The 1,153,433-nt window shown below is 44.0% G+C and overlaps 1 protein-coding gene across 4 annotated transcripts; it reads right to left on the bottom strand.

The window, feature by feature from the left end:
• Positions 1 to 209,188: 209,188 nt before the first annotated feature.
• Positions 209,189 to 1,130,545, bottom strand: LOC137372567 (potassium channel subfamily T member 2). 4 transcript variants are annotated; one of them, XM_068036495.1, is made up of 29 exons: positions 1,130,451 to 1,130,545; positions 845,625 to 845,704; positions 842,581 to 842,680; positions 840,210 to 840,254; positions 835,981 to 836,029; positions 808,900 to 808,959; positions 781,453 to 781,527; positions 775,424 to 775,507; positions 774,884 to 774,978; positions 706,646 to 706,826; positions 674,429 to 674,593; positions 671,203 to 671,339; positions 652,159 to 652,222; positions 637,192 to 637,300; positions 612,824 to 612,932; positions 602,660 to 602,809; positions 599,823 to 600,052; positions 594,963 to 595,179; positions 590,197 to 590,302; positions 588,054 to 588,226; positions 556,078 to 556,149; positions 549,200 to 549,334; positions 522,385 to 522,496; positions 467,842 to 467,943; positions 465,069 to 465,152; positions 436,151 to 436,279; positions 323,160 to 323,466; positions 217,309 to 217,393; positions 209,189 to 209,306 (listed from the first exon to the last, which is right to left on the bottom strand). In XM_068036495.1, the coding sequence occupies exons 1-29, from the start codon at positions 1,130,543 to 1,130,545 to the stop codon at positions 209,189 to 209,191; spliced, it is 3,468 nt and encodes a 1,155-aa protein (XP_067892596.1). The 4 variants fall into 4 exon arrangements, with proteins under 4 accessions (XP_067892596.1, XP_067892597.1, XP_067892598.1 ...); XM_068036496.1 differs by lacking the exon at positions 840,210 to 840,254; XM_068036497.1 differs by lacking the exons at positions 556,078 to 556,149; positions 840,210 to 840,254.
• Between the last annotated feature and the right edge of the window lie 22,888 nt (positions 1,130,546 to 1,153,433).

Raw genomic sequence — 1,153,433 nt, 5'->3', positions numbered from 1 at the left:
AGTTCAGTCTGTGTGGTGCTTCTTAGGATTGACAATGCAACTATGTAGCACCAGAAAAAGGCTACCGATCTCATCATATCTGATGGGAAAAGCTAAGTGAGTGTCCATTAGCTCCTTGAAAGGGATAAGGAGTTTGAAGGTAGTGATGACCATTCAACTGGCCTACCTTTGTGGGCACTGTATGCCAATCTTTCAAGAAAAAAGGTAAACAAGGTATGGCTAGCAGAGTGTGTGAACAGGAAGTAAGAGATGTGAGACTGTTAAAGTGGATGAAAGAGGTTTTTTGGGTTTTGCATGCAAGTAATTGGTATTTTGAGGAGATGTGTAGTCATAGGCCCCAATTCTAACCCATTCAAAGCCCATCCACTTGCACAGAGTTAAAATCGAGTGTAAGCTACTGAGTTACAGCTGCCCTTACCCAGGCAGCACTGTAAAGGGTTGTTGTGTAGCTGTTGCTTTAAGAGGGTGAAGAGTGTGTTGGTGCCTAGGGTGGACAAGGAAGAAAAGGACAAGAATGGGCAGTATGTTACCTTCCTAGCCCTGGTAAGGTAATTGAAATTTTTACAGTTCTCAGGTGAGCGTGTTGGCACTCAATACCAGTATCATCTTCCTCCAGGCAGCGCAAGTTGCATTACTGTCAGGTTTGGTGTCATCCACACCCAGGCATCATGTACCTTCTGCCTTCAATGTTTTTCAGAAGGGCTTGGAGGTCTGTCTCTGTAAGGTTTTATGTTCTATTCCTGGATGGGGTCATGTTACGTTGCTTTTGGGTACAGATGATGATTGAATGATCAGTATTCTGTGCAAGTATAATAAAAATATTAGTAAAACATGCAGTGAAGTTATTCGTGAGTGAAGTGAAAAAGGCCAACACTGTTTCTCTCTTACCTGTTTGTTCCTCCATCTGCTGCTGAAGATTGCAGGCTGAAATAATCAAGGTGCAAAACAAGGTTGCTAGCACCATTAAAAAAAAATAAAATTGCACACTTCACAATGACAAGCTGCAAAAATTATCTTTTGTATCTAGCATACCTTTACTAACATTTTTACCAAGTTGCCTCAGAATCTCTGAAAAACCTGGAGTTGGATTTGATATTGTTCCCAAAGGTATCGCTCTGTCATCTACAAATGTAACACCTATACCTGAAAGTCTCTGGCTGCTGTAGTGCAAAGAGTACAGAACAAAAAATTTCTGAGCATATATCATTATGATTCTCACAGTGAGTTACTCTTTAAGCTTTAACAGTGTTTCTGTTCATATGTGTTTATCCAATTAATTAGGAAATGAACTAGAGGGTGAATTTGGAAACCTTTCTGAGGTAAAGTTTCACAGGATAATTAATGTCATGTAGGTTAGCTCAGAGAGGCAGACAGACAGGGACAGACAATTACCTGAGCTTTGCTTTTGTTTATATTTATAATTTAAGACCAATAATTTACATAAAATGTATTTATCCAGTTGCAGGGGATAAGGAAGTCAGCAAATTATTTCCAGGAACCAATGAAAAATATTTAAATCAATGTCTCTGGACAGAAATTTAAAGAAGTTTTGTTTTTTTCAACATCTTTCACAGGAGATGCACTTATCTCAAATGTTTTAACCCCTCTCTCATGTTTACACTTGCAACTCCAATTGACTCCTCATGAGCATTACCAAAGGTGATCTACTGGCGCATTATAAACACAGTGAAACTGCATGTATTCCAGTTGGTCATTCATACCTCTTGTGGCAAATGTTGTTCCCTTGTTCAAGAAAGGGAATAGGGATAACCATGGGAATTATAGACCAGTCAGTCTTACGTCGCTAGTGGGCAAATTATTGGAGAGGATTCTGAGAGACAGGATTTATGATTATTTGGAAAAGCATAGTTTGATTAGAGACAGTCAGCATGGCTTTGTGAGGGGCAGGTCATGCCTCACAAGCCTTATTGAATTCTTTGAAGATGTGACAAAACACATTGATGAAGGAAGAGCAGTGGATGTGGTGTATATGGATTTTAGCAAGGCGTTTGATAAGGTTCCCCATGGTAGGCTCATTCAGAAAGTAAGGAGGCATGGGATACAGGGAAAGTTGGCTGTCTGGATACAGAATTGGCTGGCCCATAGAAGACAGAGGGTGGTAGTAGATGGAAAGTATTCAGCCTGGAGCTCGGTGACCAGTGGTGTTCCGCAAGGATCTGTTCTGGGACCTCTGCTCTTTGTGATTTTTATAAATGACTTGGATGAGGAAGTGGAAGGCTGGGTTAGCAGGTTTGCCGATGACACGAAGGTTGCTGGAGTTGTGGATAGTGTGGAAGGCTGTTGTAGGTTGCAACGGGACATTGACAGGATGCAGAGCTGGGCTGAGAAGTGGCAGATGGAGTTCAACCTGGAAAAGTGTGAAGTGATTCATTTTGGAAGGTCGAATTTGAATGCAGAATACAGGCTTAAGGACAGGATTCTTGGTAGTGTGGACGAACAGAGGGATCTTGGGGTCCATGTCCATAGATCGCTCAAAGTTGCCACCCAAGTTGACAGGGTTGTTAAGAAGGCGTATGGTGTGTTGGCTTTCATTAACAGGGGGATTGAGTTTAAGAGCCGCGAGGTTATGCTGCAGCTCTATAAAGCTCTGGTTAGACCACATTTGGAATATTGTGTTCAGTTCTGGTCGCCTCATTATAGGAAGGATGTGGAAGCTTTAGAGAGGGTGCAGAGGAGATTTACCAGGATGCTGCCTGGACTGGAGGGCATGTCTTACGAAGAAAGGTTGAGGGTGCTAGGGCTTTTCTCATTGGAGCGAAGAAGGATGAGAGGTGACTTGATAGAGGGGTGGAAAGGGCTATCACCAGGGGGCATAATTTTAAGGTGATTGGAGGAAGGTTTCGGGGAGATGTCAGAGGTAGGTTCTTTACACAGAGAGTGGTGGGTGCGTGGAATGCACTGCCAGCGCTGGTAGTAGAAGCAGATACATTAGGGACATTTAAGCGACTCTTGGATAGGTACATGGATGACAGTAGAATGAAGGGTATGTAGGTAGTTTGATCTTCGAGTTGGTTAAAGGTTTGGCACAACATCGTGGGCCGAAGGGCCTGTACTGTGCTGTACTGTTCTATGTTCTATGTCACATTTGGTCATCAAGTTTTCTCATACACAAACTTCTTCCACCAGATTCATGTTCACTCATGTTCATAAAATAATAAAAAATTACAAATCTGTGAGGAAAATCTGCCAATTAAAAACCAGAAACTGGGTGAATAAATTCACTCAAAAAATGTCAAAATTCTTTTGGCCACCACTTCAGTATTGAAATTTCTAATGCTGAAAATAAGACTTGTAACATAATAAAGACATAAAAATACACCATTCACAATAAAATAACTAAACTCAGCAATAAACATGTCTTTGCCTTTTAGTACCTCCATTATTTTGTTTTTCTCAGAAGGTTCAGCCTCTCTGAAAAGCTTCAAGGTAAAGTTGATATCCAGGTTGTGAACTTCCAGTCACCTGAATTAATTTTTTGATTCGTATTTCCAATCAAATATCTTGAACCCAAAGTCCAAATATTCTGATTGGAACTTTTGAATCGGCTACTGGGTTGAGTAATTGCAAGATCAGGGTTCCCATTACAAAGTTCCAACTGCGTCTTTCACCAGTTTAAAATACAGGAGTAACTGAAATAAAGTGTGAGAAATAATAGAGTCCTAAATTATAGCAAATGCAGTCAAATTTTCCTTTTGTGGTATACTGAAACCTTGTAGCCTTTGGAGTCTGCTAATCCCTGTAACAGCTGGAAAGTATTGTTTACTCATTACCAGATATGACAAAAATGCTAGGTCTGTAAAAGATGTTCAACATACTGATCGCACTGAATTCAAATGAGAAAATCAGTCCTTATCCTGTTTGATTACTTAATGAGTTGCAGCTGTGCGGTGGAACATTTCAAGGAAGTTGAATTGTGCCAATATAATGGAAGATGACAGAAAGACTCCATGTAAAGGAAATATAAAACCCATTGCCTGCAAAGACAGAAACTGAATTTTTTATTAAGAGTTTACTCCTGGAAGACTATTATTTTCAATGGAAAAAAAACTTATTGTCAAGATAGACACATAGCTATATGTTAAAGTTGATTAGTTGTTCATATTCATTAATGCCTAGTGCCAAATTCTGCTTCCCTTTTGAATAAAATCTCCACACAGCCCATTTTAGTGTGGCAGCTGGCTTTGATTGGCACAGTTGGAAGCTATTAAGACATTGTCTGAACCGGCTATTGGGTATTTCAAGTGGATTTGAATCCCTTAATTCAATGAGCTGAAATTCTAACCATTTCAAACTTGACCAAACAGAACCGTTAAATCCTTTATGACTTTCTATCAACCAACTGATTGGGGTATAATTTTCATGATGTCTGGAACAGCCTCAAGTAACACAGTCTATTTCTCATAGTATCCATTTCCATAGCACCATTTGGAGTGAGTGTGCATTAAGTAGGTTGGATCAACAGGGAAAATCTTAAGATAGCAGGTGTCCGCAATGGGTTAGGGGGATTATTTTCGGCAGCTCCTTAAAAAGCATCCAAGATGGCCAAAGTGGGGCCTTGAGCTGAAATGTTGGTTTAGCCTGTGTTTAGCGCAAGACGTCATCTTAGTAAACGAAGCACCACGAGGAACGTAGGATCATTAAGGGGCTCTTTGGCACTTAAATTGCCCTCTTGTAACAGCGACCATCTGATTAGGAGTAAACAAGTTGTTGCGGAGGATTTTGAGCACTACTTAAAGGCATACTCTCCCTTTACTGTTCACTTACTGCTGGAGGTTTGAAGAGGACTTTTCAAACACATCGGAGACTTTCTGGGAGAATTTGTCAAGACTTCACCAACAACATTTATTCTGGAAATTCTCTGAGGACTTCATGTAAAAGGAGTGAGTGCTGTGCAATTTACCTTATTATAGGAGTCACCAAGAAAGGGACGGCTTGTTCATCCTGGATCTTTTAGGAAGGGTTATCTCATAAGTATATGCAGCATGTTATGATCTCTCTTCCAGCTAATATTTTTTAGCACTGAAATTAATAACTGAAGGCAATGTCACTGTTAATCCTGATAATGCCAGGCTGATTTACTTTTTAATTCTGAGGATCTGAGAATGTGAAGTGGGAATCTATTTGTTTCCTAGTTTAACCATCTGCAAAGCAGGACAGGACATGTCAGGCTGGATTTTAAGAGCTGACAAACTTAACTCGCCCCGCTCCCCACCAGTGTTGCGCTGCATTTTCCCGGACGGGGAACTGAAGGCATAGGAGTGCCAGCCGCCGCGCCGAAGATCGCGGCGGACCCTCGAGATCACAGGTAAGTCTATGTAAATGTATTAATTTTATACATTTAAATATTTAAATTGTGATTCCGTTGCCCAGCAGCAGGAGGGCCACCACGGAGCCTCGGTGCCGCCAGGAGGATCAGGCTGGGCCCTCCTGGTGCAAGGTCCGTGGCGGTCCAACGAACACAACACCTGGGGGAGAACAAAATCCAGCCCAACCAATTTTACTACCAAGTTCAGATGGATTAAAAAAAATCGTAAGGCCAATTTTAATTTGGGGCACGAGACATATGATGGAGTCAAGGTGGATGGTTCTTCCCAATGTGAGGCCCATGAAGTTATAATTCCCAGGCCTCATATGCATTGATTTCATCTGTCTCCCACCTGTACCTGGCAGGAAGTGGTCGTTGTCTGGCACCAAGAAAGAGATTTCAGGTAGGAGGAAAAGGTCACCAGGGACCCAAAGGACTGGGACCCAACAATCACACTTGGGCTGATAAATGACAAGTAACATTCACGCCAACAAGTGCCAGGCAATGACCATCTCAAACAAGAGAGAATCTAACCATCTCCCCTTAATGTTCAATGGCATTACCATTGCTGAATCCCACACTACCAACACCCTGGGGGATACCATTGACCAGAAACTGAACTGGACCAGTCACGTAAATAACTGTGGCTACAAGAGCAGGTCAGATGCTGGGAATTCTGTGGTGAGTAACCCACCTCCTGACTCCCCAATGCCTGCCCACCATCTACAAGGCACAAGTCAGGAGTGTAATGGAATATTGGCCACTTACCTGGATAGATGCAGCTCCAACAACACTCAAGAAGCTCGACACTATCCAGGACAAAGCAGCCCGCTTGATTGGCACCCCATCTACAAACATTCACTCCCTCCACCACCAACGCACAGTGGCAGCAGTGTGTACCATCTACAAGATTCACTGCAGCAACGCAACAAGGAGGCTCCTCAGATAGCACCTTCCAAACCCCCGACCTCTACCAACTAGAAGGACAAGGGCAGCAGATGCATGGGAACACCACCACCTGCAAGTTCCCCTCACCATCCACATACCATCCTGACTTGGAACTATATCGCCGTTCCTTCACTGTCGCCGGGTCAAAATCCTGGAACTCCCTTCCTAACAGCACTGTTGGTGTATCTACACCCCAAGGACTGCAGTGGTTCAAGAAGGCAGCTCAACACCACCTTCTCAAGGGCAAGTAGGGATGGGCAATATATGCTGGCCTAGCCAGCGATGCACACATCCCATAAACTAATAAAAATAATATCAAGTAAATGGTTGGAAGTGGAGTCGGGTGGGCCTTGTAGTTAGGGGAGGCAGACTGAAGCCTGGGGAAGGGGACACCCAAAGTGTGGACTCAAGGTGCATTCCAGGAAACCACAAAAAAGTCTCCTTACCTTTATGGGCCTTTTCCGGCCCTTGCTCCTCTTACTGCAAGGTTGGCCTGATGGAGATACCATAGTCGCTTCCCCACACAGGCCTCCAGTTAAAAATGCAGTTGGACCCTGATATTATCAATGCCCAATATATATATTTAATAAAGGACTTCACTGTCTTCCAGAAGGTGTCCTTCTTGCCTGCTCAGAAGAGCAGGGTTAAGATCACAAACCAGGGAATGGCATTGAGATCAGTATGGGTAAGTAGCACAGGCCATTTTAAGTGCCAGCTCATCTGGTTTCCAATGATCAGAGAGGGCTGAAACTGGCCCTTGTGTGTCTGGATGCTGGGAGGGTGGTGGTGAAGCAATTTATTCTGCACCAGAAAAGAAAGTGATCTCTCGCATACAATAGTTCCAAAAATATGCGTAAATCAGGCCTTATTCAGTAGACCTGAGTCTTCACACAATAAACAAGACAATTTCAATTAAACAACTACAATACAGTAGTGGCTTCACAAGAGCCCAGGACTAGGGAGGAGACTCAAGCTATAGACAGTTAAAAGCCTCCACTACCTATTCCATTACTACTTTGTTCCCAGCAGGTTAACAAAGTGTGAGGACAGCTCTGATTGAGATGTTTCTCCATTCAAGCTACTTTTCCAAAGTCTAGTCCCAAAGCTTTCACATGCTTTCACCTGCTGCTCTCACATGCATTCAAGTCTTCTGAAGAAGGAATTTTCCTCCACACAAGATCAGGGGGCAGGTTGTTCAACCTTGCCCGTCTAAGAGCGAAGACCAAAGTACGGAAAGTCCTCATCAGGGAACTCCTCTTTGCTGACGATGCTGCTTTAACATCTCACACTGAAGAGTGCCCGCAGAGTCTCATTGACAGGTTTGCGGCTGCCTGCAATGAATTTGGCCTAACCATCAGCCTCAAGAAAACGAACATCATGGGGCAGGACGTCAGAAATGCTCCAACCATCAATATTGGCGACCACGCTCTGGAAGTGGTTCAAGAGAGGGACAGGAGCAGACGGGATGGGAAAATATTTAATTGGGGGAGGGGAAATTACAATGCTATTAGGCAGGAACTGGGGAGCATAAATTGGGAACAGATGTTCTCAGGGAAATGCACAACAGAAATGTGGAGGTTGTTTAGGGAGCACTTGCTGCGACTGCTGGATAGGTTTGTCCCGATGAGGCAAGGAAGGGATGGTAGGGTGAAGGAACCTTGGATGACAAGAGATGTGGAACAGCTAGTCAGGAGGGAAGAAGGAAACTTACTTAAGGTTGAGGAAGCAAGGATCAGACAGGGCTCTAGAGGGTTACAAGGTAGCCAGGAAGGAACTGAAGAATGGACTTAGGAGAGCTAGAAGGGGACATGAAAAAGTCTTGGTGGGTAGGATTAAGGAAAATCCCAAGGCGTTCTTCACTTATGGGAGGAACAAGAGGATGGCCAGAGTGAGGGTAGGGCCGATCAGGGAGAGTGGAGTGAACTTGTGCCTGGAGTCGGAGGAGGTAGGGGAGGTCCTAAATGAATACTTTGCTTCAGTATTCACTAGTGAGAGGGACCTGGTCGTTTGTGAGGACAGCTGATATGCTCAAACAGGTTGAGGTTAAGAGGGAAATTTTGAATGATATGAGGACAGATAAGTCCCCGAGGCCAGACAGGATATACCCAAGGATATTACAGGAAGCGAGGGAAGAGATTGCTGCGCCTTTGGCGATGATCTTTGCATCCTCACTGTCCACTGGAGTAGTACCGGATGATTGGAGGGTGGCAAATGTTGTTCCCTTGTTCAAGAAAGGGAATAGGGATAACCCTGGGAATCATAGACCGATCAATCTTACGTCGGTAGTGGGCAAATTATTGGAGAGGATTCTGAGAGACAGGATTTATGATTATTTGGAAAAGCATGGTTTGATTAGAGACAGTCAACATGGCTATGTGAGGGGCAGGTCATGTTTCACCAGCCTTATTGAATTCTTTGAAGATGTGACAAAACACATTGATGAAGGAAGAGCAGTGGATGTGGTGTATATGGATTTTAGCAAGGCGTTTGATAAGGTTCCCCATGGTAGGCTCATTCAGAAAGTGAGGAGGCATGGGATACAGGGAAAGTTGGCTGTCTGGATACAAAATTGGCAGGCCCATAGAAGACAGACGGTGGTAGTCGATGGAAAGTATTCAGCATGGAGCTCGGTGACCAGTGGTGTTCCGCAGGGATCTGTTCTGGGACCTCTGCTCTTTGTGATTTTTATAAATGACTTGGATGAGGAAGTGGAAGGCTGGGTTAGCAAGTTTGCCGATGACACGAAGGTTGCTGGAGTTGTGGATAGTGTGGAAGGCTGTTGTAGGTTGCAACGGGACATTGACAGGATGCAGAGCTGGGCTGAGAAGTGGCAGATGGAGTTCAACCTGGAAAAGTGTGAAGTGATTCATTTTGGAAGGTCGAATTTGAATGCAGAAACAGGCTTAAAGACAGGATTCTTGGTGGTGTGGAGGAACAGAGGGATCTTGGGGTCCATGTCCATAGATCGCTCAAAGTTGCCACCCAAGTTGATAGGGTTGTTAAGAAGGCGTATGGTGTGTTGGCTTTCATTAACAGGTGGATTGAGTTTAAGAGCCGCGAGGTTATGCTGCAGCTCCATAAAGCCCTGGTTAGACCACACTTGGAATATTGTGTTCAGTTCTGGTCGCCTCATTATAGGAAGGATGTGGAAGCTTTAGAGAGGGTGCAGAGGAGATTTACCAGGATGCTGCCTGGACTGGAGGGCATGTCTTACGAAGAAAGATTGAGGGAGCGAGGGCTTTTCTCATTGGAGCGAAGAAGGATTTTAGGTGACTTGATAGAGGGGTACAAGACGATGAGAGGCATAGATAGAGTGGATAGCCAGAGACTTTTTCCCAGGGTGGAAAGGGCTATCATCAGGGGGCATAATTTTAAGGTGATTGGAGGAAGGTTTCGGGGAGATGTCAGAGGTAGGTTCTTTACACAGAGAGTGGTGGATGCGTGGAATGCACTGCCAGCGGTGGTAGTAGAAGCAGATACATTAGGGACATTTAAGCGACTCTTGGATAGGTACATGGACGATAGTAGAATGAAGGGTAGGTAGTTAGTTTGATCTTAGAGTTGGTTAAAGGGTCGGCACAACATCGTGGGCCGAAGGGCCTGTACTGTGCTGTACTGTTCTATGTTCTATGTTCTATGTTATATGTTCTACCTAGACTCAACTATCACCAGTAACCTGTCTCTCGATGCAGAAATCAACAAGCGCATGGGAAAGGCTTCCACTGCTATTTGCAGACTGGCCAAGAGAGTGTGGGAAAATGGCGCACTGACACGGAACACAAAAGTCCGAGTGTATCAAGCCTGTGTCCTCAGTACCTTGCTCTATGGCAGTGAGGCCTGGACAACGTATGTCAGCCAAGAGCGACGTCTCAATTCATTCCATCTTCGCTGCCTCATGAGAATATTTGGCATCAGGTGGCAGGACCGTATCACCAACACAGAAGTCCTCGAGGCGGCCAATATCCCCACCTTATACACACTACTGAGTCAGCGGCGCTTGAGATGGCTTGACCATGTGAGCCGCATGGAAGATGGCAGGATCCCCAAAAACACATTGTACAGCGAGCTCGCCACTGGTATCAGACCCACCGGCCGTCCATGTCTCCGCTTTAAAGACGTCTGCAAACGCGACATGAAGTCCTGTGACATTGATCACAAGTCGTGGGTGTCAGTTGCCAGCGATCGCCAGAGCTGGCGGGCAGCCATAAAGGTGGGGCTAAAGTGTGGCGAGTCGAAGAGACTTAGCAGTTGGCAGGAAAAAAGACAAAAGCGCAAGGGGAGAGCCAACTGTGTAACAGCCCCGACAAACAAATTTTTCTGCAGCACCTGTGGAAGAGCCTGTCACTCTAGAATTGGCCTTTATAGCCAGTCCAGGCGCTGCTCCACAAACCACTGACCACCTTCAGGCGCTTACCCATTGTCTCTCGAGATAAGGAAGCCAAAGAAGAAGAAGTCCCATGGTGATAGAGGATGGATAAGAACCCACTACCTGTTTTTAGCATTTCATTGTCAAATGCAGGAGGGCTTCTGGCTCTCTGCCACTACCTCCAAACTGTAACATTAAACTGTTTTGCAGTCTCCTTGTGAAAGTGATTTAATACGTTCATGCTCTTTAGATCACAGCCATTTTGAAGTATTCAATTTCTTTGAATTAGTGTTTCACAATTGACTATTGCATCTGAACGAAGAATTTCTGTCCTCTGAGGTTACATTATCTCGCTTTAAAGTTTGCAATTATTTAAATGAAACATGAGGCAATTAGATTAGTTACTATTGTGCTGCCAAAATGATTTTGCAGTAGTGTTTAAGTTTTGCTGGAACTTTGAGGGTAAATAGGTATATTTTACGTGTTACAATGATTGGTGCATTTGCTATCGAGAAATATTTCAATTGGCTGCCTTTTATTACAATGTTAGATCGATAAAAAATTAGCAATTTCTTGGACTATCTCTCTCTCGTCTGTGCTGCATGTCATGAAAAGCTTCCAGCAATGTGCTGTAGATGCCTGTCGTGGACTCCTCCCATTTCTCTGTCATGTTGGAAAGATATCCTGACAACATTCAATGAAGTGTGGGAGGCGAAGGAAGTGAAGGCTCATGTGCAGCAAAAACACAGCAAGGACCTGTTGGGTCGATGCCTGGTTCTGTGTTGTAAATCCCATGTGATTCTATGAAATTAACTATTTGTATGGAAACACATTTCCACTGCCAGCATGGCACCTCTGCTCCTGAAGGCCCCTGAGGCCTGGACTCCTGAACTGAGACTGGTCACCTCTTCAACTCTCTGTGGAGGAACAGCAATCTCTTCTCCCCCACATCTCCCCACACCCCACCCCCACTCCACCTTTTATTCCCAGACCCTCTTGCTCACAAGTGTTTGGAGCTTCACCCTTCTGAGTCCCTAACTACTTCCTGCCAAGTGAGTATATCTGTGCTGGTACTGATGCAGGGGAAGTCAAAGTGTCATAACTGGATTGGTGAGGATGAGGCAAGAACTGGGCATCCTGCTGAGCTTGGCTGTTCATCTGAACAGCTGAGCACTTTCTCCATGAAATTCCCTAAGGTTTCAAGCGTGTTAGCTGTGTAAATATTTACATGACTTCTTGGCTGAGTACATGGAAAATGCTGCACTTTGAGAATCCATCTCGAACTGAAATGACCTGCAATTCCTCTTGCCCTGTCTTTACTAGCCTGATCTCAGCATCTTATCTCTTGCGGCCTCTTCTGTTTGCCTTACTATAAGCTGAGAAACATCATCCTCCTGCAGACAAAAAAATGTTCAATTTTGGTGTTCATCCTCTGATAGCAGTGCTTTGGTGTTGATTCTTTGCTTTCTTTTCCCTTGCAATGGTAGTAGGCAGAGTTAAAGGACTCTGACTGACAGGGACACTTGATGTCGCTTATATATCTGCATTTATACCATTGTTATTTGACTTCAGCTGTAGGCTCCATTTAAACACTTCTGCTTCAAGACTAGCAAGCCCATTCTAACAGAAATCCAAAATCCTAGCAGATTCAGCGTTCACATGGCTTAGTATTGTTTCCAGAGATTTCCTGTATATAGGTTAGCTTTCCTGTCACCCACGTAAAAATCCAAGACAGCATGACATGTCATGCTTCCGTCAGTCCTACAGAATATTCATGAGGCACAGTGCCCTCGTTTACCTCGGCCAATTTTGTAAAGTCATTAAACCTCTTCACACATTGGGTAGCAGTTCATGGGTTGGTGGAGGCTGCACTTACCACCACTGCCACTTCCTTCTATAAGGTTTAGGCCCCTTCTTGTGAGTTTCCCTCTAACACTTGGAATGCCATCAGCAGGGAATCCTGCCTTCACGTTGGTCAAACACTGTGTGCTGAGGTGTGATTTGGGAGCCTAAATGAATTGGGGAATAATCAATGAAAGGTTCATACATGAATCATTGGGCTGGCCATTCTGGATTTCAGCGACAAAGTTTATAATGAAGAACTGTTTCGATCAGAAGGTTTATGCAGAGAAATGCTGTACTGCTGCTGTGACATCTGTTCTGCAGTGGATATACTTTAATCCTGTGCCTGTTACTGATGCAGCTCTCCGGAATGGGTACAGAATAATAGATATCAACTTCTACTGCAGTAGTATTACTTGAGGGAATTAGATAGAAACATATAAAATGTACTTTTTTTATTGTTGATGGAAGGCACTGGGACTTAATTATCTAAATCAATTAGGAAAGACAAATTACAATCATTTTGAAAGGGATATTTATAATTCCATATCCATCTGGGGCAGCTGCAACTTCTGTCCCATTGTAACTGGCAGAGGATTACACTGTCTCTAATACATAACAAAGGTAGCAGCAGCAGTATTGCACTGTAATGCACAAATCATTTGATCATAGCGCCATCTATTCAATGTCAACTGATGGAAACCAGCTAAGTGTTTCTTGTTTTTAAAATATAAAGCAATTACTTTTTCGAGATCTGAGCTGCTTTTCATTTAAATGTTTATTTTTCCACAGTTTGAAAGAAATCCTGTGCCGTTTAATTTGGTTTGCCAGGATATTTTTTGTTTTTGCACTGCAATCGTGCCTGACAAATGCTGGCACCAGCCACTTCCATTGAGTGTCAAAGCAATTACAGCTGTACAGTTTGTTATATCAAGACTAAAATTCATTACAAGTGGTGCAGTGGGACCCTGTTAATCTGTTTGTTGTACGTGTTGGTTATAATTAAGTTTGTCAACTGAATTAAACTTTAAAAAAAACTTCACAAAGGATCAGGAAGACATTGTTAAGAGATTTGTAATGGCCATGTGGTGATTTTGAAGTTTTGTTTGGTTTGTGAATAATTGAATAATCTGACAGATTTGGTGTATTTAACTCTGAACTCCATTTTTTAAATTAAATTATTTTCAAAACAACCTACATCATATAACAATGCCCACTCTAGTCACAGTGCAATAACAAATGGAGGAAAGGCCAGAAAAGAATACACTCCCATGTGCACATTCCCCATCCACCCATACTTAGCCCATGAATTTAGTGTGGATTAGCCACTAATCCTATAAACAAGGAAAAACACACATTCTACTCAGAAGAAACTACTGTGCTGTCTGTGAGCTCAGGGGGAAAAAAGCCATGAAAAGCAAATGTTGCCGGGAAAAGGAAAACATTTGGGAGGCCGTTGGGAAATAAGAACTGTCTCTACAGTACATAAATACATTAGTGATTAAAGACATGCTGGAGGAAGTGAAGAAAAAGCAAGATCACCATAATTTCCCATGATGCTGAGTTTGAATGGAAGAACTCCTCCCTGAAGCAATTTTCCGGTCCCTACCCTATTTATATTTTGGAGTGGTTTCTTGACAAGCTGCATGGGGACACAGGAATTGTTAGACAGAACAAGACCAATCCCCATTTAGTTCACTTTCTACCAGCTTGGTCGTCACATAATACAATGAGAATGGAGTTGTTGACTAATCAAGCTAAATTTTACCAAAGGCTAGTATGACCCGCCACTAGGACCAAAAGTAGGTCCCGAGCACGCGTGGGCGGAAAGTGGGACCCCAGGTGGGATTTTACCAGCGTGCCCAATTAAGGATAGCAGCTTGCCCCTCAGTGCTGCTGGCCTCATCAGAGGGCCAGAGGCTTGGCAGCCATGGCAGTGCCACTGATAGAGGTGGCCATCGCTGAGACTGCAGAGATAAGAAGAGGGCGCCTCCATGTTAAGGTGCCCTTGAAGGCATGGTAAACTTTTTTATTCAATGTGCCAGGGCCAGGCAGGTGGGCCCCGGTGATCAGGGGGGGTGAAACCTCCAGTGGCAGCGGCAGAGCTGGGGGAGGGCAGGGTGGTGATTCCTGTCGGGGAGCACACCATGAGCCATGGAGCAGCTATAAAGGAAAGCCGGGTTGGGAAGTGACTGTTAGTTGGCCAATAATTTGAAATAATTTGCCACCTACCTGTGGTTGGCGAACGGGCAGGCTGCTGCCTTCTGCTCAGTCACATGCCCCTCCACATGACAGAATGGATGGACACAGAGCACAGCCAAAAGGAAGTGAGGCTCTCAACAGGTCGGAGCAGCAGTGCCTCAGGATGGTTCAAGCTGTCTCAGCATCCGCTACTGACATCTACAACCTTCTGGAACAAGACTTCCTTCCCAATCAGCCAGATGGGCATTTCCAGTGGAAGACAAGCAGCCTGCCACTGGAGGGCCACCCCCAAACCCCCTTTTCTGCCCCCCAACACGACTCACAGGCTGTAATTTTACACGCACGCCCCCCCCCCCCTCCATACCTCGCAGGAGCGAGCTGGAGGCAGGGAGGGGAGGGTCGTAATATTGAGTGGGAGGCAGGGGATGCCATTCCCGTCGCCTTCCCATCCCCACTGCAATTTTACAAGGGGCGGCGGTGGTGAGAAATGGCCCACCCACCCCAGGCCAATTAAGGCCCTTAAGTGGCCAATTAACTGCTAGTTAAGGGCATCATCCTGCCACCGCTGGTCTGTTACCAGCAGCAGGCGGCTCAGGCCCCCCAGGAGGCCACCCAGTAAAACCTGGCGGCCTCCTTGCGGGCTGGGGGGGGGGGTCCTTCCTGATTGGGCACCCTGTGCCCCGTGGAGGGCCCCCCCATGGCCCAGCTGCCCCCACTGAAATACATTCGCCTGCTCCCAACCGAACACCTCTTGCCTTGCTAGTGCCCATCCGATTATCCCCGGCAAGGCCCCACAAACTTACCTTTTTTCCGGCGTCCTTCTTGCTCCACTCCCTGGCTGCAGTCCTTGCAGTGGCCGGCAGCTCTTGGAAGTGGGAATTGCTGCCTCAGAGGGGCAGACGTCCTGCCGAAGGCCAAATTAAGGGCCTGGGCTACATAAAATCATCGCGTGGCTCCCAGGCCCGGCGGAGGCGGGCTCACCCCCAACTTTTTGGCTGGTGGGTGAGGCCTCCCACCCAACGTAAAATTCTGGCCCTGGTCTCTGCTTTTCTCCAAATTGTGCACTCTCTTCTGCAAGGAGAGAAATCAGAGAAGTGTGAGTCTTTGTAATAGCTTGTGTGAAGAGGGGGGAGGGAGACCATTTTTGGAGCATGACTGTGAGGCATGGTTGTGAGACAGCATTAGGCTGAGTGTGAGTGTGAGTGTTGGCTGCACAGATGGGGATGTGAGGAGCCTACAGAGGGGAGGGGGGGTGGTGGGGGGTGGGGGAATGAGTGGAGCTGCAAGGTATGTTGACCTGAGGCGTGATGTGCAGGAGAATGTTGGGCATGTCAGAGTATGGGGCTTGACTCCTGAAAGTGTTATGCCAGTGACCTACCCTGCCCTCCTGAGGTCCTTGATCCTCTTGGACATTGTCTCCAGGCCAGAGAGACCACACTCCTGTTGCTGAGCTCCTCAGCTACTTCCATCCATACCTGCTTGGTTGTAGAGGTTGTTCTCTTCCTCCCATCCTTGGGAAAGATCACCTCACTGCAGCCCCTCAGATCCCACAACAGGACGTCCAGGTAAGAGTGTCAATCCCACGGAGCAGCATTCCCAGATCTTCTCTCCATTCCTGTGGTTGCTGCAGCCTTGAAAAAAACCAAGTGCTGGTGAGCCCTTCTAACCCATGCCATGGTCCCTTTAATTAGATATCCTTCCTTTGATAGAATCAACCAGTCATCCTGCCCGCCCTCCCTAATCGGCTGGGGAACGTAGAGATGGGATGCTCTTGCAGTGTTCCAGTCAAAGAGCCACGGCAAAGCCCATTAATTAGTCAGACAAGTTCCTGACTCACAAATGCCCCCTCCATTTGGCCAGGGCCTAAATTGGGAAAATTCGACCCAGGGATGTAACCTGTGCTCCCCATGAACATAAAAATAGGCGTGCCCAAATTTCTGACTCCGTTAGTTCAAAGTCATCTATTTTTCCCAAGCTAGATTTGCTTTAAAATGAATTTTAAATGGACTGTTACATTAGGAGTGGCAAATAGCAGTTATTTTGCGGGGTTCGGTTCCTTCTCAAATGACTGTGGAAGATGTACAGAGGTCAGCAATAATGCCATGGCCTCACGGCCCTGCACTGGGTGCTTCAGCTGTTCAACCTGACAGTGGCTATATTTTATGTCCCCTTTTGTTAGGCCACTTTGCTTTTATCTAGCTGTTGAAGGCATGAATGGAAACCATCTATTTAGTGGAGCCCTCAGCCTCCAGTCGCATTACTGTTTATATTCTTGAAGGTTCTACTAGCAGCAAACTATAAATAGAATGAAAATGTTGTCATCTATGCCTTTGTTACCTCTAGAATCAACTATTCCAGTGCTATTCAGTGTGGTCTTCCATCTTCCACGCTCCATAAACTTGAGCTCATCCAAAACTGTGCTGCCTAACTTGCACCAAATTCAGTTCGCCCATCGCTCCTGTGCTCGCTGACTACATTAGCTCCCGGGTCTACAATGTCTCCATTTTAAAATTCTCATTCTTGTGTGCAAATCTCTCCATGGCCTTGCCCCTCCATGAACGTGTAACCTCCAATCCAACACCCCACAGAGATCTCTGTGCTCCTCCAATTCTGGCCTCTTGCACATCTCTGATTTTCATTGCTCCAGAATTGGCTGCCATTCCTTCAGCTGCCTAGACTCTACGTTCTGGAATTACATCCCTGAAGCCCTCCACCTCGCTACCTCTCTCTTCTCCTTTAAGATTTTCATTAAATCCTACCTTGTTAACCAAGCTTTTGGTCACCTGTCCTAATATTGTGGCTCAGTGTCAAATGTTGTTTAATAACAGTCCTGTGAAACACCTTGAGGCATTTCACTACCTTAAAGGGTTTATATAAGTACAAAATTTGCCATTACGTTGGTGGTCCACTTCAGGAAACAGTTCTTCAATATCAATAAATGCCCCTGCTACCATATAAACTACCCTGTTCATTTTTGGGGAGGTGCAATTTGTTCAGCACTTTAATATGACTGCAAATCTATCTTTGAGCAGTTGAATTAATGTCTCAAATACTGGGGAAGGTCCATCCAGGTCAAGAATCATGAAGTCACTTCATTGGTCTGTACCAAGGTCGGTGGGAGCATTCCAGCTGCTTAATTCACCGACAGTCATTATTTTAGACTGCGTCCTCCAAGCTGGTTTGTGCTTGTGCCTTCAAGACAGTTCTAAACCATACCAGCAGGGGTGCCATGTTGTTTATATTCATGGCAGATGCATTAGAATGTTTATATTCAAAGTTTGGAACCACCTACGGTGAGCCTATTATAGCAAACAATGAATATAGATGGGTTATAAAGAACTGGTGGAGTACGAACCTCCTGTGGTTCTTTTTTTTAACAGAAGATCATGAGCACAATGCGAAGGCAGGAACTACAGGTAAATAAGGGCAAGGCATGCTATCATTCAGAATAGGACCCTATAAACCCCAGAGAGCAAAGGTGATTAACTTGCTGTGGCTGTCTAAAATGCAATATGGGAAACAATTCAGCTGAGAAAAAGTAGAGTCACCTAAGCAATGCAGACACATGCACATCATAAGGCAATCAAAGATATGCAACAGGATTAAAGAATACCACAAGCAACAATATTCATGGAGAAATATTGTCAAACCATGTTGAACATCTTCAAGGTAAATTTATTTCAGCAACCAGAAACTGCCGAGACGATTTCTTATCCACAGCCCTCTTCTATTCCACTCCCCATCTAAGCTTACTGTATGTAGCAACACCAACATGGCCCTGAAAAGAGGGAACCCCAGTAATCCACATTGTCCATGGTCAGTACCAGTGCCATCATTAAATAATCCATTAGAGAAATGAACGAATCCCAAGAAAACAAAAAGCAATTATCAGTATCAGCATCCTCAAACTATGCTTCCAATACTTGAAAAGAAAGGGCAGAATACTACAGTATAGATGAGGGGGAATATTGCCTTACAGATCGGGGGATGCTGCAGTACAGATCAGAGGGTTAACTACAGCGTCGATCGGGGGATGCTGCAGTACAGATCAGAGGGTTAACTACAGTGTCGATCGGGAGATGCTGCAGTACAGATCAGAGAGTTAACTACAGCGTCGATCGGGGGATGCTGCAGTACAGATCAGAGGGTTAACTACAGTGTCGATCGGGGGATGCTGCAGTACAGATCAGAGGGTTAACTACAGTGTCGATCGGGAGATGCTGCAGTACAGATCAGAGGGTTAACTACAGTGTCGATCGGGAGATGCTGCAGTACAGATCAGAGGGTTAACTACAGTGTCGATCGGGAGATGCTGCAGTACAGATCAGAGGGTTAACTACAGTGTCGATCGGGAGATGCTGCAGTACAGATCAGAGGGTTAACTACAGTGTCGATCGGGAGATGCTGCAGTACAGATCAGAGGGTTAACTACAGTGTCGATCGGGAGATGCTGCAGTACAGATCAGAGGGTTAACTACAGTGTCGATCGGGAGATGCTGCAGTACAGATCAGAGGGTTAACTACAGTGTCGATCGGGAGATGCTGCAGTACAGATCAGAGGGTTAACTACAGTGTCGATCGGGAGATGCTGCAGTACAGATCAGAGGGTTAACTACAGTGTCGATCGGGAGATGCTGCAGTACAGATCAGAGGGTTAACTACAGTGTCGATCGGGAGATGCTGCAGTACAGATCAGAGGGTTAACTACAGTGTCGATCGGGAGATGCTGCAGTACAGATCAGAGGGTTAACTACAGTGTCGATCGGGAGATGCTGCAGTACAGATCAGAGGGTTAACTACAGTGTCGATCGGGAGATGCTGCAGTACAGATCAGAGGGTTAACTACAGTGTCGATCGGGAGATGCTGCAGTACAGATCAGAGAGTTAACTACAGTTTCGATTGGGGATGCTGCAGTACAGATCAGAGGGTTAACTACACTTTCGATTGGGGATGCTGCAGTACAGATCAGAGAGTTAACTACAGTGTCGATCGGGGGATGCTGCAGTACAGATCAGAGAGTTAACTACAGTGTCGATCGGGGGATGCTGCAGTACAGATCAGAGGGTTAACAACAGTGTCGATCGGGGGATGCTGCAGTACAGATCAGAGGGTTAACTACAGTGTCGATCGGGAGATGCTGCAGTACAGATCAGAGGGTTAACTACAGTGTCGATCGGGAGATGCTGCAGTACAGATCAGAGGGTTAACTACAGTGTCGATCGGGGGATGCTGCAGTACAGATCAGAGGGTTAACTACACTTTCGATTGGGGATGCTGCAGTACAGATCAGAGAGTTAACTACAGTTTCGATTGGGGATGCTGCAGTACAGATCAGAGGGTTAACTACAGCATCGATCGGGGGATACTGCAGTACAGATCAGAGGGTTAACTATAGTGTCGATCGGGGGATGCTGCAGTACAGATCAGAGGGTTATCTACAGTACCAATCATGGGATGCTAAAGTACAGATTTAGGGAGCATTGCAGTACAAACCTGGAGATATGCTACAGTGCAGCCAGGAGGAAACACGACAATATAGATCGAGGGAGTGCTACAGTACAGACTGCGGGGGAATGGGGATGGGGAGGGTATGTTGGGGGGAGTGGGTATTGATGTTGTGCTACTAAGGTAGGTTTGTATGCCGTCCCTGTGAGGTCCATCTGTCTGTGCTCGCAAGCTGAAGGAAGCCTTGAGCAGGCTCTCTGGCCAGCAGATCACAATTCCAGGAATTCCACCCACACTTGTTCCTCCACAGGCTTGCCCTCTGCTCCTTCCTGAAACTCACTAACTGACTTCAGTGATATATCTGTAATGGCTTCTTGTCATTGTAGGATTGGGTAATGCAGGATGCTGTGAGGTGCTCAGTTGTATTTGTAAATTGGAGCTGGGGATTTTCTCTTCTTGAAATAGAAGAACTTTCTTTATTCTCCTTACATTAAAATTCTACAATAAATGCTGAATAAATACACAAGGGATGAAAAATGAAAATTCCCTCATCCGCACTCCCATTTCTACATACCCTCTCTTGTTACATGCAGCTTTCACCTGTAAGCAGACATGAAAGGGAATTCTGTTGAAAAGAGGAACGTGAGAGGAGAGGTATCCCACACAGGACCCCAGGATGATAGCCACCTTATCTAGTGAGTGAACATGCAGCATTAAGGATGGCTTCAGCTGCCCAGTTCCTAAGCTCTGGAATTCTCTCCCTAAACCTCTCCACCTCTCTACCTCACTTGTCCTTTAAGATGCTCCATAAAATCTATTCCTTTGACTAAGCTTTGGTCACCTGCCAAAGTGTCAAATTTTGTCTGATAAGTCTTGTGAAGCATCTTGGAATGTTTTACGACATTAAAGGCGCTATATAAATGCAAATTATTGTGGTGGTTAATTTGTGACAGTTTGATATAGCAATGTTACACAGTACCGTGGAAAAACTTGAGAATACCTGCGCATTTAGAAAGATGAACAGCTGGTTAAGGACACAAGTATTGTGCTCCTTTCATAGTTCACTGAAAGCTTACAGTGAAAAACAATAAAGATGCAAGTAAGAGAACCCATTAAGAAGTTGTCATATGTTTGCTGACTTATCTTGTAATGCCCAGAAAATCTCTGCCACAAGTGCTCCCAGTTTCAGGAGTTAAGTGAGATTACATTAACATGCTCTATCACCTCCAAACAATCTGCTCTTGTGGTAGTCTTTAGCACAGAGTATCCTTCTCATTCAAAAAGGATCCCCATCACTGCAGGACATTTGGCATTTGACTGCTGTATCAGGGCCATTCTGCCTTACTTCTTTTTCTGGTTCAATAGAAGCTCCCAACTACTTGCCATCCTTCGGGTGAGGCGTTAAACCGAGGTTCTGCCTGCCCTCTTAGGTGCCCTCTTTAAACTTGAGGTCATCCAAAACTCTGCTGCCTGTGCCCCAACTCGCACCAAGTCCTACTCACCAATTACACCTGTGCTCGTTTACCTACATTGGCTCCCAGTCAAGCACCGCCTTGATTTTAAAATTCTCACTCTTGTTTTCAGATCCCTCTATGGCCTCGCCCTTCCCTATCCCTGTAATCTCCCCTAGTCCCACAACCATCAGAGATACCTGTGCTTCTCAAATCTGGTCTCTTGAGCATCCCTGAATTTAATCGCTCAAACATTGTTGACCATGCCTTCAGCTGCCTCAGCTCTAAGCTCCGGAATTCCCTTCCTAAAACAATTTTCCTTTCTACATTGCTTCCATCCTTAAAACCTCTTTGACCAAACTTTCGGTCAACTGCCCTAAAACCTCCTTATGTGGCTCTGTGTCATATATTGTTTTATAATGCTCCTGAGAAGCATCTTGGGACATTTTATTATGTTAAAGGTGCTATATAACTGCAAGTTGTTTTTGTTTTTGTTGGATGTAAAAGATCCCATAGCACTATTTCGTAGAAGAGCATCCTGGCCAATATGCAACATCACCAAAAACAGATGGTCGAGTCATTATTGTATTGTTGTCTGTGGGAGCTTGCAGTGCACAAATTGGCTGCTTCATTTCCTATATTTACAACAGTAAACAGCACAAAAGGGTATTCTATCTTTAGTATGTCCCTTGTTCAGAATTTCACCCAAAATATTTGACAAATAGAACCCCATATCCACTGCTTCCACAAGACCCAGTGTTTCTGCAGCTAAAGTGCTTTTTACGACTCATTTTATTTTCTTAGCCTCCTAAGCTAAAGGACAACATTTCCCATTTTCACCCATCAGAAGTATTATGAAACCAGCTGCACTCAAATACCCATCAGCAAGATTAGCATGTAAAGCATCACTAAAAATTATTAACTTCATGTTCTTTGGGTCATGTAAGGATGGGAACTTCAGTACACATTTCTTCAGATTTAGTTTTTTCAATGTTTTGTTTGCCCTTAAAACATTCTCAACTTTCTTATGTTTCATCATTGTGCTTAACTCCAGCACATCAAAACTAGCATCAGGCCTAGTCTGAGAGCACAACCAGTTTTAATTGACCAATCAAGCTTCGCAATTGCTCAGTCTCTGCTTTAAATATATCATTATCTTTCTGTGATCACCTAACATGATTAACCAGGATGGGAGTAACACTCTCTAAATAGGTTTGTTGATTTAAAGTTATTCCAGACTTAGTCTGTTTAATATTTAAACCAATATATTTAAAGGCCCTACAAGCCTGACTCCCAATCTTACATTCTACCCTATTTGTATGAATAACATATTTCTCAAAATCTGCAGTACCATCCCATATGAAATCATTCATGTGCATCATGAAGATGCCTGAAAGTTTCCCTTTATGATACCAATAAAACATTGCAGGATCTGCTTTTAGTTGAACACAACCAATTTTCAACAAAACAGATCTCACCTAGAAATATCACACCCTGGAAGCATCATTAAGGCCATAGATGCGTTTGTTCAGTTTCCATAGTTTTCCTTCTGCATCTGCCGCCTCTTTGGGTGGTTTCAGAAACACTTCTCTCTGAATATATCACCTTGCAGAAATGTGGCTTTTATGTCAATGGATCTACACTCCCATGAATATGTGGCCAAAAGAGTTAAAAAAAAATTCAAGATTATTTTTCCAGCTGTGGGAGAGTTCACTCTAACATCGGTATCACCTAGTCGCTCTTCAAGACCCCTCACAACTAGTCTCGCTTTAGCCTTATAAGTTCCATTGGGAAGGACTTTTTCAGTACAAGTCCATCTGTGTGACAAGATTGGCTGTCCCCTATCTGGTACCTCAGAATAAACTCCAAACTCTCTCCAACTCTCTAATTCCTTATGTTTTGCTTCTCTTATTAGTTTATCCTCATGTTTATTGGCAGCCACTAAAACTTCACGGTCATGAGGATTTCTGCTTCTAGTTCAATTCCGAGACTGCCTTCATTTCATTTTGGGATCTGTTCACTCTAAGGCCTGTATTAGCACTTTGATTTCTTTCGGAACTACTGTGAGAAGATCTCCCTCACACATTATCCGAGGCTTTATCTCCGGCACGTGATCTCTTCCTTACACAAGAGACACTTCCAGACCCACTATTAGAACTGCACTGTGCTTTTTAGCCTCCACTCATTCACCCCATTCTGCCAGTCCATGGTACTTGCTTTTTAGCCATCTTCTTGAATGTTTAACCTGTAGATTTTCCTGCACTTCCCACAATTGTTACATCACTCCATCTATTAGACCCCTCTGGAATATATGTAACCTGAATACCTACTCAGGGCAATTATCCTTTGGATGCGATAGCTCTTTCTGGAGCGCAATGATCCCTCACATTACTATCCAACCCTTGATCAACCTCATTCTGTTCCTCAGGACCTTCATCACAAAACACATGAGTATTTGAAGTACAAGGTGCCTCGTTTCCCTCTATCAACTGCTCAGATTCAGAAATTTTGCGATCAACCCCAATCAATCGCAAGGAATGAACCTTAACAGTTTGATTTCCATGCTTACGAACTACTGGGGGTCTTACCATCACAACCGATTACCTTACCAGGGCTCTTCCATTCCCTATGACCCTCTCTTTTATAATACACCAAATCCCCTGAATTAAATTCCATTTCAGATGGCCTTATACAATACCTCAGAGTTCTCTGATTCTTCTCAGAGACCTCAGCCTTAATGAAAGCCCATCTCCCCACATGTAAAGCATTCAAATGTGCAGAAAAAAATTGAACTAATTGTGGTACCTTCCTGAACAGGAGGACTGTCACACAGTACAGAAGGCAATTTCGGATTCCGTGCATAGACCAATTGATAGGGACTATAGCCTCCAACCATCTGAAGCGGATTCTTCACATTAACCGTCCATGCCAGGGCAACCATCTGAAGCGAATTCTTCACATTAACCGTCCATGCCAGGGCAATTGTCAACTTGCAGTTTGTCTGGTCAACTAAAATTTTATGTAGCATTTCATCAACCACTGCGTGATTCCTTTCACAGAGCCCATTGCTGAAAGGACTTTCAGCTGCAGTATTCATTACCATAATGTTCATGTTTTCACACATGTCTCTGAACTCAACATTGGCAAATTCCCCTCCATTATCGGTCAGAAACTTAGCTGGTGCCCCAATGCCAGTCGCTATCCATTTCTCCATAATTTTGTCTATAATCATTCTTTTGCCCTTGCTATTTATTACTGTAGAAAAACTAAATCTAGTTGCTAGGTCTATAAAATGTAGAATGAAAATATTCTTGTCTTTGTCTCACACCTCTAAATCCATGGCAGCTACCTCATTAAAGTCACATGCCAATGGAAGGCTGACAATAGGATGTGATGATACTCAGATACTTTTTACAGATTTCACACTTTTCACTAATCTCTTCTATAATCCTCGTATATTCTTCAATCACATTTGCATCCTTTAGCAGGGATTTTAATCTCGACAAGAAGGGTGAGCAAATTGTCTGTGTAACTTTAAGACAATTTGCTTTTTATCTCTCTGATTCTTAACACCTGATGTTATTCTTTCTTTTTCTTTTCTTTTGGGCCTCCTTATCTCGAGAGACAATGGATACGCGCCTGGAGGTGGTCAGTGTAACACTCTGACTAGAAACATCAGGTTTTGTTAAGAGTATACAATAATACCCTGACTGGGTACACTGCAAATTCACCGACTTTCACCTTAACCTGCTCCATATCAAGTGTAATTTGTGCCTTTTTCATTGAAGGTTTACTCAATAGTAAAGGTATCTCACTAGAGACTACATCAGTACTGATAAAGTTGCTTAATCCAGCTATTTTACATGGAATTACTACTCTCATCAGTGAATTCAATATGTTGTCATCACCAAACCTAAAGCTCGTAGTGCATTTATACTCCTTAACCTTGCATCAATCCTCACTACTAAATGAATCCAGATAGCATTGTAACCAATCAGTTCCACATACTGTCAACGTACAAGCACTATCCAATACAGCAGAGTTGAACAAATCTGCAACTAACACATTCATCACAGGACTAAAACTGCTTGTGACTAGTACAATTTGTTCCAATTCATCAGTATCTTCCTCTTCAGCCTCATAATTCTCTGTGCCGTGTGTTATTTTGAGGACTCTGCCCCTCCGCTTAGGGCAGTTCATTACATAATGACACTTTGAGTTACAACTGAAGCACCTATTAATTGTTTCTTGGGCATTCCTGGGATTCATTCACCTATAATTGCTGTTCCAATTCTGTCTTCTATTGTAATAGTCAGACGTGCTAAAGGTGCTTTCATCCTCATTCCTTCAGTCTTTAATTCTTCCACTGTACTTATGCCTGCTTCCAGTATTGGGACCATTTCAAAATCTGGTAAACATTGAGTCCTCCATTCTTTCTGTCATTGCAGAATGCCCTGCTTGTTCTACCAGGGCTTCAGGAAATGACTGTTTCCCCAGGAATTTCTTTAAGGCAGCAGACATTTGATCCAACAAGGAGTCTTTGTCCAAGAACTGAACCCCAGTTAGAACCAGGAGCCTGTCCATATACAATGCCCTAGCACAATCTAGCAATTTAAAAGCTAGCACTGTACCAGGGGCCTGCAAATTGAATTTCCTCAATCTTCTAGACAGTCTGTTAAAGTCCATGATATATTCCTCCATTAAATAACCATCTGTTTTTCAAAATCTATCAAAGTCTGACCATGCCTCATACCCATTCAATAGGTCATCTTTCTTGTAAAGTTCATTCAATAATTCTAACAGAAGATCCAACCCTTCATCAGTATGCAACTGATGAGCATCCAGTTCACAAAATACTTTTCTTCTGATTTTACTTTTGGTAGGGAGTGACAATGCCAAGGCCATACCTTGTTTCCTCTTTGGTAGGGATGTTACCTGTGTCCATATATCCACTTCATTCTTCCATTGGTCATGTGGTTCAGACACAGAGAACATCAGAGGGTAATCATACCCTGACAATTTTTTGGCAGCGTTGATGGATCATACAGTTAGATGGAGTCATAATGTTGGAATGAAGCCAGTTTTAGTACTAAACATAATACTGTCATTCATCATTACCATTAAATATAAAAAATGTTAATGGCAGTGATAAAGAAATAACAAAATCTAATACTTCCTTTCTATAGCTATTTGGACTGTTTAAGGGAATGATTATTGTGTTGACAGGTGTACTGATAACTGGCTTCCAATGGTTAATTGTTACACTTTTGCATGGTGAATTTATTTGCATTATAGGAAAATATGATATGATCAAAATTATATGTGTTGCAAGGCACAATCATACATCAAGGTAATGTACCAGATAGGTCGTATGTCATGTCTGGGGATAGATTTTCAAGAGACGAGAAATGCCATGAGGCCTTTTGTGACTCATTTATAAATCTTCAGTCAGCCTTGATCTATTTTGAAATCTGCATCCTAGTATAGAGACTGCATTTATGGACTTACAAAAGACAACTGACATTTTAGATGGGACGGGGGAAGGGGAAGGGGAAGAGGAAGGAATGCAACATATTTCTCTTCTCAGCTTCTCACAAGTTGCAATTTCATCTGCATTGTGATGAGAATAAGTTGAAGCTCTGATAAAGGATCTGCCACAGGAAGAAACATGTTTCTGTGACACTATACTTATTTTTGAGAGACAACTCAGGGACTCACTGTGATTATGCTGGGGTGAGAAGTAAGAGCTTTAACTTTATATATTGGATAAGGTGTGACTTCTATATTTCACCACAGTGTATCCTGGGATCAGTAATATTGATATGTCTTTTGATATTTGTAACACCATCACATATTTTATCTGAAAGAATATTAGCATTTGACTTCCTTGCAAGTGGACTGAAAATACCATCCAACCTGGACTGTAAATCACACTTGCTTAAAAGTTAGGCCCCTGCATTACCACACAACTAGTTTAAACAAGAAGTTATTCCTTTTGGTGCCAGCCATATCTGCCATCGTAAATGAAATGTACATGTACATGTTCAGCCTTATCTAATACTGGTTGAGATACTGCAGTTGTGAATTTGTGTTCCGGCATAGATTGACACTCAGATATTTCTGTCAGATGTAGAATAAATTTGGTCAGTTTTCTGACAAGCTGCCAGAGGAAAGATGCTTTACTTTACAAGGTTGAAATGTTCTGTCACAGTAGATCAAGCGCCACTCTGTCCCTTTTTCCCTTCAGTAACCACGTACCTTGTCTGTTTAGCTGTTCAGTAGCCTTTGAATTTATAGTGGAGTCAGTCTGTGGCTTTCTGAGGTATAGGAAGATGCAAGGGGTAAGGAAGAAGTGGTAAAAATAAATATTTATACTCTATTTCCTTAAAACAGGGAGTTGAGATACTGTGGGTATTTTTCTTAGGTCTGTATAAATAGAATAGAAATCGAGTTTACAAGCCTTGATCATTCGGTAGATTTTCCAATTGATTATACAAATGCAAATTAGCATAGATGTATCTGAAAATTGGGCCAGCAAGCCTTAGGCCTGTTCTTTGTCTAATAATTTTCTGGCAAGCTGCATTTGGTGTTCTCACAAATTTTGGAATCGACTTTACTAATTAGTGATCCTGGTGCAGAGCATTGTGTATTAGGAGTGTACCTTGGAATTCATGCCTGTAGGCCAATTTTTATAATTTAATGGACAGGATAATGTGCAGTGTGCATTGACCTCTGTGATCAAATTCCCTATATGTGCTGCCACAGTGTGAAACTCAGTGATGGGAGTGCTAATTTGAGCTCTCGCCTCAGTTAGGCCACAGAATTCATGCAAAAATATTTAAATGAATACCTGATGCAATTTTTGTATTGAGATTGCACTGTTTGCCTTCAGAGTCCATTATTAATGGGCCGTGTGGAAACGCCATTTGTAGTGGATGCCTTAAAGGGGAACAGGCTTTATTCCAATTTTTACAGTATTTTATTAGTACAGTGTTGTTATATTAGACAGTTCATCAAATTTTCTTCTTTAATTTTTTAAAATTCATTTTCCTGATGTGGGCATCGCTGGCAAGACCAGGAGCTATTGTCTGCCCTAGCCAACCTTGAGAAGGTGGTGGTGAGCTGCCTTCTTCTTGTACCACTGTAGTCCATGTAGTGAAGGTACTCCCACAGTTAGATAGGCAGTTTCAGGATCTTGACTCAGTGACAATGCAGGAAGAGTGTTATATTTCTGAGTCAGGATAATGTGTGACTGAAAGGGGAATTTGGAAGTGGTGGTGTTCCCATATGTCTGCTGCCTTGTCCTTTCAGGTAATGGACGTCGGGGGTTGGGAGGTTCTGCTGAAGAAGCCTTGACAAGTTGCTGCAGTGCATCTTGTAAATAATACACACTGCTGCCACAGTGCACTGGTAGTGGATGTTTACATTTTTATAGAAAAATATATCCTTTTGGAATAATATTTTTAGGAGGGCAATTTTTATTTACTCATAAATGTTAGTAATGTTTTAAATGTTATTGTCTGCTAAGCCACTGTGGACTGTACGTGAAGCACCCAGAAGATTTTGGTAGAGCAAGAAGAGGCAAAAATAGAGCTTATTTCATCCAAAACCAACTTTCACAGGAACTCAGGGAGGCACGAGGCAACAAGGAAGAATTGCTTGAACTCTCATTCTGGCGAGCAAGTGAAGGTAAAGCTAATGGGCTGATGTTTGCCGCTCCAGTCTAAGGCGGGCTCAGTGGCGTGGGGGGATGGAGAATTGCAGTGGAGTCGTCCACCCCGAAACCTGGCACCATGCGTGACAGTACTGACGCCCCGACGTGAAGGCATCGTAATTTAAATGCCTGAAAACTGTTTTGCATTAATTTGAATTTAATTATCTGCAATCCAACAAATGACCCACAATTTTGTGGGTAACGTGCAGCAATCACGTGCCTTCAGTTTCGTGTCTCTGAAAAGCTGGCGGCACCAAGGCAAGAGGCCTTGATGCTGCGAAAAGGGAGGTAACTTGACTATAGCAGCATAGGGGAAGTGGAGGGGTACAGCAGCTATTGCCACTATGCTGAGTGTCCAAGGGGGTTATGTGTACAGGGGGAGCTCTGCAAGGGGGTTATGTGTACAGGGGGAGCTCTGCAAGGGAGTTATGTGTGAATGGGGGGAGCTCTGCAAGGGGGTGTGTGAATGGGGGGATGCTCTGCAAGGGGGTGTGTGAATGGGGGGATGCTCTGCAAGCGTATAGGTTGTGTGCATCAGGGGGCAATTAGAGGGTATCATAATGATGTTATGTGTGGATTGTCTCACACAGCTGGAAAAGATGGTAGGCCAATATTAATCTTTACTCTTGAGCCACATCAGGCATCCAGACAAGCAAAGATTTACAAAGCTATTTGGCTAGACAGGCTCGTCTCTGCACCAGAAGGGACCCCCTTGGCATGTTAATGCGTCTCCGACAGAGGTGGGCCTAAGAGGCAGCTGCACCTCAGCCTGAAGCTCCAAGATGTAAACAGTAACAGCTGGCAAGGCCAAGAAGGGCTCAAGTATGGCCAGAGCGTCTGCAGGACTCGCATCACCTACCTGCAGATGGCCGAGCAACACTGTCAGCCAAGGCTATGGCTGTCCATGGAGGCCATCACAGATCTATGCGGCCTTCTGCAGGATGATTTGTGACCATTAAACTTTTATGCATCGGGATCTTTCCAGGGATTCACTGGGGACATGTATGGGGTCTCCCAGGCCGCAGTCCACCGCTGCATTAAGGAGGTGACAAATATCCTGTCCAAGAGAGCCGCTGACTATGTGCACTACCGGAATGACCCTGACAGTCAGGCAGAGAAGGTCATTAGATTTGGGGCGATAGCTGGATTCCCAGAGGTGCAAGGTGTAATTGATTGTACACATGTGGCCATCAAGGCTCCCATGGACCAACCAGCCACTTTCATCAACAGGAAGAGCTTCCATTCAATCAACGTTCAACTGGTCTGTGACCACCAAAAGATTTCCTGCAAGTGCGTGCCCGCTTCCCGGGAAGCAGCCACAACTCGTACATACTTCGACAGTCCCAGGTGTCACAGCTTTTCACTCCCCCCATTTGCTTTCAGTGATGCTTTCAGGAACAAGGGCTACCCATTGAAGACATGGCTACTGACACTTGTGAGGAACTCTCGCAACACTGCGGAGGAGAGGTAGAACACTTGGCACAGATCCACCAAAGTGATCATCAAGCGGGTCATTGGGCTGCTGAAGATGAGGTTTCACTGCCTTGATGATCTGGTCGAGTCTTGTAGTATGCCCCGGTGGTTGTCGTGGTGGTCCACTGCACTCTGCATAATCTCGCACTTCAGAGGGGGAGGCCTTACATGAAGAAGACATGAGTGAGTGACCAACATCCTCCAATGGAGAGGACGCAGGGTGGATACAGGGCCAAGCAGCTATGGAAGAAGACAACACGGCATTGGAGGCCAGATATAGTGAGCGACGCACAAAGGAGGCAAGAGACAACATTATAATGACCCAATTTCAGCCACCCTGATGTCTACTCAATAGCAATGCAATAAATACTGACCTCCATGCATGTAGACTTCCACCTCCGTTCCATCTGTGTTACCTGAATGAAGGCCACCTACAATGTACTCTAGGACCTGTGGGAGAGCATATGTTAATTACTTCTTCAATCACATTGCCATGATAATGAGGACCTGGTCACATTAGCACTGCTGTAAGGGTTATGTTGGGATTCAAAGGGTCACAATTAAGCCATGGTGGAAGCTGGATTCCACACAACAAAAGCTAATGGTTGGCACAAAAGAGCGTTTAATTAAATTGTACATGACATAGTTGCAACATCCGTGAATACCCAAATGCGACTAGGTATTTTTTTATATGCTTGCAGGTGCTTTTGTGTGGTGCAACCCCTGCACTGGATGCTGTGCTGGAGGCAGGCTGCTGATCCCTCGGCCTGAAATGACTTCGACGGACATCCTCTGGGTGCCGGAGGCCTGGAGGGTTTCCTGCGTCACAGCTGCTGGAGCTGGACTCACTGGCGGAGCGGCTGAGGAGCCCACACTCAAAATGCCCTGAGGGGAGACCCTAGATGTGGAGTGCATCCTCTCCACATCCCACCCAAGGCGCATTTGAACCTCCCTGCTCACCAGAGAAGAAATAAGAGTGGTGGAGTGCCTTACGTCCAAGCCCTAACGCTGATGGAGGAGGAGGCCATGAAACTGGCAGGTCAACAAGATGGCCACCCCATAGCTGATGGTGAAACGGGGGTACCCAAAAGAGTGAGTGAGCATCTCCTGGGGCACAAGGGTGTAACTGTTGCCAAAGAGCCATGTAACACATGTGATCCCCACTGCATCAATGGAGAAACACATTTGGGGTGGGAAGAATGTGACAAAGGGCAGACCTGAATCTTCCAATGTTTATGATTTCTCAGGCCGGTCAAGATGACTAAGAAAAGGAGGAAGAGGCAGCCTCAGAGTGTCCATTGTCACACCATTCCACCAGACCATCCACCAGCGCAGATACTCTCACGTTGGTGGGTAGTTGCACGCATTTAGATTTGGGCACATATCCTGGTGAGCACAGCATGGATGCGCCGGGGCAGCTGATGGAGGCTGTGACAGCCCAGACCACTGGCCGTCGGAGGACTGTAGAAAGCCAGGCCCAGCAAGAGGTCAGGCAACATCTGGCAGAGATGCCAGAGGCTTTGCAGACCCAAGCACAGATGATGGATGAGTCCATCCAGTCCATGGGTGCTGCACTGTCTCTGCTAATGGCATGTCTGCCTTCCTCCATTGAGAGATTGGCAACTCTCATGGACAACCACATTCAGCAGACCGCTCAGTGGCTACTGGAGATGTGCGCAGACCTGCACAGCTGGGAATTGTGCACAGATCTGTAAGATCCGTTTGCGGTGGTCGCTGACCCAGTTGCACATTGAGTGAGTGGAAGTCCTTTCTGTTGATGAAGGCTGCAGGTTGGTCTGGGGGAGCCTTGATGGCCACATGCGTACAGAGTCTCTGCACCTGGGGGAATACAGAGATGGCCCCGAATCCTATAGCCCTCTCACTTGACTGTATGGATCGGTGTGGAAGCGCACATAGTCGCTAGCCCTCTTGAACAAGGCATTGGTGACCTCCTTGGTGCAGCGATGCGCCACAAACTGGGGGAGATTCTTCACGTATCTCAGTGGATCCCTGGAATGATCCGGTGCACTGGGTGCCCTCCAAGTCCCATGGGCCTCAGCTCATCCTGCATCATGGCACACATATGAGTGATGACCTCCCTGGAAAGGCAGAGTCTTCGGAAACACTTCCACTCGGACATCTGCAGGTAGTTGAGCCGCAGCCGGTCGACCCTTTATGGAGGGTAACTTCTGCGCGCTGGACGTTTTTGCGTGCCCCTCTGCATCCTTCTCCCAGCCTCCTGTGTCCAAGGCAGGCCCTCCTATGGGCGCCAAAGTTGCTGACGTTCCCCTGCCCATGCCTGAACCTCCCTCCCTCTCTGCTGCTGCCTCCTCCTCCTCGGGGGCCTTAAAGCCAGTGTGAACAAGTCCCTTGAGAGGTTGCCACTCTCTGAACACAAGGCCTTCAGGCCAAACAGACCTTCCCCATCCCCCACCCCACTGCCTTACTTGTGACCTTCAATGAGGTGGCTCTGCCCCACTATGCTGGCACCTTGCCCCCACTTCTTACATTCTTTCACAATGCCCCTCCCCCTCCAGCCTCCCTGCCAAGCGATGCTGCCTCACCCAATGACTTCCCAATGAGCCAACACTGAGCTTCCACCTCCTTGACGCCTCCTTTCACCAGGTGAGGCCCTGAAGCTCCATGGTTCCCATGCACCATCAGGAAAATGTAAAACTCTGAAGAAAATTGTTGTGTATTGGTTTGTTAAGTACCTTAATTGGTTTCCTGCCTCAGGAATATGAGATGCCTTCCCTCCATGTCAGCCGCCAACCGTAAAATCCGGAAGTGACGTCACAACATCGGACTTCCTGTCTGATGTCTTCCGTCCCTATTTTATGCTGCCCCCCCGCTTCCATTCCCGTCTCAAGCAGCCCCTTAAAATTCAGCCCTTGATGTCTGACAGGAAATCTGACAGGTCAAGGATGGTCACACGTTTGGTGGACAGATAGAGTTGAGTATTTTCAGTTTACATATGAAAGTTGAGCCCACACCTGCAGCATGTAACTGAGGAAGAGGAGAAGACCAACACTGGATCCTTAGGGAATTCCAGCTATAAACATTGGAAGTGGGAGGAAAAGCCATTGCTGCAGATATGTTATCTTCATCGTGACAGGTAGAACCATGCAAGGCTGGTCCCACAGCAGTGGAGAATGGCATTCTGAATTGTAGTGAATGCTATGGGGAGACTGGAGAGGACAAGGAAGAATAATGCAGTTGTAGTTACAGAAAATGCCTTTGATAGATTTGTAAAAACAATTTGAGGATTAAATTCCTTGAGCTTCTTCCAGTTACTAGAGGCTGTTTGCCCTGGCTGGAGAGTCTAGAACTAGGGGCCATAATCTCAGGATAAGGGGTTGACCATTTAGGATTGAGATGAGGAGAAATTTCTTCACTGATGTTATGAATCTTTGGAATCCTTTACCCCTGAGGGCTGTGGATGCTCAGTGGTTGAGTATATTCAGATGGGGATTGATAGAGTTTTGAACACTAAAGAATTCAAGGGATATGGGGATAGGGAGGGAAAGTGGAGTTGAGGTAGAAGTTCCGCCAGGATCTTATCGAATAGCGCTGCAGGCTCAAGGGGCTGTATGGCCTACCTCTGCTCCTATTTCGTATGTTTTGTGTTCTTACTCGTTGCTCATCAGTGCTATTTTGTTACATTTTGATCTTGTTCATGTTTAGTCAATGAGACGTTTAATTGGTAACTTTACAGATAAGTGTTTTTTGTGCAAATCACCATTATTTGCCCGGCTAGACATGTGACACTTTGGAAGTTTGCTTGTTTCAAAGTGTGGCAGCCTGCAACTTGTGACACCTCAGAGGCCACTTTTCCACAAGTGGTGCCTTTGATAGTTGTGAGATAGTGGATGTCGTTTAGAGGCAAAACCTTTAATTATAATGACCAGATTAGAAATCAATTGTTTGGGGGGGGGGGAGGTGGAGGGGGGGTTATCAGAAATATAAGCAGCACGGAATTTCTGTCTTTTCTATAAAAGTCACTTTATTTTTATGCAGGCTTTATTTTTCATGGAAACCCTTGATGTATGTGAACAATGGACACTTGGGCAAGGGTCAAGATGACTGCTGACTTCAAAATGCCATATCCCAGCAAGCAATCAATGGTGGGAAAGAAAAGCAAAAAGAAAAACCACATGCTGTTTGGAAAAAGAAAGCTGCTAAGCTAAGAATAGTGCTACAGATTCATACACAGCAGCTGATGCTATTGTTAATTATTTCAGCTCACCCAGTCTTAACTTTAGCCTTAATTTCTATCTAAATTACCATTCTAAGTTGTAAAAACAGGACCAATGCATTCTCAACATGATGGGTATGTACTTTACACTAAGCCTCTAAATTATTTCTCAATGAAATACTCAACTGGCTGTTTTCTTGCCTTTTATTGTATTTCTATTGATTTATATTGTTACGACCAGGTGAGAAATGTGTCTCGGGGTCTGTTACTATCTTCACCAGGTCTTATTGTAACAGGGTTTAATTTTAAACACACTATGCTTTGAGCTTTCCCTTTTGTGAATCCTTGTTCACAGCTTTCCCATTATAAGGCAAAGAAATGAGCACATTAGGTTTTCTCCAGTTTAAAGGAGAAAAGATTAAATTTATTAAACCTTAAACTTAAACTCTGTACGGCTATGCGATGTTCCTATGCTAGCATGCATATGTGATACACACATGCAAATAGGGACAGAAAAGAGAGGAAAGTATAGTAGAGAGGGGTTTGAGGCAATTTCAGAAGAGTTTCTTGTTTACTGTGCTTCAAGCTCACTTGATTATAGGTGGTCTTGCTTTTTGATGGGGCCCAGTGTTCTTAAACCTTGTTCACGTAGGAGGCTTTTCTCTCTTTGAGGTTCAAGCATCTTCATAAGATCCAGTTCGCTGAGAGATGAGCAGACAGGAGAGGGGTCTTCTCAGACCAAGAGCCGGGAGCTTTCTAAGTTCAAATCCCTTGTTAGAAGTTCAAATCTCAACAGCCGGCTAGTCATGTGACTAAAACTGGTCTGACCACTTCTTCTGTGTTTGTGGATTCTGCTATCTTAGCAGTCAACCTGGAATGCTAGCTCCCCCCACCTTCAACATCTGGTAATCAAAAGTCCATTGTTGGTTGAATGGGTCAGGGCATGGTCCGTTGTCCCATGTTCCAACTCTGCTAGTTACTATGCAAATGTCTTTCCGGTCAGGGGCTTGAAATTTTAAGTTTTAATGTTCATTTGGTGAAATCATGTGTGCCTCAGTCTTGGCATGTGTGGGGCTTGCCTGACAATATATATATATGTCAATAGGAATTCTATTCCTGTTAAGTTCCCTAAAACTATAAGCATAATGAAGTTAAATTTTCTACAGATTTCCATTACCCTTGCACATCAATACCAAAATCTATTTCAACAATTAAAAATAGAACTCAATTAAATCCTACTTTCTGTTTCTGCTAGTCTTCTTGTTCTTTCTTTCTTGTATAGTAACAAGTATCTAGTTATAAAAAGCTAATTTGAGCGAACCTTTCATTATTTTTGCTACTGCAGTGTGGCACTGCGTGTAAATGCCATCCTCCCCTTTCTTTGTGTTTGTTAAAATAACAAGCGATCCAGTTTTCTTATTTAAGAAATAAATTGTCAGTATAAAACCTTGGACCTCTGCACTTAAAGCAATGAAAGGACCTAATTTACTGCAAGCAATGAGCCCTGGTGATACAAGGATAGAGGAGATTAGAGGAGATGTCCTTGAGAACAAATAATGCAAGTAAGTCAAGTGCAAGGAACCAAGGTTAATTGCACCATATGGATGACAATAAGAAATCGGTTCCAGAATCACACCGGTGAAGAGAGCTCAATGACTGTTTCAACCACACGGCTGATGTAGCCTTTGTAGTTTGAACAAGTGTGTGGTTGCTGCAACAATCTGTGATATATGTTTAAATATGGAGTTTTTTTAATAAAAAGTAATTGTTTTGATATCTGATAAAAAGCTTTCTGTTTGTCCTATGAATACAGATCTGATTCATAGCGTTTTAATAGATAACAACCTTGCCAGACAAAAGTAGGATTTAGTTATTTCCTTCACCAGAATTCGAGTGTTTACAGGATGTGATCATGGGAAACAGAGACAAGGGGGAGAGGTATATAGACAGACAGCAAGAGAGAGTGGGTGGGGGTGGGGGTGGGGGAGGGGAAGAGAGAGAGAGAGAAAATGAAAAGGATCAAAACAAGATCAAGATCACTCCTGACCGATGGATATCTATCCGGAATAGTCCGCATTGCTACATCAGATATGTGGGCAAACATTGACTACTTGTGCAAGCAAAAACAATGCCAGGTATCTCACTAAATCAGTGATGAGAAAGTAAGTTAGTAAATTAGTCTTCTCATTAAAAGCTTGCTCACAAAAATGCTCATTTTTTGTTGTTTTGATTAATAGTAAGATAAATGAAAAATGGGATTAGAATAGGTAGGTGCTTAATGGCCGGCACAGACACAATGGGCCAAAGGGCCTGCTTCTCTGCTGTATGACTCTATGACTCTATGTTGCAGACCCACCATTCAATTTGAAAGCTCTGGCGCACTGGGTGATGGGAAGCATATTTTTGATTTGTCAATAATTTCACCACAGATCTACTCATTGATGAAAAAGATTGATGGACGTATTTTATAATGAATAGTGTTGTATTGCCTAATACCATGTTGTTGAATTTATTTCTGAGGAAACTAATCAATCAAATCCTTTTATTTCTTCTCCATATTATCTTTGGGTGGAATGGTGCTTCCACACTTTCTTTCACCATACCTTGTTCAAAAAGTGAAAGATAGGGTTTGCTCAATCCGCAAAGCGGCAATTTAAATGAAAATCAATTCAAACTAGTGCTTTGCCAGCAGATGGAATATGCTTACAACAGCACTGCATTAGATGCAGTGCAAATGCAATTACCCATTCAAAATTACTCATGGAGTGGAGTACAAAATTAATGTCGACATCACATTTTTGCTCTCCACCTCCAAGTCCTGCTCCCCAATACTGCAGCAAACAACCTCCATCTTGAAAGCCTTACCCTTACCCCGTCCCCACTCTTTGCATCCCTCTCGCTGATAATGGGGGTATGAACCATGGAAAATCCCCTCTTGTAAAAAAAGGCTGCAAAATTCTATCCTTAGCACTACGAGTGCCATTTTGCCTCCAAAACATCATCTACATGCACACATCTGGTTTCATCTACTCCGGGCTCCATTTTGGTGAAGGCACACAGGGAGCATCCACTCAAAGTATGCAGTCAGGTTGTAGCATCAATACCATGTAATGCTGATATGATGCTAGCACTGCCACTTTGGAGCTCAATGCACAGTAAGTTATTGTGATACAAGAACACAACACAAGAATTAGGAGCAGAGCAGGCCATTGGGCCCCTCGAGCCTGCTCTGCCATCCAATAATATCATGGCTGATCTGATTGTGACCTCGACTCCACTTTCCTGTCTGTCTCCCATAAGCCTTGACTCCCTTGTCGATCAAAAATCTATCTAACTTAGCTTTGAATATATTCAATGACCCAGCCTCCACTGCTCTCTGGGGAAGAGAATTCCACTGATTAATGACCCTCTGAGAGATAAAATTTCTCTTCATCTCTGCCTTAAATGGGAAACTCCTAATTTTTAAACTGTGTCCCCTAGTTTTACATTCCCTCAAGAGGGGAAACATCCTCTCAGCATCCACCCTGTCAAGTCCCCTCAGGATCTTATATATTTCAATAAGATCATCTCTCATTCTTCTAAACTCCAATGTGTACAGGCCCAACCTGCTCAACCTTTCCTCATAAGCTAACCCTTCCCATCTGAGGAATCAGTTGAGTGAACCTTCTCTGAAATATGGGATCTGGAACGCACTGCCTGATTGAGGGGTGAAGCTGGTTCGGTCGTAACATTCAAAAGGGATGTGGATAAATACTGGAAGGGAAAACGTTTACAGGGATATGGAGAAAGAGCAGGGGAGAGGGATCAATTGGATAGCTCTACCAAAGAAGTGGCACAGGCACAAGTGGCCTCCTTCTGCGTTGTTATATTCTATGATTCTATGATTTTAATGTCCTCTCTTAATCTCACACAGCTGAACACAGGGACAGACACCTCCCCCTGCCCTCACCTCCACCAACCAGTGCTATTTAAAGGGATCATCAACTACTTTCAGGCTAGTTGCTGATTGATTTCTACTGGTTCTTGCTCTGATTGTAGAAGTGTTTGCTGATTTCTAGAGTTGTTTAAAGTTGCTGAAGTCTACAGGGAGTGGTGTGACTCATGCTGCAGGACTTTGTCCTGACTTCAAGGATTCTTCACAAACTACTTGCTCCCAGACATGGCTGCTGTAGTTGGCATTCCCCTTGACCACAGCATGATAGGGAGAATGAACAGAAGCCATACAAAACAGGACAAGCTGCTAGAAGAGGGAGGAGGAGGAGAGCTCTCAGCTGGAGGCCATATCTGCTGGGAGTTCAGGGAGTAATTCTCCTACCTGTACCTCAGCGAGGAACAGTGTGTCCGATGACTTCACTCTGAAATCTGCCACCTGCTGCAGACAGAATCACAACCTCAGGATAGGGTGAGGACTGTATTGTCAGTTATTGTGCAAGTGACCATGGCTGTGAACTTTTATGTGCCTGGCTCCTTTCAGACTGGAGCAAGGGATATTTGCAACATCTCAGTTTGCCATCCACTGCTGCACAAGGGAGGTCACTGAGACTCTGTATTCCAAGAGAGCTGAATACATTTCATTTTTCCATGCCAGAGAGAAGAGGCAGAGTGAGCAGATGGCTTTGCTAGGATTGCAGGCTTTCGCTTGGTCCAGGATACCATTGACTGTATACACATCTCTTTGTGGGCACCGCATTTCAGCTCTGAGATGTACTGCAGCCAAAAGGGATTCCATTCCTTCAATGTCCATCTAGTGTGTCACCATATTCAGCGAATCATGCAGGTCATTTCCCATTAGCCTGACAGCAGCCATGATGCTTTCATTCTGTGGCAGTCCACTACCATCTGCATTTGAGCCACGAGCACACACCAGATGGTCGCTACTGGGCAAAAAGGCTATCCCATGACACCAATGCACAGCCCATGCACCAATGTACAGCATGGATACAACAGCAGCCATGGTGCCATATGAAATGTGATGGAGCAGACCTTTGGGATATTAAAACAATGATTCCACTGCTTGGACTGCTCTGGAGGAGCCCTGCAGTACTTGACAGAGCACTTATCAAGATTCTTGGCGGTCTGCTGCAGGCTGCACAACCTCACCATCATGAAGGCACAGCCCTTGCCACCACCAATACCATCTGAAGAGCAAAAGGAGGAGAAGGAGGAACAGGAGGAAGAAGAAGAAGGAAGGAGGCAACCAACACAGCCCCTTTCTGGCAGGGCTGTCCGTGATCGATTAATCCAACTGCGAGGCCAGGAAACGCAACCCCAAATCCCAATTCACCAATAGTTTCACATCTTACCTTCCCTCTATCACTGACCATCACAGGGTCATCTTGGCCACGATGAAAGAATAAAAGCCAACACAAAATAAACAATCCAAACCAAATTTATAAATCAAACCATTCCATATTGCACACAAACATCAACTAATCCCCTTTGAGCATTCCCTAAGTGACTGTCTTGCTGACTTTGCCTGTCCTAGTGCTCCTTTGCAGTGCTAGCCCAGTGGCTGTAGCATGGTGGCTAAAAGGCTGCTGACGTTCAGTAGGGTAGAAAGCAGATAACCTTGCAGGACCACCTTGAGCATCTCTAGCCCTAGAAAGTTTAGTTTGGACTGCAATATCTCAGCATGGGTGGCAGCAGTCTGGGCTGGCTGGCTGACAGGCAACAACAGGGCACTGGTGGAGTAGCAGTGGTCGAGGGCGAATGCTGTCATCCTGGGAAAGGGCAGTAGGGTTGTGCTGCAAGCAGCTACTGCCACTCCCCCAGGGCAGTGCCTCAGTAACCCTAGTAATCTGTTGGAGGACAACTTGCTGGAGTGTTGTAACACCTTGCAAACCCCTTTGAATGGTGGGAATGATAGCATAGTGGCAATGTTACTGGACTAGTAATCCAGAGGCTCGGACTAATGCTCCAGAGACATGCGTTTAAATCCCACCAGAGCAGCTGGAGGAATTTACCTTCAATTAATTAATAAATATCTGGAATTAAAAAGTTAGTCTCAATTATGATAATCATGAAACTACCAGATTGTTGTAAAAACGAATACCCTTCAGCGAAGGAAATCTGCTGTCCTTACCTGATCTGGCCTACATTTGACTCCAGACCCATAGCAATGTGGTTGACTCTTAACTGCCCTCTAAAATGGCCTAGCAAGCTAGTCAGTTGTATCAAACCACTAGAGAAAAGCTGAATAAGAATGAAACTGAACGGACCAACTGGCATTGACGGAGGCACTAGAAACGTCAAAGACGCATGTTGCCTAGTCAACCATAGGACATTAGAACCATAGAAAAATTAGGGCACAGGAGGAGGCCATTCAGCCCATCGTGTCCATGCTGGCTGAAAAAAAACTAGCTGCCCAATCTAATCCTACCTTCCAGCACTTGGTCCATAGCCTTGCGGGTTAGTCAACCCTGCAAAGTCCTCCTCACTAACATCTGGGTATTTGTGCCAAAATTGGGAGAGTTGTCACACAGACTAGCCAAGCAACAGTCTAACATAGTCATACTCACCAAATCATACTTTACAGCCAATGTCCCAGAGATCTCCATCAACATACCCAGGGGACGATAGGCCCACCAGAGGTGGCATCAAAGTGGTATAGAGTTGGAAGGGAGTAGACTTGGGAGTCCTTAACATTGACTCTGGACCCCATGAAGTCTCATGATATCTTTTCAAACATCGGCAAAGAACCCTCCTGCTGATTACTACCTACCACCCTCCTTCAACTGATGAATCAGTACTCCTCCATGTTGAACACCACGTGGCTTAAGCACTGAGGGTAACAAGAACACAGAATGTACTCTAGGTAAGGGGACCTCAATGTTCGTCAACAAGAGTAACTCGGTCGCACCACTACAGATGGAACAGGCCACATCCTGAAGCATATTGCTGCTAGCAGGTGGTGAGAAAACCAATAAGAGGGAAAAACCGACTTGATCTTGTCCTCACCAATTTACCTGCTGCAGATGCATCTGTCCATGACAATATTGGTAGGAGTGACTACTGCATAGTCCTTGTGGAGACAAAATCCTGTCTTCACACCGAGGACACTCTCCATCATGTCATGTGGCACTACCACCGTGCTAAATGGCATGGATTTAGAACAGATCTAGCTCAAAACTGGGCATTCATGAGGCACTGTGGGCCATCAGTAGAAGCAGAATTGTATTCAACCACAGTCTGAAACCTCATGGCCCAGCATGTTCCACACTCTACCATTACCATCAAGCCTGGTTCAATGAGGACAGTTGGAGAGCAAGCCACGAGTGTACGATTTAGCTTTGGGAGTCACAGATACCCAAAGGAGGGGATTGAGTTGATAATGCGATTTTAAAGCAGTTTATTAAGAACCAACAGTGTAAATATAATGTATAGGTTAAACAGACTGAAAAAGCATATGACCATGACAGATGAGAATAGTTTACCGATCCCAGAAAACAAACAACGAACGGACGGATGAAGTCGATTTCTACTGCTGGAGGTCGCGAACTCTTATCTGTTCTGTTCACAGCCTTCTCTCTGTTCTTTGTCTTCTCGAGCTGGCTGAGGTGTCACAAGGTTCTTCTCCAGTCTTCTTCTGCCTGACAAAGACGGCCCCTTTTCCCTCCAAGCACCCATTTAAACAATTTATTTCTAGGGGCTGCTGGTATACCCTATGTCAAGCACTTATTTGATCCCATTTGGCCAATGAACAGAGGACAGATACCCAAGGTGAAACCTCCCCCGTCCATCACTTTGGCTTGCGGTCATTTCACAGCTTAACTCATGCTTGGTACCATTTGTAAATACCTGCCAGACATTTGTAAAGATAAGAGGGTACAAAGCTCCACAAAATGGCTTCCTATCAGCTTAGGAATCTCTATAGTGTCTAGTGGCTTCTATATAGCCCTTATCTTTATTTATATCAGTCATGTCCCTGGCTTCTAAGATCTGTTTCTCTGTCCCATACCAAGAGAGAGAGGAAATAAATAGCTTTCTGCAAGGCAATCACAATACTATGCCTACAAATTCTCTAATAATTCTATAATATCTTAAAGATGCCATTTCTTACGGGAGCAGCACCAGGCATATCTAAATATAAGATGCCAACCTGGTAAAGCTGCAACACCAGAGTACATAAATACTAAAGAGCTGAAGCAGCATCCTATAGACAGAGCTAAGCAACCCACAACTAACAGATCAGATCAAAGTTCTGCCACATCCAGTAGTGAATGGAAGTGAGCAATTAAACAACTAACTGGAGGAGAAGGCTCCACAAACATTCCCATCCTCAATGATGGCACACAGCACGTCAGTGCAAAAGACACGGTTGAAGCATTTGCAACTGTCTTCAGCCAGATGTGCTGAGTGGATAATCCATCTCGGCCTCCTCCTGAGGTCCCCAGCATCACAGATGCCAGTCTGCAGTCAATTTAATTTTCTCCACGTGATATTAAGAAATGGCTGAACACACCCGATACAGCTAAGTCTATGGGCCCTGACAATATCCCATATCTAGTACTGAAGATTTGTGCTTCAGAACTAGCCGCACCCCTAGCTAAGCTGTTCCAGTACAACTACAACTCTGGCATCCAACAATGTTTTCTGTGCACTTTGTAACAGGTACTTTTGCAGAATTTTACAAACGATACTCTGCACAATTTGAAAATGACACTACGTTGAAACTGCTAGTTTAATCACATTTATGATGTGTGAGTGCAAACATACCTTAAGGAAAAGAAATATATACCATTCAGTAAGCCACCGGATACTGTTCGAGGCTAAATGCTTTTAGGATGAAGTTACTCCAGTAAACTATAATCTCACTGAGAAGTTTAATAAGATTGAGATTATTACTAATTTACTGCTGAATATGGAGACTCCTTTTTGTCTTTGCTGGATTTTGCGGCATCAGTGATACTTTTGTGATTTATTTGCTCTTGGGAAATAATCATGTATTTACGATCGGTCTGATAACTCTACGGGAAGACTGAGCTCTCCTCTCCTCCCCATCTATTGTTCAGGCGCAAATAGATACATTTGACGAGCCACACAAGGACAGGTGGCCAAATGCTTGGTCAAAGAGGTAGGTTTTAAGGAGTGTCTTAAAGGAGGAGAGAGAGGCAGAGCAGCTTATGGAGGGAATTCCAGAGCTTGGGCCTAGGCAGCTGAAGGCCCAGTCGCTAATGGTGGAGGATGAAAATTGATGATGTGCAGCTCCCCTCTTATGCTGTTAACTCTAAAGTCTGACCTGAACCCATCCAGGCAGGGAAAATGGTCAACGCTCACAACTCAGTACATTCATATTCTTCCAACAGTTTTTTGTACCACTGATAACTTACAAACATCAGTACCTTGCTCCCTTCAAGTTAATCAATACTCACAATCGCTGCCCTTTTATTTCCGAATAGCACTCACCCTGTCGATCACTCAGAGAAGTACATTCCCAACTGTGTAGATGATCAATCCCACCTACTGTTCTCTTGCAAGTTGCTGTTCTTGTCTCTAGCACACATTTCTTATCATATAAAAATCACACCCGTGACAATGATTGACACAAACCCCTCCCACTTTTGAATGTAATTTATTAAATCTTACAACAATTCCATATTCTGGGTTCACGAATAACCCATTAATATATGAAGGTGTTTTGATGGGGAAGATTCTGGTTTATCAGGATTATCAGACTGATAAATGAGTTATGGGATTAGCATTTCCAAGAGATGTGATTGTCCACCCAGACCCACAGCTCGTTAGCTTGTAAGCGCTATTTACAGTTTGACTACAGGAGTTCAATGGTCGAGATAAGTCATTTAAGTCTGAATAGATGCATACTATTCTGCTGTCTGATTGCATTAGCTATCTCTTGACTAGTATATTCATGAAGTTAATCCATTGTGTCTGTGTTTCATTTCCCAGCTTGTTTTTTATATACAAAAGTTGAGTTACAAAGTCTCGAGGGATCCTGGGATGCGAAACTTGGCCAACGTCAGACAATTTTCCATTACAAATGGCCTTTTTGCAGTAACGTCACTTGAACTTTAAATGTTGGCTCACTTTTAAGTTAAATGCATTCTTGCTGCAGGACTGGCTACAGGACTGGACCCCCATATGACTGATGTCCTGAATCCTCAGAGGATCAGTCACTTTTAAACCAATTTCTCCTGTTCTTGCTGAACCAAGGCCCCACACATTAACTTTTGGCATCTCTTCTTCTTCCGCCAGCTTTTGTCCACCATCGCCAGACATAGCAAATAGATCACAATGATCATTGGATTATGACAACACATGTGACACGATTCTTATCCAAAGATTTATCTCAACCAGAGTTCCCCAATTCCATAATTGTTCCCACCATGGGACAATTTTAGTGTTTTGCATATCTTTCCCCACCTCACTTTTTCTGTGTTTTAATTTCCACAATACATGCTGGATTATGTCAAGATCATTCAGCAATTTAGTTATTTTAGTCTGAACTTCAGGTTCAAGTAGATCTAGATCATAGCCAAATTTACTAACAAATACTTCCATGGTCAAATGAGAGAGTGGGTCTGATATATCGATACCAGTTTCCTTTCCTAGGTGTAAGGGTTGTAGGATCCTATGTCCTATTGATACCACATGAGCAGGTTCAATATAAAAGGTTGGTTGTATAACTGGGCATGTCAAATTCTTTCCATAAATAATTGTGGTTATACAATACATTCCATTCCCTCTATAAACAGTGTTAACAATTCCATGTCCTCTGGATATAGATTGCATGGTACAATTTGCCCTCTTCCCTGAGAATCCTCATGCAGATCCTTCATGTTCATGTAATCTATTGGGGAAAATTACTGTGTCTTTCACTTACTGACACCCCATCAGCTCTTTGGAATCCACCTATCCATTCAACTTGCAGAGGTGTTATCAATCACTTAAGGAGCATTGTCTTGGTGCTCTGTCACAATTTGCATCCTATACAATATATGTCCAATGGGAAATACCTGATGGTTTGGAGATATAAGAGGGAATTTCAATGCAATTCCTAACACTGTATCATTAGCAGGATTATCATAGGGTGATACAGCACCGAAACAGGCCCTTCAGCCCACCAAGTCTGTGCCGACCAACAACTACTCATTTATACTAATCCTACATTAATCCCATATTCCCTACCACATCCCCACCATTCACCTACCACCGACCTACACTAGGGACAATTTACAATGGCCAATTTACCTATCAACCTGCAAGTCTTTGGCTGTGGGAACAAACCGGAGCACCCGACAGAAACCCACACGGTCACAGGGAGAACTTGCGAACTCCGCACAGGCAGTACCCAGAACCAAACCCAGGTTACTGGAGCTGTGAGGCTGCGGTAGACTAAAGATGTCTCTCACAGGATGAATATGCCATTTCTACCAGAGTTAATGCCTGAGAAGTGTATGCTACTGGTCTAAGTTTCCCATGGGCTGTTTGTAGAAGTACTGAACTTAAACTAGCTTGCGTGGCTGTGCACTCTAGTCAGAAATTATTCCCAAAGCTGGGGCTGTTTGCAGCTTTTCTTTAAGTGTGTGAAAAGCCCTCCCACATTCCTCTGTCCACTTCCAATTGATTGACTTCTGTGTTAATGTGTACAATGGTTTAGCTGTACCTACATAATTTTCTATAAGCTCATATCCCGTCAGTCCTAAAAACGATCTTCAAGCCAAAATATCCTCTGGTATCGGAAACTCTTGACTACTTTCGTTTTTGCCCCAACTATGCCTCTCTCTCCTGGTCTCAGTGTTAGCCCCAAAAATTGTGCCTCCTTTTGTCCTAGCTGGGCCTTTCGAAGGTTTACCTTAAACCTGTATCGTGTTAGGAACTGCAACGACTCCTCAGCAATACCATATGTTTCTCTAGCATCTGTGTGAATAATAAATCATCCACAAACTGGATCAGCTTCTCCCTGTCAGAGAACACTTCTAAACACTTAATCAGTTACAGATGGAATATTGATGGACTTGTGATGAACATGTGCCTGTCAACTGCTGCCCCTTAAAGGTGAAGGCAAATTTGTACTGATCTTCTTTCCTCAACAGTATTGGTAGGAGTGCCCACTACACAATCCTTGTGAAAATGAAGTCCATCTTCACATTGAGGATACCCTCCATCGTGATGTGTGGCACTACCACAATGCTCAATGGGGTAGATTCAGAACAGATCTGGCAGCTCAAAACTGGGCATCCATGAGGCACTGTGAACCATCAGCAGCAGCAGAATTATATTCAAACACAATCTGTAACCTCATGGCCCGGCATATCGCACAGTGGCGCAGTGGTTAGCACCGCAGCCTCACAGCTCCAGCGACCCGGGTTCAATTCTGGGTACTGCCTGTGTGGAGTTTGCAAGTTCTCCCTGTGTCTGCGTGGGTTTCCTCCGGGTGCTCCGGTTTCCTCCCACATGCCAAAGACTTGCAGGTTGATAGGTTAATTGGCCATTACAAATTGCCCCTAGTATAGGTAGGTGGTAGGGAAATATAGGGACAGGTGGGGATGTGGTAGGAATATGGGATTAGTGTAGGATTAGTATAGGTGGGTGGTTGATGGTTGGTGCAGACTCGGTGGGCCGAAGGGCCTGTTTCAGTGCTGTATCTCTAAATATCTCCCACTCTACCATTACCATCAAGCCAGGGGTTCAACCCTAGTTCAATGAAGAGTGCAGGAGAGCATGCCAGGAGCAGCACCAGGCATACCTAAAAATGAGGTGTCTACCCAGTGATGCTACAACACAGGACTACTTGCATTCCAAACAGCAGCAGCAGTATGCAATAGACAGAACTAAGCAATCCCACAACCAATGGATCAGATCTAAGCTCTGCAGTCCTGCCACATCCAGTCATGAATGGTGGTGGACAAATAACTAACAGGAGGAGGAGGCTCCACAAATATCCCCATCCTCAGTGATGGAGGAGCCTGACGCATCAGTGCAAAAGAAAAGGCTGAAGCATTCGCAACCATCTTCTGCCAGAACTGCCGAGTGGGTGATCCATCTTGGTCTCCTCCTGAGGTCCCCAGCATCACAGATGCCAGTCTTCAGCCAATCTGATTCACTCCGCGTGATATCAAGAAACGACTGAAGGCACTGGATACTGACTATGGGTCCTGACAACATCTCGGCTGTAGTACTGAGGACTTGTGCTGCAGAACTAGCTGCGTCCCTAGCCAAGCTGTTCCAATACAGCTACACGACTGGCATCGAACTGACAATGTGGAAATTGCCCAGGTATGTCCTGTACACAAAAAGCAGGACAAATCCAATCTGGCTAGTTACTGCCCCATCAGTCTACTTTCAATCATTAACAAAGTGATGGAAGGTATCATTGACAGTGCTATCAAATGCCACTTAAACAGCAATAACCTGCTCAATGATGCTTAGCAGGGGTTCCACCAGGGCCTCTCGGTTCCTGACCTCATTATGGCCTTGGTCCAAACATAGACAGAAGAGCTGAACTCAAGAGGTGAGGTGAGAGTGACTGCCCTAGATATCAAGGTGGCATTTGACGGAGTATGGCATCAAGGGACCCTAACCAAATTGAAGTCAATGGGAATCAAGGGGAAAACTCTCTGCTGGTTGGAGTCATACCTAGCACAAAGGAAGATGGTTGTGGTTGTTGGAGGCCAATCATCACAGCCCCAAGATATTGCTGTAGGAGATCCTCAGGGTAGTGTCCCAGGCCCAACCATCTTCAGCTGCTTCATCAATGGCCTTCCCTCCATCATAAGGTCAGAAGTGTGGATGTTCGCTGATGATTGTACGATGTTTATTTATTTATTTAGAGATACAGCATTGAAACAGGCCCTTTGGCCCACCGAGTCTGTGTCGACCAACAACCACCCATTTATACTAATCCTACATTAATCCCATATTCCCTACCACATCCCCACCATTCACCTACCACCAAGCTACACTAGGGGCAATTTACAATGGCCAATTTACCTATCAATCTGCAAGTCTTTGGCTGTGGGAGGAAACCTGAGCACCCGGCAGAAACCCACGTGGTCACAGGGAGAATTTGCAAACTCCGCACAGGCAGTACCCAGAATTGAACCTGGGTCGCTGGAACTGTGAGGCTGTGGTGCTAACCACTGCGCCACTGTGCCACCCCATTACTATTCACAACTCCTCAGATACTGAAGCAACCCATGTCCATATGCAACAAGACCTGGACAACATTCATGCTTGGGCTGATAATTGGCAAGTGACATTCACGCCACACAAGTGCCAGGCAATGACAATCTCCAATAAGAGAGAATCTAACCATCTACCCTTGACATTCAACAGCATTACCATGGCTGAATTCCCTACTATCGACATCCTGGGGGTCACCATTGACCAGAAACTGAACTGGACCATCCCATAAAATACTGTGGCTACAAGAGCAGGTCAGAGACTGGGAATTCTGTGGTGAGTAACTCACTTCCTGACTCCCCAATACCTGTCCACCATGTACAAGGCACAAGTCAGGAGTGTGATGGAATACTCTCCACTTTCCTGGATGAGTGCGGCTCTAACAACACTCAGGATGCTCAACACCATCCAGGCCAAAGCAGCCCGCTTGATCAGCATCCCATCCGCCACCTTTAACATTCACTCCCTCCACCAACGACACACAGTGGCAGCAGAGTGTACCATATACAAGATGCACCACAGCAACTCACCACGGCTCCTTTGACAGCACCTTCCAAACTCGCAACTTCTTCCACCTAGAAGGACAAGGGCAACAGATGCATGGGAACACCACCACCTGCAAGTTCCCCTCCAAGTCACACACTATCCTGACTTATATTGCCGTTCCCTCACTGTCACTGGGCCAAAATCCTGGAACGCCGTCTCTAACAGCACTGTGAGTGAACCCTCACCAGATGGACTGCAGCAGTTCAAGAAGGCAGCTTCTTCAGGGCAATTAGGGATGGTCAACAAATGCTGACCTTGCCAGCGATGCCCACATCCCATGAAAGAATGAAAAAAAAAATCAGAATGGACCAAAACCAATATTCAATATATTGTACACTTCTGTAGAATTCAGTATACTGGTAATCAAACCTTTCAACAGGAGTGACCTTTGGGTCACATGCTAGAATGTTTTTATTTAATACCCTGTAATCTATCATCATCCTCCATGATCCCTCTGGTTTTTTAACAGGCCAAATCGATGAATTTACATGTGTTGCCAGAAGTCTTAAGACGCCTTGATCCACGAGGGACTTTACTGCTACCTTTACATCCCTCTCTGTTTCTTTGGGGAAGTTATATTGCTTTTGTGGGATTTTCCTAGGTTCTCCTTCTACTACTACCTCTACTGCTGGTATTCTCCTGCAGTCATGTTTGTGTTGAGCAAACGCTCCCTTCTCCTGCTCTATAATGTCTTTACTCCACACAGGGCTTCTTTTCACTAATGCCTCGCAATCGTATATCCACTTCCCTGAAACCTTTCCTTGCCCATCCAGCAGATGCACTGTCCTTCATTCCCCTTGTGTGTTTTAGTTTTTTTTTAGTTTTAGAGATACAGCACTGAAACAGGCCCTTCGGCCCACCGAGTCTGTGCCAACCATCAACCACCCATTTATACTAATCCCACATTCCTACCACATCCCCACCTGTCCCTATATTTCCCTACCACCTACCTATACTACGGGCAATTTATAATGGCCAATTTTCCTACCAACCTGCAAGTCTTTTGGCTTGTGGGAGGAAACCTGAGCACCCGGAGAAAACACACGCATGCACAGGGAGAACTTGCAAACTCCACACAGGCAGGACCCAGAATTGAACCCGGGTAGCTGGAGCTGTGAGGCTGCTGTGCTAACCACTGCGCCACCCCTGTGGTCTGATTGCATTAGCTATCTCTTGACCATTATGTTCATGAAGTCACTCCATTGCCTCTGCATTTCATTTCAACTCCCAGCTTGTTTTTCTCAATTACAAAATCTCGTGGGATCCTGGGATGCAAAACATGGCCAAATTCTGACAATTGTCCATTACCAATGGCCTTTTTGCAGTACCGTCACTTGAACTTTAAATGTTGGCTCCCTTCAAGTTGAATGTGTTCTTGCTGAAGTATCAGCTAACGATGCATAACAGGCTAGAATTGGAGGAGTGCCGAGATCTTGGAGGAATGGAGAACGTTCCAAAAGCATGGAGGGACAAGGCCCAGGGAGGAATTTGAAAACAAGGATGAGAATTACAGCAATGAATTCCTGGTTCTCCGTGGGATTCAGCTTTGCACTTGACTTTTGATATTAAACCCAATCTGGTTGGCTAGAACACAAGCCTCTTATTTTGGAGGTGGGTGCACACTCACTTCTGCACTACTGAGAATTATATCCAGGCAACCTGCTCCTTAAACTAACCAGCTAGCTTGAGAAATAGATGCATATTGTTACGACCAGGTGAGAACGAGGTCTAGGGGTCCCTCTCAGCCTTCACCTAGTCTTACCGTAACAGGGTTTAATTTTAAACACACCTTGTTTTAAGCTCCCTTTTGGTGAATCCTTGTTCACCGCTTTCCAATTATAAGGAAAAGAAACCAGCACAAACAGGTTTTCTTAGGTTTAAAGAAGGTTGAAATTTATTAAACTTAAACGCTAATTCAGTTAACGCCTGCAGATACACGACACACCCACGCTAGCATGTATACGCGATACACACATGCAGATAGAGACAGAAAAGAGCAGAAGAAAAATAAAGTGGAAAAGCTTGAGGCAATCTCTGAAGAGGGTTTTTGTTACAGTTCTTCGAGCTCACTGTAGAGTCCTTGATTGTAGGTAGATCTTGCTCTTCGTGGGGGCCCAGTATTCTTCTTAAACCTTGTTCGCTATAGGAGACCTTTCTCTCTTGGGGTTCATGTGTCTTCAGTGGATCTGGAGTTCCGTGAGAAAGAGATGGGAGCAGACAGGAGAGGCTGCGGCGAGCCAGCCAGGAGAGGTCTTTTCAGTCCAGGAGCAAACAGACACTCTGAGTTCAAATCGTTTGTACAATTCAGAAAAACCCAGGTTGCCTAGCAGGTTAGTCATGTGACTAGCTGGTCTGACCATGTCTGTTTGTGGATTCTCTGGTCATAGCAACCCTGGAATGTCTCTTCTTACCCTGGAATGGTAAAGGAATGTTCAAAGGAACAAGTTAATCTAGACCCAATATGCTCCAAGGTGGACGTTTTTCATTTGGACCTAAAATGAAGTTTTTCATTTCAGTTTTCATTTCAGGGTTTCATTCCCTTCAGTTATTTTCTGTATCAAGACATATTTGCAGGTAAATTACATTCTACCTGGTTACAGTCTGTTGATTATTTATGGTATTGTTGGCTTTGTGTCATGTCGGTTGATATTGATGAATGTCAAGTAGATTAGTCAGACATGATCTGCCCTCACAAATCCATGTTGACTTTCTTTGGTCAGATCATACTTGTCCAAGTGTTCAGTCACTCCGTCTCTAATGATAGATTCCAATAACTTCTGCGCCACTCATGTTAGACAGACAAACGTATAGTTCTAAAAGCAGAAAATGCTGGAAAAACTTAGCAGGTCAGGCAACATCAGTGGGAAGAGATACAAAGTTAATGTTTCAGGTTGATGACCCATCGTCAGAACTGGAACAAGTAACATATAACAGGTCCATGATAGGGTGGAAGGTAGGAGAGATTAAATGACAAAAGGGATGATGGGGCAAGGCAAAAGAAGATGGTAATGGAACAGTTAAAGCAGGGTTGTCCAAGATACGGCCCACGGGTCAGAATCTGGCCTATCAAAGGTTTCCATCCGGCCCGCCAAGGATGAGAAATTTCCACTGGATTTCCACCATTGGCTTCTTCCAGCCTGCCAAAACTTTCTGTGACTGACAATGGCTGCAGCTCCTTTACTGACATGGCGGAGATTCCTCACTGTGTGTGTCCTCCTTTATCAAGATGGCAAACACACTTCAGTACCTTATGTTCTGGCTTCTTTTGTAAGATGGTGGCACTTGGGCTGAGCTACATGTCTGCTGGCGCTTCCCGCCCAAACTCCATTGGCAGTGTGGACTTCCCGGCCTTGAGGTCAGGCCCCAGGCCCATCACTGTCTCTGCCTGTGTACGGACCTGGCCTGGGCCTGGGGTCTCAGGCTCTTCTTCTCTGCCACCATCACCGAGGAGGAGCCAGCAGGGCCCAGGCCTGGGACACACAGAAACAGAGAGAACCCGGACTGAGACAAAGAGAGAGAGAGAGAGAGAGAGAGAGACAAAGACACACAGAAACAGAAAGAGACAGAGACTCACAGAGATAGAAAAAAGAGAGAGATAGAGAAAGAGAAACAGAAAGAGACAGGAACAAAGCGACACAGAGAAAGAGACAGCGAGACACAAAGAGGGACAGACACACAGACAGAGATACACGGAGAGGGAGAGACAGAGAGGCAGACAGAGAGACACACAGAGACAGAGAGAAAAACAAGAACAGAGAGAGAGACACAGGGCTGGATTTTATGTGGGCGGCCGGGAGCCGGCCTCTGGCGTAAAACTCAGTGGCGAACCCGCTTCCACCTCGCCTGGGGATCCGTTCCGTATTTGATGGGTCCCCAGGCTTTAATTGCTCTGAGGCGGGGCTTGAGGTAGGAAGTCCTGCCTAATAGAGCTGCCAGCCAATCAGAGGGCCAGCAGCTCTTAGTCCCAGCAGCGCCACCGAGAGTGGTGGCCACTGCTGGGACTACAGCCCAGCATGAAGACAGGATGCCTGGGTGCTTGGGAAATAAAGTATGTTTTGGTTGCCTCGCTGGGGATAATTGGTCGGGCCCCGGCGAGACATGGGGTCTTTTGGGGGAAAGGGGACTAATTGGGTCTTAGGGGTGGTTGGGGAAGCGGGGGTGGCCCTCTATTGGGCCCCCACCGGGACGCTGAGAAGCCGCCTGCTTTTCCTAGGCGGCTTTTCCCGGCTCCAGGGTGCCCGCTTGCCATGCGTAAAGTCTGCGTGGAGGGGGCGAAGGCCCTTGTGACCGTTAAGTGGCCACGTAAGGGCCTTGATTGGCCTGGAGCGGGCGGGCCATTTCTCGGCCCCCCCACCGCCCTACGTAAAGGGAGGCGGAGGCAGGACCGGGTCGGGAAAGCCTCCCGGGGCCTCCCGCTCCATTTTACGCCACCCCCACGCCACCATCCAGCTCGTTGGGGTGGCGTAAATTTCCGGCCACAGAGAGGGAGAGACACACACACACACACACAGACAAAAGAACTGAGAGAGAGAAGAACAGAGAGAGAGAGTCAAAGAGGGAGAAGGGGGAGAGAGAGTGATCAAGATTATTCCTGACAGATGGATATCTATCCGAAATACTCCACAGGACTACATCAAGTATACGGGCAGACATTGTCTACTTCTGCAAGCAAAAACATTATCTCACTAAATCAGTATTCAATTTAGTGACAAGAAACTAAGTTGATAAATTAGTCTTCTCATTTAAAACTTGTTCACAAAAATGCACATTTTTTATGGTTTTGATTAATAGTAAAATACATTTCTAATATCTTTAGCTTTCTGAAATTTGCTCACTGGCCCCCTATGTAGGACAAATATTATAATGCGTCCCCTCACTCCTGAGTTAAAGAGACAAAAGATGGGTCAAGAGGAGGTATAGTGGAGAAAGCAGAATCATCACCAACAGCTGCTGTCTGAAAAAATGGGGGCAGAGGTTATGGTCTGAAACTGATGCAACTCATTATGAGTCTGGAAGGCTATAAAGTGCCAACCAAAAGATGAGGTGCTGTTCCTCGAGCTTACATTGAGCTTCATTGGAACAGTGTAGGAGGCCTAGGACAGAAACGCCAGAGTGGGAGTGGGTGGAGAATTAAAATGACAGGTGACTGGGAGCTCGGAATCACCCTTGTAGACTGAAGGGAGGTGTTCTGCAAACTGGTCATCCGATCTGCGCTCAGCGTCCCCAGTGTCGAGGAGAACACATTGTGAGGAGTGAATACAGCATACTAATTTGAAAGTACAAGTAAATCACTATTTCACCTGGAAGAAGTGTTTGTGGCCCTGGGCGGTGGGAAAGGAGGCAGTAAAAGTGCAGGTATTGCATATCCTGCCCTTACATGGGAAGGTGCCATGGGAAAGGGAGGTGAAGTTGGGGATGGTTGAAGAGTGGAACAGGGTGCCGCTGTGGGAATGATCCATTCAGAAGCCTGAAGGGAGGGGAGGGAAGATGTGTTTGGTGGTGGCATCACGCTGAAGGTGGCGGAAATGGTGGAGGATGATCGCTAAATGTGGAGACTGTTGAGGTGGAGGGTGAGGACAAGGGGAACCCTATCATGGTTCTCGGATGGAGGGGAAGTAAGCGAGAGCAGAAGTGAGGCAAATGGGCCAGACACATTTGAGGGCCCCATCAACCACGATGGAAGAGAATCCTCGGTTAAGAAAAAGATAGACATATCAGAAGCACTGGTATGGAAGGTAGCAATATCAGAACAGATGTGATGGAGATGGAGAAACTGGGAGAATGGAATAGAGTCCTTACAGGAAGCAGGGTGGGATGAAGTGTAGACAAGGTAGCGGTGGGAATCAGTGGGCTTATAGTGGATATCGGTCGGTAGTCCATCCACAAAAATGGAGATAGAGAAGACGAAGAAGGGAAGGGAAGAGTCAGAAATGGACCATGTGAAGGATAAAAATGAGAAGCAAAGCTGATGAAGTTTTCCAGTAGGAAATTGCACCGATATAGTCATCAATGCACTGGAAAAATGGGTGAGCAAGGAGATCTAAGTAGAGGAGAGGGACATGACGGATGTTGAGGTTAGGGACAGATGTTTGATTACTCTAGGTCAAGTCGGCATAAGGAGGGAGGAAGTGTTGGGTATTCTAAAAGGCATTAAGGTGGACAAGACCCCAGGTCCGGATGGGATCTATCCCAGGTTACTGTGGGAAGCGAGAGAGGAAATAGTTGGGGCCTTAACAGATATCTTTGCAACATCCTTAAACACGGGTGAGGTCCCGGAGGACTGGAGAATTGCTAATGTTGTCCCCTTGTTTAAGAAGGGCAGCAGGGATAATCCAGGTAATTATAGACCGATGAGCCTGACGTCAGTGGTAGGGAAGCTGCTGGAGAAGATACTGAGGGATAGGATCTATTCCCATCTGGAAGAAAATGGGCTTATCAGTGATAGGCAACATGGTTTTGTGCAGGGAAGGTCATGTCTTACCAACTTAATAGAATTCTTTGAGGAAGTGACAAAGTTGATTGATGAGGGAAGGGCTGTAGATGTCGTATACATGGATTTCAGTAAGGCGTTTGATAAGGTTCCCCATGGTAGGCTGATGGAGAAAGTGAAGGCGCATGGGGTCCAAGGTGTACTAGCTAGATGGATAAAGAACTGGCTGGGCAACAGGAGACAGAGAGTAGCAGTGGAAGGGAGTTTCTCAAAATGGAGACGTGTGACCAGTGGTGTTCCACAGGGATCCGTGCTGGGACCACTGTTGTTTGTGATGTACATAAATGATTTGGAGGAAAGTATAGGTGGTCTGATTAGCAAGTTTGCAGACGACACTAAGATTGGTGGAGTAGCAGATAGTGAAGGGGACTGTCAGAGAATACAGCAGAATATAGATAGACTGGAGAGTTGGGCAGAGAAATGGCAGATGGAGTTCAATCAGGGCAAATGCGAGGTGATGCATTTTGGAAGATCCAATTCAAGAGTGAACTGTACAGTAAATGGAAAAGTCCTGGGGAAAATTGATGTACAGAGAGATTTGGGTGTTCAGGTCCATTGTTCCCTGAAGGTGGCAACGCAGGTCAATAGAGTGGTCAAGAAGGCATGCAGCATGCTTTCCTTCATCGGACGGGGTATTGAGTACAAGGGTTGGCAGGTCATGTTACAGTTGTATAAGACTTTGGTTCGGCCACATTTGGAATACTGCGTGCAGTTCTGGTCGCCACATTACCAAAAGGATGTGGATGCTTTGGAGAGGGTGCAGAGGAGGTTCACCAGGATGTTGCCTGGTATGGAGGGCGCTAGCTATGAAGAGAGGTTGAGTAGATTAGGATTATTTTCATTAGAAAGACGGAGGTTGAGGGGGGACCTGATTGAGGTGTACAAAATCATGAGAGGTATAGACAGGGTGGATAGCAAGAAGCTTTTTCCCCAGAGTGGGGGATTCAATTACAAGGGGACACTAGTTCAAAGTGAAAGGGGAAAAGTTTAGGGGGGATACGCAGAGGGTGGTGGGTGCATGGAACGCATTGCCAGCGGAGGTGGTAGACGCGTGCACGACAGCGTCTTTTAAGATGTATCTAGACAGATACATGAATGGGCTGGAAGTAAAGAGATACAGACCCTTAGAAAATAGGCGACAGGTTTAGATAGAGGATTTGGATCGGCGTAGGCTTGGAGGGCCGAAGGGCCTGTTCCTGTGCTGTAATTTTCTTTGTTCTTTGTTCTTCTTTGTAGGCCTGGAATATAGAATGCTTCACATATCCCACAAAAAGACAGGTATAGCTAGGACCATATGGGTTCCCATAGCAACACCTTTTATTTGAAGGAAGTGAGTCTAGTTAAAGGACAAGTTATTCAATGTGAAAACAAGTTCAGCCATGTAGGAGGGTGGGGCCTGTTTTTCTAAACCAGTTGAAACCAGTTCAAAATGTCAGTTGGTCTTTACTGGTCTTTTCTGGTCTCAACAGGTGTTGTCTGGATACAGCTGGGATAACTGGCAATCTTAACTGGTAACCATTTGGTATTCCCAGTTGCCCAGTCGACTTTAACTGGAACCATTTGGGCTCATCTGGTACTAGTTGACTTGCTGACTGGTTCATTTGGAACCAGTTGGTAGGCAAAGTGGGACCAGCTGGAATTAAGTGGAGCCTGTTGACAGAAACTTCAACTGTAATCAGTTGGCAGGCAGAATCTTTGAACTCGAATCCAACTGGATTGACTTAATCAAACCAGTAAGACTGTCTGCGGCTTTAAAAAAAATGCCCCTGTGTCTCTGTCTCTGCCTGTGTGTTCTTTGGTTCTTAGGACCCTGCTTTTGTAAATTCTTTCAGAGCTGCCAATGTGACATTCATTTAATTGGTCTATATTATGCATTGTTGCATTTCACTCTCTAATACAGCTCTGTGAGAAGGTGTAAAATATGTTTAAATTCATATTCTGATTAAAAAGGTGTAACTGTATTTAAATTCATATTTTGATTGAAAAGACTGTAAAATATGTTTAAAGTCATTTATGAAAAAGGTTTTTATTGAAAGGATTGTTGTATTAGTAGTTTTAAAAGATGTTTTATGAAAGCTCTGTTGCAACAGACGGTGTCATTAATTCTGGGGTGATACAGGAGAAGAGGTTAGGAAAAAGTCAGGGTCACTGACCTGAAATATTAACTCTGCTTCTCTCTCCACAGATGCTGCCAGACCTGCTGAGTATTTCCAGCATTTCTTGTCTTTATTTCAGATTTCCAGCATCTGCAGTATTTTGCTTTTATTTTAGGAAAAAGTATCAATTGTTATAAGGTCAGGAAGGGTAAGCTGCACAAAATTTGCAATTTGGCACATAGGCAGCTCGGGAAAAAAAAAAGATACAACACTAGAGTCCTAAGAACCACAGAACAGGCAGCAACAGATACACAACAAGAACCACAGAAAAAGACTCACACAGAAGAGGAAGCCAGAGTAGAAGAAGACTTCAGAGAAGGACTGAAGACAACAGCACCTGTGATCAGGCAGCTTTGAGGAGCAAGGATTGAAAGCAGCTTGTCTTATAACACCTATTGTTAAGTATTTTGTTTAGCATTTATTCGATTGACTTGTTGCACCAAAACCATTGTCTGACTGTAATTAATGTTTAAGTTTTGTATTTTGATTACAGCTGTAATTTAACTTTTTTGCACTTTAACTGCTGTGTTCACTTATTTCTTGATTTCTGCAGTGTGTTTCATTTGGTTTTTGCTGTTTAATTGTGTTTTGTGTTTTTCTGCATCACAATAAAATTTGAAATGAACAGTGCAGTCAAGGGTGTTTTTAGCTTCACTGCATGACCACATCACAAAGTTAATTTTCACTTGTTAGTGGTACTTATATGAACACTTTTCACAAGTTAACACTCTGGTCTCGAATGAGATGAGTTGAGCCAGAAACCAGTCTAATTGGTCACAACTGTAAGCAATATAATTTTCAAGTGGAACCAGGTTCACTGGTGTCAACTGGAGCCAATATAATTTTCAACTCGAAAAAGTACAAATGGTCAACTGGAACCAATACAACTGGTCCAGTTGTCCAAATTTCTATGGTCAACAGGTTAAAGTGGAACAGTTACAACTGGTTTGGATTTATGGGTGGTGGATGGAGATTGGTTGGGCCTCTGTTCAAGGAAGAAGTGAAGAATCCTCAGGCCTTCCTAGTGGGCAATGGAGGTGTAGAGAAACTGGATATCTATCGTGAAAGGTAGGCGCTTGGGGACAGGAAACTGTAAACTGATAAAGTGGCAAAGAACATCCGAAGTGTTGCGGATGTAGGTGGGAACAGACTGGACAAGAGGAGAAAAAAATCAAGTAGAGATAGGAAGAAATCAGTTCTGTGGGCCGAGAACAAACTGAAATGATGGGGCTACCAGGACAGTCTTGTTTGTTGACCTTGAGAAGGAGGCTGTTCAGTGTTGGGGAGTATGAGGTTGGAAGCTGTGGAGGGAACATCTCCAGGGGAGATAAGGTCAGTGATAAACTTGGAAATGATGGCTTGATTTTCAATGGTGGGGACATAGTCTGGAGGAGGTAGGAGGAGATGTCAGAAAGTTGGTGTGCAGCCTCCACAAGGTAGAGGTCCATTCGCCACCCTTGCCAGTAATGACAATGTTAGGATTGGACCTGAGTGAAAGGAGTGCTACAAGTTCAGAAGGAGATAGGATAGAGTGAGTGAGAGGAGCAAAGAAATTGAGATGGCCTATGTCACGCCAGCTGTTCTCAATGAAAAGATCTAGAGAGGATAAGAGGCCAAAAGGAGGGGTCCAGGTGGAATGAGAATTCTGAAGACAGGTGACATGGTCTGCTGTGCTGGAGCAAAGCTCCTGGCCAAAGAAGTGGGTGCGGAGGAAAAGGTGATGAGAGAATAGCTCAGTGTCATTCCGAACTCAAAATTCAATGCGGTGGGGTGTAAGGAGATGAAGCTGAGGACTGGTCATTCAGGGTCAGAGAGGTTCGTGAAAATGTGACAAAGTGTGAGATTGGAGGGAAGGATGGAGTCACAGGAAAATGATGGGGCAGAAAGATCTGGAGGGATATCCAAGAGTTGTTGAAGCTTGCAATCTTTGACACGTAAAAGGGAGGAAAAGGTTTTTTGTTAAAGTGCTGGTTAAGGCAAAGGATGAAATGGAACTGTAGACCAGAACAGCTTTGAGATAGAGTGAGTTGGTGCTACTGAAGAAAGAGGTCAAGAGTTTGCATATGTTGGCAGTTGGTGTTGAGCGTGGATCTCAGGATGTGCCAAGAACAGTGGGTCGAGGAATGCTAAATATCTTGAAGATATCTGTAATCATGGTGGATCCAAAACATGAAGGGTGGAATTTTAATTGGAATCCACATGAAATAAGTTGGAGCCAGAGACAGTTACTGTGTAGCTTTGAAAGCAGAGATGTGGCTTTGAAAGCAAGTTTTGGGAGATACCTCATCAAACACAAGAAGAGAAGCAGAAAGCAATGAAAGTAAGGTAGAAGAGATAAACAGAAATCCCGTGAGACAGAAGAGCAGAATCTCTTCAAGGTGGGAATGAATGATTCAGTTTGATGACCTTACATCAGAACTAGAACAAGTTAGATATATAACAGGTTTTAAGCAAGCACAGAAGCAGGGAAAGAGAAGAGGTAAGGAAAGAACAAAAGGGAAGGTCTGTGATAGAGTGGAAGGCAGGAGGGATAAAATTATAAAAGGGATGATGGTCCAAGGCAAAAGAAGATGGTAATGGGACAAGTAAAGAATAGATGGACTATAATTACCTATTCATTCCTTTGCTCCCTTCTTAAATAACAGAGGGACATTTGCAATTCTGTAATCTAAAGGCACAAATGTACACAATGATACTATCTCCTACCTCATTTATTGACCACAGTTGCTTAACTACAAAAGTGGAGAACTTTTAGGCATATATATCAGTTTTGTAGTACACCTTTGAGTACTTTCCACTGTTTGTCTGTAGGCTTACCCATTAACAACTCTGCTGGTTTACTGCAATCAAATTATTGCTCACTCCTTTGTAGTTTGCTGTACTTAAACTTAAAACCTTGGTTTGTGACTTTCCCCTCTTCCTCTCAAACCTAATATCAAATTCAATCATATCATAGTTCCCATTTGCAAGTTGTTCTCATACCATCAGATTGTTAACTAATTCTGGTTTGTTACTCATTACTCGTATGATCTGTTCCCTTGTCAGTTCAAAGAGAAGAGCCTACCCCTGCTCCTAATTCAAATGTTCGTATATTCGGGTTCACCAGGTGTTCTAGTGAACCGTCATCCCTCAACAACCATCAAAAACAGAGTATCTGGTCATTCATTCATCTGCTATTTGTGGGATCTTGCTGTGTGCAGAAGTTGCTGCTGCATTTGCTTTCATACCTATGGTAATTACATATCAATGTTTATTTTTGGGACATCCTAAGGAATCGATAAGCTGCTTTATAAATGCACGTTCTCTTGTTCTTTTAACCCTCTAGATACGATTGTTTCATTACATAATGGAACTGAAATATCCCTAGTCGGCTATACAGACTTTTTTTTGCCCTCTTGGATCATTAGTTCCCAATTGATCAGTAGGCTGGTTAATACAGTGGCCCTTTAAAGTCCTGATGAAAACTGCATGTCAGTATATGGTTACTTTGGGATTCCCAAGACTTTTGATGAGACACTTAACCTCTGTGTGGGACTACAGAGGTTTATGATGGCCCTGGGGTCACTGTTGATAGAAGCCACTGATGGTGTAGGTAGTTCAGATTCATACAGTCCTGTTGTCTTTAGTGTTACTTGGCTAGAGGTTGTCATGTAAACTTGGCAAGCTGTCCTGACTGTTTTACTGGTAAAAGTGGTATATACCACCTTCACTTTAATTGGTTCCTTGATTCAAGCAATGAAAGCCTGCTATTCCTGAGATTTCAAAGAGCCTTGTCTAGACATTTATTTGGCTTGAGTGATGCTTTTGACTGTTTTCTGACTGGCTGCAAATGTCATAACAGCATTTATTAGTTCTCAGTGTTACTTTTGCACTAGGTCCCTGCATTCACCCTGACCCAGAGAAATTAGCAGGTTGTTTTTTCTCTTTTTAGTCCTATTAACTAAAATAACCTTTACCTGTGACATGTTATTTTTCTGAGGAGAATCTATATATTGTTATGGCAAACTCCAACTTTGCTGTGTTGAATTAAGTTTTAACTTTTGAAATCACTCAAAGCTGTGTAGTCGCAATTGTTTTTTCAACCTTCTAATTTGCTATGTAGTTATTGTCTCCCAGTTATAAAGTATTTTAAAATAGCCACTGTGCATAATGCATTTGTTCAATAAATTCTGGTTATTATCTTTGTTTTGCAAAGAATGAGATCACCTCTCATTCTTCTAAACTCCAGAAGGTACAGGTTCAATTTACTCAGCCTCTCATCAAAGGACAACCCTCTCATCCTAGGAACCAATCTAGTGCACCTTTGCTGTACTCACAGCACGTCATCAGGGAGCACATCTTCTACCTGCACTTCCCCAGGAGGATTCCATAAGGGGCTTTGCTTTACAATGGAGGCTGTCACTGAGCTATGTCACCTGCTACAACCTGCCATGATCACTGTAACCCTTAAAGCTTAGGCAACAGGCTCCTTCCAGTCTGTCATAGGTGCCATGAGCAATATTTCCATTTTGATGTTCACCACTATATCAGGCTGGTCACCAAGCCTCTCTACACCAGGAGGAACACCTACATTTCTTTCCCAATAAACAGAGCAATGGGGTGTAAACCAAGTGGTGTCCTCACCACATTACCCTAGAACTAATGGTCTTGCTGAACGATTGGTTCACACAGTTAAATTACTTATCCTGAAGTCAAGTTTTTCATGTTGCCATGCTCCACCTCAGAGCTACACCTATGGATATGGGCTTCCCGTGACCAGCAGAGATCATGTTTGGCAGACAAGTGCAGATGACTCTGCCAAGCCATCATCTGTACAAGCTCGCCGAGATGCAGGAGACACTGCTCGAAAAACAGGGAAGAATTAAGACGGTGCATGACCGACACGCAGGGGCGGGAACTACCTCAACTACACGTAGGACAAAATTTCAGGGTGATACATCCCACGATGAGAACATGGTTACCTGCAGAGGTAGACAAAGTATGCAGTGAGCCTAGGTCCTACGAGATTACAACATCTAGCGCAGCGGTGTTGAGAAGGAGCCGTAGCCAACTAAGAGAAGTGTGCAATACTCCAATTGCGCACAGCAGACTCGAAAGAACAATATGATGATGAGGCTGTGATGGACAACAACCAACACACTGACAATATGCCTACAAACCCAAAACAGCCAAGGGTGAAATCCACATCCCCAGAAGGTTATACCATAACCAGATCTGGAAGAGTTGTCAAACCACTGAAACGATATATGGATTCTTAAGCTTCTGCACGTGTATATTTCATAATCTCTATACCTGTGTAAATAATTTTGATATCTAGTTTTATGTGTTTTTACTTGTAGCATATGAGACATATCTTTGGAAAGAAAGAGAATGTTGTATGATTGCCTTTAAGAGTGATGTCCCTTCACGATCGTGGTACGTTAATGAGCTAAGTACCAGGATATAGTCATGTGACTCAAAGCTAAAGTCACTCTGCAACTGTAATACCTAGAGGAAGGTTCTGTAAATAGGTTGCTCTGTACTGTACATGCTCATTAGCTGTTAATAAACCTGTTAGAGATCTTCAGCAAACTGGACTCCACACATCCCATCTATGTTGCATCAGACAATATAAAGAACTCATTACAATCTCCACTATCATTACTACCATCATTCAATGACAGTCCTTCAATCAAGCCTTATGGGTTTTGCCCTCACTTCACTACAAATATTAGCACCAACACCGAATAATCTCAATTACACAACTCCATCTGTGTTTAATATTTAAGAGGAATAATTAAGAATGACCCTTGTGCAAGCCCTTAGTTCCTGTCTTGTGTGCTTGTTTACCTATCCTAGTGCTTCTATGAAGTGTGGCTACAGCTTTTATTTTATTTTTTTATTTTATTTTATTTTTTTATTTAGAGACACAGCACTGAAACAGGCCCTTCGGCCCACCGAGTCTGTGCCGACCAAGAACCACCCATTTATACTAACCCTACAGTAATCCCATATTCCCTACCACCTACCTACACTAGGGGCAATTTACAATGGCCAATTTACTTATCACCTGCAAGTCTTTGGTGGTGGGAGGAAACCGGAGCACCCGGCGAAAACCCACGCGGTCACAGGGAGAACTTGCAAACTCCGCACAGGCAGTACCCAGAATTGAACCCGGGTCGCTGGAGCTGTGAGGCTTGGCTGGTGAAACTTGGCAGGACTGACCTCTGAAGAGAGATTGGGTTGATTAGGCTTGTATTCGCTAGAGTTTAGAAGAATGAGAGGGGATCTCATAGAAACCTACAAAATTCTAACAGGACTGGACAGACTAGATGCAGGAAGGATGTTCCTGATGGTGGGAGAGTCCAGGACCAGGGGTCACAGTCTAAGGTTAAGGGGTAAGCCAATTTTAGGACTGAGATGAGGAGGGATTTCTTCATCCTGAGAGTGGTGAACCTGTGGAATTCTCTACCACAGAAAGCAGTTGAGGCCAAATCATTAAATATATTCAAGAAAGAGATAGATATAGTTCTTAGGGCTAAAGGGATCAAGGGATATGGGAAGAAAGCGGGAACAGGGTACTGAGTTTGGATGATCAGCCATGATCATATTCAATGGCGGCGCAGGCTCCAAGGGCCAAATGGCCCACTCCTGCTCCTATTTTTCTATATTTCTATGAAAGGTTTAAGAGGGCTCTTCATATGGCCATGGTGGACGTCCTTGAGCAGCTCTGGGCCTTGAAGGCCTGGCTACTCACTGTAGCATCTCAGCTGGGCCGAGACATCTTGGTCCAGCTGGCTGTGTGGCACCAACTAACATGGGAGCACTTGATTTAATGATCACAATGTTAACAATTAATTTGTAGCTGGGTAATCCCTTCCCCCTCCAAAATGTCATCATCAGTTTGTCCACCACCACCCCCACCAGCCTCCCTGACAAGGATTTATTCAGAATATGCAACAACATGTGGAACTATAATTCATTGCATGTTGAAAGAGGGACTCATTAAGAGATGCAAACAGTAGCAAGTGGTGAAATATTCAGCAGTCGTCATGCTGGAAAAGGAAAGTAGCTACTGTGGGAGATCATGCAAATGAGAAGAACTATCAAGGAAAAGAGTGCGATGCTGCTGTTATGGTAATAAACTGTGCTGCACCGAAAACTTTGTGTTATGCATTTTTTGTTGGAGTACACAGCTGGATATTTAACGACCATCAGTAGGAAATTATTTTTTCAATTTCCCAGCCTCTCAGTAATGCTCAGAATGTGCAAGAGCAGACAGGCCATAATGTTGGGAGTACTAGCTCAGAAAACAATCGAGAGTTTTTGTTTATAGCCTTGTATAAGACTACAAATGTCAGCTCCTTCACTTACTTTTGCTCTTAATGGAATTCTGGCAGTAACATATGAGAGGCGCAGCAGAGTTGTCCCCAGTAATGTGTACCATTGCTATGCTGTTCAACAACGGCCTCAAGCACTAAAGTGAAAGAGATAAATTATTGCAACCATATTCTTTGTTGCAATGGTCTGTTCTGGACCCCTGGGATTGAGTGTGCGTTATGTTGATATACTCAGCAGGGCCCAGTGCTGCATGAGTTCTTGCACAGCTAGGCTGTAAGGTAAATGTAAAATTGCTGGGACCAGCTAGGCTGGCTGTCAGGAAGGCCCATTTTTAGCAGGCCTCAGGGCCTCAGTGTATCTTGGCAGTTTTACTCTTGGCTTGTAGCCAGTGGCACAAAAGCCACACTAGGCCTGAGTGTTCCCATTGTCTCATCGTCCCCTCACTACAGGATCCAATAGTTTCTTAAATCATTTCAGGATATACACTACGTGCTGGCATTTAGGTATTACTGCAACTTGATGAAGATTTTACAACACTTAATACTTTGTCGCAGTCATAAACCATGAAGTAGAACACTTCTTTTCTGATGATGCCTCTGTGAATTACCTTGGGACATTTCTTTCTGCATTAAAGATGCTATATAAATGCAAGTTGTTGTACAAAGTACAAGCACAATAAATTATTACACAAAATTAGGTCTCATGGGATTGGGGGTAATATATTAGTATAGATTCAAGATTAGTTAACAGGCAGAAAACAGAGAGTAGGAATAGACAGTAATTTTCAGGTCGTCAGGCGATAACTAGTGCGATGCCACAAAGATCACAGCTGGAGCCTCAGGTATTCACAATCTATATTAATGACTTAGATGAAGGGATCAAGAGTAATGCATCCATGTTTGCTGATGATACAAAGTTAGATGGGAAAGCAAGCTGTGAAGAAGACACAAAGAGCCTGCAAAAGGATTTAGATAGGTTAAGTGAGTGGGCAAGAACATGGCAGATGAAATATAATCTGAAGTTATCCATTCTAGCAGGAAAAACAGAAAAGCAAAATATTTGTAAATGGTGAGAGACTGGGAAATATTGGTATTCAGAGGGATCTGGGTGTCCTTGTACATGAATGATAGAAAGTTAACCTGTAGGTACATAGAAAATACTACACAGAAACAGGTCATTTGGCCCAACTACTTTATATTGGTGTTTATGCTCCACTCAAGCCTCCTCCTGTCTTTACCCATCTAACTCTCAGTATAACCCTCTATTCCCTTTTCCCTCATATGCTTGTCTAACTCCCCTTAAAAGCATTTATTCTATTCGCTTCAAACACTCCCTATGGTAGCGAGTTCCACATTCTCACTACCTTCTGGGTAAAGACATTTCTTCTGAGTTCCCTATTTGATTTCTTGGTGACTGTTTTACATTAATGGCCTCTGGCTTTGCTGTTCCCCACTAGTGGAATTATTCTCTCTGTGCCTACTCTATCAAAACCTTTCATAATTTTAAAGACCTCTATTAGGTCACCACTCAGCCTTCTCTTTTCAAGAGAAAAGAGACCCAGCCTGTTTATCCTCTCCTGATAGGTATACCCTTGCATTCCTGGTAGTATCCTTGTAAGTCTTTTTTGCACCCTTTCCAGTGCCTCTATATCTTTTTTATAATATGGCAACCAGAATAGTACACAGTACTCCAGGTGTGATCTGACCAAGGTTCCATAAATGTTTAGCATAACTTCTTGACTTTTTAATTCTATCCCTCAATCAATAAACCCTAGTGCTTGGTTTGCTTTTTTATGGCCTTGTAACCTGTATCACTACTTTTAGTGATTTGTGTATTTGTGCTCAGATCCCTTTTCTCCAATACCCCATTTAGATTCTTATTTTCTACATAATATGCAACTTCCTTATTTTTCTTGCCAAAATGTAATACTTCACACTTATCGATGTTGAAATTCATTTGCCAATTTATGTCCATTCCGCAAGTTTGTTAATGTCTTCTTGTAATTTGTTGCAGTCCTCAGTATTGACTATCCCTCCTCCCCCCACTGATTTAGAATTTGTGTTTTTGATTCCAAAGTTTAAATCATTAATATAAATTGTGAACAATGGTGGTCCCAGCATTGATCCTTGTGGAACATCACTACCCACCTTCTGCCGTTCTGAATAACTATTGTTTATGCTTACTCTCTGCTTTCTGTCTTGAAGCTAGCTAACTATCCATTCTGACTCCCCATTCTCTGACCTTATTCATTAGTTTATTATGTAGTGCCTTACTGAAGGCCTTTTGAAAAATAGATAAATTACATCTACTGCATTACCCTTATCTGCTTCCTCTTCAAGAATTTCAACAAGGTTGGTCAAGCAAGACTTTCCCTTTTGAAATCCATGCTGACTATTCATCAGCATACCTTTGGTTTCTAAATGTTCTTCTATTATCTCCCTCGATAGGGATTCCATTATTTTTCCAACCACCAATGTTAAGTTGACTGGTCTATAGTTCCCTGCACATGTTTTATTTTCTTTATTAAATATAGGTATAATATTAGCTATCCACCAATCATCTGGCACTACACCTTTCTCTAATGAATTACTAAAAATCTGTAGTAACGCCTCTGCTATCTCTTTCCAAGATTCTTTTAAAATCTGCGGATATAATCCATCCAGACCACGGATTTTATCCTCCTTAAGTTTGATCAGTTTATTCAATATTTCAATTCTTTTTATTTTAAATGCAGTTTTATATCATTTCTAATCCCACCAATCTGATATCGTGTCCACTTGTTTTGTTTCCCTTGTAAATACTGAAGCAATGTATTTAATATTTCTGCCATTTCCCTATCGTTGCCTGTGATATTATCCTGTCCATTATTAAGTGGGCCTAGTCCCATCACAATGTTCCTTTTTTATTTATTTATTTGCCTGTAAAATTGCCTGCTATTCATGTACTTCATGTATGTCTCTTTCCTTACCCTAATTTTTTTCTTTATATCTCTATTCATCCAATCATGACTCATTCATGTTTAGTTTGTTCTTTCCTTTTAGTAGAACATATTTTTCCTGCTCTCTGTTGAACACCGTTTTAAATGTTTCCCATTGTTGTTCTACATCACTGTTTACCAATATTGTCATCCATTTGTTTTCCCAAGCTCTATTCTCAGCCCCTCAAAATCAGCTGTTCTCCAATCTATTAACCTGGTCTTCGTCATACTTATGTCCTTCTCAATTAATATCTGAAAGTGTATAAAGTGTATATTATGGTCACTATTGTCTAGATGTCCCCCTCCTTTAACTTCTTTTATCTGCTCTAGCTCATTCCCCATTACCAGATTCAGTAGCACATCCTCCCTTTTTGGGGCTCCTTACATATTGGGTTTGAAACAAATCCTGAACACATTGTAGAAACTCCATTCCTTTACCCCCTTTACCTACCTCTTCTGGTCAAATAATATCAGGATGGTTGAAATCATCTGTGATTGTTGCTCAGTGTTTTTTATTCATTTCTCTAATTTGTTTTCATATTTCTTCTTCCAACTCCCTTCCAATATTATGTGGTATTTAGACTGCCCCTATTAGTGTTGTTGATCCTTTATTACCTTTTAGCTCAATGCATATGGATTCTATCTATGACTGGCTAAAAATCATGCAATTCTTTTTTCCACTGCCACTATGTTTTGCCAAATAAGTACTCCACCTCCCCCCATTCCCTCTCTGTATTTCCTAAATATGTTATTCCCTGAGATGTTTAATTCCCAGTCCTGATTTTCCTACATCTGTGGCTGGTATTTTACGTTGTGGCGGAGGCCCTGCCCACCAGCTTAAAAGTCTGGGAGTGGTGGCCACTGCTGGACTGCACCCAGCTTCAGGAGGATCATGAACACCGGCACCGAAAATGTTAAGTGGGGTTTTGGGCCTTGCGGAGGACAATCAGCTGGGCCCCGGCAAGGGGAGTGGGGTCAATCAGGAGGACTGTGGGGGGTACACCAGCTAGGGGGAATGGCAGGAGCTGCTGGAGGGGCCCTCCATGGGGCACAGGGTGCCCAATCAGGAGGGCCTCTCCCTCAGGCCCACAAGGAGGCCACCTGGTATAACTGGGCAGCCTCCATAGGTGACAAATATACCAGCGGTGGCAGGAGAAGGCCCTTAGTGGCAATTAATTGGCCATTTAAGGACCTCAATTGGCTTGTAAAAGTGCAGCGGGGGCAGGAAGGCGACAGGAACAGCACCCCCACCTCCCACACACTTTTACGCCCACATTCCCCCACCTCCAGCCCGCTCCCACGGGGGGTGTAAAATTCCAGTCCATGTCTCAGTAATCCCTATCATGTCTGGTTCTTCAAAACATATTATTGCCTCCAGTTCCCCTGTTTTATTATGGACACTGTGTGCATTGCTGTACAGACAGTTTTTGACCATCTTTTCATATTCCTGTTTCATAATTCTATTTATTTCCTGGCCACCTAAGTCCTCACCATTGATTCTTTCCTATGCTGTTCTTCCCTGTTCAGTTACATTCATATTTAGACTGATTTTATTTCCTGTTCTTCCCTCCCCACCCCCCATCGTCTTGCTAGTTTAAAGCCTTTTCCTCCTCCATATTTACCCTTTCCAGTGGGACACAAGCCCCATTCTGGTTCAGGTGGAGTCCATCCCATCAGTACAGCTCCTTCCTGTCCCAGTAATGACACCAGTGTCCCATGAAATGAAACAGAGGTTATTACCTTCTTAGTCCTGCTTTTTACTTTAGCTTCTAACTCCTAATATTCCCTCTGCAGAGCCTCCTCCCTTTTCCTACCTATGTCATTTGTTCCAATATGGAACATGACAACTGGATTTACCCCATCCTTTCCAAATTCCTCTCCAGCCACCATGACATATCGCTTACCCTGACACCTGGTAGGCAACACAGCCTATGGGATTTTCGTTTGTGGCTGCAGGGGTGCTATCTGTCCCCTAATTATGGAATCCCCTATTACTACCGTGTTTCTATTCTGTTCTTCCCCCACCCTTGAATAGCATTCTGAGCCACAGTGCCTTGGTCTGCATTGTGGCTGTTCTTCCTGCAGTCTTTCTCCTTGTCCTCACAAGCTGCCAGTACATCATAACTGTTGGGCAGGACTGGTATCTGAGAGATCTCCTCCTCGACATCTCCTAAATTTCTGCTACCCGAACAGTTACACTCTCCTTTCTTGAACCTGTGCTTTCCTCTGGAGTGTGATTGTGTTCTCGATAGAACTGTCCAGAAATTCTCCTCCCTTATGTTTTGGAGTCTGTCCTACTCACACTCCAGCTCACTGACTCTGAGCCGGAGTGACTGAAGGCAGAGACATTTCCTGCAGATGCAGGAATTCGGGACAGTCTCATTGTCCACAAACTCCCACATACTACAGTCCCTGCACATTGCCTACCCTGTTATCTCTATTTTTATTTATTTGCTTAATGATAGCCTGAATAAATTTAATAAGCTTTTTTAAACCATTATTTATAGGCATATTCATTAGTTTATCTAGTTAATGTAATAAATTGATATATTTCCCCAGCTTTTAGTTTTAACATCTGCCCTAGCTTAGAATGACAGAAAAACACTGTAATACTCATAGACCTACTTGCTGCCCTGTGCATCACTTCTTGTTTTTTTTCTCTCTGCTGCACCATTTATCCCCACTCCCCCGATGTGCTTTGCTGCACTGCTGCTGCTGCATGGTTCCCATACTGCTTCTAAATGCTCCCCTCTCCTGATGTGCTTTGCTGCACTGCTGCTGCATGGTTCCCATACTGCTTCTAAATGCTCCCCTCTCCTGATGTGCTTTGCTGCACTGCCACTGCCTCCTGACTCCCATGGTGCTTTTAAATGTTCTGCCCTCCTGATATGTTGTACTGCACTACAACAAGCCTTTGTTACAAAGGGATTGGAGTACAAGAGTAAAAAGTCTTATTGCAGTTGTATAGGGTCTTTTTTTTATTCTTTCAGTGGATGTGGGCATTGCTGGCATGGCCAGCATTGGTTTCCCATCCCTAATTGCCCTTGACAACTCACTAGGCTATTTCAGAGAGCAGTTAAGAGTCAACCACAATGCTGTTGGTCTGGCATCACATGTAGGCCAGACCAGGTATGGATGGCAGATTTCCTTCCGGCAGGACATCAGTGAACCAGATAGGTTTTTACAATAATCAGTGATAGTTTCATGACACCATTACCGAGCCTAGCTTTCAATTCCAGCTTTTATAATTAATTGAATTCAATTCCTACCAGCTGCCATGATAGAATTTGAACCCGTATCCCCAGAGAATTAGTCTGGACCTCTGGATTATTAGTACAGTAACATTACCACTACGCTACCATCTCCCCCAACTTAGTGAGACCACAACTGGAGTACTGTGTACAGTTTTGGTTTCCTTATCCAGGGAAGGATGAAATTCGAGAGAGTGTGATGAAGGTTCACTAAGCAGATTCTTGGGATGAGGGAATTGTGCTATGAGGAGAGACTGAGTAGGTTAAGCTTATATTCCCTAGAGTTCAGAAAAATGAGAGGCAATCTCATTGAAACATATAAAATTCTTAAGGGCTTTGACAATGTATATGATGGGAAGATGTTTCTCCTGCCTGGGGATTCTAGTCCTAGGGGCACAGTCTCAGAATAAGGTGTTTGGCATTTAAAATTGTGATCAAGAGAAATTTCTTAACTCAAAGTGTTGTAAACCTTTGGAATTCTCTACCGCATAGAGCTTTGGATGTTCAGTCATTGAGTATATTGTTACGACCGACTGCTCCAATCAAAGCCCCCAATCAAAATATACGATTCTGATTGTGGTGGGAGAAACACACTGTTAATTCAATCCCGTCCCTCTACAGATCACCTAACATATCATTTTAAACTTTCCAAGTTAAAGAAAGACCCAGCCAATGAGGCTTAACCCCCAAATTAACCCCCGAATGAGGCTAACCAAACCAGGTGTCTTTAAATCAGCAAATAAACTGTTTAATTAGAAAAACTAAATTATTAAACACTACTAAGACATAAACAACATTTAGAAATGGAAAAAAATAGAGCCCTTGCAAATTTACAGTCCAATGTTGCATGAAGTCCTCATAGCCGTCTGATGGGGAGAAAAGGTTCCTCAACAGTAAATAAACAGACTAAATTCTCTTCCTTCAGTTTCAATGGGCTGAAAGCTCTCCTTTCAGTTGCTAACACACAGACTGTTTGCACTATAAGCCAGTTCAAAATTGAATTGTAACAAACGTATTTCTCGATGCTCAGTCCGAGTGGTTATATCCAAGACAATGAGAATGTACCCTTTGAATTACAGTCTCCGAATGGCTGTGTCCAAAGCAACGAGACTGCATGGTTTGACTCAGTCTTTAGAGCTTACTGCCTTAAAGCAGTACGGCTCTTTTCCGGCCTTAAAGGGATACTGCATTCTTCCTTGAAAAAAAAACTATAGGATCATAATATTCAAATCAGAGATTGATAGTTTTTTGGATACTAAGGGAATCAAAGAATATGGGAATAGTCGGAAGGTGCAGCTGAGGTAGAAGATGAGCCATGGTCTTGTTGAAGGTGGAGCAGGCTCAAGGGGCTGAATGGCCTACTTTTGCTCCGATTTCATGTTTTAACACATGTATACAAATCTCCCTTGTTCTCAATCACCCACCCAAGTACCATAAAAATTTTCTCACCAGGGTATCTTCATTGCTTTCCTCCTGCAGCCTCTGCACTGAATGCCCTCTCATCCTTTGTTATTTCAACCTCCATCTCAACTCATCATGTTCTGTATCCTCTTGAGTTCATTGTTCTCCTAAAATCTCTTAATGTCTTCCTCCATGGAAACTCCCCAGCCCATATTCACAGCCATGCCCTTGACCTTGCCATCTCACGTGGCCTCACTCCTCCAGTCATATCAATCAGATAAGGCTATCTCTAATCACTTCTTTGTACTGATCTCCGCCTATATTCCTCTTCCCCTGCCCAACCCTACTTCCTTCTGTATCTGCCCCTAGAAAAACTCTCCCCCAATTCATATACAACCACACTTTCAAAATCCTAACTATTTAGCCTTTGGCCCGCCATTCACCACAACAGTTTTACAGCTACTGATCGCCACATCCACACCCTCACCTCCACCTTTGATGCTATAGTCCATTTTAAAGCCATTACTGTCTTTCACCCTGGCCATTCCACCCACTCCCCCACCCCCCCCCCCCCCCCACCTGATGCAGATCTCATCTCCACTCCCTTAAGTCCAAGGGACGCACACGCGAATGGATATGGAGGACAAATGGTTTAACCATTTACCACCAGATCTGACTGGACCACATAAAACACTACTGGGTCCTGCCGCCATCTGCCAAAACTGTTTACTATTCCAGGATCATCCTGGAATGCAAAGATAACCCCAGCTTCTTTTCTGTAATTCAAACCATCTTTCTTAACCTCTCTTCTCTGTTGACAGTTGGATTCAATCATTTGGCCCATGAATCCGCTGACTGCTGCTTGATTTGAAGTGATTTATGGCTTTAACCCCTTATAGGGACTAAACCAAATCAGGCGTACATCCCTATGAATCTCCTTTAATTAAGTTCAAATCAGACAAATTCTTATCGACACTTATTTGGGTCCAAAGAATTGAACTAGTCTTCCCTCAAAGAAAGAAAACTAACAGAGAATATTACCAGCTTTTGGATAGCCTATTTTTAAAAAATAATTATGGCTGTCATAAATATACCAGATATTATAAGGGTCTGGGAAACTCTCTTCAATACATATCTCTCCACTCAAAGAGACACAGAGAGGGGTTCTTGTAGTTGTATACAGAATACTGCATGAGACAATTTATTAACTTTTATATATTTATTAAAGAATTGAACATGCAATAACTTAAGTGGATAAGTATATCACAATATCAAATATTACTAAGATTTAGAACATATAATCTTATTTCTGAAATATAATCCAAAAGTTTAACCCTACTAATGATACAGCAAAATATCTTAGACTATCCATCAAAATTTAAAGTAAACTTTTACCTTAAATTCCCTGAATAAGCCATAGGGTGAGAAGTATTGATGAGGAATTCAACACTTCTAATTTCTGCTTCAGAAACCCTCATGTTTATACGATTTCTAAGGTATCATCTGACCTTTTAGCATATAGGTGTTACCTTTCTGTGTGTGTTTTTCCTGCTTGTGAAGTCCATATATGGTAGTATCATTATCTAACCTCCAATTAATATTTTGCTGGAATTTCCCTGCTCTTGAAGTTGTGAGCATTTATCTGGTCAAAATGTTTATAACTGGCTTTACTTGACATCTGTTACTGTAAGTACTATTCCATTTATTATTTTATCTATAACTGCCTTTATGGTACCTTGTAACAACCTTTTGAGTTGATCTGTCCACATTTTACCAACACTATCAATTAGGTTTATTGTTACCTCTTACTGATGTCACAGAGGACGTTTCAATGTGTGTTTATCCTCCTACTCCCTGGCAACAGAAACGCTGAAATGGATTTCCCAACTTAAAAGGTGTTTTTGGTTCACATTCTATTGTGGCAGGGACCTTGAAAGACCTTGAAATTTCTAACTCTACCTTCTTAAAGGGGAATGTTAGTGAGTCTTGAAAACTGACCATTTATTCAATCTCTAATTCTAAATGGTATAATATATTAAATATATCTAAATTCTACCTAATTAAGTCTATTATGCCTATGTTTCATCACAGAGTCACTCTTCCACCTTCATCTGAAACAACAAGTGCGAGGAGCTCATGGATTTCTTTGTTGAGATCATCCAATCAGCTGCCTCTGCCACTTCCCTCCCTTATCCTCCCAACAGGGCAAACATCCTTTAAGATTTCCCCCTACACTAGCCCTGAACTCACTTTGTTCTCTAGTTTCTCTCTCCTCTCCCCTCATGTCCTCTCCAAGCTCATCTTGTCCATGAGACCCATTTCCAGCTCCCTCAACCCTTTTCCCACTAAACTGCCAACCACACAACTTCCCTTCCTGGCTCCCATGTTAGTTGATATTATTAACAGTTCTCTCTCTTCAGGTACTAAACCATTTTTTTCCCGAATCTGCCATTTCACTCCTCATGTCCTCAATAAAACAACCCTTGATCTCTCTGTCCTTGTAAACTACTGCCTCATCTCCAACCTCCCTTCCCTCTCCAAAGCTCTTGAACATGTTGTCACTTCCCAAATCCATTCCCATCTTTCCTGGAACTCCATGATTTAATCTCTCCAATCAGCTTTCAGCCCCTTCCATGGTATCAAAATGGCTCTTATCAAAGTCACAAATAACATCCTATTTAACTGTGACAACAGTAAACTATCACTCCTTGAGCTTCTCAACCTGATACGGTTGACCACACCATCCTCCTCCAATGCCTTTCCACTGTTGTGCAGCTGCTTGGGACTGCACTCACCTGGTTCCATTCTTATCTATCTAATCATAGCCAGAGAATCACCTGCAATGACTTCTATTCCTGCTCCGGCACTGTCACCTCTGGAGTCCCCCAAGGATCCATGGCGCTCTCCTATTTCTCATTTACATACAACCCCTTAGCAACATCATCAAAAAAGACATGGCTGTTTCCACATGTACGCTGACGGCACCCAACCCTACCTCGCCACCCTCTCTCTCGACCCTTTCATTGTCTCTAAATTGCAAGCCTTCTTGTTCAACATCCAGTACTGAATGAGTAGAAATTTCCTCCAAATAAATATTGGGAAGACTGAAGCCATTGTCTTAATTCTCCGCCACAAACTCTGTTCCCTAGTTAACAACTCCATTCCTCTCTCTGGCAACTATCTGAGGCTGAACCAGATTGTTCGCAACCTCAGTGTCATATTTGACCCCGAGATGAGTTTCCTACCACATATCCGCTTCATCGCTAAGAACCCCTATTTCCACCTCCATAACATTGCCCACTCTGTCCCTGCCTCAACCCATCTGCTGCTGAAACCCTCAATCATGCCTGTGTTACTTCCAGACTTGACTCTTCCAATGCACTTCTGGCTGGTCTCCCACATTCCACTCTCTGTAAACTTCAGATCATCCTAAATTCTGTTGCCCGTGTCCTAACTCACACCAAGACCTATCTACCCATCACCCCTGCGCTCGTTGACCTAAATTGGCTCCCGGTTAAGCAATGTCTCGATTTTAAAATTCTCATCCTTGTTTTCAAATCCCTCCCGGGCCTCTTCCCTCCATATCTCTAATCTCTGCCGCCCAAAAAATTCCAAGATATCTGCGCTCATCTAATTCTGGCCTTTTGAGCATCCCTGATTTTAATTGCTTTAGTTGGTGGCTGTGATTTCAGTTGCCAAGGCTCTGAACACTGGAATACTCTCCCTACACCTGTCCACCTCTCCTTCTTCCTTCAAGGTTCTCCTTAAAACCTACCTCTTTGGCATCTGACTCGGTGTCAAATCTTGCTTTATATCACTCCTGTGAAGCACTTTGGGACATTTTATTATCTTTAAGGTACTATATAAATACACGTCGTTGTTGTTCTATAACATTCAAATGGGATCACCTCTCGGTCATTGCCTTTTCAAGGCAGCAGGCATTCCTCAAACCTCATCTGCATGTTTCATCAGAACTTTCAATGAGTTAGTTTAGTGCAGCACTCCCATCAGAACTCCAAGCAAGTGGACTGATTTTAATCACCAGTCACAGAAGTCTCCTTTAGGATAAAATTTAAACTGATATGCGGCTGTTTTTTAAAATCATAAAACACAATATTCCAACTGCCAGAAAGCTATAAAGCCGGGGCTAGCTTCATTTGAATAACGTAAGCAAAGTCTCAGCATTGAAAATGCCAGTAGTTGGGAGAGCTCTTGTTGTCAGGCAAAAAATGGCATATTGCTGCAGGGCTTAAAGGCCTGCAAAAACTTAAAGGGACAGGTGATTTTGATTTGGCCAATTTGGAACACAGCATGATTGCTAAAAATAAAAGCAATGGCTGCAAGGAATGTGGGAAGTTAGAAAGGATCTCATTTTTATGAAAAGGCCAGTAAAGTTCTCCTGGAAGAAATGAGTCAGGCAAGTACAGGACCCTGAGACGTGCAGTCAGGCAGAATGGAAGATGTCCAATAGTGTTCAGAATAACATCTGGCATACCTGAGAGCAATGTAGTAAAAGCTTAATAACTTTACCAAATCAGCCAAGGTAGAAAGGTCCACCATTTTCTTTCACAGCTGCACAGCACTAAGCATATATAGTAGCACTTAAAATTGCTTCCCCTTCACATTGTCTGATTATACTTTCAAACATTACCATGGTACCCATTATGCAACAGGGTGCACTTTGAATTCTGGCCTTCACCCACGTCCAGCCCAGTCCACTTGGAAGATCACCATGATTCGAAATGAGAATCCAGACTAGGTTTCCCCTGCCACCCCCAATTGTGGGACCAAATATGGTGCCTATTTCACTCCAGATTGAGATTAGCTAACCCAGTACAAGCCAGAGACAAACTTGAGTTCTTCCTGATCTGTAGTGCACAGCGACTCACTGCTTTATTCCAATTTCATATAGATTTACAGTGAATTATGTACAAAAGCTTTCAAATATAAAACTGCTTCAGACAGTTTTACTTCTGCAAATTACAATTGATTTCTGCTCGCATGCTGAGTTTTTGTACAGTCAAATGACACCCTTATTGTTCAGTGTCAGTTACACAGCAGTGAGGCCATTACAATGTCCCCATGAAATGTTACCTTTTGACACTGTCATACTAACGAATGGCATAGCTTGTTATACAGATTCTGAAAAGACCAAGTTAAAGGGGAGGTATTTTTATTGTATCACTAAAGAATTTTCTAGATAACCATTATAGCTGCAGAAATAATTAGCTTCAGAGCCCAAGCCCCGAGCAATTCATCGTTTGCCTTGGCTGTTTGCAGCATTCAGCTTATGCTTAGAGATCAGGCTTTGTCGTCATTATGAATGCTTTTCAACCCACTGGACCAAGGAAATGTAAAAAAAAATTCTATCAACATAACATGAATTGATTGGAATTCTGACCTTATCCAAAGCAGAATAATTATTCGGATTGCTGAAATACTGACTAGCACATTGAGGTCTGATTCTCATCAGTGCTGAGCTATCGTTAGTTGACAAGTCCCACCCAAGCTCAACGTTATACAGTAACTGAAGGCACAGAGCCACCCGTTAGAATCATGGTGCCTGTGAACAGGTTATACACACTGTTAAAATCCAGCATCATTCTTAGTTGCCAGCTTCTCGTTAACCACTGAAGAAACATTGGAAGCTGTCGAAGGCTGAGAAACACTGGCTGCTTGTCAGCAGTAGCACTTAGCAATAGACACTTCCAGTCAGAGATGTCAGGTCATGTACACGGTGGCAACTGCATTCAATTTATGGCCTACGCCAAAAGTAATCTGGTGTTGTATAATTTTGTTTGTGCTCCATTTACTTTTCATAAAGCCCTCTGCAAAACTACAAAAGTACTACTTTAATGGTGATACACTGGCAGGATTAATAAAGCATGCCTAAACTATAAGGTATCATGAGAGTCCATTTTGGAAAAGTTCACATTCATATCATCAAGAACCACAAATATCCAAGTAGAAATGAGGGAAATGGCAAGGATATTGGCCAGATTTTTACGCACCCCCCCCCCCCCCCACCCCTGGGAGTGGACTGGAGGCGAGCGGGGCGTAAAATGGAGTGGGAAACGGAGGGTACCGTTCCTGTCGCCTATCAGCCCCGCTGCCATTTTACCAGAAGTGGGGGAGGTTGAAAACTGTCTGCCCACCCCAAACCAATTGAGGACCTTAAGTGGCCAATTAATTGCGACTTCAGGGCCTCCTCGCAGCCAGGAATTTCAGCACCTGAGGAGGCCACCCAGTAATACCAGGCGGCTGCCTTGCAGGCCCGGGAGGGGGGCCCTCCTAATTGGGCACACTGTGCCCTGCACAGGGACCCCCAACAGCACAGGCCACCTCCAATGGAGCAACACCCCCGCCCTCCTGAACGACCCCAACTCCCCTCATCGGGGCCCAGCCGATTGTCCCCAGCAAGGCCCGCAAACCTTTATGTCCGTGGTCCTCTTCTGACTGAATGCAGTTCCAGCAGTGGCCACTGTTCCGAGGGGTGGAAGTCCTGCCCAAGTACATTTAAGGGCCTGAGCCATGCAAAATCACTGCGTGGCTTCCAGGCCTGGTGGAGGCAGGGTCTCCCCTGACATTGAAGTCAGCGGGAAGGGCCTCTGCCACCAAGTAAAATTCTGGCCATTGTGTTTTGCCAGGCGACTGGGCAATGTGCAATTGACGGTTAGGCACAGAATACTGGCAGGACTTAATTGAAGGCATTGTCAATGACAGCATGTTTATTCAGGGGGTCATTAGCTAGGGAGGCAGTGGCTAGCTTTTCTTCTTTAGTAGCTATCCATGCAGTGTTCCTGCCCTTAAAATAATGTTGGCACCATCAATTGCGTCAATCGTGCAGCAGGCACTAATGCGATTCCTCTCTTCTGGCCACAGACCAGCTGCAATGTTGATGGAATGGAAGTTCATACAGGGCCCAACAGTGGGATTTGGAACCTAGATAGTCATATGAGAGTGTTTTAGGGAATCCATCCTCACAGTAAAAGTCCTTCAAGCAATTATTTTTTGTCTGTGGGAAAATTGACTGTGTAGAGTTCTGGGGCCCACACGTTAGAAGGATATATTGGCCTTGGAAGGAATGCAGTACAGATTCACCAGAATGTTACCAGGGTTCCTATGGCTAAATTAAAAGGTGAGATTTCATAAACTAGCCTTGTATTCCCTGGAATATAGAAGGCAGAGGGGTGATTTAATTGAGGTTTTTAAGATATTGAAAGAAATTAGTAGGGCAGATAGAGAGAAGCTTCTTCTGCTGGTGGCGAAGTCTAGGACAAGGAGGAGAGAGCCAGGCCATTCAGGAGAGAAGTTTGGAAACATTTCACACAAAAGGTGGGAGAAGTGTGGAATTCTCTCCCACAAAAAGCAGTTGATGCTAGCTCAATTATTCATTTGAAATCTGAGATAGATAGGTTATGGTTAACCCAGAATACTAAGGGATATGGAACCAAAGTGGGGGGATAGAATTTAGATACAGATCAGCCATGTTCTGATTAAATAATGGAACAGGCCTAAGGGGCTGAATGGCATCCTCCTGTTCCTAAGTCACTTACTTGAGCAAACTAGCCATCTGTGACTTGCACGGTACACCAAGTAATTGGACATTGGGACCTTCGACAAAGTCATGGCAGCAGAGGAAAAATTTCACCCCATAGTCTCCTAAAGCAAGTGTCCTCATCCATTATCCAAGTAATTCTTCCTTGGTTAGTATAAGTGGATAGCATCGTAAAGCTAGCTCCTTATTGATTGTCTACAAAGACTCCTTTGATCCTTGTCTCCCTGCTCCGAAATCTGTGGTGCAAAAGGATGCCCCTCTCTATTAAGGCAGCAGAACAGCACTGCTATTATGCTTAGCACTCACAAATGGGTCAATGGTTGTAATTTTAACCACTGGGGAGAACGTCAATCCAAGTGAAACAAATAATAAGTAGTGAAATCATGAGTCAAACACAGCGCATTCCTACAAGAAACAAATTGTGTCTCCTTTATGAGAGAAACAATGCAACATGCAGCGCTGGTCAAGTGCTGAGAATGCAATATTGGGCCATGGCCTCATTAGTATTTTTTTTCATGGTATTAATGAGGCTCATGCATGCCTAGCCCAAAGTTCCTTGGCATCACCAACACTTCCCAGTGCATTGTACAGACTGCCTCCACAGCATGCCTCAGTGTCCAATAACGCAGGTTGTCTGCTTCCAGTCCAGACAGCAATTTTTTTTAAAAATTCATTCAAGGAATATGGGCATCGCTAGCTAGGCCAGCATTTATTGCTCATCCTTAATTGCCCTTGAGAAGGTGGTGGTGAGCTGCCTTCTTGAACCGCTGCAGTCCATGTGGGGTAGGTACACCCACAGTGGTGTAAGGAAGGGAGTTCCAGGATTTTGACCCAGCGACAGTGAAGGAATGGCAATATAGCTCTAAGTGAGGATGGTGTGTGGCTTGGAGGGGAACTTGCTTGTGGTGGTGTTCCCATACATCTGCTGCCCTTGTCCTTCTAGGTGGTCGAGGTCGCTGGTTTGGAAGGTGCTGTCTAAGGAGACTTGGCGCACTGTTGCAGTGCATCCTATAGATGGTGCACACTGCTGCCACTGTACGTCGGTGCTGGAGGGAGTGAATGTTTGTGGATGGGGTGGCAATCAAGTGGGCTACTTTGTCCTGGATGGTGTTGAGCTTCTTGAGTGTTGTTGGACCTGCACCCATTCAGACAAGTGCAGAGTATTCCATCACACGCCTGCCTTGTGCCTTGTAGATGGTGGACAGGCTTTAGGGAAATTGGGAGGTGAGTTACTCATTGCATGATTCCTCACCTCTGACTTGCTCTTATAGCCATGGTATTTATATGGCTACTCCAGTTCAGTTTCTGGTCAATGGTAACCCCTAGGATGTTGATAGTTGGGGATTCAGCAATCGTAATGTCATTGAATGTCAAGGGGAGATGGTTAGATTCTCTCTTGTTGGAGATGGTCGTTGCCTGGCATTTGTGTGGCGCGAATGTTACTTGCCACTTATCAGCCCAAGCCTGTATGTTGTCCAGGTCTTGTTGCATTTCTACACGGACTGCTTCAGTATCTGAGGAGTTGCGAATGGTGCTGAACATTGTGCAATCAACAGCGAACATCCCTACTTCTGACCTTATGATGGAGGGATGCTGAAGGTGGTTGGGGCAAATACATTACCCTGAGAAATGCCTGCAGTGATGTCCTGGGACTGAGATGATTGGCCTCCAACAACCACAAACATCTTCTTTGTATTAGATATGACTCCAACCAATGCAGAGTTTTCTCCCTGATTCCCATTTACTTCAGTTTTGCTCGGGGTCCTTGATGTCACTCTTGGTCAAATGCTGCCTTGATGTCAAGGGCAGTCACTCTCATCTCACCTCTAGAATTCAGCTGTTTTGTCCATGTTTGAATCAAGGCTGCAATGAGGTCTAGAGCTGAGTGGCCCTGGTGCATTCCAAACTGAGCATCAGTGAGCAGGTTATTCGTGAATAAGTGCTGCTTGATAGCACTGCTGATGATAACTTCCATCACTACACTGATGATTGAGAGTAGACTGATGGGTGGTAATTGGCCAGATTGGATTTGTCCTGCTTTTTGTGTTTGGGACATACCTGGGTAATTTTTCACATTGTTGGATAGATGCCAGTGTTGTCCCTGTAATGGAACAGCGTGGCTAAAAGTACAGCTGGTTCTGGAGCACAAGTCTTCAGTACTACAGCTGGGATGTTGTCAGGGCCCATAGCCTTTGTGCTTTCAGCTCTTTCCTGATTTCAAGTGGAGTGAATTAAATAGTCTGAAGACTGGCATTTGTGATACTGGGGACCAGGAGGAGTCTGTGATGAATTATCCACTCAGCACTTCTGGCTGAAGGTGGTTTCAAATGCCTACACCTTGTTTTTGTTCTGATGTGCTGGGCTCCACCATCATTGATTACGGCGATGTTTTTGGAACCTCCTCTTCCAGTTCATTGTTTAATTGTCCACCACCATTCACGACTAGGTATGGTAGGACTGCAGAGCTTTGATCTGATCTGTTAGTTTCGGGATCACTTAGCTCTGTCTATAGCATGCTGCTTCTGCTCTTTAGCATGTATGTAGTTTTAGACATGTCTGGTGCTGCTCCTGGTATGTTCTCCTACACTTCTCATTGAACCAGCATTGGTCCCCAGCTTGATGGTAATGGTAGAGTGAGGGATAGCCAGGACATGAGATTACAGATTGTGGTTGAATACAGTTCTTCTGCTGCTGCTGATGGCCCACAGCACCTTATGGATGCCCAGTATTAAACTGCAAGATCTGTTCTGAATCTATCCCATTTAGCACAGTGGTTGTGCCACACAACACGATGGAAGGTGTCCTCAGTGTGAAGATGGGACTTTGTTTCCACAAGGATACTGCGATGGTCATTCCTACAAATATTCTGAACAGATACATCTGCGACAGGTAGATTGGTAAGAAGGTCAAGTAGGTTTTTCCCTCTTATTGGTACATTCACTACCTGCCACAGGCCCATTCTGACAGCTGTGTCCTTCAGGATTCAGCCAGCTTGGTCAGTAGTGGTACTACCAAGTCAGTCTTGCTGATGGCCCCCATCCAGAGTACATTCTGTGCCCTTGCTACCCTTAGTGCATTTTCCAAGTGGTGTTCAACATGGAGAAACATCGATTCATCAGCTGAGTAGGTGGTAATCAGCAGGAGGTTTCCTTGCCCGTCTTTGATCTGATGCCATGAGACTGGGACACTGGCTATAAGGTATTATTTGGTGAGTATGACAATGTCAGGCTGTTGCTGGACTAGTCTGTGGGACAGCTCTCCCAATTTTTAACACAAGTCCCCACGATAGTGAGGAGGAATTTACAGGGTCAACTGGGCAATGTGTGCTGTTGTCATTTCCTGTGCCTAGATCAATGGTCCATCCGATTATATTCCTGCTCAACTTTTCTGTAGCAGATTGATACAACTGAGACTTGCTAGGCCATTTCAGAGGGCAGTTAAGAGTTAACCACATTGTTGAGGGTCTGGAGTCATATGTAGGCCAGACCAGATAAGGATGGCAGATTTCCTCCCCAAAGGACATTATTGAACCAGATGGGTTTTAACAATCTGGTAATTTCATGATATATACTAATGAGACTAGCATTTTATGCCAGATTTATTAATTAATTGAATTTCAATTCCCCCAGCTGCTATGGTGGGACTTGAACTCATGTCTCTGGAGCTCTGGTTTGGACTTCTAGATAACTAGTCCAGTAATCTTATCATAATGTTAACAACCCCCTGAGATGTGGGACGCTAGCATTCAATATAAAATGGGACCAGGCATCCAATCTGATCCAGTCTGTAGGGTTAGTTTAAAATTACTCCCGCTCAACTACTGCATTTAGTAGTATGGATCGTGATAGTCACTGTATGGCTAGGACTGTGGAAGCTTTCAAAACTTGAATAAAGGATATAAAAGTGCTGAAAAATATTGTGAAGTTTTACAAGAAGAATTCTGAAAATCATTCTGTCACAAGATTAGTTAGGATGGAATCCCTATTAGGATGGATTGTTTATTGCTCGATGGGCTGAATTTTTTTTGTTCCATGTGTTCTAATACATTGATGTTTTCATAATTCAGCTTCCAAGACATTCAAGTGCACAAATTAAAAGCTACAGACATGCAAATACTTTATGCACGTTAACTCCACATGAATAAAGCAGTGAGAATTTCTGTATTTATTCAGATCAACTATAAAATGATTGACCACAGATTAAGTGCATATGTTGGTCTGTGAATGTCCCTGCAAAGTGGATAATTGTATAACTGTTAGGTGGAAGGTCCTGTTAATGCCCTTTTTGTCTTCTCACATCGCTCACTCCTTGTCAAAATAACACTAAGTTACTCATTGTGTCTCATTTAGTTTCCACCACAAAACTATTAACCACAGTATGAAAAAAAGTCTTTGAGCTGTTTTTCTGTAATATAACTTCCACATCTTATTTGGTCGATGGAAAATACTTTAGCCTAGAAATTCAATACTGCTGTGCCCATTTTGCAGATGCAAAATGAGTGCCTAAGGATACAAGATTGGGGGCATCATACACACTCTTGCACCACAAATATGCCACCAGGCATATTGAATCAAACTGCTCAGTAGGTGTCCAGGGCAGAAGCCAGAGCACTTCAGCAAGCTAATTATAATAGTTAAGTAAGGACCTGACACTTCTTGTCAGATCTTTGTGAAATTTTTCTTTCCCGCACCTGACTTGCTACATGATAAACTCAACCAGCAACTCATGGCACTAACAGTCAGCAACAGTCAGCAGATGTGCAACTTAAAGACCTTACCCCCTCCATAGGTAAGATGCTGGTTTGTCTTCATAGCCTGCAGCTTAAGTTCTGGGCCTTTTTGGGGCTATTTTCTATATTCTATAGTGAATTCTGATTTCTGGGAACAACTTTGTACTCTTGCTGGACTACTTTTGTCTGTTGTGCAAACTATTTATTTCAGTCATGGCTGATCTGGTAGATCTGCCTTTGGCTTTGGAGGATGAGGGAGAACACCAGAGAAGACAGGCGAGATCAGGAGCACCAATACATAACCAAAATACTGCAGATGCTGGAAATCTGAAACAAAAAAAACATTAAAATGCTGGAAGTACACAGCAGGAAATACTGCCCGTTCGGATGAAAGATCATCGATCTGAAGCACTGGGCAGAATCTTATCAGCCCTGCAGAGGCAGCTTCGGAGGCGGGGGAAGGGGAAATTTGGAAAGTTGTGTCGGGTCAGCTCCCTGATGCATTCCCACCTCTGTGCGCTTACAGGGACAACAGATACCCAATTAAACTAGTGACAAGTTTCAGATGCCAACAGTATCTTACCAGCACAGACTGGCTCCCCACGGAGTCTGGAGACCAGCCGCAAAAATAAAAAGGCTGCAGCCTTGGCATAACCCTTCCTGTGGAGGGGTTTCCCCTACACACTGCTTGCCCTAAGAACTGTGGTCCTTCCTCATTTTTATAACTTAAGCAGGCCTCTATTTTGAGGCATCCTCACGCTCCCCTACCTGTCATAGCAGCGCCCGCCTCCCAGTGGGTCTGCTGTCCATCCAGTGCTGCGGGCCATCCTATTGGGCCTCTCACCTTGGGAACACACCTGTCGTCCTTAATTGAATGGTGAATGGGATAGTGGTCTCCTAACTGGTCACCTCTAATAAGGTTCCCCCTGTTGACATGGCACCATGGTGAAAGATGCCATTCCAGTTCGGGGGGGCGGGGGGTGGGGGGTGGTGGTGGTCTTGTGGGGAAGGTGAGAGGAATGTGGTAGTGATAAGAGACAGTATAGTCAGCAGAATTGATACTGTTCTCTCCAGCCACGACCGGGAGCTCTGATAGCTGTGTTGCCTGCCTGCTGCCAGGGTTAATGACATTTCCTTGTGGCTGGAGGGGAAGGATCCAGTTGTCGTGGTCCATTTGGAAACCAATGACATGGGTAGAACCAGAAATGATGTTCTGCTTAGAGAATTTGAGTTAGGTCCAAACTGAAACACAGAACTAAGAAAATCATCTCCAGATTGTTAGCTGAGCCACGCACAAATTGACACAGGGTCAAGCAGATTTGAGAACTAAATGCGTGGTTCAAAGAGTGGTGTGGGAAGAAGGGGTTTCAATTCTTGGGTCATTGGCATCAGCACTTAGGGAAGAGGGAGCTATTCTGTTGGGACTGGCTTCACTTGAAGCAGGCTGGGAATGTGTCCTAGCCAATAGCATAACGAAGGACAGGGCTTTAAACTAATAGAGTTGGCTGGGGGGGTTGGGGTGGGGGGAGACAAAAAGAGGTTTTGGGTAAGGGGAAATTTAGAAATCCAAAAGAGCGGGATAGTGATGTGGGTAAACGCCAACAGAATGGGACAGGAAGGGACAGAGACTTTAACAAAAATTGTATGTTGGCAAATAAGGTCATTGCAGGAAATAGGAGGTACAAAAAATAAAATTAAAGTTCCTTTATCTGAATGCACAAAGCAGCTGTAATAAAAGGTAGATGAACTAGTGGCAAAAAAGGAGGTAAATGATCTTAGATCTAATTTCCATTACTGAGACATGCTTACAAGGAGATCAAGGTTGGGAAATGACTATTCCAGGATACAGAATATTTCAGGGAGACAGAATGGCATAGGAGGAGGGGTAGATCTGATAGTAAAGGAATGACATAAGGACATTAATAAGGGATCTGGCCTCAGAAGATCATGATGTAGAATCAGTTTGGGTGGAAATTAGGAATAGCAGGAGTAGTTTACAGGCCCCCAAACTGTAGTTATATTAATCAGACAGAACATTAACAACGGGAAATTATTGGAGCTTGTAGCAAAGGTAATGTATTAATTGAGAGGGACTTTAATCTGCATATAGACTAAGACAATCAAATTGGCAACAGTGGTCTAGGTGAATTTGTAGAATGTTTTGGTAACAGTTTCTTGGAGCAATATGCTGTAGAACTGACTCGGGATAAAGCTATCTTAGATCTCGTATTGGGTAATGAAACAGCGTTAATTAGCAATGTCGTAGTAAAAGATCTACTGGGAAATAGTGATCATAATACCATTGAATTTCTCGTTAAGTTTGAAAGTGACATTTCAATCAAACAAGAATCATAAACTTAAACAAAGCCAATTACGAAGGTATGAGGGGAGAACTGGCTAAGGTTAGTTGGGAAAAAAGACTAAAAGATATGGCAGTAAATGAACAGTGGGAAATATTTAAAGAAACAATTCAAAGGGTTCAACAAAAGTACATTCTGTTCAAAAACAAAACTCAAGAAAGACCCATCCGTGGCTCACTAAGGAAGTTAAGGAGTGTATTAGACTAAAAGAGGCTTACAATGTTGCAAAAAAACCCAGCAAGTCTCAGGATTGGGAGCATTTTAGAAGCCAGCAAAAGGCCACCAAAAAGTTGATAAAAAGGGAAAAATAGAATGAGAATAAACTGGCCAATATAAAAACAGATTGCAAGAGCTTTTATAAGTACATAAAAAAGGAAGAGAGTAGCCAAAGTAGACATTGGTCCCTTAGAGGCAGAGACAGGAGAAATCATCATGGGGAATGAGGAAATGGCAGAGGCATTGAACAAATATTTTGTGTCAGTCTTTACAATAGAAGACACAAGTTCCATACCAGAAATACCAGAAGTAACCTAAGGGCTAAAAGGAGTGAGGAAATTGAGGAATTTGATATCACTTGAGAAAAGGTATTAGAGAAACCTGTGGGACTAAAATCTGACAAGTCTCTGGGACCAGATGGCCTACACCCTCGGGTTCTAAAGGACATAGCTGCAGAGATAGTGGATGCGCTATGATTTTCCAGAATTCCATAGATTCAGGAATGATCCCGTCAGATTGCAAATTGGCAAATGTTACACTGCTTTTCAAGAAAGGAGATAGAGAGAAAACAGCGAACTACTGGCCAGTTAGCCTAATGCCAGTTGTTGGGAAGATGCTGGAAACTATTCACAAAAAAGTGTTAAGAATGCACTTGGAAAAGCATAGTATGATTAGAACAAGTAAGCATGGTTTTACTAAAGGGAGATCCTGTTTGACAAACTTAAAGTTTTTTGAGGATGTAACTAGTAGGGTAGATAAATGGGAACCAGTGGATGTAGTATACCTGGATTCCCAAAAGGTATTTGATAAGGTACCACTCAGAAGTTAATAGGCAAGATAAGGGCTCATGGTGTTGGGGATAATATATTAGCATCGATAGAGGATTGGTCAACAGACAGGAAGCAGAGAGTGGGCATAAATGGGGCATTTTCAAGTTGGCAGGCATTGAATAGTGGGTGCTGCAAGGATCAGTGCTGGGGCCTCAGCTATTTACACTATATTAATGACTTGGATGAAGGAGACAGAGTAATGCTGATGATACAAAGCTCAGTGGAAAGTTAAGATGAGGGGAGGGCATAGAGAGGCTGCAAAGAGATATAGACAGGTTAAGTGAGTAGGCAACAAGATGGAGCATAATATTTCGTTGTAAAAATAGAAAAGCATAATTTTTTTTTTTAAAGTTGGGAAACTGTTAAGTGTTGACGTTCAGAGACTGAAGTTTACTCATACAAGGAACACAAAGTTAACATGCAGGTGCAGCAGGCTATTAGGAAGGCAAATGGCATGTTGGCCTTTATTGCAAGGGGATTGGAGTACAGGAATAAAGAAGTCTTACTAGAATTGTACAGGCCATTGGTGAGACTGCATCAGGAATACTGTGTGCAGTTTTGGTCTCCACATACAAGCAAGGATATACTTGTACTGGAGGCCATGCAGCAAAGATTTACCAAATTAGTCCCTGGGATGAGGGGGTTATCCTATGATGAGAGGCTGAGTAAATTGGGCTTATATTCTCTGGAATTAAGATGACTGAGAAGCGATCTAATTGAGACATACAAGATTCTGAAAGGGCTTGATAGGGTAGAAGCTGAGAGATTGTTCCCACTGGTCAGGGAATCTAGAAAACAGAAGCAGTCTTAGGACAAGGAGCTGATCATTCAGGACTGAGATGAGGAGAAATTACTACACTCAAAAGGGTTGAGAATCTTTGGAATTCTATACCCAGAGGGTTGCGGGTGTTCCATCGTTGAACACATTTAAGGCTGGGATAGATGGATTTTTGGTCTTGCAGGGAATCAAGGGATATGGAGAGCGGGCAAGAAAGTAGAGTTGAAGCCCAATATCAGCCATGATTGTATTAAATGGCAAAGCAGGCTTTATGGCCCATATGGTCTACTTCTGCTCCTATTTCTTGGGTTCTTTGACACGCTTCTGACTCAAGTAGGGTCGAAACCTGGAAATGGTCCCGACCTGCAATTATAAACAATGTCAGTAAGGTTCCACCCATTAATGATTTCTCTCTCCACAGATGCTGCCAGACCTACTGAGTATTTCCAGCATTTTCTGTTTACTTCATTGACCACTACGGGCAGTTCTGTCCATCACCTTGCCGCTCAACTTTTATGCCATGGGGTCATTCCCAGCTGCAGCAGATGGCATCAGCAATACCTTCCAGTTTGCTCTGCACTGCTAAGTCGGGGAGGTCAGTGAGGCTCTCTACACCAGGAGCAACACCAACTTCTCCTTCCCTATGAGTAGAGTGATGTAGAACAAGAGAACATATTGCAAACTGCCCCAGGGTCTGTAGACTGCACTCACATTGCCTTGTGTCAGAGTCAGAGCACAGAAACAGGCCCTTCAGCCTATCATTTCTGTGCCGGCCATCAAGCACCTATCTATTCTAATCCCATTTTCCAGCACTTGGCCCGTAGCCTTGTATGTGATGGCGTTTCAAGTGCTCAGCCAAATACTTAAATGTTGAGGGTTCCTGCCTCTACCACCCCTTCAGGTAGTGTGTTCCAGATTCCAACCACCCTCAGGGTGGAGAAATTTTTCCTCAAATCCCCTGTAAACCTCCTGCCCCTTACCTGAAATCTATGCCCCCTGGTTACTGATCCCTCCGCTAAGGGAAAAAGTTTCTTCCTATCTATCCTATCAATGCCCCTCAATTTTGTAGGCCTCAATCAGGTCCCCCCTCAGCCTTCTCTGCTCCAAGGAATACAACCCTAGCCTATCCAGTCTCTCTTATCTGAAATGCTCCAGCCCAGGCAACATCCTGGTAAATCTCCTCTGCACCCTCTCCAGTGCAGTCACATCCTTCCTATAGTGTGGAGACCAGAACTGTACACCGTACTCCAGCTGTGATCGAACTAGCATTTTATACAGCTCCATCATAACCTCCCCGCTCTTATATTCTATGCTTCGGCTAATAAAGGCAAGTATCCCATATGCTTTCCTAACCACCTTATCTACCTGTGCTGCTGCCTTCAGGATCTATGGACAAGTGTGGTCCCCATCAACAGACTTGACATCTTTCTCAATTCTCATTTCTTGATTTTTTTTCTTATGCTCGTGGGATGTGGGCGTCACTGGCTAGGCCAGCATTTTATTGTCCATCATTAATTGCCCTTAAGGTGGTGGTGAACAGCATTCTTGTACTGCTGCAGGCCTTGGGGTGTAGGTACACCCACAGAGCTGTTAGGAAGGGATTTCCAGGATTTTGACCCAGTGGCAGTGAAGGAACAGCAATATGGTTGCAAGTCAGGATGGTGTGTGACTTGGAGGGAAACTTATAGGTGGTGGTGTTTCCATGCATCTGCTGCCCTTGTTCTTCTAGCTGGTAGAGGTGAAGGTTTTGTAAGGTGCTGTCAAATGAGCCTTGGTGAGTTTCTGCAGTGCATCTTGTAGATGGTACACACTGCTGCCACTGTGCATCGGTGGTGAAGAGATTGAATGTTGAAGGTGGTGGAAGGTGTGCCAATCAAGCGGGCTGCTTTGTTCTGGATGGTGTCGAGCTTCTGGAGTGTCGCTGGAGCCGCACCCATTCAGGCAAGTGGAGAGTATTCCATCACACTCCTGACTTGTGCCTTGCAGATGGTGGACAGGCATTGGGGAGTCAGGTGGTGAGTTACTCACTGCAGAATTCCCAGCCTCTGACCTGCTCTTGTAGCCACAGTATTAGGTGGCTGGTCCTGTTTAGTTTCTGGTCAATGGTAAGCCCCAGGATGTTGATAGTGGGGGGATTCTGCGATGGTAATGCCATTGATCAAGGGGAGATGGTCAAAGTTTCCCTTGTTTGAGATGGTCAATGCCTGGCACTTGTGTGGTGCCACTTATCGGCCCAAGTCTGGATGTTGTCCAGATCTTGCTGCATCTGGACACAGGCTGCTTCAGTATCTGAGGAGTCATGAATGTTGCTGAACATTATGTAATCATCAGCAAACATCCCCACTTCTGACCTTATGATTGAAGGAAGGTCATTAATGAAGCAGCTGAAGATATTTGGGCCTAGGACCCTGCCCTGAGGAACTCCTGCAGTGATGATCTGGGACTGAGATGATTGACCTCCAATAACCACAACCATCTTCCTTTGCGCTAGGTATGACTCCAACCAGTGGAGAGTTTTCCCAGATTCCCATTGAATCCAGTTTTGCTTGTTGATGCCATACTCACTCAGTCAAACGCTGCCTTGATGTCAACACCTCTGGAGTTCAGCTCCTTTGTCCATGTTTGGACCAAGGCTGCAATGAGGTCAGGAGCTGAGTGTCCCTGGCAGAAGCAAAACTGAGCATCAGTGAGCAGGTTGTTGCAGAGCAAGTGTCACTTGATAGCACTGTCGACAACCACTTCCATCACTTTGCTGATGATAGAGAGTAGACTGATGGGGTGGTAATTGGCTGGGTAGATTTGTCCTGTTTTTTGAGCACAGGACATACCTGGGCAATTTTCCACACTGCCAGGTAGATGCCAGTGTTTTAGAACCACGCAGATCTGACTGTTCAGCTTGTTTGTGACCACAGGCTGCGTATCATGCAGGTCTGTTCTCAGATTGTTGGCAGCAGTGATTTACTCATCCTGTACCAGTCCTTTATTGCTGCTTTACTCAAAGCAGGCTGATGGTCAGCTCACAGGCCAGCCAATGGGCAACAAGGATATTTCCTCCACACATAGCACATGATTTCTGTCAGCAATCTGTGCATACTGGCACAGTTGGCCTATACGGAGAACTGTGGCCCCATAAATGTCATTGCTCATGCAATGCTTTTGCTGCACAGTCTGTTCTGGGTTGTTCTTGTAGTACAAGGATGTAAAGGGTTAATACCAAAGACAGTGAGAGACCCCTCCCACTGTACGAGCGATGATGTAACAGGCACGAGATAGGCTTGAGAAGGTATAGCAGCACAAAAGATTCTAGCTTAGGTGGCTTGCTGAGAGTGTATATAGTATAATAAAGAGTTGCTAATTGATCTTTACCAGAGTTTAAGACTTTCTCTAGAATGCACTACAATGCTACTAATACAAACCCAACATATAGTGGTAGCAGTTAAAGTGACCAGGAGAACTTGAAGATCTCCTTACCTTTGGAAGAAACTGTAAACGGTGGCGCAGAGTCAACTCCCCCTTGGCCCCTTTATTCCCTTCACCCACTTGATCCTGGCCGTCACATGGGACTAAGTCCTCTTAATTCAGGCTCAGGCTGGGTGTTTGGGATATTGGGGTTACAGGAGAGCCACCCTCCACCTAATCCAACAGCTACAGTTAATGGCTTAGTACAAAGAGGAGGAAACTCAGTCCTTTCTTTAACTATCAATTTACTTTATTCACGTTGTTGTACAATGTAAGAATAAGGCTTATACACTTGGTTAGACAAAAGCATGCAACTCAGCCTGGGTTATACAGTTAATAACAAAGCTAGCTAGAATCAATAAGCACACCCACTAAGTTCCCCTGACCTAGTCACAGAAAGCAAAGGATAATATCCGAAAAAGGGGAGAGCTGACGCTGGCCAGGCGTTCCGTTCTCTCTCTCTTTTACGTCGTCACCGCGTTGCTCACGCAGGGTCTTCCACTTCCACGATGGTTGGTCTCCGGAGTTTTTCGCTGGCTCTATGCCTGAGAATCTCTATACTTATTCTCTTTCTTATCTCTTCGAAACTGTGCTGTCTCTTTCCGGTTGGTTTAAGCCTGCTCACCTCGTTCGTCTCTTCTCCTTATTGGCCCAGGCCCAAAGACCCCGGTATCACAAAGTGTCCAAATAAGGCTCTATTCCTGTGATCTCTCCCTTGTCTTGTCACATAAATTAATTAGTTCAAACTGGTTTTTACCAGCACAGGTCAGTGTCTGAGCTCCAGTTACTATAGTTCACAAACAATCCAGCAGTTTGTAACAGACTCTATACTTCTTGCAGCCCCTGGCCAACAAAACACCAGGGGAACAGAGAAATTTAAAGATAAATACTGGCCCTATCTAGTAGGAAAACTACTTACTGGCAGAAGAGGTTGTGAAAAGCTCGGCAGCCTCTCAGACCACACCACATCCAGCAACTGGCTCAGTCTTCATGCTGGGGGACGATCCAGGGTCAGAGAGACAGTGAAACTGGCCATTTATTTAAACAGGCAATCTGTTGAATCGGCGACTAGGGAGGCAAGTACAGTCAGCAGCCATTGCTCAGCTTTGCTGAGGAGAAAAAGCACAGTAAAGCCCCGAACAGAACGCAAACACCTCAAGCCAAGCCCGAATAATTTAATTTAAAATTAATGGGGAACACCCTAGCAAACAAAAGGAAGCAATATGGGACCAAAATTGGGAATGCCTGAGAATTTCCAGAATCAAGGAAATCCCAATCAGGTCCAAAATTGGCTCGGATGGGAAAAAAGATTCAGAATTACTTCTCAACTCCATACCAAATCTGAAGTGGAGCAAGTGAACATCTTCCTGTATTCAGTAGGTACAATACCAGTTGACATAATTATCTAACAAGGCTACTGATACATTCAAAGAGGTACTCCAAGCCTTTGATAAATATTTTAATCTCTGTACCAATAAAATCTTGGAAAGAGTCAATTTAGTAAGTGGGCACAGATGATTGGCGAATCTATAGATTCATATATTAATGACCTTTATAGATTGGCAGAAGGTTGTGAATATGGCAAATTAAAAGCAGAATTAATGACAGGATAGCCATCAGCATAGCGGATGAATCCTTGTCAGAACTGTTGCAATCCACAGAAGACCTTACAATTTGAATGGCCTTTCCCAGTGTAAGACAGGCTGAAGTTCACAAACAGAATAGGGACATCCTAGGAGCTGGAGACAAGCTGTGGATGAGAAAGTGTCCAATGCCCGTCCAACTGGTTAAGGCAAAGCCAGGGAAACACTTTGTGGAACAGAAGAAAAGTGAGAAGACACATGAAATAGGAAAACCTTACCAATGTTGTGGAGCCACGAAGACCCACAGACAAGACCAGTGCCCAGCAAGTAAAGCTAAGTGTTTTATGTGTGGAAAAACTGGATACTATGGGAAGGTGTGTCACAGCAAAATTTCTTTGCATGAAGGTCTTCTGCTTTGTACCTTTTTAAGTGAACAGCAGTGAATCAATTACAGCAATACACACAAGAGAAAGATCCAAGTTCTTGGGAGAAATCAGTAACCCAGACCAAGATTTCTGGACAGCAGACATCTATGTGAAAGGACACCTCACATATTTTAAGCTTGATACAGGGACTAGCATCACAGTATTGTCTGACCAAGAGCTTTGGGTGAAGAAACATTACCTGCAACAGTTTTTATGGTCCAGGCAAGACACAACTGCGAGTAAAAGGCAAACTCCAAGTAACTCTTCAGCATAGAAGCAGACAACTGGTAGAGACCTTAAATGTCTTACACAAATCAAGAATTTTCTTTACTGAGCAGGAATGTTGCAGTTGATTGAAAAGGTAGCTGAAGTCAAGCAAACAAAAGGCAAACGATTCCTTCCAATCGCCAGCTGATGCGTTATCGAGGGCAACTGTAAATCATCCCTCAGGAAGTTTCAACTTTTGTAGGTGACAGAGTCATACTTGCAACACAGCACAAAATTGTCCAGCAAGCGCACACAGAAGTTGAGAAATATGACAAGCACAGAAGAATGACGAAGAGTGCATTCACATTAGACAATAATGTACACATGACTGACCACAAGACAGTCCATGAGGGAAAACAATGAAGATATTTCATGAGTATAGAAAATACTTTACCATAATTGATGACTTTATAGATTACGACAATTGTTATTTCTACTTCAATGAGATCCGATGTCTTAAATCAATAACAAGGCCATTTGGGAAGAACTAAGTGCAGAGCGAGGGCACAATCTTCAGTATGGTGGCCTGGGATATTGAGATCAGGATCAATGACTGTCAGACATACGTGATAGAGGCCAGAACAGCATGAACCACTGTTGACTACCCAATTTCCAGCTAGACCTTGGAAAGGCTAGGCATGGATTTACTCATGTTTGGTAGGAAGTCATATCATTGTTTGACTACTTTTCCAGGTGGCTAGAAGTCAGACTATTACATTCTACAACCACCGAGGTAGTTACTAGAATCCTTCAGGACATCTTCGTGACATGTGGGATTCTGGATGAAATATCAGACAATGGACCACCGTTCACCGTGAAGATGGGCTTTCAGCATGTTATGAGCTCAGAGGTATCCACGGTCCAATGTGGAGGCAGAATGAGGTGTGAGAACCATAAAATCTTTTACTCAAGAAAAAAAAACTTCCTATCTCACTCCTAGTTTATCATTCAATGCCACTGCTGTGTGGATTATCACCAGAAAAATTATTAATGGGAAGGAAGTTAAGAACAACTTCCAGTATTGCTTCAACAATTAATGCCAGGATTGAAGACTCAAGACTACGAGAAAGTTCAAGAGAGAGAAAACTCCTACCGAAGGAAACAAACCAAGAATTACAGTAAGAGATTGAGTCAGAAACTTACCCAAATTTAAAAAATGGTCAAAATGTTTGGATATGTGACCTGGAATGAGAAGGTACAGTCATCCATAAACTTGAGGACTATCAGCAGTCGTATGTTAAATGAACAAATGAAGGGAACATACAAAGGAATCAGAGGAATATCATTCCTATTCCGCAAATACAACATCCAATAATCCGTCTGCAAGATCCAGATGAAGGTGAACAAACCCAAACCAAACAGAATACTACAACACATAGAAATGAAAAATCAAGTCAGCAACTCAGACTTCCTACGAAGACTACTGATCATCCCAGATAGATTATAACCAGATCGGGGGAGTTGTCTAACCTCCGATGAGACTGAATCTGTAGTCAGAGACTTGGGGAAGAATGTAGTAGAGAAGTTATCAATGTATATATGTTGGATAAAGACTGAGGAGGGGTGTGGGGGGTGGAAGATGTAGTACGAGGATGTAAAAGGTTAATAATCGAAGACAGTGAGAGAGATCCTCCCACTGTACGAGCCATGATGTAACAGTCACATGAATAGGCTTAAGATGGGTGGCGCAGTGGTTAGCACCGCAGCCTCACAGCTCCAGCGACCCAGGTTCAATTCTGGGTACTGCCTGTGCGGAGTTTGCAAGTTCTCCCTGTGTCTGCGTGGGTTTTCGCCGGGTGCTCCGGTTTCCTCCCACCACCAAAGACTTGCAGATTGATAGGTAAATTGGCCATTATAAATTGCCCGTAGTATAGGTAGGTGGTAGGGGAATATAGGGACAGGTGGGGATATGGTAGGAAAATGGGATTAGTGTAGGATTAGTATAAATGGGTGGTTGATGGTCGGCATAGACTCGGTGGGCCGAAGGGCCTGTTTCAGTGCTGTATCTCGAAATAAAATAAATAAATGGTATAGCAGCACGAAGGATGCTAGCTTAGGTGGCTTGCTGAGAGTGTAAATAACTAGATAATAAAGAGTTGCTAGTTAACCTTTACTGAAGTCTAAGACTTTCGAGAACACCCGAAAACGTTACGAATACAAACCCAACTGTTCTGCACCATGACTGTGCTTCCAGATATGTGGTTGTGTGCTGCTTGCTGCATAATTTTACTGTAGTACAGCACCAGTTTTTACCACCACATGGGCAGCAAGTAGTGATGGAGATAGTGCAGGAGCAGCATCCATCACCAGTGCCACTAGCTTCCAGAGTTCTTACAGATCACCTCAGTGCTTCACCTGAATCATACCTTTGATCCCCAATTCACCAACAACCCCACAATCCTTGTAACAACTATCACTCAATTGCCTTCCTTCAGTCAAGATCGATGGGGCTTGCTCTCATTAGAGAACAAATATTACCGCCAACATCAAATCCAGAGAAAAATACTCCAACAACTCAATTTATAATTGTATTACAGTTAACTTGCTGAAAGAACACAATGCCTATCTTGTGTTTATTTATCCTCATGCTCCTACAAAGTACATCCCCATTGACTGAGTTGGGCAGCTGGTAATCTTACATTAAGAATACTTCAGATGGCCATGGTGGGGGAACAGCTCTGGGCCTTGATGGCACAGCTGCAGACTGCATAATCTCAGCATGGGCCATGGCAATATGGCTGTATGGCACTGACAAGGGCATTGCTGGTGAGGGAACAGGAATGCGGTCTCTTGAGGGAGACCAGCAGGTACTTCTCCCATGGAGCCAAGGTCACTATCCTGGGGGCTGCACCTCAATGCTGCTATGGCTCTGCATGAGAACAGACTGAAGATAGATGTCACGCTTTGCAGGCTCCTGTCGACATTGGCCTCCAGAATCAAGATAACAGAAGTGTGAGCTGCCATAGAAGCGGTCAGTGCTGTAATTAGAGGGGTAGGTCCCACAGTTGTGTTCAAGAAGATAACTACTTGCTTCACCTTCGACAGAATGGTCAACATGCTCTGCGCGAAGTCCCGAACTGGGATCCTTCATGCTCTGTCAGTGTGCACAAGCTAGCTGGTAGCTACCCAGTTCTCCTAACATTTCTTGATTTATGCCAATCAGACTTCATTGGTACAATAAAAGCAAAATACTGCAGATGCTGGAAATCTGAAATAAAAACAAGAAATTCTGGAAATACTCAGCAGGTTTGGCTGCATCTGTGGAGAGAGAAGCAGAGTTAACGTTTCAGGTCAGTGACCCTTCTTCAGAACTAGCAAATATTAGAAATGTAAAAGGTTATAAGCAAGTAAAGCGGGGGTGGGGCAAGAGATAACAAAGGAGAAGGTGTAAATAGGACAAGGTCACAGAATAGCTGACCAGAAGGTCATTTGTACTTGCAGCTGTTCAATTTTCAGTCCATTAACACCCTATCTGTACTAAGGCTTTGTCTTTCAACACACCATTAACATATTGTTTGCCTTTGCTCCACGACCTTCTGGTCAGCTATTCTGTGACCTTGTCCTATTTACATCTTCTCCTTTGTTATCTCTTGCCCCACCCCCGCTTCAATTGCTTATAACCTTTTACATTTCTAACATTTGCTAGTTCTGAAGAAGGGTCACTGACCTGAAACGTTAACTCTGCTTCTCTCTCCACAGATGCTGCCAGACCTGCTGAGTATTTCCAGCATTTCTTGTTTTTATTTCTGTCTTCATTGGTAGTCTGGGCTCTCAATCATAGCATCTGACTCCTCTACTACAGGGATAGAATGATATTGCCCTTTGGTAAGCTGGCATATGTGGTGTTCTAGCCCAGTGCCTTCGCTTCTGCACACTTGTGGCCAATGACTTACCACATGCAGATCCCTCCTCTACTCTACCTTCTAAAGTATGCATGGTGCCAGTCTGAGCTGGTGCTTGCCAGGGTTAAATTGAGTGATGCTGCATGTTCAGGAATGCTGCCCTCCTCTTCCCGAAGAGACACAGCTACCTCAGCATATTCAGCGCCTGAAATAAGAGAGGGACCAGAGTTAGCTTTTTAAAGAGAGCAGCTGTGGATTGCCATGGAGACTATCTAGGGTGAGATTTAAGCGAGAAGGGAAAATGTGGATAAAGTGTGAAGAGACCCAGCACGATGTCTCCTTCAACACTGCCACTCACCATGGGCACGTCTCTCCCCTTCCTGCGATGGGGAATGTTGAGTTGGGAGAGGGTGAGCAAACAGCCTCTGAACTCGCCAGTTGCCACCTAGTGGGTCATGTTGGCAAACTATTCTTGCAAGAAGGAAGGAGATGTGTTAATGATACCTTTGTGAGCAGCTTTGAGAATGTTCCTGCCATGGTTGAATACTGTGGATGAGGTATGGGGATGTCAGGGTTGTCATAGTGTACAGGTAGAAGGAGAAACAGATGTAATGAAGTGTGGTGTAGTGATAATAGAAGAGTGCAGGGTCGCAGGTGGGGAGTATTCGGAGTAGGGAATCTGTAGGTGGTGGAGGTATGAGGATAGAGTAAATGAGATGAGAGCAAGGATTCCTATCTGGGCGGCACAGTGGCGCAGTGGTTAGCACCGCAGCCTCACAGCTGCAGGGACCCGGGTTCGATTCCGGGTACTGCCTGTGTGGAGTTTGCAAGTTCTCCCTGCGTCTGCGTGGGTTTTCTCCGGGTGCTCCGGTTTCCTCCCACAAGCCAGAAGACTTGCAGGTTGATAGGTAAATTGGCCATTATAAATTGTCACTAGTACAGGTAGGTGGTAGGGAAATATAGGGACAGGTGGGGATGTTTGGTAGGAATATGGGATTAGTGTAGAATTAGTATAAATGGGTGGTTGATGTTCGGCACAGACTCGGTGGGCCGAAGGGCCTGTTTCAGTGCTGTATCTCTAATCTAATCTAATCTAATCTAACCCTGGTTAGGTCATTAACCTTTTATCAGCATTGCAGATATGGGGATTAAGCTACTTGCATAGACCTTATCAATGCTATCTTGCCAGTGGCAAGAGAGCTCTTACCTGGAGGGCTTTCTGCACCAACCACTGTATCACCTCTCCCTCTCTCACATCCACCCCCCCCCTACCCCGCCCCCTCCCCCCCCCCCCCCCTCCACCAGCAACTCTTCCCTTCCACAGGCGGTTTTTAAATTGGTGTCAGAGATACCCAATTTCCTGATGCACTCTAAACAGGTTTCCAACCACTCAGCAGCACAGATATTACTGCCTGCACACCCAGCACTGTTTAGGTCCCAGCATGAATTTCACATGATCCCTACGCGCATGGCAAGGGACACTCCACCCCTTTCACACTCCTAACCTGCACAATCCTCCCTGTCCATATACTACCCCTACACAAACCTCCCCCTGCACACACCCCCTCCACACCCACATTTTCTGGTTTGATCAAATTTCTAGTCGTGTGTTTCTTGAATCTTCTATTAGTACATAATCCAAATTTTAAAATGTTCCTTTTGACCTATATTGCACTGAAAAAGACATGCTGTCAGTATTTTCAGAGCTAAAAGGATATTACAGCAACGAAAAAAGTATTAAATTGAACATGCATCGAAGGTTTGCTGCACATGCTGGAGCCAATTCCTTTAAATCTTCCATGAAAACTCTAACCTCAGTTTATTAAATGAATATAATTTTTGCAGACTTTTCACCAGTGACACACAGCAGTATATAATCCTTAAATATTCGGCTTGAAACATGACTGGTGACAGTTGTGATGTCCTATGATTACAATTCCATTCTGGCTAACCTCAGATAGCCGTTCCTGTCATTCACCAATAGAACAAAAGTCATCCTCCCCACTTCTCCACATCTCTGCGGCATGTTTATCAAGGTTTTAGTCCAGAAACAGCACTAATCCTTTTCTCTCAGATGTCGCTGGTCACGAAGGGGCATTTGTAAGGGAATTAAACTGTATAAATTATTCACTGAAAGTGCCACTGCTTATTCACTAGGTAGGCTTCTGCCTCTTCTTGGAGCACAAACTATGACCCAATTCAAATCATTGCTAAAGTTCGATACATGGAAATGCCAAGAAGATTGGTGGTTAGAGTCACTGAATTATTCACAGAAGGTCTAGTTTCTTATTTCAAGGACTAGGACAGGATGTACACACACAGTCCTCTACCTGCTTTGTAAGTGTGTGTAAGTAGTTGATTTGTGCACACAACTGCAATTTATTTCCTCTTTCTTTGTTGTTTTAACAACCTGTGGCAATTGCTAGTGCAGCTGTTATTGACCAGAATTAAGGCCCAGTGTATCTGAGTGGAAAGCAGAAACTGCCAGTGGAGAGTTTTATTTTTCATTCTACGTTGTGAAGCAGAGATTAGAGAAAGAGGAAAGCTACAGTTCTGGAGAATTGAATGACTCTGACTTCAGTCTTTACAAAATATACTAGGCACTCCATCAGAATAGGACCAATTGTCATTTCCACAGAAACATTGATAAAATGACTTTAATGTTAAAAAGAACAATCTCAAGGTGCTTTAGGTCTAAAGAAAATGGGTGTTAAAACAAAGAGAGGAGAGATTAGGAAGGATCATTGAAAGATTGGTTGAAAAAAATGGGTCTTTTTTTTTTAAAAAGAGGGAGGGAGGAATAGAGGTTTCAAAGGGGATTATTCCAGAGAGTAGGACCCAGGCAGCTGAAGGTTCTGGAACTGATGGTGGGGCCAAGGGAGATGGGCCATTTCAAGGGGCGGGGGGGGGGGGGGGGTGGAAAACATAGGGCTGAAAAAAAGTCCTAAAACAAATATTTTAAAAAAAACTACATATTAACAGCAAGTTAAAATAACTCCTTAAAAATATAAAATGGCCAACAAGTTACAGAATACCAGCAAGAGGTGAAAATGAGACTGGAATTCATGAAACTCAGCCCTGGAGTTTGTGCATTTTCACAGTTCTTGTTTGGCGTAACCTGTGTAAAAGATTATGGAATTTTAAATGCAAATTGCGTTCAGTGCAAGTCGATTTTCTGCAATCTCTCGTGCTATTTTTTTTAGATTGTGTTAGAAGCAGCCGGCAAAACTGGCTATGCCCCCAGGGTGACTTAATCAGCATGACAATTTTCCACAAATTGCACTCATTCTCAGGCTTTCTGGGAGGCTCTAAAATTAAGCTGGTACTTTTGGGAACAAGGACACTAACAGGTATGTTTTAAAAGGTTTTGAATGTGTACTAAGAAACTGACTACTGCACCCCAATCTAACTTGAAAATTGCTGTTTTTTTTTAAGTAATTGAGTAATTTAAAATCAGGTTACTCACAGGTGGTGGATTAAAACTGATTAAAATTGCTTATTTGTGATAAACCCATTTTCAACTGTTTTAATCAAACTGCACCAAGTTCCCATTCTCAAATACATCAAGCAATATTTTTAAAACAAATTTTTAAAAAATTACTTTGAAATGCTTTGAATGGCTCATGGCAGTTTGTGTTCAGCAATATGAAAATGTATCTGAGCTAAAACTTGAGGGAAGAAAACACTTCTCAAAACAGGTGCAATTTATGCCCGGTCTGCCGATTGCAACCAAAACAGAGAGACTGAGAGAGACCGACCTCAGGGGGTGGTTATCCCTGCCCTTTGAGTTACCCCAGGCAAGGCTTCCATGCTCAGGGTAACAAGTCATGGCCAACAGCAAAACCACACATTTTTAATGGTGATGGCGGAAGAGCCAGAATCTCGAGTGACAACGGCTGCTTGCAGCCAGAGGACCCTTCAGGAAGAGGACTTGTGTTTCCTTTAAAGCACATGAAGAAGGCAATGGGAAACCACCTCATGTGCTTTTTAAGTCATATTGCTCATTTCTCATGGAAGCTAAAAAATGGAAGGCTCTTACGAGCAACTGAAGAGAAAAAGCACAGGACCATATAGCATGGAGAAATGAGAAGACCTGCCCTTGGAAGAGGCCAAAATAAACACAGGAAAACATGTCCCTCAGGTTAAAATTGTATCTGAGAACTACATTTGTGTGAGAACCTATCAGAAGCTGTACAGCTCAACCATAGTATAAAAGCAAAATACAGCTCAACCATAGTCCTTTAATAAGTTTACCAATAGTAGCAGGTGCCGTGAGACATGTCACATTTGCTGTTGAATCTAGTTTGAGTGCACTTGATTTTTTTTTGCTGGACTGTTGTCTACTATAGATGTAAAGCAAAGCACTGTGGATGCTGGAACTCAAATGAGAACAAAAAGTGCTAGAAATACTCAGCATGTCTGACAACTCTTTCTCTCTACAGATGCTAAAGTTTTAGGTCGTTGACCCCTCATCAGAACTGACAAAAAAGTTAGAAGTGTAATAGTCTTTGAGCAAGTGAAGTGGGGGGGGGGGGGCAGGGTGAAGAACAAAAGGGAAGGTCATGGAACTGAATGCAAATGGAGTGCTAAATAGTTGTGATAAAAGAAAAAGCATGAGTCCAGAGAGAGTGCGAATGCCAGAATAAATGAACAGCTCTGTCCAAAAGAAAGCTCTGTCTGTTCTCTCTGGTCGAACTCCGACATTCCTAATCAAACCCTCTGGCAAGGGTGCTGCTGTTGTCTGGCGCACTGACCTCTATCTTGCAGAGGCCAAGTACCAATTCTGGCACTTCTTTCTACCTCCCCCTGGACCATGACCCCACCACCGAACATCAAGCCACTGTCTCCCGGACGGTCGCTGACCTCATCTCCTCTGGAGATCTTCCCTTTACAGCTTCCCACCTCAGAAACTGGCTGTTCAGGGTTGCGGGACTATCTCCTTCCCAAAATCCCAGGACAGGACTGTCCTGGTAGACCCATTGTTTCAGCCAGTTCCTGCCCCACTGAACCCATTTCCTCCTATCTTGACTATTTTTTCTTCCTGCTGTCCAGCTTCTTTCTACCTACATCCGTGACTCTTCCGACATTTTACGTCATTGACAGTTTCCAGTTTCCTGGCCCTAACCATTTCCTCTTCACTATGGACGTCCAATCTCTCTCCACCTCCATCCCCCACCAGGATGGTTTGAGGGCTCTCTGCTTCTTCCTTGAACAGAGGCCAAACCAATCTCCATCCATCACCCCCTGCCTCTGCCTGGCGGAACTTGTTCTCACATTGAACAACTTCAACTTCACTCACTTTATCCAAAAAAAAAAGTGTTGCTATGGGTACCCACATGGGTCCTAGTTATGCCTGTCTTTGTGGGGCATGCTAAATATTTCTTGTTCCAGTCCATCCCAGGCCCACTTCCCCAACTCTTTTTCCAGTACATTGATGATTGTATCTGTGCTGTTTCCTGTTCTCGCCCAGAACTGGAAAACTTCAACTTTGCTTCCAATTTCCACCCTTCATGTGGTCCATCCGACACTTCCCTTCCTCAAATTCTCTGACTCCATTTCTGGGGATGGACTGTCCACTAGTATTACAAGCCCACTGACTCCCTCAAACCCTACCTCCTGTGAGGATTCCATTCCATTCTCAGTTTCTCTGTCTGGTGCATCTGTTCTGATGCAACCTTCCACAACAGCATTTCTGATATGTCTTCCTTTTTCCTCAACCGAGGATTCCCCTGCACTGTGGTTGGCAGGGCCTTCAACTGTGTCCACCCCATTTCCTGCACTTCTGTTTATTTTATTTATTTATTTTATTTATTTTTATTTATTTAGAGATACAGCACTGAAACAGGCCCTTCGGCCCACCAAGTCTGTGCCGACCATCAACCACCCATTTATACTAATCCTACATTAATCCCATATTCCTACCACATCCCCACAATTCCCCTACCACCTACCTATACTAGGGGCAACTTATAATGGCCAATTTACCTATCAACCTGCAAGTCTTTGGCTGTGCGAGGAAACCGGAGCACCCGGCGAAAACCTACACGGTCACAGGGAGAACTTACAAACTCTGCACAGGCAGTACCCAGAATTGAACCCGGGTCGCTGGAGCTGTGAGGCTGCGGTGCTAACCACTGCGTCACTGTTCTCACCCCTTCCCCTCCCAGAACCTCAACAGGGTTCCCCTTGTCCTCACTTGCCACTCCACCAGCCTCCACATCCAAAGGATCGTCCTCCGCCATTTCCTGTACATCCAAACACATCTTCCCTTCCCCAGTCAGCATTCCAAAGGGAGCATTCCCTCCATGACACCCTGGTCCACTCCTCCATCACCTTCCCATACAATTGCAGGAAGTGTAATACTTGTCCTTTTACCTTCTCTCACCCAAGGCCCCAAACATGCTTTCCAGGTGAAGCAGTGATTTATTTGTACTTGTCAATTTAGTATAGTGTATTCGCTGTTCACAGTACAGTCTCCTCTACACTGGGGAGAGGAAATGCAGATTGGGGTGACCGCTTTGCAGAATACCTCCACTCGATCTGCAAGCATGATTCCGAGCTTCTGGTTGCTTGTCATTTTAATTCACCACCCTGATGTCATGCCCACATTTCTGGACTGGCCTGCTGCAGTGTTCCAGTTGTGAGAATAAGAAATACTGAAATGTTGTTTCTACAGCTTGTGGAAAGTTACCAAGAAGTCATTTGCACTCAACATAATGAAATCACTGAAAAAGAGAACTGATAAGGGGGTATGTAAGTGGAGACCTTAAGACAGTACATCACTGACAAAGAGAATTGATAAGGGTATGAAAGTACAGACCTTGGGACAGTACATCACTTAAAAATTGTGCTTAGGCAGATAAAAGAGAAACAGCAAGAGTTAGAACAAAGGATGTAGTGAATAAGAAACTGCCCCACTAAGATAAAGGCTGACAGCTGCAAGTTAAAACACATAATGGAGAGCCAAATAAGGTAAAACAAAAACAAGAGTTAGGGGCTAGAAAGTTAGAGTAGGGGGAGAAGTAAACAGAGGAGGAGACTGTAGCAACCATAGGATAGGTTAGTGTCATAATACGTTATAACCAATAATGTAAAATAAAGGCGTGGACAAATGGATTTGTATTGTATAAACGAGAACTGAATATGTTGATCGGTGTGCCTGCTTGTAGGACACCCGATCTTGCAAGACCGTTAAATAAACTTACTTCTTCAGAGTTTGACTTGGAGTAAATTATTATTAAGTGGGCTACGTTTCTCACACAGTGAAGCTAGAGGAACAACACCTCATCTTCCGATTAGATAATCTACAGCCTTCTGGACTTAATATTGAGTTCAATAATTTCAGATCATGAGCCTCTTGATATATTTTCATTTATTTTTAATGATGTGCTAGTCTTAAACTTGTTTTTCATGTTTTTGGACAGAGCTGTTCATTATTCTGCCATTAGCAGTCTCTGGACTCATTCTGCTCCATGACATCTGTCATTTAATCTCTTTTCCCCCCCTCCCCCAACCCTTTCACAAACCTTCCCTTTTGTCCTTCTTTCCTGCCCTCCTCCCACCCCCTTTCACTTGCTCAAAGACTGTTACATTTCTAATTTCTGCCAGTTCTGATGAAAGGTCACAGACCTGAAATGTTAACTCTGCTTCTGTCTACACAGATGCTGTCAGACCTGCGGGGCATATTTGGCACTCACCACCATTTGAAAAAGGGTATTTTATGGGATTCTTCATATAAAATTAAAGCATATGAAATGACAGATTGTTTTGGGGAGTCCAGAAGAGGTGGATAAATTTGCTGAGAGACTTTCCATAGTGTTATGTAGGCTCCAACAGCTGTGGATCAACAAGGGTATTCAAATTCAAATACATTATATAGAATTTAAGGGTTAGCACACACAATGAGGTAGGAGAGAAAGAGAGAGAGGTAAAGAATCATCTGAAGGCAATGAAAGAGGCTCAAGGAACAATCCTAATTAGTTCTTGGGCCTCATCTGACCTACCAGCACTGGTTGTGCTTCCACAGGCAGTTCGTCCACAGGAGACCTCAATTTCAGGCTCACTGCCTCACTTGGTAGTGGCTGTCAAGTATGTCCCAGGAAGTGGGGTTGGTGGGGGGGGGGCGGGGTGCAATAGGACTGGAGCAAGCTATGGAGGTGGTGAGGTGGGCCCTGTAATGCCTGTGGAATCGTGGGAGCATCCTCGTCTCCATAGGAAGTTTTTTTTTAATTTAAAAATTTAAAACATGTGGGCCAGTGAAGAATCCTGAGCAACAAAGGCCAGACACCTGCCCCACTCATCGGGAACTGATTTCTCAAAGGGTCTTTTAAACAGACAGACATTAGGGGCAGGACGTCCACCCCAAATGGGAGCGAGTACAGGTGGGCAAGTGTGTAAATTATAGCTGACAGCTTTTGTGCCAGTTTGCTGTCACTGTTCTGACAGCCGGCAATCAGGAGGGCAGAAGGTGGGACCTGGCCATCTGCCCAATTCAGATAATAGGCCAAATGTTTGGTTAACGAGCTTGGTTTCAGCAAGTGAAGGGGCAGTTTGGAATTCGTGGGGATGTACGAATTACACAATGAATCAAGACCAGTCCAAGTGGAATGAGGTAACAGAGCAAGGAGACAGTCAGGGCCATGCCATTCAATTAGGTGGGCCCATAAAAGAGTACATGGCTGAGAGGGGCACTCGGCTATTGGCACAAGGCAGGTGTCATTGGGAAGGAAGGTAATTAAGACCATACCCTCAGCAATTATACCAACGAAGAAGCAGCTGCTTGGACATGTCAGAGAATCACTGCCGCAGGAGACTGTGACTATCCAGGCAGATAGTCACAGGAATCTGTGCCCTCGTCGTGGAAGACCTCACACCTCTTAGCACTACTCGCTATGGTCTATCCGTACCGGTGTAAGTCATTGTGGCCTTGAACCTCACCTCAGGCTCCTTCCAAGGATCAGCAGCAGACCTCGCAAGTGGCAGCACATCCTTGTATCTCACAGGTCACTGATGCCCCATTTGAAAGGGCTGAGCAGTACATACAATTTCAAACAGATGGGTCTTGGAGGCACAATGGGCAGTAGGATTTGCCACCATTGCTGGATTCCTGAATGTGCAGGGCATCAATTGAACCCATGTGGCCATCAAGGTGCCAAGTGAGGGAAGGGCTTCCATTCCCTCAACATTAAGCTGGTTTGCAACCACAACAAGAGCTTCATGCATGTGTGTGCTTGTTATCCTGGCAGCTATCTTGTTGTGGCCTTCATCCTCCAGCAATCCAGGGTGCCGCAGCTCTATATGCCACCACCAAACTCCCTGTTAGGAAGGGAGTTCCAGTGAAGGAATGGCAATATAGTTCCAAGTCAGGATGGTGTGTGCCTTGGAGAGGAACTTGAGAGAATGATGGTGTTCCCATGCATCTGCTGCCCTTGTCCTTCTAGTTGATAGAGGTCATGGGTTTGGAAGGTGCTGTCTAAGGAGCCTTGGTGTGTTGCTGCAGTGCATCTTGTACATGGTACACGCTGCTGCCACTGTGCGTCAGTGCTGGAGGGAGTGAATGTTTGTGGATGGGGTGACAATCAAGTGGGCTGCTTTGTCCTCGATGGTGCCGAGCTTAGAGTGTTGTTGGAGCTGCACCTATCCAGGAAAGTGGAGAGTATTCCATCACACTCCTGACTTGTGCCTTGTAGATGGTGGACAGGCTTTGGGGTGTCAGGTGGTGAGTTACTCACCACAGGATTCCTAGCCTCGGACCTGCTCTTGTAGCCACGGTATTTGGAGGCAGAGAGGAGCAAAGCCCAAGGAGCTGGGGAAAAAAAAATCGAAAAGTGACATCAGAATGATGTCACATTGAACAGTGAGAGCAGGGAAACAGAAAGCAGTTGAGGTCAGTATTCAGGTAAGTTTTTAATTTAATTTAATCGAAACAACATAGAGCAAGACTTGATTGATTTTTAAGTATATAAACTGAAGACTAAAGCGGTTTAAAAAAAAAACTAAAGACCAGTCGGAAATTTAAATAACAAATTAAAATTTAATTATATAAAATAGAGATGCAGGGCCAGGTGATGTGTTGTACCTGCATGATGTGGGAGCTGGTGGACTCCATTGTGGTTCCTGGTGAACACATCTGTAGCGTGTTGGCTGCTCGAGGAACTCCAGCCCAGAGTTGATGAGCTGGAGTCTGAGCTTCAGACACTGCAACACATCAGGGAGGAGGAGAGTTACCTGGACGCTGTGTTTCAGGAGACAGTCACACCCCTTAGATTAACTACCTTGAATTCGGCCAGTGGTCAGGGACAGGAGGGTGTAACTATGAGTGAAGCAGGTAGAGGGATCCAGGAGGTAGTGCTGCAGGAGCCTCAGTCATTGTCCTTATACAACAGGTTCGAGATTCTTGCTCCCTGTGTGGACGAGAGCAGGGACTGTAGGAAGGATGGGCAAACTGACCACAGCACTGTGGTAAAGGGAGCCATTCAAATGGGGAGACAAAAGAGAAATGCAGTCGTAATCGTGGATAGTATAGTTAGGGGCATCGACACTGTTCTCTGTGGCCAGGATCGAGAGTCCCGAAGGCTCTGTTGCCTACCTGGTGCCAGGGTTCAGGATATCTCATCTGGGCTGCAGAGTAACATGGAGTGGGAGGGCAAGATCCAGTTGTCGTGGTCCATGTAGGTACCAATGATATAGGTAGAACGAGGTTAGAGGTTCTGCTGAGGGAATATGAGCAGCTAGGGGTTAAATTAAAAAGCAGAACCAAAAAGGTAATAATCTCCAGATTACTACCTGAGCAAATTGGCAAAGGGTCAATAAGATTAAAGAGGTAAATGCGTGGCTCAAAGATTGGTGTGGGAGAAATGGGTTTGAATTAGTGGGACATTGGCACCAGTACTGGGGAAGGAGGGAGCCGTTCCGATGGGACGGGCTCCAACTGAATCACACTGGGACCAGAGTCTTGGCGAAACGCATAACTCGGGCTGCAGCTAGGGCTTTAAACTAAATAGTGGGGGGAAGGGTTCAGTTGCTTGGAAAAACAGGAAATTAACGGAGAAAGTAGGAGTGCAGGTTAATGGTGAGGCTGATTGTTATCAAACTGTAAGAAGTATACTGGTTAAACCAGAAGAGAGAAATAATAAACAGGCGAATAAAGCATCAGTGCTGAGGGACAGGTTACGGGGTATAGCCCAAATAAGAGTTCTATATACAAATGCACGGAGTGTAAGGAATAAACGAGATGAGCTGCAGGCGCAAATTCAAATGGAAGATTATGATGTGGTGGCCTTTGCGGAGACGCGGCTGCAGGATGGTCGGGACTGGGAACTAAATATACCTGGTTATAAAGTTTACAGCAGAGACAGGGAAAATGGCAGAGGGGGTGAAGTAGCCTTACTGATTAGAAATAATATCACCTCATTGGTGAGGGAAGATATAATGTGGGGAAAACGTCCAGTGGAGACCTTATGGGTGGAACTGAGGAACAGAAAAGGATCTAAAACTGTAATAGGGGTTGTGTATAGATCCCCTGGTAGCAGTTCTGAGGTGTTAGATTGTATAAATGCACAAATTAGGCAAGTGTATAACAAAGGCAGAGTAGTATTAATGGGGGATTTTAACTTACACATAGATTGGGAGAGGCAGACTAGCACCTGTCAGAAAGGTAGTGAATTTCTGGAATGTGTCCGGGATAGTTTCCTACAGCAATATGTCCTAGATGTAACAAGGGGGCAGGCAATATTAGATTTAGTTATGAGTAATGAGCCAAATTTCATTAGTAGCCTAACTGTGCATGGACATTTATCAAATAGTGATCACAACATGATCGAAGTCAAGGTAGCATTTGAAAGTGAAAAGCACAAATCAGCGACCAGAATTTTAGACTTGGGTAAGGCTGACTTTACCGGGATGAGACAGAGACTGTCCACGGTAAACTGGGAAGATCTGTTAATGGGTCAAACGACTGAAGAACAGTGGAGAATATTTAAAGAAACATTTAACGAAATACAGAGCAAGTATATACCAGAGTGTGGGTGCGAGAACACAGCCCTGTTTCACGCCACTCAGGATAGGAAAGGGCTCTGATGAGGTGCCGCCATGTTGAATTGTGCCTTTCATATTGTCATGGAATGAGGTGATGATACTTAGTAGCTTTGGTGGACATCCAATCTTTTCTAGTAGTCTGAAGAGACCACGTCTGCTGACGAGGTCAAAGGCTTTGGTGAGATCAATGAAAGCAATGTAGAGGGGCATCTGTTGTTCACGGCATTTCTCCTGTATCTGACGAAGGGAGAACAGCGTGTCAACGGTCGATCTCTCTGCATGAAAGCCACACTGTGCCTAAGGGTAGATGCGTTCGGCCAGCTTCTGGAGCCTGTTTAGAGCGACTCGAGCAAAGACTTTCCCCACTATGCTGAGCAGGGAGATTCCACGGTAGTTGTTGCAGTCACCGCGGTCACCTTTGTTTTTATAGAGGGTGATGATATTGGCATCGCGCATGTCCTGAGGTACTGCTCCCTCGTCCCAGCACAGGCATAGCAGTTCATGTAGTGCTGAGAGTATAGCAGGCTTGGCACTCTTGATTATTTCAGGGGTAATGCTGTCCTTCCCAGGGGATTTTCCACTGGCGAGAGAATCAATGGCATCACTGAGTTCCGATTTTATTGGCTGTACGTCCAGCTCATCCATGACTGGTAGAGGCTGGGCTGCATTGAGAGCAGTCACAGTGACAGCATTCTCCCTGGAGTACAGTTCTAGGTAGTGCTCAACCCAGTGGTCCATTTGTTTGCGTTGGTCAGTGATTCTGTCCCCTGATTTAGATTTGAGGGGGGCGATCTTCTTGATGGTTGGCCCAAAAGCTCTCTTAATGCCATCATACATTCCTCTTATGTTTCCGGTGTCTGAGGCCAGCTGAATATGACTGCATAGGTGTTGCCAGTAGTCATTTGCGATTTTCTTCTCCCTGCTGCTTTCACATGCGTTCAAGTCTTCTGAACAAGGAATTTTCCTCCACACAAGATCAGGGGGCAGGTTATTCAACCTTGCCCGTCTAAGAGCGAAGTCCAAAGTATGGAAAGTCCTCATCAGGGAACTCTTCTTTGCTGACGATGCTGCTTTAACATCTTACACTGAAGAGTGCCTGCAGAATCTCATCGACAGGTTTGCGGCTGCCTGCAATGAATTTGGCCTAACCATCAGCCTCAAGAAAACGAACATCATGGGGCAGGACGTCAGAAATGCTCCATCCATCAATATTGGCGACCACGCTCTGGAAGTGGTTCAAGAGTTCACCTACCTAGGCTCAACTATCACCAGTAACCTGTCTCCAGATGCAGAAATCAACAAGCGCATGGGAAAGGCTTCCACTGCTATGTCCAGACTGGCCAAGAGAGTGTGGGAAAATGGCATACTGACACGGAACACAAAAGTCTGAGTGTATCAAGCCTGTGTCCTCAGCACCTTGCTCTATGGCAGCGAGGCCTGGACAACGTATGTCAGCCAAGAGCGACGTCTCAATTCATTTCATCTTCGCTGCCTCCGGAGAATACTTGGCATCAGGTGGCAGGACCGTATCTCCAACACAGAAGTCCTCGAGGCGGCCAACATCCCCAGCTTATACACACTACTGAGTCAGCGGCGCTTGAGATGGCTTGGCCGTGTGAGCCGCATGGAAGATGGCAGGATCCCCAAAGACACATTGTACAGCGAGCTCGCCACTGGTATCAGACCCACCGGCCGGCCATGTCTTCACTTTAAAGACGTCTGCAAACGCGACATGAAGTCCTGTGACATTGATCACAAGTCATGGGAGTCAGTTGCCAGCGTTCGCCAGAGCTGGCTGGCAGCCATAAAGGCGGGGCTAAAGTGTGGCAAGTCGAAGAGACTTAGCAGTTGGCAGGAAAAAAGACAAAAGCGCAAGGGGAGAGCCAACTGTGTAACAGCCCCGACAAACAAATGTTTCTGCAGCACCTGTGGAAGAGCCTGTCACTCTAGAATTGGCCTTTATAGCCACTCCAGGCACTGCTCCACACACCAGTGACCACCTCCAGGCACTTACCCATTGTCTCTCGAGATAAGGAGGCCAAAGAAGAAGATATACCCCTAAGAGGAAAAAGCTCCACTTTACAGAAAAAACAGCCACGGACAACTAAAGAGATTGGGGATAGCGTAAAACAAAAAGAAAGGGCTTACAAAAATGCAAAATGCAGCTCAGATCCAGCCGAATGGGATCGATACAAAGACCAGCAAAGGGGTCACAAAGCAGCTTATAAGAGGTACTAAAAGAGATTATGAAAGGAAACTTGCAAGGGACATCAAAATCAATAAGAAGAAATTTTATAGTTACGTAAAGGGAAAGCGGGTGGTCAAGAACAATGTAGGCCCACTAAAAGCTGAAAATTGAGATATTGTCATTGATAATTGGGAAATGGCAGATATGTTGAACAATTACTTTGCCTCAGTATTTACAGTTGAAAAGGAGGATAACTTACTGGAAGTCCCGAAAAAATTAATAGCCGATAGGGGACAGGGACTCAATACAATTAACGTAAGTAAAACATCAGTAACAAGAAAATTAATGGAACTAAAGATTGACAAATCCCCAGGACCTGACGGTTTCCATCCAAGGGTGTTAAAGGAGGTAGGGGAGCACATTGTTGATGCCCTAACTACAGTCTTTCAGAGTTCCCTAGATTCAGGAGTGGTCCCTCTGCATTGGAAAGTTGCACATGTCACTCCACTTTTTAAGAAGGGTGAAAGAGGGAACCAAGGAAATTTCAGACCAGTTAGCCTGACATCTGTGGTAGGCAAGTTGCTGGAGTCTATAATCAAGGATATACTCAGGAACAGCCAGCATGGATTCATGATGGGAAGGTGATGCCTGACAAAACTCATTGAATTTTTTGAAGAGATGACTCAAGGTAGTGGACAAGGGAATGTCTACGGATGTTATTTATATGGACTTCCAGAAAGCATTTGATAAAGTCCCACAAAGAGACTGTTAACTAAGGTAGAAGCCCATGGAGTTGAGGGCAAATTATTGACATGGTTAGGAAGTTGGTTGAGTGGTAGGCGACAGAGTGGGGATAATGGGTAAGTACTCCGATTAGCAGGATGTGGCTAGTGGTGTCCCGCAGGGATCTGTGTTGGGGCCTCAGTTATTCACATTATTCATTAACGACTTGGATGATGGCATAGTAAGTCATATATCCAAATTTGTTGATGATACAAAGTTAGGCGGCATTGTAGATAGTCTAGATGATAGCATAAAATTGCAAAGAGGTATTGACAGACTAGGTGAGTGGGCTGAACTATGGCAGAAGGATTTCAATGCAGGCAAGTGTGAGATTATCCATTTTGGACCAAAAAAGGATTGAGCAGGGTACTTTCTAAACGGGAAGAGGTTAAGTACAGTGGATGTCCAAAGAGACTTGGGGGTTCAGGTGCATAGATCTTTAAAATGCCACAAGCAAGTGCAGAAAATAATCAAAAAGGCTAATGGAATAATATCTCTTATATCTAGAGGATTGGAGTATAAAGACACAGAGGTTATGCTGCAGCTGTACAAAACCCTGGTTAGACCCCACTTGGAGTACTGTGTAAGTTCTGGGCACCACACCTTAGGAAGGATATATTGGCCTTGGAGGGAATGCAACGTAGGTTTACAAGAATGATACCTGGACTACAGGGGTTAAGTTACGAGGAGAGATTATACAAATTAGGCCTGTTTTCGCTAGAATTTAGAATGTTAAGGGGTGATCTGATCGAAGTCTTCAAGATATTAACAGGAAAAGACAGGCTAGATAAAGACAAACTATTTCCACTGGTTGGAGATTCTAAAACTAGGGGGCATAGTCTAAAAATTAGAACCAGACCGTTCAAGAGAGATGTTAGGAAGCACTTCTTCATGCAAAGGGTGGTAGAGGTTTGGAACTCTCTCCCACAAACAGCAGTTGAAGCTAGAACAGTTGTTAATTTTAAATCTGAGATAGATAGATTTTTGTTAAGCAAAGATATTAAGGGATATGGGCCAAAGGCAGGTATATGGAGTTAGGCCGCGGATCAGCCATGATCTCATTGAATGGCGGGACAGGCTCAAAGGGCTGAATGGCCTACTCCTGTTCCAATCTTCCTATGTCCTATGTTCCTATATGGCTACTCCAGTTCAATGGTAACCCCCAGGATGTTGACAGTGGGGGATTCAGCTATCATAATGCCATTGAATGTTAAGGGGAGATGGTTAGATTCTCTCTTGTTGGAGATGGTCATTGCCTGGCACTTGTGTGGCACAACTGTTACTTGCCACTTATCAACCCCGGTCCAGGTCTTGCTGCATTTCTACACAGACTGCTTCAGTATCTGAGGAGTCACGAATGGTGCTGAACATTGTGCAATCAGCAAACACCCCCACTTCTGACCTTATGATTGAAGGAAGGTGATTGATGATAAACCAGAATGCAAGTAACTCTCCAAATAGGATTGTTGATATAAAAATGTTATTTTCGAACTACTCTGATTAATATCTAAACCAATGTATTTCAAAGCCCTACAAGCCTGACTCCCAATTTTAAACATACTGCATTTTTCAAATTCTGCAGTACCACCCCATAAAAAAATTGTCACCCATGGAAGGAGCAGTGATGAAAAATGTAATGAACAGGAGGAATTATGAAACAAAAAAGTCAACCACTTTAACTAAGCTACAAGAAAATGGATACATTTAGGCTACAGACAAAATGAAGGCCAGGTAACTCCTTCCTGTACAGTCAGCAAACAAGCCCGTCTGCAAAAAAGACAACACTGAAAGCCATTTTTTAGCAAAAAAGCTGTGAGGTCAATCCAGCTAAGGAAGAAACTCTGCTGCTAATGCTATACTTCAACCTGCTACAGCACGGAACTTAAAAAAAGGTGACCACCATCTCTGAACTGAAGTTTTAAACACCAGAAATCTATAACATCTCAGCAAGTTCACGACTGCAAACATCCAGGCCTGCACCTTTGAAAAGGCTTTCCTCTGAAAAGTTTCAACAGGTTTCTGTGAACCGTGAACTCTTACATCATTCAGGACTTGAATTGCATCTTACCCTCTCCTTTCTATCTATGTGTGCATGTGTGTGAATGAGTGTGTGGGTGAAGGTTGTGAACAATTCAGGTTTTGTGGTTTAATAAAAATCTAATTTTTAAAAAACCTATGAGAACACCTGTCATTTGTCTGTTTATTTGACCCTAAAAAGAGTTCACCTACCAAGGCTCAACTATCACCAGTAACCTGTCTCCAGATGCAGAAATCAACAAGCGCATGGGAAAGGCTTCCACTGCTATGTCCAGACTGGCCAAGAGAGTGTGGGAAAATGGCGCACTGACACGGAACACAAAAGTCCGAGTGTATCAAGCCTGTGTCCTCAGTACCTTGCTCTATGGCAGCGAGGCCTGGACAACGTATGTCAGCCAAGAGCGACGTCTCAATTCATTCCATCTTCGCTGCCTCCAGGGAATACTTGGCATCAGGTGGCAGGACCGTATCTCCAACACAGAAGTCCTCGAGGCGGCCAACATCCCCAGCTTATACACGCTACTGAGTCAGCGGCGCTTGAGATGGCTTGGCCGTGTGAGCCGCATGGAAGATGGCAGGATCCCCAAAGACACATTGGACAGCGAGCTCGCCACTGGTATCAGACCCACCGGCCGTCCATGTCTCTGCTTCAAAGACGTCTGCAAACGCGACATGAAGTCCTGTGACATTGATCACAAGTCGCGGGAGTCAGTTGCCAGCGTTCGCCAGAGCTGGCGGGTAGTCATAAAGGCGGGGCTAAAGTATGGCGAGTCGAAGAGACTTAGCAGTTGGCAGGAAAAAAGACAAAAGCGCAAGTGGAGAGCCATTTGTGTAACAGCCCCGACAAACAAATTTTTCTGCAGCACCTGTGGAAGAGCCTGTCACTCTAGAATTTGCCTTTATAGCCACTCCAGGCGCTGCTCCACACACCACTGGGCGCTTACCCATTGTCTCTCGAGATAAGGAGGCCAAAGATGAAGATGGAAAAATGGTATGTTAGTCTGAGTGTTTTTAACAAAACTATGTAGTCAGCTTGAGAGGTAAAAAGTGGAAACCACCCACACCACTTACTATCTGTCTAATAAAAATCAACATGAATCAAATCATGAAGCTGCCTGAAAGTTTTCCTTTATGATACCAATAAAACATTGCGTTTAGTTGAACAGCCTTTTTTTCAGCACAACAGATCTCACTGAAAAATACCTTACCCTGGAGGCATCATTCAGGCCATAGAAGGATTTATTTAGTTTCCATAGTTTTCTTTCTGCCTCTTTGGGCCGTTTCAGAAACACTTCTGAAAAGTATTGGCCTGTAGAAATGTGGCTTTTATGTCAATTGATCTACATTAACCATGAATGTGGCAAAGAACTGTGGGAGAATCCACTCTAACATCTGTATCACCAAGTCGCTCTTCAAAACCCCCTAGCAACTAGCCTTGCTTCAGCCTCAAGTCCTATCTGCAAGGACTTTTAGTACAAATCCAATGTGATAAAGCTGGTTGACCCTTATCTGGTACCTCAGACTAAACTCCACACCTTTTCCAACTATATAACTTTATTTTGCCTCTCACTAGTTTATCCTCAAGTTTATTGGCAGCCACCAAAACTTCACAGTCATGAGGACTTTTATTTATAGTTCTGTTAAGTGACTGTTGTATTTATTTCATCATCTAATCTATTCAAGCTGTGGCCTCCACTTCCACTCGATGTCCATCAGGACTACTACTGCACAAATCTTCTCCTTGCACTATTGAAGATTCTTTCTGATACATGATCATTTTTTGACATAAGAATTACTTCAGTCTTCCCATCAGTACTTTCTACTCTTTCACCCCATTCTGCTAGTCCATGGGTCTCACTTCTTGGCCATCATCCTGAACATTCAACCAACATTTACTTTTGTCAGTAGCTTTTCCTGCATGTCCCACAATTGTCATTTCCCTCCATTTCACTAGACTCCTCTGGAATATATGTCATCCGAGTACCCATTCTGCAAAATGGGCCTGTGGAGGAGATAGTTCTGCTATGTGTCATGATCACTTATAGTATCCAGTCCTTAATCTACTGCATTCTGTTCATCAGGACCTTCATGACAAAACACATAAGTATTTGAGGTAGAAGGTGCCATGTCTCCTCATCAGCTACACCTACATCTTTTAGTAAGATTTTTAACTTTTGACAAGTTAGCTTCGCGAGTTGTTTATGGAACAGTAGGACAATATGTTTGTCTGATTCTCATTGCCTGATGCCATTAATACTCGTAGAACACTGAAGAGAAACATCAGGTGTTGTTAAAGGGATACAATAATGGCTTGACTGGGTAAACTGCAGATCCACTGACTTTCCAAAAAATAATTGCCTTATGCTCCATGTCAAGTTTCATTTGTGCTTTTTTCATAGAAGGTTTGCTCAATGGCATAGGTATCTCACTAGAGACGGTCAGTACTTTTAACATGACTTAACACCAGCTATCTTACATAGAATTACAACTCTCTTTAGTGACCTCTGTTGTCATTGCCAAACCTAAACCAATTAGTTTTTTTTATATTCCTTAACCTTGCATTGATCCTCACGACTTAGTGAATCAAGGTAACATTTTGCACAATCTGTCCAACCTACTATTGAAGTAAGCCCGAGCGTGTACTGCACAGTTAAAGAAGTCTGTGACTAACATGTTAACAGGACCAAAACTCCTTGTAACCAATATAATTTGTTTGCATTCAATCAGTATCTCCATCTTCCTCGGAGTTCTCTTGTGTCATTTTGAGGACCCCGAAGGCACCAATTAACTATTCCTTGGGCATTCATTCTCCTATTATTGCTCTTTCAATTTTGTCATCTACTGTAATAGTTAGATCTACTAAAGGCATTTTCATCCTCATTCTGCCGGTCTTTAACTCTGTTATATTGGCACCTGTGTCCAGTATCTGAACTATTTCAAAATCCCACAGTCTTCAGGTCTTTGACACTGCAGAACATCACATTTGTTCCATAAGAGGTTGGAGGAAATGAATGTTTCCCCAGGAACTTTAAGGCAGCAGGCATCTGATCCAACAGGGTCTCTGAGGGCCAAATACCAGTTGGAAGCAGTTGCCTGTCCATCTGAGACACCTTAGCAAAATCTAGTAATTTAAACACAAATACCTAGCCACAGGTCCCCAAAAGGAATTTTTCAATCTTTTATACAATCTGTTAAAGTCAATATGTGTCATTCCATGGAATGGCATTCTGTTTTTTGTAATCTATCAAATTCTGACTATTCCTCATAGGCATTTAACAGATCAACTTTCTTATAGATACAGACCTTCATCACTATTCAACTGGCAGGCATCCATCTCACAAAATTCTTTACTTCTGATTTTACTTCTTGTAGGAAGCAAGAATGCCAAGGCCATACCATGTTTGCTCTTTGGTAAGGTCGTAACTTGTGTCCACATAGCCACTTCATTCTTCCACCAGCCACCATTTCCTCAATAGGCCTTAAAAGTTTAATTATCTGCCTGAAAAATGTCTTAGTTTCCAAGCTTCACTTTTAGGTAGCCATCCTCTGCTACCATGTTCTAATTCAAAAAGCCAGCTGGTGAAGCATAGAACTAGAGCCAATCTTTAAAAACTTTTATAAGGTGTTATTAACAGAGATACACATTGTAAACCTCAGTTTCAATTTGTTTCATTTATACCACTTTCGAGCCAACCAGAAGGTTGTCAATAAAGAGTAAGTAAGTGCCCTTCTGAAAGGAGCACCACTAATATACTGTAACAGAAAAAAACCCAAATCTTTACAGGGAACTTAGCCAATCAGAATGAAGTGACATTCCCAGAGGTGATGATGCACTCTAGTCCCCCCCTTCCCCCAGTGCCCACTGGTTGCAGAAGGCCTGAAGCGTACTGATGGACACTGTCAAATGACACCCTCAACTGCCCGCTGCCTGGACCTGTTGATGGCCACCTTGGCCAGGCCCAGAAGCAGTCCCACAAGGAGGTCCTCCAATCTGCTCACTGCCCTCTGCACTGGTGGGAAAAGATCAGAAACGCGACATTGAAGTGCAACTAGAAAGCGTAGCAGCTCCCTCAAATAATGGAAGAGGGGCTGCAACCTCTCACTCCACATAATGTGAAACACAGTCCACCTCCAGGTCATGGAAGTTACAGGTGGCCCAGGAGTCCATGAATCAACTTAACATTCTATTACACAGGACTGCTGTGTGAAACACATGCCAAATCCCTGATGGACAAAGAGAACCTCTCACCGATTAGCAAGCCTCCCACTGGGGACCCTGGCCTCCTCGACAGCAGAATGGCACGCCACAGCAGGTCTGGACAGCTGATGAGGAAGCAGAGGTTGTTCAAGAGCAGCCCGTACAGGAAACTCCTCCACGCAGAGGAGATTTCCAAAAGATGGCTCAGCTTGAGGGGCTGAGACCCCCAAGGGAGGTTTTTGGGCCTGGCACTGTTGAGAAATTCCATCCAAACAGGGGAGACAGGGTGGTGGTCAGCTTGGACGAGAGTGCTCCACATGCCCAAGTGACCTAGTTGCCTCAAGTGCCATCAGAGACCAGCGCTACTTTAAAATTCTCGATGGCTTTGGCCACGAGCTGGATGCTGCCCAAGGACCCATGTTGTGCCAGCTCCTCTGGCTGGATCCAGCCTGCTCCTCCACCAGAAGGTCCTTGACTCTGGTCACCTTCACATCCAGAGCCCTCTATTCTGCTAGCCACATGAACCTGTAGCGATTGGGGTGCAGATTCCCAAGCAGTGACTCCCAGAGGATAACCACCACCCTTGAAGTGGAAGCTATCATGTTCCATACCTTGATCAGTTCCTGGTCAAAGGCAGGCAGCTCCTGCAAGGAGGAACAGAGACCCCCAGGTTTATAAACAGGAGCTGCGTGTTCTAATTGAGGCCATACAGATGGCGGAAGAAATAAGTCACCAGTGCACAACATCTGGAAGGAAACTTGACAGGCAGGTATCTCTGTAGATTCTGAAGGCAGAAAGGTGCCACCTGGATGTGAAAGCGTACCAGTGCCTGACCACCCTCACCAAGCGGGAAACGCAGCACTCCAGCAAGGACCCAGAAGTCGACTAGTTTCTTCTGGAATTTGGTGACATAATCAGCAGGAGGAATCAAAGTGACCAACCAGTACCTCAACATAGCAGCCACCAGTTAGATTATGACCAGCACTCAACCTTTTTAGGACAGCACTCTGATCAGCCCTGTCCAGCATCTTAGGTGAATGGTCGACCTTGGCTTCCAGCTCCTGCCAATTTGCTGGCCAGGTGTCCTCAGCAGGGCTAAGATATATTCCCAGGTAGGGGAAGTGGGTGGTACTCCAGGCAAAAGGAGTGAACCCCTCTGGCAGGGAGTCCATCCACCACGAGTCCAGAAAATTTCTCCCAGTTGATCCTGGAGGACTCTGCAGAGTAGACCTGCTGACCTTCACATCATCCGCAGGTCAACAGGATCTATGGCATGTGGAGCACATCAACACAAGAGAGGGCAACCTCCATGCCTGGCCAGTGCAGAGCCAGTCCTGTCAACCTCCTTTGCAAGAAGCACAGGAAAGGTTCCATGCAGATGATGTATAGCTGGCTAGAAGTGGGCACCCCTGATATACTCCTCTCCCAAAGAGAAAAGGCACCATCAAGGACCCATTAACCTTAATCAGACACTCCACAGCAGTGTACAGAAGCTAGATCCGAGCAATGAAATGCATCCCAAACCCAAATGCCTGCAGACCCCTGAATAACAATTTGTGATCCACCCTATCAAACACCTCGTCCTGATCCAGGAAAAGGAAGGTGACTAACAGAGCAGTCTTCTGGGAATGGCGGATCAGGTCCCAAACCAAATGGATGTTGTCATGGATTGTCCGGCCTGGGATTGGTTGGGGTGGATCATGTGGGTCAGCAGTGCCAAGGCAAGCAGACATGGCCCTGGCAAAGATCTTGTAGTCAGTGCTGGCAAGGGAGACAGGGTGCCAGTTTTTAAGCAGGATCAGATCATCCTTCTTGGCTAGAAAAATAATAACAGCCCTGCACCCCAGTCACCATACATTCCCCCAGCAGCCAAACAAAGCTGGATCTTGTGCAGGTGGCAGGGGTCGCAGGGCCAAGCCAAAGTCAGGGGAACCCCACCTCTGCACTTTTTCTTGCCACCAGCCACCCCCCCCCCCCACTCTTTTGATGAGGGAATGATGACAGGGCAGGAGGAGCAACCAGTCCCACATAGATCCTCAGTCCCTGCTGCCAGCAAAAATTGAGTCACCATTGAGGCTTTGAGAGCTACACCCACCCCAAGTCTCAGGCCTGATGACAATTTTCATCTGCACAGAAGGGAACTAAAAATGGGAAAAAAAAATCACCCTTCCCTTAGATTGGGATGGGAGACTGGCTTCATCCCCTCTGTAGTTCAAAGATACAAGAGTGAGGAGACTGAAGGTCAGGTCACTTGCCTCTCAGAGAAAGGGAGGGAAAAAAGGTTACATGGCAGGGTCACTCAAAATCAGGCTCAGTAGGGAGTGGGTGGTTGCTACACCTTCTGATGATTAGCAAAGTCTCTGCTAGTGATTTTTCTGGTAGAGGGGGCAAGGCAATGTCTTCACCTGGAACAGCAGGAAGTGTCTAGGCACAGTCCTCCACCAGAACTTATTGATGGAATTGCAGAAAGCATCACCCAGGTAGCTCTAGCTGATATGGGCTAGGCAATGAGGGAGGGGGTTTTTAGTGTGCCCAGCCTAGACAACTGTCAGCAACACACACAATCTCACAATCTTCCAGCCTTTGTCCTCTTTCCTCCCCCACCTACAAGCAACAATCTTTAATAAAACATTCACCAAGAACTCACCTCTTGCTTTAAGAATTGGTCTCACTATCTCTCCCTCTTCCAAAGCAGATGTTGGTAATTCTGGCTGGTGTCTCCTCCTTTCCCTCTCAGTATGGAGGCAAGTCAGCAGTAAAGCAACTTGAAAGCTCCTTCCTTCCAGGTTCCTTCACTGTCCTCTAAGCCCAGGCTCCAGAGAGCAGGTTTAGCAGCACTAAGACCTGTCCTCATTATCCAGCAATAGCTGTTCTACTGCAGAAAGCCAGCTGGTGAAGTTATATAACTGGAGCTTAATTTTTACAAAGTTACAGAATGCACGCACACACCTCCTAACCTCAACAACTATATTTTCAGTCATAGTCATACAGCACTGAAACAGGCCCTTCAGCCCAACGAGTCCATGCTGACCATCAACCACCCCATTTATACTAATCCTACATTAATCCCATTTTCCCTCTCACATCCCCACCTACCCTCAATTCTCATACCACCTACCTACACTAGGGGCAATTTACAATGGCCTATTTACCTATCAACCCGCAAGTCTTTGGTATGTGGGAGGAAACCGGAGCACCCGGAGGAAACCCACATGGTCACAGGCAGTACCCATAATCAAACCTGCATCACTGGAGCTGTGAGGCTGCGGTGCTAACCACTGTGCCACCCTATTTATAGGAACAGAAGTGAATTCCCAGTTAATGCCCACCATCTGCATACAATTAAATACAATGAATACACAATTAACACCTATGTAGGCTTCAAGTTAAGATTGTCGCCAGGCTCCAATGATGCCATTAGAGCCCAATCTGTATATTATCTGTATCTGTATAAGGATCCCATTTCCTTTTAGTAGTTGTCCATCTTTCCTGCTAATAAGAGCAGGTTAATTTCAGGCCACTGGGAAGGCAGCAGGAGCAGAGGAGTAAGTCACATGGAGCATTTTAATTGCACACATACTTTCCTGGTTTCTGCCTGGTGATGGGGATTAAAATTCTCCCTTAATTTTTGCGTGCTTAATGAGTTGTAAAAGATCTCCTGACACGATTCAAAGAAGAACATGGAATTCTTCAGGTATCCTCTCCAGCATTCTCTTCTCAACCAATATCACCAAAAATAGATTGTCTGGTTATTCATTTATTTGCTCCTTGTGTTCAAGCTTGTTTGCCTACATTTCAAGAGGGTATTTAAAATGCAATTGCTGGCATTTATAACATTTTTTGGACACCCTATGGATATGAAAGGAGACACTTAAATGCAAGTTCTTTCCTTTGTTTCTTTCTCTTATTTTCTTTTTACTTTCCTGCTTTCTCTTTTTCTTTCTTTTCTGTCTTTTTATATCTGATTCTCTTTCTCTTTTTCTCTCTCTTTCATCTATCTCACTGGACTTTACCTTTCTTTGTTGCAAAGCTGGAGACATTCTAGAGTATGAAATACAGAAGCTGTGGAAAGATATTGGAGTCACTTTGAACAGGATAAGAAGGATTATCTTAAATGCTTGCATAAATATCAGGTAAAGATGCCGAGAGTGAACATATCATTTGGTCCAGTATATATTTCAGCATTTGAAATGGCATTTATTTTTCTGGCATTTATATCTTTAATTCATTGTGCAGTCTGAGAAGTGAAAAAAACAAATAACTTCATGTCAAAGATACCCAAGAGTCAAACATATACTTGTCTTCTCAAAATCAACATCCTCTGAAGAGACCACCAAGAATCTCGCAGAAAAATAACCTATTCATGGGCACCAAGCAATGGAGTAACAATGGTAAACGTCGCTGGTTCCCCAGCAGTTAGAGATCAACTCCAGATTTACACTTGTTCTAACTCTGTGCTGCCAATCCATGTTTCCATGGTGTAAAATTGAACTCATCCAAAACTCTGCTGCCCTTATCCTGACTCGCTTTTGCCTATCACCCCTGTTCTTGCTGAACTGCCTTGGCTCCCAGTCTGGCAATGTCTTGATTTTAAAATTCTCATCCCTGTTTTCAAATCTCTCCATGGGCTCTCGCCTCTCAATCTCTGTAATCTCCTCCAGCCCTACAACCCTTGAAGAACTCTGTGTGTCTCCAATTCTCGACTGTTGCGCATCCCCGATTTTTATCGCTCCACCATTAGCAGCCATGCCTTCAGCATAGATCCTGAGCTCTGGAACTTCCTCCCAAAATGTCACTGGTTCTTTATCTCTTTTTCCTGCCTTACATTGCTCCTTAAACATATCTCTTTGACCACGCTGGTTGGTCACCTGCCCAAATCTTTTTATGTGGCTCAGTGACGAATATTGCCAGATAATCTCCTATGGAGTGCCTTGGGACATGCTTACTATGTTAAAGGTGCTATATAAATGCAAGTTGTTCTTGTTGAAAGACTGGACATATGTATGTCAAGGTGCTAACAAGAGGCACTCTATGACTTACATATTACATCTCTTTTGAGTTTCAAATCAAGTGTGCTTTGATGTCTTGTCTGTATTAATGATTTTCCGTGGTTTTAGAAAGCACACAAATATTTTTCAGTTATATTGCCGTAAATCGCTCGGAATTTACGATGAAAGAAATTATTTCTTCTTGGCACAAAACCTGAAATGCATTTAAATGGAACACCTAGTGTGTCTCATTCAGTGATATTTGCCATGAATTTGGTGGGGTACCATCTGTTTAACAGTGTACTGTCAGGAACCGGATAGTAATTCTGAGGTGGAGGTTCTCAAACATATTGAGCATGAAGGCTCACCATTAAATGTAGACTTTCAGTAATTACTAAATCAAATTTATAAAATATGCATCAACTAAAGAAATGTACTAAATAAAGAGCTCATCGGTGCATTTTGGTTTAAAACTCTTCGTTGGATTTGAAGTACTAACAGTATTCTTTGAGTGACAACCAGATTATTATTCTGAATATTGTTATTCTGAACCACTTGAAACACTGAGGGATTTAGCTTGCTCTTTGAATTTGAGCTATCGCATGTGTCCTTGGGCATCCTGGGTAATAACTTTGTGATTCACTGGTAACCTTTACACCCACTCTTAGTTGGTGAAAAATCCCTAGCGTACAATAATGCATAAATCAGTCAGTAATGCTTCATTTTGTTTGTTCATTACTTGTTTTTTAAGTGACAATTATTGTGAAACGTGTAAATTTACCTAATTTCCATATCCTGCTTCAATTCTCTCATTTAAAATGGACTTTAGAACAATGTAGGGAGTCAGAAAACTTCCAGTAGCGAGGAGGGCACCAGATCCATCTAGCAACAGATCTATTAAGCAAAAGCTCAAACAAGAGACCTATCTAGCAAGAGATTCAACAATGGACCAGGATCCTTGGGGAGATGGTGGATCAGAACTTCAACCATGTCTCCAAAAGAAGAATCGGATGATTTTAAAACAAGAACACAATTACAATAATTGTATGGTCATTGCCAATGGTGGAAATTTGAGAGTGGTAAAGTAATTCACTTCGCCATCTTCAAGTGGTCAGATCATGTCACCTCTGGTGGGTGGTAATTCAAATTAACGACAGTGAGAAAACAAATTTTACTTTCGGTTGGTGGTACTGCTAAATGTTGTTCAAGAATCATCTTTATTGATGAAAGAAACTTTGACTTCTTCGAATTTAATATAAGGTTTTGACAATGGACGTCAGAGACACAAGAAAGGAATAAATTATACTAATCAGTGTGAGATGAGTCAAAGGTCAAGTGAGGGAAGAAATGCGTTTATGCAACATGATTGCTTATCATTCCAGTTTAACCCAGCTGAAGGTGAAAGGCCAATGATAATGCTAAGATTTGAAAATACAAATAGCTAGCTTCTCTAATCAAGTGCAAAAATAATATGTGTAACTGGCGTGACGACCATCTGTAACATCATGAAATTAAAAACTACTTTGTGATGAGTAGGCTAGAAAACCTGAAATGCTATTTTATTCCATGTTTTTCCTTGAATTAGAATTACCAACTATTATCCATCATTTAGTCAGATTTTAAATATGGTCCAATAAACAATTAACTATCAAATCAGACAGGGTCCTGGATTGAAACGAAGAAAAATAAACTCTGGAGTGGAAAAAAATTTAATTACCATCTGGGTTGCTCCGTGAATACCTGTTGTTAGTTAATCGGGAAGTAGCAGTGACATCTGGGATAGGTTCGAATTAGATTGGCAGAGGCCACAACAGAACCTGAAAAATTAAGAAAGACATGCCCTTCACAGGCTCTGCTCACTGCTGCGGAGTATTGAAATTCTCTTCACTTAGAGAGTGGTTAGAATGTGAAACCATATGGAATGGTTGAGACGAATTGCATATATGTATTTAAGGGGAAGCTGGATAAGTACATGAGGAAGAAAGGAATAATAGGATATGTTGATAGGGTGGAAGGAGCCTTGAGTACAGCATAAACACTGGCATAGACCAGTTGGGCTGAATGGCCTCTATCTGTGCTGCAAATATTATGTCATACAGTGTAAAAGATACAGGAGTTAGACCCTTTTCATTAGTATGTGCAAAGAAAATAATGTCGGGACGTCTGAATATTGCCTGATTCAAAATGGTATTAAATGATTTGGGGAGTAGGACATAGTCCTGTGTAATTGGTTGTTTTTGCTAATATTTTATGCCCAAAAGACTGGTGAAATGAGGTCCAATTTCTCCCCCAGTACCTGACTTTTTGGCTTCTTTTCAACTGGTATTACATCAATCTAGAATGTACATCTGAACACTACATTTAACATTAAGTATTACCGAGTGCAATTTCACTTAAAAGATATCAGGAAGTGTTATCATTTTGTTCAGTGGGGATGAAATTTCCTTTCTGTGACTTTAAAAAAAGAATTTCCTCCATGGTTCCCATAATAGGATTCACCTGTGTCATGAGTTTCTTTGTGTTATCTTAAGCAACACAATGAGGTATGTGGATTCCAGTTCCTTGAAGATCTCTGGAAGGTTTATTAACAGCTAAACTAGTACAGACAATACAGAGCAAACTATACACAGAACCTTTATCCAGGGTGTTGCTGTGCAGAGAGACTATGGCTTCTAGTCAAATGACTACATCCTGGTACTTAGCTCATTGGCACACTGAGTTCTTAAAGGGACATCACCCTTAAAGCGATCATACACATCCCCTTTCTTTCCAAAGATAAGTCTTGGACAGATGATGGCTTAGCAAAATCATTCTCACTTGTCTGCCAAACATGATCTCTGCTGTTGGCAGTAAGCCCATATCCATAGGTGTAGCTCTGAGGTGTAGCATGGCAACACGAAAAGTTTGTTTTACTGTCCTACATTTCAGGATAAGCGATTTAACTGTGCGAACCATTTGCTCAGCAAGACTGTTAGATCTGGGGTAATGTGGTGAGGACGCCACATAGTTTATGCCCCATTTGGGACAAATATCCATAAAAGATCTGCCCGTATACTGTGACCCATTGTCAGAAATAATTTCTTCAAGTGCACCAAACAGACTGAATATGGCACTCAATGTGTCTGCGACTACCACGCTTGAAGTGTCTTTTACCTGTCTGACAATTGGAAATTTGGAGAAATAATCGGTGACTAAGATAAAGTCGTCTCCATTCACGGTAAATAAATCAGTGGTGGCTTTGGACCAAGGGACTGACTGAATCTTGAGGGTGTAGAGGTTCTTTACGTTGTTGTGGCTGGTGGCTCTGGCATGCCTCGCACATTCTCACTAACTTTTCGATGTCACCATTGATCCCTGGCCAATAAACAATGTTCGTGCCAATTGTTGCGTTCGCTCTATGGCCATGTGGCCTTCGTGAAGTTGTGCCAAGATGTCCTGTCAGAGAGCTTTGGGCACAATCGCTTGTTTTACTTTCAAGAGAACGCCTCTCGAGATACCGAATTCATCTCTTATAAGGCCAAAAGCATCTGAGGGTTTCTGGCACCTCTTTTATCATATCAGGCCATCCACAGTGCCTTCAGGTGTTGGTCATTGGCTGCTTCTGATTGCAGTTGGTCACATTTGTGCTGACCAAATTGCAATAAATCCATTTTGAGCACATCTTCCACATCAATGTCCATGCTGTCTACTTGGAAATCCAGTGGGACTTCTTCACTCTTGTTCAGATTTGGCAATCTGCTCAGCATATCTGAGGTGACAATTTTGGTACCTGGTTTGTAGAAGATGGCAAAGTCGTACCCCTGTACTTTCACAAAGTCGCTGTAGTCGAGGTGGTGAGCTTGTCAATGGTTTGCACCAGATCATCTCCAGTGGTTTGTGGTCAGTTTCCACGGTGAACCGCTTACCGAACAGGTAGGTATGGAACCTTGTGATCCCAAACACCAGAGCAAGTGTTTCACACTCTATGTTTGAGTAATTGGATTATGCTGAGGATAAACTTTTGGATACAAATACAATTCATTTGCCATCCTGCAGGATGCAGGCTCCTAGCCCTTACTGTGAGGTGTCGACTTCCAGGATTGTCTTCTTCCTTGGATCACAGTACTGCAGGGTACAGGTTTCTGCTGACAATGCTTGTTTGAGAAAATCAAACATATGCTGATGGTCTTCTTGCCACACATATGATACATCTTTCTTTAAGAGCTCCCTCAGTGATGATGCTGTCAGAAAAGTTTGGAATGTATGGTTCAAGAAGTTGAAAAATCGAAGGCATCTCTGTAGATCTTCTTTGTCTTGTGGAGTAGGCACATGCCTTACATCTTCGACTTTGCCTGGGTCAGAACGGATTTCACAACCTGAATAGATGCAGCCAAAGAAATTGATCTGAATTACATTCACCTGGCACTTCTTGCTGTTAAAAAAACAAGCCCGCGTAACAAGCTACTGCCATCAGTGAATGAAGATTTCGATTGTATTCTTCTTTGGTTTTGCCCATTACTGCAATATCATTGGCAATGCATATACATCCAGGTATGTTTTCTATAATTCTGTCCAGATGCTGCTGAAACAGATCTTGACTGACAGATATGCCGAAGGGTATCTTTCAAATAGTGTTCTGAAGGCGGTGACTTCCTGAACTTCCTTAGATAGGTGTACCGACCAATATCCATGCTTAGCATCCAACTTGGAGAAGAATTTGGCTCCTGTGAACTTGGGATTCAATTCCTCTAGTGTTGGAATCTTGTGGGGGCATCTCTTTAGGGAGAGGTTTAGACGCCTCGGAACTAGACATAACCTGATTGCTCCATCCTTCTTCGGTACGCACGTAATTGAGCTGCACCAGTCTGTATGATGATGCACATGACGGATGATGCCATTGCGTTCCATGTCATCCAACTTGCATTTAAGCTTTTCTTGTATGTACACACTGCACTTTCTGGGAAGGTGGATTGACGGAATTGCATCCTCTCTGAGGTGCAGTACGGCATAGCCTTTGAAATCTTCTATGGCGTTGAACCTGTTTAGGTACATTTGTTATAATTCCTGGACTGACTCAATCCGGTACCCTTGGTCTCTTCTGCTGTAATAGGTACCTTGGTGATCTCGTGAATAATCACGATGTTGAGGTCCTTACACGCTGGTAGTCCTTGGCGTGCATCTCATCCCGCTTAAAAAAATTATTTCATTTCCACTGCTCGGCTCTGTTCAGTTGAAAATGGCACTGAAATCTAAATGCGCCCCATGTGCAGCAGGCACCACCCACCAAATAAACCCACCAACAGACACACCCTTTAAACTGACCAATTAAAACAGTCCAGGCAGACAAAAACTGTATTACAGATTATTTTCAAGAAATCATTTTATCAATGCAGTCTGGGTTTTCCTCAAAATAGTCAAATAAATTAATGAAGACGTGAGGCAAAATTTGTTCAGAAATGTATTAAACCTAATAGCAATTAATATAAAAAAGGATGATTGAATTACCAGTGGGTCCTACAGCAATTCTGTAGTTAATAATGATACCCCCCTCCTCTTAAGACTACTATGCCCAAAATAGCTGAAAGGTTAAAACAATATCTATTTTAAATGGGCACGGAATAACTTCAATGCATTCCTGGTGCTGAACACAACATGATGCCTTAAATCTATTTACCTAATTGGTTAAAGCTTAATGAAGAGGCCACATGAAAAGCGTGATTGCCCTCTGCTCTCCAAATCACATCCTGCCTATTGAATATTGCTCTATGTGTTTTGGGTGCACCTGATCCCACCATTAATTGCTTTATATGTAGGCATAACATTTCCTCAAGGGAAGAGGAGAGGGAAAATAGACATCATTCACCTACTGTCATGGTGATTACAAGGCAATCTTGTCAGATCAGTCACAGTAGATCTGGGAAAGTTTGATTTCCAAATGATCTCACTTTCGTACTGTAAAGAGCATGTGCAGTGGCAAGCAGCTGACAAAGGAGAACAAACAAGTAGAGATAATACTGTAGCAATAATGAAACAATAAATAATTTTGTTTAGTATTGTATCAGCAGAAGAATTGGAACTGGTACCAAACATCATGTAGTCAGCTTAATGGAATGTTATGGTTACATTCTGAGATTGTTCAAGCAACCAAGATGCAATGTGGTAATTACCCACTATTATTATACAAAATATAGATAGCTTATTACCAAAAGGGGACGGAGTTCCAAAGGCATATCCTTGAGGTACTGAGAAGAGGCTGCAAGTCAGCGATCAGGAGAACACTGAACCAGCCAGGAAGAAGTGCCAGACTGCAAGCATATTAATCCCACCAGATGCTATGCAGACAAATAGGAGTTGGCCAACATACCTATATGTATATATCTCTACAGAATACTGACTGGATGTATTAACAAAACATTACAGCATTTAGCTCAGTTTTGTATCCACATGGCACATTTTGGGTTGTACTGCAACAGCCTCAGTGATTAAATTAAGTCTTGGGTTACTTCTGTAAAATGGTGTTTAACAATAAATGACATAATTTGAAGTAAGTATTTAAAATTTGCTAAAACTGTTGAGAAGATTGCATCTACTGTTTCGTGAGATCGCATCTGGAGTACTGTGTACAGTACTTGTCTCATTATTTAAGGAAGGATGTAGATGCGTTGGAGGCAGTGCAGAGAAGGTTTGCTAGACTAATACCTGGAATTGGTGGGCTGTTTTGCAAGGAAAGATTGGACAGGTGAGGCTTGTGTCCGTTGGAATTTAGAAGAGCAAGAGGCAACTTGATTGAAACATATAAGATCCTGAGGGGTCTTGACAGGGTGGATGTGGAAAGGATATTTTCCCATGTGGGAGAGTCTGGAACTAGGGGTCACTGTTTAAAAATAAAGGGTCGCCCATTTAAGACAGAGATGAGGAGAATTTTTTCCTCTCAGAGGGTCGTGAGTCTTTGGAATTCTCCTCCTCAAAAGGCGGTGGAAGTGGAGTCTTTGAATATTTTTAAGGCAGAAGTAGATAGATTTTTGATAAACAAGTGGATGAAAGGTTATCGGAGGTAGGTGGAAATGTGGAGTAATCAGTTCAACCATGAACTTACTGAATGACAGAGCAGGCTCAAAGGGCCGAGTGGCCTACTCATGCTCTTAATGCGTATGTTCGTATGATAGCTCCTGGTTAATTCAATAAATGAAGTTAATGTGGGCTTGGGGATTGGGGACAGTGTTGGTGTGACATGTCCAGGGCCTAAATGAAAGGGGCTGCTACATTGTGCCACAGGAGTTTTTTTTTAGAAACTAAGAGGTCTGTGTGCCTTTAAGACTGGAAAGAAAGACTTTCTATGAACATTGAATGTTGACTTGGTGTTTGAAGTATGCAGGCTGTAAACTCATATCCAAACAACGGGAAGATTTTACAACTGTCTTGTGATTTGGTCACTGTTGAAAGCTTTTAGTTTCAATTCTGCAGTGTGAAAGAGACCAGGGAGCTGCGAGCAGCTAGTAGTTGCTGTTGGAGGTCTGGGTTTGTCGACCAGAAAGCAAACTCTCCCTGAGTGGAAGACTTGCCTCTTGTAAAAAAATAAATCTTATATTTGGGTCTGTGTTCTTCCTGGAGAGAGAGAAAAGACCCAGAGAAAGAGAAGTTGCTGCTCTATGTGGAGAAAGGCTCCTTTGCTGAGAGGAAGCCTGCATTGTTGAAGGTAGCAAAATTCCAATTGTCTCTAGTATCTGGAAAATCTCTGCCTCAATAGTGAGTCCTGTTGCTTTTGTGTTTTTGGAAGTTCCTGAAATCTCAAGAAAGTTTCCACTGTTAGACTGCTACTCTAAAACTTAAGTATACCTGTTGCTACAACCTGTTGCTGAAAGAGCTGTGTGATGCCTGCTGCAGATGAATTGCCTTCAATGCCTATCCATCACAGACTGTTTATCAAACTCACCTGGAGAGACATTGAGCGGCATCCAACTATATGACTCTGTGATACCTCACCGATCTGGAAATATCCTACCAGGCATTACCCAGTTATTTTATTATTCCTAAAACATCATTTTTAAAACTGGCTAACCATTGGTTTTTGAATGTATGTGTGTGCATGAGAGTTAGGAAGATTAAGGAATTGTAAAATCTTTTCATACATATTGATTTAACTCATTATCATTCAAAACTTGGTTTATTAACAAAGTTAATTTTGTTATTGTTTAAAGAAACCTGGTTTGACGTGTTTTGTTCTGGGGGATAAATAAAGTGTTCAATTTGGTTAATTTCCAGTAGGTGGGAAACTTTACTGATATGCTGTGCCCTGTGGAGTAGTGGGATTGAATTAACAGTGCATTACTCCCGCCTTGGTTGTAACAATTGGAAAGACTTATAATAATCCACTAAGACCGAGACATGTTTAAATGGATCTATCAATCATTTTGTTTAAAAGAATGTGCTGTAAATTATACTTACCGAGGCCTGGAAAGCCCGGCCGGTGAAAAAAGGCATGAATGCCTTTATAGCACTGCTTGTGGGCCAGGAGATACAAGAATCTTTCGTCCAAGCCCAACAAGGTGCCCAGTAAGCCCCACACCCATGATCAGTCTGCTCTCACCACCCACTATGTGACACTTCCAACTGCCATCTGCTCTGCCTGACCAAAACAGACCCACACCTCACCCCACCATCAAACACCTCCTGACAACCATCTTCTCCGCCTGACCATAACGGACATATACTCCTCCCCATCATCTGCTCCACTTGACCACCATCAGACACCCCCCCACTACTCCCCCCGACATCCACCTGCTCCTCCTGACCTCCATCTGCTCCATTCAACCACCATTAGACACTCCTCACAACTATTAGACATCCCCAACTACCATTTGCTCCACCCGACCACAGCGGACCCACAGCACCACTATCTGACACCTCTGACTGCCATCTGCTCTGCCCAATCACATTGGACCCACATACCCACTAGTGGACATCATAGACAATCACCTGACGACCTGAGCACTATCAGACTACACCCCAGCATCACCTTCCCTCCTCCCACCCCCACCATCAGACCCCATCCATGTTCACAGCCCTGTCCTCGATCAGAACCCATCTATGATTGAACCCCAACACCCTCCCCCTACGATCGGAAAACCCCTGCGATCTGCATCCCTACTCCAACGTGTTCGGTACACCTCCTCCACAAATTCTCCCACGCTCTGCTGGAGCTACCTATTCCCAGCCCAACTTGTTGGCAGCTTTGTGTTGTAGTGTTTCCCACCTGTCAGGCCTCTAGCCCGTCAATCAGGCTGGCTGTGGGCGGGGAACCTACAGAAAATAATTTAAAGTTTAAAAACTTCAGGATGTTCAGGATATACTTCTTGAGTTTACCAACCTCAAATCAGCCCCCTCACACCCAAGCATGGAACATGCCTCTGAGCTAAAATCCTGGTCTGAATTATCGTATCACTAAAAGCCATATTGTAATAATCTAGAGGCAGATATCAGAGCTTTGCTTTTACCCAAATTTTTAATTAACTGCAGTTTTCTTCTCAATTTTCGCTGGACGTTTCCCATTGAGGCCATTGAGGTTGGCACTCATCAGGCAGGAGAATGGAATATTCCAGACTCCTTGGCAATGTTACTATTTGGTTTGGCAGTAGGAAATGCAACCATACCTGACCTTTCTTTCCCTTACATCCTGCCAAGGTGAAGAAAAGCAAACTACAATCTGAAGCTGAGGAGAAAATTCAAGTGACATTCACATGGCATGCCAACCCATCACTAGTTGTAGGCGGAAGGCAGGTGACTCACAGCTCGATTCAAAGGGCCCACATGTATTAAAATCTTTTTAAATGCTTTTGGTGCACAAACCTAGATTTAAATTTGGACAAATTCCCTCCTGACGAGATTCACACAAACCTTCATCTCGGTTCTGCATTGTTATCTTCTTACGTTTGTGGAAGCAAGGAAGAAATAAATAAAATAGAATCTCATGGGGTGACATTCTATGAATTCAGTGCATGCAATTTAATAAAAAGGAAATTTCTTCTATTGAAATGTTCTGGCAGCTAATAAAAGGATGAGATAAAATCTTTTCCTCTATTGTAGGCAAGGAAAATGCAATCTTAAATTGAAAGCTGTGGTCTGTATATGAAAAATCTTTACAAAGTAATATCACATGATCATCTTTATCTTGCATTCTAAGATGGTCCTGCTGAATAATAAGACAGCAATGTAAAGTTTCCAAATAACATACACTACATATTGAGTGAAAGGTAAGTTATTCACATCTACAATTGTACAGAAATGTACTTTAGTGTCTGAGCGCGTATACATTTATGTCTGAAAGTGATTAATATTTTGAAGAACTGGGCCTGCTGTATTCATGATGATCTGGTGTTAACTTATCAGACCATCAGACTTGTGTAAACATTTTATGAGGATGCAGATTCAGCCATTGTTGAAGTAGTGACGTCTACTCACATATGCTGGGGATTCGGGATTGTTATAGCCCCCAAAACTGGACGAGCACAAAGCAGCTCCAAAAGCACAGGGGCTGACTTTAGTGTTGAGTATACCTCATCTGTTCTTGGAAAAAGGGAACAGGTGAAGGTTGCCAGCCATGCAATCAGGCTGCAATTAACTCCAGCGGATTGCTGTCTAATTTGGGCCGCCCTATCAGGTGGATATAAAAGATCCCAAGGCACTAAAACAGATGAATTGGTGATTATCACATTGATGTTTGTGGGAGTTTGCTCTTGAATTTCTTACATTACACAATTGGCTACATTTCAAAAGTATTTCATATGCTGTATAGCACTTTTGGACATCTTGAGCTTGTGAAAGTTGGTATATAAATGCTAGTCTGTCTTTTTCTCTTTTGCAAACCAAACTCTAGTAAGTCCTAGAGTAAGTGTTAGAAAGGGGGCTTCATTAGGTTATCAAAAAGGGGATGGCAAAAGGCACCTCTACATTCCATGGCTGGCATATATGCCAAATGCCAAATCCCCATCACACCCAGGGAATCTGGCAGGAGAGGGTTCATACATCTTTCTGTTAGTGGCTGCTAATTCATTATTTTTTCCCTCAACTCCCTTTCCTGGCATCATTGGATTTGTCATTAGAAATTGTATGAGCTTGATGTGATTGGAGGAAGAGGAGGACCTAAAGAAGGATCCCAAGAACTGCTGCAGACCATTCGATTGGCACTAGAACACCCATATTAGGAGGTAGTGTTACCTCTGACACAGCTGCAACACTAGATCCCGGCAGCACTACTAAAATATGTGAATGCCTGACAAGATATTATGCTGGTTGACTCTTCAGTGCTTGGTGCACTGCACAGCCTCCTGGAGAGCTTGCACACAATGGGCGGACTTTTATTGGCCCCTGGGAGATGGGATGTGAGGAGGGAGGCTCATGAAATAGCGATGGGAGGCAGAGTGTCCGTTGCCTTCCCATCGCCCTGCAACTAAATTAGGAGAGGGAAAGGCTGAAGACTGCCTTCTTGCCCAGAAACTAATTAAGGCACTTAAGTGGCCAATTAATAGCCACTTTAGGAACTCTTCCTGCCATTAGAATTACACCAGTGGCGGGGAGGGCCTCCACCACTTGAGGTGGTCACCTGGTAAAACACGACAGCTTCCCTGTGGGCTTGGGAGTCCCCCTCTGTGGGCAATCTGTGGCCCACGGAGGGCCCCTGTGGTAAAAGGCTACCCCTCCGCACACACCCGCTCCCACCGGGGCCTGCCAGACTCACCACGCTTACCTGGGTCCAGGGCTTCAGCAGTGGGCCCGGTGTAGTACCAGGAGTGGCCACCACTCCCGGTGGTGCTGCCAATACTACTGAGCTGCCGGCCCTCTGAATGGCCAACAGCTTTGTGAGGCAGAATCCCCATCCTTAAATTGCGCTAGGGTAGTATCCAAAGGGCCAAGGTTGGGTTCCCCTCGCCTATTTGGCCTGGCGACCCCCACCGGCTCCACTAAATTCAGTTCAATATCACAGCACAAAGGAGTCCAGCTCCAAATTGGCACAGAGCATGGAGTCCACGCTGTCCAACATGGACCGCACGGTCAGCTACACCAGCAACACTGTGGAACTCATCTCAATGGAGCATTTCTTTACAAATCTGATAGTATCGACGAAAACATGAACTGCCAGGGAAGCTCAGATAGCTGCTATCTTGACTTTAAGGATCACAGTTGAAAGGGACTTCCAAGGCAGAACCATAGAAATACTGAGGCATCGCTTCAGGAAGGTGGACTTGGTTCTATAGGAGAGAAACTTGTTGCTCCCGCCAGCCACTCCATCAGTTCCCTTGTTGGTGTTACTCAGCCAGCTGGTCAAGATATTGCAGTTTTCAGCCAGACCCTCTGAGCTGAGAGCTGCTCAAAGCCATCCTCCAAAGCCATCTGGTATCCTCAATGGGAGCTCAGCAGTCTTACACCTCACAAGCTGTAGTCACTGGTGAAACACCGCATAGGAGCACAAGGGTAGGCAAAGACAGGCACTAAGGAAATGAACAAAGTTGAAGTTATTTATTTTTTTAAACAATCATTTTGATCTGGATTTGGTGTTGGTATTGGTCTTTGTTAGTCAAGTGAGGACAAGAACAATAAATGTGGAGTAAAGAAAGGCAAAAAGGAAGGAAATCGGACAACATTCACCTGACACTCATGGTGGTTGTAAGAAAGCAATTAATGATGGTAGGATTGTTGGTGATTGAGGACCGGAAGGGCTGTCTTAGTTGCAGCGCTCCTCAATGAGTTGGTCTCGGAGAGCTAGGGCAGATCGAGGCTCTGGTGGCTGCTGCTAATTCTCCTACTTTCCCTCTTGCTCTATCTGCTCCACTTCCTGTACCTGTTGCCTCTCAGGTGATGGTAAGATGTTGGTTCCTCATGGTGAAACATACGACAACCACGAATCTCGATACCCACTCGTGTGAAATGCAAGGCTCCTCTGGAAGTGTCCCCACAGTGGAAATATTGCATGAGAATGCCAATTGGTTGCTCAGGAATGTTCTTTCTGGTGGCTTTGCATACATTCCTGACTGGAGTCATAAGCCATGTGTGGAGGAGGTAAACCTTGTAGCTCAATTCGATTCCGGGTACTGCCTGTGTGGAGTTTGCAAGTTCTCCCTGTGTCTGCGTGGGTTTTCTCCGGGTGCTCCGGTTTCCTCCCACAAGCCAAAAGACTTGCAGGTTGATAGGTAAATTGGCCATTATAAAATTGTCACTAGTATAGGTAGGTGGTAGGGAAATATAGGGACAGGTGGGGATGTTTGGTAGGAATATGGGATTAGTGTAGGATTAGTATAAATGGGTGGTTGATGTTCGGCACAGACTCGGTGGGCCGAAGGGCCTGTTTCAGTGCTGTATCTCTAATCTAATCTAATCTAATCAATAGCCAGCTTGTTATTTAGCAGCCTGGTTTGAATAACGGGGACACAGAGGACTGGCAAAGGATGAAAGATAATGGATAATGGGCACAGACCTGCATGATGCACAGGGTCCTTCGTCTTCCACTGGAGCAGATGGAATCTCTCTTTTCTCTAGCTCTGCCTTTGTCTGCTCAGCATATACTTTTTGTAAGTTCCTTATCAGACTCTGGTTTCTGTCATGTGACCATAGTTACTCTTTACTATTGTCCTCATAAATGGCGTCTGATGTCAGAAATCTGACGTCTGATACCAGATGTCATTGTCAGACAATGGGGTCTGGGTGTCACTCATCTTCATCCCATTTTGATAAAGTGGAGTTTTTTGAGTTTTAATTTAGAGACACCATATCTGCCATGCCATTGTTAACCCAATTTGTCGAAGAGAGGTAGCCATTAACACAGAATGTCTTCTCCAAGGCTGGTCCGGACATGAAGATTGACTCAGAGTTCTTGTAGTTTCCATGTGTATTGGCAGTGCAGGATAAGGTCACCGGACCTCTCAACTCCATCTTGTTTTTCAGGAAAAGTGCCCGTTTTGGGTTTGTTTTATAAGTTCATTATATAGTTCATAATTTCTCGTTGTGTGACTGTGACAATACCAAGAGAAACACTTGCACCTGGATTGGTGACTGTGCCCAAAGGCAGAACCTCTACCCCATGTTTATACAAAAATGTTACTATTGAGTTAAATTTAGCTTCAAAAGGTTGAAATCTTTGAATGAAGGTGCTTGTATTAAAGATAAGAAAAACAATTCTTGAAGTCAGTGGAATTGAAAATTGGGAGAGACCTATAATGGGCAACTGAACTCATATCAAATATTTTACACCTGGTGAAGGCAAATGGCATCTGAAACAATTTGCATGATTTGATTGGTCCAGTTTCTGTCTTTATTTCATTGGTAGATTTTGCTGCGTGATCATTGGTGCAGAGTTGTGCTTTTGATTTGAGTGAATCAGAAATTTCAGTGCCAGAGTATGACACGGTAAATTTAATTTTAAACTCATCCTTCCAGACCACACAGAAATCTCCCGAGTTCACAATCTGTTTTACATGTCACTTTATTTTGACTGTTGCAATGTTACTCTACCATTATTGTATAAAAGGCAAGCAGGCTGCAATTACACTGTCCTTCTTGCATTCTGTAGCACACTTGGGTAGCAGGATTGAAATCTGCTCCAGTTGATGGCTTTGGCATTTTTTGTGCAGGTGGTGTTGTAGCTCTGGTCTGCCAGAGCTCAGGCACAACACAGAAATATTAAAAGTTATTAATAGTCTCCTCCACTCAAAGAATACAGTTGGGAATCTTGTGCAAATTCCAACTGAGTTCTGGTCTACTTTTCAGTATGTGCACATGTACTACTGCCGATGGGGTGTGCAAATCTTGAGGATTGAAAATTAGCTTTCCTATTGCCAAAAAAGTGACAGAAATGCATAGCAATATAACATCAGCCTACCTATGTGCTGTACACTCTAACAATTACCACTCTCAGGCATGTATATAAAGTAGAATTGCACTTTAAATTTGCATTCCAGGGATCATTTTCAGACTTTGACTCCCAGCAAGGGGCCTCACAGAAGAAGGCGGAGATCTTGGTTTAAGCACCTGGGCTGTATTCTGATGGAACAGATTGCCCGCCCTTTAGGGAGCCTGATTTTACCTAATAACGTTTGCTCCCAGCCCCCTGAGCCTGACAGGATCCAATCAGCCACCCATCTTGCCCCCCATGCCCTAGTTTACTTTCTATTGGCATGAATGGGCTCTGCTAGATTATCATCCATGCAGGGAAGACGTATAAATATCTCAATGAAATGTGAAAAGTCTTGTTCAATGCATGCATTTCCTTTAAGAACTGTACTTGATTTCTGTATAATTTCATATTCTGCTATTCCTAAATGTAGGAATGCCCTTAGCTTCCAATTTACTGTACTCACAGTCATAACGACACAGAAAGAGGTCATTTAGCCCATCGAGTCTATACCAGTTCTCTGTAGAGCAATCCAATCAGTCCCGTTCCCCTGCTCTTTCCCGTAGCCCTGTAAGTTTAATTCCCTCAAGTATCCATACGATTTCCTTTTGAAATCATTCATTGTCTCCGCTTCCACCACCCTCTTAGGCAGTGAGTTGAAAGTCCCTTGCAGACCCAAATCCGACTTATTCAGGCAAGACTTAACCAATTAAGGCAACAAGATACTTGATTAATAAATTCACAAAGTTTGTTGAAAGTAAAATAATACTTAGCATTGAAAGTAGAATATAGTTAACAAAATCGGGAATGCATTCACAGGTGTGCCTCCTGGATGAGTACTGATCACAGGGTGACCCTGGACCTCTCTTTTCAATCTTGGTCCCTCGTCAGGCAGAGAACTTGATGTTGGTCTGAGCTTCTACCTTCAAGGTCTTCTATTGTTTCTGCGGTGATGAAATATTGTAGACCCTGGTTTTTATCCCTTTTTGGCCATCAGACCACCATGTGGTTTGCCTGATGGTTGGTCCAGGCCCTGTGATGTTGATTACTACTCTACTCTAATTGGGGCTTAATTGATAAAACATTTGCCATTAATTACGAAATTGACTATGAAGAGTTCTATTTATTACAGTTGTTATCTCCTTGGACAGTATGAATTTGTACAGAAATTGATTCTTTGTTAGCCAAGCTATTGAATGTTATTGGAGGCACAATACCTTTTCTGCTGACTTTGTCTTACAGTGAGTTACAAAATTCTACTGGTACTGAACTTTCTTACAAGCTTAAGACTTAGTTTTAAACTCAATATACTTTTAAATTAAAGCCCATTCTTTCCAGCATGAATATTAATTCATTAATTACTACTCAATACTACTTTGGTCACATGTTAGTATTAAAATGGCTTCCTTGATCTTGTTAGTTACTACAGAGGATACTGTGTGAAAATGGTTGTTAAACCAAAATCTAGCTACCCAAACCTACTTACAACCCCTCGGTTTGAGGATAAAATATATGGCAATACATTGATCCCTGACTGCTTTTTATTGATTATTACTTTATTTTAGACATAAGAGCTGGGATCCAGCTCAATTCAGTATGCTTCTGCAGTCTTGAGGTAAGATATCTCAAGTAACAGAGGATGGCTATTATTATAATTGTGACTATGGTTTGTACCAACATGAACAGAGAAGAAATAGTTCTGAGCCAGGGATGTTGACTTGCATTCACAACCTTTTCTGACCAATGTTTATTTACCAGATTTTCAATTCCTTTCTCTCTTCGTGCATTGACTTGTCACATCAAAACCAAGTGCTTTAGGGATGTTGTAGTTCTTTTTATTATGGATTTTAAATCTAAGGATAGAGGGGGTGTGGGGTGTCCCTACTTAATTATTGCCTTCAATGCTTCCTCATGCATTCCAAAGTTGACTCTGAGCTCAGTAATGTTATGGGCACATGATATCATTCTCTATCTGGGTGATCTTAGTGGGTTTGAAACAAAAGGTGGACTTTGAAATGGGACACCCCTCTGTCCCATACTTCATTATCAAAGTGTTGGTGGAGACACAATAGATTCCTGTATTCAAATACAGGTGTTTGCTATGGTCTTCCTCCCATTGCTGAATATTCATTTCACATTCTTGACCTAAAGTAAATCCATAGAACCATAGAAAAGTTACAGCACAGAAAGAGGCCATTCAGCCCATTGTGTCTGCGCCGGCTGTGAAAACTTGTCGCCCATTCTAATCCCACCTTCCAGCATCTGGTCCGTAGCCTTGTAGGTTACAGCACTTCAGGTCCAGGTCCAGGTCCAGGTACCTTTTAAATGAGTTGAGGGTTTCTGCCACCACCACCGATCCAGGCAATGAATTCCAGACACCCACTACTCTCTGGGTGAAAAAGTTTTTCCTCAGGTCCTCTCTAATCCCTCTACCAATCACCTTAATCAGTGCCCTCTGGTAATTGACCTCTTCGCTAGGGGTAACAGGTCCTTCCTGTGTACTCTATCTAGGCCCCTCATAATTTTGTACACCTCAATTACGTCACCCCTCAGCCTCCTCTGTTCTAAGGAAAGCAACACGAGCTTGTCCAATTTTACCTCATAGCTGCAATTTTCAAGCCCTGGCAACATTCTGAAGTATTGCGTACAGTTCTGGTCACCACATTACAGGAAAGACATAGTTGCTCTGGAGAGAGTACAGAGGAGATTTACAAGAATGTTGCCTCTTCTTTGGCCTCCTGACCACCTCCAGGGGCGTATCCATTGTCTCTCGAGATAAGGAGGCCAAAGAAGAGGCAACATTCTTGTAAATCTCCTCTGTACTCTCTCCAGAGCAACTATGTCTTTCCTGTAATGTGGTGACCAGAACTGTACGCAATACTCCAACTGTGGCCTAACCAGCGTTTTATACAGTTCCAGCATTACATTCCTGCTTTTACATTCTATATATATTCTATATATAAAGGAAAGCATTTCATATGCCTTCTTCACTTTATCTAACTGTCCTGCCACCTTTGGGGACCTGCGGACATGCACTGCAAGGTCTTTCGCTTCCTCTACCCCTCTCAATATCATCCCATTTATTGTGTATTCCCTTGTTTTGTTTGCCCTCCCCAAACCTCACACTTCTCCAGATTGAATTCCGTTTGCCACTTTTCCGCCCACTCAACCAAACCATTGATATAATTCTGGAGTCTGCAGCTATCCTCTTCACTATCAACTACATGGACAATTTTGGTGTCATCTGCAAATTTCCCAATCATGCCTCCCACATTTAAGTCCAAATCATTAATATACACCACAAACAGCAAGGGACCCAACACTGAGCCCTGTGGAATGCCACTGGTAACAGCTTTCCATTTGCAAAAACATCCGTCGACCATTACCCTTTGCTTCCTGTCACTGAGTCAATTTCGGATCCAACTCACTACATTTCCCTGTATCCCATGGGTGTTTACTTTTCTGACCAGTCTGCCATGTGGGACCTTGTCAAATGCCTTACTAAAATCCATGTAGACCACATCCACAGCACTACCCTCATCAATCCTCCTTGTTACTTCTTCAAAAAATTCAATTAAGTTAGTAAGACATGACCTTCCCTTAACCAATCCATGCTGACTATCCCTGATTAATCAGTACCTCTCTGACTGATAGTTTATCCTATCTCAGAATTGATTCTAATAATTTGCCCACCACCAAGGTCAGACTGACAGGCCTATAATTATTTTGTCTATCCCTAGCACCCTATTAAACAACGGTACAACATTCGCAGACCTCCAATCCTCTGGTACCGCGTCTATATCTAGTGAAGATTTGAAAATGATCCTCCAAACATCCGTTATTTCCTCCCTGGCTTCCTTTAACAGCCTAGGATACAATCAATCTGGCCCTTGTGATTTATCGACTTTTAAGGATGTCAGACCCTGAAGTACTTCCTCTCTTATTATGCTTATTGTATCTAATATTTCACACTCCTTCTCTTTAACTACAATGTCTGCATCACCTTCTCTTTGTGAAGACAGAGACAAAGTTCTCATTAAGAACCTTGCCCAAATCTTCAGCATCCACGCATAAGTTACCTTGTACATCTTTGATAGGCCCAACCCTTTCCTTAGTGATCCTCTTGCTCTTAATGTATTGATAAAACATCTTTGGGTTTTCCTTGATTTTACCTGCCAATATTTTTTCACGTCCTCTCTTTGCTTTCCTAATTTCCTTTTTTACTTCACCCCTGCACTTTCTGTACTCCTCTAGGCTTTCTAAAATATTAACTTTTTTGTGACTAACGTAAGTTTTCTTTTTCTGCTTTAACCTACCCTGTAAGCTTCTAGATAATCAGAGGGCTCTAGATTTGGTCATACCACCCCTTTTCTTTATGGGGACATGTCTACACTGTGCTGTAGAATCTCGCTTTTAAATGCCTCCCACTGGTTTGCCACTGATTTTCCTTCAAGTAGCTGTATGCAGTCCACTTTCACCAGATCACCTCTCAGCTTCATAAAATTTGCCTTCCTCCAATTTAGAACTTTTACTCCTGTTCTATCTTTGTCCTTTTCCATAATAATGCTATATCTAACTGTATTATGCTCACTATCTCCAAAATGGTCACCCAATACTATTTCATCCACTTGCCCAGCTTTATTTCAAGACTAAATCTAGAATTGCACCCCTCTCATTGGGCTTGTTACGTGCTGGCTGAAAAAGTTCTCTTGAATGCAGTTCAAGAATTTTGTGCCCTCTGTGCCCTTCATACTGTTTATATCCCAGTTGATATTAGGGTAGTTGAAATCCCCAACTATTATTGCCCTATTGATTTTGCACTCAGAAATTTGCCTACATATTTGTTCTTCTATCTCCCTCTCACTATTTGGGGGTCGATAGTGCACCCTTACTAGTGTGGCTGCCCCTTTTTTATTTCTAAGCTCAACTCATATGGCCTCATTTGATGAGCATATCATCCCTCCTCACAGCTGTAATTGATTTTTTAACCAATAATGTTACACACCCTCCTTTTTATCCCCCTCTCTATCCTGCCTGAAAACCCTATATCCAGGGATGTTGAGCTGCCAGTTTTGCCCCTCTTTAAGCCAGGTTTCCGTTATAGCAATGATGTCATGCTGCCATGTGTTTATTTATGCCCTTAGCTCATCGGCTTTATTTGCTATATTCCTTGCATTTAAATAAATATTTTTTTAACACTGCCAACCAAGTTCCTGTGCTGTACACTTTTTAACCTTTGCTTCTTCTTTCAGAGTCACTCACTAATTTTCTGCCTCCCAATCCCTGCTTTGAATTTGTCCTATCTGAAACTGCGCTCTGGTTCCCATTCCCCCTGCCAATCTAGTTTAAGCCATCCCCAACAGCACTAGCATACCTTCCTGCAAGGATATTTGTCCCAGTCCTGTTCAGGGGCAGACTGTCCAACTTGTACAGGTCCCACCTTCCCCAGAACCGGTCCCACCTTCCCCAGAAATCTGAAGGCCTCCTTCCTGCACCATCTCTCCAGCCACACATTCATCTGGCAATTTTCCTATTTCTATACTCACTAGCATGTGGCCTTGGGGGTAAGCCGGAGATTACTATCCTTGAGGTTCTGCTTGCTTATCTCTTTCCTAACTCCCTGAACTCAGCCTGCAGGACCTCATCCCTTTTTCTACATATATCGTTGGTACCAATGTGGACCATGACCTCTCGCTGTGCACCCTTGCCCTCCAGAATGTTCTGTAGCCACTTGGTGATATCCATGACCCTTTCATCTGGGAGGCAACATACCATCCTGGAATCATGTCTGCGATCACAGAAATGCCTATCTGGTCCCCTAACTATAGAATCCCCTACCACTATTGGTCTCCTGTCTTTTCTCCTCCCTCCCTGCACAGCTGAGCTACCCATGGTGCTCTGGTCATGACTCTCGCTACACTCTCCAGAGGAACCCTCTCTCCCATCGGTACTCAGAATTGAATACCGGTTAGAAAGTGGTATGTCCTCCGGGGACTCCTGCACTGCCGACCTTGTCCTTCTTGTCTGTCTGGCAGCCACCCTGTCCCTCTCTACTTGTACTCTCTTAAGCTGCAGGGAGTTCACCTCCTGAAATGTGCTAACGTATCTCTCATCGTCGTGAATGTACCTCAATGACACCGGCTGCTCCTCAAGTTCCAAGATTCAGCACTTGAGATTTTTGCATTTAGTGGCAGTTTCTACACATATATTTGTCCAGGACCTGGGTAGGATTCTGGAGTCCCCACATGGCACAGGATGTGCATTCGATGGGTGTGAGCAGCACTGCCATGCCTCAAATTATTTATTTACTGCACTAAAATTGGAAGTTAAATAAACCCAATAAAATAGGCATAAATAGAATGAAAAAATGAGTAACCACCGACCTACTACTGGTATTTTAGTTTCTACTTAGTAGATAGACTTAAATGTTCGAGGTAAATAATAAAGATCAGAAAAAAAAAAGAAAATTATTAAGTAAGAAAATACCCACCAGATTCACACCGACTAGCTCACTGTGCCTTGCCGCTCTCTCTCCTCTCTCACCTACCTGCTTCCTTGTGATGTCGCACCTCGATTTTTCTTTCCAATTGCATGTTGTGCTGTTGGAGATGTGTTCTGCTGCTGTGTCTCTGCCGGTGGTTCCTGCACTCTTTTTAAACTCTTGTTTCCCGATGTGCTTTGCTGCTGGTTTTCCAAGATCCCTAATATCACAATGACACATGTAAACTCCTTCTTTCTCTGAGCAACATTCGAGATTTGGACTATTCCAAGTATATCCTCATTGAATTAGAATATATGGGACACATGGACATCTTGTTCCAGGGTCCCTATAGATTCTACCTTAAAGACTTCCCATTCTGTAGCCTCTTCTAGATGGGGCAACTATAAGACCACAGGTCTTATCTTGGTAGTCTCCATCTCCCTTTACTAGGTAGGCTAGCCATATTGTTGGGCTCTCTCTACATTACTTCTATCTACAATCCATTTCTTGAACATAGTGTCATTAATGAATTCTGGGACACAATTACTTATGTCATCCAGTACTACTCCTACCTGATTTAACATGCAACTTCTGTAAATAGTGCAAGTGATGGCCTTAGCTGTTTCTTTCTCTGCTCCCCTTCCTGATTTCTTTTTCCAAATCTGTACAAAATATACAACAGTATTTAACTTGTCTATAATGGGAAATGGTCCCTTTCATTTTGACTTAAATACATTTTCCCTTTTATCATAATTGAGTGCCAAGGCTAGGTCTTACTTTTGCATCAAAATACTTTTTGACTTTCTTTTTGCCCATTGTATGGGACGATCTGTACAAAACTTTCTCGGCATTGTTTTCAGTGTCCTATTTCACCTGTCCACTATCCCTGAGGATTGTGGGTGATGAGAAATATACAATTTATGCCTGACTCCCATAATTCCCTGTACCTGTGTGAGAATTTTTTTTCAAATGTGATCCTGATCCCTGTATGCCATTGCATGTTTTGCACTGCCCACCTACAGATCACCTCATTCAATGTTCTAAACGATTAACACATAAGTACATATAATTTAAGCGATCAATCATGCATGGACTTAAAAGTTTCTCCAGCTCTCCTTTTACCTGTATCCAACTTGTGGATAATTCTTACTAAGTACTAGACCTTGTCCTTAACTGTCTTAATCCAGATTCCATATCACTCTTTATGTTAATTTTACTTCCTCTGACAGGTATCATTCTATCCTGGTTATTTTAAAGTCAGTTTCTCTATGGAGTATGTGTCAATGCCTTGATTAATTAAAATGTTGTCTCAATCTACTGGACACATTAATCATTTCATGCCATGCTATGTGTCAAGTAGTTGTACATGTCTGAGACCTGTTTTTCAGTGCATTTCACCAAGTATTTCTGCATGTTAGTTACTTCACATGTAACAAGTCACATCTGTACTCGTATTCTAATATCATGCCACACATTCTGAACTCTTAAGTGATCTTACCAAAAAATCAAAAATGTGGGGGGGGGGGGGGGTGGGTGCGGGGGGCAGGGGTGTCTGTCTCAAAACCTTTGCCTATCTCTCCCTGTATGGTCCTGATGCCTCGGGTAGTGGCCCTACTATCAAATGTGGTTTTCTTAAAAAATTGTTTGTAGGCAAGGATACAAATATCTCCATGAGAAAGCTATCAATTACAATTCTTATCTACATTTTCCTGACTTCCACTGGAAAGTTCTGGACTTCTCGGAAATTCTACATTATATTAATTTAACAATTTGAATTCTACTTTTTCATTATTTGTTCCCAAAATTCCTTCATTAACTCTTGAATCAGCCCGATTTAATTTCTAATTCCCATTAATTACAATTCTATTTTGTTTTTTGAGCCCTGGAGGAACTTTACAGTCCAATACAATATTTTCATAATATCTTTTGATTCCAGGCATTACCAGATTTTGTTTTTGTTCTTTATCTTAGATGGCATTTTAATTTCTCAAGTAACTTGCTAAATTACACTGGACGTTTTGCATCTCAAAATGATCCCAAATTCAAATAACAGTGTTGTTGGGTTGACAGGTTTTGTTAATGTTCAATTAATTCCTCCCCAAAAGGACCTTATTCTCATGCACTAAAATAAAAGCAAAATACTGTGGATCACAGATCTGAAACGTTACCTCTGCTTCTCTCTCTACAGATGCTGCCAGACCTGCTGAGTATTTCCAGGTTATTCTCATGCATGTTGCCTCGGAAGGTAATAAATAACAAAAGTCTTTGAAAAGGTAAAGCCTTAAGTCCAAATTTGATGTCTGCAGATAAGTTTTTAAATTCTTTTAAAAAACTGCTAGATCTCAGTACTCATGTGGTCCTGGAAACCATCGTCACCTGTTAAAAAAAAAATGAAGAATCCATTGTGGTTCTGCCCCTGTGCCCAATGAGTTAATTTGCCCAAATGTATCTGCCAATTTAGAAACTTAAAATGTAATATTATCCGATATATAAGTATACACTCAGCAATACAAAAGTTGTGTGGTGAATTAAATGAAAAAAACAGCTGTCAGCACAAAGGGTTAACTTCTCTGATTATTCATGAGGGCGGAGCAACACATTCCCAGATGCGTCACTTTACATAACTTTTTAAAAATATTCCCGATCGAAAAGAACCAAATTCCAAACTAAACTCAATTTTAAACTGCTTTTTTTCCCGATTCCTTTTCGTATCTTTTTTACAACTTTGCCCAAATTTAATCCTTAAGAATTGAAATCAACAAAAATTATTAGTAACATTATCAACTTCAAAGGAAAACATTTTCATCAGGGAAGACAGCATCGTAGATTAACCTCCAAACGTTTCCAAATTTTTTAACATCTTTTTGTAAGAGGTTTCTAACCCAAGGATCTTTTTTGATACAACCAGGATGATTCCAAATTGTCACTCACAGCAATAAACATTTAAAATTCAAAACTGCCAATGTTCTAAGAGCGAGCATTATATCCAGAATTAAAGATTCCCACATTCACCTTGACATAATAACTAGAATGACACCATGGCCACAAATGAAATTCGAGTTTTCACACCTTAACAGATTAGGTAATCTTAATACTCCCAATTTAATTCAAACCAACTCTTATTAACTAAATAGCACATATTCTAAGAAAAGAATAATTATGTCATTCTCCTGTTGTTCTTCAGGCACCTTTTCAAATAACTGCAATAAAACTATAGACAGGAAACAAAACTAAAGAAAAAGTTAGCTTTCACAGTTAAACATTTTATAGCAGAAAAAGGATGCAGCATCTTTCCATGTCTCCTTTATTTATCTTCAGTTTCTGATATTTGCTATTTAGCCTCATTTGAAAGAAAGTCAGTAATATGTGTCTTTAGCTTGATTTTTTCTAGCAGTGCTGTGAAAAGTTTTAGATTTCTGCCAGACTTCTGCTTCAAGGCTGAAGTTTTATTTCTTACAAGGCAAACCAATGCTTTTGCTAAAGTTACTCCTTAACGGACAACACTCGCATTTCAAATTAAAAATGCTCTTGTAATTCTGTTTTAATATTTTGTCAACGATCAAATTCACACTGTTTACCACAAAAATATACACGTGCATATATGCATAAATAGAATATTGAGATTGATATATTTCTTAATGCCAAAGGGATCAAGGGATATGGGGAGAAAGAGGGAACAGGGTACTGAATTAGACGATCAGCCATGATCTTTTTTGAATGGCGGAGCAGGCCGAAGGGCCAAATGGCCTACTCCTGCTCCTATTTTCTATGTTTCTATGTTTAAATAAGATCAGTGACAAACTTATGCTTTCAACATAACTTTAAGTTCTGCAAACCTGAGCACAGGCATACACAAATACAAACAGACTTTCTTACAGCAGTTCTAAAATCTTGCTGGGGGCTTTTTAGCTCATTTCATTTACCCTTAGCCATTCTCCCTAATCCAGGCTGGTACTTCTGGAGGATCTCTTATTTCAATCAGTGGGGTCTATATTTCTACAGGAGCAGCATAGTGATGGTACCATGGGAGGGTCCATTATTTCAACCATAACTTTTGGCAGCAGTAGTGGATCTGACCATTCCCAGTCTGACACATGCCGCTGAGTCGCTCTGTCGTGTATCGGGATGTTCGCCTCCCCATGTCTGCCTAACTTTATTTCCAGTTCAAAAAGTTGCCGCTGGTCACTATACTCCCTAGGGATTCCCCTTGTGTTTTCCAAATCTAACTCAAGTTTATTTATTTTCTCCCTTGCACGTGGTGAGCTCTTAGAGTCATAGAGAGGTACAGCACTGAAACAGGCCCTTTGCCCCACTGAGTCTGTGCTGACCAACAACCACCCATTTATACTAATCCTACACTAACCCCAGATTCCCTACCACATCCCCACCTTCCCTCAATTCTCCTACCACCTACCTACACTAGGAGCAATTTACAATGGCCAATTTACCTAGCAACCTGCAAGTCTTTGGCTGTGGGAGGAAACTGGAGCACCTGGCAGAAACCCACACGGTCACAGGGAGAACTTGTAAACTCTGCACAGGCAGTACCCAGAACCAAACCCTGGTCGCTAGAGCTGTGAGGCTAACCACTGCGCTACTCAAATACAGCTCTTGTTTTAGTTGTTTTCTTTCAGAGGCCTTGACTCCGTTAGTAATACTAAAGTAGCTGTTCCCAGGTCGTAAACTGGGTCTGCAGACTTAACATTTCCTGATCTTTTTGGGGTTTTTTAAGGCCTCTAACTCCAGAGCCTTTTGCTCTTTCTCTCACACAGCTGTTTTATTTAGAGATACAGCACTGAAACAGGCCCTTCGGCCCACCGAGTCTGTGCCAACCAAGAACCACCCATTTATACTAACCCGACAGTAATCCCATATTCCCTACCACCTACCTACGATAGGGGCAATTTACAATGGCCAATTTACCTATCACCTGCAAGTTTTTGGCGGTGGGAGGAAATCAGAGCACCCGGTGAAAACCCACATGGTCACAGGGAGAACTTGAAAACTCTGCACAGGCAGTACCCAGAATTGAACCCGGGTCCCTGGCGCTGTGAGGCTGCGGTGCTAACCACTGCGCCACTGTTTCAACTCCTCAACTTTTTTTTAGGGTGCAAAACTATGTGCTATACGCCAGAAGGTTTGTTGCCTTCATGGCTTTAAATGTCTTACTGGCTACACATTCCTGAATAAAGGTGATCACATCTCTAAACAGAATTCATTCTCCTTTTGTCAGACACTGCATCTGGAGCATCTGAATGAGATCGAGTTCAGACATTTTGTCCAACCTCTTCTCATACTGAGAGGATATTGAGGTCATGGTTAACATATGCTCTTTGTGAACCTATGACCCTCCTACTGTGATTGTTGGCCAGACAATACGAACTAAGATCCTTCTTTATTCATCGAGTAGTCCTGGTCAGTCTATTCCTGCCGCAGTCACCAATGAAAGTCCCTTGCGGACCCAAATCCTACTTATTCAGGCAAGATTTAACCAATTAAGCAACAGGATATTTGATTAATAAATTTGGAAAGTTTATTGGAAGTAAAATAATATATAGCAAAAGAAGTAGAATATACTTAACAAATATGGGAATGTAACTTTGCAGCTTTCACAGGTGCGATTCCTGGATGAGTACTGATCGCAGGGTGACCCTGGACCTCTCTTTTCAATCTTGGTCCCTCGTCAGGTGGAGAACTTTGCTGTTGGTCTGAGCTTCTGCGTCCGAGGTCTTCTATTGTTTCTGTAATGGTGAAGCATTGTAGACTCTGGTTTTTATACCTTTTTGCACGTCAAACCACCATGTGGTTTGCCCGATGGTTGGTCCAGGCCCTGTGATATTGATTTATCCTGTTCTATTTGGGGCTTAATTGATAAAACATTTGCCAATAATTACGAAATTGACTATGAAAAGTTCTATTTATTACAGTTGTTATCTCCTTGGACAGTATGAATTTGTACAGAAATTGATTCTTTGTTCGCCAAGCTATTGAATGTTACCGTAACTTCCCTGCTTTTGTACTCAATACCTCTATTTATGAAGTCCAAGATCCCATATGCTTTGTTAACTACTCTCTCAATGTGTCTGGTCACATTCAAAGATCTATGCACAGGAACCCCCAGGTCCCTCTGTCCCTGTAAACTCTTCAGAACGGTACCATTTAGTCTTTATTGCTTCTCCTTATCTCTTTTGCCAAAATGCATCACCTCACACTTGTCTATATTCAATTCCACCTGCCACTTGTCTGCCCATTCTGCGAGCCTATCTATATCCTGTTGCAGTCGATTAATACCATCCTCACTGCCACACCTCCGTTTGGTATCATCAGCAAATTTTGAAATTCTACTCTGTATTCCAATATACAAGTCATTTATAATCAAAAAAAGAGTGGTCCTAGCACTGACCCTTGGGGAACACTACCGTCTACCATCCTCCAGTCTGAAAAATAATCATTTACCTTGACTCGCTGTTTTCTGTCCTTAAGTCAATTTTTTATCCAAGCTGCCACTACCTATTCCACGAGCCTCAATTTTGTTAACAAGCCTTTTATATGTTATTTTGTCAAAGGCTTTCTTAAAATCCACATCAAAAACATCCATTGCTTTCCCTTCATTAACCATCTCTGTCACTTTAGTTAGTTTAGTCGACCATGACCTGCCTTTTACAAATCCATGCTGGCTCTCCCTCAAACTTTAACGCAAGCCTTTCCAAATGCCTGTTGATTTTTTTCCCTTATTATTGTTTCTAAAACCGTACCCACTACACATGTTAAACTGACCAGCCTGTAGTTACTAGGAATGTCCTTACACCCTTTCCTGAATAAGGGTGTCACATTTGCCACTCTCCAATCTTCTGGCACCTCCCTATATCTAGGTAAGATTAGAAGATTAAGGTGAGCCCTTCGGCTATCTCCACCCCTACTCCCTTTCGCAACTTGGGATGCAAGCCATACAAACCAGGCATCTTATCCACGATAAGCAAAGCCAGCCTTTCCAATTTGCCTATCAATTTTCACCTCATCCATCACCTCTACTATTTCCACTTCTACCGATATTTTGTCAGCATCCTCTTCCTTAGTAAACACCAATACAAAGCACTCATTAAGTATCCTAGCCTTTCCCTACACCTCTAAGCAAATATCATCCTCTTTGTTCCTAATAGGCCCCACCCCAACACTTAATACTCGCTTACTATTTGACTGCCATTCTATTCTCATATTCTCTCTTTGCCATTCCTAATTTCCTCTTCACTTCCTCTCTCAACTTAGTGTATTTGGCCTGGATCTCGCTTGAAGAATTCACCTGACATGTATCATACACCCTCTTTTTTTTTATTTCATCATAATCTCTATCTCCCTCATCATTCAAGGAGCTCTGGCTTTGGTTCCACTACATTTGGAGTATACTTAGCCTATATCTGAAGCATCTCTTCCTTAAAGATCACTCATTGCTCTGTTACAGTTTCTCCTGTCAACCTTTGGTTCCATTTTACCCTGGCTAGATCCCCTCTCATCCCATTGAAGTTAGCTCTCTTCCAATTTAGAAGTTCTACTTTAAATTGTTCCTTGCTTTCTCCATTGCTAAACTAACCCTTATGATACACTGTTCATTCTTACACAAGTGTTCCCCCATAGATACTTGGTCCACTTAGCCTCATTCCATAGCACCAGATTTAGCAATGCCTCCTTCCTAAAGGGCATATTGGGCAAGGAAATCCTCCTGAACACATTTCGGAAATTCCTCCCCTCCTTTCCCTTTACTCTAACATTATCCCAATCGATACTTGGGTAATTAAAGTCCCCCAATATCACCACTGTATAGTTCTTACACATCTCTGTGGCTTGCCTGCAGATTTGCTCCTCTATCCATCTCTCACTATTTGGCGGTTTATAGAAAATTCCCAGTAGCATGATCATCCCTTTTTGTTTCTCAACTCTAACCAAATGGATTCTGTCTTTGCCTCCTCAAGGACATCCTCTCTTTCCAACACTGCTAAACAGTACTGCCTCCCAACCTTCCTTTTTTCCTTCCTTATCTTTTCTGAACATTTTGTATCCTTCAATATTAAGTGCTCAGTCCTCATCATTTTTAAGCCATGTTTTCATTATTGCCACTACATCATACTCCCACACAGCTATTTGTGCTTATAGCTCACCAATCATATTCACAACATTTTGTGCATTTACATGAATGCATTGTAAATCTGTTTTTATATTCTTCATAGTCTGCTTCTGTCTAATATGATACTGCTCCCTTCTCTAGTACTATCCAACACTATCACTCCTTTAGGCACTTTATACCTCTTTTCTACTTCTATATGTTGGTGCCCAACCCTTTGCCAATTTAGTTCAAACCTTCTGTTACGACCAGGTGAGGTGGGGGTCTGGGGCTTCCCTCTCAGCCTTTGCCTGGTCTAACCCTAACCGGGTTTAATTTTAAAAACACCATGTTTTAGCTCCCCCTCAGTGAATCCTTGTTCACCACTTTCCAATTGTAAGGCAAATAAATCAGACAGGTTTTCTTAGATTTAAACAAGAAAGGTTTATTAATCTTAAACTCTAATTTGGTTAACGACTACAAATATGCAATGCAACCACGCTAGCAAGCATATGCGATAAACACACATGCAGATAGAGAGGGAAAAGTAGAAAGAATAAAGGGGAAAAGTTTGAGGCAATAGATGGATTGTAGTTATAGTCCTTTGAGTTTGATGTTGAGTCTTTGGTTGCCAGTAGCTCTAGCTGTTCATTGGGGCTCAGTGCACGCTTTAATTTGTTTCGATGTAGGAGTCTTTTCTCTCTTGAGGTTTATGTGTCTTCAGTGGGTCTAAAGGCTTGAGAGAAAGCGAGAGAGAGCCAGCCAGGAGAGAGGCTTTCCTGTTCCAGCTTCAGTTGCAAACTGCAGTCTGACCAAACTGCCCTGTGAGCACAATTCAAACCTCCAAGTTGGCCAGCAGGTTAGTCATGTGACTAGCTGTTTAAACAAACTTCTGCGCTTGTGGATTTCAAAGCTTTCGGTGGGGGGGGGTGGTGGAGTTGTAGTGCTGCCTCTTACACTGACAAGATGCGGATCACCATTACCCAGACCAATCTCTGTCACTTGAATCAGTGAGCAATTGTTTTGTCTCTCCAAGCACTGTCACTTAGTATGCAAATGTTCTTCCAGCCAAGTGTCTGGTGATCTCTTGTAAAACAAGTAATTTCTTCACTCCAGCGACAGTTTAAAATTAATGTTCATGATGAAATTAATAAGCCTCATTCTTGGCAAGTGGGGGTCTTCATGACATGCTCCCCAACCACACTAGTGAACCTCTCCACGAAGACATTGACTGGGACTGCCTTAGTGCTAAGGGATCAGATGGGGAAGAATTTGTTCAGTGTGTCCAGGATAGTTTTCTGAAGCAGTATGTCGTTGTCCCTACGAGAGAAGGGGCTACACTCGACCTCCTCTTAGGAAATGAGGATGGGCAGGTGGTTGATGTGTCAGTGGGGGAGCACTTTGGGACCAGTGACCATAACTCAATTAGCTTCAAGATAGTTATGGATAAGGATAGGTCTGGTCCTCAGGTTGAAGTCCTAAATTGGGGGAAGGCTAATTTCGATGGCATCAGACAGGAACTCTCAAAAGTTGAATGGGAGAGGCTGTTTACAGGTAAAGGGACGTCTGACAAGTGGGAGGCTTTTAAAAGTGGGATAGGAAGAGTTCAGGGCCAGCATGTTCCTGTTAGATGGAAGGGCAAGGCTGGCAAGTTTAGGGAACCTTGGTTGATGAGGGATATTGAGGGTCTGGTCAGGACAAAGAAGGAGGCATATGTCAGGTATAGGCAGCTGGGATCAAGCGAGTGCTCGAGGAGTATAGGGCATGTAGGACTACACTTAAGAAGGAAATTAGGAGGACAAAAAGGGGCCATGAGATTTCCCTGGCAGACAAGATAAAGGAGAATCCTCAAAGATTCTATAAGTATATTAAGAGTAAAAGGGTAGCTAGGGAGAGAGTAGGTCCCCTTAAGGATCAGCGTGGTAATCTATGTGTGGAGCCATGGGAAATGGCCGAGGTCTTAAATGAATACTTGTCGTCTGTATTTACTGTGGAGAAGGTCATGGAAGCTAGTGAGTTCAAGGGAGGGAACAGCGATATCCTGGAGCATATCAACATTACAAAGGAGGAGGTGGTGGAGGTTTTGAAGCGCATCAAGGTGAATAAATCCCCAGGGCCTGACCAGGTGTATCCAAGGATGCTATGGGAAGCAAGGGAGGAGATTGGTGGGGCCCTGGCAGAGATTTTTGTATCATCGTTAGCCACGGGTGAGGTACCAGAAGACTGGAGGATAGCTAATGATGTGCCTTTAGTTAAGAAGGGCAGCAGGGATAAGCCAGGGAACTACAGGCTGGTGAGCCTTACATCAGTGGTAGGAAAGTTATTGGAAGGGATTCTGAGAGACAGGATTTATATGCATTTGGAAAGGCATGGTCTGATTAGGGATAGTCAGCATGGCTTTGTGCGTGGGAAATCATGTCTCACGAATTTGATTGAGTTTTTCGATGAGGTGACCAAGAAGATTGACGAGGGCCGGGTGATGGATGTTGTCTACATGGTCTTTAGCAAGGCCTTTGACAAGGTCCCGCATGGTAGGCTGATCCAGAAGGTTCGAACACATGGGATCCAGGGTGAGCTAGCAAATTGGATACAAAATTGGCTTGGTGATAGGAGGCAGAGGGAGGTAGTGGAGGGTTGTTTTTCAGATTGGAAGCCGGTGACCAGTGGTGTGTCACAGGGATCGGTGCTGGGCCCTCTGTTGTTTGTCATATATATTAATGACTTGGATGTGAATGTAGGGGGCATGATTAGTAAGTTTGCAGATGACACCAAAATTGGTGGTATAGTGGACAGTGAAGAAGGTTGTCTAAGGTTACAACAGGATATAGATAAACTGGGAAAGTGGGCAAGGGATTGACAAATAGAATTTAATGCAGACAAGTGCGAAGTGATGCATTTTGGGAAGTTAAACCAGGGCAGGACATATACAGTGAATGGCAGGGCCCTGGGGAGTGTTGTTGAGCAGAGAGACCTTGGGGTGCAAGTACATAGTTCCCTGAAAGTGGCAATACAGGTAGACAGGGTGGTGAAGAAGGCGTATGGCATGCTTGCCTTCATCAGCCGAGGCATTGAGTACAAGAGTTGGGACATCATGTTACAGTTGTACATAACGTTGGTTAGGCCGCACTTGGAGTACTGCGTGCAGTTGTGGTTGCCGCACTACAAGAAAGATGTGATTAAGCTAGAGAGGGTGCAGAAAAGATTCACAAGGATGTTGCCTGGTTTGGAGGGCTTGAGTTATAAAGAGAAATTGGATAGGCTGGATCTGTTTTCCCTGAAGCAAAGGAGGCTGAGAGGGGACATGATAGAGGTATATAAAATTATGAGAGGCATAGATAGAGTAGATAGCCAGAGCCTTTTTCCCTTGGTAGGGGTGACTAAAACTAGAGGGCATAGATTTAAGGTGAGAGGGAGGAGGTTTAAAGGGGATCAACGGGGTAAATATTTCACACAAAGAATAGTGGGTATCTGGCATGAGCTGCCTGAGGAGATGGTGAAGGCAGGAACAGTAGCAACATTTAAGATGCATCTGGACAGGTACTTGAATGAGCAAGGCATAGAGGGATATATAATTAATGCAGGCAGGTGGGATTAGTACAGATAGGCATTATGGTCAGCACGGACGCGGTGGGCCGAAGGGCCTGTTTCTATGCTGTACGACTCTATGACTCTATGACATTTGATCCCAGTCCAGTTGAGATCCAACCCTTTTGAATAGATGCCTCCTGCCCCAAAACTAGATCCAATGCCCTTAGAATCTGTTATCCTCCTTCCAGCACCATGCATCAAGCCACACATTGATCCTCCCTATCTTCTTATATTTACTTTCACTAGCACGTGGTGCTGGGGGTTATCCAGTATTTGTTACCTTTGAGGTCCTACTTTTTGACTTCCTCCCTAGTTCCTGAAAATCTGACTGTAGGACCTCAGTATCTGCTCTCTCTCTTTTGTTAGCGCCAACATGTACCACAACTCTGGCTCACTCCCCCTTGTGGAATATTTTGCACCCTCTCCATGATGTCCTTTACCTTCGCATCAGGGATGCAACACACCATGCAGGACTCATGATGGCCATTACAGAAACACCTGTCTGTCCTGCTAACTATGGAATTTCCTACAACGACTGCATTTCTATCTTTGCCGTTCCCTCCTGTGAAGTTCCTTGTCCATTGGTACCATGGTCTGGACTGCACTCCTTCAAGGTGTCGTCACTCTCAGCAGTCTCCAAAGCTGAGTACCGGTTTGAGACTGGCACACATCCCGAAGTCTCCTTTACCTTCTGCCTCTTCCTACTCTTCTGGATGACCACCCATCTACTATCCTGAACTCTCACTACCTGTGGGTTGACCACCTCCTGGAAGTTACAATCCAGCAAACTCCCCTGCTCCCTGATGCTCCGCAGTAACTGCAGCTGTCCCTCAAACTCAGAAATCCTGAGCTCAAGCAGCTGGAGACACTTCCTACACACATGGTTCCCCCAAGACACATAATATGTCCTGATGTTCCCACATGGTGCAGGAATTGCAAGCAATAGGTCTCAGCTGCTCATCCATGATCTCAGAGACAAAAAATCACTTTTCCTTCCTTCTTTTATAATCTAGTTATTACCTTGTATAAACTATTAATTTTAATTACTGCCTCTAGATCTGGTCTGTGCCAATACTCTTATTAATTCACTTACTGTTATACTTACCCTGCTTCGAATTTTATTGATCTAAACTGTACGTTTTATACAATACTTTATAGTTCCCGGTCCTAGTTTAAACCACAGCCCTAGATTAGAGAAAATAAAACCTTAAAAACTCACCAACCAATCATCTACCTGCTGTTCTCTGACATCACTCCTTGCTGTTTTGGAAAATGTCATGGTCGGTCTGCTCCTCCCCCACTCTGATTTATCAGCCACCGCTGCTGCTGCTGCCGGTCTCTGTCTTCTGCTCCCTCATTCAGACTGCTCCTTGTTTCGTAACAGATCAGAACAGCACCTGTTCCCTCACTGAGCCGAATTTCCCAACTTAAATACTCTGTCGCAGAGCTGGACTTTGTGCGTCAGCAAAAACCTCCTGTATTTATACTCGCAGAAATTCCAAGTCCTGAGTCAGCCCCTGGCATAATCCAAGACCTTCCCCACAACACTCCAAGATATCCTTCTCTCCAATCCTCCCCCACAATCAAACATCACTGCGACCATAATTGAATAGTTTGTTGGTGTGAGTTCTGTCACACTTTATCCATCACACTTTTCTGTTATGATTTTCTGGTTTTTTTTACGATTTTAACCCTTTTTCTTTTACTTCCTTCTGATTGGCTCATTCTTCCCATGACCTTTATAAATTGCTGCTAAGTCATAGAATCATGGAATCGTAGAATGATATGGCACAAAAGGAGGCGACTCAGCCCATTGTGTTTTGGCAGCTTTTTGGTACAGTTATCCGATTAATCCCATTACCCTGCTCTCTCCCCATAGCCCTGTAAAGAAAATTTCCCTATAATCTTTGGATAAATGAAAAAGGTTTCCCATTATCCAAATTTTTGCAGATGAGCAATACCTCACCACCTAATTGGGTGGCATGCAAATTTACTCATTGAGATTTACTCCTGTTAATTGATTAGAAGAGCAGACGGATAGCCAAATCAGCCAATTAAATCTGTCAAAAAAAATTCCAAGTCATTTTGGCCAGTATTTTAATCTCAGTAACTGAAATTACCAGGCCACAAAATTAGGCTCCATAGCGCAGGTAGCGCTGTCTGTGAGCAGTTCCCCTAAAATCATCCCCACAGCACCACTTTACCACAATTCCCCGCCTACCAATCTATCTGCTACAGACCAGCATAGCGTCCTGTAGGCCAAACTCCTGAAATAAAAGACACTCCAAAAAAACCATTCCATAACAACTTTATCCAACAATACTCCTAGTGATACATACAAACTGAACTATTTACCTTTTTGCATTCCCTTAGTGCCTGTCTTGCGGGTGCCTTTTCCTGTCTTAGTTCTCCTATGCTGTGCTACCCCAGTGGCTGCAGCATGGCTGGTGGATGGCTGCTGACTTTCAGTGGGGAGGACTGCAGATGGCTTTGCAGGAATACCTCATGCCACCCTGGGCCTTGAAGGCCTGGCTTCAGACTGTACCACCTCAGCAGTGGGGGCAGCAGTTTCAGCTGGCTGAGAGGCAACAGCAAGGATTCTGTGGAGTGGCAGTGGTGAGAGCATGAATGCTGTCATCCTGAGAGAGGGCAGCGGGTTCGTGTACCACTGTGGCACTGCCACTCGCCCAGGATGGCACCACAGCAATCCTAGTAATCTGTTCTCCAACAGATTGTTGAATTGCTGTGAGACCCTGCAAGCCCCTTTGAAGGCTGGTACCTGCTGGTAACAGTCTGAGCCTGCATGGCATGGACGTGGATCTGATGAGTTCAGTTTGAGCTCCCACTGCAGCACTTGGACATTGGGTGACTTCTGACTGTCTGCAATGGAAACTGAGACATCAGCCACTGAACGCTGCATCACGGCTGGATCTGCAACCGCTGTCCTGGAGTTGGCCATCACTTCCACACTGGAACGAGCGGGCTCCAAGTTTTGCACAAAGCCCTGGGCCAAGTTAGAGTCGGACTCCTCCGTGCTCTTGGACAGTAACAACAGGCTCTGTGCAGGCCTGCCAACGCACCAAGCATCTCTGCATGCATCCTCATCAGCTTTCTCCTGTAGGTTACGCCACTGAAGTCCTCATCTGAGTCCTCTGCTGCAGAACCCATCTGCGGACTCACCCTCTGGGAAGCTGGAAGATGGGCTATCCTTTGCCCTGGCCTTGCTGCAACCCTGTCATACCCAGTGACTCACCATGTACTGATCCCCCGTCTATGCCACCCTCTAAAGTATGTGCAATGCCAGTATCTGAGCTGGTGGCTGTGAGTCAGATCAAGTGATGGTGCTTCTTCATCAGACGTGTGTGCCTCCTTGTGCCCTTCATGGTCGGGTTGCACTAGCTATCTTGGATATCTGAAAGCATAAATGCAGAAGGGGAGGGTTCGAGTGAGGGAAGTTGGTTTGAATGAAAAGCAAAATGTCCATGGTCACATCATCTGCATTTCACGCCAGATAGTGGGATGAGGGTGAAGTGAGATTTGAGAAGGTGCATAAGGCTGCAACGTACCATCATCCTGATGTTCTCCGTGATGCCAATTGCACTGGCTTCAGTCACTGCCGGCCCGATAATTCACAGCACCTTCTCCTCCAAGGGGTTCAGGAAATGCAGTTCTGTCTGGCCCCGCTGGTCCACTGCTGCTGCCTCCTGTTGTGTGCGACCTTGTCCTATGAGAGAGAAGGAAAAGAGTCAGTGAGTGTGTTGCAAGGTGTATGGGTGATATGCCTGTCAAAGCTGAATAACTGGCACTATGTGGAAGTTGTGAGATGTGGGTGTGAGGCTTGCAGCAGTGGTAAGTGTCTGAGGGTGAGATGGAGCATCTGAATGTTAGGCAAGAGTCCTGATTGCTAGAGATTGCTAATGGGTGAGTGATGGTGCTGTGATGCATTGCACTGTGTGTGAGGTTGGTAGAGTAGTGGGTAAAACACTGAGAGCGAAGCTGATAAATTGAGCCCAAGGATCGAGGCTCTGTCACCTACCTTCCAGTGGAGCAGCAGAGAGGAACGGACCTGTGGGGAAAACACCGAAAGCGGAGCTGATAAATTGAACCTGAGGATCGAGGCCCAGTCATTTACCTTCCGGGAGTGGAGTGGAGAGCTGTCCAGACGCGCGGGAGTTTGAAAACAAAGTGAGTAGTGACGTCACAGGAAATCTGCAAGGTGATTGGTTGGTGAGTAACTGCTGATAGGGAATAACTCTAAATAGCAGGGCAAGTAACTACAAGTAAAGGCTACAGTTTTTTTTTTAATATGATAGGTGGTGTTTTTTTAGGGAATCAAGGTTCCTAATGTAAATAATTTAATTTTTGGGTAATTTAAGGGGATAAATTAAGGGTAAGTCATGGCAGGGCAGCTCAACACCATGAAGTGCGCCTCCTGTGCAATGTGGGAAGTCAGGGACACGTCCAGTGTCCAGTGTGAACACATGTGCAGGAACTGTCTCCAGCTGCAGCTACTCGAAATCTGGGTTTCGTATCTTGTGTGGCTGCTGGAGACACTTTGTAGCATCCGCGAGGCTGAGATCATCGTGGATAGCACATACAGGGAAGTGGTCACACCGCAGGAAAAGACTGCTCAGACAGAAAGGGAATGGTTGACCGCCAGGCGGAGTAGAAGAACTAGGCAGGTAGTGCAGGAGTCCCCTGGGTCAATTTCCCTTTCTAACAGATTTTCTGCTTTGAATACTATTGGGGGAGATAGCTTCTCAGGTGAATGCAGCAAGAGCCAAGTCTGTGGTACCACAGATGGCTCAGCTGCACAGGAGGGGAGGAAAAGGAGTTGAAGAGCAATAGTGTTAGGGGATTCTATCGTAAGGGGTACAGATAGGCGTTTCTGTGGCCGCAAACGTGACTCCAGGATGGTATGTTGTCTCGCTGGTGCTCGGGTCAAGGATGTCACGGAGTGGCTGCAGGACATTCTGAATGGGGACGGTTAACAGTCAGAGGTTGTGGTAACATTGGTACCAACGACATAGGTAGAAAGAGGGGTGAGGTCCTGCAACAAGAATTTAGGGAGCTAGGTAGCTGATTAAAAAGCAGGACCTGAAAGGTTGTAATCGCTGGATTACTCCCAGTGCCATGTGCTAGCGAGTATAGGAAAAGGAGGATAGAGCAGATGAGTGTTTGGCTGAGGAGATGGTGCAGGAGGGAGGGCTTTAGTTTCCTGGATCACTGGGTCTGTTTCTGGCAAAGGTGGGACCTGTACAAGTTGGACGGGTTGCACCTGAACGGGAACGGGACCAACATCCTTGCTGGGAGGTTTGCTAGTGCTGTTGGGGGGGGGGGGGGGGGCGGTTAAAGTAATTTGGCAGGGGGATGGGATACAGAGTGGAGGTACAGTAGGGGGTGATACACAGTCAAATATAGAAAAGAAACTGAGTCAGTCAGGACGGCAGAGCAAATATAGACCTGTTAAGGCACAAGTGAAAAGTGCAAGGCTGGAATGCATCTATTTTAATGCAAGGAGTCTTACAAGTAAGGCAGATGAATTGAGGGCATTGATTAGCACATGGGATTATGATATTATTGCTATCACAGAGACATGGTTGAGGGAGGGGCAGGACTGGCAGCTCAATATTCCAGGGTATAGAATCTTCAGGCATGACAGGGGAGGGGGTAAAAGAAGATGTGGCATTGTACTGTTGATCAAGGAGTCAATTACTGCAGTAAGGAGGGATGAAATCTTAGAATGTTCCTCAAATGAGGCCATATGGGTAGAAGTAAAAAATAAAAAGGAGACAATCACTTGGCTGCGAGTGTACTACAGGCCTCCAAACAGTCAGGGAGAGATAGAGGAGCAGATATGTAGGCACTCAGAGAAATGTAAAAATAATAGGGTAAGAATAGTAGAGGATTTCAACTTCCTCAATATCAACTGGGATAGTCTTGGTGCAAAAGGCTGAAAGGGGGCAGAATTCTTAAAATGCATACAGGAGAGCTTTTTGAGCCAGTATATAGAAAGTCCTACAAGAGAAGGGGTGATACTCAACCTAATCCTGGGGAATGAAGCCGGACAACTGGTAGAAGTGTCAGTGGGGGCGCATTTCGGGGATAGTGACCATAACTCTAAGATTTAAGGTAGTTACAGAAAGGACAAAGAGGGACTGGAAATAAAGGTACTGAATTGGGGGAAGGCCGATTTCAATATGATAAAACAGGATCTGGCCTAAGTGGACTGGGAGCAGGTACTTGTAGGAAAGTCGACATCAGACCAGTGGGAGTCATTCAAAGAGGAAATAATAAGAGTTCAGAGCCAACACATACCCATTAAGGTACCAAAGGGGAGGACCTACAAGTCCAGGGAACCCTGGATGTCAAGGGATATAAAGGATTGGATCAGGAAAAAAAAGGAGGCTTGTGGCAGATACAGAGCGCTGAAAACAGCGGAGGCACTAGAGGAGTATAGAAAGTGTAGGGGGGTACTTAACATAATTAGGAAAGCGAAGAGGGGACATGAGAAAACACTGGTGGGCAAGATAAAGGAAAATCCCAAGGCATTTTATAAGTATATTAAGGGCAAGAGGATAACCAGGAAAGTGTAGGGCCCATTAGGGACCAAAGTGGCAATCTGTGTGTGGAGCTGGAGGACACAGGTGAGATTTTAAATGATTACTTTTCATCTGTGTGTTCACTAGGGAGAAGGACAATGTAGGTGTAGAGATCAGGCAGGGGGATTGTGATATACTTGAACATATTAGCATTGAAAAGGAGGCAGTGTTAGCTGTTTTAGCGGACTTAAAAGTGGATAAATCCCCAGGCCCAGATGAGATGTATCCCAGGCTATTATGTGAGGCAAGGGAGGAGATAGCAGGGGCTCTGACACAAATTTTCAAATTCTCTCTGGCCACAGGAGAGATACCAGAGGAATTTTCGAGGCGTTGACTAGATGTGTAGCTGAGGGTAAAGCAGTTGGTATAGTCTACATGGACTTCATTAAGGCTTTTGATGAGGTCCCACATGGGAGATTGGTTAAAAAGGTAAGAGCCCATTGAATCCAGGGCAATTTGGCAAATTGGATCCAAAATTGGCTGAGTGGCAGGAGGCAGAAGGTGATGGTTGAGGGTTTTTGCGATTAGAACCCTTGCCTCACATGACAGCCTGGGATACATCTCATCTGGGCCTGGGGATTTATCCACTTTTAAGCCCGCTAAAACAGCTAATACTTCCTCCCTTTCAATGCTAATATGTTCATGTATATCACAATACCCCTCCCTGATCCAGTGGTGTACCACAGGGATGGGTGCTGGGACCCTTGCTATTTGTAGTGTACATTAATGATTTAGAGGTGAATATAGGAGGTATGATCAGTAAGTTCGCAGATGACATGAAAATTGGTGGTATCGTAAATGGTGAGGAGGAAAGCCTTAGGTTACAGGACAATATAGATGGGCTGGTGAGATGGGTGGAGCTGTGGCAAATGGAATTTAATCCTGAGAAGTGTGAGGTGATGCATTTTGGGAGGACTAACAAGGCAAGGGAGTATACAATGGATGGTAGGACCCTAGGAAGTACAGAAGGTCAGAGGGATCTTGGTGTACTTGTCCATAGATCACTGAAGGCAGCAGCACAGGTAGATAAGGTGGTTAGGAAGGCATATGGTATACTTGCCTTTATTAGCCGAGGCATAGAATATAAGAGCAGGGAGGTTATGATGGAGCTGTATAAAATGCTAGTTAGGCCACAGCTGGAGTACTGTGTACAGTTCTGGGCACCACACTATAGGAAGGATGTGATTGCACTGGAGAGGGTGCAGAGGAGATTCACCAGGATGTTGCCTGGGTTGGAGCATTTGAGCTATGAAGAGAGACTGGATAGGCTAGGGTTGTTTTCTTTAGAGCAGAGAAGGCTGAGGGGGGACATGATTGAGGTATACAAAATTATGAGGGGCATTGATAGGGTAGATAGGAAGAAAATTTTTCCCTTCGCGGAGGGGTCAATAACCAGGGGGCATAGATTTAAGGTAAGGGGCAGGAGGTTTAGAGGGGATTTGAGGAAACATTTTTTCACTCAGAGGGTGGTTGGAATCCGGAATACACTGCCTGAAGAGGTGATAGAGGCAGGAACCCTCACAATATTTAAGAAGTATTTAGATGAGCACTTGAAATGCCATAGCATACAAGGCTATGGGCCAAGTGCTGGAAAATGGGATTAGAGTGGTTAGGTGCTTGATGGCCAGCACAGACACGATTGGCCGAAAGGCCTATTTCTGTGCTGTATAACTCTACGACTCTATGACTCGAGTATATGACATTTGAAGATGTATATACTGACCTTGACCACCCATATGAGGTAATTGAACTTTTTCTGTTATTGCAGCCAGGTCCTTGGGGCCAGACTCCTTGAACTAACCTCCATGGCTACCTGTTTTCATTCTCTTCGCAGTGTTTGCTTGGATGACCTCCAGTCCCCTGCACAAATATTACCAGCCCCTGGGTGGCAGGAATGGAGGCAGGCAGGACCGGTAAAATGCTGGGAGTTGCGTTGGGATGGCTCCCTGATGCAGTCCTGCTGCCAGTGAATTTTCCCAGCGGTGGAAATGGCTGCGGCTCAGCTGCCCACCCAACAGAGGCGGGCAGCTAATCTACATACTTAATTTACTTACTTAATACAGGACCTCTACCGCTTTGGCAAAATCTCGCACATGACCTCTCATCTGCTTTCCACTCCCTGGACTAAGGCTTCCAACACCACATCACGGAAACTGGGTATCCTCTCTCCGACCAGCTGATCCATTGACACTCTTACTCTTGCTCTGAAACACTTTTGGAGACTGTTCCATGACCTGCTGCAGCCAGAATGCTCCTCCCCTTTAAGAAGTGCTGGCTAGTTTTAACTCAGGCTTGCCTCTCACAAACCTGGGTGCCCTGCTGAGTGTGCAGCCAGTCAGCAGCATGTTTAAAGCTGGGCTACACGCCACAATCATGCTGATGAACAGGCAGCACAAAATTTGCATGCTGCCTGCACCACCTGACTGGACGAGAAGTAATCTTTACCCTGTGCCCAAAGACAGGAACTAACCTATTTTTAGCCCTAATTCCAAACTAAAATATTAAACAAAATGAAAAACATCAACAAATTCGCAATTTCATGATAACATGAGTAAATTTGCTGTAAAATTCTCTCTTGTGTCTTTGAATATCTTATTTTAATCCTACAGACTCTCTCAAAAGCTTAGCTTCAGAGCTTGCAGTTTGACCTTGCACAGTTACTATGTTTGCTTCAGGGGAATATCACAGTCTGACTATGTGCAGTGTGAGCAAGTTTCCAGCATGCACCAGTATGATTCTCCCACTGCTGATTATCCCAGGAGAAGATTTTTGACTTCCCTGCTCCCTTCTAAAATGTCCAAAGCACACTAAAGAACAATTTTGAATTTTTATCTTCAGGCAATGTTTACTTTTAACTGAATAAAATAGCTTAAATCTTACCTTTGAGAGATATAGACAAACAGCAGCAGTCCTTTCTGTTATTTATAGTTAAAGCCAAATAATGAATTTATTTATATTGCGCAGTGGAAAAATCTTTACCTTTGCATTTTACCTTCATGTATAGTTAATATTTTTTCTCTTTTCAGTTCAATGCACATCAACAATGGGAAAAAAAACTAGAAAAAATTGTCTATGGTGAGATGTCAGCTGTGGTTCAGTTGGTAGCACTCTCACCTTTGAGTCAAACTGTCGTGGTTTCAAGTCAACTCCAGAAACGTCAACATAAAATCTATCCTGACACTCCAGTGCAGCACTGAGGGAGTGCTGGCTTTCAGATGAGACATTAAAGCAAGGCCCCGTCTGCCCTCCTAGTGATGTTAAAGATCCCATGGCCCTTTTTCAAAGAACAGGGGAGGTGTCCTAGCCAAAATTTATCCCTCAACCAAAATCACTAAAACAGATCATCGGGCTGTTATTACATTGCTGTTTGTGGGACTTTGCTGTGTATAAATTGGCTGCTGTTTTGTTTCTAACATGACAACAGTTGTGCATACACCAGAAAGTGCCTTGGGCAGCCTGCCAGTGGCTGAGAAAATGGAAGTGTCCAGCTCCACATTGTGTCCAGGCTTCATGCAGAGCACAGTGACCATTCTGTTGAACGTGGTGTGACAGGTTAGCCTCATGAATATGGCAGTGATGCCCAACTTGATGGAGCCTCTGGTGACACGGTCTCATCTTTAGAGTTTTCCTCCTCTTGTGCTGCCTATTGCTGAGGTGGATTTGCAAGCAAAGGATGACAGAATCTGTGGACGTTACTTGTAGCATAGATAAAGGAGAACCAGTGGCTGTACTGTATTTAGATTTTCAGAAGGCTTTTGATAAGATCCCACACAAGAGGTTAGTAAATAATATTAGAGCACATGGGATTGGGAGTAATATACTGGTATGGATTGAGAACTGGTTAAAAGACAAAAAACAGTAGGAATAAATGGGTCATTCTCAGGATGGCAGGCTGTTACTAGTGGGTTATTGCAAGGATCAGTGCTTGGGCCACAGCTGTTCGCAATCTATATAAATGATTTGGATGTGGGGACCAAATCTAATATTTCCAAATTTGTTAATGACACAAAACTAGTTGGGAATGTGAGTTGTAAGGAGGATGTAAGGAGGTTTCAAGGGGACTTGGATAGGCTAAGTGAATGGGCAAGAACATGGCTGATGAAATATAATGTAAACAAGTGTGAAGTTATCCACCTTGGTAGAAAAAACAGAAAAACAGAGTATTTCTTCAATGGTGAGAGGTTGGGAAGTCTTGATGTCCAAAGGGACTTGGGTGTCCTTGTTCATGAGTCACTAAAAGTATGATACAAGTGCAGTAAGCAATAAGGAAGGCAAATGGTATGTTGGCCTTCATTGCAAGGGGATTTGAGTACAGGAGTAAAGATGTCTTGCTGCAATTGTATAGAGCCTTGGAGAGACTGCACCTGGAGTATTGTGTACCGTTTTGGTCTCCTTATCAAAGGAAGGATATACTTGCCGTAGAGGGTGTACAGCGGAGCTTCACCAGACTAATCCCTGGATTGGCAGGATTGTCTTATGAGGAGAGATTACAGAAACTGGGCCTGTATTCTGTAGAGTTTCGAAGAATGGGAGGTGATCTCAATGAAACTTGCAAAATTTTTACAGGGCGTGACAGGGTGGATGTAGATAGGATGTTCCCCCTGGCTGGTGAGCTTAGAACCAGGCGACATAGTCTCAGAATAAGGGGCAGGCCATTTAGGACTGAGATGAGGAGGAATTTCTTTCCTCAGAGGGTGGTGAAACTTTGAAATTCTCGACCCAAAGGGCTGTCGTAGCTCAGTCATTGAGCATGTTTCGGATATCTGGATACTAATGACATCAAGGAATATGGGGATAGTTGCCAAGGCAGGATTATCTCTGCATCAACAGCGCTCTGGAGGCCCACTAGTTACCTGGCATGGGTCTCATACCCCCTGTCTTTTTGGGCCCCTGTGGCTTGATGCGACACCTCCGATGGAGGGAGGGCCAAGAGGCAGCTGTGCCTGCTCGCAAAGTTCCACGACAAGAGCAGCAACAGTCGGCCATGCCAAGAATGGATCATCTGCGCCAGAGAGTATACCAGACTCTGATCAGCTACCTATGTCTGAGTGGTATTGTCAGCAAAGACCATGCCTCTTCAGTCAGGCTGTAACTGACTTATGTGCCCTACTGCAGGACAAGTTGTGACTAATGGGATTTGGGGGTCACCCGATGCTCATGGCTCTGAAGATCACAGTGGATCTTCAAGGATCCACCAGGGGCATGTGTGGGATCTCCCAGGCAGCAGCTCACCACTGCATTAAGGAAGTGACCATTGCCCTGTTCAAAAGGGCCAGTGGCTCTGTGTATTACCGAAGTGACCCTAACAGTCAGGCCAAGAGGGCCGTTGGATTTGAGGCCATTGCTGGATGTCCCCAGGTGCAAGGTGTGATAGATTGCATGCATCAAGGCTTCAACAGACCAGCCAGCTTCCTTCGTCAACAGGAAGGGCTTCCATTTAATCAACATTCAACTCGTCTGTGACCACCAACAACATTTCCTGCAGGTGTGTGCCTATTTACCAGGAAGCAACCATGACGCCTACATACTCAACAGTCCCAGATGCCACAGCTTTTCAGTGTCCCTTGCTCACCTTCAGGGATGGATTCTCAGGATCAAGTAATACCCATTGAAGTCTTAGCTACTGACGCCTGTGAGGAACCCTTGCAATGCAGCAGAGAAGAGGTACAACACTTTCCACTGCTCCACCTGAGCGACCATTGAGCACGCCATTAGGCTGCTGAAGATGAGATTCCGCTGCCTACGTCGATCTGGCAGATCCCTGCAGTATGCCCCAGCAAGGGTTTTACATATCGTTATAGTCTTCTCTGCTCTTCACAATCTAGCACTACAAAGGGAGTAGGCCTTGCATGACGAGCACATGATTGAACAGCATTCCTCCACCAATGGGGAGGACACGGAGGAGGGAGATGAGCAGATACCACTGGATGTTGAAGCCCTTGCACTGGAGGCCAGGCAGATTGAGCGACGGGCCAAGGAGGCAAAAGACAGTCTCATACTAACCCACTTCCAGCCACCTTGATGATCACTCAGAGAAAAACCAATAAAGACTCACCTCAATTCATGCAGTCTGTTGCCTCCTTTCTGTTCCGTACCTAGCAGCAAGCTGAACTACGTGCTGTGGCCCATGAGAGATCATATTCAAATGAGGACTGTGCCTGCATGAGCATTCCACTAAGGGGGTAGGGGTAAGTCAGCAGCTCACAATTGAGGCATGATAGAAAAATCACTTTTACAAAATGAAGGTTAATGACTTGAACAAAAGAACTATATATGGTGCAGCACATGTCAAATTTCAAACACACATGAACCACCCCCCCCTCCCCCCCCAATGTGTCTAGGTGCTTTTCTTTATACATTTATGAGTGTTTCTATGAGGTGTGAACCTGTTGCTAACAGCTGTGCTGGAGGCAGGCTGCTGATGACTTCAATGGACATCCTCTGGCTGCCTAAGGCCTGGAGGGCCCCGGCTGCCTGAGGGTGTCCTGCACTAGTGCAGGGCTGTCCTCAGGTGTCATGGCTGCTAGAGCTGGACTCACTGTCTGAGGGGCTGAGGAGCCATTGTCCACACTCAGAGAGCCCTGATGGGAACCCCCATGTGTAGCGGTCAGCCTCTCTTCCTCCTTTTCAGGGCTGGCTTGAACCTCCCTGTTGACCAGAGAAGGACGAGGAGTTGGAGAAGATTCCAGGCACCTTGTCCTTCACTCGCCATGCCACTGCTGCGTCAAGCTCATGGCCAAGGCAATGGTGTGCAGGTCTGCGCGCATCTGTGGGATCTGGCTCTCCATGAGGGTCGCCAACTACTCAATGGAGGAAGCCATGTGCTCACATACCTGAAACATGGCAGCACTCATGGCATGGATGGACTCCTCCATCGTCCATTTATGGGCTGCACATGGCCTCTGGCATCTCTGCCAGGTGTTGCCTTACCTCTCTCTGCAACTCCAACATGCCCTGTACTGTTGTCACCAGAGGCTCGTCATCAGCCTGGGGCTCAGCATGGGCCTGGACACCCACAGTCCTCTGACTGTTAGAGGCCTCGGCTGTCTCAGTCTCAGCCAGCTGCTCAGGTGCATATGCAGTGCTGTCATCAACTTATGACCCTGATTCTACAGCTGAGCGGAAACCCACCGAGTTAAAAGTATCTGCGCTGGTGGAAGGTGCAGTCGAGTCATGAGACGGTGCATCCTCTGAGTGCTCCTCCTCCTCAGATGCTAAAGGCTGTCCCGCTTCTGGTTGAGTCTCCTGCAGATGCTGCACTGCCTGAGAGAACACAAACAGATGTGGGTTAGGCTGTGAAGATCTCATCATGCCACCCATAAGTGATATGGGTCCTCTGAAATGAACTGTATGTCGATGGAAGCCAATCCTCACTTTCCTCCAGTCTCTCCATCAGATGTGGAATGGCTGCCCTGGGTCCCTGCTAATTCTAGTACCTCCTCCTCTGCTGTGGTGAGATGCCGAAGATCTGGAATGCCTCCACTAGTCTGGAATGCCTCCGCTAGTCTGCAATGACTCCTTGCTGTTACGGGCCCTCTTGTCTGGCAAGTGGAAAGAGGGAGATAGTTCTACTTCACAGAGTGGTCAACATGACAGTCCCTCATCCCGTACTGGGGTATCCGATATAGCTCATGTTCCCGTCTACTCTCAGGGGAGTTAATTGGGGTGATCTGTGAAAGAAAGTGGCCTGTGGCTGAGTTGCAGCAATGCATCTATCAGGGTGAGGTGATGTCTAACCCATTTCTGCCAGAGCAGTTGTAGTGCCCCCTCCCCATGTCCCACTTCCTCCTGCATAGCCACTTGAAATCCCTAAAAAGGAGAGAGGTGTGGAGCAGTCCCCTTGGCAGCACAATGCAGGTCATTAACTCTTTTTTTAGCACTGTATCTATGTCCTGGCTGCTGACCTCATCAGCTATCTCCATCCAGGCTTGCTTGGTCAGGTGGGAGAACTTCTTCTTGCCATCGCTGGGGAAGAGGTCTTCCCTGCTTTCCCTTGCAGCCTGGAGGACAATCTAGACGAAGGCATCGCTAAACTCTGGGGCCACCTCTGTCTTGCCTCTGCCATCCTGCAGAGCCCGCCGTGGAGGGGTGAGGGATCCAGGAGTCACTGCAACACGAGTTTCAGTTTTGATGAACTAGCAGAAAATAAGTGCAAGGAAGCAATGCAAGCAGGGATGACGGTAGCACCTGTTCCTGGGTCATCTCATGCTGTATTTGACATCCCGCATCCTGCTTCCACCCTGTGATTGGAAGGACCCCGTACTTCCATTATGCAAAATTACTACCTATCACATGACCATGGTGGGGTGGCTGCCCACGTGAATAGTGGGAACAGTGACCATTTCTGGGTCCGCCGCCAGAACCCATGGAGGGCACACTAATTTCAGCCCACTGTGCACAGTTTTGGTCCCCATATTTAAGGAAGGATATACTTACATTGGAAGCAGTACGGCAAATGTTCACTAGATTGGTCCCTGGGATGAGAGGATTGACCTATGGTGAAAGCCTGAGTAAGTTGGGCCTATATTCTCTGGAGTTTAGAAGAATGAGAGGTGATCTCATTGAAACTTACAATATTCTGAAGGGGGTTGACAGGGTAGACACTGAGGGTTGTTTCCGCTGGTTGGGGAATGTAAAACATGGGGGCACAGTCTCAGGATAAGGGGCTGATCATTTAGGACTGAGATGAAGAGAAATTTCTTCAGAATTCTCTATCCCAGAGGGTTGTAGATGTTCCGTTATTGAATATATTTAAGGCTGAGATGGACAGATGTTTGGTCTCTCAGGGAATCAAGGGATATGGGGAAAGGGCAGCAAAGTGGAGTTGAAACCCAAGATCTGCCATGATCATATTGAACGGTGGGACAGTCTCGATGGGCTGTATGCTCTATTTCTGCTCCCATTTCTGATGTTCTTCTGTTCTAATTGGGACATACACGAAGCTTGTTCCAAGTGTTCAGGAATCTCAACCCCATTCTACAGCCAAGACACAGTTGGTTCAAACTGAAGTTCAGCAGTCAGCTCGTGTATCTTACTTGTTACCTATTCCTTTTGGTGAAAGCAGTGACACAATGCACGTGGGATGTAGAATAACAGAGATGGCACAGAACTGAATTGTCGTGACCCAGAGGCTCTTTCAACCCAAATATAGGGGGATTGAATTCATTTTTCCTTTTAATATTATACTTTAATCAATCGCAAGAAGCATACCGGAAACATTAACTTTATTTCTCTCTCCACAGATGCTTCCTGACCTGCTGAATATTTCCAGCATTTTCTGTTTTCATTTCAGATTTCCAGATTTTGCTTTTATAATGGCCTGTGCTATATCTGGCATGAGCTCCTTAGAGAAAAATTAAGTAGCAGCCTGCTTGCTTTTTCTGGGTCTTTTCGCATTTTCACATGTTTATCTCCCTTGGCAGGAGGCTTAGTTGGCACAATTTATGTTGATGATTTCATTTTTGCTTCAGAAAATGTAAGACACAGCTCCAGCACTGTTACTGCAGTTCAGCATAAGAAAATCATGCATATTGACGTCGGATCATTTTGGACACATATCTCTGCAAACAGATCGTGTATGTTCATTTTTTTGCTTTGGGGATTTTTTCCCATCCTTTATACATACATGAGGTATGACAGTTATAATAACCTCATCTTGAATAGCCTTTCTTGATAGAAGAGGTTCCTCACTTTTCATGTAATGTAGGGCATAATGCAAACAGGAATCAGCAATACACCAGTAAAATCACAACATAATATAATGGAATAGATTATGAGCCCAGAATTTGCTGGGAAAATAATGATGAGCTTAATGCACGTGCAGTTATTAATGTATTAAAAAAACCCAGCCATGAATTGTGAATCATCATAAATTGCTGGACAATTTGCAGGACTTTCCCTTTTAACCTCATGAAAACAGAATCTTGCTGTCAACCTCCATGTGAGTGTCAAGAAATTTCTGCATTTGCACCATAAATATGAGTTAAATTCATTGCAGAAAGTTGATCCTTAAGGACTCTGTTAAAGGGATGATTTATAGTCCTGACATGCCAATCAACCTGGAGGCTAAGAAAGCAAACAACTGAAACTCTGGAGTCTCACTCCTTCAGGTAATAAATCGTTCCTAGAGATGTTTAAATTTTAAAATGTATTTTTTCTCACTTTTCCTTTCCATCCCTTTTCTCTCTCTTAACCCTATTTATTTCTCATTCTGTATCTTATTTGACTTTAATTCACCCTATTTCTTTCTCCATCATTCCACTGGTTCTTTCTGTGTCCTTAAATCTCATTGATTAAGGAGATAGACTACTGCACCCTTTGTTCACCAAGGTCCTAGATTCCCCATTGACATGGTGCTATCAAGTCACACTTTGAGCAATTTGTAGTGCAAAAATAATTGGAGCTGAAGTGTAAAAAAAAAGTCCAACTTACACCATTCATTGCAAGATGTCCTATTCCAGCAAATTCTGGACCATTATTTCATGTGTTTCAGTCTTTGCACTTGAGGTTAGCCAAAAGCAATAACTAGGACATGCAAAGCACATACAATAATGTTAGTGAATACCTGGATAGGAGGAGAGTGAAGAGTGACTAAAATACTGAGCAGGCTCGTCATGGAAAGCATTAGTAGGCTTGGGCGAGTTTTTCTCATCTGCAATGTTTTTTCATATGGGGGAGTTGGCTGTTGAGTTGAAGAATAATGATACGAAGTGCAGATAAAAGACTCTGATACACTTCAATGATCATAAAAACTTATATTCGTATCATGGGAGAGAGCATTTGCTTGATCTGCGGTTTCTAGAAATGCTGATCTGAACACAATTCTGGTTCAACTACAACAGATTTTGATAAATTAGTTAATGTTTATCAGTTACATATCTGTATTTGATTACAATTTAGCATGATTATTTGGATTGAAACTTTATTTTCATAGTTATTAAAAATAAAATTCTCTCTGTTGGATCAACAATGAAAAGAAAAGCACTATTTGAAGACAATCAGTCATGATATTATTGAATGGCAAAGCAGGTTCGAGGAATCATCTGGTCTACTCTTGCTCCTATTTCTTATGTTCTCATTTCTAATATCTGCCCTCCATTTCACAACCTTCTGCACCTTGACATTGAAATGCTCATTTTAAATTGCAGATAATTGCCAATAAATATTTATAAACTGGTTTACCAAAAAATATTAAGGTTGATTTTTACCTAGAGGGCGGGTGCAGCAGGTGGAGGTTGATGGTGTCAGCAATCCATCATTTTTCCACCTCCCACCCCATGAAGGTGAGGCTCAGGAGATTTTAAATCCCCAGGTCCCATTTAAACGGGACTGAAGATGACAGTGAGACCAGCGAGCGGGAGAGGAATTTTGGGCAGCAGGCGGCTGCTGCCAGGGACCCAAGGTAAGGTGAGTCAATTTGGGTGCAATGTGTAGGATAATGTGATGTAGATTGTTGCTAGGTAGATATGTAAATAGACTGTAAGCATCATTACAGGATGTGATTCACAGATTATACAGAGCCCCACGTGAGGAGTTTTGTAGTGGCAGCCACAGATGATGGACGTTTGTAAATAAACGCCAGTTACCTTCACCCACAGACTGCTATCTTTATTCAGTACAAAGCCTATAGTAACCCAAAAATACATGGTGGCAGCAGAAAAGTGATCGTAGAAGAGAAGAAATGATAACAACAATAAAACAGAAGATGGAAAATTCATTGCCTCTGAGGGTAGCAGGTCTGAACCAAGCCGAAGCATGGCCAAAATGGGTCCGGAGGTTCGAGGTTTAGCACAGAGACCAGACAAAGAGCAGGTCAGTACATTGTTATATGCAGGGGGGAATGTGCAGATGACATTCTTATAACCCAAGGAATCAATGAAAAGCAAACTACTTAAGCTGAAGTCGTCAAAGCTATGGAAGGGTATTTCAAGATCGGGAAAAACGTTATCGTTGCACGGGCAAAATTTAATAAGCACACTCAGAGAAAAGGGGATAGCATTGAATCATTTATTAATGACCCATGCACAATCACTGAAAATTGCAAATATGAAAGCTTGCATGAGGAGTTGATTTGAGATAGAATCGTAGTCGGGGTTATTGATGATGCGCCGTCAGATCAACTACAGTCGAGGGAAGATTTGAGTTTACAAAAAGCCATGCAGCTAAGCAGACAGTGGAAGGTTAGAAAATATAATCGACTCGTAGTTCGAAGGGACAGGAAGAGTCTGATCTCAAAGGCATTAGACTCAGTGGAGTGTGTGAAAAAATGAAATGAAATGGCGCCAAAAAGCCTCAAAGGCAGGAAATGCATCCAGAGGCGGCAGCACTGAATTGTAGTAGTTGTGGCCAAGAGAGACATTGGCAGGAAAATTGCCCAGACAGAGAGACGGAATGTTTCCTATGTAGAAAAAAGGGACATTTCCAGTCGATCTGTTGCAGCAAGAAGCACATGCTGCAGACCAGTAAATGGACAAATCATTTAAACATGAGACTAAATGAGGTGCAAAATCAGCAAACAATTGACACCCCTTTCTTAGGAAAAATATAAGGAGCAACTGAAAATTGCTGGACAGCAGATATTATGGTAGAAGAAAATAAAACTAGCTTTAAGTTAGACATGGGCACAGTGGTTTCTGTTCTATCAGATAAGGAACCACGGCGAAATAAAGGAAGCTTTAGAACAACAAACAAGAAGCTTTATGGGCCTGGAGGCATGGAGCTGAAAGTTATAGGGGAACTGAGAATGACTTTAAGATACAAGAATAAGGAGATTCCTGAATGGCTGTATATTAATAAGAATCAGAGTTGTTCATTACTCAGGAGGAAGGCATGTGTCGACCTACAACTGATATGTAGGGTAGAAGAAATTAAGGGACAAGAGAACCAACCAAGAGATTTTAGGGCTGAATTCCTGAAGCTATTTAGAGGATTGGGAAAATTGAAGACAGAATATCACATAAGTCTGAGAAAAGAGGCAGAACCCATGTGTTAATTCACACCAAGAAAGGTCCCACACCCATTACCTGAAAAGGTTAAAAAATAAATAGAAGCAATGGAGAACTAAGGAGTGATATCAGCAAGTAAACCAACTAGATAGTGTTCTGGTATGATTCCAGTAAAGAAACCGAATGGATCCATAATAATCTGTGTAGACCTCACTCAACAAAGCAGTAGAGAGAGAGATCCACCTATGGCATCAGTGGATGAAAGTTTGGCAAAACTGGGAAAAAGCTCCATAGTTACAAAATTAGATGCAAACAGTGGATTCTGGCTGTTGCCATTGGATGAAGAATACAAATTGCTGACTACATTTATCGGCACTGGAGATCTTACAGAGAATGATGCCAAAAATCCTGGAAGGCTTAGAGGGAAAAATCTGTCACATGGATGACGTCCTGATTCACAGAGCAAACCAGGACATGACACAAGGGTAAGAACTGTATTACAAAGACTAGAAGAAGCAGGTCTCACATGAAATGAGAAGTGTGTATTTTCGCAGACAACAGTGAAGTTCCTTGGTCACATAATTGATGGGTCAGACATCAAGGGAGAGCCACAGAAGACAAAGGCAATAAAAGATTTCCCAGAACCAAAGAACATAACAGAACTATAAAGATTCATGGGAATGGTGAATCAGGTAGGGAAATTCTGAACAAATCTAGCTACGATCAACGAGCCCTTGCGACAGCAGTAATATGTGGTATTGGGGAGAAAGCCAGAAAAAATCCTTTAAGAACATCAAAAAGATGTTAACTTTGTTAGCGGTGTTAGTGCACTATGATCCAGAGCTAATGACCATCATAGCGGCAGATGCATCAACAACAGGATTAGGCGCAGTCTTGTTTCAAATCCAGGAGGATGGAAGATGCAGACCTGTGTATTTTGCTTCTAGTTCATTAAATAAAACCAAAAAGAGATATGCAGTTATTGAGAAGGAAGCACCGGCAGTAACGTGTGCACACAAAAATTTGTTGGACTACATATTGGGCCTTAAGGTCAAGATTGAAACTGACCACAAGCCACTCATGACATTGTTGAATTTGAAACAGCTAGCAAAGTTTCCTCCAAGGGTACAAAGATTTTGACTAAGATTAATGAAGTTTAATTCAGCAACTGAATATGTTCCAGGTAAACAACAAATAACAGCTGATGCGTTATCAAGAGCAAGAATTGGAAGACCTGAAGAAAGAGATGTCTTACTTCTGGAGGAAGTAGAAGTCTTTGCTTTAACAATAACCGAGAATTTACCAGCATTGGCTAAAAAACTGAGTGAAAACAGAAAGTTGCAGAAAGAAAAGGTATGCGATAGAATAAAAAACTATTGTCAAAATGGTGGGCCAGAATATATGCCACATAACCTGGTTTTCGGGAAATATCATGAGCAGAGAGGTCATCTGAGTATTCTGAATGATTTGTTAGTCTATGACGAAAGATTGGTCATCCCAAGAGCTTTTAGATTGGATATCTTGGAGAAATTACACCAAGATCATTTTGGGATCACTAAATGTAGAGTAAGAGCCAGAAACTCAGTATGGTGGCCCGGGATATCGAAAGATATCGAAGAAATGGCATCCAAATGCATCACACGTGCTACTACCAGACAGGAAGTAAGAGAGCCACTTATGTCATCTTCATTTCCGTCCAGACCATGAGAGCATCTTGGAATGGATCTCTCTGAGCATAAAGGGAAGATGTTCCTTATTGTCGTTGACTATTACTTGAGATGAGTTGAAGTTAAGCTACAGTGTGGTCGGAGTTCAGAGGCTGCAATCAAATCTTTAAGAGAAATTTCTGCTACACATGACATTCCAGATACTGTGATATCTGAAAATGGGCCGCAATCTGCAAACAAAAGTTTCAAAGAGTTTACTGAAACATACAGATTTGTTCATGTCACCAGTTTACTGAGGTGCCCTCAGGCCAATGATTACAGCACTTTCAGCCCATCGTCTCCATGCCAGCAAGAGCAACTCACCTAGTCCCACTCACACGCTTTTTCCCTGTAACCCTGCAATTATTTTCTCTTCATATAATTGTCCAATTCTCTTTTGAATGCCTCAATTGAATCTGCCTCCACCACACTCTCAGGCAGTGCATTCCAGATCCTAACCATGTGCCGTGTAAAAAAGATTTTCCTCGTCACCGTTGCTTTTTTTCCCAATCACCTTAAATCACTGTCCTCGGCTTCTTGATCCTTCCACCAATGGGAAGAGTTTCTCCCTGTCCATTCTGTCCAGACCCCTCATGATTTTCTTCACCTCTATTAAAGTTGAAGTAGTGTGTCTACTTCAACGCCAGGAGCATCCGGAATAAGGTGGGTGAGCTTGCAGCATGGGTTGGTACCTGGGATCTCGATGTAGTGGCCATTTCGGAGACATGGGTAGAGCAGGGGCAGGAATAGATGTTGCAGGTTCCAGGATTTAGATGTTTCAGTAAGAACAGAGAAGATGGTAAAAGAGGGGGGGGTGTGGCATTGTTAATCAAGGAGAGTATTACAGCGACAGAAAGGACGTTTGAGGACTCGTCTACTGAGGTAGTATGGGCCGAGGTTAGAAACAGGAGAGGAGAGGTCACCCTGTTGGGAGTCTTCTATAGACCTCCGAATAGTTCCAGAGATGTAGAGGAAAGGATAGCGAAGATGATTCTCGACAGGGGCGAGAGTAACAGGGTAGTTGTTATGGGGGACTTTAACTTTCCAAATATTGACTGGAAATACTATAGTTCGAGTACTTTAGATGGGTCAGTTTTTGTCCAGTGTGTGCAGGAGGGTTTTCTGACACAGTATGTAGACAGGCCAACCAGGGGCGATGCCACATTGGATTTGGTACTGGGTAATGAACCCGACCAGGTGTTAGATTTAGATGTAGGTGAGCACTTCGGTAATAGTGATCACAATTCGGTTAGGTTTACCTTAGCGATGGGCAGGGACAGGTATATACCGCAGGGCAAGAATTATAGCTGGAGGAAAGGAAATTATGATGCGATTAGGCAAGATTTAGGATGCGTAGGATGGGGAAGGAAACTGCAGGGGATGGGAACAATCGAAATGTGGAGCTTATTCAAGGAGCAGCTACTGCGTGTCCTTGATAAGGATGTACCTGTCAGGCAGGGAGGAAGTTGTCGAGTGAGGGAGCCGTGGTTTACTAAAGAAGTTGAAGCGCTTGTCAAGAGGAAGAAGAAGGCTTATGTTAGGATGAGACGTGAAGGCTCAGTTAGGGCGCTTGAGAGTTACAAGCTAGCCAGGAAGGATCTAAAGGGAGAGCTAAGAAGAGCAAGGAGAGGACACGAGAAGTCATTGGCGGATAGGATCAGGGAAAACCCTAAGGCTTTCGATAGGTATATCAGGAATAAAAGAATGACTAGAGTTAGATTAGGGCCAATCAAGGATAGTAGTGGGAAGTTGTGTGTGGAATCAGAGGAGATAGGGGAAGCGTTAAATGAAAATTTTTCGTCAGTATTTACAGTAGAGAAAGAAAATGTTGTCGAGGAGAATACTGAGATTCAGACTATTAGGCTAGATGGGATTGAGGTTCACAAGGAGGAGGTGTTAGCAATTTTGGAAAGTGTGAAAATAGATAAGTCCCCTGGGCCAGATGGGATTTATCCTAGGATTCTCTGGGAAGCTAGGGAGGAGATTGCAGAGCCTTTGTCCTTGATCGTTATGTCGTCATTGTCGACAGGAATAGTGCCGGAAGACTGGAGGATAGCAAATGTTGTCCCCTTGTTCAAGAAGGGGAGTAGAGACAGCCCTGGTAATTATAGACCTGTGAGCCTTACTTCGGTTGTGGGTAAAATGTTGGAAAAGGTTATAAGAGACAGGATTTATAATCATCTTGAAAAGAATAAGTTCATTATTGATAGTCAGCACGGTTTTGTGAAGGGTAGGTCGTGCCTCACAAACCTTATTGAGTTTTTCGAGAAGGTGACCAAACAGGTGGATGAGGGTAAAGCAGTGGATGTGGTGTATATGGATTTCAGTAAGGCGTTTGATTAGGTTCCCCATGGTAGGCTATTGCAGAAAATACAGAAGTATGGGGTTGAAGGTGATTTAGAGCTTTGGATCAGAAATTGGCTAGCTGAAAGAAGACAGAGGGTGGTGGTTGATGGCAAATGTTCATCCTGGAGTTTAGTTACTAGTGGTGTACCGCAAGGATCTGTTTTGGGGCCACTGCTGTTTGTCATTTTTATAAATGACCTGGAAGAGGGTGTAGAAGGGTGGGTTAATAAATTTGCGGATGACACTAAGGTCGGTGGAGTTGTGGATAGTGCCGAAGGATGTTGTAGGGTACAGAGGGACATAGATAGGCTGCAAAGGTGGGCTGAGAGATGGCAAATGGAGTTTAATGCGGAAAAGTGTGAGGTGATTCACTTTGGAAGGAGTAACAGGAATGCAGAGTACTGGGCTAATGGGAAGATTCTTGGTAGTGTAGATGAACAGAGAGATCTTGGTGTTCAGGTACATAAATCCCTGAAAGTTGCTACCCAGGTTAATAGGGCTGTTAAGAAGGCATATGGTGTGTTAGCTTTTATTAGTAGGGGGATCGAGTTTCGGAGCCACGAGGTCATGCTGCAGCTGTACAAAACTCTGGTGAGACCGTACCTGGAGTATTGTGTGCAGTTCTGGTCACCGCATTATAGGAAGGATGTGGAAGCTTTGGAAAGGGTGCAGAGGAGATTTACTAGGATGTTGCCTGGTATGGAGGGAAGGTCTTGCGAGGAAAGGCTGAGGGACTTGAGGTTGTTTTCATTGGAGAGAAGGAGGAGGAGAGGTGACTTAATAGAGACATATAAGATAATCAGTGGGTTAGTTAGGGTGGATAGTGAGAGTCTTTTTCCTCGGATGGTGATGGCAAACACGAGGGGACATGGCTTTAAGTTGAGGGGTGATAGATATAGGACAGATGTCAGAGGTAGTTTCTTTACTCAGAGAGTAGTAGGGGCGTGGAACGCCCTGCCTGCAACAGTAGTGGACTTGCCAACTTTAAGGGCATTTAAGTGGTCATTGGATAGACATATGGATGAAAATGGAATAGTGTAGGTCAGATGGTTTCACAGGTCGGCGCTACATTGAGGGCCGCAGGGCCTGTACTGCGCTGTAATGTTCTAATCTTCTAATCTAAATCTCCTCTTAATCTTCTCTTCTCCAAGGAGAACTACCCCAGCTTCTCCAATCTAGCCACATAACTGAAGTTCCTCATTCGTGGCACAATCATTATCATAAATCTTTTCTGCACCTTCTCTAATATCTTCACCTCTTCCTAAAATGTGGTGTCCAGAAGTGGATACAATACTCCAGTTCAGACTGAACCAGTGTTTCATAAAGGTTCATCATAACTTCCTTGCTTTTGTTCTCTATGCCTCCATTCATAAAGCCCAGGATCCCATATGCTTTAACTGCTTTTACAACCTTTTCTGCCACCTTCAATGATTTGGGCACCTCTGCTCCTGCAACCCCTTTATTTTATATTGTTTCTCCTCATTCTTCCAACGAAATGAATCACTTCACACTTCTCTGCATTAAATTTCATCTTCCACTTGTCCACCCATTCCACCAGCCTGTCTATGTCCTCTTGAAGTTTATCACTATCCTCATCATAGCTCACAATACTTCTAAAGTTTTGTGAAATCAGCAAATTTTGAAATTGCATCCTGTACCCCCAAATCGAGGCCATTAATATATATAAGAAAAGCAGGGGTCCTAACACTGACCCCTGGGGAGCTTCACTAACTACCTTCCTCCAGTCTAAAAAACAACCATTTGCCAATACTCTCTGTTTCCTGTCACTCTGCCAATGTTGTATCCATGTGGCTACTGTCACTTTTATTCCATGGGCTCTAACTTTGCTGTCAAGTCCGTTGTGTGGCACTTTATCAAATGCCTTTTGGAAGATGGTGTACAACACATCAACTGCATTACCCTCATAACCTTCCCTGTTACCTCATAAAAAAATTAAACAACTTAGTTAAACACGACTTGCCCTTAACAAATGCGGAGCTGACTTTCCTTAATTAATCACCATTTGATCAAGTAACTGTTACTTTTGCCCTGAATTATCATTTCTAAAAGCTTTCTCACCACCTGTAGTTGCTGGACAGATCCTTCCACCCTTTTTTGAACTTGGGTCAACATTTGAAATTCTCCAGTCCTCTGGCACCACCCCTGTATCTAAGGAGGATTGGAAGATTATTGCCAGTGCCTCCGCATTTTTCACTCATACTTCTCTCAATATCCTTGGACGCATCACAACCTGTCCTGGTGACTTATCAACTTTAGGTATGGCCAGCCTATCTAATACCTCCGCTTTATCCATTTTTAGCCCATCTAGTGTCTGACCTGCCTCCTCTTTCACCATGACTTGGATGGCACCTTCTTCTTTTGTAAAGGAAGATGCAAAGCATTCATTTAGTTCCTCAGCCATGCCCCTTGCCTCCATGTGAAAATCCCATTTTAGATCCCAAATTTTTTTATTTGTTCAGATCTGGGCTTCGCTGGCTCGGCCAGCATTTATTGCCCATCCCTAATTGCCCTTGAGCAGGTAGTGGTGAGCTGCCTCCTTGAATGGCTGCAGTCCTTGGGGTGTAGGTACACCAATAGTGCTGTTCGGAAGGGAGTTCCAGGATTTTGACCCACTGACAGTGAAGGAACGGCGATATCTTTCCAAGTCAGGATGGTGTGTGACTTGTAGGGAAATTTGCAGGTGGTAGTATTCCCATGCATCTGCTGCCCTTGACCTTCTAGGTGATAGAGGCAGGTTTGGAAGGTGCTGTCTAGGGAGCCTTGGTGCATTGCTGCAGTGCATCTTGTAGATGTACTACACTGCTGCCACTGTGCATCGGTAGTGGAGGGAGTGAATGTTGAAGGTGATGGATGGAGTGCCAATCAAGCGGACTGCTTTGTCCTGGATGGTGTCAAGTTTCTTAAGTGTTGTTGAAGCTGCATCCATCCAAGCAAGTGGAGAGTGTTCCATCACATTCCTGACTTGTGCCTTGTAGATGGTGGACAGGCTTTGGGGAGTCAGGAGGTGAGTTACTCGCCACGGGATTCCTAGCCTCTGACCTGCTCTTGTAGCCACAGTATTTTTATGGCTACTCCAGTTCAGTTTCTGTTCAAGGTGACCCCCAGGATATTGATAGTGAGGAACTCTGCGAACATAATGCCATTGAATGTCAAGGGAAGATGGTTAGATACTCTCTTGTTGGAGATGGTCATTGCCTGCATTTGTGTGGCGTGAATGTTACTTGCCACATATCAGCCCAAGCCTGGATATTGTCCAGTTCTTGTTGCATTTCTCCACAGACTGCTTCAGATCTGAGGAGCCGCGAATGGTGCTGAACATTGTGCAATCATCAGTGAACATCCCCACTTCTGACCTTATGATTGAAGGAAGGTCATTGATGAAGCAGCTGAAGATGGTTGGGCCTGGGACACTACCCTGAGGAACTCCTGCAGTGATATCCTGCAGCTCATATGATTGACCTCCAACAACAACAACCATCTTCCTTTGCACTAGGTATGACTCCAACCAGTGGAGAGTTTTCCCCTGATTCCCATTGACTCCAGTTTTGCTAGGGCTCCTTGATACCATACTCAGTCAAATGCTACTTTGATGTCAAGGCCAGTCACTCTCACCTCACTCTTGAGTTCAGCTCTTTTGTCCATGTTTGAATCAAGTCTGTAATGTGTTGTGGAGCTGAGTGGCCCTGACGGAACCCAAACTGTGTGTCACTGAGCAGGTTATTCCTGAGCAAGTGCAACTTGATAGCACTGTCGACGACACCTTCAATCACTTTACTGATGTTTGAGAGTAGACTGATGGGATGGTAATTGGCCAGGTTGGACTTGTCCTGCTTTTTATGTACAGGACATACCTGGGCAATTTTCCACATGGCCGGGTAGATGCCAGTGTTGTAGCTGTACTGGAACAGCTTGGCTAGGGGTGCGGCAAGTTCTGGAGCTCAGGTCTTCAGTACTATTGCCGGAATGTTGTCAGGGCCCATAGCCTTTGCAGTATCCAGTGCCTTCAGTCATTTCTTGATATCACGCGGCGTGAATGGAATTGGCTGAAGACTGGCATCTGTGATGCTGGGGTCTTCAGGAGGAGGCCAAGATGAGTCATCAACTCAACACTTCTGACTGAAAATTGTTGCAAATGCTTCAGCCTTATCTTTTACACTGCTGTGCTGGGCTCTTCCATCATTGAGGATGGGGATATTTGTGGAGCCACCTCCTCCAGTTAGTTGTTTAATCGTCCACTACCATTCATGACTGGATGTGGCAGGACTGTGGAGCTTTGATCTGATCTGTTGATTATGGGATCACTTAGCTCTGTCTATCACATGCTGCTTACGTTGATTGGCATGCAAGTAGTCCAGGCTTGTAGCTTCACCAGATTGACACCTCATTTTGAGATGTGCCTGGTGCTGCTCCTGGCATGCCCTCCTGCACTCTTCATTGAGCCAGCATTGATCCCCCGGCATGATGGTAATGGTAGAGTGGGGGATATGCCGGGCCATGAGGTTACAGATTGTGCTTGAGTACAATTCTGCTGCTGCTGATGGCCCACAGCACCTCATGGATGCCCACTTTTGCATTGCTAGATCTATTCAAAATCTATCCCATTTAGCACAGTGGTAGTGCCACACAATACGATGATGGTGGGTACCCTCAATGTGAAGGCAGGACTTTGTCTCCACAAGGACTGTGCGGTGGGCACTCGTACCAATACAGCCATGAACAGATGCATCTGTGGCAGGCAGGTTGGTGAGGATGAGGTCAAGTAGGTTTTTCCATCTTGTTGTTTCCCTCACCCCCTGCCGCAGACCCAGTCTAGCAGCTATGTCCTTTAGGACTTGGCCAGCTCGGTCAGCAGGGGTGCTATTGAACCACTCTTGGTGATAGACACTGAAGTCTCCCACCCCGAGTACATTGTGTGCCCTTGCTACCCTTAGTGCTTATTCCAGTTGGCGTTCAACATGGAGAAGCATTGATTCATCAGCTGAGGGTGACAGTAGGTGGTAATCAGCAGGAGGTTTCCTTGCCCATGTTTGACCTGATGCCATGAGACTTCATGAAGTCTGGAGTCAATGTTGAAGACTCCCAGGGCAACTCCCTCCTGACTGTATACCACTGTGCCACCACCTCTGATGGGTCTGTCCTGCAGTTGGAACAGGACATACCCAGGTATGGTGATGGTGGTGTCTGGGACATTTTCTGCAAGGTATGATTCTGTCAGTATGACTATGTCAGGCTGTTGCCTGTCTAGTCTGTGGGACAGCTTTCCCAATTTTGGCACAAGTCCCCATATGTTAGTAAGGAGGACTTTGCAGGGTCGATAGGGCTGGGTTTGCCGTTGTCGTTTCCAGTGCCTAAGCCAATGCCGGGTGGTCCATCCAGTTTCATTGCTTATCTCTTCGGCTTTGCAGCAGTTTTGATACAACTGAGTGGCTTGCTAGGCCATTTCAGAGGGAATTTAAGAGTCAGCCACATTGCTGTTGGTCTGGAGTCATATGTGGCCAGATCAGGTACGAATGGCAGATTTCTTTCCCAAAAGGACATTAGTGAACTAGATGGGTTTTTGCAACAATTAACAATGGTTTCATGAGCACCACTCAACTAGCTTTTAAATTCCAGATTTATTAATGGAATTCAAATTCCACTATTTGCCATGGTGGGATTCAAACCCATGTCCCCAGAGCTTTAGCCTGGAGTTCTGGCCCCCATTCCTCCTTTTACCACCATTTTACTATTTGGATGTTTATAGAAGACTTTTGGATTCCTTTTATGTTAGATGTCAGTCTCTTCTCATACTCTCTCTTTGCTTCCCTTATTTGTTTTTTCACTTCCCCTCTGAACATTCTATATTCAGCCTGGTTCTCAATTGTATTATCCACCTGACATCGGTCATATGCACCTTTTTTCTGCTTCATCTTACTCTCTATCTCTTTCATCATCCAAAGAGCTTTAGATTTGTTTGCCCTACCTGTCCTCATCATGGGAATGTACCTACACTTGACCCAAATTATCACCTTTTTAAAGGTAGCACATTGCTGCATTATAGTTCTGCCTGATTCCAATTTACCTGGGCCAGATCCGTTTGCACCCCATTGAAGTTGGCCCTGCCCCACTTAATTATTTTCACTCTGGCTTGCTCATTGTGCTTTTCCATAGCCAAAGGAAACCTTATGATACTATGATCATTGTCCCCTAAACGTTCTATTACTGGCACTTGACTCACTAGGCCCTCCTCATCCTCCAGAACCAGATCCAGCAATGCTTCCTTCCTTGGACTGGAAACATACTGTAGAAAATTCTCCTGAACACACTCGAGAAACTCTTCCCCCTCTCTGACCTTTACACTATTACTAGCCCAGTCTCTATTGGGATAATTAAAGTTCCCATTATAACTACTCTATAATTCTTGCACTTTTTTCTGTAATTTTCTTGCAAGTTTGTTCCTCTATATCTTTCCCACTAGTTAGTGGCCTATAGCATACACCCAGCAATGGAATGATACCTCAATTGTTTCTTAGCTCTAACCAAATAGATTCAGTCCTTGACCCTCGAGGATGTCCTCTGTCTCCAGCACTGTAATGTTCTTGTTAATCAATACTGTTACCCCTCCTCCTTTCTTTCCTTCTCTATCTTTCCTGTACATCTTGTAGCCAGGAATATTTATTACTCATTCCTGCCATTTTTTGAGCCAAGTCTCTGTTATCACCATGACATCATATTTCCATTTGGCTAGTGGATCTCTGTGCCTGCAGCTCACCAACCTTATTCACCATACTTCACACATTAACATATATGCACAGTAAAACTAATTTAGATCTTATCACATTCCCTCTGACCCCACCAGTACCTTACTATTTTCGACTCTAGTGCTATCTGTCTTCTCTGTGCACCTTCGTTTTCCTCTCTAATATTACCTTCTGGTTCCCACACCCCTGCCAATTAGTTTAAACTCTCCCCAATTGCACTAGCAAATTGCCTCACAAGGACAATAGTCCTGGCTCTGTTCAGGTGCAACTCATCAGACCTGTACAGGCCTCATTTCCCCCAGAACCGGTCCCAATGTCCCAAGAATCTGAAGCCCTCCCTATGCACCATCTCTCCAGCCACACATTCATCTGCTCGATCCTCCTACTTCGATACTCAGTTGTACGTGGTAATATTATTATCTTTGAAGTCCTGCTTGCTAGTTTCTTTCCTAGCTTCCCAAATTCTGTCCTCATCACCTCATTGCCTGTCTGTTCCCTAACTATTGAATCCCCTATCACTATTGCGTTTCTAATCTTCCTCTTGCACCACCACCCCCCTCCCCACCGTACAGACGTTGTGCCATGACTTGTCTCTGACTGCACTCCCCAGAGCAACCATCACTTGCACCAGTATTCAGAATGGGATGCTGGTTAGAGAGTGAGATGTACTCAGGAGACCCTTGCACTACCTGCCTGGCCCTTCTTGACTGCCTGCCAGTCAGCCATTCCCTTTCTGCCTGCATGTCCTTAAGCTGTGAGGTGAACACATTTATAAATGTGCTATCCATGAAATTTTCAACCTCCTGGATGTGTCCTAGTGATGCCAGCTGCTGTTCAAGCTCTGAAATCCAGAGCTCGAGCTGCTGCAGCTGATGACACTTCCTGCACATTTGGTTATCCAGGACATTTCTCGGTCCTGGAGTTCCCACATGGCACAACATGCACATTCCATGGGTCCGAGCTGCCCTGCCATGCCTCTATTAAGTGAGTTAATCTAATAGACAGTTTTATCAAAATAGTTTTATTAGTTTTTTTTATTGGGTGGATGTCACTAGCAAGTCCAGCATTTGTTGCCCATCCCTATTGCCCTTGACAATTGAGTGGCTTGTTAGGCCATTTCAGAAGGCAGTTAAGAATCAACCAAATTGCTGTGGGTCTGGAGTCACAGTTAGGCCAGACTGGATAAGGATGGCAGATTTCCTTCCCTAAAGGACAGAAGTGAACCACTTGGCCTTTTATGACAATCAATGATAGTTTCACGGCACCATTACTGAAACTAGCCTTCAAACTAGAAAAGTAGCAAGTGACATTAGAAGGCAGGCAAAACAAAGGCGAGCATCAACTAGGCTTAGCATGTGAATGTCAAGAAGACAAAGTTAAGGGCACTCGACCTGAATGCACGCAGCATTCACAACAAAGTAGGTGATTTAAAGGCCCAAATAGAGGTAAATGGGTATAATCTAATTGCCATAACAGAAAGGTGGCTACAGGGTGACCAAGGCTGGGATTTGAATATCCAAGGGTATTCAACATTTAGTAAGGACAGGCAAAAAGAAAAGGAGGTAGTGTTGCACTGATAATAAGGGATGGAATCAGTACATTAGTAAGGGAGGATCTCAGATCGGAAGAACAAAATGTGGAATCTGTTTGGGTGGAGCTAAGAAACAGCAAGGGGCAGCAAACATTGGTAGGAATTGTTTATAGGCCACCAGTAGTGGTAGTGTGGGACATGGCATTAATCAGGAGATTAGAGAAGCATGTAGCATTGGTAATACAGTAATCATGGGTGAATTAAATCTGCATATAGACTGGGTAAACCTAATGAGCACGAATGCTATGGAGGACGGGTTTCTGGACTGTGTTAGAGATGGTTTTCTAGAGCAGTTTGTTGAGGAACCGACTTGAGAACAGGCTATATTAGATCTAGTATTGTGCAATGAGAAAGGGCTGATCAATTGGGTGGCGCAGTGGTTAGAACCGCAGCCTCACAGCTCCAGCGACCCGGGTTCAGTTCTGGGTACTGCCTCTGTGGAGTTTGCAAGTTCTCCCTGTGTCTGCGTGGGTTTTCGCCGGGTGCTCCGGTTTCCTCCCACCACCAAAGACTTGCAGGTTGATAGGTAAATTGGCCGTTATAAATTGCCCCTAGTATAGGTAGGTGGTAAGGGAATATAGGGACAGGTGGGGATGTGGTAGGAATATAGGATTAGTATAAATGGGTGGTTGATGGTCAGCACAGACTCGGTGGGCCGAAGGGCCTGTTTCAGTGCTGTATCTTTGAATAAAATAAAAAAATAAAATAAAAATAAAAATAATCTTGCTGTAAAAGAACCTTTAGGGATGAGTGACTATAATATGTTGAATTTTACATTATGTTTGGAAGTGAGGTAGTTCAATCTGAAGCCAGGGTGTTAAATTTGAACAAAGAAAATTATGAAGGTATGAGAGGCAAATTGGCTGAGGTGGATCGTGAAAACACATTAAAATGTATGACAGTACATAGGCAATGGATAGTCTTTAAAGAAATATTACATCGTTTACAGCTATGACTATACATTCCTTCGAGGCACAAAAACCCCAAAAGTAAAGGCAGTCAACCATTGATAACAAAGGACGTTAAGGATTGTATAAGATTAAAAGAAAAGGCCTACAAAGTTGCCAGAAATAGTACTAAACCTAAGGATTGGGAGGATTTTTGAATACAGCAATGGAGGACCAAGAAGCTGATAAAGAAAGGGAGAATAGAATATGAACGTAAGCTAGCAAAAATTATAAAAACGGACTATAAATGCTTCAATAGGTCTGTAAAAAGGAAACATTTGGCTAAGACAAATGTGGGTCCATTACAGGCAGAGTCAGGAGAATTTATAATGGGGAATAGAGAAATGGCAAAGAAGCTAAATGATTACTTTGTGTCTGTCTTCACTGAGGAAGATACAATAAATCTCTCAGAATTAGAGATCCAAGGAATTAGGGGAATGAGGAATTTAAGGAAATTAGTACTAGTAGGAAGGTTGTTTTGGAAAAATTAATGGGGCTGAAGGTTGATAAGTCCCCAGGACCTGATATTCTACATCCTAGAGAGTTGAAAGAGGTAGCGATGGAGATAGTGGATGCATTGGTGATCATCTTCCAAAATTCTATAGATTCTGGAACAGTTCTTGCAGATTGGAAGGTAGAAAATGTAACTCCACTATTTAAGAAGGGAGGGAGAGAGAAAACAGGGAACTCTTGACCTGTTCGCCTTACATCAGAAGTCGGGGAAATGCTAGAATCTATTCGAAAGGATGTGATAAGTGGACACTTGGATAATAATGATCTGACATGGATTTATGAATGGGAAATCATGTTTGATGAACCTGTTGGAGTTTTTTGAGGATGTTACTAACAGGATTGTTAAAGGGGAGTCTGTGGACGTAGTATACTTGGGTTTCCAGAAGGCTTTTGATAAAGTCCCCCACAGGAATCTGGTTAGCAAAATTAAAGCACATGGGATAGCAGGTGATATACTGGCATGGATTAAGGATTGGTTAACAGGCAGAAAGCAGACAGTAGGAATAAACGGGTCATTCTCGCATTGGCAGGCTGTGACTAGTGGGGTACTACAGGAATCAGTGCTTGGGCCCCAGCTGTTCACAATATATATCAATGATTTGGATGTGGGGACCAAATGTAATATTTCCAAGTTCACGGATGACACAAAGCTACGTGGGAATGTATGTTGTGAAGAAGATGAAAAGCGGGTTCAAGGGGATTTGGACAGATTTAGTAAGTGGGCAAGAATATGGCAGATGGAATATAATGTGGAAAAATGTGAGGTTATCCACTTTGGTAGGAAGAATAGATGTGCAGAGTATTTCTTAAATGGTAAGAGATTAGAAAGTGTAGATGTACAAAGGGACCTGGGTGTCCTCGTCAATAAGTCACTGAAAGCTAACATGGAGGTGCAGCAAGCAATTAGGATGGCTAATAGTATGTTAGCCTTTATCACAAGAGGATTTGAGTACAGGAGTTGTGAAGTCTTGCTTCAATTGTATAGAACCTTGGTTAGACCACACCTGGAGCACTGTGTGCAGTTTCGGTCCCCTTACCTTAGGAAGGATATTATTGCCATAGAGGGAGTGCAACGAAGGTTCACCAGACTTGTTCCCGGAATGGCGGGACTGTCCTATGAAGGGAGATTGGGGAAACTGGGCCTGTATTCTATAGAGTTTCAAAGGATGAGAGGTGATCTCATTGAAACCTACAAAATACTTAAAGGGTTCGATGCAGATAAAATGTTTCCCCTGGTTTGGGAGTCTCGAACCAGGGGACACAATTTCAAAATAAAGGGGAAGCTACTTAGGACAGAGATGAGGAGAAATTTCTTTACTCAAAGGGTTGTGGAAGCTCATTCATTGAGTATACTTAAAGCAGAGATTGATAGATTTCTAAATACAAATGACATAAGGGGATATGAGGATAGTGTGGGAAAAGGGCACTGAAGTAGATGATCAGCCATGATTGTATTGAATGGCAGGGCTGGCTTGATGAACTGAATGGCTTACTTTGATGATTCCAGATTTTTCATTAATTAATTGTATTTAAATTCCAGCAGCTGCCATGGTGGTATTTAAACCCATATCCCCAGGGCATTAGTGTTACTTATTCAGTGACATTACCACTGCACCACCATCTCCCCCATATACATGCTACTTTAGTTACGAACCAACTACCTGTGTTCCTCAGCTACAGTTGGGTTGCTCAGTTATCTAATTATAGTCTTCAATTTATTTGATAACCTTAAGGCTATTTATCTTGGGTATAGACTTTTATCATTGAAAGGTAATTTAGACCAAACCCTGAACTCTGGAGAAAGGGAAACAAAGCTGAAATACCCACCAGCCAATCAACTCACGGCTTTCCTGTGATGTCACACTTTTATTTTTTTTTCACTCTTTTTCAAACTCAAACTCGCCTCGGTCCATTTCTACTGCTGACTCTCTCTGGGTATTTGATAGGCCCCGAGCCTGGGCTTCAATTTATCCTCTCCCACAGTTCCAACTTCCTCTCAGATCTGCTCCTGATGCTGACTTCCTCTCCAGAGGTTAGGCAAGAGATAACAGAGACACTATTAAATATACACAAACATTCATTAGAAAGGGAATAGTGCCACATGACTGAAGGACAGCTATTCCTATGTATAAAAAAGGAGATAAATTAAGTCCAGGGAACTGAAGACCCATTAGTTTAATGTCAGTGGTAGGAAAGATAATTGAATCTTTACTGAAAAATGTAATGGACAGCATCTATAAATTGAAAATATAATTAAGAATAGTCAGCACAGATTTTGAAAGGGAAGGTCATGCTTAACCAAACTTATTGAATTCTTTGAAGAAGTAACAGACTAGACAAGGGTAATGCAGTATATGTAATATCTTTGGATTTTCCAAAGGACTTTGAAAAAGTACCACATGATAAGTGAGTTTCACTTTTTTTTTGAGTCTCACTCTGATGTCTTGTCCCAACAAGACTATGACCAATATGGCAGCAGGATACTTGGTGTAGGAATTCAGGAAAACTTTATTAAGAAATAATGAGTGATACGTAACAAAATTCAGGTAGTGGCTGTACAGCTCTCACAGTTGTGCTTTCCAGTCTGGTTCTTTTGTTCTCTCCACCCCACGCGCTGGAGTTCTTCTAACTTCTGTGGTCTCACGTCTGAGAATCTTCTTGTGCTCTGTGCACTGTGGTGATGTGGAAACTGACTTGTAACCTTTTCTGACCATCAGGCCACTTTGTGTTTGGCCTGATGGTAGGTCAGACCTTGTGATGTCAGTTGCAATTTATTTTAATTGGGACTTGAGGTGATAGGATGCCTGCCAGCAGCCATGAAAGGCTCTATTCACTTTAGCTATCATCCCTTTGTGCTGACAAAGACAAGATGAAATTTGTACAGGAACTGATTCTTTGTTAGACTTTGTTGGACTTTCAGAAGGCTTTCGATAAAGTCCCACACAAGAGATTAGCGTGTAAAATTAAAGCGCATGCGATTGGGGGTAGTGTATTGCGATGGATAGAATATTGGTTGGCAGACAGGAAACAAAGAGTAGGGATAAATGGGTCTTTTTCCGAATGGCAAGCAGTGACTACTGGGCTACTGCAGGGATCGGTGCCAGGACCCCAGCTATTCACAATATATATTAATGATTTAGATGAGGGAACTAAATATAATATCTCCAAATTTGCAGATGACACAAAACTGGGTGGGAGGGTGAGCTGTGAGAAGGATGCAGAGGGGCTTCAGGTGATTTGGACAAGTTGAGTGAGTGGGCTAATGCATGGCAGATGCAGTATAATGTGGATAAATGTGAGGTTATCCACTTTGGTAGCAAAAACAGGAAGGCAGATTATTATCTGAATGGCTATAAACTGAGAGAGGGGGCCAGTCGCTGAAGGTAAATATGCAGGTCCAACAGGCGGTAAAAACGGCAAATGGTATGTTGGCCTTCATAGCGAGACGATTCAAGTACAGGAGCAGGGATGTCTTGCTGCAATTATACAGGGCCTTGGTGAAACCACACCTGGAATATTGTGTGCAGTTTTGGTCTCCTTATATGAGGAAGGATGGTCTTGCTATAGAGGGAGTGCAGCGAAGGTTTACCAGACTGATTCCTGGGATGGTGGGACTGACATATGAGGAGAGATTGAGTTGGTTAGGATTATATTCGCTGGAATTCAGAAGAGTGAGGGGGGATCTCATAGAAACCTACAAAGTTCTAACAGGATTTGACAGGGTAGTTGCAGGAAGGATGTTCCCGATGGTGGGAGAGCCCAGAACCAGGGGTTATAGTCTAAGGATACGGGGGTAAACCTTTCAGGACCGATATGAGGAGAAATTTCTTCACCCAGAGAGTGGTGAGCCTGTGGAATTCGCTGCCACAGAAAGCAGTTGAAGCCAAAACATTGTATGTTTTAAAGAAGGAGTTAGATATAGCTCTTGGGTCTAAAGGGATCAAAGAGTATGGGGCGAAAGCGGGAGCAGGCTACTGAGTTGGATGATCAGCCATGATCATAATGAATGGTGGAGGAGGCACGAAGGGCCGAATGGCCTACTCCTGCTCCTATTTTCTATGTTTCTACGTTTAGCTAGGCTTGTTGAAGGTTGTCAGGGTTCGCAATTCTTTTGTGCTGACACTGGCAATAAATTATCATTATACATTATACATCTACATAATTAAAGCTACATTCAAGCCACACAATCAAGGCAAACACAATTTAATACATATAGAACTCATATAACTCAATCAGGGTTTTAGGATTCATTGTGACTGATTTGTTTAAATACATTGGTATAAAACTAACTCTTACTACTGCGTCAGTATCAGATTAAATAATAAAGTAAAGCTAATTCTAACCACCCTAAAACTATTTACATCATGACTAAGGTAAAAATATGTGGAGTCAAAGGACAAGTAGCAGAATGGATTGCAAAAACAAACAGCAGGGGCTAAGGGTGGTTGCTTAGAGAGAGAAAAGTCTCCTTCAGTGAATAAGGTTTAAGAAGAATCCTGGGCCCCAACGAAAAGCAAGATCTACCTACAATCAAGGACTCTACAGTGAGCTCGAAGACCCATAACCAAAACTCTTCAGATATTGCCTCAGACTTTTCCACTTTATTTCTTCTGCTCTTTTTAGTCTCTACAGGTGTGTATCGCATATGCATGCAAGCATGGGCACGTTGTGTATCCATAAGCGTCAACTGAATTAGTGTTTAAGTTTAAGTTTAATAAATTTCAACCGTTCTTCTTTAAATCTAAGAAAGCCTGTTTGTGCTGTTTTTTTGGTGCCTTATAATTGGAAAGTGGTGAAAAAGGATTCACCAAGGGGGAGCTGAAAACACGGTGTTTAAAAATTAAACCCTGTTACGGTAAGACCAGGTGAAGGCTGAAAGGGACCACAGACACATTTTTCACCTGGTCGTAACAGTAGGAATCGCATATATGACTGCAATCCATGTGCATATCTGTTGCTGTGTGGAAACTGATAAGTGTGTCACATTCTCCAGATATGACATAGAATAGAGCTTTCATTCTAGTGTCTTTGAATGAGACTGGTGCTTCAAAAGACCTGACAATTTTCAGTTGTTTGTCACTGTTGTGAGGGAAAATGATCATATTCCCTGGCTTGCAGAGAATGGGGCAATTCTGAAGTTTGTTGAATGTTTTGTCTCCCATAACATTGACAGATGCTCCTGTGTCTGAGAGCATCTACATCCAAGCAGCCAATGGTCACTGTCACGCATGGCTGTTTACTGTGTCTAAGGGAGAGCTCAAAAGTATGTTCAGGGTCATCCCCCTCTTTGTTGGTTACATTTTCTCGCCCTTTTGCTGCGGTGCACATATGTGACACCCTACTATAATAAAAGCAAAATACTGCGGATGCTGGAAATCTGAAACAAAAACAAGAAATGCTGGATTCACTCAGCAGGTCTGGCAGCATCTGTGGAAAGAGAAGCAGAGTTAACGTTTCGGGTCAGTGACCCTTCTTCAGTTCCGAAGAAGGGTCACTGACCCGAAACGTTAACTCTGCTTCTCTTTCCACAGATGCTGCCAGACCTGCTGAGTGAATCCAGCATTTCTTGTTTTTGTTGTGACACCCTACTGTTGGTATTGATCTTTGTAGTTGATTTTGCTTATAAGCAACAAACACAAGCAAAGTGGTTGGGTTTTCCACAAGCTTTGCACTGTTTACCTGTAGCAGGACACTCTGTCCAGTGTAGGTAAGCACAACCACAGTGAAAACATTCTTTGGAACAGTCATAACTTTGTTTGTGAGATGGCTGTTGTTGCTTTGCAGGTGGTTTCCTGGCATGTGAGCGATGAACAGTGATCACAGGAGTTGAAATTGGAATGTGGTAGTTACTGTTAGTCTCAACTTCAGTGGCTCTGGACTCTGAAATCGACAGTGATCTTGCTAACTCCAACAGCTCTAACAGTTTAATAAAATCAAAATACTGCGGATGCTGGAAATCTGAAATAAAAACAAGAATTGCTGGAACCACTCAGCAGGTCTGGCAGCATATGTGGAAAAAGAAGCAGAGTTAACGTTTCGGAAGAAGGGTCACTGACCCGAAACGTTAACTCTGCTTCTCTTTCCACAGATGCAGCCAGATTTGCTGAGTGGTTCCAGCATTTCTTGTATATATTATATATTATTATAGCTCTAACAGTCTTCTGTCTTTCTTGAGTGCTTTTTGGCGTAGTTCACTGGAGAGGCAACCTTCGATTATTTGTGTTTTGATTTTACGTTTAACATTTTCAATATCACCGATGTCACAGTTGGTTGCCAGTTGCCTCAATTGTATGCAATATTGGTCAATTATTCCATTTGCTTTTGCTTAATGCATCGGAAGGCAATAGTTTTGTATATAGTATTTTTCTTGAGTGTAAAATAGGTTGTCAGCGCATTTTGTGCTGAGCCGTAGTCATTTTGCTGAGGCGTAAGTGTCTCAAAGATATCTTCTAATTCTTCACCTCCATAGTGGTGAACTAAGGCCTTTTTCCTTTTGGCATTTATTATTGCAAAAACTGCCATCGCACCTTTGAACTCTCGCAACCACTTTTGCCAATGTAGGAATGCATATGATGGTTCCAAATGTATATCAAAAGATGGTAGATTGGGCATAGACAACACCATAATGATCAGCAATGCAATGATAATGCATGATCAAGGATCCAGGATTGCATTTCTTTCAGAGGAAACATCTCTGCAATGATTTGAGATTAATTTTTTTTTTGATTGGATGGTTACTTTGGAGAGATCTGTGTGTGTGTATACACTTTACAAGCTTCCTCTATGTGTCTAACACAGTCTCCAACTTTACCTTGGCATCATTGTGGTGTTCTCAGAACTGAAGTAAGATTTCGTTAAGTTTAGTAAAAGATATGAGACTGCATGTTGTTGAAAACAAGGGATTCTTCTTTATTCTTTTCCTTCCATTTTCCAGCCTCTCTGCTAGCATCTGTGTGTATATAGTAGCCAAAAGTGAACAAAATGCACACATGAGTTTGGGGCCCGGGAAGGCCACCTGCCGCTAAGAGGCGGGTAAGCAGTTAAGCTCGTTAAGACCCTTGTTAACAGGGATTGAGGAGGCTGACTGGGATTGGCTCTCCAGCTTCGAGAGCTCACCCACTACCCTGATTTGGACAGGTAACCTGTCTCCATGACTATTAAGGGGTTGCCCCAGTCAAAATTCCAGGTCAGTGACTGTTTCCCATCACCCACCCACCCATCCCAGGGCAGGTTCAGGACCCAGAAACAGTCCTGGCTCCTGCTTCCCACCACAACCACCACCCCCCCCCCCCCACCCCACCAAGGCGAAAATTAAGCCCAATAAGTTTATTTTGAGGGGGTGGGTTGCGGGGAGGATGGGTGTGACAGTGTGTAGAAGTTACACATGTCAAGATGGGACGGGCTCAACTGGCCTTTCACTGTCCCTTTTCATACATTTGCACATATAGACAGTGCATGTGGAGGCCTCATGGCAAGATGACCATGTATTCATTTTGAATACCTCAACATGCTAGCACCCATTTCTTAGGCCATCGAGGATCTGTTTCCTTCACTGACCTATGTTTACACAGAGCTCTTTCCACTTATACATTTACACCCCCTAAAATTGCCATCTATAGTGTCAGTCTAATCCACCCTGAGGAACATTTTCTAAGCTTTCAGTAATGAATAACCATTGAGCACATCATAAATGTCATTAGTTTTGAGTTTTAATGGCAAAAAAGGGAAAACTGATAAACCAGTATACCAAACAAATACAGTAAAAGATGCAATATGTGTTAGACGCACGTGCAGTATAAAATTGCAGTCAGTTGCAAAAACAAAACAGATTAGAATTCTACATTTGGCAAAATGAATATTTTCTCAACAAATTCAATGTTTCACAATAAAAAGACAAGGAAAAAAATTACAGGTCACAGACACATGTATCAAAATATTATGTCATAAACGAGAGTACAATCTTTTAGACACTAATGTTGCATTATCTTTTAGATTCCTTCATAAGATTATAAAACAGCATTCCAGACAACACCTTGAACTATTGGTCCTTGAACTAAAGATGCTTTTACAGAGTCTGATTTTGCTTAAAATGATTCATGAATGGACATCTTTGTCAGATATATTTGAGTACATTGTTGACATCACGAGAGAAGCAATATATCTTGTAGTATAGGTGTGGGTGCTTTGAAATGGACTTAAAAAGCTACAGTCATGGCTTTGGGTTCAAAATTAACACTGATCTGCCAAATTAAAGCAGATTTATCATATAATGGAACAACGACAGTTGGAAGGCAACTGGTCCAATAGGCCAGTGAATTCTTTCTGCTGTCTGCTGATTGCATTGCGCTCCGGCATGCAGCAAGCTTAATGTGCAGGCTTTCTGGTCACGGTCTCCCATAGACACCTGTGGGAGCACTGATTACATTTCTTTAGGTTCTGTATTATTTCGAAGCACGAAGGATGAGAATTTGAATGCACCTTGTGCTGTTTATACATAGTTCTATTCCTATTGAAGATTGCAGTACATTTCCTGATATTCCTCTCCATGAGCAATATGTGTTTATTGAGAAGGCTCCAGCCGGTCCGAAACTGCTTTATCAAATTCAAGTGCCATTGTCGCACAATGATATTGCAAAATGGCTGGATATTCTATAACTAGTTTTGCCAGTTCCTTTTGTCTGCTTGTGTACGCTACACCAATTCCTTTACTTCAAAATCAACCATTTGTGTCATATGCACCATGTTAAAATCACACACATTTGAGGGCTCACATGTGGAAAAAAAGAGGTCCAGGCTGAATAGCCTTTATTTTGCAGCGTATCATGATGCACAAACATTGCATTAAAGATCTTGATATGTTTAGATTACCACTAAAAATACACTAATGAATGGGTTCTGGTTTCACTATATGTATTTCAACTGTGTTGGGGTTTAGAGTAACAAGAATATGGCTGCAAAATTTGATAAGGTCAGAAGATGGGCTTGGGAATTGTGATGCAGGCTTAACCTGCGCTCGTTGTTTTTGTTGCAGGCAGCATGCAAACTTTCTGCTGCCTGCTCATTTAAATGATTGCAGTGGGCAGCTAGCACTAAGTGCGCTGTTGAGTGGCTGCATGCCTGAGCAAGGGGCACAAAATTTTGAGAGGCGAATACCACTTAAGACTACCACTTAGCACCACTGCATCAGAGACATGAGTTCAAATCCCACCATGGCACCTGGGGCATTTAAATTCAGCTGATCAAATAAATCTGGAATAAAAAGCTACCATCAGTAATGGTGATTATAAAACTACTGGAATGTTGTAAAAACCCATCTGGTCCACTAATGTTCTTGAGGGAAGGGAATCTGCCGTCCTTATCCAGTCTGGCCTATATGTGATTCCAGACCCACATCAATGTGGTTGACTCTTAACTGCATTCTGAAATGGCCTAGCAAGCCACTCAGTTGTACCAAATTGTTAGGACAAAGTATAATAAGCAACACATGGGCTGCAGTGGTTCAAGAAGGTGGCTCATCACCACCCTCTCAAGGGAAATTAGGGATGGGCAATAAATGCAGCCTTGCCAGCGATGCCCACATCCCATGAATAACTCAAAAATAGCCAGCATGCACTTCTTAAAGGGGATATGCATTCTGGATGGAGCAGGATCTGGAACTGGTTGCAGAAGAGGGTGTGAGCAAGAAGATCACTGAATTATGGTACAACATGGCAGAAAGCCAGCTCCCAGATTTTCCGATGCAGCACTGGAGGCCTTGGTCAAGGAGGTGCAGAGGAAGAGAGATGTCGTCTCTTGGAGGCCCTCTGGCCACACTGCGCAAAGGCAGTGGGAAAAGCTAGCCATAGTGATCAGTGCCAGGGGTTAAGCCCTGAGAACTTGAATGCAGTGCCATAAATACTCAATGACCTCACAAGATCAGTGAATGTATCTTCAAATGCCATACCCTACCAACTACACCAGTAGCCTCAGACACTGCTCAGTCTACCACACCTCAACTTCACTCACCTACCAACAATCTCTATCAATTACGACTCATACCTCCTTTCGTAGCTTCACCTCACACTTAGCACTCAGATCCACATGCCACAGCTTGCATACATTGCCAGCTATTTGACTGTAACAGCCACGCTAGCCAAACACATTGCATCACACTCACTGACACACCTCCCTTTCTCTTGCAGGACAATGTGGTATGTTACAGCAGGCAGCATCTAACCAGTGGGGACAGGCACTCCTGCATGTCCTACCCCCATGGAGGAGACAGTGGTCATCATTGGAGCCACAGTGAGTGAGGGGATAGGCTGAGGCAGGGCTGTGGCATATTGAAGATATATGTCATAGAATCATTTCTAGTACAGAAGGAGGCCATTCGGCCTATCGAGTCCATGCCAGCTTTCCACTAAGCTATTCAGTTAGTCTCACTCCCCCACTCGATCCCCGTAGCCCTGCAAGCCTATTTTCTTCAAGTGGCCATCCAATTTCCTTTTGAAGTCATTGGTTGTTTTCCCTTCTGCCACCCTTGTGGGCAGCAAGTTCCAGGTCATTACCACCTGCTGCATAAAAAAGTTCTTCCTCATATTCCCCCTGCATCTCTTGCCCAAAACCTTCAATCTGTGGCCCCCTAGTCCTTGTACCATCAGTTAATGGGAACAGTTTTTCCTTATCTAACGTATCTAGGCCTGATATAATCTTGTATGCCTTTATCAAATCTCCCCTTAATCTCCTTTGCTCCAGGGAAAACAACACCAGCTTTTCCAACCTAACCTTGTAACTAAAATCTCTCAACCCTGGAATCATTCTTGTAAATTTCTTCTGCACCCTCTCAAGGACACTCACATCCTTCCTAAAGTGTGGTGATCAGAACTGGATGCAATACTCTCGTTAGGGCCTAACCAGAGCTTTATAAAGATTCAGCATAACGTCCCTGCTTTTGTAATCAATGCCTCTATTTATGAATCCCAAGATCCCATATGCTTTAATAACCACTCTCACAATATGTCCTGCCACCTTCAAATATCGATGCACATGGACCCCCAGGTCCCTCTGTTCCTGCAAACTCTTTATAACTGTGCCATTAAGTATCTATTGCCTCTCCCTATTCCTTCTGCCAAAATGCATCACTTCACACTTGTCGGTATTAAATTTCATCTGCCACCTCTCTGCCCATTCTGCAAGCCTATCTGTGTCCTGTTGCAGGTGGTTCATTTCATCTTCACAGTTTGGCACACCTCCAAGTTTGGTGTCACCGGCAAATTTTGAGATTCTACTCTGTATTCCAAGATCCAAGTCATTTATATATAGCAAAAAAAGCAGGGGTCCCAGCACTGACCCTTAGGCAACACCACTGTCTACCATCCTCCAGTCTGAAAAACAACCATTTACTCCAACTCGTTGCTTTCTGTCCTTAAGCCAATTTTTTATCCAATTGGACATTGACCCTCCTATTCCATGAGCCTCAATTTTGTTAACCAGCCTTTTATGTGGTACCTTATCAAACGCTTTCTTAAAATCTTAAACAACATTCACCGCATTCCCTTCATCAACTTTCTCTGCTACTTCATCAAAAAAGTCAATTAGATTAGTGGAGCACGATCTGCCTTTTACAGATCCATGCTGGTTATTCTTAATTAACTCCAACCTCTTCCACTGTGTGTTGATTTTTTCCCCCTGATTATTGTTTCCCTTAGAGGGAAGGAGATGCCGGCATTGGGCAGTTAATTGACCAAATGCTATTGAATTGCGCCGGGTGGAGGCTCCAAAGGGCCAATGCGGGGTTTCCCTCACTTTTCCAGCCCAGCACCGGGACCCTCGATGGCTGGACTAAATTCCGCACGATGAGACAATGGGCATGAGTGGCCTGTAGTCAGGCCAGAGGTGTGCAGGTACCAGCCTCTAGAGGATGAGGTTGCAATGAATTCTGTTGCACAGGACTCGGATCAGAACTTGGAAGGGGTAGTTTATAGAAAAAGGGCGATGGGTATGCACACTGAAATGCTTGGTGCATTGGCAGGCCTGCCAGAAAGCCCGCAGTCACTGTCAAGGAGTATGGTACAATCTGGCACTATGTGGCACAGGGCTTTGCACAGAGCTTGGAGTCCATCCTTTCCAGCGTGTAAGTGGTGGCCAACGCCATAGGAACACTTGCAGACCCAATCATGATGCAACATCTGATGGCCAATGTCGCAGCTTCCATTGCAGTACAAGCAGAAGCCACCCAATGTCTGGCTGTTGTGGAAGCTCAGGTTGCTCTGTTGCAATCTGAGCTTACTGCCACACAAGCACATCGTAGCTGCAGATACCAGTGTGTAATGGGGTTGCACGGTCTCAAAGAAGTTCGATGATCAATAGATAAGTCAACTACGGAGGGCTTCACATCTGAATCCAATCATGTTTCCACCTGACATACAAGAGCTGCCACTTTCCAAATGGACTATTGGATATCACTTCGGTAGAAGGATCATGGCTGATTTGCCTCTCTCTAATCTAGGACAAATGAGGCTAATTTTACCATCCAAACAACTTTGTCTGCTGAGATCAGTTAGCGCACCACTTACCAAGGCCCTATAGGTCTAACTGGTTCAGTACTGGACGATATCATTCATGCACTCAGCTATCAGAAAGTTTTAACAATTTGCCTGTCAAGCATGTAACCTGGAACACAAACACAAAATACTACAAATGCTGGAGATCTGAAACAAAAACAGAAACTGCTAGAAATACTCAGCAGGTCAGGCAGCATCTGTGGAGAGAGGAAAACAGCTGACGTTTCAGGTTGAAAACCCTTCATTAGAACTGGGAAAAGTTAAAAATCTAATGGGCTTTTAGCCAGTGAGAGGAGGAGGGTGGAAAAAGAACAAAAGGGTAGGTCTTTGATAGGGTGGATGACAGGAGAGTTTAAATGACAAAAGAGTTGGTGATGCAGGGCCAAAGGGTGTGGTAATGGAACAAGTAAAGAAACAAAAGATGTGTCAAGAGGAGGTGTAAATGGCAGAATGATGAACAGCTGCCATCCGATGCCATTTCCTGCTCTTGCCCTGAACTGGAAAAAATTTTCAACTTTGCTTCCAATATACATCCTTCTCTCATATTTATGTAGTCCATCTCCGAATCATCCCTTCCCTTCCTCGACTTCTCTGTCTCCATTTCTGCTGATAGGCAATCAAACAATATTCACTCTAAGCCCACTGACTCCCACAGCTGCCTTGACTACAGTTGCTCACACCCCACTTCCTGTAAGGACTCTACTTCCTACTCCCAGTTTCTCTGCCTCTGTTGCATCTGTTCTGATGATGCAGTCTTGCATACCAGTGCTTCTGATATGTCTTCCTTGTGCCTCAACCAAGGATTCTCCCTCACCAGGGTCCACAAGGCCCGCCCCATTTCACGCACTTATGCTCTCATCCCTTCCCCTCCTAAAACCACAATATGGTCCCCTTTATCCTCACCTTCCACCCCAACAGTCTCCATATTCAACAGATTATCCTCCGTCATTTCCACCTCCTCCAGCATGATGCCACCATCAAACACATCTTCCGTTCCCCTCCCTTTTCAGCATTCTGAAAGGACGGTTCCCTCTGCATCAGTCTGCTCCACTCCTCAATCACCCCAACACCCACTCCCCTTCTCAGGGCACCTGCCCATGCAAGCACTGGAGATGCATCATCAGCCCTTTTCCCTCCTCTCTCTTCATCATCCAAGGCCCCAAATACTCCTTCCAGGTGAAACGGCAATATATGTGTCTTCTTTTCAATTTAGTATACTGTGTCATGAAAACATGCAATGCTGAATATGATTTTTAATTCATTGGTTTGGAAACGTAAATTATATTTTTGAAAGGAAAGTTGGAATCCTAAATTTAACTTTTAAAAAGACAGCAGCTAGATGGCCACTGCAATTTGCATTGAAATACCTCATGTTTAAAGGTATTGAGGTGACGACTCTTGCCTGAACAAGACCTCATCCAGAACAATGGCTTGAACAGTTTGAATGCTACTTGGTATCACTTTCATTCGCAAGGCATTCTAGGTCATCTTGGAACATTAACCCTAGTGGAGATGAACCTCCAGGGGATAATCATTGAACCAATATGACCAGCGAGAGATTGGAATTCTTAGACTTGGATCTTATTAAAGTGCAAAAGAGAATACACTGGAAGAATCATGTGATAGTCTCCCCAGTCTGTGTGAAAACTTGGAGTTTCTTTTGAACACATCAGACAAGCTTCTGAGTTCTAATCAGTGCAGGCCCCAGTGGGGCTGTTTCACTCTCTCTCTGTCTCCAGGCAACGCTGTAAGTTTCGAACCCTGTCTGCGGACTGCTAAAGATCCAAGTCTATCATTACTGCAGACAGAGACTTTGGGAAGAAAACAATTGACATCATTGTCTCCAAGAAAAACTTGAACCAGGTGGCCACCTCTACCAACCAGAAACTTCAGGACCATGAATTCAGCCAGAAGACAACTGAATTACCAGACTCCACAGACTTTATTTGTTCTGGACTCTAATCCAACCAAACTATCCTTCTTCACTCTGTAACCTATTTGTGTGTGTGTGATTCTCCTGTGTGTGTTTCTGTGTGTGTGTGAAAGTTGGAACATAGTTTATTATTTTTACTTAGATCAGGTTGTGATTTTAAGTACAATAAACTAACCTCTTTCTTGTTTAAACTTAAAAAAATTGTCCAATTGGTTCTTTTATGGTCATAGCACCTAAAAGGTTAACACTCGCTGAACTGGTAAGCACATTCACTGTTTAAAAGAAATAAAGACTGTTGCAGTCAAACAAGGAGAGAGACAAGAGGGGATAAAAACAGAAAGTGCTGAAAATGCTCAGCAGATCTGGTAGCATCTGTGGAGAGAGAAGCAGAGTTAATGTTTCAGATCTGTGACCTTTCATCAGAACTCTCCTGACCTGAAATGTTAACACTGTTTCTTGCTCTACAGATGCTGCCTGCCCTGCGACGCATTTCCAGGATTTTCTGTTTTTATCATGTAACCTGGGATGTTTTGTTACATATGACATGGTATCATACCGTGTGATGCCTTTGCTTACTCTGTCATAAAAGCTGTAAAAAACTGTTTTTATTCTTCAATATTTATAATGTAGTTTATATTATAGATTATTTGCTTTCCTTTTTCATAAAGTATATTAATCTATTGTATATTTATTTGCTAGGAAACATGATTCAGAGTAGTTCTCACAAATATTAAAGAGGACTATATTGCATACACCTAATATTCCATTTTAGTCAACCTTAGTTACCCTCTACAAGTTCATGGAGATGCAGCTGCTTTTGTTACATTAAATTCACCTCATAGCTGTTGTTATTCATGATGGCTTTACTGGGGATCACTGCTTTATTCGGGATGCACTCTAAAAACATGAGTGGGCCAGATTCTAACAATAACCAGTCAAGGACAAATTTCCTCTGCCAATGCTGAGGGAAATCAACATAATTTGGGTGGGCAATTGTGCGAAATGCAATGGGAACATATTCCATTGGGTCCCCGCCACTTTTTTGCATCTACCCAAAATGTTTCCAGAATTAGTGATAGCCACATGTGTCTGTATGTCCCTTTTGTCACAGCCAGTAATGATCAGGAGGACGGGTGGAAATTTAGACAATAAAAGGTTAATTTTGCAAATGCAGAGTGATCGGCTGCAATACAGAAACTGTTATTCAACATTCTGGGAGCTTCAAAACACTTTTTTCAATGTAAGTAAAAGATTGTATGCCCTATTATTCTGTGGCAGGACCCAATAGTTAATTTTTTACAACCCTCTACTCCATCCCTCCTGGCAGTGCTGCAAATAACACTTGACCCGACTTTGCCCTGTCTCAGCAGATCTGCTGCTGAAACCCTCATTCATGCCTATGTTATCTCCAGACTTAACTATTCCAATGTACTTCTGGCTGTTCTCCCACATTCTACCCTCTGTAAACTTGAGGTCATCCAAAATTCTGCTGCCTGTGTCTTAACTCGCACCAAGTCCCATTCACCTGTCACCCTTTTACTCACTGGCCTACATTGGCTCTTGTTCAAGCAATATTTAGATTTTAAAATTCTCATCCTTGTTTTTAAATCCCTCAATGGCCTCGCCCCTCCCTGTAATCTCCTCTAGCCCCACAGCCCTCCAAGATATCTATGCTCCTCTAATTCTGGCCTCTTGAGCATCATCGACTTTAATCGATGCACATTTGTGGCTGTGCCTTCAGTTGTCTAGGCCGTAAACTCTGGAACCCTCCCTCCACCTCACCACCTAACTTTCATTCTTTAAGACACTCCTTAAAATCTACCTCTTTGACCAAGCTTTTGGTCATCTGACCTAAGATCTCCTTATGTGGCTCAGTGTCATATTTTGTTTTATAATGCCCCGTAAAGCAGCTTGGGACGTTTTATTGTATTAAAGGCGCTATATAAATATAAGTTGTTACTGTTGACGCAGTGAAATGGGCTGGATTCAGGGAATAGGCAAAGGGGGAGGGGTAGGTGGAAGAAGGGGTATAAAAATTCGAATCTGCACAAGATCTGACACCACTACCACCCCCCCCAGCACCCCACCCTGGAAGCCCACTGCAGAGTTTTGGACGGAGATGCTTATTGGTCTAACCTGATATTCTTTTGCATTTTAATCAATAGAATAATAGTTGTTTTGGTACATGTAAACCGGAAAGGCCAAAATACAGAAACCTGTATTTTACTTATTAATTTAATTATATGTGTGAAATTATTTATGAATTAACCTTTGAGTACCAATGCATGTTAATGCTCAATTGACTTCCAGTAAACCTACTTTTTTCCCACTAACAGAATTATATTCCCAGTGTACATTAATTGAGGACTAATTAGCTGTTAGACTTTAATACACTGGTAACAGATGGATAGCTGTAAGTGGAATTAATTTCACTGCATTTCTTCTCCATTATGTGTATTTTAAAACTTATTAATGACATTTTAAGAAACAGTTTCATAATGATACAATAACAAGCTGACGAAAAGCTCCAAGCTTACTTGAATTATTCTGTGATTTCATTGGTGAGTCAGACTGATCAGCACTGCATGATGCCAGACATTGTTTAATTGATTTAGTCACAGCTACAGTGTTTTCAACAACTCCCTAACACAATCTTCTTTGTTTCTTAGCCAGTTTCTTAATGTAATACAGAAAACCGTAAAATTTCTTGCTGAAACTTATGTTGAGGTTTTTTCTCCAAAGCATCGAGCAATTTATTAAAGCTGGGTGTCGTCCTTCGTGTCCGGTCTGCCTCCACTTTTGCTACAGACACTGATCTTGAAACTGGGTTTACTGTTTGGGACATAAGCCAAAGGATCAGGCCGGATCAGGTAGCTGTAGACACAAAAAACAGGAGAAAGTTAATTGAAAAGGGGGCAAAGAATAAAAAGGGAGACTGAGAAAAATAGTTACAACAGGAAGATAGGTGTGAAATTCAAACTGCTAATACCTGACATTATGTAGAAACTGAAGATTACTTTAACATTTACTATTCACACACAAACTAATTCTAGCATATATTAATAATGCACACCTCCTTGTTCATGGTGCTTAATTATATTAAACAATATAATTGCAATCTTTATTTGCTCTAGACTAAAATCAATCAAAACTTTGTGATCCTAGGTTTTATGGAACAAGGTAATGTATGTGAACGGTAGGACATGGCTGAATTTTCAATTCCTTTCCTTCTAATAAAATATTAATATGATGAAGTTATATCATGTTTAGCGCTTAGGATAAGCTCATTATTGGATTCTGAAAAGACCCATAGAAATTGTTAATAAATTTGCGCAAGTCATTTTGCAATCACTTCTCAAGGTTCTAATAATTCAATTCTAAAATTCTAGCATTTCAAAAGACCATTTTCAACAAATCTTGTAATTCATTGCCTTAATTACTAGATCAAAAACTATTAATATCAAAATTTTAAACTGAACTCAGATTGCAGTAATGGTAGCGGAGGCGAATTTCCTTGGCCATTCCACCAGATTCCCACATTCGTCCAGTGGGATTTGGATAATGAATCAGGAAAAGGGGAAGACCTGGATGTGCTAGATTATGTTCTCAGTTGAAAATGCCATTGGGCCTTTGTAAGGGATACACACTCTGTCCAATCCTAAAATTTCCAGCTCTAACGGGATGGAGAGTCTCTAAACTGGGAATTCGTGCTTCCCAGACCACCTAGTCACACAACTGAAGCGTGCTCACCTCCAGGAGGGCAGAAGTGTTCATCCTTGAGGGGGTGGGGGGAGCAGGGCAGCAGGGAAGGAGCAGTGTCCAATTAGTAGAGATGTGACCTGGAGTTTTAAGATGTGTAATTAAAAGAAACAGTCTTGTATCAGCCCCCATACATAGACGCCAAAATCAGAACAGAATGGGATCCTTAGGAACAGGTGGATGCCCGAGATATAACATTGGAAGAGTGAGCAAGTGTAATTCTGGTGCAAGAAATGTTGGAATTATGGCACATGCATGTTTGGCCTCAATAGCTTGTTGACCCAAAACAATGATTTATGACCACCAAAGGTCAGAAATAAAATATCTTTATTGCTGTAATTATCTTGATTATTGCTGCAGCGCCTTCAGCATTTTCTCAGATCGAGTTTCACTTGCACGAAATCTTTTGTAGAGATAACAGTATGCTTCTAGAATTTGTCTTTTAAAATTGTAAAATATTTTCAAAGCATAATTATTCAGAAACATTTTTTTGGTTGTATTGAATGCAAGTTAACATTAAAACCAATGGTACTGACCAATTAATTTAGAATTTAGACTTTTGTAAAGTTCTTCTCTGCATTTAACATTGGTAAATCACCAAGATCCAAATGCATTCATACTATCCATGTATGCTATAAACTATACAATGCCATTCAGAGCAAATCTAATACAGGAGTTTACGGGGGAGACTGTGGTGTCGTGTTAGTGTCACTGGACTAATAATCCCAACCCGATGGTCTGAGGACATGGGTTTGAATCCTACCATGGCAGATGGTGAAATCTGAACTCAATTCATAAATCTGGAATTAAAAGCTAGTCTAATGGTAACCATGAAAGTATTGTTGATTGTTTTAAAAACCCATCTGGTTCACTAATGTCCTTCAAGGAAGGAAATCTGCCATCCTCACCTGGTATGGTCTACATGTGACTCCAGATCCACAGCAATGTGGTTGACTCTTACCTGCTCTCTGAAATGGCCACTCAGTTCAAGGGCAATTAGGGATGGACAACAAATGCTGGCCTAGTCAGCAACGCCCACATCCCATGACCAAATTAAAAAAACTAACAAAACATAACGAACATACTGTACACATGATTTTGTTGCAAAATAGTACGGGTAATTTTCTCAGGCGCTATTAATAAAAGTTACAAATAGCACATAGTGTGTTATCTTTACTGCAGGAAACACCAAGGGGCTGGTTTTCCTCTGCTTTATGCCCAGGTTATGTGCACTTCCCAGGGACCCTCTCAGTACTACACTGGAATGTGACCCTGAGATTATGTGTTTAGGTCTCTGAGACTGGACTTGAACACACAACCTTCTGACTCCAAAGTGAGAATGCTACCACTGCGCCAAGGCTGATATATTCTGCTGCTGGGAGCAGGGCCCATAAATTGCCCTGCCCCTGTAAAAATAAAGGAGTGCGCTGCCAACTTGCAAGTAATCTGGGTTGGGGGGGGGGGGCGGGAGAGAGAGTGGCGCGGCAAAGGGAAATTAGCCTCCAAGTCATGCTATTTGCAAAGCTTTGACTGTGATAATGCCAACCTGAGATGGCCCCCGCCATTTCAACCGAAGGGAACCAGCGAGAGAAATTCGGGCACAAGAAGAGCTGGAATTGTGGCCCATCAATCTCCTGCGTCAATACCTTGTTGACCCAGAACAATTAGTTATGACCACCAAAGGTCAGAAATGAAATCTCTTCTTACTCCAATTATTTCTTCTTTGTTAGAAATGTTCCATCTCTTCATCTTAGTAATCATACAAAAGTGGTGCTGGGATAAACTGGCAACCCTAATGAGTTTTTTACACTGAAGCCCTGTCACTGAGAATGGCCCTGCCTTTGGTGGAAGTGATGTGAGGTAAATGAGATAAAGCTGCTGTCTCTGGAAGAGGTGGCAGTCACCATAGGATTCTCTCAGAGGTATCAGCACTGATGGTACTACAAAACTATGCTGCTGCTTGTTGATTTGTCTGGCCCTAGGTGCTGGAGAAGGTTTGCAGCCAGGAATGAAAGCTGTTTTGCTACCAGTGCTATGGGGTATAAAGGCCAGATTTCACAGCTCCAGAAGCCCCCAGCAGGTTACAGTAATGCTTATGCAACAACAACTTATATTTATATAGTGCCCTTAATGTAACAAAACATCCCATGGCACTTCACAGGAGCATTATAAAAAAAAACATGACACCGAGCTACATAAGGAGATATTAGGGCAGATGACCAAAAGCTTAGTGGTCAAAGAGGTAGATCTTAAGGAGTGTCTTAAAGGAAGCAAGAGAGCTAGAGAGGTGTAGGGAGGAAATTCCAGAGCTTAGGGTATAGGCAACTGAAGGCCTGGCCACCAATGGTGGAGCAATTAAAATCATGGATGTTCAAGAGGCCAGAATTAGAGGAGTTGTGGGGCTGGAGGAGATTATAGAGATAAGAAGGGGGTAAGGCCATGGAGGGATTTGAAAATAAGGATGGAAGATTTAAAATCAAGGTGTTGCTTGACCAGGAGCCATGTAGGTCAGCAAACATAGGTGAATGGGACTTGTTGCGAATTAAAACACGGGCAGCAGAGTTTTGGATGACCTCAAGTTTACAGAGGGTAGAATGCAGGAGAACAGCCAGAAGTGCATTGGAATAGTCAAGTCTAGAGGTAGCGAAGGCATGAATGAGGGTTTCAGTAGCAGATGAGCTGAGACAGGGGTGAATTCAGGCGATATTATAGAGGTGGAAATAGGCTGTTTTAGTGATAGCGTGACTATGAGGTCAGAAGCTTATTTTGTGGTCAAATGTGAATGTTGCGAACAGACTGGTTTAATCCCAGACTGTTGCCAAGGAGAGGGACAGAGTCAGCAGCTAGGAACGGAGTTTGGCATGGGTACTGAAAACAATGGCTTCAGTCTTGCCAACATTTAATTGGAGGAAATTTCTGCTCATCTGGTACTGGATGTCAGATAAGCAGTCTGATAATTTAGCAACAATGGAGGAGTTGAGCAAGGTGGTGGTGAGATAGAGCTGTGTCTCGTCAGCGTACATGTGAAAACTAAAGCTGTGCTTTTGGATGATGTCTCTAAGGGGTAGCATGTAGATGAGAAACAGGAGGGGGACAAGGATAGATCTTTGGGGGACATCAGAGATAACAGTGCAGGGGCAAGAAGAGATGCCATTGCAAGTGACTCTCTGGCTCCGATTAGATAGATAAGAATGGAACCAGGTGAGTGCTGTCCCACCCAGCTAGACGACAGTGGAGCGGCGTTGGAGGAGGATGGTGTGGTCAACTGTGTTAAATGCTGCAGACAGGTTGCAAAGGGCAAGGAGGGAAAGTTTATCTTTGTCACAGTCACATAGGATGTCATTTGTGACTTTGATAAGAGCTGTTTTGGCACTGTGATTGGAGAGATTCAAACATGGAGTTCCGGAAAAGATGGGAACACATTTGGGAGGCGACAACACGTTCAAGAACTTTGGAGAGAAAATGGAGGTTGGAGATGGGATGGTAGTTTGCAAGAGCTGTGAGATCAAGGGTTAGTTTTTAGAGAGGGGTCTTGACAGCAGATTAAAAGGAGAGAGAGACAACACCTGAAGAGAGAGAACCGTAAACAATATCAGCAAACATGAGGACCAGGAGTGGAAGTTGGGTGGTCAGCAGTTTAGTGGAAATAGGATCGAGGAAGCAGGAGGTGAGTCTTATGGACAAAATGAGCTCAGAGAAGGCATGAAGGGAGATAAGAGAGAAACTAGAGAAAGATGTGAGTTCAGGGCTAGGACAGTGGGGTGGGGGAGCATTAGAGGAAGGTTGGCCCGATGGGCTAGTGGGAGGAAGGGATGCGACAGAGGGAGCTGTTTGGATGGTCTCAATCTTACTGACAAAGAAATCTATAAGCTCCGCGCACTTATTATTGAAGGTGATAGTGGATGGGACAAGTGTTTAAGAAGACAGTTTACAGTAGAGAAAAGAAGCCAGAGGTTATCTTTGCATTCCCAGATAATCCTGGAATAGTGAGCAGTTTTAGCAGAGGAGAGCAGGACTCGATAGTGTTTTAAGTGGTCCAGCCAGATCTGGCAATGAATGGGTAAACCAGTTGTCTGCCATAACCTTTCAAGTCTGCATCCCTTGGACTTAAGGGAGCAGAGATGAGGCCCATACCAGGGGAACGGCCAGGGTGAGAGAGAGTAATGGTTTTATTGGGGACTAGGAAGTTTGAGCTGGCGGTGAGGGTGCAGTTGAGCATATCAGCAGCTGCAGAAATGTTGTGGTGAATGGACGGCCAAATTTGGGATTTTGAAAGTGCAGTTGTAAGTCAATTGGGGAGAGTTTTTTCCAGGGACGGATACAGAAGGAAGTAGGATTGAGGCATGGAAATGGGATGCGCGTGGTGAGTGATACAAGGAAGTGATCAGAGATGGCCTTAGGTGATTGATATGATGGGACTAGCAAAACCATGTGAGATGACAATAGCAAGGGTGTGGTCGTGAATATGGGTTGGGGAGTTTACATGAAGGGAGAGATTTAGGGAGGATAAGATGGCAGTGCATTCAGAGAGAGCATGATGAGTTGAGATGGAGGTTAAAATCACTGAGGATGAGAAGTCATCGGTGCAGAGGCTCAGGGAGGAAAGCAGTGAAAATATCTCGGTGAGAAATTTTTTTTCATACTTGGGAGGGTGGTAGAGAATGATAATTTTGAATGAGAGGTGAGGGGTGGAAAAAGGTGAGATGCTCGAAGGAACAGAAAGTGCCAGTGGAGTAGGGGGTCAGGCAAGGTGTGATCTGGTGATAAGCACCACACCACCACTTCGATGGACTTGGCAGGGCAAGTGGCGGAAGATGTAGCCGGGTGGAGAGACTTCATTAAGAGGCAAGGTGTCATCACTCCTCAACCAGGTTTCCATGAAGGCCATGATGCCGATGCAATCATCCATAGTAGCTTCATAGTAGGCAAGGGCCTTATTCACAAGTGAACGGACATTCTGGAGGGAGATGCATAGAGGGGTGGTGAGAGCTGATCTGTTGGCAGATTCCACACAGTCTGCGTGGGAGGGGTGAGTTTTACAGGAAGATTAGCAAGTTATCTCCCAGCGAGCACACTGGGTAGGAAGGGCGATGAGAGAATGGGGTGGGGCAATTGGGGTTGCTGTTCTTCACGAGCCAGCACCGAGTGCCTCGATGAGCCCTTCGCAGGATGCCAAGAGATGCACAGAGAGAAGCTATAGGCATATCTAAGAGGTCAAGCTTCTACCTGAAATAGTTCAGCAATATAAAGAGGGCAATAAACACTTGTGGCAATTTCTCATGAAAATTCAAGCCTGCTAAACATTGTTAACAGCATCAGTATTCTAGAAAGCTTCTACCTACCGAGTGCTGGGATATTGAAGCTATGCATCTCAGGCTAGAGGGAAAAAAATCATCTGTCCCTCTTAGAATTGTTAAGGTGGATAATGAGATATCCCAGGGCTATGTGTACCTGTGCTATGCTGGATGATTTTATGGCATGGATGGGGAGGCAGATGGAGCTGGGAAAGGGCACCAGACTGGGGATCGGGGGTAAGGTGCGCCAAATGTGTTTTTTTAGTGGCCTTCCCCTTCAGTGTGGATGTCTAATTTGAAAGAAGGTCAGGGACTGAATGAACTTTGCACACAGGCATATAGTAGGGATCAAGCCTCTGTGCATAAAAATTTGGGGACCATATACCCATGGACTATAGACCTATTATCAGCTCTGTTGAGTCATTGCAGTCAAATGTCAGGGCATATCTTTCACAATATGGCTGGGCAGTCATTGTGGTATAAAATCATGGGCAGAGCATCAGTGTAGGCATTGTGAGAACTTGTTGGGCTTCTAATTAGATTCCAGGAGCTTGGGAGCTACTGCAGCTGCAACTCAATACCGGGCAGTGTAAAAGAAAAAACATTTGTGCCAAATTCTGAAAATGGTTCTGCCACATCAGCATCAGAACTATTTATATTTCAGGGTGATTTCAATTGCCATTAAGTCTGCTCGCTATGCAGTTTGTGGCTGTAGCTGCTCCTTTACCTTCTCCAATTGCTGGACAAGGTCCTTCCAGGGCTGTGAGTACAAAATCAGTTCAATGGATAGAGTGGATGAATTGAGCTCCTCAGCCTATTGGGACCTAAAAGCATTGCCCATTCCATCTTCAAGGTTACTTCAGTCGGAGTAGTACTGCTATTGAGTGTAGAAGATTGAGGGGCGATCTGATTCAGGTGTTTCAAATGATAGAAGGATTTGGTAGGGTAGATACAAAGAACCTATTTCCTCTGGTGGCAGAATCGAGAACAATTTTAAAATTAGAGCTCAACCATTCCGAAGTGAAACCAGATAATAGGATTGCCAGCAAAACTGAAGCCTTGGAATAAAAGGGATAGGGGAAGCATGGATACAAAGCTGGATGAGTGACAGGAGACAGAGAGTAGCGGTGAACGATTGTTTTTTGGACTGGAGGAAGGTGTACAGTGGAGTTCCCCAGGGGTTGGCACCAGAAGCACTGTTTTTTTATATATATTAATGACTTAGACTTGGGTGTAAAGGGCACAACTTCCTTCACCATCCTCAGTGCCCCCCTGCCTCTGATCCCACCTCAGGGTGCCACATAAAATGCCAGCCTATTCTAAAGGAGGTGCAGGAAGAGAGAGACCTGGAGGTATTTGTGCACAAGTCATTGAAGGTGGCATGACAGGTTGAGAAAGATGTTAAAAAGGCATACGAGGCTGAGAGGGTGGTGAAGGCAGATTCAATTGTGGCTTTCAAAAGGGAATTGGATAAGCACCTGAAGGAAAAAGGTTTGCAGGGCTACAGGAAAAAGGGCAGGGGAGTGGAACTAGGTGAGTTGGTCTTGCAGAAAGCCAGCACAGACTCGATGGGCCGAATGGCCTCTTTTTTGTTGGAACCATTCTATGATTCTATGAAAAGTTGAAATAGAGAGGTAGCTATTGTGTACTGGATCATTTTTCTGGAGCATGAACTGGAACATGCAATAAGTCAATGTTTGCCCTTCGGCACCCCAACATGAATTCTCTAACCCTCTTTTAGCTTTCAGTTCAAAGTTGATTGCCTGGAACCTGTTGCTGTGCCATCTAATATCCTTAAAGAACTAAATAAGTGAAATACTTACACAACATCATTCGGCTCCAGTCTTATATCTGGGGAAGGATTGATCAGAATATATGACAGAGTGTTCTGGTGATCATTCATTTCATCTAAAAAAAAGTAAGGAAATTTTCAGTTATACGTGCTGGTCAAAGTAAGCAGTTTCCCTGCAACCTTACGTCAAAAGTATATTCCTCCCCCTCTGAGACATCTACCACTCAAAAGAATAAGAACAGTAATAGTGTAGGAATCTCTTCTAAGTCAAATAAACATCCTGAGCTGGACACATATCATTGTTCCTTTACCAACAGTGGGCCGATATCCAGGAATTCTCTACCTAATACAAATGTGGGGGTATCATCAACAAAAGGTTCAAGGGAAGCAAGCGATTCAAGGGGAATCAAACAGTTCAAGGTGAAACAGCGATGGACAATAATGGTGGCCTTACCAACATTGCCAATATCCTGATAACAAATAAGAAAGACTGTAGCAAATTGCTTTCAAGGCATTTACTTTTAAAAGTAACCCACAGACCACTGTACAATATAGGAAAATTTAAAAATAAATTAACTTTATTGTGTAGCAAATTTTGACACAAATGGGGAAAAAAGGTGCTTAAAATTACTTCATATTTCTACCAATGTATTAAAGCTAGAGAATTTTTTTTACATAAGAGGAATTTATTACATCTAACTTTGTGTCAAAGTGACGATTAAGAGCTAATTAATGCAAGGAACAAACTTGTTCTTAAAGTTGCGGTCCCTCGTGAATAATAGTAAATCAGTAAATTGGCAGCTTCTTTTTCGCTGTGGCACCTGCAATTTTTGTTAAAAAGAAACTGAAGTCGGAATGATGGCGTATTCACCCCCAACCCTGGTCATGTACACACCATTATGAATAAAGTATCATGGAATGGCAGCTTATGTTATCTCCTTATGTCCCTAATGCTGTTGATTAGTATGCACTGATATCAGCCACATCTCATTTCTAGCTTTTGTGCTTCAGTCAGGACAAGAGACATCACTGCAGATTCATGAATTATAAATTCATTAACTAAGTTAAATACTCATTTATTTACACTGGAGGAAACACAGATCTTTATTTGCGCTCTTTCATAGAGCCCATCAGTGGACGAATTTTACAGAAAACTCATTTAATTTCTATGTATTTTTAGAAGTCCTGGGAGTAGTGCTTTTGGTGGAAGATTGAACCTGGAGGAAACTGGATTCTATATTGTACATACAGATATTAGGTATTCATTATATGCTCTTGCCACAGTGTCCTTCTAACTTCAAAAACAAATTTAGAATTGAATGTTTATGTTATATTACCCAGATTAAAAGGTTAAGTAGAGTGGAATATATTGTCATAACCACTGCAATTCATTATATATGTTAGAATCTGCTGTACTGTCTGCGATATCCTAATCTGTTGACAATGAGATGTGGTGCAACCTTTCCTTGGGCCTTTCTATTGCCTTGTGATATTTAATATATTCACAAGAGATTTCCCAAATCCAACTTAATACATTCCCAGAAACCTCTTCAACAAAGGTCAAGCTATCATCTGTCTCTGAGCAAAGCATCTCCTGAATCAAAGCCACCCTGTTGTAGGCCCTCGGCCAAAAATATACATGAACCGTGCTGACAGTGCTATTCACACAAGCCACCACTGTTATATCTGCAATACAAGCTTCAGTACATTCCTTTAGAAGAATTAATCTTGGTGTTCAAATGAAGGTAAGTGATATAGACTCTTTTACTTCAAACTACATCAGATAAAACCAAGCTAAATTCATACAAAAATTTCTTACTTTGATGTCAACAGGATTTCATTTCTGCCAAGAGGATGGTGGACATTTTATAAACACATTCAAAATCTACTGGAATACACTACAATAAATTTTGAAGCACTTTGGGACTTCCTAAGATCGTGAAAGGTGCTAAATAAATACAAGTTCTTTCTTTCTTTTGCTTTTTTATCAGTCGGGACCATTCTTATGGGCCACAGTTGTACAACGAGTCACAAAATATACAGGTTCTATTGTTAAGAAGATACAGTCGATATAAAGTTTGCATTAAAATCAACAGCAGTGAACAAAAAAAAAATCTGAAAATGCGAGACAACAATCTGATTTAGAATAAACATAAGACGTGAAACTGGTTTTGGATAATAATGCAAAATGCGATAGTGAATTGGCAGTGCATTTTATATGCCACCTGATTTTCTTTTACATTGACTTCAGTGTCAAGTATCTGGCTGTATTAGGCTGAATCTTCACTGCTGGCATTCATTGCGTATGGAATGGAATTTTTTTTGTCAGTGATACATTAGTTGTTTCTATTTTTTGTAGTGAAAAAGAGGCTAATATGTTTGGCATGGTCGGAGAGTATTTTCCTGTGGTCCTGCTCTAGCCATAGTACCAAAGGACCATAGGCATCTCTCCCCATTAGAGAGAGACAGTTGGTGATGTATAGCTTGAGGGTCATCACTCCTCCAGCGCGGGGCAAGGCGAGGAGGCAGGCCTCCATGAACTACCACAGCCGGTACGGGGATTGAACCCGCACTGTTGGCATCTTTCTGCATCCTGGTGGTTCAGTATTACATATTGAACGGAGCATGCACACACCACAGTGTAACTTTGGTTTAGATCTGAAACTGATTCACACTGCTGCTAAGTTTGTAGTCTGAATCATGGGGACAGAGCCTGATCCATTCTTAAGGCTGGATCCAGGCTGCATTCACATTATAAACTTAAGCCAGAATTTTATGCATCCCAAATGAGCAGGCTGGTGGCGGGGGAAGGGGGGGGGTCGGCATAAAATTGAGTGGGAGGCGGCGGCCGTTCCTGACCCCATCCCGCACCCACTGCAATTTTACGCTGGGTAGCGGTGGCGAGAAACAGCCCACCCACCCAGGCCAATCAAGGTCTTTAAATGGCCAATTATCTGGCACTTAAGGGCCTCTGGCTGCTGCTGAGGGTATCTTACCCATGGCTAGCGAACAGTTGAGGCCTCAAAAAGCCTGCCTGGTGAAACCAAGCAGCATTCTTGCAGGCTGGTGAGGGGCCCTCCTGATCAGGCACCCTGTGCCCCATGGAGGGCTGCCCCCAAAGCCCGAACCGCCCCCAACTGCACAACACTCCCCCTGCCCGTTTAACATACCATCCTTGCTTCGTCAGGGCCCGAATGATTGTCCCTGGCGAAGCCGCAAAAACTTACCTCCATTCCTGGGTTGCCCTTCCTCTTCCTCTGATGGCCGGGTGTCGTCCCAGCAATGGTCACCACTCCTGGTGGCGCTGTTGGGATTAAGAGCTGCCGGCTGGCCGGCAGCTCCATTAGGCAAGACTTCCTGCCTCAAGGAGGTGTAAGTCCCGCCCACTAGCAATTAAAGGCCTGGGGAGCGAAAAATCCCAGTCTGGCTCCCCAGGCCTGGTGGAGGCGGGCTTGCCACCGACTTTTTGGCCAGTAGACAGGGCCTCCCGCCCAACAAAAAATTCCAGCCATAGTGTCAGTTCTACTAATGCTAGTTAACAACTGCCCTGTAATTCCCTTGTTTTATTAAATCTCCAATTGTTTAACGTGAGATGTCCCTGGTTTTGACTGTTGGTGATATAGCCTAAAAGGCTTGACCATCCTGTAACTGCATCTGTGACAGTCGACTGGAGGCTCTCCCATGCTCAAACGCTCGCCTTATTAAATTCATTAAATTCTAACTTTGGATCTGTATGATACAATTTTTGCATTCTCTAAGTCTGTAGTCTGAATTTTATTCAAATGTACTTCCTCAATAGCAATTATCATATGTTACGCAGTTTAGGCAAGCAGGAGGATAATGAGGTTATTGCAATTAATGTCACCATCCTTTGGGAATCAGTCAACTCTTTTTCTTCTTCTGATGATCAACCTTGAAGATCCACAACGTAAAGTGTTTATAAATAAGTTGCAATGTGAGCCTTCTTGCCACTAATGAGCATTCATCTTAAAACTCAATAGAAAGTTAAATTCTGAAACTACAAACAAAAAAGCAACACAACAGTTTATAAAAAAAAATGTGACACAGGTGCACTCAGTTTCCTAGCATTGTTTTAGACTACAGTCATCATCTCACAAGTAGGTACAACCTGATATATTGGTCCAAAAGTTCCTGCAACTGGTCAATGAACAGCATCCACTGTACAGAAAGCCATCCCACAGGTGAACAAAGCTATAAATGATCTTCTAAGATGGGACTAAACTCCCTTTTGCTTCAAAACTGTACTAGGAGCTTAAATTCATTAAAAAAAAGAATGTTTTATTGAAAATCTAAAATTATCTGAAAAGCATTACAGCATTCTTACAGGCCAGAAGCTGGCTATAAAGGTAGCAAAACATATCTCAAGAAGAAACAATTGCTTCCCATGTGTGCTGAAAGAAATGCAATGTGAAAGATGGGTTTTTGTACAATTCTCCAGAAGATGTCTTTAAAAAGATTGAAGGCTTTTGTGTTTTTTTAAAACAAGCAACAGAGTGCTATACATTTTCCTTTGAATAGGCAGAGTACTTTTCAACAAAAAGCAAGTTCCAATGATTCTTGAAGACAAACTAAGATCATAAATTATATAACAAGAAATATCCCAAAGGTTTCAGTATGGTAGTCTGTCTGTTAAGTAGTCAGTCAGACTAACTGACAGCAGTGAAGTCATTACCAAAGCAAGCACATTAGTCTGTTTAGAATGATGGTGAGTCAGGACTATTTGTCAGCCCAAACGGGAGATAATTTTCAATTATTTTGCAATTCAGATGCATATTGCTATAGTACAAATTTGTTCTATGCAGTCTTTGAACAGTAAATATAAAAATGTGCCCTTCGTAAAAGATATCAGTGCTTTAATTGATGCATGCAGCTGAAATCCGTAATTGGGCAAAATAGTTTTGTGACCAGTGCTCAATGACCCAAAATGTATTTTAGTGAACATGCCATGACAGCAAAGATTGCCTGAAATAATTCAACAAGTTGAATTTAAGGCAGTAGCAAACACTGCATTGCAAAAAAATCTTCTCAATGCTGCTTGTGCAACTTGTTTATTCCTACAAATAATAACTGGCATTGTAAATACCTTAAATTTTAGGAAAGATGTGTCTGGGTAACTATAGAAACATTTTTACAGACACATATGCTAGTTCCAAGGCAGAAAATCGGCTATGCATTTCTTTGACAGAACAGTACTGAACAAATTAAAGCCTTTGACCGCTTGCTTGAATTCAAGATCCCAACACACATGAGATTTTAAACACAATGGGCTGAATTTTATAAGCGCGCTGCGAATCATGGCAGCGCGCTCTGATTTTGCCGGTCTTCCCTTGCGGATGCGCCATCGCTAAGCCCCCGATGACGAAAAGGGGGTGGCCGCTCCATCCCCAGCAACGCCGTCTGGCGCCACCGCGCAGGCGCCGGTGCCATTTTTAAAGGGCTGCAAGCCCTTAATGGCAATTTTAATTTTTAAAGGGACATGGAGGGCAAATTAAAATTTAAAACTTTATTAACCAATCGAAGCCCCTCTCCCACCCCTCCCAATATCCATTAAATGTATTTAACATACATAAAAAACTTTTCTTCCCATCACAACTTCACCCCCTTAACTTTGCTACCTTTGCATTTCAACCCCTTCCCAACATTGCCTCAGCCAATACAAAGTGTTTTTCCTGTGCACTCCCCGCCCCCAAAATCCTGATAATTTCACTCCTCCCCTCTCCCCACCAGTGTCACGCCTTTGGAACTCCGTTTGGAGTTCCGAAGGCGTGTGAGTTCCGGTCGATGGCTGGAATATCGGTGTGGGATGGCCACCGGGACAAGGGAAGTTAATTTGCATGTGTTTAACTTAATTTTAATATTGAAAGAGGGGGCTGCACTGAGGCCTCGCGGCCGCCAGTAGAATGCTGTGGGTCCCAATAGTGGCAAACACTGAGACACTTGTCATTATTGAGGATCACAACAACGCCACAACTGCTGACATGTGCATATGCTTGCACTGAAAACCGGACGTTGTGGTATGCGGGAATATGCTCTGGAAGAACTGTTGGGAGGTTGCTAGTGCTGTTGGGGGGGTTTAAACTAATTTGGCAGGGCGATGGCATACAGAGTGGAGTTACAGTAGGGGGTGATACACAGTCAAATATAGAACAGAAAATGAGTCAGTTTGGAAGGCAGAGTAAATATAGACCTGTTAAGGCACAAGTGAAAAATGCAATGCTGGATTGCATCTATTTTAATGCGAGGAGTCTTACTAGTAAGGCAGCTGAATTGAGGGCATTGATTAGCACATGGCGTTATGATATTATTGCTATCAGAGACATGGTTGAGGGAGGGGCAGGACTGGCAGCTCAATATTCAAGGGTATAGAATCTTCAGGCATGACAGGGGAGGGGGTAAAAGAGGAGGTGGCATTGCACTGTTGATCAAGGAGTCAATTACTGCAGTAAGGAGGGATGAAATCTTAGAAGGTTCCTCAAATGAGGCGATATGGGTAGAACTTAAAAACAAAAAGGGGGCAATCACTTGGCTGGGAGTGTACTACAGATCTCCAAACAGTCAGGGAGAGATAGAGGAGCAGATATGTAGTCAAATCTCAGGGAGGTGTAAAAATAATAGGGTAATAATAGTAGGGGATTTCAACTTCCCCAATATCGACTGGGATAGTCTTAGTGCAAAAGGCTTAAAGGGGGTGGAATTCTTAAAATACATACAGGAGAGCTTTTTGAGCCAGTATGTAGAAAGTCCTACAAGAGAAGGGGCATTACTGGACCTAGGGAATGAAGCCGGACAAGTGGCAGAAGTGTCAGTGGGGGAACATTTCGGGGACAGTGACCATTACTCTGTAAGATTTAAGGTAGTTATGGAAAAGGATAAAGATGGACCGAAAATAAAGGTACTGAATAGGAGGAAAGCCGATTTTAAGATGATAAAACAGGATCTGGCCAAAGTGGACTGGGAGCAGCTGCTTGTAGGAAAGTCGACATCAGATCAGTCGGAGTCATTCAAAGAGGAAATAGTGAGAATTCAGAGCCAACATGTACCCATTAAGGTGAAGGGTAGGACTAACAAGTCCAGGGGACCCTGGATGTCAAGGGATATTGGATTGGATCAGTAAAAAAGAGGCTTATGGCAGATTCAGAGTGCTGAAAACAGTGGAGGCACTAGAGGAGTATAGGAAGTGTGGGGTGAGGTACTTAAAAAAGTAAATAGGAGAGCGAAGAGGGGACATTAAAAAACACTGGTGTGCAAGAGAAAGGAAAATCCTAAGGCGTTTTATAAGTATATTAACGGCAAAAAGGATAACCAGGGAAAGAGTAGGGCCCATTAGGGACCAAAGTGGCAAGCTGTGTGTGGAGCCGGAGGACATAGGTGAGGTTTTAAATGATTACTTTTCATCTGTGTTCATTATGGAGAAGGACGATGTAGGTGTCAAGATCCGGGAGGGGGATTGTGATATACTTGAACATATTAGCACAAAAGGGAGGAAATATTAGCTGTTTTAGCGGGCTTAAAAGTGGATAAATCCTCAGGCCCAGATGAGATGTATCCCAGGCTGTTATGTGAGTCAAGGGAGGAGATTGCAGGGCCTCTGACACAAATTTTCAAATCCTCTCTGGCCACAGGAGAGGTACCAGAGGACTGGAGGACAGCAAATGTGGTACCATTATTCAAGAAGGGTAGTAGGGATAAACCAGGTAATTACAGGCCGGTGAGTCTAACATCAGTGGTAGGAAAAATATTGGAAAAAATTCTGAGGGACAGGATTAATCTCCATTTGGAGAGGCAGGGATTAATCAGGGATAGTCAGCACGGCTTTGTCAGGGGGAGATCGTGTCAGACTAACTTGGTTGAATTTTTAGGGGCGGTGACGAAATGTGTAGATGAGGGTAAAGCAGTTGATGTAATCTATATGGACTTCAGTAAGGCTTTTGATAAGGTCCCACATGGGAGATTGGTTAAGAAGGTAAGAGCCCATGGGATCCAGGGCAATTTGGCAAATTGGATCTAAAATTGGCTTAGTGGCAGGAAACAGAGGGTAATGGTCGAGGGTTGTTTTTGCGAGTGGAAGCCTGACTAGTGGTGTACCACAGGGATCGGTGCTGGGACCCTTGCTATTTGTAGTGTACATTAATGATTTAGACGTGAATATAGGAGGTATCATCAGTAAGTTTGCAGATGACACGAAAATTGGTGGTGTCGTAAATAGTGAGGAGGAAAGCCTTATTACAGGATGAGATAGATGGGCTGGTAAGATGGGTGGAGCTGTGGCAAATGGAATTTAATCCTGAGAAGTGTGAAGTGATGCATTTTGGGAGAACTAACAAGGCAAGGGAATATACAATGGCTGATAGGACCCTAGGAAGTACAAAGGGTCAGAGGGACCTTGGTGTACTTGTCCATAGATCACTGAAGGCAACAGCACAGGTAGATAAGGTGGTTAGGAAAGCATCTGGGATACTTGCGTTTATTAGCCGAGGCATAGAATATAAGAGCAGGGAGGTTATGATGGAGCTGTATAAAATGCTAGTTAGGCCACAGCTGGAGTACTGTGTACAGTTCTGGCCACCATACTATAGGAAGGATGTGATTGCACTGGAGAGGGTGCAGAGGAGATTCACCAGCATGTTGCCTAGGCTGGAGCATTTCAGTTATGAAGAGACTGAAAAGGCGGTGGTTGTTTTCCTTAGAGCAGAGAAGGCTGAGGGGAGATATGATTGAGGTATACAAAATTATGAGAGGCATTGATAGGTATTTAGGAAGAAACTTTTTCCCTTAGCAGAGGGGTTAATAACCAGGGGGCATAGATTTAAGGTAAGGTGCAGGAGGTTTAGAGGGGATTTGAGGAAAACAATTTTCACCCAGAGGATGGTTTGAATCTGGAAAGCACTACCTGAAGAGGTGGTAGAGGCAGGAACCCTCACAACATTTAAGATGTATTTGGATGAGCACTTGAAACACCATTGCATGCAAGGCTACGGGCCAAGTGCTGGATAAAGGGATTAGAATAGTTAGGTGCTTGATGGCCGGCACAGACACGATGGGCCGAAGGGCCTGTTTCTGTGCTGTATAATTCTATGACTATGATGGCCATGTTGACCTGCTTTGTAAAGTGGGTGGGACCTGTAGTTTGTGAATTTGGGCTGATTGCCCACAACTATCACTGATTTTTATGTGGGTTTTTAGGAAGACTGACCTCAATGGGCGTATCTTCAGCTTGTGATGTCATTGGGAGGCACAGCTTCACCCAGAATGTGCTTCACTTGCAAGGCCTTGCTGTTCCTCATGTGGGTAGACCATGCTGCAGCAAGAAGTTAGAAATCTCGCTCGAGCCATCAAGCAACAAATGCGAATTTTTCAGTGTGGTCAGCGGTGAATGCCACTGCTTCGCCGCTGACTGCAAAATCCAGGCCCTTGTTTCCTAGCACGAGGCGCCAATGATCCTGTTTAAAGCGTTACATGTGGCATATGGGAAATTTCAGTACTTTTTAAGCATAGGGAGCACTGGGATTTCGTCAGTGTGAAGTGAATTTAATGAGTAATTCTGGCAATGGACAAAGATCACTTTATCCTTTTAAGAAGCTCAGTAGCAACTGTTTTTGTTTTGAACTTTGCAATGGCAGGTTGAAGTAATGATGATTAAGAACACGTATTATCAGGTTCAGACAAACCAGACATGAGTGGAAGTGAAGCCTTGTTCGCACTCATTCTCTATCGATCAACTGGTGGACACTTTAGAAAATGACACTGCTCTGAAGAATTCGATAACATAGCTATTACCAATCATTCTTATTCATAGTTTGTTGCCCAGTCTTCAACTGATCTGGTTCGCAGTGTCATCTTTGCAATCTGGGTTACTTCCTATCGTCTTTACTTGGGTTTAGCACAACTATGTTCCCAAGCAATACCAGCTTCAAAGATGTAAAGGACCACTTTGATCATGATTGAATACTCGTTCACATCTTGTTCAAGTCTAACATAAAAAAACTGATGAAACATAATAGGGGATTGCATTTGGAGATCACTGGGTGACCTGCCGGTCAAAACAGAAGATGCTGGAAACACTCCGGAGGTCAGGCAGCATCAGTGGAGAGAGGAAGTGTAGTTAACATTTCAGGTCCATGAGTCGTCAGTATTTGCAGCATCTCTGGGTCAAAGCACCTGGCCTGTGGTTTGCAGACCAACATTATCTCCAGCATCAAACAGTAGGACAAAAATAGTCATTCACATTTCTTCAAATTAAAGTAGTCATTGTTGCCCTTTCAAAACCATTTGATTAGCTATAGGTCAAAGATTAGTGGAGTCCCAAATCAAACAACCTGGTAGGCATTCTAAAGAAGAAAAGCTGTAAATGCTGGAAAGTGGGAAGGTACATAATTGATATCTTGGGCTGAATTTTATGTTGGAGTCGAGGCTCGCGGTGCCAGCCCGGGGAAGCGGGGGAACCCCGCCTCTTCCTCTACCTCACCACCCAGCCCCCGGAGCGATCCTCTGGTCTTTTTTGTCAACGTTTTAGGTGGCGGGACGCCCGTCCCTTGAAAGTCTTTAAAGCATTGGGGACCCCGCCTCCAAGAGCTGCCAGACAATCACAGGGCCGGCAGCTTATCAGTATCGGCAGCGCAGGTATGGTGGCCGCTGCCGATACTGCAGAGCTCTCGGACCCAGGCCCAGCTCTGGAACCCTGGAGAAGAGGTAGGTGTGGCGGAATCACGCGGCCAGTCCAGAAGGCCCCAGTGAAGGGGGTTGATCTTGCAGTCCGGGGGAGGAGGGGGTCCCGGGGGCTGAATCGGTTCCCAGTGGGCGTCCTCCGTGGACCACAAATTGCCCACAAAGAAGGGACCCCCCTCACCAAGCCCGCAGTGAGGGCGCCTCATTTTACAAGGTGTCCTCCCCACGCAGCGAAGGCCACCCCCCCCCCCCCATCCCAGTCCGCTGGGAAAATCCCAGCGACAGCGGGAAGAGGCCCTTAATTGTCCTTTAATAGGCCACTTAAGGGCCTCAATTTGCCTCTGGGAGGGAAGGTCATCATTGGCCTATCCCGCCCCAGGAAAGATCGCGATGGGCCCTCTGCCCTGCCACCCGTGGTGAATCTTCGTGCCCCCCACCCCCCCGCCTCCGATCCCGCCTCCAGAGTGGAGTGGTGCCCGTAAAATCCTGGCCTTCATGTGTGGGACCCTTCTTCAGAACTGAAGGCTGAAAGATAAACAAGCAGGTAAAGTTAGAAAAAAATGTCAACAGGAAAGGATGAAGGACTTCAGTTCTGTGAAAAGACTTCAGAAGCTTGGGTTCTTCTTCTTAAAGCAGAAAAGGTTAAGAAGAGATTTGACAGAGGTATTCAAAATTATGAGGGATTTTGATAGAGTAAATATGGAGCAACTGGTGTGTGGGTTGGTAACCAGTGGATACAGATTGAAAATAATTGGCAAAGGAGGAGATGAGGAGAAATATTTTTGTATAGCAAATTTTAATGATTGGAATGCACTGTCTGAGAGGATGGTGAGAAGGTTCAATAATAATGTTCAAAAAGGAATTTGATATATACTTGAGACGGAAATCTTGCAAGGCTATGAGGAAAGTGCAGGGGAATGGGACTAACTGGACAGCTATTTTAAAGAGCTAGCACATGCACGATGGACAGAATGGCCCCTTCTGTGCTGTATGATTCTATGAAAAAGGGACATAAGTGGGAGAGAAGTAAAAGATACGCACTTTATAGAGAGAGCAAGGTGGATTGAATGAACTGCAAATTGCTTTGTAGAAAACTATTAGATGATACAAAAGGTTATCAGTGAGGTGATATAGAGACATAAAAAGACAAAAGAACATGTATATTGTGTGTTTCTGTGTTGGCGTGTGGAGACATGGGAGATACAAACAAATAGATGTGAGAATAAGAGGAAACTAAAATAGAGAAAGAAAAGCAAGCTGCATGTGCAGCAGATCTGAAGTTCAAACAGAAAATGAAAGCAAAAGACAACACAACTGTGAATTCCAAGTACAGGAAAAACAGATCAATACCATAGGTTCACACCCCTGCCAGCACTGTTCTGATGAAAGGTCTTTGCCCCAAACATCAGCTTGCCTCCCCCATTGCCCCCCTCATCACCCCCGACACGAACTGAGAACAGACCCAACCCAGATCACAAACATCCAATGCTGTGAAGAAAATGGAGGCTGAGGTTTAAAAGTCTGAAGTTACTAAAGTTAATGTTCAGATTAGAGAACTGCAGGTTTACCGATAACACCACCAAAAATACATCAAGTGGTGACTCATTCGATTCTCTCCATGTGATTTCAAGAAACGACTGAAGGCACTGGATACAGCAAAGGCTATGGGTCCTGACAACATTCTGGCTGTAGTACTGAAGATTTATGCTGCAGAACTAGCCGCGCCCCGGCCAAGCTGTTCCTGTACAGCTACAACACTGGCATCCACCTGACAATGTGGAAAATTGCCCAGGTATGTCCTGTCCACAAAAAGCAGGACAAATCCAAGCCAGCCAATTACCATCCCATCAGTCTACTCTTGATCATCAGCAAAGTGATGGAAGGTGTCAATGACAGTGCTATCAAGCACCACTTAAACAACAACAATCTGCTCACCAATGCTCAGTTTGGGTTCCGCCAGGGTCACTTGGCGCTGGACCTCGTTACAGCCAAATAAAAGAGCTGAACTCAAGAGGTGAGGTGAGAATGATTGTTCTTGATATCAAGGCAGTATTTGACCGGGTGTGGTACCAAGGAGCCCAAGCCAAAGTGAAGTCAATGGGAATCAGGTTGGAATCATATCTAGCACAAATGAAAATGGTTGTAGGTGTTGGAGGCCAGTCATCTCAGCCCCAGGAGATTGTTGCAGGAGTCTCTCAGGGTTGTGTCTGAGACACACCCATCTTCAACGGCTTCATCAATGACCTTCCCCCATTATAAGGTCAGAAGTGGGGATGTTTGCTGATGATTGTATGATGTTCAGTACCATCAGGTACTGAAGTAGTCCGTGTCCATATGCAGCAAGAGCTGGACAACATTCAGGCTTGGGCTGATAAGTGGCAAGTAACATTCGTGCCATTCAAGTGCTGACAATGACAATGTCCAACAAGAGATAATGTAACCATCCCCCCTTGACATTACCATTGCTGAATCCCCCACTATCAACATCCTGGGGGTTACCAGTGACCAGAAACTGAACAACAGCAGTCATATAAATACTGTGGCTACAAGAGCTGGCCAGAGGCTGGGAATTCTGCAGCGAATAACCAACCTCCTGACTCCCCAATGCCTGTCCACCATCTACAAGGCGCAAGTCAGGAGCGTGATGGAATACTCTCCACTTGCCTGGACAAGTGCAGCTCTGACAGCACTCAAGAAGCTCAACACCATCCAGGACAAAGCAGCCCGCTTGATTGGCACCCCATCCACCACCTTAAACATTTGCTCCCTCCACCACTACTGCACAGTGGCAGCAGTGTGTACTGTCTACAAGATGCACTGCAGCAACTCATCACATCTCCTTCGACAGAACCATCCAAACCCATGATCCCTTCCACCTAGAAGGACAAGGGCAGCAGACACGTGGCAACATCATCATCTGCAAGGACCCCTCCAAGCCACACACTATCCTGACTTGGAAATATATCGCGGTTCTGTGGCTGAATCAAAATCCTGGAACTTCCTCCCTAACAGCAGTGTGGATGCACCTGCACCAGATGGACTGCAGCAGTTCAAGAAGGCAGCTCCCCACCACCTTCTCAAGGGCAATTAGGAATGAGCAACAAATGCTGGCCTTGCCAGCAATGCCCACATCCCATGAAATGAACAAAAAAAAATCTCAATGTGCTTCATGGGACTTTGGAGTGCACAATTTAGCTGCTTTGTTTGCCTACAAGCAACAGTGACTGCACATTGAAAATAATTCTTTAGCTTATAAGCACTCTGAGACCATCCTGAGCATGTAAAAATGCAATATAAATGCAAATTCTTTCTTCAATTATATTTCCAACAAAACTTAGGGCAAGCTTCAAGAACAGAATCTTGCTTTCCTGCAGGGCACTCTGTAACCTTCTGGTCTGAAAATTTAGTTCAATAATTTTGGACAACAGCCTATTTTTTCTCCTAACAGATGCTCACTCACCTGCTGTGTTCTTCCAGCATTGCCTGTTTTTACTCCAACGCCAATTAAAGTCATACATTCTATTCTTATTTTTTCTAATATCCAATTTCATATTATTATTTGTTCATCTGCCATGGTGCCATGGGGAGTCCTGAACAAGTGCAAACTTCAGGTGAAACTGGGTTCGAGGCTAGGGCATAATTTGGCCATTTTACATCATGTACTCTGTTATTAGCTTTACATAAATGCATTGCCAGCTGTGGCTCAGGGTTAGCACTCTTGCCTCTAAGGCAGATGGTTTTGGGTTCAAATTCCAGTCCAGGGACTTAAGCATCAAATTTAAGCTGGGATTCAAGTGCAGTATGTTGGAAGCACTGCCTCTTTCAGATGAAATATTAAACTGAGGCCTTATCTGCTCTCTCAGGTGGATGTGGAAGACCCACAGGACTATTTGAGAAGAGCAGGAGATTTCTTCCCAGTGTCCTGGCCAATATTTATCCCTCAACCAACATTACTACGAACAGATCATCTGTTCATTATTACATTACTATTGGGCTTGCTGTGCACAAACTGGCTGCTGCATTTTCTTCACTACAGCAGTGACTCCACTTCAAAAATACTTTATTTCTTGTAAAATGCTTTGGGAATCTGGAGATTGTGAAAGGTGCTATATAAATGCACATTTTTATTTCTTTTATACAGTAGTGCCATTCTTTCATTGAACATATGTGTCCTTGTCATACCCACATTTGAAGATAGTGGGCAGGAAAAGAACAGTTGGTACATCAAGCATGCCCCACAAAGTTGTGATGCCTTAAGTATCATTATTCACGGCATTCCTGCCAGCAGTAGTCACATAATCGCCTGGGAGAGGCAAAAAGGAACAGATCAAAAACCCAAGGTTATTTTAGGTCAAAATAATCTAGATGATCAAACTTGCCCAAGAGACCACATTAACCAGGATTTATATTACTAGGTATTCCACCAATATTTTGTGTGCTGTGGTCTCTGCTGCAGCCAGGAACTGGTTCAGTTCCCTTTTGAACATATGCAGTGCATCAGCCCTCACCTCACAATCAATGTTAAAGTTTCCCGAAAGCTCCATAATTGATAGAATCATAGAAATTTTACAGCGCAGCATGAGGCCACTTGGCCCATCGTGTCTGCGCCAGCTGAAAAACGAGCCACCCAGCCTAATCCCACCTTACAGTATTTGGTTCGTAGTCCTGCAGGTTACAGTACTTGAGGTGCATATCCAGACACCTTTTAAATGAGTTGAGGGTTTCTGCCTTTACTACCGTTTCAGGCAGTGAGTTCCAGACCCATCACCACCCTCTGAGTGAAAAACATTTTCCTCTTCTCCCCTCTAATCTTTAAATCTATGTCCCCTTAGTCACTGACCTCTCTGCAAAGTTAAATAGGCCCTTCACATCTACTCTATCCAGGCCCCTCACAATTTTGTACATTTCAATCAAATCTCCCCTCAGCCTCCTCCGTTCCAAGGAGAACACCCCCAGCCTATCCAATCTTTCCTCATAGCTCATGATCTTTTCTATATGGTTTACTATCTTGTATACCTCTATGGAAGTTTCTTCTTAGTTGCTTTTTTAAGGCTAAAGAAGCCAAACATCTTCAATCTTTCCTCCTAACTCAATCCTCTGACACTAGGGATGAGCTTTGATGCTCTTCTTTGTATTGGCTCTAGGCTATGAAAGTCTCCCATTATCAACACTGCTCACAGCACTAATGGTTCAGTCTAAGCAGATCACTGTACACTTAGGAGCATGACAGCTAATTATTTATGTTCTACTGATTCAGCAATATGGTTCAGTATTCTATTTGTTTCTTTGCTGCTCTGCAGTAATTTGACATGATAATTGTTGAGTCTACAAATAGCCCTTCAGGTAAGGACCTCTGTGTTGTTTTGCAGTTCCTTTATCATCATTAAGTGGAGAAACTGGAATTTGCAAGCAGAGAAAGAATGAAAACATCACATAACCATTCACTGAGTTGGTGTCCTTGGGTGTTCTAGCCAGTGCTCAATGCCAGATTCAAGATCAATAGTACAATCTCCACCCCTTTGGTGTTAAGGCAATTAAGCTACTATAAGCATTGGACTGTAAAGCCATAATAGTTTGGTCATAAGTATTATCAAGAACAGTCACTGCCATTTATGAGGCCTCCTCACTCCTCAGAAAAATGTCTCTGCAGAAGATTTGCAGCATTCCCTTTGGCTTGGTGATTAAGTGAGAGATTTTGATCTGTCTGTCACAGGGCTGATCCAAACTCAATACCTGGTCCAAAGAATGCATCATCTTTTAGTGACACTGAGAGAGAAAGGGAATGGAGAAGGAGGTAAATGGCTGACTGGATTCCAGCTCCATCCCTGCAGTTACTCTGTGATCAACAAATCATAGTGCAGCGTCTTCTCTAATTTATGATTTTTGAACTGACACAGAATGAACCAGGACTCTCAGCACAATCCTTTTAAACAAATCCTAACTAAAGTAGTCAGCATGTTCAACATGTTATAAGCATCACCTTTTAATTGACCAGCACCATTTTCCCTATACAGGTGGCTGCCCCTGATAAGCCTGGACGGAATAAGTGGTGGGTACTGTGATAAATTCCCTGCTGTCTTTACCATAATGAGCTGAGCTTCAAAAGCTTGCCTTGTACAGGCAAGAGGAATTGCTGTCACTGCACCTGTTTCGGGGGGTTACTCACTTTAGCTCCCAAGCCCCCATGGAGTCCAATAACCTCCTCACAACAGACATTAACCTAATACGCCTATAACTTCCTAGTTCATCTCTCCTACCGTTCATTTGATTTTGCTAGATCAGATTTAATCTTCATGCCTGCAATGGCAACATTTGGATAAATATACAAATGTGTGGCATACTAAAATAAACTGATCTAAATGTATTCACAGTGAAGGTATTACACAGTACTGGAGGACCTACAGTTAGGACATGATGACACTACATTACAATGCAACACTTTTATAGCAAAATTTTGTCTGCTACAGCAGAATGCCATTATATCAGAAACTGGTTGACTGAACGTTGCTGACAGTTTGATGAAATGAAAACTAGAGATTATGAATTCAGTTACAGTAAATACTCAGCTCACCTTGAAATTGGTGCATTATCAACACTGATTTCAAGAAGGATTAAAACACTCTACTCCAGAGCTGTGCACTGTATTCTGTTTTCTCAAGTTATATGTGGATGAGTTGAAAAATTCACTGTAGACTCCATCAAAATATTCTAATCCTAAAATTGACTGTCTTCAATAATGGCACCGGATTAAATCATAATTGGCACATCACTTTGATGTACTGAGGTACTGTACCAAAGAGTTTTTCTCTTAGTAGAATTACTCTCCTTCATTCCTTTCCAAGCTATAGCATTCACTCAATCAGTTGAAAAGTGGCATAGGTGCAGGCCAAGAAACAGTTTTTCCCTCAAATTCTATTACTTTGGTAATGGTTTGTACCCTGAACTTAAATCCTATAAATTTAAGGATTAACTGGTATGAACATATGAATTAGGAGCAGGGGTAGGCTATTCGGCCCCTCGAGCCTGCTCCGCCATTCAATAAGATCATGGCTGATCTGCTTGTAACCTCAATTCCACATTCGTGCCTACCCCCTGATAACCTTCCACCCCCTTGCTTATCAAGAATCTATCTACCTCTGCCTTAAAAATATTTAAAGACTCTGCTTCCACTGCCTTTTGAGGAAGAGAGTTCCAAAGACTCACGACCCTCTGACAGAAAAAATGTCTCCTTATCTCTGTCTTAAATGGGCAACCCTTTGTTTTTAAATAGTGACCCCTAGTTCTAGATTCTTGCACAAGTGGAAACATCCTTTCCACATCCACCTGTCAAGACCTCTCAGGATCTTATATGTTTCAATCAAGTCGCTTCTTACTCTCCTGAACTCCAGCAGATACAAGCCTAGCCTGTCCAACCTTTCCTCAAAAGACAACCTGCCCATTCAAAGTATTATTCTGGTAAACCTTCTCTGAACTGCTTCCAACATATTTACATCCTTCCTTAAATAAGGAGAACAATACTGTACACAGTACTCCACAGAAGCGTCAAACACAATTGATACCTATACACCCAGTCAATTAGCGACAAGCCTTACCTGGTTATCTCAACTGATATTTTCCCAACCCTTTAGGTGTTTGTTACTTTAGACTGTCAGCAACAACAGCTTGCATTTATATAGCACCTTTAACATCAGAAAACATCCCGAAGTGCATCACACTTTGAAATAGAGCCAAAGGTAAGTTTTAAGGATTGTTTTAAAGAAGGAGAGAGAGGTTGAGGGATGGAGAGGTTTGGGGAGTGAATTCCAGAGCTTAGGGCCTAGTCAGCTAAAGGCATGACTGCTAATGGTGAGGACAAGGGAGTCAGGAATGTACAAGAATTCAGAGTTGGCGGTTCACAGAATTCTTGGAGGGTTGTAGGGCTGGGAGAGGTTACAGAGAGAAGAGTGAAGTTGAGATAGAGAAGAGCCAAGGGGTGGGAGGGGACGGAATCGGTAGAGAAAGAATGGAGTTTGGGGCAGAGGCTTCAAAGGCTTTGATCGTCCCAATATTTAGTTCATGGAAATAGTGGCTCTTCCAGGACTGAATGTTAAACAAGCAGTCTTACAACACAAATGCAGTAAATGGGTTGAGAGAGGTGTTGATGAAGTAAATCTAAGTGCTATCAGTGTACATATGGAACCTGACATCGAGGGCTGAATTTTATGGGCCCCCTAGGGAGGGGAACGCAGGTGGGAAGGCCCATAAAATTGCATGGGAAGTCACCTTCCCAACGCCTTGGAATTTAGCTTGAGGCGGGGAAAGCCGAGGACAGCCTTCCTGCCCAGAGGCCAATTGAGGCCTTTAAGTGGCCAATTGATGGTCGCTTAAGGGCATCTTCCCGCCCCCATTGGTATTTTATCTCCGGAGCGGGGTGCCTCCGCCACATGGGGAGGTGGCCCAGTAAAGCAAGGTGGCCTCCCTGTAGGCTTTTGGGGGGAGGGCCTCCTCTGTGGGCAATCTGTGCCCTCAATGCCCACCCTCCCCTGCCTCACCTCACCAGGTCTGGGATTCCAGTGCTTGTCCTGGTTCCAGGCCTCTTGTAGTACCAGCAATGGCCACCGCTCCCTGATTGGCGGCGACATTGGCCCCCGACAGTTAATTGCCTGAGTGCCGTTACATGGAGCCGAAAGTGGGTGGCGGGGGGGTGGGTAGGGGGATTGTTCTCCAAAGGGCCATGGCTGGGTTCCCCTCATCTTTTGGGTTCGGTGTCAGGAACCCCACCGGCTCCATAAAATCCAGACCCATTCAGATGATGTCGCCAAGGGGCAGTAGAAATAGGAGGGGGCCAAGGCTGGATTACAATGGAACTCCAAGGTAATGGTGTGGGAGGTGCAGGAAGAGAAGTCATTGCAGGTAATTCTACAGCTATGATTCGATAGATTAAGAATGGAACCAGGCAAGGGGAATCTCACCCAGCTGGACAATAGTTGAGAATAATGAGGACTGATAGTGCACTATGGTCACAGTCAAATAGGATGTCACTTGTGTCTTTAATTGGGGCTTTTTCAGTGCTATGGTGGGGTTGAAACCAAATTGGAGAGGTTCAAACACAGAATTGAGAGAAGGATGGATATGCATTTGGGAGGTGACAACAAATTCAAGGACAAGAAATGCTGGATTCACTCAGCAGGTCTGGCAGCATCTGTGGAAAGAGAAGCAGAGTTAACGTTTCGGGTCAGTGACCCTTCTTCGGAACTGACCCGAAACGTTAACTCTGCTTCTCTTTCCACAGATGCTGCCAGACCTGCTGAGTGAATCCAGCATTTCTTGTTTTTGTTTCAGATTTCCAGCATCCGCAGTATTTTGCTTTTATAACAAATTCAAGGACTTTGGGGAGGAAAGGGATGTTGGAGATGGGTTGTTGGTTTGCAAGACACATGTCAATGGTGTTTTTCGTGAGGAGAGGGCTAATGACAGCAGATTTGAAAGGGAGGGAGATAATATCTGATGAGGGGGCACTATTTACAATCCGCTAATACGCGGGTTAGGAAGGGAAGTTGGGTGTCCAGTAGTTTAGTGGAAATAGCATTAAGAGAGTAGCAGGTGGGTCTCACTGATGAGCTCAGAGAGGGCATGAGAGGAGATAGTAGAGAAATATTTGGGTTCAGGACAGGAGGAACCTTGGCTTTGTGGGCTGGGGAAGGGAGCGAATCAGCAGAAGCAGCTGTACAAATGGTCTCAATCTTAGTGGTAAAGAAGTCCCTGAGCTCCTTGTACTTGTTGGGGGTGGGGGTGGAAGGAACAGGAAAGGTGGATAAAAGGGGGTGGTTAGAAGTGGAAAAAAGAAGTCGGGGTTATCTTTGCATTTCATGAAGATTCTGGAATAGAGCGCAGTGCACTGCAGCAACTGTCAAAGCTTCTTCGATAGTACCTCCCAAACCTATAATCTCCACCAACTAGAAGGACAAGGGCAGCAAGTGCACAGAAGCAACATCACCTCCTAGTCACACACGATCCTGACTTGGAAATATATCACTATTTCTTCTTTATTGCTGGCTCAAAATCCTTAAACTGCCTACCTAATAGCATTGTAGGAGCACCATCACCACATAGACTGGAGTGGTGCAAGAAGAGAGCTCACCACCACCTTCTCAAGGACATATAGGGATAGGCAATAAACGCCTCCCACATCAGAATAAGTACAAAAATGAAATGTTGATAAACTCTCTATTAAAAACAATACTGTTCTGAAAAAGTACTGTCAAAAGTGGAATTAAAATCATACAAAACTTGTTTCCCTTTAAGGTCTCTACTGCTTCCTAAAAGCTCATGAATAATATGACATTCATAGACTGGCTACAGCACAAAAGGAGCCCATATCCTGAGATTGAATAATAAAAACATTTTTGGCAGAGGAGGACAGGGCCCGATTGTGCTTAATGACGTCCAGCGAGATATGGTGACGAATGACTAAACCAGTTGTGTGCCACAAACAATGACGTCTGTATCCCTTGGATTTAATTAAGTGAAGGTGAAGGCCATATCAAGGGCAGCGACCAGGCTGGGATAGAGTAACAGCTTTGCCTGGGATGATGGCATCAGAGGCAAAGGTGAGAGTGTGAATTGACCACATTGAGAGATACAGAAGTATTGTGGCAAAAGGAGAGCCAAGGACTAGACAGTTGGAATTTGAAAGCGCTGATATGTATCCTGAGGTAAGAATCTTTTTCCTGTGATTGAAATGATGGTAATAGGGAGGCCACAGAGATGCAAGGTCAAAGGGGTGGTGCTAAATAAGTGTAGGAGAGTTTATATAGAGTGCGAGGTTAAGGGAGGACAGAAGGGCAGTGAAAACAGAGGAGCAAGGGCAAGGTGAGTTGAGTTGGAGGCTGTCGGTCGCTCAGTACAAAGAATATATTTATTTTATTTTTATTTAGAGATGCAGCACTGAAATAGGCCCTTCGGCCCACCGAGTCTGTGCCGACCAAGAAGCACCCATTTATACTAACCCTACAGTAATCCCATATTCCCTACCACCTACCTACACTAGGGGCAATTTACAATGGCCAATTTACCTATCACCTGCAAGTCTTGGCGGTGGGAGGAAACCGGAGCACCCGGCAAAAACCCACACGGTCACAGGGAGAACTTGTAAACTCAGCACAGGCAGTACCCAGAATTGAACCCGGGTCCCTGGAGCTGTGAGGCTGCGGTGCTAACCACTGCACCACTGAAATAGGAACAGGAGTAGGCCATTTGGCCCCATGGGCCTGCTCTGCCATTCAATAGGATCATGGCTGATCTGATTGTGGCCTTAACTTCACTTTCCTGTCGGCCCTCCATAACCCTTTACTCCCTTGTAGATTAAAAATCTGTCTAACTCAGTCTTGAATATATTCAATGACTCAGCCTCCACTGCTCTCTGGGGAAGAGAATTCCAAAGATTAATGACCCTCAGAGAAGAAATTCCTCCTCATCTCCAACTCAAATTGGAGACTCCTTATTTTGAAACTGTGCCCAGTTATAGATTCCCCACGAGGGGAAACATCCTCTCAGCATCTACCCCTCACAATCTTATCTGTTTCAATAAGGTCACCTCTAATTCTTCTGAACTCCAATGAGTATAGGCCCAACCTGCTCAACCTTACCTCACAAGGCAACCCCTTAATCCTCGAAATTAACCCAGTAAACCTTCTCTGAACTGCATCCAATACAAGTATATCCCTCCACAGTGTTATTGCTAATTTGGTTTGAACAATCTATATGTAGATGAAAGTCACCCATGATTACAGTTTTATCTTTATTGCATGCATCTCTAATTTCCTGTTTAATGCCATCCCTTACATCTCCACTACTGTTTGGAGGCCTATAGACAACCCCCACCAATGTTTTCTGCCCCTTGGTGTTTCTTAGCTCCACCCATACAGATTCCACATCATGATTTTCTGAGCCAATATCCTTCCTCACTATTGCATTGATTTCCTCCTTTACTAATGACGCTACCCCTCCTCCTTTCCTTTTTGCCTGTCCTTCCTAAATATTGAATACCCCTGTTTGTTCAGTTCTCATCCTTGGTCACTTTGCAGCCATGCCTCCGTAATCACTACTATATCGTAACCGTTTATATCTATTTACGCTGTTAATTCATCTACCTTATTGCGAATGCTCCGTTCATTAAGACACAATGTCTTTAGACTTGTCTTTTTAACATTGTCAGTCAGCTTAGCTTTATTTTGCACTATGGCCTCATTTGTATCTCGCCCTTGTTTTCTCTGCCTTCCACTTTTGCTTCTTACCTTTCTGTCTGTCTTTTCTATCCTTGTTTCCCCCTCCTCTGTCACCCTGTTCGGATTCCCATCCCCCTGCTATTCTTGTTTAAACTCTCCCCAACTGCACTGGCAAACACCCCTCCGTGGATATTGATCCCAGTCCTGCCCAGATGCAACCCGTCCAGCTTGTACTGGTCCCACCTTCCCTAGAACCAGTCCCAATGTCCCAGGAATCTGAATTCCTCCCCCCTACACCATTTATCCAGCCACGTATTCATCTGATATATCCTGCTATTTCTGCTCTCACTAGTATGCGGCACTGGTAGTAATCCTGAGATTATTACCTTTGAGATCCTACTTTTAAATTTTCGTCCTAAGTCCCTATATTCAACTTTTAGGACCTCATCCCTTTTTTCACCTATGTCGTTGGTACCAATATGTACCATGACAATTGGCTGCTCGCCCTCCCCCCTCAGAATGCCCTGCAGCCACTCAGAGACATCCTTGACCCTAGCACCAGGGAGGCAACATACCCTCCTGGAGTCTCTTTTGCGGCTGCAGAAACACCTGTCTGTTTCCCTTACAATTGAATCCTCCATCACTATAGCCCTGCCACACTTCTTCCTCCCCTCCTGTGTCACAGAGCCAATCATGGTGCCATGAACTTGGCACTTGCTGCTTTCCCCTGAGCCATCCCCCTCAACAATATCCAAAGCAGTATATCTGTTGTAGAGGGGAATGGCCACAGGGGAGTCCTGCACTTCCTGCCTTCCTCTACTCTGCCTTGTGGTCACCCATTCCCTTTCTGCCTTTGCTGCATTTGCCTGCATTGTGACCACCTCCCTAAACGTTCTATCCACGACGATCTCAGCATCGCGGATGCTCCACAGTGGATCTACCTGCAGCTCCAGCTCCAAAATGCAGGTCGCCAGTAGCTGCAGATGGATACACTTCCTGCACACATGGTTGTCAGGGACACTGGAAGCGTCCCTGATTTCCCACATAGCGCAGGAGGAGCATATCACGGGTACGAGCTCTCCTGCCATGAATTACCTTTAGGTTACTTAGTTACACCCTTTAATTAAAAAATACTAATTACATTAGAGACCTTGTTCTACTCCAAACACTACCCACTACAATCTAAAGTCCTTAATAAATTACACTAATTAAAAAAAAACACACCTTTAGTAGTACTAATCTTATCACTTATACGGTAGGTTTTGAGGTTTCTTTTTAAACAAAAGAACTTACCCCTTATTTTTAAAGCTATTTACACGCAATAACAGCTCAGCTTACAGATTTCCCGTGATGTCACTGTAAGTCTTTTTTTCTCTCTTTTGAACCTCAGCGCATGCCGGAACAGAGAGAGAGAGCGAGAGAGAGACAGAGAGCCTGCCGCTGCTCTGGTCCTCAGCTAAGTAAGAGCCTCGAGCCCCGCTCTCTCCTTTTCAGGTCCCGCTCAGGATGCGATTCCTCCCAGGTCCGCCTGCTGCTGCTCTGGTCCTCAGCTAAGTGTACGAGTACACCTAGATCCCTCTGTATTGCAGAATTCTGCAGCTTTTCTCCATTTAAATAATATTCTGCTTTAAAGCCTGGCTCAGGTATAAAATTAAAACCTGACCTGGGCCCGACCTGACAACAGCCAACCCAGACCCGACCCGGGCCCGAGTCCTTCAATTTTTTTAAATGCCCGACCCGACCTGAACCTATCACAGGTAGTCGGGTTTGGTCGGGTAGCCAGGCTTTACTGCAGAGTGCGGAGTCTGGACTGCACGTTTCCCGCCTTGGCGTCCTAAATGTTCATTTTAAGATTACTTCCCGGAGCAAGGCAGCATTGTCCATGTCCAGCCCGACCCATCCTGAGCCCGAATGCTGTACCCAGAAGAGAGATCTGACCCGACCCGAACCCGACACATGTCGTCGGGTCTGGTTGGGTTGTTGGGTAGCCATGCTTTATTCTGCTTTTCTATTCTTCCTACCAAGTGGACAACTTCATGTTTTCCCATATTATATTGCATCTGCCAAATTTTTGCCCACTCACTTAACCTATCCATATCCCTTTGCAGATTATTTGTGTCCTCCCCACAACTTGCTTACCTATGTATTTTTGTATTGTCAGCAAATTTGGCTGCAATACACTCTGTCCCTTCATCCAAGTCATTAATGTAGATTGTAAATAGTTGAGGCCCCAACACTGATCCTTGTGACACTCTACTAGTTACAGTTTGCCAACCTGAAAATGACCCATTTATCCCAACTCTGTTTCCTGTTAGTTAGGCTGAGGGAAGAAAGCACTGAGGATATCTCGGTGAGAATCTTGGATTGGGCTTGGATAGGCAGTAGAGAAGGAAGACTTTAAAGGAGAGGTGAGAGGGGTAGAACAAAGTGAGGTGCTGAAAACAACTTTGAATGGTTTACATAGAAGATGTAAACAAAATTAACTTCCGTTCTGCTAAAAGTTAATTTGTCAACATAACATCAATTTCATCTGTATAAGTCTACCTCCCATCTAAAAGTCTACCTAAGATCGTTGAGCAAAAATTATTTTCCTGATTGTCATTATAATTAAAATATTTGTGATCACAAGTGTTTTAGGCAAAACAGTAGACCTTAAATACTTCTACATGCACAAATTTGACACGAATACATCAGCATGTTGTCTGTATTTCTTGGGCTGGCAAATTGAAAATGACAACTGGAATTCTATAACTGGGCTGAGTTTTCCTGGCCCACTGGAGACAGATGAGGTCAGAATATTGGGTCGGAAGGCGTTGGGACGGAAGTGCAACATCTTCACATTGGAAATGGATATTCTGAAGTGCGGTCAGCATGGCAGAAGGACCTCACGTTTGAACACAGTGGGCATGTAATTAAGCCTTTTACTAGGCAATTAACTTCAATTTTATAAGCATTTTCAGATTTTACCACAAGTGCACGGAAACCATGTGGCTTCAGAGCCTCGCCATGTATAAGAAGACAGTGAGATAGCGGGAGGTCAGTTCTGGCTCCAAACAGCACCCATCGTGCGTCATTACGTGCCATAACAGGGACGGTGGAATAGCGCAGGCATTGGCATAGTCAGTGGGAAGAAGGGGAAAAGGTGCCAGAGCTGCGGGGCCATACTGCCAGAGTGGCATAACGAAGCTGGCACATGCGTAATAAAGCAGGGGTGGAAAGAGGCCCTAGAGACTGAGTGAATCTGGGACCTCATTCACTCAGGCTTCGGTCCCTCGAGTGAGGAGGATCGGCAGAAAAGGAGAGAGATGCAGTCACAGGCAGCAGAGTGTCAGCAACCAGAGGGGCAGCAGGAGTGTTAGCCTTGGTGGGGGGATGGAGGAAACAGACGCAGAGGGGCTCGCTCACAAGCAGCATCCTGTGTGGAGAAAGAGGTTACCCATTAGAGAGGGTCTACAGACAGAGGCTCAGCTGCCTTCAGATGTCGGAGCAGCAGCATTGCCGAAGACTCCTCCTCTCCAGGGCGGTTGTCACAGAGCTGAGCCCCATGGGAAGTGGTGGCCACCCAATCCCAGTGGTGCTGAAGATAACCTGGCACTGAATTTCTACACCTCAGGATCAGTTCAGGGATCCACTGGAGATATGTGTGGAATCTCCCAGTCTGTGGCTCATCACTGCATCAAAATGGTCACCAATGCCATGTTCAAGAGGACCAGCCACTATGTGCACTTTCACACCAATCCAGATAGTCAGGCTGTGAAGGCCATAGGGTTCGAAGCCATCACTGAATTTCCCCCAGGTGTAGGGTGTGATCAACTATACATGTGTGGCCATCAAGGCTCCCACAGACCAGCCTAACGCCTTCATCAAAAGGAAGGGCTTCCACTGTCTCAATGTACAACTGGTCTGTGAACACCACAAGCATTTCCTGCAGGCGTGTACATGGTTTCTGGGAAGCAGCCACAATGCCTACATACTAAGGCAGTCCCAGTTGCCAGACCTTTTGAGAAACCACCACCCACCCCCCACCCCACCCCCTGCGCACTAGAGGCCTGCGTTAGCTCAGGAAAAAGAACCCGACCCGAACCCGATCGAACCACAGTGGACCTGAGCCCGGCCCGGCCCGGCCAGAGCCCCTCCGATTTTGCCCTGAGCCTGACCCGAAACCGCCACTACTCGACGTGGCCCAAGCCCGACTCAACCAGCCCTTTACTTACATCATAGTGATGTCACTCTCTCACTGCGCAGACTCAGTTTCGTTCCAGACTCCCAGCTCAGATAAGTTTTATATTTTTAATACTTACTAGCAGAGCACTTACCATGTGTCCAGCCCGACCCTACCCGACTCGAGCTGGACTCGGCCCGACCCGACCTGAGCCCGAAAGCCGGCCCCAGAAGATGGGCCCGACCCGACCTGAACCCATCACATGTTGTCGGGTCCCGTCAGGTAGCAGGCCTCTACCGGGCGCCTTCATGGATAGATACCCATTGAAAATGTGGCTACTGACCCCTGTGAGGAACCTTAGCACTGCTGCAGAGGAGAGGCACAGTGCCTGTCACAGCCCAACTCAAGCAATCATCAAGCAGGCCATAGGTCTTCTGAAGATGCAATTCAAATGCCTAGACAGATCTGGTGATGTCCTACAGTATGGCCCAACAAAATCTCATGCATTGTGGTGGCTTGCTGTGGCCTCCACAACTTGGCGCAATGGGAAAGTAAGTGAACAAAGAGGATATGGTTGAGCACAATGCTCCCTCCGACAATGAGGAAGCAGATGAAGATGACGACCAGATGCAGAATGATAATGAGGTGCAGAATGATAATGAGGCCCAGAGACCACAAGCAAGGCGCCATGAGTGATGTGCAAGGAATGCTCGGGACATGCTAATGCAAGCACGGTTCACATGATCCTAACAGATACATGGGGGTCAGATTTTCAAAGCATTTTGGGGTGAGCATGAGTGCGGCTGCAGATTGAAGATTGTGTTCCAGGAAGGTGTCTCTGTATCCCGATGCCTCTTGGATGCGCTCCAATTTTCAAAGTGAGGGCTGGGGGGAGGGAGTTTAGGCCTCCTTGCATTCTCACTCGCCTCCAATTAATGGCCTGTTAGGATTTTCTTGAGGAGCTTGTTAACAGGCTGAGGAAAGCAAGAATGCAATTTTCAATCAGCAAATTGGCAAACTTGAACAGTCAAGAGCATGTTAGTACACAGCTGTCCTGTTCAATGCGGGGACAAGATAAAGTTTCTTTCATAAGGTTAAAAACTTCAGGACCTGGGGAATCTTGCACTAGATCATGCGCAGTAACTCTCATTTGGCCATAAGGCTACTTTCCTTCATGGTTAGGCTGCTTACCCTCCAAGGTGCTACTTGCTCCCTTCTGCAAGGCAGCAGCAAGCCCCATCATGGCTGCCATCTGCCTTTGCTGCTCACACTCTGCAGACAGCTCCCGCCTCCTGGTAACACTCTGTGCCACTAATTGGACGCTGAGCTCGCCTCCAGCCCAATTATGGCATTTACATTTAAAGACAGCATCACGTGAGTGATGCAGATGCGGCACGAGGACGGGACCAAAAATTATCCAGGCGTCGGGTTCCCAACCCCGAATTGAAAATCAAGCCCAAGCATTCTGCAGTCCTGTTGCCATCTCCTTCATTGGTCTTGCCATTTACCTGCACCCAGTTAGGTATTACACTGCGGCATGGGGAATGTCTCAACTTCATGTAGTGTGCTCCCACTGATCAAATCCTTTGACGGAGCCATGATGCTCTTGAAGTCCCAGCGGCCCACAAGAAATGCAAGGAGGCCTAAAGCCTTGCCACATCAGTCATTTAATGATGGTACAAAAGATTACAAGGTTCCATGATTCCAATAAAAGTAACCTGTAAACCCTGAATGCCTAGGTGCTTGTCTTAAATCTCCTCCATGTGCTTCTTTCTGGTGCTCCCGCCATGCTATCAACTGAGGTGGAGGCAGGCTGCTAACCTTGCTGCCCCATGGTTTGGGATGACCTTGGCTGTCGTTCTCTGGCAGCCTGAGGCCTGGAGGGCCAGGGCATATTGAGGGCTTCCTGCACAAGTACAGGAGCCTCCTCTGTCATTGCCGCTAAGTGAGGTGCTAGTGACACTGACAGAGGAGCCGCGGGGCCGCTGTTCACACCAGGAGAGCCCTGAGAGGAGCCCCCAGATGCATGAGGCAGCCACCCCTGTGCCTTGACAGGCACACCTGTACCTGCATGCTCACCTGAGAAATGCAAGGCACTGATGGTGAGTCTCAATGCCTCATTCCCCCATCGCACCCAGCCATTGCTGCGCAAAGCTCATGGAGTTGGTGATAGCATGCAGGTCCACACGAATCTCTGGCATCCACTGAGGTTTGCTGGATATGGCTCTCCATGAGGATGGCGAAACTCCCGATGGAGGAAGCCAAGCGTTCACACCCCAGAGACATGTTTGGTATCACAGCCTCCGTCAGCTGCTCAGGCGCATGTGTGTTGTGCTCACCAGACTGTGATCCCAGGTCTATTTATGAATACTCACTGATGTGAGAGTATCTTCCCTGGTGGAAGTTGCGGGGCAACGATGTGATGGTGCATCCTCTGAGGCTCCCTACTCCAGGGCTGGGCCCTGGCCTCTTGAGCTGTCTGCTCTTCTCTTTGACCTGCGTGAGAAAGATGATTAATTAGCGGATCATGCACATTTCATCACATCCTTCTGTCCTCTCCTTGTGTGGAGCTCCATGTGGCCTGTGGCAGACACATGAGCATTATACCTCATGTTTGCCAGAGGTTCTCTTGTGCCCATCCATTAGACCACTCACTTTATGTCTCCACTCCCGTCTCACCATCTGTGATGGAGAGGCCCCCTTGCTGTCTTCCAAGCTCCAGTGCCTCCTCCTCCATGGTGGTCAGGATTACGAGGTTTGGGACGTCACCACCGGTCTTCATTCTTTCCCTCCCATGGTGGGCTGTCTTTCTCTGCAAGCACTTAGATAGAAACACATGCATCGCCTATACTGTTGGCTGCCTGACTGTCCATGATAGTGCAACATGAATGCCTCCTGCATGCGGCCGCACAATAGCAGCATTGCAGGAGTCAACTGTGATGGATCGGGGCCACTCACCGATATGCTACCATGCCAGCGACAGCCAATGCTGCTGCCAGGCCATTGCCAGTGGCTGGATGGGCATGCCCTTTGTACCAATCTCAAATTCACCTCTTGTCACGTGTAAGGCTGCAGGGTTGACTGTGTTCTGCACTCACCTTGGCAGAACGCATAAGGTCATTGACACTCTTGCGCAGAGGCCTGCTCAGGTCGGAAAAAAAGAACGCAACCTGTACCTGACCGCACCACAGTGGACCCGAGCCCGACCTGGCCCGGGTCCCTCCGATTTTGCCCCGAGACCGACCCGACCCGAACCCGCCACTACTCGACCCGACCCGAGCCCGACCCAACCATCCCTTTACTTACCTTCCGACTGGGAAGCTCCACGAAGCTGCAGTGCATGCGTGATGACGTCATAGTGATGTCACTCACTCACTGCACAGATTCAGTTTCCTCCTGGACTCACAGCTCAGGTAAGTTTTTAAATTTCAATACTTACTAGCAGAGCACTTACCGTGTGTGTCCGGCACAACCCTACCCGACTTGACTTGGACTCGGTCCGACCCGAGCCCGAAATCCGTACCCTGAAGATGGACCGGGCCCGACCTGACCCGAACCCAACATATGCCATTGGGTCTCGTCGGGTAGTAGGCAGTCTTGCAGCACTGCAGCCAGGTTTGAGGGATGAGCCCATGGCTGCCGACCACCTCTGCGATCTCCATCCAGACTTTCTTGGTTTGGTGGGCCGGTCTCCTCCTGCCATCAAGGGGGAACAGGACCTCTCTCCTTGCCCATGCAGCCTGGAGGAGAATCTGCAGGGAGGCATCCGTGAACCATAGGACCACTCTGGATTGAGGTTCCACCCTGCTTACTTATATCTCCAATGTTGCTCAGGTCTACAGTGCTGTTCAGGTCTTCAGTGCAGCTTGAGTGTTCACTACTGCTCGCGTGTGCAGTGCTACTTGGGTCTCGGTTTTGGCAGGCTGCTTCCAATGTTGCCTTTTATTTAATGCTGTCTGCCCTTTAAATCTGGTGCCAGCACATCCAGCAGTGTGACTTGGTGATGCTCACGCTGCCTGACTGGAGGGCTCCCGGCTATTAACTGGCCCCCTGCCACGTAATTGAATTCGCTCGGCCGCCTACCGCCCACACAGGAACAACTCCCACTTCTGGGCCCGATGGGGGGACCACGGGCCTTACAGAAAAATTCAGCCCACTGCTTTCTATAGCAATGATAGTTACGTAGGCAGAATCACAATTACAGTGCTCTGTTATGCACATATGTCTGTACAAAATCCCATGATACTTCACCTAAACAGAGGAATTTTGTTAGCGATTAGTGGTTATAAAACAATCAATTTTGTATCTAATTATACACTTTTCTGACATTGCCAACACATTTCACTTTATAGAACTACAGTAGTGAAATGTTTTAGATGTATTGTTACTGAAGCTTACTGATGGAGAGTGCAAGTATGCACACTACAAGCACGGTCTATGCTTAAACGTTCTGTACATTGGAAGGTACAGTAGCCTGATATAGTCACTGCTAATGCTGGTTTAACAAGTGAGGTAAGTAGCTTAAACTAAAAGCAAAATACTGTGGATGCTGGAAATCTGAAATAAAAATAAGAAATGCTGGAACCACTCAGCAGGTCTGGCAGCATCTGTGGAAAGAGAAGCAGAGTTAACGTTTCGGGTCAGTTCCGAAGAAGGGTCACTGACCCGAAACGTTAACTCTGCTTCTCTTTCCACAGATGCTGTGAGAAGTAGCTTAAACTGTCATTCCACAATAAAAACTAAAATACTAGGGGCAATTAAATTTGAAATGCATCTTTTATCTTCTATGGACAGGATTTAAATCTAATCCAAATGGATAAGATGAAAAACTATTATTTATTTTTATTTAGAGATACAGCACTGAAACAGGCCCTTCGGCCCACCGAGTCTGTGCCGCCCAACAATCACCCATCTATACTAACCCCACAGTAATCCCATATGCCCTACCACCTACCTACACTAGAGGCAATTTATAACAGCCAATTTACCTATCACCTGCAAGTCTTTGGCAGTGGGAGGAAACCGGAGCACCCGGAGGAAACCCACACAGACAGTACCCAGAACTGGGCCCGGGTCCCTAGAGCTGTGAGGCTGCGGTGCTAACCACTGCACCACTGTGCCGCCCATGCGGTAAATACCCTGAAGTAAATTTTTTTGGGCAGTGAACATAAATTCACAACACAAAAATTATCACAAATTCATATTTGGCAGAAAATGTTAAAATAAAAAATTAAGGGGAAAATATCAATAGTTTGTGATGCTCTCCCTGTAATTTATATTTTAGTTTACTAATATGATGGATCATAATAATTCATTTGTATTTATATTACTAATTAGTTAGCTAGCCTTCAAACATGTAAAGTAAAAGGCCAGATTACAATGCATGTTATCCTCTATATATTTAACCTCTGTGGAGACCAAAGTACTAAAACAAAATAAAAGATGTATCTTCTGTCAGCCTTTTCAGTTCTATTATCATATACAAAGCAATAATAGAAAGCAAAATGAGTCCTCAATTCATTTGAAATAGATATTCATTGTTCTAATTAACATAAATAGCCTAACAAGGCATCAAAACTCTACCATAGCCAATACTACTGCATTATGCTGGAAATTATATTGCAGTCAGAAAGCACCATGGTTTTCCCAGGGGAATGAATCAGATTTAAAAGGAAGATTCAGCAATTGGACAGAACCCAAATGAATTCCTACATCACATCAATCAAACTAAATCTCCTGAGTAAGGTGCTCACTAAGCATAACTCAATTAGTGATGTGCACATTTCCAATTAAGAGTAAAAGGGTGAAAGGAAAATAAGGTATTATGTTAAAAAAAACTTATTACAATTTTGTATAAGCTGCTTGAATTTAATCACATTATAAAAAGGAGACAGTAAAAATTATGGATGCTGACCAAAGGGTAAGACCAATGCTCTGTTAGAATAACTCTGTCTTCAAGCATTTTAAAATTACCATCTGAATTGAGAACTATTTGCCAATTCAAGGTCAGAAACTCACATGATACAGTGTGTGTTCATACAGCTTCATTCTATTTATTAATAATAAGGATAAGATTTCAAAAATGAGAATGTCACAATGTTTTGTATTCCTGAAGTAGTGTTTTGGACCATAATGGTACATGAAAGAATTTTTATAAATTTAATCATGAAAAGTTTCCTATAAATAGGTTTTTATTACGAGTGAACTTCTCAGGGATGGGCAGTAAATGCTGGCATCACCAGCGATGCCCACCACCCCCAAACAAATGAAAGAAAAAGCAGCAGATGAATGTGCTTTGAATCATAGAAGGTTTAAGGCACAGAAAGAGGCCACTTGGCCCATTGTGCCTGTGCCTGCCAAAAAACGATCCACCTATTCTAATCCCACCTTCCAGCATTTGGCCCATAGCCCTGCAGTTTGCAGCACTTGAGGTGCATATCCAGACTCCTTTTGAATGAGCTGAGGGTATCTGCCTCAACTTACCCTTTCAGGCAGTGAGTTCCAGACCATCACCACCCTCTGGGTGAAAAAGCTTTTCCTCATCTCCCCTCTAATTTTTCCACCAATCACTTTAAATCTATGCCCCCTCATCATTGACCTCTCTGCTAAGGTGAATAGACCCTTCACCTCCACTCTATCCAGGCCCCTCAAAATTCTGTACATTTCAATCAGATCTCCCTTCAGCCTTCTCTGTTCCAAGGAGAACAACCCCAGCCAATCCAATCTTTCCTCATAGCTGCATTTTTCCAGTCCTGGCAACATCTTGATAAATCTCCTCTGTACCCTCTCTAGTGCAATTACATCCTTTCTGTAATGAGATGACCAGAACTGCGCACAGTACTCAAGTTATGGCCTAACCAATGAGTTATACAGTTCCAGCATAACCACCCTGCTCTTGTATTCTATACCTCGGCTAATAAAGGAAAGGATTCCATCTGCCTTCTTAACCACCTTATCGACCTGTCCTGCTACCTTCAGGGATCTGTGGACATTCACTCCAAGGTCCCTTACTTCCTCTACACTTCTCAGTATTTTCCCATTAATCGTGTATTCCTGTGCCTTGTTTGACCTCCCCAAATGCATCACCTCACACTTCTCCAAGTTGAATTTCATTTGCCACTTTTCTGCTCATGTGAGCAGATCGTCAATATCTTCCTGCAGTCTATAGCTATCCTCCTCACTATCTACCACATGGCCAATCTTTGTGTCATCCACAAACTTCTTGATCATGCCCCCTACATTTACATCCAAATCGTTAATGTACACCACAAAAAGCAGGGGACCCAGTACTGAGCCCTGTGCAATGCCACTGGAAACAGCCCTCCAGTCGCTAAAACAGCCATCAACAATTATTCTTTGTTCCCTGCCATTGAACCAATTTTGTATTCACCTTGCTGCATTTCCCTGCATCCAGTGGGATTTTATGTTTTTAACCAGTCTGCCATGTGGGACCTTGTCAAAAGCCTCGCTGAAATCCATGTAGACTGCATCAACTGCACGATCCTCATCTATCTTCCTTGCTACTTCTTCAAAAAATTCGATCAAGTTGGTCAAACAAGATCTTCCCTTAACAAATCCATGCTGACTATCCTTGATTAACCTGTGCCTTTCTAAGTGACAGTTTACCCTGTCTCTCAGAATAGATTCCAATAATTTGCCCACTACTGAGGTTAGACTGACTGGCCTGTAATCATTTGGGCTATCCTTCGCTCTCTTTTTAAACAGAGGTACAACATTAGCAATTCTCCAATCCTCCGGCACCTTACTGGTCAGACCCTCTGCTATTTCCTCTCTTGCTTCTTTTAACAGCCTAGGATACATTTCATCAGGCCCTGGCGATTTATCAACTTTCAAGGATGCTAATCCCATCAAATAAATAAAAATAAAAATACTTCCTCTCTCCCCATGTTTATCACATCTAATACTTCACACTCTTCCTCCTTAACTACAATATCTGCATCATCCCCTTCTTTTGTGAAGACAGACGCAAAGTATTCATTACCAACCATCCAACATCTTCCACTCCTACACATAGGTGACCTTTTTGGTCTTTTATGGGCCCTACTTTTTCCTTAGTTACCCTCCTACTCTTAATGTTTTGATAAAACATCTTTGGGTTCACTTTGATTTTGCTTGCCAATATTCTTTCATGCCTTCTCTTTGCTTTTCTAATTTCCTTTTTGATTTCACCTCTCCACTATCTATACTCCTCTCAGCTTTCTGTAGTATTGAATCCTCGGTGTCAGACATAAGCTTTCCTTTTCTGCCTTATCTTACCCTGTAGGCTTCTTGACATCCATGGGGCTCTAGCATGTTTACCCTGCACCCCTTGAATCTCCCCTTTGAATGCCTCCCACTGTTCTGACACTGATTTACCTTCAAGTAGCTGTTTCCAGTCCACTTTCGCTAAATCACTCCTCAGTTTAGTAAAATTGGCCTTGCCCCAATTGAGAACTCTAACTCCTGTTCTATCTCTGTCCTTTTCCATAATGATGTTAAAACTGACTGAATTATCATCACTACCACCAAAATGCTCTCCCTCTGCCACTCCTTCCACCTGCCCATCTTCATTTCCTAAAACTAAGTCTAAAATTGCACCCTCTCTTGTAGGCCTTGCTACATACTGGGCAAAAAAGTTCTCCTGAATGCACCTCAAGAATTCTGCTCCCTCAATTCCTTTCACACTAAAACTATCGCGGTTAATATTGGGGTAATTAAAATCCCCTACTATTACTATTCTATTATTCTTGCATTTCTCAGAGATTTGCCTACATATCTGCTCTTCTATCTCTCTATGACTGTTTGGGGGTCTATAGTACACTCCTAGCAGTGTAATTGCCTCTTTTTTGTTCCTTAGCTCATGAAGGCTTCATGCAGTTACTATGATAGACAAAACAAATGAGTCTTGGTAAATGTATCAACTTAAGAACTATATTTTCTGAAAAGCTATCACCATGATATATCTCTTTGGCCGGGATTTTATCCAGGAGACGGGGGTCTTGACCTCTGGCAAAAGCGCTGCTGAGAGTCCCGTGTCGTCCCTTTTGTGGGAGTCTCGCTGAATCAAATGCCAATTAGCCACTTAACTGGACAACGGCAGGTTTTCCACAGGATCAAGGACCCCAGCAATGGAAGTCCCACCCTTTGAGAACTGCCGGCCAATCAGAGGCCGGCAGCTCTTTAAATGAGCAGTGCCGCCATGGAAGTAGTGGCTGCGAGGTAGTGGCTGCTACTGGTGGAGCATCCACCCAAGGCCGAGGAGTAGCGCTGGATCCAGGCCACAGGTGGGTCAGGGTGGGGGGGGTCACGCAAAAGGGGTGTATAGAGGGTCAGCAGCAAGGACGGGAGGGTGGCCTTTAGCGGGGCCCCCCCTTCCTGATGTCCAGCCCCTCATTCAGGCACTGTCCCATTTAATGAGGGACCACCCCGACCTCCGGAGCTGGCAAGCAACCCACACATGTTTTCTTGCTGGACTTCCCGTGCAGCAACAGCCCACCCCCCCCCACCCCGCTCCTACCAACCCCCTAATTGCGGAGGTGGCAACAACGGGATGAGGCCCTTAATTGCCCACTTAAGGCCTTCAATTGGCAGCAGCGTGGGATGGCCGTTCACAGGCCTTTCCGCCCCCGGACTTAATTTTGGTGGAGGTGGGAAGGTGGCAGGCCCCCCACCCCCCCCCCACCCCCCACCACTATCCCACCCAATTATATGCTCTTCTTGCCTCCAAACCCACCGCGGGGGACAACATAAAATTCCCCCCTTTATTCCATTCTATATCTAAAACTGCTATTCATTTTTGTTAACCCATATTTTTCTATGATTATGTAAATGGTAACTGCATGACTTATCTTAAAGTTTTTCCCATTCAAGGTATTTTGCTAATAAAAGAAATTCGTGCACTGTATCTTTAGATTTTCTTCAGTCCCATTAACAAATGAACAACCACATCTGGAATTTTAAAGTGTCGAAAAAGATGTTGGTTAATTCTTTTAAAGATGATATTTTACATTCATTATGCCTCTGTAAGGATATATATTTATATTTCATACCTATAATTTTATTACAGTGATGCATGAAAGACTGGATTTCATTTCATTTCAGCACTTTCTATTGTTGCTTTACAAAATATTTAGCAATTTTACACCAAAGTTCTATAGTTCACAATCATAAACAGGATATTACTGCCCTTTGAGACAATACAGAAAGGATTCTGGGTATCAACAATTTAAGCCACAGAAAGGCTTTATAAGTTGCTTTTCTTTTGGGAAAACAGAAGATTTCAAGGTGACCCAATTGAATTTTTCAGATTTTGAAGGAAATTGAAGTGGTCGATCCAGGAAAATTGTTCATTATAGTGAATATTTCAAATACCAGGAGACACAAGATGAAAAAAAAGCAAGTTAGAAGTAAAATGTTATGTCAGGCAGAATTTCTTTATCCAAAGGCCAATGAACTTGTGGAATCATGTACCAGGAATGCAATTGAAGCAGGCAATCTTTTGGGGTCAATATACAATTAGATGTGTTTCTGGAGCGATAAGGGACTGAGGAATATAGCTCAATTGATCGATCAAAAGAGCTGAGCTTGTTGGCTTGCTGGGCTTTCCTTAATGCAAATTGTTCTGACCAGGTGGCAAGTGGTGTGGATAACCTCCACATTTCACATCCCAACTGACCGCAACAGCGCTTTGTAAAAATATGTTAGTACCTGAGTGTTTTAGGGTCAAATAAACAAACAACAGATTTTCTTGTAAGTTTAAAAGAAGGAAGGTTACATTTTTATTTAAACAGCAAACCCCAAATTTGTTTGCAACCTTCAGCCACTCAGGCATTCACACACACATGAATACACGAGAATAAATAGATATAGATAAAAAGGGTCTGATGCAATTAAAGTCCAAAGTGATATAAGGGTTTGTGGTTCACAGAAACCTGTTGAATCTTCTCCGGAAGAAAGTCTTTTCAAAATGCAAGCCTGGATGTTTGTAGTTGTGAACTTGCTGAGGTGTTGTAGATTTCTGGTGGTTAAAACTTCAGTCTGGCGGTGGTGGTCACATATTAAGTTCTCTGCTGCAGCAAGTTGAAGTATAGTATCAGCAGCGGGGCTTCTTCCTTGTGCTGGACCGATCTTACAGCCTTTGGCTGCAACTGGATTTCAGTAGTCTTTTCTTGATCACCCCTCTCTCTCCAGAGGGCTACCTTTACAAGGTGAAAATCCATCACATTTGAGTCTCAGTCAAGTAACACAGGGCCCTCTCCCCTGGTGTAACCACACAATGGTCCAGGATATGGAAACCATTGTTATCTTGGAATCTGAATGGGGCCCATTCTGTTACAATGGTGCTACTTTACACACATGCATCTGGGTTTGGGCTATGGAATCAGTTTGGCTTACAGAACTTTTTTTAGTCCTATTCCTGTAGGTAGGAGTCATTAACATGTAATGGGAAATAAAAACAAGAAATGCTGGAATCACTCAGCAGGTCTGGCAGCATCTGTGGAAAGAGAAGCAGAGTTAACGTTTCGGGTCAGTGACCCTTCTTCGGAACCGAAGTTGCTTGCGGACTGGCCATTTACCTGCCCATTTACCTCCTCTCTCCTCACTATCCCAGGCCCCAAACACTCCTTTCAGGTGAAGCAGCGATTTACTTGTACTTCTTTCAATGTAGTATACTGTATTCGCTGCTCACAGTGTGGTCTCCTCTACATTGGGGAGACCAAGCGCAGACTGGGTGACCGCTTTGCGGAACATCTCCGCTCAGTCCGCAAGCAGGACCCTGAGCTTCCGGTTGCTTGCCATTTCAACACTCCCCCCTGCTCTCATGCTCACATCTCTGTCCTGGGATTGCTGCAGTGTTCCAGTGAACATCAACGCAAGCTCGAGGAACAGCATCTCATCTACTGATTAGGCACACTACAGCCTGCCGGACTGAACATTGAGTTCAATAATTTCAGTGCATGACAACCCCCCACTTTACTTTCATTTTTAGTCATTTTTATTTATTTTTTCTTCCTTTTTTTTTACATTCCTTTTTACATTTTTTACAATCTTTTTTTGCATTTATTTCATTTCATCTTAGTTTGTTCAGTTTGCTTACCCACTGTTTTTTTCAGGTTGTTTTTCTTCAGGTTTGCACTTGCTGCTGTTCAATATTCAGTATATTCACACCTAATCTGTACTAATGCTTTGTCTTTCAACACACCATTAACATATTGTTTGCCTTTTCTCCGTGACCTTTTGGTCAGCTATGTGGCCTGGTCCAATCTGCACCTTCTCCTTTGTTATCTCTTGCCCAACCCCCACCTCACTTGTTTATAATCTGTGACTTTTCTAATATTTGTCAGTTCCGAAGAAGGGTCACTAACCCGAAACGTTAACTCTGCTTCTCTTTCCACAGATGCTGCCAGACCTGCTGAGTGAATCCAGCATTTCTTGTTCTTGTCCCATTCTTGTTCTGCTCTGCTCCCTTCTACTTGTGCTACCTTGTACCGCAAGAGAGAGGGCAGAATGCCAGTGATTGTGTTGCACTGTTTGGGTGATATGCCTGCCACAGCTGAATAGCTGGAGGTATGTGGAACCAGTAAGAGCTCTGTGTGAGACTGACATAATTGGAACGTGATTGGCGTAAAGATGGAGTATCTGTATGTTAGGCATGTGTTTTGAGTTCCAGGGACTGTTCATGGGTGAATGATGGGGATGTGATGTTTTGAGTTGCGTGAGATCTGGTGGAGTGGTGGGTAGGAGATAACATGTGTAGATGCATTCACAGACCTTGATGACCCATGTGAGGTCAGGTCCTCAGGGCCAGATCCAGGAATTGGCCTCCCTGGTCACCTGCTAATTCTTTCTGAGGGTTGTTCTTGAGGGCCTCCTGCCACTCCCTATGCCACTCTCTCCTCCTGTTGTCCTTCAGGTCTAAGGCCTTCAGTTGCCACATTCATGATCCTGGAACTCTCCCTCTGCCCTGTTGTTCCATTTTCCTTCTTCAGAATTGCAATAATAGCATTCAGTCGCACCCTCCTGTGATTCAGAGCAGCTTCCCTTTAAGAAGAGCAGGCTGGCTGCACCACATGCTATCAGCACAACGCTGCCTGGCCCCCTGCTGAATGATCAGGCAGCCAGCAGCACAGGACCTTGCTTGGACTAATGCTATAAGTGAGGAGGCAGCACCAAATTTGTGTGTTACCTATCTCCACAGCAATAGGTGTGGGCAGGTCATGAATCGCAACCTCCGTGCCCCAAAAAATGGAGTACACCAATTTCTAGACCCCTGTTTCTAGCATTTGCAACTGAGAACTAAAAATAAATTAGAAAATGTGTACTGTCAACACTAACTTGCACTTTTAACGAGACGAATGTCCCATAGTCCTTCACAGATGGTGGGTCAGGAAAAGAGAAATGGGTTTGGGTGGTTGGTCACACTGCTGGAATTGATTCCCATTTATTTTCTACTTGTCAGTCAGCTGCATCTAGGAAATGAGGTTTAGCCAAATCTACTTTCTTTTCATCATCTCCTAAATGCTCCGTCAGTATAAACATGGTTTTATTGGGTATTGCTAGCACCAATATAAATCACAGTCAGCTGGCAACAGGACAGTGACAGATTTCAAGTTTAGAACATTGCACTGAAACTTTGTAAGGTTCTAACGTTACAAAAGCTAGAATATATTTAATCACAATATTTCTGGGTTTTGTTTTAGTAACAATTGTCATGAAGACCCCAACTGCCAAGAAGAGGCATATTAATTTCGTCAAAGAAACATTAATTTTAAACTGTTGCTGGAATGAAGAAATGACTTGTTTAAAGAGATCAGCAGTGGCTGAAAAATATTTGCATACTAAGAGACTGTGCCTGAAGACAATAGAACAGCTCCCTGAACCAATTAACCCAAATGGATTTGATCACCAGACATTGAATGTGTAAGAGAGCCAGCAGTCCAGGGTGTCTGCTAAGATGGAGAATCCACAAACACAGGAGTTCGTTAAAACACCTAGTCACATGACTATATTTTAGTGTTTAATTCACTGCTACTTCTCTTCCAGGAATGCCTACCTTGAAGAAGTTCTGTTCTTCTCTCTGACAGGATTTTTGTTTGTCTCTTTTACCTTGTTCACCTTCATTGCTTTCTATTTCTCACCTGGTGTTTGATAAAGTGTCTACCAAAACTCGTTTTCACAGCCACATCTCGTTCCTCAGTGATTGTCTCCGGCAGCGACTTATTCCACGTGGATTCCAACTGAAGTGTCATCCTTCATGTTTTGAATCCACTCAGGATTACAAGTATCTCTGAGAAATACAATGTTCCTTGGACTGCTGTTCTCGCCGCATCCTGAGATCCACACGTAGTGCCATGCGCCGCCACATGTACACATTGGACCTCTCTCTCCAAAAGCACTCCCTCACCTTATCTCAAAGCTGTTCTACTCCGCAGTTTCATTTCATCCTTCATCTTATCCGACACATGAACAAAAAACTTTTTTTCTTCCTTTCAGGAGTTAAGGAACGCAAGCTCCAGCAGCTGATAGGGACTAATGCCCCTCCAGATCCTTTTTTCCCTTCACTTCCCTCTGACCCCATCCCTTCTGATCTGACCTCTTGTCGTGTATTCACTATACCCTCTGACCTTCCCCTCTCTGATACTGAACGATCTGTACTCAGCAAAGGACTCTGTATTATCCCTTTACACCCCCACCTGAATGAATGTCACGCTCGGCATGACATTGAGCTCTTCTTCCGTCGCCTTCGCCTTCGGGCTCACTTCTTTGACAAGAAGTCCTTCTCCCGACCAGCAGACCCATTCACCCACCTCCAGCATTCTCCCTCCACCTGAACCTCTAGCCTCTTACCCACTCTTGATCTTTTCACTGAGAACTGTTGGTGAGACATCAGCCCTCTCAATTTCTCTGTTCCCCTCACTCACTCTAACCTGTCTCCCTCTGAACTTGCGGCATTCCGTTCTCTCAGGTCTGAACCCCGACATTGTGATCAAACCTGCAGACAAGGGTGATGCTGTTGTTGTCTGGGGTACCGACCTCTATCTTGCAGAGGCTGAGCGCCAACTCTCAGACGCTTCTTTCTACCTCCCGCTGGACCATGACCCCACCACCGAACATCAAGTGACTGTTCACAGGACTGTCACTGAACTCATCTCCTCTAGAGATCGTCCCTCTACAGCTTCCAACCTCATAGTCCCACAACCCCGGACAGCTCGCTTCTACCTCCTTCCTAAAATCCACAAACAGGACTGTCCTGGCAGATCCATCATTTCAGCCTGTTCCTGCCCCACTGAACATATTTCTTCCTATCTTGACTCTATCTTTTCTCCGCTGGTCCAGTCTCTTCCCACCTACATCCATGACTCTTCTGACGCCCTACCTCATTTTGACAATTTCCAGTTTCCTGGTCCTAACCGCCTCCTCTTCACTATGGACGTCCAATCTCTCCACACCTCCATACCCACCAGGACGGTTTGAGGGCTCTCTGCTTCTTCCTTGAACAGAAGCCCAACCAGTCCCCATCCACCACCACCCTCCTCTGCCTGGCTGAACTTATTCTCACATTGAACAACTTTTCCTTCAACTCCACTCACTTCCTTCAAGTAAAAGGTGTTGCTATGGGTACATGCATGGGTCCTAGTTACGCCTGTCTTTTTGTGAGATATGTCGAACATATCCCCTCTCCCAACTCTTTTTCGGGTACATTGATGACTGTATTGGTGCCATTTCCTGCTCCCGTCCCGAACTGGAAAACTTTATAAACTTTGCTTCCAATTTCCACCTTTCTCTCATCTTTACATGGTCTATCTCCGACACTTCCCTTACCTTCCTCGACCTCTCTGTCTCCATCTCTGGGGTTAGGCTGTCCACTAATATTCAGTTTTAGCCCATCAACTCCCACAGCTACATCGACTACACTTCTTCACACCCTGCCTCCTGTAAGGACGCCATTCCATTCACCCAGTTTCTCTGACTCCGACGCATCTGCTCTGATGATACAACCTTCCACAACAGCACCTCTTCTATGTTTTCCTTTTTCCTCAACCGAGGATTCCCCCCCTCTGTGGTTGACAGGGCCTTCAATCTGGCACATTTCCCGCACTTCTGCCCTCACGCCTTCCCCTCCCTCCCAGAACCGCAACAGGGTTCCCCTAGTCCTCACTTTCCACTCCACCAGCCTCCACATCCAGAGGATCATCCTCCACTATTTCCACCACCTGCAGCATGATGCCACCACCAAACACAGCTTCTCCTTCCCTCCCCTGTTAGCATTCCGAAGGGATGGTTCCCTCAGTGACACCCTGGTCCACTCCTCCATTACCCCTGACACCTCATCCCCTTCCCACGGCACCTTCACATGCAATCGCAGGAGGTGTAATACCTGCCCTTTTACCTCCTCTCTCCTCACTATCCAAGGCCCCAAACACTCCTTTCAGGTGAAGCAGCAATTTACTTGTAATTCTTTCAATTTAGTATACTGTGTTCGCTGCTCACAATGCGGTCTCCTCTACACTAGGGAGACCAAATGCAGATTGGGTGACTGCCTTGTTGAACACCTCCGCTCAGTCCAAAAGCATGACCCCGAGCTTCCGGTTGCTTGCCATTTCAACACTCCCCCCTGCTCTCATGCCAACATTTTTGATTTGGCCTGCTCCAGTGTTCCGGTGAACATCAACGCAAGCTCGAGGAGCAGCACCTGATCTTTCGATTAGGTACTCTACGGCCTTGCAGACTTAACATTGAGTTCAATAACTTCAGAGCACGACTGGCCTTCATGTTGTCAGAGCTGTTCATTATTCCGCTGGACTATCTTTCTGGACTAATGCTTTGTCTTTCACCACAAGCATTAACACACGCTTTGCCTTTGTCCCAGGACAGCTTTATTATTTAATCTCTCCTGTCCTATCAAACACCTTCCCCTTGGTTCTCTCCCCCAACCCCTCCCCTCCACTTGCTTAAAACCTAATTCTGTTCGACCCTTTGCCAGTTCTGATGAAAGGTCACAGAATTGAAACGTTAACTTTGTTTCTCTCTCCACAGATGCTGCCAGACTTGCTGAGTAACTGCAGCACTTTTTGTTTTTATAGTCACATGACCAACCTGCTGGTCCAGGTTTTGTTTGAACTGCTCACAGCACAGGTTAGGTCAGATTGCAACTGAACTTGGAAGAAGTGAGCGTCTCTCCTGCCTGGCTCTCTCTCTCTCTCTCTCTCATGAATTTCCAGATCCACTGAAGACACTTAAACCTTAAGAAAGAAGACTCCTACATCAAAACAAGTTTGAAAGCGTCCACTGGGCCCCAAAGAAACAGCACAATTTACCTGCAATCAAAGCCTCTACATCGAACTCAAAGAACAGTAAATAAATCCCAGCTATTGCTTCAAACTTTCCCCCTTTATTCTTTCTACTTTTCTGTCTCTATCTGTATGTGTGTTTAGCGTGTATGCATGATAGCGTGGTTGCGTTGCGTATTCGTAGTCTTTTTAACCGAATTAGAGTGTTAAGCTTAATAAAATTACATTTTTCTTGTTTAAATCTAAGAAAACCTGTCTGGTTGATTTCTTTGCCTTACATTTGGAGAGCAGTGAACAAGAATTCACTGAGGGGGAACTAAAAACATGGTGTTTTTAAAAATTAAACCCTGTTACAGCCAATCCAGGCAAAGGCTGACAAGGAACCCCAGACCTCTTTCTCACCTGGTCGCCTCTCCCCCCCCCCACCCTTCTGGCCCGTCGCTGAAAACCCCATCGCTGATATAAAATTCAGCCCATACTGTTTATGTTCCTGGCCCAGGTGCCAAGGTCAGGAGAAAGGGGAGGACATCAAGTAATTTGCTTTCTGCCCGATTTATGCTGCCCATGGATATCCAGGACTTCCTCGGGTAGGTGGGGTTCAGGGTGCTGTTAGGGAAGTTGGTGGAGGTAAAGCTGCTTCTACAATAGGCATAGACCCAATAAAAGAGACAGGATGAGGCTTTTATGACCTCTATTTCCTCTTCTCCAGTCAGAAAGTTGCCTGCAGAAATTAAGCATTGGATGTAGCACTGAGACCTCTGCAGACCCAAGAATAGCTCAACAATAAAACAGTTGGTGAGGTAGGTATTTGCTGACCCACCCCAGTAACAGCAACAAAAACTTGCATTTATATTGCATGTTTAACATCGTGAAATGTGCCAAGGCATTTCACCAGAGCGTTATCAAACAAAATTTGACACCGGACCACATAAAGAGATATTGACAGATGATCAATAGCTTTGTCAAAGAGATAGATTTTATGGAGTGTCTTAAATGGGGCAAGGTAGAGAGGCAGATAGGTTTAGGAAGGATTCAGAGTTTAGGGCCTAGGCAGCTGAAAGCATGGTTACCAATGGTGGAGTGACTGAAATCAGGGATGCGCAAGAGGGAGAATTAGAGGGATGCAGAGATCTCGAAAGCTTGTAGGGTTGGAGGAGATTACAGAGTAAGGGAGGGGCAAGGCCATGGAGGGAATTGAAAACAAGATTGAGAACTTTAAAATTGCAGCATTTTCAGATAGAGTGCCAATGTAGGTCAGCGAGCACAGGGATGATAGGTGAATGGGACTTGATCTGAGTTAGCTGAGCTTTGGATGAGCTCATGTTTACAGATGATGTTACAGCCAGCTCAAGGCTACTTCTGTCCTTCCTAGTGCAGGACCCAACCTGTGGGTAGGCTACTTAAGTCATGTTAATGGCAGGTATAGGAAATATCATGCACTCTGAAAAAAGAAAGACTTGCATATATATATAGCACTTTTCCTGACGACTGGCTGCCTCAAAGTACTTTACAGCCAATGAAGTACTTTTCAAGTGTAGTCACTGTTGTAATGTAGGAAACATAGCAGCCAAATTACACACAGCAAACTCCCACAAATAGCAATATGATAATGATCAGTTAATCTGTTTTTTAAATTATGTTAATTGAGGAATAAATATTGGCCAGGACATCAGGGATAACTCCCCTCCTCTTCTTCAAAATAGTGCCATGGAATCTTTTACATCCACCTGAGTAGGCAGATAGGGCCTCAGTTTAACATCTCATCCAAAACACAGTACCTCTGACAGTGCAGTACTCCCTCATCACTGCATGCAGTGTCAGTCTTGATTTTTGTGCTCCAGCCCTTGTTATGATGAGGTGAGGAGAGGTTGAAGGGCTCCCCTCTTTTCCCTCCTTGTTTGACCACAACAGATTTAATTCTTTTTTAAGTGGGTAAACTTGCCAATTCAGTGAGTGTTTACTTGTTTACACGCCATAATCATTAAAAAGAGCCAATTGGACAGGTTTTCTTGAGTTTAACCAAAGAAAGAGGTTACCTTAATTGTACTTAAACCAATCTAAGTAAAATAGTAAAATACACTCCAACTTTCACACACACAGACACACACAAACATACAAATAGGTTACAGAGTGAGGAAGGATAGTTTGGTCAAATTATAGTCCAGAGAAATAAAACAGGTATACAGTCTGTGGAGATTGTTGACTCGGCTAGCTTCAGGCTGAATTTGGTGGTCGCACGACTTTCCTTTGATGGTCCTGAGGCTTCCAGTTTGATGAAGTGGACACTGATTCAGTAGTTCTTCGGGAGACAGCAATGTGACTGAATTACTTCAAGGGAGATATCTGTCCGTTTTTCCGGAAAATTCTCTACTCTCTAGCTGCTCCGTCAGGCTAAAGTCATTAAGCACAGTGAGCATTGATTGGTAAACAGACTAACATAATCAAACAGAAATCAATTAAGCAACTGAACACTACAGTCTGCAGTCAGTGGACAGAGTTCGAAGCTTGCAAGGTTTGAGTGGTTCGTCACCGCCAGTTTAATATTCAGGTTTTCAGCTGGTGCATTTAAAAAATCATCATTCAACCTTGCATGTTTTCATGTGGAGGGGGACTTAAACCCCAAACCTTATGACTTGGAAGCAAGCATGCAACCAACTGGGCTACAGCTGACTCTGGACATACTGTATCTGTTCAGCACAGAGGTGGGGTGCAAGAGGGGCAGGACAATCAGCCTTCGATCAAGGCTGACAGTCTAGTACAGTCCTGAGGGAATGCTGCATTGTAAAAGTGTTGTCTATTAGATGACATATTATTCCAAGATTTTTTTTACCTATTTAGGTGTTTGTTAAAGATCCTATGACATTATTTAGAAGAACAACAGGACTTCTCAGCATTCCTGGTGTCCTGGTCAATATTTCTCCCTCAACCAACACTACCAAAACAGATTAACCAATCATTCATCTAATTGTTTATGGGTTCTTGCTGGGTTCAAAATCCCTGTTGCCTTTTCCTGCAGAACAGCAGTAATCATACTTCACAGTATTTAATTGTATGTGGACCACTTTTTTATGTTTATCACTAGGACATGGGTAATGCTAGCAAAGCCATGTTTAATTGCCACTCTACAGTTATCCTGAAATGGTGGTAGGTTGACTTCTGAATTTGTAGTGATTCCTTTGGGTTGCTAGGTCATTTCAGAGGGCAATAAGAATCAACTGTGCAGTTTGGGACTGGGTCTCATGGCGGTTTGCATTCCTTGAAGGACATTAATGAATCAGTGTTTTTTTAATGATAAAACATACCACCTCCTCCACCACTGATGAACAGTGGCTGCTGTGCATACTACCTAGAGGATGCCAAGGCTTCATCAGCACTTCCTAAGTTCATGGCCTCCACCACCAAGGAGGTCATTGGCAACAGATGCATCAGAACACCATCAGATCCAGGTTTCCGTCCAAGTCACACAACAGCCCGACCTGGAAATACTTTGCCATTATTTCATATTCACTGGACCAAAATCCTGAAATTCTCTACCAAACGGAATTGTGTGAGCACCTTCGCCAGATGGCCTGCAGTGATTCAAGAAGGCGGCCCACCACTCAAGGGCAACTATAGGAATGAGTAACGCCCAGATTCCAAAAAATAATTTAAAATAAATCAGCAGTTTCATTGATCATTAATTATTTTGGCTGCCAACATCCAAATAACCCAATTTATTGAATTTGTTTTCATAAATTGCTGTAGCGGGATTTGTTGTCTGCCTAGATTACAAGCTCTGTCTTGCTAGACTCATATTATAACAACTACACTGCCAAACCATCAAACATTTGAGAGATATGATAAGGTGCTACATGAATGCAAGTCTTTCCTTTATTTCAGAAAATAAATACCTGGCCAGAATCAAGTAACAATGAAAATGAGCTGCATATTTAATTACTTGTCCCAATCTCATTGCAAATGTACAAATTCATGTGGAATGATATCTGTAATTTATTTATTTAGAGATACAGCACTGAAACAGGCCCTTCGGCCCATTGAGTCTGGTGCCGACCATCAACCACCCATTTATACTAATCCTACATTAATCCCATATTCCTACCACATCCCCTCAATTCCCCTACCACCTACCTACACTAGGGGTAATTTACAATGGCCAATTTACCTATCAACCTGCAAGTCTTTGGCTGTGGGAGGAAACCAGAACACCCAGCAGAAACCCACATGGTCACAGGGAGAACTTGCAAACTCCGCACGGCCAGTACCCAGAATCGAACCTAGGTTGCTGGAGCTGTGAGGCTGCAGTGCTAATCACTGCGCCACTGTGCCACCCAAACAAGTAATGAGTGATTTGCAGCCACCCATCTATTACACTTAAAACTGGGAGCAGAGCACTTAGTATGGTTCATCCACAACGAACAAGAAATTCAAGACACACAAGAGCAATTTTGGCCGCAAAACACATTAAACAGAGAAACGTTAGCACTGTATAACTTAAAAGATGAATTCACATTTTATTTAGTTTGTAGCTAAGACATTCTTTCATAGTACAGAAAAAAAGGCTCCGATTTTAACTCCGGGTGGGTTTTGGGTAGATGGGTAGTGAGCTGAATTGGAAATTCACCCACTGCTCTAGAAATGGAATTAACTTCCAAACCTTATTTAATCCCTGCCACCCAACATTTTAGGTGGACAGGAAGAAGCAGAAAATAACCCTGCTGACTGATACTGGGTAGGTATTGGGATCAGGTTCTGGGGACAAAGGAAGAACAGTAGGCCATTCAACCCCTTTGAGACTGTTCCGCCATTCAATTAGATTATGGTGGATCTGTATCTCAACTCCACTTAACCACCTTGATCAGCCTTGAGTTAAAATTGCAGTCATCGGGACTCAAACTTTGCATGCATGCATATATTAAGAAAGATCCCACTGGCTTTGGAGAGTGCAGTGTGCTATGATTTGATGCACCATTGAAGGAATGCTGCATTGTAAGTGTTGACATCCTTTGGAAGAGACATTAAACAGCCCTGCTCCACTGTTGAGAGGACAGCCCCGTGAGACTTCTGGCCGCCATTGTACCCTAGCATTGATTTGTCCTAAATCCTGAAGAGGGGATAATTAACATTAAAAGGTAGGTATCTGCACCATTTATATGTTTCTGGAACATTGCTGATGGTGCAGGGAGGAACTGAAAAGTAGATAAATATATTATTTCAGGGCACAAGGATCACAGGGCGTGGATGGGTGGCAAACAGTGAGGCCCGCAGTATATCATCACATGATTAAGTAAAATAAGCAAGGATGTTATAAAACACAATGGCCTGAATTTTACTAGCGCACCGCAAATCGCAGCGGCGCGCTTTGAAAGCGTCGGTCTGCCCACGCGGAGCGGCCGTCGCTTAGCCCCTGCGATATTTCGCATGGGGGCTCATTTAAATGGAGGGGGTGGAACGGGCGCCCCTCCATCCCCGACAATGGTGCCTGGTGCCACTGTGCAGACGCCATTTTTAAAGGGCTTCAAGCCGTTACTGGCAATTTAAATTTTTAAAAAGCACAGCACCTATACTTTTAATAAAAATTGTTAATTGAACATCAAAACCCTTCATCCATCGCTCCGCCCCCCCTCCCCCCCAATGATAAAACAATATAATTATTTTCCTCTCCCCACCCAAAACCCATTTTTGTCGGTATCGACCTTTCACCCCCTAACTTCATAATCTTTGCCCTTCGACCCTTTCCGACCATTCCCTCAGACAATGGAAACAGTTTCCCTGCTCCCACCATCCCCCCTCTCACTTGTCCCCCTCCCACCCTGATAATTTCACTCCTTCCCCCTCCCCGCCAGTGTCACGCCTGGGAACTCTGAACGGAATTCCAAAGGCGTGGAATTTCTGGCCAGTGGCTGGAATGGCGGTGTGGGACATCCGCCGGGACAAAGTAAGTTAATTTGCATGTGTTTTAATTTATTTGAATATTAAAATGAAGGTCCCGCTGCTCGCCGCACTGAGGCCTCGCCGGCGCCGGTAAAATGCGGCAGAGCCTTCTCGCCGTCGGGGTTCATGGCAGGCCTCTCCCAGAAGAATTTTCCAGGCCCCCCAACATGATTCCCAGCTTCGGCAGGCTAGTAAAATTCAGCCCAATGAGTACAAGTGGGCCGGATCAATGACAGTTGACTCAGTTGGTGAGGGGCTTCTTTTAAAATTACTGAAACATCAGAAATTTGATTTACATAAACCAACAGTCCTCGCTATATAAGCATTCTGATGCAAGTATGGTCTTCATTAAATTTCTGTGCTTCTAGAACTAGGGAAAAGTACAGGAATATAATGACATTCATTAGAGCATATCATCAGTTTTTTACATTGATGAAGGAAATTATGTGCTTCAATTGCCCACTGTACAATAGGCTTTATACCACATGGAGCTGAATTACTGCACTACCATTTAAGATAAACTAGAGTGGAGCCACTAAATCCACATCTGGGGTGAATTAATCTCAGCCAGGTATCTTATTGGAAGCGCATGCAGGGTTGGCTTCTATTATTTTGTTAACTATGCTAAGTTTTAAGTTTACCTTTATGAATTAAAGTTTCAAACACAGCTAAATATCACAATTTTTAAAAATTCATTCATGGAATGTGGGCATCGCTGGCCAGGCCAGCATTTATTGCCCATCCCTAATTGCCCTTGAGAAGGTGACGGTGAGCTGCCTTCTTGAACCGCTGCAGTCCATTTCAGGTAGGTACACCCACAGTGCTGTTAGGAAGGGAGTTCCAGGATTTTGACCCAGCGACAGTGAAGGAACGGCGATATAGTTCCAAGTCAGGATGGTGTGTGACTTGGAGGGGAACTTGTAGGTGGTGGTGTTCCCATGCATTTGCTGCCCTTGTCCTTCTAGTTGGTAGAGGTCGCGGGTTTGGAAGGTGTTGTCTAAGGAGCCTTGGTGCATTGCTGCAGTGCATCTTGTAGATGGTACACACTGCTGCCACTTTGCGTCGGTGGTGGAGGGAGTGAATGTTTGCAGATGGTGTGCCAATCAAGCGGGCTGCTTTGTCCTGGATGATGTCGAGTTTCTTGAGTGTTGTTGGAGCTGCACCCATCCAGACAAGTGGAGAGTATTCCATCACACTCCTGACTTGTAGATGGTGGACAGGCTTTGGGGAGTCAGGAGGTGAGTTACTCGCCTCAGGATTCCTAGCCTCTGACCTGCTCTTGCAGCCACGGTATTTATATGGCTACTCCAGTTCAGTTTCTGGTCAATGGTAGCCCCTAGGATGTTGATAGTGGGGGATTCAGCGATGATAATGCCGTTGAATGTCAAGGGGAGATGGTTAGATTCTCTCTTGTTGGAGATGGTCATTGCCTGGCACTTGTGTGGCGCGAATGTTACTTGCCATTTATCAGCCCAAGTCTGGATATTGTCCAGGTCTTGCTGCATTTCTACACGGACTGCTTCTGTATCTGAGGAGTCACGAATGGTGATGAACATTGTGCAATCATCAGTGAACAGCCCCACTTCTGACCTTATGATTGAAGGAAAGTCATTGATGAAGCAGCTGAAGATGGTTGGGCCCTGGACCTGAGGAACTCCTGCAGTGATGTCCTGGAGCTCAGATGATTGACCTCCATCAACCACAACCATCTTCCTTTGCGCTAGGTATGATTCCAGCCAGCGGAGGATTTTCCCCCTGATTCCCATTGACCTCAGTTTTGCTAGGGCTCCTTGATGCCATACTCGGTCAAATGCTGCTTTGATGTCAAGGGCAGTCACTCCCACCTCACCTCTTGAGTACAGCTATTTTGTCCATGTTTGAACCAAGGCAGTAATGAGGTCAGGAGCTGAGTGGCCCTGGCGGAACCCAAACTGAGCATCACTGAGCAGGTTATTGCTAAGCAAGTGCCGCTTGATGGCACTGTAGATGACACCTTCCATCACTTTACTGATGATTGAAAGTAGGCTGATGGGGCGGTAATTGGCCGGGTTGGACTTGTCCTGCTTTTTGTGTACAGGACATATCTGGGCAATTTTCCACATTGCAGGGTAGATGCCAGTGTTGTAGCTGTACTGGAACAGCTTGACTAGGGGCGCAGCAGGTTCTGGAGCACAGGTCTTCAGTAATATTGCCGGAATATTGTCAGGGCCCATAGGTTTTGCAGTATCCAGTGCCTTCAGTCATTTTATATCATGCGGAGTGAATCGAATTGGCTGAAGTCTGGCATCTGTGATGCTGGGGACTTCAGGAGGAGGCCGAGATGGATCATCAACTCGGCACTTCTGGCTGAAGATTGCTGCAAATGCTTCAGCCTTATCTTTCGCACTGATGTGCTGGGCTCCCCCATCATTGAGGATGGGGATATTTGTGGAGCCACCTCCTCCAGTTAGTTGTTTAATTGTCCACCACCATTCACAGCTGGATGTGGCAGGACTGCAGAGCTTAGATCTAATCGGTTGGTTACGGGATCGCTTAGCTCTGTCTATCGTATGCTGCTTACGCAGTTTGGCATGCAAGTAGTCCTGCATTGTAGCTTCACCAGGTTGACACCTCATTTTGAGGTCTGCCCACCTGCACTCTTCATTGAACCAGAGTTGGTCTCCCGGCTTGATGGTCATGGTAGAGTGGGGGATATGCCGGGCCATAAGGTTACAGATTGTGGTTGAGTACAATTCTGCTGCTGCTGATGACCCACAGCGCCTCATGGATGCCCAGATTTGCATTGCTAGATCTGTTCGAAATCTATCCCATTTAGCACGGTAGTAGTGCCACACAACACGATGGAGGGTATCTTCAATGTGAAGGCGGGACTTCGTCTCCACAAGGACTGTGCGGTGGTCACTCCTACCAATACTATCATGGATAGAAGCATCTGCGGCAGGCAGATTGGTGAGGACGAGGTCAAGTATGTTTTCCCCTCTTGTTGGTTCCCTCACCACCTGCTGCATACCCAGTCTAGCAGATATGTCCTTTAGGACTCGGCCAGCTCGGTCAGTAGTGGTGATGGACATTGAAGTACATTTTGTGCCCTCACCACCCTCAGTGCTTCCTCCAAGTGCTGTTCAACATGGAGGAGTACTGACTCATCAGCTGAGAGAGAGCGGTAGGTGGAATCAGCAGGAGGTTTCCTTGTCCATGTTTGACCTGATGCCATGAGACTTCATGGGGTCCAAAGTCGATGTTGAGGACTCCCAGGGCAACCCCCTCCCTACTGTATACCACTGTGCCACCACCTCTCGTGGGTCTGTCCTGCTGGTGGGACAGGACATACCCGGGGATGGTGATGGCAGTGTCTGGGACATTGTCTGTAAAGTATGATTCCGTGAGTATGACTATGTCAGGCTGTTGCTTGACTAGTCTGTGGGACAGCTCTCCCAACTTTGGCACAAGCCCCCAGATGTTAGTAAGGAGGACCTTGCAGGGTCGACAGGGCTGGGTTTGCCGTTGTCGTTTCCGGTGCCTAGGTCGATGCCAGGTGGTCCATCCGGTTTCATTCCTTTTTATTGACTTCGTAGCGGTTAGATACAACTGAGTGGCTTGCTAGGCCATTTCAGAGGGCATGTAAGAGTTAACCACATTGCTGTGGGTCTGGAGTCACATGTAGGCCAGACCAGGTAAGGACAGCAGGTTTCCTTCCCTAAAGGACATTAGTGAACCAGATGGGTTTTTACAACAATCGACAATGGTTTCATGGCCATCATTAGACTAGCTTTTAATTCCAGATTTATTAATTGAATTCAAATTCCACCTTCTGCTGTGGTGGGATTTGAACCCATGTCCCCAGAGCAATACCCTGGGTCTCTGGGTTACTAGTCCAGTGATAATACCACTCCCAGTATTCCACCACCTCCCATAGACCATTGCTGATCTATAATAAACCACATAACTTACATTTACCCAGATGAAAGTAATTGTTGAAATATTAAAGAAATACGTTTGAAATGAGATATTAAATTAGTATGTTTGCAATTTTTGTTTTTGGCAATAAAACCTAAACCATAATTTTTTAAATCAATAAGACGGATAAATATGCTTTGCTTTCCCTCCCTGTGTTAGCAATACTGCAAACCTTCAAATGAGAAGCTAAACTGTTTGTGGTCGTTCAGGTTCTATACATTGGTAGAGGGAGAGCAGGATGTTCTTTTGTTATCTTCCCTTGACCAAAACTGCAAAAAAAAAGCAGGTTAACTGGTGTCGCCTAGTTCTTGTTTGTGGGGCATTTTTGACTATTTGGGGAAGAAATTGGTCACCAGCACATTCATTTTTTTGGGGCAAAAAAATTGGTTAGTGGGACAAAATTCTGAATATAATCTCTAATGCCCATCTTTGCTGGAAGTGCGCCAACTGATAAATTAGAAGTTGATGAATCCGAAGTGTCCAGAGCAACTGCCTGAAACAGGAATCGAGTCCTGTGAATATGCAAATAAGGTTCCTAATGCCAGTTGTGCAACATCTCTCTCAAACTTGGCTCAGTTCTCCACATTTACAGCAGTTTAACCAATGGGACTGAAAGGTACAGTTGCAGGCAACCAACTACCAGCCAAAAGGTAAGTTTACTTTTTTATTTACTTACTTTGATGTACAGTACGGTTGCAGGGTACAATACCATAGCCGTTATATCACTGGCTAAATAAAGAGGTCTGAACTAATAATTTGGAGAAAAGAATTTAAATCCCACCACTGGGAAATTTAAATTTAGTTAATTAAATAAATATGGAACTAAAAGAAAATGCTGACCATGAATCTACTGGATTCTGATAAAAACCCATCTGGTTCACTCATGTCCTTTAGGGAAGAAAATCTGCTGTCCTTACCTGGTCTGGCCCCTCCATGACTCCAGATTCAAAACAATGTGGTTGACTCTTAACTGCCCTCTGAAATGGCTTAGCAAGCTACTCAGATGTACCAAACCTCTACAGAAAAGTCAAAAAAGAATAAAACCGGGCAGGACACACAGCATCAACGTAAGCATCAGAAATGATAATGGCACACCTTCCCAGTCAACCCTGCAATGTCCTCCTCACTAACATATGGGGAATTGTGCCGAAATTGGGAGATCTGTCCCACAGACTAGTCAAGCAACTGCCTGACATACTCATACTCACCAAATCATACCTAACAGTAATTATCCCAGACTCTTCCATCACCATCCCATCAAGGCAGCATTTCACCAAGCGTGGCATCAAGGAGGTTTGGTAAACTTGATATCAATGGGAATCATGGGGAAAACTCTACCCTGGCAAGAGTCGTACATAGTACAAAGGAAGGTTGTGGTTCTTGGAGGCCAATCATCTCAGCCGCAGGACATCACTGCAGAGGTTCCTCAGGACAGTGTCCTAGGCCCAACCATCTTCAACTACTTCATTAATTAACTTCCCTCCCTCATAGGGTCAAATGTTTGCTAATGATTGCACTGTGGTCCCATTCAAAGCTCCTCAGATAATGAAGGAGTCCATGTCTGCATGTAACAAGACCTGGGCAACATTCAGGCTTGGGCTGATTAGTGGCAAGTAACATTCATGCCACACAAGTGTCAGGCCACGGCCATCTCCAACGACAAAAAGTCTAACTACCTCCCCTTGACATTCAATTGAATTACCATTGCTGAATTCCCCTACCATCAACTACCTTGGAGTCATCATTGGTCAGGAACTTAACTGGACCAGCACATAAAAACTGTGGCTATAGCAGCAGGTCAGAAGCTGGGAATTCTGCAGTGAGTCACTCATCTCCTGACTACCCAAAACCAATTCACAATCCACACGGCACAAGTCAGGAGTGTGACGGAATACTCTCCACTTCCCTGGATGAATGCAGCTCCAATAACACTCAAGAAGCTCGACATCATCCAGGACAAAGCAACCAACATGACTGGCACCCCATCTACCGCCTTAAACATTCATTCTCTCCACCACCACTGCAGCATGTCTGCAGTGCATACCATCTACAAGATGGACTGCAGCAACTCACCGAGGCTTCTTCGACAGCACCTCTCAAAGCTGCAAATTCAACCAACAACAACAAATGCTTATGTTTATATACTGCCTTTAATGTAATGAAATGTCCAAAGGCACATCACGAGAGTATTATAAAGCAAAATATGACACCGAGCCACATAAGGCAATATTAGGGCAGATGACCAAAAGCTTAGTCAAAAACATAGGTTCAAAGGAGTGTCTTAAAGGGAAGAAAGAGAGGTAGAGAGTTGGAGAGGTTTAGGGAGAGAATTCCAGAGTTTAGAGCCAAGGCAACTGAAGACACGGCCACCATTGGTGGAGCAATTAAAATCGGGATACTCAAGAGACTAGAATTAGAGAGCATTTGTATCACAGAGGGTTGTGGGGCTAGAGGAGCTTATAGAAATAGGGAAGGGAAAGGCCATGGAGGGATCTGAAAGCAAGGATGAGAGTTTTAAAATCAAGACATTGCTTGACCGGGAGCCAATGTAGATCAGTGAGCACAAGGGCGATAGGTGAACAGGACTTGCTGTGAGTAAGGACACAGACAGCAAAGTTTTGGATGACCTCAAGTTTACGGAAGGTTGAATGTGGGGGACCAGCTAGGAGTGCGTTGGAACATAGGAACATAGGAGCAGGAATAAGCCATTCAGCCCGTCAGGCCTGCTCCGCCATTCAATTAGATCATGGCTGATCATCTCCCTCAATGCCAACTTCCCACACTATCCCCATATCTCTTTATATCATTAGTATCCAGATATCTATCGATTTCTGTCTTGAACATGCTCAATGATTGAGCTTCCACTGCCCTCTGGGGTACAGAATTTCAAAGATTCACCACCCTCTGAGTGAAGAAATGGCTCCTTATCTCAATCTTAAATGGTCTATCACTTATTCTGAGACTATGTCAAGTCTAGAGGTAACAAAGACATGAATGAGGATTTCAGCAGCAGATGAGCTGAGGCAGGGACCAAGGCAGGAAATGTTACGAAGTTGGAAATAAGTGGTCTTAGTAATAGCATGAAAATGTGGTGGGAAGCTCATCTCAGTGTCAAATAAGACATCATGGTTACGAACAGACTGGTGTAGTCTTAGATTGTTGCCAGGGAGAGGGGTGGAGTTGGTAGCTCGTGAATAGAGTTTGGAGTAGGATCCAAAACAATGGCTTCAGTCTTCCCAACATTGAATTGGAGGAAATTTTTGTTCAGCCAGTACTGAATGTCAGATAAGCAGTCTGATAATTTAGCAACAGTGGAAGAGTTGAGAGAGGTGGTGGTGAGGTAGAGCTGAGTGTCGTCAGCGTACATGTGAAAACTAAAGCTGTGCTTTCAGATGGTGTTGCTGAAGGACAGCATGTAGATGACAAATAGGAGGGCACCAAAGATAGAACCCTGGGTGGCACTAAAGATAAAGGTGCAGGAGCAGGAAAATAAGCCACTACAAGTGATACTCTGGCTACGATTCGATAGATAAGAATGGAACCAGGTGAGAGCAGTCCCAACAAGCTGAGCGACAGTGGCAAGGTGTTGGAGGAGGATGGTGTGGTTAACTGTGTCAAAGTCTGCAGATGGGTCGAGAAGGACAAGGAGGAATAGTTTATCTTTGTCACAGTCAGATAGGATGTCATTTGTGACTTTGATAAGAGCTGTTTTGGTGCTGTAGCAAGGGCAGAAACCTGAGTGCAGGATTTTAAACATGGAGTTCCAGGAAAGATGGGCATGGATTTGTGAGGTGACAACACATTCAAGGACATTGGTGAGGAAAGGGAGGTTGGAAATGGGGCAGTTGTTTGCAAGGATGCTAGGCTCAATGGTTATTTTTGATGGCAGATTTAAAGGAGAGAGGGACAACACCCGAAGACAGAGAATTGTTAACAATATCAGTTAACATGGGGACCAGGAGAAGAGGTTGGCTGCTTAGCAGTTTCATAGGAAAAGGAGCAGCAGGTGGGTCTCATAGACAAGATTAGCTCAGAACGGCCACAAGGGGAGACAGGAGAAAAACAAGAGAAAGATGTGAGTTCTGGGCAAGGGCAGGGAGGATCTTTAGTGGAAGTTTGGTCCAGTGGGCGACTGGAAGGCAGGGAAGTGGCAGAGGCAGCTGATTGGATTGTCTCAATCTTAGTGACAAAGTCATGATGGAAATGTGGGTGGAGAAGAAAGGGGAGAGGTTCAAGAAGACAGTTTGCAGTAGAGGAAAGAAGCCAAGTTATTGAGAAGTTTTAGCAGATGAGAGTAGGACCTGATAATGGTTATGTGATCCACCCAGATCTGGTGATGAATGACTAAACTAATTGGCCATCATATCCTTTCAAGTCTGCGTCCTTGAACTTAAGGGAGTGGAGATGAGGGCTGTACCGGGGGATCTGCCAGAGTGAGAGAGAGCAATGGTTTTAATAGGGAATAGGGCATCAAAGGTCAAGGTGATGGTATGGTTAAGTAAATCAGTATCTATGAACGGAGAGCCAAAGGCTAGACAAATGGGATTTTGAAACCGCAGTTGGAAGTGAGTTGGAAGTTAGTATTTTCAAGGGGCAGATACAGAAGGAGGTAGGGTTAGGCGTGGAAAGGAGATGTGGGTGGAAAGCACTACAAGGAAGTAATCAAAGATGGCCTAATCTGTGATTGACATGATGGGAATATCACTTAGAAGGCCAAGGACAGCAGGTGCATGGGAACAGCTCCACATCTAAGTTCCCTTGCAAGTCACACACCATCGTGACTTGGAAATATATCACTGTTCCTTCATCATCACTGTGTCAAAATCCTGGAACTCCCTCCCTAACAGCACTATGTGTACTTACACCACATGGACTGTAGCAGTGAAAGAAGGCCCACATTCTCAAGGGAAATCAGGAATGGGCAATAAATGCTTGCCAGCAACACTCACACACCATGAATGAATTTTAAAAATGTGGAACCCGGAGAAGTGGGAGTGCAGACCTTGGCTCCATAACAGTACTGCAGGTCACTGCCAACTTGGGCTCTCCTTCCTCCAGTTCTCTCCTCCCTCCCCCACCCCAGGACTTACCTACAGGCCAGATTGGCACTGGGGACAGAGGAAATTCCCAAGGCTCCAAATAGCGAAATGCATCAAGATAGCAGCCACTGCACACCATTTTTATGGATAAGGAGGATAAATTTTCAGTGAACCTCGGGCTGACATCTGTGGCCCACGTTTCAGGCACAGCACTCACTCCACACTGGTTTCCAGCGCTAGGCGAATTTTTCCCATATTGACTATCATGTCTGCCTACGTAACAGTTACTGGACAGGTAAATAACTGTGCGAGACACTTATAGGTGTTTCAATGTAATAAGGTGCTATATATATGTAAACTTTCTTTCTGAAAAGATTTTTCTGCTTTATCCTAACTTATCTTTCTGTTTTTTTCTCTCTTCCAGACCTGTTCTCTCTCTGTATGGCTGTCACACACCTTGGTCATTGTAGTGCCAGAAGCTCGCTCTGTCTGACTTTTTCTCACTCTTTTAGTAAGTCTTTTTCCTTTTCTCCTTTCCTTTGTACACATCTCCCAGAGACTCTCACATGTTTCTTACCTGATGTATTTAATCCTAGCCCCACAAAGGCAAAATTTGAAGATAGTGCATTGGGTCGGCTCCCTGACGCTTTCCCGCTTCTGAGCAATTTTGCCAGAGTCAGGGTCAACAAAGCAGCAGCTACCCACCCCTGGTAGTGGCAGATAACCAATTATGTTAATTAAGGGACATATTGGGGACAAGTTGCTGATGCCACTGGGATCTTCCCAACATCGGATGGGCCCCTCACTGAGGCCAGAGCTTGGCAGATACCTGGAGGTGGCCTCCCGGCAGCAGGCTGGGGGGACCATCAATGCCTCCTCTCAATCTCCCAACACAGAGGCACTGGGATGAGAAGACCACACCCATGGCCAAAAGTAATCCTGTAGAGGGGGACTCCCTCCACAATGATAACCTGACAGCTGTGGCCAGTCTTTTTTTTAATTCTCAAAAGGCTTCATTGAGCACCTCCATTTTGAGGTGCCCTCCCCTACCTGCCTCAGCAAAACCCATGCCTCCCAGTGGGGCTGCTGGCCAACCAGAACTTCGGGCTCTCTGATTGAGCCTCCCACCTCAGGAACCTGTCTGCTGTCCTTAACTTTATTTTATTCATTCGTGGGATGTGGGCGTTGTTGGCTAGGCCAGTATTTATTGCCCATCCCGAACTGCCCTTGAGAAGGTGGTGGTGAGCTGCCTTTGTGAATCGCTGAAGTCCTTGGGGTGTAGGTACACCAACAGTGCGGTAAGGAAGGGAGTTCCAGGATTTTGCCATTATTTAGACTGTTACACTGAAGATGCATATTAACGGTATTTAATATTTAAAAGTAAACTCTAATAGTAAATGTTGTGCTCTGCAGCTGAGTAATTTGGAGTCAGTGGATTATTTAAAATAGTATGCACATGGCTATGTTCTGAGACTACAGAAGTATAGCTGCTTTGATTTTTTTTGTTTTTCCTCCTCCCTGCACCCCTTCCAAAACACAGCTTAACATACAAAAGATGCCCTCCTACAATGCAGTGACACTAAAATGTCAAAACGGCTTGTAATAATGCCTTTCGACATTTGAGTATGAGCAAACTGTTTGTTTCGGTAGCTTAATTTGCATCCACTCTTGGATTAAATTGTTCATTTGAACCTTTTTGAATTATTTTACAGTGACAGTAAAGGAATGGCAATATAGTTCCAAGTCAGGATGGTGTGTGGCTTGGAGGGGAATTTGCAGGTGGTGGTGTTCTCATGCATCTGCCGCCCTTGTCCTTCTAGGTGGTAGAAGTTGTAGGTTTGGAAGGTGCTGTCAAAGGAGGCGTGGTGAGTTGCTGCAGTGCATCTTGCATATGGTCCACACTGCTATCACTGTGCATCAGTGGTGGAAGGAGTGAATGTTTGTGGACGGGGTGCCAATCCAGCGGGCTGCTTTGTTCCGGATGGTGTCAAGCTTCTTGAGTTTTGTTGGAGCTGCACCCATCCAGACAATTGGAGAGCATTCCATCACACTCCTGACTTGTGCCTTGTAGATGGTGGACAGGCACTGGGGACACAGGAGATGAGTTACTCACCACAGAATTCCCAGCCTCTGACCTGCTCTTGTAGCCGTAGCATTTATGTGGCTTGTCCAGTTCAGTTTCTCATCAATGGTAACCGCGAGAATGTTGATATTGGGGGATTCAGTGATGGTAATGCCATTGAACATCAAGGGGAGATGGTTCGATTCTCTCTTGTTTGAGATGGTCATTGCATGGCACTTGTGTGGCGTGAATGTTATTTGCCACTTATCAGCCCAAGTCTGGATGTTGTCCAGGTCTTACTGCATATGGACATGGGCTGCTTCAGTATCTGAGGAGTCACGAATGGTGCTGAATATTGTGCAATCATTGTGAACATTCCCACTTCTGTCTTTATGATGGAGGGAAGGTTATTGATGAAGCAGCTGAAGATGATTAGAACTAGGACACCTGACCAGGAAGATGCATCTGCTTATTCTCCTCCTCGCTACTCTGTCCAATGTCAGAGTAGCTGCTCCCATCTCAAGAGGGTCACTTGGTTTACCAAGGATTCCTCTACCCACCGCTACAAATCCAGCCCAAGTGATGCCTGCAGCCTCATACCCCTCTCATGAGTGCAAACACTCACTCCTCACAAAGGCAAGCCTCTCAGCAGCAGTGAGAACAACTCAGTGCCACTGCATGAGCAACTTAGTTTAAATCTTCCATTTTATACAACTTTTGTACACTACAGTCATGAGCACTCATGGCTCCTTGCTATGTTTCCGACAGCTATGCCCATAACGTGTTGCAGACCATTTTCCCCCATGCTTCTCAATTGAAAATTCCAAACTCTACAACAAGCTCAACAAGCAATTAATTGGAGGCCTGTGGGTTGCCAGCAGCTCCCCTCCAATCCTCCTTTTCAAAACTGCATCGAATTCCTGAGGCATTGGCAACCTGTGACGCCATGTGCATGCTTTTCCAGGGTCACGTGCACCCGAACTCATCCCCATGGGTGACTGAAAATTCAGCCCCAAAACTCTTTCCATCTAGCATGCCAGTATCTCTCTTGCTTACTTGCTTCAAATTCTGCTGATTTTCTAATTAAAATGTGCTTCAGCGAGCAATGCGATAAATCAGGCACTCAGCAGCAAATGAAGTGTTGAAGTGATGGTAAATTCTGATGTGGAGCTGGGGAAGCTTTTGGTGAACAAAAGCATCACTTCGTCAATAAACTTTTATCTGCAATTATTTTAAACTGCAGTGTACCTACATGCTACTCCAAGTCACTACTTAATTAATGATTAATAATCATGGAATAAAATCATTGTCGACTTGTTTTCGTGGAGTGCAAGAACACAAAATGAGCTAATCTTGAATTTTTCATTGATTGAAAAGTTCTGGCTTGGATTGAGACTCAAGATCACAAAATTTCACGTAATGACATGCTGACATTCCTTTGATTACTTGTGTTTGAAATGTTTTTGAGCTATATATACATCAAGTTACTCATAACTGACAGAAACAACAGTGATTAATAAGGAAATGAAGAGTTAATAGAAAAGGTAAGTTTGTTGTGTAAATGGCCTTAGTGAGGTTAAACACTGAAAAAACAGATGAGCCATTTAAATTCTGAAAACAATCTCATAAATTGAATTGGCTCTGGACATGTGATGTAATAATATTAAAATTGAAAATTCTAGGTACAGAAAATGGATACACAAAGGGCAGGATTTTAAGGGCGAAAGAAATGGCGGCCCGAACGTGTAACTGCAAGCCTTACAGCCACCGCAATCCCCCATGTGGCAGCTCATTTAAATAGCTGGGACGGCCCGCCCACCCAATCACGTGGAGGGGACGGACTGTCCAACGCTGGCAATGGCATCAGTTGCCTGTGCGCAGGTGCTGGCACCATTTTTAAAGGGCAGCCAGCCCTGCCGGCATATTTAAATTTTAAAAGGTACACCCCTCAAAATGTATCAAATAAAATTCTAATGTCCCTTTCCCACTCCAATAACAATAACATTAACTATTTGTCCTTTCCCCCCCCCCAAGACACTTACTTTTTAATCTGACCTCCCCCACTGCACCCCACCCAGACTGCACAATGTTTAAAGTTCACCCCTTGCCACCATTCCCAACACTCATTACGATTATTTGACCCTGTCACCCACCCCCCAACCCCGGCACTGACAATCCTAACTCCTCTCCCCTCCCAACCAGTGTCATGCCTGCTTTCCCCAAACGGGGAATTGATAGTGTGGGAGTGCCGGCCACAACACTGAAGCTCGTGGCGGGCCTGGAAGATTGAAGGTAAGTATATCTAAATGTATTTATTTTACTGATTTAAATATTGAAATTGAAGTTCTGTTCCCCAGTGGCTGCGTGGGGGGGTGGGGGGGGGGGGGGCGGGGGGTGGGGTGGGGGAACGCGGGGGCCGCCATGGAGTCTTGCCATCGACGGGAAGATCGAGCTGGGCCCACCTGGCGTCAGGCTCTGTTGCGGGCCTCTGCCGGATGGATCTTCTGGCCTCCTCCCACCATGTAGCCCAACATCGGGGTCTGGTAAAATCCAGCCCAAAGATCTTATTTGTTCAAGCTTTGCAAAAGTAATGCATTGTTAACAGCTGGGAGTTTAAACCCAAACTTGGAACAATAAATCATATGGCTGCCAAGCCATATCGGTCATTATTTTTCAACTTGAGTAACAGTGAACTGTAAAATAGCTTAAATGCAGGAAAATCTCAATCGTTGTCGATTCTAATGGGGGAGGAGCTATGATAATTACCATCTAACTGTTTTCGGTGAGGGTATCGGCGAATCTGCTCAAATGAACCAAGAAAACAGTGATGTATTTGAATGGCACATGTAATTTACTCTATAATTTCTTCTTTGTGTTGCACCATTTAAGATTCCCTATGACAGATATTCCATTACAATAGTGCAAGTTCCCAGGAATATCTGACTAGGCCGATCACAACCTCGGCATTGATCGGTAGGGAGGAAGGTGGCGATCGCAGCAATGGGGGATAGAGGCTTCCTTGAGGGGCAGCGGGAGAACTCCTGCTCCTCCTATCCCACAAGGAGTGCCGGAAAATGCTTCCACCTCCCTTTCCCTGCTGGTAAACCTGTGCAGCAGCAGTAAATTTTAAATCAGCCTAAAGGTATGCAAAGGAAACCCGACGCAAGCCCGAATTCCAGACCCGGAAATCCGACCCGACCTGAACCCGACACATGTCGTCGGGACCCGTTGGGGTTGGGTCGGGTGGCAAGCCTTCACTTCAGTGCATTGGTAAAGGCCTGCTACCCGACCTGACCCCGATGGGATCCAACGGCATGTGTTGAGTTGGGCTTCCGGGTCCAACATTTCGACTTGGGTCGGGTTTCCTTTGGACACCTCTAAATCAGCCTCCCAAGTGAATTGAGAGAGCCCAATTTAAATTTGTTAATGAAGTGTCCTATCTCTTCACAGCAGGGCTCTCAGACTCCCCAGCATCTGCCACTGTAAAAAATCCAGTGGACATCGCGTGTTAGGGAGAGGGACATGTTTCCAATATTTAATCTTTAACCACTGCCCCTTGAACCTCTCCCACCAACCGCAGAGTGTTATTATTGAGGCCCAAGTATCCAACACAAGGTTTTTAAAATGGATAGGTACAGAAGGTTGGCTTTTTACTAGTCTGTAAGGCTGGGAAAGGGGGTGGGCATTTGCTTAAACCTGCGCCTGGGTTCAGCATGCACGTTTCCTGAAACAAAACTGGCATGCTTCAAGTTCAAATGGTAGCATCTGAAGTGGGAAGAGGCAACTCGCCTGATCTATGCAGATGGCCACTGAAACCCATTAACGAACTTGTTCTAAACTCTTTGAAGGGCCAGTTTTGTATTTTGTTTGTAAGGTGTGGGTTCGATGCACTGTCAGAACCACAGCATGGAAGAAGAGGCAGTGACACAGCAGGGAGTGGGCTAGAATGACAGGACAGAAGCAAGAGGCAGCACTGAAGGGAGAAGGCTCAGAGAAACCCTTCACTCACGGGCAACCAGCTGTGCTCAGTGAAAAGAATTATCTTTCACATCTTTGCACTCTTGGCAAGGGCATTTTGGGGGGCCAGGATGGAGTGCGGCAGGGTCCTTCAGCTAATGGGTCTCAAAGGCTCATGATGGAGTGGGGTGTCTTCAGGAAGACTCCACATTCAATTGCCAACGAAGGAAGCACATTAGAGGAAATGAGATCAAGCTTCTCCGACCAGCGATGAGGAGCAGCATCTGCTGGAGCAGAGGCAGACCCCTGGGCAACGGGGGCGAAAGGGTAAGGATGGAAAGGCAGGAAGGGTCCACACTCTCCACCTTACACAATCTTCACTAGCACACTGTATCGCTTTGCCAACCCTCATTTCCCATTCTCCTGTGTCTCGCCAACATGAAATGGTAACACAAGTCAGCTTAGTGCAACAACCTTCCCAGTGCTTTATCGCTTAACATTTCACTATTATTTATATCAGAAACACCCAAGTGACCCACAAAGTGACATTACCAATGCAGTGGCCTAGCGTCCTACGAGCTGCTCCCCCCGTGGCTGATGAGGTGGAGACAAACTGTTCACTCATGCCTGCCTGGTGTGGAGAGGCCCACACACTCGGCCTAGGCGTGGAGGTGCTAGTGGGTGGGGGGATGGGGGGGGGGCACCTCAAGGCTGCTGCTCCAGCAGCCCTACAGGGGCAGCCTCTGTCACAGGGTGTGACTCCACAGATGCTTTGTCTGCTGAAAGGGCCATGGGGGTGGATGAGGATGTCAGTGCCCCATGAGGGGTGGCACCCTCATCACCATCTGTCGCCTTCTCAGCCCTTTCATGGTGCCCTTGATTGCTGGTGGGAACCACCAGCTGGGGCGAAGCTGGCATCCACTCCATGCTTCTCTGTGCCATTTATGACACTGACAGTTCAATGCTACTGACTGCAGCATGCATTTCATGCATGTCAGTGCACTGTTCCTGCATCCACTCTGAGTGATGCCCCAAATAGCCTTTCATGAGTTTGGCCACTCTCTCAATGGAGGAGCTCATGCACTCAAAGGACTAAGACATTGCAGAATACATGAGATAAATTCTCATTCCATTCTCATCCCATGACTCCCCAGTGCCTCAGGTAACTCTGACATGTGAGCACACATTTCACCCTGGTTCTCCAGGTAGAGCCACCTGTTTCATGACCCTCTTAGCTCTGCATCTTCACCCTGCTGAGCAGGGCTGAGCTTGTCCTTCATCCACTGAGGGGGACTGGCCACAGCCAACTCTGCCTCCCCCAAATCCTTTAGCTCTGATGTGTGGTGTACTTTATGTGTGCCACCCTCTCTAATAATGCACAAGGACCTACTGAGGTGTGAGTATCTGCAATATTGGAGGGTGCGCAGAAAAGATGTGACAGTGCAAGCTCTGAGGTGTCATCATCCCCTGACTCCTCTGGAACCTGTTGTTGCGGTGTGGACTCCTGGCCCTCTGCGGCTGGCCCTGTAGGAGACATAAGAGAAGGCAGTTATGAAAGTTTGGGACAGTCAACAGTTGCTCATGTTGCTAAAAAGTAATGAAATGACAGCTAAGGCACTGACAGATCATTACGCGGGGAACATTGCTAAGCATCCCCGGAACCTGGTAATGTTGAAACGTATTCACCCTCTCTACGGTGGATCCCCGTTTCTCCGTTCCCAGCATCCCTGTGGCTGGACACTCTGGCCACATCAAGGGCCAGCTCCTCAAAGTGCGCCAGCGACGCGAGCTGGGGTACCTCATCGTCCAGATGTGCCCTCTCATTCTCCGGCGTTCAACACCCTTTTGGCCTGCAAGCTGACAGAAGATGCAGTTAGGGCAACGCCTCTCTCCTTCACCACTGGCAGCTTTTCATTCACATACGTTACTGCAGACTGCACTCCTTGGTGTCCTGAACTCCCCTGCTCTTCTTCAAAATAGTGCCTTGGGATCTTTTACATTTAGCTGAGAGTGCACTCCCTCAGTACTGCACTGGAGTATCAATCTGGATTTTGTACTCAAGTCTCTGGAGTGGGATTTGAACTCACAACTATCCGACTCAGAGACAGAAGTGAGCTATGGCTGACATCTAATTATGGGTAATTTATATTCAGATTAACTTACATTCAGCTGAATGAAAGTTAAATCCATAACATACAGCACCTGGGGATGCAGATTAGTTTCCAGCAAATGAGTGAAATACTGGTTTGGCTTCATTTATGTGATCCCAGGAGGCAGTTTAGGTTTTAGGTAATAACAATATGATCATCCAAACTTTTGAAATGTAACTATTCATTTGATTTTGGCACAATCTCCTGTTTACACGAAATTCGTGAGATTTACCTGTTGTTTCTTATGGTTGATGATAATGTACGGATCCATGTATCTATCCACTTTTAAAACCTTGTGTTGGACACATGGGTCTCCATAATAACACCCCCTGACTGGTGGGAGGAGGTCAGGGTCAGCAATTAAAGATTAAATATCGGAATTGTGCCCTGCTTCCCAAAACATGGTGCCCACCAGCCTTTTTTCACAGTGGCAGTTGTCAGGGAGTCTGAGAGCCCTGCTGTGAAGAGATGGGACACTTCATCAAAAAACTTAAATTGCACTCTCACAATTCACTTTGTGTCCTGGCCAACTGTTATCCTCAACCAACATCACTAAAAACTGATTGTCTGGTCATTATTATATTGCTGTTCACCGGACCTGGCTGTACACAAATATGGCTGCTGCATTTTCTACATAACATCTGTGACAACACCTCAAGAATATTTCATTGGCAGTAAAATCGAAGTCTTTCTTTCATTTCTTCTTCAATTCCTCTTAGGTTAAATCGTCAAAAATCTCTGAAACATGATACCTACTTATTAATGTAATTCAAGCCCTAGTATTTGGCTAATAGATATATTTTGGCCAATTCATTTTAAACATGTGTGGCCAAGGTATACAATATAAACTTGAATTTTTCACTCATACTGGAAGCACTGGCTTCTTCTGAACCTTGCCATGCCATACATGTACAGGTATAATGTGTTTATACACCAGCACATATATATTGATGCCTTGAGTTTCGGAGGAAACTAAAGTGCCCAGTGTGTGTTGAAAGTTCAACTTTGGCCAGAATGCACGAGGTTTTGTTTTTTTATTTTCAATCATTTTGTTCAGATAGGGACTATTAAAGCACAGACTCAGACTGAGGTGTGGTTCCACAGGTACTGTCCACCGATTTGGTACTTTGACAAAGTGGCCAACCTTCATGCATGATTGTAAGCTATAATATGATGAGGATCATCATATCTGAGCCTGATCCAGTCCTCACCTGCCATCCAGATGCATCCTTTCCAACAAGAGTAAGTGAATTGCAATCAAGATTTGGAAATCTGGTTGATTTTCCCCTCCCTTACCCAGGTGAACCAATGCCAATTATAACACCACTGACACTGCTAACAGATTAGCTATCTCAGCACCAGCCATTGAATGTGGAACTTTCTTGATCAGAATCGATCAGTTTCAGTCTGAATGGTGTTGAGCTACCTCAGAAACTGTTAGCTAATCTGTTTTGGTTTTAGCTTTGTGGTTGAGCAAACATTAACATTTTAATCCACAGATAGTTTTACATGATAGTTATAACAGTCAAATTGTATGCAGGTTGATTATATTTTGATAAAATTCAGTACCATGATAGGAACATGGTTAATAATGGGATTACACAGTTACATGGTACTTACAGCACAGAAACAGGTCATTTGGCCCAAGAGGTCCATGCCGGTATTTATGCTTCACACCAACCTCCTCTCAATCTCCCTCATTTAATGACATCAACATATCCTCCTGTTCTTTTCTCCTTTATGTACTTATCAAGCTGCCCCTTAAATGCATTTATGCTGGTCATCTCAACTAAAGGCCTACGACCCAACCCAACCCGAACCCGACAGGACCCAACGACGTGTCGGGTTCGGGTCGGGTCGGGCCCCTCTTCCCGGTCCAGCTTTCGGGCTCGGGTTGGGTCGGGCTGGACATACACAGTAAGTATTGAAATTAAAAAACTTACCTGAGCTGGGAGTCTGGGACGAAACTAAGTCTGCGCAGTGAGCAAGTGACGTCACAACGATGTCATCACGCATGTGCTGCAGCTTCGTGGAGGTTCCGAGTTGGAAGATAGTAAAGGGATGGTCGGGTTGGGTCGAGTCGGGGTCGAGCTCAGGTCGGATCGGGCTCAGGGCAAAATCAGAGTGACTCGGGCCGGGTCAGGCTCGGGTCCGCTGTGGATCAGTCGGGTTCGGGTCGGGTTCTTTTTCCCAACCTGAGCAGGCCTTTAATCTCAACTACTCCTTGTGATAGCAAGTTCCACATTCTAATCACACTCTGGTTAAAGAAGTTTCTCCTGAACTTCCTATTGGATTTATTGGTGACTATCTTATACTGACAGCTTCGAGTTCTAGTTTCTCCTGCACATGGAAACATCTTCAGTTATCAGGGGTAGGTGGAAATGTGGAGTAATCAGTTCAGCCATGAATATATTGAATGGCGGAGCAGGCTCGAGGGGTCGAGTGACCTACTCTTGCTCCTATTTTGTATGTTCATATGTTCTCTCGATATACCCTAACAAATCCTTTCATAATATTAAAGATCTCCATCAGATTAACCCTTGGTCTTCTTTCCTTGAGAAAAGAGCCCCAGCCTGTTCAATCTTTCCTGATAATCTTTCCAGTTTTGGTATCATCCTAGTAAAACTCTTTTGCACTTTTTCCAGGGCCTCTACATTCTTTTTATGATATGTTCATCGTATTCCAGGTGTGGTCTAACCAAAGTTCAGAAGAAGTTTAACATAACTTCTCTGCTTTTCAATTCAATTCTGTGAAAAATAAACCCCAGTGCATTTTCTTATGGCCTTTTATGGCCTTTTGTGTTGCTATTTTATTGATTTGTGTATCAGTACCGACAGATCCCTCTTCTTCTCTACCCATTCAGGCACAGGTGGGTTGGGAGCGGGTGCCAGTAAAAATGCTTGGTTGTTATAATGAGAGCATCACCCAGCTCCAATGCGCCACTTCTGAGTTTAACACAGGTGCATTTGGAAGGCAGCGAGAGACGTACTCGATGAAGTCAGGGATTTAATAATTGCAGAAAGTGCTGGAAATACTCAGCAGGTTAGGCAGCATCTGTGGAGAGAGAAGCAGAGTTAACATTTCAGGTCTGTGAGCTTTCATCAGAACTGGCAAAGGTTAGAAATGTAATAGGTTTTAACCAAGTGAAGGGGGGTGGGAAGAGAACAAAAGGGAGATTAAATTACAAAGATGTCATGGGACAAAGGCAAAGGAAATGTTAATGGTTGTGATGAAAGACAAAGGATTAGTCCAGAGAGAGTGTTAATGGCAGAGTAATGAGCAGCTCTGAACAAAAGCACAACATGAAAAATCAAGTTTAAGGCAGGCACATGGCTAAAAAATAAAATAATAAAAAAAAGGCCATTCATGCTTTGAAATTGTTGAACTCATTGTAGAGTGCCGAATTGAACGATGAGGTGCTGCTCCTCAAGCTTGTGTTGATGTTCACTGGAACACTGCAGCAGACCAAGGACAGAAATGTGGGCATAAGAGCATGGTGGTGTGTTAAAATGGCAAGCGACTGGAAGCTTGGGGTCATGCTTGAGGACTGAGCGGAGGTGTTCTGCAAAGCAGTCACCCAATCTGTATTTAGTCTCCCCAATGTAGAGGCGACCGCATTGTGAGCAGCAAATACAAAAGAACAAAAATGACATCTCTGTCATTTAACTTCCCTTTTCTTCTCTTCCCCACCCACAGCATTGCCCCCCACCCCTTTCACTTGCTTAAAACCTATTACATTTCTAACCTTTGCCAATTCTAATGAAAGCTCACAGACCTGAAATGTTAACTCTGCTCCTCTCTCCACAGATTCTGCCAGACCTGCTATTTCCAGCACCTTCTGTTTTTATATCAGATTTCCAGCATCGTCAGTATTTTGCTTTTATCGAATAATTGGATGCAGGCTGGTACTTATTGGTTCAACTAACATCTTTATCAGACATTAATGAGCTCTTTCTAAATTGTTTTTTTATCTAGCTCCAAATTTAACTTGAGTAGTATGAGTTTCCCAGGGCTCAAGAAACTGACAAGGGAAACGAGGGCAAGTTTAAGCAGCACTTCAGGTGAGTATTTAAAATTCTCATTGTTGAATCTGAATAAAACCTTACCATTGCAGCTGGCATCTCAGTTCTCTTTCACAGTTGCCTGCTTGTGCAGATACTGCTTTTACCAACCTTTAAAGATTTCAAATTAACAAGATCAAGATGGGAGGGTCTTGGTTGTGTTTTGACAGCACACCAGAAGACGAAGACCATCACCATCCATGGCAACAACAAATGCTGTGCTGGAATCAGCAAGTGACCAGGAGAGAGGTGCACAGGAGGGTGCTGCACAGGAGGGAGATACATCGTAGAGAGAATGGGACAGGAGAGGGGCTGAGCTTGCATGAGGGCCTATCTATGTCACAGTGTTTACAGATAGAAACTCAGATTCACTGACCTCTCAGAACTGCAGTGCTTCCGCAAGCTGAGAATGTTATGTCAGGTAGTCGCGGATATGTGAAGCCTCCTGTAGGAAGATCTGCTCCCTGCTGGGCCTGGTGGCCACTCATTACCGTGGCTGTGGAATGATCACCACCTTCAACTTTTTCACCCCTGGATCCTTCCAGGGCGCTACCAACACCATATTCAGGATCTCCCAGTTGGCTGCATGTAAATGCACAAGACAGGTCACTGATGGCTTGTTTGCCAGGGCCAACGATTATTTAAATTTCCCACGATGACAATAGCTAGAGTGAGCAGACATTCAGATTCACCTCTCTGGCTGGATTCCCCCAGGTACAGGATGTAATCGACTGCAGGTGCATGCCAATCCGAGTACTGCAACAGCAACCAGGATTTTTATAAACCACATGGGTTTTTCATCCATTAATGCGCAGCCAGTGTGCAACCACAAGAAAAGGTTCATGCACATCTGCGCCAGATTCCCTGGGAGCTGTCATGATGCCTTCAACAAGAGCCACATGACCACCACATGTCTTATTGAGGAAGCCACTGGAATGTTGAAGATGTGCTTCAGGTGCCAAGGCAGGGCTGTTGCTGCCCTTTAGTGTTCACCAGTGAGGGTTTCCAGAATGATAGTATTGTGCTATGTTCTGCACAACATTGGACAGCAGAGAAGATTGCAGGTGGAGGAGAATGAATCGGCTCATCATTCATCTCTCATCTTTGGATGAGAAGAACACAGAAGAGGAGGAACAGGATGAAGCTGGGGCACCCATTGCCAGACTAGTTGCTTACATTGCTACCTGGGATGCCAGCTATATCCTAATATCCCAAAGGTTCACCTGGTGTAAAACACAATATATGAAATGCAGAAATGCAGAATGCAGAACTAGCTGCGCCCCTAGGCAAGCTGTTCCAGCTCAGTTGCATCACTGGCATCTACCTGACAATGTGGAAAATTGCCCAGGTATGTCCCATCCACGAAAAGCAGGATAAATCCAATTCGGCCAATTACCAGCCCATCAGTCTACACTTGATCATCAGCAAAGTGATGGAAAGTGTTGTCAACAAATGCTATCAAGTGCCATTTAAACAGCAATAACCTGCGCACCAATGCTTAGTTTGGGTTCCACCAGGGCCACTCGGCTCCTGACCTCATTACAGCCTTGGTCCAAACATGGACCAAAAGAGATGAACTCAAGAGGTGAGGTGAGAGAGATTGCCCTGGACATCAAGGCAGCATTTGACCAAGAGTGGCATCAAGGAGCCCTGGCCAAAATGAAGTCAATGGAAATCACGGGAAAAACTCTCCACTAGTTGAAGTCATACCTAGCATAAAGGAAAATGGGTGTGGATGTTGGAGGCCAATCAGCTCAGGCCCAGGACATTGCTCCAGGTGTTCCTCAGGGTAGTGTTCTAGGCCCAACCATCTTCAGCTGTTTCATCAATGACCTTTCCTCCATTGTGAGGTCAGAAGTGGGGATGTTTGCTGATGATTGCACGATATTCAGTACCATTCACAACTCCTCAGATAGTGAAGCAGTCATGTCCATATGCAGCAAGAGTTGGACAACATTCAGGCTTGGGCTGATAAGTGGCAAGTAACATTTGCACCACACAGGTGCCAGGCAATAACCATCTCCAATAAGAGAAAATCTAATCATCTCCCCTTGCCATTCAATGGCATTACCTCACTGAATCCCCCACTCTCAACATCCTAGGGGTTACCATTGACCAGAAACTGAATAGAGCAGCATAAATACTGTGGTTACAAGAGCAGGTCAGAGGCTGGGAATTCTGTGGCGAGTAACCCACCTCCTGCTGACTCCCCAAAACCTGACAACATCTACAAGGCACAAGTTAGCCTGGATGGATGCAGTGGTGAAGGAAGGGCAGGAAACTGATCAAAATTATTTTAAATATCACAACAGGGCAGCAATTCAGAGACAAAGTTGGGTGTCAGGTTATAGCCAGTGTACTGCAGAGCAAAAGCATCCCTGGTGTTGAGATAAGTCCAGGAATTTGAAGCCAAGTTTGAAACAAGATCCAGATCTAGATTTTTCCAGATTCTTTCCACAGCTCACAGATGGAGCTAAAATCGTATCATGTCCGTTCAGCAACTTGGAGACTTAAAGCCAGGAAGCTAAAATTAATTGGTACAATTCAGCTGCGATCACAACTCACTCAGTTGACTTCCAGGTTTCCACCAAGCTATTCCAACCCCCACTCAGAAGCTGACTTCATGTTAATATTGGGGCCTTATTTTCCAAGCAGTATGTGGCCTCTTTATTCTCCCTATAAAATGTATCACTTCACACTTATCTATATTAAAGCCCATTGGACAATTACATGTTCATTCTACAAGTTTAGTAGGGTCCGGTATTTTGGCGTAGTCCTCCTCTGTAATAACTATAACCCCAATTTGGTGTTGTTGAAATTGTATTTGCGATCCAGAAATTCAAATTGTTTATATAAATCATAGACAAGAGTGGTCCCAGCACCAATCTGTACCATCTTTTGCCAGTGTGAGTAAATGCCTTTAATCCCTACTCTTTGTTTTCTGTTTTATAGACACCTTGCTATCTATTTTGCTATTCGTCCCTTGACTCCACATGCTCTGACCTTGGGCATGAGTCTACTATGCCATACCTTATCGAAGGTCTTTTGAAAATCTAAATATACTGGGCTGAATTTTACAGACTCCCCGACGTCAGGGGTCATGGCGGGAGGGGGCTGGAAAATACCTCCAGGAAAGGGCCACCATGCATCCCAACACAGGCAGAGCCCGGCTCGATAGTGCCAGTGGTGGCGAGGCCTCATGGCGGCGCCCCACTCCCCCCGACACTTGGCGACTGGACCCCCCCATTTAAATATTTAAATAAATTAAAATTAATGAATTAATTATATTTACACCCCACTGTTTGTCCCAGTGCAATCTTCGTGCCACTGACCAGCACTCCCATGCCTTCGGATTCCAGTCTGGGAAACGAGGTGGAACACCGGTGGAGAGAGGGGGGGAGATAAGTTTCTCAGTACGGGAGGTGAGGGTGGGGGGGACCAGGGTCAAAGAAACATCAATTTGTTTAGGGGATGGTGGGAAGGGTTTTAGGTTAAGGTTTGTGCAATTTGGAGGGGGGGAAGGTCAGGTGGTCAAGGTAAGTGTTTTGGGGGGGGTGGGGAGATTTTATTAATTAATTTTATGGTTATGGGGGGAAGAGGGGCAAAATAAATGTATTTAATTTTTTTTATTAACTGTTTCTTTAATATTTAAATTGAACGGTAGGGCTCAAAGCCCTTTAAAAATGCCATTAGCACCTATGCACAGGCAGCTGACGCCCCACCACCGATTTTGGCGGCAGGAGCATAAATTTTAGCCCACTATGTCTACTGCATTATCCTTGTCTACTGTTTCTGTTACTTCTTCAAAGAATGCAATATGGCTAGTCAAAAATGATGTTCCCTTTTGAAATCTGTGCTGACTATTCTTTGTTGTATTTTCAGTTTCTGGATGTTTAAGAATTCCATCATCTTTCCTACCACCACTATTAAGCTATTTAATCTATAGTTCTCTGAACCTGTTCTCTCTTCCATTTTAAATATAAGAATCACATTAGCTGTCTGTCAGCCCCTTTGCCACTATTTCCTTTGCTAATGAACTTTTATATATGTGTGTAATAGTGCCTTTGCTATCTCTTCCCTAACTTCTTTTCATATGCATGAATGCAATCCTACCAGACCTAAGGTTTTATCCCCTTTAAATCTGATTAGTTTATCTATTATCTTCTCCCCACCTCTTTATCTTAAATGTCTTCATATCTTTCTTTAATATCTTTTTCCTAATGTCATGCCACCATGTTAGTTTCCCTGGTAAATATTGTAGCAAAGTAATTGTTTAATATTTGTGCCATTTTGCTCTCATCACATATGAGTTTATTATGCGTATCCTTTGTGGCCAATTCCCTATCCTGATTTTTCCTTTGTTATTTATGTGTCTGTGGGATACTTTATTTCTTTTTATATTCCTTTACAATTTAATTTTGGAGTTTCTCTTTGCCTTCCTAATTTTTTTGACCTCTCTTCTAAACTCTGTATTCTTTTCCATCATCCTCGTTTTTGTTGTCTATGTACTTAGTATATTTAATATTCAATAATATTTAAGACATTTTGGGGACTATTCTATTGGCTTTACATTATAATTCGCAGTGTAGTTCAGTGCAAATGAAGACAATAGTACAAGACAGGGACAGGGATTCTCATTTCTTATAACTATAGGATTTGAGAGGCTTATGTTGCGCTGCTGGGAATTCACATACATGATGTAATTTATTCTAACTGATGTTGTGAAACATCTGTCTTTGGACAATGTTAATCAGGCTAGCTGCCAGGGCATGACCAGCTCTGCTATAATACTCTCTGAATGCTAGAAAAGCATTTCAAATATGTAGCAGTAGATATTAACTCTGTGTGACAGCGTTAAATGGGTGATAACGAATTCATAGCTCGTTTTACATCTCTTCCGATTCACTTTTGCCCATTTTACATGATTGCACAATGTCAAAAACAACCCTGTGGAATGAATGTTTGGGATACAGAGAAAAGTCACAATGAGACTGAATTGGACCAAAATATTGATTCTTCCATCCAAATAATCCTTTGGGAAAATTTGGATTCACACATCGCCCTTTTTGATTGATATGTTTTGCATGCCTGAGGAAGAAGCTTCTGGGCTGTATCCCTTCTGGAGAAATAGAAGACATTTTTGCATTAATGCCAGTAGGTTTATCTCTATGGTGCAATTAGATGATGGGTGAGTGCCAACAACTGCAAGGGATCACTGCAGGTGAAAGATTATTTAAAAAGCTCCAGTCCTGTGCCAAGTAACATGTTTAGGACAACAGGGCATAAGGACTACCTCCGCTCAGGTTTGTGCCAAAGCTGCTTTGTAATGCCTACTATGAAATGCCTGCGATAGCTCAATCTCATATTTTTACTTCTCTGTCACTGATGGGAAGTGCAAAATGTCTTGACCCCCTCTCCTAGAAATGCAGCCAAAATAAGGAATTCAGCATGAAGATCTTTATGTTTATGTTGATCTTTATGTCGTCATTGTCGACAGGAATAGTGCCGGAAGACTGGAGGATAGCAAATGTCGTCCCCTTGTTCAAGAAGGGGAGTAGAGACAGCCCTGGTAATTATAGACCTGTGAGCCTTACTTCGGTTGTGGGTAAAATGTTGGAAAAGGTTATAAGAGATAGGATTTATAATCATCTTGAAAAGAATAAGTTCATTAGCGATAGTCAGCACGGTTTTGTGAAGGGTAGGTCGTGCCTCACAAACCTTATTGAGTTTTTTGAGAAGGTGACCAAACAGGTGGATGAGGGTAAAGCCATGGATGTGGTGTATATAGATTTCAGTAAGGCGTTTGATAAGGTTCCCCACAGTAGGCTATTGCAGAAAATATGGAAGTATGGGATTGAAGGTGATTTAGTGCTTTGAATCAGAAATTGGCTAGCTGAAAGAAGACAGAGGGTGGTGGTTGATGGCAAATGTTCATCCTGGAGTTTAGTTACTAGTGGTGCACCGCAAGGATCTGTTTTGGGGCCACTGCTGTTTGTCATTTTTATAAATGACCTGGATGAGGGTGTAAAAGGGTGGGATAGTAAATTTGCGGATGACATGAAGGTCGGTGGAGTTGTGGATAGTGCCGAAGGATGTTGTAGGTTACAGAGGGACATAGATAGGCTGCAGAGCTGGGCTGAGAGATGGCAAAATGGAGTTTAATGTGGAAAAGTGTGAGGTGATTCACTTTGGAAGGAGTAACAGGAATGCAGAGTACTGGGCTAATGGGAAGATTCTTGGTAGTGTAGATGAGCAGAGAGATCTTGGTGTTCAGGTACATAAATCCCTGAAAGTTGCCACCCAGGTTAATAGGGCTGTTAAGAAGGCATATGGTGTGTTAGCTTTTATTAGTAGGGGGATCGAGTTTCGGAGCCACGAGGTCATGCTGCAGCTGTACAAAACTCTGGTGCGGCCGTACCTGGAGTATTGCGTGCAGTTCTGGTCACCGCATTATAGGAAGGATGTGGAAGCTTTGGAAAGGGTGCAGAGGAGATTTACAAGGATGTTGCCTGGTATGGAGGGAAGGTCTTACGAGGAAAGGCTGAGGGACTTGAGGTTGTTTTCGTTAGAGAGAAGGAGGAGGAGAGGTGACTTAATAGAGACATGTAAGATAATCAGAGGGTTAGATAGGGTGGATAGTGAGAGTCTTTTTCCTCGGATGGTGATGGCAAACACGAGGGGACATAGCTTTAAGTTGAGGGGTGATAGATATAGGACAGATGTCAGAGGTAGTTTCTTTACTCAGAGAGTAGTAGGGGCGTGGAACGCCCTGCCTGCAACAGTAGTAGACTCGCCAACTTTAAGGGCATTTAAGTGGTCATTGGATAGACATATGGATGAAAATGGAATAGTTTAGGTCAGATGGTTTCACAGGTCTGCGCAACATCGAGGGCCGAAGGGCCTGTACTGCGCTGTAATATTCTATGTTCTAAGAATCAGAGGAACTAGTATGGATCCCAGTCATTCCGTGACACACAGTACGGCTTGCAGATATCAATTAGGTTTCAGATGGGACACCTGCACCAGCATACTGGAGACATGGGAAGATAGTTTGTCAATCCAGTGATTATTCAGTTAGTGTTGTTATGTCAACTCTATCTTTTCAACCTCAACAGGGATCATTGTCAAGGTTTGCTGGTGGATTCCACTCTGAAGTGGGTTGGGGGCAGGGGGGAGTCAGCTTCACTAAAAGCTGATGCTGGATTCAGACATTTTAAAACATGAAAGGTACAAAAGCTTGAGCTGGTCAGGCAGTGAAATACTGATAGATGAATGGAATTAAGGAGCAAGCGCTTGGAAAATTAGCTTTAAGTCAAGCAGGACGGCCCACTGAAGTGTTCATTATTTTTATACTATTACGTGAAGACCAGTTGTATTGATGGATATAAGTGAATCCAATTGTAACTGTTTTTTCTGTATTTTTAGTTGATGGAAAATAAAGCAGATAAATGGTTCATATCAAGCCTCTCACTATGTGGCTGGTCAATCTGCCATCAAAGAGATTTAAGATACATATGTGCCAAAGTTATGATCATCTGCTCCAAGTCACAATGGAATACAACTGTTATTGGAGCTTATAAATTCCTGGAAAACGCTTTCTACACTATAGCTAGCAAGCTACTATATCTATTTTCTTTGCAATTTATATTTACTACAGAAGCCATGAGTTTATTTACTATTTCCTTTCATTTGGTCCTCACTACAAAAATGGAGAGCCATGTTTCTGTTTCAAAATTCTAGATGTGTTATGATAGACAGCAGACCTGAGCATTTATAGAGTGTGTCAGAACTTTAAAGTTAGGCAGTCATACAAAATCTTGATATTTTTAATGTATTCCAAATGGTTACAGCCATTCTTTTGTTTCTGAGAATTTATAAGGTCGACTTTCTATAAACAGATCTATTCAGAATTAGAATTAGAACATTACAGCGCAGTACAGGCCCTTCGGCCCTCGATGTTGTGCCAACCTGTGAAACCATCTGACCTACACTATTCCATTTTCATCCATATGTCTATCCAATGACCACTTAAATGCCCTTAAAGTTGGCGAGTCTACTACTGTTGCAGGCAGGGCGTTCCACGCCCCTACTACTCTCTGAGTAAAGAAACTACCTCTACCATCGGTCCTATATCTATCACCCCTCAACTTAAAGCTATGTCCCCTCGTGTTTGCTATCACCATCCGAGGAAAAAGACTCTCAATATTCACCCTATCTAACCCTCTGATTATCTTATATGTCTCTATTAAGTCACCTCTCCTCCTCCTTCTCTCCAACGAAAACAACCTCAAGTCCCTCAGCCTTTCCTCGTAAGACCTTCCCTCCATACCAGGCAACATACTAGTAAATCTCCTCTGCACCCTTTCCAAAGCTTCCACATCCTTCCTATAATGCGGTGACCAGAACTGCACGCAATACTCCAGGTGCGGTCTCACCAGAGTTTTGTACAGCTGCAGAATGACCTCGTGGCTCCGAAACTCGATCCCCCTACTAATAAAAGCTAACACACCATATGCCTTCTGTGGCATTTGTTTACAACCCAGAATTAGTAAGGAAAATACTATTTATGTTCCAGGAACCAATCAAGTAAATCCTTGCTTCACTGTTACTGGGGAGATCGCTTACATAATTCTTTGCAAAGTCTTGACCTCCATCTATGACCCTCCCCAATTCAAGTCCTCTCTTCCTTTACAATAGCACAACTTGACTAACAGTGAGCAATGCCATCAGAGATCTGCCAAAAAAAATCAATAAAAGTCTTGGTTCCAGGTCATGTTTTTTGCATCACACATTAACATTCTGTGTTATGAATGTCCTTCCTTATCTTGAGAGCTCGGTAGATTTTCAATATCATGTTCGGGTAAATAAGCAGCAAAACGCTTTTAATAATTGCTTTTCGAAAGTGGATTATGTTATGTCTCCCTAAAAAATTATCTTCCAGTCTTTGAAAGTGGTAGAGTATCAATTGATGCCTCATTCTAATTTTAAAACAAATAATTAATGAAACAATAAAGAAACAGAACTCTAACTGTGATATACTAGTTATAGAGCAGATAAAACAAGGAAATGTTGCAACTCCAAAAATTGTTCTGCTCATTTATAACAGACTTCAAAATGCATGTCATATTTCTCTTTCAGGAATATTAATATTTTCTTTTTTTTTACATTTTACACAATTGTCCTTGCAGGGAGGACAAGGACCAGGAATCAGCAGCACAGAGGAGAGACAAGGTGCATAAAAAAACAGGAGGAACAAACAGCAGCAGAAAAAAGAGTATAGGAAGAATAGGAAGTAGATGGAGAAAAAAAGAAAATCTGACTGGCATGGTGCTGGAATGCATGTGTGTTAATGCAAGGAGCATTGCAAATAAGCTTGATGAGCTACAGGTGCAAGTTACCACATGGGATTATGATATAGTGGCTATAGCAGAGACCTGGCTTAAAGATAGACTGGAACAGGGCCTAAAAGTTCCTGCCTGCAATGTACTCAGAAGAGATAAGGGAGGGAAAAAGGACAGGAGGCAGGGGGAAGGCGGCAGTATTGATCAGAGATACTATTATAGTTCTACAGAGCACCAATATAATAGAGGGTTCAAAGACTGAATCCATTTGCTTAGTGTTAAAGAACAGAAAAGAAACAATTACATTGCTGGATACTGAGAAGGAGATAAAGGAGAAAATCTGTTGACAAATTTCATAGAAATGTAAAAATGATAGAGCAGTAATGGTAAGGGACTTCAATTATCCTAATATAGAGAAAAATCACAGTAAAGGGCAAGGAATGTGAAAAATACCTAAAATGCATGCAGGAGAACTTTCTTAATCAAAATGTTTCCAGCTCAACGAGGAATGAAGCAGTGTTGAATCTAGTTCTGAGGACTGAAGTAGGGAAAGTGGGGTGTGTTTCGGTGGGCGAACATCTGGGAAATAGTGATCATTATTAGGTTTAAAGTAGTTATGGAAAGGGACAAAGAAAAATTAAAGGTAAAAATACCTAACTGGAAGAGAGCCAATTTCAGTGATTTGAGAGGATTTTAGTATAGGACTGGAAACAAAGAAACAAAAAACCAGAGAAACCCCAGAAAAATGGCCCCTGCGGTAACTCACCCTGTCATTTTGTCTGAGGTTCTTTAAAAGCTTGCTTTCATTCGTCTTAGTTTCTTGATATATCTAGATTCTTTTGCTAAGCCTGTTCGTTTCCCCGATGTACTTCATTGACCTGGTGTGACTTGTTCAGTCCAGAGTTACTTCAACCAGGTTTCTCACCATTAATTGTCTCCTTAGTATTGAACCTTCCTGCACTTTTACATTTTTCTTCTCATTAATTACAATGACTTTCCTCTTAGGCCTTGTCTCTTAAAGCAGCTCCCTCCTTGTGCACCATCACACACAGCGAATGACTTCTATCGTTGGCTATGTTCCTTTGAGCAGATTTTGCTTTTGATTAAATTATGCATAAAAAATGTCCTTGGCTAAAATCTCTCAAAGCATTTTTTTTTGGCCAGGTTTCTTACAGCAGCTTTCTTCCTTAACTAGTGTCCACATAAGATATTTCTCCTCGATACAGAAATCTTGCCGCAATTTCCATCCTCATGATAGATCTAGGTTTGTTTACTGACACCATACAATTACGTAGACCACATCAAAATGAATCACTGCCCTACATATGGCATTGCCCGAACAAAAATAATGCACAGATCTTTTGATTCTTCTGTGTCTCCATATTATAAAAGGCTTGACAAACATTTTGATGATGACAATGTGTTTTGAGCAATTGTTTTTTGTATCATGTTATTCATTTATTCTGTGCATACCTGCATGTTCTGCCTTCTTCGATTCAAAAGACCAACATATAGTTTCAAACAGTTGCTATGCAACATCTACCATTCCTTATATAAGTAGGTCAAAAACAAATAAATCAATAAGTAAATGATTTGATGCTGAAATTATGTTTTAGAAAAAAGTGGTGTAGTTAATGAAGAGTAACATTGCAAAATGTTGCTTCATAACAACATCTCTAACGGGATTGGATTTCATTGTCATATTCTTCTTCCACAAGTCATTGGACTAAATTATGCCACAAGCACTGCTTACTTTGGTGATGAATAAAATTGCAAACAAAGCCAAACAATCAGGTTTTGGAGGAGGCAGGCACAATACCACACCGGCTACACCAACACCTACAACTGCCAGAGGAACAAACTAAATTATTTCAGTAATCCTAACTTCTAAACACAATAACAAGCTACAGTATTGCTGTTAATATTTTTGACTTTGTTTTACATTAACTGTTACTTCTAGATTGGATTATCAATTGCATCATGAAGGATGAAATGGGATAAATTGAGAATGCCAAAAAAGGTCATAGCAGCGCTTAATTATACTTAGTGCAACTGAACACATAGGAATGCGTTAAATACGGAATAGCAGATTGTTATATTGAATGTAAGAAGAGTTGATAGGATTGAAACCCTCAGTCTAAATGTACTGCTATTTAACAGTGCATTCACAATGTCACAAGAAGTCTTGAGCCTGCAACTGCAGTTTCAATATCAGTTCCAGTATCTCTTTATATTTAATATAACTCCAGATAAGCTTAAAAAATGCCCAAAACTGCTTTACTGTGTGACGGAAATCACACCTGCCAAATGGAAACATATTAATTTTGTTATATGGGACACTGTTTGAAACTTTTTTTACTGGACATTGCAAATAACCTGTTTAAAAAAGCAGAACTGAACAGCTGAAAACATGGTTGCGCATTTGCATTCTGAGAAGACAAGGGCTGGCTGAGAGACAGTTGAATCAAGAGACAATGAGGATGCTCCTTGATTCAATTAGCAAGATTGGTCTGGGCAATAGTGGTGATCAACACCCTTTGACTTTGTAAGAGCACAAACTCCACCCCCCATTCCCCCCACCGAATATGTCTGGAAGGCTCTGAAATCCAACAACCCTCCAAGAAGTTGCTGTTTCAAACAAAGAGCTGGTCACATGACCTACCTGCTGGTAAGACTGGGGCTCACTGAGGTGGTAAGCTAAAGTCACTGTGTTTTAAACAAAAACCCTGTTATGGCCAAACCTGGAAAGGGACAAGAGGGGAGCCGGAGACCCCTTCCTCACCTGTCTTAACAGAAATTTAGGGGCTTGTCCGGGATTGGACCCATAGACAAATGAGAAATTGGAAGTGGAAAATCAAGTTGATCCCAATTAAAAAGAGAAAAGACTTCAACACAGGTTTTCTTGTGGTTTGTGTTGCTGGCATACTAACTTGCCTGCGACCGAAGCCAGTACCTGCCCAAGCCAGGATGAAGTCATTAAGGATAAGTTAAAGGTACTATCTATGAAGAAGTTGAGGAAAATAGCTGAGCCGTGTGGGATCACTTTCCATGCCAAAGCCAGGAAATCCGAACTCCTGAGACTAGTGGGCAACCATTTTTCCCTCAAAAAAGAAGAATCAGAGGCAGGGTTAGAAATAGACTCCAACACGGTAATGTTAGCAAAGATACAACTGGAACAGAAGAAACTTGAATTAGAAGACGGGGAAAGAGAGAGAGAAAGACAGGAGAGAAAAAAAAAGAGACAAAGAGAGGAGAAAGAGAGAGAGAGGAGAGAGAAAAGAGAGACAAAGAGAGAGAGAAGAGAAAGAAAAAGAGAGACAGGAGAGAGAAAAAGAGAAGAAAAAGAGAAAGAAAGACAGGAGAGAGAGAGAAAGAACTTTCCAGAAGGAACAGGTGGAAAGGGAATTACGCCTGCTTGAGTTAGCTAGGGGGTGACAGAGTAACCCCAGTGAAAACATGGCCAATATGGAGAATACAAGTAATTCAGGTCCATGTCTGAGCTTTTGAAATTTTCCCAATTGATCTCAAAGTTCAATGAGGGAGATATGGAAGCATTTTTTGTAACTTTTGAGAAACTTGCAAGGCAGTTAAAATGGCCGGCTGAGAGCTGGGCCTTCCTGCTGCAAAGCAAGTTAACAGGAAAAGCCCTTGAGGTTTATACCCTGTTGCCAGATGAGAGTTCATCAAATTCTGAACTGACTAAAAACGTTATCCTTGGGGCATATGAGCTAGGACCAGAAGCCTATCACCAGATGGTCCGAATTCTCAGGAAACAAGCTGATCAAACCTACTTGGAGTTTGAGAGGAATAAGCAGCTGGCTTTTGACTAATGGCTGAGGGCTCTTAAAGTACAGCCCACATATGAAAACCTCAGAGAGGTAATTCTCCTCAAGGAATTTTAGAACTCTCTTCCACTCCCTATAAAGACCAATGTGAAGGAAGAAAATGTACATAGAGCGAGGCAAGCCACAGTTCTGGCTGATGAGTTCGCTCTCATTTACAAGTCGGTTCCCTAGGGGAAAACCTTTCCCAGTCACCCTCAAACCCGAAAAAGACAAAGAGTGGGAAGGTGATAGGAGCCCAAGCAGTCCTGGGAGAGAAAGAAAAGCAGGACACACAGGGGGCCCTCCTCAAGCCAAAAGAGATCGTGCTGAAAGTAGGCATACGAGAGGCACACACACACAAATAGATACAGAGGGGAAAAAGACTTAGGGGGTTGAAGTAGAGTTTGTAATAAATGGAATACAGATATGGTTCTTAATGTCCTCGGTATAATGTCCTTAATTGAAGTTAAGGTCATAGAGTCCTCGCTGGGGCCAGGTGCACAATACTCAGTTGTGAGTATCATGTCTCCCATGATGTTGGAGCCCACAAGGCTGAAGCTGGCACCACCTTGCATCGAACAAGGATTGGAAGATTATGGCTAGTGCCTCCACGATTTCCACCCTAACTTCCCTTAGGATCCTTGGATGCATCTGATGCAGTCCTGGTGACTTATTAACTTTTAAGTACAGTCTTCTAATACCTCTTTATCAATTTTTAACCCATTCAGTGTCTTGACTATCTCCTCCTTCACTGAAATTAGGGAATTAGTGGATAAATAATATTACAAATAGTAAATCCGTACCTTTCAGGATAAGATAGAACATGCAGAAAGAAAGCTTTGCATTTACATTGTGCCTTTCACAACCACAGGACATTCCAAAGCCCTTTACAGCGATTGAGATAATGACTAACACGGATGCTCTTCTTTGAAAAGTGCAATGGGATCTTTCACATCCACCTGACAGGGCAAATGCAGCCACTGTTGAATGTCTCATCCAAACGATGACACTTCTGATAGTGCAACACTGGAGTGTCAACTTAGATTTAGTGCTCTAGTCTGTGGAGTGCGACTTGAATCCACAAATCACAATGCTGTCACTGAATCATGGCCAATTCCATAAGTAAGATATGTAATACCTATATGCTGTATCAGTCATGTTATATTGCTCCATCTAAGAAATAGCTCTCCAGGAGCTGAATTTAGTGACCCTGTCACTAGGGTCCCAATGGTGGACCTGGAAGTGGGTGCAATCGCCGCCTATGACGTGTGCGGCTGGCCAACTGTCAGCACGCATTGGGTGGCCACTTATATAATGGAGGCATGGGGCCCATCCAATTATGCGATGGGGCTGGGGTCCGAGGAGTGATTGCCACATCAGATGACTCCAATGCGGATTCTGGTGCCATATCTAAAGTGCTGCCAGCTATGTTTGTTTTGCTGCCTTTCAGTGAGGCAGTGAACTTGGTGTGCTGCTGGAACCGGATTAAGAGGTGTTGGAACATCTGGACCACCACTCCCCCTCAACCCCGTACAAGGACTTACCACTATTGAGATGGAGCGGGAGCAACCTGGCACCGTGGCTGAGGCAAGACACGGGGTGCCCCCACAGTTCAGTGATGCCTCCCTGGAGATTCTCCTCTCGGCTGCAAGCGAAAGGTGTAAGGTCCTCTTTCCAAAGGATGGAAAGAAGAGATCCTCCCGCCTGACCAAGCAAGCCGGGATGGAGATGGCAGAGCAGGTAAGCAGCCATGGAATCACCCCAAGCAACTGGGTCTAGTGTTGGAAGAGAGTCAATGACCTCCTTGGTTCTGCCAAGGTGAGTCCTCCATACCTCTCTCCTCTTTGGGGCTTGCATGTGGCTATGCGGGAGGGAGGACTACATGAGGAGGGAGTGATCACAAGGGCATTGGTTAAAGGGGTTTAGGCATCACCACATCCTGGCAGATCCATGGCTGCTTCTCGGCGACAGTCCGCCTTCTTTCACAGCTCACTCCCATTACGTTACCTGAGAGCGTACGTGGGGAGAAGCCATGTAGGAAACCCCATCAGGGGACAAGGGACTTCCATGAGCATAACTGGCCTGTTGCTTTTCCTGTGAAATGTTACTATGTCCCTCTTTTCACTTGCAGGACAAACGGGCCCATAACATGAGGGAGAATTCGAGGACTGGAGCGAACAGGGGCCCAGGGCGACCATTCAATAGCAGATTGTGTGACAGGAGTCTCTGTACAACAGAGTGAGGATTGCATTCGTGTGACCTCCACCACATTTCTGGAGATCCACATCGCGCATGGTTAGCATCAGGAGATTGGCACACACCGAACACACAGATGTTTGAGTTCTCTCATGCAGGTCATTGTCTGCAGGAAGCTAGCATTGATGCTGTGACAGCAGACCCGGCGCCAACCGCTGAGAAGGAGGAACAGTCAGATGATGCACCGTCACATCATTCTCCTACACCTTCCACCAGCACAGATACTTTTGCCTCAATAGGATTTGGTTTTAAAATCAGGGTCACAAGCAGATGAGAGCACCACATGCACGCACAAGCAGCTGACGGAGGGTGCGACAGCCAAAGACACCAACAGTCAGAAGACTATGGCTGGCCAGGCCCATGCTGAGCCCCAGGCTGATGACGAGCCTCTGGTGTTAAAAGCACAGGGCATGCTGGAGTTGCGGAGAGAGATAAGGCAACATCTGGTGGAGCTGCCAGAGGCAATGCATGGCGAGAGAACAAAAGAACCATAGAAAAATTGCAGCACAGAAAGAGGCCATTCAGCCTATCGTATCTGCGCCTGCTGAAAAAAACTAGCCGCCCAAACTAATCCCACCTTCCAGAACCTGGTCCAGAGCTTTGCAGGTTACAGCACTTCAGGTGCAGGTCCAGGTACCATTTAAATAAGTTGAGGGTTTCTGCCTCTGCCACCGATCCAGGCAGTGAATTCCAGACACCCACCTCCCTCTGGGTGAAAACGTTTTTACTCATGTCCCCTCTAATCCTTCTACCAATCATCTTAAATCTGTGCCCCCTGGTAATTGACCTCTCCGCTAGGGGAAACAGGGCCTTCCTGTCTACTCTGTCTAGGCCCCTCATAATTTTGTACACCTCAATTACGTCACCTTTCAGCCTCCTTTGTTCTAAGGGAAACAACCCTAGCCTATCCAAGCTTTCCTCATAGCTGCAATTTTCAAGTCCTGGCAACATTCTTGTAAATCTCCTCTGCACTTTCTCCAGAGAAATTATGTCCTTCCTGTAATGTGGTGACCAGAACTGTACGCAATACTTCAGCTGTGGCCGAACCAGCATTTTATACAGTTCCAGCATTACATCCCTGCTTTTGTATTCTATACCTCGGCCAATAAAGGAAAACATTCCATATGCCTTCTTCACCACTTTATCTACCTGTGCTGCCACCTTCAGGGACCTGTGGACATGCATTTCCTCTACTCCTCTCAATATCCTCCAGGCCTCAGGCACCTAGATGACATCACTGAAGTCATCCCAGGCCAAGGGGCAGCCTAATCAGCAGCCTGCCTCCAACCCAGCTGCCAGTACAAGGGTCACACCTTGCAGAAACATTGGGAACGTATTAAGAAGACAACCTAGATGCATTTGGGTGTTTTTCATTTGCCCTTTATGTTGTTTTTTGAACCTTTGTCATTAATACAGTTCATATTCATTGTAGTGAAATGCTCATTCTTTCATGCCTGAATTGTGAGCTGATGCCTTCACCCTTGCTCCCTCATTGTGCTGCTAGTGTAGGCACAGGCTACCTTTGGTAAGCATCTCAGATGTGCCAGAGCACGTAGCGAAGCTGAGCGCTCAGCAGGGAATCGAGATAGAGAGGAGGCGACAGGTGGAATACAGTGAAGTGAGTCTTTATTGAATTCACTTTGAGAGGCCATCATGGTGGCAGGAAGCAGGTAGTATGTGATTGTCTCTTGCCTCTATCGCCTGTCTCTCACTGTGCCTGGCCTGTTAACCTGTTAATTGTGTATCAATGGTTTCATTATATCCAGGTGAAGGGTGTTAATTGGGGTCTCAGTTGAGCACTTATAAGCAAATACTCACTGAGACTGGTGGAGGGTTTGAGTGAGGAGCTACATATTTGTAATCCTATCAGTATGTACAATAAATGTGAAACTGAGTAAATATAGGCTCTAGCATTATCCTTCCATAACAAGCTTTCTGGAGTTTAACATGGTAGCAGAGGATGCTTGCCTAAACCTGAAGGTTGGAAACTAGGAATTTTTTTTTGGATAGAAAACTAAAATCTCAAGGGCTATTGTGGGAAATATGGCAGAAAGCAAGTGTAAATTGTCAGGGTATGATTACCCTCTGATATTCTCTGTGTCTGAACCATATGACCAGTGGAAGAGTGAAATGGACATGGGTAACATCCCTACCAAAGAGGAAACAAGGTATGGCCTTGGCGTTGTAACTTCCTATCAAAAGTAAAATCAGAAGTAAAGTGTTTTGTGAACTGGATGCTCACCAGCTGGACACTGATGAAGGGTTGGATCTTCTGTTAGAATACTTGGATGAAATTTACAAGAAAGATGACTTATTGAATGCATATGAGGTACAGTCAGACTTAGATAGATTTTGGAAAAAAGATGGTAATTCAACAGAGGAATATATCATGGAATTTAACAGACTTCATTGAAGATTGAGGAAATTCAATTTGGAGATCCCTGGTTCAGTGCTACCTTTTAAATTGCTAGATTGTGCTAGGCTGTTGCATATGGACAGGCTCCTGGTTCTAACAGGGGTTCAGTTCTTGGACAAAGACTCCCTGTTGGATCAAATGTGTGCGGCTTTAAAGAAATTCCTGGGGAAACTGTCATTTCTTGCAGTCCTGGTAGAACAAGCAGGGCATTCTGTGGTGACACAAAGAATGGAGCTCTCAATGTTTTCTAGATTTAGAAATAATCCAGATACTGGAAAGAGGCATAAGTATAATGGAAGAGTTAAAGACATGAGTAATGAGGATAAAAGCACCTTTAGCAGGTCTGACTATTACAGTGGAAGACAGAATTGGAACAACAATCATAGGCAAATGAATCTTGGGAATGCCCAAGGAACAGGTAATAGGTGCTACAGATGTGACTCAAAGTATCATGATGCATTGAACTGTCCTAAGCGGGGAGGAGCAGAGTCTTCAAAATAAAACACAACACAGAGAATCCTGAGGCGGAAGAAAAAAATACTGATGAATCTGAATGACTTGTACTAGTCACAAGGAGTTTTAGTCCTGTGATGTATATGTTAGTTGAGGATTCATTCAACTATGCTGTATTGGATAGTGCTTGCATGTCAACAATATGTGTAACTGATTGGTTACATTGTTATCTGGATTCACTCAAGTGTGAGGATTGATGCAAAGTTAAGGAGTATAAAAGTACTATCAGCTTTGGATTTGGCAATGACAACACATTGAAGTCACAGAACAGAGTAGTAATTCCATGCAAAATAGCTGGGGTAAGCCACTTTATCTGTACCAATGTAGTTTCCACTGAGATACATTTTTTGTTGAGTAAGACTTCAATGAAAAAGGCACAGTTGAAACTTGATATGGAGCATGATAAGGCAATTAGTTTTGGGAAGCCAGTGAATTTGCAGTTTATCCAGTCAGGGCATTATTGTATCCTCTTAACAAAACCTGACATTTCCAGTCAGTGTTAGAGAAGTATTGATGGCATCAGGTTAAAAATCAGATAAAAGGCAAACTGTCTTAAAGTTACCCAGACAATTTCCTCACTCTTCTTGTCAGAGATTAAAAACTAAAAGCTAAAGGAGGCAGGTGTGATTGATGAAGAGTACATGAGGATAATAGAGATTAGTGAAATGTGTGAAATCTGCAAAAAATATCGGAGGACACCATCACGTCCCATTGTCAGCCTTCTATTGGCACATGACTTTAACGAGGCAGTTGTCATGGATTTAAAGGTGTGGGACAAAGACAAGAATATTTTCATTCTGCATTTTATAGACCTAGCAACTAGATTTAGTTTTTCTACAATAATAAATAGCAAGGACAAAAGGGTGATTATAGACTAAACTATGGAGAAATGGATAGGGACTGAACTTGGGGAACCAGCTAAGTTTATGACTGATAATGGAGGGGAATTTGCCAATGACAAGTTCAGAGATATGTATGAAAACATGATCATTATGGTTATGAATAGTGCAGCTGAAAGTCCTTTTCAGCAATGGGCTTTGTGAAAGGAATCACGCAGTGGGTGATGAAATGTTACATAAATCTTAGCTGACCAGCCAAACTGCAAGTTGACAACTGCTCTGGCATGGGAAGTTCATGCTTCAGATGGTTGGAGGATATAGTCCTGATCAATTGGTCTTTGGGCGGAATCTCAAATTGCCTTCTGTACTGTGAGACAGTCGTCCTGCTCTAGAAGTTACTACAATTAGTTCAAATTTTTCTACACATTTGAATGCTTTACATGTAGGGAGATGGGATTTCATCAAGGCTGAGGTCTCTGAGAAAATTCATGGAGCACTGAGGCATCGTATAAGACCATCTAGGCGGAATTTAATTCAGGAGATTTGGTGCATTATCAAAGAGAGGGCCAGAGGGAATGGAAGGGCCCTGGAAAGGTAATTGGTCATGATGGTGAGACAGTAGTTATCAAGCATGGAAATCAAACTGTTAAGGTTCATTCCTCATAATTAATCAGGGTTGATTACAAAATCACAGAACCTGAGCAGCTGATAGAGGGAAAAGAGGCACCTTGCACCTCAAATACTCATGTGCTTTGTGATGAAGATCCTGGGGCACAGAATATGGTAGATCAAGAGTTGGATAGTGTCATGAAGACCCCACCTGCCATGGATGAGGCAAATTAATTTTGTCATAAGAAACATTAATTTTAATCTGTTGCTGGACTGAAAACATGACTCTTTCAAAGAGATCACAGCAGTGGCTGGAAACATTTGCATTCTAAGAAACAGTAGCCTGGAGAAGACAATGGAACTGCTCTCTGATCCAATTAACCCAAATGGATTTTGATCACCAGACACTGAAAGCGTACAATGCCAGCATTCCATTCCCCCCACATCCCGCCTGCAATTGAGGATGTCTGCTAAGATGGAGAATTCACAAAAACATGAGAGTTTGTTTTAAAAAAAAGCTGTTCGCATGACGAACCTGCTGGCCCAGGTTTGGTTTTGAATTGTGCTCACAGAACATTTTGAGTCAGACTGCAATTTGAAGACAACAGGGAAGGAGGTCTCTTTCTCTCCTTTTCACACAAAGACAGGGACCCATGGAAGGAAACTAAGCCTCAAGACAGAAAGCCATTGAAACAAGTTTGAAAGCGTGCACTGGGCCCCAACGAGACGGTAAGATTGAACTGCAATCACAGACTTTACAGCAAACTCAAAAGACAGTAAATGAACTCCAGCTATTGCTTCAAACCTTTCCCCTTGATTCTTTCTCCTTTTCTGTCTCTATCTGTTTGTGTATTTATCGCATATGCATGCTAGTGTGGTCGCGTCACGTATTTTTTTAGCAGTTTTAACCAAATTAGAATTTTAAAGTTAATAAACTTACACTTTCTTGTTTAAATCTAAGAAAACATGTCTGATTGATATCTTTGCCATTACAATTGGAGGACAGTGAACAAGGATTCACTGAGGGGAAGCTAAAAATAAGGTGTTTTAAAAAATTAAACCCTGTTATGGTCAAACCAGGCAAAGGCTGAGAGGGAACCCCTAGACCCCTTTCTCACTTGGTTATAACAGAAATTTGGGGGCTAACATCCAGATTCGACCCAAAGGCAAATGAGAATTTGAAAATGGGAAGTCAAATTGATCCCAAACAAAAAGAGATTTCAATACAAGTTTTCTTGTGGTTGTGTGTGCTTGAATACTAACATGCCTGCGACTGAAGCCAGCAGCTCTCCAAGCCAGGCTGAAGTAACTTGGGATAAGTTAAAAGCACTGTCTATGGAAGAGTTGAGTAAAATGGCTGAGCAGTGTGGAATCACTGTCCGTGCCAAGGCTAGAAAGTCTGAATTCCTAAGGCTAGTGGCCAACCATTTTTCCCTTGAATCTGAAGAAGCAGAAACAGGATTAGAAATAGACTCCGACAGGGAATTGCAAGCAAAGATACAACTGGAACAGAGGAAACTTGAATTTGAAGAAAGAGAGAGACAGGTGAAAGAAAAAGAGAGGAGAGAGAGAAAGAAAGAACCTTTCAGAAGGAATGCGAGGAGAGAGCGCTGAGGCGGCTTGAGTTAACCAGGGGGTGACAGAGTAACCCCAGTGAAAGCATGGCCAATATGGAGGATTGTAATTCAGGGCTGGGGTCGGAATTGTTAAAATTTACTCAACTCATCCCAAAATTCAATGAGGGAGATGTGGAAGCATTTTTTGTATCTTTTGAAGAACTTGCAAGGCAGTTAAAGTAGCCAGCTGAGACTTGGACTTTGCTGTTACAAAGCAAGTTAACAGGAAAAGCCTGTTTATTCCCTGTTGTCAGATGAGAGTTCATCAAATTATGAACTGACAAAAATTGCTATCCTCGGGACATTTGAGCTAGTTTCGGGACTGGTGACTGATTGTCCCTAGTTTGCCTGTGGACAGGGTTGGCCTGCTCCTAGGTAATGATCTGGCAGGTGCAAAGGTGGTAGCTTCCCCAGTAGTGAAAGAGAGACTGCAGGAGGTCAGAGAGACAGGGCAGTGGCAGGAGACGGTCCCCTGCAGTTTCCCTCAATGTGTAGTGTATCGAGCCGTGACCAAACCAGCTCCCCCAGAGGAATTGGCACTGCAGGCAGATGATCATGAGGTCTGTCCATCTGAGACTTTTTTTGGAAAGTTAGAAGATCCAGAGAATGAAATAAATGAATCTTCCCGAGCTGAGACTCAGCAAGCTGACCCAGTATTGAGAGAGTTAGCACAGGCTGCCCAGTCTGAAATTGAAGCAGAGAAGTCCCTGATTGCCACTATTTAAAGAATGGGGTACTGATGAGAAAATGGAGTTCACCTCACAGACCTGAGGAAAAAGTGTGGACAGTGGTTCACCAGTTAGTGGTGCTGCAGAGGTACCGGAGAGAAATATTAAGAATGGCCCATGAGATTACATTGGCTGTACATGTTGGGATACGAAAAACCAAAGCCTGTATAAGACAGCAGTTTGACTGGCCAAAACTCCACTAAGAAGAGGCGGAGTACGGTAGGAGTTGCCACATGTGCCAGGTTGAGGGGAAACCCCAACTACAATGAAATCTGTACCCTTAAGTCCTGTATCAGTGTTTGGCGTACCCTCCAGCAGAGAGCTGGTGAATTGTAAGGGACCCCTGCCAAGAACAAAAGGGGACAGACAGGCACAAGGCTGGCAAAATGTTAGAGAGGAACGGGGAAAGAAGGACAAAGAGGACAGGTTAAAGGAAATCCAAGAGGGTTCCTAAATAAAAACCCTAAGAGTCCAATCAGCCAACCCCGAAATGTTGGAAAACTTAGACCCTACATTTTATTTTATTCATTCATGGTATTTGGGCATCGCTGGCCAGGCCAGCATTTATTGCCCATCCCTAATTGCCTTTGAGAAGGTGATGGTGAGCTGCCTTCTTGAACCACAGCAGTCCATTTGGGGTAGGTACACCCACAGTGCTGTTAGGAAGGGAGTTCCAGGATTTTGACCCAGTGACAGTGAAGGAACAGCGATATAGTTCCAAGTCAGGATGGTGTGTGACTTGGAGGGGAACTTGCAGGTGGTGGTGTTCCCATGCAATTGCTGTCCTTGTCCTTCTAGTTGGTAGAGGTCGTGGGTTTGGAAGGTGCTGTCTAAGCAGCCTTGGTGCATTGCTGCAGTGCATCTCGTAGATGGTGCACACTGCTGCCACTGTGCGTCGGTGGTGGAGGGAGTGAATGTTTGTAGATGGGGTGCCAATCAAGCGGGCTGCTTTGTCCTGGATGGTGTCGAGCTTCTTGAGTGTTGTTGGAGCTACACCCATCCAGGCAAGTGGAAAGTATTCCATCGCACTCCTGACTTGTGCCTTGTCGATGGTTTTGGGGAGTCAGGAGGTGAGTTACTCACCCCAGGATTCTTAGCCTCTGTCCTGCTCTTGTAGCCACGGTATTTATATGGCTACTCCAGTTCAGTTTCTGGTCAATGGTAGCCCCTAGGATGTTGATAGTGGAGGATTCAGTGATGGTAATGCCATTGAATGTCAAGGGGAAATGGTTAGATTCTCTCTTGTTGGAGATGGTCATTGCCTGGCATTTGTGTGGCGTGAATGTTACTTGCCACTTATCAGCCCAAGCCTGGATATTGTCCAGGTCTTGCTGAATTTCTACACGGGCTGCTTCAGTATCTGAGGAGTCAAGAATGGTGCTGAAGATTGTGCAATCATCAGCGAACATCCCCACTTCTGACCTTATGATTGAAGGAAGATCATTGATGAAGCAGCTGAAGATGGTTGGGCCTAAGACACTACCCTGAGGAACTCCTGCAGTGATGTCCTGGAGCTCAGATGACTGACCTCCATCAACCATAACCATCTTCCTTTGCACTAGGTATGACTCCAGCCAGCAGAGAGTTTTCCCATGATTCCCATTGACCTCAGTTTTGCTAGGGCTCCTTGATGCCATACTCGGTCAAATGCTGCCTTGATGTCAAGGGCAGTCACTCTCACCTCACCTCTTGAGTTCAGCTCTTTTGTCCATGTTTGAACCAAGGCAGTAATGAGATCAGGAGCTGAGTTGCCCTGGCGGAACCCAAACTGAGCGTCACTGAGCAGATTATTGCTAAACAAGTGCCGTTTGATGGCACTGTTGATGACACCTTCCATCCCTTTACTCATGATTGAGAGTAGGCTGATGGGGCGGTAATTGGCCGGGTTGGATTTGTCCTGCTTTTTGTGTACAGGACATACCTGGGCAATTTTCCACATTGCAGGGTAGATGCCAGTGTTGTAGCTGTACTGGAACAGCTTGGCTAGGGGTGCAGCAAGTTCTGGAGCACAGGTCTTCAGTACTATTGCCGGAATATTGTCAGGGTCCATAGCCATTGCAGTATCCAGTGCCTTCAGTCGTTTCTTGATATCACGCGGAGTGAATCGAATTGGCTGAAGTCTGGCATCTGTGATGCTGGGGTCTTCAGGATGAGGCCGAGATGGATCATCAACTCGGCACTTCTGGCTGAAGCTTGTTGCAAATGCTTCAGTCTTATCTTTCGCACTGATGTGCTGGGCTCCCCCATCATTGAGAATGGGGATATTTGTGGAGTCACCTGCTCCAGATAGTTGTTTAATTGTCCACCACCATTCATGACTAGATGTGGCAGGTCTGCAGAGCTTAGATCTGATCCGTTGGTTATGGGACCGCTTAGCTCTGTCTATCGCAAGCTGCTTATGCAGTTTGGCGCACAGATAGTCCTGTGTTGTAACTTCACCAGGCTGACAACTCATTTTGAGGTATGCCTGGTGCTGCTCCTGGAATGCCCTCTTGCACTCTTCATTGAACCAGGATTGGTCTCCTGGCTTGATGGTAATGGTAGAGTGGGGGATATGCTGGGCCATGAGGTTACAGATTGTGGTTGAGTACAATTCTGCTGCTGCTGATGGCCCACAGTGCCTCATGGATGCCCAGTTTTGCATTGCTAGATCTGTTCGAAATCTATCCCATTTAGCACAGTAGTGGTGCCACACAACACGATGGAGGGTATCCTCAATGTGAAGGCGGGACTTCGTCTCCACAAGGACTGTGCGGTGGTCACTCCTACCAATACTGTCTTGGACAGAGGCATCTGCGGCAGGCAGATTGGTGAGGATGAGGTCAAGTATGTTTTCCCTTCTTGTTGGTTCCCTCACCACCTGCCGCATACCCAGTCTAGCAGATATATCCTTTAGGACTCGGCCAGCTCAGTCAGTAGTGGTGCTACAGAGCCACTCTTGGTAATGGACATTGAAGTCCCCCACCCAGAGTACATTCTGAGCCCTCGCCACCCTCAGTGCTTCCTCCAAGTGCTGTTCAACATGGAGGAGTACTGACTCATCAGCTGAGGGAGGGCAGTAGGTGATAATCTTGTTTGATCTGATGCCATGAGACATCATGGGGTCCAGAGTCGATGTTGAGGACTCCCAGGGCAACTCCCTCCCTACTGTATACCACTGTGCCACCACCTCTGGTGGGTCTGTCCTGCCAGTGGGACAGGACATACCCGGGGATGGTGATGGCAGTGTCTGGGACATTGGCTGTAAGGTATGATTCTTTGAGTATGACTATGTCAGGCTGTTGCTTGACTAGTCTGTGGGACAGCTCTCCCAACTTTGGCACAAGCCCCCAGATGTTAGTAAGGAGGGCTTTGCAGGGTCGACAGGGCTGGGTTTGCCGTTGTCGTTTCCGGTGCCTAGGTCGATGCCGGGTGGTCCGTCCGGTTTCATTCCTATGTAAATGCAGACACCAGATGCACCCCACCAGAGTTGCTAACAGCATTTACAGATGCAGAGACAAAGAAAGTCCTCAAGAGGGCAGAAAACCCATGAGGGTGATGCCTCAACTAGTCAGAGTGCCGCAGGGGTGTGCAGTAGAATCTGGGCAAATACCTGCAAGCAGTAGTGTCGCAGAGGACAAAGGGAAGGTTAGCAAAGAATTCTCCCCCACCGTCAGGCGAAAAAGGAACCAACCATCCCCTAAGGTGAAAAACCCTTGCATGACTCATCAAAGCACCAAAAGAGAGTTCAGAATGGACCCACCCACTGTTGACTCTCCTGAGCAGAACTCCAACTTTGGGCAAATTAAATCTAACCCTCCCCCTGCAGACCTCAACAGGAACAAAGACACCTTAGGCAGTCATAGAAATGTGCAAAATGAAAAACTTCCCCAAAAATCACATGTTTTTGGGATGCCAAAAAGGGCAGTTTAAAGCAGCACTGCTACCAAGAAAAGACAGGCGGTAACAGATTTTAAGGATTTCTGAATGAACGAGAATGAATGAGAGAGATGCATGTGTGTTTTCCTGTACTTACTCTTCTCTCTAGTCCTTTTTCATGAAATGCTATTCTAAAAATTGCATTTCATTCCGCTGAGTGTGGAGGTGTCATGAAGACCCCACCTGCCACGGATGAGGCGTATTAATTTTGTCATATGAAACATTAATTTTAAACTGTTGCTGGACTGAAAAGATGACTCATTTAAAAAGATCACAGCAGTGGTTGGAAACATTTGCATTCTAAGAGACAGTCGCCTGGAGAAGACAATGGAAGTGCTCCTTGATCCAATTAACCCAAATGGATTTTGATCACCAGACATTGAATGTGTAAAAACCCAGCATTCCATTCCCCCCCCCCCCCCCACTCAAGTGAGGGTGTCTGCTGAGATGGAGAATTCACAAAGACACAGGAGAGTTTGTTTTAAAAAAGCTGTTCATATGACTATCCTGCTGGCCCAGGTTTGGTTTTGAATTGTGTTCACAGAACAGTTTGATTCAGACTGCAATTTGAAGACAACAAAGAAGGAAGGTCTCTTTCTCTCCCTCTCTCACGCAAAGACAGGGACCCATGGAAGGAAACAAAGCCTCAAGATAGAAAACCATCGAAACAAATTTGAAAGTGCACTGGGCCCCAATGAGATGGCAAGATTGAACTGAAATCAAAGACTTTACATCAAACTTAAGACAGTAAATGAACTCCAGCTATTGCTTCAAACCTTTCCCCTTGATTCTTCCTCCTTTTCGGTCTCTATCTGTGTGTGTTTATCGCGTATGCATGCGAGTGTGGTTGTGTCGCTTTTTTTGTCGTTTTAACCGAATTAGAGTTTTAAGGTTAATAAACTTATACCTTTCTTGCTTAAATCTAAGAAAATCTGTCTGGTTGATTTCTTTGCCATTAAAATTGGAGAGCAGTGAACAAGGATTCACTGAAGGGAAGCTAAAAACATGACGTTTCAAAAAATTAAATCCTGTTACGGTCAAACCAGGAAAAGGCTGAGAGGAAACCCTTAGACCCCTTTCTCACCTGGTCGTAACAATAGTAATGTAGCTGATTACGATGCTCAGGGAAGAGGTATTGCATCCAAAGCCCAATTGCCCCGAGTAGGTACTCAGATGACATATATTCCAGAGGGGTCTAATAAATGGAGGGATGCAACAATTGAGCGACGTACAGGAAAATCTGCAGGCAAGTTTAAATATTGGTTAAATGTTCAAGATGATGGCCAAGAAGCAAGGTCTATGAACTGGCAGAATGGGGTGAAAGTGTGGACGGTAAGAAAGTACAGTGCAAGTTCTAATAGTGGGTCTGGAAGTGACTCTTGTGTAAGGAAGCAATCACGTACTGGAGATAGAGCCTCCGATAAAACGTGAGGGAGATCTTCTAGCAGTAGTTCTGAAAGACATCAAAGTGCTAATAGAGGCTGTAGCTTGAACAGATTCCACAATGAAACAAAAGCTGCAGAGCAGTCTCAGAATAGAACTAAAAGCAGAAGTCCTCATGACTGTGAAGTTTTAGTGGCCACCAATAAACTTGAGGATAAACTCATAAGAGAAGCATAACATAAGGAATTACAGAATTGGAGAGAGTTTGGAGTCTTTCTGAGGTTCTAGATGGGGAACAGTCAGCCTTGTCACATAGATGGATTTGTACTGAAAATGTCCTTCCCGATTGAACTTATAAGGCTAAAGCAAGACTAGTTGTGAGGGGTTTTGAAGAGCGACTGGGTGTTACCGATGTTCGAGTGGACTCACCCACAGCTGGAAAAGTAATCTTGAAAATCTTTTTGGCTCTTTTGGCCACATATTCATGGGAGTGTAAAAGCCACATTTCTGCAAGGTGATACTTTTCAGAGAGAAGTGTATCTGAAAACACCTAAAGAGGCAGCAGATGCAGAAAGAAAATTATGGAAACTGAACAAATGCAGCTATGGCCTTAATGATGCTTCCAGGATGTGGTATTTCTTGGTGAGATCTGTTTTGTTGAAATTTAGTTGTGTTCCACCAAAAGCCAATCCTGCCATGTTTTACTGGTATCATAAAGGGAAACTTGCAGGCACCTTCATGATGCACGTTGATGATTTCTTATAGGGTGGTGCTGCGGATTTTGAGAAATGTGTTATTCATAAGAATAGGGCAGAATTTGAGATTGGGAGTCAGATTTGTGCAGCCTTTAAGTATGTTGGTTTAGATATTAAGCAGACTAAGTCTGGAATAAGTTTGAATCAACAATCCTATTTCGAGAGTTTTACTGTCATCCCAGTTAATCATGTTAGGTCATCACAGAAAGATGATGACATATCTAAAGCAGAGACTGAGCAATTGCGAAGCCTAGTGGGCCAATTAAAACTCGTTGTTCTTTCAGACTAGGCCAGATGTTAATTTTGATACACTGGAGTTCAGCACGATGATGAAACATCCAAACGTTGAGAATGTTTTTTGGGCAAATAAAACATTGAAAAAACTAAATCTGGAAAAATGTGTACTGAAGTTCCCATCCTTATGTGACCCAAAGAACATGAAGCAAAAAATATTTAGTGATGCTTAACATGCTAATCTTGCTGATGGGTATTTGAGTGCAGCTGGTTTCATAATATTTCTGATGGGTGAAAATGGGAAATGTTGTCCTTTAGCTTGAGAGGCTAAGAAAATAAAATAGCTTGTTAAAAGCACTTTATCTGCAGAAACACTGGGTCTTGTGGAGGCAGTGGATATGGGTTTCTATTTGTCAAATATTTTGAGTGAAATTCTGAACAAGGGACATACTGAAGATAGGATACCCATTGAATGTTATGTGGATAATCGTTCTTTGTGGGACAATGTACACTCTACAAAAAGTGTGAGAGAAAAGACTGCGTATTGGCCTTGCTGAATTGAAATAAATGCTGGAGAGAAAGGAAATCTCCAAATTTAAATGGGTTGATGCAAGTCATTAGCTAACCGATTGTTTCACAAAAAGAAATGCTAGTACAAAGAAATTGTTAGGGGTGCTAAAGGAGGGGTGTCTCACAATGTAATACTTTGTACTCGATATGGAATTTATTTTGATTTATTTTAAAATGTTCTTTGAGCATGTTAATACTTTGTGTATAAAAGGAATGTATTTTGAAATGTTGTTTAAGCATGTTAATCCAAGTTGTATTGTAAATGAAAGAAGAGAATCTGTTAATTATGTATCAATGGTTCGATTATATGCAGGTGAAGGGTGTTAATTGGGGTCTCAGTTGAACACTTATAAGCAGACACTCATTGAGATTGGTGGAGCATTTGAGTAAGGAGTTACATGTTTGTAATCCTTTTAGTCTGCACAATAAATGTGAAATTGAGTAAATATAGGCTCCAGCATTATCCTTCCATAACAAGCTTTCTGGAGTTTAACATGGTGCAAGGGATTCAATATCCAGTCCAGCAGCCTCCTCCACATCCTCCTCATCAGTTGAGGATAAGCCATTGATCATGTCCTCTTCATGCAAGGCCTCCACCCTTCGCAGTGCTAGATTGTGCAGAGCACAGCAGACCACCACGATAAGTGAGACCCTCTACGGGGCATACTGCAGGGCTCCACCAGATCGCTCAAGGCACCAGAATCTCATCTTCAGCAGCCCAATGGCCTGCTTGATGGCGGCTCTGGGGAAGCCTTGGCAGGTTTTGCACCTCTTCTCTGCATCATTGCATGGGTTCCTCACAGGCGTTAGTAGCCATGTCCTCAGTGGGTAACCCTTGTTTCCGAGTATTCATCCCTGAAGGCACACAGGGGGGCGGGTGGTGTGTGAGGGAAGGGGCTAGAAAAGCTGTGGCAACTGGGACTGCCAAAGTATCTATGGGTCGTGGCTCCTTTCCGGGAACCGTACTAACATCTGAGGAATCTGTCTGCAGTGGTCGCAGAACAGTTGGACATTGATGGAGTGGAAGCCCTTCCTGTTGATGAAGACCGTTGGCTGGTCTATGGGAGCCTTAAAGGCTACATGTGTGCAGTCGATCACACCCTGCACCTGGGGGAATCCAGCAATTGCCCTGAACCCAATGGACCTTTCAGCTTGACTCTCTGGATCTGTGCAGTAACATACGTACTTGCTGGCCTTCTTAAACAGGGCACCAGTCACCACCTTGATGCATCGTGCGCCACAGACTGCAAGATTCCAGACATAGCTCCAGAGAATCTGTGGAAAGACTGGAGGCGTAGAAGTTCAATGTCATGGTGACCTTCAGCGCCATGGACATTATGTAGCCACCACCTTGCATGGGGGTCAGGTCGTCCTCCAGCATGGCATACAGATCATTGACGACCTTTCTGGAGAGGCACAGTCTTTGAAGACGCTGCGGCTTGGACATTTATAGGTAGCTAAGCCTTGGACGGTAGAACCTCTCTGAAGTGTGGCATCTTTTGCACATAGCAGGCTGGTCGTGTTCCCTCTACGCCATTTGTTTGCATCTCCACCCCCAAGCAGGCCCTTCTGTTGGCCTGAGGTTGCTGATGGACCTTGCTCCCTCTCTGCTGCTGCTCCTCAATGGGGGCCCCACAGCTTGAGGCCTATGGCAGGTAGCCTCTCTAAGTATCCAAGGCCTCCTATGCAAACAACACCTCCTCCCTCCCCCCCCACCCCCCCCCCCCATTTCTTTTGTTCAAGCACCAATACCCAGATGGGACATTGGCAGGATGCCCCCATAGTTCTGGTACCTTTTGCTCCCTTCCTGCCTTCATTTGGCAGTGCCCATGCTGTTCCACCCTCCCTGGCCTACCACACTGTCTCTCTTGATAGCGGCTGGATCAAGCCAGGACTGAGCTCCCACTTGCTGGCCACCTCCTTTTACTGGGTGAGCCTCTGAAGCCCAGTGGTTCCCATGCACCATTCGTAAAATTTAAAATAAACCCGTCAAATTGCCCCCAATTGGCTAAATTACCTTCCAGCCGCCTTCATGCGCGATGTCCTCCCGCCATGTCAGCCACCGTTGGGAATATCCGGCAGCGATGTGAAGACATGAGGCCTCCACCCCGAAGTCTCCTAACCCGATATTATGTCACCTCCTGCGTCTGAACCCGTCCCCAGATGGCCCGCGAAATTCTGGCCCTTCTCTATGTCTACCCAACCGAATAACCTGAAAGACCTGCATTACATCAATCCTTTCAATTTTCTCTTTTCTTCATCAAAGTAATGACGCAAACCTAATGCTGCCCGTTCTTTGCTTTTTTTTTATGGTTAGGCCATGGCAACGTCACCCCAGGTGCCATTCTACCCACCAATGACATTTTGACCAAAATGGTCCCAACTCCTAGCAGCTGCCATTTTTATTCCTTTCAACAAGGCCAAAATGGGGCTAACGAAGCCTTCAGGCCAACGTTTCTCAATGGGACTTTTGAAAGAAAGAAATCGCACTTTCGGAATAAAATAAATCTCATAAGTTGACATTTGTGGCTAAGGTGAAGGCCATCCAAAATCCTGAATGCTCTTTCTAAGGAAACAACATGCTATGATACACTGAATCATGGATGAATATATACTTCTTGTTGCAATCCCTTTAAGGCCAGCTTCTGGTTCAGAAAACTGAATTGCTACATCTTAATTCCCAGCTCAGGACAAGACCAGACTTCTCCCAATCTTTGCTGGACCTGACTGACCCTGAACATGATGTTTTCTCATCTTCTTATTAATTCTGATTCCAGCAGCTTGACTGTCACCCTGGCAACTCACCCCTGCTGGCTTCAAATGAATCAAGTTATCACAACCTGAATAGGTATGAATGATCACCGAAGCACCATAACCAACTTTTCTTGAAGTATGCTGGTTCAAACACCTCCATCTGAATCTTAATGTAAATTATATCCTAGTCCTGCTGCGCTGCAAAGATAACCCCTTGAGAGCAATTTCGAACCAACTGTAGAAGTTTTAATGCTAACACTAACATGTCTCTGTGGTGGCATAATAAGTAATCCCAAAAAGTGACTGGGGTAGATTTTTTTGTTCACCACTGAGTGATAAACGGCTGATAGCGGATTGGTCACCTGACACACATCTCGCCCAACCTTCCTTTTCTTTAGGGATGTAAATTTCCGTTAGGTTGACTAAATTCACAAAATGAATATTTCCACTGAACTATTTTGCAACATTTATTGTAGGAATAGTTTATTTGTAATATTTTCGCAGGTGATAACTCAGTAATTCCCCAAAGAGGACAACCTAACAATTTTTCCAGAACCTTTAACTAGTTGCAATTCTTGATTTGTATTGAATCAGCAAATTTCAATCACAGCAGTTAGCACTACTTTGGTCTCAGAACTTCCAGATTAGAAGAAAGAAAAATGAGCAGGGGTCCCACTTCTTGATTGCCATCCTGTGATCCCTGTTGGAAAAGTCTGTATCGATATCAGATGAGACCAGGATTGGGCATGAATGTGACAATCCCCACAGTTAAGCAGTTTAGACTTACTGCCCAAGATCATGAATGAAAAAGTAGCCATTCGGTCATGGTACCAATGGGCTTTGGTCACTTATGAGACACTACCTTCAAGACAGGAGGAGAGCGCCAAAGGGTATGGCGGGCCATGTCTGGAGTCAAAATGAATAATTAGTATAGAATAATGTAACCTTGTAGAAAAAGTTGCCAATTCAGAGTGTGAAAGTCAAACTCTTCATCTAGATATTGTGTTACACACTCCACTTGGTCATAAGGCTGTATTAATTTCTACAACAGAGACTATACTTTTTGCTCAAAGCTTTCAAAGTAGATTGATTTACCACTCTTACCTGTGACTTTATTATTCCTCAATGTACATGCTCTGTTGACTGCTATCAATAAAAGTCTGTTATAATCCTTTGTGATGTAAGTAAATACAGCATTACATTATCATGTAACTTGCGAATGATATACACATATTTTGTTCTGCAGCATTTTAGCAGGTTATCATGTGCACAATAACTATCATAATAATGTCTACATGGTGTAGAAGAGCAAAACGACCTAAGGATACTGATTTACAAAATCATTAAAAGTAGCAACATAAGTTAAAAAGACCATAAAATATGCAAACAAAGCATTACGCTACATTTTCAGAGGAATAGAATTGTAAGGTAAGGAAGTTATGTTCAACTTGTTTAGAACCTTGCTTAGACCACACTTAGAGTATTTCATATAGCTCCGGTCTCTCTATTGCAAAAAGAAGATAGAGGCACTGCAGAAGGTGCAAAAAAGATTTATAAGAATGATACCAGAACTAAGAGGTTACAGCTATCAAGAAAACTTTTCTCTAGAAAAGAAAAGGATGATGAATGACCTAATAGAGGTCTTCAAAACTAGAAGGGGCTTTATAGGGTAGAAGTAGAGGCCAGAATTTTACTTTGGGTGGGATGCCCCGCCCACCAGCTGAAAAGTCAGGGGCGAGCCCACCTCCGCTGGGCTTGGGGAGCCATGCTGGGATTTTTCGCTCCCCAGGCCCTTAACTGGCCTTAAGCGGGACTTGCACCTCCTTAAGGGAAGAAGTCCCAATTAATGGAGCTGCCGGCCAATCAGTGGGCGGCAACTCTTAGTCCCAGCAGTGCCACTGGGAGTGGTGGCCACTGCTGGGACTGCACCCAGCCATCGCAAGCAAGGTGAAGGTCGGCCCCAGAACAAAGGTAAGTTTTTGGTACCCCACTGGGGACAATCTGCCAGGCCCTGGCGAGGCATGGGGTGGTTGTTGGGGGGGCGGTCGGTTGGGAGTGTTGTGCGATGAGGGTGGTCGGGGCTTCAGGGGTGGCCCTCCATGGGGCACAGGGTGCCTGATCAGGAGGGCCCCTCTCCCAGCCCGCAAGAAGGCTGCCAGGTCTTACCCGCCAATGTTCTTGAGGCCTTTGCCTTCTGGCAGGTAAAATATCAATGGTGGCGGGAGGAGGCCCTTAAGTGGCCTTGATTAGCCTGGGGTGGGCAGGCCATTTCTCGCTGCCGCTGCCCTGCGTAAAATTTCAGCAGGGGCAGGAAAGTGTCGGGAATGGCACCCCCCACCCCGCCTCCCACACAATTTTACTTCTTTATCCAGAAAGTGGTTAATATGTGGAATTTTCTACCACATGAAGTAGCAGAGGCAAAAAGCATAGAAACATCTAAGGAGAAGCTAGGTAAGTACATAAGGGGAAACAGATAAACAATATGCTGATAGGGTGAGATGAAGCAGGGTGGGAGGTGACTTGTGTGTAGTATAAAGACTAACATAGACCAGTTGGGCCGAATGGCCTATTTATGTGCTATAAACCTATGTAAAAACAAACTAATAGTAGCTAATAGACCTTACCATAACCTGTTGTAGAAAGGCCTAGATGCTTCATTCGTGTTTTTACTAGTTCAGCCAGTTCCTGTCTCTCAGACCTTTTACATAACGTCATGCGCTGACGGCTAATCCTTTCTGTTACTTTATTGGAGTGTTTTGGTGCTTTTCTGCTCAGCCGCCTTGCCCACTGCATGCTTTTACGTCTCAGTAAAGGATGATCTGATTGGTCACTGGATGTAGAGTTCCGATGGTAGTGATTGGTGCAATAACTCATGTGCTCTTTGGTATCTTTCGTATCTTCCCAGTCCTCGACACTAATAGATACTTGAGACTGAAAGAGAATCAATATTTTAATAATATGCATTAAACTAAATAACATAAAAGATATATTTCTATAGTTCTTAGACTCTTTAATCTATATTAAATGTGCAAATGGGGCAGGAATTCATGTAGGTCCGTTGTTGAGTCCAGCACAACACTGGCAGTGGGTGGGACAAGACTGGTAAATTTGTCAGGGACCCTCATTGTAATGAAATAGGTGGTCTGCCAGCATTAACGTGCATAGTTGATTGGCAGCTGCCTAATTGGGGGCTTCAAATTTCAATGTTCCTGTTGCTATTTAAAACTGGCCTGCACCTCTAAAAGGAGAAGGTGCACTTTGGCTGCAGGCAATTTGAAGGCAGATCAGGAGATGATAGGACAACCAGATAATACAAGGGCCCCTCACTTTTTCAAGACTGCAATGGAGGTCCCGGTGGAGGAGGTTGCCAGGAGGAGGGGTGGCTCCCACCAAGCGGGAGGAAGTTTTCCTGCCGAGCTGCTGGACAGTAGTGGGCACAGGTGGTGGAAGTCATCAGTGTCAGTAGCATCACCTCACAGGATTGATACCACAGTAGGAAGAAGCTTAATGACCTGACCAGCGTTGCTAATAAATGACTCCTAACTCCAATCTCAAATCACTCTCTACATAAGTCTGCACTATCTGAAGTTTCACCACTCACCACCCTGCTCTCCCCTGATTACCAGCATTCATCTGCATTCACTCCAGTTCCAACCTCTCACTCTCCTCACCAGTACTCCCTTCAGCTCCTCACACCTCTGCCTCCCTTCACACTCCGGCATTTGAACTTGATGTGCACATCCGCAAACTATCTCACCAGGTGATCACTAACACTCTCCCTTCTTTCTTGCAGGCGAACCATATTAGAAAGGAGGCAAGGACAGGAGGAGGCAGAGCACCCGTTCAGGTCCTCTCCCCTATCAATAATTTCCCATTGCTGAACGTGGGGATGGGTTATCCTCCTCATCTTCTTCCTGTCAGTTCTTTATCTTGCGTCTGCACTTTCTCCTCCCATTTTGGCTGCAAGGCTTGGCCCTCTGGCTCTCATAGTTTTGTAGCATGCAACAAACCATTGCAAATCTGAAGACAACCATACTGCAGGACTCCACCCAATTGGTCCATGCTTGAAGGCAACTATGGTTTGCTCAATGAAAGCTCTGATTCAAGCATAATTCTCCTGTTTCCAAGGAGCCAGACTGACACCCACTGATCTGGGTCAAGGACACGAGGGGATGGAGGATTGGTGCAGTATGAAGATGCCATAATTATTGTTGGGACACCTGGCACAGGCCTGCTGAATTTACGGCCTGTGGTTGCACTCTAGCTGAACATTCACAGAGTGCAACTCCTTCGTACTATAAAACATGGCTAGTTCATGATAGGGAAAGTGCAGGGCAACATGTGTGTACCATCAAAGATATCTTGCATCTGGGGAAATCAACCTTTATGGGAAAGGACGCTGCCACCTTGAAAGGAGGGCATCTGTCAGCTACTTGCTGGCCATTTGGACAGCAAACTTACAAACAAACAGCCTGGAATAACCTGCAGCAGAGCAGTTGAGAGCCACAAGAAGTCTGTGTTCACCTTGGTATTTGGCTCCAATTTCTGCTGCAACAGGTCGGTCAATGACTAGCTGCTTGCTGAAATGCAGTCTCCTCATACACTGCTCCTCTGACATTTTGGGGTACAACATCCTGTCCTGGAAGACTCGCAAGGTGTAACACCTCCTTGGCCCTTGCCTCATTCACTGTTTTCTTTGAACCTCCACAGGTCTTTATTGTCATGTTGATGCTCCCGTTGCTGCTACTGTGGCAGCCTCAATGGTAATCCCAGCCATCTTTTTTGGTACTCATGCAGCCAATGAAGTTAAACACTGCAGCAGCAGCCAAAAGTCAGCATTCCAGGTGCTCTGTATTCTGAACTACTGCCAAAACAGCCAAAAAGATTGCTCCAAAAATCTACAGTTGCCAAAAATGACTTGCTAGCAACTGACCTTCAAAAAGTTTGGAAACCCTTTAAATAGTGCTCCTTCAACTAGCTTCCCTAGTATTGGTGCCATGTTTTTCTGGGCAGAGGAAAATGCTTATGAAAGGCTCCCACCAGTTTTATAAAGGGGTCCTCATTCAAGTGCAGGACCCCTATTAATGTAATTTAATGAGGCAAGCATTATTTTCCACCAAATACGCCTGATGTCTACCTTTACCAATATGGTACCACTAAAATTGGCCACTTATTGTGCACACTTCTGCTGTTAGACAGTCGACTGCCAAATTTGTACATCCGATGCAGAATTTACACTTGATAACTCAGCTGGACACAAATGAGTTTCTACCCTTACGTATCCTACCCCCTTTATTCTCTATTTTTATTAAACAATTTCTTTATCTGCTTACAATATAAACAAGCTGCATAAAAAGGTGTTCTGAACAGATAATACAGTCCAGATGATTCCTCCACAATTAGAAGATTATGTGCATGTGGATATTTTAATAAGAATCAAGGGGATAGATATTGCCTTTGTGCGATTGTGTAAAATGGGTGACAGCGAATGAGCAGCCCACTTTACATCTCTCCTGATTTTTATTTCCAGTGAAGTCAATGGGGAGAGTGTTGTGTGATTGCCTTTAAGAATGATGTCCCTTTAAGATCTTAGTATGCTAATGAGCTACTTGCCAGGATGCAGTCACGTGACGACTTGCCAGATTCACTCTGTAACTGTAACACCAAGAGGCAAGACCTGTAAATAGATAGCTCTGCATTGTATATACTTCTTAGCTGTTAATAAACATGCTTGAGATCTTCAATCAACTGAACTCCACATGTTCATTTATGTTGCATCAGACAACATAAAAAGCTTCTCATTACATGGTGGCAGTGGTGGAATCATTACAGAGTAATATAAAACGCGTTGCCTATTCATTATTACCTTTTTTACATAATCGCACAAAGCAATAACTACTCAATTATTTTTAAAAATCATAAACTTCTGAGTCCCTTTACCAAATTGAGTTATGGTCATCAGATGAAACATAATCACAAGGAAATGTCTCCTATTCACTGACTTGCTGACTTTGAACAAGGAGGAATATAAGCTACTCCTCAAAATATATCCTCCTGATTGTATACGGGAAAGCATTAATAATTGAGAATGAGATGCCATTTTCTAATGTATTCCATCTTGCCTCGCATAATGTAAGCCATATTTACCAGGGAGACAATTACACTTGAGCTTCACAGTAATATTTTTCCATCTCTTGCACTGCACAACCCTAATTATTTTTGCAGTAGTTTGGCTGGTCAGTACAGTAGATTGATAACAGTGGTTGCTGGAATTCATGCTGAACTGGTTCAACATACAATCACTAACGTTTACTGTATTGGAACCATTTATGAATATTGTTTCCTAAAGTCCAAGCTACAATTACTATTGTTCCCCTGTGATTTGCCAACGAAAGAAACTTACAACGTGTGAGGCATTCGATCTTAATTTAGCTGTGGCCTAAAATAAACTTAACATTTCAAATATGTTTGACAATAAAATAAATGTCTATTCAACAGTTTGTGTGCTGTATTATTCATATATCAAACAATTACTTTATTGTATGCCCCATTTGATGTATTATATGGCAACATTTGCAAAATCATAGCACACCATAATAAAGGTTCACAGCACATTTATCTTTTTCATTCTTTTCATATTCAGTCAACTTTATCGCCACAAAACCTTCTTTAAGAATATCACCCTGAAATAACAATGTTCTCCTTTTATAGAACTTCACTCTGAAATTCACTCATTAAAGTCAAACCAGAAACAAGAAGATGTGAAATGTACCATTACTGTATTTTCAATTAAAGGTTAATGTAATAAAACCAAAGAAAAATGGTTATGCTATGAAATTTCAATAATTCACTGGAAGTACAAATGGCACAATAGTTTTTCTGCAGCTGGACAAAATTCTTATTTACACCTATCTTTTAAAGGATAGTTGGACCGGAATCATTAATCAAACACAATTGGCTGATAAAATATTCATCTTTGAAATGGTAATTTACAGCAAAGATTGGAAATTAAACATTTTATTCTTGCTAACAATTAATTTAGTGACTTTTTTAAAGGTGGAAAGCTTTAATTCTCTTACTCATGGTGGATAGAATAGTCCACACAAGCAATGGCATAGAGCAACATTTTAACTCATTCAAAACCCATTTACTGAGACAGAGTTAAAATTGGGCCTTATATTTTGTTACAACAGTGGCTTGGATTGCATGTGGCCCCCTGAGGCAGGATCAGATGCAGGGGGGGGGGGGGGGGGGTGCACGGGTGCATGGAGTATCATGACTGGTGGCGGGGGGAGGGGCTGCGGAGGGCCCGATGCCTAGCAGTCTTCCCGGCAGTGGGATAGGCCAATGATGGCGTCCCAGAGGTCAATTGAGTGGCCTATTAACGGCCAATTAAGGGCCTTTTCCCGTCGCCGATGGGATCTTACCAGCGGCGGATGGTGTCTCTGCCACACGGGGAGGATGCCTTGCAACACAAGGCGCCCTCCCTGCAGGCTTGGGTGGGGGGGGGGGGGTCCCTCCTCTGTGGGCAATTTGTTGCCCACGGAGGACCCCCACTGAGATCAACTTTACCCCCCAGGACCCTCCTCCCCCTGGACTGCACAACCAGCCCTCCCACCCCATCCTGCCAGGGCCTTTGGGAGTGGCCCTGGTGACCCCGCCTTCCAGCGCTGAGTCTGGGTCCGAGGCCTCTGCAATACCGGCAATGGCCTCCACTCCCAGTGGATCGCCAATGCTGCTGAGCAGCCAGCCCTCTGATTGGCCAGCAGCTCTTGGAGGTGGGATGCCCGTCTTTGAAGGGACAGGGATCCTAGCTCCTGAAACTTTGATTTAAAAAGACCGGAGGATCAATTTGGGGGCGGGGTGGGGGAGGGCGCGAAAAGGCAGAGGCAGGGTTCCCTTCACCTTTTCAGCTTGGCGCCAAGAGCCCTGCCTCCAGCACAAAATCCAGCCCTGTGACTGCACTTCAGAAGTAATTCATTGGCTATAAATTGTAATGAGGACATGACAGGTGCTATATAAATGAAAGTTCTTCCTTGTTTATTCTCTATTCCAATTCTGTTTTTTTCAGTTTCTAAACTTAGTTCTCCTCTCATCTGGCAAGGAACTCTCTAGGCAGTGGCAGCCCTCTGGTACCTTACAAAAGTGACCATTCTTTATTTATTTATTTAGAGATACAGCACTGAAACAGGCCCTTCGGCCCACTGAATCTGTGCCGACCATCAACCATCCATTTACACTAATCCTACATTAATAACACAGCCCAACTTCCCTCAATTCCCCTACCACCTATACTAGGGGCAATTTATAATGGCCAATTTACCCATCAACTTGCAAGTCTTTGGCTGTGGGAGGAAACCGGAGCACCCGGCAAAAACCCACGCGGTCACAGGGAGAACTTGCAAACACCGCACAGGCAGTACCCAGAATTGAACCCGGGTCGCTGGAGCTGTGAGGCTGCGGTGCTAACCACTGCACCACATTCTTCATGCACAAATGTCAGAAAATTGTTCATCTTGTGAGGCATCTAAGCTATGCCTAATATTGCTCCCATTGTATTTGCCACACATGCTACTGGATAGTGATCAAGAGCTTAAACCCTACTTGTTGTGTGTTTAATTTCTTCCTTCATGCATGGGAGATAGAAAAGAAGCTAATTACTCCCTACTGTTGGCCTACTTGAGATCAGTTAACTCAGTACTGATCAAAGATTGAATCTCTAATCCAAGTGACTCAGTATCATGCCACACATGGACGACTTACAGCTACCAGGAAAAGAAGCTCAATAATTTCCATCTTCGCTGTCTGCGGCGCATTATGAGTATATCCTGGCAGGACAAAATCACACATTTTTTTTTAGAGATACAGCACTGAAACAGGCCCTTCGGCCCACCGAGTCTGTGCCGACCATTAACCACCCATGAGGCAGTCCTCACAAAGGCAGAGCTCATGAGTGTGTTGGTACAAATCAAACAAAAGCAGCTTCAGTGGATTGGACGTGTCCGCAGGTTGGAAGATGGTCGCATACCCCAGGACCTTCTGTATGATGAGGTAGCCGAGGCCCAACGACCAGTGGGATGCCCAAAGCTCCGCTGCAATGATGCTTGCAAGCGTGACATGAAGGCCCCAAAATGTCGACCATCGCACCTGGGAGTCTGTAGCTGGCGAAAGAGGGAAATAGCGACACATGCCGTGCATCCTTGCATCGATGCAAATTAAGAGTTGGAGGTCACAGAAGAGGTCTCCACTTAATTATAGAATAATAATGCAGCCACTACTGGCCTGCACTTTCCCCCTTTCCAACTCTCTCCTACTCACTCCTGGACTCAACTGTTCTGCTCCACCTGAGCAGGACCATATTCTGATGTTTGAAGGGGCTGGACTGGCAAACTGAGTCAGGACATCTGACAGGTGCCCGCAGCTTGCTGCATGATGCCAAATTTAGTATGGTCCTCAAGGCTCTCCATTTTGGAAGGCCTTGGCTCCATGCTGCACGGATCATGTTCGGAATCCAGGTCCCTTTTTTGTTCAAAGTTTCTCCCCAATGTTTATTCAAAAAAAACCCTTGGCTTTTGTTTGCATCATTTTTTTTTTGCAACTCAATGGACACCCACGATGCAGGTCTTGTTGCATCCAGGTTGCTATGATGATGTAACTTATGGGGAATATCCTTGGGCATTCTCAAGCAATTCCACTGATTGCATCTTAAGTTGTGGCTTCGCACTAGCCTAGAAGCTCTTACACAGCAATCTGACTTCGGTAAAATACACTTAGACAGAAGCATGCCACTTTATAGTAAGGTGCTCCAAGCTACACGCAGTAGTCTAAATGTAGCCTTGTAAGTTCATTGTGCAAGTTTAAGATAATTGGTTTCAACTGATGATCATTGTCTTCAATATCTATGTGAGAGCTACACCAGTCCTTTAATGAAGAAGCACTGTCACTTGATCTGATACTCGCAGCCATCAGCTCAGATACCAGCACTGCATGTTCTTTGTAGGAGAGCATAGAGGCGGGATCAGCATGCAGGAAGTCACCTGGCAAGAGTGGGCTGCTGCAAGGCTGGGGGAAAGGGTAGCACATGTGTCAGCTCTCCAGAGGGCGAGGTCACAGACAAGTTGTATTGCAGAGGGCTCAGATGGGTGGCCTACAGGAGATTGTAATGGTTAGGCTCCCAAACATGCTTGGTACATTGACAACATGCACAGAGCCTCTTGTCACTATCAAGGAGCAGAGAGGAGTCCAGCTTCAACTCGGCACAGAGCTTTGCGCAGATCTTGGAACCATCCTTTCCATCATGGAAATGGTGGCCAACTCCATGAAACCACCTGAGGACTGAGCTGTGATGCTGTTGCCATTGCAGCACAGGCAGAAGCCACCTAACATCTGAGTGCTGCAGTGCAAGATCAGACTGAGGCATTGAGATTGATGCTTGTTGCCATGCAAGCCCAGCTTGGTGCCATGCAGGCCCAGACTGTGGCCATCATGGCTGCAGATACTAGTGCCTGTCTTGCGGTACCTTTGCCTGGCCTAGTGCTCCTTCGCAGTTCTACCCCAGTGACTTCAGCATCACTGGCGGAAGGCTTCTGACCTACAGTAAATGGCCTTGCAGGACGATCTCGAGCAGCTCTGGGCCTTGAGGGCCTAGCTTTGGACTGCACCATCTCGATATGGGTGGCAGCAGTCTGGGCTGGCTGGCTGTGAGGCAATTGTACAATACTAGTGCTCAAAGGGACTTGCAGGCTCTCACAGCATTCCAGCAATCTGTCCTTCAACGGATTACTGAGATTGCTGAGGTACTCAGGGGAGTGGCAGTGGCTCCATTGTGCACAAAGGCATTCTACACTTATGTGAGGAACAAGAGGATGGCCAGAGTGAGGGTAGGGCCGATCAGGGATAGTGGAGGGAACTTGTGCCTGGAGTCGGAGGAGGTAGGGGAGGTCCTTAATGAATACTTTGCTTCAGTATTCACTAGTGAGAGGGACCTTGTCATTTGTGAGGACAGCGTGAAACAGGCTGATATGCTCGAACAGGTTGATGTTAAGAAGGAGGATATGCTGGAAATTTTGAAAGACATGAGTATAGATAAGTCCCCGGGGCCAGATGGGATATACCCAAGGTTATTACGGGAAGCGAGGGAAGAGATTGCCGCGCCTTTGGCAATGATCTTTGTGTCCTCACTGTCCACAGGAGTAGTACCAGATGATTGGAGGGTGGCAAATGTTATTCCCTTGTTCAAGAAAGGGAATAGGGATAACCCTGGGAATTACAGACCAATCAGTCTTACGTCGGTGGTGGGCAAATTATTGGAGAGGATTCTGAGAGACAGGATATATGACTATTTGGAAAAGCATAGTTTGATTAGAGATAGTCAGCATGGCTTTGTGAGGGGCAGGTCATGCCTCACAAGCCTTATTTAATTCTTCGAGGATGTGACAAAACACATTGATGAAGGAAGAGCAGTGGATGTGGTATACATGGATTTTAGCAAGGCGTTTGATAAGGTTCCCCATGGTAGGCTCATTCAGAAAGTGAGGAGGCATGGGATACAGGGAAATTTGGCTGTCTGGATACAGAATTGGCTGGTCCATAGAAGACAGAGGGTGGTAGTAGATGGGAAGTATTCAGCCTGGAGCTCGGTGATCAGTGGTGTTCCGCAGGGATCTGTTCTGGGACCTCTGCTCTTTGTGATTTTTATAAATGACTTGGATGAGGAAGTGGAAGGCTGGGTTAGCAAGTTTGCCGATGACACAAAGGTTGCTGGAGTTGTGGATAGTGTGGAGGGCTGTTGTAGGTTGCAACGGGACATTGACAGGATGCAGAGCTTTGTTGAGAAGTGGCAGATGGAGTTCAACCTGGAAAAGTGTGAAGTGATTCATTTTGGAAGGTCGAATTTGAATGCAGAATACAGGCTTAAAGACAGGATTCTTGGCAGTGTGGAGGAACAGAGGGATCTTGGGGTCCACGTCCATAGATCCCTCAAAGTTGCCACCCAAGTTGATAGGGTTGTTAAGAAGGCGTATGGTGTGTTGGCTTTCATTAACAGGGGGATTGAGTAAGAGCCGCGAGGTTATGCTGCAGCTCTATAAAGCCCTGGTTAGACCACACTTGGAATATTGTGTTCAGTTCTGGTCGCCTCATTATAGGATGGATGTGGAAGCTTTAGAGAGGGTGCAGAGGAGATTTACCAGCATGCTGCCTGGACTGGAGGGCATGTCTTATGAAGAAAGGTTGAGGGAGCTAGGGCTTTTCTCATTGGGCGAAGAAGGATGAGAGGTGACTTGATAGAGGTGTACAAGATGATGAGAGGCATAGATAGAGTGGATAGCCAGAGATTTTTTCCCAGGGCGGAAAGGGCTATCACCAGGGGGCATAATTTTAAGGTGATTGGAGGAAGGTTTAGGGGAGATGTCAGAGGTAGGTTCTTAACACAGAGAGTGGTGGGTGCATGGAATACACTGCCAGCGGTGGTAGTAGAAGCAGATACATTAGGGACATTTAAGCGACTCTTGGATAGGTACATGGATGATAGTAGAATGAAGGGTATGTAGGTAGTTTGATCTTAGAGTAGGTTAAAGGGTCGGCACAACATCGTGGGCCGAAGGGCCTGTACTGTGCTGTACTGTTCTATGTTCTAAACATGCTGTCCTCTCTCAGGATGATAGCATTCGTGCGTGCATCAGTGCCCCCACAACTGTCAATTGGTCAGTTTAGACAATAAATCTAATTAAAAGCAAAGAACTTTAATTAGTTAATCAGTTCTGTAGAAGGGATTGCACAACGGCAGGAAATCTCCTTTTGTTCATTTATAAAGAGAGAGGCCTGAGAAAGAAAGTTGGGGCGTTATACCAATCTGCAGAAAAATATCTTGTTGAAACTAAAGTTATTGATAAGGTAGAAGGGCCACAAAATTTGGCTCAGTAGCACTGCTGGTGCCAGAAGCCTGAAACTCTAAATATCAACCAGAATGCTTCCAGACACTTCTGGTGCACCCGCCCGGCACACCCTGATTGTAAAGGCATAAGTGTGGGCGTGCCGGGCGTGTGGCAGAAGTATGTAGAGTGAGAAGATTGTAACATCAAACAATATCTAATGCTGATTTGGCACACAAACTGCCATTTTGGACCTCGCAGGTCCTGTTAACGCCCTCTCTTAATTGCTCCCAGCTGAACATGTGTCCAGCTACATGAGAGACCCCGCCTAGCACTATTTGAAGGGATCACCATTCAACTTTCAGGTGAGGTGCTACTGACTTTCTTTTGCTGCTGCAGAGTGAGAGTATGGATTGTGTTCAGTGTTATTGGAGGAGTTGACAGAAGTTTTTGGATTCACAGGGGAGTGTGAAGGACTCTTGCAGGGAGATTAGAGGTCTGACAGGTTGGAAAGCCTGTCAAGAAAAAGCCTGCTTTCAATTATGGGGCTATAGTTGCAGTCCCTCTTGGGCTGCAGCATGACTTGAAGGGGAGGCGGTGGGATAGTGGCAACATTGTCAGACTTCACGACAGTCTGATTAACCCTATCCTGACATGAATCCTTGATTAGTCCTATTAACAATATTTTCACCAGGCGCCACTTTCGATCCTCACAGCGGAGCCGCTCATCACGCGTCTGTCACAACGGGACTGGGTGGTGACGATTCACCTCTACAACCCCCATGTTCCTGTGGTAGATGTACTCACCTTTCTCGCCAGGTACGTTGAGGTGGCCGGCAGCAGCACTGATGTCAAGGACCCCTTTGGGATTTGGACCAGCAAACGGCAGGTCAAGGTGACCTTGAAGGTCGATCCCAGTGGAGCCATCATCCACCCTCCCTCCAGCTTCGCTATCGGGGGAAGTCGAGGCTTCTTGGTCTACGCTGGGCAGCCCAGAGTTTGCCGCACCTGTGGCAAATCTGGTCACGTGGCAGCCAACTGCAGCACGGTTGTTTGCAAGAACTGCAAGGAGGAAGGCCATCAGACCAAGGACTGTAAGCAGACTAAGTGTTGCAACTTGTGCGGTGCGGCAGGCCATCTCTACAAAACCTGCCCCAAACGCTGCCTCAGTTATGCTCAGGCGGCAAGGTCCAAGGAAAGGCCGGGAGAAGGTTCGACGAAGGCGTCCGGTGCAGGAAAGGAGACGAGCAACCTTCTCCGCAGTGAGGAACTTCAACCTGAGAAGGAGAAGGAAGGGGAGGCAGCTCAAACCAGCGACCCGGAAACCCCTCCTCCACAGACAGAATCAATGGAGGAGGAGGCAGCAGATGGACAAACAGGTCAGTGGCAAGTGGTCCAGAGGAAAACCACAAAGAAAAAACATCCCAAAGCGGAACAGGCCAGCACCCAAACCAGTGGCAAGAGGAGGCTATCTTCTGAATCAGACTGCAACAACTCCTCTTCACTGGACGGGGGAATGCTGGAACGACAGCCCCTTCAAAAGAGGCGGCAGAACTCCAAGGAGATGGAAGATAAAGCATCCCAGCCCCCGGGCACTGGAAGCTGTGATGGGCCCGGCGTGCCCCAACCCCAAAGCGCCACACGTAACGACGTGGCCAACGTGTCTCAGCTCCGGGACACCGAGAGCAAAGATATGTCTGGCGCACTTCAGCTCCGGGAGGCCGGGAGCAGTGATGTTTTCGAGGAGGAACAGATGGAAGCAGCAGAGGATAACCCAATCTTTGCTGCCTACAAGACCCCCCCGATGTCACCCCAGCGGAACAACAACTGCATCAAAAACCAGGAGGGGTTTCTGAGCCCAACTATTGTGAAACAGCTTGCTCACACAATGGGTATGCAGGAACATCCCGAAGGACTGGGACTAGCAAGGACAAATGGTATGGGAAGCAACAACTAACTTTAAAAAAATGGGTGTAAAGATTGCTTCCATTAATGTGCGTAGCATTAAATCTACTACGCGATGTGTTTCAACCTTGGATTACCTCGCCAAGGTCAAAGCCGACCTACTGTTTCTGCAGGAGTGTGGAATACCACACCTTGGCACCTACAGGCAGTGGTCGCGATGGTGGTCCCACGGGCCATCGATCTGGTTGAGGGGTAATGATTGCCGTTCCTCCGGCCTTGGTATTCTGCTGCGGGGAGGTAACTTCACCATCTCCGAAGTTAAGGAGGTAGTGGGCGGTCGCCTCCTCGTAGCAGACGTAATGTACAACAACGTTCCGCTCCGGTTGATCAACGTGTACGCCCCGGTACAACGCAGCGAGCGGCTGACCGTCTTCCAGCAGCTCCCACTGCTGCTGGTGACGATCAGGCCGGTCATCCTAGGCGGTGACTTCAACTGCATCATCGATGCGGCTGGATGATCTGGCAGTGACGCCAGCAAACTGGACGCTACGTCCAGATTCCTAATAGAAACAGTTAAAGATGCCAAACTGCATGACGTCTTCAGCAAACCTGCAGACGGAGCGCAGCGCAGATACACATGGTCAAGATTGGACGGGTCTGCCCGTTCCAGGATTGACTTCCAGTTTGTGTCCCGTCCCATCACGGTCGGATCCACCGACGTCAAACCGGTGTTCTTCTCCAACCACTGCCTCTTACTGGCCGACTGTCACTTACAGGACGACCAGCGGGTTGGCAGAGGGACGTGGAAGCTCAATGCTACACTGCTGACCCCAGAGAACGTTGAGGAGCTCAAAAGGGATTACAAAGGTTGGAGGACCGTGAAACCCCTCTTTGAATCTCCAGTTCACTGGTGGGAAGCAATTAAGGAGAACATCAAGAGGTTCTTCATCCACAAAGGTGTTCAGAGGGCGAGAGAGAGACAGAGGGAAATGTCCCGACTCCAGAAAAGTATGCAAAATCTGCTCCGGTTGCAGTCAATGGGGGTTGAGGTCAAGGAGGACCTCCAAGAGGTGAAGAGCCAGCAGGCCTCGCTCTCTGCCAAGGAGGCCTCCAAGATCATCTTCCGGTCCAGAGTCCGCTCCATCGAGCAGGATGAGACGTGCTCGCGTTACTTCTTCCAAAAGGTACACAGAGAGAGCTCTGGTATCAGCAGCCCGAAGGAAGAAGATGGCTCGGCAACGTCTTCGCAGTCCGACATACTAAGGATCAGCAAATCCTTTTATGCTGGGCTGTATGACGCGAAGCCCACAGACAGCAGAGCCTCCCAGCCCTTCCTGTCATCTATCACAGAGGTCTTAGATGGCGGCAGGAGGGAAAGACTGGACAAGCCGCTAACTCTGGACGAGCTGACAAAGGCCGTCAAGTCCTTCGAGACGAGTAAAACTCCCGGAAGCGACGGCTTACCGGTCGAGTTGTACTCGGCCCTGTGGGACTGGGTCGGCCCAGACCTGCTGGAAGTATACGAGAGTATGCTCCTGGCTGGCAGCATGTCAGAATCCATGAGGAAAGGCATCATCACCCTCATTTACAAGCGGAAGGGGGAGAGGGCAGAAATCAGAAATTGGCAGCCCATCTCACTGCCTAATGTTGACTACAAGATTCTGTCCAAAGTCATAGCCAGTCGAGTCAAGTCTGCTCTGGAGTTGGTGATCCACCCCGATCAGACCTGTACTGTACCCGGCAGGAAGATCTCTGATAGTCTCGCGCTACTCAGGGATACGATCGCCTACGTACGGGACAGGAGGGTGGACACCTGCCTCATCAGCCTGGACCAGGAGAAGGCTTTTGACAGGATATCGCACGCCTACATGATGGACCTGCTTTCCAAAATGGGGTTTGGGGAGGGAATCTGCAATTGGATGCAACTGCTCTACACAAACATCAGTAGCAGTCATTCGCAGTCTCAATCAATGGGTGGGAATCGGAAAGTTTCCCGATCCAATCTGGAGTCAGACAGAGCTGTCCTCTCTCCCCGGTCTTGTTTTTTTGCTGTATTGAACCTTTTGTTGAGTCTATTAGGAAGAATGCGAGCATAAGAGGGGTGACAATCCCAGGCAGCGGAGGCACTCAGGTGAAAACCTCCCTGTACATGGATGACGTCGTCGTCTTCTGCTCGGATCCGCTGTCCGTGCGCAGACTGATGAGCATCTGCGACCAGTTCGAACTGGCCTCGGGGGCCAAAGTTAACCACGGCAAGAGCGAGGCCATGTTCTTTGGGAACTGGGCTGACCGATCCTTTGTCCCCTTCACCGTCAGGTCAGATCACCTGAAGGTGCTGGGGATATGGTTCGGAAGGGCCGGGGCGTGCACCAAAACCTGGGAGGAGCGAGTAGCCAAGGTACAACAAAAGTTGAGCATGTGGGGGCAGCGATCTCTCTCCATTGTGGGTAAGAATCTGGTCATCAGGTGCGAGGCGCTCACGTTGTTGCTGTACGTGGCGCAGGTCTGGCCCATAGCCCACTCCTGCGCTGTGGCGGTCACCCGAGCCATTTTCCGCTTCATCTGAGGATCTAAAATGGACCGGGTCCGGAGGGACACGATGTTCAAACCTCTGGATAAGGGCAGGAAAAATGTACCCAACGTGGCCCTCATCCTGATGACCACCTTCGTGTGCGGCTGCATCAAGCTGTGTTTGGACCTCCAGTACGCAAACTCCAAGTGTCACTACGTGCTGAGGTTCTATCTGTCCCCGGTGTTGCGAAGGATGGGCCTGGTCACATTGCCGCGGAACGTCCATGCAGTTGGGCCGTGCCGTACCACCTATCCTTCGTGGAGCAGTTTCTGCGGGAAAACACTTTTGACCACCGGTCCATCAGGCAGTGGTCTGCACGGAATGTCCTCAAGGCCCTACGGGAAAAGGAGACGGTGGATCCTGTCGGATGGTTTCCCGAGCAGACCGTCAAAGTCATTTGGCAGAATGCCTCATCACCAGAACTTTCAAACAAGCACCAAGACGTAGCTTGGCTGGTGGTGAGAAGGGCCCTCCCCGTCAGATCCTTCATGCACACCTGAAGTCTCGCCCCCTCCGCACAATGCCCCCGCGGTGGCAGTGGTGGGGAAGAGACGGTCGCTCACCTCCTCCTGGAATGTGTCTTCGCAAAGCAGGTGTGGAAAGAGATGCAGTGGTTTTTGTCGAGGTTCATCCCAAGCAGCTCTGTAACACAGGAGTCTGTGCTCTACGGGCTGTTCCCAGGGACGCACACCGAGACAAACATCAACTGCTGCTGGAGGACTATCAATTCGGTGAAAGACGCCCTTTGGTCTGCCCGAAACTTGCTGGTCTTCCAGCGCGAAGAGTTGTCCACCACCGAATGTTGCAGACTGGCACATTCCAAGGTCCAGGACTACGTGCTGAGGGACGCACTAAAGCTTGGGGCAGCCGCAGCAAAGGCTCAATGGGGAAAGATCACAGTGTAAGGTCCCCCCACCAAGCTGAACTGAGGGGCTGGGCTGGATCCATGGGAAACCCCTCGAACTGTATCGGGAAAATTTTGTGTGCTGTAAATGTAAAAATGTATATGGCATGACAATGAAATGGAAGGGTTGTGAGGCAACTCATGATTGTATTGAAGGAAACTGATCATCTTTGCACTGTTTGTATTTTTTGACTTGATGCTGTTTTAAACTGTTTGGGAATGAAATTTTTACAGATTTTTATGAATAAAGTATATTTTGGAAATAAAAAAAAAAATTAACAATATTTTCAAACTGAAGGAATACATTCAGAAAATGATCAATTATCACTTCTGAATTACTTTTTAATGGCCTGGTCTCCTCGACTCAAGTGTTGGCTATTATTTGATCTTAGTAAGAGAAAAATTGAAGCAATTTGTTTTACTGAATAATAAGGGCCAGGTACAAGGCCCATGACAGTATAAGTGGTGAAAGTTACTGGATCTTGCTTGGGCTCGGGCAGAAATGTATAAGCCAACTGTGAAGGATTAATTGTATTGACTAACGCGTTCTTTGGCAATCTTTTGCAAATATTGGGGCCTTTGTCTGGTTTATTCTTTATTGTTGGACTAGAAATAACCTTCATGGCTTGTCTACTATTGTTAAACTTAATTACACTTTTGTTCATACTGTCATCAATGTGTGGATGTCATTGGACAACCAAGATATCTGCAGATGTGTGCAGCCAGGCGTAACAACATAGTGATACTGCAAATCAAATTGTCATGTGTGCAGTGGTAGTTTAGCCATCCGAATGACATGCTCCACTTGGGGCATTGTCATCTCATGAGCTGCAAGCAATAGTTCCCATTTGAAAGACAGGTTGCAGTGATCTCATTTGGTGGTAGTTGTCCCAGTATAGCCAGTAATTGGCCATGTGAGTTTCAATTGCATTATATTTTGCCCCATTGAAGATAGAATATGACACACTGAGGTGCTTTCCAGATATGGTTTGCTTGGTGTAATGATGCATCAGTCTGAGCACGAAGATTTTTACAAGCTTCCTTAACATAGTGTTTTAAGCTGAGTATGAGAATTTATAGCAGCTTTAATTAAGTGTAGCCAGTTAGAACTAAACTGGAAGAAAAACAGATAATGCTGGAAATACTCAGCAGGTCAGGCAGCATCTGTATGTTTCAGGTTGATGATCTTTCATCAGAACTAGAAAAAGTTAGAGATGTAACAGGTTTTAAGCAAGTACAGTGGTGGGAAAAGGATGAGGGGAGAAACGAACAAAAGGGAAGTTCTGTGAAAGGTGGAAGGCAGGAGAAATTAAATGATTAAATGGATGATGGTGCAAGACAAAAGAGGATGATAATGAGACAATTAAAGAAACAAAAGATGAGTCTTGAGGAGGTATAAACAGCAACAGCAGAATCATTACCAACAGCTGCTTTCAGAAAAAAATTGGAGTGGTAATTATGATCTAAAATTGATGAACGTAATGTTGAGTCTGGAAGGCTGTAAAGTGCCTAGACAAAAGATGAGGTGCTGTTCATTAAACTTCCGTTGAGCTTCATTAGAACAGTGTAGGAGGCAAAGGACAGCAAGGTCAGAGTGGGAATGGGGCAGAGAAGTAAAATGACAGGCAACCAGAAGCTCAGGGTTATGCTTGTAGACTGTACAGAGATAGTCTCCAAAACATAGAGGAGACTGCTTCTTGAGCAGTGAATATGTATACTAAACTGGAAGCAGTGTTGGAGTCCTGCATGATGAGAAGGAAGGAGGTAAAAGAGCAGGTGTTACACCTCCTGTGATTGCATGGGGAGATGCCTTGGGAAGGGGAGGGAATGTTGGAGGTCAACAAAGAGTAGATCAGGGTGTCACGGAGGAAACAGACCCTGCAGAATACTGAAAGGGGAAGGAAAAATGTGTTTGGTGGTGACACCATGCTAGAGATGGCAGATTTGGCAGAGGATGATTTGTTGATTCGTGAAAACTAGTAGGGTGGACAGTGAAGGCAAGAAGTACACTATTATAGTTCTGGGAGGGAGGAGAAGTGGTGAGAACAGAAGTGCGGGAAATGAGACGGAGTGAAGGGCCAAGGTGAAGGGGGATCCTTGGCTGAAGGAAAGAGAAGACATATTCGAAGCACAGGTATGGAAGGTGGTTTCATCAGAACAGATGTGATGGAAATGGAGAAACTGGGAGAGTAGAATTATGTCCTTGCAGCAAGTGGGGTGAGATGAAGTGTAGTCAAAATAGCTGTGGGAGTTGGTGGACTTAGAGTGGATATTGGTCGATTGCCCATCCACTGAAATGGAGATAGAGAAGTTGAGGAAGGGAAGTGTCAGAATGGACCATTTGAAGCCATAGGAAAGGTGGAAATTAGAAGCAAAGTTGATGAAAATTTCCAATTTGAGGCGAAAGCAGGAAAAAGCACCAATACAGTCAGCAATATATCAGAAAAAGAGGTGAGGGAGGGGAACTGAGTGGGACTGGAATGTTTCACATCTCCCAGGAAAAGAGGCATAGCTTGGACCCAGGTTCTCATCGCAACACCTTTTATTTGGAGAAAGTGAGTGGAGTCGAAGAAGTAGTTGTTCAATGTAAGGAAATGTTCATCCGCTGAGGACAGTGGTGGTGGTTGGGGAGTGGTTGGGTCTCCATTCAGGGAAGAACTATCCTTAGACTGTGCTGATGGGGGATGGAGGTGTAGAGAGTTTGACATCTGTAGCACAAAGGAGACGGTTCGGGTCAGGTAACTGGAAACTGTTAAATTAACTGAAGAGTCACAGATGTAGGTGGAAAGAAACTGGACGAGGGGAGAAAAAAAAGTCAAAATGGGAAGCAATCAGTTCCATGGGGCAAGAACAGGCTGAAGCGATGTGTCTACCAGGGCAGTCCTGTTTGTGGATCTTGGGAAGGAGATAGGAGCAGGTTGTGCCGGGATGAGGGGCAATAAGTTTGGAGGCCATGGAGGGAAGATCTCCATAGGAACACAGGACAGGTATAGGCCATTAAGTCCCTCAAGCCTGTTCCGCCATTCAATGAGATCAAGGCTGATTTTCAACCTATCTCCATGTACCTGCCTTTTCCCCCAGAATCCTTAATATCTTTGGCCAACAAAAATCTATCAATCTCAGCTTTAAAATTAACTATTGATCTAGCATAAACTGCCATTTGTAGAAGAGAGTTCCAAATTTCTACACCCTTTGCATGGAGTGTTTCCTAATTTCACTCCCGAAACATCTGACTCTAATCTTTTGACTATGCCCCAAGTCTGAAACTCCCCAACTAGCAGAAATAGATTCTCCCAATCTACCCTATCTGTTCCCCTTAATATTTTCCATCTACACTACTTGTAATACCACCTCTCTTGGTGTCATTGGCAAATTTGGATATATGTCTTCTATCCCATTATGTAAGTTGTTAATGAATGCAGTGAATAGCTGAATAGCTGAGGCCACAACTCAGATACATGCGGGACACTATTAGTCACATCCTGCCAATTAGAGTACCTGCCAATTGCCTCTACTCTCTCTCTCCTTCCACTTAATCAATTTCCTAACTAGTCAATAATTTGCCTTCAATTCTATGAGCTTCAACTTTGGCTAACAGTCTCCTATAAATGTCGTTATCAAATGCCTTCTGGAAGTCATTTAACACCTGGAGGAGATGAGGTCAGTGACAGTCTGGGAAATGACGGCTTGATGTTTGGTGGTGAGGTCATGATTCAGAGGGTGCTGTCAGAGAGTTAGTATTCAGCATCCGAAAGGTAGAGGTTGATTCACCAAACAAAAGCAGTGCCACCCTTGTCATCAGGTTTAATGACAATGTTAGGATTGGACCCGAGAGAACGCAGTTCTGCAAGTTCAGAGGGAAGCAGGTTAGAGAGATTGAAGGGAGCAAAGAAATTGAGATGGCCGATGCCACGCCGGTAGCTCTGAATGAATAGATCTAGAGATGGTAAGAGGCCAGAGGAAGGGGCCCAGGTGGAAAGAGAATTCTGAAGATGGGAGAAACGGTTGTGTTGGGGGGTAGACTCTGGCCAGGTGGTGGGTACAGAGACAAAGGAGATGGAAGAGCTCAGCTTTGTGCTGATCTCGAAATTCATTGAGGGAGCATAAAGGGATGAAGCTATGGCTTTTGCTGAGGACTGAACCAAACTGCAGATTGTAAACAGAGGCTGAGTGCTGAATTTCAACTGTCATAGCTAGGATAAGACTCTGCGTTTAGCTGGATGCATGTGTGAATGGATTACATTTCTGTAAAACACCATAACATGTTTTTCTATGTTAAAGAGACTACGGGCTAGATCTTGTGTTCGTCCAAAAGGCATTGTGGGGAGGTCTGCAGAATCGGAGCAGAACCGCCCATCACGGAACCCGACGCCGGGATTCCCAGTTCCGATCGTCCTGGATACAGGATAGGCCGACGATGACCTTCCTGCCCAGAGGCTAGTTGAGGCCCTTAAGTGGCCAATTAACAGCCAATTAAGGGCCTCTCTGCTGCTGCTGGGAATCTTATTGTAGTATAAGGGTATCAAAGGGTTAATCTTGACAGAATATAAAGATTTACCGTCAACCAGGATGAGGTAAGAGATCACGTGGTAGAGATTCAAGAACAGTTACAGCGTGGCTTTTGAAGGAGACACACAGTCTAGTGTGGAGTGTATATAGTTACTATGCAATAAAGATTAATGTTTAAACAGTACAGTCCAAGAACCTCTCTGGCTAGACTCTCTATGGTGGCAGCATAAAGAACAAAATATATAATATGGTGAACAGCGCTGGGATTGAAGTCCTATAACCAGAAGAGAAGAAACTTTGAAACAACTGGAAAGTGAAAAACAAATTACAGACCTGAGAAAAGCTCCATAGAACAGAAGCATGGTTGAAAAACAAACGATCGGGTGTGTCATTGTGCTGACAATCGAGAAATCCCGGTTAAAAAAAAGCCGTTGAAGAGCTCAAAAATTTAATTTTCAAAAGCTTCTGTGTGAATGAGGGAGAAAAAAAGGGAAAATCCCTGAAAAGCGTGTGAACTGAAAAGAAAGTCGATAGTGAAGAGAAAAAAAGTGAGAAACCCCCGAACACAGAAGAGTCTTTAGGCTGAGAAAAAATCATTAAAGCAGTCAAGTGTGAAGAAGATAAATAAACTTTATATCTCAAAATAAAACAGCTCTGGGAATTCCAATAGGCAGCTGTGTAAACATTTCAGTTAACTGCTTAAGCACAGGGGAAACCCCTACCAGAAGCCTATAAAAAGGGAACACTGTCAAGCATCTGTTACACTCCATCAAAGCAAGCTAGCCTGAAAAAAGAGTCTCTTAAAGGGGGAAACACTCAAAAAAGTCTATAAAAAAAGGATCAAACTTTGAGAGTTTCAAAAGTCACGAGAGAGCCAATCAGACTCAAAACTGGGAACTATGGAGGAAAAGGTTCCACAGACATAGAATTGCATTGCAATTGGACAGCAGATCCGAAACAGAGCAAGTGCATACATTATTATATTTAATTGGTGCTTTAGCTGATGATATAATAGGAAGACATCATATTGATGAAAAATCAGCCACATTTGACGAAGTCTTAAAAGCTTGTGATTCCTACTTCAATTGGCGCGGCAATAACAGACCAATTATATGAGGTGAGACAAGACCTTTCAACAGGGATGAACAAGAAGCACCAAGAAAAAAGGTACACTGCCAGGGGGGCAGGGAAGAACGAAAGACACCTTTAAACCCTGCCAGCGCTGTGGTGCAAAAACTTCCCACAGGCACGAACAATGTCCCACCAATACAGCAGAATGCTTTTATTGCAGAAAAATAAGGCATTTCAGTAAAATGTGCCAAAATAAAATCTCAACTACCTCAACCTCAAAAAGAATAGAGTTAAGAATAGAGAGGCAAATGAAGTTATGCAACGTCCTGCAGCAGATCAATCAAAATATTTTCTAGGCAAAATCAATGATCTGAAATAAGCATTTTGGTCAGCAGACGTATATGTCAATGGACATATCACTAATTTCAAACTCGACACAGGAGCAAGTGTGACGGTCCTGTCAGATAAAGAGCCATGGCTATTCACACATGTTCTGGAACCAATAGAAACTCAGTTACATAGCCCAGGAGGTGTTGTATTTGAAGTAAAGGGGAAGTTACAAGCAACACTTCAATATAATGAAAAGCAGATATTAGAAACACTGTGTGTCACAAGCAATCAGAAATTTTCACTCTTAAGCAGAAGAGCTTGTATTGACAACCTTCACATTATAAAGAAAGTTGAAGAAGTTAAACAAGAATAATCCAGGAGCCAGGACAGAGGGAGAGTCCCCCAACCTGACCTGAGAGTCCGGATTCTGCCAGAGAGCCTGCACAACAGAGAGAGAACCCGCATAACACAGTACAGCTTGTCATGCCACTCAAGGACTACAAGAGCGAGAAATAGAAATGCAGCATGTTCCTACAGGAGTGCTACATGGACCGAGAACTGGAGAAGAAACAAGATCAAAAAATTTGTCAGGTACACAGACAAGATCAAAGAGAACCTTTCATTTTGACCCAATTCCCAACTACAGCGTGGGAATGGTTAGCAATGGATTTATTCTTCTGTGAGCGAAGATCCTATCTAATTATAGTTGATTATTTCTCAGGATGGATCGAAGTTAAATGGATGTACACAACAACAACTGAAGCAGTCATCAAAGTTTTATAAGACGTTTTCGCAACGCATGATATATCTGATCATATATTATCTGATAATGGACCAAAATTTGCAAATTATTACTTCACACACTTTGTGGAAGAACATAAGAGCTTAACAACTAGGAGCAGGAGTAAGCAATTCAGCCCCTCGAGCCTGCTCCGCCATTCAATACGATCATGGCTGATCTCATGTCGGCCTCAACTCCACTTTCCTGCCAGTTCTCCACAACCCTTCAACCCATTACTAATTAAAAATCTGTCTATCTCCTCCTTAAATTTACTCAATGTCCCGGCAGCCACCGCACTTTGAGGTAGTGAATTCCACAGTCTCGTGACACATTGAGAAGTAATTTCTCCTCATCTCTGTTTTAAATCTGTTTTATCATAAAACTATGACCTCTCATTCTAGTTTGCCCCACCAGAGGAAACATCCTCTCTACATCTACTTTGTCAATCCCCTTAATCATCTTATATACCTCAATTAGATCTCCTCTCATTCTTCTAAACTCTAGACAGTAAAGGCCTAAACTGATCAATCTCTCTTTAGAGGACAAAGCCCTCATCTCTGGAATCAATCTAGTGAACCTCCTCTGAACTGCCTCCAATGCACCCACATCCCTCCTCAAGTAAGGGGACCAAAACTATACACAATATTCCAGGTGCGGTCTCACTAATGCCTTGTACAGTTGCAGCAACACTTCCCTAATTTTATACTCTATTCCTTTAGTAATAAATGCCAAAATTCCATTTCCTTATTACCTGCTGCACTTGCAAACTAGTTTTCTGCGATCCATTCACGAGGACACCCAGATCCCTCTGCACCGAAGCACTCTGAGGTTTCTCTCCATTTAGATAATAATTTGCCTTTCTATTCTTCTGACCAAAGTGGATAACCTCACACTTATCCATGGTAAACTCCATCTGCCAAATTTTGGCCCATTCACCTAACCTATCCATATCCACTTGTAAATTTCTTATTTCTTTATTGCAACTTACTATCCCACCTATTTTAGTGTCATCTGCAGATTTGGCTATATTACCTTGTATCCCTGCATCCAAGTCATTAATATATATTGTAAATAGTTGGGGCCCGAGGACCGAACCCTGTGGCACCCCACTAGTTACATCTTGCCAACCAGAAAAGGACCCATTTATCCTGAATCTTTGTTTTCTGTTGGTTAGACAATGCTCGATCCAAGCTAATAAATTGCCCCTAACCCCATGTGATCTTACTTTGTGTATTAACCTTTTGTGCGGCACCAAATGCCTTCTGGAAGTCCAGATATACTACATCTACAGGATCCCCATTCTCCACTTTACTTGTTACATTTTCAAAGAACTCTAGCAAATTAGTCAAAACCACGCTGACTCTGATGGATTGCGTTTTGACTTTCTAAATGTCCTGTTATTACTTCTTTAATAATGGATTCTAACAATTTCCCAACAACAGATGTTAAACTAACTGGTCTATAGTTTCCTACTTTCTGCCTCCCTCCCTTTTTGAATAAGGGCATTATATTAGCATTTTTCCAATCCACTGGAACCTTCCCCGCATCCAGGGAATTTTGAAATATTATAACCAATGGATCCACTATCTCCGCTGCCACTTCCTTTAAGAGCCTAGGATGTAGGCCATCAGGCCCTGGGTACTTGTCTGCCTTCAATCCCAATAGTTTGCTCAGTACTTTTTCCCTAATGATGGTGATTGTTCTAAGTTCTTCCCTTTCTATAACCTCTGCATTACCTGTCACTATTGGGATTTTACTAGCGTCCTCCACCGTGAAAACTGAGGCAAAATACTGATATAGCGTCTCTGCCATTTCTGTGTTCCCCACTATTAACTCCCCACTATTAAGAATGTGGATTTGTTTACCTAACAAGCTCTCCTAAATATTCACAATTGAATGAAGAAGCTGAGTGAGCAGTCAGAACCATTAAAACTATGTTGATGAAAAATCAAGATTTCCAATTAACACTACAGACATACAGAACTACTCCATTATTGTGCGGATTAGCGCCATGAGAACTCTTACTGAGAAGAAAACTTTGAACGCAACTTTCAGTTCTACCCAAGAAATTCCAGCATTGCAAAGCAAGAATTATTAGAAAGTACAAAGAAAAGTCGTATCGAGACAAACAGACCCATAATTATAACAGAAGATACTGGACAAGAAACCTACCAAAGTTGTCAGAAGGCCAAAAGGTATGGGTACGAGACTAAAATAGAGAAGGTGTAATTCTCCAGAAAGACGAGAATCAACAGCGATCTTATTTAGCATGAACTCAAGAAGGTTCTACATGGAGAAATAGAAGGAATCCTTTACATTAGAGACGTCAATCGGTCAGACATCTAGACGACTCAGATGATGGACTGAAAATTCAAAAGCGTCAAATGCTACAAACCTCAACAAAGGCCATCCAAGTCAAGAAACAAGGGATTAGAGAGATCCCACTGCACTATTCGAAGAGCAGTGGAGTTATCTCCGATGTCCTGGCCAATATGCCAATATTTATTCTTCAACCAACATCACTTAAAAGGTTATCTTGTTATTCTCACATTGCTGTTTGTGAGAGTTTGCTGTGTGAAAATTGACTGCCGTATTTCCTACATTACAACAATGACTATACTTCAAAAGTACTTCATTGGCTGTACAGTGCTTTAGGAATTCCTGGAATGGAGGAGAATATCCTATAAGGAGAGATTGAGTAGACCAGCCTATATTCTCTACAGTTTAGAAGAATGAAAGGTGATCTCAGTGAAATATATAAAATTGACAGGGAGGGTAGATGCTGGGAGAATGTTTCTCCTGGTTGAGGATTCTGGAACTAAGGTTCACAGTCTCAGAATAAGTGATTGGCCATTTAAGACTGAGATGATCGTATTGAATGGCAGAGCAGGCTGAATGAACTAATCCTCTTCTTATTTATTACAAGAACATATGAAATTTAAAAATTACAAATATAAATACAAGTTTTTTTTGTAAACAGGCATGAAGCATTCATTCCTTCCCATACTCCACAGTGATATATAAATTTTCCCACTTCTGTAAAAAGACCCATTTTGTAGTTGGTCTCCTCTTCCAAATGAAACTCTGCCTATCCTAAACTTCCTTTAGGGAAGGAAATCTGCCATCCTTATCTGGTCTGGCCTACATCTGACTCCAGACCCACAGCAATGTGATTGACTCTTAAATGCCCTCTGAAATGGCCTAGCAAGCCACTCAGTTGTATCTAACTGCTACAAATTCTAAGAAAAGGAATGAAACCAGATGGACCACCCAGTGTTGACCTAGGCACCGGAAACAACAACGGCAAACTGTCGACTCTGCAAAGTCCTCCTTACTAATATCTGAGGGCTTGTGCCAAAATTGGGAGGGCTGTCCCACAGACTAGTAAAGCAACAACCTGACATAGTCATACTCACCGAATCATACCCTGCAATGTCCCAGACACCACCATCATCGTCCCTGGGTATGTTCTGTCCCACCAGCAGGACAGACAGAGGTGGCATCACAGCGGTATACAGTTAAGAGGAAGTTGCCCTGGGAGTCCTCAGCATTGACTCTGGACCCCATGAAGTTTTATGGTATCAGGTCAAACATGGGCGAGGAAACCCCCTGCCGATTAAAACCTACTGCACCCCTCCACCCCCCCCACCACCCCCCCCCCCCCCCCCGCCCCTTGACTGATGAATCAGTGCTTCTCCATGTTAAACACCAATTGGAAGAAGCAGTGAGGGTAGCAAGGGCACACAATGTACTCTGGATAGGGGACTTCAATGTCCATCACCATGAGTGGCTCGGTAGCATGACTACTGACTGAGCTGGCCGAGTCCTAATGGACATAGCTGCTGGACGGGGTCTGTAGCAGTGGTGAGGGAATGAACAAGAGGAAAAAACCTACTTGACCTCATCCTCACCAGTCTATCTGAGGCAGATGCATCTGTCTATGACAGTATTGATAGGAGTGAGCAATGCACAGTCCTTATGGGGACGAAGACCCTGTCTTCACACTGAGGCTACTGTTATGAAAGTGCTTCTATTTTTTTAATATGCTTTGAGAACTCATGCTTAAAAATTTTGGAAATTGATTTATTTGAAAGACTGAAGAGATTCCATAGATGCTGGACTTTGTTTTTTTTAAAGGTCACTGGAAGGACTTTGTTTAAAAACACACTTACTGGAAGTCAAATGTCTTCAGCTAAGTAAACATCAGGAGTGCTCTGACAAGGGGAGTTGTTTACAGAGAAGTGATATGCCAAGATTTATTGTGGTCTAGAGCTGGTTTCATTCTGGATATTGTTTTGGTTCAGTTGGGGGTAAGCCTGCTAAGAGAGAAGCCACCACTTCATTCTTTTCCATCTCTTTGAGAAGCCCTGAGAATCCAGCGTGGGAAATAGTGAAACTGAGCCACATTTCTCCTGAAAAGCCTGCCAGACTAAGCCTCGACGTCACCTGAAGAGAACTGTTCCAAAAAGATCCCAGTGACAGCCATCTACGTGTATTTGGGATGCCAATTATAAAAGGACAACTGATATCATTCTATATCTTATCCTTTTCCTTCAAGAATTAACAGATATTTAGCCAAAGTTTTATTTTGTCTTTTTTGTAAACAGAAAACTTCTTTACTTTTTCTTTAACCGGTGTGTGTGTGTGTGCGTGCATGCTTGTGTGCGTGCGTGTGTGCGTGCATGTCTGGTGGGTTAATACAGGAAGTTAATATAGAAGGGAACTTTCATATTTCAACCTGTGTTAATAAGCTTTGCATCTTTATTGAATAAGTCTAGTTTGATAACAAATTAATAATTTTGTTGTTTATTAAAGAAACCTGGTTGGTGGATTTTATTCTGAAACTAAATAGATTAAGTATATAATTAGCCGTATTGGTAACTGGGTAAAACATTTAAATATCTGTTATGACCCATGGAGAAGTGGAACTGGAGAAAGGCAGTGCACTCCTCCAGCCTCGGTCATAACAACACCCACCATTGTGTTGTGTGGCACTACCACCATGCTAAATGGGATAGATGTCGAACAGATCTAGCAACTCAAAACTGGGCATCCAGGAGGTTCTGTGGGCCATCAACAGCAGCAGAATTGTATTCAACCACAATCTGTAACCTCATGGCCCCGCATATCTCCCACTCTACCATTACCATCAAGCTGGGGGACCAACCCCGGTTCAATGAAGAGATCAAGAGAGCATGCCAGGAATAGCACCAGACATACCTAAAAATGAGGTGTCAGCCTGGTGAAGATACAACACAGGACTACTTGCATGCCAAACAGGGTAAGCAGCATGCAATAGACAGAGCTAAGCGATCCCAAAACCAATGAATCAGATCTAAGTTCTGCAGTCCTGCCACATCCAGTCGTGAATGGTGGTGGATAATGAAACTAGTAACTAGAAGACGAACTCCACAAACATCCCCATCCTCAGTGATTGGGGAGCCCAGCACATAAGTGCAAGAGACAAGGCTGAAGAATTTGCATCCATCCTCAGCTAGAAGTTCCGAGTGGATGATCCATCTTGGCCTACTGCTGAAGTCCCCAGCATCATAAATGCCAGTCTTCAGCCAATCCGTTTCACTCCACATGATATCAGAAAAAGGTTGAAGGCACTGGATACTGCAAAGGCTATAGGCCCTGACAATATTCTGGCAACAGTACTAAAGACCTGTGCTTCAGAACTAGCTGCGCCCTGAGCCAAGCTGTTCCGGTACAGCTACAACACTGGCATCTACCCGACAATGTGGAAAATTGCCCAGGTATGTCCTGTACACAAAAAGCAGGACAAATCTAACCTGACCAATTACCACCCTATCATTCTACTCCTGATCATCAGCAAAGTGATGGAGGGGTCGTTGGCAGTGCTGTCAAGCAGCACTTGCTCAGCAATAACCTGCTCACTGACACTCAGTTTGGGTTCCACCAGGGCCACTCAGCTCCTGACCTCATTACAGCTTTGGTCCAAACATGGACAAAAGAGCTGAACTCCAGAGGTGAGATGAGAGTGACTGCCCTTGACATCAAGGCATCATTTGACCGAGTATGGCATCAAGAAACCCTAGCAAAAGTAGGGTCGATGGGAACCAGGAGGAAAACTCTCTACTGCTTGGAGTCACAACTACCACAAAGGAAGATGGTTGTAGCTGTTATAGAGGTCAATTATCTCAATCCCACGACATCACTGCTGGAGCTCCTAAGGATAGTGTCCTAGACCCAACCATCTTCAGTTGTTTCATCAGTGACCTTCCCTCCATCAGAAGGTCAGAAGTGGGCATGTTCGCTGATGATTGTACAATGTTCAGCACCATTCGCAGCTCCTCAGATACTGAAGTAGCCTGTGTCCAGACGCAGCAAGATCTGGACAACATCTAGGCTTGAGCTGAGAAATGGCAAGTAATATTCGTGCTACACAAGTACCAGGAAATGACCATCTCAAACAAGAAAGAATCTAACCATCTCCCCTTGACATTCAATGGCATTACCATCGCCGAGTTCCCTGCTATTAACTTCTTGGGGGTTACCGTTGACCAGAAAGTGAAATGGACCAGCCACATAAATACTGTGGCTACAAGGGCAGGTCAGAGGCTGGGAATTCTGCGGTGAATAACTCACCTCCTGTCTCCCCAAAGCCTGTCCACCATCTACAAGGCACGTCAGGAGTGTGATGGAAATCTCTCCACTTGCCTGGATGGGTGCAGCTCCAAAAACACTCAAGAAGCTCGACACCATCCAGGACAAAGCAGCCCGCTTGATTGGTGCCCCGTACACCACCTTCAACATTCACTCCCTCCACCACAGATGCACAGTGGCAGCAGTGTGTACCATCTACAAGATGCACTGCAGCAACTCACCAAAACTCCTTCCACAACACCTTCCAAACCCACAACCTCTACCACCTGGAAGGACAATGGCAGCAGATGCATGGGAATACCACCACCTGCAAGTTCCCCTCCAAGTCACATACCATCATGACTTGGAACTATATCGCCATTCCTTCACTGTCGCTGGGTCAAAATCCTGGAACTCCCTTCCTAACAGCACTGTGGGTGTACCTACACCCCAAGGACTGCAGCAGTTCAAGAAGGCAGCTCACCACCACCTTCTGAAGGGCATTTAGGGATGGGCAATAAATGTGGGCCTGGCCAGCGATGCCCACAACCCCCGAATGAATAAAAAAATCCAAATATATGTAACTAGTAGGGTAGCCTGGAGCTCATACAATATTGAACATTGATCATGAGAGTGAACCAGCTGTGATAGATCAGCAGGAGGGAAAATTATCAAGATAAAATAAGGACTGAGCTATTTGCTTCACAATGCCAACAACTAGTTGCATATATTTATTTGTTGGATTCGATCGCTCCGACCCCAAATGTAATCCATAAATTTCAGAAAATGTACATTATTTTTAATCCTGCTTCCAATACTAGTTGAGTGTTTACTACCATATAGAATGGGTGCATTTCTGGGTGAGTTGTTGATGTGCTTCACCTGAACTTTGTCATCCTAGCTCCTTGATGTAAGCAATCTTCCATATGTTGCCAGTGATATAAGAAAGAATGATCTTGCATTTATAATGAGGTTATCATGATCTCAGGAGATCACAAAGCGCTTGACAGGCAAGGAAGCACTGCGAAAGTGTAGGGTTTAATATAGGAAACATAGCAGCCAATATGTGTACAGTAAGCTCCAACAAATGGCAACAAAATATCTTACACACCCAACCAAGAGGACAGATGGGACCTCAGTGTAATGTCTCATCCAAAATGCAGGACTTAATAAAGTGCCAGCTGGCCTAGATTATGTACTCAAGTCACTGGAGTGGGACTTGACCATACAACTTTCTAACTCAGAAGCAAGAATGCTATCAATGGTTTACTTGTTTTACAGATGGTGTACCTTTGCTTTTTATTTTGAAGAGGAAGATGTGGTTTGAGTGAAATTATCCTTTAATTTGATTATTTTCATTAGTCATCTCGTCTGTAATAAAAGGTAACAGTCATGGAGCCTTTGTTCTTTTCACCTGCTTCTCAAATCTTGCACTGTTCCCCTTTGTTTATTAACTAATAATGGAGAAGAGTTTTGCACAAATCAATGCAAACTTCAAACTCAGCATAAATGTAAAAACATTTTACTGACTAAAAGAGTTTTTAAAAGAAATTTTTTGCAGCTGAAAAGGCAATACTGTTGGAAGAAAGACTTTGTTTTCAATATAGTAATTGTAATCCTTCAAGGGTGACCTTGGATGATGCAGGAAGGAAAATTTCACATGGATTGGCCCTTAAGGAGATAAATGACCTAACAAAGGAAGAACAAATTACAAAATTGCCTCTGCTCAGAATTGTGGTGATGAAACAATTTTCAGCAGTTCTCAAGTACCAAGTTTCTTATTCACCTTTGAATTCAACAGGCTGGGGTCAGTTTGAGTTGAACTATTGTGACAACTTGAATTGAAGCTGATTTGTTCAAGCTTATTGTCTGTCTCAGTGTTCGAGATATAGCACTTCAAATGCACCTTGGTGCTACGGGTTTACTGCGTCAAACCAAATAGAAGGCAATGAGGCACAAACTCTGTAAAAAGTGACACTGATTACTAACAACCGAGGGAAATCAGTGTCAAAAGAGGGATATAATAAATATACTGTCAAATGCATGACCTGGCTTATACCACACATTTGGCAGTGGACAACGAGGTTGATAACTCGACCTGAAAACCTTGTCAGTGAATGTAGAACAATAATTCAGTGTGTATAAAAGTGTTACTGCTGTGGTTAATCTATTGATGGTTTATGAAAAGCAATTGTCACTAGTCATTCTACTCATCACTTGGGGCTCACACGAAAATATGTTGAATGGATCAATCTTACTGTACTTAACACATTTAGCAAAGCTTAAAGCCCTCTAATTAGAAATCACTTAAAAGTTAAGAAAAAAAGCAAGAAAATAAAGCTGACACTTGAAAGTAAATAATGTAGATAAATGATGACAGGCAGAATGGATTGGAAATGACAGGCATTCACAAAATCTGTGGAGTAGAACAAGCGACCAGTAACTATGCACTGAGGGCTTTAAATTATGGCCTGAAGCTTGAGTTCAGGCTTCAGCAAAAAAAGGTCACTTATCTGTATATTAAGGTGTTTAGCATATCCTTGTAATCCCAGTGAGTATACCAAGAATAACATCCATCACTGCTCCCTAAATCTAATTGTGCCATTGTTGACATTTGTTCTCTCAGTGGATATTTGAGAAAAGATTGGCATTATACGAACATAGATCGACGCAGTCAGCTATACCAAAATCAATAGATTCACTATTTAGAATGAGATGCAGTGAACTTTGTCTGCTGACAAGTATCAGCGTGAGTTCAGCTTCAGGAAGCATTTACTTGATTAGCGCCATGCACTTGCTGAAACCCTACCATGCTGAAAAGTCACTGGCTTAAAAAATTACTGTGCTATCTAACACTCTAAGGTGACTGCTTCCATGGGCAACCTGCCAATATTAGACGTTCTGCCTGCTTGTTTAATTAATATTGGAAACCTACTCAGCTGCATCCACAACTTGGTTGTTTGTCATTTCGTCTTTAGCTCTGAAGTAGTTACTATGCAACAAACATTAACAATAAATGGGATTTTCAAGCTGGTGCCAGGCATGACATAATTCCTCACTACAACGTTTTTTAAAAATTAACTCTGATGCTAATTCACTGCTTCACTGCAAAATTAAATGTGCAATACCTTTTAATATTACCAGGAGAATTCTTACTGTATTAACTGATAACAAGGTGGGTAGGAGTGGGGGGGGGGGGGGGGTTGGGGGGGGAAGCAAAGTCATTTCTGTAGAGCGTAAACCTTCAGCATAACATTTCTTAGCTTGAAATTCCCCACTCCCATATATAATGTCTTATGCTAAGTACTGAAATGAATAATAGAGCATATGATTATGAGATAAAGGGCTGAATTTTAAAGAAATAGTGTGGACAGGGATGGAGGCATCAGGGACATAAAATCAGGATGGGACATGTCGGACAGGAGTCCGACATTGTGACGTCTCAACCCGATTTTGTCCATGAAGACAAAACATGGTGGGCGCAGGACTGATGGCAATGCAATGGGCAATTAACTAAAACACGTTACAGGCCAATTGAAAGTGATTTTGAGATCTGGATTCGATTTTTCAAACGTCGCACCGCTCTCACGGAACTTCAGAGGCTCGCCTCCTTCAAGGAAGCAACATGGAAGTGGGAGAGCATGGCTGCCTGCTAGGGGAGGCCATCGGGAGGGCAACAATCGAGGGCCTGGCATGGTTACAAAGGGAGGGCTGTGAGCATTGCATCAGGAGTGAGGGGAAGGTTGTGTGAGCTGCGGCGGGGGGAGGGGGGTGCAATTAAAAGGGAGGCAAGGGCAAGTGACACCTAGGCAAAGTTCACAAGTGGGGGCAAGAAGAGGGGGCCGCTGGCAGGGAAGGACTTGCTTTCAGGGAGAGGCCAGCTATTATGGCCCTCATTCCTCCAGGCTTCGGGGACCTCATTGAAGACAAGGTGCAGCTGAGCAGGAGGGAGGGTCAGGCGCCTGCAATGGCACCACAACGGCCTGTGAGGCCATAGAAAGGTCAGCAGTGGCCTCCAAATGCTGGAGAAAGGTGAAGAGGAAAGTGAGAGGAAGCCGCCCCATGCAGAAGGAGGTACCCTCCAGAGTGGGTCTGGAGGTCGAGGTTCAATTACCTGCAGATGTCCGAGAGGCAGTAGCAACTAAGACTCCTCCTTTCCAGGGAAGCTGTTACAGACCTGTGTGCCTTGATGCCAGGGGATTTGGTGGGAATCCGATGCCAGTGGCCCTGAAGGTCACTGCGGCACTGACCTTCACGACTACCGGATCATTCCAGGGATCCACAGGAGACATATGTGGAATCAACGGCATATTGCTGTATCAAGGAGGTTACCAATGCCCTGTTCAAGAGGGCTGGTGAAGATGTGCGCTTCCGCCGGATCCCAACTCTAAAGTTGAGAAGGCCATTGGGTTCAGGGCCATTGCTATATTCCCCCAAGTGCAGGGTGTCATCAACTGCACGCGTGTGGCCATCAAAGCTCCGGAACACCAACCAGTGGCCTTCATCAACAAGAAAGGAATCCACCCCCTTAACGTTCAACTGATCTGCGACCACCATAAACAGATCCTGCAGGACTGTGCACGCTTCCCTAGAAGTTGCCTCAATGCCTACATTTTGAGAAAGTCCCAGGAGCCAGAACTTTGCCGGCCTCCCTCCCTCCTTCAGGGATGGATCCTTGGAGACAAGCACTACCCACTGAGGACATGGCTACACAGATGCAGAGCAGAGGTACAGCGCCTGCCACAGGACAATGAGAGCTACCATTGAGCAGGTCATTGGCCTGCTGAAGATGATATTCAGGGGCCTGGATCAGTTTGGTGGAGCCCTTCAGTATGCCCTGGCGAGGGTCTTATGTATCATTGTGGACTCCTGTGCGCTGCACGACCTGGCCCTGCAGAGGGGGAAGCTGATGAGCAATAAGGAAAGTGAGGAGCGGACTGCCTCCTCGGACGATGAGTATGTGGACGGGTGAGATGGGCAAACCAGGCCAGATGAAGAACCCCAGGACAACAGGAGAATGGCCATGAGATATGTGCAAAGGAGGCTCACGATGCCCTTATACATTCTCATTTTCTTTGATCCTTACTACCAGTTGTAGCTTAACCAATAAAGACCTACTTTTATGCAGCCATGTTGTCACCTTCCTTCCTTAAGGATGCACTGGCTTATTGAACATTCGCACAGAGTGGATCTGGTGAGGATCCAGAGTTGACCCCTCGGAGCATGTTCTATTGCCTCCAGCCTCTTCAGAGAGGCTGGGTTGCAGTGAAGTGCCAAAGACTTGATGGAAGAAAAAGGGAGTCTATGCTTAACAGAAATTTACATTCACAAAAGTGCCTGCCCTTTGCATGTGAAAGACACACTCACCCGCAATAACCCTGTGATTCTAAGTGCACTTCTTTATTCTCTTACATGAACTCCTGCGCAGTCAGCTGAGGTGGAAGCTGCCTGCTGACCATGCTGCCCTATGGCTAGGGATGACCTTGGCGGTTGTTCGCTGGAAGCCTCAGGCCTGGAGATCCCCGGCATGCTGAGGGCCACCTGCACAGAAGCAGTACCATACTCTGTCGGCAGGGATGAAGGAGCAACTGGTGACATTGGCAGAGGGGCATCTGACCGAACCAAGAGCACCTTGAGACGAACCCCCCGCTGCGGGAGGTAGCTGCTGTTCCTCCCGAGCAAGGCAGACTTCTGCCTCCATGTTGACCTGTGAGTGCAGAGGACCAGGTGGTGACTCCAGCTCCCTTGTCCCCCTCTCACCTTGTCACTGCTGCCTTGCGCCCATGGTAAACAGGAGGGCATGCAGGCCTGTGTGATTGCCCTGCAGACATTGAGTGCTCTGTTAGCTGTGCGTCTCCATTAGAGCCGCCACTCTCTCAATGGAGGACACCCTCATGCACCAGTCAGAGACAATGTCGAGCTCAAAACCTAGATGGACTCCTCCATAATTCGCACTTGGGCACGCATTGCCTTTGTCATCTCTGCCAGATGTTGCCGGACCTCTTGCTGCAGCTGCAGCATTTCCCGTGATGCTGCCAACAACAGAGGCACATCCTGAGCTTGGGGCTCAGCAAGGGACTGGCCTCCCACAGTCTTTCGACTATCAGAGGCCTGGGCTGTCACAACATCCGTCAGCTGCTCAGACGTGTGCGTGCTGTGCTCACCAGGTTGTGTGCCCAGATCTAACCGTGAAAGTAAACCCACAAACATGCGGTACCTGCTTTTTCCCAGAGTGGAAGAGTCAGTTACTAGGGGAGGCAAGTTCTTTACACAGAGGGTGGTGAGTGCCTGGAACTTGCTGCCGGGGGAGGTGGTGGAAGCAGGTAAGATAATGACGTTTAAGAGGCATCTTGACAAATACATGAATAGGATGGGAAGAGAGGGATACGGTCCCCAGAAGTGCAGAAGGTTTTAGTTTAGGCAGGCATCAAGATCGGCGCAGGCTTGGAGGGCCGAATGGCCTGTTCCTGTGCTGTAGTGTTCTTTGTTCTTTGGTGACGGGTGCAGGAGTATGAGGTGCCAATGGACACTATGAGGCTCCTCATCCTCAGAGGTGGCAGGCTCCGCCGCGGATTTGGAGGCTGTCTGATTTGGCACCACTTGACCTATGTGAGAGAACAGAGACATGTGTGGGTCTAGGGCCTGCCGTCCGGCCATAGCACACACCCTTGTGATGCAGACTCCTGTGGGCACCAGATGCCTGATGAGTACCATGGCTACATTGCTGCCTTGTGCCCCATGGCGACCTTACCCACTGTCTTGGGAAGGTGCCCCTGCCTCCATCCGCGATGCTCCGGCCATCTTGTGGTCCAGCCAGCTCCATGGCCTCCTCCTCCATCGGTGTAAGGACATGTAGAATGGACAGCCCACTGCCAGTCTTGGCCCTCTATGATTGTGTGCTATATAGTCCTGCAGACAGAGGGAAGAGAGCTGTTGGTCCCTCAGTGAAATCAATTCCAACACAAAGATTGCTGGCAGTCTAGCTGCCATTGATGGTGCACACAGACACCTCCTGCATGTGTCCCCTTTCCAGGGACCTCGTGAGATTGCACTATGGCAGGAGGCCTCCTTTCAGGGCCGCCTCGCTATGCCACTGTCAGTCATCTTGTATCCCCTGACCCTTTGCTCATGTCTGGGAGGGTGATCACTCTTCTCCCAACGCACTGTCCTGCTTTGCTAGATGCAAAGTCCAACATAATGAAGGCATTAAAAGGTTATGCTTTTTGCAGCCTGGATGAGGTCATTGAGCCGCTTGCGACAATGAATCCATGCATGTGGCGTGATCCCATGGCGGCTGCTGCTGCACTCTGTGAACTTGAGCCTGGTCTGCTTGGTTTGGCTCTCAGGTGTCCTCCTCCTGTCCCTCGTGAACCAAATGTCACTCTTCTCCCTTGCAGCCTACAAAAGGACCTTGAGGGAGGCATCAGGGAAGTGTGGGACTGCCCGGAGTCTCCTCTCAGCCATTTCTGCAATCACCTCCATCGATCCCAGTGCATAGCTCAATGCAGGGCTGGCAGCCCTTTTAAAATGGTGCTAGCACCTGCCGAGACCTCACCTGATGTAATACTCCCCATTTCCACGCAATTGGTCGGGTGTCACAGCTCATTAGGTTTAATTGGCCAGTCGCCACTGAATTGTGTGTGGCCGGCTGCTCCTGCCTGGTTTCAGTCCCAACGGTGGGACCAGTATCTCAATATTAAAATTTGGCCCAAAGTGTAGAATGTTGTGGCAACAAAATAAACATTTTAGCGGTTGTAGAGATATCCATGCAAGCACAGCAATGCTACAAATCTAAGGTTTATAATTGACTACAGGACTAAAATGATTATTTTGCTGTTTTGTTTCATTTGATTATTTCACGGTTCAAATGTCAAGATATTTGATACTTCTGTTTTTATTCCATCAAGATAGCTGCCAATACAAAAATAAACACCTCCAGATGTGCAGTTTTAACATTAATGGTCACCATCACATTAAATGTATTTCAGCCAGACATTTTGACATTACACTGTGCCATATTAGCCTACAAATGCTTATTGTGTTTGTATGACATTCCTTTGCTATTTTAACTGAGCTGTTAACCCTAATAACAATTTATATTGATATAGCTCCACTAATGTAGAAAAGTATTCCAGAGTGTTTCACCGAGACATAATCATATAAAGTGGATGCTGAGTAAAAGGAGATAATACACATTAATCAAAAGGTTGGCCAAAGAGGTGAGTTTTAACGGGGTACCTAAAGGAGAAGAGGGAGATAGTTCCAGAGGATAGGGTTCAGGAGACTGAAGGCATGGCCACCAGTAGTGATGCAATGGGAGGGGATGCACAAGAGTGAAGATTGAGAAGAGGGAAGATTGAGAGGAGGAAAGATTTCCAGGTGGAGGGTTGTAACACTGGAGGAAATTATAAGGAACGGGAGAGATGAGACTGTAAGGGGATTTAAAAATGAGGAGGAGAATTTTGAGGTATTAGGGGCATTGCAATTGTCAAATCTGGAATGACAAAGGTATAGATGAGGGTTTCAGCAGTAGATGATCTGAGGTAGTTGTAGAAACAGGCAATGTTATGGGAGTGGAAGCAGGCAATATTTGTAATTGAGAGGATATAGGGATGAAAGCTTAGCTCAGGGTTGCATAGAATCCTGAGGTTGTGAACTTTTTGGTTTAACCGGAGACAGCGGCCATGGAAGGGGGAATGGTGCTGATGACGAGAATATGGAATTTGTGTTGGGAGCTGAAGATGATGACTTCAGTCTTTCCAATGTTTAGCTGGAGGAAATTGCAGCTTATCCAAAACTGGATGTTGGAAAAGCATTTGGACAAATATGAGCTGATCAGAGAGAGCCAGTATGGATTTGTAAAGCGTAAGTCATATTTATTGAATCGAGTTGATTTTTTTGAGAAAATTACTAATGTGGTAAATAAGGGAATATTTATGGATGTTATTTAAATGGACTTCCAGAAGACATTCAACAAGGTTCTACATAAGATAATGTAACAAAAATGAGAGTGCATGGAATTTAAGGTAACCTATTGGCTTGTATAGGGAATTGGTTAGGAAGTAGGAGACAGAGGGCTGAATTTCATCCTGATGGCGGATTTCGTGGTGGGGAGGCCGGAGAATCAGGGTAGGATTGTCCGCCTCGGAACCTGACGCCAGGGATCCCGGTTCCAATTCTCCCAGGGGCAGGGTAGGCTAATGACAGCCTTTCCGCCCAGAGGCCAAATAACGACCTCTTCCCCCCATGCTGGGATCTTACCAGCGGCAGGCGGTGGGGGGGGCCCTCTGCCACTTGGGGAGGATGACTTGGAAAACGAAGCGCCCTCCTAGTGGGCTTGGGAGGGTCCCGCCTCCTTAAACTTTGATACCAAAAGATCACTCCAAGGGTCTGAATAAATGGAGGCAGGGCTCCCCCCGCATTTTTGGCCCGGCGCCAGGAACCCTGCTTCCTGCATAAAATCCAGCCCAGACAGTGGGGATAAGGGGTATGCACTCAAATTGGTCGAATGTGACTACTGCTGTTTGCCAATAATCTGTACTGGGTCAACAGATTTTCACTATATTTATAAATGACTTTCATGAAGGAATAGAGAGTCATTGTCATGCTAGGCCTCCACCTGCCAAGAATAAGGCACATAAATTTTTTCATGAATATTGATTTTAAACTGTTACTGGAGTGAGGGGAGGACTTGTTGAATAGATCAGCCGTGGCTGGAAAAAACATTTGCATATTAACAGACAGTGTTTGGAAGGACAAAGCAGCCATTCCCTGACGTTCAATCCACAATGGACTTTTGATCACCAGACATTGAAGGTGAGGGAGTTCGCATTCCAGGTTGATTGCTAAGATGGCTGAGTACACAAATGGACATGGTCAGACCAGCTAGTCACATGACTAACCTGCTGGGCAACCTGAGTTTTTTGAATTTGTACAAACAGTTTGGGCAGAGTGTCTGTTTGCTCCTGGACTGAGAAGATCTCTCCTGTCTGCTCCCCTCTCTTTCTCACAAGCCTTCGAATCCACTGAAGACACAGAAACCTCAAGAGAGAAGTCTCCTACAGCGAACAAGGTTTAAGAAGAATACTGGGCCCCAACAAAAAGCAAGATCTACCTACAATCAAGGACTCCACAGTGAGCTCAAAGATCTGTAACAACAACTCTTCAGATATTGCCTCAAACTTTTCCACTTTATTTTTCTTCTGCTCTTTTCTGTCTCTTGCATGTGTGTATCACGTATGCACGCTAGCGTGGGCATGTTGTGTATCCGTAGGCATTAACCAAATTAGAGTTTAAGTTTAATAAATTTCAACTTTTCTTCTTTAAACCTAAGGAAGCCTGTTTGTGCTGGTTTCTTTGCCTTATAATTGGAAAGTGCTGAACAAGGATTCACCAAGGGGGAGCTAAAAACACAGTGTGTTTAAAAATTAAAATCCTGTTACGGTAAGACAGGTGAAGGCTGAAAGAGAACCCGAGACCTCTTTCTCACCTGGTCGTAACAGTCATATATTTATTATATATTTATAATAATATATTTATGTTTGCTGTTGGCACTAAGTTAGGTGGCACAGTAAATAGCAGAAAGTTGCAAAGGGACATTGATCGATTAAATGAGTGGGAAAAACTGTAACAGATGGAGTCAATGTGGGAAAATATGAGGTCATCCACTTTAGATCCAAGAAAGATAGATCAGAGTATTTTGCATATGGTAAGAAGCTTGGAACTGTGGCTGAGCAGAGAGATTTCGGGGTCCAGATACAGAAATCACTAACAGCAAATGGACAGGTACAAAAAATAATTTAAAAGGCTAATAGAATGATGGCCTTTATCTCAAGAGGGCTGCAATACAAAGGAGTGAATGTTATGTTCCAGCTGTATCGAGCTCTGGTTTGATCCCAAGGAGAGCCGGAATAACGCTTAGGCTCTCTGATGGTCAAGATGTGCAATTGGTGTCCCCCAGGAATCTGTACTGGGGCCTTTGCTTTTCACTATAAACATCAATGACTTGGATGAAGGATTGAAAAATAAAATTCCAGCCCCAGCTCCCACCCACTGTCCCTTTTACTGAAGGAGAGACAAATAGTAAGACTTTACACTGGGCATGAGGGAGTTAGGGTTACCTGACAGATGCAGCTCCAACTACATCCTGGCTAATATTACACAAGGCTCCAGTTGCAGCCTGGAAGGAGCCAGAATCCTAAAAATTGGAAGCTGTTGAATTTTTGACTGGCACTGGCAGAATGGTGTGTGCATTCAGTGAGCTAAGGTCTTAGTGCATAAGGTGGTACAGAACACTCAGGGCTTCCTTGCTGAAGAACAGTCTACTGAGGGACAGCTCCTTATTCAAACCCTTATATGTCATTCAGGGTGGATATGCTCAAACCGGAGTGGGTAAGGATGATGACTGGACAGGCTCAGCTCCCAGTGATGTTGCTAGATGTACAATTGTTCCCTGCACTATCTTCTTCAAATCATTCTGGATAGAGAAATGGCAAGCACAAGTGTAGTCGGGAAAAAGTCTTTATAACTTATTTTCTTTACAAAGGCATGCTTTAGAATAATTCTAAGCGCAGCAGAAATGACAAGAATTATGCAGCATGTCATCTTATCATTATCGAGTCATTGTCTGTGTCTGCTAGAAGACAGGTGGATCCAGCGAATGCCTACCCCAACTTCTGACAGAATCTTTTCAGCCACAAAATGGAGTGGAGACCAGGTGCAAACAGGCCCCACTACAAATGCACTCGCAGATGTTCACCTATCTCAACTAACACCCACAGTGCACCAAAGTCTTCAAGAAAATTTGGGGCCCATGATCTCATGATGATTGCCAACATGGAAATTAGCCTGCCACATGTCAGATTCTGCAGCTTACTCAGAGAGGGATTGCCACACTTCAGTTGGAATATCTGCACAATGATTTTCTTTGGGCCTTGCTAGTAATTACTTGATGATCATTTACAGCCAATTGCTACAGTTTGGACCATTCTGCCGTGTTCCAATTAACAGCTTGCAGAATCTTTAAGGTTATGAATTTCCTTGCAACAGTCATTAGCATTTCTGCAGTTGTTAGAGTAACAATTCATCCTTTTAATGATTCTAGGTCATGCCTTTGCATTGCGATGTGGCTAACAGAATGGCTTATCTTCCTTTACTGCATTTGATAATAAATATATACATTTCTTGGGCAGAATTTTCTCGCTGGCCTCGGGACCCCAAGATCAGGAGCAAATGGGTGTCCTGAGCATATACTCGAAGGGAGCCAGGGCCACTATTTTCTTGGTGGCAGCCTCCTAATTGGTCATCCAATTAAGGATGGCAGGTGGGCTCCAAGAGAGGTGGGCACTGTTGAGGCAGTTAGGAGATTGAAAGGGCACGTCAAGGCGGCAGCATATGGGCTGCCCGTGCGGGCTTTGCTGCTGGTGGCCCCCTCTTTGAGGGATGGAGCTTCCGGCTCCGAAGGCCCTCCAATCTGCTGCAGGAGGCCGCCTCCATTAAGCTGGCAGCCTCTGCATGTGGCAAGAGGCCGCTCCACCGCTGGCAAAATGCCAAGTGCTGTAAATGTCTCTAAATGGAAACTTCCCCAGCAATGCGGCTCCCTGCTATTTTCCTGCCCCCACCCCCCTCCTCCACTCCTGCCACCCTGGGACTGGGAAAATTCTGCCCTTTGTGTTGGTTCTTGTCAACATTGTTTTGCATTAACTGCCACTAGTGTAACAATAGATGTTATTTGGACTGGTCAAATAAATCATTTCAATGGTACAAGCGATTTGCATAATACTCATTTCCAAGTGATTGGATAGATTAAATTTATACTAACAGTGTGATGAAATTTAGCAAAATGGAAAATAAGGGCTGATCAATTGGTTCCTAATGGACAAAACTGACAACACCATCGACGTAAAATGCTTTTACATCCAAATGTCTGATAATAATGCTGTAATTATCTATGCTAATGCATCTAAATTCATATCTACAAATTACATTAGAAAATGTATTCTCAAGAATTCAAAGCCGGTGGAAAAGTATTAGTAGATTATAAATTCCTTTACAGATACAGGCAAAATCTGATTTAAATGTTACACAAGTGAAATATCATAGTGGATAGTAAGAGTTCCCTTCTTCACTTCTTGTAGCCAAACTGTAAACACGTTACTTACAATTAGGTTTTTATGATCGTGCTACAAATAGTGTTTTAATTGGCTAGGACACCATTTACCTCCCAACCCCATGGCCTCCACCACTTGGTCGGGCATGGGGACATCATCACTTCCAAGTTCCCCGCCAAGTCACACGCAATCCTGACTGAGACATATACTGCTGTTCCTTCATTGCTGCTGGGTCAGAATCCTGGAACTCCCAACCTAACAGTATTGTGAGAGCATCTACACCATATGGACTACAGTGGTTGAAGAAGAAATCCACCACCACTTGTCAGGGCAACTAGGAATGGGTGATAAATGCTGGCCGTGCCAGTGAAACACATATGAAATCAAATGAGGACAAGATATTTGCATCAGAGCTTCAAAAAGTCTATGTACTGAAATATACTATTTTGTTTTGAAAAACAGTCGATACTTTCAAACATAGAAACATAGAAAATAGGAGCAGGAGTAAGCCATTCGGCCCTTCGGGCCTGCTTCGCCATTCAAAAAAGATCATGGCTGATCGTCTAATTCAGTACCCTGTAACAACTTTCTCCCCATACCCCTTGATCCCTTTGGCATTAAGAAATATATCTGTCTCCTTCTTGAATATATTTGATGACTTGGCCTCCATTGCCTTCTGCTGTAGAGAATTCCACAGGTTCACCACCCTCTGAGTGAAGAAATTTCTCCTCATCTCGGTTCTAAATGGCATACCCCGTATCCTGAGACTATGACCCCTGGTTCTGGACTGCCCAGCCATCGGGAACATACTCCCTGCATCTAGCCTGTCTAGTCTTCTTTGCACTCCCTCCATGGCAAGAACATCCTTCCTCAGGTAAGGAGACCAAAACTGCACACAATACTCCAGATGTGGTCTCACCAAGGCCCTATATAACTGCAGTAAGACATCCTTGCTCCTTTACTCAAATCTCGTGGAATGAAGGCCAACATACCATTCGCCTTCCTAACTGCTTGCTGCACCTAAATGCTTGCTTTCAGTGACTGGTGTACAAGTACACCCAGGTCTCGTTGCACCTCCCCCTTTCCCAATCGATCACCATTCATATAATAATCTGCCTTTCTGGTTTTACAACCAAAGTAGATAACCTCACATTTATCCACGCCATGCATTTGCTCACTCACCCAATTTGTCCAAATCACATTGGAGCCTTTTTGCATCCTCCTCACAGCTCACATTCCCCCCCAGCTTTGTGTCATCTGCAAACTTAGAAATGTTACATTTAGTTTCCTCACCCAAGTCATTAATATGTATTGTGAATAGCTGGGGCCCAAGCACTGATACTTGCGGTACCCCACTAGTCACTGCCTGCTATCCGGAAAAAGACCCGTTTATTCCTACTCTCTGTTTCCTGTCTGTCAACAAATTCCCAATCCATGCCAGTATATTACACTCAATCCCATGTGCTTTAATTTTGCACACTAACCTCTTAAGTGGGACCTTATTGAAAGCCTTCTGAAAATCCAAATACACCACATCCACTGGTTCTCCCTTATCTATTCTACTAGTTACATCCTCAAAAAAACCCATGCTGACTTTGTCCAATCCTGTTTGCGCTTCCCAGGTCTTCTGCTACCACATCCTTTATCATAGACTCTAGCATTTTTCCACTACTGATGTAAGGCTACCTGGTCTGTAATTCCCTGTTTTTCTCTCTCTCCTTTTTTAAATAGTGGGGTTACATTTGCCACCCTCTAATCTCTAGGAACTGCTCCAGAGTCTATAGAATTTTGGAAGATGACCACCAATGCATCCACTATTTCCAGGGCCACTTCCTTTAATACTCTGGGATGTAGATTATCAGGCCCAGGGGATTTGTCAGCCTTTAACCCCATTAATTTCCCTAGCACTATTTTTTTACTAATACTGATTTCCTTTAGTTCTTCCCTCTCATTAGACCCTTGGTTCTCTAACATTTCTGGGAGGTTATTTGTGTCTCCTTTGTGATGACAGAATCAAAGTATGTGTTTAACTGTTCTGCCATTTCTTTGTTCCCCATTATAATTTCCCCGATTCTGACTGTAAGGGACCTGCATTTGTCTTCACTAATCTTTTTCTCTTCACATATCTATAGAAGCTTTTACAGTCAGTTTTTATGTTCCCTGCAAGTTTATTCTCGTACTCTATTTTCCCCGCTTAATCAACCTCTTTGTCCTCCTTTGCTGAATTCTAAACTGTTCCCAATCCTCAGACTTGCTGCTTTTTCTGGCAATTTTATATGTCTCCTCTTTGGATCTAATATTATCCGTAATTTCTTTTGTAAGCCACGATTGAGCCACCTTTCCAGTTTTATTTTTGCGCCAGACAGGAATGAATAATTGTTGTAATTCATACACACGTTCTTTAAATATTATCCATTGCCTATCCACCGTCAACCCTTTTAGTAAAGTTCCCCAATCTACCATTGCCAACTCCCACCTTGTACCTTCATAGTTTCCTTTATTTAGATTCAGGACCCTAGTTTCGGATACAACTACTTCACTCTCCATCTTAATGAAGAATTCTATCATGTTATGGTCACTCCTCCCCAAAGGATCCCGCACAACAAGATTGTTAACTAATCCTTTCTCATTGCACAATACCCAGTCTGGGATGGCCTGTTCTCTAGTTGGTTCCTCAACGTATTGGTCTAAAAAACCATCGCATACATACTCCAGGAAATCCTCCTCCACAGTGTTATTGCTAATTTGGTTTGACTAATCTATATGTAGATGAAAGTCACCCATGATTACAGTTGTACCCCTATTGCATGCATCTCTTATTACCTGTTTAATGCCATCCCTTACATCTACACTACTGTTTGGGGGGGCCTATCGACAACCCCCTCCAATATTTTCTGCCCCTTGGTGTTTCTTAGCTCCACCCATACAGATGCCACATCATGATTTTCCAAGTCAATATCCTTCTTCACTATTGCATTGATTTCCTCCTTTACTAACAATGCCCCCCCACCTCCTTTCCCTTTTTGCCTGCCCTTCCTAAATATTGAATACCCCTGGATGTTCAGTTCCCATCCTTGGTCACCCTGCAGCCATGTCTCCGTAATCGCAACTATATCATAACCGGTTATATCTATTTGCGCTGTTAATTCATCTACCTTATTGCAAATGCTCCACACATTAAGACACAATGCCTTTAGACTTGTCTTTTTAACATTGTTAGTCATCTTAGCTTTATTTTGCACTATGGCCCCATTTGTTTCTCGCCCTTGTTTTCTCTGCCTTCCACTTTTGCTTCTTACCTTTCTGTCTTTCATTTCTATTCTTGTTTCCCCCTCCTCTGTCTTCCTGCTCAGATTCCCATTCCCCTGCCATTCTAGTTTAAACCCTCCCTGGCAGCACTAGCAAACAGCCCCCCCACCCTCCCCCCCCGAGGAAATTGGTCCCAGTCCTGCCCAGATGCAACTCATCCAGCTTGTACTGGTCCCACCTTCCCTAGAACCGGTCCCAATGTCCCAGGAATCTGAATCCCTCCCCCTACACCATTTCTCCAGCCACGTATTCATCTGGCACTGATAGTAATCCTGAGATAAGTAACTTTGAGGTCCTACTTTTTAATTTACATTCTAACTCCCTATATTCAAATTATAGGACCTCACCACTTTTTTTACCTATCTTGTTGGTACTGATATGTACCACAACAACTGGCTGCTCGCCCTCCCCCCTCAGAATGCCCTGCAGCCACTCAGAGACATCCTTGACCCTAGCACCAGGGAGGCAACGTACCATTCTGGAGTCTCTTTTGCGGCCACAGAAACGCCTGTCTGCTCCCCTTACAATTGAATCCCCTATCACTACAGCCCTGCCACTCTTCTTCCTACCCTCCTATGCAGCAGAGCCACCCATGGTGCCATGAACTTGACTCTTGCTGCTTTCCCCGAGCCATCTCCCCCTACAATATCCAAAGCCGTGTATCTGTTAGAGATGGGGATGGCCAGAGGGGACTCCTGCACTACCTGCCTTCCTCTACTCTGCCTGGTGGTCACCCATTCCCTTTCTCCTTTTGCAGCATTTGCCTGCGGTGTGACCACCTCGCTAAACGTGCTATCCATGATGATCTCAGCAAACACTATTAAGATTGATCAATTAAGTATTGGTGACTGAAGCTGAAGTGTTCAGAGAGCATCAATAGACAATATATCCAACTAGAACTGGGTTACATGAGACTCACTCATCCAAAATCCTGGAGGGCCAATTGAATTTTCTTGGATCACCAATCATTTCCTCATTATAAATGTACTTGATTAAACAAATACATGGCATAATGAATCTGAAAGGTACCAGATCCCAGATCTAATTATCAAATATTATTGTTCTCTGTTTGTTAAACCACTCATTTTTCAGATTCCAAGATATCTCAGTTTTAAAGCATGTAAATTCCTAAAGTTAAATTTCTTGCTGTTTTTAAAAGACAAGTGCTTCTTTTAAAAGAGGTTTGCCAAAACAACTGATATACTTGCCATTCCTGAACAGAATCAATTTTTACATTACATTTCCTACATCGTGAATGTGCTGGTACATAGAGCACGCATAGTTGGCAGATACAGTAACTAGCTGGCATTACATTCAGCATCACGCCAACCCTTTTAACATTTAGAACTCTTTAACCATGTGCCTGCCTTATAATTGGTTTATCATGTTGTGCTTTTGAACAGAGCTGTTCATTATTCTGCCATTAACACTCTCTCTGGACTAATGCTTTGTCTTTTACAACAACCATTAGCACTCCCTCTGCCTTTGTCCCATGACATCTTTGTCATTTTGTCTCTCCTGCCCTCTGCTCTATCACACACCTTCCCTTTTGTTCCCTTCGTCACACCCCCGCCCCCCACATCACTTGCTTAAAACTATAACTTTTGCCAGTTCTGATGAAAGGTCACAGACCTGAAACGTTAACTCTGCTTCTCTCTCCACAGATGCTGCCTGACCTGCTGAGTATTTCCAGCACTTTCTGTTTTTATTTTAGAACTGTTTCTTTCCTGAGTTTCAGCAGTAAATGCATTAATTTTGAAAAATGATACCAACTTTAAGAGCTCACAAGTGATTGGAGCATGCATTGCTGTATGCAACAGCAGTTTACCTATCCATAACATTCGCTCTACTGTGCAACATTGTAACAAACTAGGAGATGCAGCGCTCTACATACTAGACCTGCTGCCTCATGTTCAATAACTGCTTGACCACAAGAGAATTTGATAAACTAGCACAGTATTTAATTTTTTGAACCTGGCTTCAAATTTGTTCTCTCTGAGCACTATTTGATTAATCTGCTGATTTGCAATCTGTAATAGAACTGGAAATTACTTAACCTACTCAGATAATCCAGTTCTGACTCTGCATAAATTAAAATGGCTGGTTTCCATTGTACCTATTTCTCTGACATAGTGAATAGCTAGGAAGCTAAGTAAGGCCAATAGCCCTGTCTGGCACTTTATAAGTAGTACCGTGGAAGCTTATATTGCACAACTAGCGTGTAGATGTTTTATATGCCATCCAGAACTAGTGCCTCAATGACACAAGAAAGAAACAGTGATAACAGAACAAAACTGCTGTATCTGGCACCTCCCGCCAACACTTGCACACTTTCTCCTCTTCGTAGCACAGCCTTGAGCCAGACCCACACTAGAAATAAAACGGTGCCAAAGTCATCTCTCTCACTTGATTCTTTATTGAAAAAGTATCCTAGAAAGAGGCAATGCAGCCATCAATGGCATTAAAAAAGGTTTCAAAGTACCCCACTCTCACATAGTTGATCCAACTCCAGCTGACAAAGCAACACCCTCAAGGAGTTTAGACAATTCTGTGCTACCATGATATAGGATTTTAAGGACTAAAAAGTACACCTTTTTTTAAATTACAAAAAATGAAAACAATTACTTGCTAGGTATAGAAATGATACAATCTGTGTTGTACACATACAGCTATTATATAACTCATTAATGCAAAATACCATAATACTCCTGTCCCTATCAAGTAACTAATAAACATACATTAAATATATGACTAGAAATGTCATGCCTTCACTGAGGTTACAACTAGAGATGTTATCATCACTGGCAATGACATTTTACCACCTAATCCTGCTATAAAATTCTTCCTGTCTTAATGTGAGGAAAAGGAAGCCATCTTGGTTGGACATGCAGGCAAGGAAATGAGTTGACAATGTAAGGCAAGGCAATGCTATTGATCAATTCTCCCCTTTAATTAATTGCTGCAGTTAGGAAAATAAACCTAAAGAAGTGCCAGCCTGAATTTACTGTATTAAATGATGAACATCTCCAGGTTAAGAACAAAGAAATTGTAGCACAGAAGGTGGCCATTTGATCCTTCATTCCTAAGCCAATGTTAATACTTCAACGAGAACCAAAAATACTTTTTTTTATAAGAAAGGCACATTTTTCTGACTTTTTCTTTTTAAGAAGTACATGGCTTTGAACATTTTGGTAGGATACATCCCTGCATAAGGCCAGAATCAATTTAACTGTCAATGAGGTTGCAGGTGTCAATAAAGATGCATCATGGGTGCCCTTCCACGAAAGAAGCCAGTTGTGAGCTCAGTCCCCTTTCTAATACAAGAACAACAACTTATATTTATATAGCACCTTTAATGTATTAAAATGTACCCAGGTACTTCACAGAAGCATTATTAAACATAATTTGACACTGAGCCACATAAGGAGATATAAGGGAAGATGGCCAAAAGCTTGGTCAAAGATGTAGGTTTGAAAAAGTGTCTTAAAGTTGGAAAGCGAGGCAGAGAGCATTCGGGAGGGAATTCCAGAGTTTATGTTCTTGGCAGGTGAAGGCACAGCTGCCAATGGTGGAGTGATTAAAATGTGGGATGCTCCAGAGGCTAGAATTGAAAAAGGGCAGATATCTCAGAGGGTTGTAGGGCTGTAGGAGAAAATACAGAGATAGAGAGGAGTGAGGCCATGGAGGGATTTGAAAACAAGGATGAGAATTTTAAAATGAGGCGTTGCTTAACTGGGAGCCAATGTAGGTCAGTGAGCAATGGGGTGATGGGTGAACAGGAATTGGTGTGAGTTACAACATGGCAGCAGAGTTTTGGTTGACAGAGGGGGTAATTTCCCATTCCTTTACCCACCTTATTTGTAGGAGGCCACTTATAAATGTGTAAAGCAAATGTGTGCTTTTACTTCAAGGCTCTAACGCATATTCCCAAATGCACTGGACTTCCAAACTGGTCAGCAAGTACGTCTGGTCTGGGCAAATAGCAGGTTGCAATGAGGGCAAAGGACACAGAAGTCCCTTTAGTAGGTGAGTCCACAATGCTGTTCTGCCTCTCTTATGCTGATCTTCTTACCTTATAACAATGACGACACTACATGACGGTAAAGCACTTTCCCGTCATCCGGGGAACAAGTCTGGTGAACCTTCGTTGCACTCCCTCAATGGCAATAAGATCCTTCCTAAGGTAAGAGGACCAAAACTGCACACAGTACTCCAAGTGCAGTCTAACCAAGGTTCAATATAATTGAAGCAAGACTTCATTACTCTTATACTTAGGGTTTTGAGGAAAGGTCATCGACCTGAAACGTTGGGCTAGATTTTATCCAGCCCTTGGAGATGGGCTGGTATGTGGGGGGGTTAGGACAAAATGGTGAGGGTTGGCATCATGTGGCGTACCCGACAATATCCTGCCCCTATGCTATTTTGTCTGCAGTGGGCACTATGGTGGATGGTAAGTCTGCTGAGAGGTGAATTAAGCCACTTAAGGGCCGCATCCCACCTCTGTTGGCATTTAGCCAACGTTGCCGGGCCTGCTGCTGCATGGAGACACTGCCAAGTGAGACATGGTGACCTCCAAGGGGGCTCCAAATTATCCCTCTGGGCAATCCATGGCCTAAAGAGGGCCCTCCGGCGGCAATGGCCGCCCCCGCGATAGGATACCCCCGCCCTCACCAACCACTCCTCCCACCCTTCCTGCCTGACTGGCTCTGGCAACTCCGACCCCACTTACCTTGGTCCCATGGCCTCTTCCATCTTCGCTGCTCCGGGCCTCCTGTAGTACTAGCAGTGGTCACCACTCCCAGTGCTGCTGCTGGGACTGCTGAGCTGCCAGCCCTTTTATTTGCTAGCAGCGCTTGGGGCAGGATCTTGTCCCTTAAAGGGACCAGCATCCTGGAAGTTAATTACCTGCCTACCGCTGCATTTGGCTGGGTATCCGATAGAGGGCCAATATTGGGTCGGCATGCCCCTCCCCTTTTCCAGCTCATCACCGGGATACTCCTTGCCAAAATAAAATTCAGCCCATTAACTCTGGTTTTCTCTACACAGACGATGCCAGACCTGTTGAGCATTTCCAGCATTTTCTGTTTAACTGCCAGCGACTTGCTTACATTGAATTTTATGAGTGTAACTTTGGCTATACTCATCCACATACATTTGTAATAATACTATATAGATATTACTTATATTGGGTCTCTCCATGCCTCGGATATTACGATTTTAACATTGTGCCATGAGAAGATCAGTAAATTGTTTCGAGAACGGAACAGCTTACGAAGCAGAGCCAGCACTAATGAGATATGCCAGAAACAATAGTCTTTTGAATCGTGATTTGAATATGGCTCTAATATTGTATTTGTCTTGCACCCTGGGTATTGAAAACGACTGAAAGGAAATAAATGTGGTAGGGATCACTTTATAATTACTGGCCTCTAATGAGGATAACCTCAGTTCATTTAGCTCTGTTTCATTTTCACCATTAATGGCCTGTTGTTTTGTCAAAAATGTTGACTTTTCTTAAAGAAAATTAGTTCTATCACATCTATTGGTATGCATTTATTCATGAAAGATTAACTGGAAGCTGACTTCTGTGTCTGCATTATGGCTAAGCAAGACTGGCAAGCAGAACATTTATACTATGAGTACTGCATGTGTGGTAGTCTATTAGTGTTTAAATTAAGATTTAAAAAAAAAACTTTTAATAAGTGCACATTGATTTCAGCAGAGAAAATCAACCAAATCTGAAAGTAAGCCAAACCATTAAACGATTGACATTCTTAAACAACTATTAGAAAAATGTAATTAAAGTCAAGGCTGGAATTACCATTGATTTATGAAAAATCTACTAATAGTGTATATAATAATACTACCAAACAATAACTGAAGTATTAAAGTGATAATTTTTTTAAATATTATTATTGGACAGCTCAAAAATATAATGACTTTTTAGAATATTGATCTAATTCAGCAATCACATCCTATGCAGTTGGTTACCTATAATTTACTGAGAATATTACAAACACGCTTTTACAAAACAAAACTAAACAATAAATAATAGTGTTTCTTTTTTATTGTAGCTGAGGGAAATAACAAGGTGTAAGCATAGATATAGATGGGCAGGCTTTCCATGACAATGCTTTTCAGAGTTTGGTTTTATTTATTGCAAACAAAAGAGTAATTTATGTGATTTATTTCCCTCTTACATTTGTTTCTATGCATAAAACAAGATCCCGACAGAGTAATAAACTTCATATTTGCTGTCCTGGTCTTTGCATTATGTTATACTCCCAAGGTTTGTCATTGACCTGGGTCATTATCTTTTCTTTTAATCTTTTTGGTTTGCTGAGGAAAGTACCTTCTTTGAAATGGTGATGAGCTTTAAATACATTGTGACTCTGTGAGCAGTCAGCTTGCAGACACTGCAAAATCCTTCTCTAATACACAGTGGCATTCCTCCACAGACAGAAAGACCAATTTGCTCACCTCAATCCTTACTGTCTGCTTAGTAGTGTTAGGAAGTATGCTTAGAAAAGAAATATTGACATGTGACGGGAGCTCGATGGTGCCTCAAATGGAATACATTAGCTCAAGTCATACTTTAATTCTTTTGTACAAAAGTGACCTTATGTATTACTCTAATTCTGATAAGAAGAGTGACATGAAGGCCCTAAATGTCGACTCTCGCACCTGGGAGTTACTAGCTGGTGAAATAGGGAAATAGCAACACATCCTGTGGACTGGCGTACACTACCATCATGACCAGTGGCTAAAGCAACTTGGCAACAGGCACCAACACCGAAAACAACAACTCACAGCATCACTTGGTAGCTTCACGTGCAGCACTTGTGGCAGAACCTGCATCTCAAGGATTGGCCTTCACAGTCATCAGCAAAAATGCACAAAGAGAAAACACCCCACCTAAATGGATTGTTTGCTGCGTGTCCATTACCTTTCATAGATGGAAGGATGCCAACCAACCAACCACTTTTGATAAAACACTTCTACAACCGGAAGGCTCAGCGCATCAATAATCCTGAGATATTTAGACAGTGGAATCTCTGGCTGTCAGAACTGATGACTTCTCTAGAAATTTTAGCATGTTGCTTTTTGGTGCTCATTAGAGTGAGTGTAATGCAGCAATAGGCACTGACATGTTGCAGCACGTACATCTGACAAAAATATTGACTCAGACATGGACATGGGGCAATTAATCTGTATATAAAGTGTATAGCCAATCTGATCAAATACATATCATGGGATAGGAGGCAATATACTGGCATGGATTAAGGATTGGTTAACAGTCAGAAAGCAAAGAGTAGGAATAAATGGGTCAATCTCAGGTTGGCAGACTGTGACTAGTAGGGTACTGCCCCCAGCTGTTCACAATATATATCAATGATTTGGATGTGGGGACCAAATGTAATATTTCCAAGTTTGCGGATATCACAAAACTAGGTGGGAACGTGTGTTGTGAGGAAGATGCAAAGCAGCTACAAGGAGATTTGGACAGGCTTTGTGAGTGGGCTAGAACATGGCAGACAGAATATAATGTGGAAAAATGTGTGGTTATCCACTTTGATAGGAGGAACAGATGTGCAGAGTATTTCTTAAATGGTAAGAGATTAAAAAATGTAGATGTACAAAGGGACCTGGGTGTCCTTGTCTATAAGTCACTGAAAGCTAACATGCAGGTGCAACAAGCAATTAGAAAGGCTAATGGTATGTTAGCCTTTATCGCAAGAGGATTTGAGTACAGGAGTAGTGAAGTCTTGCTTCAATTGTATAGAACCTTGGTTAGACCACACCTGGAGTATTGTGTGGTTATGGTCCCCTTACTTTAGGAAGGATATTATTGCCGTAGAGGGAGTGCAACGAAGATTCACCAGACTTGTTCTGGGGATGGCGGGACTGTCCTATGAAGAGACATTGGGGAAACTGAGTCTGTATTCTCTAGAGTTTTGAAGAATGAGACATGATCTCATTGAAACCTACAAAATACTTAAAGGGATAGACAGGGTAGATGCAGGTAAGATGTTTCCCCTGGTTGGGGTGTCTAGAACCAGGGGACACAATTTCAAAATAATGGAGAAGCCACGTAGGACAGAGATGAGGAGAAATTTCTTTACTCAGTGGGTTGTGAATCTTTGGTATTCTCTACCCCAGAGGGCTCTGGAAGCTCCGTCATTGAGTATGTTTCCAGCAGAGATTGACAGATTTCTAAATGCCAATGACATAAAGGGATATGAGGATAGTGTGGGAAAAAGGCATTGAAGTGGATGATCAGCCATGATCATATTGAATGGCGGAGCAGACTCGATGGGCTGAATGACGTATTCCTGCTCCTATGTTCCTCTTTTCATATCTTCCAAATGCCATCGAAACACAGTCTGATTTAAAACACATTTCTCCCTATAAATAAAGTAGCTAAGTATACTGTTATGACGGTGATTCTCTTTTTGAAGACTGAAGTATTTTAGAATTATGGACCTTGTTTTATTTGGGAAAACTGAAAAGGATTCCATGTATGTTTTCTCACTGGGGTCACTGAAAGGGCACTGAGAGGTCTTGTTTGAAAACAACATTTACTGGAAAGCACCTGTCTTCAGATAAATACCCAGCAGGGGCTTTTTGACTTGGGGGGGGATGTTTACAGAGAAGTGACAGGTCAAGATTTATAGGGGGCAGGAGGCTTGACTATTGAGATATTGCTTTTGGTTTTGCTTTGGACAGTGTGTTGGGGTGTGAACTGTTTTGAAGGCAGTTGGAGAAAACCAGCCAAGCAAGCAGTCACCATCAGCTCACCCTCTTCCATCTGTTTGAGAACTTCCTGAGAATCAAGTGTAAGAAATAGAGAAACAGATGGTACATTGCTCCTGAAAAACCTGCCAGAAACCCATGTTGTCATATTTCTCCTGGAAAGCCTGCCAAACCGATCCTCAATGTCACCTGAAAAGAACTGTTCTCGAAAGATCCTAGTGACAGCCGTCTACGCGTATTTGGGACACCAGACCAAAAAGGGATAACTGACATCTTTCCATATCTTCCCTTTTTTCTTCAAGAATTAGCAAGTATTTGGCCAAAGTATTCTATTTTGTCTTTTTTTGAAACAGAGCTCCAAAGAGAAAATCTCTATTTTTTCGGATAACCGGTGTGTCTGTGTCTATGTGTGTGTGTGTGTGTGTGAGAGAGAGGAGCTAAGGTAAAAGGGAACTTTCATATTTCACTCTGTGTGTTAATGCTTTGCTATGTTATTGATTATGTCTTGTTTTATAATAAAATGATAATTGTGTTGCTTATTAAAGAAACCTGGTTGGTGTATTTTCTTCTGGGTTAAAAATAGTGTCTATGATTGACTATATCAGTAACTGGGTAAACATTTAAACATATGTTGTGACCTGTGGAGAAGTGGAACTAACAGTGCACTCCTCCTGCCTCAGTGAAAACAATACAAACATCAATAGAGAGCAGCACAACTGTATTAGCTAGCTATCAAGCAAAATCTTAGGCAATCGCGAACATAGCTAGCTACACCATGTCACGGGGTGGTAGATGGACCTTATCGGATGACCTCTATGGATTCACAATAAATCATGAAACTCAAGGAGAGGATTGTGATTGTGGTTATTGAAGTGAGGCAGTAAAAAAATCAGCAATAGGAAGACGGACCATTTCTCACATTGCTATTGTCACAAGACAATTTAACCCGTGATGGTTAGTGTTTGTGCAACTTCTTCACCTGCTTGTAATATGTGTCTGAAGACAGGACAGCCAACAAAAGGACAATGATCTCCAAATCAGGAGAATTTTATAGGATGGAGCAGATAGTAAAACAGAAAAGCAGAGAGGGATGGGAAGAAACAGAGAAATTAATGGTAGGTAGTCAAGACTAGTTTATTCATCTAGACAGGCTGTTAAACTAGGTCCTAGATTCTAAAATACAGAAACAACAGAATCTCTCATGGACAAAATGTTATTTGCACATCAAAGCTAGTGACAAAATCAGATAAACACAATTACAAATCAAGAGTGCCATTCAGTTCCTTCAATAAAGCGATTCTCTTAAATTCACTTATGTCTATATCTCAGTCTATCACTGTCATTTCTGATTCTGCTTTGACAATTATTAACAAAAAGCTTTTATGCAAAAGGTTGAACAGCAATTACTACAGATATTATTCAATTACAAAATGTTCAGTCACTATCTGTAAGATTGTACTCCAGACTAACCAATTTATGTCCAAGTCAAATCTTTTACCTGTTAGCAAAGGTGCACTTTTAATCTAATGTAATTATATGATACATACAACTTTCAAATGGCATTGGTCACTCAGCTTGTCTGCCCTCAAATTGGATTGCAATTACTGATCTTTGACATACTTGTAAAACTTGTCCTTTAATCCAACTTGCAGCAAAACAATCAGTTAATGACTGTTTCTAATATGGTCACTGAAACAGAATAAATTTTTACTATGTCTTCCCTGACAGTTTTTCAAACTGCAAATGCAGCATGGATTTTGTTAAGGAATCATGGACAGTTCATCATAGATTAAGGTTATTAAAGCTATCCATTACATTGTATTTACTAACTATTGTATATGGGTCTGCATGATCATTGCCTGGCTGCCTCCTTGCATTGGGATGCAAGATGGGCATATGTGAGATGAATGCTAAGGAGGGATTGATGAGGGCATGCTCAGCAATGGCACAGCAGTTAAAAGCCACATCAACCCATTTGGGTGATTGCGTGAAATGCGCACACAAATGTTTGACCTAATTTTTTTCTTTCATTAGGAAAAGAGGGCACACACCGCCCGAGAGAGGTCCCGGACAGGTGTTGGTGTGGCCTGTTCAGATGATAGCAGGGGAGGAAGGAGGACGAGCCGTAGCAGATGGTGAGGCTGGTGGACATGGCCATGATCATGAGTGATCCAGAAAGTGGTGTATTAGTGCATTTCGGAGGGGGAGAGGGCAGGGTGGGGGAGGTTGATGGGCCAATGTTATGAGTTACTAATGAACATAATTATGCCCTCAAAAGTCCCATCACACTGATGTGACCATAATGGACTCAAATACATGTTCTCCACTCTGGCTTTCTGATCAAACTGATCAATATGATTTTCCCGGCAGGTGACCAACTGCATGGAACAGGAAGGGTCTCTGTTGTACCACCATGCACCTCTGAAGTTGAGGAGGGCGCCTCAGAGGGCGCACTGTCACATCTTCGCGACGCACCAAGCACCAGCGCAGATACAGACACCTCGGTTGGGATTTGCGTGTCTGTGGATTTGATTTCTCATCCAGGTGTCAGCACAGCACAGGTGCCAGGCCAGCCACCGGAGGCAGAATCGGCCGATGCCTCACACAGTCGGAGGAGTGTGGGAGGCCAGGCCAGTGCAGAGCAGCAAGCTGATGACATGCCTTTGAGAACATCCATTCGGCGGGAGATGTTGCAGGTGCAGCAAGTGGTCCTTGAAAATCTGGCGGAGCTGCCTGAGACAATGCGCGGAATTAATCAAACTCTGGCGACATCCATCCAGAGTATGACTGCTGCTCACTCTCAGGCAATTGAACATCTGGCTTCCCCCATTGACAGATTGGCGGCTGCAGTGGAAGGGCCAGTTCTAGATGCACTTCGTGACGTCAGATCGATTGTGGCCTCCCTGGACCAGAGCATCAGAGAGCAGAATCTGATGAGCTAGCGCCAGGTTGAGGCCGCTCATCTCTCTGATGTCACCACTGAGGATCGTCAGAGCCTCACGAGGGCACAGGGGCAGCAGATCGCATATGGGAGCTCCTCTCAGGGCGCCTCTGATGCATCCTCCAGCTCCTTGCTCCCTCTGCCAGGGACATGTGATCAGCAAAATCCCAGGGTGTTACAGGGTATGCATGAGATTTCTCAGGAGATCCCTGAGATGCCAGGGCCCTCACGGCCGCGAGCAAGCAGAGGACGTCCGCCAAAGTCATCACAAGCAGGGCAGCAAACAGTTCAGCCTCCTGCCTCTGGTGTGTCTGGTGGCGAGGGATCATGCACCCGAAAGAGCACTCAGAAAAGATTTAAGAAATCACTTTAACATCACTAATGGTTCACAGGGTGAATTGAAAGGTTTTTTATTTGAATGTGTTATAAAATATTGTAATAAAATTGGGTTCTCTGAGATTTTGTCATGGCTTTCCTGAAGTCAATTCCAACATCATTGCTCAACAAAAGTAATTCAACATGTGAGGTCTCACACCTGGGTGGCGTTCCTCATGATGTGAAGGATTGCATCGTTGCATTCTCTCTCCCCGTGAAGGTGAGTGAATTTGCCCTTTCAGAGCCTCACAATTAGTCTTGTCATATGGTAATCCCAATTGTGCGAAAATTTACAGACTCTCAATGGAAACGTCTGCCTCTTAAAGACACCCTTGTCTATCGAGCACTTAGATCGAAATTAAATTCAGCTGCCTCTCCATGACCATCAAGTCAGTGTCCAGCTTCATCATCAGAAACATCATCGTCATCTGATGACACATCGCGATGACACTGATCCTTCTCCAGTGCCTCTCCATTTTCAGTCACCAGGTTATGCAAGGCACAGCAGCCGACAATTATTCTTGCAACCCTTGAAGGCGCATACTGCAGTGCTGCACCTGAGTGGTCAAGCCACCTGAACCTCATCTTAAGCAGGCCTATAGTTTGTTCGATGGTCACTGTGGTGGCCGCATGGCTCTCATTTTATCGTTCCTCCGCATGACCCCTTCGATTCCTCACTGGTGTCATGAGCCATGTCTTCAGAGGATAACCCCTGGTCGCCAAGTATCCATCCCTCCATTCTGTCTGGAGGCCTGAAAAGTGCAGGTACGTGGGAGTTTCGGAGAATGAAGGCATCATGACAAATCCCAGGGTAACGTGCACACACCTGCATGATTCTCTGACGATGGTCACAGACGAGCTGAATATTCATTGAATGGTATCTCTTGCGGTTAATCAATGCCCCCAACTGACCTGCTGGGGCTTTGAAGGCCACATGAGTACAGTCAATCACGCCATGTTCAATTGGAAACCCAGATATAGTGCTGAAGCCTCTGGCTCTCTCAGCCTCACAAGTGTTGTCCGCCTTGAACGTGATGAATTGGTTACCACGTTGGAACAATGAATCAGTCACAACCTTGATGCAGTGGTGCACTGCTGCTTGTGACACTCCGCACAAGTCTGCTGCTGAGGCTTGGAATTAGCCAGACACATAGAAGTTAAGAGATATTGTAACCTTTAGAGCGACCGGCATTGGATGGCCTCCGATACAGTTTGAGGAAACATCCACTGCCAACATCTCACAAAGAGATGTGACAGTCTCCCGTGACAGCCGCAGTCTTCTTCTGCACTGGCGATCTGACAGCTGCAGGTAGCTCAGACGCAGCCGGTATGCCCCTCCTGGTGGGTAGGCACGTATCCTGACATGTGTTTGCTAACGGGCGACTCTGCCACCTGCTCTCCCTCCCACATCACAATGGTGCACTGAGTCAGCTTGTTGCATGTTCCCCTGCACATTTCTCCTTCTGTCCCTCATAGGGGCAAGGTCCTCCTCATCTGATGATCCACCTCCACATTGAACAATTCCCATTGCTGTACTACTCACCAGATGCTCTGACCACAGGTATTAGCTTCCAGCAGTTAGGACTGGCTCACCAGATCCCCTTCCTTTCACCACATAAATCAAAGTTGATGGGGCCCCATCAGCAGTGCAGAGCATTCAGATGAATCCTTTAGCACTAGTTGCAAGTCACACACCTCGTCAGGATATACAAATAGCATTAGAATTATTTCAGAGTAAAACTGAAAATTGTACTTCCAACTCCCTCCTGAATCAATGCCTGCCACCCTTATGTAGCTGCCGGCTGGCCGACATGCCCCATGAGCCAATTTACGGACGTTAAATCCGACCTCAGACGTAAAATTGTAGTCAATTGCTTTGTAAACGACCTCAATTACCTTTCAATTACTTGCATACGGGCGGAGAGCGCAGACTCGCTCACGCCCGACTTCCGACGTTGGTGAAATGATGTCTGCACGTAATGACGCCGGGGACACGGCCCGATGTCATCACGCTTCATTTTACCATCCGGACACCTCTGAAGAGACACGTTTAATGCCGGTAAAATTCCGGCCATCCCCTAAGTGACTTTTGCCATTTTAAAATGAGTTTATATAACACAAGCCTTTAAACTTGTATTTTAAAATAACCTAGCCATTAGGTTATTTTAAAACACAAGGTTAAAGGCTTGGGGCAGAGGGGCCAAATTACCAATTTTTGTCTTACAAAGGGGCCAGTGAGACAATTTTGGAAAGACAAAGACATTAAAAATTTATCTTATTATTAATTTGTGGCTTTCTGTCTGTCTCTCTCTCTCTCCCTCTCTGTGTCTACCTTCTCTGCGTTCTCCCCATCAGTGTTTCCCCCCCCACCGTGTTGTCCTCACCTCTCTTTGTTGTCCCCCCCGTATTGATCGTTCCCCTCTTTGTGTTGCTCCCCCCTCTATGTGTCATTCCCCCCATGTGTCGTCCCCCCTCTATGTCGTCCCCGCTCTCTCTGTCATCCCCATTCCCATCTCTGTATCTCTGTCTCTCTGTTTTCCCTCTCTCGGTAACCCCTCTCCTCTCTGTTCCCCCCGCACCCCTCTCTCTGCCCCTGCTCTCTTTCTGTCCCCTCTTTCTCTCTGACTCCCCCCTCTCTCAGTACCCCCCTCTCTCTCTATCCCTCTCTCTCTCTCCCCACACTCTCTCTCTCTGTCCCCCCCCCCTTCCCCACTCTCTCTCTTTCTCCCCACCCACCCCAACCTTTCTTTCTGACTGTTGCTGAGAACGAAAACAGTGGTTTACGAACTTCAGAGAGCTTTGTGGATTTCTGGCGGGCTTTTAAAAATCCAATGGAAAAGCAAGAAGCTGCCAATGTTCAGAAGCACTATTCCTGCTCTCAGCACCTGTCAGCTGTGAAACTGACCATTGCAATTTTTTTAAAAGCCGGTCTGGTTGGAAAGAAGCCAATAGGGCATTTCTCATCCCTGAAATTACCAGTCACAGACCACAAAGTTTTTAACAAATTTCAGTTTTTAGTGCAAAACATAAACATTGTTGACATGATCTTCTCTCCCTTGCACAGGGCTTGAAGTGTGTCCGTGTGTGTCAGTGGTCTGAACTATGCATGTGAGTGTGTGAGAGCGCTTGAAGTGTGGGTCCGTTTATTCTCCAAGGATAAAAACAGAAAATTCACAGCTGCAGCCTGACCTGCTGAGTATTTCCAGCATTTTCTGTTTTTATTTCAGATTTCCCACATCTGCATTATTTTGCTTTTTTTAAATCTCCTGGGCACTACTGATAGCAATCCTGGAAAAAGTAGAGTTTGGGAAGTTGTACACGTATTTTCTTCACTTGCTTGCGGGCAAAGTTGTACACGTACTTTCTTCGCTTGCTTGCTAGCAGCCTCTCAGGACTTTCTTGCAACAGTTGCTGGAGTGGAACCTTTCAAGATCAAGGAAGCAGGCAGCACAAGAAGTAGCTGGATTCCACAAATCTCCAGACACTAACAAACCTTCGGGAGCAAACCTGGGACATAGCTCCTTCAGCAGGATCATCAGCAAAGGAGTCACCCTCTCCCAGCAACAGGGTTTGCCAACCATCTCAGATTGTACAGGAGTCTCCTTGAATGGAAGATTGATCTCCTGGGTACCGCTGCTGTCAAAGTTACCCATATCATATGGAACGGGTTCAGCCACAAGGAAATTCCAGGTCCATAATTAAGAATTTCAACTGTCCCAGTTTGCATGCTTGCAACTGGTGAGCAAAATTATTAGGCTGAATGTAAAACTGTGAGAGAAAGGGGGTGTGAAATTTAAACACATAGTGCCTCTCTGTAGATTTACCTCCACTCTTTGGGGGTAGGCAGTGTATCAGGCTGAGGGCACAGTCCACACAGTGTCCATCATTGATATGGGTGTATGCAGCTGCACCCTCTGTCTTGAATAAACCCAACGACTGAGCATCCACAGTTCTATGGGGTACAGAATTCCAAAGATTCACAACCCTTAGAGTGAAGAGATTTCTCCTCCTCTCAGTCATAAATGGCTGACCCCTTATCCTGAGACTATGACCCCTAGTTCTAGACACTCCATATTGGAAAACTGTTTTTCCAACCTACTTTTAAGAAGCAGCCTGCCTTTAAGCAAAAGCAGGCTGCCAGTACCACGTGATCGGGAAATAATATTGACATTGCCATTAGCTGTGTGCAGCATTGTGAAGAGGGGACAGTGCTGGAGATAGATTCCTGTGCTAAAATCATGCAGATGAGGTGGGTACATCAAATTTGTGCTTACCCACCTCAAACTGAACGGGTGCAGGCACGCTGCGAATCATGACCCTTGCATTCCAAAATCAGGGCAGATGAATTTCAGGCCCAAGGTTTTTTTCATGAAATTGAATCTGACTCTTGGTGTTTGCGTCAAAAATCCTGTGCTTCATATTGGTCACCTACGAAGTATGTTATACGCAAGGGTCCAATTTAGAATCAGTTTTAAATGCCTGTCTAGTCCTCTGTGCTTTTTGTTCTGCTCTGCTCACTATAAAAAGGGAAAGGAAGGAAAGTGGCTTGGTGAAAAACAACAGTTGCCTCCATAGAGTTGCCCTGCTTGGAGTGAGCGTTCCAACTGATGCAGCTCCTTTCAATCAGCTGACAGAGAGTCATTTGCTGAGCCTACATTAAGGCACCAAAGTTCTGTACAAAAAGGACCCTTTTCTCACATTTTTAAATTCTAAAACTATTTTAGAGCATATTGTAAACCAACCAGTTACAACAAAGTAAACACAAAAATTGCTGGAAATACTCAGCAGGTCTGGCAGCATCTGTGGAGAGAGAAACAGAGTTAACATTTCAGGTCAGTGACCTTTAACGTTAACTCTGCTTCCCTCTCCATAAATGCTGCCAGACCTGCTGAGTATTTCCAGAATTGTTTGTTTTTATTTCAGATTTCCAGCATCTGCAGTATTTTGCTTTTACATTAGTTACAACAAAGTACCTTTCTGCAATCTATACAAATTTTATGATGGATGTGGGTATTTTTCCATAGATTTTCTTCTTGGCTACTCATACTCTGGCACATGCAACAAATGTCTCCGTAACATGATTCCAAAACATGTTTGTCCAAATTGTGCATTGAATAAAAAAATTCTTGTGCATCATAGTCGTTTAAGGAAGTTTAGAGCACTAAAGTAAATGCAATAACATCTGCAACCATTGCATAAATGTCACATGAACAAACATCACTTGATCGAATGTCACATGGTGAAGCCTGGAATTAGATATATACTTTAAAAGAAAAAAATATTGAGGGCTATGGGGAATGATCAGGGGAATGGGATTAATTAGATAACTCTTTCAAAGAGCCACCACAGGCATGATGGGCTGAATGATCTCCTTCTGTGTTTTTATATTGGTTCATAGGATGTTGGCATCGCTGGCTAGGCCAGCATTTATTGCCCAACCCTAATTGCCCTTGAGAAGGTGTTGGTGAGCTGCATTCTTAAACCGCTGCAGTCCATGTGGAGTAGTTGCACCCACAGTGCTGTGAGGGAGTTCCAGGATTTTGACCCAGTGCCAGTGAAGGAATGGCAATATAGTTCCAAGTCAGGATGGTGTGTGGCTTGGAGGGCAACTTGCAGGTGGTGGTGTTCCCATGCATTTGCTGCCCTTGTCCTTCTGGGTGGTAGAGGTTGCGGGTTTGGAAGGTGCTGTCTAAAGAGACTTGGTGTGTCGCTGCAGTGCATCTTGTAGATGGTACACACTGCTGCCACTGTGCATCGGTGGTGGAGGGAGGGAATGTTTGAGGATGGGGTACCAATCAAGCGGGCTGCTTTGTCCTGGATGGTGTCAAGCTTTTTGAGTGTTGTTGGAGCTGCACCCATCCAGGCAAGTGGAGAGTCTTCCATCACACTCCTGTATGACTATGAATGAGTACCTGTGTTTGTGCTGAGAGGATAAGGAAGCACAATTTCCAGGGCAGAGATAGGAACAGAAATAGATAGAGATAGAAAGGGGAGATGCAAAATAACAGTAGGGCAAACTAGAGCCATGGCCAGTGAAGTTGGAATGGAATATGTAAATCAGGCCATGAATTAGGTGGAGATCGCTCTTGCAGAATCTCCCCCCCCCCACCACCCCCCCCCCCCACTTAGACTGCACGTGATCATGCTGCTGACCTTTTAAAACTAGATTAAAGTGTACTTGCATAAAATACGCCTGAGTTTGATTTTAATATTTTAATGCATGAAATGAAATGAGTGCAAGCTTGATTTTGCTCTATTGTGAATGTGCTCACTTCACTCATAAAATGAATGATCCGGTTCAAGTACATTCATCTACTGACACATCGGGAGGACCAGCTGTGTCTTTGTTTGGGGCATATATAAAATCAGTCTTTAAATTATGATTTGTGAAAGCTAAGATTTTCAGAGTTAATTTTGCTAGTTTCTTTATTTCTAGCCCATTTTCTGGATATGGATTTCTAATGGACATTCTTCGCTTTCTGTGGTGTTTGCACCCTGGATGTCGACTACTCATTCCTGACCTTATCCATGTGAGCTTGTCTGGAGATCCACAAACACATATCTGGGTGTGTCCAGGAAATCTTTAGTGAAAGCTATATTTCACCAGGGAGTTGGAAGGATAGAAACTGGACCTTATTATACCCATTTTACAAGTGTAAAATAGGTGCAATTAGGCTAAATTTCAGGGATCAACATTTTGCACCCGAAGGACAGCTGAAAAACATTGACAGGATTTTATTCCAACGAGGCGGGCCCCAGCGGCGGGCTAGAAGGCAGAGGAACACACTTTGGCCCTTCATCGGCCCCCCATTGCAATTCCACCGCGGGCATCCAATTAACTGCCCACCCTTGAGGACACCGACCCTTTAAGGGACGAGCTCCCACCTCCAGATCTACCAGCCAATTGGAGAGCCGGCAACTTTGCAGTACCAGCAGCGCCACAAGGAGCGGTGGCTACTGCCAGTATTGCAGGAGGCCAACAGTGCCGAAGGTGGAGGAGACCTCGGTACACAGGTGAGTGGGGTTGGGGGAGACCATCGCAGCTAGGTGGGAACCCCCCGGGGTTCCTGGAATGCTCCCAGAGGAGGGAACCCCCCCTCCAACACACCACGCCCTTTCCCCAAACCCCCCCCCCCCCACCCCCAAGGAGACTGCCAGATCTCACCTGGTGGTATCTCCACATGGCAGCAAGCCCCTCTGTCTTCCATAAAATTGGAGCGGAGGTGGGAGGCTGCCATTAAGTGTTCATTTAAGGGCTTCAAATGGCTGGAGGCAGGAAGGCCATCCTCAGCCTTCGCGACTCCAGACAAAAATGTCAGGGAGCCAGGACAACCGTTGGGAACGTTACCCCTTACCATTTTGTGAGGCCCCTGCCTCCGTTCCTTTCTCCAGGGGCAAGATAAAATCCCGTCCATTTACTTTATATTGGATTGGAACATTTTTCAGATGTCCAGGACAGCTACCTCAAACAGTGTTGGGTCTTTTGCATATGTTAATCAGGGGCCTAATGCCTGGTTTAAGACCCATCAAGAAAATTGGCATGCCTTGAATGTTGCACACAGGCGCACTCAGTTCAAATTATCAAGATGGCAACCACCAAAAAGGTAGCTTTTAAAAGAAGTTCGATGTGGAGCCGGGAGTGCTCTTCCCAGCTCCACAGCACTCATGAGGGTCGTTGCCAACCCAAAATTCGCCCTCCTTACATTCTCCTCTTCCAGCATAACTTCAGCCAATGCCTGACATTCATTCTTATAAAATGGGATAGCTGCCTGTGGAGGTGCAGCAGGACAGGAAGCTCGACCAATTATTGTTAATGACCCAATTTTGCATCAGCCTCAGACTCCCGGTTGGGAATCGCACTCTGTACATAGCACCAATTCAGGCCTGAAAGCATGCTTAAAAGAATTTCTGACCCAGAGCCTGCTCAACAACCTTCACTACAGTGATGGCACTGCCATGGCTTCCATGGCACAAAGACAGGTAGGAAAGTAGGTCGTGAAGAGAACATAAGGAGGCTACAAAGGGATATAGATAGGTTAAGTGAGTTGGCAAAGATCTGGAAAATGGAGTATAATATGGCATAATGTGAAATTGGCCATTTTGGCAGGAAGAATATAAAAGAAGCACATTATCTAAATGGTGAGAGATTGCAGAGCTCTGAGATGCAGAAGGATCTGGGTGTCCTAGTGCATGAATCGTAAAAGGTTAGTATGCAGGTACAGCACGTTAATTAGGAAAGCGAATAGAATGTTATCATTTATTGCAAAGGGAATTGAATACAAAAGTAGGGAGGATATGCTGCAGTTATACTGGGCATTGGTGAGACTACATCTGGAGTACGGTGTACAGTACTGGTCTTCTTATTTAAAGAAGGATGTAAATGCATTGGAAGCAGTTCAGAGAAGATTACTAGACTAATACCTGGAATGGGCGGGATGTCTAATGAGGAAAGCTTGGACAGGCTAGGCTTGCATCCACTGGAGTTTAGAAGAGTAAGAGGCAACTTGATTGAAATATATAAAATCCTGAGGGGTCTTGACAGGGTGGATGTGGAAAGGATGTTTCCCCTTGTGGGAGAATCTAGAACCAGGGGTCATTGTTTAAAATTAAGGGACCGCTCATTTAAGGCAGAGATGAGGAGAATTTTTTTCTCTCAGAGGGTCATGAGTCTTTGGGACTCTCTTCCTCAAAAGGTAGTGGAAGCAGAGCCTTTAAATATTGTAAAAGCAGAGGTAGATAGATTCTTGATAAGCAAGGGGGTAGGCAGGAATGTGGAGTTGAGGTTACCATCAGATCAGCCATGATCTTGTTGAATGGCACAGCAGGCTCGAGGGACCAAGTGGCCTACCCCTGCTCCTAATTTGTATATTTGTATGTTCAAGGTAACTAATTTAGTTTTTGGCTCAGTCAAAGCTGTTTTCGTTAGAACCCAGAAGATTACAGTGTTGCTAGAGATGTGAGACTGAACAGAGTAGATAGAAATAGACTGTTTCCATTGATTGAGATGGTCTAGAATGAGGGGACATAGATATAAGGTTAAATGCAAGAGATGTAGGATAAAGAGCATGAGCAACCTTTACATGTAATGTTTCCGGTTGTAATGTCTATACTACAGTGGTCAACGGTGACTGCAGTCAATTGTAATGCACAGATACATAAGCAGGCTATTGGTGTGCTGTATGCTGTGGCAAACAGCTTCATCTCAGTCACCGATCAGCAGAATGAGTGGTGCTTGCAATTGTTATTTCACATTCCAGGGCTCCCCAAAGCCCAAAATAATATTGACAGTATCAAACCAGTAATAAGGCATCACAGCAATAAGGGGCACTTGACTATTAATTCTCTTAACTGCTGGGTCAATCAGTTGCAACATGAACTGACCACATTAGCACTCAAAGTAAAAACTCTTTACGGAGCAATTACGTGATATCTAAAAACACGGTAAATAAGCACCATATTCTACTCCTTGCATTACTGGCTGCCATCTCACATTGGCCACCAGCATCATGTTTAACACTGACAATATCTAGTGTATATACTGTGCACTCAGTGATTATTTTAAGTGGTTAAATTGAGCAGCAAAGAAAGATCACGCTTTTACACAAGTCATTTTTATCCCTGACAAAGTTGTATTTGAACTGTGGGGCTGAATTTTCCTGGCCCCGTGGAGATGTGGTTGGAGGCAGGGGGGCTGGGAAACTAGTGGGAGAACGCGTTAGGATGGCTTCCTGACATCTTTTCATCCCTGGTCTAATTTCCCAGGCCGGTTGGGGACTGGGAGCGAGAGCCCACTGGCGGGTATCCAATTGAGGCCGTTACAGATGTAATTGAAAGCAGTCCTGCACAGTCAACTGCAATAAGGTGAGAGCACAGCAAGTTGTTGCCTGTAACTGACAGGCAATACAAAGTGTAGAGTTTCCATGCAGGAAGACTCAGGGCTGCCATTGGAATGGAGTGCAATTTAAAGGGATTGCTGTGTGGAAGGACTGCTGCAGAGGCCAGTAACTGGAAGCTTTCTTCTCAGGACTCCTACAGTGAGGCCAGGAAAGGAAAAGGGGTTGATATCCCAATGAGAGTCAAAGTCTGCAAACAGACATGGGTGCCCTGCAGTCAAAGTATGCCTCCTCCAATAAGGATGAGAGTGAGAGGGAGGAACTTCAGCAGCCACATGGGAACGGGCAGAGGGGCACCAGCGGCATGACACTGTGCTGACATATGCACAAGGATTGCACATTGAGGCAGTAAGGCAGTCGAATGTCCAATGAAGATGCCACCCAGTGTATAGGGTGTGCAGACAACTGCTCAGCTTCACAGACCTTTCAGAGCAGCAGTGTCTGATGACTCCATTTATCAAGACAGGTGGTTGCAGAGCTGTGCAGCATGCTGGAGGAGGAGTTGAGGCCACTGGGTTGTGGTGGGCATCCATTGCCTGTGGCAGTGAAGGTGACCATGATTTCAACCTTTTCGATACAGGGTCATTCCAGGGATCAGCTAGGGACATTTGTGGGATCTTGTGATCTGAGGCTCATCATTGCATCAAGCAGGTGACAGATGCCTTGTGCATGAGGGCAGGGAGAGTACAGAAGGTTCCGGATCGACAATGAAAGTCAGACCAAGAGGGTCATCAGCTTTAGCATCATGGCAGGGTTCCTTCAGGTTCAGGGGGTCATGTACTGCATGCATGTGGCAATCAAGGCTCCCTCAGAGCAGCCAGGTGCTTTTATTAACAGGAAGGGGTTCCACTCTCTCAATGTGGAGGTCCTGTGTGACCACCACAGAGAATCCTGCAAGTGTATGCTAGGTTCCCAGGATGCTGCCATGACTCCTTCATTCTGAGATAGTCCCAGGTGCCTCAATTGTTCATTGCAGTGGGAAGCCTTCGTGGATGGATCCTGGGTGACAAGTGGTATCCACTGAGGACCTGGCTGCTCGCACCAGTACGGAATCCCAACACTGAGACGGAGAATTTATGCAACTGCTAACTACAAGCGCGACCACTGAGCAGACAATTGGTCTGCAGAAAATGCACTTCAGATGTTTAGACTGCTTCAGGAAACACTCCAATATGGACTAGCATGTCTCTGATATTGTGAGGATCTGCTACATTCTGCAGAGCAGAGAGGAGGTGAACTGGCATCAGATGATTCTCTTGAGCAAGCCGCCTCCTCCGATGAGGAGGAAGTGGAGATACAGCCGGTGGACAATAGCCATGCACAGGAGGCATTGCTGGCTGCGGCCATTGATGTGTGTGCAAGGGAAACCCAAGACTCCCTCATTCAGCAGCGACAAACCATGCCGCCACTGTACCAGAGCCAGGCACCTCCCTGTGGATGTCCGGATGGCCTGTGGTGCCAAGCCATCACAATGTCACAGACCATATGAGGAGCCCATCCCACGTCTGTTATCCATCCTTGTCCTTCAGTCACTGATACCGCTTTCATGGGCTTCAGCTCCAAGCCCCTACATCTGGTCACACGGCCACTTGGGGGAGTAAGAATCACATAACATGTTGAAGTAAGGTATAAAACATGTGCTGGGGTGAACAAATGAAACACACATTGTCATACCTGAAACAAAGACAACCCCATGATGCTGAATGTGCAATTAGATGTGTTCATGCTTTCGCTTCAGAGTGCTTCCACATTGTGCTCCCCCTGCGTGTGGAGCTGATATGAGGGCAGCCTGCTGGCCTTGTTGTTCTGTTGTATTTTATGCCTGTGGCACATGACCTCTGGGTTGAGGACCTCTTGAGAGGCCGAGCAGAGGTGGTGCCACTAGATCTGTGTGGTGGAAGCCTCTGTCTTTGGTGCGGGACGCAGTGATCTTGTCACAGTCAGAGGAGCTGTGGGGCACCTTGAGCAGAGCCCCCATCTCCTTCAGCCATCTGTTCCTTGACCCTTTCGTGGCCCATACCTGGGCAATTTTCCACATTACAGGGTAGATGCCAGTGTTGTAGCTGTACTGCAACATCTTGGCTAGGGGCGCAGCAAGTTCTGGAGCACAGGTCTTCAGTACTATTGCCGGAATATTGTAAGGGCCCATAGCCTTTGCTGTATCCAGTGCCTTCAGTCATTTCTTGATATCACGTGGAGTGAATCGAGTTGGCTGAGGTCTGGCATCTGTGATGCTGGGGACTTCAGGAGGAGGCCGAGATGGATCAACTCAGCACTTCTGGCTGAAGATTGTTGCAAATGCTTCAGCCTTATCTTTCGCACTGATGTGCTGGGCTCCCCCATCATTGAGGATAGGGATATTTGTGGAGCCACCTCCTCCAGTTAGTTGTTTAATTGTCCACCACCATTCACGGCTGGATGTGGCAGGACTGCAGAGCTTAGATCTGATCTGTTGGTTATGGGATCACTTAGCTCTGTCTATCGCATGCTGCATACGCAGTTTGGCACGCACATAGTCCTGTGTTGTAGCTTCACCAGGTTGACACCTCATTTTGAGGTATGCCTGGTGCTGCTCCTGGCATGCCCTCCTGCACTCTTCATTGAACCAGGGTTGGTCTCCTGGCTTGATGGTAATGGTAGAGTGGGGGATATGCCGGGCCATGAGGTTGCAGATTGTGGTTGAGTACAATTCTGCTGCTGCTGATGGCCCACAGCGCCTCATGGATGCCCAGTTTTGCATTGCTAGATCCCACTTAGCACGGTGGTAGTGCCACACAACACGATGGAGGGTATCCTCAATGTGAAGGCGGGACTTCGTCTCCACAACGACTGTGCGGTGGTCACTCCTACCATACTGTCATGGACAGATGCGTCTGCGGCAGGCAGATTGGTGAGGGCGAGGTCAAGTATGTTTTCCCCTCTTGTTGGTTCCCTCACCACCTGCCGCATACCCAGTCTCGCAGATATGTCCTTTAGGACTCGGCCAGCTCAGTCAGTAGTGGTGCTACTGAGCCACTCTTGGTGATGGACATTGAAGTCCCCCACCCAGAGTTCATTCTGTCCCCTCGCCACTCTCAGTGCTTCCTCCAAGTGCTGTTCAACATGGAGGAGTACTGACTCATCAGCTGAGGGAGGGCGGTAGGTGGTAATCAGCAGGAGGTTTCCTTGTCCATGTTTGATCTGATGCCATGAGACTTCATGGGGTCCAGAGTCAATGTTGAGGACTCCCAGGGCAACTCCCTCCCTACTATATACCACTGTGCCACCACCTCTGGTGGGTCTGTCCTGTCCCACCGGCAGGGATGGTGATGGCAGTGTCTGGGACATTGCCAGTCAGGTATGATTCCGTGTGTCAGGCTGTTGCTTGGCTAGTCTGTGGGACAGCTCTCCCAACTTTGGCACTTTGCCACCAGATGTTAGTAAGGAGGACTTTGCAGGGTCGATAGGGCTAGGTTTGCTGTTGTCGGTGCCTAGGTTGATGCCGGGTGGTCCGTCCGGTTTCATTCCTTTTTATTGACATCGTAGCGGTTAGATACAACTGAGTGGCTTGCGAGGCAATTTCAGAGGGCATGTAAGAGTCAACCACATTGCTGTGGGTCTGGAGTCACATGTAGGCCAGACCAGGTAAGGACAGCAGATTTCCTTCCCGAAAGGACATTAGTGAACCAGATGGGTTTTTACAACAATCGACAATGGTTTCATGGCCATCATTAGACTAGCTTTTAATTCCAGATTTATTAATTGAATTCAAATTCCACCTTCTGAAGTGGTGGGATTTGAACCCATGTCCCCAGAGCAATACCCTGGGTCTCTGGGTTACTAGTCCAGTGACAATACCACTATGTCACCGCCTAACCCATTGCTGGGTTACATTTTAAAGTAAGGAAAGGTGGACATCCCCCAACATTGAAAATTACATTTAAAGCTATCTAAAAGAGTTCCTGACAAATTGTAAAGCACAGCACACTGTGAGTGTAGCACACCTGGAGCACAATCACAGTACCCAAACATCCTGTCAGGTGTAATTTAGGAGAGCACCCTGGATGCACTATCAGGGGCAGGCCAAAGTGAAGGGAATTATAAAGGCTACACAATTATGTGTCTGAATTTCTTTAAACTTTTAAGAATAATGTTGGTCATCTTGAGAAAATAGCTACGTAGGGCAGAATTTTACCAAGTTTGAAATTTTTCTGCAGTTGGGACCAAAAGAAGGTCCTGACTCCGTTGATGTTGGCTGGTCACATGGCGTCGTGATCTGACGGGAGGCAGTTAGTTAAGAGGATGTCTTCACGTTTGCCATCTAATTAAGGATAGCGAGCAGCTTCCTGAGGCACAAGGCTCAATCAGAGGGCCTGAAGTTATGGACAGTCGGCAGCCCCACAGGGAGAGTTGGGCACTGCTGAGGCAGGTAGAGAACCACGAGGGTGCCTCAAAATGGAGGTGTTCTCTGAAGCCTTCAGAAAAAATTGGCCACACCTGTCAGACCATCATTGTAGAGGGGGAGCCCCGCCACAGAATTGCTTGTGGCCATGGCTGTGGCCTTCTCATCCCAGCAACTTCGAGATGGGGAGATTGAGAGGAGGCATCAATGGCACCCCCCCACAGTCTGCCACCGGGAGGCCGCCTCCAGGTACCTGTCGGCCTCAGCAGGAAGATTCCAATGACATCAGAAACTTGCTCCCATTTGGTCCTTTAATTGGCTTGATTGGCTACCCACCACTGTCACATTAATCCCACCTCAGAGGCAGGAACCATTGGGGAGCCAACCTGATGTGCTACTTTCAAATTTTGCTCCCAGTCCTGCTTCCAGCCCTGCCTCCATTGGGCTGAGAAGATTCCACCCCTGGTGTCTTGTGAGATGATAGAAAATGTGGACCTGCCACCAGTATTTTGAACTTTTTTTGTTCCAGCTTACTTATTTCTCTATTTGTATGGAAACAGGTTGTGCTGATAGTTTTGTATTTCAAAATAGTGGAAGTGAAATTATTCAACAATGGATTTCCTGATCAGCCATAGTTTTATTTATAAAATGTGTTGGAATCCATTTAGTACCAGCCAGAAGCTAAAAATTTGCATGTCTCTGCTTCTCTTGTGTGTGTTTTACTGGGCCTTCCCCTGTCAAACTGTTCATGCTGCTTTACCAGGCTGGGTGGCAGCATTACACCAAGTAGGAGTCTGGGAGATCCTGCAACCTCTCTTAGAGAAAGCAACAGGAGGAGGAGCAGGAGAACCACGTTGTGGGGGGTGGGGGGGGGGGGGCAGAAGAATAATGGTGCATGAATATGAGGAGGGTCTTGGTTTAATGGCAAGGCTCCCTTTTTTATTCCATGTGATGGAGTAGGTGTATGATCAGAGAGAGGAGGGAATTCCTATGCTGGGATGGAGAAACAGATGTTAGTGATTCAGGAGAGGCCAAAATGAATTATTTCAGTAGCTTTCAAGGGGCACTGCAACTGTTTCCCCTCTTCTGACTATAAAAACACCATGGGCTGCATTTTATTCTGGTGATGGGGCTCCAGCGGTGGGCGAGAAGGGGCGGGGGGGAAGGCCCCACCTTAGCCCTCTGTCAGACCCCCGAATCCATGTGACCGTGAGCAGCGACCGTCCCTTTAAGGGATGAGCTTCAGCCTCCAGAGCTGCCAGTCTTCTAATTGTCCCGCAGCTCTGCAGTACCAGCAGTGCCACTGGGAGCGGTGACCACTGCAGGTACTGCAGGAGACGCTGCACTCCCGAGGAATGGAGGAGATCCCAGGAGAGGTGAGTCAGGTCGGGGTCGACAGGGCCATTCAGGCAGGCCCCGGTGGCAGGTTGGGGGTGGGATTGGTGAAGGTGAGGGGGTCTTTACCGGGGGGGGGGGGGGGGTGGGAGGAGTTGTGGGGGTGATTGGGGAGTGATTGTTGCCGTGGGGCACCTGGAGGCAGCCAAACTTTACCTGGTGGTGTCTCCCTGTGACAGCAGGCCCCTCCGCCTTCCATTAAGTTGAGGTGGAGGCGGAAGAGGCCCTTCAGTGGCCAATAATTGGCCACTTAAGGGCCTCAATTGGCCTGGGGCGGGAAGACCCGGGAAGAAATAGAATTCTGCCCCATATTACAAAAGACAGCAGTGGGGGTGTTTGTGAGGGAGAGGGTAATATAGTACTGAACACAAACTCCATCAGAACTCAGTTTCCATTAAATGAAATATACTAACAACATTCTGCAATGAGTCTTGAGGCTTTATGAATGAATATTGTTCTAAAAATCAAAAATGAAGATTTATCTTAACAATGCCATCCTGCTGGTTAAGACAGATAATGCCAATACAGCAGCTTGGGAATCAATAGTCCTAGGTTATAATCAGAGCAATTTGCCTCTGAATTACACCCAGCACTATTAGGAGAAATTTGGCTGCAATACCATTTATTTGCATGCAATTCCATGTCTGCACTCTCTTCAGGGTGGAGTCAGTTGTAGACAACAGCAAAACAAGAGGAAATTCATATGCAATGAACTTGAGAAGCAAAGAAGTAGCATCCATTTTGCCTCTGAATTGCATGAATTTTTCAGATGATTTTTGGGAGCAGGGCAAAGGAATATTGGTTCTATAGAATGCTTTATACAAAGTTTAGATCAGCTTTTGGAAATGGTCTCACACCCACTAGAATTTAGTGCGCTTAGGAATCAAATCAGCTCTTGACTCCTAAGTTACTGCATTTGTGTTCATGTGCATCCACAACTGCTCTGCATAATACAAAAGCATGGTTAATCGTATTTAGCATCCTTGGCCTAAATTACAATTCTGAACAACTAACTTAATTCAGTAAAAAAACAATTTTGCTTTTCATGGCAATTGTTAAAGCCATGGAAACAAAAAAAGCTACCTGTAAAGCAAGTTCTTGAGACGCATATGAGAAAAACATTGAGAAAAAAAGTAGATAACAGTCAATGGACAGATAACAAGCAAAGACTGAAAACCTTTACACTATAAAAGGAATGATGGTTTTGCAAACAAAGATGGTAATAATACCTGAAAATATTTCTGCCACGATGGTAGCACTAAAATGATGCAACTCACAAACCTCCTTTTGTTGCAGTGAATAGCAGTGTGAGCATAAAGATCTACTTAAATATAATTGGGATGAACCATAAATTTCACAGTTGCAAGTTTTGTGCGTAGTTATTTACTTCCCTTGGGATGTTAAGTCATTTTTGAAGAGTGCACAACAATGAAAATTATAAATGCTTCACTGGAAGGAGTGGGCTTACCAAGGCAAATGGATTTTCCTTGTTCCACACTTTCTGCTCCTAGCTTTTTAAATATCCATCAAAATGCCACTACCAATTGCTGTTGTAAAGTTTTGTTTGTGAACTGTGATTTCAGTATTTTCTGAATCTTTACAAAGAGAACACAGTTCAACAAACAATCATTTTACAGAACATACCAGTCCTGAAAAGTAAAATTATTTCTAAGCATTCTGGTAATAGTCATTTTGGTTCCTAATACTCTTGTTGGTCTCTTCATTCATAGACCTACAAAATATTTTGTTTGGTTTATCGAGCTGATACATAGGGCGGCACAGTGGCGCAGTGGTTAGCACCGCAGCCTCACAGCTCCAGGGACCCGGGTTCGATTCTGGGTACTGCCTGTGTGGAGTTTGCAAGTTCTCCCTGTGTCTGCGTGGGTTTTCTCCGGGTGCTCCGGTTTCCTCCCACAAGCCAAAAGACTTGCAGGTTGATAGGTAAATTGGCCATTATAAATTGTCACTAGTATAGGTAGGTGGTAGGGAAATATAGGGACAGGTGGGGATGTTTGGTAGGAATATGGGATTAGTGTAGGATTAGTATGAATGGGTGGTTGATGTTCGGCACAGACTCGGTGGGCCGAAGGGCCTGTTTCAGTGCTGTATCTCTAATCTAATCTAAATCTAATCTAATCATTTCTATTATAGGTAGTCAATTAAAATTGCATAACAACCTGAAGGTCTGAGTTTTTGAGTTGCGGAAACACAAAGACATTTTCAGAAATCTAATACTCAAGGTCACAAGGTCAGTGACATTCATTCAAAGAAGTCGGGTGAGATTTTAACACACTCACTTACACAGAGTTAAAATCAGACGCGTCATCTCTAAAAATAAAGAAGGATTTTATTTAGCATTCTGTTATTAAATTCCAACCTTCCCAATTTTGGATAACCCTTCCCTATTCCATTATTCAGTTTAGTTACTGATTATGCTACATAGTGATCAATTGTTGCGTTTATTAATGAGCTGTCATCTTATTAAACAAACATGTTGTAAAGTTTTAATAAACAGCAAATCTTTCAACTGCAAAAACCTTCTATTCCATCAAGAATGCAAATATCTTGAAGTCAACTTGTATTTTCTTTAGCATTTTAATATATTCATTCTGTTCTACTCATTAGAACTGCAAGGAATTGTGCTAACTTCATATACACGGAGTAATGCTGTTCATTTTGAAATTTTAACCAGATTTTCCAGGCCAGCTTTCAAACACAAGGCATGTTATTTATTATCTAATTTACTCTTAGCTCTATTACCTAACAAATGTTGTGTGTCCAATCTGATTTTGCAGTCATGCATAATTCAATGTGTAATCGACTTCATAAAATAGGCACAGTACACCTTACACAAATGAGTTCCCACAAACTATGTATTGGAGAATGTGTTTTTGCCCTCACAGTTCATGAGGAAGTGAACATGAAAGGAGAGACTTTGGATTTTTTCAAATTTGTGGAGTCTAATTTTTCACGGTCAATTCCTAACTCTATGGTTAGACCACATCTGGAGTACTGTGTACAGTATTGGTCTCCTTATTTAAGCTAGGATGTAAATGCGTTGGAAGCAGTTCAGAAAAGGTTTACTAGACTAATACCTGGAATGGGCAGGCTATCTTATGAGGAAAGATTGGACAGACTAGGATTGTATCTGCTGGAATTTAGAAGATTAAGAGGTGACTTGATTGAAACGTATACAATCCTGAGGGGTCTTGACAGGGTGGATGTGGAAAGGATGGTTCCCCTTGTGGGAGAATCTAGAACTGGGGGTCACTGTTTAAAAATAAGTGTCGCCCATTTAAGACAGAGATGAGAAGAAATATTTTCTCTCAGAAGATGGTGAGTCTTTGGAACTCTCTTCCTCAAAAGGCATGGAAGCAGAGTCTTTGAATATGTTTAAGGCAGCGGTCAACAGATTCTTGATAAGCAATTGGGTGAAAGGTTATCGGGGCTAAGTAGTAATGTGGAGTAATCAGTTCAGCCATGAACTTATTGAATGGCGGAGCAGGCTCGAGGGGCCGAGTAGCCTACTCCTGCTCCTAATTCGTATGTTCGTACACATGTTATCTTTTAACTCCCTCAGTATATTCTATCAACTTCAGAGATTCTTCATAACAGTGTTGATAAATATGTCATGCTTCATAATAATTGCTGCTCAGTCACTAGGTGTGATTTCCTTCTATTTTGGGACCAGTCGTCTGGCTGTACTGGGGTGGGCATGGCAGAAATGAGATGTAGCCTGGTTATCCAAATCCTCATGAATTTCGATATCTACATTCCAGTTTTCCAGCAGAAGAGATTCAAATATGAGTGGGTGCCTGTAAACAAGGCAACAACGATGATGTGGCATTACATGTCAAATTTTCCATTATTACTTCCTCACTAACACGGAACTTTATTTCTGACTGTTGTTACGAAAGTGCCCTCTGTGTTTAGTTAAATATATGTTTTGAGGATTCATTTTTGAAAGATTGAAGAAATATTAAACTTTGGGGTTTTCAAAGGGGGTCATGTAAAGGCCACTTGACTTTGAAAAACAGTGACTTGAAATGTTTTTTAAAAGGGACACAGAGAGGTCTTTTGAGGAAAACAAGCCTTTCTGGGAAACCATCTGACTTCCAGTTCAATAAACAACAGCGAACTTTGGACACTTGGAGAAGTTGTTTACAAAGAACTGACAGTTCAAGATTGATGGGGGTCAAAAGGTTGACCTCCTGTTGTTGGTTTCACTTTTGAATTGTTTTAAGTTAGGGTTGAACTATATAAAAAGGAGAGAAGAGAATTCCCAAGGAGAGAAGGCCACAACCCAGCTCAGCTTTCCAGCACCTCTCTAAAAGAGCCTGAGAAGTCCACTGTGTCAACTAATCTCGTCTCCTGTCTTTGAAGAAAAGCCTGCTAAACTAATTCTCAACACCACCTGAAAAGAACTGTTTTAAAAGATCCCAGTGACACATTTACATGTACTAGAAAGCCAGCCTGTATGCCAGTTTTGGAATACAACATACCTCATCTGCTATAAAAATAGAAAGTGCTGGAAATACTCAGCAGGTCTGGCAGCATCTGTGGAAACAGAAGCAGAGTTAACATTTCAGGTCTGTGATCTTTTATCAGAACTGCTTCCATATCCCATCTGCTGTTTCTTCAAGAATGAGCAAGTATTCAGCCCAAGTATTTTTTGTCTGTAATAGAGCTCCAAAATTTATACTTTCGTCGCTGTAATTGGCGTTGGACGTAAACAATGGGGGTCCGACGGCGCAGGCCCCACGTCACGGAGCCGTCGCAATATTAAATGAGGCGGCTCAATTAAATAGCCGGGGCAGACTGCCCACCCCGATGATGTGGAGGAGGCCGCTGGTCTGTCCCCAGAAATGGCGTCAGCCGTCTTTGCACAGGTGCTGACGCCATTATTAAAGTGCTCCAAGCCCTACATTTAAATTTAAATATTTAAAGAGTTAGTGATTTTAAAAGATTAAATAAATTGATCCTGACCTTTTCCCACTCCCCTCCCATAACCATAGGATTAATTACCTGTCCTGTCCCCCCAAAACACTTACCTTGTGCACCTGACCATCCCCCCCCACAAACTTTAAACTTTACTTATTCCCACCATCTCCTACACCAATGAAATCACTCTGATGCTGCTCCCGCACAGAAATACTTACCTGTTCTCCCCTCCCACCAGTATTTCGCCTCGGATACCAAATGGGGATCCGAAGGCGCAGGAGTGCCGGCCACCAGCACCAATATTGCTCCAGGACAGATGGTGGAAGCGGGAAGGTATTTTATTCATTCGTTTAAATTATTTTACATATATATATTTGGCTCCCGTCGCCAAGCGGCAGGGGTGACACCATGAGGCCTCACCGCCGACGGCAATATCAGACCAGACCTTTCTGGCGGCAAGGCCCATGGCGGGCCTTTGCCGGCAGCATTTTCTGTTCCCCCTCCCCCACCATGGCCCCTGACGTCAGCGGGGTCTGTAAAATTCAGCCCCTTTATTTTTCCAGTTAACCGGTGTATGTGTGTGTGTGTGAGTGTGAGGGGCTAAGGTAAAACGGGAACTTTAATATTTCAATCTGTGTGTTTATGCCTTACTTCATTACTAGTTAAGACTTGTTTGATAATAAACTGATATTTTTGTTGTTTATTAAAGAAACCTGGTTGGTGAGTTTTATTCTGGGATAAAAATAGAGTCTGTGATTGACTGTATCGGTAAGTGGGAAACATTTAAATATATGTTGTGACCCGTGGATAAGTGGAACTAGAATGAACAGTGCACTCCTCCCACCCCGGCCGTAACACTGTACATACAACAGGGTTCTGGTGTTGCTAGGCAATGTGGAACACACAAAAATGTAAATATATGCACCAACAAGTTGATAGAGAGAGAACAGACTGCTAGTTCCATGTTTTTTTTTACACATTGTTGTTTAATGGGCAGCACAGTGGCGCAGTGGTTAGCACCACAGCCTCACAGCTCCAGTGACCCGGGTTCAATTCTGGGTACTGGCTGTGTGGAATTTGCAAGTTCTCCCTGTGTCTGTGTGGGTTTTCGCCGGGTCCTCCGGATTCCTCCCACAGCCAAAGACTTGCAGGTTGGTAGATAAATTGGCCATTATAAATTGCCCCTAGTATAGATAGGTGGTAGGGGAATATAGGGACAGGTGGGGATGTGGTAGGAATATGGGATTAGTGTAGGATTAGTATAAATGGGTGGTTGATGGTCGGCACAGACCCGGTGAGCCGAAGGGCCTGTTTCAGTGCTGTATCTCTATAAAAAAAAATTGAATCTTCATCAGAGGCAGCAACACTGGTTTCCTCTAAGACTGCTAGGCCTTTAAACTATTGCAGTGTCTGAATCCAGCAACATCCATTTCCAGCCCTAAATTCCCTATGAGCAAACTCCCAAGATAACAAAACTATTTAAACTCAGATGACTCAGAAAAATTCACTAAGGTGAGTCAGACTACTTCCAGTGGACAGAAGGCCCAAGCCACCATAATTATATCATGGATCTAGAGAGGGAGGACATCTCCAGCTATGTACCGAAAGAAAGACAATATAGTCTACTGTTATGCAAAGATGAACCTGACTGATATTTGGATTTTTTTTTAAGTCTGCATGGGCTGAAATCTGTGATCCTAAGGCAATAAAAGCTAAAGGGTCCTTTATTACAGCAAAGGATAAATGTTTTGAAAAAGGTGAAATAAACCTTTGTTTCACAAAAGAAAAACATAGGAATGAGATCCCTTCCCTAAATTGTGATAAATGTGCACCCAACCAGCTCGTAAAAAATTATGCCTACATCAGGAGCTCCACATAATCTTGATTTAAAGAACCTAATTTGCACACCTTTGTATCATATCTTTTTTAATTATTCATTCAATAATTCAATTTGAATGAAAACAACTGACAACATTTAGCACAAAGATCTTTTGCATAGAAAGGATTACATTTTTAAATTATGCTATTATTTCTGGATGAAATTTGGCAGTGGGCTGACTTTATTTAGTATGCTGAGTGCTTCAACTGGATAATTGAGGAAAGATTGTATGCTTGGCTCAGGATATTTTATTTAAATACTTTGCTTGAACCAAGAAGTCTGTGTAATTGGAATACATGGAGAATAATTCAATGCATTGAAACCAATGCTCTCTGTAACTTCAGTTGGCTGTGCACAGCTGGCTTGTTGCACTGCACGGTCCCTTTAAGATCGACGCTTTGTCAAACATGCACACATCTTAAAGGGAACGTTGCTTGTGCTCAGCCTGTTTGTTGCCTGCGTGGTACATTCCCGCACACACATCCACACAGCTTACAGGGATCATTGATTGAAACTTAAAGTATGTAATTATTTGGGGAAACCATTATATTGCTTCTAGTAAACCTAAATAGAATTTATTTAGTAAACATTGCAGCCTAGAAGTTCTGGTAAAGGAATGGAAGACCATGTTATAAAAGGTGACATGCTATGAGCCCAAAATGGCAGCTATGCCACAGGTTAATGTCAGTACTATTTTGTTTCGAAAACCCACACTTCATACCACATCACAGACTCATTTTCAGTGTTACTGCAAAAATATAAATAAAAACATGCATTTGTAGTAGTGCTAGTCAATGCATGAAAATAACAAGTGTAGTGCATCCTGTTGCCTGAAGGACTGTAATCTCATTTAGTCCTGAAGCTTGTTTCTTGTGAATTCAGCTTTGTGGCATTTTCTCCATTTTTGTACACAATTATGAACAAATATTGTACATCCCACAGCAGTATTACACAACTATTTATCAGCTGTACCTGCTAAGTGGCTACTGGTGAACTGTTTTTTCCTGTTCATTTACCATGAAATCTAAGTTTCACAAAGTCATTTACTAGAAAAATTCGGCTTTGCTGCCATTTTAATTGACAGTTGTTAAATTCACATAATAAAGAGCATTTAACCTATTTTCAGAAAAAGAAGACAATACAGTGATTAATTAATTGTTTTTATATGTGCTATACTTTCTCACTTCTGGGACCCAAATTGAATCCAGCTTAAAAAGATGAGATTAAACTCTCTTCTCTCTGATAGCTGTACAGTACCATATTGAAATGTGGGCAGCCTCACACTGGGGCCATTGTAACCCTAAAAAATGAAGGGGTTTGAGAAGTGTTGGAGGTTAAAGTATTAAACATCTCAATCCCAACTGCAATCCCCCTCTAACCCCCATACTTTTGGTTTTAACAGAGGCAGGATGGGTGTGGGGAGGGGTCGGGCGAGCAATCTCCTCCCACAAGGTGGGTGGTCTGGCAACCTCACATTTAACCACCACTTCAAATTTAACTCTGGCCAGCCAGGTTTCCCAGGCCTTGAGAAACCCTATAGCTAAAGGAAGGTGAGCATCGTTAGATTCAGGAGATAAATGCCTTTCCACTTAACTGCTGGATTCAGCATACCTGCCTCAACAACGCAGCCGCCAGCGAATGGATACCCCTCTCCAACCTTGTCTATCTTCCCCCGAGGCTTTGATCTCACATCCAGGGCCTCCAGCCCCTCCCCCAATCTCTGATCCTTCAGGCCTCTGATCTCTGATGCCACCCCACCCTCCCACTCCCACTCCCAGCCTCTTATCCCTCAGGCTTCCGATCTCTGACACACTCTCCTCCCTGGGATCGGATTCCCCCCACTGACCTCCGGGTTTCCCTCGTGCTACTGGGACCCAACTACCCCGCAGGTCAAAACGTTAAAACTCCCTTCTCTGTCTCTGGGTGGACACAAATGCACAAAACTGCAAGTACTAAGTGGCAACCTCACTGACAGCAGCCAGTTATTATGAAAAAGGTCACACTGGTGCAGTTGTAGATGATATTCTGGAGCTTATTGGTGGGATAAAGGAAGAAGCTTTACCTTGCATCTGTATTATGTTGTATCAAACTTGGAAGCACTTGATCATAGCACTAGGAGCCAAAAATAGAGAATTGCTCCAATTCCAGGCACTAAAGTTTCTCACCACAACAATTGATCAAAAAATGAAATGTTAAAATTGTTGTGTTAAGCGTCCAGCAATTATTTATCTCAACTAAATGGTATGACTAGATTTCCAGATTATATGAGTAGGCTCTTCAAATGTCCTCAAAGTAATAATCTAATGAACATCTTTTTATGCAACAATGTATTACCTACTTTCTTTAGCTATCTTGGTTCTCAACTTGAAAATCCACAAGTAAAAACTTAGCATAATCAAAACATCTAACGCAGATTTTCAATCATCAAGACAATGAAGGTCTTCAATCCCACTCTGTCCTGAGGTAGTCTCTCTCAGTCCTGGTGGTACAGTGGCATCATTTGTTTGATTCATTCATGGGATGTCAGTGTCACTGCCAAGGCCAGCATTTATTACCCATCCATAATTGCCCTTGAGAAGGTGGTGGTGAGCCGCATTCTGAAACCACTGCAGTCCATTTGGTGTAGGTACACAATGAAGGTAACACAGTGCTGTTAGGAAGGGAGTTCCAGGTTTTTGTTCTAGCAATGGTGAAGGAAGAGTGATATATTTCCAAGTCAGGATGCTGTGTGACTTGGAGGGGAACTTGCAGGTGGTGGTGTTCCCATCCATCTGCTGCCCTTGTCTTCCTTGGTGATAGAGGTTGTGGGTTTGAAAGGTGCTGTCGAAGGAGGCTTGGCGAGTTGCTGCAGTGCATCTTGTAGATTTGATTTTGACTTAGATTTGATTTAGAGATACAGCACTGAAACAGGCCCTTCGGCCCACCGAGTCTGTGCCGACCATTAACCACCCATTTATACTAATCCTACACTAATCCCATATTCCTACCACACCCTCACCTGTCCCTATATTCCCCTACCACCTACCTATACTAGGGGCAATTTATAATGGCCAATTTACCTATCAACCTGCAAGTCTTTTGGCTGTGGGAGGAAACCGGAGCACCCGGAGGAAACCCACGCAGACACAGGGAGAACTTGCAAACTCCACACAGGCAGTACCCAGAATTGAACCCGGGTCGCTGGAGCTGTGAGGCTGCGGTACTAACCACTGCGCCACTGTGTCGTGGTACACACTGCTGCCACAGGTGCTGGAGGGAGTGAATGTTTAAGTTGGTGGATGGGGTGCCGATCAAGCGGGCTGCTTTGTCTTGGATGGTGTCGAGCTTCTTGAGTGTTGTTGGAGCTGCACCCATCCAGGCAAGTGGAGAGCATTCCATCACACTCTTGACTTGTGCCTTATGTTGTGTTTTCTTAACCTCTGTGTTAGTGACTACTATGCACAAGACCCTGACCACTCCAAATGAGATCAGTAACACAATAAGGCCAGTTCTTTATTTAAGGATGGTTCTGCGTGTACACGCAGGTCTTCACTGTCTTCAGACTTGCCCCTCACCAGAAGTCACATGGTGTGTTGGATAACAGCTCTTACACTGCTGTACATTGTAACATGACCATGCCTCTTAAAGGTGAACCACAACATCCCGTTTTCTAAATAAAAACATTTCCCCCTCAAATAGGTAAAAGTTAACAGTATACAATTCAACAGCAGTAATATGAGATCAACATAAATGCTACACAACAGTAACAGAAATGTGCAGATTTATCAGTCACAATAACATAAAGATGGTTTTATCAAACATCCTGATCTAGAAACAGGATAACAGTTCTTGGAATCAGGAACAGATTTGTATGGACTCTTCTCTATGAAAGGAGAATGTGTAGACTCTGCCTGAGACTTCATCTTCAATCTCATCCGGTTTGCGACAGTTTTCCATCAATCTGGGATCATGGACTGTTCTGATCTGACCTCTATTCCTACACAATGCAGCACCAGTAGAAGTAGTAACCTCATACGAATGTGGCTAGTCAAACCCTGCAGACTTGTGCAGTATTCCATGTACCAGTTACAGGATTCTGTACTGTGACCTATTGTCCTACCGTTAATTTGGAAAGCTCACTTCAGCATGACTATCATGTACCTCTTTCATCTTCCCCCGTTGCTCCAAAAGAGCATCACTAACTTCAGGGTGAATGGAACGATGGAAACTAAGAAAATCACAGAATCACAGAATTGTTCAGCGCAGAAGGCTATTCAGCCCATTCTGTATGCACTGGCTCTCCGAATTAGCAATTCACCTAATGCCACTCCCCCACCTTCTCCTCGCAACCCTGCACATTCTTCCTTTTCAAATAACAGTCTAATTCCTTTTCGAATGCCTCAAATGAACCTGCCTCCAGCACACTCACAGGCAGTGCATTCCAGATCCTTAACACCCTTGTGTGAAGGTTTGTTCTCATGTTGCTTTTGCTTCTTTTGCCAATCACTTTAAATCTGTGCCCTTTCATTCTTGATCTTTTCACGAGTGGGAACAGTTTCTCTCTATCTACTCTGTCCAGACCCCTCATGATTTTGAATACCTCTATCAAATCACCTTTCAGCCTTCTCTTCTCCAAAGAAAACAGTCCTAATCTCTCCAATCTGTCTTCATAACTGAAGTTCCTCATCCCTCGAACCTTTCTCATGAATCTTTTCTGCAATCTCTCCAAAGCCTTCATATCTTTCCTAAAGTGCGGCGCGCAGAACTGAACACTATACTCCAGCTGAGGCTGAACTAGTGTCTTATACAAGTTTAACATAACCTCCTTGCTTTTGTACTCTATGTCCCTATTAATAAAGTCCAGGATACTGTATGTTTTATTAACCGCTCTCTCAACTTGTCCTGCCACCTTCAATGACTTATGCACATATACCCCCAGGTCCCACTGCTCTTGCACCCCCTTTATTTTGTACCCTTTATTTATTTATTCATTCATGGGATATGAGCGTCGCTGGCTAAGCCAGCATTTATTGCCCATCCCTAATTGCCGTTGAGAAGGTGATGGTGAGCCACCTTCTTGAACCGCTGCAGTCCTTGGGGTATAGGTACACCAACAGTGCTGTTAGGAAGGGAGTTCCAGGATTTTGACCCAGGAACAGTGCAGGAACGGCGATATAGTTCCAAGTCAGAATGGTGTGTGGCTTGGAGGGGAACTTGCAGGTGGTTATATTGTCTCTCCATGTTCTTCCTATCAAAATGAATGACTTCACACTTCTCATCATTGAACTTCATCTGCCATTTGTCTACCCATTCCACCAACTTGTCTATGTCCTTTTGAAGTTCTACACTATCCTCCTCTCAGGTCACAATCAGTATGGATCTGGTGCCTGAACATAAGCTCGGCTGGGGATGGAATCGTAGAACTCAACGGAGCTGCATGCAGGCGGAGCATGGCAATATGCAAGTCTTGACCCGTGTGCAGCCATTAAGTAGTTAGTGATTTGACTGTGCAAATCATACTTTCTGCAAGACCATTGGAACGTAGATAATGGTGCGATGATGTGGTATACATAACACCGCATTTCTGGAAAATGTCACAAAATTATTTCCCAGTGTACTGAGGCCAATTATCAGAAATCATCTCCTCAGGTGCTCTGAATAAACTGAAAACTGCACTAGAGTGCTTGCTACTGTAGAACTTGATGTGTCATGTAGTCGTCGGATAATCAGCTACTTTGAAAAATAATCTGTGACAATGAGGTAATCTGACTTATTAATATGGAATAGATCAGTGACAATTTTCGGCCTGACGTTGACTCAGTTGGTGAGCCTGACATGTCTGAACAATGGATGCAATATCGTCATTGATACTCGGCCAATGTACCGTCTCCCTGGCCAACCACCTGGAATAGTCAATACCCATATGCAATTGATGAAGCTGTTGGAGTATGTCAGCCCATAATGACGCAGGGATTAGGACTTGCCTGCCCTTAAAAGTGACATAGTGCGTGATTCTAAGCTCATCTCTGAAGTTCCAGAATGACTTGATGAATTCTGCCATGCAGTCCAGCCAACCTTCCACTATAGTTTTTCATAGCTCCTGGAATGTGGGATCTGCTTCTGTCTCTGCTTGTAGTTGGTCACCTTTTCGCTGCCCGAAGTGGACCAAGTCAACATGCCATACATCCTCAAGCTCCACGCGATGAGGCCAACCTGCCAGTCGACTGAAACATCTTCGGCCTTCGCCAGGTTAGGTAACTTGCTCATCGTGTCTGAGGTGATCATCGTCTTGAATGGTTTATTCTTCACGTTGCAGTAATACCCTTGTATCTTCACCAGCAAGTGCTGAACGCACGATGCTGCGCTAGCCAAAGGCTTCCTCCAGATCATTTCCAGAGGCTTGTGGTCGGTTTTCACCACGAATCACTTACTGAAGAGGTATGTGTGAAAATGTGTAATACCGAGAACAAGAGCCAAGGTTTCTCTTTCAATATTTCACTAATAAGCTTGGGCTGGCGAAAAAGCTTTCGATGCAAAAGCAATTGGCCGCCCCTTTTGTAACAAACAGGCACCATGTATTGCTGAAACATAGTTTGGCTGATTGACAAGCTGAAAGGGAGCTGCTGGAAGCAGTACCTACCTAAAGGCGTGTGGAAGGTGGTGAGCTCTTAGGATTGTTTAGCTAAGTGAACTGACCAATAACCATTCTTGGCCTCCAGCTTTGAAAAGAATTGTGCACCGCAAACTTGGGGTTCAACTTTTCAAGGGTAGGAATCTTATGCTGACATCTTTTGAGAGTTCAGCCTGTGGGGGTCCAAGCGTACCCACAAGGTACTGCAGCTTTTTACCACGCAGGTGATGGAGTCACACCAGTCGATGTGGTCCTGGGCACACCGTATGATACCACCAACCTCCATCTTATCAAGCTCGGTCTTGAGTTTGGCTTTGGATATGGGCACTACATTTTCGGGGATGGTGGGTGTGGCATCTCAAAAGTATAATGTAGTGTCACCCTAAAAGCTACTAATTCTATCAAAACAGTCAGGGTAAATCGATGTGAGATCCTCAACAGAGCAAACTGGTTTGTCCTCTATGCTTGGTTTGCTCCCATGGCGATGTCCAATGCCACGTATTGTTACCAGGCTCAAATCACTTCATGCCTGTAGTCCTGCGATAGCAGGTCCATTCATTTGGATGATGTAGAAAAGTTGGGATTTCCATTCTGATTGGTTGTATTTGCAATTAATCTTAATGGACCGTAAACACTGAATTGATGAGCCATTGTGTGTGGTCAGTTGAGTATTTGCTGGCGCATCATGGCTCATTTACTCAGATACATGTTCTTTAGCATACATAGAGGTAAAATATTTGCACTGGCACTTGTGTCCACCTTTGCCCAAAGCACATGCGGCCCTCCTTTTTCAGACATGGAACACGAATAGATGTAAATGCCTCCAGTGGTGTAATCCAATCAGTGCGTTCAGTGACATTGACATTGTGAAATGACTGTTCCTCTCACCTACTTGGGCTTGGACTCTCACCACCGTCATCTGCAACCACGTGGATGTATTGGTTACGATGTGGAGTACGACTGCTAAACTTGCCAGGGCATGAAGGCTTCTTTCGGCCTGTCCGACTGTGGTCAGAACTCTTACCAGCAACATCTGTCTTGGCTTTCCAACGGTGGCATTTCCAGTGACCCCTGACGCCGCATGCTTTGCAGATGTCTTTAAATGCTAGGCAACCCTTAGGTGTATGTAAGAGCCCACACCTTTAACACAGTTTCCTGGACCTGGAATACTTACTCAATGCATCAATGGTATTGGCAGCACATAGAGATTATAAACTCTGTTGGCCCACAATGATAGACTCAGATTTTCGACCATCTCTGAGCAAGGTGTCCATGATACTTCCCTTGGGCTTCTCTAAAAGATCTCTCTGGTATGCTTCCACTGTACTGGATGCAATCACATTAGTGGAGAAGTCAATTACCAGGGGGCACAGATCTAAGGTGATTGGTAGAAGGATTAGAGGAGCCATGAGGAAAAATGTTTTCACCCAGAGGGTGGTGGGTGTCTGGAATTCACTGCCAGGAATGGTGGTGGAGGCAGAAACCCTCAAGTCATTTAAAAGGTACCTGGACATGCACCTGAAGTGCTGTAACCTGCAAGGCTATGGACCAGGTGCAGGAAGGTGGGATTAGATTGGGAGGCTAGATTTTTCGGATGGCGCAGACACAATAGGCTGAATGGCCTCCTTCTGTGCTGTAATTTCTCTATGACTCTATGGTTCTAATCACTAGCTCAGTGATACGGTCTGCCAGTCTATGAAGTCACGCTCGCGAACATTAGCTCAACACCAACTGACAAAGTAGTCGATAGACTCAAATGGCAGCTGTCGAAAAGACATGAATTCGAGCCGATGAACCCGAAAATTGAGCTTGACACAAAGTGTGGAGCAGATTTTCGCGGGATCTTTCTGCTCTTCTTCAGTAAGACCAGAAGTGTTCAGGCGATGTAAGCATTCATTGTCAATGGCAATGCATATTTTCACTGCCTGCTTCTGTGGTTCCGCGACTGCTAAGTCAACAGAACACAGCTCGACCTTTTGCCTGAAGTGCTAAAGTTCTGACAGCAGGTCAGCTGCTTTCCAGTTGATGGTAGGGAACTTTGTTGTCATTTTTGTAATGACTTACTGCCATTGCTCTGTGTGAGGTTAAAAGAAATCTCCTACTTTACGAGCAGACAGAAATAGTGCAGCAGTAACTGGCTGCAGTTCCACTTGGAGGGTGTAGTTCTGTCAGCCGATTCGCGAGCTTTTGATTTGCCCCCAACAACAAACGGTAGTTTTGGTGTTAAAAATGCCGAAGACCCAAAATAGCAAAGGTGATTTTTCCTCCGTTCCGGGCCTTAGATTTCGCCCTTTCCTCAGTTCACCGTCGGATTGCGCTATTAATATTAAAGCTCGCCCATTTTCATGCTTGACTCGGTGGCCCACTATTGCTATGGCACTAATCTGTTTGCTGCATCTCTCCATTGGGGGTCTATTTACTCTGTCCCGTGTTCAGCATGCTTAGATCTCCCCTAGTTGCTCCTGAAGTGAGAAATCTGACCCTCAGAATCTCTGTGGATATTGTGTCGACTGGAGTTGGTAACAGCCCCACCTCGCAACCCCAAGTGCACACAAGCTTACCCAGTTGCCTACACTGCTGCTGTGTGTGAAACAATGAAACCAATATTCAAGCCTTTGAAGTTCCCGTAGAGTTGGCAATGGCTGTGGCTGACAGTCCCTCGAAGGTGTGTAAAGTACTCAAAAAGTTGAGACATTGAAAATCCTACAAGCTGCTGCCATACTGTGTTTTCGTAACCTACTGCATACATGACACTGACCACTAAAGACGGGATCAACAGCACAATAACGTGGGTTCTTTATTTAGGATGATTCTGCACATACACTCAGGTCTTCACTATACAGATACTTTCTTCAGACTGACCTCACACCAGAAGTCACAATATGGTGCGTTACATCACAGCTCTTCCACTGCCGTACATTGTAGCATGACCTTGCCTCTTAAAGGTGTATCACAACACCCTGCAGATGGTGGACAGGCTTTAGGTAGTCAGGAGGTGAGTTACTGCAGAATTCCCAGCCTCTGACCTGCTTTTGTAACCACAGTATTTATATGGCTGGTCCAGTTAAATTTCTGGTCAATGGTAACCCCCAGCAGGTTAATGATAGGGGATTCAGCAAAGGTAATGCCATAACATCAAGGGCTGATGGTTAGATTCTCTCCTGTTAGAGATGGTCATTGCCTGGCACTCGTGTGACGTGAATGTTACCTGCCACTATCAGTCCAAGCCTGAATGATGTCCACATCTTGCCATATGCGGGCATGGACTGCTTCAGTATTTGAGGAATCGCGAATGGTACTGAACACTGACCATTGACCTCTGTACCCATGTTCAGGAAAAGAATAAAATCTGCCAAGACTCCTGTTCCCTATCGATTGAACTTTGGAGGTGTGCATGTGCTGACATCAGATGAGGAAAGAATCGGACTCAGTGTGCCGGCTCACACACAAACAAAAGCCACTTGTGTAAATTACTGAACAGCATTCATCACCACTGGAAGAGTAACCCAGCAAGAAGTCAACACTGTGATAAATAAATACAACAGAGATATTTCTCCAATTTGGATAACTTTTGCCAGTGATTTTTGGAGACATTATTTTCTTAAGCTTTTGTATTAAAATATATTAGAATTAGGTTTTTTTTCTTCTACCAATCTGAACTTTGTACAAAGACTGCAGTTTGGGAACAACACATGAAGCAGTTTTCCATTAATCTTCATTTTCCACATTCATAAACCTATTTTTTAATTTAAACATTACTTGAGATTTTTGGCATAAGTTACAACAATGAATAAATTGTTTAAATGCTAAAAATATGAATTGTTTGAATTCCTTAAGCATTGCAGACTACTTCCTTTGAGATTTCTGTTTAATTTCCATTAAAGCTGTTGCTATTACCTATCCTGGTTTTAAAAAGAAACAAATGTAAGTTGTGTTGACATTCCTACACAAAGCACAGGATCTCTTGTGTTTTGTTGGAGCAGATTTTGGATAAAAAATGTTCAAAACAATATTTAGAGTGCAATTTACAGTGATATATCTGATATTGATTGATCGGATTCTGTAATTCCATTTTTATACTACTGATGCAATATTTAATTGGAGCTGCTGGCTGTGGTGTTAATCAAGATTATTAGTAAGCAAACTTAATGGTTATTCTCAATTGAACATTGCCCATAAACTGGATTATAGGAACATTAATAATGGAAGCTTTGCAGCCAGATATCCATCAGAAACTCTCTCAGTGATGTTTATGGCTTTACAATATACTTCTGAATAATGATTCTTCACATTTTATGCATATTCTATTCACCAACAAATAGTGAATCATGTATGAAAAGTATTGGAAAAGTTAAGTTGAAGAATTTTAGATTACAGTTTATTGAACAAGAATGGGAAGTTTAGAATTATAGATACTGATGCTAACTGCGCTGAAACATCAGTCTGCCTTTCCTTCTGCAATATAATTATCAGAATATTGAATTCAATGTAACATACATTTCTATTGCACTTCTCATGAAACGAAATACACCTCAAAGCATTTTACAGAAAGAACAGCAGAGAACAGATGGAAATAAAGAAGAAATTATTTGGTGTAGCCAAAGGCTCAATAAAAGAGACGGGTGCTTAGGTGGTTTAATATCAGAAAGGGAGGAGGCAAGCAAAGAGATTAGGCTGAGGATTCCAGAGGGTAGGGATGTAATGGTTGAAAGAAAGGTCACTGAGCGTGGAACAGGAAAGGTGAGGAACCACGGAGCTGAATTTTCACGTTGAGGCAGGAAACGCAAGTCGGGACGGTTTCTGGTCGTGAATCTGCCACCAGTGGGAAACTGAAGTGCTGCACAGTATTCACAGGTGGGGCGGGGGAATCCCGTAATAAATATGGAGACAGATTCGCCATCCAATTAGAGGCCACAGGGGCGGGAACGGAAGAGGAACTGTTCAAGTGCAGGTCCAATTTAAACAGACCACGACAGCCATTACTTTGGCTACTGTTTAATTGAATCTGCTGCTGTCTTTACGATGTCCCAGGAGAGCCGAAGGCCTGGAACCCCGGGGCAGGGCTGGCCCTCGTTTCTCCGATGCAGACCTAGAGGCTATGTTGGAGGCCATAAGGGAGAGGAGGCAGTTCCTCATCCCAGAGGGTAGCAGGAGGAGGCCACCCACACAGATGATACAGGACATCGCAGTCATTGTGAGCAGCAAAGTATCATCCGGAGATCCTGGATTCATTGCTGAAAACGGTTTAATGTCCTCATAAACTCTGGCAAGGTGAGTGCCAACCCCAACCCTTAGGACAGGTGCCTGGGTATTCACCCTCCAGCATATGCACCTGCTGACGAGTGCCAAGACGTATACTGCTTTGGAACATGGGAGGAGTTCATGCCCAGGGCACTTAATGACCCTCTGAGACATGCATCTGCTAACGAATAGGAGTAGATGACATTGGCGATACAGGACAGCAGTGCCTTATCTTGCTTTCTTTTGTCCGTGCAGGAGAAATGGGCACATAATGCTCAGGAGAGGCCCCAGATGGGAGGAGGTGTGGCCTACATTCAGTTGATAACACCCATGGAGGAAGCAGCAATGGAAATAGTCAGAGTTGTGGACCAGGACGAAGCTGGCCCTGGTAAAATGGTAGAGAATACAGAGGACAATGCGCTCATTAAGGGACTATATTCCACTGCACCACATCCGACAACATGATGAATACTAATTTCCATTGGGAAGCCGCAGTAATGCATCTTGTGAACGTCAGTGCTCATTTTCTGCATGTACTCCAAGGCTAGTTCTCTTGATCGCTTCTTGTGTCTTCCACAGGTGTAGATGTCCACCCTGGAGACCTTTCCCCTCCCAAGCAGCAGCCCAAGAGCAGGAGCAAGAAACAGAAGAAACACCATCGCACCTTACAAACACACTGTCCACCAACACAGATACTCTCAACTTGGTATGTCTTTGCACACAGTTAGTGAGGGTGTTACTGGGTGAGGAGCACACATGGCACCAGTGGACAACAGGAGGTGCCAGATGCAGAGGGAGTTGTGGGCAGTCCCCATCAGAGGAGGGAGGCCAGGCACAGCCCTGCTCAGCTGGGCACAGCATGCCCTCAAGAGTCACCAAAATGGAGGCTCTACTTAGAAGAGCAGCAGGAGATGTGTTCCCATATGTCAGAGTTCCCCTGATGTAGTGCTGGGTTATGGGCAGAGGATGGAGGGGTCCATCCAGCTCATGTGCAACACAATGGCTCAGGGCTATGAGCACATGAGTTCCTCCACTGAGAAAGTGGCCAATCTCGTGGAGAGCTGTATGCGGCAGCACTTACAGTGCATGCAGGAAATGAGCACTGACGTCCACAGGATGCATTCCTGGACCGCTCAGTGGTGTTGTTGGTGCAGATATGTTTGGAGTGGATTCTAGTTGTGCTCTAGCTGGTGTCCCCTTCAGGCATCTGCTGCGTCCGGCAAGGGTTGAGGATGTCATGGAGGAGGAGGATGAGGATGAGGATGCCACTCCTCATGGGGCACCTTCATCATCCTCCGTCTCCTTGGCTCCTCTGAGAGTGGGAGCCTCTGTGCAGCAGGACCAATTGACGGATGGAGGTTGCCCCTATAATGATTCAGATGCAGCAGCCTCTGGAGATGCCCCCATGGGCACTTCCACGATGAGGACTACTGCAACATGCATCTCAGCCGCAGGCAGAGGCAAGTGAGCAGGCTGCCTCCACCTCCTCTGAGGCCACGAGGGAAGCACCGCATAGGAGTGGCTGAGCATGGAGGCCATCGCATCACACAGAGCATTGAGTGGGTCACTGGGGTGTCTTCGAGCACGATTTCACTTTCTTATCACTGTATTAAAAAGGATGCTTTAAGCCAAACATCTGAGATTCCTTTCACTGCTGGCATGGCAAGAAAAGTGATATAAGGTGGTGAAGGAGATTAAGGGCTCCTCCACAGTTAGGGCAAAGCATCTGGGCAGATGTGCATCCTTCATTGACGGTAAGAAATTAGATGTTTCAGGCTGCTTCAGGAATGTGATGGAATACTCTACACTTGCCTGGATGAGCTCAGCTCCAAAAACACTCAAGAAGCTCAACACATTTCAAGACAAAGCAGCCCAATTGACTGGCATTCCATCCACCACCTTAAACATTCACTTCCTTCACCACTGATGCATTGTGGCTACAATGTGTACCAACTACAAGATTCACTGCAGCAACTTACCAAGTCTTCTTCTACAGCATCTCCCAGACCCAGGACCTTCACCACCTTGAAGGTCATGGGCAGCAGGAGCATGGAAATATCACCACCTGCAAGTTCTCAAGAAAGTCACACACCATCCTGACTTAGAAATCTATTGGCATTCCTCTATTGTTGCTGGTCAAAATCCTGGAATTCCCTCCTTAGCAGCACTGAGGGACTATCTTCATCACACCGGCTACAGAGATTCAAGATGGCAGCTCACCACTGACTTCTCAAGGGAAATTAGAGATTGGCAATAAATGCTGGCCTTGCTAACAACACCCACATACCATGAATGACTAAGAAAAAACATGTACCTTACTTAGAAAGACAAGTTTTTGTGTTCTACATTTTGTGATGAAGTCACTATTCAAAGTAAAAAGGAATTTTTAGGTAATGGGTTTGTGGGGGGAGAAGGAATAGTGCATTATTTATTGTGATGGCACTGTCAACACCTGCATTTGATTCTTTGCAAGAAAACAATAAATTCTATGATATTCCAGGACTCCTAAATAAAAATCAGGATTTTCTTTCTATCTTCATGGAGCTCGTTTGCACAAAAATTGAACTCTGTAGGTGGATTAATTAACTTTTTGAGATGTATTCACTTAAGTTTTTCATTTAGAAGTTTCAAACTGTGTATTTATACAGTTTTATTCATGTGCAGTAATTTAGGGTGAAAAGCAGGCATTTCTGAGTTTTTCTGACAATGAAAATATCGCCTTTAGAGACTTAACAACAGTGGGGAGTTTTCTGCCATTTATCTCTATACCTTTGGGATTAATTGCAGTTTAACTTTCAAAACTCACTTAATTTCCTGTTATAAAATTAGTTGATGCTTGTCATTGTAATTTTGATCTTTTTTCATAGAAAAGATTTGCAAAAAAAAACCTTTTATACTTAATGACATCACTGGCAGGATTTTGCCCTTTGGGTCTGGACCCTGACATGGGGTCAAATGGAGGTCACAAACCTAGGAAACAGTCACCCAGCAGTGATTTTCCTTGAATTGGCCAATTAGTGGCCAGAGTGTAGGCTCATGGTCCAATAGAAGACCCTCCAGCTTGGAGGGAGATGAAGCCTGAGCTCAGGTTAAGAGAGAGAGAGAGGGCTACTCCATCTTGGGGAGCCCTTGTTCCAACTTTTTAAACTTTTATCTTTAAGAATGCTCTCCACAGCCAGGGCACCATTGTGGAGGGGTAACCCCTCCACAGGAAAGCTTGCAGCCACAGCTGAGGCCAGGCCAGCGGGGAGGACCTCAAAGCCTGCCTGAAGTGTTGGCCCACCCCCACACCTCTCCCCAGCCCTGGTCTGCCACCATGAGGCTGCTTCCAGCCAGCGGTGAGAATTTGTGCGCCTGCCGCCTGCCTCCGCACTTGCCCCAATCAGGGCCCAAAAATCCTGCCCCAGGTGTCACTCATGTTTACAATTCAAATGCTCAGATAAAGCTATCAATAACAACCGCCTCTTTAAAATTTGAAATAAGATTTGATTTAATAAAAACGTGGGCGCCTTATACTACAGTGGCTGAGAAGAATGCAGCTGATGGTGTTGCTGGTTTTACTCATGCTGCTGGAGCAGTTGGCCTTGGTTTGGCCTCTGCTTTTGTCCCTCGGCAAGGATGGAAGCTGGGGCTGCATAACCTGCTCTCATGCCATGTTGAAAGCTGGCAGCAGGGAAGTGCAGCTGAAGGTGGGTGAAGCGCTAGACAGGTGAAGTGCAGTTCAAGAAATTTGCAATCACCGGTCAAGCAGTGATAGCACTCTTTGAGAGAAGAAGTGCTTTGAACAGCAGTCCTCACCTGGCCATGGCTGGAGCCCTTCAGTGTCAGTTTCATTGAAGAAACTCTTCCCTCTGTGCACTCACCTCGATGAACCTGCGGAGGTGCAGACACAGTGTGTAACTCATGCGCTGTTTGGAAGGGAGGATTCCATGTTAAAAAGGGTTTTAACTGCCTTTTTAATTGGTTCAATTGCTTTCTGCCAGACCCAAGGTGGTTCCCTGCTGGACTCGGAACCTGACCTGAGGAAAGCTGGGAGAGGGCGGGATGATGTTAGGAACTCAATTTCAGGGACTCCACCATTCTGCATGCACTGGAACCTGCCTCCACATCGTTGGGAAAATTCTTCCCCTTGTTTCCTTCTTTTTGACTATAAACAAAGACATAACATAGAGGCTGGGAGAAAGGTTCCTTTAGAAACAGGAAGGCCATGAGGGCAGTCAGGCTTATTAAATGCAAAACTGAGGCAGAGAGGATAGAAATACTGGAGGATGGTGAGAGGATCTCTTGTTGAAATCAACTTAGATGACCCATAGATGTTGGAAAGCTTGGCATGTTCTTTATTTGGTATTATGTGAAGAGAACTTATTTCCAAATGAACTAATCCTCCTGGCAGCAGCAAGGCACCATGGCGGCCTCCCTGCCACTGGGCAACGGGACCATAATCTGAATATTTAAATCAATTAAAATAATTAATTTAAATAAACTTACCTCGCCTCCTGATTACCCACTGCAACCTTCAGCCTGGCAGCCAGCACTTCCGTGCCTTCGGGTCCCTGTCCGGGGAAACAAGGCGCAACACTTGTGGGGTGGGGAGAGGAGGTAAGTTTCTCAGTGTGGGAGGGGAGGAACAGGGTCAAATTAATGTCATGGGGTGTAGGGGATGGTGGGAAGGGTTATAGTTTAAAGATTGATCAATTGCAGGGAAAGGTCGTATGGTAAAGGTAAGTGTTTTGGGGGTGAAGGGAAAATAATTTAATTGGGGGGTTGGAAGAGGGGTAAAAGAGATGACTTCATTTAATATCATTAAATCTTTCTTTAAATATTTAAATATGCTGGTAGAGCTAACAGCCGTTAAAAATGGTGTCAGCGCCTGCACACAGGCAGCTGATGCCATTGCTGGGCATGGACAACCTGCCCCCTCCCTAGTTAAATGAGCCTCTGCGCTTGGAATCACGGTGGCTCTTTGGCGTGCGGCGCGCGTGGGTGGGCCGCCATTTCTTTCCCATCGGCGGTAGGCTTATAAAATTCAGCCCTGTATGTTCCACAGAATCAAAAATTTTCTCTTTTGAGCAGAACAGCGTGTTTAGATCTTCATCTTATCAAAAAGGTGGATGAAATCAAGCAACAAGAGTCCAAGAGCCATTTTCAAGCAGAATTTCCAAAACTATATTTGGGTCTAGGAAGAGCTAAGACCGAATACAGCTAAACCGCGGTGCATGTATCTTTATGCCTTGGAAGATACCACACCAATTTAAGAAGTAAGTCCAAATTCAGTCAGAAGAGATGACCAGGATGGGAGTCATTTCTCCTGTCACAAAACCTACAAAGTGGTGTTTGGGAATGGTCCCAGTTCCAAGACAAACGGTTCACTTTGTATTTGTGTAGAACTAACTCAGCTTGATAAGGCTGTCGCAAGGGAAATTCATCCAATGTCTTCCGTAGACAAAAACTTGGCAAAGCTATGCTAGAGTATTATGTTCACAAAACTCAAAGTGAATAGCGGCTTTTGGCAAGTTCCATTGGATGAGAAGTCAAGATTGCTGACAACCTTCATCACTCTGTTGGGAAGATATTGTTTTAATCGTTTACCGTTCAATATAAAACCTGCACCTGAAATATTCCAAAGGATTATGTCAAACATTTTACAGGGCCTTAAAGGAATAATATGCCTTTAGTTCATGGTGAATCCGCTGAAGAACATGACCTGAGGGTTACAGAGGTTTTGAATCATTTACAAGAAGAAGGCCTGACACATTTACAAGAAGAAGGCCTGTGAATTCTCAAAAACGTCTTAGGACACATTGTTAGTAGCAAGGGCATAAAGGCAGACCCGCAAAAGACGACAGCCATTAGTGAATTCCCAATTCATACTTCTGTCCAAGATCTTCAACAATTCCTTAGAATGGTTAATCAGCTGGCAAATTCTTTGCCCGATCTAGAGCAAGTTATTGATCCCTTAAGACAATTCTTAAAAAAGATCAAGCATGGTGTTGGAATGCACATCAAGAGCAAGCATTTCGAAGGGTCAAGCAAATGCTGATTTTGCCAGATATCTTAGTGCATTATAACCCTTCACTACAACCACAATTTCAGCAGATGCCTCATCTACAGGACTAGGGGTAGTCCTTTTTCAAGAAAAGCCAGATGAATGTAGAAGACAGATCTATTATGCATCCCGAGCATTGTCTGAGATGGAGACAAGCTATGTTGTCAAATAGAAAGAAGCTATCACAGTCATGTGGGCTTGCGAAAAATTTTCAGATTATATCATTGTCTTAAAAGTTGTCATAGAGAGAGACGACAAACCCTTAGTTTCCTGACTGGATGAAAAGGAAGTCACTAGAATGCCTCCGAGAATTCAGAGATTCTGGTTGAGGCTAATAAGATTCACATACGGGCCAGTCAATGTTCAAGGCAAGATACAAACTTCCGCAAATGCTTTATTTTGAGCTACTGTTGACCATCCTATACAACAGGGTGTTAACTTCATTGATGAGATTGAGTCATACTCAGAGTACACTGCAGTGCAATGGCTGGCAAGTTCACAAAAGCTCCAAGAAATTCATCATGTTCAGAAGCGAGACAAGGAATGCATCCAAATATGCCAATATTGCGCGCAAGGCTGGCTACAGCAACATCCCAGTGGTTCAGTAATGAAAATTTTCTTTGAGTTTAGGAAGCACTTCGCTATTGTGGATAATTTGCTAGTGTATAACGATAGGCTGGCGATTCCAGTCTCACTCCAGACAGATATCTTGGAAAGAATACATCAAGGCCAGATGGGTGTCACAAAATGTAGGGCACGGGCTCAGCTGTCAGTCTGGTGGCCAGGGATATCCAGATATAGAACAAATTATCTCCAATTGCCAGGTATGCGCAGTGCACAGACCAGACCATCATGGGAAATCCTACAGGATAGCGACTGACTATATTTCAAGATGGATTAAAAGATTGTATACAATGACCGCCAAATCTGTCATTCGAGCTTTACAGGAGATCTTTGCAACACATGGCATTCCTGACGAGGTTGTTTCAAATAATGGGCCATGATTTGCAAATGAATACTTTACGCAATTTGCGGGAAAATGTGGATTTGTACATCTCACAAGTTCCCGCGATATCCTCAATCTAATGGTGAAACTGAAAGAGGAGTCAGAACTATTAAAGAGTTGTTGAAGAAAAACAAGGATTTTCAAACTTCACTCTTAAACTACAGATCTATTCCATTGCTATGTGGATTAGTACCATCCGAGTTGTTGATGGGGAGGAAGCTCAAAACTCAACTTCCTATCTTACCCAAAAAACTACTTCCAGGGCTAAAAGTTCAGGCTTATCAGAGAATTCAAGACAGAGAACAGTCTTATAGAAATTGACAGTCTCAGAATTACAATAGGAGATATTGTACCAGAAACCTACCCAAGTTGATGGAAGGACAAAAGGTATAGATATGAGACCAAGGCAGAGATGGAGTAATTATCCAGAGAGATGAAAATCATCACAGATCTTATTTAATACATACTCCAGAAGGTACTATAAGACAAAATAGGTGAAACCTTATTCCTATTCCTCAAATACATCAATCAGTCATATATTTGGATGAAATAGATGTTGATCCTGAGGTTCAGAGAAAACCGGACATTACAAATCTCAATGAAAGTCATCCAAGTCAACAACCAAGAGTTCAGAGAAAGACTTCTGAGTCCGACAAGAACACCATCAGGGAGCAATAAGCTCTGGATTATTACCTGAGCCACATGCAAATTGGCATAGCACAAATAAGATTAGAGAAATTAATGCGTGGCTCAAAGACTGGTGTGGTAGAAGTGGGTTCCAGTTCATGGGGCACTGGCACCAGTACTGGGGAAAGTGGTGGCTGTACCATTGGGATGGTCTACACTTGAACTGTGCTCGGGCTGGTGTTCTAGCGAGTTGCATAACTAGGGAGGTAGAGAGGGTTTTAAACTGAATAGTGGGGGAAAGGGATCAAACTTGGGAAGATATAGTAAATCAAGGAGTAGAGACAAGGCAAGAGAGAAAGGTATTAATATGCGAAATGATAAACAGACTGTGACAGGAAGGGACAGAGTGTAAAAATCTAACAGTAAATCAACAGATAAGGCCAGAGGTGACAAAAATAACAAAAGGACAAAACTAAAGGCTCTGTATCTGAATGCACGTAGCATTCAAAACAAAACTGATGAACTGAGTGCGCAATTAGAAATAGATAAGTACGCTCTGATAGCCATTACAGAGACATGGCTGCAGGATGACATAGTTTGGGGCCTGAATATTGAAGAGTACATGGCATTTTGGAAGGACAGGAAGCTAGGAAAAGTGGAAGGGTAGCTCTGTTAATTAATGATGGTATTAGTGCAATAGAGAGGGATGACCTAGGTTCAGGAGACCAGGATGTAGAAGCAGTTGGGTAGAGATGAGAAATCATAAAGACAAGAAGTCACTTGTGGGAGTGGTGTACAGGCCACCTAACATTAACCACACTGTAGGATGGGGTATAAAGGAAGAAATAATGGCAGCTTATCAGAGAGGTACAGCAATAATTATGGGGGATTTTAACCTAAATAGAGACTGGAAAAATCAGATGGGCAGAGGTAGCCTAGTGCATAGAATGTTTTTGGGATAATTTCTTGGAACAATACGTTCTGGAGCCAACCAGAGAGCAGGCTATTCTAAACCTGGTATTGTGCAACGAGATAGGATTAATTAATGACCTCATAATTAAGGCGCCCCTAGGTAGCAGCAATCATAATATGATTGAATTTTACATTCAGTTTGAGGGAGAGAAGAGTGGGCCCAAGACTAGTATTTTAAACTTAAATAAGGGCAATTACGAGGGCATGAAAGCAGAGCTAGCTAAAGTGAACTGGCAAATCAGGTTAAGGGATAGGTCAATAGAGTTGCAGTGGCAGACATTTAAGGGGATATTTCAGAATACACAGAATGGATACATTTCAACGAGAAAGAAAAATTACAAGGGTGGGACCCACCATCCGTGGTTAACTAAAACAGTTAAAGATGTAATCAAACTTAAAGAAAAAGCCTATAATTATGCAAAGATGGGAGGCAGGTCAGAAGATTGGACAGAATGTAACAAACAGCAAAGAATGACTGAAAGATTGAAAAGGAAGGTAAAATTAGATGAGAGAAAGCTAGCTAGAAATATAAAGACAGATGGTAAGAGTTTCTACAGATATTTAAAAAAGAAAAGAGTTAACAAAGTAAGCGTTGGTCCCATAGAAAGTGAGTCTGGGGAATTAATAATGGATAATAAGGAGATGGCAGATGAATTGAACAAATATTTTGCATCGGTTTTCACTATTGAGGATACAAGTAACATCCCAGTATTAGCTGTAAGTCAGGAAATGAAAGGGATGGAGGGTCTCAAGAAAATTACAATCACCAGGCAAGTGGTACTGAACAAATTGTTGGAGCTGTGGGCTGACAAGTCCCCGGGTCCTGATGGACTTCATCCGACAGTGTTAAAAGAAGTGGCTAGTGAGATAGTTGATGCATTAGTTTTAATTTTCCAAAATTCCCTATTTTCGGGGAAGGTTCTGTTAGATTGGAAAATAGTGAATGTAACTCCTTTATTCAAAAAGGGAGGGAGTCAGAGAGCAAGAATCTACAGGCCAGTTAGCTTAACATCTGTCTGAGGGAAAATGTTGGAACCTATTAGTAAAAACGTAATAGCAGGGCATTTAGAAAAGTTGAAGGCAATTAGGCAGAGTCAACATGGTTTTGTGAAAGGGAAATCATGTTTAACTAATTTATTGGAGTTATTTGAGGGAGTTACATGTGCTGTGGATAAAGGAGAATCGGTGGATGTATTATACTTAGATTTCCAGAAGGCATTTGATAAGGTGCCACATCAAAGGTTATTGCAGAAAATAAAAGCTCATGGTGTAGGGCGTAACATATTGGCATGGATATAAGATTGGCTAGCTAACAGGAAACAGAGTAGGCATAAATGGTTAATTTTCTGGTTGGCAAGATGTAACAAGTGGTGTGCCACAGGGATCAGTGCTGAGGCCTCAACTTTTTACAAGTTATAGATGAAGGGACCAAAGGTATGGTAGCTAAATTTGCTGATGACACAAAGATAGTTTAGTTTAGTTTAGAGATACAGCACTGAAACAGGCCCTTCGGCCCACCGAGTCTGTGCCGACCATCAACCACCCATTTATACTAATGCTACACTAATCCCATATTCCTACCACATCCCCACCTGTCCCTATATTTCCCTACCACCTACCTACACTAGGGGCAATTGCTAATGGCCAATTTACCTATCAACCTGCAAGTCTTTGGCATAGGTAGGAAAGAAACTTCTGAAGAGGACATAAGGGGGCTATAAAGGGATATAGTTAGGTTAAGTGAGAGGGCAAAGATCTGGAAAATAATGTGGAAAAGTGGAAAATTATCCACTTTGGCAGAAAGAATATAAAAGAAGCATATTATCTAAATGGTGAGAGATTGCAGAGCTCTGAGATGCAGAGGGATCTGGGTGTCCTAGTGCATGAATCGCAAAAGGTTAGTATGCAGGTATAGCACCTAATTAGGAAAGTTATCATTTATCGCGAGGGGAATTGAAAACAAAAGTAGGGAGGTTATGCTTCAGCTTTACAGGGCATTGGTGACACCACATCTGGAGTACTGTGTACAGTACTGGTCTCCTTATTTAAGGAAGGATGTAAATGCATTGGCGGCAGTACACAGAAGTTTTACTGGACTAATACCTGGAATGGGCGGGCTGTCTTACAAGGAAAGATTGGACAGGCTAGGCTTGTAATTGCTGGAATTTAGAACAGTAAGAGGCGACTTGATTGAAACATATAAGATCCTGAGGGGTCTTGACAGGGTCGATGTGGAAAGGCTCTCAGAGGGTCGTGAGTCTTTGGAATTCTCTTCCTCCAAAGGCGGTGCAAGTAGAGTGTTTGAATCTTTTTAAGGCAGAGGTAGATAGATTCTTTATAAACAAGAGGGTGGAAGGTTATTGGGAGTAGGTGGAAATGTTGAGTAATCAGTTCAACCATTAACTTATTGAATGGCGGAACAGGCTCGAAGGACCGAGTGGCCTACTCCTGCTCCTAATTCATATGTTCATATGTGAAGCCTCCTGACAGACTGAATCTGTGATGTCAGAGGCTTGGGGGGGAAATGGGATAGGATGTAAAGTAAAAATGAATGTATATATACAAATAAATGGACAAAGACTTGGAAGGAGATTATATAAGGGTCTGAAGCCGTTAGTGTTTGGGACAGTGAGAGTAACACTTTCCACTGTGATGATGACGTAGGAGATCACATGTGTAATCGGCTTGGAAGAAGTAAGAAGCCTCATGAGTAGCAGAAGCTAGACAGGTTTATGGAAAGTGTATATAGTCCATGTAAATATAATAAATAAGTTACTGTTTAGATTTACAACGATTCTGAGATCTCTGTAAACCAAGCTCATCCTAGCATCTAAAATGCTAGCAGCAATATACAACAGTCATTGCCCCTCCACAGTGGAAGTCATTAGAAGCTGAGAAAATAGTGAAAGGTGGACAGTCGGCCCACTAATTGACTTGCAGTCAAGTGCAGATGGGATGAGTGCCAAGATTCCCCTGAAAGGAGGCGAGACCCCTCAACATAAGGTCTACACGCTGAGCATCAGCTCTCCCGACATGTCTGAGCAGCAGTGCCTCAGGAAGCTCAGGCTCTCTTAACAGGTCGCTACTGACATCTGTAGCTGGCTGGAGCAAGACCTCCTTCCGAGTGGAGCAGATGGACTTGCATGCCAGTGGCCGACAAGGTGCCTGTCACTGGAGGGCCACCCCCCCACACCCCAGGTCTCTGCCTCTCACCAAGTTGCGCGCTCTCTTCTGCAAGGGGACAAAGCAGAGAGGTGTGAGTGTTCATAACGGATTGTGTGGAGAAGAGGGAAGGACACCATTTGTCAAGGGTGACTGTGAGGCCTGGGTGGAAGAGGGCAATAGGCTGAGGGTGAGTATGAGTAGTGGCTGTTTGAATGGGGATGCGAGCTGCCTGGAAAGAAAGGACTGAGGAAAGCTGTGTAGCAAGTCAGAATGTGGGGCTTGTCACCTGAAAGTGTTATGCCACTCACCTGTCATGCCCTTCTGAGGGCATGTCCGCAGGCTGGAGCGACCACACTTCTGCTACTGATTTCCATCCACACCTGCTTGGTTGGAGAGGTTGTCCTCTTCATCTTGGCCTTGGAGAAGATCACCTCACTGCAGCCCCTCAGATTCTGGAGTAGGACCTCCAGTAAGGGTGAAAGACCAGGGGAGCAGTCTTCCCAAGTCTCCTCTCCATTCCTCTGGTTGCTGAAGCCTCAAAAATCCAAGTGCTGGTGAACCATTCTAGCCCATGCTGTGGTCCCTTTAATTAGAAATCCATCCTTTGATAGAATGGATGCGTCATCCCGTCCTCCCTCACTAATTGGTTGGGGAGCCCAGAGGCAAGATGCTAATACTCTGGGAAACAGCCTCAGAAAAGCTTGTCCATTTGGAAATCAGTTTCCTGACCCGAAAATAGTCCTGCTGTTCTGGCAGGGACTAAGTCCATAAGATTCCACTCAAAGACTTTGTAATATGAAGGGTGTGAAATATTTCCTGATTTGAAAGACAAACTAATGAATTTACTGCTTATAAGGAACAAAATCCTTTGTAATTTAGCTACCCTATTGTCTCAGCCTTTTTTAAAACTGTGAGAATATAGTTTTGTTTTAATATTTTTAATTCCAAATTCTTTCTATGGAAAATGTTAAAAAAAATACTGAATTGTGAGAATTCTACTTCAGAGTTCCAGCTGAATCTGTGTTTTGTTTAATTTATTGTTCAAACCAAAGAGCTTCTTTCAGTTATCTACTGCAGCTGAGACACACAATTAAGCTTCTTTGTACAGGTTGATAAAGCAATTATTTGCATGCGACTGTTTTAAAAATTGTGTATATAGTGTGTTGCAGCCTTAATATGCATCTCATTGGATCGTTGAATGATTCTTGTACAGCCTGCCAAATTCGGTGGAATGCAACAAGATAATTCACAACTAATAGTCATTTGCTATTATAGCTGATAGAGCATATATTTTTGTTGTCGAAACCCTCTTCATATATCAATTCATAATGCTAATGATAAAATAATTTTTACAACTGGAAGAAATATTTAGAATATAAAATTGTTAAAATTATTTTTGTGATTTTGCATATTTCTGATGGTAACAGGTACTTTTGAGAAATGTTTTATCAAGATAGTTTGTTTTTCTTCCATGTAAGGGAAAATAAGTATTTGCCACTGGAGAAGGGCAAGTATACTGTAGGCCAAATCACTCTCAAGCAAATTGTGGATAAACTGGAAGGTTGCCAAGGATGTCCTTGCTGCAGTCGTTCTGCTGTTAACCAACCCAAACGGTGATATTTAAAAATATTAGATTAGTCCTTTTTCTTCAAAAATTATTGCACAAAATTTAATATTGAACAAACTGGGTAAGCAAGTCAATTAGTGGGCCTACTGTCCACCTTTCACTATTTTCTCAGCTTCTAATGACTTCCACTGTGTTTCCAGCACATTTTCTTGCAGATTTCTATTGTCAACAACCTTTAGCTGGCATATATGACAAATAACGTTAGAAATGCAATAGCAAAATGCTTTTTTTTGGGTGGAGCGGGGGGAATTAATGCTGCCAGGATATTGATTCATTCACTCCAGTGGGCCTTATAGGAGCATTACTACACAGCCCAGTTTCCAAATGCATGAATCTTGGATTATTAGCCTTTACTGTACAAACATTCTCTTATTTCTAAGATTGGCAGTAACATTGTTGATTAATGTGCATCACCTCACTTTTTTCGTTCATGGGATGTGGGCGTCGCTGGCTAGGCCAGCATTTATTGCCCATCCCTAATTGCCCTTGAACTGAGTGGCTTGCTAGGTCATTTCAGAGGGCATTTAAGAGTCAACCACATTGCTGTGGATCTGGAATCCCATGCAGGCCAGATCAGGTAAGGACAGCAGATTTCCTTCCTTAAAAGACATTAGTGAAAATCAGATGGGTTTTTACAACAATCAACAATAGTTTCATGGTCACCATTAGACTAGCTTTTTAATTGTAGATTTATTGGTTTATTTCCAATTTCACCATCTGCCTTGGTGGGATTCAAACACATGTCCCCAGAGCACTAGCCTGGGCTTCTATGCTGATTAACTGTTATCCTTTCCTGCTTTTCAATAATATCAACAAACAGCATAATTTGCAGTTGAATACTTGATGGCCAGAACCCAAATAGCCCAACCAAGGTTGGCATCCAGGACATAAACGTCAGAGAAAACGCCAGCTCTACAAAATTGCATATGAAAGTAAAAGGTAGCAGCTAAATCTGATAGCTGTCAATGTGTCATACTCTGTACAAAATATGAAATATGTGCACACAGTACAGCTAATAGTGGCCATAAATTACACAGCCACACACCTTCTTCCCACATTGCAATTAGGTGCAAGCAATCACAATAAAATAAAAACATAAAAACTAATTACTTGATTTGCATCCATGTTTTAATCAGACATGTAGCCAATTCACCTCAATATGAAATGTTAGATACTCCTGACTCTCTCTCTCTATATATATATATATATACATATATAAACAGATTAACAAGAACTTGTGTCTCCACACAGAAGCACATATCAAGCGAGCTTCAATTGGATGAGTCTTGGTACAAAGTGTGAGAAGTTACTGGAACAGGGTGTCCATGCACAAGAAATGACACAGAGTGAGAATATAAGAAAAAACTTCTGATGCTATATATCAGAAAAGCAGAAAATGCTGGAAACACTTAACAAGTCAGGCAGCATCCGTAACCAGAACAAATGATAACACAAGAATTAACCAGTCGGATACAGTCCTTAATTGCAAACTGAAGGATATTACGGATGTTGTGGTGTGAATATTGACAGCACTGTGTCAATCAATGAGTTGAAGGAGACTGAGCAGGACTTGAGAGTCTCTGAATGTATGACTGAAACTATTGCAGTTTCCCAAGTACAGCATTAATTCTCTGCACTCGGAACATTAAAGTCTAGCTCTCAACTCTGTTTGTTATTCATATGTCAGCCTGGTTCCAGCAGTTTTTGTTCCTGAGGTATTAGTGAATATTCTGTAATCTCATGACTGAAACTGCAACAGTAAAATTCAGCCAGTGTCTTGTGAAGTTGTGATCCTCTTCTTCCAATCAAGTGTAACATTCCTTCTTGTAGGCGTGCCGCATCTGAGTGAATAATCTTAAATTTGCACATTCCAGGATGTGAGACTTAAATACACTATAAAAGGTATTACAGAGGTTTACAGAGAACACACGAACACAAATGGGAATGCACGGGTGTCACAGCAATGTAAATACGTCTTTCACTATATGTTCCTCATCGACATGTGTGTCTTTTTCTCTGTGCGAATGATGTGTGCCAGTATGTAGCGCCAATGTCACATCCCTTTGCACTGTTGGCCCTTCAGGAGAGTCAACTTATACAATAACATCATTGCAATGCCACCATTACACATCAGCGTCTCCACAGATGCAGTGACATTGACATTGACTCAGTCAGCTACTGCCTCTAATGGTTTAGACAGGGATGCTGCAGATGTGGACTGGTGCACAGCAGGTGAGCGAGGGTGATGTGTGGCTTGCAGAGCTCATGTTGGTTCCTATGGAGCAGAGAACCTTTGTCTGATAAGCCACTTCCGTACATCCCTAGCTCACTGCTAGCCCTGCGTGCAGAGCCTGGGTGCCATCTGCCCTCCCACGTGGCTTTCATGTTGTAGGTCCTCAGCGTCCTCATAGTCCGAGGAGAAATCCTGTTGACGTCTCTCCTCATCATGCCAGCCCTGGCCCCTATTGCTGCTCTGCACAACTACGTACCCAAAGAAAGGAGCTGGCCTTTTCGGCCCATAGTACAGGGCATCACCCTATCCATACAGGCATTGGAGGTGCTCTTTCACCATGTCGATCTCCTGCTCAATGGTGGCTCACGTAGTTCAGTGGCTGGCATTGTAGCTCTCCTCTGCAGCAGTGGTGGTATCTCTTGCTGGTGTCGGAAGCCATGTCTGCAAAGGATAGCCCTTATCTCCAAGAAGCCACCCCTCCATCTGAGCCAGTTCAGTGAACAGCGGTGGCAGGCGGGACTGGCGCAAGACCCAGGTGTCATGGCAGCTGCCTGAGAAGCGGTCACACATTCGTTGCAAGCATCTGCAATGTTCACATACCAGCTTCACCTAGATTGAGAGGACTCCTTTAATGGTGACGTCTGCAGGTCGTAGCCTGGAAGTAGGCCTGATGGGCACATGAGTGCAATCTATGAACATTACAACCTATGGTTCTCCAGTAATGGTGCCAGAACCAATTGCCCTCTGGGCCTGGCTGTGAGACTCTGTCCTGAAGCGGAAATATTCACTGGTCCTCCGGTGCAGGGCATTGGTGACCTCCCTGATGCAGCGGTGCACTGCTGACTGTGTGACCCCACAAAGGTGTCTGGTGGGCCCATAAAAGGCTGCAGAGACGTCAGGCTTGAGAACCGCTGCCACTGTGAGGACAAAGGCATGGGATGTCCACCGGAGTCCATGGGCTGCAGGTCATCTTTGAGCAGGGCACAGAGATGTGTCACCACCCTCTCTACATGTGCAATCGCCTCTGACACTGGTGCTCTGACATCCGATGGCATGTCATGTGGGCCTGTAGATGAAAGGCGACCGTAATGGCGAGCTCCCCTTGGGGGCTGCTGCTCATGACCGGGGGCCTCTACGTGGATTACACCTGCCTGTTGTATTGCCTCTGGCACATACGGATCCTCATGTGCAGAGGATCACACAATGTCAGTTGAGCCATAAGTATTTCCATGTGATAAATAAAGTTGAACCCTGCATGTATTCAAATGTTCCAAACAGGGCAGATATTGGTGTTGACGGGTACATCAGCTGCTTTCCTGGATCAACTATGTGGTGTGCCATGGCATTGGCCATCTTGGCCAACAGTCAGAGTGGCACAGCATGATCTCAACAAGATCCTACCAGCTGAAATCGATTGCCCCCACCATTCATAAAACCTTAATGCTCCTGCCCTTTCTGGTACCCTCCCCACACACAGGGGGCCATTCTCACAAACACAGAGCATACACTGTTAACGGAGGGATGGTACACGGTACCTCCCTTCATGCCAGCACAGCTTTCCCTCCAGTAATCCCAGACTCCCTCCCTTTCAGAATGCAGAGTGAGACCCCTGCATATCCTCCCCTCCCTCCTCCCTTTAAGAATGCAGAGTTAGACCCCTGTGTATTCCCCCTCCCTCCTCCTTTTAGGAATGCAGAGTTAGACTCCAATGTATTCCCCCTCCTTCCTCCCTTTAGGAATGCAGAGTTAGACCCCTGTGTATTCCCCCTCCTTTCTCCCTTTAAGAATGCAGAGTTAGACCCCTGTGTATTCCCCCTCCCTCCTCCTTTTAGGAATGCAGAGTTAGACTCCAATGTATTCCCCCTCCTTCCTCCCTTTAGGAATGCAGAGTTAGACCCCTGTGTATTCCCCCTCCTTTCTCCCTTTAAGAATGCAGAGTTAGACCCCTGTGTATCCCCTCTCCCTCCTCCCTTTAGGAATGCAGAGTTAGACCCCTGTGTATCCCCTATCCTTTCTCCCTTTAAGAATGCAGAGTTAGACCCCTGTGTATTCCCCTTCCCTCCTCCTTTTAGGAATGCAGAGTTAGACTCCTGTGTATTCCCCCTCCTTTCTCCCTTTAAGAATGCAGAGTTAGACCCCTGTGTATTCCCCCTCCCTCCTCCCTTTAGGAATGCAAAGTTGGACCCCTGTGTAGTCCCCTCTCCTTTCTCCCTTTAAGAATGCAGAGTTAGACCCCTGTGTGTTCCCCCTTCTTCCTCCCTTTAAGAATGCAGAGTTAGACCCCTGTGTATTCCCCCTCCCTCCTCCCTTTAGGAATGCAAAGTTAGACCTCTGTGTATTCCCCCTCCTTCCTCCCTTTAAGAATGCAGAGTTAGACCCCTGTGTATCCCCTCTCCTTTCTCCCTTTAAGAATGCAGAGTTAGACCCCTGTGTGTTCCCCCTTCTTCCTCCCTTTAAGAATGCAGAGTTAGACCCCTGTGTATTCCCCCTCCCTCCTCCCTTTAAGAATGCAGAGTTAGACCTCTGTGTATCCCCTCTCCTTTCTCCCTTTAAGAATGCAGAGTTGGACCCCTGTGTATTCCCCCTCCTTCCTCCCTTTAAGAATGCAGAGTTAGACCCCTGTGTATTCCCCCTCCTTCCTCCCTTTAAGAATGCAGAGTTAGACCCCTGTGTATCCCCCTCTCCCTCCTCCCTTCCATAATGCAGAGTGAGGACCCGCTGGCTTTTCAGATCGTGAACGGAACGGCACGTGACGGCCGCCCGTTCAGTGAAAAATCCGGCAGCGTCAGTGGGGAGGTGGCAGGCTGCATAATCAGCATAGGTAAGTAATCATTACCATATGTTGATTGTGGTGCCGCCGCCATGTAGTGGGGGTGGGGGCCACACCATGGTCCCGCCGCCGCTGGTAATATGCGGCGGGCCCTTCTCGACGTCGCAGGTTGAGGCGGCCTCTCCCCGCAACGTTTTACCGGCCCCCTGCGCCATGACCCGCAGCATCGAGGGGCCGGTAAAATTCAGCCCAGGGTGTGTGAGATCCATGCGAGGTGACCAGTGGACCTCCAGAGCGCTATCCTTGCAGAGATGACCCTGCCTTGGCAGTTGTGCCTTTGTTACTTCTCCTCTCACACTACCTGATGGCCCTCAGTGCCAACCTTGCTGATAGCTGACCCTCGCATCCAGCAGTATGGCCACCCCACTCTCTCACCCAGCAGTTTGGTCACCCGATGCAGCCACTCAAAACCAATTCCCCCTGTTGCAGCCTGCTCAGCTCGCACTCCCACCCGAGACCAGGACTCCCCCTGCAGAATGCACAGTACTGCAGGCTGACAATGGCCTCCACTGCCTTGCCTCAGTGCCACCAGCTTTCAATGGTCGGGGATCCGAAGGATTCAAAGGCACATGAGGACTACCCGTTTTCCACTTTATTCCAAGCCCCCCCATTGGATTGCAATGAATTAGATGCTAATATATTAAAACTAAGTATTCAGCAATTTAAACTACATTCCCATCATTCCCTTGGTACTTTCCCACCACTGACTAAATCCAGAACTGACATCACGGCGTTGGATGTTCAGGCGGATGCTTCTGATGCGATTGTCCGCCCCCTGCCCCCCACGCCACCATTTCTGCACCAAATGGCTGCACTAAATTCAGCTCCATGTTTATAAACTCAATCTCAGATCGTTGCATTTCCATTCTCTCCAGGGCTTGTGGTGTCACTGTATGTAGCCAGTAAAATATCTCATGGCTTTTGTATCAGCCATTTTTAAAAAGAAAGCTTGTGACTTGGCAACTTTGTCTACAGTGTGCCAGAAGTGTCAGGTGTCATGAATGTGAAGTGGGTCAGAGGTCAGAAATTATTTTTTGCAGGGCGAAAAGACTGGCAGAGGTGGTACTGAGGAGTGTTAGTGCGTTGATAGAGGTGACCGTAGATCAGGTGAAGGATTAGGCAAGTAACTGTTGGAAAATAGCTCTGGTTGAAGGCTGGCATTCTCACTTTCCCACTTCTGCTCCTTCTGCACTCTTATTACAGTCCTCATCTTCAGATTGGGGAAGCCCTGCTTGCAATGCAGGCTCTAGATCCTGTCCCCATTACAGAATGCAGCAGATAAATGCGGGGCACCATCGGTGGGCTGTACTGCACAACAGCCTTGAAGTGTCCAGGAAACAAGAATGTTGTTTAAGTAGCCTACAGATGTGTGCTATGATGGCTCCAGTGGCCCCATGGATCTGGCTATCGCTCATTGCTTCAGTGAGCACAGGTTACGTAACAGGTATTTGTGTAAAGCGTGCTCCTTGCTCTCTCACAGCCAGCTTCTGATGTACTGAGTCTGGTGAAATAGTGGGGGATGGTGCACTGGCACAGAATGAATGCATCGTGACAGCTGTCAGGAAACCTGGTACAAACCTGCATAATTCACTGGAGATGATCACTCAACAGTTGAACACTGATGGAATTGTAGCCTTTCTTATTCACGAAGGCTGCTGGCTGATTGGGAGGTGCCCTCATGGCTACGTATGTACAGTCAATGAGAACCTGCACCATTGCAGCAAATCCCATAGCCCTTTCCTGCTGACTATTGGCATCCATCGAAATTGTAATGTAATTGTTATCATTGGCAAAGAAGGCATCAGAAATCTGCTTGACATAGGCAAGGACGGATGACCAACTTATGTGACTGATGTCACCTGCTGCACCCTGGACTAAGCCTGTAAGGGCTTAAATGTAAGGGCCATAATGATTTTGATGGCCACAGGCAATGCATAGCCAACAGGGAGAGTGGTTAGCAGGTCACGTTGTAAGGGGTTGCACAGGTTTCAGACTCTCTGAAGAAGCATAACCTCCTTAGAAAACTGTAGACAACTCACTCGAGTTCAATGGACCCTATGGGCTGTTATATACACCTACAAGCAGCCCCACCACTTCCCACCTTAGGTATGGTTTCCTGTTATACCTTTTATTCTAACAAATGTCTAGCTTTGTGTCTAAAAATTCCCAAGCCTTGCACTGGTTCATTCCATCAAAAATATCAAGAAATTTCTATGTATGTGTAGGCCTCGAGATAATTTTTGTTTATCGGAAGTAAATTATTCATCCTGATGTAATATTTTCTGTGAAATGTAAATTCCAGCTGGATTTTTCTACAATCTAATTTCAACAGTAAATACAATGGATGCTACCATTTAGAAGCAATGATTCACCTTTCAAATGGATTCAAACAGATGCTAAAACTTAATACAGAAACACAGAATGTTGTCTTTATTTTATAGTTTCTTTTAAGTTCAGAAATGTTCTTCAGTTATCTCATGTGACATTTAATTATGCTGTCAAAGATTGCTGAGTTGTCACTGAAACTGTATTCAAAGATTAAAAACAACCAAAGGAAAATATATAATTGCATTATATTCTTGTGAATTCAAATTCCTCTGCTAGAAACAAAATTAAATTATTCGGTAGTTTATCTAAATAGGAGACTTTTCTGTAAACTTTCAATTTGAATTAGTAGATATTTTCAATTAAGAGTAGACTAAATTTACAAATTAGTAGATGCACATACCTCTGATGTTGTGAGTTTTTGTGATTCTGTCCGATAAATACCAATGGGAACGTCTCCCGATGAGGAGCAAAGCTTCTGATAAAGCCGCCCATATGTCCTGATCCATAGATCATCTTCTGTGATTTTCATCTATAAGAGCAGAAGAGATGAGACTGTTCAGTAAATATGGTCTTGACATTAGCCTGAAGACTTTTCTGCACTTGCTCAGATGTGTTGTTTTTGCTGAGTCTAATTAGACACAATGACAGTTTTAGCAGAATCAGAATGAGAGTAAAGATAGATTCATGAATTGTCATCACTAGGTTACTGCATTGGCTCAAACTTTAATTTGATGATGCATTTTACTTTTGCACAATCACAACATTTTTTTCTTTACTGATTACAATTAAAGATAAACAAACACTGAGGCTTTCTTCCACAATATACCCATATTTGACCATTTTCAATATAGAACCATGACTCTTTTTAAGAGGATAACTGGGATTTAGTGGCATCATTGGGGTGAATAATTTATAAATATACACTGCTGGAGGGCCCAAGAACAATTTCCAATTGGTCAACTGTGGTTCTTTCCAGTCAAGTTTTGCTTGTTTAGCCACGGAGGAGCTAGTCCAAGGGTTTATTGCATTGCATTGTATTATTGCAACTTCAGGCCTGGACTTCTCTCTCAATTTTCTGAAGGCTCAGACCGCAGTAATTCAAAACTAAAGATGGACAAAACGTGCCATTTACTGCAATTCAGATTTCAGAGATTCAAGACGATTAACAGACAGACTGACAGATCATCAACCAAATAACTATGATTAGCAGCCCAGCTGTTAACTGTCAAGTGGAACAGATATCTCAAGTCATCTCATTCAGCAGACAGAGTGCATGTTGTTAGCCACACTGTTTCCATATTGAGGCAGCTCACCTCACGGTGACAGGCTTTCACTTTGATAAAGGGGTCCCTTTTAACTTATTTGTGTCAGCTTTTTATTTTTGCACAGCACACAAAATAAAGTACTTTGATCAGGCTGCTGTGTAAAACTTTTACTGGCTTCAAATTTCACACTTAATCTGTTTAGTATTTCAAGCCATTCTACAGGAGGGAGCAGGTGACTGTTGCTGTGGGCCTGAATGAGCATTTTTTTCTCTTTTGGCATTCAGTCTTTCCTTACCACGATTGTGCAGTCCACAGCTGGATAAACGAACCTTGCCATTTAATAGCAGTTACATGACTTGGCAACTGCTCTAAAAACACTGAAGCAACATTAGGGGCATTTAGTGATCCGGCCCTACAAATGGGGAGCAGTGCTAACAACAATGCATCTTGGGAAATCAGAGTAATACAGCCCATGATCTTTCCATCCATTCAATTTGTCTGCACCTTTCGGGATTAATCTTGTGCATTGTCTTCTTACGAAGTTTTGCTCAGGCCTTGGATGAAGGGAATGGTGTGAAAATGGCCAGGTAGAACGGTTAAATTTTCGAAATGAATTGGTGTACATCAGTTGAGTTCAGCATAGTAAAGCCTCGCTTTTAGCACAGGGATGGTGATCGGGAACGACAGCGGGCAGTGAAGTGTCTCCAGAGCATGACTTCTGTCAGATTTTAACTCCCAAGCCTAATTAGCATATCCCAACATTGACGCCTGAAACAGGGAATTACAGACCTGTTAGCCTTAGATCAGTCGTTGGGAAAATGCTAGAATCTATTCTAAAGGATGTGATAAATGGACACTTGGATAATAATGATCTGATTGGGCATAGTCAACATAGATTTATGAATGGGAAATCATGTTTGATGAACGTGTGGGGATTTTTTGAGGATGATACTAACAGTGTTGATAAAGGGGTTGGTGGACGTGTTATACTTGGATTTTCAGAAGTCTTTTGATAAAGTCCCCCACATGAGATTGGTTAGCAAAATTAAACACATGGGATAGGAGGTAATATACTGGCTTGGATTGAGGATTGGTTAACAGGTAGAAAACAAAGAGTAGGAATAAACGGGTCATTCTTGTGTAGGCAGGCTGTGACTCGTGGGGTACCACAGGGATCAGTGCTTGGGTCCCAGCTGTTCACAATATATATCAATGATTTGGATGTGGGGACCAAATGTAGTATTTGCAAGTTCGCGAATGACACAAAACTAGGTGGGAGGGTGTGTTATGAGGAAGATGCAAAGCAGCTTCGAGGGGATTTGGACAGACTTAGTGAATGGGCGAGAACTTGGAAGATGGAACATAATGTGGAAAAATGTGAGGTTATCCATTTTGGTAGGAGGAATAGATGTGCAGAGTATTTCTTAAATGGTAAGAGATTAGAAAGTGTCGATGTACAAAGGGACCTGGGTGTCCTTGTCAATAAGTCACTGAAAGCTAACATGGAGGTGCAGCAAGCAATTAGAAAGGCTAATGGTATGTTACCCTTTATCGCAAGAGGATTTGAGTACAGGAGTAGTGAAGTCTTGCTTCGATTGTATAGAACCTTGGTTAGACCGTACTTAGAGTATCATGTGCAGTTTTGGTCCCCTTACCTTAGGAAGGATATAATTGCCACAGAGGGAGTGCAACGAAGATTCACCAGACTTGTTCCCGGGATGGCGGGACTGTCCTATGAAGGGAGATTGGGGAAACTGGGCCTGTATTCCCTAGAGTTGCGAACAATGAGAGGAGATCTCATTGAAACCTACAAAATACTTAAAGGGATAGACAGGGTAGATGCAGCTAAGATGTTTCCCCTGGTTGGGGAGTCCAGAACCAGGGGACACAATTTCAAAATAAGGGGGTGGCCACTTAGGACAGAGATGAGGAGAAATGTCTTTGCTCAGAGGGTTGTGAATCTTTGGTATTCTCCACCCCAGAGGACTGTGGAAGCTCAGTCATTGAGTGTGTTTGAAACAGAAATTTACAGATTTCTAAATACAAATGACATAAGAGGATATAGGGATAGTGTGGGAAAAAGGCATTGAAGTGGATGATCAGCCATGATCATACTGAATGGCGCGGCAGGCTCAATGGGCTGAATGGCCTACTCCTGTTCCTATGTTCCTAAGGTGTCCTTGTGGGGAAAAGAATAAGACTCCTGTTCTTGTTGACCCACAAGGAACTTTCAAAAATGGAAAAAAGTTACACTTACCTGGTCCTCCTGTGGGAAGGATGGTGGTGTGTTTGAGACTTTGGGGGAGTTTGATGTAGGCGACGGGGGTCCCAGCCACTGGCTGAAGAGCCGGTGAAAGCCCTGCATTGCCTCCTCTGGGGAAGGCCTGCCATATTATGTGCCAACTAAGCACTTAAATGGACAGCAGTGGGCCTTCCCTGGGATTAAGGACCCCGGTGATGGACGTCCCACCTGCTGAGAGCTTTCAGCCAGAGGCCCCAGTTCTTTTACTGAGCAGCACCACCGCAAAGACGCTGCCCGTAATGTACCCCCCAGAGGCCCAGAAGCGTCAAGGGACCTAGGCCACAGGTGAATCATGGTGGGAGGGGTTTTGCGGGGTATGGGGGGGGGGCGGGGGAAGTCATGGAGGAGGGGGCTATAGTGGGGGTTGGCAGCAAGGGCAGGGGGGTGGCTCTCAGTGAGGCACCCCCGACACCACCCCCCCCCACCCCCTTCGAGATGCTGGGTCCCTTAATCAGGTACTAAGTGCCTTTGAACAAGGAACAACCCCCCACCACCACGAAGCCGGCAAGCAACCTGCATGGGATTGCTTGGCATGCTCACCGCGTGACGACAGGCTTGCCTGCCGCTGGACTAACACCGACAGAGGCAGGTTGAGGCCCTTAATTGCTCACTTAAGGGCCTTAATTGGTGGCAGGGCAGGAAGGCCATCCACGGGCCTATAACCAGATGATAGCACCATTTTACGCTACCACTCTTATGAACTTCTACCCCACAGTCTCGGAACAGCAGAATGAAGTATTCTTAAATGTTGATATATATGAGAATGTCAAAAAATAGAAAATATATTTGCAAACTTAATTTATGTGGTCTGGGTAGTCCGCTATTAAATACATTTTAGGAGTTGTAATATATGAAGTTAATAGTATTCATATCTATTCTTGTGGGGACTCAAGTTAAGCTCCTTCTTCTTACAAAGAATAATTACTCAGCCAGTAAGTGCTAATTATATTGATTTCCCTCTAGATTGTATAATTTTATCAAGTACTATCATGTGCCCCATCACATTAAAATAATTGACAAACTAATCAATGTAGTAAACTGGCAACATACACATTTGCATTCAGTTTAATAACAGCACTCTCATCTTAAAGCACAATGTGGGGCAGAATCTTACCAGGCGGAGGTGGCTTTGGTGGTGGGCAGGTGAGGGTGGATATTTTGAACATGGCGCATCGGACCAGTCACCTGATGCGTTCCCACCTTCAGCTGATTTTGCCAGAGGCAGGTAAGCAATGGAACCAGCAACCCACCCGGCAGCAGCGGGTAGCCATTACAGCTAATTAACTGGCCACTCGGGACCAGATTGGGGACGCCACTGGGTTCTCCCAGTGGCATGTCCATGGAGATGGGAAGAAAAGCCTCCTTTATTTATCCACCTCTCCCCACTCTGGAGCCACTTTTGCCACAGGGCCATAGCTGCAGCCACAGGCAATCCTCTGGAGGGGGTTCCCCTCCTCACAAAGATGACCTGGTAGCCATGACAATAAATAATTTTAATATTTTCCTATATCTTCAGAGGCCACCTCCACAGCAGCACTCACCTCTCCTGGTGGGGCTGCCTTTGGACAACTCTTCAGGCCCTCCCATTGGCCCAGCTGGGTGCCTGTCCCACTCTGGGTGGCGGCTTCTTAATTGGTCGCCTCAGGTAAGATCACGTAGGTGGGTGGCCGTGCATCACAAGAGCACAAGAAATAGGAGCAGGAGTAGACCAGTGGGGACAGGACCTGCTTTTGATCCTGACCTCAGAAAATCTTTAAAGGTAGTAAGGTTTCGATAACAAATGTAGTCTTATAAGGTTATATAACATTATGCTATAAATTTATATTAAATATTTGAATGCTATGGAAAAAGCAGCAAATCATTCTAAGGGTGCATTTACAACATATGCAAATATATAATATATAAAATATTTCTGATGAAAGGTCACAGACTTGAGACATTGACTCTGCTTCTCTCTCCACAGATGCTGCCTGGCCTGCTGAGTGTTTCCAGCACTTTCTGTTTTCATTTCAGATTTCCAGCATCTGCAGTATTTTGCTTTGATTTATGCAAATATATAGCTGGTGAAAAGCAGTTTTGTTTCACTCCAATGCTAAGGTTGTACTGCAAATCAGGATTCAAGTCAGGCCTTAGCTTTGGATTTACACTGAAAAACATCAGCGTTGGTGTAAAGCGACATGGTTTTGTACCTACATCACCAAAGTAAATGCATTCTTCAGGTGCCATTCTTGTAAAAAACTACACAATCTGTTAGTGTTGCTACAGGGGCAGGTAACCTTCCAAACATTGGGTACACAGCAGTAACAGCTACCATACTATCAAGCTGCCTAGCGTGCTGCAATGCATACGGCCAGTGCAAAGGGAGATGGGCGTCTGTGCACAAGTTGTGCGTAAGGGTCATTAATCCCCAACTTATAGTCAAATAAGGGGACCAGTCCACTATATGCCTGAATAACCTAAGCAGCCTTCAATTTGCATAGTACCCATTTTGAATGGGAACTAAGGCATAGATATCATAAAGATCCCATGGCACCCCTGTTGAGTGTCCCCCAGTATCCCTAACCTTGCTCATGATTCCCTCATTCCTCATCTCCAAGCCATACATCCGTCTCTGCCATGTCAGAAAATTATCCAGATCAGGCAACCAATCAGCTTGCCTTCAGTGGAGATACTGTGACCATAAATTATTGGTAGTTGCAAATAATTCTGTTACTGTTCTCCAATAAACACATTGTTCAATTGCTTCTTTCAGTTATTTCCATACCCTTTGTCTATTTGAATATAAGTGATGTGTAGGTGTAGCATGTCATGAGTGGGAATGGCTTTAGTTTACTTAGACTATGTACTTTCCAACATCACACTTACCTGTCTATATCTTGATGACAATCTTAATATGGATCAAAGAATTTAATTGTTATTACTTAGTAGAGGCATATTGACTTTATTTTATACTTAAGATATCAGCTCACTATTTCTGTATCATATTAGAAAATATATTACTGATTTTAACTTCTCTTAAAAGCCTTAAATTCCCAAGTAAAATACTGAAGATAAAAAAAAACACATTGCTTTTTTGTCTATGATCAATGTGTTTTGCATTAAAGTAAATGCCACATTAGGGACTGAATTTTGTCAGCCTGCTGCCCCGGAAATGGGCACCGTTCCCGAAGGCAATGTGGACAGTCAGCCCATTGCGATCACATGACAGACAGCCGTTTTACATTCTGGAGGCGGTGTCACCCCCCAAACATGCGGCTGGGACAGGAGACGAGTCAGCGATTATGGCGTCAGATGACTGTGGGACAGGTGCTGGTGCCATATTTAAAGGCCTACAGCCCTGAATTCACTCCTGTCTTAGAGTCACTGACAGCTTTTGCTGTATCGCTGAGCTCATCCCCCCGAGGAGGACAGCAAAGGATGCCCGAGGCCAGACAATGGGTGGCCCCACAGTTCAGTGATGCCTCCCTCAAGAATCACCTTCAGGCTGTGAGGGATAAGTGAGAGGTTCTCTTCCCCAGTGATGGCAAGAAGAGGTCCTCCCAACTGACCAAGCCAGCTTGGGTGGAGATCTCAGAGGAGGTCAGCAGCCATGGGGTCTCCCACTGGATCTAGATCCAATGTCAAAAGAGGATCAACGATTCACCAAGGTGAGTGGTCCATACCACTCTCCTTCTTGGGGAGTGCATGTGACTATGGGGAGGGTGCATGACACGGGGAGGGTAGCACCACAACGATGGCAGAGGGGCTAGGGTATTATTTCATCCTAACAGATGCATGGCTGCATCTCGGCCACAGACCACGTTCCTTCAGAGCTCACCCGCCTTAATTCCCCTGACAGCATGTGGCAGCATGAGAGATATCAGATCCCCCATTAGGGGATGAGGGGCTGACATGAGCAGAACTGTTAATCTCACTGCCATGTTCTACTATGTCCATCATTCCTCTTGTCGGACATGAGGGCCCACAATAGGAGGGAGATGGTCCAGACTGGCGGAGGAGTTCATGATCTGCATCCTTTCACCACCAGCAAGAACGAGGCCTTAGAACTGGCGGGCACCCAGGGCAGCCGCGCTGTTTCTGACAAGGAGACCAGAGTCCCTGTGCAAGAAAGTGAGGGTTGGCTCCCAAGTGCATACTCATTAATGTTGGAGAGCCACATCATGCATGGTTGGCATGAGGAGATATTCACAGCCTAACCCACACATTTGTGTTCTCTCTTGCAAGTCGGCGTGTGCAGGAGACTGCAGCCACAGGGGGACAGTCATCCACCTCTGAGGAGACTACGCCTGCTCCTGGTCTTTCCCTGGTGAGCAGGGAGGTTCAAGTGAGCCTTGAAAGGGAGCAGGAGAGGCTGTCATCCAAATTTGGGGGCTCCCCTCAGGGCGTTCCAAGCATAGAGCTGGCTTCACAGCCCATTCGCCAGAGAGCCCAACTCCAGGAGCCGCCGCACCGCACACGATGCCAAAGAGTGGTGGCCAAAGTCATCACAGGCCAAGGAGCAGCTTGATCAGCAGCCTGCTTCCAGCCCAGCTGCTGTCACAAGGAGTAGGAGCACCCGCAAATGTATTAAAAAGACCGCCTCGCCACACTTTGGGTCTCACAGGAGTTTGTAATATGTTTTGTAGGAAATAATTAAAAGTCCTTTTATCCAAATCATTAGCCATCATTGTCTGAAAGACTTGTGCCATTATGCCTTAATTGTGAGCTGCTGACTTCCCCCTTCCGGCAATGCCAATGTGTCCATAGCCCTCATTAACATGCCAATGTGATGAGAGCCTTCATTAACATGGGCTGGATTTTATAAGCTCACTGCCGAGATCAAAAATGGCGGTCTGCCCGTATTCATTGTGCAGCGGTTCATTTAAATGGCCAGGGTGGACTACACCCGCAATGACATGGTGGGGGTGGGCAGTTCATCCACAGCAATGGCGTCAGGCGCTACTGCGCAGGTGCTGACGCCATTTTTAAAGGGTTTCATGTCCTTTGATTTAATTTAAGTTTTTAAAGATACAGTGTTTGTAAAAAATGAAATAAATTTATCCTGACCCTCTCCCACCCCCACAATAACCATGGACATAAAAACTTGCCCTCTTCTCCCCCCAAAAACACTTACCTTGTGCTCCTGACCTTCCCCCCCACCCCAAGTTCATCACCTTTAAACTTTACCCCCAGACCAATAAAATTAGTTTTACCTCACTCCCCCCCACCCCCACCGCCCCCCGCACTGAGAAATTTATCTGCTCCCCACTCCCCACTAGTGTTCTACCTTAGATCACTGGACAGAGATCCAAAGGCACAGGAATGCCAGCCACCGGCACCAATATGGCACCAGAACAGAAAGGCAGGAGTGGGTAAGTACTTAATTCATTTATTTAAATAAATTTAACTATGCAAATTTGGCTCCCATCGCCTAGCGGCAGGGGGGCCAAGAGGCCTTGACGCCGTTGGCAATATTGGGCCGGGCCTTCCGGCATCAAGTTCCGTGACAGGCCTCTGCCGGAGGCATTTTCTGCACCCCCCCTGACCACAACATCGGGGAAGGGGGCTGCAAAATCCAGCCCATGGTCTCCCACGCACTAGCGAACATTGCATCCGGACACAAGGCAGGGAAAATAAATGGAAAGGAGGCGACAGAATTCACGCATTGAGGTGAACCTTTATTTGACTCTCTGTGAATGGACATCAGGGTGGCTGGAAATGGGACATTGTGAAGTTATCTCTTGCCTCCTTGGCCTTTAGCTCAACCCAGCTGGCATCTTGCACAGGGCCTTCACCATCCACTGCTGCTTGCCCCTCTCCCACCTCTGCATTGTCCTTGTCAGTGGAGGAGAGTTGCTCCGGCATCTCATGGTCATACAAAGCCTCCCGCCTCTGCAATGCTAGATTATGCAGGGCACAGCAGACACCACAATATGTGATCCCTCACTGGGACATACTGCAGGGCTCCATCGGATCGATCGAGGTTGGGAACTTCATCTTCAGCAGCCCAATGGCCTGCTCCATGGGCGCTCAGATGGAGCCGTGGCAATTGTAGCTCTCCTCTGTTGCATTGCGAGGGCTCCTCACAGGCGTCAATAGCCATTTCTTCAATGGGTACCCCTTGACCCGAGAATCCATCCCTGAAGGTGAGCTGGGGCCTTAAAAGCTGTGGCACCTGAGATTGTTGAAGTGTGTAGATGTCATGGCTGCTTCCTGGGAAGCGGGCTCACACCTGCAGGAAATGCTTTCAGTGGTCACAGACCAGTTGAATGTTGATTGAATGGAAGCCTTCCTGTTGATGCAGGTGGTTGACTGGTCAGTAGGATCCTCGATGGGCACATGCTTGTAATCTATCACACCTTGCACCTGGGGGAATCCAGCAATGGCCCCGAATCCGATGGCTCTCTTGGCCTGACGGTGAGGGTCAGCCTGGTAGTGCACATAGTTGCTGGCTCTCTTGAACAGGGCATTGGTCACCTCCTTGATGCAGCAGTGGGCACATATCCCCAGTAGATCCCTGGAAAGATCCAGATGGGTAGAAGTTTAGTGCAATGGTGACCTTCAGGGACACTGGCATAGGGTGACCCCCAAATCCAAAAGGTCGCAAATCGTCCTGCAGCAAAACACATAAGTCAGTGACAGCCTCCCTGGAGAGCCGTAGTCTTCACTGACAATGGTGCTCTGATATTTGGAGGTAGCTGATCTGAGTTCAATACACTCTGTGACGCTGGTGGGCCCTTCTTGACATGGCCGGCTGCTGTTGCTCTTGTCATTGAGCTTTCCGGACAGGCCCAGCAGCCTGTTGTCCCTCCTCCATCAGAGACTCTGCATTATTCCACGGGGGTCCAGAAATACATAGTGTATGAGACCCATGCCAGGTGACCTGTGGGCCTGCAGAGCTCTGTCAATGCAGAAACGTTCCTGCCTTTGCAGATGAGATTCTAACAATTTTCTTGGCGATGTCGCTGATGGACTTCAGAGCCCAACCTTGATGATGGCCCACCCTCTGTTCCAGCAGTGTGAGTGACCAAACATATCACGCAGCAGTTTGTCAAACCTATACTGCCCCCCATGTAACCCATACTGAACGCCCTTGCAGAGCCCTCGAGACCCACTACACACTTGCAAAGCCCTCAAGACCCCGGACGCCTTTGCAAAGCAACACAGTCCCACAATGGCTTCTGAACCCCTTCTTCCCTGATGCAGCAATGCTCAAAGTCACCTACCTGTCGTGGCAATGTGGCCTCTCATCTTGGTGCCGCCAGGTTGAAATGGTCATGACCCCAAAGGCACATGACTGCTGCCCACCGTTCACAAAATCGAGGAGCAATCATTAAATCCGAATTAATTACATTTAGATGCATTTAAGTCAGCATTTCAGCAATTTAAAACAGCTTCCCGTTGCACTGCGGGGGCGGGGGGGGTGGCAATGCCACCAGGATGCTTTCCTGCCACTGACAAAATCCAGATCCGACGTCATGACGCCAGATTTCCCATCAGACGGATCCGGAGTGATTCTCCGTCCCCCCAAGCCACCATACCCCTCTTCAAAGGCCGCATTAAGTTCAGCCCAATGAGGTGCATAGTTTATATGTGAGTATTCTCTTTCCTACATTGCTTTTAAAATAATCCTGAATGAGATTACTGACTTCCAATTGCTTTGAGTATCCATAATTTTTTTAAATTATAAATACTGCCATCAGCTTAAAGAAACTCTTGAGCCCCTCATCCAGCAATAAACAAGTAGTACTAGCTAGTCACATCGATATTGGAGAATAAGAGAGCAACACACAATGGGCTGAATTTTACCAGCCCCTCGACGCAGCGGGTCGCGGTGTGGGGGCCGGTAAAATTCTGCGGGGTGATGCCCGCCTCGACCTGTGAAGTCGAGAAGGGCCTGCCACAAATTACTGGCGGCGGAGGGACCTTGCTGCAACCCCCGCCGAACGGCGGTGGCACCCCAATTAGAATATGTTAAATAGTAATTAACTCTGCAAATTATGCAGCCCGTCGCCTCTCCATGGACACTTCTGGATTTTTCGCTGAATGGGGCGGCCGTCACGTGCCGTCCCGTTCACGATTTGAAAAGCCAGAGCGTCCTCAGAGGCAGATGTTGTCGCCAGCGAAGGTAAGTTTTTTTATTCAGGGGTCTCACTCTGCATTACAGAAGGGTGGAGGGGGGAGGCATATTCAATGGTCTCACTCTGCATCATGGAAGGGGGGAGGGGGGATAGTCAATGGTCTCATTCTGCATTCTGAAAGGGAGGAGGGAGGGGGGATATTCAGGGGTCTCACTTTGCGTTACGGAAGGGAAGAAGGAGTGGGATATTCAGGGGTCTCATTCTGCATACAGGAAGAGAGGATGGAGGGGGTCTGTGATTACTGGAGGGAAAGCTCTGCAGGCATGAAGGGAGATACTACGTACCCTCTCTCCGTAAACAGTGTACGCTCTGTTATTTATTTGTGTTTGTGAAGGAGCAATGACGCTCTAGTCACCCTGTTGGTCATTGGCAAACAGGATTAAGGAAAATCCCAAGGCTTTTTATACATATATAAAGAGCAAAAGGGTAACCAGGGAAAGGGTTGGCCCACTCAAGGACAGAGATGGGAATCTATGTGTGGAGCCAGAGGAAATGGGCAAGGTACTAAATGAGTACTTTGCATCAGTATTCACCAAAGAGAAGGACTTGGTGGATGATGAGCATAGGGAAGGGAGTGTAGATAGTCTCAGTCATCTCATTATCAAAAAGGAGGAGGTGTTGGGTGTCTTGCAAAGCATTAAGGTAGATAAGTCCCCAGGGCATGATGGGATCTACCCCAGAATACTGAGGGAGGCAAGGGAAGAAATTGCTGGGGCCTTGACAGAAATCTTTGCATCCTCGTTGGCTACAGGTGAGGTCCCAGAGGACGAGAGAATAGCCAATGTTGTTCCTTTGTTTAAGAAGGGTAGCAAGGATAATCCAGGAAATTATAGGCCGGTGAGCCTTATGTCAGTGGTAGGGAAATTATTAGAGAGGATTCTTCAGGACAGGATTTACTCCCATTTGGAAACAAATGGACTTATTAGCGAGAGGCAGCATGGTTTTGTGAAGGGAAGGTCGTGTCTCACTAATTTGATGAGTTTTTTGAGGAAGTGACAAAGATGATTGATGAAGGAAGGGCAGTGGATGTTATCTATATAGACTTCAGTAAAGCCTTTGACAAGGTCCCTCATGACAGACTGATACAAAAGGTGAAGTCACATGGGATCAGAGGTGAGCTGGCAAGATGGATACAGAACTGGCTCGGTCATAGAAGACAGAGGGTAGCAGTGGAAGGGTGCTTTTCTGAATGGAGGGATGTGACTAGTGGTGTTCCGCAGGGATCAGTGCTGGGACCTTTGCTGTTTGTAGTATATATAAATGATTTGGAGGAAAATGTAGCTGGTCTGATTAGTAAGTTTGCGGACGACACAAAGGTTGGTGGAGTTGCGGATAGTGATGAGGATTGTCAGAGGATACAGCAGGATATAGATCGGTTGGAGACTTGGGCGGAGAAATGGCAGATGGAGTTTAATTCGGACAAATGTGAGGTAATGCATTTTGGAAGGTCTAATGCAGGTGGGAGGTATACAGTAAATGGCAGAACCCTCAGGAGTATTGACAGGCAGAGAGATCTGGGCGTACAGGTCCACAGGTCACTGAAAGTGGAAACGCAGGTGGATAAGGTAGTCAAGAAGGCATACGGCATGCTTGCTTTCATCGGTCAGGGCATAGAGTATAAAAATAGGCAAGTCATGCTGCAGCTGTACAGAACTTTAGTTAGGCCCACACTTAGAATATTGCGTGCAATTCTGGTCGCCACACTACCAGAAGGACGTGGAGGCTTTGGAGAGGGTACAGAAGAGGTTTACCAGGATGTTGCGTGGTCTGGAGGGCATTAGCTATGAGGAGAGGTTGGATAAACTCGGATTGTTTTCACTGGAACGACGGAGGTGGAGGGGTGACATGATAGAGGTTTACAAAGTTATAAGCGGCATGGACAGAGTGGATAGTCAGAAGCTTTTTCCCAGGGTGGAGGAGTCAGTTACTAGGGGACATAGGTTTAAGGTGAGAGGGGCAAAGTTTAGAGGGAATGTGCGAGGCAAGTTCTTTACACAGAGGGTGGTGAGTGCCTGGAACTTGTTGCCGGGGGAGGTGGTGGAAGCAGGTACCATAGAGACGTTTAAGAGGCATCTTGACAAATACATGAATAGGATGGGAATAGAGGGATACGGACCCCGGAAGTGCAGAAGGTTTTAGTTTAGGCAGGCATCAAGATCGGCGCAGGCTTGGAGGGCCGAATGGCCTGTTCCTGTGCTGTACTGTTCTTTGTTCTTTGTTGTGTGTGTGGAGAGGGTGCCAGAAAGGTTAGGAGCATTAAGGTTATCTGGATGGTGGGGGCAATCGATTCAGCTGGTAGGATCTTGATGTGATCATGCTGTGCCACTCAGTGTTGGCCAAGAAGGGCAATGCCATGGCACGCCACATAGTTGATCCAGGAAAGCAGCTGATGTACCCGTCAACATCAATCCATGCCCTGTTAGGAACCTTCGAATACATGAAGGGTTCAACTTTATTTATCACATGGAAATAGGTATGGCTCATCCGACATTGTGTGATCCTCTGCTCCTGAGGATCCGTATGCACCAGAGCAAAATCAACAGGCAGATGCGATCCACGTCGAGGCCCCTGGTCATGAGCAGCAGCCCCCAAGGGGAGCTCGCCATTACGATTGCCGTGCATCTACAGGCCCCACATGACATGCCATCGGATGTCAGAGCACCAGTGTCAGAGGCAAATGTGCATGTAGAGAGGGTGGTGGCACGTCTCTGTGCCCTGCTCAAAGATGACCTGCAGCTCCTGGGCTTCAGTGGACATCCCATGCCTTTGGTCCTCATTGTGGAGGTGGTTCTCAAGCTTGACGTCGATGCAGCTTTTCAGGGGTCCACCAAAGACCTTTGTGGGGTCACACAGTCAGCAGTGCACCGCTGCATCAGGGAGGTTTGCACTGGAGAGCCAGTGATGATATCCGCTTCAAGACAGACACTCACAGCCAGGCCCAGAGGGCCATCGGTTTCGGCACCATTGCCGTAGAACCATAGGTTGTAATGTTCATAGACTGCACTCCTGAGGCCATCAGGCCTCCCGTCAGGCTACCACCTGCAGACATCACTATTAAAGGAATCCTCTCAATTTAGGTGAAGCTGATATGTGATCACCGCAAATGCTTCATTAAAATCTGTGACCGCTTCTCAGACAGCTGTCATGACACCCGGGACCTGCACCAGTCCCAGCTGCCACCACTGCTCACTGAACTGGCTCAGATGGAGGGGTGGCTTCTTGAAGGTAAAGGACATCCCTTGCAGACATGGCTTCCGACACTCGTGAGAGACCCAACCACTGCTGAAGAGGAGAGATACAATGCCAGCCACTGAGCTACAAGAGCCAACATTGAGCAGGAGATTGGTATGCTGGAAGAGCACTTCCAATGCCTGTATGGATAGGGTGATGCCCTGTACTACGGGCCGAAAAGGCCAGCTCCTTTCTTTGCTGCTCTGCACAACTATGCACTCGATAGGGGCCAGGCGTGGCATGATGAGGAGAGGCGTCAACAGGATTCCTCCTCAGACTACGAGGACGCTGAGGACCTACAACATGAATGACACATGGGAGAGCAGATGGCTGTGCACCCAGGCTGTGCACGCAGGGCTAGCGGTAAGCTAGAGATGTACAGAAGTGGCTTATCAGACAAAGGCTGTCTGCTCCATAGGAACTGACATGAGCTCTGCAAGCCACACATCTTCCTCGCTCACCTGCTGTGCACCAGTCCACATCTGCAGCAACCCTGTGTAAACCATTAGAGGCAGCAGTTGACTGAGCCAATGCCCATGTCACTGCATCCATGGAGATGCTCATGAGTAATGGTGGCATGGCAATGACGTTATTGCATAAGTTGGCTCTCCTAAAGGGCCAACAGTGCAAAGGGATGACATTACATGCTGGCACACATTATTCGCACAGAGCAAAGGACACACATGTTGGTGAGGAACATTTAGTGAAAGATGTATTTACATTGCTGTGACACCCGTGCATTTCCATTTGTGTCAGTGTGTTCTCTGTAAACCTCTGTAATACCTTTTATGGTGTATTTAAGACTCGCATCCTGGGATATGCAAAATTAAGATTATTCACTCAGGTGCGGCATGCCTACAAGAAGCAATGTTACACTTGAGTGGAAGAAGAGGATCGCAACTTCACAGGACACTGGGACACAGCAGGGTAAGTATGTGGCAGCAAAGCGGAAAGTGCTGGGGTAACTCAGCAGTTGTGGAGAGAGAAGCAGAGTTAACTTTCGGGTCTGTTTACTCCGCTTCTATTTTCACAGATTCTGCCTGACCTGCTGGATTTCTGTAACACTTTCTGCTTTGCTGCCCGATTGACAGCAGCCCCACTCTTCAGCAGTCAGGTAAGCATTCTTTCACAGCTGTCAGGAAGCAGGTGCTGGGGCGCTTTAAATAGGGCCCCAGTACCTGCTGCACAGCTGTCAAAGGGTTCCTCACTGCGCCGAATGTCTCGCCTCTCCCCCCCCGTAATATTAGAGGGTGGGGGGGGGGGGGAGGCTCGGTGCAGTGATGCTAATGAGCCCCTGCACGTAACATCGCAGGGGCTCTGCGGCGGCTGCTAAATGCGGGCCCCTGCTGAGTTTAAAGGGCGCCGCTTCGGAGTGCGGCATCTGGATAAAATTCAGCCCAATGTGTTATATAACAGAAGAAACTAAATTACCTCCATGGGCACTCCGGATATGTTGTACCGAACTGTTAGAAAGCAATAAAAATAATTAACACCCACACACATAAATGACATCTGGAAAATCATTTTGTATATGGACCTCATTTATCCACTTGAATGATATAAAAAATGACTCCACAAAAAAATGTTTTTCTCCCTCCTTGAAAAGATTCCTGCAGTTGCTTTGCAAAATAAGATAACAAATGAGAAACATTACACTAAAATTCATTTTCTAACTAAAGAGAGAAGGGGTACTTTTATCTTGTTGTTGCAATTGCAGCTTTAAGCAAAAGAAATCTTGGAAATGTTGAGTAATGAGCTAACCGATATGATGGTGCAGTGTTCTGGCTTTGCACAATTCAAGAGGGGACTAGGTATTGATTGTTTCCTGATTTTTTCAGTCCTCAAGTCAGCCACTAGGAGAAGCCAGTGGGATGTAGAGTGAAAATGCTAGGAGGAGACTCAGGGAAGCTGGGTTTGCAGAGCAGCAACAATATAAAAAGGTTATCAGATAGTCAGGACATGTATATTGTTACATGGTTGTTTACTCCCCAGCTTTGGAGATCTGAAATAACAGTCCTGATATAACATTGCAAAATGTATTTGCACAGGACTCTTTCCTCTGTGTGGCAGGCAACAATTTTCAGCCACCATCATATGGTCAAGGCTCTGGCTGATATGAAAAGGAATGAAAACTTAACAATCCTGGATACAATGTATTTATGAGAAATAGGGAAAGTAAAAAGGAGTGACAATAATATCAAAGGTACTGCTACAGCCCTGGAAAGGGATGATGTGCTTGAGGTTTCAAAGACAGAATCTGTTTGGTTAGAGTTATGGAGCAGACAAAATAGTGGGAAGACAATAGTGGTGCAAACCTGTAGGGACTTACAATTATCTTAAGATAGACTTGGGGAAACAAACCACAGTCTAAGGGCAAGGAAGGAGAAAAATGCATAAAGGAGAACTTTCTTAATCAGTATAATTCCATTCCAACAAGTGCTGTATCAAATACTCGGGAATGAAATGGGGCAAGTGGAGCATGTTTCAAAGAGGGTTGAGGAAGCAATAATCATAATATTGTTAGATTTGAAATAATTATGGAAAAGGAGAAGGAACAATCAAAGGTGAAGCCACTCAACTGCAAGAGAGACAATTTCATTGAGTTGAGAAAGGATCCAGCCCAGCTGGTTTAGAAACCAGGTCTGGCAAGTAAAACAGTAAATGAACAAGAGGAAGCCTTCAAAGAGGAGATAGTTCACATACAGACTAAACAAATTTCTATGAGGGGGAAAGGAAGGGCATCCAAAACTAGAGCTCCCTGGATAACTAAAGATAGAGGGGGAAAAGTTTCTTCGCGGATCGTCATTTCAAGCAGTGCTATGCAGGCTACCCCAATTCTGCAGAGTCAGGCAGAGCTGTGGGACACTACCTGTGCAGCCCATATGGCGTTCTTCAATGAGGAATGCTATGCAGATGGCAGCCTCTGGTGCTGCCTGCCCCCGGATAATCTATGTAAATCTGCATAGCACTACCTGAAATGCTATTACGCAAATGAACTTTTCTCCATAGAATTAAATAGGATCCAAATAAAGAGGAGGTACTTAAAAGGTTGGCAGTTCTCAAAGTAGAAAATGAACCCAGTCTGGATTGGATGCAGCCTAGGTTGCTAAGGGAAGTAAAGATGAAAATAAAGGGTGCTCTGGCCATAATCTTTCAATGCTCATTGGATTATGGGAGTGGTGCCAAAAGACTACAGGGTTGCAAATGTTACACTTCTGCACAAAAAAAGGTGAGAGGGCTAAATCCAGTAATTATAGGCTAATCAGCCTAACATTGATGGTGGGGTAACTTCTAGAGACCATAATCAGGAGAAAATGAATTGTCTAAGACTAAGAAGAGCACTGTATTGCCATTTAAATCTAGAAGTGTTTTTCTCTTATTTTCCTTTAATAAATGACCTTATTTAACTTGAGAGCTTTTGAGTGATTCATTAATTATTTCCCTTGCAATTTGCAGGTCAAAACAAACTACAAGCCTGAGAATAGAACAGCAAGGTTTACAGAGACTTTTTTTTTTAAGCTCAGTCAATTGTTATGACTTGTTAGGCATTGGATATATACTTGGAAAGGAAACATTTGCTGAAGAAAGACCAGGTGATTGGGACTAATTGGATAGCTCTTTCAAAGAACTGGCAGAGCCCCAATGGCCTCAATAGTCTCCTTCTGTGCTTTGTGATTCTATGATTTTTGGAGTAGGAGTGAGAGGGGGAGCTCATGCTGCATTTAACTCCCATGTCTATTAATATGCCATAAAAAATTAGAAAATGTATTCTATGACATAAATGTTTGTGTACTTTGCAAAGTTTGAGCCAAAAGCATTCTCTTCGCTTGAGTTGCTTTAAACAGGCTCCAGAAGCTGGCCGAGCGTGTCTACCCTAAGGCACAGTGTGGCTTTCGAGCAGAGAGATCAACCATTGACATGCTGTTCTACCTTCGTCAGCTACAGGAGAAATGTCGCGAACAATAGATGCCCCTCTACGTTGCTTTCATTGATCTCACCAAAGCCTTTGACCTCGTCAGCAGACGTGGTCTCTTCAGACTACTAGAAAAGATCGATGTCCACCAAAGCTACTAAGTATCATCACCTCATTCCATGACAATATGAAAGGCACAATTCAGCATAGCGGCGCCTCATCAGACGCCTTTCCTATCCTGAGTGAAACAGGGCTGTGTTCTCGCACCTACACTGGGATTTTCTTCTCCCTGCTGCTCTCACATGCGTTCAAGTCTTCAGAAGAAGGAATTTTCCTCCACACAAGATCAGGAGGCAGGTTGTTCAACCTTGCCTGCCTCAGAGCGAAGACCAAAGTACGGAAAGTCCTCATCAGGGAACTCGTCTTTGCTGACGATGCTGCATTAACATCTCACACTGAAGAGTGTCTGCAGAGTCTCATCGACAGGTTTGCGGCTGCCTGCAACGAATTTGGCCTAACCATCAGCCTCAAGAAAACGAACATCATGGGACAGGATGTCAGAAATACTCCATCCATCAATATCGGCGACCACGCTCTGGAAGTGGTTCAAGAGTTTACCTACCTAGGGTCAACTATCACCAGTAACCTGTCTCTCGATGCAGAAATCAACAAGCGCAAGGGAAAGGCTTCCACTGCTATGTCCAGACTGGCCAAGAGAGTGTGGGAAAATGGCGCACTGACACGGAACACAAAAGTCCGAGTGTATCAAGCCTGTGTCCTCAGTACCTTGCTCTATGGCAGCGAGGCCTGGACAATGTATGTCAGCCAAGAGCGACGTCTCAATTCATTCCATCTTCGCTGCCTCCGGAGAATCCTTGGCATCAGGTGGCAGGACCGTATCTCCAACACAGAAGTCCTCGAGGCGGCCAACATCCCAGCTTATACACACTACTGAGTCAGCGGCGCTTGAGATGGCTTGGCCATGTGAGCCACATGGAAGATGGCAGGATCCCCAAGGACACACTGTACAGCGAGCTCGCCACTGGTATCAGACCTACCGGCCATCCATGTCTCCGCTTTAAAGACGTCTGCAAACGCGACATGAAGTCCTGTGACATTGATCACAAGTCGTGGGAGTCAGTTGCCAGCGATCGCCAGAGCTGGTGGGCAGCCATAAAGGCGGGGCTAAAGTGTGGCGAGTCGAAGAGACTTAGTAGTTGGCAGGAAAAAAGACAGAGGCACAAGGGGAGAGCCAACTGTGTAACAGCCCTGACAACCAATTTTTTCTGCAGCACCTGTGGAAGAGTCTGTCACTCTAGTATTGGCCTTTATAGCCACTCCAGGCGCTGCTCCACAAACCACTGACCATCTCCAGGCACTTACCCATTGTCTCCCGAGACAAGGAAGCCAAAGAAGACTTTGCAAAGTTTGAGCCAAAAAGCATTCTCTGTGAGCTTAAATCAGACGGGTTGTATGATGCACCACTTTCAATTGATTTTGAAACTATTGACTGGGGTTCGTGGTAGGGGAGGGGAGGGGTGGTTGGCTGGGTCAATTCCAGCACTACTTGCAACCATCCTCCCTGATCCTTCAGAGAAGACAAACTGGGACATAAAGGCACGGAAGAAATGCATTTAAATTAAATGCTACACATAAATCCAGAGGCACTGACCTCAGCTTCATGCTGCTGAATAAAATCAATTTTTACACCATGGTGCTGTGGACTCTGCTTAGTTTTATTGCTGCTGCAAACAACACAGATGAAGTCCTGCCCTGACAATGCATAAAACTGAATTCATTTCCTTAATGGTGCAATATATTGCATTAAAATGCAATGACTTAAAATATTATCTGACACTATTAGTAAAAAAAACACATTGTTGTTAAAAGGGACACATATTGTAATTGATGCACTGTTTGCTTCCCATCTTTCTGTCACTGGAACAGAATTCTACTTACCGCAAGTTTGCTGTATCAGATGTCATCTGCCAATGATGTAGTACAAAACATCAGAAAATGATTTCCCTAATTAATGGACAAGTAAGTACACTGGCCATTAACTATCTCTATATGCAAATTGTTTTGGACATACATCCTGCAATAGTGCCAAGAAATTCCATGAGCCTGTTGCAAGTTAGGTTCCAGCTTTGGTGAGGGGTGGGGTGCAGAGGAATAATATTACCTTTGTATGTAACATTCGTATGTTTATTCTGCCATATTTGATCCTTCATTTCTCTGTCTTTTCCACTGGATTTGATTCTTTTTAGCCTGTAGAGCTCTGTTCTACTTAAGTGACAAGTGGCTAATTTAGTTTAGAGATACAGCACTGAAACAGGCCCTTCGGCCCACCGAGTCTGTGCCGACCATCAGCCACCCATTTATACTAAACCTACACTAATCCCATATTCTTACCACATCCTCACCTGTCCCTATATTTCCCTACCACCTACCTATACTAGGGGCAATTTATAATGGCCAATTTACCTACCAACCTGCAAGTCTTTTGGCTTGTGGGAGGAAACCGGAGCACCCGGAGAAAACCCACGCAGACACAGGGAGAACTTGCAAACTCCACACAGGCAGTACCCAGAATTGAACCCGGGTCGCTGGAGCTGTGAGGCTGCGGTGCTAACCACTGCGCCACCCATAATCTTATTCAAAAGTGTAATCCATTGCTTTTCTTTTTGGAATCTTCTTTTTTGGTTGAAATTCAAGTTTTTGATGAACAAAATGCTTACTTTAATGCTTTCAAGAACAACAAATAGCCACAGAATTTTTCTTCACCCAACATTGTCAAACACAAACCTGAGCAAATTCCCTATAATCGCTTTTTTTATTCTGTAATGCGATGTGAGCATCACTGGAAAGACCCTAATCCCTAATTGGCCTTGAGAAACTGGTGGTGAGCTGCCTCCTTGAACTGCTGCAGTCCATGTGGTATAGTTACAGCCACAGTGCTGTTAAGAATGCCCTTCTGTGCATTTTCAGTGGTTCTAGCTGATGTCGGTAATAAATTTGGCCCTGAAAACCTGCGGTTTGTGACCCTGGGTGTTCATGGTAGGATTGTGCTTGTTGCGCCCTGTAGCGCTGACCCCACTGGAATTTATGTGGGTTCAGCGGAGGGAATCTAATTTGCAAGGTGTCAGCGATTGCTTGTGGCACTACAAATGCATCTCTGGTACCCGTCTGGCTCTTACAGCCAGAAAATATCCTATCCATCTGCCGTCGGACAGTGGGGAACCAAGGTCCACCTGCCTGCTCGAAGACCTGAGCTATCTCCCCAATTGATCCTCATGAGAAGGGGCTAATATGGATTTATTTTAAACATTTTTCCTCAATTGAATAGATAATTGAAGGGGGGAAGAGCAGGGGAGTGGAAATAATTGGGTCACTCTTTCAAAGAGCAGGCATTGGCACAATGGGTCAAATAGAATCATACAGCACAGAAGGAGGCTATGAACTTTGGGGGTCCAGGCCGTTCCCCCATCCTGGAACCTTCTCTTGCTGGTGGTCATTGGCACCCATCCAGAGGCCGATATGTCTCATCACATTGGGCATACCGACCTCCAATCTCATGCTGAATCCCTGACTGAGCCAGGGAAGTGAGAATTCCCAGCATAATTCCTGCCCTCAACATGAGAGTCACGTCCAGACAACATTGTCCCTGTCACGGGCTGCTTACAATTCCCAATAGAAGATGCCATAAATGGGGCAGCTGGGACCATTCCGTTTTCCACTGGATTCTACCCATCTCCCACTGGAGCTATGGTAGGAATCCAGAGAAAATTCAGGGTCATGATATCTGATCTATGTGACTAGAATTTGATAAAATAGTACATAATACAATTAAAAAGTCAATTTGAGATTTTAGAGCAAGTGGATAACAGTAGTAAAGTGTAAACCAAATCATAGACTTATAATAATATCCTGGCCATTACAACCTTAGATTATAGACAAATGCTAAGCAATAAAGAAGGAGCTACTGTGGCAGAATTTACTTAGCAACAATGAAAAGGCCTACTAGGACATACAGTTGCTTAGTTACCATACAAGGCTTATCAGCGATTGCTATTGAAAACAAATTTCTTATGAGGTTAGACCTGCAAAGAAACATATTTTGCAGTTGCGCAAATATTCACACTTAAGGTTTAACAAAAGGGACAAGATTTGCCTCTAGGTGATTCTTTCTTTTAAAATTAGGCAAGTTGAAGGGTCAAGACCCATTGTTTAGGATGCCAACAGGATTGAAAATACTAAAAGAGATGCTGAGATAAATCAGCAAGTGGTACTAGATGATACAAACCTAACGCTTTAAGGGGAAATCTTCCACTTGGTACATGCTGGCAGTGGATTTTAGGAAATTAGGTTTCCTCGGCCTCTGAATTCACATTCATAATACAAAGGGATATCTATCTTTTATTTCCTGAATAAATCAAGAGAAAGGAAAGACTGATAAAAAAAAAATAGGAGTTCCACAGTTTTGATAATCTGGGAAAGACCAAAACTGATTATAAGCTCGCAATTTATCTTGATTTCACCATTTATAGATTTGGTGGAACAAGGGGAATGTTCAGTGGAGCATTGACAACAGTAGTATTGATAAGACAAGAGATATAAAAAGTTACAATGGGGAGAGAGATTAGAAGGTAGCAAATATTTTCTTACATTCCAACAGAAGTGTAAGAGCCTCACCAAATATGGAATAGTATATATGTTTCTGGCAGACTGGGGTTCCTTAGAGGTGGAAACAAAAAAAAATTGGAACAAAAGAGAAAACTAAGCTTTATGGAGCAAGTTTTAGCAATTGTAAAAGCATGACTTGAGGTCAGAGAAGGTAGTGAAACGAAAATTGCCACTAGATGAATAAGTATTAAAGATCAAAGGTAATTGAACCATAACTTCCTTCATCTCAACACTGGAAAGAACAAAGCCACAAACTCTGGTCTCTAGCCACTAATCCTAAAAAAAGCAAGACTTCCATTTATAGAGTGCCTTTCATGACCTCAGGACATCTGAAAGTGCCTTACAGCCAATACTTTTGAAGCATAGTCACTGCTGTAATGTAAGAAACTCGGAAGCCAATTTGTGCACAGCAAGGTCCCAAGAATAGCAATATGATAATGACAAGATAGTCTGCTTTAGTGATGTTGATTGAAGGATAATTATTAGCCAGGACACTGGGGAGAACTCTCCTGTGTCCACTCTCCTCACCAGCCATTTGCTCAGGGTAAAGCAGACCATGTGCGACCTAGGTATCCTGTTTAATCCTGAACTGAGCTCTAAACTCCAATTTCTGTTCATTACCAAGACTGCCGACATTGCCTGTTTCCTCCCCTACCATGGTCCCTCTGCCACTGAAAATCTTGTACATGCTTTTATCATCTCCAATCTTGATTACTCCAATGCACTCCTTGATGGCCCTCAATCCTCCCTAAACACTGCCATACATATCTTGTTCTGCACTAAATCCTACTTAGCCATCACCTCTGCCCTCGCTGATTTACACTGACTCCTGTCCTTTGGTTTAAGTTTAAAATCCTTGTCCACATTTTTAAAACCCTCTATAACATCGCCCCACCCTATCCCTGCAATCTACTCCAGCCCTCGCACAAGCTTTGTTTCCTCCAAGTTAGGCCTCTTGTGCATTTTGAGCCCCCACTTTCCTCCATTCAAAATTGATGGCAGAACCTTCAGCTATCTTACCTCTGCTCCCTGGAACTCCCTTCCTAACCCCATCCACCTCACTACCATTAAAGTCCTTCTCAAAACCCATCTTTTAGATCAATATATCGATCACCCTTCCTAATGTCTCCTGTTCCTGGCTCAATGTCAGTTCAACCTTTATTTCTACTTAGCAAAATACTTTCAAATGATTTTTACATTAAAAGCATCATGAAAATGCAAGTTGTTGATGTTAATTATGGCCAGATTTTGGGATGCAAGAGACATAAAGAAACTGCATCACCTGAGAAATGAAATAGATGGAGCATAAAGACATACAATGATTGCAACATTGCACAGTGAGATGAAAGAGGTCCTGTGCAGTGACAGCAAGCTGAATTTAGTCGTGCCGGCAGGACTCTAGGCACCAGGCCGTAAAGGTGAGGGGAATCCCACCTTGGCCTTTCGGAGAGCCCTCCCCCCGCCACCCACCCTCCGGTGCGATTCAACAGCGCCCAGGCATTTAAGTGCCGGGCACCAGGATCCCAGTCCCTTTAAGGATGTTGATCCTGCCTCCAAGAGCTGCCAGCCAATTAGAGGGCCAATCCAGAAGGCCCCCGGGATTAGGGGAGGAAGATGGGCGATGAAGGCAGGGGTGGTAATACCGAAGATGCGGGCTTTGTTGCCTGGGGCCCTCTGTAGGCCAAGATTGCCCACGGAGGAGGCGCCCCGCAAGCCTAAACCTCCAAGCCTGTCTCTGGGCGCCCATTAAATTCCACCTTGCATGTGTTCTGAAGGCAGTTGGTGCATGTAGAGTGAAACCAGCAAAAGAGTGGATTGGGTTGGATACTAAGAAGTGCAAGTCACTGATATGAAGTGTGTGAGAAAGAAATCCTGAATTAGTGAAAAGATTAATGCTGATGGGCAGTCAGAGATACTACCAATGATAACACATAATTTTTATTTTCAAAATTTTGATTGGGAGGAATGGTTGCTCCAACCCTATGCAATTTGCTGTGTTGTCTAATAGAGCATTGTAAGTAGTTTCCCACAACAAGCTCTAATAATAACTTGCGCAGTGAAGAAGTAAACTGAATTCAGACAGTAAGTCTCATCATTATTATCAAGTTAAAATCATTAAAAGAAAGGTCTGCAAACCCTGCTTCTGGTTGGTATCAAATCAAAAATCTAGAGCAGATACTGGCACAGGCTGGGAAAAATCTGAGCCTAAGCTTAGGGATATGTTAGGTACAGTAGCTACACTTTAGGACAAAATATAATGCAAGAAGTAATGGGAGCTTGTAAGAAAGATACTGAAACAATCATAGGTGATTCTAATCTTCATATAGAGTGGACAAATCAAATTGGTAGCCTTGAGAATGAGTTCATAGAGTGCATTATAGGGGAGGTGGTGGCATAGTGGTAATGTCACTGGACTAGTAATCCAAAGCCCAGGCTAATGCTCTGGAGACATAGATTCGAATCCCTTCATGGCAGATGGTGAAATTTGAATTCAATTAATAAATCTGGAATTAAAAGCTAGTCTAATAGTGACCATGAAACCATTCCAGATTGTTGTAAAAATCCATCTGGTTCACTAATGTCCTTTAGGGAAGGAAATCTGCTGTCCTTACCTGGTCTGGCCTACAGGTGACTCCAGACCTACAGCAATGTGGTTGACTCTTAAATGCCCTCTGAAATGGCCTAGCAAGCCATTCAGTTCAAGGGCAGTTGGGGATGGGCAATAAATGCTGGCCTAGTCAGCGACGCCCACATCCCACAAACGAATATAAAAAGAAAATCCTGGATAGTTTCTTAGAACATTATGTTGTAGAACCAACTAGGGAACAGGCTATTTTAGATATGATAATGTGTTATGAGGCAGGATTAATTAATAATCTCATAGTAAAGGGTCCTCTAGGGAAGAGTGATCATAACATGTTAGAATTTCACATTCAGTTTGAGGGTGAGAAACTTGCGTGTGAAACTAGTGTCTTAAACTTAAATAAAGGCAATTACAAAGGTATGAAGACAGAATTAGCTAAAGTAGACCGGGAAAATAGGTTAAAATGTAAGATGGTAGATAAGCAGTGGCAGACATTTAAGGAGGTATTTCATAACTCTCTACAAAAGATATATTCCATTGCAAAAGAGAGACTCTCCGGGGCTAAGCAAGGAAGTTAAGGATGGTGTCAAATTGAAAGAAAAGGTGTACAATGCTGCGAAGATTGGTGGTAGGCCAGAAGATTGGGAAAATTCAAGAAACCAGCAAAGGATGACTAAAGGAAATAGAGGGAAAAATTAGAATCTGTGAGTAAACTAGCAAGAAATATAAAAACAGATAGTAGAAGCTTCTACAAGTATATAAAAAGGAAGAGAGGATGAGACTGGGGAATTAATAATGGGAAACAAGGAAATGGCTGATACTTTGAGCAAGTATTTTGTATCTGTCCTCATAGTAGAAAACACTAAAAGCATCCCAAGAATAGGAGAAAAACGAGGGACAAATGGGAGGGAGGAACTTGAAACAGTCACTATCACTAAAGTAAAAGCACTAGGAAAACTAATGTGACTAAAGGCTGACAAGTTTCTTGGACCTAATGGCTTACATCCGAGGGTCTTAAAAGAAATGGCTGCAGAGATAGTATATGCATTGGTTGTAATCTTCCAAAATTCCCTAGATTCTGGAAAGGTCCCAGTGGATTGGAAAACTATAAATGTAACACCTTTATTCAAGAAAGGAGCTCATGGTGTTGGGTGTAATATATTAGTATGGATAGTGGATAGAGGATTGGCTAACTAACAGGAAACAGAGTCGAGATAAATGGGGCATTTACAGGTTGGCAAACTGCAACTAGTGGGGTGCCACAGGAATCAGTGCTGGGGAATCAACTGTTTACGATCTATATAAATGACTTGGATGAAGGGACAGAATGTATTGTAGCCAAATCTGCTGACAATACAAAGATAGGCGGGAAAGCAGGTTGTGAGGAGGACATAAAGAGTCTGCAAAAGGATATAGATAGGTTGGGCTGGATTATATTTTCCTGCTGGCGGGCAAAAAATATTGCAGCCTGCATGCGCGGGCCGCAAGCCGCCATGCCGCCGCGATCTAGAGCGCGGCGACTCATTATAATATGCAGGACGGCCGCACGCACGCACCCCCCCCCAACCCCCAGGTAGCCTCGGTCGCCTGTTTCTGCACAGGTGCTGGCACAGTTTTTAAAGGGCAGCCAGGTCTGCATTGACAGATCAAAGTTGACCCCATTCCCCCCACAACCATAACAAAAGGTAAAGTTTGACCCACCTCCACCCAACTACGCCAGAAAAGGGGGAGAAGGCAGGGGAATGGAACTGAGGGAATTGCTCTTTCAGAGAGCCAGTGTGGACATGATGGGCCGAATGGCCTCCTTCTGCACTGTAACGATTCTGTGATTCTGATTCTGTGACCCCTTTCAGCCCCCCAACTGACCTAAGTGCAGAGTTCAACCCTTCCCCTCCCCACTACATAAACTATGCAGAGTTGACCCCTTCCACCCCCCAACTTCACTACAAATGCAGAGTTCCCCTTTCCCCACCTGGTAGCGCCAGCTTTCTCTCTGAAGATCCGGAACTGCTGGTAAGATCGCTCCAGCTTCCACTTAAATGTATTTAAATAGCTGATTTGAATATTGAAATCAAGATCCTGCCGCAGAGCTGCCACGGAGCTTACCCATCACTGGGAAGATCGGGCCCGGCAATCCCAGTGTCGGGCTCTGTGGCGTCAGCCCTCTGCCGCTGCGATCTTTCGGCCATCCCCGCCACGGAGCCCGATGTCGGGAGCTCAAAAAAATCCAGCCCGTTAAAGTGAGTGGTCAAAAATTTGGCAGCTGCAGTATAATGTGAGAAAATGTGAGGCTATCCATTTTAGTAGGAAGTATAGAAAAGCAGAATATTATTTAAATGGAGAGAGACTGCAGGATACTGCAGTAAAGAGGGATCTGGGTGCCCTCGTACATGAATCACAAAAAGTTAGCATGCACGTAGAGCAAATAATTAAGAAGGCAAATTGAATGTTGCCCTTTATTTCAAAGGGGATGGGCCATAAAAGTAGGCAAGTCTTACTACAACTGTACAGGGCACTGGGCAGTCTGCACCTAGAGTACTGCATACAGTTTTGGTCTCCTTACTTCAGGAGGGATATACCTGCATTGGACGCAGTTCAGAGAAAGTTCACTAGGCAGATTCCTGGGATGAAGGGGTTGTCTTATGAGGACAGGTTGAGCAGTTTGGGCCTATACTCATTGGAGTTTAGAAGAATGAGAGGTGACCTGATTGAAATATATAAGAATCTGAGGGGGTTTGATAGGCTGGATGCTGAGACAATGTTTCTCCTCATGGGAGAATCTAGAACTAGGGAGCATAGTTTCAAAATAAGGTGTCTCCCATTTAAGACAGAGATGAGGAGGAATTTCTTCTGTCAGAGCATTGTTAATCTTTGGAATCTTCTGTGGCAAAGAGCAGTGGAGGCTGGATCATTGAATATATTCAAGGTTGAGTTAGACAGATTTTTGAACTACAATGGAGTCAAGGGTTATGGGGGGGCTGGCAGGAATGTGGGGTTGAGACCATGATCAGATCAACCATGATCTTATTGAATGGTGGAGCAGGGGCCGAATGGCCCACTCTTACTCCTATTTCTTATGTTCTAATGTTGGGGGATGCAAACAATATTCTAAACAAAAATGGGTTTTTCGACAATACAATACCATAAATAAGACAACTAACAAATGCTTAAGGAACAATTTATGCATTAGGTTTTGTAAGAATGGAAAAACAGAACTTACTGCACAGAGAAATCCAGAACCTGGTGTGGTATCCAGTCCTAGAAGCAGCCTTGTGATGGAGATCATGTAGTCCTTCACAAATGACTGCAATCGATAAATGCCAAAAAGTGTCATTCAAATAATAATAAAAAAATGAACGAAAATCTGTACCGCAGAAAAAGTTTATGCTGGAACAAGCACATTAATATAAAACCATCCTACAGACCCCATAAAAATTCTCTAATGTGAAAAGATAATTGAAGTTCCCCAATATGTCAGTACTCATATTTACATTATATACCTATAAGAACAAACTGGGGACCCTGGACACAAATAAAAATCACCAAGGCACCCAAGTGGGTTTGTGAAGTTAGTCAGATTCTCTATTTCTTGACTTACTAGAATGTTATTTTTGTATACTAATACATATTATTTCTGCAGTGATAGCTGTTTTTCTTTTTATTATTTATTCACAGGAACACAGGTTTCACTGGCAAGGCCAGCATTTTGTCCATTCCTAACTGCCTTTAAGAAGGTTCCCTTTCGTGAACCATTGCAGTCCATGTGGTGTGGGTCCTCTCACAGTGCTGTTAGAGAGGAAGCTTCAGGGTTTTGACCTACTAAAGATGAAGGAACAGCAATATATTTCCAAGTCAGGATGGTATGTGACTTGGTGGGGAACGTGCAGGTGATAGTGTTCCCATGCATCTGCTGTCTTTGTCCTTCTTGTAGTAAAGGACGTGAATTTGAGAGGCACTGTCGAAGAAGCTTTGGCGGGTTGCTGCAGGACATCTTGTAGATGGTACACACTGCAGCCATGGTACGCAGGTGGTGGAGGGAGTGAATATTTAAGGTGGTGGATAGGGCATCAATCAAATGGGCTGCTTTGTCCTGGATGGTGTCGAGCAGCTGACACTATCTGAAGTTAGAACAAGAGGGTCTTAGGAATATGTTATTATTAATTGTTTGTTTTTATTCTGAATTGAAATAGTTAAAAACACAACTTTTTATACAGTAGTTCCATGTTATCAGATGCTACTGTGTAGGTAATAGCTTAGACAAGACTTTGTTAGCATGATACAGTTGCTAATTTAAATACCAAAGGACAAAAATGTATTTCTTTGTGTAACTGAGTAAGAAACTGACTTATTAGTCTACGCATTGTTATTATGTTCCTCTGAAATTTTCCCACTATAAATTATTGGAGCCGAAAATCCTTGGACTTTGCAACGCATTCCCATCAGAGTTATGACAGGAGTGACTGGAGGGCCAGGAATTAAACCTGGACCTGGATATGCTCGATCTTGGTCTTACATTGGGGATCCCAGGATAGCCTGCTGGAGGTTCAGAAACAATGAGCTGAAATTCATACTCTTACCGCCGGTGGCTGAAAACAATGGTGGCCTGCCTGTCACAGAGCCACCACAATCTTCCGTGCGGTGCCTCATTTAAATAGCTGGGGTGGCCCACCCCCAACCAATGATGTTGAGGGGCCGGTCTGTCCATCCCCGGCAATGGCATCAGCTGCCTGTGCGCAGGCGCTGACACCATTTTTAAAGGGCTTCAAGCGCCCTACCATTCAACTTAAATATTTAAAGAAACCCTTAATGAAAAAAATTAAATGCATTTTTTTTGTCCCTCTCCCACCCCCCATTACCATAAAATTAATTACTTGCCCTCTCCCCCACCAAAACACTTACTTTGACCACCTGACCTTCACCCCCACAAAATGCATAAACTTTAATCTAAAACCTTTCACACCATCCTCTACACCAATGATGTTTCTTTGACTCAGTTCCCCCTCCTCCCGCACTGAGAAACATACCTCCTCCCTCCTCCCAACCAGTGTTGCGCCTCATTTCCCCAGATGGGGATCCGAAGGCATGAGTGCTGGCCAGTGCCACAAAGATCGCAATGGGACAGACGGCAGGAGTGTAAGTGTAATTAATTCATTGATTTTAATTTATTTAAATATTTAAATGGCGGTCCCGTCACCTAGCGGCGGGGGGGCCGCCACGAGGCCTCAAAGCCGCCGGCAATATCGGGCTGGGCCCTCCGGGCATCGGAGTGTGTGGCAGCCCTCTCCCGGAGGCATTTTCCAGCCCACCCCACCCAGAAATGACCCTGACATCGGGGGGTCTGTAAAATTCAGCCCAATATATAACTGACTATGGAAGCTGCTGCTGGAGGTGACCTCACAGTAACAAGTACCAACCGTCCTCACTTCAGGACTGTAAAACTGTGTTTGCAAATTTCTAATCTTGATAAACTTCACAAATGGACAGCAAAACAATACCCTTTTCCTTTTCCAAAATATATTAAAACAACATTTTATAATTATATCACATATAGATATCTAATTAGATTTGGAAGAAGGGGTGAACGTAATTATCACTATTTAGGCAGCTCTTTTGTGCAGCTTGGACTGAGTAACTGTCTAAATACAGACACATGTCTTTTTATCTGTAGAAGTTAAAATAAATGCATATCAAATCAAGTCTTGTTCGCAGGTTATTTTGGCATTTTGATAGAGTCAAACACCTTAATCCATTAATTGGATACCCTGATTATATTCAACAGAGTAACAACATTTTGCACAGTTTGATTTATTAGATGAATGTTAAATCAATATAGATGTCAATCAGCCTGCTTAAAAGAACAGATACTAATTTGCAGAACAGGTACAGATATAACAGAATTTCTGATTTGGCAATATTCCAAGACACATTAGGCTTGATGATAGTCTATGGAGTTGTGGATTAATTTTATTAATACTAACAAAGAAAACCACTACCTGGTACAACAGTGTATCTAGCATGCTGATGCTGAAGACTCTCCCAGCAGCAAATGGTTGACGGAACATGAATGCCAGATTGGAACCTTTTTCACGTTCTTTCTGTTAGGAGAAATAGATTAGGCGTTGTTTTTATTTTCAGCAGAGCAACACTGCCTCTATCTGGGTAGTACAAGAATTAAACAACGTGGATCACAACATAAATGCTGACAGTTCTTGCATTTATATCAAAGTCAACAGAGCCTCAAAGAAATGAATTTGGTTGAAGCTTGTTGATTTATTAGTCGTACTTTTATACACACGATTTTCTGGATAGTTTAAATATACATAGATATCTAAAAAAGCAATTCAATGTGTAAGTCGAAAATGTTGATTACTGCACCTAACTACAGCAGCAGAGATATTAAAGGGAAAATTGTTTTTACAGTATAACTTCACTATGTCACACAATTTATTTTGTCATTGTCATATTGAATAAAAATATTTGATTCAGTTTTTTTGCAAAAAGATACAGTTTAGTGATCTGATGCTGTGGAAGGGCATTACAATGATGGCATCAGTTTGCATTGACATTACAGTATTTTAAAAACATTATTGAACATGCTTTGACTGAAGAGCACAGATTAAGGTCACCTTGGGCTGGTGTGAAGTCACTGCACATTTACATTTTTTTTTAAATGGCAAACACAAGTGTATTTAAATTGCACATGAAAATTCTGTTAAACAATTCCCTTTCATTATCCATTCTATACTATTAGCCATTAAAAATTCACCAGTGCTGTTCAAACCAGTGAAAACAAAACAGTAAATTGGACATTCATATCTGCACTATTTTTGATGTAATTGTATTTTTATAAAATGGCAAAGTAGTTTTTTAAAATTCTTTCACAGGATGTGAGTGCCACTGGCTTGGCCAGCATTTGTTGCCCATCCCTAATTGCATTGCCCTTGAGAAGGTGGTGATAAGTCGCCTTCTTGAACTGCTGCAGTCCATCTGGTGTAGGTACACCCACAGTGCTGCTAGGAAGGGGGTTCCTGAATTTTGATCCAGCAACAGTTAAGCAACGACGATATAGTTCCAAGTCAGAATGGAGTGTAGCTTGGAGGGAACCTTGCTGGTGTTCCCATGCATCTGCTGCCCTTGTCCTTCTAGGTGGTAGAGGTCGTGGATTTGGGAGGTGCTGTCGAAGGAGCCTTGGCGAGTTGCTGCAGTGCATCTTGTAGATGGTACACATTGCTGCCACTGTGTGTCGGTAGTGGAGGGAATGAATGTTGAAGGTGGTGAATGGGGTTCCAATCAAGTAGGCACCTTTGACCTGGATGGCGTCGAGCTTCTTGAGTGTTGTTGGAGCTATATTCATCGGGTGGGGACTAGGACACTACCCTGCAGCAAAGTCCTGGGATTGAGATGACTGACCTCCAATAACTACAGCCATCTTCCTTTGAGTTAGATATGACTCCAACCTGTGGAGAGTTTTCCCTCTGATTCCCATTGACTTCAATTTGGCTAGGGCTCCTTGATGCCACACTTGGTCAAACGCTGCCTTGATATAAAAGGCAATAATTCTCACCTCACCTCTTGAGTTCAGCTCTTTTGTCCATGTTTGGACCAAGGCTATAATGAGGTCAGGAGCCGAGTGGCCCTGAGCATCAGTGAGCAGGTTCTTGCTGTTTAAGTGGCGCTTGATAGCACTGTCGATGACACCTTCCATCGCTTTGCTGATGATTGAGAGTAGACTGATGGATTGGATTTGTCCTGCTTTTTGTGGACGGGACATACCTGGGCAATTTACCACATTGTCAGGTGGATGCCAGTGTTGTAGCTATACTGGAACAACTTAGCTCGGGGTGCATGTGACCAGGAAAGGAAGCTGCTATTGTGTTTACTGATAAAGATCTGAAAGGAGTCTGTAACACCACGAGAAGAGGAGATCTTACTGAAGAAAATATAAACATATTCTGATCATCAAGACAATTTCTGATATTGTAGTTTGAACAAAGAATTAGATGCCTCATTGGACAATTGTAGCTTAAGGTGGATTTTGATAGGAAAGTATGAAGTTGTCAACAGAACATTCTGCCCACCTTGGAAAGAAAGGTATAACAATCATTACAAATAGTGATTCAGTGTGTCATGAAAACCCACATGCCAAGTGGGAAAATATTAATTTCATCGGTTGGAACCTTGCTTGAGACTTTTGCTGGAAATTCTTATAAATAACTTTGTTTAAAAAGAGTAACCTGGCAGCCATGATGGCCACTGAAATTTACATTTGAAACACCAAACGATTAGACGGGAGACAACATGACTGCTTCAACCTAGCCAGAACAATGGGGTGCTCTCTGATTAAATTACCTGAAATGGCTTTATCAACATGGTCATCAAGAGCAATCGACACCCATTGACTTGAAAGAGCCAACCTCCTCCAAGTGTGACTGAACAGCTTAAGGTGTGGCGCCTTGAATCTCAGACAAGATTCCAGAAGGGTCTCATTAACCCAACAAAGAGGTTTGGGATTATCATGTGACTGCTGTGCAGCTCTGGAGAGGCTAAGCTTTGTCAGTCAGAAAGCAGAGGAGTAACTGAAAGCCATCAAAGAGGCAGTTTGCTCTCTCTCTCTCCAGTAAAGATCCAGAGAAGCCTCGGCTGCAACTGTTAAAGTCTCAAACCTACCGACCAGCACAGCCAGCAACGAGAGGACAAGGATCAAACCCTCTCTTCTGTCTTCCGGAGACTGAGAAACAAGTCTACAACCATGCAGGTGGCCCAGCGAGGACTTCAGGACTACAATTTCAACTTAGGACTCTGGGACTGATGATCAGTATTTAAATTCCATTGATTACAGACTCTATTCCAACCACCCAACTCATTTTTTCCTCTGTAATCTATTTGTGTGTATGTGTGGCTTTTGTTGGATGCGAGCATGGATGCATAGCCTATTTTAGTAATTTTAATCGGTTTAGAGTCTTAAGGATAATAAACTTACATCTTCCTTGTTTAAACTCAAGAAAACCTGATTGATTTGTTCTTTTGCAATTATATTAGAGGAACAGGAGCAAGCGCTCACTGAGGTGGTAAGTTCAATCACTGTGTAAAAAAGATAAACCCTGTTGCGGTCAAACCAGAGAAGGGGCGAAAGGGGGAGCCTGAGACCCCTTCCTCACCTGGTCGTAACAAGTGCTTAAGATTTGTATCTTTGTCAGCTACTGAAGAGAACAATCAGCAGGGAAGTGACCACTCACTGGGTGGTCATGTATATGTGATTCCTTGTAGCGTATTTGTGGCTAACAGGGTGTATTGCTAATGGGTGTTTTGTATTGTTAACTAGTATTCCTACCAAACTTAGTAAAGTTGTTAGTGTTTAATTTGAACTTTGAGTGTTGTCTCCTTATTTCTCGTAATTCTCATGTTTGAACCTTAGAGTAACCAATCAAGGGTAAAAGGTTACATCTTAGAGCTACAAGTATCAGATCGAGTGATTTCCTCCTCCGTTTGTTCTCCCTCTAGGCCTTCAGCCTGTTGCGCCACTGGTTGGCCAAGTGGCAATTCTTGAGGATCTGAAAGCATAAATGCACAAGGGCAGAGTTGGTGAGAGGGAATTAGCGAAAAGAAAGAGGTGCATGGTTACACCGTCTGCAGCTTGTACATTGTAACAGAGATGAGGGTGAAGTGGGATTTGAGAAAGTGCATTAGGCAGGAACATACCCTCATCTTCGAAGGCTTCAGTGATGCTGGTGGCCAGCCTCATTATTGACTGCACTAATTATTCCCAGAACTGCCTCCTCCATGGGGGAAGAACATGCAGCCATGACTGCCCCACTGCCATTTAGCAGTGCTGCCATCTGTTCAGGGCTATCTTTTATTGCAAGAGGGAATCTGTCAGTGAGTGTGATACAATGTGTTTAAGCGATGTGTCTTCCACAGTTGATGAGCTGACAGTGCTCGCAAGTTGTGAGACGTGAGTGTGCAGCTTCCAGCAGTGGCAAATGTGTGAGGGTGAGGTGAAATGTAAGAATGTGAGGTTCAAGTGGTGGTTGACATGGATTGTTGATAGGTGAGTGAAGAGGTTGTGGTAAATGGAGCAGCATGTGAAACTAGTGGTGCAGTTGGTAGGATATGGCATATGAGAATGCATTCACTAACCTTGACCATTCGTGTGAGGTCATTAAACCTCCTTTGGCACTGCATTCAGGTCTTGGGGATAGACTGCTGGCGTTGACCACTACAGCAACCTGCTCCCACGGCCAACTTAGTATTTGTCTAGAGGGCCTCCTGGCCCCTTGAAGGAAGAGAACCTCTCTCCCCCTGTCTATCTCCTGCACCAATGACTCCAGCATGGCATCTGAGATCCTTGTGGCATGCGCTGTAGCCTGTTGCACCATATCTATTGCTTCCTCCACATGTTCCATTCTTCTTCAAGCAATTTCAGCCCCTGCTGCAGTGAGGATGCATCTCACCTTTAAGAGGTACAGTCTGGCTTTAAGTAGTGCAGGCTATCTTTAAGTGGTGTAACCAAGCCTAAAGCTGTTCTCATCAAACATGGTGCTATTCACACAACTGCACACTCACACACTTTCATTTACTTTCATTGAATAGCTCCTTTTAGTGAGCACCCTGACAATTTTGCCCCAAGGATCACAAGATAATTAAGAATGAGGAAAATCATTCAATCCATCATACTTCATTGACACAAAAAGATCTTAAAGTTGTCTCACTGTAGCATCCATTGCCTCTTATATGATCCAGGATTGTAGCTTCCAGTACATTAACCGAGAACCCATTCTATATGTTAGTGTCTCTTTGTATGAAGAATAATTTCCTTGCATTAGCCCCTAATTTGCCATTTTCTTGTTGAATTTGTGACCTGTTACGACTGTGCGAGGAGGGGGTCTCAGGCTCCCCTTTCGCCCTTCTCTGGTTTGACCGCAACAGGGTTTATCTTTTTTAACACAGCGATTTAACTTACCATCTCAGAGAGCTGCTGTTCCTTTAATATAAGTGAAAATGAACCAGACAGGTTTTCTTGAGTTTAAACAAGAAAAATGTAAGTTTATTAACCTTATCACTCTAAACCAGTTAAAATTACGAAAATACGCCACGCATCCACACCCCACATTCACGCAAGAGCCACACATGCACACAAATAGATTACAGAGGAAAAACAGAGTTGGGAGGTTGGAGTAGAGTCTGTAATAAATGGAATTCAAATATTGAATCTTAGTTCCAGAGTTCTTGGTGGAAATTGTAGTCCTGAAGTCCTCACTAGGCCACGTGCATGGTTCGGGCTTTCCTCTCAGGTTCTGGACAGCAGAAGACAGGCTTTATCCGTGTTCCCTAGTTACTGGCTGTGCTGGGCTATAGGTTTGAGGCTTCTCTGGGACTTTACTGGAGAGAGAGAGAGAGAGAGAGAGAGAGGAGAGAGATGTTCCCTTGTTGGCTTTCAGTTACAGTCTGTCTTCTGGGTCACAATCTACTAGAGTTGCACAAGTGGTCACATGACATGACCACCTCTTTGTGTTTTGATGCAGTGCGTCTGGAATTTCCTCTGAAATTTAAGATTCTTTCCTTAGGCTGCCCAGACATACTTGATGGGGGGTTGGGGTGGGGGGGCAGGGGGTTGGCTCTTTCAAAGTCAATGGGTGTCAATGGCTTTTGACAATCACATATTGACAAGGCTAAACCAGATAATTGAATCAGAGAGCACCCAATTGTTCTGGGCAGGCTGAGTCAATTATATCTGTCTCCAGTCTAATCCTTTGGTTTTTCATATGTATGTGTTGGTGGCCATCTTGGCTGCTAGCTGTTCTGTTTTCAAAGTTATTTGTAACAATTTCCAGTAAAAGTCTCAGGCAAAGTTCCACATGAGGAAATTAATATTTTCCATCTGGCATGTGGGGTTTTCATCACAGTCCCTTTATCCTAGCCTTACAGTTTAATTTAATGTAGTTTTCTGGATTTTCTTCCTCTATACAATGAACTATCATATATGTATCTATGATTCATTCTTGGCATCCTTCTTTCAAAGCTGAAAAGACCATAGAGCTAATTTTAACTCCCAGCAGGTGCGGATTACAATCCGACCTGGGGGTTTGAGTCGAAGGGCTGGAAGATTTTAACTTCTGACCCTCAATTGAGTGTTGCTAGTCAGCTATTCACCTATTTTGGGAAGAAAGTGGCAGCTGACCAGCGAAGATCAGGTGAAAATTAACTGGCACCAAGAAAAGGCTGCTGGCAGCAAGGTAAGTCATGGAAAGGGTGGGGGAGGGGTGTTTTAAGGCTTTTGTGGCTGAAACGGGGAGGGTTGAGCCCATGTTAGCAGGAGTCCAGACTTGCCTTGTGGAGTCTGGAGGAGCATTCCTGCTCTTGCTAGCCCCACTAAGGAAAATATTTTTCACACACCTTTAGTGGCCTCACTGGCTTCCTGGCAGCTTTAACAGAAGGGGTGGGGGCAAAGGGTTCACCACTCAGGAGTGGACTGAAAAGCCATCAGGGTCCCATACACATCCTGGGACCTCCAGTTTCCATTCATTAATGAGGGTCTTGCCAGACTCCAGAAAAATTTTCATCCACTGCCTAAACCTATTGCGTTAAAATTGCACAACGGCAGGAGTTGCATAGAATTACATAGAATCTACAGCACAAAAGCAGACCATTCAGCCCAACTGATCTATGCCGGTGTTTATGGTCCACATGAGACTCCTCCCACTGCTCTTCATCTAACCCTATCATCAGATCCTTCTGTTCCTTTCTTCAAGTACTTAACTAGTATCTCCTTAAATGCATCAATGCTATTTGCCTCAACTACTCCTCCTACCACTCTCTGGATAAATTAAAAAAGAATGGAGCACAAAATGGAGCAAGTCCATTTTAAATGCTCTCTCAGTCCTTTCCCACTGATTGGGGAGAGTTCAAATTCCTCCTCATGTTTTTCCAGACTTCTGTAAGAACTCTGACCTTTGTCGCTAAGATCAGTCTCAGGGCTTCTCTCTGAGCTAACTCCAGCCCTTGGATGCCCCTCGTGACCAGATCTGGGCACAGTTTTCAAGATGTGATCTGACGGAGCACTATACAGTTTGATCACAACTTCCTCTGAATTATCTTCAGCTGATTTGACCATGTAGTTCAACATTCTGTTGAGGCTAATCATAGCATATCTTCTGTCACCCCAGCTGAGAGTAGCTAACTCAGGCTGAGGATCAAATCTGGCATGTTTCTGGTCTATGAATCTCAGCTACTCATTGAAATAACTAACAGAACTATCGTAGATCTCATCTGTGAATTTTCTAATGTAAATAAAAATAGATTCAATTTTTGTCACAAAGCTTTGTTTATTTGTTTCATATATTCAAATTTACATTTCATTAACTCATTAATTTTTAAGGTGATTTTGTATATTTTCATATTATATTAATTGATTGTGGATGTGGAGGTCAATCATCTCAGTGCCAGGACATCACTGCAGGAGTTTCTCAAGGTAGACTCCTAGGTCCAACAATCTTCAGCTACTTCAGCAATGACCTCCCCTCCATTATAAGGTCAGAAGTGGGAATGTTCACTGATGATTGCACAATGTTCAGCACCATTCACGACTCCTCAGATTCTGAAGCAGCCCATGTCCAAATGCAGCAGGACCCGGACAACATCCAGGCTTGGGCTGATAAGTGGCAATAACATTCATGTCACATAAGTGCCAGGCTATTGAGCAACTTAAACAAGAGACAATCTAACCATCTCCCCTTGATGTTCAATGGCACTACCATCACTGAATCCCCCACTATCAACATCCCGGGGGTTACCATTGACCAGAAACTGAACTGGACCAGCCACATAAATGCTGTGGCTACAAGAGCAGGTCAGAGGCTGGTAATTCTGCGGCGAGTAACTCACCTCCTGACTCCCCAATGCCTGTCCAACATCTATAAGGCACAAGTCAGGAGTGTGATGGAATACTCTCCACTTGCCTGGATGAGTGCAGCTCCAATAACACTCAGAAAGCTCGACATCATCCAGGACAAAGCAGCCGGCTTGACTGGCACCCCATCCACCTCCTTCAACATTCACTCCCTCCATCACCGATGCACAGTGGCAGCAACTCTCCACACCTCCTTCGACAACACCAACCAAACCTGTGACCTCTACCACCTAGTAGGACAAGGGCAACAGATGTGTGGGAACACCACCATCTGCAAGTTTCCCTCCAAGCCACACACCATCCTAACTTGGAAGTATATCGCCATTCCTTCACTGTTGCTGGATCAAAACCCTGGAACTCCCACCCTAACAGCACTATGGGTGTACTTGCACCAGATGGACTGCAGGGGTTCAAGAAGGCAGCACACCACCACCTCCTCAAGGGCAATTAAGGATGGCCAGCAAATATTGGCTTTGCCAGCAACGCCCACACCTCATGGATGAGAAAAAAAAACACACATTTGAAAACCACAGCAGAATTAAACAATCAGAGTCCCTGAATGCACTGATTTCTTAGAAACTGTTGCTTAGTGAATTAAGGAATGATATAATAAAATAACAGTTTCTTGTGGAGTTAGGTTATCTGCATTTCAAAAGAAGGCAAACTCTGACATCACCAACAGCCTTCGTTTGTCACTCTCTCGCAGCTTTTCAAAACACTCTGTGCACCATTTAAGCCAGCTGAATTAGCATTTTAAAACATGATCAGTTTCGTACCTTTGTGCTTCCAAACACTATGGCTCCATGTTTTTGTGTACGTGAATTTCTCCAAAACTTGAACTCAGCATCAAAGTGAACCGTAGCTTTGAAGTACATCTGCTTATTGGTTTTGACTTGTGTTTTATGACTTGTCTGCGTTTTGCTAACCATTCCATAGCCTTAAAGTGCTTTTTCACCAGTGAATTTGTTTAGCTTTAATGAAAACAGCTTGCAGCTGTTAACATGTTACTTTAGCTCAAAAAATCCTTCTGGCCTTCACAATGCAGGCTGGTCAGGTTCAGTCAGTTTTCTATACACCTGAGTACAGCATTGCTTCCTGTATTTTATTGAAACTAGCGATGCTCCTGGATTGGATAGCCTCGCAAGTCTCAACCACAAATTTTGATTTGAGATAATATTACTGTCTCTTACATAGTCATTAGCTCAGATACTGTCACTGCACAAACTTTAGAAGGGAGCACAGAGGCGGGATCCTACATGTGATGAGTCACCCTGCATAAGTGGCCTGTAGCCAAGCCAGCTGGAGAGGATTGCACTGGGGCCCACAACTTCTGCTGCAGAGGACTCAGATGAGGACTTCAATGAGGCAAAGTATAGAAAAAGGCATGCAAAAATGCTTGGTGCATTGGCAGGTCAGCAACAGAGCCTCTTGTCACTGTCATGGAATACGGAGGAGTCTGGCACAACTTAGCACAGGGCTTTGTGCAGGGTTTGGAGTCCATGCCTTTCAGCATAGAAGTGGTGGCCAACTCCATGAGAACTCTTGTGGACCTAACCACCATGCAGCGTCTGATGGCTGATGTCTCAGCTTCCATTGCAGCACAAGCAGAAGCCACACAATGTTTGAGTGCTGCAGTGGAAACTCAGACTGGGGTCATGAAATCTTTGCTTGTTGCCATGTAAGCCCAGCTTGGTGCCATACAAGCTCAGACTGCTACCATCATGGCTGCAGATACAAAAAGGGGCATGCAGGATCTCACAACAGTCAAGCAATCTGTCCTCCAGCAGATTACTAGGATTGCTGAGGCGCTGCCCAGGGGAGTGACAGTGCAACCGAGAAGCACAAACCTCTCCCAGGATGACAGCATTCACCATCCCACCACTGTGACTCTGTCAGTGCCCTTGCTGTTGTTTGTCTGCCAGCCAGCCAGTCCACAATGCTGCCATTCATGCCAAGTTGGTGCAATCCAAAGCTGGGCCTTCAACAACCAGAGCTAGGCAAGGGCATTCTGCAAGGCCTTTTGTGGTCTCCCCCATTGAAAGTCAGCAGCCTTCCACCAACCATGCTGTAGCCACTGGAGTAGCAATGCATAGGAGCACCAAGCCAGGGAAAGGTACTTGCAAGACAGACACTAAGGGAATGCACAAGGATGATTAGTTGAGTATTGTATGGAATATTGGATGTATTGTATGGGTACAGAATGCACTCAGGATGGGGGACTTCAATGTCCATCACCAAGAGTGGCTCAGTAACAACACTACTGACCGAGCTGGCCAAGTCCTATAGCTGCTAGACTGCATCTGCTGCAGGTGGTAAGGGAACCAACAAGAGGGAAAAACCTACTTGACCTCGTCCTCACCAATCTACCTGTCGCAGATGCATCTGTCCATGACAGTATTGGTAGGAATGACCACTGCACAGTCCTTGTGGAGACGAAGTGCCGCCTTCACATTGAGGGTATCCACTATCGTGTTGTGTGGCACTACCACAGTGCTAAATAGGATAGATTTCGAACTGATCTAGCAACTCAAAGCTGAGTATCCATGAGGTGCTGTGGGCCATCAGCAGCAGAACTGTATTCAACCACAATCTGTAACCTCATAACCCAACATATCCCCCACTCTACCATTACCATCAAGTTGGGGGACCAACGCTAGTTCAATGAAGAGTGTAGGAGGACATGCCAGGAGTGGCACCAGGCATACCTAAAAATGAGGTGTCAGCCTGGTGAAGCTAAAGCACATGACTACTTGCATGCCAAACAGTAGAAGCAGAATGTGATAGACAACGCTCAGCGATCCCATAACCAACGGATCAGATCTAAGCTCTGCAGTCCTGCCACATCTAGTCATAAATGGTGGTGGACAATTAAACAACTGACAGGAGGAGGAGAGTCCACAAATATCCCCATCCTCAACGATGGGGGAGCCAAGCACATCAGTGCGAAAGATAAGGCTGAAGCATTTTCTTCCATCTTCAGCTAGAAGTGCTGAGAGGATGATCCATCTCGGCCTCCTCCTGGGGTCCCCAGCATCACAGATGCCAGTCTTCAGCCAATCCTCGTAATATCAAGAAATGGCTGAAGGCACTGGATAATACAAAGGCTATGGGCTGTGACAACATTCCGGCAATAGTACTGAAGACTTGTGCTCCAGAACTAGCCGCACCACTAGCCTAGCTGTTTCAGTACAGCCACAACACTGGCATTTACCCAGCAATGTGGAAAATTGCCCAGGAATGCCAGTGCACAAAAAGTAGGACAAATCCAACCCGGCCAATTACTGACCATTAGTCTACTCTCAATCCTCAGCAAAGTGATGGAAGGGGTCGTCGACAGTGCTATCAAGCAGCACTTGCTCAGCAATAACCCGCTCACTGACGCTCAGTTTGGGTTCCACCAGGGCCACTCAGCTCCTGACCTCATTACAGCCTTGATCCAAATATGGACAAAAAAGCTGAACACCAGAGGTGAGGTGAGAGTGACAGCCCATGACAACAAGGCAGCATTTGACCGAGTATGGCATCAAGAAACCCTAGCAAAACTGGAGTCAATGGGAATGGGGGGAAAACCTTCCACTGGTTGGAGTCATACCTAGCACAAAGGAAGATGGTGGTGGTTGATGGAGGTCAATCATCTCAGTCCCAGGACATCACAGCAGGAGTTCTTCAGGATAGTGTCCTAGGCCAAACCATCTTCAGCTGCTTCTTCAATGGCCTTCCCTCCATCATAAGGTCAGAAGTGGGGATCTTAGCTGATGATTGCACAATGTTCAGCACCATTCCTGACGCCTCAGATACTGAAGCAGCCCATGTCCCGATGCAGCATGACCTGGGCAACACCTAGGCTTGGGTTGATAATTGGCAAGTAACATTCGTGCCACACAAGTGCCAGGTTATTGACCATCTCAACAAGAGAGAATCTAACCATCTCCCATTGATGCTCAATGGCATTACCATCACTGAATCCCCCACTATCAACATCCTGGGGGCTACCACTGACCAGAAACTAAACTGAATCAGCCACATAAATGCTGTGGCTACAAGAGCAGGTCAGAGATTGGGAGATCTGCGGCGAGTGACTCACCTCCTGTCTCAACAATGCCTGTCTGCCATCTACAAGACACAAGTCAGGAGGGTGATGGAATACTCTCCACTTGCCTGGATGGGTGCAACTCCAATAACACTCAAGAAGCTCGACACCATCCAGGACAAAGCAGCCCGCATGATTGGCACCCCATCCATCACCGCAAATATTCACTCCCTCCACCACTGACGCACAGTGGCAGCAGCGTGTACCATGTACAAGATGCACTACAGTAACTCATCAAAGCTCCTTCGACAACACCTTCCAAACCCATAACCCCCATCACCTAGAAGGACAAGGGCAGAAGATGCATGGAAACACCACCACCTGTAAGTTCCCCTCTAAGCCATACACCATCCTGACTTGGAACTATATCGCTGTTCCTTCACAATTGCTGGGTCAAAATCCTGGAACTCCCTTCCTAACAGCGTTGCAAGTGTACCTACATCCCAAGGACTGCAGCGGTTCAAGAAGGCAGCAATGGGGGATCTGGGATTTCTTTCAGGGGAACCAGAGTCTGATGATGCCCTCAAGGACTGCCCATCCGGAATGTAATGTGCCAACTTCCGCCTCTTGACCTGTTTACTGAGCCCTTGGTGACCAGGGCTGTGCCTTCATGACGGCCAGGTTGTGGAGAATGCAGCAGACCACTACGAATCAGGACATCTGCTCTGGTTCCTCTGGAGTGGTAGAGGTAGCAGAACCCTTGCTTCAGCCCTCCGATGGTTTGTTCAATGACATTCCTCGTGGCATCCTAACTCTCTTTGTAGGAGTGCTGGCCATGTATAGCATGCTTTGGGGGGGGGGGGGTCATCAGTCATATGTACAGCAGATAGCCCTTGACGCTGAGCAGCCACCCTCTGATTTAACATAGTGGCTTAAAGATTGCAGGAACAGCCGATTGGCACAGGATAAACAAATCAGGACTGCTGCCAGGATAGCCGCCATTCACCAGCATGATATACTGGTCCTGGTCCCACACCAGCTGCACATTAAGGGCAGAATTTTGTGCGGCCATTTGAAGTGGGAAAGGTGGTGTGGAGTGACGGAGAATCGCGTTCGAAGCGTCCGCCCGGAAATCTGGCATTGTGACGTCAGTTCCGGATTTATTCAGCGGCAAAAAAGCATCAAGGCAGAATTAATGCCCCGATGCGATGGGATTGTATTTTAAATTATAGGACACTTACTTTTAAATACATTAGCATCTCATTTGTCGCGATTTAATGGGGGGCTTGGCATTATGTGGTTGGCGGGTGGCACTCACCTGCCTTCGGGTTCACAGCCATTGAAAGCGGGCAGCACCAAGGCGAGGCTTCAGTGCTGCAACAGGCAGGCAGCCACTACCAGCACTGCAGAGGGGGTTGCAAAGGCCATTGTTGGACTGTAGTGCTGTGCGATCTGCAAGGGGGTCGGAGTCTCGGGGGCTCTGCAAGGTTGTGCGGGGGGTGGAGGGTGCTGGGGTATGGGTGGCTGTATCTGGTGACCAAAATGCTGGGTGAGATGTTTGGTTGTCCATTCTGCTGGATGAGAGGGTAGGTCATCAGTAAGAGTGGGCACTGAGGGCCATCAGGGAGTCTGCTGGGAGAAGTAGCAAAACCTCACTTGCCAGGGCTGGGCCATCTCTGCATCAAAAGTGCTCTGTAGACCCACAGGCTTGGTTCTCATACACCCTGTCTTTTTGGACCTCCGTGGTGTGATGTGGCACCTCTGATGGAGGGAGGGACAGGAGTCAGCTGCGTCTGCCTGTGAAGCTCCATGACGAGAGCAGTAGCAGCCGGCCTGACATGAAGGGTCCATCTACAACAGAGAGTGTACCATGCTACCTCCAAATGTCCAGGAGGCATTGACAGTGAAGACTATGCCTCTCCAGGGAGGCCGTCACCGAGTTATGCGCCCTGCTGCATAACGTGTTGCGACCTATGGCATTTGTGGGTCACCCTATGCCAGTGGCCCTGAAGATCACAGTGGCACTAAATGTTTACATGTCTGGGTCATTCCAAGGATCCACTGGGGACATGTATGGGGTTTCCCAGGCAGCAGCCCACCAGTGCATCAAGGAGGTAACCAATACACTGTTCAAGAGGGCCAATGACTACGTATGCTACCGGACCGACCCTGACAGTAATGTTGAGAGGGCCATGGAATTCAGGGCCATCCCTTATTTCCCTGGCTGCAAGGTGTGATAGATTGCAAGGCTCCAATGGACCAGCCAGCTGCCTTCATCAACTGGAAGGGCCTTTCATTCCATCAATGTTCAACTGGTGTGTGACCAATGAAAGCGTTTCCTGCAGGTGTGTGGCTGCTTCCCGGGAAGTAGCCACAATGCCTACATACTTTGACAGTCCCAGCTGCCACAGTTTTTCAGGCCCCCCTTACTCACCTTCAGGGATGGATTCTCAGGGACAAAGGATACCCATTGAAGACTCGGTGGCTCCTGCCTGTGAGGAGCCTTTGCAATGTAGCGAAGGAGAGTTACAACAATTGCTGCGACTCCACCAAGTGGGCATGGAACAGGCCATTGGGCTGCTGAAGATGAGATTTCGCTGCCTTGATCAATCCAATGGAGCCCTGCAGTATGCCCGTGCTAGGGTCTCGCGTATCGTGGTCGTCTGCTGTGCAGCACTGCAGAGGCGGGAGGCCTTGATGAGATGCCTGAGTGATACTTTTCGGAGGAGGAAGATGAGCAAGCAGCACTGGATGTTGAAGCCTTTGCACCCGAGGCCAGGTAGATTGAACGACCAAGGAGGCAAGCGACAATCTCATAATTACCTATTTCCAGTCACCCTGACGTCCACTCACTGAGAAACCAATAAAGACTGACCTCAAAGCAAATAGTCTGTTGCCTCCTCTCTATTTGTGTTCTGTGCCTAGCGCCCAGATGAAACACACGCTTGTGCCCATGAGAGATCATATTCAATTGAGGGCTGTGCTTATATTGGCATTCCACTAAGGGAGACGGGGGAAGTCAGCAGCTCACAATTAAGGCATGATAGAATAACCACTTTTACACAATGAATGTTAATGGCTTGAACAAAAGAACTATATATTAACAATCACATGTCAGATATCAAACACCCATGAATCCCCAAGCGTATCCAGGTGCTTTTTTTTTGTATGTTTGAGGGTTTCTATGAGGTGTGAACCCATCACTAGTAGCTGGGCTGGAGGCAGGCTGCTGATCAGGCTGCCCCTTGGCCTTTGATGACTTCTGCAGCTGTCTTCTGGCTGCCTGAGGCCTGGAAGGCCCCAGTTGCCTGAGGGTTTCCTGCACTAGTGCAGGACTCTCTTCAGATGTTGCAACTGGCAGAGGGACTGAGGAGCCACTGTCCACACTCAGAGTGCCCTGAGGGGAGCCCCAGCTGTGGAGGTTAGCCTCTCCTCCTCCCTTTCAAGGCTCACTTGAACCTCCCTGCTCACCAGAGAAGGACGAGGAGCTTCAGAAGACTCCAGGGGCTTTGTCCTTCTCTTGCTTTGCCACTGCTGCACCAAGCTCACGGCCAATACGTGTGCACTCTGCCAGTGAGCCCAGCTCCAGCTGTTGCAATATTTGAAAAGAGTCCTGCACTAGTGCAGGAAACCCTCAGGCAACTGGGGCCTTCCAGGCCTCAGGCAGCCAGAGGACAGCTGCAGAAGTCATCACAGGCCAAGGGGCAGCCTGCCTCCAGCCCAACTGCTAGCGATGGGTTCACACCTCATAGAAACCCTCGAAAACGTATAAAAAAAGCACATCCATAGGATCTGGCTCTCCATCAGGGTCTCCAACCTCTTGATGGAGGAAGCCATGTGCTCACATGCCTGCAACGTGGCAACAGACATGGCGTGGATGGACTCCTCCATCATCCACTCCTGGCTGCGCATGGCCCCCGGCATCTCCACCAGATGTTGCCTTACCTCACTCTGCAATTCCAGCATGCCACGTGCTGTAAACACCAGAGGCTTGTCATCAGCCTAGGGCTCAGCATGGGCCTGTCCACCCACAGTCCTCTGACTATCAGTGGCCTCGATTGTTTCAGTTAGCCAGCTGCTTGGGCGCGTGTGCGCTGCTCTCACCAGCTTGTGACCCTGATTCTACAGCCAAGCAGAAACCCATCGAGGTGAAAGTATCTGGGCTGATAAAAGGTGCAGGAGAGTCATGGGATGGTGCATCCTCCGAATGCTCCTCTTCCTCAGAGGTTGACGGCTATCATATGTTCGTATGCCTGTTTGGTTTTCCTGCAGATGCCAACCTGCATGAGTGAACAAAAAAAAAATGTGTGGGTTGGGCTGTGCAGATCTGGACATGCCAACCATATGTAATGTAGGTCTCCAGAAGTGAACTGTATGTCAATGGAAGCCCATCCTCTCTCTCTTGTGCGAAGACTCCAGTCTCTTCACCGGATATGGAGCAGCCGCCCAGTGTCCCTGCCAATTCCAACGCCTCTTCCTGGGCTGTGCCGAGAGGCCGAAGATCTGGTATGACTCCACCTGTTCGGGCTGTCTCCCTCCTGCTGTGGGACGTCTTGTCCTGCAAGAGGAAAGATGGAGATAGTCATACTTCGCTAAGAGATCAGTTTTCCTAGTGTCAGCCCCTCACCCCCCACTGGGCTTTCACTTATAGACCATACTGCCATCCATTCTCATGGCAGTTAATGGGGTGAGCTGTGAAAGAAGGTGTCCTGTGGCCAAGATGCAGCCATGCATCTGTCAGGATGAGCCGTAAACTTTCTATGATTCTATGAGGTGATGCCTAACCCCCACCGCTATTGACGTTGTAGTGCCACCTTCCCCATTCCCTGTTTCCTCCTACGTAGCCACTTGCAATCACTAAAAAGGAGAGAGGTGAGGCACACTCACCATGGTAGAACGCAGGAGGTCGTTGAGCCTCTTGCGGCACTGTACCCAGTTCCAGAAGAGTGACCCCATGGCTACTGACCTCCTCAGTGATCTTCATCCAGGCTTGCTTGGTCAGGCAGGAGGACCTCTCCTTGCCATCGCTGGGGAAGAGGACCTCCTGTCTTTCCCTTGCAGCCTCGCAGAGAATCTGGAAGGATGCATTGCCAAACTGTGGGGCCACCATGTGTCTTGTCGCAGCCATCCTGCGGAGTCTGCCTCGGGGGGTTGGGAGGTCCAGAGTCAATGTAACACAGGTCACAATTTTGAGCAGCTAGCAGCAAGTGACTGCAATGAAGCAACCCACCCCACATGATTGGGGGGACCCTACGCCTCGCGCCTCCATTATGCAAAAGTGGCCCCCTGCCACATGATCGTGGTGGGGCAGCCGTCCACCTGACAAATGGGAATGGCGCCTATTTCTGGGCCCGCAATTCAGCCCTAAGTGAGTGGTACCTTTTGCAGTTTTGGTACCTCTCACCACTGAGATGTGGTGCCCAGAAATCTGTGTCTGTGCAGTTGTTGGCACTCTGCACCACGGGGAAGCCCACTATCCTGGCAAAGCCATGTGCATGCTCCTCCTGCTTCTATCTTTCCTGGCATACAGAGTCTGTCACCTGCTGGATGCAGCAATGGATAGAAAACTGCGCAATATTTGCTATGTTACCTGTTCCAGGCTGAAAGGATCCACGGCTACAGTCACCTTGATGATGATGGGCAGTGCCGTCCTGCTATGAGGCTGCAGGTCTGGTTCAAGAGTTGACACAGTCTATGACCATTTCCTTGATAAACGCAACCACCGAGAACTGGCTTAGGTGAAGGTAGTAGGTAGAAGGTAGGAGAAGGGTGCCTGGAAGTCTCAAGATTTTTATGGCCTCCTGCTGAGAGCCTCCTCTTCCTCCCTCTGCAAGCAACTTGTCTTCTTTGCGACCTCTGCTCCATTTCTCTCTGATGCTGCAGCTCAAGGCGGACTGCTATTATAGTCCCCATGACTGGGAGTAAGTGGTGTGCTTAGAGCCCTAGCAGTAGCAACCAAATGCTGTCTGAATGTCCAGCACCACACCCTACAGGCTTTGCCAACTTCTCCAAACACCCAGTACTTGCACAAACCCAGCAAGAAACAGTAGAAAGTAGTAAACAACTAATCTGCAAGTTGGATGATGATGCCTTTAAACAGTGCTGTTGGGGGAATCCCTCGTGCTGCTGAAAGTATGTTCAGCTGTGTAGGCTTAAGAAAGGGCATTAACTCGAGCAGCAAGGTCAAAAAGCACAGGTCGGGCATCAAATCAAATGCTAATTGATGTCACAATCTGCCCACTTTGCATACTTCTGTTGCACATACATAACCCCTGCGCTAATGCCCTCAATAACATGGCGCTCAGAGCAGGCCATGCCAAAAGTGGGACAGAGCAGTGCATACACCATTTTTTTTTACTAAACCAGCCTAAACTACCAGTGCTGCAGAGCTGAGTTTTGTGGCAAAGAGAGAAAGTATGCATCTCCTACAAAACCAATTTAGGTTATTTTGGAAGAGAAAAATTATCACTGCAACCAGAAGCATGAAACATTTATACTGACTTATTTAAGATGTGTTTTAGTACCTACACCAAGTAACATGCATACGTCTCTCTCCATGTAAATGGCACCATCTGATGAATTTTAAGATCGAAATCACAAAATACAGAGGAGCCAGGAAGTGAAAATATAGCCAATGGATTTCACACTGCACTGAATTTCTTCTGAACTGTCTATACAAATGAAAGATGAAAGAAGTGGAACATCAGACTTAAAAGAAAATTTTCCAAGTGCCTGATTTAGCGAAGAATCAAGAATTCACAGATAAGAGTTTGATTGACAGACATGCTCAAATAAGTAAAGCAAAGTGAAAACTCCATCACAGTTTCAGCAGCCTCTGGGTTTTTTTTGTATACAGCAAAACATTTTGTTCTGTGTCAAATGCATTCCTGAAAACTCAATGTGTGAATTTTTTATTATCTGGAAACTCTTTGATCCTGTGGTGACACATGTCATATATTGAAGAATTTTCTATTAAATCTGCTGCTCTTTTTTTTTTTTAAATGCAGCACTCAGATAAATTTTATGTGAACTCAGTCATTAAATATACAATTACAGAAATGGAAAAGAATTCACAAAAGTTTTGTCTGGAACACATTGGTTTATGTCCTACCCAAGACCATCGGTTGGACTACTTTCTGTGCTCCACTGTTATTCCTATTTACACTGAATGTTAGAGTGATACAAAAGTTAAATTAATGTGTAATGCAGTGGTAGTCATGCATTGACAATGCAATATTTCTGGGTTAACAAGTACTCAAACAAAATATAAGGGACATCTAAGAACAGACATACACACACACATACACATGCACACACATTGGAGAATAGGCCATTAACAATTTCTCTGCATGCAGTGTGTACAAACAATGCAAAACATCAGAATTAAAAATAATTTATGGCTACTGTAATTGTTCATTAAGTAAACATTACTATGGTGTAACATTCAGCCAGATGGGATCCCAGGATCAGTCCCTGGCCTGATCTCAAACCAGGGCAGCACCAGGTGTGTTGCAATTAGTCTCAGTATCCGTGGGATAGGAGAAAGGAAATAAAACAATGTGTCCGTATTCAGTGATTGTGGATGAAAATTATATATGTGTGGATGTTGATAGTGGGGCAAGTACTGATTCTGGTATATTAATCTCACACAATCAAATCGCTCACTGTGAGTCACTGCTTTGAGTCGAGAGAGAAAAAATAAGGAAATGATGGGAATAAGAATAATTGTTAAAACAAATGGATGATCAGTTAGACATTTTGGGTATTAATGTTGTAAATATTCATATGATTTGTGTGTATTGTCCAGCTTGGGTCATCTTTATGATATTCAAGCCCATAACAATTTATGTTCATTATTCAAAGCTTTTAAGATTGGTGGAGAATGGTATCATCCTAATTATACATGCTGAAGTTATATCCTTAGTGATTAGACTCTGCTCTGCTCTTTGTACAAATATATGACACTTTGCAAGGCATGGTGCAAATGACTTATGAATATTCAAACACAGCTGTTGTGCTGAACACTGTTCCTTTAATGAGAAACATATCATTTTAAATCTATCTATTTATCTACTTCAATCTTTTTTCCATTAATTAATTTAAAGCAGTTGGGTGTGCGGGAGATATAGAACAACTTGGGAAGTGACATGGGCATCTCTTCTAAATGACTTTCAGTAAGAGTCATTGCTTATATTAATTATTAAAGCAGTACTGTGCGCGATTCTGAACACTTTCTCCTTCTACTCATATCTAATTATGAAGCTCATGCATTGGTCACAGCATTACAATAATCATAATTTATTTATGCATTGATATGACAGAAACTGGCACTTCATTGCAACAGTAAGAAGCAGTGGCCTCAGTACAAACACAAGTTCACGAATTGAGATAATTCAACGGCAATTACATGTATGCAAAATGCAATACTTTGTGATTCAATAAACACGCAATCTAACAGCAACACAATGGGCTGGATTTTAAAGCCCCTCCAATGTCAGAAACGGTGGTGGAGGGGCAATGAAGATCGGTACAGTGGAGGCCTGCCACCGACCCCGACGGAGGCAGGCACTGTACTGATCTCAGCGGTGGCGAGGCCTCATGGTGGCTACCCTGCCGCTCGGCGACAAGACCACAATTTCCATATGGAAATTAATTTACATATCTGATTTAATGAAGGTCACGTCACCTCCTTAATCGTCGCACCGATCTTCATTCGGGTGGCCAACAATGCCGTACCTTCAAATCCCCATTTGGGGAAACGTGGCGTGACACCTGTGGGGAGGGGGGTAACAATGCTGCAGATTGGTCGGGGGGGATGATGGGAAGGCGTAAAGGACAAAGGTGCTGAGTGTCGGAGGGTGGGAGGAGGTCAAATTTCCAATTTAGGAATTCCGGGGGGCAATAGGGCAGGAATGTTGTAAAATGCTATTGGGGGAGTGGGAAGTTGCACGGAAAGTTCATTATCATTCTTTTTTGCGAAACATTAACTTATCTGGCCCTTTAAATTCTAAATGTACATTGAGGGCTGTAAGCTCTTTAAAAATGGCGCCAGCGCCTGTGCATTGGCACCAGACGCCGTTGCCGGCGACAGCTCGCCCGCCTCCCTCTTTCATGTCATTGCTGGGGGGCGGGCACGTGGCCATGCAAATGAGCTGCTGAGTTTGAAATTGCGGCGGCTCTGTGACGTGGTGTCTGTGCGCGCAGACCACATTTTTTTACATCCACCGCCTGCTTCGGCGGCAGAGTCTTAAAATGCAGCACAATGTTCTTGTTTTATGTTATGCATCCATTAAACAGGAAAAATCCTCAAAACAGCAACGGTGCAGGAGATAACAAGATATCATATCCCAGAAAAGGCAACTAAGATTATTTAGAAGTTAAGTAATGTTCCTGCTGTTCGGAGGAAAAATAATGGTTAAGAAATTAGATAACGCAGCATCCATTTTACAGGCTTAAAATGGGCACCAAAGCAGCCAACATAACAAGTAGCATGTGCACATATTCTGAGCTGCAAATGCACCACCTGCCATTTTGGCATAGGCATCAAAAGGGGTGTTCATGGCCCGCACCTGAAACAGGCATCAAGAATACCATGGTGGCAAAATTGGTCCATGCCAGCAACATGAAACAGGCTCGTAGAGACTCAACAGCCACTTCTTCAACGCACCAGTTTATATTTTCCATTGACTTGGAAAATATTGCCAAGATTTTTAATTTCAAGCCAGATAAAAGTGGCAGTGAGACTCGGAAATGGGTCTCCAAAAAGAGTTTGAATTATTGTTCTGTGGACTTGAATGAAAAGAAAATTGGGACGGGAAAAATCAGCTGCCAATTCGCTACAAGTTGATTTCATACTGCTGCCGTAGATCAATTTCACCCCTCACCCCCAGGTCTATATGCAGCCTTATGAGATGACTTCAAAGGGACTGCTGCAAGCTACGACCAAAAAGCTATGCGTTTTAAAAAAAATACTTACTGCAATGTGGAACTGGGAAGGCCACATTAAAACCAAGGGCTGCTATATGCCATCACTCACCATCACCACCGCTACCCCCAACCCTGATAGCTGCCTCCTGTCACCTGATTGTTGCTTCCCCTCTCCCTCTTCCCCTTTCAGTCATTCCCTCCATGTGGGCTCATTTCCTGTGGTCAGTTTCTAGGTCATTGTTCCCACACAACCGCAAGGAGATTCAGAGGAGATGTGGAGGAACCAGAGAAGATCCTGCATCTATCTATCTAAATAAAAGTCTTGTACTTAGTGCATATGAATTGGGTAACATACTTTTCTAAAAGAGGCATCAAAGCTCTCACCTTCTCACCTCCATAGCATCACCCATCTGTAGGGCAACAATTCATTATTTACTTAAATTATTACCTATTTAAGTTATCAAGTATCTGTTCGACTAAAATAAAAACAGAAAGTGCTGGAAATACTCAGGAGGTCTGACAGAGTCTGTGGAGAGAGAAACAGAGTTAATGTTTCAGGTCTATGACCTTTTATCAGAACTGCAGATTTCAGATTTCCAGCATCTGCAGTATTTTGCTCTTATTTATCTGTTTGACTAAACATTAATGAATCATCAACAGCAAAAAGTGCCAGTGCAGCAAGTAACCAGCAAGAAATAAACAAGTCAGAACCTCAATTCATAAACCAACAGCTGCCACAAACCCAACCAAATCAGTCAAATAATTTATTCTCGTCTTTTTCACCTGTCATTATTTTTCTTCACTTAGGTCAGTGTAAAGAGCTAAAATTAACAATTATTATATTACACATAAAGTTGCATGAATCTTAAAAAACATCAAGCTTGCCCATAAAATTTATGTTAATTTTAGAATGGCCTCCAAGAATTTCCCCCAACTTTGACCATCACTGGAGTCAGGGGCTTCGAGTGGATATTTTATTTGGGTTTTTGACGACATGACAATCAGGCAGAACATTTATAAGTAAAAACTGTGAAACATAGGTAGTGGGAGGATGAAAAAAAATTTCCATTTTTACAATTTAGGAAAATGACCATTCTGATAGTTCAGTGTTTTTTTTAACATTGTATTTGACTGAAGTTTGTTTCATTTGGAGGATGACAATAAGGCACTTTGGCATTGACTGCAGACATTATAGTTTGGAGCCATTCAGCCATCTAGGCCTGAACCACAGTGAATGGCTACCTGTTTAGTTGTTGGTCATTGGAGTTTCAGTGATGTAGAAAAACTTCCCTGGGCAGTGCTGCACCAACAATAGCTTCAGCAAGAAGAACAAATTGAGCATGGGAAGTAAAGAGCAGAAAAAAGCTTCAATTTTCATGTAAATAACTGAAGAAATGAAGCAAGAAGGGAAGAGATTGCAAATGTGTTGGCACATGCCAGTGCTTTAACAGCCTATCAATACAAGCTGATCAATTGTTTGGCAGCTGCAATTTACACAATGTTGGAAGATATTTTTGCCTGGAAATTCTGCAAGGGTTCCTCGGATATCCTACTTTACTTTTGGTGGAAGCTCAGCACAGCTTCTGTGGAGTTTCCACTGATCTTCTGCCAAAGTTATAGCAGGAAATCAGGGATCATTCCCCCAAGGAAATTCTACTCCTTTATCTAACCAGCGGGACTACCCTGTTGTGCTCTCTCTATCTCCTGCCCCAAGTCTGCAATCTGCCATTGCACCCTGGGCCTGGCATCTATTCTTCCCCCACACTGCTTCTAGGCCTGGATACCTACTGAATTGTTCCAGATGCTCCCCTGACTAATGATCCTGGATCCTAGCCTCCAATGGGTGTTTCCAAGTTCTCTTGCATGTTGTCAAGCCCTCCCTACCCCACCACCACCACTGTAAATGGTGCAAGACAAAGCCTTCTCCAGTGTTTTGGGACCATATCCCTCAATTCCATAGAGTCCTGTCATATACCTTCAAGCAATTCTAATCAATGGGTGGTTTCTCTTGGTTGTAAAATGTTGGAAAGAAAAATAATTTCCTTCCCTTCCACCATTATCCCCCAGCTTGATAAGCATAAACTCACAAATATGATTAGAGGAAAAAATTAGAATTCAGATAGCATCAGTAGTAAGGTTCTCTTTCGAACAGATAATACAGTTATGGCAAATATAATAAACACAGATCTGACATTGCGATGCTCTTGGTTACTCGATTAATTGGTGCTTAATTTCCAATCATGAAGGAAAACCACACCACAGGCAAAAAAAGAATTCCACTGATGATACCATTTCTTGTTTTGAATTTGAAAGCCTAACATCAATAGCAAATTCACAGCTTTTGAGTTTCGGGCCATTGTCGCATCACAATGAATCCTAAGCTCATGAGCTCCTTGCATGCCTTTTACCCTTGAAGAGATCAGAGAGGCTGCTGAAAAATTTAGTGGTCAAGAACGCTTTCCACCACCACCCCAACACCACAACATGACCCAAAAATCTGCAGAGTGTAGGTTATATTCACAATAGTGAACCATCAGTTTTACAATTCCACAGTACCCGAATACTAATAAGTAGATGTAAGAGAATGAAAATTTAAAATTACTCTTGGCGGTATCATTAAACAAACACTAAACATGCTTATATGAAATTTCTCTGCCTACTGCTTTAATGCAGGCATAAACTTATTTATTTTAAATGAGTTAAGATCTCTGTCAAAATAGTGATCAAATAAATATCATATGAACAAATAAGCATCGATCCATTAATATTGCCAACTGTAAAGTCTAACTTTATATATTTGCAAGATGACACCAAAATAATGATTGTACAGCGCATATTAAGAGCCATGATTATCTGGAAGGGGAAAAACACATCACACTACAGCTGCTATTAGATCCAAGTAATACATACAATACATACAAGACATATCAGGGCTGTCAGAATCTGTCAGCTGAGTTTATATATTAATCTTTCTCTATAGCCTCAATAAGCAGGTGTCTGCAAAGCAGGCTGGAATAAGCAGCATAAAAATAATCTTCCACATAAAGTGCAATTGAATGCTATTAACTTATATGTCTGAGTCTAAAGATTGTTTGAAAGGAAAAAAAATTGGGATTAACTGTTATTGAAGTATCAGATAGAAGTTTTATACTGCTATGGCACTACTTCAGGGTGCATATTAGGCCAAAAAGATTGGATTTCACTTCATGTCACACTTTTAGTTTATCACTAACCAACTTTGACCTAAAAAGGGGATTTTCCATGATTAGCTGTACTTAGCAATGTATAAAAATTCTCCCAGAACAGTTTGATTTATGGCCTTGTCTTTCTCTCGACTTTATTGACTTTCAATCTCACTTGGTAGCAACAAGATTGCCTGATACAGGCATAAGTGAGAAGATACAAGAGGCAAGCGAAATAACCACAAATCCACTTAACAAAATTGTTCACAATCCACCAGCAGCATGGTTAGGAACCCTAAAGAGATTTAGAAAGATAAATGGTGAAAGCAAAATATCATGAGCAACTCAGCCTATACTGAAAGGCCAAGCAGGCACAGTAACAAAATAAGGACATCTTCCCAATATGATGAAAGAGTACTCACAGATAACACTGGAAATGGAAGAAGGTTTTTCAAGTAAGAGAAAACTTGTTTTGTACAAGATTAAGATGTGCAAAACAAAAATAAAATGTACTTCATGAAAATTAAGATGAGAAGAAAAATCAATTAAAATAAACAGTGCTAGGTTCAAATTGGAAACACTCATTACTTTGTAATATTAACAAGAGGAAAGTGATATTAATCCCTACCTCTCCTATCCAACTTTAGACATCTCTTTAGGACTAATAATGTATAGTAGATGTATATTTAGACCAAATGAATGTCATCACATACGAATACCTATTCATAATGGATAGCTAATAAATAATTGAATCAGCACTACTGTTAGAACTGAATAAGAAGCTGAAAAATCCCCTGGAAAAATTTTCTATACAGCATTAAAGACAGAAAGGAGAAGGAAATCTAATTATCCATATCAATTCCAAACTAGTTATCTTGTGTGGTCAAGATACTAACACCACGGGGGGCATTTTATGCTTTCCCCCGCGGCAGGTTTGGAGGCGGGGAGAGCATCAAATCGGGTAGGATGGTGACATAGGGGACCCAACCTCTGAACGGCCTTCCCGCCCTGCCACCAATTAAGGCCCTTAACTGGGCAACTGATGCCCAATTAAGGGCATTATCCTGCTGCGCACGTAACCTGCTGTGGGTGGCCCTGTCACTGCACAGGAAGCACGGTACAAAAAACCGTGCAGAGTGCTTTCCTGTTCCAAGGGTGTGGGGTGGGGGTGGGGGTGGGTGGGTGGGGGGGGCGGTGGCGGCGGCGGTGATCCTTCGTTAAAAGACACAGTGCCTGAACAAAGGACTTGGCTTCAGGCCGTGTGGTGCCTGCTGAGAGCCACCCCACCTGCCCTTGCTACCGACTTACTTACACTTGCCTCCCCCGTGACCCCCCACCCCATGAGACCGCTCCCACACTCCCACCCTGACCTGCCTGTGGTCTGGGCCCAGTGACGCTCCTGGGCCTTGGGTAGATGCTCCACCGGCAGCAGCCACTGCCTTTGCGGTGGCGCTGCTCAGTGAAAGAGCTGCCAGTCTCTGATTGGCTGGCAGCTCTCTGAGGGTGGGATTTCTGTCGCTGGGGTCCTTGATCCCATGGAAGGCCCGCTACTGTCCACTTAAGTGCCTAATCGGCACTAGGTTTGGTGGGCCTCCCACAGAAGAGGTGACACGGGATTCTCAACATCACTTTTTCTAGACGTCGCCAGCACAAAATCCAGGCCCATGTGTGGAAATTATGGTTAGTTTTGTAATTGGATATTAACTAGAAATTGTGGAGACCAACCTCAAGTGCCCGAACAGCAGTGGAAACATATCCGATGCCATATTGTTTCGGGTGTTGTCGAGGCATCCCTGACGGCTACCTAAATTAGTCCTTAGACCACTTGAATATGCTAATCAAGGGCCTAATCCCTGTTTTAGGACCCAAACCATAAATTGGTTTACATTGAACGCAGCAAATGCCAGGCTGGATTACATAGTCTATATACAACGTAGCCAGCTGTCCGTAAAGGGACTGCTGAAGCCTGTCAACAAAAAGCTAAGGTTACAGAAATATATACTTGCCTGAATATGGAGTCAGAAGAAGTGGGAGTGCTCCTCCTAGCTCCAAAATAAATCCATGGGCCACTGTCAAACACTGCTTGTCCCTCTTCCAATTGCCTCCCTTTCCCCCAAATCACTTGCGGCCCTTGATTGGCATCTCAGCCAGACAAATTCACTATCCGCTCCACCACCCCCCAACCAACACCATCTCCACACCTCTCCCCCACCCCCCTGTAACTGACAAGCTGCCTTTGGAGGTCATGACTGCCATCCACAGCTCACCTGTACTATCTGATTGAAGACGGTGGACTAATCTGCCCTGCTGCTAGACTCAATCGGCATGTGCAATGTGCGCTGCAGAGGAATTGCACACCATTTCATCCCAATCCAATGTCTTGGCCTACAATCTTTAATCAAGGGGAATTGCAACCTACTATACTTGAGTACTGTATTGCCAAATTTTATACTTAACGGCCAACTGTTACCATCATTTGAAAGCAAAGATGTAATAAAGAACAGATACAAATAAAGACTGAATGGAACATGGTATGAAGCACTGATGAATTAAGAGTTTCTTAATTAAGTGAAAGTTCATGAAGGAAAAATACCCATATTATCCTTTATTCCATTAATGATTAATAGAAATGGTGATTGTTCTTGAAATTAATTCATTATTTCTGTTGCTACTTTCTGAGTTGTTCTTTTGCATGGAATATCTGTGTTCTACAACAAGAACTTGCTAACCTGGCCAAGCCAATCACCTACTCATTGATTTCAGTGGCATGAAAATGGAGAAAGTTCTACAATGGACACGTAATTCGCTCCACCAGGTTATCACCCTTCAGAGTAAGGGAGAATGCCTGTTAATGTACAAAGCGTCTCAAATGTTGTAGTTGAATAAACATAAATGTGTTCACAAGAAAGAATTTGTGGCTTAATCTACATATTGTTAACATGCACAAGTCCTAGCATTGATTAATTAACTGCAATTCTTGCAAATAACATAAAGGTCTGGCCTTTTCAGTGCTGATGATGATTATGCACAATGTCATTACCTGATGACAATCAGGAAGTAATTAACTAATTACCAACAACTAATAGGAGGAAAAAAATGACAACTGAGAAAGTAGCAACAGAAATAATAAATTCATTTCAAGAACAATCACCATTTCTATAATTATTAAAGGAATGAAGGATAATATGGGTATTTTTCCTTCATGAACTTTCATTTAATTAAGAAGCTCTAATTCATCAGTGCTCCATACCATTATATCCACAATACTTAAAGCAATCAAAAAGGCTAATGGAATGTTGGCCTCTATCTCAAAAAGATTGGAATTTCAAATGAGGAAATTATGCTTCAGTTGTACAGAGTTTTGGTCAGACTCCATCTGGAGTACTATGTTCCATTTTAGCCAATAAACATCAAGACAAATCACCAGCCCTGAAAGGTGTACAGCACAGATTCACCAGAATGATACCAGGGTTCAAAGAGTTAAATTATGAGGGTATATTGCATAAATTTCACTTGTATACCCTTATGTTTCAAAAGTTGAGGGGTGAATGAATCAAGGTATTTAATGCTTTGAAAGAATTAAACAGGGTAGATACAGAAAAACTACATCCTCTGATGGGGGAATCCAGACAAGAGGGCATAATCTTAAAATTACAGCTATGTCATATAGAAGTGAAATCAAAAAGCATACTTTCACACAAAGCGTTGTGAAAATCTGAAACTCACTCCTTTCCAAACACGTGACCTTTACTACCTAGATGGACAAGGGTAGCAAGCGCATAGGAACATCACCTTCTCCAAGTTCCCTCCACATCACACACCATCATGACTTGGAAATATATCCCTGTTGCTTCATTGTTGCTGAGTCAAAATCCTGGAACTCTCTACCAAACTGCACTGCAGGAGTATCTTCATCCCACGGACTGCAGCAGTTCAAGAAAGTGGCTCATAATCACCTATTCAGTGGCAATTAGGAATGGGCAATAAATGCAAGCCTTTCCAGCCATGCTGTCATCCCAGGAATGGAAAAAAATCCTTGTAAAGGCTGTGGATTCAACATGAATTGAACCATCAAGGCTGAGATCAATAGATTTAAATTAGGTAAGGGTATCAAGGGATATAGATCAAAGGAAGGTAAATGGAATTGAAGTACAGATCATCTATAATCTAATTAAATGGTGGAACAGGCTTGAAGGGCTGAATGGCCTGATCCTGTCCCTATTTAACCAGCTTAGCTAAGAGCTAATGGGACTACTATTCATCTATTCAGAAAACAAACATGACATTTTTTCAAGAAATGCTGTCAGAATCATAAGTGTGTCTAGCAGTCTGTGAGAAAGACTATTTTGTTAGAGGGAATCCAAGACAGCAGTGAATCAATACTCATTTGCAATGATACAACAAAGCAGCCAATGCTCCAATTGATCACTATAATTTTACCAGAAGCCTGAGAATCCAGATAGTGGTGTACAACTGTGCTGTTAAATGGGTGACTTTGACAGCAATGTAAAGCCCACTTCATTTCAGTGACCACATCAGAAGGCACTGATGAACAGGGTAATGGAGAAATACAAACTAATTATTAATGGGGCAACCAGGCCCCAAATATGGAATGAAAGGTGTCAAATGTGCTGAATGCCACTGAATGCTGCTTCAGTGATTTGAAGAAGCTGGCAGAAAGTTCAGAAGAAGGTGACTGCATTTTCTTTAAAGGCATGAAGATAAGGGATGATAAATTGGAGCAAAGGCCATAGATGTACATGGTTACAAAGCTGTGGTTACAAAGTATAAATTCAAAAGAAGCTGAACTGGCTCAGAGAAATGTTAGCAAGCAGGAAGCAAGTAGAAAGTGGAGTTGAAAACAACGGGGTTAATCAAATCACATAATACATGCCATGATTGAAGAGTGAATGTAGTGTAATATTGGTATTTCCAACAACCAAAGTACTTTCAAGGACATTTTATGAGCTTATGCTCCTGGCGCATAATTTACCCATTGGGAGTGCTTAATCAGTGGTTGGGAATGTGGCCCCATGATTTTCTATCACAATATGCCAGGAGGATTTTTTTATTTTTTATTATTCATTCATGGGATGTAGATGTCACTGGCCAGGCCAGCATTTATTTCCCATCCCTAATTGCCCTTGAGAAGGTGGTGGTGAGCTGCCTTCTTGAACCGCTGCAGTCCATTTGGTGTAGGTATACCCACAGTGCTGTTAGGAAGGGAGTTCCAGGATTTTGACCCAGCGACAGTGAAGGAACGGCGATCGACAGGGCTGGGTTTGCCGTTGTCGTTTCCGGTGCCTAGGTCGATGCCGGGTGGTCCATCCGGTTTCATTCCTTTTTATTGACTTCGTAGCGGTTAGGACATTTCAGAGGACATGTAAGAGTTGACCACATTGCTGTGGGTCTGGAGTCACATGTAGGCCAGACCAGGTAAGGACAGCAGATTTGCTTCCCTAAAGGGCATTAGTGAACCAGATGGGTTTTTACAACAATCGACAATGGTTTCATGGCCATCATTAGACTAGCTTTTAATTCCAGATTTATTAATTAAATTCAAATTCCACCTTCTGCTGTGTATATAGGATATATCAGCAATTAATAAAATGATCCTTTGTGTCTGAATTCTCACACTTTTATGTTTAAAGAATAAAGAATATAATGGATGTGCACACATACACGAAGTAGTAGGCACCTCAGACATAATAGTATCAATCCTATATAAAGAAAAACTGGTGGCATTTTCTGATTGGAGATTTCAGAAGGCATTGTTGGATCTGTAGAATACCACAATGAACTAGTGGTAAGTAACATATTTACTCATTTATTTGTTACCATATTTAACCAGATGTATGATTTACATAATTTGGAACATCCACATATCCATATAGATGGAATACGTGCAAACACATAATTGTACAAGTAATGATACATTTTGGGAGGAAGAGTAAGGAAATGAAATATACATTAAATGATGAACCTTCAGAAGGAGTAGAGAAACAGAGAGATTTAGGGTTTCAGATATACAATTTTCAAAAAAGTATGAGGACAAATTGAAGAAACTACAAACAAATAGGATCATCGGATTTATAAATCGGGGCACAAAACACAAAAGCAAAGACGCGAAACAGGCGGGAGGATGTTTAAATATGCAAATCATAGTCCAATGTCAGCTGTAGAACTCCAACTGTAATTTTAATGTACGAATGGATGGAACATGAGTTATGCTTGTTATTCCAATTGCAGTAATGCCAACCCCACGGTCTCATAAATCAAGAGACAGACTCTTAAAAATCAAGAGATTTGGTATAAAAATTATAACTTGCTATATTTTTCAAACATAAAAAATTACAGATTGACAGTTGGTTTATAAACCTCATTAGTGGCTAATTTAATCTCTGACAGGTCAGAGTTCTTTACAAAAACTTTTCACAAAATTCTGGCATGTGTTAGAGAAGGATCTGCCCTCCCAACACTGTAGAATGAGGCAGCACAGAAGGAGGCCCATTGTGCCTGTGCCAGCTCATTGGCACAGCTATCCAATTGGTTGCGTATTCCTGTTCCTTGCACATACCCCTGTAAATTTATTTCCCTTAAAATGTTTATCCAATTCCCTTCTCCCTGCCCCCCACCCCCGGCCAATTTTAGGCACTGCCATTTGCTGGGCTAGCAGTTCATCTGGTATCTCAATCAAGTAGACTTTCAGTTGGCTATTCAACCATAAAGGGCATCAGAGATGGCACAATCCTGTTTTCACCCCATATCAACATACACAAACACACATGTGCGGACACACAAACACATACCTGTATGCACTTCCCAGTCAAGATCACTAGTCAGCAATTCAGGAGCTGAAATTCTATCTGACCTTTCAACTCCACAACTCATTGATCAATGAGACCAATTAGGGCCCCTTGCACTGCCCAGCTAGACCCCGTAAACTGAGCACAGACAGAGGAACAGAGTCCAGGGCCTTCTGGGCCTGGACAGCCGAATAATCTGATAATAGCTCACTACTTCAGGCCAAGACACAGACACTGGACTCTGAAAGAGCAATTGTGCTTAGTTCCATGTCTCCCCTTTTAGCCACATCCCTGTAAATTCCTCATCGTCAAGTACCAGTCCGACTCCCTTTAAACATTATTTACGGTGTTACGATCCTGCAGTTTTGTTTCTTTTCCGGGAAGTATGCTGTGTGCCTCTAAGGCTGTAAAAGGATAGGCACGGCTTTAAGAACAAGCAAGCCTCTGACATTTCTAAGAAGATGCATTTTTGGTTGCCGCTGGATACAAACATACAGAAAGGGAACCAACCAGCCAAAGTGCATTCTGGTTGCCCAGCAACAACCATACAAATCAAGAAGAGACGAGATACAATGTTGCCGATTTCCTTTTGAAAAACTGGCTAACTGGTTTGTACAGACACAGCCAGCTGTTCTGCCAGCATGTACTGAAGGAAATAAGAGAGAGCTATCCCTTAGTCTGTTTAAATCCTATTTATTATACGCTCAGAATTCTGAAAAGTCAAGCCAAATTAATTTCTTAAAAGAAAATAACCAATTACTTTAACTACTGAACTGTAATTGCTGAATTCATAGTTGGACGGACAAGGAGTTGAAGCTTCAGATGTTGGACATTTTTTTTATTTCCCATCGGACGGCAGCGAGGACTTCAAGCAACCTTGGACTGTTCTACATTGGAAGATTCCACTACGGCAAGAGCGTAAATCTGCAAGAACACTAATTATTCTATTTTAAATGTTGTTTATATCTTAGTAGTATTTAAGAGTTCAGTTTTTCTAATTAAACAGTTAATTTGTTGATCTAAAGATACCTGGTTTGGTTCGCCTCATTTGGGAGTTAATAGATGGTTCAATTTGGCTGTGGTTTTCTTTAATTTGGAAAGTTTAAAGTGCTATGTTAGGCGATCTGTGGAGGGACAGGACTGAATCGACAGTGCATTTCTCCCACCGCAATCAGAATCATATATTTTGATTGCGGGCTTTGTCTTGAGCGGTCAGTCGTAACAACGGAATCAATTTCCATCACCTTTTTAGCTAGAACATTCCAGATCTTGACAACTCTCCGGGTGAAGGAATATCTCCTCATTTCCCCTCGAGATTTATTATCTTGTGGACTTGTCACAGACACCATTTTTTTTTCAATTCTATAGCACCTTCTCCATCAAACATAGCAGCTACTAGAAACCTGTTTTCTGAGAATGTGGTGGCTTAAGTTAGTTGTGTAAAACCAAATGATGGTTCAGTGATGCCAATGTCAGGTGCATGAACTGTGAAAGTGCCATAGAATCTTAGAAGCACAGAATGGTTACAGCACAGAAGGAAGGCATTGGACGCATCTCATAGAAGTAGACCTGTCATCACAGCCTTTAATGCATATAATCTCCAAGAATGCTCAAGCACTTACAGTCAAGCTTGGTGTTACCTAATGTCTACATTTTACAACCTTGATGGTATTATAAATTATGCAGCCCTTAACTACATAATACAATAGGGGATAATTTGTAATTTCAGCAGAGGCGGACAGCTTGCAGTAGCAGACTGGACACCTGTTTTTCACCTCAGCCGATTTTCTTATCCACTAACTTTGGGCTGGTTCTATAAAAGGCCAGTCCGCCAGCTTAGCCCCACAGGCAGATGGAAATTTACCACATCTGACCTAAATTTTAAATTTTGAAAATGACAGCCTTACATTAATGGACAATGTTTAATTTTTTTTTTACATGCCTGAACAAATACACTTGTGCTCCTTCTCACCAATGCACATTGATTGATCTATTCTTCCTACTCTGTTCATTTGCCATCAGCATCTCTGTTAAGGTGCACAATGATACACAGGGAAGGACTGGACAGAGAGTAATAGTCTGATTCAACTATCTTGTCACACGTCCCTCAGCACTGGTGCTGGAAATTGAGGGCAGAGTGTTATCTTGCTCTCGGAGATGGGAATGAGGTGGGGGGGGGCAAACAAAATAGCGAGGGGCGCCATTTCCGACTTTGTCCGGACCCGCTGCCATTTTGTCTGGGGCAGGGAGGGCGGCCGTCCCAACCCAGGCCAATTGGGGCCGTTAAGTGGCCAATTAATGGTCACTTAAGGGCCTCTTCTCACCTCCACTCCAATTTTGCGGAGGACGGAGGGGCCCACTACCATATGGAGATGCTGCCAGGTAAAGCCTGGTAGCCAAAAACCTAGCAAGGTCGGCTCATTTAAAAATACAGAAATGAGTGCTGCCCTCTCTGGGTGGGATTCAATTATGACATTGGTTAATGATTTCTGGTTAACCATTTGTCCTAGCTGTACAGGAACGCTTGTGGGCGTATATCGCTGGGGTTCCTTGTCAGATTTCCACCAGGTATAGCTCGTTAGAAAAGGGCAACTCTCCTGCAGACTATATTGTTGCAGTGACCTCGAAGGAGCAAGGCAAATGGAAGAAACCGCATTCCGACTGCCCGGCCACGGGTACTCTTTGGTCCTCCAGCAATTACATAAGGTTGGATGTCCTTGGGCCTCCTAGCAGGATCGGAGGATGTCCCTCCTTTGGGGGCAAAAAGGACCCCAGGAGGGCCCCTTGGTGGAAATGGTCATTCCTTCCCACAACCCTGACTAACACTCCTCCAACCACCCACCCCCCGCCCCCCCCCTCAACTCACCTGAGTCCTCGCTACTGCAGGGCCTCCTGAAATACCAGCAGTGGTAACAGCTCCAGATGGCCTTCCGATTGACCAGCAGCTCTAGACGCTGGAGCTCGTCCCTCAAAAGCAGTGCATCCCCGACAACTGGCATTGGCTGCTCGCCGTGAGATAGCAACGGGGGTCTGACAGAGGACCAATGCTGGGACCACCATCGCTGGAATAAAATCCGGCCCTCAGAAAAACACCAATATATTTTTGAATAATGCCAAAAAAAAATCAACTGCTTGCAAATGGCATGTATTGACATCAGTGGGAGAAACCGTGCATCAAAGTGATTGCACAGTTTATAGATGTGTGGACAAAATACAGGGCAGACAGCCATCCCTCTGAACATCATCAGTGGCACAATTTCACGGTGGGGATCAACAAGTTAAAAAAAGTAGTAAAATTTCTGAAATTGGTTCTGTTTGTTTGAGCTGATTTAAATCCAAAAGTAGGCTTTTGATGACAAAGTCTAAGTTTAACTCGGAATAGATGTTGCTTCTATTCAGTACAGACAAGGCTGTAACTTGGTTGCAGAAATTGTTGGAGGAAATAGTCTAGATCTGTTGAACTTATCAAAAGTTTAACATTTTACAGTTTAATCCTTAAGTGGTTCTCATAGTAACGTCATGGACAGGGCGTGGTTAATCAGAAATTTTGTACTTTCCTTACAGCAAACACCACTATTGTTAATGTGACATCTTTCCCACAGAACACAACAGGTACTGAAAATGTACTCCTTGAAATTGTGCTCCTTGGAGCCACCCCCACCCCAGACTTGAAGAACCGCCATCACTGCTGAGGTCTCTTTACACCATTGATAGCAGTCGCTGGTCCCTGGTACTCCGTGTTACAGTTGCAGGCTCTTGTATGTGGGCACTGACAACTTCCCATCTCCACTGCCAGTCTCAGTGACCTGTCAGCAACGAGCTCGGGTCGAGTGTGGTTCTGTCGGGCTCGGGTCGGGTTTTATTTTGCAGACCCGAGCAGGCCTTTACCTAGCTACCAGCTAGCTGTGTGTGCAGACCCTGGCTAATTTGCATTGTATAAACCAGCAAACTAAAAAGAAATGAGTGTCCGTCCACGTGGTCCTGCAACTCGCCATTAAAATTCAATCAAAGCCCAAACCTGAAAATGGCTCTGGCTTCCCAAATGCGACCTTTGGGCTGAAGTTAAAAATTCTCAGTGATGTGTTTGTGAGATGAAGGAAGGGTTTTTCAGCATTTTCAGCAAGATCCTGGACTTGAAGGGGGCACAGGTCAGGGCTGGAACATTGTAACCCAGGTTCTTCTGCTTGTGCTTCCTGAGTGTGTGACTCCCACTGGGACAGTTTATGGAATTAGCCTGCTAATTTCAATAAAATACTGGTGAGTTACTGAGCAGAAACAGTGCAGTTACCATAGAAACCAGCACTTTTAAAAATGATTACAAGGGGAATCTGGTGATATACACATGAACCTGTTCATCCAGTACAGATTTCAAACCCATAATGAGTTTATTGTGATTGAGCTAAAATACACGGATAAGCTGCTACAGTTTGTAAATCACGGTAATTCACAATTCCCCCTGGTCTGCAGTAAGTGATTTGTATGTTCACTGATTGTTTTATGTTCAATCATGTCATTATTTCTCTACATCTATCCTGCTTAAAACCGCATCTTAACTAAATTTCACCAGCCTCTTGCTGTTCAGATAGAATAGCAGGGAACTCAAATTTATTTGCTTTGTATTTATTTAAATACCTAATTATATGGGTAGCAACAACTCATGCACATCCTTTTAATGTAAAAGTATGAGAAGCTAGATAATCTATTTATGTGTTTACCTCCTTGATATCACCATTTCACAAAGGGATTGCCATGTTGCTATTTCTTTGCAAACATACCACAGGGATGGCTCTTCCCGTGATCAGTTGTGAAGATTTTATGTCAATGGATCATTCCAAGCCACCACTGATGATATGTATTACATCAGTCAGTCTGCTGTACACTGATGCATCAAGCAAATGACAGAGTGACTTGTTTACATTCATCACATTCCCCTGTGGAAAGGAGGCTTCAGCTTGACAGCATACAGAACATTTTTCAAATGCTAATGTTTCCAAGAATACAAGGCAGAGTGCATGACATCTGTGCAGTGTACAGACTGTGGAGCCTTGCTGTCATCTTCCCACAGGCAAGTTCTGGATAGGTAACCCTGAAGTGCTAAACAGGGCAGCCATCCTTTGTGCAGCAGCATGCCCATTTTCCCAGCAAAACAGGAGTTGGGTGCTATACATCTGTGTCACTTGCCCACAGGCTCCATTTTATCCCTCCACATTGCATTTCCTTTCAGTTCATTTTCACCCAGCACTTCTTCTCCCTCCCTATCACTCTGCAGCCTTGTAAAAGGGAGATAAATAATTGTCATTTATTTTGAAGCTTTATGTAGTCTGGAACAATATTTTCTACTGTATGCAGCTACTTACATTTAAGCGCAAAGATCCCTTTTCGGGAGTGATAATGTGATGGATGGTGCTTCAAGGCATCACGTGCGGAGGCTTGAAGCTTGTGACCCATCCGAAGCACACATCCCTTTAAGGGACTGATAAGTTTGTACAGACCATAATCTGGGAGAAAATTAATAGGCTTTTGGAAAAGTATAAGCTAATAAATGAAAGTCAGCATGGATTAGTTAAAGGCAAATCATGTTCGACCAACTTGATTTCGTTCTTTGATGAAATAATGGCGGGTTGATGTTGTGTACATGGACTTTCAAAAGGGTTTTGACGAAGTAACACATAATATGTTAGCAAAATTAAAGCCCTCTGCTGTTAAAGGGACAGTGGCAGCATGGATACAAAATTGGTTAAAGGGCAGAAAAGCTGAACTCGTGTTTTTCAGACAGGAGGGAGGTATATAGTGGTGTTCCCTAGGGGTTGGTATTAGGACCAGTGCTCTTTTTGATATATATTAATGATCTGGACTTGGGTGTAGGGGTCATAATTTTAAAGTCTACAGATGATAAAAAAAACTTGAAAATATAGTAAACAATGAGAAGACCTCAGGGGACACAGACAGTTTAGTGAAATAGGCAGAACCATAACAGATGAAATTTAGCACAGAGAAGTGTGGAGTGACTCATTTTGGTACGGAGAATAAGGAGAGGCAATATGAACTAAATGCTGCAATTTTAAAGGGGATGAAAGAACAGAGCGACCTAAGAGAGTATGTCCACAAATTTTTGAAGGTGGCGGAACATGTTGAGAAGGTCGTTAAAAAGGCATTTAGGATCCTTGGCTTTATTAATAGGAGAATAAAGTACAAAGCAAGGAAGTTGTGCTAAACCTTTACAAAACATTGATTAGCCCTCAGCTGGAGTATTGTGTTTAGTTCTGGGCTCCACACTTTAGGAAGGATGTCAAGACCTTGGAGAGGGTGCAGAAGAGATTTACTAGAATGGTACCAATTATAAGGAGAAACTGGAGAGGCTGGCATTGTTCTCCTTGGAGCACAGAAGGTTAAGAAGAGATAGTAAATGGGAAGAAACTATTTTCAGTGGCAGAAGGGTTAGTAACCAAAGGACACAGATGTAAGGTAATTGGTAAAAGAACCAGAGACGACATGAGGAAACATTTTCTTATACAGCAAGTTATTGCGATCTGGAATGCACAGCCTGAAAGGCTGGTGGAAGTAGATTTGATAGGACCATTCTAAAGAGAACTGGATAAATACTTGATAAGAAAAAAAGATACAGGGCTATGGGGAAACAGCAGGCAAGTGGGATTATTTGGTTAGCTCTACCAAAGTGCACAATGGGTTGAATGGCCTCCTTTTGTGGTGTATCATTTTATGATTCTGTAATGTATATTAATTACATCATATTATCTGGCATAATGTGGCGCAGTGGTTAGCACCGCAGCCTCATAGCTCCAGCGACCCAGGTTCAATTCTGGGTACTGCCTGTGCAGAGTTTGCAAGTTCTCCCTGTGACCGCGTGGGTTTTCGCCGGGTGCACGAGTTTCCTCGCACAGCCGAAGACTTGCAGGTTGATAGGTAAATTGGCCATTATACATTGCCCCTAGTATAGGTAGGTGGTAGGGGAATTGAGGGAAGATGGGGATGTGGTAGGAATATGGGATTAATGTAGGATTAGTATAAATGGGTGGTTGATGGTCAGCACAGACCAGGTGGGCTGAAAGACCTGTTTCAGTGCTGTATCTCTAAATTAAAAAAAATAATAAAAGAAAAAAGAAAAAACATGGCAACAAGATTTAGTCTTTCCACAGTAATACATGGTGAAGACAAGAGTGATTGTCGATAAAATCATGGAAAAGTGGATCGGGACTGGATGGGGAACACAGGCTAAATTCTGACAATGGTGGGGGGGGATTTGCAAATGACCAGTTTAGAGACATGTGAAAATACGAACATTGTACTAATAAACACCGCAGCTGAAAGATCTTTCAGTAATGCACTCTGTGAAAGAAATCATGCGGTGATTGATGAGATGCTCCGTAAGATCTTGGCTGATCAACCAAATTGCAAGCTAACATCTGCCTTGGTGTGGACAGTCCATGCGAAGAATTTGCTTCAAATGGTAGGGGGCTATAGTCCGTTTCAGTTGGTCTTTGGAAGGAATCCCAAAATACCTTCTGTGCTGTCTGATCATCTCCCAGTCTTAGAAGGGACTATAATTAGTTTCACCGTTTCTGCGCACTTGAATGCCCTACATGCAGGGAGAAGAGCATTCATCAAGACAGAAGTTTCAGAGAAAATTCGGCGAGCCTTATGGCTTTACATAAGACCAACAGAGATAAACTTTAATCCTGGGATTTAGTATACTATAAAAGAGAGGATCAGAAAGATTGGAAAGGTCCAGATAAAATGATTGTGATGGGAAAACAATGATTCTGCAACATGGAGGCCAAACTATTAGGGTCCGTTCATCTAGGTTCATTGGGATTGATTATAAACTTGCAGAATCTGAACAATTAGAAGAAAGCGATGAGACACCCTGTACCTCACATAGTTGTGTTTGACAGCTATGAGTAACAGAATACGATAGATAAGGGGCTGGATGGCAATAGACAAAGTCATACCAGTGCACAGGATAGGTCTATTTTACCCAAGGGACAACAGACTAAAGTCGATATTAGGGTAACGTACATACCAGAAGGGTCCAAACATGTCTTCTTGACATTCTGCATTCCAAGCCAAGTTGATGCTCGCCTTTGTTTCGCAGAACTCGAGCAGTGGCTGGAGTCACTGTTGTGCATCCGCGAGGCACAGGGCTACGTGGATAGCACGTTTAGAGAAGTGGTCACACTGCAGGTTTGGAGCATGCAGGCAGAGAGGGAATAGGTGACCGCCAGGCAGTCTAAGAGAACCAGGCAGACAGTGCAGGAGTCCCCTGAGTCTATCTTGCTTGCTAATTGGTTTTCCATTTTGGATATTGGTGAGAGCGATGGTTCCTTGGGGGAGTGCAGTCAGAGCAAAGTCTGTGGCATCACAGGTGGCTCAGCTGTACAGGAGGGGAGGAAGAAGAGTGTAGAGCAATAGTGATAGAGGATTCCATAGTCAGGGGATCAGACAGGCGTTTCTGCGGCAGTAAACGTGACTCTAGGATGGTGTGTTGCCTCCCTGGTGCCAGGGTCACGGATGTCATGGAGCGGCTGCAGGACATCCTTCTAGGGGAGGGTGAACAGCCAAAGGTCATGGTCCACGTTGGTACCAATGACATAGGTAGGAAGAGGGATGATGTCCTGAAAGCAGATTTTAGAGACTTAGGAAGGAAATTCAAAAGCAGGACCTCCAAAGCAGTAATCTCAGGAGTACTCCCAGTGCCACGTGCTAGTGAGCATAGGAATAGGAGGATTGATCGACTGAACACGTGGCTGGGGAATTGGTGTAGGAGGGAGGGCATCAGATTTCTGAGGCAGGGGACCAGTTCAGGGGCAGATGGGACCTGTACAACATGGACGGGCTACACCTTAACAGGACCAGAACTAACATCCTCGCAGGGAGATTTGCTCGTGCTGTTGGGGAGGGTTTAAACTAGCTTGTCAGGAGGGTGGGAACCTGAGGGGTAGCTCAAATTGGAAGGAAGTAAAGCTGGTAACAGGAGGTAGAAAAGTAGCAAGTGACATGAGAAGGCAGGTGAAACAAAGGCGAGCATCAATTAGGCTTAGAATGCAGAATATCCAGAAGACACGGTTAAGGGGACTCTACCTGAATGCACGCAGCATTCGCAACAAGGTAGATGATTTAAAGGGCCAAATAGAGGTAAATGGGTATGATCCAACTGCCATAACAGAAATGTGGCTATAGGGTGACCAAGGCTGGGAAGTGAATATTTAAGGATATTCAACATTTAGGAAGGACAGGCAAAAAGGAAAAGGAGGTGGTGTTGCACTGATAATAATGGATGGGATCAGTACATTAGTAAGGGAGGATCTCAGATCGGAAGAACAAAATGTGGAATCTTTTTGGGTGGAGCTAAGAATCAGCAAGGGGCAGCAAACATTGGGAGGAGTTTTTTTTAAAGGCCACCGAACAGCAGTGGTAGTGTGGGGCATGGTATCAATCAGGAGATTAGAGAAGCATGTAGCATGGGCAATACAGTAATCATGGGTGACTTCTATCTGCATATAGACTGGGTAAACCGAATGAGCATTAATACTGTGGAGGACTAGTTGCTGGAGTGTGTTAGGGATGGTTTTCTAGAGCAATATGTTGAGGAACCAACTAGAGAATTGGCTATTTTAGATATAATATTATGGAATGAGAAAGGGCTAATTAATAATCTTGTTGTAAAAGAACCTTTAGTGATGAGTGACCATAATATGATAGAATTTTACATTCTGTTTGAAATTGAGGTAGTTCAATCTGAAGCCAGGGTGTTAATTTGAACGAAGGAAATTATGAAGATATGAGGGGCAAATTGGCTGAGGTGGATTGGGAAAGAACATTAAAAGGTATGACAGTACATAGGCAATGGATAGACTTTAAAGAAATATTATATAGTTTACAGCAACTATACATTCCTCCAAGGCACAAAAAACCCAAAAGTAAAGGCAGTCAACCGTGGATAACAAAGGACGTTAAGGATTGTATAAGATTAAAAGGCCTATAAAGTTGCCAGAAATAGTAGTAAATCTGAAGATAGGGAGGATTTTAGAACACAGCAAAGGAGGATGAAGAAACTGATATAGAAAGGGAGAATAGAATATGAATGTAAGCTCGCAAAAAATATAAAAATGGACTGTAAAAGCTTCTATAGGTATGTAAAAAGGAAATGTTTGGCGAAGACAAATGTGTGTCCATTACAGGAAGATTCAGGAGAATTTATAATGGGAAATAGAGAAATGGCAGAGAAGCTAAATGATTAATTTGTGTTTGTCTTCACTGAGGAAGATACAATAAATTTCCCAGAATTAGAGATCCAAGGGATTAGGGGGAATGAGGAATTGAAGGAAATTAGTATTAGTAAGAATGTTGTATTGGAGAAATTAATGGGGCTGAAGGGTGATAAGTCCCCAGGAACTGATATTCTACAATTGGTGATCATCTTCCAAAATTCTATAGATTCTGGAGTGGTTCCTGCAGATTGGAAGGTTGGAAATGTCACCCCACTATTTAAAAAGGGAGGGAAAGAGAAAACAGAGAATTACAGACCTGTTAGCCTTACATCAGTTGTTGGGAAAAATACTAGAATCTATTCTAAAGGATATGATAAATGGACACTTAGATAATAATGATTTGATTGGGCATAGTCAACTTGGATTTATGAAAGGGAAATCATGTTTGACAAACCTGTTGGGGTTTTTTGAGGATGTTACTAACAGAATTGATAAAGGGGAGTCGATGGACAGGGTATACTGTGATTTTCAGAAGGCTCTTGATAAAGTCCCCCACAGGAGGTTGGTTAGCAAAATTAAAGCACATGGGATAGGAGGTAATATACTGGCATGGATTAAGGATTGGTTAACAGGCAGAAAACAAAGAGTAGAAATAAACGGGTCATTCTTGCATTGGTAAGCTGTGACTAGTGGGGTACCGCAGGGATCAGTGCTTGGGCCCAAGCTGTTCACAATATATATCAATGATTTGGATGTGGGGACCAAATGTAGTATTTCCAAGTTCGCGGATGACACAAAACTAGGTGGGAATGTGTGTTGTGAGCAAGATGCAAAGGGCTTCAAGGGGATTTGGAAAGACTTAGTGAGTAGGCAAGTACGTGACAGATAATATAATGTGAGGTTATCCACTTTGGTAGGAGGAATAGATGTGCAGAGTATTTCTTAAATGGTAACAGATTAGAAAGTGTAGATGTACAAAGGGACCTGGGTGTCCTTGTTAATAAGTCACTAAAAGCTAAAGTGCAGGTGTAGCAAGCAATTAAGAAGGCCAATGGTATGTTGGCCTTTATCGCAAGAGGATTTGAGTACAGGAGTAGTGAAGTCTTGCTTCAATTGCATAGAACCTTGGTTAGACCGCACCTTGAGTACTGTGTACAGTTTTGGTCCCCTTACCTTAGGAAGGATATTATTGCCATAGAGGGAGTGCAACGAAGGTTCACCAGACTTGTTCCTGGGATGGCAGGACTGTCCTATGAAGAGAGATTGGGGAAACTGGGACTGTATTCCCTCGAATTTCGAAGAATGAGAGGTGATCTCATTCAAACCTACAAAATACTTAAAGGGATAGACAGGGTAGATGCAGTTAAGATGTTTCCCCTGACCGGGGAGTCTAGAACCAGGGGACACAATTTCAAAATAAGGGGGAAGCCACTTAGGACTGAGATAATGAGAAATTTCTTTACTCAGAGGGTTGTGAATCTTTGGAATTCTCTACCCCAGAGGGCTATGGAAGCTCAGTCATTGAATAAGTTTAAAGCAGAGATTGACAGATTTCTAAATACAAATGACATAAAGGTATATGAGGATAGTGTGGGGAAACGGCACTGAAGTGTAAGATCAGCCATGATCGTATTGAATGGTGAGGCAGGCTCTAGGGGCTAAATGGCTTACTCCTGCTCCTATGTTCCTATGTTCCACTGAATGGAGGGATGTGACCATTACAGGGAGAGCAGGGAAAGCCACTGGCAAATTCAAACATTGGCTAAACGTCCAAGATGATGGACAAGAGGTAAGATCCATGGACTGAGGTGAAACAGTGGAAAGCAAGAAAACGCATTGCGAGTCCCCATAGTGGGGCCCTGGGAGCGTTGTTGAGCAGAGAGACCTTGGGATGCAAGTACATAGTTCCCTGAAAGTGGCAACACAGGTAGACAGGGTGGTGAAGAAGGCGTATGGCATGCTTGCCTTCATCGGCCGAGGCATTGAGTACAAGAGTTGGGACGTCATGTTACAGTTGTACATAACGTTGGTTAGGCCACATTTGGAGTACTGTGTGCAGTTCTGGTCACCGCACTACAGGAAAGATGTGATTAAGATAGAGAGGGTGCAGAAAAGATTCACAAGGATGTTGCCTGGTTTGGACGGCTTGAGTTATAAAGAGAGATTGGATAGGCCGGGTCTGTTTTCCCTGGAGCGATATTTCCCGTGGCTCCACACATAGATTACTACACTGATCCTTAAGGGGACCTACTCTCTCCCTAGCTACCCTTTTACTCTTAATATACTTACAGAATCTTTTAGTTAAAAGGGGAATTTAAGATTGGAAGTCAGGCTTCAGGGGCCTTTAAATATATAGGATTAGCCATTAATCAGAATAGATCGAGAATAACCTTGAATCAACAATCATATCTAGAAAGTGTTAATTGTATCCCAATTAAATTGGGCCATGTTGTCACAAAGATGATCTTACATCCAAAGAAGAAACAGAGCAGTTAAGAAGCTTGATTAAACAGTCAAACTGGTTTGCACTCAGATAAGACAGTTATGACGTACTGGAACTTAGTGCTATGATAAAACATGCTATAATTGATGAGGTTTTAAGGGCAAATAAAACACGAAAAAAATTAAATTTGGAGAAATGCGTACTCATGTTTCCAGGCCTGGGTGATCCGTAAGAGATTAAATTAGTCCTTTTTAGTGATGCTTCTCATGCCAATCTTCTGGATGGATTTTCAAGTACAGCTGGGTTTATCATATTCTTGGTGGGGAAAAATGGGAAGTTTTGTCCCTTGGCCTGAGAAGCCAAGAAAATAAAAAGGGTAGTTAAAAGTACCTTACCTGCAGTAAAACTGGCGCAAGTAGAAGCAATAGATATGGGATTTTACTTATCTAACATTTTGAAGGGAATTCTATATCAGGGACATTTTAAGAAAAGTTTGTCCATTGAATGCTATGTGGATGACCGTTCTCTATAGGATAATATTCATTCGATAAGGAGTGTCACTGAGCAAAGTTTAAGGATTGACCTTGCTAGTATAAAAGAAATGTTGGTGAGAAGAGAGATCTCTAAGATAAAATGGGTTGACGCAAGTCACCAATTATCAGACTGTTTTTCTTGTTGACTATGATGTTTATACAATTTAAAAAAGAAAAGAGTATAGTTAAACATCTATAAGGTAAAGTTTGCTTCAGAGTTTGTTGACAAATGTTACACATTTCCTTGGGCCGTTTCCTGATCCACTACTGTAGAGCCTCACTCACTTTAAGTAATACTGTAAAACCAGCCTATTCATCACTTTCCTCTTCCTATCACTCAGCTTTTCCAGCCTTCCAACACCTCACCTTCACAACCCACAACACCCACCCCCCCGCCCCCAAGTCCCCTACCACCACAAAGAATTCTTTGATCCTCCAACTCTGGCCTCTTATGCATTGCCCTCATTTGCCTCACCATTGGCAGCCAGATTGCCACATCTACAGCTATCAAGCATCCAGTGTTGGATTTCCCCCTCTAAATCTCCCACCACCTTCTTTAAGACTCTCCTTAGAACCCACTTCTTTGATTATGCTTTTGGCCGCCGCTCCTAATTTGGCTCAACATCCATTTTTGTCTGATCATGCTTCTTTGAAAAAATTTGGCATATTTTTCTACAATATCTTCCCACTCAGAATACCCATGAACTTCATATAATACATGTCTTCAATGCTATTTAATGCAAATGCAAGTAAAAGCAACGCCTCTTACAGATATATTCTCTGTCTAAATTTTGATTAAATGCATATGTCAGAACGCAGAGCACAGCATAGATACACCTGGTCAAGACCAAACGGGTTTTCTGTTCCAGGACTGACTTCCTGTTTGTGTCCCGTGCATTCACGGTCAGATCCACTGACGTCAAGCTGGTGTTCTTCTCTGACCACTGCCTCCTACTGGCCGACTGTCACTTACAGTATGACCAACGGGTTGGCAGGGGGACATGGAAGCTGAACGTAAAACTGCTGACTCTAGAGAACATTGAGGAACTCAAAAGGGATTACAAAGGTTGGAGAACCGTGAAGCCCCTCTTTGAGTCTCTGGCGCACTGGTGGGAAGCGATCAAGGTGAACAGCAAGAGGTTCTTTATCCTCAAAGGTGTTCAGAGGGCAAGAGAGAGACAGAGGGAAACATCTCGACTCCAGAAAAGAATGCAGAATGTGTTCCAGCTGCAGTCAATGGGGGTTGAGGTCAAGGAGAATCTCCAAGACGTGAACAGCGAGCAGGCCTCGCTCTTTGCCACGGAAGCCTCCAAGAGTCCAGAGTCTGCTCCATTGAGCAGGATGAGACGTGCTCGTGTTTCTTCTTCCAAAAGGTACACAAAGAGAGCTCTGTGATCAGCAGGCTGAAGGAAGAGGACGGCTTGGTAACGTCTTCGCAGTCCGACATACTAAAGATCAGCAAATCCTTTTATGCTGGGCTGTACGATGTGAAGTCCATGAACAGCATGGCCTCCCAGTCTTTCCTGTCACCTATCATGGAGGTCTTTAGAAGACAGTACGTGGGAGAGTCTGGACAAATCGCTAACTCTGAACGAGCTGACAAAGTTCCGTCAGGTCCTTTGAGACGACTTACCGGATCAGCCCAGACCTGCTAGAAGTGTACAAGAGTATGCTTCTGGATGGCAGCATGTCAGAATCCATGAGGAAAGGCATCATCACCCTCATCTACAAGCGGAAGGGGGAGAGGGTGGAAATCAGAAATTGGCAGCCCATCTCAATGTAGACGACAAGATTCTGTCCAAGGTCATGGCCAATCAGGTCAAGTCTGCTCTGGAGATGGTGATCCATCCCGATCAGTCCTGTACTGTACCCGGAAGGAAGATCTCTGATAGCCTCATGCTACTCAGAGATACGATCGCTTTTGTGCAAGAAAGGGAGGTGGACATCTGCTTCATCAGCTTGGACCAGGAGAAAGCTTTTGACAGGATGTCACACATGATGGACGTGCTCTCCAAAATGGGGTTTGGGGAGGGAATCCGCAATTGGATCTAACTGCTCTACACAAACATCAGTAGTACAGTCTCAACTGGGAATCAGAAGGTTTCCCAATCAAATCTGGAGTCAGACAGGGCTGACTTGTTTGTTTGCTGTATCAAACCTTTTGCTGAGTCCATTAGGGAGGATGCGGGCATAACAGGGGTGACAATCCCAGGCAGTGGAGGCACTCAGGTCAAAGCCTCCCTGTATATAGACAATGTCACCGTCATCTGCTCGGATCCACTGTCCATTCACAGACTGATGAGCATCTGCGATGAGTTCGAACTGGCCTCGGGAGCCAAAATAAATTGCGGCAAGAACGAGGCCATGTTCTTTGGGAATTGGGCTGACAGATCCTGTGTTCCCTTCACCATTCGGTCAGACTACCTGAAGGTGCTGGGGATATGGTTCGGAGGGGCCAGGGCGTGCGCCAAAAACTGGAAGGAGCATATAGCCATGGTAAAACAGAAACTGAGCATGTGGGAGCAGCGTTCTCTCTCCATTGTGGGTAAGAACTTGGTCATTAGGTGCGAGGCACTCACGTTGTTACTATACATGGTGCAAGGCTGGACCAAACCCCACTCCTGTGCCATGGCAGTCACCCAAGCCATTTTCTGCTTTATCTAAAGATCAAAAATGGACCATATTCGCAGGGACACCATGTTCAAACCTCTGGATAAAGGGGGAAAAAACGTACCCAACATTGCCCTCATCGTGGTGGCCACTTTCGTGTGCGGCTGCATCAAGCTGTGCGTTAAACCCCAGTACGCAAACACCAAGTGTCACTACGTGCTGAGGTTCTATCTGTCTCCGGTGTTGCGAAGGATGGATCTGGCCTCATTGCCTCGGAACGCTCCATCCAACTGGAACGTGCCGGACCACCTATCCTTCATGGAAAAGTTTGTGCAGAGGAACCCCTTTGACCACCAATCCATCAGACAGTGGTCTGCATGGAATGTCCTCAAGGCAGTATGGAAAAAGGATATGGTGGATCCTGTCGGATTGTTCCCTGAGCAGACTGTCAAAGTCATTTGGCAGAATGTCTCATCACCAGAACTTTCAAACAAGCACCAAGACGTAGCTTGGCTGGTGGTGAGAAGGGCCTTCCCAGTCAGATCCTTCCTGCACGCCGGAGTCTCACCGCCTCCGCACGCTACCCTCAAGGTGGCTGTGGTGGGGAAGAGACTGTTGCCCACCTCCTTCTGGAATGTGTCTTTGCAAAGCAGATGTGGAAAGAGATGCAGTGGTTTTTGTCAAGGTTCATCCCAAGCAGCTCTGTAACACAGGAGTCTGTGCTCTACAGGCTGTTCCCAGGGACGCACACCGAGATAAACATCAACTGTTGCTGGAGAATCATCAACTCGGCGAAAGACGCACTTTGTTCTGCCAGAAACCTGCTGGTCTTCCAGAGCAAAGAGTTGTCCATGACCGAGTGTTGCAGACTGGCACATTCCAAGGACCAGGACGACATGCTGAGGGACGCACTAAAGCTTGGGGCAGCTGCCGTAAAGGCTCAATGGGGAAAGACCACTGTGTGAGGTCCTCCCGCCGTAGTATACTTCGGGTCTGGAACCTGTGTAAAACCCCTCAGGCTGTATGCAACAAAATGTTTTTTGCTATGTAATGCCAATGTACATTGCATCTGAAATGGAATGGCAACAATTGTGAGGCACTTCATGTTTTCTGTATCAAAGAAATCTGCTCTCTATTGTACTTCCCAAAATTTGAACTGTTTTGAACTATTTTGTAATGTGTTTTTGCAAATTTTTATGAATAAAGTATATTTTTGGAAAAAAAATCTTAAGGGTACAACTGTATGTGGAAAGAAAATTCTCAATTATCAGGTTGGAGGCCAGTGTTTTTAGCAGATGAACATTAGTCCTCTGGATTTTTTCATAAGGTGTGACTCTGCTGGGCAGTAAGGGCAGTGATATTTGCCAACTCTTTTATGTTGGATGCCTTTGCTGATATAGTTTAGCCAACATTCCCGACAGTTGATGATATAGATCTGCATTCTGTTGTAGTAAAATTTGTGCGAGTCTTGAGTCGGAAGTTCAGATTTTTGGGTTATGGCTTTAATGCTTTCCAAAGCAGGAATTGTATCTTCTAAGAAATCATTTCCTGTGCAGGAGTATTTATTTATCAGTCTGGACTGATTCTTCAGAACATGTTGCAGATTGAGCACTCTTGCACTTTCGGAGGTTAACCTGGGAAAGACTTCAGATCATTAGTAGATAAGTCCATAATCGACAAAACACTTCTATTCTGAATATATCTCAGCAATGCTGGCGAGAGGTTTCTCATTCTTTAGCAGCACGATAATCAAGATAGTCTCAATGCTGGACAGTCCCAAAGGTAACAATGGCTTTATAGGGATTTTGTTTTTAACATGAGAAACTTTGGTTTACAGTAGGAATTTGAATACTTTCATTGGTTAGGTCACAAGACAGCAGATTTTCTAGTGTGGTACTGGTGTAAGTGCTTGGATGGAAAGCTGTGAGCAGCCTGTGGTAAATGCCTCCATCCTATCAAGCTCTTATTCTTGGGCAGTCAGGAAGAAAATGTTCTGAGGATTCAATTTGTACATTTACATTGAATCCTTGATCCTTGACATTGTTTGCCGATATTAAAACTGAGACGAATTTTCAAAAGTACCTCATTTTGGAATGTCTTTAAGATGTGATAGGAACATCCTTTATTTATTTCCCTATTTGAGCTTTGCTCATAAAAGGCTGTTTTTCATACTTGGAACTAAGTTAACTATTAATCTGCATAAAGCAGAGGGCTTTTCCCCCAAAAATATACTTTATTCATAAAAATCTGTAAAAAATGCATTACAAAACAGTTCAAAACAGCACCAAGGAAATCAGTCTTCTTTGATACAAGAGTGCGTTGCCTCACAACCCTTCCATTCCATTTTACATGCCATGTACATTTTACAACAAACCCGTATTTGGTGTATACAGCCCGAAGGGTTTCCCATGGGTCCAGCCCCTCAATTCACTTTCGTGGGAGGACCTTACACAGTGGTCTTTCGCCATTGAGCCTTTGCAGCGGCTGCCCCAAGCTTTAATGAGTCCCTCAGCACTTAGTCCTGGACCTTGGAATGTGCCAGTCCGCAACACTCGGTTGTGGACAACTCTTTGCGCTGGAAGACCAGCAAGTTTCAGGCAGATTAAAGAGTGGCTTTCACCGAATTGATGGTCCTCCAGCAGCAGTTGATGTTTATCTCGGTGTGGTCCCTGGGAACAGCCCGTAGAGCACAGACTCCTGTGTTACAGAGCTGCTTGGGATGAACCTCGACAAAAACCACTGCATCTCTTTCCACACCTGCTTTGCAAAGACACATTCCAGAAGGAGGTGGGCAACTGTCTCTTCCCCACCGCAGCCACCTCGAGGGCAGCGTGTGGAGGGGGAGAGACTCCGGGCATGCAGGAAGGATCTGACAGGGAGGACCCTTCTCACCACCAGCCAAGCTACGTCTTGGTGCTTGTTTGAAAGTTCTGGTGATGAGGCATGCTGCCAAATGACTTTGACAGTCTGCTCAGGGAACTATCCGACAGGATCCACCATCTCCTTTTTCCATACTGCCTTGAGGACATTCCATGCAGACCACTGTCTGATGGATTGGTGGTCAAAGGTGCTTTCCCACAGAAACTTTCCCACGAAGGATAGGTGGTACGGCACGATCCAATTGGATGGAGCATTCCGCGGCAATGTGACCAGACCCATCCTTCGCAACCTCAGCACGTAGCGACACTTGGTGTTTGCATACTGGAGCTCTACGCACAGCTTCATGCAGCCACACACGAAGGTGGTCATCAGGATCAGGGTGATGTTGAGTACATTTTTCCCGCCCTTATCCAGAGGTTTGAACATCATGATCCTCCGGACCCGGTCCATTTTGGATCTCCAGATAAAGTGCAGGTGACTGCCACAGCACAGGAGTGGGGTATGGGCCAGACCTGTGCCACATACAGCAACAATGTGAATGCCTGGCACCTGATGACCAGGTTCTTAGCCACAATGGAGAGAGATCGCTGCTCCCACATGCTCAGTTTATGATATACCCCGGCTACTCGTTCGTTCCAGGTTCTGGCACACGCCCCGGCCCTTCCAAACCATATCCCCATATCAGGTAGTCTGACCTGATGGTGAAGGGGACAAAGGATTGGTCAGTCCAGTTGCCAAAGAACATGGCCTCACTCTTGCCGTGGTTAACTTTGGCTCCCGAGGCCAGTTCGAACTGCTCGCAGATACCCATCAGTCTGTGAATGGACAGCAGATCCGAGCAGATGACAGCGACGTCGTCCATGTATAGGGAGGCTTTTACCTGAGTGCCTCCGCTGACTGGGATTGTCATCCCTCTTTTGCCCGCATCCTTCCTAATGGACTCAGCAAAGGGTTCGATACAGCAAACAAACAAGACAGGGGAGAGAGGACAGCCCTGTCTGACTCCAGATTGGACTGGGAAACTTTCTGATTCCCACCCATTGATTTAGACAGCGCTACTACTGTTTGTGTACAGCAGTTTGATCCAATTGCCGATTCACTCCCCAAACCCCATTTTGGAAAGCACGTCCATCATGTAGGTGTGCGATATCCTGTCAAAAGCCTTCTCCTGGTCCAAGCTGATCAGGCAGGTGTCCACCCTGCTGTCCGGTACATAGGCGATCGTATACCTGAGTAGCACAAGACTATCAGAGATCTTCCTGCCGGGTACAGTGCAGGTCTGGTCAGGGTGAATCTCTGACTCCAAAGCAGACTTGACCCAACTGGCGATGACTTTGGACAGAATCTTGTAGTCAACATTAAGCAGTGAGATGGGCCGCAATTTTCTGATTTCCGCCCTCTCCTGCTTGTAAATGAGGGTGATGATGCCTTTCCTCGTGGATCCTGACATGCTGCCGGCCAGAAGCATACTCTCGTATGCTTCTTGCAGGTCTGGGCCGACCCAGTCCTACAGGGCCGAAAACAACTCAATCGGTAAGCCATCGCTTCCGGGAGTTTTACTCATCTCGAAGGACTTGACGGCGTTTGTCAGCTCATCCAGAGTTTGCGGTTTGTCCAGTCTCTCCCTCATGCTGTCATCTAAGACCTCTGTGATAGATGACAGGAAGGACTGGGAAGCCGTGCTGTCGGTGGGCTTCACGTCGTACAGCCCAGCATAAAAGGATTTGCTGATCCTTAGTATGTCGGACTTTGAAGACATTTTTCAGACTTGGGCCTAAGTTAAATATTAATCTGCATGAAGCAGAGGGCTTTTTACTCTGATCCAGGTTAGCAGCACCATTGCTAATTCCAGCCTGCAATAAACACCTTCTTGTTTTAGTAGTTTCCTCGTGTGGGAGAATCTAGAACTAGGGGTCACTGTTTAACAATAAGGGGTCGCCTATTTAAGACAGAGATAAGGAGAAATTTTTTCTCTCAGAGGGCTGTGAGTCTTTGGAACTCTCTTCCTCAAAGGCGGTGGAAGCAGAGTATCTGAATATTTTTAAGGCAGAGGTAGATAGATTCTTGATAAGCAAGGGGCTGAGGATTATTGGGGGTAGGCGGGAATGTGTAGTCGAGGTTACAATCAGATCAGCCATGATTTTATTGAATCGCAGAGCAGGCTCAAGGGGCCAAGTGGCCTACTCCTACTTCTAATTCATATGTTCGTATGTTCATAAAAACACCTTCCATTTAGCACAATAACTACCCTTTCCTTTGGTGCGCTTTTTATTAAACTTGTGAAAATATACCCAGCTTCAAAAGTAACTCTTTTCCAAGTCAATGTTGTGGAATAATGCTCAACAGAAATCCTGAAATGCGACCTACAACCGGATGTTGAAGCCTAGGTGCAGCCTGAACTGATACTGATGCTCTGAGGAGGAATAGTGCTTTGTTAAGATTGAGCAAAGGGGATTGCCATTAGGAAAACATGTTTTGCATTGAACACTGACATTATTTGCTGCAGCGATAAATTCTTCATGTGCTTTAACTACTCACTTTACCTGTCCTTTTTCTGTAATTATGAAATTAAATGAGATTGAAATGAAAGCTATAGTCTAGTTTTTACAATTAGACCTCAAGCTATTTATGAAATCACCTTCATTATTTTAATTTTATGAAATATCAGTCATTGAAGTGCTTTTTTTTGTGTTTTGAAACCTGGACCGACCTCATATTCCACAAAGAGGCATTGGTGGCAATAGGTATAGCCATTGAAAATTAAGAGGTGTTCTGCAATCAGTACACAATATCAACTGTTATAGAAGTTAAATTCTCAACCACAGCTTCGTCAATCATTTTGCAAACATCTTTAGCTGATAAGTTTGAAACCGATTAAATTAGGTGAACAAAACAATATCTAGGGGCAGTCACAATGGAACTGGTAATGATAGTAACAAGTGTCCATTAAGAATGCACATCTATAGTGGAAGTGGTTTTAAACTTACCCCAAAGCTATTACCCATTCACAGTCAAACAGGCTGTGGACTATACTCTGAAACAAATGGAATGGTAGTCGTATAAATGTAAATTGCTCCGAGCAAACAGCCCATTTCAAAGGAAGTGCAAGTTGGAGATAGGGCTAGAGCATTGATTTGCTGAACTGTGCTACTTTCAAATGTTGAATTTACCCTCTAATTTAGAGTTCCAATGTGTTTATGGAACATTTTGAATCAAGACTATAGGCCTTATTCTAATTTGGTCCTGAGATGCATATCAGGGAGACTTCTGTCATTGCTGGAGCAACTTTTATCCACAAGTACACAGATCCACTTAGAACTACAAATTAATCACAATTACAAAGTTCTGACCTACTTGCAGTTTCTGGATATATGTACAGGAGCTTAATGTTCCTGCATTATGCCTGCAAAAATACTTCATTGGCTGCAGAGCGCTTTAGGATGTCCTGAGGACGTGAAAAACACTACAAAAATGCATAATAAAAGCAAAATACTGCAGATGTTGGAAATCTGAAATAAAAACAGAAAGTGCTGGAAATACTCAGCAGGTCAAGCAGCATCTTTGGAGAGAGAAGCAGAGTTAACGTTTCAGGTCTGTGACCTTTCATTCAGATGCTGTCTGACCTGCTGAGTATTTCTCGCACTTTCTATAAAAATACACCTTCTTTTCTTTCTTAATGTTCAAGGATGTTTAACTGATAAAGAACCACAATGATGGCAGGCACGATCATTTCGAGGATCCGCAGAAAGCATTCACAGAAATGTTTCATTCCCCTTCTATGGTCCTAAGTGAGTTTGGAGGTAGGTTTGTGAATTGTTAATGTTGTTTGGAAACATGGGGGTAACATATTAAAAAAATTGAATTCTCAACAAATGCAACTATTAGTGATCTATCTGCATTTTTAAAACACATCCATATTAATTCCTTATTTATGTATAAAAATAAAATGCAGATTTCACAAAACGTAACAGTTTAGAAAAATATCCTCACCTTCTCAAGTTTAGACAAAGCCAGCGAATAGCAGTCTTTGGCCCTGAACTGCATGAATCTCATATTGGCTGGATGAGTCAGTTCCGTGATAATACTGAGACTGGAAAATAACCTACAAGTAGAAGAAAAATGGAGATAGTATAATGGGCAATTGTTATGTTTCACTCACAGCAGGACAACCAGAATTACCAAAATTCAAATGCAGTTCTTTCTTCTCTTGGACTGATCCAAACTTTGATTCTGTTGACACTTGAAGAAACAAAATACTACTGTACCCCGACTATTTATTGAGGTTTGACTAATAATCGAAACTGATACTAGCCATAATATGCCCATTATATAAACAACATTTACTTATATTGATTGGCAAAGAGTCAACTTCAACAACAAGTTGCATTTCCTTGGCAGCTTTATGTACAGAATGATGTCTCAGAGCATTTTACAAGCATAAATAGGAGAAAAAAAGGAAAGGGGAGGTAACTGAAATATTGAGGTAAAACCACAATTGAAGAGAATGGCTGTTTGCAAGTTTTTGAAAGCAGGAGGATAGGTTATTAATGATGATGTTCTCGAGGGCAGGGGCACAGTGACTGAAGTGGCAGTTACTAATAGTGGAACAGAAGGGATAGAAAGCAAAGAGTAAATTGGTATCTTCAGTGTGGAAAGTGTATTGGGGATGCATGACTGGAGGCCATCAACACAGTAGAATAGGGTGAAGTTATTAGAAGAATTAGAGCAGTATCGGAGAACCTTGAAATTAATTTGTTGGGGCATGGGGACTCAATAAAATGGAGAATGGGGGTGGAGTGAGTTGGGGATGATAACAGTGCTTGACAGAGTCGTAGAGTCATAGAATTATACAGAACAGAAACAGGCCCTTCGGCCCATCATGTCCTTGCCAGCAATCAAGCACCTATCCATTCTAATCCCATTTTGCAGCACTTGGCCCGTAGCCTTGATGCTACGGCATTTCAAGTGCTCATCTAAATACTTCTTAAATGTTGTGAGGGTTCCTGCCTCTACCACTCCTCCAGGCAGTGTGTTCCAGATTCCAATCACCCTCTGGGTGAAATTTCTTTTCCTCAAATCCCCTCTAAACCTCCTGCCCCTTACCTTAAATCTATGCCCCCTGGTTATTGACACCTCCGCGAAGGGAAAATGTTTATTCCTATCTATGTCCCTCATAATATCGCATACCTCAATCAAATACCCCCTCAGTCTTCTCTGTTCTAAGGAAAACAACCCTAGCCTATCCAGTCTCTCTTCATAGCTGAAATGCTCCAGCCCAGGCAACATCCTGGTGAATCTCCTCTGCACCACCTCCAGTGCAATCACATCCTTCATATAGTGTGGTGACCAGAACTGTACACAGTACTCCAGCTGTGGTCTAACTAGCATTTTATACAGCTCTATCATAACCTCCCTGCTCTTATATTCTATGCTTCGGCTAATAAAGGAAAGTATCTCATATGCCTTCCTAACCACCTTATTTACCTGTGCTGCTGCCTTCAGTGATCTGTGGACAAGTACACCAAGGTCCCCCTGACCCTCTATACTTCCTAGGGTCCTACCATCCATTGTATATTCCCTTGCCTTGTTAGTCCTCCCAAAATGCATCACCTCACACTTCTCAGGATTAAATTCCATTTGCCACTGCTCTGCCCATCTTATCAGCCCATCTATATCGTCCTGTAATCTAAGGCTTTCCTCCTCACTATTTACGACACCACCAATTTTCATGTCATCTGCGAACTTACTGGTGATATCTCCTATATTCACGTCTAAATCATTAATGTACACTACAAACAGCAAGGGTCCCAGCACCGATCCCTGCAATACACCACTGGTCACAGGCTTCCAATCACAAAAACAACCCTTGACCATCACCCTCTGCCTCTTGCCACTAATCAAATTTTGGATCCAATTTGCCAAATTACCCTGGGTCCCATGGGCTCTTACCTTCTTGACTAATCTCCCATGTGGGACCTTATAAAAAGCCTTACTGAAGTCCATGTAGACTACATCAACTGCTTTACAATCATCTACACACCTAGTCACATCCTTGAAAAATTCAATCAAGTTTGTTCGACTTGATGCAGCTTTGTGAAGGAGTAGCCATTCATGGAGGGTGGAGGCTAGCAATGAGAGCATTGGAGAGGACAATATTGAGGTACTATAGATCGCGGCATATACGGTGACCCAGCATATAAGCCAACTTCATTTTTGCAGACCCAATAATCATGCTTTTGCATTTACTCAGCATAAAAATCGACCCCCCTTTTCAACCATGATATGCTATACTCGCATTAGTAGTCAGCCTCAACTTTTCACCCACAAATGCATGTTTTACTTACCTTATACCTGGGCACAATGGATCAAGCAGGCGACACGGGCTGTGTTGCGAAGATGTGCGGGAGTTTAAGACACACCCATACAAAGCAGACCCGGTGTGGCAAACAACTAAGAGAAATGGGTCGTCCAGCAAAATGAATGAAGTATGAAGCTGGTTTCAAGCTTAAAGTCGGAATATTTGCTAACTTGTCAAATAACTGTGCTGCAGCGAGGGAATTCAGTGTTAGTGAAAAACTGATACGAAAACGGAAGAAGAAGGAATCCACCTTGAAGAAGTTGTGCAATACCAAATGTGCCATGAGACCAGGGACCAGTCACTGGCCTGATCTTGAGAAGCATCTATCGGATTGGGTTGTCAAAAATCATCAGAATGGTTACATTGTCAACCAGAAATGCAATGCGTATATACGCACTTTAGTGGACCAAATCAAACCAAGTCCAGCAAAACTTTCAGAGCAAAAGCTAGTTGGTGTAGCCGCTTTATGGAAAAAAAATGTCTAGTGCTGCGGTAGAAGACCAAGATTGCTCCGAGACTAGCAAAAGACCTTGATGCCAAAATTACCAGTTTCCAGCGATTCATCATCAGACAGTGGCAAAAACACAAGTACCCATTATGTCACATTGGCAACATGGATGAAACGCCCATGAATTTTGATATGCCCAGCAACCAAACTGTGGAGTAAAAGGTCCAAAAACAGTTTCAGTGAAAACTACAGAACATGAGAAGACAAGATTCATGGTGGTACTCGCCTGCATGGCCGACAGAACAAAACTAAACCCGATGGTAATTTTCAAACATAAAACCATGCCGAACATCAAGTTTACTCCAGGAGTTTTTGTGCATGTCCATGACAATGGTTGGATGGATGAGGATGGAGTGAAGTAATGGATCGAAAATGTGTGGAATAGATGACCTATGTAAAGAATGCAGCTTACTAGTGCGGGACATGTTCAGATCCCTGCGAAGAAATAGCACCCACATTGCAGTTATGGCAGGGGGGGTCTGTCTAATGTCTGTAGTTCAGCCTTTGGATATATACCTCAACAAGCCATTCAAAGATCATGTTTGCACCGAATGGAATAGGAGGATGGTTGACGGTGAAAAAAATCTTCACAAAGAGAGGAAATAGATGCACTGCCATGCTTGATTTTTTTTGTGGTTTCGTCATCAAATTGTGGGATGCTATTAATGTACAAACTGTCATCAGATCATTCAAAAAATGCAGAATATCCAATTCAATGGATGGAGAGGAAGATGATTTGTTGTGGAGGGTTGATTGTGAAACTGAAAGCACCACATCTGATCCAGAGTGGGATCCTTATGATGATGACTCAGAATGAATTCGATGAACTCTTTGCATCGGATGCCGAAGACAATGAATTTGATGGGTTTTAAAATGCTTTGATTGTGGTTAAAAGTATCTTTGTACAATTACTTTATTCAATAAACCGTGCCATATTGATTTAATATGAATTATAAGTGCTATTTCTTATTCACATTTCAAAATGGGGATCACCCACACTGGCAGATCACATTTTATACTCAGTGTATAAGTCAATCCCCATTTTTGGAATGATATTCGGAGGCTTCAAAGGTCAAATTATACACCATTTCTACGGTAATAAAGGTATGGATTAGTTTTTTGAGAGAAATGAGGGAGAGATATAGAAACAGATGTGGGCAATGTTTCAGACAGGAAAGAAAACAATCACGGTAATGGATTTGATGTGACAAAGAAAATCCAGCTTGAGGCTGAGCAGTATGCTGCAGTTAACTTGAAAGCTTGATCTTGTTAAGACAGGAAAGGAAGCCAAACTGGCAGTGAGCTTGGGCCAAGATAGGGCTACAACATTGTCAGCCTCATTGTCTGACCTACAATCTCTGCAAATGTGGCTCCTTGTTGAAAGCAATGCGACAAGTTTGAGGGGATCAGGTCAGGACAGTGTCGCAAAGGTAGACTGCAGAGGAGAGATATTGAAGGAAGAGGAAGAGGATGATGATATTGAAGGCAGCATAAAGTTAAAAGGGAATGAGAAGAAATTTTACAGAATCCCGTCTGCAACATCTACCTTCAAAAGATTAATACTTGTATCGTGGTTTTCTTTTGCTTGAGTATCTTTGGCCTCCTTGTCTCAGGAGACAATGGGTAAGCGCCTGGAGGTGGTCAGTGATTTGTGAAGCAGCGCCTGGAATGGCTATAAAGGCCAATTCTAGAGTGACAGACTGTTATACAGGTGCTAAAGATAAGATTGGTTGTCGGGGCTGTTACACAGTTGGCTCTCCCCTTGCGTTTCTGTCTATTTTCCTGCCAAATGCTAAGTCTCTTCAACTCGCCACACTTTAGCCCCGCCTTTATGGCTGCCCGCCAGCTCTGGCGATCGCTGGCAACTGACTCCCACGACTTGTGATCAATGCCGCAGGACTTCATGTCGCGTTTGCAGACCTCTTTAAAGCGGAGACATGGACGGCCGGTGGGTCTGATACCAGTGATGAGCTCGCTGTACAATGTGTCCTTGGGGATCCTGCCATCTTCCATGTGGCTCACAAGGCCAAGCCATCTCAAGCGCCATTGGCTCAGTAGGGTATATATGCTGGGGATGTTGGCCGCCTCGAGGACATCTGTGTTGGAGATACGGTCCTGCCACCTGATGCTAAGGATTGTCCGGAGGCAGCGAAGATGGAATGAATTGAGACGTCGTTCTTGGCTGACATACGTTGTCCAGGCCTCGCTGCCTGAGAGCAAGGTACAGAGGACAAAGGCTTGATACACTCGGACTTTTGTGTTCCGTGTCAGTGCGCCATTTTCCCACACTCTCTCTTGGCCAGTCTGGACATTGCAGTGGAAGCCTTTCCCATGCGCTTGTTGATTTCTGCATCGAGAGACAGGTTACTGGTGATAGTTGAACCTAGGTAGGTGAACTCTTGAACCACTTCCAGAGCATGGTTGCCGATATTGATGGATGGAGCATTTCTGACGTCCTGTCCCATGATGTTTGTTTTCTTGAGGCTGATGGTTAGGCCAAATTCATTGCAGGCAACCGCAATCCTGTCGATGAGTCTCTGCAGACACTCTTCAGTGTGAGATGTTAATGCAGCATCGTCAGCAAAGAGGAGTTCCCTGATGAGGACTTTTCGTAATTTGGTCTTCACTCTGAGACGGGCAAGGTTGAACAACCTGCCCCCTGATCTTGCGTGGAGGAAAATTCCTTCTTCTGAAGACTTGAACGCATGTGAGAGCAGCAGGGAGAAGAAGATCCCAAACAGTGTAGGTGCGAGAACACAGCCCTGTTTCACGCCACTCAGGATAGGAAAGGGGTCTGATGAGGTGCCGCTATGCTGAATTGTGCCTTTCATATTGTCGTGGAATGAGGTGATGATACTTAGTAGCTTTGGTGGACATCCGATCTTTTCTAGTAGTCTGAAGAGACCGCGTCTGCTGACGAGGCCAAAGGCTTTGGTGAGATTAATGAAAGCAACGTAGAGGGGCATCTGTTGTTCACAACATTTCTCCTGTAGCTGGCGAAGGGAGAACAGCATGTCAATGGTGGATCTCTCTGCTCGAAAGCCACACTGTGCCTCAGGGTAGACACGCTCAGCCAGCTTCTGGAGCCTGTTTAAAGTGACTCGAGCGAAGGTTTTCCCCACTATGCTGAGCAGGGAGATTCCACGGTAGATGTTGCAGTCACCGCGGTCACCCTTGTTCTTATAGTGATGAAATTGGCATCGTGCATGTCCTGAGGTACTGCTCCCTCGTCCCAGCACAGGCAAAGCAGTTCGAACATTGCTGAAAATATAGCAGGCTTGGCACTCTTGATTATTTCAGGGGTAATGCCGTCCTTCCCAGGGGCTTTTCCGCTGGCTAGAGAATCAATGGCATCACTGAGTTCCGATTTTGTTGGCTGTACTTCCAGCTCATCCATGACTGGCAGAGACTGGACTGCATTGAGGGCACTCTCAGTGACAACATTTTCTCTGGAGTACAGTTCTAGGTAGTGCTCCACCCAGCGGTCCATTTGCTTGAGTTGGTCAGTGATTGTGTTCCCTGATTTAGATTTGAGGGGGGCGATCTTCTTGATGTTTGGCCCAAAAGCTCTTTTCATGCCATCATACATTCTTCTGATGTTTCCGGTGTCAGAGGCCAGCTGAATATGACTGCATAGGTGTTGCCAGTAGTCATTTGCGCAGCGCCTGGCTGTTCTTTGTGCAGCGCTTCTGGCTACTTTGAGTGCTATGGATGTTAACTCGCTGGGGGCTTTCTTGTAGTTCAGCAATGCAATGCTGAGCGTGGAGCGGCACATCTTCGACAGCAATTTTGGATTTGGGCATCTGCCCTCACCTGAGATTGCAGCAGCATCTGCACATTAATAATGATGAGCACCATTAGCCTCGCCAATATTTTGGCAGCTAATTATGATTCATATTTTCAGTGGGAGAAGCTTTAGACAGCTATACAATAAAACAGATCATAGGACCATTAAGTTTGTGATGTACAACCTCACTTGATTTTTAATGGTAAATTGTAAAAAGTTCATCTGAATAAGAACATAAGGCCATGTCAATTAGAACAGATACAACAAATGCAATTTCTATAGCCACAATGCAATCCCAGAGCAGGACTCTTTTACAGACTGTAGATTGAGTTGCCATAGCTATTATTAATAATTAAAAACTATATTATGGAAATATGTAAACTTCACAGTGGATATGTACATTACGCAAGCGAATGTTGGCCGGAATTTTGTGGGGCCCCATAAGGTGGGGTCAGAGGCGGGAGCGCATGGAAAATCGCGACGGGTGGTGGGGGGTGGTGGGGCAGAGGGCCCGTCGCCTCCCCATCGTCCAGTGATCTTCCTGGGGGCGGGATAGCCAACGATGGCCTTCCTGCCCAGAGGCCAATTGAGGCCCTTAAGTGACCTATTAACAGCCAATTAAGGGCCTCTTCCTACTGCTGCTGGGATCCTACCAGTGGTGGTGAGGAGGGGCCTCCGACGTACAAGGAGAACGCCTTGTAAAATGAGGCACCCTCCCTGTGGGCTTGTGGGGGGCGTCCCTCCTGCGTGGGGAATTTGTGACACATGGAGGACCCCCACTGGGAACAACTTTACCCCCCGGGAACCCCCTCTCCTTGGACTGAATGACCACCCTCCTGCTTGCCCCTCACCGTGGCCTTCCAGACTGGCCCCAGCGGCCTGTCTCACCTGCCTCATCTCTGGGGTTCCAGTGCTGGGCCTGGGTCCGAGCCCTCTGCAGTACCAGCAGTGGCCACTGCTCCCGGTGGCGGTGCCAATACTGCTGAGCTGCTGGCCCTCTGACTGGCCGGCAGCTCTTGGAGGCGGGATCTCCATCCCTTTCAAGTGATGGGGATCTTGCCTCCTAAAACTTTGACTCAAAACTACTGGAGGTTAACTCCAGAGGGGAGCAGTGGTAGGTGGGGCGGGGGAAGAAAATGTGGAGCTGGGGTTCCCCCCGCCTTTTCGGCCCGGCGCTGGGAGCCCCGTCTCCAGCTCAAAATCCAACCCTTTGTGAGCAATGCGGGCAATGTACATATGGTTTGGGTGGTTAACATGTAATCACAGCGTGTTAGACCAGTGCAGACTTATGCTGAGCCGCTTGGTTAATACAGCTCATTTAATGCACATCATACTGGTCTAACAGAGACTGTAGTAACAGTAGTTCCTTGTTCTGTTATCAATATTTATTTATTTTTATTTAGAGATACAGCACTGAAACAGGCCCTTTGGCCCACCGAGTCTGTGCCGACAATCAACCACCCATTTATACTAATCCTACACTAATTCCATATTCCTACCACATCCCCATCTGTCCCTATATTTCCATACCACCTACCTATACTAGGGGCAATTTACAATGGCCAATTTACCTATCAACCTGCAAGTCTTTGACATGTGGGAGGAAACCGGAGCACCCGGAGGAAACCTTCGCAGACACAGGGAGAACTTGCAAACTCCACACAGGCAGTACCCAGAATTGAACCCGGGTCGCTGGAGCTGTGAGGCTGCGGTGCTAACCACTGCGCCACTGTGCCACCCTTAGTTTGCAAGTTTGCCTTGGTAAAATTAGCATAAGTTACAATAATCTGTCATATTTAAGTTTTCAAGAGGATTTAAAGAGGATACAAATATATCAATAATGTAGTTACTGAATGGAGAGAAATGAAACTAAGAATATAAATTGAATTGTATTCTAAATTAATCCTTTAAAGGATTTCACTTCATCTTTACTCTATCCTGCCTTAGTTATGTAACTTGGCAGCAAATTGAAACAAGGATATTGTAAATTCACCTTTCCATTTTTGATACGAACCTTAGGCTAATCATTTCATACATTATTAAGTCTCATTTTGTGAGTGACTCTTCTTTATGCTTATTGTACAATTAGATTACATTATCCCATTTTGCATATTGAAGAGGGTTGCTACCAATCTTCTCTAATTAATTCAGCAATTTATCATGATAGCTTGACCTGAGCAGTTTTTAAAGGATATAACAGCTTCAGGTCCAATAAAATTCTTCATGCATTTGGTCATTTTCTAACTCATTTCCTATAAATGTCTGAAATCACTTTGTATTTGTATGTGATGCACTTAATGTGATGTATTCAAAAAGACCACAGTCTGTCCACTGGCCCAAAGTAGCTTAGTGCCTATCATTCTTCCATTCTAATGGTCTGTGATAACATTTTTTTGAAAAGGAGAATGAAAGGCTAGGGGAATACTTTCAGAGTAAAGTACCCTCCACTTGTTCTGCTTTTTATAAAAGCTAACAAAATTGAAGTTGATGCAGAAAGGATTTTTCATTTAGTGAATCATTCCCCTCCCATGGAGACCTGCCATATTAGATCTTCACTTACACTTGAAATTGCTATCCATACTATGGACTCAGAATTGATTTTTTCTGGTCTGGACAGAAAGCCAAAAATGGCAGGTCTCTACAGGAGGGGAAATAATTCACAATAAATCAACAATACCTCTTCAGAAAAGTTCTGGGGCCTAAATTGCATAGCTCCTGAAAATGGGCGCTGGGATTGTGATGTGCGAATAGCTTGCGCCTGTTGATTGCAATGCAGACGGCACACCAGTTTCATTCTGCCTGTTTATTTCCATGAAGTTTGCTTCCAGCAAGCTCTAACTGCACCATTTATTAGCTGGACACATCAGCAGGGGGCCAATATCATGAGTGGCAAGTACCACTGAAGCTTCCATTGCAGCACAAACAGCAGCTACCCACCAATGGTGTGTTCGATCATATTTTGTGTGGCAGCATGGCTTTCATTGTATGTATGCTATTGATATGGTAGCATAGTGGTTATGGTACTGGATTACTAATCCAGAGAACTGGACTAATAAACCGGAGATGTGAGTTCAAATCCCATCTTGGCTGCTGTAGAATTTAAATCCAGTTAATTAAATAAATCTTGAACTAAAAGCAGCTCTTAATAATGCTAACTATGAAATTACTGACTGTCGTAAAAATAAAACTCAACTGATGTGCGTTAGGGAAGGAAATCTGCCATCCTTACCCTATAAGTGACTCCAGACCAATAGCAATGTGGCCAACTCTTAACTGCCCTCTGAAATGGCAGAGCAAGCCACTCAGTTGTATGGAAAACATTTACAATGGACTGCAGTGGTTCAAGAATGTGGCTCACCACCACTTTCTCAAGGGCAACGAGGGATGGCAATAAATGCTGGCATTGCCAGTGATGACAAAATCCCACGAACGAATAAAATAAAAACGCTGTGCACGTGTATGGGTTGCACATCAAGATTATCAGCCATATTGGCAGCCGATAGCCCTCGTCAGCCTGTAGCCACCCTTTGGTTTGCCATGATGGTTCAAATGCAGCTGACACCGCAGACTGCCACAAAATGAAGGCATCATGACTGCTGCCAGGATACCGAGAATTAAACCTGTTGGGCTATGGCGCACACCAGATGGACATTGGGGAGTGGAATCCCTTTCACTTGGGGTTTAGGTTGGAGTTGACATGCAGAACCTGCAAAGCGATGTGCATGCAATGTTGCCCTGCACTATGGGGAAGTCTGTAAATCCAACAAGGTCACATGATGACTCTGCCTGCTGGTGTCTGGTAAGTGAGAATGAAATGTAATTATCGCTCCTTGAATAGAGAACCTCAATACACGGCAAACTGCAAGATGTTACAAATATCTCCAGCTCCAGCCTGGAAGGAGACAGCTAAAAGTTCATTGCCACAGCCACTTTCACAGTCCCTGGCAATGTGGTACTTGCCCCAGTCTGAGGTTGCAGATGCGGCTCCAACAGATTGCAGATTTCAGTGAGGGTGTCCTCAGTGAAACGCAGACATCTCATACATTGATCCTCATTGAGGTTCAGCTGTGATGGAGTTGACCTGCTCCTGGGGAATGATTTGGCCGAAACAAAAGTAGCTTCTCCAGAAGTTAAGGAAAGACAAAGTGAGGTCAAAGAGACAGAACAGTTGCAGGAAAAGGTTCTAGGAATTTTTCCTTCGTGTATGATGGATGGCACGGACACAATGGGCCAAAGGGTCTGTTTCTGTGCTGTATAACTCTATGACTCTATTTGCTCTCTGAACACCTTGAGCAAATATGGGCTCTTGCTGGGAGACCTTTCCCCCTCTTCCCCGCCCTCTTCCAGTAGCTTGTCCTGCTCTACATGGTCTCTGTTCATTTTCCAAGTCATGCTGTATTCCAAGGGGAATGCCTACGACTGCATCTATGTCTAGGAGCAACTGGTTTCTGCAGAAGCCTTGAAGCCACACCACTCCCTACGGACTTATGCAACTTGGAACAACTATAGAAAGCACAAAACATTTGTTGAATCATAGCAACAGCCGGAAGAAACCAACCAAAAACTAATGATGATTCCTTTAAACTGAGCTGGTCGGAGGTGGGTGTGGGCTGCTGCTGCTGCTGAACATGTTTTCTAGTTGTGCAAGGTTAAGGGAGGACATTGGCTGGAACGTTAAGCTCCAAAATTGTACCACTGGTGTCAAAACAGCATTGCACTCTGATTGACATCATGATCAGCCTGCTCTGCATACTTCCAGTGGAGGTTCACTGCGCAAGTGCTAATGCCTGCACCAATATGACTTCCAATGTGATTTGACCCACAAGTTTGTGTGTATGCCATGAATGTCACTTTGGAGCTCTAAAGGCACGTAGCGCCCAAAAAATGGGTCCTAGTGAGCCCAATTTCTCACCTCTGCAGTTTTCTGTCCCCAAGGCAGTATATGTGGGCAGCGTATAACAACTTTCAATTTTATGGACATTTCTATAACTTTTGATTAGTTTCTATGTGCATAACAATGCCTGGTCTCAGGAACATTTTGACAATTACATATCTAAATCAATAACTCCAACCTCAAATTTAGCATCAGCTGTATGCAGGGTGACGTTCCCTCTATTAATTGTCATTCCCTCTCAATCTGAATTTATGAACCACGAAATGAACTTAAGAGATAGAACCAAAACAGATAATCTTCTCGTAAACAAAATGGAGTAAGATAGATCAGGTGACATTTCCTTTGCTGCCAATACACAAAGAGCTGCAAGAACCATGAGCTAATGTTTAATATCTGGACAAGTCTTGGGGAAGTCATTAAAATACAAATGACCTTTCTGGACACATCCTTGAGAAATCATTAAAATGCAAACAACCCTTTCTATGGTAATGGCTTCTTCTCTCCAACTGATTGGGTTAACAATACTGTTGCTGACTTTTGACTCCAAACTCAACTTCCAAAGCATGGGTGTGAAAAGTCCTACTTTATCAAAGTGAGATGAGGATGAAAGACACCCAGACACCATTTTTGAGGACATTGGAAAGAGAAACTATGGTCACATGACAGAAACTAGGGCTGGATTTTGTTCCCAGCCTACATCCGGTTTTGTGGCTGATGGGGCCGGGGGTGGGGGGTGGTAGGGGTGGTGGTGGCAGAGAATTGGAGCCCAACGCCAGGATTGCCAGGCCCAATCTTGCCAGTGGCAGCGAGGACCCGTGGCGTCACCTCTGCTACTCTGCGACAGGACCCTACTTTACATATTTAAAATACCTCTCTGCATAAGTTTAAATTTAACTCCCCACAATCTTACCTTCAGTTCCCAATCTTGAGCACGACGTGCGGCACTCACGCACATTCACTTTCCCATCCAGGAAAAGCTGGCGCCAACGAGGTGGGGGAGGGGTCAAATCTGCATTATTTTGAACTGTTTGTAGGGCTGGCAGCCTTTTAAAAATGATGCCAGCACCTGCTCTGGCAACAGGGGACACCGTGAACGGTGTCGTCAATGCCACCCCGGGCACGTGATTGGGGTGGGGTGGCCGTCAATATGTTAAGTGGCTGGCCGCTGTGTAATCACGGCGCGCGCCTCCTGTGCAGGGCGGCTGCCATTTCCTGCACCTGCAGCTGCTCCCGGCAGCGAGACAACAAAATCTAGCCCTAGATTTCTGATAAGGACCTTTAATAAAGGTACATTCTGGGCAGACAAAGGAGATCCATCTCTGTCATCAAAGAGAAAGGATCCTGCCTAAGATTACCAGCTTTGAACTACATGTAGGCAGTGACTGAAGTTTGACCTTGAACTCCCTATCTGAGAAATCATACCAGGACTTTGCCAGTGACCCTTGGCTGAAATATAACAAGAGCAGCTGGCAACAGCGCATCCGTCTTTCTGAACCTCCCAAATCTTTCTTCAGTAAACAAGGGAAAAGATTACAGCCCTGCACCATTTCATGTCTTCACCCTGGGGAAAAGCAACTCTAACAGAGAATTCTTTAGAAAATCACCAGAACTAATGCATGTTATCTTTATAATCTCTAGCCTTTCTTGAGTGTGTGTGTGTATCTGTATGAGTGTGAGGGTGGGTGTTGTTGCATATATTTCAGGTTTTTAAAAATTTGTTCCTGGGATTTGGGCGTTGCTGGCTGGGCCTGCATTTATTCCCCATCCCTAATTGCCCTTGAGAAGGTGGTGGAGAGCTGCCTGCTTGAACTGCTGTAGTCTTTGGGGTGTAGGTACACCAGCAGTGTTGTTAGGAAAGGACTTCCAGGATTTTGACCCAGCGACAGTGAAAGAACAGCAATATAGTTCCAAGTCAGGATGGTGTGTGGCTTGGAGGGGAACTTGCAGGTGGTAGTGTTCCCATGCATCTGCTGTCCTTGTTCTTCTAGGTGGAAGAGGTCAAGGGTTTGAAAGGTGCTGTCAAAGGAACTTGGTGAGTTGCTGCGGTGCATCTTGTAGATGGTTCACACTGCTGCCACTGTGCGTCGATGGTGGAGGGGGTGAATATTGAAGGTGGTGGATGGGGTGCCCAATCAAGCAGACTGCTTTGTCCTGGATGATGTCGAGTTTCTTGAGTGTTGTTGGAGCTGCACCCACCAAGGCACGTGGAGAATATTCCGTCACACTTCTGACTTGTGCCTAGTAGATGGTGGACAGGCATTAGGGAGACAGGAGATGAGTTACTCGCTGCAGAATTCCCAGCCTCTGACCTGCTCTTGTTGCCACTGCATTTAGTGACTGGTCCATTTCAGTTTTTGGTCAATGGTGACCCTCAGGATGTTGATAGTGTGGGATTCAGTGATGGTAATGCCATTAAACGTCAAGGGGAGATGGTTAGATTCTCTCTTGTTTGAGATGGTCATTGCCTGGCACTTTTGTAGCACAAATGTTATTTGCCACTTATCAGCCCAAGCCTGGATGTTTGCCAGGTCTTGCTGTATATGGACATGGGCTGCTTCAGTATCTGAGGAGTTGCGAATGGTGCTGAACATTGTGTTGTATAATAAACATTTATCTTTCTTTTAAACCTCTGAGAAAACCTGTCATTGGTCTGTTCTTGATCATTCAGGCATTCTGGGGTTAAAAAAACACTTCCTTAGTCAGTCAAGAGGTGGTAAAAGGGAACCATCCTTATCATCTCTCATCCTGTCCATAACATACTGCTGGTCAAAAATGTGTCTTAAACTTAAACTCAGAACACCTAACACCCCAGTGTGCATTATTCCACTTGCTCCTCCAAGCATTTTAATGGTTTCTTTGAGTGAGATTGTTAACTTGGTACTTAGTTGTATCAAATTAAGGATAGCATTCTCCTGTGCATGCATACCTTCTAGAGGTCAGGTTGAGATGACCTAAACTCAATTCATGCAGAACCTTTATACCCAGCAAAGAACAGTAGCTTTCAGACCATTAAAATACAAACCCAGGTGCCAGAGATGAAAAAATACTGTCAAATTGTTTCATGTTACTGTGTAATATATAACCTTGTAAGGGTGCCTGCACTTTAATTTAGATTTCAGTAAATTATCTTCTTTCCATTATACAATCTTATCATCAAGTATTTTTGTTGTACCACCCATTCCCATCATCACTCAGTCTATTCAGTGACTTTTAGCTGTCAACCATGACTCAGTGGTAGCACACTCGCCTGAGTCAGAAGGTTGTAGGTTCAAGTTCCATGCCTGAGACTCGAGCACATACTCCAGGCCGATTTTACAGTGCAATACAGAGGGAGTGCTGCACTGTCAGCAGTGCCGGCTTTGGGATGAAATGTTATACCATTTGCTCCCTTAGGTGGATGTAAAAGAACCGATGTCTTTAGTGGAAGAAGAGAAGGGGAGTTCTTTCCAGTGGCCAAGATTTCTTCCTCAATCAACATCACTAAAGCATTTTAACCAGTCATTACAATTTTGCTATTTGCGGAATCTTACTGTCTGAAAGTTGGCCACCACACATTACAACAGCAACTACACTTCCAAAGTATTTAATTATCTGTAAATGCTCTGGAATGTCCACAGGTCATGAAATGCACTATATAAATGGAAGTCTTTTTTTTAACATATTGAAGCAGCAACCAATAAACATAGTTACACTCAAACAATATCGAGAGTATAAGTGGTATAGAAAGTGAGAGGAATAAAGTTAATGATGCTATGATCTCAAGAATTTTGAAACTGTAAACCACTCCATCTCCTGGTTTATAACCCATATTTTGTGCTATATTCAAAAGAAAGAGACCTGGGATATATTTTGCCTTTTTTGGTTTCTTGTCCTCTTTTCTCGAGATTTAAAAGCCAAAAATCAAAATCAATCCAACAGTGGGAATGGTAGAAAACTGGCATTCACAAAGCATTTTTAATGACATAACAATAGCTTACATTTATATAGAGTCTTTAAGATAATAAAATGTCCCAAGGCTTTTTATAGGAGTGTAAGCAGACAAAAATTGACAGCAAGCCAAAGAAGGAGATACTAGGATAGGTGACCAAAAGCTTGGTCAAATAGTTAAGTTTTAAGGAGTGTCTTAAAGGAGGAGAGAGAATTGAAGATGCAGTGAAGAAGGTAATTTAATAGCATAGAGTCATCAATGATGGTGCAAAGAAAGTGGGAGATGCACAAGAGGCCAGAAGTGAAGGAACACAGAGTTCGCAGAGGGTTATAGGCTGGAGGAGGTTAAAGAGATAGAGAGGGCAAGGCCATTGAGGCATTTAAACACAAGGAAAAGAATTTTAAAATCTAGACGTTGTCAGACCAGGGGCCAATGTAGGCCAGCAAGTACAGGGGTAATGGATGAATGGAACTTGGTGCAAGTCAGGATACAGGCATCAGAGGTTTGGATGAGCTCAAGTTTATGGAGGGTGTAAGATGGGAGGCCAGCCAGCAGAGCACTGGGATTCGCCAGTCTTGAAGTAACTGAAACATGGATGAGGGTTTCAGCAGCAGATGGACTGAGGCAGGACAGAGACGGGCAACATTATGGAGGTGGAAGTAGGCTTTCTTGCTGATGGAGTGGATATGGGGTCGGAAGCTCAACTTAAGATCATATAGGATGCTGAGGTTGTGAATAGGCTGCTTACACATCTTAATCATTTAAGTAGCTAGTTAATTTGTAGAAGCAGCAGTCATTTCACTCAGGCAGCTGCTGAGCATTCAGGGCTGAGCAAAACTTTGTTTTTATGGCTGACTGCCAAATTCCAAAAGGTCAATTTGCAGACTGGGATACGGTGGGGATGGCAGATGGCATCATGGCTCCAATCACCATGATAAATGCATGAAGAATAAACCTCCTAAGTTCATATGAAGATAAAGGCAATATATGGACATGTATTCAAGTGTTTTCTGCCCATTTTTAATAAAGCAACTCAGTGTGTTTAAATAATATATTTGTTTTAAAATTCCCAATGTGCCACTTTAAAAATGTATGTAGGTACCACTAAAGCACCGGAAACAAAATTGGCCATTTAAAAAAATAATCTAATGTCTATGTATAATGCTAATATTCACATAACCCATGTTATTATTACTTTAACAAAATTAACTGAAGCAATAATCAAATCAAAGTATATTTAATTGTAAATGAAAATCTGTGAGAATTTCAAGCAAAACATATGTAACATTTTAGCACCTTTTTTGCACTGGTCTTCACATCTATTAAAGGCTGTAATTTCATGGAAATGACTAAAGAAAAGTCTGCCACTTTTCTGCATGAGCTTACATACATATATTGTTCCACTTCTATTAGCACTATAGGAAATTGAATCTGTAGAAAGAAGAACCTTTGCTTATGGTTGAGACTTGCGTAGGCTATCCAACCATAATATATATATATATATATATATACATAAAATACTTAAGCTTGACTAGTAAACCTGACCATCATACTTTGAAACATTGGGAGCTGTAATGGTGGGAAACAATCGGAGCTGATGGAACTGAGATGTTTTGTGAAGTAATTTTCTCACATGGAAGTCAGACATTGTTATCAAGAGAGAACAAGGAGTTATTTAAAATGGCTATTAAACAGACCTTGAAGGTTTGCAAAATAAGTTATGTGTCAGTCAGTGTTGCTGAGACTTGATAAACACAACTAATTACCAGCCAACAAATGAAGAACTCAGGCTTCACATCTGGAAAATTGCCAACTCAGTCGACCTGAACGGAGTTCAGCCAGTGAGGATCCGTCCCCAACATAGCACACGCTGATGGAACTTATAACTTATGTATCAAAGACAGTAGCTTTTGAATTTCAGTACTGCATTTCAGTACTGCAGTCAACAGAGAGAGAGAGAGGGAGAGAGAGGTGCGATTTGGTCAATCACTTAAGACTACAATCAATGTCGAACTGACCATTCGCAGGGGGTGGGGGTGATTTATAGGTATAAGCTCCTTGTAACTCCATATATCTATGAGTTCTCTTGACTAACAGTGCATTAAGTCTATTACATTGAAAATGAGTAGTGAATATTTTTCGGTGGTTAACAAAGCTTTTGAGTGTGAACTCATTGGCCTGAATTTTATTAGCGCTTTGAACTCAGTGGCCTTCCGACACGGAAATGCCACCGAAGAGCCCCCACAATATTATGCGCGGGGGCTCATTTAAATGGAGGGGGCGGAGCGGCTGCCCCGATGACATAGAAGGGGCGGCCGCCGCATTCCCGTCAATGGTGTCCGGCGCACTGCGCAGTCGCGGAACCATTTATAAAGGGCTTCAAGCATTTCACTTATATTTCAATATTTAAAGTGGCAGATTTTGAAGTAATTTTCAATAAAATGTTATGCACACTTCAATTCCCTCTCACACCCCCTCAATGAATAATCAGAGTCTTATTTGTCCTACCCCCCAAAAACATTAAAGTTGCATAACAACCTTCCCACCCAAACTTTCTTTCGTTTAACCTTCAACCCCTTCCCACCATCCCCTCACCCAATCGCATTCATTTTTCCCATTCCCCCACCGCCCTGAAAATTTTATTCCTCCATCCTCCTCACCAGGTTCTTGCCTTGGAACTCCATACGGAGTTCCAAAGGCGCGCAAGGTGCAAGTGGCGGCTGTAAAATTGGTGTGGGACGGCTGCGGGCAGCAGGTACGTTAATTTACATCCATTTAAGGTTAACTTAAATATTTAGATGAAGGGCCCGCCGCCAGGCAGCGGGGTGGGGGCGGGGGGGGTGGGGAGGTGCCTCGAGGTCCCCCCCGCCGCCGGTAATATGCAACGGGCTGTTCCGGACGTCGCAGGTTGAGGCGAGACTCTCCCTGCAGAATTTTACCGCTCCCCCCCCACCCCCACCACAACCCATGGCATCGAGGGGCTGGTAAAATTCAGCCATTATTTCTGTAATTCTTGGGTCAGAACTCTTTAAAACCCTGTTAGGACTGAGAAAAGTCTTATAACATCCAGAGCAGAATATGTTTCCCATTCTTTTAAATTCATAGGGACTGAAGATTCACTATATTGAATTACCATTTTCATAAGGGATGCAGGACCAGAGCACAGCATTGTTCATAATACCATTATTATGAATAGGCGGTCAATCTAGCTCTAAAAATAATAATTGGAAATCTTAAAACACTTCAGTAAATTCCATGCAGGTGCAGAAGTAAAATTGGTCCAGGGACCTCAGCCTGATAGAGGGCTGTCTGGCCAAAACCAGTTAGTTCCCCTTATGATTTGAGGAGGGATGTTGTCATGGCATGTTAATCAGATTTTAGTGAAATCACTGCCTGCTCTCATTCAGAGACAGATTTGTGATGTACATTAATTTATAAAAAATGATTGAAATATTTAATTTACTGATTGCTCTGTTGGAGGTTATAAGCAGTCTAGCCTTATATGTTGAAAAAGGTAGCAGATGGCAGTTGTGGAGAAACTAATTAGGAAAATAGGTTCAAAATGTTTTTTAAAAATGATAAAGAAATTCACAGGCACCAGGTCTTGGGGATTTACCCTTATATTTTTTGCTTTAAACTAAGGGGAATGTTAATGTAGAATGTGTAGAATGTTAATCATCGATTTTAAAGATTAAAGCCCCTAGATTTTCACGCAGCCTAGACAGATGGCTTGAAAGTCTATGGTCTCTAAAGAGCCATGAGTAAAGTGAGTTTGATCAGTCATAATGTAATGACTCATCTTAAAGCATCGTATAAAATCTAGCAAACCTTGCAGTAATTGCCAATTTTTTCTCACATAAATCATAAGAATACAGCATTTGGGAAACATAAAATCTGCATTTAGTACAGTGCGAGCGTTTTTCTCATTCCCTGGTTGAGGAGCATTACTGGGACAAAGTAAGGAGAGCTATGCACTCCACATGACCCATGGCATAGCATAATATGGCAAAAAAAATGGTGTATAATTAAAAGAACTTCTGACTAGCACTGAAATAAATTAAATATCCAGTGAAATAAATGATTTCCTAATTTATTGTAAATCCAGCTCTCATCAACAACTATAAAGCCAGCCTTTCATATAAATCAAATGTAGAAAAGATTAGGTTATCTTAATGTGGATAATTATTCCATTTCATTTTGAGACAATATAAAATACCTGAAAAAAAAGTTTTCTCATTGACACACTTACTTTTGTCATTATCTCCATTTTATTTTAAAAGGTGGAATCTTACATGTAATGTACACCATTCAGGAGTGTTAAATTGTATTGATGTTCATTAGCTGTTCAGAAGCAGTGAAGAATAATCAAAGGCTTTTAATCAGAACTGGAACTGTAATAATTAAAAGTACAATGTAAGGATAAGTGGAGGTTGTTACGAACAGATGAGGAGAGGTCACAAGGCTCTCCTCTTGTCTTTCTCCTCGTTTGACCGCAACAGGGTTTATTCCTTTTAAAACAGTGGATGTGCTTACTACTTCAGTGAGTGTTTAACCTTTTACATTTGTTGTGATCATAAAAGAACCAATTGGACAGGTTTTCTTGAGTTTAAAGAAATAGGTTAGTTTATTGTATTTTAAAAATGTAAACCCGATCTTGATAAAATAATAAAACTACATGACACCTTATCTCACACACACACACACACACACACACACACACACACACACACACACACACACACACACACACACACACACACACACACACACACACACACACACACACACACACACACACACACCACACACACACACACACGTTACAGAGTGATGAGGGAGAGTTTGGGTTGGATTAGAGTCCAGAACACATAAAAATAATATATAGTCTGTGGGGTCTGGTAATTCCATTGCCTTCCGCATGAAGTTGTGATCTTAAAGTCTCTGGCTGGTAGAAGTGCACTTTGTGGCTGGCCCACCTGGTTCAGGTTTTTCTTGGAGACAGAGATGTAGGTGGCTTTCTTCCCTCGGGTCTTTTCTGTAGCAACAATAGACTTGGATGTTCCACAGTTACAGACAGGTTTCAAAACTTGCAGTATATCTGGAGAAGAAGAGGGAGAGAGAGACACACACACAACCCCACTGGGGTCTTGTCTCATTAGGACTTGAAGCTTGCCTTTTTGCAAAAGACTGCTAATTTTTCACAGATGGGGAGGCAGTCACATGATTGTCCAGTGTCCTCATTTGCAATTTAATTAGATTCAAGTCTAGGAATTCTCAATCTCTCTCAGGTCTCATTGCTTCAATGTTTACCCCCCTGGAGGTACGTCTCCACTGTTAATGTTCCAAGATGGCTTTGAATGTCCTGCTAACAAGAGCGATACTGGATAATCTACTCAGTGATCCAAGCCATTGTCCTGGAAGGGGCCTCGTTCGACATGCATTTCCAATTCGATGTATCGGAATGTGAGATATTTCAATGCAAATTGTGGTGGCCATCTTGGCTGCCAGCTTTTTCAAAGTTAAATGTAGGATCCCAGCTTTCCTTTTTAAAAGTTTAGTGTAGTGTTACGACCAGGTGAGGAATGTGTCTAGGGGTCTGTTACTATCTTCAACTGGTCTTATTGTAACAGGGTTTAATTTTAAACACACTGTGTTTTGAGCTCCCCCTTTGTGAATTCTTGTTCACAGCTTTCCAATTATAAGGAAAAGAAATAAGCACAAACAGGCTTATTTGGTTTAAAGAAGAAAAGTGAAATTCATTAAGCTTACTTGAACTCTAATATGGTTCACGCCTGCGGACATATGACGCGCCCACGCTAGCATGCACACGCAATATACACATGCAAATAGGGACAGAAAAGAGAAGAAAAAATAAAGTGCAACAGTCTGAGGCAATATCTTGATACTGTGATTCGCTCATGGTATAGTCCTTTTGTGGGTAATTCTTGCGTTTCATTGGGGCCGAGTATTCTGCTTAAACCTTGTTCATGTAAGAAACTTTTCTCTCTTTGAGGTTCACAAGATTCAGTTGCCTGAGAGATGAGCAGGCAGACAGGAGAGGAGGTAATTCTTGCTTCAGTTCCAGGAACAGACGGCGTTCTCTGTTCAAATTCTGTTTTTCCAGTTTAAAACTCCCCTAGTTGGCCAGCAGGTGGTCACGTGATCGACTGATTTGACCAGGTCTCTTGTGTGTATTGGGGCGGGGACTGGTTCGTTTGTTTCAATACTGTCTGGTACTATGCAAATGTCCTTCTAGTCAGGGACTTAAAATTTTGAGTTTTAATGTTCATGTGGCGAAATCATGTGTGCCTCAGTCTTGGCAGGTGGTGGTGGGGGGGGGGGGGCGTTGCCTGACAATAGGTTTCCAACTGATGAATTAAAAATCCTCGTTTGGCATAGATTATTTTCTTGACACCTCCACAGCATGCAGAATGAACTATGGCCACAGGAACATTTCATTACAAGGGTCATTGGGAAAAAAAACACATTCATTCCCAAACACTCACTTCTCAAACTCACACTGCCCTAGTGAGGCTCTGGTTTAATTTTTTGGAGTTTTGTCATCATCCTTCCTTTGGATGAGGTACCATTAAAAAATTGCATTTCTTCTGGGTTACATGTTGTCAAATGGGGTTAGAGTTTCTCTAGCATCAATCTGTAGTACTCTGGGAATGTTCATTTCAATAAAAATGTGGTTTAGTTTAGAGATACAGCACTGAAACAGGCCCTTCGGCCCACCGAGTCTGTGCCGATCATCAACCACCCATTTATACTAATCCTACACTAATTCCATATTCCTACCACATCCCCACCTGTCCCTATATTTCCCTACCACCTACCTAAACTAGGGGCAATTTATAATGGCCAATTAACCTACCAACCTGCAAGTCTTTGGCATGTGGGAGGAAACCAGAGCACCCGGAGGAAACCCACGCAGACACAGGGAGAACTTGCAAATTCCACACAGGCAGTACCCAGAATTGAACCCGGGTCGCTGGAGCTGTGAGGCTGCGGTGCTAACCACTACGCCGCCCAGTTGAAGGTGAAGCTTGTAGTATGCAAATTTCCATTACTTCTTGTGGCAAGGTTTTGTGTCTATTAAAGCTTTAAACCCTTAACTGCTGTTTCCACAACACATGGCTTTAATCAGTCAAGTTCCGGCACATTGATAATTCTTATCTCTATACTGATAGTGGCTGATAAATTGTGTTTTAGCCCCTGTGAGGTGTCTGAGGTTTCCTCCGTGCCCTCGTTCTTGCTGAGTTCTGAATGTAAAGTGTTGAGTTTCATTAGCTTTGGAATTGGGACCTGATAATTGGATTCTTCAGTGGGTAGATCCACACTGACCTCAGTTTTAGTTTTCTGGTGAGTTACGCAAGTGCTCTTTACTTTTGGGGCATTTTTGTTCCCTTTTCCGTGTACTTAGGGGAGGTTTTTGTTTCTAATCTGCCCTATGTCCTCTGGGATATTACTACTCTCAGGTGTCTGTCCAGCTTTCACTGCACTCCCTTGTGTCACTTCAACTAGGTGAGGCATCTCCCTCACTTTTAGCTTGCCCTTTTCGGAACTTTCCTTGTCCCTACAGACTTTTTTAAATGCTATGAGCAGCCATTTTAGGACCTCCCTTTCTCCTGCATTTAAATAGGAGAGTACAGTGTCTAATTTTGCTAACATTTCAGAGTTAGCTAACCAGACAGTAGGGGTTCAATTTGGGAACCCTCCCGGCCCTCCTCTAACATGGAAGGCTCATCCCTGTGTCCCAAACACCTCCCCTTGATTAGTTTAAGAGGACCTCTCACCTTGTGTCCATAAACTAATTCTTGCATTTCTGTTTATAAGTAAAATGTAACCAGTTGTGATTTGGACCAGCATGTGGAGCTCGCCAGGTGGTGAGAACATGGAGGTGGAGAACATCGGGACGAAGGGAGAAGAACTCTGACCGAAGATATTATCATTGGAATTCATATTGGACTTTTAAAAATTAAAGACAATGTCAATTCATTGTCTACACCAGAGTTGTCCAACATATGGCCCATGGGCCAGAATCTGCCCCACAAAAGGTTTTGATACAGCCCGCCAATCCTGTGTGACTGGCAGTGGGCTGCCCATGGCTTACCTTTGATTAACAACCTTCCTACTAAAGTGTACATCAGGCGGAGGGCTTAGGCGGGATCTATGTCTGAAGGACAGCAGACGACTGTCTATGATTGGCCACTCTCTGTGACTGACAATGGGCTGCCCGGGCGGGGTAAGCAGTGATTGGTAGTTCACAGCGCACTGGGATCCGTCACCCCTGCCTATTTTGGGCGGTTCAGGGAGTGAGCAAGTGAATGGGAATAGCTGCTGCAGGGGAGAGGGAGAGAGAGGCTGAGCGGAGAGCAGGATGTGGGCCAGCACACAATCAGGGGTGCAGGGCATAGCAGTGCTGAGGGAGCACAGAGAGAGAGAGAGAGAGAGGCAGGCAGCCCTTTAAACCAGCACCGGCCCGGGCAGCAGTGAGAGAGAGAGAGAGAAAAAAGAGAGAGAGATATAGACACAGAGAGGTGGGGAGACAAAGGGGGGAGAGGGGGGGGGGACGGGAGACACAGAGGGGGACAGAGAGAAAGAGAAAAAGAGAGGGACACAGGGGAAGAAAGAGAGGGGGTAGAGGGACACGGGGCAGCGAGGGGAGAGGTGGAAGAAAGCAGGGACGTAGAGGGGGAGAGAGAGAGAGATGGGGGAAGAGAGAGACACAGAGGGCAGAGAGGGAGAGGGAGAGAGGGACACAGATGGGGAGAGAGATGGACACAGAAAAGGGAGAGAGGGAGGGTGGAGGGAAAGAAATCAAAGCCACTCCTGACCGATGGACATCTATCTGGAATACTCCACATCGCTATATCAAATATGTGTGCACACACTGACTACTTGTGTAAGCAAAAACAGTGCCAGCTGTCTCACCAAATTGGTGTTCAACATAGTGACGAGAAAGTAAGTCAATAAATTAGTTTTCTCATTTAAAGCTTGTTCACAAAAATGCACATTTTTTGTTGTTTTGGTTAATAGTAAGAAAAATTTACAAAGCCTTTATCTTGCTGAAATTTGCTCACCGGCCCCCTATGTAGGACAAAAATTGTAATATGGCCCCCCAGACAAAAAGTTTGGACACCCCTGGTCTACACTATCTATACCCCTTTGAGTGTGTTTTTTATCTGTTGTGTACAAGGGCAAAAGTGAATGACAGCATGGGTGAATGGTGAACAGAGGTAGAGGAGGCTGCAAGCCATTGATCTTCTACATCTTTCTATCTCTGGTCTTTAAACATCTGGAGGAACAAACAGTACTATTAACCTTGGCCTACGTGGCCAGCACTCTATCTTTATTGGCTAGTTTGCAAATCTCTTATGAGCTAGCTGATGGAGAGATTGTAGGATACGTAGAGACATTATTTTTTTTTTATTTGGAGATACAGCACTGAAACAGGCCCTTCGGCCTACCGAGTCTGTGCCGACCAACAACCACCCATTTATACTAACCCTACAGTAATCCCATATTTCCTATCACCGCCCTACACTAGGGGCAATTTACAACGGCCAATTTACCTATCACCTGCAAGTCTTTGGATGTGGGAGGAAACCGGAGCACCCGGCGAAAACCCACGCAGACACAGGGAGAACTTGCAAACGCCGCACAGACAGTACCCAGAATCGAACCCGGGCTCCTGGAGCTGTGAGGCTGCGGTGCATAAACTCACTGAAGGCACAGTGACTCCCACATCTCCAACCCCAAATGCCAGGCCATAATAGAACCCAATAGTTGCTATTGCTTCCTCTTCAAATGATGTCACATGTCAGGCTTATGTACTTTCTCACCCAGCAGCCTGACATTTTCTGGCATTGTGCGTCATCGTCTGCTACAAGAGGAATGCATAGAGTTAATTGGCTGTTGTGGTCTATTTATCCTACAACTACAATCAATCAGGTTTGGAGAATAGATGGTAGCAACAGTAGATGTAAGGGAGCAAGGACATAGGATGTGAGCATTCCATATGCCAGCACACATAATAGGAGGTGATACAATTGGCATGCGCCTTGCTGAGCGGCTTTCTTTCTGGGACAAGGAACGTGATGTCACATGATATTTCAAATAGCAATGCTTGACTATTGTACCAGTGATACTCATTTCCTTCTCTGTGATTCAATTCACTGCTCTCTTGTTCATCTGAAAACACCCTTGCTTTTGTTGACTTAATGAGGTCATTAAACTTCCTCAGACACTATAAGGAGGGGGAAACTTGAGGTTCTAGAGGTTCCTCTCAAAATTACAGCTACCTCCTTCCATGTGGCCCATTTTGTTACATCTGATGGCTTCTTCCTGGTTCTCCTATAATGGCATAATTCCATTCTATAATTTGCGATAGCAGCACTTCCATATCAACTTTGAGAACTTAGATGCCGGCCATTTCCCTCTGTCACAACAGCCATTTCAAATTATTTTCCAAGAGTTCACTTTTTAACCTGCAGCGCTTTAAATAAGGAAGCTGTGCACTTACTCCATCCCCTTCTTCAATTGTCCACCCTCCTCCCCGGCATATCTGGCCTGCTACTGATGGGACTCATGCTCTTGTCTCAACAGCAATACTGAAATTAGCTGACTCCTCGCTTCCTTGGATTTTGGAAGACAGTAGTCCTACCCCACTGATGCTACCGCCTTGGGGATCTAGGAACTTCCAGACAAAAAAATTCTTCGTTATAGTTTCTGAGTGATTCCACGTGGTCGTATAAATAGATTACAGGTGCCAAATAATCTTGAATACAAGAAGCCAGCTATTCATTTTGAAGTAGATTTCCACTTGGCTACTGACATTTATTAGCAGAAAGGAGGTCATGATGCAGGAATATCAGCTCAAATTATATGAATGATGTTTTTTATTCATCCAAATACATTTATTGACTTGATTCTTTCCTTCTCCCACCCAACATTTTCTTTTATTCAGTTCACATTTTGCTACATATGTTACATTACACATTCACTGCTAAGGTGTACTAAATATAATCGGGATAGAATTAATTGCACATAGTACTATCAAACTGAAAACAGAAAACATAGAGCCAGTCAGCATCTAGAGAAAGTGTTCTATCTGAAACATTAACCTACCTTTTCTAGTTTTAGATTATAATAGAACCTTTTCCACAATCTTTACTTTTGTATCGAGTTTCCAGGATTTTTTTTTTTTTTCTTTTCATATGAGCAAATAAAAGTTTATGGCTTTGAATGTTAAAAGACTTAGGTGTTTTACATTACAAAAAGTTAAAACCTAAGACTACATCTTTATATAATGATGCATCACTCACCTAAAAAGCGTTTGCACATTTACTATAGTTTTGGCATCTGCCATGTAATCCTCTTCGGCGCTCATTGTGCTTTCTTTGTCTACCACAACCATATTGGCAGCAAAAGTCACTCCACATCTCAGCAGATCATCTAGGCTTTTGGACAGGAAACAGGTGAAAATTAGAGAAATATATCAACAGTCCCTGGATTGGTTATGAATATGCAACAGAGAGTACTAGAGCTGTATAAAGTTGTTACATAATAGTTAATGATCAATGCAAAGTATTGGCATAGTGTTTGAACAATACTTATCAACACATAAAACAGCAACGTAATGAGAGAATGTCACAGCAATTATGACATTGACCTGGAATTTGCAGGAATAATAATAATGAGGCTGTCAGTGCTCGCCATTATTACTGTGCAAAGCTCTCAGTGTTACCCTGATCTTCCACAGGGACTGCTGTTGCAGTCGTCGCAGATGGAATCATTTAAAAATCATTGATTTGTCATGAATTTTAACTATTTTAGCGGTGAGGAACAATGATGAAGTTAAAAGCAAAATACTGCGGATGCTGGAAATCTGAAATAAAAACAAGAAATGCTGGAACCACTCAGCAGGTCTGGCAGCATCTATGGAAAGAGAAGCAGAGTTAACGTTTCGGGTCAGTGACCCTTCTTCAGAACTTTGGCGTTCCGAAGAAGGGTCACTGACCCGAAACGTTAACTGCTTCTCTTTCCACAGATGCTGCCAGACCTGCTGAATAATGAAGTTAACCCTCGTTCAATCAGGAGTAACTGAGTTTTTAATAGCATACTAAGTCATAATTACTGCTGGACAACCTCTCTGGCCCTGAAAACTAATTTTAAAAGTATGGAGTCTCATTTTCTCAGAAGAACATTTAAATACTGCAGATTTTTAAAATATTTTGAAAGTTTGTGCTCTGATTTTTATGTCTCTCCCTTAACCTTATGTGTTAATCTTTATTTTGCTTTCTGTACAGTAATTTAAATGTGATTTATCTTCCCTGATTTTTACATCCTGCTTTGCTGTCTGTGGGAATTCTTCAATTTGACTGGTTGATCAGCCTGCCTGCTATGTTGCTGGACACCACAGATCTCCTGTAGAATGCACTGAATTCATACTGAAGCTCTGGAGCCCACTAAATCTTTGAGGACAGCTTTCTTCGAGGTCAGCAGCAAGTTTTGTCCCTTTGCTGCTAAATGCAAAATTCTGGCCATTATGTTACACCTTCATGATAAAAGTGGCAATTTCTTCCTTGTTCTTTCCCTCACAAAAGAATTGACCATTGAAAGCTCTATTTTCTGCAACTATTTTCCTTTCATTAATTTAGTTGAAATGAATGATAAAACAACAGATTTTCTGCACCCACACAATGCAACAATCAATTAATTAGCAATTGTCAAAAATATTGGAAAGACTCAGCATGTCAGTCAGCATCTGTGGAGAGAACAGACTGGTTAACTTTTCAGGTGCAGACCCTATAAATGGCCAGGGAATTCAACAAAATTTGAGATGGCACAGGCAAATATTCAAGTGGACCTAGGTAAATCTGGATGCATTTGTATATTGATGATTTGGACGTAAATGTAAGGGGCATGATCAAGAAGTTTGCAGATGACACAAAGATTGGTCAGGTGTTAGATAGCGAGGAGGATAGCTGTAGGCTGCAGGAAGATATTGATGGTCTGGTCAGATTGGCAAATGGAATTCAACTTGGATAAGTGTGAGGTGATGAATTTGGGGAGGTCAAACAAGGCAAAGGAATACATTATTAAAGTGAAAATACTGAGAAGTGTAGAGGAAGTGAGGAACCTTGAAGTGAATGCCCACAGATCCCTTAAGGTGGCAGGACAGGTCGATAAGGTGGTTAAGAAGGCATATGGAATCCTTTCCTTTATCAGCCGAGGTATAGAATACAAGAGCAGGGAGGTTATGCTGGAACTGTATAACTCATTGGTTAGGCCACAACTTGAGTACTGTGTGCAGTTCTGGTCACCTCATTACAGAAAGGATGCAATTGCACTGGAGACGTACAGAGGAGATTTATGAGGATGTTGCCAGGACTGGAAAAATGCAGCCGTGAAGAAAGATCGGATAGGCTGGGGTTGTTCTCCTTGGAACTAAGGGGAGATCTGATTGAAATGTACAAAATTTTGAGGGGCCTGGATAGAATGAAGGTGAAGGGTCTATTCACCTTAGCAGATAAGTTAGTGACGAGGGGGCAGATTTAAAGTGATTGGTGAAAAAAATTAGAGGGGAGATGAGGAAAAACTTTTTCACCCAGAAGGTGGTAATAGTCTGGAACTCACCGCCTGAAAGGGTAGTTAAGGCAGAGACCCTCAACTCATTCAAAAGGAGTCTGGATATGCACCTCAAGTGCCATAAGCTGCAGGGCTGCGGATCAAATGTTGGAAGGTCGGATTAGAATAGGTGGGTCATTTTTTGGCCGGCACAGACACGATGGGCCAAGTGGCCTATTTCTGTGCCTTAAACTTTCTATGATTTGGTTCTTTGATATGGTTTTGATACTGATCCAGACCAAAGGCAAATGGGAAGAATCTAAGAAAAGCAGACACGATGGGGTAGATTGAACTACTGGCCAACCGACCAGCAGAGTGCATCATTTTGAAGGCTGCACCTCATTGCCATGCCATGGGTGGGTCATCGGCAGCAAATTGCAACTCACTGGCTCAAGGTCTGCACAATATTAGGCAGCTCGGAGGACAGAAGGAGTTATAGATTGTGGAGGAGAGAGGAGCCTGGGGCAGCAATGGCCCACACAGAAACAGTCCTGGTCCTTCTGGCCCCGCAAAAATAAACTTAAACCTTACCTTTGTGGTCAGCTTTCTTTGTGCAATTGGGTAACACCGGGCGGTGAGTGCACAGCGTGGCCGGGATTTTGTTGCGCTCCCAACGTTGGGGTCTGTGCGGGGGGGTGGTGGGGTGGATGGAAGAGCGCACCGGCAGCAGCCCGCCATTGAGCCTGCGCCTGGATTGTTAGGCCCGATCTTCCTGATGGCGGCGAGGCTCCGTGGCAGCCCCTTCACACCGCCACTCGGCGATAGGACCGAACTTTAAATATTGAAATGAAGGAAATGAATAAATTAACATGCCATTCCCCATGATCTTACCAGCTGTTTGCAATCTTCCGTGCGACGGCCGGTAATCACGTGCCTTCACTTTCTCAGCCAGGGAAAGCTGGCGCCATTGAGGTGGGGAAGGAGGGAACTTTTAATTTTTAGTTTAGTGGCGGGGGGTGGGGGTCAACTCTGCACTTTGTGCAGTTGTGGGGGTGGGGGGGGGGGAGAGGTCAACTATTCAATTTAAGTGTTTTGGAGGGGTAAGGGGGCGACCATTTATTTTCTGTGTATTGAGGGGGGTGGGCAAACGGGTCACACAACTATGTACTGTGTAGTGGGGGCTTGGGGGGGGGGTGGGTGGGGGACGTTCCAGGTTTGAACTTTTCACTCTTTGTGCAGGTCTGGCAGCCCTTTAAAAATGGCGTCGGCGCCTGCACAGAGGCAGCTGACGCTGTTGCTGGCGTCGCAGCACCCGCCCCTGCCTTGTGATTGGGGGGGGGAAATCGCCCTGCATATGGAAATGAGCCGTCGCACACTCGATTGGGGCAGCATGGTGACATGCGGCCCATGCATGTGGGCAGCCATTTTATACGCCCGCCGTCGGAGAATAAAATTCAGCCCTGTATCTCTGACCAATTGGCTCCCCAAATGGCAATTGGGAATGCGTACACCATAGGACCCCAATTTGCATATCATAAAGGCGCATCATCTGAAACAGATGGGCGCTTTCAGGATGGCATCAGCCAGCTGGGACTGGGAATGGAGCGGTAAGTCTTTCCCTGCAATCTTCGTGGCAGTGGAGCCAGTGAAAACCTCCCCCAGTAAACTTAGTGTTTGAGAGGCAGTGTCATCATCAATGTACTTCTTGTAATACTGCTACCTTTTTTTGAATCTATCTTTAATTATGATTAAACAGCAAAGTTTGAAGATGTAACATTCACTGTTCAAGCAAAAGGTAGTAAAAGGAAAAACTTGTAAATCAACAATGGTCAGAGGTCTTTGTACATTTTTGAAAGTGATACTGGGGTCAAACTGAAGGAAATCAGTCTGCAAGCAGAATGATAACTGTACGAAACATGAACATAGCATTTCGGCACCAGGTAATGTAACATTAAATTACCATGCACCCTTGTTATCTCAACAACCGAAGTACCAATCTGTAGAAAATCATGGAAGATTATTGAGGGAAATAATCAACAATTATACCAAAATACTCCCTTTCAAAAGTTGAGAAATAACTAAGAATTTTTTTCAAGATTCATGTAGTGTGTACTCCATAGCAGTAATTTTTTTTAAAAAGTTGTGCAGCTCTGGGCAGAATTGTGTTCTGCGGACCACTGATTAGTTTATTTGTCCACTGTCAACCTTTTCTGTTTTGACACACTTCATGCATCAGAGATTGACCCAAAATCAGTCCAGAAATTTTAGGATTTTGACTGCCTGGAAAACTAACCTCTGGCCTAAAATCCATTTCATTTTGCCATTTACTGTAAGCCTCTAAAATGGAGGGTGAATCAATAGATTAAAAGAAAGTAGGTTTGATGCTTTATTATATCTCCTTGTGGTAAAGTTGCAGTTAAGCTAGAGCCAGTAGACCTGGCATCACTGGTAGAGCAGGACTTCCACCATGGAGATGCTCACCTGATCCTGGCCAATTTTCCAACTTCTAGGTCATTTATACCATCGAAGCTTCTACTGGTGGGCCGTGCTGAAAAGGGGCCAGAAACTTATCGTGGAAAGGCATTACGGCGTGCCGTAGAAAAAGTAAAAGGCAGCCTTTGAGAGGTTAATTATTCGACAATTCTTTTTGAAGTTGCTCTTTTGTACTGCCTGCAAAAAGGCTTGGAAAGCAATTGCAATGGCCCCTCTTCAATTTAACCTGTTAGGCCCTCTATGTGTTGAAAGCAGGGTGCCAGGGCCACATACAGGCAGGTCTACCCTCCAAAATAATAAAGGGAGACAGGGATGTGGTGGAGCATACTCTATCCGTATGACAGCAATTTTTGCTTAATTTGCAAATATTTGCCTTTTGTTTTTGAACTAAGCTAAATTAAATATCACAACAAATTGAATTTTTTTGATATAGATTAGACTGTCATGGAAGGGTAACCAAAAATCCTGCACATTTGTGGACAATTTATAGCACACAGAAAGTGCTAAATGTAGTTGGCTTCTGTGTATGGCTTTGAGAAGTGGGGGTGTGGGTTGGGAATCAATATATTTTTAAAACTTAAATTGTGCATTTTTAAATGATCAATTAAACTGTTGTATTAGTTACTTCGAGATTATGTGGAAACGTCTGAACAATTCTTTCAAATGTCTGTTGCACTTGCTTCTCTTTCTGACTCACTGTTGGCACGAGCTCTGCCTCTCATCTATCATCTCTTGTGCAGTTATGTCGTCAAAATGAAGTTTTGTAATGCTGCCTTTATTATGGCAAGGTTGTCACTTGTGGCAAGAGCACCAATGAAAGTAACTCTTTATTATAAATGACTTGCCAGTGAAGATAGCAAAACTTTCCAGAAACATCCGCTGGCCCACCACTGTTTCTCAGATGGGGGAGGCGGTGGCTTACTGGTATTGTCACTGGACTAGTAACCCAGAGACCCAGGTATTGCTCTGGGGACATGGGTTCGAATCCCACCACAGCAGAAGGTGGAATTTGAATTCAATTAATAAATCTGGAATTAAAGGTAGTCTGATGATGGCCATTAAACCATTGTCGATTGTTGTAAAAACCCATCTGGTTCACTAACGTCCTGTAAGGAAGGAAATCTGCTGTCCTTACCTGGTCTGGCCTACATGTGACTCCAGATCCACAGCAATGTGGTTGACTCTTACATGCCCTCGAAATGGCCTAGCAAGCCACTCAGTTCAAGGGCAATTCGGGATGGGCAATAAATGCTGGGTTGGCCTGCGACGCCCACATCCCATGAAAGAATTAAAAAAAACTGCAGCAGTCCCTAGGGAATGGCATCACTTGGGTGAAATCATGTTAAGTTAGTCTTAAAGTTTGCCAATTCTGTTATACTTCAAAATTTTATGGTTTTTGATGAATTTTTCTGCTCATCAAGGTGAGGGGTATTACTGCTCAGAACATCTGTCCCACCCAGTGTAAGCATTAAATAATATGTAGTCAGTATAGCATAGGCCAGAACGAGAGTAGGGCTTTCCTTACTATTTCTGACCTTGAACTGATATCATCTATTGCTAATATAAATGTTCCCATTTTCCACACCAACCATCCAAGTGACTTGTTTCTAATTGCTAATTAATGCCAAATTATGTACAGCATTTGTGCCAGTGACCTACACTCATTTTACGTAGCATTCAGTTTGCATGGGGAGTTTCATCTTTTCGATCTGCATTTAAATTTGGGGTTCAAAGTTGAATGGCCAAATGTGTCATCCAATCCTGAAAAGTATTATTTTTCAAAATATTTATATCTCTGGGTCACTTCTCTGAAGTCCTGAACACTCATCATTTGCCAAACTTGAGATGCAACGGACAATCATCAAGCACAGCATCCCTGGGAGTGGAGATTGATTGTGGACCGCCTAGGGTTTTAGCACAGTAGTCGAGAATAAATATACAAGAAGTAATGCACAAACACAGAACAAAAACACACAGACTCACATGCAGCTCATGCCACAACATACTTCACTTTTTTTTTAAACAAGACTTTTGAAAAAAATACAAGGAACAATACTCATGCCAAAAAATATCTATTGCTATACACAGATCACACAAAGCTTTTATCATTTTGCTAGCCATGCCTCGAGATCTTACATACTTGTCAATAGAGCCAACCATGTAGTAAACCATTGGAAACCAGCAGATTGCTTCCAGAAAATGTACATCTGGCCTGGAGGGAAAGCCATAATTTAGAGAATGTGCTTTACATACATTGTAACTGTGAAACAAGCATTTATGCAAGTGAAGAGAAGTTTGAACACACGAAGACTGCCTGAGGCATAAATGATATTTGCACAGCTATTTATAATGAAAACATTGTATAATTTGTTTCAACAATCAGCTTCTGAGGAATATATTTTCAGGAAGGAATATTGGGAGTCTCAGATTCTTCTTGTCCCAATGCTTTATTAACCTCTTCACATACATGAGGCTGCCACAAAGCAGAGAACACAACATAATGGTCACAGTGGGTCTGACATGGCCAATACGATCCATTGCAAATGGATACCATGTGAAAATAATAATGAATAAAAAAATTACAAGACACATTCTAATGTATACAACATAAACACCACCATGGAGAAGAATTTCCTTGAATGTTTTCATCATAACTATTTTGTAAGAAAGCTATTGTGCCATTCCGATAAAATTCATATATTATTGATTTATGCCAGTTTTGTGCTGAAGTATCATATGCACGAATTTGCTTGATTCTTTACTAGATGCCTGGATATAGCCACTGAAACTGTTTATCAATCATTTACATAGCTCCACTCCAATGCAACAGACCAGCTCCCGTATCTTGGATTTATACAAATAATGCACTGACGTAAATTTAGGCGCAGCAAGGCTCAAAGCCACCCAATATCAGTAAAACTGAGATTTATGGAGTTTGATATGACTTTCTTTTACCGTGACTTGCACTATTCTTAACCAAAGTGCTGTCAGACTCAGTACACCCAATTGTTAATGATCCCACCTAACATATTCAGAAGGAATAATCAGCTGGGATTATATTACTAATGAGTATACCACTGTCCAGCATAAATATGGAAGAGAAAGAAGAGCAGAAGAGGCAAGAAGCTCCAAAAGTGAGTGTTACAATAAGGTGAGGGAGGGGTCTGGGGGCCCAGTTTCCGAATAAGGGTCTCCCTTTTAAGATGGCGATGAGGAGGAATTTCTTCTCTCAGAGGGTTGTTAACCTTTGGAATTCTCTACCCCAGAGAGCAGTGGAGGCTGAGTCACTGAAAATATTCAAGGCTGAGCTAGACAGATTTTTGATCTACAGGGGAGCCAAGGGTTATGGCGGCGGGGGCGGGGGGGGGGGGGGGGGGTGGTGGGGGGCAGGCAGGAATGTGGAGTTAAGGCGACAATCAGATCAGTCATCTTATTGAATGGTGGAGCAGGCTCAAGGGGCCAAATGCCTACTCTTGCTCCTATTTCTTAAGTTTGACACACCATAATTTTAATATATATATGTAAGAGTATGCAGGCCTTCAGAGACAGGCAGCACCAAAATGTAATTGTACTGATATTACCACCTCAGATATTGCTAAATATAACATTGGATATGTCAGTATCACAAAGATGCCACTGCATAATTGATCACATCATTGGTCTCTCTTCTGCATATAAATATGGTACAGTACTCAAGAAATGTTACTAACAAGACCTAGCCCCTTTAAACTGATAAATCATGGAATTTGTCTTGTTGACACCTTCATCTTTTACTTCACAATTAATAAGTTAGTTCCAAGAACCTTTTTGTATAATGATGTGTTTTTAAGTTCTAATTTTGAGATACTTGTTTGGGGTGTTCCCACAAACCATCTAACAAATATTGCGATCAAGTATTTCAAATAATGCGTCCAATTCAAGAAGATTCTTTTAGCAAGCAAATGATCTTGATTAGAAAGAAATCAAAATGATATAGATTAACAAATGCTTATTCCATGTTTTCAAAACTTAGACACTTCTATTTCAGAACATTGGCATAGGAGTTTACTTGTAATTACATTTAGTGTTTTTAAATAGGCTAGAACTCTCTTTTAGAATGGTGACCTTGATGCAGCTGTTCTCTGGCCGGTTTCAGCCCATGGGTATGCATTTGACACGCTTGATCTAAACCAGCTAGTTTAGCTAGAGAAGTGGGTTAATGCCTTGAGAAATGCCATGGAACATAAAGTGACGGTGTGCACTGTAAAAGCTCTCGACTGTTCCTTCATATATGTTATGTTAAATAAATCTGTCTAAAGATATGCCTCATCTTGACAGAATGCTTTTCAGTCTTACCTTCCATAAAGAGAAGAGAAACTAGGAGACATTATTTGCGATATTTCAGTGCTGCTATACTGAGCATGTGATTCTGTCACGATCCCTGGCTTATACTATTATTTGACTGGATATTGGGCTACAAAAGGTATACTCCGGATCATAGCAGTGCCAGGTCTGCTTAAGACACAGAAGTCAAGGAACTTCTAGTGCAAAAATTCTAAATTGTGACACTTGCATTTATATAGGTTCTATTTAAAACCATTCTCAAACAGAATGAAGCCATGTATGACCCAATGGTTCAAAGAAGGGCACATGGTAAAGTAAAAGCATTATGGTTGACTAGGAACATACAGAGGCACATTTCATTGAATCAGAAGGCAATCTGCATACTTAAGACATTTAATTCACAGAAGAAGAATTGCATGCACTTAAGGGGAACAAAAAAAGCCAATGTATTAGCCAAGACATCTCTGGAAGAGAAAACGGTGCATAATTGTGGCAGTAAATTCTTCAAAAGATCCAGAGAAAACTCAATGGGAAAAATTACTTCCTTCTAGAAGCGTACAATTCTATGATTATAAAGTAATAGCTGCTTTTCCATCTATGTCAGAAGTCTACTAAGGACTGTATAGGGCCACTAAAGGATAGTGTAGGGCAGATGCAAATGGATTTTCAGGTTATGGCAGAGCTGCTAAATATCTATTTTGCATCAGTCTATACTACTGCAGATGATGCTTATGTTCCAGATAAGGGGTGCACAGTATTGAATAGCATTATTAACAGTAAACTAGATCGTACTATCATCTTGGATAGTTAGAAAAACTCAAAACTGATAAGGCTCCAGATAATATCCATCCAAGGATGATTAAAAAGATGGGGCAGGTGCTCTGAGAGTCCCTTGTCCATTCCTTCAAGAGTTTAATAGAGTCAGGGATAGTTCCCTTCGAATGGAAGCTGGCTCATGTAGTTCTGATTTTCAAAACAAGGGGACAGGGAACTATAGGCCTATTCATCGTTGGGAAGATGCTAGAAGGGATCTTAAGAGATTCTCTTTATGATGGCTGGGAAAGATAGGAGTATTTGAAATTCATAACATGGCTTCTGAAAAAAAATAGAAAATTCTGGAAATACTCAGCAAGTCTGGCAGCATCTGTGAAGAGAGAGACAAAGTTAATGTTTCATGAAGTTTCATGGCATCAGGTCAAACATGGGCAAGGTAACCTCCTACTGATTACCACCTACAGCCCTCCCTCAGCTGATGACTCAGTACTCCTCCATGTTGAACACCACTTGGAGGAAGCACCGAGGGTGGCAAGGGCACAAAATGTACTCTGGGTGGGGGACTTCAGTGTCCATCACCAAGAGTGGCTCGGTAGCATCACTACTGACCAAGCTGGCCGAGTACTAAAGGACATAGCTGCTAGACTGGGTCTGCGGCAGGTGGTGGGGAACTAACAAGAAGGAAAAACATACTTGACCTCGTCCTCACCAATCTGCCTGCCGCAGATGCTTCTGTCCATGACAGTATGGGTAGGAGTGACCACCGCACAGTCCTTGTGGAGACGAAGTCCTGCCTTCACATTGAGGATACCGTCCATCGTGTTGTGTGGCACTATCACCATGCTAAATGGGATAGATTTCGAACAGATCTAGCAATGCAAAACTGGGCATCCATGAGACGCTGTGGGCCATCAGCAGCAGCAGCAGAATTGTACTCAACCACAATCTGTAACCTCATGGCCCGGCATATTCCCCACTCTACCCTTACCATCAAGCCAGGAGACCAACCCTGGTTCAATGAAGAGTGCAGGAGGGCATGCCAGGAGCAGCACCAGGCATACCTCAAAATGAGGTGTCAACCTGGTGAAGCTACAACCCAGGACTACTTGCATGCCAAACTGCGTAAGCAGCATGCGACAGACAGAGCTAAGCGATCCCATAACCAACGGATCAGATCTAAGCTCTGCAGTCCTGCCACAACCAGTCTTGAATGGTGGTGGACAATTAAACAACTAACTGGAGGAGGTGGCTCCACAAATATCCCCATCCTCAATGATGGGGGAGCCCAGCACATCAGTGCAAAAGATAAGGCTGAAGCATTTGCAACAATCTTCAGCCAGAAGTGCCGAGTTGATGATCAATCTCGGCCTCCTCCTGAAGTCCCCAACATCACAGATGCCAGACTTCAGCCAATTGGATTCACTCTGCGTGATATCAAGAAACGACTGAAGGCACTGGACACTGCAAAAGCTATGGGCCCTGACAATATTCCGGCAATAGTACTGAAGACCTGTGCTCCAGAACTTGCCGGTCTCCTAGCCAAGCTGTTCCAGTACAGCTACAACACTGGCATCTACCCTGCAATGTGGAAAATTGCCCAGGTATGTCCTGTACACAAAAAGCAGGATACGTCCAACCCGGCCAATTACTGCCCCATCAGCCTACTCTCAATCATCAGTAAAGTGATGGAAGGTGTCATCAACAGTGCCATCAAGCGGCACTTGCTTAGCAATAACCTGCTCAGTGACGCTCAGTTTGGGTTCCGCCAGGGTCACTCAGCTCCTGACCTCATTACAGCCTTGGTTCAAACATGGACAAAAGAGCTGAACTCAAGAGGTGAGGTGAGAGTGACTGCCCTTGACATCAAGGCAGCATTTGACCAAGTATGGCATCAAGGAGCCCTAGCAAAACTGAGGTCAATGGGAATCAGGGGGAAAACCCTCCACTGGCTGGAGTCACACCTAGCGCAAAGCAAGATGGTTGTGGTTGTTGGAGGTCAATCATCTGAGCTTCAGGACATCACTGCAGGAGTTTCTCAGGGTACTGTCCTAGGCCCAACCATCTTCAGCTGTTTCATCAATGACCTTCCTTCAATCATAAGGTCAGAAGTGGGGATGTTCGCTGATGATTGCACAATGTTCAGCAGCATTCGTGACTCCTCAGATACTGAAGCAGTCCATGTAGAAATGCAGCAAGACCTGGACAATATCTAGGCTTGGGCTTATAAGTGGCAAGTAACATTCGCGCCACACAAGTGCCAGGCAATGACCATCTCCAACAAGAGAGAATCTAACCATCTCCCATTGACATTCAACGGCATTACCATCGCTGAATCCCCCACTATCAATATCCAAGATGCTACCATTGACCAGAAACTGAACTGGAGTAGCCATATAAATACCATGGCTACAAGAGCAGGTCAGAGGCTAGGAATCCTGAGGGGAGTAACTCACCTCCTGACTCCCCAAAGCCTGTCCCCCGTCTACAAGGCACAAGTCAGGAGTGTGATGGAAAACTCGCCACTTGCCTGGATGGGTGCAGCACCAACAACACTCAAGAAGCTCGACACCATCCAGGACAAAGCAGCCCACTTGATTGGCACCCCATCTACAAACATTCACTCCCTCCACCACCGACGCACCGTGGCAGAAGTGTGTACCACCTACAAGTTGCACTGCAGCAATGCACCAAGGCTCCTTAAACAGCACCTTCCACACCCGCCACCTCTACCAACTAGAAGGACAAGGGCAGCAAATGCATGGGAACACCACCACCTGCAAGTTCCCCTCCAAGTCACACACTATCCTGACTTGGAACTATATCGCCGTTCCTTCACTGTCGCTGAGTCAAAATCCTGGAACTCCCTTCCTAACAGCACTGTGGGTGTACCTACCCCACATGGACTGCAGCAGTTCAAGAAGGCAGCTCAACACCACCTTCTCAAGGGCAATTAGGGATGGGCAATAAATGCTGGCCTAGCCAGCGACGCCCACATCCATGAATAAATAAAAACATTTTTTAAAAAGGTAGATGGCCTTTCTCCAATAACCTTTAGATTAGAGATACAGCACTGAAACAGGCCCTTCGGCCCACCGAGTCTGTGCCGACCATCAACCACCCAGTTATACTAATCCCATATTCCTACCAAACATCCCCACCTGTCCCTATATTTCCCTACCACCTACTTATACTAGTGACAATTTATAATGGCCAATTTACCTACCAACCTACAAGTCTTTTGGCTTGTGGGAGGAAACCGGAGCACCCGGAGAAAACCCACGCAGACACAGGGAGAACTTGCAAACTCCACACAGGCAGTACCCAGAATCGAACCCAGGTCCCCAGAGCTGTGAGGCTGCAATGCTAACCACTGCGCCACTGTGCCGCCCTCATCAGAATTGGAAAATTTAGAAATGTAATAGGGTTTAAGAAAGTGAAGTAGGGGAAGGTGGGACAAAAACAAAAGGCAAGGTCTCTGATAGGGTCAAAGGCAGGAGTGATTAAATGACAACAGAGTTGATGATGCAAGGCCAAAGGAAGTGGTAATAGGACAAGTAAAGAAACAAAAGATGCATCTCGAGGAGGTGTAAGTGGCAGAATGATGAACAGCTGTTGTTCGAAAGCAGAAACAAGAGAAACACAAGAGAAAAAAACAATACCAGCAAAGAAAAAGGAAAGAAAATGGGGGCGCACGTTACAATCTGAAATTGTTGAACTCAGTGTTGAGTGTGGAAGGTTTTAAAGTGCCTAACCGTAAGATGAGGTGCTGTTTCTCGAGCTTACGCTGAGCTTCAATGGAATACTAGAGGAAAGCGAGGACAGAGAGGTCAGAGTGGGAGCAAGGTAGAGAATTAAAATGACAGGCAACTGATCGCTCAGGGTGATGCTTGCGGACTGAATGGAAGTATTACACCAAACACAATCTGCGTTTCGTCTCCCCAATGTGGAGGAGGCCGCATTGTCAGCAACAAATACAGTACACTAAATTGAAAGAAATACAAGTAAATTGCTGTTTCACCTGGAAGGAGTGTTTGTGGTCTTGGATGGCGAGAAGGGGGGAGATAAAAGGGAAGATTTTACATCTTTTGTTCTTGCATCGAAAGGTGCCATGAGAAGGGAAGGGGATGTTGGGGCAATTGAGGAGCAGACCTGGGTGTTGCAGAGGCAACAGTCCTTTTGGAAGGCTGAAAGGGAAGGGGAGGAAAGATGTGTTTGGTGCTGGCATCATGCTGGAGGTGGCGAAAATGGCAGAGGGTGATCTGGTGAATGCTGAGGCTTTTGTGGTGAAAGGTGAGGACAAGGGGAGCCCTGTCACGTTTCTGGGAGGGAGCAGAAGTGCAGGAAATGGAACGGTTATTTCAGTTCAACAGTTTGGGGAGGACCAGGGGCAATGAGTTCAACTTTGTAAGTGTAGGAATGGACTGGATAATAGCTGGTTTTCCTTTTTCCAGAGAATTTGAGGCTCCAGAGTACATTGCCCACTGGAGTGGTGGGAGCTGACTGTCTGCATATGTGAAGGAGGGAGCTGGGCCAGATTACAACATGGACAGATATCAGATCATATAGAAGGTAAGTGTCTTTACAGATTGTCTTTACAGATAACAGTTGGCCCAAATAATATCCTGCACTGATTTCAATTGCCTGAATGGATACGGGAGGCATTTTCCAGAATATTTTTCCCTTAATGGCCCTTTGTTTTCTTTTCTTGCCTCTCTCAGGAAATTACACGGTTGTGGGGTGGGAGGAGTAGGGGGGTTGGTAAGAAATGTATCGCCATGATGGTTCACCCATCATATTGTGGGGGAGCTTGTCTTTCCCTCCCCATCTATTCTGTATGCTTGCATGTAACATCCAAAGCACTTCACACTATGTATAACTTTGGAACTACAGTGATCTGTTGTTGTTTTGAGCAACCCAGAAACAGCAATCGGAAGAAATACAATCATTTTTTTAATATTATAAAGCTCCATATATCATGTTTCTCAGGAATATCCCAAAGCATGTGAATTGATCACCTTTTAAAAAAAATTTAGGCAGGCAAATAATGCCATTGTATCCTTCCACAGCTATGCTAATCTGATAGTTAAATTATTGTCAAACTCTGACTCCGATAAGCCACTGAGTCAAAAAAGAGCAAGTGTTCAAAGCTGACATTGTTTGCTGGCCACTCCTCTTTACTGCCTGTGAAACTTACACTGGCTATGTGACCTGGACTACAGTTGGTTTCCACCATTGGTTTTCATGCATTGGAATAGCTTTTCTGCAGACAGACTTGTGTATTTTTTCAAAGTTCCATTTTAGTTTCCTTCAGCTTGCTTTCTCAATCTGTCTATTTCCAACACAGCCCGTTCTACTCAAAAAGCAGTGTCATGACAAGCTCATAGCAGGGTTGTTTCTAAGTGGAACTAATGGCACACACTCGATGTTCTACCATATTGACATACTAAATATAGCCAGATTTAGGGCATGGTAGCATAGTGGTTATGTTCCTGGAGCAGTAATCCAAAGGCCTGAATTAATGATCAGGAGACAGAGTTCAAATCCCAACATAACAGCTGGACAATTTAAATTCTGTTGATTAAATAAATCTGGAATATAAAGCTAGCATCAGTAATGGTGATGATGTGTAACTATTGGTTTCAAGAAAACCTGCTATGCCAAATGAGGATTTTTTAATTCATTGGTTGGAAACCTACATTAAACTTTTAATGAAAACAAAAAGAGCTGGAATTCTACAGTTAACTTTTAAAAATCTGGCAGCCAAGATGGCCACCGCAATTTGCATCTGGAACACCTTTCACATTCCAAGGGATCAAAGGGAGATGCTTGTCGGATTAGACTTTACCCAACACAACGGCTTGCCCTATTGATTGAACTACCTGAGATTGCTTTCACTAGCAAAACATTCAAAGCCATCTTGATGCATTCATGAGTGGAGACATCCCTCCAGAGTATAAACAATGACAATGCCCTCCCAAGAGTGGTTTTGGGTTTTAGACTTTGGACCTCATTAAAAACAAAGAGGATTGAGAGAACCATGTGACCATCTCGCCAGGCTATGAAAAACTGGGAGTTTTGTTTCACACAGCAGACAAGCCAAAGACTCAATTTGTGCAGAAGCCAGAAAGGGTGTGTGTGTCTCTCTCTCTCTCTTCAGAAGACCTTGTGCAGGGCATGTGAAGCCTAGCTATCAGCTGCTAGATCTAAGACAAAGACCCTGGGAAGGACACCCTCTGCTCAACTATCTCCAAGAACAACTATCACCCAGAACTTCAGGATCACAACTTCATCCAGAAGACAACAGAATCACCCAACCCCACAAACTATTAATTTTTACTTGTTCTGGACTCTAATCTAAACCAAACTATTCATCACTCTGTACTCTATTTGTGTGTATGATTCTCATGTGCATGTGTGAGTGAAAGTGTAGCATAATTTTAATATTTTATCTAGATTGGGTTTAGTTTTTTAAGTACAATAAACTCACCTCTTTCTTGTTTAAACTCAAGGAAACCTGTCCGATTGGTCCTTTACGATCACAAGAAAGGTAAAAGGTAAAACACTCACTGAAGTAGTAAACACAACCACTGCTTTAAAAGAGAATAAACCCTGTTGCGGGCAAACCAGAAGGAGGACAAGAGGGGAACCTTGTGACCCCTGCCTCACCTGATTGTAACAATTGGATTGTTGTAAAAACCAATCTAGTTCACTAATGTCATTCAGATAAGGAAATATGCATCCTTAGCTGGTCTGCCTACCTGTGACTCCAACCCACAGCAATGTGGTTGACTTTTAACTGGCCTAGCAAGCCAGGCAGTTATCTCAAGGGCAATTGGGAATGGTCAATAAATGCTGGCCTCATTCCATGAATAAATAAATATATTGTCTGAATTTCATTTTTTAAAATAAATGTTAGTTTCTTCTAGACTTTTGGCAATGGAATTGCCAGTTAGATGAGGTGATGGCTGTACATTAGGCTATGCTCTCTTGAGTTGATTGATACTAGTCAAGCAACAACTGGATAGATTCCCTTCAGCTGATTACATGAAAGGAAAGTTACACACCATAAAGCCACTGGTATAATAAAAACAAGAAATGCTGGAAATACTCAGCAGGTTTTGGTGGCAGCAGCTTTGACAGTAGCGGAGGTGCGGGAGCGAACTTGCAGCTGGGAAGTCAATTTCAGTGTAAGTTCAAAGTTAATTCCCTTTTGTTTTTGGAGGTACAGGGGACTGCTGGGTAAGTAAAAACTATATATTTGGGTGGTGGCTGTACCTGAGACACTACACGTGTACCCTCCTCCTCTAACCAAAAAAAAAAGGTAAGCTTTTTATTTAAAAAGTTCTGTCCGTTGGATTGCTAACCTAACAAGTTTTGACTTTTTTTTTGGTTTTTCTGTAGATTTGTTGGGAATTTAGAATAGTGGGAATGGAAGTTAAGGCAGTTGTATGTTCCTCCTGCAGAATGTGGGAGGTAAGGGTCGCCAAGAGTGTCCCTGCTGACTGCATCTGCGGGAAGTGCACCCAACTCCAGCTCCTCGAGAACCGCGTTAGGGAACTGGAGCTGGAGCTGGATGAACTTCGGATCATTTGGGAGGCGGAGGGGGTTATTGAGAGGAGTTATGGGGAGGTAGTCACACCTCAGGTAAAAGAAGTATGTAGATGGGTTACCGTCAGGGGAAGGAGAGGGAACCAGCAGGCAGTGCAGGGATCCCCTGTGGCCATTTCCCTCAACAACAGGTATACCGTTTTGGATACTGTTGCGGGGGACGACTTACCAGGGGTAAGCAATGGGGTACAGGTATCTGGCACAGAGTCTGTCCCTGTTGCTCAGAAGGGAAGGGGGAAGAGGAGCAGAGCATTAGTCATTGGGGACTCCATAGTTAGGGGAACAGATAGGAGGTTCTGTGGGAACGAGAGAGACTCACGGTTGGTGTGTTGCCTCCCAGGTGCCCGGGTTCGTGATGTCTCAGATCGTGTTTTTGGGATCCTTAGGGAGGAGGGGGAGCAGCCCCAGGTCGTGGTCCACATAGGCACCAACGACATAGGTAGGAAGAGAGATGGGGATTTAAGACAGAAATTCAGGGAGCTAGGGTGGAAGCTTAGAGCGAGAACAAACAGAGTTGTTATCTCTGGGTTGTTGCCCGTGCCACGTGATAGCAAAGCGAGGAATAGGGAGAGAGAGGAGTTGAACACGTGGCTGCAGGGATGGTGCAGGAGGGAGGGTTTTGGTTTCCTGGATAATTGGGGCTCTTTCTGGGGTAGGTGGGACCTCGTCAAACAGGATGGTCTTCACCTGAACCAGAGGGGTACCAATATCCTGGGGGGGAGATTTGCTAGTGCTCTTCGGGGGGGTTTAAACTAATTCAGCAGGGGAATGGGAACCTAAATTGTAATTCCAGTGTACAGGATGTTGAGAGTAGTGAGGTCAGGGATAAGGTTACAAGGACGCAAGAGGGCACTGGCAAGCAAGAACCTGGTTTAAAGTGTGTCTACTTCAACGCCAGGAGCATCCAGAAGAAGGTGGGTGAGCTTGCAGCATGGGTTGGTACCTGGGATCTCGATGTAGTGGCCATTTTGGAGACATGGGTAGAGTAGGGGCAGGAATGGATGTTGCAGGTTCCGGGATTTAGATGTTTCAGTAAGAACAGAGAAGATGGTAAAAGAGGGGGGGGTGTGGCATTGTTAATCAAGGAGAGTATTACAGCGACAGAAAGGACTTTTGAGGACTCGTCTACTGAGGTAGTATGGGCCGAGGTTAGAAACAGGAGAGGTGAGGTCACCCTGTTGGGAGTCTTCTATAGACCTCCGAATAGTTCCAGAGATGTAGAGGAAAGGATAGCGAAGATGATTCTCGACAGGGGCGAGAGTAACAGGGTAGTTGTTATGGGGGACTTTAACTTTCCAAATATTGACTGGAAATACTATAGTTCGAGTACTTTAGATGGGTCAGTTTTTGTCCAGTGTGTGCAGGAGGGTTTTCTGACACAGTATGTAGACAGGCCAACCAGGGGCGATGCCACATTGGATTTGGTACTGGGTAATGAACCCGGCCAGGTGTTAGATTTAGATGTAGGTGAGCACTTTGGTGATAGTGATCACAATTCGGTTAGGTTTACCTTAGCGATGGGCAGGGACAGGTATATACCGCAGGGCAAGAATTATAGCTGGGAGAAAGGAAATTATGATGCGATTAGGCAAGATTTAGGATGCGTAGGATGGGGAAGGAAACTGCAGGGGATGGGAACAATCGAAATGTGGAGCTTATTCAAGGAGCAGCTACTGCGTGCCCTTGATAAGTATGTACCTGTCAGGCAGGGAGGAAGTTGTCGAGCGAAGGCTTATGTTAGGATGAGACGTGAAGGCTCAGTTAGGGCGCTTGAGAGTTACAAGCTAGCCAGGAAGGATCTAAAGGGAGAGCTAAGAAGAGCAAGGAGAGGACACGAGAAGTCATTGGCGGATAGGATCAGGGAAAACCCTAAGGCTTTCTATAGGTATATCAGGAATAAAAGAATGACTAGAGTTAGATTAGGGCCAATCAAGGATAGTAGTGGGAAGTTGTATGTGGAATCAGAGGAGATAGGGGAAGCGTTAAATGAATATTTTTTGTCAGTATTTACATTAGAGAAAGAAAATGTTGTCGAGGAGAATGCTGAGATTCAGACTACTAGGCTAGATGGGATTGAGGTTCACAAGGAGGAGGTGTTAGCAATTTTGGAAAGTGTGAAAATAGATAAGTCCCCTGGGCCAGATGGGATTTATCCTAGGATTCTCTGGGAAGCTAGGGAGGAGATTGCAGAGCCTTTGTCCTTGATCTTTATGTCGTCATTGTCGACAGGAATAGTGCCGGAAGACTGGAGGATAGCAAATGTTGTCCCCTTGTTCAAGAAGGGGAGTACAGACAGCCCTGGTAATTATAGACTTATGAGCCTTACTTCGGTTGTGGGTAAAATGTTGGAAAAGGTTATAAGAGACAGGATTTATAATCATCTTGAAAAGAATAAGTTCATTAGCGATAGTCAGCACGGTTTTGTGATGGGTAGGTCGTGCCTCACAAACGTTATTGAGTTTTTCGAGAAGGTGACCAAACAGGTGGATGAGAGTAAAGCAGTGAATGTGGTGTATATGGATTTCAGTAAGGCGTTTGATAAGGTTCCCCACGGTAGGCTATTGCAGAAAATACGGAAGTATGGGGTTGAAGGTGATTTAGAGCTTTGGATCAGAAATTGGCTAGCTGAAAGAAGACAGAGGGTGGTGGTTGATGGCAAATGTTCATCCTGGAGTTTAGTTACTAGTGGTGTACCGCAAGGATCTGATTTGGGGCCACTGCTGTTTGTCATTTTTATAAATGACCTGGAAGAGGGTGTAGAAGGGTGGGTTAGTAAATTTGCGGATGACACTAAGGTCGGTGGAGTTGTGGATAGTGCCGAAGGATGTTGTAGGGTACAGAGGGACATAGATAGGCTGCAGAGCTGGGCTGAGAGATGGCAAATGGAGTTTAATGTGGAAAAGTGTGAGGTGATTCACTTTGGAAGGAGTAACAGGAATGCAGAGTACTGGGCTAATGGGAAGATTCTTGGTAGTGTAGATGAACAGAGAGATCTTGGTGTCCAGGTACATGAATCCCTGAAAGTTGCTACCCAGGTTAATAGGGCTGTTAAGAAGGTATATGGTGTGTTTGCTTTTATTAGTAAGGGGATCGAGTTTCGGAGCCACGAGGTCATGCTGCAGCTGTACAAAACTCTGGTGAGACCGCACCTGGAGTATTGCGTGCAGTTCTGGTCACCGCATTATCGGAAGGATGTGGAAGCTTTGGAAAGGGTGCAGAGGAGATTTACTAGGATGTTGCCTGGTATGGAGGGAAGGTCTTACGAGGAAAGGCTGAGGGACTTGAGGTTGTTTTCGTTGGAGAGAAGGAGGAGGAGAGGTGACTTAATAGAGACATATAAGATAATCAGAGGGTTAGATAGTGAGAGTCTTTTTCCTCGGATGGTGATGGCAAACACGAGGGGACATAGCTTTAAGTTGAGGGGTGATAGATATAGGACAGATGTTAGAGGTAGTTTCTTTACTCAGAGAGTAATAGGGGCGTGGAACGCCCTGCCTGCAACAGTAGTAGACTCGCCAACTTTAAGGGCATTTAAGTGGTCATTGGATAGACATATGGATGAAAATGGAATAGTGTAGGTCAGATGGTTTCACAGGTCGGCACAACATCGAGGGCCGAAGGGCCTGTACTGCGCTGTAATGTTCTAATTCTAATTCAGGTCTGGCAGCATCTGCGGAGAGAGAAGCAGAGTTAATGTTTCAGGTCAGTGACCCTTCATCACAACTCAGAGCCACTGGTACTTGTGTCTGAAAGTACTCTCCCACCTGTCAATGAATGTGAATAACTAAAGAAACATAAATTAGACAAATTCAAATTTGTTAAATGCAATAAACTAATGCACCAATTGAAAAGACCACAAGATAAAAGCACTACTTGTGAAATTAATTTACTGGGGCACTAGGTAACAAAGAAATGAAGTGGTTTGAAATGGAAATTTCTTTCAAGTGAATCCATGGATTAACCTTTTAAGGATAAAAAGCACAATTTATGTGTTTAAGGAAACCTTTACAAAGGTTTAGTGTAAGCAAATAAGAAAATTAACTTTCGGCAATTCATAAGACAATGTTAAAGTAAGGTTTTGTACAGCCGCTTATATTTATCAATTAGTGTCTCCATGAATTTAGATTTCGAGATACAGCACTGAAACAGGCTGTGCCGACCATTAACCACCCATTTATGCTAATCCTACACTAATCTCATATTTCTACCACATCCTCACCTGTCCCTATATTCCCCTACCTATACTAGGGTCAATTTATAATGGCCAATTTACCTATCAACCTGCAAGTGTTTTGGCTGTGGGAGGAAACCGGAGCACCCGGAGGAAACCCATGCAGAAACAGGGAGAACTTGCAAACTTCACACAGGCAGTACCCAGAATTGAACCGGGGTCGCTGGAGCTGTGAGGCGGTGGTGCTAACTACTGCGCCACTGTGCCGCAGTGGGCTGTAACAGCTAATGCAGCACAATTTATCTTAAACATTGGATATTTTCTTTAATCACAAATTTAGGAACAGAAGAATCTTTTGAAAAGTTATTATTATTATTATTGCATTTCAGATGTTGAGCAATTTTAACTGACATTGTGCAGATTTGAAAAGTGCCTAAATTCTTGTCTCTCTTGGTCTTGGTCACTGTTTCTTACCCCTTCATAGATCTCAGGAGGTTGAAAGCTTGGTGAGTCATCCAGGGATGCTGAGGATTGTTCCAATTTTCTTCATGTGGTGCTTTGAAAGTGACATGTTACAACATTTAGCTTATCTGCATTTTCCCTTCCAGGGTTTATTTCTTTCAGTGAGGACTGGAACTTGATGTTTTGTTCCAAATGTGTATACAACAATAAAAATAGAAAGAAGGAAGTGAAAAAATAGTTTTTTTTGTTAAAACATAGATTATAGATTTTGGGATAAAATAATAGAAGTGCTTAAAATTATTAAATGATGGGGCAGTGTAGATAGTAGCAGACAGTAGTTGAGGGGCCAAGAATGATACAAAATGATAAGAATACAAAATTAATTGTAAGAAATTTAAAAGAGGTCAGAAGAATTTTTTTTTTTACGGGGTGTTGAAGGCTGTGGAATTCAATTCCAGGATTGGCTGTTGAGGCAGAAAACATGTCACCACCATCTTCTCAAGGGCAATTAGGGATGGGCAACAAATGCTGGCCTTGCCAGTGACGCTCACATCCCATGACAGAATTTTAAAAAACATTAAAGATGAAGGGATAAGGGAACAGGGTGGGTAAATATGATTAGAAATACTTGTTCGCATGGAAGTTAAACATTGACACAGACTGGTTGGGCTGAATGGTCTGTTTCTGGGTTGTAAAATCTGTATATTTTTATGTATTCTATGTAAAGAGTTGCCTTTTACTTTTGGTGGCTTTTGTTTGTTATCAGAGGAAACTACTTTAGGATATTTATTTACCAGTCAGTTGGGTCTTTGCACCAACTTCATTGCGTTGACTCCAGTGTAAAGGTTATGACTCTTCTTTATAATGTCATTATTATTTGCTCCTTATTCCTGCTAATGTGATCATTTATGTGTTAACATTCAAGATTGCCTCACAAAGTAGTGCTACATCGCTGAAATATTTCACCAGGATGAAAAATTGGAAATTTCATGTACATTGTCTCAAATGACACATTATTTACAATGCCAAATGGTAGTGATAGCCCTTTAAGTAATATCTCAAGACAAACTTATAAATAGCAGTATATGTTGAAGTTTCAGTAAACTCTACTATCATTACCCTATAATCTGTTCTGAAGATGGAGCCTCAGATTTTCCATGAAACTTTTGCCAGGCTCCAACAGAAGAGTAGAAGTCACCTGAGCTCCCAGTTGGCATTGTAAGAGGTGGTACGTCTATCCCATCTCACCCTTTACAACGCTGGAGGGATGGGGGAAGCCATCCAGGCAGCCGTGATCTCGCTTCTGGAGGCAAGTGAGGCCAAACGTGGAGATGGGGCTGAGCTACTTGGATCTGGGAACAAGCAGAGATGAGGAGCAGCAGCTCACATCGCAAGTGCAGGCCATTGCGCCTGAGGCACGCAGAGAAGTTGGACAGGGCATGGAGGAAACAAAGGCAAATACCCTCCACATAGGGTATACTGACAATGAATTAGCTTACTGAATCTAACAGAGTGTCAGTGCCGCTGAAGAATGCACCTTTCAAGGCAGATGTTAAGAGTTGTGTGCAGCAGTGGAGGGTCAATTCCATCCTCAAGTGGTCGCACTGGCACACCCTGCCAGTGGCCATCTGTGACTGTGGAGCTGAACTTTCTTTCCTCTGGGTCCTTCCAAAGGGCAGCAGCTGACCTCACTGGCATTTTGCAGTTGGCTGCCCATCACAGCATACAGTAGGTGACAGATCCCAGCAGGTTCCGGCATGGGCATGACGGGCAGAATCGCTGTCTTCTGTGCCATAATTTTTCTGTGGTTCTATGCCCTGTTTGAGAAGGCATCGAATTACATTGAATTTATCACTGAAAGGGCCACGCAGGCACAGAGGGCAGTTGGATGTGCCTCCATTGCTGAAGTCCCTCGGATGCAGGGGGTTATCAACTGCATCCATGTTGCCATTAAAGCACTGGAAGAGCAGCCAGGGTTTCATGAAAAGAAGGGATTCCACTCTCAACATTCAACTGGTTTGTGACCACCAAAAGCATTTCTTCTAAATCAGTGCATAATATCCTCACAGATGCCATGATTCCTTCATCCTTAGGCTATCACAGATGCTGTAACTGTTCATGCCACTGGAGAGAACTACCTGGATGGCTGCCAGGGGACAAGGACTATCCAGTGAAGAGATGGTTGCTGACATCTCTAAACCTTTGATAGAGGCACTACAAATTCTGCCGACAACTGCTGCCATCTCAGCACAAGGGCCACCTTTAAGTAGGCCATTGAACCACTTGATGTGGTTCCGGTGCCTTGACCAATTAGGGGGTGCCCTCCAGTACGCTCCCTCAAGTGTGTCCTGGATTGTAGTGATCTGCTGTGTTCTTCACAACATGACCTTCCATTAGAGAGTGCACCTCACTGCAAGAGAAGCAGAGAATCAGCACATTTCTTAGGAAGAGCAGGAGGAAATAGTGGAGTAGCATGACCCAGACTTGAAAGAACCCTCAGGAGTCCAGTTAAGGCCTCAAGGCATTTATCAAGATGGAAGGATGCTCGGGCTGTACTAATTCAGATATGTTTCTCCTGAGGGCCCTCTCACCCTAAAAGACAAGAGGTTCAGAAACTCGCCTTTCTATGGGGGAATGAGCGAATCCAACATGCAACTTCCCCTGTAGATCAAAAATCTGAATATATTCAAGGCTGAGTTATACAATGACCAGCCTCCACTGCTTTAGGGAACAGAATTCCAAAGAGTAACAATCCTCAGAGAAGAAATTCCTCCTTCATCTCCTTCTTAAAAGGGAGACCCATTATTTTGAAACATCCTCTCAGCATCTACCCTGTCAAGCCTGCTCAGAATCTTATATGTTTCAATAAGATCATCTCTCATTCTTCTAAATTCCAATGAGCATAGGCCCAACCTGCTCAACCTTTCCTCATAAGACAACCCCTTCATCCCAGGAATTAGCCTAATGAACCTTCACTGAACCGTTTCCAATGCAAGTATATCCCTCCTTAAGTAAGGAGACCAAAATCATACAGATATTCTAGATGCAATCTCACCAATGCCCTGCACAGTTGTGGGGTGGGAGGGGCCAGCCTGACATGGGTGCCTGTCCTTTTGCGGTTTCTCCTGAAATTTCACCCACAATCTTACAAACTTTGTTGCTCCAAAATGGATAATTGCAAAGAATAACTATCTTTGGAACTTAGGGCAGGATTTTCTTTCTGGGGTGGGAAATGGACCTCTGGTCCATTTCTGGGTCCCCATCCCTCCTCTGGTTCCAGGGCAGGGTTGGTTGGAAACAGTCACTGGTACCAATTTTGATGAAGGTGGCCCCTTAATTGGACTGGAGACGGATTTGGCAGTCAATTAGCAGCTGTGGGGGTGGGAATGGCGGTAGGACTGAAAGAGAGCAGGCCCAATTTAAACCCACAGCAGCAACCATTGCTGTGCTTGCTGCTTTACTCATCAAATTGCTTGCTGAACTACTGAAGGAGCAGGAGAGGCAGAGGCCTAGAACTAGGGGCAGGGCTGCCCTTAGGTTTGTAGAAACAGACCTGGAGGCCCTCATTGGGGCAGTGAGGGAGAGGAGGGAGGTCCTCTTCCCAGAGGATGGTTGGAGGATGCACCCTCCCAGATCAAGCAGGCCTGGATTGACGTGGCTGACACAGTAAGCAGGTGGAATGTGGTCTGGAGTAATTGGCTCTAGTGCCAGAAGTTGTTCAATTACCTTATTTGCTCTGGCAAGGTGAGTGCAACGCCCATCCCTCAGTACAGGCCTCTAGATGTTCAAGCTCTAGCAGACACAACCAGGTGAGGAGCTTGAGGGTGCATGCTGCTCCCGAACATGGGAGGAATGTGTGCCCAGGATACTTACTGATGCCTCAGCAAGGCTCAGAGCCAGAGTGCTGCTGAGGATCTGCCAGCACTGAGCCATGCAGCTTCTGATGTATGTGAGCTGTTCTCATAGGTCATTGAGGCCAGCAGTGCCTTATCTCTCTGTTTCTTGTTTTTGCAGGAGAAATAGGCTCATAATACCTACGAGAGGATCCAGACAGGAAGAAGTAATCACCAGCATGGAGAAGGAAGCCATGGATATCACCAGGGTCACTGATGTCAAGCAAGTTGGTAGAGGCGAGCAGGGGTTGGCAACGTGTCCGTACACAAGTTTAAAGGCTTGCAGCAAGACATTTGTAATTATCAGGAGCGAAAGTAATTACAAAGGATTGGAGCATCGGGCTAGGTCCTACAGCCCACCAAAGTTTTGTATCCAGCCCGCCAATCAAAAGCACGAATGGTTTGCCTGTGCGCGGACCTCCGTTGAATAGGAGCGCGGGGGAGGTGGGGCTCGCTGGGAAGACTGGAGCCGTCAATCAAGTGCTCCCTACCCGTGTCTGACCTGCAGGATTGGCCCTGAAGAGTGTTGGTGTGAGTAGAGCAGAGGATAGCGCAGAGGAAAGCAATGATAGAACTGGAAAGGGAAGATTTATTTGAGCCAGAGCAAGGTTTATTTTTTTTAGGTAGACAGTCCACCTTCTGAGCTGTCCAAATGCCCTGGTTTCTTTGAGTGCAGGGCCAGCACAGGGCAGCAAGATGTTTTCGCTCCTGGTGCATTGGGGGAGGGAGACTGGGGTAGGGGGACGGGGGGGGGTGGGGAAGAGAGGGAGGGGTGCAGTAAGGGGGAGGGAGGGGTGCAGTGGGGAGAGGGAGGGGGCAGAGGAAGGGAGAGGGGAACACAGGCGAGAGGATGAGGAGAGAGGGACACAGAGGACAGAAGGAGAGGGGAGAGGGATGGAGGGAGAGAGAGAGATCAAGATCACTTTTTTAGAATAGATTAGAGATACAGCACTGAAACAGGCCCTTCGGCCCACCGAGTCTGTGCCGAACATCAACCACCCATTTATACTAATGCTACACTAATCCCATATTCCTACCAAACATCCCCACCTGTCCCTATATTTCCCTACCACCTACCTATACTAGTGACAATTTATAATGGCCAATTTACCTATCAACCTGCAAGTCTTTTGGCTTGTGGGAGGAAACCGGAGCACCCGGAGAAAACCCACGCAGACACAGGGAGAACTTGCAAACTCCACACAGGCAGTACCCGGAATCGAACCCGGGTCCCTGGAGCTGTGAGGCTGCAGTGCTAACCACTGCGCCACTGTGCCTCCCCTTCTGACAGATGGACATCTATCCGAATTCTCTATCGCTCATCAAGTGTGCAGGAAGACATTGACTACTTGTGCAAGCAAAAGCAATACCAGGTATCTCACTAAATAGGGAGAAATGTGTTTTAAATCAGACTGTGTTTTGATGGCACTACATTGGCTATACACTTTATATACAGATTAACTGCACCCATGTCCGTGGCTGAGTCAATAATTTTGTCAAATGTCTGTGGTGCAACACGTTGGTGCCCATCCCTGGAGGCGAAATGGGTGTCCCTGGTTGACAGGGTGACTTGAAACTGGAATGCATACACTTAAGGGAGTGCAGTACACTCCATCATGTCCAACAGCATGCCAAAGACTCAGCTGCATTGGGAAGCCTCAGCACTGCAGAGGTTCTGATCTACAAGGCTAGCTTGCATGATGTCTTGTATCTCCTACAGGTTCTGACGTCCAGCAGCAACGACCAACCCCTGCACTATCACTGGGCCAAGTGCTGCCAGACAGACCCGAGAACAAGCACCATCACACCTTACAAGTGCACCCTCCACCACCGCAGATGCAGTCACCTTGGTGGGTCCTCACGTACAGATAGATAGGGGTGCACTAATGTGCAGAAGGAGGTAGCAGAGACATCAGTGGGCAGTCCACTTCGGAGGGTGGAGAACAGCCACAGCCCTCCTCAGCTGGGTGCAGATTCAAGGCCTCAGGAGTCACAGGAAAGGACGTTCTACTTAAATCAGCAGGAACAGATGTGCTCCCTCATATCAGAGTTCCCTGAGGCAGATTGGGGTCACGTGCTGCGAATGGAGGAGTCCATTCAGCTCGTGTGCGCCATCATGGATCAGGGCTTTGAGGGCATGAACTCCTCCATCGAAGGAGTGGCCAAACTCATGGAGAGCTTCATGCAGCCAGTTGCGCTGATGACACAAACATGTTCGGAGGGATGTCATTTGCGGCCCAATTCAAGCGCCCCTCCAGCCATCCAAAGCGACAAACAAGGGCTGTGGCTGTCACTGAGAAGCATGAGGTTGCCACCGCTCATGGGGCACCGCCATCGCCATTATCTGCCTCCTTGGCCCCGCTGAGGGAGGGATCTTCTGTGCAACAAGCTCCAGTGATGGTACAGCAGCCTCTGGAGGTGCCCCTATTGGCACCTCCATGATGAGAACAACCGCCACATGCATCTCAGCAACAGGCAGAGACAAGTGAACAGGCTGCCTCCACTTCATCCGAGGCCACAAATGGAGCACCGTGTAGAAGTGGCCGAGAGAAGAGGCCACTGCGCTGGGCAGAGCACTGAGTGGGTCACTGGGTTGGCTTCTTCATGTAACTCTGCACAGTTTTCCTTTACAAGCATCAAGAAAATATTGACACATGAAGCCAGACATGTGAGCACACTTTTATTCATGGTGGGACAAGAAAAGAGGTATGAAATGGTAAAGGCGAGTAAGGGTCTGTGTACAGGGACGGTAAAGCCTTTGGGAAGATGTACATTCTTCATTGGGAGTAAGACTTTACATGTTCCAGGCTGCATCTTCAATGGAAGTGTTGGCACAGGCAGCTGAGAGTCAGTTCCAGACCATGCCGCTCCTACTGGGTCAGAGGGGCTCATTAAAAATGAGCCTGAATCAAATGATCCCTGCCGTTAATGGCATCCTAACAAGACCTCCTGTGCAGCTGGGGCACCTTGATATTCTGCATCTTCACCCTCCACCTCCTCTTCTTCCTCTTCCATGTCCTGATCCTCCTCTTCCTCCTATAAGTTGTCTCCTTCCAGGGCCTCGCGCTCTTCAAGGTCCACACTTCTCTGGAGGGCCATGTTATGGAGATTGCAGCAGACCACCACAATGTGCGAGACCCTTGCCGAAGTTTATTGCAGTATGCTACACGACCAGTCCAGGCACTGGAACTGGATCTTCAGCAGCCCGATGGCCAGCTCGATGGTTGTCCTAGTGAGCAGATCGCTTCAATTGTAGCTCCTCTGTGCCTCTGTCTTGGGCTCTCATAGAGGGATGAGTAGCCATCTATTCAAGCGACATCCCCGATTTTTGGGGGGGTGGGGGTGGGGTGCGGTGGTGGAGTGAGGAGCTGCAGTAGCCTGCACTGCCAGAGGCTGAAGGAGCCATGGCAGCTGCCAAGAAAGTGAGTGCACACATGCAGGAAACTCTTGTTGTATGTTGAGGAAGTAGAAGCCCTTCCTGTTGATGGATTTCACTGGACGGTCGCTGGGTGTCTTGACGGCCACATGGGTGTAATTGATGTCCTGCACCTGAGGGAATCCAGCGATGGCGGCGGACCCACTGCACTCTGTGCCTGCGAGGCCCATCTGTTGGAAATTGATTGTACTGTCCACCTCTCACAAATAGGGCATCAGTGAACTGCAAGATGCTGTGGTTTGTTGCCGTTTGCGAGATGCTGATCCTTGGAAGGAGCCAGAAGTGAAGACGTTCAAAGCCACAGTGACGTTGACTGCTACTGCAGGGCATGGGGAGCAGTGCTGTGAGGTGTGAGGTCTTTGACTTCAAGGGCACAGATCTCTGTGACCATCTGCTTGGAGAGTCACAGTCTCCTGCAACATTACTTCTCCGTTATCCCAAGGTCGCTCCTTCTTCATTGATAGATCCTATGCTGAGAGCTTGGCCTGCGTGTCCTTCCTGCCCCTTGTCCCTCTCCTCTGCCGTACTGATGCCTCACGCTCTGCCCTTCCCGTGGAGCACGTTGCTCCTCATCACCAGACCCAAAATCTGAGAGTTGTGTCCCCATTGCCAGCTGCTGCCTTCCTTGTGCTCAGGTGGCTCCCCTTGCACCCTGCTCTCATGGCCCTGCAATGCCAGGAGGGTGATGACTCCTTGCACTGCTCGAGAGCTGATTGACCATTCACCCCGCAACCTGCGCTGAGCCAATGGCACCTGTGTGCCAGTAGCTGAATCCCTCTCTGCACCGCTCACCCTTTCATGGGACCAATCTAATTCCCTGGGGTGGCAATGAGTGGCTCACAACTGTGTATCTGCTTTGGGGTCTGGAAATAATTGCTGCAGTCTTCCTGATGCTAAATTTGAACAGATTCTGGCAATTTTACAACACACAGGTACTCCTTACAGACAATTTCAGAAGGGACTGCATGTAAATTTGGAGGAGGAGGAGTGGACTAAGAATGAATCCAAGATGTTATTCAAGAAAAGGTATAAAATTTTCATCAGATAAAAAACAATAATAGTCTTAGAACTTTAAAGTAGAGAGAAAAAAATAATCACTTCTTATTCTCTACTGTAATGCAAGGGGATGGATCCTAAAGACAATAGGTACAGGCACACAGATGTTTTCTCTAAAGAATGTCTTGTCAAAGTCATAAATTACATCCTATGTGACTGTGACCATGGAAAACTACCCCTCCTTGTCCTTCTCAGTTTGTCTGTAGCCTTTGACATAGCTGACCACACCACTCTCCTCCAATGACTCTCCTCCATCCAATTGGGTGGGACTGCATTCGCCTGGTTTCATTTTTATCTGTCCAGTTGTAGCCAGAGATTAACCTGCAGTGGTTTCTCTTCCTGCTCCCGCACCATTACCTCTAGAGCGTCCCAAGGATCTATCCTTGGCCCCCTCCTATTTCTCATTTACATGCTTCCCCTCAGTCACATCATTCAAAAGTATGTCAGGTTCCACATGTGAGCTGACGAACCCAGCTCTACCTTACCACCACCTTTCTCAACCTCGCCATTATTTCTAATTTATTTCCCTGCTTGTCTGACATCCAGTACTGGATGAGGAGGATTTTCCGCCAACAAAATATTAGGAAGATTGAAGCCAATGTCTTTGCTCCCTGCCACAAACTCTGCTCCCCTGCCACTGACTCCCTCCCTTTCGCTGGCAAGTGGCTAAGAGTGAAGCAGTCCATTCACAACCTTGGTGTTGTACTTGACCCTAGGCTGAGCTTTTGACCACACATCCGCTCCATCACCAAGATTGTCTACTTCCACCTGCGTAACATTGCCCGACTCCACCCCTGCCTCAGCTCAACTGTTATTGAAACTCTCATCCATGTCTTTGTTACCTCGAGACTGGCCTATTCCAATACTCTCCTGGTCAGCCTCGATCTTCCACCGTCCATAAAGTTAAGCTCATTCAAAAGTCTGCTGCTTATATCCAACTCACAGAAGTACCGTTCACCCATCACCTCTGTGCTTGCTGACCTACATTGGTTCCCAGTTCGGCAATGTCTCAGTTTTAAAATTCTCATCTTTGTTTTCTCATCCCTTCGTGGCCTCATCCCTCCCTATCTCTGTAACTTCCTCCAGCTTTACAATCGTCAGATATCTATGCTCCTACAATTCTGGCCTCTTGCACATCCCTGAATTTAATCACTCCACCAGCTATGCCTTCAGCTGCCTAGGGCCTAAGCTCTGGATTCCCTCTGTAACTCTCTTTGCCTTTCTGCTTCTCTTTTCTTCTTTAAGATGTCCTTAAAACCTTGGTCAAGCTTTTGGTCATATGTCCTAACATCTATTTATGTGGCTTGGTGTCAAATTTTGTTTGATAATGCTCCTAGGAAGTGCCTTGAGCTGTTTTACTACATTAAAGGCATGATGCAAATGCAAGTTGATACTGTTGTTAAAATTGAAAATTAAAGACTTGATAATGTTTAAATGTGAAACAGTAAAGCTGTCAAAATTAATTTTCCATCCAGTTTTCAAAAATGTTATAAAAAGAACATGATTCCTGCTGCATCAGAGGGCTGAAAATCCTTTGCCCTGCTGATACAACCATACTCCTAGCTGACATTCCAGTACAATCCTGAGGGGATGCTGCACCATTTGAGGTGCAGTCTTTCAGATGAGATATTAAACTGAGGTCATGTCTGCCTTCTAGGATGGACGTAAAAGATTCCATAGCAGTATTTCGAGAGAACAGCAAGAACAGTCTGGTGTCGTGACCAATATTTATCCCTTAATCAACATCTGTAAAACAGATTACTTGGTCGTTATCACATATTTGTTTGTGGGACCTTGCTGTGAACAAATTGGTTGCCGCGTTTCCAACATTATAACAGTGACTTCGATACAAAAGTACTTAACTGGCTGTCAAGCATCAGCTTGCTATTTTGTCTATGGTAACTCTTTCGCCGGTTGAGCACTTTGATTTATTATTTAGGTAGAAACTGATAGAAAAGTGAGTGTAATGTTTCTTGGATTTGTTTGATCATTTTTTTTTCACAGAAAGGATTTTCAAAAAGATTTACTGTTAATGCCATATTTTTAAAAGCAATGTGTATTCTTTGGAGTTCAAAAAATTGCATTTAGATGAAAATGATCATCAGAAGTGGTTTAGCCCAGCACCTAAACAATAAGTGAGTCACTATCTTAATTGGGCAATCAGAATATACCTCCACACATTGTGTAAGGAAACCTTTTGATCTCTGTTCATCTGTGAGAGGTGGAGTAGAAGAGACTTTTTGACAGAGAGAGACTTTTGAAAGAAGCTGGCTGCAAGGGCAGTCAGTTTATTAAAGTGAAAGCTGCAAGGGTCTATGCTAAGGCAAAGAGGTTAGAAATGCTGTAGGATAGTAAGAAGACCCCAGCCCTGAAATTCTCTAGGGGCTCTCCCAGTCTCTCTCGGCGCTAAGGTGACAGAAAACCTGTCTCTTGATGAAGGACACAGCACACGCATTGAAAAGGCAGCCACCAACTTTGGCCGACTAACAAAACGGGTATTGAATAACAACAAACTGTCCCACAGGACCAAGATGCTTGTCTACAAGGCCTATATCCTCAGCACATTTCTGTATGGCAGCAAAGCCTGGAAAGCTGACACCTACTAAGAAAAACAGCTCAATACCTTCCATCTCTGATGTCTGTGACGCATCCTCGGCATCATGCGGAAAGTCACCTATGAAGCAGTCTTTTCTAGGGCAAACATGCTAGCACTAATCAAGAAAAGAAGGCTTTGCTGGTTTGGGAATGTGCACAGGATAGAAGATGGCTGCATCCTCAAGGATATGCTACACAGGGAGGTAACCTGTGCCAAGAGACCAGCAGGGTGCCCAAAGCTCCAACTCAAGGATGCTGTCAAAAGAGACATGAAAGCCCTCAACATCAAGCATGATAAGTGGAAAATTCTCGCTGACGATGAATGCAAATAATGACACCAGCTGTGGGCAGGAATTCACCACCACGATGACATGTAGTTTTAGAAGGTCTAAAGTAGATGCCAGCTCTGCAAACAAGGCATCAGCAGAGGTCATCCCACACCACTGGCAAGGGACAGTTTCATGTGTGGTACATGTGGCAGACGTTCCTTTTCCAGAATCGGCTTGTTCAGCCATCAAAAGAAGTGCAGATGATCTCATCTGACCTCACCAAAGTTCTGAGGCTGCATTCCCATCATCTCTAGCTGATGGAAAGATGCCAATCAATTCTCCCAATCTCCAATCATTACTTCAGTGTGAGGCTGGCAGAACCCCTGGAAAGGTGGCATAAAGAGCTGTCGTTTCTGTGGGGGTTCTCCCAGTTTGCTGCCAAATTTATGATGGGAGATGAAGAGAATCTCTGTGAAATTTCTGGACCCTCTAGTTAAATAAAACGAAAAAGTGGTGTTTTTTTAAAACTTGCAATCACATAATATAACATTTAAAAGATCAAAGTAAAAGAGTCTGATCATTACTGTCGTTCAGTTTGTTATTCAGGTTGAAGAAATACATGTGCAAAAGAGATGAATATCCAGCTCCGTTCACAAGGGAAAGTTTATTTTGAGAAAAATTTGATGATTTTATTTTCAATCAGTTAATGTAAACTAACAATTTTTACAGATGTTCTATGCTGAAAATGTGATTCCTTCTCCTCTTTCCAAGATACTCTGGCATTTTGAAAGTTCAGAGGACATTTAATAGTGGATTTAAAATGCAGCAGAACAAAATGATTCAATCATTTTGTTTATCATTGTTATTAAATAGATCCAATACGTGTTTGTGTTCAGATTGTGCTGTAATGCCACCTTCTGTCAGTAGATGGCAGTTTCCACCTGTATACTGAGGAAACAAAAGGTAATAAAGAAATCTGTTTTCTCCAAATAAACATAACTTTATATTTTGTTCACAAACTATTCCACTGTGGCTTATAGGATCTATCAATAGATTTAAATAATCACCAGCAAATTTGTCCAAACTTTTATTTTTTTTAATTTCTGATCATAAAGAGGATAAATCAGACAGATTTATACAAACAGTTTAAGAAGGCAAGACTTGGCCCGGACTTTCCCACACAAATATTCGGAAGGCTATCAGCGCTCGTTATTATTACTGTGTAAAACTGGCACCAACGTCTGGTGTTCACACATGCACAATTAAACATGGAAATCCAGAAGTTGCTGGCAGTGTTACTCTGCTCCTTCACTCGGTATGCTGTTGCAGTCTTTAGATATAAAATCTGCACAGAAATCATGGCCATGGCATGAACTTAAGCTAATGATCAACTATTCTCACTCTAAAAACAGCTGAAAAAGTTACAGCTTGTTCAAGCAGGAGTAACTGAGTTTTTAATGGTATAGGTGTTAATTGCTGCTAAACAACCTTTCTGGCCCTGAAACATTAGTTTTACAAATGTACAGTCTCAGAATAAAATGTTGCAGTTTTTAAAAAAAGTTATAGATTTTCTGTTTTGCTCTCTTATGTGTTACCATTGATCTTATGTGTATGTCCTAATCTTTGATTTGCCTCCTGTACAATAATTTAAATGTAATTTGAATCGCTGTTTTTTTATTTCCTGCTTTACACTCTGCGGCCGGAATCTTGTTCTCCTCCCAACATCGGGCTCCATGGCGGGGGGGGGGGGGGGTGCCAGAATATCGGAGTGGCAGCGGTCCACCACAGAATCTGACACCGTGATTGCCAGGCCTGATCTTCCCAGATGCAGGGAAGTTCTGTGGCAGGCCTTCCGCCACTCTGCGATGGGACCCAACTTTACATATTTAAATTACCTGTTTGCATGAATTAAAATGAAAACTGGAGTGATCTTCAGCACGTCGTGTGGCACTCGTGCCTTCACTTTTCCGTCCAGGGAAAGGTGGCGCTACCGAGGTGGGAAAGGGGGGATCCCTGCATTTGTTCTGTAGTGGGGGGGGGGGGGGGGGTGGAAGGGGTCAACTCTGCATTGGTAGCCCTCTGAGCAGGGCTGGCAGCCCTTTAAAAATGGCGCTAGTGCCTGCGCAGAAACAACTGACAACGTTCATGTGATTGGGGGGTGGAGCGCCACCCTGCATATGATAATGAGACGCCGAGCTCAAGATCGTGGCGCTGTGGCGTCGCGCGACCCGTGTGTGCTGGCTGCCATTTTCCAGCTTTACCCTGTTCTTATACGAATCATTAAAAGCTAAAAGAGAGGAGACAGGACAAGAAAGCTTCAGCCATTACAATGAATAAAAGCATGCCATCCTGTCACCCTTTCACCGCACTCTGTTGCAACGTCTGACTACACTGCAGTACTGAGATGCTCAATTCCTGCATACCAGATGAATAGTTCGTGGTAGAAGCAGAAAGACATTTAATAAACATTTCGATTTGCCTGAACTCAGCAGAGTTTTTAAAATGGTAAGTAGAGCGGATTAAGTAATTAAAGACATTGCACTTAAGCAAGGTGTGAAAAGCTTACTGAAAATAGCCAGGATGCTTGGTGTAAGTGGTGCCTTTACAATTGACTATTTTTGGCGATGGAAAATGCTCATGGAAAATTACCATGTATAAACGGTTGCCTGCCAAAAGCATAGGCGGTATAAATATTGGGGACTGTACATGGTGGCTCAGGGATTTAACACTCCAATGCAGTCCGCTACAGAAAAGGTAGGAGGCACTGGTGATTCCTCCTGGAGAAGAAAGCAAAATTAGAGGCTGGCCTCTCTTTTGAACCTTGAACAGCCAATTGCAGAAAACACTGGTATCCAAGGTCACCTACATGCTCTCTTGGCTAGGGAATGGTATGTAATATAGGCTGGTCTGAGAAATGGGCAGGAAGGAAAAATGCCAAATGATTCCTTCCATGAATAAGTATAAAACTGTAACCCGCACTGAAAATCATTTCCATTGTTATGTCAAAGACCAACTTAACTTTAGTCAAAATATAAAAATCATCTATCCAATTGTGATGCAGGTTCAATGCTTGTTTATCAGTATCAATAGGAATTTCATTATGTGTACTTTGCTTAAACATTTACTTTGGTTAAAAATGTTAATTGTGAAAACATTGTTTGTCAGAACAGATGTACCAAGTTACATCACTCTAAATGCAAGTTGTGTGCTTGCCCACTTACTGTTTATATTAAAAAGCAAGGTCAATGTATCATTTTCTGCATCTGTTAAATTAACTGTTCCCTCTTTTTGCAAACAGAGAAACAAAGGGTGGTCTTACTTTGGAGTGCCTCCTGTCCCATTCTCTGCTCATTGCCATGATCCCTTCGACATTTACAAGGGCACCCCAGGCAACGACCTTAATCAGTGCAAATGTCATGAAATTGGGGTTCTATCACATACATAGTACCATGATTGCAATTTTGGGGTACACATGGAACCGCTGGAGGATGCTCACAAAACACACAGGCATTTATTTTTGGTGGGGCCATAAGGAGCAGGGGTGCTCCTCATAGGCTCATAAAAAGAAATCCGAATCCTCCTCAGAATGGCCAGTTCAACACTGGAGCCAGGCAATTTACCAGTCCTCCCAGAACCACAGAGAGCCCATTTGGTGTCCACAGCACATCAGCAAAATGCAAATGAAGCCTGGGCCTCTGTCTCAGGGCTCCCACCATCAGGTGGTGAGCAGTAGGAAAAATCAGCCCTATAATTCCTGGATACTGCACTTAGTCTTCATAATATGCATAATATTCTTATGTAGCATATTTCTTACAACAATAAATAATACATAAATAACGCTTTTTTTCTCAGATGTGAAATGGTTAATGAGTTACATTCTACTGAAAACCAGTTTTCATCAAGTACAAAATTGAATAAGCAAGCTGTCACCAAATAAAAGAGAAAGTTACAAACTGCATCATGCACAACGTGAATTCATGCCATACAAGAGGCAATTAATGACCATCTCCAACAAGCGACAGTCTAACCACCTCCCCTTGACTTTCAACGGGATTACCATTGCTGAATTCCTCAACATCAACACTCTGGAGGTCACCACTGACCAGATACTTAACTGGACGAGCCACATAAATACTGTGGCCACAAGAATAGGTCAGAGGCTGGGTATTCAGCAGTGAATAACTCAACACCTGTCTCCCCAAAGCCTTTCCACCATTCACAAGGCAAAAATCATGAGTATGATGGAAAACTCTCTGCTTGTCTGCATAAGTGCAGCTCCAACAAGAAGAAAATGTTCAACACCATCCAGGCAAAGCAGCCAACTTCATTGACAACCCAACACTTACCTCAAATATTCACTCCCTCCATCATTGGCGCACCATGGCTGCAGTGTGCACCATCTACAAGATGCACGGCAGCAATTCGCCAAGGCTTTTTCGACAGCACCTTCCAAACCCATGCCCTCTACCACATAAAAAAACAAGGGCACCAGGCACGTGGGAACATCACCACCTGTAAGTTTCCCTCCAAGTCATGCACCAGTCTGACTTGGAAATATACTGCCATTCCTTCATTGTCCCTCCCTAACAGCACTGTGGGTGTTATTATACCACATAGATGGCAGCAGTTCAAGAAGGCATCTCCCCACCACCTACTCAAGGGCAATTACGGATGGGCAATAAATGCTGGCCTTGCCAGTAACACCCACATCTCATGAATGAAGTAAAAAAAATATAAGCAGCATTTATGGTCACATAAATGATTGAACTTTTACTCTGCTGCTCAAACACTCACCTTTGTTACCTCTATAACATGACTATTTCAACACTTTTCTGCCCGGCCTCCCTTCTTCCACCCTACATAAACTTGAGCTACATTGGCTCCCGGTCCAGCAACGTTTCAATTTTAAAATTGATTTCAAATCCCTCCATGGTCTTACCCCACCTTATCTCTGTAACCTCCTCCAGACATACCTCTTCTCTGTGCTCCTCTAATTCTGGCCTCTTGCATATCCCCGATTTTAATCCCTCCACAATTGGTGGCCATGCCTTCAGTTATCCAGGCCCTAAGTTCTGGAATTCAATCCCTGAACCAACATGCCTCTGTACCTCTCTCTCCTCCTTTAAAACACTGCTTAAAACCAAGCACTTTGGCCAAACTTCTGGTCATCTGTCCTAATATCTCCTTGTGTGACTGTGTGTCAAATTCTGTTTGATAACTTTCCTGTGAAGCACTTTGGGATGTTTTATTATGTCAAAGGGGCTATATAAATGGAAGTCATTGTTGATGTTTCCCCAGCATATCTTTCTTTATTATTTTAAAATCTGGATAACCTATATAATGGTGTTGCATGGTAATGTGAAAAATGTTATATTTCTTTTCTCAACATTTGCAAGTCGATTAAATTTTACTCATATTTGAAGAAACCAGTTTTACACGATGAAAGCATAGCTGATTATTCGATTGAGTTTGAAACTACTGAATTTTGGCAAGCCGTTAAACAATGAGAAAGGAAGCATACGAACTCACGGATTATCCAGAAGTAATACTATGGGATTTAATTCTTTCTTTGGTCTGTAGTAAGCTCGAAGAGGGACAATAAAGTTGTACAATCCATTTCCAGCTGTTTCTGCAGAAACAATGATAAGTTTGTTCCTGAAGCCATATGCTTTTGCATCTTCATAGTAATTATGTTGGCACCCCTGGAGGGCAAAAAATTGAAATTTAGTTATTTATATCCTTAAACAAGTACATGCTTGAATATCACTACGTTAAATGAATTTTCTTCTGTCATCACTGATGACCACTTTACTCGTGCTTTAAAAAATCTTTTCCTAGATTTCCTTTTTAAAACTTAATAATATTACAGAAATACACGATTAATGGGAAAATACTGACAGAATACATGATTAATGGGAAAATACTGAGAAGTGTAGAGGAAGCAAGGGATCTTGGAGTAAATGTCCCTTGATCCCTGAAGGTAGCAGGACAGGTCGATAAGGTGGTTAAGAAGGCATATGGAATCCTATCCTTTATTAGCTGAGGTATAGAATACAAGAGCAGGGAGGTTATGCTGGAACTGTTTGACCCATTGGTTAGACCACAACTTGAGTACTGTGTGCAGTTCTGGTCACTTCATTACAGAAAGGATGTAATTGCACTAGAGAGGGTACAGAGGAGATTTACGAGGATGTTGCCAGGACTGGGAAAATGCAGCCATGAGGAAAGATTGGATAGGCTGGGGTTGTTCTCCTTGGAACAGAGAAAGCTGAGGGGAGAGCTGATTGAAATGTACAAAATTTTGAGGGGCCTGGATAGAGTGGAGGTGAAGGGTCTATTCACCTTAGCAGAGAGGTCGGTGACAAGGGGGCATAGATTTAAAGTGATTGGTAGAAAAATTAGAGGGGAGATGAGGAAAAACGTTTTCACCCAGAGGGTGGTGATGGTCTGGAACTCGCTGCCTGAAAGGGTAGTCGAGGCAGAGACCCTCAACTCATTCAAAAGGAGTCTGGATATGCGCCTCAAGTGTCGTAATCTGCAGGGCTACCGACCAAATGCTGGAAGGTGGGATTAGAATAGGTGGATCGTTTTTCGGCCAGCATAGACACGATGGGCCAAATGGCCCCTTTCTGTGCCTTAAACTTTCTATGATTCTGTGATTCTATGAATAAGGCAAAAATAGAAAACACCTATATGCCTACATTTGTGCTTGTAGGAACTGACCATTTCTGACCAGGATGTATGTACCAGATAAACTATGCATAAATCAGCATTTTTGAGGCAACATAGTACCAAGGAACCAACAACAGATCAGGATTATGAAGCGGGACCATTGGAGGTTATACTCTGCACTTTGATAAGGACCCACGAGTGGTCTGCATTTAGCTTCCTTTGGGATGTAATTAGCCTTTTTAATCTCTGAGTCTTGCTACTCACACTTTGAGAAACCTACAGTTCACAAATTCTTGGAACATTTTGCATATTTAGTCACAACTGTGAAAGAGGTTGTTTTAAAATTAGTTAATTTATGTCAGTGTATCTTCATGATTTTGCTGAGTTCCAGTGTTGCCCTTCAGAAGGTTACGAGAAGATATGTGAGAGAAATGAATTTCTCTTTGATTTTCCTTCATTTTATGTGGGAATGCTAATGAAATAGGATGACACCAGATAAGAAGATATCTGATGAAGGGTCACTGACCTGAACTGTTAACTCTGCTTCTCTTTCCACAGATGCTGCCAGACCTGCTGAGTATTTCTAGCATTTCTTGTTTTTATTTCAGATTTCCAGCATCTGCAGTATTTTGCTTTTATTTTATTATATAAGATATAGTTATGTTGGAACAAATAAAACAAAGATTCTATTTACCAGAGCAGATATGTTTCTAATACAGGAATCTAATAAAGTTCAAAGTATTTTTAAAGGGTCTCATGGGGTGGTAAATAATAGAAAATAATTTCCACTTGCTGCTGAATTGTAAACAAAGCTGGATAAATGGTGAGGTAACCAAAAAAAAAAACGTTTTTGTGATTATTTCAAACTGGCAGGTCCCTATGACTTTGCAAATACCAGTGTTGAAAATATTTCTTCAGAAAAACATCCCAAGTGCCCTATTCATGAAACAAATATATTCCACGATGGTTTAGCAGAGAAAAGCAGCACCTGAATTCATACCTTATCTAATCTAAGACAGCAGAATGGGACTTTCTCCTGCAGTAGGTGGCACAATGTTGGAGAACTTCCAATGTAAGGTGAGTTTGGAGGATATCCTTTAACATACCTAAAACAAATAAAGTCAATCATTTTAAATTGGGAAACGAAAACATTTCTAAGCAAATCATTTTTTCTAGAAATATGTTTTACGTGTAAATGTGCTAAACGTAAGTGAATAAACAAGTGGTGCTCCACCTCACTGCTGTATCAAGTAAATAAAACTTTCATATATGTGGCATAATACAGATACTTAAAATACATATCGCAAGTAATACGCTTATAGTTTACAGTAAATGCACAAGGAATGATTTTAGTGCACAGTTACTAAGTCAATTAGTAAAAGTTAAGTTTTGTTTTCTTTTCAAATAGAATCAGATATATTACTTTAAAGGATTATTCAGTGAGAACGACACCTCAGGGGAGCTCAGTCAGAAGCCAATCTGTGGCAACGTGGAAGACTCAGCTGTACAGGGAAGACTATAAATGTTGCACAGCAGTTGTTATAGGGGATTTTATAGTCAGAATAGATGGTAGTTTCTGCAACCACAGAGGCGAGTCCCGAATAGTGTTTGCTTCCCTGGTGCTAGGGCAAAGGATATCATTGAACTGGTGCAGGCCATTCTGTGAGAGGAAGGGGAACAGCCAGGTATCATGGTCCATATTGGAACCAATGACATAGGTAGGAAAAGGGTTGAGGTTCTACAGAGAGTTTCAGGAAAAACGATTAAAGAGCAAGACCGCAAAGGTGATAATCTCTGGATAGTTCCTGGTGCCACATGCTAATGAGTACAGAATCAGGAAGATAGTGCAGGTGAATGTGTGGCTGGAGAAGTGGTGCAGTAAAGAGGGCTTCCGATTCCTGGGGCAAGAGGGACCCATACAAGCCGAGTGTGTTACATCTGAATAGGGCCGAGGCCGATGTCCTCATGGGGAGATTAACAAGTGCTGTGGGGGCAGGTTTAAACCAGGGTTGTCCAACATATGGCCCGCAGGCCAGGATCCGGCCCACCAAATGTTTCAATCTGGCCCGTGGATGTAAACTGTACCCAGGGCTGTTCCGCATCCACACCGTGACTGGAAATGAGACATTTCCCTTTGTCATCTTCTTACAGAGCAACCTTTTTAAAAACATCGCGCTGTCAGTTCCACTGCCGACAGCTGCTGACATCAGGAACAGCTGTTTCACAACAGACTCGGGGTTTTCGTGCGGGTTCTGACTTTTTTTAAAAAGCCCTGCGTAAAATGGCAGGTTGGGAAGGGCCCCCCGAGCCTCCCACTCCATTTATGCCCACCCTCACCCCCGCCCCGCCAGCATCCCGCTCTTTGGGGGAGCGTAGAATTCCGGCCATTAACTCTATTTCTTTCTCCACAGATACTGCCATACCTTCTGAGTATTCCCAGCATTTTCTGTTTTTATTTCATGTCTGATTAACCTGGTTGAATTTTCTGATGAACTAACAGAGAGGGTTGACGAAGGTAGTACAGTTGATGTATATATAGACTTTCAAAAGGCATTTATTAAAGTACCACATACCAGACTTATTCAGAAAATAGAAGTACTTATTTGCGGTAACTTGGGCACATAATTAGCTAAAGGATATGCGGCAGAGAGTAATGGGGAACAGATGTTTACTGACTGGAGAGAAGTATCCAGTTGGATTCCCCAGGTGTCTTAGGATGATTGCTTGTCTTGTCATATATAAATGTCCTGGACTTGGGCGTAGAAAGTACAATTTTGAAGTTTGCAGATAACGCAGAACTTGGCCAAACAGTAAAGGGCAAGCATGATAGTAATAGACTTCAGGAGGATGTGGACAAGACTGGAAATGCAATTTAATCGGATAATTGTGAAGTGATGCACTTTGGGAGAAACAACATGGAGAGGCAGTATAAGCTAAATGGTGCTATTTTGAGAAATGTGCCAGAACGGAAGGACCTGGGAGTGCATATTCACAAATCTTTTAAGGTGGCAGGGCAAGTTGGGAAGGCAGTTAAGAAAGCATATGGAATACTTGGCTTTGTAAATAGGGACATTGAATACAAAAGTAGGAAGTTGTGCTAAACCTCTACAAACCTCTGGTTAGGCCTCAGCTGGAGTACTGTGTATAATTCTGGGCATCACACAGTAGAAAAAATGTCAAGGCTCTGGTGAGGGTGCAGGGGAGGTTTACTAGGATGATACCAGGGATGAGGAAGTTCAGTTATGTGGCAAGATTGGAGAAGCCGGGATTGTTTTTCTTAGAGCAGATTAAGGGGAGAACTAATAGAAGTATTCAAAATTATGAGGGGTTCTGATAGAGCAAGTAAGGAGAAACTATTTCCTCTGGCAAGTGGGTCAGTAATCAGCGGTCACAGATTTAAAATAAGTGACAAAAAAACTAGAAAGGAAGAGAAATTTCTTCACACAGAAGGGTGGTGGAATAAGATTGCACAGTAACTTTTAAAAGGCAATTGGATGGGTACTTGAAAAGGCCTAATTTGCAGGGTTACAGCACTAAATAGGGCAACTCTTGCAAAGGGTCTGTACAGGTATGATGGGCCAGATCTATGCTGTCCGATTCTAGGATTCTAGTGTGCTGAATGCAGGCTATGTATTTTGTCACCGTGAGGGAAATAAAATTATAAAAGTCAACCCATACAACAGCAACTACACTTCAAAAAGTGTTTCATTGGCTGTAAAGCACTTTGGCCATCCTGCGGTGGTGAACGGTGCCATATAAATGCAAGTTCTCTCTTTCAGACCACTTGCAACAGGTTATAAAGAGAAATTGATTCAGGCAGTTTTTAGTTAAATTTATTACAGTAATAGGTAGTGCTATAAGTCTTTTTAAAAATTCATTCCTGGGATGTGGGCATCGCTGGAAAGGCCAGTATTTATTGCTGATCCTTAATTGCCCTTGAGAAGGTGGTGGTGAGAATTTTCTTGAACAGCTCGAGTCCATGTAGTGTAGGTACACCCACAGTGCTGTTAGGGAGGGAGTTCCAGGATTTCAATCACATAGAAACATCTCAAAGTGCCCCGTTAAGGTAGACTTTTTCTCTCACCTATCAGCCTGACAAAGTTTTGCCTGCAAACTGCTGGACGTGTGAGCTGATAACAGTGCAGTGACGCCTATTGGGCATTTGGGCCCTTAGCGAATGATGGGACCCAACGGTCTATCTCCTTAAACAATGATATTTAAGAATTGAGAAAGAAATAGGAACGACAGAAAAGGAAAGCGAATTAGAGTCAAATAAGGTACAGAAAGAGAAAGAAAATTCAATTAAGAGAGAGAAAAAAAGAGACAGAAAGGGGGGCTAAGAAAAAAAACAAATTAAAAATTTTAAAAATCTCTGCTGGCGATGCAGTGGCAGTGCAGGAACTAAAATCTTGTCATTAAAAAGCTACTTATACAGTTAAATAATAGCACAGATTTTCTGCGGCAGTGAATGTGCAAATACAGCAATTTCTTGAAACTCACTGGGAGGATGAAATCGATCAGCTATATTCATGAGGCTAACAGCCGAGTGGCGAAAATCATCCAGCAGCTTGTGGAGATTCACAAAGTACCTGTTCCTCCCCGCAAGTTACTGGATGATTTACGCATTAACAATGCCATGCTTATTAAATTCGCCATTATTTTAGCCATGCTTATTAGTGGCCAGCTGAGGGTTCGAAGTGAGTTAAAGGGAGGGGAAGTATAAATTCAGAAATGAAGCAGAGAACAAATGGCTCCCAATAAGAACATGAATCAAGTGTACAAATCTTTCTTCACAATAAATTGTTAATCACTCTGTTACACACAAGTATAAACAATCTGCCCTGTTGGCTTAAATGTGTAGACTGTTGTTTGCTTCTGTATTATAGAAATTGGCTTATCAGGATGCTGAAGACACAGTGAAGTCACTCGCTGGGAGTGAAACAAGACTCCCTGAGAGGAAAAGATTTCCTTACCAAAGCTCCGCAGCATGTCTGACAGTTTAGCTAATGACTGTAATAACTTTGATACTATTTGTGATAATGTTGAAAGGCTGGAACTGTTCAATCTTTCTGAGTGAGGTCATCACATGAGCGCAAGAAGCTACAATCTAAAATTGTGGAGCAAATTGTGACTCTAACCAAGATTTATGCTTGTTTTCAAAATAATCCAGTGGTAAGCTTACCAAACTGAACGAACATAACACTGGGCACATGACTAATTAGAAGTAACACTATACGATCATCACTAATGTATTATAGATGTATTTGTTAATCATTACACTCTAATCTCTACAAAGGGCAGCATGTCCAGTTCTTTTTGAATATGTATATTATTTTGCACGTGCAGCTGATTATTTGAAGTGTATTTGATATTTGTAAACAGATGATGCACCAGAGCATTCAAAATTTCCATTTTCTTCTACCTAGTTTTTAAGTATGGAAGAACTGAATACATACAGGCAGTCGAGTAGCTACTTATGATTAACAGAAGTGGAATGAGTGACTGAGCCTTTGGGGATTTTTTTTAACTAAAAGTATGCAAAAAGGTATTTACAAGTTAATCCTAAGGTTTTCTTTTAATGAGTGTGTCAGATTCGAATTCAGGTTGCCCAATCCAATGTGCGAAGTAGATACATTTTCATGTACATAGGTCACCATTTCCTCTAACGACATCATTAGCCTTGGGTTAAATAACACTAATTCTAAAGTTCTCACATAAAATTCATACCACTTTTCCCACACATTTCAGAACCTAGTGGAACCTTACTCAGGTGCTGATGATGCTTCTTCATCAGAATGATTTGCCTCATCCTCCGAGTGGTCACTTAGAAGGTCACAGGCTTGAATAGATGAAACATCTGCTACTTCTAAAACAGGAGCAATGCTGGGCCTCCTACTTTCTTTACATCCATCTGAAGGAAGAGTCAAGGTAGGACCAGCTGGAGGTCTACACCTTGTATCTTGGAGGTCTATGGCCACTGTGCCTAAAAGTAATGAATAATATTAAAGCAACTGACAAATACATTAATATTGATCATTAATACCTTTGTATAGAGTACAAATATTGATGTATAATGGTTTTAAAACTGCATTATCATAATGTGGCAATTCTGTCAGATTTGATAAGTAATACATTAATATCAGGCCAGACTTTGCTGGAGGGGCGCATCTTGTAGTGTGCCACATTAGACTTACAATTACACATTTAGGTTTTAAATTCTTTTGCTCATAAAGGTGCTGGAAGTGTGAGATGATAACGGCACAGCGAGGGCAACAAGACATCTGGGACCTTGGTGAACAATGCGACAATGTATCTCCTTAATCAATTAGATAAAAGGATCGAGAAATAAACAGAGAAAAGACTGAGAAGGAGGGTGAATTAGTGTGGGCAACTTCAAATCAGGTACAGAAACAGAAATAGAGAGAAAGAGAGATTGGATTAAGGGAGAGAGAAAAAGAGACAAAGGAAATGGAATATAAAAAATAAAATTTAGAATTTTTAAAGTATCCTAAAACAATTCACAACCTAAAAGAATGAGACTCCATAAATATAATTGTTTACTTTCTGGGAAAGAAAAATTGAGGAGTGGTTGACAGTTATTAACAATTATCATGTCGTTTAAAGGGCACTTAGGCTGATAATTGCCAGATTTAAATTTTAGTCGCAGGTGTAATGGTAATTAATGCACAAATCCAGCAATTTCATGAAAATCATGGGGAGATTCAGTGACAGATGCCATTTTCATGAAGCTAACAGCACCTTGCCGCAAATTGGCCAGAAACCTGTGGCGATTCACAATTCACAGGCTATCACTTCCACACTACAAGCTGCTAGTTAATTTGTGCATTATGTCATGGTCCTGTAGTTTTAGTTTCCAGGAATATGTGGTTTCCCTTTAAGGCTTGCAAAGGATCAGTATTGCTTTAAGAACCAGCAAGCCTCAGGAGTTCTAGGAAGGTGCATTTTCGTTGCCTTAGAAACAGCCATTTGGAGACTGCGATTCAAAGGGTGCATTCTCGTTACCATAGATACAGCCACTGGGAGTGAGAATTAAGTGATCCATTTGTTACAAATCAAATTTGAACTGGTTTTTTAGTTGAAGACTGTTTGTTCTAACATAACACAGAGGACACAGACAGCTGTGATGACAGCACCTGAAAAAAGAGCTCTCAACCATTTAAATTGAAGGAAGAGAAATTTAGTCTGTTTAGTTATTATCTCTCAAAATTCTAAAAAAAAAGTCAAGCCAAAACAGAGATTTCTGGTAATTTTAACTGAAGAAAGGGAAGTTAGACTGTGACAATCTTTTTTCCCTCAAAAACTCTAAAGTCAGCTTGATTCTATTGAAAGTGTTTGCAAGTCGTTAATTGTTGAAATTCGCTGGAGAAGGAAAGCATCACCTACTGCTGAAGTTAGACTATGGACTGTTCTACTGTGGAAGAACCTTTTTTCCCACATCAGACGACTGTGAGGACTTCAAGCAACATTGGAATGTAAATTTGCAAGGAATAGAATTTTTTCTATTTTAAGTGTTGTTTATGTCTTCATAGTGTTCAAGAATTTAGTTCTAGAGTTAATTTGTTGATTTAAAGACACCTGATTTGGTTAGCCTCATTCGGGAGTTAATAGATAGTACAATTTGGCTGGGTCTTTCTTTAATTTGGAAAGTTTTAAATGATATGTTAGGCGATCTGTGGATCGACAGGATTGAATTATCAGTGCGTTTCTCCCACCACAATCAGAATTGTATATTTTGATTTGGGGCTTTGACTGGAGCGGTCAGTCCTGACAATTAATAGGAATGTGTTTCGTTTGGACACACATCTTTTCATCAAAATCTGGCCCATTGCTCGTCTGAGAAAAATACTTAAACTGTAGGATTGCAACTTAAAAATGGTAATTTAGTTTAGCAATTGATCAAGTTGGTGTTCCAATTGTGCAAAAAAATTAGTATGAATAGCCGATTACTGAATGCAACATTTAGGAACATCTGAATGGACTTTCTAAGTAGACCTCCGATCTGGTGCAAGTCAGGCAACCTGTAATTAGCATGGGCATAACCATCAACATACTGATCCTAACTGGGATAAATCTAATAAACATTCTATGGTTGAGCTCCTGCCGTGATAAGGAAATTGCATGCTGCAATTCAATGGGATAGTCTAATTTTGTTGATACAGAATGATGAGAACTTTGATGGGTCTGTTTTGAGTCATGCTTGCCACAGGATGACCATTATCTTCAGATGGAGCCATTGAAATATTAGTGGAGCAAGTATTCCAGAGAAGGTTGCTGAGCACCCAGTGTACATGAAGGAAGGTGGACAACCATGTAAATGTATTGTGCACCATTCAGCAGATTCAGCGGTGCAATGAGCTTAAGGTCAGGCAAGGTAGGATAACCTATGGTAACTTTGCATTTATACTAAGCGTGCATGGCACAGAGATAACTTTTCTCCGCCTCTCCCACCCAGCACCAAGTATCTTGAATGGCTATTACAACTATAGTAGTAGCCTGTAGTAGTAGGTATGAGGAGGGCTACATTCTACAATGGATGAACACAGCTTAAGTGAAAGAATGAATGAATAAAAATGAGTAGCCTTCCTGATTCCTAGCCATTCACTGGCTCCGAAGCATACATTGAAGCCCAATATTATATCATGTGAATATTGTAGTGCAGTGATTATGTTACTGGACCAGTAATCCAGAGACTTGGACTAATAATTTAGAGTTCAAATCCCACTGTGGTGGTTTGAGAATTTAAATTAATTTAAAAAGAACCTGGAAATAAAAAGCTGGTATCACTAAAAGTGGCCATGAAGCTGTTGGATTGTCATAAAAATCCAACTGGTTCACTCTTATCCCTTAGTGAAGGAAACTGCTGCACTGAACAGTCTCACACCAACATGGTTGACCCTTAAGTGCTTTTTGAAGTGGTGTAGCATGTAATAGAACTATTGGCCAAAACTGAACAGCAAAGTGGCTTGAAAATAACAACTGAAAAGAATACATTTAACTTATTAGCAGCCTTTGCCATTCAAAGACAACTCTGGATGCACAATTCATTTAGGCAAAATTATGAAACTCCAGTACAATGCTAAAATGAAGCTCCCAGCTGTTTGTGGGAGGAGCTCCCTGCACAAATCCAGATTCCCATCAGAAATGCACATTATAAACTGAGATGCAGAGTAAACTACTTCTGTCCATAGTTTGGTTGGTTATGTATGAGGCAGTCCCAAACTGATAATCAATGTGTAATGCATCTTTTTTATGATCCACTGCTTTTATTTGTTATTCGATAAGTTTTTAATTTATCATAGAATTGTCCCCAGTAGATTTACATATATTCAAATATACGTCACAAACCCAATTTATATGGAAAATTATATGTATGCTACTGGGATCAGAGAGTAGCTATTTCATTAAATACTGTTACTGCATTTATATTGGAAATTTTGGTTGTTTTTGTAGGACAGCAACAGTAATTTAAAGCACAGTCAGAAATTCTGCTACATACTCAACCCCTGTGGCTGGTCAATCAACCCAGTCTACAAAATTACTACCTAGTAAAATTAGTGGCACAGTTATAGATAGTAGAAACCCTTCAATAGCCTCTAACTGTTTGCTGGAAATTGTAGCCAAAGAAATTCTCTTGCTGAGTGTACATGATCTGTAATTTGCAAGTTCCTGCATTTCAATTGACACCAGGCAGAATACCTGCTAAGTTTCTGAAATGGCAAATCTAATGACTATGACAGCAAATTGTCTGCAAAACCTTCGACATATGTTTGGTATGAAGCAAAACAAAGGAATTATATTTTTTACAAGAAGCAATTTACAGTGTATGTGTAATCCATTGTGTGTCCATATAATTAATTCATTTTGTGATTTTAATTAATCTGAAGGCACTAGTCTCTGTTTGGCTACCATTCCATGGGCACCAGTAACCCTTCACCAATATCATCCAAGTAACCATGTGGCAGATTATTTATCAGGAAGGCATCGCAGCCAACATCTACACATTCCAACAGGGATCACTGAACAGCATTCAGAAGAAGGAATCCTGGCTGCTTTTCACCTCCATTTCTGGTCCAGCACTGAGGTCAACTGTAGTGTCCCAACTGCTCTCCTCCCTGATATTTGCCAATTTAGCATTGATGAAAAATCAAACAAAGCCGCTTCTAATCTGTATGGTTTAATACCACACTACCACCGTGCAGTTATTCACTGAGCAATTTACCCACTGAAATCTCCTCCAATAGCTAGCAGATTCTCTTTTAATACAAGCTTTAAACCTTTTTTTTCAAAACTGTCATCTAATGGCATGCAGGCAATGGAACTATTTCAATAATTTAGACCTGTGGGATAATTTTCAACTTATTATTGTAAGTTCATGAACATGGCAATGCACAATGGATGACCAGCATAGTATTCTCCAAAAGTACTAAATGTCTTCACTGCCACCCTAGCAGAGATCAGTTAATTGAGCACAGGCATTGGATCAAACTTTCCTGATTTGTTTGGCTGAGCTGCTTACTTTATCAACCAGCTAAGCCAGCAAGGGAACTCAGATCTTACATTTATAATGATCAATTAGCAGTGGATTGCACTGATTGTTATGCTTACCCATACTAGCAATGATGCTGTGAACAGGTAATCTGGAAGCTCCATGATATATAGTATTTGATATACTATTTATGCTTTGTTCATTTTGCTTTATAAAAGCCGAGTTTTCTTCCTTGGTAATGTTAATATAAAAACAGATATCTGTGGAACTCATGATATAACGAGGACCTGGATTAAGTAAAATATTTTTGTTTTCTTCCCTCTTCACACCAATCAGACAGGCTCCATACCTAAAGAAGATCATAAAAGGAGGTTCAACACAGCATGGATTCATGCTCACAGATTTAACTTAAAATATTTGAAAAAATGTAGTACAAGTGCAAACTATTTTCCTGTTCACATTCTAATTACTACTGCTACTTCCTCCAAAAGAACTGAAACAATGAACCCCAACACTAAGCTCACACACAAACTTACACCTGTTAAGCAAGCGACACGACTAAAAGGTTAAATGCCTTTGTCTGTTAAGGTTAGTTTAGTTAAAGCATTATAAAATTTGATGCTTCAGATAATTTTTTTGTAATTAAATTCAAGGTGTTCCCAAAAGGAAAAAGACAATTGATTCTGGAGGTAATGGGAAATTGTATCCCATGCAATGAACGTTCACAGAGAATTATATGCAAGGAAATATTCTTATACACAATAGGTCGGATGGACAAAAACAGCTTTATGTAAAGATAAGTACTATCAGTGGGAAGCGAAAATGTAGAGCTCAAAAAACAAAATTAAATTGTATGGGCTGGATTTTATTAGTGCGCCGCGCTCCGTGGCTGTGTGCTGTGAGAGCAGCGGATTTCCAACATGGAAGTGCTACCACATAGCCCCCGCGATATTACTTGCGGGGGCTGATTTAAATAGAGGGGTGGAGCGGTGCCCCTGATGACATAAAGGGGGTGGCTGCCGCGCCCCAGCAACATGCCTGGCACCACCGTGTCAGCGCCACCGCCATTTTTAAAGGGCTTCAAGACCTTCAATAACATTTTAAAATTTAAAGGTCCCAATCTCCGGGAAATAAAAATAAATTTTTAATTTCGACTCTAAATCACGTCTCCCACCCTGCAATGGGTAATTTATATATTAATCGTCCTCTCCCCCCATAATAAACTTCTATTAATATCTCGAACATTCCCCTTCGAAATTTGTTCCCTTTGACCCTCAACCCCTTCCCACCATCCCCACAGCCAATGAAAATTGTTGTTCCCACTCCCCCAATCCTCCCACCTGAAAATTTTATTCCTCCCCCCTCCCCACGAGGTTCTCGCCTCGGAATTTCGTATGGCGTTCCGAAGGCATGCGAGCTGCGTTCAGCAGCAGTAAAATCGGCATGGGACAGCCACCGCCTGAAGGTAAGTTAATTTAAATCTCATTATTGTTCATTTCAATATTTAGATGAAGGCCCCGCCGCCAGGTGGCGGAGGGGCCGCACCAAGGTCCCCCCACCATCGGTAATATGCGGCAGGCCCTTCTCGACGTCGGGGGTCGAGGCGGGCCTCTCCCCGCTGAATTTTACAGCCCCCCCTGCCACAACCCATGGCGTCGAGGGGCTGGTAAATTCAGCCCTATGTGTCTACTTAAATAAAAAAAACATGATATCAATTTCAGGTGTACTTTGGGTAGTGAAATTGATGGTACACACATGTAGAGGGACAGGATATCTGTCTGTTCATGTACCTGGCAACTTTGTGTGCCATTACTTTCTCAGCTGTATACAATGATTTCACATGGCAATTATGTGGCTGAGGTTGTGAAACCTATCCCTCATGTCCTGGCCAATATTTATCCCTCAATCAACATCATAAAAACATTATTTGGTCATTATCACATTGATGTTTGTGGGATCTTGTTGTGTGCAAATTGACTGCCGCATTTCCTACAACAGTTACCATACTTCAAAAGTACTTCATTGCTGTCAAGCGCTTTGGACATCCTGAGGTACTAAAAGGTGCTATATAAATGCAAGTCATTCTTTTCTTCCTATTCTTTCATATATAATTTTGAGGCTCCTGGTAGTCTAATCAACGATTACTGAATTTCGTTTAAGATATAGTGACTATATGTTGCTTTACTGAAGGAATCCTTTAATTAGTGTCTGCATTTAGAGCACAATTTTCTTGTTGGTGATTATGTTAAGGATGGTGAGCAATACTACAGATTGAATTTTACTCCTGGATATGTGATACTGAGCTGCAACTACAAATTATCTTTCTTTGAAAACCATCAACCGGGAGCTTCAAGAAGCCAGTTGGCACACAATAATGTCAGCAAGTCAGTGGTATATCTCTCCTGCTGTCTGATTTACTATTAATGGATGTATTTTACAACCAGATAGATTATAAGCTTGATGGAAGTCTGTATTCTAGGTACAGTTAAAGTCTGAAAAGCTTGATTACCATCACTATTCCATATTAGCATAATGGTTCTGTGAATACTTTGGTAAGGACTGTTTACAAATTCGCAAAATCATTATAAATATACATATATAAGATGCAATCTTAACAATAGTTAGTGAGAATTTGGCTGATTGCTGTTTCCTAACACTTTTAGCAACCTGTAAAAATAATCCAGTAAATGGATTACAACTACAACAATTATATCTTCAAAAATACACATTTAAATTAGTCTAGTAATAATTCTTGTTAAATCTGGTTTGAAAACTTTAAAGATTATTAAGGCCTTATTACTTTTTCTTAAGTGAAAGCAACAATCAACATTTTTAAGTGTCAACAACAGAAACATTAAAAAACGTTGGAAATATGCATCGGTTGGCAACTGCTATACTAATCATGAAAAACAAATACTGCACTTTTAAAAGTCGTTGCAATGGTTAAAATCCTCACTTTTTATGTGCATGAAATGAAGTGTAGGTAAAGCTCTTCCCCTCATACTCTGTGAAGAATGTGCTTTCTTCCATCTTAATGTGATAAACTTCATTGCCTGAGCACTTGCCATACATCTTTTGCCACTGTTCATGAGAATGGTGACCATCCCTGAAAATATAGCAGCAGAAAAATATCTGAAAATAGTTATTGGTATCTATTATAAATTGTTAGCAGCTTGCAGGTACATTATTACACATATACATACACACATATGTATATATTTATATTTCACCTGGTTTGAGTCTGCTTAGTTCCAGTTAGTTGTCTAAATGCCTCCCATGGTGCTGATCTGAAAATGATTATAAGTCCATCAGTTCACTTCAGTACTTGTTTATCTGAACTACATTCTAATTATCTTAAGCAAACTAATTCAGATAAACCAGTAATGATACTTACAATAACATTTTAAACACTGTTAATTATAAGCCAAAATAAAGACTAAACGACACACTTTCCAATTTGTGCATCAATATCCACCAAGAGCCATGTCAGGTATCCAGCAGTCATTTCCACATTTTCAATAGAAGGTGCATACTAGATATCCTATTTTATCTGTAACCAGGATTAGTGATACTCACTGGTTGATATTTTTGCATATTTCAAGCCTTGAATTTCTACTTTTCTATCACTATCCAAAGTCCCTCCTTGAAATTACACATTGTAACATCAGGTAAAGACAGTATCTGGCTCAATTATGATGTTCGCCATTCTACAGTGGGTTGTTGACTGCTGCTATGCTAGGCTCCTACAGAAAAATGACCACTTGAAGTACTGAAAGCCTACTAGCGGCTACTAGATGCCAACCTAACATGAATCATATATTTCATGACAGGAAGAAAATGGGACTAAATTTACTGAATAGAAAAAGGCCATTCAACCCTACAAGTCTATGCCAGTGTTTATGCTCCACATAAGCTTCCTCCTACCCAATTTCATCTCACCCTATCACCCTATCCTTCCCTTTGAATGCATCTATGCTATTCACCTCAACCACTCCATGTGGTAGTGACTTCCATCTTCGCTTGACTAAAGAAGTTTCTCCTGAATTTCTTATTGGATCTATTAGTGACTTTTATATTATGGCCCCTAGCTTTAGACAACCCCACAAGCAGAAGCACCTTCTCTATATCTACCTTAAGAAAACCCTTCATAATTTTAAAGACCTCTATAAGGTTACCTCTGAGTCTTCTCTTTTCTAGACCTTCTCAGTTCTGGTATTATCTGTATAAATATTTTTTGCACTTTCTCCAGTGCCTCTATATCATTTTTGTAATATGGAGACCAGCACTGTGCACAATACTCTTAAACTTGTACCAAACTTTGGTTAGAACACACTTAACATAACTTCTCTGCTTTTTAATCCTAATCCTCTGGAAATTAACTCCAGTGCCTTATTTTCATAGGTTATAGCTTTGTTAACCTGTGTTGCTTCTTTTAATGATTTGTGAATCTGTAGTGTTAGATCCCTTTGTGTCTCTACTCCATTTAAACTCTTATTTTCCAAGGAATAGGTGGACTCCTATTCATCTTCACAAAATTCATCACCTCACACATATCTACATTGAAATTCATTTGTCTTTAACAAACTTGCAGAATGGGTGTGCAAATGTATTTGTGCATTTTGTCGCTGTCTTCTCCCATATTAACCACACCTCCCAATTTGGTGAAATCTGTAAATTTTTATATTGTACTTCTGATTCTTGTGTCCAAATCATCGTATCCCCATACATAAATGGGGTACAACAGTGGTCCCAAACCAATCCCTGAAGAACACCAATTCCCACCTTCTGCCAGTCTGAGTAACCCCATCTCTCTGTTTTCTGTTTTGTACCCAATTTACTATCCACTCTTCTACTTGTCCCCTGACTCCATATGCTCTGACCTGACACTGAAAGCCTTTTGAAAGTCCATGTATATTACATTACCCTTGTTTTCTCTTCGTTATTTCTTCAAATAATTGATTAACTCAAATTAATGATAGATACAGCAGATTATGTAGCAACATTAAAAAGTGCAGGATCAGAAAAGACTTTCCATTATTCCTACAAATATCTATGCAAGTCTCCCTTAAAATTTTCTGCTGTTCATCTTTCCTGCCTCCCAGGCCAAATTAATCCCATACAATCACCAACATTCACATAATCAAAACAAAACTATGTAGGCATCTCTTTGCTCTTTTAAGCTTGAGCCCATATCCTCTGCTTCTCAAGCATGTAGCAATATCAAATATATGGTTAGGTTCAAATTACTTGTTCCCTTAAAAATCCTGAATACTATTTTCCCTTCCATTCTCCAGAATAAACATTCCCAGGCTCCAGCTTCATTAGGCTGGGTTAAAAAATTTATATAGCGCCTTTCATGACCACCTCTCAAAGTGCTTTACAGCTGATGAAGTACTTTTAGAAGCGTAGTCACTGTTGTAATGCAGGAAACGTGGCAGCCAATTTGCGCTAAGCAAACTCCCACAAACAGCAATGTGATAATGACAAGATAATGTGTTTTTTTTTGTTGTTGATTGAGGGATAAATATTGGCCAGGACACCAGGGATAACTCCCTTGCTCTTCTTCAAAATAGTGCCATGGGATCTTTTACATTCACCTGAGCAGGGTAGATGGGGCCTCAGTTTAATGTCTCATCCAAAAGACAGCATCTCCAACAGTCTAGCACTCCTTCAGTGCTGCAGTGGAATGTTAGCCTTGATTTTTGCATTTAAGACCAGGAGTGGGACTTGAACCCTATAACTAGAGGTGAGAGTGCTAACAACTAAACCACAACTGACAGATATTAGTTTGGTTGCCCTTTTCTCAATTGCTTCCAATGTCTGCATATAGTGGAGTGATCAGAATTATATACAGTGCTCCAGATGTGGATGTACCAATGCCTGATACTGTCTCATTATCAGCTTCTGGGATTTGTGCTCTATCCCTCTAACTATAGATCCCTATATTCAGTTAAATTTCCTTGCTGCTGCGGCACACCTTATTGTTGTTTCAGTGAGTTATCTGCTCATACTACTCAGATCTCTTTCCTACATTGTATCATGGAGTGTAGCACGATTTGGTTTACATCTTCATTTTTACTGGCCTTTCCTAATCTCAGTACTTATGTCTCTCCACATTAAATGCCATGACAACTTCATTAATTGTCTATCAATTGTTTAATTATATGCAGGTGGAGGGTATTACTTGAGGTCTTACTTGAGTATTTATAAGGAGACTCTTAGTTAGGTTGATGGAGGGTTTGAGTTAGGAGCGATATGTTTGTAATTCTTTTATTCTGCACAATAAATGTGCAATTAGGTAAAGGCAAACTCCAGCATTATCCTTTCACAACAAACTTTCTGGAATTTAACAAACTTATCTTCCAAAGCTTTCAAGATTCTTTTCCCAATGCATTCAGTGTCATTAGAAAACTTAGACAGCACTGTTTCTGCCCCCAGATCCAAATTATTTACATACACTGGAAACAACATTGACTCAGCATTAATGTATGCGGCACCCTGCAAGCAACTGCTTCCCATGTTGGTGCAGTTTTATTCACAACCTCCCAGACCCGCAAAATCCACGACGTCGAAGGAGAAGAGCAACAGGTGCATGGGAACACCATCACCTCCAATTTCCCTTCAAGTCGTATGCCATTCTGACTTGGATGTACGTTGCCTTTTCTTTATCGTCACTGGATTAAAATCCTGAAACTCCCTATCTAATAGCATTGAGGGAGTACCTTCACCTTGTGGAATGCCTTGGTGAAGAAGACAGCCCACCACCACCTTCTCAAGGGCATCTAGAGATGTGCAATAAATGCTGACCTTGCCAAAGATGCCAACATCTCAAGAATAATTTAAAAAAAAAGAGATTTGCTTCTTGACATTTGCCTACTTTCAATGCACTTTGGAAGATTACATTCTATTCCATGCCTTCCTCTGACTACATCCTCCATAGAAATTAAACTTCCATGATGGGGAGATTGCCTCCATGAACAACGGAAAATAATTAATTTAGTATATTTGTTTTCCTTTGGACACTTAATATTCATATTTAGGATATTTTAATGGCCCATTTTTTAAATATTAATATACATTTTTAATTTTTATTATTAATTTTATAATTTTTAATATAGCCTACTTTGTCTCAGTTGAATGTGGTACACACAGCTTTAACAACACAAAACCCATTTTTATTTTTGCTACTTGTTCCCGAATTACCTAAACTGTAGTCCATTAAAGTTGTTTCCTTCTGTTACATTTCATCTCCAATGGTACAACATGTCTGTTCTGTATTCAGATATTATAATTGTAAATATGATACATTTTTCTCACATGCTATTCCCCCTCTCATAGTACTGTCCAATTATTTCCTTAAGTTCTTTTTATTCATTCATGGGATGTGGGCGTCGCTGGCTAGGCCAGCATGTATTGCTCATCCCACTTTGCCTTTGAGAAAGTGGTGGTGAGCTGCCTTCTTGAACCGCTGCTGTCCTTGGGGTGTAGGTACACCCACAGTGCTGTTAGGAAGGGAGTTCCAGGATTTTGACCAGTGACAGTGAAGGAAGGTGATATATTTCCAAGTCAGGATGGTATGTGGCTTGCAGGTGGTGGTGCTCCCATGCATCTACTGCCCTTGTTCTTCTAGGTGGTAGAGGTCGTGGGTTTGGAAAGTACTGTCGAAGAAGACTTGGTAAGTTGCTGCAGTGCATTTTGTTGATGGTACACACTGCTGCCACTGTGCGTCGGTGGTGAAGGGAGTGAATGTTGAAGGTGGTGGATGGGGTGCCAATCAAGCAGGCTGCTTTATCCTGGATGGTGTCAAGCTTCTTGAGTGTTGTTGGAGCTGCACCCATCCAGGCAAGTGGAGAGTATTCCATCACACTCCTGACTTGTGCCTTGTAGATGGTGGACAGGCTTTGGGGAGACAGGAGGTGAGTTACTCGCCGCAGAATTCCCAGCCTCTGAACTGTTCTTGTAACTATAGTATTTATGTGGCTGGTCAAATTCAGTTTCTGGTCAATGGTAACCCCCAGGATGTTGATAGTGGGGGATTCAGTGATGGTAATGTCATTAAACATCAAGGGGAGCTGGCTAGATTCTCTCTTGTTGGAGAGTCACTACCTGGCACTTATGCAGCACGAATGTTACTTGCCAATTATCAACCCAAATCTGGATCTTGTCCCGGTCTTGCTGCATCCGGACACGGGCTGCTTCAGTATCTGAGGAGTTGCAAAATGGTATTGAACATTGTGCAACCGTCAGCGAACATCCCCACTTCTGACCTTATGATGGAGGGATGTCATTGATGAAGTAGCTGAAGATGGTTGGGCCTAGGACACTACCCTGAGGAAATCCTGCAGTGATGTCTTGGGACTGAGATGATTGACCTCCAACAACCAGAACCATCTTCCTTTGTGTTAGGCGTGACTCCAACCAGTGAAGAGTTTTCCCCCTGATTCCTATGGACTCCAGTTTTGCTATGGCTCCTTGATGCCATACCCAGTCAAATGCTGCCTTGATGTCAAGGGCAGTCACTCTCACCTCACCTCTGGTGTTCAGCTCTTTTGTCCATGTTTGAACAAAGGATGTAATGAGGTCAGGAGCTGAGTGGTCCTGGTAAAACCCAAAGTGAGCGTCAGTGAGTAGGTTATTGCTGAGCAAATGTCACTTGATAGCACTGTCGACAACACCTTTCATCACTTTGCTGATGATTGAGAGTAGACTGATAGGCAGTAATTGGCCAGGTTGGATTTGTCCTGCTTTTTGTGTACAGGACATACTTAGGCAATTTTCCACATTGCTGGCTAGATGCCAGTGTTGTAGCTGTACTGGAACAGCTTGGCTAGGGGTGCAGCTAGTTCGGGAGCACAAGTCTTCAGTACTATTGCTGGAATGTTGTCAGGGCCCATAGTATTTGCAATATCCAATGCCTTCAGCCTTTCTTGATATCACGTGGTGAATCGGATTGGCTGAAGATTGGCATCTGTGATTATTCACCAATCCCTTTAATCCTGTCTTTCTAAAGTTAAATGTTTCTATTGGAACATTGTATTTTTATACCACTCTTCATGTCCTTGGGATGTTCTAAAACACTTCACATGTTCCACGTGACAATCTAATCGAGACTCGCTGTACTGGTTCCTGCATTATCTCATCCTTCTCCTTTCATATGCTTCACCATCTCTAACGATAGAGTGACCACAATCTGGAACATGTTCTCCTGACCTTTCCTCTCCATGTATGCTGCAGCATGTAGCCAACTACTCCTCGGGTTCAGGATTCCTCTGCTTGCACAACAGAAGTGTCTGACGCTTCATGCGTAATTATGTTAATTATGCATAACTGGGTGTTAATTGTATTCAGGTGACGGGCAATAATTAGGGACTCACGTCTGCTCATATATAGAAAAGCAGGCTGAAAGAGGGATTGTTGGTTGGAGGTGCACAAAATGCTATGTGTATATAAATAAAAGCTTGCATGTGGATCAAGACTACTTCAGTATTCTATCCTTCACTGCCTAGTTATCCATGTTCTAACAATGGACATTTTACATTGCAGGATAACTGACAATATACATTACATGTACTTCATTGGCTTAGGTTCTGATCTTGTCATTAATATGCACATAGGCCGGAATTTTTCGTTGGGCGGGTGGCCCCGTCCGCCGGACGAAAAGTTAGTGGTGAGCTTGCCTCCGCTGAGCCTGGAGAGCCAGACCAGGATTTTCACTCCCCAGGCCTTGGTCTTGGGCATGACTTCCACCTCCTTGAGGCAGGAAGTCTCGCCTAATGGAGCTGCTGGCCAATCAGCGGGGGCAGGCAGCTCTTAGTCCCAGCAGTACCACTAGGAGCGGAGGCCACTACTGGGACTACACCCAGTCATCGCAAGAAGATGAAGGAGGACAGCCCCGGAAAAAAGGTAAGTTTTTAGGGCCTCATCGGGAACAATCGGTCAGGTCCCAGCGAGGCAAGGAGGGTCGGCTAGGGAGTAGGGGGCAGTATTGTGCATAGGGGGCGGTTGGGGCTTTGGGGGTGGCCCTCCATTGGACACAGGGTGTCTGATCAAGAGGGCCCCCCACCAGCCCGCAAGAAGGCTGCCTGGTTTCACCAGGCAGTCTTTTTGTGGCCTCAGCTGCCGGCCAGCCAAGGGTAAAATACCCGTGGCATCAGGTGGAGGCCTTTAGGTGCCAGTTAATTGACCACATAAAGGCCTTGATTAGCCTGGGGTGGGTGGGCTGTTTCTTGCCGCCACCGCCCCGCGTAAAATCGGGGGTGTAAAATTCCGGCCAGAATATCTATTGTACTCTAGACGCAATTAATTAGAACTAATTCTCCTTATCTGCTTGCTTGACTATCTCAGTGTGAACCTCCCATTTAGGCCAAACTTGTTTATTTATATGCTCTGAGAGAGCAAAAAATCAATCCTTCAGACTCCCAGAGCTCTGGAAAGCTGTTGTAAGTACATTACACACTAACAAGAATTTACCCAGCTCCCAATTCAAACTGCACAATCAATAACAATTGTGTTAACTTAATTAATGTTGCAGTTAATTTATTTTCCATTTCCTCTATGATTCAGAACCAAATACAGCATGATTAATGCTGTACAGATAGGTATATGTTTTGAGTTTGGACTTTGCCAAGATTTGAATTCTTTTAAATGTGAATGTTACTTCACTTTTTGACGAAAGAATGGCTTTGCCAAATTTGTAGGAAATATGCTAGCTTATCAGAAATGAAAGAGATGTTCTTTCAGGTGAGATATTAAACCGATGCCCTGTCTGGCCTCTCAGTGAACATAAAAGATCCCATGGCACTATTTCAAAGAACAGCAGGGGAGTTATCCCCAGTGTCCCGTCCAATATTTATCCCTCTATTGGCATTACAAAAACAGATTATCTGGTGTCATGCAGGCCCCCAGCTGCCAAGAATGAGGCATATTAATTTTGTCATATGAACATTGATTTCAAACTGTTGCTGGGAGAAGCGAAGGCCTGTTACAAGGGCTACCAGACACTCAGCTGATAAACATTTGCATACTAACAGACAGTGCTTGTGGAGACAAAGGACACTTTTAACCCACAATGGACTTTGATCACCAGACATTGAAGGTGTAAGGAAGAGCATTCCAGAGACTGCTAGGGTGATACAATCCACAAAAGCCAGGACTGGTTAAGACAGGACTGGTTAAACCAGCTGGTCACATGACTAACTGGCTGGTCCAGGGTTTTTTGAACTATGCATAGAGTTTTTGAACTTGAAAAAACTGTTTGCTCCTGGAGTGAGAAGATCTCTCCTGTCTGCTCCCACCTCTTTCTCACAAGCCTCTGGACCCACTGAGGACACATGAACTTCAAAAGAGAAAAGCTTCAAGGTTTAAGAAGAATACTGGGTCCCAATGAAAAGCAAGACCTACCTACAATCAAGGACTTTACAGCGAGCTCGAAGAACAGTAACCAAAACCATCTTCAGATATTGCCTCAAACTTTTCCACTTTATTTCTTCTGCTCTTTTCTGTCTCTATCTGTATGTGTGTATCGCGTATGCATGCTAGCGTGGATGTCTCGGGTATCCATAGGCATTAACCGAATTAGAGTTTAAGTTTAATAAAGGTCAACCTTTTTTCTTTAAACCTAAGAAAACCTGTTTGGCTTACAATTGGAAAGCAGTGAACAAGGATTCACAAAGGGGGAGCTAAAAACACGGTGCGTTTAAAATTAAACCCTGCTACGGTAAGACCATTTGAAGGCTGAGAGGGAACCTTAGACCCTTTTTTCACTTGGTCGTAACACTGGTTATTACCACATTGCTGTTTCTGGGAGTTTACTATGTACAAACTGGCTGCCGCAATTCCTACATTACCACATTGACTACACTTCAACAGGACTTCATTAGCTGTAAAGCAGTTTGGGATGACTTGTGGTCATGAAAAGCGCAATATGAATGCAAGCCTGTCTTTCTTTTGTTAACCATCAACAAATCCCATTATGATGGATAATTAGTTAATCAATTTCAATGGTGTTGGCTAAGGGAGGAAAAATAACAAAAACACTAGGGGCTGAATTTTGTTGAGGTCCCGACGTTGGGCTCCATGGCGGGTGGGATGGGGGGGCCAGAAGATCGCAGCGGCAGCAGCCCACCACAGAGCCCGATTTCGGGATCACTGGGACCAATCCTCCTGGCGGCGACGAGGCTCCGTGGTGACCCCACCACCACTCGGCGATGGGACCTGACTTTAAATACTGAAATCAACCTTATGAATACATTTACCTGCAATTTCCCGTGATTTTAACGGTTGTCCAAGATCTTCCATGCAACGGGCAACACTCATGCGCCTTCACTTTCCCATCCAGGGAAAGCTGGCACCACCAAGGTGGGGAAGGGGGGAACTTAGGAGTTTTAGTGTAGTGGAGGGAGGATCAACTCTGTATTTCTAGTGTGGGGGGAGTGAAGTAGGAGTGACCTCTGCACTTTGTGCAGTTGTGGGGGGAGAGGTCAAATCTTCAATTTAAGTGTTTTCTTTTTGCGGGGGGGGGGGGGGGGAGGGGGCAGGGGGAACGGGGCAGCCATTTATTTTTATTGTAATGGGGTGTGGGTATGGGTCAGAAATTTATTTACAGTGTAGTGGGGGTGGCGTTCAACCATGCAGGTCTGGCAGCCCTTTAAAAATGGCGCCAGCGCCTGTGCAGAGGCAACTGGCGCCGCTCACGGCGTCGCAGAGCCCACCTCACCACATGATTGGGGAGGACGGCCCACCCTACATATTTTAATGAGCCGTCATGCGCTCGAGCGCAGCGGCGTGGCAGTGATATCTCACCCGCCACCGCTCCTGACGGCAGGAAAAGAAATTTCAACCCTTAGAGTATGTCCTGCTGTTTTCATAGTCCCAAGGGATCTTAAATGTTCACCTGAATATATAAACCCAACCTTAATTTAGTGCTTATTTCAAAGATGACACCACTGAGAGTTCGACAGTCCCTCAGTGGTGCACAACAGTGTCAATGTAGATTCTGCACTCATGTCTGGATACAAGGCTCAGATTAACTGACACAAACCTTATGTACTCAAAAGTATAGCATATACTTTATTTAATCTGGGGAACAAAAAGCTAATATTTCAAAAAAGCTAGCACTTACTGTCCCCTGGAAGTATGGACAAGCAGAGTAATCAATGTTGACGTGGCTGGACAGATGCAATTTAGGGCCAGCATGGCATATTTGAATTCCTCTTCACATACAACGTGATCTAAACAAAAGCACACATACAGGTAACTAAAGTGATGCAACTAAAACTGTATGAATCTGTATTTTAACATATTAGTCAACTGCCTATACATTAGATTAAAGATGCAAGTGAACACTAAATTTTGCACCTCAGCAAAGCATTTTCCTCTTTACTGCAATGCTAAACTGATGTGCAAAAAGAGATTTTCCCAAGTGATCTCATTACTGATTGCACTGAAATCCCCAGTAGCCAGGTATTTTGCCTGCAAACTGCAGAGATTATATTGTAATGTAAATATAGGAGAAGGGCGGGGATGAAGGGAGATGATTTTAACCCTACTTACTTGGCAGAACCTGGGCAGATAGGCTGTTAAAATCACCCAAGTTACTTGCCCATCCTCAAGCCACCCAGATCCCGCTGAGGCCAAATTTTACGGTAATTACTATGCCCTCCCAAAGTTGGTGGGCTCTTTCTTTAAATATGCAGATCAAGATGCAATTACATCATTGAACCCTGACTGCAATTTTAATTCTGGCCTGAGCGGGAAAGTCACTGTGGCCTTTCTGCCATGCTGAACAGAGTTGGGAAGATGAAGATGCCCAAACAGCTAAGTTTTGTTCTTACTTTTCTTTTTGGGGCAAGGAGAATTAGAAGTGTTCCTCTGGGCCTCACAATGAAATTTTAAGCTTTCTCTGACCCAGACAGTTCCCCCTTTCCCTCCTACCAGGCTCTCCCAAAAAACCCTTCTCCACGCTTACTTGAATGCTGGTGGGCATCCAATGGCTTCCCAATTTGCCTGACATCAACAGACACTTCTTTTGCGTTTCTTATGTATTTCCAGGCTGAAAGTGGACTGGAGGCATGTTAATGAGTCCCAGTACTTAAAATAGCTTGGGCCTGACTTCAGCAGCAACAGCTGAGTTTCCAACTCACCTCTTCTCCCAACCATGTAAAACCTGCCTGGAGTTGAAATGAGGGCCATGGTCCACTGCAGTTTAGGTCATAAAAGGAGAGTTGGAAATGGAGTTGACAGTTACAATATACATTTATTTATTTTTTAATTTAGAGATACAGCACTGAAACAGGCCCTTTAGCCCACCGAGTCTGTGCCGACACACAACCACCCATTTATACTAACCCTACAGTAATCCCATATTCCCTACCACCTACCTACACTAGGGGCAATTTACAATTGCCAATTTACTTATCACCTGCAAGTCTTTGGCTGTGGGAGGAAACCGGAGCACCCGACAAAAACCCACGCGGTCACAGGGAGAACTTGCAAACTCCGCACAGGCAGTACCCAGAATTGAACCCGGGTCGCTGGAGCTGTGAGGCTGCGGTGCTAATCACTGCATCACTGTGCCGCATTTCATGATATGAAAGATTCAGCTGCTTACTACTATCAAACCAGTTTCACACTTTAGATTAATAGCAATTAACAACATAAATGTTTTGCTGTTCTTCAGTGAATTATAAAAACCAAGTGCCAGAAATTCAAAACAACTTGAATGGATTTCAATACCAGGAAGAAACGATCAATGCTGAGAATTTCCCCCAAGAGGTGGCGAATGGAAGGTTCTCCCAACTGGCCGTTTACAAGGTTTATCCAGGATTTCTGCCAATTGCAACAGGCGATTGGGAGAACCCTCAAGGAAACTTCCAGCAGCATAGGTTTTGAAGAGTCAATCAGTTCTCCCAACCAGTAGTGCACTCAGGAACAATTTGCTCTTAGTTTGCTTTCTAAAGTGTAAACGTACCCCAAGAGAAAAACTTTATATATATATATATATATATATATATATATGTATATATAAATCTCTATATATGCGAATAGACATGAAATAATAAAGTAACTACCCTGCTAAATATGATATCTTTGGATCATACCAATAGAAAGAGTGTGAGCAACTGCAAGAACAGTGGGAAGTCCAAGAGCACAGTGGGGATAAAGCAACGGCAGAGAGAGAGAGCACTGCGAGAACGGCGGAAGGTCCAAAAGTACTGTGGGCATGAAGCAGTGGCAGAGAGGGGACTGCGAGAACTGTGGAAGGTATGACAGCACAGCGGGGATAAAGCAACAGCACAGAGAGAGAGAGAGATCTTCAAGAACAGTGGAAGGTCCAAGAGCACCGGGGGATAAAGCAGGGAGAAAGAGCACTGCATGACAAGCAGAAGGTCCGAGAGCACAATAGGGATAAAGCAGTGGGAGAGAGAGAGTGATCTTCCAGAACAGTTGAAGGTCCGAAAGCACAGGGGGATAAAGCAGCGACAGAGAGAGAGAGAGAGCACTGCGAGAACAGCGGAAGGTCAGAGTGCACAGTGGGAATAAAGCAACAGGAGAGAGAGAAAGAGCACTGCAAGAAGAAACCAAGAAAAAAAATCAAAATGTGACGTCACAGGAAAGCAGGTAAGTGATTAGTTGGTGAATATTTCTCTTTTTCTCTCTCTAAACTCGGCAGCCTTTCAAATTAGGAGCTGGGAAATTAATAACTTCAATCAGGGTGAGTATAACAGTGAGTGAATTAATAATAGTAGCACAGAGGAGGTCTAGAGGCATTAATTGAATTCATAGTTTAAATAACTTACCAACTAGATTCTAAAAGAGGGAATATATTTTTATTTTAGGCAGCTACAACCTGTTGCTTGCAATTCCTGCGCCATGTGGGAACTCCAAGACACTTCACGTGCCTTGGGCGACCACATGTGTAAGTGGTGTCTCCAGCTTCTTCAACTTGAGCTCAGGACTTCCGAGCTTGAGGGGCAGCTGGAATCACTGCGGAGCATCAGAGAGCAGTAGCGTTTCCCAGATCATACTTTCCAGGAGATGGTGACCCCACAGGCAGCAAGTGTTCAGGATACTAGGTGGATGGCCTTCTGGAAGACTATGAAGAGGCAGGAGGTGCAGGAGTCATCGGGGTGTGCCACTCTCAAAGATGTACTCAGACTGCTGGGAGTGACAATACCAGGAAGGAGTGCATCGTGTCCGTACCGGCCGTCAAGCACCTAACTATTCTAATCCCATTTTCCAGCATTTGGCCCACAGCCTTGTATGCTATGGTGTTTCAAGTGCTCATTTAAATACTTCTTAAATGTTGTGAGGGTTCCTGCCTCTACCACCTCTTCAGGCACTGCATTCCAGATTCTAGCCACCCTCTGAGTGAATTTATTTTTCCTGAATTCCCCTCTAAACCTCCTGCCCTTAAATCTATGCCCCCTGGTTATTGATCCCTCCACTAAGGGAAAAGGTTTCTTCCTATCTATCCTATCAAAGTCCCTCATAATTTTGTATACCTCAATCATGTCCCCCCTCAGCCTTCTCTGCTTATAGCTGAAATGCTCCAGCCCAGGCAATATCCTGGTGAATTTCCTCTGCACCCTCTCCAGTGCAACCACATCCTTCCTATAGTGTGGTGCCCAGAAATGTACACAGTACTCCAGCTGTGACCTAACTAGTATTTTATACAGGCCATCATAATCTCCCTGCTCTTATATTCTATGCCTCGGCTAATAAAGGCAAGTATCCCATATGCCTTCCTAACCACCTTACCTACTTGTGCTGCTGCCTTCAGTGATCTATAGACAAGTACACCAAGGTCCCTCTTACCCTCTGTACTTCCTAGGGTCCAACCATCCATTGTATATTCCCTTGCCTTGTTAGTCCTCCTAAAATGAATCACTTCACACTTCGCAGGATTAAATTTCATTTGCCACTGCTCCGCCGTCTATATCATCCTGTAATCTAAGGCTTTCCTCCTCACTATTTACGACACCACCAATTTTCATGTCATCTGTGAACTTACTGATCATACCTCCCGTATTCATGTCTAAATTATTAATGTACACTACAAACAGCAAGGGTTCCAGCACCGATCCCTGTGGTACACCACTGGTCAGAGACTTCCACTTGCAAAAACAATCCTCGCCATCTCACACTGCCTCCTGCCACTAAGCCAATTTTGGATCCAATTTGCTAAATTGCGCTGGATCTCATGGGCTCTTACCTTCTTACCAATCTCCCATGTGGGTCCTTATCAAAGCCTTACTGAAGTCCATGTAGACTACATCAACTGCTTTACCCTCGTCTACACATCTAGTCACCGCCTCCAAAATTTCAATCAAGTTAGATAGACATGATCTCCCCCTGACAAAGCCATGCTGACTATCCCTGATTAATCCCTGCCTCTCCAAGTGGAGATTGATCCCGTCTCTCAGAATTTTTTCCAATAGTTTCCCAACCACTGATGTTAGACTCACCGGCCTGTAATTACCTGGTTTATCCTTGCTACCCTTCTTGAATAATGGTACCACATTCGCTGCCCTCCAATCCTCTGGTACCTCTCCTGTGGCCAGAGAGGATTTGAAAATTTGTGTCAGAGCCCCTGCTATCTCCTCCCTTGCCTCACAGAACAGCCTCGGATACATCTCATCTGGGCCTGGGGATTTATCCACTTTCAAGCCCGCTAAAACAGCTAATATTTCCTCCCTTTCAATGCTAATATGTTCAAGTATATCACAATCCCCCTCCCTGATCTCTACACCTACATCGTCCTTCTCCATAGTGAACACAGATGAAAAGTAATCATTTAAAACCTCACCTATGTCCTCCGGCTCCACACACAGATTGCCTAATGGGCCCTATTCTTTCCCTGGTTATCCTCTTGCCCTTAATATACTTATAAAATGCCTTGGGATTTTCCTTTATCTTGTCTGCCAGTGTTTTTCAATGTCCTCTCTTCGCTCTCCTATTTACTTTTTTAAGTACCCCCCTACACTTTCTATACTCCTCTACTGCCTCCGCTCTTTTCAGAGCTCTGAATCTACCATAAGCCTCCTTTTTTCCCCTGATCCAATCCTCTATAACGTTTGACATCCAGGGTTCCCTGGACTTGTTGGTCCTACCCTTCACCTTAACGGTACATGTTTGCTCTGAATTCTCACTATTTCCTCTTTGAATGACTCCCACTGGTCTGATGTAGACTTTCCTACAAGCAGCTGCTCCCAGTCCACTTTGGCCAGATCTTGTTTTATCATACTGAAATCAGCCTTCCCCCAATTCAGTACCTTTATTTCCAGTCCATCTTTGTCCTTTTCAATAACTACCTTAAATCTTACAGTTATGGTTACTATCCCCGAAATGCTCCCCCACTGACACTTCTGCCACTTGTCCGGTTTCATTCCCTAGGTCCAGCACTGCCCCTTCTCTTGTAGGACTTTCTACGTACTGGCCCAAAAAGCTCTCCTGTATGCATTTTAAGAATTCCGCCCCCTTTAAGCCTTTTGCACTAAGACTATCGCAGTTGACATTGGGGAAGTTGAAATCCCCTACTATTATTACCCTATTATTTTTACACCTCTCTGAGATTTGCCTACATATCTGCACCTCTATCTCTCCCTGACTGTTTGGAGGCCTGTAGTACACTCCCAACCAAGTGACTGCCCCCTTTTTGTTTTTAAGTTCTACCCATATGGCCTCATTTGAGGAATCTTCTAAGATATCATCCCTCCTTACTGCAGTAATTGACTCCTTGATCAACAGTGCAATGCCACCTCCTCTTTTACCCCCTCCCCTGTTTCGCCTGAAGATTCTATACCCTGGAATATCAAGCTGCCCCTCCCTCAGTCCTGCCCCTCCCTCAACCATGTCTCTGTGATAGCAATAATATCATAATCCCATATGCTAATCAACACCCTCAATTCATCTGCCTTACTTGTAAGACTCCTTGCATTAAAATAGATGCAATCCACCCATGCATTTTTCACTTGTGCCTTAACAGGTCTTTATTTGCTCTGCCTTCCAGACTGACTCAGTTTATCTTCTATATTTGACTGTGCATCACCCCCACTGTACCTCCACTCTGTATCCCATCCCCCTGCCAAATTAGTTTAAACCCCTCCTCCCAACAGCACTAGCAAACCTCCCCGCGAGGATGTTGGTCCCGTTCCGGTTCAGGTACAACCTGTCCAACTTGTACAGGTCCCACCTTTGCCAGAAACAGACCCAGTGATCCAGGAAATTAAAGCCCTCCCTCCTGCACCATCTCCTCAGCCACGCATTCATCTGCTCCATCCTCCTATTCCTATACTCACTAGCACGTGGCACCAGGAGTAATCCAGAGATTACAACCTTTCAGGTCCTGCTTTTTAATCAGCTACCTAGCTCCCTAAATTCTTGTTGCAGGACCTCATCCCTCTTCCTACCTACGTCATTGGTACCAATGTGCACCACGACCTCTGACTGTTCACCCTCCCTCTTCAGAATGTCCTGCCGCCGCTCCATGACATCCTTGACCCTAGCACCGGGGAAGCAACATACCATCCTGGAGTCACGTTTGCAGCCACAGAAATGCCTATCTGTACCCCTTACGATAGAATCCCTATCACTATAGCTCCTCCACGCCTTTTCCTCCCCTACTGTGCAGCTGAGCCACCCGTGGTGCCACAGACTTGGCTCTTGCTGCATTTCCGAGAAGCTATCTCCCCCAAAAGTATCCAAAGTGGAAAATCTGGTAGAAAGGGAGATGGTCCCAGGGGACTCCTGCATGACCTGCCTAGTTCTTCTACTCTGCCTGGCCGTCACCCATTCCCTTTCTGCCTGAGCAGTCTTTACCTGCAGCGTGACCACCTCCCTGTACGTGCTATCCACGATGATCTCAGCCTTGCGGATGCTGCACAGTGTCTCCAGCCGTCGCTCCTGATATGAAACGCAGATTTCAAGTAGCTGCAGCTGGAGGCATTTCCTGCACACGTGTTTGCCCTGGACACTGGAAGTGTCCCTGACTTCCCACATTGCAGAGGAGGAGCACGCCACGCTGCTGAGCTGCCCTGCCATGACTTACCCTTAATTTATCCCCTTAAATTACCCAAAAATTAGATTATTTACACTAGGGACCTCGATTCCCTAAAAAAAAATGACCTAATATATTAAAAAAAACTGTAGACCTTTCCCTATATGTTTTGTTACTTACCCAGCTATTTAGAGTTATTCCCCAACAGCAGTTACTCACCAACCAATCACCTTGCAGCTTTCCTGTAACATCACTGCTCACTTTGTTTTCAAACTCCGGTGTGCCTGGACTGCTCTCTGCCCTGCTCCCGGAAGCTAAGTGACTGAGCCTTGATCCTCGGGCTCAATTTATTGGCTCCGCTCTTGGCGTTCTCCCCACAGGTCCGCTCCTTTCCGCTGCACTCCTGGAAGCTAAGTGACTGGGCCTCGATCCTCGGGCTCAATTTATTGGCTCCGCTCTTGGCGTTCTCCCCACAGGTCCGCACCTTTCCGCTCCGCTCTCAGAAGCTAAGTGACTGGGCCTCGATCTTCGGGCTCAATTTATCGGCTCCGTTCTCAGCGTTCTCCCCACAGGTCCGCTCCGCTCCCGGAAGGTATGTGAATGGGCATCGATCCTCGGGCTCAATTTACCGGCTCCACTCTCGACATTCTCCCCTCAGGTCCGCTCCGCTCCCAGAAGGTAAGTGACTGGGCCTCGATCCTCGGGCTCAATTTATCGGCTCCTCTCTCGGCGTTCCCCCACAGGTCCGCTCCACTCCCGGAACGTAATGGTTATAGGAGATTCCCAGAATTACAGAATCGTTACTGTGCAGAGGAGGCCCATTGGCCCATTGTGTCTACACCAGCTCTCTGAAAGAGCAATTCCCTCAGTTCCATTCCCCCACCTTCTCCCCATAACCCTGCACATTCTTCCTTTTCATATAACTGTCTAATTCCCTTCTGAATGGTTCAATTGAACCTGCCTCCACCACATTCTCAAGCAGCGCATTCAAGACCTTTACCACTCGCTGCGTGAAAATGTTTTTCGTCATGTCACTTTTGCTTCTCTTACCAAATACTTTAAATCTGTACCCTCTTGTTCTCGATCCTTTCACGAGTGGGAACAGTTTCTCCCTATCTACTCTGTCCAGACCCCTCATGATTTTGAATACCTCTATCAAATCACCCCTCAGCCTTCTCTTCTCCAAGGAAACAGTCCTAACTTCTCCAATCTGAAATTGCTCATCCCTGGAACCATTCTCATGAATCTTTTCTGTACTCTCTCCAATGCCCGCACGTCTTTTCTAAAGTGCGGTGCCCAGAACTGGATGCAATACTCGAGCTGAGGCCGAACTAGTGTCTTATATAAGTTCAACATAACTTCCTTGCTCTTGTACTCTATGCCCCTATTAATAAAGCCCAGGATACTGTACGCTTTATTAACCACTCCCTCAACCTGTCCTCCCATCTTCAATGACTTATGCACATATCCACCTCAGTCCCTCTGCTCCTGCACCCCCTTTAGAATTACACCCTTTACTCTATATTGTCTCTCAATGTTCTTCCTACCAAAATGAATCATTTCACATTTCTCTGCATTGAACTTCATCTGCCACCTGTCTGTCCATTCCACCAACTTGTCTATGTCCTTTTGAAGTTCTACACTATCCTCCTTACAATTCACAACGTTTCCAAGTTTCGTATCATCTGCAAACTTTGAATTTGTGCCCTGTACATCAAGGTCCTGGTCATTAATATATATCAGGAAAAGCAAGGGTCCCAACTCTGATCCCTGAGGAATTCCACTACAAACCTTCCTCCAGCCCAAAAAACATCCATTAACCACTACCCGTTTTTTTCTTGTCACTCAGCCAATTTTGTATCCATAATGCTACCGTCCCTTTTATTCCATGAGCTACAACTTTGCTCACAAGTCTGTTGTGTGGCACTGTATCAAATACCTTTTGAAAGTTCATGTACACCACATCAACAGCATTGCCCTCATCAACCCTCTCTGTTACCTCCTCAAAAAACTCAAGCAAGTTAGTTAAACATGATTTTCCCTTAAGAAATCCACGTTGGCTTTCCTTTAACTCGCATTTGTCCATGTGACTATTGATTTTGTCCCAAATTATTTTTTCTAGAAGTTTTCCCGAAGTTAAACTGACTGGCCTGTAGTTGCTGGGCTTGTCTTTACACTCTTTTTTGAACATTTGCAATTCTCCAGTCCTCTGGCACCACCCCCAAGTCCAATGAAGACTGAAAAATTATGGCCAGTGCCTCTGCGAATTCCACCCTCACTTCCCTCAGTATCCTTGGATGCACTTCATCCATAGTCAGGGGGACAAACAGGCATTTCTGTAACTGTCATTGTGAGTTCCAAAGGATGTGTTGCTTCCCTGATGCCAGGATAAAGGACATCATGGAGAGGGTGCAGGATATTCTGCAAGGGAAAGGGAGTGATCCAGAAGTTGTGGTGCACATTGCTACCAACGACATAGCAAGGGCAGGTATTGAGGTCCTACGGTCAGATTTTCAGGAGCTAGGGAGGAAGTTAAAGAGTAGGACCTCAAAGGTAGTAATCTCAGTGCCACATACTTGCAAGAGAAGAAATAGGAAGACAGGGCGGCACAGTGGCGCAGTGGTTAGCACCGCAGCCTCACAGCTCCAGGGACCCGGGTTCGATTCCGGGTACTGCCTGTGTGGAGTTTGCAAGTTCTCCCTGTGTCTGCGTGGGTTTTCTCCGGGTGCTCCGGTTTCCTCCCACAAGCCAAAAGACTTGCAGGTTGATAGGTAAATTGGCCATTATAAATTGTCACTAGTATAGGTAGGTGGTAGGGAAATATAAGAACAGGTGGGGATGTTTGGTAGGAATATGGGATTAGTGTAGGATTAGTATAAATGGGTGGTTGATGTTCGGCACAGACTCGGTGGGCCGAAGGGCCTGTTTCAGTGCTGTATCTCTAATCTAATCTAATCTAATCAAAATGTGACTTGAAGCTTGGTGCAGGAGGGAGGGTTTCAGATTCTTGGGGCATTAGGACCAGTTATGGGGCAGAAGGCACCTATTCAAAAGGGACTGGTTGCACCTCAACAGGACTGGGACCAGTGCCCTCAGGGGGAGGTTCACGAATGTGGTTGGGGAGGGTACAAAAAAAATTGGCAGGGGATTGGCACCAGCATATAGAAGTAGAAAAGAGGAATAAGGTCCATAATGTGAGAGTGTTGGACAGTACTAGAGAAGGAAATAGTTCCATATTAGACGGAAGCAGACAGAGAAAGGCTATGAGGAATGCAAAGACAGGATTACAATGCATGTGTGTAAATGCACAAAGTGTGGTGAATAAGGTTGGTGAGCTACAAGCACAAATAACAGAATGGGAATATGATGTAATGGCAATAACAGAAACGTGGCTTAAAAATGGAGGACTAGGTGCTTAATATACAAGAATATAATGTGTTCAGAAAAGATAGAGAAGGAAAAAAGGAAGGTGGGGTGGCAGAATTGATTAGGGAAACCACTGCAGTGTTGGAAAGAGGGGATATCCTTGAGAGGGCAAGGACAGAATCAATTTGGTTAGAGTTGAGGAGCAAAAAGGGTGCTAAGGGTATTCTATAGGCCTCCAAATAGTGGGAGAGAAATGGAGGAGCAAGCCTGCAGGGAAATCACAGAGATGTGTAAGAACTATAGGGAATGATATTGGGTGTCTTTAATTACCCAAATATCGAATGACATAATTTTAGAGTAAAGGGAAAGGAGGGGGAGGAATTTCAGGATTGTGTTCAGGAAAATTTCCCTGATCAGTATGCTCTCGGCCCAACTAGAAAGGAGGCATTGCTGGATCTGGTGCTGAGAAATGAGGTGGGCCAAGTGGACCAAAAGTCTTTGGGGGATCACTTAGGTAAGAGTGATCATCGTATCATAAGGGTTAGACAAGTAATGCAGAAAAGCATGGAACAAAATAAGGTAGAATGTCTGGATTGGAAGAGGGCTAATTTCAACACGATGAGAGGGGATCTAGCCAGAATAAAATGCAACCAAAGATTGACAGGAAAAAATGTAATGGAACAATGGGTTATCTTTAAGAAAGAGATACTTCAGGTACAAGCTAGATACATTCCAACAAGGGCGAAAGGTAGGGGAACAAAAGACCGCACTCATTGGATGACGAGGGAGATAGAGATTATGATGAAACAAAAAAGGTGTATGATGCATGTCAGGTGAATTCTGCAGGTGAGAACCAGGCCAAATACAATAAGTTGAGAGGGGAGGCAAAGAGGAAAGCAAGACTGGCAAAGAGAGAATATAAGAATAGAATGGCATTCAACATAAAAGGAAACCTAAAGATCTTCTACTGGCATGTAAATAGTAAGAGGTGGATTGGGGCCAATTAGGAACAAAGAGGGTAATATATATTTCATACCAGAAATGTTGGGGAACACAGGGCTTAGTGAGGGAGAGGAACTGAAAGAAATCAGTATTAGTAGAGAAATGATGTTGGGGAAATTGATGGGATTGAAGGCCGATAAATCCCCAGGGCCTGATGGTCTGCATCCCAGAGTACTTAAGGAAGTGGCCCTAGAAATAGTGGATGCATTGGTGGTCATCTTCCAAGATTCTACAGATTCTGGAACAGTTCCTACAGATTGGAGGGTAGCTAATGTAACCCCACTATTTAAAAAGGGAGGTAGAGAGAAAGCAGGGAATTATAGACCAGTCAGCCTGATGTCGGTAGTGGGGAAAATTCTAGAGACCATTATCAAAGATGTTATAGCAGAGCACTTAGAGAACAGTGGTAGAATCGAGCAGTCAGCATGAATTTACGAAAGGGAAATCATGCTTGACCAATCTACTAGAATTCTTCGAGGATGTAACTAGTAGAGTTGATGAGGGGGAGCCAGTGGATGTGGTTTATTTGGACTTTCAGAAGGCTTTTGACAAGTCCCACATAAGAGATTAGTGTGTAAAATTAAAGCGCATGAGATTGGGGGTAGTGTATAGCGATGGATAGAAAATTGGGTGGCAGACAGGAAACAAAGAGTAGGGATAAATGGGCAGTGACTACTGGGGTACCGCAGGGATCGGTGCTAGGACCCCAGCTATCCACAATATACATTAATGATTTAGATGAGGGAACTAAATATAATATCTCCAAATTTGCAGATGACACAAAACTGGGTGGGAGGGTGAGTTGTGAGGAGGATGCAGGGAGGCTTCAGGGTGATTTGGACAAGTTGAGTGAGTGGGCTAATGCATGGCAGATGCAGTATAATGTGGATAAATGTGAGGTTATTCACTTTGGTAGCAAAATCAGGAAGGCAGATTATTATCTGAATGGCTAGAAACTGAGAGAGGGGAATATGCAGCGAGACCTGGATGTTCTCATACACCAGTCACTGATCGTGCCCCTTGACTTGGAATGACTTCAACAGGTGTCCTCTGGGTGCCTGAGGCCTGGAGGGCCCCAGTTGCCTGAAGGTAAGGCTCACTGGTGGAGGGGCTGGTGTGTGCACTCAAATTACCCTGAGGGCAGACCCAAGATGTGGAGCGCATCCTCTCCTCCTCCCTCTCAAGTATCCTTGGAGCCTCCCTGCTCACCAGAGAAGAACTAGGAGCTGGAATATTCTCCCACCTGCTGGCCTTTCTCTTGCCCTGCCACTGCTGAGTGGACATCATGGCCAAGACGAGAGCTTGCAGGTCATTGCACATCAATGGAATTTGGCTCTCCAAAAGGGTCGCCAACCTCTCAATGGATGAAGCACGCATTCATATGCCTGGGACATGGCAGCAGACATGCCATAGATGGACTCCCCCACCATCCGCTCATGGCTCTGCATGGCCTCTGGCATCTTCGCCAGTTGTTGCCTTACCTCTCCCTGCAACTCCAGCAAGCCCTGTGCTGCCGAAACCAGAGGCTCGTCATCAGCTTGAGGCTCAACTTGGGCCTGGCCACCCACAGTCCTCCGAGTATTAGAGGCCTTGGCTGTCTCAGCCTCAGCCAGCTGCTCGGGTGCATGTGTTGTGCTCTTACCAGATTGTGACCCTGATTGTAATGCCGAGTGGATTCCCACCCAGGTGAATGTATCTGCGCTGATGGAAGGTGCAGGAAAGTCATAGGACAGTGCCTCCTCTGAGTGCTCCTCGCCTTCAGAGGTTGCTGTCAGTCTCTCAGGGTCTGTGGTCTCCTGCGAACAGCGATCTGCAGGATACAATGCAAACCACATGTGTGGGTTAGACTACACATATCCCATTAAGGACAGCATGCTGGAGCTAATTCACCATGACTGCTGTATTTTTATCTGATTGTCAATAATCACTCTCTTGTGCTGGAACTCTAAGCTCCACATCTGAGATGGTATGTCCTCTTTGGCTCCCGGCTAGTTTCAGTGCTGCCTCTCCGGCTTGAATTAAAGGACGCAGGTTGGGCACTCCACCGCCGGTCCTTTCTGGCTCTCTCCTGTTATGGGCTCTCTTCTCCTTAAAGATTAAGGATGCAGATATTGAACATTTCCAAATGTCATCAAGCTTCATCAACACCTAGGGGATGCTTTGCCTGGCATGCTGACACAACCTGTCATGGGTCTAACTTGCTCTGAGGTATTAACGAGGGAGACGTGATTCATATATGCAGCCAGTCATCTGCCATCAATCTGCTACGTGATCCCTGTCATTGAAATGGCAGTGGCACCCATGTGGCATACCATATAGTGACAACCAGATCACACCAAGCAATTTTGGAACATGCCACTTACCTTTGCTGAACGCAGGAGGTTACTGACCCTCATCCTACACTGGATTTAGTTTTGTCGGGTGACCCCACGGCTACTAACCTCCTCTGTAATCTCCATCCAGGCTTGCTTGGTCAGGCGGGAGGATCCTTTCTTTCCATCTTTGAGGAAAATGACCTCCCGTCTTTTCCTTGCAGCCTGGAGGAGAATAAGCAGGGAGGCATCACTGAACTGTGGGGCCAACCTTGCTCGGACCTCTGACATGATCAGAAAGATGTCCAGTGGGGCGGCTTGCTGAGTTATAACTTTTTGGAACAGCACAGAAGTGTTGCTTCAGTGAGCTTCTACAGAATGCAGGGAGACAGTGAATGCAGGGCTGGCAGGCTTTTAAAGATGGTGACAGCACCTGGTTCTACATCAAGTGGCGCCATGAATGCCGTCTCCATTTCTGCCCCCGCCAGAATGATTAGTGGTAACAGTCGCCTCCATTAGGCAAAATGGCTGCCTGCCGTGTAATCACGGCGGTGCAGCTGATCACAGGACAAACAGGAGCTCCGCCGTTTTGTACACCCACTGCCACACCTGGTGGTGTGATCATAAAATTCAGCCCTGCATGTGGCTACTTCACAACTTTTTTGTTTCAGAAGGACCCATTCAGTTCAAAAATGTTTCTTGATGGGTGTAATTGACACCTCTTGGCTTTGGAATGTATCCTTCTGTCCTTGTAAGACAGTAGGTAGTTTGAATATACAAAACCTTCAACAGCCATTTTGAATCATATTGTCCACTTCTTTTAAAGAAGAAAAATCCATTTTTATAACTCTTCAGGTTGAGTTCTTGCATTTTCATTTGCTGCACTTTACCTGAGCGTAACAGAAGCAACAACAATTTGCATTTATAGAACACCTTTAACATAGTACATGTTCCAAGATACATCACAGGAGCTTAATCAGACACAAACTGACACCGAGCCAAAGAAAAAACATTAGGACAAGTAACCAGAAGCTTGGCCAAAGTGATCAGGTTGGAGCAGATTACAGAGCAGTCTAACGGATCCTAATGTGTTTAATGTTCTTAATTGCAAAGCCCATCAAGATGATCTTACAGAGCACTTCCTGGTAAATATCCGCATGGTTATCTATGGATATAAAATTGGTAACTTAACACTGGCTCTGACAACAGGCTTTTGACTTGAAATGTGAACGTTTCCTTCTTCTCTTGCAGATGCTGTCTGACCTCTGGAATGTTTCCAGCATTTTTTGCTTTTATTTCAGATTTCCAGCACATGCAGTATTTTACTTTTTAGCTTGTTACAGTGTTTGGCTGGAGACAAGTGTCAGAGAAATTGACTTTATACCATTGAATCCCATTGTGTTTGTGTACACTCTTGATCCTCTTTGGGAATAGATGAAATATTTGGATCTGTTTCAGGTCACCCAGATGTCCACAGGAGTTTCTGAGACAGAGGGGTCCATTGATAGTTACATGCCATCTCTCTTAGATTTCTAGCCACTGCAAATAGTGTCATGGAGCTTTAGGGGCCATTTTTATCCCCACATATAAAAGTTACAGTACTTCGCTACTCCAGGATCAATATCATCAGTAGATCCAGCAAAGTTTTATGCCTTTTATATCTGACAAGGGAGTACAATTTAAAAGCTCCTTAAAATAAATGTTACGTTTACTAAACCCGTTCAAACATGTCATAGCCTAAACCACAGTCTGACAGTATTTCTTCTATTATCTTAAGTCCAGGATGTCATTAGAAGACTTCTGTCAAATCCAGTTAGCTAAATACAGGTAAAACGATTTCTATTTGAGCCCTAGGAAATGCGACAATACCACTTGGTGTGTTTATACAAGATGACATCTCAATAACAAATCTCTTCGAAAATACCAGGGAGGTTTTCAGCCTTGCCATTCTGCTACTTGTACTGCTGTCCTGTCTACTTTGTTGGATCACTGGAATTTAATTGTGCTTATGATAATCTCTCAGCTTGTGCAGCCTGCTGCTGAGGAGTGTGCCTGCGAGAGGGCTCCGCTTCTCAACTTTCCAATGCTGAAGAAAGAACTTGCATTTATATAGCACCTTTCATGACCCCAGGACACCCAAAAGCACCTAAGAGCCAACTAAATACTTTTGTAGTGTAGTCATTGCTGTAATGTGGGAAATGCAGCAGCCAATTTGTGCAAAGCAAGATCCCACAAACAGTAATGAGATAACCTGATAATCTGTTTTTTCAAAATGTTGATTGAGGGATAAATATTAGCCAGGACACCAGGGAGAACTCCCCTGCCTTTTATCAAAAAGCACCACGGGATCTGTTACACCCTCTGAGAGGGCAAACAGGGCCTTGGTTTAACATTTCATGTGAAAGATGGTACCTCTGCTAATGCCACACTCCCTCAGTACAACAAAGGAGCATCAGTTTAGATTTTCTGCTCTAATCTCTGAAGTTGGGTTTGAACTCACAACCTTCTTACTCAGAAGTGAGTGCACTGCTACTGAGCCACAGCGGACAACAGCTGCCTGAGTTGACTCCAGATAACCTGTGTCACCAATCCCTCTACCACATAGAAATACTGGAAAAAAAGGCCACGTAAGCTGTGGGTTGTCTGCGGGGCCTAATGCTTGTTTCTTTATTGCCACCAAATCTCTTGGTCATAACTAGGCCTCCCCATCCTTCCACCATGAGGTGAAAAAATTATTCAAGCGGATCCCCGATGGTGAGCACCCTTCACTCAACACCAATTATCCGCTTGCACATACTGAGATACTGAGCTGTGATAAAAGGGCCAATACAAGATTAAAAAATGAAACAAAAAGCCTGGGCAAAAGGGAGTTGGGAGATTTTACCTACAGACCTCACCTCAAAGCGATCCGAAGAGACCTGCCTTTGGCTTCACTACAGACATGGTAGGTTGAATTTTCGCCACGGAGTTGGGAAACAGGATTTGGTTTTGGGTCAGAAGCCTGCCTCTGGTGGGAAACTGATTAAGCAAAGATTTTCACGTGAGGGAGCCCTTAATTGATATATCCTGTCCCTGTCCACTTAGAACCAGTAGGGACTGGAATGGAGGTGGGTCAGATGAAGTGTAGGACTCATTTAGACTCCCACGGCAGCCATCGCAGAGGTTGCCGGTTGTCCTAAGGGAGAAATCTGCTGATTGTGCCAAAGCCTTCCACAGCACCAGAGAGAAGTGAGATGTCTCAGGGGAGCTGGAGGCCTGGCACCCAGGGCACAGCTGTCCCTCGCTTTATTGAAGCCAACCTGGATCTAATGCTGGATGCTGTAAGGGGGAGGAGGGAGGCCTTCTTCCCAGAGTGTGGCAGGAGGAGGCCACCTTGTCATGCACTGGAGTACCTCCTTGTTCAGCGTCATCTGCCTCTGCCTCCTCTTCCTCCTCCTCCTTCACCTCCTGTTCCTGTTCCTCCAACAATGAGCTGTCTCCTTTCAGGGCCTCATTGTCCTCAAGTCCACAAGTCTCTGGAGGGCAATGTAATGGAGAGCGCAACAGACGACCACAATGACTGAGACGATTGCAGGAGACTATTAGAGGCCCCACCCGACCGGCTCAGGCACCGGAATTACATCTCCAGAAGCTAAGATGGCCTGCTCAATGGTTATCCTAATGAGCAGGTGACATTGGTTGTATTGCCCCAGTGCCTCTGTCTGGGGCTCCCATAGAAGGGTCAGTAGCCATCTCATCAAGGGATATCCCTTCTCCTCTGGATCCATCCATGCTGCCAGGAAAATGAGCACATACATGGAGAAAACTCTTGTTGTGGTTGCAGACCAGTTGGACGTTGAGGGAGTGGAAGCACTTCCTGTTGATGGATCTCACTGGCCAGTCACTGGGTGCCTTGATGGCCACATGGGTGCAATTGATGATGACCTGCACCTGGGGAAATCCAACAATGGAGGTGAAACCCATTTCTCTCTGTCCTTGCAAGGCCACATATGTTGTGAAATGAATGTGCTGTCCAGCTCTGGCAAAGAGGGCATCAGTGACCAGTGAGATGCAGTGGTATGAAGTCTTTTTCGAGATGCTACGAAGATCTGCAGCTTATCCTTGGAAGGAGCTGGACGCGAAGAGGTTCAAGACCTCAGTGACTTTGACAGCCATTGGCAGAGCATGGTGACCAGTCCTGTGAGGTGCGAGGTCTCTGGCAACAAGAGCACAGATCTCTGTGACCATCTGCCTGGACAGTCGCAATCTCCTGCGGCACTGGGTCTCAGTCATCGCCAGGTAGCTCCATCTTCGGTGGTAGATCCTGTGTTGAGGGTTTGGCCTCCATTGTCTTTCTGACCCTCTTTCCTCTCCCATGCCCTCCTGATGCCCAGGGTTATCTCTTCCAAAAGAGGTTGTTGCCCCACCTTGTCTTGAGCCCATAATCTGACAGTTGTGCCCCCATTGACAGTTGGAGCCTTCCTTCTGGGCAGGTGGCTGCCCAATTGTTCTTGGCAGCTTTGCTCCCTGCTCTTCTGCCCCTGCAATGCCAGGAGGATGCCAACTCTCCCTGCCACCTACACAGCACAAGGGCAGACCCTTACCGAGTGCCAAGTCCCCTTTTGCTTCGCTGACCTTCTTATTGGGCCGGGATGATACCTTAGGGAAGCTATGACTGGCTCCCTGCTCTTTACCTTCCTTCAGCTGATCTGTTTCCGAAGGTTCCAGTAAGCTGTGCACCCTTTAAAAATGTCAACATCCAACCTTGACAAGCTCTTAACAAGCTTTTTAACTGAATTAATTGGCCACAATTGAGGGAAGAGCGGGATTCCTGCCGCACCCTCCCTCCACCCTAGTGAACATTGACATCACCAGGAACTGTGTCCTGTGACTGACATGCTGGCCTGCGCCAGTATTTTATTTATTTATTTATTTTTATTTAGAGATACAGCACTGAAACAGGCCCTTTGGCCCACCGACCATCAACCACCCATTTATACTAATCCTACACTAATCCCATATTCTTACCACATCCCCACCTGTCCCTATATTTCCCTTCCACCTACCTATACTAGGGGCAATTGCTAATGGCCAATTTACCTATCAATCTGCAAGTCTTTTGGCATGTGGGAGGAAACCAGAGCACCCGGCGGAAACCCACGCAGACACAGGGAGAACTTGCAAACTCCACACAGGCAGTACCCAGAATTGAACCCGGGTCGCTGGAGCTGTTAGGCTGCGGTGCTAACCACTGTGCCACTGTGCTGCCCCCACCACCTCCATTCCCACTGTTATTGTACACAGCTGCTCAACAGCAGTATTTGATCATGCCATACTAGCAGCTCTAATGTGCTCAAACTTTCTTGAAGCTTCATTCCTAATTTTAGTTGCATTAATTTCTGTGCCTAAATATTTACTTGTTATGTAAACAGAATGCACAATTTACTCATATTTCTAATGATCTTACAATGTTTGTCAGTAGCTCATGGCATTAATTTCACTTTTCAAAAAAATCCTCATAACCTTTTTTACAGTTACCAGTTATTATGTCTTAAGTATTCACAAAATAATTGATTGCCCACTGTTGCTAAATGTGTACACATCATCTGTGTACTAGATTCAACTGTCACCAGTAACCTGTCTCTAGATGCAGAAATCAACAAGCGCATGGGAAAGGCTTCCACTGCTATGTCCAGACTGGCCAAGAGAGTGTGGTAAAATGGCGCACTGACACGGAACACAAAAGTCCGAGTGTATCAGGCCTGTGTCCTCAGTACCTTGCTCTATGGCAGCGAGGCCTGGACAACGTATGTCAGCCAAGAGCGACGTCTCAATTCATTCCATCTTCGCTGCCTCCGGAGAATACTCGGCATCAGGTGGCAGGACCGTATCACCAACACAGAAGTCCTCGAGGCGGGCAACATCCCCAGCTTGTACACACTACTGAGTCAGCGGCACTTGAGATGGCTTGGCCATGTGAGCCGCATGGAAGATGGCAGGATCCCCAAAGACACATTGTACAGCGAGCTCGCCACTGGTATCAGGCCCACCGGCCGTCCATGTCTCCGCTATAAAGACGTCTGCAAACGCGACATGAAATCCTGTGACACTGATCACAGGTCGTGGGAGTCAGTTGCCAGCGTTCGCCAGAGCTGGCGGGCAGCCATAAAGACGGGGCTAAAATGTGGCGAGTCGAAGAGACTTAGTAGTTGGCAGGAAAAAAGACAGAGGCGCAAGGGGAGAGCCAACTGTGCAACAGCCCCGACAAACAAACTTCTCTGCAGCACCTGTGGAAAAGCCTGTCACTCTAGAATTGGCCTTTATAGCCACTCCAGGCGCTGCTTCACAAACCACTGACCACCTCCAGGCGCGTATCCATTGTCTCTCGAGATAAGGAGGCCCAAAAGAAAGAAAGAAAAAGAATATTTGATGCAGGAACTTATTTGTGATCAAAGTAGACCAACAGGAAGCAAGAAATTGCTGTTTCCCCATTTTAAGTTAAATGATCGTCTTTCTGAAGTAGTATCTGGAAACATTTATATTTTGTTCAAAAAATGATGATACAATGACATAAATCAGAGTAGAATAAACATTGACCAAGCTTTTGCTGTACTAATAACTGCAAGGCTGTCAGCTCTCGCCCTTGTTACTGGGAAAAATGACAGAAATGTCTAGATTTAGAATGTGTGTAGTTAAGCGCAGAAATCGCAAGTTGCTGTCAGTGATACCCTGCTCCTCCAGAGGATGCTCTGTTGCAGTCTTTGCCATGGAATCTGCACAGAAATCACTGTCATTGTATGAATTAAGGATGATTAGCCAGTATTTTCACTCTTAAAAACAGTTGAAAAAGTTAGGATTGTTCAATGAGGAGTGACTGGAGTTTATAATGGTGTAGTAAGTGATAATTACTGCTGAACAACCTCTCTGACTCTGAAGAATTAATTTTAAAAGTGTGGAATCTCAGTCCTTCAGAAGAACACACAAACATATGAATTAGGAACTTGGTTCCTCGAGCCTGCTCCACCATTCAATAAGTTCATGGCTGAACTGATTTCTCCACATTACCACCTACTCCAGATAACCTTTCACCCCCTTGCTTATCAAGAATCCATCCATCTCTGCCTTAAACATATTCAAAGACTCTGCTTCCACCACCTTTTGAGGAAGAGCATTCCAAAGACTCACTGAGAGAAAAAAATCTCTCCTCATCTCTGTCTTAAATGGACGACCTCTTATTTTTAAACAGTGACCCCTGATTCTAGATTCTCCCACAAGGGGAAACATCCTTTCCACTTTCCATCCTGTAAAGACCCCTCAGGATCTTATATGTTTCAATCAAGTTGCCTCTTACTCTTCTAAATTCCAGCGGGTACAAGCCTAGCGTGTCGAATCTTTCCTCATAAGATAGCCCGCCCATTCCAGGTATCAGTCTAGTAAACCTTCTTTGAACTGCTTCCAATGCATTTACATCCTTCCTTAAATAAGGAGACCAATACTGTACACAGTACTCCAGATTTGGTCTCACCAATGCCCTGTATAGCTGAAGCATAACCTCCCTACTTTTGTATTCGATTCCCCTCGTGATAAATGATAACATTCTATTAGTTTTCCGAATTACGTGCTGTACCTGCATACTAACCTTGTGTGATTCATGCACTAGTACACCCAGATCCCTCTGCATCTCAGAGCTCTGCAATCTCTCACCATTTAGATAATATGCTTCTTTGCTATTCTTCCTGCCAAAATGGACAACTTCGCATTTTCCCACATTATACTCCATCTGCCAGAGTTTTGCCCACTCACTTAACCTATTTATATCCCTTTGTAGCCTCCTTATGTCCACTTCACAACCTACTTTCCTACCTATCTTTGTGTCATCAGCAAATTTAGCAACCATATCTTTGGTCCCTTCATCTAAGTCATTTATATAAATTATAAAAAGTTGAGGCCCCAGCACTGATCCCTGTGACACACCACTCGTTACATCTTGCCAACCAGAAAATGAGCCATTTATGCCTACTCTCTGTTTCCTGTTAGCTAGCCAATCTTCTATCCATGCCAATATGGTACCCCTACACCATGAGCTTTTATTTTTTGGAATAACCTTTGATGTGGCACCTTATCAAATGCCTTCTGGAAATCTAAGTACAATACATCCACCGGTCCCCCTTCATCCACAGCACATGTAACTCCCTCAAATAACTCCAATAAATTGGTAAAACATGATTTCCCTTTAACAAAACCATGTTGACTCAGCCAGATTACCTTCAATTTTTCTAAGTGCCCTGCTATAACATCTTTAATAATAGCTTCTAACATTTTCCCTAAGACAGATGTTAAGCTAACTGGCCTGTAGTTTCCTGCTTTCTATCTCCCTCCCTTTTTGAATAAAGGAGTTACATTCGCTATTTTCCAGTCTAGCGGAGCCTTCCCTGAATCTAGGGAATTTTGGAAAATTAAAACTAACGCATCAACTATCTCATTAGCCACTTCTTTTAAGACCCGAGGATGAAGTCCATCAGGACCTGGGGACTTGTCAGCCCGCAGCTTCAACAATTTGTTCAGTACCACTTCCCTGGTGATTGTAATTTTCTTGTGTTCCTCCCTCCCTTCAATTTCCTGACTTACAGCTAATTCTGGGATGTTACTTGTATCCTCTATAGCGAAGACCGATGCAAAATACCTGTTCAATTCATCTGCCATCTCCTTATTATCCATTATTAATTCCCCAGACTAACTTTCTACAGGACCAATATTCACTTTGTTAACTCTTTTCTTTTTTAAATATCTATAGAAACTCTTACTATCTGTCTTTATATTTCTCTCGTACTCTAATTTTACCTTCCTTATCAATCTTTTAATCAATCTTTGCTGTTTTTTATATTCTGTCCAATTTTCTGACCTGTCACCCATCTTTGCGTAATTATATGCTTTTTCTTTAAGTTTAATACTGTCTTGAACTGTTTTAGTTAACCACGGATAATGGGTCCCATCCTTGGAATTTTTCTTTCTCATTGGAATGTATCAATTCTGTGTATTCTGACTATCCCCTTAAATGTCTGCCGCTGCATCTGTATTGATCTATCCCTTAACCTAATTTGCCAGTTTACTTTATCTAACTCTGCTTTCGTGCCTCATAATTGCCCTTATTTAAGTTTAAAATAATGGCCTTAGACCCACTCTTCTCTCCCTCAAACTGAATGCAAAATTCAATCATATTATGATCGCTGCTACCTAGGGATGCCTTAACTATGAGGTCATTAATTAATCCTATCTCGTTGCACAATATCAAGTCTAGAATAGCCTGCTCTCTGATTGGCTCCTTGAAAATTATCATGGCAGATTGTTAATACTATATATATATATCATTTTTCTTTTCTCTTTTATGTCTTTCATTTAGTCCTATGTGTATGTCCAATCTTTATTTTGCTTCCTGTGAAATGATTTAAATGTAATTTATATTTTCTGTTTCTTACTTCCTGCTTTCCCGTGTGCATGTCTCTGTGAGGTTTCTTCAATCTGACTGGTTAAAAAGCCTCCCTTCTATTGGCCTGATCATAGACAGCCCAGATCCCCTGAAGATGGCACCGAATTCAAAAAGATGCCAGATAACTGGAAGTCTCTGTTGACAAGTCTGCTAAAAGTCTGTGGGCGGCTGCACGTGAGGTGAACAACAAAAGGCATTCCTTCACCACTCATAGCAAAATCTGGGCTATTGTATTACTTTCATATGATACCATGACAAAAACAATTGCATAGCTCTTTTCCCTCCTGGATTAAAAAAGTTTGCCAAACAATATTTCATGGACAGTGACTCTCTAAACTACTCATAATATAAATAGAGTCAGAAAGTTTTACAGCTCAGAAACAGACCCTTTGGCCCATTGTGTCTGTGCCGGCCATCAAGCACCTATCTATTCTAATCCCATTTTCCAGCACTTGGCCCATAGCTTTGTATGCTATGGCATCTAAATACTTCTTAAATGTTGTGAGTGTTTTTGCCTCTACCACCTCTTCAGGTAGTGTGTTCCAGATTCCAACCACCCTCTGGGCGAAATTTTTATTCCTCAAATCCCCTCTAAACCTCCTGCCCTTTACCTTAAATCTATGCCCCCTGGTTATTGATCCCTCCGCTAAGGGAAAAATTTCTTCCTATCTATCCTATCAATGCCCCTCATAATTTTGTATACCTCAATCAGGTCCCCCCTCAGCCTTCTCTGCTCTAAGGAAAACAACCCTAGCCTATCCAGTCTCTCTTCATAACTGAAATACTCCAGCCGAGGCAACATCCTGGTGAATCTCCTCTGCACCATCTCCAGTGCAATCACATCCTTCCTATAGCGCGGTGACCAGAACTGTACACAGTACTCCAGCTGGCATTTTATACAGCTCCACCATAACCTTCCTGTTCTTGCATTCTATGCCTCGGCTAATAAAGGCAAGTATCCCATATGCCTTCCGAACCACCTTATCTACCTGTGCTGCTGCCTTCAGTGATCTATGGACAAGTACACCAAGGTCCCTCTGACCCTCTGTACTTCCTAGGGTCCTACCATCCATTGTATATTCCCTTGCCTTGTTAGTCCTCCCAAAATGCATCACCTGTCATACTTACCATTCAATACTAAGTTGAAGTAATTTAAAATTACATTATAACTGAAAATAGTACATTACGAGTCAAACTCTAGCAACAATTCTAAAGTTAAACCATTATTTCTGTAAATGAAAAGGTAAAACAAATTAGTTACTGAATTAAGAGAATGAACTAAACTGACAAATAATACGTTATTAAATTTGTTGCAACTTACTATCCAGTTTCTCTAAACAAATTACCTGCAAATTTGACATGGAATTTATTCTCAGGTTTCAGTATCTGAACGTAGAGGGGACACTTTGGTGCAAAGTCTTTGACAGCCCATGCCCTCAGGATGGTTTGGTGGTCCTGGGTTAAAAAAAATGTGACAGAAATTAAGTTTTATTCAGTATTGTGAACAGAGCTAGGAAGATGAAATGGAAGAAAGTTATGACGAGTGCGGTGATATAAATAACCAGTTAGATACACACACACACAGCCGTGGCATTCCTCACAGGGAGTTACAACTAAGTGTAGTCTTCAGGTGATTCCCATTACTAAACTGATACCCACTCAGCTCTAATGCTGAAGGAGTTAATTTACACAAAATTAATTGCTTTTGTTTGGAGTCTTACTCATTACTCTGTGGGATAATTTTTTAAAAAACTCTAATCTCTAGGGTACTTAAACTATTGAAACCATACCAATGTGGAAAGTAACCAGTGAAAGGGAAGTAATGCAGGTTTTAAGTAAATACATATTCTAATATTCCGCTTGATTAACTTTGAAAGAACAAACCACAATGTATGTTGGCATGCGGAGCCAATAGGCCTATTTTTGTTGCACCCTTCCTTATATTTAGTTTAGAGATACAGCACTGAAACAGGCCCTTCGGCCCACCGAGTCTGTGCCGACCATTAACCACCCATTTATACTAATCCTACATTAATCCCATATTCCTGTCACATCCCCAACTGTCCCTATATATTTCCCTACCACCTACCTATACTAGGGGCAATTTATAATGGCCAATTAACCTATCAACCTGCAAGTCTTTGGCATGTGGGAGGAAACCGGAGCACCCGGAGGAAACCCACGCAGACACAGGGAGAACTTGCAAACTCCGCACAGGCAGTACCCAGAATCGAACCCGGGTCCCTGGAGCTGTGAGGCTGCAGTGCTAACCACTGCGCCACTGTGCCGCCCGCACAGTGTGTTATGTTCTAACACCTTTAAAAAACTCAGGAATTTAAAAGATTGGCTTCTATGGAAAAGCACTTAGGAGGCATTAAGCGTTAATCTCTTGTTTAGAAATATTAGAAAATCATATAACACCAGCACTTTCCCATCAGTACTTGGTTACAATCTGACAGAAAAAACTCAAACACAAGGACACAGTTCTGAAAAAATGGGGGAAGTGAGAAGTAAATAAAATTTCAGAAAATGTACTTTCAGTCCTTCAACAGTCAACTGGCAAAATAGATCCAAATTATTTAACATTTGCCAATACTTTAATCGTGAACAAATCAGTAACTAATTTGAAAAATGATAATTAGATTTTGTGTTTTTAACATGCTACAGTGATTTAGGGACTTGTTTTGCTAGCATATTATGTCAAATATGGGCGGCACAGTGGCGCAGTGGTTAGCACCGCAGCCTCACAGCTATCCCTGTGTCTGCGTGGGTTTTCGCTGGGTGCTCCAGTTTCCTCCCACATCCAAAAGACTTGCAGGTGATAGGTAAATTGGCCATTGTAAATTGCCCCGAGTGTAGGGAGGTGATAGGGAATATGGGATTACTGTAGGGTTAGTATAAATGGGTGGTTGTCGGTCGGCACAGACTCGGTGGGCCGAAGGGCCTGTTTCAGTACTGTATCTCTAAATAAATAAAAAATAAATGTGACTAACACATTGGTGAAAGGGAAGATCATGGAACTGGACTTAAATTATTATGTTTATAGTCTTGACATTATCATAAATATTTAACTTTTATTGTAAACTATTAAGCCTTACAGTGCCTTGAACAGAAAGGGTTGAAAAAAAAAATCTTAAATTGATTTTTACTGCCGTGGTCTATTCGACAATGCAATGTGCCTACTTTACTGGCACCAAGCTTACCTGGCCAACCTTCCATTCTGCACCCACTGTAAACTGCAGCTCATCGAAAACACTGCTGCCCTTATCTTATTCTGTAGCAAATAAAGTTCACCTGTCAACCCTGCCCTTGCTGACCGACATTGGTTCCCAGTTTCCCAAATACTCCCATTAAAATTCTCCTTTTCATGTTTAAATCCCTTCATGTTTCAGGTCGATGACTACCAGCAGAACAAAGTAATTGACCTGAAACGTTAACTCTGTTTCTCTATCCACAGATGCTGTCAAACCTGCTGAGTATTTCCACCATTTTCTGCTTTTATTTCAGAAAGCGACCATTCACAATATTTTGCTTCTCCATTCTAAACAACCTGTCTGATTAATGTTAAAACTGTGCCTCTGTGTTTTGTTCAATATATTTTTTGAGGATTCATTTTTGAAAGATTGAAGAAATGTTAAACTTTGTGGTTTTCAAAGGGGGTCATGTAAAGGCCACTTGACTTTGAAGAACAGTTCCTGGAAATGTTTTTTAAAAGGGCCACTGAGAGGTCTTGTGAGGAGAGCAAGCCTTTCTGGAAACCACTTGACTTTCGGCAACAACAACAAGCCTTTCTGGGAAACCACCTGACTTCTAACTTAATAAACAACAGAGTACTTTAGACACCTGCAGAAGTTGTTTACAAAGAAGTGATAGGTCAAGATTGATGGAGGTCAAATGTTTGACCTCCTGTTGTAAGTTTTGCTTTTGAATTGTTTTGAGTTGGGTTTAAACTGTATATAAAGGGAGAGAACTTCCAAGCAGAGAAGAGAACTTCCATGCGAGAAGAGAATTCCCAAGGAAGAAGAGAAGACCACAACCCAGCTCAGCTTTCCAGCACCTCTCTGACAGATCCTGAGAAGTCCACTGTGTCAACTCATCTCATCTCCTGTCTTTGAAGAAAGACTGCTGATTTAACTATATGTTGTGACCCATGGAGAAGTGGATCTAGAATAAACAGTGAACTCCTCCCGCTTCAGTCATAACATTAAGTGCAACAATCATGGATCTTTCATTCAATTTTGTTTCTTTTCTGGCCTGGTTTTTACACTTCCACATTTTTATACATCCCTACTTACATCTTTTTCCAGTTTCTCTCCTATCTCCCCTTATGCCCTCTCTGAGCTCATCTTGTCCATGAGACCCACCTCCTGCTCCCTCGATTGTATTCCCACTAAACTGCCGACTACCCAATTTCCCCTCCTGGTCCCAATGTTAGTCGATATTGTAAATGGTTCTCTCCCATCAGATGTTGTTCCATCTCCTTTAAATCTGCCGTCATCAGCCCTCTCCTCAAAAAACCAACCCTTGACCCCACTGTCCTTGCAGACTACCGTCCCATCTTCAACCTCCCTTTCCTCTCTAAAGTCCTTGAATGTGTTGTCACCTCCCAAATCCGTTCCCATCGTTCTTGGATCTCCATGTTTGGATCCCTCCAATCAGGTTTCTGCCCCACCACAGTACTGAAACAGCTCTTTTCAAAGTCATCCTATGTGACTGTGACAAAAATAAACTTTCCCTCCTCATCCTTATCAACCTGACTGCAGCCTTGTTGACCACATCATCTTCCTCCAACGCCTCTCCACTGTGTCCAGCTGGGTGGACTGCTCTCACCTGGTTCCATTCTTACCTATCTAATTGTAACCAGAGAATCACTTGCAATGGCTTCTCTTCCTGCTCCCGCACCATTACCTCTGGTGTCCCCTGAGGATCTATTCTTGGTTCACTTCTAATTCTCATCTACATTCTGCCCTTCAGCAACATCATCCAAAAGCACAGCTTTGGTTTTCTCATGTATGCTGACGACGCCCAGCTCTACCTGAGCACTACCTCTCTCGACTCCTTCACTGTTGCTAAATTATCAGACTTCTTATCCAAAATCCAGTACTGGATGAGCAGAATTTCGTCCAATTAAATATTAAGAAGACTGAAGCCATTGTTTTCAATCCCTGCTCCAAATTCCATTCCGTAGCTGCTGACTCCATTCCTCTCCCCGGCAACAGTCTGAGATTAAGCCAGTCTGTTCGCAACCTTGGTGTCACATTTGACCTTGAGATGAGCTGCCAACCTCATACTCGCGCCATCACTAAAACCACCTATTTTCACCACCGTAACACTGCCTGACTTCACCCCATCTCACTTCATCTGTTGCTGAAACCCTCAGTCATGCATTCGTTACCTCTAGACTTGACTATTCCAACGCAATCCTGGCTGGTCTCCCACATTCTACCCTCCATAAAGCTGATGTCACCCAAAACTCTGCTACCCATGTCTTAATTTGGACCAACTCCTGTACCCCATCACCCCTCTGCTCGCAGACCTACATTAGTTCGGAGTCAAGTAACATCTTGATTTTAAAAATCTTATTTTTGTTTTCAAATCCCTCCATGGCCTCTTCCCTCCCTATCTCTATAAACTCTTCCAATTCCAAAATACTCCAAGTTATCTGCACTCTTCTAATTTTGGCCTCTTGAGCATCCCTGATTTTAATCGTTCCACCTTTGGTGGCAGTGCCTTCAGTTGTCGAGGCCATAAGCTCTGGAATACCCTCTCTACACCTCTCTGCCTCATTACCTCGCTTTCCTCCTTTAAGACACTCTTTACAACCTACCTCTTTGACCAAGCTTTTGGTCATCTGACCTAATATCTCCTTATGTGGCTCCATCTCATATTTTGTTTTTTAGTGCTCCTGTGAAGCACCTTGGGATATTTTATTGCGTTAAAGGCACTATATAAATATAAGTTGTTGTTGTTATGTCACATGCTGGTCCTAGTGAGAAAGTCTGACAGGAAATATGTTCTCAGGTTCTGCCATTATTGTTTTTGAGATGGTTGTTAGGTTCCTCATAACAGCACTCTGAGTTGACTTCATCCACTGTCTTCATTATTATCATTTTCCACAGACTTTAAAGGGAAGTTTTACCATTCATTCTTTGAAAATGTGATCTATTTGCTATCAATAACTATTGTTCTACCACAATAAAATGGTAACAGCATGTATAACAGCAACGGTGCTTTTCTTTATGCTAACATCTGTTATTTATTTGTATTTTTACTCGCAATGGCTTTTCTAATTATGTCAGAACTGCAGCTGAAAAAGTCCATGATGGGAATGCTTCTTTTCCAATTTATAGGGAGTAATCTGATGAAGATGGTTAAAACCAGAGGAAGTAGATGGAAGTTGATGGCATTCTCTTAAAAACACAGCCAGGAGATTTAAATATGCAGAATGTTTTTTTTAAATTTCAGATTAAAATATAAGAAACTGGGACTGAACATCTGTAATGTTTCATATTATAATGAATTCTTATGATCCTCTTTGTACACACAATCTGATGATGAATATCTAAAAATGAATTATCAATAAATAGCTTTCTGCTTCTTAGTTAATTTATGGTTCAGACTCCAACCAAATGACTGAAATGAAATTTTATAACACTAAAGTAAATAGGAAGTAATTATTGATCGAGAGACAGAATATTACCCAAGGCTCATCTCATGAATAAAATCAATTGGAAATTATCCCAAAACAAAGAATTTGGAAATGTTGCTCTCTTCATGAATATGTATAACATAATGTGGGAATTGCTGAAAAACTGTAAACAATGTTTAGTTTCCCATTGGGAAATAACAATGCATGTGTTAAACTTGAGCAGGTTTTGTGAGCCAGTGTAACTCAAAATGAAACTCTTCTCATGAAGTGTCATTAATGAGACATTTTAATTTGCCAAATTTGCTGGTAATATGAAACAAAAACGTCGGCCTGGAATTTCCTGAACCTTTATGGCGTAGCCACGGTATCAGAGAGCTATTGCATTAATTTTTGTGAAAAAATTTGCATGTAACTGATTTCTGCCAAATTTACGGTGAAACACTTTTATGCACGAGTTTCCTCATTTGTTTGTACCACCTCCTAGGTACATCCACCAAAATCCTCTGCTGCTCATTTACATAGCTCCACCCATCACCTGAAAAATGAGTTTAAGCAAGTTTGCAAATTTACATCACTAAAGCACTGACAAAGATTTACACCCACAAATTTAGCTATAACTGGGCCAGAGGTTTGCTGTTATCAATGTAACAGATTTCAGGCGTTTGATAAGAGTTTTTAGGCTGAATTTTATGGACCACCCTGAGGTGGCTTTAGAGGCAGGGGCCCATAGAATTGTGATGGAAAGTGGGGGCGGGGGTGTGGTGGTGACGGAGGACCTGTTGCCTCCACACTGCAATGCAATTTTGTCAAGGGTGGGATAGGCCAACGATGGCCTTCCTGCCCAAAGGCTAATTGAGGCTCTTAAGTGGCCTATAACGGCCACTTAAGGGCCTTTTCCTGCTGCCGCTGGAATCACTCCAGTGGAGGGCACTCCAGCTGGCCGAGGCAGGATTCTCCTCGCCATTTCAGCCTTGCTCCAGGAGCCCCGCCATGGGCAAAAAATCCAGTCCTTTGTTTTTGCATTTTTCTTACTGAAATTTGCACTAAACTTAACCAAAGTGCTATCCGTCTCAGTGTACCTGAAACATTTCAGAAATTTACGTCCCATTAAGTGTTCACAATGATTAAGCAGCTTGAATGACCTTCCCAAAAGGCATACCCGTGTTCTGTATTTTACTGGAATAGGAAGTGCAGAGGCAAGAGGTTCTAAGAGTGCGGTGCCTTGGCATGAAACAGCAGCTCACTCACTATTAACGCTATTGCTGGCACTATAGTTGCGCTGACCGGCATAGGCCAATGAGTTCCACAGAAAATGTCAGCAAACGTTCCCATTGGCAAAATTGGCATAGAAAGTCAAAATTTCAATGTAATTCCTGCACAATACAATCCAGGAAATTCTGGACAGACATAGCTTGAACAGGTCCCACTGTCCTTTCAGAATACCACAGGGATCTGATCTCTATGGATACATTATCATTTGGAAATAAAAAAGTAAATCATTCGCGAATATAATTAGGATACCATTTTATCACAATTTAATCTCATAATGCTTCGTTGTTGCAGTTTCATATCTGGTTAACATGCAAATAATAAAGCAAAATCATGACAGTTTATGTTTTCATTTACTGCAAGCAAAGATATCATAAATTACAAACCTTGAACCATTTCAGAAGATAATAAAATATTTTCTTATACTTTTACTCTAAGTTCAAGATAAATACGATTTTCCTTTTCCAGGTGCAGTAATTTGTCTTGTTTCAAAAGAAGTTGCAATTCATCAGAAACATAAGCAAAGATAATAATTATCTAAGATTATTCATTCCAGTCACAGTTGAGTATGCCAACAATGATAATTTAAACAAAGTTATGCTAATATAATCAAATTTATGCAGTTTTTTATTAGCATGAAAGTAAGTAGTTTGGAAAGTGATTTACAAGTAATAATTCAGTAAACATCAGAATCTGTTTCAAAGACTGGTTACAAATGAGATTGTTGTGAAAGTAGTCCAGAGTAGTATTTTAGAGCCTGGTTGTAGGGAGGGAAGCACAACTGCTCTTCCTGGCTTCAAATTGAGATAAGTGTAAAAAAAAACTTCTCACCACTAGTTAGGTCACATATAGAGCAGGTCAAACAGACCTGGTGCCTGCTTCAACGATTGTCCTAAAGGGATCCTGAAACAGCAGTTAAGCTCCCCATTAACATATCTAAGGGGCTTAATGCCAGCTTCAGGCAGGCACCACAGATAACTAAGAAGCCATATTCGTCAACATGGCAGTGCCTGTCGCACAGCCCATTATTGGGCATGGAATGTTGGGCCCCAAAATTGGTTGTTGCTCTCCTGTTTTTTTCCCAGAAACTTGGCGCAAGGACCAATTTCACTCCTATACATTTCTTTATATTTGTGTTTGTAAGTTATTATCTCTTAGTTATGGATGTCCTAAAAACATTTCCTCAATAGGAGAACAATGGCAAAAGAGCCATACTTATCAACGTAAGCACAATACTGGACCAAGAGTTGAGAAACAAAGAACTTTGACTGAAAAATGGAAAATGCCTTGAACAGCAGAGCGTTTTACCAGTCTGAATTGTAATACGTATTTACACTGTTGTGCATTCTGAATTAAATAGAAAGATTTCAAGCACAGAAGGAGACTATTCGGTACATCGCATCCGTGCCAACCAAAAAAGTATTATCCAGCCAAATCCAACATTCCAGCTCTTAGTCTTAGGCCCTGTAGGTTACAGCATTTCAACTATATATCCAAGTATTTGTTCTTTTTTAAATATTGAGCATTTCTGCCTCTACCACTCTTTCAGGCAGTGAGTTCCAGACCCCCACCACTCTCTGGGTAAAAAAATCTATCCTCAAATCCAACATCCTCTGCCAATTACTTTATATCAACAGTCCCTGGTTATAGACCTCTCTGCTAAGGGAAATGAGCCTTTCCTGTCCATTCTATCTAGGCCCCTCATAATTTTATACACCTCAATTAAATTATCCCTCAGCCTCCTCTGTTCCAAAGAAAATAACCACAGTCTATCCAAATTTTCTTCATAGCTAAAATTCCTGGCAACATCATCATAAATCTCCTCAGTACCCTCTCAAGTGTGATCACATCCTTCCTGTAATGTGGTGACCAGAACTGTATGCAGTACTCTAGCTGTGGTTTAACTAGTGTTCTATACAATTCTAGCACAACCTCCCTGTTCCTATACTCTATGCCTCAGCCAATAAAATATGCTGTATGCCTTCTTAACCACCTTATTTATCTGTCTGCTACCTTCAGGGATCTGTGGAAATGCACTCCAAGGTCCTTCTGCTCCTCTACACTTCTCAATATCCTAACATTTATTGTGCATTCCCTTGCCTATTTGCCCTCCTTAAATGCAATACCTCACATTTTTCTGGACTGAATTAAATTTGCCACTTTTCTGCCCACCTGACCAGTCTATTGCTAGCTTCCTGCACTCTACAGCACTTTTTCCTCATTATTCACCATTTGGCCAATTTTCATATCATCCGCACACTACTTAATTTTGCCCCCGACATTTAATTCTAAATCATTGATATTGTCAGGCAAAACGCCCCCCCCCCCCCCACCTGCCAAGACTGAGGCACACATGATTTTGCCACAAGAACAATAAAACGTAAAATTGCAAGCTCCTATCTGGAAAGACGCTTGTCTAGTAACTAGCACAGATGGAACAAAAGATAAGGGACCATGCCCTGACCCATTCAACCAACAATGGACTTTTGATTGCCAGATGTTGATGGTGGGGGAAGCTAGCATTCCAGGTTGACTGCTAAGATAGCAGAATCCACAAACACAGAAGAAGTGGTCAGATCAATTTTAGTCACACGACTAGCTGGCTGTTGAGATTTGAACTTCCAACAAGGGATTTGAACTCAGAAAGCTCCTGGTTCCTGGTTTGAGAAGACCTCTCTCCTGCCTGCTCATCTCACAGGGAACTGAATCTTGTGAATACACGGGCACCTCAAAGAGAGAAAAATCTCCTATGTGAACAAGGTTTAAGAATACTGGGCCCCAACGAAAAGCAAGACTACCTACACTCAAGTGAGCTTGAAGCACAGTAAACAAAAAAACTCTTCTGAAATTGCCTCAAAGCCCTCTCTGCTATATTTTCCTCTCCTCTTTTCTGTCCCATGTGTGTATTGTGTGTGCATGCTAGCATGGGCATGTCGTATATCCGTAAGCGGTAACCATATTAGAGTTTAAGTTTATGGTTCAATAAATTTCACTTTTCTCCTTTAAACTGAAGAAAGCCTGTTTATGCCCTTTTCTTTACCTTATAATTAGAAAGCTGTAAACAAGGATTCACAAAGGGGGAACTCAAAACACAGTGTGTTAAAAATTAAACCCTGTTACAATAAGACCAGGTAAAGACAGCAAAAGACCCCTAGACACCTTTCTCACCTGGTCATAACAGAAATTTGAATGCTAGCATCTGGGATTTTACCCACAGACGAACAACTGAAATTGCAAGTGGGAAGCCAAATTGTTTCCAATCAAAAAGAGCAAAGATCAATACAGGTATTCTTGTGGTTGTGAGTGATTGGATACTAACATGTCTGCAATTGAAGCGAGTAGCTCGCCAAGCCAGGGTGAAGTAACTTGGGATAAGTTAAAAGCACAGTCTATGGAGGAGTTGAGAAAAATGGCTGAGCAATGTGGATTCACTGTACGTGGCAAGGCAAGGATGTCTGAACTCCTAAGGCTAGTGGCCAACCATTTTTCCCTTGAATCTGAAGAAGCAGAAGCAGGATTAGAAGCAGATCCAGAGAGGGTACTGCTGGCAAAGTTACAATTGGAACAAGGAAAATTGAATTAGAGGAAAAAGAGAGAGGCAGGAGAGGGAGAAAGAGAGGACCTTCCAAAAGGAACATGAAGAAAATTAAAGGCAGGAGAGAGAGAGAGAAGGAATGCGAAGAGAGTTAAGGTGGCTTGAATAGCTAGGGGAGACAGAGTAACCCGAGTGAAAGCATGGCCAATATGGAGGAGCACAATTCAGCGCTAGGTACAAGATTGCTAAAACTCGCTCAATTAATTCCAAAATTCAATGAGGAAGATATGGAAGTGTTTTTCATGCCTTTTGAGAAACTGACAAAGCAGCTAAAATGGCCAGCTGAGACCTGGTCTCTCTTATTTCAAAGCAAACTAACTGAAAAAGCCCATGGGAGATATTCCATGTTGCCAGATGACAGTGCATCAAATTAGGAAGTGACCAAAAATGCTATCCTCGGGGCATATAAATTAGTACCCGAAGCCAATCGCCAAAAGTTTAGAACCCTCAAAAAGCAAACTAATCAAACCTATATGGAGTTTGAAAGAAGCAAGCAGCTGGCTTTTGACGAGTGGTTGAGGGCTATAAAAATACAGTTCTGCTATGAGACTCTCAGAGGAGTAACCCTGCCAGAGGAATTTAAAAACTCTCTCCCATTCTCAATAAAGATCAATGTAGAGGTGCAGTGGGTTCAGGGAGCCTGGCAAAGGGCCGTTCTGGCCGATGAGTTTGCTTTAATTTATAAGTTGGTTTCCCAGGGAAGAACCTTTCGATATCACCCCGACAAATCCGAAAAGGACAAAGGGTGGGAAGGTGATATCCACCCAGGCAGTCGTAGAAGAGAAAGGAAAGCAGGAGACACAGGGGGTCCTCCTCCAGCCAAAAAGGAAGGTGCTGTGAGCAAGAGTGAGACCCGGAGACCTGTGTGCTTCCATTGTAATAAGGCAGGGCATTTAAAAGCTGACTGCTGGGAACTAATAGGGAAACCGGTAGGGTTAATCAGGGCACACCAGCTCAGTGAAGACGGGACCCTGATGGAAAACACAGAACAAGCTGTGGCTTTAACTGCAGTAAGAGTGCAACCCAGGAAGCTAAAGTTAATAGGATTCCTGAAGATTATCAGCGTTTTGTATTTGAAGGGAAAGTAACCCCATACCCCTCGAGTGGGGCCAGCAAGCCCATAGTGATTCTCAGGGACACAGCAGCCATGAGATCCCTTTTATTGGGAAAAGGCCTGACATTTCCCCCAGATAGTGCAGTGAACAGCAAAATGGTGGTGAATAGTATTGGAGGGCAGTTTATGCCTGTACCTGTACACCGGGTGCACCTGGAGCGCGACCTAGTTTCGGGACCGGTGACCATAGGGATTGTCCCTAGTTTGCCTGTGGACGGGATTGACCTGCTCCCTAGGTAATGATCTGGCAGGGGTGAAGGTGGTAGCTTCCCCACTAGTGAAAGAGAGACCGCAGGAGGTCAGAGAGACAGGGCGGTGGCAGGAGACGGTCCCCTGCGGAGTCCCTGAATGTGTAGTGAATCAGGCCATGATCAAACCAGCTCTCCCAGAAGAGAATGCATTGGCACTGCAGGCTAATAACCATGAGGTCTGCTGTCCGAGACTTTCTTTGGAAAGATTGGAAACCCAGTGAATGAATTAAATAGATTTTCCCTAGATGAGGCTCAGCGAGCCGACCCAGTATTACGAGAGTTAGCAAAGGCTGCCCAGTCTGAAAGTGAAGCAGAGAGAGTCCCTGATTGCTACTATTTAAAGGATGAGGTACTGATGAGGAAATGGAGTTCTCCTCACAGATCTGAGAGCAAGGAGTGGACAGTAGTTAACCAGTTAGTGGTGCCACAGAGGTACCAGGGAGAAATATTAAGAAGGGCCCATGAGATTACAGTGGTTGTACATGCCAGTAGACGAAAGACCAAAGCCCACATAAGACAGCAGTTTGACTGGCCAAAACTCCACAAGGATGTGATGGAGTACTGCAGGAGTTGCCACATGTGCCAGGTTCAGCGGAAACCCCAACCTGCAGTGAAACCTGCGCCCTACGTCCTGTACTGGTGTTAGGAGGACCCTCCAGCAGAGGGCTGGTGAACTGTAAGGGACCCCTGCCGAGAACAAAAGGGGACAGGTAGGCACATGGCTGGCAAAAGTTTAGAAAGAGAAGAGGAAAAAGTGACCAAGAGGGCAGGTTAAAGGAAGTCCGGGAGGAATCCCGGAGAAAACCCCAACAGTCTGGTCAACCAACCCCGAAAAATGTGAAAAGTTAGACCCCACATACTCCTATGTGACTCTCGAAGCACCCCACCAGAGTTGCTAACAGCATTTACGGGAACCTGCAGAGACAAACAAAGACCTCTGGGGGGCACAGAAACCATGAGGGTGATGCCTCACCTGGTCAAAGTGCCACAGGAGCGTGAAGCCAAGTCTGCACAAATACCTGCAGGTAGGAGTGTCCCAGAGAACAAAGGTGAGAGTAACAAAGACTCTTCCCCCACAGTCAGAGGAAAAGGGAACCATCCATCCCCTGAAGTCAAAAGTCTTTGTAAAGCAGCCCTGGCACCCAGAACAAACCATTTTTAATGAACATAAGAACATAAGAACTAGGAGTGGGAGTAGGCAATTCAGCCCCTCGAGCCTGCTCCGCCATTCAATATGATCATGGCTGATCTCATCTTGGCTTCAACTCTACTTTCCTGCCCATTCTCCATAACCCTTCAACCCTTTACTAATTAAAAATCTGTCTATCTCCTCCTTAAATTTACTCAATGTCCCAGCATCTACCGCACTCTGGGGTAGTGAATTCCACAGACTCACGAGCCTCTGAGAGAAGTAATTTCTCCTCATCTCTGTTTCAAATCTGCTGCCCCTTATCCTAAAACTATGACCTTTTGTTCTAGACTTCCCCACCAGAGGAAACATCCTCTCTACGTCTATTTTGTCAGTCCCTTAAACATATATACCTCAATTAGATCTCCTCTCATTCTTCAAAACTCTCGAGAGCAAAGGCCTAAACTGCTCAATCTCTCTTCATAAGACAAACCCCTCATCTCTGGAATCAATCTAGTGAACCTCCTCTGAAGTGCCTCCAATGCAACTACATCCCTCCTCAAGTAAGGGGAAGAAAACTGTACGCAATACTCCAGGTGTGGTCTCACTAATCCCTTGTACAGTTGCAGCAATACTTCCCTACTTTTATACTCTATTCTTTTAGCAATAAATGCCAAAATTCCATTTGCCTTCCTTATTACCTGCCGCAGCTGCATACTAGTTTTCTGCAATTCATGCACGAGGACACCGAGATCTCTCTGCACTGAAGCACTCTGAAGTTTCTCTCCATTTAGTTAATAATTTGTCTTTCTATTCTTCCCACCAAAATGGATAACCTCACACTTATCCACGTTAAACTCCATCTGCCAAATTTTGGCCCATTCACCTAATCTATCCATATCCATTTGTAATGAGCTTTAAGATTGGTGAATGAATGGAAATTAATGAAGGAAATGCATGGTTTTTCTTTCTGTGTCTTATATTTCTCTCAAACTCTGTGATGAAATGTGCCGTTTTTCTTCAAATCGCATTTCATTCCCTTGGATGTGAAGGTGTCAGGCAAAACCCCCACCTGCCAAGACTGAGGCACACATGATTTCACCACATGAGCATTAAAACTGAAAATTGCACCCCTGACTAGAAAGACACTTGTATAGTAAATAGCAGAGTTGGGACAAGGGACAAAGAACCATACCCTGACCCATTCAACCAACAATGGACTTTGATTACCAGACATTGAAGATGGGAGGAGCTAGCATTCTAATTTGACTGCTAAGATAGCAGAATCCACAAACACAGAAGAAGTGGACAGATCAGTTTTAGTCACATGACTAGCTGGCTGTTGAGATTTGAACTTCCAACAAGGGATTTGAACTCAGAAAGCTCCTGGCTCCTGGTTTGAGAAGACTTCTCTCCTGCCTGCTCATCTCTCAGGAACTGAATCTTGTGAAAACATGTGAACCTCAAAGGGGGAAAAGTCTCCTCCGTGAACAAGGTTTAAGAATACTGGGCCCCAACAAAAAGCAAGACTACCTACACTCAAGTGAGCTCGAAGCACAGAAAACAAGAAACTCTTCTGAAATTGCCTCAAAGCCCTCTATATTATATTTCCTCTCCTCTTTTCTGTCCCTATCTGCATGTGTGTATCACGTGTGTATGTTAGTGTGGGTGCGTCATATATCCATAGGTGTTAACTGTATTAGAGTTTAATAAATTTCACTTTTCTCCTTTAAATCGAAGAAAGCCTGTTGATGCTAATTTCTTTACCTTATAATTAGAAAGCTGTGAACAAGGATTCACAAAGGGGGAGCTCAAAACACAGTGTGTTAAAAATTAAACCCCGTTACAATAAGACTAGGTAAAGACAGCAAAAGACCCCTAGACACCTTTCTCACCTGGTCGTAACAATATATATGACAAACAGAATAGGACCCAGTACTAAGCCCTACAGAACCCCACTGGAAATCCCACAGTCTTCCAGAAAACACACATCAACCATTTTCCTTTGCTTCCTGCCACTAAGCAAATTTTAACTCCAATTTGCCACTTTCCCTTGGATGCCATGAACTTTTAATTTTCTGACCAGTCTGCTATGTGTGACCTTGTCAAAAATCTTGCTACATTAAAATGGGCAGAGAGCTTTTATCTAAGGACAGCATCAATGAGGAAAGGCCATCTGGCCAATCAAGTTTGTTCCAGCTGAAAGTCTATATCCTGGTTGATTTAAGCCTGTCCTAACCCATTCATCGCTCCTTTCTTTTTGAAAAATGCATGATAAATTTCAATCCTACATTAATACAACTTACAGCAGCTGTCCTGTCAACTTCATATCGACTGCTAAGGATAAAACAGGCTTCAGCATCATCCATTCTGAATCAAGTCACCAAAAGATCCCGTTGTAGAGGAAGGCAGCATTTAAGGAAATGGGTTGGAGATTGAAAGAAAGAGAAAGATTTGAGAATCATTAATGTATTCACTGGTATATCTGTAAACTGTACTGATGACAAAAATGCATGTAGACCTCAAGTGCAAACTACAAACTAACATAAGCGTTACTCTAGTTGTCCAAATGTTACACTAATGCCAGTTTCAACTGGTGTGCATTGATGTTTTATGTACAGAGTAATGAACAAATAGAACTGGTTCATATCAGGAATCTCATTCAGAGGGTTTCAGTTGTTATAAACCATGACAACAAATCTTCTGTACTTTATAGCTATCAGCTGAGCCTGGAAATGATAACTCACTGGAGATCACTCCTATGAATCAGTTATTTTTCCCAGATTAACCAATGTGGTATTTGTGAGGGAAGCGTTACTCTATTTTCACATGTTTTACACATATACCAATTGATATCAGTTGCTAAATGTAACAATACAGCTGATGTATGATGGCTTTATTGATAAAGGATTAATTTTTTAAATTCGTTTCATGGGATGTGGGCGTCGCTGGCCAGGCCAGCATTTATTGCCCATCCCTAATTGCCCTTGAGAGTGCTGGTGAGCTGCCTTCTTGAACCGTGGCAGTCCATGAGGAGTAGATACACCCACAGTTCTGTTAGGAAGGGAGTTCCAGGGTTTTGGCCCAGCGACAGTGAAGGAACTGCGATTGTGGTGGTGGTATTCCCACGTATCTGCTGCCCTTGTCCTTCTAGGTGGTAGAGGTCGTGGGTTTGGAAGGTGCTGCCAAAGGAGCCTTGATGCGTTGCTGCAGTGTATCTTGTAGATGGTACACACTGCTGCCACTGTGCATCAGCGCTGGAGGGAGTGAATGTTGAAGGTGGTGGATGGGGTGCCAATCAAGCGGGCTGCTTTGTCCTGTATGGTGTCGAGTTTTTTGAGTGTTGTTGGAGCTGCACCCATCCAGGCAAGTGGAGAGTATTCCATCATACTCTTGACTTGTGCCTTGCAGATGGTGGACAGGCTTTGGGGAGTCAGGTAGCAAGTTACTCACCGCAGGATCCCTAGCCTCTGATCTAGGAAATGATTATAAAACAGCTACTGAGTGCATATTGTAGCTTACAATCAGAAAAATAGCAGAGTTACGAGTGAATACTTAAGAATTTTATATAATACTACTGGATCTCCAGTTGTCTTGCTCATAGTGAGTTGGTGGATTCATAATTTTATAATATGGACCCTGTGAGTGCTGATAGCAACTTTTCCTCCTTTTCTTAACAAAGCTCAATCCCCTCTCTTTGGTCACTTGTGAGCAACAAATTCTCTCTTCACCTTCTCTTTTCAGTCGGGTTTTCGACCTTGAACAGTTGTCTCGTTCTCCCTCCATGACAGAGTATTTCACTCTATCTTCTTACTTCACTCAACAATATATCTCATTCTCCTTTATTGCAAATATGCTATCCTTTTCTGCTTACCTTCCCGTCACTCTCGCTCTGTTACCAAAAAGGATCCTCAGAAGCGTCTCTCTCACTGTCTGTTATCTCCCTCTCATTTCCAGCCCTAAAGAAGCAGCCCTTCTCTCTTCCCACCAATAAGAAAGCCTCTCTCCCTTTACTTCTCCCACTGCTTCCCCCACCCTCACTCCTTCTATTCACTGTGTAACAGCTCTGCATAAATAAACAAAGAAAGAGTTCATTCTGTGGAGACATACAGCTGCACGTGTGCATATTGGCATCAGGCAAATTGTTGCTGGCATGAAGGAGTGGATTCATATTCACATGCGTGGAGCCCAGCTGTGCGGTGGCTCCTGGGGAATATAGTCTTTCACATCTAATGTGGAATCCGATGGATGCACAATATGTTTGTTTATATTGAGCCATTACATTGGCCTCTAAACATGAGGAGTCAGTTGGTTGTGTTGAGATCGGAAAATTTGAGAGTTTTAGGGATCTGTATTTCAGGATGAGAGGTTGCTGTGGTGGAGCAAGAACTATTGGAACCAAATTTCTAGATAGGTTTTGTAACTCTTGTGTTGATCATAGAATCATAAAATTATAGAATAGCACAGAAGGAGGCCATTTGGTCCATTGAGTCTTTCAAAAAGCAATCATGTTAGTACCACTTCCTGGCTCTTTCCCAATATCCCTGCTACTTTTTCCACCTTCAAGCATTTGTCCAATTCCCTACTGAAAGCGACTATTGAATCTGTTTCTACCATCCTATCAGGCAATACATTCCAAATCCTAACCATTCGTCACGTAAATATGTTTTTCTGATGTTGCCTCTGGTTATTTTGCAAATCATCTTAAATCAGTGTCCTCTGATTATCAATCCTTCAGCTCTTGGGAACAGTTTCTCTTTATTTACTATATCTAAATGTTTCATGTTTTTTAACACCTCAATTAAATCCCCTCTTAGCCTTCTCCGCTTTAAGCAGAACAAACACAGCTTCTCCAGTCTATCCACATAATGGTAATCCCTCATCCCTGGAACATTCTCGCCAATCTCTTCTGTATCCTCACTTAGCCTTTTTACAGCCTTCCTAAAGTGTGGTGCCCAGGATTGGACACAATACTCCAGCTGGGGCCTTTGCAATAAACAGTTATTTTTGGAGTATGTCCAGCAGGGTGGGCAAGGAATTGTTGTGGTGCTTTTATATCTGCAAGGATTGTTTTTGTAACTTAGTGGATTTTTTTTGGTGGAAGGTGACTGGGGAAAAATGCAATTGAGGAGAAAGGTTTTCTGTAATATGATTGGTGAATAAAAAGCTGAAGCTACAGACAACAACAAAATGAAGTAAATTGACAGTGAGAGACGACAGGAGTGATGGAGTTAATGGTCACATCAGAAAAAAATTATAAAAATGTATGACTGATCAAAATGTTGAATAAGCTCATGTTATGTATAATGAATGCATATTAAATATGGAATTTTAGTAGACCTTGCTAATTTACTTGTGATTTCATCACTTCCAAGAGGATTGGAGTATAAGAGAATAGAATGGTAGAGGGTACGATAGTGTAGCAGCAATGTTACTGGACTGGTAATCCAAAGACCTGGAATAATGCTCCGGAGATATGAGCTCAAATCCCACCAAGGCAACTGAGGGAATTTAAATTCAATTAATTAAATAAATCTGGAATAAAAAGCTCATCTCAGTACTAGCAGGATAGACCCATCAGAGATGGTGGCATAAGGACATTGACTTGGACCCCCATGACATCAGGTCAAACATGGGCAAGGAAACCTCCTGGTGATTACCACATACCTCCCTCAACTGATGAATCAGTGCTCCTCTGCATTGAACACCACTTGGAAGAGGTACTGAGGGTAGCAAGGACACATAATATAGTCTGGGTGGAGGACTTCAATGTCCATCTCTATGTACCACTACTGGCCAGGTCCTGAAAGACATATCTGCCAGACTGGGCTTGAGGCAGACGGCGAGAGAACCAAGACAAGGGAAAAACCGACTTCACCTCGCCCTCACCAATCTACTGTCCATGACTGTATTGGTAGGAGTGACTACCGCACAATTCTTGTGCAGACGAAGATGATACCTTTCATCATGTTGTGTGGCGCTACCACTGTGTTAATTGGGATAGATTCAGATCAGACCTCGCAGCTCAAAACTGGGCATCCATGACGCACTGTGGGTCATCTGTAACCTCATGGCCTTGCATATCCCTCACTCTAGCATGACCATCAAGTCAAGAGGCCAACCCTGGCTCAATGATAAGCATAGGAGAGCATGCCAGGAGCAGCACCCAGCATGACGGATTCTCCTGTTGCTTTGATAGATGAGTGTTCAGCAAGGAGACTGGCTGTTCACCGTCTAGGCTGGTGTCATCTCATATGTGATGTTAAACCAAAGCTTGATTTGCAGATCCAATTGCAAATATTACATATGAAGTCATTGTTGGAGGGGTAGGTGAAGGCACTGGCTTTGTGGCGTGCTCGCTTGTCCTGTAAGGACCTGACTTTGTTCTCCTCAAATGTTGAGTTCGCTTGATGATAGAGACTTCTCCATTTGGACCCATCCATGGTTGTTTTTTGTCATGTAGTGGGGTCCAACTTACAAGCTCCGAGATTGACTTTTAGAATAGCTTTGTACTGAAGTTTGGGATGTCCTATGGTGCAGGGTCCTGTGCTCAGCTGGCTATAGAATACCACCTTTGGTATGCAGGAATCCTTGATACACACCACATGGCTGACCCAGTGAAGCTGAGCATTGATCAGCATGCTCCCGATACCAGGTTATGCTGCACCTTGCAAGAACTTCGGTATTAGGGATTTTGTCCTGCCACTTGATGCTACTGAAAGATCTTAAGCGACGAAGATGGATTGCATCGAGTTAGAAACAACCGACTCAATGAGGATCAGTTTGGGTTCTGCCAGGGTCACTCAGCTTCTGACCTCACTACAGCCTTGGTTCAAACATGGACAAAAGAGCTGAACTCAAGAGGTGAGGTGAGAGTGACTGCCCTTGACATCAAGGCAGAATTTGACCGAGTATGGCATCAAGGAGTCCTAGCAAAACTGAAGTCTATGGGAATCGGGGAAAACTCACCGCTGGTTGGAGTCATGCCGAGCGCAAAGGAAGATGGTTGTGGTTGTTGAAAGTCAATCATCTGAGCTCCAGGATAGCAATGTAGGAGTTCCTCAGGGTAGTGTCCTAAGCCCAAAAATCTTCAGCTGCTTCATCAATAATCTTCCTTCAATCATAAGGTCAGAGGCGAGGATGTTTGCTGATGATTGCACAATGTTCAGCACCATTCGTGACTCCTCAGATACTGAAGCAGTCCATGTAGAAATGCAGCAAGATCTGGACAATATTGAAGCTTGGGCTGATAAGTGGAAAGTAACATTCGTGCCACACAAGTGCCAGGCAATGACCATCTCCAACAAGAGAGAATCTAACCATCTCCCCTTGACATTCAATGGCAGTACAACCCCCCACTATCAACATCCTAGAGGTTACCACTGACCAGAAACTGAACTAGAGTAGACAAATAAATACCGTGGCTATAAGAGCAGGTCAGAGGCTAGGAATTCTGTGGTGAGTAACTGATCTCCTGACTCCCCAAAGTCTGTCCACCATCTACAAGGCACAAGTCAAAAGTGTGATGGAATACTCTCCACTTGCCTGGATGGGTGTAGCTCCAAAAACACTTAAGAAGCTCGACACCATCCAGGACAAAGCAGCCCACTTGATTGGCACCCCATCCACAAACATTCACTCCCCCCACCACCGACGTACAGTGGCAGCAGTGTGTACCATCTACAAGATGCACTGCAGCAACGCACCAAGGCTCCTTTGACAGCACCTTCAAAACCCGCGACCGATACCAACTAGAAGGACAAGGGCAGCAAATGCATGGGAACACCACCACCTGCAAGTTCCCATCCAGATCACACACCACACTGACTTGGAACTATGTCGCTTTTCCTTCACTGTCGCTGGGTCAAAATCCTGGAACTTCCTTCCTAACAGCACTGTGGGTGTACCTACCTCACATGGACTGTAGCAGTTCAAGAAGGCAGCTCACCACCACCTTTCCAAGGGCAATTAAGGATGGGCAATAAATTCTGGCCTAGCCAGTGATGCCCACATCCATGAATGAATTTTTTTTTTAAAGTTGCTTTCTGTGACACCGGTACATTGTCCATGCCTTACAGCCATAGAGAAGTGATGTGAGAACCACTGCCTGGTAGACTTAGATCTTTGTTTTGAGACAGACTCCATGTTGTCTCCAAAGCCTGTGGGTGAGCCTGCCAAATGCTGAACTTGCTTTTGCCAGACGATGAGCACTTTCATCATCCAACGTGGTGTTGTTGGAGAGGATACTCCCGAGACAGCAGAACCTCTGAACTGAGTTGAGGGGTGTATTGTTGATTATGACTATGGAATCTTGGAGTTTGTGACCAGGGGCAGGTTAGTACAAGATCGCTGGCTTTTTTCAGACTTATTGAAAGGCCGAAGCTTTTTAAGGCTTGGGTAAAGTGGTCAACAGGCAGCTGTATGTCCTCCAGATTGTGTGCTACAAGAGCACAGTCGTCAGCAAACAAGAGTTCATTTATGAGCTGTTGTTTGATCTTTGTGCAAGCCTTGAGCCTTTGCAGATTGAAGAGGCGGCCATCTCTGAGGAGCATAGGAGAGCATGTCAGCAGCAGCACCCAGCATGATAAGATGCCAACCTGGTGAAGCTACAACACAGTTCTATATGCATGTGAAACAGCAGAAGCAGCACGCAATAGAGCTAAGCAATCTCACAACCCACGGATCAGATCAAAGCTCGGCAGTCCTGCCAGGAATGGTGGTGGAAGATTAAACAACTAACAGGAGGAGGAGGCTCCACAATAATCCGCATCCTCAATGATGGCAGAGCCTAACACGCCATTGCAAAAGACACGGCTGAAGCATTTGTAACCATCTGCAGCTAGAAGAGATGAGTGGATAATCCATCTTGGGCTCCTCCTGAGGCCTCCCGCATCACAGATGCCCGTCTTCAGCCAATTCAATTGACTCCCCATGATATCAAGAAACGGCTGAAGGCACTGGGCACAGCAGTCTATAGGCCAAGACAACATCCCGGCTGTAGGACTGAAGACCTGTGTTTTGGAACTAGCTGTGCCCCTAGCCAAGCTATTCCAGTACAGCTACAACACTGGCATCTACCCAACAATGTGGAAGATTGCCCAGGTATGGCCTGCACACAAAAAGCAAGATAAATCCAATCCAGCCAATTACTGTCCCGTCAGTCTACTCTCAATCATCAGCCAAGTGATGGAAGGTGTCGTCGACAGTGCTATCAAACGGCATTTGCTCGGCAATAACCTGCTCAGTGACGCTCAGTTTGGGTTCCGCCAGGGCCACTCAGCTTCTGACCTCATTTCAGCTTGCTCCAAACATGGACAAATGAGCTGAACTCCAGAGGTGAGGTGGGAGTGACTGCCCCTGACATCAAGGCAGCATTTGACCGAACATGGCATCAAGGAGCTCTAGCAAAACTGGAGTCCATGGAAATCAAGGGGAAAACTCTCTGCTGGTTGGAGTCATACTTAGCACAAAGGAACATTGTTGTGGCTGTTGGAGGTCAATGATTTCAGTCCCAGGCCATCACTGCAGGAGTTCCTCAGCTTAGTGTTCTAGGCCCAACCATCCTCAGCTGCTTCATCAACGACCTTCCCTCCATCAGAAGGTCAGAAATGGGGATGTTTACTGATGATTTCACATTGCTCAGTACTATTGGTAACTCATCAGATACTGAAGCAGTCCATGCCTCCATGCAGCAACACCTGGACAACATCCAAGCTTGGGAAAATAAGTTGCAAGAACATTCAAATCACACAAGTGCCAGGCAATGGCCAACACAAGACACAATCTAACCATTTCCCATTGACATTCAATGGCATTACTATTGCTGAATCCCCTATCAACAATATCCTGGGGTTACCATTGATCAGGAACTTAACTGGACAAACCATATAAATACACTGACTACAAGAGCAGGTCAGAGGCTGGAAATTCTGCGGCGAGTGACTCAGTTCCTGACTCTCCAAAGCCTATCCATCATGTACAAGGCACAAGTCAGGAGTGTGAAGGAATACTCTCCACTTGCCTAGATGAGTGCAGCTCTAACAACACACAAGAAGCTCGACACCATCCAGAAAAAAGCAACCCACTTGTTCGGCACCCCATCCACTACATTAAACATTCATTCCCTCCACCACAGTGGCAGCAGTGTGTACCATCTAGATCTGCAGCCAAGGCTTCTTTGACTGCAGCTTCTAAACCTGTGACCTCTACCACTTAGAAAAACAAGAGCAGCAGGTACATGGGAACACCACCACCTGCAAGTTCCCTTCCAAGTCACACACCATCTTGTTGTGAAAATGATTTTGTTTTTAAATATTTTTTTGAGGACTCGTGGTTGAAGATTGTAGAGATGGATTCATTTAGAGGACTGAAATAATTTCACAGGTGCTGGACTTAGTTTTCTTTTTAAAAGGTCACCAGAAGGACTTTGAGACTTGAGCTTTCTGTTTAAAAACATTTACTGGAAGTTACATGTATTCAGGGAAGTGAACAGCAAAAGCCTTGGTGACTAGGGGGAGTTGTTTCCTGAGAAGTGACATGTCAAGATTTATGGTGGTCAAGAGTTGGTTTCATTTTGAATATTGTTTTGAGTCAGTTGGGGGTCAGCCTGCTAAAAGAGAAGACCAGTTCATCCTTTCTCCACCTCTCTGAGAAACCCTGAGAATCCAGTGTGATAGCTGAAACCCCTGATGCTGCACTTCTCCTGGAAAGCCTGCCAGACTAATCCTCAACGTTGTCTGAAGAGAACTGCACCAAAAAGATCCCAGTGATAGCTGTCTACGCGTATTTGGCATGCCAGAAAATATCATTCCAAATCTCATCCTTTTCCTTCAAGAATTAGAAAGTATTTGGCCAAAGTTTATTTTGTTCTTTTTGTAAAAAGATCTCTGCAGAGAAAACGTCTTTATTTTTTCTTTAACTGTGTATGTGTGTGGGTGTGTCGGGCTAAGTTAGAAGGGAACTTTTATATTTCAATCTGTGCGTTAATGCTTTGCATCATTACTGAATACATCTGGTTTTATAATAAATTGATAATTTTGCTGTTTACTAAAGAAACCCGGTTGGTGGATTTTATTCTGAAATAAGAATAGAGTATATAATTGGTCGTATCTGGAACTGAGTAAACATTTAAATATATGCTGTGATAAAAGCAAAATACTGCGGATGCTGGAAATCTGAAATAAAAACAAGAAATGCTGGAATCACTCAGCAGGTCTGGCAGCATCTGTGGAAAGAGAAGCAGAGTTAACGTTTCGGGTCAGTGACCCTTCTTCGGAACTGACAAATATTAGAAAAGTCACGGATTATAAGCAAGTGAGGTGGGGGTGGGGCAAGAGATAACAAAGGAGAAGGTGTAGATTGGACCAGGCCACATAGCTGACCAAAAGGTCACGGAGCAAAGGCAAACAATATGTTAATGGTGTGTTGAAAGACAAAGCATTAGTACAGATTAGGTGCAAATACATTGAATATTGAACAGCAGCAAGTGCAAACCTGAAAAAAAAAACAGTGGGTAAGCAAACGGAACAAACTAAGATGAAATGAAATAAATGCAAAAAAAAAGATTGTAAAAAATGTAAAAAAGAATGTAAAAACAAGGAAGAAAAAATAACTAAAAATGAAAGTAAAATGGGGGGCTGTCATGCTCTGAAAGTATTGAACTCAATGTTCAGTCCGGCAGGCTGTAGTGTGCCTAATCGGTAGATGAGATGCTGTTCCTCGAGCTTGCGTTGATGTTCACTAGAACACTGCAGCAATCCCAGGACAGAGATGTGAGCATGAGAGCAGGGGGGGGTGTTGAAATGGCAAGCAACCGGAATCTCAGGGTCCTGCTTGCGGACTGAGCAGAGATGTTCCGCAAAGCGGTCACCCAGTCTGCGCTTGGTCTCCCCAATGTAGAGCAGACCACACTGTGAGCAGCGAATACAGTATACTACATTGAAAGAAGTACAAGTAAATCGCTGCTTCACCTGAAAGGAGTGTTTGGGGCCTGGGATAGTGAGGAGAGAGGAGGTAAATGGGCAGGTATTACACCTCCTGCGATTGCAGGGGAAGGTGCCCTGGGACGGGGACGAGGTGGTGGGGGTAATGGAGGAGTGGACCAGGGTGTCGCGGAGGGAACGATCCCTTCAGAATGCTGACGGGGAAGGGAGGGGAAGATGCGACTGGTAGTGGCATCACGCTGGAGGTGGCGAAAATGGCGGAGGATGATCCTTTGGATATGGAGGCTGGTGGGATGAAAAGTGAGGACAAGGGGAACCCTGTCACGGTTCTGGGAGGGAGGGGAAGGGGTGAGGGTAGAGGTGCGGGGAATGGGTCAGACACGGTTGAGGGCCCTGTCAACCACAGTGGGGGGAAATTCTCGGTTGAGGAAAAAGGAGGTCATATCAGAAGCACCGTCATGGAAGGTAGCATCATCAGAGCAGATGCGTCGGAGACGGAGAAACTGGGAGAATGGAATGGAGTCCTTACAGGAGGTAGGGTGTGAAGAAGTGTAGTCGAGGTAGCTGTGGGAGTCGGTGGGCTTATAATGGATGTTGGTAGACAACCTATCCCCAGAGATGGAGACAGAGAAGTCGAGGAAGGGAAGGGAAGTGTCAGAGATGGACCATGTAAAGGTGAGAGAAGGGTGGAAATTGGAAGCAAAGTTGATAAAGTTTTCTAGTTCGGGGCGGGAGCAGGAAACGGCACCGATACAGTCATCAATGTACCGACCTGGTCCAATCTACACCTTCTCCTTTGTTATCGCTTGCCCCACCCCCACCTCACTTGCTTATAATCTGTGACTTTTCTAATATTTGTCAGTTCCGAAGAAGGGTCACTGACCTGAAACGTTAACTCTGCTTCTCTTTCCACAGATGCTGCCAGACCTGCTGAGTGATTCCAGCATTTCTTGTAAATATATGCTGTGACCTGTGGAGAAGTGGAACTTAAGAAAGACAGTGCACTCCTCCCGCCTCGGTTGTAACAATCTTGAATTGGAAATATATCACAATTCCTTCACTGTCGCTGTATAAAAATCCTGGAACTCCTCCCTAACAGCACTGTGGGTATACCTATGCCACAAGGACTGCTCATCACCACCTTCTCAAGGGCTATTCGGGATTGGCAATAAATGCTGGCCTTGCCAGCAATGCCCACATCCCATGGACGAATAAAAGAAAGGAAGCCTTGCTATAATTGCATAGGGCTTTAGTGAGGCCGCAACTGAAGCACTGTGTAAAGTTTTGGTCTCCTTACCTAAAAGGTAATATACTTGCCTTGGAGTGGTGCAACAATGGTTCACTTGATTGATCCCAGGGATGAGAAGGTTGTCCTATGAGGAGAGATTGAGTAGAATGGGGCCTATATTCTCTGGAATTCAGAAGAATGAGAGGTGATCTCATTGAAATGTATAAAATTCTTTGATGGCTTTTTTTTATTTGTTAATAGGATGTGAGCGTCGCTGGCAAGGCCAGCATTTTTTGCCATCCCTAATTGTCCTTAAGAAGGTGATGATGAGCCGCTTGACAGGACAAATGCTGAGGGGCTGTTTATCCCTGGCTGGTGAGTCTAGAACTAGGGGTCAAAGTCTCAGGATAATGGGTGGGCCATTTGGGCTGAGATGAGGAGAAATGTCTTCATTCAGAGGGTTGTGAATCTTTGCAACTCTCTACCCCAGCGGGCTGTTGATGCTCAGTCAATAAGTATATTAAATATAGAGATCAGTAGATTTTTGGGAATTAAGGGAATCAAGGGATATGGGGATTGGGCAGGAAAGTGGAGTTGATTTACAAATGTAGCCATGATCTTATTGAATTGTGAAACAGCCTCGAGGGGCTGTATGGCTTACTCCTACTCCTATTTCGTATGATCTTAGGCCTCATTAATTATGCAATAAATGCGGTATTTCAAGTTTTCTATCAAGCATCTTCCCATAGAACCATGGCTACAATAGATTTTACTATGTCAAATCCATTGTAGATGTTATTTCCCAACTTCACACTGCTGACAGGAAACCTTGCCTTCTGGAAAAGCATATCATGAATTGTGCACAATATTCTCACTATCTAAAGTATAATGATGACCATTTCTGAAAAAAACATCCCGCAGATTTCCATTAATAGGGCATCTATATAACTCTTTGTAATGCTTAAAGCAGCTTAGAAAATGAAGTATAATTATTTATGTATACAAATTCCAGCAATCACTTAAACATTTTTGCTAAGTGCTATAGGTTTATATTCATGTAAGCTATGTATAAGACCACAAACTCAGATACTGCCTAAAATACACTGAGCAAAAAATCCCATGTAATGACTTTCAGACACTGGGCTAGAATGTAGGCTGCTGGATCTTGTAGTTGTCTGGCTCTGATAACATCTATTCGATCAGCTTTTCCATTAATCAGCAAATTAACAGATCCAGGGACAATTACAATAGCCGATAGCAGGAGTTTATCTACATGAGGCTGCCATTTCTCAGCGCAGCAGCGCATGCCAAGTTTCCACCCTATCCAATCAGCACACCATCCAAGTGGCATGTAGCAGGGCAGACAAGGCTGATCAGGCAATGGGTATTTCCCAGAACCAAGCTACCATTAAGGCCTTTGTTACCTCAAGAGCAACATCTCAAGATACTGGCCTACAGGTTGCATCTGGCAGAAGCACTGGAATAGGAAAATGAAAGACATATTTAGACACCCACAGGAAGAACAGTGTGAAGAGGTAGAATATCTTGGAAATTATTAAATGCAATGGTCATTTTCTGAGCCATCGGCACAGCTGTGAGGGAAGATGTTCTTGGTTGCAGATTGCCATGTAAAAGTTGGCAAAGCTCCCCTGAGGCCTCCTTGGTAAAACACACTCTTTTCAGGCAGAGCTCCTCATTGACATTTCCGTAAAATCTGAATGGCTTGTAAATTCTTTGGTGGTAATATCTTGTTGTGCAAATCCTCCTCATTCTCATTTCCTTCATCCTCGACTGCTCCTACTCTGCTAGTAAAATAGAGAATAGGGAAATCCAATTGGGAATCACATGTCTTTATCTCAGAACCTACACAGTTGGTGGGAAAATAATCCTGGCGGTCTCATAGTCTCTCAGGCTGTTTTTAGGTAAGGTCAGCTGTCTCTAGGTATTACACAAAAACACTTCAGTGGAATAATTGCTCTTCAAAGCTTCTCCAGGCTGCAGGCTCCAATGTAAAGTATTTTTGCCATTATCTGCTACGACAGGTATACTTCTTCCAATTCATTCCAAGTCACTCTTTGTGGATTGGGAGTAAAGGTTGTAGGTTTAGCCACTGTCACACCAAGTCTTCCTTATTAGCATTTTTTTCAAATGAGCTTCAGGCAGCATCGGAAGCAGCAACACAGCTATTGTGAGATGGAACAGTTTTCACCCCACCCGCCACCATCACTCCTCTCAATTTGCAATCCTCCAAAAGTGCAAACATCATTCCAATTCCAATGATGTGCTGGAAATGGAATGTAAAATCAGGGCCAAGTCAGTGTAGGTTAAAGAGTGGGAAGTCATGCTTAAATAATTTATTGGATTTCCTTGAGCAAATGACAGACTAGTAGGCTGGATTTTACTGCATGCTTCAGGACCCTGAAGTTGGGACCAAATGGGGGTTTTGAGTCCGCACTTGCCAGGAGCGGGACTGGCCGAGCAATTTTCCCGGAGGCAGCCTCCTAACTGTCTGCCTCCAAGCTCGCCGTCTGGCAGGCTCTCAATGCTGTCAACCCAATCAGAGCGCATTCCTGCCGCCGGGGAACTTTCCCAGAGGCGGGATGGGAAGACTGTTGGCTTTTTTTTAATGTATTTGTTCATGGGATGTGGGCATCACTGGCTAGACCAGCATTTATTGCCCATCCCTAATTGCCCTTGAGAAGGTGGTGGTGAGCTGCCTTTTTGAACCACTGCAGTCCTTGGGGTGTAGGTACACCAACATATAGAGATATTGGCATAGGTGACAAAAGATTTTGTCAAAGAGATAGATTTCAAGGAGGACTTAAAGGAGGAGAGAGAGGTAAAGAGAATTCCAGAGCTTAGGGCGTAGTCAACTGAAGGCATGACCGCCAATGGTGGAGCGATGAAAATGGGGGATGTGTAAGAGGCCAGAATTGGAGGAACACAGAGATCATTGTAGAGCTGGAGGATGTTACAGCTGTAAGCAGAAGTAAGAGTATGAAGGGATTTCAAAACAAGGATCAGAATGTTATAATTGTGGCATTGCCAAACCAGAAGCCAATGTAGGTCAGTGAGCACAGGGTGGGGGCAGGGGTGGAGGGGTGAACAGAGCTCTGTGTGAGTTAGGATATGAGCAGCTGAGGTTTGGATGAGCTTGAGGTTATGAAGGCTGCATGGTGGGAGGCTGGCCAGGAGAGCATTGTAATAGTTGGGTCTGCAGGTAATAAAGGCATAGATGAGATTTTCAGCAACGGACGAGTTGAAGCAGTAGTGGAGACAGACGATATTATGGAGATGGAAGTAGGTGGTCTTGGTGATGGATCAGATATGGGTTCTGAAGCTTAGCACATGGACAAAAGTGACACCAATATTGTGAATGGTCTGGTTCAGACTCAAACAGTGGCCAGGGAGGAGGATCCAGTTGGTGGCTAAGGAACAGAGTTTGTGATGAGGGCCGAAGGCAATGACTTTAGTCTTCCCAATATTTAATTGGAGGAAATTTCTGCTTATCCTATTGGACAATCAGTGTGTTGAATTGGAGGCAGTGGAGGAATCGAGGAAAGTGGTGGTGTTCCCATACATCTGCTGCCCTTGTCCTTCGAAGGAGACTTGGTGAGTTGCTGCAGTGCATCTTGTATGTGGTACACACTGATGACACTGTGTGTTGGCGGTGCAGGGAGTAAATGTTGAAGATGGTGGATGGAATGCCAATCAAGTGGGCTGCTTTGTCCTGGATGGTGTCAAGCCTCTTGAGTGTTATTGGAGCTGGGTGTCATCAGCATACATATGGAATCTGACATGCTTCTGGATGAAGTTGCTGAAGGGCAGCATGTATAGGAGAGGTGGGACTGTCTAGGTCTCGAAATACTTGGCTGAATTTTCCTGGCCCCATGGTTGTGGACTTGGAGGCGGGAGGGGACGGGATAATAGTGGGGAGCCTCATTGGGACGGCTCCCTGACGCATTCCTGCCGCTGGGGAACTTTCCCAGAGGCGGGCTGGAAAGAGAGTTGGCTTTTTTTTAAATTTATTCGTTCATGGGATGCGAGCATTACTGGCCAGGCCAGCATTTATTGCCCATCCCTAATTGCCCTTGAGAAGGTGGTGGTGAGCTGCCTTCTTGAACCACTGCAGTCCATGTGGTGTAGGCATACCCACAGTGCTGTTAGGAAGGGAGTTCCAGGATTTTGACCGAGCAACAGTGAAGGAACGGTGCTATTTCAAGTCAAGATGGTGTGTGGCTTGGAGGGGAACTTGCAGGTGGTGGTGTTCCCATGCATCTGCTGATCTTGTCCTTCTAGGTGGTCGAGGTCGTGGGTTTGGAAGGTGCTGTCAAAGGAGACTTGGTGAGTTGCTGCAGTGCATCTTGTAGATGGTACACACTGATGCCACTATGCATTGGCGGTGCAGGGAGTGAATGATGAAGGTGCTGAATAGAGGGCCAATCAAGCAGGCTGTTTTGTCCTGGATGGTGTTGAGCTTCTTGAGTGTTATTGGAGCAGGCAAGTGGAGCGTTTTCCATCACACTCCTGACTTATGCCTTGTAGATGGTGGACAGGCTTTGGTAAGTCAGGAGCTAAGTTACTCGCCGCAGAATTCCCTGCCTCTGCTGCTCTTGCAGCCACAGTACTTATATGGCTGGTCCAGTTCAGTTTCTGGTCAATGGTAACCCATGGTAACTGATGTTGATAGCGGGGGATTCAGCAATAGTAATGCCATTGAACATCAGGGGGAGCTCGTTAGATTCTCTCTTGTTTGAGATGGTCATTGCCTGACACTTGTGTGGTGTGAATGTTACTTGCCACTTATCAGCCCAAGCCTGAATGTTATCCAGGTCTTGCTGCATATGGACATGGACTACTTCAGTTATCTGAGGAGTCATGACTGGTGCTGAGCATTGTGCAATCATCAACGAACATTCCTACTTCTGACATTATGATGGCGGGTAGGTCATTGATGAAGCAGTTGATGATGGTTGTGCCGAGGACACAACCCTGAGGAACTCCTGCAGTGATGTCCTGGGACTGAGATGATTGACCTCCAACAACCACAACTATCCTCCTTTGTGCTAGGTATGACTCCAACCAGTGCAGAGTTCTCCCCCTGATTCCCATTGACACCAGTTTTGCTCGGGATCCTTGATGCCACACTCATTCAAGCGCTGCCTTGATGTCAAGGGCAGTCACTCCCACCTCACCTCTTGATTTCAGCTGTTTTGTCCATGTTTCGACCAAGGCTGTAATGAGGTCAGGAGCTGAGTGGCCCTGGCAGAACCCAAACTTAGCATCAGCGATAAGGTTATTGCTGAGCAAGTGCCACTTAACAGCACTGTCAACAACCCCTTCCATCACTTTGTGTACCATATACAAGATGATCTAGAGTAGGCTGATGGGGCGGTAATTGGCCGAATTGGATTTGTCCTGGTTTTTGTGCACAGGGCATACCTGGGCAATTTTGCACATTGCCGGGTAGATGCCAGTGTTGTAGCTGTACTGGAATAGCTTAGCTGGGGGCACAACCAGTTCTGGAGCACAAGTTTTCAGTACTATTGTCGGAATGTTGTCAGTCTTTGCTGTATCCAGTGCCTTCAGCCATTTCTTGATATCACATGGAGTGAATCAGATTGGCTGAAGACTGGCATCTGTGATGCCGTGGACCTTAGGAGGAGGCCGAGATGGATCATCCACTTGGCACTTCTGGCTGAAGGTGTTTGCAAATGCTTCAGCCTTGTCTTTTGCACTGATGTGCTGGGCTCCCCCATCATTGAGGATGGGGATATTTGTGTAGCCTCCTCCTCCTGTTAATTGTGTAATTGCCCACCACCATTCACAACTGGATGTGGCAGGACTGCAGAGCTTAGATCTGATCTGCTGGTTGTGGGATCGCTCAGCTCTGTCTATCGCATTTGGTACCACTGTTTGCTATGCAGGTAGTTCTGTGTTGTAGATTCATCAGGTTGACACCTCATTTTTAGGTATGTCTGGTGCTACTCCTGGCATGCCCTCCTGCACTCTTCATTGAACCTGGGTTGTTTCCCCGGCTTGATGGTAATGGTAGAGGGGGGATATGTCGGGCCATGAGGTTACACATTATGGTTGAATACAATTCTGCTGCTGCTGATGGCCCAGAATGCCCCATGGGTGCCTAGTTTTGAATTGCGAGATCTGTTCACAATCTATCCCATTTAACATGGTGGCAGTGCCACACAACACGATGGCGGTATCCTCAATGTGAAGAAGGGACTTCGTCTCCACAAGGACTGTATGGTAGTCACACCTACCAATACTGTCATGGGCAGTGAGGACGAGGTCAAATACGTTTTTCCCTCCTTTTGGCTCCCTCACCCCCTTGCCGCAGACCCAATCTAGCAGCTATGTGTGGAAAGAGATGCAGTGGTTTTTGTCGAGGTTCATCCCAAGCAGCTCTGTAACACAGGAGTCTGTGCTCTACGGGCTGTTCCCAGGGACGCACACCGAGATAAACATCAACTGGTGCTGGAGGACTATCAATTCGCTGAAAGACGCCCTTTGGTCTGCCCGAAACTTGCTGGTCTTACAGAGTTGTCCACGACCGAATGTTGCAGACTGGCACATTCCGAGGTCCAGGACTATGTGCTGAGGGACGCACTAAAGCTTGGGGCAGCCACAGCAAAGGCTCAATGGGGAAAGACCACTGTGTAAGGTCCCCCCATCAAGCTGAATGGAGGGACTGGATCCATGGGAAACCCCTCAAACTGTATCGGGAAACCTTTCCTTTGCTGTAAAATGTAAAAATGTATCTGGCATGACAAATGTAATAGAAGGGTTGTGAGGCAACTCATGACTGTATTGAAGGAAATTGACCTCCATTGCACTGTTTGTATTTTTTGACCTGGTGCTGTTTGAAACTGGTAATGTATTTTTTTTACAGATTTTTATGAATAAAGTATATTTTGGAAATTTAAAAAAATGTCCTTTAGGACTCAGCTCGGTCAGTAGTAGTACTACCGAGCCACTCTCGGTGATGAACATTGAAGTCCCCCACCCACAGTACATTCTGTGCCCTTGCCACCCTCAGTGCTTCTTCCAATCGGTGTTCAACAGGGAGGAGTACTGATTCATTAGCTCAGGGTCGGTGGCGGTAGGTGGTAATCAGCAGGAGGTTTCCCTGCCCATGTTTGACCTGATGCAATGAGACCTCATGGGGTCCGGAGTCAATGTTGAGAACTCCCAACTCTCTCCCGACTGTATACCACTGTGCCGCCACCTCTCGTGGGTCTGTCCAGGGATGGTGATGGTGGTGTTGGGGTATGATTCTGTGAGTATGACTAAGTCAGGCTGTTGCTTGACTAGTCTGTGCAACAGCTCTCCCAATTTTGGCACAAGCCCCCTGGTGTTAGTAAAGAGGACTTTTCAGGGTCAACAGGGCTGGGTGTACAATTGTCGTTTCCAGTGCCCAGATCGATGCCGACGGTTCATCCAGTTTCATTCGTTTTAGATTTTTCTCTAGCAGTTAGGTACAACTGAGTGGCTTGCTAGGCCTTTTCAGAGGGCATTTAAGAGTCAAGCACATTGCTGTGAGTCTGGAGTCACATGTAGGCAAGACCAGGTAAGGAAAGCAGATTGCCTTCCCGAAAGGACATTCGTGAATCAGATGGGTTTTTATGACATTCAACAATGGTCACCATTACTGAGATTAGCTTTTTTATAAATTCCAGATTTATTAATTGAATTTAAATTCCACAAGCTGCAATGGTGGGATTGAACCCATGTCCCCAATGCATTAGCCTGGGCCTCGTGATTGCTAGTCCAGTGACATTATCACAGCGCCACCACCTCCCCGATAAATTGAATCCAAGCAAGCTTTTCAGCCTGTGAACAGAATTTTGGCACGAGGGGTCATATTTACATTAAAGGACAACAAATGCAAATGGGAAATGTTGGAGGTCCTTTTTTCACTAAAAGGTTGGTTAAGTGTGTGAAACAGATTGCCAGCACAGTTGGTGGAACAAGAAACATTAATGGGTTTCAATAAGGAACTAGAGAGTTTCTGATCGACAAACAGGATTCAAGGTTATTAAAAATGCACCAATTAAATACCATAGATAGGTAGACGAGAGGAACGGCAATCTTCTCCTGCCTGAAACTGTTACCATGTAATTTTAGATTTCATTAGTACAAAGGAAAAGTCACCGTACACCTACTTGGCTCTCAGGAGGTCTTGGTCCTTCAATGCTGATCCCTGTAGGTAAATTACTCTTTGCGCCCACATTGGAATTTGCAAAACCCTTCGAACCTGTAAATCCATTTCAGTTGGACAAAGGATCACTACATAGTAATCCTGTAAGAAAAATAAAATGCTGTAAATACAGTTAGCAGAAAACAAGTATATTTTCTTTCATCCTTAGCATGAACAAAAAATAAGGGGAAACTCCTTATACTCATGACTATTTTTTAACTAACATTATCAAAAGGAAGTAATAAATGCCTGTACCATTTTTGGTTATTACTGATTCACTTGTTAATATGCATCTATAATTGATATATTAGTTAATTATTTTGTACTTAATGAGTTCCAAATGTTTTAAATTTCTTTTGTATAATTTATTAATACAGAGATACTGTCATTGTCATTAGCAATAACAATTTAAATATTGTTCTTACAATATATGCCAGGGTAAAGTCAACAACAATCTTACAGCTGGTACTGGATGCCTCATGTATGTTAGAGCTTCACCTCCCTTTATATCTATTTCGTAAGCTGGATAAGTGTTATACCGCCATGGCTAAACAATAATTTTGAAAGGAAAATAAGCCTCTTTCTTGGTAATTGAAGAACCGGTATCAGTAGATTTCTAAATGCCATACATCTCTCTCAAAAATAGTAAATGACTCCTCAAAAAAACCTGTATACCTTCATATATCCTACATATCATGAGTACTGAGCCAGTTTCTTTTTCAGGTGTGCTGTTATGCAATATGATTGGATGTCCAATGCAGAGCTGTTTGTTGTCATTATTTATTTGTGTTGATATATTTCTTATAAAATGTCCAGGGAATTTATTGCAGATAAAGCAATGCTCAACATCATGTATGGCACTTACCTGTATTGATTCTTGATGCTGCCAAACACATCTTCATCGATATACAGTATTCTGATTATAGTGTGATTTAGACCCCAGATTCATATACCATAAAACTACTTGCAACATTGCTGAAATTAACTGGATCCGTCTTACCATTAATTGGTAAATGTAAAAGATTTATTTTTCTTTAAAATCTACGTAAGTCAATGCCAACTGCGTAAACACTTAAATGGCCAAGATTCCTTACACAGTAGTAAATCAGTGCAAAAATTACCACTAAATGGAAAATCGCCCACGTAATCTTTAATCCTCCTGTTCCCTCGATCCTATTCCCACTAAACTGCCAATCACCCAACTTCCCCTCCTGGTCCTCATGTTAGCTGATATTGTAAACAGTTCTCTCTCTACAGGTGTTGTCCCTCTCTCCTTTAAATCTCTCCTCAAAAAACTAACCCTTGATCCCACGGCCCTTGCAAACTACCGTCCTATCTCTAACCTCCCTTTCCTCTCCAAAGTCCTTGAATGTGTTGCCAAATCCTTCCAAATCCATTCCCATCTTTTGTGGAACTCCATGTTTGAATCCGTCCAATCAGGTTTCTGTCCCTGCCCCAATACCCAAAGGGCTCTTATCAAAGTCACAAATGATAAATTACAAAGGTAAACTTTCCTTCCTTGTCCTTTTTGACCTGTCTGCAGCCTTGACACGGTTGACCACACCATCCTCCTCCAACGCCTCTCCACTGACATCTAGCTGGGTGGAACTGCTCTCATCTGGTTCCATTCTTATCTATCTAATCGGAGCCAGAGAATCACTTGCAATGGCTTCTCTTCCTGCTCCTGCACCATTACCTCTGGTGTCCCCCAAGGATCTATCCTTGTTCCTCTCCTATTTCTCATCTACATGTTGCCCCTCGGTGACATCCAAAAGCACAGCATTATTTTTCACATGTATGCTGATACTCAGCTTTACCTCACCACCACTTCTCTCGATTCCTCCACTGTTGTTAAATTATCAGACTACTTATCCAAAATCCAGTACTGGATGAGCAGAAATTTCCTCCAATTAAATATTGGGAAGACTGAAGCCAGTGTTTTTGGTCCCCACTCCAAACTTCGTTCCCTAGCTACCGACTTCATTTCTCTCCATGGCAACAGTCTGAGATAAAACCAGTCTGTCCGCAACCTTGGTGTCACATTTGACCCCAAGTATTAGACCATATTAGGCCATCACTTAGACCGTCTATTTCCACCTCCATAACAACGCCCGACTTCGCCCCTGTCTCAGCTCATCTGCTACTGAAACCCTCATTAATGCCTTCATTACCTCTCGACTTGACTATCCCAACACACTTTTGGCTGGCCTCCCACACTGCACTCTCTGTAAACTTTAGGTCATCCAAAACTCTGCTGCTGAAGCCTTAACACACACCAAGTCCCATTTCCCCTATCATCCTTGTGCTCTCTGACCTACACTGGCTCCTGGTCAAGCAACACCTTGATTTTAAAATTCTTATCCTTGTTTTCAAATCCCTCCATAGCCTCGCTCGTCCCTATCTCTGTAATCTCCTCCGACTTCACAACCCTCATAGATATCTGCACTCCTCTAATTCTGGCCTCTTATACATCCCTGAATTTAATCCTTCCACCATTGCTGGCTGCGCCTTCAGTTGCCTAGGCCCCAAGTTCTGGAATACCCTATCTACACCTCTACGCCTCAGTTTCTCCTTTAAGACACTCCTTAAAATGTACCTATTTGACCAAGCTTCTGGCCTTCTTACCTAATATCTCTTTATGAGGCTTTGCATCGTACTTTGTTTTATAATGCTCCTGTGAAGCGCCTTGGAACATTTTATTATGTTAAAGGCACTATGCAAATATAAGTTGTTGTTGTTGTTAATGCCTATACAAAGTGAAAATATTATTGAAATCCAGATGTATATTTATGTAATATTTCTTTTAGTGGTTTGATGAATATATTAGTAAACATTTGCATTATCTGGTGCACTGTTAAATCTTCCCATAAAACATGAATGGCTTAATTAAGTTTAGTAAATTCTAATACTAACATGCCATAAACAAAATACAAAAATATTCTCCCCTTCATTGAACATATAAAATTTATATGCATTTCTCATGATTTAATACATTAAAATAGTGAATTCCTTGATTATAATGAGTAAAATATAAGGTAGTGTTGATAAATGTGGTTGCAAGGGGACATCAACATGAGCCATATGGGAAAACAATTGAACTGTACTAAACTTACAAAAGATTCAATTGTATTTATTTTAAACTGGTTCCTTTAGTAGACAACAATGTGATTAGTACACATATTCTTTGTAACCTGCAGTCTGGGATGAGCGTAGAATTCATTCAAAAAATCCATTAGCAGATCAATCTTCAAAGAGGTGACACACAGCACAACATGCTTCTCTGTCTGAGCTCTGTGGCGACTATAGTTTCCTCCCGATTTCTGTCTCTCCATCCATAGATAAGCCAGCTGTTCAAACTACAGGACAGAACATTATTTACCAGCTTGCACAAGCAAAATAGGAAGATACAGTACATGATTAACATAGACACAAAATCAAGATGAACAGATCTTTTATTTTTCATTACTGTAACTAATCCAGATTGTAATGTTGTTAACTTATTGATGTGCATTTTGAATCCATAATTTACAGAGCCCTTTCCTATCCTGAGTGGTGTGAAACAGGGCTGTGTTCTCGCACCCACACTTTTTGGGATTTTCTTCTCCCTGCTGCTTTCACATGCGTTCAAATCCTCTGAAGAAGGAATTTTCCTCCACACAAGATCAGGGGGCAGGTTGTTCAACCTTGCCCGTCTAAGAGCGAAGTCCAAAGTACGGAAAGTCCTCATCAGAGAACTCCTCTTTGCTGACGATGCTGCTTTAACATCTCACACTGAAGAATGCCTGCAGAGTCTCATCGACAGGTTTGCGTCTGCCTGCAATGAATTTGGCCTAACCATCAGCCTCAAGAAAACGAACATCATGGGGCAGGATGTCAGAAATGCTCCATCCATCAATATTGGCGACCACGCTCTGGAAGTGGTTCAAGAGTTCACCTACCTAGGCTCAACTATCACCAGTAACCTGTCTCTAGATGCAGAAATCAACAAGCGCATGGGTAAGGCTTCCACTGCTATGTTCAGACTGGCCAAGAGAGTGTGGGAAAATGGCGCACTGACACGGAACACAAAAGTCCGAGTGTATCAGGCCTGTGTCCTCAGTACCTTGCTCTACGGCAGCGAGGCCTGGACAACGTATGCCAGCCAAGAGCGACGTCTCAATTCATTCCATCTTCGCTGCCTTCGGAGAATACTTGGCATCAGGTGGCAGGACTATATCTCCAACACAGAAGTCCTTGAAGCGGCCAACATCCCCAGCTTATACACACTACTGAGTCAGCGGCGCTTGAGATGGCTTGGCCATGTGAGCCGCATGGAAGATGGCAGGATCCACAAAGACACATTGTACAGCGAGCTCGCCACTGGTATCAGACCCACCGGCCGTCCATGTCTCCATTATAAAGACGTCTGCAAACGCGACATGAAATCGTGTGACATTGATCACAAGTCGTGGGAGTCAGTTGCCAGCATTCGCCAGAGCTGGCGGGCAGCCATAAAGACAGGGCTAAATTGTGGCGAGTCGAAGAGACTTAGTAGTTGGCAGGAAAAAAGACAGAGGCGCAAGGGGAGAGCCAACTGTGCAACAGCCCCAACAAACAAATTTCTCTGCAGCACCTGTGGAAGAGCCTGTCACTCCAGAATTGGCCTTTATAGCCACTCCAGGCGCTGCTTCACAAACCACTGACCACCTCCAGGCGCGTATCCATTGTCTCTCGAGATAAGGAGGCCCAAAAGAAAAAGAAAAAGAAAGAAGAATTTACAGTATCCATACAGATTGTATGAAGGGGATTATGAAGTCTTGCAAGGTTATATCGATTAATTTCTACAGAGCAGATGATTCAGAAGGATAGATTTTCCAATCAGCTACATCAAATTAGTGGGAGTAGAGTCTGTGTAATCAATGCAAAAAATAGGCAAAAGATCGCTTATGCCAACTTTCACCCATGTAGTGAATTTGCAATTTGTTGCCAAAGTTTGCAGCTGAATATAATAAAATTAGCCTTTGTAGATGTTATTTAACTGCCAATAAAATTTCTTAGTGTTTATGCCAATATAGAGTTCAGTCATATTCAATCATCTTCTTCATTGGCCTATTCTATTAGACTATTATAATTTAACAGCTACATAATTAGCTAAACATAAATAAAAACAAAGATTTTTCAGTGTTGTATGCAAAATTATTTAACAAATCTTTGACAATATTGGAATCAAGATCGCATTTGCTCATGCTTCCACCAATCAATACATTCCAACATTTGGGGACTCAAATTAATGAGACAACTTTGTGAACTCTTTGGCCTCCTTATCTCGACAGACAATGGGTAAGCGCCTGGAGGTGGTCAGTGGTGAGTGGAGCAGCGCCTGGAGTGGATATAAAGGCCAATTCTAGAGTGACAGACTCTTCCACAGGCGCTGCATATAAAATTGGTTGTCGGGGCTGTTACACAGTTGGCTCTCTCTTTGCACTTCTGTCTTTATTCCTGCCAACTGCTAAGTCTCTTCGGCTCGCCACTCTTTAGCCCCGCCTTTATGGATGTCTGCCAGCTCTGGCGATCACTGGCAACTGACTCCCACGACTTGTAGTCAATGTCGCAGGACTTCATGTCGCGTTTGCAGACATCTTTAAAGTGGAGACATGGACGGCTGGTGGGTCTGATACCAGTGACGACCTCGCTGTACAATGTGTTCTTGGCGATCCTGCATCTTCCATGCGGCTCACATGGCCAAGTCATCTCAAGCGCCGCTGGCTAAGTTGGGTGTAAATGCTGGGGATGTTGGCCGCCTTGAGGACTTCTGCTTTGGAAATATGGTCCTGCTACCTGATGCCAAGGATTCTCCAGAGGCAGCGAAGATGGAATGAGTTGAGACATCACTCTTGGCTGACATACGTTGTCCAGGCCTCGCTGCCATAGAGCAAGGTACTGAGGACACAGGCTTGATACACTCGGACTTTTGTGTTCTGTGTCAGTGCGCCATTTTCCCACACTCTCTTGGCCAGTCTGGACATAGCAGTGGAAGCCTTTCCCATGCGCTTGTTGATTTCTGCATCTAGAGATAGGTTACTGGTGATAGTTGAGCCTAGGTAGGTGAACTCTTGAACCACTTCCAGAGCGTGGTCGCCAATATTGATGGATGGAGCATTTCTGACGCCCTGCCCCATGATGTTCGTTTTCTTGAGGCTGATGGTTAGGCCAAATTCATTGCAGGCAGCCGCAAACCTGTCGATGAGACTCTGCAGGCACTCTTCAGTGTAAGATGTTAAAGCAGCATCGTCAGCAAAGAGGAGTTCCCTGATGAGGACTTTCCATACTTTGGACTTCGCTCTTAGACGGGCAAGGTTGAACAACCTGCCCCCTGATCTTGTGTGGAGGAAAATTCCTTCTTCCGAGGACTTGAAGGCATGTGAAAGCAGTAGGGAGAAGAAAATCCCAAAAAGTGTGGTCACGAGAACACAGCCCTGTTTCACGCCACTCAGGATAGGAAAGGGGTCTGATGAGGAGCCACCATGTTGAATTGTGCCTTTCATATTGTCATATTCAATCATACCCATAAAAAATGAGTATCCAGGGCTGTAAACAGTACACTATTTTCAGAACTTCATTTAAAAAGTCCTTGGGGAAGAATTATCATAGTTTTTTAATGATTTTTTGTTTACTGCTTCTCTCCTGTCTCCATTTCATTGTTCAGGAAGCTGTGTTCCAAGCATTCTGTCACTACCAATTTTTGATATACCACAATCTTGGAGCAGTGGGTTTTCCAATGTGTTTCCCCTTTTTCCTATGCTCATTTAGAGGAATAAGAAGAGCAGTGGAAGGATGCCAGAGACAGACTGCATCCACTTGCCAATAGCCTCCAATCCACATTTAGACAACGACCGCAGGTTCCATGTCAGGAGACATCAAGTTGCAGAGCTACATCATTTACTGCAAGGACACCTGCAACTAACAGATATCACTGATCCAAGGGAATTAACGGCTATAATAATTAAGCACAACAGCAAGCCACCTTCCTCAATCTCTTTCTGAGCATGCTGCAATACTGTCCTGTTGCCTGGGCCCCAAGCTCTGGAATACCCTCTTTGCACCTCTCTGCTTCTCCACCTTGCTTTCCTCCTTTAACACTCCTTAAAACCTACCTCTTTGACCAAGCTTTTGGTCATCTGACCCAACATCTCCTTTTGTAGTTCGGTGTCATACTTTGTTTCATAATCTTCCTATAAAGTGCCTTGGGATGTTTTATTATGTTAAAGGTACAATATAAATAAGTTCTTGTTGTTGTTCGGGGGATGTTGTCCTGAAGTGGAAAGCAGATCTTCACTCCTTGATGTGATGAAATTTTCCACCCCTTCTACGTTAGCAGCCAATCAACATGGAGTTTGGAGGGTTGCATGACTGCACCCCCTCACCACAGACCATGTTTGCGGATGATTGCACAATGTTCAGCACCATTCGTGACTCCTCAGATACTGAAGCAGTCCATGTAGAAATGCAGCAAGACCAGGCTTGGGTTGATAAGTGGCAAGTAACATTCGCGCCACACAAGTGCCAGGCAACGACCATCTCCAACAAGAGAGAATCTAACCATCTCCCCTTGACATTCAACAGCATTACCATTGCTGAATCCCCCACTATCAACATCCTAGGGGCTACCATTGACCAGAAACTGAACTGGAGTAGCCATATAAATACCGTGGCTATAAGAGCAGGTCAGAGGCTAGGAATCCTGAGGCGAGTAACTCACCTCCTGACTCCGCAAAGCCTGCCCACCATCTACAAGGCACAAGTCAGGAGTGTGATGGAATACTCTCCACTTGCCTGGATGGGTGCAGCTCCAACCACACTCAAGAAGCTCGACACCATCCAGGACAAAGCAGCCCGCTTGATTGGCACCCCATCTACAAACATTCACTCCCTCCACCACCGACGCACAGCGGCAGCAGTGTGTACTATCTACAAGATGCACTGCAGCAATGCACCAAGGCTCCTTAGACAGCACCTTCCAAACCCGCGACCTCTACCAACTAGAAGGACAAGGGCAGAAAATACATGGGAACACCACCACCTGCAAGTTCCCCTTCAAGTCACACACCATCCTGACTTGGAACTATATCGCCGTTCCTTTACTGTCGCTGGGTCAAAATCCTGGAACTCCCTTCCTAACAGCACTGTGGGTATACCTACCCCAAATGGACTGCAGCAGTTCAAGAAGGCAGCTCACCACCACCTTCTCAAGGGCAATTAGGGATGGGCAATAAATGCTGGCCTGGCCAGCGTCGCCCACATCCCATGAGTGAATTAAAAAAAAATGTTTTCTGCCTTGGCATTTAATGTACCAGCCATTGGGATTTGACAGACATTTTTGTTCCCTGAATAATCTTTGCAAAAGTATAAACAGACAGACGAAAAAATATTAGCAGTGTTTAGTACTGCTACCAAAATTTTTAGCCATATATGCTTGCCCTTAAATGTACCAGTAACACTTGTAGGCATCCAACCTTTGAGTTCCTAATATCAGGTCCAATATTGGGTGGAAACGCACGCATTATACGTAAATTAAGCTTATTCTGTAAAATCAGCTGCGGTCATCACACTCATAGTTGGGGTTGCTAATAATGCATTCCCAAAATAATGCCCAATCAGCAGTCTGTATCAAAGCTTATGTTTACATCAAAACTTATGGTACCGAATAGAAATACAGGGCTGGATTTTATGTTGAAACTGCAGATCCCGACATTGAGACCGGAAGCGGGTGCAGTTTCCATCGGAGCCATGAGCAGCCGGTCAATTAAAGTGAATGAGGTGAGGGGGCTGTCCAGTGGGAGCGGAGGCAAAGAAATCAGCATCAGCTGACACCGCAGTAGGTGCTAGTGCCATATTTAAAGGGTTGCCAGCCCTGCATTCACTGTTTCATTGTCAAGTATAAGGATTTCTTCAGGGGAGAGAGGCTGCACAATGATGGCAGAAGGAAGACCCCGAGTGGCCCCATACTTTTTTGATGCCTCCCTCCAGGTTCTCTTACAGGCTACCAGGGAAAGGCGAGAGATCCTCTTCCCCAGGGACAGGAGGAGGAGGAGAGCTGCGCACCTGACCAAGCAAGCCTGGCTCCAGATAGAGGAGGAGGTCAGTAGTGTGGGGTCACAAGAAAGACCTGGATCCAGTGCGCAAGCAGCACCATGACCTCATCTGGGCAGCGAGACCGAGAACCTCATAAACCCTTCACCTCTTGGGCCTTGCATTTGTCAGAGGAGGAAGGTGCATTGGGTGGAGAGAGAGTACCCACCCAGAGTGGGGAAAAGGGTCTAGGCATAAGGACAAACTGCCTGAGCATGCGCAATGGCGCTGAAAGTCAGCCTTTTATCATTGGAGACCCTCACAAAGTCCCTGTAAGGGGCTTCATGCAGGAAGCATCTGTGCGCTCCCATCAGTAATTGCTGGACTACCACCAACATATGTTTGGGGCTTGTGCCTGCTTGGAGTCCAACAACGTTCATCTTTGTGTCTACAGGAGAAGATAGAACACAGAAGCAGAGAGCAAGCCAAGACCGGCTGTGGACTGCCAAATGTCCATGTCCTGAGCCTGATGGAGGAGAAGGCCATGGAGCTGGCATGGCCACAGGATGGACGTTGCTTTGCAGATGGAGAAACAGGGGCACCTTACCAAGACAGTGAGTAAGGACACCATGGGGCACAAGGATGCATCAGCAGAAATGGAGCGATGCTGTTCATAAGGCACCTGGTGTCCACAGGGATCTCCAAAATCGGGGTGCTTGCTATGTAGGGAGGGAAGGCTCTTGACCCTTCAATATCTCTGTTCTCTCATGCAGGTTACTTAGAACATCCACAAAGAGCCACAGAGACTGTGGGAGAGCCTGCTGCCTCTAAGGGGGAGAACAGAGACTCAGAGGGTGCATTGTCACCTCATACCCCTGCATGCTCCATCAGCACAGATACTCCATCATGAGCCTGGGGCTCAGCATGGGCCTAGTATCCCAAGGTCCTCTGACTGACCGTGGCCTGGGCTGTCACAGCCTCCGTCAGCTGCTCGGGCACGTCTGTGCTGTGTTCACCAGTTGTGCAACTGAATCTAACCATGAGCACGTACCCACCAACGTCTTAGGTAAAATTATTAATACAAAGAATTTCATCTCATAAGAGTTTTATTTTGCTAACATGACCATTAAAGTCACAGTAACTACTGTGTTTTTAAATCCTTTTTTGGTGATTCTTTTGTTCTCAACAAGGTGAAGAGTGTCACTGTGGAAAACAGATTTCCACTTTTGTATGCGGTATAAAAATCTAGCATCAAAAGTGTACGTGCATTTTGTGTTAGATACAAAGTAAAATCTCTTCAATTTTCCCCTATGCCTTCATATAAACTGAACAGTACAGAGACACCCTACTGCACCAGTGCACCATTTTCCATTTCTCTCAACAACCATCCTAGTGGCCTTCTCAAATGAGACTGTCAATTCGGGACAGTTTGTGCAAAGGCACCATGCACACTAGGAATTATCTTGAAACTACTGAAGTGGGTCCAGAAAGGCAATATTAATAGAATTAGTATTAGAATGTATTAATAAGTTTAGAATAATCACTGTAGTTGTAAGGGACCCATGGAATGAGCTAGGAATCTCTTACAAATGGTAAAAGTTTGGAAACATTTGGAGTTTAATCTAAAGAGCAGGGAGGTTATGATGCAGCTCTATAAAATGTTGGTAAGGCCACAGCTGGAGTACTGTGTACAGTTCTGGTCACCACATTATTGGAAGGATGTGATGCACTGGAGAGGGTGCAGAGGAGATTCACCAGGATGTTGCCTGGGCTGGAGCATTTCAGTTATGAAGAGAGACTGGATAGGCTAGGGTTGTTCTCCTTGGAGTGGAGAAGGCTGATGGGGGACCTGATAGAGGTATACAAAATTATGAGGGGCATTGATAGGATAGGAACTTTTTCCCTTAGCAGTGGGGTTAATAACTAGGGGGCATAGATTTAAGGTAAGGGGCAGGAGGTTTAGAGGGGAGTTGAGGAAAAAATTTTCACCCAGAGGTTGGTTAGAATCTGGAACACACTGCCTGAAGGGGTGGTAGAGGCAAGAACCCTCACAACATTTAAGAAGTATTTAGATGAGCACTTGAAACACCATAGCATACAAGGCTACGGCCAAGTGCGGGAAAATGGGATTAGATTGGGCAGATGCTTGATGGTCAGCGCAGGCGCTGAAGGGCCTGTTTCTGTGCTGTAAAACTCTATGAATCTATAAAATGCTGTCTTCCCTGATGGAGATGTTTTGAAGTTTAAGGGGAAAATAAAATTTAGACAAACTGAAAAAAAACAAGGTTGCTTCAATGAATATTGAGAAGTAAGTCTCTTTTGGGAAGAAATCAGTGGAACATTAACAAAACCTGTCACCCCAGCAACAGTGTTATTTGAATTTGGGATAATTTTGAGATGCAAAAAGTCCAGTATAAATTAACAAATTACTACTAAGAAACTAAAATGTCATCCAAGATAAAGAACATACAAATAAATGAAGGATAAAACAGAAAAGGGAATTGTAGCTCTGTGTCATGAGCACATAAGGCCAAGAAAGTGGGTGTGTGGTGTGCAGCAGTCATGAGGAAAGACAAAGGATCTTAGAAGGTTGGTGGTAAATAATTTGGTAAAAGCACAATACTGCGGATACTGGAAATCTGAAATAAAAACAAGAAATGCTGGAAATACTCAGCAGGTCTGGCAGCATCTGTGGAGAGAGAAGCAGAGTTAACATTTCAGGTCAGTGACCCTTCATCAGAACTAGCAAATATTAGAAATGTAAAAGGTTATAAGCAAGAGATAACAAAGGAGAAGGTGTCAATAGGACAAGATCACAGAAAAGCTGACCAGGAGGTCATGGAGCAAAGGCAAACAATACGTTAATGGTGTGTTGAAAGACAAAGCATTAGTACAGATAAGGTGTTAATGGACTGAAATTTGAACAGCCGCAAGTACAAACATGAAAAAAACAGTGGGTAAGCAAACTGAACAAACTAAGATGAAATAAAGTAAAATAAACACAAAAATTTTTTTTTAAAAAGGAAAAAGAAAAAATAACTAAAAATAAAAGTAAAATGGGGGGCTCGTCATGCTCTGAAATTATTGAACTCAACGTTCAGTCCGGCAGGCTGTAGTGTGCCTAGTCAATAAGTTAGATGCTGTTCCTCGAGCTTGCGTCGATGTTCACTGGAACACTGCAGCAATCCCAGGACACAGATGTGAGCATGAGAGCAGGGGGGAGTGTTAAAATGGCAAGCAACCAGAATGTCGGGTTCCTGCTTGTGGACTGAGCGGAGGTGTTCCGCAAAGCGGTCACCCAGTCTACGTTTGGTCTCCCCAGTGTAGAGGAGACCACACTGTGAGCAGCGAATACAGTATACTACATTGAAAGAAGTACAAGTAAATCGCTGCTTCACCTGAAAGGTGTGTTTGGGGCTTGGGATAGTGAGGAGGTAAAAGGGCAGCTATTACACTTCCTGTGATTGCAGGGGAAGTTGCCATGGGACAGGGACGAGCTGGTGGGGGTAATGGAGGTGGACCAGGGTGTCACGGAGGGAACGATCAGGGGAAGGGAAGGGAAGATGCGTTTGGTAGTGGCATCATGCTAGAGGTGGCGGAAATGGCGGAGGATGATCCTTTGGATATGGAGGCTGATGGGGTGGAAAGTGAGGACAAGGGGAACCCTGTCGCGATTCTGGGAGGGAAGGGAAGGGGTGAGGGTAGAAGTGCGGGAAATGGGCCGGACACAGTTGAGGGTCCTGTCAACCACAGTGGGGGGAATCCTTGGTTGAGGAAAAAGGAAGACATATCAGAAGCGCTGTCATGGAAGGTAGCATCATCAGAGCAGATGCGTCAGAGACGGAGAAACTGGGAGAATGGAATGGAGTCCTTACAGGAGGCAGGGTGTGAAGAAGTGTAGTCGAAGTAGCTGTGGGAGTCAGTGGGCTTATAATGGATATTAGTAGACAGCCTATCACCAGAGATGGAGATAGAGAAGTCGAGGAAGGGAAGGGAAGTGTCAGAGATGGACCATGTAAAGGTGAGAGAAGGGGGGAAATTAGAAGCAAAGTTGATAAAGTTTTCCAGCTCGGGGCGGGAGCAGGAAACGGCACCAATACGTAATACATACATAATATATACACCGGTAAATAATTTGGGGTTGTTTTACCATTTTAAGGAACTGTCCTGAAAAGACTTAGGCAGGAGTCAGGAAGAAAACTCATGTGTGCCTAAGTTTCTGTTTATGCATTATATTAGTGTCCTGTGATTTCCCTGTCTGCCTGTGTTAGCTCTGTCTGTGTCACCAAACAAATGGTTTATTAACCCTCAGTGGCCTGGCCCTACATGATGTTTTAAAGTTTTGATAGCTATATAAAATGGATGACAAGCTGTGAAAGCACGCTGTTTGTTTAGGCAAGGGAAAAGAGAGAGGGTTTCCTTTAAGGGGGATGATAGGTAATGATACTTGGCACTGCCAATTCGATTGTTCCTGTGGGTGAAAAACTCAAAGACCACCCTTTCCTTCCCCCACTACTTGTGAGAGGCTGCTGTTTGAAGTTTGGCAGATTTAAATGAAGGACCAAGACCACTGACACAATATATTTCCTTTGTTTTCTTTCTATAATCTTAAGTTGCTAAGTTGAATGAGTGTTGCAGAAGTTGTGTGGATAATGTAAGTGTATAAGTTTTAATGTGCTTTCTTCCCTAAAGGGCGGTTGGGCAAAAAGGGGTGTCAGCACATTTAAAAAAAGGAATTTCACAATGATGAATATGAGTTGGATCAAAAGGAAGGTTTAAACAAACTAAATGTTTAAGTCATAAGTTTCGAGTTGAGATTTCTGGCCAAGAATCACAATCCAACTGTATTTTGGTAAACATGTGGGAATTTTAATCCGGATATGAATTCACACATATGAGAACAGGGTAATTTTTAATCTTGAATACTGCTAGTTGGAACATTTAAAATAGTTTGAGTCTGAAACAGTCCGTGTGTTTTAAGTTCAAATTGTTAAAAGGAAGAGAATTTAACAAAGGGATCCAAAAAAAAAGCTTGGAATTTTGAAACATTGTCGAAGCAAAGCATTCTGAAATACAAATTTGTCATTTGTTTGAAAAGTATGTGTTTAGACCACTCCATTGCACGTGGGTTGTTCTGTCTTGGCAGGAAAAGGTGTGGTAACATCATCACTAGTCCATATGAAAACGTTCCCCCTACCCTCTTTCAGACTAGCGGAAAGTTAACTGTTAGCAGTTTAATCTGACCATATAACGTTCAAAATGTATTGCAACATGATTGCTGACAGCTTCAGGAATTTGATCAGGCATCTACAATGAATTGAAGATGATGAATTAAATTAAATTAATTTGAGTTGGTACTCTAACCTGAAATATAAAGAGATTCTAAGAAAACAATAAAACCACATACACAGTTGTGGTGGTTTCTGTTTAGACAACAGTAAATATTGGACTAAATATGAAAACAACATCATTGTGTGTCAGCTCAGAGGTTTGGTACAGGTATATCCTGTACAGCTAGATTGTAAAAGGAAAAATCTTAAAGTGATGGGATTGGCACTTTACTTTCCAGGAATGCTCCCGCCCCGAGCTGGAAAACTTTATCAACTTTGCTTCTAATTTCCACCACTCCCAATGGTCTCAGGTCAAACTACATGACTTACACTCTGTTTCTGCCAACAGGAGGGCCAGCAGCAGATCTCATAATTATTTTGTTTCAGGTAAACCACTAGAGCAATGGCAGCACAGTGAATAGCAGTAACGGTGATTACCTTCCTGGTAACCACGGCAGCATAGGAGGCGTCCACCGTAAATATCAACAGAACCACATGCCTGCATCCAGGACAGTACGTGCAACTACCTAAAGGAGGGAGCACCTCGAGGGTGTCCAACACTGGAGTGAACATCACGGCAGGATAGACTAATCTGCCTCCATTGAGAAATAGGAGGTGGGGGGGGGGGGGGGGCGAAGGATAGATCTGTGGGTGACACCAGAGGGAACAGGAAGATAGATAAGAATGCAACCAAGTGAGTGCAATCCCACCGAGGTGGACTACGGTGGAGAAGCTTTGGAAGAAAATGGTGCGATCAACTGTGCAAAAAGGCGGTAGGCAGTTCAAAAAGGATGAGGAAGGATATTTTCCCATGGTCACAGTCGTATAGGGTGTTATTTGTGACTTTGATAAAAGTCATTTCGATACTGTAGCAGGGATGGAACACTGACTGAAGGAATTCAAACATGGAGTTCTGGGCCAGATGCGCACGGATTTGGCCATTGTAAATTGCCCCTAGCGTAGGTAGGTGGTAGGAGAATGGTGGGGATGTGGTACAGAATATGGGGTTAATGTAGGATTAGTATAAATGGGTGGTTGTTGGTCGGCACAGACTCGGTGGGCCAAAGGCCCTGTTTCAGTGCTGTATCTCTCTATGACTATAATCCAAAGGGAAGGGGCTGTGACATGTTGGCTCGGGACTTGGTAAATAATGTTGTTTCAGATATTGAAGATGTAAGATTTGCTACGGCCCCCAGCACATACACCAGTCTGCAAGAAGATTAGTTCTTATCAGTATACAAGAGGAAAGACAGGAACTTGTATTAAATGGCCTATAACGGGTTGGGGTGGGGGGGTGGTGGACGTGTGGAGAACACAATCAAGTTCCTGATGATTGTGCCTCAAGAACATGCGAACAAAACCTATTCAGGGGGATATAAATTCATATCCCTGGGAATGGTGAGGAATGAACGAGTGTATCAAGTGGGATCCCGGGGCTATATAGCTCCAGGTTTAAATGGTACCCTTTTGATGACAACATGAGAATATTGCACTGAGTCACAGCATTACATCATCTGCTCCTGTAATACTCTGAGACCCATCAGTAATGACTCTGCCATAGTGGTTTCGGTCAGCCCTCTTGAAAAAGCCTTTAAGGCAGTGGTGCTTTTTGACGGACAGGACATAGTTCTTACACAGAGGATTGGAGTGTGAAAATAGCCACACCTTCTGCCTACAGATCACTGACTCCTTTAGGGTGGGGGATTTCCACCTTGTGGACATGGCCCTCACGGGAATGAATTCAGCCCATGGTGGGATGGATCGTTAAATATTGACAATGTCTCAGGAAGAATAGCAAAAGGCCCTAGCCACCACTAGGGGGTTTATGGAGCAAAGCCGTCAAGAAATCACAAGGGGTCGGCTGCAGGTGAACCTAGCCAAAGGAGTGGATGGTGTATTGGAGGACCTAGCTAGCAATCGAGCCAAGATGGCAAGAATGCAGTATAACTGGTGGGAAGTGCGAAGGATCGATCCAGCTGTTGTGTCCATTGCGGTCGTGCTAGTTGGTCTCTGTATTTGTTGCTACCAGAGGTATCCCAAGCAGTACAGATGATGATGTTGGCCAACAAAGGGTACACCCTGATATCTGCTGCAGTTGAAGCCCCTCTCCAGGGAATATTAAACTCGGGAACATTTATGAGGATTTTGCTATCTAATGGGATGATAGTTCTGGGCTCAGCCTAGGTCAATAGGACTTCGGTGAAGCAGTAACAGAACTGTTGACTAGGAGATCCGAAGCCCACTAGGATCCCTGGGGCAACTGGTGAGTAGAGGATTTCGGGATTGTCCCGACTGGGTCAGGTGGTGTGCCTGACTAGGGGTCCACCAGAAGGGACTGCAGTGGATCCAGAAGGGTAACACTAGTAGAATTCATATTAGAATGTATTAATAAGCTTAGAAGAATCACTGTAGTTGTAAGGGGCCCATGGAATGATGGGATACATGCCCATTATTCTGGGATTTATACTACTCGGTGACAAATTACTTCTACAACCTGTGTAAACAGTAAACATGGTGTCCTTGCTTCATTAATCAAAGAGATAAGTGTGAGACGGGAGACGAGACAGGATGCAATAAACAATGGGAACTAGCAGCTTCATTAGCAGCTTCAAGGTTTAGAGAGGATGTTTGTGGGGCAATACAATCCAGTTTATTGATCAAGCTGTAGACCTTGAATGTGTCGGGGTAGTGTGTACAATGAGTACTGGTGATTGTATTCTATAAATGCGTGCTGCAAGCTCTGTTTCACTGAGAAGCTCTATAGGGGTTACCAAAAGCTTCTTCCTTGCATGTGCTTGAAATAAATCTTTATTTGCTTTAATCCCGTAGACTCAAGGGTGGTTAGATTTTCTCCACAACACTACCTAAAGCCACTTCACCTTGCCTACCTGTAGCCAGCAGACAGGTGATAATCTGGGCTAGATTAAAATCCAGAACTAGGGACAGTAGTTTAGTGACAATTGTACTGCTCATGGTGCACTGTGACTGCAAGTAGTGATAATGAATTCAATAAATCTTGTGATTTGTGGGTTAGCCTGTTGTAAAATTCCAATTGGTTCACTAATCTCCTTCAGGGAAAAATCCTGCCAACCTACCTGGACTGGCCTAAATGTGACTCTAGGTCCACACAATATTGACCCAGATTTTGCAGTAGTAAAGACTGTGAAACTGTCAGTGTTCACCATCATTGCTCCTCTGAAATTGACAGAAACCTCTGGGGTGAACTTGTGCCTTGGAGGCGGGAAACAGGAGTCAGACTTCTTTTCGGGTCAGAAACCCACCTCCGGTGGGAAACTGATTAAAGTTAAGATTTTCACGTGGGATTGGTATGGAGACATTTTCCTGTCCACTTAGAGCCAGTGGGGACAAAAACGCAGGTGAGTCACTGAGGCTGCTAATTGGCCTGAGGGAGAGATTTGCCTACAACAGCACCAGAGTGAAGCGAGATGTCTCAGGGAGCTGGAGACCTAGCACCTGGGGCAGGCAGCCCCTCACTTCATCAATGCCGACCTGGATCTAATGTTGGAGGCCATTTGGGAGAGGCAGGAGAAGGCCATCTTATTGTGCAGCAGGGACACCTCTCTGTTCAGCGCCATCTTCCTCTGCCTCTTCCTGTCCTACCTCCTGCTCCTGTCCTCCCCACAATGAGCTGTCTCTTTCCAGGGCCTCACTGTCCTCAAGGTCTACAACTATCTGGAGGGACAAGTAATGGAGAGTGCAGCAGACCACCACAATGACCGAAAACCTCTCAGGAGGGTATTGGAGGGCACCACACAACCTGTCCAGGCACCAAATCACATCTTCAAAAGCCCAATGGGCTGCTCAATGGTTGTCACACTAAGCAGGTGGCATTGTTTGTATCTCCTCTATGCTTCTGTCTGGGGCTCCCATAGAGGGATCTGTAGTCATCTCTACAAGAGACGTCCCTTGTCCCCTAGCATCCATCCACGTACTTTGAGTGTTGGAATGAAGATCTGAGGCAGCCTGGACTGGCAGAGGATGAAGGAGTCATGGCAGCTGCCAGGAAAGTGAGCGCACACATGGAGAAAGCTCTTGTTGTGGTCGCAGACCAGTTGGACGTTGAGGGAGTGGAAGCACGTCCTGTTGATGGATCTCACTGGCCGGTCACTGGGTGCCTTGATGGCCACCTGGGTGCAATCGATGATGACTTGCAGCTGGGGAAATCCAGCAATGGAGGTGAAACCCATTGCCCTCTGTCTCTGTGAGGCCGCATCTGTCATTAAATGAATGTGCTGTCCAGCTCTGGCAACAAGGGAAATTGAAGTGGTGTGCAGCCGTTTTTGAGATGCCACTAAGATCCAGAGCTGATGCTTGGGAAGAGCCAGAAGTGAAGAATTTCAAGGCCACAGTGACTTTGACAGCCAGATGGTCTCTGACATCTCCAGATAGCTCCGTTTTCGGTGGTAGATTCTGTATTGAAGGTTTGGCCTCCACTGCCTTTCTGCCCCTTTTTATTCTCCCATGCCCTTCTGATGCCCAGGGCTCTGCATTTCCTGCGGAGGGTGTTGCTCCTCATCACCACTGGGCCCATAATCTGACAGTTGTGCCCCCATTGCCAACTGGAGCCTTTCTTCTGGGCAGCTGGCTGCCCAATTGTCTTCGGCTCTTCTGCTCCCCACGATGCAAGGGGTTGCGGACCCCATTTAGTGACCGGGTGCTGAGTGGCCACTCTCACTGCCACCTGCGTAATGCCAAGGGTACACCCTTACCAAGTGCCAAGTCCCCCTTTACCCCACTGACCCTCTTATGATGCTAAGGTGATGCCCTGGAGCGGTCATGGCTGGCTCCCCAGTCTTTACTTGCCTCCCTTCAGCTGATCTGTTTCTGAAGGCACAGGTAACCAGTGCATCGCTTCAAAAATTTCAACATCCAATCTTGACAAAGCTCTTAACAAGCTTTCAAGCTGTTTTAATTGGGCTCAATTGTGAGGAGAGCAGGATTCCTATCCCACCCTCCTTCGCCCTGGTTATCATTGCCGGCAACAGGAACAGCATACTGTAACTGACATGTCACCCCGCTGCGGTATATTGAGCAGCCCGCCTCTATTCCCAACTTCAGGGGTCCTGAAAATGCAGCCCTGGACTCAGCACATGCACAGTTAAATGTAGAAATTCAGGAGTTGCTGTCAGTGATTCTACACTTATCCAGAGGGTGCGCTGTTGAGAACCCCTCAGAATGCATTAATAGAAATTACTGAACTGATAAGAACTTCTACTCTTACTCTCACCGTAAAAACCCTTAAAAAGTTATATCTTGTTGAATGAGGTGTAACTGTTTTTTTTTAACAGAATACTAACTTCATAATTACTGCTGGCCCTGAAAGAGTAATTTTATATTTGTTAAATGTCATTTTTTTTATTATTCATTCATGGGATGTGGGTGTCGCTGGCCAGGCCAGCATTTATTGCCCATCCCTAATTGCCCTTGAGAAAGTGATGATTATTTCTCCATTATGATAAGAAATACCACGTATTTTAAAGTAATTTTTTAAAAAGTTTGTTTAGGATATTTTAACTTCTACCTTAATCCCAGTGTATGTTCCAATCATTCATTTTGCTATCTGTAAAATTAAAAAATGAAAAGTGAAGGGATTCATCACTTTTTTCTTCCTTGTTTGCTGTAAGTGAGAATACACCAATGTGATTGGTTGCTTATATAAAAAAGAAATGCTGGAAATACTCAGGAGGTTAGTCAGCATCTGTGGAGAGTGAAACTGAGTTAACGTTTCACATCGATGACCTATCATCAAAACGGAATGTATTTCAGCATTTAATACAGTTAATCAGTAAAGGAAAGCTCCCAATCAAGTAAAATTCCAGATTCTAAAGCTTCTCCGCGAAACTGAGAATTCTACTATAATGATTCGCAAGGTGAGCACAAACTAGGAACCGCTGCTTCCGACCTTCGTTTTTTTTTAATAGCCCGTCAGAAAACCATAAAACTGCCCTAAAGGTCAGAAGCAGCAGTTCCTACTCGCAGCAACTGTCAACTGTGGAACTGACAGCTGTGATTTTTTTTTTAAAAGCCGTTGTGGTCGGATAGGAAGAAGCCAATGGCGGATTTCTGTAACCCTAATGTCAGAAATCCGCCAATTGGTGGAAATTTCTCATCCCTGCATGAATAATGCGGACTTGGGTATACAGGGCATAATTTTAAAGCTTGCTGATGACACAAAATTTGGAAATGTCGTAAACAATGAGGAGTAACTGGCTCCAGAAAGGCACAGACAAACTCGTGAAATGGGCAGACACATGGCAGATGAAATTTAATGCAGAGAACTGCGAAGTAATTCATTTCGGTCGGAAAATTGAAGACAGACAATATAAAATAAATGGTACAATTTTAAAGGGAGTGCAGGAATAGAGATACCTGGGGATATATGCACACACAAATTTGAAGGTGGCAGAACACTGCGAATTGTTACAGTAGCATTCTCAGTTTCGCGGAGAAGCTTTAGAATCTGGAGTTTACTCGTTTGGGAGCTTCCCTTAACTTGAAGGAACTTGACCTATAATATCCCAGTGTCTCCTTGTGATTTCTATTGAGACATATTTTTCTTCAACTGAAGCTTGGCAGATGATTATTGTCTGTGTACCTGAGGTAAATTTACCACTTTTGTGACATTTTTTGGAAGGAATCACCTGTGTTCGACACATGGCAATCCATCACCATGTTTGAGTCTCCCATTCAAAAGCCATATAGGATCCTTAGCTTTGTAAATACTGGGTATAGAGTAAAAAATCAAGGAAGTTACACCAAACCTGTTCAAAACAATTCAGGTCATCCTACTTTAGGAAGGATGTCATGGCCTTAGCGAGAATGTAGAGGAGATTTACTAGAATGGTACCAAGGATGAACGATTTCAGTTACACGGGGAGACTAAAGGACTGGGGGTGCTCCTGTTAGAGCAGAGAAGGTTAAAGGGGTATTTAATAGAGCTGTTCAAAATCATCAATGGTTTTAATAGGGTAAATAAAAAGAAACTGTTTTCAGTGGCAGAACAGTCAGTAACCAGAGGACACAAATTTTACATAATTTGCAAAAGAACCTGAGGTGACATGAGGAAACATTTTGTTTTATGCAGCCATCTGTTATGATCTGGCATGCTGCACTGTCTGAAAGGGTGCTGGAAGCAGATTCAATAACAACTTTCAAAAATGAGTTGGATAAAAATTTGAAGGCCGAAAATATGCAGGGTTGTGGAGAAAGAACAAGGCAGTGGAACTAATTGGACAGCAACTTCAAAGAGCCAGCATTGGCACAATGGGTTGAATAGCCTCCTTCTGTGCTATATCATTCCATAAGTCTATGATTTTTGCAGAAATTGTATGCTGCATGAGATCCCATTGACTTCTCATTTAGCTTTCTTTTGCCCCATATTTGCCTAGCATAAATTAACTAATTTGTTCAAGCTCCCACCCATACCGCAGGCTGACAGGAATTTAAAGACCCGCAACAGTCCTTTAAAATGTTGGTTTATTCTCTCAGCAAGTCAAGAGTTAGGAATTAAAACTGCAATATTCAAATACAATGGAAAGTTGTTAACCATACATGCAACTTTTGCAAATGCTATTCTGGAACTCATGGTGGATGGAGTGGGGCAAAGGAGGTCTCTGCCTTCGACAACATCCCCAAAAAGTGCAGTCCAATTCACCTGGCAGGTGATAGCTGACAGAATGGATGTATCCAGCAACACCCAGAAGGCCTTGATCCAAATGAGGAAGAATCCATTTGTATATTCATTACCTCGAAAGCTGTAATTATCTATTGACATTGATTAGAATCCAGGACCAGCATATTCCTGGGAGGAAGAAGGACAAGTTTGGCAAGTTTCGGGAAGCTTGGATAACGTGGGATATTGTGAGCCTAGTCAAAAAGAAAAAGGAAGCATTCATAAGGGCTGGAAGGCTAGGAACAGACGAATCCCTTGAGGAATATAAAGACAGTAGGAAGGAACTTAAGCAAGGACTTAGGAGGGCTAAAAGGGGTCATGAAAAGTCATTGGCAAACAGGATTAAGGAAAATCCCAAGGCTTTTTATACGTATATAAAGAGCAAGAAGGGAACCAGGGAAAGGGTTGGCCCACTCAAGGACAGAGATGGGAATCTATGTGTGGAGCCAGAGGAAATGGGAGAGGTGCTAAATGAGTACTTTGCATCAGTATTCACCAAAGAGAAGGACTTGGTGGATGATGAGCCTAGGGAAGGGAGAGCAGATAGTCTCAGTCATCTCATTATCAAAAAGGAGGAGGTGTTGGGTGTCTTGCAAAGTATTAAGGTAGATAGGTCCCCAGGGCCTGATGGGATCTACCCTAGAATACTGAGGGAGGCAAGAGAAGAAGTTGCTGGGGCCTTGACAGAAATCTTTGCATCCTCATTGGCCACAGGTGAGGTCCCAGAGGACTGGAGAATAGCCAATGTTGTTCCTTTGTTTAAGAAGGGTAGCAAGGATAATCCAGGAAATTATAGGCCGGTAAGCCATACGTCAGTGGTAGGGAAACTATTAGAGAGGATTCTTTGGGACAGGATTTACTCCCATTTGGAAACAAACAAACTTATTAGTGAGAGACAGCATAGTTTTGTGAAGGGGAGGTCGTGTCTTACTAATTTGATTGAGTTTTCTGAGGAAATGACGAAGATGATTGATGAAGGAAGGGCAGTGGATGTTATCTATATGGACTTCAGTAAAGCCTTTGACGAGGTCCCGCATGGCAGACTGGTACAAAAGGTGAAGTCACACGGGATCAGAGGTGAGCTGGCAAGATGGATACAGAACTGGCTCGGTCATAGAAGACAGAGGGTATCAGTGGAAGGGTGCTTTTCTGAATGGAGGGATGTGACTAGTGGTGTTCCGCAGGGATCAGTGCTGGGACCTTTGCTGTTTGTAGTATATATAAATGATTTGGAGGAAAATGTAGCTGGTCTGATTAGTAAGTTTGCGGACGACACAAAGGTTGGTGGAGTTGCGGATAATGATGAGGATTGTCAGAGGATACAGCAGGATATAGATCGGTTGGAGACTTGGGCGGAGAAATGGCAGATGGAGTTTAATCCGGACAAATGTGAGGTAATGCATTTTGGAAGGTCTAATGCAGGTGGGAGGTATACAGTAAATGGCAGAACCCTTAGGAGTATTGACAGGCAGAGAGATCTGGGTGTACAGGTCCACAGGTCACTGGAAGTGGCAACGCAGGTGGATAAGGTAGTCAAGAAGGCCTACGGCATGCTTGCCTTCATCGGTCGGGGCATAAAGTATAAAAATTGGCAGGTCATGTTGCAGCTGTACAGAACCTTAGTTAGGCCACACTTAGAATATTGCGTGCAATTCTGGTCGCCACACTACCAGAAGGACGTGGAGGCTTTGAAGAGGGTACAGAAGAGGTTTACCAGGATGTTGCCTGGTCTGCAGGGCATTAGCTATGAGGAGAGGTTGGAAAAACTCGGATTGTTTTCACTGGAGCGACAGAGGTGGAGGGGTGACATGATAAAGGTTTACTAGGTTATGAGCGGCATGGACAGATTGGATAGTCAGAAGCTTTTTCCCAGGGTGGAAAAGTCAGTTACTAGGGGACATAGGTTGAAGGTGAGAGGGGCAAAGTTTAGAGGGGATGTGCAAGGCAAGTTCTTTACACAGAGGGTGGTGAGTGCCTGGAACTTGCTGCCGGGGGAGGTGGTGGAAGCAGATGCGATAGCGACGTTTAAGAGACATCTTGACAAATACATGAATAGGAAGTGAATAGAGGGATATGGGTCCCGCAAGTGCAGAAGGTTTTAGTTTAGGCAGGCATCAAGATCGGCGCAGGCTTGGAGGGCCGAATGGCCTGTTCCTGTGCTGCAGTGTTCTTTGTTCTTTGTTCTTTGACGTGAATGTCAGGCTGCAATAGAGCTTAATGTTCGAGGTTACTGACCCATCGATAATTTATGTCTGTAGCAGCCAGGGTGTTCAGTACTGGTGATAACAGTTCCATATCCCCAGAACATTTGAAGGACAGATAGAAATTGAGGCCTTCTGTTAGCTCGTGAGATCTCTTTACTCTGTTCCATCACAGGGCGGCACAGTGGTGCAGTGGTTAGCACCGCAGCCTCACAGCTTCAGCGACCTGGGTTTGGTTCTGGGTACTGCCTGTGCGGAGTTTGTAAGCTCTCCCTGTGACCGTGTGGGTTTTTGCCGGGTGCTCCGGTTTCCTCCCACAGCCAAAGACTTGCAGGTTGATAGGTAAATTGGCCATTGTAAATTGCCCCTAGGGTAGGTAAGTGGTAGGAGAATGGTGGGGATGTGGTAGGGAATATGGGACTAATGTAGGATTAGTATAAATGGGTGGTTGTTGGTCAGCACAGACTCGGTGGGCCAAAGGGCCTGTTTCAGTGCTGTATCACTCTATTCTCTAATTCAGGTGGATGCAAATGGGAGACCTCATGAGTTGTTTTTTCTCATGTAAAACATTTTATCAGTCACAGTTATACTGCAGAGAACAGATAGCAGATTCTTGACAGTTATTGTTGTTGCAGGGGATATTATGGTTCATGTTAGGTATTCTAACTTAGTGAAATATGCCTTGTTTACTCTTTCTTTTTTCAAATTAATATCTTGATAAACCTAGAGGGCTAGAAATTTGTATACTCTGTGGGCATGAGGGTCATGATTCGCCACCTGCCCAGGTCAGTTCCAATCGAGGTGGGCAGCACTCAAATTTAGTTCATCTGCCTGATTGTAGTGTGTGGTCGAGGGGGTCCTGCACTGCTTCCTTCTTCTTTGTGCTGCCAGCTGCCTCTGCACTCAGCAAGGGGCAGACCAGCGTTGTGCAGATATCACCTGGTGTAGCCAGCCTGCTCTTCTTAAAGGCAGGCTGTCCCTCTTAAAGGGAAGCTGCACTGAATAATATTGGTGCACTGAATAATATTGGTGGAATTTAAAAGGTGGAAAATTGAACACCAGGACAGAGAATAGTCCAGCATAATGGATGCAGCACTTGAGACATTAGTGGTGCAGCTGGGCAGGACGAGAGACGCTGCAGTTCCGTGCGAGCCAGGAGGCTCTCAAGGAACATCTTCAGAAGGGAGTAGGAGCAGGTGGCCAGGAAGATCAATTCCTGGTTTCTGAGCCCTAAGACCTGGCAGCATTACTCCAAGAATCTAATGATCTCATGCAGGTGGTCAAGGTCAGAGAATGCATCTTCACATGACAACTCATACCTACCACAACACCAGCCTCTCACGCTGCTCAATGCACCACACCATTATCACACCCCCAGCAGCAATCCCTCCCACTCAGGACTCATGCCTAACATCCAGATACTCCACCTCACTCTCACACACCTACCAATGCTGCCAGCCTAACATCGACTTCTTACTGCCTCCATATACCAGCAGCTATTCAGCTATGCCAGGAACATTACCTAAACACAGTGCAACACAACCACTGACATTCTGCCCTTTCTCTTGCAGGACAAGGAGACACACAAGGGAGCAAAGAAGAACTGGTGAAGGACAAATACGCCTGCATCTCCTGAGCCCTACAGAGGAGATGGCTCTCAATCACGGTGCCGAATTCAATAGAGACTGTAACATCCAGCATCACTGAGAACATTGAGGATGACGGTATCTTCCTGCCTTATGCCCCTTCTGAACTCCCAGCTCACCCTCATCCTGCTATCCTTGCATGATGTGCAAGCTGCAGATGGTGTGACCATCACCACCTGCTTCCCACCCCACTCCCCCTTCCCTCACACCAACCTTCCCCTTCCGATTAACTGCTTTCGGACATACAACGACTGCAACCTGCCCAGCAACAGCAGCCCAAGCAGGAAGAGAAAGCAGCAACACAACACTGATGAAGAGGCCCTGTCACTTGATCCCACACTCACAGCTGCCAGCTCGGATACTGGCAACGTACCTAAATTGGAGGCTAGTATAGGGTTGGGATCAGGACGTGGTGAGTCATCCGGGCCTGAGTGGGCTGCCGACACACCAGGGGGAAAGGATGGTTCGTTTGCCAGCTCAGTGAAGGGTGAGGTTGCCGGCAGGGGACTCAGATCAGGACCTCGATAGGGTGGCATGCAGGACAGCGCTGTTGGGCATGCATACCAAGATGCTGGATGCAATGCTGGCCCAGCCAGACAGCCTCCTGACACTGTCAAGGAGAATGAAGGAGCCTGGCTCCAACTTGGCAGAAGATATTCTGCAAAACTTGCCCTCTCCACAACCTCTGCTCCATATCCCTGTCACGCTGAAGACCCAGAGGTTTTGCCATTGCTGCCCCAAATCTATTGCAGCTTTTGTGTGGATGGATCACCTACTCCTCTGCCATCCCTGTGAGGATGCAGCAACACTCTCATGAAAATCCAGGAATTCACCACAACACCTACAAATACACTCCAGAGAAGTTCCAGACAGTTTGCAATAGCAGCAGGTCTTACAAATTACCTTACCTGAAATTTAGGTGCCTGGCACTTTAAAAACACTCGTGCAGGGCCCATCTTGCAGCTTCATGCTTGTTATTTGCTGACTGATTGACAAAGTCATTGTCTGGACCTGCGTAGTCCAAATTTGGTATCTTGGCATCATATCAGCCAGTTGGGCTATGTGATGTCAGTATAGCATTAATTCACAGCCTTCCGTCACACGTTGGGGCACCCCCATATACGGCCGTTTACTGATAAAATGGCATGTGGGCCATGCAGGAAGTGGCTGGGAGTGTCACATGTTCCAGCAAAGCACTACTAGGCCTCCATAAGCGGCCCAACAGCGATACATTTCATGCCCTTCAACATCTTGTTTATAGTCTGATATATGATCTATCAGAGTGCTGTATGTCTGTCTCCCAAAGTAACCCAGAGAGCAATTTCATAGCACATGCAATTACTTTATTAGCAAGATAAAGGGTTTATTGCTATCTCTGAGATTACTTTTCACATCAGTCATATTTTAGTTCATAGGAAGCAAGGGGTTTCAAGGAATACCTGCAAGTTCCCCTCCAAGCCACACTCCATCCTGACTTGGAACTATATCGCCGTTCCTTCACTGTCGTTGGGTCAAAATCTTGGAACTCCCTTCCTAACAGCACTGCGGGTGTACCTACCCCATATGGACTGCAGTTGTTCAAGAAGGCAGCTCATCACCACCTTATCAAGGGGCAGTCAGGGATGGGCAATAAATGCTGGCCTAGACAGTGACACCCACATCCCAGGAACGAATAAAAAAAATAAGAGGAATCTGAAAAACAGTTTTACACTTTTTGTGTCATAATGAAAAAAAGCTAATCAAACTTGACATAGATAATTGTGATACTTTTTAAAATTAATTAATTCTCAGAATTTGGGCATCACTGGTAAGGCTAGCATTATTGCCCATCTCTAGTTTCCCAGAAATGGTGGTGCTGGGTTTTCTTCTTGAAACAGTGGTAGCTGCTTCGATGCAACTGAGTGACTCGAGTATTGTGTGCAGTTTTGCTCTCCTTATCTGAGGAAGGATGTCCTTGCCATGGAAGGAGTGCAAAGAAGATTTACAAGGCTGATTCCGGGGATGGTAGGATTGATGTATGAGGAGAGATTGGGTCGACTAGGCCTATATTCACGAGAGTTTAGAAGAATGAGAGGGGATCTCATCGAAACCTATAAAATTCCAACAGGATTCGACAGGCTAGATGCAGGGTGGATGTTCCCGATGGCTGGTGAGTCCAGAACCAGGGGTCACAGTCTCAGAATACGGGGTATGCCATTTAGAACCGAGATGAGGAGAAATTTCTTCACTTGAGAGAGTGGTGAACCTGTGGAATTGTCTACCGCAGAAGGCAGTGGAGGCCAAGACATTAAATATATTCAAGAAGGAGATAGATATATTTCTTAATTCCGAAGGGATCAAGGGATATGGGGAGAAATCAGGAACAGGGTACTGAATTAGACAATCAGCCATAATCTTTTTTGAATATTGGAGCAGGCGCGAAGGGCCGAATGGCCTACTCCTGCTCCTATTTTCTATGTTTCTATGACTTACTAGAGGCCACTGCAGAGAGCAATTAAGTGTCAGTCACATTGGTATGAAACTGGAATGGCATATTGGTCAGACTGGGTAAGGGTGGCAGTTTTCCTCCCTAAAGGACATTTATTGGACCAGTTGGGATTTGACGACAATCCAACAGCTTCATGGTCACTTTTACAGACAGTACCTTTTATTTCCAGATTTCTTTAAGATGAATACAAATTCTCAAACTGCCAAAGAGGGATTTGAACTCAAGTGATTATTAGTCCAGCCCTCCAAATTACGACTCCAGTAACATAACCACTGCACCAGTTACTGAGCTGGTTAGTTAGGATCAAGATTTTTAATTCTTCTATTAAAAGCAGCTGCAAATTTGAAAAACTGCATGAAACTATTTATTCTCCTCACTGAAGCTTCAATTATCAGATTCGTTTCCATATCTCTACAAGTCAGAGTGGGAAGCATATTTCCAAATCACAGACTGTTTTTTGTTTTATTTGTGGGATGTGAACGTCGCTGGCAAGACCAGCATTTACTGCCATCCCTAATTGTCCTTGAGAATGTGATGGTGAGCCCTATTCTTGAATGCTGCAATCCATATAACACCAACAGTGCTGTTAGGAAGGGATTTATAGGTTTTTGACCCAACAACAGTGAAGTAACAGCAATATATTTCCAAGTTAGGATGGGATGTGACTTGGAGAGGAACTTGCATGAGGTGGTGTTCCCATGTGTCTGCTGCCCTTATTCTTCTAGCTGGTAGATGTTGTGGGCTGACTGTAGTTGATTCATGCTTTACACATTTTCTTTGTATATTTATTCACATGCTCACAAAATTAAAAGTAAAGCAGAAAGCAGATGGAAAGAATGAAAATGTTATAACTTTCTGAACAGTAAATTGCTCTATTGAAGGAACTGCAAATGACATCTTCTCCTTCATTGTACCATAGATTAATAGTCTTCATTTTTTCCTTTTGCACATCTTTATTTAAGGTTGTTTCCAATAAAATTCAGGCATGCAGGCCTAGATATGGGAGCAATGGCGAAGAAGAAACCATGGGCTGAATTTTATCACCACGCCACATTCCACAATATTACGCGCGGGGGCTCATTTAAATGGAGGGGGCGGAGTTACATAGAGGGGGGAGCTGCCGCATCCCTGACAATGGTGTCTGGCAACACTGTGTGGGCGCAGCGCCATTTTTAAAAGGCTTCATGTCCTTCAGTGACATTTAAATTTTTTAAGGTTCCGGTCTCTGAGAAATAAAAATAAAATTTTAATTTAACATAAATCCCGTCGCCCTCTCCCCCCAGAAAAAACTTTTATTGATATGCCGAACGTTCCCCCCCGAAATTTGTTCCCTTTGACCTTCAATCCCTTCCCGCCATCCTTGCAACCAATAATAATTGTTTTCCCCGCTCCCCATCCCCGCCACCGCTCTGATAAATTTTGTTCCTCTCTCTCCCCAACAGCGTTTCGTGAGTTGCGTCCAGTTAGCCATAAAATCAGCGTGGGATGGCCGCCGTCAGCAGGTAAGTTCATTTGAATGTTAATTATCCTCATTTTAATATTGTAATGAAGGCCCCGCTGAGGGGAGGCGGTGGCGTAGTGGTATAACGGGAGGCGGTGACATAGTGGTATTGTCACTGGACTAGTAACCCAGAGACCCAGGGTATTGCTCTGGGGATATGGGTTCAAATCCCACCACAGCAGAAGGTGGAATTGGAATTCAATTAATAAATCTGGAATTAAAAAGCTAGTCAATGATGGCCATGAAACCATTGTCGATTGTTGTAAAAACCCAGCTGGTTCACTAATGTCCTTTAGGGAAGGAAATCTGCTGTCCTTACCTGGTCTGGCCTACATGTGACTCCAGACCCACAGCAATGTGGTTGACTCTTACATGCTCTCTGAAATGGCCTAGCAAGCCACTCAGTTGTATCTAACCGCTACAAAGTCAATAAAAAGGAATCAAACCGGACGAACCACCTGGCATTGACATAGGCATCGGAAACAACAACAGCAAACCCAGCCCTGTCGACCCTGCAAAGTCCTCCTTACTAACATCTGGGGGCTTGTGCCAAAGTTGGTAGAGCTGTCCCACAGACTAGTCAAGCAACAGCCTGACATAGTCATACTCATGGAATCATACCTGACAGACAATGTCCCAGACACTGACATAACCATCCCCGGCTATGTCCTGTCCCACCGGCAGGACAGACCCAGCAGAAGTGGCGGCACAGTGGTATACAATAGGGAGGGAGTTGCCCTGGGAGTCCTCAACATCATCTCTGGACCCCATGAAGTCTCATGGCATCAGGTCAAACATGGACAAGGAAACCTCGTATTGATTACCACCTACCGCCTTCCCTCAGATGATGAGACAGTATTTCTCCATGTTGAACAGCACTTGGAGGAAGCACTGAGGGTGGCAAGGGCACAGAATGTACTCTGGGTGGGGGACTTAAATGTCCATCACCAAGAGTGGCTCAGTAGCACCACTACTGACCGAGCTGGCCAGGTCCTTAGGGACATATCTGCTAGACTGGGTATGCGGCAGGTGGTGAGGGAACCAACAAGAGGGGAAAACATACTTGACCTAATCTGCCTGCTGCAAATGTTTCTGTCTATGACAGTATTGGTAGGAGTGATCACTGCACAGTTGTTGTGGAGACGAAGCCTTCACATTGAGGATACCCTCCTTCAAGTTGTGTGGCACTATCACTGTGCTAAATGGGATAGATTTCGAATAGATCTAGCAATGCAAAACTGGGCATCTATGAGGCACTGTGGGGCATCAGCAGCAGCAGATTTGTACTCAACCACAATATGTAAACTCATGGCCCGGAATATTCACCACTCTACCATTACCATCAAGCCAGGAGACCAACACTGGTTCAATGGAGAGTGCAGGAAGGCATGCCAGGAGCAGCACCAGGCATACCTCAAAATGAGGTGTCAACCTGGTGAAGCTACAACAAAGGACTATCTGTGTGCCAAACTGCATAAGCAGCATGCGATAGACAGAGCTAAGCGATCCCATAACCAATGGATCAGATCTAAGCTCTGCAGTCCTGCCACATTCAACAGTGAATGGTGGTGGACAATTAAACAACTAACTGGAGGAGGTGGCTCCACAAATATCCCCATCCTCAATGATGGGGGAGCCCAGCACATCAGTGCGAAAGGTAAGGCTGAAGCATTTGCAACAATCTTCAGCCAGAAGTGCCGAGTTGATGATCCATCTCGGCCTCCTCCTGAGGTCCCCAGCATCACAGATGCCAGACTTCAGCTAATTCGATTCACTCCATGTGATATCAAGAAACGACTAAAGGCACTGGACACTGCAAAAGCTATGGGCCCTGACAATATTCCGGCAATAGTACTGAAGACCTGTGCTCCAGAACTTGCCGTGGCTCCTTGCCAAGCTGTTCCAGTACAGCTACAACATTAGCATCTACCCGGCAAAGTGGAAAATTGCCCAGGTATGTCCTGTACACAAAAAGCAGGGTAAGTCCAACCCGGCCAATTACCGCCCCATCAGTCTACTCTCAATCATCAGTAAAGTGATGGAAGGTGTCATCAACAATGCCATCAAGCAGCACTTGCTTAGCAATAACTTGCTCAGTGACGCTCACTTTGGGTTCCGCCAGGGTCACTCAGCTCCTGACCTCATTACAGCCTTGGTTCAAACATGGACAAAAGAGCTGAACTCCAGAGGTGAGGTGAGAGTGACTGCACTTGACATCATGGCAGCATCTGACCGAGTACAGCATCAAGGAGCCCTAGCAAAACTGAGGTCAATGGGAATCAAGGGGAAAACCCTCCGCTGGCTGGAGTCATACCTAGAGCAAAGGAAGATGGTTGTGGTCATTAGAGGTCAATCATCTGAGCTCCAGGACATCACTGCAGGAGTTCCTCAGGGTATTGTCCTAGGCCCAACCATCGTCAGCTGCTTCATCAATGACCTTCCTTCAATCATAAGGTCAGAAGTGGGAATGTTTGCTGATGATTGCACAATGTTCAGCACCATTCGTGATTCCTCAGATACTGAAGCAGTCCGTGTAGAAATGCAGCAAGACCTGGACAATATCCAGGCTTGGGCTGATAAGTGGCAAGTAACATTCGCCACACAAGTGCCAGGCAATGACCATCTCCAACAAGAGAGAATCTAACCATCTCCCCTTGACATTCAATGGCATTACCATTGCTGAATCCCCCACTATCAACATCCTAGGGGCCACCAGTGACCAGAAACTGAACTGGAGTAGCCATATAAATACTGTGGCTACAAGAGCAGGTCAGAGGCTAGGAATCCTGTGGCGAGTAACTCACCTCCTGACTCCCCAAAGCCTGTCCACCATCTACAAGGCACAGGTCAGGTGTGTGATGGAATACTCTCCACTTGCCTGGATGGGTGCAGTTCCAACAACGCTCAAGAAGCTCGACACCATCCAGGACAAAGCAGCCCGCTTGATTGGCACCCCATCTACAAACATTCACTCCCTCCACCACCTACGCACAGTGGCAGCAGTGTGTACCATCTACAAGATACACTGCAGCAATGCACCAAGGCTCCTTAGACAGCACCTTCTAAACCTGCGACCTCTACCAACTAGAAGGACAAGGGCAGCAAATGTATGGGAACACCACCACCTGCAAGTTCCCCTCCAAGTCACACACCATCCTGACTTGGAACTATATCGCCGTTCCTTCACTGTCGCTGAGTCAAAATCTTGGAACTCCCTTCCTAACAGCACTGTGGGTGTACCTACCCCACATGGACTGCAGCGGTTCAAGAAGGCAGCTCACCACCACCTTCTCAAGGGCAATAAATGCTGGCCTGGCCAATGATGCCCACATCCCATGAATGAATTTTTTAAAAATGTGGTGGGGTGGCCGCACCAAGACCTCGCTGCTGAGGTTAATAACCAGCGGGGCCTTCTTGGCATCGTGGGTCGAGGCGGGGCACTCCCGCTAGCATTTTACGTGCCTCCCCGCCACGACCAACAGCGTTGAAGGTCTGGTAAAATTCAGCCCCATGAGTCAGTCAATTGAAAAGTAAAAGTACATCACGGAAGTGTAAGTAAGCAGCGCAGTTCAACATAAGAAGAATATAAATGTGATTAATTATGCAGTTCAGTCTCATGTGAGGTGAGATGATTGCCCTTGACATCAAGGCAGCATTTGATCGAGTATGGCATCAAGGAGCCTTAGCAAAACCGGAATCAATAGGAATCAGGGGGAAAACTCTTTGTTGGTTGCAGTCCCACATAGCACAAAGGAAGATGGTTGTGGTTGTTGGAGGTCAATCATCTGCGCTCTAGGACATCACTGCAGGAGTTCCTCAGGGTAGTGTCTTCAACACAACCATCTTCAGCTGCTTCATCAATGACCTTCCCTTCATCAGAAGGTCAGAAGTGGAGATGTTCGCTGATGATTGCACAATGTTCAGTACCATCCACGACTCCTCCGATACTGAAGTAGGCTATGTCCAGATGCAGCAAGACCTGGACAACATTCAGGCTTGGGCTGATAAGTGGCAAGTAACATTTGTGCCACACGTGCCAGGCAATGACCATCTCAAACAAGAGAGAATCTAACCATCTCCCCTTGATGTTCAGTGGCATTACTATTGCTGAATCCCCATCAACATCCTGAGTTGTTACCATTGACCAAAAATTGAACTGGACCAACCACATAAATACTGTGGCTACAAGAGCAGGTCAGAGACTGGGAATTCTGCGCGTGTAACTCACCTCCTGTCTCCCCAATGCCTGTCCATCATCTACAAGGCACAAGTCAGGAGTGTGATGGAATACTCTCCACTTGCTTGGATAGCAAGGTGCAGCTCCAACAACACTCAAGAAACTCGACACCATCCAGGACAAAGCAGCCTGCTTGATTGGCACCCCATCCACCACCTTCAACATTCACTCCCTTCACCACTGATGCACAGTGGCAGCACTATGTACCATCTACAAGATGCACTACAACAACTCACCAACGCTCCTTTGACTGCACCTTGCAAACCCATGACCTCTACCACTTAGAAGGACAAGGGCAGAAGATGCAAGGGAACACCAACACCTGCCAGTTCCCCTCCAAGCCACACACCATCCTGACTTGGAATTATATCGCCGTTCCTTCACTGTCACCGGGCCAAAGTCCTGGAACTTCCTTCCTAACAGCACTTTGGGTGTACTTATACCCCATGGACTGCAGCGGTTCAAGACGGCAGCTCACCACCACCTTCTCAAGGACAATTAGGAATGGGCAATAAATGCTGGCCTAGCCAGTGATACCCACATCCCATGAACCAATAAAAAAAAATTGAACTAGCAAACACAGAGCTTTGAGCACGCTCAACAATAGCACATTCAACCTGCAGCAGAAAACCAGCTATGTGAATCAAATGAAAGCATTCTATTTGGTTAATATGTTCCAAGGCATACAACAGCTTTTATTCTATTCTTTAAGCAGTTACTCAAATTTAGTTAATGCATCATTGCATACTAAAAATAATTAGTAATTAGCAAGCAAATTATATGAATATCTTGGCAGAAAGATTTTGGGGAAAGTGCCAACTATAGAACCTTGTATCTTTACAGTAAATTATTTCATTCAACCTATTGGAAACACTGTGCATAAAAACTATGGAACAATCTCTATGCCAAGCACGAATTATCTGTAGAGGATGATGTTGCACCTTGGGTACATAACTGGCTACAAGAGATGTTAATCACCTCTTCTGGTCTGATATTTATTGTTCCTCGCATGACATGATTAACATTTATTTTTGAAAATGAGAACACAGTTTTCAGCTGACAGGGCAACAAATGATCTATAATCTATGGAATTATGCAATTATCTGAAATAAATAGCAAACCATTTGAAAGTTAAGCACACCAGAAACAAAAAGGTTAGAACATTAATCATTAAAAATACATTTTTAACTAGCTTTTTAATACACAAAACATTGAAGGCTATGGATATCATTTTAAAACATACTTCATACATTGCACTGCTTACCTGTATAGGCAACACTACAAGGGCAACGCAAATCATGATGACTACTAACAATTTGGACGGCCAGATCTTGGGTGTGACATCACCAAAGCCCACAGTCGAGAAGGTGACAATGCAGAAGTAAAGGGAATCAAACAGGGTCAAATTATTCCCTGCTCTTTCCAAATGCTGTATTCCACAGATGCTTAAAATTGAAAGAATATTATAGGGTTAAAAAGCATTGTTGAACATTCTATAACCAAACAAATAAAAAAACACCTTCAAAACAGCAGGATATTTCCATTCTGTATTCATTGTTCAATAATCTCTCGTGTTTGAAAGTGCATCACAATTCAAGCTTTTTTTTTGCTACTTTTTGGGGATGCATGGTTCTATTGTTTAAATGTCATTGGATTGATGTGTAAAGTTCTGTAGTTTCATGCATTCTCCAATTTGAAAATATTTTATTGAGACAACCCTACGACATCTGTATGTGAAAGGAAGGTGATTCAAAAAAGCATTTGCTGGTCCAAATGCACCCTGCTTGTTATTCAGACTATTATAATTTAACAGCTACATAATTAGCTAAACATAAATAAAAACAAAGATTTTTCAGTGTTGTATGCAAAATTATTTAACAAATCTTTGACAATATTGGAATCAAGATCACATTTGCTCATGCTTCCACCAATCAATACATTCCAACATTTGGGGGCTCAAATTAATGAGACAACTTTGTGAACTCTTTGGCCTCCTTATCTCGACAGACAATGGATAAGCGCCTGGAGGTGGTCAGTGGTTTGTGAAGCAGCGCCTGGAGTGGCTACAAAGGCCAATTCTAGAGTGACAGGCTCTTCCACAGGTGCTGCAGAGAAATTTGTTTGTCGGGGCTGTTACACAGTTGGCTCTCCCCTTGCGCCTCTGTCTTTTTTCCTGCCAATTACTAAGTCTCTTCGACTCGCCACACTTTAGCCCTGTCTTTATGGCTGCCCGCCAGCTCTGGCGATTGCTGGCAACTGACTCCCACGACTTGTGATCAATGTCACAGGATTTCATGTCACGTTTGCAGACGTCTTTAAAGTGGAGACATGGACGGCCGGTGGGTCTGATACCAGTGGCGAGCTCGCTGTACAATCTGTCTTTGGGGATCCTGCCATCTTCCATGCGGCTCACATGGCCAAGCCATCTCAAGCGCCGCTGACTCAGTAGTGTGTATAAGCTGGGGATGTTGGCCGCCTCGAGGACTTCTGTGTTGGAGATACGGTCCTGCCACCTGATGCCAAGTATTCTCCGGAGGCAGCGAAGATGGAATGAATTGAGACGTCGCTCTTGGCTGACATACGTTGTCCAGGCCTCGCTGCCATAGAGCAAGGTACTGAGAACACAGGCCTGATACACTCGGACTTTTGTGTTCCGTGTCAGTGCGCCATTTTCCCACACTCTCTTGGCCAGTCTGGACATAGCAGTGGAAGCCTTTCCCATGCGCTTGTTGATTTCTGCATCTAGAAACAGGTTACTGGTGATAGTTGAGCCTAGGTAGGTGAACTCTTGAACCACTTCCAGAGCGTGGTCGCCAATATTGATGGATGGAGCATTTCTGACGTCCTGCCCCATGATGTTCGTTTTCTTGAGGCTGATGGTTAGGCCAAATTCATTGCAGGCAGCCGCAAACCTGTCGATAAGACTCTGCAGGCACTCTTCAGTGTGAGATGTTAAAGCAGCATCGTCAGCAAAGAGGAGTTCCCTGATGAGGACTTCCCGTACTTTGGACTTCGCTCTTAGACGGGCAAGGTTGAACAACCTGCCTCCTGATCATGTGTGAAGGAAAATTCCTTCTTCAGAGGACTTGAACGCATGAGAAAGCAGCAGGGAGAAGAAAATCCCAAAAAGTGTGGGTGCGACAACACAGCCCTGTTTCATGCCACTCAGGATAGGAAAGGGCTCTAACTAACTCCAGACTAAACATCGAAACAAAACAGTTTATGGTCATGAAAAATTAAAGTTGAGGAAAGCGATCACAAACGGGATAAGTTTTACTTCTCGGAAACATATTTGCTTTTGGTTGAATAAGGAGTGGCATTGTTGATGGTCATTGATATTTTCCTTGGCTATTGTCGAGTGTTCTGAAGCCTTATACAAAGTGGAAGCAGTAAGTTTTCTGACGGAGAACATTTTTAAAATATCTGTCACTGACCTGATTCACCCACCATATTACGTGGGCCAGATGGGGACAGATCCAACAGCCCAATACTTGGCATCCATGAGGCATGCTGGGCTAGCAGCAGAAATATATAACATTATGCAATCCCATGGTCTGAGACATCCTTCAATCCTACATTCCCATCAAGCCAGGAGACCAACCCCGGTTCAGGTGGGGAGTGTTAAAAGGGTGCTCCACAAAGCATAATTTAAAATGAGGCACACACAGTGAACCTATAGCCGAAGGCTGCCCGTGTGCTAGATACCAAAAACAGTAGACTATAGAAAGGTCATTCTATTTCGAGTGTGTGTCGTGTTCTTTTTCCCATTGTCCTATCCCTTGTTCTGTTAATCTCTAATATCTTTCAGTTCTGAGGAAGGATCCATATTTGAAGCCACTTGCCTCTTCTCACCACAGTTGCTGACTGACCTCCTGAGTGTTCCCACCATTTCTGTTTTTGTTTCAGGCTGCAGATAAAGCTAAGATGTTCTGCAATCAAAGAATCAGAGTGAAGTCTCACCACATCCAGTTGAGAATGGGGATGGAGAATCAGACAACTAAGATGAGGAAGAGGCTATGAATGTCCCCATCCTCAACCAGGGCAGAACCAAGCATGTGAGTGGTAAAAATGAGACTGAAGTGCTTGAACCGTCTTCTGCCAAGAATACAAGTGGATGATGAACACTTGTCCTCCTCCCGCTATCCCTATCATCACAAATGCCAGTGCCCAGTTAATTCAGTTCACTATGTATAACATTAAGCAGCTGAGTGCACTGGACACAGTACAGCCCTGCCACCAAGGGGGGAAACCTTCAGTGACAGGAGTCATGCCTGATACAACAGCAGTTTCAGTGTTGGAAATCCTGTAGCAATGTTAACCATTAGAGGCCTCGGCCTACATCAGAAGTCTCAACTTGGATTTCATTTGGGTTCCCTAGATAACTGCTTAGCTGAAGAAAGATGTATATTTAGATTTTCTGATTGGCAGTGTTTTAATGACGGTAAAACCCCACTTATTTTAAACATTTTACAGCTGGTTATAAAATACCACCAAATAGAAAATTGAAGAACCCCCAGTTGCAGTTCTCAGCATTCATTTGTGGTACTACTTGCAGAATCTTTTTTTTGCGAGATTAACAGCACACCCACATTTGCTATTTGGAAACCTCATCCCTCCTGCTGTCTTTTTTTTATTCATTCATGGGATGTGGGCAACGCTGGCTAGGCCACCATTTATTGCCCATCCCTAATTGTCCTTGAGAAGGTGGTGGTGAGCTGCCTTCTTGAACTGCTGCAGTCCACGTGAGGTAGGTACACCAACAGTGCTGTTAGGAAGGGAGTTCCAGGATTTTGACCCAGCGACAGTGAAGGAACGGCGATATAGTTCCAAGTCAGGTTGGTGTGTGACTTGGAGGGGAACTTGCAGGTGGTGGTGTTCCCATGCATCTGCTGCCCTTGTCCTTCTCGTTGGTGGAGGTCGCAGGTTTGGAAGGTGCTGTCTAAGGAGCCTTGGTGCATTGCTGCATTGCATCTTGTAGATGGTACACACTGCTGCCACTGTGCGTCGGTGGTGGAGGGAGTGAATGTTGAAGGTGGTGGATGGGGTGCCCATCAAGCGGCTGCTTTGTCCTGGATGGTGTCGAGCTTCTTGAGTGTTGTTGGAGTTGCACCCATCCAGGCAAGTGGAGAGTATTCCATCACACTCCTGACTTGTGCCTTGTAGATGGCGGACAGGCTTTAGGGAGTCAGGAGATGAGTTACTCACCACAGGATTCCTAGCCTCTGACCTGCTCTTGTAGCCACAGTATTTATATGGCTACTCCAGTTCAGTTTCTGGTCAATTGTAGCCCCTAGGATGTTGATAGTGGGGGATTCAGCGATGGTAATGCCATTGAATAACAAGGGGAGATGGTTAGATTCTCTCTTGTTAGAGATGGTCATTGCCTGGCACTTGTGTGGCGCGAATGTTACTTGCCACTTATCAGCCCAAGCCTGGATATTGTCCAGGTCTTGCTGCATTTCTACATGGACTGCTTCAGTATCTGAGGAGTCGCAAATGGTGATGAACATTGTGCAATCATCAGCGAACATCCCCACTTCTGACCTAATGATGGAAGGAAGGTCATTGATGAAACAGCTGACGATGGTTGGGCCTAGGATACTACCCTGAGGAACTCCTGCAGTGATGTCCTGGAGCTCAGAAGATTGACCTCCAATAACCACAACCATCTTCCTTTGTGCTAGATATGACTCCAACCAGTGGAGAGTTTTCCACCTGATTCCCATTGACTTCAGTTTAGCGAGGGCTCCTTGATGCCATACTCGGTCAAATGCTGCCTTGTTGTCAAGGGCAGCCATTCTCACCTCACCTCTGGAGTTCAGCTCTTTTGTCCATGTTTGAACCAAGGCTGTAATGAGGTCAGGAGCTGAGTGGCCCTGGCGGAACCCAAACTGAGCATCACTGAGCAGGTTATTGCTAAGCAAGTGCTGCTTGATGGCACTGTTGATGACACCTTCCATCACTTTACTGGTGATTGAGAGTAGACTGATGGGGTGGTAATTGGCCAGGTTGGACTTGCCCTGCTTTTTGTGTACAGGACATACCTGGGCAATTTCCACATTGCCGGGTAGATGCCAGTGTTGTAGCTGTACTGGAACAGCTTGGCTAGGGCCGTGGCAAGTTCTAGAGCACGGGTCTTCAGTACTATTGCCGGAATATTGTCAGGGTCCATAGTCTTTGCAGTGTCCAGTGCCTTCAGTTATTTCTTGATATCACGAGGAGTGAATCAAATTTGTATTGAAGGAAAATTATGGCAGACAAAACCATTAATAGAAGCATTTCATTTGTTTTGAATTTTTTGGCTGAACATACAAAGAAAGATTGAACTTGAATTCCAGCTTCTTCTGGGGTGACTTTAAAAGCAAAAGTAATGTATAGTTGCTGACCTCCTGAAGTACAGCAAGAGAACCACACACAGATGCAGTTGAGGGAAAATAAATGAATGTGGAAGAACTTGAGGAGAAATGGATTGGAGCAAGTCTCTGTATTTTATAACAAAGACAGTTTTATAATTACAAACTTGTTGTTGCCTTTGTTTTGTGCTCTATAAACTTTAGAAAGTGAAAAAGATTAGGAAACAATGCGAGACAAAGATCAAAGAGTGAAGGATGTCTGAAAGTGAAAGAGGGAGAAAAAAGAGAAAGGACACGTGTGTGTGTGTGTGTGTGTGAGAGAGAGAGAGTGACAAAGAAAACGAGGGCTAGATTTTCAACTTGTCACCTGGGTATAAAAATGACTTTGCGGATTGGCTGCTCATGATCTAAATCACATGATCTGCAACATCAGTTTTATGTCTAGCAATAAATTAAAAATCTGCCCCCAAATGTCTTTCTTCATTTAATATTATTTCAATCTTCAAAAAAAACATCAGCTGCTTAACTTTCATCTGTTTTGCTAACTATTAAAAGAGGTCAATACTAATCAGGAGAAATGCCGTGAACAACAGATGCCCCTCTACATTGCTTTCATTGATCTCACCAAAGCCTTTGACCTCGTCAGCAGACGTGGTCTCTTCAGACTACTAGAAAAGATCGGATGTCCACCAAAGCTACTAAGTATCATCACCTCATTCCATGACAATATGAAAGGCACAATTCAACATGGTGGCTCCTCATCAGAGCCCTTTCCTATCCTGAGTGGTGTGAAACAGGGCTGTGTTCTCGCACCCACACTTTTTGGGATTTTCTTCTCCCTGCTGCTTTCACATGCGTTCAAATCCTCTGAAGAAGGAATTTTCCTCCACACAAGATCAGGGGGCAGGTTGTTCAACCTTGCCCGTCTAAGAGCGAAGTCCAAAGTACGGAAAGTCCTCATCAGAGAACTCCTCTTTGCTGACGATGCTGCTTTAACATCTCACACTGAAGAATGCCTGCAGAGTCTCATCGACAGGTTTGCGTCTGCCTGCAATGAATTTGGCCTAACCATCAGCCTCAAGAAAACGAACATCATGGGGCAGGATGTCAGAAATGCTCCATCCATCAATATTGGCGACCACGCTCTGGAAGTGGTTCAAGAGTTCACCTACCTAGGCTCAACTATCACCAGTAACCTGTCTCTAGATGCAGAAATCAACAAGCGCATGGGTAAGGCTTCCACTGCTATGTCCAGACTGGCCAAGAGAGTGTGGGAAAATGGCGCACTGACACGGAACACAAAAGTCCGAGTGTATCAGGCCTGTGTCCTCAGTACCTTGCTCTACGGCAGCGAGGCCTGGACAACGTATGCCAGCCAAGAGCGACGTCTCAATTCATTCCATCTTCGCTGCCTTCGGAGAATACTTGGCATCAGGTGGCAGGACTATATCTCCAACACAGAAGTCCTTGAAGCGGCCAACATCCCCAGCTTATACACACTACTGAGTCAGCGGCGCTTGAGATGGCTTGGCCATGTGAGCCGCATGGAAGATGGCAGGATCCCCAAAGACACATTGTACAGCGAGCTCGCCACTGGTATCAGACCCACCGGCCGTCCATGTCTCCGTTATAAAGACGTCTGCAAACGCGACATGAAATCGTGTGACATTGATCACAAGTCGTGGGAGTCAGTTGCCAGCATTCGCCAGAGCTGGCGGGCAGCCATAAAGACAGGGCTAAATTGTGGCGAGTCGAAGAGACTTAGTAGTTGGCAGGAAAAAAGACAGAGGCGCAAGGGGAGAGCCAACTGTGCAACAGCCCCAACAAACAAATTTCTCTGCAGCACCTGTGGAAGAGCCTGTCACTCCAGAATTGGCCTTTATAGCCACTCCAGGCGCTGCTTCACAAACCACTGACCACCTCCAGGCGCGTATCCACTGTCTCTCGAGATAAGGAGGCCCAAAAGAACTAATGGCTAATAACTGTGACGGAGATTTGAATTTCTAAGACAGATGATGCAGACAGAGCGAGAGATGTAGAAAAAACCCAAATAAAGAGAAGGTAGAGAAGTAGATTCTTTCCTCTTTCTAATTTGCTTTAAAAACATACAAGTTGAATTTTGAAAGCAAACGAAGCCTCTTTGAGAGAGGATAAGAAATAAGGTGATAAGATAGACTGTACCTATTGAACCCCTTAGATGATTGTTATTTTCTTTAATTTTAACATTACCACTTGCCCAGTCCAAATGATTCCTCTGTGCACTAAGTTTGGAAGGCAGGGCTTTAAAATTTCTATCCCATACTGTCTCTTGTATAACAAACCTGGATACTGTCAACTCCTGCTCCCTCATGGCATCCTTGCAGTTAGCATTACTAGAACTCAATTCATGGAAATAGTTATGTAATATAATTTGACTCTAATTACAATCTGTTTGTCTGTATTTGGGTGGATACACTGCATGTCCAAAGTAAAATGGTCAACAAATTTGTCTAACATATGTCTACTATCGAGTAATGTACAGATGGAGCTAGTTCAGTTGAAGATGCCCCACAGGAAAGTAAAATTGTGCTATGCATCAGGGTCTTGGTGTTGTGGCTCAGAAAAAGGTCCCCTTCTTCACATTTTGTGGCAATTCCCCTTCTGGGAGCCAGTGCCTTTGTTATTGGTAATGAGCCTAAAATATGTTACTTGGATTTAGCATTGGATGGTAAAGCTCTGCAGTGTATCAGAATGATTTTCTTAATATTGCTCAAAGAACATAGCTACATATCCTAACATTGTCATCAAACTTGCTGACAAAGGGGATGCTGTCGTTATGTGGCATATGAGCCTCTACCGAGCAGAGGCTGACGGTCAACTCTCAGACACATCCTCCTACCTCCCTCTGGACCATGATCCCATCACCAAACATCAAGCCATTGTTTCCAGGACTGTCAATGACCTCATCTTCTTTGGAAATCTTCCCTCCATGGCATCCAACCTCATAGTCCTCCAAACCCAAACAGCCCGCTTCTACCTCCTTCCCAAAATCCACAAACAGGACTGGCCTGATAGACCCATCATTTCAGTCTGTTCCTGCCCCATTGAACTGATTTCTTCCTATCTCAACTCTATTTTTTTCACCCCAATCCAGTCTCTTCTGCCCTACATCCATTACACTTCTGATGCCCTCCCTCACTTTAACAGTTTCCAGTTTCTTGGTCCTAACCATCTCTTTTTCACCATGGACGTCCAATTCCTCTACACCTCTATCCTTCACCAGGACAGTCTGAGAGCTCTCCGCTTCTTCCTTGAATGGAGGCCCAACCAGATCCCATCCATCACCATCCCCCTCTGCCTGGCTGAACTTGTTCTCACATTGAAATGCTCCTTCAACTCCACTCACTTCTTCCAAATAAAAGATGTTGCTTTGGGTACCCGCATGGGTCCTAGTTATGTCTGTCTTTTTGTGGGATATGTGGAACATTCTTTGTTCTGGTCCTACTCAGACCCCTTTCCTCACTTCTCTTTCCGGTACATTGATGACTCGATTGGTGCCATTTCCTGCTCTTGTCCTGAACTGGGAAATTTCATTGACTTTGTTTCCAATTTCTACTTTCCTTTCACATTCACGTAATCCTTCTCTGACTCTTAGGATATCACTATTCACTATAAGCCCACAGACTCCCACAGCTACTTTGACTACGCTTCCTTACACCCCTCTTCCTGTAAGGACTCTATTTCATTCTCCAAGTTTCTCCATCTCTGTCAACCAAAGACATTCCCCACCCCACCCCCCGCCCCCACCCCCCCCCCACTGTGATTGACTGACTGGGCCTTCAACCATGTCCATTCTATTTCACACATTTCTGCACTTACCCTTTCTCCTTTCTCCCAGACCATGCTGGGGTTCTCCTTGTCCTCACCTTCTACCCCACCAGTCTCCATATTCAATGGGTAATCTCTGCCATTTCCGCCACCTGCAGCATTATGCTACCACCAAACACATCTTCCCCTCCCTTCCCCTTTCAGCATTCCAAAGGGACTGCTCCATCCATGACACCCTCATCCACTCCTCAGTTATCCCTGACTACCCCTCCCTTCCGACAGTACTATTCCAAGCAGGTGCCAGAGATGCAACATCTTCCATTTTACCTCCTCCATTCTCACTGTCCAAAGCACCAAACCCTCCTTCCAGGTGACACAGCGATTTACTTGTACTTATAGGATCATAGGAAATAGGAGCAGGAATAGACCATTCGGTCCATTGAGCCTGCTCCACCATTCAAACAGATCATGGCTGATCATCTGCCTCGATGTCATATTTTTCCCACTATCCCCATATTCCTTGATGCCATTAGTATTCAGAAATCTATCGATTTCTGTCTTGAACATGCTCAATGATTGAGCTTCCACAGCTCTCTGAGGTAGAGAATTCCACAGATTCACCACCCTCTGAGTAAAGAAATTTCTCCTCATCTCAGTCTTAAATGGCCTGCCCCTTATTCTGAGACTGTGTCCCCTTGTTCTAGACTCACCAGCCAGAGGAAACATCCTATTCACATCTACCCAGTCACACCCTGTAAGAATTTTTAAAGTTTCAATGAGATCACCTCTTATTCTTTGAAACTCTAATTTCTGTAATCTCTCCTCATTAGACAATCCCACCATCCCAGGGATTAGTCTGGTGACCTCTATTGCACTCCCTCTTTTGCACCATTTAAGAAATATTCTGCCTTTCAGTTTTTTTCCGCCAAAGTGGATCACTTCACACTTATTCACATTATATTCCATCTGCCATGTTCTTGCCAAATTCATTTAGCCTGTCCAAATCCCCTTGAAGTCTCCTTGCATCCTCCTCACACTTACATTTCCTCCTAGTTTTGAGTCATTCGCAAATTTGGAAATATTACAATTGGTCCCCACATTCAAATCATTTATATGGATTGCAAACAGTGGCCTAAGCACTGATCCTTGTGGTACCCCACTAGTAACAGCCTGCCATCCTTAGAATTACCCATTTACTCTTACTGTCTGCTTTCTGTCTGTTGACCAACTCTCAATCCATTGCAGTATTTTACCCCCAATCCCATGTGCTCTAATTTTGTTTACTAACCTCCTGCGTGGGACCTTATCAAAAGCCTTCTGAAAATCCAAATACACCATATCCACTGGTTCTCTTTTATCTATGCTACAAGTAACAACCTCAAAAAAAATCCAACAGGTTTGTCGAACATGATTTCCCTTTCCCAAATCCATGTTGACTCTGCCCAATCATATCATTATTTTCCAAGTGTTCAGTTATCTCATCCTTTATAATAGATTCTAACATTTCTTTCTACAACTGATGTTAAACTAACATGTCTGTAGTTCTCTGTTTTGTCTCTCGCTCCCTTCTTAAATAATAGGGTTACATTTGCTACTTTCCAGTCTGCAGGAACCTTTCCAGAACCTATAGAATTTAGAAAGATCACCACCTATGCATCCACTATCTCTATAGCCACCTCCTTCAACACTCTGGGATGTAGCTCATCTGGTCCAGGGGATTTATCAACTCGCAATCCAATTAATTTTTCAAGTACTACCTCTTTATTGATATTAATTACTTTCAGTTCCTCATTTTTACAAATCCATTGGTTCCCTAGTATTTCTGGTAGATTTTCTGTGCCTTCCTCCGTGAACAGAGACACAAAGTAATTATTTAGTCTCTCTGCCATTTCTCTATCACAAACTTTCCTGTCTTCGCCTGCAATGGACACACATTCGTCCTTGCTAATCGTTTCCTTTTCACATACCTAAAGAAGTTTTCACAGTCCGCTTTAATGTTTCTAGCTAGCTTACATTCATAATCTCTTTTCCCTTTCTTTATCAGTTTCTTGGTCCTCCTTTGTTGGATTCTAAATTGCTCCCAATCCTCAGAATTACCACTTTTTCTGGCCACCTTATAAGCCACTTCCTTTGACCTAATGCAATCCTTAATGGCTTTTGTTAGCCACGGTTGATTCACCTTTCCTGTTGGGTTTTTGTCTCTTAGAGGAATGTATATTTGTTGTATACCATGTAATATCTCTTTAAGTACTAGCCATTGCCTGTTTACCGTCAAATCTTTTCATGTATTTTCCCAATCCACCATAGCCAACTTGCCCCTCATACCTTCACGGTTTCCTTTGTTCAGATTTAAAAATCTAGTTTCAGAATGAACTATATCTCTTCCAAATTTAATGTAGAATTCTATCATATTGTGGTCATATGGTACGTCTTGAAGTGCTGTAACCTGCAAGGCTACAGACCAGATGCTTGAAGGTGAGATTAGATTGGGTGGCTAGTTTTTTCAGCTGGTGTACACAGGATAGGCTGAATGGCCTCCTTCTGTGCAGTAATTTTTCTATGGTTCTTTCAATTTAGTATACCATATTAGCTGCTCACGATGTGGTCTCTTCTACATTGGGAAGACCAAAAACAGACTGGGTGACCGTTTTGCAGAACACATCCACCCAGTCCTCAAGCATGATCCCTGTCATCCCTAGCCTGTCATTTTAAATCTCCACCTTGCTCCCACTCTGACCTTTCTGTCCTTGGCCTGCTGCAGTGAAGCTGAATGCAAACTCGAAGAACAGCACCTCATCTTTCGACTGGGGACTTTATAGTCTTCTGGACTCAGCATTGAGTTCAATAATTTTAGATCATAACCTTTGCCCTCATTTTGTTTTTTTTTACTGGTTCAGTTTTTTCTCATTTCTTTTTTATTTCCTTTACTTTCTGCTTGGGCAGCTGCTATCCTGCCATTCAAACCTCCACTAGACACATCTTTGTTCCTTTGCTTGTCCCATTACCACTTCCTTTGGCCTTGGACCAATCTCTCCTAACCTCCACCCTATCACAGGTCTTCCCTTTTCTTCTTTTTCCCACCCTCACCTTTCATTTGCTCAAAACCTATTCCATTTCTAATTCTTCTCATTTCTGATGAAAGGTCATAGACCTGAAACATTAACTCTGTTTTTCTGTCCATAGGAGCTGCCGGAGCTGCTGAATATTTCCAACATTTTCTGTTTTTATTTCGGATTTCCGACATCTGCAGTATTTTGCTGTTGTATGCGACATATTTTCACCTGCTCTTTGAGAATATGCATTTGCAGAGATTGGTATTTTGTAATTGTTATGACCAGGTGAGAAGGGGTTCAGGGATTTCCTCTCGGCCTTTGCCTGGTTTAACCGTAACAAGGTTTAATTTTAAAATACCATGTTTTTAGTTACCACTTAGTGAATCCTTGTTCACTGCTTCAATTGTAAGGCAAAGAAATTAAATAGATTTCCCTAGATTTAAACAAGAAAGGTAGAAGTTTATTAATCATAAACTCTAATCTGGTTAACAACTACAAATATGCGACACGACCATGCTAGCATGAATATGCAAGAAACACACATGCAGATAGAGACAGAAAAAGTAGAAGGAATAAAGGGGAAAAGTCTGAGGCAACATCTGGTAGTTACAGTCCTTTAAGTTCAATGTGGAGTCCTTGGTTGCCAGTCAGTCCTGCAATTCGTTGGGGCCCAGTTCACGCTTCAACTTGTTCTGATGTAGGAGTCTTTTCTCTCTTGAGGTTTACGTGCCTTCCGTGTGTCCGGTGGCTGGGGGAGAAAGCGAGAGAGAGAGGCTTTCTTGTTCCAGCTTCAGTTGCACACTGCCTTCTGAATTCAAACTGTCCTATGGCTAGTTCAAAAAACCTGGACCAGCCAGTTAGTCATGTGACCAGCTGGTTTAACCAGTCCTGGCCATGTGGGTTGTATCATCTTAGCAGGGCCTGGAATACACTTCCTTATACCTTTAATGCCTGGTGATCAAAATCCATTTGGGTTAATTGGAGCAGGGAATAGTCCTTTGTCTCCACAAGCAGTGTGTCTTAGTATGCAAATGTCCTTCCAGCCCAGTGTCTGGTGATCTTCAAACAAGTCATTTCTTCACTCCAGCAACAGTTTAAAATCAATGTTCATATGACAAAATTAATATGCCTCATTCTTGGTAGGTGGGGATCTGCATGAATTGTAGCACCAGATGTGCAAAGGGCTGATAACTTTGGGGCGTAGGATTAGGAGATTGAGTTGTTAAGGTGCAAGGGTAGGACTGCTTTCTGTTATGTTGCTCAGGAACTGATCTCAAGGAACAGGAAAGAAACATGATGGACGATGTTGCATCTGTCCTGAGATGGAGCAGAGCATCTGTCTCATTTTTTCTTTTGTTTACCTTCATTTACTGTTTCTTTTTTGTTTCTGTTTAATGGGTCAATTCTGAAAGGGGGAAGTCAGAGGGATAATAGGAGTTCACCGGAATATTTTTACCTTATTGCATGAGGTGAATGTTTTATATGTTGGGCTGAATGTCAGCTTATATTTTTAATTGTTCATTATTTTACTCACAAAAAATTAGCATTTTTGCAAAAATGTCAAAAAAAGACTCAACTGTTTTATTACTTTCAAAGTATACCAAAAGTTAACTTTTATCGTATTAAATTGCTTGGTTTTACAAAGGTTAAAGACATGATGATTCTTTTGTACGAGCAAATAAAGAACTATTTACTCACTCAGTTGCATAATATTAGCATTGCCTTCTTCTGAACAGTTTTATCTGGATTGTTCAGGCCAGATAATATTGGCTTAACCTTCAAGAGGTTTAAACACTTGCTTTACGGTAAAACATAGATTAGTTTCCATAAATCATGACAAAATATATGTATTGCCAATGCTTCAACATATATTTCTGTGGAACATGTCATAGAGTCATAGAGTCGTACAGCATAGAAACAGGCCCCTCGGCCAACCGCGTCCATGCCGACCATAATGTCTATCTATACTAATCCCACCTGCCTGCATTAATTCCATATCCCCCTATGCCTTGCTCATTCAAGTACCTGTCCAGATGCCTCTTAAATGTTGCTACTGTTCCTGCCACGACCACCTCCTCAGGCAGCTCATTCCAGGTACCCACTAGTCTTTGTGTGAAAAATGTACCTCTTTGATCCCCTTTACATCTCCTCCCTCTCACCTTAAATCTATGCCCTCTAGTTTTAGTCACCCCTACCATGGGAAACAGACTCTGGCTATCTACCCTATCTATGCCTCTCATAATTTTATATACCTCTATCATGTCTCCTCTCAGCCTCCTTCACTCCAGGGAAAACAGACCCAGCCTATCCAATTTCTCTTTATAACACAAGCCCTCCAAACTAGGCAACATCCTTGTGAATCTTTTCTGCACCCTCTCTAGCTTAATCACATCTTTCCTGTAGTGCGGCTACCAGAACTGCACACAGTACTCCAAATGCGGCCTAACCAACAATATGTACAACTGTAACATGACGTCCCAACTCTTGTACTCAGTGCCTGGGCTGATGAACACAAGCATGCCACACGCCTTCTTCACCACCCTGTCTACCTGTGTTGCCACTTTCAGGGAACTATGTACTTGCACCCCAAGGTCTCTCTGCTCAACAACACTCCCCAGGGCCCTGCCATTCACTGTATATGTCCTGCCCTGGTTTAACTTCCCAAAATGCATCACTTCATACCTGTCTGCGTCAAATTCCATTTGCCAATCCCTTGCCCACTTTCCCAGTGATCTATATCCTGTTGTAACCTTAGACAACCTTCTTCACTGTCCACTATACCACCAATTTTGGTGTCAAATGCAAACTTACTAATCATGCCCTTTACATTCATATCCAAGTCATTAATATATATGACAAACAACAGAGGGCCCAGCACCAATCCCTGCGGCACACCACTGGTCACCGGCCTCCAATCTGAAAAACAACCCTCCACTACCACCTTCTGCCTCCTATCACTAAGCCAATTTTGTATCCAATTTGTTAGCTCACCCTGGATCCCATGTGTTCGAACCTTCTGGACCAGCCTACCATGCGGGACCTTGTCAAAGGCCTTGCTAAAGTCCATGTAGACAACATCCATCGCCCTGCCCTCGTCAATCCTCTTGGTCACATCCTTGAAAAACTCAATCAAATTCTTGAGACAGGATTTCCCACACACAAAGCCATGCTGACTATCCCTAATCAGACCATGCCTTTCCAGATGCATATAAATCCTGTCTCTCAGAATCCCTTCCAATAACTTCCATGACCTTCTCCACTGTAAATACAGATGAGAAATATTCATTTAAGACCTCGCCCATTTCCCGTGGCTCCACACATAGATTGTCACACTGATCCTTAAGGGGACTTACTCTCTCCCAAGCTACCCTTTTACTCTTAATATACTGATAGAACCTTTTAGGATTCTCCTTTATCTTATCTGCCAGGGAAATCTCATGGCCCCTTTTCTCCCTCCTAATTTCCTTCTTAAGTGTAGTCCTACATCCCCTATACTCTTCGAGGGACTCGCTCGATCCCAGCTGCCTATACCTGACATATGCCTCCTTCTTTGTCCTGACCAGACCCTCAATATCCCTCGTCAACCACGGTTCTCTAAACTTGCCGGCCTTGCCCTTCCATCTAACAGGAACATGCCGGCCCTGAACTCTCCCTATCTCACTTTTAAAAGCCTCCCACTTGCCAGACGTCCCTTTACCTGCAAACAGCCTCTCCCATTCAACTTTTGAGAGTTCCTATCTGATGCCATCGAAATTAGCCTTCCCCCAATTTAGGACTTCAACCTGAGGACCAGTCCTATCCTTTTCCATAACTATCTTGTAGCTAAGAGAGTTATGGTCACTGGTCCCAAAGTGCTCCCCAACTGACACATCAACCACATGCCCATCCTCATTTCCTAAGAGGAGGTCGAGTGTAGCCCTTTTCTCTAGGGCCATCCACATACTGCTTCAGAAAACTATCCTGGACACACTTAACAAATTCTTCCCCATCTGATCCCTTAGCACTAATGCTGTCCCAGTCAATATTAGGGAAGTTAAAATCACCTACTATTACAACCCTATAATTCCTACACCTATCTGTGATTTCCCTACATATATGCTCCTCCACTTCCCTCTGACTGTTGGGGGGCCTATAGTATACTCCCATCAAAGTGATCACCCCTTTCTTATTTCTAAGTTCTATCCATATGGCCTCACTAGACATTCCCCCCAGGGATATCCTCTCTAAGTACTGCCGTGATGTCCTCCCTAATCAATAGTGCAACTCCCCCTCCTCTCTTACCTCCACCTGTCACGCTGGAAGGATCGGTACCCCGGTACATTGAGCTGCCAGTCCTGCCCATCCCTCAACCACGTTTCCGTAATAGCTATAATATCACAATCTCATGTACCGATCCATGCTCTGAATTCATCTGCCTTACCTGTAAGGCTTCTTACATTAAAGTAAATGCAGTTTAGCCTACCAGACCTTCCACGCTCCCTGTCCCGCCCCTGCCCAGCCTGCCTACTGGACTTGCTTGCTTTAACCTCTACATTTGATTCAACTATCTCATCGGAGAGACTACTACTTTGGGTCCCATCCCCCTGCATAGTTTAAACCCTCCCGAGTAGTACTAGCAAACCTCCCCGCAAGGATATTGGTCCCCCTTCAATTTAGATGCAACCCGTCCTTCTTGTACAGGTCACCTCTGCACCAGAAGAGATCCCAATGATCCAAGTAGCTGAAGCCCTCCTGCCTACACCAGCTCTTCAGCTACGCATTCATTTGCCTAATCCTCCTATTCCTACCCTCACTAGCACATGGCACAGGGAGTAATCCTGAGATTATAGCCCTCGAGGTCCTGCTTTTTAACCTTCTGCCTAACTCCCTATATTCACTTTGCAGGACCTTATCTCTCTTCCTGCCCATGTCGTTCGTACCAATATGGACCACGACCTCTGGCTGCTCACCCTCCCCTTTCAGAATGTCCTGCAGCCGCTGCTAGCACCAGGGAGGCAACATACCATCCTGGAGTCTTGTTTGTGGCCACAGAAACACCTATCTTCACCCCTTACGATAGAATCCCCTATCACTATAGCTCTTCCAACCCTTTTCCTCCCCTGCTGTGCAGCAGAGCCCTACGTGATGCCACGAACTTGGCTGTTGCTGCCATCCCCTAGGAGGTCATCCCCCCCAACAGTATCCAAAGCGGTATATCTGTTTGAGAGGGGGATGGCCACAGGGGACTCCTGCACTACCTGCCTGCGCCTACTACTCCGTCTGGTGGTCAACCATCTCTTTTCTGCCTGTGCAGCCATGTTATGGAACATGATTAACCAAATTATGAATTTTTTTTAACTCACATTACTCTATACAGAACATCACTTCTGTTCAACTTATATTCAAATCAGACTAGTTACTAAATGATATATAAAAGAATTTGACAAACATGTAATATTTCACTTTACGTATGAGGATTTCTTCAACTCCTCCCCCCAAAAAATTACATTCAAAACAATGGAGAATATTTGTCATCTTTTGCAGCACTGCATTGGATAATTGATAGAAACTTTATACCCTTTATATTTTTGCTTGGTAATACAGAGCTTTACAATTAAATGGAGCCACATTCTATTTAATATTTAGATTTAGGACAGTAACCGAAGAACTATGGTAGTTAAGCCCAATAGAGGTCACTCTTTGCCAATGAAAAACAGTACTCTATCTTGGTCAAAAACAGAACACAGTGCAGCTTTTACTTTGCTCAGTCATCTCTGGAAGCATTCCCAAGGCCATAGACAATACTAGAATCTAACTGGAAAATGTCAGAAGTTGAATGGAGGTGTTGATGTTTCACCCTACCTGCTCTAGATCTGCTGGACAGTCAGGGATGGGGGGGAGGTGGCAGGGGCAGGTGTGGGGTGGGAAAGAGGTGGAAAACTGCGGCCATGTCTCAAAGTTTAAGAATTTGTTTTCTTTCAATTCTAATAGTTCTTCTTTGGCCTCTTTGTCTCGAGAGACAATGGGTAAGCGCCTAGAGGTGGTCAGTGGTTTGTGGGGCAGCAGCTGGAGTGGCCATAAAGGCCATTTCTAGAGTGACAGACTCTTCCAGAGGCGCTGCAGATAAAATTGGTTGTCGGGGCTGTTACACAGTTGGCTCTCTCCTTGCACTTCTGCCTTTTTTCCTGCCAACTACTAAGTCTCTTCGACTCGCCACTCTTTAGCCCTGCCTTTATGGCTTGTCCGCCAGCTCTGGCGATCACTGGCAACTGACTTCCACGGCCTGTGGTCAATGCCACAGGACTTCATGTCACGTTTGCAGACGTCTTTAAAGTGGAGACATGGACGGCCGGTGGGTCTGTTGCCAGTGACGAGCTCGCTGGACAATGCGTCCTTGGGGATCCTGCCATCTTCCATGTGACTCACGTGGCCAAGCCATCTCAAGTGCCGCTGGCTCAGTAGGGTGTATATGCTGGGGATGTTGGCCGCCTTGAGGACTTCTGTGTTGGAGATACGGTCCTGCCACCTGATGCCAAGTATTCTCCGGAGGCAGCGAAGATGGAATGAGTTGAGACGACGCTCTTGGCTGACATCATTTGTCCAGGCCTCGCTGCCTTACAGCAAGGTACTGAGGACACAGTCTTGAAACACTCAGAATTTTGTGTTCCGTGTCACTGCGCCATTTTCCCACGCCCTCTTGGCCAGTCTGGACATAGCAGCGGACGCCTTTCCCATGCGCTTGTTGATTTCTGCATCAAGAGACAGGTTACTGGTGATAGTTGAGCCTTGAACCACTTCCAGACCGTGATCACCGATATTGATAGATGGAGCATTTCTGACGTCCTGTCCCATGATGTTTGTTTTCTTGAGGCTGATGGTTCGGCCAAATTCATTGCAGGCAGCCGCAATCCTGTCGATGAGTCTCTGCAGATACTCTTCTGTGTGGGATGTTAATGCAGCATCGTCAGCAAAGGAGTTCCCTAATGAGGACATTTAGTACTTTGGTCTTCGCTCTAAGATGGGCAAGGTTGTACAACCTGCCACCTGATCTTGTGTGGAGGAAATTTCCTTCTTCTGAAGACTTGAACGCATGTGAGAGCAGCAATGAGAAGAAGATCCCAAACAGTGTAGGTGCGAGAACTAATAGTTATTTTCACTAAATTCAGGGTGGTAAGAGTGCAAACAGTCTTTTTTCTCCTTAAGATACACTTTATTGACATGTGCAGAACTTGTGTACAGTGTCAAACTGGCTGTTATTCTGTCCCCATACAATAAACTGCATTCTACTGAATATCCATACAGTTATAACAAGACAAATTAAATAATCATTCATTATGACTTCATAATTACATTGGAGGATCCTATGCTCCATTTGTGATTCTTTCCTCCCATAAGCCTTTCATTTTTCCTTCTGTTCTGCTTCGTACCACCCTGCAGGATTTCAAATGAGACCTGAACTTCAGTGGCAAAGAGGATTACAGTTGTAAACTCATGTTGCACTATTCGTTGACAGAACTTTGGGATTGCAAAGTATTGCTTTAGCACACTGTTCTAAGTTGAGCTACTATTTCCTAAATATAGCACACAGAGTTTTGACTTCATACAAACTTAATTACACTAATAATAGGTACACAATATCTTGAAAAGGTTTAACAAGACAATACGTGCTTAGTTCCTTATACTTCTACTAGAATCTGTCTGTCAGCCGATCTCAACAGACTTGGTACGGCTTTTCATTAAGTATTATTACCCTTTATGGATTAACTAATCTTAGGAGGGTAATCATTTTGTTTTACAGGCAGACAGAATGAACAAAGCAGACAATTGTTAAAGCATCCAAACAAGATGGGCGGCACAGTGGCGCAGTGGTTAGCACCGCAGCCTCACAGCTCCAACGACCCGGGTTCAATTCTGGGTACTGCCTGTGTGGAGTTTGCAAGTTCTCCCTGTGTCTGCGTGGGTTTCCTCCGGGTGCTCCGGTTTCCTCTCACAGCCAAATGACTTGCAGGTTGATCGGTAAATTGGCCATTATAAATTGCCCCTAGTATAGGTAGGTGGTAGGGGAATATAGGGACAGGTGAGGAATATGGGATTAGTGTAAGATTAGTATAAATGGGTGGTTAATGGTCGGCACAGACCCGGTGGGCCGAAGGGCCTGTTTCAGTGCTGTATCTCGAAATCTAAAAATCTAAATCTAAAAGAATAGTATACATTGAAGTGGTTATAAGTGAAGAATTGTGAAGGATGAAAGGGAAAGGAAGCACTTCAACATTAAAAAATGGTAACAATCACTCCCTTCACCATCGATGCACAGTAGCAGCACTGTGTACCATCTACAAGATGCGCTGCAGCAACTCATCAAGAGTCCTTCGGCAGCACCTTCCAAACCCGCGACCTGTACCAACTAGCAAATACATGGCAACACCACCAACTGCAAGTTCCCCTCCAAGTCACACACCATCCTGACTTGGAACTATATTGCCGTTCCTTCACTGTCACTGGGTCAAAATCCTGGAACTCCCTTCCTAACAGCACGATGGGTGTATGTACATCCCAAGGATTACAGCGGTTCAAGAAGGCAGTTCACCACCACCTTCTCAAGGTCAATTATGGATGGGCAATAAATGCTGGCGTAGCCAGCGACGCCCACATCCCATGAACGAATAAAAATAAGTACCAGGACACCCAGATCCCTCTGTACCGCAGAGTTCTGCAATCTCTCAGCATTTAAATAAAATACTGCTTTTCTATTCTTCCTGCCAAAGTAGGCAAGTTCACATTTTGCCATATTATACTCCATCTGCCATATTTTTGCCCACTCACTTAATCTATCTATATCCCTTTGCAGACCCCATGGGATGCATTTTAAGAGTCCGTCATGCCCACATGGGCATCGCATCACGGAGCTGCCGTGATTTCAGACGGGCGGCTCATTTGCATGGCCGCGGCACCCACCCCCCACAATGACATGAAGGGGGCAGGCAAGCCGTCGCAGGCAACGGTATCTGGTGCCAATGTGCAGGCGCTGGCGCCATTTTTAAAGGTTTACAGCGCTTTATGGACATTTAAAAATTAAAGGGCCAGGTAAGTTACATTGCAACAAAATCTTTGAATGCATTTCCCACCCTCCCAATGGCATTTCCGGCCATTGTGCCCTTTTCCCCCCAGAATGTGGATAGTAATTATTTGCCCTTTTCCCCCTCCAAAGTTCAGCAACTTTGTCCTGTACCCCTTCCCATCAGACCCCCCAGACCAATTCACATCGTTTTAACCTCACCACCCCCCAGTTCCCGCGCAGAGAAAAAATCCTCCTTCCCCCTCCCCACAGGTGTCGTGCCACGTTTTCCCAAACGGGGATTCAGAGGCGCAGCATTGTCGACCACCCGTGCCAATTTCAGCGGTGGTGGAAGCGAGGCTTCATGGCGGCTGCCCCGCTGCTCGGCGATGGGGCCCCAGACCTGCGGCCATTGAGGCCATTGGTGGGCCTCCACCACACTGATCTTCAATGCCACCCCCCCCCCTCCCCCCCCGCCGCCATGTTCTCAATGGTGGAGGGGCTTTAAAATGCAGCCCCTAACGTCCTCTTCACAACTTACTCGTCTACTTATCTCTGTGTCATCAGCAAATTTAGCAACTATACATTCTGTCCCTTCATCCAAGTCATTGGTATAGATTGTAAATAGTTGAAGCCCCAGCACTTATCCCTGTGGCACTCCACCAGTTACAGCATGCCAACCCGAAAATGCCCCATTTATCCCTTATGTCTGATTCCTGTTAGCTAACCAACCCTCAATCCTTGTTACTATGTTACCCCCTACACCATGAGCTCTTATTTTGTTTAGTAACCTTTGATGTGGCACCTTATCTAATGTCATTTGGAAATCCAAGTACACCACATCTCCAGGTTCCCCTTTATCCACATTGATTGTTAACTTCCTCAAAGAACTCTAATAAATTTGTCAAACACGATTTCCCCTTCACAAAACCATGTTTACTCTGCCTGATTGCAGTAACATTTTCTAAATGCCCTGCTATAATCTCCTTAAGAATAGATTCTAGCATTTTCCCTATGACAGATGTTAGGCAAACTGTCCTGTAGTTTCCTGCTTTCTGTCTCCCTTTTTTGAATGGAGGAGTTGCATTCCAGAATCTAGAGAATTTTGGAAAAGTACAACCAATGCCGTTACTATCTCAGCAGCTACTTCTTTTAAGACCCTTTCCCTGGTGATTGTAATTGTTTTAAGTTCCTCCCTCCCTTTCACCTCATGATTTACAAGTATTTCTGGGATGTTACTTGTGTCTTCTACAGTGAAGACAGACACAAAATATCTGTTCAACACTTACGCCATTTCCTTATTTCCCATTATTAATTCCCCAGTCTCACCCTCCATGGGCTCAATGCTCACTTTAGTTACTCTTTTCCTTTTTAAATACTTGTCGAAACTCTGACTGTTTTTATATTTCCAGATAGCTTTCTCTCATACTCTAATTTCTCTCTCCTTTTTTCAGTCATTTTTTGCTGCTTTTTAAACTCTGTTCAATCTTCTGACCTACCACTAACCTTCGCAGAATTGTATGCTTTTTCTTTCAATTTGGGAGGCAGGCACAAAGCTATGGGGATGAGCTGTACCGGGTTTCAATGGGTAGATGGTGAAAGGAAACAAATAGAACGAGGAAACTTACATGTGGTGATGTTTCAGTACAAACATGGTGGAAATTAGTCACACATAGGTTTCCTTGCTAAAAATTGATACTACGCCACTGTACATCATATTTACAGTAATAGGTACAAGAAAATTCCAGGCCATTGCTCGCAAATTTTAAAACAAAAAAATAAGGTGAGGTAGCCAAAAAGGATCTTGTAAATATAACAGAAATCATAATTTATGGTGTTAGAAAGTTCTAAGAGTAGCAAGTGTGGAAAGATTTCCAAACCAAGTTAAATCAGACTTTGCATAACTGCTGCAATTCAGCATATTTTTCTGCAAAGTGACAATGCAGAAAATATGTTCCAAATGGAAATGGTTCAACAATTTACTAATAATAGATTTAACAGCAATGCAAAAGGCCCTACTCTGTTCAATTTTCTGTTCAATATTAAAGTTATTAATTAGCAGGAATAAGATGAAATACTAATTTTATACTTTCCTTGATACCTAATTCATTCATGGTCACTGATGCCTTAAGATGTACACAGATTTTCATTTTGGAAAAGAGAAAATCTATGAAATAATATTGAAGAGATAATTTAAAATTAAAGAAACTCATAAAACTATTGAGCACTTTTATTCCCAACTCGTATGAACTGAGTAATTACTCACTTATTACACATACATGAATCTGGTTCTGTTTTATTAATTTGTTATTCTTTTCTTCTTTTGGGCCTCCTTATCTCGAGAGACAATGGATATGCGCCTGGAGGTGGTCAGTGGTTTGTGAAGCAGCGCCTGGAGTGGCTATAAAGGCCAATTCTGGAGTGACAGGCTCTTCCACAGGTGCTGCAGAGAAATTTGTTTGTTGGGGCTGTTGCACAGTTGACTCTCCCCTTGTGCCTCTGTCTTTTTTCCTGCCAACTACTAAGTCTCTTCGACTCGCCACAATTTAGTCCTGTCTTTATGGCTGCCCGCCAGCTCTGGCGAATGCTGGCAACTGACTCCCACGACTTGTGATCAATGTCACACGATTTCATGTCGCGTTTGCAGACGTCTTTATAGCGGAGACATGGACGGCCGGTGGGTCTGATACCAGTGGCGAGCTCGCTGTACAATGTGTCTTTGTGGATCCTGCCATCTTCCATGCGGCTCACATGGCCAAGCCATCTCAAGCGCCGCTGACTCAGTAGTGCGTATAAGCTGGGGGTGTTGGCCGCTTCAAGGGCTTCTGTGTTGGAGATATAGTCCTGCCACCTGATGCCAAGTATTCTCCGAAGGCAGCGAAGATGGAATGAATTGAAACGTCGCTCTTGGCTGGCATACGTTGTCCAGGCCTCGCTGCCATAGAGCAAGGTACTGAGGACACAGGCCTGATACACTCGGACTTTTGTGTTCCGTGTCAGTGCGCCATTTTCCCACACTCTCTTGGCCAGTCTGGACATAGCAGTGGAAGACTTACCTATGCGCTTGTTGATTTCTGCATCTAGAGACAGGTTACTGGTGATAGTTGAGCCTAGGTAGGTGAACTCTTGAACCACTTCCAGAGCGTGGTCGCCAATATTGATGGATGGAGCATTTCTGACGTCCTGCCCCATGATGTTCGTTTTCTTGAGGCTGATGGTTAGGCCAAATTCATTGCAGGCAGACGCAAACCTGTCGATGAGACTCTGCAGGCACTCTTCAGTGTGAGATGTTAAAGCAGCATCGTCAGCAAAGAGGAGTTCTCTGATGAGGACTTTCCGTACTTTGGACTTCGCTCTTAGATGGGCAAGGTTGAACAACCTGCCTCCTGATCTTGTGTGGAGGAAAATTCCTTCTTCAGAGGATTTGAACGCATGTGAAAGCAGCAGGGAGAAGAAAATCCCAAAAAGTGTGGGTGCGAGAACACAGCCCTGTTTCACACCACTCAGGATAGGAAAGGGCTCTGATGAGGAGCCACCATGTTGAATTGTGCCTTTCATATTGTCATGGAATGTTATAATAAACAATTAATACATTGGCTGATGCCTTTTCTTGAATATCATTACTGTCTTTAAAATATGGCTCGATAATTGTTAGTTGTCAACTATCTTTTACACATAATAGGCTGAATTTAGTGCAGCTGTTTGGAGCGGGAATGGAGGCTTGGAGGGCTGAAGAATAGTGTCGGACAAGTCCGCCTGGAAATCTGACGTCGTGACATCGGTTCCGGATTTAGTCAGTGGCGGGAAAGCACCAAGGCAATGTTGCCAACCAGACACAATGTGAGTGCAATTTAAATTGTAGAACTGTTAGTTTTAATGCATTTGCATGTAATTGTAAGCGATTCAATGGGGGCTTGGAATTAAGTGGACGACAGGCAGCCCTCACATGCCTTCGGAACCCTGGCCGTTAAAAGTTGGCGGCAGCAAGCGAGGCCTCAGTGCCATGAAAATTGGTAAGTAACAGCTGTTATTACCAGTAAATAGCTTATAAAAATCAGGGGAAAATAGTCCTTTTTTTAACCCTCAAATAGGTACCTTGAAGGTGATAAGGTTAAGACTACTAAGGTTTTGTTTTAATGAGAGTAATTTATTAATAATTACTACTTAGGATAGTGCTGTTTGGACAGAGTCAGGCTGAGAGTTGTGCGTGAGGGATTTTACTGACTAGGGGAAAGAGGTGCTCTTTGCAGTCTTTCTTTTCTGCCTTTTCAGCCTCCACTGTATAGGGGAAGAAGCTGATTGGCAAGTAACTGGTAAGTTATTCCATTAATTACATTTGCAATAGTTAGTTTGTAAAGCTAAGCAATGGCAGGGCAGCTCGGCCAAGCGGAGCACGCCTCCTGTGGTATGTGGAAAGTTGTGGACGCACCATATGTCCTTGACAAACACATCTGCAGGAAGTGTCACCGGCTGCAGAAGTTTGAGCTCCGGGTTTCGGAACTCAAGTGGCGCATCCGCAAGGGAGAGAACTACATGGATAGCACATTTCAGGAGGTAGTCACCCCGGAGCTTAAGATAGCACAGGCAGAGAGGGACTGTGAGGCTGCAAGACAGACAAGAAGGTCAAGGCAGGTAGTGCAGGAGTCCTCAGAGGGCATCCCACTTTCTAACTGGTATTCAGTTCGGAGTACCTATCGGAGAGAGGGTTCCTCTGAAAAGTGCAGCAAGCATCACGACCAGAGCAGCATGGGTGGCTCAGCTGTGCAGGGAGGGAGGAGAAAGGACAAGAGGACAATTGTGATAGGGAATTCAATAAGGGGAGCAGATAGGCGTTTCTTGATGTGATTCCAGGATGGTATGTTGCCTCCCTGGTGCAAGAGTCATGGATATCACCAAATGGCGACAGGACATTCTGGAGGGCAAGGGTGCACAGTCAGAGGTCATGGTCCACATTGGTACCAACAATATAGGAAGAAAGAGGGATGAGGTCCTGCAAGCTGAGTTTAGGGAGTTAGGAACGAGATTAGCAAGCAGGACCTCAAAGGTAGTAATCTCTGGATTACTCCCAAGGCCACGTGCTACTGAGTATAGAAATAGTTCAATACACCAGATGAATGTGTGGCTGGAGGGATGGTGCAGGAGGGAGGGCTTCAGATTTCTGGGACATTGGGACTGGTTCTGGGGAAGGCGAGACCTATACAAGGCGGAAGGTCTACACCTGCACAGGACTGGGACAAATACCTTGCAGGAAGGTTTGCTAGTGCTGTTGGGGATGGTTTAAACTAGCTTGGCAGGGGGTGGGAACCTGAGCGCAGTCTTAGATAGGACAATTTCAGGGCAGGGAGCAGGAGGTAGAAAATTAGTGAGTGACTCTGAAAGACAGAAGAAGCAAAGGTTAAAAAGTGCACAGGACAGCACAGGAATTTGGCAGTGTTAAAGGGTATTTAGTTAATTGCAAGTATAATAAATAAAGCCAATGAGCTGAGGGCACAGATAGACACATGACAACATGAAATCGTTGCTATAACGGAAACTTGGCATAAGGAGGGGCAAGAATGGCAACTCAACCTCCCTTGATATAGAGTTTTCAGGCGGGATAGAGAGGGAAATAAAAAAGGAGGGGATGTAGCATTATTAGTTAAGGAATCAATAACAACTTTGAGGAGGGATGATATACTAAATGAATCATCAAATAAGGCCATATGGGTGGAGCTCAAAAATAAAAAAAAGGCAGCCACACTACTAGGAGCATACTATAGACCCCCAAATAGTGAGATGGAGGTAGAAGAAAATATCTGCAGGCAAATTTCTGAGTGCAAAATCTATAGGGCAATAATAGTTTGAGATTTCAACTACCCCAATATCAACTGGGATACAAACAGTGTGAAGGGCACAGAGGGGACAACATTTTTGAACTGCTTTCAAGAGAACTTTTTTAGCCAGCACGTAACAAGCCCAACAAGCCAGGGAGGAAACAGTGGATGCATTGAGAATCATCTTGAAATCCTCACTGGATACAGGAAAGGTACCAGACGATTGGAGGTCTGCGAACATTGTACCATTGTTTAAAAAGGGTGCGAGGGACAGGCCAAATAATTATAGGCCGGTCAGTCTGACCTCGGTGGTGGGTAAATTGTTAGAATCTATTCTGAGGGACAGGATAAACTGCCACTTAGAAAGGCACGGATTAATCAGGAATAGTCAGCATGGATTTGTTAAGGGGGTGCAATTCGAGATTTTATCTTCAGTTATGAAGCTGGGCAACTGGAGGAAGTAACAGTGGGTGACCATTTTAGAGATAGTGACCATAATGCAGTAAGTTTTAGCATAATCATGGAAAAGGACAAAGATAAAACAGGAGTAAAAGTTCTAAATTGGGGGAAGGCAAATTTTAAGAAACTGAGAGGTGACCTGGCTAAAGTGGACTGGATACAGCTACTTGAAGGAAAATCAGTGGCAAACCAGTGGGAGGCATTCAAAAGTGAGATATTACAGGCATAGTGTAGGCATGTCCCCACAAAGATAAAGGGTGGTACTGCCAAATCTAGAGCCCCTGGTTATCTAGAAGCTTACAGGGTAAGTTAAAGCAGAAAAAGAAAGCTTATGACGAATACAAAAATCTTTCGAAAGCCTAGAGGAGTATAGAAAGTGCAGGGGTGAAGTAAAAAAGGAAATGAGAAAAGCAAAGAGAGGACATGAAAAATTGCTAGCAGGTAAAATCAAGGAAAATCCAAAGATGTTTTATCAGTACATTAAGAGCAAGAGGATAACTAAGGAAAGGGTGGGGCCTATCGGAGATGTACAAGGGAACTTATGTATGGATGCAGAAGATGTGGGCAACGTTCTTAATAAGCTTTTTGTCTCTGTCTTCACAAAGGAGAGGGATGATGCAGACATTGTAGTTAAGGAGGAGGAGTGTGAAATATTAGATACGATAAGCATAATGAGAGAGGAAGTACTAGAGGGTCTGACATCCTTGAAAGTGGATAAACTGCCAGGGCTGGATGGATTAGATCACAGGTTGTTAAAGGAAGCCAGGGAGGAAACAGTGGATGCATTGAGAATCATCTTGAAATCCTCACTAGATACAGGAAAGGTACCAGACGATTGGAGGTCTGCGAACATTGTACCATTGTTTAAAAAGGGTGCGAGGGACAGGCCAAATAATTATAGGCCGGTCAGTCTGACCTCAGTGGTGGGTAAATTGTTAGAATCTATTCTGAGGGACAGGATAAACTGCCACTTAGAAAGGCACTGTTTAATCAGGGATAGTCAGCATGGATTTGTTAAGGGAAGGTCATGCCTTACTAACTTAATTGAGTTTTTTGAGGAAGTAACAAGAAGGATTGATGAGGGTAGTGCCGTGGATGTGGTCTACATGGATTTTAGAAAGGCATTTGACAAGGTCCCAAATGGCACACTGGTCAATAAAATGAAAGCTCATGGGATACAGGGGAATGTGGCAGGTTGGATCCAGAATTGACTCAGGGCCAGGAAACAAAGGTTGGTAGTCGACAGATGTTTTTGTGAATGGAAAGCTGTTTCCAGTGGTGTTCCACAGCGCTCAGAGTTGGTTCCCTTGCTGTTTGTGGTATATATTAATAGTTTGGACTTAAATGTCGGAGGCATGATTGGGAAATTTGCTGAAAGCAGAAAAATTGGCCATGTAGTTGATCGTGAAGAGGAAAGCTGTAGACTCCAGAAAGATATCAATAGTTTGGTTGAGTGGGCAAAAAAGTGGCAAATGGAATTCAATCCAGATAAGTGTGAGGTAATGCAGTTGGGGAAGGCAAATAAATCTATGAATACACAATAAACGGGAGGATATTGAAAGGGGTAGAAGAAGTGAGAGAACTTGGAGTGCATGTCCACAGGTCCCTGAAGGTGGCAGGGCAGATAGCTAGGGTGGTGAAGAAGGCATATGGAATGCTTTCCTTTATTGGCCAATGTATAGAATACAAAAGCAGGAATGTAATGCTGGAACTGTATAAAACGCAGGTTAGGCAACAGCTGGAGTATTGCGTACAGTTCTGGTCACCACGTTACAGAAGGACATAATTGCTCTGGAGAGAGTACAGAGGAGATTTACAAGAATGTTGCCAGGGCGCGAAAGTTGCAATAATGAGGTAAGATTGGATAGGCTCGGGTTGTTTTCCTTAGATCAGAGGAGGCTGAGGGGTGACTCAACAGAGGTGTACAAAATTATGAGGGGCCGAGACAGAGTAGACAGGAAGGACCTGTTTCCCCTAGCAGAGAGGTCAATTACCAGGGGGCACAGATTTAAGGTGATTGGTACAAGGATTAGGGGGGACATGAGGAAAAGCTTTTTCATCAGAAGGTGGTAGGTGTCTGGAATTCACTGCCAGGAACGGTAGTGGAGGCAGAAACTCTCAATTCTTTTAAAAGATACCTGCACATGCACCTGAAATGCAGTAACCTGCAAGGCTATGGACCAGGTGCTGGAAGGTGGGATTAGATTGGGCAACTAGTTTTTCGGCCGGCACGGACACAACGGGCTGAATGGCCACCTTACATGCCATAATTTTCCTATGGTTCTATGAAAGGTAGGCAGTCATGGCTGGCACTGCATAGGGGAAGAGGGGAAGCGGAGGCCACTGTCGGCCTGCAGTACTGTGCGCTCTGCCTGGGGGGGCTTGGTCTCGGATAGCAGTACCGGGTGAATAGGGTCTCAGGTGCCAGCACCATGTGAGCAGGGTCTCAGGTGAGAGTACTAGGTGAGCAGGGTCTCAAGTGTTGTGCAAGGGCGAGCAGGGTCTTGGGTATTGTGCAAGGATCAGCAGGGCCTTGGGTGTTCTGCAGGACGGGCAGGGTCTCGGGTGTTGCGCAAGTTTCAGCAAGGTCTTGGGTGGTCTGCAAGGATGGGAGGGGGCTTGGTTTCAGATGGCAGTATCGGGTACCTAAACTATTGGGCGAGAGGTTCAGATGCCATACTGCTGGGTGAGAGTCAGCTATCAGCAAGCGTGGGCACTGAGGGCCACTAGGGAGTCTGTGGGAGAAGAAGCAAAGGGAAAGATGCTGAGACAGATTCGTCTCTGCAAGGGCAGTGCTCTGGAGGTTTACTGATCAACTGGCATGGGGCTCATACACCCTGTCTTTTTGGACCTCCGTGGCGTGTTGCAGCATCTCCGGTGGTCTGCTGTACTCTGCACAATCTAGCACTGCAGAGGGGGGAGGCCTTGCATGACAAGGACGTGATTGAACGTTACTCCTCCACCGATGAGGAGGATGCGGTGGAGGGTGATGAGCAGGAAGCACTGGATGTTGAACCCCTTGCACCGGAGGCCAGGCACATTGAGCGACAGGCCAAAGGCAAAAGATAATCTCATACTTACCTGCTTCCAGCCACCATGATGGCCTCTCAGAGTAAAATCAATAAAGACTCACCTCAATGCATGCAGTCTGTTGCCTCCTTTCTCCTTGTCGTCTGTGCCTAGCGCCCAGGGAACCACGGGCTATGGCCCATGGGAGATGCTAATCAAATGAGAGCTGTGCCTACATTGGCATCTACTAAGGAGGAAGGGTGGAGTCAGCAGCTCACAATTAAGGCATGATAGAATAATCATTTTCTACAATGAAAGTTCATTTCAAAAACAGAAGAACTTTATATGAGAAAACAAAAGTCAAATGTCAAACACCCGTGAAACGAGTGCTTCTATGAGGTGTAACTCCTGCGCTAGCAGCTGGGATGGAGGCAGGCTGCTGATTAGGCTGCCCAATGGTCTGTGCTGACTTCGCCGGTCGCCCTCTGGATGCCTGAGGCCCAGAGGCAATGGCTGCCTGAGGGTTTTCTGCAAAGGTGCAGGACTCTCCTCAGGCGTTGCATCTGCTGGAGCTGGGCTCACTGGCGGAGGGGCTGAGGAGGCACTGTCCACTCTCAGAGAGTTCTGAGGGGAGACCCCGGCTGTGGAGGTGAGCCTCTCCTCCTCCCTTTCAAGGCTCACTTGAACCTCCCTGCTGACCAGAGAAGGGCGAGGAGCTGGAGAAGACTCCAGGGGCTTCGTTCTTCTCTTGCCTTGCCACTGCTGTGTCGAGCTCAACGTGATGGTGTGCAGGTGTGCGCGCATGAGGGTCGCCAACCTTTCAATGGAGGAAGCCATGCGCTCACATGCCTGACCACATGCCTGAGACATTGGAGCACTCATGACATGGATGGACTTCTCCATCGTCTGCTCATGGCTGCACATGCCTCTGGCATCTCCGCCAAATGTTGCCTTACCTCTCTCTGCAATTCCAGCATGCCCTGTTCTGTCAACACCAGGGGCCCGTCATCAGCCTGGGGCTCAGCATGGGCCTAGACACCCACAGTCCTCTGACTGTCAGAGGCTTCAGCTGTCTCAAGCTCAGCCAGCTACTCGGGCATGTGTGCGGTGCTCTCACCAGCTTGTGGCCCTGAATCTAAGGCCAGACACCATCGCTGTGGAATAGTAAAATCTAGAGGTGACAAAAGCAAACATGAGGGTTTCAGTGGCTGATGGTTTGAGGAATGGACAGAGGCAGGCATTGTTCAGAGGAGATGGAAGTAGGCTGCCTTTATAACAGAGACTATATGGGGTAGGAAGCTCACATCCTGGTCAAATAGGAAACCAAGACTGCAAACTCTGTTCATGGTGGAGAGGTATAGTAGGATGTAGTCAGAGCACATGTGGAAGCTGACCTCATGCCAATGGATGATATCACCAAGGGCCAGCTTGTAGATTAGAAAGAGGAAGCTACCAAGGAGAGATCCATTGGAGACTCTGGAGGTAACAGTGTGGCGGCAGGAAGATTCTCTGCTATTATTGGAGAACTAAGAATGGAACCATGCAAGGGAAGTCCCACTGTGTTGGATAACTAAGGAAAACCATTGGAGAAGGTTTGATCGACCACATCAAAGGCTGCAGAGAGGTTAAGGGGAAATAATGTACCACAATCACAGTCAGTTGTGACTTTGGTTTGGACTGTTTCAATGCTGTGGCAGGGAAGGAAACCTGATTGAAAAGATTCAAGTATGAAGTTTCAGGCAAGATGATCAGGGATTAGAGAGGCCATACTGTGTGTTCAACAACTTTGGAGAGATAAAGGATGTCAAAGATAGGTCAGCAGACAATAAAATTAGAGGGGTTAATGGTGGGCTTTTTGACAGGGTGGGTGATGATGGCAATTTTGAAAGCACAAGGTATGGAATCTGATCTAAGGAAATTGTTTACATCGGGTAACATGCAGGCCAAGAAAGGAAGTTTGGTGGTCAGCAGCTAAGCAGGAATGGTGTCAAGGGATCAGGAGGTGGGTCTCCTAGATACGATGATCTTGGAGAGGGCATTAAGGACAAGTTGCAGAAAGACGTGGGTTCATGGCTAGTGCAGAGTGTGTTTGGTTGGAGGTTTGGCTCAGTAAGGATGAGGAAAAACAACACATACAGCTGAACAAATGGTCTTAAGTAATGAAGAAATCCATAATTCCAGAATCTTGTTGGAGGTGAAAGTGGAGGGATCAGGGAGAGGGGTTTAAGGAAATAGTCAGTAGTGGAGGAACGAGATAAATTATCATTGCTCTCTGGAGTGTGCAGAGCCCGTGATTCCTTTATAATTGTCCATTTGGTAGACTTTTCAAACAATTTGCATTCTAGACCTGGGGCAGTTTAGCAAGAGCTAGACGATTCTAGACCTTGTGAATTACCATAAGGTTCTTCTGCAGCTGAATTGTTTGCACTGAATGGTTTATTTAGTTGCCCTATTTACGTATTTGGTACTGATAGGAGAGGTGCAGAACAAAGGCCATGAAGTGTCATAGAAAAACATAGGCTTGAATTTTACATTGAGGCTGTAGCCCCACCCATTGGCTGAAAAGGCAGGGGAGAGCTGACCTCCACCAGGCCTGGAAGCCACAGAGCAATTTTGCGTGGCCCAGGTCTTTAGTTGGCCTCGGTCGGGACTTACGCCCCTCTGAGGCAGGAAGTCCCGCCTGCAACAGCTGCCGGCCAAAGGGCCAGCAGATCCTCAGTGCCAGCAGTGCCACTGAGAGCAATGGCTACTGCTGGGACTGCACTCAGGAAGAAGAGGACGATGGACACTGGCCTTCAGGAAGGTAAGTGGGTTTCGGGCCTCACCGGGGCCAATTGGCTGGGCCCTGGCATGGGGGTTGGAGTCAGAGAACAGGGTGGAGGGGCTGTTTTATCAGGGGCAGCCTGTGCTACTGGTGGGAGGGGGCCCTCCGAGCAGCAAAGGCTGCCTGGTCAGGAACGAGCCCCCAACCGCAAGGAGGCCGCCAGGTTTTACTGAGCGGCCTCCCCTGGTGCTGAAGTGCCCCCACAGCGGCGGTGGGAATAGGCCCTTAAATGGCAATTAGTTTGCCACTTAAGGGCTTCAAATGGTCTGGGGCGGCCGGGCCGTTTGCTACCTCCTCCTCTGCTGGTAAAATACCAGTGGGGGCGGTTAGGCGATGAGAACAGCATCCCTCCTCTCCCATTCAATTTTACGTCACCCCCACCCCCTCCCAGCCCACTCCCAGGGGATGGGGTGTAAAATTCTGGCCAGTGGATCAATCTTCCATCGTGACTTGGCTAATTTACACATTCTGAATTTGTCAATAATATGTTAACTATTCACAATCGAGCGTACAGGAAGTTCCCTTTTCACTGATGTTACACAAATACTGAAGATAAGCACACCTAATAAAATCGAAGCATTCTGTGTTAGATTATATATTGGTTCCTTTATGCTGGTGGTAGTATTCTTAGGGTTAATAAAATCTAAATCGGGGGACATAATCACTGACCAACGCAAACAGATGGACCGCTGGGTTGAGCACTACCTAGAACTGTACTCCAGGGAGAATGCTGTCACTGAGACTGCCCTCAATGCAGCCCAGCCTCTACCAGTCATGGATGAGCTGGACATACAGCCAACCAAATCGGAACTCAGTGATGCCATTGATTCCCTAGCCAGCGGAAAAGCCCCTGGGAAGGACAGCATTACCCCTGAAATAATCAAGAGTGCCAAACCTGCTATACTCTCAGCACTACATGAACTGCTATGCCTGTGCTGGGACGAGGGAGCAGTACCCCAGGACATGCGCGATGCCAACATCATCACCCTCTATAAAAACAAAGGTGACCGCAGTGACTGCAACAACTACCGTGGAATCTCCCTGCTCAGCATAGTGGGGAAAGTCTTTGCTCGAGTCGCTCTGAACAGGCTCCAGAAGCTGGCCGAGCGCGTCTACCCTGAGGCACAGTGTGGCTTTCGTGCAGAGAGATCGACCATTGACATGCTGTTCTCCCTTTGTCAGATACAGGAGAAATGCCGTGAACAACAGATGCCCCTCTACATTGCTTTCATTGATCTCACCAAAGCCTTTGACCTCGTCAGCAGATGTGGTCTCTTCAGACTACTAGAAAAGATCGGATGTCCACCAAAGCTACTAAGTATCATCACCTCATTCCATGACAATATGAAAGGCACAATTCAACATGGTGGTTCCTCATCAGAGCCCTTTCCTATCCTGAGTGGTGTGAAACAGGGCTGTGTTCTCGCACCCACACTTCTTGGGATTTTCTTCTCCCTGCTGCTTTCACATGCGTTCAAATCCTCTGAAGAAGGAATTTTCCTCCACACAAGATCAGGGGGCAGGTTGTTCAACCTTGCCCGTCTAAGAGCGAAGTCCAAAGTACGGAAAGTCCTCATCAGAGAACTCCTCTTTGCTGACGATGCTGCTTTAACATCTCACACTGAAGAGTGCCTGCAGAGTCTTATCGACAGGTTTGCGTCTGCCTGCAATGAATTTGGCCTAACCATCAGCCTCAAGAAAACGAACATCATGGGGCAGGACGTCAGAAATGCTCCATCCATCAATATTGGCGACCACGCTCTGGAAGTGGTTCAAGAGTTCACCTACCTAGGCTCAACTATCACCAGTAACCTGTCTCTAGATGCAGAAATCAACAAGCGCATGGGTAAGGCTTCCACTGCTATGTCCAGACTGGCCAAGAGAGTGTGGGAAAATGGCGCACTGACACGGAACACAAAAGTCCGAGTGTATCAGGCCTGTGTCCTCAGTACCTTGCTCTACGGCAGCGAGGCCTGGGCAACGTATGCCAGCCAAGAGCGACGTCTCAATTCATTCCATCTTCACTGCCTTCGGAGAATACTTGGCATCAGGTGGCAGGACTATATCTCCAACACAGAAATCCTTGAAGCAGCCAACACTCCCAGCCTATACACACTACTGAGTCAGCGGCGCTTGAGATGGCTTGGCCATGTGAGCCGCATGGAAGATGGCAGGATCCACAAAGACACATTGTACAGCGAGCTCGCCACTGGTATCAGACCCACCGGCCGTCCATGTCTCCGCTATAAAGACGTCTGCAAACGCGACATGAAATCGTGTGACATTGATCACAAATCGTGGGAGTCAGTTGCCAGCATTCGCCAGAGCTGGCGGGCAGCCATAAAGACAGGGCTAAATTGTGGCGAGTCGAAGAGACTTAGTAGTTGGCAGGAAAAAAGACAGAGGCGCAAGGGGAGAGCCAACTGTGCAACAGCCCCGACAAACAAATTTCTCTGCAGCACCTGTGGAAGAGCCTGTCACTCCAGAATTGGCCTTCATAGCCACTCCAGGCACTGCTTCACAAACCACTGACCACCTCCAGGCGCGTATCCATTGTCTCTCGAGATAAGGAGGCCCAAAAGATGCTGGTGGTAGTATTCTTAGGGTTAATGATGGTTTCTGCTGGCTTTTCTGTGAATTTTAGGATATATGTTGCAGACTGGAATGCAAAAAAAGGTCACTTTAAATGCATTCGTTGAAAGCATTTCCTGACACCTTTTTGTTTAAGACCTCATTCTAGTCAATTTGATCAGGTACAGACAGGCTGACTGGTGTCATTGCACATGGCTGGGGACTGGTCTAGTAGATAATTGCGAGTACTTAGCACAGATCGGTGCATCAAGCCATCTCAGTCAAAGTCAAACATCCTTAGTCATTGAAATTCTGGGACAGTGGTTTTGAATGACAGCTGGTATCTGGGGTGAAGACGTGGGTCATGCCTACAAGAAGGTCAAGCCTCTGATGGACAGCTCTGAGACCAAGAGCTTCCAATTGCGGCCATATTGTAGGCCACTTGGGCTTAGCTCACCAATCAGTCTTTAGCGAACAGAAAGACTGAGCTAAATCAGTGACTCTGTAGTAGCATTTAGAAACAAAAGAAATGAATGTGTTTTAAAAATTAATGTTATGTTGAGAAGAAAGGCAGGAGAAGCATCTTTGCTGTTTGTCAATGCTCCATGCCGACTCCATCCTACCTACATTAACTTTATCCCACCACAAAACGTCTGACTTTAACTCTGGACTCCCTCCTATTCTCTCCTCTATATTCCCCATTTACTACCAGGATATATGCATAATAATTGCTATTTAACCAGGCCTATGTAACTTGAGCTGTCCCCATGTCCATTCGTGTGCATATTTTGGCTGCCAGCTCGGACCCAAGCCCATCACTTCCATCTCCACAATTTTTTCCCTCTTTTAATTCTTTTCTCTTTACCACTCCTTGACCCTTCTCTCCTATCGTAATGCCGACTTGCATTTCACCCATCTCAGGTGCTCTGCCCTCCCAAATCCCAACCCTTCAGTACTCCACGACCATCATACGCCCCTGCTGCAGTCCCTGGCTCGACTCCCTCTTAAATATGCCTGCAGCATATTTGGCATCCTCCGAAGGGCCCATCGAGTCACTTGGCACTGCCTCCTTACAAACAGCAACTCCAACTGCTCCATTCTACTCTCTCGCCAACCTTCCCAGCCGAATCACCAACTGGGGACTGGTCTTGCTGATCTCTTCCCTGTCCAACCCACCTCTCACAGTGCTGGCCTTGTGGACTCTGCCAGCAGATCAGATTTCACTGCCATTCTCCACATTTCCCTCCAGAATGTTTGTTCACTCATGGCGGCACAGTGGCGCAGTGGTTAGCACCGCAGCCTCACAGCTCCAGGGACCCGAGTTCGATTCCGGGTACTGCCTGTGTGGAGTTTGCCAGTTCTCCCTGTGTTTGCGTGGGTTTCCTCCGGGTGCTCCGGTTTCCTCCCACAAGCCAAAAGACTTGCAGGTTGATAGGTAAATTGGCCATTATAAATTGTCACGAGTGTAGGTAGGTGGTAGGGAAATATAGGGACAGGTGGGGATGTTTGGTAGGAATATGGGGTTAGTGTAGGATTAGTATAAATGGGTGGTTGATGTTCGGCACAGACTCGGTGGGCCGAAGGGCCTGTTTCAGTGCTGTATCTCTAATCTAAATCTAATCTAATCATGAACAAAGCCCTTGCCATCCATGAGCTTATTCTGGGTGATTGCATCAACATCATGGCCTTGGCAGAAACCTGCCGGAGGGGTGATGAGACCTTCCCACCTGGCTATACCTTCCACCACTTGCCTCACCCAGACTGTCATGGTGACACCAAATCATATCTTGGTCTGTCCCCTTACTTCTCTGGCACTTTCTCCTCGTTTGAGCATCTCACCTTGTTCCACCCCTCTCCACCTCTCATTTAAAATCCTGGCTCTCTGCAGCCCACCCAAGTACCATGCCAATCTTTTCAATAAGCTATCTTCACTGCTTTCCTCCCTCATCCTCTGCACCTTGCGAATTCTCATCCTTGTCTGTCTCAATTCATCATGTTCTGTCTACTCTGAGTTCACTGCCATCCTATCCTTCCTTAATCTTTCTCTCCATATAAACTCCCTGACCCATATTCATGGCCACTTCCTCGACCTTGCCATTTCACATGGCCTCACTATTCCCATAGTATCAATCACAGATAAGGCCATCTCTTATCAGTTTCTTCTGTCGCTCTTCACCCACATCCCACATCCCACTTTCCCCACCTAACCGTACTTTCCTCTGTGTCTGCCTGTGGAAAAAAGTCTTTCCCAATTCACTTACAACTGCACTTTCAAAATCCCAATTGTCTATCTGTTGGCCTTCCATTCACCACTGTAACTACCAATCTGCTTAACCGTACCCTCACCTTAACCATCGGTGCCCTAGCTCCGACTAAAACCATTATTCACTCTCAACATGATCCTCCCCATGTCCCCTCCACCCAGTACAGCCCACATCTCTGCTCCCTTAAGTCCAAGGAACACAAATAGCAGACAACTGGTTTATCCATTCATTGCCAAATCTGGCTGGACCACATAAAGCACTATCAGATCTTCCCCTTGTCTGTGAAAACTGCTCACTATGCCAAACTTCCTTTAAGGTTCACCCCTTGCCCTAGCCCTGAACTTGTATCTTTCACTAGTTTCTCTCCTAGCTCCACTCATGCCCTCTCTGAGCTCATCTTGTCAATGAGAAGCACCTGCTGATCCCTCAACCCTATTCCCAGAAAATTAGTGACCACCCATATCCCTACCTAGCTTCCATGTTAGCTGAAATTGTTCATGGTTCCCTCTCCTCAGGTACAATCGCCCCCTCCTTCAAGTCTGCTGTCATCACCACTCTCCTCAAAAAAACAAACCTTGACCTCTATGTCCTTGCAAACTACCACCCTATCACCCACCTTCCATTCCTCTTCAAAAGTTCTTGAAAGTTTTGTCGGCTCCCAAATCCGTGCGCATCTGTCCCAGAACTCCATGTTTGAATTCCTTCAGTCGGTGTTCCATCCCTGGCACAGTATCGAAATGACTTTTATCCAAGTCACAAATAACATCCTATACGACTGTGACCATGGGAAAATATCCTTCCTCATCCTTTTTGAACTGCCTACAGCCTTTTTGCACAGTTGATCACACCATTTTCTTCCAAAGCTTCTCCACCGTAGTCCACCTGGGTGGGATTGCACTCACTTGGTTGCATTCTTATCTATCTTCCTGCTCCCACACAGTTCCCTCTGCTGTCACCCACAGATCTATCCTTCGCCCCCCACCTCCTATTTCTCAACTATATGCTGCCCGTCAATGGCATCATCCGAAAGCACGACGTCAGTTTCCGCATCTACACTGGCGACCGATTCTAGCCCCTCTTGCAACCCCACCACTGTCTCTAAATTGCCAGACAGCTTGTCCAACATCCAGTACTGGATGAGTAGCAATTTCCTCCAATTAAAGATCAGGAAGACTGAAGCCATTGTCTTCGGTCCCTGCCAGAAACTCCACTCCTTTGCCACCAATTCCATCCGCCTCCCTGGCAACTGTCTGAGGCTGAACCAGACTGTTCGCAACCATAGTGTTATATTTGATGCTGAGATAAGCTTCCAAACACATATCTGCGCCACTACCATGACTATCTATTTCCAACTCCATAACACCAACTGACTCCATCCCTATCTCAACTCATCTGCTGCTAAAACCCTCATCCATGCCTTTGGTACGTCTAGACTTGACTATTCTAATGAAATCCTGGCCAGCCTCCCACATTCTACCCTCCATAATTAGAACATCACCCACTGTTTTTTTCAGGTTGTTTTTCTTCAGGTTTGCACTTGCTGATGTTCTATATTCAGTATATTCACACCTAATCTGTACTAATGCTTTGTCTTTCAAAACACCATTAACATATTGTTTGCCTTTGCTCTGTGACCTTTTGGTCAGCTATGTGGCCTGGTCCAATCTGCACCTTCTCCTTTGTTATCTCTTGCCCAACCCCCACCTCACTTGTTTATAATCTGTGACTTTTCTAATATTTGTCAGTTCCGAAGAAGGGTCACTGACCCGAAACGTTAACTCTGCTTCTCTTTCCACAGATGCTGCCAGACCTGCTGAGTGAATCCAGCATTTCTTGTTTTTGATCCAAAGATCTGCTCCCCGTGTCCTAACCCGGACCAAATCTCGTTCACCCATCATATCTGTGCTTGCTGATTTGTGTTGGCTCCTGGTTAAGCAAGGCCTCAATTTTAAAATTCTCATGCTTGTTCTCAAGTCCCTCCATGGCATCGTCCCTATGTATCTCTATAATTTCCTCCAGCCCCACAACCTTCTGAGCTTTCTGAGCTCCTCTAATTCTGGCCCCCAAGCATCCCCAATTTTAATCGCTTCACCATTGATAAAAAAGCGCACCAAAAGGACAGAGCTGAGACCAGAGAGAGTAAGAGAGAAAACAGAAGCAGCAGCGGCGGCGTGAACAGGAACAGTTGACCTGCTTGACAAACAAAAATCAAAGTGTGACATCACAGGAGAGCTGGTAAGTGATTGGTGGGTATTTCTTCTATGTCTCTTTTTTGCTTTGGCCAAGTGATTGAAATCAGGAGACGTTACTACAGGTTAAGACTACACATAAATAATTCTTTTTTTAAAATACTGAGATCCAAATTAATTAATTAAATCGAATAGAGATGGCTGGGCAGGCGATGTGTTGCAGCTGTAGTATGTGGGAGCTGGTGGACGCCGGTGCAATCCACGGTGACATCTACAGCAAGTGTTGGCTGCTCGAGGACCTTCAGCTCAGAGTTGATGAGCTGGAGTCCGAGCTGTGGACACTGCGACACATCAGAGAGGGGGAGAGTTACCTGGACACTGTTTCAGGAGACAGTCACACCCCTTAGATTAATTACATCAAATTTGGACCATGGTCAGGGACAGGAGGGTGTGACTGCGAGTGAGGCAGGTATGGGGATCCAGAATTTAGCTATGGAGGAGCCTCAGTCAGTACCCTAATCCAACAGGTATGAGGTTCTTGCTCCCAGTGTGGACGATGGCACAGACTGCAGGGAGGATGGGCAAACTGACCACAGCACCATGGTTCAGAGTGCCATTCAAGTGGTGGGAGAAAAGAGAAATGTAGTAGTAATCGGGGGGATAGCTTAGTTAGGGGAATAGATACTGTTCTCTGCAGCAAAGATAGAGAGTCCTAAAGACTGTGTTGCCTACTTGGTGCCAAGGTTAAGGAGATCTCTTCTGGGCTAGAGAGGAACTTGAAGTGGGAGGGGAAGGATCCAGTTGTCGTGGTCCACGTAGGTACCAACGACATAGGTACGACTAGGAAAGAGTTTCTGCTGAGGGACAATGAGCAGCTCGGGGCTAAATTATAAAGTAGAACCACAAAGGTAATAATCTAGTAACTCACCTCCTGACTCCCCAAAGCCTGTCCACCATCTACAAGGCGCAAGTCAGGAGTGTGATGAAATACTCTACACTTGCCTGGATGAGTGCAGCACCAACAACACTCAAGAAGCTCGACACCATCCAGGACAAAGCAGCCTGCTTGATCAGCACCCCATCTACAAACATTCACTCCCTCCACCACCGACGCACAGTGGCAACAGTATGTACCATTGGCAAGATACACTGCAACAATGCACCAAGGCTCCTTAGACAGCACCTTCCAAACCCGCGACCTCTATCAACTAGAAGGACAAGGGCAGCAGATGCATGGGAACACCACCACCTGCAAGTTCCCCTCCAAGTGACATACCATCCTGACTTGGAACTATATCGCCGTTCCTTCACTGTCATTGGGTCAAAATCGTGGAACTCCCTTCCTAACAGCACTGTGGGTGTACCTACCCCAAATGGACTGCAGCGGTTCAAGAAGTCAGCTCACCACCATCTTCTCAAGGGCAATTAGGGATGGGCATTAAATGCTGACCTGGCCAGCGACGCCTACATCCCATTAATGAATTAAAAAAAAATCTGTATTACTGCCTGAGCCACATGCAAATTGGCACAGGGTAAATAAGATTAGAGAGGTAAATGCATGGCTCAAAGATTGGTGTGGGAGAAATGGGTTCAGATTCATGGGATACTGGCACCAATACTGGGGAAAGAGAGCTGTTCAGTTGGGATGAGCTTCACTTGAACCATGCTGGGGCCAGTGTCCTGGCAAATCGTATAGCTAGTATTGTAGTTAAGGCTTTAAACTAAATAGTAGGGGGGAGGGTTCTATTGAAGGGAAGTTTAAAAAGTCGAACAGTAACGAGAGAGCAGAGGTGCAGGGTAGTGTAGGGGCAGACATTAATCTGAGTTTGACAGGAAGGGACAGAGAATACAAGCATAAGAGTACAGCAGAAATTAGAACCAGAGTAGGTAAAAATGGTAAAAAGTCAAAGCTTAAAGCTCTTTATCTGAATGCACGGAGCATTTGTAACAAGATAGATGAGCTAACGGCACAAATAGAAATAAATGAATATGATTTGATAGCTATCACAGAGATGTTGTTGCAGGATGACCAGGACTGGAAACTCAATGTTCAAGGATATTCGACATTCCGGAAGAATAGGCAGAAAAGAAAAGGAGGTGGTGTAGCTTTGTTAGTAAAGGAAGGGATCTGTGCAGTTGTGAGTAATGATATAGGTATAATAGATTGTGATGTAGAATCAGTTTGGGTAAAAATAAGGAATAGCAAGGGAAAGAAATCACAGGTGGGAATGGTCTATAGGCCCCGAGGAGTTGCCTCTCTGTAGGACAAAGTATTAATAAGGAAATAATGGAGGCATGTAAGAAGGGCACTGCAATTATCAAGGGTGATTTTAATCTGCATATAGACTGGACAAATCAAATTGGCAAGGATAACATGGAAGACGAATTTGTAGAGTGCATCATGGAGTCTTTCTTCGAACAATACATTGCAGAACCTACCCGGGAACAGGCTGTTTTAGATTTGGTAATGTGTAATGAGATAGGATTAATAAGAGATCTCATAGTTAAGGATCCTCTAGGGGGGAGCGGTCATAACATGGTAGAATTTCAAATTCAGTTTGAGGGTGAGCAACTCGGATCTCAAACCAGTGTCTTCAACTTAAACAAGGGCAATTACAGAGGTATGAAGAAAGAGTTGTCTAAAGATGGTTGGGAAAATAGACTAAAGGGAAAGTCAGTAGATGAGCAGTGGCAGACTTTTAAGCAGATATTTCATAACGCTCAGCAAACATTTATTCCGGTCAGAAGGAAGGACTCGATGAGAACGATGAACCACCCGTGGATAACAAAGGAAGTTAAGGAGAGTATCAAATCAAAAACAAAGGCATACAAAGTGGTGAAAGTTAGTGGCAGGCCAGAGGATTGGGAATTTTTTAGAAAACAGCAGCAGATGACTAAAAAACTAATAAAGAGGGAGAAAATTGATTCTGAGAGTAAATTGGCAAGAAATATAAAAACAAACAGTAAGAGCTTCTACGGGTATATAAAAAGGGAGAGAGTAGCTAAAGTAAGTGTGGGACCCTTTGAGGATGAGACTGGGGAATTAATAACAAGGAACAGGGAAATGGCAGATAATTTAAACCAATATTTTTCATTGGTTTTCACGGTGGAGGACACTATAAACATCCCAACAATAATAGATGAGCAAGGTGTAAATGGGAGGGAGGAACTTGTAACAATCTCTATTATGAGGGAAAAGGTGCTTGACAAGCTGATGGAACTAAAGGCAAACAAGTCACCAGGACCTGATGGCCTGCATCCAAGGGTTTTAAAGGAAGTGGCTGCAGAGATAGTGGAGACATTGCTCACTGGATTCCGGTAGGGTACCAGCGTATTGGAAAACCGCTAATGTGACACCCTATTCAAGAAAGGAGGGAGACAGAAAGCAGGAAACTATAGACCAGTTAGTTTAACATCTGTCATTGAGTAAATGCTAGAGTCCATTATTAAGGAAGAAATAGCAGGACATTTAGAAAAACATAATGCAATCAAACAGAGTCAACATGGTTTTATGAAAGGGAAATCACGTTTGACAAGTTTGTTAGAGTTCTTTGAGGATATAACAAGCAGAGTGGATAAAGTGGAACAGGTAGATGTAGTGTCTTCGCATTTTCAGTAGGTGCTCAGTAAGGTGCCACATAAAAGGTTATTGCGCTTAGGGTGTTGGGGGTAATGTGTTGGCATGGATTGAGGATTGGCTAACACACACAAGGCAGAGAGTAACGATTAATGGGTCTTTTTCCGGTTGGAAAGCCGTAACTAGTGGGGTGCCACAAGGATCGGTCCAAGGGCCTCAACTATTTACTATCTATATTAATGACTTGTATGAGGGACAGAGTGTAATGTATCCAAATTTGCTGACGATACAAAGATAGTTGGGAAGGCATGTTGTGATGAGGAGACAAAGAATCTGCAAAGGGATATAGATTGATTAAGTGAGTAGGCAAAAACTTGGCAGATGGAGTTCAATGTGGGAAAGTGTGAGGTCATTCACTTTGGTTGGAAGAAGAAAAAGGCCGATTATTATTTAGATGGAGAAAGACTGCAAAATACTGCAGAACAGAGGGATCTGGGAGTTCTTGTACATGAAACACAAAAGGTGAGCATGCAGGTGCAGCAAGTAATTAGGAAGGCACATGGAATTTTGGCCTTTACTGCTAGTGGGTTAAGTAGAAAAATAAGGAAGTCTTGTTACAACGGTACAGAGTGTTGGTAAGGCCACACCTGGAGTACTGCATACAGTTTTGGTCCCCGTATTTAAGGATATACTAGCATTGGAGGCTGTTCAGAAAAGGTTCACTAGGCTGATTCCTGGGATGAAGGGGTTGTTTTATCAAGAATGGCGAAACAGGTTAGGCCTTTATTCATTGGAGTTTAGAAGAATGACAGGTAATCATATTGAAACATATAAGATTCTAAGGGGGCTTGACAGGGTAGATGTTGAGAATATGTTTCCATTGGTGGGAGAATCTCGAACTAGGGGACATAGTTACAGAATAAGGGGTCACACATTTAAAACTGAGATGCAAATTAATTTCTTCTCTCAGAGGGTGGTGAATCTCTGGAATTCTGTACCTCAGAGAGTTGTGGAGGCTGAGTAACTACATGCATTCAAGGAGGAGGTAGACAGATTTTTGAAATCTCAGGAGTCGAGGGTTATGCGGAGCAGGCCCAAAAGTTGAGGCCTGGGACAGATCAGCCATGATCTTATTGAATGGGGGGGCAGGCTTGAGGAACTGAATGGCCTACGCCTGCTCATATTTCTTACGTTCTTATGTTCTTATGACTGTACCTTCAGCTACCTGGGCCCGAAGCTATGGAACTCCCTCCCTAAACCTCTCTGCCACTCTACCGCCCTTTCCTCCCTTTAGATGCACTTTAAAGCTTAGCTCTTTGATCAAGCTTTTGGTCATCTGCCCTAATATCTGCTTAGGTGGCTCGGTGCTGTATTTTGTTTTATAGTGCCCCTGTGAAGTGAAGTTTTATTATGTTAAAGGTGCTATATAAATATAACATTTTGACAAGAATAGTAAAGGTTGCAGCTACTCTAAATACATATAAGGGAACAAGTCTCCTGGTGCCCTTGCACTGGCAGAAGTGTGATGTGGTGAAACATCTACCCACCACTTTGACCCTGTTGGAGACCCCATGCCAAATCCTAGAATGCAGAGGTTGATGCCTAAACTTGTAAAGGCAGGAATGTTGGACTGATGGGAGACAAATAATTCAAGAATGACACCCTGCCACTCAGAGGGTTAGCTGAGGCCCAGATTAGGCTGTAGTAAAAAGCAAGAATGATTTTTTTTTTAAATATTTCTCGGGGGTAATCAAACCCTCTGGCATCAGTTGAGCAAGACTGCGCATTCTTGGTTTCTTCAGCAGGCCTTAATTAGGACCTAAACTTGTTCTCAGCAGACCTAAGAAGCTCTGCTAGATCTGTGGGGATGCTTCTGGTAGATTCTCCAGAGTAGCCCAGTAATGCCCCCAATCATGTCCTTAAAATGCAGGAGCTGCATATGTGGCAGAAGCAGAGGACTTCCCACATCCCTACAGTGCAATTTCCTTCCAAGTTGTCAATGGGGAAATACCTGATGAATCTGGGTTCTGCCCTCAGTTATGTCCAACCTGCTATAAATATCCCAGGATTGTACTCAGTGGATCGAACAATTCTCAGGCTATACTGCTCGTACTGAGTATTGTTTATTTCCCCATTTATTATGAAATAATCATATCTATCGGTTTACAGCCTGATACTTGGTCTGATGGAATGCATATTATTCCACATACCAAAAGCAAAAAGACATGCCAACCCTTGACACATTTCAGAAAGCTAGACTACAAAGGCATAGATTCCCTGTTCAAACTTGCAGCGCTGCTTCATTTGGCTTGATATTAGGCTGATAAGGACAGTGTTCTTTGTGTGATGTTAAGCAAGATACATGGATTCCAGTGCCTTGAAGATCTCAAACAGGTTTATGAACAGCAAAACTAGTATATACAATACAGAGCAAACTGTCTAGGGTGTTACGGTTGCAGAGTGACTATGGCTTCTAGTCACATGACTTATGTCCTGGCACTTAGCTGATTAGCATACTGAGTTCTTAAAGGGACATCACTCTTGCAGCGATCGTACAACAGGGTGCTGCTTCATTTGGCTTGATATTGGGCTGATAAGGACCATTTTTGGTGGATAGGGGTCACGACAACTACTTACAGAAATTGTCATTCATGTTAAACCCAAGTAGCATACAAACACAAAGCTTTACTTTTATGAAAAATAAAGCTCATCTTTTTTGTAATAAATATACAAACTTGTGAAATAGACTCCATATGATTCTTGACCAACCTCTTCAAACACAATTGTTAATATTGAATTCAAAAAATTAAAAACACTATTTAAGAATTTAGCATGTTACTTGCAATATTTTGATCTTAAATACAGGCAGTTGTTTCCTGATTTCAGCAATGTTGCATGTTCTGCTTGTAGGATGCAGCAAATGAACAGCTTTCTAAATTGTTCTTTCAAGTAATTCTTTCTGTGGTAGCACTGATAAATAAGACTTTTTATGGCATCCAATGTACAGTTATTGAACTTCAATGCTCAGTAATTACTGCACATGGATCATGGTTTTATTTATGGACTAAACATTATTGAGGAATCATTTTTGATTTATCTAGTTTTAACCTAAATGTGCCGCCATGTTTAAAGGGGAGGGAAATCTCACAAACGATTGAACAGGAAATAGGCAATATTGATCTTTGAAGCATAAAAACACAAGATGCCATTATTTTGAGTGAAGGCACAATTCATGTTTATGAGACATAGATTTACTGCTGGTAACTGTGTAAGATAGAGGGAATGAGGAAAGAAGAAGAAAAAATTAAAGATGAGAAAGAAAAGTGGAAATGAGAGAATGAAAGAGAGAAATGAAAGGAAAAGGTAAAAAGGGAATGAAGACAGACTGAGAGGGTGGAATATGGATATGGAGATTAAATGAACAAGGGAATAAAAGAAACAAATAAAAGAGAAGGGGAATGAGATAAAGTTGAAATGAACTCAGGGGGCAGGGAGTGAGATATTGTGAAAAAGAGAAATGAGTAAAGAGGAAATAAGAAAAAGAAAATAAGTGAATCATGGACAGAGGGAATAAAAACAGAGGAACAATGAGAAAAGGAAAGGAGGTGGAGAGATTGGGCAGAAGGGCAACTAAAATGTACAAAGTAAAAAATTTGCAGAGAGCTTTCCGCTCTTCCCTGTGACATTTTTGGAGGTGGGGAGAGTATAAAATCGGTTGGGATGGTGATGTTGGTGGAAGGGTGGGGGGAAGAAACAGTGGCAAAGTAGTAATGTCACTGGACTAGTAATCCACAGACCTAGGCTAATGCTCTGGGTACATGGGTTTGAATCCCACCATGGCAGATGTTGAAATTTGAATTCAATTACTAAATTTGGAATTAAAAAGCTAGTCTAATGGTAACCATGAAACCATTGTTGATCGTTGTAAAAATCCATCTGGTTCACTAATGTCTTTTAGGGAAGGAAATCTGCCGTCCTTACCAAGTCTGGCCTTTCTGTGAATCCAGACCCACAGCTATGTGGTTATCTCTTAAATGTCCTCTGAAATGGCCTAGCAAGCCACTCAGTTGTATCAAACCGCTACAAAGTGGAAGGAAAGGAATGAAGCCGGACAGACCACGCGGCATCAACCTAGACACTGGAAACAACAATGGTAAACCCGGCCCTGTCGACCCTGCAAAGTCATCTTTACTAACATAAGGGGGCTTGTACCAAAATTGGGACAGCTGTTCCACAGGCCAGTCAAGCAACAGTCTGACATAGTCACACTCAAAGAATCATATCTTACAAACAATGTCCGAAGGCACTGGAAACTGAAAAGGTCACATGCCCTGTCATGCACACCCTCACCTGCCAAGAATGAGGAATATTAACTTCAGCATACAGAGATGAATTTTAAACTGTTGCTGGAGTGAAGAAATGACTTGTGAAAGAGATCACCAGACATTTGGGCTGGAAGGATATTTGCATTCTAAGAGACGCTGCTTGTGGAGACAAAGGACTATTCCCTGCTCCAATTAACCCAAATGGATTTTGCTCACCACACATTGAAGGTGTAAGGAAGCGCATTCCAGGGACAGCTAAAATCATATAATCCACAAACCTTGCAGGAGAGACTGCTCCAAATAACGAACTAGCCACATGACTCACCTTGGTGTTCAGTGGTGGGGTCATGGTCCAGGGGGAGGTAGGAAGAAGTGTCTGAAAGTTGGCACTGAGCCTCTACGAGGTAGCGGTCGGTAAGCCATACAACAACACCACCCTTGTCTGCAGGTTTGATGACCATGTCGGGGTTAGACCTGAGAGAACGGAGTCCCTCAAGTTCAGAGAGGGACAGGTTAGAGTGATTCGGTGGGGGGGGGGGGGGGCAGAGAAATTGAGATGACCAATGTCTTGCCGACAGTTTTCAATGAAAAGATCAAGAGCGGGTAACAGGCCAGAGGGAGGGGTCCAGGTAGAGGGAGAACGCTGGAGGCAGGTGAATGGGTCTGCTGGTCGGGGGGAGGACTCCTGGTCAAAGAAGTGAGCCCGGAGGCAGAGGCAACGGAAGAAGAGCTCAACGTCATGCCAAGCGCGAAATTCATTGAGGTGGGGACGTAAGGGGATAAAACTGAGACCTTTGCTGAGTACAGAACGTTCAGCATCGGAAAGGGGGAGGTCAGAGGGTATAGTGAATACACGGCAAGGGCTCAGATCAGAAGGGGTGGGGTCAGAGGGAACCTGCTGAGTATTTCCAGCATTTCTTGTTTTTATTTCAGATTTCCAGCATCTGCAGTATTTTGCTTTTAGTTGAAGTGGCCAGCTGAGGCTTGGACTCTGCTGTTACAGAGCAAATTAACCGGAAAAGCCCATGAGGTTTATTCCATGTTGCCAGATGAGAGCTCATCAAATTATGAACTGGCAAAAAATGCTATCCTCGGGGCATATGAGTTAGTACCGGAAGCCTATCGCCAAAGGTTTAGAACCCTCAAGAAGCAAGCTGATCAAACTTACCTGGAATTTGAGAGAAATAAGCAGCTGGCTTTTGACCAGTGGCTGAGGGCACTTAAATTGCAGCTCAGCTATGAAAATCTCAGAGAAGTAATTTTGCTAGAAGAATTTAAAAACTCTCTCCCACTCTCCATAAAGTCACATGTAGAGGAACAAAAGGCTCATAGAGCCCAACAGGCAGCAGTCCTGGCTGATGAGTTTGCTCTCATTTATAAGTCAGTTTCCCAGGGGAAAACCTTTCCTAATCACCCCCATAAATCTGAAAAGGATAAAGGGTGGGAATGTGGTAGAAGCCCAAGCAGCCCTGGGAGGGAAAGAAAAATAAGCTGACAGAGGGGGCCCTCCTCCAGCCAAAAAAGAATGTGCTGTAAGCAGGAGTCAGTCCCGGAGATCTGTGTGCTTCCATTGTAATAAAGCAGGGCATTTAAGAGCTGACTGCTGGAAACTAAAGGAAAAACCTGTCGGGTTAATCAGGGCACACCCACTCAATGAAGAAGAGACCCTGATGGAAAGCATAGCATAACAAGCTGTGGCTTTAACTGCAGTAAGAGTGAGACCCAGGAAGTCTACTGCTGCAAGTGCAGGAACATTTATTAGGATTCCTGAGGGTTATCAGGATTTTGTGTTTGAAGGGAGAGTAACCTCATACCCCTCGAGTGGGGCAAGCAAGCCCATAGTAATTCTCAGGGACACAGGGGCCACTAGATCCCTTTTACTGGGAAAAGGCCTGACCTTTCCCCCAGAGTGCAGTAAACTCCAAAATGGTGGTGAATGGTATTGGAGGGCAGCATATGCCTGTACCTTTGCACCGGGTGCACTTGGAGTGCGATCCAGTTTTGGGACGGGTGACCGTAGGGATTGTCCTGTGGACGGGGTTGACCTGCTCCGAGGTAATGATCGGGCAGGGGCAATGGTGGTAGCTTCCACGGTAGTGAAAGAGAAACCACAGGAGGACAGAGAGACAGGGCAGTGGCAGGAGACGGTCACATGCAGTTTCCATGAATGTGTAATGAATCAGGCCATAATCAAACCAGCTCCCCCAGAGCAGACTGAATTGGCACTGCAGGCAGACGACCATGAGGTCTGTCTATCTGAGACTTTCTTTGGAAAGTTAGAAGGCCCAGGGGATGAATTAAATGAATCTTCCCGGGCTGAGGCTCAGCGACCCAGTATTGAGAGAGTTAGCACAGGTTGCCCAGCCTGAAATTGAAGCAGAGTGAGTCCCTGATTGCTACTATTTAAAGAATGAGGTACTGATGAGGAAATGGAGTTCTCCTCACAGACCTGAGTGCAAGAAGTGGACAGTGGTTCAGCAGTTAGTGGTGCCACAGAGGTACTGGAGAGAAATATTAAGAATGGCCCATGAGATTGCAGAGGTCGGTATACGAAAAACCAAAGTCCGCATAAGACAGCAGTTTGACTGCCCAAAATTCCACAAGGATGTGGTGGAGTACTGTAGGAGTTGCCACATGTGCCAGGTTGAGGGAAACCCCAACCTACAGTGAAATCTGCACCCCTAAGTCCTCTATTGGATGGCTGGTGAACTGTAAGGGACCCATGCCAAGAAGAAAAGAGGCAGGCACAAAGCTGGCAAAAAGTTAGAAAGGAAAGGGTAAAAAGGGATCAAGAGGACAGGCTATAGGAAGTCCGGGAGGAATCCCAAATGGAAACCCCTACTGCCTGGACAGCCAACCCAAAATATTTGAAAACTTAGACCCCACATCCTCCTATGTTAATTCAGTCACTAAAAGCACCGCACTAGAGTGACTAACAGCATTTACAGAAACCTGCAGAGACAAAGAAAGTCCTCAATAGGGCAGAGAAACTGTGAAGGTGATGCTTTACTTAGTTGAGGTGCCGCAGGGGAGTGCAGCAGAATCTGCCAGCAGGAGTGTCCCAGAGGACAAAGGGAAGATGAGCAAAGAATCCTTCCGCACTGTCAGGAAAAAAGGGAACAACCTGTCCCCTGAGGTGAAAAGCCCCTGCATGACTTATCAAAGCACTGAAAGAGAGTTCAGAGTGGAACCGCCCACTGCTGCCGCCCCTGAGCAGAACCCAAACCTAGGGCTAATTAAAAATAATCTCCGTTCCCCCATCGCCCGTCCACCCCCCCTCCCCCCCACCTGACCGCAGACATCAAAAAGAACAAAGACACCTTAGGCAGTCATGGAAATGTGCAAACTGAAAAAAAAGAACTTCCCCAAAACCAAATAAGGATCTAGTCACATGACTAATCTGCTGGGCAACCTGGGGGTTTTCTGAATTGTGCCACACAGAAAGGAGCAGAAGGCAATTTTGCAAGTGAAGCTGGAAGAAGCAAGCCTCTCTCCTAGCTGTCTCTCTCTCGTCTTCTCCCGAGTCACCAGACCCACGGAAGACATGTACACCTCAAGAGAGAAAAGACTCCCACATTGAAACAAGTTGCTGGATTTACTGGCAACCAAAGACTCCACATTAAACTCAAAGGACAGTAAACAACTAACAGATATTGCCTCAAATTTTTTCCCTTTATTCTTTCTATTTTTTCTGTCTCTATCTGCATGTGTTTATCGCACATGCATGCTAGCGTGGTCGCCTCGCATATTCCTAGTCATTAACCGAATTAGAGTTGAAGATTAATAAACTTCTACCTTTCTTGTTTAAATCTAAGGAAGCCTGTCTGATTTTCTTAAAATTGGAGCAGTGAGCAAGGATTCACTGAGGGGGAGCTAAAACACGGTGTCTTTAAAATTAAACTCTGTTACGGTTAAACCAGGCAAAGGCTGAGAGGGAACTCCTAGACCCCTTCTCACCTGGTCATAACAGCCCTGACAACATTCCGGCAATAAAACGAATTTAAAAAATGTCTCTGACATCACCATTACCATCCGCGAAGTGGCAGCACAGTGGTATACAGTCGGGGGGGAGTTGCCCTGGGAGTCCTCAACATTGACTCTGAACCCCATGACGTCACATGGCATCAGGTCAAACATGGGCAAGGAAACCTCCTGCTGTTACCACCTACTGCCCCCCAACGACTGATGAATCAGTGCTTCTCCATGTTGAACACTGGCAAGGGCACAGAATGTACTCTGGGTGGGGGATCTCAATGTCTATCACCAAGAGTGCCTTGGTAGCACCACTACTGACCGAGCTGGTCGAGTCCTAAAGGACTTAGCTGTTAGACCAGGATTGCCGCAGGTGGTGAGGGAACCAACAAGATGGAAAAACCTACTTGATCTAGTCCTCACCAATCTATCTGTCGAAGATGCAACCATCCACGAGAGTATTGGTAGGAGTGACCACCGCACAGTCCTTGTGGAAACAAAGACCCGTCTTCACATTGAGGATACCCACAATCGTGTCGCGTGGCACTACCACCGTGCCAAATGGGATAGATTTCCAACAGATCGGGCAACTCAACACTGGGTCTCCAGGAGGCGCTGTGGGTCATCAGCAGCAGCAGAATTGTATCCAACCACAATCTGTAACCTCATAGCTCAGCATATCCCCCACTCTATCATTACCATCAAGTCAGGGGACCAACCCTGGTTCAAGGAAGAGTGCAGAAGGGTATGCCAGGAGCAGCACCAGGCATACCTAAAAATGAGATGTCAGCCTGGTGAAGCTACAACATAGCACTGTTTGCATGCCAAACAGCGGAAGCAGCATGCGATAGATAGGGCTAAGCGATCCCACAACAAATGGATCAGATCTAAGCTCCGCAGTCCTGCCACATTCAGTCATGAATGGTGGTGGACAATTAAACAACAGGAGGAGGAGGCTCCACAAATATCCCCATCCTTAACGATGGGGGAGTACAGCACATCAATGCAAAAGACAATGCTGAAGCATTTGTATCCATCTTCAGCCAGAAGTGTTGAGTGGATGATCCATCTCAGTCTCCTCCTGAGGTCACCAGTATCACAGATGCCAGTCTTCAGCCAATCCGATTCACTCCATCTGATATCAAGAAACACCTGAAGGCACTGGACACTGCAAAGGCTATGGGCCCTGACAACATACTGGCAGTAGTACTGAAGTCTTGTGATCCAGAGCTATCGCACCCCTAGCCAAGCTGTTCCAGTACAGCTACACCACTGGCATCCACTGGAAATGTGGAAAATTGCCCAGGTATGTCCTGTACACAAAAAAGCAGGGCAAATCCAACCTGGCCAATTACCGCCCCATCAGCCTCCTCTCGATTATCAGCAAAGTGAAGGAAGGTGCTGTCGACAGTGCTATCAAGCGGCACTTACTCAGCAATACTTCATTGACACTCAGTTGGGGTTCTGCCAGGGCCACTCAGCTCCTGACCTCATTACAACCTTTGTCCAAACATGGACAAAAGAGCTGAACTCCAGGGATGAGGTGAGAATGACTGCCCTTGACATCAAGGCAGCATTTGACCAATTATGGCATCAAGGAGTCCTAGCAAAACTGGAGTCAATGGGAATCAACGGGAAAACTCTCTGTTGGTTGGAGTCATACCTAGAACAAAGGAAGATGGTTGTGGTTGTTGGAGGTCAATCATCTCAGTCCCAGGGCATCACTGCAAGAGTTCCTCAGGGTAGCGTCCTCGCCCAACCATCTTCAGCTACATCATCAATGACCTACCCTCCATCATAATGTCAGAAGTAGTGATGTTTGCTAATGATTGCACAATGTTCAGCAACATTCACGACTCCTCAGATACTGAAGCAGCCCATGTTTGTATGCAGCAAGACCTGGACAACATCCAGGTTTGGGCTGAGAAGTGGCAAGTAACATTCGAGCCACACAAGTGCCAGACATTGACTATCACCAATAGGAGAGAATCTAACCATCTCCCCTTGACGTTCAACGGAATTACCATTGCTGAATCCCCCACTATCAACATCCTGGCAGGAACCATTGACCAGCAACTGAACTGGACCAGCCACATGGTGGCTACAAGAGCAGGTCATAGGCTGGGAATTCTGCAGCGAGTAACTCATCTCCTGACTCCCAGTGCCAGTCCACCATCTCCAAGGCACGGGATGGCACAGTGGCGCAGTGGTTAGCACTGCAGCCTCGCAGTTCCAGCCACCCGGGTTCGATTCTGGGTACTGCCTGTGCGGAGTTTGCAAGTTCTCCCTGTGACCGTGTGGGTTTCCGCCGGATGCTCTGGTTTCCTCCCACAGCCAAAGACTTGCAGGTTGATAGGTAAATTGGCCATTGTAAATGTAGGTTAGGTGGTAGGGAATATGGCATTAATGTAGAATTAGTATAAATGGGTGGTTGTTGGTCGGCACAGACTCGGTGGGCCGAAGGGCCCGTTTCAGTGCTGTATCTCTCTATGACTATGACTAAGTCAGGAGTCTGATGGAATACTCTCCACTTGCCTGGATGGGTGCAGTTTCAACAACACTCAAGAAACTCGACACCATCCAGAACAAAGCAGCCCACTTGATTGGTACCCCATCCACCACTTTTAACATTTACTCCCTTCACCACCGACACACAGTGGAAGCACTGTGTACCATATACAAGATGCCCTACAGCAACTCACCAAGGATCCTTCGACAGCACCTTACAAACCCGCGACCTCCACCACCTAGAAGGACAAGGGCATCAGATGCATGGGAACACCATCACTTGCAAGTTCCCCTCCAAGCCACACACCATCCTGACTTGGAACTATATCGCCGTTCCTTCACTGTCGCTGGGTCAATATTCTGGAACTCCCTTCCTAAAAGCACTGTTGGTATACCTACACTCAAAGGACTTCAGCAGTATAAGAAGGCAGCTCACCACTACCTTCTCAAGGGCAATTATGGATGGGCAATAAATGCTGGCCTAGCCAGCGATGCCCATATCCCATAACAAATAAAAAAATTAAGTTCGGAGATGGAATGCCTGTGAATGACCTTCCCGCCCTGCTGCCAATTGAGGCCCTTAACTGGGAAATTAATGCCCAGTTAAGGGTCTCATCCCGACACTGCCACAATTATCCATGTGGCAGGCAGCCCTGTGGTCGCACAGGAAGCACAGCATGAAAAATTGGCTTCGGTTGGGGTGGTGTTTTCATTAAAAGGCACTTAATGCCAGAACGAGGGACCCGGCACAGGGAAGAGGGCCCTGCTGAGAGCCAACAACTCCCCTACACCAGTCTCCCCCGTGACCCCCACCCCATTCGCCCTGACCTGCCTGGGTCCTGCGACATTCCTGGGCCTTGGGTTGGTGCTCCACCAGCAGCATCCACCACTTCTGCGATGCGCTACTAAGTGGAAGAGCTGCTGGCCTCTGATGGCCGGCAGCTCTCTGAGGGCAGAATCTTCGTCGCTGGGATCCTTAACCCCGCGGAAGGCCCGCCACTGTCCACTTCAGTGCTTAATTGGCACTAGATTCGGCGGGCCTCTCACAGAAGAGGTGACGCAGGGTTGTTGGCATCGCTTTTTCTGGACATCAAGACCCCCGTCACCAACATAAAATTCCAGCCTCAGAATGGGATGATCTACATCAATTTACTTTAAATTTCAAAAGTTGATCGAAATTTGTTCAGTAATCTGCAGTTGTATCATCGGTCATGAAAATCTGATGGATTCCCATCATCTTGTATCATCAATATCATCTTGTTGGCCAAATAATTGCACAAAAATATTCTTTACCATAGTGATCAATTAGCAATGCTTTAAAAATGCTGCATCCATAAAGCAATGAAAAGATATATTTTGGGAATCATTAAACTAGTCCCAATATCTCATTTCTGCTTGACTAATAATCCTTACAACCTGCAACACATTTATCTAAATTAATAATGCATGATCACACTGTCACTATTTTTAAACTGTAATTTAGGCTTCTCCTACAGCTATGATAATATAAATACCAGCACATTGAAAATCCATACCTGTGAATATTTTGGAAAGCTCATGAACTTAACATGAGTATTATCGTAAATATTGGCCTAGATATTAACTCTGAGGCGAGTTGGGAAAGGAGTTGGGGGTCCCAATATCGTGTGGGAAACCTGGAAGAAAGTTGTTTTTAGCTCATGATAGGCTGCAACATTCTTATCTTGCCAGTACTAATTGATATCTTTAATCTCTGAGATAGCTTTCATGCTGCAACAGTAGTCGGTGATGATTCCAGACGACGATTCCTCAGATGAGTCAATTCCTCTTTGCTGGGACCAGTTAGACAGATGGTTGGGTTTTCACCCGATGACTCACAATTCATAAATGAGCGAGAGCAGATGGTGGTGGCAGAGACAGCCATCAAGAGTTTGGGTCAGAGGGCCCTCTCCGAGTTTTGCTCACAGTTGGACACAGATGCTGTACCTGGGGGTCATCACTGAAAAGGAGAATCATTGAGCAGCAGCAGAGAATGACAAGTCTTCCAAGCACACTGACTACAATTGCAGAGAGAATGGAGGAGTCTGCCTCAAGCATGAGTGAGTTAATTATGCAGGATATGCAATGATGTGTTCTTCCATGGATGGAGTGGCCTGTTCCATGGAACATCAAACGGTGCAATCAAATGAATCCATGCATGATTTGACCACAGTCGTGCACACTTTGAATGTGAACATATCTAGATCACAGATATCTTAGCATTGGCCTTACAGTGCAGCACTGATCTACACCAAAGTACTTTACAGCAAAACGGTAGCAGTGATGGGCCATAAGAGAAGTAATGGCGAAATGGGTTATGGAAGTGGGGACGCTGCTTAAAGGCACTTCACATCCATTACCCCAATTACTCCCCCAAGACATGCTGCCTCATCTACTAACAGTTCTGTCTGCTCCTGCACAGGTGCAGGTGCAGCAGTTATTGGTGGGCCCCTGATGGACTCCAACCCAAGATCATTAGCCAACAGTATCTCTGCAGTCAGAGCAGGGGTCTCAGCAGCCTGCCTCTACCTCGTCTAAAGCCACAGGGGTTGCAACATGTAGGAGCGGAAGGAAAATGAAGAGGAAAACTTGGTACAAGGTTATGCACAGCACATGGTTGTATGAGAAAATGTAATGTTAAGCTAAAGAAAATGATTTTTTTCTTTTGAACCACTTTCCCGTTTTGCCCATTTTTGATTGCTGGGTGGCAAATCGCTTTTGAACTTGCTTGATGATGAACAGCAAGACATGAATTGATGGGGATCAATTGGGGGAATGTTCAAGGGATGGTTGGATGTTTGAAGGGTTGCTTTGTGTCAGTGACATTGTGGGGTGGGGCAGGGGGCGGCGGTGGGTGGTAGTGGAAGAGAGGGAAGAGTGATCGTTGCATGTGAGGCAAATGGAGCAAATAAATAGTTTGCTAAATGGTTCTTTCAAGAAGAGCCAGTTTCCAGGTACTGGTAATTTTGCCAATGCTAAGAAACAAGGGTGCAGTACAAAAAAAGGTAGTTGTCTAATGTAAACACGGTTTCCAGTTTTGAAACTCAGCTGAAGGAGTTTTCAATGTTGTCAAGAAAAGATCAACTAAAAAATGTTCAACAATCTCAGCGAAAGATCGAAAAGGCAATGAATTAATGGGTTGATCCAACTAAACACAGTAGGAATTTCTAATTTCTTAAGTTGTCTGCATACATGCCAGCTATGCGACAAGCCCCAAAATTGTAGCTCTTGGGTGAATACTTTACCAAACCCGTCAAGAGAACACATTTGCTCTTATCCTGTTTGACGTCATTTTATTTATGAAGAATGAAAGGTTAAGCCACACAACTGGAGGACTCTTAACAGGAGATCATAATCAAGGGGGAAGGTCTACAGGGTAGAATATCAAACCTAGCATTAACAAGGAACAGTGTTAAAGAAGAATGAGGCTCTCCAGGGAAGTAATTACTTTAAGCTGGTCAAATGGTAGCATGGTGTCCTTTGTGGGTAGAGCTGCTATGCCTGTGAAGGTCATGGTTAACCCTGATTTTTTCAACTGGATCAATTCAATCACTGGGAAGGGGAAAGTTCTCAAGCATTAGCCAAGGAACATTATCCATCTGACTTCAATAGATCGATGCAGTCATGCTACAGAGGGATCACAGCCTCATGAGTTTCCACAGTAAGATAAATCAACAACAGGAAAAACAGTAACAAATGTAAGTAATTGTTGAATTCTACAAGCTCTTGGTTGTGTCTGACTACATTCACATAAAGATAAGGGTGCCCAATTAATCTGATAGCCCATAAAAACTGCAAAGTCTTACTTAATTCCATGCACTGATAGTCTGTGACACTCAAGGATTCTTAGACATGAATGAACAAAACCCAGAAATATGGTTACAGAATTTTAATGCAATGACCAGTTCCAAGTCCCTGAAATTGTGGTTAATGAAATTAAAGTATAACACACATATACTGCTGGGAGCTGCACTTGAATGGAGTCTTGATCAGAAAACCAGTGCTACAACATTGTAGCCTTCTTATGACCTGTGCTTCATTTTAGTTCAGCTCCCTACTGGGAGCACTAGATTGGGGAATATATAGAATGGAGTTGTGCATTTCATATAGTTGAACCTTTTTAAGGTTATTCCTTATTTGCAACAGAAAAATTTAATTTATGATGATTTAGTCATGACATATTCTATGTTTTAGTATAATAATAAAAGAAATACTGTAATTTATATTTAATCTTTAGTCTGATACTTTAAACTAAATTTGTGCTATTTTTCACTATAAATAATTCACATTTTACTGTATAATTTTGTACAGTATTTTCAAAAGTTCTACTGACTAATTTGATGGGGGAGCACCACTTTTTTTTTTAATCCCTTTATGGTGATAGAAATAAAGTATTAAGTTAGCAATATTCTTTCTAGGATATTATTTTCTGGATGCTGCGACAGAAGGAAAAGGAAAAACTGGGAACTATAGGCCAGTTAGCCTATCATCAGGAGCAGGGAAAATGTTAGAATTTATTACTAGGGACGTGCTAATGGGGCACTTAGAAAATCATAATATAATTGGGCAGAGTCAACAGAGTTAGGAAAGGGAAATCATGTTTGACAAATCTGTTAGAATTTTTTGAGGATGCAACTGGATAGGAGGTAACTAGTTGATATACTGCATTTGGATTTTCAAAAAACTATTTGATAAGGTGTCAAATAAGAGGTGATTACACAAAGTTAGGGCCCTTGGGATTGGGAGTAATACATTAGAATGGATTTAGGATTGGTTAATCGACAGAAAACAGAAAATAAGAATAAATGGATTATTCTTGGGTTGGCAGGATGTAGCTAGTGGTGTACCGCAAGGATCAGTACTGCAAGGGGGCCTCGGCTATTACAATCTATATCAATGACTTAGACGAGGGAATCAAGTATAATAGATCCAAATTTGCTGATGTTACAAAGTTAAGTGGAAAAGTGGGCTGTGAGGAGAATGCAAAGAGATATAAACATGTTGGGCTGCATTGTGTGCTGGAGACAGGATCCCGGCGCTGGGCCGAAAAGGCGGGGGAAGCCCACCTCTGCTTTTTTGTGCGCCCCCAGAACGATCCTCCGGTCTTTTTAAACCAAAGTTTCAAGAGCCAGGATCCCCATCCCTTTAAAGACGAGGATCCCGCCTCCAAGAGCTGCCGACCAATCAGAGGGTCAGCAGTTCAGCGGTATTGGCAGTCTCACCAGGAGCGGTGGCCACTGCCAGTACTGCAGAGGCCTTGGACCCAGGGCCAATGCTGGAACCCAGAATCAGAGGCAGGTGAGGTGGGGTCGCTGGGGCCAGTCCAGAAGGCCTCGGCAAGTGTGGATGTGGGGGTGGTCGTGCAGTCCAGGGTGAGGGGGGGGGGGGGTCTCAGTGGGTATAGTTCCCGGAGGGGGTCTTCCATGGGTCACAAATTGCCACGAAGGAGGGATCCCCCCCCTTCCAAAGCCCGCAGAGAGGCGCCTTGTATTGCAAGGCGTCCTCCCCATGCAGTGGAGGCACCCCCCCACCCCCCCACCGCTGGTAAGATCCCAGTGGCAATGGGAAGAAGCCCTTAATTTGTTGTTAATAGGCCACTTAAGGGCTTCAACTGGCCTCTGGGCAGGAAGGCCATTGTCAGCCTATCTCACCCCTGGGAAGATCGCTTGGCAATGGAGAGGCGACGGGCCCTCTGCCCTGCTATCCTCGCCGCCACCCGTCACAATACTCCGTGACCCCCCGCCTTGGGGGCCACACAAAATCCAGCCTGTTAAGTGAGTGGGAAAGAACATGACAGATGGACTATAATGTGGAGAAGTGTGAAGTTATCCACTTTGGTAGGAAAAATAGAAATGCTGAACATTTTTTAAATGGCGAGAGTCAGGGAAATGTTGGTATCCAGAGGGACCTCTGTGTCCTTGTACACAAATCACAAGAAGGTAAAATGCAGGTACAGCATGCAATTAGGAAAACAAATGGTATGTTAGCCTTGATTACAAAGGGGATTGGAGTATAGAGTAAAGAGTTCTTCAATTGTATCGGGCCTTGATGAGACCGTACCTGCAGTACTGTGTACAGCTTTGGTCTTCTTACCTAAGGAAGAATATACTTACCTTAAAGGGAGTGCAACACCGATTCCCTAAGCTGATACTTTGCTTGAGGGGATTGTCCTATGAGGAGAGATTGAGAAGTCTAGGCCTATATTCCCTGGAATTTAGAGGAATAAGAGGGTGTATCTTGAAACATATAAAATTCCTTAAGGGGTTGGCAGGGTTGATGCTGGGAGGATGTTTTCCCTGCTGGGAAATCTAGAACTAAGGATCACAGTTTCAGAATATGTTGTCGGCCACTTAGGACTGAGGAAAAAATTCCTCACTCAAAGGGTTGTGAATCTTTGGAATTCTCTACCGCAGAGAGCTGTGGATGCTCAGTCGTTGAGTATATTGCAAAATCGACAGATTTTTGGATACAAAGGGAATCAAGGAATATGGAGATAATGCAGGAAGGTGCGGTGGAAATAGAAGATCAGCCCTGATTTTACTGAAGGACACAGCACGCTCAAGAGACCGAATGGCCTACTTCTGCTCCTATTTCTTACGTTTATATGTTCTTATGGGATTGGCCAGATAGACTGCACTGTTTCATTTTCTGGTGTTGCATATTTGTATATTCCTATAATGGGGAACAATGTAGATTTATAATTTGTTAATAAATTTCTACTTCAAAGTTATTCTTTCTACTTTGAATGTCATTTATTATTCAAGTTTATGTTCACATTAGGAAACTAATCTCAGTTGATAATTTCAATACAATTGACCCCCTGTAGATAGAAAACTTAATGGCCCTCACTGCATGTGGTTTAATAGCTTGAAGCTAATATTATTAGATATTATTTTATTTGTCCTTGAAGAACGCTCGCACATAGTTCTTTACTACTTATCTACTTAAAAAGAGAGAAAATTAAAGTCCCTTTCTGAATTGTTATCAGTTTATTGTGTGACTGTTTTTCTACATGAATGATAGCAGACCATTATTTATATTTACATTTTTAATTTGTTTTAATCACATGTCTATAAGACCCATGAAATGGATTTTTGTGTGCAAACCACTTGGGAAAGAGCTAATAAAATAACTGCAATCATTAACTTTAAGTAAGTTGTGTTTGGCTATAGCTCTCAGCCTACAATATAAAAAAATCTTATATTTGCTTGAGAAAGTTTAAAAAACTGATATTGTTCTTTTAATATCTTTCAATCAGGTTATTAATTATAATAATTGTTGACATCAGCCTTTCCATAACACAAAAATCCACCAATCAAATGTTTATTTGTGAGTTGTTTGTTTTTTTAAATGTTCTATACTGAAATTATTAAATGATGTATTTTACCTACATATTATGGGTGGCCAGATGGCACAGCTGATATCCTTTCACCCCGTTTTCTATTTCCTCTACTCATGTGTCTGACCCATGCAGAAATCCACTACCATGTTGAAGAGCAACTGTGAACCTGGCACTTTCTCAAAAGTCTAAGTCAAGAGAACTAGTTACAGGTTAACAAGAGCTGGGAATTAAATGCTTCTGAATATGTGCTTGGGTATTCCTGGAGTTTAGCCAGCTAAAATTGCACAATTCACCAGTACAGAGTAACAGACGCATCCTGTTTCTTATCCAGCTAAGGCATAGGTAGTGTCAATCATTTTCATTTTCCACATATCTAAATCCACTGCTGTCCACCAGGCTTATGTATCAATTGTTTAAGCTAGGCCTTCATTTGAGGGCCTTTTGCAAAAGGTTGAGGTTGAGACCTTTCTCTCCAGTGTGCTCAGGATATATTGGTGTGGGTCAAAGCCTTCCATCCATGTACCAGCTTCCCTTTTTCACCACAAATCCATTTTTACAGTTTGGTGCTGGACTACTTGTACAATCCTTGCGAAGTTTTCAGAAGTATATGCCAAGGCAACCAACTTATTCATCTCATTTCTCTTTTTACATTATGGGATATCTGCAAAAGGAATTTATATGGCTCCAAATATTATCCAACTAGTCGACCATACAGGACAGTAAAACAGTGGCCGAGATTTTACCCTAAGTGGACAGGAGCCAGCCACTGACTAAAAAGTCGGTGGCAAACCCATTTCCGCCTCTCCTGGGGATCCGACCTGTATTTTGCAGGTGACCAGGCTTCAACATGTGTGAGACGGGACTTCCACCTGCTTGTGGTAGGAAGTCCCATCTAATAGCGGTGGCCACTGCTGGGACTACAGCCCAGCATCAAGAAAAGATGTCAGAGAGCCTGGAGCAAAGGTAAGTTTTGGTTGCCTCACCGGGGGTAATCGGTTGGGTCCCGGTGAGGCAAGGGTGGTCGATTGGGGGGAAGGGAGCGTTTTGGATGTTGGGGGTGGTTGGGGTGGTGGGGGCAGCCCTCCATCAGGCACAGGGTGCCCGATCATGAAGCGCCCCCTCCACCCCCCACGCTCCCCCCCAACCCCGGGCCGGCCAAGAACAATCTGGTTTGTCAGGTGGCTTCTCATGGTCCTCGGCTGCCCAACCAGCCATGGGTAAAATCCCCGTGGAGGCGGGCGAGGGCCTTAAGTGGACGTTAAGTGGCCACTTAAGGGCCTTGATTGGCCTGGAATAGGCGGACTAGTTATCGCCACCGCCACCCTGCGTAGTGTCGGGAAGGGCTCCTGGAGCCTCCTGTTCTATTTTACGCTACTCCACAAACCACACCCCACCCCCCACCCACCACAGCCATCATCCCGCTCTTTGGGGTGGCATAAAATTACGGCCAGTGTAAAGGAGCAGTTGAAAGTAAAATGGGCTATTGTAGTGAGTAATAGTCAGGAAAAATAGGATTTCAGAACATAACAAGAAATGTGTAGTTTACTAGGATTATCTTTAGGATAGTAAGATCAGCATCAAAACTAAGCAGAAATTAATATCATGGGCAAGTTTCTATATATTTGTAATGACTAGGAGTTTTTTTTGTAAAAAAAAAAGTATTTCTTTTCCGTTTCATCATCAGATGGCTTAATTTGCAGGATCACAGGAACATGAGTAGGCCATTCGCCCTTTAAGCTTGTTCTACCATTTTGTTACCATTCCAGCTCTTACCTGTTTAATCTCAATTCCCTACTCTTTCTCTACTCTCATAATACCATTACTTCTCAACTAAGTACCTACTTACCTCAAGTTTACCCAGTCTCTTATCTTTGCAAATCTCTTCATCCTGGTATCACCCTGGTGACTTAAGACTGGACTTTCTTCAAGACCAGTACATTCTTCCAAATGTGAATGTCATAAAATGAACAGAATATTCCAAATGATGTCAGATCAGGACTCCGTATAGATGCAATAATACTTCCTTGCTTTTCTATTCCACACCATCGATGATGGTATTTGGTACTTCTTGCATCCTGGGATAGTTTCTAATGACATTTGTACCTCATTTCCCAAATCCTACCTCTCACAGGTGAATCCCCATTTGGATAATATCCTCAACAATCTCGTGTTCAAAGTGTACTATCTCACAGCTTGTTACATTAAACTGGATGTGCCATTATTTTTCTTAATCTATGTCCAATTGCAATCTTCCTGTTCTCTTTTTTATGATTCAGTATGACTCAGGTATAACATCCTCTGCAAACTTGGATATACTCCTATCTATTACGTTGTGCAGTTCAGCCTCAGCCTGATCCTAGGGGAGGTGGGGAAGGGCAAGGCACTACTTGCAACTGTCAATCTGAGAATGTTTCTTTTACCCCAGCTGTCTGCCACCTACTTTGAAAGTCTGCCACCTCCTATCCATGCCATGAAGTTTCCTCCAGTTCCATGTACCTAAATTTTAGCAAGCAGTCTAGCGCAGAGCCTTATCAAATGCTTACTTTTGTCTATGTATATAAAAACTTACTTTGGCAACAATCTTTGTTAGTTTAGTTAAACATTAACCCCCAGAAAAGCAAGCTGACTTTCCCTAATCAGCAATATTTTTACAAGTGCTCACTTAGTCAGTCCAGATAATGGATTTTTGCTATTTCCATAGTTTTCACATTAAGGTGCAGTGGACTGTAAGTTCTTTGTTTGTCTCTTTCTCTTCTGTTGAATAAGTTAGCCTTGCTTACTTTATGACCCTTGTTTCTCTCCTTTATATGTGATATTAATTCAATCATATTATGGTCACAATACTCACTAACATCTTATGAACTATTTCTTGTCATGAAAACCATACATATCAAATGGGAAAGATTAATTTCATTGGTTGCAACCTTGACTGAGACTTTAAGTGGAAATGCTTATAAATAACTTTTTATTGAAGAGTAACCAGGCAGCCAAGACAGTCACCGCAATTTACATATGGAACACCAACTGAGTAGACTGGAGACAGCACGACTGATTCAACCTAGCCAGAACAATGGGATGCTCTCTGATTAAAATTATCAGTGCAGTCATCAAGGACCATCAACACCTATTGACTTTGAAAGAGCCAGCCCTTAGCAAGTGTGACTGGACAGTTTGAGGAGTAAAGCCTTGAATATCAGAAAAGCTACCAGAAGGACTCATTAAAAACACAAAGAGGTTTGGGAATATCATGTGACTACTTGTGCAGCTCTGGAGAGACTAAGCTTAGAGACAGAAAGCAGAACAGCAGCTGTAAGCCATCAAGGAATCAGTTCTCTTGCTCTCCAGTAAAGATCCAGAGAAGCCTCAGCTGTAACTGCTAAAGCCTCAAACCTACAGATCAGCACAGCCAACAACTAGAGGACAAGGACAAAACCCCCTCTTTTGTCTTCTGGAGCCTGAGAAGCAAGCCCACAAATGTGCATGTGGCCCAGAGAGGACTACAATTTTAATGAAGGACTCTGGGACTGATATTCAGTATTTAAATTCCATTTATACCAGATTCCACTCCAACTACCAAAGCTGTTTGTCCTCTGTAATTTGTGTGTGTGTGTGACTCTTGTGTGTCTGAGTGCGTGAATGCCTGGCATATTTTAGTAATTTTAACAGGTTTAGAATAATAAACTTACATCTTCCTTGTTTAAATCCAAGAAAACCTGTCTGATTGGTTCTTCTGCAATTACATTAGAGGAATAGCAGCAAGTGCTCACTGAGGTGGTAAGTTCAATCACTGCGTAAAAAGGATAAACCCTGTTGCAGTCAAACTAGAGAAGGGGCGATAGGGGGAGCCTGAGACCCCTTCCTCACCTGGTCATAACATTCTGGTTTGTTATTCATAATGAAATCATTCACTTTATGAAAATGTTTGCACCTTCTTCAGTTAGATTTATCTTTACAATTACTTAATATTTTGATAAATAATTTTGAAAAAATTAAGCTAATTGCCACTTATTCTGGTCTTCTTTTGCAGACATTCCACTTTGCCACAGTTGAGAAGCAACTCAAGGCAATGATAAAATGCCTTGCTGTATGAAAAGAATACTTGATTATATAAATGCATCAAACTTACTCCAAAAGTGGGAAAGATTCAGGAATGTGGGATCTTAAGCTGCACAAATCAGGGTAAGGAAAACTTGAGCTACTGACTGAGGGGGAACAGGAGATCGGCAAGTGACAACTCAGGGATCAGCATTTATATGAAGAAAATATTTTCGGAGGTGGGGCTGGATTTTGTGGCATTGAGGCAGGGCCAAAAAGGCGGGAGGATCCCTGCTTCGGCCTTTCTGAACCCCCCCCACCCCCAGCATGATCTTGCATTGTTCCAGCACTTACGTGGAAATCCCTTTAAGGACAGAGATCCCGCCTCCAAGACTTGCTGGCCAATCACAGGGCTGGCAGCTCAGCAGTATTGGCAGCACCACCGGGAGCGGTGGCCACTGCTTGTACTGCAGAGGCCTTGGACCCAGGCCCACGCTGGAGACCCAGACCTCAGGTAAGCAAGGTGGGGTCACCAAGGCCAGTCCAGAAGGTCCTGGCGAGGGAGGATGGCAGGGTGGGTGTTCAGTGCAGGGCAAGGGGGTCCAGGGTGATGGAGTCTTTCATGGCTGGGGTGCTCTGTGGGCCACAGATTGCCCACAGAGGAGGTACCGCCCCCCCCACCCCCCCAAGCCTGCAGGCAAAGTACCTCGTATTACTGGGCGACCTCCCCGCATGGCAGAGGACCTCCCTCCACCAGTGGTTATATCCCAGCAGCAGCGGTAGGGGGGCGGGGGAGGGAATAGGCCCTTAAGTGGCCGTTAATAGACCACTTAAGGGCCTCAATTGGCCTCTCGGGAGGGGGGGTTGGTTGGGAAGGCTGTCGTCAGCCTATCTCAACCCCAAGAAAATCACTTGATGACGGGGAGGTGACGGAACATCCGCCCCCCCCCCCCACCCACCGATGCCCATCGCAATTCTATGGGCCCCATCCACCTCCGACCCAGCGTCAGACCTATAAATTCCAGCCCGTGGAGTGCCACACCACTTAGGTTTAAATCAGTAATGTCCAAATTAAGAGTATCTAATTAAAAAAGCCAACAAATTTGTGTTTGCATCCCAAAAATTATGCAATTTGCAAAACTAAGTCATTTTCTACAGATTTAAAGAACATGAGACGTGATTTTTCTTTAAACTTTCTCTCCTTCCTTGCTCAATGCCATCTTGCAATATAGAAATCTCCAGGCAACAGGAATTCCTCACAACCTGCTCTTTGGCCCCTGTCAATCAATGTCACTCCTAAATCAGCCACTGGGAGGTGCATGAGAGCAGCTCACCATAACTCAAAATTAGTAGAATTTCAAGGAATGCAAATGCTAAATTTTCAGCTGACGAAATGGCTGTCCTGGTGGGTGAGAAAGAATCTAAAACATTCTTTGTAAAGAAATCTACAAGTCAGCTATATATGTGTGCATGTATATGTACGTTTTCCAGTAAAAGGCACGCATCTTCCATAAGAAGTTTAAGCATATGGCTAAATGAAATACGTGCACTATAAGGATAGATTAATCGTTCTGACATCAAATAGTCATTTGGTAGTACAGAACTTGAGAATTGCTGAAAATGGAGACATGGTGTTGAAGCTTTTCATCTTGTACCCATCAGGACAATATGCAAGAATAACCAACATAAGGGAAAACAACTTATGCTGCATGAGAAGAGGGTGCTGATTGGTTGACAAGTGAACTCTGATTGGTAGAGGTATTGCCATGGAGAATGCACCAGTTTATGGTGACTGACAGTTAACTATCAGTCACCGTAAACTGGTGTAATCTCCATGGCAACGCCTCGACCAGAGTTTGCTTGTTAACCAATCAACACTCTCTTCTCATGCAGTATAAGTTGTTGTTTTCCTTTACATTGGTTATTCTTGCGTATTGTCCTGATGAGTGCAAGACAAAAAGCTTCGACAACATGTCTCCATTTTCAGCAATTCTCAACATTCTGACATCATTAAGCATAACAGTGTAGAGGTTCAGTGGAATATGCTCTCTACAGAAACTTTGTATTATATAAAACACACCCTTCTATTTCATATAAACCATGGCTTTTGTGTTCCATACATTAAATAGTTAAGTGCTGAAAATGCTGGTAGAAGGAAGAGCAGCATTCATAATTTGGACCATGAAAAATAATAATTAACTACTCTCTCATTACAGAAAAAGAATAGTTTAATGATTTCAATGGGTGGATCTTTGGATTTTATTCATGTCTCTAAAAATGTAACAGTAAGTTTTCAATCATATAACAATAAGCATCTTTTACAGAACATGTTGAATCACTATCACTTACCAAGTAAAAATGAGGCACAGTAAAGTGGATATAAGAATAAGAACCTGATTGAACATAGCAGATTGGGTTCGCTGGATAGCTCTGTGAAGATCATTCTAAATGAATGGAAAGAGAATTAAAAATTCCAGTTTATGTTCCAAACAATAATGACTGAGTTTTTTTTTCATCTAAATGCAACTTTCTTCTTATCAGAGATGTTACATGTGTTTATTGACATGTAGAGGCTTAACTACCTAGGCTAAGTTACCTAGAACAGCACTGGGTGCACACAAATAATAAACAGGCAGTTTGTATTTGTCATTGGATTTTACAAATTACTGTAGTTAAGGTATTAAAATGACCCTACTTTGCATAACTTCAAATATTATATAACTTTGTGATAATTATCGCCATTAGATTATGGGTTTCGAAATTTTGTTTATTGGGTGAGGTGTTGAATTGGGGACCTGCCTACCTGTAAAGATGGATGTAAAAGACCCCATGACACAATTTGAAGATGAGCATGGGAATTTGGAAAGACTATTTGCTTTTTATACTCACAATCATATTCTCCAGAGCATGCTTGGCTAACCAGCAGTTCAGAAACACTGGGATGAATAGATTCCTTAATGGAGACCAAAATATCTGAAAATGAAAACAGTTTGGTTGAACGCATGATTTCAGAGAACTTCAAAAGAAAATACAAAATGAAAATACTACATAGTAGAATGCATTTCATATGCTGCTTGTGGGTCTTTGCTGTGCACAAATTGACTGTCACAAAACTGTGATTCGAAAGCATTTCACTGACTGTCAAGAATTTTGCAGAGTCCCAAGGATAGGAAAGGTGCAATGGGCTTAATTTAGCAAGCTCGTTGCAGGTCAGGGCGGCTGAGCCAGAAGAGGGTGCCATCATAGCCTGTGATGTGTGCGGCCAGATGACTACCGTCACGCATAATGGAGGTGCAGAGCCCGTCCAATCATGTGACAGGGCAGGCTTTGAGGCAGTGATTGTGGCATCAGATGTTTCCAACGCAGGTGCTGATGCCATATTTAAAGCACTGTCAGTCCTGCTTATATTGCTGCCGTTCAGCAATTCAATGATTATGGATTCTACTAGAACTGCTGTTGGAACTCCTGGACACCGTCCCCCCACCCCCACAACCCTGAAGAAGGAAGTACCACCCTTGGGACAGAGCGAGAACGACTGGGCACTATGTCTGAGGGAAGGCCCCACAGTTCAGCGACGCCACCCTGGAGATTCTCTTCCAGGCTGAAAGGGAAAGGTGGAGGTCCTCTTTCCAAGAGATGGCAAGAAGAAATCCTCTTGTCTGACCAAGAAAGCCTGGATAGAGATCTCAGAGGAGGTCAGCAGCTGTGGGGTCACCCACACTACTGGGTCCAGTGCAAGGAGAGAGTGAGCGATCGCCTTCGTTCTGCCAAAGTGAGCCCTCCGTAATGCTCTCCTCTTTGAGGATTGCATGTGGCTGCAAGGGAGGCAAGGCAACATGGAGAGGGAGTGACCACAAAGGCACTGACAAAGGGGGTTAGGCATCACCATCTCCTGGCAGATGCATGGCTGCATCTTGGCGGCAGGCCACCTTCCTTCACAGCTCGCACCCATTACGTCCCCTGAGAGCAGACGTAGAGAGAAGGAAATGCCAGCAGGGGATGAGGGGCTGCCATTAGCATAACTGTCCTGTTGCTCTACCTGCAAAATCTTATGATGTCCCTCTTTCCACTTACAGGACAAATGGGCCCATAACACCAGTGAGACCGAGCGGACTGGCAGAAGCATACCAGCTCTGTGGCCTCTTTCCACAGCTGAGGAGAAGGCACTGGAGCTAGTGGAAGCCCATGGCAGCCACTCAGTAGTAGATGGCAAGACAGGACTCTCCGCCAAAGAGAGTGAGGATTGTCTTCATTTGGCCTTCATCACACTTCTGGAGATCCATATCACGCATGGTTGGCATGAGGAGATCTGCACAGCCTAACCCACAGATGTTTATGTTGTCTCATGCTGGTCATCGTCTGCAGGAGACTCCAGCTGAAGAGGGAACAGCAGTCAGATGATGCACCATCAAATGATTCTCTTGCACCTTCCACCAATGTAGAGACGTTCGGCCATAGAACCAGTGCCACAAGCTGGTGAGAGCACCACACACGCAGCCAAGCAGCTGACCAAGACTGCGACAGCCAAAGCCATTGACAGTTGGAGGACTGTGGGTGACCAGCCCCATGCTGAGCCCCAGGTTTATGATTAGCCTCTGGTGTTGACAGCACAAGGTATGTTGGAGTTGCAGAGAGAGGTAAGGCAAGATCTGTCGGAGCTGCCAGAAGCCATGTGCAGTCATGAGTGGATGATGTAGGACTCCATCCATGCCATGTGCTACCATGTCTCAGGCATGTGAGTGTATGCCTTCCTTCATTGAGAAGTTGGCGACCCTCATGGAGAGCCAGGTTCCACAGAGGCGCACAGGTGCAACCAGTCTTCTCCAGGTCCTCATCCTTCTACAGTCAGCATGGAGGTTCAATTCAGCCTCACCTCTACATCTGGGAGCTCCACTCAGTGCACTCAGAGTGTGGACAGCAGCTCCTCAGCCCCTCCGCCAGTGAGCCCAGCTCCAGTAGTCGTGATGACTGAGGAGGCTCCTGCAACTATGCAGCAATCCCTCTGCCAGCTGCGGCGCTCCAGGTCTCAGCCACCCAGAGGACAGCTGCCGAAGTCATCCCAGGCCAAGGGACAGCCTGATCAGCAGCCTGCCTCCACCCCAGCAGCTGGCACAGGAGTCACACCTCATAGAAACACTCGAAAACATATTAAGAAAAGCACCTAGACACACTTGAGGATTCATGGGTGTTTTGTATTTTCCATTAATATTGTTTAGTAAACCTTTGTCATTAATACAGTTCACGTTAATTGTTGTGAAATGCTCATTCTTTCATGCCTGAATTGGGAGCTGCTGCCTTAACCCTTGCTGCCTAATTGGGCTGTCAGTGTAGGCACAGGCCGTGTTTGGTAAGCATCTTAGATGTGCTACAGCATGCGGTGAAGCTGAGCATTAGGCCTGGAATTGAGATAGAAAGGAAGTGATAGGCGGAATACAGTGAGGTGAGTCTGTATTGAGTTCACTTTGAGAGGCCATCATGGTGGCTGGAAGTGGCTATGTATGAGATTGCCTCTTGCTTCTCAATGTGCCTGGCCTCCAGTGCAAGGGGTTCAATATCCAGTGCAGCCTGCTTATTAGCCTCCTCCATGTCCTCCTTGTCAGATGAGGATTGACGATCAATCATGTCCTCTTCATGCAAGGCCCTCCCCCCCCTCTACAGTGCTAGCCTGTGCAGAGCACAGCAGACCACAATGATACGCAAGACCCTCTACGGGGCATGCAGCAGGGTTCCACCAGATCAATCGAGGCACCAGTATCTCATCTCCAGCAGCCCAATGGCCTGCTCGATGGTCGCTCTTGTGGAGCCGTGGCAAGTGTTGTACCTCTCCTCTGCTGCAGTGCAAGGATTCATTGCAGATGTCAGTAGCCATGCCTTCAATGGATAGCCCTTGTCCCCGAGAATCCATCCCTGAAGGCGAGTGCGGGGGGGGGGGGGGGGGCATTAAAAGCAGTGGCACCTGGGAATGCCATAGTATGTAAGTGCCTTGGCTGCTTCCTGGGAACGGGGCACACAGCTGCAGGAAAGGCTTTCGGTGGTCGCAGACCTGTTGAATGTTGATGGAACGGAAGCCCTTCCTGTTGATGAATGTGGCTCTGTTCCATTGGAGCCTTGATGGTCACATGCTTGCAGTCTATCACACCTTGCACCTGGGGGGAATCTAGCGATGGCTGCGAAGCCGACGATCCTCCGTCTGACTGTCATGGTCTGTTCAGTAATGCACATAGTTGCTAGCTCTCTTGAACAGGGCATTGATCACCTCGTTGATGCAGTGATGGACTGCTGCTTGGGAGATCCCACACATATCCACGCTGGATCCCTGGAAAGAACCAAATGTGTAAAAGTTGAAGGCCAAGGTGATCTTCAGGGCCAGTAGCTGACCACCGAAACCCATCGGGCGTAACTCGTCCTGCCGGATGGAACATAAATCGGTGACGGCCTCCGTGGAGAGCCACAGTCTTCACTGATACTGCTGCTCGGAAATTTGGAGGTAGCTGAGTTGAGTTCAGTACACTCCGTGGTACAGGTGGGCTCTTCTTGGTATGGATGGCTGCTGGTGCTCTCCTCTTGGAGCTACCTCCTGGCCCTCCCTCCATCAGAGGCACTGCATCATGCCATCAGGGTCCACAAAGACAGGATATATGTGACCCATGCCATCTGATCAGTAGGCTTCCAGAGCACTGTCCTCGATCAGATGAACTTGCCTTGGCACCTTTTCCTTTGCTACTCCCCATGGAATGCACGCTAATGGCCCTCAATTCCCACCCTTGCAGAGAGCCCAGCACCCAGCACTATGGCCACCGGACCCTCTCACCCGAGACCTACCCCACCACATCCTCATACCTGAGGCCTAGCCCACCGCACCCTCTCACCTGAGACCTATCCCACCCGTGCAGAGTACACAGGATTGCAGGCCAACAATGGCCTCCACTCCCCCCTCTGCCCCTATCCACTATTCCCTATGGTCGCCTTCCCGTGTTGGCACTGAGGCCGCGCCTCGGTGCTGCCATCTTTGAATGGCCGGGGATCTGAAGGCATGTGAGGCTCACCCACTGTTGAGTTAATTTCAAACTCCCCATCAGTTCCACGCAAATGTATTACAATGAGCTGTTCAGCAACTTAAAGTAGAGTCCCATTGTTTCAGGGTGACGACAGCACCTTGGAGTTTTCCTGCCACTGACTAAATCCAGAACCAATGTCACGATGTCGGATTTCCAGGCGGGCACGTCTGTCACTATTCTCTGGCCTCCCACTCCTCCATTCCCACTCCTAATGGCCTCACTAAATTCCACCCTATATAAATGCAAGGTCTTTTTTCCACTTTTATATTTCTAGAGTCCAGCAGATAAGCCAGCTACTGAAAACAAAGATAATGAATGCTGGTTTCTTCAATGCTAATACAAAATGTATTTTCCTTCTAGATTTTTTAATACTACTGCTGCTAGATATGGGATAACAATTATTTATCGAAGAGATGTATCTTGATGAAAAATGATTCATTTGACCAATCACAAAATCAGGATATGTCTTCAAAATATCAATTTTTTTCAAAAACAGAAGTCCATCATTGTTTACTGTAAACTAGACCCTTGTCCTATCATATGCTAGACTCTAAAAGATAACAGGAGGAAATTGCTTCCAGGAACTGGCAGTCCATCAGAATAACACTTTGAGGATCTGCTGCTTCTCTGGTCCTCCTCATTCAGGCAATGATTTGGTATACAATATAACTGGGGAAAGCAGCAATACTGATATAGATCAGACCTTCGTGGGAGGAACTTCTTGTAAAACCATTTCTCAACTACAGCTACATATTTGGCTTGACCAGAAATCATAGTGGTAGGTGAATTGAGCTTTGAAAAAAATTGAACAATTTGATTGGTTAATTTGTAGTGAAAACAAAAATAAACTGTGTTTTTAGGCAGGTTCCTTGTCCCTAATAGGCAGATTTTTTAAATACCTGCCTGCATTTGATTAAGTTAACTTAATAGTATTTATTTGAGTCAGAAAATCACGGCCAATGATTTTTCATGCTTTAATTTTCTACCCTAGGTATTTAATGTGTGATATGCAACATGTGTAAGACTTTGAATTATATGTAACACATAGAGCTAAAGTCCACAAAAAGTTATTTGGATGAGGTTATTCACAAAGCAGAAATTAATACTGCCGGCCTATTGTTAAATATATTATTTTCAAAATGTTATCAAATCAGCCAATCATTGATCAGCATATACATTTGTCAATTTTGATAATATTTTAAATTAATAGTTTAATTTTAAGCACATGATCTTCATATTCCTCACCTTTGGTGTACCTTCTTCACTGAGCTAAAAAAAAAGACAGGAAGCAGAAAGCTGCAGGATTATTTTGTAGTCACATTTAAGCAGTTTGCTGCTACCTTGTTTTAATTAAATTCATTGATGGTATCATGCTGCTGAAAATGAATTTGAACTCTGCTTAGCAAACACAGAGTGCATTAATTCATTGTGGTAAATAAAATGAACCTTGTCACCTTATTTTAGTCAGAAGTATGCAAGCTGCCTGCATGAATTTATGAATATTTGAAACATATCCTTCACTTGTAAAGAACATTCTTAATTTTTGAATTACAGTTGAAACACTTTATAAGGTATGCACCACAGGTCAAATTGAAAGTCTTCACAATATACGACAGAAAAATTCTTCAATAAGCCAGACGTGACCTTTTAACAACTTGTAGGTGTAAGCAGGATGAGTTTATTCTCCCTGTATTTTTTTTAATAAAAAACAAAATAGTGATATTGTTAAAATAGCCATTTCTTATTTTGGAATGCAGCCCTGGTGAAAAAATGTCCTTTAGATATGCTGCTCATGTTGGAAAAATGTTCACTCAGTAATCGCTGCCAACCAGACCCCCACTGAATATTTGATAGACTTACTGTGATGATAAAGGGCACAGTGTTGATCATCTCCAGGATGAAGGGTATTCGTAGAATTTGTTCCCAAATGTTCCCCTTTGAGAAAGAAATAATCACAGGTAAAAGGTCAGTGACATTTAATGACTTCGGTATAAAACAAACCAAAAAATCACACAATATAAAAACTATTACAATATTCAAAGTAGCTATTCTATTGTTCAATTTTTGGGTTCAATATGGAGGCATGTGCAACCCGCTGGTGCTCATTAAGCATAAAACTGGGCACAGAGGCTTGTGTTTACCTCCATACCCAGGCTGGAATTTTATGCCCCACCCCCTCCGATCTCCTGGAGCAGATTGGGAGGTGGGGTGGGTGGGGGGAGGGGGGGGTAACGTTGCGTGGAATGACGGGGCAGGGTACCTGTTGGCTACCCACTACGCTGGTATTTTACCAGCAGCAGGGGAAGTGACAGGCAATCCACCCACCCTTGGATCAATTGAGGCTCTTGTGGCTAATTAATAACCACTTTAAGGGCCTCTTCCCGCCACCACTGGTATTTTACCAGTGGCAGAATGGCACTTCACCGCCCAGCTGCCTCCCTGTGGCATGGTGTGGGGCGGGGGAATCCCTCCTGATCGGGCACCGTGTGCCCTACAGAGGGCCCCCCAGTGGCAAGTGCCACCCCTGCTGGAAGATACCCCCTGCCCTCATGATTGACCCCCACATCAATATCTCGCCTGCCTGATTGGCCCTGGTGATTCCCAACCCCACTTACCTGCACTCCAGAGTTTCCTCAATGGCTATTGCTCCAGGGACTGCTGCAGTCGCTGCAGTGGCCACTGCTCCCGGGGCCATAAAATACGGTTGTGGCTTCTAGGGCCAGCGGAGGCGGGTTCGCCCCCAACTTTCCAGCCACTGGGTGGGGCCACAGCCACCTTGTTAAATTCTGGCCCTAATGTGTTTATCACTTTATAATCAAAGAATGATGCAGCTCAGAAGGAAAACATTCAGCTCATTGTGGCTGTGCTGGTTCTTTGGTAGGGCTATCCAACCAGTTCCACTATCCTCCTGTTCCTCAATAGTCTTGTAAGTTCTTTTTCCCTTCCATGCATTTATCCAATTCCCTTTTGAAAGTAACTATTCAATCTTGTTACGACCAGGTGAGAAAGGTGTCTAAGGGTCTTTTGCAGTCTTCACCTGGTCTTATTGTAACAGGGTTTAATTTTTAAACACACTGTGTTTTGAGCTCCCCCTTTGTGACTCCTTGTTCACAGCTTGCCAGGTTTTCTCAGGTTTAAAAGAGAAAAGTGAAATTTATTAAAACTTAGGCTTAAACTTAATACGGTTGACGCCTATGGATACACGATGCGCCCACACGAGCATGCACTCGATATACCCATGCAGAGAGCGACAGAAAAGAGAAGAAAAGATAAAGTGGAATAGTTTGAGGCAATATCTTGTTACTGTGCTTCAAGCTCATGGTATAGTCCTTTTGTAGGTAATTCTTGCTGTTTTGTTGGGGCCCAGTATTCTGCTTAAACCTTGTTCACGTAGGAGATCTTTCTCTCTTTGAGGTTCACATGTTTTCACAAGATTCAGTTCCGCGGGAAGCAGACGGGAGCAGGCAGACAGGAGAGAGGTCTTCTCAAACCAGGAGCCAAGGCCTTTTTTCTGTTCAAAATCATCTGTTGGAATTTCAAATTCAAAACCTCCAACAGTCAGTCAGTCATGTGACCAAAACTGATCTGACCACTTCTTCTATGTATTGGGGAGTAACAACTGAATCCCCATTGTTCCAACACTGTCTGTTACTATTCAAATATCTTTCCAGTCAGGGGCTTGCAATTTTAAGTTTTAATGTTCAAATGGTGAAATCATGTGTGCCTCAGTCTTGACAGGTGGGGGGTTTGCCTGACAATCTACTTCCACCACCTTTCAGGCAATGTATTCCAGATCATAATAACTCACAGTGTAAAGAAAATTTAGAATTAGAACATTACAGCGCAGTACAGGCCCTTCGGCCCTCGATGTTGCGCCGACCTGTGAAACCATTGTCTCCTACTTTTGCCTCTGGTTCTTTTGCCAATGCCTTGGGCTGAATTTTTGAGCCCCACTGAGGCCAGGAACAGAGGAGGACAGATCCTGAAAATACTGGCGCTGGCGTGCTGGTTTCCAAATGCCGTTCTCTGCTATGTTCACCAGGGCAGAGAAGAGCTCATGTAAGAGCTCGTTAAGGGGGGTGGGGGGGTTGTTGAGACTTTCATGGGAGTGCAAGGGCTACACGTGCTGTCTGGGGCAGAGCAGGTGAAAGGAGACGGGTACAGACTGGGTAGCCATTCATGGCTGCCCCAGGGGATTACCCCAGAGCCATTAAAGTTTCAATGGCGCAGAGGGGGGCCCAGCCATTGGGAGAGAGGTGCCTTTGGCACTGTGCAGGTGGCAAACAAAGTGTGGATTGAGTGCTCGGGTAGTGTCAGGGGTCGTCACCCTCCTGGTAGCACAGAGCCAGAACAGCAGGAGGCAAGGCTGCCAAGGACAACTGGACAACTAGCTGACCACAAGGAAGGCAACACTGGCAATGGGAGCATGACTCTTGAATTTTGGGCCCAGTGGTGATGAAGGGCAAGACTCTCCATAAGAAGGACAGAGCCCAGGTCATCAGGAAGGCAGCAGAGAGGAACAAGTGTCTGGAAGACAGGGAGGCCATACCCTTCACATAGGATCTACCAGCGAAGAAGAAGCTACCCAGAGATGATCGAGACCCAGTGCCGCAGGAGACTGTGACACTCCACAGATGTCACTGACATCTGTGCCCTCATCGCCCAAGACCTCGCACTGCACAGCACTGGTTGCTATGTCCTGCCAGTAGCCATCAAAGTCACTGTGGCCTTGAATGTCTTCTCTTCTGGTTCCTTTCAAGGATTAGCTGCGGACCTTGGTGGCATCCTGCAGACAGCTGCAATCCGCTGCATCTTGTTGGTCAGTGATACCCTATTTACCATAGCTGGACAATTCATTTATTTCATGACAACTGAGGCCTCGCAGACACAGAGGACAATCGGTTTTGCCACCATCGCTGGATTCTCCCCAGGGCAGGCCATCATCAATTGCACCCATGTGGTCATCAAGACACCCAGTGACAGGCCAGTCAGATACATCAACAGGAAGGGCTTCCACTCCCTCAATGTTCAGCTGGTCTGTGACTACAACAAGAGATTCCTCCATGTTTGCGCCCACTGTTGTGTTTACACTTTAAGAGGTGTGGCTATGTTATCTTGTCAGCAGTGTAAGAGCTATGATGTAATGCACCATGCGAATTCTGGGTTGGGGGCAGTCTTCAGTAAGTACCTGTACAGTGAAGACCTGTGTGTACATGCAGCACCATCCTTAAATAAAGAGTCCACGTTACTACAATATTGATTCTGTCTTGAGTGGTCAATACTTTGTGTATAGCAGCTGCTGACACAGAGGTTAAGAGAACACATAATATAGTTGCAGCAGTGTGCATTTGAAGACTGGACCACGTTGCAGAATTTAAAAAATGTGAAGTTGAAATGTGGAACAGGAGATTGGGATTGTGGTGCTCTATTTCAGCGCAAAGTCATGGAGAGGAACCAGCCTGAAGTCAGGAAGAGCCACAGATGAAGATTGGGACCACATAGGCCTTCCACAGAAAGAACAAAAGCCACACATAGAAAAAGGCAAAGTGTCCTTAAAACAGTGAGTACCTGATTTTAAAATTGCTGAACCGGTGGTCAAAATAAGATGCAGGTCTGTCCAGGATCAACACTGTCCAAGTCCGCTGCAGGTTGCTCCAGGATCGCACCGTCCAAAGCCCGTTCTGACCCAGCCAAAGTTAAAAATAAAAACTGTGGCAGCCAATGCAGAACCTTTTCACGGGCTGGCAGCTTCGTGGGCAGGGCCTAATAAAAGCATGCGAATCAGGCAACAGGGCCACATCCTCCAAGTGGAACTGCAGCCAGCTCTCTGTCTGCCTGTACAGCAGGAGACAGTGCCACACCCTCCAAACCTGTTCACAAGTGGAACTGCAGGCAGTTATTTCTGTTTGCCTTAACAGCAGATTTCTTTTAAGAGCAATGACTGTGAGTCCTGACAAGAATAACAGCAAAGATTCCTACCATCAACTGGAAAGCATCTGACCTGCTATCGGAATTTCAGCTCTTCAAGTAAAGAGTCGATCTGTGTTTCATTGACTTAGCAATCACGGATCCACAGAAGCAGGCAGTGAAAATATGCATTGCCATTGGCAATCGAGGCTTACATCGCCATAACACTTCTGGTCTTTCCGTAGAAGAGCAGAAGGATCTTGTGAAAATCTGAACAACATTAGAGGATCAACTTCATGTCAGACTCTATTTACGGGTCCATTGGCTCGAATTCATGACCTTTTGACAGCAGCCGATTGAGTCCATTGACCAGTTTGTCAGTCGATGTCGAGCTAAGGGCCGCCAGTGTGACTTCACTGAGACTCACCCCCCCCCCCCCCGCCCCCACTGCTGCAATTCTATGGACCCTCCTGCCTCCGAACCAGTCTCAGGGGCCCATAAAGTTCTGCCCCAAGGTGCAGGAAAGATACAATATGGTCCATGTATCCATCAGAGTCATAGTGGAACACACCTTTGGCATTCTCGCACTGTAATTCATCATGCTTGGATCAATTGGTGGAGTTCTACAAGATTGCTCAGTTAAGGTCAGTAAAACTACTGATGGCCTCTGTGCCCTCCACAACCTTATCTTGCAAAGGGGCCTAGCATGGAACCAGGAGAAAAAAAAGACAGCTGAAGAAGACAAAGCCAAGCTTGAGGGAACAAGATTGTCTGCTGGATGGGCTGCTGACACTCTGCAATTATTAGATCAGAACTAATAGCACAGATTTTTCAAAGTAGCCTTCTCCGGCCAGCACATAACAGTCCACCCTGAAATAAGCTCAGGCCCACTCAAAAGAAACATTCCTGGCCATTGAGCCCACCTGTACATCAGCATCTACTTATACAACCTCAACAATCTGAACAAGGCCAAGAACAAAGGAACTGTCAAGACAAACTCCAGTATTAGCCAAAACAACTTATAATACGAATTAATGCATGGGGCAAGTACATTCAATGTGTTTTGCCGCAGTGCTTCCCTCTAATCAAAGTGTATGGAATGTGTCTTCTACTTCCCAACCTTCTGTTCCTTCCAAATGATCTCCCACTAGGAGGAGGACGTGAGGTAGATAGCGGTGGGGTTTTAATTGTTGCCACAAAGGACAGAGGTCACACAATCGCTCCTTCTGCTGGGTCAGGTGATGGTTCTGTAAGTGAAAGTGTGCAAGAACTACAAAGTGGCTGCCTGAGTTTGTACAATGGGTAACTCTTTTATTGTCTTTTAAATGGGGTGACAGCCATTTACAGATGTATCATTACACTGTGAGATAATGCCAACATTTACACAAACTGCTACCATTGCTTTTCTGCTGGTGGGCACTTCCTCAGGATGGGCAAGATATGTGGTTGAGATATGACCATTTTGCATGAATGAAGGAGTTGAAGCATTGCATTATGACTGTTTCAATCTAATTCCCCAGTCTGATTAATCCAAAGGACACAGTCTGCTGTTGGCTTGAACTCAAGATCGTTGTTGTACCAGTTCAACCACTCCTGAGAAAAGCTAAGGCTGAGCTAGGAACCTCTGCTGCAGGGAGCCCTGGAGTAGCTGCACACTTCATAGTTTACTGTAGCTCATGCGGAGTTGAGCAGCACTGCACAAATGCAGATTGTAGACTTGCCCATGGATGCTCAGAACTATATAGGCTGTATGGTACAATCTCAAATTACTTCAAGTTGTGCTAACAAATAAAACCAGGCAGGCACTGCAAGTTCCAAATCTTTGGGCACAGCAATTGAAAGAGGCCTTGTGGGCACCCTCTGGCCAACAGGTTATGTCTCCTGTGATTCCCCTGACACTTTTCCTTATTCATGCTCTGGTGCTTCACCAACTGTTCCCTCCTGCAATTCACATGAATAATAATGATTCATGCTTTCAGTGTGGTCCCAGCACATCATGTAATATGCAGCTGGAACACCATGAAATTATATAAGTTCACTGACCTTGCATTATTATGTGAGGTCAGCTGTTCTTTGCATGGACGTGCAGAGCCTCTGAACAGCACCAGCTACACTGTGCAGGGCTGTAAAATTAGCTCCATTGTCTACATTCTGCAAATGGATAATTATCATCTTTTCTTCTCAAGTGAAACTAATCCACAAAGTTTACATAGTACAGTTTCAATGAAACTACTAATATTTTGATCATACAAAAATTAGACGGGATATGTAGTTCTGACAATTTAAGAAAGCATCTCACTCTCCAAAAAAGACAGATCCCAGTGTTGGAACTACCAACTGATTGGTCCTGCAATACATGCTGTGCCTTGTATTGAAACTTAACTCATAGTAATAGCTGTTCACTGTCAAAGTGATTATGACTGAATACAATTTTACTTTGATATCCCTGTCTGCAAATAATGTATAATTGAGTAACTGAATTCGAAGATGGACCCTATTTATTGGATTTGCTACCATGCAGAGGAGTAAGATAATTGTCTGACATGCCAAAATTAAATTTGGCTTTAATTTTTCATCATATCTTTTTCCATTATGTCTGTGCAATACCTCTCTCTTCAAATAAAATTTTATTGCAACCTCTCTATATTAATGAATTTGATAAATGTATGACAGTACAATTACATTACTACTTTATATAGTAATGCTGCAGAGGGGTTGACCTCTAAAACAAGACAGCTCACTAATGATGTATTTACGACTTCTATTTTTAAAACATATTTCCGATGCAAGTGGAAAAAACTGCTTCCTTTCTCCTATCTAGGAAAAATAAGACTCAGTATTTGTCATGGGTTTCTTTGTGTTATCTGAAGCAATACAATGAGGCGCGTGGATTCCAGGTCGTTGAAGATCTCTTGTTTTATTAACAGCTAAACTAGTATATACAATACAGATCAAACTATTTACAGAACCTTTATCTAGGGTGTTACATTTGCAGAGTGACTATGGCTTCTAGGCACATGACTACATCCTGATACTCAGCTCATTGGCATTCTTTAATGGACATCACTCTTAAGGCAATCATACAACATCCCCTTTCTTTCCAAAGATAAGTCTTGTATGCTACAAGTAAAAACACATAAAATTGGATAATATCAAAATTAGTTATACAGGATACAGATTATAAAATTTACAGGTACAAAGATCGAGATTGTGACATTTATGAGTGCAGAAGCTTAAGAGTCCCTATATCATTTCGGTGGTTTGACAACTCTTCTAAATCTGGTTATGGTATAACCTTCTGGGGATGTGGATTTCACCCTTGGTTGTTTTTGGTTTGCAGACATGTTGTCAATGTGTGGGTTGTTGTCCTGTTGTTCCATCACACCCTCATCGTCGGAGTGTTCTTTTGAGTCCGCTGTGCACAATTGGAGTATTGCACACTTCTCTTAATTGGTTTCAGTTCCTCATCAACACCGCTCCACTAGATGTTGTAATCTCATAGTAGCTAGGCTCAATGCATACTTTGGATACCTCTGTGGGTAACCATGATCTCATTCTGGGGTGTATGACCCTGAACCTTTGTCCTACGTGTAGTTGAGGTAGTTCCTCCCCTGCATGTCAGTCACACATCATCTTCATTCTCCCTTGCTTGCCAAGTGATGTCTCCTGCATCTCAGAGAATTTGGACAGATGATGGCTTGGCAGAATCATTTGCACTTGTCTGCCAAATATAATCTCTGCTGGTGATGGTAAGCCCATATCCATAGGTGTGGCACTGAGGAGTAGCACAGCAACACGAAAATCTTGTCCTACACGTCAGGATAAGTGACTTAACTGTGAGAACCATTTGCTCGTCAAGACTATTAGATATAGGGTAATGTGGTGAGGACATCAGATGGTTTACTCTCTATTACGACCAGGTAAGAAAGGAGTTTAGGGGTTCCCTCTCAGCCTTTTCCTGGTTTGACAGTAACAGGGTTTAATTTTTAAACCACCGTGTTTTTGCTTCCCCTCAGTGAATCCTTGTTCACTGCTCTTCAATTGCAGTGGCAAAGAAATCAACCAGACAGGCTTTCTTAGATTTAAACAAGAAAGGTGTAAGTTTATTAACCTTAAAACTCTAATTCAGTTAAAACTACTACAAATACGCAACGCAACCATGCTAGCGTGCATATGCGACAAACACACATGCAGATAGAGATGGAAGAGGAGAAAGAATAAAGGGGAAAAGTTTGAAGCAATAGCAGGAGTTCACTTACTGTCTTTTGAGCTTGATGTAGAGTCTTTGATTGCAGTTAAATCTTGATATTTCGTTGGGGCCCAGTGCACACTTTCAAACTTGTTTCAATGTAGGAGTTTTCGCTCTTGAGGTTTAAGTGGCTTCAGTGGATCTGGAAATTCGTGAGAGAGAGAAAGCCAGGGAGAGACCTTCCTTCTCTTTTGTCTTCAAATTGCAGTCTCTGTCTTCAAACTGTTCCGTGAACACAATTCAAAAACCCTGGGCCAGCAGGTTGGTCTTGTGACTAGGTAATTTCAACAAAATCTCCTGCATTTTTTGTAGATTCTCCATCTTAGCAGACACCCTCAGTGGGGGGTGAGGGGAATGGAATGCTGTCTTGTTACACATTCAGTGTCTGGTGATCAAAATCCATTTGGGTTAACTGGATCGGGGAGCAGTCCCATTGTCTCCTCCAGGCAACTGTCTCTTAGAATGCAAATTTTTCAGCCACTGCTGTGATTTCTTTAAACAAGTCATCTTTTCAGTCCAGCAACAGTTTAAAATTAATATTTCATATGACAAAATTAATATGCCTCATTCGTGGCAGGTGGGGTCTTCAAGACAGCCCCATTTGGCACACGTATCCCTGAAACTTTTGCCCATATACTGCGGCTCATTGACAGAAATGATTTCTTCAGGTAAGCTGAGTAGACTGAATATGGCACTCAATGTGTCTGCGACGGCTGTGCTTGAAGTGTATTTTACCTGTCTGACAATTGGAAATTTGGAGAAATAATCGGTGACTAAGATAAAGTCTCCATTCACGGAAAATAGATCAGTGGCGATTTTGGGCCAAGGGACTGACGGATTCTTGTGAGGGTGCAGAGGTCCTTTACGTTGTTGTGGCTGGTGGCTCTGTGTGCCTTGCACATCCTCACTAACTTTTCGATGTCATCGTTGATCTCTGGCCAATAAACAGTGTCTCGTGCCAGTCATCGAATTTGTTCTATGCCCATATGGCCTTGGTGAAGTTGTGACAAGATGTCCTTTCGGACAGCTTTGGGCACAATCACAATCACTTGTTTTCCTTTGAAGGTGATGCCTCTCGAGATACCGAGTTCATCTCTATTAGGCCAAAAGCATCTGAGGGTTTCTGGTACCTCTTTTACCGTATCAGGCCAACCTTCTATGATGACTTTCCACAGTACATACAGTTGTGGGTCATTCATTGGCCGTTTCTGATTATAGGTGGTCACATTTGTGCTGACCAAAATGCAATAAAACGATCTTGAGCGCATCTTCCACCTCAATGTCCATGCTGTATACTTTTTCATTCTTCTTCAGGTTTGGCAATCTGCTCAGCATTTCCGAGGTAACCATTTTGGTACCCAGTTTGTAGCAGACGTCGAAGTCGTACTTCTGTACTTTCACTAAGAGCTGCTATAGTCGAGGTGGTGCACATTTCGATGGTTTGCACCAGATCATCTCCAGTGGTTTGTGTTTGGTTGATAGTGGTTGATAGGTAGATGTGGAACCTTGTGATCCCGAATACCAGAGAAAGTGTATCACGCTCTATGTTTGAGTAATAATATGCGCTGAGGATAAACTTTTGGATCCGAATGCAATTGGTTTGCCATCCTGCAGGATTTACGCTCCTAGCCCTTTTTGTGAGGTATTGGCTTCCAGGATTGTCTTCTTCATTGAATTATAGTACTGCAGGGTACAGGTTCTGCTGACAATCCTTGTCTGAGAGACTCAAACATATGCGGATGGTCTTCCTGCCATACATATGATGCGTCTTTGAGAGCTCTCTCAGTGATGATGTTTTGTCAGAAAAGTTTGGAATGTATGCTGCCAAGAAGTTGAAAAATCCAAGACATCTCTGTGGATCTTCCTAGTCTTGTGGGGTCTCTGACTTTGCCTGGGACAGGACGGATTCCGCAACCTGAATAGATGGAGCCAAAGAAATTGATCTGACATGCATTCACCTGGCACATCATGCTGTTAAAAACGAGCCCTTCACGAAGAGCTACTGCCATCAGTGAATGAAGATTGCGATCACGCTCATCATTGATTTTGCCCATTACTGCAATATCATTGGTAATACATCCAGGCACATTTTCTATAATTCTGTCCAGATGCTGCTGAAACAGATCTTGACTCACAGAGAAGCCGAAGGGTATCTTTCAAATAGTGTTCTGAAGGTGGTGACTTCCTAAGATTCCTCAGATAGGTGTAAGGACCAATATCCATGTTTAGCATGCAACTTGGAGAAGAATTTAGCTCCTGTGAACTTGGGATTCAATTCCTCTAGTGTTGGAATCTTGTGGGGGCATCTCTTTAGGGAGAGGTTTCGACGCCTCAGATCTAGACATACCCTGATTGCTCCATTCTTTAGTATGCACGTAATTGAGTTTCACCAGTCTGTGTGATGATGCACATGACGGATGATACCATTGCATTCCATGTCATTCAACTCACGCTGAAGCTTTTCTTGTATGTGCATGCTGCACTTTCTGGGAGTATCAATTGATGGAATTGCATCCTCTTTGAGGTGCAGTACGGCATCACCTTTGAAATCTCCTATGGTGTCGAACCTGTCCGGGTACATTTGTTGTAGGACATGGAGTTACTCAATGGAGGTACCCTTGGTCTCTTCTGCTGTAATGAGTACCTTGGGTAACCTTGTGGATAGTCACAATGTTGAAGAACTTCCACACTGGTAGTTCTGCCACTGCTGGTCCACTCATGTCTACCAGGTAAAATATTTGTGGCTTCCATGCTGACTTACCATAGCTGCATTGCATTGTTAGTATGCTACTGCAAGGGATAAATGATTCATTGTATTCAGTTAACTTTGCAGTTGTCAGTTGCATCATTAATTTCCAACAAACTTAGTGCATATCCTTCAGGATTCAGACTGGTAGGATATTTGCACTTGTTCCGGTGTCAATCTTAATCCTGAGTGTGTTTGCCAACTTTGTTTGGGCACATGATGTTAATAGCAAAAGTTTCAGTTGTTTGACTTCATCAACACAATGTGTCAGGTTCACAATGTGAAACGCCTTCTCGTCCTCTGGCTGAGAATCGCTCCACTCTGAGTCTTGTCTCAGGTCTATTTCGCTGCAGACTTCATGTATCAGCTTATGTTTACGCAGGTCTCTAGCGCTCTCCTTGCTGCTATTGCCCTGTTGCTGCAACTGTTTTCTGTCTGTTTGTGTCCTGTTGTGACCTCTGGCTGTGTCTTTGGAGCCAGATTTCTTGCATAGGTGGGCCTGGTGTCCTTTTGCACTGCACACATTGCACATGTCTTGAAATGCAGGACAACTTCTCAGTGAGTGGGACAAGCCACACTTACCACACAGCTTGCTTGCTATTTGTGACCTGGTTATCGTGCCAATACTGTCGGCTGCACCTAATGCTTGCAGATGCTGTTGTCCAGCTACACTGGCTTCGTATTTCCTTCCATCTTCTAGTAGCGCATCAATGCTGCAACCTTTCTTTTTTCCCAAGACGTCTTTTTGAAACATTTCAGTAGGTGTTGAGATAATCACCAGCTCCATTATTCGCTCTGACAGCTCAGTTTCTGAAAAAGCGCATTCGTTGCCCTTATTACAGCATCTACTGACGAACTGATCTGTTGATTTCTGTGGCTGTTGCCTGTAGGACATTAATTCCAAGCGGTGATTCTAAAATTCACCCTTACCCACAGCTGATCTTCTAGCAATTTACATATCTTTGCAGGATCTTTCTGGTCCTCTTCAGATAAGCCAGAGGTATTGATTCTGTGTAACCCCTCATTTCCAACTGCTATCAGTATTTTCACAGCCTGCTTCTCTGGTTCTACAACTGGTTGGTCTGTGAAGCATTCTTTGTTTAAAAAGTTTGAATTCAGATCGGGCCTTACAGTTCATGCTGGGAAATTTGATATCCATCTTTCTACTGTTCTTTTGCTTTCTACTCTATATTTAACTTTGTTCAGCTCAGTCTCCCACAGCTGGAGGTAAGTTTTTTCTTCTTCCACCGTTTGAGCCAGTATTTCTTTTGAACTTTCTCTCTTTTTGCTGTAGGAAGGGGAGCTTTCACAGCTATTTTACCATGGTCTTCAAGTTTAGATCTTGTCTTTTCACCACTGCTGTCACCATATAATGGTTTCACTATGTTATCTTAAGCCACACAATGAGGTGTGTGGATTCCAGTTTGTTGAAGATCTCTCAAAGGTTTATTAACAGCTAAACTAGTATATACAATACAGAGCAAATTATCTACAGTGCCTTTGTCTAGGCTGTTACAGTTGGAGTGACTATGGTCTCTAGTCACATGACTACAAGTGGTACTTAGCTCATTAGCATACTGACTTCTTAAAGGGACATCACTCTTAAGGCAATCATACAACAGTATTGACAATCACTTTGCTGACTATTGGCAGACTGAATCAGTTCAACACTGGTTTCAACTGGTTGCAAAATTACTAATGTCAGGAAAACCCTATATGCCAAATGGGAAATATTAACTTCATCAGTTAGACTTTTACATTACATTAGAATTTTAATGTAAAAATCCTACAAGTTAACTTTTAAAAAACTAACAGCCACTGCAATTTACATTTGAAACACCTGGAGATTGAACTGGAGACAAAAAGTCTAACAAAGCCCAGTCAGAACAATACTTTGGCTAACTGAGTAGATTAGCCAGATGATCCTCATTAGATAGCCATTCAAAGTCATCCTGGGGCACGTCGTCTTTTCTTTGGCCTCCTTGTCTCAAGAAACAATGGGTAAGCGCCACGAGGTGGTCAGTGGTTTGTGGAGCAGTGCCTGGAGTGGCTACAAAGGCCAATTCTAGAGTGACAAACGCCACAGGCGCTGCAGATAAAATTGGTTGTTGGGGCTGTTACACAATTGGCTCTCTCCTTGCACTTCTGTCTTTTTTCCTGGCAATTGCTGAGTCTCTTCGACTCGCCACTCTTTAGCCCCGCCTTTATGGCTGTCTGCCAGCTCTGGCGATCACTGGCAACTGACACCCACGACTTGTGGTCAATGTCATAGGACCTCATGTCGCGTTTGCAGACGTCTTTAAAGCAGAGACATGGACGGCTGGTGGGTCTGACACCAGTGACGAGCTCGCTGTACAATGCGTCCTTGGGGATCTTGCCATCTTCCATGCGGCTCACATGGCCAAGCCATCGTAGCTCGCTGGGGCATGCTGGGACATGTAGCACCTTGAATTTCAGAGAAGATTTCAGAAAAAGCCTCATTAAAAACAAAGGGTTTTGATAGAACCATGTAACTGCTTGCGCAGCTCTGAAGAAACTATAAGTTTTGTCACACAGACAGCAGAGAGGCAGTAACTGAAAAGACAGCAATGAAGCAGGAGGCTCTCTCTCTCCCTCTCTCTCTCCCCAGAAAATATCAAGAGAAGATGCAACTGGGAACCTACCACCCGCCCCCCAGCCCACACCCCACAAGCCGACAGAATGCTACAGCCAGCAACCAGGGGAAGAGAATCAACCACCCATGCTGCCTTCAGGAAACCTAAGCAAAGCAAGACAACCACTGTGCACGTGGCCCAGCGAGGACTTCAATCCCACAAAGATGAAACCAGCGTCGAACAGGATGTGAAATAATCACATAATGGCCTTAGCCCCTTGTAAATTGATGCTGCAGAACACTACCAACACCAAATGATCATTTTAATTTAAAAGTTGCCAAAAATCTTGTAACTTTGAAAGACCACTTGTGGAATACTTTATTCTATATATTTTTTTATTCATTCATGGGATGTGGGCGACGCTGGCCAGGCCAGCATTTATTGCCCATCCCTAATTGCCCTTGAGAAGGTGGTGGTGAGCTGCCTTCTTGAACCGCTGCAGTCCATGTGAGGTAGGTAGACCCACAGTGCTGTTAGGAAGGGTGTTCCAGGATATTGACCCAGCGACAGTGAAGGAACGGCGATAGAGTTCCAAGTCAGGATGGTGTGTGACTTGGAGGGGAACTTGCAGGTGGTGGTGTTCTCATGCATCTGCTGCCCTTGTCCTTCTAGTTGGTAGAGGTCGCAGGTTTGGAAGGTGCTGTCTAAGGAGCCTTGGTGCATTGCTGCAGTGCATCTTGTAGATGGTACACACTGCTGCCACTGTGCACTGTGGTGGAGGGAGTGAATGTTTGTAGATGGGGTGCCAATCAAGCAGGCTGCTTTGTCCTGGATGGTGTCGAGCTTCTTGAGTGTTGTTGGAGCTGCACCCATCCAGGCAAGTGGAGCGTTTTCCATCACACTCCTGACTTGTGCCTTGTAGATGGTGGACAGGCATTGGGGAGTCAGGAGGTGAGTTACTCGCCTCAGGATTCCTCGCCTCTGATCTGCTCTTGTAGCCACGCTATTTATATGGCTACTCTAGTTCAGTTTCTGGTCAATGGTAACCCCTACAATGTTGATAGTGGGGGATTCAGCGATGGTAATGCTGTTGATTGTCAAGGGGAGATGGTTAGATTCTCTCTTGTTGGAGATGGTCATTGCCTGGCACTTGTGTGGCGCGAATGTTACTTGCCACTTATCAGCCCAAGCCTGGATATTGTCCAGATCTTGCTGCATTTCTACACGGACTGCTTCAGTATCTGAGGAGTCACGAATGGTGCTGAACATTGTGCAATCATCCGCGAACATCCCCACTTCTGACCTTATGATTGAAAGAAGGTCATTGATGAAGCAGCTGAAGATGGTTGGGCCTAAGACACTACCCTAAGGAACTCCTGCAGTGATGTCCTGGAGCTCAGATGATTGACCTCCAACAACCACAATCATCTTCCTTTGCGCTAGGTATGACTCCAGCTAGCGGAGGGTTTTCCCCCTGACTCCCATTGACCTCAGTTTTGCGAGGGTTCCTTGATGCCATACTCGGTCAAATGCTGCCTTGATGTCAAGGGCAGTCACTCTCACCTCACCTCTTCAGTTCAGGCCTTTTGTCCATGTTTGAACCAAGGCTGTAATTAGGTCAGGAGCTGAATGGCCCTGGCGGAACCCAAACTGAGCGTCATTGAGCAGGTTATTGCTAAGCAAGTGCTGCTTGATGGCACTGTTGATGACACCTTCCATCACTTTACTGAGGATAGAGAGTAGGCTGATGGGGCGGTAATTGGCCGGGTTGGATTTGTCCTGCTTTTTGTGTACAGGACATACCTGGGCAATTTTCCACATTGCAAGGTCGATGCCAGTGTTGCAGCTGTACTGGAACAGCTTGGCTCGGGGCGCGGCAAGTTCTGGAGCACAGGTCTTCAATACTATTGCCGGAATATTGTCAGGGTCCATAGCTTTTGCAGTGTCCAGTGCCTTTAGTCATTTCTTGATATCACGCGGACGAATCGAATTGGCTGAAGTCTGGCATCTGTGATGCTGGGGACTTCAGGAGGAGGCCGAGATGGATCATCAACTCGGCACTTCTGGCTGAAGATTGTTGCAAATGCTTCAGCCTTATCTTTCGCACTGATGTGCTGGGCTCCCCCATCATTGAGGATGGGGATATTTGTGGAGCCACCTCCTCCAGTTAGTTGTTTAATTGTCCACCACCATTCACAGCAGGATGTGGCAGGACTGCAGAGCTTAGATCTGATCCATTGGTTATGGGATCGCTTAGCTCTGTCTATCGCATGCTGCTTACTCACTTTGGCACGCAGATAGTCCTGTGTTGTAGCTTCACCAGGTTGACACCTCATTTTGAGGTATGCCTGGTGCTGCTCCTGGCATGCCCTCCTGCACTCTTCATTGAACCAGGGTTGGTCTCCTGGCTTGATGGTAATGGTAGAGTGGGGGATATGCCGGGCTATGAGGTTACAGATTGTGGTTGAGTACAAATCTGCTGCTACTGATGGTCCACAGCGTCTCATGGATGCCCAATTTTGCATTACTAGATCTGTTCGAAATCTATCCCATTTAGCACAGTGGTAGTGCCGCACAACACGATGGACGGTATCGTCAATGTGAAGGCGGGACTTCGTCTCCACAAGGACTGTGCAGTGGTCACTCCTATCAATAAAGTCATGGACAGAAGCATCTGCAGCAGGCAGATTGGTGAGGACGAGGTCAAGTATGTTTTTCCCTCATGTTGGTTCCCCCACCACCTGCTGCAGACCCAGTCTAGCAGCTATGTCCTTTAAGACTCGGCCAGCTCGGTCAGTAGTGGTGCTACCGAGCCATTCTTACTGATGGACATTGAAGTCCCCCCCCCCAGAGTACATTTTGTGCCCTTGCCACCCTCAGTGCTTCCTCCAAGTGGTGTTCAACATGGTGGAGTACTGAGTCATCAGCTGAGGGAGGGCGGTAGGTGGTAATCAGTAGGAGGTTACCTTGCCCATGTTTGACCTGATGCCATGAGACATCATGGGGTCCGGAGTCGATGTTGAGGACTCCCAGGGCAACCCCCTCCCTACTGTATACCACTGTGCCACCACCTCTGCTGGGTCTGTCCTGCCGGTGGGACAGGACATATCCAGAGATAGTGATTGCAGTGTCTGGGACATTGTCTGTAAGGTATGATTCCGTGAGTATGACTATGTCAGGCTGTTGCTTGACTAGTCTGTGGGACAGCTCTCCCAACTTTGGCACAAGCCCCCAGATGTTAGTAAGGAGGACTTTGCAGGGTCGACAGGGCTGGTTTGCCGTCGTCATTTCCGGTGCCTAGGTTGATGCCGGGTGGTCCGTCCGGTTTCATTCCTTTTTATTGACTTCGTCGCGGTTAGGTCCAACTGAGTGGCTTGCTCGGCCATTTCAGAGGGCATGTAAGAGTAAACCACAGTGCTGTGGGTCTGGAGTCACATATAGGCCAGACCAGGTAAGGACAGCAGATTTCATCCCTAAAGGACATTAGTGAACCAGATGGGTTTTTACAACAATCGACAATGGTTTCATGGCCATCATTAGACTATCTTTTAATTCCATATTTATTAATTAAATTCAAATTCCACCTTCTGCTGTGGTGGGATTCGAACCCTGTCCCCAGAGAAATACCCTGGGTCTCTGGGTTACTAGTCCAATGATAATACCACTACCCCACATCAGTTAAAGTCCTGTCTTAATTTCAACACTTGCAAGTTGTAGTTAAGGACGCAGTGAAGAAAACAATTCAGCAATTTCAAATTGTTCAGCTGCTGCAACCCAAAGGAAGTGGCACAACAGTTATAAGTCTGTTTATAACCTGTTTTTAAGACCAGGAGAGTTAGGGGTCTCGGGGTTCTCTCTCAGCCTTTGCCTGGTCTAACTGGAACAGGGTTTAATTTTAAAAACACTGTGTTTTTAGCTCCCCCTCAGTTTTCCAATTGTAACGCAAAGCAATCAATTAGATAGATTTTCTTAGATTTAAACAAGAAAGGTGGAAGTTTACTAGTCTTAAACTCTAATTCGGTTAACGACCACGAATATGCGACGCGACCACGCTAGCATGCATACGCAATAAATACTCAGGCAGATAGAGGCAGAAAAAGTAGAAGGAATAAAGGGGAAAAGTTTGAGGCAATATCTGGTAGTTATTTACAGTCTTTTAAGTTCAATGTAGAGTCTTTTGGTTGCCAGTAAGTCTTGCTGTTCGTTGGGGCCCAGTGCACGCTTCAATTTGTTTCAATGTAGGAGTCTTTTCTCTCTTGAGGTATAAGCGACTTCATTGGGTCCAGAGGCTTGTGAGAAAACAAGAGAGAGCCAGCCAGGAGAGAGGCTGTCTTGTTCCAGGTTCAGTTACAATCTGCAGTCTGTCCACAAACTGTCCTGTGTCTAATTTAAAAAGCCTGAAGCATCTGCTTAGTCATGTGACCAGCTGGCTTAACCACTCCTGCATTTGTGGGTTCCAAAGCTCTCGTGGAAGGGTGTAGTGATGTCTCCCACCCCGACAAGATGTGGATCACCATTGCCCAGCCCAATCTCTGTTAATTGAAACAGTGAGCAATTCTTTTGTCTCTCCAAGCATTGTCTCTTAGTATGCAAATGTCCTACAGCCAAGTGTCTGGTGATCTCTTGTAAAGCAAGTCATTTCTTCACTCCAGCAACAGTTTAAAATTAATGTTTATATGACAAAATTAATATGCCTCATTCTTGGCAGGTGGGGATCTTCATGACACTGTCCAGAGTTGCATTACTACCACCTATCACTCTGAGGGAAAATTAAGCTCTCCACATATATATGGAACTCCATTCACTGGTATTCAAATGTAGTTAAAGGTTCCCAGAAAGACTTGGTAATTTGAAACATTGCTTCATGCCCATTGTAATTCTACATGCAACCAATGTGAAGATAAAGCTGAAGTGATTTCACACTGTCTTTTCACTGCTTATCTAATTTTGATTTCAATGACAAGAGTTATGCCAAACATTTTAACTTTGATGCAAAGCCAAAATAGCTATACATCAAGCATAATGCATAGTCTAACTGTCCTACTTAACTTTAATTCTTAGTAATTTTAGTATTAGTATAGTTAAAAGTAGTTTTGAATTCTTAGTATTTGTTGTCTATCAATTTAGTCTGGGGAACAATTTGCTGTTCATCCTCTCAACAGACAACCATGATTTAAAAAAAGTGAGTTTACACATTTAAAAAACTTTCTATCCTTGATTGTTAATTTTGTACGTCTGCAAATGAACTGTTTTCAGAAACCCAAGATGATGTTTGAGACACAGATGAGATGATCTTCCAATGGCCTCATGATTTAAATCCAATTTATATGAATTAACTCAACATGCATAGTTAAGTTCCTATTATGCTGTTCCTCAACTGAAAATAATTCTTTTGTTTTTGTAATTAACATGCACAAGTTAAGAGTTGCAATTGCAAATCATTGTTTTTTGAAAATTAGGAATGTATCCATGTAAAATGAATGTGTTACAAAGGTAATCTTTCTGCAGTTTGCAGACATATGTGGATTGCATTTAATAAGCCCGCTGCAGGTCCCCGGAAAACTGTAGCATTCCTGTGTGTCACATGTGTGGCTGCGCAGCCGCAATTACGTGGCGGGCGGCCATTTAACATAATGGAGACGCTGGTCACCCCCAATCATGTGGCAGGGGTGGGAGACGAGATGCTGATTACGGCTTCAGGTGACAGGGGATCAGGTGCTGGTGCCATCTTTAAAAGCTTGCCAACCCTGCCGCTTTGCAGTCTATAGAAGGTCAGTTTACTGTGAGATATAAAAAGTCACAGCACTGTTTCCTATAACACTCAAAATCAGTAGGAAATGTGGAGAGAACAGAAGACGGTAGACCAAGGGTGGCCCCATGCTTCTGTGATGCCTCCCTGCTGAGTCTCCTCCAGGCTGCAAGGGAAAGGTGGGACGTTCTCTTCCCCAGTGATGGCAAGAGGAGGTCCTCCCGCTTGACCAAGCAAACCTGGGTAGAGTTCAGCAGCCGTGGGTTCAGTGCAGGAAAAGGGTCAATGACCCCTGCGTTCAGCAAAGATGAGTACAACATTCCAATTCTCTTTTCTGATGTTTGCATGTGACTACAGGGTGTCTGACATGATGAAAGTGCCACTGCCTGTCCAATGACAGAGTGGTTATAACCTCATCATGACAGATGCATGGCTGCATCTGGGCCACACACCACCCTCATTCATAGTTCACCCCCAGTAAATCCCATGACAGCGTGAGTCAGCATGAGATATATCAGATCCCCCATTTGGGAAGGAGAGGCTCACAGTAGCAGAACTGTCATGGTGAAACACTTGCCAATTTATAATTTCTCCATCTTGTAGGAGAGGAAGGCTCCTAATAGGAGGGAGGCAGTTAGGACTGGTGGAAGGGTCCCTGACAGTTGTCCTCTAAGCCAGGCATGAAGCTTTAGAACTGGCAGGGAGCCAGGGCGGACGTGCTATATCTGACTGGGAGACTGGAGTCCAGGCTCAAGAGAGTGGTTATTGCCATTCAGCAAAAGGTTCATGAATGATGGAGAACTACCTCAGGCATGTTTGCCATAACGGGATATGTGCAGCGTAACCCACACATGTTTCTGTTCACTCATGCAGATCAGCGTTCACAGGTGACTGCAGCGCTAGAGGGGCACCCATCGACCTCTGAGGAGGAGGATCATTCAGAGGATGCACCGTCCCATGACTCTCCTGCACCTTCCACCTGTGCAGATACTTTCACCTCGGTGGGTAATCGTTCAGCATTAGAATCAGGGTCACTAGTTAGTGGGAGCACTGCACACGTACCCGACCAGCTGGCGGAGGCTGAGAAAGCCAAGGCCTCTGACTGTCGGAGGACTGTCGGTGGCCAGGCCCATGCTGAGCCCCAGGCTCATGATGAGCCTCTGTTGTCGACAGCATAGGACATGCTGGAGTTGCAGGGAGTAGTAAGGCAACATCTGGCGGAGATGCCAGAGGCCATTTGCAACCCTGAGCAGACGATGGAGGAGACCATCCATGTTACCATGTCCCAGACAAAAGACTGCATGGCTTCCTCCATCGAGAGGTTGGCATCCCTCATGGAGAGCCAGATTCCACAGATGCGCCAGGACCTGCACACCATCACCTTGGCCATGGGCTCAGCTCAGCAGTGGCAAGGCGCGAGAGAAGGACTAGCAGCCTGGAGACTTCTCCCATTCCTCATCCTTCTCTGGTGAGCAGGAAGGTTCCAGCGAGGCTTGAAAGGGAGGAGAGAGGCTGCCCTCCACATCTGGGGGGTTCCCTTCAGGGCGTTCCAAGTGTGGGCACCGGCTCCTCAGCCCCTCTGCCAGTGAGCCCAGCTCCAGCAGCCGCAACACCTGAGCAGAGCCCTGCATCAATGCAGAAAACCCTTAGGAAGTCGGGGCCCTCCAGGCCTCAGGCACCCAGAGGACGGCCACCGAAGTCATCTCGGGCCAAGCGGTATCCTGATCAGCAGCCTGTCTCCAGCACAGCTGCTAACACAGGCGGCACACTTCATAGGAGTACCCGCAAATGTATTACATGAAAAGTAGTTAGCCACACTCGGGTATTCACGGGTGTTGCAAATATGTTACTTGGAATTTAATTAAACCCTTTTTTGTGCCGATCACTAGCCATCATTGTGTGAAAACCATGTTCCAACATGTCTTGATGTGAACTTCTGACTTCCACACTACCCCTTAGTGCAATGTCAATGCGACTACAGCCCTCATTATCATGTTAATGTGATAGCAGATCTCATTAACATATCTTCTCCCATGAGCACTGGCATGCATTACAGCTGGTCGGCATTAAGGGAACACAGATGGAAAGGAGGCAGAAGACTGTATGCATGAAGGTGAGTCTTTAATGGATTTTCAGTGAGTGGACATCAGGGTGGCTGAAAACGGGTCACAATGAGGTTGTCCCGTGTCTCCTTTGCGCATTATTCAACATGTCTGGTCTCCATCACCGTGTTATCATCATCCATTGTTGGTTGCGCTTGTCTCTCTTCTGTGTCCTCGTCAGAGGAGGATGATTGTTGCTCAGGCATATCTTCCTCCTATAAGGCCTCCCCCCTCTGTAGTGCTGGATTGTGCAGAGCACAGCAGACCATTACGACAAGCGAGACCCTTGATAGGGCATACTGCAGGGCTCCACTGGATCAATCAAAACAGCAGAACTTCATCTTCAGCAGCCCAATGGCTTGCTCGACAGTCACTCGCATTGTACCTCTCCTCCACTGCATTGCAGGGGTTCCGCACAGGCATCAAAAGCCATGTCGTCAATGGGTAGCCCTTGTCCCTGAAAGTGAGCGGGGGGATTGAAAAGCTGAGGCAATCTGGACTGTCAAAGTACGTAGGCATCGTGGCTGCTTCCCAGGAAGCGGGCACACACTTGCAGGAAATGCTATCAGTGGTTGCAGACCAGTTGAACCTTGATTGAATGGAAGTCCTTCCCGGTGATGAAGGTGGCTGGCTGGTCCATGGGAACCTGGATGGCCACATGCATTCTATCACACTTAGCACCTGTGGGAATCCAGCTATGGCCCTGAAACCGATGGCACTCTCAGCCTGACTGTCAGGGTCGGTCCAGTAGTGCATAGTCACCAGCCCTCTTGAATAGAGCATTGGTCACCTCCTTGATGCAGCGATGGGCTGAGGCCTGGGAGAACCCACACATGCCCCAGTTGATCCTTAGAAAGATCCAGATGCACAGAAGTTTAGCGCCATGGTAATCTTGTGGGTCATTGGCATAGGGTGACCCCCAAATACTAGAGGTTGCAAATCGACATGCAAAAGGCTGGATAAGTCGGTGACGCCCTTCCTGGAGAGCCGTAGTCTTCAATGATAGTGTCATTAGGACATTTGAAGGCAGGTGATGCGAGTCCTCTGTAGACTCTCTGTCGTATGTGGGTCCTTCTTGACTTGCCAGGCTGCTGCTGCTCTAGTCATGGAGCTTCAGGGTCAGGCGCAGCTGCCTTTTGGGCCTGCCTCTGTTGGAGCACCTCAACACGTCAAAGGGATCCAAAAATACGGGGTGTATGAGACCCATGGCAGGTGTCCTGGGGCCTTTGGATTGCTTCAGATGCAGAGAGGAGCCTGCCTTGGCAACTATACTTATCGCTATTTGCTGGGCGGAATGCCTGCTGTAGCTCAAAGCTAAAGGTTACTGTTGGGCGACCATCTTTTCCAGCAGTGTAAGCCACCACACACAGTAACATAGCATTTATGATAGCCTCTAATGCACCCCCCCCCCCCGCCGATACACCCAACCTAAACCCTCGCAGAACCCCCGATAGACACAACCCCCTTGCAGAGCCCCTCAATACACACAACCCTCTTGTAGAGCCCGTGATGCACACAACCCCCTTGCAGAGCCAAATCAGCAGAGCAGCAATGGTCGCAGAGCCCTCCACTTCCCCTATGCCACAATGGTCAGGTTACCTCCCCATCGCAACCTCTTGCCTCGGTGCCGCCAGCTTTTAACGGTCACAAAGCTGAAGGCTGGCGAGTGCCACACACGATTCACAAAATCATGGTCCCGTCATTAAATCGGAGATAATTACATTTAAATTCATGTTAAACAGCATTTCAGCAATTTAATAAAAGCAAAATTCCGAAGAAGGGTCACTGACCCGAAACGTTAACTCTACTTCTCTTTCCACAGATGCTGCCAGACCTGCTGAGTGGTTCCAGCATTTCTTGTTTTTATTTCAGATTTCCAGCATTTCTTGTTTTTATTTCAGCAATTTAAATTAGGTTCCTGTCGCATCGGGACGTCAATGCTGTCATGGTACCTCCCCGCCTCTGACAAAATCGGGAACCTATGGAACGACACCAGGTTTTGGGCATCCGGCTCTGGGATTCTCCGTCCCCCCGTGCCACCGGACCCACCTTAAACGGCCGCACAAAATTCAGCCCAAAGTATCAGCTGCGAATTTTATTAAGCGATATTGCTAAAGAAGCTCATGTTTGTTGTGCTATGAGGGATTTTTTTTTGCTTCTTAGAACAGGGGTTTAAATCTTGCCATTTTTCTTCTATTCATCACAAATCATCATTCATTTGCATTTTCTTCTGACTGAGTCTGCTCTATGTAATGTTGTTAGCCTCAAGGCAGAAACCTGGGCAATTAAAATTTGCCTGCAATGATGCTCATTTGTGTCTCTCAAGTGACTCAACGATCACTTAACTAGTTAAGCAATCACCAGGGACATTACAGCAGTTCTGGAGTGGGACATTGTGTAAAAAAAAGGCAAAGCAGCAAATCTATCAGCCCATTTCACTCTTGCAATTTTTCTAGACTTGAAGAACTTATAAATCTAATAGTATTAGAATTAATGGGGTCATTTTGACCCTACTCGCTCAGCAGAAACTGGACAGGTGGGCAGTTAAAATGCCCTGCCTTAAACACCCAGATCCCGCTGTTTCCAATTTTAATGGACACTTCTGAAAAGGCAGCTAAGCCACCTCCCCAAAGCCAGCAGGGTCATAATTCATAAGCAATATTCTCTTTTAATCCTTGATGATTTTTCAGAGGCCAGGAACCACTTCACATCTGTTCAGGTAAGCAGGTGATGTGTTAATGAGGCCCAGCAGTTAAAATTGCATGGTTTAATACTGCTGTGTGCCTGGAAATTAAATTAAGCCAGTAGTTCCCACTGGAAACCTAGCAGTTAAAATCCACCACCTTCCATGTGCAATCAACCTCCAAGTTTAGAAATGGCAACTTTTAAATTTAAGCTATAATTCAAGATTTAAAAACTATGCTAATTGACTTGCTTGTATTAAAAATTACATTTCAATTGATTGTTTGTCTAGAGCTGGCCTTCTTTATACTCATAGTAGCTTACTAAGCAAAATAACTACATTTCAGCTACCCATAAGGAAGAGGGAGCATATAGTGGATTAGTCTGTTACTCATTTTACTGCCCATCTGTTTTAAGTGCTGATGTACAGCGTGCAGCTCAGCTTGTTGAAGTGCCACTCAGTGCAGTAAACTGCTTTAAAAAATCCCAGTGGTAGTTGTTGGGATATATATGTAGTTTTTGGTGCAAACTATCATAGAATAATAGTTTCGTACAAAAGGAAGACATTCAGCCCATAGAGTCTGTGCCAGTTCTTTCAAAAAGCAATCTAGTTAGTCCCAGACCCCAGCTCTTCCCCCCTCCCCCCCCCCCCAGAGGCCTGGAATGTTTTCTCCTTCAAGTATGTATCTAATTCCCTTTATAAAACAACTATAGAATCTATATCCACCACCCTCCCAGGCAATACATTCTAAATCCTAACCACACGTTTTTTTTCTCACATTGTCTCTGGTTCTTTTGCCAATCTCCTTAAATCTGTGCCCTCTGGTTATCAGCCCTTCCTGCCTGGAATAGTTCCTCTTTATTTACTCTATCTAAACCTTTCATGACACCTCTCTCAAATATCCTCCTAGCCAAAAGCAAAATACTGCAGATGCTGGAAATTGGAAACAAAAACAGAAAATGTTGGAAATATTCAGTAAGCCAGATATCTATGAAGAGAGAAACAGAGTTAACATTTCAGGCTGATAACCTTTTGTCAGAACCGGAGAAAATTAGAGATATAACAGATTTAAAACAAGTACAGAGGCAGGATATTATGCCTTCTGGTTCCCACAAGTTAGAAATAATCACACTTTAAACTTAGAAATGCTGGAGCTCTTTGTGTCCATGCTGCTTGGTAAAACTGTTTGAACCTGGTATAGTGTTACATGCCACATGACTTGAGTGCAGCAGTGAATGTGGCACACGGGAGTACACTTACACTTAGTTATTTTTTGCTTTTTCCTTTTTTATTTGGTTATTTTATTTTAGGTTTTTTCAGTTTGTTTAGTTCCCACTGTGCTTACCCACTGTTTTTTTTATGTGTTTTTTTATGTTTGTGCTTGGAGTGCTCTGTGCTTTACAGTCATTCACACCCTCTCTGTACTAACGCTTTGTCTATCAGCACACCATTACCATTTGCCTTTGTTCCATGACCTTCTGGTCAGTTATTCTCGGTGACCCTGTCCTATCAACACCTTCACCTTTGTTATCTCTTGCCCCACCCCTGCTTTACTTGCTTAAAACTTTTTACATTTCTAATATTTGTCAGTTCTGAAGAAGGGTCTCTGACCTGAAACGTTAACTCTGCTTCTCTCTGCACAGATGCTGCCAGACCTGCTGAGTATTTCCAGCATTTCTCGTTTTTATTTCAGATTTCCAGCTTCTGCAGTATTTTGCTTTTACACACATAATTAGTTCCTAGCTCTTTACAAAAGATATAACAATATATAACACAGGGGGAGGGAGGAAAGAACAAAGGAAGGTCTGTGACAGGGTGGAATTAAATGCTAACAGGGATGATGCTGCAAGACAAAAGGAGATGCTAATGGATCAAGTAAAGAAACAAAAGATGGGTCTAGAGGAAGTGTAAATGGGTTAGAAACCACAACTACCATCCAAAAACAACAACAAAAACAAAACAAATGGAGGCACAGGTTATGATCTGAAATTATTGAACTCAATTTTGAGTCCGGAAGGCTGTAAAGTGCCTAATCGTAAGATAAGGTGCTGTTCCTTAAGCTCACAATGAGCTTCAGTGTAACAATGTAGGAGTTCAAGGTCAGAGAGGGGACAGGGCAGAGAATCAAAGTGACAGGTGACTGGAAGCTTGGGGTCACACTAACAGACTGAATGCAGGTATTTGACAAAGTGATCACCCAACCTGCGTTTGGTCTCTCCAATGGAGTGGAGACTGCATCGTGGTCAGCGAACACAGTATACTAAATTGAAAGTCATTTAATTTCTCCTGCCTTCCGCCCTATCACAGACATTACCCTTTTGTTCCTTGCCCCCTCCGCCCCTTTCCCTGCCTCTGTACTTGCTTATAACCTGTTACATCTCCAGCCTTTTTCCAGTTCTGATCGGTTATAAATCTGAAATGTTAACTCTCTCTCTCTTCACAGATCCTGCCAGACTTCCTCTTAACTTGCTCTGCTCTAAGGAGAACAATCCCAGCTTCTCCCAGTCTGTCCACATAACTAATCCCTCATCCCAAGAACCATTCTAGTAAATCTCTTCTGTTGCCTCTCCAACCTATGACCCCAATCAGCCCTTTTCTGTCAGTGTGGATATTGAAACAGCTGATGTAACATTCACAGAAAACTTGCCAACAGTTTAACTAATCCAAAATTATGCAAACTTCAGTTCTGCAAGTGAACTAATTCCTATCTGGTTGTTTTAATTGCTCCTAGTGGAAAACAGCTGCATCTTAACAAGGTTCATTAGCAAAGACTTAACAGGGCCTTAATACACTTGTGAAGTTACAACTTCATTTCCGTTTTTTTTTGCCCAAAAGAGTACAATTTTAATTTATCTTCTAGTTTCCCCCAGTTCATACATTCATTTCTGAGTTGCTTTCTGTTAAAAAATAAACAAAAACATGCCCTTACATGTGCCTCATAATTTACTGATTTATTCACCAGGACAAGAATTAACATTCATTTTACACAGTACTGTAGTATGTTTTTGTATTGTTTAAAAGTAATATTTTAATCCACTATTATCCAGCTATTGCCAAATTTTGGCCATCTGAATGGTAAAATGGAAACAGATAAGTGCATCTACTACTTAACAGCAGAACTGGAAAAGGCTGTTACCTCGTCCATTCATTTTATGCAAATTTTCCTGACCTTTGTTTCATGACCAGCTAGTAAAATCAATCTGACAGATCCTCTGAATGTGGAGAGTTCATGCAAAGCATGGGTTGCCAAGAAACCATTTCAAATAGAAATGCTTACCTTATAGCTGAGATAAGCCAGCAACATTGTTTCAAAGAAACTTATCAAGGCCACTGTAACCTGAAAGGAAATGATAGAAATTAACACAACAGACAAAATGATTAAATGAATTTTGGGGATTTTAACCAATAATTAAATAATCTTTGTGGGCATTGCAGAATATATTGACAATTCATTCTAAAACATGCATTGAATTAGGACAGTAACATGAGCTTTTCAGTGGTGCTGCTAGCTCTTTATCCTAATAGGTAAAATCATCTGCATTGTTGATGTCTGTGTTTTGGGACACTGGAGGTCTGGAAGCATTGTTAGCAAGAGAGGGATGCAGATTTGTAGACTTTCCTCTCCCCACTGATACTAAAGTGGGTATTTGATTTTTTTTTATTATTATTTTTTTCTCCCTGACTAGTTTCTACTGCACTATTTAGTCATGTAAGACAGAGTGTAGCAGATGTGTGAATGTGTTACATCCAAATGAGCTACATCGTTGAATAAATGTGTGATTGCATAGATGAGCTTGGGGGTTATTTGAATGTAGTGAACTATATCAGTGCTTTCTGGCTTTATAAAAAAGCAAACTCTTCTCTGGTGTCTAGTTTTAATAAGCCATTTTCTACAAATTCCTTTTGCTGTCTTCTATCCCAACTAAAAGCTATTGTTGCAACACACAGTAAATCATTCCTGCACATATCTTTGCAGATATTAATGACGCACTCATTTTCCTGATTGCAATAAAGTTCATTCTTTTCAGGTTAGAGAAGGTAAATCAATTTTCTGTGGTGGATATATATTTCAAGTCCTGTCTGCTCCTCGGCTTCAAATTTTAAACCACTTTTTCCTCAAAGGATGCTACGATCTCTGCTTCAACCACTCTCGGCAGCAAAGCATTCCATGCTCCCAACATCACTGTGCATAAAGAACTATTCCACTCCTCTCTCTTTACTCTGCTAGTGACAATTATAAATTGATAACCCCCTCCCCTCCCTCACTGACTGTTCAACCAAAGGAAGTAACCTTTCACTGTTTCAGAATTAAAAGTAAACTATCTTTGTTAAATCTCCTCTTAGCCTTCTCTATTCCAGGAGAAAACAGTTTCAATATCTCAAGTCTTTCCTTGTAATTGCAGTTCAAAATCTGTAGTATAGTTCTGGTGTTTCTACACTGTATACTCGCTACAACTTTATGTTTAACTTGATGTTAAACGTGTGAATACAGAATATCTCAATGCAAACCAGTACAGAAAAAAAATCTTCATCAAAACACAAATATACCAGGAACAACAATGTTTAATGTGGCAAAAGTGGTGCCAGAAAGTTGAAAAATCAGTAAATGACTGAAGAAAATTAAAAATGCAAAAGCAAGATCGCAAAAAAACCTGTAACTAGCAGCAGTGCTAAAGATATGGCAGCCAGCAGATGTTTCTTCTGCAAGTGTCAGCATGAGGCTGAAATAATTAGATCTGGACATTCACATTTTATACATAACCAGCTGTTAACGAACACGTTAGATAATCCTGATTCAGGATATGCCTACCTGGTTGCTTTTATTCCACACATTAAACTTGAGTTCTTATGCGATATAATGTTCCATAGGGAAACAATTCAGCAGATATTGGATTCATAGTCGTAAATCATTACTAGCTCTGAACTTAAATTGCTATTCCGATGCCTCAGCAAGTTTATCCAGTAGCTGTGACATATTTACCAGGGAGCAACTATCCTCAATCAGTAGAGTTAGCTGATCTCAGGCAGCTCTACGATTAAGCTCAGTGACCCAGGGTTAAGGAGGAGAAAGCTGGCTGATTGATTTCCAAATATCCTTATCAAAAGTGCATGTTTGCAAATATTGAACGAGGACAGGATCAGATTGAGACCTACAATCAAAAACTTGCCAATGGCTCATACATGAAAAATAGCAAGTTGGACTCAACACTGGATGATGATCTACACCTGTGCAACTTCAATGCATTCAGGAGAAGTAGGGAAGGAAAAAAACCATGGAGGAAGTAGTTGAGAATTTTTTAAAAAACAGAAAACTCTATGCTAACCCAAGGAGGGAATTAATCGGGAGTGGGGTGGGGGGAGGGGGTAGCAGATAATAACTTCCTGGCTTTCCAATGTGCTTTTATGTCTGCTGATAAACCCTCTCATCTAAAGCCTAAAATGTTGCTTCCTCCTGCTCCTGCAGGAAGGTTAATCATAAGGTCAGAAGTGGGGATGATTGCACAATGTTCATCACCATTCACGACTCCTCAGATACTGAAGCAGTCCATGTAGAAATGCAGCAAGATCTGGACAATATCCAGGCTTGGGCTGATAAGTGGTAAGTAACATTTGTGCCACACAAGTGCCAGGCAATGACTATCTCCAACAAGAGAGAATCTAACCATCTCCCCTTGACATTCAATGGCATTACAATTGCTGAATCCCCCACTATGAACATCCTGGGGGTTACCATTAACCAGAAACTGAACTGGAGTAGCCATTTAAATAGCGTGGCTACAAGAGCAGGTCAGAGGCTAGGAATCCTGCGGTGAGTAACTCACCTCCTGACTCCCCAAAGCCTGTCCACCATCTACAAGGCACAAGTCAGGAGTGTGATGGAATACTCTCCACTTGCCTGGATGGGTGCAGCTCCAACAATATCAAGAAGCTCGACACCATCCAGGACAAAGCAACACACTTGATTGGCAACACATCCACAACATTCACTCCCTCCACCACCGACGCACAGTGGCAGCACTGTGTACCATCTACAAGATGCAGCACCGCACCAAGCCTCCTTAGACAGCACCTTCCAAACCCGCGACCTCTACAACCTGGAAGGACAAGGGCAGCAGATACATGGGAACACCACCACCTGCAAGTTCCCCTCCAAGTCACACACCATCCTGACTTGGAACTATATTGCCTTTCCTTCACTGTCGCTGGGTCAAAATCCTGGAACACCCTTCCTAACAGCACTGTGGGTGTACCTACCTCACATGGACTGCAGTGGTTCAAGAAGGCAGCTCACCACCACCTTCTCAAGGGCAATTAGGGATGGGAAATAAATGCTGGTCCAGCCAGCAACGCCCACATCCCAGGAATGAAGAAAATAAAAGTCAGTGGACACAACTGTAAAATGAACCTATGCTAGCAACTCTTGCACTGGGAAACTGGTATTCATTCTTACTATAGACAACAGATTGTTTTAAGTACAAAAGATGTTGGGGAGAACTACATCATAATAACATTCCCAATTCTCCCTCTATGAGATCAGGAAGGAATAACTTATGATCCCCTTGAAGACCACTAACAAACCAAAAGAATCAAGTCCACTGACTGACCACAACTTCAGAAACAAAAGTCAACCGGACAAATTTCAGTTTTATAAATTTTAGTTTAACACTCAAACCAAAGCCAATATAAATTTAACATGAAACAAAAACAAGAAATGCTGGAATCACTCAGCAGGTCTGGCAGCATCTGTGGAAAGAGAAGCAGAGTTAACGTTTCGGGTCAGTGACCCTTCTTCGGAACCGAAGATGCAGGAAGAACATACTGCAGGACACTCACTGACATACTTCCCTCTCTCTTTCAGAAGGTAGCACATAACAGCAGGCAGCAGAGAAGAACTGGATGAGGACAAGCATGCCTGCATGGTTTAACCTACATGGAGGAGACAGTGCCGGCCACCATGGGAAAGGCCATCACAGACTGTGACTACTGACAGGACTGTAGGCATCGAGGATGGGGGTATCTGAATATCTAATCTTCCTTCTCACATGCTACTATTTCTTCTGACTTAGAAGCTGCAGATGGTGCAAACTTCTTATTTTATCCTCTCCCCTCACCACTACCCAAAGTGTGACAGCAATTCCATGGAGCATGAGCTTGCTGTACTCCCTCAGAATGAAAGCATTTCTGATGCCACCCCTACCACTGCTCACTTAATTGGAGATAAAGAATCCCATGACACTATTTCGAAGACAAGCAGGGTAGTTATCTCTGTCTCAAAATATTTATCCCTCAATCAATGTCACAAAATAGTTTATCTGGTCATTATCACATTGCTTTTTGTGGGAGCTTGCTGTGTACAAATTGGCTGCTGCATTTCCAACATTAAAACAGTGACTACACTTCAAGGTACCAAAGGTACTTCATTGACTGTCAAGTGCTTTGGGAGGTCCTGAGGTTGTAAAAGGCACTATATAAAAGCAAATCATTCCTTCCCTTCCTGTTCCTCCATTTCCTGTTGTACTTCTACCTCCACCTGCTTCTCCTCCTCCTCTTCTTCATGCTCCTCAGCTCCTCACCTGATCGGTGGTGGCAAGAACTGCACCCTCATAATGGCCAAGTTGTGCAGCATGCAGCAAATTACCACAAATCTTGATACCCACTGAGCTGAGCATTGCAGGGCTCCTCCATAGCGGTCCAGGCAGTAGAACATTGCTTGAGGATGCTGATAGTGTGTTCTATAATATTCCTTGTGGCAGCATGGCTCTCATTGTACGTCATGCGTGTGAGTTCTGGACTGGAGTGGATAACCCTTGTCCCAATACAACTGGCACAAAGAACTGCTGCAGGATGAAGGAATTGTGATTACTGTCAGGATAACGGGCATACATCTGCATGACACTCTGCCTGTGGTCGCATAGCAGCTGCGCAATAAGGTAGTGGAATCCCTTTCAGTTCGTGAAAATCTACGAGTTCAGATAAGGCGCATGCAAGACATGTTCGTGCAGTCAATCTCATCCTGCACCATGGGGAAGCCTGCAATCCATGCAAACCCTTGAGCTCACTCTGCCTGCTTGTCTCTCGCAAAAGTGAGTGAGATGAAGCTGCCTCTTTATGTATAGAGAGCCTCAGTGATTTCCCTTGTGCAGCAGATGCCTGCAAGGAGCTAGATGTATAAACGTTAAGCGCCATGGTCATCTTGACAGCCTTAGTGATGCTGTCCTTGCCCAGCTTTGAGGGTATTGTTGTGGCTGAAGCAGTTGGTAGATTTCAGTCATAATCTCACTAGTGAAGCAATGGATCTCAAATATTTGTCCTCACTGAGGTTGAACCAGGAGAATTGCTCCCCAGAGACCCTCAGATATGCCTCCTGCTATGAGCCCTTCTCCCACTCCCTACTCTAGCAGCTTTTCCTGTTCTGCATGGACACTCTTCATTTTCCCAGTCATGCTCAAATCCAAAAGGAAGGCCTACCAGACCACCTATGTCTGTAAGCAACTTGTTTTAGCATAAACTTTTAAATGAACTTCAGCACCAGTCAGACCACTCCCTGTAGAATATTCAAACTTTAGGCATAGGAAATAGGAGCAGGAGGAGGCCATTCGGCCCCTCATGCCTGCTCCACCATTCAACCAGATCATGGCTGATCTTCTACCTCAACGCCATTTTCCCACACTCTCCCCATTTCCTTTGATATCTTTATTAATCTCTGTCTTGAACATACTCAATGACTGAGCGCCACAGCCCTCTGGGATAGAGAATTCCACAGATTCACCAACATCTGAGTTAAGAAATTCCTCTTCATCTCAGTCCTAAATGGCCTACTTCTTATTCTGAGACTGTGTCCCCTAGCTTTAGACTCCTCTTGGCCAGGGGAAACATCCTTCCTGCAGCTACCCTGTCAAGCCCTGTACAAATTTTGCATGCCTCAATGAGATCACCTCTCATTCTTCTAAACTCTAGAGAATATAGACCCAGTCTCCTCAACCTGTCCTGATAGAATGGTCCCGTCATCCCAGGGATTAGTCTGTTGAACCTTCGTTGCACTCCCTCTTTGGCAAGTATATCCTTCCTTAGGTAAGACCAAAACCATACACAATACCCCAGGTGCAGTATCACCAAGTCTCTATACAATTGCAGCAAGACTTCTTTACCCCTGTACTCAAATCGTCTTGCAATAAAGGCCAACATACCATTTGCCTTCCTAACTGCTGCGCCTGCATGTTAGCTTTCAATGACTCATGAACAAGGACATCCAGGTCCCTTTGGACATCAACACTTGTCAATCTCTCACTAATTAAGAAATATTCTGCATTTCTGTTTTTCCTACCAAAGTGGAAAACTTCACATTTTTCTACATTATATTCCATCTGCCATGTTCTTGCCCATTCACTTACCCTGTCTAAATCCCCTTGAGGCCTCTTTGCATCTTCCTCAGAACTCACATTCCCGCCTAGTTTTATGATCATCAGCAAACTTAGAATTATTACATTTGGTTCTCACATCCAAATAATTGATTGTGAATAGCTGGGACCCAAGCACTGATCCTTGCAGTATCCAACTAGTCAAAGCCTGTCAACCTGAGAATGATCCGTTTATTCTTACTCTCTGATTTCCGTCTGCTAACCAATTCTCAATCCATGCCAGTATATTAGCCCCAATCCCATGTGCTCTAATTTTGCTTACTAACCTCCTGTGTGGGACCTTATCGAAAGCCTTCTGAAAATCCAAATACACCATATCCACTGGTTCCCCCTTATCTATTCTGCTAGTTACATCCTCAAAAACTCTACCAGATTTATCAAACATGATTTCCCTTTCATAAATACATATTGACTCTGCCCAGTCCTACCATTATTTTCTAAGTGTTGTCATGAAGGTTATTAATTATTATTATTAATATTTTTTAAGGATTCGTTTTTAAAAGATTGTGAATATTGGTTCATTTGAAAGACTGAGGAGATACCTGGATTTATTTTTTTTAAAGGTTATTGGAAGGACGCTTTGGATTTTTTTTCAAAATAACACTTACTGGAAGAGAAGATACAGAGAAGTCACATGTTTAGGTTTATGGTTGTCAGGAGTTTTCGGCTTTCTGACTTGGGGCTTGGACTGTTTGAATGCTCAGTTGGTGTGTAGCCTGCTAAGAGAGAAGCCACCCAATTCATCCTTTTCCACCTGTTTTGATAATTCTTCTGAGAATCCAGTTTGATATCTGAAACCAGTGATGGAGTAATTCTCCCGAAAAGCTGGCAAGACTACTCCTTGATGTCCTGAACAGAACTGCTCCAGAAAGATCCCAGTGACAGCCGCCTACATCTACTCGGAGGTCAGACCAAAGACCATTTGGAACGTTCCATAGCTTATCCTCTTTCTTCAATAATGACAATAACTTGGCCAAAGCACTTTTTTAAAGTTGATCTCTGCAGAGACAGTTTTTCATTTTCTTTACTTTCTCTTTAACCGGTGTGCATGTGTGTAGGTTATTTTAGATGGGTAGATATTTACACTTCCATATTTCAAATTGTGTTTTAATATGCTTTGCATCTTTATTGAATAAATCTTGTTTTATAATAAAACAATTTTGTTGTTTGTTAAAGAAACCTGGTTAGTGGATTTTTATTCTGAAATTATTAAAGTATATAATTAGCCGTATCGGTAACTGGGTAAAACATTGAAATATATGTTGTGACCTGTGGAGCAATGGAACTAGAGAAAGACAGTGCATTTCTCCAACCTCGGTTGTAACAATGTCCAGTTATCACATCCTTTATAATAGATTCTAGCATTTTCCATACTACTGATGTCAGGCTAACAGGTCTGTACTTCCCCGTTTTCTCTCTCCCTCCTCTCTTAAATATTGGGATTATATTTTCTACCTTCTCATCTGCAGACACCGTTCCAGAATCTATAGAATTTTGGAAGATGACCACCAACACATCCACTATCTCTACAGCCACCTCTTTCAACACTCTTGAATATAAATCATCAGGTCCAGGGGATTTTATCAGTCCCATTAATTTTTCCAGTAGTGCCTTTTCACTAATATTAATTCTTTACTAATACTAATTCTTGGTTCTCTAGTATTACTGGGAAGTTTTCTGTATCTTCCTTTGGGAAGACAGATACAAAGTATTTGTTTAGTTTCTCTGCCATTACTTTGTTCTCCATTATAAATTCTCCACTCTCTGCCTGTAGTGGGCCCACATTTGTCTTGCTTATCTTTTCCTTTTTACATAGTGTAGTTTTTTTTCCAGGAAGAATGCGGTGTGCCTTTAAGGCTGGAAAAGGAGCAGTACTGCTTTAAGGCAACAAGCTCCAGAGGCTGTGTCAAAGAAGGAAACTATGAAGGTATAAGGTGCGAGTTGGCTATGATAGATTGGGGAATGTTACTTAAGGGGTTGACAGTGGATAGGCAATGACTAGCATTTAAATAGTGCATGGATGAATTACAACAATTGTTCATTCCTGTCTGGCGCAAAAATAAAACAGGAAGGGTGGCTCAACTGTGGCTTACAAAAGAAATTAAGGATAGTATTAGATCCAAGGAGAAGAAATATAAAATGTCCAGAACAAGCAACAAACCTGAGGATTGGGAGCAGTTTAGAATTCATCAAATGAGGACAAAGGGATTAAGAAGGGGAAAATAGAGTATGAGAGTAAGCTTGCAGAGAACATAAAAACTGACTGTAAAAGCTTCTATAGATATGTGAAGAGAAAACGATTGGTGAAGACAAATGTGGGTCCCTTACTGTCAGAAATGGGGGAATTTATAATGGGGAACAAAGAAATGTCAGACCAATTAAATACATACTTTGGTTCTGCCTTCACAAAAGGAGGACACAAATTACCTCCCAGAAATGATGGGGAACATACAATCTAGTGAGAAGGAGGAACTGTATGAAATCAATATTAGTAGGGAAATGGGGTTAGGGAAATTGACAGGATTGAAGGCCAATAAATCCCCAGGGCCTGATAATCTACATCCCAGAGTACCTAAAGAAGTGGCCCGAGAAATAGTAGATGCATTGCTGGTCATTTTACAAAATTCTATACATTCTGGAACAGTTCCAACAGATTGGAGGGTAGCGAAGGTAACCCCACTATTTAAAAAAGGAGGTAGAGAGAAAACGGGGAATTATAGACCGGTTAGCCTGAAATCAGTCGTGGGGAAAATGCTCGAGTCCATTATAAAAGATGTAATAGCAGAGCACTTGGAAAACAGTGACAGGATCGGACAAAATCAACATGGATTTACGAAAGGGAAATCATGCTTGACAAATCTTCTGGAATATTTTGAGCATGTAACTAGTTGAATAGATAAGGGAGAACCAGTGGGTGTGGTGTATTTGGACTTTCAGAAGGCTTTCGATAAGGTCCCACATAAGAGGTTAGTGTGCACAATTAAAGCACATGGGATTGGGGGTAAGGTACTGACATGGATAGAGAACTGGTTGACAGACAGGAAACAAAGAATAGAAATAAATGGGTCTTTTTCCGAGTGGCAGGCAGTGACTAGTGGGGTACCACAGGGATCAGTGCTAGGACCCCAGAAATTCACAATATATATTAATGATATAGATGAGGGAATTAAATGTAATATATCCAAGTTTGCAGACAACACAAAGCTCGGTGGGAGTGTGAGCCGTGAGAGGATGCAGAGAAGCTCCAGTGTGATTTGGACAGGTTGAGTGAGTGGGCAAATACATGGCAGATGCAGTATAATGTGGATAAATGTGAGGTTATCCACTTTGGAGGCAAAAACAGGAAGGCAGATTATTATCTGAATGGCGATAGATTGGGAAAGGGGGAAGGTGCAGCGAGACCTGGATGTCCTTGTGCACCAGTCGCTGAAAGTAAGCATGCAGGTGCAGCAGGCAGTTAAGAAAGCAAATGGTATGTTGGCCTTCATAGTGAGAGGATTCGAGTACAGGGGCAGAGATGTCTTGCTGCAATTATACAAGGCCTTGGTGAGACCACATCTGGAGTACTGTGTGCAGTTTTGGTTCCCTAATGTGAGGAAGGATGTTCTTGCTATGGAGGGAGTGCAGCGAAGGTTCACCAAACCGATTCCTGGGAGGGCAGGACTGACGTATGAGGAGAGATTGGGTCGATTAGGCTTGTATTCGCTAGTTTAGAAGAATGAGACGGGATCTCATAGAAACCTACAAAAGTCTAACAGGACTGGACAGACTATATGCAGGAAGGATGTTTCCGATGGCGGTGGAGTTCAGGAGCAGGGGTCACAGTCTAAGGATATGGGGTAAGCCATTTAGGACTGAGATGAGGAGAGATTTCTTCACCCAGAGAGTGTTGAACCTGTGGAATTCTCTACCACGGAAAGCAGTTGAGGCCAAATCATTAAACAGATTCACGAAAGAGTTATATATAGTTCTTAGGGCTAAAGGGATCAAGGGATATGAGGAGAAAGCGGGAACAGGTTGCTGAGTTTGGATGATCAGCCATGTTCGTATTGAATGGCGGAGCAGGCCCGAAGAGCCGAATGGCCTACTCCTGCTCCTATTTTTCTACGTTTCTATGTTTCTAATGCATTCTCGTTGCCATAGGATACAGCCACTCAGGACCAAAGACACAAGATACGTTGTTGCCGATTGACTTTTGAAACTCGTTGAAAAACTGGCTTTTGACAGATACACAGACAGCTGAACCAGCATATACTGAAGGAAATGAGAGCTCTTTCTCGGTTTATTTAAACCCTATTTATTATACTCTCAGAATTCTGATGTCAAGCCATGTTAATTTCTTAAAAGAAAATAACTAATTCCTTTAACTACTGAACTGTAATTGTTGAAATTCATTGCTGGAAAAGAAGAGCATCAATTCAACTGCTGAACTAGACTACGGACTGTTCTACTGTTAAAGAACCTTTCCTTTCCCCCATCGGACGGCTGTGAGGACTTCAAGCAACCTTGGACTGTTCCACATTAGGACCATAGGAAGATAGTACAGGAGTAGGCCATTCAGCCCCTCGAGCCTGTCCCGCCATTCAATGAGATCATGGTTGATCCATATACCTGCCTTTGGCCCATATCCCTTAATATCTTTGTTTAACAAAAATCTGTCTATCTCAGATTTAAAATTAACAACTGTTCGAGCTTCAACTGTTGTTTGTGGGAGAGAGTTCCAAACCTCTTCCACCCTTTGCGTGAAGAAGTGCTTCCTAACATCTCTCCTGAATGTTCTGGCCCTAATTTTTAGACTATGCCCCCTAGTTTTAGAATCTCCAACCAGTGGAAATAATTTATCTTTATCTAGCCTGTCTTTTCCTGTTAATATCTTGAAGACTTCGATCAGATCACCCCTTAACCTTCTAAATTCTAGCAAAAACAGGCCTAATTTGTGTAATCTCTCCTCGTAACTTAACCCCTGTCATGAATCCATGTAGACTGTCCCTGATTATTTTTCTAATTTTTCTAGGTGTTCAGTCACGCTATCCTTGATTATAGACTCCAGCAACTTGCCCACCACAGATGTCAGGCTAACTGGTCTGTAATTTCCTTGGTTCCCCCTTTCACCCTTCTTAAAAAATGCAGTGACATGTGCAACTTTCCAATCCAAAGGGACCACTCCTGAATCTAGGGAACTCTGAAAGACTATAGTTAGGGCATCAACAATGTGCTCCCCTACTTCCTTTAACACCCGCGGATGGAAACCATATGGTCCTGGGGATTTCTCATTCTTTAGTTCCATTAATTTCCTTGTTACTGATGTTTTAATTACATTAATTGTATTAAGTCCCTGTCCCCTATCTGCTATTAATTTTTTCGGAACTTCCGGCAAGTTATCCTCCTTTTCAACTGTAAATACCGAGGCAAAGTAATTGTTCAACATGTTTGCCATTTCCCCATTATCAATTACAATATCTCCATTTTCCGCTTTTAGTGGGCCTACATTGCTCTTGACCACTTGCTTTCCCTTTATGTAACTACAAAATTTCTTCTTATTGATTCTGATGTCCCTTGCAAGTTTCCTTTCACAATCTCTTTTAGTAGCTCTTGTAAGCTGCTTTGTGACCCTTTGCTGGTCTTTGTATCAATTCCATTCGGCTGGATCTGTGCTGTGTTTTGCATTTTTGTAAGCCATTTTTTTTATGCTTTCCCTAATCTCTTTAGTTGGACATGGCTGTTTTTTCTGTGAAGTTGAGCTTTTTCCTCTTCGCTCTGTATTTCATTAAATGTTTCTTTAAATATTCTCCACTGTTCTTCAGTCGTTTGACCCATTAACAGATCTACCCAGTTTACCGTGGACAGTCTCTGTCTCATCCCGGTAAAGTCAGCCTTACCCAAGTCTAAAATTCTCGTAGCTGACTCGTGTTTTTCAATTTCAAACGCTACCTTGAATTTGATCATGTTGTGATCACTATTTGATAAATGTTCACGCACAGTTAGGCTACTAATTAAATTTGGCTCATTACTCATAACTAAATCTAATATTGCCTGTCGCCTTGTCACCTTGTGGAAATTAGAAACTCTAAGAAGAAAAAGTCATTGATAGGCGTAGTCTATAGGCCACCAAATAATAACATCACATTGGGGCGGGCAATAAACAAAGAAATAACTAATGCCTGTAAAAATGGTACGGCAATTATCATGGGGGATTTTAATCTACATGTAGATTGGTCGAACCAGCTCAGTCAGGGTAGCCTTGAGAAGGAGTTCGTTGAGTGTATCCGTGATAGTTTTCTTGAACAGTATGTAATGGAACCGACGAGGGAGCAAGCTATCCTAGATCTAGTCCTGTGTAATGAGACAGGAATAATTAATGACCTCATAGTTAGGGATCCTCTTGGAAGGAGTGATCACAGTATGGTTGAATTTAGAATACAGATGGAGAGTGTGAAGATAAAATCCAATACCAGGGTCCTGTGCTTGAACAAGGGGGACTACAATAGAATGAGGGAGGACTTGGCTAAAGTAGACTGGAAACAAAGATTTTATGGTGGGACAGTTGACGAGCAGTGGAGGATTTTCAAAGCAATTTTTCAAAGTGCTCAGCAAAAGTATATTCCAGTGAAAAGGAAGGACTGGAAGAAAAGGGGTAATCTGCCATGGGTGTCTAAGGAAATAAGGGAGGCTATCAAATTGAAAGAGAAGGCATACAAAGTGGCCAAAAACAGCATGAAACTAGAAGATTGGGAAAACTTTAAAAGCCACAAAAAGAGCTATGAAGAAAAGTAAGATAGAACATGAGAAAAAACTAGCACAGAATATAAAGACAGATAGCAAAAGTTTCTATAAATATATAAAACGAAAAAGAGTGGCTAAAGTAAAAGTTGGTCCTTTACAGGATGAAAAGGGGAATTTAGTTATGGGATAGGATGAAATGGCCGAGGCATTGAACAGGTATTTTGTATCGGTCTTCACAGTGGAGGACATTAATAACGTGCCAGTAATTGACAAAGAGACGAATGTAGGTGAGGACCTGGAAACAATCATTATTACGGAAGAGGTAGTGTTGGGCAAGCTAATGGAGCTAAGGATTGATAAGTCTCCTGGCCCTGATGGAATGCATCCCAGGGTACTAAAAGAGATGGCAGGAGAAATAGCAGGTGCACTGGCGGAAATTTTCCAAAATTCGCTGGACTCTGGGGTAGTCCCAGCTGATTGGAAAATAGCAGATGTGACGCCACTGTTTAAAAAGGGAGGTAGACAAAAGATGGGGAATTATAGACCTGTTAGCTTAACCTCTGTAGTGGGGAAGATGCTTAAGTCTATTATCAAGGAAGAAATAGCAGGGCATCTCGATAGAAATTGTCCCATTGGGTTCATGAAGGGCAGGTCATGCTTGACAAAACTTTTGGAATTCTATGAAGACATTACGAGCAAGGTGGACAATGGGGACCCAGTGGATGTGGTGTAACTAGATTTCCAAAAGGCCTTCGACAAGGTGCCGCACAAGAGGCTGCTGCACAAGATAAGGATGCATGGCGTTAGGGGTAAAGTATTAGCATGGATAGAGGATTGGTTGACTAACAGGAAGCAGAGAGTGGGGATAAATGAGTGCTATTCTGGCTGGCAATCAGTCACTAGTGGTGTGCCTCAGGGATCGGTGTTGGGACCGCAATTATTTACAATTTATATAGATGATTTGGAGTTGGGGACCACGTGTAGAGTGTCAAAGTTTGCAGATGACACTAAGATGAGTGGCAGAGCAAAGTGTGCAGATGACTGTGAAACTTTGCAGAGGAACATAGATACATTGAGTGAGTGGGCAAAGGTCTGGCAGATGGAATACAATGTTAATAAATGTGAAGTCATTCATTTCGGTAGGTGTAACAGTAAAAAGGATTATTACTTGAATGGTAAAACGTTGCAGCATGCTGCTATGCAGAGGGACCTGGGTGTCCTTGTGCATGAATCGCATGCAGAAGGTTGGTCTGCAGGTACAGCAAGTAATTAGGAAGGCAAATGGAATTTTGTCCTTCATTGCTAAAGGGATTGAGTTTAAAAGCAGAGAGGTTATGTTGCAGCTGTATAAGGTACTGGTGAGGCCGCACCTGGAGTACTGTGTGCAGTTTTGGTCTCCTTACTTGAGAAAGGATGTACTGGCACTGGAGGGGGTGCAGAGGAGGTTCACTAGGTTGATTCCGGAGTTGAGGGGGTTGGCTTATGAGGAGAGACTGAGTAGATTGGGATTATATTCATTGGAATTCAGAAGAATGAGGGGGAATCTTATAGAAACATATAAAATTATGAAGGGAATAGATAAGATACAAGTAGAGAGGATGTTTCCACTGGCAGGTGAAGCTAGGACAAGAGGGCATAGCCTCAAGATTAGAGGGAGCAGATTTAGGCCTGAATTGAGAAAGAACTTCTTCACCCAGAGGGTTGTAAATCTATGGAATTCCTTGCCCAGTGAAGAAGTTGACGCTACTTCAGTAAACGTTTTTAAAGCTAAGGAACAATAAAGGAATTAAGGGATACGGTGAGAGAGTGGGTAAGTGGATCTGAGTCCACGAAAAGATCAGCCATGATCTTATTGAATGGCGGAGCAGGCTCGAGGGGCCGGACGGCCTACTCCTTATCCTAGTTCTTATGTTCTTATGTTCATCCAGGACATATTGCTGCAGGTGACTATCCCGGACACATTCAAGAAATTCACTACCTTTCTGACAGGTGCTAGTCTGCCTCTCCCAATCTATGTGTAAGTTAAAATCCCCCATTAATACTACTCTGCCTTTGTTACACACTTGTCTAATTTGTGCATTTGTACAATCTAACACCTCAGAACTGCGACCAGGGGGTCTACACACAACACCTATTACAGTTTTAGATCCTTTTCTGTTCCTCAATTCCACCCTTAAGATCTCCACTAGATCCTTTCCCCTCATTATATCCTCCCTCACCAATGAGGTGATATTATTTCTAATCAGTAAGGTTACTTCACCCCCTCTGCCATTTTCCCTGTCCCTCCAGTAAACTTTATAACCAGGTATATTTAATTCCCATCCTGCAGCCACATCTCCGCAATGACCACCACATCATAATCTTCCATTTGAATTTGCGCCTGCAACTCACTTAGTTTATTCCTTACACTCCGTGCATTTGTATATAGAACTCTTATTTGGGCTATACCCCCTAACCTGTCCCTCAGCACTGATGCTTTATTCGCCTGTTTATTATTTCTCTCTTCTGGTTTAACCAGTATACTTCTTACAGTTTGGTAACAATCAGCCTCACCAATAACCTGCACTCCTAGCTTCTCCTTTAACTTCCTGTATTTCCATGCAACTGAACCCCCCCCCCCCCCTCCCCACAACTATTTATTTTAAAGCCCTATCTACAGCCCTAGTTATGTGATTCACCAGGACTCTGGTCCCCCCATGATTCAGGTGGAGCCCGTCCCATCGGAACAGCTCCCTTCTTCCCCAGTACTGGTGCCAATGTCCCACGAATTCAGACCTATTTCTCCCACACCAATCTTTCAGCCACGCATTTACCTCTTTAATCTTATTGATCCTTTGCCAATTTGCTCGTGGCTCAGGTAGTAATCTGGAGATTATTACCTTTTTGGTTCTGCTTTTTAATTTAGCCCCCAGCTGCTCATATCCCTCAGCAGAACCTCTATCCTCGTTCTACCTATATCGTTGGTACCTACGTGGACCACGACAACTGGATTTTTCTCCTCCCACTCCAAGTTCCTCTGCAGCCCAGATGAGATATCCCGAACCCTGGCACCAGGTAGGCAACAGAGCCTTCGGGACTCTCGATCCTGGCCACAGAGAACAGTGTCTATGCCCCTAACTATACTATCCCCGATTACGACTACATTTCTCTTTTCTCCCCCCCACTTGAATGGCTCTCTGTACCATGGTGCTGTGGTCATTTTGCTCATCCACCCTACAGTCCCTGCTCTCATCCACACAGGGAGCAAGAATCTCGAACCTGTTGGACAAGGACAATGGCTGAGGCTCCTGCAGCACTACCTCCTGGATCCCTCTTCCCGTCTCACTCATAGTCACACCCTCCTGTCCCTGACCACTGGCCGAATTCAAGGGAGTTAATCTAAGGGGTGTGACTGTCTCCTGAAACACAGCGTCCAGGTAACTCTCCCCCTCCCTGATGTATTGCAGTGTCCGAAGCTCAGACTCCAGCTCATCAAATCTGAGCCGGAGTTCCTCGAGCAGCCAACACTTGCTACAGATGTGGTCACCAGGAACCACAATGGGGTCCACCAGCTCCTACATCATGCAGGTACAACACATCACCTGGCCCTGCAACTCTATTTTATATAATTAGATTTTAATTTGTTATTTAAATTTCCAACTGGTCTTTAGTTTTTTTTTAAACCACTTTAGTCTTTTGTTTATATACTTATAAATCAATCAAGTCTTACTCTATGTTGATTCAATTAAATTAAAAATTTACCTGAATACTGACCCCAGCTGCTTTCTGTTTCCCTGCTGTCACTGTTCGATGTGACGTCACTCTGATGTCAATTTTCGATTTCTTTTGCCCTGTTCCTTGGGCTCGGCTCCTCTCTGCCTCTCTTCCACACAGGTTTTTGGTGCGCTTTTTATACCTCCGGTCCTGCTGCTCCTCGGTCTCCGCTCCTCTCTGCCCCTCTCCCACACAGGTTTTTGGCATGCTTTTTATACCTCCGGTCCTGCTGCTCCTCGGTCTCCGCTCCTCTCTGCCCCTCTCCCACACAGGTTTTTGGCATGCTTTTTATACCTCCGGTCCTGCTGCTCCTCGGTCTCCGCTCCTCTCTGCCCCTCTCCCACACAGGTTTTTGGCATGCTTTTTATACCTCTGGTCCTGCTGCTCCTCGGGCTCTGCTCCTCTCTGCCCCTCTCCCACACAGGATTTTGGCGTGTTTTTTTTACCTCCGGTCCTGCTGCTCCTCGGGCTCTGCTCCTCTTTGCCTCTGGCGAAGATTTCACTTCAGCAGGAGCGTAATATGCAAGGACACTAATTTTTTCTATTTTAAATGTTGTTTATATTTTAGTAGTGTTTAAGAATTTAGTTTTTCTAATTAAACAGTTAATTTGTTGATATGAAGACACCTGGTTTGGTTAGACTCATTCAGGGGTTAATAGATGGTACAATTTGGCTGGGTCTTTCTTTAATTTGGAAAGTTTAAAATGATATGTTCGGTGATCTGTGGAGGGACAGGACTGAACCAAGGGTGCTTTTCTCCCACCACAATCAGAATTGTATATTTTGATTGGGGGCTTTGACTTGAGCGGTCGGTCGTAACAATACCTGTAGAAGCATTTATCATTGTTTTTTATGTTTCTCACTAGTTTACTTTCATATTCTATTTTCTCTTTCTTTATCAGTTTCTTGGTCCTCCTCTGCGGAATTCTAAAATGCTCCTAATCCTCAGGCTTACTACATTTTTAACAACTTTATAAGCCTCTTCCTTTGATCTAATACAATCTTTAACTTCTCTTGTTGGATCACCTTTCCTGCAGGGCTTTTGTGCCTCAAAGCAGTGTAAATTTGTTGTCAACCATTGTATTAATTCTTTAAATTCTAGACATTTCCTGTCTACTGTCATACCTTTTAATGTAGTTTCCCAATCTACCACAGCCAATTTGTCCCTCATCCCTTGGTAGTTTCCTTTGTTTAGATTTAAGACCCTAGTTTCAGATTGAACTACATCATTTTCAAACTTAATGTAAAATTCTTACATATTATGGTCACTCTTCCCTGAAGGGTCCTTTACAACAAAATGTTTAATTAGTCCTTTCTCATTGCACCTTACTAGATCTAAAATAGCCCATTCTCTAGTTGGTTCCTCAACACACTGTTTTAGAAAACAATCTTGTATACATTCCAGGAATTCGTCCTCCACAATGCTAGTGCTAATTGGGTTTACCCAGTCTATATGCAGATTGAATTCTCCAATGATTATTGTATTACCCTTGTTTCCTGATTTATACCATGCCCTGCATTACCACTACTGTTGAGTGGCCTATAAATAGCTTCTACCAATGTTTGTTGCCCCTTGCTGTTTCTTAGCTCCACGCAAACTGATTCTACATCTTGATCTTCCAATCTATGATCCTCTCTTACTAATGTACAATCTCATGCTTTATTAACAACTCTTCCCCACCTCCTTTTCCTTTTTGCCTATCCTTCCTAAATGTCGAATATCCTTGAACATTCAGTTCCCAGCCTTGCTCACCCTGCAGCCACGTCTCCATAATGGCAACTAGATCATACCTGTTTACTTTCATTTGTGCCATCAAATCATCTACCTTGTTGCGAAGACTGTGTGCATTCAAATCGAGTACCTATAATTCTGTCTTTTTATTATTTTTGCAACCACTAGCCTTGTGTGCTGGCACATTCTTGAGTTTGTATGCTCTGTACCTTCCTGCCACACTCAGATTATCAATTCCCTTAGTGCTGCCTTGCTCTCTTGCCTTGTCCTCTCTCTTTAATTTATCGCATCTTCCCTCACTTGATCCCTCACCCCCACTATTTAGTTTAAAGCCCTCCTATGACCCTAGTTCTATGACTTGCCAGAACACTGGTCTCAGCACAGTTCAGATGAAGGCCGTCCCAGCGGTATAGTTCCCACTTCCCCCAGTACTGCTGCCAGTGCCCCATGAATCAAAACCCTTTTCTCCCACGTCAATCTTTGAGTCACACATTTAACTCTAATCTTATTTACCCTATGCCAATTTGCTCATGGCTCAGGTAATAATCCAGAGATTATTACCTTTGAGGTTCTGTTCTTTAATTAGCCCCTAGGTGCTCATACTCTCTAAGCAGAACCTCTCCCCTAGTCCTACCTATGTCATTGGTACCTATGTGGACCATGACAACTGGATCCTCCCCCTCCCACTGCAAGTTCCTCTCCAGCCCAGACCAGATGTCCCAAACCCTGGCACCTGGCAACACAGTCTTCTGGACTCTTGCTCTCAGCCACAGAGAAGTATACTAACTAACTGACTATACTAACTCCTACTACCACTACATTCCTATTAACTCCCCCCGCTTAAATGGCTTCCTATACCATAGTGCCATGGTCAGTTCGCTCATCCACCCTGTAGCCCCCCCCCCCCCTTTCATCCATACAAGAACCTCAAACCTGTTGGACAGTTGTCCAACAAGCAAGGGCTGAGGCTCCTCCACTTCTACCTTCTTGATCCACATATCTGCCTCACTCACAGTCACACCCTCCTGTTCCTGACCAAGTAAAAGGCACGGCAGAAAGGCAGCAATTGAAAGGCACTATATAAGCACATGGTTTTTCCCTTTTGAGATATTAGTGTTCAATTCAATTGGCTAAACTCCATGGTGATTCCATAATGATTTAGTTTGGTAAAAACATGCATCAAGATATATCAGACTAACATCACAGTAGTAATGATATTGTTAGAATTAACACTGAGGCCAGAGTAATGTATCTTGATGAAGTCCCATCAACACCAGACAAATTCATTCACGCTACAACCAGGTGAGCAACGTGTCTAGGGGGTCTCTTGCTGTCTTCACCTGGTCTTATTGTAACGGGGTTTAATTTTAAACACACTGTGTTTTGAGCTCCCCGTTTTTGTAAATCCGTGTTCACAGTTTCCAATTATCAGGCAAATAACTGAGCACAAACAGGCTTTCTTTGGTTGTGTGAGATTGTATACAAACATGTCTGCAACTGAAGCGAGTAGCTCTCCAAGCCAGGAGGTCTCACGGCCGTTGATGAAATACCACTACTCTTATCGGTTTTTTTCACTTACCCAGTGAGGCAGGGAGGCGAGCCCCAAGGGGCTTTCGCTTCTGGTCGAAAGTGCCCAGGCGGCCGGGCACGACCCACTCTGGGGACAGTGGCAGGTGGGGAGTTTGACTGGGGTGGTACACCTGTCACACCGTAACGCAGGTGTCCTAAGGCAAGCTCAGGGAGGACAGAAACCTCCCGTGGCGCAGAAGAGTAAAAGCTCGCTTGACATTGATTTTCAATATGAATACAGACCGTGAAAGCAGGGCCTCAGGGATACCACAGGGATAACTGGCTTGCGGCAGCCAAGCGTTCACAGCGAAGTCGCTTTTTGATCCTTCTATATCGGCTCTTATCATTGTGAAGCAGAATTCACCAAGCGTTGGATTGTTCACCCACTAATTGGCTGAGACGGGTGCCTCGCTGTGTCCAGTGCGGTAACGCAAACGATCCTGCAGAAGCCAGCGGGACCCCCGGGAAGAGTTCTCTTTTCTTTGTGAAGGGCAGAGCGCCCTGGAATGGGTTCGCCCTGAGCGAGGGGCCCCTGCCTTGGAAAGCACTGCGGTTCCGGCGGCGTCCGGTGAGTTTTCGCTGGCCCTTGAGAATTCGGGAGAGATGGTGTAAGTCTCGCGCCAGGCTGTACCCATATCCGCAGCAGGTCTCCAAGGTGAACAGCCTCTGGCATGTTGGAACAATGTAGGTAAGGGAAGTTGGCAAATCAGATCCGTATCTTCGGGATAAGGATTGGCTCTAAGAGCTGGTGGAGAAGAGTTCCATGTGAACCGCAGTTGAACATGGGTCAGTCGTCCCAAGAGACAGGCGAACACCGTTCCGAAGGGACGGGCGATGGCCTCCATTGCCCTCAGCCGATCGAAAGGTAGTCAGGTTCAGATCCCCGAATCCGGAGTGGCATAGACGGGTGCCTCACGGCCTCTAGTGCGGTAACACAAACGATCCTGGACGAGCAACCAATTTCTGTTATGACCAGGTGAGCAATGTGTCTTGGAGGTCTCTTACTGTCTTCACCTAGTCTTATTCTAACAGGGTTTAATTTTAAACACACTGTGTTTTGAGCTCCCCTTTTTTGCAAATCCGTGTTCACAGTTTCCAATTATTAGGCAAATAACTGAGCACAAATAAGCTTTCTTTGGTTTAAAGCAGAAAGATTAAATTTCTTAAACCTTAAACTTAACTGTAATATTGTTCGTGCCTGCAGATATATGATGCGGTCACAATAGCATGCACACGTGATATAAACATGCAAGATAGGGACAGAAAAGAGTAGAAGAAGAGATAAGTAGAACGGTTGTTACTGTTTCTTGAGCTTGCTGTAGTCCTTGCTGAAAGTTATATTCTTGCGTTTCGTTGGGGCCCAATAATCATCTTAAAACTTTGTTCACGTGGCAAACCTTTCTCTCTTTTACTTTCACCTGTCTTCAATGGTTTCAGTTCCCTGAGAGATAGGCAGGCAGAAGGTGTTCTTAGTTCCAGGACACCACACGGCATTCTAACTGGCAAATCCTTTGTTTGGGAGATCAAATTCAAAAACCTCCCAGGGTGCTCAGCAGGTTAGTCATGTGACTAGTTCCTTATATGGAACAGTCTCTTCATATCCCTTGTTGGAGGCTCAATTTCCATCTTCCCCAGCCAGCTAGCCATGTGACTAAAACTAGTCTGACCACTTCTGTGTATTGGGGAGCAACTGCAGAGTCTCCATTGTTTCAACATTGTTTGTTACCATGGAAATGTCTATCCGATCAGGGCTTGCAATTTTAAGTTTTAATGTTCATGTGGTGAAATAATGTGTGCCTCAGTCTTGGTAGGCGGGGGTTTGCCTGACAATTCCTAAGAAATTAACATTTGAAAAGCAATATTGAATATTTGTTTTGTTTTTCCTTCTTCAAGCAGAAAAAGGGAAGGGTGATGCCAACAGGTCAAGTTGTATTTTTCGTATACACAGTGCTCAGTATGTTCCCCTACGTGTGGTGTCTGCTTTAAGTCTCATTGGAACTCCAGTACTATAGCTGACAGGATATATCTTATATTTTGAGGTACTAGGAATAACAGGTAGGGAGCAATTTTCACTAAATATTTTAGGCATTACAGAGGTAAAGAGGTGGCCAAGATGGAGTCTTAAGCTGAAATGCCAGTTTAACCTGCAGTTAGCGCAAGACACTCGGTAAAGAAGTTAAAGCGAGCACTAGGAACAGCCACCCAGAGGTCTATTAAACAGATGATTGCAACTTAAAATGCCTGCTAGTGCTGACTGCAGGGACTGCACGGCATTTTGGTAGCTGACGCTTCAACTAACATCCTCTCCTAACAGCGACCAGCTGTTTGGGAGTAAGCAAGACATTGATGTTGATTTCAAGCGCTACTTACCACTTAAAGGGATACTCACTATTTCATGATTTCAATGCTGTAGGAGCTGTGAAGAGGACCTCTGAAGCACATCAAGGGATTTTCTGCAACATTCTGTCAAGTCTTCAACAACACCCAAGCAACATTTATTCCAGAAATTCTCTGAGGACTTCACTTAAGAAGAGTGAGTGCTGTGCTACTCCACCTTAAAGGAGTGACCAAGAAAAAGGGGGTATTTGTTCATGGGCATTTTGCCAGGGGTCCCCCATGGTCTGGAAGAGGAATGGGAGGAGGACGAGGCCAGGCAGAGCTGCACGAGCTGTTACTGGAAAGAGGGACAGAAGGGTGAGGTGGCGTCCTTTCTCCTTGCGAGTACAGGACATCCCTCCTCCTCTGGAACTTCTCCACCCGGGACCTAGAGTGTCACCTCAGAGAACCTGTGCACCCTCTCCTTCAATCCCTGAGCCAACCACAACCCTACTTCTGTGTGCCAGATAGAGCACACCCCACCTTCAGCAGAAGTGAGTGCAAGAAGCCCACATATACTGCTCCATGAAAATTGTGTCTAATCAACAGCTGAGTGTTAAACCTGCACGCTTCTGGTTAGCATCTGTAGGTGCATTCAAATAATGATAGTCAATAAGCCCAAAAACTGCGTGCAAAACCTGGACTTTCCAACATTATTAAAAAAACACCCATTTAGTGCCTGTTTTCACCCTTTGGCCAAAATAACCCCCATTGACTGATAGTTCATTAATTGCATACAGGGTTTCGGACAGGAACTCAGCAATCACGACGTTCGGCTATACAGGTGTCACGCTCATGAGAAGTGCAGTGATGAAAATACAAAAATAAACTGAAGAGTTATAAAAAAAATTAGAACAATTTAAAAAGGCTGGTACATTTTTGCCTTCAACAAGATGGAGAACACAGTCACATGACAAATACCATCTCCTCCACTAAAATACACATCCATGTCTGCTAAGAACTAAAACTCATTAACCGCGCCTGCATTGAAATTAGACAGCTCATCACACATGGAAGTGAGCTATCGACAAAACGAGCTGAAACAAAGACACTCACAGATTCTATGGCTCAGCGGCGAGCTCCAAAAATGGCCACCCACCCGTGCGGGCCACATGCCAAAGAGCCACCACAATCTCAAGCGCAGCGGCTCATTTAAATAGCCAGGGCAGGCTGCCCCCCCAACCCCCTCAAATAACGTGGAGGGGGCGAGCTGTCCATCCCCGGCAATGGCATCAGCTGCTTGTGCGCAGGCGCTGACGCCATTTTTAAAGGGCTGCAGCCCTACTGGTTTATTTAAATATTTAAAGACAGATTCAATAAAATTAAATAAATACATTTCTCTTTCCCCTCTCTCGACCCCCTACAATAATTAAATTAACTATTTGCCCTTCCGTCGAAAACGCTTACCTGTAACATCTGACCTTCCCTGCGCAAACTGCATAAAATTAAAGTACAACCCTTCCTACTAACCCCTACACCCATGACATTTATTTGACACCACCACCCCACCCCCCCCACCCCCCACACTGATAAACGTACCTCCTCCCCCGTTTTCGTATACACAGTGCTCAGTATGTTCCCCTAAGTGTGGTGTCTGCTTTAAGTCTCATTGGAACTCCAGTACTATAGCTGACAGGATATATCTTATATTTTGAGGTACTAGGAATAACAGGTAGGGAGCAATTTTCACTAAATACTTTAGGCGTTACAGAGGTAAAGAGGTGGCCAAGATGGAGTCTTAAGCTGAAATGCCAGTTTAACCTGCAGTTAGCGCAATACACTCGGTAAAGAAGTTGAAGCTAGCACTAGGAACAGCCAGGAGTACCAGCCACCAGTCCAAAGATTGTGGTGGGCCATCAAGATTAAGGGTAAGTACATGCAAATCTATTAATATTATTCATTTGCATATGGTGATTGTGGTTCCATCGCTGAGCGGTGGGGATGGGGGGGGGTGCTGCCATAGTGCTGTAGAGTCATAGAGAGACACAGCACTGAAACAGGCTCTTCGGCCCACCAAGGCTGTGCCGACCATCAACCACCCATTTACACTAATCCTACATTAATCCCATATTCCCTACCACATCCCCACCTTCCCTCAATTCTCCTACCACCTACCTAAACTAGGGGCAATTTACAATGGCCAATTTACCTAGCAACCTGCAAGTTTTTGGCTGTGGGAGGAAATCGGAGCACCCGGCGGAAACCCACGCAGTCACAGGGAGAACTTGCAAACTCCACACAGGCAGTACCCAGAACCGGACCCGGGTGGCTGGAGCTGTGAGGCTGCAGTGCTAACCACTGCGCCACTGTGCCGCCCCAGAGTGCTGAGGATTGGGCTGGGCCCTGCCAGCGTTGAGGTCCGTGGCAGGCATCACCCAGGGCCAATTTCAGACCCCCTCCCCAGCACGGATCCTGACCTTGAGGGCTCCTTAAAATCCAGCCCTATGTCTCCAGCTACACTTGCTACAATAAGGTGTGAGTATCCCTCATCTTATCAAAATGGACTGAGATCAGAAGCCATTCTATAACCTCTCATGAACCAAAAGTCTCAAGTCACATAATCAAAACTGACACTTTATGAATTTACCATTAAAGATAACCTTTTTGGAGAACAAAAGAAGTCATTAGTCATTCAAGTTCAGAACATCAGAACATCAAGATCATCAGTCTGAAATCTCCAGCCACAGGAAGAACATCAAATGCTATCTTTAATTCCAGCAAAAGGCTGTGAGAGAGACAGCGACATCTTTAATTCCAGCACAAGGCTGAGAGCGAGAGAGAAATCAATTCCATCTAAGACATTTGAACTCTGCTGAGACGAATTAGCAACCAACTGCTGCAGAGAAGTAAGAGAGTTCCTTTTGAACAACTCCTCCACCTGTGGAAAATGAACTAAGAGATATAAGCATCATCCTTATTGAAGTACTGTCTGCCACGAGACTTCAACCACCCAGCAAGGACAAGACGAACAGCAAACAGGCCTTCAACTTTAAAAATTACCTTCTAAGAGGATCTCACAGGTTTTTCCTGAAAACAGTACACTTTTATACCTTGAACTCTTAACGCCTCTAACCCTTTACCTTCTATTTTTCTTGAGTGTGCATGAGAGATTGAATGCGTGTGTGGGTGGTATTGCAAACATTTCGGGATATTATTGTTTGATAAATATTTAATCTTCTGTTTTAAACTCACAAGAAAACCTGTCACTGTGGGCTGAATCTTACTAGCCCCTCGACGGTTGTGATGGGGGACCCGTAAAATACTTGCGGGAGAGGCCGACTGCGACGAGAAGGCCCCGCCGCATTTTACCGGCAGCGGCAGGGCCTCGGTGCAGCCCCAATCCCCCCACCCCGGGCACTTGGCGGTGGGGTCTTCATTTAAATATTAAAATTAATTAAAAACAAATGCTAATTAACTTACTTGGTCCTGGCGGCCATCTCACGCCAATTTTACAGCTGCCGGCCGCAATTCGCGTGCCTTCAGAACTCCATATGAAGTTCCGAGGCATGACACTGGTGGGGAGTAGGGGAGGAGTGAAATTATCAGGACGGGGTGGAGGGGAGCACAAAAAACCTTTTTTATTGGTTGTGGGGCTGGTGGGAAGGGGTTTAGGGTCAAAGGGAATAAAATTCAGGGGGTAAGGTCGTGAGTGAAAACTTATTTTTTTGGCAGGGATAGGACAAAAAAAATCAACAGATTATTCATGGGGGTGGGAGGGGGAGGGGATTGGAAATGCTAAGAAAATGTTATTTCATCTTTTTCACAACCCTGTCTTTTCAAACATTTAAATGGCACTGAAGGGCTTGAAGCCCTTTAAAAATGGCGCCGGTGCTTGCGCAATGGTGCTGGACATCATTACTGAGGACGGAACTGCCACCCCCAATGATGTCATCAGGGGTGGATGCTCCGCCCCCTACATTTAAATGAGCCCCCGCGTGAAATATTGCGGGGGCTCAGCAGTGGTGCTTCAGGGTCTGAAGGCCGCCGAGTTCAATGTGTGCCGCCGCGATGTGCGGCACGCCTACAAAATTCAACCCTGTCTGTTTATTTGACCAACAAAACACAGGGGCTGAAACACTAAATTAAACAAAACGCTACCTGTGGTCAGTTGGGAGGTGGCAAGTGTGAACCACCCATGCCATTTCCCAATTGTTCATAACACAGGCTAATAACAAGACCAAAAATAAATGGCTAACTGAGGGACAAAAACATGTCCTGATTTTTTTTTTTTGCAGACAACATAAATTAGTTTCAAACTCCAGACAGTAAGAATCTGTTTGAGTAGCCACATACAAGTCAGAGAAAGGAAGTACAGAGAGCTGCATTAAATTTGTCTGCTGGCATTCAAATTTCTGTGAAGTCTGACCTTATCTGCACAACAGTCAAATATAAGAGCAAGCGAATGGATAGGAGCAAATTTGTTGCAAGTACCAATGTAATGTTGGCACAATGCTACAGAAGGTCAGCGAGAATTTATGTTTCCAATAAGTTTAAGAAACACTGGTAATAGGCAATAAGCAAGTTGCTTGTAGGCATGATACCTGTCTTATATATTTTGTGTACTATAATGATTACTTACCCATAATAAATAATGCATTAAGTTTCTTGTAGAGTCATGGCAAGGATGTAAGAATGTGGGAATGAGGGAAAATTGCTCTGCCAGTCAGTTCATCCTGTCATTCAGATCTCACTTCAGCACTCCAGCTAGTACGAGTTTTATTTCGATTTGATAGTTTTCTTAATGTATAATATAAAAGTTATCTTTGTTGAACTGGCCATATCTTACCTGTAAACCCCACAAGGGAAGACTTCTATCGACCCAAATTATAGGAGACCTGATGGTAAATCAAAATGGCAACATTAGTTTGTATTTCAAATGTATTTGTTGTACATATTCACTTGCTTTGAGCATATACAATATGCAAAGTATTTATGGAAAAAGATCAAAATCATGGAATATGATCCACAAAACACCATTAAACATCCTGAAAAGTCCTGTAATAAAGGTTTATTTATTTTTTTTATTTTAGAGATACAGCACTGAAACAGGCCCTTCGGCCCACTGAGTCTGTGCCGACCAACAACCACCAATTTATACTAATCCTACATTAATCCCATATTCCCTACCACATCCCCACCATTCTCCTACCAGCTACCTACACTAGGGGCAATTTACAATGGCCAATTTACCTATCACCTGCAAGTCTTTGGCTGTGGGAGGAAACCGGAGCACCCGGTGAAAACCCACGGGGTCACAGCAGAACTTGCAAACTCCACACAGGCAGTACCCAGAACTAAACCCGGGTCGCTGGAGCTGTGAGGCTGCGGTGCTAACCACTGCGCCGCCCCTTTTTGACTTTATTCAGTGAGCATAAACCCAGGGACCATGAATTACAATTCACTTACTACTTTTTAGAGTCCCTGAATCGCATTTATAATGATTCACAACTGCAGCTCATGCTACCTGCACTATTTACTAGTTGCATGCCTATTTGGGTGTGGGAACTGGGGGCTGGAAATCAGCATCTCTGATCATAAATTAAAAGCAGCCAGTATCTCAAAGACGAAGTACACTCTTGCTACAATGTGGAAGAAACCCAAAAGGAGAGAAAGGCTGCTTTGAAGGCTCTAGTGCAAGTGGTGGACACAAGGAGGAAATTCCGCTTCCCCCCACCACCCACCACCCACCCCCCCCCCCTTCCTCCCCACCCCAAGCCCTCCAGGCAACATCAGTGCCACCAGTGTGAAGAGGTTGCAGAGGTCAACATCAACAGCTTAGCACACAGGACATGGCTGCAATGCTGCAAAAAATTCAGTGATCTCACCAGAGTTGTCAAAGCAAGAATCCTGTTCTCCTACTCTCTGCTCAGACCTCCAACACCTTCAGCCTCACTACTCATAATACTGCCATCCCACACTTCGACAATCAATGCACCAGCTCAGAGACTGGCTCCACATTTTCTTTAGAGGTTACATTAGAAAAGGTCTTTATATGGTGGATCACTGATCACAAGTGTGCAGGAGCTAAGAAAGGGCAATAGGACACATAGATGCCAACTTGCCTGAGGGTGACATTGCATACTAGCTCTGCTGCAGAGAAATCAGATTTTGACTTAGCGGGCCAAGGCTACCAAAAAACATTAATGGGTAAATCCAGAAAATGCTAAGTGTACTGGACAGTGAGCATGCACACAATTTTGCAGAGCATTCAGAGGTCCAGCTCCAACTTGTGCAGAGCTTTGACCAGAGCATGGAGACCATTCTGCCCAACATGGTCAGTTCCATGACGTCTGGAGCCTCTGCTGATAGCTTCCATGGCAGCTAATTGGAAGCTCAGGAAGATGCCATCTTGACTTTTGGGTTCGTATTGGCAAGGGCTTCCAAACAGTCTCACACAGAGCTGGAGGAGTGCTGAAGCACAATCCTAGGAGAGAGGCCTTGGAACCTGATACCTTCTCTCATAACAGCATATATGTTCCTTTGCCACCCACGCTGCCAGAGTTCCTGTTAATGCCACACAGCCAGCTGGACCAGAATACCCAGTCTAAAATTAAATTTAAAATGGACAAAAACAGTAAGTGGTGCAATAAGAAGAAAATAAACGGCTTTATATTTTGGTGTAAAATTTAGTTTTAGGTGTTTATTTTAGTGTATGATTAATAATACAGTAAACCAATTCCTGATGTTTGAGTAACTATTATTTTCAATATCAGATTTAATGAGCTGAAAACAAATTAAACCATTCAGCTATGGAGAACAGAAGATGCTAAGCATTAATGGGAACATCCTTCACAATCTAGGTTGAAGGTAGAGATTGATTTGTGCATGAGCCCTGCATTCATGCATAAGGCAATAGCAGCATACTCGTAAGTGCTCTAGGCCTGTTTAAGCCAAGTGCACCTGAATTTGTTTGCTTACTCCTTAAGTTGCCCAGGTGCATGCCATTAGAAGCTTGCCCCATGGTAAGACCTTGCACAAAAAATAAATGGGGAATTTTAATCCTAAAATTTGGGTGCATTTGGTTTGGATGGATGGAATCTTAAAATTTTAAAAATCTCAAACCCAAATGTAACCTGCCTCAAATTCACCCACTTCCAGTTTTAATGGAGGCGGGACAGGGACAGGCGATAAATCTGCTCCCGGAAGGCAGATGACTCATTTAAATATTTTAATGAGGTTCCATCCCTCAAAGTTTCTGTCTCTTCCAGCTTTAATGCCGGCCATCGCATTTCTGGTGCCTCCAGAAACCCAGCAGCTAAAGGGAAGCCAGGACTGCTACATGAAAGAGGTAGTTGGTTTTCCAGCACTGCTTGTGGGCCAGAAGGCCAGAATGCATCCTTCCGGCCTCCCCAAGCAAACCTGCTTCCCCACCATGATCATCAATCTCCCCCACAATCCAAATCCCCAGCGATCTCCAAATTCCCCCTCGATCACCAATACCCCGACCCATTGCTGCTCCCAATCTCTTTCTGACTCCAAGCAATCATAACCCCTCACCCACTCACCCCACCACATCATCTACCTCGAGGAATGGGAAATCTATCTGCTCCTCAACTGCAGCCTCTTCTCCAGTGTTCTCTACCGGACAGGGAGCCAACCCTGTCAATCATGCAGAGTGGGGTGAGGAACTTGCTAAAAAACACGCATGCTGTGGAAGTAAGTGTTCGGGGCAAGTAGGACAGAACACCTTTCCCCAACTTGAAAATCCAGCACCAGTAAATATCAGGCCAAAGTGTGTAGGGGTGGTGTTGGGGTTGCAAACTGCAACTACAGAACTGGTTACTGGTCTCAGAACCTTCTGACTCCAGTTCAATCAGCTGGATACCAGCAATAAAAATGCAGCATTTACAGTTTGAGCTACCAAAACCTTCTGCCTGTTGCCAACACCACCCACCCCACCCTCCACAGATTGTCCAGCTCTCTTCCGAATGGGGCACAAATCTCCCAAGTACTGCTGCTAGCAGCCTGAGAGAACAATGTCATTTAAATTTCTTGCTTCGGCAGCACCACCCCTCCGTGCACCCTCCGTCCACCCACGTCCACTCCGTGATGTTACTGCCTTCCATCGCAGAGAAGCTTCCAGCTTGCTGACATCAGAGAGCAAGTGAAAGAGGGACAGAGCAAGTAGAGGTGCAGAGCTGGGTTAGAAGAGGGTGAGCAGGGAGTGGTTTAGAAATGTTAGTGCTGAGCTGCATTTAGGATAATGTGCCTGATGAGAGTATCAGTGAGATATTATATTACTGTCGGTTGCTTTGAGTGGAATCCAAGTGTTACTAGTATTATTATTTGTTATCGGTGCAACTTCAGTGAGTTACCGTTAGTTACTGGCAGAATCAAAGTACCTCCCATCTCTGGTTTCCCCCCTGAAAATCCCTCCCAACCTTCTGTTTCCTCTGTACCTGGTGGTCTCCTGAATCTCTGAACTTCTCGCATAATAGCTGCTGGTGCAAAACAACGAGCAAGGATGTTGAATTACATGGGACCCAACCTTCATAGTCTAAGCGCAATGAGATTTGCAGATGTCACCTGATCCAAACATCACTGGTTAACTTCTAGGAATGCCTCTATCCAAGGTTGGTAATCCTGGGGGTCAGTCACAGGCTCACTGTGGGCTCCTTAAAGCCTCACTGGAAATGGGCATTATTTGCACAGGAAATTAAGGTCGGAGGGCCAAATATGCTCTTTCCTACCCCTTTACCATGGGTAGTTCTGCGTCCATTAATTGCAAGTACAGATCCAGGTCCACTCTTTTGGGAAAACCCCAGAAATTCCAGGGCCTGGAGACCCATCATCATGGGGTTTGCAACTTTTACCTTACCCTTGTCATTAGGGAATAGGTGTCCTCTGGATCTTGGCCCCAGGAAAATAATCCCCATTATCTGTTCACTGTCATTTAAAAAAAATTGCATTCACAGACCATAATTTCTATCAATTGATATGCATAATAAATTGAACATTAAAATACATTTTTTCTTTGCAGTTTGAAAGTGGTACTTAATATATTCAAAAGCTTACCGGTCAATGTTGGTGAGATTGTGGTTTTGATTGGAACAGCCCCAGCTTTAAAAGAAACACAAATAAAATAATAACTTCAGGCCAATCTGTGAGATTTAACTTTATGTATGCACATCATCTTCTTTGTAATGTGTTTTGCTGTATTGTGCAACTTCTGCTTTCATGGTCATACTTATTCAAGTGATGGGCTGTCAATAGATAAAAATCACAGGGCACCAGTTCTCAAGGAGTTTTTTTTTTTAAGTGAACCAACATTTTCATTCCCTTAACTATATAAAGACTGATATCAACTGTAGTGGGATTTCACATGCCGTGATGCAAAGTCAGTATTGGTTGGCTTTCCTCTTAGGGAAAAACTTGTGCACATCCCTATTTATGGATGCAATATCTGATCATCCTTGTCCTAACCAAGCGTATAATCTGGTTTTCTGTTGCAGCTGCGTCTACTGACATCAGATCCAACTATAGCTACTGGTGAGGAAATGACTGTGTTTCTTTCACCTGGTACAAAATACGTAATTGCTATGTGTTGCTTGGTTTCCAGCTCTGTGGGAGATCATAGACTAACCACATAACTTTGATTCCTTCACTTGACCACTCCTAGCTTTGGGGGAAATTTTGAAGCCTCCCACCTGGTGGAAACTGAGTGGGATGATGGGGTTGGGGGGGGGGGGGGGGGGGGGTGAAGGTTATTTCTTAGCATCCCTTTCCCATCAATGGTGTGGCTCGTGCTACATTCCCAAGGGCCTAAGTTAGGCAGTTGGAACACACACCTGAGACAGGCAATAGGCCATTCAATTATGTCAATTTGGCAAGCTGCTGAAATTGGATAGACATGAGTCCAAAACTGGGAATCGAGGTCCTTTGTATGTTATAGTATCCTGATTTGCATGTGAATGTCTGTTTTGAAGAGCCAAATATTATCTTTAACAAGAATTAAAACTGTTTTCACAAGAAATTGCACCTCTGGCATCTCTGAATCATTTTCTGGTTTTCCAACAGTTATTGTCAAGTCTGAGAAAAGCCAAATGGCTAACTTTAAGGAAATAAAGCTGATTAATTTGTATGGAATGATACTGCATTTCATTTAAGTTATGAAAACTAATGCTATGTCACAAGGAATAAATACCATATTCACAGTAAATTGGGGTGAAAGATAAAAGACTGATCAATATGTTCTCACATTGTACAGAAGAACACTGTATCATTTTAAGAACAGTAATGAAAATTGAACCTATTAGTACCAACATTGAAGTTATTTGGTTTCAAAAGGTAACCTAAACATAGCACAGTGGTTAAGTCTGGTGTATGAAATACATGTTTTTTCTTTGTAAATGATCATTCAAACACATCATCTACTAACAAAATTCAAGGATGTCTTTACTACTGTACGTGTCAAGCAACGATCAAATTGATCCTTTTTAACTTACTCTTTGGCGATTAGAAACACATCCACAATGATTATTTTATTTGAAATTATCAGTGACACACTGAACATCGGATCACTAATTTTTCCGAAGTTACAATAAGTTCTCAAATGAAGCATGATGGATTGATTGACTAAACAAAGTATTTACCAGTTCCGACAATCCTCATTTTTGATGGTATTCAAAACGATTATGTAACATGAGAGTTGGAGATGGAAATGGAAAATATACAAAGATAAAACCAATGTTTCATTCTTCCTCATTACATATGCAATCTATAATAGTAGGATGTTGTAAATCTGATTATTTTGTAGATATCTTTTGGTCCAAACTAAAGATTCATTGAATTTATGAAAAAAATACATAAATTCTTACTCAGTGAATGCGAGAGAACTGAAATCAATAAGAACACATACCCAGGAAACAAAAAAGGAAATAAAATGGCAAACAAGTAATATGCTGTCAAAACACAGTACAAAATGATTATAGACTAATGGGGACAAGAGATTGTTGAATCGATGTAGAAAGTTCCTAATTCAATAACATTATGGTACCTGTGGTTGATTGCACAAATGGTGTTCCTTGGTGGAAAGCCTTTCCCTGAGATGTTCTCATGACCACGAACAGAAAATGATCTGACGCGTGCCTGCAATTTCCTGATATACATTACCAGCCACAAAGCTCTATGCCAGGAGCCTGATCTTGTACAATTAGCCCTCATATGTCTCATATGTATCAAATATGGGTTGCTTACACTTCAGAACATGTTGTAGAATCTTAATGAAACCAGTATTCCCTAGGGCAGTATTATAATCATAAGATGGGTTTTGGTTTACTGCGCAAAAAATGTCCATAATTATGGTGTTCTACTTAGTGTAGTTTTTAAACTGCTTTGTAATAAAATACCTATCTGAGTTAGAATAAAGTTTTATTTTTGTACTTACCATCCATTTCTTTCTCTGGGATCATCAAGTAATACACGAATAATGTACAATAAGCAGCTCAGTAGCTTGAGAGAAAAGTTGAACAGGCGTATTCTCAGGCCTGAAATGATTCAAAACAAAATCTCACATTTTAATTGCAGTAATTATTTTTGTTCCAATTCATAGACTAAAACTAAACTCAAAATTCAATATTCTGACCATGAGAAGTTGATTAAACTATATGACTAAATGAACACTTACAGTATCTTACACAGACACAGTTTTCATAGATATTTTACATTAAAAATTTACATTTAAATACATTGATAGCCTAAGATAACCAAAAAGAAATGAATTGCTCTGTTTTAACCTTTTAATCACATAACCAGTAATATTTAATATGGATCAAAATATGAGACAAGGAAAAGTTCTAAGTAAACATTCAAAAACAAAAATACTTTTCAATCATCTTCCCAAAGATAAAAACATATTGAATAAAGATTGTCAAGGGCTGAACTTGTCTTAATCTAACTTAATGTTTTTGAATATACAAGTTAGGCTACTTGAAGCCAATGCCCTTAATGTCATATGCAGGTTTTTAGTGTCTATAAATCTGTATGAAGAACTTCAAATCTAAATACCAACATTCAGCTTTGAAGTAACTTGTGTGGTTTAGGAAAAGGGCCTATTGAAAGGTTGTGACTTCCCCTTAGAGAGAAGCCAGACAGGTAAACAGCAGAAGACAAGTAACCAAGGATTATCTCATCCTCCTCACAAGAGCCCAGGTTGTGCGACATTGTTCAGAAGCCTGGGTGGCGATTACCTTCTGGAGGAAAAATAATGTAGTGAAAAATTTTTAAAGAATAAAAATACGTAAAGCCCAAGTTGTAATACTATGCAACACAATAAAGAATACATAATTAGTTTCTAACACCTTAGTTTTAAAATTGATGAGTGATGAAATTAACACTTCAAAAATGATTAACCTGAAAACAAAATTAAACTATCCTCTTAAATCACAAAGACACATATTCCCCCCCCACCCCCACCATGAAAGATATATCAGGAAATAGCTAAAAGATCATTATTTCAACATTACAAAAACATGCAGATGTAGCCAATTATTTCCATTTTAATGTTGTTCTCCAAAGTGATTTAAGATGTGCATTGTTTGCAAAAGCAACAATATGATTTGGGAATCAGGCTGGTGATCAAATCCCAAATGGTCAAAAATGTAACTGGCATAAAATCACCTCAATTTAAATGTTATTAGTGTTAAAAAAAAAAGCAGACCCTTCCATCGAGGATCTTCTAACATGAAAATTCAGCCAGCTGATAACTAGGGCCCTGTGTAGGCATGCTTGTATTTGCACAAAAAGTTCCTCTATCTCTCAGTGGACTGTGAGATGCAGTCTAATTCATGTTTGCTGGCTATGCATTGCACTTTACTTGATACTGGTCTCTGCAGTGTAGTAGCACCATTATTTTAACCCGGAAAGCATAATTATCTCAATGATGGAACAGTTCAATAAGTTTTAATGGATAAAAAAGAGCAATCTCAAGTACAGGAAATCTGAAATTAAAAACAAAGCTATTTTAAATGCACAGCAGATGTGAATAAAAAGATAACAACATTTCAGGTGGCAGCTTTCATCAAAGCAGAGATAGCCTCTAAATAGAATTGATCAAAACAAATAGAACTAAGGGAGAACATATGATGAGGATCTAGACTTTGAATGGGTAAGGTAATTTAAAATCAGGCAGCTATTATGTTTTAATAGCCTGTAAGTAGATTTCAACCAAATGGAAGGCAAATTAACATAAGAAACAGAAAGACATGAGAAATATGAGCAGCAGTACACCATATGGCACCTCGGGCCTGCTCTGCCATTCAATAAGATCACAGCTGATCAGATCTTCTCCTTAACTCCACTTTCTTGCCAGTTTCCCATAACCTTTAACTCCCATATAGTTCAAAAATCTATCTCTCTTAGCCTTGAATATATTCAATGACTCAGCCTCCACTGCTCTCAGGGGAAGAGAATTCCAAAGATTCATAACCCTCTGAGAGAAGAAATTCCTCCTCATCTCCATCTTAAATGGGTGACCACTTCTTCTGAAACTCTGCTCCCGAGTTCTAGATTCCTTCACGAAGGGAAACATCCTCTCAGCATCTACCCTGTTAAGCCCCTCAGAATCTTATATGTTTCAATAAGGTCACCTCTCATTCTTCTAAACTCCAATGAGTTTTAGGCCAACCTGCTCAACCTTTCCTCATAAGACAACCCCTACATCCCAGGAATCAACTGAGTGAACCTTCTTTGAAGTGCCTCCAATGCGAGTATATCTCTCCTTTAATAAGGAGACCAAAACTGTACGCAGTACTCCAGGTGGGACCTCACCAATGCCTTGTACAGCTGTAGCAAGACTTCCCTACTTTTATACTACATCCCCTTTGCAATAAAGGTCAATATTCCATTTGCATTCCTAATTACTTGCTGTACCTGCATGTTAACTTTGTGGGTTCCATGTATAAAGACACCCAGCATTCTGTAGTCTCGCTCCATTTAGATAATATTTTACTTTTCTATTCTTCCTACTAAAGTGGATAACCTCACATTTTCCCACATTTTACTACATCTGCCAAATTTTTGCCAATTCCCTTAACCTATCTATATCTTTGCAGTTTCTTCTTGTTCTGCTCACAACTTGCTTTCCTGCCTATCATTTTATCATCAGAAAATTTGGCTACAATATACTCAGTCCCTTCATTCAAGTTATTAATAAAGATGATAAATAGTTGAGGCTCCAGCACTGATCCCTGTGGCCCCACATTAGATATAGTTTGCCAACCTGAAATGGAAGAATTAAATAGCAAGATCTTGGAGAGGGAAAACTAAAAATGTTAAAGTCAATGTTCATAGCAACTGAAGAATACTCTGGAGACGATAGGTTACTGCAACTCCCAAAGTTCCTTTTCCTCCTTTCTTGAGCAAAAATCTACTTATGGGTTAATTTTTTTCAAGATAGTTGTAGAAATGATAGTAATCATAGAAGGTACTTACTTGACCTTTGGTTTTTGATGAAAAACAGCTTGAGACGCTCTTTGAATGTATTTTCATTCACATAAAATTCAACTTGTACTCTGTGAATGAACAAAAAATATGCAACCAAATTTCAGATTCTTGGAATTTGTTTCATAATGTATTAAGAGACAATAAAAATATATTTTTTAATTCTTTCATGGGATGTGAGCATCACTGGCAAGGCCAGCATTTGTTGCCCATCCCTAATTGCCCTTGAGAACATAAGAACATAAGAAATAGGAGCAGGAGTAGGCCATTCAGCCCTTCAAGCCTGCCCCGCCATTCAATAAAATCATGGCTGATCAGTCCCAGGCTTCAACTCCTCTTTCAGGCCTGCTCCACAGAACCCTCTACTCCCCGAGATTTCAAAAATCTATCTACCTCCTCCTTTAATACATCTATTGACCTAGCCTCCACAACTCTCTGAGGTAGAGAATTCCAGAGATTCACCACCCTCTGAGAGAAGAAATTCCTTCGCATCTCAGTTTTAAATGTGTGACCCCCTTATTCTGTAACTATGGCTCCTAGTTCGAGATTCCCCACCAGTGGAAACATATTCTCAACATCTACCCTGTCAAGCCCCATTAGAATCTTATATGTTTCAATTCTTTGTGTCCTCATCATAAAATGCCTTCCCACCTATTTTTGTATCGTCAGCAAATTTGGATACACTACACTCTGTCCCTTCCTCCAAGTCATTAATATAGATAGTAAATAGTTGAGGCCCTAGGACCGATTCTTGTGGCACCCCACTAGTTACGGCTTTCCAAACTGAAAAATACCCATTAATCCTGACTCTCTGCCTTCTGTGTGTTAGCCAATCTTCCATCCATGCCAACACATTACCCCCAATACCCTGAGCTCTTATTTTGTGCAATAACCTTTTATGTGGCACCTTATCGAATGCCTTCTGAAAATCCAAATACACTCTGCTAGTTATATCCTCAAAGAACTCTAACAAATTTGTCAGACATAATTTCCCTTTCATAAAACCATGTTGACTCTGCTCGATTGCATTATGTGTTTCTAAATGTCCTGCTATTTCTTCCTTAATAATGGACTCTAGCATTTTCCCAATGACAGATTTTAAGCTAACTGGTCTATAGTTTCCTGCTTTCTGTCTCCCTCCTTTCTTGAATAGGGGTGTCACATTAGCAGTTTTCCAATCCACTGGTACCCTATCAGAATCCAGTGAGTTTTAGTTTATTATGACCAATGCCTCCACTATCTCTGCAGACACTTCTTTTAAAACCCTTGGATGCAGGCCATCGGGTCCTGGTGACTCGTCTGCCTTTAGCCCCATCAGCTTGTCAAGCACCTTTTCCCTCATGATAGAGAGTGTTACAGATTCCTCCCTCCCATTTACACCTTGCTCATCTATTATTGTTGGGATGTTTATAGTGTCCTCCATCATGAAGACCGATGCAAAATATTGGTTTAAATTATCTGCCATTTCCTTGTTCCCTGTTATTAATTCCCCAGTCTCATCCTCAAAGGGTCCCACACTTACTTTAGCTACTCTCTTCCTTTTTATATATCCGTAGAAACTCTTACTGTCTGTTTTTATATTTCTTGCCAATTTACTCTCAGAATCAATTTTCTCCCTCTTTATTAGTTTTTTAGTCATCCGCTGCTGGTTTCTAAAAAATTCCCAATCCTCCGGCTGCTTTGTGCGCCTTTGTTTTTGATTTGATACTCTCCTTAACTTCCTTTCTTATCCACAGGTGGTTCATTGTTCTCATCGAGTCCTTCCTTCTGACCGGAATAAATGTTTGCTGAGCGTTATGAAATATCTGCTTAAAAGTCTGCCATTGCTCATCTACTGACTTTCCCTTTAGTCTATTTTCCCAGCTCGCTTTAGACAACTCTTTCTTCATACCTCTGTAATTGCCCTTGTTTAAGTTGAAGACACTGGTTTGAGTTGCTCACCCTCAAACTGAATTTGAAATTCTACCATGTTATGACCGCTCCCCCCTAGAGGATCCTTAACTACGTGATCTTTTATTAATCCTACCTCATTACACATTACCAAATCTAAAATAGCCTGTTCCCAGGAAGTTTCTGCAACACATTTTTCTAAGAAACAATCCCTGATGCACCCTACAAATTCGTCTTCCATGTTACTGTTACCAATTTGATTTGTTCAGTCTATACGCAGATTAAAATCATCCATGACAATTGCAGTGCCCTTCTTACATGCCCCCATTATTTCCTAATACTTTGTCCTACAGAGAGGCAACTCATCGGGGCCTATAGACCATTCCCACCCGTAATTTCTTTCCCTTGCTATTCCTTATTTCCACCCAAACTGATTCTACATCACAATCTATTACACCTATATCATTACTCGCAACTGCACTGATTCCTTTCTTTAATAACAAAGCTACCCCACCTCCTCTTCCTTTCTGCCTATTCTTCCAGAATGTCGAATATCCTTGAACATTAAGTTTCCAGTCCTGGTCATCCTGCTATCAAATCATATTCATTTATTTCTATTTGTGCCGTTAGCTCATCTATCTTGTTACAAATGCTACGTGCATTCAGATAAAGAGCTTTAAGCTTTGACTTTTTACCATTTTTACCTACTCTGGTTCTAATTTCTGCTGTACTCTTATGGTTGAGAAGGTGATGGTGAGCTGCCTTCTTGAACCGCTGCAGTCTATTTGGTGCTGCTACACCCACAGTGCTGTTCAGGAATTCCAGGATTTTGATCCAGTGACAAGATATAGTTCCAAGTTGGGATGGTGCGTAGCTTGGCGGAAAACTTGCAGGTGGTAATATTCCCATGCATCTACGGCCCTTGTCCTTCTAGATGGTCATGGTCATAGGTTTGAAAGGTGTTGTCAAAGGAACCTTGGTGAGTTGCTGCATTGCATCTTGTAGATGGTACACACTGCTGCCACTGTGCATTGGTGGTAGCGTGTCATGCAGGCCCCCACCTGCCAGGAATGAGGCATTTTGTCATTTTGAACATTGATTTTAAACTGTTGCTGGAGTGAAGAAAGGATGTTAAAAAATCACCAGACACTTGGCATACTAACAGACAGTGCTTGTGGAGACAAAGGGCTATTCCCTGGTCCACTTAACCCACAATGGATTTTGATCACCAGACATTGAAGGTGTAAGGAAGAGCATTCCAGAGACTGCTAAGGTTATATAATCCACAAAAGCCAGGACTGGTTAAACAGCTGGTCACATGACTAACTGGCTGGTCCAGGGTTTTGTTTTGAACTAGCCACAGAGATTTTGAACTCAGAAAGACTGTTTGCTCCTGGACCAGGAAGACCTCTCCTGTCTGCTCCCATCTCTTTCTCACAAGCCTCTGGACCCGCTGAAGACATGTGAACCTCAAGAGAGAAAAGGTTCCTACATCAAACATGGTTTAAGAAGAATACTGGGCCCCAATGAAAAGCAAGACCTACCTACAATCAAGGACCCCACAGCAAGCTTGAAGAACAGTAACCAAAACCATCTTCAGATATTGCCTCAAACTTTTCCACTTTATTTCTTTTGCTCTTTTTTGTGTCTATCTGCATAAGCGTATTACGTATGCATGCTAGCGTGGGTGCGTCGCATATTTGTAGGCGTTAACCGAATTAGAGTTTAAGTTTAATAAAGTTCAACCTTTCTTCTTTAAACCTAAGAAAACCTGTTTGGTTGGTTTCTTTGCCTGATAATTGGAAAGCAGTGAATGAGGATTCACTAAGGGGGAGATAAAAACACAGTGTGTTTATAATTAAACCCTGTTACGGTAATACCAGGTGATGGCTGAGAGGGAACCCGAGACCCCTTTCTCACCGGGTCATAACATAGAGGGAGCGAATGTTTAAGTTGGTAGATGGAGTGCCGATTACATGGACTGCTCTGTCCTGGATGGTGTCGAGCTTCCTGAATATTGTTGGAGCTGCACTTATCCAGGCAAGTGGAGAGTATTCCATCACACTCCTGACTTGTGCCTTGTAGATGGTGGAAAGGCTTTGGGGAGTCAGGAGATGTGTTACCCGCTTCAGAATTCCCGGCCTCTGACCTGCTCTTGTAGCACTCACAGATCTGTGGTAGAATTTGTAATATTGCAAATAATTAAATTTCAATATGAAGGGTGGCTTTTGCCTGATACAGTCAAAATAGCTTGTGTTGTGATCTAATGAAGCAACATCATGACAGAACATCATGATTCACTGATACAGTTGTGTAGCTGCTGTTCCAAGTTGTGGGAGGAAGGACGGTTGCCTTGTTTGGCCCACAAGAAATCATTACAGAATGCCTAAGATGAGACAGTGCAAAGGGTTAATGCAGCCTCAACCACCTACAAGATTTGGAAGTAGGTGACAAATTTTGTCAACATGGAAACACCTTGTAATTTAAAGCTACACCTAGTATCTTATCTTAAGTAGAGGGGCACAGTAAACATGCCATAAAGTGATCCTCATGCATAGAAACATGAATAGGCCATTCAGTCCCTCAAGCATGTTCCTACATTCAATTAGACCACAATTAGCTCAACTCTATTTAGATAATGTCACACTCGTTTCAAAATTGGCTGCTGTTTCAAGCAAAGAACTCAGACTACCCTACAGTTCTTCAAATGCTTATAATGCATTGCATACAGTGGCAGGAACAAACTCAAGCTGCAACTTACAAGTGGAACTCTTAGCACATCCATTTATGTACAAACACTTCACAAAAGATACATCTAATACCAATAACACTGAAATCTTCTACCTATCCCTTCTGAATTAGAATGGACTTTGGTTTAATTTATAATTCAATATTGCTATAAAAGATTAATTCCCAGGGAGAAACACAAGATACCTGGGATATTGTTTACCATAAATTAGCTGGATTACCAGCCACTTCAGTGTTGTGTTTCTCACATACTAGACGTGTTTGAGTCCAGGAAATCGTCCAATAGCTCCGAGAGACATTATGTTGAATTGGTTTATTACTGAGATGCCTGCAGGAGGTTTAGCTGAACAGTTGCTATGACTCCCATACCAAGGGAGTAAATTCCTCTTTCAAGGTGGTAGATTTGATTTTCAGCTTGGCTGACCAATCCATTACATAACCAGCTCAGGGAGAGGCCAAAGATCAAGCATCTCTGTCTGTCTCTCTCTCTTTCTCTCTCTGAGAGGCAATCTACAGTTTGAGTCTGGAATAATTAGAGTTGGATAATAACGTCTTGCTTTCTAAAGATTTGTACCAGTCAGTTTAGTGCTTGTTGACTTGCAAAGCAAGTTAAACCCATGTAAAATTGCATAATTTATTTTTACTATGCTACAATGAATGATAAGAAATAATTGAATCTCATTGTGAAAGCTGTATTCTATTCATTCATAGAACTGGATTTTGTTCAAAAGGCTGGGCTCCCGGCACCGAGCCGAAAAGGCGGGGGGAACCCGCCTCTGCCTTTTCGTGCCCCCCCAGAACGATCCTCCCGTCTTTTTAAATCAAAGTTTTAGATCCTCCCATCTTTTTAAATCAAAGATCGTGCCCGACAATCCCGGCGTCAGGTTCTGTGGCAGCTGCTGCCGCTCCGATTCTCAGGCCCTCCTGCCATGGAACCCAACGTCAGGCTGGGAGCAAAATCCAGCCCCTCATCTTGCATGAGGCACAATTTCTTCCAGCTACACATTCTGAAGACTGAATCCATTACCTTGGTCCTTGCCATAAACTCTGTACCCTTATCACTGATTCCAACTCCTTCTAGGCTGATTGGATTATTGAGCCCTTTAGAAGCTATTCCATTTATCTCGTGTGATGTCCATTTAATGCCTATTCTGACAGGCTTTAACATTACTTCTTCATTTGTTGTGATCTGAAGAAAGGTGCCTAAAGGCAGACTACTCCAATTTGCTACTCAAAGTGTTAAGTCCCAAATGCTGCAGTTTTAGTTGGCTGCTTTTTAAAGTTTCTGAAATAGCAAATAAATAAATCATTTTTTCTGTCATATTCATCAACCACAGCATAATCCAAGTATCCAAGAATTTTATGTCAGCATAGCTTTGGAGCATGAATGATGATGAAAACTTCTGTGTTTAGTTTTTATCAGTCTCGCTGGTTTAAGTATTATCTCCTGGAATCAATTATGCCTCATTAAAAACTACTTTGAACTTTGATCAACTCAACCTTTACGTAGTTTTATGAACTACAGTCAATGGCCAATTTTCCTCAACACTCAATCTTTCACTATACCATTTGATTGTTGCTTCTTGGTTAGAAAAAAGCACTTCAATTGTGAAATGAGGAACTAAAGCTGAGCAAATCGTACTTTAATGCTAACACTGTGAGAACAGAGATGATTCCATCACCTTCCTCACCTTCTATTGCATCTCCTTCTAGCAGGCTGCTGGCTGTTAATTTTAAATCTACCATCATAGTAGTGGTTTGTAGGAATCATAGAATCATACAGCACAGAAAGAGGCCATTTGGCTCATCTTGCCTTTGCCAGCTCTTTGCAAGAGCTATCGAGTTAGTCCCACTCCCCTGATCTTTCCCCGTTCTTCTGCAATGAGGATAGAGAAATTATTTGTGTTTCTAGTCCCCACAAAATATGTTTCCTTTGTCAGATGAAGACTGAAATTGGAACATGAGTTCTGTTTAAAGGTATTAGTCCTATATTGAAAAGATACTTTTGAGTATACATTTTTCAATGCAAATATTATTTATTGTTCAATTTTAATAGAATCTACATTAACACAATTTTGCTTCACTCAATTACTTTTGTTTGTGAAAGAATATCTTTTGAACTCTTATTCTGTAAGATGCTGGAATGTGAAGGAAGAACAGAAGTCTCTGTCCTCAGAAAGTTGCAGGCTGCTGTGTCATGACTGCTACCCAAAGCCTAAGAGAGACAGAGTCCTCTTGAAATTCACACTCATACAATTCTGGTCCTATGTCATAAGGCTCTGCCTACAGACAGGTGGAATTGATCCAAGGCTTACTGTGTCATGCCATCTTTAAATATCTCATTACTTTCCAAGTGTAGCCAAGCAAACTTCACAGCAGTCATTTTGCACCATTTCCAAACATTGCCAACATTTCCAAATAAACTCTTGAGTAGGAAGCTTCCAATTATTCTTCAAATCATTATCTTTCTGACACCATTGGGTCAATGGCAGTCAACAAGTATTGGAAAAGTGATAGGATTTATCAGACACTTTCCGAACATAGAATTGAGCATTAAGCCACCAGAAAAATCTGCTGCTGTATTTACATTGCATGAATCAGTTCTATAATACCCTCAGCTGCCAGTGCTATGAAAACTATCCACCAGTGCTGTGGTGCAGACTTCACCATATCAGAACAATGAGAATGTTCAGAACACACAGGTATGGTGCCAGAGGACTGGAGGTACCTTTGTTTAAAAAGAGAGCAAGGGATAGACCAAATAATTACAGGCCAGTCAGTCTAACTTTGGTAGTGGGTAAATTATTGGAATCAATTCTGAGAGACAGGATAAACTGTCACTTAGAAAGGCACAGATTAATCAAGGATTGTCAGCATGGATTTGTTAAGGGAAGGTCGTGTCTGACTAACTTGATTGAATTTTTTGAGGAAGTACAAGGAGGATTGATGAAGGTAGTGCAGTTAACAATCTACATGGATTTTAGCAAGGCTTTTGACAAGGTTCCACATGACCGACTGGTTCAAAAATTTAAAGACCATGGAATCCAGGGGAATGTAGCAAGATGGATACAAATTGGCTCAGTGGCAAGAAACAAAGGGTAATCATTGATGGGTGTTTTTATGACAGGAAGGCTGTTTCCAGTGGGGTTCTGCAGGGATCAGTACTAGGTCCCCTGCTTTTTGTAGTATATATTAACGTAAATGTAGGAGGAATGATCAAGAAGTTTGCACACAACAAATTGGCTGCGTGGTTGATAGAGTGGAGGGAATCTGTAGAGTGCAGGAAGATATCAATGGACTGGTCAGATGGGTAGAAAAGTAGCAAATGGAATTTAACCCAGAGAAGTGTGAAGTGATGCATTTAGGGAGGTCAAACAAGGCAAAGGAATACACGATTAATGGGAGGATACTGAGAGACGTAGAGGAAGTGAGGGGCCTTGGAGTGAATGTCCACAGATCCCTGAAGGTAGCCGGATAGGTCAATAAGGTGGTTAAGAAGGCATTTGGAATCCTTTCCTTTATTAGCCGAGGCACAGAATATAGGAGTAGGGAGGTCATGCTGGAACTATATAAAACATTAGTCAGACCACAACTTGTGTGCAGTTCTGGTCACCTCATTACAGAAAGAATGTAATTGCACTAGAGAGGGTACAGAAGTAATCTACAAGAATGTTGTCAGGACTGGAAAATTGCAGCTATGAGGAAAGACTGGATAGGCTGGAGTTGTTCTCCTTGGAACAGAGGATACTGAGGAAAGATTTGATTGAGATGTACAAAATTGTGAGGGGCCTGGATAGAGTGGATGGGAAGGGCCTATTTACTTTAGCAGAAGTGGCCAGTGACTAGGGGGCATAGATTTAAAGTAATTGGTAAAAGGATTATAGAGGAGATGAGGAAACATTTTTCAACCAGAGGGTGGTGGGGGATCTGGAACTGACTGCCTGAAAGGGTGGTAGAGGCAGAAAAACCTAATTTCATTTAAAAGATGCCTGGATGTAAACCTGAAGTGCGATAACCTGCAGGGCTACTGACCAAATGCTGGAAAGTGGGATTAGGCTGGGTGGCTCCATTTTTTCCGGCTGACGCAGACACGATAGGCCAAGTGGCCTCTTTCTGTGCCATACGCTTGCTATGATTCTATATTACACAAGTAATTTTCTTAAGTGGTGTTATTTTATAATCTGGACTTCTTTAGAATATCCTTACTTGCAATAATGAGGTAAGGCAAACCCTTTAAAGTGTCAGGATTCTCAGGTCAACATGGAATATTTCATTTCCTACAGTACTCCATAATGATTCTGGATTTTCACAGATAGTTTTTACTTTCTCACTTGATCTAGGAATATTCTAAATTATGACAGTAATCCAAAAGATTCATCCGATGTTGAGTGTTCTAAACACAATTACTAAAATGTAAGTAAAACATTGAAATCACTTCTTAATTCGAATATATTTTCCTTTTCGACCTATTCCACTTTCAGTTGTTTTAATAGTTACATGGATTGGTACTAAGCAATATCAGCCTTTGATTTGTTTCCATGCTTTATAATACACTCCTAATGGCAGAAAGCTGCACAGTGTGTAGGGATACAGCACTGAATCCTAAAATAATTAGGCTTTGTAAATGTGATTTCACCACTCTTCACTTGCTTTGATGTACCTCGGTAAATTGAAAGCAGATGTTTTGATTTGTCTTTTGATTAGCTGCCATCATGTTATTAATGTTTGCATTGTATTATGTTTGTGTGAACAACATCATGAATATCGCTTTGATGTAACCTACTTAAGAAAATAAAAATGTAACAAATAGGAGCAGGAGTACGCCATATGGCCCCTCATGCCTCCATTCAGTAAGATCTGATCTGATCTGATCTTGGCCTCAACTCCACTTTCCTGCCTGCTCCCCATAACCCTTGACTCCCGTATAGATCAAAAATCTGTCTATCTCAGCCTTGAATATATCTAATGTCTCAGCCTCCAGAGCTCTCTGGGGCAGAGAATCCCAAAGATTCACAACACTTTGAGAGAAGAAATTCTTTCTCATCTCTGTGCTAAATGGTGATTCCTTATTCTGAAACCATGCCCCTTAGTTCCAGATTCCCCCATGAGGGGAAACATCCTCTCAGCACCTATCCTGTCAAGCCTCGCAGAATCTTATATGTTTCAATAGGATCACCGCACATTCTTCAAACCTCAATGAGTATCAGGCCAACCTGCTCAACCTTTCCTCATTAGACAACCCCTACATAGGGCGCTAGTGGTGTAAAAGGAGAAATTACGGGAGGTTGGCCATCATCCAAAGGTCTATTAAATCTCAGGACCTGTAGTAAATCTGGTCACGTGGCAGCCAACTGCAGCACGGTTGTTTGCAAGAACTGCAAGGAGGAAGGCCATCAGACCAAGGACTGTAAGCAGACTAAGTGTTGCAACTTGTGCGGTGCGGCAGGCCATCTCTACAAAACCTGCCCCAAACGCTGCCTCAGTTATGCTCAGGCGGCAAGGTCCAAGGAAAAGCCGGGAGAAGGTTCGACGAAGGCGTCCGGTGTAGGAAAGGAGACGAGCAACCTTCTCCGCAGTGAGGAACTTCAACCTGAGAAGGAGAAGGAAGGGGAGGCAGCTGAAACCAGCGACCCAGCACCTACCCAGCGCCCGGAAACCCCTCCTCCACAGACAGAATCAATGGAGGAGGAGGCAGCAGATGGACAAACAGGTCAGTGGCAAGTGGTCCAGAGGAAACCACAAAGTAAAAACATCCCAAAGCGGAACAGGCCACCACCCAAACCAATGGCAAGAGGAGGCTATCTTCTGAATCAGACTGCAACAACTCCTCTTCACTGGACGGGGAAATGCTGGAACGACAGCCCCTTCAAAAGAGGCGGCAGAACTCCAAGGAGATGGAAGATAAAGCATCCCAGCCCCCGGGCACTGGAAGCTGTGATGGGCCCGGCGTGCCCCAACCCCAAAGCGCCACACGTAACGACGTGGCCAACGCATCTCAGCTCCGGGACACCAAAGAGCAAAGACACGTCTGGCGCACCTCAGCTCCGGGAAGCCGGGAGCAGTGATGTTTTCGAGGAGGAACAAATGGAAGCAGCAGAGGATAACCCAATCTTTGCTGCCTACAAGACCCCCCCGATGTCACCCCAGCGGAACAACAACTGCACGAAAAACCAGGAGGGGTTTCTGAGCCCAACTATTGTGAAACAGCTTGCTCACACGATGGGTATGCAGGAACATCCCGAAGGACTGGGACTAGCAAGGACAAATGGTATGGGAAGCAACAACTAACTTTTAAAAAATGGGTGTAAAGATTGCTTCCATTAATGTGCGTAGCATTAAATCTACTACGCGATGTGTTTCAACCTTGGATTACCTCGCCAAGGTCAAAGCCGACCTACTGTTTCTGCAGGAGTGTGGAATACCACACCTCAGCACCTACAGGCAGTGGTCGCGATGGTGGTCCCACGGGCCATCGATCTGGTCGGGGGGTAATGATTGCCGTTCCTCCGGCCTGGGTATTCTGCTGCGGGGAGGTAACTTCACCATCTCCGAAGTTAAGGAGGTGGTGGGCAGTCGCCTCCTCGTAGCAGACGTGATGTACAACAACGCTCCGCTCCGGTTGATCAACGTGTACGCCCCGGTACAACGCAGCGAGTGGCTGACCGTCTTCCAGCAGCTCCCACTGCTGCTGGCGACGTCCCGGCCAGTCATCCTAGGCGGTGATTTCAACTGCATCATCGATGCGGCTGGACGATCCTGCAGTGACGCCAGCAAACTGGACACTACGTCCAGATTCCTAATAGAAACAGTTAAAGATGCCAAACTGCACGACGTCTTCAGCAAACCTGCAGACGGAGCGCAGCGCAGCGCAGATACACATGGTCAAGATCGGACGGGTCTGCCTGTTCCAGGATTGACTTCCTGTTTGTGTCCCGTGCTGTCACGGTCGGATCCACCGACGTCAAGCCGGTGTTCTTCTCCGACCACTGCCTCTTACTGGCCGACTGTCACTTACAGGACGACCAGCGGGTTGGCAGAGGGACGTGGAAGCTCAATGCTACACTGCTGACCCTGGAGAACGTTGAGGAACTCAAAAGGGATTGCAAAGGTTGGAAGACCGTGAAACCTCTCTTTGAGTCTCCAGCTCACTGGTGGGAAGCGATTAAGGAGAACATCAAGCGGTTCTTCATCCACAAAGGTGTTCAGAGGGCGAGAGAGAGACAGAGGGAAATGTCCCGACTCCAGAAAAGTATGCAAAATCTGCTCCGGTTGCAGTCAATGGGGGTCGAGGTCAAGGAGGACCTCCAAGAGGTGAAGAGCCAGCAGGCCTCGCTCTTTGCCAAGGAGGCCTCCAAGATCATCTTCCGGTCCAGAGTCCGCTCCATCGAGCAGGATGAGACGTGCTCGCGTTACTTCTTGCAAAAGGTACACAGAGAGAGCTCTGTTATCAGCAGCCTGAAGGAAGAAGATGGCTCGGTAACGTCTTCGCAGTCCGACATACAAAGGATCAGCAAATCCTTTTATGCTGGGCTGGATGACGCGAAGCCCACAGACAGCAGAGCCTCCCAGTCCTTCCTGTCATCTATCACAGAGGTCTTAGATGACAGCAGGAGGGAGAGACTGGACAAGCCGCTAACTCTGGACGAGCTGACAAAGGCCGTCGAGTCCTTCGAGACGAGTAAAACACCCGGAAGCGACGGCTTACCGGTCGAGTTGTACTCGGCCCTGTGGGACTGGGTCGGCCCGGACCAGCTGGAAGTATACGAGAGTATGCTCCTGGCCGGCAGCATGTCAGAATCCATGAGGAAAGGCATCATCACCCTCATTTACAAGCGGAAGGGGGAGAGGGCAGAAATCAGAAATTGGCGGCCCATCTCACTGCTTAATGTTGACTACAAGATTCTGTCCAAAGTCATAGCCAGTCGAGTCAAGTCTGCTCTGGAGTTGGTGATCCACCCCGATCAGACCTGTACTGTACCTGGCAGGAAGATCTCTGATAGTCTCGCGCTACTCAGGGATACGATCGCCTACGTACGGGACAGGAGGGTGGACACCTGCCTCATCAGCCTGGACCAGGAGAAGGCTTTTGACAGGATATCGCACACCTACATGATGGACGTGCTTTCCAAAATGGGGTTTGGGGAGGGAATCTACAACTGGATCCAACTGCTCTACACAAACATCAGTAGCACAGTCTCAATCAATGGGTGGGAATCAGAAAGTTTCCCGATCAAATCTGGAGTCAGACAGGGCTGTCCTCTCTCCCCGGTCTTGTTTGTTTGCTGTATTGAACCCTTTGCTGAGTCTATTAGGAAGGATGCGAGCATAAGAGGGGTGACAATCCCAGGCAGCGGAGGCACTCAGGTTAAAACCTCCCTGTACATGGATGACGTCGCCGTCTTCTGCTCGGATCCGCTGTCTGTGCGCAGACTGATGAGCATCTGCGACCAGTTCGAACTGGCCTCGGGAGCCAAAGTCAACCACGGCAAGAGCGAGGCCATGTTCTTTGGGAACTGCGATCCTTTGTCCCCTTCACCGTCAGGTCAGATTACCTGAAGGTGCTAGGGATATGGTTCGGAAGGGCTGCGGCGTGCACCAAAACCTGGGAGGAGCGAGTAGCCAAGGTACAACAAAAGTTGAGCATGTGAGGACAGCGATCTCTCTCCATTGTGGGTAAGAACCTGGTCATCAGGTGCGAGGTGCTCACATTGTAGCTGTACATGGCGCAGGTCTGGCCCATACCTCACTCCTGCGCTGTGGCGATCACCCGAGCCATTTTCCGCTTCATCTGGGGACCTAAAATGGACCGGGTCCGGAGGGACACGATGTTCAAATCTCTGGACAAGGGCGGGAAAAATGTACCCAACGTGGCCCTCATCCTGATGACCACTTTCGTGTGCGGCTGCATCAAGCTGTGTGTAGACCTCCAGTACGCAAACTCCAAGTGTCACTACGTGCTGAGGTTCTATCTGTCCCCGGTGTTGCGAAGGATGGGCCTGGTCACATTGCCGCGGAACGCTCCATGCAGTTGGGCCGTGCCGTTCCACCTACCCTTCGTGGAGCATTTTCTGCGGGAAAACACCTTTGACCACCGGTCCATCAGGCAGTGGTCTGCACGGAATGTCCTCAAGGCCCTACGGGAAAAGGAGACGGGGGATCCTGTCGGATGGTTCCCCGAGCAGACCGTCAAAGTCATTTGGTGGATTGCCTCATCACCAGAACTTTCAAACAAGCACCAAGACGTAGCTTGGCTGGTAGTGAGAAGGGCCCTCCCCGTCAGATCCTTCATGCACACCCAAAGTCTCGCCCCCTCCGCACAATGCCCCTGCGGTGGCTGTGGTGGGGAAGAGACGGTTGCCCACCTCCTCCTGGAATGTGTCTTCGCAAAGCAGGTGTGGAAAGAGATGCAGTGGTTTTTGTCGAGGTTCATCCCAAGCAGCTCTGTAACACAGGAGTTTGTGCTCTACGGGCTGTTCCCAGGGACGCACACCGAGACAAACATCAACTGCTGCTGGAGGACTATCAATTCGGTGAAAGATCTTTGGTCTGCCCGAAACTTGCTGGTCTTCCAGCGGAAAGAGTTGTCCACCACCGATTGTTGCAGACTGGCACATTCCAAGGTCCAGGACTACGTGCTGAGGGACGCACTAAAGCTTCGGGCAGCCGCAGCAAAGGCTCAGTGGGGAAAGACCACAGTGTAAGGTCCCCCCACCAAGCTGAACTGAGGGGCTGGATCTATGGGAAACCCCTCGAACTGTATCGGGAAAATCTTGTGTGCTGTAAATGTAAAAATGTATATGGCATGACAATGAAATGGAAGGGTTGTGAGGCAAAGATTGTATTGAAGGAAACTGATCATCTTTGCACTGTTTGTATTTTTTGACTTGATGCTGTTTTAAACTGTTTGGGAATGTAATTTTTACAGATTTTTATGAATAAAGTATATTTTGGAAATAAAAAAAAACTTCTCTAACATCAGGATAATATACGAGAATTTAAGCTATTCTCACCAGGTCCTTTGGAGGAAACTACATCAGTTCTCAATGCTCAAACTGATGCCAATGGAAATGTTGGGTGAAATTTTCTGGTCTCCTCCGCGGTGGGTTTGGAGGTGTGGAGAACATAAAATCAGGTGAGATAGTGGCGGGGATGGACCCCGCCACCATGTGACCTCCACCGAAATTTAGTCCGGGGTAGGAAGGCCTGTGAATGATCCTCCCACTCTGCTGCCAATTGAGGCCCTTAACTGGGCAATTAACCCACAATTATGGGCCTCTTCCCGCCGCACCCGCAAAACTGTGCACGCTGTTTCCCGGCTCTGGAGAGGGGATGGCGGGGGGTGGTGAGGGAGTGGAGTGTCTTGTTCAAAGGCGCTTAGTGCCTGAAAGAGGGACCTGGCGTCAGGATGGGGGGGGCCCCACTCAGGGTCACATCCCCTTGCTCTTGCTGCTGAACTCCCTCCCCTCCCTCTCCTGCAAATCCCATCCCACGACACCCCTCTTGCCCTGATCTACCTTAAGCCTGGTTCCAGCGCCGCTCCTCTGTGCCTGGTCGCTGCAGTTACAGCAGCAGCCAGCGCCTCTGCGGTGGTGCTGCAGCTGCTGGCCAAGACCTCTGACGACGGGGCCCTAAATCCTACAGAAGGCCCGCCGCTGTCCTGTTAAGTGCCTGATTGGCACTATATTCAGTGGGTCTTCAATAGAAGAGGCGAAGCAGGGATCTCGTCTTCAGTTTCCCCCGACGTCGAGACCCCCGCCACTAGCATAAAATTCCCCCCCCCGCCCCCTAATCAAAGTGGAAACTACAGCAATCACTATTGGGTCAAGATTGATAGCAAGATCCTCAATCTCAGAAACATGAGGAGGTCATGGAGTTATAGAGGGATACAGCACTGAAACAGGTCCTTTGGCCCACTGAGTCTGTGCCGACCAACAACCACCCATTTATACTAATCCTACATTAATCCCATATTCCCTACCACATCCCCACCATTCTCCTGCCACCTACCTACACTAGGGGCAATTTACAATGGCCAATTTACCTATCAACCTGCAAGTCTTTGGCTGTGGGAGGAAACCAGAGCACCCGGCGAAAACCCATGCAGTCACAGGGAGAACTTGCAAACTCCACACAGGCAGTACCCAGAACCGAACCCAGGTCACTGGAGCTGTGAGGCTGCAGTGCTCACCACTGTGCCACCCTAAATGGGATGAAAATGACACTCAATGTTGAAATGAATCAGAATTGTATCAAAACAGGAACTTTTCCAGAAAAAAAAAATCTAAAAGTCAAGAAAGGTATTTCCCCAAGCACAGGAAACGGGAAATTCTCAGCAGGTCTGGCACTGGTACTGTTCAGTGCTGCATCATATCGTGCACTTACCCATGAACCATTCAACTGACTCACCTTAAGCTGGGACCTGAAGCAATACAATTAATTTAATTTATTTCCAAACTTTATTTCAATCACAGTTCTGCAGCACAGTGGTTGTGGGGGGGTGGGGGGGGGGGGGGGGGGGGAGGTGGGGAGGGGTGGTGGTTGGAAATCTGTGAATCACAGCACAGTGAGGGGGGGGAGGAATCAATGAATTAGAGCACAGCGAGGGGGGAAATCTGTGAAATACAGGACAGCGAGGGGAGAAATGTGTGAATTACTGGACAGCGAGGGGGGAAATCTGTGAAATACAGGACAGCGAGGGGGGAAATCTGTGAAATACAGGACAGCGAGGGGGGAAATCTGTGAATTACTGGACAGCGAGGGGAGAAATGTGTGAATTACTGGACAGCGAGGGGGGAAATCTGTGAAATACAGGACAGCGAGGGGGGAAATCTGTGAATTACTGGACAGCGAGGGGGGAAATCTGTGAAATACAGGACAGCGAGGGGAGAAATGTGTGAATTACTGGACAGCGAGGGGGAAAATCTGTGAATTACTGGACAGTGAGGGGGGGGAGGAATCAATGAATTAGAGCACAGCGAGGGGGGAAATCTGTGAAATACAGGACAGCGAGGGGGGAAATCTGTGAAATACAGGACAGCGAGGGGAGAAATGTGTGAATTACTGGACAGCGAGGGGGAAAATCTGTGAATTACTGGACAGCGAAGGGGGAAATCTGTGAAATACAGGACAGCGAGGGGAGAAATCTGTGAATTACTGGACAGCGAGGGGGGAAATCTGTGAAATACAGGACAGCGAGGGGAGAAATCTGTGAAATACAGGACAACGAGGGGGGAAATTTGTGAAATACAGGACAGCGAGGGGAGAAATCTGTGAATTACTGGACAGCGAGGGGGGAAATCTGTGAAATACAGGACAGCGAGTGGGGAAATTTGTGAAATACAGGACAGCGAGGGGAGAAATCTGTGAAATACAGGACAGCGAGGGGGGAAATCTGTGAAATACAGGACAGCGAGGGGAGAAATGTGTGAATTACAGGACAGCGAGGGGAGAAATGTGTGAATTACAGGACAGTGAAGGGAGAAATGTGTGAATTACTGGACAGTGAAGGGAGAAATCCCTGAATTACAGGACAGTGAGGGGAGAAATCTGTGAATTACAGGACAGTGAGGGGAGAAATCTGTGAATTACAGGACAGCGAGGGGGGAAATCTGTGAATTACAGGACAGCGAGGGGAGAAATCTGTGAATTACAGGACAGCGAGGGGGGAAATCCGTGAATTACAGGACAGCGAGGGAGGAAAGATGTGAATTACAGGACAGCGAGGGGAGAAATCTGTGAATTACAGGACAGCGAGGGGGGAAATCTGTGAATTACAGGACAGCGAGGGGGGACATCTGTGAATTACAGGACAGCGAGGGGGGACATCTGTGAATTACAGGACAGCGAGGGGGGAAATCTGTGAATTGCAGGACAGCGAGGGGGGACATCTGTGAATTACAGGACAGCGAGGGGGGAAATCTGTGAATTACAGGACAGCGAGGGGGGACATCTGTGAATTACAGGACAGCGAAGGGGGACATCTGTGAATTACAGGACAGCGAGGGGGGACATCTGTGAATTACAGGACAGCGAGAGGTGGGGAAATCTGTGAATTACAGGACAGCGAGGGGGGACATCTGTGAATTACAGGACAGCGAGGGGAGAAATCTGTGAATTAATGGACAGTGAGGGGAGAAATCTGTGAATTACAGGACAGCGAGGGGGGAAATCTGTGAATTACAGGACAGCAAGGGGGGAAATCTGTGAATTACAGGACAGTGAGGGGTGGGGAAATATGTGAATTACAGGACAGTGAGTGGAGAAATCTGTGAATTACAGGACAGCGAGGGGTGGGGAAATCTGTGAATTACAGGACAGCGGAGGGGGGGGGGGGAATCTGTCAATCACAGCACAGTGAGTATCGGGGAAATTTATGAATCACAGCACAGTGAGGGGGGAAATCTGTAAATTTCAGCACAGCAAGGGGGGAATCTGTGAACCACAGCACAATGTTGGGGGAATCTATGGGGGTGGCCTGTGGATTGCACCACTGTGGGGAAGGGGAGGTATCAATGGATTACCGGACAGCGAGAGAGGTTGGGGGTGGTGGGGTCTGTGGACAGCACAGCTAAGGAACTGTGGACAACATTGCAGTGGGGGTGGGTGGAGGGGGAATACAATGAATGGATGAATTTTTTTTTAACTTTTGTTGCTTTGATTGTCCTTTTAGTTTGGAAGCTCTGTACCAACTCCTGGTATTTCTGTTTTCCACATCATGAGGGTACAGTCGTAGACTCGGGTAACTTGGCTTGTGAGTTTGCAGGTTACAGAAAATGAATATCAACAGTCTAAACAGTGAGATCCAATTGATGGACCCCTGGGCTCTCAGAAGCTGAAAGAAGATGAAAGCAATGTTTGATGAATTTTCACATGGTCATTTAGATTTCATTCTAGCATACCCTTGGGCTCTCCTTAAACCTCTCCGCCTCTCTACCACTTTCTCCTTCTTTAAGACGCTCCTTAAAACTACCTCTTTGACCAAGCTTTAAGTCACATTTTTATGTGGCTCGGTACCAAATTTTGTCTGATAATGCTCCTTGGGGCATTTTACTACATTAAAGGTGCTATATAAATATAAGTTGTTGTTGAAGCACTAAAGTATTTGCTGGCTGGCCAGAAGCTGGTAGTACAGCAGTTAATTCAAAGGAACCGCAATGTGTAATGGATCAGAATTTCAGCCCTGTGAATGGTGATGGGGAGAGACAGTTCAATGAAGAAATGTTTATTTCAGCTACCGAAAGAAAGTTTCCTTTCTGATGGTTTTTAAAGAGTTCAGTGTGAAATTACTTCGAGCAGTCTTAATGCGCTCTTCTTTGGTTATAGTTGACAGTAGAAAGCTATTATTCATTTCACAGCAATTGGCACTAAATTGCCAATCTCACACAGGGTTGTAAAAAAAGGATACAAAAGCAAAATACTGTGGATGCTGGAAGTCTGAAATAAACACAGAAAATGCTGGAAACACTCAGCAGGTCTGGCAGCATCTGTGGAAAGAGAAACAAAGTTATCCTTTTGAGTCTGTGATCTTTCATCAGAATCGGGAACGTTAACTTTGTTTCTCCACTGATGCTGCCAGACCTGCTGAGTATTTCTAGCATTTCTTGTTTGTGTTTCAGATTTCCAGCATCTGCAGTATTTTGCTTTTATTTTAGTGTTTAATTCACTGTCACTTCTCTTCCAGGAATGCCTACCTTGAAGAAGTTCTGCTCTTCTCTCCGACCAGTTCTGATGAAGGGTCACTGACCTGAAACGTTAACTCTGTTTCTCTCTCCTTAGATGCTGCCAGACCTGCTGAGTATTTCCATCATTTCTTGTTTGCGGTGCAAAATAAATGGAAAGGTCTTTACACTATCTCTCACTATGTTAAAGGTAAAATTCCTCCTATCCAAGTTTCCAGCTAAAGAACAATCTATGACCTGCAAATAAGGTGAACCAACATTCTTAACATCGCCAAAAGGTGCTGGAAATACTCAGCAGGTCTGGCAGCATCTATGGAAAAGCAAAGTTAACGTTTCAGGTCAAAAGGTCACTGACCTGAAACATTAACTTTGCTTCTCTCTCCACAGATGCTGCCAGGTCTGCTGAGTATTTCCAGCACTTTTTGGTTTCATTTCAAATTTCCAGCATCTGCAATATTTTGCTTTTATTTCCTTAACATCGCTGCCTGGCTAAGTTTACACATAAATGCCTCTTTGCTGCTCATTGATGATAAATTTTGACAACAAAAAAGCGACCAACCCCTCATCAGATAAAGCCCAATCCAAAGCTAGTCTCAGGAACAGGCCAACCAAACCCCACCATCAGTTAGAAATAATGCAAAATGAGCCACAAGAAAAGATGTTTCAAGGCCAGCTGATTCTTCCAGCAGGAACTGGTCCCACTAAAAATCACAGTCAAGATATTAGTCTTGCAGCCAAAATGGGAGGCAAGTCAGTGAAGTAACAGCTTCATACCAGTTACCTGTGGCCTGAGGCCCAGTTAAAATAAGCAGGCAAGCTGTGGATGCCAACTGGGTGTCCTGATGCAGCTCACTGGTCGGTACCTTATCAAATGCAGCGGCTCAGACACCAAGCTAGCCCACGTGAAGATCCTGGGAGGGGGATCATATGAACAGCTCTTTGAGCATCTCTGTTATTCAATTAGATCAATACTGTTCTGTACCTTCCCACCATTTACAGGCCTTTTTTCCATGTCCCTTCCCACCCACACCTAGCAAAAATTTCAGTCTCAAAAATTTCATTTGAACTTGTACTTGCAGCTTTTTGAGCGCAGCAACTTACAGATTCCCACTACTTCTGTAAAAAGTGCTTCCTGACTTCACTCGTATGTGGCTTAGCTCTAATCTTATGTCCTCTTTTCCTTTATTCACCAGAAAAAATAGTTTCTCTGTAGCAATTCCATCAAATCCCTTTAAAATAATATGACCTTGATTAGATCAGCTCTCAACCTTCTAAACTCAAGAGAATACAAAATTAAAACAGAATACTCATTGCTGGCGATGGACAGCCCACCCCCTCCATGTGATTGGGGGAGGCGGGCCGTCCCAGTCATTTAAATGAGCTGCCACGCAGCAGATCATGGTGGCTCTAAGGCGTGAGGCCTGCATTTTTTGAGCTTGCCGCTGTGAGCAACTTCGGGCTCTTAAAATCCAGCCCGATATCAATTGATTTGTTTGTCTTTAATTAAATATTGCAATTGGAATGATAACATTTGGCAAAAAAAGCAGGCCGTTTCACCCAAAAGTGTAAAATTGGTTAGAACATAAGAACATAAGAAATAGGAGTAGGAGCAGGCCATTCAGCCCATCGAGCCTGCCCTACCATTCAATGAGATCGTGGCTGATCTTCTACTTCAACAGCATTTTCTTGCACTATCCCCAAATCCCTTGATGTTTTTAATATTTAGAAATCTTTTGATCACAGTCTTGAACATATTCAATGACTGAGCCTCCACAGCCCTCTGGGGTAGAGAATTCCAAAGATTCATCCCCTCTGAGTGAAGAAATTCCTCCTCACCTCAGTCCTAAATGGCCTGCCCCTTATTATGAAAGAGTGTCCTCCTCAACCGGGGGAACATCCTTCCTGCATCTATCCTGTCCAGCCCTGAAAGAATTTTGTATGTTTGAATGAGATCACCTTTCATTCTTCTAAACTCCAGAGAATAAAGGCTCACGCTATTTAATCTTTCCTCGTAGGACAATCCCTCCATCCCAGGAATTAGTTTGGTGAAACTATGCCAAGTATATCTTTCCTTAGGTAAGGAGACCAAAACTTCACGCAATACTCCAGGTGTGATCTTACCAAGGCTCTATATAATTGCAGTAAGACATCTTTACTCCTACACTCAAATCCTCTTGTAATCAAGGCCAACATACCATTTGCCTTCTTAACTGCTTGCTGCACCTGCATGTTAGCTTTCAGTGACTCATAAATAAGGACACCCAAGTCATTTTGAAGTTCAACGCTTCCCAGCCTCTCAACATTAAAGAAATACTCTGTATTTCTGTTTTTCCGACCAAAGTGGATCACCTGACATTTCTCCGCATTGTATTCCATCTGGTTCTGACAGACGATCGTCGACCTACAACATTAACCTTACCTTCCTCTTTCCATTGTTGCTGCCTGACCTGCTGTTTCCAGTGTTATCTGTTTCAATTCCAGGTTTTCAGCATTTGCAGTATTTTGCTTGCTGTAAAGTTACAGAATCATAGAATGATACAGCACAGAAGGAACCACTTAACCCATTGTTCCTGCGTCAACTCTTTGGTACAGCTATCCAATCAATTCCACTCATCTGCTCTATCCCGATAACCCTGTAAATTTTTTGTCAATTTTCTTTTGAATGTTAATATTGAATCTGCTTCCAACACCTGTTCAGGCAGTGCATTCTGAATCACAACAACTCGCTGTTTAAAAATATTTCCTCATGTCGCTTCTGGCCTCTTTGCCAATCACCTTAAATCTGTGTCCTTGGATTACTGTCCATTTTGCCACTCAAACTGTTTCTCCTTATTACTCTACCAAAACAGTTGATGAATTTGAACACCTCTATTACAGCTCTTAACTTCCTCTGCTCTAAGGAGAACAACACCAGCTTCTCCAGTCTTTCCACATAACTGGAGTCCCTCATTCCTGGTACCATTTTAGCAAATCTCTTCTGCACACACTCTTAAGGCCTTGATATCTTTCCTAAAATGTGATGCCCAAAATAGAACACAATACTCCAAGTGAGACCTAAACAGTGTTTTATGAAGGTTTAGCATAACTTGCTGGCCTTTGTACTCTATTCCTCCATTTATAAAGCCAAGGATCCCATATGTTTTTTCGTAGTCCTTTCAACTTGTCCTGCCATTTTCCAAGGATGAACCCCAGGTCTCTGTTCCTCCCTCTACCCCTTATAAAATTGGTTCATATTGCCTCTCCTCATTCTTGCTACCAAAATATATTACTTCACACTTCTCTGCATTGAATTTCATCAGCAATGTGTCTGTCCATTTCACCAGTCTGTCGATGTCCTCCTGTAGTCTATTACTAGCCTCCCCATTGTTTACTACTTTTCTGACTTTCATATCATCTGCAAAATTTGAAATTATGCTCACTATATCCAAGTCCAAGTCATTAATATATATCAAAAAGAACAGCAGTCCTAATACCAAAATCTGAGGAACATCACTGTACACCTCCTTCCAGAATGAAAAACAACCATTCACCACTATTCTGTTTTCTGTCCCGGAGCCAATTATGTATCCATGCTGCCACTATCCCTTTAATCCCATGGACTTTAACTTTGATTTTAAGTCTATAATGTGGCACATTTATGGATGTGGCCACCCCACAGCTTAAGAGTATGCAGGGTAAAAGGGAATGGGTGACCGCCAGACAGTCAAGAAAAAACAGGCAGGTAGTGCAGGAGACACCTGAATGCGTTTCACTCTCCAAGCAGTATTCAATTCTGAATACTGAGGAAAATGATGGTTCATCTGGGGAGTGCAGTCAGACCCAAGGCCATGTCACCACGGATAGCTCAGCTGCACAGGGGGACACAAAGAATACTGGAAGAGTGATAGTGATAGGAGATTCAATAGTCAGGGGAACAGACAGGCATTTCTGTGGCCGCAGATGTGAATCCAGGACAGTGTGTTGCCTCCCTGGTGCCAGGGTCAAGGCTTTCACTGAACAGCTGCAGAGCACCCTGAGGGAGGAGGATGAACAGCCAGCAGTCGTGATCCACATTGGTACCAGTCATATAGATAGGAAGAGGGATGTGGTCCTACAGAAAGAGTTTTGTAAGCTAGGTAGGAAATTAGCAAGCAAGACCTCAAAAGTAGTCATCTCTGGATTATTCCCAATACCACGCGCAAGTGAGCATAGAAATCGGAGGATAGTGCAGATGAATGTGTGGTTGGAAAGATGGTACAGGAGGGATGGCTTTAGATTCCTGGGACACTGGAACCAGTTCTGGAGAAGATGGTACCTGTACAGACCGGACAGGTTGCACCTGAACAGAGCTGGGGCAAATTTCCTTGCGGGGCGATTTGCTAGTGCTAATGGGGAGGGTTTAAACTAACTTGGCAGGGGTGTGGGAACCAGGAGGAAATATCAGAGAGGAATACCAAGATGCACAGAATACTGGCAGAGATAGACAGACTAGAGTAGAGAACAGTAAGTTATTAGTTGGGGTCAGAGTAAGGGAGAAAGTAATAAAGTCTAAATCAGGGTTAATGTGCATGTTTGTGACTGCACAAAGTGTTGTTAATAAGATTGGTGAGTTACAGGCGCAGATTGACATGTGGAAATATGATGTTGTGGCTGACTCAAAGAAGGGCAAGACTGGGTATTAAATATTGCTGGATACAAGGTGTTCAGGAAAGATAGGAAAAGGAAAAAAGGGGGAAGGGTGGCAGTATTGATTAAGGAAAGCATTGCAGTGCTGGAGAAAAAGAATGTTCCAGAGGGGTCAAGGACAGAATCTATTTGACTAGAGCTAAGGAACAAAAAAAAGGTGCAGTTACATTGCTCAGTGTTGTCTATAGGCCACCAACTAGTAGGAAGGATGTAGAGGAACATGTTTGCAAGGAAATTACAGACAGGTGCAAATGTTATAGGGTAGTTATAATGGGGGTTTTAATTATCCAAACATAGACTGGGATATTAGTCGTGTAAAGGGCAGTGAGGGGCAAGAATTTCTAGAGTGTGTTCAGAAAACTTTTCTACCGTAGTATGTTTCTAGTCCAATGGGAAAGGAGGCACTGCCAGACCTGGTTCTAGGGAATGAGGTGGGCCAAGTGGATCAAGTGTCAGTAAGAGAACATTTAGGGGTCAGTGATCATTGTATCATAAGGTTTAGGCTGATTATGGAAAAGGACAAGGAACAATCCAGAGTAAAAATTATTAACTGGGGGAAAGCCAACTTCAATGGGCTAAGAACAGATCGAGGACAAATAAATTGGAGTCAAAGGTTGGCAGGAAAAACTGTAGCTGAACAACGGGCTACCTTCAAAGAAGAGATAGTTCAGGCATAGTCATGGTATGTTCCCTTGAAGTGGAAAGGTAGGGTAAACAAATCCAGAGTTCCCTGGATAACAAAAGAAATAGCGATTAAGATGAAGAAAAAGTCTGCTTATGACAGGTGGATGTCAGGTAGAGAACCAGACTGAATATAGAAGGTTCAGAGAGGAAGTGAAAAAGCAAATGAGAAGCAAAGAGAGAGTATGAACTGATACTGGCAGCTAACATAAAAGGGAATCCTGAAGTTTTCTACAGGCATATGAATAGTAAAAGGGTGGTAAAATGTGGAGTGGGGCCGATTAGGGACCAACAAGGGGATTTTCATATGGAGGCAGAGGGCATAGCTGAGGTATTAAATGAATACTTTGCATCGGTCTTTACCAAGGAAGAAGATGCAACACAGGCAATGGTGAAAGAGGAGGTAATGCAGACACTAGAAGGATTTAAAATTGATAAGGAAGATGTGTTGGTTAGGCTGTCTGTACTTAAAGTTGGGGGGGGGGGGTGGATGTCGGTGAGCTCAGTTGGCTAGACGGCTAGCGTATGACGTAGAAATATGTCAACAGCGCAGGTTCAATCCCCATTCCTGCCATGGTCGTTCATGGAGGCCTGCCTCCTCACCTTTCCCCATGCTTGAGGAGTGGTGACCCTCAAGCTATACATCATCAACTGTCTCTCTAATGGAGGGAGATGTCTATGGTGTGTCTATGGTCCCTTGGAACTATGGCTAGAGCAAAAACAAACTTCCAGTGGATAAGACACCAGGACCAGATGAAATGCATCCATGGATACTGAGGGAAATTGCAGAGGCACTGGACATTATTTTTCAGTCTTGCTTAGACACGGGAGAAGTGCCAGAGGACTGGAGAATTGCAAATGTTGCACCCGTGTTCAAAAACAGGTATAGAGATAAGCCCAGCAACAACAGGCCAGTCAGTTTAACTTCGGTGGTGGGGAAACTTCTAGGATATTAATTGTGTCCTGAATTAATCTGTCACATGGACAAATGCAGGTTAATTAAAGAAAGCCAGCATGGATTTGTTAAGGGAAAATCATGTTTAACTAACTTGCTGGAGTTTTTTGAGGAGGTAACAGAGAGGATTGATGAGGGCAATGCAGTTGATCTGGTGTACATGGACTTCCAAAAGGCGTTTGATACAGTTCCACACAACAGACTTGTGAGCACAGTTATAGCTCTTGGAATAAACATGACAGTAGCAACATGGACATGGAATTGCCAGGTTGAGTGTCAGTAAACAAAGAGTACTGGTTAATGGATGTTTTTCAGGCTGGAGGAAGATTTGTAGTGGAGTTCCCCAGAGGTCAATGTTGGGACCCTTGCTTTTCCTGATATATATTAATGACCTAGACCTTGGTGTACAGGGCACAATTTCAAAGTTTGCGGATGATATGAAACTTGGGAACATTTTGAACTGTGAGGAAGATAGTGTAGAACTTCAAAAGGGCATAGACAAGTTGGTGGAATGGGCAGACAGGTGGCAGGTGAGGTTCAATGCAGAGAAATGTGAAGTGATTCATTTTGATAGGAAGGATATGGAGAGATAACATAAAATAAAGGCTGCAATTCTAAAGGGGATGCAGGAGGAGAGGTAGCAGGACAGGATGAGAGAGCAGTTAATAAAGCATACAATATCCTGGGCTTTATTAGTAGGGGCATAGAGCACAAGAGCAAGTAGGGCGAAGCGGGGGCGCAGCGGTAATGTCACTAGACTAGGAACCCAGAGCCCCATGCTAATGCTCGGGTGACATGGGTTCGAATCCCACCACAGCAGATGGTGGAATTTGAATTCAATTAATTTTATGGGCGGCACAGTGGCACAGTGGTTAGCACTTGCAGAGTTTGCAAGTTCTCCCTGTGACCGCGAGGGTTTTCGCCGGGTGCTCCGGTTTCCTCCCACCGCCAAAGACTTGCAGGTGATAGGTAAATTGGCCATTGTAAATTGACCCTAGTGTAGGTAGGTGGTAGGGAATATGGGATTACTGTAGGGTTAGTATAAATGGGTGGTTCTTGGTCGGCACAGACTCGGTGGGCCGAAGGGCCTGTTTCACTGCTGTATCTCTAAATAAATAAAAATAAATAAAATAAATTTAATTAATAATTCTGGAATTAACAAGCTACTCTAGTGCCGACCATGAAACCATTGTCAATTGTTGTAAAAATCCATCTGGTTCACTAATGTTCTATAGGGAAGCAAATCTGCCATCCTTACCTGGGCTGACCTATATGTGACACCAGACCCACAGCAATGTGGTTGACTCTAGAAATATCCTCTGAAATGGCCTAGCAAGCCACTCAGTTGTATCAAAGTGCTATGAAGCCTAAAAAAAAGGAATGAATCCGGACGGGCAACCTGGCATCAACTGAGGCACTGGAAACGACAACAGCAAACCCAGCCCTGTCACCCCTTCAAAGTCCTCCTCACTAACATTTGGGGGCTTGTGCAAAAATTGGGAGCGCTGTCCCAAAGACTCGTCAAGCAACAGCCTGACATAGTCAGACTCAATGAATCATACCTTGCAGACACCACCATTACTATCGCTGTGTATGTCGTATCCCACCGGCAGGACAGTCCCACCAAAGGTGGTGACACAGTGGTATACAGTCAGGAGGGAGTTGCCCTGGGAGTCTTCAACATTGAATCCGGACCACATGAAGTCTCAAGGCATCAGGTCAAATATGGGCAAGGAAACCCCCTGCTGTTTACCACCTAACACCCCCCCCACCCCCCCCCCCCCGCCCCCCCACATCGGCTGATGAATCGGTGCTTCTCCATGTCGAACACAAATTGGAAGAAGCACTAAGGGTAGCAAGGGCACAAAATATACTCTGGGTGGGGGACTTCAATGTCTATTAACAAGAGTTGCTCGGCAGCACCACTACAGACCATGTTGGCCAAGTTTTACAGGACACAGCTGCTAAATTGGGTCTGCGGCAGGTTGTGAAGGAACTAACAAGAGGGAAAAACCTACTTGACCTCATCCCCACCAATCTACCTGTCGAAGATGCATCTGTCTATGACAGTATTGTTAGGAGTGATCACCACATAGTCCTGATTGAGGCCAAGTCCCATCTTCACACTGAGGATACCCACCATTGTGTTGTGTGGCACTACCACCGTGCTAAATGGGATAGATTTCAAACAGATCGACCAACTCAAAACTGGGCATCCATGAGGCGCTGTGGGCCATCAGGAGCAGGAGAATTGTATTCAACCACAATCTGTAACCCCATGGCCTGGCATATCCCCCACTTCACCATTACCATCAGCCGGGGTATCAACCCTGATTCAATGAAGAGTGTAGGAGGGCTGCCAGAAGCAGCACCATGTATACCTAAAAATGAGGTGTCAGCCTGGTGAAGCCACGAGACAGGACTACTTGCATGCCAAACAGCAGAAGCAGCACGTAATAGACAGGGCTAAGTGATCGCACAATCAACAGATCAGATCTAAGCTCTGCAGTCCTGCCAAATCCAGTCGTGAATGGTGGTGGACAATTAGACAACTAACAGGAAGAGCAGGCTTCACAAATATCCCCATCCTCAATGATGGGGAAGCCCAGCACATCAGTGCAAAATACAAGACTGAAGCATTTGCAACCTTCAGCCAGCAGTGCCGAGCGGATGATCCATTTCGCATCCTCCTGAGGTCCCCAGCATCACAGCTGCCAGTCTTCAGCCAATCCTATTCACTTCATGTGATATCAAGAAATGGCTGAAGGCACGAGATACTGCAAAGGCAGTGGGCTCTGACAACATTCCGGCAATAGTACTGATGACCTGTGCTCCAGAACTAGCTGCGCCCCTAGCCAAGCTGTTCCAGTACAGCTACAACACTGACATCTATCCGGCAATGTGTAAAATTGCCCAGGTATGTCCTGTGCACAAAAAGCAGGATAAATCCAACCAGGCCAATTACTGCCCTATCAGTCTACTCTCAATCATCAGCAAAGTGATTGAAGGGGTCATCGACAGTGCGATCAAGTGGCACTTACTGAGCAATAACCTGCTCACTGACACTCAGTTTGGGTTCTGCCAGGGTCACTCAGGTCCTGACCTCATTACAGCCTTGGTCCAAACATGGACAAAAGAGCTGAAATCCAGAGGTGATGTGAGAGTGACTGCCCTTGACATCAAGGCAGCATTTGACTGAAAATGGCATCAAGTAGCCCGAGCAAAACTGGACTCAACAGGAATCAGGGGGAAAACTCTCCACTGGTTGGAGTTGTACCTAGCACAAAGGAAGGTGGTTCTGGTTGTTGGAGGTCAATCATCTCAGTCCAAGGACATCACTGCAGGAGTTCCTCAGGGTAGTGTCCTAGGCCCAACCTTCTTCAGCTGGTTCATCAATGATCTTCCTTCCATCATAAGGTCAGAAGTGGGGATGTTAACTGATGATTGCACAATATTCAGCACCATTCACGATTCCTCAGATACTGAAGCAGCCTCTGTCCATATGGAGCAAGACCCGGACAACATCCAGACTTGGGCTGCTAAGTGGCAAGTAACATTCATGCCACACAAATGCCAGGCAATGACCATCTTCAAACAAGAGAGAATATAACCATAATAAAAGCAAAATACTGCGGATGCTGGAAATCTGAAACAAAAACAAGAAATGCTGGATTCACTCAGCAGGTCTGGCAGCATCTGTGGAAAGAGAAGCAGAGTTAACGTTTCGGGTCAGTGACCCGAGATGGTTAGAGAATATAACCATCTCCCCTTGTCATTCAATGGCATTACCATTACTGAATCCCCCACTAACATCCTGGGGGTCACCATCAACCAGAAACTGAACTGGACCAGCCACGTAAATACTGTGGCTTCAAGAGCAGGTCAGAGGCTGGAAATTCTGCATGAGTAACTCACCTTCTGAATGCCCACTGCCCGTCCACCATCTATAAGACACAAGTCAAGAGTGTGATGGAATACTCTCCACTTGCTTGGACGGGTGCAGCTCCAACAATTCTCAAGAAGCTCAACACCATCCAGGTCAAAGCAGCCCGCTTGATTGGCACCCCATCTACCACCTTCAACATTCACTCCCTCCACCACCAGCACACAATGGTAGCAGTGTGCACCATATCAAGATGCACTGCAGCAATTCAACAAGGTTCCTTCGACAGCACCTTCCAAACCCACAACCTCAACCTAGCATAAAGGAAGATGGTTCCTAGAAGGACAAGGGCAACAGATGCGTGGGAATGTCACCACCTGCAAGTTCCCCTCCAAGCCACACAGCATTTGACCTGGAACTATATCGCAGGCTCAACTGAAGCATTCAAAAGACAACTGGACTGTTATATGAAAAGGAAGAATGTGCAGGGTTATGGGAAGAAGGCAGGGGAGTGGCACTAGGCGAACTGCTCATTTGGAGAGCTGCTGCAGACACGATGAGCCGAATGGCCTCCTTCAGCACGGTAACGATTCTGTGATTCTTTTTCAAACACCTTTTTAAAGTCCATATGTACAACATCAACAGCACTACCCTCATCAACCTCTCTGTTACTTCAAAGAACTCACTCAAGTTAGTCAAACACAATTTGCCTTTAACAAATACATGTTGCCTTTCATTTATTAGTCCATAATTTTCCAAACACCAATTAAGCTTGTCCCCAATTATTGTCCCTAAAAGTTTCCACACCACCAATGTTAGGCTGACTGGCCTGTAATTGTTCGGAATATCCCTCTCCCCTTTTTTAAACATAAATATAAGATTTGTAATCCTCAAGTCCTCTGTCACCACCCACATGTCCAAGAAAGAATGGAAGATTGTGGCTACAGCTTCCATAATTTTCACCCCTATTTCCTTCAGTAACCTTGGATGCATCCCATCCGGACTGACTGACTTTTCTATTTTGAGGACTGCCCACCTTTCAAGTATCTCTTTATTTTTATTCAATCTTGAATTGCTACTGCCTCCTCCTTTACTGCTACACTTTAGACCTAAGCAAGATAGATAAGGGCATTTTCAAAATGGTGAGAAGTTAGGAACTGAGGATGAGGAGAGAGATTTAGGAGTCCAAGTACAGAAATCACTGAAAACTAGTGGACAGTACAAAAATACTTTAAAAAGCTAATGGAATGTTGACTATTATCTCAAGGGAGCTGGAATAAAAAAGGAATGGACGTTGTGTAACAGCTGTACAGCATTTGGTTAGATCCCATCTGGATTACTACATTCAGTTCTGGGCAGTACACCTCAGGAAGCTATCTTGGCCATGAGGGGGAGCAGGGCAGATTCATCAAAATGATAACTGGGTTACAAGAATTAAATTGAGTACATATTGCATAGAGTAGACATGTATCCCCTTGGTATAAAAGATTAAGGAGTGATCTAACTGAGGTGTTTAAGATGATTAAAGAATTTGATAAGGTATGTAGAAACTATTTCCTTTTGTGGAGGAGTCCAGAATAAGTGGGCATAACCTTGAAATTAGAGCTAGGCCGTTTGGGGCGATGTCAGGAAATACTTTTTCATGCAAAGGGTAACTGAAATCTAGGGCTGAACTTTATACCAGTGACAGGGGTCCCAGTGACATCCCGGAAGGTGGGGGGATCCAGCCTCAGCCCTCGATTGGACCCCCAGCCAAATTCAAAGATGAGCAGACAATTAACAGTCTGCCATTGGGGATGTCGTCTCTTTGAGGGACAGGATCTCGTCCCAAAAGCTGCCAGCCAATCGGAGGGCCAGCAGCTCAGCAGTACCAGCATTGCCACTTCGAGCTGTGGCCACAGCTGGTACTGCAGGAGCCTCAGAGCAGCAAAGATGGAGGAGACCATGTACAAGGTATGTGGGGTCAGGGTCACTGGGCCAGTACGGCAGACCCTGGCAAGGGGGTGGGGGTGAGGGTGGGTTGTTGGTGAGAGCGGGGGAGGAGGTCTTGCCACAGGGCGGCTATCGCCGCCACAGGGGGGCCCTCCATGGGCCATGGATTGCCCCCAGAGGAGGGGCCCCACCGCACGAACTCACTAGGAGACCGCCAGGTATTACCTGGGAGTGTCTGCACATGGCGGCGGACCCGTCTGCAATTAGCAATATGCCAGTGGAGGTGGGAGGCAGCCCTTAAGTGGCCCATTAAAGTGGTTTAATTGGCATCCCGGCAGACTTCCCATCTGCCAAGGGGCCTGCCACAGACAAAATGGCATTCAGGCAGGACAAAATTGGGCAAGCGGCTTGATGCCACCCCATACCATTTTGTGTCCTCCCCCCACCTCCCAGCCCATCTCCAAGAGCTCAATAAAATCCAGACCCTGGAATTCTCTGCCCCAAAAGTTGTTGAGGCAAGGTTAATGGAAAATTTCAAAACTGTGATGATAGTTTTTTGTAAGTTAAGGTTATTAAGAGTTACAAAACCAAGGCAAGCAGATTGAGTTAAGATACAGATCAGTCGTAATCTAACCGAATGGTGGAACAGATGCGAGGGGCTGAATGGCCTACTCCTGTCCTATGTTCCTATATCAGCTGTGGCTTAGTGATAGCACTCTCACTCTGAGTTAGATGGTTGGGCACTTTAAGCTTTTTCACCTGCGATAAAAATGTTAGAACGTTAATATACCGACAGCTTGACTTATGACAAGCCCACGTCTCATTGCACTTGGTCTACCTGATCATTCTTGCATTTAGTTTTGTAGTGTCAGCTATGTTGAGGTCATCGGTCAGCTTTTATCAGCTTTCTATGTTGGCATGTATGAGCTTGATTGCCTCTGCATTATGATTAATTATGTCCAGGCAGTCAGCCACAAGAAGATGAAATGAGCATGACCATGAAATCTGGGACAGGACTGTTCGACTGCCAATAGCGTTGACTCAATGGCATATTATGTGCCTAATAATTTTCTTGTCTGACTAAAATCATTAATAAACTAAAGGGTGGCTGCCACAAAGCAGGGCCTCATTAAAGAGACTGTGAAGGGAGCATTATTGCTGGGCGAAAGCAGGGACCCTTTAAAGTGGCATTCAAAGCCTCTTTGGAGCAAGTGAAAATGAAAACATTGGCTGGAATTTAATAAAGAGGCAGTGGCTCCATCCACTGGTTGGAAAACTAGGGTGAGCCCACCTCTGCCGGCTCTGGAAGCCACGATACTACCTTACGTGGCTCAGGCAATTAATTGAGTGGATTTGTTAATGGAAAATCGTGTTTAACTAACTTGGAGTTTTTTGAAGGGGTAACCAACAGGATTGATGAGGACAATGCTGTTGATGTGGTGTACTTGGACTTCCAAAAGACATTTGATACAGTGCCATACAACAGACGTGTGAGCAAAGTTATAGCTTAGGGAACAAAAGGGACAGCAGCAACATGGATACAAAATTGCCTGAGTGAAAGGAAACAAAAAGTAGAGGTTAATGGATGTTTCTCAGGCTGGAGCATGGTTTGTAGTGCAGTTCCCCAGGGGTCAGTGTTGGGACCATTGCTCTTTCTGATATATATTAATGACTTAGATCGTGGTGTACAAAGCACAATTTTAAAGTTTGCAGATTATACAAAACTTGGAAACATTGTGAACTGTGAGGACGATAGTATAGAACTTCAAAAAGACATAAACAAGCTGGTGGAATGGGCGGACAAATGGCAGATGAAGTTCAATGTGGAGAAATGTGAGGTGATTCATTTTAGTAGGAGGAACATACAGACACAATATAAAAGAAAGGATACAACACTAAAAGGGGTGCAGGAACAGAGCGACGTGGGTGTATATGTGCATCAGTCATTGAAGGTGGCAGGACAGGTTGAGAGAGCAGTCAATAAAGCATATGGTATCCTAAGCTTTACTAATAGCAGCATAGAGTATAAGAGCAAGGATGTTATGTCGAACTTGTATAAGATATTAGTTCAGCCTCAGCCCAGTTCCGGGCACCACATTTCAGGAAAGATGTGAAGGCACTGGAGGGAGTGCAGAAAAGATTCACAGGAATAGTTCCAGGGATGAGGAACTACATTTACGAAGACAGATTGGAGAAGTTGGGACTGTTTTCCTTGAAAAGAAGGATGAGAGGAGATTTGATAGAGGTATTTAAAATCCTGGGCAGAATAGATAGAGATAAACTGTTCCCACTCATGAAAGGACAAAGAACAAGAGGGCACAGATTTAAGGTATTTGTCAAAAGAAGCAATGGTGACATGAGGAAAAACCTTTTCATGCAGTGAGTGATTAAGATCTGGAATTCACTGCCAAAGAGTGCAGTGGAGGCAGGTTCAATCGAGGCCTTCAAAAGGGAATTAGATAGTTACCTGAAAAGGAAGAATGTACAGGGTTATGGGGAGAAGGTGGGGGAATGGAACTAAGTGAATGGCTCACTCGGAGAGCTGGTGCAAACACGGTGGGCTGAATGGCATCCTCCTTCTGTGATTCTCTGATGTATTGATAATATATTTGCTGAATGTGCTTCTGTATACAGTCAACAAATACAATATTAAGGTATATAAAACACTGAAAACTGACTGGCACAGGCCAGGGTCGGGGGACCTGAGAACTGCGTGTGGTGTAGAGTCTTTTGGTCTGCCAATCAAAGCTGATAAACCAGGTACAGCCTTCCCTCTCCCTCAGCATTGCAAAGCCCCAGGACCTCCTTCCCTAGCATTCCAATGTTCCATGACCCTTTATTTCCTGTATCGAGAGAGCATAGCCTCATCCATGTGATCCCATCCATAATGCTAGCATAACTGGGACCACCCACAGCTGCTAGATCTTGGTAGATGCTAGATCTTAGAAGCTCCCCATTGCTCCCAGACCTAAAGATATCTTCCTAGTATTTTCAGATCCCAGGACACCAAACCAATGTTGTAAGACCTGGAGATATTCCTCTTGATGTTTTCAGACCCCAGTAACTCACTCCACAACGGTGTCACACCCCTGAGCCCCCTGCCCTTTGAAACTAGTTCCTGGGATCCACCCCTTCCCCCATTGCCCCACACCGATTGCCTTTCCCATCACCCACCACTCAAGATATGTTTACCACCGTGCTCCAAGATCCTGATGCATCTTCTCCAGTACTCTCACAGCCAGAGACTCCACTGAACAGCATTGCTATGCTCCAAGACTTCATCTTAATTTCTGTTATATTTGTATGAAAAAGGGTCTGGGAGCATTCGGAGATGCCCAGGTTCCAGCAACAGTAGGAAGAATCTTGGCAGTTTGGCAGTACTGTGGGGGAAGATGGTCCCAGGGTCCGGTGAGAACCTGGGATCTGGTAGCATCCAGGGGGAAGCTGGCCCTAGTAAATGTGGCTTTATCCAGTCCACAAGCTGTCAGGCACATCCTTTCTACTGCATTCCCAGATTATTAGCCCAGACATGAAACTTGTTTGGTGTGAAACACACTTCAACATTTGCTGACTCTATGACTTTCTGGAGATATTACTGGTATTTTGGAAATAAAATCCTGTTATTCTATTTAATTTTAATAATCACTACAAATCAGTGGCCTTGATTATAACTATCTGATCCTTTTGAAGGTTTTTACACCCCCCACCCCCCCGGCCAGGAGTGGGCTATGAGGCAGAGGGAGGCGTAAAACTGAGTGGGATGACAGGGGGATGCCGTGCCCGTGGCCTACCCACCCCTGCTGGTATTTTACCAGCGGTGGGGGAAGTGGCAGGTGGCCTGCCCACCCTTAGGCCAACTGAATCCCTTAAGTGGCCAATTAACGGCCACCTAAGAGCCTCTTCCTGCTGCAGCTGGTATTTTACCAGCAGCAGATAGGCACTTCACCACCTGAGGAGGCTGCCCAGTTAAACCTGCGGCCTCCTTGCAGGTTTGGGGTGGGGGGGGGGGGGGTCCCACCTGATTAAGCACCCTGTGCCCCATGGAGGGCTCCCTGATGGAAGACCCCTGCCTTCATGATCGACTACCCCTCCCCCTCATCAGCCTGGCTGACTGGCCCCCGGTGAGGTCTGACCCCACTTACCTTATTCACCGGCCTCCATCATTGGCTGGGTCCAGGGCCTGCTGCAGTCCCAGCAGTGACCACTGCTCCCAGTGGTGCTGCTGGGACCGAGGAGCTGCCGTCCCTCTGATTGGCCAGCAGCTCTTGGAGGCGGGACATCCTGCCTCAGAGGGGCAGTAGCCACCACCTCAGGAAATTAATTGCTTGAGCCATGCAAAATAGCATCATGGTTTCCAGGGCCCTCGGAGGCTACTGCCTCCTCGTTAAATCCTGGTCTTTATTCTTGCACTTGGCAGCAATCACCAAATAGGTCAATTCCATACTTTCCTATCCTACGCAAACAAATCCCAAATTCTCTCCTTAAGTGTAGCTTACCATTTTCCTCTCCTGTGTCTCCTGGCCTTTAAAAAGTAAAATAAACATTAAAAGCATAAGTAAGGGAATATATAATAATGATCTGGCCATTCATTTTTGTTTTTCATCGTTATGCAACCAACCCCCAAAACACCAATTAAAAAATCCGAGGATGCAGTATAATGAAAACAGCATATGACTTTTCCGGTCATTGTAAATCAGCAGCCCTGGCAATATATTGCATGTTACATCGCAAAACACCTCTTTTGTAACAAACAACATCTCTTCAAACTCATCAGGAGCAAAGCTAGGGGAGATTCACTACATGCACACACATATACATTCTAAACAAAAACCAATGTATCACATTTTGTCTACAGCATAGAAACGGACCATTCAGCCCAATTCCCAATTCGTCTCTGCTGACATTTGTGTTTCAAACAAGCCTCCTCCCATCCCTTTTTATGTGGCCCTATCAGCATACCCTGTCATTCCTTTCTTCCTGATAGGCTTATAAAGCTTTCCCTTAAAAATATCTGTTATTTACCTATTATTTTAGGAAGAGATACAGAATAAAGAAAAATAACCAAGCATAAACACACAAAGCCAATACCAATGACTTCATACACAAAACTAGATTGCAACAACATTGCGTTATGAATTCGCTCCTTCGATTTAAATACAAAGTAGCTACCAGTTCATTTGAACAAATTGCTATTTGACCGTGAGACTGAGCATAACCCAGGATTTGAGGTGCAATAGTCACAGTAACTTCAAACTGTAAATGGATGTTGACAATTGCAATTTCTTCTATATTTCTATAAATCCCTTTTTTATTTCTATTTCTCTTATCAGTTACACTATTTAAATATTATTTAAAAATTAAATCAATTAAAATCTTCTTCTTTGGCCTCCTTGTCTCGGGAGACAATGGGTAAGCGCCTGGAGGTGGTCAGTGGTTTGTGGAGCAGCGCCTAACTTTATTTTTATATTCATTAAATACATTTGCAGTACTAGTTCCAAAAAAACTGGAGCTATAAAGAATAAAAGATAATTCTTTCAATGGATCATATTTTGAGTGAAAGAGCTTTTAATAATGAGATTAGTCTTCTAACATTACTTATTTGTGAGAGGCTTTTCGGACAATTTGTAACATTCTATCACTTAGCAGAGCTCCAATGAATATGTGACCAAAATCAAATCTTCACATAAAAATTAAACGACAGCGCTGTGCAACTCAATAAATTAGATTAGTATACTGTCATTTTACCAGGATTCTGGTCGGATTCAGGCTGATGAGATGAAAATTCTTTTTCTAGCGAGAAGGTATTATAAGTCATGAGTTTACTGGGTCACATGGCTTGGAAGGCAACAACATAAAATTGGAAATGCCACCCAGAAAGGCTGTAAATATGTGTGAGTGCTAGAAAAATAGAAAATGTCATGTTGGGACAATACTGTGTTCCCTTTGGGTGATTAGAGTTGAGTCACTATTTGGTGAAGACGAAAAGGAGCTTCACGCTACATCAGATTCATGTTATGGCTGAGCTAGGGGTGTTCAGCCTGAAGATTGAAATTCCTATCTTTGCTAACTTTAGCCAAAAACATGAGCTAAAAACAAAGTGTTGAAATACCACTTTTCATTCATATATTTTTGCTAAAATTAGCAAAGAAATGAATCTCATTCCTAGATGCTTGCTACATAATTTGGGTGCTTGCTAGATATTCTTGGATTCAATGTCAACAGGCAGTCTTGGAAGTGGACATCTGTCTCCTGTGTTGAGTTTACCTAAATTACCCACTATCCAGTTGAACGCTAGCTTGACCTTGGGATCATAACTTTGAAATCCCTCATTATGTACACTGGATACTGTAATGTTGCACACATATTTACCAACTTCCAGAAGGAAGACTTATCATTATTCTAATGTGTCATGATACTTTTTTGGTGGGGGGGGGGAGAGGAAATATGCAATGTGTCTTTAAGACAGCAAAGGATCAGTACTGCTTTACGAACAAGCAGGAGATACTGAGAAGGTGCATTCTGGTTGCCGTTGGATACAACCATACAGACTGGAAGAACCAGCCAGTTTCAAATGTGAATCATGGTTGCCTTTGATACAGCCATTCAGAGACCGAGAGCAAGACATATACAATGTTATGATTGGCTTTTGAAACCAGCTGTAAAACTGGCTTTTGCAGAGACAGTTAACAGACACAGACTGTTCTGCCAGCATGTACTGAAGGAAATAGGAGAGCTCTCCCCTGGTCTATTTAAACCCTATTTATTATACTCTCAGAATTCTGAAAGGTCAAGCCAGATTAATTCTTTAGAAAAAAACAAATTGCTGACTGGCATTCATTGTTGGAAAAGGAAGAGTGGCACTTCTGCTGCTGAACTGGACTGCTGGGTTTCCTATGGTTGAGGAACTTGATTTTTTCCCCATCAAAAGGCTGCAAGGACTTCAAGCAACCTTGGACTGTTCCACATTGGAACATTCCACTTTGGCAGGAGCATAAATCTGCAAGAACTTTGTTACTTTTATTTAATGTTGTTTATATCTTAGTAGTGTTTAAGAATTTAGTTTTCTCTAATAAACAGTTAATTTGTTGATCTAAAGACACCTGGTTTGGTTAGCCTCATTCAGGGGTTAATAGATGGTTCAATTTGGCTGTGGCTTTCTTTAATTTCAAAAGTTTAAAGCGATATGTTAGGCAATCTGTGGAGTGATGGGACTGAATTGACAGTGCGTTGTTCCCACCGCAATCAAAATTGTATATTTTAATTGGGGGCTTTGTCTTGAGCAATCGTATCATAACAAATGTCAGTGCATATCATTTGTGATTTTGATTAGAACTAATTCAGTGCTGTGGCAGGGGTGGTAACCTGGTTAAAAAGACTGAAACATGGAGTTGTGGAAAAAATGGGCACAGATTTGGGAGATAACAATACATTAAACGACTTGACAGTAAAGGGCGATGAGTCCTAAAATTACCTTGTAATAATTTGAACAGGTGTACCTTTGTTCTACCACTGCAATTTTATTTTTTTAAAGTAATATACCAAGTTTATTCTCTTTATCCTCGGCGATCGAGCGGCGGAGGGGGGTGGTGCTGCACTGGCGGCACCGTTGCCAAGGGGGTGGCCTTGGCACCAGGGGGCCCTTCCGTAGGGCATGGAGTTCCCAACAAGGAGGGACCCCCCCCCCCCAGGAACCCACTGGAATGCCACCAGGGTTTACTGGCAGTCTTTCCAAGCAGCAACAGGCACGCCCCATACAGGTAAAGTGCGCACTGTGGCAGCAAGTGGCCCTTAATTGGGTCCTTAAGTGGCTCAGTTGGCCGCCCTGTGAGCGGCCGAGCTGCTAAGGTACCCGCCGCTGGCAATATGCCATGATGTTGGGAAGACGTCAGGCTCCCCTCCTGACTCCTACCCCGCCATATTGCCAACTAACCAACAACACCAGGAGCAATGCCAGCACCAGCTGTTTTTGCCTCAGCTACATGCCGCTCCACAGGGCAGAGGGGATGGACACTGAGATCAAGCTCCAAGAAGGCGAGACCCCCAACTGCTCTCCTGCCTCCCAGCCCAAACCCAATGGGTCAGGAATATTCAGCCCTTAGTCCCTAGTGAAATGGAGGGACCAGTAGCTGGTCAGGAGCCCAAATGCTAAAGGAGTGGGCTTTGCTGTGGCCCCAACAGGGGTCAGAAAAGATCAACTGCAGATGGATGTTTGAGCCTGTGTTGGGGGGTCTCGCCTTCTTGGAGCTTGATCTCAGTGTCTATCCCATCTGTCCTGTGGAACGGCATGTAGCTGAGGCAAAAGCAGCTGGTGCTGACGCTGGCATTGCTCCTGGTGTTGTTGGTGCCGTTGGTGTTGCTGCTGTTCTTGTTTCCCTTCAGAGGTGCAAGGCAGAGCTGCAAAATTACTCCCATGCCATGCTGAAGGCTGCCGCAGGGAATGTAGTGTCAGACAGGTGAAGTGTCTTTCAAGGAGTTGTCAATCACCTGTCAAGTACTGTAAGCACTCGCTGAGAAGGAGCGCTGTGAGCAGCTGCCTCTCATCTGGCCATGGCTGCGGCACTTCAGTCTCGCTGATCAAAGCCTTCCCAGCCTATCAGTTTTACTGAAGAAGTACTCCCCTGCACTCCAGTTGCCTGCTTAACCCTGACGAGTTGCTGACAGCTTGGAGAATAGGTCCACTGGCTGTTAAAGCCAGAATGCAGGGTTAAAGAAACACTTAATTGTTTGTTTGCATGATCTAATCACCTTCCCAACAGCTGCATGGGGCTTCCCTGTTCACCTTCAAACCATCCCAGGTGAAACCTGGAAGTGATGATGACCTGATGTCACTTTTAGCAGATCTCCCCGGACACACCCAAACCCACCTCTTTTTTGCCTATGAAAGTTCTCCCCATTGATTGCAATGGGGATATCTTCATTTAGCAAGGATATAATACTCATGTCTTCCCTTGTGAATACATGAACCAGCTAATCATTCAGAATACTTACTATTGTACTCATCTTCTGTTTCAAGCCTGTTTCCACCTTTTACAGTTTTCACCTGTTCTCTGACTGCCATTTCACTGCTACGATATTTGTAAAATATCTATACTATTATGTTTAGTTTCAGTTATTATGCTTTTGTATACGTTCCTCTTTGCCCTTCTAATCACCCTTCCATCACATTACTGCATTCTTTTCAGACATCCCAATTGTCTCTGCAGGATCTGTGGAGATCATATTTCCTCTTGATTCATTTTAATGCATTTATTTAATCATTTAGAGCCACATTAGTTTATTCTAAGTTTGTTTTCAGTATGCATTTATTCTGTATATATCTTTAAAGGTGATCAACTTGTCTTCCACTTAAGTGTTATTAAACACGTTCCTCAATTCTTTAGTTTAGTTGTTGATTATTTGATTGAAGTTAAACCTTTTAAAATTATGTAGCCTGGTTTAAGGTATTTCTGATCCCGTCAAATTGGATCATTTTATGGTCGTTGTCCCTTGGGGGTGCTATGACATCCATAAAGAAAGCAAAAATTGGTAATGGAAATAATGGAGAACTGTACTGTACAGGAAGGACTCTATTTAGGTATTTCAATAAATCAAATTTTCACGTGTCCCACTGAACGATGTGACCATTAGGGGGAGAATGTACCCACAGCTAATGCCTAAGCAGCCACTTAAGGCATATAACCAATCAAAACTAGTCCTGCATAAGCTACATAAGGCATCATGAAACAGACCATATAAGCTTCTAAGTTTGTCCGTCTGTCATTCCACAAGGATCTAAATTTGCCATCTGTTGCAGGAACAGTCCATTAAGCGGACAATAAAAACTAACTGAGATTCAGACAGGAGCTTACTGAAGGAATCAATCAACAGAAAAAGAAACAGAAAAATGACTGAATTCACTATAATAACCAGCTTTTATGTTTTCTTTTCTGTATTTTGAAGGGCAGGCTTAAAGGAAAATTGCCATGTCTCAGCAGGAAAACTATTTTGTCCAGCACTCAGACAACTCTCTCAAACAATACCACCAACAAACAGATGAACTGGTCATTCAGTTCACTGTAGCTTGTAGACAACTGCCTTGTAGAATAAAAACAAGAAATGCTGGAACCACTCAGCAGGTCTGGCAGCATCTGTGGAAAGAGAAGCAGAGTTAACATTTCAGGTCAGCGACCTTTCATCAGAACCCTTGTAGAATGACTGCTGAGTATACTGACATGACAGGAGTCATGTTGTTCAAAGTGATTCATCATGTAAATCAAACTGCTTTGGGATAACATAATAAGGCACTACATACGCATTACCAATAAGTAACTGGCCCTATTCATCCTGTTCAGAGAAGCTGCAAACAATGCGTCCTGAGGTCGGCCTGAGATTTACATAAAGCACTTAGACAGCTCTTTACTTTATCCATTGAAACAAATACTGCTGTATCTATTGTGATGTTTATTGAAAAGATGTCAGTTGTGATAGTGATAATTCTTTTACTCAGAGCATCAAGATATTAATTGAAGTACAAAACTTAAATTAAACAGGCAAAAAAGACTTCAGGAAATTAGCAAAAAGAATGCACAGGAAGGCAAAACTATGAGCAGCTAATATAAACTCAGTGCTTAAAGAATGGACAATGTCAGTACATTACAATTTAGAATTAGAATTAGAATTAGAATTAGAACATTACAGCACAGTACAGGCCCTTCAGCCCTCGATGTTGCGCCGACCTGTGAAACCATCTGACCTACACTATTCCATTTTCATGCATATGTCTATCCAATGACCACTTAAATGCCCTTAACGTTGGCGAGTCTACTACTGTTGCAGGCAGGGCGTTCCACGCCCCTACTACTCACTGAGTAAAGAAACTACCTCTAACATCTGTCCTATATCTATCACCCCTCAACTTAAAGCTATGTCCCCTCGTGTTTGCCATCACCATCCGAGGAAAAAGACTCTCACTATCCACCCTATCTAACCCTCTGATTATCTTATATGTCTCTATTAAGTCACCTCTCCTCCTCCTTCTCTCCAACGCAAACAACCTCAAGTCCCTCAGCCTTTCCTCGTAAGACCTTCCCTCCATACCAGGCAACATCCTAGTAAATCTCCTCTGCACCCTTTCCAAAGCTTCCACATCCTTCCAATAATGCGGTGACCAGAACTGCACGCAATACTCCAGGTGCGGTCTCACCAGAGTTTTGTACAGCTGCAGCATGACCTCGTGGCTCCGAAACTCGATCCCCCTACTAATAAAAGCTAACACACCATATGCCTTCTTAACAGCCCTATTAACCTGGGTAGCAACCTTCAGGGATTTATGCACCTGGACACCAAGATCTCTCTGTTCATCTACACTACCAAGAATCTTCCCATTAGCCCAGTACTCTGCATTCCTGTTACTCCTTCCAAAGTGAATCACCTCACACTTTTCCGCATTAAACTCCATTTGCCATCTCTCAGCCCAGCTCTAGTTTAGTTTAGTTTAGAGATACAGCACTGAAACAGGCCCTTCGGCCCACCGAGTCTGTGCCGACCATCAACCACCCATTTATACTCATCCTACACTAATCCCATATTCCTACCACATCCCACCTGTCCCTATATTTCCCTACCACCTACCTATACTGGGGGCAATTTATAATGGTCAATTTACCTACCAACCTGCAAGTCTTTTGGCTTGTGGGAGGAAACCGGAGCACCCGGAGAAAACCCACGCAGACACAGGGAGAACTTGCAAACTCCACACAGGCAGTACCCAGATTTGAACCCGGGTCGCTGGAGCTGTGAGGCTGCGGTGCTAACCACTGCGCCACTGCGCCACTCTGCAGCCTATCTATGTCCCTCTGTACCCTACAGCATCCTTCGGCACTATCCACAACTCCACCGACCTTCGTATCATCCGCAAATTTACTAACCCACCCTTCTACACCCTCTTCCAGGTCATTTATAAAAATGACAAACAGCAGTGGCCCCAAAACAGATCCTTGCGGTACACCACTAGAAACTAAACTCCAGGATAAACATTTGCCATCAACCACCACCCTCTGTCTTCTTTCAGCTAGCCAATTTCTGATCCAAAGCTCTAAATCACCTTCAACCCCATACTTCTGTATTTTCTGCAATAGCCTACCGTGGGGAACCTTATCAAACGCCTTACTGAAATCCATATACACCACATCCACTGCTTTACCCTCATCCACCTGTTTGGTCACCTTCTCGAAAAACTCAATAAGGTTTGTGAGGCACGACCTACCCTTCACAAAACCGTGCTGACGATCGCTAATTAACTTATTCTTTTCAAGATGATTATAAATCCTGTCTCTTATAACCTTTTCCAACATTTTACCCACAACCGAAGTAAGGCTCACAGGTCTATAATTACCAGGGCTGTCTCTACTCCCCTTCTTGAACAAGGGGACAACATTTGCTATCCTCCAGTCTTCCGGCACTATTCCTGTCGACAATGACGACATAAAGATCAAGGACAAAGGCTCTGCAATCTCCTCCCTAGCTTCCCAGAGAATCCTAGGATAAATCCCATCTGGCCCAGGGGACTTATCTATTTTCACACTTTCCAAAATTGCTAACACCTCCTCCTTGTGAACCTCAATCCCATCTAGCCTAGTAGTCTGAATCTCAGTATTCTCCTCGACAACATTTTCTTTCTCTACTGTAAATACTGACGAAAAATATTCATTTAACGCTTCCCCTATCTCCTCTGATTCCACACACAACTTCCCACTACTATCCTTGATTGGCCCTAATCTAACTCTAGTCATTCTTTTATTCCTGATATACCTATAGAAAGCCTTAGGGTTTTCTCTGATCCTATCCGCCAATGACTTCTCGTGTCCTCTCCTTGCTCGTCTTAGCTCTCCCTTTAGATCCTTCCTGGCTAGCTTGTAACTCTCAAGCGCCCTAACTGAGCCTTCACGTCTCATCCTAACATAAGCCTTCTTCTTCCTCTTGACAAGCGCTTCAACTTCTTTAGTAAACCACGGCTCCTTCGCTCGACAACTTCCTCCCTGCCTGACGGGTACATACTTATCAAGGACACGCAGTAGCTGCTCCTTGAATAAGCTCCACATTTCGATTGTTCCCATCCCCTGCAGTTTCCTTCCCCATCCTACGCATCCTAAATCTTGCTTAATCGCATCATAATTTCCTTTCCCCCAGCTATAATTCTTGCCCTGTGGTATATACCTGTCCCTGCCCATCGCTAAGGTAAACCTAACCGAATTGTGATCACTATCACCAAAGTGCTCACCTACATCTAAATCTAACACCTGCCCGGGTTCATTACCCAGTACCAAATCCAATGTGGCATCGCCCCTGGTTGGCCTGTCTACATACTGTGTCAGAAAACCCTCCTGCACACACTGGACAAAAACTGACCCATCTAAAGTACTCGAACTATAGTATTTCCAGTCAATATTTGGAAAGTTAAAGTCCCCCATAACAACTACCCTGTTACTCTCGCCCCTGTCGAGAATCATCTTCGCTATCCTTTGCTCTACATCTCTGGAACTACTCGGGGGTCTATAAAAGACTCCCAACAGGGTGACCTCTCCTCTCCTGTTTCTAACCTCGGCCCATACTACCTCAGTAGACGAGTCCTCAAACGTCCTTTCTGTCGCTGTAATACTCTCCTTGATTAACAATGCCACACCCCCCACTCTTTTACCATCTTCTCTGTTCTTACTGAAACATCTAAATCCCGGAACCTGCAACATCCATTCCTGCCCCTGCTCTACCCATGTCTCCGAAATGGCCACTACATCGAGATCCCAGGTACCAACCCATGCTGCAAGCTCACCCACCTTATTCCGGATGCTCCTGGCGTTGAAGTAGACACACTTTAAACCAAGTTCTTGCTTGCCAGTGCCCTCTTGCGTCCTTGTAACCTTATCCCTGACCTCACTACTCTCAACATCCTGTACACTGGAACTACAATTTAGGTTCCCATTCCCCTGCTGAATTAGTTTAAACCCCCCCCGAAGAGCACTAGCAAATCTCCCCCCCAGGATATTGGTACCCCTCTGGTTCAGGTGAAGACCATCCTGTTTGTAGAGGTCCCACCTACCCCAGACTATTTACTAAATAAATTTAGTAAAAAAAAACAAGCAGCTAAAATTCTGCTCCCAGTACAAGTGAGGTTTTTGTGTCACTTTGCCCCATTGGAGCAGTGTACTAACTGCCTTAAGACTTTCATTCCAGCTTATCTGAACAATCCTGTTTAGTTTCCAATGCAGTTTTGCACTTGTAAGTAGAGCCAATCCAATAGAGTAAGAGAGATTTCAGGAAACCTAGTCCAAATTATAGAGATATGTGAACTTAAAATTGCCTGCATATGGGGATCAATATTTGTTTCAGTTCAATCAAGCTTCACAAGGATATTCAAATATTTTTAAGCTCAGACCAAGGCTGGCAGAGGGAGAGAAGGAGGGCTCCCCTCGAAGTCCTAACCACCTCGGATGAAATAAAGTACCTCCCCCAACCGACTCCCCACTGCCCCCCCCCCCCCCCACTGCCTTGCCTCGCCAGGCCAGAGCCTGGCAACTGTCCCTGGCGAGGCCCAAAAACTCTCTTCTGGGGCCGACATCCATGATCCTGCTGCTCGCTGGGTGCAGTCCCAGCAATGGCCACTGCTCCCGATGGTACTGCTGGGACTGAGAGCTGCCAGCCCGCTGATTGCCCGGCAGCTCTTGGAGATAGGACTTCCTGCCTCAGAGAGGTGGATGTCCGTCCAAGTCAAATTAAGGGCCTAGGAAGCGTAAAGTCCTGGCGTGGCTTCCGAGGCCCAGTGGAGGTGAGCTCGCCACCGACCTTTTGACCAGTGGGCAGGGCCTCCCGCCCAACATAAAATTTCAGCCAATGACCTATCATTGGAAATTCTGTAGGCCTTCCTCCTTTAGAGGCAACTGGAATTTTCAATCCACATTGACAGCACTACCGTTCAAATGATAAAAGAACTGCTGGTTAATTTAGTACTGTTCTATACTTCTGTCTGATTTCCCATCCTTTCTGGTCATTAGAATATGATATTGGCACCACACACTGACCAATAAAACAGTTGAGGATGAAGGCATATAAATAATTGTAAATGATATACAAATGAAGCAAGAATATCCAGGGAGGTCCTCCATTGTAAGAACGAACATCATTGTTTAGATTCTCCAATAGCCATCTCTCATAAACTAATTTATTTCAAATGGGAGAATGGCATTTTTAAAATAACGGCAGTTGGAAAATCTAGGCAAATTAGCAAGAAGATAGAAAGGTATCTTACACCAAGCTTCAAAAGAAGCACCCTGGATGCAGTGCCCCTAAATACAACATACAATGTGAGCTACAAAGATAAAGAGTTCTCCCATAAATATATATCATAAACCAGAGCAAACAAAATCTGCTGAGTCGAAAGATACTCCCTATCTCCTTCAAACAGATGTTAATATCAATCACCCTCAGCCACAGAACAGTTATGACAGAGATTTTGTCTGTTACTGAAAGATAGCTATTCTGAAATCAAACAGCTATTGCACGTGATTACATTGACTGTAATGACAATGCAAGTTATGTAATGATATACTACTTTGAGATGTGGAGTACATAGATCTTAAGGTAACTGATGAATGAGTTACAGCTTGTAAAAAATTTCAGTAAACATATTATATTTTACCAGTAGATCTTGTGTGGTGTTACTCACAGGTTGTTGTGTGATTGCCTTTCATTACACAGGTAGTCTGGCATTGCAGTGCGATTAAATTCAAGGGGCACAGACATGAGCATGTATGAAACACACCTGCTTTAGCTATTCATCGCCAGATCTGGCTGGACCATATCAATCACTATCGGACCCTGCTCTCATCTGGCAAAACTGTTCCCTACTCCAGGATCAGCCTGCAATGCAAAAATAATCTGTGGCTTCTTTTCTCCAGCAACAACCATCTCCTTAAATCCCTCTGCCCTGCCTCTTCCACCCTCATCTCCAAGAACAAGTGTGAGAAACTCATGGACTCCTTTGTCTTTAATATCAAGATCATCCATTCAGCTGCCTCTGCCACAGTCCTCCCTTGCTCACCAATCCAATTTCCTCCAAATTTTCTCGCAGCTTTAACTCTAAACTTGCATCTTTTTCTCATTTCTCTCCTCTCCCCACTCATGCCTTCTCCAAGCTCAGCTTGTCCATGAGATCTAGCTCCTGCTTTCTTGGTTCTTTTCCCACTAAACTGCAGAATTCTGAATCTCCCTTTCTGATATTTTGAATGGCTCCTCTGCCCGGGTACTTACCCCGCATTTGTAAATCTTGATTCATCAACCCCTCCTCAAAAATAACAGTCTGCCCTCACAAATTACAGCCCATCTCCAATTTCCTTTCCCTTTCCAAAGTGCTTGAATATATTCAGTTTTTCCATCTTTCCCACAACTCTATGTTACAATCCCTCCAATCAGCGAGAGCATTGAAATGGCCCAATGAAAGTCACAAATGACATCCTATGTGACTGTGGTCATGGTGCACTATCCCTCCTCATTTTTCTTGACCTCTCTGAAGCTTTGACATGGTTGACCACACCATCCTCCTCTAGGGCGGCACAGTGGCGCAGTGGTTAGCACCGCAGCCTCACAGCTCCAAGGACCCGGGTTCGATTCCGGGTACTGCCTGTGTGGAGTTTGTAAGTTCTCCCTGTGTCTGTGTGTGTTTTCTCTGGGTGCTCCGGTTTCCTCCCACAAGCCAAAAAGACTCGCAGGTTGATAGGTAAATTGGCCATTATAAATTGTCACTAGTATAGGTAGGTGGTAGGGAAATATAGGGACAGGTGGGGATGTTTGGTAGGAATATGGGATTAGTGTAGGATTAGTATAAATGGGTGGTTGATGTTCAGCACAGACTCGGTGGGCCGAAGGGTCTGTTTCAGTGCTGTATATCTAATCTAATGCCTCTCCTCTGCTGTCTGCCTGTATGTGACTGCCCACGCGTGATTCCACTCTGACCTGTCCAGCTGTAGTCAGAGAATCTGCTGCAATTACTTCTCTTCTTGACACATTATCATTATGCCTGGAGCTCCTGAAGGATTGATCCTTGCTCCTTTCCTATTTCTCATTTACATGCTCATCCAATCTGGCCAATTACCGCCCCATCAACCTACTCTCAGTCATCAGCAAAGTGATGGTGGGGTTCATTGACAGTCCTATCAAGCCTTCTAGATCCAGAGCTGCATGAGGGCTTCCTGTAAGGCCATCTGCAGTCTCCCCCTGTGACAGTCAGCTGCACTGTGTAGTAGTAAAAACACAGGCAAAGGCACCAGGAAGACAGGGACCAATGGACTAAGGGAAAGCACACAAGTGAGTAATTCATTTTTGTTTGTATGTGGATGTGCTTTTGAATAAAGACGTTACAGAAGGGATACTGTGGGTGGCTTTTATTGGCGGATCTTGGCCAAGGGAATGCTGTGATGGGGTACCCATATCGATGGTAAGCTGGGAAATAGTGGAGCCGTGAAGATGAAGGGTTGTTTGGCTAAGGGAAGTAGAGTCTGATTAGCTGCCTTTGACAGCTTTTCCAGAGCTAAGAGGTCAAGGCAGCATCTTCCCTGCTTCCTCCTCTTCTTCCTTCTGAGGTGGCCTCTGGATGCTGGTGGCAATGGTTGTGCCATCATGATGGTGAGATTTTGGAGGATGCAGCAGACCACCATAAACTTGGGGACATTCTCCAGGGAGTATTGCAGGTCTCCCCTCCACCCCTCTACCCCCCCAAACCCTTCAAGTGGGCCAGGCAGCGAGTGGATCCATTGCTTGAAAACACCAATGGCCTGCTCACAATGTTCCTGGTATCTGATGGGATAAAGTATTCGCACATTGTCCTTGCATGGTAGGGTGGTAGAGGGAGATCATCAGCCAGGTGTGGAGGGGTTATCCCTTGTCTCCAAGCAGCTGTCCTCTGATTCTTCTTGGAGAAGACGGCAGGAGTGACAGAGTGCCTCTGGATGAAGGCATCGGGGCTGCGAGTAGGATAGCGGGCATTCGCCGACATAATGATTTGTACATGGTCGCACATCAAATGCAGCATTGATGGAATGGTAGCCCCTGTGGTTCCTGTACATCTGCCCTATGACATGTAGGGCCCACAGAGCCAGGTACATGCAGTCAATGACATCCTGCACTATTGCAATTCCCATTGTCCTTGCAAATCCACAAGCCCACTCATCCTGCTTCTCTCTGCTTAGAAGGAACACGTTGAAATCACCTCTCTTTGTACGTAGGGCCTCCGTCACCTCCCAAATGCAGCAATGGATGGCATACTAGGGGATGTTTGCTACTCCAGCCACTCCCACCTGGCATGATCCACTCACATAGAAGTTTAATGCGGCTGTGACCTTTACGGCCACTGGCGGCACCATTCTCATCCTGGTGTGAGACTGCAAGTTCTCTTGAAGAAGGCGGCACAGTTCTCTGACCACATCCTTGGTGAATCTGAGTCACCCCTCAGGCATTGCCCCCGGGTGAAGTGGAGGTATGATGAATGCTCCCTGAAAACCTGTGGCGGGTCGGCCTTCTGTGGAGAATTCTCTTTCTCCTCTCACTTCGCAGAGCTTCCCCTCTCTGCAACTTCTGCTTCATTTGTTGGTCATGTTGCAAATCCAGAGGTACTGTAACTAAAGCCCCCATACCTCTTGCAGACCTGGTGTGTACAGCTGTCAAAATCCCCTGCCTTCCCTGAATGGATGCACCAACTCACTAAAAGAGCTCCAAAAACAAGCCACAGTACTTGCACAAAATTTGCCATAACAGAATTAAATCAAAAGCACCTCCCCTGCAAATTGGATGTCTGTTTCTTCAAATAGCACTAGGGGTCATTCCTGCAGAATGAGTAGCATATGCATAGACTGGACTTGCGTGATCCAAGTTTCAATTGCATGCATCAAATCAGCTGGAATAGCTGTTTGACATCACAGTTTAACCACTCCTGCCCCACCAGGGGAAGCTGGAAGTGGCCAGAGGCATGGTAAGCACCTTTTACTGGTTCGGGGGCTTCTGTAGCACTGGCATCAGCAGCATTATAAAGCCCAATTTCATGGCCAGAGGGTTTAACCATAGTAGTAGAACATGAGTGAATAAAGCCACATCAGGGAAAAATCGCAAAAAGTTCAAACTACATTTACATGTATATTAACACGTTATACCTCTGTTTAAAAAGGGAGTGAGGAATAGACCGAATAATTATAGGCCAGTCAGTCTAACCTCAGTAGTGGGCAAATTATTGGAATCTATACTGTCACTTAGAAAGGCACAAGTTAATCAAGGATAGTCAACATGGATTTGTTAAGGGAAGATCTTGTTTGACCAACTTGATCGAATTTTTTGAAGAACAAGGAAGATAGATGAGGGTAGTGCAGTTGATGTAGTCCACATGGATTTTAGCAAAACTTTTGACAAGGTCCCACATGGCAGACTGGTTAAAAAAAATAATCCCATGGGATCCCAGGGAAATGCAGCAAGCTGGATACAAAATTGGCTCAGTGGCAGGAGACAAAGGGTAATTGTTGATGGGTGTTTTTGCGACTGGAGGGCTGTTTCCAGTGGCGTTCCGCAGGGCTCAGTACTGGGCCCCCTGCTTTTTGTGGTATATATTAATGATTTGGATGTAAATATAGGGGGCATGATCAAAAAGTTTGCAGATGACACAAAGATTGGCCGTGTAGTAAATAGCGAGGAGGACAGCTGTAAGCTGCAGGAAGATATCGATGGGCAGAAAAGTGGCAAATGGAGTTCAACCCGGAGAAGTGTCAGATGATGCATTTGAAGAGGTCAAACAAGGCAAAGGAATACATGATTAATGGGAAAATACTGAGAAGTGCAGAGGAAGTGAGGGACCTTGGAGTGAATGTCCACAGATCTCTGAAGATAGCAGGACAGGTCGATAAGTTGGTTAAGAAGGCATATGGAATCCTCTCCTTTATCAGCCGAGGTATAGAATATAAGAGCAGGGAGGTTATGCTGGAACTGTATAACTCATTGATTAGGCCACAACTTGAGTACTGTGTGCAGTTCTGCACACCTCATTACAGAAAGGATGTAATTGCATGAGAGAGGGTACAGAGGAGATTTACGAGGATGTTGCCAGGACTGGAAAAATGCAGCTATGAGGAAAGATTGGATAGGCTGGGGTTGTTCTCCTTGGAACAGAGAAGGCTGATGGGAGATCTGATTGAAATGTACATAATTTTGAGGGGCCTGGATAGAGTGGAGGTACAGGGTCTATTCACCTTAGCAAAGAAGTCAGTGACTAGAGGGCATAGATTTAAAGTGATTGGTAGAAAAATTAGAGGGGAGATGAGGAAAAACTTTTTCACTCAGAGGGTGGTGGGGATCTGGAACTCACTGCCTGAAAGGGCAGTTGAGGCAGATACCCTCAACTCATTCAAAAGGAGTCTGGATATGCACCTCAGGTTCCGTAATCTTCAGGGCTACGGACCAAATGCTGGAAGGTGGGATTAGAATAGGTGGTTCATTTTTCGGCCGGCACAGACACGATGGGACAAGTGGCTTCTCTCTGTGCCTTAAACTTTCTATGGTTCTATGATTCTATGAACATACAAAATAGTCATAACAAGATAGATGAATTAATGGCAGAAGTAGAGATAAATGGGTTTGATCTAGTAACTGTTACTGAGACATGGTTGCAGCATGACCAAAATTGTGAACAAAATATTCCAGGGTATTTGACGTTCAGAAAAGAGAGGAAAAATTGAAAAGGAGGTGTCGTAGCTCTGCCAATAAAGGATGCTATAAAAGCAGTATGAAGAAAGGATCTTAGCCCAGAAAATCCGGATATCAAATCAGTCTGGGTGGAGCTAAGAAATAACAAAGGACCAAAAATACTGGTGGAAGTGGTTTACAGATCCCCGAACAAATCATTGTATTGGATAGAATATAAATCAGGAAATTAGAATCATGTAACAAGGGTAATGCAATAATCCTGAGGCTTTAATCTTTAGATGGACTGGGGAAACCAAATCAGCAAAAGTAATATGGGGACTGGCAGTATAGTGGTAACATTACTGGCCTAATAATCCAGTGGCCCAGACTAATGCCCCAGAAATATATGTCCAAGTCCGAACCCCACCACCGCAGTGAGGGGAATTTAAATTCAATAAATAAATCTGGGATACAAAAAGCTAGTCTCAGTAATAGTAATCATGAAACTGCTGGATTATCATAAATACCCATCTGGCTCACTCATGTCCTTGAGTAAAGGAATCTACCGTCCTTACCCAGTCTGACCTACTTGTGACTCCAGACCCACAGCAATGTGGTTGATTCTTAAGTGCCTGCTGAAATGGCCTAGCAAGCCACTCAGTTTATATCAAACTGCTACAGAAAAGTTGAGTAAGAATAAAACTGGATGTACCACCTACCATCCTCCCTTAACTGATGAATCAGTGTTCCTCCATGTTGAATGACACTTGGAACAAATACTGAGAGTAGCAAGGGTGCAGAATGTTCTCTGGATGGGAGATTTCAATGGTCATCGCCAAGAGTGGGTCAGTAGCACCAGAACTGATCAAGCTAGCTGAGTCCTGGAGGATATAGTTGCTAGACTGGGCCTGCAGCAAATGGAGAGAGAGCCAACAAGAGGGAAAAACAACTTGACCTCATCTTCATTACCTACCTGTTGCAGGTGTATCTGTCCATGACAGTACTGGTAGGAGCGACCACCGTAAAGTCCTTGTGGAGACAAAGTCCTATCTTCACATTGAAGACATGCTCCATTGTGTTGCATGGTGCTACCATTATGCTAAATGGGATAGTTTCAGAACAGATCAAACAGCTCAAAACTGGCATCCATGAGCCACTGTGGGCCATCAACAGCAGAATTGTATTCAACCATAATCGGTGACCTCACGACCCAGCATATCCCTCACTGTACCAATACCATTAAGCCCGGAGACCAACTCTGGTTCAATGGGGAGTGTAGGAAAGCATGCCAGCAGCAGCACCTAGCAGAATGAGATGGTAACCTGGTGAAGCCACAACACGGGACTATAAGTATACTCAACAGTGAAAGAAGCATGCTATAGACAGACATAAGCGATCCCACAACCAACAGATCAGATCAAAGCTCTGTTGTCCTGCCATGCCCAAGAACCGGAAAAGGAGACACCACAAGCATTCCCATTCTGGAGCCCAGCACATCACTGCAAAAGACAAGAGTAAAGCATTTTCAACCACTGTCAGCCAGACGTGCCAAGTAAATGATCCATCTCGGCCTCTTCCTGAGGTCCCAAGCATCATAGATGCCAGTCTTCAGCCAATTTAATTCAATCCATGTGATATCAAGAAATGGGTGAAGGCACTGGATACTGCAAAGACTATAGGTCCTGATAATATTCTGCTGCGGTGCAGAAGACATGTGCTCCAGAACTAGCCATGCCCACAGCCAGTTTATACCTGTACAGCTACAACACAGACATCTTTCCGACAATGTGGAAAATTGCCCAGGTATGCCCTGTTCACAAAAAGCAGGACAAGTCCAATCCAGCTGATTACCACCCATCAGTCTGCTCTCAATCATCATCAAAGTGATGGAAGGTGTTGTCAATAGTACTATCAAGTGGCACTTACTAATAACCTGCTCACTGATACTCAGTTTGGGTTAGGCCAGAGCCACTCAGCTCAAGACCTCAATACAGCCATCATCCAAACATGAACAAAAGAGAAGAATTGAAGAGGAGAGAGGAGAGTTAATGCCCTTGATATCCAGGCAGCATTTGACTAAATGTGGTATCAAGGAGTACTAGCACAATTGGAGTCAATGGGAATCAGGGGGAAAACTCTCCACTGTTTGGGATCATACCTGGAAAAAAGGTGGACGGTTGTGGTTGTTGGAGCCCAATCATCTTAGCCCCAGGAAATCGCTGCAGGAATTCCTCCTGATAGTGTTCTAGGCCCAACCATCTTCAGCTGCTTCATCAATGAACTTCGCTCCAAGTTAAGGTCAGAAGTGGGGATGTTCACTGATAATTGTACAGTGTTAAGTACTATTCACAACTCCTTAGATACCGAAGCAGTCCATGTCCATGTGCAGCAAGGTGTGGACAACATACAGGCTTGAGCTGATAAGCGGCAAGTAACATTCGCGCCACAAAAGTGCCAAGCAATGACTATATTCAGTGAGACAGAATCTAACCATCTCCCTTGACATTCAACAGCATTACCATCACTGAATCCCCCACCATCAACATCCTGGAGGTTACCATTGACCAGACAGTCAACTGAACCAGCCATATAAATACCGTGGCTATGAGAGCAGGTCAGAGGCTGGGAATACTGCAATGAGTAACTCATCTCCAGATTCCCAAAAGAATATCTACCATCTACTAGGCGCAAGTCAGGAGAATGATGGAATACTCTCCATTTGCCTGAATGAATGCAGCTCCAACAACTCTCAAGAAGCTCAACACCATCAAGGACAAAGCAACTCGCTGATCGGCACTCTATCCACCACCCACGCACAGTGTAACATCTGCAAAATGCACTGCAGCAACTCGCCAAGGATCCTTCGACAGCACCTTCCAAACCCACAACCTCTACAATCTCGAAGAACATTGGCAGCAGATGCATGGGAACACCACCACCTACAAGTTCTCCTCCAAGTCATACACCATTCTGACTTGGAACTATATCGTTGTTCCTTCACTGTTGCTGGGTCAAAATCCCGGAACTCCCTTCCTAACAGCAATGTGGGTGTACCTACACCACACGGACTGAAGCAGTTCAAGAAGGCGCCTCACCACCACCTGCTCAAGGTCAATTAGAGATGGACATAAATACTGTCCTTGCCACCAATACTCACATCCCATGAATGAATTAAAAAAATAGCTCTGAGTACAAGTTCATGGAATAAATTTGAGACAGCTTTCTAGTACAATATGTTGAGCAGCCAGCAAGGGAACAGGCTGTTTAAAATCTAGTATTGTGCAATGAGACAGGGTTAATTAGTGTTTTTATTGGAAAGGATCCTCTGGGGAAGTGTGATCATAATATGATAGAATTCCATATTAAGTGTGAGAGTTATGTGGTTAAGTCTGAAACTAGGGTCTTGAATTTAAACAAAATTAATTGCAGAGGCAAGAGAGGCAAGTTGGCTGAGGTAGACTGAGAAATTAGAATTAAAGATATAAAAACAGCAACAATTTGTAATTATAAACTGCCTTTAACATTGTAAAACGGCCCAAGGTGCTTCACAGTAGCTTTGTCAAACAATATTTGACATAAGAAAATATTAGGGCAGATGACCAAAATCTTACTTAAAGAGGTTGGTTTTAATGACTGTCTTAAAAGAGGAAAAAGAGGTAGAGAGGTGACATATTTACAGAGGGAATTCCAGAGCTTAGGGCCTTGGTAGCTAAAGACATGGCCAAAAATGGTGGAGCAATTAAAATTGGGAATGCACAAGACGTCAGATTGGGAGGAATGCAGATATCTTAGAAGCTTGTAGGGTTAGAGGAGATTAATGAGATTGGGAGGGATTTGAAAACAAGGATAAGAATTTTAAACTCAAGGCATTGCTTAACCAGAGCCAAGGTAGGTCAGCAAGCACAGGGCTGATGAACGAATGGGACTTGGTGCAAATTAAGACGTGGGCAGTAGAGTTTTGGATGGCCTCAAGTTTACGGAGGGTAGAACATGACAGTCTGGCCAGAAGTGCATCAAATAGTCAAGTTTAGAGGTAAGAAAGGTATGAATGAAGGTTTCAGCATCAGATGAGCTGAGACAGGGGCGAAGTAGGGCAATGTTACAGAGGTCTTAGTGATGGCAAGGATACTGTTGGAAGCTCATCTCGGGGTCAAGTATGCCACAAAAGTTGGAAAAGTCTGGTTCAGCCTCAGTCAATTTTCAGGGAGAGAAATGGAGTTGCTGGCTAAGAAACAGAGTTTGTGGAGGGGAAACACTGACTTTGATCTTCCCAATATTTAGTTGGAGGAACTTTCTTCTCAACCAATACTGGAAGTCCAATAAGCAGTCAGAAAATTTAGAGACAGTGGAAGAATTGAGAAAATGATGGTGAGTTAGACCTCGGCATTGTCAGCCAGTGTGCATGTGGAACCTGACGTCATGTCTTCAGAAGATGTTGCCGAGGGACCCTTGAGGGGCTCTAGACATAATGATACAGCAGCAGGAAGGGAAACCATTGCAGGAGATTCTCTGGTTGCAATTGAATGGTAAGTGTGGAAACAGAAGAGGTAGTCCCACTCAACTATGCAACAAAGGTGAGGCATTGAAGGAGATAAACCCCGCCATCCTGAAAATGACCCCTTTATTCCTATTCTCTGTTTTCTCTCTGCTAACCAATCCTCAATCCATGCTATAATATATTACCCCAAATTCAATGAACCCTAATCTTGTGTAGCAACCTATTGTATGGCACTTAATCAAATTCCATCTAAATACCCAAATATACCATATTCACTCTTTCCCCCTTATCCACCCTGCTATTTACATCCTCAAAAAACTCTAATAGATCTATCAAACATGATTTTCCCTTTCATAAACGATGTTGACTCTGTCTAATCACATTGTGATTTTTCAAACGCCCTGTTATCATGTCCTGAATAGTAGATTCTAGCTTTTTCCTTACTACTCATGTCAGGCTAACTGGCCTATAGTTCCCTGTTTTCTCTCTCTCCTTTCTTGAACAGCAGGGTTACATTTGCTTTCTTCCAACCCACAGGATTGTTCTAGAACCTAGGAATTCTGGAAGATCAAAACCAATGCATTCAGTATCTTTGTAGCCAGCTTTTCTAAAACCCTAGGGTATGGGTCATCAGATCAACAACCCATGTCCAAGGATTAGTGCTTGGTCCTCAGCTATTTACAATTTAAATCAATGACATAGATGAGGGGACCAAGTAAGGTTCCCATCTAAACTGCACGGCCGCATAGCCACCGGAAAATTCCTGTGCAGAGAGGCACAAATCAGTTCCTTTAAATTACCACGCATGCAGGGCCACACAAAAAAATTTTAAGCGGTCCTGCACTTAAAGAAATCGCCCATGCACTCAAAAAGAAAATTACAGGAAATTTTAGGACTGAATGTCCAAGCTTGCTGGCAACACAAAGCTAGGTGATGAAGTCTGTTGTGAAAGGATGTAAACAGGTTGCAAAGGGATATAGACCAGTTAAGTGAATGGGCAAGAAGGTGGCAACAGATTATAATGTGAGAAGAGTGAAATTATCCACTTTGGTGGGAAGAATGGAAAAGAATACTTTTTAAAAGGTGCGAGGTTAGTGAATGTTGGAATTCAGAGGGATCTGGGTGTCCTTGTCCCTGAATCACTGAAACTGAATATGCAGGTACAGCAAGCAACTAGAAGGCAAATGGAATGTTTGCCTTTATTACAAGCAGAGTGCAATATAAGAGTAAGGAAATCTTGATACAATTATATAGGACTTTGGCGAGACAGCACTGGAAGTACTATGTGCCATTTTGGTCTCTTTACCTGAGGGAGGATATACTTACCTGAGCGGGCAACAAAGATTAACTAGACTGATTTCTGGGGTGACAGGGCTCTCTTGTGAGAAGAAATTGAGTATATTCTCTGGAATTTAGAAGAATGAGTGATGATCGCATTGAAACATATAATATTCTTACAGGCTTGACATGGTTGATACAGAGAGGCCATTTTCCCTGGCTGGCGACAAGAGGGATCATAGTCGACGGATAAGGGCTAGGTTAGTTAGGATGGAGATGAGGAGAAATTTCTTCACTCACAGAGTTATGACTCTTTGGAATTCTCTACCCCAAAGGGCTGTGGATGATCAGTCTTTGAGTATATTCAAGTCAGAGATTGAAAGATTTTAGGCAGTAGGGAATCAAGGGATATGGGAATAGGGTGGGAAAGGGGATCTGATATAAAAATTCCACTGATACCATTGAATGATGGAGCAGGCTCAAGAGGCCATATGGCCTATTCCTGCTCCTATTTCATGTGTTCTTATGTTCTTAAGCTCAGGAATTTCCTCCTTAAATCTCTCCACCTATCTCTCTCCTTTAAGACCCATCTTAAAACTTACCTCTATGACCAAGGGTTTAGTCATCCCTCCTAATGTGTCCTTCTTTGGCTCACAGTCAATTTTTGTCTTACTATGCTCCTGTGAAGCACGTTGGGATGTTTTCCTACCCTAAAGGTGCTATATAAATTCAGACAGTAGTGGATCCCACATTGCTGGAGCTCTGGAAAACCACAGTGGAAGGTTGGCCGGACTCCATTCAGGATGTGTCTGAATCCATCAGGTTGTTCTGGACCTTTGGAGACGAGCTGGGAATTGCACATGGTGTCATTTTCAAGGGCAGACAAGGCCTGATCCCTGCATCACTATGGGCTGACATACTCCAACAGCTTCACCAAGCACTCATGGGCATTGACCATATCAGGCAGTTGGCCAGAGAAACTATCTACTGGCCAGGTATTCAGGATGATATTGCATCCATTGTTCAGACATGCCAGGCATGGCAGGGTCATCAGCCAAGTCAAAGTCGAGAACCTCTCATCTCTCACTAGATTCCTGCAGTCCCATGGGCTAAGATTGTCACAGATTTGTTCCACGTTAACAGCAGCGACTACCTCATTGTCAAGGATTATTTCTCCAAATATCTAATCATCTGCCAGCTACATGACACGTCAAGCTCTACAGTCACGAGCATTCTCAGTGTGATCTTCAGTCTATTTGGGGCACCTGAGCAAGTGATTTCCGACTATGGGCCTCAGTACACTCGGAAATTTGTACTCATCCAGCATTGAATGCCGGACAAGCAGTGTGACAAATTAGAGACAATGAAATAGGTTGAGAGAGGTGGTGGTGCCGTCAGTGCACATGTGGAATCTGGTATGTTTTCAGATAATGTCAGCAAAGCATTTCATAAACGTCTCCCTCTGCCCCCACTGCAAAGATCAGTGCTTCAGAGCAACACGAATAAACAACTTAACCCAAAGAGAAATTGCTGCTCAGAACTTTTATCTTTTATTTCATGTGTAACAGTATAAAATAATGCAAGGAAACAAAATATTATTTTTTCCTGCCATTGCTAGTGCCCAATGTTTGTTATTTGTAAATGTTTACCTCATTTTGCACACCTGTAATTTGACAGTAGCATGAAGAAAATTGCAACTTCCATGTAGGATCTCTCTCAAAGACAAAAAAAATTCCCCACAGCAGCTCAAAAATCCAGAACTGAGGCCCAGTTGAAAGCTTTTATTTTATTTGAGGTTCCATAGAGAAACAGAAGGTTATTTGAGGGAAACCTCTTGCAGGCATTTCTAACATTCAACAACCATTTTCATAGCTAAGCATATTGATCTTTTCCTAGAATGGGGCAAATCTTTGCACGTTTGTTGTAAGTATTAATTCTTGTGACATTCGCACAACAGAGTGATTAAAGAAAGCAACAGAGACCTTGTGCTATTTAATTTGTTGGTCATGGCAATTTACAATCACTTTGCCTAGTTTGTTTCAGCATGATGGTAATGAAGGCAAGATCATGAATTTGGTCCCTACACAGGCTTTATTATACGAGTGCCCCAGGTGGAATATTGTGTCCATTTCTGGGCAACACACTTTAGGAAGGACATGAAGGCTTTGGCGATGGTACAGAAGAGATTTACTGGAATGGTTTCAAGCATGATAGAAACATGGATAAAGAAGTTGGAGTTGTTCTCAGAGCAGAGAAGGTTATGGGGTTAAGGGCGAAGAGCAGATTTGATAAAGGCGTTTAAACTCAGCAAGGGTGAGTAAATAAAAAGAAACTGTTTCCAATAGCTGAAGAGTCGATTACCAAAGGGAACAGATTTAAGGTGATTGACAAAAAAAAACACAGGTGGCATGAGGAAAAACCTTTTTATGTAACAAGTGCATAGGTTTTGGAATGCAACTGCCAGATAAGATGGTGAATACTGATTCAATAGTAGCCTTTAAAAGGGAATTGGATAAATACTTGAAGGAGAAAGGAGAAGGGTATGGGAAAAGAATGGGGGAATGGGACCAACTGGATTGTTCTTCAAAAGAGCCAACACAGACTCAATGGGCCAAAAGGCCTCCTCATGTGCTGTACGATTCAATGATGTACCAGTTTCTGAATTGTAATTTTGAAAAGATAATTGAGGCAAGAAAGAAAGTTAAAAAACAGGACCTCTAGTGTTGTAATCTCGGGATTACTCCCTGTGCCACGTGCCAGTGAGGCTAGAAATAGGAAGATAATGCAGCTAAACACGTGGCTGAACAGCTGGTGTAGGAGGGAGGGTTTCAGATATCTGGATCATTGGGATCTCTTCAGGGACAGGTGGGACCTGTACAAGAAGGACGGGTTGCATCTAAACTGGAGGGGCACAAATATCCTGGCTGCGAGGTTTGCTTGCATCACTCGGGAGGGTTTAAACTAGTGAGGCAGGGGGGTGGGAACCAGAGCAGTAGGACAGCAGGTGAAATAAATGAGGGGGAACTAAAATAAGACCAGTAAGACTAAGAGGAAGAGCAGGCAGATGTTGCGGAGCACAGCAGGACTGGTGGTCTGAAGAGCATTTGTTTCAATGCAAGAAGTATAACAGGTAAGGCAGATGAACTTACAGCTTGGATTAGTACTTGGTACTATGATGTTGTTGCTATTACAGAGACTTGGTTGAGGGAAGGACAGGATTGGCAGCTAAATGTTCTGGGATTTAGAAGCTTCCGGTGGGATAGAGGGGGGAAGTAAAAGGAGTGGGGGAGTTGCATTACTAGTTAAGGAGAATATCACAGCTGTACTGCGGGAGGACACCTTGGAGAGGTCATACAGCGAGGCAATATGGGTGGAGCACAGGAATAGGAAGGGTGCAGTCACGATGTTGGGGGTTTACTACAGGCCTTCCAAGAGCCAGCGGGAGGTAGAGGAGCAGATATGTAGACAGATTTTGGAAAGATGTAAAGGTAACAGGGTTGTAGTGGTGGGTGATTTTAACTTCCCCAATATTGACTGGGACTCACTTAGTGCTAGGGGCTTGGATGGGGCAGAATTTGTAAGGAGCATCCAGGAGGGCTTCTTGAATCAATACGTAGATAGTCCAACTAGGGATGGGGCCGTACTGGACCTAGTATTGGGGAATGAGCCCGGCCAGGTTGTCGAAGTTTCAGTAGGGGAGCATTTCGGGAACAGTGACCATAATTCCATAGGTTTTAAGGTACTTGTGGATAAGGATAAGAGTAGTCCTCGGGTGAAGATGCTAAATTGGGGGAAGGCTAATTATAACAATATTAGGCCGAATATAAGGCGGGGCTAAAGTGTAGCGAGTTGAAGAGACTTAGCTGTTGGCAGGAAAAAAGACAGAAGCGCAAGGGGAGAGCCAACTGTGTAACAGCCCCGACAAACACATTTTTCTGCAGCACCTGTGGAAGAGCCTGTCACTCTAGAATTGGCCTTTATAGCCACTCCAGGCGCTGATCCACACACCACTGACCACCTCCAGGCACTTACCCATTGTCTCTCGAGATAAGGAGGCCAAAGAAGAAGGCAGGAACTGAAGAATTTAGATTGGGGGCGGCTGCTTTCGGGTAAATCAACATCTGACATGTGGGAGTCTTTCAAACGTCAATTGATTAGAATCCAGGACCAGCATGTTGCTGCGAGGAAGAAGGATAAGTTTGGCAAGGTTCGGGAAGCTTGGATAACACAGAATATTGTGAACCTAGTCAAAAAGAAAAAGGAAGCATTCGTAAGGGCTGGAAGGCTGGGAACAGACGAAGCCCTTGAGGAATATAAAGACAGTAGGAAGGAACTTAAGCAAGGAATCAGGAGGGCTAAAAGGGGTCATGAAAAGCCATTGGCAAACAGGATTAAGGAAAATCCCAAGGCTTTTTATACATATATAAAGAGCAAGAGGGTAACCAGGGAAAGGGTTGGCCCACTCAAGGACAGAGGAGGGAATCTATGTGTGGAGCCAGAGGAAATGGGCAAGGTACTAAAGGAGTACTTTGCATCAATATTCACCAAAGAGAAGGACTTGGTGGATGATGAGTCTAGGGAAGGGAGTGTAGATAGTCTCGGTCATGTCGTTATCAAAAAGGAGGAGGTGTTGGGCATCTTGGAAAGCATTAAGGTAGATAAGTCCCCAGGGCCTGATGGGATCTACCCCAGAATACGGAGGGAGGCAAGGGAAGAAATTGCTGGTGCCTTGACAGAAATCTTTGTATCCTCATTGGCTACAGATGAGGTCCCAGAGGACTGGAGAATAGCCAATGTTGTTCCTTTGTTTAAGAAGGGTAGCAAGGATAATCCAGGAAATTATAGCCCGGTGAGCCTTACGTCAATGGTAGGGAAATTATTAGAGAGGATTCTTCGGGACAGGATTTACTTCCATTTGGAAACAAACGAACCTATTACCGAGAGGCAGCATGGTTTTGTGAAAGGGAAGTCGTGTCTCACTAACTTGATTGAGTTTTCTGAGGAAGTGACGAAGATGATTGATGAAGGAAGGGCAGTGGATGTTGTCTGTATGGACTTCAGTAAAGCCTTTGACAAGGTCCCTCATGGCAGACTGGTACAAAAGGTGAAGTCACACGGGATTAGAGGTGAGCTGGCAAGATGGATACAGAACTGGCTCGGTCATAGTAGACAGAGGGTAGCAGTGGAAGGGTGCTTTTCTGAATGGAGGGCTATGATTAGTGATGTTCTGCAGGGATGAATGCTGGGACCTTTGCAGTTTGCAGTATATATAAATGATTTGGAGGAAAATGTAGCTGGTCTGATTAGTAAGTTTGCGGACGACACAAAGGTTGGTGGAGTTGCGGATAGTGATGAGGATTGTCAGAGGATACAGCAGGATATAGATCGGTTGGAGACTTGGGCGGAGAAATGGCAGATGGAGTTTAATCTGGACAAATGTGAGGTAATGCATTTTGGAAGGTCTATTGCAGGTGGGAAGTATACAGTAAATGGCAGAACCCTTTGGAGTATTGACAGGCAGAGAGATCTGGGCGTACAGGTCCACAGGTCACTGAAAGTGGCAACGCAGGTGGATAAGGTAGTCAAGAAGGCATACGGCATGCTTGCCTTCATTGGTTGGGGCATAGAGTATAAAAATTGGCAAGTCATGCTGCAGCTGTACAGAACTTTAGTGAGGCCACTCAGAATATTGCGTGCAATTCTGGTCGCCACACTACCAGAAGGGCGTGGAGGCTTTGGAGAGGGCACAGAAGAGGTTTACTGGATGTTGCCTGGTCTGGAGGGCATTAGCTATGAGGAGAGGCTGGATAAACTCGGATTGTTTTCACTGGAACGACGGAGGTGGAGGGGCGACATGATAGAGGTTTACAAAGTTATGAGCGGCATGGACAGAGTGGATAGTCAGAAGCTTTTTCCCAGGGTAGAAGAGTCAGTTACTAGGGGACATAAGTTTAAGGTGTGAGGGGCAAAGTTTAGAGGGGATGTGTGAGGCAAGTTCTTTACACAGAGGGTGGTGAGTGCCTGGAACTTGCTGCCGGGGGAGGTGGTGGAAGCAGGTACGATAGCGACAGTTAAGAGGCATCTTGACAAACACATGAATAGGATGGGAATAGAGGGATATGGTCCCCAGAAGTGCAGAAGGTTTTAGTTTAGGCAGGCATCAAGATCGGCGCAGGCTTGGAGGGCCGAATGGCCTGTTCCTGTGCTGTACTGTTCTTTATTCTTTGTTCATTTGATTATCCAGTTTTGCTGGTTGCTTATTGGTACTTTTTGTTGTTTGATTTGTTCCCATTCAGTCAATTGATTACTTACCTGCTGAGTTACCAGTCATTTGAGCCAATCATATTTTTTTTGCCTCAGATACTGAATTGTGACACTTTTGATATATATAAAGGCAATATGAACATACAAAAAAAGGAGCAGCAGTAGGCCATTTGACCACTCGAGCCTGCTCTGCCATTTGACAAGATCATGGCTGATCTGATTGGGGCCTCAACTCTACTTTCTTGTCTACCCCTTATAACCTTTGACTCCCTTGTCAATCAAGAATCTATCTAGCTCAGCCTTAAAAATATTCAATGACCCTGCCTCCACTGCTCTCTGGGGAAGAGAATTCCACAGATTAATGACCCACTGAGAGAAAAAAAATTCTCCTCATCTCTGTCTTAAATGGGAGACCCCTTATTTTTAAACTCTATCCCCTAGTTCTAATCTCTCCATAAGGGGAAACATTCTCTCAGCATCCACCCTGTCAAGTCCGCTCAGGATCTTATATGTTTCAATAAGATCACCTCTCATTCTTCGAAACTCCAATGGATGCAGACCCAACTTGTCCAACATTTCTTCATTAGATAACCCCTTCATCCCAGAATCAGTCGAGTGAACCTTCTCTGAACTGCTTCAAATGCAATGATATCCTTTCTTAAGTAAGGAGACCAAAGCTGTACACGTTACTCCAGATGTGGTCTCACAAATGTCCTACACAACTGTAGCAGAACGTCCCAACTTTTATATTCGATTCCCCTTGCAATAAATGGCAACATCCCATTTGCCTTCCTAATCACTTGTACCTGCATACTAAACTTTTTGTGATTCATGTACCAGGACAACCCGATCCCTCTGTACCACAGAGTTCTGCAATCACTCGCCATTTAAATAATATACTGCTTTTCTATCCTTTGTGCCAAAGTAGACATGTTTACATTTTCCCACATTACGCTCCATCTGTCATACTTTTGCCCACTCACTTAACCTATCCCTATCCCTTTGCAGACTCCTTATGTCCTCTTCACAACTTACTCTCCGACCTTTGTGTCATCAGCAAATTTAGCAACCATACATTCTGTCCCTTCATCCAAGTCATTGATATAATTGCAAATAATTGAGGCCCTAGCACTAATTCCTGTTGCACTCCACTAGTTACAGCTTCCAATCCAAAAATGCCCCATTTATGTCTATGTTTCCTGTTAGCTAACCAATCCTCTATCCATTCTAATATGTTACTCCCTACACCATGAGCCATTATTTTGTGTCGTAACCTTTGATGTGGCACCTTATCAAATGCCTTCTGGAAATCTAACTATATTACATCTACAGGTTCCCCTTTATCCACATTGCTTGTTACTTCCTCAAAGAACTCTAATAAATTAGTCAGACACGATTTTCCTTTCACAAATCCATGTTGACTCCACATGATGGCATTAAGATTTTCTAAGTGCCCTGCTATAACCTCCTTAATAACAGATTCTAGCATTTTCTCTATGACAGATGTTAGGCTAACTGACTTGTAGTTTCATGCTTTCTTGAATAGAGGAGTTACATTCTCTAATCTCCAATCAGATGGGACCTTTCCAGTGTGTAAGGAATTTTGGAAAATTACAACCAATGCATCTACTATCTCAGCAGCTGCTTCTTTTAAGACTCTAGGATGCAAGCCATCAGGTCCTGGGGACTTGTCAGCCTTTAGTTCTAATAGTTTCTTAGTACCCTTATTCTGGTGATTGTAATTTTTTAAAGTTCCTCCCTACCTTTCACCTCTTGATTTAGAAGTATTTCTGGGACGTTATTTGTGTTGTCTACAGTGAAGATAAACACAAAATACCTGTTCAACGCTTCTGCCATTTCCTTATTTTCCATTATTAATTCCCCAGACTCACTCTCTTAAGAACTAATGCTCACTCTAGTTTATTTTATTTAGAGATACAGCACTGAAACAGGTCCTTTGGTCCACCAAGTCTGTGCCAACCAACAACCACCCATTTATACTAACCCTATAATAATCCCATATTCCCTACCACCTACCTACACGAGGGGAAATTTACAATGTCCAATTTACCTATCAACCTGCAAGTCTTTGGCTGTGGGAGGAAACCGGAGCACCCGACGAAAACCCATGCGGTCACAGGGAGAACTTGCAAACTCCGCACAGGCAGTACCCAGAATTGAACCCAGCTCCCTGGAGCTGTGAGGCTGCAGTGCTAACCACTGTGCCATAGTTACTCTCTGCCTTTTTAAATATTTGTAGAAACTCTTACTATCTGTTTTTATATGTCTAGCTAGCTTTCTCATACTCGAATTTCTCCCTCCTTTTATTTTTAGCCTTTCTTTGCTGGTTTTTAAATTCTGTCCAATCTTCTGACCTACCATCAATCTTTGCAGAATTGTACACTTTTTCCTTCAATTTGATGCTTTCCTTAGCTTCCTTAGTCAGCTACTGATGGTGTGTCCTTCTCATAGAATACTTTCAGGCTTGACACACTTTTCTTTTAGAGATACAGCACTGAAACAGTCCCTTCGGCCCACCGAGTCTGTGCCAACCAACAAGCACACATTTATACTAACCCTACAGTAATCCCATATTCCCTACCACCTACCTACACTAGGGGCAATTTATAATGGTCAATTTACCTATCAACCTGCAAGTCTTAGGCTGTGGGAGGAAACCGGAGCACCAGGCGAAAACCCATGCAATCACAGGGAGAACTTGCAAAGTCCGCACAGGCAGTACCCAGAATCAAACCCAGATCCCTGGAGCTGTGAGGCTGCGGTGCTAACCACTGCACCACTGTGCCGCCCTACACTTGAAAGGAGTGACACAACCAAAATTGCTAGTCTTCAACTTTGAGTTGTATAATTAGTGGATAAGACCACAGATATCAGGCAAGAGCATTTTTAAATTTAAGCGTTGATTTTAATGTAACATTTACTGTGGTTGTGGTGTTTACCACACTTCATACTGATATCACATTCCTCTGAATATGACAGAAGTGAGGATCACACAGCATGATGATATGTACAGCAATATCATGGTGACTGCATCAGATATATCATACAGCACACTAGGAAAGATATAATCTTACAGCATTTTTGCTACCTGGATAGTGTGTAATCATGTTCAAAATTTAACTTCAAAAAAGAATAAATATCTGTCCTTGAGAAAGTCTGGCTGTAAGTTGAGGAGCCCCAATATATTTGCATCAAGAGATATTTAAACAGGGCTTTAAAAGGCAGTACACATTCGAGATTACAAATCTTGTAAAATATTAATTAAGGGGAGATTTTAATCTAACATGCCCAGTGGTTAAATGATGCCATTAGATCGCTGGACATTCTACACCCCCAGCCCTGATTTAACTTTCCACTCAAGTCAATGGAATGTAAAATCGGGAGGTGTATAAAATGGGCAGCTGATTTGATCACATCATTAACCACTGGGCGGGTTAGGTTAAAATTACTAACAGCAGTGGAGATAATGGCTGCAGAGTTTGAAATGGTTGAAGGATATCTGTATTCCCTCCTATCCCACTGGTAAAATTTAAAAGCAAAATACTGCGAATGCTGGAAATCTGAAATAAAAGCAGAAAATGCTGGAAACACTCAGCAGGTCTGACAGTGTCTGCGGAGAATGTAACAGAGTTAACATTTTAGGTCGATGGCCTTTTGTTGGAACTGGAAAAAGAGTGGTAACAGGTTTTAAGCAAGTACAGAGGAAAGGGGAGGGGAGAAGAATAAAGGGGAAGCTTGGTGATAGGGTGGAAGGCAGGAGAGAGTAACTGACAAAAGAAACATTGTAAGGGGACAAGTAAAGAAACAAAAGATGAGTCTAGAGGAGGTGTAAATTGGAAAAGCGGAATTATCCAAAAAAATGAGGGTATGATCTGAAATTGTTGAATGCAAGGTTGAATCTCGGAGGCTGTAAAGTGCCTAATGGAAAGATGAGGTCCTGATCCTCAAGCTCACGTCAAGCTTCATTAGAATGGTGTAGGAGTCTGAGGACAAAGAAGTCAGAGTGAGAGTCAGGTGGAGGAAGTTCAGGGTCACGCTTACGGACTGAACTGAGGTGTTCTGCAAAGTGATCACCCAATCTGAGTTTGTTCTCCCCCGTGTACAGAAGATGACATCATGGGCAGAGAATAGAGCATACTAAATTGAAAAAATAAACAATGAAAAAATAAACAAGTAAATTGCTACTTCACTGGAAGGAATGTTTGGGACCCTGGACAGTGGTAAGGTAGGAAGTAGAATGTACTGTATCTTCTGTGCTTGCATGTGAAGTTTCCATGGTTAAGGACAGCGTGTTTGAGTGATTAAAGAATGGACTTGGGTGTCGCAGAGAAAATGGTCCCTTTGGAATGCTGAAAGTTTGGGTGGGGGGGCGGCGGTGGAGGGTTGGACGTGTTTGCTGATGGCATCATGCTAAAGGTGGCGGAAAATAAGCCATTGAATGTCGAGGCTGGTGTGTTGGAAGGTGAGCACAAGTGGAACCCTATTGTGGTTCTGGGAGGGAGGGGAAGGAGTGAGCAGAAGTGCAGGGAATGGAGCAGGCATTTTCGAGGGCCCTGTCAACTAAACATTGAAATTGTACTGAAACTTCCACAACTATACTGTCATAAATAAAGATCAACAAGAAACATAGGTGTTGAAGACTCGGTGACATTTCTACGTAGCTATAGTTACTGTTCATGAAAACATTTCTAAGAAACTTACTGTCATTTCTTTATGCAAAATGTAGAATACCATCTCACTTAAGACACACAACCATGCAATAATGAACAATGAACTTGACTGCTTTCGTTCACTGTTCCAGTACATAATGTCCTTAATGGATTTTAACAATTTTATTTCTCCAGTTTTGACTGCGAGGGCAATTTCTACAAGGTCATTGTAAAATCTGCAATATTAAATAGTATGAAGAAAAGTATTCATTAAATGCATTCACTCAATGCCTAATTGTGTGTTCCAATAGTTCAACTTGGAAGATTGTTGGAGAGCTGGGGGTGAGGGGAAATTTTAAGCCAGCGGCAGGGTCTCGATGTCAGGGGAAACCGTTGCCGAAACCCCCGCGTCCCCTCTTCTACGGAAGGCATGCCAAATTTAGTGCCAATCAGGCACTTAGCTGGACAGTGGCGGGTTTCCATAGGATTCAGTAACCCATTGCCAGAAGTCCCGCCTTGCAGAGCTGCTAGCCAATCAGAGGCCAGACACCAAGAAGCAATGCTGGAATGAGGTTTAAGGTAGGTCAGGACAGGAGAGGTCTCTTGGGGTGGTGGTCACGGGGGAGGGGGAAGGCGCGTCCACAGCAAGGGCAGGGGGGGTGGGAAGGTCCCTCAGCAGCACCCCCCTTCCAGATGTTGGGTCCCTCATTCGAGCACCAAGTGCCTTTGAATGAAGGACCCCACCATCCCCCACCCCCCCCCCCCCCCCCCCAAAGAGCTGGGAAGCAGCCCGCATGGTTTTTTGTGCTGTGCTTCCGGTGCGGTGGCAGGGCAGCTGCCGCACGGGTAATTACAGCTGTGGCGAGAAGAGGCCCTTAATTTAGGATTCATTGTCCAGTTAAGGGCCTCAATTGGCAGCAGGGTGGGAAGGCCGTTCACAGGCCTTCCCGCCCTGGACTAAATTTTGGCAGAGGCGGGATGGTGGCGGGATCCCCCCCTGCCACCATCCCACCGAATTTTATGCTCTCCCTTCCTCCAAACGCCGCAGGGGAGAGCATAAAATTCCCCCCTTGGTTTCTCCCAAAGTGAGCAAATATTTTCTTCCAAATTCTTCAGCAGCTTACTCAATTAACATATAGCAATTGAGCATAAAAATATATTATCTATGTTTAAACAGATTAAACCCAACATAATCTGCCTGTCCACACTAGCAACACTGTTAACATTAAAATGACAAGTTACTTGTACCCAATATTACCTACCCATCATCTCTGCAGAGACAATCCAGAAACATCCCAAAGTACAGCATACTACACAAGCACCGCAATTATCCCATGCAGCAGCACAAAAACCAAGGCAGCTCAAAATCATCGGAACGGGTTTCAACTGGTAACATTTGAATTGGAAAGGCTAGTGACAGGTCACAAGTGTCCCGGACCTAAGGTCCCAACTTATCTGCTGATTTACTCTTAGATTTGTACTCACGGTCCCTTCCTGTCACAATCTGTTTATCATTTCTGATATTAATTCCTTTCTCTCTTGCCTTGTCTCCACTGTTTGATTTCCCACATTTTCCAGAATTTGATCCCATGCCCCCACTATTTAGTTTATAACCCTCTCTATTACCCTAGTTATGCGGCTTGCCAGTACACTGGTCCCAGAACGGTACAGCTGTAGACCATCCAAACGGTACAGTCCCCACTTTCCCCAGTACTGGTGCCAGTGCCCCCGAACCGGAACCCACTTCTACCACACCAGTCTTTGAACCACGCATTCAGTTTTCTAATCTTATTTGCCCTACTCCAATTTGCACATGGTTCAGGTAATAATCCAGAGATTACTACCTTTGAGGTTCTGCTTCTTAATTTAGTGCCTAGCTCTTCATACTGACTATGTAGAACCTCTTTCCTTGTCCTGCTTACGTCGTTGGTACCTACATGGACCGCGACGACTGGATCCTCCCCCTCCCACTATAAGTTCCTCTCCAGCCCTGAGCAGATGTCCAGAATCCTGGCACTGGGCAGGCAACATAGCCTTCTGGACTCTTGCTCATTGCTGCAGAGAACTGTGTCTATCCCCCTGACTAGACTGTCTCTTAAAACCACTAGATTCCTATTAATGCCCCGCTCTTGATTGGCTTCCTGCACCATGGTGCCATGGTCAGTTTGCTCATCCACCCTGCAGCCCTTGCTCTCATCCATACAAGCTGAAAGAACCTTAAACCTGTTGGACAATTGCAAGGGCTGAGGCTCTTCCACTTTTGCCTTCTCGATCTCCTTACCTGCCTCACTCTCAGTCACACACCCTGTCCCTGACCACTGACCAAATCAGAAGACCCTATCCTATGGGGTGTGACTGCCTTCTGGAACAAAGTGTCCAGGTACCTTTCCCCCTCACTGGTGCATCGCAGTGTCTGTAGCTCAGCCTCCAGCTCATCTGCTTTGGGGCAAAGTCCCTTGAGCTGTAGACACTTATTGCAGATGTGGTTGCCATGGATCACACTGGCATCCACCTGCTCCCATATACTGCAGCTGCAACACATCACCTGCCCTGCCGTCTTTATTATGTTTTAAATATTTAATTAACTATTTAATTAGTTAATAGGAAATACTCACCAGACAATCTATTAAGCTTTACTACTATTAATAAATAAACCTTCCAATTATTAACAATTATTAAAATTACCCGAGTTTTTGAAAGATAAATGAGAAAAACTCACCAACAAATCAACTACCTCCTTTCATGTGACATCACAATTTGATTTCTTTTCAGAATGCGGTCTGTCCGCTCTGCTGGACTGGACTGGATATGGCCTCCGGGTCTCTCTCTCTCTCGCTGTTTCCCATTGCCGCCACTGTTTTATGGCCTCTGGGTCTCGCTGTTTCCCGCTGCCGCTGCTGTTTTATGGCCTCCGGGTCTCACTCTCTCTTGCTGTTTCCCTCCGCTGCTGCTGATTTATGACCTCCGGCTGCGTTTTTAATGCTGTTAATAATTTTTTTAAAATGCTTTCATGCAGTGTGGGCATCGCAGGCAAAGCCAGTATTTGTTGTACGTCCCTGATTGCCCTTGACAACTGAGTTGCTTGCTATGCCATTTCAGAGGACAGTTAAGAGTCAACCACATTGCTGTGGGTCTAGAGTCAAATGTAGGCCAGACCGGGTTAGGATGGCAGATTTCCTTCCCTAAAGGACATTATTGAACCAGATGAGTTCTTATGACAATGTGAGTTTCTTGGCACCATTACTGAGATTTGCTTTCAATCCAGATTTTTATTAATTAATTGCATTTAAATTCTACCAACTCCCATGGTGGGATTTGAACCTGTATCCCCAGGGCATTAGCCTGGGTCTCTGGATTACTTGTCCAGTGACATTACTACTGCCCCACCGTGTCATAAAAAGATTACTTCTATCACTGTATAACTGACATGGGCTATTTTAGAAATCATAAGAAATTACCATGTAAGCCTACAAGTATTTGTGGTGCTATGGAACTGCTTTAAATTCAAGCACGGAGTTCAAATATTCCATTCTTACTTCACTTCTACTGTATGCAAGAGGTTTTTGACAAGTTATGTGTTTAGTGCAATTGAGCTACATAATGATTTTATGTACTGAGAAATACATTCCAAAGCACCTTAGAGCAAAAGAATGCTCAAATTGCCTTTCAAGATCTCCCTCTTAAGAGCTCTTTGCTGGTCAGATAAACATGTCTGACAGAGCTATTAAACCAAAGATAAAATATTGTTCAGGCATATTCAATGTTCACTTGCTGCAGTATAAAAATAGCCTATTCCTCTCCCTGTCAATGTAATCAAGATAACATAATCTACATTTTTAAGTAATATGTCATGATATTAAATCTGTAACTCACTGGAGTAGCATCAACTACTGGCTAATACAGTAGTGCTGTAACCTCTCTTTAATGACCGGAATTATAAACCTAGTTAACGTAAATACTGTATCTCTATTTGTTCATGCAATTTTTTATTGATGACTTCCAACTTACTGTTTACCAGTTTGATAGCTTCTGCTGCGAATTTTACTTCACTCACAAGGTTATGTGCATACAAATTGTTCTTAATCTAATGCCAGACTTACATTTTTGAGGGGGCAGTAACTACAAATCATGCCACTGCCAGTTTATGTTGGTTGAAGCTGTATCAACGGGGGTACTGACACATATCAGATTTTCTCCCTTTCAGGGGAAGGGACAATAGCCAGTCTAATCAAGGCAGAACAGGTCAATTGCTGATCTATCATCACTAGTTTAGGTGGCTTAGCTGTTTCCATTGGCAAAAGAAAACCTCAAATTATTATACAAGTCCAGGAATGTCCACAGGTATAAAATAAAAGCAAAATACTGCAGATGCTGGGAATCTGAAATAAAAACAGAACGTGCTGGAAATACTCAGCAGGTTAGGCAGCATCTGTGAAGAGAGAAGCAGAGTTAACATTTCAAGTCTGTGACCTTTCATCTGTCTACTAATATTCATTATAAGTCCACCGACTCCCAGAGCTACCTTGATACACTTCTTCATACCCTCTATCCTGTAAGGACTCCATCCCATTCTTCCAGTTTCTCTGTCTCTGACGCATCTGTTCTGATGATGCAACCTTCCACAACAGCGCTTCTGACATATCTTCCTTTTTCCTCAACCAAGGATTTCTCCCACTGTGGTTGACAGGGCCCTCAACCATGTCCAACCTATTCCCCGCACTTCTGCCCTCACCCTTTCCCCTCCCTCCCAGAACTACAACAGGGTTCCCCTTATCCTCCCTTTCCACCCCACCAGCCTCCATATCAAAAGGATCATCCTCTGCCATTTCCGCCACCTCCAGCGTGATGCCACCATCAAACACATCTTCCCTTCCCCTCCCCTGTCAGCATTCCGAAGGGATCGTTCCCTTCACCACACATTGGTCCAATCCATCGCCCCCAATACCTCGTCCCCTTCCCACAGCACCATGCCATGCAACGCAGGTGTAATACCTGCCCTTTTACCTCCTCTCTCCTCACCATCCAAGGCCACAAACACTCCTTTCAGGTAAAGCAGCAATTTACTTGTACTTCTTTCAATTTAGTATACCGTATTCACTGCTCACAATGCGGTCGCCTCTACATTGGGGAGACCAAACACAGATTGGGTGACTGCTTTGTGGAACATCTCCGCTCAGTCTGAAAGCATGACCCTGAGCTTCTGGTTGCTTGCTATTTCAACACACACCCCTTCTCCCATGCCCACATTCCCACATTTCTGTTGGCCTGCTGCAGTGTTTCAGTGAACATCAACACAAGCTTGAGGAGAAACACCTGATCTTTTGATTAGGCACTCAACAGCCTTGCGGACTCAACCTTAAGTTCAACAATTTAAGAGCATGACTGGCCTTTTTTATTATTTTTTTCTAACCATGTGCCTGTGTTTTCATGTGGACAGAGCTGCTCATTATTCTGCCATTAACACTCTCTCTGGACTAATGCTTTGTCTATCACAAGCATTAACAGGTCCTTTGCCTTTGTCCCATGACCGCTTTGTTAATCTCTCCTGCCCTTTGCCCTATCACACACCTTTCCTTTTGTTCTCTTCCTCCCCAACCACCCAACCATCACCCACCACCCACCACCACCACCACTTCAATCTAGTAATTCAAATTACTGCACACTGATTTACAGATATTGATGAAGGAATGGAGCTATTACTAAAGTCAGTGTTCTAGAGGGGGATGTTTTCTTTCCTGCAAATGGTTGTAGAGTGCCAAGACAATTGGCTCAAAGTTCCTGGCAGGAGGTTGCAAACCTGTATTAATGCTAAATGTACTGTGCTGTAGACCTGGCTGATGCCACAAGAGGTTTAATGATCACACCAGAAGTAGCAATGGTCAGTGGAAAGAAACATTCATGACACACAAGTGCCAGGCAATGATCATCTCCAACAAGAGAGAATCTAACCACTTCCCTTAACATTTAATGACATTACTATCATTGAATCCCCCAGCATTAACATCCTGGGAAGGGTCATCATTGATCAGAAACTTAACTGGACCAGCCATGTAAATACTGTGGCTACCAAAGCAGGTCAGAGGCTGGGAATTCTGCTGTGAGTAACTCACCTCCTGACTCCCAAAAGCCTATCCAACATCTCCAAGGCATAAGTCAGGAGTGTTAGAATACTCTCCACTTGCCTGGATGAGTGCAGCTCCAACAACACTCAGGAATCGCGATACCATTCAGGGCAAAGCAGCCCACTTGATTTGCAGCCCATCCATCATCTTAATATTCACTTCCTTCACCGCCAGCACACCATGGCAGCAGTGTGTACCATCTACAAGATTCACTACAACAAGTCGCCAAGGCTCCTTTGACAGCACCTTCCAAATCCGCAGTCTCTACCACCTAAAAACAATCAAGGCAGCAGACACATGGGAGCACCATCACCTGCAAGTTCCCCTCCATGTCCAAACCATCCTGACTTGGAACTATACCGCCATTCTATCACTGTCATTGGGTCAAAATTCCTGTAACTCCCTCCCTAAGAGCACTGTGGGTGTACCTAAACCACATGGACTGCAATAGTTCAGGAAGGTGGCTCACCACCACCTTCTCAAAGGCAATTAAGGTTCAGCAATAAATGCCGGCCTTGGCAGCAATGTCCAAGCCCATGAACAAATTCATCATATACTTATGTTATTGCTACATATTGAGTATGGATAGCATTAATATTTCCAACCACACAGTCTTATAGTACTTCAAATGTTTCCCAAAAAAGACCATTATCCGAGAGTGTACACTTCGCTTTCACACACATCCTTGTCTGCTTTTATCCTCTTGCTTTTCTCCACTTTGGGAGTGCACAAATCCAGCAGGGAGGTTGTTAAGAAATATGAGATGTGCAAGTAGGAGGCCTAGCTTCAGATCAGCAACGGTACCAGATTTCTGCTTTTTTTCTTCCTAGTTATTCATTCATGAAATTGAAATATTGCAGCTATGGCAACTTCAGAGGCAACTGCAATAGAGCTCGAGACACTGTCTGCCCTCCCATGTTATTACAGCAGTGACTACACTACAAAAGTATTTCATTGGTTATAAAGAACTTTGAGACGTCTGGTGGTTGTGAAAAGCCCTATATAAATGCAAATCTTCCTTTATTTCATTCTTTCTTTGGACAGGTCCAAAAGGTAGTCATAGTATCCCTTCTGAATGTTAAGGCTGTTGCCATAGAGGATTTGGGTGTGTCTCTTCCACCTTGGCCTGGCTTAGTGATTAGATACAGACAGCCACTGATAGAGGCTTTAACAAGTTTTTTGCTGTTAAACAGATCAGTGAGCATGTTGAGATGGCAGCTAGAAGAAGGGGAAAGTGTAAGAGTTCAAATGGGAATGGATGATGCTTTCGCTCTAGCTGACAGTCTATCTGGACCCTTTTGCCAAACTCCTTTGAATGGTGCCTACGTGAGAAAATGGGAACCACCTGTACAGTTGCTGAAGTGGCACATTCTTGGGCAGAGCCATCTTAAATCTCTGCTCACAGTTGGAGAGCCACCTCCATCCCATGCGTCAGTCATGGGCACACAGTAGCCTGCCATCTCACAATCTTGTTACTGGAGAATGTGGATTAGGTTCTAGAGCACATCAGTTGCATACAACCACCAAGGGGAAGCAATAGGATGGCAAACAGTAGCAATATACATTGGGTAATAAAATTTGCAATTGTACAATGTCCAGAGTTATGATGCGGAACATTACGTCAGCAGCAATGTTATTTTTGGCAGTTCAGCAGGAAATTAAATCAATGTAGATTACTGTTGCTGATGTCAATGTGACAGACTGGAATGAGCCCAAGGCAAAATTATTGAGAACCACTATCAGGATAGTTAATGCCCTGGAGTTTGACTGTAGTTCAGCTTACAACAGAAAACAAACTTCAGTCAAAACCTCCCTGGATAATTCTAGCTTCCATATCTATTGTTCCTAAAACAAGACTAGTGCACCTTTGCCTATAGTTGGGAGGGTAATGGGAGGTGGGTAGGTTCTCCTGTGATGTATCTGGCATGCTTGGCATCTCCCTATACTTCCTCCTCCTTCTTCAAACAGCATAAATAAAGAGGGAGTGCCACAGAAATGCCCATTACCTGAAGGAGCAGCTATTTGACACCAAATAGGCACTCCAAAGCTCCTACCCCCAGTCCCCATTGTCAGCCATAGAGTTAGTCAAAAAAATTACAGCAAACAGACCAAAAACTAATCTAAAAACACACTTAAAACTTGCAGACTTGCTATTTAAAAGAAGCAGCCTAGCAAGCCCACATGCCCAATCTATATGGGTGAAATTAAGATGTTCGGTTCCAGATTAAAGGCGAGGAAGTGACATTAGCAACTAAATGATGTTACTTGTACTGTATTATCAATATAAAATGAAGTACTTGCCAATTTCATATTCCTTGCTGAAGGTTTGTGCCATGCACATCATGGGCAAAGACCAGGGCTGAAGTTTATTCGTGTACCGTGCTCTGTGGTGACGCGCTTTGAACTCAGCAGCCTTCCGACAGGCAAGTGCCGCCGAAGAGCCCGTGCGATACTACATGCAGGGGCTCATTTAAATAGAGGGGGCAGAGTGACCACCCCTGATGACAGAGAGGGAGCGGCCACCACATCCCTGGCAACGGTGACCAGCCCCAATGCACAGGCACCGGCGCCATTTTTAAAGGGCATGCCTGAACACAGATTTTAATTTATGAAGTTACATCAGTTTATTAAAATAAACAATTATGATATGGAGGCCCTTCCCCAACGCTCCCCCCCCCCCACCCCACCATGTTCATTTAATTGGCCCTCATTGACAAAACTCACTTTATTCCTTACCCGAACATCAGCGCCCCAACCTTCTATCATTTGCCCTTCAACCCCTTCCCAACATTCCCACAACCAGTAAACAATGTTTTCCCGCTCCCCCCATCCCTCCCACCCTGAAAATTTTATTCCTCCCCCCCCCACCCCACCATGTTCTCGCCTCGGAACTCCATACAGAGAAGGCCCGCGAAGTATGAACGGCGGCCGTAAAATCGGCATGGAACTGGCACCGTCTTCAGTAAGTTTACTTACATATCACTTTGGTTTATTTTTATGCAGATGAAGGGCCTGCTGCCAGGCGGCAGGGGGGCCGCACCGAGGTCTTCCCACCACCGGTAATATGCGGGTGGCCCTTCTCAATGTCTCGGGTCAAGGTGGGCCTCTCGCCGCAGAAGTATACCGCAACACCCCCGCTGCGACCAACGGCATTGAGGAGCTGGTAAAATTCAGCCCCAAGTGTAACTGATGTCATGAGCCTAAATGGCCTGTTCTTAGGCTACATTTTTAATCTCACTGTTTGCACTCTTCATTTCATGTTTCTAGCTACTGAATTTTCTCAATATCCTGCAAGGTTCATACAGCAATGGAACAATTAATTGCTGGCATCTATGGATCTAGGGTCAGCTACGCTTGTTAGCACAAAATGGTAGTCCCGACAGCAAAGTCAGCAGTATCAGTAATCTACATTTGTTGCCAGTGGCCTTTCAAAAACAGGCAACAAAACTTCAGCTGCAGTTCCATGGTCCCAGAAGTATGCAAATTGCCTCACTTATACTTTGAGTTGCTTTCAAAGGAATATTCAGACAGCTGTATTGACAGATTTAAGTGGAAAAACCTCCAGCTGTAGAAAATTGCAATTTATTTTAATACCATTGGATTCATGTAAGCAGACAACTGGTAAAGCACTCACCATATTTATGACTGTAAAATTAATTTATGCTTTACAAGAATGTAGTATGTTAAATAGTCATATCACTATAATACCAAATATTATTTTTGTGATGCATTTAATATGGAGGTGGTTTGCTACTTCATTGCATTTAATACTTATTAAACCAACCAATTGATTTAATATTCATTTATAGACCCAATATAATTAACTAAGCTGTAAAGAATTATTCTTCATAAGTTATACTAAGTATCATGAAATTAGCTAAAACAATCCAAGTGAAAATAACCATGTATATCATAATAAATTTCCTTTATTTGGAGCAAAGGCTGACAGCCATTTTTGAACACTTTTGAGTAGGAAATTCCTCGTCAAAAGACATTGCCCAGAAATCACTGTCATCAATATGAACATTGATTATGAATAAATTTTCTTGTTTTTTCATTAAGGAAAAGTGCTTTCAAGTTTTTTTTTTAAAAGACTCCTGGATGAAAGGTGATCAATATGCTAAAGGTTGTTGTTTTCCTCAGAGGCTCTAAGCCAGATTTTCAAAGAAGACTGTTCCTAATTTCTGCCTTGTATGCAAGTTAATGTGAACATTAAAACAGGTATCTTCACCTCCAATATAATTCTAAAACAACCATATTATCTCACAGGGATATTCTTATGCAGACATGGACTTATTTTTCCATCTGCCTTAGGGTAAGGAAAGAACAAAAAGCAATCATGCTGTTACTTACTGTTTTCAAAGTGCCGACCACTGTGACTTTAGCTTAAGGCCAAATTTAAATAAGGAATTATTTTCTCTGAATTCTGGCTTTTAACCCAGTTTTCTCAATAACAAAAATTTACAGATATGGTACTGCTACAGTAATGATTGAAAAAAAGTTGAGATGTGAAAATATTTTCCAAAAGCAGCTACTGACATTATTAACTGGTGAGAGTGGCAAAAGACGAGAGAAATAAAAAGAGAGATGACAAAATACGCACATGTTCAAGGGGTTATGATGTATAGAGCTCAAACTTGAAATGGTGCAAGCTGATAAAAATTTCAGGAGCCAACTTTATATATTCCCATTGAGTCAGCATTTCAAGGGGGTAACTCCACTCATAAAGAGAGAAAAATCATCAATTTTATATTTCATGACCTTTCTTTAAAAAGTATAAACATACATTGACCCATTTCCTTCTTTTGCACTGGAGGGTAAATCACTTAAATCATTTTTAAATGAGCAAAGGTTTTATTAAAACATTGGTTACTATTACTAAGGCAAACATGCAAGTGATTTTGTTAAGAAGGTACCATCAATGGCAAAAAGTTGTTAGTCAATATTTGTTTACAAAATAGCCCAAATATATCAGATAATCCTTGCAGGCAAAATATGACTATCGCTTCCACACGACATAAAACAGCATCAATACAAAAGCAAAATACTGCAGATGATGGAAAGCTGAAATAAAAACAGAAAATGCTGGTAATACTCGGCAGGTCAGGCAACATCTGTGGAAAGAAAAAAAAAGCTGACCTTTCATCAGAACTAGGAAAAGTTAGAGGTGTAACATGATTTAAGCAAGTGAAAGGGGGAGAGTGTGATAAAGAAAAAAAGGGAAGGTTTGTGATAGGGTGAAAGGATAAAAGGGTTGGTGGTGCAAGGTCAAAGGCAATGGTAATGGGACAAGTAAAGAGACAAATGAGTGTTTAGAGGAGGTATGAATGGCAGAATCATGAACAGCTGCCTGCTGAAAGCAGAAGAGAAAAATGAGAGAAAAAAACAAAACCAGCAAAGAATAATGAAACAAAATGGGGACAGAGGTTACCACCTGAAATTGTTAAACTCAATGTTGAGTCTGGAAGGCCTAACTGAAGATAAGGTGTGTTCCTCGTATTTAGGCTGAGTTTCATTGAAATATTGCAGAAGGCCAAGAAGTCAGAGTGGGAGTAAGGTGGAGAATTAAAATGCTAGGCAACCAAAAGTGCAGAGTCATGCTTGCAGACTAACAGAGGTATTCCGCAAAATGGTCACCTAAGCTGTGTTTAGTCTTCCCACTGTACAGTAGCCCACAACATGAGCAGCGATTACAATAAAATAAATGGAAAAAAGCACAAGTAAATCGCTGCTTCACTTGGAAGGATTGTTTGGGGCCTTGGATGGTGAGAAGAGAGGAAGTGGAAGGGCAGGTGTTACATCTCCTGCACTTGCATGGAAAGGTGCCATGGGAAGGGGAGGAGGTACTGGGGTTCACGGAGGGAATGGTCCCTTCGGAATGCTGAAAGGGGAAGATATGTTTAATGGTGGCATCACGCTGGAGGTGGAGGAAAAGACGAAGGATGATTTGTTGAAAATGGAGCCTGGTACAGTGGAAGGTGAGGACAAGGGGAACCTATTATGATTCTGGGAGGGAGAGGAAGGTTTGAGAGCTTAAGTGCATGAAATGGAAAGGACACAGTCAAAGGCCCACTCAACCACAGTGGAATAGGGGTTGGGGTGGGGGACATGGGAGACGGGGAATCCTCAGTTGAGAAAAAAGGAAGACCTATCCAAAAGTACTAGTATGGAAGGTTTTATCATCAGAATAGATGCGATGAGGACGGAGAAACTGGGAGAATGGAATAGTGCCCTTACAAAGTTGGGTGTGAAGAAATATAGTCAAGGTAACTATGGGAGTCAGTGGGCTAGTAGTGAATATTGGTTGATAGCTAAACCACAGAAATGGAGACAGAGAGGTTGAGGAGGAAAAAGAAAGAGTCGTAGATAGGCCATATACAGGTGAGAGAAGGGTGGAAATTGGAAACAAAGTTGATGAAATTTTCAGTTCAGTGCGAGAGCAGGAAACGGCACCAATACAGTCATCAATGTACTGGACAAAAAGGTGAGGGAGAGAGCCTTTGTAGGATTGAAACCAAATATGTTCTACATATCCCACAAAAAGGCAGGCTTATCTAGGACCCATGCGAGTTCCCTTTTATTTTCGATCTTGCAATTAGGCATTTTACAGCCTTCTGAACTCACTGAGTTCAACAATTTCAAATCGTAACCTCTGCCCCCATTTTGTTTAATTTTTCTTTGCTGGTTTTGGTTTTCCTTTTTTTTGCTTTTTCAGATGGGAGCTGATCATAATTCAGCCATTCGCAACTGCTCTAGATACATCCTTTGCTTCTTTACTTGTCCTTTGGCCTTGTACCATCAACCCTTTTGTCATTTAATCACTCCTGCCTTCCAACCTATCATAGACCTTCTCTTATTTTCCTCTTTCCCATTCTCTCTCTTTCACTTGCTTAAAACCTTTTACATCTTTAACTTTTCCCAGTTCTGATGAAAGGTGATTGACCTGAAACATTAACTCAGTGTCCCTGTCCGCAGATGCGGCCAGACCTGCTGAGCATTTCCAGCACTTTTTGCTTTTATTATATAAAATGACATCATTCTTTGATTTTACATTCCACTCATATTAAAAAGCCTGAACTCTTTTCCCAACTATCCCTATCTCAGTTTTTTTTAAACATTTCCCTGAATGTGAATGTACTTTGTATCCCTTTTTCTATTTTCTACATCTGCCATTCCATTTCTCCCTTACTCCTTTTAGTTATCCTCAGCATCAAAGCAAAAGAAATGTCACAGTAATTTGCTGTGTTTAAAGCAAGATCGAAGAATAGGTATAAACTACATAGCCCCTCGAGCTTTCTTGCAAAGCTGCTCTGAAGTTGTAAACCACATGATCAGTTGAAATGGTGTATATTTGATCTCTGGCAGTTTAGATCTAAGCGTTGACCTCAGGCAGCATATGCTGCAACTCAAATAATTGACACGACTTGAAACTTGGCAACTTCTAAATTTCAGCTAGTACTATTAAACTATTAGCATCGTAAAAGTATCTTTGCTTGTAATTAGAGATGATACAGTGCTGCATATAGTATTATGACAGTGTGTATTCTTGTGTGTTTCCAAAGCTGCTTTATTGTCAGCCTGCAGGTATAATTTCAGTGATGTACTATCGGGCATTTCATGAAATTCTTGTCTTTTGTTTCTGTGGGATTTCTGTTTAAAATTAACAAATTTCTAATGCAAATATAAATTACAAAGGATGCAAAGAGTACAAAAGGATATTATATTGTATATTGTGCAACATTGATTATTGATTATTATATGCCCACATGGAGCTGTTTAAAAAAAGAGGTGCTCTCTCGATAGACGTATAAACTCAACAATTGCTTTTTTTTGCCTCAGAGGGCAAAAAAAGAAATAATTTCTATGAGAACAAGGTTGTTAGAAGTGCATGTATGTATGTATGTTTATAACAATTGATGCATCTACATTGAAAGAAATCAAACTTAGTAAACTATCACCACAGCATAGGAATACGTGCTATAATATGAATGAGGTTGAAGAGGAGAGGAATAACACTGAAACATCCCACTACGCAACATATCTGCCCTGCTAAAAGGTTAGGAGGCATTCCTCTGTTCCCAACCCTATTCAGTGGCATAATAGCCTCTCACCTCTTCAGCACAAACATAGAATAAGTAAGTCACAATGCTTTTTTGGGGTGATTTCAATCAAGAACCAGCAAACCAGCAGCCTTACAGCTCCAGCGACCCGGGTTCAATTCCGGGTACTGCCTGTGCGGAGTTTGCAAGTTCTCCCTGTGTCTGCGTGGGTTTCCTCCGGGTGCTCCGGTTTCCTCCCACAGCCAAAAGACTTGCAGGTTGATAGATAAGTTGGCCATTAGCATTTGCCCCTAGTATAGGTAGGTGGTAGGGAAAATATAGGGACAGGTGGGGATGTGGTAGGAATATGGAATTAGTGTAGGATTAGTATAAATGGGTGGTTGATGGTCGGCACAGACTTGGTGGGCTGAAGGGCCTGTTTCAGTGCTGTATCTCCAAAACTAAAAAACTAAAAACTAAAACTAAAAAGCTGTTTTATTAGCTGCCATGGCAATGGCTGAAAAATCTGCCCACCTACTTAGAAAATGATACTTGGGAACTATGGATGGAGCTTACTGGAAAGTTTTCATGTGATTACGGTGTAAGAGCAGAATATGTCATGATATGGTGGGGTGCATTTCTGTATGTTTCCAAAGCTACTTTATGTCAGCCTGAGGCTCCATCTCAGAGTGATATATAACAAGATATCTTATAATGCAAATTCCTATTGGGAAGGTCATGCAGAAACTAGCATTAATTTCAATGTCATTTCTATGTAAGTGCGAGCCAGGAAATCCCAGCCCAATATGTATAAATATAATATTTTTCTATGTATACTCTAGAAAAAACCCATTACAGATTGGCTAAAGATCACCTGAAATACAGAATATTCTTACTTTTGATGAAGAAAGATAAGTAAAACAACAACTTCTTGCATTTCTATAGCACCTTTAACATAGTAAAATACCCCAAAGCGCTTCACAGGCATGTTATCAAACAAAATCTGATTCTGAGCCACGTAAGGAGATATTAGGTATATTTTTGTTCAGATCAAACTGGCAAATAGGAATTCCATTTTTCGCAGATAAGTTATCAAGACAAAAACCTCACAACTGTTATCTAATAATAACTTATGGCGTTTGTAAAAAATACAACAAAACTGTGTCAATGAATGGCAATACAAATGTGTCCTGCAGAAAACAAAACAATGCTTTGCCATCCCTAAAACTTATTTTCCTTAAATGAGAAATATATTGTAATGAAATGCTAGAAAATCCTAAGTATTATAAAAAGAGCACCAGACATTGAATACTGCCTCTCAGTTTTGTTCCAGTGCTTTATACTTGAAAATTGCTGGTCAGATAAGAGCAGGGAAGCTAACATTGCACACAGAATCCTCTCTTCTGTCAAAAAGAAACCGGATAAATATTTGATCATAAAAGGGATTGATTCTTCCTGCATATCAATCACACCCACCACTTCTCTCAACCTCATACCCACTTCTATTTTTTCAGGCTGCCTTTCCCACATCAAATATTGGATGAGTCACAAGTTCCATCATGAAATCAAAGCCATTATTTTGGAGGGTCCACTATAACTTCTTGCAGGAAGACAAAATCATAAACTCTGTTCCATTACTACTAATGCTATCCTCCCTTCATATCAACTCACTTAAGCTGAACATAACCTTATAATATGTTCAATCCTCAACTACCAAGTCCATTTTACTTTCACTCTCACAACACTGCCTACCTCTGCTTCCAACTTAGCCTTCGCCCCCATTGCCAAGTCTCTTCACAACACTTTTGTTACCTTGAAACTCAATTACTCCAACAATCTCCCTGTTGGCCTTCCATTAGCCACTTTCTACAAACTCAGCTTGTTCAAAACACAGCTGCCTGCATTCTTTTCACATTGAGTCCAGCTTGCCCATCAATCTCACACTTGCGGATATAAACTGGCTCCCCCATGTCTCCTTGTCCTTGAATCTTGTGCTTGACAGAAGAACTTTCTTATCTCCAAATTCTCAATACCCCAAAAATCATAAAGACCTTGTCATGCAGGGCCCCACCTGCCAAGAATGAGGCACTCATATTTCGCCACATGAACATTGATTTTTAAACTGTTACTGGAGTAAAGAAAGAACTTGTTTAAAAAACAAACACCAGATCCTTGAATGGAAAGACATTTTCACAGTAACAGACAGTACTTGGAAAGGACAAAGGGGCCACTCCCTGCTTCAAATTAATCCACAATGGACTTTTGATTACCAGACGTTGAAGGTGGAGAGGCTAGCATTCCAGGTTAATTGCTAAGATGGCCGAATACACAAACAGACATGGTCAGACCAGTTTAGTCACATGACTAGCTGGCTGTTGGAGTTTTGTTGAATTTGAACTTGCCATAGAGAATTTAAACTGAGAAAGCTGTTTGCTCCTGGACTGGAAAAGACCTCTCGTGGCTGGCTTGCCGCCGCCTCTCTCCTGTGAACTCATCTGTTGCTCACCAGCTTTAGAATCCATTGAAGACCCAGTAACCCCAAGACAGAAAAGTCTCCTACAGTGAACAAGGTTTAAGAAGAATACTGGGCCCCAAACGAAAAGCAAGAATTACCTACAAGCAAGAACTACCTACAAAAGGACCACAGTGAGATCAAAGCACAGTAATGAGAAAGTATTCTGATATTGACTCAAATCTCTCTACTTTATTTTTTCTTTTCTGTCTCTATTTGCATGTGCATATCGCATATGCATGCTAGCATGGTGCATTGCGTGTATCCGTAGGCATTAACCAAATTAGAATTTAAGTTTCAGTTTTAATTTTTCTTCTTTAAACCTAAAAAGGTCTGTTTGTACTCATTTCTTTGCCTTATAATTGGAAAGCGGTGAACAAGGATTTACCAAGGGGAAGCTCAAAACACAGTGTGTTTAAAATTAAAACCTGTTATAATAAGACCACGTGGAGTCTGAAAAAGACCCCTAGACACCTTTCTCACCTGGTCACAACAGAAATTTGGGTGCTAGCATCTGGAATTTTACCCACAGACAAACGAGAGAAATTGGAAGTGGGAAGCCAAATTAATACATGTTTTCTTGTGGTTGTGTTTGGTTGAATACTAACATGTCTGCAAATGAAGCTAGCAACTCTCCAAACCAGGGTGAAGTAACTTGGGATAAGTTAAAAGCACTGTCTCTGGAGGAGTTGAGAAAAATGTCTGAGCAGTGTGGGATCACTGTACGTGGCAAGGCTAGGAAGTCTGAATTCCTAAGGCTAGGAAGTCTGAATTCCTAAGGCTAGTGGCCAACCATTTTTCCCTTGAATCTGAAGAAGCAGAAGCAGTGTTATAAGTAGACTCCGACAGGGTATTGTTAGCAAAGATACAATTGGAACAAAGGAAACTTGAATTTGAGGAAAGAGAGAGGGAAAAAGAGAGAGCCTTCCAAAAGGAACTTGACGAAATTGAAAGGCAGGAGAGAGAGAAAGAAAGGCAGGAGAAGGAATGAGAGAGAGAGAGCGAGCACAGAAAGAAAGAAAGACAGGAGAAGGAACGAGAGAGAGAGAGGAGAGAGGGAGAGAAAGAATGCGAAGAAAGAGAGTTGAAGCGGCTTGAGTTAACTAGGGGGCGACAGAGTAACCCCAGTGACAGCATGGCCAATATAGAGCAGCAGAATTCAGGGCTGGATACAAAATTGCTTAACCACTCAATTAATTCTAAAATTCAATGAGGACGATGTGAAAGCATTTTTTGTGTCTTTCGAGAAACAGGCATGGCAGCTAAAATGGCCAGCTGAGACCTGGTCCCTTTCAATGCAAAGCAAGCTAACTGGAAAAGCCCATGAGGTTTATTCCCTGTTGCCAGATGAGAGTTCATCAAATTATGAACTGACCAAAAATGCTATCCTCGGGCATATGAATTAGCCTATCGCCAAAAGTTTAGTTCCCTCAAAAGCAAGCTAATCAAATTTATCTGGAGTTTGAAAGAAGTAAACAGCGGGCTTTTGGCCAGTGGCTGAGGGCTCTAAAAATACAGCTCAGCTAAGAGACTCTCAGAGAGGTAATTCTGTTAGATGAATTTAAACACTCTCTCCCACTCTCCATAAAGAACCATGTAGAGGAGCAGCGGGTTCAGGGAGCCCAGCAAGCAGCCGTTCTGGCCAATGAGTTTGCTTTAATTTATAAGTCAGTTTCCCAGGGGAGAACCTTTCCTTATCACCCCCACAAATCCAAAAAGGACAAAGCGTGGGAAGGTGACCTCTACTCAGGGAGTCCTGGGAGAGAAAGGAAAGCAGGAGACACAGGGGGCCCTCCTCCAACCAAAAAGGAAGGTGCTGTGAGCAAGAGTGAGATCCGGAGACCTGTGTGCTTCCGATGTAATAAGGCAGGGCATTTAAAAGCTGACTTCTGGAAACGAAAGGGAAAACCAGTAGGGTTAATCAGGGCACACTCGCTCAGTGAAGACAGGACCCTGATTCACCAAGGAGAAGCTCAAAACACAGTGTGTTTAAAATTAAACCCTGCTACAATAAGACCAGGTGAAGTCTGAGAAAGACCCCTAGACACCTTTCTCACCTGGTCATAAGAACCTTTTTCAAGTCCACCCTCACTACTTTTTTATCCAAAAAGTGAAGTCTCAGGTTAAACAACCTTTCCTCATAACTCAGTTCTCTAAGTTCAGGAATCAGCCTTATAGCCCTCCTCTGGATTCACTCAAATAATTATATATCTTTCCTTCAAAATGATCCCCAAAACTGAACATCGTACCCCAGATGCAGGCTTCACCAAGGCCAGTTACAACTTCAATATTACCTGTCAGTTTGACGCCATTGCTGGGGATGGGCAGCCAGCCCCCTCCACATCATCGGGGGCGGTGGTCCGCCCCGGCTATTTAAATGACCCGGCTCACTTTGGATCCACACATGTGGGCCGCCATTATTTTTGAAATCAGCCCCTAGATAATTAGGCTGAATTAGACCCAAAATGTTATGACCATAGATGCTGCCTAATCTGCTGAGTATTTCCAGCATTTTTACGTCTTATTTTATATTTCCAGCACCTGCAGTATTTTGCTTTTGTTTTAGTGAATGAGTCTGTTATGTGAAACAGTGCCAAACCCCTTCTTAAAATCAGATAGATAACAGTCGTTAATTTCCTTATCCATCAGACCTACAATCTTCTCAAAGAAATTCAGGAAATTGTTCAGGCACAATCTGCCATAGAGTCATAGATTCATTATGACATAGAAGGAGGCCATTCAGCTCATCAAATCCATGCCAGTTTCTACAGAGCAATCCAGCCCTGTTCTATTTCCTCGCTCTATCCCGGTAGCCCTGCAAATTTATTTCTCTCAAGCGCCTATCCAATTTCTTTTTGAAATCATTGATCATCTCCACTTCCACCGTCCTCTTAGGCAGGGAGTTCCAGATCATTACTACGGGCCGTGTTAAATAGTTCTTCCTCACATCACCCCACCAACACCACCACAACCACCAACCCCCCAAACCCCCACCCCATCCCATATCTCTTGGCCAAAACCTTTCCTGCAAATTTTCTGAGGTGGCAGAAGTGTGGCCGATTGCGGGACGCAACCCTGCTTCAGCGGGGCAACATTTTGCCAGCAGAAGGAAGGGAGTGCCATTCTTGCAGGTGCTGCAATTACCGCCAGATGCCTCTGAAGTAGGGACCACCCCACCACCATCACCCCTCCCCCCCCCACCACAGGAGTCCACTCGGATGCCGCCAGGTTTTACTGCATGTAAAACCTCTCTCCATGTGGCGACAGCCCTCTCAATAAGGGCAAAATGCCCATGGAGATAGGGCGTGACCCTTAACATGGCTCAATTGGCCTCCTAGTGGGTGGCCTACCTGTCAGCTTTCCCACCGTTGGCAAAATGCTATGGCAGCTGGAAGATGTTGGGTTACCCCACCTCCCCACCCCACCCATGCCTTCCCGTGCCATTTTGCCAAGCTTCCCGCCTCCCAGCCCACCCAACCTGGTAAAATGCAGCCCCTTAAATCTGTGTCCCCTAGTCCTTCTACCATCAGCTAATGGAAACAGCTTTTGTCTACTTATCTAAATCTGTCATAATCGTGTACACCTGTCAGATCTCTGCGCAGCTTCCGTTGCTCCAAGGAGATCAAACTCAGCTTCTCCAATCTAACCTTGTAGCTAAATTCCCTCATGCCTGGAACCATTCTGGTAAATCGACTCTGCATCCTCTCGAGGACCTTCACGTTCTTTCTAAAGTGTCATGACCAAAACTGGACACAATACTCCAGTTGGGGCCTAACCAGAGCTTTATAAAGATTCAGCATAACCTCCCTGCTTTTGTACTCAATACCTCTATTTATGAAGGTAGCACCGAGTAATCCGAAGACAGAGTGCTTTGAGGACTGAGTGCTCCGTTGGGATTTTGGTGCAGGTGGGAATTCAGTGCAGAGGAGAAACAGTGCTGCTTTTCATACCTTTTTGTTCAACCTCCAGTAGCTGGTGAGTGTTAGGAACATAGGAAGATAGGAACAGGAGAAGGCTATTCAGCCCCTCGAGCCTGTCCCGCCATTCAATGAGATCATGGCTGATCCACGGCCTAACTCCATATACCTGCCTTTGGCCCATATCCCTTAATATCTTTGCTTAACAAAAATCTGTCTATCTCAGATTTAAAATTAACAACTGTTCTCGCTTCATCTTCTGTTTGTGGGAGAGAGTTCCAAACGTCTACCACCCTTTGCATGAAGAAGTGCTTCCGAACATCTCTCCTGAACGGTCTGGTTCTAATTTTTAGACTATACCCCCGTGTTTTTGAATCTCCAACCAGTGGAAATAGTTTGTCTTTATCTAGCCTGTCTTTTCCTGTTAATATCTTGAAGACTTCGATCAGATCACCCCTTAACCTTCTAAATTCTAGCGAAAACAGGCCTAATTTGTGTAATCTCTCCTTGTAACTTAACCCCTGTAGTCCACGTAGCATTGTTGTAAACCTACATTGCACTCCCTCCAAGGCCAATATATCCTTCCTAAGGTGTGGTGCCCAGAACTGCTCACAGTACTCCAAGTAGGGTCTAACCAGGGTTTTGTACAGCTGCAGCATAACCTCTGTGTCTTTATACTCCAGTCCTCCAGATATAAAGGCTAGCATTCCATTAGCCTTTTTGATTATTTTCTGCACTTGCTCGTGGCATTTTAAAGATCAATGCACCTGAACCCCCAAGTCTCTTTGGACATCCACTGTACTTAACCTCGTCCCATTTAGAAAGTACCCTGCTCTATCCTTTTTTGGTCCAAATTGGATAACCTCACATTTGCCCGCATTGAAATCCAACTGCCACAGTTTTGCCCACTCACCTAGTCTGTCAATATCTCTTTGCAATTTTATGCTATCATCTAGACTGTCTACAACGCTGCCTAACTTTGTATCATCAGTAAATTTGGATATATGACTTACTATGCCATCATCCAAGTCGTTAATGAATAATGTGAATAATTGAGGCCCCAACACAGATCCCTGCGGGACACCACTAGTTACATCCTGCTAATCGGAGTACTTACCCATTATCCCCACTCTCTGTCGCCTACCACTCAACCAACTTCTAACCATGTCAATAATTTGCCCTCAACTCCATGGCCTTCTACCTTAGTTAACAGTCTCTTAGGTGAGACTTTATCAAATGCCTTCTGGAAGTCCATGTAATTAACATCCACAGACAGTCCCCTGTCCACTACCTTAGACACCTCTTCAAAAAATTCAATGAGATTCAATGTTCTTTTGTCTGCAAGCTAGGGACTCTAACTATAACTAACTGACTAATTTTTTTAATTCTTTCATAGGATGTGGGTATTGCTGGCAAGGGCAGCATTTGTTTCCCATCCCTAATTGCCCTTAATAACTGAGTGGCTTGTTAGGCCATTTCAGAGGACAGTTAAGAGTCAATGACATTGCTGTGGGTGTGGAGTCACATGTAGACAAGACCAGGTAAGGACAGCAGATTTCCTTCCCGAAAGGACATGAGTGAATCAGATTGGCTTTTGAATAATTGATGATAATTTCATGGCATTCCAGATTTTTATTAATTAATTAAATTGAAATTCCACCATCTGCTGTGGTGGGATTTGAACTCGTGCCCCTGGGGCATTAGCCTGGGCCTCTGGATTACTAGTTCACTGACATTAGCACTATGCTACTGTCTCCCCACTAATTAAATAAGGTGAAATAAATATTTAAATAAATAAGGTTAAAGGGACATGGCTGGGATGGTGATGTGCTGTGACTGCAACATGTGGGAATCTGTGGAATGCACTGCAGTCCTGGATAACTATATCTGTGATAGGTGGCTGCAGCTGAAGTAACTTCAGCTCAGAGTTGCTAAGTTGGAGTCTGAGTTGCAGACACTGCAAAGCATCAGGGAGGGGTTGAGTTACCTGGGCACTTTATTCCAGGAGGCAGTCACACCCCTTAGGTTAAGTAGAACTTTAGAGTTGGTGAATGGTCAGGGAAAGGAGGATGTGGCTGCGTTTCAGGTAGGATTGGGGATCCAGGATTAACCTTTGACTTTGACCAACAGGTACGAGGTGCTTGCTAGGTGGATCAGCAAGCTGGCTATGGCACATGATACAGGATGCCATTCAAATGGGGGGAGGGAAAGGAATGTGGTAGTGATAGGGAACAATATCATCTGGGGGATAGAGACTGTTCTCTGCAGCCACAACCAGGAGCTCTGAAGGTTGTGTTGCTTGCCTGGTGCTCGGGTTAAGGACATCTGCTTGGGACTGGAGATGAACCTGGAGTGGGAAGGGGAAGGATCCAGTTGTCGTGGTCCACGTAGGATCCGATGACATACGGAGAACTAGGAACGATATTCTGCTGAGATTTTTAGGAGCTACGGTCTAAATTAAAACACAGAACATCAAAGGTAATCATCTCTGGATTGTTACCTGAGCCATTCGCCAAATGGCATAGGGTCAAGCGGAATAGAGAATTAAATGCGTGATTGAAAAAGTGGTGAGGAAAGAAGGGGTTTCAATTCATGGCTCACTGACACTAGTGCTCAGGAAAGAGAGAGCTCTTCCACTGGGATGGGCATCCCTTAAACCGGGCTGGGACCAGTGTTCGGGCGTATTGTATAACTTGGGCTGTGGATAGGGCTTTAAACTAATGGAGGGGTGGTGGTAGGGAATAGGATTCGGGTGAAGGGAGATTCAGAAAGCCGAAGAGAAAAGTCGAGGTAGTAGAACAGTCTAGCAATGTGGATAAAGACAACCAGAGTGAAACAGGAAAGGGTAGAGAGTTTAACAGTAATTGCCTCAGTAAGGTCCATGCAGGGAATAGCAGTAAAAAAATTAAATTAAAGGTTCTTTATCTGAATACATGAAGCATCCACAATAAGGTTGATGATCTCGTGGCACAAATAGAAACAAATGGTTTAGAGGGCTAAAAGGGGTCATGAAAAGTCATTGGCAAACAGGATTAAGGAGAATCCCAAGGCTTTTTATACGTATATAAAGAGCAAGAGGGTAACCAGGTTGGCCCACTCAAGGACAGAGGAGGAAATCTATGTGTGGAGCCAGAGGAAATGGGCGAGCTACTAAATGAGTACTTTGCATCAGTATTCACCAAAGAGAAGGACTTGGTGGATGATGAGCCTAGGGAAGGGAGTGTAGATAGTCTGGGTCATTTGTTAACAAAAAGGAGGAGGTTTTGGGCGTCGTGCAAAGCATTAAGGTAGGTGAGTCCCCAGGGCCTGATGGGATCTATCCCACAATACTGAGGGAGGCAAGGGACGAAATTGCTGGGACCTTGACAGAAATCGTTGTATCCTCATTGGCTACAGGTGAAGTCCCAGAGAACTGGAGAATAACCAATGTTGTTCCTTTGTTTAAGAGGGGTAGCAAGGATAATCCAGGAAATTATAGGCCAGTGAGCCTTACGTCAGTGGTATGGAAATTATTAGAGAGGATTCTTCAGGACAGGATTTACTCCCATTTGGAAACGAAATGAACTTATCAGCGAGAGGCAGCATGGTTTTGTGAGGAGGGGGTCGTGTCTCACTAACTTGATTGAGTTTTTTGAGGAAGTGACGAAGATGATCGATGAAGGAAGGGCAGTGGATGTTCTCTATATGGACTTCAGTAAAGCCTTTGACTAGGTCCCTCATGGCAGACTGGTACAAAAGGTGAAGGCAAACGGGATCAGAGGTGAGCTGGCAAGATGGATACAGAACTGGCTCAGTCATAGAAGACAGAGGGTAGCAGTGGAAGGGTGCTTTTCTGAATGGAGGGCTGTGACTAGTGGTGTTCCACAGGCAACAGTGCTGGGACCTTTGCTGTTTGTATTATATATAAATGATTTGGAGGAAAGTGTAGCTGGTCTGATTAGTAAGTTTGCGGACGACACAAAGATTGGTGGAGTTGCGGATAGTGATGAGGATTGTCAGAGGTTACAGCAGGATATAGATCGGTTGGAGACTGGGGCGCAGAAATGGCAGATGGAATTTAATCCGGACAAATATGAGGTAATGCATTTTGGAAGGTCTAATACATGTGGGAAGTATACAGTAAATGGCAGAACCCTTAGGAGTATTGACAAGCAGACAGATCTGGGCGTACAGGTCCACAGGTCACTGAAAATAGCAACCAGGTGGAAAGGTAGTCAAGAAGGCATACGGCATGCTTGCCTTCATCGGTCGGGGCATAGAGTATAAAAATTGGCAAGTCATGCTGCAGCTGTACAGAACCTTAGTTAGGCCACACTTAGGCTATTGGTTGCAATTCTGGTCGCCACACTACCAGAAGGACGTGGAGACTTTGGAGAGGGTAAAGAAGAGGTTTACCAGGATGTTACCTGGTCTGGAGGGAATTTGCTATGAGGAGAGGTTGGATAAACTCGGATTGTTTTCACAGGAATGACGGACGTGGAGGGGCGACATGATAGAGGTTTACAAAGTTATGAGCGACATGGACAGAGTGGATAGTCAGAAGCTTTTTCCCAGGGTGGAAGAGTCAGTTACTGGGGGACATAGGTTTAAGGTGCGAGGGGCAAAGTTTAGAGGGGATGTGCGAGGCAAGTTCTTTACACAGAGGGTGGTGAGTGCCTGGAACTTGCTGCCGGGGGAGGTGGTGGAAGCAGGTACGATAGCAACGTTTAAGGGGCATCTTGACAAATACATGAATAGGATGGGAATAGAGGGATATGGTCCCCAGCAGTGCAGAAGGTTTTAGTTTAGACAGGGATCAAGATCGGCGCAGGCTTGGAGGGCCGAATGGCCTGTTCCTGTGCTGTACTGTTCTTTGTTCTTTGATCTAATCACCATTACAGAGACATGGTTACAAGGTGACCAAGGTTGGGAAATAAATATTCCAGGGTATACAATATTTTGAAAAGACAACAGAAAGGCAAAGGAGGAACGGTAGCCCTGATAGTGAAGGATTGCATAAGGGCATTAGTAAGAAAGGACCTTGGCTCAGGAGAAATAGAATTGGTATGGGTGAAAATTAGGAATAACAAGAGTCAGAAAATGATGGTGGGTGTAGTTTATAGGCTCCCTAACAGTAGTTATACCGTTGGACAGAGCATTAAACAGAAATTATTGGAGCTTGTAACAAAGGTAATGTAATAATTGTGAGAGACTTTAATCTTCATATAGACTGGACCAATCAAAAAATGGAAAGGGTGGTCTAGAAAATGAGTTTGTGGAATGCTTTTGTGACAGTTTGCTCGAGCAATACATCATGGAACAAACTAGGGATAAAGCTATTTTAGATCTAGTGTTGTATAATGAGGCAGGGCTAATTTGTAATCTCATAGCAAAAGATTCTGCTGGGAAATGCTGATCATAATACAATTAAATTCCATGCTAAGTTTAAAAGCAAAATACTCCAATCACAAATCACGAATTTTAAACTTAAACAGAGCCAATTACATAGGTATGAGATTGATTAGGTAAGTAGACTAAAAGGTATGGCAGTAAATAAACAGTGGGAAACATTTAAAGAAATAATTCAAAATGTTCAACCAAAATATATACCATTGAAAAGTAAAAATTCAGCAAGAAAGTTCCATCTGTAGCTTACTCTGGAAGTTCAGGGTTGTATTAGATTAAAAGAAGAAGCTTATAATGTTGAAAACAATAGTAGCAAGAGGAATGGGAGTGTTTTAGAAACCAGCAAAGGGTCATCAAAAAGTTAACAAAAAGGGGAAAATAGAACATGAGAGTAAACCAGCTAGCAATACTAAAACAGATTGTAAGAGCTTTTACAAGTATACAAAAAGGAAGAGAGTAGTTAAAGTAAATGCTGGTTTCTTCGAAGCAGAGACAGGGGATTACAGTGGAATGAGGAAATGGAGAGGCATTGAACAAATATTTTGTGTCTGTCTTCACAATAGAAGACACAAGTTGCATACCAGAAATAGAGGGTAACCTAAAGGCTAAAAAGTGAGGAAACTGAGGTAATTAATATCAGTAGAGAAAAATTATTGGAGAAACTTAATGGACTAAAATCCAACAAATCTTCAGGACCTAATGGCGTACATCCTAGGGTTCCAAAAGAGATTGCTCCAGAGATAGTTGGTGTGCTGGCTATGATTTTCCAAAATTCCCCGGATTCTGGAAAGGTCCCATGAGATTGCAAGTTAACAAACGTAACACTATTCAAGAAAGGAGGGAGAGACGAAACAGGGAACCACAGGCCAGTTAGCCTGACATCAGTCATCGGGTAAGTGTTGGAATCTATTATTAAGGAAGTCTTAACAAAGCACTTAGAAAATCATAGAATGATTAGACAAAGTCAGCATTGTTTTACAAAAGAAAAATCGTGTTTGACAAATTTATTAAGAGTTTTTTGAGAATGTAACTAGTAGGGTAGATAAAGGGGAACAAGTAGGTGTAGTATACCTGGCTTTCCAAAAGGCATTTGATAACGTGCCACACAAAAGGTTAATAGGCAAGATAAGGGCTCATGGATTTGGGGGTAATACATTAGCTTGGATAGAGGATTGGTTAACAGACGGGAAGCAAAGAGTACACATAAATGGAGCATTTTCAGGTTGGCATGCTGTGTCCAGTGAGCATTGCAAGGATCAGTGCTGGGGCCTCAGCTATTTACAATCTATATGAATGACTTAGACGAAGAGACAGAGAGTAATGTACGAAGTTTTGTTACAACCGAGGCAGGAGCAGTGCACCGTTTATTCTAATCCCACTTCTCCACAGGTCACAACATATATTATTTTTAAATGTTCTCACTTACCAATGTGGTCAATCACATACTGTACTTTTCCCAGAACAGAACACACTAACCAGGTTTCTTTAATGAACAACAAAATTATCAGTTTATTATAAAACAAGTCTTAACTAGTAATGAAGTAAAGCATGAACACACAGATTGAAATTTTTAAAGTCGCCTTTTTTTTTTACCTTAGTCCCTCACACTCACTCATACACACAGATATACTGGTTAATTGAAAAAATAAAAGAGATTTTTAAAATTCAGAGCTCTGTTACAGACAAAAAAAACACTTGGGCAGATTACTTGCTCATTTTTGAAGAAAACAGCAGATGAGATATGTTGTTCCAACTTCTAAGTACACATAGACAGGTCACTAGGATCCTTTAGAACACTTCAGGCAGTGTTGAAAAGTAATTTAGCAGGCTTTCTTCAAAGACAGGAGATGAGATGAATTGCCACTGTGGACTTTTCAGTCTTTTAGGGAATTGCTAGAAAGTGAGCTGGGTTGTGGTCTTCTCTCCTTCCTTGACTTCAGCAGCAGACTTGCCTTTATCTTACTCCAGAAGGTAAAAAAACTCTGCCACACAACCAAAACGCTTGTGAGTTTTCTGCCCTCCCAGGTGTGCTCTGCTGCTGCTGGGCTTGTCCAATCATGGGGTGCTTGTCACTTTTCTGCCCTGTTACAAGGGTTTCTGTTCTATCTTTATTTAAGTCATGTGACAACCAGTAACATTGTTGCCACCAGTTCTTTCAGTGTCCTCTTAATAACTCTCTTGAAAAAAAACTGGTCCAACATTTATTCAGTTTCACTATGAATTCCTTTAAAAATATTTTTAACAAAAAACAGAAGCACCTTCATAACAGTTTGCTGATGATACAAAGGTAGGTAGAAAGGTAAGCTGTGAGGAGGACACAGGTTGCAAAGAGATATAGACAGGTTAAATGAATGGGCAACTAGGTGACAGATGGAGTATAATGTGGGGAAATATGAAGTTATTCACTTTGGTTGTAAGAATAGAAGAGCAAAATAGTTTTTAAAAGGTGTGAAACTTGTAAATATTGATGTTCAGAGAGACTTGGGTGTGCTCGTACAAAGAGAACAGAAAATTAGCATGCAGGTACAGCAAGCCAATTAGGAAGGCAAATGGCCTGTTGGCCTTTATTGTAAGGGGATTGGAGTACAAGAATAAATAAGTCTTTCTCCAGTTGTACAGGGCTTTTGTGAGACCACACCTGGACTACTGTGTGCAGTTTTGGTCGCCATACTTAAGGAAGGATATACTTGCATTGGATGAAGTACAGTGACGGTTCACTATGATGAGAGGCTGAGTAAATTAGGCCTGTATCTCTGGAGTTTAGAACAATGAGAGGTGATCTCATTGAAACTTGATTCTGAGGGGGCTTAGCTGGGTAGACACTGAAGATTGTTTACGCTGGCTGGGGAATCTAAAATACAGGGGCCCAGTCTCAAAAGGGGACAATCATTTAGGACGGAGATGAGGACAAATTTCTTCACTCAGAGGGTTGTGAATCTTAGGAATTCTGTACCCCAGAGGGTAGCTGATGCTCCATCGTTGAATATATTTAAGGCTGGGTGTCATGCTAGGCCCTCGCCTGCCAAGAATGAGGCACATTAATTTTGTCATCAACATTGATTTTAAACTGTTACTGGAGTGAAGAAAGGACTTATTAAACAGATCAGCTGTAGCTGGAAAAGGCATTTGCATATTAGCAGACAGTGTTTGGAAGGACAAAGCAGCCATTCCTTGACACATTCACGAGGAAAGGCTGAGGGACTTGAGGTTGTTTTCGTTGGAGGGAAGGAGGAGGAGAGGTGACTTAATAGAGACATATAAGATAATCAGAGGGTTAGATAGGGTGGATAGTGAGAGTCTTTTTCCTCGGATGGTGATGGCAAACACGAGGGGACATAGCTTTAAGTTGAGGGGTGATAGATATAGGACAGATGTTAGAGGTAGTTTCTTTACTCAGAGAGTAGTAGGGGCGTGGAACGCCCTGCCTGCAACAGTAGTAGACTCGCCAACTTTAAGGGCATTTAAGTGGTCATTGGATAGACATATGGATGAAAATGGATTAGTGTAGGTCAGATGGTTTCACAGGTCGGCGCAACATCGAGGGCCGAAGGGCCTGTACTGCGCTGTAATGTTCTATTCTAATTCTAATTCTAACAATAGACTTTCGATCACCAGACATTGAAGGTGGGGGTGCTCGCATTCCAGGTTGACTGCTAAGATGGCTGAATACACAAACGGACATGGTCAAACCAGTTAGTCATATGACTAAGCTGCTGGGCAACCTGAGTTTTTTGAATTTGTACAAACAGTTTGGGCAGAAAAGCTGTTTGCTCCTGGATGAGAAGATCTCTCTCCTGTCTGCTCCCATCTCTCCTTCTCACATGCCTCTGGATCCACTGAAGACACATGAACCCCAAGAGAGAAAAGTCTCCTATAGCGAACAAGGTTTAAGAAGAATGCTGGGCCCCAACGGAAAGCAAGATCTACCTACAATCAAGGACTCTACAGTGAGCTCGAAGAACCTTAACAATAATTCTTCAGATATTGCCTCAAACCTTTCAACTTTATCTTTCTTTTGTTTTCTTTCTGTCTCTATCTGCATATGTGTATCGCATGTGCATGCTAGTGTGGGTGCGTCATGTTTCCGTAGGCATTAACCGAATTAGAGTTTAGCTTTAAGTTTAATAAATTTCAACTTTTCTTCTTTAATCCTAAGAAAGCCTGTTTGTGCTGGTTTCTTTGCCTTATAATTGGAAAATGGTGAACAAGAACTCACCAAGGGGCAGCTAAAAAAAAATGATGTTTTAAAAATTAAACCCTGTTACAGCAAGACTAGGCGATTGCTGAAAGGGAACCCTAGACCTCTTTCTCACTTGGTTATAACTGGGATAGACAGATTTTTGCTCTCTCAGGGAATCATATGATATGGGGAGCTGGCAGGAAAGTGGAGTTGAAGCCCAAGATCAACCATGATCACAGTGAATGGCAGGGCAGGCTCGACAGGCCAAGTGTACCTATTTCTTATGAAGCCAGGGATTCCATATGCTTTGCTAACTATTATCTCAATATCTCCTGCCACTTTCAAAAACAACCATTTACCACAACTTGCATTTGATTTGTCCTTAAGCCAATTTTTTTATTCAAGCTGACACTAACCCTCCTATTCAATGAACCTCAATTTGTTAACCAGTTTTCTCTGTGGTACGTTGCCAAAGGCTTTCTTAAAATCTACACAGACAACATCCATTGCTTTTGCTTCATCAACCTTCTCTGTTATATCATCAAAAAAATCAATTAGATTAGTCAAGCACGATCTGCCTTTTACAAATCCTTGCTGGCTCTCCTTAATTAACTCAAACTTCTCCAAGTGCCTGTTGATTTTTTCCCTTATGTCATGCAGGCCCCCACCTGCCAAGAATGAGGAATATTAATTTTAAACTGTTACTGGAGTGAAGAAAGAACTGGTTAAAAAAACCAACAATGGATCCTTGGCTGGAGAAACATTTTTTCATATTAATGGACAGTATTTGGAAAGGACAAAGGGGCTACTCTCTACTCCAATTTAATCCACAATGGACTTCTGATTACCAGACATTGAGGGTGAAGGAGCTTGCATTCCAGGTTAACTGCTAAAATGGCTAAATACACAGAAGACGTGGTCAGACCAATTTAGTAACATGACTAATTGGCTGTGGCAGAGTTTTTGAACTGAAAGTTTTAAATTGACCACAGAGAATTTGAACTCAGGAAAGCTGTTTGCTCCTGGACTGAAAAGACCTCTCATAGCTGGCTCACCTCAGCCTTTCCAGTCTGCTTCCATCTCTTTCTCATGAAACTGAAACTCGCTGAAGCCACAGGAACCCCAAGAGAGAAAAATCTCGTACAGTGAACAGGGTTTAAGAAGAATACTGGGCCCCAACAAAAAGCAAGAATTACCTACAAGTAAGAACTACCTACAAAAGGACTACAGTGAGCTCGAAGCACAGTAACAAGAAACTCTTCAGATATTGCCTCAAACCCCTCCAATTTATCTTTTCTTCTGCTCGTTTCTGTCTCTATTTGCACGTGCATATCGCTTATTCTTGCTAGCATGGGCACGGCATGTATCCGTAGGCGTTAACCGAATTAAAGTTGAAGTTTTAATAAATTTGACTTTTCTTCTTTAAACCTAAGAAAGCCTGATTGTGCTCAATTCTTTGCCTTATATTTGGAAAGCGGTGAACAAGGATTCACCAAGGGGGAGCTCAGAACACAGTGTGTTTAAAATTAAACCCTGTTACAGTAAGATCAGTTGAAGGCTGAAAGGGAACCCTTAGACACTTTTCTCACGTGGGCATAACAGAAATTTGGGTGCTAGCATCCAGAATTTTTCCCAACAACAAACGAGAGAAATTGGAGGTGGGAAGCCAAATTTTTCCCAATCAAAAAAGAGCAAAAATAATACAGGTTTTCTTGTGGTTGTGTGTGATTGAATACTAACATGTCTGCAACTGTACCTAGCAACTCTCCAAGCCAGGATGAAGTAACCTGGGATAAGTTAAAAGCACTGTCTATGGAGGAACTGAGAAAAATGTCTGATCAGTGTGGGATCACTGTACGTGGCAAGGCTAGGATGTCTGAACTCCTAAGGCTAGTAGCCAACCATTTTTCCCTTGAATCTGAGGAAGCAGAAACAGGGTTAGAAATAGACTCCGACAGGGTATTGTTAGCAAAGAAACAATTGGAACAGAGGAAACTTGAATTAGAGGAAAGAGAAAAACTGAGAGAGAGGCAGGAGAGGGAGAAAGAGACAGCCTTCCAGAAGGAACAGGAAGGGAAAGAAAGATCCTTCCAGAAGGAACGTGAAGAAAATGAAAAGCAGGAGAGAGAAAGAATATTTCAGAAAGAATGCGAAGAAAGAGAGTTGAAGCGACAGAGTAACCCCAGTGAAAGCATGGCCAATATGGAGGAGCATAATTCAGGGCTGGGTACACAATTGCTAAACCTTGTTCAACTAATTCCAAAATTTAATAAGATGTGGAAGCATCTGTTGAGAAACTGGCAAGGCAGCTAAAATGGCCAGCTGAGGCTGGTCTCTTTTAGTGCAAAGCAAACTAACCGGAAAAGCCCATGCGGTTTATTCCCTATTGCCAGATTAGAGTTCATCGAATTATGAACTGACCAAAAATGCTATCCTCGGGGCATATGAATTAGTACCCGAAGCCTATCGGCAAAAGCTTAGAATGCTCAAAAAGCAATCTAATCAAACTTATCTGGAGTTTGAAAGAAGTAAGCAGCTGGCTTTTGACCAATCAGCTATGAGAATCTCAGGGAAGTAATTCTATTCGAGGAATTTAAAAACTGTCTCCCACTCTCCATAAAGAACCAGGTAGAGGAGCAGCGGGTCCAGAGAGCCCGGCAAGCGGCCGTTCTGGCCGATGAGTTTGCTTTAATTTATAAATCAGTTTCTCAGTGGAGAACCTTTCCTATGCACCCCACAAATCTGAAAAGTTCAAAGGGTGGGAAGGTGATAGGAGCCCAGGGAGTCCTGGGAGAGAACGGAAAGCAGGAGACACAGGGGGCCCTCCTCCAGCCAAACAGGAAGATGCTGTGAGCAAGAGTGAGACCCGGAGATCTGTGTGCTTCCATTGTAATAAAGCAGGGCACTTAAAAGATGACTGCTGGAAACTAAAGGGAAAACCAGTAGGGTTAATCAGGGTACACCCGTTCAATGAAGACGGGACCCTGATGGAAAGCACAGCAGAACGAGCTGTGGCTTTAACTGCAGTAAGAGTGCAACCCTGGAAGCTTACTACGGCCAGTGCAGGAAAAGGTAATAGGATTCCTGAAGGTTATCAGGGTTTTGTGTTTGAAGGGAAAGTAACCCCTCGAGTGGGCCAAGGAAGCCCATAGTGATTCTCAGGGACTCAGGGGCCACTAGATCCCTTTTACTGGGAAAAGACCTGACCTTTCCCCCAGAGAGTGCAGTAAACACCAAAATGGTGGTGAATGGTATTGGAGGGCAGTGTATTTCTGTACTTGTACACTGGGTGCACATAGAGTGTGACCTAGCTTCGAGACCGGTGACCGTAGGGATTGTCCCTAGTTTGCCTGTGGACGGGGTTGACCTGCTCCTAGGTAATGATCTGGCGGTGGTAAAGGTAGTAGCCCGCCCCACCAGCACCCCCCCCCCCCCAACCCTGCCCCAGTAGTGAAAGAAAGACTGCAGGAGGTCAGAGACAGGGCAGTGGCAGGAGATGGAGCCCTGTAGAGTCCTTGAATGTGTAGTGGATCAGGTCATGATCAAACCAGCTACCCCACAGGAGACTGCATTGGCACTGCAGGCAGATGACCATGAGATCTGCCTGTCCAAGACTTTCTTTGGAAAGTTAGGAGACCCAGGGAATGAATTAAATGGATTTTCCCTAGCTGAGGCTCAGCGAGCCGACCCAGTATTGCGAGAGTTAGCACAGGCTGCCCAGTCTGAAAGTAAAGCAGAGGGAGGCCCTGATTGCTACTATCTAAAGAATGCGGTACTGATGAGGAAATGGAGTTCTCCTCACAGACCTGAGAGCAAGGAGTGTACAGTAGTTCACCAGTTAGTGGTGCCACAGAGGTACTGGGGAGAAATATTAAGAAGGGCCCACGAGACTACAGTGGCTGTACATGCCGGTATACGAAAGACCAAAGACCTCATAAGACAGCAGTTTGACTGGCCAAAACTCCACCAAGATGCAGTGGAGTACTGCAGGAGTTGCCACATGTGCCAGGTTGAAGGGAAACCCCAACCTACAGTGAAACCTGCACCCCTAAGTCCTGTGTTAGAGGACCCTCAGCAGAGGGCTGGTGAACTGTAATGGAACCCCGCTGAGAACCAAAGGGTCAGGCAAGCACATGGCTGGCAAAAGTTTAGAAAGGGAAGGGGGAAAAAGTGACTAAGAGAGAAGGTTAAAGGAAGTCTGGGTGGAATCCCGGATGAAAACCCCTATTGTCCGTTCATCCAACCCCGAAAAATGTGAAAAGTTAGACCCCACATTCTCCTATGCAAATGCAGACACTAAAAGCACCCCGCCAGAGTTGCTAACAGCATTTACAGGAAACTGTAGAGACAAAGAGAGACCTCTAGGGGGACACAGAAACTGTGAGAGTGATGCCTCACCTAGTCGAAGTGACACAGAGAACAAAGGGGAGATTACCAAAGAATCTTCCCTCGCAGTCAGAGGAAAAGGAAACCACCCATCCCCTGAAGTCAAAAGCCTTTGCATGACTCAGCAAAGCACTGAGAGTTCAGGATAGATCCGCCCACTACTGACTCTCCTGAAATAAAAATGACCTCAACTGGAACAAACACTGTAGGCAGTCATGGTAATGGGCAAACTGAAGAAAAATTTCCCCAAAGAACCTTATGGTTATTGGGATGCCAAAAAGGGGAAATTAAAGCAGCACTGGCACCCAGAAAAGACAATTTTAATAAGCTTTAAGATTTATGAATGAATGGAAATGAATGAGAGAAATGCATAGTTTTGCTTTCTGTATCTTATATTTCTCTCGAACCTTTTAATGAAATGCACCGGTTTTTCCAAATCGAATTTCATTGCCCTGGGTGTGGAGGTGTGGAGGCCCCCACCTGCCAAGAATGAAGAATATTAATTTCATCAAATGAACGTTAATTTTAAACTGTTACTGGAGTGAAGAAAGAACTGGTTAAAAAACCTGCAATGGATCCTTGGCTGGAGAGACATTTTTGCATGTTAACAGACAGTACTTAGAAAGGACAAAGGGGCTAATCTCTGCTTCAATTTAATCCACAATGAACTTCTGATTACCAGACATTGAGGGTGGAGGAGCTCGCATTCCAGGTTAACTGCGAAGATGGTCAAATACACAGAAGATGTGGTCAGACCAGTTTAGTAACATGACTAACTGGTTGTTGCAGAGTTTTTGAACTGAGAGTTTTAAATTGACCACAGAGAATTTGAACTCAGGAAAGCTGTTTGCTCCTCGACCTAAAAGACCTCTTGTGGCTGTCTCACCTCAGCCTCTCCAGTCTGCTCCCATCTCTTTTTCATGGAACTGAAACTCACTGAAAACATAGGAACCCCAAGAGAGAAAAGTCTCCTACAGGGAACAAGGTTTAAGAAGAATACTGGCCCCAACAAAAAGCAAGAATTACCTACAAGTAAGAACTACCTACAAAAGGACTACAGTGAGCTCGAAGCACAGTAACAAGAAACTCTTCAGATATTGCCTCAAACCCCTCCACTTTATCTTTTCTTCTGCTCTTTTCTATCTCTATTTGCATGTGCGTATCACGTATTCATGTTAGCGTGGGCGTAGCATGTATCCGTAGGCGTTAACCGAATTAGAGTTGAAGTTTTAATAAATTTGACTTTTCTTCTTTAAACCTAAGAAAGCCTGTTTGTGCTCATTTCTTTGCCTTATAACTGGAAAGCGGTGAACAAGGATTCACCCAGGGGGAGCTCAGAACACGGTGTGTTTAAAATTAAATCCTGTTACAGTAAGACCAGGTGAAGGCTGAAAGAGACCCCTGGACACCTTTCTCACCTGGTGGTAACATTTATTATTTTTGCTAAAATCTTACCTGCCACTTGTGTTAAACTGACCAACCTCTAGTTACTGGGAATGTCCTTACACATTTTCTTGAACAAGGATGTCACATTTGCCACTTTCCAACTCTCTGGCACCTCGCCAGTATGTAGGGAAGAATGGAAGATTATGGCAAGCCCTTCCGCTATCTCCATCCCCACTTCGTGTAGTAACCTGGGATGCAAGTCATCCGGACTAGGCAACTTATCCACTCTCAGCATAGCCAGCTGTTCCAGTATATCCCGCCTATCGATTTTCACCCCATCCATTACCTCTACCTCTAAGCATATATTATGGTCCTTTGTCCCTACTATGCCCCACTCCTCCTCTTACTACCTGCTCACAATTCACATGCTGGTAGAAGATTTTTGGGTTAACTTTTATGTTAACTGCCATCTTATTCTCATATTCTCTCTTTGCCAGTCTTATTTTCCTCTTCGCTTCCTCTCGCAATTTATTGCATTTGGCCTGGTTGTCGCTTGAAGAATTTACCTAGCACGCATCATACATCCTCTTTTTTGTTTGTTTCATCATACATACACTCTTTGTTTTTCTTTTCTGAACCAATGCTGGCTGTCTCTAATCGGATCATATCTATTCAAATGATCCCTAATGCGTCCCTCATTAAAGGCACAAATGAATTCCCCACAATGAGGTGAGGCTCACAGGACAATTTAGGTTTTTTTTTTAAAAGAGAGGATCTCATGTTAGTTTTTACCCAATTCCAATAAGCTTTGAAAGATACCACTGAGGGGATTTACAATCTCCTTACCCAACTCTACCTGCACATTTGGATGAAAGTTTTAAGAGCCTACTCGAGCCTTTGCCTTCCTAAAGCTGTCCACAATACCTTCATTTGTTATGCAAAAGGTTTACAGTCTTTCTTCTCTATTGTACTATCTTCTCATGTTGGGTATCTTTCTTTCCCTTACTCTTCAAAATTGAGACTTAGCAATTCTGCTACATTCCTGCGCTCAGAGATCATGGAAGGAACATTGCCAAGAAAGGGGAGGTGGGATTGGGTGCATGTCGGGAGTTAAATCCCCTAAAAGGTATGTCGGATCCGGAGCCTAACATCATCCTACCCTCTTCTAGGCTTCACTGGGGCAGGATTGCATGTGAGCGGGGAATCCCGATGCAGCTGTCAGGTAAATAATTAAAATGTTCAAATAGGTCATTTAGTTGTGTTTTAACCAAGAATTCTGGCTGAAAAAGCCAACGAACCTATTTCCTGAGCTGTCAACAACTCGCCAGGATCACCGAGGTGAGTGCACAGTAGGGAGTGCTTCTTCAGTGAATCTGACAAGCTGACAATCTACCAGCCTTCAACACAGCATGGGAGCACCTTGCACTTCTGACAAAATCGAGAGAAGCAGCAGCACCAACACCAACAGCACCAGCAGCAGCGACACCTCAGCCACATGTCACTCCACAGGGAGGAGGGGATGGACAATGACATCAAGCTCCAAGGAGGCAAGACCCCCCCAGAACACAGGTCTGCATGCAGAGGATTAGCTCTCTTGACGTGTGAGCACCAGTGTCTCAGGAGGCTCATGCTTTTGCAGATCATTGCTGACATCTGCAGTCTCCTGGAACAAGACATCCTTCCCAGTCAGCCAGGTGGGCATGAATTGCCACTGACCATCAAGGTGTAGGCCCACCTCCCCAGGGATCTGCCTCTCCCCAAGATCATGTGCTCTCTTCTGTAAGGAGAGAAAGCAGAGTTATGAGTGTTAGCAATAGCCTTTCTGGGGTAGCAGAGGAGGACAGCATTTATAGAGGGTGACTGTGAGGCATGAGTGCGAGTGGGCAATAGACAGAGAGTGAGTGTGAGTGTTGGTTGTTCAGATGGGCATGTGAGGTGCCTGGAGAGAGAGGAATGAGTGGAGCTGCAAGGTGTGTTGTTCTGACAAGTGCTCTGCAAGCGAATGCTGGGAAAGTCAGAGTGTGGGACTTGGCACCTGAAAGTGTTATGCCACTCACTTTCCTGCCGTCCTGAGGTCCTGGATCCTCTTGGTGCACGGTTTCCAGGCCACCCTCTGCTGCTGACTTCCTCGGCCACTTCCATTCACGCCTGTTTGGGGTTGGAGAGATTGTGCTCTTCCTCCCATCCTTGGGACTGCTCTGCAGTCCCTCAGATCCTGCAATAGGACCTTACATAAGAGTGAGAGACCTGGGGGCAGCCTTCCCAGGTGTCCTCTCCATCTCTCCATTCCTGTGCTTGCTGCAGCCTCAAAAACCCATGTCTTGTTGAGCCATTCTAATCCATGCCAGGGTCACTTTACTTAGAAATCCTTCCTTTGACAGATCCAGTGCATCAGTCCACCTGCCCTCCCTGATTGGTTGGGGACCCAGATGTGGAAAGTTAATGCCGTGTCTCAGTTAAAGAGCCTCAGCAAAGCCCACTCAACTGTCAGTGGGTTCCCAACCCAATAATGGTCCCGTTGTTTCGGCAGAGACTAAGATCAAAAAATTCCACTCCATCTCTTAATTGTTGCTGGCAAATGGTGAAATGTTCCTCTCTCTTGCTCCTGGTATACTTAAAGAATGCTTTGTTACTTTCCTTTATGTTTTTTGATTATAATCTTACAGGACAGGAGGCCATTTGGCCCATCGTGCCGGTGTCACCTCTTTGAAAAAGGCATCCGCCTTAGTCCCACACACCAGCATTTTCCCCATAACCCTGATGATTAGTCCTTTTCAAGTACATGTTCAAATGCCTTTTGAAAGTTCCTACAGAAACTAACTCCACTACCCTTTCAGATAGTGCATTCAAAATCTTAATAACCCTCTGTGGAAAAAAATTCTCCTTATTACCCCTCCAGTACCTTTGACAAACATTTCAAATCTATGACCTTTGGTTACTGACCCACTTACCAGAGGAAACAGTTTCTCCCTATTTGTTCTGTGAAAATTGCTCATTAATTTTCAATACCTCTACTAGGTCTCCCCTTAACATTCTTTGCTCTGAGAATAGTCCGAGCTTCTCCAATCTTCTCACATAACTGAAATCCCTCATCCCTGATATCATCCTGCTAAACCTCCTCTGTACTCTCTCCAAGGCCTTGACATCCTTCCTAAAGTGTGGTCCCAGAATTGTACACAATACTCCAGCTGAGGCCAAACCAGAGATCTGTAAAGGTTTAGCATGGTTTCTATTTCTATATTCAATACCCCTATTTACAAAGCCAAATATTCCATACAATTTAACCGCCCTATCAACTTGCCTGCCACCTCCACAACTCCACAAATTTGTGAATATGCATTCCCAGATCCCTCCGCTTTTGATTAAACTGCATCTCCATGCTGTTTCTCCTGAAGTGCATTACTTCATATCTTATCCACATTAAATTGCTTCTGCCATGTTCCTGCCCATTTCACTAGCCCTTCTTTGTTTTCTTGCAGTTTACTACTATCCTGCTTACTACTTAGTATGTTGCCAAGTTTTATATCATCCACATATTTCAAAATCGAACTCCCTATATCCAAGTCCAGGACATTTATATATAACAAGGAAAGCAATGGTCCTAAGACCCCAGGGGGACCACATTGCATATTCTCTCCAGCCACAAAAACATCTGTCCTCCACTATTCTCTGCCTCCTATTTCTTAGCTAATTATGTACCCAAGTTACAACAGTTCGTTTAATACCATTGGCTTCTATTTTCTGAATAAATCTGTTATGTCGTACTTTATTAAATGCTTTTTGAAATTCTATATACACAACACCTACTGCAGTATCTTCATTGACCCTCTCTGTTACTTCATCGAAGAGCTCAATCAGATTTGTCAGACATGATCTGCCATTAACAAATCTGAGCTGGCTGTCTCTTATTAACCCATGCTTCTCGAAGTGAGAATTAATTCTGTCCTTGACAATGTTCTCTAGTAGTTTTCCCAGCACTGACATTAGACTGATTGGCCTGTAGTTACCAGGTTTATCACTATTTGCTCTATTAAAACTCCTCATAATTTTGAATGCCTGTATTAGGTCTCCCCTTAACCTTCTCTGCACCGAGAACAATCCCAGCTTCTCCAATCTTTCCACATAACTGAAATCCCTAACCTCTTTTCGACCAGGGTGTAACATTTGCAATCTTCCAGTCCTCTGGCACTACTCCAATATCCAAACAGGATTGAAAGTTTGTGGTCAGAGCTTCTGCTATCTCCACCATAGCTTCTCTCAGCAAGATAGGATGCATCCTATCTGGACCTGGTGACTTATTAACTTTAAATGATCCTAACCTATTTGGCACTTCCTTTCTATCTATGTTTATCCTATCCAATATATCAACAGTTCCCTCCTATACTTTTTCTTTTGTGAAGACAGACGCAAAGTACTCACTTAGTCATACCCTCTGCCTCCTCAAGAATATTTCCTTTTTTGTCCCTAATCAGCCCTACCATTCCTTTAACTATAACTTTTATATGTTTCTAAAAGATCTTTTGGGTTCTCTCTTATGTTACCTGCTAACCTTTTATCATTCTATCTCCTTGCCCTTCTTATATCCAGGCTGGATTTTATGGGTCCCTTGGAGATGGGTTCAGAGATGGAGGGGCCCCACAGAGTTGTGACGGGAGGCGGGGGCGTGTTGGGCCCATTGCCTTCCTGTCCCACCAGAATATAGTTGGCGGGATAGGCCGATGACAGCCTTCCCAACCGGAAGCCAATTGAGGCCCTTCAGTGGCCTATTACTGTCACGCGAGGAGGCCGTCCAGTAAAACAAGACGACGTCCCTGACGCTTGGCTCCTTCATGGGCAATCTGTGATCCACGGAGGGCCCCAGCTGGGAAAAACTCCACCTACGTTAACCACCGCCCACTGCACTGAATGCTGACCCTCCCCCGCCCCTCCTTGGCGGATCCTGCCAGTCTGGCACTGGCGACCCCACCTCACTGACCTTGGGTCCGTTCTCCAGCTGGGTCTGGGTCCATGGCCTCTTACAGTACTGGCAGTGGCCATCGCTCCTGGTGGCACTGCCAATACTACAGAGCTGCCAGCCCTTTGATTGGCTGGGAGCTCTTGGAGATGGGATCCCCAGCTTTAAAGCTGGCACCAGGCTGTTAGCTGCCTGAGCACAGTACAATTGGGCCAGGTGGGGATCCAAATGGATGAGGCAGGGTTCCCACCTCCTTTTCGGCCTGACGCCGGAGACCTACCGATGTCACAAAATTCAGCTCGATCTTCCCCCTGCACTCTCTGTATTTTGCCTAGTTTGAGTGTATTCTGTTCCAGACATTTATCATAACCTTTTTCTGTTTATTTTAGTCTCTATTTCTTTTGGCATCCATTGGATGTCCCATCTTTTCTCCTTATGAGAATATGCTTGATTTGTACCTGAACTATTACTGCTTTGAAAGCCTGCCATCGCTCATTTACTGTTCTCCTAGCCAACCTTTGTTTCCAGTCTACCTGTGCTAGATCCCTTCATGAATCACTGAAATTGGCTCTCTTCCATTTGGGCATTTTCACCATTGATTTTTCTTTGTCACTTTAAACCTAATTATATTATGAACACTATTAACCAGATGTTCTCCCAATGATACACAGTATAATTGCTCAACTTCTTTCCCCAGAAAAAGGTTTGGCACAGCTTCTTTCTTCACTGGGCTAGAAACATACTGATTAAGAAAGCTCTCTTGTATGTATTTTGGGAATTCTTCATCCCCCTTTCCCTTTACTGTTTCCCCCTGTGTATATTAAGGTAATTGAAGTTCCCTACTTTTACTGCTCTATTATGTTTACATTTCTTTGAAATTTGTCGACAATTTGTCTTTGTGTCTTATATAAATTTCTTAGACTATCTTTACTTGGTACAATTTTCATCTGCCATTTTTCTTGTTTAGTGAAGTCACTAAAGTAACTAGAAATAATTGTACAGCATACCTGTAATATAAAAATTCACAGTTCTGAAAAAATCTAAAAACTTAAGCAAATTGATCATAGTTAGGAAATCTACAAAAAGTTGCTTTGTAGATCTACTCTTTTGTCTGAATTGTGACAATTGCTTTGGAAATTTCACTTGGGTTTGGATGCTACAATTTCCACCTACTATTGACAATTTTTATGTGCAAGAGAAAAAGAGAAGCTTCATGGAAGTTGAGGCTTTCTCCTGACTGCTGTGGAAGATCAATGCCCTGACAGTACAAGGACAATTCATGTCACATGATACACAAGAAGAACAGGTATGGAGAGTTCCAAGTCCTGTGGAAAAGTTTATGTGAGTGAGAAAACATGCATTAAGGGATTTGTAGTTTTCACCCTGCTCCCATATAAGAAAAAGCGGCCATTTCCATAATATTTTTGACATCCTTAAGATGTCTAAAGTGCTTTACAGCTAATGAATGACTTTTGACATGTAGTCACTGATGCTATAAACAAATGCAGCTATAAAGTCCCACAATCAGCAAATGCAATAAAAGGCCTGATAACCTGTTTTTTATGGTATTCATCGAGAGGTGAAACCCTCTTCTTTGAATAGTTTAATAGTAGATGGGTTTAACAAATCATCTGAAAAACAGCACTTCCAACAATGCAGCAGTTTTGCACTGAAGTGTCAATCTAAGCTATGTGGTCAAATTCTGGAGTAGGTTTCAAACTCTCAACTTTCTGACTCATAGCTACGACTAAGCTGAGTTGACACATGAAACTACAATACATGTGACCTAGACAGAAAAAGTAAAAGTAATTTACAAACAACTGTCAATTGCAAGTAATGCTTAAAAAAAATAATTCTTGCAGCAGCTTGAGTGATTAAACAAAAGCGTTTAGTTTGTATCAGCATGATTTCTGCTTCTCCAAATAAAATGTCAATAAGATTAAACACTTGACCTAAATTATCCATGAATAAGAAACACCACTCGGTTACATTGGGTTATCTATCGAACAGTAAAATATCTAACTTAAGAAAAATTATTGGCCTAAAAATGTCATTTTATCATCTGATTTGAAGGCCTTCACCAAGAGTAATAATTGGTACATGAAATTTAGGAATCAGTTACTGTCATGAAATTGTAAATTGCTAGATACTTTGACAGACGGTCCATTAGTTGTGGTCTACATAAAGCACTTCAGTTTTATCTCTGTTGCCCTATCATGTTTTTATTCCTCAAATCTAACTAGGAACTGTAAGAGATTTTTAAAAATAATGTGACATGAACCCAACACTTACTAGGTAAATATTTGAAGGCATCAGTTGGAACACCGAACTAATCAGTTCCCATTAGTGGAGTGGTCCATGCTGAAGAAAACACAAGCAGGATCTAGATCATCTTTTGAAACCATTTATTCTGTCAATGGAGTGGCATTGGAAAGACTGTGGAAATGTCCATGGTCCTGAAACTATACTGCGACTACTTGATAAGAAAACTTAATATATTCTACTGAAATTCTTCTCTCCACTTTGTTAGCAATTGTCATGCAGACCCCCACCTGCCAAGAATGAGGCATATTAATTTCACAACATGAACATTAAATTTCAAATTGTTGCTGGGAAGGAGAGAAGGTCTGATACAAGGGGTTTCCAAGCCCTCTGGCTGGAAAGACACTTTTGCATATTAACAGATAGTATTTGTAGACAAAGGACCATTCCCTGACCCACCCATTACACAAAGCCAGAAGTGGTTATACCAGTCACGTGACTATCCTGCTGGCCAACTTGTGGATTGGTAAATTGTAGAGACAGGGTTTGAACTGGCAGAAAGCTCTTGGCTCCTGGACTGAAAAGAGCCTCTCCTGTCTACTCCCATCTCTTTCTCAGCAGCTTTGGAATCTGTTGAAGATACATGAACCCCAAGAGAGAAAAGTCTGCTACAGTGAACAAGATTTAAGAATAATACTGGGCCCCAACGAAAAGCAAGAATTACCTACAAGCAAGGACTCTACAGAGAGATCGAAGAACCGTAACAACTCTTCAGATATTGCTTCAAACCTTTCCACTTTATTTTTTCTTCTGCTGTTTTCTGTCCCTATCTGCATGTGTGTATCGCATATACATGCTAGCGTGAGCATGTCATGTATCCGTAGGCGGTAACCGAATTAGAGTTTAAGTTTAATAAATTTCACTTTTCTTCTTTAAACCTAAGAAAGCCTGTTTGTGCTCATTTCTTTGCCTTATAATTGGAAAACGGTGAACAACGATTCACCAATGGGGTGCTCAAAACACGGTGTGTTTAAAATAAAACCCTGTTACAGTAAGACCAGGTGAAGGCTGAGAGGGACCCCTAGACACCTTTCTCACCTGGTTGTAACACAATAAATGGGTAAAATGCCTCTGTTAAAAATAACAAAGATCGGAACTTCCTGCAGACACATTAAGTATTTATATTCAAGTGTCCAATCTGATAATTTCAGGGCCTGTAACCCAGACAATTTTAATCTTCTATCTGAAGAATATGTGGAAGTGAGAAAATATATTAAGAAAAAGCTGTCTAAATTCAATCACACCACTGAAATTCATGCTTAACCACCAAGATGTCTTACATAGTGTTGCACGCATTTCATAGCTCTATCAATTAACTGAAAACAGTAACTTAGGCCAGCATTTTACATTCAGCAGGAGGCCCCACCCACTGGCCAAAAAGGCAGGGGGGCAAGCCCACCTCCACCAGGCTTGGGAGCCACACTATTACTTTATGTGGTCCAGGTCCTTAATTGGCCTCGGGTGGGACTTCCACCCTCTGAGGCAGGAAGTCCCACCTCCAAGAGCTGCCAGCCAATCAGCAGATCGGCAGCTCTCAGTCCCAGCAGCGCCACTGGAGCGATGGCCACTGCTGGGACTGCAGCCAGGGAGTGGAGCAAGAGGGATGCCGGCCCCGAAAAATAAATAAGTTTGTGAGGCCTTGCTGGGGACAATCAGCCAGGCCCCAGCTAGGCAAGGAAGGTCTGTTGGTGGTAGAGGTGGGGGGGAGGGGTGGAATGTCATTCAATGGGGGCGTTTGAGCTGTGGGGAAGCCTTCCATGGGGCACAAAGCGCCTGATCAGGAGAACCCTCCCAGCCCGCAAGGAGGCCGCCATGTTTTACTGGGCGGCCTTCTGGAGGTCCTAAGCCACCTGCTTGCCACTGGTAATATATCAGTAGCAGCGGGAGAAAGCCCTTAAGTGGCAATTAATGGGCCACTTAAGAGCCTTACTTGGCCTGGGGTGGGCGGGCTGTTTCTCACTACCATTGCCCCTCGTAAAATTGCAGTGGGGGTGGGAAGGCGAAGGGAACAGTACCACTGCCTCTCACTCAATTTTAAGAGCCCCCCCGCCCACTTCAGCCCGCTCCAGCGGGGGGTTGCGGGGATGTAAAATTCCAGCCTTACTCTCCCCAGATGCCATATATCTTTTCTCCTCCCATCTTTTTCCTCTTCTGCAATGCATGTCTCTTTCTCCAGATTTGTATTTTGTTCCTTTTTGGCTCTTAGTTTTCCCTTCCTGTAACTCAAACACCCCAGTTTTCTATTCTGGTTTTCTTTACTGGGGTGTGAACAAAAAGACCTGTAAATCTAAAATCACAGCTTGCCAACAACTCCACAGAATAGAACAAATAAGAAACTTAAGTGAGAAAATTAAACCAAATGGTTACTTTTGAATGTGCAGCACATGTGGCACTCATGAATTATGCATTTGTATTGTTTTACAATCTGATCTACCTCCTCCATTTATTTCAACTGAAAACAAATTCATCTTATGTGCAAATTCTAATTTATTTTGACTTGAGAACAAAATCTGATGATAAAGCCAAGCTTCTTTCTTTTTAACTAATTTGCCTTGGCCATTCAAACTTAATCATTCTATCAATGGGAATCTTACTAAATTGAAACTGAGGGTTTAGTGAAGTGTTTCTCAACCCTGTTATTCGCTGGCATTAAAATATATGGCAGATCATTTACGCTCCTCACAGTGAAATTATTTGTGACTGCTGAGAATATTCTAAGCTAAGCTAATTACAAAGCAGCATTCCTACTTATTGCTCCTATCTGAAATCTTTTAATTAGATTGCAATAAGCAAATTATCTTCTCAATGTTTATTACTCCAACAGTACAGGAGTGTGATAATACTCTAGCTCTAGAAAATATCTTGAACTCCAGTCCAGATTTCTGGGTTGAAAGTAACATGAAAAAAAAATCACACTATGTTGGCGAATCAATGCAACACAAACTACACCTAACCCCCACACTGGGTTGATAATGCAATGTTGGATTAAGCCTCACACTGTAAAGTATCAATGCAATATGATTTTTCTATCACGTGCTAACAATTTAATCCTAATCCGTCTCTATTTTCTGCATCTCCATGATTAAAACTGGCATGTCAGGTCAGCCTGTTAGCCAGGACTAATTTTGATTCTCAGTCTCAAATGACATCCTTTGAGCTCCAAGAAGTATATTTGTCCATCTTTGCTGGATCTGATGGAAAAGGAAATGAAACAAGCAGCAGAGGGAAGCCTGTCCTACAGCACCACTGTGAGATATTTAAGGAAATGTGCTGAAAAAAAGTGTTGACTTGTCCACTGGCGATACAGTCCTAATTTCCCTAGTAAGGAGGGTATCATGAATGCAGCAAAGGGAGAAGAAATTGGAACAGGACATTAAATACGTAACTAAAAATATACTATATTACTATATTAGGCTATTTTGGATGAATGTTTCAGTTCATGGAAAAATGTATTTGTAATTGCCCCTCATCTGGAAGATGACTGGATTATTAAATGGCATCCTCCAGTGCACCCATCAGTAACTGACAATGTCTATGCGGCAATGACAGATCTGCCATGCATGTTTAATTCCAGTAAAGGACAGAGTTGATAAACACTGGTCATGAGTAGGATGGTAATTTGTTACTGCAATCACTATGTGGTTTTGAATTTCTTCCATTTTCCACTCATCTCACACAGACAATTGTTTTCAAAATGAGTCTCCAGGTTGCGGTGCAGCACACCTTCACGAAGTCCACACAGTGACATGTCCTGCCAGTCACCAGATTATTCTATGCCTTGAACTTGTTTGTTTAAAGAATTTATGCACATCTTCTTCTGCCAACCATAAGAATGGCTGCTGTTTTACAGCTGAATATAGAAATTGGACTGAATTTTTCGAAGGAGCTGGAAGTCCCACCACTAGCGCCGAAAGTAGGAGACGAACCCGCTCCAGCGAGCAGCGGGACCCTGCGGTGGCATTTTGATAGCAGCAGCCAATTAACAGAATTGAGGAACAGCGGCTCGCCCCCTAAAGCTCAATCAGGGAGCCAGCGACTCAGCAGCCTTGGCAGTGTCACCGCTAACGGTGGCCACTGCTGAGGCTGCAACACCAGGGAGAGGGTGCCTCAATGGCAAGCTCAAGGGCCAGGCAGGTCCCAGCAATCGGTGGGGGTTCATGGTGCACTACCAGTGTTGTTGCAGGCGGCGGCTCCGAGGCCCATGCAATGCCCATCAAGGACAGAATCCGCCATGGTTTAACTGGTAGTTTCCCCATGTGGTGGTGGACCTTCCTGATGTGGGAAAAAGGCTCGTGGAGGCAGGAAGCAGCCCTTAATTGGGCTCTTAAGTGGCTCCCCTTACTACTCCTTCTCCTGCCACATTGCCAGACCTCCCGCCTCCCAGCCTGACCCCAATGGGCTGAGCAAGTTCAGCCCTTTGTTTCAAGCACTTAATGCCTTACATCCAAATGATCTACTTAACCTGACAGTAGTAGTTCTGCGAAAGATGTAATAGATCTCGATAGATCCTCAGTGTTGATGTTCTTGTCTGAACATCTGTTGCATATTAATCATGATGACAGTCAAAAAATGTGTTCACTTTGTTCACAGGTGGCTACACCATATCTATCCCTCATTTCATCAACAAAAACTTCTTTCATTTGAAGGAAACATTCATCTACGACACTTTAGAAACTAACTACAAGACTTTATACAACTGATACAGAAACCCTCTGGCCTGTTGCACCACTTCTACCCTCTTTCTGCTCCAGCCAGAATACATTTTGTCTTTGTTTATTTGGTCTGGGGATGTTAGCATCACTGGCAAGGCCAGCATTTATTGCCCATCCCTAATTGCCTCTTCATAAGGTGCTGGTGTGTCGCCTTCTTGATCCGCTGCAGTCCATGTGGGGTAGGTTCACCCACAGTGCTCTTTGAAAGAGAGTTCCAGGATTTTGACTCAGCCACAGTGAAGGAACACTGATATGATGGTGATTGACCTGGAGGGTAACTTGCAGTTGGTGGTGTTCCCATGCATCTGCTGCTCTTGGCCATCTAGATGGTAGAGATTACAGGTTTGGAAGGTGCTGTTGAAGGAACCCTGGTGAGTTGCTTTAAGAAATGTAGTCTGGCTTTAAGTAGTTCAGACTAGCTTTAAGTGATGCTAGTTTTGCAAGAACTTGGGACCTCTGCTGAGATGTGCAGCCACTAGCACAGTGCTTAGCACTGAGCGCATGAAACTATCAATTACATTAGCAGGCAGCGCTACCACTGGGCGTAAATGAATCGCGTATCTCGATCCCCATGCCTGATTACCGACCTTTCCAATTTTTCTGCCACAAACTTACTGCCTTTTAATTAACAGATATTTTAATTTACACAAAATGCTTCTGATATAGGCAGCTGGTTTGTTACGTATAGTGGAATCCTTACCGAAGGAGAAAATAGAAAAACAGCTAGATATCATGCTGGTCAACATGGATTTCTAAAGGAAAAGTCTTGCTTGACTAACCTTACTGAATTCTTTGAAGAGGTAATAGATAGAGTTGACAAGGGTAATGCAAGATGTAATATATCTAGATTTTCAGAAGACCTTTGATACGGTACCACATAATAGATTAATGAATAAGGTCACAGCATGCAGAGTCAGCAGACAAGTAGCTGAATGGATAGCTAGCTCGCTGGCTGCAAGACAGAAATCAGAGAGTAGGGGTACAAAGGTAGCTATTCAGAATGGCAGAAGGTGGCAAGTGGGGTTCCACAAGTATCAGTGCAAGAACCCTGTTGTTCACAATTTATATTAATGATTTAGGCCGTGGAATCAAAAACACAATTTCTAAATTTGCAGACAACAATACATTGGGAGAAATAGTAAACAGTGAGGAGGACTTCAACAAATTGCTTGAAGATATTAATAAACCTGCAGAATTCACATATAATTGACAAATTAATTTCAACATAGATAAGTATGAAATATCATTTTGGTAAGAAAAATAAAGACATCACATATACTCGGAAAATAAGAATTTAAATGGGGTAGAGGAGCAAAGGGATCTGGGAATACAAATACACAAATCATTAAAAGTTGTAACGCAGGTCAATAAGGTCATTAAAGAAACGAAAAGAGGGATAGAATTGAAAAGTAGAGAAGTTATGCTTAACTTACATCAAACCTTGGTTAGACCACTATCATGTCCAGTAAAGACATATCATACTCCTATTTTTAATATACAAACTTTATTCAATGCAGACTCTTTGAAATTGACCTTTCCTTCAAAAAAGTGGACAATGTGCTCCAAAATGGCCACCAAAGGTCAGATGTCCTGGCCTGTGTATTCAAACACTGCCTCACTCTATCAAAAGGACAAAAGGATACATTCCAAACTAAGAGGTGTGGACTACACCCATCCTGAAAACATTCCTGAATTGAAGAGATTTCATCTGAGACAAGGAATGTCTGAAGTAGATACATCATAACAGAATGATACTCATCCAGACATTAAATAGATAGCCATGGATTCGACATCCTGGTCCATTGTGTGGCCACACTAGCGGGGAAGGCCATGTGTCAACTAACAGTGACTCGAATTTGATAGATTTTGACCTTAAAATGTAACTGTCTAGAGAGAGGGAGAGATCACAGCAACATCACAGAAAAGCAATCCAGCAAGAGGCTATGGAAAGATCCAGCCTAAACAAGAAGAAGCCCTGCTGTTAATTCTACACTTAAATTTGGTGCCACAAAGAACTGAAATTGATTGCGACCTTCAGTCTGAAATTTTAACCACCAGAAATCTACAACACCTCAACAAGTTCAAGACTACAAACATCCTGACCTGCATCTTTAAAAGAGACTGTCCTATTTAGAAAATTCAACAGGTTTACTGTAAACCACGCACACCTACCAGATCGTGAACTCTTACCCTTTAGCTTCTATTTATCTTCTCTTGAGAGTGCATGTGAGAGTGAATACATGCATAAGTGGTGTTGCAAACATTTCGGGGAATGTATATTGTTTAATAAATAGTTCATCTTCTATTTTAAACCTAACAAGAACAAGAAAACCTGCCACAGTCTGTTTATTTGGCAAATAAAGCACTCAGGGACTAATTCATCCTTTTAAACAAAACATGATTGCACTCAGTTTGGAGGTCAACACCCACACCCCTTACCATCTGTCCATAACACCACACTGAGGACACTGTGTGCAGCTCGGGACACCATATTATTAAAAGGATATGGAGGCACTGGAGAGGGTACAAGGAAGATTTACAAGGATGATACCAGAACTGTGAAATGTGAAATTGTGCATTTTGGCAAACAGAATAAAAAAGAAGCATATTATCTAAATGGTGAGAGATTGCAGAGTTCTGAGATGCAGAGGGATCTGGGTGTCCTAGTGCATGAATCACATAAGGTTAGTATGCAGGTACAGCAAATAATTAGGAAAGCTAATAGAATGTTATTGTTTATTCCAAGGGGAATTAAATACAAAGGGAGGTTATGCTTCAATTATACGGGGCATGGGTGAGACCACATCTGGAGTACTGTATACAGTATTGGTCTCCTTATTTAATGAAGGATGTAAATGCATTGGAAACAGTTAAGAGAAGGTTTACTAAACTAATGCCTGGAATGGGCAGGTTGTCTTATGAGGAAAGGTTGGGCAGGCTAGGCTTGTATCTGCTTGAGTTTAGAAGAGTAAGAGGCAACTTGATCGAAACATACAAGATCCTGAGGGCTCTTGACAGGGTGGATGGGGAAAGGATGTTTCCCCTTGTGGGAGTATCTAGAACTAGGGCTCGCTATTTAAAAATAAGGGGTTGCCCATTTAAGACAGAGATGAGGAGAAATTTTTTCTCACAGCGGGTCATGAGTCTTTGGAACTCTTTTCCTCAAAAGGCAGTAGAAGCAGACTCTTTGAATGTTCTTAAGGTAGAGATAGATAGATTCTTGATAAGCAAGGGGGTGAAAGGTTATCGGGGGGTAGGCAAAAATGTGGAGTAATCAATTCAGCCATGAACTTATTGAATGGTGGAGCAGGCTTGATGGGCTGAGTGGCCTACTGATCCCAATTCGTATGTTCATATGTATGCTTATATGTGAAGTTATAACTGTTAGGAAAGGATGAACAGGCTTGCTCTTTTCTCTGAAAAGAGAAGGTGAGCAGTGATCTAATAGAGTCTTTAAAGTTATGAAAGGTTTTGACAGAGTAGGCACAGAGTGTTCACACTTGTATGGAACAGCAAAATTAGAGGCCGTCCATTTAAGACAAGATATCAAATAGGGAATCCAGGAGAAACTTCTTTACCTAGAGAGTGGTGAGAAAGTGGAACTCACTACCATGGAGAGTAGTTGAGATGAACAGTATAGATGCATTTAAGGGGAGGCTAGACAAGCAATTGAGAGAGAAGGGAATAAAGGGTTATGCCGATAGAGTTGGATGAGGAAAGATGGGAGGAGGCTTGTGTGGAACATAAACGCTGGGATAGACTGGTGGGCCAAATGGTCTGTTTCTGTGCTGTTTATTCTATGCAATTCTACTCCAGAATGCATTCCAGGACTCCTTATTACTTTCCCTTCTTCTGCAATAACAGGAAACAGTTGTAAAACATAGAATTATTAGAAAACACACATCAATTCTGTGATCAAATATTCTACTTATTGATTGTTTTGTATCCAGAAACATTGGCCTAAATTTTACCGATCAGACAGATGACCTGATGTTTGGGGTTTTCCGGGTCAGCTGCACACACAGGCAAGCAGCAGGACTTCCTCAGCAATTTTATGAGGAAGAGCCAATTAAGGGCCAGCGGGGCGGCAGGGGGAGTTGGCCAATTATGGATGATGGATGGATCATCGAGCCAGCAGCTCACTGTGAGGTGCCATTTTTAAAGATCCATGTATGGCATTCAGGCAGAATGCAGACATAGACTACAAAGGAGCGGGTGTATATCAACGGAGGCAGCAGAGGATTGGCTTCAGCATGAGGCAGGGACACTCCACAATTTAGCAAAGCCTCCCCAGGAGGTGCTCCTGCAGGCAGTAAGAGACAGGAGAGATGTCCTGTTTCTAGCAGACAGAAGGAGGAGAACAGCAAGCCTAATGAAGAAGGTATAGCTGGAGGTGACAGCGATAATGAGCAGTCACGGTGTGGTTGCAAGAACCTGGATCCAGTGCCAGAAGAGATTTAATGACCTGGCGCAGTCTGGAAAAGTGTTTAGAATGGCAAACTGGATACCCAGCATGAATTAAAAGGTGCTAATGAAATGTGAAGCCAGGTAGTGGACCCATGCATGGGTCAACACCAGGCACCAATATCCACATTGAGGTGCCCAGTTCACATGCACCCGAACCCCATGGTCGGTGTTGGGTGAACACTGTGCTTAGATAGCTGGATAACTGCGGCACTATGCCATCTCAGCAGTGTAGTGCTGCACACTTACAATGCCTCAGAGTGATCAGCACAGATGGGCCACGAAGCAGGAGTGACACTGCGTATGTCTATGCTTGCAGGGGAAGAATGCTCAGAATGCCAGGGAGTGTCAACATGTGCGAGGCAGAGTGCCATTCATCACCATGGTGCCACTGATGGAGGAGGAGGCCATGGACACTGGATGAGTCACGGCAGGGCAGCTTGTCTCTGCAGGCAAGGCAGCTGTGAATGCAATCGAGAGCGAGTAAAGCGATGGTTGCATCCATCATTCCCTAGACCATGTATAGGCTGTGGCAGCTGAGTGGGCCTTTAATTCCACAGAAAGCTCCTGAACAAGGGGAGGTATCAGCAGTTGGTTGAAGAAACAGTTGTTTCACTTACATTATGGTCAGGATTTTGTGAGACCTCTGAAGTGGGATCGGAGGTGTGGGGGGCATGGAGTATTGCAACGGGTGGTGCAGGTCGGCAGGGCGGCGGGTCCGTCACCTTCCTGCCACTAGCAATCTTCCTGGGAGCTGGATAGGCCAACGAGGCCAATTGAGGCCCTTAAGTGGCCTATTAACGGCCTTATGCCACTTTTTTGACAATATATGGGAGAATGACAAAGCTGGCAGTTTGTCACTGTTCCTGTAAGACGCAAAGGTTTTCCATAGGGCTGTCTTGGGAGTTTAGTTTGTTCACTGGGAAAGTAGTAGTGGAAAGATAGGTAGGAAAGCATACATCTAAATCCTTGCATCAACTTCAATAATTCCTCCTCCGGCTCATAAATTCTCAAATAATTGGATCCTAGAGTACCGACCCATGATATTTGGCTGACAGTTTCTTCTGTCATGACCTGCTGTGAACTTTGTTGCTTGCTGTTTGGCTGCCATTGTTTAAAGAATTATAAACAAGTTCATATGCCCAGTATTGTTAAGCCTCTCAATGTTCTGCAGCATTATAAAAAAAGCTTTTTGTATCCTTATATATCTCTGTCACTTTGGTTTCTTCACCTTCATAATAGGTGAAGCTCTTTGCAATTTTTCATTATTTTTCCTTCGTAACAATTTTTCAAGGGCACAAGAAGAGCATCAAGACTGCCTTTCTAGTCAACAAGATTGCATTCTGCCATAAAAAGGAAGTGGTTGATGTTTACTCCACTGATTAGGGAAACCACATAAACTGACAATTTATTCCCCTTCCTCCCCAATTGGTGGAGACTTTTGGAAAAATAGTTCCAGTTTCTTTGTTATTTTCAGTGAGATTATCAACTATTCAACACACATTGTTATTGACAACATATATAAAATGAGCTGCTCTACTCATCAGGTAGCATGACTCAAAATAAAGTTGTTAACATGAGTAGTATCCCTTAAAGAAGTTTTTTAAGATCTGCACTCAATTTGTAAGAGGCTCTGCCTGTGCTGTGGAGCCTTGCTGACAGTGATTAAGGTTTTGAAAATGTTACTTATATTGTGTATCCAATTTTCATCGTGCCTGATTTTCCAACAGCTGGTTTTGAAGAGGCTTCATTGCAGAGATGTGAAACACAAATAGCCTCAATTATGCAAATTTGGTCCAATGTCCAAATTACACAAGTTTGGGAAATGCGCTGTTTGCCCATATAATATGGGCATGTGATGGAGGAAAATGGGTCTTGCTAACTTTGGAGTGTTTCCAACAGCTTGTTTTTTCATAGAATCATAGAAAGTTTACAGTAGAGAAAGAGGCCACTTGGCCCATCATGTTTGCACCGGCCAGCAAAAAAACAGCCACCCAGCCTAATCCCACTTTCCAGCATTTGGTATGTAGCCCTGCAGGTTACGGCACTTCAGGTGCACATCCAGACATCTTTTAAATTAGATGAGGTTTTCTGCCTCTACCAGCCTTTCCGACAGTGAGTTCCAGACCCCCAACTCCCACTGGGTGAAAAAAAATTTTCCTCAACTCCCCTCTAATTCTTCTACCAATCACTTTATATCTAATCCCCCTCGTCACTGACCCTTCTACTAAGGTATATAGGCCCTCCCCAATCACTCTATCCAGGCCTCTCACTATTTTGTACATCTCAATCAAATCTCCCCTCAGCTGCCTCTGTTCCAAGGAGAACAATCCCAGCCTATCCAATTTTCTCTCATAGCTGCAATTTTCCAGTCCTGACAACATCCTCGTTGACAACATCTCCTCTGTACCCTCTCTAGTCCAATTACATCCTTTCTGTAATGAGGTGACTAGAACGGCACACAGTACTCAAGTTGTGGCCTAACCAACTATTTATATAGTTCCAGCATAACCTCCCTATTCTTACATTCTTTGCCTCAGCTAATAAATGCCTTCTTAACGACCTTATCAAGCTGTCCTGCTACCTTCAGGGATTTGTGAACATTGTTATAATCCTGTAGTTTTTTGGGGGCAAGAATGCAGTGTGCCTTTAAAGTTGGGAAAAGGAGCCATACTGCTTTAAGGCAGCAGGTTCCAGAAGCTGTCAAAACTTTTTCATTGCCTCGGGATACTGCCATTCGGTGACTGTGATTCAAAGGGTGCATCCTCATTGCCTTGGATAGCGCCACTCGGACTGAGCATTGAAAGATACATTTGTTACAATTTAATTTTGAACTGGCTTATAGTGGGAACAGACGGTTCTAACCCAGGGAAACAGACAGACAGCAGTGTGGTAGCACCTGAAAGGAGAAACAGACCATTTAAACCGAAGGAAGAAATTTCATCTGTTTATTTATTATTCTGTCTCAAAATTCTAAAAAGTCAAGCCAAAACAGGTCTCTGAGAATTTAAACTGAAGGAAAGGAAGTTAGACTGTGACAATCTTTTATCCCTCAAAAATTCAAAAGCCAAATTGATTCATTAAAAAGTGCTTGCAAGTTGTCAATTGTAGAAATTCATCGCTGGAGAAGGAAAACAACAATTTCGACTTCTGGATTAGACAATGAACTGTTATACTGTTGAAGAACCTTTTTCCCCATCGGACAGCTGTAAGGACTTCAAGCAGCCTTGGACTATTTCACATCTGGCAGGAGCGTAAATTTGCAAGGACTCTAATTTTTTCTATTTTAAATGTTGTTTATATCTTGAAAGTGTTTAAGAATTTAGTTTTTCTAATTAAACAGTTAATTTGTTAATTTAAAAACATCTGGTTTGGTTAGCCTCATTCGGGGGTTAATAGATGGTACAATTTGGCTGGGTCTTTCTTTCATTTGGAAAGTTTAAAATGATATGTTTGGCGATCTGTGGAGGGACAGGATTGAATTAACAGTGCGCTTCTCCCACCACAATCAGAATCGTATATTTTTATTGGTAGGTCATAACAACATACACTCCAAGGTCCCTCACTTCCTCTACACCTCTCAGTATCCTCCTATTTATTATGAATTCCTTTGCCTTGTCTGACCTCCCCAAATGCATCACCTCACACTTCTCTGGGTTTAAATCCATTTGTCACTTTTCTGCCATCTGACCAGTCCATTGATAATTTCCTGCTGTCTACAGATATCCTCCGTGCTATCCAAGTGGCCAATTTTTGTGTTGTCTGCAAACTTCTTGATCATTCCTCCGACATTTATGTCCAAATCGTTAATATATACCACAAAAAGCATTGATCCCTATAGAACCCCACTGAAACAGCCTTCAAGTCACAAAAACACTTGTCAACAATTACCCTTTCTTTCCTGTCACTGAGCCAATTTTGTATCCACCTTGCTGCATTCCCTTGGATCCCATGGGATTTTATTTTTTTAACCAGTCTGCCATGTGGAACCTTGTCAAAAGCCTTGCTAAAATTCATGTAGACCACATGAACTGCACTACCCTCATCAATCCTCCTTGCTGCTTCATCAAAAAATTCAATCAAGTTCATCAGACATGACCTTCCCTTAACAAGTACATGTTGACTATCCTTGATTAATCCATGCCATTCTAAGTGGCAGTTTATCCTGTCTCTCAGAACTGATTCCAATAATTTGCTCATTACCGAGGTTAGACTGACTGGCCTGTAATTATTTGGTCTATCCCTCACTCCCTTTTTAAACAAAGGTACAAAGTTAGCGGACCTCCAATCTTCCGGCACCACACCTGTATCCAGTGAGGATTGAAAAATGATGTTCAGACCGTCCGCTATTTCCTCCCTAGCTTCTTCTAACTGGCTGTGGTGATTTATCCACTTTCAAGGATGCCAATCCCCTTAATATTTCCTCTCTCCCTATGTCTATCACATCCAATACTCACACTCCTCCTCAACTACTATGTCTGCATCATCCCCCTCTTTTGTGAAGACAGACAGAGAGTATGCATTAAGAACCATACCCACATCTTACACCTCCACCCATAGGTTACCTTTTTTGTCATTTGTGGGTTCTGTTCTTTCCCTAGTTATCCAGTTACTTTTAATGTATTGATGAAACATCTTCGGGTTTTCCTTGATTTTACTTGCCAATATTCATTCATGCCCTCTCTTTGCTTTCCTAATTTCCTTTTAGATTTCACCCCTCCACTTTCTATAGTCCTCTTGGCTTTTTGTAGTAGAGTTCTCGGTGTCTGACATAAGCTTTCCTTTTCTGCCTTATCTTACCCTGTAAGCTCTTTGACATCCACGGGGCTCTAGATTTGGCCATCCCACCTTTTTTCTTTGTGGGAACATGTTTACTCTGAAACCCCTGTATCTCCCCTTTGAATAATACCTCCCACCGCTTTGACACTAATTTACCTTCAAGGAGCTGTTGCTTTTGCTACATCAATTCTCAGCTTAGTAAAATTGGCCTTTCCCTAATTTAGACCTTTAACTCCTATTCTATTTCTGTCAAAACTAACTAAATTATGATCACTACCACCAAAATGCTCTCCCACTGCGCCTCCTTCTACCTGCCCAGCTTCATTACCTAAACCCAGAACTACGCCCTCTCTTGTTGGGCTTGCTACATACTAGTTAAAAAAGTTCTCCTGAATGCACCATAAGAATTCGATTCCCTCCATTCCTTTCACACTAAAACTATCCCAGTTAATATTTGAGTAGTTAAAATCCCCTACTATTACTGTCCTATTGTATTTGAACTTCTCAGAGATTTGCCGACAGATTTGCTCTTCTATCTCCCTCTGACTGCGGGGTCTAAAGTACACTCCCAGTAATGTGACTGCCCCTTTATTTGTTCCTAAGCTCAATCCAGAGGCCTCAGTTGATGATCTTTCTATCATATCATCCCTCCTCACAGCTGTAATTGCTTCTCGAACCAAAATTGCCACCCCCCCCCTCCCTTTTTATCCCCCTTTCTATCTCATGGGAAAACCCTGTAACCAGGAACGTTGAGCTGTCATTCCTTCCCTCTGTAAGCCATGTTTCTGTAATAGCTATGATTTTATACTGCCATGTTTCTATCTGTGTCCTCAGCTCATCTGCTTTATTTGCTATACTCCTTGCCTTACCAGAAATGTTGGGGAACATAGGGCTTAGTGAAAGAGAGAAACTGAAAGAAATCAGTATTAGTAGAGAAATGGTGTTGGGGAAATTGATGGGATTGAAGGCCGATAAATCCCCAGGGCCTGATGGTCTGCATCCCAGAGTACTTAAAGAAGTGGCCCTAGAAATAGTGGATGTATTGGTGGTCATCTTCCAAGATTCTATAGATTCTGGAACAGTTCCTACAGATTGGAGGGTAGCTAATGTAACCCCACTATTTAAAAAGGGAGGTAGAGAGAAAGCAGGGAATTATAGACCAGTCAGCCTGACATCAGTTGTGGGGAAAATTCTAGAGTCCATTCTCAAAGATTTTATAGCAGAGCACTTCGTGAACAGTGGTAGTAGAGGGCAGAGTCAGCATGGATTTACGAAAGGGAAATCATGCTTGACAAATCTACTAGAATTCTTTGAGGATGTAACGAGTAAAGTTGATGAAGGGGAGCCAGTGGATGTGGTTTATTTGGACTTTCAGAAGGCTTTCGACAAAGTCCCACATAAGAGATTAGCATGTAAAATTAAAGCGCATGGGATTGGGGGTAGTGTATTGCGATGGATAGAAAATTGGTTGGTGGACAGGAAACAAAGAGTAGGGCTAAATGGGTCTTTTTCCGAATGACAGGCAGTGACAAGTGGGGTACTGCAGGGATTAGTGCTAGGACCCCAGCTATTCACAATATACATTAATGATTTAGATGAGAGAACTAAATGCAATATCTCCAAATTTGCAGATGACACAAAACTGGGTGGGAGGGTCAGTTGTGAGAAAGATGCAGAGAGGCTTCAGGGTGATTTGGACATGTTGAGTGAGTGGCCTAATGCATGACAGATGCAGTATAATGTGGATAAATGTGAGGTTATCCACTTTGGTAGCAAAAACAGGAAGGCAAATTATTATCTGAACGGCAATAAACTGAGAGGGGAATATGCAGCGACACCTGGGTGTTCTCGTACACCAGTCTCTGAAGGTAAGCATGCAGGTGCAACAGGCAGTAAAAAAGGCAAATGGTATGTTGGCCTTCATAGCGAGAGGATTCGAGTACAGGAGCAGGGATGTCTTGCTGCAATTATACAGGGCCTTGGTGAGGCCACACCTGGAATATTGTGTGCAGTTTTGGTCTCCTTATCTGAGGAAGGATGTTCTTGCTATAGAGAGAGTGCAGCAAAGTTTTACCAGACTGATTCCTGAGATGGTGGGACTAACATATGAGGAGATATTGAGTCGGTTAGGATTATATTCGCTGGAGTTCAGAAGAGTGAGGGGGGATCTCATAGAAACCTATAAAATTCTAACAGCGCTTGACAGAGTAGATGCAGGAAGGATGTTCCCAATGGTGGGAGAGTCCAGAACCAGGGGTCATAGTCTAAGGGTACGGGGTAAACCTTTCAGGACTGAGATGAGGAGAAATTTCTTCACCCAGAGAGTGGTGAGCCTGTGGAATTCGCTACCACAGAAAGCAGTTGAGGCCAAAACATTGTATGTTTTCAAGAAGGAGTTAGATATAGCTCTTGGGTCTAAAGGGATCAAAGGGTATGGAGTGAAAGTGGGAACAGGCTACTGAGTTGGATGATCAGCCATGATCGTAATGATTGGTGGAGCAGGCTTGAAGGGCCAAATGGCGTACTTCTGCTCCTATTTTCTATGTATGTTTCTATGTATGCCTTGAAGTATGAGCCCTTCAACACTGCTAAACTCATTTTTTATTTTCTAACCTTTGTTTCCTCTGCCTTCCAGACTCACTTACTAATTTTCTGCCTTCCATTCCATTTCTGATTTTGCCCCATATGAGTCTACCCTCAGGTTCCCATCCCTCTGCCAAACTAGTTTAAACCCTGACCAACAGCACCAGCAAAACTCCTAGCAAAGATATTGGTCCCAGCCCTATTGAGGTGCAAACCATCTGGCTTGAACAGGTATCACCTCCCCCAGAACTGGTCCCAATGCCCCAGGAATCTAAAGTGACGCTTCCTGCATCATCTCTCCAGCCACGCAATCATCAGCGCTAACCTCCTATTTCTATGCTCACTCGCGCATGGCACTGGGAGTAATCCGGAGATTACTACCTCAAGGTCCTGCTTTTAAATGTTTTACCTAGCTCCCCAAAATCTGCTTTCAGGATCTCATCCCTCTTTCTACCTATGTTGTTGGTACCAATGTGAACCACGACTTCTGGCTGTTCACCCTCCCCCTTAAGAATGTCCTGCAGCCCCACGTAACATCCTTGACCCTGACATGAAGGAAGCAACATACCATCCTGGAATCGTGTCTACAGCCGCACAAACGCCTGTTCCCCAACTATCGAATCCCCTACCACTATTTCTCTTCCACTCTTCTTCCTTCCTGCCTATGCAGCTGAGTCACAGCCAACTGAACCTGGCTCTTGCTACACACCTCTGAGAAACCATCGCCCTCACCAGCGTCCAAAGTGGAAAACTAGTTTATGAGCGAGATAGACTCAGAGGTTTCCTGCACTACCTGCCTCGTCCTCCTAGACTTTCTGGTGATGACCCATTCCCTCTCTGCCTGCACTCCTAACCTGCGGTGTGACCACCTCCCTAAACATGCTACCGATATTATCCTCGCCTCATAGATGCACCACAGTGATTCCAGCCACCACTCGAGTTCAAAAAACCCAGAGCTCAACTTTCTTCAACTTTTGATGCCATTGAATTGAATATTGAAGTATACCTTCTTTTTTTAAGCAATGAGCGCATGCAATAGTTTTCACATCGTATTTTTCCTCAGCATTTTTCAAATTGTGACTGGAATCTTAATTTTATCAGCGCATAGTTTGCTGAAGTCTTGGCAATTACTTCTGCAGTTCAAATTGCAACTAAGCAAGTTAAGAAGATTCCTATGGCGTTTCAAGAAGTGGATGAGGAAAGCCAATTTAAAAGGGTGCAATACCTTCAGGTTCAAATATACCTCATGGGATAGATTTGCTCTAGTTCATATCCAAGGACCTGTGCTTACAGTCTATGCCATTCTGAAGAAGTTATGTCAGAAGAAAGACCGCCATTTTGCAGGTGAGATAGTATGCTGTATGCTAATCTACAATGTCATAGGCTGTGAGGTCACCATGGTAGTAAAACATCTAAGCCACTGGATCATTCCAGGCTACGGCAGGGGACATCTGCCAGTGAAGCAGTCTGAAGGTCATTCCTGCATAAAGCAATTTGCTGACTTGTGTTTGCCATGGAGACATCCTTATCATGATTCTGAATAAAAGAAGATAGCACCTGGAAGAAAGCACAGAACTTTTACTACCTGGCAGGCTTAAGAAGCTTGGGAATTTGTAGATGAGATCTATGTGACCAGCAGGGTTCATATAGCTACCTCAATACATACATCAACAGGAAGAAGTTCCATTCCCTAAATGCATAGATCAGCAACATCATCCTGCTAGTTATCCAGAAAGCAACCTGGATATCTTCATTCTGCAGAAAGCCACTCAGCTTGTATTATTTGACAGGTCCCAGAAAATGAACAGATGGCTGTTGGGTGACTAGAGATACCCCTTATCAACATGGCTGATGCCCCATTTAGATGTCCTCATATGTGTAGCAGAATGTAGCTATAATAGAGTTCATACAACTACCTGAGTTACTGTGTGATGGTGAAGCAATGCTGCATTGTTTGGACTGCTCTGGCGGGTGCTCTGCAATCCAACCAAAGTTTCCAAGATCATCGTATCTGCATCTTGCATAATTCTGCTGCCCATTTACTAAGCATGCAGCAGGCCAAGGAGCATGACCCATAGCAAGAGAAGAAGCAAGATGATAACATAGATGGAAATGATGTCCAGGCCGGATGATTAGTATGGAACTCTATCGAAGATAAGAACTTGCATTAATGGGCACATCCTCTCAATGACCAACTTCAGTTTTCCTTATGAACATTCATTCATTGCAGCTCCAAGAACCTAGTGAGCATTTCTTGCACTCAAGCTGCTGTCTCATCTTTCAGTAACAATTCAATTTCCACCCATTTTATCCAAACACATTGTTCTGAACATGCACAGAAGCAACAAAAAGATGTCTCTTGGCTGTGTTTAAGCCCAATGCCCTGCTTCCCCTTGTACTCCAAAAGGTGTGCTCATCTTCAAATGAAATACCATGATGAAGTGCTGCCTGAGTGGGAAGAGCAACTGTTATGGAGGCTGCCGTTGTGTGTTGCTGCCCTATTGAGATGGCCATGGCCTTAAATAAATAGATGCAGGGTTATGTAACATCCCTACAGTAACTGGAGCCAGGTGAGATGCCAACACCTGCCTTTCTGTAGCACTCCTCAATTCAGTGAGGAGACTGTCTGGAATAGGAGGATATGCAGATACGTTGAAAGAATGCCATCTCATTCGAGCCCCTGGTGCTATGCACCCCAGAAGAAGGACCCCCAATCTGCAAAAGAGCAGTCTATAAGGTGTGGCAGATGCCATATATAGCCTCCAGTAAATTGCTCTTTCCAAACAATCTGCCAGTCATCAAATCCAGCATCTGTAACTGCATTAGTGAGGGTGAGTTTGAAGGTGAGGTGCCAGAATCAAGGAATTATTCAAAGATTTTAATGACTTTTTATGCACTCTCTGCCTAACTAAATCTATATGTCTATATGCAACTACATGTCCTAAGCTGCTATGTTCAGACTGGCCAAGAGAGTGTGGGAAAATGGCTCACTGACTCGCCACACAAAAGTCCGAGTGTTTCAAGACTGTGTCCTTAGTACCTTGTTCTACAGCAGCGAGGCCTGGACAACTTATGTCAGCCAACAGCGACACCTCAATGCATTCCATCTTTGCTGTCTCCGGAGAATCCTTGGCATCAGGTGGCAGGACCGTATCTCCAACGCAGAAATCCTCGAGGCGGCCAATATCCCCAGCATATATGCTCTACTGAGCCAGCAGCGCCTGAGATGGCTTGTCCGTGTGAGCCGCACGGAAAATGGCAGGATCCCCAAGGACGCATTGTACAGTGAACTCGTCACTGGTATCAGACCCACCAGCCGTCCATGTCTCCGTTTAAAAGAAGTCTGCAAATGTGACATGAAGTCCTACGACATTGCCCACAAGTCGTGGGAGTCAGTTGCCAGTGATTGACAGAGCTGGCAGGCAGCCATAAAGGCGGGGCTAAAGAGAGGTGAGTCAAAATGACTTTGCAGTTGGCAGGAAAAGAGACAGAATTGTAAGGAGAGCCAACTGTGTAACAGCCCCGACAACCAATTTTATCTGCAGCGCCTGTAGAAAAGTCTGTCACTCTAGAATTGGCCTTTATAGCCACTCCAGGCATTGCTCCACAAACCTCTGACCACCTCTAGGCACTTACCCATTGTCTCTCGAGAGAAGGAGGCCAAAGAACTGTCCTAAGTAGCTGCATGAGGCAAAAAAATCCTAAGGCCTTACCTACTTGATCGAAACATATAAAATTCTGAGGGGTCTTGACAGGGTGAATGTGGAAAGGATGTTTCCCCTTGTGGGAAAATCTAGAACTTGATGTCACTGTGTAAAAGTAAGAGGTCGCCCATTTACGACAGAGATGAGGAGAATTTTTTTTCTCTCAGAGGGCTGTGAGTCTTTGAAATTAACTTCCTCAAAAGGCAGTGGAATCAGAGTCTTTAAATATTTTTAAGGCAGAGGTAGATAGTTTCTTGATAAACAAGGGGGTGAAATCTTGTTGAATGGTGGAGTGGGCTCGAGGGGTCTAGTGGCCTACTCTTAACTCCGAATTCGTATGTTCATATGCCTCGGAAGCAACTATCTGGCAGGTTCATTGCAAATCTTACTCCTTTACACTTCTCATTGTGACACGGATATAGTTTCAAGTTTGAAGAAGAATCTTTAGGTCAACCACAAGTTACAGGTTCTGCACTAAGATCACGTCTTTCAATCAGCTGCATTTTTCAAAAAATGTTTGTGTTTCTGAAGATGCTGTGCAATTCACAGTGTAATGTAAATGAACACATTCTAGAACATCAGCACTCCATCTGGCTAAAGAGCATGTACTTGACATTACCATTATTTCCTTTCACAAGCATGTAGAATACAAAGCATTTAATAAAAAAGAACTAAGTCTATTTCAGCTTTGTCAATGAACCAAATTATTAGATCAATAGAAAATGGATGAACAATTTTCAATGTACCCTCTTGATTTCAATTTGAAATACTTTTGAAAACCATTAAGCTTTAAGTGACTTTCCATAATAACACTTGCCTCCTTTTTTGCCTCCTATTGCAAAAATATGCCCAATTGTCTTAAGTCACACTATCTTCGTGTCAAGTTTGATCATGAGATGATCCTTTACTTTTCACCAAGACAGGAAGCTTGCATTCATGTACATTGTCCTCTTTTGCTTCACCTCAACCCATCTGCTGTTGAAACCCTGATCCACGTTGTTTTTTTAAAAAAATGAAGTCTTGACTTCACAAACAACCCCCTCATTGCCTTCCAACCTGCTCCCTATATAAATTCTAATTTATCCCTTCCATAATCTCGTTTCATCTATCTCTGCAATTTTCTTCAGCCCTACATCCTTGCTTGTGTCCTTCTGACCTCTAACTCTGGATTTCAGTGCCTCTCTGTGCCTAGCAATTGAGATAAAAAGTCCCATCCATTTTTTTAACCCCTTTTTCCCCAAGCATATAGAAGGCAGATAGAAATTCTCCCATATTTTTTCAGTCATTGCAAAACCAAATAAACCAAAATAGCAAAAATGTATTAAACATGAATATAATAATATTATGACTGAAGTATCTATAATGTCATGTTTGAAACCTCATATGGTTCTAATTTGAAAGTGACATTCATGTTTATCTATGAATTCTACAGAAATCTGTAGTTAAACAACAGAATAAGGGATTAAGCATGCAGCCAAATACATCTGTTGCTCTAAGTGCATGCTTCACTGCTCGCATGTACTTTCAAACTATGTTAGCAATCACATAGCAAAATTAATATTTGTATGGAATTCAAAAACATGGTCAACTTACTCTCATCCATGTACTCAATTACTTTACTTTTAAATACTCTGTCGTCACTAAGTCCTAATTGGGTTCCAAGAGTATTTTATGTGTTGTCATTGTCTGCATTCAACTGATAACAGATAGATAAAGATTGTGAGATGAGTTCAAACAGTTTCCAATTACAAGCTGCACTCCTCTGCAAGCATATTACATTGTTAATGAAAGTGCAGAAATACAAGCAAGATTAACAATATCAAATAATATCTGCATCATCAGGTAAATGCAACTTCAGAGAACATGTAATCCTTAATAAAGAACTGAATAAATTTTGCAAAGCAATTTCCTGACAACTCTGTGAATTGGTTTTCAAGGTAGCTTAATGTAATAGCAATAAACAACAAAAAATTCATAATTTTATTACTGGATTTTTCCAATAAGTTCATAGTATCAAGTATATGTTACTTAGAGAATAATATATTGGGCAGAATTTTGCAATCAGTGGCAAAGCGATGGTGCTCACCACTGACCTTGAAGAAAACTACCCACAAAGATCTAACAATCTCTGTGGCATTGATTCCTCTTTCCCGGCGTAATTTGTATCTGCCACCAAATCAAGAGGAGCTCCAGGCATCCAACAACAGTGATGTCATCAAGCAGGGTAAGCAGCCAATCACATTGAAGTATTCTCACACACAGCAAACCTGGAAGTAAAATGCTCTGATTATCCTTAACTTTTTATAAATTTTACAGAGATGTTATGGACAGGTGGGAAATGGCGTGGCTGGTTTCCACTGGTCACCTCCCAACTGACCACAGGTAGTGTTTTCTTTAAATTAGCATTTGAAGCCCGTGTTTTGTAGGTCAATTAAACAGACAGTGACAGGTTTTCTCCTGAGTTTAAAACAGAAGATTAAATATGTCTTAAACAATAATCACCTGAAATGTTTGAAACACCACCCACACACACATTCACTCTCTCATGTACACTCAAGACAGATAAAAGGTAAAGGGTAAGAGGTGTTAAGAGTTCAAGGTATGAAAGTCTGTTGTTTTAAGGAAAAACCTGTAGGATCCACTTGGAAGGTAAGTTTTAAAGTTGCAGGCCTGTTTGCTGGATGAGTTGCCCTTGTGGGGTTACTGAAGTCTTCTGGCAGTCAAAACTTCAGTTTGAAGACAGTGTTAGTATTTCTTAGTTAACTTTTCACAGGTGGAGGAGTTGTTCAACAAGTACTCTCTTATTTCTCTGCTGCAGTTGGTTGCCAACTCGTCTCAGCTGGGTTCAACTCTCTGAGCTGGAACTGATCTCTCTCTCTCTCTCTCTCAGCCTTGTGCTGGAATTTAAGCTGGGTTTTGATGTTCTGTCACTAGAGCTGCTGATCTTGATGTTCTGATGACTGATAATTTCCTTTGTTCTCCAAAAAGGTTACTTTTAAAGGTAAATTCATAAAGTGTTTGTTTTTCCCATGTGACTTTAGGCTTTGGTTCCTGAGGTGCTATACAATGGCTTCTGATCTCAGCCCATTTTGATAAGATGAGAGATGTTCACACTTTATTGTAGTGGTTGTAGCTGGAGACAGAGCATCTGCTAATGCCTTTGTTTTAGCTCACTTGTGGATAGCTTACATTCATGTTTGATGAGCCATTTAATTTCAATACAAGCAGGGTTCATGAGTTTCAGTTCTAGTAGACATGGATGTGTATTTCAGTGCAGGAAGAGGTATGTGTCATTTGGCTTTGTCCTTCATCTTGTTGAAGGTGAGTGTACCAGTCTTTTTAAATTGTTCTTTTTTTTATAACTCTTCAGTTTACTTTTGTATTTCCATCACTCACGTCTCAAAAATGATATTAAAAACTTGAAAAAATTAAGAATGGGAATATTTGACACTACACAAAGAGAAAAATAATTTTCCAGGGCCACAGACATTCTTCCGCAGTAGTTATGACTTAGCATGCTATTAAAAACCCAGTTGATTAGGTGTATTTTAGGGGTTTTAACAGTGATAAATAGAGTAAAAGGGGAAGTTTTCATTAGTTCAAAAATTTCTAACTGATTGCAATCTGTGGACAATTCAACTGTGTACTCTATGGCGAAACATAGGATCAGAAACAGCAACTTCTGAATTTCCACATTTAGCTGTGCATGGGCAGACGCCAGAAGTCACTATCAGTTTCAGAGAAATTATGGTGGCAAACACTGACAGTTTTGCGGTCATTACTACCAGAAGAGACTTAGCAGTTGGCAGGAAAAAAGACAGAAGCGCAGGGCGAGAGCCAACTGTGTAACAGCCCCGACAAACAAATTTTTCTGCAGCACCTGTGGAAGAGCCTGTCACTCTAGAATTGGCCTTTATAGCCACTCCAGGCGCTGCTCCACACACCACTGACCACCTCCAGGCGCTTACCCATTGTCTCTCGAGATAAGGAGGCCAAAGAAGAAAAAGAAAAAGAAGAAGACTACCAGAAAGTTCAGGCCAAAATTCAATTTAATGCATTATGTTTGTTTCACGGTTGAAACCAAAACTTTATCTCAGGCTTCTTTCAGTTTTGCTGAAATGTTACTACAGAATTTATAGTAACAACTTGCACTCATATAGAACCTTTAACATAATAAAATGTTTCAAAGCGCTTTACAAGTGTTACCAAACAAAAATTTGACACTGAGCCACGTAAGGACATATTCGGCCAGGTGACCAAAGCTTGGACAAAGAACTTGTTAAAGGAGGAAAGGGAGGTAGAGAGGCACAGCGATTTAGGGAGGAAATACCAGAGTTTAGAGTCCTGGCAGCTGAAGGCACAGCAGCAATGGTGGAGCAATTAATATCGGGAATGCTCAAGAGGCTAGAATTGGTGAAGCTCAGAAGTCTAAACAGGTGGTAACACCCGCGCCAACAAACTTGCTTTCTTCTCTGAAAATGATCAGTAATTATGGCCTTAAGTGACTTCACTGATAGAAAAGCAAAATACTGTGATGCTGGAAATCTGAAACAAAAATAGAAAATACAGGCAGGTCCTGAAAGACCATAGAGCTGAAATGTTAACTCTGTTTCACTCTCCAGAGATGCTGCCAGACCTGCTGAGTATTTCCAGCATTTTCTGTTTTTGCCTTAAGTGTCTTGTTGCCGATTCCATTGACAGCTCACCCCTGGGAAACGCCCAGAGGAGGGACCACATCGGGGAGCCATCCTGACAAGATATTCTGCTACTTTCCTGGCCCTTCCCACTTCCAAACTTGCCTCTAAGGGGCCAGGAGAATTACCCCACTGTATTCTGTCTTCCCAATATTCAGTTGGAAGAAATTTCTGCTCATCCTGTATTGTATGACAGGTAAGCAGTCTGACAGTTAAGAAAGGTGGAGGCGAGGTAGAGTGGGTGTCATCTACATACACGAAAAAACTGATGCTGTGTTTTTGAATGATGTCGCCAAGGTGCAGCATGTAGATGGGAAGTAGGAGAGGACCAAGGATAGTTCCTTTGGGGACACTAGATGCAATAATGCCAGAGTGGGAAGAGAAGCCATTCCAGTTGATTCTGGCTACAACTGCATAAATAAAAATGGAATCAGGTGAGTGCAGTCCAACACAGCTGGACGATGGTGGAGAGACATTGAGAAAAAAATGGTTTGGTCAACCATGTCACGGGCTGCAGACAGGTCAAGAAGGTTGAGAAAAATGAGGAGGAATGATTTACCTTTGTCACAATCAACTGGGATGTCATTTGTGACTTTGGTAAGAACTGTTTTGGTACTATGTTGGAGAGAGAAATCTGATTGGAAGGATTTAACATGGAGTTCCGCGAAAGACGGCCACTGATTTGGGAGGCAACAACACGTTCAAGGACATTGGAAAGGAAAAGAAGGTTGGAGTTGGGGCAGCAGTTTGCAAGGACGGACAGGTCAAGGCTTGTTTTTTTCAGGAGTTGTGTGGTGACGTCAGATTTCAAGGCGAGGGGAACAGTACCTGAGGTGAGAGAACCGCTAACAATAACAGCTAATGTCGGAGCTAGGAAGGGAAGTTGGGTGATAAATAGTTTAGTAGGAATAAGGTCTAGAGAGCAAGAGATGGGTCTCATTGACAAGATGAGCTCAGACAGGGCAGGAGGGGAGAAGGGATAGAATCTGGAGAAAGATGCAAATTCAGGATTAGGAATGCGCGGGGGGAGGGGGGTACCTTTGAGGAAGTTTGTCCTGATGGGCTAGTGGAAGGGAGGGAAGCAGCAGAGGCAGCTAAATGGATGATCTCGATCTTTTGTAATAAAAATGCCCATGAGCTCATCGCACTTATCATTGGACGTGAAGGTAGAGGAGGCAGGAGAGGGTGGTTTAAGAAGATAGTGGGCTACATTTTACATTCCCGCCGCCGAAATCGGCGATGGACGTAAACAATGGTGGTCCGCCCATGCGGACTGCACGTAGCAGAGTCGCCGCAATATTAAACGCAGTGGCTCATTTAAAAGACCGGGGTAGACCCCCCCTTCGATTAAATGGAGGGGGTAGGCGGTACATCCCCGGCAATGGCGTCACCTGCCTTTGCGCAGGAGATGGCGCCATTTTTAAAGGGCTTCCAGCCCTACATTGCAATCTAAATAATTAAAGCTACATTGATCTTATAACATTTAAATAAATTGATCTTGACCCTCTCCCACCTCCCCCCCCCCCCCCAATTATCATCAAATTAATTACCTACCCTCTCCCCCCCCAAAACACTTACCTTGTGCACCTGGCCTTCCTCCACCAAAGTTCATAAACTTTAAATTTTACCCCTTCCCATATTCCCCTACACAAATAAAATCACGCACTGAAAAACTTACCTGCTCCCCCTCCCCACCAATGTTCCGCCTTGGAACCCCGGATGGGGAACCGAAGGCGCAGGAGTGCCGACCACTGGCACCGATATCGCTCCAGGATGGACGGCGGGAGCGAGAAGGTAATATATTCATTAATTTAATTTTATTTAAATATTTAAATTTGGTTCCCGTCACCAAGCAGCAGGGGTGGGGGGGTGGTGGCTGCCACAAGGCCTCGCCGCCACTGGCATAATGGGCCGGGCCTTCCTGGCATTGAGGCCTATGGCAGACCTCTGCCAGAGGCATTTTCCGATGTCGGGGGGTCTGTAAAATTCAGCCCAGTTTGTGGTGAAGAGGAGAAGCCAGGTGTTATCTTTGCCTTCCTGGATGATCTTCGAATAGTGTGCAGTTTTGGTGATGGAGAGCAGGACCCAAAAGTGCTTTATGTGATCCAGCCAGACCTGGCAATGGATCGTTAAACAGTTGTCTGCCAAAGATGTTCAAATCTGCATCCTTAGACTTAAGAGAGTGAAGATTTGCGGGGTGGGGGGAGATATATCAGGGGAATGACTAGGGTAAGAGAGTGTAATGGTTTCAGTGGGGACAAGGGCATCAAAGGTGGTAGATAGGGTGTGATTTAACAGATCAGTAGCTACAAAAATGTCATGATGAATCATAGGCTAAAGGCTAGATAGTCAGGAATTTGAAAGTGCAGTGGTAAGACACTTGAGGGACAGTGTTTTGCTGGGCGGGCACAGAATGAAATGAGGTAGGGATGGGGAAGGGGAATATGGGTAGAGAGCGATATAAGCAAATGATCAGAGATTGCCTGATCAGTGATAGTTACGATAGGAGTAGCAAGACCATGTGCGATAAAAAGGTCAAGGGGTGGCGATGATTATGAGGAGGAGAGTTAATATTGAGCAAGAGAATTAGGGAGGCAAGGAAAGCATAAACACAGAAGAGAGAGTGCAAGAAGAGATGGGACAAAGGTTAAAATCACCAAGGATGAGAAGACACTCAGTGCAGAGGCAGACAGTGGAAAGCAGAGAAGATACCTCAGTGAGAAATGGTGTGATACATGGGTGGGCAGGACAGAACAAGGATTTTAAAAGAAAGGTATGAAGGCTGAAATAAGGTGGGTTGCTGAAAGGAGGAGAAGTTGCCAGAGGGGTATGGAGACAGACCAAGATGTCATTGAGACATACTGGCCTGGATTTTACCAAGCCCTTGATGTCGTGATCCATGGCAGGGTAGGGGGTGGATGGCCTGAAGATGGGTCGGGATGAGGCTCGCCACAGACCTCAAAGCCGGGAGGGCCTGGCCCGATCCTCCGGGCAGCGGTGAGGCTCTGTGGCAGACCCCCGCCGCTGGTCGAAGGGACCTCAATTAAAATATTCAAATGAATAAAATTAATAAATTTACATAGACTTACCTCCAATCTTGAGGGCCCGACATGATCTTCAGTGCAGCAGCCGGCACTCCCGCGTCTTCAATTCCCCATCCAGGGAAAGGCAGCATGACACTTATGGGGAGGCGGGAGGAGGTAAGATTTTCAGTGCGGCGGGGGCAACAGGATCAAATGCACATAATGGGTGTAGGGGATGGTGGGAAGGGTTGAACTTTAAACTTTGTGCAGTTTGGGGGGGGGGAAGGTCAGATGTAAAAGGTAAGTGTTTGGGGGGAAAGGGCAAATAGTTAATGTAATCATTACTTGGGGTGGGAAAGGGGCATGAGAAATTTATTTATTTAATTTTGGGGCTTATGTGCTTAAAAATTTAAATTATGTGGCAGGGCTGGCTGTCATTTAAAAATGGCACCAGCGACTGCACACAGGCAGTTGACACCATTGCTGGGGACGAATTGCCCGCCCCCTCCATGAGTTTGCAGGGGGGGGGGTGCCGTCCTGGCTATTTAAGTGAGCTGCCGCATTTGAGATTGCGGAGATTCTTTGGCTTGTGGCCGGCATGTATGGGCCGCCATTTTTTGAGTCGCCGACCTCTTAAAATCCAGTCCAATGGCTGCACTACCACCATGATAGTTTGAACAGGGCAAATGGTAGAAAGGACAGCCAGGCGCGGAAGCCTCATAAAGGGGAAAGGTGTCATCACCCCTCACCCCTCCTCCTGCAGAATGTGGGAGGTAAGGGTCGCCAAGAGTGTCCCTGCTGACTGCATCTGCGGGAAGTGCACCCAACTCCAGCTCCTCGAGAACCGCGTTAGGGAACTGGAGCTGGAGCTGGATGAACTTCGGATCATTCGGGAGGCGGAGTGGGTTATTGAGAGGAGTTATGGGGAGGTAGTCACACCTCAGGTAAAAGAAGTAGGTAGATGGGTTACCGTCAGGGGAAGGAGAGGGAACCAGCAGGCAGTGCAGGGATCCCCTGTGGCCATTTCCCTCAACAACAGGTATACCGTTTTGGATACTGTTGGGGGGGACGACTTACCAGGGGTAAGCAATGGGGTACAGGTCTCTGGCACAGAGTCTGTCCCTGTTGCTCAGAAGGGAAGGAGGAAGAGGAGCAGAGCATTAGTCATTGGGGACTCCATAGTTAGGGGAACAGATAGGAGGTTCTGTAGGAACGAGAGAGACTCACGGTTGGTATGTTGCCTCCCAGGTGCCAGGGTTCGTGATGTCTCGGATCGTGTTTTTGGGATCCTTAAGGGGGAGGGGGAGCAGCCCCAAGTCGTGGTCCACATAGGCACCAACGACATAGATAGGAAGAGAGATGGGGATTTAAGACAGAAATTCAGGGAGCTAGGCTGGAAGCTTAGAGCGAGAAAAAACAGAGTTGTTATCTCTGGGTTGTTGCCCGTGCCACGTGATAGCGAAGCAAGGAATAGGGAGAGAGAGGAGTTGAACACGTGGCTGCAGGGATGGTGCAGGAGGGAGGGTTTTGGTTTCCTGGATAATTGGGGCTCTTTCTGGGGTAGGTGGGACCTCGTCAAACAGGATGGTCTTCACCTGAACCAGAGGGGTACCAATATCCTGGGGGGGAGATTTGCTAGTGCTCTTCGGGGGGGTTTAAACTAATTCAGCAGGGGAATGGGAACCTAAAATGTAGTGCCAGTGTACAGGATGTTGAGAGTAATGAGGTCAGGGATAAGGTTACAAGGACGCAAGAGGGCACTAGCAAGCAAGAACCTGGTTTAAAGTGTGTCTACTTCAACGCCAGGAGCATCCGGAATAAGGTGGGTGAGCTTGCAGTATGGGTTGGTACCTGGGATCTCGATGTAGTGGCCATTTCGGAGACATGGGTAGAGCAGGGGCAGGAATGGATGTTGCAGGTTCCGGGATTTAGATGTTTCAGTAAGAACAGGGAAGATGGTAAAAGAGGGGGGGGTGTGGCATTGTTAATCAAGGAGAGTATTACAGCGACAGAAAGGACGTTTGAGGACTCGTCTACTGAGGTAGTATGGGCTGAGGTTAGAAACAGGAGAAGTGAGGTCACCCTGTTGGGAGTCTTTTATAGACCTCCAAATAGTTCCAGAGATGTAGAGGAAAGGATAGCGAAGATGATTCTCGACAGGGGCGAGAGTAACAGGGTAGTTGTTATGGGGGACTTTAACTTTCCAAATATCGACTGGAAATACCATAGTTCGAGTACTTTAGATGGGTCAGTTTTTGTCCAGTGTGTGCAGGAGGGTTTTCTGACACAGTATGTAGACAGGCCAACCAGGGGCGATGCCACACTGGATTTGGTATTGGGTAATGAACCCGGCCAGGTGTTATATTTAGATGTAGGTGAGCACTTTGGTGATAGTGATCACAATTCGGTTAGGTTTACCTTAGCGATGGGCAGGGACAGGTATATACCGCAAGGCAAAAATTATAGCTGGGGGAAAGGAAATTATGATGCGATTAGGCAAGATTTAGGATGCGTAGGATGGGGAAGGAAACTGCAGGGGATGGGAACAATCGAAATGTGGAGCTTATTCAAGGAGCAGCTACTGCGTGTCCTTGATAAGTATGTACCTGTGAGGCAAGGAGGAAGTTGTCGAGCGAGGGAGCCGTGGTTTACTAAAGAAGTTGAAGCGCTTGTCAAGAGGAAGAAGAAGGCTTATGTTAGGATGAGACATGAAGGCTCAGTTAGGGCGCTTGAGAGTTACAAGCTAGCCAGGAAGGATCTAAAGGGAGAGCTAAGACGAGCAAGGAGAGGACACGAGAAGTCATTGGCGGATAGGATCAGGGAAAACCCTAAGGCTTTCTATAGGTATATCAGGAATAAAAGAATGACTAGAGTTAGATTAGGGCCAATCAAGGATAGTAGTGGGAAGTTGTGTGTGGAATCAGAGGAGGTAGGGGAAGTGTTAAATGAATATTTTGCGTCAGTATTTACAGTAGAGAAAGAAAATGTTGTCGAGGAGAATACTGAGATTCAGGCTACTAGGCTAGATGGGATTGAGGTTCACAAGGAGGAGGTGTTATCAATTTTGGAAAGTGTGAAAATAGATAAGTCCCCTGGGCCAGATGGGATTTATCCTAGGATTCTCTGGGAAGCTAGGGAGGGGATTGCAGAGCCTTTGTCCTTGATCTTTATGTCGTCATTGTCGACAGGAATAGTGCCGGAAGACTGGAGGATAGCAAATGTTGTCCCCTTGTTCAAGAAGGGGAGTAGAGACAGCCCTGGTAATTATAGACCTGTGAGCCTTACTTCGGTTGTGGGTAAAATGTTGGAAAAGGTTATAAGAGACAGGATTTATAATCATCTTGAAAAGAATAAGTTCATTAGCGATAGTCAGCACGGTTTTGTGACGGGTAGGTCGTGCCTCACAAACCTTATTGAGTTTTTCGAGAAGGTGACCAAACAGGTGGATGAGGGTAAAGCAGTGGATGTGGTGTATATGGATTTCAGTAAGGCGTTTGATAAGGTTCCCCACGGTAGGCTATTGCAGAAAATACGGAAGTATGGGGTTGAAGGTGATTTAGAGCTTTGGATCAGAAATTGGCTAGCTGAAAGAAGACAGAGGGTGGTGGTTGATGGCAAATGTTCATCCTGGAGTTTAGTTACTAGTGGTGTACCGCAAGGATCTGTTTTGGGGCCACTGCTGTTTGTCATTTTTATAAATGACCTGGAAGAGGGTGTAGAAGGATGGGTTAGTAAATTTGCGGATGACACTAAGGTTGGTGGAGTTGTGGATAGTGCCGAAGGATGTTGTAGGGTACAGAGGGACATAGATAGGCTGCAGAGCTGGGCTGAGAGATGGCAAATGGAGTTTAATGCGGAAAAGTGCGAGGTGATTCACTTTGGAAGGAGTAACAGGAATGCAGAGTACTGGGCTAATGGGAAGATTCTTGGTAGTGTAGATGAACAGAGAGATCTTGGTGTCCAGGTGCATAAATCCCTGAAGGTTGCTACCCAGGTTAATAGGGCTGTTAAGAAGGCATATGGTGTGTTAGCTTTTATTAGTAGGGGGATCGAGTTTCGGAGCCACGAGGTCATGCTGCAGCTGTACAAAACTCTGGTGAGACCGCACCTGGAGTATTGCGTGCAGTTCTGGTCACCGCATTATAGGAAGGATGTGGAAGCTGTGAAAAGGGTGCAGAGGAGATTTACTAGGATGTTGCCTGGTATGGAGGGAAGGTCTTACGAGGAAAGGCTGAGGGACTTGAGGTTGTTTTCGTTGGAGAGGAGGAGGAGGAGAGGTGACTTAATAGAGACATATAAGATAATCAGAGGGTTAGATAGGGTGGATAGTGAGAGTCTTTTTCCTCGGATGGTGATGGCAAACACGAGGGAACATAGCTTTAAGTTGAGGGGTGATAGATATAGGACAGATGTCAGAGGTAGTTTCTTTACTCAGAGAGTAGTAGGGGCGTGGAACGCCCTGCCTGCAACAGTAGTAGACTCGCCAACTTTAAGGGCATTTAAGTGGTCATTGGATAGACATATGGATGAAAATGGAATAGTGTAGGTCTGATGGTTTCACAGGTCGGCGCAACATCAAGGGCCGAAGGGCCTGTACTGTGCTGTAATGTTCTAATTCTAATTCTAATTCTAACCGTGTTTCCGTCAAGGCCATGATGTCAACGTGATCATCCACAATAACTTCATGGATGACAAGGCCCTTACAAGTGAGAGTACATTCTGGAGGGAGATGTAGAGAGGAATGGGGATGTGCAGATAGAGAACAGTTACACTTTCAGGACTGTTTGATTCACAAGCTATATCCAACAATCTAAATTAAATATAATAACCATCATGTTGTATTTTAATTTGAATGTAATTCGTCAAGCAAATTATTATTTTCTAGCATCATGAAGCAATCATAAGTCCAAATGGAAAATAAATATGGTACTGTAGTTCCTTGTGGAACGATATCGCTTCTCTTTAAGCAGGACTAAGAATGCTAATTTTAATCTACTTGAAACAGAAAAACAATGTGACTATGAGATAGATGTCATACTTTATGTACTTTCGGATGTTGCAATGTATCATGCACATTTTTTAAAACAAATTTGTCTCTAAACAAATAAGGTATTAAAGGAATTTATATGATATTGATGAAAGTGTTTTGTATTCTCCCACATGGGTCGTAACTCCACTCCTACTGTCCTAATGGCTGCCAGTTACTAACATCCATTCCAGATAGTTCTCTCCTAATATTTACTGGTCCATTCTCCTTTATTACCCTGGCAAAGTTTTAACTCAAGCAAAACCCATTCACTTGCACAGCGTTAAAATCAGCCCCCACTTCTCTAATTAGTTTTCCTATCTTTTCTTCCTCCTGAGGTAATCTTCATCCAAAGATCATAATTCAAAACAACGTGATGTGAACAGAGATCCCAGTGGTAGCAGATTGTCCAATGATAGAGGCCTCCAGCAACACTAAAACTCAATGATACCAACTTATCATCTAACTCTATCTAACACAACATAGGACACCACAAAAATCTGGAACAGAGTTACTTCTTTGGCCTCCTTATCTCGAGAGACAATGGATAAGCGCCTGGAGGTGGTCAGTGGTTTGTGAAGCAGCGCCTGGATAAAGGCCAATTCTAGAGTGACAGGCTCTTCCACAGGTGCTGCAGAGAAATTTGTTTGTCGGGGCTGTTACACAGTTGGCTCTCCCCTTGCGCCTCTGTCTTTTTTCCTGCCAACTACTAAGTCTCTTCGACTCGCCACACTTTAGCCCCGCCTTTATGGCTGCCCGCCATAATCTGTAACAGAGTTACAGTTCAAGTGAAATGAAGGTAGAGAGAAAAGCAACAAGAGGCAAAGAAAATTGTGCAACATGCTTTAGGCAGCCAGCATTGGTCAAAAAACCATTGATAAGCAGCCACCGCATAAACACACTACCTGAATCAGCCAGTATATTGGGCCAGGAATTAAAATAGCAGACCTAAAAAAGTCACCGAAGAAATTACTGACAACATGTCTACTAGCCACTAGCATATTGCTTCTTAGTTCCTTTAAGGACCCAACCACTCCCCTCAGTTTTCTCCTGAATTTGGACAAACTCCCAATTGCAGGCCAACAAAAGCACTCAAGTGCATGCCCATTCAATGCTAATGAGCCCAAATCAAAATCTGGATTCAAAGGCCAAGATTTGGGCACACTTGGGGAATGCTCTAAGAGGAAAATGGTCTAGTATATCTACATTTTATTGGCATGCTTGTGACCTTGATGCAGGAAGACGTTAATCTCAAGACTTTCTATAACAGAAGATCCAAGCAAAGTACAGTCTGCCAAATAACTAATTGCTATGGAGCTGATGACATGCAGTCAAAACTGATTTAATAGGGAGCTGGATAAATTTCTAATTGAACAGAGTGGTGGGATATCATTTTGCATAAGGTAAAAAAGCTAAATTTTGTTTCTCATGCATGCTGTATGCTTTTATACAGGATATGCGTAATGTGCTTCTTGTTTCTATATATTGAAGCACAAATGCCCCCCAGGTTCAGTTGATAATTGCAAAGCATGATATTGGTACTTAGCTATAAAGACCTGGGTTGTTGTGGGAATTGCCTGATCTTAGCCAGGTTACAAAAAGAATAGTGGCAATAGTGGGAAAAAAAATCTAATTAAAAGGCTCTTTATGTGAGTGCATGAAACATTTGTAACAAGATAGACGAACGAGAGGCATAAATAGGGATAAATGGTTTGATATAATTGTCACTACAGAGACATATGGTTGCAAGATGACCAAGGTTGGGAAATAAATATTCCAAGGTACAAAACATTTTGAAAATACAGGCAGAATGGAAAAAGAGGAGTAGCCCTGATAATAAAGAATGATATAAGGACAGTAGTAAGAAACAATCTTGGCTCAGAAGATCAGGAAGCAAGAATCAGTATGGGTAGAGATTAGGAATAATAAAGGTCAGGAAATGCTGGTGGGATCAATTGATAGGATTCCTAACAGTAGTTATACTGTTGGATACAGCATTAAGCAAAAAATATTTACAGATTGTAGCAAAGGCAATATAATAATCATGGGGGTCTCTAATCTGCATATAGACTGGAAAAATCAAATTGGCAAAGATAGTCTGGAAGATGAATTTGCAGAATCCTTCTGTATCAGCTTCCTAGAACAATACACTGTGGAACCAAGTAAGGAAAAAGCTATTATAAATCTCGTATTTTGTAATGAGGCAATGTTAATCAGTAATCTCACAATAAAAAAAATCATCTGGGAAAAAGTAATCATAATACAGCTGAATTCCATATTAAGTTTGAGAGTGACATACTCGAGTTCAAAATAAGAATCTTAAACTTAAACAAAACCAATTACAGAGGTATGGGGAGGGGAGAGCTGGCTAAGGTTGATTGGGTAAATAGACTGAAAGGTATGGTGTTAAATAAATAGTGAGAAACATTTAAAGAAAGATTCAAAATGTTCATCAAAAATACGTTTCAATAAAAAATAAAAACTCAGTGAGAAAGATCCATCCGTGGCTTACTAAGGAAGTTAAGGGTAGTTAGACTAAACAAGGAGGCTTATAATGTTGCTAAGAATGGTACTAAGCCTGAGAATTGGGAGAGTTTTATAAACCAGTAAAGAGCAATCAAAAAGTTGATTAAAAGGGAAAAAAAGAATATATGAGAGAAAACTAGCCAGATGTATAAAAACTGATTGTAAGACCTTTTACAAATATATAAAAAGGAGAGTAGCTACTATAGAGATACTGGTCTACTCAATCTCTCCTTGTAGGACAACCCACTCATCCCAGGAATTAGTCTAGCGAACCTTCATTATACTCACTCTAAGGCAAGTACATCCTTCCATAGGTAAGGAGATCAAAAATGTACACAAGACTCCAGGTGTGGTCTCACCAAGGCCCTAAAAAAACTTCAGTAATACTTCTTTACTCTTAGGGGGAAAAATGTGTTTGCGTTCATTCTCCAGGGGCTTACAGTGCTACGGGCTGCCTTCTGAAAGATCTGGCACTCTCCACTGATATCATCGAGGAACGCCACATGGATGCATAGGTAGCGGCCCGCAGAATTGCCTGCCCCTGGGGAAACTACATACTCTGCGGATTACAGCTCAAATTGTTCGCCTTTATAGAACTATAGAACCATAGAAAGATTCCAGCACAGAAGGAGGCCATTCAGCCCGTCATATCCGCGCCGGCTGAAAAAACTAGCCGCCCAATCTAATCCCACTTTCCAGCACTTGGTCCATAGCCTTGCCAGTTACAGCACGTCAGGTACATGTCCAGGTACCTTTTAAAAGAATTGAGGGTTTCTGCCTCCACCACCGCTCCTGGCAGTGAATTCCAGACACCCACCACCCTCTAGGCGAAAAAGTTTTTCCTCTAATTCCTTGGTAACAAAGGCTAACATTCCACTTACCTTCCCAACTGCTTGCTGTTCCTGCATGTTAATTTTCTGTGATTCATGTGCAAGGACACACAAATCCCTCTGAATAACAACACTTCCCAGTCACTCAGCAATTAAAAAACTGTTTCCAAGGCCGAGCAATTTAGTGGCACCCAAATACAGGTGCACAAGGATTGGGGTGCGTACTGCACGTGCATATTGGTTATGTGTTCCCAGGTAGTATGTGACATCCGTGACTGCAGTCAAACTGTTTATAGCACCCGAAAACAAAATTATTTTCTCAGCAGTCAAACTTAATTTTCCAGAGACAGAAAACAGGCCAAAAAATTCCCAGAGATTAACCAGCAGACTGAAATGACATATCAGCAACTAACCTCTAAGTATTTCTCAATCCCTTTTAATAGTACTCATGAAGGGTCGTTCCTGCCTAATAGTACCATGAGTTGTTAGGAGAGTTTAAATATGACGAATCAGTCTCTGGGGCATAACAAAATCAGAAAAGGATCCTGCAATAAGCATTAGGACCCTTAATTATACAAGTTATTAATTCCTTTAAGTAGTTTTGGACACCTATGGAGTAGTCTAATCCAACATGGCCAGTGAAAGACTTCTGGCTCAAAATGAGAACACACTTCCTGTCCAGCATATTGGAAGCTTGTACACCCATTTAAAGGGCAGGCATAGTCAAATTTCTTGTCTTTACTCTCCAGGCCACTCTTGAACAATGACCACAGGATCAGTGAACAAACAAGAGGATGGGAAATAACCTTACATAATGCAACAGAGAATTCCTACAAATAACAGCTTTTTCTAACAATAGGTATCAAAAAGCCAGGCCTGAAACTGAATCTTCCCATTCAAGTAAATATTAAAAAGGTAAACTTCTAAACTAAATATTAATAGCAACAATTTCAATCAACCAGTACAATTAAATGAAAACATGGCAACTTTTATTGCTTTATAATAAATGTAAAATCGGTATCAGTTAAGCATGGTTTAACATGAACATTCAAGTAAGCTTTAAGTGCTTCCTTTAAGTAATTCTAATGTTCTGTGAAAAACAAAAGAATGGATTTGAACTGACTACTGAAAACTGCATAGCCTCCTGATAAGGAACAAGCTTTTTCATTGCATCATTATTCTTGCATCTGATAAAAAAAAATACTGAAACGCATCTGAACATTAGAAAATAAAGTAACTATATATCACTCAAATAGAGCTAAAATTAATTTCCAATATATACAGGTATAAAACACTGAAAGAAATTTGCTTTCCTGGTGGACATCAATAATACAATTTACTGTCACTTTTAATATAAACCTGCACAAAGTGCAGACAATAATTTCCTACTACTGAGATGTAGATGGTCAGAGTCAGATATGCATTGGTACATGAGGCTGTTGGTATACTTTACCTTTGTACTGCGTCAGATGCTATCAAATCATGGCCTTGAAATGGCACAAAGGTAGAATCACAATGAATAAGATTTTGTGGCTTGGTGGCACCTTTCTGACCAGCACTCTCCCGAGATGAGTCTACCTTGTTCAGAGCCATTTCGTACTACTTAGTCCAGTCTGACAAACAGAAAACTGTGCATATTCCAATCATCTGTACGCAAAATACAAATTCCTGTTTTTTGCTCATGTTTTTCTACATCCTCCCTAGCTGCTTGAATAGTCGCTGGTGCAGAATTTTACAGGCATTTTTGGCTGAAAGCAGGAAAACCAATGGCCTAACTAACTTGATTATGATACAGCCCTGCACAATAATTACTATCAAGCAACCTGTCGTACACAGTTAGTAGTTCTCTAGTTTCATTGTCAAAAAGATTGCTCAAGCTTAACAGAAGTTCCCATGATCACCTTACATTTCTCTTTATAGCAATATACATGTTTTTACCAAGAGGGGTGGCAAAACTATGTGAGTTGTTTTTTATTTAAAAGATCATAATACCAGTTACTGGGATAAAATGCAAGAGTCATTTATTTTCTTCCCATGGGGAACATCTACCAAAAGGAAACCTCTGTTCTGCAGCATTAGGAATTAGGAAATGAAATCACAGCTGTAAATTGGTAAGCGGCAAGAAAGTATTACCATATAAAAATTACAAATGATTGGACAAAATAACGACAAAAGAGGGAAGATGATGTATGCAGGAAACTACACAGTGCTTAAAAAATTAACTGTTTCCCAGCCTGTTAGAAAACAGTAACCACCATTGGTCCTGTGACTCTAAAATACACATGATAAAGTCACATCATTCTCTCTTTAACTAGCCACTTCCAGTACAAAGAATATGTGGCACCGCCCGCAAGGACTAATTCATTCTTCACCCAGAAATCTTTGCATTCAGTTGTTCAAGTAGTTGATTTAAATCTAAGAGAAATATTAATAGGGCCCCAATTTAATATTTAATTTTTAGTTATGAGCATTGCAACATTAGACTAAAATTTGGAGGAAAGGTAGGATAACGCAATACAGGATGTATTCTCATGTAAACGGAACAAAGGCTATTTGGAACTGTTGATTCATCAACATCAGAGGAATCAAGCATTTTATTTTCTACAAATAGATTATAAAATTGAAGTAATCACTTCTGCTGCTATGTAAATTAAGAATTTAGGATCTTCCTTTTTTTTTATCCTCCCAGGGTCAACATCCAAGACCACTTCCATTGAGAAGCGCTCACTTCCTGTGGCCTAGAGTATATTTTTACCGATACAATATGGCTTATTGGTTATATCATGTGCCCTCATATGATCATCCTTGACCTTAGAATAAACACTTAACTAGATTGCAGCTTAAAAGTTATCTACCAAGCCACTTTACTGAACAATAAATGGATATGTAAATAATAGTAATGACACAACACACTTTTCAATGGTTAGAAGCTTGGTGGCTTGGGCTGCGTCCTGATAAGCGTCAGGTCATGTAACACACACCAGACCACCATGAATTTGGAGACATAATTCACCAAATATTAAAGGGCTCCCCCGAGCAGTCCAGACAGCGGAACTATTGTTCTAGAATGCCGATGGTTTGCCCCATGACATTCCTGGTGATTCTTGTATGCACGCTGCCCATTTGTGGTGTGATTGCAGAGAGGAGTCATTAGCCATGTCCAGAGCAGGTAGCTCTGGTCACCAAGCAGCCAACTTGATTTGTCAAGGTGGCTGGAATATGGCGGGAATGGCTGACTGATGCAGGATGAAAGGATCGTGGCTACTGCCAGGAAAAAGAGTTGTCACCAAAATGATGCTCTGTATGTTGAGATGCGGTGCCCGCAGAGTCACATGCATGCAGTCAATGGCTCCCTGCACCATTGGGAATCCTGCTACTCTGCCAGCTCCTCCTGCTTCTCTCCACTCAGAGAAAAGACTATCAAGCTCTCTCTCCTTACATACAGTTCCTCTGTCACCTCTCTGTTGCAACGATGCACGATGGACTGAGATGTTGGCAAAGATGCCTGTTCCCAAGGTGTAGAAATTTGGGGCCATGGTAATCTTGATGGCCACTGGGCTTTTCCCTGTTCTACGACTGCAGATTTGGTTGGAGGAGGTGGCACAGTCAATGACCACCTCCTTGGTTAATCATAACTGCCTCAGTCTCTGCACCTGGCTGAAGTGTGGGTAGGAGATGTATTCCCAGAATACCATAGATGGGCATATAAAGCCCTCTTCCTCCCTTCTCTGCTGCTTGTCTCCATCTCCTTATCATACTGCAGCCCAAAAGGGACTGCAACTGTAGCCCCCATGAATGATAGGAGGATTTCTACTGACAGAAATAAAAACAGCAATCTGATGAAAGGTCACAGACCTGAAACGTTAACTCTGCTTTTCTCTCCACAGATGCTGCCTGACAAAAGAACAAAGAACAGTACAGCACAGGAACAGGCCATTCGGCCCTCCAAGCCTGCGCCGATCTTGATGCCTGCCTAAACTAAAACCTTCTGCACTTCCGGGGACCGTATCCCTCTATTCCCATCCTATTCATATATTTGTCAAGATGCCCCTTAAATGTCGCTATCGTACCTGCTTCCACCACCTCCCCCGGCAGCAAGTTCCAGGCACTCACCACCCTCTGTGTAAAGAACTTGCCTCACACATCCCCTCTAAACTTTGCCCCTCACACCTTAAACCTATGTCCCCTAGTAACTGACTCTTCCACCCTGGGAAAAAGCTTCTGACTATCCACTCTGTCCATGTCATTCATAACTTTGTAAACCTCTATCATGTCGCCCCTCCACCTCCGTCATTCCAGTGAAAACAATCCGCGTTTATGCAACCTCTCCTCATAGCAAATGCCCTCCAGACCAGGCAACATCCTGGTAAACCTCTTCTGTACCCTCTCCAAAGCCTCCACATCCTTCTGGTAGTGTGGCGACCAGAATTGCACACAATATTCTAAGAGTGGCCTAACTAAGGTTCTGTACAGCTGCAGCATGACTTGCCAATTTTTATACTCTATGCCCTGACCGATGAAGGCAAGCATGCCGTATGCCTTCTTGACTACCTTATCCACCTGCGTTGCCACTTTCAGTGACCTGTGGACCTGTACGCCCAGATCTCTCTGCCTGTCAATACTCCAAAGGGTTCTGCCATTTACTGTATACTTCCCACCTGCATTAGACCTTCCAAAATGCATTACCTCACATTTGTCCAGATTAAACTCCATCTGCCATTTCTCCGCCCAAGTCTCCAACCGATCTATATCCTGCTGTATCCTCTGACAATCCTCATCACTATCCGCAACTCCACCAACCTTTGTGTCATCCGCAAACTTACTAATCAGACCAGCTACATTTTCCTCCAAATCATTTATATATACTACAAACAGCAAAGGTCCCAGCACTGATCTCTGTGGAACACCACTAGTCACATCCCTCCATTCAGAAAAGCACCCTTCCACTGCTACCCTCTGTCTTCTATGACTGAGCCAGTTCTGTATCCATCTTGCCAGCTCACCTCTGTGTGACTTCACCTTTTGTACCAGTCTGCCATGAGGGACCTGCTGATTATTTCCAGCACTTGGTTTTATTTCAGATTTCCAGCATCTGCAGTATTTTGCTTTTTTTTCTCTACTGATAGGCCTTAAAACTCTACTTAACTTCTTGGAAAAGTCCAGCACCATTCTCTTCTGACTCCAACAACTTTTCAGATCTTCTCCAACAGCGCAGCACACAGTACTTACACTCATTCTGCAGTAGTAAAAGAAAATCAAAAGCATCTCACCTAAAAGTTCCATGCTGAACCCCTTAAATAGCACTGGTCGGGATGGGGTTGTGGTGGAGGGGGGTGCAGCTGACATATGTTCAGCTGGGAATATTTTAAGTGAAGGCATTAGCAGGACCTGCAATGTCCCAAATGGCAAGTCGGTGTCAAATCAGCATTAGATGCTGAGTGATGTCACCATCTGCCCATGCTGCATGTTTCCGGCACATACACGGCACAGTGGTGCTTGAGCCCTTACAAGCATGGTGCAAAGTGCAGGTCGTGCTGGAAGCGGATTGCCTGCCAGTTTCGGGAGTCCGAGCTCCTGTAGTGCCTACACCAGTGGTGCCATGGAACCCATTTTTGTAACCAAGAAGTTGGGGAAATCTGCTTGCAAACTCCTGTTGGGTTGCTGGGAAGCACATGTTTTATGATTGCTTTAAGAGTCATGTCCCTTTAAGAACTCAGTATGCTAATGAGCTTAGTACCAGGATGTAGTCATGTGACTAGAAGCCAGAGTCACTGCAACACCATGGACAAAGGTTCTGTATATAGTTTGCTCTGTATCATACCTACTAGTTTGGCTGTTAATAAACCTTCTAGAGATCGTCAAGGAACTGGAATCCACATATCTCATTGTGTTGCTTAGGATAACACAAAGAAACTCATGATATGGTGGTAGTGGTGGTGAAAAGACAAAATCTTAGCTTGAAGACCACGGGTAAAGCAGCAAACAAGTGACTTTAAAACAAGTACCTGAAAAGAGTGAAAGAAAGCTTAAAAGGCTGAGAAAAGCTCCATAGAATGGAAGCGTGGCTGAAAAGCAAGTGATTGGGTGAGTCATTGTGCCGCCGATCAAGAAATCCTGGTAAAAAAGACCTTTGAAGGGTTTTTTAAAAATTCATTTTCTAAAGACTCTGTGTGGGCGAGAGAGAAAAAGGGTAAAACCCTTAAAAGCACACAAACTGAAAAAAACAAAGTCCAATAGTGAAAAAAAGTGCGGAAACCCACTGAACATAACAGAGTCTTCATTAAAGCAGTCAAGCAGAAAAATCATTAAACCAGTTAAGCGTGAAGAAGATAATAAATTCTCGCAAAAAAAAAGCAAAGGGGAAAACCTTTGAACTGCCTAACGAACAGCTGTGTAAACATGCAAGCGATGTGCTGAAAGAGAAAAAACAGAGAACACTGTCAAGCACCTGTTACACCCCGGCAATGCAGCTAGCCTAAAGAAAAGAATTTCTTAAAGGGGGAAGAGTGCAGAGTTAATAGAACAAGTTTTAAAACAGGTTTTAAGCCACAAATAGAGACGTCATAATAAGTACAGTGCTGAAGGCACACATAGCGCTGAACAAAGCAGTCAAGCTGAACAAAGCAGTCAAGCTGAAAAAATCAATATGAACTGGAAAGCCATTGATATCCTATCCGAGTTCAAACTTTTTAAACAAAGAATGTAGTTATGCTTCATCAACCAAGTGGTTGCAGAACCAGAGAAGCAGGCTGTGAAAATACTGATAGCAGTTAGAAATGAGGGGTTATACAGAATTAATAGCTCTGGCTTTTCCGAAGAAGAACAGAAAGATCCTGCAAAGATATGAAAAGTGCTAGAAGATCAGCTTCGGGTAAGAGTGAATTTTAGAATTCATTGTCTGGAATTGATGCCCTACAGACAATAGCCACAGGAATCAATAGATCAATTCATCAGAAGCTGCCGTAGTAAGGGCAACAAATGTGATTTTTAAGAAACTGAGCTGTCAGAGAGAATAATGGAGCTGGTGATTATCTCAACACCTATCGAAGCGTTTCAAAAACATCTCTTGGGGGAAAAGAAAGGTCACATCATTGATGCAATGCTGGAAGATGGCAGGAAATACAAAGCCGTTGTAGCTGACAACAGCATCTGCAAGAACTAGGTGCAGCCATCAGTATCAGCATGGTAACCATGTCACAAAAAGCAAGCAAGCTGGGTGGTAAGTGTGGTTTGTCCCGTGAAGTTGTCCTGCATTTCAAGACCTGTGCAAGGCATGTGGTGCAAAAGGACACTGGGCCCGCCTATGCAAGAAATCTGGCTCCAAAGATGCAGCCAGAAGTCACAATAGGACACAAACAAACAGAAGACAGACGCAGCAACAGGGCAACAGCAGCAAGGAAAGTACCAGAGACCTGCTAAATGCAAGCTGATACACGAAGTCTGCAGTGCAATTGACATGAGACAAGACTCAGACTGGAGCGATTCTCAGCCAGAAGACAAGCAAGTGCTTCGCATTGTGAACCTGACACATTGTGTTGATGAAGTCAAACAACTGGAAACCTTTGCTACTATTAATATCATGTGTCCAAAGAAAGTTGGCAAACACACACTCAGGACTAAGACTGACACAGGAGCTAGTGCAAATATCTTAACAGTTTGAATCCTGGCGGATATGTACCAGGATCGTTGGAAATTAATGATACAACCGACAATTGCAAAGTTAACTTCATACAATGGGTCACCCACTCCTTTCAGTGGCACACTAACTGTGGCAAGTCGGCATGGAAAGCACAAATATTTTATCTGGTAGACACGAGCGGACCAGCAGTGGCAGGACTACAAGCCTGTAAGAACATCAACTTCATGAGTTATCCATGCGATCACCAAGGTACCTATTACAGCAGAAGAGACCAAGGGTACCCGCATTGAGTCAGTCCAGGATTCACAACAACTGTACCCAGGCAAGTTCGATGCCACAGGAGATTTCAAAGTTGATGCCATACCGCACCTCAGAGAGGGTGCACTCCCTGTGTCTAGCCCCCTGATGTCTGAGATTGAGTCATAGTTCTTCCAGGATATCAGTGGTTCTGGTTTGGAGAGTATCAACCCCTTCTCAGAGATGCCACACCAAAAGAATGAAGATCCATATTCAGATGATAAAAGTTGTTGGTCAACAGGCATTGTCTCTTTGCGCTCCAGCGACTCAGAAGAGATTGATGTTGTAACCATTGAGAAGCAAAGGTTGGCAGTGGGGAGCATTGCCAAGGGGAAATCTCCAAGGAATGGAACCCGCTCACAGACTCTGGCCAGCATCAAACGGTGCAGTATGGAAATCCAGCAACAACACAACTATGCCGTGCCCTCACTTCTGCTCTCTAGAGAACTGCCAGCACAAAATGAGCCAGAACGGACAGGTACCTCCATGAGACCAAGAACTCCTCCCCAAACATGTCCTCGACCTTGAGCCCCAGGCTTTCAGACGCAGAGGATGAGGGGAGGCGAAGGACACACAATATCCTGGAGAGACAGAGGAGGAATGAGTTGAAGCATTGTCTGTTCACTCTTCAGCCAGAACTCTCCAAGAATGACAAAGCCTCAGAAGTAACCATCTTGAGAAAAGCAACAGAGTATATTAGCAGGCTGAAGGAAGAGCAACAGAAACTGAATGAATAGGGAGAAACCTCAGAAAAAAACAGCACAGCTTATACGCAAATTTTCCGAGATGCAGGAGACACTGTTCGAAACACAAGGAAGAATGAAGACGATTCATGACCGACTTGGAGTGATGGAACAACAGGCACAGGCATAGTTGTGTTGTTGCTGGATTTTCAGACTGCACCATTTGATGCTGGCCAGAGTGTGCGAGCGGGTTCCGTTCCTTGGAGATTTCCCCTTGGCATTGCTCCTCACTGCCAGCCTTTCCTTCTCAATGGTTACAACGCCAATCTCTTCTGAGTTGCTGGAGTGCAAAGAGACAATGCCAACACATTGACAACATGTCTGCAAATCAAAAATAGCCAAGGGTGAAATCCACATCCTCAGAAGATTATATCATAACACGATCTGGAAGAGTTGTCAAACCACCGAAATGATAGATGGACTCTTAAGCTTTTGCACTCATAAATTTCACAATCTTTATACTTGTAAATGTTATAATCCCTATCCCTATATGACTAACTTTGATATTATTCAATTTTATGTCTTAATTCTTGTACACTACAAGTAAAATCTTTGGAAAGAAAGGGGGTGTTGTATGATCACTTTAAGAGTGATGTCCCTTTAAGAAATCAGTATGCTAATGTGCCAAGTACCAGGATGTAGTCACATGACTAGAAGCCATAGTCACTCTGCACTGCAATACCCTGGACAAAGGTTCTGTATATAGTTTGCTCAGTATTGTATGAACTAGTTTAGCTTTTAACCTTCAAGGAACTAGAATCCACATACCTCATTGTGTTGCTTAAGATAACACAAAGAAACTCATGACAGCACACAGCTGAACAAGATGGAAACTTGAACAGACCAGAGATAAGAGCGGTCTGGGCTGGAAGGTTGGTGGTTGAATAAACAACTTGTGGGAAATACTTTGTTTCAAAAACTGTTACAGTGAACAGCCCTCTGCATGACACTGAGGTTCCAAACACCGAAACTAAGCTTCAAAATGAAAAAGACAACCATGCTTCACTTCAGCATTATCATTTTAAATTAATGTTAATTCACAAGAAATAGTAAATTGCTTATGGTCAGAGATAACACCACATGCAATAATAGCCAACCAGTACAGTGGTAACAACAGCACAATTATTCCATTGAAATTGACAGCAATTTCAGGAGTTCGGACATGCACAGAATAATGCAGAAATCCAGAAGTTGCTGTTAGTCAGACTATGCGCCACCACAGGGTGCACTGCAGACCTTCCCACAGACTGCAAGCTCCTTGCAACCATGCTTCGACAAGAATTTCCACTTCTACATTGTTAATCTCATTGGAAGAACCATAAAAATGTTACACTTTGTTGAATGAGGTGTAACTGGGTTTTTAAACAGCATACTAACTTCAGAATTTCTGTTGAACACCCTCGCTGGCTCTCAAAAGCTAATTTTATTTTTGTGAATTGTTAAATTTCTCCATTATAATAAAAAAATCCACAATCTTTATTAAAAAAAATTTTAAATGTGCTTATCTTTATTTAAGCTTCTATCTTAATCCAATCATAATCATTTATTTCACTATCTGAATATTTGAATTAAAAGAGGATTCCAAGTGCTTTTAATCTCCTAGTTTGCTGTGCAAGAATGTGAGTGGCTGCTTACCTGCATGCTGACATCACCACTGCTCCATGTCAAAACATCACTTTAACTTGGTGCCAGATTTAAACTGCTGTTGGGGAAGGGGAAATCCATGCCACAGAGATTCCTGATCTTTGTGCGCAGCTTCCTTTGACATCAGCAGCAAGTGCCCTTGCTTCGTTACTGGCCACAAAATGAGGGCCAATGTAACTGGCCCATCAAAGTAAACAGAACAGAGATAACACCACTTACAATAGCGGCCTTGAAATCTGCTCCTTTCACGCCCTGATACAACAGCACACTTTATGCAGTACACTGTTCAGTGCCGACACACTGAGGAGACTTCTTCAGATTTTGTGCTGTCCAATTCTTACCAAATGGGCTCCCAGCATACTTTGTCTAGCTCACAGAGGTAAGGATGAAAGGCAAAGTATGGAGAAGTGTGGCTGCAGTGGCACATCATAAAATATACAGCACAGAAATGTATCATCTGGCTCAACTAGTCCATGCATGACACAGCAAGGATGATTTGGAGAGTAGATTTGCTGGAAGTGTTGGAAAATCGGTGGACGTCTTCCACTTTCCAGGATCCAACCAGGAACATTTCCTTTTACTGACAGCCTTGGAAGTTATGCTGCAGGTGCAAGTACCCAGGCAAAGGTCTGTGGGGCAATCTTTTCAACCAAATGGTGTAAGACCTTCATGGGAAGAGGTGACAGAGCAGGTAAATGCAGTCTTTGAAGTTAGAGGGCAGCCTTCCAGATGAGGAAGAAAGAATCTCAAGAGGTTTGCCAAGGTACATGAGTTCTCAGCTTATCTGATTATATTATTTTATGACGACATGTCTGTAACATACACAAACACTTTCCCATTTATCAGACACATACTCATCTGGAATGCGTTCTTTGCACACCCATGCATTGAACCATTTCACTGTTCGTGGGTAGGTCTATTGAAAATGCTCTCACTAATCTTTTTCAAGGAAAGCCTGATCAGGAACAGTTTCTGCAGGAAGAATTAAACTCTGAAATGGTTTGGATTCAAATTTGTCATATGGCTCAAAGACTGCTGCAAAGTCCACATTCTGTGGTTCTCGCTCTGCCTCAGCTGTGATACAGCCCTCTCTTCTGCCAAGGCAGGTCTATCACCTCGTCGAGCTCCATCGTGGAAAGAGTGTGTATTTCTAAAGAGATGCCCATGGCGTCAGTTAACTTGACCAGGCTATTTTGAGGTGGGGAAAGTCAAGTTCCCAAAGATATGTCTGGAAATAGCTGCTTCACTCAACTTTAAAAAGAACACATAAATGTCATCGCCTAGAAATTCAGGCGTGGCCATTTTTGAGCATAATGGGTGGTGTAGCGGTGTGGAGGGGGTTGCTGGGAATGCAGCAAACAATCCCTGCACATGAATGGTAAGGCCAAATGTGCACCCTAGATTGGGCTTCGGGCCTCATTACCACTGAGCCAGCAAGTTGCGGACACTAAACGGCAGCTCGCTGGTGAAGAAGAGTGGAAGTTTGGGCTGCTGCAACACAGGTGAGTCAGAAACTGAGGGCCCGTCAATTCACGGTACGTTTTCTTCTTTCGTCCAATGAATAGATTGTGGCATTGCGCAAGTGAAAGAAAAATGATTGTTCACTTTCGCTCTAGAAAACACTGAGTTCTCTGCAGAGTGAAACACAACATCTGAAGTGAGATATACTCGTTGTTTAATCAGAATTTTAAATTGCCCATGATTCATTTAGTGCAACAATTTCAATTTAGTTTAGAATTCCCAAAATGATTGCATTAGGTTCTTCAAATTCTGATGGTTTTACACCAGCTGCTAACAATAAATGATGGAATGAAATTGTGAAAATGGTCTTCAGCTTTTCAAAGTTTACAAACCCTCTTACTGACCCTAACATTACTGGTGCCCCAACCATAATAATGGAAAAAAGATTGTAAAGTTAGCTTGGCTTTCTGAACCATTTTGACCTTTAGTGAGTGTGCAAGAATTGCACACTATTCCCAAACATTTCTAGCTGAAGTTGGTCTTGAAGAGTATGACTTATGCAATGCCAGACAATAAGTACAGCTCTGGATGCTTGAATACAGTTTTGGTTCAGCATTGCTATTCAAATCCAAGTCTCTCTCCTTTGAGATTCAGTAATTCCATATTTGTTATCACAGTTGATTCTTAACTGGGCTTAGGACAGGATCAGAAATTGACTCTTGGAGGGAAGCTTTTCTTATATGGATCTTGTACAAAGTCATGCGGAGCAAGACTATAATCATAATCACTGTTTTTTCAATTTTATTTTCCTTAAAATTTTCCACTTTTTCCAGGTTCTAGTGTTTTATCCACTCCCAGGAGTAACTGCACAACAAAGCATTTGAAGACCATGGCGCCTCCTTTCTCCTCCGCATTCTGCCCTGAAATAAGTGTAAACTGGTGGAAAAGCAGAGGGAGCGGGGAGGAAATTGCCCTTAAAATTTCTTGTATAGCATACACTTCCTATCATTTTTGTCCGCTCACAATTTGTTGATAACACTGCTACTATTATGAAACTGTGTCTTCCAACTCATCATAAGCAATGACACTGGAGATCTTCTTTTATGAATATTTTAACTGCTGTTTGTTACAGATGGTAATAGGCTTTCTGTTGTAATGACTTTATAGCTGCTTAAATCTCACTTTCATTATAAATAAAGAATTAAAATTCCTCAATCATGCCACAGCTTCATAATGCACTCCTGGGAATCTTTTGCTATCTCCATGAAATCTATATCTGTGTGTTGGTTATTTTAATCAATCATTTTCAGGAGCTTAGTATAATGAGTTGAGGTCACTAAATTTTGGCACTTGGATAGCCATTCGTAGCAGTCCCCGAAAAGAGAGGGAATCAATCAAATTTACTTGTAATGATATCAAGTTTACTTGTTTTTATTATACTCCAGTCATTTCATTATGCAGAATAACCCATTATAAGTTGGAAATAAACATTTACAAAGAAACATGACATCTATATTATACTGTATTGCAACACGTTACAAAATCCACTTTTTTCAGCAGATATCCTGGCAAACAATTCCTTTGAATTTTTTGTGAACTCAATCGATTCAGATTGTAACTTGCTTTCATTACACTTCCTGAAACACAAAAGGTGTGGCTTTACTGCATGAAAAAAAACATTCTCCATACGCAAGCCACAAGGAATTAGAACCTGCTGCAAATGCACATTTTGATTGTTCAGTCAACACTTACGCAGTATTTTTCTTGGAAATTACAAATGACCCTTAATAGAAACAAGTTTTAGTTTAGTTTAGAGATACAGCACTGAAACAGGCCCTTCGGCCCACCGACTCTGTGCCGACCATCAACCACCCATTTATACTAATCCTATACTAATTCCATATTCCTACCACATCCCCACCTGTCCCTATATTTCCCCACCACCTACCTATACTAGGGGCAATTTATAATGGCCAATTTACCTATCAATCTGCAAGTTTTTGGCATGTTGGAGGAAACCGGAGCACCTGGAGGAAACCCACGTAAACACAGGGAGAACTTGCAAACTCCACTCAGGCAGTACCCAGAATTGAACCCGGGTCGCTGGAGCTGTGAGGCTGCGGTGCTAACCACTGCGCCACTGTGCCTCCGTTTGAATAAACATTTGTTATGGCTAGTGGTTAATGGCATGGGAATATCTGAAAAGCCAGGTGCAAATTGAGAGTTGATAATCAGTCCTCAAAGGGTACATTTGAATGGACTATGACATGAGTTGGAGGCAGCCCAGCACTACTATACATATTAACCATCATAGAGACATTGCTAGCTACGATTTAATCAAATGAAAACTAGTACATAGAAATTGTACCTTTTACAACAAAGCAGAATGCAAAAAATTATTTGGTGAAACCACTAGCTGGATTGATCTGAGTATTGGAATATCACTGCTGATTATAAGATTTATAGCTAACTGTATCTGCATAGATCTTAAGATTGGAAACACAACAACTGCATTTAAATGTTTGACGATGATAAAACTGTGGCACAGTGGGATGGGTGAAAAACAATCTTCACATTCAGTCTTAATAATAAGCTATAAAGGTCACTTGCTATAATTATTAACAATTTTCATTTAAATAGTGCCTTTAACATAGATAAACTCTTCCAAGGAACTGCGCAGAAGTGTAAGGATAAAGACTGTCAGCTGTCAGCTGTGGCTCAGCTGGTAGCACTCTCGCCTCCGAGTCATGAGGTTGTCAGTTCACTTTCCACTTTAGAGACTTATGCACCAAAATCTAGGCTGGCACTCCAATGCAGTGTTGAAGGAGTGCTGCACTGTCGGAAGTGCCATTTTTTTGGGATGAGATATTAAACCAACGCCTGTCTGCTCTTCAGGTGGACGTTAAAGATTGCAGAGTACTATTTTGAAGAACAGCAGAGAAGTTATCTTTAGTGTCCTATCTAATATTTATCCCTCAATCAACATCACTAAAAAAAAAATTGCCTGGTCATTACAACATTGCTGTTTGTGGGAGTTTGCTGTGCATAAATTGGCTGCCACATTTGTTACAACAGTGTCCACACTTCGAAAAAGTACTTCATTGGCTGTAAAGCACTTTGGCACATCCTGAGATTTTGCAAAGTGCCATACAAACACAAGTGTTTTTTTGGATGCTGAGCCAAAAAGGAGATGGAAGGAAAGGTTACCAAAAAGCTCAGGGTAGTTATAGGGTGGCTCAAAAGAGGACCAGTGAAGGGAAAAAGATTTGGAGAGGGAAATCCCAATCAAGAAACATCCGCCAAAGGCATAAGAGGCTAGAGTCAGAGGAACAGAGAGTTCAAGAATGGGAATTGCAGCACTGGAGAAGGTTGAAAAGCTAGGAAGGGCATGGAGGATTTAAATACAATGCTGACAATTGGAAACTTGTGGTATTGGGAGAATTGGGAGCCAATGTAGGTCAGTGAGGACACAGGTGATTGGCAAACAGAACTAGGCGCAAAGTAGAATATGAGCAGTCAAGTTTTGAATCAGCTGAAATTAATGGAGGATGAAGGATGGGAGGTAAAACAGAATAATTGAGATTTAAGATGACAAAGGCATGGATGAGGGTTTCAATAGCAAATGAATGTGTACAAAGGTGGACAATGTTACAGAGGTGGAAGAAGTTGTGTTTCTCACGGAAAGGACATGGGATTGGAAACTTAGCAATGGGTCAAAGAGAATGTTAAGACTAATGTAATTCAGCCTGAGACAGTGGCTGTGGCAGAGGGTGGAGTTGGTTCTGAGGGTATATTGTTTGTCATGATGGATGAAACAAGACTCATCCAAAAGTGAATACACAGAGACAGAGAATGGGCCAAGAAACGCAAATCTGTTGGAGAGTTTTGTGAGGTTGTAACTAGTAGGGTGGATAAGGGGGAACCAGTGGATGCAGTGCATTTGGATTTTCAAAAAGCATTTGATAAAATTCTGCAAAAGATATATTACACAAAATTAGGGCTCGTGGGATTGGTCGTAACATATTAGCATAGATTAAGCATTGGTTAACAGAGACAAAGCAGAAAGTAGGAATAAAGGGGCTATTTTCGGGTTGGCAGTTTGTAACTTGAGGTGTACTGCAAAGATCAGTGCTTGGGCCTCCACTATTTACAATCTATATCAATGACTTAGATGAAAGTTACATATTCAAGTTTGTTGATAATACAAAGTTAGGTAGGAAAGTTAGCTGTGAAGATGCAAAGTGGCTGCTAAAGCATTTAATTAGGTTAAGTGAGTGAGTAAGAATGTGAACGATGAAATATAATGTAAAGAAATGTGAAGTTATCCACTTTGGGGGTAGGGAAAATAGAAAAGCAGAATATTTTTCAATGGTAAGAGACTGGGTAATGTTAGTATTCAGGGGGAACGTATGTCCTTGTACATTAAGCGCAGAAAGCTAACATGCAGGCACAGCAAGCAATTAGGAAAGAAAATGGTGGTAGCCTTTATTACAAAAGGATTGGAGTATTAGAGTAAAGAAGTCTTACTGCAATTGTATAGGGCTTTGGTGAGACCACACCCAGAGTACTGTATGAGTTCCGATCTCCTTACCTAAGGAAGGTGTTACGACCAGATGAGAAAGAGGTCTAGGGTTCCCTTTCAGCCTTCACCTGGTCTTACTGCAACAGGGTTTTATTTTAAACACACTATGACTGGACTTTTACCCTAGGCAGATGGGAGCTGGCCACCGACCCGTAGTTTGCAGGTCCCAATTGGTATGAGGCGGGACTTCCACTCGCTTGAAGTAGAAAGTCCCACCTAATAGAGCTGCTGGCCCATCAGCAGGCCAGTAGCTCTTAGTCCCAGCAGCGCCACCGGGAGTGGTGGCCACTGCTGGGACTGCAGCCCAACATGCAGAGAAGATACCTGGGAACCGGGAAGGAAGGTACGGGGGCCACCTCAGGACGCGGAGAAGCCGCATGGTTTCATTAGGCAGCTTCTCCCAGCTCCAGGACTCCAGCTTGCCATGCGTGGAGACGGGCGAAGGCCCTTAAGTGGTCGTTAAGTGACCACTTATGGGCCTTGATTCGCCTGGGGTGGGTGGGCCACCTTTCGCCACCGCTGCCCTGCATAAAGCAGCGGCAGAGGCGGGAGTGGGTCGAGAAGGTCTCCCGGTGCTTCCCCTCCATTTTACGCCACCCCCTCCCCCGCCACCAGTCTGCTTGTGGGGGTGGCAAAAAATTCCAGCCTATGTTTTCAGCTCCTCTTTGGTGAATCCTTGTTCACCGCTTTCCAATTATAAGGCAAAGAAACCAGCATAACAGGTTTTCTCAGGTTTAAAAAAAAGTTAAATTTTATTAAACTTAAAAACTTAAACTCTAATTCGGTTAATGCCTACGGAGATACGCTGCGCCCCATGCCAGCATTCTTACGCAATATACACATGCAAATAGAGAATTCCTTGAACTTGCCCTCTTGGCCACTTATTTCCCCTTCTCTTTCTATACCTTTGCCAGCCTTGTGCCTACCTGTCTTACAGTTCACCAGCCTTCTGTTGGAGGGTCCTCCTAACACTGGTTCAGGACTTAGGGGTGTAGGTCTCACTGTAGGTTGGGGTTTCCCCTCAACCAGTCAGATGTGCCAACTCCTGCAGTACTCCACCACACCTTGGTGGAGTTTTGGCCAGTCAAACTGCTGTCTTATGCGGGCTTTGATCTTTCGTATACCAGCATGTACAGCCACTGTAGTCTCATGGGTCCTTCTTAATATTTCTCTCCGGTACCTCTGTAGCACCACTAACTGGTGAACCACTGTCCACTCCTTGCTCTCAGGTCTCTGAGGAGAACTCCATTTCTTCATCAGTACCTCATCCTTTAAATAGTAGCAATCAGGGACTCCCTCTGCTTCACTTTCAGACTGGGCAGCCTGTGCTAACTCTCGCAATACTGGGTCGGTTCGCTGAGCCTCAGCTAGGGAAAATCCATTTAATTCATTTCCTGGGTCTTCTAACTTTCCAAAGAAAGTCTCAGACAGGCAGACTCATGGTCATCTGCCTGCAGTGTCAATGAAGGCTCCTCTGGGGGAGCTGGTTTGATCATGGCCTGATCCACTACACATTCAGGGAAACTGCAGGGGACTGTCTCCTGCCACTGCCCTGTCTCTCTGACCTCCTGCGGTCTTTCTTTCACTACTGGGGGGGCTACCACCTTCACCCCTGCCAGATCATTACTTAGGAGCAGGTTAACCCCGCCCACAGGCAAACTAGGGACAATCCCCATGGTCACCGGACCCAAAACTAGATCGCACTCCAGGGGCACCCAGTGTACAGGTACATACATACACTGCCCTCCAATATCATTCACCACTATTCTGGTGTTAACTGCACTCTCTGGGGGAAAGGTCCGGCCTCTTCCCAGTACAAGGGATCTAGTGGCCCCTGTGTCCCTGAGAAGTACTGTGGACTTGCTTGCCCCTTCGAGGTGTATGGGGTTACTTTCCCTTCAAACACAAAACCCTGATAACCCTCCAGAATCCTATTAACTTTTCTTGCACTTGCAGCTGTAACTCACTCTTGCTGCAATTAAAGCCACAGCTTGTTCTGCTGTGCTTTCCATCAGGCTTTCCCTTTAGTTTTCAGCAGTCAGCTTTTATAGCTATCTTACAATGGAAGCACAAAGGTCTCTGGGTCTCACTCTTGCTCACAACACCTTCCTTTTTGGCCAGAGAAAGCCCCCTGTGTCTCCTGCTTTCCTTTCTCTCCCAGGACTACTTAGGCTCCAATCACCTTCCCACCCTTTGTCCTTCTTGGATTTGTGAGGTGCATAGGAAAGGTTCTCCCCTGGGAAATTGACTTATAAATTAAAGCAAACTCATCGGCCAGAACAGCCGCTTGCCGAGCTCTCTGGACCCACTGCTCCTCTACATGGGTCTTTATGGAGAGTGGGAGAGAGTATTTAAATTCCTTTAACAGAATTACTTCTCTGAGATTCTCATAGCTGAGCTGTACTTTAAGAGCCCTCAGCCACAGGTCAAAAGCCAGCTGCTTACTTCTTTCAAACTCCAGATAAGTTTGATTAGCTTGCTTCTTGAGGCCTCTAAACATTTGGCGATAGGCTTCGGGTACTAATTCATATGCCTTGAGGACAGCATTTTTGGTCAGTTCGTAATTTGATGAACTCTCATCTGGCAACAGGGAATAAACCTCATGGGCTTTTCTAATTCGCTTGCTTTACAGTAGAAGAGACCAGGTCTCAGCTGCCTTGCCAATTTCTCAAAGGACACAAAAAATTCTTCAAATCTTCCTCATTGAATTTTGGAATTAATTGAGCTAGTTTTAACAATTCTGTACCCAGCCCTGAATTACGCTCCTCCATATTGGCCATGCTTTCACTGCAATTACTCTGTCGCCCCCGAGTTAACTCAACCTGCTTCAACTCTCTTTCTTCGCATTCTTTCTGGAATATTCTTTCTTTTTCTCTCTCCTTCCTTTTATTTGCTTTATGTTCCTCCTGGAAGGCTCTCTCTTTCCTGTCTCTCCTGCCTCTCTCCCTGTCTTCTAATTCAAGTTTCCTTTGTTCCAATTGTATCTTTGCTAACAATACCCTGTCTGGGTCTGCTTCTTACCCTGTTTCTGCTTCTCAAATTCAAGGGAAAAATGGTTGGCCACTAGCCTTAGGAGTTCAGACTTCCTAGCCTTGCCATGCACAGTGATCCCACACTGCTCAGCCATTTTCCTCAGCTCCTCCATAGACAGTGCTTTTAACTTATCCCAAGTTACTTCACCCTGGCTTGGTGAGCCACTAGCTTCAGTTGCAGACATGTTAGTATTCAAGCACACACAACCACAAGAAAACCTGTATTGAAATCTTGCTCTTTTTGATTGGGAACAGTTTGGCTTCCCACTTCCAATTTCTCTCGTTTGTTGGTAAAATTCCAGATGCTAGCACCTAAATTTCTGCTACGACCAGGTGAGAAAGAGGTTGGTCTAGGGTTCCCATTAAGTCTTCACCTGGTCTTACTGTAACAGCGTTTATTTTTAAACACAGTATGTTTTTAGCTGCCCCTTGGTGAATCCTTGTTCACTGCTTTCCAATTATAAGGCAAAGAAACAAGCACAACAGGTTTTCTCAGGTTTTAAAGAAGAAAAGTGAAATTTTATCAAACTTAAACTCTAATTCGGTTATCGCCTACAGATACACAACGCGCTGCACGCTAGCATGCATAGGCAATACACACATGCAAATAGAGACAGAAAAGAGCAGAAGAAAAATAAAGTGGAAAGGTTTGTGGCAATATCTGAAGAGTTTTTGTTACGGTTCTTCAAGCTCACTACAGAGTCTTTGATTGTAAGTAGATCTTGCTTTTCGTTGGAACCCAGTATTCTTTTTATGCCAAAGGTTATAAGCACCCCCCGCTTTACTTGCTTATAACCTTTGACATTTCTAATATTTGCCAGTTCCGAAGAAGGGTCACTGACCCGAAACGTTAACTCTGCTTCTCTCTCCACAGATGCTGCCAGACCTGCTGAGTATTTCCAGCATTTCTTGTTTTTATTATTATTATAGTCATGTGACTAGCTGGTTTGACAATGTCTGTTTGTGTATTCAGCCATCTTCGCAGTCAACCTGGAATGCGAGCTCCCCCACCTTCAACGTCTGGTGATCAGAAGTCCATGTGGGTTGAATATCAGGGAATGGCTGCTTTGTCTTTCCAAACACCGTCTGTTAATAGGCAAATGTCTTTTCCAGCCACGGCTGATCTGTTCAACAAGTCCTTCCTTAACTCCAGTAACTGTTTAAAATAAATGTTCATGACAAAATTAATGTGCCTCATTCTTGGCAGGTGGGGGCTTCGCATGACAAAGGATATACTAGCCTATGAAAGAGTGCAACTAGGGTTCACTAGGCTGATTCGTTGGATGAGGGGATCGCTCTATGAGAAGAGAGTGAGTAGATAGGCCTTATGTTCCCTAGAGTTTAAAAGAATGAGAGGTGATCTCAGTGAAACATATAACATGCTTCAGGAGTTTGACAGGGTAGATGCTGGGAGGTTCTTTTCTCTGGCTGAGCAGTCTGGATCTAGGGGTCAGTTTCAGAACAAGGTGTCAGCCATTTAGAACTAAGATAAGGAGAAACTTCTTCACACAAAAGGTTATAAATATTTGGAATTCTCCACTGCAGAGAGCTGCGGATTCTCAGTCATTGAGTATATTCAAGTCTGAGATTGATAGACTTTTGGATTCTAAAGGAATCAAGGGATATGGGGATTGTGTGGGAAGGTGTAGCTGAAAGGAGAAGATCAATAATGATCTTATTGAATGAGGAGCAGGCTCGAGGGGCTGAATGGCCTACTCCTGCTCTTATTTCTTATGTTCTTAGATATTAAATTATTTATCCACCCCAACCACATTCTGCTGTGGTCTATAGGTAATCTACACAACCCCAGCAGTTGCTTCTCATTTAAGCATTTAAGTCTAGGCTAATCTCTATAACTTGCAATTCGATTCCCAAGAAAATATTTATCTAGCATTTCTTAGAAGTATTTAATCAATGCAGCATCAAATGTTTTTTTCTGATCTACTACTCTGTGGGGGAGAAAATTCTAAACTCAAATTTTACCCAGGTTCAAGCTTATGATTGCATACACAAAGTATTCCGTTCGGACCAGGCTTTTGGGGATGTGCCTAGTGGAAACTGTGCTATTTGCGAAAGGGATTATCAATTGCTAGACAGCTATGGATACGAGTGCTTACTTTCTAGTGGTTGTAGATATCATTAAGGGAAGATGGGAATAGTTTGCTTGCTCACCCTCAATTAGGAAATAACACTGTTGCTGTTGGGATTTAGAAGTGCCAGTGAATGACAGCTGGCAGCAATATGAATGCAACATTTTAGAAAGTAGTTCATGTATTAACACAGCTTTATCACAGTGATATAACGAAATATGACTCATTAGATTATCACACATTAACACGTGTCTACCACATATAGGGTATATAGAGGTGGCAGTATTTTAAGTAAGAGAATGAGAAACTTCAAAATCCTGAAAACCAACTGGAGCAAAGAGGGAAGAGGGAATATTTCCATAAGTCCACCGAGGTAAATAAAGAGATAAAATCAACAAGACGTCGTCCGCACCAATCTACTTGTAACAGATGCATCTGCCAAAATTAGGAGAGCTGTCCCACAGACTAGTCAAGCAACAGCCTGACACAGTCATATTCATGGAATCATACCTTGCAGACAATGTCTCAAACACTGCCATCACCATCCCTGGGTATGTCCTGTCCCACCGACAGGACAGACACACCAGAGGTGACAGCATAGTGGGAGGGTGCTGCCCTGGGAGTCCTTAACATTGACTCTGGACCCTATGAGGTCTCATGGCACCAGGGAAAACAAAGGCAAGGAAACGTCCTGCTGATTACCACCTACCGCGCCCCCCTCAGCTGTTGAATCAGCGCTTCTCCATGTTGAACACCAATTGGAAGAAGCACTGAGGGTATCAAGGACACAACATGTACTCTGGGTGGGGGACTTAAATGTCCATTACCAAGAGTGGCTGGGTAGCACAACTACTGACCGAGCTGACCATGTCCTAAAGGACATAGCTTCTTGACTGGGTCTGTGGCAGGTAGTGAGGGAACCAACAAGAGGGGAAAAACATACTTGACCTCATCCCCACTTAATCTATCTGTCACAGATGCATCTGTCCATGACAGTATTGGTAGGAATGAGCACCGCACAGTCCTTGTAGAGATGAAGTCCCGTCTTCATACTGAAGGTACCCACCATTGTGTTGTGTGGCACTACTACTGTGCTAAATAGGATAAATTTCAAACAGATCCCACAGCTCAAAACTGGGCATCCATGAGGCGCTGTGGGCCATCAGCAGCAGCAGAATTGAATTCAACCATGACCCAGCATATGCCCCGCTCTACCATGACCATCAAGCCAGGAGTCTGACCCTGGTTCAATGAAGAGTGCAGGAGGGCATACCTGGGGCAGCACCAGGCATACCTAAAAATGAGGTGTCATCCTGATGAAGCTACAACACAGGACTACTTGCATGCCAAATAGCAGAAGCAGCATGCAATAGACAGGGCTAAGCGATCCCACAACCAATAGATCAGATCTAAGCTCTGCATTCCTGACCGTCATGAATGGTGATGGACAATTAAACAGCTGACAGGAGGAGAAAGCTCCACAAATATCCCCATCCTCAACAATGGGGGAGCCCAGCACATCCATGCAAAAGACAAGGCAGAAGTATTGGCATCCATCTTCATCCAGAAGTGCCCAGAGGATGATCCATCTTGGCCTCCTCCTGAGGTCCCCAGCATCACAGATGCCAGTCTTCAGCCAATCCAATTCACTCCATGTGATATCATGAAGGCACTGGATACTGCAAAACTTTGGGCTCTGACAACATTCCAGCAATAGTACTGAAGACTTGTGCTCCAGAACTAACTGCGCCCATGGCCAAGCTGTTCCAGTACAGCTACAACACCAGCACCTACCCGGCTATGTGGAAAATTGCCCAGATATGCCCTGTGCATAAAAAGCAGAACAAATCCAACCAGACCAATTACTGCCCTATTAATATACTCCCGATTATCAGCAATGCAATGGAAAGGGTCATCGACAGTGCTATCAAGCAGCACTTGCTCAGTAATAACCTACTCACTGACGCTCAGTTTGGGTTCCACCAGGGCCACTCAGCTCCAGACATTACAGCCTTGGTCCAAACATGGACAAAAGAGCTGAACTCAAGAGGTGAGGTGAGAGTGACTGCCCTTGACATCAAGGCAGCATTTGATCGAGTATGGCATCAAGGAGCCCTAGCAAAACTGCAGTCAATGGGAATCAGGGGGGAAATCTCTCTGCCGGTTGGAGACACACCTGGCACAAAGGAAGATGGTTGTTGTTGTTGGAGGTCAATCATCTGAGCTCCAGGACATCACTGCAGGAGTACCTCAGGGTAGTATCCTAGGCCCAACCACCTTCAGCTGCTTCATCAATGACCTCCCTCCATCATAGGTTCAGAGGTCGGGTTGTTCGCTGATGATTGCACAATGTTCAGCACCATTCGTGACTCCTCAGACACCGAAGCAGCCCATATGCAGCAAGACTTGGACAATATCCAGGCTTGGGCTGATAAGTGGCAAGTAACATTCGTGTCACATGTGTGCCAGGCAATGACCATCGCAAACAATAGAGAATCTAACCATCTCCCCTTGACGTTCAATGGCATTACCATTGCTGAATCCCCCACTATCAATATCCTGGGGGGTCACCACTTACCAGAAAGTGAACTGGACCAGCCACATAAATGCTGTGGCTACAACAGCTAGTAGAGGGTGAAAATTCTATGGTGAATAACTCACCTCCTGTCTCCCCAGTGCTTGTCCACCATCTACAAGGCACAAGTCAGGAGTGTGATAGAATACTCTCCACTTGCCTGGATGGGTGCAGTTCCAATAACACTCAAGAAGCTAGACACTATGCAGGGCAAAGTAGCCCACTTGATTGGCATCCCATCTATCACCTCTAACATTCTCTCCCTCCACCACCCACACACAGTGGCAGCAGTGTGTACCATCTACAAGGTGCACCACAGCAACTCACCAAGGCTGATTCGACAGCACCTTCCAAACCCACAACCTCTCCCATCCAGAAGGACAAGGGTAGCAGATGCACAGGAACCCCACCAACTGCAAGTTCCCCTCCAAGCCACACACCATCCTGACTTGGAACTATATCGCCATTCCTTCACTGTCACTGAGTCAAGATCCAGAAACCCCCTTCCTAACACCCCAAGCATGCAGTGGTTCAAGAAGTCAGCTCACCACCATCTTCTCAAGAGCAATTAGGGGTGGACAATAAATGCTGGCCTAGCCAGCGACACCCATATCTCCTGAACGCATAAAAAAACATCTCCTTGCTGTACGCAGCCTGTTTGTTGCAATGCACGGTTCCTTTAAAATTGTTACATGGTCATGCATGTGTGGATCTTAAAGGGAATGTTGATTGTCCATGGCTTATTTGTTCCCTGTGCAGTCATGCACCCACATAGCTTATAAGGAACACTGACCAGTGCTATGTTAAATGGAATATTCACCCGCTCATTTGAAACGCTTGGTAATCTGGAAGTGTTGAACACCTGAGTTAAAGTAATCACTGAATAGTTTTATTTGATATTATAATTAATGCTAAGGGTAAAAATAATGAGACAGATGTGTTAATGTTCAGAAAATGACGCTGGGATAGAAGGAAGATTTAGAGTGAGTCTGAATGAAAAATAATTCAAGCTTTTTCAGGCTACACAAATACATGTGCGAAGGAAACACAGCACAATCGCTGAGTTCAGTGACAACTGAAAAATAAAATACAATTTTCTGCAATCCTTTGTCATTTGTTGCACCCACATGACACATGAAATTTTACTGAACTGTGGAAAGAACTTTGTTTTACCTGTGACAGGAATGCAGGCTTAATTGGCCAGACATTTAACGTAACCATCACAGTCCCAATACTGACCAACATAACTCCATAAGTTCATATACCAGGTCTGTGATCTAAACTTGTATGTTCCCTAACATTTTCTTCTGTACACTAATTGAAAGAATAAGGCATCAAAATTGGGCGCAGAACACCAAAGGTATGAGAGCCTGAATGTAATAAAAATAGTAGGGGGGGTCCACTTCCAGCAACTTCTGGCACAATTCACACCGATCACCATGTTAAGAGCGATAGCATGGGTGTGCCGTAGCTGCGTCAAAGTCATGCAGAGTGTGCAGATTGTGGCGACTGTCAGTGTCTAATTTTGATTTGGTGCCCAACCTGCCATTTTGGACCTCACATATCATGTTCACGCCCTGTCTTAAACATGCAAAGCTGAATATGTCTTCAGCTGCATGAAACCACCCCCCAACCCCACCACTGCTATTTAAAGGGTACAGCATGGGACTTGTAGGTGAGATGCTTTTGATTTTCTTTTACTGCTGCAGAGTTAGTAGAAGTACCGTTTTGTTGGAGGAGCTCACACAGGTTCTTTAAGGCAAAAGAGAATGGTGCTGGACCTTTGCAAGGTGTTCAGTGGAGTCTGAAGACCTCTGACAGAAAGCCTGCTATTACTCACAGGGGCTATAGTTGCAGACCTTGGGCTGCAGGGTAACAGAGAGCTGGAACAAAGGCAGCAGCCAGGGCAAGTTGCGCTCAGAGGGAGGAAGAGGAGGACTCTTAATAGAAAGCCGTATACACCTAGGATATTCAGAGACCACTTCTTCTACCTCCACTTCAGACAGGAGAAGTGCCTGAGATGGCTACGATTCACCAAGGAGGCGATCACTGAACTGTGGCACCTTCTCCAACCAGACCTTCAGCTGCACAGCAAGGAGTGGATGGTGCTACCAATGGCTGTCAAGATCATCATGGCCCTCAATTTCTATGCCTCAGGATCCTTTCAGGCTGCAGACGGCAATATCTCCAACATCTCTCAGTTCACCGCATCAGGCCCTGTACGCAAGGAAAGGGGACTTGATTGTCTTCTCTCCAGGCAGAGATAAGCAGGATGGGCACGTGGCTTTGCAGGAACAGCAAGATTCCCAATATGCATGGAGCAACTAACTGCATGCTTCTGGGTCTGCGGGCACAACGTATCAATGGGGAGATGTACTATAACGACAAAGGGCTCCACTCCCTTAACATGCAGCTGGTGTGCACCATGCACAGACCATCATGTTGCTGAATGCCCACTATCTTGGCAGTGGCCAGGATACTTTTATCCTGCAGCAGGCAGTGGCTGCTTGGTGATAAGGGCTATCCTCTCCGTGACTTCCCTCTGCCACTTGACCACATGTGAACAAAGCTCCTACAACAACGAGAGCCAAGTTGCAACAAGGAATGTTGATAAGCAGACCATCAGCATTCTCAAACAATGGTTCTGCTGCCTGGACTGCTCAAGGGAATCCCTCCAATCCTCGCCAGAGCATATCTCCAGATTCGTGGTGGTCTGTTGTGTCCTACACAACCTGGCAATCATGATGGTGCAGCCCTTGCCACCAGGCCTTCGGTGAACATATCAGGAGGAAGAAGAAAAGGAGGAGGAATCTGTAGCATCATTAGTCTGGACAGCCTGTCCATAAGCAGTTCATCAAACTCTGGTTCCCTGAAAACATTCCCATATCACTATTGCTCCACAATTCCCCACCTTTCCATCCCTCTCCTACGAACGACCACTGTGTCCTCTTGGCCAAAATCCTGAAATAAAAGATACCACCAAAAAAACATTCTGTAAAAGATTTGTTCAACAATGCTTCCAATAATATATAGAAAACTGACCTATTCCCCCTTGTGCTTTCCCTTAGTGCCTTAGACGCTGCCAAAGTCATAGGGGAAAAGGAGGTGGTGGAGACACTGGATGGTCTAAAAATTGATAAAGAGGAGGTATTAGAAAGTCTGGCTGTATTTAAAGTTGATAAGTTACCTGAACTGGATCAGATGCATTTGAGGATACTGAGGGAAGGATGGAAATTGCAGAGGCAGTGGCCATAATCTTCCAATCTTCCTTAGATACAGGAGTGGTGCCAGAGAACTAGAGAATTGTAAAAAGGGTGTAAAGACAAGCCCAACAACTACAGGCCAGTCAGTTTAACCTAAGTGGTGGGAAAGCTTTTAGAAACTATGGCCGGAATTTAACGGTGAGGCAGTGGCCCCACCCACCTGCTAGAAAGCTGGGGGTGAGCCCACCACCACCAGGTCTGAAAGCCACGCTGCTATTTTGCATGGCTCAAGCCCTTAATTGGCTTCAGTTGGGGCTTCTGCCCTTTTGAAGCAGAAAGTCCAGCCTTGAAGAGCTGCCGGCCAATCAGAGGGAGCAGTGGCCACTGCTGGGATGGCACCCAGCAAGAAGAGAACTATGGATATCGGCCTCCAAAAAGGTAAGTGGGACTGGGAGTCCGTAGAAATTAAGGGCCACGGTGATCTGATCAGGGGCAATCGGCCAGGCCCATACGAGGGGGAGGTTAGAGGCTAGGGAATGGGGGTCATTTTGGGGGGGCCTCTGTGGGGCAGACGGTGCCCGATCAGTAGGGAATCCCCCCTTCCCCTCTTCAGCCTGCAAGGAGGCCACCAGGTATTACTAGGTAGCCTCCTCAGGTGAAGTACCTGTCCGCCGCTGGTAATATGCCAACAGTGGCAGAAAGGGGCCCTTAAGTGGCAATTAATTAGCCACTTAAGGGCTTCAATTGGTCGGGGGCAGGAGGTCCATTTGCCACCTCCCCTGCCGCTGGTAAAATAGCAGCAGGACAGGTCGGCGATGGTCACAGCACCTCCAAATCCCACAGGATTTTGCGCCTCCCACCCCCCCACCTACTAGCCTGTTCCCGCCAGTGGTTGGGGGGGGGGGGCGGGGGGTGGGAGGATTCTGGCCTATAATCCTGGTTACAATTAATAGTCACTTAGACACATGTGGATTAGTTAAGGAAAGCCAGTACAGATTTGTGAAAGACAAATCGTATTCAACTAACTTAACTGAGTCTTTTGATGAGCTAACAGAGAGAGTGTTGATGAGGGTAATGCAGTTGATGTGGTGTACATAGACTTCCAAAAGGCATTTGATAAAGTACTACGTAACAGGCTTGTCAACAAAGTTAATGTCCATGGAATAAAAGGGACAGTACCAGCATAGATGCAAAGTTAGCGGAGTGACAGGAAACAGAGAGTAGTGGTGAATGGTTATTTTTCGGACTGGAGGAAGGTATACAGTTGGGTTCCCCAGGGATCAGTATTAGGACCACTGCTTTTCTTAATCTATATTAATGACCTTGATTTGGGTGTTCTGGGCACAATTTCAAAATTTGTAGATGACGTAAAACTTGGCAGTATTGTGAATTGTGAGGTGGATAGTGATAAAATTCAAGAGGACCTAGACAGGCTGGTGCAATGGGAGGACAGGTGGCAGATGAAATTTAATGCAGAGAAGTAGGTAGTAATTCATTTTGGTAGGAAGAACAAGAAGAGGCAATATAAAGTAATGGATACAATTCTAAAAGGGGTGCAGGAGCACAGGAACCGGGGATATATATGCACAAATCATTGAAGGTGGAAGGGCAGGTTTAAACAGAGGCATAGAGTACAAAAACAAGTAAGTTATGGAGAACATTTATAAAGCTCTGGTTCAGCCTCCACTGGACTATTGTGTCCAATTCTGGACACCACACTTCAGGAAGGATGTGAAGGCATTAGAGAGGCCACAGAAAAGATTTATGAGAATGGTTCCAGGGATGAGAGCCTCCTTGCGTGCCGTAAATTTTTATGATTCAATGAAAGGTCCCATGGCACTATTTTGAAGAGAAGATGAGTTCTCCCTGGTATACTGGCCAATATTTATCCCTCAATAAATATCACAATAACAAATTATCTAATCATTATCACGTTGTTGTTTGTGGGAGCATGTTGTGTGCAAATTAGCTGCCGCGTTTCCTGAATTACAACAGTGGCTGCATTTCAAGAAGTACTTCATAGGCTGCAATGGGCTTTGGGATGTCTGGTTGTCATGAAAGGCATTATGTAAATGCAAGGCATTCTTTTATCTTTATTCTCAAGCAAGTATTGTCCAATACCCTTGCCACTCATCACATGTGGCTAATCGGCCTCAGACATGTGTTGAATTGATACTCTTCATTTCCAGAGCCACACATTGCTAAATTATATTAAAGTTGCAGCGGTGGGTATGAGTCTGGGTGTCACTCGCTAGACCACTATTTGTCGTCTGTTCTAACTGAGTAAGGAAGAATCAACCATGTTGCTGCTGGATAGGAGTCAGACTGCAACTATGTTTATCAGAATATGTTTCGGTTGTCGGGTTTCTAGTGACCTGGAAGTTGAACGGCCACTTGCTCAATGAAACAAAAAAAAGTCCGTCATTTTTACCTTCTCAGTTCCTGTTCTCTCTTGGTGCTTCTAATGACGATACATTTAGATCTGCGGGACCACTCGACAGACAAGCGCTGTGAAAGCAGGGCTGGCCTTCGGAATGACAGTGGTCCAATTGCTCTCAAAATTTTCTTGGGGAATCTAATGACACAGGGGATGCTAACTGTAGAACCTGGTTTTGTTCAACTGGTAGTTGATGGTTTTTGCAAAGTGCGTGAGCGATGGACATTGCTGCATGGCTGCCCATGAAGGTTGAAATGTACAATTTTGGCAAGCTGGGTTGGTGCAGCAACATCCAATTGTGTTCAGCCTTCATCTTAATAGATCTGTTGAAATGAGAAATTGAAAGAAATAGGGTGTTATTTGTGTAAAAGGAGAGATTACAGGAGATTGCCATGTGTCAAATGTCTAATAAATGTCCAGGCGCTGTGTTCTGAAATGGCAGGCGACAGAGCGTAAGCGAGACAAGAGTCAGAGTGCAGAAGCCAATAAGTAAAGATTTGCTGATTCTTTACCCTTCCCCAGTCTCCGAATACATAAATTCTGATACAATAGAGACAGTTCACTTGACGAAATGTGTTTTTTTGGGAATAAACTGAAGCACACTGTCCGAAACAGAACTTCAGTGAACAGATTTTCACCACCCTTTGAGAGTGTATACAGCAGGCTTGTTTTGCAGAACAGTTGGATTGCAAAACCCTTTTGAAGCTGTTCTCCTGGCTCTGGCAGTTAGTGTATTGGTTTTGATTGCTGGCAGTTTAAAACCGCAAACCTATTTTCAGAACAGTGCACATTTGTTTTATTAATATTGCCTGTGTTTTGTATTGTGTGACGAATATGGTGACCTAATCGCCAGAAGTTTGGCAAGCATTGAAATCGTATTGGACAACACCATTCTCAAGTATAGGCAGTGCCAGTATCTGAGCTGGTGGCAGTGAGTGTCTGATCAAATGACGGTGCTTCTTGATCAGGTGTCTGCTCTTCTTTGCGCCCTTCATCAGGCTGCACTGGCTAGCAAGGCTGGTCAGATGGCAGTTCTTGGGTATCTGAAAGCAGAAATGCAAAAGGTGAAGAATGGAGTGAGGAAAGCAAGAAGTGCATGGTCACACCATCTGCAGCTTGTACTTCATACCAGATTGTGGGATGAGGGTGAAGTGGGACTTCAGAAGTTTCATAAAGCAGGAACATATTGTCATTCTGGATGGTTTCAGTGACATCAGTTGCAACAGCATCACTGACTGTTGTGCCAATAATTCAGAGCACCATCTCTTCCAAGGGGCTCAGGAGATGCAGCTGCACCTAGGTTCTCTGCTGCTCCCTCCTGTTATGGGCACCTTGCCCTGCATGAGAGAGGGACAGGTGGCAGCAAATGTATTCCGAAGAAGGGTCACTGACCCGAAACGTTAACTCTGCTTCTCTTTCCACAGATGCTGCCAGACCTGCTGAGTGAATCCAGCATTTCTTGTTTTTGTTTCAGATTTCCAGCATCCGCAGTATTTTGCTTTTATTTTAATGTATTGCAATGTGTTTGGGTGATCTGCCTGTCATAGCCGACTATCTGGAAGTATGTAGAAGCTACAAGATGTGGGTGTGAGGCTTGCAGCAGTGGTAGTGCGTGAAGGTGAGGTGGAACATCTGAATGTTAGGCACGATCCTGATTGTTAGAGATTGCTGCTGGGTGAGTAATGAAGATATAGTGCGTTGAGCAGTGTGGGAGGTTGGTGGCGTGATGGGGAGGAGATGGGATTGAAACTCCATTTACTGACCCTGACCACTTGTGTGAGGTCACTGAACTATTTCCAGCACTGTGCCAGGAACTCAGGGTCAGACTCCTTGCATCGACCTCCATGGCGAACTGTTCCCATACCCTTCATCATGCCTGGAGGACCTCCTGTGGAAACATGATGTTTCTCCTCCTTTTCACTTCCAGAATAAGGCTTCTACCCCTGAATCAGAGAGCCCAGGAGCCCTTTCGCTGGCCTGCTACCCGATTGCTCCTCTTTCTTCCTTCTAAGAAACGCTTTCAGATACAACTCCAGCACCTGTTGCAGATGGAATGCATCTCCCCTTTAAGAGGTGCAGGCTGGACTTAAGAAGTGCAGGCTAGCTTTAACCCATGCTCGTCTCACACAAATCTGGGCCCTCTTCTGAACGTGCATCCACTCTGAATGTGTGTTTCACTGTGGACTGCACATCGCAATCATGGCAATGGGCAAGCAGCAGTTTGTGTGCTGCCTGGTTCACCTCAATCAGGTGCGGGGTAATCGCGCATCATGAACCCTGCGCCCACAAATGGACCATATCCAATTTTTAACCCTAGATATGTTGTTTGTAAGTGCACTTAGATATTCACTACACCTAAACCACATATGGAAAATATCGAGGCTAGATAGTTTACCGTCTTCGATCTTCATTCAAGCAACAAAAAAAATTAACAGATAAGCAAATAAAAGGAACTAACATTTATAATTTTTTGCATTGCTTTGATCTTTAAAAGTGATGTTGACTATACTTCATTTTAATCTGCACTTTATGCAAAAAATTAAAACTATTATGAATATGATCAGCCTTGTGGTACAAAGTGGCTGAAGGAAAAATTGGATAAGGCTGGAAAACAGGCATGGGGATCACAATGCACGACTAACCTGCGTCTGTTCGTAGTAATGCAGGCCGCATGCAAATTCTGTGCTCCCTGCTAATTTAAATGATTAGGCATGCAGCCCGGCACTGAAGCTGCTGTGGTATGGCTGCACACCTCAATAGGGGACCCAAATTCAGTTAAAGCTGGCCTGCACTACTTAAAGCCAACCTACACCTTTTAAAGGGGAGATGGAGTTTGACTGGAGCAGGTGCAAGAAATGGTTAAATAAGTGTTTATGAGCAGGCGATGAGCGGAAATTGTGCACAGACCAGAGTGTGTGCTCTAAGGTGTAACACTCAGGCCTTGGTAAAAGAGGTGGACAGGAGGAGAGAGGTCCTCTTCCCTCAGGGGGCCAGAAGGCCCTCCAGAGACACGATGAAGGCACTCCAGGCAGTCACTACGAAGGCAGTGGGAGCATATAGTCATCACGGTCAATGCTAGTAGTTTAGCTCCGAGGATCTGGATGCAGTGCTGCAAAAAGTTCAATGACCTCACATGAGTCACGGTCAGTCTATGCACCTTCACATGCCATACCCTTACAAATGAACCACTAGCCTCACACACTGCACCGTTCATCACACCCCCTTCACTCACCTTACCAACAGTCTCTATTAAACGTGACTGTTATGAATGCTGGACTTTGTAGTATGAGTATGTTTTAAAAAATCTGTGATTTTTAATGCAGTGTAAAATGGAGTCGAAGGAGACATGTGACCTCACACCAAGTCTGCCCGGAAACAAACCAGAGATCTTGGATACCATCTAAGGAACCCCAATCAAAGACCCTTTTGAAAGCAGAGTACAAAGTTGTAACACCTAAAGGACAAAGGGTTTTGCTCTCCCAAACTCTCAGATCTTAAACAGGGAGCCAGGGGCTCAAAATGCAAATTTGAGTTGCAATTGCGAGCATCTGGAAAAATAGGAAGGTTCTGGTGGTTTTGATATGTCCAGACTTATGAATTCTGAATACTGTAAAAAGAAAATGACTATTGACTTTTAATTCTGGATAAATTCAGCAGGCTTTCTTAAGTCTGTAGGCTGTAAGAAAGAAAGGAAGACATGAAGAAACCAAGAGCTGCACAGCCATAGGACAGAGAAAACAACTGTTCTCAGAACAAGGAGAGAGAGAGATCAAACGTGCTCTCAGAACACTGATACAGCAAAAGGCTGCTAAGATTTGAACCCAGTTCGAAGGCTCGAGATATATGGAGGAGAAAAGACCAACACAGTCACCACAGATTGCCTTATTAACAGAAGACCAGTCGAGTGTGCTTGGAAGAAATGAGCCAAAAGGACATTTTTTTTTAGAAGGACAGGGAGATCCAACCCATTGCAACTGGGAGGAGTATGGGACTTTTTACTGCAAAGGTATTGATTTGATGAGAACACTGAACATATAAATGTGGTGTGGGGTTTTCAAGTGTGTTCCTAAGTTAATGGCAAATACCTTTCTCTGTAATTTAGTGTATTAGCTACCTACTAAGTACTGTTTGGTTAACGTTGATTTTTAGTTTAGTTATATAGTAAAAGTCTTAAAACGTGAAATCTTGTCATGTAATCCTTTAATATGTCTGGGGAGTTCATATCTCTTGATTTTAAAGTTAACGGTCTCAACTGAGGTTGTAACAATGACTCATACCGAACATTCATAGCCTGACCTCACCCACTTAGCAATGCTGCGAGCCTCAAATTCATATCTCACAGCTTGCACACACTGCCAGCTATTTAACCATGACAAGCACATCACCCAGACACATTACACCACACTCACTGACACACTTCCCTTTCTCTCGCAGGACAAGCTGACCCATAATCAGAGGAGGCACACTTAATTGGCAGGGGGCAGGCATGGCTACAGGTCCTCCCCCACCCTGAAGGAGATGGTGCTGGCCATCATTGGTTTGGCTATGACTGGCCATGGCCAGTGGTGGGGCTGAAGTCATAGAAGATGACTGTATCCTACGTAATTCATCTTCTCATATCCCACTTCTCCCTCATCCCACAATCTCTTCTGATTTACAAGCTGCAGATGGTATAAGCATGCACCTCTTTCCTTCCCCCACCACCTGTCTTTCCCTCACCCCAACCCTACCCTTGTGCCTTTATCCTTTCAGACACCCATGAACTGCCACTAGGTCAAGCACTGGTACATGAGCCTGAAGTTCAAGAGGAAGAGACTAATGAAGAAGAAACATCGTCATTCAATCTCACACTGACAAACACCAGCTCAGATACTGGAACCGTGCATCCCTTACAGGGTAGCACAGAGGCAGGAACAGCACATGGTAAGACACTGGGCAGGAGAGGCCTGCACCCTGGGTGGGGGTGGGGGGAAATAGAGCAGATGCCAGCTCCACAGAGGGCAAGGCCACACATGAGTTCTGCTGCAGAGGACTCAGATGAACACATCGATAGGCAGCCAACAGAAAAACTGATGGGCATACACACAGAAATGCTTGGTGCATTGGCAGGCCTGCCAGAAAGCCTGCTGTTACTGTCGAGGAGCATGGAGGAGTCCGGCATCAATTTGCATAGGGCTTTGCACAGAGCTTGGAGCCCATCCTTTACAGTGTGGAAATGGTGGCGAACTCCATGAGAACACTTACAGACCCAATCATGGTGCAGGGTCTGATGGTCGATGTCTCAGCTTCCATTGCAGCACAAGCAGAAGCCACCCAATATCTGAATGCTGCAGTGGAAGCTCAGACTGAGATCGTAAAATCTCATCTTGTTGCCATGCGGGCTCAGACTACTGTCAACATGGTTACGGACACCTACGCTCAAAGGAGCTTGCAGGATCTCACAGCAGTCTAGCAACCTGTACAGATTACCAGAAATGCTGAAGCAATGCTGCCCCAGGAGCGTGGCAGTGGTTCCGTGCCAGTCAGGCACCCATGTTGAGGTTTGTGCATCCAAAGCCAAGAATTCTAGCCCCAGAGCTGTTCAAGTGTGTTTTGCAAGGCCATTTACACTCTGAAAGTTAACAGCCTTTCACCAGCCATGCAGCAGTCACATTGGGTGGGAGCTCTTGGCCAGGCAAAGGCACCAGCAAGGCAAGCACTAAGGGAATTCACAAGGGTAATTAGCTGATTTTGTAATGAAATATTGGATGGTTTGTTGGGTTAAAGTTGGTTTGAAATAGAAATTTTGTGTTGGCTATTATTTCAGCATTATGACCAAGAGGATGAATTGATGGTCTGCAACAGTGGGAAGGTAAGGTGCGTGACTGTTGTATAATGGTGACCTGGGGTTGTCTACAGTGGAACCATAGTCAGATGGGGCAATCATGGAGAGTCCAGCTCGAAGGGGCTGTATGTTGTCTCCTGCCTTCTTCCTACTCCTGGTCCTGGGGCTGTGGCAAGGGCTGTGCCCTCATGATGGTCAAGCTGTAGAGGATACAGCAGGCCACCATTAATCAAGACACCCACCCATATCGCCCACCCCAGCAAGTCCTACAGGGCTCCTCCAGAGCGGTCCAGGTCATGGATCTGCTGCTTGAGCAGCCCAATGGGCTGGTCCATGATGTTCAATGTGGCAGCTTGGCTCTTACTGTATACTGGCCGCATGTGGTTAGGTTGCGGAGTGGAGTCATGAGCCAGGTGATTAGCCCTTGTCGACCAGCACCAACCCTCTGGTTTGACATGGTGGCTCAAATAATAAGGGAACAATGGACTGGCACAGAATGAAAGCATCATGACTGCTGCCAGGACAGAGGGCATTAATTCACAAGATGTACTGTACATGGTCGCACACCAACTGCATATTCAACGAGTGGTAACTTTTGCAGTTGTGTTATGTCAGCATTTAAATGCCGTACCTGCAAAGCGACGTGTGTGCAGTCGATGGCACCCAGCACCAGGGAAGCCCATTATCCTTGAAAACCTACGTGCATGCTTCCTCTGCTTCTCTCTGGTCTGTAAAAACACAATGACCTCTCTTCTCCTTGCATTAAATGCATGTGTCACCTCTCTGATTCAGCAGTTGATGGCGAACTGAGATACGTTACATATGTTTTATTTTGTCACCTGCTCCAGCCTGGAAGGATCCTGACACAAAGAAATTCAGGGCCACATCCACAGCCACTGGCAGCACCATCCTCAAACTGCTCTGAGACTGCAGGTCAGCCTGGAAGAGGTGACATATTTCCATGAGCACCTCCTTTGTAAAACGGAGATGTTGCACACACACTGCTCCTGTCTTAGGTGGAGGGAAGAAAAATGTTTCTGGATGACCCTTGATGGATAAGCCGTCCTGCTGACAGCCCTTCTTCAAATCCTCTACGAGCAGCTTGTTCTCTTCTTTGCTCCATCTCCCTCTCATGCTGCAGCTCAAGGGGGATGATAACTATGGCACCCATGACTGGGAGCAAATAGTCTGACCAGAACCCTTGAAGTCAGAACCAAGGCCTTCTCCACATACACCACCACTCTCTGTCAACTTCACCAAATTCACCCAACTCAGCAAACCACCAACAACTTCCACAAACTCCAACACAGCCAGTGGAAATTAATCAGCAAATAACATGCAAGTTGTTAATGATTCCTTTAAATAGCACTGGTGCGGAGCGCCTTCCTGCTGCTGAATGCATGTTCAGTTGTGTGTGTTTAAAAGACAGCGTTAGCCGGAGTTGGTAAAGTCAAAAATGGCAAATGGCATCAACTATATTGTCATGATCTGCCTAATCTGCATACTTCCTCACTTGCTTATAATGCCCTCACCAAGATGGCATTTGGCATGGGGCATGCTGGAAGTGGGCGCGAGTAATAGCCAGAATACATGCGCTATGGAGTCCAATTTCGTGGCTGGTGTTTTGCTGCACCATACTTAAGTAGGCTTAACTAAATATTGTAATTAACTTTTCCAGTTATGTCTACACTCTTAAATCTCACTAATAATAATAATTTCATACCATTAATTTGTCAAGTCACAGAACAGCAATGATATGAGAAACAAGCTCTTCTGTGCCCGATCAGGTTCATTAGTGAAAAGCTGTGAATGGATAGGGTATGTCATAGAGTAGGAAATAATCCAATGAAAATACTTTATACATTTTCTGAACGCATCATATATTATGTCCTATCAACTATAACTGTTATATATTAGTCTTAAATTGAACAAAGTGAATAAACTATCAAAAATAACTTTTAAACATTATTTATGATACAAGAAGATCAGTAAGGTATTTAACATGACTCAAATGCATCCCATTCAACTGTGTAGTTGTTGGTCTAACGAACGAATTCAAAGGATAAACTAACATCCAGCACAAGAATTCATGGTTTCTGACGCTAGGTAATGGGTGAGTAATACACTTGTGTGGCATGACACTTAGCAATACTGTCCAGAAAAGATGAATTTGTCTTTATTACAATTATCACTTCTTCAGGATATCCTTTTGCACTTCACAGCCAATTACTTACTTTTAAAATGTAACTATTGTTGTTACTTAACAAGTGTGGGAGCTAATCTGTGCACAAGATGAACCAATAAATTTCCAATTAGATGAAAGAGGAGTTCATTTGTTTTACATGGTATTGGTTCAGGGAGGAATGCTGGCCATAAATACAGCGACAGGATCTTTTACATCCACTGACCAGGTAGATGGGGCCTTCGTTAAATGCCACATCCAAAAGCACTTCTGACAATGCGCACTCCTGACAATGCGCACTCCTTCAAGTACTGCACTGAAGTGTCACCCTAGATGACATGCACAAGTCCTGAAGTAATTATTCAATCACAATCTACTGATTCAGAATAAAGACTGCTTCTAACTGAGCCAAACTGACAGCAATATCCCAAGTTAGCCAATCTCAGCTGGAGAAGACAGGAAAAAAAAGCTACCGAGGGTTTGACTTTTTTTTATTTCCAAAATATGCTTTATTCGTAAAAATCTGTAAAAATACATTACAAACAGCACCAAGTCAAAAAATACAAACAGTGCAAAGGAGATCAGTTTTCTTAAATACAGGAGTGAGTTGCCTCACAACCCTTCCATTTCATTTTTCATGCCATATACATTTTACAGCAAACAAAAATTTTCCGGATACAAGTTGAGGGATTTTCCATGGATCCAGCCCCTCAGTTCAGCTTGGTGGGGGGACCTTACACTGTGGTCTTTCCCCATTGAGCCTTTGCTGCGGCTGCCCCAAGCTTTAGTGCGTCCCTCAGCACGCAGTCCTGGACCTTGGAATGTGCCAGTCTGCAACATTCGGTCGTGGACAACTCTTTGCGCTGGAAAACCAAGTTTCGGGCAGACCAAAGGGCGTCTTTCACCGAATTGATAGTCCTCCAGCAGCAGTTGATGTTTTTCTCAGTGTGCGTCCCTGGGAACAGCCCGTAGAGCACAGACTCCTGTGTTACAGAGCTGCTTGGGATGAACCTCGTCAAAAACCACTGCATCTCTTTCCACACCTGCTTTGCAAAGACACATTCCAGAAGGAGGTGGGCAACCGTCGACTCCTGATAGCCAATATCATGACACAGACTTTCCAGCAGGGCCACAGGATGGCAAAGGCAGAATTGGGGTTAGCTTTGATAACCTGCCACATTCAAGTAAACATGAGACACTCAATGTCTTAAGTCACACATGAAAATGTGTGTTACTGACATCCTGGACCTCATTCTAGCTTGTGCCACATCAGAGAGAAGGGGGATTGGTAAAAAGGCATGCGAATAGGAGGAATGTGTATATTTCATATAATTTAAAGCTCCTGGAAATGCTGCCCACAACTCTTAAGGAAGCATCTTAGCTGAAATTATAAGTTTTGCTTTAAGTATCATTCAGACAAACAAAATCCTGTTGTCTATACAATCATAGATAATTTCATTGAAAGGGACAAACAAAACAAGGCTACAAAAAATGCTTTTCAAGTAATATACAGTGTTTGTCAAATACTAGTTGAAGTGCATCACTAGATCCCAAAACATTGTTTTCACATGATGTCAGTGCAATGACGATGGTGCATGGCTGTATTGGCTATCTTTCTCCACAGTGGCAAATACAGTGCCCTCTTCTTCTCTCTGTAGTCACTGGGATAATAAAGCAAAAGGGCACAACTTTCCTGAACATTGCCCTGGGATTTCCAGGCTTTCCATCAAAGGGGAAACATAGCCGACAACAGCAATAGATGACCCCGTCCCCCTCCCCTTCATGGAAAATGAGGAAGGAAGAAATGTTCTCAGTACACCTTACTCAATTACCTCTGGTTACATTCATGGCATTCCCAGTTCCAGTGGTACCCCAAGAAGCTGGTAGTAGGCCTTGCCCTGCACACTCCTCAAACCACAGGGTCTATACTGGCCAGGCAGCAGGCTGGAGAAGTTTAACTGGGCAAGTGGCCTATCTTTTTTTCAGTGATCCACCATACCTACAAGTGGAATGAGGCCAAGATCAGATAAGCATCTTAGTGAATGGCGGAGGAGGTTCGAGGGGCCATATGGCCTACTCCTGCACCTATTTCTTATTTGTTCTTTGGAGTATCCTGACTGCTATTCTCCAACAATAATGGCCCAGTCAGCCAAATTTGACTGCAGTGCAATTTGGGTACATTACACCCAGGCAGTCTCTAGAAAGAGGAGTGTCCAAGCAAAGGAAGGCAGAGAAATCACCTCCAAACACATCAGTGTCTTTGTTGAGCAAAATTTGTTGAAAGAAAAACTTAGCAGTCCTACTTTAATCGCAAAAACATAAATGAGTCTTCTTTACAGGGAGCATCCAGAATGTAATACAATTAGTAATCAATAGCTCTTGAGGAAGATTCAACTTCAAGAAAATAGTAATGCCTAGCCTGCATGTAGATAAATATAGCCAATTAAAAGTCAATCAATATTGTAAAATTGTGAAATTCCTCAAAATGTTGGCCTGCATCTAATGAAATCAGTGCAAACTTTTGAATCAATTACTCCAATTTAGTTAAGAACTCTATACTGCTGTCAGAAGGATTACTTTGAGCTTATTAACGTTTAATGGAAAGAATACTGGTGATAACGAGAGAAAATGAAAGGAGCAATTAAGACTAAATCCATTCTTCATGAGATGCAAATAGAAACTGACTGGTCATGGTTACAGCAGAGTACTACCTAGTCTCAACCCCTCGAACTAACATAGGGAAACAATTAAAAGGAACTTTTGCACACAGCTCAAGACCAAGCCTAAGGTGCATTTATACTAGACCTTAACCTGCCTTGACACTGCAACAAAGCAGAGCGAGGCTCTCTAGACGATGGAGCGTCATTACACCTTGCTTCAATGTCAATTTGGGCTTTCACATCTAATTTGTGAAACTTGCTGAGACCACACAACAATAAGACTGAACTTGAAATGTGAATGCACCAAAAGACACAAATATTCAGACAGGACCAATCCAATGGTTCACTCAACTATTCGTCTGTGATTTTGTGTAGATGTATACTGAACTAGACTGTTACTGATTGTACCAAAGATCTGTATCTCAAAACACTGCATTCCAATTTTGAGAGGCTGTGCTGCTGGCATGGAGACTGTTTCCAATTGCACCCACAGGCTGTATTTTACTTGCCTCCGCGTGGTGGGATCGGAGGCGGGAAGCTGGTAAAGCAGTGGGCTCCCTGTCGCTGTCCCGCCGCTGGGGAAGTTTCACAGCAGCGGGCAGGAGGCGGGCTGTGGGGCAGATTGGCTGCCTGCTCCAAGGAGGTGGGCAGCCAATTGCACTATTAAGGGCCCAACTCTGGGCTATTTTATTAATGCTGAAGTGCCCCCCCACTCCCGTGTGGGGAGGTCGCCAGCTTCATGGAAGCAGCCTCCCTGCACCTGCCCAGGGAGCCATTGGAGCCGCAGGCTTCATGGCCCAAAGCAGGGGCCACAGGCACAAAAGGCAGACCCTGCAAGCCCGAAGATCCCCCTCAGAGGGATTCTCCATCTGTCCAGTGGGGTCTATCACCCTCGACAATCCTACATTTTAATTTTCAAATACCTGTTTGAGTATATCTCCATGTTGAGGTGTCCTGAGGTCTCCAATCTGTCTCTGAAATGACCAATTCTTCCAGTGGCACTGCTGAGGCTTCAGAATTTCTAGCCCTCTGATTGGGCTGGCAGCAGCAAGAGACTGCCCGCCATTCTTAATTGGACAGCGGGCCTGCAGGCAGCTAATTAGGAGGTCGATTGTGGTAAAATCGCCAAGCCAGTCTCGCTGCCAGCAAGTGTGGGCTTGGGACCCACATTTTGCCTGAAGCCGGGGTCCCGAAGCCCATGGTAAAATTCAGTCCCACATTTCTGGCGTTCCACTATAGATGTATACAAGCCTCTTAAGAGCCTAAACATTACAGTGCTATTGGTAATTTGTCACCCATGTACCTGATGCAGCTGTTCGCTCTTTTCAACAGGGAATTTGGTGAAGGTGTTTTCCCTTTTAAACATTGCATCTTTATTTGCTTGATCGATCTATGCACTGTAGAATTGATGACCTGGAAAAGGGTGTGATGGCTTGATGGAATACTTTGCGCTTGCCTGCATACAGCGGCAACAACATTCAAGAAGCTCAATACTATATAGGACAAAACAGCCCAATTGATTGGTGCTTCACCCATTACCCTAAATCTACATCCACCCCCTTCAGCACTGGTGTACCATGACTGCAGTGTGTACTATCTACAGGATGCACTGCATTAGCTCACCAAGACTTCTTCAGCAGCACTTCCCAAACCCATGACCTAGAAGTATAAGTGCAAGGGGAGCAGGTGCATGCGAACATCATCATCTACAAGTTCTCTTCCAAGTCACATGCCATTCTGACAGACATATAAATCCTCATTTCTTCATCATTGCTGCGGCAAAATCCTGGAACTTCCTACTTAACCATATGGTCTTCAGTGGTTCACCAAGAAGGCCCACCACCACCTTCTCAAGGGCATCTAAGGGATGAAGGGTAAATGCCAATTTTGCCAGCAGTGCCCATGTCCCAAGAATGAATGAAAAAAAAATCCTTGCTGAGCATTGCTCAAAACAATCCTAATTCTCCTTAAGAGATTAATGCTAAGGGGAAAGTGAAAAATGCCAATTTTTACTTGTTAAGGCCCACCTTTCCATGGAAAACTGTCATCAGAATTTTATTTTTAAGGTTTATTATTTAATGTCATAACTGATGCATGAAAATACATTGCTCCTAATAATCTTGATGATTTCTAAGAATGGTTCCTCTATCATTCTGGTGGTCAGGTAGAAAATGATAGTTCTTGAATGCTCATAGATGTTTATAATTAACAGCTATTCATTGCCATGCATTTGACTTGTACCACTACACTATAATTGGTTCATGAATGGCACTTAATTTCAATCATTTATCAGCCCAGTGATGACGTACTGTAGTTGTGTATGTAGAACATGGATTTACTGTGTTTTTACTCCATTCACCTTGTCACATTCCTCTCATGACCTAGGCTTCAGTTTTCTCAAGTTTTGCCTTGCTTTTTAAAAAAGCACTATTTTCAGAATCTATTATTCATTAATACTAGTGCTAAATATCCAAAAAAACATATATTTTTAAACCAACAAACAATTATTTCTGTTCAACTGCTCACTGCCATCAACATCAGTTATGTGGCAATCGGAAAGACTATTTGAAAAAAAACACAAAACTCTTTACCTGAACATATCCATTACTAACGTTCAAGATTATAAAAGGTTTGAAGATTGCCCCTTACCCATGAGCTCTACTCTAGAACAAGTCTGCACTTTCAGGAAAAGAAGGGAAAGAATTGAGCATTAAGAAATCTGGCACATTTTTGAAATTTGAGTTGGATGAAGTGGAATTGTGAGGATATTTGCATAATCAAAATCCATCATAATTTTGAACACCTCTATTAAATCTCTTAACTTTCTCTGCTTTCAGAGGAACCATCCTTGCTTCTCTAGTCTCTCCACATATCTGAAGTCCCTGATCCTGGTATCATGAATTCTTCAAGTTCAACACAACATTTGGTTTATTTAACTTCAGTTTTCCAGTGATATCTCAAAAAGTCAAATGAATAAACTCACAACTAAAAGCCAACCACACTAAATAAGAGGATTGCATGTGTAAAGGATGAACTTCAAAAAGTTTATTTTATTTTATTCATACATTTGAAAAAAATGATGAGAACTGGAACGAATGAACTTGTGGCTCACGCCAGTAGGAATCAGGTCAGGCTTGAATACCAGAGTTAGGTTGAGTTAGGACTACCAAAAGAATTTGGGTGATGGCAGTTCAGGGCTGCCAGAAGGTACTGAGCCAGGTTAAGACTGTCAACAGGAGGTGGATTCATAACAGGGTTGTGGCTGCATTGTCATAGAGTCATAGAGTTTTACAGCGCAGAAACAGGCCCTTCGGCCCAACGTGCCTGCGCCGACCATCAAGCACCCGTCCTAACTAATCCCATTTACCCGCACTTGGCCCATAGCCTTGTATGGTATGGCGTTTCAAGTGCTCATCCGAATACTTCTTGAATGTCGTGAGTGTTCCTGCCTCTACCATCCCTTCAGGCAGTGTGTTCCAGATTCCAACCACCCACTGAGTGAAAAATTTCTTCCTCGACTCCCCTCTAAACCTCCTGCCCATTACCTTAAATCTATGCCCCCTAGTTATTGACCTCTCTGCTAAGGGAAAAAGTTTCTTCCTATCTATCCTATCAATGCCCCTCACAATTTTGTATACCTCAATCAGGTCCCCCCTCAGCCTTCTCCGTTCCAAGGAAAACAACCCCAGCCTATCTAGTCTCTCTTCATAACTGAAATGCTCCAGCTCAGGCAACATCCTGGTGAATCTCCTCTGCACCCTCTCCACTGCAATCACATCCCTCCTATAGTGTGGCGACCAGAACTGTACACAGTACTCCAGCTGTGTCCTAACTAGCATTTTATACAGTTCCATCATAACCTCCCAGCTCTTATACTCTATGCCTCAGCCAATAAAGGCAAATATCCTGTATGCCTTTCTAACCACCTTATCTACCTGTGCTGCTGCCTTCAGGATCCATAGACTTTTACTTTCTTAACCAATCTCCCGTGCGGGACCTCATCAAAAGCCGTACTGAAGTCCATATCGACCACATCAACTGCACTACCCTCATCCACACCTCTAGTCACCTCCTCGAAAAATTCAATCAAATTTGTTCGACATGATCTCCCCTTGACAAAGCCATGCTGACTATCCCTGATTGATCCCTGCCTCTCCAAGTGGAGATTAATCCTGTCTCTCAGAATTTTTTTTGGTTACCTGGTTCAATGGTAGATGAGGGATCTGTTAGGCCATAAGGTTACATATTGTGGTGGTATACAACACCACTACTATTGCTGGTCCACAGCACCTTGTGAATGGCCAGTTTTGAGCTGCCCGTTCTGTTCTGAATCTATCCCATTTAGCACAGTGGGAGTTCCACACATGTTGGAGGCTACTCTCAGTGTGAAGACAGGTCTCCATCTGCTTGTAATTCCTAGCCATTCATTACTAGAAGAAAAACTCAGTGTACAATTATCCTTTTCCATTTATTGCTGGGCTTTTTCACCTGTTTACTTACTTCTACTTTTACACTAACAGTCATAAACCACTGCTTGAAAAGACATATACATTGTATAAATACCGGTAAATTCTTGTGAATTTCAGAAGAATTTTATAAAAATTGCAAAATACCAAGTAATTCATGGAGACACTTCAGTGCTAAGCATCATCATAGGCTATGGAAAAACGAATTCCATGCTTTTCCTCTCTAACACATTATTTAGATATTTTGAAATATAGTTCAATTGAATGCCTTGTTCTTACTCAATCAGGAAAGTTTAAATTTGAGGAAATGTCATCAAAATGCAATGGTATTTATGGAGTAAAGAATTTAATATATGCTTATAACTTAATTTTTAAACTACCAAAAACAAACTGGCAGATTTCCTGTGTTTTATTCACAACTTTCCTGCTCTTCCTCAAAATAATGTCACGTGATCTTTTATATCCAACTGAGTAGACAGAGAGGACCTCTGTTAAACATGTCATCTGAGAGACGGCACATTTGATAGTGAAGCACTTCTCATCACTGGAGCGTCAGCTTGGATTCTGTGCCCACGTCCCTGGAGTCTGATTTGAACCCACAACCTTCTGACTCAGAGGTGAGAGTGAGTTACTACGAAACAATGGCTGATGTGATGTCTGATGTGTAATGAACTCAACATTATTATATTTGCTAGTGGATTTCCTATGATATTGCTTAGAGTAAGTCAGAGGAGAATCTGTTTTATTAAGACTGGAACATTGCAACATGTATTATTGGCATGGGTTTTGCAGCAGTTATGCAGCACAACTGTCAGTGTTCACAATCATTATTCCTCTAAAACTAACAGCAATTTCTGGAGTCCACATGTGCACTGTTAAATGTGAAAATCCAGAAGCTGCTGTCAGTGATTCCAAGCCACTCCATAGGTTGCATTGTTGAAGCCCCCCACCCCCTCCGCCCCCACCCCAAACTGCAATCAAGTAGAAATCACAGAACTGATGAAAACAGACCCTTTTATGCTATTAGTCTCACTGTTAAAAAAAAACCCTTGAAAAGGTTACATTGTGTTGAATGAGGTGTAACTTGGATTTGAAACAGCATACTAAGTTCATAATTACTGCTGAACACTTCATTGACCCTGAAACACTAATTTTATATTTCTGGAATGTCAAATTTCTCCATTACGATAAAAAAATATATAATTTCAAAAAAATGTTAAGTTTGTTTACATTTCAACTTCTACCTTAATCCCAAGTGTATATCCCAATCGTAAAATTTAATAAAAAGTAAAGGATAATCAGTGCATTTTACTTCCTGGTTTGCTGTCTGTGAGAATACTGCAGTGCAACTGGTTGCTTGATGATACCAATGTTGCTGGATGCCTGGAGATCCCCTTGACTTGGCACCAGATTCAAACTGCAAGATCGTAAGCTCTTTGTAGGCAGCTTTCTTACAGGTCAGTGGCGAGTGCTGTCACTTCACCACTGACTGCAAAATACAGACCACTGTATAGTTTTGCTGCTAAATTAGACCATGCTAGTTTCAGCCACAGGATCTAAACACTGTAAAAAGGCACACCTTGCAGTCAATTAGCTTCTATGAGACATCCAGAGGTCAATTAAAGGATATTGTTCTTCTGTAGGTTATGAGGAAAAATCAGCACGAAATGATTGCTTCAAATGCGTAATGATCTGAGGCAGGCTCAAAACCATATATATAGTGGTATTTTGTAAATTTAATATAAAAATGTGTAAATCTGAATATGAGAATAAACCAATGCAGTCATGATTTTTTCCAATAAAAACGATGCAAGATGATGACAAATCATTTTGATTGCAATCAAGAACTACTGACTAATAACAGTGACTCAAACTTAGCACTGCATTATATATGGATTCCAGATATGAAATGATTACTTTGCGGTAAGCAAATTTATATGCTGATTGGAAACTGTTTTGCCTCACTGGGTTAATAATTCCACTTTCTTCCACAGTTTTTCTGTAACATCTTTGAAATATTTCATTTGAAAAAGTGAAAATCTTGTTTCACAGGCTGTCTGCCATTGACTTTTTTAAACCACTGGTGAAAATATATCAAAAGAAACTATCCATAATGTTGGCCTTTGACACTCAAATACTGCTCATTAGTAAATCACAGAGAATTACATTTTTGTTTATCCAAAACACGCGTAGGATGTATGCTTCATCAGTTACATAATATAATGCTAACTGTGAAACTGCATACATTTTTCAAAATCAAGAATCCTACTGTGATCCTGAAATTACATGGTGGAACATCAGAGTACAAACACTTAGTGAATAGTTGAACTTCTTCTGTTGGTTTTAGTGTGTTAATGCTTCCACTGAAATAGTGGAGGGGAGTTTCAAATGGACAAGTTGGTATCCAACAGCGTAATTTCAGAGTTTGCGCCTGATATTTCAAGATAAATTCTAATTGTGGCAAGAATATTCTCTCAACAATCCTAGGTAAACATTGAGGAAAAATGCTTCCCTATGTACCAAACACTTGTAGAAACAAATTTTAGGTTTTGAACAACAAAAAAACACTGCAATGGATTGTTTATAAGTAGAGTTGGAACTTGTTTAGAATGGAGGGATCTTAAAATATTCTGATGACAGATCACCAACCTGAACGGGTGAGATTTTAACTCACTCAAAACCCATCCACTTGCACAGCATTAAAATCGGGCCTGTTAACTCCATTTCTCTCTCCACAGGTGCTGCCTGACCAGCTGAATATTTCCAGTATTTTCTCGTTTTTATTTCAGGTTTGTACTAGTTTGCTTTTGGTCTTAGAATATAGATAGTTGCAAATTAAAAGTTTTGCCCATTTCAAACCTCAAGAGACCAGTAGAAAGTGTGCATGAAAACCAAAGTACATAGGTACACAATTTCAGTCCTTCATTTTAACTTATGAAGAATAAATTTCCATCACTAAACTGTCAAGGAAACCAGTGAAGAAGAGCAAAGATTTTATTTTCAACATAATCTTTTCAAAGGGTTGAGCACACATAGAGCATGCAGAGAAATGTGAAGTGATTCATTTTGGTAGGAAGAACATGGAGAGACAATATTTTGAATAAAGGGTACAATTCTAAAGGGGGTGCAAGAGCAGGGGAACCATGATATGTATGTGCATAAGTTATTGAAGATGGCAGGACAGGTTGAAACAGCGGTCAATAAAGCATACAGTGTCCTGGGCTTTATTAATAGGGGCATAGAGTACAAGAGCAAGGAGGTTATGTTTAACTTGTATGAGACACTAGTTCGGCCTCAGTTGGAGTATTGTGTCCAAGGGCGCTGCATTTGACGAAAGACGTGAGGGCCTTGGAGACAGTACAGAAAAGATTCACAAGAATGGTTCCAGGGATGAGGAATTTCAGTTATGAAGATAGATTGGATAAGTTAGGACTGTTTTCCTTGGAGAAGAGAAGGTTGAGAGGTGATTTGATAGAGGTATTCAAAATCATGAGGGGTCTGGACAGAGTAGATAGAGAGAAACTGTTCCCACTCATGAAAGGATCGAGACTGAGAGGGCACAGATTTAAAGTATTTGGTAAGGGAAGCAAAACTGACAAGGAAAATCTACTTTTACGCAGTGCGTGGTTATGGTCTAGAATGCGCTGCCTGAGAATGTGGTGGAAGCAGGTTCAATTGAAGCATTCAAAAGGGAATTAGACAGCTATATGAAAAGGAAGAATGTGCAGGGTTATGGGGAGAAGGCGGGGGAATGGAACTGAGGAAGTTGATCTTTCAGAGAGCCGGTGCGGATATGATGGGCCAAATGACCTCCTTCTGCGCTGTAACGATTCTGTGATTCTGTAATACATGCCTTCACTACTACAAAAGGAATAAGCAGGGTGCAACTGGTGATCACTGCAGATATAACACAATGGGATTGATTTTCCTCTGGTAGTATGCATGAGATTTGGTACACACTGGATGCATGTTTCACCTGGAAGCCCCTGAACACACCAATATTTTAGCAGCAGATCATTGGTATAGAATTGGCACCTGCCTGCGATTGGGTGTATGGCAATTATTGCCTTAAAAGATCTGCAACAGTGAAAGGTGCACTAGCCTGGTGGTCATTAAGGCTGGCTGTATCAGGAAGAGACTTCACAAGTAGCAAAATAATTTTTATTAGATATGAATATGGCTGTTCTATAATAGCAATGGTTGACACTTGAGTATTTTAAATACTATTACTGGCACTTTATGGGCAGAATTTAGTAAGGCCATTAGGAGCGAGAATGGAGGTGCGGCAGGCCGGAGAATAGTGACGGATGCATCAGCCCGGAAAGCAATGTCATGACATCGGTTCTGGATTTAATCAGTGGCAGGTAAGCTCCAAGGCAGCATCGCCACCCCTACATGATGGGACTACAACAGATGAGAGATATAACACATGCCACGGCTCCACCAGAGCGACCACTGAACAGGCCACTGGGCTGATGAAGGTGCATAGATTGATCTGGTGGAGCCCTGCAGTATGCCCCCATGAGGATCTCGCATATTGTGATGTTCTGCTGTTCTCTGTAGCACTGCAGAGGAGAACGGTCTTGCACGACGAGGACGTGATTGATTGCCAGTCCTCAACCAATGAGGAGGACATGGAGGAGGCTAATGAGCAGGCACCACTGGATATTGAACCCCCTGCACCGGAGGCCAGGCACATTGAGAGATGGGCAAGAGAGGCAAGAGACAATCTCATACATACCAACTTCCTGCCACCATGATGGCCTCACAAAGTGAACTCAATAAAGACCCACCTCACTGTACTCAGTCTGTCACCTCCTATCGATCTCGATTCCGTGCCTAGAGCCCAGCTTCACCACACACTCTGGCACATCTGAGATGCTTACGAAATGCTGCCTGTGCCTACAATTGCAGCCCAATGAGGGAACAAGAGTGAAGGCAGCAGCTCACAATTCAGGCATGAAAGATTGAGCATTTCACAACAATTACTGTGAACTATACTAATGAAGAAGGTTTATTAAATACAGATAGAAAATGGAAAACACCCATGAATTCCCAAGTGTGTCTCAGTGCTTTTCTTAATACACTTACAAGTGCTTCTTCAAGGTGTGACCTCTGCGCTAACAGCTGGTTTGGAGGCAGGCTGTTGATCAGGCTGCTGATCAGGCTGCCCCTTGTCCTGTGATGTCCTGTTGGAATTTATCTCATTATGATATGCTAATAAACATCCTAGCTCAACCTAACTTTTTAAAAACATTTTTGTTGCAAAATGTAAAATTAATATTGAAGTAAAGTCTTTTGTAAAGAAGGAAAAAGAAGCCAGTAAACATTTTGTCACGCCAACCTACTTTGTGGAATGTTCATTTTCATTAATCCAATGACTGGAGATCTGTATTTATACTTCTTGAAGAAATTTAAGAAACAGATAGAAAAAAAATGACTTTACTGTGGAAGTGAGCAGAAAGGCATGGCACTAGGCTTAATGGGAAATATAGCCAAGTTAGGAATAGTAGCTTTGCTGAGCTTTGATTTTAAGTGGCAGAAACCACAATGAAATAGTTAAAAGTAAAGGCAGAGAGTGTGAGACTGTAAAGACTAGCCGACACTGGTAATTGCAAGGACATCTGTTCTTTATGGCCTGATTGTGTGACTCCCTGTGGTTTGGAACAAATGGACTCCTGTGAATCAAATGATGTCCATCCCTGTGTGAGTGATAAGGAGTGCTAGGCCCCTCTTATCTTCGTTGGCTGCCACTACTTGTAGCTGCAGACTGCACGAAACACTCAGGAATGTACACCTAATAGAGATAGCAGGATGCGCCGCAATTACTTGTCACAAGGTAGAAACAGAACTCATGATCAATGTAGGGAGTGAGACCAGAATGTTTATTGATGATTCCTATGCTCTTGCTAATTAGCTTGCTTGTCCGCATTGTTTTATCTTGCTGGTACAAAACAATATTTTATTAGTAACAAGTATGTATTGAGAATGGAGTGTATTGTAACCTCAGTAACAGATGTACTGCATGTCACCACGTGGGTGAAGTCGAATTGTATCGCATTGATTGGTTAAACAAGGAGGTGTAGCATGAATCTTAATGTATAAACAGTAGTACCTGTATCACAAACTTCACTTACTCTGGTGGACCTGACAGACTCTGGGGTGGAGTCAGTGTCATTGCATTAGAGTAAGTCAGCCGGCTAAATGCGCAAATAAAGTAATTGATTTTACCTACACATCCGACTCGGTATATTTAGTGAACCAGACTGAAGGCAAAAAGAACTCAGATTTACATTTAGCAGCTTAAGATGACCACCTAATTTGCAACACTACATCCTACCTTGTAAGACCTACAAGGGAGACAAAATGTCTGCTCATTCCCCAGCAAGAACCAAGACCCAGGAAGTTTAAGGGCTCTACCTGTTCTTTTTAGCAAGAAGAGGAACACTGCTACCAAGTTTGAATCACTGGGTGACTGTCATGTGACAAGCCTCTCCCCATCTATGGATTTAAGCTGGTCTTTTCTCTGCAGCAGAGGAAAAGCTCCTGGACTCTGACACGTTCAAACCCAAGTGAGGGTTTCTCTCTCTCTCTTACTTCATTTCAGCTTACAAGCTTCGAACTCTGCCTGTTGTCTGACTACCTTTGCATATTCTGGTGAAAACCAGAAACCCCATTGGAAGAAATCATTCGCATCGCTGTCTCCAAGAGATCCACCGAACCAGTCATCTACCTCTTCAAACTAAAAGTCTCAGGACCACTGAATTCAGCTAGAAGCCAGAAGAATCACCAAACTCCACAGATTGTATACCCCTTTTTTTTCTGTGGACTCTAACTCAACCAATCTACCTTTCCCCACTGTGTTACCTATTTGTGTGTGTGTAAACCTGCAGTGTTTGTGTGAGTGAAAGTTGGTGCGCAGTTTATTAATTTCATTTGTTCGATTTAGGTACCATAAAGTTAACCACTTTCTTTGTTAAACTTGAGAAAACCTGTCTGATTGGTTCTTGTTATGATCATAACAAGAACCACTCAAACACCTACTGAATTGGCCAATACAGCCACTTTAAGAAAGTGGTCAAACAAAGAGAGGGAAAAGAGGGAAAAAATGGAAGCCTTTTGACCCCTCCTCACTTGACTGTAACAACTTTAAAAGTATATATTCATATGTATTCACTGCTATGATAAAAATGGCTATATTCAGTATCTGGTAAATTGTTCCAGTATTAACTGCTGTTCCACCAGAACCACTAAATAATTTGCTAGCAAAAAACAATTGATGAAAATGGATGCATGTGAACTATTTACACGTTTTGGAATTTTATTTGTTCCATTAAAGATTTGACAAGAAAACTGCATTGATAAAGCGAACATAATGGTTGGAATTTTACGCCCCCCCCACCCCCCCTCAACGGGCGTGCTTCTGGCAGGGGCTGGAGAAAATTCAGTGGGAGGCGGGGGGGTTGGGGGGGTTGGCCATTCCTGAGCCCCTCCCACCCCCACTACAATTTTACGCAGGGCAGCGGTGGCGAGAAACAGCCTACTTGCTCCAGGCGTTCCCGGTGGCACTGCTGGGACGAAGAGCTGCTGGCCCACTGATTGGCCAGCAGCTCCATTGAGCAGAACCTCCTGCCTCAAGGAGGTGGAAGTCCTGCCTAAGACCAATTAAGGGCTGGGGGAGCGAAAAATCCCAGCCTGGCTTCCGAGGCCCAGTGGAGGCAGGCTCGCCACCGACATTTCGGCCGGTGGGCGGCGCTCCTGCCCAACGTAAAATTCCGGTCAATGAGAGAAAATAAAGCCTTTCACTCTTTTAAGTAGACCAATGTACTGTTGTTTCTTATGCAGAGTAGGTAGAACAGACAAGATGATCAGAATAACTCCAACAAACTGGAAAGAATGAAGTAAAACAAGATGAGTACCATTTTTGTTTCGACCAAATCCTGAGGAGATATCACCTGTCCTCCCACTGTATTACACTGGTTAAATTACTTTCTTTAATTTTCACTGTACAAATGGGAATCATTTCAAAATTGTACTGCAAATCATTAGCCATGGTACACATATATCCTTTGCAAAGATAATTATGTTTATGGTAAAATGTTCTGCAAGCAATAAACCAAAAAAAAACTAGCTATCTCATGGCTCCAAAGACTATTTTCAGGCATTAAAGCTTTATACTATTTTGTCTGCAATACAGCTGGATTTACAAAACTTTTTAAAATAGCACTATGGGTGATACAGCACAATGAAGCTGGACACATTCTACTCAGTAGAATTCACAATTTTAAAATACCTGTCACACATCAGCAAAATTGAATAAAAAAAAGTGTATATAAGCCTGAAATGTATTGCATATTGGTTTACATATCATATTAACCCAAATATTACTGAGGATGACTGGGGACATGAACCAGAAATAGCTCTAAAGTCAGCGTTCTGCTATGTCTGTGGATTTCTAAAAACATTGAGTGATATCTCGACTGCCACTTTCAAAATTTTAAGTATTCTTACAAGTTACCCATGATAATTTATAATATTCAGCAAAGTGAGGGAACAGTGCCAAACATCTTCGGCTGTTTGGAGTAGTGTCCTATCAAATATATTTTACAGGAGGTCACTCTGTAGTACTTGGGGGTTCAATTGCTGTTACTCTTTGATATTTTTGTAACAAATAGCATATCTGTGATGTTTCTTGCCTTGAGTTGGAGAATATACATTTATAACAGTATAGCAATATTTATGCCATGTATGGATAACATTACAGTCATTGACTTACAATGACCAATTAAGTCAAATTCCATTTTTATTTTTTTTTTAACTGATATTTTAGGGGTTCAGTTCCATGATTGTCTATTATTCTCTGAAAACCATAAGTAACCTTTGTTTCATACATAATCTTTATGCTACATTTTTTTTTTCTCCCTTACCAGTTGTAAAGTTGGGACCGTGCAGCAATTTGGTAATCGAAGCGCACTAGTTGGAATTTGATACCTACCAAAGGCATTCAAATTATGGGACCTCCTTTTTTTTTAAGGTGGCCTTTATACCCCAGGCCCCTTTTATACTTTTCATGTCGAGGGGGCCTTTATTGCTCAGGCCCCCTTTATATACATACTTATATTTTTAAAATAACTTTATTAAAAACAGAAATAAACAGAAACTCAAATTAAAATGCCATTCTCGGCGTCGACAATGCACTCCAGTCCCTGAGGTGCCCACCGGTCGTGGAAGGCCTCAAGCGTACCGGCAGACACCGCATGCTCCTTCTCCAGGGACACCCGGGCGCGAACGTAACCGCGGAAGAGGGGCAGGCAATCGGGGAGGACAGAACCCCCGACGGCCCGCAGCCTGGACATGTGAATTGCCACCTTGGCCAGGCCCAGGAGCAGACTGACGAGGAGATCCTCCTCCCGGCCCACGCCCCTCCGTACCGGGTGACCAAAGATCAGGAGCGTGGGACTGAAGTGCAGCCAGAACTTGAGGAGCAGCCCCTTCAGATACTTTGATCCTGCCAACTTAGCCAGGGTCGGCAATTGAGGGTCAGAATATTTATACCAATATGTGCCATCCCACAGATTTTCAAGGTCTTGTCTTCTGAAAAGCTTTAGGTCTTAACTATCTTTTAAATTATGTTTTAGACATCTATTTCAAACAGCTATTAATTAGTTTGTGCTGAATCTTGCATCTATTGTCAATGCCAAATATTTACATCTCAAAATAATGAATAAATCACAGGTTCTCAAACCTTTTTCTTAACAAGCCCCTTTTCAAAAATTCATAGCAACAACAACACCATATATTTATATAGTGCCTATAATGTTATAAAACATTCCATGGCGCTTCACAGGAGCTCTATTAAACAAAGTATGACACAAGTCACAGATGACTGAAGGCTTGGTCACTGAGGTAGGTTTTAAAGGGTGTCTTAAAGGAGGAAAGTGAGTAGAGAGGTGGCAAGTGTAGGGAGGGAATTCTGGAGCTTGGCGCCTAGGCAACTGAGGCATGGCCACCAATAATGGAGCAATTAAAATCAGAGATGCACAAGAGGCCAGAATTGGAAAAGCACAGACATCTTGGAGGATTGTGGGACTGGAGGAGATGTTTTTAATTCGTTTTTGGGATGTGGATGTCATTGGCTAGACCTGCATTTATTGCCCAACCCGAATTGCCCTTGAGAGGGTGGTGATGAGCAGCCTTCTTGAACCGTTGCAGTCTTTGGGGTGTAGATACACCAACAGTGCTGTTAGGAATTCAGTTCCAGGATTTTGACCCAGCGACAGTGAGGGAATGGCGATATAGTTCCAAATCAGGATGGTGTTTGACTTGCAGGGGAACTTGCAGGTGGTGGTGTTCCCATGCATCTGCTGCCCTTGTCCTTACAGAAGGGAGAGGTCGCGGGTTTGGAAGGTGCTGTCGAAGGAGCTTTGGTGAGTTGCTGCAGTGCATTTTGTAGATGGTACACACTGCTGCCACTGTGTGTCGATGGTGGAGTGAGTGAATGTGAAGGTGGTGGATGCTTTGCCTGGATGGTGTTGAGCTGCTTGAGTGTTGTTGGAGTTACACCCAACCAGGCAAGTGGAGAGTATTCCATCACACTTCTGACTTTGTAGTTGGTGGACAGGCATTTGGGAGATAGGAGGTGAGTTCCTCACCGCAGAATTTCCAGCCTCTGGCCTGCCCATTTATCTATTTTTTATTTTAGAGATACAGCACTGAAACAAGCCCTTCGGCCCACCGAGTCTGTGCTGACCAACAACCACTCATTTATACTAATCCTCCATTAATCCCATATTCCCTACCACATCCCCACCATTCTCCTACCACCTACCTACACTAGGGGCAATTTACAATGGCCAATTTAAATATCAACCTGCAAGTCTTTGGTTGTGGGAGGAAACCGGAGCACCCAGCGGAAACCCACGCAGTCACAGTGAGAAGTTGCAACTCCGCACAGGCAGTACCCAGAACTGAACCCAGGTCGCCGGAGCTGTGAGGCTGCGGTGCTAACCACTGCGCCACTGTGCCACCCTTTGTAGCCACAGCAATGGTGACCCTCAGGATGTTGATAGTGGGGGATTCAGCAATAGTAATGCCATTGAATGTCAAGGGGAGCTGGTTAGATTCTTTCTTGTTTGAGATGGTCGTTGCCTATCACTTTTGTGGCATGAATGTTACTTGCCACTTTTTAGCCCAAGCCTGAATGTTGTCCAGGTCTTTCTGCAAATGAACATGGGCTGCTTCAGTATCTGAGGAGTCACGAATGGTGATGAACATTGCTCAAACATCAGTGAACATCCCCACTTCTGATCTTATGGTGAAGGGAAGGTCATTGATGAAGCAGCTGAAGATGGTTGGGCCTAGGACACTACCCTGAGGAACTCCTGCAGTGATGTCCTGGAGCTGAGATGATTGACCACCAACAACCACAACTATCTTCCTTTGTGCTAGATATAACTCCAGCCAGCGGAGAGCTTTCCCTCTAATTCCCATTGACTCCAGTTTTGCTAGGGCTCCTTGATGCCGTACTCAGTCAAATGCTGCCTTCAGGTCAAGGGAAAGTCACTCTCACCTCACCTCTGGAGTTCAGCGCTTTTGTTTATGTTTGGACCAAAGCTTTAATGAGATCAGGAGCTGACTGACCCTGCCAGAACCCAAACTGAGCGTCACTGAGCAGGTTATTGCTGAGCAAGTGCTGTTTGATAGCACTGTCGACGACCCCTTCCATCACTTTGCTGATGATCGGGAGTAGACTGATAGGGCAGTAATTAGCCGGGTTGGATTTGTCCTGATTTTTGTGTACAGGACATACCTGGGCAAATTTCCACACTGCCGGTAGATGTCAGTGCTGTAGCTGTACTGGAGCAGCTTGGCTATGGGCGGGGCTATTTCTGGAGCACAAGTCTGCAGTACTAATGTTGGAATGTTGTCAAAGCCCATAGCCTTTGCAGTATCCAGTGCCTTCAGCCTTTTCTTGATATTATGTGGTGTGAATTGGATTGGCTGAAGACTGTCATCTGTGATGCTGGGGACCTCAGGAGGAGGCAGGGATGGATCATCCACTTGGCACTTCTGGCTGAAGATGGTTGCAAATGCTTCAGCCTTGTCTTTTGCACTGATGTGCTGGACTCCCTCATTGTTGAGCATGGGGATGTTTGTGGAGCCTCCTTCTCCTGTCATTTGTCCACCATCATTCACGTCTTGATGTGGCAGGAATGCAGAGCTTAGATCTGATCCGTTGGTTGTGGCATCGCTTCGCCTTGTCTATTGCATGCTCCCTCTGCTGTTTGGCATGCAAGCAGTCCTGGGTTGTAGCTTCTGACAGCTCATTTTTTGGTATGCCTGGTGCTGCTCCAGGCATGCCTTCCTACACTCTTCATTGAACCAGGGTTGTACTCCCAGCTTGATAGAGTGGGGGATAGGCTGGGCCATGGTTGAATACAATTCTGCTGCTGCTGATGGCCCACAGCACCTCATGGATGCCCAGTTTTGAGTTACTAGAACTGTTCGAAATCTATCCCAATTAGCACAAGATCTATCCCACACAACACGATGGTGGGTACCCTCAAGGTGAAGATGGAACCTTGTCTCCACAAGGACTGTGCGATAGTCACTCCTACCAACACTGTTATGGACAGATGCATCCGCAACAGGTAGACTGATGAGGATGAGGTCAAATATGTTTTTCCCTCACCGCCAGCTGCAGACCCAGTCTAGCAGCTATGTCCTTTAGGACTCGGCCAGCAATGGTGCTACCGAGCCACTCTTGGTGATGGACTTTGAAGTCCCCCACCCAGAGTACATTTTTTTCCCTTCCTACCTCCAGTGCTTCTTCCAGTTGGTGTTCAACATGGAGAGGCACTGATTCATCAGCTGAACGGGTGGGGGGGGTGGTACACGGTAATCAGCAGGAGGTTTCCTTGCCCTTGTTTGACCTGATGCCGTGAAACGTCATGGGGTCCTAAGTCAATGTTGAGGACTCCCAAGGTAACTCCCTCCCAACTGTATACCACTGTGCTGTCACCTCTGGTAGGTCTGTCCTGCCAATGGGACAGGGCATAGCTAGGGATGGTGATGGTGGTGTCTGGGACACTGTGTACAAGGTATGATTCCGTGAGTATGACTATGTCAGGCTGTTGCTTGACTAGTCTGTGGGACAGCTCTCCCAATTCTGGCAATAGCCTTCAGATGTTAGTAAGGAGGATTTTGCAGGGCTGACAGGGCTGGGTTTGCCCTTGTCGTTTCCGGTGCTCAGGTCGATACTGGGTGGTCCGTCCAGTTTCATTCCTTTTCTGAGACTTTGTAGCAGTTTGATACAACTGAGTGGCTTGCTAGGCCATTTCAGAGGGCAGCTAAGAGACAACACATTGCTGTGGGTCTGGAGTCACATGTAGGCCAGACCAGGTAAGGGCAGCAGATTTCCTTTCCTGAAGGATATTAGTGAATCAAATGGGTTTTTACAACAATCGACAATGGTTTCATGGTCTCCACTAGACTAGCTTTTAATTCCAGATTTATTAATTGGATTCAAATTCCACCATATGCCGTGGTTGGATTTGAACCCATGTCCTCAGAGCATAAGCCTCCCCAGTGACATTGCCACTATGCCATCACCTCCAGAAGTGGCAGTGATAGAGAGATATAGAGATAGAGAGGGGCGAGGCCATGGAAGGATTTGAAAACAAGGAAGAGAATTTTTAAATCAAGCCATTGCTTGACCAGGAGCCAAAGTAGATCAGCGAGCACAGGGATGAAAGGGTAATGGAATTTGGTACAAGTTAAGACACGGGCAGCAGATGTTTGGATGATCTCAGGTTTAGAGGGTAGAATGTGGGAGACCAGCCAGGAATGCATTGGAATAGTCAAGTCTTAAAGGTAACAAAGACATGAAAGAGGGTTTCTGCAGCAGAAGAACTGAGGCAGGGACGAAGTCGAGCAATGTTAGAGGTGGAAACAGACAGTCCTAGTGATGGCACAAATATGAGGTCAGAAGCTCATCTCTGCATCAAATGTGACACCAAAGTTGCAAACAGACTGGCTTAAGAGTTCAATGACATATCACTTTTTAATAGCATTTATTATTTTAAATGCTAAAAACCCCAGACTTGGTATTTAGCATTGGCCAATACTCCACTGTGTAATGCCTTACAGACGCAAGTCTTGGTGCTCACTTTCCAACTGCGGCATGCCAAACCCAAACAAATTAACCAACAACTTTGTTCAGCTTCCATGGTGGCAGCTTCATTTATTCATAGCGGGCAGACTATTTTCTAAAATGATGGATGAGCAGAAATTTTGTCTAAATTTTGGGAAGACCAAAGCCATTGTCTTTGATCCCCACCACACGTTCTCTAGCCACTGGCTGCACCCTTCTCCCTGACAACTGTCGAAGGCTGAACTGGACTGTTTGCAACCTTGGTGTTGTATTTGTCACCAAGGTGAGCTTCCGACCACATATCCACTGCATCACCAAGATTGTATACTTCCACCTTTGTAACATCGCCAGACTCTGCCCCGCCATAGCTCATCTGCTGTTGGAACCCTTATCAGTGCCTTTATTACCTCTAGACTTGACTATTCCAGTGTCCTCCTGGCTAGCTTTCCAGTTTCCACTCTCAATGAACTGGAGCTCATCCTAAACTCTGCTGCCATATCCTAATTTGCACTGAGTCCCGTTTTCTTGACACCTCTGCTGTCTGACCTACATTGGCTCCCATTAAGTAACTCCTCAATTTTAAAATTCTCATCCTTCTTTTCAAATCCCTCCCTGGCCTCACCCCTCCCTATCTTTGTAAATGCCCGCAGCCCTTCAAACCTTCTAGATCGCTGTCCTCCTCCAATTCTGGCCTCTTGCACATCCCCAATTTGAATCACTTTACCTTTGGCAGCTATGCCTTCAATTGTCTAGGTCCTAAGCTGTAGAATTCCCAACTTAACCTCTCCACCTCTACACTCCTCTCTCCTTTTTTGTTAGATGGGCAATTAGCAGCAAATTTCCAAGGGGATTGTAATTTTGATAACATCACACAGACCCCATGCTGCGTAAGCACCTCGGCTACTCAGGGGAGGTGGCTACACAGTGGGATGAATATAAGATGCAATGTGACCATTTTAATGGTGCATTCAGCAAGCCTAAGCGCATCCACAGGCTGAGGCTTGCCATTACAAGAGCAGCTCCTGGACACTGCTCTGAGACAGCTCTCAGCGTGCAGAGATGGCTGCCAGTTCCCTCTCTCCGCTCTCCTTTGAGGCCTTCTCATCAGCAGCACACTGACAGTCCGGCCGCTGTGAAGGCTGCCGGTATGCTGATTCGCTCTCCCTCCTCCTCAACCCGCCTGCCCTCCTTTATATGATGTCAAGCCGAATTTGATGCGTGTGCTGCAGTATATTTCATTGGAATTTAATTTTGAAAATAAAGCTTATGCAGGTATCACAAAATCAATCCATAACAAAAAGCACAATATCAACTGTAAATTTAATTGAGTTATCCTATATAGAATCATGGAATGGTTACAGCACTGAAGGAGGCCATTCAGCCCATTGTGTTCATGCCAGCTCTCTGCAGAGCTTTTCAGCTAGTCCCACTCCCCTGCCCTTTCCCAGTAACTTGCAATTATTTCCTCTTCAAGTGCTTAAATTCCTTTTTGAAAGCTCTGATTCTATCTGCCTCCACCCTCTATCAGGCAGTGCATTCCAGATCCTAAACACTCACTGCATAAAAAGGTTTTCCCTCTTTTCATCTTTGGTTCTTTTGCCAATCACTTTAAATCCGTGTCCTCTGGTTGTCGACTCTTCTGCCAATGGGATCCGTTTCTCTCTATCTAGATTCCTCATGATTTTGAACACTTCTATCAAATCTCCTCTCAATCTTCTCCTCCAAGAAGAGCCCCAGCTTCCTCAAGCTATCCACATAACTGAAGTTCCTCATCCTGGAACCATTATCGTAAATCTTTTCTGCATCTTCTCTAATGCCTGCACATCCTTCCTAAAGTGGGGTGCCCAGAATTGGACACATAGTTCAGTTGAGGTCGAACCAGAATTTGATAAAGGTTCATCATAACTTCCTTGCTTTTGTACTCTATGCCTCTGTGTATAAAGCCCAGGATCCTGTATGCCTTTTTACTTAGTCTTTCAACTTGCCCTGTCACTTTCAATGAGTTGTGCACATATACCCCCAGGTCTCTCTGTTCCTGCACCCCCTTTAGAATCGTGCCTTTGTTTTATTTTGCCTCTCTTGGCTCTTCATAACAAATTGTACCACTTCTCACTTCTCTGCATTTAAATTTCATCAGCCACTTGTCCAACCATTCCACCAGCCTGTCCATGTTCTCTTGAGGTCTATCACTATACTCCTCACAGTTCACAATACTTCCAAGTTTTGTGCCATCTATAAATTTTGAAATTGTGCCCTGTACACCCAAGTCTAGTTCATTAGATCAAGAAAAGCAGTGCTCTGAGTACCTGTGGAGCCTCACGATATAACTTCCTCCAGTCTGAAAAAACAACCATTCACTTCTCTGTTTCCTGTCACTCAGCCAACTTCGTATACATGCTGTTACTTTCCCTTTTATTTCACTTTGCTGGCAAGTCTACTACGTGGGACTTTATCAAACGTCTTTTGGATGTCCATGTACACTACATCAATCGCATTACCCTCATGAACCCTCTCTGTTACTTCATCAGAAATCTCAATCAAGTTAGTTAAATAAATCCATGCTGATTTTCCTTAATTAGTTCACACTTGTCCAAGTGACTGTTAATTTTGTCCCAGATTATTGTCTCCCAACAGCTTTCCCACCACTGAGGTTAAACTGACTTGCCTGTAGTTGTTGGGTTTATCCTTTCACCTTTTTATGAACAAGGGTATAATATTTGTAATTATCTAGTCCTCTGGCACTACCACCATATCTAAGGAGGATTAGAAGGTTATGGCCAATACCTCCGAAATTTCCACCCTTATTTCCCTCGGCATCCTCAGATGTATCCCATCTAGCCCTGGTGACTTATCAACTTTAAGTACAGCCAGCCTTTCTAATACCTCCTCTTTATCAATTTTCAGCCATCCAGTATCTCACCTACCTCCTCTTTCACTGTGACTTTTTCTTCCTTGGTAAAGGCAAATGCAAAGTTCTAATTTAGTACCTCAGCCATGCTCTCTGCCTCCATGCATAGATCCACTTTTTAGTTCCTAATTGGCACCACCCTTTCCCTTACTATCCTTTTACTATTTAAATGCTTTTAGCAGACTTTTGGATTCCCTTTTATCTAAGCTGACAGTCTCTTCTCATACTCTCTCTTTGCCTCTTTTATTTCCTTTTTCACTTCCCCACTAAACTTTCTGTATTTGAGCCTGGTACTCACTTTTACCAGCCCTCTGGGAACAGGCTAGGCTGGAAGGTGGGGCTGCCCAAAAATGGCAAGGGAAGATGGGGGGTGGGGGGGATGGGGGAATGGAGTGCCCATCATCTTCCCGCAACCATGCTATCTTGCCAACAGCGGGGATGGTCGTGGACGGACCTCCCAAACACAGGCCAATTGAGCCACTTAAGTGGCCGATTAAAAACCCACTGCTGCTGGTAGTTTGCCAGTGGCGGGTGGGCCCTCCGAAACATAGGAAACTTCCAGGTAAACCCTGGCAGCCTCACTGCAGGCTCAAGGGGCAGGGGGAGTGGGAGGGTATTCTATTTGGGCATTCATTGGCCCACAGAAGGGCTCCTGTTGGCATTGGCTTCACCAACACCCTCACCCCCACCCTATTGCCAGAGCCTGCCTGACTGGCCCTGGTGTCCCCAGACTCCACTTACTTGGTTGGGAGGGTGCTGTCCTGCCAAGGCATCCTCTTCTTCCAGACACAGTCCCAGCAATGGCCACCACTCCCAGTAGCGCTGCTGAGACTGCTGAGCTGCCGGCCCTCCGATTGTCCAGCAGTTCCTTGGGGCAGCGGTCACCCTTAATAGAGACAGCAGCCCCAACGGCAACCAGTAGTTGCCTTCCCCCCTATAAAATGCAACTCCAGGTCGCGCAAAACGCCAAAGCAGGGTTGCCCCGGTTTTCAGGCCTGTCTGCTGATACCCCGCCATGAGAACAAAATTCTGGCCATATTATCAACTTGCCATCTGTCATATGCCCCCTTTTTTCTGCTTCATCTTACTTGCTATCGCTTTCAGCATCCAGGGAGCTCTGGCATTGGTTGCCCTACCTTTCTCCCTTGGAGGAATGTACCTCAATTGTACCCGTACCATCTCCACTTTAAAGGTATCCCATTGTTCTGTTATTGTTTTGCCTGTCAATCTTTGATTCCAATTTACCTGGGACAGATTCATTCTGACCCCGCTGAAATTGGCCCTCCTCCAATTTTAGATTGCTCCTTGTCCTTTTCCATGGCTAACCTAAACCTTGATACTATGATCACTGTTCCCTAAAAGTTCCCCAATTGACACTTGATCCATTTGACCCACTTCATACCCCGAACCAGATCCAGTAATGCCTCTTTCCTCGTTTGACCTGAAACATACTGATCAAGAAAATTCTCCTGTACACACTTTAGAAACCCTTCCTCCTCTCTGCCCATTATCACTACTCTATAGTTGTGCACTTCTCTGTAATTTTTCTGCAGATTTGCTCCTCTATATTTTTCTCACTAGTTGATGGCCTATAGAATACACCCAGTAGTGTTAAGATACCTCTGTTGTTCCTTAGTTCTAACCAAATAGGTTCTGACCTTGACCCCTCCAGGACTTCCTCTCTCTCCAGCACTGCAATATCCTTCTTAATCATGGTGATGTGGACTTGGCTGTGGCTGCACTCCCCAGAGGAACCAGCATTCTCAGCAGTATTCAGAACTGAATACTGGTTGGAGAGTGAAATGCACTCAGGGGACTCCTACACCATGTGCCTGGTCCTGCTTGACTATCTGGTGGTCACTCATTTCCTCTCTGCCTGCATACCATTAAACTGCGTGTTGACAGCCTCTAGAAACGTGCTATCCACGAAACTCTCAGTCTCGCAGATGCACCAGTGACTCCAGTTGTCACAAAAATTCTGAAATCTGGAGCTCGAGCTCCTCCAGCTGATGACACTCCCTGCATATGTGGTTGTCCAGGACACGAGAAGTATCCTAAAGTTCGCAAATGGAGCAGGATGTGCATCTGACAGGACTGAAGTGCCCTGCCATGCCTCTATTTATTGGATTAGATTAGATTAGAGATACAGCACTGAAACAGGCCCTTCGGCCCACCGAGTCTGTGCCGAACATCAACCACCCATTTATACTAATCCTGCACTAATCCCATATTCCTACCAAACATCCCCACCTGTCCCTATATTTCCCTACCACCTACCTATACTAGTGACAATTTATAATGGCCAATTTACCTACCAACCTGCAAGTCTTTTGGCTTGTGGGAGGAAACCGGAGCACCCGGAGAAAACCCACGCAGACACAGGGAGAACTTGCAAACTCCACACAGGCAGTACCGGGAACCGAACCCGGGTCCCTGGAGCTGTGAGGCTACGGTGCTAACCACTGCGCCACTGTGCCGCCCTGAATTACCAACTGAATCTATGAGAAATAAAACTTTAGACTTTGAAAACAAATCTAAGATTTAAAACCCTGTTTAATTATTCTAGTTACATATTTTATATTATAGATCCCTACCTCAATACTTACCATCGATGTTGATCTTAGTTCCCTTAGGTTCTGCCAATCCTTCCTGTCCTCACTTACTCGGACCTCACTCTCCCTCCAGGCTCCAGCTGCTCTGCCCCAAACTCCTTATTTCCGGGCTCTCCAATATAATAAAATAACAGATATGTTTCTCCAGCTCTTAATTTATACAACTGCCCTAGCTTCAACAGACAAGAAAAAACGCTGTAATACTCACAAATCACCTACCTGCTGTCCTGAATGTCACGCTTTGATTTTACTTTCACAGAATCATTACAGCACAGGTGAAGGCTATTCGGCCAATCATGTCGCACCAGCTCTCCGAAAGAGTAATTCACTTAGCACCATTCCCCCGCCTTCTCCCTGTAACCCTGCACATTCTTCCTTTTCATATAACAGTCTAATTCCCTTGTGAATGCATCAATTGAACCTGCCTCTAACACACTCTCAGACAGCGCATTCCAGACCTTAATCACTTGCTGCGTGAAAAGGTTTTCCTCATGTTGCTTTTGCTTCTCTTACCCATGACTTTAAATCTGTGCCCTCTTGTTCTCGATCCTTTCACGAGTGGAAACTGTTTCCCTCCATCTACTCTGTCTGGACTCCATGATATTTTGTTCTCTCTCCCCCGCTGCTTTATATCCCCTCCTCTGCTCCTGCTCTCATTGCTGCTGCTGCTGGTCTGGGGCCTTGGGTCGCCCCTCCTTTATATTCCTGCCTCTGCTCCCACTCTTGCTGCTGCTGTTGCTGGTCTTGGGTCTCTGGTCACCGTTCTTTATATCCCGGCCTCTGCTTCCACACTCACTGCTGCTGCTGGTCTGGGGACTTGGGTCACCACTCCTTTATATCCCTGCATCTGTTACCGCTCTCGCCGCTACTGGTCTGGGGTCTTGGGTCACCACTCCTTTATAGCCCTGCCTCTGTTACTGCTCTCACCGCTGCTGCTGCTATAAATAACTTCATATACTTTCATATTCTGGAACTGTAATGCATGCACTCTGATATTGGAATTATAAACAGGAAGGAAGAAGATGCAACCCAGGCAATGGTGAAAGAGGAGGAAATTCAGACACTAGAAGGATTTAAAATTGATATGAAAGCTGTATTAGATCTGTACTTAAAGTGGATAAAGCACCAAAATGAGATGCATCCAAGGATACTGAGGAAAGTGAGGATGGAAATTGCAGAGGCACTGGCCATAATTTTTCAGTCTTCTTTACACTTGGGGGTGGAGGACTGGAGAATTGCAAACTTTAGACTCTTGTTCAAAAAAGGGTGCAAAGATAAGCCCAGCAACTACAAGCCAGTCAGTTTAACTTTGGTGGTGGGGAAACTTCTGGAAAGAATAACTCGGGACAGAATTAATAGTCACATGGACAAATGCAGGTTAATTAAAGAAAGTAGGCATGGATTTCTTAAGGTAAAATCAGGCTTGACAAATTTGGAGTTTTTGAGGAGGGAACAGAAAGGGTGATGAGGGCAATGCTGTTGATGTGGTGTACATGGACTTTCAAAGACATTTGATACAGTTCCACACACAAGACCTGTGAGCTAAGTTATAGCTCATTGAATAAAAGGGAGCAACAAGAATATGAAATTGGCTGAGTGACAGGAAACAAAGAGTAGTGGTTGATGAATGTTTTTTGGAAGGTTTGTAGTGGAATTCCCCAGGGGTCAGTGTTGGGGGCCTTGCTTTTCCTGATATATATTAACTACCTAGACCTTGGTGTACAAGGCATAATTTCAAGGCTTGCGGATGATATTAAACTTGGAAGCATTGTGAACTGTGAGGAGGATGGTGTAGATCTACAAAAGGACATAGACAAGTTGGTGGAATGGGCAGATAGGTGGCAAATGAAGTTCATGCAGAGAAGTGATTCATTTTGGTGAGAAGAACATGCAGAGACAATATAAACTAAAGGGTACAACTCTAAAGGGGGTGCAGGAGCAGAGGGACGTGGGGTTATATGTGCATAAGTCATTGAAGGTGGCAGGACAGGTTGAGAGAGTAGTTGATAAAGCATACAGCACCCTGGGCTTTATTAATAGGGGCATAGAGTACAAGAACAAGGAACTTATGTTGAACTTATATAAGACACTAGTTCGGCCTCAGCTGGAGTATTGCGTCCAGTTCTGGGCCCGCCCTTTAGGAAAGATGTGAGGGCATTGGAGAGAGTGCAGAAAAGATTCATGAGAATAGGTCCAGGGATGGAGAACTTCAGTTATGAAGATAGATTGGAGAAATTGGGACTGTTTTCATTGGCGAAGAAAAGTTTGAGAGATTTTTTTTTAAATTCATTCATGGGATGTGGGCGTCACTGGCTATGCCAGCATTTATTGCCCATCCCTTATTGCACTTGAGAAGGTGGTGGTGAGCTGCCTTCTTGAACCGCTGCAGTCCATGTGAGGTAGGTACACCCACAGTGCTGTTAGGGAGTTCCAGAATTTTGACTCAGCAACAGTGAAGGAACGGCGATATAGTTCCAAGTCAGGATGGTGTGTGACTTGGATGGGAACTTGCAGGTGATGTTCCCAAGCATCTGCTGCTCTTGTCCTTCGAGGTAGTAGAGGTCGCGGGTTTGGAAGGTGCTGTCTAAGGAGCCTTGGTGCATTGCTGCAGTGCATCTTGTAGATGGTACACACTGCTGCCACTGTCCCCACTTCTGATCTTATGATTGAAGGAAGGTCATTGATGAAGCAGCTGAAGATGGTTGGGCCTAGGACACTACCCTGAGGAACTTCCGCAGTGATGTTCTGGAGCTCAGATGATTGACCTCCAACAACCACAGCCATCTTCCTTTGCGATAGGCATGACTCTGATTCCCATTGACTTCAGTTTTGCTAGGGCTCCTTGATGCCCTACTCAGTCAAATGCTGCCTTGATGTCAAGGGCAGTCACTCTCACCTCACCTCTTGAGTTCAGCTCTTTTGTCCATGTTTGAACCAAGGCTGTAATGAGGTCAGGTGCTGAGTGGCCCTGTCGGAACCCAAACTGGGTATCACTGAACAGGTTATTGCTAAGCAAGTGCTGCTTGATGGCATTGTTGATGACACCTTCCATCACTTTGCTGATGATTGAGAGTAGGCTGATGGGGCAGTAATTGGCCGGGTTGGACTTGTCCTGCCTTTTGTGTACAGGACATACCTGGGCAATTTTCCACATTGCCTGGTAGATGCCAGTGTTGTAGCTGTACTGGAACAGCTTGGCTAGGGGAGCGGCAAGTTCTGGAGCACAGGTCTTCAGTACTATTGCCGGAATATTGTCAGGACTCACAGCCTTTGCAGTATCCAGTGCCTTCAGTCGTTTCTTGATATCACACGGAGTGAATCAAATTGGTTGATGGAGATATCCAAAATCATGAAGGGTCTGGACAGAGCATATAGAGAGAAACTGTTCCCACTCATTAAAGGATTGAGAACGAGAGGGCACAGATTTAAAGTAATGGGTAAGAGAAGCAAATGCAACACGAGGAAAAACTTTTTCATGCAGCGAGTGGTTAAGATCTGGAATGCACTGCCTGAGAGTGTGGTGGAGGCAGATTCAATTGAAGCATTCAAAAGGGAATTATACTGTTATATGAAAAGGAAAAATGTCCAGGGTTACAGGGAGATGGCGGGGGAATGGCACTAAGTGTATTGCTGTCTCAGAGAGCCGGTACAGACACAATGGGCCAAATGGCCTCCTTCTGCGCTGTAACAATTCTGTGATTCTGTGAACAGATTCCCATAATGCATGCTGCAAGCACTTGACTTGATACCTCCTCATTGGATTTAGGCTAAAAGCAGTTAATAAATAACTGAATGGGCGCTATGTATTTCATTTCATCAAATTGGTCATGGATAATTGGAATAAATGGTAAAGAATGTGTTTGAAATACATATGCCAGTAGGTGCGTTATTGCTAATATTAATGCATTTCCTACCAATGGAAGTATGATTAGCACAGGGACAATGTTAGCATTATTAATGCTAAAGTATAATTAATATATTTCAGGTTTATTAAGGTTAAGGGTTATTCTTTAGAATTGTAAGTCAAAGAAACCTTGGTATCCATGACGGTGCAAAGATTCAGAAAGCAACCAGAACTAACAGCATTTACAAATGCTAATTATGTAATTTGTTTTTATCATCACTGGGAGAAGTTCATGTTAAAAATAACCCTCAGGGTTTGTTTTAAAATATCCACATGTTTTGCACAAACATAAGATTACTGTGATTATACCAAGACCACAAGTGCCAAACTGCAACAGTTTAAATGGCAGCACTAATTCAGCAAATTCACAATTGACGTCAATGTTAATGAGGAGCAGAGCAATGATAATTAAACGTTTACTTGTTTCGGCAAGAAAAATGGCAGAGCAGTACAAAAGTTCCTGGAAATCATGGTAAGGTATAAGTAATGGTGTCAGTCATCGATGTCATTACTTGTGTGTTGTAAAATGGGCCCTGTGATGTAGATGCATCATCAATGGCAATTCTGGGTTAATGTTTCCATATCACTTTTTTTATTAATCTGTGGAATGTGGGTGTCACTGGAAAGGCCCATTTATTGCCCATCCCCAATTATCCTCGAAAAGGTGGTGGTGAACAAGCTTCTTGAACTGCTGCAGTTCATTTGCTGAAGGTGCATTCACAGTGCTGTTAAGTAGGGAGTTCCAGGATTTTAACCCAGCTTTGATGGAGGAAAGGCAATATATTTTCAAGTCAGGATGGCATATGACTTGGAGGGCCACTTGGAGATGGTCGTCTTCCCATGCACCTGCTGCCCTTGACCTTGTAGATGAAAGAAGCCACAGGTTTGCGAGGTGCTGTCAAAGTAGCTTTGGTGAGTTGCTGCAGTGCATCTTGTAGATGGCCACATTATACCAGTGGTGGAGGGGTTGAATGCCTAAGGGTGGCGGATGGGTGCCAATCCAGCAGGATGGTGTCGAGCGTCTTGAGTGATGTTGGAACTGCATGCATCTAGGCAAGAGGGGAGAACTCCATCACACTCTTGATTTGTGCCCTTGTAGATGGTGAAAGGCTTTGAAAACTCAGTAAGTAAGCTACTCACTGCAGAGTACGCTGCTGTTGTAGCCACAGTATTTATCTAACTGGTCCAGTTAACTTTAAGGTCAATGGTGATCCCAGGATGCTGATGGTAAGGAATTTGACAATGACAATGCTGTTGAAATTCAAGGGGAGGTGGTTAGATTCTTGTTGGAGATGATCATTGCCTGGAACTTGTATGGCATGAATGTTACTTGCCATTTATCAGCCCAAGCTTGAATATTGTCCAGATCTTGCTGTATGTGGGCATAGACTGCTTCATTATCTGAGATGTTCTGAATAGAACTGAACACTGTGCACTCATCAGCAAACATTCCCACTTCTGACATTATGTTGGGCAAAACAATAATTCGAGACAAAATTAATAGTCACATGAACAAATGTGGGATATTTAAGGAAAGCCAGCAGAGATTTGTTAAGGGAAAATCATGTTTAACTAACTTGCTGGAGTTTTTTGAAGAGGTAACAGAGAGGGTTGATGAGGGCAATGCTGTTGATGTGGTGTACATGAACTTCCAGAAGGCATTTGATACAGTGCCGCACAACAGACTTGTGAGCAAAATTATAGCTCATGGAATAAAAGTGACAGTAGCAACATGGATACAATATTGGCTGAGTGACAGGAAACAGAGAGTAGTGGTTAATGGATATTCTTCAGGCTGGAGGAAGGTTTAATGTGGAGTTCCCTAGGGTTCAGGAGTTCCCTAGGGTTCAGTGTTCTTGCTCTTCCTGAAATATATTAATGACTTAGACTGTGGTGTACAAGGAACAATCTCGAATTTTGCAGATGATACTAAACGGAACAATCGTGAACTGTAAGGAGAGTGTAGAACTTTAAAAGAACACAGACAATTTGGTGGAATGGGCGGACAAGTGGCAGATGAAGTGAAATGTGAAGTCATCAATTTTTGTAGGAAGAACATGGACAGACAATATAAAATAATGGGTACAATTCTAAAGGGGGTGTAAGAGCAGAGGGACCTGTGGGTGTATGAGTATAAGTCACTGAAAGTGGGAGGACAGATTGAGAGAGCGGTTAATAAAGCATACAGTATCCTGGGCTTTATTAATAGGGGCATAGAGTACAAGAGCAAGGAAGTTCAACTTCCATAAGAAACTAGTTCGGCCACAGCTGGAGTACTGCATCCAGTTCTGGGTGCTGCACTTGAGGAAAGATGTGATGGCATTGGAGAGAGTACAGAAAAGATTCACAAGAATGGTCCCAGGAATGGGGATCTTTAGTTTTGAAGACAGATTGAAGAAGTTGGGACTGTTTTCTTTGGAGAAGAGAAGGCTGAGAGATTTGATCGAGGTATTCGAAATCATCAGGGTGTCTGTACAAAGTGGATAGGGAAAAACTGTTCCTACTCGTGAAAGGATCGAGAACGAGAAGGCACAGATTTAAAGTAATTGGCAAAAGTGACATGAGGAAAAACTTCTTCACGCAGCGAGTGGTTAGGATCTGGATTGCACTGCCTGAGAATGTGGTGGAGGCACGTTCAATCGAGGCATTCAAAAGGGAGTTAGACTATTACCTGAAAAGGAAGAATGTCCAGGGTTATGGGGAGATGGCGAGGGAATGGCTTTCGGTGAACAGACACGAAAGGCCACATGGCCTTCCTCTGCGCTATAACAATTCTGTGATTCGTTGGAAGGTCATTGATGATATAATTGTAGATGGTTGGGCCTAGGACACTGCCCTGGGGAACACCTATATCAATAACCTGGGGCTGAGATGTTGGGTCTCCAACAACTACAACCAGCTTCCTTTGTACTAGGTATGATTCCAGTGAGTGGAGTGTTTTCCCCTGATTCCCATTGACTTTAATTTTGCTCGGACTCCTTGATACCGCACTTGGTCAAATGCCGCCTTGATGCCAAGGGCAGTCACTCTCTCCTCACATCAGGAATTCAGCTCTTTTGTTCACATTTGGTTTGTAATGAAGTCTGAAGATGAATGGTCCTGCTGGAATCCAAACTGCACATCAGTGAGCAGGTTATTGGGGAACAAGTGCCGCTAGATAGCACTGTCGACAACCCCTTCCATAACTTTGCTGGTGATTGAGAGTAGGTTGATGGGGCAGTAATTGGTCAGATTTGATTTGTCTGCCTTTTGTCAACATGACATACCTGGACAATTCTCCATTTTGTTGGGTAGGTACCAGTATTGTAGCTGAACCGGAAGAGCTTGGCGCTTGTGTATTGGTGGGGTGGGGGGCGGGGGGGCATAGACTTTGCTGTATCCAGTGCACTCAAAAGTTTCTTGATATCATATGGAGTGAATCAAATTGGGTGAAGACTGGAATAAGTGATAGTGGAGACCTCAGGAGGAGGCAGAGATGGATAATCCACTCAGCACTTTTGGCTGAAGATGATTGCAAACACACTTTTGGCTTTTTCATACATGTGCTGGGCTCCACCATTTTTGAAGATGAAGGTGTTTATGGAGCCACCTGCTCCCATTAGTTGCTTAATTGTCCATCATCATTCACAACTGGATGTGACAGGACAGCAGAGCTTTGATCTGATATGTTGGCTGTGGGATCACTTAGCTCTGACCACAGCACAATTCTTCTGCCATTTAGCATGCATGTAATCCTGTGGTGTAGCTTCACCATGTTAGCATCTCATTTTTAGGTATGCCTGGTGTTGCTACTGGCATGCTCACCTACGCTGGCTATTAAATCAGGGTTGGTCCCCTCGTTTAATGCTAACGGTAGAGTGAGGGATATGCCAGGCCATAAGGTTACAGATTGTGGTGGAATACAATTCTGCTACTGCTGATGGACCACAGTACTTCGTGGATGCTCAGGTTGAGCTACTAGTTCTGTTCTGAACCTATCCCATTTAGTACGGTGGTGGTGCCACACAATGCGATGGAGGGTCTCCTCCGTGTGTAGACGGGAGTTTGTCTTCACAAGCACACCTACCAATATCATCATGGGCAGATCCACCTGCAACAGGTAAATTGGTGAGGACGAGGTCAAGTCAGTATTTCCTTCATGATGGTTCTCTCACCACCTGCCACAGGCCCAGTTTGGCAGCTATGTGCTTCAAGACTCAACCAGCTCGGTCAGTAGTGGTGCTCCTGTGACACTCCTGGTGATGGACATTGATGTCCCCCACCCAGAGTGTGTTCTGTGTCCTTGCTCTCCTCAGTGCTTCTTCCAAATGGTGTTCATCATGGAGGAGCATTGATCTATCAGTTGCAAAAGAATAGCAGGTGGTAATCAGCAAGAAGTTTCCTTGCCCACATTTGATCTGAAGCTATGAGACCTCATGGAGTCTGGAAACAATGTTGAGGAATCACTCCCGACTCTATATCACTGTGTCGCCTCCTCTGGTGGATCCACTCTTCAGGTGGGACAGGACATTTCCAGGGATGGTGATGGAGGAATTTGGGATGTTAGCTGAAAGGTATGATTCTGTGACTAATCTATGGGACAACTGTACCAATTTTGGCACAAGTCTCAGGAAGTTAGTGAGATGGACGTCGTAGGGTTGACTGGACTGGGTGTGCCTTTGTCATCTCAGAATCCAGTGCCTAGGTCAATGCCGGGTGACCTGTCACATTTTACTCTTACGACAGTTTTTTGTAGTGGTTTGATACAGCTGAGTAGCTTGTGATGGCATTTCAGAGGGCAGTTAAGAGTCAACCACATTGCTGTGGGTCTGGAGTCACATGTAGGCCAGAACAGTTAAGGATGGCAGATGTCGTTCCCTAAACGACATTAGTGAACATGTTTTTGTTTACAACAATCCAGTAGCTTCATGATCACCATACTAGCTTTTATTCCAGATTTATTTAACTGAATTTAAATTCCCAGCTGCCATGGTAAGATTTAACCTCATGTGTCTAGACCATTAGTCCAGACCTCTGAATTACTGGTCCAGTAACATAACCAATGTGTTACCTAATGTTATGATCGATATAGCTCGCCACCCAGAATACTTTAATAGTTTTGTTATTTTAGCTGTTTTAATTCTGCTTCTTTAGACTTTTGGGGGCCAGCTGGAAAATGTAGTTAAGGGCACAATCAGATCCGCCAGGATCTTTTAATGGCAGCACAGGCTCAAGGGGCCAAATGACCTACTCCAGCTCCTATTTCTTATGATCTCATTATCTCTTATTAATTTAGGTTTTAATATGATTCAATCAATCATTAGAACTTACTGGCAAGGAAATTCCTTGGATCTGCTCCTGCTTTACTGGCATTATTGTGCAGAAAGTTTTGCAAAAATTCCATTTATGTGAACTTCCCAGCCACTATGTCTGACCTACTCATTGCTTCCCCCCATAACCTCATCACGGCCCCCCAGTTTGGAAACCTCTGGATTGAATTATTATTCTGATATTCAGCAAGTTGCAGATCAGCTAAGGCTTAAGTGTCACAAGTTTGCTGTCTCTAAATCCAGGTATTCATTCTGAAGCAAGCTGTCAGATGTTAAAATAGTTCATATGCTCTCTTCATGGAACAAATGTCCCTTTAATCAATTGTTCCACATTTAGTGGTCTTCAGGATTAGCCTGCCAGGTTGTCCAGAAAAAAAACATTTTTATATACCTTAACATAACTATCAATATTAAACTGTGCTTTGCTTCAAACTACCACATTATAGTCATGATCTTCCTAACACTATTAGCATCCAGTGTGCCATCAAGTGGCAGAACAACACATGATAAATTTAGTACCTCACAACAAGTTAAAATGTACAATGCCTTTGCTGTGATTTTATCTAATTTTAAAACTTTTCCTCAGGTTCCAGTTTGCTCTAGAACTCATGATTTTGGTGTCTTCTGAACTGAAATTAACTGAGAGACTAACTCCTCATAACAGTAGTGCCCCTCCTACTTATTAGATACCAAACAGATATTCTCCAATGCAGACATAATTCTTTATGAGAATGCCATTTCTCAGAAACGTCTTACCACTCACTAAAACATTCACAATGCTAGACAGGGCCATTATTTAATTTTAAATATTGTTAAAATTACGACAATAAATATGTATGCCTAAAAATTGGAGAAAAAGGATTTAACAGCGAGAAATATACTACTAAGACAAGCTAAAGCAAAACAAAAATAATTTATTTATGCTGTATATGGGCTCTAGAAGATAATCTTTTGTCTCAAAACTGAAATGAGCACTATGAAGAGTACCAGTTCGGAGGAATTATTGAATTGACATTCACAGTTGAAGCCAAATGACCAGGCTATTTAAACATGTGGGCGGCACAGTGGCGCAGTGGTTAGCACCGCAGCCTCACAGCTCCAGGGACCCGGGTTCGATTCTGGGTACTGCCTGTGTGGAGTTTGCAAGTTCTCCCTGTGTCTGCGTGGGTTTCCTCCGGGTGCTCCGGTTTCCTCCCACAAGCCAAAAGACTTGCAGGTTGGTAGGTAAATTGGCCATTATAAATTGTCACTAGTATAGGTAGGTGGTAGGGAAATATAGGGACAGGTGGGGATGTTTGGTAGGAATATGGGAATAGTGTAGGATTAGTATAAGTGGGTGGTTGATGGTCGGCACAGACTCGGTGGGCCGAAGGGCCTGTTTCAGTGCTGTATCTCTAATCTAATCTAAAACATGGTGCCAGTCGGCAACATCATCCAAAAACATGTCAGATTCCACATGTGTGCTATGACATTCAGGTCTATTTCACAACCATCTGTCTTGATCCTTATCCACCTCCCCCAACCACACTGTCTGTAATTTGTCAGACAGCTTGTCCAACATCCTGTTCTGGAAAAGCAGAAATTTCCTCCAACTAAATATTGGGAAGACCAAAGCCAGAAACTTCATTCCTTAGCCTTCGACTCCCTCCCTCTCCCTGGTCACGGTCTGAGGCTGGACCGGACTGTTTGCAATCTTGGTGTTATATGTACCCCGAGATAAGAATCCAGGCACATGTCCGCTCCATCACCAAGGCCACTATTTCTACCACTGTAATATCGCCTGATCACCCCCATCTCAGCTCATCTGCTGCTGAAACCCTCATCCATGCCTTGTTACCTCTAGACTTGATTATTCCCATGCTCAACTGGCCAGCCTCGCCTCTTCCATCCTGCATAAACTTGAACTCATCCAAAACTAATGCTGCCTGTATCCTAGCTCACACCACGTCCCATTCACCTATTGCCCCTATGCTCACTGAAATACATTGGCTCACAGTCGGGCAACGTCTCAATTTTAGAAACCTTATTCTTCTTTTCAAATCCCCCTTTGGCCTTGCACTTCTCTATCTCTAGCCTTACAACCCTCCAAGATCTTTGCACTCCTCCGATTTTGGCTTCTTGCACAGCCACGATTTTAATCACTCCACCATTGGCAACCATGCCTTTGGCTGCCTGGTTCTAAACTGTGGAATTCCCTCCATAAACTTGTCTAGATTTCTACCTTTCTCTCCACTTTTAAGGTGCTCCTGAAAATCTACCTCTTTGTCCAAGCTTTGGTCATCTATCCCAATATCTCCTTATGTGGCTTGATGTCAAATTTAGTTGACAGCATTCCTGTGAAGTGTCTTGGAATGTTTTACTGTATTAAAGGCTCTACATAAATGCAAATTGTTGTTGGTCTCATTCTATTACAAAATAATGAATGTGCCCACCTTCCCACATTCGTGGGTTATATTACTTGACTTAAAACAAAATAGCTAACCTCCTATGTTCTCCTTCTGAGTCTGGTCAAAGCTTGCTTTTGCAGCTTTCTGTTTTCAAAACCTGATTGCCTGTTTCTGTCTGTCTCTTTTTATTTAAAATCACTCCCTGTTGACCGCCAGAGGTCTGGGGAAACTTTATAATGCAAGTGAGGTGGTTACCAAATGTGGAGACAAGCTAATGAAGTGCTATTATATACAGTCTATGGGGAAACATTAAAACTTAGCTCATTCACAATTTAAACAGCTATCGCCTCAGTTCTTTTATTTCAATGTTTGAATTCACTTTTCTTTAAAAACTCATTTTAAATGAGCAATTTTGGAATATATACTACTGTGGAAAATTCCTGAAATGTGACAAGAGTTTAGGATAGGAAGCCAAGGCACAATCGAAAAACAAGGTTTTCAGCAGATTTGGAGGGAACTGGATACAGAATTCCGGGTACAGAGCGGTTGAACAAATCGGCCAACAAGGCAGAAGACCAGATTATTACCGAGATTTTAATTACACCACCTGTTATACACAGTAAATTAGACAGAAAATTGAAAAGAAAATGTTGCAGCTTTCATTCTGATTTTGTCGAAGCATCTCAGTTAAAAGTAACTGAGGGTGCAAATCCCCTGTGATAAACTTAACAGTTGCTACTACAAATCAGCCACCAACTGTACCACGAGTCATTGGGAAATAAGAATCGCTCAAGTTCAAGCACACAATTATTGTTCAGAACCTTTAAGAACAACCTTAAATGTCTTGACTTCTGTCCTCAGTGCAAAATAACTCACAATAACTGGAAACTACATAATTTTCCCTCCCATGAAAATGACAATAATGTTAAGAACTGAAGAACAAATAAACCTCAGATGCTGCCAGGCCTGCTGAGTGATTCCAGCATTTCTTGTTTTTGTTTCAGATTTCCAGCATCCGCAGTATTTTGCTTTTATTATAACAAATAAACCTTATCTGAGGCATGAAGAAAACTACTGAGTAAAGATACGCAGAATTCAAACTAAAGAACCATTCAAAATGTAAATTTCACCCCTCTCAACCATTCTTATTATAACTGGTGGTGCAGAGGAAGGATGAGTTTTAATCAATCATGAGATTACAAAACACCTCGGGCTGAATTTTACTAGCCCCTCGACGCCGCAGCGCAACGTCGAGAAGGGCCCACCGCATATCACCAGTAGTAGGGGGACTTTGATGCAGCCGCCGCCTGGCAGCATGTCCTTCATGTCCATATGTAGATTAACAGTAATGATATTCAAATTAACATACCTGCAGGCAGCGGCTGACCCACGCCAATTTTACGGCCTTCGAGCGCCTTCACAACTCCGCATGGAGTTCCAAGGTGAGAACCTGGAGGGGAGGGGGGGAGGCATAAAATTTTCAGGGTGGAGGAGCAAGGAAAACAATTTTGATTGGGATGTGGGGATAGTGGGAAGGGGTTGAAGGGCAAATGTAAAGAGGTTGTGAGGGGGGGGGGGGGGGTAATGAAGTGCAGGTTGGTAATAAAGTTTCTTTTTCTGCTAATGTCCCATAAAAAAATTTGGGGGGATGGGAAAGGGTCTCCATTATGTACTTAACTTTTATTGAATAACCCTTATTTTAAAGGAATATTGACAATATTCCTTTAAAAATTTAAATTTCTCCTAAGGGCTCGTAGCCCTTTAAAAATGCACGGTGGCACCGGACACCGTTGCTGGGGACGCGGAGGCGGTCCCCTACACGTCATCAGAGGGGCCACTCTGCCCCCTCTATTTAAATGAGCTCCCGCACGTAATATCGCAGCAGTCTAATTAATTTGAAGCCTAGTTAATCAGCTTGAATAATTATTTCAGATGGGTTTAATTTGATAATTTACATGACCAAACATTAAGAATAGTGCCGACCTCTTTGATGTTATTTTGTTTGTCATCATAGAAAATATGCACAGCAAGTCATTTTCTGCAGGTATTTTACAATGGCCAAGCCAAAATATCCTTATATATATTTCAAATCACTACCACCTTCCCACAAAATGCTTTCTTGTTAAATATTCACAGGGTGCATGCCTTTTGAAATTACCAGTGAGGACTTCTTTCCCTATCTCATACTGCGACAGATCAAATGACTGCTAAAGTGAATTTTTGAATATACATATGGTGCTGTACTGAAAGCAACTGACAGCTTGGTATGCCACTGTCCAACTGATGTGCGGAGGTGTTGGAAATTATCAAAGTCTTTCTTTCCTTGCCTTTTATTTTAGACAGGTGACACTGCACACTTTAGAAAGTAAGTGATAGCAAATCATATTTTTTTCAAATCAATGATGTTTGAGACTCTTTTGCCTCTAAACAACACTAATGAGCAATTTATGGATGGAGTTCTTTTTTTTTGCTGATGACAAGCACACTTTCACCACATGGTAATTATTGACAGTAAGCTTTCTCATCGTAAATAAAGTTTCCCAAAAGGAATTCTATTAGATTTAATGGATAGTAGGAGTCATAGTTGAATGACTAACACCAGCTACCCTTTCGACAATGTTAAAATAAACCAGCAGTTCAATGAAACTAAAAAATTACCATACACTTCATGATATTACATGACAATGCCCTTTATACAGCACAAGCAACCCACGAGGGATTGCATTGTGCAGTCCTGCCGGTGGGTGCGGCGACAAGCATGGAACATGGCAGCCAGCCCTCACGGGACCCATGCCGCTGCCCCACCGCAATTACGCGATGGGCGGCCACTTAGCATATTCACAGCAGCCGCCCCCCCCAATCACATGGCGGGGCAGCACCGGTGATGCTGAAGCAGGTGCTGCCGCCATTTGTAAAAGGCTGCCAGCCCTGCAAACAGTTCAACATAATGGAGAGTTGATCCCTTCCCCACCTTGGTGGCGCCAGCTTGCTCTGAACGGGAAAGTGAAGGCACGCGCGTGCTGCACGTTGCGCTGAAGATCAGGAACTTAGTGAAATCCATGTAGATGACGTCAACTGCTTTACCCTAATCTACACCTCTAGTCACCTCCTCGAAAAATTCAATCAAATTAGTTAGACACAATCTCCCCGACAAAGCTATGCTGACTATTCCTGATTAATCCCTGCCTCTCCAAGTGGAGATTAATCCTGTCTCTCAGAATTTTTTCCAATAATTTCCCTACCATTGATGTGAGACTCACAGGCCTATAATTACCTGGTTTATCCCGGCTACCCTTCTTGAATAATGGTACCACATTCGCTGTCCTCCAGTCCTCTGGCACCTCTCCTGTGGCCAGAGAGGGTCTGAAAATTTGTGTCAGAGCCCCCGCTATCTCCTCCCTTGCCTCACATAGCAGCCTAGGATACATCCCATCTGGGGCTGGGGATTTATCCACCTTTAAGCCCGCTAATACAGCTAATACCTCCTCCTTTTCAATGCTAATTTGATCAAGTATATCACAATCCCCCTCCCTGATCACTACACCTACATCGTCCCTCTCCATAGTGAACACAGATGTAAAGTAATCATTCAAGACCTCACCTCTGTCCTCCAGCTCCACACACAGATTGCTTCTTAGATCCCTAATGGGCCCCACTTTTTCCCTGGTTATCTATCCCCTTGCCCCTAACATATTTATAAAACACCATGGGATTTTCCTTTATCTTGTCTGCCAGTGATTTTTCATGCCCCCTCTTCACTCGCCTAATTACTTTTTTTTTAAGTACTTTCCTACACTTTCTATACTTCTCTCGGGCCTCCACAGTGTTCAGCACTCTGAATCTGCCATATGCCTCCTTTTATTTCCTTATCCAATCTTCTACATCCTTTGACATCCAGGGTTCCCTGGACTTATTGGTCCTACTCTTCACCTTGACGAGAACATGCTGGATCTGAACCCTCGCAATTTCCTTTCTAAATGACTCCCACTGGTCTGATGTAGACATTCCTATAAGAAACTGCTCCCAGTTCACTTTGGCCAGATTCTGTTTTATCATATTGAAATCTGCTTCCCCAGTGCAGTATTCTTATTTCTGGTCCCTCTATGTCCTTTTCCATAACAACCTTAAATCTTACAGAGTTATGGTCACTATCCCTTGTTGCGTTGTACTAGGCTGATGTCCACTGGGCTTTAAGCCTGTGAGGGTCCCACTAAAGACTGCTTCACCTGCATCTGTGCAAGAACAGATTCAGCCATTGGAACAGCAGACAGCATGTCGGGTACTGACTGAAGTAGGGGATGGAGTTGTGGGCACAGAAGAGAGAAGGAATGCTTTGAGCAGAGTCCTCGCTTCCATATACCCTTCTACTATTATCCCCCTCATGGCCCAGCCACACTGTCCTGCTAGGACTGTGCTGGAGAACACTTCGCTGCAGATCAGTGGGAGGCTGAAAAGCCAAGACTAGGGTATCATTCATCCCATTGAAGATGGCATCGAGAGTGTGCAAGCCCTTGTTCAAGAACTGCATGTACTCATTCAATTATCACATTAGATGCACAAAGCAGTTGGCCACTCTATCCATGGAAGATGATATCACAATGGCCTGCAACAGTATGCCACTCATGCCTGAGGTGGACTCCTCCAATCTCTCAGCAATCATGCACAATGTGCTTGGAACACCTGTCAGTAAACTGAACATTTTCTGCTGCTGCTCAATAAGTATCCTCTTTACTGACGACTCCCAAGTAGAGTATCTGCATCCAACTGAGCAGAGCTTGGAAAGTCCCCATTTTCCGATGCAGACTCTCCACTGCTCTCCCTGACTCATCCATCTGCTCTTCCTCATTTGTGAAGTGCGAATTACCAGGTGAAAACCCAAATATCTATGTAACTGGTTCCACCAAAGTGCAAGTATCTGGGCTGGTATATGGTCTGCATAAGTCCTATGATGGTGCACCCTCAAACAGTGAGCTCCTCTATTGAGTCATCGTCATCTCACGGGTGACCTTTACCAATTCCTGATGGATGCATGAAGGCCTGGTGGGAGATCAAAGACATGAATGAGTACTGTCAAGGTGAGAATGTTTGAAATTATCATTATGCATATGAACATATTTCACTTACTGTTGACATCAAGTCAACACGACTGAGTGCTGTACGGCATATGGCTGTCTAATATTTAATTGTGTCATGAGGTAGCTCTCAGACCCCGATCTCAGATGGCCAGGTGCAAGATTTGTGGAGGGCTACCTCCAGTTCTCTGCCTCTCCCTGCTGTTCAGTGCTCACTTCTCCTGCAAGGATGGAAACAAGAGACCTATGAGTGAGAGTAATGGCCTGTGTTCACATGATGGATGGAGAGCCTTTGTTGAGGATGACTATGAGGACGACAATGTATAAAGATGAGGGGAAGTATCAATGATGGATGGATAGATGAGAATACAAGGAAGTGCATTGATAGAGAGGGATGGGTGCACTTGCAAGGTAAGTTGGTGTGAAGAGTTCTAATGTAAAGTCATAGACCTGAAACGAAAACCCTGCTTCTCACTCCACAGATTCTGCCTGTCCTGCTGAGTATTTCCAGCATTTTCTGCTTTTCTTTCAGGTTTTCAGCATCCACTGTATTTTGTTTTTGTGTTGGTGTCAAGACTAAAGTTTTGGAGTAGGCTTGAGAAGGCTGAGTGAGGAGATTGGAGTGATAAGCAGATGTGCCATTGCTCTCACCTCTCCTGCCCTGCATAGGTCATTGAAGCACTTCCTGAATTTGATCCAGGAGCATGGCGCTGTGCTGCGCTTCTGCTGCTGACCTCTTGTGCCACCTTCAATCACACCTTCTTCGTTTTCCCAGGCGGCTTCTTCCTCCTCTTGCTAGGGAACAGCATCTCCCTCCAGGTCCCCACAGCGCCCCGCAGCACATTCAGGGAGGTGCCAGTGAAGTGGGGACAGTCTTTGTCCTTCTCGACTCCATTCCAGTTCTTCTTTCTCTCTCTGTGTGACAACTCCAAATGCTTCAACCTGCATGTTTGGAGTGTTCCCTGAAACATTCGAGTTGAGTTCACATCATGTGGGTCATCATCATGCCCGTTGATGCTAAATGTAAGGGAAACCCAGAAGTCAGATGTTAATGAAGTGGCTGCATTAAAAAGCCACCAACAGATATGCTGCACATATTTGCGGGTTTGCCACATGCTATCGGGCCCCCCTCCTCCAGTATATAAGAGCATCAAAATCCACCCCAGTGTTTCTGTGGATTAGTTTTAAATTTAGCCCCTAAAGTGCAGGTTGTGTCCTTTGGTTCTAATGTTAAAGGTGAAATAGCCTGTCAAGATCTACATTATCTAGTCCCTTTAGAATCCTAAAAATAGCAATCATATTACAGCCTTCTCAGTTCCAGTGAGAACATGCCCAATTTACATAACTGCTCCTCATAATCCAATCCTCCATTCCCTCAATCATTCTGCCTCTCTCTTCTGTATTCTTTCAGTAGCTACAATATCCTATGTACACTGTGGTGACCGGAACTGTACATAGTATTTTAAGTGCTGTCACCCAAATGATTTATAGTGGTAAGATTACCTCAATATGGCTGGAAGTTTCCCAGCACCTTGACCACTTCCTGATGGATGCATAAAAGCCTTGTGGGAGATCAAAGACATGAATGAGTACTGTCAAGGTGAGAATGTTTGACCTGGAAATGGTCCCGATATCTGGTTCCTGATGCTCGCAGCAACATTCAGCCCTATATCAGCTCAATATTGACCTTTTACTACATCCCAACATTTGATTTGCTTTAATCACTGCAGTAGCTTCAATTATTGTCAATCAGAACTCCCAGATCTCTTTCAACTTGTATACACAGTATTTATTCATTTAAGTAATAGTCCCTTCTTGGATTTTTTTTATCTCCATATAAAGCACTTTGCATTTCTCTACATTTCATCTGACATGTATATTAAAGTCCTCCTCTAGCTTATCCTGTTCAGCTTCAGAGCCGACAACCTTCATTAGCTTTATGTTATCTGCAAATTTAGTCACTGGGCTGGTGATTCCCAGCTCCAGATAATCTATGAAGATATTAAACAAAACAGGTCCCAAAGCAGACTTCTATGGGACCCCACTTGTAGCATTGTCCCATGCTGATGACAATCCCTGTATCACACCACCCTTTGCCTTCCATAGGTCAACCAATTATGTATCCTTTGCAAAATACTTCCACTTATTTTTAACCAATTTGATGCTGCGATGAATGGACTTTGGGGTCCTTCTATATGGATGAGTTGTGATGAACCCCAAAGTCCTCCCTCACCTGTAATTGTGTCTATAAAGAGGCTACATGGCAGGAAACATTTGCCTGTATTTTGCTGTAAAAATAATAGTGAGGCTAATAATGCTCACTATTAATTATGTGCAAAATCGGACAGCATCAGGCGCATGCGCAGTTAAATACTGAAATCCGAACGCTGCTAAGTTGTCCCGCTCTTCTAAAAAACTTCCCAAAAATGGTTACTCAGGCAGAGACTCCTCGTTCAAATATACTGAATGGTGTGAGATTGCTGTGCTTAACTTACTAAAAAAAGTTTAGACTTGTCATTCCACTCTACGTACCTTTTAAAGGTGTAGTGAGTCTTAATTACTGCCAAATAACCTCTCTGGCACTGTAATTTAATTTTTATAAGTATGGAGTCTCATTCCTTCAGTTTTTAATTAATGTTGGAAGTTTTATAAATACTTCTTTTTCTTTTTGTTTATTTTCTCTCTCTCTCGCTCTTAATTTAATCCTTCTTTCCCTCTTTTTGTTTCATTTGCTGTTGCTTGCCATATTCACCCAGATCGCAGTATAGGGTGCTACGCTTTTTGGATGGTTGGCCGACTGCAATTTGTTATGCAAAAGTCTATAAAAAGTCCAAAGGCAAATGTCAGCCTAATGAATGGGTGGCACCATTCTTTTGCTGCTGAGAGCAAAATCCAGACCTACGTGTTATGGAAAGAAGGCACAGATTGGCTCTTCTTGTCTCCCATTGGCACAAACAAACTGCATGGATTGCATCACAAGTTTGTTTTTTCAAATATCCAAAATATATACTTTTTGTAACAGTTTCGAGTATTTTCCTGGTGCTTTACATTTATAGATTGCATCTTTGGTACTACAGGCCAATGACATTAACATAAAAAAACCCTGAGCAAAGAGCTGCTGGCAGAATTGGATAAATAAAGCATTGAGAATGTAAGACCCACCCATGCCCAAGAGCTAAAACAGCAGAAAAGTGATGGAGTAAAATTGTTACTATAGGGAGCGGCAAAGGGGCAAAAGTTGGAGCGTATGACAATTAAACAAATTATTTGTCGCAAACAACATCTGTAACCCCAAGCATAGACTACTGCTGTGAACAGAATATTTTGTATGAACATAAGTCTAATTATATAAATTACATTATATAAACAAACACCTTATGCTCAATGTGAGTCAGAGGATACGCTGTTTAAGAACAGTGGCGTTTATGTCATGTACAAGGTAACATCAGGGCCAAGGTCTTGCAATGACTAAACAATGTCAACTCTATTTTTAAATCCATGATTCTGTCCATGCTTATGTAATAAAAAATGAGTTTATTTTTATTTTACGTTCTATACATGTTCTGTTAACTTTATATTTAGCTTTTATCCATTACCAGCTTTTAAGGTGAAAATACACAGCAACAGGTCAACACCGCATGCAAGCTTTGTTGTCGAAGCTACAAATTCCAAGAACTGTGGGTGGGGGAAAGTGAGGTGTAAACCTGGGAGCACCACAATTTTGGATGGAACCTGCATCTGCTGGCTTTTCAATGCATTGAAGATCTGGTAAGAAACAGCACACCTGAGAGGCAGGTGCAGCTTAGGCCTTCCTTCATAGGATTTCAGAGTATCTTTGGAAGTGGTGGGTATTTCTGGCTTCCTAGGAATTCCGCTCAGTTGTCCTGATGAACCCAACAGGTCCTATGCTCTCTGTTGTAGGCCTCCAGGAAAACCTTAAACCAGAGTTGGCAATCCTTGCGCTGTGGGCAAGAAACTTGTCTTTTGATGAGCTGGATCAGAGCGTTTCCATCTTTATTTCAGCCACTGCACAATATTTCAAAAGGACATCTTTATTTTCTTTGTGTATTTAACAACAATAATTGAGCACGTAGGGTTCATTTAAATGCTTTAAAATGTAATTTTGTAAAACTAACATAAAATTATGAAATAACAGTATCAGTTGGTTACCTCTTTTTAAGTAAAAGATAACTCTGTAGGTAATGACAAACTTAATTTTTTTTTTGATTAAACATCTCATTTATGGAACATGCCCACAGTGATCGACATTCAGCTATTTGCTGCAATACAGCATAGAAAGTATGGCTCGAATTTTGTGGTCGTAATGATGGCCAGACTGTCTGTGTTCATCATCATTATTCCACTGAAACTGACAGCAACTTCTGGAGTCTGCATACGTGCAGAATAATGCAGAAATCCAGAAGCTGCTATCAGTGATTCTACGCTTCTCCAGAGAGTGCACTATTGAGGTTCCCCCCAGACTGCAATCAATGGGAAATCTATGAAATAATGAGAACTTCCACTCTTACACTCTTAATCTCCCTGTAAGAACCCTTGAAAAGTTACACCTTGTTGAATGACGTGCAACTTTATTTTTAACAACATACTAACCTCATAATTATCACTAAACACCCTCACTAAAAGCTAACTTTATATTTGTGGCACGTCAAATTTCTCATGATGATCAAAAGTCCATAAATTTTTAATTTTAAAAAAAAGTTTGTTTATCTTTATTTTAGCTTCTATCTTAATCCAATCAATATATCATTTATTTTGCTGTATGAAATATTAAATTAAAAGTGAAGGAATTCAGTGCTTTTAACTTCCTGGTTTGCTGTCTGTGAGAATACTTCAATGTGACTGGAAGCTTACCCTGCTTGCTGGCATCGTTGCTGCTGCATGCCACGAGATCCCCTCGACTTGGCACCAGATTTAAACTGCAATTGGAGAAGGGGAAGTTCATCCCACAGAGATCACTAGATCTTTGTATGCATCTTTCTTTGAGATCAACGTCCGGTGCCATTACTTCATCGCTGACCTCTTACCGAGGCATCAGGTATGGGAATCCCTTTGAAATATTCTCCACAGAGCCTAGTAACGGGGTGTTTGTTTTTCTTTGTTTCAGTCTCCAAGTGTTTGTTCAGGCTTGTTGGAGAATAGGCTGCAAAGGCATGAACGTATATCCTTGGATGCAAGAGGATCACCAAGCCCTACCTCGCTTGCAGAATCTACTCCATGCTGTGCTGCAGAAATTGTTCTGAGGAACTTAATGTATTTTGCAACCAGAAGGGCTGGGAAGGATATCTTCTAGGACATCCCAAAGCGCTTCAAAGCCATTTTTGAGGGGTAGTCACTTTTGTAATGTAAGCTACCCAGCAGCCAATTTGCTCACAGCAAGTTGCCACAAAAGGTAATGTGATAATGACCAGATAATCTACTTAAGTGATGTTGGTTGAGGGATAAATATTGGCCAGGAACCAGGAATAACTCCCCCGCTCTTCTCCTAAATATTGCCATGAGATCTTTTACGTCCACTTGAGAGGGAAAACCAGACCTCAGTTTAGCATCTCATCTGAAAGACGCCCATTCAACAAGTCAGCACTTCCTCGGTACTGCACTAGAGTGTTTGCATAGATGCTGTTCAGTCCTGCCAAGATTAGCAAGATCATTGTTGTCTGATGCATTATTTGCAATTTCACAAAGCAAATGGTGGAGGACTAGCTCTTTGATCAAGTTTAATTGGTCACCTGTCCTAATATTGCATGTGGTTCAGTGTCAAATTTGCTTTGAAAATGATCTGGTGAAGCATCTTACGATGTTGTACTATGTTAAAGTTGCTAAATAAATGCTCCTCCAATGTGACTGCCCACTTAGAGGTGCTGCTCATGACCAGGCAAACATGAATAGAGCGAAACTATCCACTTGACAATTTACTTTAAGTGAAAAACATCTTTTGGCACTGCAAAGCTGTGGGTCTATAGTGAAAAGACATGATCTGAAAAAGCAAATATGGTAGCAGACTTAATGTGAAGCTACATAACGGTTACAATGGATCTTCTGGATGCAAGGTTTTGTGATATCCCTGCAATAGCTGGAGCCACATGCATTAGGGAGAATAGAGTTTTACCTGTATTTAGCAACGGGATACCTGACTTGAAACTGATGCTGACAGTGGGTGGCTGAAACATTCCTCATCTTGATGAATAAAACAAAACATAAATAAATAAATTCAAAACTACATTCAGGATGCTCACTTAGAACAGGGGTTAGTCATATGAATGAATTTGGAATTATCAGGACCATCTGTACTTATTGTCTAAAAATATTCAGTAAGGGATTATTAATCAGACTTCTGCAGGTAGCTTGAACATGATCTGACCCAGACAGATTCCTACTGCATTCGGTATGTAGCTATCTCTCTACTTCAGATGCAGAGCTGCTTTTTTAAGTATCATAAAATTTTAAATCACAGATGGAAGGCATTGGGCTCATAGCAACTGTGGTGCCCATCAAAGCTACCCTATACTGTAGTTACATTCCCCTGTCCTTTCCCCATACCCTTTAATTTTTTTTTCCAAATATTTATCTGTTTTTCTGTTAAAAATTATGAATTGTTCTTCTATCATTGTTTCTTAGAGTGGAAAAAAATCCTCTAACCTCTGCTTTGGTTCTTTTTGATTATCTTTTGTGTCTGCACCACTTAAACAATTAAGGTTAATCTCTGCAAATATCACAACTTCCAGGAATGTGTGCATGTCAGGAAAAGGAGTTTCTGGAACATATGAAACATTTTTCTTCTACACTGTCTACTGTGTAAAATAAAAAAAAATCACAGCTGCAGCTGTGGCAACAATTACTACCTTTTAGCTAACACATCTCTGTATGAACAGTTTGCAGATTATATTTTTTGCACAGTATTTATCAGATCGTCTTAATCACCATAAATTAGCAACATTACTGCTGCATTTCTGGAACTATTCCTTGTTCATGAAGATTTGCATATTTTAGTTCTAATACTAAATTATGGATGGGGAAATGGACAGCAACAGTTGGAATATGTGTGAGATTTATACTATTTAATTCAACTTCTACAACAATTAAAACACACAGCCAGGGCATCTGGAGAAGCTATTCCTTTCTATCCAAAATGTTTTACAATTGTCTCCTGATACAGCACCCTTTTTTTCATATAAAGATAGGAGAATCATTTGCCACTCTTAGAAATCCTTTATTAATTTTCTATGTGAGTACAGCACTTCCACAGTGCTGCCTACTAGGATCTACATGGCCAGGCAGCAAATTACCTTTCTGAACATTATATTCTGAAATTTATAAATGATTTAGTTTTTCGCACTCCTCAGGTGGATTGATTGCATTTTCACAATACGTTTAAGTGGTTTGTTAGATACTCAAGAAGTGTGTAAATAATATTATGAGTCCACTTTGATTGCTAAATTTTCTACCAACCCTTCTATGAAATTAAGTGTTACTAATTTGGCTGAAGAATTTGTGTTAGTGCACAGCGAACCCGCTCTTTCTCTCTCTGCTACACACCCATTTCCACCATCACCCCATATAGTTGACCTTAGCCAGAGTCCGAGACTTTATCAACAATGCCCTAGCTATGCTACAAATACAACAGCAACACACAATATGGTGGCAGTGGTTAAAACGACCAGAAAGTACTGAAAACACCTTACCTCATGAAGTAGCGCCAAGAGAACAGCAGATCTTGCCGGGAGACTGCAAAGAGCTCCAGTACTGCGCTGTAGTCGAAGAAGATGCGGACAGTCGGTGAGTCAGCCGTGCAGGCATTCAGACTGCACCATAGAAGCGTGGTGGCCTGCAACAAAACATTCAGGTCCAGCGATCAGGTTCAGAGTCACAGTGCCGGCGCGTTGGTCCAGGATTGGGTGAGAGAATTTTTAAAAAGGGCATTGCTGGATAACAGCGCACTGAGTTGGAAAAGCAGGGAGAGAGATCGAGTTCAAGCGAAAAGGCGTTTTGGGAGCCAGGCGGAGTCGGCAGACATTACTCAACCAGACCACAGTGTGAAAGCACAGGAACTCCCAGAAAGCGCGGGAAGCCCCCAGAAAGAGCGCGAACGCCTCCATTAAAGTCAGAACGATTTAAAAAGGGGAGCACCCTAAAAAGCCTAACAAGGTCTAGGAAAACAAAATGGATTCCAAATATAGAAGCCTGAAAGCTTCCACAATCAGGAGGGACCCAATCAGGTACAAAATTGGTCCTTATGGAGAAAAAGATTCCTACAATTTAGGATAGCTTCCCAGCTGCATATTAAATCAGAAGCAGAACAAGTAAATACCCTTTTAAACTCTATGGGTGCAATCGCAGATGATGTGATTTTGAGGAAAGGAATAAACGAGGTTTCTGATAAATGTGAGGATGTCCTACAAGCCTTCAACAAATATTTCCATTTAAGTAGTAACAAAATTCTGGAAAGAGCAAAATTTAACAAGCGAGTCCAGAAGATAGGCAAATCCATTGATTCTTTCATAAATTACTTGTACAGACTGGAGAATTTAAGGGGGAACTTATAACGGACCGAATAGTTGTTGGAATAGCTGATACAATCGAAAGATGACCTTACATTCGAGAAGGCAATCCAGATCGTATGACAGGCAGAAGCCTGAAGACAAAACAGAGCCGTTCTGTGGGCTGAAGAGAAGCCTTTAATTAGATGAAATCCGATAACTGTACAGTTCTTCAAGCCAAAAACGGAGAGGAAATCTATAGAGAAGAAGACACAAACAGGTGAGAAGGTGCATGACACCGGGAAACCGTGCCAGCGCTGTGGAGCCAGGAAGACCCACAGACGGGTACAGTGTCCTGCTAGTAAAGTGGAATGTTTCAACAGTAAAAAGTCAGGTCATTATGGAAAAATGTGCCAGAGCAAGACCTCTTCACTCAAAATCACAAAGCAAAAGATCTTCACACAAAGAGCAGTGAATGAAGTGCATCAACGTACAGCAGAAAAGGAACCAGGAGGAGATTTCCTAGGAGCAACTTATGACCCACATCAAGGATTTTGGATGGTGGACATTTATGTAAATGGACACCTAATGAATTTGAAATTGGACACAGGTGCTAGTGTTACAGTTCTGTCAGACCAAGAACAGCGGTTGATGAGACATTGCCTACAACCGGCGGACACGCAGTTGCATGGTCCAGGTGGGACCCAACTGAAAGTAAAGGGTAAGCTTCAAGCAACTCTCCAATATAGTGGGAGCCAAATTATGGAAACCCTATATGTCTTACAAAACCAAGAATTTTCCCTCAAGCAGAAATGCATGCTTAGATCTGCATCTGATTAAGAAGATTGATGACGTCAAACAGCCATAAACAGTTGCTTTCAAGCAGGCTATCTGAAACTTTTCTCAGGTCAAGGAAGACTGAAGACAGAGTATAGAATCACACTTAAAGAAGATGCCAGACCAATATGTATCTTTACACCCAGAAAGATACAACACCCGTTGATGGACCAAGTTCAGGACCAGCTGGAAGAGATGACAGGATGGGAGTCATTTCTCTTGTTACGAAACCAACGGAGTGAAGTTCGGCTATGGTTCCAGTCCCAAAACAAAATGGTACTCTTCGTATCTGTGTGGATTTAACGCAGTTTAACAAAGCAGTGGCATGGGAAATTAATCCACAGTAATTAATGTTCACAGTAGATGACAGCTCGGCAAAATTGTCTCAGAGCATTATGTTTACCAAACTTGACACCAATAGTGGGTTTTGGCAGGTTCCCTTTAGATAAGATCTCAAGATTACTAACCATATTTATAATCCATTCGGAAGGTTTTGTTTCAATCGGTTACTGTTTGAGATAACTTCCACACCAGAGATCTTCCAAATGTCTATGTCTAACATCTTAGAAGGGTTCAAGGGAGCTGTTTGTCACATTGATGACATCCTGGTACATGGACGCCTCAGCACAGGAATGTGACCGAAGAGTTCGATCAGTTATACAACGGCTTCAAGAAGCAGGGTTAACACTGAATGAGAAGTGCGACTTCTTCAAGGCATCAATTCGTTTCTTGGGACCCCAGTTCTGATGAAAGGTCACAGACCTGAAATGTTAACTCTGTTTCTCTCTCCACAGATGCTGCCAGACCTGACAAGTATTTCCAGCACTTTCTGTTTTTATTTCATATTCGCAATATACTGCACAACAATGGCCAGCAAGTATACAGAAACTGCAAGAAATTCATCAAGCCCAAAAAAGTATTCGTATAAGGCAGTATTGCACACAAGGTGGCCACAAGAACATCCTCATGGGAAGACAATGAAAACTTTCTATGAATGTAGAAAATACTTCACAATCATTGACAATTTGCTAGTTTATAATGACAGACTAGTCATTCCCAGTTCACTTAGATCGGATATCTTGGAACGTCTACATCAAGGCCACATGGGAATAACAAAGTGCAAAGCAAAGGCATAATCATCAGTGTGGTGGCCAGGAATATCCAAAGACATCGAAAATTTGATCCAGAACTGCCAGATCTGTGCATTACAAAGCCCAGAACAACATGAACCTCTGATGACTACTCAGTTCCCGACCAGACCATGGGAACGTCTAAGTATGGATTTATTCATGTTCAATGGAAAATCCTACATAATCATCATTGATTATTTCTCAAGATGGATAGAAGTGAGAAGGTTGTATTCAACAACAACAGAAGCAGTTAAGAGTTCTACAAGACATCTTTGTGACACAGGATATCCCAGATGAAGTACCATCAGACAACAGACCACAGTTTGCAAATGAATATTTCACACAGTTTGCCACAAGAATGAGATTTTAACATCTCACAAGTTCACCACGTTATCCACAGTTGAATAATGAAGCGGAAAGAGATGTAAGAACTATAAAGTCCTTATTGAGAAAGAATGAAGACCTTCCAACCTCACTTATAATTTAGTGATCTACACTGTTGATGTGTGGACTATCACCTGAAGAGTTACTGATGGGCAGGAAGATGAAAATGCAACTTCCTATGCTCCCTAACAAAAATCGCTTCCTGGATTGGATTTCTGGGACTACCCAAGGGGGTGGAAGGTTATCGGGGGTAGGTGGAAATGTAGAGTAATCAGTTCAGCCATGAACTTATTGAATGGTGGAGCAGGCTCAAGGGGTCGAGTGGCCTACTGCTGCTCCTAATTTGTATGTTCGTATGAGAGAGTGAGAGAGTGGGAAAACTCTTACAGAAGGCAACAAACTCGAAATTACAACAAAAGATTTTGTGCCAGAGACTTACCAAAACTGAATGAGGCCAAAAAGTATGGATATAAGACCGAGCAAGGGAAGGTACTGTTATCCACAGAGATGAAAAATACCAGAGATCGTAAGTGGTACACACAACAGAAGGGAACATATGTAGAAATAGGAGAAACATTATCCATATTCCCCAGAAGCAACAGTCAATCATTTAGTTGGAAGAACCAGATGATGAAGAAACCCAGAGCAAACAAGATACTACAATCCTTAGTAAAAATCAACCAAGTCAGCGATCAAGACTTAACGAGAAAGACTATCGATCATCCCAGTCAGACTAGAACAAGATCAGGAAGAGTTGTGAAGCTTCCTAACAGAGTAAATCTGTGAAGTCAGAGAATTGGGGGAAGAAAGGGTAGTAGGCAAAGTCAAGAATGTATATATGTTGAAGAAAATGTATGGATAAAGACTTATGGGGATTGGTAATATAAGGACCTGAAAGGGTTAATGTTGGAGACAGTGAGAGCAACCCTTCCCACTATAGTGATGATGATGTAATGATCACATGGTAATGGGCTTTGGAAGAAGAGAGTGGCAGCATGAAGGATTCTAGCTCGAGAGACTTGTGGAGAGTGTAAATAGAGGAGTAAATAATAAGAATTATTAGTTGACCTAAAACAGACTCCAGGACTTTATCAACAATGCCCTAGCTACGCTACAACAACAACACATATCACTAAGGTATACTTTTAATCCAATCTGCATAAAGGTTATCACACCCAAAAAGTTCTAAATGAAAAAATAATTATGCAAAAACAACATAAAAATAAATAAACTTAATGCAACAACATTGCTCAAGTTCTGTTAGAAATTTGTTTAAGACATTTTAGCACTAGATCTATCTTGTCTCAGGTGCTCCTTACCCAGTACTTTTTCTTTACAGCTGCAGCTTACTGCTTGATGTTTTCTTGGGCCACTATGCACACAACCAAAGAAACCAGCAATCTCACTACAGCCATTACAATTTTTAACTGAACAATAAATTCACTTCAGCTATTATCCAGAATAATACAGCTACATGCGTTACCAGCTGTAACATTGATGGTTTACACTAGGGACATTGTTCAAGAAATTTTTGGAAGCTGTTGGAAACTTTGATTCAAATAAAGTGAATTTGGACCTCATTTCTGTCACAGAATCACAGGATTGTTACAGCACAGGAGGCGGCCTTTCGGACCATCGTGTCTGCACCGGCTCTCCGAGAGAGCAAATCACTTAGTGCCATTGCCCCGCCTTCTCCCCGTAACCCTATACATCCTTCCTTTTCAGGTAACTATCTAATTCCCTTTTGAATGCCTCGATTGAACCCATCTCAACCACAATTTCTGACAGTGAATTCCAGATCCTAATCACTCGCTGCGTGAAAATGTTTTTCCTCATGTTGTCATTGCTTCTTTGGCCAATTACCTTAAATTGGTGTCCTCTCATTCTTGATCATTTCACAAGTGGGAACAGTTTCTTCCTATCTACTCCGTCCAGACCCCTCATGATTTTGAATACATCTATCAAATCTCCTCTTCTCTAAGGAAAACAGTCCCAAATTTTCCAATCTATCTTCGTAACTGAAGTTCCTCATCCCTGGAACCATTCTCGTGAATCTTTTCAGCACTCTCTCCAATGTCTTCACATTTTTCCTTAAATACAGTGCCCAGAACTGGACGCAATACTCCAGCTGAGGCTGAACTAATGTCTTATACAAGTTCAACATAGCCTCCTTGCTCTTTTACTCTCTGCCCCTATTAATAAAGCTTAGGATACTGTATGCTTTATTGACCACTCTCAACCTGTCCTGCCACCTTCAGTGACTTGTGCACATATACACCCAGGTCCCTCTGTTACTGCACCTCCTTTAGGGCTGTATCCTTTATTTTATGCTGTCTCTCCATGTTCTTCCGACAAATATGAATTACCACATTTCACACTGAACTTCATTTGCCACTTGTCTGCCCATTCTACCAACTTGTTTATGTTCTTTTGAAGTTCTATACTATCCTCCTCACAGAACACTGACCCTTGGGAGACTCCGCTACATACCTTCCTCCAGCCCGAAAAATATCCATTAACCACTGCTTTCCTGTCACTCAGCCAATTTCATATCCATATTGCTATTGTCCCTCTTATTCCATGAGCTATAACTTTCCTCACAAGTCTGTCGTGTGGCACTACATCAAATGCCTTTTGAAAGTCCATGTACACCACATCAACAGCATTACCCTTATCAACCCTCTAGGCTACCCCTTCAAAAATCTCCAGCAAGTTAGTTAAACATGATTTTTCCTTAAGAAAGCCATGCTGGTTTTCCTTAATTAACTCGCATTTGCCCATCTGAATATTAATTTTGTCCCAAATTATTGTTTCTACAAGTTTCCCCACCAGTTAAACGGACTTAAGTTAAACTGACTGGCCTGTAGTTGCTGGGCTTATCTTTACATCCTTTTTTGAACAAGGGTGTAACATTTTCAATTCTCCAGTCCTCTAGCGTCATCCCTGAGTCTAAGGAAGACAGAAAAATTATGGCCAGTGCCTCCACAATTTCCACCCTCACTTCCCTCAGTATCCTTGGGTGCATCTCATCCTGCCCTGTACTTTATCAACTTTAAGTAATGACAGCCTATCTAATACATCCTCCTTATCAATTTGAAATCCTTCTAGTGTATTAATTAACTCCTCTTTCACCATGGCCTGGGTAGTATCTTCTTCTTTGATAAAGACAGATGCAAATTATTCATTTAATACCACAGCTATTCCCCCTGCCTCCATGCATATATTTTTATTCATTCATGGGATGTGGGCCTCGCTGGCTAGGTCAGCATTTATTGCCCATCCCTAATTGCCCTTGAGAAGATGGTAGTGAGCTGCCTTCTTGAACCGCTGCAGTTCATGTGAGGTAGGTACACCCACAGTGCTGTTAGGAACGGAGTTCCAGGATTTTGACCCAGCAACAGTGAAGGAACGGCGATATAGTCCCAAGTCAGAATGGTGTGTGACTTGGAAGGAAAGTTGCAGGTGGTGATGTTCCCATGCATTTGCTGCTCTTGTCCTTCTAGCTGGTAGAGGTCGCGGGTTTGGAAGATGCTGTCTAAGGAACTTTGGTGCATTGCTGCAGTGCATCTTGTAGATGGTACACACTGCTGCCACTGTGCATCGGTAGTGGAGGGAGTGAATGTTTGTGGATGGGGTGCCAATCAAGCGGGCCGCTTCGTCCTGGATGGTGTCGAGCTTCTTGAGTGTTGTTGGAGCTGCACCCATCCAGGCAAGTGCAGAGTATTCCATCACACTCCTGAATTGTGACTTGTAGATGGTGGACAGGTTTTGAGGAGTCACCAGGTGAGTTACTCGCCGCAGGATTCCAAGCCTCTGACCTGTTCTTGTAGCCACGGTATTTATATGGCTACTCCAGCTCAGTTTCTAGTCAATGGTGACCCATAGGATGTTCTTCGTGGGGGATTCAGTGATGGTAATGCCATTGAATGTCAAGGGGAGATGGTTAGATTCTCTCTTGTTGAAGATGGTCATTGCCTGGCACTTGTGTGGCGCGAATGTTACTTGCCACTTATTAACCCAAGCCTGGATATTGTCCAGGTCTTGCTGCATTTCTACACGACTGCTTCAGTATCTGAGGAGTCGCAAATGGTGCTGAACATTGTGAAATCTTCAGTAAACATCCCCACTTCTGACATTATGATTGAAGGAAGGTCATTGATGAAGCAGCTGAAAATAGTTGGGCCTAGGACACTACCCTGAGGAAATCCTGTAGTGACGTCCTGGAGCTTAGATGATTGACCTCCAACAACCACAACCATCTTCCTTTGTGCTCGGCATGACTCCAACCAACGGAGAGTTTTCCCCGATTCCCATCGACTCCAGTTTTGCTAGGGCTCCTTGATGCACTCGGTCAAAAACTGCCTTGATGTCAAGGGCAGTCACTCTCACCTCACCTCTTGAGTTCAGCTCTTTTGTCTATGTTTGAAGCAAGGCTGTAATGAGGTCAGGGGCTGAGTGGCCCTGGTGGAATCCAAACTGAGCGTCACTGAGCATAAATCCCCATTTTGGTCCTAATCGGCCACACTCCACCTTTTCTCATCCTTTTACTATTTATATACCTGTAGAAGACTTTGGGATTTCCTTTTATGTTAGCTGCCTGTCTCCTTTCATTCTCTTATTTGCTTTTTCACTTCCCCTCTGAGCCTTCCATATTCAGCCTGGCTCTCCTGTCTTTAACATAGGCACACTCATATTTCCCCCTTCCTGAAAGATATGAACAAGTGGTTCATTAAACAGAAAGCAAGAAATGGGTCAAATCCCACTGGTTTGATGGTACCATTTTGTATAATCACAGTGCAGTGGAGCAGAAATTCCTGCACCTTCAGCTATCAATGAAAACACCATAACATCAGCTGAATGCATTTTCTGTGTTTAATGGACAAGAATATGGTCAATCAATATCGGTTTAAAGGTGTCAGTGTGTTGCTTAAAGTACTTATTGAGAAAGAAACCATGTAATGGACTGTTCTTCATTCAATTTGTAACCTGGTTCCATTCTCTCTTGACCCTAGATAGGCATGTAACTGAATGCAGCCATGTGCAGGTCAGCAGCAGAACGAAGACCCATTGCTCCAAACTGTGAGATCAACTCAAAACTTGGTGTTGTACAGTAGGTAACATGGAGCATGAGGACATACCACCAAGTTAAACACATACTCTCTATGTGATGTCCTTGGTGTTTGAGGGTTGCTAACCATGACTCATTCTATGATATCACTATAGGGTAAAGCAAGGAGGCAAGCCCAAGAACTAAGGATTGAACTCACAATCCTGGAATTACTCTGCACCACACTCTAGCCATCTAGCCAAATGAGCTGACCAACCCCCAAACGTAACCAAATAGAAATAAGGGATTAAAAAAATGTCGCCTTTCACAATCTCAGGACACCCAAAGCACTGAACAGCAAAAGATAGTACTTTTGAAGTAGGAAACACCGCAGCTAATATCTATATAGAAAGCTCCTACAAACAATAATGTGATAATGAGAGAAAAAAAGTGCAAGCCTCATTATCACACAAACAATACTGGAACTTTGCTTGTCTCGTGATAAAGTGGCTTGTAATATGGTAAACCCTGCAACAAAACTCCTGCTATTATTGTCTAATTAGATCATCCAGTCAATTATACCATACTATGTCAAAAATAACCACTACTTGCATTTTATAATGTCTTCATCATGCAAAAACATCCCAAGGTGCTTCACAGGAGTGTTATCAAACAAAGGCACATCAGGGATTATTAGAACAGATGGCCAAAAGCTTGGTGAAAGAGGTAGATTTTAAGGAGCATCTTAAAGAAGGAAAGAGAGGTAGACAGACGGAGAGGTTTAGGGAGAGAATTCCAGGATTTAGGGCCCAGGCAGCTGCAAGTGCAGCTATCGATGATAGTGATCAAAATAGGGGATGTGCAAAAGCCAGAATTGAAAGAGTGCAGAGATTTCTGAGGTTTGTGGGGCTGGAGGAGGTTATAGAGATAGGGAGGAGTAAGACCATGGAGAGATTTGTGAACAAGGATGAGGATTTTGAAATAGAGGCATTGCTGAACCCGGACCCAATGTAGGTGTGCACAGAGGTGATGGGTGAACGATGTTACGGTATGTGAGGAGAACATGACTTGTTTGCAGTGCTGTTGTGATAATCAGAGAAGGCTACCTCTAAAACTCTGCGTGTTAGTTGATGTGAGTTTATTTATATACTGGCTCCCTCCATAGCTTGGGCCACACACCCACACACATGAGAATTAAAGATGGATGCTTACAGAGTGAAGCACAGCTTAGAATGCTGAAACTTATGCTATCTTTTGTGTCAACCAAACCAAACATTGTGTCTGAAGTGGCGGATTTCATCACAAATATGAAAGTTTAAGACTTTGCTGACATGTTGGGAGCAGTGGTTTAGAAGCCTGAGAGATTTGTATCCTCTCTTTATACAAAGTTCATTGGAGTAGTGAGCACCGTCTGAGTGATTTGATCATAGTCCCGCCAAAATGACTTAGTGCCAGATTCCGGCACCGCAGCCAATGTGCTGCAAGGGGAATTTAGAGGCTAACTGGAAAGTTTTTAAAGGATCCTGACAAGTGGGGCGGCACAGTGGTGCAGTGCTTAGCACCACAGCCTCACAGCTCCAGGGACCCGGGTTCAATTCTGGGTGCTGTCTGTGTGGAGTTTGCAAGTTCTCCCTGTGACCGCATGGGATTTCGCCGGGTGCTCCGGTTTCCTCCCACAGCCAAAGACTTGCAGGTTGATAGGTAAATTGGCCATTGTAAATTGCCCTTAGTGTAGGTAGGTGGTCGGGATTATGGGATTACTGTAGGGTTCGTATAAATGGGTGGCTGTTGGTCAGCACAGACTCGGTGGGGCGAAGGGCCTGTTTCAGTGCTGTATCTCTAAATGAAAAAAAGATTATCTAGGAGCTACTGACCTGGATAAGAAGCCAAAGACAGCCAAGATAGCTACCCTGAGAGCTGTCATGTATCAGGAGTACAAAGGGAGTTTAAGCACACTTGGAATGAGTGAGGGTGATACAAGGGAACCAAGGAAGATAATTGACAAATTATCTGAACATTTTGCACCTGCAAGGAATGTTTTGTATGACAGTTACATTTTTCATTGCGCCAGCCAGCTGCTGAATAAGAGTGTTGACCAGTTTGTGGTCTGGTTGAGACAGTTAGCTGAGCCCTGCAAAGTCTGGTACACTATTTGACGAGATGTTGAGAGATAAGCTGGCTCAAGCTAGATTGTTTAGAAAGCATGATACAATATGCAATCTCAAGAAGCTATCGCAGTCCTTGAAGTTAGTGAGGCTTGGGGCACAAGAAGAGGTGCACTACAGCCATGTCAAGTTACTGTCCAAGCCAAGAAGAGGTTAGCAGACTCCTTAAAGCAGACTTATGGCATGAAGAAATGTCAGCAAAAGGCATCACATAGTTAAAGGCCCACACAAAGAAGCCACAAGGTTTCCAACAAATGTCCCTACTGTGGAGGAAGTCATGGAAAAGGATGAGGAAAATGGCCAGCATATGGAAAGATCTGCAGGAAATACGACAAGGTGAACCATTTCCAGGCTGTTTACAAAAGGAAAGCTCCAGCACTACATCAAGCACAAGATGATAATGACATGTCAAACTCAAAGGATGAGACATATGCTATGGAGGAAGTTGGAGATCTCCACAGTCATGATGAAGGAAAGAAATTGACCGTTCCATTATTTTGTGGCAATCAAGTGATAGAGTGGCAAGTTGATACAAGAGCAACATGCAATGTCATCTCATTTAGGCAGTTGTGTGAGATTGACAAGACAAGACACCCAACGCTTAGACTTAGCAAGACAAAGATTGCACTTTGATGGAACTACTATTCCTGTAAGAGCAGAGCATGATCCTTCCTGCCAACATGAGGATCATGTGCAAAAGGTCATTTTCAAGGTAATGGATGTGCAACAGATGCCTCTTCTGTCAGGAAAACCATCACTCCAGATGGGATTGATTACAATAAACACACCACAGACCTGAATTAAGTTAACCCAATTGCAGTAGAGAAGTCTACACATGATGTAATCAACAAGTATGCCGATGATTTTGAAGGCTTAGGCTGCCTTCCAGGAGAGCTTCACCTTGATGTAGATGTCACAGTGCCTCCAGTGAAGCATGCAGCTCATAAAGTAGATATTCCTTTAAGCAGGAGCTTCATGGACCTGAAGAATGGGGAATCCTTGTCAAAATTACACAACCAACAAAATGGATTAGCAATGCAGTCATTGTGAAGAAGCCTAACAAATTTCAAATCTGCATTGACCATAGGGACTTGAATGAGGCTCTGAAGTGCCCTATTCCCTATTTCCACTGTGATGACATCTTGCCAAGGCCATCTAAAGCTTGTATCTTCAGTTCTAGATGAGGAGAGCAGTTTTCTCACAATGTTTGCTAGACCCTACAACTGCTACAGATAGACAAGTGTGCCATTTAGAATATGAACAGCCCTGGAAGTGTTCCAACAATGCCAGCATGAAATTATTGAAGGCTTAGATGGCGTTGATGTCATAACTGATAACTTTCTGATATTCAGCAGTGGTGACACCCACCAGGAAGCGGTAGCAGCCAATGACAAGAACTTAGCCAAGTTCCTGCAGACAGCAATAGAAGTCAACTTGAACTTGAATAGGAAGAAGCTTCAACTTTGTGTCTCATCAATGCCTTATATGGGACACCTACTGACAGAGGATGATCTATGCCCAGATCTGGACAAAATAAAGGCCATCATGGAGATGCCAGCCCCTAAAGACAAGAAGGCAGTGCAGTGTCTTCTTGGGTGTGTTACATACCTGGCAAAGTTCCTACCCAGACTGTCTCATGTTGCAGAGCCACACTCAAACACTACATGAGCTCAAGCAACTTCTCATACAAGCTCCAGTGTTGAAGTACTACAGCTTGCAGGAAGGGGTCACAATCCAATGTGATGCATCATCGAAAGGACTTGGAACCACCCTTCTTCAGAATGGCGAGCCAGTTATCTTTGCCTCATGAGCCTTGAGCAAAACAGAATGTAATTATGCTCAAATAGAGAAGGCATGTTTGGCCATAGTCTTCAGCTGCGAGAGGTTTGACCAGTACATACAAGGGAGGAAGGTCACAGTACACACTGATCACAAGCCACTTGTTCCAATCTTCAGCAAAGCCATTCACAGTGCACCAAAGAGGCTGCAAAGAATGATACTGAGATTACAGAAATACCAGCTCGATGTCAAGTACTGTTCTGGGAAGGAGATGTACATAGCTGGTTGGCTGAGTGAAGACTACATACATGAACCCCGTAGCAGAAAGGCTATCCAATTTACAATGAAATTTAACAGATTAATCAAGCAGTACCTGAGAGTGAGTGATATGACATCCATCCAGCTCCAGAAAGAGACTTTGAGTGATCAAACACTACAAACACTGACATCCATGGTGATGAATGGATAGCCAGATGGCCAGATGACAGAGCAGAAGTACCAGTCTCAATTCAAGAGTACTTCAATTTCAGAGAGGATATAACAATGCAGAATGGAATTCTCTGCAAGGGCATGAAAGTCATTGTACCTAACGCAATACAGCCACTGATGCTGGACAGAATCCACAACAGTCACCTTGAAGTAGACGCTAGCGTCATACGAGCCAGGGATGTTCTTTTCTGGCCGAGAATGGTTACACAACTGAAAGACATGTATCACATAAAATGTATTTCAGTCAAAGCAGCAGAAAGAGCCAATGATGTGATATGATATACCATCACGTTCCTGGAGTGTTGTATAAAAAAATCTGTTTAGCTACCAGAGTGAGGACTACCTGATTACAGTAAATCACTACAGCAATAACTGGAGATGGATAGGCTAACAGGTGACACCACAGCTGCAACAGTAGTCAAATACACAAAGGTCCAGTTTGCAAGATATGGCAGGCCAGATAAGGAGATAACTGAAAATGGGCCCATATTTGTGGCAAGCGAGTACGAAGAATTTGCATGAAACTGGGAGTTCGAACAGATCATATCACCACTACACAGCCAGAGCAAGGGGAAGGCTGAATCAGCAGTGAAGAATATTCTCAAGAAGACTTCAAGAGAAGGGCAACATGTCTACCTAGCAGTCCTAAATCAACGCAGCACACTCAAATAAGAGTGGAAGGAGCCCGGCATGAAGTCTCTTCGTACCAGCACACTGATACCTACACCTGAGGGACTACTGAAACCACATGTAGTTGAAGGGGTAGCTGAGAACATTCAACACAGAAAACACAAGCAAAGAAGTAGTATGACAAAGGTGCAGCTCTCCTACCAGAACTGGGGATAGAACAGCCAGTCAGAATCCAGCCAGGTAGTGAAGTCCTGGAATGGAGGCTAGGCTGGTGTAAAGACGAAGTAGCACCCAGATCTTACCTCGTTCAGACAGAGATGGACAAGTCTACAGGAGAAATCGTAAATTCCTGAGATTGACGAATGAACTGATAAAACCTCCAGCTCAGTCTGAGTGGAGAGAGTAAGGAAAATCCTTCCTCTGCAGCAGCAACTGCTAGCATACCAGTCAAAGCTGAGACTGGCAAACTCTAGCTTCAGTAACATGAAGGACTATCTGCATCCACAAGACCTAGAGCAGAGAAATCAATGGTCAAATGTCCTTGACAGCAGCACAGCCAAGCTGGCCAACTAGGTCTACTAGATCAAGGCAGAATATCAAGATGCCAGCCAAATATGAGTAGTTTGTCAGCAAGTGAGCTGAACATAAAGCTGAAGTTTATTTTTTTTGGCAATGGTCTATTCAGGTTTGAGAACATATTTATTGATTTAGTTTTCTTGACTCATTGAACTGAAAAGAACACTATGAACCCTCAAGGAGTCAGTTGAAAAAAACATACATCATCCACTTATACATTTGATGTTTGTTATCGTGCTGTGATTGAGATCACTGTACGATTTTACTTTTATTCTTTCGGACAATACAAAAACGATGTTATGGAATGTGAGTAGAACATGACTGGTTTGTTGTGCTGTTGTGGTAACCAGAGCAGGCTACCTTTTAGATCCTGGCCGAAATTTTATATTGGCAGCCAAAAAGGACTTTACGCGGCCCAGACCCATAAGTGGACTGGGCAGGACTTCCACCTCTCTGAGGCAGGAGGTCCCGCCTAATGGAGCTGCCAGTCAATCAGCAGGCCAGCAGCTCTCAGTGCCAGCAGTGCCACCGGGAGCAGTGGCCACTGCTGGGGCTGCACCCAGCCAACAGTAGGATCATGGACACAGCCCCTGAAGAGAGGTAGGTTTTGAGGCATCGCTGGAGACAATTGGTCAGGCCCCAACAAGGCCAGGGGGAGGAAGCGGTTGGTTGAGAGGGGGTAGAACTTTATTTTAGTGCAGGTGGTTGGGGATTCGGAGGGGGCCCTCCATGATGCACAGGGTGCCCAATCAGGAGGGCCACACCTCCCGCAGCCGCAAGGTGGCTGCCAGGTAAATCCTGTCCTTCTGTGGGCCTAAGGCACCTGCCAGCCACTGGTAAAATACCAGTGGCGGCAGGAGAAGGCCCTTAAGTGGCAGATAATTGGCCACTGAAGGGTCTTGATTGGCCTGGGGCAGGCGGGCGGTTTCTCAGCCCCCGCTTCCCACTCAATTTTATGCCCCCCCTACCGCCACTCGCCTGCTCCTGTGGAAGGGTGGGTGGCATAAAATTCCGGCTACTGTGCGTGACTTGATGTGAGTCTATTTATATTGGCTCCTCTACTGGCTAGAGCCACATAGACACACGAGAATAAAGATGTATGCTTACAGAGTGAAGCACATGTTAGCATTGTTACAACCGAGGCAGGAGGAGTGCACTGTTTCTCTAGTTCCACTTCTCCACTGGTCACAACATATATTTAAATATTTTCCCAGTTACCGATATGGTAAATCATAGACTCTATTTTTATCCCAGAATAAAATACACCAACCAGGTTTCTTTAATAAACAACAAGATTAGCAGTTTATTATAAAACAAGTCTTAACCAGTAATGATGCAAAGCATTAACACACAGATTGAATTATAAAAGTTCCCTTCTTACCTTAGCATCACACACACACACACGCACACACACACACACACACGCAGAGCAGATAAAGTTATTTACTCTTTCGAGCTCTATTACAAAAAAAACAGGCAAAACAAAGAATACTGTGGTCAAATACTTGCTAACTCTTGAAAAAAAAAGATATGGAAAGATGTCAGATGGCCTTTGTTTTGGTTTGACATCCCAAATACGCATAGACGGCTGTCACTGGGATCTTTCTAGAACAGTTCTTGTTCTTCCTAGAACAGTTCTTGTCAGGCGACGTTGAAAATCAGTTCGGGCAGGCTTTCCAGGACTAATGCAGCAACAATATCAGTCTTTTCATTTGCTTCTTAGAGCTTCTCAAAGAGATGGAAAAATGGCAGGTTTTTCAAAGAGCTGGAACAGAATGAGTTGGGGTTCGCTCCCTTGGCAAGTTTTCTCCAACAGTCTTTTTTAACACTGTCCATATCGAAACCAAAAATATCTCAGGAGTCAAGCCTCCTGACCCCTATAAATCTTGACCTGTCACTTCTTTGTAAACATCTTTCCCTGAGTCAAAAAAGCTCCCTGCTGGGTATTTATCTGAAAACAGGTTCCTTCCAGTAACTGTCTGTTTACAAGCTCAGTCCAAAAGACCTTCTGATGACCTCTTTTTAAAAAAACACACAAGGTTCCAGCATCGCTAGAATCCTTTTCAGTTTTGAAAACACAAATCCTCAACAAAAAAAATGGAAGCACTCATAACAGAATGCTGAAACTTGTGCTGTCTTTTGTGTCAACCAAACAAAACCAAACAAATGGGACTTGGTGCGAGTTAGGATACAGGCAGCAGAATACAAGCAGATGAGCTCAAGTTTATGGAGGGTGGAAGATGAAGGCCAGCTAGGAGAGCAATGCAATAGTCAATTCTAGAGGTAACAAAGGCATCGATGAGTGTTTCATAGTTATCACATCATAAGCAACTTCACATTCCATCCAAATAATTTTGTAATAGATTTTTTTCTATTTTATTTGCTTTCCTATAGTGGTACCTTTGCAATCAGTCATTTAGTATTCTTCTTCTTTGGCCTCCTTATCTCGAGAGACAATGGGTAAGTGCCTGGAGGTGGTCAGTGGTGTGTGGAGCAGCGTCTGGAGTGGCTATAAAAGCCAATTCTAGAGTGACAGTCTCTTCCACAGGTGCTGCAGAAAAATTTGTTTGTCGGGGCTGTTACACAGTTGGCTCTCCCCTTGCGCTTCTGTCTTTTCTCCTGCCTACTGCTAAGTCTCTTCGACTCGCCACACTTTAGCCCCGCCTTTATGGCTGCCCGCCAGCTCTGGCGAACGCTGGCAACTGACTCCCACGACTTGTGATCAATGTCACAGGACGTCATGTCATCATTTAATATACAACCAGTAAAAGCTACCGAATGCTTAATATATACTGTAATGTGACGCCAACACACTACATCAACTGTACTACAGTATATGACATACAGTTAGATGAAAGGTTCACAAAAATAAAAAAGGTAAAAGGAGCACAATGAATATGAATTCCATTTGTCAACTTGAATGACTGTAAATTTGTGGTGCATGGCTCACACGTCCAGTACCACTGGGATATCTAAATGGAGCTCCCTTATTGGAATATCTCGCTCATTAGATCATTACAAAATAACAGTTGAAAGCCTGGCAGTACAATGACAGAGGACATAGGTGAGAAAAACAAGGAAAAGTTACGAGCTTAGCCAAAAACAAAAGCTAGGAACCGTCTGATAAAACGGTACCATAACTTCCATCATAATTGTGAAGAAATAAAGCTACAAATGAGAAAGGCCATAAGTTTGACTCCTCCCAGAAATTCTATTAGGGAAAACTGAAGGGGCATTTTAAAGTCTCCACCCAAAGCAGGCATGAAGTCATTAGAGAGAATGTGCCACTGACCTGAAGTAGTATCGGGAGGCCCGGTCTATTTTTGTATTTGGGCTTCATCCGTGGGCAAAAACAGGGTGCTCTGCTGTAGGTCTGTGGTTGTGGCAGGGCAGAAAATCACCTGGCTCCTATGCTGAGCTGGATGGCAGGTTGGACTGGAGTGAGGAGGGTTGTTAAGCGGAAGTCAATCCTGAGGGGAGGTGCAGCACAGGCCAGCTGTGGGTCGCATTATTTTTGTGGAGCCAGAATATGGGATTGGAAGTTCATCTCTGGTCAAATAAGACGCCAAGGTTGCAAACAGTCTGGGCAGCGTCTGAAGGCAATGGGGGCTTTGTACTAAACACTAGTATGCAGATGCAGCAAGCAATTAGGAAGACAAATGGTATGTTGGCCTTCATTTCAAGGGGATTTGAGTGCAGGAGTAAAGATGTCTTGCTGTAATTGTATAAAGCCTTGGTGAGACCACACCTAGAGTATTGTGTACAATTTTGGTTTCCTTATCTAAAGAAGTATATACTTGCCATAGAGGGAGTGCAATGGAGGTTCACTGGACTAATCCCTGGGATAGCAGGACTGTCATATGAGAAGAGATTGCGTTTTGAAGAATAAGAGGTGATCTGATTGAAACTTACAAAATTCTTACAAAGCATGACAGGGTAGATGTGGAGAGAATGTTTCCTCTGGCTGGTGAGTTTAGAATCAGGGGACACAGTCTCAGAATAAGGGGCAGGCCATTTAAGACTGTAATGAAGAGGAATTTCTTTACTCAGAGGGTGGTGAATCTGTGGAATTCTCTACCCCAGAGGGAGTGTGGAAGCTTAATCATTGAGCATGTTCAAGACAGAAATCGCTAAGATTTCTGGATACTAATGACATCAAGGGATGTGGGGATAGTGGGGAAAAATGGCATAGAGGCAGATGATCAGCCATGATCTGTTGAATGGCGGAGCAAACTCGATGGGCAAAATGGCCTACTCATGCTCCAATTTCCTATGATCCTATGAACATAAAAATCAATATCAGTTAGAGGAAATTTCTGCTTATCCAATACTGAATGTTGAACAAGCAGCATGACAAATTAGAGGCAGTGAAGGAGTCATGAGAGTTGATGGTTAGGCAGAGCTGGGTGTTGTCAGTATACATGTTTTTGCATGATGTTGCCAAGAGCCAGCGTACAGATGAGAAATAGAAGAGGGCCAAGAATGGATCTTTGATAAACTTCAGAGATAACAGTTCGGGAGCAGAAAGAGAAGGCATTGCAGGTGATTCGTTGCGTACGATTGGATAGATAAGGATTGAACCAGGCGAGTGCAGTCCCACCCAGCTGGGTGATGGAGTAGACACGTTGGTGGAGGATCATGTGGTCAACCATGTCAAAAGCTGCAGCTAGGTCCTGAAGGATGAGGAGTGATAGTTTACCACAGTCACATAGGATGTCATTTGTGCTTGGAAGTTGAAAATCATCTCACGTTCAACTATCTGCATCTTAACCAAAGTAAAGAAAAAAACTGAAAGAATACCTGGGTTAAGCTGAAGCAATTGGTGAGAAAAGGCTGAGAAAGATAAGACCTTAACCTTGGATCTGATTAGGGAAAGCTCATACTTTATATAGGCGTGATCAGTTGCCTACCTAAGCAGCTATGTATATGGATCATGACACAGTTCACTAGACATGTCAACAGAACTGTGTTTTTGATGCTGATGTTTCAATAGAGAAACCCTCATGGAACTTTGGCATCTCCTACAGTGAGGCCTCCAAACTTCCTCTGTAACTAGCACTGCTCTGCCAATATGAAAGAACATTAGACTGTCTTGAATTTTCATATCACTTATTCCTTATGGAGTGTACTGAGCATCCAACTTCCCTTCCTAGCTCCCAAGTTAGCTGATATCGTTAATGGTTCTTTCTGCTCAGGTACTGCCCCACTCTCTTTCAAATCTGCCATCAACACCCCTCCCCTCAAAAACAACCCTTCACCCCACCATCCTGCAAACTACCATCCCATCTCCAATTTCTCTTTCTTCTCTAAAGTCCTTCAACACGTTAGCGAGTACCAAATCCATGCCCATCTTTCCCAAAACTCTATGCTTGAATTCATCTGATAAGGATTCCATCCCTGCCACATACCAAAATGGCTCTTATCAAAGTCACAAATGACATCCTATGTGACTGTGACAAAGATAAGCTATCCCTCCTCAGCCAAACGCGCGCAGTATTTAACTCCGGAACAAGCCCTCCACCATACCATCCAGGCTGCTGAACAGTCGCGGGAACATTGCTCCCCACCACCTCTCTTGACCCCTCCACAGTCTCTAAATTGTCAGACTGCACTCAGCACTGGATCAGCAGAAATTTCCTCAAACTAAATATTGAGAAGGCCAAAGCCTTTGTCTTTGGTCCCCGCCACAAACTCCGTTCTCTAGCCACCAGTTCCAACCCTCTCCCTGGCAACTGTTTGAGGCTGAACTAGGCTGTTGGTGTCATATTTGATTCCAAGATGAGCTTACGACCACATATCCACATTCTACCCTCCAAGAACTTGACCTTGTCCAAACCTCTGCTGCCCACGTCCTAACACACACAAAGTTCTGTTCACGCATCACCTACACTGATGACCTACACTGGCTTGCAGTTAAGCAGCATTTCGATTTTAAAATTCTCATCTTGCTTTTCAAATCTCTCCATGGCCTCACCCCTCCCAATATCTAATCTCCTCCAGCCCCACAACCCTCTGAGAACCATTTTTGGCTCTACCTTCAACTGCCAAGGCCCTAAGCTCTGGAATTCTCTCATTACACCTCTCTGTCTCTTTCTTACTTTAAGACACTCCTTAAAACCTACCTTTTTAACCAAACCTTTGGTCCTCTGGTATAATATCTCCTTATGTGGCTCAGTGTCACATTTTGTTTGAGAATGCCCTGTGAAGCGCCTTGGGATACTTAATACATAAAAGATACCATATATGTATACGTTGTTGTTGCCACAGGTGACATATGCCAGCTTCTTGGGAATTCAACGTTTACCTATGTGATGCAGCTCTGATGATCTCATGCTTATAGATGGTATCCCTTTGGGTTCAAAATTGGAGTGGCAATGGTGAAAGGATCCTATATGGCCACTTGGGTAGCATCAATGAAGTTTTCCCGACATTCTTACTTTCATCCACATGGGCAACATGTCATTTCAGCAAGAACGCAGCACACCACTGTGAACAGATAGCAACACCTTCTTTGCTAGGACTAATAAGTTCATGGAGTTTTCCAAATAACAAGGAAGATCACCAAGACAGCGCACGTTAATTAATCAGAGTGAAAGCCTCATTGTTGCTACTCATGTGACCATATGGGCTCCTTTCACCAATACCACTCCACCATAAAGCCTGGCTAAACGACCTGAACTCGACCAAACCCGACTACATCTGTTGGGTTTGGATCAGGTCGGGTCTGCATTCTGCGCCCAGCATTCGGGCTCAGGTCGAGGTTGGGCTGGACTGTACGGTTTTGTTTTGTATCGTTTTTGTTTTAATCTATAATTTTTTTCAGTTTCACTAATATGTTTGTTATTTTTGGGTTGGGTCGGGCATTTAAAGAAATTAAAGGATTTGGGCCCGGGTCGGGTTCAGGTTGGCTGTTGTCGGGTTGGGCATGGGTCAGATTTTAATTTTATACCTGAGCCAGGCTTTGCTCCTCCATCTATTTCCACTTGTAACATACCCTGCCTTCACCCTTTCTCAGTGTACGTTCCACTGAAACTTTCATCCACTCTTTTGTTCCCTGGCTAACTTCTATTCTCCACCCTCCATGACCTTCAGTCCAATAAAACTCTGTTGCCCATATCTTATCCTGCACCAAGTTTCATTCACCCATCACTCCTATCCTTGCTAACTTACACTGCCTCCCAGACCCCAATGCCTCAGATATGGAATTCTCATCTCTGTAATTATATCTCTTGATGGCTTTGCCCTCCCCTACCTCTTATTTTCTCCAGCCCTACAATGCCCTTCCCCCAACCTCTCCATTCCTCTGATTCTGACCTTTGTTGTGCTTTACCCTGCTTTTCCCCCACATTTGGCTGCCATTTCTTCAGTCATCTAGAACCCATGCTTTGAAATTCCCTCACTAAACCCATCTGCCATTCCACCCAGCCCCTCACTTCCTTTAAGATCTCCCTTAAAAACCCATCTCTTTGCTCAAGTTTGTATCAGTTCTATTTATCTACCCAAAATGATATCATTTTGGATATCTTTACTGGCCAGCTGCTGTTTGGGCAATAAAAATTAGGGGTCAATTGCAGTCAGTGGAATTAAATATCAGGCTCTGCATATAACAGGTGGCCAATCCATAATCACCCATTTTGCGCCACCGCCTGAGAAAAATATCTACTCATAAATTTCTTGAGTGTCAGCTTTGCTAAATGTGGCAGTCTTGCGCAAATCAAGAGGACATAGATTCAACCTCCAGATGTTGGCCAGATGACAGACCTTAACATTTCAGGTCATCGACCTGAAATGTTAACTCTGCTTCTCTCTCCACAGATGCTGCCAGACCTGCTGAGTATTTCCAGCACTTTCTGTTTTTATTTTAGATCTCAACCTGTACGTACAGTACAGTATGATAGAGGAAATATGTTGCATCACTATATGACCAACAATGCTACATGAGTTTTCTTTGCAAGACTGATGGAAAGTAAACCGAATTTTTTTTATACAAATGCATTTTGTTTGCTATTTCTGCTAGACGTTAGCTACTTAATTTAGTTTGTGAATTTGGTACTTTTTTCTTTGCTGTTTAAAGGCATGCATTTGAGACAACCATGATGAAGAATTTGTCCATTTTAAATTATGGTCACTTATTTTGCATATACATCTATGTACTTAGGTTCCAACCCATCTGTGGCTTGTGACATTTTCCAGGAGTAATAGGTAGATGCAAAAGCTAGTGAGGAGCAGATAAATGGACACTGGCCCATGTGTATATGATATACCTGTGAGTCAGCAAGGTAAGTTTAGAACTGTTAATAAATCCATGTCAGTCTTTCTTTGTGACCAATTTTAAAACCAAAAAGTCATGAATAACTGCCAAATTTCCCTGGATACTAAACCACATTATTAGTGCACTCACTGCCCGCTCAATGATATTGCTGGAGATGCAAAGCATTTGACGGCACTTAACCACATGCCAAATTTCTCTTCATTAATCACCTTCCTTTACTTATGTAGTGCTTTAAATCACTTATGGTGTAATGGTGGACATTATATGGTTGTCAGCCAACTGTGTATTTACTGAATGAAACCAGAAGCATAGGTAGCAAATCTAAATGTGTTCGCACTGTTGCCAAATAATCCCCAGCTACAAAACCTTGGATTTTTATTAAAAATTATACATTCTACATTTAGAATTTTTAACCTCACCACTGATCTAGGCAATTTATATGAGTTTGGTTTCTGAATTTAATTAAATCATTTAGGATTATGAGAATATAGGGCATATTTATCAATAGTTTGAAAACTAAGATGGGACATAACACACAATAGATACGATTAATTTAAAAATTAGAGACTGAATTTGTTGCCAATTTGCTTGAATGATAAAAAGTGCAGTCAGCTTGACAATTTGAGTGGATGGGAAATTGGCAGCTCATCCACAGACTTTCTGCAGAGGCAAGGGCCGGCAACTTGAGTCAAAATGTTTGGTCTGAGTGGTCTGCAACAGTCCCTTTAAGTGCCACCAGTTAGGCTGCTCACTGCCTGGTACCAATGGGCAGAGTGCCACGGTCATGAAGGGGTCGAGCACAGCTGGTAACAGGCCTCTGTAATTGCATGCTCCTTTCCAGTTCCTCCTGTCTCCACTAAAAAAACTCCCCAAAAAAAACTTTTCTTCTGCACCTACCCGATTTACATACTTAAGCAGCATCCTGCCAGAAACAGGTAGCCATGCTACTCATCCATTTGCATCAGGCAAGTCTTGGACATCAATGGAGGTTAGCTCATTGATTCAACTGTTGACTGTCCATTTATCAAGCAAAGAATGGGCAGCCTGCAGCTGAAATTCACCCTTCCGGTTTTATACTGTATACTTTTCATTTAAATAAACAGTCTGTTGGTTTACAACCAAAGTCTCAGTCCAATTTTTGGAGAAAGAATCATGGGACAGCACATGATACAGTCCTGTCAAAGATTAAGGGTTCTCTGTTTAAAATCCTTGGGTCACAATATCATTTATCTTGATACTGGGCAGCAAAAGATACACTCTGGATTGTTGGAAACGTGAAATCAGCTTGTGGATTGGTCAGTGAAACTGAACGAAAGAAAATAACTGGTGTTAAAACTTTAAGTTCAAAAAAAGAAAATACGTTTCTTTTAAAGTTAGATTTTACACCTCAAAGACAATATTTCACTGTCTTTCTTTTTTAATAGATTCTCAAATGGAAAGGGGCAGTGTCACCATAAGAAGTTTTTTTTTAAAAACTTCATGAAAGGGATTAGATCAGTTTTTATTTCATGATTTATCACCTTCTATTCTACAGAAGGTCGCTGGAGTAGAGAATAACCTGGCAGGAGAACAGTAAGAGTGGCCAGAAATGGTAGGAAGAATGACAAGAAGGCAAAGGAGGAAAGAAGTTGATACAAAGCAGGGAAGGTGATAAGAAGATGCTGGAGGCTGTTGAAAGTGGCTAGAAGGCATGGGGAGAGGGAAGCAGAAACAGAAAACAAGGAGTAGCGACAGGAAAGCAAGGAGAGTAGGCACCAGTTATGGAAGCGAACATAGGAACTAGGAGTAGGCGGAGGCGATATGGCCCCTTCAGCCTGCTCCACCGTTCAATAAAATCCTGGTTGATTTTCAACCTCAACTCCACTTTCCCACCCAATCGCTATATCCCTCGATCCCCTTAAAATTCAAAAACCTATCCATCTCATCCTTGAATATACTTAACAACTGAGGATACATAGCACTCTGTGTTAGGGAATTCCAAAGATTCACAAGCCATTTAATAAAGAAAATCCTCCTCATTTCAGTCTTAAATGGCTGATCCCTTATCATGAGACTATGCCCCCTAGTCCAGATTCTCCATCCAGGGGAAACAGCCTCTCAGCATCTTCCCTTTCAAGCCCTCTAAATATATTATATATTTCAATTAGATTACCTTCCATTCTTCTAATCGAGTATAGGCCCATTCTACTCAATCTATCTTCATCGGGCGACACCCTCATCCCATGAATCACTCAAGTGAACCTTCATTGCACCCTCTCAAAGGCAAATATCTTCCGGAGCTACGGAGGCCAAAGTGTACATAGTAATCCAAGTGCTTCTTACCAAAGCCTTGTGCAAGTGCAGCAAGACCTCCTTACTCAAGTACTCCAACTCCCTTAAAATAAAGACCAACATACCTTTTGCCTTCATAATTGCTTGCTACACCTGCATGTTAACTTTCTGTGATTTATGTACAAGGACACCCAAATCCCTCTGAACACTAACATTTAATAGTTTCTCACCATTTTAAAAATATTCTGCTTTGTTATTCTTCCTACCGAAGTGAACAACCTCACATTTTCCCACATTATACTCCATTTACCATCTTCCTGCCCATTCAATTAACCTATGTCCATTTGTAGACTCTTTGGGCTGGATTTTATGCTCCCTTAGAAGGTGGTTTTTTTGGCACGGGGGGGGAGCCAGAAAATCGTCATGGAGTCGTTCGCCATGGAATCCAAAACCGTAATACCGTTTCTGATCTTCTTAGAAGCAGCAAAGTTCTGTGGTGGCATCTCCGCCACGACGGGATCGTCAGTTAAATCGGTTACATACTGTTTGGCTTGAAGTTATATATAATTTGCTGCGATCCTACCAGCCGTTCACAATCTTATGCATAACGTGCGGCGCTCATGTGGCTTCACTTTCCCGTCTTTGAAAAGCTGGTGCCACCGAGGCGAGAGTCATTGGTGCTTGCAAAGGTTGGGTAAGTTATCTGTTGTTATCTTGTGGAACTTTTTTTCATGTCAGTCATTGCCGCTGAGCTCAGTCTGCAGATGTAACGGAAGGAGGGAACTCTGCAAGTGGATACCGTTGGGGGGTGGGGAAAGGAGGAACCTCTGCAATCCAACATCTGGAGACGCTGTTAACGGCGTCACCAACGCCACCTCTCCATGTGACTGGGGGGGGGATGGCCGCCATCATTATGCTAAGTAGCCGCCCACCATGTAATCGCTGTAGTGCAACCGCTAATTTCACAGGACAGACCGCCACCATTTTGCTCTCGGCGGTGGGATAATAAGATCCAGCCCTTTGTATCCTCACAGCTTACTTTCCCACCTAGCTTCATATTGTCTCTGTCCCGAATTCATCTAAGTCATTAATATAAGTTGTAAATAGCTGAAACTCCAGCACTGATCCTTGCAGCATCCCGCGAATAACAGCCTGCCAACCTGGAACTGATCATAGGATGTTAACCCTAAACTATGCCACCACCAATTCTTTAAAAAAGAGGAAATTCTCATGCTTACTAAGTTTCCAGCCACCAAGATTCCTCGAGGAAGCAAACTGACTGGTGCAGCATGCATCAATTCGCTATCTTAAAGGAAAAGGTTTACACATATTTGTACATCTGTCTACACAAGTGAGTGAAACCATTCCTTCTGACCAAAATCAATTACATTCAATAATGTTGCTCACAGTTCTACATAAACGCTATCAATTGCTTCTGAGAGCTCCACAAAACCAGCTAAATTATTGAACTGTCATTTTAGTTGCTCTAGGGTCATAGAGAAGTAGTTATGCTTCATTGTCCAATGCAGGGGTAATCTGGGCAATGCTGTAATATATGGTGTACTGGCTGTTATCTGCAAAATCCCTATTATGGTGACTTCTATAAATCTGGCGTAAAGGTTGAGTGCTTTGGTGGATAGTTTCAAAATGACTGAAAGCAAGGAAATATATGAAAGCAGGATTTAACATTTATTAAGGGAGGTGCAAAATTCTTGAAAGATTAAGCACAAAATGTTCTTTCATACAACAGCAAAATTTATGCAACCCAGTAGTAATAATTTAAGAAAAGTTTGTCTGTTATTCGCATCTGCCTCCACTATTCACCAAGAGCTACTTTTTAAATTAATTTTAGCTAAAGTATAGCTCTAAAGACAGAAACAACAATAAAATGAAAGGGCATGAAACATTTGAAATATTAACTATTTTCTAAAAGTATAGGCTTGAAGGGCAGTACCGACTTCTCTAATTTCTGAAAGACGTTAAATTTGAAGTCAGAGGTGTTTGACGCCAGATGAAACTTATTCTAGTGGGAATTAATCCACAGAGGATTTTTATTTCCTGGCACTGGCTAGTGTGATGGTGGTATTGCTGGGAATTACTAAGATTCCACTGGACTGGTACATCATGTTCCTTCTAAATGTCCAGTGGAAGGTGAGGTGTGATGACTGCATCTCTCAAGATTCATGCAATATTGTATCTCCTTGTGCTGGGTCAATGGATATCCCTGCAACCTCTGATCCCATCTTATAATAGTGGAGTGGTTTCCTGGTCCTACATGTTGTCACATCTGGAGACACTAGAGTGCACAGATTTAACTGTTTAGAAGAGAGTAGAGAGCCAACCCTTTCACCTAGCTCTGTACTTGCTTCAAACTGGTAAACCTCCAACATTTTCCAGTACTGATGAAAGATTATCGATCTGAAATGTTGGCCAAATTTTACTGGGCCACTGACAGCAGTTGTAGGAGTTGGGGAGAGGGCGGAGGGAGCTGTAAAATGTGGTCAGGACACGTTCAGCCAGAAGTCCGATGTCATGACGTTGCTTCCGAATTTTACGTGCAGCAGGAACCATGGAGGGTAGACTTCTCACTACAACACAGTGGATCATTAATTAATGTACTTAAAATGGCAATTAACTCTAATTTTACAGTGCTTTTAGAATTCTATGAATGGTACATGGGAACCATGGGGCTTCAAAGCCCCGTCTGGTTAAAGGTGGTGGTAAGGAAGCAAGAGTTCAGTGCTGCCTCTGCCAGCCAGCCATACTGAGAGACAATGTGCGGTGGAAGGGAGGCTGGGGAACAGACACTATTGCCGGACGACAACAGAAGGGGGTTAAAGATGGCAGGGCTAAAGGAGAGGCCGTGTGAAGGTGGCAGCACTAACAGAAGGGCAACACTAAAAGAGGAAGAATGTGGAAAGGGTCACAGAGGGGAAGTGGCACTTGCTCCCAAGGGATAAGTGTTGGGGGAGGTGAGCTGCAATGAATGCGCAGGACAAGGAGAGAGCCCACTTGCCGTGGGCCTGATCCACCCAGTCTTCGTGCACCCCCCCCCCCTACCACACTGAGGAGAAGGAAAGGAGGAAGAGGAGTGCAGAGGGTGGAAGGTCCAAGCACTGGCTGGAGCACAGCAGGAATGTCAGGAGCAGCAAGAGGGCCAGTGGGGACTCCAGAGAAGGGAGCAGAGGGGTGTACCAACAGCCTGCTGCGTGAAGAAGGCCCTCTCCCCAGGCCAGAGTGTACGGTACATGGCTCAAACATCTCCATATGCCAAACTGGCAGTGTCAGGGGGCAGACTGAAGCTCTCCAGGAAGGCAATCACTGATTTATACACCATGTTTCAGGACGAGCTGAGACCCATGGGGATTGGTGGACACCAGTGCCAGTGGTGCTGTAGATTGTCATGATGTTAACTGAGTTTTATGTGGACTTGCATATTAGATATAATATGGTACATGCTGCGCTAGTTAGCAGGTCATCTGACCTGGGGGTTCAAAGGTCAGATAGCACATGTTGAAGGACTGTGTCTGTAGAGTAAAGATGGTTGAATAAAGTCTGTTAAGCAAGTTCAATCTCAGTCTTGCTAAGTGTCATTACTGAAGGATCCAACAAAGATCACCGTGCTCTCAACATCTATGCCCATCAGTGCATCAAGAAGGTGACCCATGCCATATTCCAGAGGGCTGACAACTATGTGCACTACCGCACCGACCCAGACAGTCAGGTGGAGATCAATCAGCTATGGGGCCATCGCAGGTGCAATGTGTCATCAACTGCATACATGTGGCCATCAAGACTCCCACGGACCAGCCAGCGGCCGTCATCAACAGGAAGGGCTTCCATTCTATCGATGTACAATTAGTCTGCGACTATCGAAAGCGAATCCTTCAGATGTGTGCACAATTCCCAGGAAGCAGCCACACGCTTACATACTTAGGCAGTCCTAGGTGCCAGAGCTGTTTGGCCATCCGCGCACCTTCAGGGATGGATTCTTGGGGACAAGGACCACCCATTGAAGAGATGGCTACTCATGCCTGTGAACAACCAACACACTGCAGCAGAGGAGAGGTACAATACCTGCCATAGGTCCACCCAAGTGACCATCGAGCAGGCCATTGGGCTGCAGATGATGAGATTCAGGTGCCTAGATCGATCCTGTGGAGCCCTTCAGTGTGTCCCAGTGAGGGTCTCACAGATCATGGTGGTCTGCTGTGCTCTGCACAATCCAGCACTTTAGAGGGGGGGGGAGGCACCTGTTTCTTGTGTCCTTGATTCCCTTTCACAATCAGTGCAATAAAGACTCACTGTCATGTGGACTTGCTGTCGCCTCCTTCAATTCGCACTGCATCACCTAAAACCCAGGTTCACAGTGCACACTGACAAAGCTGAGGAGCTGACCAGAAGCGGCCTACTCGGCAGCCCTCTGAGGGAGCAAGGCTGTGGATGACATCGAACAAGGCAGCAAGAATGGAAAGAATGACCAACAGCAGTGACTCTAACATTTATTGTGTAGCACAACACAATAAAGCCTTAACATGTACAAGATCTAAACATCCGTGAAGCCCAAGTGCACTTAGGTGCTTGTCTTAACTTGCTTACGTGTGCTTCCATGAGGTGCTACAACTGTGTTTGCAGCTGAGGTGGAGGCTGGCTGTTGATCGGGCGGCTCCCAGGCTTGGGAGGACCTTAGCAGCTGTGTTCTGGCTACCTGAGGCCTGGAGGGCTCCAGCATGCTGAGTGGCTCCTGCACAGCTGCAGGACCCTCCTCGGTCGCCAAGGCTATTGGAGGTGCTGGGGTCACCAGCAGAGGGGCTACTGTCCACACGCAGAGTGCCCTGAGAGGAGCTCCCAGACACATCAAGCTCCTCCTCCCTTGCAAGGCACAATTGCACCTCCCTAATTCACTGAGAAGGATAAGCATCTGGTGGAGACTCCAGGTGCCTTATCCCCCTCTTGCCTTGCACTGCTGCATAGAACTCATGGACAAGGCAATGGCATTAAGCTCAGCGTGCAACCCCTGCATCCACTGGCTGGTTTGCTGGACCCATGAGAGTCCCCAACCACTCAATGAAGGAAGCCATGCACGTACACACCTGAGACATGGCTGCACTTATGCCCTGGATGGACTCCTCCATCATCTGCACATAGGTGCACACAGCCTTTGGCAACTCTGCCAGATGTTCCCTTACCTCTCACTGCTGCTCCAGCAGGTGCAGTGTTGCCGACGACTCCAGAGGCACATCATTAGCCTGGGGCTCAGTAAGGGCCTGGCCTCGCGCAATCCTCCGACTGTCAGTGACGTCGGCTGGCAGAGCCTCCATCAACTGCTTGAGCATGTCTATGATGTGCTTACTGACCATGAATCTAATCGCGATTGCATACCCAGCAACGAGAGAGTATCTGCGCTGGCGGAGGGTGCAGGGCAATGATGTGACGTGCAACCTCTGAGGATCCCTCCTCCTCCTCAGAGGCGGATGGCTGGCCCCCGGTCTCTGTAGCTGTGCACCTTTCAGGATTAATGAGGCCTCCATGAGAGAACACAAATATTTAGGAGTTTAAGGGCTTCCTATCTCCTTATCCCAACCAGGCCTGATGTGGAGCTCCATCAGTGGTGCACACATAAGCACTGTGCCTCATGTGTGACCCTGAAGCACCCTTGTGCCCCTACACCCATTAACTCGCTCTCCTGTGATGCCACTCCTATTCTGCCATCAGCAATCGCTCGACGGCCATGACACTCAACCAATTCCACGGCCTCCTTTTCTGGTGGGGTCAGAATACGCAGGTCTGGGATGTCTCCACTGGTCTTGGCCCTCTCTTTATGCTTAAGTGACCATTTCTTCTGTAAGTAAAAGGAGGAACACTGTTAGTGTCCCCAGGAACACTTGTGTGATGGAGTCCTCATGTGCAGAATGCATTCTGTACAGCTGACGTGTTGAATGGACTATTAGGTGCTATGACTTTGAATTCAAAGCTTGTGTTTTTTTTTTCTGAGACAGTCATTGACTGGAAATGATACTGAAAACTCCAGAGAGTTCTGGAAAAGACAAGGCTAGTCCTAACCAGATTGAAACACACAGTCTTATGATAAGAGACATGTGACTGGAACTCAGGTTTCAGTTTAAAAGAAATCTCTGCAGTGTTTTAAAAGGACAAGCTGGAAGCTGTTGGTTGTTTTAAAAAGACGGGCTGCAGGCAGAGGAGCCTGGACTCTGAGGGCTGACCATTGGTGAATACGACTTATACCAGCTGTCTCCAGTGACTTAAAGAGATATCAGTGGAACTATGCCATCAAGATGGTTGTGGGCCAGGCCAAAGTTGTTTGACAGGCAGCAAAGCCAAACTGTTAAAGGAAAGATTGCATTGCTCGCTATTGATAGGACATCATTACTTCTGCATCTGCATCCTGGAGGACAGGACTTGGAAAACTACATGAGGATGTTCTTGATTTTGATGTACTTTGGGACTGTTTGGCACCATCTTGCTGATAAGACTGCTCAGAGGATTCATAAGGACTATCTTTGTTGCATCTGATAATTAATGCGTAACCTTTAAATATATTTGTCAATCGTCATTTAACTATTAGTTCACGTTTAATTTATATTGGTTTTGTTTGGAGTGTTAAAATAAAATTTATAAAAATGAAATCTTGTTTGATTGTGGTTTTTTTGTTTCCTAAATTGGGGTCGGTGGATTCGATTCTTTTGGTTTGTTGGTGGTCTCCACGGGGATCATAACACCAGCACAACACTTATTCTGGTGACAGCCTTTTGGTACATAATGGGGGCTCATGAATGCTTCCTCCATAAGTCTGCTCTCAAGAGACCTTATGGGGGTCAGCAATGACAGATGGTCACCTCTCACCGAGATGCAGTTATGCATCTTCAACAGGATATGCTATTGCCTGACCCCCTTGCCACCAACTGAGTGGTCAGTCCTTCCCCACCTAGTGCACCCTCTCACATTCCCACATGCAAGGCCCAAAGTGGAAAAAGGTATGCAGGACTCACCTTGACACAGCGAAGAATGTCATCGACCCATTTGCCTATTTGCGGCATTGCACCCATGTTCAGTGGGTGATCCCAGGGCTGCTGACATCCTCTGCAATCTCTGTCCAGGCTTGCTTGGTCAGGCAGGCCAGGTATTTATTAGTAGTAGCAAGGTATATTTGTGCGAGCAAGGTTTATTATCTAATAGAGGATTGACAAGACTGCTTTGACCTCTGGAGTGCACATCCTGTGCTATGTGAGAACTGCAAGACTCTTGGCGTGTCCTGGATAACCATAAGTGCAGGAAGTATGCTCAGTTGCTGTAGCTCGAGCTTTAGGTTTTGAAGCTTGAGCAACAGCTGGCGTCATTGCGGTGCATCCGTGAGGTTAAGAGCTTCGTAGATAGCACAATTATAGATGTGGTCACCCTGCATCTTAACAGTATGCAGGGAGAGAGGGAATGGGTGACTGCCAGGCAGTCAAGAAGAAACAGGAAGGGAGTGCTGGAGACCCCTGGGTGCATCTCACTCTCCAACAAGTATTCAGTTTTGAATAAGGAGGGAAGTGATGGTTCATCTGGGGAGTGCAACCAGAGCCAAGTCCATGGCAACATGGCTAGCTCAGAAGTACAGGGGTACAAAGAAGACTGGAAGAGCGACAGTGATAGGAGATTCAATAGTTAGGGGAAAAAACAGGCATTTCTGCGGCAGCAGACAGGAGTCCAGATGGTGTGTTACCTCCCTGGTGCATGGGTGAAGGATGTCACTGAATGGCTGAATGGCACCCTGAGGTGGGGGGGAGTTGGGGGGGGGAGGGTGAACGGCCAGCGGTCATGGTCCACATTGGTACCAATGATATAGGTAGGAAGAGGAATGTGCTGCTGCAGTCAGAATTTAGGGAGCTAGGTAAGAAATTAGCAAGCAGCACCTCAAAAGTAGTAATCTCCAGATTACTTTCGGCACCGCAAGCAAGTGAGTATAGAAATAGGAGGGTACAGCAGATGAATTCATGGCTGGAAAGATGGTGAAAGAGGGAGGGCTTTAGATTCCAGGGACACTGGGGCCAATTCTGGAGGAGATGGGACGTGTACAGGCCAGACGGGTTGCACCTGAACAGAGCTGGGAAAAATGCCCTTGTGCGGTGATTTGCTAGTGCTATTGGGGAGGTTTTAAACTAACTTGGCAGGGGCGTGGGAACCAGGAGATAATACTAGAGTAAAATACCAAGGTACACAGAGAATTGGGAAAGATAGATTGCACTTCAGTAGGAAATAGTTAGGTATGGGGGGGCGGGGGGGGGGGGGGGGGTGGGGGGGGGTCAGAATAAGAGGGAAAGTAATAAAATCTAAATTCCTATGGGAAATAAGGTTGGTGAGCTGCCGGCACAGATAGCCACATGGAAGCATGATGTGGTGATAACGGAAACCTGGCTCAAAGAAGGGCAGGCCGTGTACTAAATATTCCTGGATACAAGGTATTCAGGAAAGATAGGAAAGGAAGGAAAGGGGGAGAGATATCAGTTTTAATGAAGGAGTACATTGCAGTGCTGGAGAGAGAGTATGTCCCAGAGGGGTCAAGGACATAATCTATTTGTTTGGAGCTTGAGGAACAAAATTGGTGCAGTTACATTGCTCTATAGGCCACCAACTAGCGAAAAGATGCAGAGGAAGAAATTTGCAAGGAAATTACAGAGAGGTGCAAGAATTATATAGAGTGGTTATAATGGGGGACCTTAATTTTCCAAATATAGGCTGGGACAGTAGTAGTATAAAGGACAGAGAGGGGAAAGAGTTCCTAGAATGTGTACAGGAGCATTTTCTACGGCCATATGTTTCCAGTCCAATGAGAAAGGAGGCATTGCTAGACCCGGTTCTTGGGAATGAGGTGGGCCAAGTGGATCAACTGTCAGTAGGGGAACATTTAGGAGACAGCGATCATTGTATCATAAGGTTTAGATTGGCTATGTAAAAAGACAAGGAACAATTCAGAGTTAGAATAATTAACTGGGAGAAAAACAATTTCAATGAGGTAAGTATGGATCTGACCCAGATAAATTGGAATCAAAGGTTGGCAGGGAAAATGGTACCTAAACAATGGGCTGCCTTTAAAGAAGAGATAGTTCGGGCACAGTCAAGGTATATTCCCATGAAGGGGAAAGATAGGGCAAATAAATCCAGACCTCCCTGGATGATGAAAGAGAGAGAGAGATTAAGATGAAGAAAAAAAAGTGCGCTTATTACAGATGTTAGGTGCTTAATACAACAGAGTACCAGGCAGAATATAGAAGGTTCAAGGGGAAGTGAAAAAGCAAATAAGAGAAGCAAAGAGAGAGTATGAAAAGAGACTGGCAGCTAAAATAAAAGGGAATCCAAAAGTATTTTATAGGCATATTAATAGCAAAAGGGTGGTGAAAGGAGTGAGGCCAATAAGGGGCCAAAAAGGGGATTTACACATGGAGGCAGGGGCATGGCTAAAATAGTAAATGAATATTTTGCATCTGTCTTTACCAAGGAAGATGATGCTGTGCAGGTCATGGTGAAAGAGGTAATTCAGACACTTGAAGGGTTTAAAAGTGATAAGGAGGCGGTTATCAGTGCTTAAAGCTGATAAGGCACCAGGACCGGATGAGATGCATCCAAGCATAGTGAAGGAAGCGAGAGTGGAAATTGTGGAGGCACTAGTCATAATTTTCTGATCTTCCTTAGATTCAGGAGTGGTGTCAGCGGACGAGAGAATTGCAAATATTACACCCTTGTTCAAAAAAGGGTGTAAGATTAGGCCCAGCAACTACAGGCCAGTCAGTTTAACATTGGTGGTGGGGAAACTTCTAGAAATGATATTTCAGGACAAAATTAATAGTCACTTGGGCAAATGTGGGTAAATTAGAGAAAGCCACTGACCACCTCCAGGCGCGTATCCATTGTCTCTCGAGATAAGGAGGCCCAAAAGAAAAAAAGAAAGTGTGGATTAATGAAGGGAAAATCATGTTTAACTAACTAGTTGGAGTTTTTTGATGAGGTAACAGAGAAGGTTGATCAGGGCAATGGTGTACATGAACTCCCAAAAAGCATTTGATAAAGTGCCACACAGCAGACTTGTGAGCAAAGTTATAGCTCATGGAATAAAAGGGACAGTAGCAACATGGATATGAAATTGGCTGAGTGACAGGAAACAAAGCGTAGTGGTTAATGGATGTTTTTCAGGCTGGAGGAAAGTTTGTAGTTGAGTTCTGCAAGCGCCGGTGTTAGGACCCTTGCTGTTCTTGATACATATTAATGACCTAGACCTTTGAGTTTAGGGCACAACTTCAAAATTTGGGGATAACAACGAAACTTGGAAACATTGTGAACTGTGAGGATAGTGTAGAACTTCAAAAGGACATAAGCAGGTTGGTGGAATTGGCAGACAAGGGGAAGATGAAATTTAATGCAGAGAAGTGTGAAGTGATTCATTTTAGTAGGAAGAACGCAGAGAGACAATATAAAAGAAAGGGTACAACTCTAAAGCGGGTGCAGGAGCAGAGGGACCTGGGTGTATATGTACATAAATCATTGAAGGTGGCAGGACAGGTTGAGAGAGCAGCTAATAGAGCATACAGCATCCTAGGATTCATTAATAGGGGCACAGAGTACAAAAGCAAGGAAGTTACGTTAAACTTGTATAGAACACTGTTTCGGCCTCAACTGGAGTACTGTGTCCAGTTCTGGACACTATACTTTAGGAAAGATGTGAAGGCATTAGAAAGAGTGCAGAAAAGATTCACAAGAATGGTTCCAGGGATGAGGAACTTCATTCACGGGGATAGGTTGGAAATGTTGGAACTGGTTTCCTTGGAAAAGATTGAGAAAAGATTTGATAGAAGTGTCTAGACATGGTAGATAGGGAAAAACTGTTCCCATTTGTGGAAGGATCGAGAACAAGAAGGCACAGATTTAAGGTAATTGCCAAAAGAAGTGATAGCACCAAAAGGAAAAACTTTTTCACGCAGCGAGTGGTTAAGGTCTGGAATGCACTGCCTGAGACTGTGGCGGAGGGAGCTTCAAATCAAGGCATTCAAGAGGCAATTGGATTGTTATCTGAAAAGGAAGAATGTGCTGGGCTACAGGGAGAAGGCGGGGGAGTGGCACTGGGTAAATTGCTCCTTCGGAGAGCCAATGCAGGCACAACCGGCCAAATCACCTCCTTCTGTGCTGTAACAATTCTGTGATTCTGTCTTTTTCTCCTCTCCCTTGGGAAAAGGACCTCCTGCCTTGCCCTTGCAGCCTGGAGGAAAACTTGCAGGGAGGCATTGCTAAACCATAGGGCCACCCAGCTCCTTCCCTCAACCATGGTTGCAGCAGGCTCCTGTTCAGCTCCTTAAGGGTCTTTTGTACTGTAGTCAGCAAGAGGGGTCTTCAGCACAGTAAATCAGGCAATAATTTAAAACAGGGCAGCAGTGCATGGCGCAAGCACCTGCCGTTCAGTCAGCTGACACCGCCACAGGCGTCTCTTTTTCTACCTCTGCTCTTTAATTGGATGGGCCACATGCTTCCCATGAGTTAATTGGCCAGCTGCTGTGTGATCATGTTCGGCTGGCTCTATGACGCTCGAGTGGGAACGGAACCTGCTTCTGGTGCTGCCGCCTGAACCTGAAGCCTCCGTTATCTGTTTCCCTCTCCACAGATGCTGTCTGAACTGTTGAGTGTTTCCAAAATTTTCTGTTTTTATTTCATATTTCCAGCATCCTCAGTATTTTGCTTTTTAGGTTTAAATTGCTCCATCAAAAAGCTGGCACAGCCTTGATGGGCCAAAAGGCCTTCCCTAGGTCTGTAGATTTCTATGATTGTGAGAGAACAAACTGCTGAGCAGTTGTAAGATCAATGTAACCTGACATTACTGCTATCTCAAATCTGATTTTCTAGCATGTTGAATCTGGACAAGACAGAGTGCTGTATTTTGATGCTCACGGTTTCCATTGTCCTAGTCAGCACATTTGTTAGTGAAACTATGGTTGCATTTAAAGTTTGGTTAATGAGATACCACTGAAGCAAGTTCAGGAATACCTACAATCTTCTTAGTACTCTGCAGCTCGATTAGGTATGCATGCAACATTGTACAGATGCAGATATTGGACACCCCCAGAGTCACCAATAAATGTTGAAAGTTGTTTGGCACACTTTCAAATGATGATACTCACAAATTAAACTCTATGTGCAAGCCCAGTATGAGCACTTGAGCTAAACCTCATTCACCAATCTACCATTTGTTTCTCCTCACTCATGCTCCATACTTCACTGAGTATCCCCTCCTGTAACTCATGAACAGAACTCTGTAGAGTGGACATATCTGTGTCTGTGTGTGCTATGTTTGAAATGAGTGACAAAGACTTCTTGGAAAGGTCAGACAGTGGGTTTAGCAGATCAGACAGTGTAGACAAAAACGGGGTTGTTTGTGATGGGAGGTGTGGGAGGGATAAGCTTCAATGGCCTATATAGCCCATCATTCCTTTTCTTCTCTTATTAGAAAAAGTATGAATATTGGACTAATCCTCTATGTACAATGCTACATATAACTCGACAATAGTTTTCACATTGAAACAAAATCACCAAATAGCATTGTTGATTGCTCTGATCCACCATTTCTGTATATAGCCTCTCTTGCCTTTATTACCTCTTCCACTCCATCCATAACATGACAGTGTACCTTGAGGTCATCCTGTATTATGTGATGAGCCATTGAATTACTTGTTTGTTTTTATATAGTTTGATTCAGATTAACACCAGCCTGCAGCTGGTATTAACCACAACAATCATTTGCTACAACCAAAGATGGAGAAAATAAGAACATTTCCCACCAAATTCCTATTAACGTACTTAGAGAAAAGATTACAAAGTGAGCAATGGCTTAGCTTCAGGGACACTTTTGTCGATGAAACTAAGGCACACAAAAAACACTAGCACTAATACAGTTTGAACAAAACAAAATGAATATAACATGGCAATATCAAATTTACTTTCTACATCTAAGTGAAAGCTTTGATAATTATATTTTCAGAATTTATATTAACAGCAAACTTATTTATTACTACATAGCATATTGCGGAAGAGTTGTGAATTTTTGTGGCGCTAGCAAAAGGTATTGTACTGCTACAGTCATTAAAATCTGTAACAACATAGTACTGTCTGATCATTAGTTTCCACTACTGTTATCCACATTAAAGAATACTGAATTTTATTAAGATTAAATATTGGTTTAAGAAAAGAACAGATCTAAGGTTATAGACTTCAACATTTGAAATAAATGTTTCCATGAGTTTGTGGACAACAACTTGCATTTATATAGTGCCTTTAAAATAGTAAGACATCCCAAGACTCTTCACAGGAGCCATATCCAGACAGCAGCATGCTAATTTTTGTGTTCTACCAGAATTTAGGTAAAGCCAGTTGCCTAATCAGAGTTCCATTCCACCTCTGTTTGGGGATTCCTCAATGGTAACTTTCAAAGAGTAGCTGTAGTCGACTAGCAGACAGCCATCTATTCTGTCTTGCCTTTCAAATCATGCTGGTTCAGTGGGCAGCCACTAAGCACAAGCATCGTAGCTGCTGATGGAGTTTTGTGCATTGACTTTACCCTGTTACCTTCTGCACATTGATGGACTGGAAACCTCTCTTCATCATATGTAACACTAGGTTGTGGTTAGTGGCCTTAATAGATAGCCATGTGGTATCAGTTAGGCCCTGCACTTTTGGAAAGGCTGCCAGCTGGTAAAGACGCTGCACCATCTGGCATTATTGCTCTTTTCCAAGGAAAAAATAACAAAAAATATTTGACCCACCAAACAAGGTTCTGTGACTTGCTTAATGCATCAGTGGACTGAAGACTGACACAGTTATGGCAAATATACTAATTAGTAATGGCTGCCAAAGATCTGGACATGTAAAAATTCAAAGATGAGTTTACTTTCACAGCAATGAACATGACTATCTCTGTGCCATATCTTATCTCAAGGTCAGTCTAATATAGATAGCATAATGTCATGACAGTGTCTCTCATGTAGCGTATATAGTGAAGGCAGATCGCCTCAGACATTTACAAGTAGGTTTGTCTGGATCTGAAAACTTGAGTTCTGGATCAAGGCAAACTCAGTGCCAGATGCCTGAATGTGAGTGCATCGGCCTTTGTTCTCTCTGCCTGGACTCCTCTTTCTCCTGAAAACCCATCAATTCCATTAGAAAGCCCACTGGAATGCCTATGCTGAGTACTGCAGTTACTAAAAAGAGGCTGCTGTCAAGAACAGTAAGACAATTCCTACAAAAAGAACCTTGCCATACAAAAATACAGTTGCAAAAAAGACAATGTTCTAAAGATACTACAGTATGAAAGATCCAAGAAATTTGCAACATGATAGTAATTTGTCACTCGCATCTTTGAAGAATCCAAGTGCTGAAAGACAGAGCAGGGAAACCTAGAACACCAGTTTTTAATGGGAAAGCAGTGTGGAGTGAGGAGAACAAAAACAAAACTTGGAATTTCTCATGTGATCGATTTACATACTATGGACTTCATTAGGAGTTTTAATGGAGCACACACGTGATCTGGGCCAGCCTACAAAATCTGCTCACACACCCCAGTGCTTGAGAATACTGGTCTGATTTAGCGAAACCTGCTTCTGGAAAGTTTGGGTTTCCTTTACAAGCATACTATTACAGAATTAACTCTTAGGTGATAAGAAACACTGCTAAAGTGTGTTTGACAACAATCAAAACAAATGAGTTTAACTATTTATAGATTAGTGGTTAGGAAATGCTTGGACTCAGCCTTAAAAAAAAACATTTTTGCATTGGTGTAGGTTCAGAGAAGGTATGCAAAGATGATTCCAGGACTTTAGGGTTTAAACCACAAAAAGCCTCTCAGAGCTTTAAACTTTTCATTAGAGAAAAGAAGAAGTGGCATGGTTCAGGTTTTTAAATGGCAATAGAAACAGATAGTATATATGCAAGTAAAATATTTAACTTGAATTTCAAATGCAGAACTAGAGGGCACAATATAAAATTAAGAAGAATTAAGCAAGCAAGATTTAAGATTAGGAATTTACCTTCACAGACCTGTGATACATGCAACATGTCATGTTAATGAACACCTTTGAAAAGAGGTTAGATACCTTTCTTGTCAGAAACAAGATAGGGAGGGAGGGAAAGGATGCAGAGAGGGAAGGAGGGAAGGAAGGCAGGAAAGGAAGGAGGGAGGGAAGACAGAAAGGAAGAAAGGCAGGCAGGGAAGGAAGGAAGGACGGACAAAATGAAGGAAGGAGGGCAGGAAGGGAGGAAGGAAGGGAGGGAGGGAGGCAGGAAGGGAGGGAGGAAGGGAGGGAGGAAGGGAGGGAGGAAGGGAGGGAGGAAGGGAGGATCTGCATTTATACAGTATCTTTCTACATCATCTGAACATCCCATAGTGTTTATAGGAAATGCACTTGATATTGCAACAAACTAATTTGTACACAAAATACTGTTTCAAATTTGACCTTACTGGAGGTGCCAGAATGATTGTAATTTTCTTCCATGGAGAATAAAATGGGAAGTTAGATAGGGTCTCTGGAGCTGTACTTGTTTTGCCTTTGTAAGTAGGAAGAAACCTAGCTAAAACTTCCCTCTGAAAAATGATGTGAGTTGTATTGAGTCAATGATATTGTTGATTGTGCTTGGGTCTGTGGAAAGAAAGGGCTCAATGCATGAACAGCCTTTTCTCATTCCATGCTCTCTTATGTCTTATTTTCTGCTGATGAAATGGTTGCATTACATGTTTAATCCTTATTTCAAATATCTTCTTTTGTGACAAACATTAATCCTTTCAACGACAGACATGGTGGAAATGGATCACACAGACCACATATTATGTTAATGAATTAAGTCCCAATGTTACCAGAAGAATATAGTGTACCTTGATAATCCTCTTTATAATATTCAATATCAGAATGAAGAGTGAATAAGCTAAATTAATTCACAAGCCTAACATTTAAACTTTCTACTACAATATAACTTCAGCTTTACACATCTGCAATGGAGGCAGTTTATGTGTTACTGGGATTAGAAACTGCAGTTGTGGCATAATTTCAGTGATGTACATCTAAGAATCAACCATCTGAGATGGGAAAACTTTGAAAGCAAGCAATAGAAACAATTTGCTAACACAAAAATCTACAAGTTTGCAGTTCACTTGGAACTATAGTAATATACTGGTCAAGAACATGCCTTGTATTTAAAAATATTTTTTTTCAAGCTGATTATTAGTTTACAAATTCAAACTTAGGCTGCTGGAGATCTTATCTTTTCTGACAAAGCAGGCTTATTAGAAAAGCCATTGATGATCTAACTTTATTTTATTAAATTAACACATTATTCTATTTGAGAAAAGAAATCTAGTTCTACAGTGAGAAGTTTAATTTAACAATGAACAAATCATTTTAGGAATTTAAAAATTAATATATAAAAATGTTACATCAGTGTGTACATCCTATCAACCTTTTCCATTATGAATTCCTCTGTCTACATTCGTAATACAAACTACCTCTGTAAACTTATCTTCCCTCCCTCCCATCCTCCCAGTGGGAGTGTTGCACCAGCACCAATTGTGTAATTATAGCATAACAAATTTACATGGACCATTGTAAATTTCTGTTATAAATTGAGGCATAAGAATTTATAACAGAAATATAAAGCAAAGGACAGAATATATGATTTTAAAGTGGGGACTGAATTACATTCTGCATGACATGGTGCAATTACTCCATGCTAATCTTCGACCCTGCTTTCCCTGAAAATTACACTTGGTCCCATGCCGTTACGCACAATAATACGACAGAACATCAACTAATTTTCTATATAGTTAAAACTCTTTAGTTTACTACATGTCTATATAATTCATAACAATCAAAGGCATCAATCCTCAAAGGGGCCACATGTCCATTAGCCAAAAAATTAAGATCGGATCAGGTAAATGCATGTCACCTCAAATAGCAAATGGATTTTGTGTGAACCAAAAAAAAATTAAAATCAGAACTCAAAAAGCTGCGAAATGACAAGCAACCATAAACTCATTTTTAAAGTCACAATTCACAAGTCAGTGAAGTGCTGCAAAACCAACCAACAACTCAACCAATTTTACTCCAATTCTTTGAGCAGCTCTGTTAATTAAATTTCCTACATGTTACGACCAGGTGAGAAAGGTGTCTAGAGGACCCTCTCAGCCTTCACTTGGTCTTACTGTAACAGGGTTTAATTTTAAACACACCATGTTTTTAGCTCCCCCTTGGTGAACCCTTGTTCACCACTTTCCAATTATAAGGCAAAGAAACCAGCACAAACTGGCTTTCTTAGGTTTAAAGAAGAAAAGTTGAAATTTATTAAACTTGAACTTAAAGTCTAATTTGGTTAATGCCTATGGTTACACGCCGCACCCACGCTAGCATGCATACGCAATACACATATCCAAATAGAGACAGAAAAGAGTACAAGAAAAATAAAGTGGAAAAGTTTGAGGCAATATCTGAAGATTCTTTGTTATGGTTCTTCAAGCTCACTGTACAGTCCTTGACTGTAGGTAGATCTTGCTCTTCGTTGGGGCCCAGTATTCTTCTTAAACCTTGTTCGCTATAGGAGACTTTTCTCTCTTGGGGTTCGTGTATCTTCAGTGGATTCAGAGGCTTGTGAGAAAGAGATGAGAGCCTACAGGAGAGAGATCTTCTCAGTCCAGGAGCAAACAGCTTTCTGCCCAAACTGTTAGTACCATACAGAACAACCCAGGTTGCCCAGCAGATTATTCATGTGACTAACTGGTCTAACCAAGTCTTGGATCGTATCGCCCGAGCAGTTTCTGGAATGCTCCTCTTACACACAATACCTGGTGATCAAGGTCCATTGTGGGTTGAACGTGTCAGGGCATGGTCCTTTTGTCCTTCCAACCACCATCTGTTAATATGCAAATGTCTTTTCCAGCCACGGCTGATCTGGTTAATAAGTCCTTTCTTCACTCCAGTAACAGTTTAAAACCAATGTTCATGACAAAATTAATGTGCCTCATTCTTGGCAGGTGGGGGCCTAGCTTGACATCTCCACACCCAGTGGAATAAAATGCGATTTGAGAAAAGGCGTATTTCATTAAAGGGTCGAAAGAAGATATAAGATACAGGAAAAACAGATGCATTTTTCTCATTCATTCACAAATCCTAAAACTTATTAAAATCGCCCCTTTTTCGCATCCCAATAAACATGTGGTTCTTTTTTTCGGAAGTTTCTTTTCCATTTTCCCACTTCCATGGCTGCCTAGGGTCTTTGCTGAGATTTCTTATCAGGAGAGTCAGCAGTGGACGGGTCTATCCTGAACTCTCTTTAGGTTCTTTGTTGAGTCATGCGAAGGCTTTTGACTTTGGGAGGATGGGTGGTTTTCTTTTTTCTGACAGAGGGGGAGGATTCTTTGCTAATCTCCCCTTTGTCCCAGAGGACACTCCTGCCTGAAGGTATTTGTGCAGACTCTACTGCACTCCCCTGTAACACTTTGACTAGGTGAGGCATAACCCTCACAGTTTCCCTGCTCCCTAGAGGTCTTTCGTTGCCTCTGCAGGGTCCTCTTGACACCGGTACAGGACTCAGGGGTGCCGCTTTCACTGTAGGTTGGGGTTTCCCCTCAATCTGGCACATGTGGCAACTCCTGCAGTACTCCACCACAACTTTGTGGAGTTTTGGCCAGTCAAACTGCTGTCTTATGCAGGCTTAGGTCTTTCGTATCCCGGCATGTACAGCCACTGTAGTCTCGTGGGCGTTAATATTTCTCTCCGGTACCTCTGCGGCAGCACTAACTGGTGAACTACTGTCCACTCCTTCCTCTCAGGTCTGTGAGAAGAGCTCCATTTCCTCATCAGTACCTCAATCTTTCAACAGTAGCAATTAGGGACTTCCTCTGCTTCACTTTCAGACTGAGCAGCCTCTGCTAACTTTCACAATACTGAGTCGGCTTGCTGAGCCTCAGCTAGGGAAAATCCATTTAATTCATTCCCTGGGTCTCCTAACTTTCCAAAGAAGGTTTCTGACGGACAGACCTGGCATCTGCCTGCAGTGTTAATTCAGTCTCCTCTGGGGGAGCTGGTTTGATCATGGCCTGATCCACTACACATTCGGGGAAACTGTAGAGGTCCGTCTCTTGCCACTGCCCTGTCTCTCTGACCTCCTGCAGTCTTTCTTTCACTACTGGAGGGGGCTACCACCTTCACCCCCGCCAGATCATTACCTAGGAGCAGGTCAACCCTGTCCACAGGCAAACTAGGGACAATCCCTATGGTCAGTGGTCGCAAAACTAGGTCGCACTCCAGGTGCACCTGGTATGCAGGCACAGGCATACACTACCCTCCAATACTATTCACCGCCATTCTGGTGTTCACTGCACTCTCTGGGGGTAAAAAATCAGGCCTTTTCCCAGTAAAAGGGATCTAGTTGCCCCTGTGTCCCTGAGAATTACTATGGGCTTGCTTGCCCCACTCGAGGGGTATGGGGTTACTCTCCCTTCAGACACAAAACCCTGATAACCCTCAGGAATCTTAATAAATTTTCCTGCACTTGCAGCCATAAGCTTCCTGGGTCTCACTCTTACTGCAGTTAAAGCCACAGCTTGTTCTGCTGTGCTTTCCATCAGGTTCTCTTCTTCACTGAGCGGGTGTGCCCTGATTAACCCTGCAGGTTTTCCCTTTAGTTTCCAGCTGTCAGCTTTTAAATGCCCTGCTTTATTACAATGGAAGCACACAAGTGTCCGGGTCTCACTCTTGCTTACAGCATCTTCTTGTTTGGCTAGAGGAGGGCCCCCTGTGTCTCCTGCTTTCCTTTCTCTCCCAGAATTGCTTGGGCTCCTATCACCTTCCCACCCTTTGTCCCTTTCGGATTTGTAGGGATGACTAGGAAAGTTTCTCCCCTGGGAATCCGACTTATAAATTAAAGCAAACTCATCGGCCAGGACAGCTGCTTGCCGGGCTCTCTGGACCCACTGCTCTTCTACATGGGTCTTTATGGAGAGTGGGAGAGAGTGTTTAAATTCCTCTAACAGAATTACTTCTCTGAGATTCTCATAGCTGAGCTGTACTTTAAGACCCCTCAGCCACTGGTCAAAAGCCAACTGCTTACATCTTTCAAACTCCAGATAAGTTTGAATAGCTTGCTTCTTGAGGGTTCTAAACTTTTTGCAATAGGCTTTGGGTACTAATTCATATGCCCCGAACATAGCACTTTTTGTCAGTTCATAATTTGATGAACTCTCATCTGGCAACAGGGAATAAACCTCATGGGCTTTTCTAGTTCATGTGCTTTGCAGTAAAAGAGGCCAGGTCTCAGCTGGCCATTTTAGCTGCCTTGCTAGTTTCTCAAAAGACCCAGAAATTCTTCTACATCTTCCTCATTGAATTGTGAAATTAATTGAGCTAGTTTTAACAATTCTGTACCCAGCCCTGAATTACACTCCTCCACATTGGCCATGCTTTCACTGGGGTTACTCTGTTGCCCCCTAGTTAACTCAAGCCACTTCAGCTCTTTCTTTGCATTCCTTCTGGAATATTCTTTTTCTCTGTTTCTCTCCTCTCTCTCTTTCTCTCTCGTTCCTTCTCCTGTCTTTCTTTTTTTTCACAATCCTTCTGGAAGGCTCTTTCTTTCTCCCTCTCTTCTAATTCAAGTTTCCTTTGTTCCAGTTGTATCTTTGCTAGCAGTACCCTCTCTGGGTCTGCTTCTAACCCTGTTTCTGCTTCTTCAGATTCAAGGGAAAAACGGTTGGCCACTAGCCTTAAGAGTTCAGACTTCCTAGTCTTGCCACGTATAGTGATCCCACACTGCTGAGTCATTTTCCTCAACTCCTCCATAGACAGTGGAGGAGTTATCCCAAATTACTTCGCCCTGGCTTGGAGAGCTATTAGCTTCAGTTGTAAACGTGTCAAAGGGAAAAAGCGGGAACAGCGTACTGAATCAGACGATTGGCCATGATCTTTTTTGAACAGCGGAGCAGGCCGAAGGGCCGAATGGCCTAGTCCTGCTCCTATTTTCTATGTTTTCTATATTTCTATATTAGTATCCAATCACACACAACCACAAGAAAACCTGTATTGAAATCTTGCTTTTTTTTGCTTGGGAACAACGTGGCTTCCCACTTCCAATTCCTTTTGTTTGTCGGTGGGTCAATCCAGGACGGTAGCACCCAAATTTCTGTTACAACCAGGTGAGAAAGGTGCCTCAGGTTCCCTTTCAGCCTTCACCTGATCTTACTGTAACGGGGTTTAATTTTATACACACCGTGTTTTTTTAGCTCCCCCTTGGTGAATCCTTGTTCACCACTTTCCAATTATATGGGAAAGAAACCAGCACAAACAGGCACTCTTAAGCTTAAAGAAGAAAAGATGAAATTTATTAAACTTAAACTCTAATTCAGTTGACACCTACGCATACACGATGCACCCACGCTAGCATGCATACGTGATACACACATGCAAATAGAGACAGAAAAGAGTAGAAGAAAAATAAAATGGAAAAGTTTGAGGCAATATCTGGTGAGCTTTTGTTATGGTTCTTGGAGCTCACTGTACAGTCCTTGATTGTAGTAGATCTTGCTTTTGTTGGGGCCCAGTATTATTCTTAAACCTTGTTCGTTGTAGGAGACATTTCTCTCTTGGGGTTCAGATGTCTTCAGTGGATTCAGAGGTTTGTGAGAAAGAGGTGGGAGCAGACAGGAGAGCAATCTTAGTCCAGGAGCAAACAGCTTTCTATCCAAACTGTTTGTACAATTCAGAAAAACTCAGGTTGCCCAGCAGGTTAGTCATGTGACTAACTGGTCTGACCATGTCTTTGATTGTATCACCTTAGCAGTATCTGGAAAGCTCCTCTTATACACAATACCTGGTGATCAAGTCCATTGAGGGTTGAATGTGTCAGGGAATGGTCCTTTGTCCTTCCAATCATTGTCTGCTAATATGCAAATATCTTTTCCAGTCATGTCTGATTTGTTTAGCAAGTCCTTTCTTCACCCCAGTAACAGTTTAAAATCAATGTTCATGACAAAATTAATGTGCCTCATTCTTGGCCGAGCATGACACTACATAATAAAAAAAATCACTAAATGTACCATCAAGCCCATCTACTATTTTATCTCCGAAATCTCGTTTAACAACTTTCTTCCAAACAAATCTACCCCTTATTTCTCCAGGGCTTGAGTCTGGAGTTCTAGTAGATTTCTAGTGATTCCCTTAGCCTTCCTACGGATATGTATCCCCTATGGAGCATGTTTCATCTCTCTTTGCCACCTGCAACCATTAGCAGGTTTTGATTTTTATGCCTTGAACAACTCCAGAATCCCACTGCTGCAATAAATGAACTCAGGAGTTTCTTCCTGAATATTTCAGTAGTAATAAAGTTAGGATTTAGCATTGAACAACAAAGATATGATGCCAGAGATTTTGCAGTAAAATTAATATTGATACCAAAAGCTCAAAAATTGCAGAAAAATAAAAATACAATTAATCCTTTCTATTGCTATACAAGACAATTAAAGCTGGCGTGCATATGGTGTTCTCACTGTTTCCAAAATGATAATCCCAGTAAACGTTATTACGTAACAATGTGCAGACAATTTTCTCTGCATTTTTAAATAGACAATAAATCATGGCAGGAGACTGTTAATGAATGACTTTACAGTGAGAACACAGATGCAGTCTACTCTAGGTGCAGAAATACTTTGACCGGGTCTTTGTATCTATTGGCTTTTTCAGAAAAAGCCGAAGAGAGTTTGGAATCTAAATGTAAATTTCTGAAGGCTGCTTATCTAATGTCATTGTACTGATAAATTAGTAATGGTCTCGATAACGTACGATTATCTTTATAAAAGCAAATGCAAAAGAATAAATACACCGGGTTCAAATGAACATGCGGCAAGAAAGGAAAACGATAAACGTCTCTATTGACAGTTCTGTTAATCAACCATATTATGAATCTAAATGATTTTTTTCCAGGCATCGAAGTCCGAGACCTTTGTCAGCTGAACCGTATAAGCATCTGGGTATTGTTTTTAACAATATTTCAGCAAAGCAAAGGAACAAACTTTTCAATGTGCGTAACAAGTTGCATTTATATTAAAATTGCGTGTCTTCTTTAATCATCCACGACAGCACTCAAACGACTATTAAAAGAAAATCGCCAACTGGACTTACCTGTCATCTGCCTGCCAACCTTGATCTCCAAGGAGCAAATCACGAAATCTGTACCTTGGAGGAAGAGGAGGCACTTCGTTTTCCAGGTCCACCATTCTTTCCAGTTATGTAGTGTACCTATGTCAGACGAATATATATAGATATATAATTTTTTCCCACAATGTGTGGCCTCATGGGATCACCTCTTTTTTAAAAAAAAAACCCACACACGGGATCACATTAGTTGGCTGTGGAAGCCTGGCATGCACAACGGTGCGAGATGCTGCTTGCTCTTGCCCTTCACGCTGAGAGGAAAGTGCTGAGTGCGCGGCAGCAGCCGGCTACCCCCGGGCAATTAGAAACAGAATGCTGCCTGGAGCGCGTAGCCCCCGGGGCAATCAGGGACAGAACGCTGCCCAGAGCGCGTGCCCCCGCCAGCTGGAGTAGAATCAGAACCTCCCCGCACCTGTGTCCATTGCAGGCGCTGCCGCCCCCGCCCAAACTACGGGATTTGTCTCCCTGGCTGAGGGAAAATCCCTCCCTCGGGTTGTTTACTGGCTGGCTTCGTGCACGCGCATTCTGAGACCAAATCGACGAGGGAAGATCCTTTAATGTGGAGTCGTGTGATTTATAGTGGGCGAGGGATGTCCTCGCCCAACAGAGTGTCCAATAGCATTGGCACATAAAGCAACATATAACACACGAAAAGGATTCCCCCCCCCCCCCCCATACCGGTTGTTTTGCGTGGGGAATACCTTTCTGGAGATGGCAATGTTCCAAAGCATGTTTTATTTATAGTTATGTATTTGAAAATGTAGGAAAGAGTAACTGTAATGAGTTTTTTTTTTAAAACCTTCTTAGGATTATGGACTGCCATTTATTGTCCATCCCTCGTTGCACTTGAGAAGGTGACAGATTTTGATCCAGGGACAATGAAGAAACTTGTGATATATATCCAAATGAAGAGGATTTCTGACTTAGAGGGGAACTTGGAGGTGGTGGTGTCCCCAAGCACCTGCTGCCTATGCCCTTCCAGCTGATGGAGGTCATGGGTTTGGGAGGTACTGCCAAAGAAGGCTTGGTGAGGTGCTGTCATGCATCCTGTAGATAGTACACAGTTACGTCCACAGTACACTGATCTTGAGGAAAGTCGATATCTAACAACTTGGGTTTATATAACACATTTAACATAGTAAACCATCCAAAGATATTTCACAGGAGCTTTATCAAACAAAGTTTGGCACTAAACCACTTAAGGAGATTTGGCAGCAAGGAGTTGGGCAAAGAGGTCGTTTTTAAGGAGCATTGTTAAAGAGCAGAGAGAGGCAGAGAGACATAAAGTTTTAGGGAGAGAATTCCAGAGTTTAGGGCCTAGGCAGCTAAAAGCACAGCCGCAAATGGCAGTGTTCAAAATCATAGATGCGCAAGATCCAAAATTGGAGGAACACGGATATCTTTTGTGGGGTGTAGTACATGAGGAGGGATCAAAGATAGGGAGGGGTGAGGCCATGCAAGGATTTAAAAACAAAAATTAGAACTTTAAAATCAAGGCACGACTCAACTGGGAGCCATTATAAGTCAGCAAGCACAGGGTGATGGTTGAATGGGACTTGGTGTGAGTTAGAATACAGGCAGCAGAGTTTTGGATGAGTTCAAGTTTATGGAGGGTAGAAGATGGGATACCAGCCAAAAGAGCATTCAGATAGTCGAGTTGTGAGGTACCAAAGGCATGAGAGTTACAGCAGCAGATACATGAGGCAGGGGCAGAGATAGGAAGTAAGCAGTCTTGGTGATGGAGCGGAGATGTGGTAGAAACCTCATCTCAGAGTTAAAAACGACACGAAATAACCTGGTTCCACTTCAGACAGTTGCTCAGGCAATGGGTCGAGTTGTTGACTAGGGAATGGAGATTTTATAGGGGATCGAAGACAATGGTTTTGCTTTTCCCAATATTTAGTTGAAGGAAATTCCCGCTCATCTAGTACTGGTTGCTGGACAGGCAGCATGATGAATCAGAGACGGTGGAGGGGTTGAGAGAGAGGTAGAATTGGTTGTCACCAGTGTACATGTGTAACCTGATGTGTTTTCAGATGATGTTGCTGAGGGGCAGCATATGGATGAGAAATAGGAAAGTGCCAAAGACAGATCCTTGGGGAACTGCACAGGTAATAGTGTATTGCAGATGCAGGTGATTCACTGCCTATGTCTGGATAGATAGGAATTAAACCAAGTGATGGCAGTTCTAGCCAGATGGACAATGGAGGAAAGACAGTGTAGGAAGATGGTGTGATCAACCAGTCAAAGTCTGTAGACAGGCCGAGGTTGGATAGTTTACCACAGTCGCAGTTGCATAGCATGCCATTTGTGACTTTCACGAGGATTGTTTCAGTGTTGCAACTGGGTGAAAAGCTAATTGTAAGAATGGGTGAAGTGCCAATCAAGCCTGACTGCTTTTTCCTGAGTAGCATTGATTTTCAAGTGTTGTTGGATCTTCACACATCCAAGTAAGTAGAGAGTATTCCATGATAGTGGAGTCTTTGACGAGTCAGGAGGTGAGCCACAAAATATCCAGCCTCTGTCCTGATCTAGAAGACATGGCATTTACGTAACTGGTCCACTGCAGTTTCTGGTCAATGGTGATCCCCAGGATGTTGATGATGAGAGACACGGCAATGGTGACACCGTAAAATAGTGTGGAGCAGTGGTCATGCTCTCTCTGCTGGTGATGGTCATTGTGTGGCGTGAATGTTACTTGCCACTTATCAGCCCAAGCCTGAATGTTGTCCAGGTCTTGCTGCATGTGGGCACAGATTGCTTCATTATCTGAGGAATAATGAATGAAGTTGACCACTGTGCAATCATCAGTGACGACCTGACTTCTGAAATACTGATGGAGGGAAGGTTATTGATAAAGCAGCTGGAGATGGTTTATGGTCTAGGACAGCAATGCAGCAATGTTCTTGGGTTGATATGATTGGCCTCCAACAAGAACAACCATTTTCCTTTGTGCCAGGTATGACTCCAGACAATGGAGAAATGTTTCACCTGACCCCCCCCCCCCCCCCCCACCACCTCCCATTGACCTCATTTTACTAGGGTTCCTTGATGCCACACTCGGTCAAATGCTGCCAAGCTGTTAAGGGCTGTCACTCTCACCTCAGTGTAGAATTCAGCTTGGACCAAGGCTGTAATGGGAAAGCAAAATACTGTGGATGTTGGAAATCTGAAATTAAAAGCAGAAAATTCTGGCAATACTCAGCAGGCCATGCAGCATCTGTGGAGACAGAAACAGAGTTAATGTTTCAGGTTGATGGCTTTTCATCAGAATTGGAAAAAGTTAAAGATATAACAGGTTTTAAACAAGTACAGAGGGAACAGGGGAGAAAGAAGAAAAGGGAAGTCTGTGATAGGGTGCAAGGCAGGAGAGATTAAATGACAAAAGGGATGATGGTGCAAGGCAAAGGGGGATAGTGATGGGATAAATAAAGAAACAAAAGATGTATCTAGACGAGATCCAAAAAAGAATGGGGTGGAGTTTATGAATTGAAATTGTTGATCTCAGTGCTGAGTCCGAAGGCTGTTAAGTGCCTAATGGAAAAATGAAGTGCCGTTCCTTGAGATTACATTGAGCTTCAGTAGAACAGTATAAGAGGCTGAGAACAGAGTGGTCAGCGAGGGAGTGGGGTGGAGAATTAAAGTGACAACCGACCGGGAGCTTAGGATCACACTTGCAGACAGAATGGAGGTATTATGCAAAGCATTCACCCAATCTATGTTTGCTCTTCCCAGTTTAGAGGAGATGGCATCATGAGCAGCAAGTGCAGTATACTAACTTGAAAGAAGTACAAGTAAATTACTGTTGCACTTGGAAGGAGTGTTTGGGGCCCTGAATAGCAGTAAGAGAGGAGGAAAAAGGGCAGGTGTTGCATCTGCTACGCTTGCATAGGAAGGTGCCATGGGAAGGGAAGGCTTTGTTGGCAGTGATTGTGGACTGGACCAAGGTGTTGTGGAGAAACAGTCCTTTTGGAATGCTGAAAGGGGAGGGGAGTAGAATATATGTTTCATTGGCATCTAACTGCAGGTAGCAGAAATGGTGGAGGATGCTCTATTGACTGTGGAGGCTGATATACTTGCATTGGAGGAAATTCAGAGAAGGTTCAATAAGGTGATTCCTGGAATGAAGGGGTTGCCTTATGAGGAAAGATTGAGCAGGTTGAGCCTGTACTCACTGGAGTTTAGAAAAATGAGAGGTGATCATTTTGAAACATATAAGATTCTGAGGGGGCTTGACAAGATAGATGCTGAGAGGATGTTTCCCTTTGTGGGGGAATCTAGAACTGGGGGGACAGTTTCAAAATAGGGGGTCTCCCAGTTAAGACAGAGATGAGAAATTTCTTCTCTCAGAGGGTCGTTAGTCTTTGGAATTCTCTGAGTCATTGAACATATTCAAGGCTGAGCTAGACAGAGTTTTGATCTACAGGGAAGTAACAGGTTATGGTAGAGCAGACAAGAAAATTGGAGTTAAGGCCACCATCAGATCAGCCATGATCTTATTAAATGGTGGAGTAGGCTTGAGGAGCCAAATGGCCTACTTCTGCTCCTGTTTCTTATGTTCTTATGTGAAGACAAAGGGAACCCTATCGTAGTTCTGGGAGAGAGAGGAAGGGGCGAGAGCAGATGTGTGGGAAATAGAATGAACATGGTTGCAGATCCTGTCAACCACAGCAGACGGGACTCCTCGGTTGAGGAAAATTGAAGATATCGTAAGCACTGGTATGGAAGATAGCATTGTCAGAACAGATGCGACAAAGGTGAATGGAGTCCTTACAGGAAGTGGGGTGGGAGAAAATGTAGTCAAAATAGCTATGGGAGCTACGTTCTTTGCATGGCACCTTCCCATGCAAGCACAGGAGATGCAACACCTGCTCTTTTACCTCCTCCCTTCCCACCACCCAAGGCCCCAAAGACTCCCTCCAGGTGAAACAAAACTTTACTTGTACTTCTTTCAATTTAGTATATTGTATTCACTGCACATAATGTAGACTCCTCTACATTGGGTAGCTCAAACACAGATTGGATATCCACTTTGCAGAACACCTTCATTTACTCTGCAAGCATGACCCCAAACTTCCTTCGCTTTTCATTTTAATTCACCACCCCACTCCGACCTCTTTGCCATCAGACTCCTACACTATTCTAATGAAGCTCGACATAAACTTGAGGATCAGCACCTCATCATTGAATTAGGCACCTTACAGTGTTCCAAACTCAACATTGAGTTCAACAATTTCAAATCCTAACCTGTATCCACAATTCTTTTGGATGGCAGCTATTGGCGATGATTCTGATTTCCCCATTTACATCTCGTTTGTTTCTTTACTTGTCCTCCTACAATATCCCTTTTGTCATTCTATCTTTCCTGCCTTCCACCCTATCACAGAGCTTCCCTTTTATTATTTTTCCCTAGCTACTGACTCCATCCCTCTCCCTGGAAGCAGTCTAAGATTAAGCCAGTCTGTTCGCAACCTTGGTGTCACATTTGACCCCAAGATGAGCTGCCAACCTCATATTTGTGTCATCACTAAGTCCACCTACTTCCACCTCCAAAGCGTCGCTCAACTGCGCCCCTGTCTCTGCTGATCTGCTACTGAAATCCTCATTCCTACCTTTGTTACCTTTAGACTTGACTATTCCAATGCACTCCTGGCTGGTCTCCTACATTGTACTCTCCGTAAACATGGATGTCATCCAAAACTCTGCTGTCCGTGTCTTAACACACACCAAGTCTCATTCCCTATCACCCCTGTGCTGGCTGACCTACATTACCTCCCGGTCAAGCAACATTTTGATTTTAAAATTTCATCCTTGTTTTCAAATTCCTCCATGGCCTCACCACTCCTCCAGCCACAGAACCCTTCAAGATATCTGCAGTCCTCTGATTCTGGCCTCCTGTGCATCCCTGATTTTAATCACTCCACCATTGGTGGCCATGCCTTCAGTTGCCTAGACCCCAGCTCTGGAATACCTTCCCTATATCTTTCTGCCTCTCCACCTCACTTTCCTTCTTTAAAACGCTCCTTAAGACCTACCTCTTTGACTGAGCTTTTAGACATCTGATCTTATGTCTCCTTTTGTGGCTCAGTGGCATACTCTATTTTATAAAGCTCCTGTGAAGTGCCTTATTGGGACATTTTATGATGGTAAAGGCACTATATAAATATAAGTTGTTGTTTACCCCTCCCCTTGCCTTTGTACTTGGTTAAAACCTGTTACATCTCTAATTCTTTCCAGTTCTGATGAAAGACGATTGACTTAAACATTTAACTCTGTTTCTCTCTCCACAGATGCTGCACAGCCTGCTGAATATTTCCAACATTTTGTTTCCATTTAAGGCTGCAATGGGGTCTGGAACCAAGTGGTTCTATTGGAACCTAAACTGAGCATCGGTGAGCTGATAACATTGTTGAGGACTCCTTCTATCACTTTTCAGATGGTTGGGTGTAGACTGATGGGGTGGTAATTGATCATGATGGATTTGTCCTGCTTCTTCTAAACAAGATATACCTGGCCAATTTTCCACATGATGCCAGTGATAAAGTAGAATCTTTAAAAGAAATCTAAAGATAAAATGTAGATTGTTTTCCGACATGAAGAGCAAGCAGGTAAATGATGAAATGTGATGTTGCAATAATATTTATAGAAAATATACTTGGGGATTACATGAACAGATTTTTAACTTTACGCACTATTACTGTTGTACCACAAATACTTCCCATAAAAATATGGATTGCCAACTTTGACAGTACATATTCCTGAAGATTTCCTCACATGATCTCCCACTTCCAACTACGGGGCCTATTCAAATGGTTGGAGCTCTGCAGTGCAGGCTGGTGAGCAGGAAGATGCAAAACTGAGGAACTATAGCACCATCACTGGTAGGAGGGTTTAACTACAGTGTGACAAGTTTATGCAGATAGTTTATAAATATGAACTTAATCTGTAGTGGAAAAGTTCACACAAACGTGTGACAAGTAATATTTTGTAAAGAAGTGCACGCAGATGAAAAAGTTTTAATATATTAGTAGTTAGCAATGTTTAATTATGCATCTAATTTCTTATATTATTTTTCTCATTTTGACAAAAGTTGAATCTTGTGCGACTCAAACTGATGTTATAAATCAATAGAAAAATGGGGAAAAGAATTTGTTAAATAGTAGCTGATACAGGGTGATGGTGATGAACACCCCAATTTACCTAATGTGAGCAATTCTGAACCAAAGTTTGTATTGAAATTTAGAGAAAACAAAGACACCCCCACAAACCTTCCAAGATAGGTTTTTTTTTAATTTCCAAAATATACTTTAACCATAAAAATCTGTGAAAAATACATTCCCAAACAGTTTAAAACAGCATCAAGTCAAAAAATACAAACAGTGCAAAGGTGATCAGTTTCCTTCAATACAATCATGAGTTGCCTCACAACCTTTCCATTTCATTTGTCATGCCATTAACATTTTTACATTTTACAGCAAATGACATTTTTTCCGATACAGTTCGAGGGGTTTCCCATGGATCCAGCCCCTCAGTTCAGCTTGGTGGGGGGACCTTACACTGTGGTCTTTCCCCATTGAGCCTTTGCTGCGGCTGCACCAAGCTTTAGTGCGTCCCTCAGCACGTAGTCCTGGACCTTGGAATGTGCCAGTCTGCAACATTCGGTGGTGGACAACTCTTTACGCTGGAAGACCAGCAAGTTTCGGGCAGACCAAAGGGCGTCTTTCACCGAATTGATAGTCCTCCAGCAGCAGTTGATGTTTGTCTCGGTGTGCGTCCCTGGGAACAGCCCGTAGAGCACAGACTCCTGTGTTACAGAGCTGCTTAGGATGAACCTCGACAAAAACCACTGCATCTCTTTCCACACCTGCTTTGCAAAGACACATTCCAGGAGGAGGTGGGCGACCGTCTCTTCCCTACCACAGCCACCGCGGGGGCATTGCGCGGAGGGGGCGAGACTTTGGGCGTGCATGAAGGATCTGACGGGGAGGGCCCTTCTCACCACCAGCCAAGCTACATCTTGGTGCTTGTTTGAAAGTTCTGGCGATGAGGCATTCTGCCAAATGACCTTGGTGGTCTGCTCGGGGAACCATCCGACAGGATCCCCCGTCTCCTTCTCCCGTAGGGCCTTGAGGACGCTCCGTCCAGACCACTGCCTGATGGATCGGTGGTCGAAGGTGTTTTCCTGCAGAAACTGCTCCACGAAGGATAGGTGGTACGGCACGGTCCAACTGCATGGAGCGTTCCGCGGCAATGTGACCAGGCCCATCCATCGCAACACCGGGGACAGATAGAACCTCAGCACGTAGTGACACTTGGAGTTTGCATACTGGAGGTCTACACACAGCTTGATGCAGCCGCACACGAAGGTGGTCATTAGGATGAGGGCCACGTTGGGTACATTTTTCCCGCCCTTGTCCAGAGATTTGAACATCGTGTCCCTCCGGACCCGGTCCATTTTAGATCCCCAGATGAAGCCGAAAATGGCTCGGGTGACCGCCACAGCGCAGGAGTGGGGTATGGGCCAGACCTGCGCCACGTACAGCAACAACGTGAACGCCTCGCACCTAATGACCAGGTTCTTACCCACAATGGAGAGAGATCGCTGCCCCCACATGCCCAACTTTTGTCGTACCTTGGCTACTCGCTCCTCCCAGGTTTTGGTGCATGCCCCGGCCCTTCCGAACCATATCCCCAGCACCTTCAGGTAGTCTGACCTGACGGTGAAGGGGACAAAGGATCGGTCAGCCCAGTTCCCAAAGAACATGGCCTTTCTCTTGCCGTGGTTAACTTTGGCTCCCGAGGCCAGTTCGAACTGGTCGCAGATGTTCATCAGTCTGCTCATGGACAGCGGATCCGAGCAGAAGACGGCGACGTCATCCATGTACAGGGAGGTTTTGACCTGAATGCCTCCGCTGCCTGGGATTGTCACCCCTCTTATGCTCGCATCCTTCCTCATAGATTCAGCAAAGGGTTCAATACAGCAAACAAACAAGACCGGGGAGAGAGGACAGCCCTGTCTGACTCCAGATTGGATCGGGAAACTTTCCGATTCCCACCCATTGATTGAGACTGCGCTACTGATGTTTGTGTAGAGCAGTTGGATCCAATTGCAGATTCCCTCCCCAAACCCCATTTTGGAAAGCACATCCATCATGTAGGTGTGTGATATCCTGTCAAAAGCCTTCTCCTGGTCCGGGCTGATGAGGCAGGTGTCCACCCTCCTGTCCCGTACATAGGCGATCGTATCCCTGAGTAGCGCGAGACTATCAGAGATCTTCCTGCCGGGTACAGTGCAGGTCTGATCCGGGTGAATCACCAACTCCAGAGCAGACTTGGCTCGACTGGCTATGACTTTGGACAGAATTTTGTAGTCAACATTAAGCAGTGAGATGGGCCGCCAATTTCTGATTTCTGCCCTCTTCCCCCTTCCGCTTGTAAATGAGGGTGATGATGCCTTTCCTCATGGATTCTGACATGCTGCCGGCCAGGAGCATACTCTCATATACTTCCAGCAGGTCCGGGCCGACCCAGTCCCACAGGGCCGAATACAACCCGACCGGTAAGCCGTCGCTTCCGGGAGTTTTACTCGTCTCGAAGGACTCGACGGCCTTTGTCAGCTCGTCCAGAGTTAGCGGCTTGTCCAGTCTCTCCCTCCTGCTGTCGTCTAAGACCTCTGAGATAGATGACAGGAAGGACTGGGAGGCTCTGCTGTCTGTGGGCTTCGCGTCATACAGCCTCCCAAGATAGGTTATCACTGTACTATTTGTGTCACTGAGAAGTATAACTTTGGAATTGAGTTTCATTCTGACTTAGAAGTCAAAGGTGTAAAACCACCTCAAGGTGATGTCAAATGTATTGTCAAACTCGATTTTAAAATGCATAAGATTTCCTTTGGACCAGCATTCACTTTATAAAGTGAAGCAAAGTTTTTAAAAGGAAATTTTGAGACTGCAGTCACTGCTGCCAGCACGCTGTAACATTTAACATTAACTAGCTGCAGCAAAGATCTCAGGACACTGGGAGTGCAAACTGGTAGCCTAGAGCATGAATGCAATACTATGAGCTGCAGTCCACACACTGCAGCTACTGGTCTCACACCCATACAACAGCAACCTATATCAATCTCAAACATGTAATCTTATTCAGGGCAGGAGTCCAATTCACACTAAGGATGTATTTAGACTGCAGCTGTACCAATCTGAGGCTGGTGCTTGCTGTTTAGATTCTAGCTGAGCAGAGCAATGTTTGCGTTGCTTGGCTCCTGCCTGGCTGGAACTCCAGCTATCCAGTTTAGAAGAGGCTTTTATCTTGCATGGTTACTTCGCATGGGCAGACCTTACTTCCAACAGTTAGAAATTTAAATGTTTAAAGAGCAGGAAGGGGAGACACTTGTTTCTGCATCCAACAAGAAATATAATTTATTTCATGGAGTTATTGAGTCATTGTGGTACAGAATGAGGCTATTCGACCCATCTAGTCCATGCTGACTCTCGATACAGCATTCCAGTCAGTCCCATTCCCCTGCTCTATCCCCATAGCCCTGCAAGTTTATTTATTTATCATTTGTAAACTTCTGTAGTCGCTGACCCATATTGGGTCCTGGTCAAGCAATGCCTTTATTTCAAAATTCCCATCCTTGCTTTCAATTTCAAACTTGCAGATCAAAAGAGAAAAAAGTAGACTAATGTTTTCAAATTTTTGTGCTGGCGAAAAATGTAAATCATATTTGTAACTTTTAACTTCTAATAAATTATTCAGAGTGAGCAGATTTAGGAACAAAGGAAAGGAGTGGACCATTCAGCTCCTTTAAACCTGTTCTGCTATTCAGTTAGATCATTGCTGATGTGTACCTCAATTTCATTTATTCAGCTTTGCTCCATATCCTTTGCTACTCTTACCTAACAAAAGTCCATCAATCTCAGACTTGAAAATTACATTGAATCAGCAAGTACAGCCTGTTGGGGAAGAGATTTCCAGATTTCCACTATCCTTCAGGGTTAAAGTAAATGATGTTGCCTGTTCGGAAGTGCTTACTTTCTCTGGCTCTTGAAAGAGGAGCAAGGGTTACAATGTTACTTTGATGATAACTTGGTGATATTTTGCTTTTTGCAGAATGATTGACAAGCAATTGTTCTTTATTATCTGCTTTAGTTCCACTGAGTAACTGTATGAATAGGATGAGAAAGAAAGAGCATGAAAATATGGGCACAAACAATGAGCTGGAACAGCCTTCTGCTTCCGTATTCCCTGTTTCCTCCGTAGCCCCTGGGCCTTTGCTTCCCTTGTGTCACATCCTAAAATAGTCTGAGAGAATAAGGCCAGGGAGGGCTTCCTCCCTTGTGATCTCTCTCCATTTTGTGAAATATTCTCCTGAAAACAGGGTAGAAGTGGTTGAATAATTGTCATTCGATGGAGGATATATTGGAATATGTATGTATTCAACTATAGTGCACATGATGGAGGGACAAATACAACAGAAGGAAAGTCAAGGGAACAATAGATCAGGTTGTGAGGAAAAGAGCTGTTAGTGGGAAAGGGAAGTTTAGCAGTCTTGCCATCTGCATAATGGACACCTTTAATGGGAAGCTTTCAAGGTAGATTAAGACTATATAAATAAGAGTGTACTGGTCTTACCATTCATGTTAGTACATTCCATTAGTATGAAGTTTTGATGGGATCTTCGACCTTGGAACATCTGGTAAAGTCTTCAAATATTTTTCCCCATTGCAGCCAAGTCCAAGGAACAATGCTGTTACATATTATATATGTTACCGCCTCCTGTCAGGCAACCTCAGCTTAACACCCAATGTCCATCAGTTGGAAGAAGGACCTAATTGCTCTGCAACAATGCTCCAATAAAATTTCAAATACACGAGCTGAAAACAAGGGTTCCCCACTGCTCCTATAACTGCTAAAGATAACTTGGTGACATTTTGCTTTTTGCAAAATGAGTGACAAGAAATTGTTCTTCATTATCTGCTTTGGTTCCACTGAGTAACTGAATGAATAGGATGCTTTATTTGGGTGAGAAACTGGTTTTGGCCCCTTTGTGGGCATGAGATCAATGATGTGTTCATTATGTGCACAGAAGCCAAATGTCGAGACCTCATCACTGGTAAGTGCTGTGGGATTTCAGAGTGTGAGCATGAAATAGGCCTCTCGCTCACATATACAAGTGGCCAACAGTAGTTGAGACAGTTGCCAGGGATGTATGAATATCCCTCGACTCAATATAGCACCGGATACACTTCACAAAATGGTGCGTTTTTCCCTGTTTTGCACCCAGAAAGCTGGCACAATGGGGTCAATTTTTGCCTCCTTTATCTTTTCACACAACTGCATGCTTGAAAGCATATTTTTTCCTGCATACTAAGGGTGAGCTGTCAGTCAGAGGCATATTTGTGCTTGCAGCTTGCCCACGATATATTAATTTAAGTAGATGCAGTACTCCAACTTTCTGGATTGCTAATCTTGGCACACCGACTAGGTCTGAAATTGTAGACAAAAATCAGTTCTGTTGTATGGTAGTTGCCTGTTCCATGGCAGTAAAAAGATTATTCCATCTCTATTGCAAGTCAATGTCTCACTCGGTAAATTGGGCTTTTCAAATTTGTTGCTGAACCATAATGATAAGGTTTATGTACACTCTGCAGCTGGATGAACAGAACTTTCATTATTTATATCTCTAAGTGGTAAATTAACTGATTAAAAAGCGTGAAAGGTGTTTTATTACATATGTGTTGTGATTGGTTACTTTCACAAAATCAACTTCAGAGCAATTATGCCCAGCCATCATTTGACTTGGCAACAATTAAAATATAAACAAAACACGTCACTAAGCCTTTCCCAACAAGGTGTTATGTAAAGTTATACTGGTGTTATAATATATCTGCTTCTGGTTGCTTATTTTGTGTAATGCTGCTATACTTCTTTAGAATGAACTAGACAAGTATAGATGCCAGTGTTCATTTTTAATTGCTTTCTCTACTTAGATTACCTCAGACCTGCTACCTCACAAAAATACAGTTGAGGTCTGTATGTATGCTTAAGGTATAATCTGAGTACGTACATAAAACCTTGCATCAATTTTGTGTTGATCACACTTTTAAATGTTTAAGGTATACAAAAATGAAAGAAAGATGGTCAGCCTTGCTATACATTGTTACTTTGATAATTTAGCTTCTGTCAAGGTCAATATCCACAAAGACTTGCAAGCAGGTAACAATATACAGACACTTCCCTCAACAATTAGTCTCTAATTGACCCCAGATTTGCCAATTTACATCACTTTCCCCAAAAGACCCACAGCAGCAGTAACTTTAAAGGAACAGGCCAGGTTAGAACATCTCTATCTCAGCTTCTTGTGCTCTTTTTCTATATCAAAGGTACTAAATAAATGCAAGTTGTTGTTGCCAGGGATTCACTTTTAGAAGTTGCCTGTGAGACCACATGTTTACAGAGTACTCTAATAGTCCTATTTATGAATTGCCCGGCGAAGCAGAAGTGCATTAAAGAATATTGCTGCTGGCCACAGTTGTGACTTTCTCTTCACTTTGAAATCTATGTGAGACAAAGGATGTTCAAAAAGGATATCCTGCACATTTAAATAAAGCAAATAAATAAATTAAATGAATAGGCTTCAAAGGAACAGAGATTGCCTGACATCACCCAAGCAACACTTCAAGACATAGCCAGACTGCACTGACACTGGGGCCAATATTTTATGAGTCCCGCAGCGTTCCCGACGGTGGGACCAGAAGTTGGCGTAACTTCCGCTTCCGCTGCATTTCCCGTTTTAGATGTGATTTTATATGTAAATGAACCATGCGGCGACAATCACGGAGGGGCATGTGGGATCATGCAGTGGGTGTGTCCTCTCATTGGTGGAACCTGCCATCACTGGCCCAAGCAACATGATTGCCACAGATATAAATCATTCTGTACTTGCAGCCTCAAGGATCAGCAGCCTTCCTATCATGTAAGTGTTACAACTGCTGCGGGAGCAATGCACTGTCAATTCAGTCCCATCACTCCACAGGTTGCAGTACATTATTAAGCTTTCTTTCACACCCAATCAGAAAACAGCCAAATTAAACACTATAGTAACCTCCCGGAATAAAACAGACCAAATCAGCATTTTATTTATACCATCGCCATCCATATGAGTTAACATGGTTAAAATTGTGACAAAGCGTTGGCGATAACATTATTTTTCCCCAATATATGAGTGCTTACCTTCCGGGAGAGCAGTGGGGAGGGTTCCAGGCATGCCGGAGTTTGGAAACAAAGTGAACATTGACATCACAGGAAAGGTGCAAGGTGATTGGTTGGTGAGTAACTGCTGTTAGGGAGGATCAGTAAATAGCCAGGTTAGTACACTACTGTTAGGGTGTGTGCGTTAATAGCTGGGTTATAGCATCTCAACAACTGGCAGACTAACAAAGAGTAAAACATTAAGTATTAATAATAAAGAACAAGTGAATAGCTGGTGAGTACTTTTTTTGAGTAAGGTTTCTTTTAACTAGTGAACTGTACTTTTTTTTTAGGTAGGATTTATCAGTACTAGTAAAGTTTTATTAATAATTCTAAGGTGTTGTAGTATTGGTCAGGTTATTTTTAGCAGTAGCAAAAGGTCAACTAATAAATAAAGGAATGGCAGTGGTGCTTCAACCTCGGGAGTGTCCCTCCTGTGCTATGTGGGAGCTCCAGGATGCTTCTTGTATCCTGGAGAACCATGTGTGCAGGAAGTGTTGTCAGTTGCAGCAGCTTGAGCTCCAGGTTTTGGAACTCAAGCGGCAGCTGGCAACACTGCAGTGCATTCATGAGGATGAGAGATACGTAAATAGCACGTTTATAGAGGTGGTCACCCCACAGCTTAACAGTATACTGGCAGAGAGGGAATGGGTGACCACCAGGCAGTCAAAAAGAATCAGGCAGGTAGTGCAAGAGATCCCTGAGTGCATCTCACTCTCCAACAGGTATTCAGTTCTGAATACTGAGAAAAGTGCTGCTTCACCTGGGGAGTGCAGCCAGAGCCAAATTCATGGCACCACGGGTGGCTCAGCTGCACAGCGGGGTACAGGGAAGACTGGAAGAGCCATAGTGATAGGTGACTCGATAGTCAGGGGCACAGACAGGCATTTCTGTGGCTGCAGACATGAATCCAGGATGGTGTGTTGCCTCCCTGGTGCCAGGGTCAAGGATGTCACTGAGCAACTGCAGAGCATTCTGAAGGGGGAGGGTGAAAAGCAGCAGTCGTGGTCCACATCGGAACCAACGACATAGGTAGAAAGAGGGATGTGGTCCTGCAGTCAGAATTTAGGGAGCTAGGTCTTCTTCTTTGGCCCCCATGTCTCGAGAGACAATGGGTAAGTGCCTAGAAGTGGTCAGTGGTTTGTGGAGCAGCACCTGGCTATAAAGGCCAATTCTAGAGTGATAGACTCTTCCACAGGCACTGCAGATAAAATTGGTTGTCGGAGCTGTTACACAGTTGGCTCTCCCCTTGCGCATCTGTCGTTTTTCCTGCCAACTGCTAAGTCTCTTCGACTCGCCACTCTTTATCCCCGCCTTTATGGCTGTCCGCCAGCTCTGGCGATCACTGGAAACTGACTCCCACGACTTGTGGTCAATGTCATAGGACTTCATGTCACGTTTGCAGACATCTTTAAAGCGGAAACATGGACAGCCGGTGGGTCTGATACCAGTGACGAGCTCGCTGTACAATGCGTCCTTGAGGATCCTGCCATCTTCCATGCGGCTCACATGGCCAAGCCATCTCAAGCGCCGCTGGCTCAGTAGGGTGTTTCTGCTGGGGATGTTGGCCGCCTCGAGAACTTCTGCGTTGGAGATAAAATCCTGCCATCTGATGCCAAGGATTCTTTGGAGGCAACAAAGATGGAATGAGTTGAGATGACGCTCTTGGCTGTCATATGTTGTCCAGGCCTCGCTGCCGTAGAGCAAGGTACTGAGGACACAGGCTTGAAACACTCGGACTTTTGTGTTCCGTGTCAGTGCGCCATTTTCACACATCCTTTTGGCCAGTCTGGACATAGCTGCGGACGCCTTTCCTATGCGCTTGTTGATTTCTGCATCGAGAGACAGCTTACTCTTAATAGTTGAGCCTAGGTAGGTGAACCCGTGAACCACTTCCAGAGCGTGGTCACTGATATTGATGGATGGAGCATTTCTGATGTCCTGTCCCATGATGTTCGTTTTCTTGAGGCTGATGGTTCGGCCAAATTTGTTGTGAGAGCAGCAGTGAGAAGAAGGTCCCAAACAGTGTAGGTGCGAGAACACAGCTCTGTTTCACGCCACTCAGGATAGGGAAGGGTTCGATGAGGCACCACGATGCTGAATTGTGCCTTTCATATTGTCATGGAATGAGGTGATGATACTTAGTAGCTTTGGTGGATATCCGATCTTTGCTAGTAGTCTGAAGAGACCACGTCTGCTGATGAAGTCAAAAGCTTTGGTGAGATCTATGAAAGTAACATAGACGGGCATCTGTTGTTCGCGGCATTTCTACTGTAGCTGGTGAAGGGAGAACAGCATGTCAATGGTGGATCTCTCTGCTCGAAAGCCGCACTGTGCCACAGGGTAGACACGTTCAGCCAGTTTCTGGAGTCTGTTTAAAATGACTTGAGCGAAGACTTTCCCCACTATGCTGAGCAGGGAGATTCTACGGTAGTTGTTGCAGTCACTGTGGTCACCCTTGTTCTTATAGAGGGTGATGATATTGGCATCGCGCATGTCCTACTGCTCCCTCATCCCAGCACAGGCAAAACAGTTCATGGAGTGCTGAGAGTATAGCAGGCTTAGCATTCTTGATTATTTCAGGGGTAATGCCATCCTTTCCAGGGGCTTTCCCACTGGCTAGAGGATCAATGGCATCACTGAGTTCCGATTTTGTTGGCTGTTCGTCCAGCTCATCCATGACTGGCAGAGACTGGGCTGCATTGAGGGCGGTATCAGTGACAACATTTTCCCTGCAGTACAGTTCTAGGTAGTGCTCCACTCAGCGGTCCATTTGCTTGCATTGGTCAGTGATCGTTTCCCCTGATTTAGACTTGAGGGGGGCGATCTTCTTGATGGTTGGCCCAAAAACTCTCTTAATGCCATCATACATTCCTCTGATGTTTCTGGTGTCGGAGGCCAGCTGAATATGATTGCATAGGTGTTGCCAGTAGTCATTTGCACAGCGCCTGGCTGTTCTTTGTGCAGCGCTTCTGGCTACTTTAAGTGCTATGGATGTTAACTCGCTGGGGGCTTTCTTGTAGTTCAACAGTGCAGAGCACTTAGCGGCTATGACAGGTTCCAGCTCTTCAAGGTGTGATTGAAACCAGTCTGCATTCTGCTTCTCACGTTTGCCAAAGGTGGTCATTGCTCAGTCATAGTTGGCATCTCTGATGTGGGCCCACTTCGTCTCTGCATCCCCTGCAGGAGTGTTTGAAGGGCTTTTCCAAGTGAATTTAGAAACTTATGTAACAGCTGTGGATAAGAAATTCTGTTCGTGTTGATGCGCGGGCGGCCCTTCTGCTTGGAGTGATGTAGCTTCTTTGGTTTGAGTCTATCTTTTCTGCACAACATGGTTGGTTTCGCAGTCCGTACTGTGGAAGCTGCATGTGATTTGGATACTGTTTATAGAGGCTCACCTTGTGACGATGAGGTCCAGCTGGTGCCAACGACGTGATCTTGGATGTCTCCATGAAATCTGGCGACAGGGTTTAGTATGAAAGAACGAGTTGGTGATGCAGAGGTTGTGATAGGTACACAACTCAAGCAGTCTCTGTCCTTTCTCATTCATCCTTCCAATGCCATAGTGCCCAAGGCAGGAGGGCCATGAGTCATGGTCAGCCCCAACCCTGGCGTTAAAGTCCCCCAGCAGGAACAAATTTTCGGTATTGGGAATGCTACTAATGATATTATGGAGTTCCTCGTAGAACATACTGTCTGGTTTTTGAGCACACAGGTCCCGGGCAGCTCTGAGTGCTGGGCCCGCCTGCAGGATCTCTCCCCAGGTTTCGGATGGACCCGCAGGGTGGCAAGGGACCGGCTTTCCTCACCTGGCAGCCGGAGCGCATTTCCTAGACCCTAGACCTCTGGATGGCAACCACGAGCGCAGCGCATCGACGAAGCCGTCCTCGCACCCCCTTCCGCCCACACCCCCTTCCCCCTGCACCCCCTTGCCCCCCCTTTCCCCTTCCCCTGCACCCCTTTCCTCCCCATCTCCCCCTCCCCCCCACTCCACCTCCTCCGATTCCCACACCCCCTCCCCCGGCTCCCCCTTCCCTCCCCCCGCACCACCTCCCCCTCGCTCCCCCTTTCCTCCACCCCCTCCCTCCTCACACTCTCTTACCCCTTCCCTCTCCCTCCATGAAATCACACAGTATATTTGTTAGGGCCCCTGCTCAGGGATAGGAGCTAACAACTCCACTGCCTTCTGGGCATCTTGGGAGAGTCCAAGGCTAAGGCAGTAAACCCTAACAGAAAATACGGAGCGGAACCCCGAAGGCGGTCATGTATCACCTTTGGCGCGTTTCCGGCAGTTCCTGCAGCCATACCAGTGCCAAACGTCATGCTCTGCACTCCTTTGGACCCCACTAGGCAGGCCGAGAGGGGGATTTTGATGCTTGGGCAATTCACAAACTCCATACATGCGCCATGGAGAGGTCACTCCATAGTTGCCTCACAGCGACCAAAACAACACGGAAGGCAGCAGTTATGGGTTGTAAGTCCAACTCAATTGGCATAGAGATCGGGCACCACAGGTTGCCTTTGTCGGTGGGAGAGGTCATCACAGCTCACTGGACAGCTACTGCCTGCCTCAAATCAGGCAGCCCCCGGTCAGAAAGGCTCTGTCCCGCCACAGTCCACCTGCTTCAATGGGTGCTTGCCGCTAAGGGTAATTGCTTGACAAGTGGTCTGTAACACCGCACCAAACAGCACGAAAAAAAAAGCAAAGAAGGTACCAGCCCTTCGTTTTGCAAGCTGGAACGTCAGAACTATGTGTCCTGGCCTGTCGGAAGACCTTACACAAATCAACGACTCTCGGAAGACCGCCATCATTAACAACGAGCTCAGTAGACCCAATGTGGACATTGCAGCACTTCAGGAGACACGCCTCCCTGCGAGCGGATCTCTAAGAGAGCAAGACTGCACCTTCTTCTGGCATGGTAGGGATCCTGAAGAACCAAGACAGCATGGAGTGGGCTTCGCCAGCAGAAACTCTTTGCTCAGCATGATCAAGTCACCTTCAATTGGCTCGAAACACATACTGTCCATCCGACTGCTCACCGCCTCTGTCCCAGTACACCTACTCAGCATCTATGCTCCAACACTCTGCTTCCCACCTGAAGTTAAAGACCAGTTCTACGAGGAACTCCATAATATCATTAGTAGGCAGCTAGGTAAGAAATTAGCAAGCAGGCCCTCAAAAATAGTCATCTCCGGATTACTCCCAGTGCCACGCGTAAGTGAGTGTAGAAATAGAAGGATAAGACAGATGAATGGGTGACTGGAACGATTGTGCAGGAGGGAGGGCTTTAGATTCTTGGGACATTGGAACCGGCTCTGGGGGACATGGAACCTGTACAGGCCGGAGGGGCAATTTTGGTCAAAGAAACAGTTACAGCTGTGAGGAGGGATGATATGTTGGAAGGTACATCAAATGAGGCCATATGGATTGAGCCATGGATCAAAGAAGGGGCAATCACACTGCTGGGAGTATACTATAGACCACCAAACATTCAGAGAGAGATAGAAGAGCAGATATGTTGGCAAATCTCTGAGAAGTACAAGAACAATAGGGCAGTAATAGTAGGGGATTTTAACTACCCCAATATTAACTGGGATAGTTTTAGTGTGAAAGGAATTGAGGGAGCAAAATTCTTGAGGTGCATTCAGGAGAACTTTTTTGGCCAGTGTGGGGACAGAATAATATGGGGACATTTAAGGTGAAATAATTAATCAATCATGTACTACTAACAAACTAACCTCGGAGCTGCAGAGACAGCTTATCAGAATTGATTTCATAGTTTCAGGGCTGCACAGACAGCTTATCAGTAGAAGTAGACTAACAAGCAAAAACGAACGGGACAGCTGCAAGCTGCTTCATAGTAGCCTATTGTATAGCAATCAACCTAATGGTCCAAGGAGATAGGGGGGATGAGAAACTGCTAGAGGGGAAGGTGACAAGGCAGTACCCCAATCAGGCCATGACACCAAGAAACTACAAAGTTTGTAAACCAATTGGGAACACAAAGGGGGTGTCACTGATTTGTATGAAGAACTATAAGAAAGGCTTGATTTCCCTGCTCAGGCAGGAGAGGAGAGGAGAGAAGAGCCCAGGTGTTGTTGCTGTTTGCTTTGCTGATGATGTAACCATTTCGTACTGCAATAAAGTTTCTTAAAGCTACAGTCGGACTTCGTCTCACTTTGTGTAACTAATGGGATCCAACAACTTGGCGTAGTCGGCAGGATCACTGGAGGAGAAAGACTGAAGCCACAGACATCGGACCTATCAGCACCCCCAGAGGTAAGGACTCCTCTTTGTGTTAAAAATCCTTGGTCGCTGTCTAAATTTCGGTTCCCTGCCACGCGATCCCGAGCTTGGCGGTATTTGACGGAAATACCCTTTCTTGTGCGGCTCGAGACCCCCTTTCTAGACGTCTAACTTGGCGGTATTTGACGAAATACCTATTTGGCAAAAAGCCTGACGGCTCGAGACCTACGCCCCTACCTGAATGGATAAAATGACAGACGAAGGCAACCGACAGTTACCAACTACTGTAAAAGGTGGGCAGGCCCCACCTGACGCTCCCGAAGATGAAATACTTCGGCAGTTGAAAGAATATGTCGAGCAATAGTTTAATCTGGCTAAACGTCCACCAAAATTGGGCAAAAATATGGCACCTCCACGGGACAGTGTGTGGGAACAGAATTTTCGAGAACAGAGTAATGTGGGGACATTTAAAGTGAACTAATCAATTAAGTATAGCCTACTGACAAAATAACCTTGGAGCTGCAGAGACAGCTTATCAGAAATGACTTCATAGCTTCAGGGCTGCACAGACAGCTTATCAGTAGGAGTAGACTAATAAGTAAAAATTCATAGGACAACTGTAAGCTGCTTCATAATAGGCTGATTGCTATACAATAAGCTAACGGTTCACAAGGAGATAAGGGGATGGGAAACTGGAGTACGAAGTTAAAAACAAATTGACAAGGCAGTATCCCAATCTGGCCCCGACACCAAGAAACTGCAGAAGTTTGTAGACCAATTGGGAACAAAGAGTAGGTGTTACTGATTTGTATGAATAACTATAATAAGGCTTGACTTGGCGTGAAGAGTTCAGTTCGGTGGGGGGGGGTTAGTTCAGTGTTAGTTCAGTGTGTGTGTTGCTTTTAGTTTTTAGTTCAGTTCATTGTTAAGGTTTCTGAAGATGTAACAATTAATTGCTGCAAAAAAGTTTCTTAAAGCTACAGACGGACTTCGTCTCTTTTTGGTGTAACCAATGAGAACAGGAAAATGGGATCGCGTGGTGGAGTACCGAGCTTAGACAACGGCCAAAGACTTTTAAAACAACGAGGAGTCCTTACCTCTGGGGCCCAATAACGGTCCGATGTCCAGTGCTTTGGTCTTTATCCTCCAGCGATCCTGCCGACTACGCCAAGTTGTTGGATCTCAATTTTCCTGTTCTCATTGGTTACACCAAAAGGAGACGAAGTCCGACTGTAGCTTTAAGAAACTTTATTGCAGTAATTAATTGTTACATCTTCAGAAAACTTAACGATGAACTGAACTAAAAACTAAAAGCAACACATACACTAAACTAACACTGAACTAACCACCACCACCCCCCCACCCCCCCGAACTGAACTCTTCGCGCCAAATCAAGCCTTATTATAGTTATTCATACAAATCAGTAACACCTGCTCTTTGTTCCCAATTGGTCTACAAACTTCTGCAGTTTCTTGGTGTCGGGGCCTGATTGGGATACTGCCTTGTCAATTTGTTTTTAACTTCGTACTCCAGTTTCCCATCCCCTTATCTCCTGGTGAACTGTTAGCTTATTGTATAGCAATCAGCCTATTATGAAGCAGCTTACAGTTGTCCTATGAATTTTTACTTGTTAGTCTACTCCTACTGATAAGCTGTCTGTGCAGCCCTGAAGCTATGAAGTCATTTCTGATAAGCTGTCTCTGCAGCTCCAAGGTTATTTTGTCAGTAGGCTATACTTAATTGATTAGTTCACTTTAAATGTCCCCATATTATTCTGTTCTCGAAAATTCTGTTCCCACACAGTGGTCCCTGGAAGATATAAAGAGAGTCTGGGAAAAAACAACCCGTTTAAAGGATAAAGAACGGACCCAATGGTCCCTAGCCATAATGGGCCAGATTCGGCAGCGCAATGAGATTATGCGACAAGCCCAATGTGATCGCGACCTATCGAGTGCGAAGGATCAATTGAGGGCGGTCTGCGATCAACTGAAAAAGGAAAAACTTAAATCGGAACAGTTAGAGGCTGAAAAACAATCTGAAACGGAAAGGCTACAGATTGAAATTAAAGAGCTTAAAAAACAACTACAAGACCAGCAGACGACCCAACCGAAGGAACCGGGACAGCTCTGCGAACCCTGCCGACCACCTCCAACTAACTTGTATCCGAGTTTGAAGTCGTTACAAACGGAACAACGGAAGATGCAACTGCGTGAAGCAGGTCTAGCCGAGTCTTCCAGTGAAGAAAGTGACAATGATGATGGGTTACCGTTTCCGCGACTAGCTCCCCTTAAACAGAAACGCGTTAAGGTCAAGACGGAGAAGAAGACTGTGAACGGTAGCGAGGTCACCACGGCCGAGTACAACGCGTACTGGACACACGTCCCAGCTTCCCCTGAGAAAATCGACAAATGGTCCACAAGATTGCCCGACCCAAAGAAAGGGGGTCTGAA

The sequence above is a fragment of the Heterodontus francisci genome, chromosome 8, assembly GCF_036365525.1.
Source record: "Heterodontus francisci isolate sHetFra1 chromosome 8, sHetFra1.hap1, whole genome shotgun sequence".
Classification (NCBI taxonomy): Eukaryota; Metazoa; Chordata; class Chondrichthyes; order Heterodontiformes; family Heterodontidae; genus Heterodontus; species Heterodontus francisci.
This window is presented reverse-complemented; position numbering and strand designations above follow the sequence as displayed.

What these genes read in the sequence shown, in the direction of transcription:
- LOC137372567 (XM_068036495.1), bottom strand. Translation starts at nt 1,130,545, where the DNA reads ATGGTGGACCTGGAAAACGAAGTGCCTCCTCTTCCTCCAAGGTACAGA. An exon ending in CAAGACCTCCTGAGAGCCAA is followed by an intron (nt 652,223 to 671,202) that starts GTAGGTGTACGG and finishes GACTTGATTCAG; the next exon opens with AATGGATGATGCTGAAGCCT. An exon ending in TAGATACACTGTTGTACCAG is followed by an intron (nt 465,153 to 467,841) that starts GTAGTGGTTTTC and finishes TATCGATTGCAG; the next exon opens with TCATTTGTGAAGGACTACAT.